General features: G+C 36.4%; 14 protein-coding genes, 1 long non-coding RNA gene and 2 other non-coding genes across 35 annotated transcripts; 9 read left to right on the top strand and 8 right to left on the bottom strand.

Annotated features, from left to right (window-relative positions):
- The first annotated feature begins 46501 nt into the window (after positions 1-46501).
- LOC143208457 (uncharacterized) lies at positions 46502-56366 on the top strand. Of its 3 annotated transcripts, none has more exons than XM_076422933.1 (4): positions 46502-46836; positions 46945-47123; positions 48444-48723; positions 51451-56366. In XM_076422933.1, the coding sequence occupies exons 2-4, from the start codon at positions 46954-46956 to the stop codon at positions 51694-51696; spliced, it is 696 nt and encodes a 231-aa protein (XP_076279048.1). In that variant the 5' UTR covers positions 46502-46836; positions 46945-46953; the 3' UTR covers positions 51697-56366. The 3 variants fall into 3 exon arrangements, with proteins under 3 accessions (XP_076279048.1, XP_076279050.1, XP_076279049.1); XM_076422935.1 differs by having other exon boundaries at positions 46930-47123; XM_076422934.1 differs by having other exon boundaries at positions 46502-47123.
- Positions 56367-56511: 145 nt separating this feature from the next.
- On the top strand, positions 56512-72931 carry LOC143208456 (uncharacterized). The gene is made up of 4 exons (XM_076422931.1): positions 56512-60450; positions 63138-63343; positions 65144-65396; positions 67356-72931. The coding sequence occupies exons 1-4, from the start codon at positions 60433-60435 to the stop codon at positions 67575-67577; spliced, it is 699 nt and encodes a 232-aa protein (XP_076279046.1). The 5' UTR covers positions 56512-60432; the 3' UTR covers positions 67578-72931.
- Positions 72932-82676: 9745 nt separating this feature from the next.
- Positions 82677-194013, bottom strand: LOC143208455 (popeye domain-containing protein 1-like). 2 transcript variants are annotated; one of them, XM_076422929.1, is made up of 7 exons: positions 192990-194013; positions 189085-189408; positions 102999-103343; positions 99163-99560; positions 96354-96775; positions 94998-95251; positions 82677-83859 (listed from the first exon to the last, which is right to left on the bottom strand). In XM_076422929.1, exons 3-7 carry the CDS (start codon positions 103329-103331, stop codon positions 83836-83838), a joined length of 1431 nt encoding a protein of 476 aa, XP_076279044.1. In that variant the 5' UTR covers positions 103332-103343; positions 189085-189408; positions 192990-194013; the 3' UTR covers positions 82677-83835. The 2 variants fall into 2 exon arrangements, with proteins under 2 accessions (XP_076279044.1, XP_076279045.1); XM_076422930.1 differs by lacking the exon at positions 192990-194013 and adding an exon at positions 192406-192975.
- A 3785-nt stretch (positions 194014-197798) lies between these two features.
- On the bottom strand, positions 197799-207338 carry LOC143207798 (venom acid phosphatase Acph-1). Of its 7 annotated transcripts, none has more exons than XM_076421585.1 (8): positions 203859-204468; positions 202006-202224; positions 201343-201542; positions 200130-200305; positions 199791-200037; positions 198916-199039; positions 198285-198487; positions 197799-198162 (listed from the first exon to the last, which is right to left on the bottom strand). In XM_076421585.1, exons 3-8 carry the CDS (start codon positions 201532-201534, stop codon positions 197983-197985), a joined length of 1122 nt encoding a protein of 373 aa, XP_076277700.1. In that variant the 5' UTR covers positions 201535-201542; positions 202006-202224; positions 203859-204468; the 3' UTR covers positions 197799-197982. The 7 variants fall into 7 exon arrangements, with proteins under 7 accessions (XP_076277700.1, XP_076277701.1, XP_076277696.1 ...); XM_076421586.1 differs by having other exon boundaries at positions 202006-202057; XM_076421581.1 differs by lacking the exons at positions 202006-202224; positions 203859-204468 and adding an exon at positions 204843-207338.
- A 953-nt stretch (positions 207339-208291) lies between these two features.
- LOC143207799 (popeye domain-containing protein 3) lies at positions 208292-215974 on the bottom strand. Its single transcript, XM_076421589.1, has 7 exons — positions 215784-215974; positions 215568-215702; positions 214321-214502; positions 212690-212929; positions 211750-211902; positions 211442-211586; positions 208292-210606 (listed from the first exon to the last, which is right to left on the bottom strand). The coding sequence occupies exons 1-7, from the start codon at positions 215836-215838 to the stop codon at positions 210434-210436; spliced, it is 1083 nt and encodes a 360-aa protein (XP_076277704.1). The 5' UTR covers positions 215839-215974; the 3' UTR covers positions 208292-210433.
- Positions 215975-220917: 4943 nt separating this feature from the next.
- Positions 220918-232700, top strand: LOC143208489 (uncharacterized). The gene is made up of 14 exons (XM_076422960.1): positions 220918-221156; positions 222347-222485; positions 223369-223708; positions 224257-224622; positions 224796-224965; positions 225503-225822; positions 226930-227099; positions 227989-228352; positions 229208-229346; positions 229838-230174; positions 230865-231227; positions 231711-231880; positions 232122-232420; positions 232520-232700. Exons 1-14 carry the CDS (start codon positions 220978-220980, stop codon positions 232683-232685), a joined length of 3522 nt encoding a protein of 1173 aa, XP_076279075.1. The 5' UTR covers positions 220918-220977; the 3' UTR covers positions 232686-232700.
- LOC143208488 (uncharacterized) lies at positions 232680-241460 on the bottom strand. The gene is made up of 5 exons (XM_076422959.1): positions 241255-241460; positions 240329-240423; positions 238215-238322; positions 236372-236547; positions 232680-234379 (listed from the first exon to the last, which is right to left on the bottom strand). Exons 1-5 carry the CDS (start codon positions 241458-241460, stop codon positions 234080-234082), a joined length of 885 nt encoding a protein of 294 aa, XP_076279074.1. The 3' UTR covers positions 232680-234079.
- LOC143208152 (uncharacterized) lies at positions 240936-254492 on the bottom strand. Of its 3 annotated transcripts, none has more exons than XR_013008851.1 (3): positions 246846-254492; positions 242623-245163; positions 240936-241506 (listed from the first exon to the last, which is right to left on the bottom strand). XR_013008851.1 is itself a non-coding variant. In XM_076422289.1 (3 exons), exons 1-3 carry the CDS (start codon positions 247067-247069, stop codon positions 242803-242805), a joined length of 438 nt encoding a protein of 145 aa, XP_076278404.1. In that variant the 5' UTR covers positions 247070-254492; the 3' UTR covers positions 241832-242802. The 3 variants fall into 3 exon arrangements, 2 of the variants coding, with proteins under 2 accessions (XP_076278404.1, XP_076278403.1); XM_076422289.1 differs by lacking the exon at positions 240936-241506 and having other exon boundaries at positions 241832-242841; positions 244989-245163; XM_076422288.1 differs by lacking the exon at positions 240936-241506 and having other exon boundaries at positions 241832-245163.
- A 2351-nt stretch (positions 254493-256843) lies between these two features.
- On the bottom strand, positions 256844-748183 carry LOC143208146 (alkaline phosphatase). The gene is made up of 9 exons (XM_076422280.1): positions 746455-748183; positions 667330-667580; positions 378029-378203; positions 354751-354929; positions 347454-347661; positions 344855-344995; positions 327829-328023; positions 282512-282633; positions 256844-273514 (listed from the first exon to the last, which is right to left on the bottom strand). The coding sequence occupies exons 1-9, from the start codon at positions 746543-746545 to the stop codon at positions 273122-273124; spliced, it is 1755 nt and encodes a 584-aa protein (XP_076278395.1). The 5' UTR covers positions 746546-748183; the 3' UTR covers positions 256844-273121.
- LOC143208147 (caspase-1-like) lies at positions 344659-462166 on the top strand. Of its 2 annotated transcripts, XM_076422281.1 has the most exons (7): positions 344659-345021; positions 383053-383296; positions 385451-385546; positions 403924-404177; positions 429487-429662; positions 441687-441813; positions 460710-462166. In XM_076422281.1, the coding sequence occupies exons 2-7, from the start codon at positions 383157-383159 to the stop codon at positions 460949-460951; spliced, it is 1035 nt and encodes a 344-aa protein (XP_076278396.1). In that variant the 5' UTR covers positions 344659-345021; positions 383053-383156; the 3' UTR covers positions 460952-462166. The 2 variants fall into 2 exon arrangements, with proteins under 2 accessions (XP_076278396.1, XP_076278397.1); XM_076422282.1 differs by lacking the exon at positions 385451-385546.
- On the top strand, positions 392177-393982 carry LOC143208148 (uncharacterized). The gene is made up of 2 exons (XM_076422284.1): positions 392177-393387; positions 393604-393982. Exons 1-2 carry the CDS (start codon positions 392469-392471, stop codon positions 393612-393614), a joined length of 930 nt encoding a protein of 309 aa, XP_076278399.1. The 5' UTR covers positions 392177-392468; the 3' UTR covers positions 393615-393982.
- A 32923-nt stretch (positions 748184-781106) lies between the features above and the next one.
- Positions 781107-878481, top strand: Tok (tolloid-like protein 1 tolkin). Of its 2 annotated transcripts, none has more exons than XM_076421865.1 (15): positions 781107-782185; positions 840971-841123; positions 841256-841460; positions 842779-843039; positions 862909-863301; positions 864318-864496; positions 867813-868043; positions 869201-869425; positions 871300-871767; positions 872283-872405; positions 872478-872796; positions 873359-873650; positions 874252-874465; positions 875119-875369; positions 875841-878481. In XM_076421865.1, exons 1-15 carry the CDS (start codon positions 781999-782001, stop codon positions 876009-876011), a joined length of 3672 nt encoding a protein of 1223 aa, XP_076277980.1. In that variant the 5' UTR covers positions 781107-781998; the 3' UTR covers positions 876012-878481. The 2 variants fall into 2 exon arrangements, with proteins under 2 accessions (XP_076277980.1, XP_076277981.1); XM_076421866.1 differs by lacking the exon at positions 781107-782185 and adding an exon at positions 834109-839423.
- On the bottom strand, positions 833419-833539 carry LOC143208497 (U5 spliceosomal RNA). The gene has a single exon (XR_013008922.1). It is a non-coding gene; the product is annotated as a U5 spliceosomal RNA (small nuclear RNA).
- Positions 856725-863122, bottom strand: LOC143207941 (uncharacterized). The gene is made up of 4 exons (XR_013008789.1): positions 862877-863122; positions 859516-859887; positions 859296-859435; positions 856725-858477 (listed from the first exon to the last, which is right to left on the bottom strand). It is a non-coding gene; the product is annotated as an uncharacterized LOC143207941 (long non-coding RNA).
- Positions 878482-878634: 153 nt separating the features above from the next.
- Positions 878635-885143, top strand: LOC143207938 (tubulin alpha-1 chain). Of its 2 annotated transcripts, none has more exons than XM_076421880.1 (3): positions 878635-878713; positions 883272-883496; positions 883958-885143. In XM_076421880.1, the coding sequence occupies exons 1-3, from the start codon at positions 878650-878652 to the stop codon at positions 885082-885084; spliced, it is 1416 nt and encodes a 471-aa protein (XP_076277995.1). In that variant the 5' UTR covers positions 878635-878649; the 3' UTR covers positions 885085-885143. The 2 variants fall into 2 exon arrangements, with proteins under 2 accessions (XP_076277995.1, XP_076277994.1); XM_076421879.1 differs by lacking the exon at positions 878635-878713 and adding an exon at positions 882036-882190 and having other exon boundaries at positions 883274-883496.
- Positions 885144-886179: 1036 nt separating this feature from the next.
- On the top strand, positions 886180-1115618 carry LOC143207934 (klarsicht protein). Of its 5 annotated transcripts, none has more exons than XM_076421859.1 (22): positions 886180-886793; positions 887152-887175; positions 888243-888369; positions 888554-888683; positions 888767-888931; positions 889229-889430; positions 889508-889632; positions 992336-992704; positions 1016000-1016281; positions 1024767-1025089; positions 1027705-1028257; positions 1030857-1031269; positions 1032754-1032883; positions 1034501-1034965; positions 1035726-1035896; positions 1037859-1037993; positions 1040241-1040346; positions 1064164-1064345; positions 1084267-1084430; positions 1088142-1088343; positions 1101649-1102028; positions 1106360-1115618. In XM_076421859.1, exons 1-22 carry the CDS (start codon positions 886769-886771, stop codon positions 1106649-1106651), a joined length of 4965 nt encoding a protein of 1654 aa, XP_076277974.1. In that variant the 5' UTR covers positions 886180-886768; the 3' UTR covers positions 1106652-1115618. The 5 variants fall into 5 exon arrangements, with proteins under 5 accessions (XP_076277974.1, XP_076277976.1, XP_076277977.1 ...); XM_076421861.1 differs by having other exon boundaries at positions 886876-887175; XM_076421862.1 differs by lacking the exon at positions 887152-887175 and having other exon boundaries at positions 886180-886368.
- LOC143208495 (U5 spliceosomal RNA) lies at positions 1089249-1089371 on the top strand. The gene has a single exon (XR_013008920.1). It is a non-coding gene; the product is annotated as a U5 spliceosomal RNA (small nuclear RNA).
- Positions 1115619-1120789: the final 5171 nt, after the last annotated feature.

The raw sequence follows: 1120789 nt of genomic DNA, 5'->3' as shown, positions 1-1120789 counted from the left end.
GGTAACATTTCGAGCTACACGGATGTTGCGAATCCAAGTGGGTTTGCGGCGGGGCACACGGTAGCAAGCAGGTCGTAGCGGAAAGAAATGACAGACATACCTAGCCGTGTAGTCACATATCGAGAGACGGAAGTAGCGAATGGTATCGTCGCGAAATAATTGCGATAGATATCGCGTGATCAACGGGGCCGCCTAAGTTGGACGAGGCTGACAATACGCCAATAGAATAAGGCGGAGCAAGCGCTGCTGCGAGGAACGTGTCTATTCAAGCAGAGGTTGGCCTTTCCTCTTTCTCTCGCCGTGCGCCAAGGAGCCGGCAAGCGTCCGTGGAATGTCTTCATTAAAATACCCGAGCTCATCATTTATGCAGAGCAAAAACACAACGAGGTGAGCTTCGAACGAGATCGCCGTTCTCGACGCGATCCGTGCCCACTAGTTCGCTAACTCGCTCGCTCGATCGTTCCCCGCTCGTTTCCTCGGCCTAGCGTTTAGTTTTTAATTTCCGCATTGTTTTCTAGCAAGGTGTTCCGGGATTTACCAGCGTCCCAAGAACGTGGATGGGTTCCGGGCGTGAAAATTCGCGCTAAACGATCATTGATTAATCGGGGAAACGACGAGGTGCTGCCACGTTGCTGAACTCGAGGATCAAGCTGTGATATGCTGTCAAATTAATTCGTTTTTGCGCCGGGTGAGCTATTTGAAAGTTATTACAAAGGTGATATATATGTACATTTAATTCTTAAGATAATATTATTACTTGTTGATGTTAAAACATTGTTGCAAGAATTCTTGAAAGAATTGCATACTTACAGATTTTACCTAAATATAAATCGGAAGTGTTTGTAACGAATTCATTTCCATATTCTACTCACACATTTCGACAATAAATAATGAATGGAAATGTGAAATTTTAGGAATTTTCATTTTATACATATTATACATATATAGATTAATACATGTAGATTAAAATAAATTGTTTCGTCTCCTAGAAACTAAAATTATTATTATATGTATAACAATTTTATCATGACTAAACTATGTATAAATAAGTCACAGTTTTGTAGATTAATACAAATTGATATTAATAATGTAATACATTTGCTGATAATAAGAGAAGAAATTGATTAAATTTAATTAAAATATGCTTAGATTGTAGATTTGATTAATTTATGACAAAAATAGGTTGGTAAAATAAAAACATGAGAATTTAAAAATGTTATTACATTATTTTCAACCCCAGTCAAGCATATTGAGAAAATCAATTTCTATTTCACTCCAGTTGCGGTTGCAATTCAGAAAATGTTTAGTTTGCATAAAAATCCGAGGTCCGCCCATAATTTTGATCTTGTGAAAGAAGAACGTTCATTCTGTTCCCGTAAAGCAGTTATGTTTCTTCGTTCCGTTAAATCGCTTCATTCGTCGGCCACGTAAATGAAGATACATTAAATCTCATACATACGCGGCGCAACACCTCACGAATTCCAGTATCGTTTATTATTTCAAAAACTTGTGTTCCGAAATGAACAAGCATTCTTTTTATGGTGATCCAGCGGAATAAGAGTAAGTTTTATGTGATCCGAAAGCAATCATTGGTCCTCGAGACTCCTTGTCGCATTCGTAATTAAGTAGAAAGTTACAGGTATGACATCTTGTAAGCTTGTCGCGTTTGTCATCGCAGCATCAATCACGAGGACTAAATTCCGATGTCTTGTGCGTGGAACCGATATTGTAAATCTGGAGTATGAGGGTGGCATAATTTTAACGTTTACATTTTAAATCTACTTTTTGAAGACATAAGTAAGGCCTAAAATAAAATTGCTTTGAAAGTTCTTTCTCGTAATGTGCACACGTAATGAGCGTACACAAACAGTGTGATCATCCTATCCTTAATGTTTTATTATTTTTTAAGCTATCTTTCAAACTTTTTTCAATAGTTTAAGAAACTATTCTCGACTCACATGGTACGTATTAAGAGAAAGTGAAATAAACTTTTGGGACAACATAATATTATACAACAAAATTTAGTGTCATGTTGGTCCACGTTTCATACAAAAAATATTAACAAAATACAATTTTTAACTATAAATTCTAATTGACAGGAGAAGTAAAATGACAACTGCACATGACAAAAGATGTTGCATCATTTTCTCTCAACTGGTAATTTACTTAATCACCCTACGTCTAGTACCGTGCAATGAACAACCACCAAAATAATTTTTAAAACGTAATCGACGCCATCTTGGCGCACCCGTTTTCCCCTGGCCCACTGATAAACGCCTAAGCAGTTCCCCGACGTATTCCCCGTTTGTGCGTAGAATCCGATGACCTTCATCTCCGGGCAGACCCCACGCAAGTTGGCCAGCGCTCTCCCACGAGATGAATTTATGAGCAGGGAAATAGAGAGACAACCGTGTCCCAGCCTAAGGCGGAATCCCGGGGTGGATGGTGTACCTGTTGTGTCGTTACATAAGGAAACGGCGCGTATATGCGCGCGAAGCTCGTGTATGCGGCATCCGAGGGAGCCTCATAGTCGTAGATAAACGGCTAGATAATGCGCCACGCTGACAGAAAGTCTCCCCGAAGCTACCTGCTCCGCGGGATGCCTCGTGTGTCGCGGGACAGATCATTGTCCCTCGACCCGATCACTGTCCCTTCCAAAACCGGAATCATCGATGAATTAGCCAGCATGATTCGAAGGAAAAATTCTTTTACGATCCTCAGAATTTTCGTTCACTTACATATGTGTGTTTTTAACCCTCCATAACCCTCTGAGCTAGAAAATTTCTATAATCCTGATAAAATTTTAAGAATATGCTTACGGAGAACTTAAAATGACTGATTTAGTTTATATGTATATTAAATTTAAGAACATTAATGTACTGGGTTCAGCTTATTAAAATTATAAAAAGAAGATTGAAGCTTCTATTTGGCTTCTATTTCTTGCTATTGGTGTAAACCATTTTTATTTTGCATAAAAATCCGCAGTCTAGTAATCAATAATTTCAATATTCCAGTTTCAGAGAGTTCATATAAATCCTAAATAGACTAACCGATGTGAGAGATACACTAATTATCTCCGTAAAGAATGAATAAACAAATGAATTCAAGTCGCTGACAGGTGCTCCGAAAATCCCCGAGCCTCGAAGAGTTAAGACAAAAATGAATTTCGAAAGATGGACCACGCTGACAGAAATCTCCCCGAAGCTACCTGCTCCGCGGGATGCCCCGTGTGTCGCGGGACAGATCGCCCCCGATCGCTGTCCCTCTGAAGCTGGAATCATCGGTGAATTAGGGAGCATGATTCGAGCATTCCATCGTGTCGCGATCCTCGACATTGCTGCCGACTTGTGGTTATACATTTTCAACCCGAGTCTGACGATGCGGGATCCGGGGACAGAGAATTTTACGACTGTTTAGTGATTTCTCTGTTGGCCGAGACTTGCGCTGTCGTAGCATGCGACAAACCGTGATTGAGACTTGATATTCAATGGATCTCTATTAAAAAATTTAGGTATCCATTTAAAAAAATGTCAATGACTATTTACAGTGGCTGATGTAATTATTGGAGCCATTATACATATGTATACAAAACATTAGTGTTGCTAATTGGCGAATGTGTATATTTACTACAATATAAGAATAATGGCGTCTCAGAAACGTAGGTTTACCAAGCTTGATTATTTCTAAACTTCCATCATAAACATATAGCAGCAACATAACCATCTCACTCTGATGTGAAAGTGATAAAAATAATTTTCTTTTTCATTGATAACTGTTTAGTGCATCACGCGACATGAAACTATATGTAACCTTGAACTTAAATTGTAAAGCAAGAAGTTAAGATAATAACAAGAATTTAGTATAGGATAAATATACCTCTCATCTCATATCTACTAACGAACTATTATTTTAATGAGCACAACGATTAGCCTACTACTCACTTCCAGCGTGTGTATAGTCTTATGTCCCCATATTATAAAAACGTTAGGAAAATAGTATATTAATAATACCAACGCTAAATGACTGGTTACTGTGTATTTCTCCTGCGAATATGATCAACAAACAATTGACGAATAACGAACAATTGAAAAAGATTGAAACATGTGTATACGTCATGAAATGTGAATGCAAAGTTTGTCTGTAGTATTCGGTGATTGGTTGCACGATTATTTTTGTAATTTATCCAGTACCTACCGAAAAAGTAGAAAAAACAGTTGCGGGATCCAGCTGTCAGGCGAAGCTGCAACTTACGAGACTTACGAGACTTTTGAAGTGTGTATGAGTGCAATGTTGACCACTACGAAGGGTACGTTCTTTCGTCCATTGCCCAGCTGTCTAATATACATACAATGTTACGAATACCGTATGTCCATCCGCGTGCAAAGCTTCAATGTCGTACTATTTCAACGCCCTTCGCCAGTGCGACATTGATATATGCTTCGCTGAGGAAAAGGAAGTAAATGTGTCATCGTGAGCTATACCCTTATCTCGCTTTCCTCATCTATGAAATTAATATTAATGACCCATACATGATTTTCAAGGTTGGACGTCGGGCAAATGTTTATCAGAAAAATTTCTTATCACAGTATAATAACATCTGAGAACATGATTTTGCGCAATGTAAGGGGTTCTCTACGAATTAAGAAACTCTAAAAATCTTTTCATTTTTATTTAATGATTGTATTCTTCTGGTGCTATTAGTGCTTTGGTTTTTAACATAATGTATAAGTAGACAGCTGATTTTATACAAATTACTATAGTGGGAGAAGATAGAAGCTTTTATCCGACTGCAATTTCTTTGTAAACGACAGAATTGACACAGTTTAATAAAACCAAAACGAAGGTTTCACGAAGAACAACCGAAGGAACCAAACTAAAATATTTAATTTCTTCACAATTAATTTACATTGGATTTGATTTTTTTTAGAAAAACTTATTTTTGAAGATACTCTATTTGCAAATGAGTGAATTTGGAGTGCAAAACCTGTAATTGGAACAGCAAATTTTTATTTTGCATTATCAGTCTACTTATAAATATGGTATGGAAAAGCATTGAAAGTTAAAAGATAATTTCTTCGATGTCTTCATTGATCAAATTATAAACTAATTCTAAAGGTAGGTATACTGAAACCCTTGAAATTTTTGCTACTTATGTGGAAACATAGAATATAAGTACCTCTAAGTTTTTATTGGTTTTTGTAAATGTCTATGTCTACTAATGTAACAAATTATTTTTATAAGCATGAAACATTATTTTCATATCTAATAAATGTTTCTAACTGGTAAATTACAATAGTCAATCGAGTTGAACATGGCGAGAATCATAGAAACGATTTGAAGAATTCTTATATCGAAATAACTGGAGCGATTCAAGGTAGAATGGAATAGTTGAATAGTTGAAATGTTCTCTCGTAATGCCATTGTAAGGATTCAATCCGAATCGTATTGCTTCTAAAATTGAAATATGTTGTGTACAATATTATCGGTTATAACTTATAACTTATAAGAAATACGTAATCTTGCATAGAAAGTGGTAAGAACATCTTAAACATGTTATTTCAGTCATTTTCCTTAGTCTTTCCCTGAAAATCAGAAAAATGTTTACTAACATTAAAAAATCGTGGATTTTGACAAGATATAAAATATGTATAATAGTATTTCACATATTTTTATTTCTCAAACGATAAGCAAAAACGGTCAAGTATTTTATATTTGATCATATTTTAATATGTTTGGTTCGCATATTCCCATGTGTTCGTTGTTTATATTGATCCCCATATTCGTCCAGAAACGTTTGCAAAGTCGTAAATCTTTTTCTTGACTGAAGATTTGCCATTTATGCACCGTTATGTGTACAAAAAACTCTGCGATGATTACTTATGAGTAACTCATAAGTTTTTCCCTTAGATCTCAATCAGAATTACCATGGTAAAAGTTTCAAACCAAAGATTTAAACTTTGATGGGATCGTAGTCGTAATCATGCTTCTGGCGTGTATAGCACAATAATGCTATTGTGGCGATAATTACTAGCTTCCGTAATGTCTGAAACAATTATTAATACAGTATACAGGGTGTTCCAGGTTTTAACACAGGTCACATAGAGTATTATTAAAAAGTTATTGGCTCGAACAGATCAGCAGTATTTATGTATATTCAGTGTGGTTAAGTAAGCTGTATTATCAAAGATAATAAAAACATTGCGAACGTCATAACAGGAAATAGGTCATATTTAAACAAATGCAAAAATAAATAATTGTAAATATAAAATAAATGATTTATCTCATTCTTGAAACTTGAAATTTAAATTTACACAAATATGTAACTAGTACCGAGACTTAATATTTAATATCACTGTTGAGTTATTTCACTAAATACACTTTCAGTTTTCACTGATATTGAATGAAAAACTAGTTGAAACACTTACTTCGTACATGATTTTTCCACGCACTGACTATGTCACACCTTTCTCAGCATTCAAATTTCGAAATGATACATTTCTTTGTCATGTGCGCATATTTATAGCGGAGATCGAGATCGTGAAACATTTGAGCAAACAGACGTGACGTATCGAATCGAAAGCATGTTGACACGTGGCGTCGATGATGAGCAATATCTCTGAGGAAAATATCTAAAAGCGAAGAGGTGCCTTCGAACGTAGCTTATTGACGACGACATGATTCCCGCAGAACAAAGAAGAACAAAAGCGTATTAACGTAACTTCTTTGTCTACCTGTCAGTGGCATGTGTGTCGTTCAACATCAAATAACAACTCAAAATATATCAGTCCTGTATGGGTCAGATATAAATAAAAAACGTCTCAAGCCAAAACGGTTGTTTTTAAGGGTTGTTAGGCTAAACTAACAAAAATGACATTATTATTGTTTACTTCAAGATTAGACACTTTCTGATAATAGCTTTTGACGTCACTACAATACCCTTTTATGTTAGAAACAGTTTTTCGCTGTTTCTGAAAAACGAAGTTTTCTGACGTGTGCCACTTTTGTCGCAAGGGTGCGATGTAATCCTCGCCTGGGCCCTATCTCACTATAAGTCAATGTCTTGACTAAAGAAGCAGCAACAGTCCTAATCAATAGAAAAATAAATTGAAGAATAAAACCCAAATTAAAGGAATATTATGCAACATTTGTGCGTTATCATCAAGCGAAGTGCACCTCCGCGAAGTGCATAAAGGTCCGTGCAGCATCGCGAATGGAAAAGAAAGAAATGTCTGAGATTCACCTACTGGCCGGCTGTTTTTATTATATTCTATTAAACCGATACTCGGAATTTACGAGACAATTACAAGCGCGGTTTCGTCTGTGATCGTGACCGAGCGGTCTGTCGGCCCGGCTGAAAGAAGGAGCAAGCGTGTATTGAGATCGTGGGTCGGTCGCAGGGACAGCAAGGGAAGAAGTAAAGATTTTATCTTGCGCAGCTGATCACCACTCTCGCTTTGGCCGAGAGCCCAGGGAATATTTCCTTTTTTTTCTCTCCCTCCCGTCTCCTCTCCGCAACTCGTCGACCGCCTCTCGTGCAAGAAACGCCGCGGATTTGCATGCGATCAGTTACCGATTAAACGAGATAGAATCGGCTGCTACTTCGCGCCGAATCGATGGCCGATGTCTGTCTTAACAGAATTGCGAATGAGCGCGCCGGACATTCGCGGACGGAAATATGGCGGACAGACGAAATGCAACTTTCACATTTCAGTTCTTCTTGCAACATTTCCAGCTTGTATTTCTGTTTCCTTCCAAGTTGCACCGACAAAGAGATTATTACTAAAAATTCCATAGTTACAGATGTTTTCATCAACAAGACGTATCGATTCGAACAGTTAATTACTGTTTCCTTCTATCTGTAGTGTACAGCGGAGTCACTAGATCAGGGGAACTGACTCGAATTCAGGGGAAAATGTTACCCCCTCTTTAGAGAAAACACGTCACGTGACCGGGCTGTGGTGGAGGCGTGGGAGACAAGTCTTAATTTGGCGACTCTGTGCCAAAGTGTGAGATGTTTGAATTGGAATTGCAAAATTAATTCCTTGAAGATATACTTGTGGATCCAAGAAGTATTTGAAATACAGTAGAACCTCGATTAACGGGATTTAAATATAATTATGAAGGGAAATAATTTTCAAAAATAAAAAATTTATTTTGGAATATAATGTACATTTTAATTATTTTCTCAGGACTCGATTATCCATCGTGTCTTAATTTATCCGAGCTGTTTGTCTCCCGATCAAGCCGGTTAATCGAGGCCCTACTGTATTTGAAAATTGCTGTATATTTAAGTTGTGATTATTTTGTACAAAATTAGAATCTATGAAACAGCTTCTAATTCTTATATCAAATACTGAATATCATTCATGGACAAAATTAGGTGTCCCTTAGTAATACAACCCTTTAAAAAAATGATTCCAACTTAATGATCATTGTATGATAAACGCATAAACATTTCTAAAAAGAAACGAATATCAATGCACAACAATACAAAAAGTCAAAGAATCCCGCAGAGGTGTAAACAATCCCATCAACCTTCTTTGACCCAACGTTCCTCCGTTACGAACCGTACAGCATTCCCGTCAAAACCAGCAAACAGATTGCAACGAGTGTAGGAGCCCCGGGAATAGAAAAGCCGTTCATTCCCGAGGTCTCGATTAAAAGAAGGAGTTGACCGGGGCAACTGCAATTCTATCTGCATCTCGATCGGCGGTCTGCAATTCGGGATCGGTAGGATCGGTGTCGGTTGAAACGCATCGATCAGCGGTCCTCGTTAAGGTATCCGCAATCGAAAAAGGAACTGGACGACGCGTGTTACACGGGGGAGGCACAGGAAATCGGGCAGTCGTCTTCGTAGGCCGAATGGAATCCAGCGAGTGACACCACAAGTCGCCGGAATTTCAGCGTTGCATAGCCCGGGTAGCTCGCGATCCAGGGCCAAGCGTCTCTTTCTCCCTAGGCCCCCAGACGTCGGTTGTTAACGCGTCGCGATCGGGATTCATTTCTGTATACGTGCATGCGTGTTGCATCGAGGCCCGGATCAGAAGCCAGCAAGATGTTCCAGTTCCCTCGGCTGCATTCGCGGTGCGAGCAGCGTGCCGGGCGTGCTGATACTTCAGCTTCTGTTTGCACTACTTCGGCCGCGCGGTATGCGCCCGCGGGAGGGTCCCTTTCCGTCTTCCACAGCGAGCACCATCAACGCGACTCGCTCTGCATCCAAGTCCTAGGATCGTCTATGCACCATGGAATTTCCTACGGTGGTTTGCACATGGTGATCTTAGGTGATAAGACCTTCTCCAAGTGGCGCAAGAATCTTTCTAGTTAAACAAACTAGATTCTAAAAAGATATGAGTTGCGTCCACTACTGAACATGAGATCAGAATCGCCAGGGGAACTAGCAAGTGTATATTTACAACAATATCAGAACTTTTCAACTCCTTCTCAACCAGACTTTATTATTTTTATGCTTCCATCATAAACTGACATATGGAATAGCAACATTTCCATCTTACACTGATTTCGAAGTAACCTTCTGTAACTTTGAACTTAAATTGTAAAACAGGGGTTAAGATAATAACAAGAATTAGGATAAATGTGCCTTATTTCAAATTCTACCACGACCAACTGGATTCCTAAAGAGCACCCCTGTTCAACAACATAAAAAGATATGAGTAGCGCCCACCACTGGAGATCATAGTCGTCAGATGAGGGGAGGGTGCAAGAATTGAGGGGAAAAAGTTACTCTCTCTCTCTCTCTCTCTCTCTCTTTGTCTCTCTCTCTCTACCACCGGGATGCATGGGGAATAGCATCAAAGAAGGGGAAGTTGAGTGAAGAGACAATTCTTAATCTGGCGACTCTGCATAAGATCGCTACTGGTACAGTCAGCGAAATTTCCATGGTTCCACTTCCATGTGTTTTTGATTGATATCGATCAAATTTGTTGTTGTTACTAACTGGGATAGTTAGGTGTGTTTTTGCTTCTCTGATTTTACAATTGTTTTCTTAGTTTGTACTTCTAATTGTTGTGTACAGAAGAATATGAGACACCATGATTTACCCCATCGCAACCAGTCTTGATAGCATCTGTCAAAACCACCGTCACATATGTGTGACGACCATGACGACAAAATTAATAGGTGAAAATTAATCAATTATTTAATCAAAAACGTTAATATTCTGATGAAATTATCTTGCGCACAAAACGTGTTATAATAAAATCATGATTATGATGTTCTATGTGGCAGCATACATACTTTCTGATTACAACACATTCTACGCTTTTTGAAATTACATTATTTTAGCTTCTGCATTTTAATTTTAATATGTTCCAGTTTTCGCTATTGAAAAGGAGGTAGACCTAGTATTTACTAGCCTCAATTGACGTAATTGTAAAATTGTGCAGACAGTTGATTGCGTGACACATTTAAGAGACCTTTTATTTGCTGAACGTAGGTTTCATCAGAAATGTGTTGATAACGTAGAAGATAACGTATGGTAACTTGGTAACGCATTGCGTGCGTATAACGAAATATTTTTATCATCTATAATAGTTAATATTTGTTTTCTTTTGTCAAGTTGTCTCCACATGCAATATCGCTACGTCATTGTAAAAGTAAACGAATGAATTAGATTGCTTCACATTATTGCTTCACATTTTTAAAGAAGTTATCATTTAAATAATGCCACATGTAGATATACGATATTATACAGTATTGTGCATATTGATGTGAATATTTTTGAGACGTTAAAATTGAGTGTATAAATTCAGTTAATTTATTTTCGTACTGTATTGATTCATCGGAGAAGAATAAGTTTAAGAAGAATAGTTCAAACTTACAGTGGACCTCGGTATTACACGATTAAAATAGTGTTTAAAAGGAACCTTGTACATTTTGCTTACCCTGTATAGAACTTGTATGTATACAACTGCACACACTTTTGTGGTAGTAAGTACACAGTCTTTTCAAACAATTATTCATACATTGACTGGTACATAAAATATGCATATATCGCAGTCTGTTTCAAAATGGTTTAAATTCGTAAAATTAATTGTTACAGCAGATAATATGAAACAAAATATCAAATTACACATTATTATTAATATTAAAGAAATATTATACGATGTATTAGGTTGGCTCCAAGTTCAATGCATTTCTCTGTTTAATCTATCAATGGATGCAAGAATAAATGTTAAAATAAAATATGGACACTGCAAAATAGAACGCCTTCGAACAGAATAAACAACATTTAACTAATACCCATTTTAACGAAGTATAAATTTTCTGTAAACATGCAAAAGGCCTTTCTAGCCAACCCATGTACACAGTCTTTTGATTTGGTTATACGAGGGGTGTACTGTACAAATCTATTTTCCTTTGAAACAACCGGCTATGCTCCCATTCCATAGAAACAATTAACTTATCTACCGAAGTAAACAAATAATGAAAAAGGAAAGGGAACGAGGCTCTTGAAACGGCGGGACTACCTGACTAAATGAAATCCAACTTGGAGGGCAGTTCGCTTAATAACAGAAATCTCGAGGGTGCCGATTTAGCTCACCCCATCGGACGGGAACGAGCGGAAAGAATGAAAACCACTGACTCCTTTTCCGAGGCTCCACTCTCCTTTCTCGTTTGCCAGTGGCGTGGCGGCGGCTGTCTTTCTCCGTCTCTCTTCGTCATCAATTATTATCGTCTTCCAGGGCTTCGTAGGGCTGACGACGACAACGTAGAAGCGCCCCACGATTGGGCGTCGGAACGCTCGACGTCGCCATGGCGACCGACCCCCTTTCGACGAGGGTTGGTCAAGGTGGGGACGAATAACTCGCGAAAACACGTAAATTAAACGCACTATGGGGGTTGATGGGGCGGAATGGGGCCGAGTGGGTGTCTCAGACCGTGAAACATAGCCGTCATAAGCGGATATTAAACCGTGCTTCCGGGGTCAGAGCCGCTGAGCTGCGGGTCGGCTCGTAAACGCTCACAGAAAAATCCGCGTTCTCTACACTCCCTCTCCTCACTCTCTTCTCTTAGCTCTCTCTTTCTCTCTATCTGACGACTGTTGGTTTCATCAATGCGAACAATCGTGTGCAAATGAAATTGCTCCCTTCGGTCGACTCGTTGCCGTACACTTTGTTCATTAATTGGAGGGCTCCTGATGTTTCTTCTCTTTAGTTTGCTATCTGTATCTCGCGATTCTTTCACCTGTAGCTTGTTCCTTTGGTTATTCCTGTTTTAACCACATGATGAATTTTACATTACAAATAGAAAATAAACAAAAGATAATTATTTATGATGCTCTTCAAATGTAGGACTGATACGACAATCCAATATTATAAATAGATTGCGGATTTTATGCATTTATGACAGAATGGGCACGTGGAATTCAAAACAGTGGACGAATTACGAAGATTTAAGGACATCATCGTATTCATTTCAGCTTAATAAGACAATTAAGAGAAGAAAGAAATTTCTATTTGGCTCCTATGTCTTGCAATCAATGCAAACATTTTTTATTTTGCATAAAGATCCGTAGTTTAATTATAACATTTTTTAGAAGAATGATTCAATTAAGTACGAAATGGAAGGAACACCAGACCCTAACCCTTCGACAGCGGAGGTCATGGCGGATTAATTAAATGAACATTGCTATATTAGAAAGAACAGGAAGATTAACGTGTCCACAAGAAGTACCTTCAAAAATGTTTTACAAAATTGATAAATAAATCAGCAAATGGCCGTAGGCATCATGAATGATTAAAAACATGGCTACGTTATTTCCACTGTAGAAAGATGATGAAAGATAGAAACCAATGTTTATTTAACTCCTACCACGTGCAGTCGATCAAACATTTTTATATTTCATAAAATCCCCAGTCCAGTAATTACACAATTCTGTCTGACGTCGCGTATGCGTGTTTCAAAGACTAGGTATTTCTCTACGACAGATTCGAAGGGAGAATGTCTGCCACGCCATTATATTTTCGACGATAAAATGTGTAGTAAGTAAGAAGAAGAGCAAACGAAAGAAAAAAAAAGAGAAGAGGAAGGACCTGGAAGACGTGCAGAAGCGTCCCGAAGTCGCGTAACAACTTTCCCTATATGCGTTATTTCGTGCGTTGCCGGTTTTTCTGCGCGCTGCTTGCGCCGGTACGCCGAGGCATGAAACCGCGCCAATTACCTTGTCAATTACCTCGATTGATGGTCGCCGCCATATTGATTTCACAAGCAATCAAAGGTTGTGCAGCGTTTTCCTAGTAGATCCGCGACGGATATACGCGCGTCCCGCGATCCCGGCCCCGGGAGTGAGCAATAATTCTTGCTTTTGCCATCGGATGCCGAAGACGCCTGCCATCGAACCGATCGGACCAGTAATCCGAAGTATTTCTCACTCGTGCTCGCTCGGATACCAATTCCGCGTATCCCCGGAGGAGAGATTTAGTGTCTCATAAGTCACCATCGAAAGTCGCGACTCGCGGCGACGCAAAAACTCAATCGACACGTACGAGACTATCGTACGTGGGATCTACTTACTGGTGTCTTATTAACTGACCGGATTCGTCCACTGAAACGGCGCAGCTTCTCGGGTTTCTTGCGGACATCGGGCCGCGCGGATCGCGGATTTAAGGAGTTTCAGGGGAACTCCGACGAGTGTGAAGACGTTCGAGCTAAGGGACAAATATGGTGCTGATTTAATGCCCCGTGGATCGACCCCCGAGTGTTCAATATGGAGGCTCTTCTTATTGTATAATCTTTGCTCCTCAAGTAGATTTCTCCTCTGTAGTTTTACACGACTATTCTCTTTAGAAATCTGGGAGTCTTTCGCAAGGGAACATACGTAAGCTCATGTTGTTCGGGTACATTGTAATTGAATTTTATTATGCTTAATTTTTCTGTATAATTAGTGAATTTTAATGGAACAGTTAGAAATAGGAGGACATACTTAATTTGTATAGTATGTTAAATTTAGTGAGGAATATTGTATTATTTTGAATTTCATTTTTAGGATCAATTTTAAATTTGAAGGAATAATACTGAGAAATAACGATATTTAATAAACTGATGATAATAACTTGATTGACGCTTACCCTTTTCCATGGGAAATCATTTCTCTTAATAATTGGGCTTGCCTAATACGACTGGTTCGACTGCCAAACTTGATTATTTTTAACCTTCCATCATAAACTAACATATGTAATGTCAACCTAATCAATTCACATTGATTTTGAAGTAAATTTTTTAATTTTCTCTGACGATGTGTAATTAGATGTAATTAGACCGTTTGAATCTTAAAATTGGAATTAATTGGAATTAATTGGAATTAATATTCGAAATGAATAAAATTATTGAAGAACGAATGATAATTTTGTTTCATACAGATTCTAAAACACATGTTCCTCAAGAACACTTTTTCGAGAAATTCCTGAATTTTCCATAAAAAATTCCACAAGAATGAATAGCATGTCGATGAACCTCCGAATAGAATGTACAAATGAATTGTTTCTCCCTTATTCGACTGTCAAAACTCAATCCTCGACTGGCATTAACACCATCTTCGGCCGACAACCGCTCCAATTGGAACCGGTTCTGCTGTCAACGTGACTGCCCTAATATCCCCAAAACTTTCCCGAACCGCGCAAGTTCTAGTTGCGTTAGCTCCGAACGGGTCACTAAGAAATTGTTTCCTTAACGAGTGTTAACATTCAAGCGGCGACGGTATCAACTGCTCTCGCGTTTAGCAGTAACGTACAGGTGTGTTTCGGTAACAGCGAGCACGGTCTTGCATAGATTACCGTCGTCGTCGTCGTGGCGCTGTCGTTTCCCCGCGAAGGATTGACAAGTGGTGCAACGGGCCCTCCGGCAGCTGACTGCCACCGAATCAAAGTGTGCAAGGTGTCTCGACATTGTCACGCTCGTTAGAAGTACAAATGTGCCGAGACGCGACCTGTTATTTATTTCTCCGCGATTGCGATCTCAGAGGTCCTTTCGCGGCGCTGATCAGAGGAATGTCGATCTTTTGCCAGCGTCCGGTTTATTTTCTTACTTTGTCATCGCGCTTTTTAATTAAAGATATCGCTGCTGATGAGAAATTTGCTTCGAGGCGTTATGGTCGAGCACGCGATACCATCGAGTGCGTTCGATGCATTCGAAATGAGGTGTGAATAAAATAAACTGTGGATGCGTAAGATATAATTCGCTTCCGGGCGCATCAGTCATTCTAATTAAGTGACACAATTCATCGGTGATCTTTATAGATCTTACTATAATAGGATAGATTATTAACATTAAATATTTCTAGAAAATAAATTTTATCACATTCTACAACATCTACATTCTAACTATCTACATCCAAATGAACCTTTCAAGGATAACGTCTACAAGTGTACTGCCTCTGAGGACTATTTGAAAATTGTTTACAGAAGGTTGTGCTATGCCACTTTCTGGAGTTCGAAGGTGGCTAGAGAAAATATCACAAAGTCTAAATTACCAAGAGATTATTGTAACATCTGTAATCGTACAGAAACAAACTGACAATACATCGTCGATCCTAAAGGATTGATAAAGTGACTAGGATTCGTGAAACCGGTGGAGACATCAGTAAAGACGGTAGCTCACCAGTTTCGAACTGGAAGGGAGCTTCAAAGCGGCACCAGAGTGGTCGTTACCATACGTCAGCGGATTTTTCAGCCCCGTCGGGAAGGTCGCGAGGGAAAAAGAGAAAGAACGGGAACGAGGTGACAGGGCATAGAGCGAGGACGTTTGTATTTTGCCGTCGGGATGGAAAATATGAACGTGGGACACGCGCGCCGGGGTCGCCGACGCGGCGCGTCGTGAGTTACGCTGACGCAAAAACGGGCTGCGGGGACGTATTCGAAATAACCGTGGAATGTTCGTATATCCACGGGGAACGCTAAACGGCCGGGCACCGGGAGCGTTTAACGCGCATTGACCACATGGTACCGGGCTCGCGTTGTCAGCGTGTCCGCACGGGCCCCATGGGCGAACTTTACGCTGCCGGTTCGTTAAAGCTCCGCGGCCCTATGGGAAGTTAAAGGGCAGCAGTTACACGCATTCCACCTTCCGTAATGCCGAAACTTTTAAACGGACAAGAAGTACCGACGGCGGAGGGGCCGCGTTGTGCCGTTTGCGGCGAGTCGATTCCTCCGTCGCAGTCCCAAATTAGTCTTCTTGTACGTTGACGATTTAATATTTGTTACCGAGCACTGGCGGCGTACGCGGTCGCGCTTTCTTCTTTTATGCGGGCTCTGTGTCAGTGTCCGCGATTTCGGAGTGAAATTGATGCGGACCCTGAACCATCGGACGCTGTTCCCGGAGGAAACGGACCGGCGGAATTGAACTTACGGGCAATCCCGTTCCTCAGACCAGTACCGACTTTCGTGGAAATTTATGCGACCGCGCGAAAATATGTGTGCTGTAATATTGTGAACACTGCGGAACGTTTGCCCGAATCATCGTTGAATGTACCATTTATCGAACTCGTGAGTTCGATTATCCATCCTTTATGCAAACTAATTGCACGCGGTATACCGCTTATTACATTCGTTACCGCCATCTGTTTCGCTGCTTGCATTCTATGTTAAAATTGTTTACTAAATCCAACGTACCACTTTCGTGAAATTTCAAAACAATTTTGCAGAAGGAAGTCTCTCTCAGTATTATACTGTGCACTGTAGCATGAAACAACAATAGTATATAAAATTAATTTTAGTATCTTTATGTGAACTGTGCAAGATTATGAATGATCGCGATTATGAAAGTGGTGTACGTCCAAAATTCTAAACAAATACTATGTACTATATAATTATTAATATTATGTATTACGTCGACTGATTTTACTAATAATTATATTTGTTTTGTATAAATGACATCAACAATGTCTAATTCGTTCTTAAATCTTTTGTGCAGTAATGTACGCAATTGTAAAATTACATAAATAACAATTTTATCTGTAAACTGTACAATATTTTAAATATCGTAGGCTGGCTCTCAGTGTTCGATAGACGCGTGCTTATCGAATATCGATGATCGGAAAAATTGGAGCATTAATTTTTTCAGAAATCGATAACTATTAGAGCAGATAGATCGTTATAGATACTATTGTGGCATCAGAATGGCGGTCAATTCGAGAGCAATGGCGCGCACGGGAAGTCATAGAGAAGCCATATCAGGTCACATAATCACAACGATACGCTATTCAATTACCGTGTCATAAACCACGCGCATGATGGCCGGAAAAACGCTCGAAGGATCGTTAATTGCTTTCACGATGATCTGGATTAGATTGCGTGCAACATACTTGAGAGCTTTCGAAGCTGTGCTATATTTCAATGTTGTCGATCCACTCTGTATATTATGTATTATACTCATGAATGGACAGAGACGACGAGAAATTAATTTAGTTAACATTTACCTAAACCCATTTTGACTTTTAGAATACATAGTACGGTTTAGTTGTATATGTATATTTATATTATAATAATGTGGTTTTCAATGATTCTTCATGCTCACGAGCTTTATTAAAAAATGTAAAAAATTCAGATAAAACAAAAATAAATTAATACAGTGTATTTTATAAATGTGAAAGAGTATGTTTTGTTTCATTTCGAAAGATAGGTGTGTATAAATATTGTAAACCATTGCAAAAACGAATGACTCTACTAAAATATAATTCACACCTATTATAGTTCAAGCAATAATCGGTACAAAGTATGTGAATAAATAACTGTTTAACTAAGTACTAGCTTATCCAGTGCAGTTGTTTTACTTCATATCCTCAATCTTTATTTGCAATTTGTAATTTTATTTCCAACATGTTTATTTGAATTTCACCGAAGATAAAAGGATTTCGTGCCAAATTAATTCCTTCCAACTTAATTGCTACCGACCACAAAAAGTTCCTCGCCTCTTTCTTACAAGAAAATAGTTTAGTTGCGCGATGTTTATTTGTTAGCACTTTTAAATTGCTTCGAGATTAATCGGGAAGTTCGTACGACCGCGTTACTCGGGGATGTTTTCCGACTAAATTACGTGGGAATCCTGAATACTTCATTGAAGAATTCCTTTCGGTGGAGCGCGCACGACGCTCCCATAACGCAAAACGCGGACGTAATTTGTACGTTTGTTATTTCGTTCACGCGCTACTTGACCTTCTTCTGTTGGCAATCCGTGATTACTGTCTTCGTGGAATCGCGTCGCCCACGAAAAACTGTAACGTTATTGTTACATGGGAAGTCGGCAGGGTCGCGTGAACGCGATCTTACGCAAATAGACAACTGGAACTCTGTAGCAGTTATTTCATTTGCAACTCTCGGTGAAAACGAGGTCAATCTCGCTGCCTCTACTATGTTAATTGTCGGTAATCGTGCCTGTTAGGGACAAAGTAGACTACTTCGACAAAGAAGGAAGACCTACTCGGATCAGACTTTCTGCAGCAACATGACTGTGGTACATAGGTTGTTTTATTGTAGAGATTAAAAAGTTGCATTGATTGCTGCATAAGAAAATATACGGTTCCATTTAGAAAGCTAAGTTGACGTTCATAATTCCGTGAATTTTTTGAAATCATTTAATGTTCCACTCTGTACAATACTAACCACAGACATTATGTAAAACCATATTTTATGCAAAATAAAAATTATGTGGACCGAGTGCAAAAAACAGGAGCTGTAGACATCGACATTCACTTCTCTTAACAGTTCTAATAACTTACGAATAATCCTTCTTAAAATCTTCTGATATTTTCACTCTTTTGTGTTTCACCTACTCATTCTTGTTTTAAGATATCGTCATAAATTGACGATATTGAAATTCTAATACAACAGAAAAATATCGATATTGCCGTGAACATCAATGTGATATTTAAACCGTTATATCTCATATTGAAGCTTTAAGCTTCTACATTCAGAATGTTGAATTAGTCTTTCTCAAAGATGTTTCTGCATAACGTAGGAAAAAGCAAAGGTGCTTCACACAAGAAAATTTTCAAATTCAGATAACTCTGTAGACATTAAAAGCATTGATCAAGTATTAAAATCATCGCAGGTTTAAAGATGGAAGTCTTTCCTTTAGAAGGAGATCGAATAGCTTCCAATATATCTAACATACCAAAAATAATAATTAATAAAACAAGTTGAATGGTCACCCGTCCATTGCACGGTCTTCATTGCCCTCCGGTACTTATATGTCCGAGTCGATATTCCCCTGACGATCGAGAAAAACGGTAAGATTGATCACGGGCACCGAAAGGAAAGCAGATTAGTGGTTTACTGGGGAGAGTGATCCTCCAAAGCGACATCGAGCGTGGGAGGGGAGGGGCATGGACACCAGAGGATACGAAGGGGCTGATGGAGCCACCGGGAACGCGAGTTGCATTTCAATGGGCCCAGCGCGTACGTAAAAGTGTTTCGTGGATTCCAGCGGGGTAAAAACCCTCGACGATGACCGTTCGGACAGAGAGCCACAAAGGCACCGCCATTTCGTGCGATCCCGGCCATGGTGGTACCGCCTGCGCACCGCACCCCGCGGAATGCTTGTACACGCCGATTTTTGATTTTGTCGAACGCGGAGGTGTGTCAATAGTCGAAGCCCTTATTCATTCGAATAGGTCAGACTCCGAAAAGTTTGCATACGCGCCCTGCGGCAGCTGCGCTTTTCGTAAACTCGCCGTATGCTGCGTTATACAGGGCTGCGCGAAATAATAAGACACTTTACATATTTATACTGGGTGATCGGTGGCAGGTCGTACTGTTCAAGCAAGGGATGGAATTATAAACGTTAATAAACGACCATATATTTAATATAACATAACGCATGATCGTTTATTAACATTTATAATTCCACAATTATTTTTGTGGAATAAATTATGTATGAAAGTTATTGTTCTTAATATATGTATGCAATAAAAACAAAGGGGGTGTATGTGTGGATATGTGTGATGAGAATGAGAATGAAACAGAATGAGTAAGAGATAAAAATGTATGAAGTGAATTTGGTTGAATAAAGAAATGAGTGTACATGAAGGAGCATTTGTTTTAAACTTTGTCTGGCATTGATTGATCGTTTGTGTTGCATGCATTATGTTATATTAAAAATACATGGTTGGTTTATTAACATTTATAATCTCATCCACTGCTTGAACAGGTATGACCGAAAAGGAGGCTTTGTTTTCGAGAAAATTTGAAAATTCGTTGAACACTCGTGCTTATTTAATATTGTTAATAGGCTTCTCAATCATTTTTCAGCACTATAAGGATGCTATAAAATCTTCTTTCACATAATAATTCGAAATTAAATAAATAGAATACGTCACTGAGGGTGACTTGTTGGTTCACGATTGAAATTGCTATTGATGTTGAAAGATCCATTAAAAAATTTTTAGCTATGAACCATGGACTTTAAAAAATTATGTGATAATCGCCGGTAAATAAATTTCAAACGACACGCCCTGGTCCGAACCAATACAGATGAATATTGAATATATTTCATTGAATCATTTTGAAAGTACTTGTTGATGGTCCACTTAAACAACCGTGCTCGTTTCTACAAAACAAATGGGTGCATTTAGCGAGCCAGTTTTCTCATCACGTGCGTTGGTCCGTCCTCTTGTCTGGCCACCGTAGTTACTCCTCAGGGATCCCTTGAAATTGATTCCGCGGCTTCTTCAGTCGCCGAAGAGGAGGCTTTGAAATCTAGATAAGAGCCAGGAAAACGCATAAACGGTTAAACCACGGTTAACTGTGACCAGAAAAAGGCGGTGCTTTTTAAAAAGGCGAAACTGTGTGTCCCTACGTCCGAAAACGAATCTCATGCGTACTAGCTCGGTGCTGGCGCACTGCCACAGGACACAATAGCGAAAAAGGTTTATTGCTCGTAAAACGGGCCCGTCCTTGCTTGGCCGGCCCCTGGGCCTGACCACACGCGGCATCCTGGGAATTTGTTCATTTATTTCGCATTAAACCAGACCGAATTTTATAGCCGACTAAAGTCCGACGCGACAACAATGTCATTAAGATACCCCCGGATAACAGATTTATCGTGGCGCCGACCACTTTTCCTGATGCCACCTCTATACAGTCCCATTCCACTTGTTCCTCGACACACTGTTCGTTCCCATACGACCACGATCGATGCGCGAACAAGTTTAGATTGGATGTTATGGCACACGGCTTTTTGTTGGAATATAAAACGCTTCGGGGGACAATAAATGGCCAACAGAAAGTGTCGATCCTGGCCGCATAAAGATTTCGTGTCTACGAACATTAGGAATAATTGTGAATAGACTGCGAAATTAATGTGTCTTTAGGAATTTATTAGAGACTATCAACTCGAATTTAATAAGACTAACGCTTTAACTCCCACGTCAGTATTATGGCTGACACAAGTGTTTGACCAAAAGTGAAATTAAGTAGGAAGATTTTGTTAGGGTCTGCGAAGTGTAAGGAGTTTTCAAAGATAATTGTTATAATAAACTTTCGCTTTCCTGTCCTTGTATTATTAAATAGGTTAAGTACTTATTTTGCCAACTACGCAATTTTGCCAACAATATTTTTCACTGGAGGAGGGACATAGCCAACAAAAAAAATAAACGAGATCAATAAATTGTTACTCTTCTCTGGATGGACTTCACAAAGCAAATAAAACTGTAACGAGAAGAGAAGCTTCACAATGTGTCATCGTTCTGTTTTCATTGATAAATTGAATAACGGGTAACAGGAACATCCCCGAAATACTGAATAATTGTTACAATGAACAGTCTATGATGCTATTCCGAATGTGTTCATTACTGGTGGATCAATATTTAATAGGCATTGATAGAATTCACCGCGCAACGAATTCTAGATATTCCGGTAAGTTTCGAACCTGTTAATAATCCCCCTGATTTCAGGCGGCGATTTAGACAGCGTCCATTTTGTGGTATGTACATATACATATGTGTACAATAGGCGGACACATTTAGTGCGACTTTATAGTAAATTATTCAATATTAGGATTTTCTCGATATTCCAATTACATAATTTTTTAAAACTGTTTAAAGTTGATTTCTCCCAAAGTGTCGCCGTTTCTTTTATTATAAAATTTTTTTTTTAATTCTACAGTGCATAATACATTATAATTATTACCGGCGATAGCGGACAGAAACCAAGTTGGAGAGTTTTAGAGTTAGTGAAAAACTCTGTCATTTTGCAATATTTCTAGTTCAAAACATTCGAAAATACATTGTTCCATAAAGATGAAAGTTCTCCGCCTAGTCGTTATTATCAAAAAAATTCCACAATTCGACACCCCTTGAAAAGCGTACCCCTTTAACCTCTTAGGTTCGTGAATTTTTCAAATTTGTTTGATGAATAGTTCTCCACAAAGCTTTAACCCTTTGCAGTCGGAGTGATTTTAACTCGAAAATTAAACATTTCTTTCATTTTATTTCTTCATTTTATGGATACGTAATCGATTAGATACCAACATACTTAAAATAATGTAAAAATCTTGTGAATAATGGTACAGTAGTGTTTAGCGGCGATTCTGAGTCACCCCTCGATTACTAAGGGTTAATTTTGTTTTAGAATAATTTTAATTTACAAATAAAATGAACTTACTCATATCTTCGAGTATCCCTGAAAAGGTTAGCACACTCGTACACAAAACTCATGCTCGTGGTTTCGCGTTGCACTTTGCATCGTTCACGAAGAGTCACGCCTTTCTGCTTTCTATAGTCGGCGGACACAAAGAGCGTGCCACGGGCGAGCGAATAGCCACAGTTCATTATCACGGAAAAACATGGCCGGCTGTTATGTCGCTCGGAGAAAATCGAAACAACGATTACCGGCGCGAGAGGAAACGCCATGCCGGGGACGTTTACGATGGAATGCGCCAATCAATCGACACGTATGAACCTTTATAATTCTCGCGAGGCTCGATCGCGTTTTTACGGACATGCGAAATGACAGACCGGAATGAGGATCGTTATGTTCGCCGATATCGCGTCGTGCTATGAAGCAATTGGAGCTGAACGAGTTTTGTCGCATATTTTCATACTATATTTTGAACATTGTTATGCGTTCCACGCTCGTATTCCACTTCTTCGTTTCGCCATTGCTTCTGTTTAGCGCGCTACCCCGATCAATCTACCAGTTTTTACAAAATTCCACACTCACCTTTAATGAAAATCTGGAACCCATACATCCGGATATCTGATCAATGCTGATTTTATCGGCTAACGCGTTTTCTTTGTCCAGGATTTTTCTGTCTTCCGATTCACAGCAGAGAAATGATACTATCTTGAAATGTCTTGCGGTTGTGATACTGCGACGGTAATGTCTTGATTACATTGGAACAGATGAATTCAGATAAATCAATTACCGGTTAACAGTCGTAACTGACCATATAACGCGTTAATATTTGGTCGATGGAATTGAATTTCAATTGGCATAGAGGATAGGGAGAATATTGATTCGAAATGAGATTATATTCTACATTTTCAGTGTTGTATTCTTTGTAGATCTGTATGACTTTAAAACGAAAGATTCAATGAGAAAGTGTCTTCAGAAACTATGTAAATGACGTAGTTCACAAAATTGTTATATATAATAAATATAATTAAAATCTGTCAAACGAAGAAGCGAACTCGTCATTTAGGGCAGGACTGGGCAACTTGTAGCTCAAGAGTCACGGACGACTCCCCTCCCTACTTCTGGGTCCTCCCCACCAAACTCCTCTGGAGTATTGGAGGCAAAGCACGGTAGGGGCAATATGTAGTAGTTGATAGTGGGGAAACCGGTACTCCGGTAGTGGGAGTCGTGAATCGACAGCGGGAAAGAAGTTGCCCGGGCCTGATTTAGGAGAGTTTTATCCAATTCGATCGATTTCTACATTAAACCATATTTTAAAAAATGAAGACATTTGCAATGTTATTCGTGAAATGAATTAACAACGAATTATCAGATGATTGTATAAGTTCGTGCCCGACCTGAAAATAAAATTCAATGGTTAAATTTTAAAGAGAGTACAGCTTCATTAATCAATTATTTAGTGACCATTCTTTTCTACAATTAGAAAAAAAATTATATGGTCACCATTCTTTTCTACAATTAGAAAAGAACATCTATGAAAATCGGGCACGAACTTATGCAATCATCTAGTACAAATTGAATTAGAAATTAATCTAAAATAAACTACAGTTTTTTTTATATCCAATTGCAGCTTGTAGGAATTTTTCCTGTAGCTTTACAAAATTATTAAAAAAATAGATAGATGTCTATGTAGCCCCATATTTTGCAATTAACAGGAACAATCTATATTTCGCACAGAAATCCATAATCTTGTTGTTATGTATTAAAATTACTAGCAAATAATTCGAGTTAACATTTAAGAAGGGTACAAAAAAATTGTTTTATAGAGACCGTCAAGTTTATGGATACTTATCAAAGTTTGATTGTTTTAGGATTGTTCGCGTAACATGTTGTTCCTGCATTTACTAGTTAGGAGGAAGCGCAACTGAAGCGTCAGGACAGAAACAAGAGGGATAAGCGTGTACACGTGTTCCGAAGATTGTCAAGTGCTCTCGTGTGTTCGTTACGGAGATAAGGAGACTATACGTAGGTGACACGTGCTACGAAAATACACGGCTAAGGACTACTTCGAGGGAAGCGACAAGATAAAATTAGAAGGAGAGAAAACCGCGCAGCGTCGAAACGTTTGTTTTACGGTCCCACCGCGCGGTTCCACGACATTCGCCGCAATTTTTCTTTCCACGTCCACTTACGGCACTGTGAAACGCTCCAATTCAGTGAACAGAGGGGCTTGCCGACTTTGGCGTGTGTAAATTAATAATATCGTTTAGCAACGTCAAATTACTCTGCCAGAAAAAATATAAAACAATGCACGTTAAATTGATCTGTATATGTAAAATTCGTATAAGACCCTTTGATTAACATTAAACGAAATAGTTATTTCAAACAACAATAAACAATTTTTTAAATATTTGTTCTTCGAACAATTTGATATTTACAGCGGCATTTCTAAGCATTACAAGTAAACATTACATGCTGTGTAATACAGAGAAGATTTGTTACATATATATATATAAATAGTTTAAAGTATCTTTATTAATGTAGTTAATATTGCTGCTTAATGTTTGTAACTTTACAAAACTACGTGTCAATTATATCACAGAACAATTTTCTTTATAATTGTAAAGTAGGTTGTGCTTATTCATTATTTATAACAGAAAAGGCGATGTAAAATTATCTGTTCACATGGGAGTACTAATCACTTGTGTCTTTCACTAAGTATATGACTGTAGTCATGAACATTAAAATCATGCTGCATTAGAAAATATAAAGAGGGCAAATGAATAGAGAATAAATTCCAGTCGGATATGTACTAGATATAATAATTTGTTGAAACTGACGGCGGAATTATGAAAATTTAGATAGGATACAAATACGTATTTCACACGAGCAGGATGGAATAACAAAAGTACCGAGTGCGATGAATTGTCCGATAGTTTTGTTACTCGCGGAATTCATTTAGCGAACACGTAGCCTCTTGTACTCCTCGTTATCTTTGTATTTACTTTTTCCGAGGGAACGACGTCTCTGAATGAGTTATCGCGGTGAAGTCTTAAGCCCACTCAATTATCTTAATGAGCAGAAACGCCAATAGCGTACCACGTTTTTAGGGGTACGTCTTATTTTTAAACCTTTCTCGCGTTGACGAATTTGCGGATGCTAGTCGACCCGTAAACGGAACGTTCCTAAATGGAGACATTCTCCGAACCGAATTTGTCTCTACAAAAGTTTTACGTTTTTCTTGCAATTTTATTATTAAATATTAATATCTTTCATGAGTACATCTAATTATTTATACTGCCAACGTAAGGTGTCTTCATAAATTTTTTGTTCATTTAGAAATAACTACAATATGTCTCGAGTACAATACCCATCACATGTTCTATGTATACATTTATACCATATTACAGAACGATCCCCCTAAAAATTGAATTGAATTGTGTTTCAAAGAAAGTTACAATTGTGGAAGCCACGAATTAATTTGTTCATGGGGATTCATGGGGACTGAGTACAATGAAAGGGTCCTTTTAAATTCCTTAAATATTTTCATACTATTCTTCATTGGATCTACTCATTTTATCAATAATCCCGTCTTTACGAATTCATTATTCTTTATCAATGGTACTTGTTGAAAGAAGTAATTTACTTGCAAAGGACTAATAAAACGAGTTTTTATTAAAAGAATTAAAATAATTCGATCTGATATCGTTTTTGCTGAATTGCTTTCAAATAAAAGATACGTAATAAACATCTGTTGCCTACATACATACTAAAATATATTTAATGATCGATGGTAGAACGTTCACGGTGAAGAATTTTAATTTTCGTGCGATTATACGAACCGATGACAGTAGCACCATATAGTGCATATGAGAATGCACTCTATCATTAGGAGTATCATTAGCGAAAGGTGCATTTGTTCTTTATAGGGACGTTTATGCTCCTAACGGTATTTTCGTGAGCAAAAATTGCGTCTGCACAACGGTGTCACGTCTTCGGCAAATTCACGTTTGATGGTCTCCACTGCAAGCTTCCGATCGTGCTTGACTGTGAAAGACATTTTACTTCGTTCTGCTTGATCAGTCTGGTATTTTACAGTGTATTTAAAATATGCCTGTGTATTTAAAACTATCCCTGATGCGTGAATCTTTTCGTCGATTCGTTCAGAAACGTTCACGTGTAAATTGTTAATTAACTTGAGAAATGTAAATGCTTGCGTGCAACTATAAAACTAAAAATAGAAATGACAACATGAAGAAAATACAAAAATTTACCAGCTCTTTAATTGCAAGAGTATCAAGTTTCATATTATCACTAAATACAGTAATGAAAGATAGGGTACAGAAATTTTGTTGGCGTCATAAGACACCCCAGTATATACGAGTTCAGGGTTCACATTGATGAACGGAATATCTGTTCTTGTTACAGAAAAATTGATATTATTCGAGATTTACAAATATTTGTATATATATGTCCTATCCAAACTCAAACTGTTTTCCATCAATTTTCGTCGGGAATTATGATATAAGAACGTTTTTCGAAAATGTTCTACACTTTGTGTTTCAAATAGAATCTGTCGAATAATGCCAAAAATGTTTCGATCCCTCCTTACAAAGGATCGGAATCTCCGAGAAACAACGAATTAGTAGAATCCACGTCTAAAAGGAAAAAAGAGGCAAGAATAGAAATAAAAAAAGGAACACGGAAATCTCCGTGGCGTCGATCCGTTAAGATTCCAAAGGGCGAAAAACTATTTCTGGTAGTCATGTGCAAACCGCGATGTCACAAAAGTCCCCAACGTCGCGTTTCCCTTTCCCGCGTCGGTTAACTTAGATTCCTCGGCGAACAACCCATCAAAATGATAAACTCCTCTTCTTCCATGAAAGAAAGCTGGGCGAGGCGTCGGTGCATTTATTTTCGTACTCTACTTCCCCGCGTCTGCTGGATAATAGATCGAAATTCCTGTCCGGAAGCTGCTGCCCGGAAGACGAAGTATCCTTTCGCACCAACTGTGGCGCCACCGATCAAGGCACGAATTGTCGGTAAGCAGAGCTGGATAACATTGCAGACACAGACTACGATTATCCATTTTTACTGAATGTCGCGAATTAATTAATAAACCGGGAAACACCATTTCTGCGTAAGAAATTAGCGTTGCGAAAAATTTATGTTGCGATTGTCTTAGTGTCGCGAAAAATATCAACGTATTGTCTTAAGGCGGGATTAAACACGCATATTGGAAGGCGTACCTAAAAGATGAGATTAAATGATAAGAGTCGCGACCTCTTGTTAGAATAAAGGACCGACATTGCAAGATCAGTCACACGTAGGGAGCATACGATCATTAAATTCCGGAGATATTTTATGGATAAAATGAGAAAATTACATGGATGAATTAATAAATAAATATAATAATATATAATAATAAATAGCATTACATGTATGCACAGGGGCCGTTGAAAGTTAGTTTAATTAGGTAATACTTTTATCTTGTTACTACCTCTACTTTAATGATTGCAGTTAATGCTGTCGACCATTACAAGTGGTATTATCGGATAAATAAGTAACAACATTAATTTTCTGTTTCTCCTACCAAGGATCTCAATAAGACCGATTGAATTTTGTCATCACATAACATAACAGAATATTTTTTAAGAATCATTAATGTATTGTAAAAAAGTTAAAATTAATTTAAATTATTTTTTAATTCCGATACTTTTGTAGAATATTATGTAGTAATTTTACTTTCATTTTTCCTACATCCATAAACTATAGATTATAAAACAATAATTACAATAGTTAATAATAAGAAAAAGAAGAAGGCAATAAGATAATTATACAGAATGTGGCCGGACGGGTTGTATAACCGAGCAGGGGATGATACTACATGTAAAAATAAGTCGAAAAAAAGAAATAACATTTTTTCGTTTGACGCTTCGTCTTTGAGAAAATTGAGATTAAAGTTCCGCCAGGTTCGCGTGCTTTAGCATGTATAAGCACAAAGTAGAATTGGTTGATCATGGTGAGACGCGTCAGACGATTCCTATGCAATACCACGTGTATTCGCTGCATTTTCAAACTCGATTTTCTTGAAAACGAAGCGTCAAACAAAAAAATGTTATTCCTGTTTTTCGACATATTTTTACATGTAGTATCACCCCCTGCTCGGCTGTACCACCCGTCCGGCCACACCCTGTACAATAGCATATTATAAGTCAATTACAGAATGTGTAATGTCATTATTCTACTCTATTTAGGTAGAAAACGTGGAACCAACGAAGAGTATCTCGTCGGTTCGGTAACTTTTAGCGATGTGGTATTTCAGATCACTGTAACTTTCACGTTATCCCCGCGCCCGTTGCGCCCGGTTACCGGGCTCGCTGAATAGCACAGGGGCTGGCAGTCTTTAATAGTATCTCGTCGGTGATAGCAGTCTCGCAGTCTTTAATAGTATCTCCACCGACCACATACTATTAAAGACTGCCAGCCTTATGGGAGTTCGTGTCACTCGAATATTTCGGTGTTCTCTTACGCCCTCTAAGATATATTCTGACTGGAGTGAGAAACAGAAGGCCATCGACATGATCTCGTCGGTGCAGAAGGCTACTGAGGAGATTCTCGTCGGTGAGAAGGCAAATCGTCACGGAACCATATTGATCATCATGAATTGTTACATTCTGTACCGAGCAGATATTTCAGACGATGTTGGTTTCAATATTAAAAGCAAAACTCAAGGACAAAGAATTCCTAGAAATATATTATTGAAGCATAATTTTTTAGGAAAATCAACAATTCCTATTTCAAATTTTATACGAGACACCTCACTTTGTAATTTCAAAACATTTCATAAACGATAATTATTACCTTTCACTTTTTTATACATGAATGTTCCAAGAATCGATCTGGACAGAAATATTTTGAAAAGACTTTACTTTTTTGAATAAATTAATGCGTGCGAATGTTCATGGTTTAAAAGTTCTTCTATATTTCGAGTTTTATTGTCTATTTTTACGAAAAATTTAGATGGCAAGGTGGTCAAGGGAGTGCTCGTTAACATCGTTAGAAAAAGGAATTGTTATAAACATTAAACAGCCGGATATAATAAATTTATCTGTGAATTGTATCGAATAAATTAATGCGTGCGAATGTTATGGTTCAAAAGTTATTACGTATCACGAAAACTATTAGCCACTTTGACTAAAAAATTAGGTGGTCAGATAGCCAAGGGATAGCTTGTGGACATCGCTGTCAAATAGAATTGTTATAAACATTAACCAGCTGGAAATAATAAATTTTTCAATAATTGTCACGGCGATCGACATCGATCGATATTCGGCGGAGTGGGGGGCGCCGCTCGACCTCGGCAGATCAGCGAGAGCTCACCGGTGGTCAGTCAGTCGGGGCGGGGGAAGCGGGGTGAGCGGACGTGCTGCGGGACCAGGAGCGCCAGGAGAACCGGAGGGACCAGAGGTGGACCAGAGGTGGACTAGAGGTCATCTACAGTTACCCTGGCCTATCTTCAACTGTCAATTCAAGGAACAACGGTAAGTTTGATTACTAATATTTTTCAAAACTTCTTTTGTCTTTTTAAACTCGTCCTTCATACTTTTGAAATTTTTATCGAGACTTTCCATGATGACTATTGAGTCTTCTTCAAATTTATCAATTTTATTCTTTATAAAAATTACATTTTGGGCGTCCCACTCGTATGCAGGATTATAATTGCTCTTGTGAGCTGCTTCGTTGGTTGTTTTCGCACTCGTGTGCGGAGTTATAGTTATTCTCTTAAGATAAGAGTACTTGTCCACGTCGTTGGCAAAAGGAATTATTATAAACATTAATTATGTAGCTAGAATTAATAAATGTCTCATGGCATTATCTTCTATATAATAAAAATCAATTTTGAATAAATTAATGCGTGCGAATGTTCATGGTTTAAAAGTTCTTCTATATTTCGAGTTTTATTGTCTATTTTTACGAAAAATTTAGATGGCAAGGTGGTCAAGGGAGTGCTCGTTAACATCGTTAGAAAAAGGAATTGTTATAAACATTAAACAGCCGGATATAATAAATTTATCTGTGAATTGTATCGAATAAATTAATGCGTGCGAATGTTATGGTTCAAAAGTTATTACGTATCACGAAAACTATTAGCCACTTTGACTAAAAAATTAGGTGGTCAGATAGCCAAGGCATAGCTTGTGGACATCGCTGTCAAATAGAATTGTTATAAACATTAACCAGCTGGAAATAATAAATTTTTCAATAATTGTCACGGCGATCGACATCGATCGATATTCGGCGGAGTGGGGGGCGCCGCTCGACCTCGGCAGATCGGCGAGAGCTCACCGGTGGTCAGTCAGTCGGGGCGGGGGAAGCGGGGTGAGCGGACGTGCTGCGGGACCAGGAGCGCCAGGAGAACCGGAGGGACCAGAGGTGGACCAGAGGTGGACTAGAGGTCATCTACAGTTACCCTGGCCTATCTTCAACTGTCAATTCAAGGAACAACGGTAAGTTTGATTACTAATATTTTTCAAAACTTCTTTCGTCTTTTTAAACTCGTCCTTCATACTTTTGAAATTTTTATCGAGACTTTCCATGATGACTATTGAGTCTTCTTCAAATTTATCAATTTTATTCTTTATAAAAATTACATTTTGGGCGTCCCACTCGTATGCAGGATTATAATTGCTCTTGTGAGCTGCTTCGTTGGTTGTTTTCGCACTCGTGTGCGGAGTTATAGTTATTCTCTTAAGATAAGAGTACTTGTCCACGTCGTTGGCAAAAGGAATTATTATAAACATTAATTATGTAGCTAGAATTAATAAATGTCTCATGGCATTATCTTCTATATAATAAAAATCAATTTTGAATAAATTAATGCGTGCGAATGTTCATGGTTTAAAAGTTCTTCTATATTTCGAGTTTTATTGTCTATTTTTACGAAAAATTTAGATGGCAAGGTGGTCAAGGGAGTGCTCTTTAACATCGTTAGAAAAAGGAATTGTTATAAACATTAAACAGCCGGATATAATAAATTTATCTGTGAATTGTATCGAATAAATTAATGCGTGCGAATGTTATGGTTCAAAAGTTATTACGTATCACGAAAACTATTAGCCACTTTGACTAAAAAATTAGGTGGTCAGATAGCCAAGGGATAGCTTGTGGACATCGCTGTCAAATAGAATTGTTATAAACATTAACCAGCTGGAAATAATAAATTTTTCAATAATTGTCACGGCGATCGACATCGATCGATATTCGGCGGAGTGGGGGGCGCCGCTCGACCTCGGCAGATCGGCGAGAGCTCACCGGTGGTCAGTCAGTCGGGGCGGGGGAAGCGGGGTGAGCGGACGTGCTGCGGGACCAGGAGCGCCAGGAGAACCGGAGGGACCAGAGGTGGACCAGAGGTGGACTAGAGGTCATCTACAGTTACCCTGGCCTATCTTCAACTGTCAATTCAAGGAACAACGGTAAGTTTGATTACTAATATTTTTCAAAACTTCTTTTGTCTTTTTAAACTCGTCCTTCATACTTTTGAAATTTTTATCGAGACTTTCCATGATGACTATTGAGTCTTCTTCAAATTTATCAATTTTATTCTTTATAAAAATTACATTTTGGGCGTCCCACTCGTATGCAGGATTATAATTGCTCTTGTGAGCTGCTTCGTTGGTTGTTTTCGCACTCGTGTGCGGAGTTATAGTTATTCTCTTAAGATAAGAGTACTTGTCCACGTCGTTGGCAAAAGGAATTATTATAAACATTAATTATGTAGCTAGAATTAATAAATGTCTCATGGCATTATCTTCTATATAATAAAAATCAATTTTGAATAAATTAATGCGTGCGAATGTTCATGGTTTAAAAGTTCTTCTATATTTCGAGTTTTATTGTCTATTTTTACGAAAAATTTAGATGGCAAGGTGGTCAAGGGAGTGCTCGTTAACATCGTTAGAAAAAGGAATTGTTATAAACATTAAACAGCCGGATATAATAAATTTATCTGTGAATTGTATCGAATAAATTAATGCGTGCGAATGTTATGGTTCAAAAGTTATTACGTATCACGAAAACTATTAGCCACTTTGACTAAAAAATTAGGTGGTCAGATAGCCAAGGCATAGCTTGTGGACATCGCTGTCAAATAGAATTGTTATAAACATTAACCAGCTGGAAATAATAAATTTTTCAATAATTGTCACGGCGATCGACATCGATCGATATTCGGCGGAGTGGGGGGCGCCGCTCGACCTCGGCAGATCGGCGAGAGCTCACCGGTGGTCAGTCAGTCGGGGCGGGGGAAGCGGGGTGAGCGGACGTGCTGCGGGACCAGGAGCGCCAGGAGAACCGGAGGGACCAGAGGTGGACCAGAGGTGGACTAGAGGTCATCTACAGTTACCCTGGCCTATCTTCAACTGTCAATTCAAGGAACAACGGTAAGTTTGATTACTAATATTTTTCAAAACTTCTTTCGTCTTTTTAAACTCGTCCTTCATACTTTTGAAATTTTTATCGAGACTTTCCATGATGACTATTGAGTCTTCTTCAAATTTATCAATTTTATTCTTTATAAAAATTACATTTTGGGCGTCCCACTCGTATGCAGGATTATAATTGCTCTTGTGAGCTGCTTCGTTGGTTGTTTTCGCACTCGTGTGCGGAGTTATAGTTATTCTCTTAAGATAAGAGTACTTGTCCACGTCGTTGGCAAAAGGAATTATTATAAACATTAATTATGTAGCTAGAATTAATAAATGTCTCATGGCATTATCTTCTATATAATAAAAATCAATTTTGAATAAATTAATGCGTGCGAATGTTCATGGTTTAAAAGTTCTTCTATATTTCGAGTTTTATTGTCTATTTTTACGAAAAATTTAGATGGCAAGGTGGTCAAGGGAGTGCTCTTTAACATCGTTAGAAAAAGGAATTGTTATAAACATTAAACAGCCGGATATAATAAATTTATCTGTGAATTGTATCGAATAAATTAATGCGTGCGAATGTTATGGTTCAAAAGTTATTACGTATCACGAAAACTATTAGCCACTTTGACTAAAAAATTAGGTGGTCAGATAGCCAAGGGATAGCTTGTGGACATCGCTGTCAAATAGAATTGTTATAAACATTAACCAGCTGGAAATAATAAATTTTTCAATAATTGTCACGGCGATCGACATCGATCGATATTCGGCGGAGTGGGGGGCGCCGCTCGACCTCGGCAGATCGGCGAGAGCTCACCGGTGGTCAGTCAGTCGGGGCGGGGGAAGCGGGGTGAGCGGACGTGCTGCGGGACCAGGAGCGCCAGGAGAACCGGAGGGACCAGAGGTGGACCAGAGGTGGACTAGAGGTCATCTACAGTTACCCTGGCCTATCTTCAACTGTCAATTCAAGGAACAACGGTAAGTTTGATTACTAATATTTTTCAAAACTTCTTTTGTCTTTTTAAACTCGTCCTTCATACTTTTGAAATTTTTATCGAGACTTTCAATGATGACTATTGAGTCTTCTTCAAATTTATCAATTTTATTCTTTATAAAAATTACATTTTGGGCGTCCCACTCGTATGCAGGATTATAATTGCTCTTGTGAGCTGCTTCGTTGGTTGTTTTCGCACTCGTGTGCGGAGTTATAGTTATTCTCTTAAGATAAGAGTACTTGTCCACGTCGTTGGCAAAAGGAATTATTATAAACATTAATTATGTAGCTAGAATTAATAAATGTCTCATGGCATTATCTTCTATATAATAAAAATCAATTTTGAATAAATTAATGCGTGCGAATGTTCATGGTTTAAAAGTTCTTCTATATTTCGAGTTTTATTGTCTATTTTTACGAAAAATTTAGATGGCAAGGTGGTCAAGGGAGTGCTCTTTAACATCGTTAGAAAAAGGAATTGTTATAAACATTAAACAGCCGGATATAATAAATTTATCTGTGAATTGTATCGAATAAATTAATGCGTGCGAATGTTATGGTTCAAAAGTTATTACGTATCACGAAAACTATTAGCCACTTTGACTAAAAAATTAGGTGGTCAGATAGCCAAGGGATAGCTTGTGGACATCGCTGTCAAATAGAATTGTTATAAACATTAACCAGCTGGAAATAATAAATTTTTCAATAATTGTCACGGCGATCGACATCGATCGATATTCGGCGGAGTGGGGGGCGCCGCTCGACCTCGGCAGATCGGCGAGAGCTCACCGGTGGTCAGTCAGTCGGGGCGGGGGAAGCGGGGTGAGCGGACGTGCTGCGGGACCAGGAGCGCCAGGAGAACCGGAGGGACCAGAGGTGGACCAGAGGTGGACTAGAGGTCATCTACAGTTACCCTGGCCTATCTTCAACTGTCAATTCAAGGAACAACGGTAAGTTTGATTACTAATATTTTTCAAAACTTCTTTTGTCTTTTTAAACTCGTCCTTCATACTTTTGAAATTTTTATCGAGACTTTCCATGATGACTATTGAGTCTTCTTCAAATTTATCAATTTTATTCTTTATAAAAATTACATTTTGGGCGTCCCACTCGTATGCAGGATTATAATTGCTCTTGTGAGCTGCTTCGTTGGTTGTTTTCGCACTCGTGTGCGGAGTTATAGTTATTCTCTTAAGATAAGAGTACTTGTCCACGTCGTTGGCAAAAGGAATTATTATAAACATTAATTATGTAGCTAGAATTAATAAATGTCTCATGGCATTATCTTCTATATAATAAAAATCAATTTTGAATAAATTAATGCGTGCGAATGTTCATGGTTTAAAAGTTCTTCTATATTTCGAGTTTTATTGTCTATTTTTACGAAAAATTTAGATGGCAAGGTGGTCAAGGGAGTGCTCGTTAACATCGTTAGAAAAAGGAATTGTTATAAACATTAAACAGCCGGATATAATAAATTTATCTGTGAATTGTATCGAATAAATTAATGCGTGCGAATGTTATGGTTCAAAAGTTATTACGTATCACGAAAACTATTAGCCACTTTGACTAAAAAATTAGGTGGTCAGATAGCCAAGGCATAGCTTGTGGACATCGCTGTCAAATAGAATTGTTATAAACATTAACCAGCTGGAAATAATAAATTTTTCAATAATTGTCACGGCGATCGACATCGATCGATATTCGGCGGAGTGGGGGGCGCCGCTCGACCTCGGCAGATCGGCGAGAGCTCACCGGTGGTCAGTCAGTCGGGGCGGGGGAAGCGGGGTGAGCGGACGTGCTGCGGGACCAGGAGCGCCAGGAGAACCGGAGGGACCAGAGGTGGACCAGAGGTGGACTAGAGGTCATCTACAGTTACCCTGGCCTATCTTCAACTGTCAATTCAAGGAACAACGGTAAGTTTGATTACTAATATTTTTCAAAACTTCTTTCGTCTTTTTAAACTCGTCCTTCATACTTTTGAAATTTTTATCGAGACTTTCCATGATGACTATTGAGTCTTCTTCAAATTTATCAATTTTATTCTTTATAAAAATTACATTTTGGGCGTCCCACTCGTATGCAGGATTATAATTGCTCTTGTGAGCTGCTTCGTTGGTTGTTTTCGCACTCGTGTGCGGAGTTATAGTTATTCTCTTAAGATAAGAGTACTTGTCCACGTCGTTGGCAAAAGGAATTATTATAAACATTAATTATGTAGCTAGAATTAATAAATGTCTCATGGCATTATCTTCTATATAATAAAAATCAATTTTGAATAAATTAATGCGTGCGAATGTTCATGGTTTAAAAGTTCTTCTATATTTCGAGTTTTATTGTCTATTTTTACGAAAAATTTAGATGGCAAGGTGGTCAAGGGAGTGCTCTTTAACATCGTTAGAAAAAGGAATTGTTATAAACATTAAACAGCCGGATATAATAAATTTATCTGTGAATTGTATCGAATAAATTAATGCGTGCGAATGTTATGGTTCAAAAGTTATTACGTATCACGAAAACTATTAGCCACTTTGACTAAAAAATTAGGTGGTCAGATAGCCAAGGGATAGCTTGTGGACATCGCTGTCAAATAGAATTGTTATAAACATTAACCAGCTGGAAATAATAAATTTTTCAATAATTGTCACGGCGATCGACATCGATCGATATTCGGCGGAGTGGGGGGCGCCGCTCGACCTCGGCAGATCGGCGAGAGCTCACCGGTGGTCAGTCAGTCGGGGCGGGGGAAGCGGGGTGAGCGGACGTGCTGCGGGACCAGGAGCGCCAGGAGAACCGGAGGGACCAGAGGTGGACCAGAGGTGGACTAGAGGTCATCTACAGTTACCCTGGCCTATCTTCAACTGTCAATTCAAGGAACAACGGTAAGTTTGATTACTAATATTTTTCAAAACTTCTTTTGTCTTTTTAAACTCGTCCTTCATACTTTTGAAATTTTTATCGAGACTTTCCATGATGACTATTGAGTCTTCTTCAAATTTATCAATTTTATTCTTTATAAAAATTACATTTTGGGCGTCCCACTCGTATGCAGGATTATAATTGCTCTTGTGAGCTGCTTCGTTGGTTGTTTTCGCACTCGTGTGCGGAGTTATAGTTATTCTCTTAAGATAAGAGTACTTGTCCACGTCGTTGGCAAAAGGAATTATTATAAACATTAATTATGTAGCTAGAATTAATAAATGTCTCATGGCATTATCTTCTATATAATAAAAATCAATTTTGAATAAATTAATGCGTGCGAATGTTCATGGTTTAAAAGTTCTTCTATATTTCGAGTTTTATTGTCTATTTTTACGAAAAATTTAGATGGCAAGGTGGTCAAGGGAGTGCTCGTTAACATCGTTAGAAAAAGGAATTGTTATAAACATTAAACAGCCGGATATAATAAATTTATCTGTGAATTGTATCGAATAAATTAATGCGTGCGAATGTTATGGTTCAAAAGTTATTACGTATCACGAAAACTATTAGCCACTTTGACTAAAAAATTAGGTGGTCAGATAGCCAAGGCATAGCTTGTGGACATCGCTGTCAAATAGAATTGTTATAAACATTAACCAGCTGGAAATAATAAATTTTTCAATAATTGTCACGGCGATCGACATCGATCGATATTCGGCGGAGTGGGGGGCGCCGCTCGACCTCGGCAGATCGGCGAGAGCTCACCGGTGGTCAGTCAGTCGGGGCGGGGGAAGCGGGGTGAGCGGACGTGCTGCGGGACCAGGAGCGCCAGGAGAACCGGAGGGACCAGAGGTGGACCAGAGGTGGACTAGAGGTCATCTACAGTTACCCTGGCCTATCTTCAACTGTCAATTCAAGGAACAACGGTAAGTTTGATTACTAATATTTTTCAAAACTTCTTTCGTCTTTTTAAACTCGTCCTTCATACTTTTGAAATTTTTATCGAGACTTTCCATGATGACTATTGAGTCTTCTTCAAATTTATCAATTTTATTCTTTATAAAAATTACATTTTGGGCGTCCCACTCGTATGCAGGATTATAATTGCTCTTGTGAGCTGCTTCGTTGGTTGTTTTCGCACTCGTGTGCGGAGTTATAGTTATTCTCTTAAGATAAGAGTACTTGTCCACGTCGTTGGCAAAAGGAATTATTATAAACATTAATTATGTAGCTAGAATTAATAAATGTCTCATGGCATTATCTTCTATATAATAAAAATCAATTTTGAATAAATTAATGCGTGCGAATGTTCATGGTTTAAAAGTTCTTCTATATTTCGAGTTTTATTGTCTATTTTTACGAAAAATTTAGATGGCAAGGTGGTCAAGGGAGTGCTCTTTAACATCGTTAGAAAAAGGAATTGTTATAAACATTAAACAGCCGGATATAATAAATTTATCTGTGAATTGTATCGAATAAATTAATGCGTGCGAATGTTATGGTTCAAAAGTTATTACGTATCACGAAAACTATTAGCCACTTTGACTAAAAAATTAGGTGGTCAGATAGCCAAGGGATAGCTTGTGGACATCGCTGTCAAATAGAATTGTTATAAACATTAACCAGCTGGAAATAATAAATTTTTCAATAATTGTCACGGCGATCGACATCGATCGATATTCGGCGGAGTGGGGGGCGCCGCTCGACCTCGGCAGATCGGCGAGAGCTCACCGGTGGTCAGTCAGTCGGGGCGGGGGAAGCGGGGTGAGCGGACGTGCTGCGGGACCAGGAGCGCCAGGAGAACCGGAGGGACCAGAGGTGGACCAGAGGTGGACTAGAGGTCATCTACAGTTACCCTGGCCTATCTTCAACTGTCAATTCAAGGAACAACGGTAAGTTTGATTACTAATATTTTTCAAAACTTCTTTTGTCTTTTTAAACTCGTCCTTCATACTTTTGAAATTTTTATCGAGACTTTCAATGATGACTATTGAGTCTTCTTCAAATTTATCAATTTTATTCTTTATAAAAATTACATTTTGGGCGTCCCACTCGTATGCAGGATTATAATTGCTCTTGTGAGCTGCTTCGTTGGTTGTTTTCGCACTCGTGTGCGGAGTTATAGTTATTCTCTTAAGATAAGAGTACTTGTCCACGTCGTTGGCAAAAGGAATTATTATAAACATTAATTATGTAGCTAGAATTAATAAATGTCTCATGGCATTATCTTCTATATAATAAAAATCAATTTTGAATAAATTAATGCGTGCGAATGTTCATGGTTTAAAAGTTCTTCTATATTTCGAGTTTTATTGTCTATTTTTACGAAAAATTTAGATGGCAAGGTGGTCAAGGGAGTGCTCTTTAACATCGTTAGAAAAAGGAATTGTTATAAACATTAAACAGCCGGATATAATAAATTTATCTGTGAATTGTATCGAATAAATTAATGCGTGCGAATGTTATGGTTCAAAAGTTATTACGTATCACGAAAACTATTAGCCACTTTGACTAAAAAATTAGGTGGTCAGATAGCCAAGGGATAGCTTGTGGACATCGCTGTCAAATAGAATTGTTATAAACATTAACCAGCTGGAAATAATAAATTTTTCAATAATTGTCACGGCGATCGACATCGATCGATATTCGGCGGAGTGGGGGGCGCCGCTCGACCTCGGCAGATCGGCGAGAGCTCACCGGTGGTCAGTCAGTCGGGGCGGGGGAAGCGGGGTGAGCGGACGTGCTGCGGGACCAGGAGCGCCAGGAGAACCGGAGGGACCAGAGGTGGACCAGAGGTGGACTAGAGGTCATCTACAGTTACCCTGGCCTATCTTCAACTGTCAATTCAAGGAACAACGGTAAGTTTGATTACTAATATTTTTCAAAACTTCTTTTGTCTTTTTAAACTCGTCCTTCATACTTTTGAAATTTTTATCGAGACTTTCCATGATGACTATTGAGTCTTCTTCAAATTTATCAATTTTATTCTTTATAAAAATTACATTTTGGGCGTCCCACTCGTATGCAGGATTATAATTGCTCTTGTGAGCTGCTTCGTTGGTTGTTTTCGCACTCGTGTGCGGAGTTATAGTTATTCTCTTAAGATAAGAGTACTTGTCCACGTCGTTGGCAAAAGGAATTATTATAAACATTAATTATGTAGCTAGAATTAATAAATGTCTCATGGCATTATCTTCTATATAATAAAAATCAATTTTGAATAAATTAATGCGTGCGAATGTTCATGGTTTAAAAGTTCTTCTATATTTCGAGTTTTATTGTCTATTTTTACGAAAAATTTAGATGGCAAGGTGGTCAAGGGAGTGCTCGTTAACATCGTTAGAAAAAGGAATTGTTATAAACATTAAACAGCCGGATATAATAAATTTATCTGTGAATTGTATCGAATAAATTAATGCGTGCGAATGTTATGGTTCAAAAGTTATTACGTATCACGAAAACTATTAGCCACTTTGACTAAAAAATTAGGTGGTCAGATAGCCAAGGCATAGCTTGTGGACATCGCTGTCAAATAGAATTGTTATAAACATTAACCAGCTGGAAATAATAAATTTTTCAATAATTGTCACGGCGATCGACATCGATCGATATTCGGCGGAGTGGGGGGCGCCGCTCGACCTCGGCAGATCGGCGAGAGCTCACCGGTGGTCAGTCAGTCGGGGCGGGGGAAGCGGGGTGAGCGGACGTGCTGCGGGACCAGGAGCGCCAGGAGAACCGGAGGGACCAGAGGTGGACCAGAGGTGGACTAGAGGTCATCTACAGTTACCCTGGCCTATCTTCAACTGTCAATTCAAGGAACAACGGTAAGTTTGATTACTAATATTTTTCAAAACTTCTTTCGTCTTTTTAAACTCGTCCTTCATACTTTTGAAATTTTTATCGAGACTTTCCATGATGACTATTGAGTCTTCTTCAAATTTATCAATTTTATTCTTTATAAAAATTACATTTTGGGCGTCCCACTCGTATGCAGGATTATAATTGCTCTTGTGAGCTGCTTCGTTGGTTGTTTTCGCACTCGTGTGCGGAGTTATAGTTATTCTCTTAAGATAAGAGTACTTGTCCACGTCGTTGGCAAAAGGAATTATTATAAACATTAATTATGTAGCTAGAATTAATAAATGTCTCATGGCATTATCTTCTATATAATAAAAATCAATTTTGAATAAATTAATGCGTGCGAATGTTCATGGTTTAAAAGTTCTTCTATATTTCGAGTTTTATTGTCTATTTTTACGAAAAATTTAGATGGCAAGGTGGTCAAGGGAGTGCTCTTTAACATCGTTAGAAAAAGGAATTGTTATAAACATTAAACAGCCGGATATAATAAATTTATCTGTGAATTGTATCGAATAAATTAATGCGTGCGAATGTTATGGTTCAAAAGTTATTACGTATCACGAAAACTATTAGCCACTTTGACTAAAAAATTAGGTGGTCAGATAGCCAAGGGATAGCTTGTGGACATCGCTGTCAAATAGAATTGTTATAAACATTAACCAGCTGGAAATAATAAATTTTTCAATAATTGTCACGGCGATCGACATCGATCGATATTCGGCGGAGTGGGGGGCGCCGCTCGACCTCGGCAGATCGGCGAGAGCTCACCGGTGGTCAGTCAGTCGGGGCGGGGGAAGCGGGGTGAGCGGACGTGCTGCGGGACCAGGAGCGCCAGGAGAACCGGAGGGACCAGAGGTGGACCAGAGGTGGACTAGAGGTCATCTACAGTTACCCTGGCCTATCTTCAACTGTCAATTCAAGGAACAACGGTAAGTTTGATTACTAATATTTTTCAAAACTTCTTTTGTCTTTTTAAACTCGTCCTTCATACTTTTGAAATTTTTATCGAGACTTTCAATGATGACTATTGAGTCTTCTTCAAATTTATCAATTTTATTCTTTATAAAAATTACATTTTGGGCGTCCCACTCGTATGCAGGATTATAATTGCTCTTGTGAGCTGCTTCGTTGGTTGTTTTCGCACTCGTGTGCGGAGTTATAGTTATTCTCTTAAGATAAGAGTACTTGTCCACGTCGTTGGCAAAAGGAATTATTATAAACATTAATTATGTAGCTAGAATTAATAAATGTCTCATGGCATTATCTTCTATATAATAAAAATCAATTTTGAATAAATTAATGCGTGCGAATGTTCATGGTTTAAAGGTTCTTCTATATTTCGAGTTTTATTGTCTATTTTTACGAAAAATTTAGATGGCAAGGTGGTCAAGGGAGTGCTCGTTAACATCGTTAGAAAAAGGAATTGTTATAAACATTAAACAGCCGGATATAATAAATTTATCTGTGAATTGTATCGAATAAATTAATGCGTGCGAATGTTATGGTTCAAAAGTTATTACGTATCACGAAAACTATTAGCCACTTTGACTAAAAAATTAGGTGGTCAGATAGCCAAGGGATAGCTTGTGGACATCGCTGTCAAATAGAATTGTTATAAACATTAACCAGCTGGAAATAATAAATTTTTCAATAATTGTCACGGCGATCGACATCGATCGATATTCGGCGGAGTGGGGGGCGCCGCTCGACCTCGGCAGATCGGCGAGAGCTCACCGGTGGTTAGTCAGTCGGGGCGGGGGAAGCGGGGTGAGCGGACGTGCTGCTGGACCAGGAGCGCCAGAAGAACCGGAGGGACCAGAGGTGGACCAGAGGTGGACTAGAGGTCATCTACAGTTACCCGGGCCTACCTTCAACTGTCAATTCAAGGAACAACGGTAAGTTTGATTACTAATATTTTTCAAAACTTCTTTTGTCTTTTTAAACTCGTCCTTCATACTTTTGAAATTTTTATCGAGACTTTCAATGAAGACTATTGAGTCTTCTTCAAATTTATCAATTTTATTCATTATAAAAATTACATTTTGAGCGTCCCACTCGTATGCAGGATTATAATTGCTCTTGTGAGCTGCTTCGTTGGTTGTTTTCGCACTCATGTGCAGAATTATGATTGGTCTTCTGACTGTTGAATTGAATTTCCAATTGTTTGCATCGGAACTTTCACAAGTCCCGCTTCGAAACATTTTCATATCTTGTCTGAAATTGGTATTCCTCCGATCGGAGGTCCCCCAGGGGCTCACTCACGGATGGTGCCGTGAGTGAGTACGGGGTGTCGCGTCCCCGGGGTACCCGAATCGCCTATAGGCCGCACCCGTGTGCGGGGTTAGGTTGGCTCTCGTGAGCTGGTTAGATTCGCACTCGTGTGCGGGGTTTGTTTGGCTCTCGTGAGCTGGTGTTAGGTTGGCTCTCGTGAGCTGGTTAGATTCGCACTCGTGTGCGGGGTTTGTTTGGCTCTCGTGAGCTGGTGTTAGGTTGGCTCTCGTGAGCTGGTTAGATTCGCACTCGTGTGCGGGGTTTGTTTGGCTCTCGTGAGCTGGTTAGATTCGCACTCGTGTGCGGGGTTTGTTTGGCTCTCGTGAGCTGGTATTAGTTTGGCTCTCGTGAGCTGGTTAGATTCGCACTCGTGTGCGGGGTTTGTTTGGCTCTCGTGAGCTGGTGTTAGGTTGGCTCTCGTGAGCTGGTTAGATTCGCACTCGTGTGCGGGGTTTGTTTGGCTCTCGTGAGCTGGTTAGATTCGCACTCGTGTGCGGGGTTTGTTTGGCTCTCGTGAGCTGGTATTAGTTTGGCTCTCGTGAGCTGGTTAGATTCGCACTCGTGTGCGGGGTTTGTTTGGCTCTCGTGAGCGGGTATTAGGTTTGCACTCGTGTGCAGGGTTATGTATTGTTATGTCTAACTATATTATTAGTCTGTTTCAGATAGAATACCCCAAGAAGAAGTCATACCAAGAAGAAGACATACCAAGAAGAGGACACACCAAGAAGAGGACACACCAAGAAGAGGACACACCAAGAAGAGGACGTACCACGAAGTTGCAGTTTTATTCGCCGAGGGAGGTCCCCCAGGGGCTCACTCACGGCCGCATCCGTGAGTGAGTACGGGGAGTCGCGTCCCCGGGGTACCCGAATCGCCGATAGGCCGCACCCGAGTAAGTCGAGTAATTATTGTCTTAAATTCACGTTACTCGTTTTCTTGATTCCGGCACAGCCTTCTGCTGTGTCGGACCTTGCTTGTATGTACCAGACCGATTGGAGCCGGTATTCGGCGTCGATACATTGAGAGGGGTGGTTCATTGAGACCTGTTTACTCGTATTGCCATTCTCTCTGTTCGTAATCCTACCCACGTTACCTCAATGCATTGGGTTGTCTGGTGGCAGGTAGTTGGCAGAGAAATTCTCTGTTCGTCATCCTACCCACGTTACCTCAACGCATTGCGTTGCCTGGTGGCAGGTAGTTGGCAGAGAGATGGTATTACGTTTGAACACTTCTCACTGTCCATTTCTCTTGGTGAGGACACGTCGGGTATCGGCTCTGACCGGAGCTGCACTGCAAGCATTGTACGCGCCGCGTCACCTTCGAACCGGAGCCTTCTGCTCTGGTTCGCTTTAGTTTTTTTTCTTTTAAAGAATCAGAGCCTTCTGCCTGATTCGCCTTTGATCCCCCGTGGATCGGAGACTTCTTCTCCGATTCACACCTTTTGCTCCGCGATAATTGCTCGACTTGCGTGCGTAATTTAGTATAATTCCATCGACTTGCGTGCGTTAGTTATTAAGATTGTATATCGTCGTTTTAAATATGTCGAGTAATTATTGCCTTAAATTCACTTTGCTCGTTTGCTTGATTCCGACACAGCCTTCTGCTGTGTCGGACCTTGCTTGTATGTACCAGACCGGTTGGAGCCGGTATTCGGCGTCGATACATTGAGAGGGGTGGTTCATTGAGACCTGTTTACTCGTATTGCCATTCTCTCTGTTCGTAATCCTACCCACGTTACCTCAATGCATTGGGTTGTCTGGTGGCAGGTAGTTGGCAGAGAAATTCTCTGTTCGTCATCCTACCCACGTTACCTCAACGCATTGCGTTGCCTGGTGGCAGGTAGTTGGCAGAGAGATGGTATTACGTTTGAACACTTCTCACTGTCCATTTCTCTTGGTGAGGACACGTCGGGTATCGGCTCTGACCGGAGCTGCACTGCAAGCATTGTACGCGCCGCGTCACCTTCGAACCGGAGCCTTCTGCTCTGGTTCGCTTTAGTTTTTTTTCTTTTAAAGAATCAGAGCCTTCTGCCTGATTCGCCTTTGATCCCCCGTGGATCGGAGACTTCTTCTCCGATTCACACCTTTTGCTCCGCGATAATTGCTCGACTTGCGTGCGTAATTTAGTATAATTCCATCGACCTGCATGCGTTAGTTATTAAGATTGTATATCGTCGTTTTAAATATGTCGAGTAATTATTGCCTTAAATTCACTTTGCTCGTTTGCTTGATTCCGACACAGCCTTCTGCTGTGTCGGACCTTGCTTGTATGTACCAGACCGGTTGGAGCCGGTATTCGGCGTCGATACATTGAGAGGGGTGGTTCATTGAGACCTGTTTACTCGTATTGCCATTCTCTCTGTTCGTAATCCTACCCACGTCACCTCAATGCATTGCGTTGCCTGGTGGCAGGTAGTTGGCAGAGAAATTCTCTGTTCGTCATCCTACCCACGTTACCTCAATGCATTGCGTTGCCTGGTGGCAGGTAGTTGGCAGAGAGATGGTTCTACGTTTGAACACTTCTCACTGTCCATTTCTCTTGGTGAGGACACGTCGGGTATCGGCTCTGACCGGAGCTGCACTGCAAGCATTGTACGCGCCGCGTCACCTTCGAACCGGAGCCTTCTGCTCTGGTTCGCTTTAGTTTTTTTCTTTTAAAGAATCAGAGCCTTCTGCCTGATTCGCCTTTGATCCCCCGTGGATCGGAGACTTCTTCTCCGATTCACACCTTTTGCTCCACAATAATTGCTCGACTTGCGTGCGTTAGTTATTAAGATTATGTAGCGTTGTTGTAAGAAAGGGAGCCAGAAGGAATATTGCATTCGTTCTGACTTCCTTTCGGGTCTCTCGTGCAGCAACCTCCTCGTGGTGAGACCTGGGCAATCGGTATTATCCTCTATTCGTAAGAACTTTTAGTGTCTTATGAATTAAGGATAATATCGAGCTAATAGCTGCACATTTAATAAATATGTTGATTTTTCAATAAATTCTATTCCTATACCTATTGTCTTTCACAACATTTTGCAATTTTACCTTCCTTCAGATCAAAATATATGTATTATCCAAGCTGATTTGCCCCGGGCGTGTACAATGTCATATATCGTCTGGTTCTATTTAGGTAAAGAGACGGGATAGTATTTCGTCGGTGATAGTATTATAAGGCAATTACAGAATGGGTAAATACTATATCATTCTTCTTCTACTTGACGAGTATCTCGTCGTTGGTAGAACTTTTAGCGATGTGGTATTTCAGATCACTGTAAGTTCCACGTGATCCCCGCGCCCGTCGTGCCCGGTTACCGGTCCCGCTGAATAACACAGGGGCTGGCAGTCTTTAATAGTATCCCGTCGGTGGTATCTCGTCGGTGATGATACTATCTTACCCAGCTCTGCCGGTGAGGTAGGAGGATCGATCAGCATGCAACGTTGCCGTTTCTAAGGGGCTACCGTTGACGAGGGAGTGGTGGGGGGACTAGTGTGGCGATGTATTCGCAAATACTCGGTGACGGTGGTGCGCAACGAGGGTGAGAAAAAAAGCAGTGTCGCGAGAAGTTGATTTCGTACAGACCTGGTGAACACGTGGCTCATATGTGCATTACACGTTGCGAATCCACGCGTCGTTGCATAGTCAACCGGCGTTGCGGTGCGTTCGCTCGTGGTGTACCTCGCAATTACGCAATAACGACGAGTCACGATGTGGGACAGTTCGTGTGAGGGTACTTGTGTCTTCGCTCGATCTGGAGCTACCTTGGTGATTGCTCGTGAATGAACTTGTGCGTTCATTTCGTTGGTCCACATCCTTCTATGTATAGTTGAACCTCGGTTCCTCGCGGGGAGCCGCAGGACCTTTGCTTTCACGAGAGCAGTCCTTTGTGTTCAAGGTTACCAGCATGAGCGTCTGGCCGCGAAGAAGGTTTCGCATCACACCGCTACGAGCGTTTGCAGCGTTCGTTCTGATGGTAGTGTTGTTCTGGTATAGTCTTAGTCGGCAAGAGGAGCCCAAGCAACCGTGCAGCGTGCCGGAGGAATACACGGAGAGACTACACGAGCTTGCTTACAGGTCCGATATGTACTGGCTGTAGATAACTTCTTAGCGGCTTTACAGTACATGATAATTGGCCTTGCGTTAGTTCGTTGGTTCACTTTAAGTAGAATCATCTGAACCCCTTACCGAGTCCAATGCATGTAATGTCTGTCTTGAACGACTATTTCCACTTCCTTAGCGGAGGCATTCCCCGATTCGGACTTATTAATAGTTTGGAGCCTTTCTCTCTAATTATATTCCGATGCTCCTGAATGAGATACGTATATTAAACCGGTTTTACGATTCAGTACAACCAACTCATTTGGCGCTCGAATACGCTTTTACCGCAAATACAATTCCTTGCTACCAAGTCAAGGTCACGTATTGCAACGTCCTACATTTATTTTCCATATTCGTAATTTGTCAGAATTTTAGAGGAATATTGTTGGAAGAAATTTATACAACACGAACACAATATTTAAGAACTTTAACAAATTCACGTTTAATTACAGAACGATGGTTAAAAACGAACTAACTAGTTTATTCGTTCAATTTAACACTAAACCTACCACGACCAGTCAAATGACCGGTTCTAGATTTTTTATTCTGTAATTACTGAAATTATAATCATGCTTTCATAAGAAATGATTTAATAAATATCTTTATAAGAGCACATATTACAATAACAACCGCGCAAAGTCTAAATAAATGAAATCTTGTTATTTTTACGAGGCAACATGTGCCGGTTACTTTTATAGCTCGATTCGTTTAGTGTTAAAAAGAAGTGCGCACATTAGATATTTCGACGCTTCCACATATGACCAACATCCACATTCCACATTCATATTATCGCATATTATGTCATAATCTATATTCAACAGAATTCAACTTCGAACGCGGAAATCATTTTTTGAATTCTTTAGTTCGACATTTTAATGACCGAAGAAGGGTGGCAACAGTGGATATCATTTGTTGTCTGATGAAGATGGTTAAGACAATGAAAACCTTTTAGAGCGTTCACAAATTTTACACATGACCTTTCATAATGTAAACAATCTGATCGTTACATATTTCGAACAATATTCAATACGTTATGTTACCGTAACGTAAAATAAATGTTGCATACACTGTGTATACACGATACAAATGGCACGTTGGTCCGGAAGTTTTCTCATACATCAAGGCAGTACCCATAATCAACAAAAGCGTTCATCAGCGAAAGTACTTTTTTTAAACACCAATCGTGAATCGCCCGACTCCAGCCAACCCATTGAAAGTGCAACTTTCATTTTGTAAAAGATTTCTCCCAAATCGAGTTTCACCGAGGCGTTTAACTGTAACGTCTGGTTCTACTAGGGCTCACCTGGTGCTGGCAAAACTAGGGATCGTGCACTTCCTGTGCCTTGGCGGACTGTGGGGTCAAGTTCGCATTGGCCGGGCTCTGCCTTGGGTAAGGAAAGTCGAGCTATGCTTGGTGGATACATTGCGTGACGACGTTCTCATCACGAAAGCATTCCGTGAAGTTGGACTCAGCGCCACGTACATGCACGCTGCTGGCGTTTACCGTATACAGGAGAACGATGCCAGCGATGATGCTCCTAAGGTGGAGGTAGTTGTCTTCGAAGAGGACGCAGTTGTGAGTTTGTTCATAATATGCACACCGTCATCCTTGATCGAATTTGTTTCTGGCTTTTCTCATTGAGTTTTATAGATGTCTGACACAGTTGTCTGCTAGCTTTTCGTTTGCTTTTTTACAAATTTTTGTTATGAAACGATCCATAGACACGAATGTTCATCCACTGCCTTACATAATTTCTAAACTGACACTTAGCTGTGAATTAAATGGCATCTTCGTGCACTGTGCATTTCTGTAACACGGTTAGGGGATTGGGAAACCCCGATTTGACATAGTGAAGCTTAGGGCATCGCAATTACAGCAGTGGAAATTCTGTCTAGATGGTGAACAGACAGTTATTGTTTTCATATACAGTAGCGGACAAAAGTTTAAGACCACTCTAAAGAAGACGATAAATTTTTAAATATTGTACTATACGATTTGAACTTTTTGGGAAGCTAGAGCAATTAGTTTACTAAAGGATGTGAAAAGAAATTTTTTCAAAAATTGCAATTGATCGGATCTGTTGAAAAAATACTAAAAGTTGAATTTTTAACTTTTTTATGTGGGCCTATATTGAAAATTTAAAAAATACGTTTTGTAGGTCTGTGTCATTTAAACATATTCTGAAAATTTGGTCAAAATCGGTCGATGTTGCAATGAGCTACAAACGTTTAAAGACGGTAAAAATTGCAGATTTTCAAGAGTTTCATCAATAAATCGGGAGAATCTGCAATTTTTACCATCTTTAAACGTTTGTAGCTCATTGCAACATCGACCGATTTTGACGAAATTTTCTGAATATGTGTAATTGACACAGATCTACAAAACGAATTTTTTAAATTTTCAATATAGGCCCACATAAAAAAGTTAAAAAATCAACTTTTAGTATTTTTTCAACAGTTCCGATCAATTGCAATTTTTGAAAAAATTTCTTTTCACATCCTTTAGTAAACTAATTGCTCTAGCTTACCAAAAAAGTTCAAATCGTATAGTACAATATTTAAAAAGTTATCGTCTTCTTTACATTAGAATTTTACAAAATGTTCCGTTTTTCATTTGATATAAAATATAAGTGTACTTTTAACTTTGGATTTTAATTTTTAACTTCAGCATTTTCTGTTTGTTTTGCTGAAACGTACAATGTCTTCGTTGTAATATTTTATACAAAGTTTTATACAAAGTTTAATCTTATTGAACCATTGATGAAACATGATGCATTTGGAACATTATGGTACTGCTGTAAGTAAGAATATTATGCACAGGGAAAAAATAGGTAAGAAGAGGTTCCCACTGAAAAATTATTTGAGATACTATAAAATATTTTTCAATGACAGTAATAATTCTCACATCGTGGTTTTGTGTCGTATGAATGGCATGAGTACGCTATTTTCTGTACGAGATATTGCGGTTTTACTCACACAGGATGTTTGGCGAATACGTCTAGACTGTGTGTTCCTTAAATACGGGAACTCTTGAAGTCATAACATCTCGCATTTAACGATAGCTTGCTCTATGCCCTATGCAAACGACTTCTGCCCGCAAAATTTTAATGCTTTCAAGACCGATCCATTCGCAAATTTAACGTTGCAGTACTATCCGTTATGAGTTATAAATTCGGCGTCCCGTTCTGAGTATTTTGCGCGATTTATGAGGCATGCTTTACATGTGGCACATAACTAGGACAACCGAAAGTTGCTCGCTGGCATTGCTTTTGGTAGTAAATCGGTGAACTTTCCTTTATTAGCGTCTCGTGACTTTATTGCTGCGTAACATTTGCAAGCGTGTCTTGTTGACGATAAATGCTAGAAGATAGGGAACATAGATATATAGGGACACAAAACGTACGGGTACGGAAACTATTTGGAAAATCATTAAAATACTGGAACATATTCTTCCACCTATGAACAAAAGTAATAAAGAATATTATTAGGAACATTAATCAATGCACTAATTATTGAAGTGCGAAGAACATTATTCTACAAATGCTGTTATCTCATCTCTTTAGCATTGGATACTGTTTTATGTAACTCTGTTTTTTGAAAATGTATAATAGATCAATGCAATAAAAAAAGAACATTATCAGAGATTCTGAAAAAATTAAAATGTAGAAAATGAGTATTTTTTGTAGCCCAAATGGGCATACAGAATGTATCAAAAGTATTTAAATAAAAGAATTTTCGATATATTTGTTTCGCAACAAAAAGTTCAGGAAATCATGCGCTCAGAAATATTTTCTGAATTTATGAATGCCGCATGCTGATTCTACTGGCAGGAGAACGTGCCTGCAAAATAGGTCACATATTGCTAAAATTTTCTGCATATTTTATCAGATATATTTAATCTTTTGGCATAACGCAACTTCTTCGGGATCAAGAAATTATTTTATCGTGACAATGAATGTATGGTTTTTCATAACATTTTTTTTGTACATTTCTCACACGTAGAATACATATACACAGTCTTTTCAACCAGTTTCTCGATCGCACTATATGGGAATGGGGGTCTATTGTATTATTGGTTCGGACAGTCGAGGTTCCACTGAATCGTGAATTAAACAAGCAAATAAGCTCTGAATTGTGTCGTGTTTAGTCTCGTTTTAATCAGAGAAGTGCCACAAATAAGTTGATAAACATTTCATAAAGAAATAATCATAATTAAGAAAGTGTTAAAACAACAAATGTCAAATAGCTCCATATTTCCCGAGTTCCTCAACAGATTTGATTGGAAATTGTGTTCTCTTTCTAGACACAAATGGTAAGGAGAGTCGGTTGGACAAGAAGAGTGCTGCCTCCGGACTGCGAGTTCTCCCCAAGTTTGCAATGCTTCCCGCCACAACTTGTAATTCCTCCCTTACCGGCGAAACAGTTCGGCGGTCGATTAATGCCCGTACCAAGGGAGGGTATCGAGCTTCAGAAATATCATTATCCCTATGACTGGTGGCTCGAGCTGAAACCCACGGAATGCACCGAGACGCAAGAAACAAACGCGTAGTACTTGATCTCGTTGTAGCAAGGATTTGCAGTGGATGAATAATCTGATGGGTACTAAACGTTGTTTCCTTGAACGAATTGTCTCTGCTGCGAAATCGTATTCCTAAACTGCTTCCATCTCTAACGTTTAACAATTGCGTTTACATAATATACATTCAAATTATTTTAATAGATTTGAACTTGACTGACGTCTTTTTGTAAATTGATTTATAGATACCGCCTTGTCTATGAAATTCACTTGTACATTTCGATCATTTAAAGAATTCTGCTTTGACCAACCAGGCGACGCGGTCGTATGAGGATATGACTAATCATCATTAGTGAAAGTTCCAATTTCCATTTTTAGAAGCTTTCGAATATTTCTGTTCTTCCAGTGATTAACGAGTTATATGTATAGTCAGTGTTATTACGTGTCAGTCTTTCAGACGAACATATGTCGCTTTAATGAAAGTACGATAGGATATACTGTATGAGGTGTCTCTATCTTCGGATACCAGGTTGATCTTCCGGCGCCATTACTGTCAACATGTGAATCTCTTGATATATGGGTATACAAGGTTTATTATAAACTAATTGCTCATTTAGCTGAAAACTTAATTTGGAAACTACTAGAATAGAATCGTTTTCTCATTTAATTATTTATGTGGAAGAATTTTTGAAAATAATATAGGGTTAGCGAAAACGAATTTATTGACTGACCGTTTTATAGCAACGCATTTGGGCAAGAGCCTCATTTTTATGCAAGAATCTCAATCCGAAAAGAAAGTTTTCATAGTTTTTTATAAGAGCGATATTTTTTGTATATTTTATATATTCATGGAGGACTTAAACGTCACGGTTATTATAAGATAAATTACGCAGACTGGTTTTTAAGTTTACAATGAGACTACGTTTCTTTTGATTACGGGCTCGTGTTGTTTTCCAATTAAGGAAGAAAGATGTTGTGTCGGTGTGAGATTACTATCTTACACTTTCATTTTAAGGAAACTACTCGAGTGAATGACCATACATGATTATAACCTGATGGTCCACATCTTGTATTTTAGAAAATGAAAACAGCTTCGGCTAGGTTTTCTAGAATGTGTTGCAATACACTGGGTTTACTATTTCAAAAATATCATGACAATTTGTTTGAACATTAATCCTATACTTCGTCTGAATTTTGTTTAGAAATAATTCAATTATAACAACTCTGTGACATTGACTTTCATATTGAGATATCATTTTATATATGGAAGACTCTCTTGTATCCGAACTATTACACAAACAAATATTGATGAATCAAATACTTTTTTAATATCGTATGATTTTTTAAAATTTGTGTACTGATAAATGTAGAATTATAATTGATATAAAATGAATTTTATCGTTTCAGAGTTTCAATAAATTATTTTGATTTTGTGTAGTTTGTTTAAATTTGTAGCTTCTGAACCATATACATTTTTCGACTATGAAATTGCATAGTTGTTGTCACAAAAATTTATCGTAAACTATTATTATAAAGAATTTTTATATCAAAATACCTGAATTATATTCAGATATGAGAGATTGTATTACTTGAATAGATGATACTATAAATTCTTTGTATAATTATTAATAATGACAGTTTTATTCTTTGGAGCCTTCAATAGTCGACTGATATGTATCGCGATTGAATAATCTGATTCGATTTCCATCTCTTTATTTTCGAAATGAAACTAATACAAGTTTCATCGACACCATTTCGACTGACACAAATTCGTCGACGTCAAGTTTGATCGACACCACCATTAATCGACGAGAACATTGATCAACAGACAGAAAGTTTAGAGATAGTGTGATAATTTTTTAATTTTCCAGACGAACATAAATATTTGATACATACTTTTCTCGTTCTATAAATGAAACTATTACACTAACAAATAAAACAATGTTGTCAGACGTTTTCTATATTTTCTTGTATTAGTGATATAATTATTACAGAGAGTGTACCGCCGAGAGATCACATGCTGTCTCAAGAATGTCAAAATAATGTGACGCTGTAGTATTTATTATTAATTATTAACTACGATAACGACACGTTGTTATCACATTACACTAGCTTTTGACAAATTAATTTATTACTTTCCATAACGAGAAATACAGATGATATATTTGTGTTATGAAATCCATAACTAATAATATGGTCTTCGTTGTAATTATTATATTTTTTCTTAGATTATACCGCTACGACGTTTTCTTCCAAAAACAACAGCCAATTTAGTATTATAAACATAACGAAAGAAGTAAGTTACCCAAATTTTGTTTAGTATGACAACAGTTTGCGTACTAATCGTTTAACAAGTCGTATTGAGGCTGAGAATTGGTGGAAATTTGGATACGATGATGAGATATTGGTAAATTTATAATACATTGCGATGGCAAGTTGAATGCGTGATGTGAAATCGTGAGAAAGATTGAACGATGATAGAAAACGAAGGGACACAATTTTCCTATATAGCACTGAAAGTCGAATTTAGAAAAATTGTTCCTTTTAAAGAGTCTGATTAGGTACGTGTTGAATGTCTTCGAACTCTCCACGACAACTGCGTTTAGTGAGTGATGTATACTTTAGAAAAGAACGTTTTGATTCCACGATTGAGTCATTGTCCATAAGTGTTTCTGATACCTTCTCGAATTTATTAAAACTATTCTATTAACAGAAAAATGGGATAAAATTGTAATGTAAATATAAAATGAATTCCAGTTGGTCTCCTGTAGCGTCGATAAATCATTTCTAATTAAATTAGTTCTAAATTCCTCTCTGAAAGGATTTGCACACTACCTGTGTGCATTTTTAAAAAATTACAATCTATAAATAACAAGATTTGAGAACTCATTCAAAAGATAGAGACATCTTCTTTGAGGTACACTATGGAGAAACTGGGTCTTAAGAATGTAGTATAATTTAATTAGTCATCACAAAAAATTTACAAATTATCGATTTCTTATTATTATTATTCAAATTATGAGGTAATGATTTATCACTGAAGTCTTACAATTAGTACATAAACATGAAGGTTACTGAAACTAAAGATTAATGTCAAAAATGTAATATGAGTGTTGCCATTCTTACTCTAACTTCCATCGATTTTGTATATCATTATTAATAATTTACGATTCAATAGATTAGTTGACTGTTAGTATAAAATTAAAAATTAATTTCCTTCGGTGATATACAGCTTCCTTTTTAAACAAATTACGCTATAAGGTATTTCTCGATGATGTTTATACTATAAATAACATACGACAAATATCACTAGTACTGTACTTAAAACCGAGGCATCAAGGTTTATGAATAAAACAATGAGATGCTTCCTCTACAGCTTTAATAGTATAATTATTTATACGTATTTATATCGCTTTTATACACAATCTTGGAAATGGTATTTGTCCCAACAGTTTTATAAGTTTTCTACGAATCGCATTTTTCTCGTATCGGAATTGCATGCCACAGAATATTGAGTCTAAGACTCGCAATTGAAAGTAACCATGCCACGATCGATTAATCGTATTTTCGTTCATAGAAGAAATTCCGAATGTATTCGACAATAATACGATTGTGTTGCGGACGGCAGGCATTTTAGTATAATGAGTAGACTACGGATGTTTATGCAATTTTCAATTTTTTTAGGCAAATCTTAAGAAAGTGGAATCATGTAAAATGTTATTTTCAGTGGTAGTAGTCTTTGTAGATCTGAAATGAATAAAAATCGTACTAAATTCTGTGGAATTTTATTTTCTAGCATTTTTTTTGAAAATTTTTTGAAGCCATAGATGTATAAAGATCCGCAGTCTAATAATTAGGAATTAGTTTGTATTAAAACAGAGAGAAACGTTTGTTGAACGATTGAATGCCTGTATTTTAATATAATTAAGACTTCGTCTATTTCTCTTTTTTTTTAGTTTATTTAGATTTATTTATAAAAAGAGGCTTACATATTCTATATACATATTTTATTTAATATTCCAATAAAATGATCTAAATTAATTTAATAAAAACTCAAAAATTTATTTGTCTTGAAGTGGTCGACATCTTCCAACTGATAATTAAACTTAATAATAAAAAGTAGTTTAATTTAGAATTGTTAACTAATTTATCTCACCCGTTTTTCAATTGTTAAACTGTTTCAAAAGTGTTGTTTATAATTTTTTGGTATACAGATAGTTTCAGCTATAATTTCGAATTTAACCATTGTTGAGAAATGAATGCCATATTCACTGCAACGATAACGTAATGAATGGGTTATTGAAACATTTAGTATTCGAGTTACACTTCCAAATATTTACTGTTAACCAGCGTTGTAGCTTTTTACTCTGATTACGTCGTTTTGATTTACATGTACTGTTCGCGTCTCACAAAGTGGTACTCGGTAGGAATGCGAAAGGAATTTGCATAGAACCCGTCTGATTGGTCGTCAGGCGCATACAGTTAAGTCACGCGCGCTCTCGCTATTCGCTGAGGAGATTACCACTACTACTTCAGATGTGCTCATCCAGTACCACGTTATGAGACGCGGTACACAATCGTTGTTTTCGGTATGGGTGCTCAGAGGTCTGTACTCAATGTATTTCTTGAATAGTAGACTGTCTGGAGTATTGTAGTTGTCTTTGAACCTCTAATGAGACTAAATAAAATACATATGAAAAACACTCGTGGAGATTAAAAAGTTCCTTTTAAAATATAATAAATAGATGTATAAATATTTAAAGAAATATTAAAAAAAAAAATATTTAATTACTTTGATGTACGCGTACACGTATACACAACGTTAACTATTAAAATAACATTATGCACGTGCCATATTATTAATTTCTCATACTTGAACACCAATTGATAATAGATACAGGTGCTGAATAAAAATTTACTTTTTTCATTGATAATCTTAAAATGTATTGATATTCTTATATTCTACTAATCTCTCCCCAGTTTTTAGGGTGCTTTACTTATTCATTGACTGGTTCTTGTTATTTTCCTCTACGCAATTTATTTTGACGCACTTCCACACGTTCATCTGACAATGTACAATCTCGCTTGTCCCAGGGGCCTCGCAAAACCGTTTTTACGGTTGCCCTCGTTTACAATCCTTTCGGAGGAAAGTGCTCTCATCTCTCACTTACTGTCCATGTCATCCGAAGCCGGTCCGCATGTTCCGTACAGCTCTCAAATTAGGGCGTTCGGGATAAACTGTCCCATTTCCGTTTAAACATTACAAGTTCGGTGAGTGAAAGTTTAACTGCAAACGTAAAAAATACTTTATTTAATCCAATATTTTAAATGGAATGCTATGTATTTTTTACGTCATATGGCGTGTGCCAAAATTAATTGATTCATTTACCACATAATGACCTTCAAGGTCACACAAGGTCAGAAATTTATTTTTCAATGGTCCATGCGCAATGTCTTACAATTTTGTGCAACAATCTTCTTGTCTAAATAACCAACTCTATTATCGATTGCTAATTTACATGTGTAAATAAAATAAAACTGAAAAAATGCTAAAAATTTTACATGTACCGAATATTTCAACTGGTGAATATTGAATTGATAAATGTATTAACGGATTTATATTTTGTTCATTCTGAAATTTGTCCATCTAGCCTGTCAATCACACAGTCACCCGTGTATCATTGTTTCAGCAATGAATAACACAAAATTACATATCACATATCGCTGAAACCGATCCAATCATTGATCGAGGGTTAAAAGGTCGGACGCCAGTGCTTTCTGCAGCATAGGAGCATACCATTCCGATCAGAAAATTAAGTATGACGCACAGGGCACGTAGCCGAAGCGGCGCTGAATGTGCAAATGTGGCGCAGTAGCCAACAACAACCTCGCTGCTGCGTCCAAGAACCGTCTTCCTCAAACAATGTAGAATCTTCTCGTTTAATGTTAATCTTGATTTTATATCCACCGTTTACAATGTACTTTTGCTGTTTCATTGGCACAATTCGCGATCCCCGCGTGTTCGTAACTCGCCACGGGAAACCGTCGACAGGGTTTTAAATCGGGCGACTGCAACTTACGAGCAACGCTGCACTTTTGTCCGGCGTCGTCGTACGAGTTCCTGAACTTCATTAGCCGCGACTGTCTCGGCCCCTCGGATGTTTTCGGATTTACAGGCAACGGAAACGCGCATCTTTCCTTCTGGAACCCATCAAACTTTTTGGCACCGGCGTTGTCCCAGTTTCCGTTGATCCTTTTATTATCCGTATATAGTTTTCTCTGTATTGAAGTCGGTCTTCGTGAAATCGCGAGGTCGAGACCAGTCCCGGAAATCGAAACACTTTACCGCATCCTCTTTCATTTGTTATGATGGGCTCGCGACCTTGACGCAACGCCGTGCTTCGGACTATTTGGTGATCAGCGTCGATCATCAGTAGACTGCGGAACTTTATGCAAAATAAAAATTTTCTTTATAGGTTGTAAGAAACAGGAGCCAAAGACAAATATTTTCAACCCTTTAAAAATTGTATAGAGTTGAAAATCGCGTTCGTGAAATCTCTTCGCCGTTTCGAATTTTATCCATTCATTCTTCCCATACATGCATAAAATCCGCAGTCTAATTATTATCAGTAGATTGAGGAATCAGTTATGACAAAAGTGAGTAGATTCGATTTAAATAAAAGAAAGATTACAAGATTAAAGAAAGAAAACAATTGTTACTTGGTCCCCGATTCTTGTAATTGCTATAGAAAATTTTTATTATACATAACAATCCGCGGTCTAATTATTGAATTTGATTGTTTAAGGGGCAGTCGTGAATTTTTATTCCATTGTATTTTTTTCAAAGTGATAGCATAAAGTGATCGTTCCAAAATGCACATGTAAGTAGTGTTTTAAATGCCCGCTGCAACAATATGTAATTAATAAGTAGCGGTTTCTATTAAAACATTTTAACTTAATCATTATAAATCTGTGCAAGTAGTATCATATTTGCCCTTCAACGCCCTACAATATGTTGGAAAACTTTTTTCGTATATGTATACATAGTAGAAAATAAAATTAAGAAGATAGTCATAAACAATTATATATACACAATTATAAACCTTGTGTTGTACACATACATAATATAAAATAAAATAATGAACATATAGTTATGTATTATACAATAGCAATTTCTCGTCAGTCGAATAATTATTATGAACATTTGAATAATCAATTTTTCCTTGCTGGGTGGATTGACAAATGTTATACTGTAAACAATGAAAGGGTTACTCGTATTCAAGAGGTAATAATAAATTGTAATGGAAATCGACTGAAAGGAAATGTTTAGGGAAGAGACAGGAACTATGAAACAATAGAAAATTGTTGACAATGGGATCTTCGTGACAATAGTACCTATGCGGAATACTAGGATGAATAGGGAATTCGTAACGTTAGGACAGTGTAGACAATAGAGCGTTTATAACAATAGCGTGTAATGGTGTTCTTATACACACACATTACAGCATTAATTTTTCACACCTTTATCTCTTCATATTCTTTCAAATCATTTCGGTTATCTGATTAATCAAAATTACTTTCTTTCGCAACTATTGAAATTATAGATATATGGAATAAATTATAGAATGCATATTATGATTATGATATATTTAATATTATTATAATATAATAATTATGATTATACATAACATTAAGTTTATTAAATCCCCTTTTGTACAAGGTCCAAATAAATTCAATCTTATCATAATTACAAAGTAATTAGACATATTCATTGTGTTTACTGCTTGGTAGTTCTAATATTACTCCAACACATAACAGTGATGATTAATAACACACAAATTTTTCCATAACAGGGACAAAGATATTGTTCATCAATATTAATAAAATTCTCAATTCATTGTTGCTGGTATTTATTTGTAATATCTACGTAGATAATTGATAGTTTAAAGCTGCTTACCGTTTCTCTGATGAAACTTGTCATAAACTATTTCATAAGAGCTGTTTTAATAAGAAATAGCGACATAAGAATATAGCGACTTAATAAGAAAGAGCAACATTTCTTTTCATAAAAATTTCACAAGTCCACCAAAAGTGTTTCTCGCCACTTCTACCAATATTGTTTTGCCAAAATAATTATACAACCCTCCAAGTAGCCTAGTCTAGTTAACTTTTAAAAACACTCAAGACGCCCAGTTCAATTTCAAAAGTAATCCTATACTTTTTGTGACTGCTCAATGTAGCCGGATGCACAATACACCCAGAGTGGTTGTTAATAACTTAGAGGGACCGACATAGTCTTGAATAAGTGAAAAAGATGGAATAATTTAGTTGCGCCTAATATTTGATTCGGATGAAGCAGGACCACGTAATTGGAACAGTCCGAGGACCTCGCTAAAGAAAAGTCCCTCTCCTGTTTCAGCTGCTCACTACTCACCGAATATAGAGCAGAGTGGGACAAATATAAAAGAAAGGTGGTTTAGACTTTCGGTTGCGGACTTTCGAGTCATGTGATGAAAGTGGACTCACGTGGACGGGACTCGTTCAACGGTATTAATGAAGATAACTGTTGTGCGTGGAAATGAGTGAACCACGACATACCTCTTCCTTTCATAATAGATGAATTGTGTGTAGTGAGGTGCATAACGTTGGTCTATCTGTGGCATTTTAAATTGTACGTTTTATCACGTACTTTAGCATTAAACTGTATTATACATTACTCCTGGAGGAAATAACGTGGTAGACGAAACGTCGACTGCTGAGGTTGTAACAATGAACCTGTTAATAAGGGTGAGTGTTTGGCTGTTTCATTTATCATTTTTATTGACGAAGATTAATTGCCTTCCCAGAAACTTTCTTCATGATAACTAATCATTTTTCCTCAACATCTGACTTAAAGACAGTGAAAAGTTTTCATACAACTAAAACCTTAATCTAAGGTGCACTCAGGTACAGATTAAAAATTTTCTTATTTTTGATTAAATAATTCTCGTACATATGTGAAATGTTTTTTACATAAAGTGTTGCAAACTGTTTTCTTAGAATCTAATATCGACTCAATTATTTTTTGTAAATTTAATGGTTAACTTAATCATTAAGGGATGTTAACATTTTAGTATGTATTAAATTTTTTGAGGGCCCCCAATAATTTTTTAAGTACATAGGAAGTACATAGTATTGAGTTTTTTTGTGATAACTCTCTCATCAAACTCACCAGCATTTATTTGAACCATTTTTTGTATTGTGTATAGTTTTCATTCAAAGTCGTCTCAAAGTCAAAGTGTCGTATTACATTATAAAAGACACATGTCAATCTGCAAAAAAATGTCGATGATCTTGAAAGAAAATCACAGACCACACACACAATATGTCTCATTCTATAATAAATTCAACTTTTTATCCTGTCTCCATTTTGCGTATCGACAAAGGTGGTGAAGACATTACCGAATCCATGTTAAATGAAACGTCCTATATAAATAACAATTCACACGAATTAACTTCCAATACCGATGTGAGTAATTTAGTATTTCCGAAAACGGTGGTCGTCGAAACAATATTGAAACTAACAAGACTCTCGAATTTCGCTGAGCTAAAACGCGTGTTTACGACGAAAACGAAATACCAGAATCGGCCAAGAAATATCTTCTAATTGCGCATACGTATTCCCTTCCCGTTTCCCTTTCATCCCATAATGCGTCTCCAGACTGCCATCAACTCCGGTTTCACCGGTTCTGATAGTATCCCCGATGCTTATCAGATCTTGCCGTTACGGTACCGCTTGATTTTCGGAATTGGAAGGGACGTCGAAGATTGTCAGTATTTCATAGAGAGATTCTCTGCAAGCTGACGGCATTTCGATAACATGAATTGCAGACCGTACTATGCAATGTGATGTCTGAAATAGCGATAATAATACAGTATACAGAGCGAACCACATGAAAGCACAGGTTTGGTATCTCCGTGACTTGTCAAGATAAGGAAATATTCAAAATGACGAGAGAATGTTCAAAATAATAACATTTAGAAATACGAACAATGTTAATGCAAAATAAAAATAAAAACTAAACAGAAATTTTGTTACTGAAGCTTTCATCACCTCAGATTAATTAAGAACAAAAAAAATTGTTCTTCTACGATATTCCTCCTTCGATATCATTTAAATTATGCCATAAATATTTTTTTTGTGTAATTAAAAATAATGGAGATATTTATATATAAAACTGTATATGTATAAAACCTAAATGCGCTATGATTAACAGAGGGTTAAAAATTAAATTCATACGTTCACGTAATCCACAAGAGTGTTTGTACACAAGTACAAAATATAATTGTAGTGAAATACTGTTAAATTTAATGAAGGTACAGTTAACGCAGTCAACAATTTTATTTAAGATCAATAAAATTACATTAAATTATAGTGTTAGTAGACCACTATTTTGTTCACGTTATTCAAAGAAGGTGTTGAGATTCTCCTATCGAAATAAAATCGAGAATTTATTAAGGAAACAATCTTAGTAGATGATGGACCAATCTGATTCATATTCATCTGATTTTTTGTGAAGCGAAGCTTAAAATTTCAGTACCTATCTCAGTCTGGCGAACAGCTTTTTCTGTAGGGAAATTAATGGTTCAGAAAGTGTTCCAATTTATTCCATCGCATCGGTTTGAATGAAACCGTCCTGTGTATCCTATCCGGTAGCAATAATGGAACAATATACTTGTTGCATGTTCATTTGCAAGCGACTTCAATAACGATACCAGTTGAATTTACATCGAAGCGAATTTCTGTTGCCGGAAAATTCCGATATGTTGTAAACTTTGTTGTTTTGTGTGGAATTTCAATACAAATATCAGAGAATTTCTGTTGATTTTGTTTTCTAGAGTAAAAACTACTAGAAGGTATTGCGCATTTCGTACCTTTCTATTTACCTTGAAAATTGTAACAAAAAAACTGTCCACAATGAAAATCTAATGGCTTCAATGATCCATAAAATTGTATAATTAAATTATTGAGCATTTGTTTCGTTCCTTACAATTTTTTTCATGTCTATTAAGATCTTTAGAATATACTAGAGATTAGAAAGAGACATATGAGTCAAGAAGGAATATAAAATTGCACCATATAGTAGCAATAAAATATTGTTTGGTCTAAGTCTAAATGATAGGAGAAAATACAAAATGTCAATATTTTCATTTAAAATGGAGAAGAACGAGTTTCTCTCTCTCTCTCTCTCTCTCTCTCTGTCTCTCTATAAGTCGTTCCAAGAAGAGAATAAGTCGTTCGTGAAAGTCCACACAGAATTTTTTGCCTGTCACCACATTTGCCCCATTGAACCTAGAACCCCGAAACTTCTTTCCCAAGAAGAGTTGCAAAATGTTCAATGTTTAATTTACTCAATGTTCGATGTTCAATGTTTAATTTACTCAATGGTCTATGATTAAATTGAATTACATAAAAAAATTTACTGTTTTACCAGCGGTGTCTGTTGGCTGCAATTTTCGCTCTGCTGCTCGACATTATTGGAACCGGTGAGGCATACAAACTGACGAGATCGTACAAGCGTTATAAACGTAGGCCGTTGCAACGACCACGATGGTATACAGGTCGTGGATCATCGAAGTACCACCATTCGAGGAGGACACCGCCGGAAGATTATTATTCTCAAAGGCCTGAATATTATGGGTACGGAATAAACGTAAAAATTTTACAGCGGAAATGCTTCGAAACGAGATCACGAACGAAATTAAATTCTTATACCTTTTCAATTTGGTTTTCTTTGTTATATTTATAAATGGAAATTTCGATTGTACATCGCTATAGTAGTATGCATTTTAAATAAATAGACTCGGTGTATAAAAAGCTCTGAAAATATTTTAGATTATTTATCTGGGTAACTATTTGCATGGATTTTAACTTAACACTTACTACTAACACTGAAATTATCTATATGTCTGATATAAATGGTAAAATTAACTATTTATAATATAGAGTGTTCACATTATTAAAATATATATTTTAAAATAATGTAACTTCACTTTTTGACACGGTGAAATACATTTTTTTCGAAATAAGCATGAAAATAGCTTTTATCACGAAGTTCGGTGACTTATGACTTACAATTAATCGTAGTTTAAGCATTCTCCTGATGAGGAAAATTTAAAGTTGATCTTCATCTTCTGAGTTAAAGGTCATTTGAAGGTCATGTTACCTAACACATTTCAATATATTTTTTTTATAAGCTACGCGATGCTACACGAAAATATATGTAGCTATTTAAAAAAAACATCGACGACCTTGAAAACTACGGGATAGAAATAATATTTTAAAAAACAAACCTTGCGGAATACTGACCGCTTGATACCATTTATACAGATTATTCTGGTATTCTGGTATGATAAGGTATTCTGGGAGTCACATTGTAGTAAGACACCTTGTATCAGGGACAGTATCATTTGGTCATGTATTTGCAAATTAGCGTAATTGAAAGTTGTACCGACCGATTCTCCCTTCCATAGTGACTTCTGTCGTCGTATTTCCGGCAAAAGCGAGCCGCTTTTCTGCTGAGAACGAGAAACCCGTGGAAACAAAAATTAATTTGCTGGTTGGACGTCAGTAGAACTGTATCGATTCGATGAAGTGCGCGAGCGGGCTCGAAATACCGGCGTTTTACGAATTAAGTTTAATTGAAAAACCACGCGTGACTCTTCGCGATCGATTTTGGGCTTAAGCGGATCCGCTGGAAACCCGTCCTGTTTCTATAATTGGATTGCAAATTCGGTCGCATGTCATTAATAGACCATTTTGCACGTGACCGAGATTACTAAAACGCCCTACGGACGATACGATTTATCGTGCAACTAATTGTACGACAGAAGTTGCTTCGATCGTTTGAACAACAATTGCACCGTTTGTGGTGTTGTACAACTCGCAGTACGACACGGTCATATCGTGCGCGATTAAAATTCGTTTAGGCGTACGGAACTCACAATCAATAAAAATTGCAACTTTCATTAACATTAACTCTGTAATTTTTTACTTTCGAGGGCATTGATCGCTTAAAATCACATTTGAAATCAACTAGAAAAGTTTAAATTTCATGGATTGAAATATCCCCTGTATGGGTAGAATTGTAAAGACAATTTTACGACCCCTAGAATTTGATTTTACGACCCCTAAAACCGTTCTGTTTTCTAATTAATAATTAGACTGCGGATCTTTATGCAAAATAAAAATTTTCTAGCTGAATTATAACAAACTATAGTGAAATATAAATTTATTTATAGTTTAAATACATGTAACACAACAATATTTTTAGATATTCCTAATGTTTTTACTATTTTAAATTACACCTACTTATTTTTGTCATAAATACATAAAGATCTAGTCTATTAATAAAGTATAATTCACAGAGACATGAATTATCTCCAGCTTTTTGCCTTTCTCAGAATCAGCTGGTATAATGATCGGAATCAATGTTTCCAGATCTCACATCGGAAACGAGGATGACGACGGACGAGATGAAAACAAACCTTATACCATAGTCATCCAATTACCCAAAAGCGAAGACAAGTATAAGTACAATGATTACCTCGATAGCAAGCGAAATTTCGAAAGGGTTCCGATTCAGGTGTTCACGAGCGAGGGTGATTACATTGATGATGATGACGATATCAAGAGGGACTATATGGATGACGCTAAGGTCGTTAATGTTAATAATAAAAGATTACAGATAAAGGTAAGTGCTAAGAATGACTATAACTAGACCGCGGATTTTTAGGCGAAATAAAAGTTATCCGTAAAATTGAACCAGTGATTTTTTCAAAAAATCATTATTTATGTACAGGGTGTAAAGGTATTATATGTCGCTACTAGACTGCGGATCTTCATGCATTTATGACTTGTGAGAATGTTCAAAAAGGACTAGAATATGAAATTCGACAGAATTTTGTACAATTTTCATTTGTTTTGGATCTACAAAGGCTGTTTCCACTAAAAATATGATTCTATTTCATTCCACTTTCTTAAAATTTGTCGACAAAAATTCGAAAATGTATAAACATCCGCAGTCTAGTCGCGACTATCATATTCTACATCCGAGATTCTACACCCTCCGTATGATGGAAATTGATGTAAATTAACATTGACCTAGAATTTCAAAGTCAAAAGGTCAACCATTTTTTGTTATTGCATCAAATTCTATTCATCGCAAGAGTAAAAAGTGCAAAAGGTACCATCGGTCAAAACTTAATCACTCTCTTGAAAAATTATGCTAAAGGTTTTTCATTATGAAACTGATTTTATTAAGGTGCAGTCCCACAAATTTCAAGAAGCACACACTTTACATTTCGATTTGAGTTGAGTAGAATAAAATTAGTTCAATATTTATTCACTTATGTATATCGCTGATGAAGCAATTGGGAAGATGCTTACCTTAACTTTCTCAAGCTTCCATCATTTTGCATAAATCTCCACTGTCTAGTTACAGCTGCTCCAAACGAAATTGAATAGAATATTTAGATGCAAGTTAACCGGCAGATTTAACAGATGTAGAGATTCTCAATTTCCTCGAGTGAAATTCTCGGGGAAATAAATTTGGATTTTATTTTCGGGCAAAAAGTTTTGCATGCAAGAACGGTTAAAGAACATCACGAAGAGCAAGATATAGGTAAATGCATACTATTAAAATTTTTATGCATTTATAGCTTATAAACATGTTCAAAGAAAGATGCAATAGAATTTTATTCGTCTTCAATTATTAATGCAGGAAATAGAATTTTATTTAATTTCAGTTTTTCACAATATGTCTATAAAAATGCGAATTTGAAACTTTTGCAATTGAACAACGAAAATATGCGGAGGGCAGGTTTTCATATTCGTATAATAATTTAAAAAGTTTTTTGCACATTTGTTTTCCTTTTCGAGCATCACTGCAACGTCAATATTCACTTGGTAAATCGAATTTAAAGTGAACGATCGATAGTTTTTGTTTTAACAATTAAAATTGATAAAATACGCAAAAGCACACTGTACGCTCTCTAACTACAATAATAGTATAGGTACTGCAAATATTCATGTGTATAAAAATGGTCCATGTAGTGACTGCACGAAAATACGTTGTAGAATTATTTAAGAAAGATAGTAATAGTCCTAATCAATTCAGCCGATGACAAATGTAAGGTATTACATAATGCCACACAATATACAATAAATTTGGAAACATAATAATTCACCATCACTATAAAATAAATTCTATTTAATAAAAAAATAAGAAAGGTGAAACTGCTACTAATTCTGCTTTTGTTAGTATTATTATTAATTACATTTAATTTTATAAATATTACCTACCGAAAGCCTATTAATAGGATTTTCAATAATTGTGCTGTACCAAAACAATGCATAGAAATTTTCTTTTACATTACAATCTTAAATGAAAGTATTAGATGACGTTATTGAGGGTGACTTGTTAGTTCACAATGAAAGTTGCTGTCATTGATGAAGGTTCCATTATAAAGAAATTTTTGTAAAAATTATACTTTTATATACAAAATTGTGCAGAAATGTACACTTCTGTCATTAAATAAAAAGAACAGTTTTTTACATTAAGGACAGTTTTAGGGATTAAAGCTATCATCGCAACATTTAAATTATGTACACGCTTCCTGAAAATGTTTAATACATATTTTAATGCATGCAGATGATTAAAGGTGAAAGGCCACAGTTGCATATTAAAATATCACGATCGGACGTCGAGCAGGATATAGAATTTATTGACAGTGCGAACATCACAGCCATGGGTTTACTGGCCACATCGTATGCAAATTTAACATTGTCCATGCCAAAACCTGAGGAAAGCTTGACAACGATAGAACCATCTACAACATATCCAGAGATCTTCAGCAGCAGTGAATTAACATAACAAAAGAAGCAAACAGTGAGACAAGTTTTTATCGTATTGTCTTCCTAATTTAAATTATTCTTCCATAGTAGATTTATATGTAGAACAAATCAACTATTTATTATTCATTGCTCTGTAATATTTTATTCTTCATTTTGTTATTCGCTAGTGTAGTTATTTAATTAATTGTTTTGCCATTCTACTGTAGCTATTTTGTGTAGTAATTGGAGTTATTGCAGTTGTTTATTGATAATTCGATGTAGGTAAAATGTAACTTTAGCAAAAGCCATAAATGAATAGGTATAAACACAAAGAATATTGTCATATCATTTTCATTTTATTAAAATGATTAAAAATAAGAAAAAAAGTTTCACTTGACTTCTCCTTTTCGGAACTGATATAAAATATTGTCATTTTGTACAAATATCCCGGACGAATATTAAAGTTTTAAAGCCGTAAAGTTAAAAATATTTAGTTATCTCCAAATCGTGTGAAATATTACGAATGACGATAGTGAGTGCATATGAATATTTAATTACATCGGATTAGCGAACTGTGTAAATTATGAAGTTTTAAACAATTTACGCTTTGAACCATTTCTCGTATACAACTAATACTGAATATTTTTATAATACTATTATATAACAATAGACGTAACATTATTATAATCATAATCATTATATTTCCTTATTAAAACAGATGTAGATTGTTCGGAAACAATGTAATAACGTTCAGTTCTTACGGTGTTGCTTTTTTAAATTGCAGTACGTATATTCAATTCACTGGAACTGAAAGAAGAAAATATTGAAACACGTGCGAAAACGTATTATAATTTTGTTTTCCTTATCGCACACGTACAAACTTTGTTACGTTGTACACGTTAAATATAAATCATTCCGTAATGCTCCCATTGAATGCTTCAATAAAAACAATTATAAAACGAAGTATGGAGTCTGTTTTGAATTCAGACTCTGCCTTGCGTCGTTTATCAGTCAGCGGTAGTCGAGAAAATAAATGCCATGGATATAGAACGAACCTGGCGGAATCCCTTGAACAATACTATTGATTTTCCCCCGTACCAGTTTTTCCGTAGGCTATTGTTCCGAAAAAACAATGATCTTTGAAATTGTTTAATGGCAGTTGCGTATTGCGTAATTCATTGGAAGCCGTTGATTCAAAGACTTGTGGACGTTTACGATCACAGAAAATAATAACACGACCTACATTGACAGAAGAATACGCCGGCAGCAATATTATAATGATGAGACTGTAAATCTTTACGCAAAATTGAAATTTTTAATTTACTGTGTATGTGTATATTTTTTATAAAATCATTAGGAAAGAGAAGATGCACTTTGCATTTGTATACACTGCATTTTAATTTCCTATTTTCAATTTGTAAAATGTTGAATGAATTGAAATTTAAAAAATATAAAAATGTGTAATATTTAGAGGAAGCGAACCTTCGCTTCCCATAATTGACGAATACAATGTTTATTTTGCATGAGGGTGTAGCAACTATACTAAGCTGTTCGGTAATCCTGTTCTAAACATATGATCAGATTTCGTCTTCATGATCCACGTTCGGCTTAACAAGTTAGAGATCGAAGTTTCAAAGGCATTAACGAATCATTAGCATTATCAACTAGTCCGTTTAAGCCAGCGTAAACTCTCTTCGTGGAACTACGAATCTCCTCAGCAGCGAGTAAAAACCGTCTGCGAGGAGGAGAAGATAAGAATTTCGAATGCGCGCAATTGCTCGGAAGGGAGTTCCATCGTCGATCTCCATCCTCGAAAGTTTCCGTTCCCCTACGACTTTCGAACGACCATGTCGAATTATTCGCAAGAGGTAATCTCGCGTCTTCGTCGCTCCCCGCGGTCCTGAATTTAATACCGGCGATCGAGTACTCGAAACTCGGGAAACCGTTCCTGAGTGGACGGATGATGAAGAAACAGCAAATATTGTGTCTCGAAGCGGGGCCTCCAGCCACACCTCTTGTTCCGCGTTTCTTCCATTTCGAGTACCATTCCGCATCTACTTCCACTTCGCTGTTCCTTCAAGACTAAAGAACGCCGAGCACGGTGAGCTGAACAAAGACGGTGAGAGCGAACGCTGCAGAGCTTTCGCTTCGACGAGAAACAATTACCTTTTCGAATTTCGGGGATCGTGGAATCCAGGGAACTACATAGTTGGAGACTAGAAAATTGTTATTTTTTCAGTTTTGGTTAATGCAACTAAGTAATAATGTAAAGAGATGTTCATATTCGTGAATAATTTGGTAACACTTTTTTATTTACAATAATTCTTTTTATGAAATTTTTATCGACATATGTGTGACATTTTCCTGGTTACAATGAGACCAAACACGACATAGTTCAGAGCATATTTGCTTGTTTAATTGACGATTTAGTAGAACCTCGATTATCCGAACCGACAATATCTGAGTTCAGACAAACAGTTCAATTATTGATTGTACGAATCGGTAAAAATTTAGTTTAACACTACAGCTAGGTAACCGTTCTCTTCATTATTAAAGATAATCGAAGTTCTCAAGAAATACTACGGAACAACATTTTCATGCGTTGAAATAGTGTGTTAACGAATATCAAAAACTATCTTATTAGTTATGTTAATCTTAATCTCAATTTTTAGTTAAAATTTCAATCATTGCAAAACATTAGTTCAGATTCATATGTATAGATATAATAATTATAGCCTGTATAAAATCTGTGGATAAAAGAAAAGTAAATAATATAGATATTCTCTCAGAAAATAAAATAATTTACTTATTGAATAGTCTCTTTCAGAAAGTATCCTTCAAATAGTGTTTTACCTCTGCAATGATATTAATTGATTGGTGTTATTTTAATTCGTTGCAAGTTTACACGAATGTTTCATTTGAAATCGAAGTTACAATATAATATGTGTGAAATAGTTCTGTTCATACAAAATAATAAAGATTGAATTTTATTTAAGATCTTCGCCACAACTCTGTCATACTATTGTAAGGGGATGAAAATACGTAGAGAAAAGGTGGTCATGAGTAAAAGAAGGTATCTTGAAGGAGATATAATAAGATTTCAGGGGGGATTCGATCGATCAGGTCTCTCTTTCTCAACCATTTTGTTCAATGTAGTTTTTATTTCTAACACAATAGTCAACGAACATATCGTAATAATAAATAACTGTAATATACAATGCAGTTGTGGCCGTTCGCATTAGTTTCTTTCGCTTTTAGTTCATTCATTCGTGCGGTATCTCATCTCTTTGTTTCACGTTCGCCCTCTATCTCGTTTATACATGATCCTGTTGATAACACGGAACACAACGTCGAAAAAGACACTCTTGGGGGTTTCCGGCCGCTCCCGGAAAAAAACCATGGTTCGTCGGAAAATACAATTTGATTAAACAAATGTGCTTCTTTGCCGGCGGAGATAATCCTACGCGCGTTGCAAACTTTTGTGATACGGTGTCGTTAAATGCGGAATCGTTGAAAAACATTCCAGAAACAAACACCATGTTAATTAAAAAAATACAGTGAAGAAATCTCCCTCAGAAAGCTTGTACAAATAACAATGTCTATTAAACATATTTTCAAAGTTTATCTAATTCGCTTTAATTTTAATCTGAATTATAGTTGCTATGAGCTGAGCTAAATAATGCTTTTGAAATATTTGAGTCAAAATGAGGTACGTTTACATGTAACAACAAATAAAACATAATCAATAACTTCTTGCACAGATCAATTTCGAGAGATTTTGCATAAATTTACTATGCATTCGACATGCATTCTAGAAAGCAAGAACGTGTCTGTAGTTTTCACGAATTTGTAGAATATTTATTCCACACAGCTTACCTTTGCATGGGAAATTATGCAGAACGCATTATGCAGAATGATATAAGAAGATGAATATATGCAAGATGTGTGCAGATTTAATTAAATTTTCGATGTTCGCGAAGATAAAAGGAACCTACCGGGCACCTTGAGTGTGTTGAACTTTCCGCTTAAAATCCTTTAATGCTGAAAATTACATTCATCCCGACTTAAAAAGCTCACAGACATTTTAATTTCAATTACGAGGTACTTCTGCTGATACTTTTCTAGTTCGTCGATTGTAAAGTAAAATGAAATATAATAATACCCTAATTGTTATAAATTAAAACATTCTGTTACTTGTGTATACAGTGGAACCAAAAAGTGTTTGAACACTGAATTTTCGGTCGATGTTTAAACTATGGTAACTTCGTTGAAAAGAATATACTAGGGAGATCAACCTAAGCTCGTTTTAAAGCTGGAATGGTCTACATTCAGAACGCTTCATTCTTTTCCATCTGAGATGTTTTTGTATGTTATAGCAGATGAAAAACCGAAGACATGATCTTCCTAGAAAATGGTATGAATTCAAAGATCTACAGAAATGTTAATAAATTTTTTTCGCGAATGAATCTACCGTCGATTTGAAGATCGAAGCTTTACCTTTCTAATGATATCTTGAAAATTGCCCCACGATTTTTGTGGTCGGTTTATCGAACTTCGAATGGGTTAATATTTTCATTCGATTTTTATCTTGCTTAATCACACCAGGAAGCAAATGTAAAGGCGCCGAATCTTCATACTCTGAACAAATTAATAAATGGTACCATTGACAGGTATCGTAAATATCCATTTAATCATAAAAAATAATTGTGTCGCGTAAACAAAGTTCGTATCAGGTCGGAAAGAAAGTTCTTACGGTTTTTGTTATTTTGATTTTATAATAAAAACCGCAAGAACTTCCTTTCCAACCTAATATAATGAACGTCGAAAGATAACCAAAGAAGGTCACAAAGCGTGTGTGCTTCTTATACCTTTGTCCACCCTTAAGGCACTCGACGCTGTCTGAGAATGAACGATGACTTCCTTCGAAAATTTCCTTGGCAGCTTCGAACCGCAGTCCGTTTCTACACAAAACCTTTCGGCTGATTCTCAACGGTTTCTGTAATCGTTTCCATCGATTCACGTCAATCTCTTTAGGAATATTCATCGCGGGAACGTCGTCGGTGATAATCGAAAATCGATGGGGGACGTCAGTAAGCAAGGTATACAAGGGATTAACTAAGACTTGATACTGATACGCATTATTGGTGTACCTTCGTCGTTTGTAGTTGCGATTAAAACAACGCTTTGTAGAAGATGAAAACACCACTGCTCGAACGAAGTCTTTGCATCTTTTTGATTAGGGGGGTTTGAGTATCCAATAAGTTCGATCCATGGAAATCCAATATCCAATAACTGATTGTATGCATGTTTCCTCTCAGAAAACTTAATATTCTCCTTAGTATGTCAATATTAGGTGAACAATTTTTCTAATGATACAGTAAGGGGGGCCAGGATCGAAATTAGCATTACAAATAATTAAAATTGTAGTTATAGAATATGGTAAAGTGTAGATACATGATGTAAACTTATAATTGAAGTGGACGTACTTATGTCACAAGAATATAAATGTGCCATTAATATAAGATAGTGACCAAAAGCCTGCATTCTTCCTACAAACGAAATTTCAGTTTGACCTTCATCTTCGGAGTTCGAGGTCGCAAAATATATGTAGTTATTTAAACAAACACATCGATGACCTTGAAGACTACGAGAAAAAACAACATTTTATGAACGACCCCTGCGGGATATTGCTTAATACCAGTCAATAGTTGAGCTTGTTGACCGAAAAAGCGATTTGGTTCATTCAGAAAAAGTTACTCCGTTTTTATAGTGTGGCATCAATTATTAGGAGTGTGCAGACTGTTCTGTCTTATGTTTCGGACGTCCGAGTGTTCGGGTCGGTCCGTCGAAGTCGGGCGGTCTCGGTCGGGCGTCCGTAACAATCGAACGCTCGGGTAGTCCGATACTGTTGGATGGTCCGATATTGTCGGGCAGTTCGATACAATTGCGATTTCGGACCCAGACCAATAATTTCGGGCAGTAGAACACCTTGAAGCAGTCCGACCGAGTCCGATATCTCGGACGTCCGCACACCTCTATCAATTATGTGACCGTGTGTACTTTAGCGTTAGCTTTCGTTCCACCCACGGGATCCGTGAAAAAGTGGGACAAAAGGCGCATCAAAAACGTCACGAATTTCAGGTGCTAATTACGTTGCCGCCCGTATTGCCCCGGAAACAATATTATCGGTTAAACAGTTAACGGGCTGGCGGTTGTCCCATGAATCAGCTGCGCGGCGATCAGCATCCCCGTTGTGCACGACATATTCCACGATCGGTCCAGCTCGAAAATGTCGAGTGCGCTCGGAATAAAAAAAGAAAATGCTTGGCAAATGCATTCGGTACGGTCTCCATTCGTATGTAAATAACTCGGCCTAAAATCAAGCCAGATATTTGCCGGTCGACTGGTTTCCCTGCCAATATCGACGAGTCCGCGGAATCGGGACACATAGAGACACGCACATCTCATCCCTCATTACGCGAAGCATAATTGCCATCGTCCTACCGCCCTTTAAACTGTACCATTTCCCTGTGCCCGATGCTACGCGCGTTTATTATTCCAGGTATACTTATGGGGAACAACTTTTCTCTCGTACATAAATCAATTATATGAAATATATTCCGAAGCGTTTAATATGAAATTCCAAGTATAGTCTTTTATAAGTAGACAGCGGATCTTTATGTTTCTATCTGGGTTGCGCAAACTGGAGTGAAATAGAAATTCAGTTTCTTTCTGAATATGTTTAATAGGTTGAAAATAATATAACAGAATTTTTAAATTGCTCGAATGATTTTACTTTAGTGTAATGGAAAGTGTAAAAGAAGATCGCAAATCTGTTCAGCTTCTTCAAATTTTGACAGAGTTACAAAGCAAGGATGCACATGTAGTGATCATATAACAAGCGATCAGAATGTTCAACTTATTAAAAGAGCGAAATGAATGAAATGTTTAATCTCGATTAAATTTATATTATTACTGCAATTTGTATCTTCTTACAGTAAAAAGGTTTCGAATGTGTTAAGGTAGAAACACATACTTTACATTACATGAAAAATTGTTTAAGACTCTCTAAGATGCGTAGTAACAAATCTTGAAATTTTGAAAAAATTGCGCCTAACAGTTTTCTAAGAAAAAAAATTGATAAAAATTGCACCATTTTCAGCGTGTTACACGAGTTTGTTCCTTTAAAAATTCAACTGTGCTAGCGATCATTTTTTGTACACGTGAGCTGAAGAACTAATTGAAAAATAATACGCGCTCGCAATATAGAGCGTTCACAACGCTGCTTTGGAACACTTTGAATCGGATGAAAAGATAATAAATCTTTTCTTCCGTTGATTGTATTTTTGGCGTAAGTTTGATCTCGACTGGAGAAGAAAAACATCACGTTTGAGAGTAGTATTATGCAGGATGTCCGACAGTTTTCTGTGAAAGCTTTTGCGATGTCATCAATTGGCAAAGAGAAGAGATTAAAATGTCAAATGCGAAAAGTATTAATTAAGACATAATAGGATAATAATGCTCACAAATAATAGGATATGCATGATGCTTTTGTTTAATTGCTAACATAAATACGTGTTCAACAGGATAAATAAATGTCTGAATATTTCTGGAACGTAAGGATAATAGAATTTTTGAATTCTAATCGAATTTTAGTCAAGTATAATATGTGTTTTATCATAATAAAGAAAGAAAATACATATTAATTTAATCACGGTAGTCACATAGCGTATTATAGCGTTTGCATAATTATGAAAGTCACTATTAAATTGTGATATTGAGACCTCCTTGAAATAAAAGTGTTTTATCATATAGAACGCACCCATCAGTTCAGTGAGAAATAAATATGAATTAATTGAGATAAATGATTATATTTATCTAAACAGTATTCACATTATATAAACATAAGTAAATTACACGACGATACTTAAATTAAATTAGACAAACTACATTTCGCTTTATACAAACTCGAAGTTACGTTTACATCTTACGAAACACCGGTGTAAAAATTTCGATCGCAAGTTCGGTTCAACAGTGCCTCGATTGAAAATTCGAACTTAAAAGTACCATATAGATAATTGACCTTATTTGTCTTAACATAAATTTCACTAAATTCGTAACCTTTGCGTCGTTTCAGGTCACCTCGTGTCAATTCATTAGTTACGTTTACTGTGCAAACAGTGCGAAAGTCATTCGTGTCGCCGGAACGGACGAAGATTTGGCTTCGTGTCTGACTAGTACGATCCGCTACTACTGATTTCATCGGGTCTGACCGTCTTCCACGTTGTCGGTCAATATTAACTCTTTGACTGGCAGTATCCGCAATTCTGAGCGTATCAACCGGCTGACACAATCTGTTTTATCTGGCAACAGAACTACAAGTGTCAGTGATGGGAAGTTCGATCGGGATATGATGCATATCTTGCTAAGGGTTATCCATGTGAAATCTGATTTACTGTCACTAGTATGACGAGACTATAGAGCAGAGGTCGGCAAGTTTTGTTCGTTTCGGACGTTTTTCGAGGGCTACGCCCCCTTTTTCGGGCCGCGCGTCTCGCTCCCCGTGACGTTTTTAGTTCGCAAGCTACCTCAAGCCCGCACCATATGAACTATACAATGAAGCAGTAGGACCTCGATTAACCGGATCCCGATTATAAACAAATATGCGTTTAAATATGATTATATTATGAAGGGAAATAAATTATCGCAAATAAAAAATTTACTTTCGAATATAATGTACATTTTAATGATTTCTCTCGGGTCTCGATTATCCATTGGGCCTTAATTTATCCGGGCTGATTGTCTGCCGATCAAACCGATTAATCGAGGTCCTACTGTATTGTCAATGCGTTTTTCTTTTATCAATGGTATCCCCTGTAGGCTTATTCTACTATATCGTATGATAATTTTAGAAGATAAATTTAGAAAATAAATTTGAAAAATAAATTTGGAAGATTTTGGAAAATCGTTCTTCATTTCATCGCCAAAGTTTTATTCAGATATGGAAAAACATTTTCGCGTACGTTTAGACATGCTAGACTGAGGTAGCTCGAGAACTAAGGCCGTCACTGGGAGCGAAACGCGCGGCCTGACAAAGGGGACGTAACCCTCGAAAAACAGCAGAACCGAGCAAAACTTGCCGACCTCTGGCATAGAGTAATAGAACGTACAACGATTTGTGACAAATTGGTAAAGTCAATTTTTTTCAAGAAAAATAAACAAAATTTCTTTGAAATATTTAATCGAAACAATTTCCATGTATCCTGCACACTTTTTAGAATTATCAACTAATTTCTTTGTCTCATATTCATAGATATTATTAATCGCACAATTAAAAAATTCTTCCCGACAGAAATTGTATTTAAATAATCGGTACAACGCGTATTCATTTTATATTACACCGCTGTATTTGTTCTATTAAATTCATGTTAATAACTCCTTAGTTTTGAAACAGTTCACTGATTTCAAACATTTTATTTCATTGATTTTATAAATCTGAGACAATTTTGATTGAATATATGTATAAATAAAATTTGTATGCGTCAGTCAGAGAATTAATGTCATCGATATCGTCAGAAATAGTTGGTATCATGAATTTGGAACGGAATGACTAGATAAAAGTGCATCAATCTACCTAATGAGTACTTGAGTACATGAAAGTGTTCCGCTAAGGGCTTAAAAGCTTCAAAGCGTTCGAATGCAATTATCAGGATACGTAATACTGTCTCGTATGTACAACGTTATCGATATTACTATTTTACAATTTCCTTACTATACACATACAAAAATATAAGCGCGTCGGTATGTATAGTATTATATGTATGTACGCTATCGTGCGATCACGACACGTGGGGCAAATTTTGTTGACGTTTTTACTACTTACGTATTGTCATAAAAATTATACGTTACGACTATACACTTTCGACTGTGATACTAATCACTGATCGTGACCGATCGAGAAACTCGTTGGCATCCTATGAAGTTACATGTCGAAGATACGTGATATAGTGAGAGCGAGAATCTCTCTGAAAACTTTGAAGCTTGCCGAGGCCATTTCGATGTGTGAATCGCTATGATGTGCTTAGGTGTATATACAGTTAATCAGAAACAGTAGTAGCATGTCGTACGAGTCCCATTGTCAGTCGAATATCAGAAGAATTTTTCATGTTTTGTCGTGCTCGATTTCAACTGTAGTTACATTCTACGGTGTTTTCTACAGTAATGGTGTCCGACTTACCTGAACGAGTAAACACCTGTAGCAAGTCTAACAATGATATGCGTAACAAAATTCTCAACTTTTTCTAAAATTATTTCTTGAAATGTATTTGAACCAGAGTCGCTAAATTAAGACTACGTGTCATCACTCTACCACGCTATTCCCCCTCTTCCGTCACGCGTCCCGTCTCTGTCGTTGTGTCCGGAACTGGTAGAGAGAGGGTAACTTTTTACCCACAATTCGTGCTCCCTCCCCTCATCTAGCGACGCTGATTTAAACTCTAAATCATAACCAATGGTTGGAAACGTAAAGTTTAAATGAAAAGGATTTATTTGTCTATTTGTGGAAAATAATGATTACTTTTCATATTCACAGACAACTGTAATCAAAATACGGACATTTCCAACGAATTTTCTCTCAAATGATTTGCTTGATGAAATTTGTAATTATACATTGTATATCCACGATTAATCAGATGATGAGTATGAAAAGATACGTGAACAGGGTTGGACACACAGCTGGAACCAGCTAATTTTGTAAATATTGCTTTCAGAGGAAACTTGTTTCATATATTTTATTTTCCATATCGGATCTGCGCGCGCGTGTATTATTCCAATTTTGTTGTCGTTCAACCGATAATAAATTGTATACAGAAAAATTGTGGTACATACTGGTGAAACAAATTCAATTGTATAATTATTAGTTTAAAAATGAGGAATCTAGAAAAAGCATAAACCTTTTCTTATAAATTTTCATAGATTTATGTGCTTTCTATTCTTTGTTATTTGAAATCTAAAGCAACTGTATAAACGATAACGAAATTGAAATTATATATATATTTCGTGTTTTTTAAAACCTCAAAGCTCTTATTTTCTGTTTTATATACTGTGAACTTGTTTTCTGATTTGGTGTAATTTGTTATATTTATCTAAAATGTGAAATTATGAATCCGACGAAGTTAATTAAACTAAACAGTTTAAAATGAAGGAGTGAGAAATTATCTTTCGTGTCATTAATTTTTAAGTGCGTATTAGGGTTAGTATATGTCTTACCAATTGCGTGTCCCACACCTAAAAATATAAACAAATAAAGCAGGAAACCAATTAAAAAATTCAGAATCAGTCTTGCGTTGGTGTTGGTACATGACAAAATAGCTACATCGGTATATCGGTTAAAGAATTAGACTGTTTGAATTTCATTAGTCGTCGGCAATTCCTCATTTCGAAATAAATCGGGAACAACAGTTGTAATTTAATTTCGTAGGTATCGAATTGTATTTTAATCTGTGTCAATTTCGAAATGTCAAGCTATACGTAGTTTGAAACTCATTTATTAAGCTGTTTCAATAATCACGAAAATACCAGAATTAAAACGTGTTTGGTTAGCTACATTTCTAAAATTAAATTCTCATACACAAACGCTATACATATTTGATTCATTGTCAAAAGACGCGTTTCAACGTGTACTGTAAAATATAGGATAGGGTAAACACGGTTGTAGTAATCAATTATAAAAAGAAATTTGTTTTCTAAATCATATTCTATAAGCTTCAACAATATACAATGTCATTCGTATGTGTATGTTAATACTTCAAGTATAGGCGACATCAGAAGCTAATAATTCAATAGATATAATAAGGGTCATATAAACTATACAGTCGTTTCCAGAATTGAAAAATACTATGTATTAATAGTGCTTTCCTTTTTTACGGTTTACCAAGTGTGAAAGCAAAAGAAAACATTTCAACCATTTTCTGCAATCCTTGTTGCTTCTAGACGTTCCCAAGCAGTTCCTGGCTGGTTACTGGTCGCAGGAACAAGTTCATTCTATTCCCATTTTCTTAACGACAAGCAAAAATTATGTGTTTATATACAAAAATAATAAAATGACAAAACTTTACCAACCTCGTTAAAGTACATCTTATTAAATGGTAAAATTATACGTGATATAAGTATATATTGAGAAATACAATAAATATATTTATATTATGTATAAAATTACTCATAGGGCACAGGAAGTGTTACTCGTGTACTGATCGTTCTCAATTTTAAATTTCTTTTTCGGTGACGAGTTCTATGTTTATGGTACAGTTATCACCATGTGCATCCTAGAGAACAGTAACCGATGATTCGCTGCTTCGAAACTGCACCTATTGCCTGAAGTATTAACATTTATATGTGTCGTTTCTAAATATAAAAAACCTATGAACCAGACTGCCGATTTTATGCGTTCGTAGCGTTCATTACTATACTCGAAACTCAATAAAACGCATAACTTTATTGCATTTTCGAAAAGTTTTATCGCTATTTCTACAGTAAAACTTTCACCGAAGAAACAAGTCTCGTTCAATTCCTCATTTTGTAAATTAATCTGCGAACGCAGTTGTCTGCATGAACATCGGCGGTCTGACAATAATGAATGCCAGAGGTTCTTCACTCCAGGAAGTTTCTCCTCTAACCGTAAAACAACGAACAACAAACTAGGCTTTGTGGTTGCACGAGTCTGTCACCTGTAGTCGCGACTCAACGGAGAACGTCTACAAAGTCTGTTCTCTCTCTATGCTCACAATGTTTACGGCAGTGGCCATCGGCATTAAACGTTTTTACACACGTTCCCATTTGTTTCTCCTCTTGCGCGACTTGTTGTGAATGTACAAAAAAAAAAAAGAAAGAGAACACATACAAGAGGAAAATAAACCAGAAAAGAGAAACACCGATCACGTTTACAACATCCCACCAGCAGGTACGAAATATATTTTCCGACGAACGTAGTGCCTAACGTGAATGGCTGAACACGCCGCGGCTCTTGTCGGCGCGACAAGCCGCGTTTACAACCGACGTTATGCCCCGTAATCGTTGTTACATGACACACGCACCTACGTACGAAAATTCTTTTTTTTCTCGTCGATATATTGCGCGTTTGTCCGGTATGGCGTCACGATTCTCCGCATCGCGCGCGCTGCACACACATTTCTCATTCCTCTCGTTCATTCTCTCACACGCACGCTCTCTCTCTCTCTCACTTACTTACTTTCTTTCGCTCTCTCCCTCTCGTTCGCTGTTCTTTATTATTATTTTCTTGTTTGAATATCGTTTTTGTCGAACGTTTGTGCGTCTTCTAGATTCTCTACAGCCTCGCTCTCACACCCGGGGATTATATAAACATAGAAACATACAAACACACATTGTTTTGTTTTTCTTTTTCGTTTTCGTCTCTCTTCTTTGTTCTCTACGTACTCTATTTATATTTCGCGGCGCGACGTTTAATTAGTTTTTTTTTCGTTTAACCTTTAGTGTTCGCCTTAACAATAATTATTTTTTTTCGTTTTGCTCTTTAAACCCTTTCGTAATCAACTACAATTTATTTTATTTTTTTTTCGAAGCACTTTATTGCAGGTTTTTTAATTTCATTTTAACGAAGCACTTATTGCGTTACGTCTCAAGATTACGCTCTCCGGACTCTCATCGCGAACTCTCTCTCTCTCTCGCTCTCTCTCTCCCTCTCTCTCCCTCTCTCCTTATTCATGTATTTCCCATATTTTATTCAGCTGTCTGTCTGTATTTATTCGGCTACCTTCCCGCTCTCGTCCCACTCCCTCCTGTTCTCTTTGTGGTTTTCTGGGCTCGTTCATGTGACCACGCGTTCTGTGTTTGTGTGCATGTACGAGTGTGTGTTTGCGTGGCAGTTCCATTCGTTCCGGTCGCGAATGCAATCTCGAGTCGTCCTGTAATTCAAAACTCCAAGCTGCGCTCACGACCGATCGCATTGTCAGATTTTCACGCACAACAGGAATCCTTAGAAGCTCGGATCAAGAAAGTTCAAACGTCTAGATCGATCTGCTAGCAATCAAATGAACGATCGAACCGATCTCGCACGTTTCCTCGAAACGAATCGCTCACCTTCGCAAACGCGTTACCCAAGTTTCATATAGAATTACGATCAAGAGTTAACTGCAGTTACGAAGTGCGTTCAAGTATTTCGGCTACAGTGTTCCCGAGTTAGACGGAGTGCTAATTCCATCACTTTAACCTCCTCGGGGATGATAATTCGAATTAAATAATGACGCTGTGTCCGTTTGTAACTGGTGCCATCTTGTATTTGACAACATTTCGAGCCTGATCGGAAAATACGACAGAAACATTTAAAAATAACATATTTTATTATTATTAATCAATATTTTCTACAATTGTGTTTCTCGCCTGTCTACCTTCTGACTGTTTTGAATGTTTCGTGCTTATTTTTGCCAAAAATGCATAAAATCTGCAGTATAGTAAATTAGAAACGTAATGACGAAAATCTACGTCGAATATTGCTATTGAAAAATTTAGGGAAACATTTTTCACAGTTCTAGAACTACCAAATTTATTGCAAAATAATACTTTCAAAATTTTCTTGGTGTAATGTATAAAAACCGTATTTCTTCAAAAATATATTTCCCGACTGGCATATACATATTTAATATTTTCCTGTATATGAAAGAACAGTACCGAATTTAATTTAACTTCACATTTCTAGTTTATAAACAAACAATACTGACAGCTCCGAAATGATTGGAGGAATTTTCCGTAACAAAATGAATAAATAAAAATATTTAAAAAAACAATGTCGATGTAATTGAACTTGACACTTCACTACGCTCGTCACATTCATATCTCATATGAACACGTAACCAACCGGTTTATAAATAAATAATGTTTAAAACTCCAAGAAGGTTAGACTAATTCACAATTACAGAACGAGAAACTAAAAATCGTGAGAGCCAAAAGTTGGACGTCCGAACTTACCCGATCGAGCACCCGAGCATCGAACACCCGCCTTGTGGTGTGTTTAATATGTGTACGTAATCAGCATTGTTCTCTGAAAGACTTAACAATTATATCCGTTATAATCACAGTCGATGTAAGGGTGTACACAATGATGACGCTCGTTGAAAGTATACAGTACAATCTACCAAACCGCCCGTAAGAATTTTTCCCAAATCCGCTGGCCGTTCAGCGTCGCCTAAGACCACGAGAACCCGCAAAAGAACCGCAAAGTACAAATCAAAATCCATAAACGCACATTCGTGTGGGGTTCCTGACGATATGAGAACGTTTAACGCGGTCTATCAGCTCAGAATTGATGACATAGCAACGAAACAGATCTGGAAGTGAAGGGGAAGAATCGTCAACAAAACGGAAGCGCTCGTCACAGTAAAACAAGTAACAATAAAGGACCGATTCCGATCACGGAAGAGCATTTTGTCAGGTTTTCCGGCGAATACAAATAAAACCGTTCCTGTCCCTACCCCCTAGCCCGGGTCCGTCTCATCATTCGAGCCTGTAATTCGCAAGTCCCGAGGTATCGGTCTGTCGTTGATATTTCATCTCGGCCACGAAGCAACTCTTTCCCAGTTAGCCTGGCTTCGATATGCTTGTTCTTCGAATCGAAACTGCACCGATACGACATCCGTTCTTCATGGTGGGACAAAGAGAACACGATTCGCGGGACACTGGGTATCACTCGTTTCGGGAATTCACCATCATTTCGCACTCCTCTGCTCTCTTCCACCGACTCTCTTTTTTCCTCTCGATACACTACGATCGATCGCGAACACACAGCGCTGCGTTGCGTAGGTACGACGCGTGTCGGTGTAGCTGCGTGTAGTATCGGTAACAACGTGTAAGGCATAGCACTTGCGGGATATGAACGTATGTGTGTTTTGAGTTTGATCGCGCGACCCGACGCGACGGTATCCGCGAACCTGAATAAGCCGCGGTAGGCGATCCTTTTTACACGGTTATTGGCGCGGGTCGAGGCCGGGTACACGAAGAAGCACTGTGTCACTATGCCCGTATCTCTGTGTGTCCTTGTCGTCCGTGTCATTCGGGCATCACCCGGCACCACGCGGGCCACGATGCTGGTTGTGTTCGTCGGCTGATAGGCCGTGCGATTTGTAACCGGCCGACGGCGGCGACGAGCTTCACAGGGCAAGCCAGGGAAGCTGATACAGTTTGACGAGATCTCGACGGGGTTAGGCTGAACGCTGCGGCGACAGAGATAGAAGAGGCACGCTGGCAGGGCCCTCCCCGTCGAGCGACCGTCATACGGGCGTCTCGAATGTTACCTGCAACAAGTTTCACAGTACAATTGTAAAGAACATTTAGATAATCGCCTCCTTTAGAAGCTAGCATCCCACTTTCAGTATTACGTAATTGTAACAGTTGTGCTGAATTTGTGGCTTTAATCATTTAATCACTGACTGTACACACATCTACAGGGTAGCGCAAAATGATGTGTCCGGTTTGAATTGTTTATAACTTTTTTTATTGTAGAGTGAAATAAATAAATATTGGAAAAAAAATATAGCGTACAGAAGAGGAATTTTATTGAACTAGACGTGAAAGATTACATCTCGCAAATCGCGGCCATTTTCTGCTCGACACATTCGTGCTATTTCTAACACATTTTCCATGACTTTTCGCAAAACTTCAGGTGTTATTGCACGGATTTCATTGCGAATATTGGTTTTCAGTTGGGGAATGGTCGCTGGCTTATTGACGTACACTCGCTCTTTCGAATACGGCCAAAGAAAACAGTCGGGAGCGGTTAAGTCCGATGAACGCGGTGGCCAGTTGAAGTCACTATTCCGCGAAATAATGCGTCCGCCGAAGACGTCTCGTAACAAAGACATTGCTTCTCTTGCAGTATCTGGTGTGTATCTTTCCATATTAAAATTCTAGAAGCCTTGTTCACAAAATTCTGAAAAAAAGAATTCTGAAGAATTCAAACCAGACACATCATTTTGCGCCACCCTGTACATTGGTCTGCACTGTTATTGAAAGTCATAGAAATACAGTCAACTGAAAAAATGTTTATATATTTTCACTAATACTTCCTGGACTGCATACACACGGTTATATGCATACAGAGTGGTCTAAATGAAATTACCCCTGTTACCCCAGTTTTTCATCTAAATCAGTGCTGCATATATTTGCCTCAATCGAGGCAAAACCGTCCGTATCAAAGCGCCCACTGCCCCCTCCAGTAAGTACCGTTACCATGGAGAAAGGACGCGCTTCGCCTGTCACGCCAGTGTCGCCAGATCGAGGAAATCGAGGGGAATACAGTTTACCCCCTCTCTGATGACCAGATTAATACACACCTGACCAGTATATGGACTTAGTGGTGGATGTTGGATTATGCTCATGGTGCTGGAATCGGATAGTGGAAGGGGAAAAAGAAGAGAGGAAACGACACTGTGACATGCGTAGCTAGGAAGGTACTGTCCAGAGCACGAGAGAAAACTAGCGGGAGGGGAACGGGGCAAGACGAACGCAAAGGCAATCTGAATGGTCAGGCTTCTTTCCCCGTTTCCTTTCCGCTAGTTTTCTCTCGTGCTCCGCACAGTACATACGGTGGGGGCAATGGAGACTCGTGACACCAGCGAACGCGACGAAGGTGCGCGCATGCACCATGCAGGTGGTTGGTGCGGAATACAAGCGTTTGAGGGGCCCCAATTGTGCCTAGCACTGATCTAAATGGAACGCGGGAACTGAGTATTTATTTCCAGCTGTAGTAACACATGAACTGAAGCTGCATACAGTATATATAAATATTTATGACTGATAATAGCCGAGTATTAATTACTGAATCATACTAATATCAGTCTAGAATCTTAAAAGTGACCTTCTCTGTCGGAAGAGCTGCTTCATCAATTTGTGTAAATTAATATTAAATTAGGAATATTACAATTAAGAATTACATATCGTTTTTTGAAACTATGTGTGTCCTTTGTAAAAATACTAAATCTTAATTGTTCAGAGATTCACACTAGGTTACCTCCACCCAACGAACAATTCTATTTTCAATAATATGTGGAGCGTCTGAAGTTAAGATACCCTAAGTCAGCTAGATTAACATTTCATCTACAGAAAATCGATATTTCGGTGCTATGTAGCACAGTTGCATGATACTTCGATAGCTGCATCTGGTCCTCATTGCTTGGCTGTCGATATCTCCAGTTCTCTTTCAGTTTGACGCACAAACGACAGTTATCAGGCCCTTTGTGGTTTCTTGAACGATTATCTCTCGGTGCAGCCATGTCGGCTGATAATTAAGAGCCATGCGAGAAGGTCAGAACTAAAAGTCAAAGGAACTAGGTGGAGTATTATCGCGATTGTTTCGGAATAGCCTGCGGAATTTGTCATTTCTAGGTCCTGTTGCTAACAATAATTCTGGCTTGCCGCACAAATGAAACCATGATTACCATGCTGCATCAGGAACGCATCAATGAACCGGCATCATTAGTCTCTTTCGCACGTTGTTGATTAAAAGTAGAAATAGCATTTAAAGGTACTGTTGCGTTTACTTTATACTCAATATGGTTATTCAGACAGTAAATTAACGTTCAGCTTTTGAATATTAAAATCAAGATAAGAGTCAAACATGTATTTTCAAGACTATGTTCTTTAAGAAAATACAGAAAATATAAATTCTGTTTGTAGCATTTATTTCCTGCTTGGCACATTTTTATAGGCCATAAATAGATTGTGGATTTCATGTATTTACAGCAAAACAGTAAAAGCATTTAAAGAATTTAGAAACTCTAAAATTATTAAGGAAAGAAATAAACGGGTATGCAGCTCCAGTATCTTGCAATTAATGCAGATGATTCCTACCTTGCATAAAAATCCGTAATCTACTAATAAATAATTGCATTTGTACAAATCGTTCTATTTCATAGCTTGAAATTGATAAAGAAAAAAGTTTGTCTGCTTTTTCCACGTAGATTTTCCACGTTCTTTAACATCTACAGAAGAATTGCACAATTTCTACGGTCGCAAGATACCCGCAGAAAGCATTTCTTAATTGCCATGAAATCAGATCCAGGGACGTGAGAAATCACATTTCGTCCAGGTTAATGTAATCACGCGGCCACGCTTTACGTCGCGATCGGCTTAGATTAACCGGAAGATTGTAGGATAAAAAAATAAAAAGACCACCTCTTTAATATCCGGTTACCAGCGCCGCTTTTCCTCATTTTACCTCGTATCACTTCCATGTATCAGGAGTTTTTTAGCTACTTCAGAGCGTTTTAGCTACTATTCCCATCCCTGTTACAATCTCATCAGTTGAACTGATTAATAACGGGATTAATATCAGGGCCGGTAACCCAGTTCTCGAGACAGAGCCTCGAGTCTTCGTTCTTCAGAAATTTTGCAGATTCTTTGTCGGAATCAGCCGGTGCTGCTTAATATACTCCACGTGACACGCTAATGACACAAGTGCGCACGTGGCTGTGAAATATTTAAGCGCCACATGCGATCACGTCGTTCTTAATATTCCTCCTAACGCGCGTGGTCTTTTGTCGTATCAATCGTCGCCATCGTTCAAGTTTCCCGAACAAATTTGCTCTCGCATCAGCCCGACGTTCCAGGCGTTTAATTGCCAGCGAATATTTGATATTTCACTGGGATCGTGCGCTGTGGAGTTGTGAAACGTTAGCTCGAGTCCTCACTCCTCAGACCGTAATATAATGGATACAGACCGTGTGTATTTTGTATCGTATTAGTTTCTTCACAAAATTGTTGATTTTAATAATTAGACTGCGGATCCTTAATTGCGAGAAACAAGAAAAAATGGTATTCCCGGATAAGGCGGTCAAATGTGCACTCAAATCAAATTGACCTTTCCTCATATCACCCGATATGAAATAATGCATATTTCGCACAGGAGAATTAATTATACAATGTTGAACCCCCCCTTGAAAATTATAGGATTCTATGAAAATGTAAATAATCATGATGAAATAAATAATTTTTGAAGTTATCTCGAAGGAGCACTAAACGGTGCGATATATGTACATACAACACTTTGCTCTAGCCCCGGCACTATATTAGGCTGTAAGAACCATTAAGCGCGTCCTTGTTTTCGCCAGAAGATTATCGGACTTCGTTATCGTGTGTCGGTCAGGCATTTCTGTAGCTTTTCTCGGCGTGCGTGCAGCGAGCCCGACATGCAATTTTCTTGCAGGACCTTTGCATCATATTTTGTAGGATTTATAATGCGAGCAATTCCATCCGAGTAATCTATTTACGGACCGTCTTGAACCCACTGAACAATAAATGTTAGGTGAGCATTAATTTAAGTCTCGTATACAAAATTTTCTCGGCACCTGATGGTTAAGAGTCATTTCGAACCGCTTTCTGCGTCACAATAGGGCTAACCTATTGTTTATAAATATTGTATGCAATACAGGCCTTTAATTCACATGCATTTACATACACTTATGTTAATATTCATTAAATGCTAAGCGTTTAACCTCATGCCATATAATATCCAGTCAGACTCGTGATTAAACTGCAGATTGTATACAGTTGTAACAAAAACATATTATTTCTTATATATAATTTTATTATATAATTTTCGACTTTTTTTATAAGCTAATTGAAAGAGAAACTAGATTTAATGTTATTTATGATATTTAGGACTGTTATGATTATTTAGGAATTCATTTGTTTAAGTAATGTTTAAAGTCTCAAGTCTCTAGCTCATCATCGGGAAGTTAGTTTAAAATCAATTGCAAAATTTGTACCGAACAGACAGACAGACAAGAAAGCGAGTTAATAAAAACGTGGTAAAAATTTGCCTTTCTAGATTATAAATTTATAAACCGTAATTATAAATCGTAAACAAAATTGTAGGGCAAGGGATTGAACCGACCTGGTTTGTTTATTTCTTGTTTCTCGGTTTTGCATACTGCAATCCATGACGATTAATATAGTCATTTATTCTCCATTACCCGTTCTCATAAAATTACGTTAGCTTATAGCCTCAACTGTTTATTTCTTCTTATAAATGTCATAGTGTATCAGTAATTTTCTGTATTACGATGCTGTAATGTTCATGCATAAAAGGAAGGAGAGAATAGCGTGTAAATATAGACTGTATGTACTGAATAACAAGAGTGGTTATTTGCATTTCAATTGTGGATTTAGTTTCAATACTCGTGATCAATATAGTTCACTAATTAACAGAAACATTTAATAGACTTGCACTATATATTTTCTACTGTAATATAAGACAGTATCTGTTATTACTATGCATTTATGGAACAATTAGAAATTCTGTATTTTATTTTTTGATCGTAGAAAATTAAAATATTGAGTTGTATAAGTGCATATTTATATGATATTTTTTCTCAGAAAAACTTAGGACACCCAGTAGATTGCAATTATGTAAGGTTCTGTTGGTCTCATTTATTCCACACTATTGGAAATTGCTGTTTCATTGCTCTAATTTCGAATCGTTACGTCTGCTGTAAATGGATTGGAGTGCCATTTATATTCGCGCATATTACGACTTCATTTGGCGTGGATATTAAACGTATTACAATTTACGTAATTTTCACCTATATTTGAACACAAATATTTATTTCACCTCTATTTGGACACAGACGTATTAATATATTCGTGGTTTAAATAAATGCACGAAATTGGATTACTAGCTTATCGCATGATTGCTGCTGCTTTTCTTTAAGTTCAAACACTCAACTTAAAAATGGAAAGAAATGTAAATTTCACGTATCTCGCGAAAACAATTACAGGTAGTACGGCAACCAGCAAGCAGCGCGACTAAAACACAAGCCTAATAATAATTTATTGCGTGCCGAAGATAAGCGTGTGAAATATGACCAAAATTAGACTGCAATCTGATGCGTTTACCAGAGTGTGTGGAAATAAAATATGGCTTTCCACGTCTCCAGGTCGCGGATAACGATAACAAAGTTTGACGTAATTTGTCACAATAAACCGTAAATCGCTGTTTTGATATGTAAAGACCGAGGTGTTTGCATTTGACTAACAAACTAATTACACCGATATCTGTAATACCTATCTGTAAACTGTAAATGTACAAAGTTCATTTTGTATCCTTTATGCTCGCTAATTACTTGGTTAAAAGAGCATGCAAATATATTTATATTATTAAAATGAATTAACTGAAAATGCATAAATTTTTAAATTAGAAGATGTGCATTATGATAGAATTTATGTTACTCGTTTTTGTTATTTATGGATTTGTATGCTATTCAACGTCTCGAAAGAAATATGACTACAGATTATAGATGATTTGCATAATGTATAGAATGTTATTTTCTGATTCTTTCACGTGACTCTGTTAGAAGAATTATACTTATTATTTACTGGTGGTAGGTTTAGTGTTAATATCGTTCCTTAAATTACTCTACACGTTGAACCTTTCCTTGCTTTACTTCGTGTAATGTAGTTGACAGCTAATGATAGTTGTAACAATAAAATTACACTTGCTCTAACAACAATAAAACATAAAACAACAGCAGTATAAAATAAGGAAAAAATTGCAATGAATATTAATACCTAAAATTATTCATGAAAGTTATACATTAACTTCAAATATCTTTTTTCAATCTTTGTGTTCGTTGAATAATGAGAATGATAATGCGATTTACATTGTGATTAAATTAAAATTGAGTATGACTATATTTCTAAAAATTTTGATCTTATCCATAAGTCTCAAGCAATGAAATAAGAAGCTTTATACTCGTACAGTTAACTATATTATTTATAAAAGTGTACAGAGAATCATATAAATGCTACCAGCAAATATTTGGATTGTTCAAGAGCGCATATAAGCAAGTGTCAATGAAGTATGAAGTGTCTTAATAGTTTAATTAGTCTATCATCATTCGCAGCAATATTAACAATAGAAACTGTTGAAATTGTCCTACTAACAATAGGAAAGTTCTGACTACATTTGTTAAAGTTATGCATTTGGGCTGACGTTAGAATGGGCTTGACGGTGTCATTTACTGTCCTCATTGTATATTTTCGAAGTGTTCGCGGGCAACGGAGTCGTTTAGACTTCCTCGGGACACTTTCCGTCACCTCATTCTCAACGGCAATTAATGAATCGCGAGAACTCACGCAATGCAACGACTTAGATTTATGAGCTTGTTTTCCTCGAGCTAAAAGACCTTTACATAGAATCTCGACGGAATATGTATGCGGAATTATGCATCGTGCCTACGGGCGTGTAGGTTCCAGAAAAACAGCCCTATCTTTCTGTTGGTTTTTCATTCTCTCACCTAAATGTGAGAAAGCGTTTCCTTCTGCAATGTTCGGACGGAAAATCTACACTTTCGTATTGGTGATTTTCGAAGTTTATAAGGAAACGTTTGCTCGAATTGTAGTGTTTTAAATCTCGTTATTGATAAACTCACTCTCTAAATGTCCTGTGTGCTTTTATACGTTCCCTGCAAGGCACCGAGTAAACAAGCCCATGCCTAGTTGAGATTGAATGCATCGCATTCATTTCGCCGATGGAACATTGCCAACGATACAATGACTGATCACTCTTCCACAGCATGTCTGAGCCATCTATTACAAGCACAATCTTTCTAAATTCTGAGCAAATGATTGATTATTATCGCGCCGCAATTTTATTTTCATTTTCTGTGTCAATGAATATTGCTTCTGGTTCGTATTGGAAACGTTGAGATCATGTATTTAGTGAAACAGCTTCTCAGTTTCTTATAATTAGTTTCATAAAAAGAATCATTGTTTTCTTGCCAATTTCACAATGATATCTAATCTACATAATAAACATATTTATTTCAGATATTTTATTTGGATGACAATTTGTAATATTGAAGGTATTTTTTCATATATGTATTAAATTATTTATAGCAACTTATAAACATTAAAATTAAATTTGAGAATAGCATTCTTCTCTCTATAAAAAGATTTGAATAGTGTTAGTCTACATTTTGCTTACTTGTATGATTGATAAATGTACAATATTTGAAATCTATTGTTAATGAAATCAACAATGAAAGAATTAAATTTTTAGTTAACTCCAGTCTCTACACATTAGTTTCTAGAACATATTAGTATCATCACTAAAAGTCTGAGTTTATACATAGGTTAATGTACGATTATCAGACAAATGGTGTCTGACCAGTGCAGAATAATACTACTTGTAAACTAGTAAGACCGACGATAAACAAGTGGCATATCAAATTAAATTGTAAAACGACAGTATCAATGTTACATACAAAATTAATATTCATGAATCTTTTGTAAAGGATTGAATAATAATAATATTTTAGAAAATTATCTTCCGTTACTACGTGTAATGCAATATACCATATAATTATCTCTATTATAACCATATCAGAATAAAGGACGTGGCCTACTTGAGCATAACATTAACGCAATTATATCATGCTAAAATATTCATTGACGTAATTAAAAAGGAAGAGTAGAATAAAATTCATTGAACGGAAACAAGAATCACTGAAGTATTCTCTTCATCCCTATTTTCGAAACTCAAATTGTGATATTTATGAATCGGTCACAGAAGGCTTTATAGGTGGAAAATCCCTTTCATTAAGTAACCCAGTTTTCATTAAATTGGAAGCTTTATATTTGGTTCCCCAAATAATATAGCTCACGTCTGTATTTATGAATTATTTCTGTTGTTTGAAATACACGAATTTATAAATTCTATAAATTATATAACAGTATGATTAAGTACTAACAGAAATAACAATTGAAAAAGGTAATATTAATATTCTTCTATTTTCTTACACACTGTCTCATTAAATATTCCTAATTTACAAAAGGGACAAAATACATTTTCTTAAAAAGGTAAAAATAAAACGAATTATTTTAATATGTACTCTTGTGTAGTCTAGTAAGAGTGGAATCATTCTTTAGTTAATCCTCATGCCAATAATCAAAAGATAATATTTAATTTGAATTGTAGAACAATGATTCCTTAACCTGTTAACTGTTTATGTCGAGTATATTCGTCATGAAAGGATAATAAATAATGAATAAAATAAAATAGGAAATAAATAAATAATAAATAAAATTTAAGAGAGTGCACGGTGTAGTATGAAAAACGGAGCACTAAAATAATGCCAGGTTAAAAATAATTCAGCACAGAAGTGCACGTCTTAAAATGGAGCAAAACAGTGAACAGGTTAATGTCATTCAACCTGTATTGTGTAACAATACAAGAAAGTAATTTCGGTATTTTAAGGTGAAATGATGTGTGTGTGATGACCTGAAATCGCACTTGGATCAGTTTTTTGCCGATAAGGACCAGAATTTTTATGAGCGCGGAATTGCGAAGCTACCAGAAAGACGGCAAAAGATCATCGAACAAAATGGAAAATATTTTATTTATTGAAGTACATCGCTTAAATAAAAAATTTGAGTTCTAGTTCACCCATAAATACCGAAATGACTTTTTTGCCAACCCAATATTTTTTCTACAAAATTGTAGGAGCGAGGATTTTACAATGCGAGTGTCAAGGATTCGGCGAAAGTCGTCCTGCGGCGAGCGTATAAAAGGAAGCGGCTAAAAGAGATGACAGAGAAAAACGAAAGTGGTTCGCAGTGAACCGTCAGTTAGCAAAATTCCGCCGGTGGCAAAGAAAGGGGGACGCGTCTGAGCGTCTAACGTAGCGCCATTTGTCTCTGTGAAGAAGCTAGTTCGCTGCCACTTCTGACTTGAAGAGTCTCGCGCGGCTCTTTCCGCGATAGCTGCTCTATTCACGAGTGGACAACAGCCGGATCTTTGTTCACTTCGTTGCTGTCTTTTTGCGTGCCAGGGTCAAGAATGACACCATCTGGCCCGAGCCGCCACGGAGCGAGTCGACGGTAACTCAATATCGGTCCACTTTTCCTGGCTCGAGTACGCGCCGTAATTGAGTTTTTCCCGTAACGATATATTCGTCGGGCTTTTTCCTCCGGGCCGCGATTTATGTCGCGGCTCCCGCGCAACTCTCTCTCTCTCTCTCTCTCTCTCTCTCTCTCTCTCGTGCGTGTACTCTCTAACTCTCTTTCTTCTTGGCCACGGCCTGGTCTCGTTTTATCACCAGGACCGAAGACGGAGAAACGGGCGAAAGCTCTGCCTTCGATCCAGGACACTTAATCATCCCCCCTGGCGAAGAGAAGAAACGACGCGGTTGAAAGGCGTCGCCGGGTTCGGTAGCAATCTGTTCGAACCCGTAACCGGAAAATCCGAGAGATAAACAAAAGCTCGAGATACATGGAAAATGTGCTCGAGCTATTGAACAATGGTGCCATTCAGGTTTTTGCGGGATCAGTTGCCTTGTCCAAAGAGGTTGGACAGCTTTTTGCTGGATAAAGATAAATAGACGACAATACCAACGGGAAAGAGCACTCGTTGAATAAGATACTGGAAGAACGACACGGAACCGATGCATTTTATTGTATCAAAATTCAGCTCACGAAAACTTGATGAATAGTCACGTTGTTTCCTCTGTAGAGCATGACATTGCGTCACGCAGTCGTGGATATTAACTCCTTTTTTCTAAGAATCGTGAGACTACCACATTATTCTTGATCGTTCATAGAATAATTGTTTTCCATCCTGAGAAAATTCTCTGCGGTGCTTCAGTATATTCCTTGTTACGTTTATGCGTATACAAAACATTTCCATACAATTTTTTATTCAGAGTTCAATTCTCTCTTCAACCTCAAGATCAAAATTTACTCCTTGTAATGAAATAACTCGAGGTGACCTTGACTCAATACCTTGACTTTCACTGCAACCATTTTTTCATATACCAAATAATTCACAAGTAACTTACATGGCACACTTAGCTGAATCACCCGGTATAAATATACATATGTGAATGTGAAACCTGACATAGAACTACTAATGAATTTGCAATGACGTAGGACTACGATACCGGCAAAAAATGTGTTAAGCTATATAGCTTAGGTGTCCCAAAAATGTACTTCTTTGAAAGGGGTGATTTCGAAATGTCCTCCGCCGCTTCGTTGAGAAGTTATTAACGAAAAACGCAGACCAATCACAACGCGTATTCTTCGGCTCGCGTTGAGCCTGGCGTTGGCAGTGTTTTTCGTAAATAACTCTTTTTTACGAAGCCGTGAGGAACATCTTCGCAAAAGAAAACTTTCAAGTACAATATTTTTGGGACACCCTGCTGAAATGGGCACAGAAACTCATACCGAAATGTAAAATACCGGTATTACACAGATATTGAAGGTACAATACCATCTCTGCCTGGAAGTGAGGAACGGACGGGGATTAAAAAATCCATGGTAGGGTAGTACCGTTTGGTAAGTAGCTAGCAGGAATAACAGCATCGTCTACATGTGTATGGGACAGTGGGCGTGATAACGGAACGGCATTACAGATACAGTGAAGTAGAGCGGCACTCACCTCCCTCGTTCCTTTTTTCGAGCGTTTCCTCTCGAGCTTCGGTGTCTGAGGTAGCAGGGTATAATCGCCGCTACGCTGCCGTGTCAATGGCTGATGCGACAGAAGAGGTACCCGTGGCGGTGGCGAAAACTGAACACCCTGCGGCAGTAGCGAATACCCGAGGTTCTGACCCTGAGTGAACGGCGAAGTCGGCGGGAAGTGATTCGCCACCACGGGCGCCCAATACTGGTGCGAGTATCGAGAGGGTGAACTCCCTGTGGACAGTCAATTTCAACGCTCGTCAGTTCAGCGTATCTAGCATGCGACCCGCGTAATTGCTATTCGATACCGATCGATCGAGTTCGAGACCAAAGTTCGGCAAAGGTTAATCGCTCTCCCCCTCCCCCTCCCACTCTCTTTCTCTTTTCACGATCGTTGTGGAACTATTGAAAAGCGAGGCTAGCAAAACGATATTTTTTTACTGATGACTCCTGTTCGAGAATTGAAAAGGTTAACCGTCGCTTCGGCTTTTCGCTCGGGAAATTCGATGACCCACAAATTCGGATTTTATTGTTCAAACTTCGCGCTTCTGCAGAGGAACCAAGGCATGCGAGAATTAGTGACGGGTATTTGACGGTTCTCTTAGCAAATTTTTGAAGAATTTACTCATTTGATGGCATATTTTTATTTGGATGATTATTACTTGGGATTTACAAAAATTATTAATACAGAGGGATACAGTTTATTTGTCTTTGTCTATATACAACTGTCCAGAAGTATCACGTTACCTACCGTCGGTTCATATGAATAACATATTAACCTTGTAATCATACAGCTATTCTTTTCATAAAATTAATCGCCGGTGAAACAATCGTTTTAATGATTCTACAGTAATATCTTTCCAACTGGTTTTCAGCTGTTCCTATATCGAGTTAGACTTCTGATGATAATTTCGAAGTGGGTCCGTATGCAGAGTGTTTCAAAAAGAATAGAAGTCTCCCCTTGGCTAAACTTCACCTTACGGGACCAAAAATGTTGAACTTTTTAAAAAATCCAAGTTTTAACGAATTCACTGGTTGAAAAGTAATGCGTGTTTAAATTTGAACGATGTTAAGCACTTTTGGCAGGTAATAAATAGATACATACACATCTTATTTAGGAAATTATGAACTACGAAGAAATTCTAGTCGTAGTTGTAAAATAAATTGTGGTTTAATAAGTACCAGGATACTTTTGGACAGTGTCGTACACTAGGAGAAAGGCCCCCTACGAACTCGACGAAATAAAAGCAAAGTTTCGCTGCCAGCGCGAATGGTTTCCAAAGAAAGAAGTAACAGTTTATTGTTCTGGAAGAAAGGTATAGTAGCAAAGACTTACTGTCGCTCCGTGGGTTGCTGTGCCTCCTCTGTGCCTTCCACGTCGTTGAGCGTACTCTTCCCGCAGTTTCAGTGTTTACAGCGTCGACGCTAAGACTTCTCGCGACGCCCCTGTAAGGATTCGACGAGGTTGTCTCACTGGCCGCGGCGACACCAGCGAGCTGCTCGTTAAGGGCGTACAACTTGGACGTAATGTCCTTACCGATGAGGGTGTTGAGGACGACCTTAAGTAGCGGCCTGTGCCTGAGTACCCTGAGCAACTTCAGCCTGGTCCAACAGATGTACATGCTAGACTCCTCGGCTCTAATCGTCACTTGGAAGACGTCGTCGATGTTCTCGTGCATGGCCTCCCATTCAGGCGAGTCGACGAACTGATAAGCATTGATGTAGTGCAGGTGTGTCCCGTCGCAAGTGACCTTCAACCTGCGACCCAGGGCAACGATTCGTTACAGGATGCTGAAACTTTCGACGTGCGGAACGACGCGACGCGCAGAAAGTTTCGCATTGATATTTTCACGTGGCCCAACAGTCAAACTATGATAACACTTTTTACGTGTTCCCCCATAAAAGTTTTGTTTAAAACTTCCAAGAACGGTACGAAATCGAATGCTGCGAACTTCTGCTACAGTTTCGTTATGGCGTGACGGACACTCTTGGCGATGGAAGATCGATGCCGTCGTGGAAACGAGAATCGTCATTGGTATAATAAGAGAATTGTCATTTTTAGAATATTGATTCTAAAATTTTTACACGTAGCCATTGTTAACGCCTTACCTTAATATGAAAAATCTTCGAGAGCCGCCCCGAGCCAACGTGTTACATCGAAAAAAAACTGTATGCATCGATCAAAAATAAAATGTTTTAACCCTTCATTGATTTTTTTAATTGGGATGAAAAAATTGAAACAAGATCAGTTTCTGTTTTTTATTTAAGGGAATAATATTTAAAAAAATTAAAACAACATTTTATCAAATGAGATAAAATGTGTAGAATAGTAAGAAAACACATTCTTAGTTTACTATATACCAGATTTGTTAACTGTATCAGATATGATACACTATGCAGCGAAGGAGTATATTGCGTTAAAATCAGTGTTCAATTTTCAGATTGGTACTACGTTATTTTAATTGGTACTATTATGTTATGGAAGATAATACCAATTAAAATAACGGATCACCAATCTGAAAATTTAGGACTGATTTTAACACAATATAAAATATTTTATTTCTGATCGATGTATACAGTACTCTTTCAATACAAGGCGATGACTCGGGGTCGATTTCGACGTATTACTGATGAAAACTGTAATTAAACATTAGATACAATAAAATGTTACGTTTTAATCTGAAACCTTGGAATTAAATTATAAGGCAAGGAGTTAACAAGGAAATATTTATACAATGTGTGATAATCGCAGCAAAAGATTTGTATTTAATTATTGAGATAAGAGAAACTTTAAACGAAATTCATGTGGTTATTGTTTAGAATAGTTTCCGCTTATGTGGATCTTGCATTCATGAAGTAACTGTCATGGAATAAGAACATATTTTAATACTTTTTAATATGATATTACAAGAATAGTTTTATTATTATTATTTAAGGCTATAAACTTCTTTGTGATTGTACTAGAACGAACTTCGTACTACTCAATACGTATGCGTTAATGCGTTTTCATTTCTTACAGAATATCTCTTCGTTCAAACATCTTGAGAGTGTAAACTCCTACTCTATTCTTTTAGTATCTATTTAGTATTGCATTATCTATTTGCACAACTCAGTATCTACGCACAGTTGACTCCGAAAATAAATTAATGTTTCTCTCAGCATCAAAGATTTGAATAATTGTAATTTGTAGTACTGTGTAATAAGTTATGGTTATGCGTTATGTTTAATAATTTGGTAATAGCTTGTATCCGGAGGCAACTGCGTCACTACTTGACCTCTTGTATTTTTATGTATTTCGTATTCAGACTCGCATGAGCTTCTTTATTGTTAGCAGTTTCCAAAAAAGAAAACAAAAAATAATGTAATTGTTATAAGTATATACATGTATACACAACGACATGTCCAAGATAAAAATTGTTACACAGTTTTTAGAGTGTGAATGTGATGACTAGACTGCGTATCTTTATGCAAAGTAAACATGTTCTGCATTGATTGTGGAAAGCAGGAATAATATAAAAATTGACTCGATCTCCCTTAATGACTTTGTTACATTAAAAACAACATTACAGCATTCTTGAATGTTTTAAATCATTTCCCGTTTTATATTTCACCCAACCAATTTTCTTCATAAATGCATAAGGATCCACAGTCTAGTAATGACAAACGAATTTTATTTTATATGTACTGGTTTACCTTCATATCATATTGTATGAGCATTTAATTAATTATTTTAATGTTTAAGGGCCTGGATTGCACAGATTTTTTTATTCATTGAAACAATCCTGGGGATGCCAGAAAAAAGATTTTGAAAAACATTTTCTTTGAGAGTAAATAACAGCCACCCTAATTTTCACGGCAGAAGGCAGTTTCCTTTATTAACAGAAATTGAGAAATATGCGTACACAAAGTTTGCAGCTCTTTCAGCGAGTCTGACTCGACACCACAAAGCAAAGGGCCCAATCCACTAACTAAAGAGCTAAGTGTATGTATCTACGAAAGCAGACGAGTAAAGAACAGAGCTTTCGTGCAAGTCGTAACGACCAGGAAAGCTGTTCGCGGAAGACGTTCGATACCCTCCCGTCTGTTCCCCGGGATCGATTTGACGACTATGTTTCCCGGGGTGGTATCACGGGGTTAATACTTACTTGCCACGCAATAGTATCGATAGTCGTTCGTCGGCTGGCGTGACGCCTTCGGTGGCATAGGTCTGACCAGAATCCAGCTTGAGTATCCTCGCCTCCTTGGCCAGCTCCTGGAAGTGCTTCTTGCTAACCTTGTACGGCTTAAAGAGTTTCAGATAGAGCTCGGCTAGCTCCGGGCTGAGCGCAGGCGGTAGAAATCGACAGGCTAGTATGAGGGAGTGAATGCCGTTCAGAAGGCCGAGGGCCAAGCACCATAGCATCGCGTCGAGAGCGCATATGGTGATCCCAGCCCAGAGGGCGGCCAGCATGAAGCCGGCCGTCAGAAACGTGCGAAGAGCCAAAACTGAGGCCTTGAAGGAGCGCGGCACCAGGAACGCCGCCGCGAAGAATAGATTCGCCGCCTGGCAAAAGGCAAATCGAAACGGTTTCCTCGTGAGAATCCCGACACCGGGAGGTTGTTCGTTTCGTTCCATTCTGTTCCGTTTCATTTCGTTTCGTTTCGTTTTGGGAACGACCGAGGAACGACATTGCGAGAAAACAACTCGGTACACCGGCGAAAATCATTTTGTCTGAACCATGGGCAGGTGCAATGCAAATAGGGCTCACGCAAAGTTGCAATCTTTGGGACTCGACAGTCAAATTCTTGTACTACAGCAGGGATGGGCATTTCTGTCCTCACCATAGCGCCCACTATGTCCCCACCAGCATCCGTCGCGCAGAGGAGTATTTGCCTCGAAAAGTTGGCCAAAATTATTTTAGCATTATTTTAAGACTTGCACGTTCGTCTTCAGCTACAACAATATGTAATAAAAAATGAATAGTGTCATTTAAAAAATTAAGGACCATGATTTTTTATTAAAAAAAAAAATGTTTTATAATTTGTTGTATTGGGATGTATAGATAACTGAATGCTAATAGCCGAGCAATATTTCAGAAACGAACGAAGAGATAAATAAGTACTACATAAGTCTTTACTTTCTATGCAAAATTTTTTATCTTGCGCAACATTTGAAAAATCGTATTTTGACCAACTTTCCGAGACAAATACTCCTCTATGCGCCGTTACCATGGAGGCAGAATACATCGCGATGAAGGCACGCGCTGCATGAAAGAGACGTTGGTGAGGGAAGCAGGCGTTTTATTTATCCTACAGTGCCCATCACTGAACGACGGGGTACCGTCTCTTTTACCTTACCATATTCAAATTGTTTAACATGTCGTTCTTTTGCAAATGAAATCAATCTTATCTTTTCTGTACAACTCTCTTATACATTATATTTTAAAACTACTTTAATGCTTTTGTTGACAAATAGCAAGATTATTTTACTATTTTTGGGTGATATAGCAATTAATTTGCTTTTGGAGCATAGTTGAAACTATAAAGTGCAACATCATTGAATGTCCTAGAAAATTTTGGTTTTTGATATAAGGGTTAAACAGAATCAGCATTGTCTTCGTGAATGAATTAATGTTAAGTTGAATTGATTTTAACAAATAATTTTCGTAAGACACAAGCGAATCGGTTAAATCTCTGAAGATTCCGACGTTTTTAGTGGAAGAGAACACATGGTTTGAAAATAATTGTCGATCGAGAAAGACGGCCCTGGATGAAGACCCGATCCAATTATCGATAGACGCCTGAAATTCTACTGATATGTGCCACATTTACCCGTTATGTATACGTAGTACATACATACATAGAACGAATTCTATCATTTCTATTTCCGACACTTCAAGTTATACAATTCTAGAGAATACACTATTCTGTCGTAACTATTCCTACATAATGCATTTACGTCAGTTGTATATAATATCTACTACTGTCTGTTATAATACTTGTATAAAACTCGACTATGTTCTAACGGATCTGAAACACTATCTAAAATCCTAGACCTATAAATCGTGGCTCGTAAACCTAGATCCTTAAAGGACTTGTATACAGGGCGAGTCATATCTGACGTATAAGATGTCTCCGAGGAATTCACGATCGGTCGTTTATAACACAGTCTGTATTTTATAGTCATTTTTATTTCACGCTATTGGTGGGAAAATTTTATTTTTGCTGTGAACCAGAGGTTCATATCGACGAATGTAATTCGCACCTTGAAGATAGAAATTGAATTTCAAAACATGCATGTGTTGATCTATTGGCGAGAAAGTAAAATTTTCTTAAGTTCTATAATATGAATGTTACCAATGCATTCTCAATGTCTTCTGGATTAAAATGTGTACAATCACTATTTTTAGTAATTTTTTAGAGAATTAAACTTTCCTTCATCTTACAAGGAAAACACTGGATCGAACAAATGATGTAATATATTACAGCTTGCTTTTCGGGAGAAAAGATCCAGCGTACATTGATGGCTGCAATAGCTGTCCACCCTACTCCAATTACCTCGAGACTCGAGGAATCGATATATATCATGTCTTTTCTTTTAAAACATACGCTGTCACAATTGAATTAAATAATAGTTTATGCACGATAGAATGATGAATTTAATGAAAGTAAGTAAACGAAGTAGTTAAAGTAAGTAAGCTAAGTAAACGAAATTTTCGTCATGTATATGATCTATAGATTTTAATAATTGCTGTAACACAAAGTAATTTATAAAGTTTGTAACCGAAAAGAAACTTCTCATTTCACTAGGATTTTTATCATATTGTAGACAAATTATCAAACTTTCTTTAAACATTTTATTGTGTTGATTTTTAAATGATAAACAATGCTATAAATATGTTTAATTCATCGTTTACTTATTACAAAATTAGTTCTAGAGCAGTTACATTTGGTTTTATTCTCACCAGTAATTGATTATTCTATCGGTATTTCTACATCAAGATTAAATGAAAATTCTTGTGTCCATGAATTTATCAGGTTGATCCGTCATCATCCCTCTTTCAGACAGTCCCAATTTACCCGCTATTCTCTTCCACGCGCTCCCCCCTGTCTTTATGTACTTCCCTAGTGGCAGAGTATCGTTTCCTAAAGACAAATACCGAACGTCAAAGGCGGATTCTCTCAGAAATGGTTCCTTACTCCTATATTCCTTCACATGCCATGTTTCTGGATCCCTACATATAGTAGAAACAGTTGGCAATGAACAGGCGTCAGTTCCACAATTGTCGGAACCAACTTCGGTAGAAAAATCCCTAATCGCTCTTGAGCCAAAAACTTTATTCTACATTCATCATGAATCTACAGCATTATTATAATGTCTCATCATGTATATATAATTGGTGCATATATTATTCAAAAACTATTTTCATAGGTTTTCACCATGTCATTACTAGACAGTGGGTTGTGTGCATTTATAACGAAAATGAATACGTGTAATTTAAAACAGTACAAACAATAGAAGCATTTTAAAATACTGTTATGTTATTTTCAACGTATTAAACATATTCAGAATGAAAATTAATTTCTACTTCGCTCCAGTTTGTTGTAATACTGTTGGGAAATCTTGATTTCGCATGAAGATCCGCTGTCTAGTAATTACAGTCCTGATTAATTTTTGAGACAGATTAAAGTAAACCTATGAATTCCTAAGATGATGAAGATCTCTGTTAAGCCCCTTGCACTGGTCGTGGGAGCTTGGTTGATAGAGCAACTGCTTGATTTGCCTCGTGATAAATAATTAAATATAATAATTCATCAAATGGTGATTTGATGTCCGCATGATCTTAATAATTACTTCTAAACTGTTTCTAAGAAATTCCTTTGAATTCGAGGTAATTATAGTCAATGACTCGCCCTGTGTACAGCACTAACTACCACTTAAACATCTATTTCACGCTTGTGTCTCTACTGTGCGCGGAAAGAATGTTGCCCCTGTGCTCACCTGAAAGAGTTTGTGCTGCGCTGCTTCCCATTCGTCGCAGTAGCCACCACCCCCCGACGATAATACAGTGGTATTTAACCTCTCGGTCACGTTACTGGCCTCGGTGCTATTCCAGACGTCCACCCAGAGTTCCGTGTAATTCAGATCCTCCAACGAGTAGCCACCTAGACTAGGCAGGCCGCTGTAATTGAAGGTATAGCCCTCGGTGGAATAGGACGTCGACGTCGGGCTGGTGAACGGAGTCGTCGTCGTCGACGACAGAAGGCTGCTCGCAGGCGAGGGAGCATCAGTCGTGTTCGCCATTTTTCGTCGTGAGCGCGTGGTACGGGCCATCACCTTCTTCCACTGCAACAGAACAAAGATTCCTTATCACGACTCAGCAAGTTTTAGGGGTCTCGAGAACCCATTAACTCCAGTCCATTAACCCATTTGTGGCTGAAGATTTTTTAAAACTGTAGGTTAGATCATACGTGAAATGAAAAATTTGAAAAATATAATCCCCAGTATCAAGGGGTGTGCCTCTTGAAGACTCAGAAGCTCTTAAAAGTCCTTAAATAATCATTAATAGCTAAGGATTTCTTAATTACTAAAAATCCTAGTAAAATCATTACGGTAGTTAAAGTATTAAGTACGACAATTTCTACATGGAAACATATATGAAGGTTTTTGTCGTTTTGGTTACGCTTTCGTTGACGGACAATCGATTCATCGCAGCTAAACAGGGATACTTTAGAACGAAGCCAAACTATTTTCAGTTTGCTTTAAATAAAATATAACGTTGAATACTTGGTTGGTACCGAGTAGGAATTAGTGCATTCTATTAAATGTTTCGTCGAGTTTAAAACAGAAGAAACACGGATAGTTTCGTAAAATGTTGATAAATGTCATGCGTCATTTTTTAACTAGTTACAGGAAAGCATATTTAAAAATGTTGTACGACTTTAAAAGTCGTAGCCCTCGTTTCAATCTTATTATTAGACTGCGGATTTTATGCATTTATTATAAAAATGAGTAAGCATGAATTAAAGCAGTGGACATATTAAAGAGATTTAACGACATCGGAGTATTGGCTTCAGCTTAATCATATAATTAAAAGAAGTCTTGCAATCAATGCAAATATTTTTTATTTTGTATAAAGATCCGCAGTCTACTTATTATACTGAGAATTTTATTCATTGCCTTTTGAAACCCGGTATAACAAAATTTTTAATTAACTTGAATGGGAAGCCTACAACATGTTGTAACATGAACAGTTTACCGAACGAAAGTATAGAATTGCTCTGCGAATCGGTGAGATCAGCGGTGCATTTCTAAGTTAATAAACTTGAGAAATTACAAATTGTTGCACACATTTATAAAAGGTGAGAGAATACGAGTTTCAGTAGTTGTTTCTTGGAACTAATCGATCCTCTCTCACTGTTTTACTCACACTCAATGTTTCTCGCTTTCGTCTCCGATACAATTAACGAGCGAGCAGACCGACGGATAACAGCTGCTAGTTCTCACGATTCATAATTCACATTCTGAAAGTCATTTCTGCTTCATAATTCCTTTTTGTAAAAATACCATTAGTGCAACAATTACATGTAATCTATTGTCTGAAGAAATATTAAGTCCAATCTATAAATAACAGGTTAGTATCTCAAATAAACAATAATAGTATCTACATAATACTTTTATATCATCAATATTATTAAACAAAGAAATTTCTATGTGAGTCTCATTTGTTACAATTCATAAAACTTTTATTGCGTATAAAAATCCGCAGTCTATTACAAACTTGAAATAAATATTCTATAAACCTTGATAAATATGGGCAACACATTCCTAAAAGAGTATTCTATATTATTAGTGAATTTTAATAAGATATTGTTAAGTTGTATGATAATTAAATTTAACGAGAAATATTTTGTGTGTTTAATTAAAATTAAACATTAAATTTAAAAATTGAAGGAATAATATTAAATTGATGAATACGTTTTAAACCAGTGCATTTTTTAAATACATATACAAATATGTGTGTGTGTATGTGTCTGTATTCATCATTAAAAATATATGAGTTGTACATTTAAAGTTGTTCTCCGTAATTAATACTTCCTGCGGTATAAACCAAATATATTCCGCACTCCCTTCCTCGAGGGTTGTTTTTCCCTGCAAATATGGATAGCGGTTGCTAAAAAAATATGCGCCCCACATTTTCTCGAGTTCCGTATTATACACGTATAAGTTTCATCAAAACTGCACGAGACCACTTGGGTAACATTCCTTAGTCGGAAGAACACCTATCTCCTTTCATAATATTCGCAACGCGGTCCTGAATCAGCGTTTATTAAGCAAGCACTACTGGTACACGGTGAGCCAGAATTTGCACATTTTGGAACTAGTATGTCAATAAATCAGGGCGTGTGCGATAGCGAAAACAGTAAAATCTTTTATTATTTTAAAGATCTTACACTTTGTTAATTTTCTAGCTTCACTAGAACTGCGTCTGCGATGATAAAAATTTTCTTAAAACATTAAAATAAATAGAAAGAAATCAATTATTTTCGATATCGTTGTAATATGTAAATGTTCATCCTAAATAAAATTCATTTCTTTCATTATTAATTTTAATAAGATGAAAACAGTGTTTAGACGTTCTCAAATTCTTTTAATCTTTCTGCTGTTTGTCTCCCACCTATTTGCATCAGAAATGTATAAAATCCACAATCTAAGTATAAGCAATACTATGAATCTGTATACAAATTCTCATTTCATAAATTACTCTATGAAAAATTCATAAAGATCCTCAATCCAATTACCACACATTTATAGCACCTGTTATGAAGATCTTCAAAAGTCTACAAAAAGATTTTCAATCTACTTATAACGTAACATTTTATATTGAGCAAAATAATTTCTTTTGGACTTTATCAAAAATTTTTCAGTCGAGAATTTCTATGAAGCATCAATATATGAAAATTTGTGCTAGAGGCTGCATAAAACTTGCGGTCCAATGCCATCGCATATCGCATCCCCAATCGTCGCGTCCTCCTTTTATTTTACTAGCAGCGACTGCGACAAATGGAGCCGGTGAAGCTTCCCGCCGTAAATGCAATTCTAGGTACATAATTTACTCGAATCGTTGAAGTTCCGTAATAAACACCGGGTGTCTTGAAACTTTAACGTAGGGGGCTGAGAGGGGGTAACTGAATTATTTCAAGGAGCGACGCCTCTGCAACGCCGGAAGACAATGAAGGCCTCAGACGTCGGGAATTCATGCGTTTCCGAACTTTCTTCTGCATGATTTTATTTTCTGCTTGAAATGGAGACGCGATACGAACGACCGGGGCCAGGCTCTGATCGCATGAAAGATGCAGTCGATGCACGATTCATCCGCGGCCGTATCAATATTTACGTCAAACCGCCTCCTACCAGTCCCGTCGATATTTTCCGCGCGACGCGAATGGAGATTTAATGCAATTTGTCTGTCGCTCGGCCGTTTCTCCACGTTTCACTGCTTTTCCGACTGCACTTCCTACCAGTCTTCCGCGTTGTGTTCACACGTGCACGCGCCAGTTAACCATGCCCGTTGCACGACCGGCCGACCAGTGGCAACAGAAATACTCGCACACACTTCCATTTCAATTTGGACGAGCGACTGGTGGGATCATAAAACGATGGCCACTTTCGATACGAAGAATTTTTTCTATTAATACAGTAAATCCTCTATCGACGCAAAAAGGTGCTACAAGTTGGATGCAAAAAAATATCCCCTTCACTGTAGTATGTAATCTGATCTCGGCTCGAGTATATCGGTGTAAACCACTACTAATCGTCGGTACAGTTCAAAGGCCCGTGCGATTAATTGACGATGAATGTTTCGGGCGCAAGGAAGGACAGCGTGTGGGAAAGAAAGAGACGCGGAGAGTCGCAGTCGCTTCGGCCGCGCGCGGGTCTCTCTTTACACGCGCTGTCCTTCTCTACGTTCGGCTCGGCCTTTGAAGCTCAAAAAATAGTGTCCTGTTGAGAGAATAAATAATTCCTGAGAGTTGGTACGAATGAATGGGGATATTTGGTTGGTATGAGCGAATGCACATGTCAGGTTGGTACGAGCGAATGGATTAGGTTGGTATGAGAGAGCGGTTTGAATGCGCGGGATGTAGACTTGTAGCGTCGGTCGAGCAGATGCGTTGAGAATAGAGACGAGTGTGCACGTGTAAGATTGAGTTGAGAGTAACGAAGTTCCTGGTTATATACCATTGCAATAGTTTTGTTATATTGAAGTTTCATATTTAGTTTATATATACAGGCAGTTAGCTAAAGAGTTTTATTTATAAGCAAACCTTCAACACACAAAATCTAACATGTCCCTCTACAATCGATGCAAACAAACCTCCCCGAGGCTTTTGCGTCGATAGAGGACTTACTGTACTCGAATACTCTCTGGGACAAAAAGATAGCTCATCATAGTAAAAACCTGCAGTCGGTCTCTGTCACCGTCTTCAGCCAGTCTTCCCGCTATTCTGTGAATGCTCAGGGCAAGAAAATCGCTGCCCGTATGGACAGACGCTGAACAGTTCTGTTGTAAATGGCGGATTCACAATCTCGATCAAAAGAAGGTTTTATTCATTTAAAGTTAGCAATTCAACCAAAGATTTTGCAATATTTGATAGTTTATCGACTCTAACAAAAGCTTGTTTCTCGACCTATAACTTCAGAGCTGTCTGGAATGCAGCGCAGAGCGAAGAGTCTGGAAGTTGGAACTATTCCATTCAGAAGTTTCGAGACGTAAAATGTTGGTGAAATTCATGGAACATAACACGTGGACATATTTTCGTAAAAGATCCGGAAAGCAGCATTCGAGTCAAGTAAAGTGACTTCATAGTGCATCAAGTAATACAATTGTTATCAAAGAATGTAACAAAAGATTCATTGTTTCGAAACCAGAGAAACTATTATTCCTTCTGTATAGCAGATGATCAAATTGTTAGAACCATTTGAATTGTATTTAAATGTTCATGTTTTTTGTACAGTGGCTTTAATAATTTGAATATCCAATTTTACGTAGTAGAATTGTTTTGCAATTGCAAGAGTGTGCAATTTTCTCTTCGAATCCAGTTGACGGGGATTAGTGCGTAGATGTCTATATCTTCATAAATATCCGCAGTCTATTCATGGGGGCGAGTAAAGACGGTCTCGATGACATCCAGAGAAAGTCGGCGTCAGAAATATGTTTCCATCGAATTCGCCATTCAGATCATGCACATTACTCGCGTGAACCGTACGTACCCCGCGTTCAAAGACATCCTGCATGAATGGCTCGCACGTTTCTTTTAGGAGAACTGCTACCCACGGACATTCAGGTGGAGGCTTCTCCCATGTTTCTAAAGGGAAAATAGATACGGCCCTTTCATCGGGGAGATGAGGCATGCGTCCAACAAAACAGGGAAGGTCTCCATCCGATTTTCTAGACGGCACGTGCGACCATTATTTGGCAAATTCCAACAGGAAGTTCAGCTCGCGTGCACGAGAAACTAGATTCGATTACCATTTACAGTCGTTCAATGTTGTTGTTCCCATAAGTAGCAGCGAAGATTCTCGATTTCAAATGCATTAGGCGTACAAATTCATTCGTGACCATTTCGTCATAACTTTTTTTATTCAAAAATAAACAAAACACATTTCTTTGTCTTGAAGTCTTCAAAATAACCCTCATAATTTTCTATGTATTTACTCCATCCGACAGGTAAAATAAGAATGTAACAAAATTGAATTGAAAATAATGTTACAATTAATCATAAGGTTTACAAACTAATTTGTTCACACCCAACACGGTGACTATGAGCATGATTTGTTTTAATCGATTCACGATACAAAAAGTAGATCATCTCATTTAAATGACATTACTGTTTGTGTGATCTCGGAAAATTGACCTTGAGATGACCTTCACCCGCCCAAACGTTATTTTTTATTTTATTTTACGAACATAATCCGACGAAAAATGAACATATAGGTACTATTTATCACATTATCGGTGATGAATTACAAAAAATAATGTTTGAGACTACGTTTACGGTTGAATGCGTGTGTTGGGTCTGTGTACAACGAGCAGGTTCCCAGCATGATTATTTCCCGAAGATGGAGTACTAGACGAAACTTTTTCCCGTGCGAGGGAGAGAAAATTCGGCGCCAGAAAACTTTCCCCGCCAACACGATCTTTTGCACGAAATCACTTGACCTGGGTTACGTTATTTATCGCCGTGATTGATTTATTCGAGCCTAAGGATGGAAACGTCAAAGTCGCTTGTGTCTTTCTTCCTAAAGTAGGAAGGGAACCGCCCTTGCAGCAACTTGACATAAATTATTGCTCGGCTTGGACGTAACCCAGGCAGCGACACGAACAAAATTTCAATATTGCGACACGATACGGATAAAAGCATAAGTGCATATTGCGCCACGAATATTATCCTAAAGAAGGGTCCTTGTACGAAAAATTAAAAACGTGATGTGTATCAAAATTATTCATGCTGTGATTCTTTTCCAAATACAATTCTATCTATTTTAATTTTGCAAATTCTCGAGTAGATAAAAACCATATTTATTGAATATATTTATTAAGTATTTATTGCAAAAAGTACACAAATAAAATTAATTCATTCATCAAGTATTTGTGCAATATCTATACAAGAAAGTAATGAGTAAATTATAATAACAAGTTAGTTGTTTCATATATTAATAGCAATAATTATTTGTACAATATCTATACATATAAGAAAATAATGAGTAAATTATATACGAAGTTAGTTGTTTCATATATTAATAGCAATAATTACTTGTACAATATCTATACATATAAGAAAATAATGAGTAAATTATATACGAAGTTAATCGTTTCATATGGTAATAGATACATAATATGATATTTATATTCATATATTAATAGTAATAATTATATATGTAATATCTTATACAGATAAATAATGAGTAGATCATATATCAAGGTAGTTGTATCATATATTAATTAGAGTTTTTACATGTGACTTTTTTCGGTACAATTATAAACATTTCGACTTCTTAAATAGTAAATATTATTCAAAACGTACAATTGATGTCAGTTTGAACAATGTCGATCATAGTTGCAGCATTCTTTTCGTCCCAGCACAGTCTAGATATGTTTATCCGACTCTGAACATTATGCGCATCAATTTTATGAACCATTTAGTTCCTGGGCGATCAATTTGATGCGTACTTTATGTCCGCTTTTATCGTTCGTGCTTATTGGTAGCTTATCGGCGCGCGTAAAATAATTGGAGCTCACAACGTGACTCCGCGGCGTTTCTGAAATTTTGACTGCTAAATATTCACTCCTAGCATCTTTCACGGCACCCTTCGGCAATCGAGGTCGAGGTCAATCGATTTATGGCATCGTGTAACGTGTGGCTCACAAACTTTTTATACTGCACTTCGGGACGAAGTTAAGTTCACCTGTAACGGTAGGACGTGTCTTCAAACTGTCGTGCTATGTCATCCGTTTTACAACTGTTTCCGTCGATCCGCGAGGTCAGAATATCGAGCATAACTTGCTAACTCACGTAGAATGATCGAGTGGAGTTTGAGAGGTTCATTCAAAGTTTCTACACGATCTACAGATTCTTTGATAATTCCTTCCTTGACAAACTTCCAGGCTTTAAAATTTACTTCGTAGTCTGTGTCAGACCTTTTTTAATCCGTAGGTATTATAAAGAGTTCGTGAGACACTGACAAGTTTCATTTATTGATTCTTATAAAAGTATTGACTATTTCAAATGGAATAATCTCAAGAAGAATGCAAACAGTATTTATTTATGTATATCTTACATATACAGAAATTAATCAGTAGAAATCTAATTACTTTAGATAATATCGATAGAATGATTGGTAATATATTTTTCTAAATAGTAATTCACTATCAGGAAGCAAGGCTACCTGTACGGCTAGATTTATTCAGATTCAATGGATTCATTTTAAACTTATCTGGGCCAAAGGTTAAGATCAGACCGTACCCGGGTCGAAAGTTCCTAAATCACACGATTGCAGAACCGGGAGTTGGAACTACCACAAACCAAGATCAATAGGTTCGAATTAGGCTATTCAAGAACCAAACGATACGATTTGGATCTACCTAGGACTGAGAGAATGCAAGTCATGACTAACAAAGTTCCAAGTTTACTATCTTGAGGCATCATCCAAGTCCTCCGCCTAATTTCTAACTTGGAGACAGGTGACTTCAGGAATCCAGGCTTGTGGACCTCTGGGACCAGAGCTAGGGCACATTAAGATTAAGAGATCTAAACCTGGAGAACCTTCAAAATCTAAGCAGCGACCTTAAAATGCAGAAATACAAGCTTAGGGGCTCTGATACCCATGTCCAGGAAGATTCGTGGAGGACTACCGTTAACAGATTCGCATAGAGTCATTTCTGTGTGTGTGACACAGGTGCTTTTTGCAATACTTCGCCAAGTTACGTTATCTTAAAAAAATTTTTATTGAATTATACGTCTCTAAAACATCTATTATCACTAGACTGCGAATCTTTATGCAAAACAAAAATTGTTTGCGTAGATTGCAAAAAATAGAAACTAAATTGCATGTTATTTTTTCCCTTAATCATTGTAACAGAGGAGAAATCATATATATTGACATCTTCAATTTAAAAAATATTCCAACAATTTTTAATTTCATCTACTCAATTTTGCTATAAATGCATAAAGATCCGCAGTCTAATTATCACATATCTAAAGGCGAATTAAACCATTTATAACGTCTTACTTATTTATTTTAAAATAGATGTTTGAAGCCTGTGCTAAGGTCTTCTGTATCCTGGAACCTAAAATTACTGGATTTTAGTGCGAGGCTTCTTTAGCTTGCACATCTCTGGGATTACTCTCCTGTTTCAGGAAATCTTCCTATTTGAATCTCTAAACATAATTCCTTGCATGGATAAGGCCAGCTTCCTGATTTTAACTGTATCTAGATTCGATCCTCTATCTCTAAATAAACTAGTATTTTCTCTATTTTGGAATAATTTGAGCAAATTATATTAGAGCCACATCGCATTTTTTGCATATTAACATATATTTTTTATTACGCGATGTATGTAGTAGTCAGCGTCAAGATGCGTTCAACAACATATACACCATGACCTTGACGGCGAAAAAATCAGTGTCAGTTTGAATAATGCAAAAGTATTATCACTTTGTTTTATTAGATGCTCAGACGAGCAGACAACTTCAAAAGAAGAAGGGATAGAAATTTCCTATTCTCAAAACAAACATTGGTGCCCTTTCTCGAGACAGAACTGCAGCAAACCCATTACCAAAAGGAAATTATAATACCAACAATGAAATTTTCAATTAAGGGTAGTTCAATTAGCGTGCTTGCTGATCGTGTACAAAATGTTTTCGGGCGCAGAGTGAAGCACCTGAAGATATTTACCTATAGCAGCAATGTTTGTAATGCACAAAGTCTTTCAAGTGAGAATCTAATCGAAATTCCTAGGAACGTTGTACCATTAATGTTCCTGGTTGACGAATTTCTGCGAAAATCAATACTTACTTCATGACTAAGCACCAAGTACTTAGTCTCGGTACCTCACCCTACCACGAAAAATTATCGAGTTACTATACCTTCAAAAAACTTCCGTGAGGGCGGCTTGTTAACTTCGTGCCCTTTGCATTTGTGACGCCTGCATTTTATTATATTATTCGTTGTATATATTAGCATAAAGGTGATGCTTCTTGAAATAAAGATAGGAAATATTTATTCACAAAGTACCAGGCTGGCTACAGAGATTTTGCATTTTTCGTAAATGCTAGAACACAATAAAAATACTGCATGGTGGCAAAACATTTTCTACACGGAATAGACAACATTTATATTTTATTAATTTCGATTTAATGAAGTAGAATTAATTTGTAAATATTGCAAGGATATCTCTGGCCAATCTAATAACATTTACTGAATTTTTTTATTTTTATTTCATATTTACTCATTGATGGTTAATCGTTTTCAATAACGTCTTTCCATTTATCCATCAAGCTTTTCATTGCACTTTCAACAAGCTTTTCGTGCCTCGAATGAAAAAACTTCTGCCCCAATTAAAGTTTTCTCTGAATATTAAAGGTACAAAATTCCATTTCGAAGTCTGGAAACCATCAACTCTTTTACACTTAAAACATACTCACTAAATATGTAATAAATATTTCTAACTGTGTTGCTTATTAAACTCGTGCAGCGTGTGATGTCACAAATTAATTTTATTAAAACCTATTCTTTGATTCTTTTTAATTGGAGGATTTCGTTCTACATGCTTAGAGTGCACATTTCAGACAAAAGGCGAGATACTTCCTAGCAATAAAGCATATTCTGGTCTATTAAAAGAAATACTGACACTTTGAATCTCAAAGTACGCTTTTTGTGAGCCTTGAACTGATTTCATATGATAAAAGATTATGAAAAATAGAGTTTTATTAAAGTTTTTCAATTACACAATAGGTATAAGTCTGCTGAAGATGTTATTAAAATTTAAAGTATTTAAAGTTTTCACTATCGATTATGTATGAACAAATTCCAATAAAAAACTCAATTTTCAAGCTTCTACAAAAAATCCCATAAATAAAATTCAGACGTTTATACACACGAAGTGCTACAAGCAGCGACACAGCACGGTGTGATGTAAATCGTTTCTGTTCTGAATGCAAGAACAATAATTGCAATTCTTCTCCGCGTGATCCGCCTACTTGTGCATGCAGCATATGCTTCTTGCGATAGAAATAACCGAAAGAAACACGGCGCGATCCATAAATTTCTTCGGGAAGCACCGTGCTTCCACGCCAATGAAGAGCCATTGACGCGGGTAAGAAAAAGATTCTGATTCGCAGCGAATAAATCACGCCGGGTGTTCCTATTACGCTCGTTACTTCGATGCTGATTACACGACTGCATTCGTATTAGGTTGCCAGATGGACAATCGCTCATTTTTGGCACGGAGGAAAATAAATGACGATTTCATGTCCCTACGAAGCTTTCATCCTTTATCAAGTTGGCCCATATCTCGCTGTCAGACCTAGCTATTCTTCATTTATATCTGTCATGTATCGGCACGTTAATTGCTAACGATTAATCGAAATGGTAAACGCACCGTGCGACTGGAAATCCTGATATCAGTGTTAATTAGCAACGAGTGCAAACAGCGGAGAAACAAACAATGATCAAGTGTTACTAATAACGATAATAAATAAGCGTCGATTTTGCCACGGTGGAGATAACGGCCGGAGATTTAATTATATACTGTTATAGTTCGCGGAATTCGATACGAATTGGGTGACAGCTCATAATGAATATTAATTAGCTGGAAAGTGAAATCGCGAACATGCTGTTGTCTTCTGCTGATTATACATATTTATAGATGCCTGGGTAAGCTGTGAATATTTCGAAAAAGCTACAGACATTAATCTGCATTTTTTAATTTTATGAATACCAGCTTCTTCATTGACACTGTTTAATTATTGATACAAATATCGTGTATCGAAATAATTTCCATGTGATTTCATACAATTTCCTGAACGATTAATTTCCTTGAAATGAAACTACTGATTATTAAAAAATGATTTGCACCATAAACAATGATCTAGACTTCAAGAATTCGCGGAGAACGAGGTATAATTTGATATTTTAAATCGCCCAGTGTTAGCCGGATTTCCATTTATTCAGTAAAAGGGGTTAGTTTCTCTTTTACCGATTAATTGTTGGGCAAGGTGTAAAGAAATTAATGCGGTTGCACAGCTGAGATAATGAAATTCAAAGAGTGTTTAATTAATCGCGGCAGAAAAACTTCTATAGAGATGATTTCAATTAAGCACAGAATCTGTTTCGCAAACTAAAATCTGATTTGAGAAAAAGAATTTCTCATATGGGACAATATAATACGATAATATTTTGAACAAAATTCCATCGGAAATTACTGTAAAAGTTAAAGCATAAGCTGGAAAACAATGAAGGAAGTTCGCGTGTCGTAATATTGAAATCGATATTGCGGTGGAAGATCCGAATCTGGATGCACAATTATCGCTGACTAAGATTAATATGAAAGTCTGCGCATCTTAATGCAGTTTTTTTCTCCTGTACACGGTCTTCACTTTAACTCGCGTGTTGTGCTTCCAAGGTAGATTGCGCAAGGAATAATTGATAACTTTCGGTGAAAATAAACCGACGATTTTTAAATTCGTGTCAGATTTGCATTAATCTCCCGCTCGTCGCTCGTATATTTCAGCGATCCACGATTCAGAGGCACGCGCGAATTTCAACGAAACAGTTCACTCATCCAGTCGGACCGCACAGTGATAAGGGGGTTTTAAGTAGCTAGCAGATATGGGATCGTGAAAACGATACTTCGCGGCCAGATCAGCCGTTGATAATGTTCGGAAATCTGCCATTGTAATTCTGGGTGCAGCGTGAAAATTATTTACCTCGTAGCTCAACTTTCACTGTTACTCGAGCATGAATCGTTTTATCGAATGACTTGCTCCGACTGTTGGTGAATATTCATGCGGATTTCCATTCGTATAATCATTTAAGGAGAAAGGTTCATAAGAGGATTGCGATATTGCAGTTGTGACGAACGGTCTCTGATAAAACAGTATGCGCAGTTTGGAAAGGAATTAAATTGTATGATTTTCATTTCTTTCATTTTCAATTCTTGTGATTATTTTGTGAAAACAAAGCGTACAATATACAGGATGTTCGACCAGAAGTTGGACAAAATATAAGGGGTGATTCTCCATGACAATATGAGGCGAAAATGAACAATTAAAAAATTTAGATTTTGGCTTCGTTTATTAGTTATTAAGGGAGCAGCGTAATTTGCATTATTCGGAAGCATACAACGGCGCATGCAGCTATTTTCATATCTATTTTCATAGCTACATGCTGCCAAATAATGCAAATTACGCCTCGTAAATGAGAAAATAGGACTTTTGAAGGCGATAGTACCGAAGATAGAGTACTGAAAATCCCCATTATGCATTTAGCTGTACACGTTACGTACGTCATAGACAATTACATACTATTTTATAATAATGCAAGGAAAATATGTAATTAATAAATGTATGATGCGTGTCTTCGAAAAAGGGGAGGATACAAAATTTTGTAAAATTAATAGCGTGTGTACGTTCGTTAACAACATTCAGACTTTCGTCAAAAATGAACTCGGTGAAAACGATTAATCCATACAAGAATACACCGAATAGATTGAATGTAGTGTCAATATATTTGCTATTCGCCAGCCATTATTGTTAGAATTCATGCAGTTCGTGATCAATTACGAGAGTGTAACCCAGGAATTTGCAATTTACCTGTATATAGTCGAAAGATACTGTAACCACCAAACACGAAAACAAAGTCGAAACTTCTGCAATAGGATTCTGCAACTCTCGTGAAGGACTTGGCAATCAAGACCAACAGTTTGTTGAAAAACTTCATTAATTACATCTGTCGAGCAGGGTGAATTAACATTCGAGAGAGCACACGATGTCATTGTATATTGAAAGTTTTGTAAATAATTAGTTTTTAACCACTCAACACGCGGAACATTTTCCAAAATAAAATCAAGAACACGACTACTTCTCCTTCATCATTCTTTACATAGATGTAAGTACATTAAAAAAATTCATCATAGGTATTATTTTCAACCCACTATATATATATATATATATATATATATATATATATATATATTTCATAAAAGAACGAAATTTCTATAATACTCCATTAATTTTTATTTTGCATTCAGATCCGCAGTCTAATAATAAATGCTTTAAATATATTTCCACCCTTTCAAAGAGTTATATTGCTCATGTTCCATTTCAGTCAGTGCATTTTCAATTACAAATAATTAGTAATAAATATGTATTTATTTAAATTAGCTTGAACTCGAAAGTGGAGTGAAATGAAATTTAAACGACACACACACGCACACACAGAGGCATACGCATACACTGCTGTAATTGAACTCACAGCTTCGAAGGCGACAAGCGTACCGGTTTACAATGGAATTATTACAACATTTGGAAACATTACGTACACAATAGATTATGTACGTTAGAGGAGATTTGCATATACAGGTACTGTGTTAAATTCACATGTGTCGGACTATCGAGCTGTAAGCGGTATATCTATCAGAGCCAGTGTGTTCGGGAACATTTAACGAGCCACTCACCAGTAGTTTGTAAGTGGTTTGCGTTGGAGCGGAATTAAACGTTACTCGCGAATTACTTGGGTAACTGCTACGGTCACCCAACTTGCCACATTGCCTAATAATTATCGCAGTTCGTTCTAATCGCTCAATATTAATACGTTGCGTTTGAATTCAATATTCCTAACGTGGTGATTCCGTTTTGGGAATTTGCTTCCCTTCATTCCCTTGCACTGTGGTTTTGATCTATCAACCATTTACGTTCTAAAAGAGCCGATAACATAAATTAACAAGTTCACATTATAAGAATCCATTTTTAAATTAATGTATACCTGCAGTGAATTTTCATTATTTTTATAAAATATTCTGTGTAATGTTAAATTGAAAATATACATTTAACAATATTATAAGCTATATTATCCGTCAAATGGACAATAAATATATATATTTTATTGTTTAAGCACTGTAAGTGTAGATTTTCTTTAATTTGCGAAATTCATTTCGTTTCTAATAAACTGCATACAAAACATCTTATACAATGGGTGACCAAATTATTAACACCACTTGCATACATTGATTAATTTATATGCAATCATCAATTTCTATATAAAAGCTTAGTTTATTTCTCTTAATGTATACCATATACATTAAGTGCACTAAACAATTACTGTTATTAAGAAGAAACAATTTCATTTTTGATAATCGAGGCTACACAGAGGATTGAATATTAAACATATAAATAAGAAATATTCATAAGAAGTATGGAATAAGAAGTATTATATTAACAGTTTTGTTCCGATATAAGGCGATGGCGCGGGACCGTCTTTCGCCGTATTTCGGATCAGAGAAAAATGTACACATATGAAACTTGACTTACTCTTTTAGATCCTACACAGAAGAGATTGCATCTATCACGCTGAGAACTAAATGAAGCTTGGTTTTCTTCGGTGTTAGGCAATAATTAAGTGGAGACCGTGCACATGTGTGGCGAAGTGTACAAGAAGAAACATTAAAAGCTTAGTATGTGTTATGTTGTAATAATAATACTGACCATCATCATAAACCGCTGACCGCGATTACTCTACTCTCCCTTAAAGAATCGAATCAAAAAGTATTTGACAGGTTCGGCTTTAGATGAGGATTAGAAACCTCCCACGCGTTCTCCTGTTACAGCCGGAGGTTAAGTGGCAGTAATAACGTGTGAGCATATAATGGATGGCGCAACGTTCCTTGCAACGCCCCAATAAATTGTGTTCGCGTCGTGTTGAGCAACGTCTATGGATTATATCGTCCCGCCGCAAAATGACAGCTAGTTACACGCTGGTCAATCCCCGAAGAAATTGCGCGGGTTACGCACGATCCGTCGAGCCCCGTCTAGGGGGCAGACACTCACAAATGATCAGCACATGACCGTTCGCGTGACTATCAAAAGTTACGGGCTAGGTACCTGGGAGGAATACAATTCACCAGTGCTTTATGGACCGTTCGTGAGCAGCGCGACACAGTTTATGATCGTATTCTAATCTGAGATTCAGCTCCATATAGGATGTCTCAAAATCACGTTCAAGTATTTCAAACGACCCAGTCATAAAAGATTTTATTCTTCATTTACGGTAATGGTGTACACTCTTTGCAATTGCACGAGTACAGTCTATAATAAAAATGAAATGGGGACAAATAAAATAAGGAGAAACAAATGATAAGACATTTGATGTATTTGAATAATTTATATAATTAAAATAAGGAATTGTATATTTTACGCATCCTATATATTTAATGTGTCCTCCAAAGTGACATACTAACTATTAAGTTTGTATTCAAAAGGAAATAATATACCTAAACATCAGCTAATTTTGGTTAGACAAAATGATAAGGGAATGTATTTTACACATCCAATCATATTTGATATGTCCTCCAAAGTGACATACCAACTCTTAAGTTTGTATTCAAAAGGAAATAATATGAAAATTAGTTAGTTTTGGTTGGACAAAATGATAGGACATCAATAAAGACTTAGAATTGTTTTAGGAAAATGTTTTATTACTATTTTGTGATGCCGCCTGTGTAGTTTTATGAAACACAGTTGAATGGAAATAGCAGCGAATGAACTGGGAAAACGAGCTACAGTAAATAGTGATTTGACAGCAAGTGATAGGTTTTCCAGTGTGATACATATTTCTGTAAGGACAGCCACGTAGACAATATTACTTTCGAGGAGAATTTACGACTGGATCAGAGCTCGACGCGACGCTATCTAGAGCCATGTACATTTCTAGGTAAGAGTTGGTTACATAGGTTATATGAAACACGTTCAGTATTGTTCCCGTAACTCTTGTATAGGGTGATGGAACTGGGCTAGCGTTTAGCAGGTGTACGATAACGCCAATCCACGTTGATTGAGTGTTTCAACGTTTTATTTAAAGTAGCTTACGAGTGTAAACAACAGGGTATTTAAGACTATAACTTATCGTATCCCACCTCACTTAGGAACCTTGAATCACTTATATATCACTAATTGTTGATAAGAGAATTAAATATCAGAGGAAAGCATGATTGACTTTCAAGGGGATACGATTAGGGTATGCAAGGTTACATTTTCATGGCAGCCATAGATTGATGTATTCGAATTCCTATGTATCAATTTTCTGTTGCATACTTGTGGTCACATTTCTTTGAAAACAATGTCGTGTCTCTTATTGGTCTTAATGTAAATAACAAACAATTTAGACTGGCTAAAGAATAAACATTTTAATGTTTGTGTCTCAACACACATCATCCAAGGGTTAAATGGAAGGTACTGTATAATTTTGTGAGAAATAACTACAGTAGAATATCCATAAAGAAAATTAATTCTAGCAAATGCACAAAACGATGTTCATTATTTTTATCACCGTAAATGTCACTATTCCAATAATAGAACTATATGTATATGACAGGAGGTACGGCAATTAAATTACATATTAGATAGAGGCTATTAGACGCTAATTAGAACCACATGCCTTTGATCTGACGAAGGATGTGCAACTTGTTATCATCGCAGAGTAGATATACCCTAACATCTAGTCGAACATTAAAGCCAGGAAGGGAATACGGGTGACCGACGAGTAATGATAGACGATTTGAGCGTTGACCCAGTGAAAGGGTGTATCTAAGCACCAATTCTAAATAGACGGGCCATAACATCTTACGAGCGAACCCTAGTTCCGGTAGTCACAAATAGTGGAGACTGATTTATAGTGAAATAGTAAAACTAAACATGCACAAAAGGTAGTAACTTCTCAAAGCGATCTCGCAACGAAAAGCACAATCGTTAAACGTTACTTTGTTTGGATATGTTTTAGTACCCTTTCAAGATTTCTTAATTTTTCTAATTATAATATACAGGGAGTGGTACAACCGGGAAGGGGATGATACTGCTTGTAAGAATAAGTTCGAAAAGAGAAATAACGTTTTATTGTTGAACGCCTCGATTTCGAGAAAATCGAGTTCGAAACTGCAGCGAATACTCGTGCTATTAGATAGGAATCGTCTGACGCGTCTGACCATGACCAACCAATTCTACTTCCTGCATATAGGCACGCAAACCGGACGGATCTTTAAACTTGATTTTCTCTAAAACGAGGCGTTAATCGAACAAATGTTATCCCTTCTTTTTGACTTATTTTGACATGTAGAATCTTCCCCTGCCCGGTTCCACCACCTTTCCGGGCCTCACCCTTTATAGGCATAACATAAAAAATGACATAAATAATGATGAAAAATTGATATGGTTATTAATAGAACCAAGTGTGAAAAGTTATTTGCTTCTTTATATATATAATCATTGCAAATAAATTTCACTTATTTAATTTCGCCACGAATGCATAAAATCCATAGTTATTCATTTTTCCATTTAAATGTTACGTTGTAAAATACTATTATTCCGTTAGCTTAAAGTTCCATAAACAATGGTGTACACGGATTTAATAATTCTAAAATTGTATCAATGAAAAACGCGACTAAAAAATTTCCTTCCTAAATAAATATGTAATATTAGTTTCACTCACACAACTATCTTGGCAATCGTAGTTTACATGAGTGGTTTCGTAAACTGATATCCAAAGGATAATAAAGTTCATTGATATATACAGGTAGTAACATAATATTATAATCAATACTGCATAAAATTTTCATATTTTTTCCCCGGGGCAATAGTTTCTGCTTTCGCTTCAAAATATCGTAGTGCACCGAAATCCAGGGTGAGCCGAGTGCTATCGATCGAAGGGTGAAAGCATCGTAAGAGTACCCTAAATCCTTGTGGTTCCAGAACATAGATATACATACATAGCTGTATGTATTTACCACTGTTTGAGTCAGGTGTTCTACTCGCGTTGCTACATAGCTTTCGCCTTTACCAAAATCTACATGTATTTGCGATGCAGTTGCCAGAATTTACATATTTCAAGAATTTTTGAACGGAAAAATGTTTTTGACGGGAAATCAAGTGTTCCGTTCTTGTGCGGTAAAATAAAATCTTTTTTTTCACAAATGTACTGCAAACTACATGCATAACATATTTTGGTAAAACCAAATACAAAGAAAAAATTATAAAAGAACTACATAAATATTTGTTATTCGATTAAAATTCTATTTCTTTCTGCAGACACCTGAAAATGGTTGTAAAATTAGAAATTCATTAAATTAATCGAAAAAATAATTATTCTGTATATTCAAGTGTATTTGTTCATTTATGTATATATACAGGGTGGTCCACGCAACTTGCACACCGATAATAACTTCCAAAGTATGCGTTACACGAAAAAGTTTTGTATACAGAAGTTGCATGGCTTGCAGGGGTACATTATGTAGTGTATTTATTTTTTTACAGGTGGACGCGTAAAGGACATATGAAGGTCGCCTTCATTTTTTTTAATGAAATGAGGTATTTTTTAATACATCAATCGATGCAGCTGCACATTCGTTATAAAAAGGTACTAACCACGTATGTCGAAAAGCTAATAGTTCAGGAGATATTTCAATTTAAATAACTCTAAAATACCATTACTGTCGTACTAAAACGTTACACAAGTAAGTAAACACTATCGTCTTAGTACGACGATTTAGATATACACATTTCAGCAAAATAGCACAACCTACTAAAAAACTCCACTCTGACTCCACGTGATTTTTCAGATTTTATTATACGTGTTCTATGATGATCATGGCTGTAGAAATTTATTTGTAAATAGGGACCTGTTCAAACAGTATAAATGCATAAAAAACCACCTATCTCAATTTTTATTAAATGTAAATCAAGTATGTTTTACAATAGGGAAATAGAACTATCCATGGCAACTGAATAGTTGACTAAATAAATTACTTTTAGTAAAGTAACGTACTATTTGCACTAGTATATCGATAACTGACAACAAATATAATGAATGTTTATATATGTTCATATTATACAGGGTGTCTCAAAATTCCCTCGAGAGCCGAAAATGGGAGGTTCCCGAGATCATTTCAAGCAACATTTTCCTTTGAAAAAAAGGGAATTTTGTTGATATATGTATTATATATAAGTTTATACAATTTTTGTCGATCATTTAAATCTCGTAATCTCGAACCACATACCTGAAAGTGTCCCACCATATTTTAAAAGAATTTTTCTAGAGATCATTTAGCAGTCCAAGAAAACACTTTATCGTCACAACAGCTTGCAAGCCCAGATCAAAACTACAATGCTCAGCCAATAGCAATGAAACTCTAAACTCGGAAACATCCTTGCGAAGTACATAGGTACACATATAGTATGTGCACCCAATGCTTCTAGAAATCCGATTCTAAATCATTCGGAAAAAGGCATTGCATTGCCGATCGGCTTTGGATTCGCGGAGCGTCCACGGGAAAATGCTAATAATCCGAAAGGTAAAAGGACGGGAAAGCTCGGCGGGGTATCGATCCTCGAAAGAGCCTTGATTCCATCTATCCGTGATTCATCGGCACAGAACCCGATGCAATAGCAGAACTTTATTATCTTCGAGGTCGCGTAAAGGCTGCGTGACTCGGGCTCCGTTCCGAAGCGTTTTAGTGGCCGAGTTTACGGGTCGTCAGATCTTGCAGGATATTTTCTGGCGGCCGAGCCGGGCCGTTAGAAAATCTGCTCCTCGAAATAGCGGTGCCGGCCTACAATCAGCCACGTCATCGGACCACCTACCAGCCAGAAACAACCGATCTTATCAGGTTCGAAGCCGAACGTACGCCAACCGTATCTTATTGAGACGAGCTTTTCAGCCTGCAACAACCGTGGCCGATCCGCGCGATCTCTTGTTCGAAAGCACCCGATGATCCCCGATGATATCGTCCCGACCGACACGGATCTACCCTAACCCGTCGCTGTTTGATTGATTTGTTAATAATATGGAGCTGCTGCTACTTCTGATCAGGAACGACTGATAGCCGGACCGGTCATTTTCAAGGCCACCGGGTCACGGACCAATCCCTTTACGCAATCCCGTTTCCACCAATAGAACGCAATGTCGACATTTCTTATTGCTCGATCAAGGACAGCGGATTTAGAATACTCTTACTAACTTTGAATAGATAGATGCACCACTTGTAACCACTTTAACTCACTGATATTCAGGCTGCAGGCGAATAACATTTATAAGTGGGCAGAGGGTGATTCTACATGTAAATATGAATCGAAAAAAAGGAATAACATTTTTTCATTTGACGCCCCGTTTTCGAGGAAATCGAGTTTAATCATCCATCGGGGTCGCGTGCTATAGTATATGTTGGCAGTAGAAGTGGTTGGTCGTGGTCAGACGCGTCAGACGACTTCTATCGAATAGCATGTATATTCGCTGCATTTTCAAACACGATTTTCTCGAAAATGAAACTTCGGATGAAAAAACTTTGTTCTATGTTGCTTTCTTGTTTTCTCGTAGGGAATCAGCGCTAATTAACTAATGAAAAAATAGGTCCACGGAAGTGAAGAACATGTCAGTGTAGTCCCAAGTATCCAGACAATTAAAACATTATGAAACACAATACAATGTTTCAAACATAATAATTTGAAAAATGATAGCATTATTTTTCCACGCACATTTGTGACCATCTGCGAAATTGGCGATACAAATACTGAGAATTGTAACTTTTAATTTCTAAAAATGTTTAAAATTTTCGAAAATGAAAAATGTATAATAAAAATATTTGCAGTCTGCTGTACGCAAAAGATGTGCGAACTTGGAATAATACTGACTTCGTTGATATACCATTCTCGAACCAGAAATTCTTTTCAAATGAAAAATGGTTGCCAACAGAAATGGACGGCAATGTAAGCACCATACATCGTAACAAGCGCGAACGCAGATGAAATTGATGGACCGCTGGTAGAGTTCATCGCGAAACCACAAGCCCGGAAATTAATCAACGCATGAAGCACCCGAGACTTTATTTAAATGGTCGCGATAAAGTTGCTCTTTGATAGAAGTTACATGGGCAGGACAGTTACAGATGTCGTCTGGCTAGCAACCGTTTACAGAAAAGTGGGAAAGTCATTTGCCAAATTGCTTTCGGACTGGTGCGCTCAAAATTATTGATCATGGCACAGATTTTAAGCGTCTTGTTCGCGTATTTGGCGTCGATCCAGGGAAAATTCATTTAGAGAGCTAATGAGATTTTCGAAGAGTGTGTTTGCTGGCTGGAGGATCTTCGCCGTTCGTGTTGAAACGTAACTGCGGTTTTCCAAGAGTCCTGTATTTCTCGTGACTCTCAGAAACGCGTAAAATGCTCTTCTTCAATTTGGCGAATGAGAGCTTCTGACGTCTCTACATCAGTGATTGAGTCACAGCATTGATATACAGTGTGTCTCAAAAGTGTACTTCCTCGACGTGATTCCTGAGATCATTTGAAGTGGCTATTTCCTTTTCGAAAATATTCTCCGCGGCTTTGTTAAGGCTTTGTTAATCAACGGAAAACACGGACCAATCAGAGCGCGGCTACTGCTGACGGTTTCAGACCCGCCTCCGCTCACTGATTGGTCTTTGGTTTTTGTTAATAATTCTTTAACAAAGCCGCGGAGAATAATTTCGTGAAGGAAAAAGTAATTTCAAATGACCGTAGAAACCACTCCTTTCAAGGAAGTACAGTGTACTTATGTAGTACACCATTCTTGGGACACCCTGCATATTGCATTCAGGGTATGTAAAGTTATTTAAGAAATCTATTAGAAATTAGGTTTATGAATCAAGTTAATGTGACAATAAACAGGCTTCTATGTCAACCTTATAAAAGATAGAGAAAATACTAACTTATTCATTCAGATTTTATGTTTACGACAGGCGTATAAGATTATTACCCATAAAAATGAAATTCCTATCGCAGTCTATGTGTGTGATCATGGGGATTCGAAGTATCAAATAATGTGATATTTATTTTTCAATATACCGGGTGATCGGTAAGTGGTGTTCACATGTTCGTGATGGCCGTCTCTCCAAACGCACACTGTTACTCAGCTTCTGAATTTTCACATCAACAAACAAGTGCGCAGATGCATCATTTACGACGAGTTTTTCGTAGACTTCTAAAAGTCTGCCCTCCAAGCGTGCATTAAAGTGATAGCTGACGCTCTAATAGCACACTTCGTGCCGAGGGAAATTATTCATAAAATAGCGGAACGCTTTCCGACATTTACAAAAATGTTCTTAAGACGGACGTGTAATTTGGCTCTCCTTGCCGATGCAGTCATTGTTCTCGCTTGCAATCTCATGCACACGTTTACTGAACTGCGAAAATACTTTTCTGTTAAAAAATGTACGTATTTCCTTTTCATATTGTTTTCCATAATAAATAAAGTGTAGCATGCCAGTGGACTCAGAGAAGAATCAATACGTATCACTTTATTTCCGATATAGTCCGTACCGGATTAACCAATACACAAATAAGACAAGTGTCTACTAAAGGAAAAAAACAAAGAAAGAGAAATTAAATAATAAATATTAAAATGATAAAAAATATTTTTTTAGTGCGTCTATAATATAAACATTTTAAGTGGCATTATTTAATTATTTTGTATTTGATCTACTCATGTTTTTGTCATAGATGCATAAAATCTGGAGTCTGTTTATCAATTACAAAAAATTGATTTCTATAGGTACTATTATTTTAAACAAAATCGACATTAAACGCTCGTCCCACATACTTACTAGTGTTTGCAGTAAGTAGAAACGGTAAGCAATGGTCAGACATCTCCTCAATCCGATTGAAAACGTTCGCTTTTTATGTTTTTTAGATTTACTATTTTTTGACGACTCCACAACGATTTCTACGTTGAATATTAAATGTCACAGTATCAGAATACCAACGATTAAGCTGTACGAAAGTTATCCGGATCATTATTTCTAACGAGGTGCAGTTTACTTTGCGATGAATGAGAAGCTAATGAGGTTCAATTGTATGGACCATAACTTCAGGTTTCTCTGATAACCTCGTCGGAGTATCAAATGTTGCGTAAAAAGGGTCACTCAATCCTCCATGACATTTGAAGTTCCGGGTCAATGAACAGCTCGTTAAAGTGAAGTTTTTATCCGTGATCTAATATTATCGATATCACTCAATTTAGAGACTCGTTGATAATACATTTTCGTAATAGGCGATTCTGATTAAATGTGTCAAGCCAGGTTAAAGTTCGCGGTACTGGTAATTGGAACGTTAAAAATTATATTAGTTCACGTTCGAAACTTCCTCAAAACATTAATTTTAAGGTACAAACAATATCAGTAGACTGTGGATACGTTATTTAATACAAATCAGAATTAGGAAAAAACATCCTTCGTCAACTCAAAGATGCCTCATTGTAAAAGTAGAATTCACAATACATAATAAAAATTATAAACAATATAAATATACAAATATAGTAAATAATACAAATAAAAATGCTAATAGATCTTGTTCGCGTATACGTTTCTTTTTCAAAACAGGTATGTATTATACTGTATAATTTATGTATAATTTAAACAACAAGAGTGAATTCCTAATTCTTAATTCACACTGACATATCTGTGCTTTTCTTGTTTTTATCGCACCTTTTATACTCTACTTTATAACTATTACATTCTTTGTTAATATTTCATGGGAAATATTAATAACATCAGGTAACATTAATAACATCAGGTAACGTCTACCTCAGAGTGCATATAAATCGAGAGAGAAACAGAACGGACCTCTCGCTGGAAAAAAGTAATATAACGATTCAACAGCTCGACACACCTTCTTTGTAAGTTTCATCCGTAAAAATTTGTTTAAACGAGAAACTCTGAACCGCATGCCAACAGTTTAGAATGTTCTGTGATCCACGAAACTGTGGATTGCAGGCGGTGTTCCAATAGAGTCACAGAAAAAAATGTGTCACAAGTCGCAATGGTCATGGCAGGTCACGTGTTCTCACTTCTCACTATTAAACGAGTAACAGTGGCTGACTCGAAAACTAGGTTAATAAAGCAAACACGGAATGGTCTTACTAACAACCGAAAACACGAAAGCAACAAATGAATGAGAAATCTGACTCAAGAACCGATGAAATTGTTAACAATGACGTGCACGAAAAATAGTGACAACTTCTGATCATATTTTTACTGATTTTCTTCCTCATACATTCTCTTAATCTCCATTTTGCAACCTTGCTTCTTTTTTATCTTTTTTCTGCCTTTATTTATTGTTTTTACATTATTTATACATATATATTACATATTATATACATTATATATATATTATATATAATATATTTACTTCAAGATCATGTTATTAATATCTCTGAACGCGTTTTAATGTCAACTAGTTCGTCATCCGTAACAATATAATAATTATTAGTTTAATCATTCAGTTAAGATTAATATTTTTAAATAAGTATATTAAGTCTAATCCAACCACATGTATTAACTATAATCGTTTCATAAACGAAAGAAACAAAACTACTGACAAGAATAATATAATAAACTGCAATCGCTAAAAAGCTGTTGAAATGCAAAGAAAAAAGTAATTTCCGTCCGTTCTTTGTTTGACGAATTCTTTAATTGGTCAAAAACAATTGTTTATGCATGCCATCGGTGATTAACAGAAATGGATAGGCATATAGAAATGTAGAAATTCCAGGCCTCGTATAACAGTATAAAAGGTGACTCAACGAGTCCAGAAAGTAAAACGAAATTCTGCCCCTGTAAAGCTACGTTTTCGAGAAAATTAAATTTGAATATTGATCGGGTACACATTCGCTCAGCTAACGTATCGAATTCTCCAGGGATGCTACAAAAGTATGTGACACTACTACCACCATCTGGGAAATCGAACGTAATTGTGTACGTACTGCACAAATGTTTAAAAACTCGAATTAAATTTGAAAATAAAATCATTGTTCGTTTTAGTTGCAGTTCTGGCGTACAGAATACTTTATATCGCTAATTCTATGTTAAGTTGAATTGGGGTACTGAAATGGAATGAAATAGAGTACATGACATGTACATGATATGTATTTGCCAGTAAAAGGAACCGAATGTATTTTTATAAAAAAAATGTAGCTTGTTTGTTTATAAAAATTTCAGTTGCTCCACCTAAACTTAGGTTTGGATTCAGTATACACTGGTATTCAAAATTAAAGCAGTACTTTTTCGTCCTTGTACGTGTATGATATTTCAGTATTAATATGTCATTAGTTAATTTAAAAGTATTAATATGTCATTAGTATAATAAAGTTAGTTAGACATAGCAATAGCAAACAAACCATTGCACAAAGGATTTTGCAGAATTATATTGACAGTATTAAACCTCATTATTCAGAAATTCATACTTTTGTGACATTGTTATTAAAAGAGTCTATATCTCGAATTAAACCGTAAAGGAATAAATGCTGCGGCAGCGGCAGATGCAATATGGTGACGTGAATCGATGTTTACGGTAGATTGTTTCGCTTGCGAATTTCGAGAGGAAGAGTGCCCTGACGAATTTCCGACTATACGATGGAATCTCGTCAGTGCTGAATCGGATTAGCCAGAGCCCGTACGGAAATACTGAGAATTGAACGGTAATATCGAATTATCTGGAGAGGTGTCTTCCGTCGTTCTGAATTCACGGTAAGGCCATTATCGCTACTCAATTCATTGGATGTCAGTTTGATATGGATAGGTAGATCAAAATAGTCAAATCATACACGTTTACACACAATATCATTCTACACTTATACAAAAAGTAAGTATAAACAATTGAAATATATTAAGTTTCATTTTTCTCTCATTGATCTTTTAATGGCATCAGTAACAACTGATGCAACATCAACGTTGCATCAGTAACATTTAATATTTTTCTAACATTTAATCTTTCGTTACGTGGCATGTAATATTTCATTTTTGTAATTATCAGTAGTAGGGACCGTCTGGTTGCTTTAATCCTAACTAGCTATTACATGAGTTTGGGTTTGACTTGGATTTGATTCGATTTAGATTTGGTTTAAGTTTACATATGCAGTGCACATATATTGACTTGTTATAACACAAACCAATCTCAATTAAACTTAAGTTCATTTGACATGTAGTTGACTGCTGTAGGTCTTGCTCTAATTCTATATACACCAAATTTAACCTAAACTTTCAAAATTAGGATTCTGTATTGGAAGAAGTTAAACAATTTATTGATCACGAGAGAACATATGTATTTCAAGCGTAGTGATATTTATGATGTGGTCCATTTTTACTTGTAGAATACATTGACAATGTTTATAGAGAAAATTGTAAAACACGATGTAAATGGAGGGTCCATATTTACAACAATTCCGAAACATTATTAATTTGTAGAACGTAACGAAATCATCTATTTCATTATCGGATCGTTAATCATGATACAATATTTAAATACTTAATATTTTACGAATTAATGAACACAGATATTTAGCATAAAAGCTTTATCGCTCAATATTATTTATACTATACAATATAAATTCTAATTGCATACTACCAGTAATGAGAGTAACACTACTATAAATATTTCCAGTACACTCCGGTTTCCAATTTACGAGTACCAATCCCCAAAGGGGTCGCAGAATATGACATTAAATAATAGGTTAGACATTAAATTTTCTAGTTAAATACTATGGCACGCCTGGTGATTAGAGGGATTTAGATTTAGGATTTAATATCATTATTGAAATTTCGTTTATGCAAATATTGCAGGAGACAGTAGGTTACTAGGTTATTACAAAATTCTAATTTTATTAAAGATTGAAAAATACTGTGATTGAGTCGCGTAGAAGTTTGAGATGTTAATGGAACTTGACAGTTTATAGCTGTAATTGCCACTTTTAATTTAGGGTGTTCCATTCAAAATAATCTCAAAATTTCAATTACAAGTATAATTGAAAAAACCTTATTATATTAAAACTAAAATTAAGATCATTGCTCATAAAAATTTTCTATTGTAAGAAGATTATAATTTTTATGAAAAAAGAGGAAAGAAAGCAAGTTCTGCGAAAATTAACAACCAATCAAGAATTAAAAGAACCTAGCAGAATCTTTGCTTCATCCCCAGCAAGACTAGTCTACAAGAACTGTTAAACTTCAATCTTCCTCGAAATTCACACAAGAGAACATCTGTGACTTTATCTCTAGGCAGTTGTTTCAGTGAAACACAAGCCCAAACAAGTAGTTCACTCAGTACTTCTTTCGTCTTAGTATCTTCAACGTTGCTAATCTTGCCTTGAAGATATACCTACACTAGGTATTCAAGTTCTGGGAGAGTGCACGAGAAAATTAATAAGTATGTATTGTTGAATTTGTTGAAACCCATGTCACACGATAATTGAATTAGGCACTGTTGTACATCACTAGACTACGGATGTTTATGTAATTTTCAACTTTCCGTGGCATCCATTTTAGATCTGAAATCAAGTAAAATCGTACTAAATTCGGTCGAATTTGATATTCCTGGATTTTTTGAAAATTTCCAGAAGCCATAATTGCACAAAGACCCGCAGTCTATACACCCCTACTCATTTTTTATGACGAATTGCGGTAAGTGGTAGTTATAATTAATTTCTGAAGCCAATTTTCTTCATACCATTTATACAAGTAGAATTATATATAGATAGAAATAACAATTATATAAATTATTGGAATTTTGTTCGCTTGATCATTATTGTATAAGGTGGAGTGAGGTAAGTGCGTTAACGGAGCGGAGCAAGTGCGTTAATTGGTTATTTTTATTATAATATGAACGAAATTTCTCTAGCTTGTATTTATTAATGTACTATAAGTTAGTATGAACTATTCGACATAGATGTCGCCCAAGAATAAAGGTGTTTTCCTCGTTTAAATCAACCAATGCCAAACAGTCACGTGCGAGAGGTAGACGTACAACTTTGAGATTACCCCCTGAACGTGCAATAGTTTACAAGTTATTGCACAAAAAGCATTTTGTAGCACAGGCTTGATAATCATTCTTCTCTTGCCCCGTAGCACTTGAAACAAGGTTTGAAAACATTTTTAACTCTCAGAGACGCTCTTGCCCCATTTTCGGGGCAAGTGCGTAGTAGTTGACACTTTGTACAACATCCTATCAAAATGATAAGTTTCAAGCAAAATTAGAATCCTCTACATAATACTAATTCATCAGTGATAACTGTGGCAAGAGTTTGATACCAAGAGCGTTAAGTTTTTACATACCGGACTGAAAATACATCATTTTAAAGTCCAACTTTGCAAAAACTAAGGCACACTTATCCCACTCCACCTTATGCATACTGTAGCGTAGATAAAAGAGATATGGGGGTATTATACGATTAGAACTGTTGAACGTTTAGTGCACAGCAATAAATATGTCCGGAATATTAAAATTTGACTGTACGTGACATGCAATATTCAAGAGTCTCAATTTATGACTGCCTGAACCGGCATTAGCATGGTAATTGTTATTCGATTTTAATATTTTTGACACATACTGGTGTTACGTTAATTGACCAGGATTCTCCCTTGTTAGCTGACCGTCGGCGTTGCTACCCCCATTAATTTCTTGAAACTGGCATCGTAGGGTGTAGGTATGTTTTGTAGCCTTAACGATGTTAGAACCCTAATATTTCATGTCAGATAGCCGTATCTTAATCGCACTCAATAGACAAGAAAAATATCCTGGATTTCCTTGAACGCTACTCACTTGATAACCGGACTAAATTGGTCCAGTTAATACTTTTTAATACCTATACCATGAAGAACCACACTGACAATGAGAAAATTGAATTTATTCAGATCTCTTGCAATTTTCATGGCAATATTTACTTTCATCGTGTTTTTACCTGGATTTCCCATCTTGTAAATCTAGTGTTAAATCGAAATGAATAACCCATGAATGTTCACGAAGGTTAAAATCATAATTTATCAGGAGAAACACCAAAAAGTCTAGTCGGATATGTGTTAAAAAAGAAGAAAATTATATTTCATAAACACTATAATTGAATAAAAATTGTTGGAGCGAGTTACGAGCTCTGCCATTTGGAACAAAGTTGGAATGTCGGTATTCCTGTCTTATATCGTCATACATACGGCGGTGAAAGTTTTCGTCGCGGTAAGAAACGCTGGCGAAAGTCGCCTGGGAATTTCAAGGATTAAGAGCACAGCTGTGTTGTTCCCGGCACGAGAGCCGCATTTATTGTGCACCGGCAAAGCGTTTCTACGTTTAAGGGTATCGTGACAAGATATATGTGCCTTTTCGGTGTTCACGTATTGCCTACCGGTTGGCTACCGGCATTTATCGTGCACTTTGCCACAAGCACGGCGCGGCTGTAATTGTAATAAGTGGCGTGATCGCGGGACGAAATTTTAATAAAACCGAATCAAGTGATATTCGAAACGGAAATATCGGACACGCACACGGAAAGCGTATTCATCGTTAAAAGAAGCATTTCCCTAACCGAATTTAATGAAATTACACAGAATTTAGGTTAATTCAAAAGAAAATTACGCACAATTATCTGACAAAACGAAACTGAAAATTAAATTACGTTAATTCTTTTTGTTATTCTATTGTAAACATTTGTGTGAAAGGACTTCGGTCCGTTTATAATAAATATAATAATAACAATAATATTATTTTGTACTCAGAGCGTGGTCCACAAATTACTGATTATCGGCAATCTTTTTTTGAAAAATTGATAAATAGCTTGGCATTAAAAATTGGAAATTTGTGCAAATGGTCACATAGCTAAAAGCTATTGTTGAGTGTCAGTTTTATTCTGTTTGACTAACTTTTCGTACCTTGATTAATGTTTCTATATTTAGCACAAGATATTAGAAGAACTCGAAATTTCAATTAATTTTAGAACAATTTTTGAACTTTAAAAATGTTGATTAGAATTAGTAACGTTTGTGACTTACAATTTTTGATAACAAATTTCATGAAATCATGTATTTAATATATTACTTGATACATGTAAATTTTTATTGAAGTAAATAATAGAATGTCAGCTATTTTGAAAATACAAACTAATTACAACCCTTTATTAGTTTCAAGCTCAACTTCTTTCTAAATGATAGATTGATTAAGTTGATCATAGTTGTATAATTTCTAAAATTTTAAGAATGTGTTCATTTTTAAGTTGTCATGAGTAAAAAATTTATTTGAACACTGAAAGTCCTCACCATCATTTATGTCTAAAACCATCTACTTACAAAATTTCAGCCAATTCGGAGCATGTTTATCCCTCGACGGTACAAGATAATGTGATGATACTGTTCAAGTTCGAAATATCAGCTACAGGCTGTGTCGCAATTAATCGTCTAATTTTCTAGTTAGCATTTTTAGGCTGTCTCTAGTGCGTTTCGTGCGCTCCATAATGGTCTGTTTAGTCGTGTGGTTCATGTACTGCAAATCCTCGTATATCCTAATTAATGAAAAGCCAGCCCACTAATCCTAGTCTCCATTACAGCTACACGTATATCATACGACCCTTCATTTATTTTTGTATTTAGTGTGTTTTTCGCGAATTAACTGATTAACTTGTCGTGATGGTAAATTTCGTTGTAACACATGTGACTATAAATTTTCCTGTGCTTTTAATTGTGCTTTATGCACATAGATAACGCGTTAGACTGTTTGTATATCATAATTCTATTACAATATTAGTTTTGCAATTAATATTTAATAGAACAATTTAAGCAATCTTTTTTCCATTATTTACGTATAGAAAATCAAAAAATCTTTCCAGGCTAACAAGGGAATTCATTATAAGTAGAAAAATTTAAGAATGGAAGGTACATAGCTTTACGAATGAAATTATTATTTATGAACCAATAAAAAAAATAGTAAAGTTAACATGTACTTGAAATCCTCCACATTTATGTAAGTACATTGCTGATTATTTGAAGTAGGAATTAAAAAATTTTCAAAATCAGGGCTCACCCAGTTTTTCCATTATGGTCTTCAATTAATTAACTATAACTTAAATCTGCACATCTTTATTTTGTTTATTTACTATATATTTTAAATTAGTAAGTTTGCTACCTCGTCTCCGATTTCAATGACCTTGAAATATGTTGTCAAGGTCACCATTCTGAACAACATTTCCCTTTCAACTGTTTTGCGAATATCTCGTAAACTAAAGTCGAGCGCTAGAAACTTTAAAAGGAAATGTTGTTCAAAATGGTGACCTTTTGGCAGGTAGAAGGTAGAAATATATACCCAAAAATTATTATAGGAGGTAAATAATGTTAATAATGTAAACAAATAGGAGCTAAACAATGCTGAATGAACGCGTTATTTACAGATCCGTTATTGGAGGCATTGAAGTAACAAACGTGTCTTTAAAATATGCCAGGACTTAGCATATACCACCGAAATATATCAAAGCAGAAAAGCCAATGTGTTCACGTAGTTGCGCAGACAATCTACCCTGGTGCGCGAATAATTTCCATGCCGTTTGTATAAACTGTAAGCGCAATAAATATCCTATCGTGCGCGGTAGCAATCAGGAAGGCCGACAATGTGCAAATGAAGAGAAAGAACAACACTGGCGAGGTATTACCCGCCGATGTTCCGCGCGGCTTCATATTTTCTCGTTAATTACGCCCGGATCCTCAAGTCACGATAATCGATTAGGCGCGCACGTTGCTGTTTCTTACGATAATCACCAGTTGTCTCGTGTATATTTCCTTTCCACGTGCATGGGCATGCACAGAATGAAATATTTCCTCATTCTCTGCGGTAATCATATTTTATTATACATGATTACGTTAGTTAACGATTTTCCATGAAAACAATCAAGTTTTTAATGAAACTCTAGATACATTTAGGTTTTATCATTTTTGTACTCATGTTTGAAAATTTCAAATACACATTTGGCACCAGTGTGAACGACATTGTTCATCAAGTGGTTGAAGAATATATTTTTCAAATTTGGCAAGTCACTAAGGGCTGAAAAAATTAATCATTTTATACCTGTAACAAGTGACATATAATTTTTTAAAAATTAATATTTTCCTAACAATGTTTGAAAAAATGTAGGATGTTACCATCACATTAACTTTACGATAGGAAATAGAGATATGGAACTACTCGAAACGATATTCTAGACAAACAGCATTATTTACCAAACATAAACAATAATATTGGTGCCACGTCATATTGACCATGCCTGTAACCTTCCGGACGCTTTTAATAAAATCCAACACAGTTTCGCTTTGCTTTCCACTCATCGAAACCACTCGTGTAGGAAATTAAATTTTATTCAATGTCACTTGCTCCAGATTTCTCTATGGTGGTGTCAATTTGCAAAAATTTCTGCGATCCTCTGACAAAGAATTTTAACAATAGAACGTTCGGTACGTATCCATATAGTTTTTCAATTAAAGTTTTTGAAGCTTAAATCCAAAGCTTTTATTAGAGTTAGAGAATTTATGAGATTAAAACTGGTTAGATCACTATTGGTCAAAGTATTCGAAAATTGTCCATAGTGTGGTTATATTTTAAGATAACATAGTGTAATATTTATCCAATTACCTTTATTATTATTTAAATTATGTCAACATAGTGAAAAAGTATGAATCCTAGCGAATTTCTGCGTTATACGACCACCATTTTGTTTAAAAACAAAAACTGTTTGCTTTTCAGAACCGGCAGGTTAAATTTGAAGAGGATTGATCAATTCAGCCATGAAAAATGCTATGCTGTGCTGGCATCATACAATAATTTAAACGATAACAAAGATAATTGTATAAAAATTACAGTACGGTATTCCGAATTACAAACATGTATAAAGCATTTTGAACCATTTGACCAATAATAGCCCAACCATTTTTGATCTCATAAATTGTCTAAAACTGACACCTCTGAATGGGAATAAGCTGAATAAACCCTTAAGGATGAAGAAGTCCTACTTAATATGAAGAAAATAATACGGCGTAGGGGTTAACTCTTTGCAGTGGGAGCTATTTTAACTTGAAAATTAGACATTTCTTCGCAAACTAAACAATATTATGAATAAATGGTACAGCAATTTTTAGTGGTGACTCTGAGTCACCCCTCGACTGTTAAGGGTTGACGCGTTCCGGTGGATCGATCGGCACGTAACACCCTATAGATCCAAGGGTAAGAAATATTCTGGTCGAGGCGGGAAGCCTTGAAAGCAACGGAAAGTGTATTAGCATGCGTATCGTGTAATTGCGTAAAGCATTAAATTGAGACGAAACGAGGGAGATCCGTGGCGAGATAATTAGAGGCAGCCACCCCCGTTGAACGTTGGCTGTTGCCATCGTGAAATTCGCCCTTGCGAGGCACGCCAGCCCTCTCCGAAGGGGTCGCGCACGCGAGAAATATCTCGGTTCCAATTAGCACCCGAGTTATCGAGCCAAGGACAAGTTACGCGGGCGCGAAAGCTTGCATGAGAATCAACCTCGAACGTACTAGTAATTAATAGCAAGATATCAAATGACGGCACAAGTATTCAAGGTAAGTCTCGTCCACCCACGTTGCGTCGCCACGGGGCTCTTCTTTCTCAGCCGCCATCGCCGGTGGAAGCACTCTCGTTGATACACTTAGTTAGTGAAACATCGACGCTCGATAGCATCGGACATGCGAAATGCACGCGACACCTAGATCCTGCGTAATTACGTGTTGAACGGAACCTTGAATTTCAATGGCCGCGGCACGCGATACCGCGCGTTTACCTCTCTTCCTGTGTTGGTTCACAGGAATTGGTAATTTCGGCGGTGCGGTAGTGCTCGCTGGAATTTGATCAAATCTGTTACACTTAAATTTGCACGACCAATCTCTCCGCGCTTCCCCTATCACTTAGTGTCTCGAGCTCGGCGGTGCCTTGCCTCAGCATGCGAGGAAAGAGGATTAATTTGTCACAATTAATTTGTGAATACTTGCGCCGCCTACGTTAACCGTGGGCCAATTGTTGCTGAAAATTTCAAATTTTCTTGGGGTTTGCGCGTGTGAATAGACATGGAAGCAGAATTGTGGAAGAAAGTTGGAGAGATGCACCTATAAAGTGGCATTACATGGGGAAGGAAACACTGATAGGTATATGGAAGATCAAGAGTAAGATGGTCATACTAAACGAAAATAAATTTAACGTTATCATTCCTCATACTTAAAGAAAGATAGTTCAACGTAACCTCCTTACATTTTTCAGGAACAATGTCTACGAAGAAATACATAATCTTACTGTCATCTTCTTTCTTGGTTTGGATACTTCATAGATTACAGCAGTAGTTGTTCGATCTTGTACAAATAATTTCTTATAAAAAAGAAACAGTTGTACAATTGTTAGAACAATCAAATCTAACTTTAACACTGAAAGTCTTATTTTGAAGATAGTGAAATCATGAAGATATTTCTGAGGAACATTATTAAATATATTCATTTATCGGTGCTACTATAAAAATTGTTTTGAAGAGTAAATGTAAATTTTATAATTCCTATATAAGGAATTAAATATGTCAGGAACTTAAATATTGCTTTAATTGTAATCATTGTTAAGGATGAAATATACCATTAATACTAAGTAGACTGAAATGGATGGATGTAACTTCGGACAATAGAAAAATTAATAGAATTTAAAAATATAAATACAACTTACTAAAACTATCAAAGAGAGAAATCAATTTTTATTCGGTTCCTGTATTTTGAAATTAATACAAAAAAATTTTATATTACATAAAAATCCGCAGTCTAATCATAAGAAACATTCACATTATTTACGTCTAACAATGAAATAAAAATTTCGAATACAAGTATTGCATCCACAATTTCCAATTTTAGAAAAAAAGTTTTGATAAAGTAAAGTTGCGTCTGTTTGTATCCTCTTAAAATGTGAATGGAACATTACAGAGGCTCGTTGAAAATAATTAAAATTGCCTTCCTCAGCGTTCTACTTATTAACGATTAATTTACATAATGAGTTCTCGAGTTCAAGAATACCGCAAGGAGTAAAAGTGTAGAATCACTCAAATTACTGCGAAGATTATTAATTACACGCGTTGCATTTAACGGAGGCCATTCGAAGTGGGTTGAGAATTTCGCTTTCGGCGACGAAGTTTTCGGTCAGTGAACACAGATCGTGAGACAGCTTCGATCGTTGCCGACTCTGACATGTATTATTAGATTCGCAGCATCTGGAAACTGTCTCGCAAGACTCTCTAAGCAAAGAATTACATTGTACGCTACGAGTCCCTGCCTCTTCGTGCAGAATGGAACACGATAAAATTTACACGCATGGGAAACTGTGTAACTGTGAAATTATTCAATGAAACCACTTGAAACTTGCGAATAAATGCACTTGGTTTATTCAGATCAAACGAGTTATGGTCATAAGTACGATAATTGACAAACATAGCAAACAAAATTTCTATTTTTCTGGAAAATTAATTTATTTTCGTTTTTGTTCGAAGCATAAGACAAAAAATATTTAATTGAAACCATGATGATGATTGTTGAAAGAATCATTTGAAAGTTCATTGTAAGCGAAAAGTAGTACAGCACAACGTACACTGTATATTAGACAAATATAATAGTTAGACTGCAGTCTTTATAAAAATTTCCATTTTCATATATTATTGTATGAAAAAAAAACAGAATCTTCCTCCAGAAGATTCCCGGTGGCATGTAAAATTAAAAATATCAATATATATTACTATTTTCACTATTTCACCAAGTCTTTTACTCACTTGCACACAGTATAGTGAATGAATTGATGTCAAAATTTGTAGAAATTGTAAATGTCTCGTGGACGTAATTTTCGTATTGAAGTCGAGAATTCACTCCAAATTTTTCATCTTCGAAGAATACTTGGAATCGTCTCGCGGAACATACATTGGACTAGGTCACCAGTTTTCTGTAGAGATTGAATATTTTGCCAAGAAACTCGTTAAAAGGCCATACCACAAGCCACTGTAATGATTCTTTTATTTATGATCGTTTCTTCCACGCGATGAAACGACTCTCACACAGGCGAGCCGATGTTTTGTTTCCTGGAGAGACGATGTGACAACGCAGAAATCATGTACGGAGCTTTGTATGTATATTTCAACGTAATAAATATTTGCGCTCCATTAAAAATGATTTAATATAACCTCCGTTTTACTAGAGGGACGCTTGGTCTCAGGATCTTGCTTGCAAAAATGAGGCTGGCTTAAAAAATCCAAGTTGTTTTCATCGAGTCTCTTTGTTTTAAGTGTTAAGGGGAAGTTTGTATTTTCAAACTACCCCTTTCAACCCTCTCTTACTTCGTTCGAGACGACCCCAATACCAGACTCCATCTTTGAAGCAAATCTAAAGTGGGACAATTTGTCGTCACTAATCCACGACTGTTCCACAGAACGTATGCTCAATGGAACGAGAATATTACAATGACAGTGTGCATGGAAACTTATAATGACGTTGTTACGACGAAATAATCGCGACTCAACTTTCATTTCGTATCTCCATGGAGAACGTTCCGGAATAAATTTCATTTTACATTTGCATCGTTGCGAAATTTCTACAAGTGGTAAAATGGATGTACGTTTGATGTAGTATGTGCAAGAGATGTGCACGATATGTGTGCAAAAGTTATCCCCACTACTATCCCTACATCATGTGGAATTATTATCACTGACACCATTTTTTGGTTTTCAATTCTTCATGGAACTTCTATCGACATATTTGTGACATTGTGCTGATTAAAATGAACCCAAACACGACACAATTTGCATCATATTTACTTGTTTAATTCTCGATTCAGTAGAACCTCGATGATCCGTACCAATAATATTTAAATTCCCAATTATCAGAATGTATATTTCACGTTTATACATTATTATTGCTATTGTACAACTACGTAAATATTTAATAAAGCGTAACTAGGTTCTATAATTTTAATACTCGTGTTTCACTGATTGGTACTGATAATCGAGGTTCTCATATATCCTGAATTAAACAGATAACTATGATGCAAATTGTGTCATGTGTGGTGTGATTTCAGTCAGAAAAATGTCACGAATATGTTGATAAGGGTTTCACTGTAACTGTTTACTTTTAGAATAATACCAAGATGTCATGTAATTTTATAGTATGTACGATTGGTTTGTATGTATCTCTTGGAAGGTTTCAGAATCCGTTTCAGTGACGTCACTTTTACTTTCCCGTGTTCTTTATCTTCGATTAGATCAAAAACATCCGAACACGAAAGCTGTAAACGAACGCGGTGCCCGGATCGTAAAAAAAGCTTGGCACTGGTTAGTGGATTTAGATCATCGAATACCTTCTGGGATTGTGGAACACAATGAATCAAAGCTTTATTGTCCGAGAAACTTCAATACCGGCGAGTTCGGCTGTTGATTTCGTTGCGTCATTTTCCTCTTCGCCATATCTAAGACGATCGATCAACCGGCGCATTAAATTCAGATGAATACGTACAATTCTGTAATGCTTTCAATAGGTGTGTGCCAGAGCAAAAATGGAATATATTAGTGCTAGCATTTCCACAGGCGGCTGGCGATTCATTTCCGAACAATTCTTTCACGTGAAATGATGGTATCGCCGGCAAAAAAGCTTCTCCGCCCAGAAACTGGATCTTCTGGTAAAATAGGTTTCGTATCCGTAAATCTTCTTTGTATAAATGTAAATGCAGGATTCTTATCTTTCTGGAATTACAGTATTTATATTTCTCATTCACTTAAAATTGTAACATTTTATTGGTATTTTTATACTTCTCTGATTTATTTATGCGTTTACATTGACCATTTAAAAAAATATTGTGTTATTTGTATTTTCCCTTCCTCTTGTTTATTCGTATGCTTACGTTGGACAATTTCTAAGACTGAATTTTTAGTTGTATTTCTTGAAAATAATATAATGTTTCTTTAAACTATAGTTTAGAATTATGCCATTAAAGCCACACACATATACTCTTGATTCACATTTCTTCAGTTTAATGGGACTGAAGTATTTTAGGATTTTGGTTGCATCTTCTATGAAATGTTGGTCTGACCACATGCTGACTAGTTCTACTGCAAAGTGAGATTCACATATATCGCTTCGAAACGAAATATGCTTTGCCGCAATCATTTTTAATATGTTAATGTGGCGGAGCTCCACCAAATACACTGTCTTGTAACACTGTTGGAACATACGATAGCACTTTGCAGCGATACACGTTTATGCTTATCAGGTACACCAGAATGCAGCGTGGTGGCTCCTGCGCGTGCGAAATTTCCGGTTTCGTGTTTACTTGTTATCCGTATCAGATTACGTGCATAGATCGAGCTTGGTAAGCTTATTTTTAATAGAAAATTAGTACAAAATATTATTTAGAGATGGTATGTTAACGAAGCAAATAAGAACTAAGCAATGTTAACAAATTTTAAAAACTCTCTGTCTTTCACTTCTACAGCTCAGCCTGTTCGTTGATATTAAATTTACTAAATAGTGAACAATTATTAACAATGCTACAAAAATACTAACAATATTAGATGGTACATTTTTTACTATAATTCGTGAGCAGAGGAGAGTGTTTAAAAGGGCAAACAGTAGATGACGTGTAAAATATCAAAAACAACAGAAATTAAGGGAAGAATGTGTGCCTCGTTTAATATTCCATCGCATTTGAAAGGAAAACATGAAGAAGCAGTGGAGGAGTATAAAGAGTATGTAGCGAGCAAAAACGCAAAGGTATTCATAATTGAAATTCCAAAGATGTTCAACAGAGAGCACGTGTGCTGAATAAATCACTTTCTTTATTCATTCAATAATTCATCATCAAAGATGATTAATGCACAAGCAAAAAAAAAAGATAAATTACAAACATTTGATCTTCAAAAAAGACCTGTGACGTTGAAAGTTAATAACATAGTTATCGCACATATTATAGCATGTACTATATATGTAGTCTTCATTTATTCTTAATTAAATTGTTTAGATTATTGTTTCTTTAAATCTAGTAATGTTTAGTATGCACTACAGAATGCACTTATTGAATGAATAGACAGCAAATATAACTTGGTAGTTTCTCGTGGAAGGAACGTCGAAAAAGTCTAAAAGTTTATTGGTTTTTAAGAGCAACTGATTGTAAAACCTGTACGTTTCAATTTATGACATTTGACACAGAAAAGTGTCTTCAGTTTCCCAGTCGCAGGATCATACAATAATATCTTAAACAAAAATGAACGGTAGATGGAGAGAGTGGAGGTTTCAAGTTGTAAAATGAATCCAGGCACGTTGTTGTATTATTATCTTTAACGAAATTATCACAGTTCAAATATCGACAATTTCTCGATAATGGGGTAATTAGTGTCCGAACAATTTTTGGCTACTAAAAAGTGGGAATTGAGGTGGAACGTTTGTAACTCCGGGTCAAAAGTGGACCGAACTCCCGCTGCTTACTTACCGCAACGGAACGAATAAGGAAAAAGGATAAGGGCTGAGGACCGTCAAGGTATGTCCAGGCTGAGCATTACGCTAAGGTATGTATTTGGTGGAGCTCACCGAGGCGTGGAAAATGGTGGAGCTTGGACCAGCCTTTTGCCCCGTACGCGAAGACGTTTGGCATCTGACCAACCGTGCCACTGTCAACGAGCGTGCCAACGGAATGTATCTAAATTATAGTTACGTCACAACGAACGCAGACAATCCAGTCTCGCCACTGCCAAAAGATTACCGGGCCAACCAGCAGCGGGCGCGGGGCGTGAAAACATGAGCCTAAGCGTGACGCTTCAGATGGACGTGAATGAGGGACCAGGTTGCATAGAGACTCGCAAAGGTGCGAGGCTCGTTCATAGTAACCTTGAACTGTACGTGAGATTCTTGTGATGAATACACAGCAGCGTTACCGCTGGCATAACCACAAGTTCCTTCCGCATACAAAATAGATCGAGAATTTATACTATAATATTTTTCCACGAACAACTTTTTCATTACGGGAAAGCAGAGTTGGGCAGTATTTAAATAAAAAGTAACTAAATCCGGATCCAACTAAAAGATAAGTAACTAATATTCGTGATCTTAAGGTTCGGATCCAAAAGGAACTTGATCCGAAATTTAATTAGTTATTTTTGTATCCGAAGCAGAAGGATCCGAAGCTACGGATCCATTTGTAACTAGTTAATGTAACTAATTCAAAGTTCCTTTCGGATCCTTTAAGTTCCTTTTGACCAGCTCGAGGCTTGAATGAACACGTTCCGAGGCCCGAGGGTCGGGCCCCGAGACCTGAGCCCAGAACACAATAACAGTTCAATAAACACGGCCGGGGAATCGCCCGGCCGTGTTTATAGCACCACTCGGCCTATGCCGCCAAGGCACCGATGATGGGCAGAAAAATTGAATTAGTTACTTTTTCCAAGATATCTTTTCAACTAAAAGCAGCAAGCAGTGACCGAATTCTATCGAATTTAGACTTTTCTTAATCGGCAGAACGCCACGAATTGGCTCGTGTGACTTTCGTGAGGGCAGCACGGAAAATAAATAAGTTCAGGTTTCACGTGTCAGGGGTTTCATGCCGAGCTACCTGCCTGACCGGGGGATCGCCTGGCCGTGTTTATAGCACCACTCGGCCTATGCGGCCGAGGCACCGATGATGGGCAGAAAAATTGAATTAGTTACTTTTTCCAAGATATCTGTTCAACTAAAAGCAGCAAGCAGTGACCGAATTCTATCGAATTTAGACTTTTCTTAATCGGCAGAACGCCACGAATTGGCTCGTGTGACTTTCGTGAGGGCAGCACGGAAAACAAATAAGTTCAGGTTTCACGTGTCAGGGGTTTCATGCCGAGCTACCTGCCTGACCGGGGGATCGCCCGGCCGTGTTTATAGCACCACTCGGCCTATGCCGCCGAGGCACCGATGATGGGCAGAAAAATTGAATTAGTTACTTTTTCCAAGATATCTGTTCAACTAAAAGCAGCAAGCAGTGACCGAATTCTATCGAATTTAGACTTTTCTTAATCGGCAGAACGCCACGAATTGGCTCGTGTGACTTTCGTGAGGGCAGCACGGAAAATAAATAAGTTCAGGTTTCACGTGTCAGGGGTTTCATGCCGAGCTACCTGCCTGACCGGGGGATCGCCTGGCCGTGTTTATAGCAACACTCGGCCTATGCCGCCGAGGCACCGACGATGGGCAGAAAAATTGAATTAGTTACTTTTTCCAAGATATCTTTTCAACTAAAAGCAGCAAGCAGTGACCGAATTCTATCGTATTTACACTTTTCTTAATCGGAAGAACGCCACGAATTGGCTCGTGTGACTTTCGTGAGGGCAGCACGGGAAATAAATAAGTTCAGCATTCGCTCCTTTGCGGTAGTAGGCCGAGCTACCTGCCTGGCCGGGGGATCGCCCGGCCGTGTTTATAGCACCACTCGGCCTATGCGGCCGAGGCACCGATGATGGGCAGAAAAATTGAATTAGTTACTTTTTCCAAGATATCTGTTCAACTAAAAGCAGCAAGCAGTGACCGAATTCTATCGAATTTAGACTTTTCTTAATCGGCAGAACGCCACGAATTGGCTCGTGTGACTTTCGTGAGGGCAGCACGGGAAATAAATAAGTTCAGCATTCGCTCCTTTGCGGTAGTAGGCCGAGCTACCTGCCTGGCCGGGGGATCGCCCGGCCGTGTTTATAGCACCACTCGGCCTATGCGGCCGAGGCACCGATGATGGGCAGAAAAATTGAATTAGTTACTTTTTCCAAGATATCTGTTCAACTAAAAGCAGCAAGCAGTGACCGAATTCTATCGAATTTAGACTTTTCTTAATCGGCAGAACGCCACGAATTGGCTCGTGTGACTTTCGTGAGGGCAGCACGGAAAACAAATAAGTTCAGGTTTCACGTGTCAGGGGTTTCATGCCGAGCTACCTGCCTGACCGGGGGATCGCCCGGCCGTGTTTATAGCACCACTCGGCCTATGCGGCCGAGGCACCGATGATGGGCAGAAAAATTGAATTAGTTACTTTTTCCAAGATATCTGTTCAACTAAAAGCAGCAAGCAGTGACCGAATTCTATCGAATTTAGACTTTTCTTAATCGGCAGAACGCCACGAATTGGCTCGTGTGACTTTCGTGAGGGCAGCCATCATCGGTCCCTCGGCCGCATAGGCCGAGTGGTGCTATAAACACGGCCGGGCGATCCCCCGGCCAGGCAGGTAGCTCGGCCTACTACCGCAAAGGAGCGAATGCTGAACTTATTTATTTCCCGTGCTGCCCTCACGAAAGTCACGCGAGCCAATTCGTGGCGTTCTTCCGATTAAGAAAAGTGTAAATTCGATAGAATTCGGTCACTGCTTGCTGCTTTTAGTTGAAAAGATATCTTGGAAAAAGTAACTAATTCAATTTTTCTGCCCATCGTCGGTGCCTCGGCGGCATAGGCCGAGTGGTGCTATAAACACGGCCAGGCGATCCCCCGGTCAGGCAGGTAGCTCGGCCTGAAACCCCTGACACGTGAAACCTGAACTTATTTATTTTCCGTGCTGCCCTCACGAAAGTCACACGAGCCAATTCGTGGCGTTCTGCCGATTAAGAAAAGTCTAAATTCGATAGAATTCGGTCACTGCTTGCTGCTTTTAGTTGAACAGATATCTTGGAAAAAGTAACTAATTCAATTTTTCTGCCCATCATCGGTGCCTCGGCCGCATAGGCCGAGTGGTGCTATAAACACGGCCAGGCGATCCCCCGGTCAGGCAGGTAGCTCGGCATGAAACCCCTGACACGTGAAACCTGAACTTATTTATTTTCCGTGCTGCCCTCACGAAAGTCACACGAGCCAATTCGTGGCGTTCTGCCGATTAAGAAAAGTCTAAATTCGATAGAATTCGGTCACTGCTTGCTGCTTTTAGTTGAAAAGATATCTTGGAAAAAGTAACTAATTCAATTTTTCTGCCCATCATCGGTGCCTTGGCGGCATAGGCCGAGTGGTGCTATAAACACGGCCGGGCGATTCCCCGGCCGTGTTTATTGAACTGTTATTGTGTTCTGGGCTCAGGTCTCGGGGCCCGACCCGCGGGCCTCGGAACGTGTTCATTCAAGCCTCGAGCTGGTCAAAAGGAACTTAAAGGATCCGAAAGGAACTTTGAATTAGTTACATTAACTAGTTACAAATGGATCCGTAGCTTCGGATCCTTCTGCTTCGGATACAAAAATAACTAATTAAATTTCGGATCAAGTTCCTTTTGGATCCGAACCTTAATATTAATTAATTAAAATTTTGTATCTTTTATTCGTGATCCGAAATTTGTAACTAATTACATATTTTGCCCAACTCTGCGGGAAAGCCAACTTGAATATTCGTGGAGGATGCTTCACATTCTATGACCTGCATTATGGCGTATTTGATTTTTATTATCTACCATCGTTGCGGATACTTTGATTGTTTCAATAGAATTAAAATTTGTATAGTTAGTACTACGCTTATAAATGCTTGTAACGTAACGATGCATGTCCAGTTATTTTCCATTTTTGCGATATAAAAAAGTAAAATCTTGATCTCCTCAAAATTATCCAGCATTTCCAATGACTACTGTTACAGTAAATCAAGAGAAATCTATATGTTGCTAATTAAAGAAAAATACTGGCTATGAATTGTATTCCACAAACAATTGCAAGGCTTTGCTGAAGAATTAAAAGGCTCTAAAAATATTTTTCTTGAGCTAAAGAAAATTGGTCTAAACTATTGTTTGCCACTATAGTTGTATTCGTTTGTCACTAATAATCAAATGTAAATCGAAGTATTGAAACAGAGTTGGTCTCTTATAAACTGGTAGTAATTGCAAATGGGAAAAGTGTTTAATTTCTAGGAGTTTCTTTGAAGTTTCGCTCATCAGGAATCTTGAAAGGTACGCAAAGCCGCTACATTAAAGAAGATAATGCTCTAATTAATTTTTGCAGAGCGTTCGAAGCGAGGACGAAAGAAAACAGAGGAAATATAGTTTCAAACGACTTCACTGAAATTCAGATAAGCGAATAACCATGGTCCGAGCACTTTGTCCTTCGGGTCCATTATAATTAATCCCCCAACGACGAACGGCTCGTGGTAAAAAATGAATTTTCGCAAGAATGTTTGGAGCTGATTCTTACCAGCAGCGCGGAAGAATAAATGAAACCCTCGAGATCCGCCATCGCGGGAATTGCAATTTCTCATCTGGAACTCTACGTTACAATTCAGAACTTTTTCCTTTTCTCTTGTATTCTTTTGCGATTCTTTGCTTCTCGGCTCATAATTTAACGAAAATGAAACCGAAAAATGCGAACTATACGTTTAAACGAATCGGGTCAAACTGTTGACATAAATCATTTCTATTGCGGGTTCAGAACACGGTGCTCGTATTGTACGCGCGTCTAAGATTGGTTTGTTAACGCTCTCACTGCAATGAACGAGGTATCTCGCTTCCACGATGTCGAAGAAACGATGCTATGGACGAGATATCTCGTCACCATGATTTCGTCGTACAATGTTATTACTATTGTTATTAAAACTGCATTTTAAAAAAATATTTTTGCACTGTTTGGTAGACACAATACTACCCTGCTGTGTTCGTTTCAACTTTTTTTTAATGCCATTCTTAGTCTTAAGAAAATATCGAAATATTTTCAAGGACTGATTTCACCCCTTTAGTAGCACGAAACAATAGGGTTGTAGTAGGTACACTCTACTTGTGTGCAAAGTTTGATAATTTTTTGAATTTACGGTTTCGATAACTTCCCTTGGGAAATTTATTGTTGTACTATTTGTTTTAACAAAATTATCATAGTTCCAGTATTGACAATTTCTCGAGAATCGAAAGTTTAGCGTTGAAATACTTTTTGGATCCATTGTATATACAACAAATCTCTTGCAAGAGGTACCGGCTTGAATACGTTAACAGTTTAACAGTCGGAATACTACCGGCTAGTTACCATTCAGCGATCCGTCGTCTGCAGACATTCGGTTGTTCTATTAATGGAGCTTCTTTCAAGTTCATTGGCTATCCGTTCCTAGAGTGTTGAAAGGAAGGATTATCGGAACTTTGAGCAGTGTTCCAGCAATTCGATTCTCGCCTTATAAGCCTGTGCCGACTTTCATGGACACGGGATCCGTACCGTGATCGAAAGGAAATTAAATAAAATAGAGTAAAGCGCTCGGAACAGTCGGCAGCTTTGAAAAAGTAACAAAAAGGAACCGTGGCGAGAAAACGAAGAAATGGAACGCGGAAGTTCTTCTCTTCTACGGTAGGAATAAGAGGCGTCGAGGGATCTCATTTTGCTACCCTTTCATGTCGTCTTCCCGAAAGAATTCCTCCTTTTGTGCGTTATCGAGGTTATTGGAAATTTCTCAAATTCTCGATGGACATTTCATCAGACCGAAAGTCATTAAAACTACGATAATCGATTGCAACAGCGAGCGAAGAGAAAGTTATTGCCTTTGAAATTTTATATTAATTTGGGCATGAAAAACATAGAATGTTTGGTGGTCTGATAAAGAAGCTTACGTTTTTCAATTAAAGTTTGAACCTATACAATTTTTATTTCATAAATGTTTTGAAGAACAGAATTCGCGTTCAAGAATTATTAGTTAAAATATACGTGCACCAATATAACATTTTATAGAAATATTTCAAGTATTATTAAGGACTATAAAATTCAAATTGCACTTTCCAAGTTGTTGCATGTAAAAAATGTTCAAGTATTCAAGACTATAAAATATTCCTTTAACTATAGTCTTAAAAGAAATAATTTCCGGAAAGAAATTATAGGGTTTTACGGACGTACGCTATCTGCACCAGCATATCAGCTACCTTTTACTGCGCGCGTTTGTCCTTGCTATAACTCCTTCGAAATTGAAAACGTTCCTAAGGCACATAATAAAAATACTGCAAGAACTACAATGATTATCTTGCTACGTTTCTATTTACGTGTTTAAACATTAATTGTGAAATTTAATTGGGTCATTTTTACAATTTCGAGTCCTTTTAGGGATTAAATATAGCTTTTCATCAAGGTCGAGTATTCCTTCTATGAAGATCTAATAGTTCAATGTAGGTCGTTCGATTCGTTTTGACATCAGCTACAATATTATGAAGTAAATATATATATATATTGATTATTAAAAATTAAAGGTGACCTTGATTTTTTATAAAATAAATATTTTTTAAAATTTTTTTTATTGAAATTTGTAGACCGCTAAATGTTGATTTTTTCGATGGAAAATCATGTTCACAAAATGTTTATTCTTAAATACTTGTTCTAATTATAGTTTCCATTAGATTTTATTAATATCCACATTTTCGACACTGCTAAACATTTAGCAAGTAATGTAGATGCATTAACCCTTAGCACTCGAGTGGCGACCCTGAGGCACTGAGTATAATGTAAAATAATTGTTACGTTATTAAATTATTTTATATCAAATAAATTGCTAAACATTTGAGCATCGCACGAGTAAATTGCATCGGTTCAATATTACATAAAATGAAAACAATGATATAGAATGGAAATATTCTAGGTCAGAAGAAATTTTTGTGTTACAATAGTGCAAAGAGTTAAATGCCGATACGAGACAAGTCATTTTTTACCAAATGAACTGCTAGATCGGCCGCCTGGAGCACTGTGCGACATATTGAAGTGCGGCATCAAATGTTTTGTTTAGAGCTTTCCCCGATTACGGGAAAAGGAAGATCCATGATCGCAATAAATTCCGCTCTGAACATGGGCGTGTAGCCGAAACACAGCAACGGCGAAGCTCCCTTGTTATCGGCAAATAAAAGTTCGCGTTGCAATTAACCTGGGGGTCGAGCCCGTTCGTTAGTGGCGATGGCGACAAACACGCGTTCCTCTATTTCAGGCGTATCGTGTCTGATCCGGGAGCGCAGTACCGCGTCTTCTATTAATCTTGTCAATCCATGGAACGCGGACCTGTTTGAAATAAAACCCCCAAAAAAGGAACTGTCTATCCAATTAAAACTGGCCGTGTGTAGACGAGTGGCGGGCTTAGGCCGTTTCCTGGTGTGAGAGCGCGCGGTTGTTTTTTCCCCCGGTCGTGCCAAAAATCTGCATTTCCGGTGATCGTTAGCGGGAGCCGGTCGGCCTAAATGCATACGATAAGACACACTGGCGGCGTACGAATGCAACGCGCATAACCTCGGGGAGACAATTAGGTCTGCGGTCGGTACGTGCATGTCGGACCTGGCCACACAGCCTTGTTTGCGCCCCTCTCGATGCTCGTCTTCTACCCACGAGCACCACTTTAGCACTAACGCCCTTAGAGTCGGTTACGATGGAACGATGACAACAGAACCAGCCCAGAATTCACCAACGGCCACAATGGAACCAACGGAACACCAAAGAACTGTCCCACCAACCTCCCAAAAATTCACTAGCCACCTACCGTGTGGAGATGACAAGGTCCCTGATAGGAATGCGGTGACGTAGGCAAGAATGCGCGGCCGATTGGTTAGTTTGGGAGGAGCGCGCCTTCTATTGGCCGAAGCGGTCACACACACACACACACTACTACTACCAGCGACCATAACTGTTATAACGAAAAAGAAAAAAAGTCATAGAATAACAAGTATTTAATCGACTAAAATCGCATTGGTTACAAATAAGGATTATAAGTAACCAAAAATTTTTTCTCTTGGTAAATGTTATCGTTGAGAGAAATTCATTTCGGTCACTCATAACAGTTGCCGATGAGAGAAATTTATTTCGATCGTTCATAACAGTTATTGATAAGAGAAACTTATTTCGATCATTCATAACAGTTATTCAATGAGATAAATTTATTTCAATCGCTCATAACACTTATTAATGCAAGATATTTCGATAGACCCCTCTTGCCTCTGTACCGTCCCGGGGCTCATCTTGTCAAATCACCACAGTACCTACAAACTCTTTTTCTTTGAAATGCAATTTTAAGAAGATGCTTCAATTTATTCTGTAATTTTTGGTCGTTCTGTGTCAAGAATATGTTATACATAATTTTTTTCTACTACATATATTGCTACACTGCAAGTTATATAATTTAATGAATACATTACTGCTCATTTTTATATTACTAGTGAATTTTAATAAAACATAGTTAGTTTACGTAATAATTAGATTCAGTGAGGAATAGTTTATTGTGTTTAAATTTTAAGACAGGTAATATTAAATTGGCTAGGCGGTTTGGGATATTTTAATGAAATTAAATTTTAGGGGGTTTAATTATAGATTGAAATATGATTTTATAGAAAATTTTAATATTGGAGGGGGAATATTACTAAAATTTCATTAATATTATTAGCGAATTTTAGTAAAATATAGTTAATTTACATAGTAATTAGTGAAGAATATATATTGAATTAGTATCCCACAGATGGAAGATAATTTTGATGAGTTTGATTTATGGTGTGGGTTATGATTAAACTATTTAATTTTATCATTTTATTATTAGTATTACTTTGATTATTTGTGTTTAATTTCCTCAGTTATATATCTTTATGTAACAACTGCTAGAATTGATATTCAGGTTTACACATTATATTTATATTAAAAATATAAATGTTTCTAGAGCACAAAATTGCATATTTTATATAATTTACTATTTTTGTCCTCAATCCCCATTTAAATAGCTACAATGGAATCACCGAGACACCAAAGAATTATCCAACCTACCTCGCAAAAATTCACCAGCCACCTTTCTGCTCTGCCCTATCCTCGACTCATACCCTCATTCTTACTGATAGCTGACTGCCTGTGGAATCGCTGATAAGTTCCAGGCGTACATCGCGCCGGAGAATTTACTGCGGTTACTATTGTGCGACCCATGGCAGCGGCGAGAACGTTGGAAAGAAATGTCACGGGGGGAAGTTATCGGAATTAGAAGAGAGGCTCGCTTTTTACTTGCCTATGCGCCGTTGGTTCCGTCGCACTATAGTCGAAACCATCAGAATGTGAACTGTACCTTCAGCTTTGTTAAAAATTCATGACGGAAAACTTAGAATGTTTTGAAAGAACTTGGAAGTCAGAGGAATATGCCTGTCTTGGAAAGATCACACTTTCTCCTGAAGTAATCACACTGGGTGAAACAATAACTCTGCCCACTTTGAATATCTTCGTTGTTTTTAACATGTTCGCTGCCCTGCGAATTTTCTGCGGTACACACAAGTATTATCTACAGGGTCTACTATTATGAAGTGATATCTTCAATGATAAAAAAACTTTTTTTTACAACTTTACTAACCACGCGACAAAGAATGACACCTCTTAATGGAATTGTTGGTGACTTGATAAAGAAGTTTTCACCTTGCACTATACTTCAGTTAATTTTATTATAAAAAAATTGTAATAATGTTCGTAAATAAATATTCGCTCTTGCATTGTCTCATTTAAAAAAGAAATTAGAAAAAGTAAGGTTATGCAGTATGTATGTCAAGATTTGTTGTCAAGCAACTTTTTGAAACTTCATGTGACACACTCCACATTCTGTACAAGTAATGGACACTTGATTTTTAATTTTAATTTCTTCCAACGCCAGTCATACTTCGCTTCGCACCCGCTGCTTTACTTTTTTTAGAGAGGTGAAGGGCAATGTGTAAGTTTCACTTCTCACGTCGTTAAAAAATTCTTCTCCTCCTTTGATTCACTTTCGTCATATTTAAGCCCGCGGTTAACACGAAAAAGTGGAAACGAGCATTCAGTGTTAAATTACCGTGACACTAGAAACACAAGCGCCACTCTATTTCGAAGAACTTTTTCGAATATCTTCACGCAGTAAATCACAAAACAATTTCTACAATTTAGTAATGCGCGCGCCAAATTCAGGAATATTTTGCAAGAACTTCACTTGCGAATGTCATTTTAACTTTTCTAATTTTTTTCTTATTGAATTCTTTTTAGATCAACAAAAATTTCAGTATTTCTATTATTTTGTATTCTAATTTGAAACACGTGACTAAAAATTAGGTGGAAATACGTAAAAGTACAATTTTACATTGAATTTAACTAATTAAACATTTCGGTGCATAAAGAAGAGTATTGATTTGTAATTAATATTTAATGGAGTTCTAATTTTAAAATAATTTCTATTAAATATGTAATGAATTTTAAATTTAATACTAATTTAATGTGGTAATTAGATTTCATTGAAACTTCAAATAAATTCGAGTTGCAATCAAATATTGTTGCTGGTAGATAAGTTTGATTGAATTTTGCAAGCTAAGTGTAATTAAACTTTACAGAATACATGTATCATCTTGTGGATTAATGCTACATTGTCCGTGTTTATTAAAGTAAATAAATTACGAAGGTGTCCTGTCAAAGAATCTATCGCATACACTCCCTTGGCACTTCCTCAAAGAAGCACTGAAAAAAGGGTGGCTTATTGCTTCAATTTACACCGCCATGGACGTGAAGATATAATAAGAAAGAAGTGTGCCAAGAGATAGGAGAACGGGAACACGCGAACGACACTTTAATAGTTCAGCCAATCAAAAATTTATTAAACTTTTTGTTTGCGTGCATGCTAGGTGCTACTCTACGCTATCAGTCAAAACTTTGAAATCAGATTCTGTATATCTAATGAAAGCTTTATAACTTTTTAAAGATTTAAGTGGTCTATTAAAAAACGTTTCTTGCACTGTTGATTTAAAAATGACAGTCAGTTTCCTAGAAGGAAAGTTTATATTTAAGAAGAATCTTTACAATTCTCTCTCTCTCTCTCTCTCTCTCTCTCTCTCTCTCTCTCTCTCTCTCTCTCTCTCTCTCTCTCTCTTAGTCGTAAATATTTTGACTTTAACTTAATAAAAATATTGTGCCTGTATTACATTTTTAGTTTTCGGATAAAAATTGTGGTCATTTTTAAGTAATTGCAAAACATTCATAACAATCGATTATGTCAAATATAGTGAATCATTTTCAATAATAAAAAGATTATCGTTATAAAATGAAATGATTGCAAGAAATCATAATTAATTTAGAAGTAAAACATTTAGCAGCAAGCAGTTTATCCTTGATTTAATGGTAAAATTTATGTGATAAAAAGATACTAGAATGTAGGTGGTCACACACTTTTAGTTGGCAATGTAAATTTTATCTCAAGTTGAATCTGGCCACTTATTCTTGAGACTCTTTCAGCTCGCAAATGTTGAGCTAAAGTGAAAGTCTATTTACAATCCCATCAGTGCCCTTCAGGTATTCGAAGTCGTTTCACTGCCTCGACGCCCGAGAGCTTGCAAGATCCAAGTTTTGTGTAGGGACTAGTCGAGGAAATTCGAAGTCTTATATCTTCGTCTACATAAACATTTATATCGCGTTTCGACCACGCAGTTCCAATGCAAGCGAAATAAATCGATTTTTCGAAGGTGCAACGTCCGAATAAATATTAATACGTTAATGCCAGAAATCATAACTTCTCAATTGCATTTTTACTAAATAACTGCTCTGATTTCACTCAATTTTTACGGTCGCTGAGCAGATGACCAAGGGGTTAAAAATACATCCAGAATTTATGGCAAAATATTGTTGAGGAATATGCTATTCACATACGAGTTGCATGTGGAAGCCAAGCAGCCGAATAAGCGAAGAGTAAAAAGCTCCGTCGAAATAATTTCATTGGTCGAGCAGGGCCGGCCAAAAATTCGGCGTACAAATTGACCAGCACTTTTCCGCTGGCCCAATTGCGGGACGTCACACGGACGCGGTGCACTCATGCAAGGGTGGCCGTAATGTCGAAGTCTCACGTAAATCACCACACCCTGTTATGACGTCACATGATTTACCCTGACCCGAGAGGCGAGCCAGTAAAGCGAGCTCGAAAAGGTAACGAACAAATGGCGTCGGCTCTGCCGGGGCATCGAGTCACGAAAGAACAGCTGCTCTTAATTAGCATACGAATATCGTGTTACAGCTGATACCTTCGGCTGCCTTGAGAACTTCGGGTACCAATCAATCCTACCGAGGAGCTATTCCTCAAATACAGTATAGGGCTAAATTTTCAAAATCTGTTACACAATAAAATTTATCATCGCCACTCTTCCTCTACCACTTAGTGCCTCGAGCGGTGCCTTATCTCGGTAAATAAAGAAAGAGAATAAGAGGAGAAGACACAGGCGTACTCCTAAGAGGTGTCGCGAGCATAAAAAATAAACATGCAATGAAGAAAATTTCAAATCAAGTAATTTTTATCTTACCTTTCCATACGTAGTACCGGTTGTGTGATTGTTGAGATTTCTCTCATTAAAATGAGTCCAAATACGCCGTAAATCGAAACAGTTTTATAGACTCGATGTAAGCAAGAAATTAAGGACATTGAAGTCGACCGATTTACGCCGTGTTTGGACTCATCTCAATCGGAAGAATCTTAGGATCCCATTGGTATCACCTTTGAAAAGGGAAGACCAAAATTACTGAATTTCAAATTTCTTTATTGCAGGGGTTGAGTTCTTACTCCGACCTAACCCAGACCGATTTACGTCATGTTTGGACTCATTTTAATCGGAAGAATATCAGGACACCATTGGTATCACCTTTGAAAAGGTAAGACAAAAATTACTGAATTTCAAATTTTCTCTATTACAGGAGTCTGTGCTCAAGTCAATTCGTGGAAGAATATCAGTTCCTGTAACACAGGGAATTTGACTTCTGGATCCCAAGATTTTCAAATTTGAAAACCGTCCCTGTTACGAAAATTGAGTAATTTTTTCGAATTTTGTAGTCATGGCAACACCTGCAATTTGATCTTGTTAGTTTTAGAAACAGTGTACGTCGCGAACATTTGAAACAATGGTAAAGATCGTTACGCTACTTTCTCCGTCAATTAATCCTGTTCCTCCTTATTTTGCCGTGAAACCGTCTCGTCAAATCAATTCGGCTTAGATTCGAAGCAATTGCGACGGCACTGCGCATGATTGGAAATTCATGTCGCCATGCTAAACGACCAAATTGCAACAAGCACAAACAGTCTGGATAGCATGGAACAGCAATTACCAAATTACCCTCGCGCACTAGGAGCAACGCCTGGTAAACATTTCATCCCGTTCCAGCGCAAATAGAAAATATGTTAACGGTTTGACAGCCGGTGTCACGATGCGTAATTTCGTTGATCCCATAGTTAGTGGCCGGCGTCACGCAAACGCGACTTTACTTAGGCTCGTTCTTGCGATTCGCGTGACTGATTAAGCGATCACGAAAATTCCAAAGTAGTATCGGAGAATGTTTATGAAATATTTTACGAAAAGATACGAAACGGGAACTCTTGTCTAAATAAATTTGAAAACAATTTAAGATAATGATCATTATTTACAAACAAACAACAAAAAATCGCTTTAAATGACCTTAGGAACCACCCCTTTCAAGGAACTCGAATATAAGCCATACTTACAGTTATAGCGTAACTATAATTATAAATAGTTCAACTAACAAAGTAACACTACCTAATTTTTGAACGAAAAACGTACTGATTAAACATCGAAAAATATTAAATATGTGTTTTTTTGTTTCGGCTAAATACGCTTTTTAGGGGTAGAAAGCATCCCTCAACCTCTGGAGGTGGAAACGTTTGTGGCTAATTATTTCTTAAAGGATTCATATTTTTTCTATAAATTTAAGCCTATTTTCCAATAACGTCCGAGTTTTTTCTTTTTTGGGAAAATAACGCAACAAATCAATTCTGAAGACAGATTTAGAGTCATCGCATAAAATTACTGATTATAGATACAAGATGCGCTCAAGGTCCGGCAACTGCTAAATCCGGCAAGACCGGCTTATTATTTCCAAATTTAATTGACCTTGAAAATCGACCTCAAGGTCGATTTCAAGGACGCCATCAAGTGCATCACTCGGAACTGTACAACTCTGGATCTAGCACTTTTTTCAGAAAATGTATCCTTTAAGAAATAATTAGCCACAAACGTTTCCATCTCCAGGAGTTGAGGGGTGCTTTCTACCCCTAAGAAGCGTATTTAGCCGAAACAAAGAACGGTGTTTAATATTTTTCGGTGTTTAATAAGTACGTTAAATTTCATTCAAATCAGTGAGTATCAGTTGGGTAGTGTTACTTGTAAGACGAGAAATAGGTGCTCACTCCTGTGATATGTAATTTGTATTATTATACTGCAGATTTTATGCATTTATGACTAAACTTGATAATTGCAATTTTCAACGGTAAAAAGATTATGGAAGAGTACCTGCAGCTATATAATATTTTCGACCTAGTAAAATTATGAAAGAATGAATAAACTTTTAAGTGGTTCCTGCATCTTGCAGTTGTAGAACATTTTTATTTTGCATAAAGATCAAAGAAGGTTAATGAGTTTAAAGAAGCTTAACAGCGAACAGGTCGTCCGGGCTTCATGAGTGAGTGCTACGAATTCTTAATCATTTTGTTCGTCACTTTATCCGTTATAAAAATACGAGAAGGTTTTGCATACAACTTTTTTATCTGCTTCGTTACTTTATAAAAGACATCATCAATTGGGGAGTTCCATCCCCTTCTTTGAGATCTATTTTCGTCCTGAAACAGGGAGCTCTAAAAATATTTATTATGTATTATTCAACACTATATTTGCGTACAAAGTTTCATTACTAAAATGAATCTCATAATCAGAACTGTTGTATATTTTTAAAATTATTTTGCGAAGAAAGTATTTAAATCTAATTTAAAGGACACGAATAGCATCTGTGTTTATTAAATTGTGTTTAAAATTTTCTACAAGAGTTTAAATCAATTTCACAATGAGACGGTGCATTTTTACGCAAAACAGAAATTTTCTGTGTCAAGAGTACAAGCAGTAAAAAAGGAAAAAATCTTCTTCCCTCTCTTAATAATTTTAATAACTTTACAAGAATATATTATTGCGTAATAATAATAATAACCCTTATATGAGGGTTCTCAAACTTGTTTGATGGCTTTTGGATTTTCATTATTTTGTATTTTGGCTGCCCATTTTTTCAATAAAAAAACCCGCAGTCGGATTATAATTCTGGGGATTAATGATACGTAGTATGATACTTTTTCTCGCAACTTTTCGACAACTCATGCCACATATGCATTCTTCGAATCGCGGTCACCCAAAATTCTTTCGCCCTGGACCAAAACGCATATCGTTTACACTCGGTGTTCGGAGATCTCTTCCATGCACAGGAACAATCATTCCTATCTCTCGAAGTTATCACGCTCTCTCACATACCACACTCGTTTTTGGCACCCTCTCTTGGCACAGTTTTACTCCTCTGCACATATTTGCAGATAATTTCCTGCTCTCATTATAAACGTTCATACAACAACCTTGCAGATAACGAAGATTTGCTTTATTTTTAAACTTGTGCCGCGTGTGCTTCAGAGTATAGCATAAAAATTTCAAATAAAATGAATAATTACATTACACATGGAAACATTTAAAAAATTTTAATTTCTCATTTTAAACATGGAGAAATTTTCAAAATGTACGTAATTCAATACTATTCGTCGTAGTCCAAAACGCGCATATTCTTGTGATGAACTGGTTCGTAATCGCTTTCGTCACTTGAAGATATTCGAGTTGATTTATTTTTTGTTGCCATGTAGTCGGTATTAAATGATATTAATGGTAAAATGTGTTTGATAATGACTCTGGCACATGAATCGACGTTTCACTATAAACAATCGAAAATCAAAGAGGTAGAAACGTAATTCTCTGACAGACGCGGGAAAGAGTGGTTCCGATGTACTTTTGCTCGCATAAATTAAGCGGTCAAACACAACCGGATTGTCTCCTGCGGCTTGTCAGTGACCATTCTGGTCAAGGGATTCGAGAGATCGAAGGGTGGAATGTTGTTGGGTTCCTCACGTACTCCGCCGGCTAATCTAATTCGAAAGCTGTCCAACAATGGCCCTGTATCTATTGTAAACGTAAACGAATAGAGAACGGTAGTTTGCGCCGAGGGAAATGGCGGCCTTAAGGGGATTCGATCAGGTAAATCTTCGTAAATACTTAAGTCCCGATTCATCTCCTTGCTGAACCTGCATAATTTTTTAATTAAATTGCAGCTCACGGCGTCGCGTCGTCTGCTCTTCTTACCGTATTACGTTCCACCAGTTTGTCAGTCTGCATTGTTATTCGAATCCTATTTGCCTTAACATGTTCAAGGTACGAGTATTAAAGCTCGAATACTGAGAAAGGTAATGGCTTTTTTGGATGCTGTAATAACAATTCTCTTCAGCAGATTACATTGTATTATTCAGCAAATTTGAAAGAAGCTTCAAGTTAATTTTATTTGCAGAGCTTATTGGTTTTAAAGATGATGTATTAAGCTTTTATTCTAAATTGTCGTGACTCATATACGGAATATGGGTCTATGAATATGTAAATCATTAATAGCAAAATTTTTGAAATTTCCAATTTTGCTTCAAAGGGATAAAATATTTTTTAAAGTACAACATCTCAGAAATGTATGTCCCAAATTTTATGCTTAGGTTCCAACGAATGTTACAACGAATTTAACAATGTGGTGCACTCTTCAAGTATTTTGGAAATTTTCTTTCATGACTTTTCAACGCCGGCTTACTTTTCGTACAAGAACTATGCAAGTATTTTCAACAAATTTCTGTTCATTTTGTTATTAGCTTATTGATTTTTATAACTCTTTTATATATCTCCAATCAAACACAGCAAAAGTATAGGGTCTTTCATTTGGAAGTGTTATTTTAAATTATAAACAAACGCTGTTTTTACCACGCTTATTTGTTTTACAATTAAGTAAGTGACAACTCTAATCTTCACAAATAAAAGTTACTGCGAAATTTAAAATGACACCACTTACTGGAAGACCCTTTATTATAAATAATTTCGTAAACTAACTGGGTAAATGAGTTAGCTAATGAATGAGGCGGTGAATAAACCAATGAATGAATTTATCAATAAACTGCTAGGCGAGTCGTGGTGCAGTTTTTTTCAAGGTGCTGATTAGTATCGTGTGCAATGGATAGGCGATCGATAATTACCGCAATGGAATGTTCTAGAACGAATGAAAGTTACTGCTGTTGCCGAGGGAATACAAGCCGTGGATTGGGGACGGTACTGACGAGACAGAACAATAGGTGGAGAATAATGGCTTTGATCTAACAATAAGAATGTTTTTTTCGCTTCACTTTAGTATAGGAGATAATTGTATTCGTACAGGATGAATTATCTTCGATTTCATTTCTTCAGATGAGTCAATAGTAACGAACAAAAATTAAATAAATGTTTGAATAACTTTAATACGCTGAAAAAAGCGTTTGAATTCTACTGTTTTTACAATTTCTTATTTTACATTCATTATATTTTACAATTTTTTATAAAACGAAAAGATTTATAATGTAATATAATATAATATTATAGATTTATAAGACAAAAAGATTTATAAATCGATGAATTTTAGAGTAAAAAAATTTAGTTTTTTCAATATAATATCATGCAACTTACTTTTTGACTCTCCGTCGTATTAAAGGAATATTTTCGTTGAAGAACGCGGAATTTCAGTAATATACCGCGTTCCCAACTTCTCGTTTACGGTGGCGCTTGCTTGGCAATATTTCAACGGTGAACTCTAATCAATGTTTTCCGATATATCGGAAAGATTGGTCAAAAGTTTCTAATTTTCCACGTGAAATGTGCCGAACCGTCTCCCTCCATCGGAGTTGTTCAAGTTTCGCCCGATTATCGGCGATACCTCCGACATAAACTCCTGCGAAACTATTTACCTGGCTCAGAAATCATCGGACGAGCTTGTAATCACGTTATATTGTAATAGACAGGGCTATAGAACTATAGATTGCAATGTGGCATTGCAAGAGAAACAGTGCAGTGAACGAAAAATATTAACAGCACCGTCGAGATAAATCCAGATTTTTTTCAGACAGTCTCATAAATAAGATGTAGGCAAATATAAACAATACAATTGGTCTCAAGGTAACCAATGAGAAAATGTAGCATAAATGTGCAAAGGCAAAATGCCAATCATTCCTTTGCTGCGATACGTTTCATTTATCGTCGCAGTTGATACTAGAATAACAATTACGTAGCGATTTCGTATCAATACTAGAAATGCGGAACACTGTCTTCTTCGTACTAAGGTCATCGCTGTCGAGTTAACGGATTGGAATGGAAGTTGCATTAATCAGCGGCGCGGCGTTGTTTATTCAGGGCACCGTTTTCATTTCCATTCGCGCGTCGGAAAGAACCCACTTTACGAATTCATTGCGGTCTAACTTTTAATTGACAGGCAGTAAATTACTAGAATGCTTTCCGACCTACGTCTGTCACTTTGCACGACTCACGTTAGACGTCTTGATATGTCGATAAATAGTGTAGCTCAGACGGTGTCTCATTCATTCTCGTTATCTTCACTTGTTGAACTTCTTTGCATTAACACATTCTTTTCAAATTCCATGTGAAAAGTGAAGTTGTCATTGCAGATTAATGACAAAGATAAAAAAAACATAATTTTTTTACTGGATAAATACGTGTGACGAAAGATGGAATCGTTTTATAAATATTTACTGACAATTTCATAATAATTATACTGCGGATGTTTTTAAAAAGTTGATAATAATGTATTAATATTCTCAAATTCTTTTAATTTTTCTTGTGTTATATTTCACCTACTCGTTGTCGTCAAAACTGTATATAATCCGCTGTCGAATTATAATTACAAAGAATTTAATTAGGAATGACTTCAGCTTTGGTAGTATACACATTGATTTGAATCAACTAATTTCAAGGTAACTCTTATGACAAGTAGAAATAGCACAACTACTGTACGTATTTGGAAGCGCGTATACATATGTACAGCTTGTCCAATCTAGCTGTGCGGCTGAATGTCCCCCGCAAGGGGAAATCTTTGTATTAGTTTGCCCATTCCTATGTTTTGGTCAGCCGCACAGCTAGATGTGACAAGCTGTATCGTACATACACGTCAATATTTCGAATTTCGTATCTCGTTTTTTTCTGAATGAAAAACACGTGCAAAAAATGTTTTCCTGCATTTGCCATTTATTTTTCCGGTCATTTAGTTTTATGTTTCACCATCGTTTGTGGTGACACTGTTCCTATCAGGGAACGTCACACAATTTGTACATGCGAATTTAAATAAAACTTTCCATATTGATCGAAGGTCGAGAAACGTTTGGTATGCATTGTTTTAGCTAGCCAAGATCATGTTTGGGATAGGAATTTATTTGTTCACCACATACGAAATGTATTTTAAATAACGGCATCTACTTTCTGAAAATTGCAAAAATGTATAATTCCACTCCCTGATACAGATTCCAAATGCGCATGCAAAGAATAATATCCGGGGGGAGGGTGAAGGGGGTAAAGTTCCAATTTTTAGTTATTATATATTTAACTTTCTATTTCACTTTTCAAAATTCCAATATAAGACGCGCTGTACCTAGAAATTTTGATCACAGAGACGGTTTGCATAAAGGTGGCATTGAGCAAGTGAAAATGGGAAACTACGGTACAGTGTTTTATCAGTTACTTTTCTGAGCGTGCATGTGGATTGAATTCAACGGGAAGAAACGAGAAAGAAGTAAGTACACTTAACGGTGTATCGAGTTACGAGTTCTAAAGCGTTACATAGGTACCTGATCCCAACAAGCGCGCCGAACAAAGCCGGGAATAATTGAAACCAGTCACACTTAACGTCACATGCAATTTGAATTACATTTCCTTTCGGAGATCGTGCGCATTCGTCGAGCGCGTTCGGAGTCGAAATACAGTCGCGAATAGAAGTAAAGTCGCCAGGAACCTTGTCGACACGCGAACGACACTGCACAGCAACAGCTGTGCAGAAATGGATTCGTGTATATCATATAATCTGCATATAAATGCCTTATGGTTATAACGAAGTTATTGCAGTTACAGTGTGTGTGGTCATTTCAAATAAAAGAAACTTATTCATCTTTGCCTAACAACATTCTCCTTAATTTAAAAATTGCATTTCCCAAGTATTTTTCTATCACAATTCTTTAATTCTTTCTACTTCCATGTCAACTATAGTGGGTAAACAAATTATTATTAGAGCCACAGCGCGCCACGAAAGATTCATTTTTGAACTATGCGATGAATAAATTGTAGATTTTTGTATGTACATTTTCTACAACAAATAAGAGTCCAACAAAAATTTCTTTGTTTCTTTCACAACTCTATAGGATTGAAAATAATATATTGATGAGTACAAATTCTTTTAATTTTGTCAGAATTAAAAATACGTAGTATTAAAAGGGTGAATTGTGCAGGATCCATAATTTTGGAAATATAAATTAATTTTCTGATACCATAAACGATAAATACTATTTTAGAGTCTCCGAAATTCAGATGAAATATACGATAATTTAATTGCATAAAAATCTTTGAGATTTCCTCGCAAAGGCGATTTAGTTGCCACGGTTTGACACTATTGCGATCTGAAATGTAAAAGTTGCCAAGAAACTTACGATTCACTTAGCAGAGGGAAACGAATTCAAGCTAAGCACCGGATCAGGAATCTTTAAGTAACGAAATGTACTTTTTCACGTTTTGTCTTCGACGCGAACGAGATCTCGAAATCGCTTTAAAACTTTTCCCGAGCTTCTTTTCAAATTCTCCATTTGAATTTCCTCTGTATTTTAAACTCTTATATTCTCAATCATTTACCCAATATAATGTTGTATATTTGAAAACTTCTCTCCTTCGGTTAAGCTCTACTTGTTTAACATTTCAATGCGACAACAGTCTTGCGGATCTCTGCATATAATCCACGGTTCTGTAAAAGCTTTACTTATTCAATATAAAAAATTCTGATGTGTAACTTCTGATGAGATTCATTTTTAAATTACTACTAGTAGCAAGAATCTTCTAAGAAAATGAAGTTAGTTAAAAATAATTAACGAAGTTACCAATATTTACATTCCTAGGTCATTACCGACTACACTGTAGCACACAATACTACTGTTACTAAACTGTTTAAATTATATACGAATGTTTTGTGGATTTTTTAATAAAATTATGCATTTAGAGGCAGCTTTGAAGTAATAAGAGTTACACATAGTTGTTTAAAATTATTTTAAGTAATTATATAGAAGTTAAAATACTATTAGGATGACTACATGTAGCAAACTCCGTCTTTTAAAAAATGACCGAAACCGTCCTTTATGGCGAAGGAGGGGCTCCACAAAAAATAATTCTTAGAAATGTTAATTACATTATTGACGTTAGAAGGTCTTCTCGACACGAAACAAAGAAATTCCTTTTTGCAATACAGATTTTTACGGTTTTGAATAGCGTTTTATTATCGCGGAGTGTGCATAGGTGCACTTGGGCTATCGGAACACGAATTTGCGGCACACGCGAGATCGATTCGCGTAGAAATTCCAGACACGGGGTTGAAAAGTCGTGCAGAACTATTTACGTGCTGTTGTCTCACGCACGAGACACTCGCTCGGCAGACTCGACAAGCTCGGCCGGGCAACAAGTGTTTTCCCGAGCTTTGTGAAAGCGTATCCCGGATGAACGAAAATCTTAGTACTTTAACGGCGCGCGCGGCTTTGTGAGCCAATCGATCCTCTACACTCCGAGACCAATTGAACCTCGACGTTGGGTTACGCGCGCCTATAAAAAATATTTCACCGATGCGTATACGCGGCCCTATTGTCCCCTTCCTTCCGTTCATCTTCGCGACAGCACGTAACTCGCGCAATATTGAAACGACGCGCAACAAGTCAGCGCAACGGTGATAAATGTCACCGGAACATCGTTCTGCTCTTTGATGTCGAGGCGGATTTAATTTCAGTTCTTTATGTACTATGTACTACCTTTAATGGAGAATGTTCGATCTAAATTGTGAATGTGACTGTCGAATTATTTGCGTGACAAACTGTTACAGTCCCTGGTCATCGAATTAGGACCACTCCAAATCTTCAGCATTTTTCATGTTTCCCATAAAAATTTCCATAAAAGTTTCCATAAAAGTTTTCCGAAAATATATGTAGTTGTTTATAAAACAACATCGACGACCATGAAAACTATGAGAGAAAACAACATTTAATAAAAACGACCCCTGCGGGATACTGACCACTTGATACCATCCAAATTACAGATAAAATATTTTTCGCTCTGTCAAAATTAAAAAAGATATTCATGGGTTCACACTTAATTCAAACACCCTTTATACGTCTTTCCAGTATTGCAAAGGTAGACATTTCACTCGAACAATTACCTATACGAGTTTCTGATCTGGTTACTATGTATGATATTCGGGTCTAGTGAACAGAATGCAAAGGGACGACAAACAAGACGGGAAACAGGTATGCAGCTGAACGGAGAATCGTCCGGTTGCATTAATTCACTATTCAACGGATCTTCGATATTCTTTCTGTGTAACATAAGAGAAGTGGGTCGCTGTCACCCGGATGGAAAAAGGAAGTATTGCGCGCGACGTTCTTCTGGCGACAAAAATTTGTTGCACACACAGAGAGACCTCTTACGCAACATTTTCCTATGGAATAACGAGACGTTTCTCAAGGGTGTGAACGGAAACGGACGGGAGAAGTTTTCCAAAGAGAATATAAATTGTCGCCGGTATGTAACCGAACCCGACACCTCCTAGACATTTCTCGAAATTGTACGCTATAAAGAATGTCGGTGGCCCTTGGCAAAGTAAACACGATACATTTCGCGATCACGAAATTGTTATTACTCGACTGCATATCTTTGCGCAAAATAAAAGTCTCTCGCGTAAGAGCACTTTCATAGCTGCTTTTTCAAAAATTAGAATTGTTTCTTCAGATTTAAAAGTGAAATTTTGTTCTATTTACTTTATTCAATGTACTCAGCGTCATACACACTTTACAATTTTTATATTAATAAATAAATTACAGTAAATGTTCTATAGATGCCAAAATTTTTGTACGGTAGATGCGAAAACAATATCCCCCCCAACTTAGTAATGTGATCTCGGCTCGTTATATCGGTGTGAACCACTACTAACGCGACGCGGAGAGTCGCAGTCGTCGGCACATGTAACACCAATATTTAATCTTCTTTATTTTTCATTATTTTTTTATGAAACTTTCAGCAACATATTCCTGGCATTTTTCTAATGCAAAATCATACCAAACACGATATAATTTCAACTGTATTTAGTGGTTTAATCAATGATGAGAGTTTCGAACGCAAAGAAGGACAGCGCATCAAAAAGAAAGAGACGCGGACAGTTGGCGTTGCATCGACAGTTGCCGTGGTCTCTCTTTACACGCGCTGTCCTGTCCTTCTCTACGTTTGGCTCGGCCTTTGGATCCTCCTCTACGTTCGGCTCGGCCTTTGAAGCTCAAAAAATAGGTACCCATATGTGATAGATGCGAAGAAATCCCCTCGAGGCCTTCGCGTCTATCGAAAATTTACTGTACTTGGATTTTCTGCATATTTTGAGATTGCTAGTAGACACACACACAAAGTGTTAAATTAGAAATTATTCCTGACCTCAATGTTAATTATTTATAATAATATATTTCATTACAACATAATTCTACTGTTTAGAATTTCACGTAATCATTTTTATCAAGTTTGTCAGATAGACATTTTGTAATTCAGTAATCGTACGTGAAACAGGTGTTTGTGTTTCAATTATTAGATTCTCTTTCTCCGACGAAACAACACGAGAATACGGTAATTACGTTGACGTGCGGTAAAATCACCTAACGTGCATAACCAAATTATCGCAGCGTGCTTCACACATGCGACATAATTCATTTATTCCCAACTGGAGCTTCTAAACTAAACGGAGACGAGTAGCTACTCAATTATAAGTGTAAATTGCAGGTGTTTACGCATGTGCGGCGCATTCGAATTTGCAAACTGTGTATAATAAAATTATTAGTCCAACTAGTGTGAACTAACAAATATGAACCAACAATTTCATTAATGAGTTACAAGTCGATGCGACATAAGACCTAAATTAAAAAAAAAAGAAAGAAAATTTTTTATTTAAATTTTATTTTTTAAAAACATAGGAAATTGTTTACAGAAAGTAGGATTGAATGTCTACTATCATTCACTGTCACAATGGCAATGTAAATTATAAACTGGCTATGTAAATGTTATTTTAAAAATATATACTGTTATTAGTAGACGGCGGATCTTTATGCAAAATAAACATTTTCTACCCGAATTGCAACAAACTGGAATGCAATATAAGTTTATTTTGTCTTTTAATATGTTTATATATAACACGTTGAAAATAATATAATCATACTTTTAAATTCTTCTAATATTTCTATTCTTTTGAATTATGTCTACTCGTTTTTGTTATAAATACATGATATCCGTTGTTTAGTTATTAGTTATGCTGGTTATAAAAAAGTGCAGATGCACGTATTTTTCACTTCCGCACTCGCGTGTGTTTTACGGGCAACAATATACGTTTGATTTTTCTTCTATAAAAAACGCCAGCTCACCCCTTTTATTACAGTGCCGTGGATGCTAATATTCAATTTCATTTTTTTTCCATAAAACTAATCATCACACTCTCTTTATCAGAGCAGGGAAGCTATGATTGAAATCAAGAAGGCACAGCTCGCAGTAGCAGCTTCACAGAATGCGGGAATAACAGAATTCCTGGAAATTGCAATCACACGTATCTTATACATTTGCTCACGCCTCACAAGCTTGATGCGATTTACTGAACGTAGTATTTACGAATTGGTCCAGCATGTCGCCTTTCGTATTTTGACAACATACGTAACGTCTAGTCAATGTTCCACGAAAGGATTTTCTTCGGACTTGATGCAGGACCCCTGTTCTGCTTAGCGGATTGGGAACGTGGCATTTTCTTTTTATAATAGTTCTTCGGTATCAGTCGAGTCAAATTTTCAAGAAGTACAGGATGTCCCATGAGTGTTGTACCTCCTTGACAGGGGGTATTCCTCAGGTTATTTCACGAAATTTTTTAAGCAGTTATTAACGATAAACACGGGCCAACGCAACACTCACTCAGCTGCTGCTACGTTCTGATTGATCCATGTTTTTCGTTGATAACTCCTTTAACAAAGCCGTGGAGAACATTTTCGCAAAGGAAAAAGTTACTTCAGATGACCTCGTTAGTCACCCCTTTTAAGGAAGTTCAACATTTTTGGGACACGTTGTACAGGATGTATAAAAAGTAATGGTTATCCGTCGTAGGGATGAATCTACACCTCTGGATCGGTGGACATTTGTAAAAGAAGCTTGCCGCAAAATTGATTATAACAAAGAAAATTGTTGTTCAAGTTGCTTCTTATGTCAACACCCTCTACTCATCGAGAAACAGTAGCGTAATTTCTGTGGTTGCCAGGAAAAACGCCGCATGTCACAATTTCCAAAAATTTCAGATTATGCATTAATTGAGATTTGTAGTATAGGATTTACGTCTTTATCAGAAAAAAGTCATGAAAATAAATTCGGAAGGCTTAAAAACATAATGCAATTGAACCGATATCCTATGGCAAAGCATTAGTGACCAAAACTTTAAACGGCAATATCTCGAAAGTGAAATTACGTGAAATGCGGCGTTCTTCCTGACAACCACAGATTTATAATTGTATCTCCGCTCGTTGCGTTATTCCGGCGGGTCTGTCGCAAGTGTTGTCCATCAGTCGGTGCGCGGTGGTTGTAAAATATAATCGGCCAGTTCGAAGTTGATCCGTATGCGGTTTTTCTCTGCTATAACATCCTTTTCAGGTATATCACCAGTAATCGGGCCTCTGTGCCCGCACCAATAATATGGAGAAGTGGTACGCGACGGAACACAAATGATTCTCAAAAAATCAATATCTCATTGGAAACGATTAGTTTTGTTTCGTTTATTTTGTTTGGAGGGCAGAGTTTTCGCGCGGAAGTCACATTTAGATCACAGGACTATTTTAGAAACATTACATTAGGCGATTTTAGAAACACTAGACTTTAGATGGTGATTGATCAGATTATTAGATCCAACAAGAAAAATTCATTTTTTAACCAATGTCATCTACAGTGCTGCTAAATATAAATTTGCAAACGTCAATAGTTCATACAAAAACGATGAAAATCCAGTATATGTAAAATGTAAAACCTGTATAACAATAAATAAGGATTAAACTGATCTTTTACAAAAATGACGTAGCCCGATCGCACGTATATCCTTGCTCCTCATGTGTGTGCGTGCGAACCCTTGCTATAGCAGGCGGATGGCGCGAGCGCTGTACGAGCAGGGCTATCGACCCTTTCTACTCGCAGCTTGAAGCCACGCGGTCTACTTCGTTCCGGCTTCCTCCGTTACGGAGAATTTAACCATGAATATATATCCGCCTGGTTCAGGATCACTGTATTATATCACAGAGCTATCCTAATGATGGATTTTATCTTTTAGCTGGCACATTCATTGGAAAATTCAAAGATTCATCTCTCGAATTCATTCGGCAGTTTCGCTTCCACATTCACTTTAATGACAAGTCCTGAACCGTACAGTCGAGTCCTGCTAACTTCTTCCATTTTCGCGACCTTATACCAGCGTTGCTCGTTATCGGACAAAGATGATTCTCGAGAAATTGACGATATTTAATCTGTCGTGATTTCGTAAAAAATAATCTTACTGCAATAAACTTGGATTCATTTTAAAGCTTCGAGATTCTACATACGCACGCCGTTATTTGTTTTCTTCTATCATATTTTCACATGATTTAGCAGGTGAGAAACTGAGCATTCATTTTTTCCTTAAACATGCTATAGATTGAAACCCCTGTCAAAAACATTAAAATATTTTTTTTCCTGAATGAAGCTCCATAGATTTACGACATCTTAAAAATTCATTTACGATTGTTTATCATTATTTCATAGATCAAAAATGAGGAATTAGAAACAACGTACACAGATTTAGACAACTCAAAAGACCCAAAATGAACACAAAAAGATTCTATGATTCCTTTTACTGCTACGAGGATTAGGACTTGCTTTTTTTATGTGAGTAATAACTTTTTAGAAAAAACGGAAAATTTATATTTATTATATGATTAGATTTCATGGCTATATATTAATAACTAAACAAAGATGAAACTTGATTTCGATTTAAAGGAAATAGATAATATATAAATATTTATAAATTCATAAATTAAAATAATTTCATAATACATTTGTAAAAACTAATTAAATTAGGAGAGAATTTTTAAAATATCCCTTACTAAATGTAATTATTTATATTTAATAATTTAGTAGATCCTGTTCGAAATTTGCATCACGTGTCTGACTAAAAATTATGAAAATTGAAGATCCTAGAAAACCAAAAATTATCACTGAATTGGTCAAATTAGTCAAGAAAACTTATCACATTTTTTATTGTGTAATTACTAAAGTAAAGACGTGTTCATGGTAAATTAAGTAAATTTCTTTACTTTACATTACGATAAAAATCACATCAAATGTCGATAAATGCACCTACTAACATAATATTAAATTAACGAGTTAATTTAACTGCTGTGTACTTTGCATGTCAATGAACCAGATTAAAACAATAACGTACAATTAACTGCACGTTCAAAGATAAGAAAATTTCTATGTTACGTATCGAGTACCGAATGGAAAACTTCGACCATCGTTTCTTTTCGAAGTATTCCATTTCATATTTCATAACAATAGATCTCGAAGATGTACGAGATGCATACACCGCAGAGAATGATATGAAAGGTGTGAAATAAACGGACAGCAATTCAATTTCACGATAACAATGTCGCATGCAATGCGCGAATAGTTATATCCTTACATGCCTACTTGTGGATTCAATGTAAATCGCGTGAATGATTCAGGTAGCATGTCGTATCAGAACATATCGCAACGGTTTAGATTGTGAGTCGATTTCGCTCGGAAACGATGCAGACTGTCATGTTAAATAAATATTGACACTCGTATGTCAGCAAATTCAGAATTATGGTTGATTTTAATCCTCGTACGATCTATACAGAATTATCTTATCAACATTCATTTATTTGTGTACTTATACCTTACTTATAGTAATATAATTCCGTACTAATAATACATATAGTAATTACAGCGATAATTAAAAGCACTCGCAGAATTGTGTGTATACATTTAATGTCCAAGGCTTGGTAATTCATCTGTCAGTTAATTTAAATCAATTCCGTCGTGTCAACTGAATTTAATGGAACTCAAAATATATAATTTGAGGAAATTAGTCAAAATGAGTGATGAATTAGTGTAACAGCTAACCCAGCTGTTTGTACTTAATAAAATCATAATTGATGGAATGAAGAAGATATTCATCTTTTATGTTTTGATGACATTGAGCGAGAAATATTTGAATGATGAAACTCATCACCCCTTTGCAATACTTTTCTTAATCAACCGCTATCTGAATCCCCTCAGGATTGCGTTAATTAAAAAGTCGTAGAAGAAGCATTCCTGTCGACGAAGTTTTAATCGCTAATTATCTTTTAATGAGTGCCCGATGTAAAAGGGGGGACGTAAATCACGTCTACACGTAATTCAGAACATGCTTGCATTGGAAATTTAAACCGGGGCTGGAAAGGAACGATTATCATTTACATTAATTGTAAAATTATTTTAAGAAACTGTAAAATATTCGAAGTAACAATCATTGAAAATTTTTAAAGTAGTTATTTAGAGTATAATACACAGGGTGCTTAAAAAATGTCGGAAACATTGAGAAAGGTGGATTCTGGAATCATTTGATGTAACTTTTTCCTATGCGAAAATGTTCTCCGAGGCTTTGTTACAAAATTATTAATGAAAAACACGGACCATGGCGTTGCCATTGGCCGAGTCAGACGCCGGGTCCGTAGTTTTTCGTTAATAACTCCGTAACAAAGCTGCAAAGAACATTTTCGCATACGAAAAAGTTATTTCAAATGATCTCAAGAATCCCTCGTTTAAGATTTCTCGACATTTAACTTTCTGGAAAATTTATGTGAAAAAGATAAAATAAAATAGGATGCTGCGAAAGATAACGCTATAGTATAACATTTCTTAATCTAAAATCGTTTAAAGCATTTCCATGCTGGAGGAACAATTTGTATTCTAGAGATCGTTTAGTTAGTGCAGGAGTATTAAAAAAAGAAATATTGCAGTCACATTTTACTGTAAAATTGTATCCAATATATCTGGCCCGATAAAATTAATCTCCATTCCGCGAAGAAAGTAATCCGATTGGAAAAGCAATGGCGGCAAACGCAAGTTTCTTAAGCGATAGTGACAACCAAATTAAAAGTTGCAGAAAGTTCAGCTACCAGTGCTATCGTTGGGCAATGGCAACGTCCAGTGACATTAGCAAAAGTTATCGTTAAAAAACGTGACGGTGAACCCACGTCTGACCAATATTCGTGTTGACCGAACAACATACTCATATATCATCCATTTTAATCTCTGTTACGATCTCGTTCGCAAAAAACATCCGACGGAAACTATGCCGTGCGCAAATATTTGTAAACCGGAATTTCGGACAACGGAGAAAATTGTAAAATACAGAATTGGGACAATCGTCATTAATATACTCCTGTTCGCTAATATAAATTCATCGATGAACATGTACAGAATTTGAGAACCGGTTATTTATCCATATGTAAATTGTTTTGTTATAAAAAATGGCTACAATCTGCTGCTTTTTTTAATGCGTTTGAAAAAATAAAATAATTACTAAAAATTTATTTATATGGGCGACCGGTGAGATAGTATAAATTGCATGTGTGCGTAAATATTATTTCTGCGACTAATAATTTTGGAAATTAATTCGAATGCTAGGTATAGTGTATGTTTATTAATTAGCAAGTACAATTGCACAAAATATTTGAATTATTTCTTACATTTCGGACGTTGCATGGTGTCGAATATATGTACTATTCAATATTCAAATATTCGATCAAAATCGTGAACATAATTGTTGAAAGAATTACTTGTGCATTAATTAAAAACGAAAGAGGAGACTGCACGCACATTAATCAAATAGAAGTGGCAGTAAATGAGTCCTGCTTCGTCTTGCAAGACAACGTGAGAAAGATGGCTGACAATGAACGATTGAGAAGGGACAAGGGAGAATCCAGATGGTCCTCTGTCATCTCATCAAGTAGTTTGTCAATGACATTCGCAGAGGTCGTTTGCTTGATCATTTGAACGGCCATCGCAGTCGCGACAGACTTCACCCGACATTAGGAACAGGTAGACCGTCACGCTTTGACATATTTCTAGGACTGTTCAGGTTCGTCGGCGTGACGCGACAAATCACTCTCCTACGTACTGTTTCATCAACATAATTGGACCTAAATTTCGTCGTCCGGACACGTGGTTACACGCGTGCAAACATACGTCACGAGCTCAAAATTTTTCGGTCGACGCACAGTGGAGTATTTGCCACGAAACGTTGGCCAAAATACGATTTTTCTAATCTTGCGTATCTAAGAATGAAAAACTTTGGTTGTCTGAGCTATTGGAATATATGAACAACAGTGTACCAGATTTTTTTATCTCTTTTTATGCACTCATGTTGCGTTGCTATACATTGTCAGTAAAGACTTTTGTAATGCTCATTTTTCTCTTCGCCCGTTTCTGAAATATCGCTCGGCTATTAGGATCGTTTATATGTGACGATGTTGGGTTAATTTTTTCTTTACAGACACTTTTTAGACAGGTATGCATTATAGTTTAGAGTAATTTTCACTTCCTTATTGTTTGTCTGTATAAAGTTATTTAAGTTTGAAGATGACCTATTAGTTACTGCGATATTCCGCATTTGTAGAATTTTAAAGAATAAAATTTTTAGGCTTCCAAGTGAGTCTCGATGTTCTTTTTTGCACCATTGGATACTGTAAAGGTTTCTGTTGACAATGCAAAAAGGATTAGCTGCCAAGATGTGCCAGTACGGCTTTTACATTACTTTTTGTACTGGGATGTATGGCAAAACAATTTCTCGGACAAAAGTTAATTGGTATTCAGTCATCAATACATCCCAATACAAACAATTATAAAACATTTTTTTAAATAAAAAGTTATGGTCAACAACTTAAATTTTTAAATGCCACTATGTACTTTTTGTTCCATATCGTCGTAGCTGACGTCAAGACGAATCCAATGACTCTGCGCTATCTTAAGTCTTAAAGTAATGCTGAAATAGTTTAAGCCAACTTTTCCGGGCAAATACTCCACTATGCGACGATACGAGTTGTGTGAAGACACTGTGGATTTTTATGCAAAAGTTTCAAAGTTGACTATGAGAAAGAGGAATTCAATAAAAAAGTGTTTCTTAGTTTAGCCCTTAGTACACGTAACAGTACTTTTTATATTCGCCTGTAAACTAGTAATATTATTTTAAATTTCGTACATTATTATTTGAACCAGTACTCTGTAACACTGCAGAATTCGGACGGTCTTTTATAATCGCGGCATTCCGTGCCGCACTAGCGCTGAATGCGAACCTCCATTATTTCGAGTTCATTGTTTCAGGATTACAAAAATTTAGGCGAAGAAGGGCTTATTCCAAATGCTTTACTTTGTTTCCAACCGTCGAAAAATTGTCACACGAAAACTGCGTCAAGTTCTTTTTTACTACAGAAAAATTTCATAATGTTCTGGATGATAACGATAGAATGATTTACATCAGCAAGGATTTCAAACAAAAATTTAATAGTAGGTAATAATGGACTATGAATTTTATAAAATTTTGGGCGTTACATCATAAAAAGCTATAATAAGTTGCTCAGAATTTTATTCCATAATATTCACTGTAATACAGAAATACGTAGTTCAATTATAGCCACCGTTTGTAATTAACACGTTCCTTATTTTTTCTGTATTTTTTAAATAATATTTTATTCTCTTGCAGTGTTGTCTCCGTGGTGTGATAAGGTTTTATGTAGATAAATCTTATAAGAATTTTAATTTTGCAATTTAAATTCTGCTTGTTCCTTAATTTTCCCATTCACTTATTTTTTAAATGGTACTTTATTCTGTCATACGGATGAGAAAGAAAGGATCACGCAAACATCCTCTCATTTCATTCACAAACCTCCAGCTTTATTGAAGAATATCGTTCATGAATGAAATCTTAAAGATCACGTGGTTAATTATTAGAAACGATAATGTGTGGCTCTCATTAAGGACTGTAACAAAAATCATCTAACAATAAGTAAAATGAAAAATAATGCAGATGAACACGTACTCTTACTAAGAGGTGACGAAATAAATTTTAATAAAGCGTGGGTGAAAGTGACTTCTCGTAAAAAGTCAAGTTGTAAAAAATAGAGTTGTAAAGAAGTCATCGTAGCTTGTAAAATTTTTTCTTTTCTAGTACCTATTAACTAATTAGAAGGACGCTGTGTTATTACTTCAGTAATTTTCACACGTCTGCTACCACCATCACTTTCCATGTCTTTATGATTGTTAATAAAATATTAATAAATTTAACAAAGCATGAACGTTGATTATCCGAACATCACGCTATTCAATTATGACTTGAAATAATAGCACGCATAAAATTACTTTGACTTTACTTGTTCAAAATACAAAATCATGGTCGTGACACATTTCTGACGCTGGCAGCGAAATTGTATACTGTAATATTATAACATAGCTATGTTCTATAACATGTGAACTATGTATGTATACTATATGTACGTATGTCGCAGCACCGTAATGATTAACGGACATGTTATAGGAATGAAGACAGTTAGATGGATGGCAAACAAATTATACCACTGCCAATATTTACAAGCATGAGCACACATAGAATGGATACAGGAATAGAATATTAGCTACTACAGGAACGCATGCAGTTCTTGACAGCTGTCACAGTGTGAGTGTTTAACATAGATTTCTTCTTGAACAATTATTTATATCATACATCATTCCACTTCATGATATACGTGTACAGTTTATTTAAAATATCTCGAAACATTTAGTATGGAAGAATCAAAAGTTTTGATATTGAGATAAATGGAAAATTCGATTTTTAACCTTCAGTTACTCGCACTCCATTTTCTACATAACTGGTTACATGGAACTTTATATGACACCAACATAAATACAGTTTTATTCAATAAAATAACTACTTTAATGCAAAATAGATATTTGCTAGTGTAGTCGACATCTTTTTTTGTTTATGCATAAAATTAAAGTTTAGAAATTAATGTCAGATAAATGCAAAACGAAAATGTTTCGATATAATTAAAGATAGTTGTTAGAAATTGACTGAGAAATATGAGACCGCCTATGAATAATTTGGTCATTAGTAAATTATTCAGTTTCTCCTGCTTTAATAATATAGTCGTCGGAGTAACTAGAGTAGCAAATAAAATCCTATTTTCATTGGTAATTGTAGATCCAAAATGAATAAAAATCGTACTGAATTCCGTCGAATTTGAGACTGCAGAATTTATTGAAAATTTCCACAAGCCATAAATGCATAACAGTCTACATATAACATTCCTTCCGCACAAGTAAATTTCGTTAAACTTTCATCCGCGCAGAATGCAAAACAGTCGAGCATATTCAATTGTATTCCGCGGAATCGATAAAAATCCGTTAAGCGGTCGATTTTCTCTGGAGCGTTTGAACAAATTAGCCAGAATGCTGTGCCGCCGTTTACCATATACCGCGTTTGGAATCGAGAAAAACCGTCTCGATTAAGTCTACAGACTGTGTGTTCCACGCGACGCGAGGCGAGGTGGAATTCGGATCGAGACTATTCGATTTCGTTCCGTTCTGTTCTGTTCCATTTTATTCGCATTTCATCGACGTGCAATGACAATATCGAGCCGCACACACGCGTCACGTTGCAATTATTCAAGCTCCATTGGACAGCGTGTATACACGGCCGCTTCCAGAACGTCGGTATCCACTGGCGTTTCACCACTCGACGGCTGTCTGCGCGAGTCAGCCTCGTTTGTCGCAAAGCCTTAATTGCTCATTAATACGTCGCGGGTCCAATTATATTTTGATCGAGACTAATGTCTCCGCGGATATAAAACTGAGCTACTATGAAACTCTACAGGCTGTGCGTCCCGTAATTGGGTCGAAATTATCCGTGGAATCATCGACTGGAAAAACCGTCGACTGGAAATCCCGTCATCTTGGGGATTTCGAGAATTTATCGGAGAATATTCACCACTCATAAACGCGATAACCTGAAAGACAATCAATCGATTAAAAATTTATTATGTTGGCTAAAGCTCACCGAATTTTATTAACAATTATAAACCTTTAAAGTTGCTAATAACTAGACCTTCTCTTGTTCACTATTTCATCGCGGCACGACCCAACGTTACGACTCTCTCCGCCGCGCCATCACGTGTCGTGGCCGCGCTCTGATTGGTCCGTGTCTTTTTCGTTTATAACTCCGTTAATAACAAAGCCGCGGAGAACATTTTCGCAAAGGAAAAAGTTACTTCAAATGACGTCAAGAATCGTCCCTTTCAAAGTTGAACGACATTTTTGGGACACCCTGCATAACTAACACAATTTTTTATCTTACACATATGTATATATAATATATCACTAGTCTGCAGATCTTTATGCGAAATCAAAATTTTTTACCTGACATGCAACAAACTACAATGAAATGGAAAGTATTTTCTTTTTTAATAGATTTAACTGGCTGAAAATAATATAACAGCATTTTTCAAATTCTTTTTATGACTTCACTGTTTTAAATTACACATTTTTGCCATAAATGTATACAATCCGCAGTCTGATTATTACAAGTCAAATGTGCTTTAATTGTCTTTGACTTGATAATTAATTTTTACGGTCTATACAAAGCTTAACTCGGACAAATCACATTAGAGCCACATCACAACCATAAAACGGTGGTTGCGCCTGTGCGGTTATGAATTAATATGGAAAATGTTAAATTTTATTATCAATTAATTTGATGTCAAGCTTGCGGTATGGCTTTTTGTTGTCGATATGTGCTTCGTGCGATCACTACAAAGTGAGTGGTTAGTCCAACCACGCGATAGTTGCTAAATAATCGCAAATATGTGGCCAGTCTGAGTTAAAGCTTGAACATTTAAATAAATTATTTTGATTGTAAACATTTTTGTCACTGCTCCGGCAGCCATCGTTTTTAATAATACGTACAGTTTAGTTACTATAAACTTTGTATGTTTATAATTCAGTCAGGAAAAAGTTTTTTTATGCCTTCGCAGACGCTTTAATTAGTATCATTTTTCCACCAAAAACGTGTCCTGAGTTTTTCACCTGCTATAATATGCACAAATATTCTAGCAATAAATGATTGTTTTAAGCTTCAAAATGAGCACAAATTTATTATTGTACATGTTTTTTAACGACATGGTTGCAGTTCAAATATTGAGATTTTCTCGAGAATAAAAATGTAGTGTTGAAATAATTTTCTAGAACACCATCAATTTTGAAACACCATAAATTGTATCTCAAGACAAGTTCTCCAACGAAAAACCGAACAATTGCACTAACAATGAGAAATATTATATCACGAAATGCAAATATCCTTCGTGACACCGAATATTTACATTAATAGGGATAAAATAAGACAAAATGTAAATTTCGATATGATACGACATTCGTGGTCAAGTTGTGTCGATACTTTGACACGAGTATTGGAATAAACGGCAACAGTAGCATGGTATCGTTGATTCCAAACAAAGGAAAGTGACTAAACATGGAAAGTTATCGTGTCAATGCGGTTGCAATAAAAAACAAATGATATATTGACAAGTTCGTATCTGTGGTTCACAGGTCCAAAAGTTGAAGTAAACAGAAGTTGATAAAACAATCGTTTTTGATATATCCAGTCTTCAAATTGTTGAATTTACACATTTATTCTTAGTGTATATGGTCTTTCCGGGCTGACAGTCGTCTACACTGTGGACGGGGCTTAAGACAGTATAAATATTAAAATTGTTTATGAACACCCATACTTTTTAAAATTATTGATAAAAAAATGAAATACCTATTTGGCTCCTATCTGTTGCAATTGACGTAGAAAATGTTGATTTTGCATAAATATTCGTAATCTATTCATAATACATGACCGCAATTACAGAGGGTTTCCACAGAAAAACAAGGACGATATCAATGTAAAATTGTTATCGTTACGACCTTGCTTCCAAACTTCATTTGTTTAATATTTAAAAAGCAGACGTTTTATGTTATATGCCTGTAATTATACACAGTTGAATGAATAATTCAGTTTACAAAGAGAAATAACGCAAGATAAAAAATGTTTGCAATTTTCGAGTCGTACGTGTTAAATTCACTACTACAGATTTGCTCAAATGTTCCTCTCAAGCTTTATGAAGCTTGTTATGATTTCTGTCATAGAAAACATAAAATCGATATGACTATAATTATCTTTGAAAGTCAACCACCTGCCATGCAAGAAAAGGGGTGACTGTAATACCATTATATGCATTTATGACAAAAATGAGTAGGTGTATTTTAAAGCAGTAAAAACATTAGAATAATTTTGAAATGTTTTTAAGAAAGATAATAAATTCCTGTTTCATCCCAGTTTAGAATTCAGGTAGAAAATTTTTATTATGCATGAAGATCCGCTGTCTACGTGTAGTAATCAATAACTTGTGGATCTTTTTGTGAAAAATAGAAAATGAAACAAGAGCCAAATAATATTGGCATTCTTTCTTCAATAATTTCGACAAGATTAAAAGGATTCAAAGAATTAAAAGATAATAATATATTATTCTCCTATTTGACACTTCATCTACTGATTTTGTGCATAAAATCCGCAGTCTAGCAATAAGCATTAAGCACAGTACATACAATGCATAGGGTCTGTGCAAAAAAGACCTACAAGGTTTCCATCCGAATCAACACTATAAAAATGATTGACACCGAAGTTGTGAGCGCAGTTGCAGAGGTGAGGGAGGAGGAAGGGTAAAGTAAAAATTGGAGTTTTTGAGTGCAACTTGCTGTTCCGAACAGAGTTGTCGTCAAAAAAGGTTCCGAGGACAGCTGACGCGTTTGTCAGAACAGAGAAGGGTGTAGGTTCGGAATGGTGGAGCCGTGAAAGTACCTAGGGTCTACGTATGGTGTACGTCATCCTTGAAGTAAAATAAATTGTAATTAAAGGGACTGACGCTAAAAAGAGTAATAATTATAGTGGACAAAATATATTTAGAAACAATAATATTCTAAGGGTACAATGAAATATAAGATAGTTCTTCCTGGTGCTGCTGTTTCATTGCACATTTATGATAAAAGAGAATGGGTTCAACTATTTGACTCAAATAAAAAACTGAAGAAATATTAGAAGAATTTAAGAATATTATATTGAATTATTTTCGACTTTTTAGGACGATTAAAAGAGAAACTATATCTTTATTTAACTACAGTTTCTTACAATTGACACGGACAAGTTATATTTTTTTGTAAAAATCTGCAATTTGGAAATCATATACTTATTACTTTACAATTCTTTAAACAGAGACTGGTCAGGAAAAATAAATGGAATGGGCAACGTTTAAAAAATTCGTTTTTTCTCAGTTTGAAATTCCATCGCTATTGGTCGTGTTCCGGCAAACTATCCAGACAATTTTATATGTAAAGGGGACACGAAAATCGTTTCCGGTTAAAAGACTTTCAACTTTATAAAACTTCTACTTTTTCGCTGCACACTGATGCTCATAAGAGGCAAGTAAAGTCTGAGGATGATAGACATTAGTATTCCATTCAACGTTTCCTTCGGATACTTTCTTTTACCTACAAAGAAGTTGTAAAAAAGATTTTCTATATAAATTCACTATTACCACAGATATAATACCGCGAGCAATCCACAGCTTAATAAAGTTTAAAGAGACTCAAATTAGCAAAACTATTCATATTATTAATGAACTTGTTAACATTATAAAATTAAACAAAATTGAGACACTTTCCTACTATTCTAAAAAGTAAAGTATTGTTTATTATTGTGTTACACAAATTTTATAAATATTTATAAGGAATCATTTGAGTTTCATAATTATTTTCTTTAATTACAATGACGAAAGTATTTCGGTGAAAATCGGATTGCATCAAAAAGTACATATTTTTGTTCCAGGATTATTTGTTTCATCATCTCGAATCTCATTAACAATACGTTTGTTCGCGTGCACGTGTATTTCTTTAACCTTTAAAATATTAATTAAACATGAGATTTATTTTCGGATACAATGATAGATATTTGACATGAATGTCATGGTATTCGAAATTAATAATGTAAATTATAAATTAATTTTCATGGGGCAAACTCGAATTCTGGCTGCTGTGTTATGTACATTGTGCAGACTGTTAGTCACGTTCCGTCAAGTGCAATATGGCTGCCATGGGCGTGTTATTCCACTTAATCCTGGTCAGATGGAACATTACACTCTGTAGACAATAATGAAAGTAACCATACAACGTGTACGCAAATGTCACGCGCAGTAATTATGCGTCCCTAAATTCTATCGCGCAATATTTGCGCACATCTATGGAACCATTACTGACCTTAAATTACGAGTTACGTTTATCTTTACATAAATGAAACGTTTATTGCAAACTGTTTTCAATTCTCAATGCAATTAATATATAAAACTGTGAATTTTCATACAGAATGGGACAATGCGGAGAAGAATGTAAACAATCATTTTTTTAAAACAACAATAAATATGTGTGTTTGAATAACACAAATATATGCAAGCCCGAAGTTTACGTGAACATTTGCAAGCGTTTACATTAATAGATGTTTCCGCGGTAAATTAGTGACGGTAAATTTGTTTTGCGGGCTCGTAAAATTTACCACTTGAAACATCCATTATCGTATACAGGTACAAAATGTTATAAAACAAATAGCAGCGATTGTATGTCTCCTTTAGTAATCAATTATATTTTATTAAAAAAACCTTGAATGAAAAATAAAACGTTCTTCCGTTTTCAAATGAAAAAGATATATTATTGCTACGTCATATATACATATATAATATTATATAATATATAAATATTATGCATATTGTATATACTTTATAAAATATGTAAATATTATGCATGAAGAATATAAAATTCCACAGAATTTTTAATACGATGTTTATTTATTTCAGATCCATAAATGCTACTAACTGAAAGTAAGATTTTACTCGTTCCCACATTCTTAAAATTTGCCTACAAAAATTAAAAATTGCATCAGCATCCGCAGCCTAGTCATAAATGTTCACTTTACATTATTCATAATTAATTCTTGGTGATCATTGCACAATTATACAATATAACATATATACATAATGTATGTTATATATAAACAGAAAATGAAATATGCTCATAATAAAATTTAAATGATCAGAATTTATTTTTATGTTACGACGCAATTGTCGCTATATTGCAGCGTTCAACGCAGAATTTTCATTAATATTTATTCGTTAAATGTTATAGCTTCTTGATAGAAGAAACGTGGCGTGTGCAAAGTCAGTTGTAATAGCTGTCCACCCCACTACTATCCGTCTAGACTGATGACACTCTGGCTTGCGGTGTGGGGAATACGGCTATATAGTGAACGTCCGTGTGTCTCGGATCTCCTCTTTGGGAAAACGAACCACACAGTCAATGACGATTCTACGAGGTGAGGACGAAAATGGAAAGATTTGTCACTCGAGTCGAGCACTTTCGTTACTTTTGCGATACAGACACCTTTCAGAAGGCGTGGGCGTTTTTCGCTATAAACTGCGGACCTCCCAGGCCATATTGTGACATTTCCCAGGCTTGGTAATAGTCCTGAGAAAGTCAATTCACTCCCAATGTACCGTTACACTGGTCTAGTTCCGAGGCGTGTTTCAGATACAATAGAAGCGGGGACGACTATACATTTTCTCGAATTCGTTAAATGAATCCAAAAATCTCGAAAGATTCTTGATACTTAAACTGTGATAACCTCGTTAAAAATCTGGACTCATTTCACAGCTTGAAGCTTGTACTATCGTTAATTTTTGTTCAACAGATATTTTTATGTTACAAATGGAAGAAATGTAATTACTAATTTATTCTTCACAAGAAGTTTTTCTATGGAGATCTATCTGCATTTGTTTAGACCAATTTTTCTTTAAATATAGAAATATTTCTATAAAGTATTATGCACATTTGCTTAGACCTAGTCTCTCTTTAATTAAAACAATATTCTTATGAAGTACTTTTTCGTTAAATGTACAAATAGAACTGTGAAATATTATGTCGGGTGTCAATAATTGAAAATATACATGTAGCTGCTTAATTCCCTATTGAACTATATCAATGTTATCGAATCATATATGCATCTATCACTATATACAAAGCGTTCTAACGAGTCAATACATGTTTGAAAATTACCTCGTACCAACAACGCACCAGCATATTCGCTAGGATCGTTCGCGACTGAATTTTATTCCACACCACAGAAATGCGAGAGACAAACTGACATTTCCTTGTTGACATGATCAAGAACGTCAGCAAATATCAGAGCTCAATGCGGTCAACAAATGCGATATGCACAAATATTTGCAAGATTGAAATCCGGTAAATTAAAATCTATATTGCCTAAACACCGGTACAATTTTTGTAATGAATGTTGGAAAATGTTAGCAGTTTTATTCTGCAGATACAAGGAATCAATAAATTGTTTGAACACTGAATTTTCAATCCTCAAGAAATCTTCGACGTTTAAGTTATAGTAGTTTCGTTAAAGAAAATAGTACAATAATAAATCTGGTCTTCATCATTCATTTTCAACAATTGTGCATGATGTGAGTCAACGCAGAAGAATGTAACCCATAATTATTTTTGAAACAACAATAAATAAGTGTTGGAATACAACAAACATATGCAAGCTCGAAGTTTATGCGAACATTCACGTGCGTTTAGATTAATAGATGCTCTCCGCGGTAAATTAGTGACCATTTGTTTCGCGTGCTCGTAAAATTTATCACTTGAAAGATTTTCCTATAAAACAATAGAAACGTGTTTCCCATAAAAGAGCCTGCGTTCGCATTAATTCGAACAGTGTTGTGCACCACTTGTCACAGAAATGCATTCGCGCGGAAGCACCAGCAAGACCATTTTAGTGTGCGCACACAGAAGGGTTGCGACACCCGGAAAGCTCTCATTACCCGGATTACGATCTGATGCAAGGGGATAAAAATAAAGCCTTGCCCTTGCAGCCTATAATCACGTTTAAAGCCGGGTCCGCCGGCGAAAGCTAATATTACTTCCGCGCAAACGATGTTAACCAAGCAAACCGCCGTTGTTTGTCATGTAATGGCCTCGCAACGATTAACAAATATCGTCCGATTGTCCGTGCCCCGTCGTGTATCAACCGTGTCCACACGAACAATGTCTCGGAAGGCTGCTGTCGTTGATCGATGTCGATCGTCCGATGAAAGGAGAACCGAGGAGAGAAGGAACGTGACTGGTTCGCGGAACTCGGCCGCCACGGCACGTCTTTTTACACGTCGTCACGAACGTGCAACAGGTAAATGGTAATACACTAAGATCGCATGCCGCAATTAATTTTTTAATAGCTGCACACGACCGCGACTTCGCTGGAATTCCGGGGAAATGCTTATCACTATGTGTGCAGCGGAAAGGGCGACTAAGAGGACGCGGAGAAAAAATTGTGGTAATTATTCAGAAGCAGAGGTACAAGATAACAGTTATTTTTTAAATGTTTCCGAAAAAAGCAATTCAGTGAAAATTAATATTTATTTAATTGAATGCCAGGTGTCAATAAATTCGTTAATGCTTTTGGATAAAGTCATTGAGTAAATAATGTCGTAAATAATGTAGTACATGTACTACATATACATTATGTACATAATGTAGTACATGAACATTAATATTTATTTATGTGAACGCCAGTTGTTGATAAATGAAATTTTCCAACAAAATAACGATATTTAATGTTCTGGTTACGAATAACTATATTAAATGATGAATATTTGTTTGGTTACTAGTAACCAATATAATAAATGTTGTATGACCGATATAATAAAGCAACATTTTATCGGTTATCGGTAGCCGTTATCGATCACCAGAATTTTCTTTTTTATTCAGGAGAACCAATTTTTTTTTAGCTACCGCATGATGAATATCGTCGTTAAAAATTTGTCTGGAGTATTTTTCTGCGTAGTGGCCATTTGAACGTCAACTTCGTTGTTTAAATTAGAATGTAATATTTTTCTATGTACTAAGTAATAAGGCATGTTCGGCATGTATCGATTTAGTAGAGTTTGAGTTGAGAGTTAATATTTCATATAATATAAAAATAAATTCGTAACAAAATGAAGATGTGCTTCAACTGTCCCGTGCAATGTCAGTGTATTGGCAGTAAACACCATGGCAAGAAAAGGTTAAATACAGAAAGTATAGAAAACTTATTTTGTATGGAAAGATGATGCTCCGTTCTTATATGTACAGATAGGGCGAGAACGGGTGCAACTATTTACACATGTCACACACACATAAGTGACGTTTGTGTCCTCATCAACATTTCCGACACGTGTTGTGTACGCGAGCTCAATGACGTTTTAAAAAGCTTACTCACACTTGCTTGAACTTGAAGAATAAATAGCAACTGAAAATATACGGTTACCCTCGCCATCATCCTTTTTCTTAAAAATCCTTTTCTAATGGAGAATCGTTTTTAATCTATCTCTTGTGTTTGTTGGTCCCGAACAAATTAAAATTATGCTCATAGATCATTTTATAAATGACAGAGACTGAGGGAAATATTTATCTCGTCAACTAAAACTTCTGATGTTGATAACAAACTAAAAACATGAATAGTATTAGATTGTAAAGAAAGAAATGCAGAGGATTTTTGTTTCTTTGTTTTAATTGCAATTTTATACCAATAAATATGTTCCAATTTAATGAGTCATGTATATGTCATTTTAAAGCTTGTTTTACGCTCTATTTAATTATGCTTTTGATATTTCATTTTATTCAAATTTTTATTAAATTATTCGGCTTTTATTTCAGGATGTCAAAACGCGATTTTCGCATTATTTTTTTGTATGAGTTCAAACTAGGCCGAAGTGCCGCTCACACAAGCGGCTCGGAATATCAACGAAGTATGGAGCGAAGGTAATACCTTGAACTCGGAAAAAAATAATGCTAAAATCGCGTTTTGACTATATATAAAATATATACATAAAATTAAACTTTATTATATTATAAAAATATTATATATAAATTAAAATGATATATATAAAATTAAATATCAAAAGCATAATTAAATAGAGCGTAAAACAAGCTTTAAAATGACATATAACTCATTAAATTAAGGTAAATATTTCAATTTCATCAGAGTCCGTGAGGAAGTGACGTTTCGACAAGTTCACAGACTTGGTTGGAGATGGTTAAGAAAAGAAATAAATGTATATGTAGTTTCAGTATTTTGGAATTAACGCAGACAATTTTTATTTTGTATAAAAATCCGCAGTCTATCCATTATGCAGATCAAATCATTAATTACAGACATTAAGTCCAACAGGAGGATTCTAGATCCAAGTATAGCAGCCATTGCGGAAATGAAGAAGAAAAGAAAGCGAAAGTTGAAACAAATAGAAGAAACAAATAAAAGAGAAAATACGATTTATAGGGGGACAGATTTAGAACATTTGGACATTTAAGAGATCTATGGAGCCAGATAGAAGAGCTAGGATTGAGTAAACACAGTGGGGAAGAAATCAGATAAAAACAGCTAACAAACTTAAAAAGAGAAGGAAAAAGAAGATAGGGGAACCTGCAATTGCATCGTAAGCGAGAATAGGAATGCAGGTAACGTAAAATAAACAGAACACGGATGTAAATAACGAGAGGGAGGGTGGAGTGAATGTGAAACAAATGGACGGATTAAGACAGCTTTTTCAAGTTAGGATAAGTGTAGACCAAGCCTAGTCCTTTAAGTCCTGACGGTGCTTTGTAGCACCAGTCACTTTAAACGTTGCTGTGGACTGAAAATGCTTACTTGCTATTTCTTTGAAGTCTTCAGATATGCTGCGAAATGACACATATGAATACACTATGATCAGTGTACCTATTTTTACAGTACAGATGCACGTTTTTAAATACAATTGGACACATAATGTTTGATTTTATCCTAGCAATTTTGCCGCTTTGGTCGCAAACAAACAGTATCTTTTATTTAGATTCTAGTTCTATATGTATACACAATTAAGATTTTAATTTACAAATGCAACTACCATTTATGTAGTGACAAAAAGAAAGTTGTCTAATTTTTTCTTGGACGTGTGATGAACTAAAATTCACCGATGTATCGATGAAATTATTTAATCATCAAGATTTAAATGTCACAGATATCGACTTTCTATGGCCAAAATTATATCAATGTATATCATTGGAATTAGAATTAATGGCATTAGGTATTTTAAAATACTGGATCATAATATAAGTTATTGCGCTTTTGCTGGTCTGCTTTGTGTTAAAAATAGCATATTAAACATTTTGAATTCGATTACATAATTCCTATCGTTTTTAATTACGTTTATCTATTTTTCAAAAGAACCCCGCACTAATCGGAAAATATAATATTATAGCTTATGATCTACTGAACAAAAGATGTAATGGGCACAAAGCTCAATAATGGACAGTTGTCGAGTTATAATGAGTCAAACATGACAAATTCGAGTTGCCGAATACTCAAATCAGAGACCACCACACAGAATCCAAATGAGTAATGCATAATAAGATCATTTTTTTATTAATCCACACACACACACACGCACGCACACGCACACGCACACAAACACAGCAGAGAGGGTTTGGAGTCAAAAAATAGTACCGGAGTGACGAACCGTGGGGTCCTTATCTCTGCTGTGACACGCAAAGATTTTTGTGAAATCACAGACCTTTTCAAGGTCATTCAAAATTCAAAAATAATGACACCACCTAACAGATTTTGTGAAACCCTACTATTTTTGTTTCAAACATTTTTCCAAAAAATAAAAAGTTCCCGAGATTTGAGTATTCGGCAGCTCGAATTTGTCATGTTTAACTGATTATAACTCGATAACTGTCCATTATTGAGCTTTGTGCCGATTACATCTTTTGTTCAGTAGATCATGAGCCACAACATATGAAAAATCCAACTGATTTTGCCGGGACAGATTCTCCATATGATTAGTGCGGGGTTCTTTATTACCTTCATAAGTAGTTCAATATTTCCAATGGTATCAGATCAGAGTGTTGAATAAAAAATGTTTTACAATGATAAACAGACACAAATTTTATTTCATCGTATAGTCCACTGCAGAGCATAATAAAAAGTAATCATCGAAGAACATCGAGTTCCACAAACTTCAGGGATGGATTGTTTGCTGACATCAATGCAAACTGAATTATTGCCTATTCGATGATTCGAATTATTAGCCTATGGTTACTAGGTTAATGGATCTTAGATGGACACTTACCTTATGGTGGATAAGCGATATGTTGTTTCGAGTGCGGAATAATACACCTCAGTCTTCTGTGTGTATGCGTCAAGAGAGGGTGGCACAAAGATGAGGAGGTTCTTCTCGATTCGGCAACGTAGAAGGTCTTCACTTCGTGCAACACCATTGCAATTGACTTAATTCACAAGCGAACTCTTCACTGAACAACTGTACAGAGTCACGACGACGTTCGATCGAGCCTCGTGACCGATCTCCACCGCGAATTTTGTTGCATCGCCCGTCACCGCGCGGCTCACTGAATTTCGCGTCCTATTTCGTAATTCGAAGAGGCCACAGATACGTCTGGAACAGAAAACGAAACCGCACTTACAAACACCGAGACATCATTGGCTCGTCGACTATGCACTTATGATTAAGACTGCGGATGTTCATGCAAAATAAGAGCTTTATGCATTAACCGTAAAAACGGAGCTGAATAAAAATGTTTTCTTCCTTTAAAAATTTGAATAAGTTGCTAATATTACAACAATATTCTTAGCCATGAGCTAATGTGTGCCAAATAGGTAATGACAAGCTACAGTCATTAGGAATGATTGAGAAATGAAGTGTTTGATGGTAATACATTTTCTTTAGGAATAGAACTGTCGGTTTCTATATTAGCTACTGTTTCATAAAATTAAGAAAAATTAAATTTTATGTATGGGCATCATACTGCCTGTAAATAAAATTCGTTACTTAAAAATATTTCCTTAGAGGGTTCTCCAATTGTTTCTATCTATTTTTATTTTACACTTGTTTTGTTGTAATTGATACACTTGTTTAGAATCTGAAATTATAACTGAAACATATTGTATATTATTCGTCGAATTAAATACAATCATTAAAACATTAAAGATATAGTATCTAAAAAAGGAAGATGGGTGATTTTTTAGTAGAGGAATGTGTGAGGGTTAAACGAAATAAATGATTGTTAGTGAGTGTTAATGAGAATATCTGTTAATATAATCTCTAATATCTTCAAAATGCAGAATTTGATTCTAACGAGAAAACCTTCTCGTTTGCAATTAACACATTATAATAGCATTGACTTTGTTCTCTCTTGTTCTCTTCATTAATCATTTCAGTTCCCTAGTGCAACATTGTTCACTGGATGGTACGTTGTAATTGAACATGCATTTACTTTGCAGATTGAGTTTGCGTGTATATGGAATGAAAATCACCTGATTGCATATTACATCAGCTAAATATTAAAGATGGCTATCATCACCTAAATACAAACTATGAAGGCACCATTTTTTCCATAGAATTGCGTATGTTGTATGCAATTTATTTAATTGAAATGGTAGGATAAATATTTTTATTTAATTAAATTCTCCCGCACTTTTAATTGTATTTGTTAAGAAACTAAACATCCAAAATTTGTTCTGGTAAATAATAAGGTTTCATCAATTTCTCTTATCGTTTCCTTTCTGTAGACTAGAATTTTTTCCTTAAATGAATACAGAAAAAACTTAGTTTGCAATATAATATTAACAAAATATGTATTTTTGACATTTTGGAAAAATATAACACTTAACACTAAACCTACCACAAGGGGTCGAATGACCCATTTTAGATTTTTTATTTGGCAATTATTGAGATTGTAAAGGTGTTTTCATGGCAATTGATTTAATACATTTTTTGACTCGAAAATATATATTGTAGTATTTATAAATATCGCACAAAATATAAATAAATGTAATCTTGTTATTTTTATAATACCATACACACACATTAGTCACTTTTGATGGTCGGTAGGTTTAGTGTTAATGAAAGACACCGAATTACATGATGGAACACATATCAATCTTCACATTTTATTTTTAAATGAAAGGTTATTATAGTTAGGAAAGGATATTTTTACATCCGTAATATCAGAATAATATTAAAAATTTTCAAAAATTAAAGTTGTACTTCATTTAGATGGCTTGTCTGACCACTGCTCGCCTATTCTACTTGACGCTAATGTTATAAGACACTAATCGTTGTCTGATACGTTCACAAGGGATATTTTTGAATTGTTTCATCAATTTTTCTATTAACTGATAACATATGTAGCACACTAAACAGTTTATCGAATGAGAAATAAGGTAAATTCGTTGCTAATCTTACTAAACAAATTTTTATTACTTCATAGATAATCGTGTAAATACGTAAATATCACAGCCTACTTACATAGAATCTAATTATTTACTACATTTTCAACTTTTCATTTCTATTCTGGTTTATGTTAGTAACAAAAAGATTGAAAAAAAAAACAGCTTAACGTTCCTTTACACGATTCACTTGCGTTAATGCAATGAAATATTTTTTTCATATGACCTAAATAAGCTAAAAAATGCAAAAAATCATACAATCTATAAAATTTGGCTGTCAATAATAAAATAACGAAGCAAAATGAATACGTCTTTGTAAAGACAGTGTGAGCTAATTAAGAATTATTTTAATAACTTCGTACCAGGGAAGGAAATAAATTTTCATTAAGAAAGTTTGTCGATACTATCGAAGGTAATATATCCGAAAGCTATTTGAATGTCCATTCAATAGCATTAACTCAATCTGTTTGATAAATCGATGCCATTAGATAATTTTCACGTCTGTGAACATGATTAAATTCAAATTATATCGAATCGAGCCTAAATAAGCTGGAGAATATTTACCTCTAATATCACAACGAACGTTCAAATTTGCAAGTCATTACATGAATTTGGTCTTTATTTTCAACGAAGCCTTGGAAAGCCTTTTTGTAGTCTCAATCATTAATTGGAATTAAAATGAAAAAAAGCTGAGTTCCTCGGGTGACTCACAAATTCTAACACTTCCAGTGCCTATCATAAAAATAGTTTGATCACATGGTACTGACGCTTTACAGTTTGTTTACAGTCGCCAGGACGTACAATTCGAGCCTCGTCACGTTCAGAGAACACGGAATCACATCGCAGCCTCCCTTTGTCAGTTAGAAAGAAGAGCGAAGATCATAGAACAGAGAAAACAACTGATGAATCCCCGAGTGAAAGGACAAAGGACACTCGAAGGAAATGTCTTTGAAAGATTTGCGCAGAGTCACCTGTCCATCCGACTCGATTGTCAAGTCTCGTAACAACGCATACCTCATGTACTCGTGGGTACATTGCGAGTACACATGTACTCGTGGGTACATTCCGAGAAGGTTAGTCGTTTCGAAAATGCAACGAACTTTGCCACTCGATACACCTGCCAATCTAGGTGGTCATGTAAAAAGTCGGACAAAACAAATCTAAACAACGAGTAAAGACTCGAAGATACAATTGCGGAAATTACTTTGAGATGTATCCCCCATTCGGTTCCTTTGAGCACACTTATGGAACCCTAAACGCGTCTACGAAGGTCTGTAAGAAATTTTATGAATTGAAAGTTATGAGATCACTGAACAACAATAATCCCACTATCATCGTTTTGACCAATCACTGCAGCGTCGTTCTGATTTCTCCGAAAGCTATCAACTCGATTTTTCAGTTGTTCAAAGAAAAGTTCGTTCACAGAATTCCCACAATAGTGATCATCGACTAGCATCAACGAATTGATCCACGGACGAAAACATCACTGGTGACCAACGCAACGTACGATTCTCTACAGAATAACACGTCCGCGAGGCGAGGTTCCAGCTAACGAAAACTGCACAAACGTATTCCACTGTGTCAGCGAGCGTCGGTGACAATTGAAGGCAACGTTGCACACAGACTGTCATCCGTCATATCGAGTTATCAGAGAGCCTAACGAGTAAGACGAAGTCTCAGGACGATGATCGAGCGACATGTGCTCTACCATCGAAAAGATAAACAAGAGAAAAGAAGGTTGATGAAGGAACGAGAGAAGATCAGTATCATTACGAAACGTGGACGTACTTCTCACGCTGGTTACCACTTGTTAGGTGCAGTCGGATGCGACACGCATCAATCACGTTCGAGCTTGGCTTCGATAGAATGTCTTGTTGAACGGTCGTGGAGGTTCGACGAGGGGCCGAGGACGGGCAAGAAACAACACGACGACGGTTTCGCGCGACGACGACGGCGGCGACGGCAACGACGACGGCGAGGACGACGAGGACGAGGACAACGGCAGCGCAGCAGGACGAGAATCATGACTCGTCTGTTCCGTCCATACCGTCTTGCCGCGGGACGATCCTCTCAGCGTGGCGACGATCTCGGCGGCTGTGCATCGGGCTCGGGGACGGAACCGACGATGTGAACGAGGGAAACGGCATCGGCAGTTGCGATTGCGATTGCGATTGCGGTAGCGACGACCGTAGCGGCACCAGGAACGCTGCTCTCGAGGCGTGCGTCGAGCGTGAAGCACTGTTTACACGCGAGGAGGGGCGCCATGGTCACTGCCGCCTCTGATCCTCGCTTGCGATCATCGTCGTGGTGCCTGGACCCGTTGTCGATCGTCCTCCTGGCGGCGCCAACGCGTGCCGCGTCCTCACTTCGGTGTCCAGCCTCGGTGTCATCGCAGCAACGAACCGCGTACGATCGCCCGTTCATTCATCTCCGAGACTTCACTCTGCCCGACGATCCGCTTCCCTGCTACGCGCACATTCACCCACCATCCTCTCTATCCCGGGCCCGTGGTTTTCACCCTGTCTCTCTCTCTATCTCTCTCTCTCTCTCTTTCTCAGTCTCCGCTGATGTCTCTGCCCGTCTCTCTCTCCCTTCCCCTTTCCTCGACCGAGAGTTTTCTTCACCCTCGAACCCGCGCAGCCTATCGTAACCTGCCCACCCACCCCAACTGGTTCACTTCTCTGCCCTCTCTCTCTCTAACTGAACCCTCTCTCTCTCTCTCTCTCGCTCTCACGCGGTGCCAGAAGCGACACGAGTGTGCTGCTCTGGAGCTGTGCGACGCGTGCCAAAGCTCTCGTTAGACTACCATCCGATAGAACTAGCGCCACGCCCTCCACGCAGGTGGCAGCACCCACCGTCATCTCTACGTCGACTTACCACCAACTCCAGTCTCGACCCCCTCTATGCCAGCGAAACCACCCCCCGAGGTTCAGCAGACGTTCGGTCTTTACCCGGTGGCTCTTCCCTTTAGTGGTTTACCTTTGCCCTCCTCCCGTGCCCTGGCCCTCTTTGTCCCCCTACTTGTTTCTTTCGTTCATATTTACTTACATCCCTTGCTTGCGCGCTACGCTCTCCTCTCGTCGTCTCCTCCTCTACCCGTGTTCTTACCCATTTCTCAATTTTTCTGCGCTACTTCACCCCTGGACTTTTCAACGTTACCCTCACTCGCAATTTTATGCCTCATTTTTTCCCCTCCTCACAGAGATTTCGGATCTTGCCCGCCTCTATCCACCCCGCGGATCTCTTATTCGATCTTGGATGTCGCTGCCGGGCCTGCTTCGGGCAACTAAAGTTTTTGGCTTGTCGTCTTTCTCTTTTCCCTTTCCCGATGAGATAAGGGAATATAGTTCCCGCATACGAAAATCTGGAGTCGCGTCTTCCGATGTGAAGGTAAGAAAACGCGGGACTGAATTAATCCTTCCGCAGTATGTTTCTTTTCATGGTTCTTTGATCGTGTTCACTTGGACATGTTTACCCTACCTTCCCACCCTTCGATACAGTGCAACACCCTTCTACGTACGTGACATACCTGGCACGAATGTTTTTTAATCGAATCGGACACGTGTAGTTTGTTTATAAAGGGGGATTAAACATCGAGATCATTCCTGACCATGTTGATCCTAGAATTTATTAACTTTACTAGTTAATTGACTAAGTTCTGTTTTCAAATTAACATTTAACTTATTTCAAAGGGAAGTCTTTGTTCGGTTATCCTAGCACTTAAAAATATGAAAAAATTTTTCCAGTTTGATACACCCACTTTAAGGGTGAAATTTATCCCCTTCACATCCATGTAGACAAAGTCGGCATAAACATTCAAAAAGTAGAAACTTCAACATCAAAATTACGTTTGTTTCATGAATTTTTAATGATTTCAGTTCTCTCTGACTTTTCGGGTCAAATACACCGCTGTGCACCGTTGGAATCTACTAAAAAAATTGTATTAGTCGCATGTGACTGACGTGGCAGTGAACGTGTCAACAGGTTTTCTGTACATTGTACTTAGATGAGTGTTAACGTGAATGTCAAATAAGTGCTCGAAAAATAGCGGGACTAATATTTAAATCACCCTGTATATACCAAGAAAGATCACTTATGAAAAATTGAATCCATAATGTAGATTAACAGTTTTTCATTCCAATATTCGTTTTAAATTTGTCGAATGCATGTAGCGTATACTAGAAGTGGTTCATCGACAGACGTAACTAGCCAATGTGCGTTCAATGGCGCGTGTATTCGACGAATTTTCAATGTCCGTTTTCCAGGAATCAATTTCGTGCTCGATTTTATTACTAATCTTATCCCAATTTATACAGGATGAAAGGAGCGGTTCCCGAGGCCATTTGAAATGACATTTTCATTTGCAAGAATGCCCACCTCAGTTTTGTTAAGGAGTTAGGAAAAAAGTCTGTCCTTTTAATCCGCAAGAGGTAGAAATGTCAGGCACGCGTGGAATTTACGAGTCTCTATTGTCCTATATCTCCTTTAATAAACTTTCTTAAAGGACAGACTTTTTTTAACAGCTACCCATCGACTCTGTGTACTAATCTGCAGAAAAAAAACCAAAACATTTGGTGGCCACAAATTCTAATCTTACAGCGGTCCCTCTCGTGTCCTTTTTTGTCTTCTGAGCCCTCTCTAAACTCTTCAGAAAAATCTAGCGTAAAATCAGTACTGTTCGAACCGCGGTAGAGAGAACATCTCTAAAGAATTGTCAATTCGAAGCTCGCGGGTATGAATTGTGACTGTGGATTGTTATTAGTGCACGGCTATGGATTAATCCAGTAGATTCAGATCTAGAAGATCAATGGTTCAAAAGTTATGAGTGTTCAAAGTTGAGGGATTTTCAGTACTTCTGACAGGTAAGGGTGCCGCTGAAATGAAAATTAATTTTGTTCTTTCATGATGAACGTAAAATTTTGGAAAATATTTATTAAATGAGAGATTAGACAGAACAAAATATTAAGTAAGTTCAATTGAGAAAACTTAGAATGAACAATACGGAATCTGCGTGCGAAATAAATTAAATAAAAGTAATTCCGAATTCAAATCAATAATTATAAATTTTATTGCATCTGTAAACGACGCGTCATTCAATTAGCAATGGAACCGTAAATAAAACGAGAAACGTTTAGTGTCGCGTTATTATGCTCTGGAAATATTTTCTTATTTAAATTTTAATTGTCCAGATAACAAAAAGTGTTGGTCTATTGATATTGTTCAAGTAGCGTAACTATTTAGCATGAAACAATTTCCTGTTTCTATGTTGTTTCTTATCGGTACACGATTTGTATATTACTATCATTTCAAATGTGACAATGTCTTTTTGTCGGTATCGTTTACTACAATTATAATGTTTCGATACTTCGATGCTATTTGTCCTGCGGTCTAACATTCATTGGAGATTGTCACGCGAAGTTTCGACTACCAGACAATCGTGAAATGAGGGGGAGGAATATGTTACTTTTACTATCACTCCTTATCATTTGATTCTATGAACCCACAGCTGGGAATTGCTGATACTTTTACACGCTTCGTTTCTGTTCGAATGCTTTATTCAAGTATATTTATCATTCAAATTTTTATCTGATTCACGAATATTTCGTTCAAACATATTGCTTTAAATCATGTATGTATAAGGAAAAAGGTGTATACATATACAGGGTGGTTTAAAATTTAGTCTTCGAAATTTTTAAACATTTCCGAACAGTCTGATTAAAAAATGTTTCCAAAATTAATCAGTTTTCAGTAGCTGAAAAATGTCAATATTTAGAATTGCAAGAAAATTTCTTTTTAACGAATAATCGAGGTCGCACTGCATACCATTGTTGAAATTCTGAATATTGCAATTTCTACACGATTGAAAAATAATAAATATTATTTTTAGAGTTTTAATTAAAAAATCGTAGGTGTAAATTTTACACAATGGGGGGGGGGCTCCTCGAGCTCATACTCTTCTTTACTCATTTCTACTGAGAAAAAATTATTTAAAACAAAAGGTTGGTAATATTTAAGCGTGTGATACTTAATGAACATTCTATATTGTATTTAGATGTATATGTATACAATAGAATAATATAAGCTAATATATACATCAATACTACTCTGAACTCGATTCTTCAGATGACAAACATGAATATCTATTCAGATGACAGGATACAACATTTATAAAATGCTTTTTGCGTACATGATCTTTACATTTATAGCATTTTTGTTTGGGATTCGATATATTATTATATTTGATCCCTAGTTCTGGGATTATTTGTTATTTTTTGGAGATAAGAGGAGCGTTCGGGTCCGCTCGCGTCAGTGTTTTTCTTTTCTATGCACTGTAATTTTTTTTTATATTGCAGCAGAACCTTCTAAATATTAAAGTATAATGTATAAACGAGAATAAATAATTTTTTCAGAATTTTTCACGCAAGAAAAATAGTCCTGATTTAAATTTTTCCAACCTGTGTGCTCGAAGAGGCCCCCCCCCCCCACCCCGCATGAGAGTGCTAGGGTTAAGGAATGAAACGCTTAAAATATGTCTTATTGTTTGTATTTATGAATGACTATAATTATTTTGGTAATTCGAAAGTAACTATTATTATGTGCTATTCAGTAATTTTTATTTCATGTCACATCATGTTTGTTAGTCCTTTAAAACACATCGATAAATTGGTACGTACATATTTAGTGTGCATATTTAGTACTCGTACAGTTTGTGTTCCAAACACGCAACAGAATTTAAATAGACCACTGCATTATTCGGAAAATTAAACAAATAGGTTTTGTTTTAATAATTAGATTGTGTCTTAACAGATGATTGGCTCTCATCCGAATTTCCGCATAACTCTTCCACGTTCTTTGGTAAAACTGGTGCCACAAACTTCTCGAATGTTTCCAGTGGACACAAGTCGGTGCCACATCCAGGAATTTTTAGAGTTTTAGTCTTACCTTCATTTCGGTATAGTATCTGTTAGTCATAGAGATAAAAATTAAATTCTTGAAAATTGTCATTAACAAATATAATAGAATCTTCGCAAAAGTGAGATATTAAAATTATTATGAATACAGATTATTTAACTACACAATTACCTGTATAAAATGTTGATTATTCTTCTCGTGCAACTCGAACATTATAGTGGCACTATACGAGGGAACTTTATAGTCGAAATTATCCAAAGCGACTAGGATGGCGGCAAGATTTAATTCGTGGCTAGCATACATGAATCCCTTCCGATTATCGTTATGATTCACATAATCATTGACATGATTTAACCATTCCTGAATCCATACTCCTGTCGACAAAATGCTTGCAATTTCATATACATGTAATTTAAGAAGCAATTTTTCATAAAACAATAAAATAAAAGAATTTCTAATTCATGTAAAGATGCCATTTTAAACTTTGCAGTATTTTCTAGTTGTAATAATTAGAGTTCTCACTCTTCGACATGTGGTCAGTACAATTGTAAAAAGTTGCAAAAATATATAAAAAAGTTGTAAATTGTATAAAATAACATCGGCTTTTTTATAAATTAGTATAACACTTCTTAATGGAAGACCCGTTACATATAAATTAAGGAGTAATTCTTCTTACGATCATACAATCACACAAGTACTATTACTTAAAATTATGAATATTATACTCCTATGGAGAAAACAATTCCTATTTTATATACGGACAATTTAGACAAGTACTATTATTAGAAACTGAGTATTGTACCTCCTAATAATTGTTTCATTTTCGGAGTTCGATTTCGAATAAGAATATCATATACAGCAAGGTCATCCAGTTTTCCAGGAAAGAACTCTTTTGTCCACTCAGGCAATTCCAAGCCAATATCTCTCTGAAAATAGGTATAAAGCGCTCACACACTATCTTTATACCACGTAACAATAGAACATGAAACCCAAACAATAAGACAATACTCAAGCTAACACAAGATTTTATCTTTCTTACAACATACCATTGCTATTAATATTCATAGTGATCATTACACTGCGGATATGTATGCATTTATAAAACAATTTGTTGGGTGAAATATAAAACAGTAAAAGATTAGAAAAATTTAACAAACATTATAATACTGTTCTTAATGTAGCAAAGTTATTAAGGGGTAAAATCAATTTATGTTTTACTTCTGCTTCCCACAATCAATGCAGAACATTTTCCTTTTGAATATACATATATCCGCAGTCTAGTGACCATGATCATTAATTTTCATTAATGTTATTTTAATTCATACATGGTCAATTTAAAGAAACACTTGTTTCTTATTTAAAGAGTCGCTTGTTTACTACAGGAATGATTTATCAGTCGTAAAGTATGAAGAAACTGCAACATTTGTATACGAAAAAATTGAAGTCGTTCGGAACATTTGTAGCCAAATTATTCTGATTTAATGTGATGCATTACGCATCCCGTAATGCATTACGGGAGTCACTGTGCAGAACAACACACACACATTTAAAGTTTAAATTGCTCGTGAACTGTAACGCGTTTATTGTTTACGTTTATTGAGAATATCGTGGTGGCATTGTTTTTCTCTGGCATGGATAATTAATGCATTCCGAAAGCGTATTAATAATATTGCTCACCTGTGCGTACAACAATTGACGCAAACTGAATACTCTGGACTGGGTGATATTGCCGCCCGTGTATTTCGACAAGCTTTCGTAAATTTCCGTGTTCTCTGCTTCGAATTTGACAACGTCGCAGTCAGTTTTTTCCACGTCAGCTCGCCACTTCCAGAAATTTGCACAATTCAAACCGTTGTAGAGATAATCGGTCACCATTGGCGGCGCCCATACCGGTATAGGCTGCCAATTTAACAGAGGATTCCACCTGGTAACACGTAATCGCTTTGTTTTCATTGATCAGGCTTACGCGCGGCATCGTCGGATAATACATCATTAACGAATGTAATTTAACTACACATTTGTTCCTTAGACGGCGGGTACATGCCGGCTGCCACCAGTTCACCAGTCATCACAATTCTCTCTATTTCGTCAGCGCGGAACCAAATTGTTTCCCTCGTGTAAATTGGTCCGAGGAGCTCGTCGTACCTCTCGCGAAGATATTGGCCGAGTTCGAATGACGACATTTTGCCAGCCTAGATAAATTAAAAATTTCTCTAAACTTTTACTTTTCTTAACGCTAGATATTTATATAACGAATTTTTGTTAATGTGAAAATCTACAATAATATTTTACTTATAGGAATGAAATGTCTAATAAAACCTGTTACAATATATTCTTAAATGCTATGTGAATATTTACTTAAACGGTAAGTAACTATACCTCCGTTAAAAATACACGCTACACTACCGCGAAATCCAAAAAATGGACGACATAGTATCTTTACTCACTTCTATAACAAAAAAACTGAAAACGAATCGTGTGTTCTTTTCCTGTTTTAAAATTAATGAACGGAACAATTTACCTCGGGAACTTTTAGCCCCGGTCACCACTACTGCGATTATTGAGATTGCAACGATGCATTTATGGGAAAATTATTCAATATATTATAATTATTTCTTTAGACATACAGTGGATCCACAAAGAATTAGAACACTAAATTCGCGGTTCTCGAAAAATTGCCTATGTTTAAACTGTGGTAGTTTAGTAAAAAAAACAATCGTACGACAATAAATTTGGACTCATTTTAAAGCTAGAAGCCTGGAATTTCAAAATCTATCGTTCATTTTGTTCTAAGATTTTTCATGATGAAGTGCGCGAGAAACTGAAGACGTGTTCTTTTTCTCGAAAATGCAGTACATTCAAACGTTCGCGGAAACTCTGATAAAATTTTTTCGTGACTGAAATTACAATGGTTTTAAAGTCTTTCACTTTACAACGACACCTTAAAAATTGATGTACAATTCTTCTTCAATTATTCTATCGAGCTTTGAATGACACTATAAGTTACATCACGACCGAATTACATCCGTTCATTTTTATACCATAAAACAGTGAAAAGATCGTGCATCAATTTTTATGGTTTCGTTTATAGTGGAGGCTTCAATCTTCAAATCTATAGCAATTTCATATACGAGAAAAGTTTTAGAAATTTTTTGGAGACGATTGAGTTACCGGTTATTATTAGGCTACTATTTTTTAGAAAAATGGCTCTTTAATTAGGATAACATACATTTGTTAAACCACCAAATCCTTCCGGTTCATACGTCTTGTGAACATACGGATCGTTGGGGTATGTTCTCGCCCCATTTGTAGGCATCCTGTTTGCATGCCTAAAGACTGCTTGCAGCAGTTTCAGTTCGGCATAGCATAGTTGAAAGTAAACCAAGCAACCGATGATTGATAAAATCCAAGCAGTGTTCATGGCTCTGGCTGAAAATTATCTTATATTTGATAACTAGACTGCGGATCTTTATGCAAAATAAAAATGTTCTGCATTAATTGTGGGAAGCAGGAGTAAAATATAAATTGATTTCATCCTTTCGTGACTTTATTGCATTGAATACAACATTAGACAACAATTATAAAATTTTTAATAACCGATTTCAATTAGTGGGAACCATTAATGTCGTGAAAGGAACGACTTCCTGCACAATTATACTCGAATTTGAATCTTAGATTTAAGATACCGAGAAATTCAAACATAGAATTGCGGTGTATAGGACACAACAATGAACGTTCAAACAATAGGTTCTTGGTATACCAAGAATGCCTGTCGGTTTCTATGTAATTCACGATAATTTTCTAACTGTGACAGGCACAATGTGTATCGCAAAACGTCATAACGTAATATTTGAAAACGGAAAAATGGATGTAATAGAGTACTTATACTCACTTCATGAAACAATTGTATGCATGAAACGTTCGCGTTGCAACTAGTTCATCTTCTAAATAAAAAACAAATTTGAATTTGGCTAAGACCAAATTGTTTAATTGTTAAATAAAGTCGAAAAATCTTCTCGGAAAAATTATGTATTGGATTTGTCGTCTGTCTTACACATTGTTTGGACATGTTTAATTGTTTATGAGCATTTGTACAATTGTACACTTGAACCTAAAAAATGTTTAAAAATGAGGAAAACGGTTTCCAGATTCGTAATTATACAATATCGTGGAATTTGTATTTCGTCACGTGCTGGTTTATTTTTTAATTAAATTAACAAAATGTTTTATTTAACGGGTTCGTTGCTGCTTTATTGTTTCCTCCAAAGAGAATATGCAAGATTTTTAACCTTGCATTTGAACACGCAATCGCGTTATTAATCGTTGTTTAGGCATGCTGGTTGTCAAACACCAGCGAGTAGCAGCGCGAAATGTGTGTATTTAACGAAAATTAGAATGCAACTGTTGCATCAGCTGCATTCGTGAAACTATTGACGAAACGCAACGTCTCTATGCGTCAGTTGCGGCGAAAGCGTTAAGAGATAACATTCCGATAAACACGAAAGGTATACACAATACTATGAGAACGGGTAAATTATCATTTTCACAAATCCATCGCACTTCTCGATCACTTGTTTCAACTAACAATCTTTTTCACAACAAATCATGAGAACAATTCTTTTGCTTGCAAATTACTGCTAACGATCTAACCTCTTTAATCACGACCGAAACTATCATTTTGGAAACAATCAATTTGACACCTCCCAATGAAATGACAGTTATACAGGGTGTTTCGCTTAAAACATGCCATCTAAACATCTCCTCTATCTCAGAAAATACAAGTGGTTTCAAAAGATAAATCAGATGGAACAATTGTTTTTCATAAAGTGTGATTTTTTAATGATTTTTTTTATCAATTTCACTCGACATTTTTTGTTGTTGTACGTCATAGCAAACATTATTGTCTAAAAGTTGTTAACTACAAACAAAAATTCGATCATGAACTTGATCTCGTAAATAAACATATTTATTAATGCAATAAATGTTCGAAACGTTAAGACAAATCAACTTGCCAGCTTCGGTTAAAGGGTTAATAATTTAAAAATCCTGAAAATAATTAATTCTTAAAATTTTTTATCCTTCCTACTACTTCAAATTTCATTTACACATTTTTGTCATAAATTCGTAAGAACCGCAGTCTATTCATCACCGACGAAAAATTAAGAAATTGAACAGGTAGAATTGTATTATAACATAATCCAATGAATTATTTTACACTTTTGTTGAATTCACATAGTTATAGTCACTGGAGTTATAGATCAAAACTGCCATGAACACGCGGTTAGAATCGAAGGAAATGATTTCTTCTGATAATTCCAGGTCGGTTATAATAGACAGATAAGATAAGATAAGAATTTTGTTTAGACCAACTAATGCTAGTAGCATATTTCAAGCAGCACATATTGTTCGTCCTTGACCTTTTCCATACCTTTGTTCGTGATAATTAAATTATTATTTAAATTATACGAATGCTGTGAATATTCATAACACGTAAATGTTTATGTTACTCTAGTAAATGTTTCTGTGACAATTATAAAATCTTTATTGTTGTACTTAAGATTAGTACAATTTTAAAAAATTAGTAATTCGTGAATTGGCATTCCTACTCGCAAATTCAGTATAATCAGAGAGTATTAATTAATAATATGCACTTGTTTTGCTGTTTTGACACGTTGCCAGCACACGTTGGAAAATGAAATTGATTAAAACAAATTTATTTAATGAAGTATAAACTGAAACACTAACATGTTTATAGTGTATCTCCTTGAACTTCCGTGCACATCAGAAACCGTAACGAAGAGCTCATTTCATACACTCGTGTCACTAGAAATATTAAGCTATGAATCTGAACAATGAATCATGTCACTCGTGTGCTGACTGACGCTGCAGTCAACGTATTCAATAATTCGACACATAATGCAAAATTAATGCACCGCCACGTTCATGCAGCCAATTTACATTAATCAGCTATTCACTTGAACCAATATACATTGCCCTGTGAGTATCACGTGTTGTCGGCTAACGCAATTTGCCATGCACATTAAAAAGAAGGTGTAATCTGGTCGTGCAGTATTATCTTTATCAATGTTTTTTACGATGTTAAAGCTGCAATCTTCGGTCATTTTAAAAAGAAATATATATCTTGCACATATTTTCAATATACGTGGGAATGTAGTTACTCACACAATGAAAATTTATTTAGTAGATTTTCTCGTTTGACGTATTATTTTCTTTTTTTCTTGTGAACGTTCCATTCTTTTCAGATTATTTTGCAAAGTTTACAAACTGGAGTTTCATTATAGTTTTTAGCAACATATAATTTCCAAAATTATATTATAAGTAAATCATCAATTATTTGATAAATTAATTAAAATTTAATTTAATTTTATGTGCAATTGAAAGTTTAGAAACTAATAAATGAGGCAAAATAGAATGATTTATATTATTGGTTAACAAAGTTTTCAAAGACAAAATTTCAAGTGAATTTACATGAAAAATATCATTTTTCTGTATCCATTGTGTAACAGATTGAAAATAACACATTGTCATTCGTAAATTTATTTAATCTTCTTCTCTTACATCAGAATATGCATAAACAAATTTTTTAATCCGACCATATTTCTTTATTTATATATTTCATTGTTTATGATTACTTAAAATTGTGCGGCAAAAGGTACAATGAACCAGATTATGATAATTGTTGAAATAAGATGGTATTCGAAGACTTACCTTGCGAGAGAACTATAGAAAACGTCCGACGCTTGACACCGACGAGCTTATACTTGCTCGCGGGACAAATAGCGACAGTATTCTTCTTCCGATCATTTTACGTCCGAATTTATAGCGGTGCTCGTCTCACCATTTAGGTTTGTCTAAAAGAACCTGCTCCATGTATATTTTGTCTAGACATGATTTATCGTAGTCGAATATCGAACTAATTATTCACACCTGACTGTTAACAATGCTACTTCAGCGGGACCACTTACAATTCCGACACGTGCCATTATCTAAATAATTGTGTTAACAATTGCTCATTGATTTTGAAATCTCTCCTTCGAAAAATTAATTCGTTCTCCAGTATAACAACGAAATGAACAATGCCTAATATTAGATGATTGCATAAGTTCGTGCCCAATTTGAAAATAAAATTCAATGGTTAAATTTCAAATAATACAACTTTACTAATCAATTATACATATAGTCACCATTCTTTTCTAATTGTAATCTAACCAATCTTTAACCAAATTTTTAACCAAACTTTAAAATTTAACCATTGAATTTTATTTTTAAATCGACCACGAACTTATGCAATCATCTAATATAATATTGTATGTTGCCTAAAGGGAAAAAAAGAATTAATGACTGTGATTATTAGACACAGGATATTTATGCATTTGTGGCGTATGAAAATTGTCAAAAAATATTAAAATATGAAATGCAATAGAATTTTGTACGATTTTTATTAATTTTGTATCTACAAAGGCCACTGTCACTGACAATAAGATTCTATTCGATTCCACTGTCTTAAAATTTATCTACAAAAATTGAAAATTACATAAACATCCGCAGTCTAGTGATTAGATGCAGATCTTTATGCAAAACAAAATTGCCTAAATCAATTATATGAAAGAGACGTTAAATGAAAATATATTTCGACTTTTAATCATTTTAGTAAATGTAAAATAACATAACAAGCCTCTCTCTTCACAGTGTCCGTATTTGCATATAATACATCATTCATATTTGCCATAAGTGCATAAAATCTGCAGTCTAGTGATTATAAATGAAATGACGTGCTGCAATTTGAGTGAAATTCAATAAGCAAAAAGGACAGACATCACATTATTTTAATGAATACATTTTGAAAAAATGTTTAAGTACTTCACCGTTTGAACAAAAAGTGTGTGAAAAGATACCTGTGCCAGATATTTAAAAAATTAAGACATCGGAAGACTTGAAACAGAGAGATATTTCTTAATCGCGTGGGATGCGGGCTTTATCATTTGCTAGAATTCTAAGCTTAGCAAGCCGGCATTGCACCTGTTAAATTGCACTGACACAAAGATATATTAGAGAGGGTCGCAGTTGTTTCGGATGAGGTCATAGAGAAGTTCTATAGTATTCAAATGCTCCGGCTATAAATTATTCATATGTATGGTTTTGCGGTTAGTATGTGTTACTGGAACTGTGCTTCCGTAAATAATCATTATTACTCCATTACCACCATGACGTAATTACTTAAATCAATTGTAGCTACCAAATTACTATTCTGCGTTTCGTAAAAATTTGATGTGACAAAAATCGTTCAATAAAACTATCATTGTTATCATTTAATACGTTAGTCCATATGCATATCAAATTTTTGTGTTCATTTTGGTGATGACTAGATTGGTATCTTCAAATGAATGCAGAAAAGTTCTGTTGTGAAGCTGTAGTCATTTTTCATATCGTTAACTTAGTCAGCGTTGCATTGAAAAATAATATTTGCAAAACTGTCGACACAGTCTAAAATTCCCAGAGTGCAATTACAGATACTTCCTAACAGTAATTAGGGAATTTACGTGAATGGAAATCACAGTCAGGTCACACATGACTCACTTCAAACAGTGACGTGTTCGTGAATTATGTAAATGATGTATGTATACCTTAACATGACGATTTGAAGAAATGAAAATCGTGAGTAATCTTTGTTCCTATTGATTCAAAAACCTTTATATCTAGTTAAAGTAAATTCAGATTTATTTCTTCACTACTGGTGGGTTAGTGTTGTAATTTATACTTACAGTTACTCGAATTAATATTCGGACGCTCTAAAAAAGACGATAACTATTTAAATATTGTATACTACACCATTCGAACTGTTTTGGGAAGCTAGAGCAATTAGTTTACTACAGGATGTGAACAATTTTTTACGGAGATAGCAATTGATCGGTATTGTAGAAAAGATACTAAAAGTTGCATTTTACAACTTTTTTATGTGGGCCTATATTGATCATTCAAAACATACGTCTTGTAGATCTGTGTCAATTATATGCAGTGTGAAAGTTTCATCGAAATCGATTGATGCGGGAAAAAACGACAGGCACTGAAAGATGTAAGAATTCTTCGATATGGGCCGAAAATCGTAAAAATCTGCCATTTTTACCATCTTTAAACGTTTGTAGCTAATTGCAACGCCGACCAATTTTGACGAAATTTTCGGAATATGTTCAAAATTACAAAACGTATTCATTAAATTTTCAATATAGGCCCACATAAAAAAGTTTTAAAATGCAACTTTTAGTATTTTTTCTATAATTCCGATCAATTGTAATCTCGGAGAAAAATTTTTTTCACATCCTGTAGTGAACTAATTGCTCTAACTTCCCAAGAAGGTTCAAATCGTATAGTACCATATTAAAAAAGTCTTTTTTAGAGTGTCCGAATATTAATTCGAGTAACTGTATTTGCGGAAAATTTTCCAGAGTATTTTCGAGGTGTGGAAAATGTATGTATACCGCTAATGAAAGAGTACTAATGAACTTTAATGATTGTTTCGGCTTAATTAATGTCATTTTTCAGAACTAATGGAAATAATGATTGGCTAAGATATTATCGTATCTTGGAACTTCAGTTTTAGTAGACACCAAACGACTTTATAATGCGAAGAGGAAAAATGGTAATTAACTATCGCTATCTTATTATCGCATGTTTGCGTTAAAAATGTGTTAAAAACACTCAAATTTGAGATTGATATGTTTGATCAAATATTTTGAAAACTTGTAAAATCAGAACGATAATGTGTATGGCAAAATTGTTTGTTTTTATAAAATTTCAGTTACGCAATTCCCAGAAAAAACTCTATTTACGTAATACATTAAACAACGCAGCACCTTCTGTTATATTTTTTATTCAAATGTTAATGCATTTGTACTTGCAAATTGTCTACCCAAGTGTAAAGTACAGTTAAAATGCATGACATTTATTTTATGAGAAGAATTATTATAGTCAACATAGTAAATTTGAAAGCACAGAATATGAAAGTAACTTCATTACTACTCAGCAACATTAGAAAATTAGAATTTTGTTGATGTTATAGGTGTAATAGAAAATTTGGTTTTTTCAATTGTATTTTTTATTAACAAGTAATCAGTTTTTAAAATTTGTACAAAACACACACGCATTTAAACGCTATGAACCGTCCCGAATCTATTTGATCGAATTTTCATATTGCCATTGATGCCACTACTGTGTAAACATAACAAAGTTATTGCAACAAACTCTGCTATTCTCTGAAAACTTGTAAAATACATAAAATCACAAATATCACAAAACTCTAGTCTGTGCAAATAAAGACAGTAACAATTCAAATATGCTAAACACGCTTCTCCAAAAATACAATAGCAATGAAAAATGTGGAAGATCATTCTACAATTCATAAATTGTTATAAAATGTAATAGTATTTCTAAAAATAATAGCGTTAGATTAACAGTTCCACTTTCATTTACCTCTAAGAATAAGTAAGTAATATATCTTAGTATGCGCGCGCGCGCGCGCCGCGCACTTGGAAATTGTTATTGAAAAGAGCGAGGTCAAACTGATATTTTAGCAAACGACAAACTACTACAGTGCCTTGCTAAATAAACTTATCTTGCATTTCACCAAGGCAAAGCGATTTTGTGCCAGCACAATAATTGTGTGCTACAATTATTGTATGCTAGTGTATACTAAGCTTGAAGATAAAACACGTACTTCTAGTCTATATAGTATATTGTTTAAATGGCGTAAAACATTTCAGTTTAATTATAAATTATTATATCATGGATATCTTTTATGATAAAAATTCCCAATCGTAATCTGTTCATTCAGCGTTAAATAAAATATGTGTGTAATCAGTAACTTATATTAAACTTATTAAAATTGGTAAACGCAATTAGAATATCAATTTTGCAACCTCAAATGCATCATGAACAATTGTCAAAGAAATACCGTAATAATGTACGCGCACCTATATTTATTTTATATTTTGTCCGTAATAATTATTCATTTATTTAAATGTAAAAGCGATCTTTACCATGTACAGTAAAAAATAGAAAGCTTTATATAAAAAAATGAAGTCGACCTGAGAAAAACCGTCGTTTTTGCTATACTACAGTATCATCCATTCTTTGCACGTTCTCGCACTTGAATATCCACATGGATCATCTTATTCAATGACATTTCTACGCTAGAAGCCTACCCTGCTGTTCAATTGTTTAAAAATATCAAGTATAGTTAAAAATCGTTTCTCTGAGAACAGCCTTAACTTTAAACGGATATAGTATAGTTATCGTCAATTTCATAGAAAGCTATTCGTGTTTTGCCGGGTACTTCAAAATGCAGAAGCATAAAAACCGCATAGTATATAATTCGTGAACACACATGATAGTTTGAACGTCAATTTTAAAAATAGTCATTCATATTTACACTTCTAATAACGATGTTTGGTAACATAACAATTAACGTGACTCAAAATTTTTTATAGTTTATAAATTCAGAGCAGTTTATAGAAATATCGCGCTAATAAAAAGAAAACAATCAATAATTAATCAACTTTTTCTTGTGTTTTGTTGTTTTCATTGCTAGGCACAAAAAAAGAAAGAGAAAAAAGTTTCTCCAGATTACTACTTGATAAATCTTAAAATCTCCAGGGGGGTGTAAAATATTATTTAAAAAATTATTTAACTACTTATTTTTTAGATAGATTAATACAGAAGAGTCGTGCTCGCGATTTAGGAAAATATATCAAGGAAAATAAAATAGATCAAGGAAAAGAATAGTCTACGAAAGATTACGTATGGAAATAATAACGACAAACAATTGAAAAAATTTCAAGCAAGGATACTCTAATGTTTCTATATACATATTTTTCTACAATCTACTTATTTTGAAGCACCCTGTTTATTCGTGTAATAAAGCGTGCAACACAACAGCAACCTCTCCCAACTCGTCCATGTGTAAACACTATAGCTAGTGTCCATGTTTCTGAGGTGTCGATTTAAACACTTCCAAAATCCTACGATCGACGCAATCGTCAATATTATTATAAACAACAGGAGATGTTCCTTGCGCCAGGGAAAACCGCTGTGTCTCCGCTATTTGCAACTGAGGTAATGTCAATGTCTCTCGACACATTACTTATGGAACACATTACGATCTTCGATCGCCGTTTTAATAATTTGATTTAACTGTTCTCGTGTAAAAAATACAGTTTTCTTCGGTATGCAAAAACACATTCTTAACGTCGACACTAGTCACTGTCCCCTTCATAGAAAGTGTCCGGCGTTAAGGGGGCCTCCTGCTAGTCCCCGTCCACAATTTCACAACTGTGGTATTTGCTCGATGAGTCGAGCCAGCTTTCTACGCCACTGGAAGCCAAATCGTCACAGGAAGGCATTTCGGGTAGAGGCTCCATGTTCGGTGCTCCTTTCTTCGAAAGATTGTTTGCTGGTCGGTCTTTCATAGTCGTGGATCCTGAAACAAGTTAGGTGTCTGCATATATCATTTTCTTTAAAATTGATCTTAACTAATAGAAGTAGCTTATTGGACATACACTATCAGCCGTAAACATTAATACACTCACGATAGATACATGTGTGAATAATTTGTAGGATCAGTAACACAATCTTATAGACCTTGTGTATAATGAAATCAAATGTTATTTTAATATAAAGTGTGATACGGAATTAGATTGGTGAAACAATGCTAATACCAGAGGCCGGCAAGTTTTGCTCGTTTCTGCTATTTTTCGAGGGCTGTGCCCCCTTTTTCCGGCCGCGCGTCTCGCTCCCAGTGACGGCTTTAGTAAAAAATGAAGCTGACCCCTTCAAATCTCTAAAAAAAATTACATAAAAGCAAAAATTTTTTCGGTATCGTACGAGCCCCATTTTACCATTCAACTTTGTCCTTCAGACATTTGACGTATCTTTAAAAACAACAAAGATATTTGATGTGGCAACGTTTGGCGACTCACCCTGTATACTGCATGTGGCACCATATGAACTTAACTAATAGAAGTATTATAAAAAATTAATTAAAAACAAATCTTTTATCATCGAATTAATGTTGTCTCACCGATAGGTCAGTTTATTTACTCGGTAAATAAATGTAAAAATTAAAAAATAATATTAATTGGATATCTGTCAGACACGAAGTTCTCACTAATACAATATTTAAAGAATATTAAGTGTGCATAATATTGATCTAGTCTTTGTTTTCAAAAGCGATAGATCTTAATATTTATGACCGGCAGTGTAAGTACGTGTATTGGTAAAACTGCAATTGTATTATTATAATGTGCGAATACTACCATTCTCGGAAGACAATGAGGCCTCTTTCCTACGAATCAAGGCTTGTCTGGATGCTCTTGGACTCCTGTATTCGCCACTTATGCTTAATCCCGCGCTAATAGTGGGAAGTCTGATATCTAAATGCGATCCCTTGTCTGTAACAATCTAATTATATGTTAAGGTAAAAATGGAGGAGTGAAAAATCCAATAGAGTTGTGGGAAATGTTCGGTTATGTACGGTTTCTTCATTTGTTACAAATTAATGCAGTGTATTCGATAACGCGAACAAAGAAAGTTTATCAGAAGAGTAAAATTGTACAGCAGTTACCTTGTTATTCATGGCATATAGTTTCGTAGCTATGTCCCTAGCAACCAGTGTCGTTAAAACGGTTGCGAGATACGTTTCTTTAACTAGCAAGTATTCCAACGCAGACCTTTGCCAATATAAGTATCTACACGAGCTGGCAGCAACAATGGATACCTGAAAAATATGTAAATAATAATCACTTTAAACACGTTCTATTTTAAATTTGTATGGTGACCGCGTACAGTACCGCTCATAATTCATTATTCAGGCGACCATGAATGTTCGGAATGTAGAAGGTTGCTCTTAAAAACAAAACCTTATCAAATGGCAATCTTATTAAATAATTGTCATTGAAATAACACTTATCACACACACAAAATATGCGCACAGTTCTAATTACTACTTTAAACAATTTATGATATTTGTTGAATCAGTTTCATCATCATTTATATTGGGTTGGCAAATAAGTTCGTTCGGTTTTTTACATTGGAATAAATTACAAAAACCGAACGAATTTATTTGCCAACCCAATATGTACTACTATTTCGTACACTCAAATTGTTGTTAAAGAAAATATTTTTCTATTTGACGTTATATATATTGACATTGATATTTGTGTTGATATAATTTTTTAAACATTTATTTCTCATTGCCTGCAATGTAACAAAATTATGATTTTTATGCTTGCCGTACACTCAAATTGTTAAAGAATATAATTGTCTCTTTTACTTGTGGGAATTAACAATTATATAAACTTTTTAAATTTTCTAATCTGTCAAAAAAGTGACCGCATTCTAATACAGAGTGTGATATGTATGTTTGTCTTTCAGAAGTGGGGAAAAGTGTAACATTGCCGTCGTTTGAATCATTATGAGCAATTATATAGTTACGTCATAGTGCGTCCAACTAGGTAAACGCTACGTTTAGATAACCGTGGAATAATAAATTAAGACGTTCTTACTTTAAATTTGTCGTCAACAGACGCTCTGGAGCTCTCAAACTCTGGAGAATCTAGAAATTCGCACGGCAGTATAGGATGCAAGAAATTCGAATCACTGAGAACGTTCACTTTGCCACTCAATAACAATCCCAGTCTGTCAGTCCGAGTTAAGTTTTGCATAGCGTACGCCTCGCCAGCATGCAATGACATTATAGATGCAAATTCCGGAGATACTAGTCTTTTGAATTGTAGTCGGGAGACCTGTTATTCAAATAAAGAGAAAACAACAATGTCGGCATTACATGTGAAAACAGTATTTAGATATATTTATTTTTAGTCTATCTTTTAAAATAAACATGTTGAGTCGCGTGTACCGTCCCTGAAAAAAGAAATGATCATGAAGCTATACATATGTATAAGAAAATCGACGATGAAAATGTTTCTTATACTTATACTGGTTGCCCCAAAAGTTTGGGACGATCAAAAACACGTACATTCCTCATTAAATTCAAAATTTTCTTCTGTAATTTTATTTGTTGATAACTATTACTTTTCAAAACAAGTTCTCTAGTTTTAACAACTAATATGTCGAAAACTATATGACACCCTGTATTCGATGTCATTTATAGTTACAAATACTTTTAATCATTGATATATTGACTATCATTTCCAACGTCATTGTCATGATTATTAATTTTTTATTCTATTGTATTTCAAAGAATTTTTGGGAATTTCGAATCAAAAACATTTCTAACTTATTTAAAGTTTTTAATTCTTCGATATCGAAGAGGTCGATGATTGACCTAATCTTGATTTATCGGGAAGATTAACAACTCTCGATATTTGCAAATCATTTTCTATATACGTCACAATTATTTTTAACTGAAAATGATCTTTGTAAATTAAATTAACCTATTCTTCAAATGCTTTGAATACACACTTATATTCTGAAGTTTCTATAAAAATAGTGCGTAAACAAAATGCAAACGTTCATATGTATGAAGAATTTTTACGTTCATATGTACGATAAGAAACGACACGACTTATGGCATGACCTAGTATTTCTACCTACAGTTACGAAAGCGGAAGCAATAAGTAATGTATAATACAGACACGTTAGATAAGTTCTATTTAATAGAACTTATTTAATACATTCACAGTGGGTGATCAAATTATTTCTTATCCACGTAAAGAACAATATTACACGCAGTGTTGCCAAACATACATTCGCAATTCTCAAGCTCTATAAAAGTATAATAAAAGTAGCAAGGTTTTCATTAAAAAAAAATTTCAACATAAAATCATCAATCTATGCAAGTGTCTGTAACAATTCGATCGTCTACTGTAGATACAAGGGAATCTTATCAGTAGACTGCGGATCTTTATGCATTTATGAAGAAATTAGTTGGATGAAATATAAAACAGGAATAGATTAGCAAAATTCAAGAATATTGTAATGTTGTTTTCAACGTAACAAAGTCGTGAAAGGATGTAATCAATTTTTATTTTATTCCTGCTTCCCACAATCAATGCAGAATATTTTTATTTCGCATAAACCTCCGCAGTCTACTTATCACGTAATATGAATTAAATTATATCAATCGTGGTGCATTTTTTACGTGTTGAATTGCATAGGAGAGTTTCGAACTTACTTTAAACGGATAGAAAAGTGTATGATATACTTCCTCCAATTCTGGATCGAATCTAACCGGCCTCATTTGATAAACAATATAAACCAGCTGTCCCATATTCAACACCAAGAAGCTGAAGTTCCATGAGAATATATCCGGCGCACATATCACGTGCCATGCCCAACCAGAGAGCAACATGAACCCTTGAAAAGATCCATCATTCTATTAACGTCATACCATGAATAACCAGAATTACAATTTTCTTTTTCAAGGAATTTCACGGGTATCATTACACGTTCTGCGCGATAGGGATTGCGATTGCATACTTCAGTGGGTCAAATACAGAGAAACGAAAGATAATCGCAGTTGCGTGACTCGGGGTTAGCATTAGATGCCAGCTATACTTAGTGTATAGACAACTTGTGAGACACCTTCATACAAAAACAGTCTGATTTTCAAAAAATAAACTTCATGTATATTATCACGTTGACTGTCACGTCGCCACATATTTTAACCAGAACACCATTTAGAAATGAATTTTTATCGTGAAATATCCGAGTAAATTTTATTATTAACTGAATCACAAGCAAAATTCGCGAAATAATCACTGTATCAATTTGAACTTTTCAATTTCGAAATTATTTGAATGTTGTGAAATTTTTATGATAATGATGTGTATAATCATAATGATTGTCCACCGCATTGGTTACGCGAGCACGATGAACAAGTATTGTGAGTATTGATGATCTCTTTCTATGATCTCTTTTTTTAAAAACTAAGTTAATACATGCAGTTTGATCGAAAACTAGTCGAACATGTAACAACATATTAATATGTTACAAAGAAACTGCTCTAATACCTCATATAATACTTAAATGTTTATTAATTGATTAGATACCAACATATTGAATAATATAAACAATATTTTGAATAATTGTACAGCAATTTTTACTGCCTCAGATTCACCACTCTAGTGCTAAGGGTTAATAATCAACTTTAGCTCCGTAGTCTCCCATCAGCTAAATTACTTTGATTTCCGCGGAACTCGATCGGAGCAGTTGTTCGACAGCTACCGTCTTCATTTTTCCAATGTGATTTAATCTCATTTGTTAGTTCAAGTAAATCTTCCACACGTTTCGTCATTCGACTTAACTTGGGGTGAGATTTCGTCAAAATTAAACGAGTAGCACTTTTGTTAAGAATTCTTGTGAACTGCGAAGGATATCTATATCCTGTCAGTGGAGAAAGGATGAATGAAAAACGCTTACCAATTATTAGGACGGAGTGCATAAACAGTATTCCCTTTCTCGAGGATGGTGCCGCGTACGACAACGCGAAACAAAAGTTCGCCAACTGGAACAATATGTGTTGCGGTTGTTGCCACAGGCACAAGGCCGTGTTACCTGTAACGAGAGGATTCATCGGAGTTAGACGTGCACGGTCTACGGTTATACTAAAGAGTAGAAATATCACCTTGAATTTACCTAGTGCTGTGATATTGTACGAAGGGAGGGGGTCATGTCCGAGACCTGGGCTCATCTTGCCTATCGGTGATTTGGAGTTAAAGGGAGAGGAAGAACGATGCCTTGAACATTACTTAGTATCCATTCTCACTGGTTTGTTTTGGTCAGATTTTCCAGTATCCTCCTGCCCTTGCAGGGGCGCGGCGTATGCTCCGCTTAGGGGCGCTTGCGCCGGTCTTCAAGATCGATTGTTCTTCAGGTTGGTCATGTAGGATTACTCTGGCGTTTTCAGGGACATAGTACCTACTGAAGGCAAGCATCCAGTGTATCGACGATGGGAATGAAAAATACCAAATGTCTTTATGTTATCGGTGCAAGGTACTGGGACTGTTCGGAGTCATTGTGGAGCGGTTAGCAACGAGGAACAAACAAGCTACTTTTTCTTTAGTAGGGTAAACTGCACTATTGCTGGCACTGCAGTAGTTATTAAATATTAAGAATTCCCTGGTATAGAAAATCATTTTATATTGCTTTTTATTCATGTTTCAAAGCAACGTTGTAAGTTTTCGTAACAGAGTTCCACATATGACTGTTAGCAACGCTGGTACATCCAATAAGACTGACGGATGATCACAGTGCAGTGTAAATAGCGTTTTATTAAAATTTTCGTTACGGGTATGTATACTTTATCGCTTTGTGACATAATTTCGGACTGTACTACAGATGTAATAAGTCCGTATATGTTTAATTATATAAAACAAATAGCCTGTTTGACGTTTACTTCTCACTGTGCCAATGACTGTACTATTTGTCGTACGACTCTTATTTACTGAATATATTTTATAATAAGAGATTTATGGCTCGTAAAACTGTTCGATTTTGCTGAAAAATCTCTATTAGCTTATAATAATAGCAAGTTAAGCTCCATTAAACATTTCAAAAAAAGATAAACAGATTTTTACTACGATTTTGGCTTAGAGTGCCAATCATTGTACAGTTTACCCTATGTATTGAAATGACGTCACGAAGACTTTTGAAGTCAAAGCTCATGTTGCCCGAAAATATACCGATTATCACCGCTCAACCATAACCAGTCCCGTTTAATTACATTGGTTTGATTTTGCACGATGTTCACCTCGCCGCTGTCCTGGATCTTCACCGCTCCACTATAACCGTACCCTAATAGCTAGACAGCCGTCATTCAAGCAGAATAAAAATTTTCTATTTGAATTGCTACAAACTGGAATGGAAATTTATTTTCTTTCTTAACACTAAACCTACCACCACCAGTCAAAATGACCGGTTACAGATATTTACTTTACAATTATTGAAATAATAAAAATAATTTCAGAAGAAATGATTGTATACCTTTAGTAGAACACGCATTGCAATAGGAGCCGCACAAAGTCTAAATAAAATCAGTCGTGTTATTTTTATAAGGGAATATGTACCAGTTACTTTTAAGGCTCGGTAGGTTCAGTATTAATTTGTTTAATAGGTTCAAAATAATGCGACAGTATCTAGAAATTCTCCTAGTTTTTTTAGTTACTCATTTTTATTACGAATGCATGGAGTCCACTGTCTATTGATGACTGTGGACCATCAAGCACAGACTTGCAATTTGTCTACGTATAATAGAGTAGGTACAGAGGAGAGGATAGTGATATGAGATAGGGCAGAAATACATATGATTCTTCAAGATTTAATAATCTGTAGTAAATACAGCTTAATATTAAATAGTATTTATTGCATAAGAGTCAAGAATAGTTGCACAAGAGTCAATAAAATAACAAAATATCAAAATCGTGACTCTCACATTTAATAAATTGTGACTTTATTTTTAACGGTAATCTCTCAACCACCATATTGGAGATTTATTCACTAATTGTGGAGAAAGTACATAGAAACTGATTGAGATCATTTTCGAGAGTAGATTGCATTCTAATTGTTCGTGAATAATCAATTTAGAATGAATTTTTTCACCTAATACTTGAAAAATCATGTGAATCAAATAAAACCTGTTAGGAATAATAACAGTTTCATTAAAGTATGTACACAGCAAATTATTTTTATTGATAATTGTGTTATGTTAATTAGTAGACTGCGGATATTTATGCATTTATATAATAGCAAAAATGTGTAGATGAAATTCAAAATTGTTGGAAAATTTAAAAAGATTGAAGATGTCAATACAATTTCTCCTTTATTGAAATCATTAAGGAAAGAAACAGCATTCAATTTAGTTTTTATTTCTCGCAATCGATGTAGACAATTTTTATTTTGCATAAAGATCTGCAGTCTATTAATTAGGTTATTGGTCTTTCTTAAGGATTTGATATCACGGAAACATGCGCCCGCGGAGATCGTTGAGAGGATATCCTCATAGTGGTTTGGGAATAGCGGATGCAATTAAATAGAGTTCGATCTAGGGAGTTATAAGCTTTAAGTTACTGCGAACTGGTCAGTATGCGCAGAGTTTGTAAAGTATGCACAGCGTGCTGTCCCTCCTAATCCCTTTCAAAACAACCACCGACTTGTGCGTATTATAACCATCGCTAAAACAACGAAATTTCTAAACTAACTCGTGTTATTTTCCACTAACAGGAGCAGCTTATACATGCCAGCTAATATCAACTATTTACCAACAACTCAAGGTTCTACATATAATCTAACAGAAATTATACTTTTGTGAACGATGCATCGATGTCTCTTTTTATAATGTATTTAAATCTTCTGATCAATTAAGGCATTAAGCATTCTTGGGAAAATCCTCGAACAAGATTACAATGACTTCATAATTTAGTATTAATGAAGGAAAACTGAAGGAAATTCGTCATCATTATATTAGTCTTCGGATTTTGATGCAAAATAAACATTTACTAAGCTCGTTGTGAAACACAAAAACTAGAGAAAAGTTAATAAGTTTACGAATGTAATAATATTCTTAGATTCTTCTAATGTCTTCCCACTATTGTATTTCACTTATTCATTTTTGTTAGAAAGGCATAAAATCCGCAGTCTAATCATCATGAATAAATTCTATGAGTAATAGCAATTTTTTTTATATTTCTACAAGATTAAATATAAACATTTGCAGAGCCAGGTATATGTAAGTTGTGATTAATTCTTTTAATTGCATCTATCGAAAATATGAAATATAACTGACATTATCCAATAATTTAATATTTCATATGAACAGTAGACTATCGCAATTTACTAATTGGAGTATTGCCATTTCAATTGTTAATGTTGGCCTCCAAGATTAGGTCGTATCACCCAGTTATGGATAATTTAGATAAACACCGGAAGACACAATTGAGATAACAAACTTGTTATCATATCGGTATTTTAACCGATACACTTATTAACACTATCCGTACGGAGCATAAAATATGACTACTAAAATAATTACAAAATCGAATTTCTTCAAACTTCTATCAATTTTTATAACAACATATGCTTGAATGAAGAAAATTTGATAATTTCGAATGGAAGCAGTTTTGTAATTTCGATACTTACAAAATAAAAAATGCGAAATCGATCCTGGTACTGTTACTGTTAAATATTATCTATACTAATTGTACATGAAAGAGTTATAGTTAAAAAGGAAATTTTCTAACTGCTAATAAAAAAAAAACGGATGACGAGTGAACTCGTCAAATCAAAGGTTAATACTAAATAACTTCGCCATGCGAAGCACGTCATGACAAGATTGATTAACACACTAAATGTAAGAGAAAGAGTTACAATTAAGAAGGAAATTTTTTACTGCTAATAAAGAAACGGATGACGAGTTGACTCACCAAGTCAAAGGTTAATACTGAATAGGTTCGCTATGCGAAGCTAGTCTCAAGGTAAAATTTGTTAAAATATTACTACATCCTAATACATGTATTACGCCTCGAAGAACGTGCTTTGCTGAAGTACGGAAGATTTCGAGAAGCTTTTCGGAACACAGCGTCAGCTTCGAATTTCGCATGAGGTGCAATTTTTTGCACCTGTGCAGGATTCGACAGTTTCCTCGGTATTGTCAATCTAGGGTCAGCATCAGCACGTCCTGAGAAACGTTCCCTCCTTCTCCTCTCAACACGTTGCTTGTAATGCCTCGCGGTGCGTCTCAGGTTCGGATCGGCTTTACAGACATTCAACCATTTCCGTGACACTTGAGCAGCGCAGAAGAGAGACTTAGGGTCTAACTCACGTAGAATCAACTGTGATACCTCAGGAGAGAGTTCGTAAATGAAATCCACCTTTGCAGGCTCAAGCAGTCCAATCTCGCGGAGAAGATACCTGAAGTACTCCATGTTGCAGCAGTAGAAACAAGGACTCGAATGATCCACCCTTTCAAAATTAGGGTTTATATACCCCTCGTTGCGCTTGAGTGCACGTTCCGGACCATTGATCCGACCAATCACGATCGAGCTCGGATAAGTAGATCTTGACATTGTAATTCAGATAACAGTTACGCTTGAAATGTCTGTGAAACAAGAGGACAAACTAGTATATTTAATCATTAAAATTTAATCTTAATGGGTGTGTTATTTTCTTTGGTGCTCTAATTGTAAACTATATATTTACCCGCTCTCCGGGCGGGTAAATAAAATAATTACATTTGTTTTACAGATCGCGAAACAACACAAAAGCAAAAAACAAATGTAATTTTATTTTAATTTAGACTGCCATGTGATTCTCTAATAAAAATTCGATTCATGATTAATATAGATGACTGGACCGGTTCCTCTTAATTTTTTGTTCTTTTCGTCAAGCTGTAAGTGATTTTCACTTTTATCGCTTTCGAGGTTTGATGAAGAAGCAAGCTTGTCAAGCTTTATCAGTTCATCTTGTATTTGTCAAATGCATCATGATTTAGAGACTCATTACTATTGCTGCTTACGTAAATGGTTACTATCGGTGTCATTTAAATAAATATTGTGCTAGATAATAGTCACTGTTTCCTTTTTCGCCTATATTTCGTGAAGTTATCGCCACGTGTTTCTCTTCACTGTATTTACGAATTGTCCTTTGTCAGTCAGTATCTAAGCTCTTTTAAATGCCAAAATATGCAGCGAGCAATCGATAATTTAAACAGTTTTATTTTATGTAAAATATTTCGTCGCAAGGTTATTTATTGGTATAAATAAATCGGACCACAACCGGCTTCAGATACTTCCAGACCGAACTCGTTATAGTGAGTTACAGGTTGAAAAACTTTATAATGAAGCAGTTTACGTTTTTATTTATTGTTGGCTTGTGTGTAGCGAATATTCTCGCGAAATGTGTTGTACAAACACCATTGGGGCCTATAAAAGGGACTCGGTTGAAGTCAAGATCTGGAAAAACTATTTATGCGTGTAGAGGTGTACCGTACGGAGAGTCAACCGCTGGAAGAAATAGGTTCGTACTACTGATTTTAATTAATTAATTGGGCTATAAGCAAGTAACCCTGTTTAAGTATATGCATATTTCGCACACTAATTTTTTACTTTTTAAAATATTTATTCCCAATATACGGAATAAACCTGCTTCATAAAAAGAAGATGAAACACTGCATACGTTTAAAACAAATGTAAAATAAGTGGCGAAAAAGATAATTTTTATTAGATGCAATGAAATATCATTTTCATCGGTTCGTTAGCTCAGCCGTTATAGTTTAATGAAAGAAGATTGACACTTTAAGTCTGAAAACCCAACAATTTTCAAGATACCGAAAAATCCTTTCAGATTCGTTTATGTATATCACTAAAGACTATATCATATTTGGATTTGAACAAAATCTGAGAGACTACTCCGAAAAGCGTCCGATTTTAGTAGAATAAGTTTCATTGACAGCAAGTTGCAAACACAGACTGAAATATTCGAATGCATACACGCGTGCATCGTTCGAACTGTGTTGCATGGTCCATCAATGACAGACGTAGCATTAATAACAAGTCACATAAACCGAGCGCGACACGAACGTGTTGAAAATAGGGTTACGCTCAACAGCATTGTAGCTTTTTTCATTGAGCATTGTCTATTACTAGAATGCATACACTTCTACTGTGTTTCCACACTGAATTTACCACCACTGGTAAAATGATCGGTTTTATATATTTTATGTTACAATTATTGGAATTATAAAGAATTTTCTACCGGAAATGATTGAACAAATTTTTTATTTCTGCTGAAACTGCACGGAATCTAAAGAAATTTAATCTTGCAATTTTTAGAAGGCAACACGTGTCAGTCACATTAAGTGCTCGATAAATTTAGTATTAGTGTACAAGTAAATTAATTAGTAATACTTATTTGTTCACACATTGAATTACTTAAAATAAAAATTATAAGATAAGAATTATGAAATAATGTTTATCAAATCTAAAGAAGGCAATCAAATTTTATCCTAATATTTTTCATATTCGGGAAGGATTGAATTTTCAATATATATTTATTTTTTGGATTTCGCCAACAATACGGAGACTATTTGTACCTTACTAATATGAGATATTAGTAAAAATTGACGTCTGAATATTTTTCGAAATTCTCATCTTCATGAATCATCTTCCGTAATCGGTGTTCTAATAATGAAAACAATGCATTTAAAGATTCTGCAATCCGGTGCCGAAAAAGAAATGGGATCACATCCTGGTGGCAGATCATGACCGCTGTGAATGCCCGCAGCTAACTGCTGGTGTCGTACATGGCTGTGAGGATTGCTTGCACCTGAATATTTACACTCCCGAGGTATTTAATAAACTTTACCTTAAAAAACTGTTGAGTTTCATGAATCGTATATAACCACAAAAATCCAAATGCCTAACAAGAACGTTGGAGGTAGCAAGACGCCATTTTGTCGCCTTCTAGGACGCTATTCCCGCGCGCTTCCCCCAAGGCCCAGTCACGTGACGCGTTTCGTCTTGTCAGTTGTACATGCTTTACATTATCACATGACTCTCCGATACTCGCGGAGAAAGGGTAATTGTATTCCTCCAATTCGAGTCGATACCCCTGATCTTACAACACTGGCTCGGACCTTTACAAGGGTCGGAACGGTAGTACACGTATTCAGGATGATTCTCGTGTAGCAACTACAAAAATTAAGTGACTTATTTTCCCGAGAACTATTGACAGTATACGAATGAACTTTCTCGAGCTGCATAAGGTGGTGGACTCCTTTTTTCCAGGATTGGAAGCGTGCGGGATTTGCGTTCTGATTTCTCGATAATACAAAAATGGGGTTTCTCAGTAGTCAAAAACGCTAGATAAAAGTTAGATCTAGGCCGCTATCGCCTTCAAAAGTCAATAATTCGCATTATTTGGAATCATACAACTGCTATCTGCATAGCTACATGCTGACGAATAATGCATATTACGCCTCGTAAACGAAAAAACAGGACTTTTGAGGGCGGTAGCGCCCTAGATCGATGTTTTATCTAGTGTTTTTGACTACTGAAAACCCCCATTTTTGTATTATCGAGAAATGAGAATGCAAATCCGGCAACCTTGCAATCCTGGAAAAAGGAGTCTACTCCCTTAGATACTTTAGATTTATGTAAACAATTGTTTATCGTACTTGTTATAAAAGAGTTCTTCTACAATTTTTTTCATACGTTTTTCTCTGTTCTAGCCTAATCCGAAAGTTTTATTGCCCTGTATGGTGTACATCCCGAGTGGCGACAATATACAGAAAAATAATAGTCTCTCCTCCGATGGACCTGAGTATTTGCTCGACCACGCTAATGTTGTGCTCGTAGTTATAAATTACCGGTTAGACATATTGGGATTTTTGAGCACCGGGGATAGTGCAGCACCTGGAAACTATGGCCTCAAGGATCAAGCATTGGCACTCAAATGGGTAAAAGAATATATTAAGTTTTTCGGCGGAAACCCGGAAGAAATAACTGTATTTGGAGAAGGTGCTGGTAGTGAATATGTTAACCACCATCTTCTCTCAAACGTATCACAACGTAAGTACCTAAAATTTATTAGTACAACTGTTTTCGCTATTCAGATTCCCCTGATATTTAACTTATTAATTAAGCAATTCGAAAGATTTTATTTTCAATAGATATCATAATGATTGTCACAAAGATTCATTCACTTTTGACTATGCAGTTACACACTTATATTTTTTTATTTTTATTCACAGTTTTTTATAGAACAGTTTTCATGCTAACACGAAAACGATATCAATACATTCTGCCATTAAGAACAATCATCTCAAATATGAAAAGAGTCTACAGCATAATCGATTCTCAAGAAATGTAACTTATTTAAATAGCAAAATGATTAACAAGAATTGATTCGTTCCATGTTTGAACATTTAACAATTACTTTTCTATCGTTATTATCAATATAAACAACATCATCAATAAAAAGCAGGAATCAGTGATATATGGATATACATAGTTCCCTGGCATTTAATAAAACATTTTCAACATCCGACTTTGCGAAACCTGTTGCATGGAAAAATATCCCTTTTAATGGTAAAACCAATTTATATATTTCGTTACAGGATTATTTCAACAAGCCATTTGTCAAAGTGGAGTTAGCCTTAGCCCTGGCGCAGTCGCAGTGGGTCCATCTTACTATGAAAAAGTCAAGAAGGTTGCAGAACTTCTCAAATGTCCCACAAAAGATTCTCACAAGATGATTGAGTGTCTTCGAAAGTTACATGTTACGGAAATAATGAAGGTATCATTGCAAGTGTTTGATGATATAGAGATAGCGGCACAAAGAACATGGAGGCCTACCGTGGAACCAAAAGGACCCGGCGCGTTCTTAACCGCTACACCGGACATTTTGATACAAGAGAACAAGTTGAAGCGTTGTCGATTGATCTTTGGGAATGTAAAGGACGAAGGAACCTACTTTGCCGAAAGTAAGACCAACAGAGCTATTTCTTAACTTTCCGCGGCAAATTAGCAAATTTTTAAATATAAATTTTATAAATAATTACAATGACACACACGTGATTCGCTTGATCGAGTAATTTTTTTAATTTTTTCACATTGGTATAATACAGTATCAGTGACAAGACGTTTGATTTTTCAGAAATGATGAAATCTCCGAAACTATACGATCGTTGCCTAAAGGACCCGGTGGCTGTGATAATACGATTATTAAAATACTATTCGCCATTAGACGGAATGAACGTCACGGATATAGCTGTAAAAGCGAAGAACTTCTATATTGGTACCGGAGTACCGAAATCCAAGGAAGATGTAAGTACATGTCTGAGCAATGTAATAAGATTATGCGACATCCCCGTGCTCGAGACCTTCGAGCGGAAGTCTCTAGTATCTATAAATACAAACCCACTGCTCTATAGTTAGGAAAGAATGACAGCTAAAATAGACTTTATCGCACATATTTACGAACATTTACTAACTATAAGTATTTCACTATAATTATTAATATAGGTTACAATGAATGAAAACCTGTGGCAAAGCGTTAATGAAAAACAGAGACGAAGTTTATCAAAAAATTTGAAAATATTTACAATCCCAGACAGGATCATTTACAAGCAATATTCTAGTTTGCCTATACTCATTAGCACACTTGGATTTAATATTATTTTCAGTCTGCTGGACTTAATAAGAAAGCAAACATTTTTCTATTTTACCCTAAATCATCACAATCAAGACAGAAAATTTTTATTTTACATAAGCAATTTCTCAAGAACAAATTCATGTAAAAAATTACCAAATGCTGTCCCTTATTAATGGCAATTGTTTTGAATACTGTTTCTGTGATTTCAGCTCTTAGAAGGATTCACGAATTGCGTGACAGACTTCTTCTACGTATTCCAGACGCTCCAATTCACGAAATACTTACAACGAATTGAACCGGATACATCGTACGCTTATCTTTTCGACTATCTCGGAACCATCACTAGCGCGATGAATTTCCCAGGAAAACTGAGCAAGACTCTGGTTGGTCATGGCTCTGAGATATTTTCCGAATTCCCGACATCAGGGGCGTACATAGACCCTAAGTATAGCTCCCTGAAGCCGTCAGGAAAGGATTATAAAATGATTGAAATTTTCACTGACCTGTGGACCAGTTTTGCTAACAACCGGTATGAAAAAATATTCGTGTAATGATCGTCCATCAGAACATGGCAGTGATTTCGACAGTGGGGCGCAGAGGGATCTGCGGGACCCTCTCTTGACGCCAGGCTGTGGACCCCATTTTTATGCTCGTTCCGGTCATACTAATAGACCAGCAGGGGAAGACGTGTAGCACGGATACAGTCTTCCTTCGCATAGCGTGACTTTCGTCTCTACGGATAGTGTTACTTTTTATCCCCCCCCCCCTCCCCTATTTGAGGGTTCCTGCAATGTAGCACGATCCGAGGTCGGATATCGGTGAGGCAATACTAGTGCAATGATGAATCTTTATTATTTTTTGTTACTTCGTTACAAAACTTTTAACAACGGATTCGTGAAATTTTTCCGATTAGAACGAGACCAAACACGATAGAATTATGTAGATAGAATTGAAATAAGCGATGAAATTTTCGAATGCAAATAAGGACAGCATGCGGAAAGAAAGAGACGCGCAGATTCGTAGCAGCCGGCATAGATCAAAGGCCAACGTATCGATTGCAATGGTAAAGCAAATAAAAAACATTTTTATATTTTATTCTGTATTTCCAGAACTTTCATTAACATATTTGTAAGATTTCCCTGGTTAAAAAAGACCAAACTCGACAAAGTTTCAATCATATTTACCTATATCATAGTGAGTTATGATCACACTTTAAATCAGTAAATATAGTCCAAATTATGCCGTATTTAGACTCATTTTAATCAGAAAAATCTCACAAACACGTTGGTAAAAGTTCTGCAAAAAAAGAATGAGAAATGAAAAACTTTCCTATTTGCAATGACATTGTGTAATCGATATGCATGTTTTCGACCTACAGTCCGTCTTTGTAGTTTATGCGCTGTCCTTCTCTATGTTCGGCAAACTTCGGATAAAATAGTACCTCTATGCTTTCTGAGACTCTATACTACCGAGGTTGTCACACTATCCGAGGGACGACTGTATCATGTGTCCCTACAAGTTTCTCACTGCCATCTGCTGATGGACGATCAGTATTGTACTTGTAGTTAGAGAGATTCGTATAAAAATCGAATAACAAGCTATTTCTGCATGAATGATTAATACATTTTTATTGCAGCTTTCCCAGTTCCGATAAATTGAAGAATAGTCATTTGTGGCAGCCAATAAGAAATACTACCAAACATCTTAAGATAGGCAATGGCGATAGCATCGAGGTGACTTTGGAAGTCAAGTATTCGAGTAGAGTCAATTTTTGGTTCGAAAATGTACCCCAGTACTGCATGGATTGATGAAATAATATACTCCCGGTCTCTACGTTCCGATGATACGACGAACAGGATATTTCTTTAGTTAAACCATTGTTTATTAATCTTGTTTTGCTCGCTGTGCTTTTTTTTAATTTGGATTTGGATTTTGACGATCTTTGGACATATTGGAGAACTTGACATTTGAACAACTTTCTCCTATATTTTATTTGTCTGTTCGTTACAGTTGTAATTTCTAAAATGTTGGTCAATAAAATGACCGATATTTCAACCTACAGCACAGAAAATGACTGTATGGATCCACTAATATCCGTGGTGTTTAGGAACTCGCAAAGTATTAGGACATCAATCTAACTCCTGAACCTAAAGATCATAGCCTGGCTAAATCTCGATTAGTTTTTCAGGAGAGGAAGTGCAGTTTAAAATAGCAATTATACGTCATATATTCACGTCGTGATGAATGCTTAGGGAAAAGTTGTTCATGTCCCTAACAACATATGTATGTCAAGACAATTATTCTATTATAAGCATAATAATTAGTATAACATAAGTATAATATTGTACAACTTATCTTGTGGTGAATGTTACAAATTGGTACAAATAAATGAAATATAACAAATGTATGGATTTTACGTATTTTACAGATTTTAAAGATTTTACAACTTATTCATCCACATGTGCATACACAAATGTGCTTGCAACATGCAATATAACAATAGTAGAATATTGTTCTTATATAATCCTACAAAATAAGCAGAACGTCTCATTGAATAGCAGTCATATAGTAAGACTATTCTTCCTTAAATAATGGAATGCAGAGTTAACAATGTGTCAAACTGTTTGCTAGATAACTGCAAATATAAATTATGATAATGCTCAAGGTCGTGTGTCAAATACAACGCATTGAATAGCTGGCACGTCACGTTCTCCAGTAACGCGGCTCTCGGAAAATGTGAAACATTCAAACACGTGGAATACTTTGAATTGTAAAAGTGTGATAAACGTTATGTGCTTCCGTCTACAATCGTACAGGAATAATACGTACAAAAATGAATCTTTCATTGATAAAAAAACGTTACTTTTCAACGTAGTAATGTTGACACTCATTGGCATAACTATATTCACAGTGATGAATTTTTGGTTCTTTCTGGACGAGCCAAAAATTATGATTGGGGAGGGTTACGTTTTGGGTACGACAATGCGGACGAGAAATGGGCGAAAAATTTTTGCTTTCCTCGGAATTCCTTATGCGGAAGCACCCCTTAAAAATTTGAGGTTGTTATCTAAATGTGACCGAAGGTCAGAAATTAGTAGAATAAGCAAGGCGAAAGTGATTTTGTTGGAAAACGTTTAAATATTAAATGGTTGTGGATAGTGATGTATTGTGAGAAATAATCTTACAAACACATGTAGAATCTTGACAAGATTGATACATTTCCCTTGTGTAATACTTATTTTCTGTTGATTAATCGTTAGACTGTGTGCACAAATATTCATCTTGATTATTAGACTACGGATACAAAATAAAAATATTCTGCGTCGATTGTAATAAGTGAGAAATAAATAGAATATTATTTCTTTTCTTAACAATTTGAATATGTGAGAAATAATTTTCTTTGAAAGTGACATGACAATATTCAATTCTTTTGATATCTTGATTGTTCTTTTGATGAATCGATGGATATTATTTGTTGCTACTTTGACTCAGACTGTGCAAAATTCATGTAAAGAAGTGTATCGTTATAATTTTAATCATAAAATTATAGTTTTTGAATAATCACAAAACCGTGTTCACTACAAGGTTTCATGTTCACAAGGAAACAATTCGTAGCAATTTTAATTTTAACAACAATTCGATTAATCCAAGCTTGTGCAACTTGCGACTTCTCTCCCCACTCCTGGGTTCACCCCACCGAACTCCCGTGAGGTGTAGGAGGAAACTGAGGAGATTAGGTGTGTGGGAAACTAAACCGGTATACATACTGGTAGTGGGAATGGTGAAGCGTCAGCGGGGAAGGAGTTGCCCAGGCATGGTTTAAGCTTAGGAACCTCGTAACAATTTCTCGAGGCATCTAATGTAACTGGTTAAAGTATTAAAAATCGATTTACTTTCTGTTTTCTTGTTGAAAGATTTCGTAATCCTGTTCCAAAGAGAGCATGGAGAGGAACTCTAAAAGCGCAGAAAGAGGGCCATGAATGTCTGCAGTTTCACGAAGGCACCGTTGTAGGAAATGAAAATTGTTTAACGTTAAATATTTATACTCCAAAGGTACATGAATACTTCTACATTTTCTTAGATCCACGACGATCTTAAATATGATTCATAATGACCGTGAATACAAATATTGTATTCAGTCGTAGCATAAGTTCCATTTAATATTTCTCCTCACCTATTAACAAATTGCAGACTGACATAAATTATATGATTTCCATTATTGTTCATGACTAGACAGCGGATCTTTATGCAAAATAAAAATTGTCCGCATCAATTGCAAGAGATAGAAACCGAATAGAATGTTATTTCTTCCTTTAATGATCGTAATTCAGGCGAAATCATATATTAACATCTTCAATTTTTAATATTGTTCAACTATTTTCAAATTCATCTACTCAATTTTACTATAAATGCATAAAGATTCGCTGTCTATTCATGACAGTTCTCCAATGAGTTCATTGTTTTTGCACAGTGACACATAACTAAATTCTTCTAATCATTTACTTATATAATTTGCATCTAATTAAATGTTTACTTATTGAAAGGTAAAGAGGACCGACCTGCTACCGGTGATGGTGTTCATTCATGGCGGTGGATACCTAACCGGAAACTCGAGTCGCCATCTTTACGGACCAAACTACTTGCTGGACAAGGATATTTTATTTGTAACCCTCAACTACCGATTAGGTCTCTTCGGATTTCTCAGCACTGGGGATGCAGCTGCTCCCGGCAATTTCGGGTTAAAGGATCAAGTGCTGGCTTTAAAATGGGTCCGGAGAAATATTCGTGCTTTCGGTGGCAATCGGAACGAAGTATTGTTGGTTGGTCACAACGCAGGTGCCACGTGCGTTCATCTACACTCCATTTCGAACAGCTCAAAACGTACGTTTCTATATTCATTCTTCAGTAGATTGCGAATTTTACGACAAAAAAGAATAGATGACATTGAAAACAAAGTTTCGAAAGAATTTAAGAATATTTTGTATTACTATATTTATCTTGTTGCATTATTAAAGGAAGAATGACAATCGTGTTCCTTATAATTTATATAGAAAATTTAAGTGTAATACTCAATATTGCGTATAATATCCACGTGGTTTAATAAAATCCAGTAAATAATTGTTACGGAAAGCATATGGCAAACGTATTTATATATGTCAGAGTAGTGCAGAATTACAATTGAATTACTCCAGGAATTATAATATTACAAATTAATTGAATTACATTGTAGTTCGGTCATATTGTACTTTATAATTCAGATCTTCATTCAATTAAATTACTATGTAATTAAAAAATAGCGTTACGCATTATGACACAGACAGCAAACAAGTATACATATGAAAGAAAAACATAACATAAAAATATATCGCAGTTCGTGAAAGTTCTGGGCAATAATTTGGAGAGCTGTATTCAATTGTGTAATTGACTTACAATGTAATTGAATTAGCACAACTCTGGTATATGTAATAAGAAATATATTTTTCTACTTTGCCAAAAATAATGTAAAAAATGATTTAATTAGGAAATGCATTCAAAGATAGACAAATATGTTTTATTTACTTATTTTTACAGACTTGTTCAACAGCTACATTATGCAAAGTAACATTGCTATACCATCGACGGGATTTCGTTTCGATCGTTCATATTTTCATTCGGCAAAAAGGCTCGGTAGTAATAATAATTGTTCTACCAACGACTCGTATTCACTAGTGAATTGTCTAAGACGTTCTTCTGCTATCAAACTAATGAAAACTTCATTGATCTTTACACATTTACAAGAACTATTACAGATAGAATGGGGACCAGTAGTGGAGCCGCAATCTATGGGTGCATTTCTAACGGAATCTCCTATTACTTTGGTAGAGAGATGCGAGCTGAAGAAAAGTCCGTTTGTGATGGGCTTCGTTCCGGATGAAGCAACATCAATTCTGCAAAGTTACTATCCTGTAAATTAAAGTAATCGATACGAATATTAACCCTTTGCCCTCCTTTGTCGAGTGTGACTCGACATCGGAGAAAGGAAAATGTAAATGAAACGTGTTTTTATACGTACATGGTTCTTCCTTTATTTATTTAAGTCGTATTTTTTAGTTAAAAACAAATATAAGTACCACAAATATAAATTACAACAAAGGTTAAGAGCTGTATATTTAATATAATTAGTAAACAAAAGTGTTTCAAGTAAGTAGCAGTCAAGGAGCTGTCCTTTGAAGTAAATTTCAAATGAAACACTTGAAATAGTAGAGAAACGTTGGCAACAAAATTGAAAAATAATTCCGAGTGCAAAGGGTTAAGTTGAAGCTGTTAAAACATGAAAGACATGTTTCGTTTTCATTCGTGCACTGGTAGTTTATTCTGCATACTCAGAAGCACGAACACAAATACTGGTACGATTAAAAATTTCGAATGTTGTTCTAGGTTTGTATCTCAATGACACTGCATACAATTTTTTCGTACGAGATCCATCATCTATGATGGAAAAGATACTGCAAAACATTTATTTCATGAGGAGTAAGAATACCACTTACATAGCAATCGAAGCGAAGAAATTTTATTTGGGGACTGACATACCGAAAGAAAAAGAGGAGGTATCATTTTTAATTCACTAATCGTTTGGTTTATAAAATGATGACCAACAATACAGTATTATGAGTCTTAAACTGAGTCATTTGTATTCTGAGAGGTCACTTTAAAAAGTAATTTTCACCATAATATCAATCATGTATGCTGAATATTATTAATGATTTCACATTATTCAAAACGTTTGTAACCAGTTGGTATTAGACAGAGATGATACAATAAAAAACCTTTTCTGTCTGAATTTCATAGGTTCTACACGGAATTTCACAATTTTTGACAGACATAATCGTGCTGTATCCCTCAATGTACTACAGAAAATATGTAACAGAACATTGTGGACGGGAAATTTATGTGTATCTGTTCAACTATCGCGGCACTACGAATACATTATTAGATTTGAAGGACTTTGATTATTTTGACGATACTAATCATTTATTTCCACGGAACTCGACGTCTACGAGTTTAAATTACGATATCAAACAGACTTCATCTAATCGCAATATCAGCGTTCTTATGGTGGATTTGTGGACGTCTTTTGCAACCACAAGGTACACGATCTTCCATAATAATATATACGTTTCTTGAAATTCACAAGACTAAACAATGTAAATTGTTTAAATATTCAAACAATATTTTATAATGTTCAGTATACCGACGTCAATTCTCTTGGAAGAATCATCAATGTGGAAGCCTTACTCAAACAACAGCTCCTTTCTTCAAATAGGAAATATTTCTGATGCTACAACAACATTACAAACTTCGTTATTCGCAGAACGAATGAGATTTCTGCACAATATGTATTATTATACTTAATGTTCATAAATGTAGTACTAATACTGGAAATAAAATTTGAAAATATTTCTAAATGTTTCTCGATTGCGAATAACATAAAAAGAATGGACTGTATCATGTAGGATGTAAGTAACACCATATAAAATTGTATATTCATTATTATGTACCATATAGTTATGCATATAAGTACTATAAATTGTTGTATTTAATAGAATCTCGTCGGTGCTCAGACACACACTTTTTGTGACCGACGAGATACTGTTGAAGACTGCCAGCCATATAGGAGATGGCGTCATTCGAATAATTCGGTGTTTTCTTACGCCCTCGAGGATGTATTCTGGCTGGAGTAAGAAACAGAAGACCATCGACATCGAGTAAATTATTGCCGTAACTTCACATTGCTCAGCTCGATTTTTTGACTCCGACACAGCAGAAGGCTGTATCGGACCATGCTTGTGTGTACCAGACCGGTAGCAGAGTTGTGCTAACTCAATTACATTGTAATTCAATTACACAATTGAATTACATTGTATTTCAATTATATAGTAATTCAACTACGTCGTAACTGTAAGAATGTTTATATACCACCGTGTGGATGACTGACTGTTTCACTCACATGTTTATCTGTTATATATAATTTTATTGATTTATGCGTTGCGTTAACGTTTTCTTTACAAATGTATGTTACATTCAGATTTTTATAAATAAACCGTTTCCCGTGAGCGAGCAACGGGTCGCAACCTGCCCTGTTTAGCCTCCTTACATAACTGAGTTACATAATTCAAACCTTAGAAATTGAAATACAATATAATTAAAATACAGCTCTCCAAATTATAGCTCAGAACTTTGAATAAGTGCGATATATTTTTATGTTCTTCTTGCATATATGTTTGCTGTCAATGCGGCGTAGTTTCTATTTATCGACCTCGTTCATACTGCGGAACGCTATTTTATAATAGTACTCCAATTACAATTACAAATTGCATTGTAATTTAATTGAATAAAGATCTGAATTATAAATTACATTATGACTGAATTACAATGTAACCGATACAGTGTTACCGATAGTTTGCGGATTTAGGCGTATTAGCAAGAACTGAATATTTTATATTGTCTAAGATTCCATTTTGTTATATGCATACATATTGTATATGTTTCGTGGTGAGATAAAAAGATTTGCCCCGCAACGGCGGAGCACAGGCGATAATGGTAAATGTAACAAAGGTAACAATAGTATATGTGGTTCATTAACTCGAGCTGTCAGCAGAGGACATTAATACAATAGTCAAACGCGTTACAACGTCTGATCGAATAAAACGAATACATAAGACTTGTGTAATGTGTATCCCTCGTTAAACTTTCCAACGTTTGGAACAAAATAAAGTTGAAATCCATAAATCATGGGACTACGTTAATTACTTCTTCTGTCCACTCGAAACTGTTTGCCCCGACAGGCGATAGTCTTTCAGTCGTTGCAATGTCTTCGACAACCTTTCATTTTGTCGTGTAAGTACTTCGATTTTCTCACGGTTCGTATCTAGTTGTCGTGTCATGTCTGCAATTGGATCTACCCCCTCCTTTCGAAATCCTTTAAGAGAGTTGTTCTCATCCATATTCTTCAATATCATGTCGTCTTGTTGATTAGCTATTCCAACACGTAACAACTCCATTTCATGCTGTAGCTTTTCGACCTCTCTTCTATGCTCATCTTTTATCTGTAAAGTATAAATTAAAATTAATGTATAAATTAAAGTGGTACATGTTCGATACTGTTGCGTTTTATTTATGAAACATCATATTTGTAGATAAGTGTATGTTAAAAGATGTGTTTTCTTTATGAAACGTTATACTTATACATATATAAGCGTTTGTAAAAATTATATCCAATTAGTACAGGTTATTTATAGTAAACAGTATTTTATCCATCTCAGTTACTTATGTACTAAGATAGAGTAAATACGCAGAAACTGATGGAGATCATTTTGAGCTGTATATTTTGACAATAAATGATAACCAAATTGAAGAATGAAGGCCAAAAAATGAATCTGTACATGTCTCTTTGCTGGTTCTCTTTACTGGACATGTGCTCACAAAATGGCGGTGAACAATCTGAAGCCAATGCTCTGTCGATGAAGGATTGAAAGAGGCTGAAGCCTAAGGGGAGCTTTTGTCAACTGCAAGATAAACTTCGCAGCTTCTAGGGGCACATAGCAAATAAGGAAGTTTCCGGAGGCAAGCAACCTTGCATGTAAGGATTACAACGAACGTCGAGATAAGTCGATTTGCGGTATCCTCGTGTGCGATGCTAGTCAAAGTTTTTACGAGCGAACTAAAGTGAACAATTAAGTAAAGAATCGGCTCGTGACAACGGCGGAAGATGATTAAGCTGGAAGTTTTTGTTGGTCTTAACGCTCGAAAGCTACTGCTATTTATCGCTATCACGCTCCGGGATACAACGTTTGCGATAATTGCCTGCGGCGTGCGGTCGTAAATACTCCTGAATTCGCATAAGTTAATTCAAACACATAGGGAGTTAATTCACGGGCCTACGGTCGACCGTGCATAGCGGCGATAGCGTAAACACCAAGTAATTTCTATCGTCCGTGCATCGTTAACACGCTGTTCAGTGCAGCCATTTAATACCTTCAATTAATCATCGACCAGGTGGTGCAAACAGGTAAAACGAATGCGTGGACGGGTTTCGGAATGAAGTTAGTTAGCCACATGGAACGAGTCGTTCACACCTTCGATACGGTTTCTCTCGTTTTTCCTTGTTCCGATTAACTGTGCACTACTCCCATGTGGTATCCAATCCCCAGTAAAAATTGAAGATAATTCTTTTTTATTAATCTAATTACTATTACTGCTTAACAATTAATTACTTAGTTAATGATTTAGAACAGCCAACAAATTCTTTGGACAACCATTCTTTGGAGACAAAAATAAAAAAACATTTTTTTTTAGGAAAACTGCAAGATTATCAATGATAATAAAAAAAAAACAGTAACAATGAAGAAAACGATGCTAGTTATTAATAAAATATCAAGTTGGTTTAGTACCCCTTTCCCCATTGTCACTTATTAGTACACAAGACACAAGTTTGAATATGAATATGAAACAGGTTTGAATATGAAGTAGATAAATTTTCCGGCCAGATTTGGGATCAGCGTGACGAAATCTACAGGAAATGATGTATAGCATGTCAAGAAAAAAATCATTCTAGACATGGCGTTGGATAGACCACAATTTTCTTGAAATTCTGCAAGTTTCACACAGATTTTCAAGGCTAAAAAATGTTAGTATCACAATCTCTCTATTTTTCCCATATTCAGCTATATTTCAGCATTAATTTAAGGAAAAAATCATCGCTCTATCTTATTTCTATCAAAAGTTCTTTGAGTTTGACACAGATTTTTATGTGTTGACCCACCCCTTAAATTTTCTATACAAAAATTGATCACCTGGAATATCTTACAAATATTTCATGAATTTTAAGAACCAGCAGAACCCTACTACAAAAATAAATAAATCTATACGTAAAGGTCTGTACACACAATGAATTAAAAAGTGATTCATGGAAATATTGGATTGGTTCTACCTTGCTCATCTAAAATGTGAAATTTAAAACATAAAAAAAATGATTTGCCTTGAAAGATGAAAAATTGTAGTCGAATGTTCCGAGTCTAGCGAGTGCTAGATTGACTCACTGAATTATTTTCCTGCCTCGTTTCGTCTAGGAGCGTTCGGACATGTCTTTCTGTCTCGAGGTACGCATCACGGGTCTCGATGGCTTCCTTTCGAAGTCTGATCACGGTCCTCTCCAGTTCCAATTTGCTCTCGGCCAACGTACCGGTCTGACTTTGCAAAATGTTATTTCCGGTCGCTGTAACGAACGTTCACAGATAAGGTGATTCTGGTAGTGTGATCTTTCACTCTGTTTGCTTTCGTCTTAAGCGACGTGGCTTATTAAATTTCACGAAAAATATGCTGGAAAGTAAACACGTTTTCCTTCTGTTACAGATTTTATGCATTTATGACAAAAATGAGTACTACAACAAATTTTAAATATGTACGAATATTTATGTATATGTACTAACAGTATTTACAATATTGTTAGGAGAAGCATCATCGGTGCGTCACGAAATTATTCATTTATAAAAACGAGTCTGAACACAGTGCGAATCAGGTAACAATGTGGATTAGGTCAGTAGTGAGGAATTTCACGCGAGACATCTACAACGGTGAACCTTGTTTCCGCGACTCGACGAGTCTGGAAAACTCGGAATTCCATGAACAAGGTAATCTTGTTACGTGCCGCGCTGTTGCTGCTGGCATTTATTGCATGCAAAAAGTATAATAACAAAAGATTTACAACTTGAACAAAATTAAAAGTGGGACGAAAGAGAAATTCAACAGAAGTAGTAAATTATGTGCACGCGTTAACATGTTTGCTTTTTCTTATGCAGCAACAGCTATTGCACACAGTTGTGGAGTCAAACACTATTTCATGAAGAAATGGTGATATTGAATTGATATTAATCTGCGTTATTTTTTAAATATTTGTTTGCACAAGAATCCGTACTTAGATACATGTAAATACTATTTATATAATTATTTTAGCATTAGTCATTTATGTTTTATATTTTTAGTGTTTGCCGCTTTGACAAGGCAATTCATACAGGGTGTCACAAAAATGTTGTACTTCACTGAAGAGGGTGATTCCTGAGGCCATTTGGAATAACTTTTTCCTTTGCGAAAATGTTCTCCGAGGCTTCCTTAAGGAGTTATTAACGAAAAACACGGACCAATCAAAGCGCGGCAGATGGATTCCGACTGGCGACAGGTTCCACTGAGCGTGGCGTTGGCATTGGCCGAGCCAAAATCAGTCTGCTATAGCCGCGTTCTGATTGGTCCGTGGTTTTCCGTTAATAACTCCTTAACGAAGCCGCGGAGAGCAATATCGTAAAGGAAAAAATTATTTCAAACGACCTTAGCAATCACCCTTTTCAAGGAAATACATTTTTGGGACACCATACATAATATTGGGCTGGAACGAAAATTCATAGCTTTCTCAAATTAAAATTGAAAGGTGTAGGCCTTACACTGTAAGAGTTATTCAACAACATGATAAGTTATCTCAAAATGACAAAATGTAAATACAACGGAAAATATGTTATTCAATAAATCTATAAATAAATGTCTTAATTTGGTCTATGCCAAATTAAGCCAAAATTAATTAAATCTGTAAGTCTCTAACTCGACAAACGTAAGATTTAATCTTTTTTATGGTATAAAATATGATTCTAAACAATACTACGTCATGACGTATCAATTATTCCTAACGAGTGTGGTAATATTTTCGAACCAAAAATAAAATTACAATTATTTAATTGCTTTTGTTATTTAACAAAAACTGCATTAAAAAATACAAGAAGAGGTACATAACCTAATGCAGTGTCCGGCGACCGAAGAATAACAGATTAAGATAACCACACGTTCAATTAAATGAATTAAAAACTGAAAACATTCGTGCGGTTCTTTTTTGCTTACTTAGAACCGCTACAATTCTGCGTGTACTTTCCAGGGTATTTTTCAACTGCTCGTATTCTCGTTCCTTGATAACTTTCGCCTGGTTCGTCTTCTCGAGTTCCTCCTTCACTGTAAGTCAACATTTGAAGTAATTTAATACACGACTCTACTTTTAATTCCTTCTACGGATATTATAGTAGTCATTTTAAAGGGACGAAAAATACGTTTAGCGACGTTACGTTTCGAGACTGTTGACCAGTGTAGAATATTCCCCGTTGAAGTATTACGAAACTCTTAATTTCCGTCAGGAAATTACCAAATGACTGAACAAGGAGCTTATTAATTTAAGAAACACTTTTAGTTTAAATTCGATATATTAATGTTCGAATTTATTAAATAATTTATCAAATGCGAGATGCACTTTGTCGTGGGAGGTCCGGCATTTCCATCAAGATAATTATTTCAATAATGTGAAATATTAATTATATTATACCGTATACATAGCAGCGGACCGTTCATTATAACTCCAATAAACTCAAACACCAAAAATTTTTGTATGATTTATTTTTTCTCAAGTTTTCAATTTGACCCTTTGCACTCGAAGCTATTTTAACTCGAAAATTCAACATTTCTTCTGTATTGTATGTTTAGTAATTTTTTTTATGTTTAGTAAATGTTTAGTAATTGATTAGATACCAACATATTTAATGATATAAATTATATTTTAAAGAATAGAGTACAGCCAGTTTTAGTGGCGACTCTGAGTTACCTCTCGAGTGCTAAGGGTTAAATTGAAAACTTGAGAAAAAATAAATCGTACAAAAATTTTCACAAATATGATGGTAAAAGTTTCATAAAAAAAGTTATTAAAAACAACAAAGTTTTGCCACTGAATCTGTATTGTCCATCTTGTTGTAATCGCACTTCTAGGCCCCATAAATTAAAATGATCCATGTTCGATGCTGTTGTGTTTTCTTTATGAAACGTCATATTTAAATATAAATGTATGTTAAGAGATAAATTATAAGAAATTATAAATATAAAAAATGATTAAAAACAGAAAAATTTTACCATTGAACCTGTATTGTGCATCACGTTGTGATCGAACTTCTAGGCCCAATAAGGTGAACACAAATTTTTCTCAAATATTTTCGAAAATCGTTTATTCACTTTACTTTGCGTGATCGCGTGAAGTCGCTTTGATTTTACGAACACTTCACGATGTATCTCCGTTTCCACCGCAAAGGGAATAAAATCACGACAGACCGATCGAAACATAGTGTCCCCTTCATTTACTATCTGTTACACGAACGGACGTTCATAAATCGTTTTCCATCGATTACAAGTCGCATCTGCCAAACGGGAGGCGGACAGCGGTAGTGGCGCGCGGGGAAAAATTTCTCAGCCGTGTTCCCCACACGTTGTTTAACCGCTATCATTCCCATATGTATGTTCCGCTCGAGGTGACGTTATGTATCAGTTTGCTTAACCCAAAATTTCATACCCACCGTTCCTGACCGAGTCCCAGGGCTATTTGGAATTTGATCGACATAGAAAGATTCGCCGTCGAACCGGCGGTAGTATGGGATAGAAACTGGAGCAATGGCTTGAAAAGATCGAACCGTTTTTCGCATTTCCGTGCACCTTTACATCTTAATAATTAAATTACTATATTTCATTCGAATTCATCACTATAATATACCAAACAGTAATTTAAATTTTATTTCTATCATCGAAAGTTACTGGGACGAACACTCGAGTGATATTCGTAGGTCTAAAAAATTATGGTGACTAATGTGAATTGATATAGTTTATGTTCCCCGAAATAAAATTGATCCTATGTTAATCCCGTCTAAGCCACAGTATATCACAACTGTAAGGACAAAGAAATTGTCGTTGTCAATAGGTGCAGAAGACAGTAGAGCCGATCCTGTTTCCAATGCATTTTGTCCCATTTCGATATCTCGATCGGTTCTCGAGATATAAGCGATCAAAGTTTGCGTGTAAAAGAATGCAGTGGAGGTAGTAAAAACTGACCTGCCCTAACTGGCGCCGCGTGGGGGTAGGTCAGTATTGCCTCGCGAGAAAGAGAGAGAAGGGTGTACTGTGCGGAAGAGAAAATGTTAATAAATTACCACTGCCTTTATACGACGATATCTCTGGAACTAAGCGTCGTATCGTAATAAAACAAAAACCGTTGAAAAGCGCAGGCTTCGCGCTCTCTAACAGCCTAAGTCATAAATTCATCAAAATAGTGTCAATGTCACAACAATTTAGATATTAACTAATTTCAATGCGATTTCTCTGTGGGTTTCCTGAATTTCAATGGATTCAGTTGAATAAATATCCTTATAACTAGACTGCGGATGTTTATTGGGGATGAATCTGAAGAGAGAGAGAGAGAGAGAGAGAGAAACTCTAATCAAATAAAATCTTATTTTCCGTGGTAATAGCCTTTTTAGATCTGAAATTAATTACTAGCATTATTTGAACATTTTCAAAAGCCAAATTGCATAAAGATCCGCAGTCTACTTGTAACTCTCTGAAAATCCTGCTATTGATTAATTATTATTATTTAATAATAATTATTTAATAATTATATTATTATTATTATTTATTATTCGATATAATATTATTTATAATTTTAATTAATAATATTATTAATATTATTATAATATTATTATTATTCGCGATAAGTCGAAAAATGTTATTAAAAGTGTAGTGAAATAAATTTGTCTTTTTATTCGGTGGGTTAAAGATAATCTGACCTGTTTATATAATTGATAATTCTGATAAATAAATGTGTTTTTAACTTTTATTTTAAATGTATTAAAATCTGTGTATTTTTATGAAGTGCACGTATGTATAAAAACATTCCTACAGTATTTATAGCTTTCTGTGCAACTATTCTACCCCACTCCAAAATCGAAGAACATAAAACGAAAGATAAAAATTTTAAAGAGAGAGACTGTAAAGATGAAGATAAAGGGGGAACAGCGACTTTAGGATAGGGATGTAGAAGAGATGGGAAGCTTTTGAGAGGAATTTCTAGCTAGGGAACCTGCCATTTTCTAGCGCGTTGTCCAGCTCCGAGTTTATAGCCTGAAAAACGTCAGATCGTTCCTCTTGTCGCGTCAAGCTTGCCCGCAGATTTCGGATCGTCTCCTCGTGAACTTTCCTAGCGGCTTCTGTTTTCAGATTGCTCTCCCGCATTCGCGCCAAAGCTGTTCCAACATCTGTCTCTATGCCTCTCGTCAATCTACTCATCACAGCCCATTGGGTGCTCTCGTAAATATCGTTCCGGATTTTGTCCCTGCGCGGAGAATGCTGCTGACTTTTATCAGGTCATTAAGCATGAAAGTGGACAAATAAAACACACATTTGTCAAGTTTCATACTTAACGATCTGATATCACTAGTAAGAAGGTGTTCTACCATTGATTGATTAATGTGTACGATTAAAAAAAGAAATCGTCGAAAAATCGACGATTGATTCAATCGATTGATGAATTTAATCGTCAATCGTTGATTAAAAGAAGAAATCATCGAAAAATCGATGATTGATTCAATCGATTGATGAATTTAATCGTCAATCGTTGATTAAAAAAAAATCATCGAAAAAAAAACATAAAAGCACGTAAACAGAGTTTATATTATAGACCAAATGACAATACACCTAAACTCAGTTAACATTTTTGTATTTTCGTATTTCATTTCGAAATTTCAGCAGTTAATTATTAATCAATTATCCGATTGACGATTACAATTGAAAGGAATATAATCGTTAATCGTAATTAACGACTTTAATCGTTAACCGCAATTAACGATTGATAAGTATTTAATTATTAACCGCAATTAACGACTAAACTAGGAGATTAATTGTTAATTGCGTTTAAGGATTGAAGTAGAAATTTAGTCGTCAATCGTTGATTAAATTTTTGCCCAACTCTACTCTACATGGAAGTAGACGGCGGATGTCCATGCAAAATAAACATTGATTGTGGAATAAAATTTTCTTTGTTAATATATGTTTAATTGGTTGGAAATAATATAACAGTATTTCTAAATTCTTTTAATATTTTTCCACTGTGTTGAATTAGACCTACTCCGCTGCCATAATTTACAAGTTTATTATGCAGGGTGTCTCATTTCAATGTCACCCCCAGGATATTTCATTAATATTGACAAAATAAAAAACATTTTATTGAATGGTGTCAAGTGGTCAATATCTCACAGGGATTATTTTCCTAAATGTAGTTTTTTCTCGTAGTTTTCAAGGTAATAGATGTTGGTTTTTCAAATAACTACATTCGAAATTGGGAAATATAATCAGGATAATGATTCGCAAGAAAAAGGACCTTTTTGTTTTGAACAATCAGCAATGCTTTCGTTACGATTTTAGGATCTATACATATATACAAGATAGATACCTTTCAGTAACAGCAACGGAAATTAATTCACTGTCAAGGAACACTCGCTCGATCGCAGTTATCGCTTGGAGGACTGCTTCGCCAGCAATGGTACAGCTCTCGCAGTAGTTCACGGTGCTCTCTGCCTGAGAACTTCGGGACACTTTGCGTGTAACGTACTCCCGCGTCTCGTCGTCCTCCCTATTCTTCACCTGTTGACGTGCCGCAATTTTTCGGGAGCTTCCTCCAACCAGGAAAGAAATTTTTACGTCCTCGCTGTCGTACGCATGATTTCAGAATCGCATGCACATCCTTCTTCTACGCTTGCACTCTCTTTTTCCAACCCTCCCTCCCCTTCCTTCAACCATGACATTAAAGTCTGTTATTCTTCACTTTGCTGTTATATTCCTTTCCAATTCAGATACCACTCGTATTTGCTATGCTATTTAATTTTTCTGTCTCTCTGCTGTTTTTGACATGCAGAATAAAAGAGATACACGTAAAAGAATACGTTTATTAAATTTGCTCAAGGACTATTATGTACTACGTCATCTTTCTGTAAATACACATAGCCATTTATTTTTGACTATCATTATAAGAAACTAAGAATTACTAATTTAAGTTTATAATTATTATTTAAGAATGATAAGAAATTCGACTGAATATAAATTTTTGAATCAATCCTGTAGATTTTAGACAGGAGGTATTTGCATTAAAATATATTGATATGTTTTTATAAATATTATATTTTCTAATTTTGTGTATTATGTAAGTATTTATATTACCTTTATCCTAATTCTCTTTTCCTCTTCTAATTATTTTTTATTTTATGTACGGTTACTTGAATTCAGACGCTCTAAAAAAGACGACAACTAAAAGATGCTAGAGCAATTAGCACTTACTACAGGATGTGAATAGAAATTTTTTAAAAACTATCAATTGATCGGGATTGTAGGAAAAATACTAAAAAGTTGCATTTTACAGCTTTTTTATGTGGGTTATATTGACAATTTAGAAAGTATGTTTGTTAGGTCAGCGTCAATTATATGCACTGTGAAAGTTTTATCGAAATCGATTGACGCGGGAAAAAACGACAGGCATTGATAAAACTATCTTAAACGTTTGTAGCTCATTGCAACGTCGACCGATTTTGACGAAATTTTCAGAATATGCTTATAGACCCACAAAAAAAGTTGTAAAATGCAACTTTTAGTATTTTTCCTACAGTTCCGATAAATTGCAATTTTTGAAAAAATTTCTTTTCACATCCTGTAGTAAACTAATTGCTCTAGCTCCCCAAAAAAGTTCAAATCGTCTAGTACAATATTTAAAAAGTTATCGTCTTTTTTAGAGCGTCCGAATATTAATTGTGTAACTGTATATGTTCACAGAAGCGTTATAAATAATTATGTGAACCATAATCCACGAGCTAATGATTATAACGTTAATTTCTTTCGATATTGAATTATAGGTAATTGTATTAGAGGTCATTTGTTAGACAGAATTCGTATTAGCGGGTTCATTTAATACACTGCCGGCGAAATTGCGTAAATTGAAACAGAAGTTGTGTAGCGCTTATGGAACTCTTTGCCAATAGTTATGAATTCCGTTCACGTGTTGCACGTCAGAAAGAAAATTTCTTAGGTGAAATAATTCGAGACTTAATTTTCCCCGGCGCCATCGAAGCACTTAGTAATTAGCGTAACTTCGTTCTTCAGTCATGTCAACTTCACCGTACAAAACCAAGTTTGACGAAGTCAGTTTAAACTTCTTTCACGAGATTAATCTTTTCATGAATAGTTTTCCTCATGTTTTGAACCGTTTCGAGCCTTCACTTTGGGAAAGGACACGATCTTCTCTGATAACGTGGCATGTTAAATTTCTCTTCAAAGAGTGACTTTATACTACACTTGAATGCAAAATGTATAGATTTACTTAGCATTTAACGCCTCTGAAGAAGTTTCTCGTGAACGTCAAAACTGTTTTAACAGCATAGAGACTTTTAATATAATTATTTTTATAACTGGTTTAATAATTTGTATCTTTTCTGGCCTCTCTGATATCCCTACTTTAACATGATGTATTATGAAACATTTCTTACTTGTTATAATGAACAGCTATTATTTTTTTTAAAAAATGTTGCCTATTTCTGTAAAATTAATTCAGACAATCTAGCTGTGTCTATATAAAAATTAAATTAACTAACCTGAATTTATTATTTGTTACTTAACTATGATTCTGAATAATATCACAAATAAGAAAAGTTCACACATTTGGTTTAAAGCAATAAATAAATAATAATAATATCGAACTATAATATCAAAATACTAATGTAATATACTAGTATTTATAATATTATGAATGATGGCAATCGCTTGCATTCTTACCATGTGACGGGAAATCGATTCAGGATTAGTTTTCAACCGATTCCAAACCAGTCGCAGTAAACTAGCCAATGAAATCTGATTCGATCGTTTAATACACGCCACTTCCTTGAAAAAGCCGTCTACGGAAGGATACTTGTCCATAAATTCTACCATCAAGCGTAACGCAAATTGTACTCTGCAACGATATGACTTGTTAAAAATTATTTCGAGACTAGCGTGTTATAGATATCATCGCGAATATTGTTCACTTTTAATATGCATTATAGAATATACATAGAATATTAACATAATATATAGAATATACATATACATGTGTAAATGTGAATGTGTAATATATGAATTATATTCCTATAAATGTAGAATATATGACTATATGTATATCTCTAAATGTAGCATGTAGAATTATATTTCTACAAATATAGAACATAGAATTATATGTATATCTCTAAATGCAGAGTATAGAATTATGTGTATATCTCTAAATGTAGAGTATAAAATTATATTTCTATAAATGTAGAATATAGAATTATATTATCTCTAAATGTATGGTATAGAATGATATTACTATAAAGGTAGAACATAAAATTATATTTCAGTGCAATTAAAAATCCGCCTAAAATTCGGCAACCCGACCAACAGAGGTGTATGCTGTCGCGCGCCTCTATGACGTACGCAACATATACCTCGTTTGACCGGGTTGCCGCATTTTAGGCGGATTTTTAATTGTTAATAACTAACAGATGAAACCGAAATCGTAATTTCTTTATTCTTTATTTTCATCTTATATTATCATGGAGAACCACCCCTTCAATCTTCTCCAACCTATAGTCGAACACCCTGTATTGTACAGTAAAGTCGCTTTCTAACAATAAGCCGATTCTCGAAGCTCCAGCTTCTTGGTCACTCGTGGAGTATGTTCACCGTGGAAGGAGTAGGCGAACTGACTTAGATCGACCATCTCCGTGACGCTTAGATTGCGACTTTACTGTGTACAGTAAAGTCGCGTTATTTTGCAAACAGTTGTGTTCTGCACGGAGAAATATCGTGTAGAGTGTAGGGGCACTATTCTTTTATGACTGAGTCTACCGCGCCGAAAGTACAAAGGAAGCCGAACGTATAAATGGACAGCATGTAAACACGGATCGCGCTGTCCTTCTTTGCGCCCGAAACTTTCATCCTCAATTAAACCACTAAATACAGTTGAAATTATATCGTGTTTAGTGTCATATTAATCAAAAAAATGCCACAAATAAGTTTGCGAAAGTCCCATAAAAAAATAATGAAAATTAAAGAAGTTTTGTAATTGGATTCGTAGTGATTCACACCAATATACCCGAGCCGAGATCACATTACGCGGCATGTTTACACTGCTCGGAGACCGAGGCAGCTCGAGCTTTCTTGCCCCCTGCGGCGTTGCCTCTCAGTGGAGGGGGTAGGCACTTGACAAATTCTGGGTAGGCGGTCACTGAGAAATAACGCGACTTTACTGTATCTAGAAGAAGGAAAATACTGTACTGAGATATCGTAACGTGATTGTGGGTCCACAAGTATCATTCTCATCTCATAAACCTAATGTTCTGTACAATCGAAGTGCAAACATGAAACAATTATAATAAAAGGTATGAGATTCCGAGGAACCACAATGGATCGAGCTCACGCACGATTGCATTACCCGAAAATGGTCAATGTTCCCATTTGCTTTGACGAATGTTCCTTCGGCTACGTACCGTTCACACGCCTAATTGAATCTGAACTACGTACATTCACAGTAATGGCATGCTATCTCGGTAAAACGTTTTCGGCGGAGGCAAATTTATGCAAACATGCCGAGGCGTGATCGAAAAAGGGCTAAACAACCTGTCGTAAGCCAGCTCCAGGAGAAGAATATAGAATTCCCCTGCGGTGCCGTTGTGTTCCTTCACTACCTCCATGGCATTTATGTCCTTTGCGGTTTTCGCTGGAAATTTCCATGACAGATGTTCGATATCGCCGACCCAAGAATATATTTCGTTCGCAACCAACACACACTCCTTTATATCCGTGATGATTGACGTTGCCAGGAATTTGTTTAGTTTTGGCATAATTCTCCTGCAAACTGTCACTCGTCAGGGTTCCTAGGTTAACACTGTTGATGACCATAATTGGTAACCGTTGTCACGACGGCTTGTAAATCGATCGATATCTCGTTAGTAGACGTTTTTATTTTACGTTCACTGTTTGTTATTGGTGGACAGCAGATATTCACACCAATTACATAAAACTGCAATTAGTCAGAAATTACTTCATTTTATTTTAATAATGTACTCAATTTATTTTCTATGAAAGTCTGTTACCAATCTGCGCCTTCATGCACGCATTTACGTCATGTAACGTTATTTACACTTTAAATTTACGCCATAATCTTTTCATTTGAGAGCTATCTGGGAGCATTTTTCTACAACAAATATAATATCTGCAAGTGCGTGCTCAATTTTTATGTAACTCTTTTCGTATGAATAAAGACTAAATTCATAAACTGCTTACACAATAATAAGATACTTGATTTTATAAAAATGATTGGAGATCAGTAAATATGGCGTTTATGAACTGCGAAAAATTTCAGTTCTTATTGAATTCAACGTTATTTCGATTTATAAAAACATTCATTTTATATAAAATATTGAACATTTATTACTGCTTTACTTAAAAAATTTCTAATGTCGACTTGCTTTCTCTTGTGTGATGTAGAGTGTCTAGTTTTTTGGTCCCGATACACAACACTGAAATATACCATCACTGCGGCATGCACAGTATTCCACAGCTCAATTGTCATGTTGAAAAATGAACTTTCGCATTGCTATTTCATGTGTATATTTCGATAATTGTTTTCGGGTAACACCTGCGTGTGTCCTGCTGCTTATTGTATCCGGAATAAAAATGATATCTGGTTTTCCATGGTTCTCTATTGTTATTGTCATACTACTGTCCATGATATGGTTTCATGTTTTTGCGAATCGGGAAAACAATTTTTTGATGAAAAATGTTGCAGTTGGACAGGCTCGATAGCCCAGAATATTATTTTCACACGCGCGCGCGATTCACATTTTCTTTTATATTTTTGTTCTCGAAAAATATTACTAGATTTGTGTTAGTTACTATGTGAAAAGGTTACGTTTAGATTGGCTTCTACCGTGCTAACAGTGCGAAAGTTTATGTATTATGACAAAATCTTTTGCTGCGAAGACGTCGGTCTTGGATTAATAATGTAATATTACACATATGTTAACCTCTGTTTCGTATGACTTTTCACTACAAAATTCATATTATTTTTAATAGTTTGCTTATCACATTAATCATCTAATAAAAAATCTTCTAATTAGTCAACAGAAAGTGCTCTAAAATTTAGCCTTGGTATTTTGAGAGCCCATGTAATTATAAATCACAGTTATAAATCGACACCGTATTAAAGATCATTTCGGATTACAAAAAATTTAGGTAAAAATTATTATTTTTCAAGAATTTTGCGGCGCTAATATTTTATTATTTCTGTATATACTTGAAAAATAAGGCTGTCCTTCAATCTTTTATACTGATAGGCTGTACAAATTACGAAAACCTTCAATAAATCAGGTGCCCCATGTTTTTGTCGCGGAGTGGTGAATAAGTGTAACTATTAGACGGCGGATCTTTATGCAAAATAAAAATTGTCTGCATCGATTGCAAGGAATAGAAACTAAATAGCTATTTCCTCCCTTAATAATTTTGATATTATAGATAAGAAATCATATATTGGCATGTTCAATTTTCAAAATTTTCCTACAATTTTGAATTACATTTGCTGAATTTTCTTATAAATGCATAAAGATCTACAGTCTAGTAATTATATTTCTACTGTTTTAATTCTCTTTCAATTCGAAAGCTGGTTCACCTAGTGTTAGGAAATACTGGAACTAGAAAGCCAACTTTGGTTTTTGTACTAATTCTACTACAAACTGTTCGTGTGCTTTCACGAGCTTGCGTTACCGATCGATCTATCCTTGTAATGTACTTGCCGAAAGGACGCCGAATTCAATACGTTCCTTTCCACCGTTATCGGCATCGTAAATCAGTTCGCATCTGTAATTTCCTCCGGGAGCGTGTAAGTATAATTATTCCTTCGAGGCGGCGTCGTGCCAGGACATTTAACCGGGCGAACTTTCCAGGTGGATAATCTACAGAGTTCTTGGAGCCGTATCCGGTTCTTTGATGAAGTCGCGGGTACGTTAATCTGACCACATTCTCCAGATATAATCTTTATCAGGTTCGGCGATCCAAGGGAATTGCTAGCGGTGTCGTGTTTCTAGTAGTCCAACCATCGTACATCACAAGTTCCACGGAGAGTATCATGTGAATTAGATCCTCTCAATTTTAAAACTTTAATTCAGTTCACGAGAGCGCAACTGCGAACCGAATCGGACTTGAAACCCTGGTTCTGTTACAAGGGAGAATAACACGCAGGGCTTCAAATAAACAGTTATCATCCGTTTCTAAAAACAATTCTGTTCGAACTTACCTGTTTCATTTAACAACAAAATTCCTGTGGAATTCTTATGAAAAGAATTGCTATCCTTAGGAAATTCTAATTTTATATTTTATATTCCATTGAAACGGAAACTTTTATTTTCTAAAATATTTCTCTATTTCTTCTCATCGAAACCTGTAAAATAAGAACTTTGTTAAGGTAGTTCTCATTAGCAAGCTCCAGAACTCTCTCGAGTTAATAATTAAATTGCGAATGCCCATGCAGAAACATATTTTTTTGTCCAATTTACAATAAAGTGGTAGTCGGATAGTTTATTCCGTTTTCAAATTATGTATTATACTATTTATTTTGTATATATTTTTCTTCATATCTAAAAAGTTTGATATATTTTTTAAATACAGTTTAGTTCACGAATCGATCGTCACGATATCCGAGCTATTCCTGATGGTGCAAAAAATATTTTGAAACAGACCGTGTTGGTATAAAATGATGGATTTTAGAATGTAAACAGCATCCTGAAAAATATTTTTTCGTGAAAAACAGGAAACATTTCGTATTTTTACACTGTAGAGAAAGACGAATTTAGTGGTCAGTTACGTGTTTGACTAAAATTATTTCATGGTACAATGATGTGAATTGCTTTTGAAGTGCTTTATCCAACTTTCGAAAGAAATGAATTTCTATGTAAATCTTTTATCAAACAATCAATCTTGACAATTTTTATATTGCGTCAAAATCCAACAGCTTTTGTAACACTAACATTTGACATAGTAATCACCCAAGGATCAAGTGGATAATATGCTGTGTATTAACACTAAACCTACCGAGTCTTAAAAGTACATAACTGGTACATGTTTCCTTATAAAAGTGACAAGAATAATTTTATTTAAACTTTGTGTGGCTCCTATTATAATACGTGCTCTACTAAAGATATTTATACAATCAATTCTTATAAAATCATTTTTATTATTTCAATAATTGTAAAATAATAAATCTGGAACCAGTGATGGTAGGCTTAGTGTTAAAAAATGTTACAATATACAGGGTGTCCCGAAAATGTAATTCCTTGAAAGAGGTAATTCCTGGGGACATTTGAAGAAACTTCTTTACGAAAATGTGAATTATTAACGGACGGATTCCGATGCGGCGACAGGTCACGTTGAGCGTGGCGTTGGCATTGGCTGAGCCCGCGTCCGTCCACAATGGGTGCGCTCTGATTAGTCCGTGTTTTTCGTTAGTAACTCCTTAATGAAGCCTCGAACAGAGTTGTGCAGAATTACAATTGAATTACTCCAGGAGTTATAATTACAAAGTAATTGAATTACATTTTAATTCAGTTATATTGTAATTTCAAATTCAGATCTTCATTCAATTACATTACAATGTAATTCGTAATTGCAATTGGAGTACAATTATAAAACACTTTGTAATTAAATTACATTAATTACGAATTACGATGTAATTAAATTAAAATTAAAAATTATAGAATGATAAAGTAATAGGTAAGAAGAGGTTGAAAAATCCATGTGTAGGTTTCGACAAAATTATTTACAAATTTATAATATCTGAACGGAAATAATTTCTGCGTTACACATTTTTTAAATTTCAACCATAAACATGAAATAGCGTTACGTATTATGAACGAGGACGAGGAATAGAAACTACGCCGCACAGACATCAAGCAAGTATATGAAAGAAAAACAAAAATATCGCACTTCTTCAAAGTTCTGGGTTATAATTTGGAGAGCTGTATTTTAATTATATATTGTATTTCAATTACACATCTGATTAAAATACATAGTAATTGAATTAATTGAATGGTTTGAATTATGTAATTAAGGTATGACGTAATTGAATTACAATGTAATTGAATTAGCACAACTCTGGCCTCGGAGAACATTTTTGCAAAGAAAAAAGTTACCTCAAATGACCTAAGGAATCATCCCTTTCAAGGAAGTGCAACATTTTCGGGATACACCGGAGATATTTAATCCCTGAAACGGCCGACATAATTTGGAAAACACTTCACGATTTTTTCAAGTGATCGTAGTGGAACGACGTAAACTTTAAGAAGCCCATAATCCTCTGAATACTGTATCGTCCTCTATCTACACGATCTGCCATTTTACGAATATCTGGCTACGGCTGTCACGAGTTTATCACTTCCAGCCATCCCGTCGTTCAGGGAAACTTTGAAATGAGTAGTTTACAGAGTTTCTGAAACCATTTGCAGCTCCCCGTAGGAGCGGCGCGCCATATACATATATCCTTGTACCGTCGCCAATCTACACCAAATTCAGCGGAGTATTATTGCAATTGTTCAATGGCGTCGCGTTACGTGCAGGAAACTGTTCTTCGTCGCGCACCGGCCAGGCTATGATACGCACTTTCTAAGAGATATTATATTCGATACGGTTTAGTTCGGGTCCGTCTTGCGGTTCTAACACTTACCTACTCTCTCGCTTTCCGCGGAAGTGGCAGAACGTGTTCCGCTAACAAAATCACGAGACTGGATGTGATCCTACTTGACTCGCAACTCGTGCTCATTTATCAGCATTGAAACTTCTGGGAGATCATTGCGAAACGTTCAGGCGTGAATCTTTTCGAAGTAGAGACACATGGTTTGACAATAATTCGCACAAAATCGAAACAACGTATCCGAGGGGTACAGCCACTATAGAACACGAAAAACAAATTTTGCGAATTTTTTACGGGAATCTAATGAAGGGAATGGAAAATCTATTTACAGGACTTTATTATACACACTTTGAAGCGTGAGAAAAAATTTTTTTATACTCCCTCTGTCCCATAATAATAGTAGCAAGTGAATATTTAAACGGGAATTATTGGCGAATGCAGCTGTAAGTTATGTTGCAGCTCGAAATTGCGAAGCCCTCAATCAAAATCAATGTTTCATGACATCTGTCATTTGTTTCGACACATCATTCAATTTTTAGGTTAACCTAATTATTACGAATAATAAATATTTTTCTAATTTCATCCGCTGATCGAAATCAATTGTTTTATTTCAGTTGAATATCAACACATTGTAAAAGTGAGATGAAAAAAAAATAAGTTATGCTGGGAGCAACGAAGAACGATGGCTCCAATAATTTTAAGTAAAGCTTCGCAGCCAAGGGGATCCTACCTACAAGTTTAAAATGCAGTAACGAAATTATTGAAAAATCCAGAAACTATCTGAATACTCAAAATAAAAATTTAAAGAAATATTTTCAATTTATTGTCTAATGTAATCTAATTTTTTGATAATAAATGTTGCGTTCTACATTTGTTTTCTTTTGCTACTATTATTATGGGACAAATTAAATTCATCAGCTGCTACTATTATTATGGGACACAGGGAGTATTAATTTTTTCTTATCAAATATAACGACTCCACAGCGCTACAACAATAACCGCTTTAATAAATGAAACAGGAACGTGTCAAATGATGGAAAATAAAAAAGATATTCGGAACAACGTCTTTCAAATATTTTTCTCGAAGCATCATCTTGCATCGCACATAGGGAATCATGTAATACATGCATGTTCTGTTACTTTACTGCAACTGTTCCTGTAGAATCGCAGGAAACAGTACTGGTGGATATGTGCCACCAATTTCAATAATGCAATCCACGAAGTTGATATTATATTCTGTGTGACCAAGATAATGCAGTGAGTCCATAAATATCTATGATTATGAATGGTTCTACCGGTAGATATTACGCATTGCATTCTGGTCTGATGAGAATGGATGGCTTATGGAACTTCTATTTTGGCTAACCACAGTGTCTCTCATCGCAGGAAAATGAGAATGGTCTTCCGCAACGAGGTAACTCGTATATTGTGGAATTCGTGGAAATGGGAAGTACAACATTTTTGGGACACTCTGTATAGCCTTATGCAATTAGGTATGTTAGGTATGCTATCTCACCTTTGCAGGTATTTTCCATTAAAATACAGTTGATGGCAAAGCAGCAATATGTATAACAAGACAAAAAAACGAAATGAGCGAAATAACACATAATCAATAAAATGTAAATAAAATGGAAGTATGTAACGATAATTCCTCTGACATTTTCACTGTTACGTGCTTCATATATTATTCATTTTTATAATGAATGTACCATTTTTCACATGTAACATTTCTCCATTTCGACTATTATTGACCATGCAAAGCAATAGACTGCACAGCGACAAACTGCATTAAGGGGGTAAACTCGTTTCCAGGATTGCAAGGGTACGGGATGCGCCTTCTCATTTCTTGATAATGTAAAGATGGGGTTTTTCAGTATTCAAAAGCGCTAGATAAAAGATCTAGCCCTCAAAACTCCTATTTTTACGTTTACAACGCGCAATTTGCATTATTCGGCAGCATGTGCCATGTGTATGTTCCGAATAATGCAGATTATATGCTGCCAATAATGCAAATCGATATAATAAAATATAATAGATATAATACACTCAACGAAATTTCTATAAAGTCACTGAGTTTTGTGCCTGTGCGAAATCAAACCGGACCTGTTTATGTACTTCTGTAAGGCCTGGTTTACGTTGCAGTTTTCTCCAGAAGAATTTCAAAGTTGTTGCACACATCTTGTTACTGGGAGCTCCAATTCAGCTCGAAATTGTGCTGCATTTTTGCTTTGCTTAACCGCAGACCTCATTAATAATGAATGTTGTCTCTTTGACAATTTTTTATTACCACCTTTAAAATGATTTTTTTCGTAATTTTCATGTAAATTGATATAATTATTAATCACAGTATATGACCGATTAATTTTCCTAGCAATATCCATGTCTTTATAAGCATCGATTGATGCTTTTTCTTCACTTGTTAGTACTTTTCCTCTCGGCATTCTAATACACGCGAATCAAATTATAACAAACAGGATTTCTACGAGTTCTAAAACTAATTCTTTTAGAATATTTCCAATTTTCCGTAGTTCTCTCTGCTCGGAATACAGAGAAACACTAACAAGAGAATGACCCCAAGTGTCCGACTTCGATTTTGATAATTTTTTGTGAGACGATGGTATATGGATCCCTAATGATGTCTGCAAAATATTAGGTGTAGTTACTCAATACTTTTAAAGATATAAACAATTGAACTTTCACGCAACCTGTGGTAAATAAATCATGGTACATATATCAAAAAGGTATGAAAGTTTAATTGTTCATATTTTTAAAACTATTGAGTAACTACACCTAATATTTTGCATACATAATTAGGGATCCATATACTATCATCTCACAAAAAATTATCAAAATCGAAGTCGGACACTTGGGGTCCTTCCCCTGTAAGTGACTTCATAGAAACTTCGCACTTGTGTTCTACACCACGCGGAAAAAATCAAAACAAACGTAATTAGTAAACATAGCGGTCTAGTGTCAACAGGGCACGAGACCAGATACGATAAATCAACAAAAGTGATGATATTTTTAAAATGTCTATGAAAATGAAGATGACTATCTAGAAATTTCGGCCACTGTATAATAAGAATAGCATTTTTTAGGGCTATCGCGGCCTTGATTAATCTTTTATCTAATGCTTTTGACAACTGAAAACCCCCATCTTTGCATTATCGAGAAATGGAAAGGCACATCCCGCACTATTGCAATCCTGGAAACGAGAGTCTACCCCTTTAAATCACTGTAAGATAATACTCTGTTTCACACCATCAATTCTGAAGCTTGATTACATCATTTCTATTGGCACTCTGTCCAAAGGTGTAATAATTCGAGAAAACTATCTTCCCGTTTCAATTCGCCGAGTAAAATCGCATGGGAACACTTTGTCGCAAGTGTACGCGTTACTGCGGTGTCCGTATACAGACTGAAACTTTGCAGATCGTTATCTACACACGATGCCCAGCACTACCTAAAGTACATTAGTGGAAAACCACGGGAGATGTACGAGTGCGCACAGAATATTGGGAGCCGAATGAATTATGCACCGTTCGGGAACAGGGTCTGCGAGTAACGTCGGTTCATAATGGAACCGCGCCCAATATAATTTATTGGTATTTAGGTTCTCCTATAACGTTTGCTCGTTAAGTTAATATCATCTTCTGCTATTATACCTCGCTGTGTTACGTGAATTACGAAGGTTCAAACAAAGGTTCCAATCTTCTGTATTTCTTATTAACACTTTTACTTGTACGATTGGACACAATGTCCCATTTTTTCTGTGAAAGGTTTGAACAAATATTGTTACATGGTTCTATTGTTTCGGGCAGATATTTTTATGTGGTTTCTGTTGTATTTTTTTTTTTAATTGCATTGTTAGATTGACATATGCCTTTATCCCCTTCGTGACCTACTTCGATTCGCTTCCATTGAAATACTGCTATGAATGAAGTATGAGAATTTTGATGGTCTTTTGTAAATTTGACAATAGTTGAACGAAGTTGTATTCAGTTTTGTGAAATATTGAGGAAATTGTTACATTAGTACAGTGCTTCCCAAACCGTGCCCCGCGAAATAATTAAGTTTTTCAAAAATGAGTAGAATATAAAATAATATTCTCAATATAAATCATTAAAATAATTAGCAATTTTTTCATTTGCTGTAAAATGCGCCGCGAGTAAAACCTAATGTATTGATTTTGTTAAAATTTGTTTACAACGTAGAGGGAACTTAATACCATAACATTACTCGTTAGGAGTAATGTTACCAACATATTTCAAACAACAAGGTTGTAAAATTATTAGAAGAATTTAAGGACATTTAATTTTTTTCCATCTAATTAGGAGATCACATAATAAAATATTTTTTTCGGCTTACCTTATATTTATAAAGACAGTGATCTTCTCTATAGGCTTCGTTTTGAGCTGATCCTTTGAATAAAAAAATTACCAAAATACAACTTAGTATCTTGTGTATTATACATATACATATTTGGTTATATTTCAAGAAGATAGAACGTACTTTCGATGTAATTATTTTCAATACTACTTATATTATTATATTGTTCTGGAAATGTATAATTTTGAATAGCTTCCACTATTTACATTGTTGTATTCAATCAGAACAGAAGAATCAAAGATAATCTTCTTCACTTAAATAAATAAAATTATCTTTTGTATCAAAATGTTCCTAACTAGTAACTAAATATATTCCTAAATATATTAGAATATTTATACTGAATCAGAAGACGCATGACGCCTGATAAATGAATGTTGATATTAGCAATAAATTTCAACATCAAGTATGCATTTAATCTAGAAAGTAGACTATAGTAAAAGGAATAAACTAATTCATAATACGAAGGACATACTAATGCAGAAGCTGAAATGAAACACAACATTTATTAATAAACACTGCAATTTATTAGTATTTATTAATACTAATAATATACACTTAATGTAAAAAATAACCCTTAACAATATAGTATCTATTATTACGTACTTCACAATGAACTGTAAATTACTCCATAAGAAACAAGAACAGAAAGAGCACTATACTCACACGAAAGAAAAAATTTCGCTAGTTACTATGCTGCAGAAATCAACGAGGATAGGAGACCAGTCAACGAAGGAGTAAAATGATCGAGACGTTGCTTGATATTTCTGGAATTTGTTTTTTATGAAACAATAATATACAGATATCTATTGTAAATCCCATCTGTAATAATTCGTATTCACGTTATTTACAGAAATATATTTATATATGTATATATTTATATATTCATTTATATGCATGTACGTATTATAATTATATATATCTATAGATCGGTGAGTTCGCGTTTCTGTTTCGGAGTTTGGTCTCACGGATTATTGCGGTTGCAATCCAGTCGCGACGCTAAAATCTTAACCTTAAGTTCAGTTCTGCTTAGAACAAACCTCGCAAGATATTGCAGTCACAGACATCTCGTATTGTTCCACACGCGCACACAGTGACACACACAAATACCACACAAACATACGTACATACACACACGCAAGCACACACGCGATCATGAACGCAATGTACACAAGAGAGTATCGAGTATCGAGAGAACGCGATGAACACCTAAAGTCGTTTCTTCTTTCTGATCTACGAACCTTGCGTCGTTGTCACCGAACAGTCTCTAATGTCCACACACACCGACATCGGTTCTCTGTATTTTTCACGTGGCACGCCAACATATTTCATGGTTTCGGTGTCCCTTAAATCGTCTCCATAGACTACTTGCGACGTACGTGCTTACCAGCATTTCCGACATCCGGAAATGGCACCAGAGTCGCCAGATAGGAGAAATTGACTCGAATCGAGGGGGAGGAGTTACCCTCTCTATGCCGGCACCGGATTACTCACGTGACATTGTGACACATGTGCGACGGAGACGGTACGCCTCACGTGAACGGCGACGTGGAAGGGGAAGGGTGAAGTGGGAGACAAGTCTTAAACTGACGACTCTCACACGGAAACACCGTGACGAGAACAGTGTGGTTCACTGAAGAACGATGAGGTTCAATGAGGTTCACTGAAGAGCAGTGAGGTTCACTGAAGAACAGCGAGGTTCACTGAAGAGGATAGTCCCATTGTCTTCGAAACGTGCATATAAGTACGAGAAATGCGGCCCGCAAAACGTTTCCGTGTTGTTTTAACCCTGGAACATCACACTTATTTTTTGACGTTTCACTAAAATGCAAACAAGCCACCTATGCGCATGTCACATTATAATTAATGACGCTCTGGGTTTCTGAGATCCACAGTGTAGTTCCAGGGTTAAGTCGGGCCTGTCCAACCCTCGGCCGCGAGTTACATTTAGTTCCCCCACTTGACACTTGACTACAATAAATATTCTATGGACGCAAGAAGGTGTTACACGTTGGATGCAATAAAAATATTCCCTCCACTGTGGGGCAACGCCGCAGGGGCTACGGAGCTCGAGCTGCCTCGGTCGCCAAGCAGTGTAAACTGTAAACATGCCGCGTAATCTGATATTAGGTTCATTTATTGCATGAAGCGGTCTCATCGGTACGCTATTTCTTGCAGCGCGCAGCGCTTCGGCCGTGCGCGGTCTCTGTTTACACGTGCTGTCCTTCTCTACGTTCGGCTCGGTCTCTTTGAAGCACAAAAAAATGGTGTCTCGCTACGAACTATGCAACGAACCTCCCCGAAGTCCTTGCGTCCATCGAATATTTACTGTACTACTTAACACGATCGACGATATTTGTAGTGGCTTGTGTAGTGGGGGAACGGACTGATTGATGGTGGGGACAAGGAAAAAGTTGAACAGGCCTGTTTCAAGTAATCGCAATCGGACTAGCCGCCAACTTTCGTTTCTCGTGCTCAGGATAGCATGTTTTACTTTTTCTTCTGTGCCTATACTATCGTCATCGATTCGGCACATTATTGTCACCTCTAATCGTGCCTCTGATTTAGGTCGTTCGATAAGTGCGAAGTCATGCTTGAAAACGTTCTTGAGTCTTTAATGTGGATTAGCGACGGCTGAGCCGAAATTGCTTGTGAACATTAATATCACGCGCCGACTCGACAGTTTTGCCGGCGAGAGATGCTCTAGAATTTTAGGGGTAGGTATACTAAGTGTGCTATGTTACTCTGCTGCCAATTATTATTTTGTCATTTGGAAAGAAGATGCTTTGAAGCACGTTTTTCATTTCACAGAAAAATGAATTTTACTTTGAATTTTATTATTATCATTTCAGATGTATATCTTCTGATATATTGCAAATAGATTTATCAGAATTAGATGACGTATCATTTTTGTTCGGATAGATTACATCGAAGCGCGTTCAACTATAAATCACAACCGGATATTGAAATAACTGGGCTCGCGAAAATGTCACGAGTAAATGATTGAGGCTGAAGTTCATGGAAGATGAATTGTGGTAAAATGAACATATAATCGCGTGATTTATTATTCAAATCTATCAAGTGTTACGGCTCGTCATTGAAACTGTAGTTCACAGTGGAATGATTTTTTGCGCTTTAATATTAGAAACATGTACCTGCTGGAATATTATTTTGAGAACTGTGAATTTACCATTCCAAAATCTCAAAAAATCAAATACACTCGTATGACAACTTATGAAGCCTATCATTTTCAGAATTCAATTATACTAAGCTGTGGGTCTTAATGCAAATTTCTTATGTCACACAATGATTCCGATATCTCGGCTATAAATAATAATCATAATCAATATCGAGAGAGAACTGTATATATTATATCTTATTTCTAAACACTTAAGAATTACTTTTATTAAATTATTATAAACTTAAGCACACTGTCACATTTGGATAGGCATATTTGAATCTCTATCGAGGGTGTCTAACTGCAAAAAAAGAAGATGGATGAGTGAAAACAAAACTGTAAAGAGGTTAGAAGAATTGAAGAATATTGTTGCAGTATTTCCGATTTATTAAAATGATCGAAAATACGGTTTCATTTGTCTTCAATTTATTACGATCGACAAAATTTGTATTTTGACTCGTAGCACGAGAGATAACAAAACAATTAAGGGTGGCAGAGTTAGGTGGCACATCATATTGTGCACGTGGCAGTAGATGTCGATCATACTCTCGAGAGAAAAATTCTCTGAGGTTAGTCGCGAGTGGAGGCACTCGTGAGAGTTACTCTCTTAATCGCACTCGCACGAACACGTAACAGAGGTGGAAACACAGATCACGGATGGCCATTCACCTAAGAGAGCTACGAATAGAAAAAAGCAACGACCATAACAAGGTCATGAAATTCTAAGAAACTCGTCAACTTTTTAAATTATTGATTTAATAAGCGAATGAGCGTTCGTGATCTTGTTACACTTCCTCCGCTACTACCTCATCGTTTATATTTGATCAAATATTGGTTTATTTTGTAAATCTGTATATGTACCTCGTAAGACGAGTTGTGTGATAATTTAAAAATAAATAAGAAAACTGAAAATTAATTTGTTTACTGGCAAATAAAAGTTGAACCCTCCAGGGACGTGCACTGTACTGATTTTAATACAGTTTAAAGTTTATTAAATGAGGTCTGATTATTATTGAGTACGAGACAGCTCTATCTATTTGCTTATTGTCTAGAATTAAGAATAGTTAGGAAGAAATATAAAGAAGTCTAAATCGTCAACTGTAACAACCATAAATAGTCGATTGTAGGAGAAGGAACAGGACGTCGTCCCTGAAGGATTCAAATTTGTCAATCAACTGAAAAAAATAGTAAAGTATTAAACAAATCTAAAACTTTGGAAATATTAGGATCCCTTTACAAAAATTAAATTTAAGTATCTGGCAATGTTTAAAATTAGTAATTCACAATCTGAAATGAAAATTTAATTATGACCAATAGATCATTTTACTTTGAATAATATAAAAATCAAACAATTTAACTTTTATTTGTTATAAACATTTTACGACCCTACAACAAACGGTCGGCTATTCTTCAGCATCTTTAGGGCACCTCTGAATTTTCCCTTCTACAAATCTTAAGACAATTTAATTGTCGGTAGGATTCGGTTGTAAAAATCGATGTTTAATTATTATTGCCAGTTGCTGCTATCATTCTCGTATAATTTTAGATATACATATAAGCAGTAGGTTCGTAATGGTATAATCAAGTCAGTATTTACTGGGACGTCCATAGAAACGAGAAGAAGCATTTACATATGTATATTGTCCCCTCGAATAAAAATCTAAATCGATTAGCGACTCTACATAATTGTACGATCGATGTAATGTCGGTTGGTCACAAGACACTGTGATACAATTAACTTGTTACATTAACTCCCGCTACGTCTCCGTAGAATTACAAACGTAGCTGACCGCAACACAATACATAGTTACGCTAAACCATCATCTTTTAATATCCATACAATCGTAATACTGCGCAAAAGTAAGTTCACAAATTTTACATAAACAATAACTTCGTTTGTTTCGTTCTTATAAATTCTATTGATCTTTCGAGTTTATAACTATGTTACTTATACCCTGTATTTTTTACATACACACACACCGACTAAGAAATAAAACAATTTTACTGAATATACGCTTCTCGTGTTTATACATGCTTAACCCTTTACCATCCAATTTCTTCATTCTGAGGAAACAGCACGCAACCTCAGAAGTACCTATGTAATAGCAATTGACGAAACTGCGAAATCACAACAGGCGAATTTTCTAGGAGGCAACGGTGAACAGTTAAATATTTGCTGAAAACAAAATTTAAAACACACAAATAACGCGTGAAATGATATTCTTCATGCTCGAAAAATTTCACCGGTTTGCGAAAGTGAGACAATTGCAGAAAATGGTGATGACTAGATTTCATGCATTTATAACAAAAATTAGTACATATCTACATTTTAAAACAGTGTATTCATTGTGTTATGTTGTAATGAAATTATGAATCAGGTAAGTTTATTTGTTATTTGGACTTTAACGTAAATTTTCAAGGGAACGGTTGTTTTTTAACCCATGGTTTCTTTAAGAAGTTTGTTCCTCTCGATGAGTAGAATAGGACATAGTCATTAAAAAAATTTAACCTTGATACTTGCAAGCATTTACTTATTTTTATGTATACGACCCATTGATCTTCTTATTGCACGCTTCTGGTCCAGTCCACACTTAGGATCCCGGCACGTAATCAATTCTCGCGTTTACGCCATTCTTTAATAAAGAGAATTCTTGGCAATACTGGAATAAAGCTTACGGGTCGTAGGTGCTAAGAGGGGTTTAGTTCTATCTTGCACGCTCCAATTCAATCACGAGCCTCCCCCTCGCTTGATATCTACGGTTGCTATCTCGAGATCTTCACCGTGGAGCCTCCTCTCCCGAGTATTTCCTATTTCTATAAATTTACCGGAGCAAATTAAGCTTCGCGTTAGGCCGTGAAAATCGATTTCTTCACGATACCCGTCAACCAGAAATGGGTTCGAATTATCGAAAACCAGTGGCCGCTGTTATCGGGACGATAGATGACGACGTATCACCGGGAAAAGAAGCTTCGTAACTTAATTTTTTTCCTCATCGAGACGGTCTAGACTAGTCTATTTTCTAGCACACCCTTACGATTTGTATGCGGAAACATTGCCATTTCCTATCTCATGTTACCGTTGAGACTCGCATAATTCAAAGGGTGAAATTCCGATTTTACTCCATGTACAATACCGAGATCTTCTATCACCCATTTTCAAAAATTCTGATGACATATAGAAACCAAGTATTAACTTACAATCGGTGTAAGGGAGACCGAGGAAAGACTAGATTTTTCAGTTTTTGTTTTAATCAATTATGTAAAAAAAAGGAATGCTAAAATACTCCTCGAACATATTGTAAGCCTAATTTTGGGAAAAATACACAATATCATATCTGTTTAAATATCTGTTCATCCTATCAATAAATAAATCTTCATTACACAATAAGTAAATCAGATTGCGATTGGGTTGTTTAAAATGTACTTAATATAATCAGGTAAAACCCTTTGTGATATTCAAAGATATGTGCTGGCGAACAAGACAACCATTATGATGAGTATGCTATTGAAATATTTTATATTAAACTGCGGCTGTTACACATTTCTGACAAAAATGAATAGAAAAATGAATAATAAAGACGTTAGGAGAATTTAAAAATATTACTATATTTATTGTGACTTATTAAAATTATCATTGCATCTAACTTTTAATTCTAACAATTGACTTGGATCGTTTTCATTTTTGTCACGAATAACTGCACGCTAATTATTGTAGAGATGAATTATTTCGTAAAAAATCTTTTGAGCCAAGTTTCTCAGATGAATACTCTCCATTATTACCTACATATCTGTTCTCAAAGCTTCCAAGATCCTGAATCACGCAAATAAAGTATTTTACCAATGTTCGCAACTATCCATTCAGCCAATCAAATTGAATCGAGTACACCTTTCACGCAATTCGTAGTTAAGAGATGACAACGTAACATTATGGATCGGAAACATTGTTTATAGGGTGTTTACGTGGACGTCCACAGCGATATGGATGAGCATAGTTTTACTGCGGTTTTAGTATTGTACAAAAACGTTTTCTATCGAGCCGATAACCAGCTCGTAAGGACACGAGACTATAAAACTGCTCGTAACGTAAGAACAAAGTATTCCTTGCGTGATATCGTCGCGCGTCGTCTACGCTACACGTGTTCCCCATAACGCTCCCATGAAACGCAAGGATATTCGTTGTCATTTTGAGCAATATAACGGGAGCACATTGGACACGAAACGTCTGACAGAAAGTAACGTTCTGGTCGCGCAGGAGATGTCACGAACATAATCATCTCATTTCACTATAGTACCTAGAACCAATGACCAATTCTCGACCAAGAAAAACATCGTAAAAGGTAAAGGAAGTCACATAAATTCAAAAATTATGGAACTTTCCACACAAGTAGAGTAAGTTATGTCAAATACAATCCTATCTTTTTCCCTGCTACTTCTGGCATTGAAGGGGTGAAATCAGCCCTTGAAAAATATTTTCTTTTTCGTGAAATATCTCAAGAACAACGACATTAAAAAGAAAATTGAAACGAAAGTTGCTCGGTATTATTGTGTGTACCACACTGAGTAAAAACCATTTTTTCAATGCATTTTTTACATATTTTTTGAGAAAGAAAATATTAAAATTTTTTCAAGGGTTGATTTCACCCTTTAACACTGAACTTTACCGAGCCTTAAAAGTAACTGGTACACGTGCCCTTAGAAAAATGACAAGATTGATTTTATTTAGACTTTGTGCAGCTCCTATTGTAATATGTGCTCCACCAAAGATATCTATACAATCATTTCTTATGAAATTATTTTTATTATATCAATAATCGTAAAATAAAAAATCTTTAACCGGTCATTTATGTCCGGTGATGGTAGGTTTAGTGGAATGCGAAAAGTAGCACGAAAAAATAGGGCTGAAGGAAAACCATAATTTTTTGAATTTACGGGTTCGATAACTGCCCTTGTTAGCTGCAGAGAATTGATAATTTATCCGAATTCTACTTCGATTTCATTAAGATTGAGAACTGTTAAAAGGCGCAGCAAAGAGATTTCTTTTTCGAAGCAGATAAATCAAGGAAACTCTTTTTAATTGGTTTACCACTGCAAATAAGAAGTTGACGCTCAGGAATGTCCACTATATATCAGTGCAAGGGTCCAAACGAAGGGTAAACACGATTCGCGTTAGTGGAAGCTAAACAAAGTCACGTTCCGGAAGTTTTTCCGGGGCCGTAGTCGAAAGGTATACTTGTTCTGTTTGCTTCCTCCTTTCCGCGTGTCATTGTAAATAGACAATCACTGCGAGGATTTTTCTCCGGTTGAACGGTTTATTCTCGTTGGCGATCCTTGACCAAGCGAATGGAATCTAATACATTGATGCAACGTAAGACATTCTCTGTGAACCAGCTGGAATTTTTCTCTGGGATAAGGGACGATGGCTCCACAGGCACCAGTGGGCGGAAGAATATCTACGAATAGGTTCTCTTTTCTAATCCCCCCGATACTCCACGGAAACAGATAAGTTCAATGATGGCAGACCTTAAACCAGGCGGACAGAGAAATCGTACTTACACGGATAAAGATTGAAACATGGGAAAGAATAATGCAACGATTGTGCCTTCCTTTAAGTGGTTCAGTGTTTTCTCAGATTACCAAGTATCATACTAAAACCTTCCTAAAAGTCTGAATAAATTTTATCGAATACCTTTAAGCTTAATTTCAGACTAAATAATCCAAATGTGCGAAAGAAGTTAAAGAAATTTTATATTTGCAATTATCACACATAGCGAAAGTTGATGCACAGAAATTTTGTTCGTATTTCAAGCAAATATTAATTATAACTAGTAAATACTTTCATTAAATTGCAAAGATATAAAATAACGTATATTCGCGTGTATGTGAGAATTATATAAAATTAATGATGATAGTGATTCTGATAAATTTTGAATATGTATCATAATAATTTATAAAGCATAATATGCTTTAATAATTTTAAACTACTCATTAATATAATCATGAAAGACATAATTATATAAATTGTCGAAACATTTTATTTAAGAATAAATAGCATATTCATTTTTATATTATAATAATTTATTCACGTGACAGCCATTATTATTCGATTTGCCTCTTTACCATTAATGAAAAAGACTTTGAACGTTCAATACACAAATAATTGTTCGGACAAACGTTGCTTCATCCAAACAAATATCTTTCTCAAATAATATTTTGCTTTATCCATTTATCCTTTACTGAACGTCAAGTGTGTCGAACAAATTAGTTATGATTTGACTGACTTTAATACGTAAAATAAATCTTATAAATGTTCTCTCTACGAAAGCGGTTATTTTTTACATTTAGCACACACTTGCCCCTCAACAGATTGAAACTTTTTTCCAATCACTTGTCGATCTTTAGTGAAATTATATTGCATACCAAATATTTTTTTCTGAATGGAATTTTCAGAATATTTTTGACTGAAACTTTGACTTTTTATCTTTCATGAAATAATGATATAATTTGTAGTTATTTAGAAATGCGAATTAAAAAACATAAAAAATATTTAAAGTCAAAGAAATATCAACATCGTGAAACGTTTGCACCAGCATAAATCTTGTAAATTATAATTCAATATATAATAATTGGTTTATTTTGTTTCTTTTAATCTCGCATTCTTAAGTTATTTATATAAATTATTTTTTATCTTTCAAAATGTATCAAAACGTGGTTAGTTAAAAGATTGGAAAACTAAACTAATGCAAACTTAATAATTATACAGTTTGAGATATCGTGAAATTGAATGCTGTTCAATTGATAATGAAAAGCATCCATGCGTTACACAAGAAACAGGAGTGTTTTAAATTCAGTTGAAAAAGTTTTCAGTAAGGAACCACGTATTTTGCATACTGTCAACACAATATAAAAGGAACTTTTTAAGCTCTTCAATTCCTCAAGCATCGCCAGTCAGAAGCTTAGCATGTTTTCTAAACACAAACTTTTATAGCAAGAGGTTAGTCACGGGTCACGGGACGCTAGTTATAAAACAATGGGAAAGAAATCAATAGAAATGAATGTAGTAATCTGAGTATTTCTTGTGAAAGTTCGGGAGCAAGCTGACGGAATCGTTCTTCAAACTTTATGGTTACGTTCGTAGACTTCTTTCTTTCTGACGAATCCTCGGTTAAGTTCGTAAGGCTGTTTCAATGCTTTAGGACCAACTTTCCTTTAGCTTCAATGCAATTGTTTAATTACTAACCAATAATTACTGACATTTTATTCCCATTGCAATGTCGATTATATATTCTTTTGTGAGCATCTTTAAACAAAATAATTTATTCTTACAATTCTTCAGTTAATAAAGGAAAAGAATTACGTCAATGTTCAATATACAGGGTGTCCTAGTATTGATGGTACAACCGTGGAAGGGATGATTCTATATGAGAAAATAAGTCTTACGCGTCTGATCATGACCGACCACTTCTACTTTCTGCATATACACTCACAATCAGTAAAATAAGTCTCCGTACACCCTTTAAAACAGAATAACTTTCTTATAATTATACCAAATGTGTGACCTGATGTTATATAAGCAATTAGAAGCATTGGTTTACTGAATGATGTGCAAAAAATAGTTTCTAAAAATTACAATTTACAAGGATGCATGTTAAAATAAAAAAGGCACTTTCTAAAACTTTTTTATTCAGGCCCTTAATAAAAATTTAAAATGTATGTTTTGTAGATCTATAATCAAACGAGCTCCAACGGTTAAAAGTGGTGAAAATACGACTTTTGATCAGTTTCTGCTTAAAATCCACAGAATCGCACATCTATCGATGCGTGTCGTTTTTTCCTGCGTCAACCGATTTCGATGAAATTTTCAGCATGTGTATAACTAACATAGATCTACAAAACATATATTTTAAATTTTCATCAGGGACGCAAATAAAAAAGTTTTAAAAAATGCTTTTTTATTTTTGCATGTAACCTGATCAATTGTCATTTTTGGAAAATCTTTTTTTGCACATCATCTAGTAAACTAATGCTTCTAATTGGTTACCAATAATCAGATCGTTTGGTACAATTATAAAAAAGTTATTCTGTTTTAAAGGGTGTACGGAGACAAAGCTTCAAATGAAAAAAATGTAGTCCTCATTTTCGACTGTCTTTCTCATGTATAGAACCACGTACTCAATACTCGTGTACTTATGTACCATCAATACTGGGATACTCTGTATAGTACTACAACTCTTTCCCACGTTGCAGAGCAAAACGATGCAAATCATATGGCTTCAACTTCGAAGATGTTTTATTGGTTATGGCCGGATAAGATGGTAAAAAGCACCATTCGATAGGGCTCCCAAAGAAAACACTCTGTGACAAGTTTCGAGTTGGTACCCCTACCACATGTTTAGTGAATTATTTCTACTGTTCTGCTCAACAAAAAATTACGAAAAAGTTCACGAACATTCTACCTAATAGCACACGCGACAGCGAATTATTTCAGAATTTTTGGTTACAGAATCGATTTTTAAAAAAATCAAGTTTTCAAATTAAATGTTTTCAGAGTCTAATAATTAAACTAAATACCACCGAATGACAAAAGGTAAGGGAACTCTTAAAAATGTGTACTGTTTCATCAATTTTCTCTAAGTTTTGTGTGAACTTAATCGATGTGACACATACGAACAATCAATATTTCATTCCATTTGTTACAATCAAGTATACATGCAAGAACAACCGCAGTGTAGTAGCAACGGTTTCCCAGTATCAGTGAGGATAGATACAATATTTCGGTAACGTGAATAGGAATGTTTGTACTGGAAAATGATTCGTCTGCACGAAGTTGCAACCTTCGGTGGTATGGATCTTGTTTCCGAATCTCCGTTTAATACACACGGGAGATATTCGAAGCAAGTTTCAACAGCGATTCCCCTGTTGCTAGTCTAAAATGGATCGGTTTCATCAGCGACCCTCGACTCTATCGTCCGTGCAACATGAATAAGCGAAAACACCATTGATACGATCTTGACGGAACAACTCGTGCAGTTTAACAAGGCAAATGCACGTACAATACCTCGCATCTGAAATCGTCTATCATCCTTGCCACACTGTTTCCATTCATAACATTTTATGGGGACATGATTCAATGACAGTTAGTGTTCGATGTAATTGGTTACAAAAGGCTGCAAGAAGGTCTAAGTAGTATTCAGAAAAATATTCAACAGCCTTTTTGTAGTGAAACTTCTTTTTGTACCCGTGCAATCCTTCATTTTCATTAGGTAAACTTTCAAGTTGTAGATGAACAAGATGAACAACATATTTGGAAGATGGTAATTATACTGATTGTGTATTTGTAATCAGACAATCCATATAGGCAGATATAAATGAGAATGTTTATTTGGGAGCAAGTTAGAGAATAATGTAGGTACTTCCTGAATTTTTCTTGTAAAGTATTAAGACATTTTTATGAATTTTTTAAAAATATGTAGCAACGTTTTTCTACGATTAGTATATTGTTAATTTTTTAAAATGGAATTATTGCAAAATTATAGAAAAATGTGTTGAATATTTTTCCCGGCAATATATCATACTAAAAGAGCGTCAGTACAAGAATTATTCGAAGTGTAATTTAAATAATGAGCATATGAAAATGTTTTTAAGAATTTCAGTATTCTCCTGAAAATTGAAGAATTTTTCCTTGTGTTTCTCTGAAGTGCTTTTCTTTCTATGCAGATACTGGGTATACGTGATACATGCAAGTTTTCTATTGCAGAGAACTATAATTTAAAATAAATAAATTTTCCAATGTTGTACATAGTCTGCATGTCGTGGTATGTTGTAAAGTAATTACCAGTGATAACGAGAATATATGTAATGTAAGAATTCACTAGTACACTCTTAATATTTCGATTAAACAAGATCGAGTAAATAACGATTTCAAGTGAACGAACGAGTGTACTCAGTTATTTGAAAAGTAACAGTGCCGCCATCAATGTAGATAGTAATTGGAAAGGTTAAAGTGAAGCTGATTTCATCTAGTCGGAGTTCAGCGGTCCCCATTCGCATCACCTTCGTGCAATCTCGTCGTCTCTCCTCCTAATTCTCCCCTTTCAGAGTGTCTATCGGCAAAGCGCGGCGTAATCGCGTTACTAATCAACACGCAATTAACAAACCGACGTACTTTTCAGAAAATTCTCTCTCGAGAGAGAACGCTTATTAAAATCGAGCAAATTATCATAAATCTGAATGAAGCGCAATTTTCTTGTAATCCGAGCGGCTAAGGTGCGACTCAATTTCTCATTCGAATGGTAATGGAAGGCCGCATTATAATAGTGCCGATATTATTCGCAGATCGATCCTGTTTGGACCGCGATAATTATCGTTTTAATGTCTGGCAAATATATCTACTACATTGTTCGTCAAGTTTTTATGCTTTTACGCAATTCTAATTTCTGACAGACATTTTTTATAGATCCTTGTGCGCGGAATACAAAATTGCGAATCTTTTCTTTGTGAGAAGAAATAAAATGATGTATACAAATTATCAGAGTTAAAGTAATCAAATTATCAGAGTTACACTATATAATAACTATAAAATTGCTATGAACAAACTCTTTGATTAGGAAGAAATGCTGGAATAATAACATGTTATTTCATTCAGACTTAAAAACACAAATAGTAAATGCAACTTCAAAGCTACACGACATTATAGTGGTATAAAATTATTAAAGTGGAAAAGATACCTTAAAAATTTTTTTAATTTGAGTATGTAGAAAATAACCTAATGGTCCAAATTATATTTGTAATTTATAATATAATATCAACGGAGACCATATCCAGTTTAAATTAATTTGATATGTTTAATAGATTTAAGTTTCTGAACATTACAAAAGAAAATTTGAATGAATAAGTAACAACATATAATACTTGCATTAATTGAAGCTGCTACATGAAAGTTCGAAAATATGCTATTTATAACATTTGAAATATTAATGGTAAATTTTTGATTTGATAATGACCTAGAGACTAGTTATATTACTAGCCAGCTGAATTGAAAAGTAATATTTTTAAGAAAGATCAGAACTCCAGAGTAATTCAATATGAGAGAACAGACTTGCACAAGTATCCACATATCCATAAAAGTTCAAAATTTTGAATGGAATTAAAAATGGGACAAAAGTTTAATTATACTCTGACTGAACGAATAGGAATTTAAAAACAAAGAATAGTTTGAGAAATGTAATTTTGAGTGTACTTAAAAATGTCCGAAGCTCTCTGGAACAGTGTGTACCAAAAAATGAATGTTCTTAAATGATTATCCCTTTCTCCCCTTATTATTGCAACCACGCGCAATTATCATTGTATAAGATGTTCATAAATACCTTCCACCATTACAAATGATATATTTAACCAGCATGGCATGTCTCATTGCAGTAACATTGCGATGGCCCCGCAACAACGTAGTTGGTGCGCTGTGGAATTCGCGACGACAAACAGTGTCGCGATTATGTAGTGTGCCTCCACTAGTGGTGGCCCTCCAAGATTTGCGGAAATCTGCAAAATCTCGGGAGAATCACCAATCTTGAAACTGAAAACCTCATGAAACAACCATCAATAAATCCAAAGATTAATAATTAAAAAAAACTTTTTTCTGAACGTGGGCAATTGCTAATCATCATCATAAAATATAAATCTCAACAAATCCAAGTTTATCAATTACTGATCAATAAAAAGGTACAGCTTACAGAATGCTGAACAGATCAAATTTTGAAATGCATGGAGATCTACACTGTGATCTTCTTTATCCGAACGAATAAACTTATAAAATAAATTTGTTCTATGTGGATGGAAAATGTATACCATGTTTTATACTGAGCTTGATATTTCTAACTTCTTTGGTTATTGTTGATTACTGTTGTTTTATTCCAGTCGTTGCGAGAATTATGGGTGCATGAAAATGAAAAATTGAAATTCATTATACACAAAGATATAAACAAAGATTCTGTAAACGCAAACGCTGTTGGTTACACAAGCATCACTAAAGTGTTCAACGCCACTACGAAGCAACTTCTATCACCATTTTAAACCTCCAAGCCCAAAATTCAACAATCGTACATTCGACAAACTTCAGAATTTCAAAGACTCTCGATCGAATTCGCTTGTTCTATAAAAGTCGACCATAAAGATAAACAACATTTCATAACACATGGGAATAAAGGCGTCCTGAAAGTGCCAACGCATACAATCAACGCAATAACCTACGAACACCACCGACATAGGTCGTCGACAAAAAATACTTCATCTTTATCGTACAAATTTACATCGCAGCGGATCGGCCGCTGAAACAACCGGTCTCTTCTCGCATGTTCATTACATAGAATGTTCGTTTATACACTAATCTTTACAGGATCAATTCGATATTAACTCAGCAATCTTCGAGACACTCGATTATAAAAGTTCCGGCGACGCTGTCGGATAAGTACACGAGGGAGACGGGCGACGACGGACAGCAATCACTTCCGCCGTGCTGTACTTCGCGAAGTCCATTGCGAGAGCTCCCGCGACGCTTTGTTTCGCGGCCACCTACTATCTGTTTCGTCGCAATCAACACCCCTTTAATTGAACCATCGAGTTCATCGGAACTCTTCGAGCAGGCCTCGGCCTGAGAGTATCCTCGTCACGTACCACTTGTAAACCTCATTTAGATCCTAGGAAGGACTTCGAAAGTTGGAAAAGTTCACCGAGCAGTCTTGAGATAGTCATTATCTTCGCAAATTGTCCCCAAGCTGCTCCAATCCCGCCTCCCTTGTCATAGAATTCGAAATTCGTTGCGAAATTAGACGAGAGCGTCCATTAAACTCTTGTTCGAATCCAAGGTTGGAAGGAGGAGGGCGAGAAGATCGAGAGCAGTTCGCTGAGTGAATATCGCCTGATTGACTTCGCGGACCCCACGATAAATTGCTACCACGCGTTCCGACGTGATCCCCCCCATGAAACATTCGAGACTCGCGCGGCACTCGCATTTATTGTTGCGTGTTTTCGAACGTTTTCAGGGCCGTCTGGAATCCAGGGATCATCCATTGACCCGTGACGCTGATTAACCGACGTCTCTGCCGTGTACGTTCGACGTCGAGCGATCACATTTCCCTGGAAGAAGCAGCTGGGATTAACTCTTCCCCTCGACGCAACGCAACATCATTGGCTGGATAGGAGACACCCCCTATCGGTGTGTTCGTCGTGTTCAATGATACCCTGGATTTTCCGAACGGCTTCCAGACAGAACGGACGTCCTTGATCGAGACGCCCCAGTCGTTGATCAATTTCTTCTCTGCCCTAAGAAAATTCGCCACTCGTCCCGAGCTCATGATCTATTCCCTGGTTCAGTCTGATCTTTTCACTCGTTCCACTGCGATGAATTAATAGACCCGGCGCCATTCGAGCTGCGTCAGATGGCGTACGGACATGAAAGTTTCCCAGGGCAAATCCTTTTCGAGTCTGACTCTCGAGTAGAGTCGTTCGGGATTCTTAATCCTCGGGTCCTGTCCGGTGGCCCTTGGATCATTAGGATCACCTGTTGTCCTGACACGAAGGATTATCCTGGGAGCTTCTTCGGGACGTTCACGTCGCAGGTAACAGGAAGCTATTCACTGGAAGAGAGTCTAACGGGCATTAACTCCTTCCCTCGAACGAGCACAGCAGGATGGCGAGGATAAGGGGCAGCAGAACACTGGTCAGCGAACGGCATGCAGTCGCTTTGGGAGACGCGGCGGATTTCGTGGGTGGATTTCTAGCCTGGTCATTCATCACGTCGCTGGATATCGCGGCGCTGTTTGGCTCTGCCGAGGGACAGCTTATCGGGACGCTCATTGTGTCGTTGCTCGACGTGGAATCTCGGGAGCAACGGCTCGCGTGGTGACCGAGGCAGCCGGCGTACGAGATGGCATGAGGTATATAGCTCTGGTCGATGCTGCCCGAGAACAAGACATTCGCCAGCGGGCCTATAGCGAATACCGGCACATCCTCCCCACCGTGCGTCGCCCAGGCTCGTGGCACTCCCGCCGTCTGAAAAACAGAATGGAGTTCGGATCAGTCGCACGGATTTTGAATCAATCGAGCGCTCTATCTGCCTTAATCTTTCAGGAGCCACGTCTGTGCACCATAGTGACTTAAACCCTTCTAATACTCACCACTATTTCATACGAAAATATTTTAAATCCTAGCAATTTATAGTTTCAATGCACAATTTTTTATGCCAAAATGTATATTAATTCTCTGATCATCGAAGAATATCAAAGTCTATAATATTTGTCAATAAAATCTGGTTATTGACATGGGGGTTAATTAATGCTTCAATCCTAACTGCTTGAAACCAGTAAAAGGATAAGCGTTTATTCATCAGGTCTGTAAAAATGTTCCCCTTCGCTAGCATACCACGAAATAAGTCTTTCAAATGACACTCAAAGTCACACTTTGGTCGGTAATAAAGATTAGTGGAGTGGATAGTCTCTATTTTCCATTTGGCCCACTCCTTAGAATCGAAATTAACCTCTTCGAAATGTGCATCGAAATGATAATCACAGAGGCGGAGTGCCAATAAATCATGTCATAAATTTCCAGCCGGACCACGATTCCCCGGCATGAACGAAATTCCAGTCCGCGGCCTCGTTATCGAAACCAAGGGACACGGTCGTGCAATTTCAACCTTCTAATTATGATACATGACCAACTGATATACCGCGAATCTGTACCATTGATCGCCTGTCAGTTCAAATACAAACTTTTCGATTCTTCTAAAAAAAAATACATTTTAATATCGATAATTAAACGTTACAGAAAAGTTACATCTGATATTGGATTTCAATTTTTTAAGGGAAATTTAAAGCTCTGTTGGAACAGTGAATTTGGAGGAATAATTAGACTTGAGGGAATTTGCACGACTAATTGGTTTTATGTTACACACTCATAAATTCCGGGCCTTTGTGAGGTGCGTAATAGTTCCTAACTAATTAACGAATACTTTCGTATCTAACCGTTTCATATCCAAATCGAAGGATAGGTTGCTGTAAATCAGAGGATTTTCTCTTAAAATCTCCAATGGATTCACTCAGGAAAAATTTTTTTATGCTTTCAGAGATCAAAACAAGTCCAGGTTTATTATTGTACTACTTTTTCAACGTATATACTACTTTTTTTATTTATGCAAAATACAATTTTTCTTCATCAATTGCAACGAATAGAAACTGAAGGAAAACTGCCTTTGTTTAATAATTTGAATAGATCCTTTTAATCTTCTCACTATTTTGCCAACTCATAAATCCGTATAATCGGCAATCTATTAATGAGCTTTCCCGAACCAAAAGCTTTTCCTCGCAATTTTGTCCACGTTTTCGGGCAGATTGACCACCGCGCGACGCAATAAATAGACGCAAGGTTTCCCAAGGCTCGCAGATTCTTTGATTTTCGGTTTTCCCCGGGTTCCCTAGTCTGCATGAAGAAAAAGGAAGTTCGCAAGGGTGCTTTCGACGTGCGGTTGAAACTCGCGGCCGATCCCTTTGACACGTACAGTTCTGCGATCAGATGAAAGAGTAGAACTCATGCCTGAGACCAAGAGCAAAGGACGGAAATCTTTTCCCCGGAGGGCTACGACGCGACCGAGTGCACAAGCATTTTTATCGGGGCATACTGCTCGGAAATGCGCGTAAAACTTTCATCGAATTCAAAACCCTAGCAGCGTAGCGGCTCGTCCGAGTGAAATCGGCGCACAGGATAAACTCGAAGCGACGATCTTCCACGGTATTTGCCGCGATCGCCCACGGTTTCATGGGGCTGGGAACGATACTTTAACCCCTTATAGAACGGAAGATGCGCAATGGTATTGTCTAACCGCAGGGGATACTGTGGATGGAGACTGGATTAGTATTTCCAGTTCTTTCTTCCGAGAGCAACCAGTCGTCGGAGAATATAACACTGAAATTTTCATACTTGACTGTCCTGTCGTTCGCATGTGCAGTCTGTCCATAGAGACAGAGCGTTCAAACTTTGCCGATGTGTTCTGTAAGTAGGGCAACTGCATCTAATATGGAACATCGGATTTTAAAAGCTTGCGAAAGATAGGATGCTTTTCTTTTTTCACCCATTGCACTGGAACATCGAGTCAGGCTTGTAATGGAAATTTCGAATATGTTATTAAGTATGTTATTAATTTTATTTAAACCGAAATAAAGTTCTGTTTCTTCTCCTAATAATCATGACAAAAGTTAACAAATGTTTTTTCAAACATACTTGGTCAGAAGATATATAATTCATGTAACTTTTATTGCTTTTACTTTAAAAAAATGATTTATGTACTTGTATTTATCCTAATACAGAAAGTTTAATGGTTGTTCTGAATAAAATTCCTAAGAATAACCTCTTAAATCATTTACGATTCAGGCAGATGTAATTCTAAAAGTTAACAAGTTTTACTCGACTTCGAAATTAAATTTTGCAATAATTCAGGATGATGAAAAAAGCAACTTTTTCAATGTTCAATACAACAGTTGAAAAAGTTGTACAGCAATTTTTGAATTCTCATTCTAGAGTACAAGATGTATAAAATGTTTGCATATTTTCCTTCGTCAAACCTTAACAGAACAATAGAAAAAAAAGATTAATAAAGAACTCGGAAAGTAGAGACATCAGGCTCTAGAATGAGCTCGAGTTGAACGATTGTTTTTCACGGAGTTATAATAGTTTAAGTAAAGTGAACCTTCAGCAAAGCTTCAAATGTCCAATGACACACACGTGTATCCATTCCAATAGTTTTTCTCTCGTAAGTTCGCATAATTTCCGTCACGTCCCTGCGGAGGGCCGACGTTACACGTGCCGCTTGCGAGAGACGGTCGTTCCGTAAGATTTGCCGAAGCTTCCACTTCGTCTTATGTTCTGGGAGTGATCGTGCCGGCGAAACTCGAGTTCCTCGTACTATTCCGTTCCCGTTCCACGCAAGATTTCCTGTGCAACGGGTTTGCTTTATTGCCCGTGTCATTGGTGTTCCTACTACCTTTCCCAGCAATCAGCCAAGAATTATAACGTAGCCGCCGTCGGTGGAAAGAAGTCGACCGGATCGACGCGCTATTCATTTTCATTGAATTACGCAGCGGCATATTGCGCGAGCACCGTAGCAGTGAAAGAAGAACATGTCGAAAAGCTGCCATAAAACTCGCTGTCGCGTCAAAGAGAAAGAGAGAGAGAGAGAGCAACCTAAAGCTGCGTCCTCAGTGAAATAATAACGATCTATCTTGTCCTTTTTGATTGTACTATACGGTGGTCCTTATTTTTCAATTTTCGATCTTTTCTGGTCGCTACTAAATTGTGAGACTTGGTCAATAATTTTTTGATTTTCACATTTTTCTCCATTTTCTTCGGAAACCGCTTGTTTTACCAAGGTCATAAAAGACGCAGGCTATCCAGATCTACAGGTTTTGTCGAACATATTGTAAGGGAAAGCCGTAAGGAATAGCGGGTTTATTAACGCATTTTGGCACACGGATAACTTTTTACAATTCGTTGGCGATTGTAATTCTGCAATTCTTCTGTTCTTTACGATTCTCTATTCTTATAAATTTACCTATATAAAGTAAATCCTCTATAAACGCATAAAACCTGCAGCAGATAAACGCAGAAAAATGACCCCCTGTGTGTGCACTTTAGTAATCTGATCTCGGCTCGGAATGCGACGCGGAGAGTCGCAGTCGTCGGCACAGTTCAAAGGCCCGTGCGTCCTCACAATGTAACACTATATTTAATCTATTTTATTATTACTTATTTTTTTATGAAACTTTCATCAATATACTCGTAGCATTTTTCTGATTAAAAAAAGACCAAACACGATATAATTTAAACTGTATTTAGTGGTTTAATTGATAATGAACGTTTCGGGCGCAAGGGAGGACAGCGTATCGGAAAGAAACAGACGCGGAGAGTGCAGTCGCCGGCACAGTTCAAAATTTAAATGACGATGAACGTTTCGGGCGCAAGGAAGGACAGCGTATCGGAAAAAAAGAGACGCGGAGGTCTTTACACGCGCTGTCCTTCTCTACATTCGACTCGGCCATTGACGCTAAAAAAATAGCTACCCGTCTCAGATAAACACATACAGATCTCCCCGAGGCTTATGCGTTTATGGTGACAATACTGTATAGGGTTGTCTGTTAATACAAATACCTACATAATGTGACCATACGTGCCGTTTTTGGAATCTGCGGTTGTTATCTACTCATATTATTAGATATAAACATAGTCTCGTTAAGATCATGACCAGAGCGGGCTGCATTTAACCTTCCTCTTTAGAATGAGCCCTCACCCAGCCCAAAATTTGCTCAAATAAGGACAACAAACGTCAGCCCGCAAACCCATGTTTCGACCCAAAATCTAGTAAAATCTAGTTAGATTCTAGTTATTTGCTAGTTCTGTTACGTGACTATCCTTCCACCTTAAGTGGGGACATAGCTTTAGAAGAGAAAGATAGAAAAAGAGGAGCAACGCTCTTACGATCGTTCTGCGATTGTCCCTGAAATCTATGGCGCGACGGGACGATATCTCGAGGAATTATTGTTCGCCTGGGAGAGACTTAAATATCTTGGACCGGCGTACTTGTTATCCATCATACACCTATCGCAAGGTTATGATGCTCCGCTACCATTCGGGATTGCTCGCGTTACGTCGTTGCCTCGTGAACGGAAATGACGTTTTGTCATTCGGTGGAGTAAACAGGGTTACTACTTCGGCAAACAGTTACTGCTCCGGCCGTTCAATCCGATTGTAATAGTTAAATGTAATTCGCGTGAAACTCGGATATGGAGACGAAGGCCCATTCGGGAGGACTATACGCTTTGTGATTCTGTTTCGAACCCGATTGGATCTGGCCAAATAAAATTGAACGGATCGGTTTGGTTAAGGAAATCGTAAAGGAAGCGCGCGGGCACAGAGCAAGCGTCAGCATAGTGTCGCACAGTAATATTTCATGTACGCGTTGCGTTGGATTTGTAGTCGTCAACAAACGGGCGTGTTTGTGTAAGACAAGTTGCGAAATGTACTGGGCGGAGCAATGATTCCGGTCATCCCAAATATTTATGATTGGTAATATCGTGAGAAAATGTTACGTAAATAAATAATCTTTGACTTCTGAATTATTTGCATAAATATTACACACAAATAACATATTCGGAACATTAATTTTTGAATGTAATCTATTCTTGATATAGACAAATATATATTTTTAATCATTTATTAGGTCCTGTCCGAACTAATACTTTTACTTTTACTTTCACTTTCATTTTCAGGACTAAAGATATTAATGATATTTAATATTAAAACCGTTTTATAATACGATCAAAGTTCCACGGTTCATGTTTTAAATAGAATTCATTAAAAAGTTTTAGGTCGCTTGCGATCCCTGGATGTTATTTACTTTTTCTTTTTACGTGGTACTGTTCTTGTAGCTCGACAATATCATGAAGGCATATTATTACTATTATTATTATTATTATTATGGTACTCGTAGTTATCCGAAGTTCTGTTCCTCTAATTTTCCCTAACAGAGCCGTTGTCTATGGCGAAATCCAGGAGAGCAATCCTCGTAAAAATTTATCGTTTGTCTCGAAGTAAGTTAAAAACTACAACACGACGACGTACAAATTCTGGAGCACCGTCACGCCACGGTCTCCAACGGCGAACTGGCTACGATTATTGCTTATCACCGCCTTTATTGTCCCACGATTTTGCCGCGCGAACACGCTAAGTTAAACTTGACTGTAATCGTTGAGAAGAAAAAAAATCCCCGAATAGACACCGTCGAGTGGAAACCCGTGAAAAGCTGGAACGGGCCACTTGCAGCGAGGACTTCAATTCTACGAAACTGTGTGGCGTGTCAACGACGTGTACCTGGCAATTCGAAACTGACAAAAGGCTTCTATATTTCAGGACATAATTAACTGTTATTTTTTGTTTAGAGTAATTTTTACCAACTGTGATAACTAGACTTTGGATCTTTATGCAAAATAAAAATTGTCCTCATCGATTATGAAACGCAAGAATTTAATAAAAATGTATTTCTTTTCGTAATAATTTTAAGTTGAAATTATCATAACAGTATTCGTTAACTGTTCTGATAATTTCACTGTTTCATATTTCACATGCACCCATCTTTACCATAAATATATAAAATCCATAATCCAATAATGTCAATTATTCTTGATACTATTTTTATTCACAGTGCGAATATTATAATTCAACTGTATACCTCTATGTGAAAATTTACATTTTTATGAACAGATGTTGGACAGAGAGAATTTTCCATGCACTTGTTTTTACTTTTACTATTGTGACTACATATTTTAAATCTTCTTGTGGATACTTGTTACTTATGCTTTAACATTCGAAATTTATTATAAATATGAGATAAAGATGATTCTTCCCTTCAAATCTAAGTGTTCCGAAATTTCAAGATATTTATTCTAAGAATATTTATATGTATCTTTCTAATTTTTTAATATTATTACTTCTCGTTTTAATATTAAAGAAGTATTCTTCCTTAGGAGAATTTATCTTACATTTAACAACGTAGTCTACAAGGCTTACAAATTTGTTATAAGAGAATATTGTAATAATAATAAGACAATCATTTTGAAAAAAAATTGGGACATGAAATTGTTTCAATTCTTGTTCCACTTTTCTTGAATTTTTCAAAACACAAGTCTGAATATTCGTGAAGCTTTCATAGTGCTCAATAAGTACCGCCTGCCGTGTCTGACCATAAATTACCATTTCTACTTGATGCATACTGTTTTATTCGACTGTTTTAACACTAAACCTACCACTTTGCCTGTCAAATGACCAGTTTTTCTATTTTGCATCTTGCAATTATTGAAATTATGAAGTTGCTTACATGGAAATTGATTCGACAAATTCCTTTATCCAAGCACAGGTTGTAATAAAACTTGCACAAAATCTAAATAAATAGAACCTTGTCAGTTTTTTAAGCTATATCATTTTAATCGCTTTTAGTGCTCGGTAGGTTTAGTGTTAATCTCAATTTAGTATACAGCTCGAGGTATTAGAATGGAAGAGGATCCAGTATTCGAAAACGAACAAATGTCAACCTTCTATCATTTCGTGCGTTCACTTTATCATCCTTGTTTCAATTTTTTTTCTTGTACTGTTACATTAGTCATGCCGAAAGCGGGATATTATTTATTTTTCTCTTCTTCCAAACGGTGCTGCCATTTATTTTACCGAATCGTATGTCGCTTAGCGGAAGCCCGTTTATGAGCGGCAAAACGGCAGCGCGAGTTTCGCGTAAAAGAGCGACTGTTTCCATATTAATTAATGCAAATAATGGCGCAGCTCGACGGGACGTTTCTTTGCTCGACGCGCGATCTATTGACGAGTCACAGGAGCGCAGACCGGCTCGAGGCAAACGTTAATGAGCACCACGGAAAGCGGATCAATGATAATTGTTCGCACATTCATCGTGATTTTAATGCATCTCCTCTCTGGAAGCTTTTGTGCAACCAACTGTAGCGAGGCGACAGCTCTCGAGCTGCGTCTTCGAGAAATCCAGTATCATTCTCACCATTGATGCTATTTTAACCTGTTTACGAATTACAATGTTCAACGAACATTTTTCTTCTGCGCTCCCCAAAAATAATTCTATAAAATATCCTAGGAGATAGTAGCTCACCAATTTTTGCCTTACACTTTCAATAAACAAATGATGGTTCATTTGAAGAAATAAGAGAAGCAGAATTTCAAGAAATAAATTTCACAATACAAACAGAAAGCAATCGTATGTTTTACGATAGCTAGAAATTGAAAATGAGTGAATCTTCACCCGAGCAATGCATACGGGTTAAAATATGTACATTTTATTGTACAGCCTGTCCCAAAAATGTCGTACTTCCTTGAAAAGGTTCCTAAGGTCAATTGAAGTAACTTTTTCTTTTGTAAAAATGTTCTCCGAGGCTTTGTTTTGGAGCTATTAACGAAAAACACAGACCAATAAGAGCGCGACTATCACGGACGGATTCCGGCTCAGCCAATTCCAACGTCACGCTGAACGAGACCTGTCGCCGAGTCGGCCTCCGTTCACGATGGCTACTCTCTGATTGGTCCGTGTTTTTCGCTGATAACTCCTTAACAAAGCTGCGGAGAACATTTTGCAAAAGAAAAAATTATTATATTTCAAATGACCTCAAAAATCTTTCCATGAAAAGTACAATATTTTTGGGACACGCTGTATAATATTTAAGTAGTATTCTTTGAAGAATTGAACTAATCATCCTTGAAGGACGTCAAAGCTATTTCTGCAAAAGTTCATTTCCGGCATCATTTTTTAAATTTTGTAACAATGCTTGCTGAAGTTGATTGTGAAAAGTTTCTATATGTATAATTGTTTTTATTAATTATATAACTTCAAAAATGATTTGGGAAACGATATTGTAATATTATTTTATTCATCTCCCTACGAAAGAAACTTGTTGAATTGTGGAGAACATTTACTCCATGATTACACAATATTAATTACAACATACCCACCATGCATAATAAACTGAACATGCTTGTAAATTCCTTTCCGCAAAGGCACACGGTTTCTATCTTAATCCGCTATTTCTGGCTGAATCCCACCTCTGAATAACTACCAGCGAATAATTTTATTGGAATAACCTTCGGCCCTATTTCTGCGCTACAACATTCCATAATTATTCCCTCTGTGCTCAAAATACATCCGACCGTGTTTCGCTGTTAGATTAAAACTCATCAAGTCGGAGGAACGGCGGAGTGTCGTAGTCGTAGGAGTAAAATATGCAATGGCGCGAGGGCGTGGATGGAAACGGTAAAAAGGAGACCGAGTGAATATATGAAGTTCGAAGAGCTTCATCGAATATTTCGCAATGGACCCTCGACAAAACGTGATGGATTTTTAAACGTGCCCTGGATATTTCCGCTCGATCATTTTCCGATCCAATAAACAGTGACGTCATATACGTGGCGGCAAGAAAATGAGCTGGCCTTTTTTACCTGAATGGAATCCTTCCCGGCCTCTCGTAAAATATTCCTCGGCTGCGTGTACCCAGGCCCATTGCTATACAATAACGTTGTATACGGCTGTCCATCAACGTCTGACACCTTGCTGTCGGAACCTGGAAAAAAGATGAGCACGCGATCAGATACTCGATCAGAAGAATATCGATCTGCAGGTAATAGGTCAACGATTAAGGAGTTTCATTCGTCTACTATACACGAAAAACTCTGCTGAACTTTGATCATCTTCTTGCACGGAAAACAATCGTTTGTTCAAACATTAAGTGATCTGTCCGATGAATGAACACTTAGATTGCATGTCTGGTGAAATCAGTATTCACAAATCGTTATTTCATTTCCTGAGTGCTATTTTTACTGGGTCAGGCACCTGAGACAAGCCATCGGAATAATTTCTACGTTTTTTGAGATATTGACATTTTCTAGATTTTTTGGCACAGGGCGGCGATGCTTAGGAGATTTGAAGGTCGACTTAATTTTTTAAAATGGAACCACATATTTTTTTTCTAACTCCTATGATTGTAGCCATTCTCGAGACAATTTCAACGATATAGTCAGTCAAGGTTATTCAAGGTCACAAATATAAAAACGATGGAAAATATAAATTCACTGTGAATGCTTAAGTAATGGGAGATTTTCTGTGAGGAATGTTAATAGAAGATGTTTGTTGTGAAGTACCCACTACAAAAGAAGACTGCCATTTGTTATGAGAGGTGCTTTCTAAATTTCAACTTTTAACCCTTGAGTGATAGGGTCCATTTGGAACCAAATGTGTCACCTAAATTCTAATTTTCTAGCACCCACTTCAAATCATTAACTATTTGTTCTGAGACAAATAAGAAAACCAACATTGATCGGAAAACGTAGGTTAAAGAATATGTTTAAAAAGAGGATGCGTCAAAATTTAAACAAATGTAGTTGCCATTAAATATCAAATGCAGCTGTCTGACGAGGCTTAGATTAAATCTATCGCGTGCAACTGCAGGAATTCGATACCAGGTACTGACGTGGCCGCTATAGTAAAATTCGTCTTCAGAGAGTTAAACCACTCGATACTATTTCATACTAAAACAATACAACCCGTGGACAATACTATTCACCTAGAAGAATTCCGATAAGAATGTACAGGAGCGTTGATAGCCTCGTATCCGAATATAAAAGTATGTCGAGTATCCGTTTCTGTCGGGGAGCTTCTCGCTTGCTTATTAAATGCGTGTTCCATCTTGTATATGAATCTTGTATACACTGTTCCGCCTTAAACTTGACGAAATTATGCGTAATCCGCGAAACACTTATAAAATTAACGGCATACAGTGGAGTCAAAAAGTTTCTCGAAAAGTAGAGAATATTTAATTCTGTACTCATTTCAAAGCTTGAAGTCTCTACTTTCGCAGTGTAGTGTTCATTTTCCTCTAATAAAATGTTTTTACGTGATGTAGCGGATGGGAAAAATTATGATTTCTCCTGAAAAATGCAGCAATTTCAATCGTCTGTAAAAAATTTGTAAAATTTTTCTCGTACGTGAAATTACCATGGATTTGAAGATTAAAACCTGCTCTTTACAACGGCTGCTTAAAAATTCATGTACTATTTATTTTCGCTGGTTTATGGCCCGATAATTAAAAAAAAGTTCGGTCGTGTAAAGCCCTCTCGTTCAAAGCTCGATAAAACGAATAACAAACATTATACATAATTTTTAACATATCGTTATAAAGAGGAAGCTCCAATTTTCAAATCTATGGCAGTCTCATTTACGAAAAGACTTTCCCAAACATTTCACAGACGATTGAATGTATAGCATTTTCAAGAAAAAACACATCTTCTATTTTTTATTAAAAAAGCTAGTTTCGTTTACTGAAATTAGTAACACTAATCTAATTTTTCTGTTACTCATGGCAATGTCAATGTATATGTGTTGCAATTATTATAATTCAATTATATTACATCATATAAATTATATAATGCGACCACATTAAAATACAGTATGATTAAAAAAAAATTAGATACAGCGTTAATTATTGTACAAATGAAGTTCAACGTAGTGTTTAGATAAACGATCCACCGTGCGAGCAGGTGCGTGGAGAGTCTAGTACCGAGGGTCGACCGGTCGAGTAACAAAACTTTCCTTAATGAGTTGGTGCTCTTGTCGCGAAAGAAACTGAAACAACCCGAAGAAACTCGGCCAGGCGATGGCGGGGGCAAAGGTTTGCTCTGTGCAAAGGCTGACAGCTCTCGCGTCGCGGCCATCGTTCCCGATGCTTGAGAATTCGGAGCGTCGAAGCCTGTTTAGCCGGCCTCGATTTCCTGTCGCATCAAATGCAGCTTTATCATTCTCCCGTGATACCATCCGCCCGGCGACGAGAAAGAATCCCCGCCGAGATTCCGCGGACGCGATTACACGGTGAATTAAATGCTGTTTAAACTGCAATCGCTGCAAAGCCTCGACGGTGGACGCTACGAAACATTAATTGTTAGCGAGAGAAAGAGACTCCGGACCCCCGGACCCGCCGTTCCATGAATAAGTGGCTGTTCGTTGCAGACAAAAGCAGGGGAAAGGGAAGTAAAAGGCTGAGTCGAGCCGTGCAAACCAGAAGAAGACGTAAGAGAGCAGGGAAACCGGAAGAATGGACTCTAGGATATGCCCGCCGGTGGATATGTTTTATTCAAAAGCGTCCTCCTTCTTTCAGGAACCTTCAAAAATAGACCGACGCCATTTCACGCTCTCTGTTGTTTAACAATGTATAATTTAACCGTTTATTTGCCGTGCAAATGTACCGTTCCCATTAAGGAGCCACCGACGATCCTACTTAAAAATCTCGAGGATCTTCGTATCCTACGTCGCGCGCCGCGCCGGCTCCATGCATATGTATATGCAGAGCAATACTAATTGCTTGTTGCACTTATTTTGTCAGCTAAACGGGCTTGCTTAGCTGCATAGGCTAGCTAAAACTCGTTGAGCGATTAACGATATTTTATTATTGCAAAATGTAATCTTTTGGATGATCGTGCTGTAACCCACCAATTATTTCTTTTTTATCAAATCGAGTATTTTCTCAAACAGTAATTCCACTTTGGTTAATAATAGTTCGAATGAAGCACGATTAAAGACAGCGCGACAGATCTAATTGAAACGCGATAAGAAAATATTTCAACTTTTATTGTGCAACATTAAGGCTGAGTCAATTCTATTTTCATAGAAGTCTATTTTTTCTATGTATCGGAAATTAATAAATCAATTTTTTAGCTCGTACATCGATCCAGTCTGTATGTTAAAGGCTACAGGAAAAATGTTTCTTCCGTGTGATCGAAAATCACGCCTGTCATGAATAAGATACAGCACAATCGATTCTAGTTCGAGAATGGGCGCTTCAACTTTCTATAGAGCGAGAAAGGGTATTGTATACGTACCGGCAGGAACGATTTATTCCACTACTTTCACAAAAAACTTAAAAGCGTACGTAATAAATCTGATCCTAGAAAATAATTTATTACAGGAATAAGCTCGAAAAATATTTAATTGAGATAACTATTTGAAGTTTAACTCTGAAAAATACATAATCGAAATGCCAAGTTGAATAAATATTTTAAATAAATATATCCAGTAATACAAAAGCATGCTCTACCAATGTAGAGCAATTCGAGAAATATTTTCATCTTTTATTTAGGCACTGCAGCCAACATACGAGTAATTATTTTTATTCGGCCCACCCTGTATGCTTGAAAATTTCTCGAACGAGGAAGAAACGTTGATAGTTCGTAAACTACTGCCAGTAGCTTTCTAGACGGTATCTCTCTTATCGGTTAAATTAAACGGCGGGATTTCGTCGAGGGAGTTCAAGTTCCCTACATCGTTCTCAATGGCACCTCGACGCGAGAGTGCATCGCAGTATATTCCATAATGTCGCCGTCTTGTAAATTGAGGAGCCTGTTCTGGATGATTGAGCCCGTCTCCTGATTATGCGATTCTCTAATGAAGGTACTATTTCTTCGCAAATAACCTCAACGATGATGAATGTATTCATTTAAACCTTCTCAGTTCCGTCTATTCAGAGATCCGAAATAAAAGAAACAAATTATTATATGTCTGGGGTGCTCTACTAGAATACCTTCTTCTCTCTCTGTCTTGTATTTTCCTTCAATCAATTCTACAATTCATTCATTATAAATAAATGCCCTAAACAAAATCACAAGAGATATACAGGGTGTTTCGTAAGTGGTGGGCGAAACTTTAGGAATAGATTCCTAATGCTTAGAGAAGAAAAAAAAGTTATATCAACAAAGGTCCGGAAAAGATTAGTTTTGTGAGTTATTAAAGTTTTTGTGCCACAATTCTCTTCTCTTACAAATTTGTAAAGTGTAGATTCACCTCTAGAACGGGTGACCATTACTTTTTCTACACCCTGTACACCAATTTCAACAGAAACAATGAGGGGGCAACCCATTTAACCCTGCCGAACGGTTAAATACCTGTGTATTGTTACTGAAGGTCGTTATTCTGAACATTTAATTTAATTTTACCGATCGAACAAATTCTTGCGACAAGTATTAGTTTCATTTAAAATAGTCCCACAGGATGTCTACAAAATTAAAAGCCATTAGGACAGTTTCGGCAAACGAAACTTTGACAAAGGACACAGAAAGCACACCTATGTCCTTAAAGTTTCTCGTTCAAGTTCGGAAGCGACCATAAATACTGTTCTATCTTCCACCATCGCGTCTCGCGAATAAAATGCAAACTTTTTAATTTGGGATCACGTCACACACCTACTTTGTTCCTACACCGAAGACGTAATTTCCTTTTTCGCGCGGGCTTCGACTTATTTAATGGAGCGCGACACCGGCTTCCGGGAATTAGTAGCTAATGCACTTCGGTGAACGTCGATTCTCGGCGTACTCTTGCCGAACGTGCTTTTTACGCATTAAAGAAACGTCCGGCGTCGTTTTCGTTATACGGTTAAACGCCGGTGAATAGCGAGAGGTTCCAACGCTTTGTGTAATGCAGTTCAGCCGATTACCGGCCTCTGCCATTAAATATTAATTATGGTGTTGCAACAATGTGCATTAGAAGAGGGCCGAAGAGGAGGGACGATTTGAGAAGCCTGGCTCGGCAAGCACACTGCTGTTGCCCCGAAACTGAATTCCACTGGTCGATAATAGGGTAGGAGCACAGCTGCCGCGACACAACAAAGGAACTTGCTCCGGTTCTTCCATTCCCAAGGAATATCAAGGCTCGAGAAAAAAAAATTGTAAAATTGTCGCTGGATCATCGCGATTCGAGATTACCATTCCTCCAACTATTTCTCGTGGAAATATAATTGTTTAAAGAAAATCCGCTGAGGAAGTATTACAAAGCATTATTTTGTGGCTATCCGATTCACTGCATTAGTTTTAGTTTCTTCCTTTTTAAAGTACGTTGAAGACGTTTACCTTCGCTATTCATTTAAATCACTTATTTACTGATATAATTCATTTATTATATGTACATATTTTTAGTTTAATAAGCTTTGGTCTTTATGCTTTTAAACCTACTTACTTTTAACTTACAGTAACCAATGCCGTGAGTTGTGAAAAAACATTAGAAGAATTCAAAAATATTGCCATATTATTTTCAGCCTATTCATCATATTAAGAAAGAAATTAAATTTTCTATTTCGCTAGAGTTTGTTGTAATTCAAGTAGAAAATTTTTACTTTATATAAAGATCCGCCGTCTGGTCATGATCGATATTAATACACGGTATACAGAGTCTCAGCTTAAGGAGGCCACCTAAATATCTCCTTTATTTTTAATCTCCTTTAATTTAAATACAAAGATACTATAATTTTAACGATTTAGTGATTGCTGATCTTTGTGCAGAATAAAAAATTGTTACCTAAATTAGAACAACTTCGAGTAAAACATAAATTGATTTTCTTTCTTATGTTCAGTAGGTTGAAAATAATATAATAGAATGTGTAAATTCTGCTAATGTTATTAAATTACACCTACTCATTCGTGTCATAATTTATGACTGAATCAAAATGTATCTAACTGGGATTGAAAAGAAGGTATGTAATGCGGTTAGGAATTATTTGATCGATTGAATAAAATTCTGTGTTATAAATGAAAAGAGTATAACAATAATTATAACAACAAATTTTACACGTGTCTGTGAGAGTGTCCGTGACCCGCATTAGGTTAACCCGGAGGATTCGTGTTGATTGTTGACCCGAAAAAAAGTTCTTGAATTCTTTGAGGAACGAAATCAAAGCAGCGAACTGGCGTAGCTCAGAATCCGGCGTTAGAGCATCGGAAGAAGTTTTCTTCTCGAAAATGAGGACAAGTCGCTGGAAAGTTCAAGGTAAAGAGGGGAACGCGACAAAAAGACGTCGAAATCAATACACGGTCGAATGCTGGAGAGCAAGGAATGCAGATTTATAGCGACCGTGGTCGCATTCAGTAATCTTCGCGAAGAGAACAGGAGAGCAAAGAGCCATAAAGCGGCCTTCAGCTCGGGGAGGTTCGGGAGTTACGCGGCTTTAGGAGCTCTCTCTCTCTCTCTCTCTCATCAAAGAGTGAAAGCTCGGTATAAATTAGGCCCTTTTGAAATTCCCTTTCGTTGATTTTACCGTGAATACGCGACATCGACCTAAAAAGTCGCTCGATACTCGAGCCGAAGAAAATACTGCGGTATTGCGACTTGATCTTGAACGTTCCCGCTCTCGTTCTCGGTCATAATTGATTAGATTATGCATCGGAGACTAATTTAATGAACCTACATTTATCGCTGCTATTCCCGCGCTTTAAGGAACAGCTATTCTTATAATCGTTAGCCACAGTATCGAAAAGCATTGATTACCAGAATGTTCGATGCAATAATCAAATTTTTTGTGATTACAAAGCATCTATGGTTTTAGGACAATAAAGATATATTTTCTCGTTTTCGTTGCACATTTCATTTCCATTATGCTGTCCGAAATGTTTATTTCATTTTCGAATTTGGAATGGTGTAGATAATGTAGCTACATAAGCGAAATCTTAAGAAATAATAGTATGTTAGTGCATACTTTAGGGAAAACTGCACAAGATACACTGCTTCAATATTCTTGTTTCTGTACAAGTCGTTCTGCAAATGAATGGAATCTACAAAATCCAAAGCATGACTTATAGACGTTTATCTTAATGGACATTGTGTTGAGGGTGTATGTTAGTATTAGCCAAATCGATATCGTACGCTCTGACATAACAGAGGAGGTATAGATTGGTTCCAGATCACGGAAACCAATTACTCATGGACTTAATGAAACGAATAGCGAATACATTACATGGTCTATTATATAGAAGACACAATCATAACGTGGAGAGATTTCTCATGGCTTATGGCTCATGGCTCATTGTCTTTGATCCTTCTATGTGGAATGTGTGTATTTAACACGTGTACTATTATATATAATATCGACTTGGCCTTTACATTAAAATTTTATTGTAATCAATACTTAGCCATTGGACATTGCGTGGGTATAAAATAAATATCAATTTTCTTTTTCCCCTAGTACGTTATAAACACACAGCTAATAAACATGTTCCACTGGTATGGTAACAAACTGGAGTGACATACAAATTTATTTTAAAATAATACAACAGCCATTTTTAATTCTACTAATGTTGTTGTTGGTTTATATTACATCTTCCCATTTTCTGTCATAAACGCATAAAATCGGCCGCCTAGTTACAAACGCCAGAGAAGTTCCAATCATTGTAATTGTAAAATGAATCGTAGAAGAGTGTTCAAAACAATACTGAAACTTTATTCTTCAGATCTTTAACTACGTCGGACAGCAAACATTTTACGGACTTACGCAAAATTTTGAAATAGACTTTTTTCTGACTTTTCGGGGCAAATAGCCCACTGTGCGAATGTAAGTGATCGGTGGTTGGATGATATATCGGCGTGAACCCGCGGCATAATTGCTGTCGGACGCGGTGGATGAACGTGCAATAACCTTCTCGCGTTGCGGCGGCGCAGGGCGTTCATATCCGAGGGCATCCGGAATGCGGCAGGGGCAGAAGTTCATTGGACAGGCCAGAACTTCTCGGAATGCCGTGAAGTAGTCGGGTATCGAAGCTGGTAACGTCGTTCGGTCGAGGATCGTTTATAAATCAGTTCGGCTAGGTACCATCGCGGTGGCTCTATCGTGGCCTGCTGCAAGACGTTTGCCCTCGGCCTGGTTGCATGCTCGTCCGAGTCAGGGCCATTAACTACCGGCTATATAAGATCACGAAAGCGCATCACCGACGCGAAAGTTATGCGATGGCAGCGACTCACGAAAGTGGATCTGTTACGATCCCGTCCTCTCTTTCACCGTTGTCGTCGTTCCCCTAGCCCCGCGTCTCCTTGGAAGTTAAATTAGAGAATGTAGGCTGCGCTGCTGGCCAACGGTAACGGGGAGAACGGGGAAGGCCGATTTTATGCCGGGACACGGATTCCTTGATATCATCCCCGTTCCAGTTTTCTTCACTATTTTCGTAGCCGGTTGACGAGCTGTAAGCGTTCGGGTAATTGAATCGTTGAGATCCCTGCAGCTCTATCTGTCGCCGCCGCGACGCTCCAACCGAGCTTCCGCCTTCTTTGTGAGCGGGACCGTTCGTCGGAAAACATTAGGATCTATCTACTTTTAGGGCTGTTGTTATTTTATACGTAATTGTACCAGCTTTAAGAGGATTCGCCGCCGGGCATTTTGTAGGGCAGGAATAAGGCTTTGGCGAAAAATGGCTCGTCTCTCGCTTTTGCCACTTGAGAATGTGGAAGATGAACGTTGTGATTGGTATTATAGGTACATGGGAATAATATTAGGTTGTCCCGTATACAATGTCCGATTTTTGACCACTTGCCTTACAATTCATTTATTTTACAGTTTGTTTTTATTGTCAACGAATACTACACGTTGATTAATCTCACATTTTCAACAAATATTACATAATGCCATCTTCAATATGTTATTTTCCACACGTATATAAAAAGAATTCACAAAATAGATGAAATAAATGAAAATAGAAGATCTTAAGGATCTTAAGGATCAGCTTTGTACTGATAGTGACATGTAACAATCCTGTAGACTGTAATATAGTATTAATTAATAAAAATGTACAAGAAATTAAAAGATATTTACTGTCACAAAATAAGTGCATATATGGATACAGTCTTTTTAAACTATTTTTTGATACTGTATAATGAATTGATGTTAATTACCAACCCGCTGATTTTATGCATTGGTTACAAAAAAAATGTTATACGCATAAATTTAACCGACTTCGAAAAAACGCACTAAAAAGTATGAAATAATTTCCATTTAATTTATGTGAATATACATGAACTTAAATACAATACAATCTTTTCGGAGGCGGCGCAAAATTGAAAATTGTCCAAATGACAGATGTTGCTTATGTGATTTCATTGGAATATGGTGAACTTGGAAATCAGTAGGTGGGAAGAGAAGATACATTAATATGTAAAAGCTTGTGGGGGGAAGAATTTAAGGATTTTCATAATTTCCAGTGTCGAAAATTTTCAATTTTGCGCCGCCTCAGAATAGATTGTATATTAATTGGAAATTATTTCATACTTTTAGTGCATTTTTTCAGTGCGCTTTTTCGAAGTCAGTTTAATTTTTTTTATACAATTTTTTTATTTCACATTTTTTAGAGGAACGAGCAGAATTTGTAGAACACCGTAGGATGGTTTTTCGGTCTTATTGATTATTTGCAATAAAAACCGCAAAGAATGAAAAATGCAACATTTGTTTTCACGGGACCACGCTGGGACATACTCTACAAAATGCAAAAGGTTTCGTTCCGATTGGTCCATCCATCTCGGCGTAATCGGTGAACATATGTACATAGAAAAAAAAAGCGGAAAAAAGGCACATACAGATCGAATTGAGTAATCTTTTTCGATGTCGGTTAAAAATTATGTAATACGCACATATAAAGACATTACAAGAACACTGTTATTAAAATTATTATTAATAGAGAAAATGCTCCTGTTATTCTGCACAACTGTAAAGTCACGACATTGGATCTGCTTATTAATGAATCAGGACTTGAGAATTTCTTTAAACCGTAAAATGGCGAATCACTAAAGAACCCATAAATCATGTATCCGAGCATCAAATTAATCTCCGTATGGTTGAATGGGCCACAACATGGACGGGTTCACTCTCATTTCGCACGAAGCCCCTAGATAAATCAATCTCCCTTGTAGTCGCCTCCAAATCGAGCGTGTTCTCGAGAATCGCTGCGTCAACGACGCGCGACATTCGCTCATTCGTTCCAACTTCAGCGCTGCTTCAAAACCGTAAACCCCGATACATCATGCAGAGCTTCGCTTCACGAGTATAGACAGACATGAGCTGACGAAACGATTCGGACTTCGGACGAATGCAACCGGATACCGAAAATTAAATCCTTTCTCGTTCATTCACGTGTAACGCTTCATGGATGGTGTAACTCGATTGTAACTGTTTGAGCTAGGAAGGTCGCAATAGTTCTTCGGCGAACGGACGACGTGCATCAATATTAACGATTCGACACAATAAACAATTTCACGTGAAATTGTTTTTCCGAGAAGCTAAAATACTATTTATGATACGGAAGAATCAAATTAGTTTGGGGAGTAATTCCATCAAACTATATTTATTTCTATGAACAAATGAAATTTTTAATAAATTTTTACCGGACTCAAGATTAGTACCTTTCTCCTACGAATTATGATGTATTTGGTATGTAATCCAGTAGATTTGTACCCGGCACGGATGCAGATCGAAGTTTCGATCCTCTAGGATCAATACATAGTTGAGGAGCTATCGTCGCTTAAAGTTGAGCATTTTTGACAGGTGCGGGCGCCGCCATATTGGTTCGTAGTGACGACCGCGAGCCGCTTACCTTGCCCCCCCCCCCCCGACCTAATCCTAACCAACTCGGTAAGCGGCGTGCGACCGTCACTACAAACCAATATGGCGGCGCCTTTACCTGTCAAGAAACTGGAAATATGCTCAACTTTAAGCGACCATACCTCCTCAACCATTGATCCTAGAGGTTCAAAACTTCGATCTGCATCCGCGCCGGGTCCAAATCTACTGGATTACATACCAAATACATCATAATTCGTAGGAGAAAAACACAAATTTTGAGTCCGGTAAACTAAAGAGCAGCCATTATTTACTTCAATTGTGGTGATATAAGAAATATTTTTTATGCAGTATCACAAAACGAATATATTTCTGTATACGTATGTATACTGAAGCACTAAAAAGTACAGTTTATATTGCTGTACGTTTATATAAGCTTCCACTATAAAGTTGTTGCAAAAAGCTGAGACAACATATTTTTTAACCGCTTTATATCCTTTGAAAGAACGGTTCGTCATCCGTTGGTTTCACGTGGAGGATAACGTATGTCACATTCTCATCCGTGTCATCGTTATACTAGTCGTTCGGCTATACTGCGAGTCGTCCATAGCGCGTTGTCGTGAAAACATTAAACTTTATTTCTGAAAGCGGGGAAGAACGCGAGTGGTTTTTGCTTCTCGTGAAACACATCTTTTAATGCATCGCGGAATTCGGACAGTAGTTTACTACTGAAGTTTTTCGTTTAAATTATTTTAATCTTCTTGACCGTGACCTTCGACTGAACGGTGCCCTGGGTTGCAGCTAGTGATGGGATCTGGATCACTTCGAATCGCTTCGATTTAATATTTACGACAAAAAATTCGAATCACTTGCAACATAATTCGAAGCTTAGTACTCTTGAAACTCTTGGACGTCTCGAAAGTCTTCATTGTCTTGAAAATCTTGAAAGCCTTAAAACTTTGGAATGTTTGTAAGAATTGAAACTCAATGAAATGTTACATCCATCACGAAACAATGATTACGTCATGTCAGCACTGGGATGAATAACAATATGAACGTACCAATATTATAAAAAGTATAACATTTATTAAGATTATCAAGACTTTTAACATATTTTCAAGACTTCAAGACTTTCAACAGTTTCAAGAATTTCTGATTTCGAAGAAACATCGAATTGATTCGAAACTCTGTGGTGATTGATTTGTTCGAAAACTTGCAAGACAGAGTATTGTGTGCCCATCACTAGTTGCAGCCTAAGTGTGGATTTGTAGTGGAGCAGCGAGGTGAGTTGTGCGGTAAAAAAAAAGAAAAACAATGAAAATACATATGTACTTTTTCATTAGTATGTGTCGAAATGTTGTCACGCATGTTGGTTTGTTTTCACGGCGCTGCTATCATCGATGCTGGCAGCTCTACTATAAATCCACCCTAAGAAACCCACGCCTAGATCCGCCGGTGGTCGCAGGAAATTAGCCGAGGGTTTCGCGCCACAACAAATATTTTCATTGTAATACGCTGTAAGCGTGAAACCAATGACGCTGCGGATTCGGCTGAAAGTTTAATCGATGTATCGCAATGTCGACGCGACCGTGCCGTGCCGACGTAGTCCTGTGTGAGTCGTGCAGACAGCCTATACGATGGAAGAGCGATGTTTCCTGCCGTCATAAAGCTGCCGCGTCGCGGTGGCATGTTTATTACCGCGGTGGATAGCAGCCAGGCGAACGGGTGCATTCAGGAACTTTCCGAAGCAATAGAACATGAAGGAGGACACATTTCACGGAGCTGAGTAGACGCCGGCAGATAGAGGAGAAAGAGAGGAGAGAGAGAGAGAACCTGACTTTTCCCCGAGCTTCTACGACAGACGAGCTTCGGTCATTACCTCCAGGAAGATAAGGATAAGTTTCGGAATCCCCTGGCGAATCCCCTGCAAATGTTTTTCATTTTCTTCTGGTTTGCCAGGAGGGTCTTCTTGTTTCAGCCGACAGGGGATTGATAACACGTTACCCGTGAACATGGGTGGGACTTTTCGAAGCAACACGTCATGTCGAGGAAATAAGGAGTTCACCACTGAATAGAGAATCATGAATTTTTTCGTTCCTCTTTCAATCCTGGGAAAGGGTTCTTGTAGAATATGCCAAATGGAAAATTTGTGGCTCACAGTCGTTTAATACAAAATTTTGGTAGTCAAGGACGACTACAGTCCAAATAAATGTAATAATTCTCCAGCAGGTGTCGGAACCGGAGTCGGAAGCGCCAAAGAATTCTCCCTCGACTGTCGCAGCCATTCCAATGTTTGCAATGCACGATTACAAAAATTGCGGCATTACAAACAATAAAAATACAAACGAATTTCTACTCATTTTTGCTGCGCTGCATTATACGCGAAGAAAACTTGTGTTTTCGCTTTACCTTCCCCCTCTACGACGCTATTCCCCCACGCTTCCACCACGTGACGCGTTTCGTTTCTGTCGTGCATGTGTCCCAACGGCACGTGACTAAATCCGGTACTGGCGGAGACAGGGGATAACTTTTCCCCTCGATTCGAGCCAATACCCCTAATCTGGCGACGATGACTGAGCTGAATTACAGCATCTAAATCCTACTCGCGCGTAATACAATAATCCATAACGATTTAGCATCGACTATTTAGTCACATGAAATGCCCGATTTTAGAATGTAAATCTAATAAAATCCATACTTCAAAATTCGAAACAACTCTCAATTGTTTTTTGTTCGCGAGATTTCATTCCAATTCATCAATTTTAATCCATCATAATGAAATGCGCATGACATGTGTGCGACATAATGCATTATTGCGTTAAAAATCAATTTTAAAAATGCAACGGTGGAATGTTTTACGATGTCAATGATGCTTATCCATATTGTTCTACATTGTAATATCAAATTTACGATCTCAACAGAAACATTAAATGCAATATTTCATATACGCGTTTTATATAATACGAATGTACACCTCCATTTCCATAAATTACCATTATTGCATTATTATACAATGAATTCGCAGCCTTAATGCAACGGGCTGCAGTATAAAACTGTATTTAAAAACAAGATAAAATGAAATACTAAATATTTTCGATCAAATATCAGACAAATAATTTGAAGTGGAATTAAACTGACTGAAAATCTGCTATTTTATTTTAGTGAGTTTTTTTCAAATATTTATAAACCACATTGTTATTAAACTATATAGATATTTTGAAAACTATTTCCTAGAGAAGACTTCCTAGAGATATTTGATTGTTATTAGACCTGTTTCATCTTCTCGTATTTGTTCGCGAATTCGGCCTTTGTGTGCTTAAGAATGTTATTGAGACAATATTTCCGATACGTCAGTTATTATAGAACACAGAGGTACGAAACACTATTCTCGAATACATGTACAGCTTCCTCAATCGTGAGTAGCTTCTTTATTCCCTCTGAAATATTTTTCTTAGTTGAATCTCTTTCCAATGGCCGTTGCTTCCAACAAAGGATCGTAATATCTTTTATTCCTTTGTGTTAACATTACGTGTTCAGCTTTATAAATTAAAAGCATTTTTAGCAGTCAAATCCAAGGCTCGAAAGATTTGTACCACTTTTTAATGAGGACCTTTCTCAGAGTAGTTTTCATCTTATAAATTTTGATAAGAACGAATAAAGAAATATTCTTGAAATTAAACATTTTTGTTTGAATAGAACTAAAAAAGATTTTCCTTTAACAGGGTCACATATTTTGTTTATGGGAACTTCTTTAAATAAAGAGTTATTTATTGTACAGACTCTACGATATCTGTTCAATGAGAACACTTTTTGAAGAAGTTCCTAATAGTAATAATAATAATTCCTAATAATTATAGTTCCTAATAGTAATAAATAGTAATAAATTCCTAATAGTTATATAATAGTAAATCTTTTTAGAAACGGAAGATAACCGTTCATTTCGTACATATTATAGTCCTGGTAAAAAGAGATGTGACTCGGATAATATTAATCTGATACAATTATGTGATTAAGAACTGACGTTGTATTTTTACGGTCATTAGCAGTAGGAGATTTCTCAGTTTCCTTATTCCTCGATCGTAACTTTCGAAAATACTTTGCTCCTACTTCTCGTACAATTTCCCTTCTGTTCCATGCAGCCGCTTAGTGCCGTGTCACTAATCGCTTTGCTCGTTTAACAGATTAAAGTTTCGCGCTTGCAATCAAAGTTGTCAGGCTTTCCTAAAGCCCGTAAAAGAAGCGTCCCAGGCTGGTATGTGTACAAACATTATTGTTCAGAATTAGGAACAGTAAATTGATAACGTTATTCATTAAGGAAGTTAACGCTACGTTTACAGAGTACAAGAAGTGGCTAGTACTACTATAAAAATAACGAGAACGTGTCTATCTCCAAATTTTTAGCTTTTTTTATAACATGTATACTCAGAGAAATAAATTTGTTCAATAATTCCTCATGGAGTTGCATCTTTACAAATAACTATAATTTAACATTTATAAATAGATATCGAGTATTCAAATAAATATAAATATAAACGTAAGTACATATAAAATTTAAGATTGAATTGAAAGTAAAGTTGGGTTTGAAGATATGAATATTTAAGAATTGGAAAATTTGGTGAACTAGTTCTGTGTGTAGGCTACAATAATTTTCTATGTATGTAATTCATTCCTATGAAAATAAACTGAGATGGGCATGTACAATCTAACGCGCTATTACAGATACTATGTATAAAAATGATCGGAAATACTACCGAGAAATTTTCAACTTATTCGAAACGTGAGGGGAGTCGACCTACTTTTCTCCGAAATAGTTGGTCGAAAACTTCTTCCTGGCAGATTTATTATCAAACTTTTCGGACTAAATTTATATTTGACACTTATTGACCTGTATATTTTCCTACCAATGAGCCTGCCTATGCATAACAGTCTTGACATATCTCTTACAAATATCCACCGATCCAGAGATGTCGATTCACCCCTAGAACGGATGACCATTACCTTTTTATACACCCTGTACATTTAACCTAGTTTCGCGGACAGTGTTTAGAAGATATGTTCAGCTGAAACACTCTGCATGTTGAGATCGTTAATAGTAAGAGTAATATTCGAGATAGATGGTTTAGGCGAGACACCCCGCGTAGAGAAGTAACGGGTGTATGCTACGAAAGTAATCCACGTTCTCGAAACGGTCGAACTCGGAATCGCCACGCGTAGGGCCATACATCACCTGTAATCTTCGTATCTCATCGGAATCTCGTTTCTGTCCCTCGATTCGATTTTCTATCCAAGTGGTTCGGACGTAAAGGGCATTTTTCTTTCCGGGATTAAGCTGGCCGGGCACTGGTCTCATGACGGACCAGGTAATTCCACTCGAAAGAAATTGGCGAACATGGAAATGAATCAGGTATATACAGTACACCGAATTGGATCGGATCAACTCGGATCCAATGGGATCCAGAGGAGGCGTAGCGGAGTGGATTCCATAGAAAAGTCGTAGATACTTTGGAAACAGACGAAAAATCGATTCGATCCGGTCCTGGTCGGCGAACAAAAAGCTTCGCATCTGACAAAATTGTAGCCGACTTTTTCTGCCCGGAGCAGGGGTATTAAAAACGTGATTTATCCAAAAATTTTAAGTCGTTCTAGAACGCGATCGATACTCTCCTCAGAACTTTTACTGCAGGAGATTTAGAAGATTTATGCACACTACATTTGGAAAATAATTTCAGTAAAAACTGTTACTTATTGCTTTTTTACTAAAACATTTGTATGTACCAATTGTTTCATTGGCTACATCAATTAATATATCAACTCGTGTCATCACGATTTTCTTTACATCTAGAACGATTAGAACTTGGAAATAGAACTATATTCCACTTTAACAGAAATTAATAATCGGCATATTTGTGGATTTTGTCAGAAATATTCAACACGAGCCTGGCTTGATATTATAAGGCAAGGGATTAAGATCAATGCAAATTATATTGTTATCGTGACTGGTACTAGCGTAAATGTATCTATTACTGTGGAATTCTTTCCTAAACTAGAATTTAAAGTAGCAAATAATTTAGTTAAATAAGCGAAGGATTAGAAACTAATAAAACAAATACAAGAGGATTTTGTTTTTCAAATTTAGACAATTTATTCTTTTCTAAAGGTTTATCTTAACCGTAAAAATACCCTTTGATTGAAATATTTAACGCATAATTAATTTGACCACCTATGCTGAATGGACTAAACTTTCTATCACCGTAACACATTTTATGTAACAGAAACGTGCAAATATTTGTCCGGTAAAATTATAAAGCTTTCTAGGAAGTTACATGATTACACTCGTGCATTGTAACTACAAAGCAGAGTTTCATGTTCACAATTAGAATAAACTTACGTCTGGAATGTGTAGCACTCTGCGAGGTACAACGGGTAATATTAAAATTTGCATTAGCTCGCGCTATACTCCAATTAGCTGATGTATAGATTTGGACTAGCTTTGCTGTCCGTGTTTGAAAAGCAGTTCAAAGCTTGGAGGGATACACAAACTATACATTATACAGGTTAATTGCAGTTATGCCTGATTTTCTATTATGCAATTGAATTGCATGTACGGTCAGTTGTATCATTGTATGTAATTAATATGTTGCAAGGGCGTATATGATCTGGGGAATGGGAACAACAATTACCCGTAAGTAATAAATATCGATGTTTACCAATGAATTATATTGCAATAAGACTCTGTGTTTATATAAACACATTACCGACCGGTGATTATTGCATAATTTTGAAAAATCTATGGTACATGGCTAAACACTTTTTAATGGAACCTTCAATAGCAACAGCAGTTTTCATTGTGAACTAACAAGTCACCCTCAATAACGTCATCTAATAGTTTCATTTAAGATTGCACTGTAAAAGAAAATTTCTATATGCTTTCTTTTGGTACAGCAGAATTATTGAAAATCCTATTAATAGGCTTCCGGTAAGTAAAGTGTTAAAATATAAATCGTGTCTTTAAATATTTTGTGCATAAATGTTTATAATTTATGACGGAATGTATTATCGTTCTTCTCGATCAAAGTTCGTTCAATTTTAATGATACTGCAATATTTACGTCATAACGAGCTATACAATTAGCCCAATGGTAAATATAATCATTAATGGCTGTACATAATGCTTCTGTCCTCGGTGCACACGCAAGCACTCCATACTGTAGAATTATTAATTGTGATGTGAATAAGGCAGAAGTCGACGAAAATCAATGACACGTTCAAGTATTGTTCATTGGTACAATTAGGTTTTGATATTAATATTTTTAGGTTTTTATAATACTTGAACATCTTAATTCATTTATCGTGTATTTCAAGCATAATTTTAAAAAAGAAAAGTGTCTACAAGTACACCTTTTATTCAAAACTCAAAAAGTCGACTAGAAAAAAATCGTAGATTAAGCTTTAAGGATTCGTTGTAAATGGGCAGCTTCAATCTTTAAATCTACGATGGTTTCGGTCACGAGAAAAATTGTTCAGTGTATTTACATACGTTTCAATCCGTAACATTTTGGACCAAAACTGCGTCGCTAGTTACCCAGTTGCTGCATCATGCGAAAATATGATAGGGAATAATAAACAATACCCTGCAAAAGTAGAGGCTTCAAGCTTTAAAACGAGTCCAAGTATATCGTTGCACTATGTGTTTCAACGAAATTACCGAAGTTTAAACATCGACAATTTCTCGAGAACGGGAGATTTAGTGTTCAAACACTTTTTATATTTTTCATTCTTTTGCAATCAAATTATGCATCACACCGACTCGCAGGCGTCGAGTTTTTCATTTTCTACGTCCCGACGGCGAAAGAAGGTTCGTAACCCAATTCGGAATTCCAGCAGCCGAGGTATCCGGCGCTCCATCCATTAGTTGAAGGTTGGAAACAGTAAACACAGATCGTTCTCCCGAAAATTCACAGACTCCGGCCACTTTCTCGCGGCATCCTATCCCCGGGTCTTTTTCATGAAAACGATGAATAGTTAGTCAGAGGATTTTAGCTGGGCTAACGATTCGGAGCTTAGCCTTAATCCGATGGTTCCGCAGACCTGGAGCGAGCTTAGAGTCGAGTTAGGGTTAAGAAGGCTATATAAACCCACCATAAATCCACTGTTCAAGCATTTAGAACGCTTGTATGGGCAGAAGAGCGACCCCTCGATCTTTTGATAGCGTCGTGCTCCTTGAAGAGTCGACGCCAAGCTACTACGGTATACACGTTTACTAACTGGAGCGAGACTCCGCTACAAATATAGACTCGTACTACTTAATAGTTTCTTACAGGTCTCACCGCGTTAAGGCGTTAGAGTGTGGGCCATTGTCCTGGAGGAATTACTTTCCCAACATTTCGCGATCATTGCAGGTCATTGCATATGAAATGTCCGATTCGTAACAGTAACTCTTTAAACGAACATAATTTTATTATAAATAATATAAATATAAATACATAATAAAGTAAGCATCATTGTAATCGTCACAGTATGTCAAAAAATAACGAGTTTTGATGATTATACTACGGTAAACATTGAATTTATTGTCGTCCACCTTCATCATTTATTAGATTGTCATCTATAATATATTTTTGAGTCAGTGTTCTTTTAGTATCTTGTACATAATTCATAAATATCTCGCGTAAAACACGAAATAATCTATTACACGTTTGTACATTATTTTCTAGGTTCTAGAACGCGTTTATTTTATTTAATTCCGGATGTCCTATTTCTATAATGTTGTGTTTGTATAAAATGACCTGCTCTAATTATAAATTATTGCTTCGTCCATTTGATTTGAATTTGGGCACAGTTTCAGCATATGTGTGGGACACTACATTTGAAATGATAGAAATTGGATAAATAAATTCGATGGAACTAGTAATGACTTCTGTTAAGCATACTGAGCAATTACTAGAATATATTTATTTGTGTGGTTATAATTGTAATAATATGTTTGTTGAATAATAATCAGTAATATCCACAATTAGAAAAAGAATTCGAGATTATTTGCAACTCATAATCGGTTTCATTTAATTCCATAATGGTTATAATATTTTTCAGACTTGTAATTAATTTTACGATAGTAGAGACTTGTGGTGGCGATGTAGTTTAATTAGCTTTATTATAATGAATCAGTTTTATGATTCTGATTATAAATGACATCGCAATTACTGCGTTTGTACGGTCGACTACTTACATAAATTAAGCGACAACATTTATGTAATTATAAACAGTTATATACAATAGAGAACAATTTTAATGTAATTAATCGAAATGAACGTTCGTAAATTATCTAAAGTATTGAAAAGGTATTATTTATTTAAATAGAAAAGAAGGTCAAAGCTTAATGAGAACACTTATTATGAATCCTGAAAGTAAGAAGTTTCTCCTACCAAGAGGAACACCAAACTAGTTCCAAAGTTTACTTTGCGAATTTTCTTGTGGAAATGTTGAACCTTAGAGATGTATTTTTATGTTTTTCACATTATAAATAGCGCGGACTGCAGTTGGTGTACGTAAATTGGGTAATATCTTGAAATATCAAATTTCATAATAATTCTTAGCTTATCCTTTTTTATTATTGTGCATTTAGCATTCCATTAGAAGGTAAATATTCAAATCATTAGATACATATATTAAAAAATTTCCCATACATATAAATGCCATGTTTAGAAACATATGTGTACGAGTGTTTTGTCAAGTATTGTACTTCTAAATAAAATATTCAATAGCAAACTTTTTAAGCCATCTTTCAGACTTAAGCATACAAAAAAAAAACAATAGAACAAATAAAAAATAAAATATTTTCCCAGATACACTACCTTCAGATTATTAAATTTGAATAAGATATTGTAGTGTTAGATTATTGAATATATACAATAACGGTTTATTAATAATGAACGATACAGAAGTAATACATATTGCGACACGCGACAACACACAAGGACTGCACGATGGCTTGTGTAGGGGAGACCTAACTCACGAGATTTACATTGAACGACTGCTTTTCATACTTAATATCCCACATAACTATTGTCTGCCATACAGTCAGTGTAGAAAGTATTCGCACAACCTTTAAAAAGGACGAACTTTTTTAAAATTGGACCGAACAACTTGAGTTTTCTTGAGGTGTTAGATTTGAGATGTAGTTCTCACTATCTATGTCACAGCACAGGACCGAGAATCGCGACTTTACTGTAATTGTTTTCTGAACCGTTCAGAAATGCAACACGCTAACGTATTATGCAACTGCAGACTAACGATATATGTTCGTAATTTTTAAACTAAAATTCGACGTTTCCACGAGGTTGGGCTCGCGATATTTCACAGCCAAATAGAGACCGTTTCTCGATTCTTAAAAAACGCGTTGGACCGTGTGTAAATTAAACCCGTTGCATAATACGTATTTGCTTACGCGACCGGCTAAATGGTTACGTGTGCGTTCAATCGGCAGTTAAATAAGTTCAATCTAGGTCGTATCGGTGCCAGGAAATTAGTGTGCTGCGAACTGCAATTAAATTCTTAAATGAAGCACTGTATAGACCTCTCGTTCGGGTACGGACATCTTCTCTTCATTCTTTTCGCGTTGCGCGATCGAAAGTGCATCGACTACCGTAATTTGACGTAATTTGCAGCAAATAAATTATATCGGCGATGCAACCGGTTTAATTACATCGACCGAGCATATTCGACCATGCGGAGTAATCGAGTTTAATGAACGGCCAACAGTAAAAACATTATGTGTCTATTCCCCGTCTTCACAGCCTTGCATCTATTCCACAATTAGTCTCTCAATTTTACTATTCGTGCTCCGCGAACGGTATACCACATTCGTTTCTCTATAGTAATTGAAATAGAAGCTTTCTCGCTATCATAATCGAGTGCAGCAAATAAAAGGGCTCATAATTTAAAGTTTCTAACTATACAGGGTATTCCAAAAATGCTGTACTTCCTTGAAACTAGTGGTTCCTGAGGTTATTTAAAGTAACTTTTTCCTTCGCGGAAAAAGGAGTTATTAACAGAAAGCACGGACCAATCACAGCACGGCAACCGTAGATGGATTCCTTATCCAATGCCAACTCATGTTCAGCGGCACCCGTCGCCTAATTGGCCCGTGTTTATCGTTAATAACTCCATAACGAAGCCTTGGAAAACATTTTCGCAAAGGAAGAAGTTGCTTGAAATAATTTCAGGAATCGTCCTTTTTAAGAAAGTTCACTTTTAGGACACCCTGCACATGCATAAAGTACCAATTTTTTGAGACAAATTAATTTCTAAAGATTAAAATAAAATTATAATTTAGAGATAAAATATCTGTTATATTCAAACTATAACTTTTACATTCACGAATTTTTGTTTATCCGTTCTCATTGTAACTTGTACTATGAAAACATTATTTTTTATTTTATGGTCCATGTTTTAAATAAAAAGAGTTCTACAACTCTTTCAATTACTCATACAAACAACAGCGTTGGGTTCATGTTGGTCGAATACACAACTAACAATAAGTTATTTATATGGAATGATTGACTCTGAATATGTAGTTGATGCCTGTAATGGTACACGTAGAATTCATATAAGGAATTATGTAGTAATTTCCTTATTGCTATTGATTGCTGATCGGATTATTTTTTTTTTGTGTCCACCTAAATCGAAGGTTTAGATCACACTCTACCCACTGCCCAGGGAAGACGCGTACGCAAACTTCTCGAGTATATCGCGTTCAGGAGTTTATTAAGGTTACCAAGCGGCTGTATGAAGTTGTTGCTTTCTCTGACACCTGTTTCCCCGCGATAAAACAATATATATGTATCCACGGGCGGTGCTGTTGTGTGCCACGCGATTTCGTCTTGCAACTTTGAATCTTATTAAGAAGCGTATTTAAAAGTTGCCTTCTACATAAGGCGACTGACCTCTTTACTCTTTACTCTAAATAAAATTATTGCTTTTCCGAATTTATAATTAATGATTTATAATAAATGAATGACAAAAGTCAAATCATGGGGACTCCACACATTATTAAGAACATCTAACAATATTTTTGTATTTATAATTTGTATGAATTGCTATTAACCATATAAATATTATATACTCTAATACCATGCTAAACAATAATGTCATTCAAACAGTATTCTGTAAAATCTAACGTAGAGGGCTGGGCAAGCTTCAATTAAAAAAAAATTGTTACCATAAATAATTAAAACCATATTTCTTGAGTGTGCTACAATTCTATCTGTTTCCATATTTGTATTTAGATTTATATTAATCCCTTGCCTTATAATATCGTGTCAGACTCGTGATGAAGATTCTGAACAGAGTCTAATAAATATGTATGCTATTAATTTCTTTTAAACTGAAATAAAATTCTATTTTCGTTTTGTTAATGTACAGTTATTGGGGAACATATAGGCGTATACAATAGACATAAAGTTTCTCCGTTTTTGGCAAATCGAGAAATACAAGAAAAGTTTTAATCACTGAAATCGTAAACGAAATCGTAAGGCGAGGGGTTAAGAGTATTCTTAGGTAAGTGAGTAATGAATGAGTAGACAGCGGATCTTTATGAAATACTAGCTTTTGCCCGCGGCTTCGCTCGCACAGAAAACCGTTTAATGCCCTCGGAAATTGATATTGTTTCTCCATATAAAACCTTTTAACCCCCCATTCACCCCTATAGAGTTTTAATTTTATGTCATGCCGCAATCTTAGATTTCAAAACCCCTTTTCACCCCCTTGGGGGTTCAATTTTTTAAAATGCCGAAACAGGTGTTTGATTAATTATATCAAAGAGCATTAAGACCAAGTATGAAGTAAATCCGACCACGAACAAAATATTCCTCATACAAACACGTTGCAACCCCTTTTCACCCCCTTAGGGGTTGAATTTTTTAAAATGCCGAAATAGGTGTTTGGTTAATTATATCAAAGAGCATTAAGACCAAGTACGAAGTAAATCCGACCACGAACAAAATATTCCTCATACAAACGTTGCAACCCCTTTTCACCCCCTTGGGGATTGAATTTCGAAATATCCTTTCTTATCCCTTGTATAGATCATAAGGGAAACCTCTGTGCAAAATTTCAGCTTTCTAAGTCCGAGGGTTTAGCCTGGGCGTTGATAGGTGAGTCAGGACTTCGCTTTTATATATATAGATAAAAATTTTCTATCTGAATGGCAACAAAACGGAGTGACATAAAAATTTATTTTCTCTCATAATATGTTCAATAGGCTGAAAATAATATAAAATTATTTTTAAATTGATTTAATGTTTTTAATGTTTTAAATTACACCCACTCATTTTTGTCATAAATGCATAAAATTCGCTGTCTGTTAATGAAAAATTAAAGATAGCACATACGCGTTATCTTTGGGAATGTATTTTTGCATGATTAATATCCGTATTTAGTATCACAGTTCTGTACTCGTCTGATTGCCTATCATTTCACGTTTATTTGGCTGATTACAAACCGATGTATTCTACTTATCTGGCAGTATATCCTGTTCTATTTACGTAATCGCGGATTACCATGTTACATTTGAGGGATTTCTATTACTGTATTCTATTCTACATGCTCGAGCAAACGTGACCCCATTCTACTTGTCTGATCATATACCGAGATATTTCACTTGCTTATAACAGAGACATATAGCCGTTAAAGTATTCCGATTTCCCTACCATTACATACAACCAACGGATAAAATTCTAGTGTAGAATCTTGCACCTGTCGAGAATAACAATCTGTTAGTTTAAATTCACTTTAAGTAACAACTGAATCAATAACTGAATATTTCACAGAAATCATTACCTCCTATCCAAATTTGTTTTACTAATATACTAGACTTTGAATAACTAAAATGAAAATTAAATATTTCGAATCCACCCCTACAACAAATATTTACAATCGTATTTTCTTATATCGTTACAGATAATTAAAAAATTCAAAGTGAATATTGTCCAAACTTGCTATTGCATAACACGGTTCGATCAAACTGAACGAAAATATCAGATAATTGTATTATTCTTGAATAGATTTCATAAATTATTGTAATGAATACAGATTTCTTATTCACTGAATTTTTAATATTATAAATTCAGGATTATAAAATTGAACAAATACTTGTACATTGTTTGTCTATCACTATTTTTATGACAATGCAAAAAGTCAGACGAAACCAATGTTATTAGCTCTTTCATGTATCTATCAGGTTGTTAAGTATGAAACTTGTCAAATGTGTTTGAAATTTATCTTCTATTTGTCAAGTTTTATACATAACGACCTGATATAATCAATTTCCCATTGTAATATTATTTGGTTTTATTATTTTTATAGTAATTCTGCGATAAACGTTTGCATGAACCGTATTACACGTTGCTCCTGAAATTGCACGTCCACATTGTTTCGCGAAGCATAAGAGAATTTATCTTGACTTGGTTGGCTATGATCTGGTACCAGCGTTATTTATTCATAAATTAACACGCTCCTGTTTCTGTAATCTTGTAGTACACAGAGTTTTTTTAACTGCTTGTTTTATCATGTGCAATAATATGTTGCAATCAGTGGAGAAGATTATATTTGAGACCTTTATCATGTAACAATATTGTACTTGCGAAATAAATCACTCGGTATAAAGGAATAATAAATAAATGAAGTAAAAATTGCAGGGAAATACTACATTTGTTCGAGATCGAAATTATAATGTTGTTTGTGCTTTTACAACAATAATTATTTCTTTATAACAAGTGTTTTTGTACATATTTCATGTATTTACTTAAGTATTGATGATCAATTAATGATTAGTTTGCATCTTTGGTACACATTTCCAATTTTGTCGAGTTTAAAAAGGTATCTGAAAATTATACCCCACTGATTAGACACTTTCAACACATATGGTTCATTATAATAAACGATCCCGTTTTTACCTACAATTTCGTTGTTTATTGCTATTCCTCTGAAAGAGCCATGATGTCAATTTCTCGGACACGGTCGATTTATGGCGCTGTCAGGAGAGATCAATTACATAGAATCCCTGCTGACGATCTGCACACCCTTGGGACCGAAGGGTAGCGGCACACATCTGATCCTTTTACCGAGTTTCATGGGGATTCTGGTGAAACTTTTACATCTTATAAATAATAAAGATATTATTTATTCCACGTCAACATGTTTCACATACTACAATTCGTCAACCATATCGTCCGAATATTAGTGGGAGTCACTGTATGTATTATGTATTAAAAAAATCTTTTTTTAAATAAAAAATTGCTCCATAGTTAACGCAACCGCAATTTTTAATTGTCTACATTTCTTCCAGCTGCCTGCTAAGAGCAAAATGAAATTTCATTCATATTTAGTTAACAAAAACATATTCTTAATTCTCCCGCACCAATTATTTCGTCAGTTCTCGCAGTGTACGATTCCGATTCATTGTTAACAAACTGTTTCACCTTGCTTCTGGCTAGGAAACAATTATTACAGCGCAATTTCATGAAGTTCAATATAATAATGCTCCTATCGATCGACCGCGAAGAATTTGCGGGAAAATTCCGCTTGTAAGCGTATCTCGATCGCGAGTAGTTCCTGCTAAACAAGCGAAACTTCGGTCGTTATTGTGCTGGATGATTGGCAGAAAGAACTGGTTTCTCAACGTAAAGGAATTCCAAATGTGTCGGGTTCCGTGTATTGTACACATCATAACGATTACTTTCGGGCAACTGGAAGCAATAAGAACCTATTTCTAGAAAACCTGTGTGAGTGCGATTAAATTCCCTTTCTTCGATAAAACTCATTTAACCTCTAAGAGAACAGACAGGCAACCATATCGTTTATGTACGTTCTTTGATTCGAAATTGAAAATAGTAGGAAGGCTAGAAGAATATTAGAACTTTACTGTTTTGTTTTCAATTGATTAGAGTTATTAAAGAAAGAAAGAACTACTTCAGTAGATGTGTGCATTAATCAATTCTATACATATTCATTGAATGCACTTTATGCGATATTAGATGTTAGTATTTTATAATTTAAAAAAGTTCGTATTATTTAGTATATTACAGGGTTATTTCTCATAAAATATAACTGATAGTGTTGTGATTTAATCTTATTTGGCGCTCCTTAATGATTCTACCAGTTCATTGAAGTTATGTAGTACTAAATATGCACTTCGCTATGGCCTAGTTTCGACTCCTCTCTACAACGATAGGTTAGAATATACGAAATATAGGTTTCACTAATTGCTATGTTCGGTTATAGTTTCATGATCAACAATTATTAATATTAATCACAATTTTCATATCAAGTGATGTTAGGTATTCTCCATCTTTCATATGGAACTATTTGCTTCGAAAATATTTGAAAAATTATGTAACGTATATGAACAAATTAACTGTGCCATTCTTTAGTGTTACTAATAATTTCTAGTGTGGTATGCATATGCTCGTATACTTTGTTAATAAAATGTTTCAACAACGAAGTTGTTGATTAATATATTAAAACCGGAGAAGTGTCAAACAAAATAAATTACAATATTCATCTCAAAGTAGTTTAAAAAAAGAACAAGAATGTGATATATTGTAAAAAATTATTCATGATTAAAAATCAGTTTTTATCCATTTTTTCAAACTTCTCTGACCACGTTTGCAAATTATGTCAACATCGCTCTACATGGGAACTCGAAGCCATTATTGGTTTCAATTTCAGAATGTTGGAGTTGATAACTAACCAGGAACCCTTACATTCTGGATGTCGTCTTTCTACTATTGAATTTCCGTGGGTCGAGGTATGCTTGGCGTACCGCCCGGAGCTGTAGGGTTAAATTCCAATAATCCTGTCCGTCGCGTTGTTAACACGCTGATACTAACGAGGAGAGGCCACCCCCGACGACCTTTCTTTTTTCTTCGTTCCCGTATCGAGTGATTGTGACGTTCCTGGTACAAAGAGCTTCTACTCTTTCGTCGACTCTGCGACGCTTTTAATAAACATGCGGGAAAGCCGTGTAAATCCTGTGCTTCGAGCCTGGACGTTGTCCTTTACTCGGACGGATGTGAAAAACAAAAGTCGAATAATAGTACTGGGTGTTTCAATGGTCGAGAGCCGACGCGAAATGTCGCGAAATCTCATCCAAGAATACGTCGAACTTGTACCACAAAAAAATATATATTGTATGTATCTAAATAGAAAATGTGGATGCAAAACTTTAATACAAAATGGAGGGCTGATTTATATATAAAAATGTCCAAACAAGGCCTACAACAGGCCTGGGCAACTTGCGGCTCGCGAGCTGCAGACGACTTCTTTCCCTACTCCTGGGTCCTCTCCACCAAACTTCTGTTGGGTGTAGAAGGAGGTTGGGGAGGTATCCTCGTAATCACAAGAGGCAAATCACAGTGGGGGCAATATGAAAGTAGGGTTAGTTGATAGTGGAGGGACTGGTTGTAGTTGATAGTAGGGGGACTGGTATACTGGTAGTAGTTGATAGCAGGGGGACTGGTATACTGGTAATAATTGATAGTGGGAGGACTGGTATGCTGGTATGCTGGTAGTAGTTGATAGTGGGGGACTGCTATACTGGTAGTAGTTGATAGCAGGCGGACTGGTATACTGGTAATAATTGATAGTGGAAGGACTGGTATGCTGGTAGTAGATGATAGTGGAGGAACTGGTATACTGGTAGTAATTGATGGTGGGAGAACTGGTATATGTACTGGTAGTAATTGATAGTGGGAGAACTAGTATACTGGTAGTAATTGATAGTGGGGGGACTGGTATACTGGTAGTAGTTGATACTGGGGGACTGGTATACTGGTAGCAGTTGATAGTGGGGGGACTGTGGTATACTGGTAGTAGTTGATACTAGGGGAGGGGGACTGGTATACTGGTAGTGGGAGTTGTGAAACAACAGCGGGGAAGAAGTTGCCTGGCCTATAAAATGACACACAAAATCAGAAGACCTTGCACTAACAAATTATTATGTATAGACGGTTTTTTATTTTAATCGTATTTTTGGATGTGATTATTATCACTAGACTGCGGATCTTTATGTAAAATAAAACTATTCTGCATTGATTGTAGGAAGCAGGAAGAAAATAAAAATTGATTTCAACCCTTGATAACTTTGTTACATTAAAAGCAATATTACAGTGTTCTTAAATTTTTCTCATCTATTATTGTTTTACATTCCACCCAAACAATTTCTTCATAAATGCATATAGATCTAGAATGCAGTTACAATATTTTTCTGTCACTGTATTTAAAAATTGCAATTACATCGAGTGGTTGCATGCGGCCACTTTTACACTTTACTTGATTGAATAGTCCAGGATACAATTACGGTCATAACTTGTTCAACCCTTTCATTGTTTGTTTTATCTTACAATAGTATCACTTGTGTAACTTACAGCTCTTGCATGTTCAATGACAATATGCTTCGAAAGTATGATTTAATATTACCATGATGAACATACACGAGCTATTACTTAAATGATATTTAATTATCAAATTAATGCCAATAAATATCAATTCGTTAATACTGAAATCAACTAAATTATAATGCAAGGTAAAAACTTCATTGTCAAGTGACTAGCAATTGTTATTAATAACGCCGATCGCGTGTATGAACTTGTGTGAAGAGTTCTGCATTCAACGTATTAATTGGGAATTACAATTACGTTGTGTTGGTGGGTATTTGCGGTATTGAATTCGTCAGACTCGAATGATTTATTGTTACAGTTAACTGCTTCATCCCTATAAACAATAGTACCATATAGCTTCGTAGCATGTTTCAAGATTCAATGTGTGTACCAGTTTCCAATTAATTTTATTCGTAAATAAACGTGATTTTGTTTTGTTGTTTAAAAGTTTCTTTTATATGTCAATCATGTAGCATTGAAATATCAACGAATATATAACTCGAGTAATAAGTTTATTGTTTTTCTAAACAATTTAAAGCACCTACGGCAGGATGCTGTCATTTGTGTAAATAACAAAATAGTTAAAAATTAGTGAAGACAAAAAGTAAAATAGAACATAAACTATAAAAAGATATCTAATTCGAAAGTTGTAAAAACTTGTAGGATAAATTATTTTGAATATTCAATGTTTCGACTCTTGCCTGGAAAGGCTTTCGGCAAATGTTTACAAAGTTTTTTTATATTTTTGGATGAGTTTTCTTCCTTTTTCAGAAGTTTATCCACGTTTTCTGCTAGCTGTACCTAATTTGTAGTTATATTAAAATTGGGAGGTCTCGCACATATGCGTAATTGCTCAGTTATTGAATTAATAACAAATCAGTTTATTAATTGTTTCAATAACCTGTCGAATAGAGTGACACATTTACGTCAAATATATAGTGCACTCTGTCACACGTACTCTATTACACCTGGGGTTACCTCAATTCTCTAATCGCGTCACAGTGAAATCAGGTTATAGGAATACCGTGTTATACGAGGGGTTCGCGTAATTGTCTTTTCCGAAACCATCCCAGTCAAATATAGAAAGAAAGAAACTGGTAACACCGTTCAAAATACATTTAAATTTCAAACTTTATAGACTTTCATGCACTGAACAAAAATTTACGATTTTTCAATGTGTAATTAAAAACTAATGATTTAAAAAAGACCACAATTCAAAAAATTTTGAAAAGTTTTGTGTTTTAATAATAATAACCATGGAGCGACACTCTATTCACAAAATTAATATATAGGGTGTTTAAAAAATTTATTTCCTTGAAAAAAGTGATTCTTGATATGCTATGCGAATCTTTTTTAATTATTTTAATGCGTCGAAGAAAAAGATACACAAGAAGCTTGATTGTCCACGAATTATCCTATTTTTCATTAAACTTATTGTATGTTATATCTGAACAGAGGTGAATACCTCTGCATTGTTTTCCGGAACAGTTTAATCCTTCTAGCTGAGATGAATATTATTTGACAACCGATCCGTTCAATAAAAAGAAACATTGTAATATTATTGATAATTCACCTTTCAAGCTCCCATACAGCAGACTATTCGAGCTTGTAAAAACATATAAATGAACGAGCAGAAATTTAATCAGCTTCAAAGGAAAGCAGTTTGCAATGCAGGAAATCAAGTTTCTTCTGCTCCGTATTTGCTGCTCTCTATAATACGATTTCGCGCGAGTTTTATTCCCAACACAAGAAACACCGGTCAATTTTCCGAATGAAAAGAACCAATCCACAAAACAACTAATCCTATCTCGCTTAATCGGCAGTCCAGTCTGTTTGACTTTCCTGGAAAACAGCTGCGCTCATCGGTTCCGCTGCTCGTACTTTCCTTCGTTGCTTCCATATAAATCATGTTCGCCGAGTGAAAACATTTATTACTGTATTTATAATTAAATGAAAATATTCACTATTGTGCTGGAAACTGCATATTAACTATGTATTTATATTTTTACAAACATATTTTTAATATTGAGGTACATATGTAGAATGTAGAATCTTCTTTGACCTACTAAATTGAATCGCTGATTACTTTGTAAATGAGTTTGTAATTTTTATATTATCTTGTGATAAATGCATTGAACATATGGGTAAACATCTATTCTAAGAGATCATGTTTAAGACATTTTTTTTCTTATTAAAAGACAGTTCTAGAAAATACAATTTCGACTTATAGTTAACTTCGTCCAAAAACTTAACGAAAAAATATAAATGTTTATTTAATATATTGTACCATATGAACATATTTCCATGTTTTAGTAATTACTTCGGACGTTTTCAATTGGACTCTAATGTACCTAAATTTTTAGTAGTACACCCATAAATTGTCAAATAAAAAGTTATTAATTTCTCGTACGAATTTTAACTGATATTCTAGTAATAGATGGATAAGATCATTCTGACATTTTGAGATTTATTCTTCGAAATTGATACATTACAAATAAAAATGTTTACGCAACCAAAAAGTGTGAATAAAAGGTAGAATTCTAAGATTTTGAAAAGTAGTGACAATTTGCATTAATTTTATAATTGCTCATTAGTAAACTTTTCTGTACTTCAATGAAAGGATACCGTAAAAAAAGATAGTGGAAATATACCGTATTTGACTTGGATCTTAAATAAATATCTTCCACAAATAAATGCAATAAAATCGAATATTTCCTGAAAAAATATATGCAACACAATACGATCAGACTGTAGCTAGAAATGTTCACGATGCTCTAACACAAAATATTCTCTTCGTACAAGGTAGATGCAACAAAAACGGAGCATTTCAAAAAGATCCATTAATCAATATATCATATTTGCTCGGCCTAACAATCCATTAATGCCTCGGCGGCGCACAGTTTTGTAACCACGGCGCATTCTTTATGATAGTGTTCACCAAAATTCTATTATCCACTGACAAAATGACAAAACATTGCCGACCGAACGAGCCAAATTTGTTTTCCCTCTGTTTTATGCTCTTGAAGCCGCACGTCGAACGTTAACGAGATTCCATACTTGTTCCTTTTAACGTCATTTCCCGTCGTAATGCCGTGCAAATGGCGGGCCTCCATATTCATACAATCTGGCTCCCGCCGGCAAATAGACGGCAAACGAACGAAAAAAGGGGCACGGAAAAAAATATGCGAACGCGATTTATCCGATCCTTCGTGTCCCGGTGAAAAACCGACCAATGTAATTTAACGGCGTCGCCTATACCCATTACCGTTATTATGGATGAGGATCGCGTGACTTTTTCCTTTCATCGGCGTTGCAGGAACTTCGCGAAAACAAAGTAGGTAATACACATTGGACCCACGGCGACTTCAACCAACGACGATATCGAGCGAAACGTGGCGAAATCCGGGCAGGGATCAATGATTCAGTGACAGTGGCTCGTATACAGGATCTAGTAACTGGGTCGGACCATAATTTTGTTTCTTGTGCAGATAGAAAAAAATGTTGCATTGTTTAACAATGTAATTCTGAACAAAAAAGGTATTAGAATACCTTTGATAAGCGATACCACTGATAAGCGAAAAAATTTCAAACAAATATTATTCAAAACTCACTGACGTTGGAATAGTTCACGAAGTACTAATTTTTGACATAGTATCGTAATACTTTTTTTGTTCAGAATGCCTTCTATTTTCTTTGCTCATGTCTTCAAAATACTTCGCAATGATCTCTTATTTCTTATTTATAAGTACTAAATCGTGCGAGTTAGGAAGGAATAGTAGTAATTCTCCTAGCAAATACGCCAAAATTGCTAACCAACTTTCATAAAGCGAAAATAATTGCTTTTCGTGACCGATAACTAATCGATGTCCTCAATCATGCTGTTGAAATGGCAGAACGAAATTCTCAGAGCATTGGAAACCCGCCTTCTAATAGAACACAGAGACAATTTCGTCATACATATCACAAGTTGATAATTAAAAAGTATTATATTATATTAACAGCGTGGAAATTGTTTTTTTCGAGCTTCATAATACATTTTCAAAGAATCATGTAAACTTTTCACACTCCAGAAGCGAGGAACTCATTTTCATTTATTAGTAGAATAAAAGATACATTTTCCGAGTAACTTTTGTTTGAAACATTTTCAAAATTTTGCTGTATTAAAAGTTACAGTGGAGTTATATTGTCGATACTAGGAATGCTTGTGCGACAATAATTAAAACCGTTACAACTTTTGATGCGTGCACAATTTTGGAAAACGTTTCAAACAGAAATAACTATAAGTTTGGTAAGTACTACATGAACGTATAAAATTCTGTATTTTCTACTTAGAATATTTAAGATAACCTTGCTCAGTTTGAATGACGCTGTTCTTACTTAAAATGTAATATAAAATGTACTTCCAAGCTAAAAAATTTAGAAAAGAAATATGTCATAAACAAATACTCTCTCTGTCTCATAATAATAGTAGCAAATGAATATTTAAACGGGAATTATTGGCGAATGCAGCTGTAAGTTATGTGTTGTAGTGCAAAATTGCGAAGCCTTCAATCAAAATCAATGTTTCATGACATCTGTCATTTGTTTTGACACATCTTTCAATTTTTAGGTTAACCTAATTATTACGCGAATTATAACTATTTTTCTAATTTCATCCGCTGATCGAAATCAATTGTTTTATTTCAGTTGTATATCAACCTATTGTAAAAGTAAAATGAAAGAAATAAGTTATGCTGGAAGCAATGAAGAACTCTCCAATAATTTTAAACTCAAGCATATAGGGAAAGCAAAGCTTCGCAGCCAAGGGATCCTACCTACAAGTTTAAAATGCAGTAACGAAATTATTGAAAAATACAGAAACTATCTGAACACTCAAAATAAAAATTAGGAGTAATATTTTTAATTTATTGTTTAATGCAATCTAGATTTTTGATAATAAATGTTGCGTTCTGCATATATTTATTTTCTTTTACTACTATTATTATGGGACAAATTAAATTCATCAACTGCTATTATCATTATGGGACAAATACTTATTAAGATATAAGCTGTTGCAGTTTTTGTAAAATTTGATTGAGTGGAGTTATATGTATAGACAAAGGCCTACTACTACAGTCCACCCAACCGTGCCGATGAGACAAAACATTATGAACAGCAAATAGAAGTTCCAAACACTGTAACAATTATTTCAAGTAAAACTATGCAGAAATGTTGAATATTTATATATATAAATGATATAATTAGAAAATTATACACCAATCGCACCTGTATAATCCTCTCGCACACGTACACACGGCCATATTTGCATACACTAATACCCCACTCATCCATTTATCTAGCATTGCTCCACGAAATACGGGCACGTTAGTTTGAAGCCACATGTGGATATAACTCGTGCGATACATACACGGCATGCGTACGTCAATTCTAATCTGAGTCACCCCTATACGCTTTACAACTCCGTCTGATATGGCTTTGTAACTTTGTAATACTCTCAACCTGTACCAATGTACACATCGGAGCTCTTTGACTGTCTGCCTCCTCTACATACGCGTCTCTAAACACACCTCCAGCATCCTGACATGTCTTCGAGGCATCTCCGACACTTTCGTGTGTATGCTAAGTTTTCGCTCAACTAAAGTGATACTTTTGCTTAGGTTCCCGAAACTAGTTTATGCAGTTCCTCAGATACTACTGTGTTCAAAAAGTTTGTGAAATCGAAAATTTCGGTGTTCAAATTTTCTTCCAAGTCGACAGCATCTTCAATGTAATTTCACCTTCTAAATGTATACATTACCTCCAGCAGTGTTCCCATTGCCAAAATCAGTGCTGGAAATCTTCTCGTCGTACTCTATTCAGGCTTGTCGTTTCTCGCTTTATTGTTTCAACGTCATCCATATGTCTTCTATGTATGACACTTTTTATCTTTGGAAATAAAAAAAGGTGCATGGGGCTAGGTCAGGCGAATGTGGAGCGTGATCAAGCGACCACGTTAAAACGTGTGAGAAATTCACGCAAAGGGATTACTCTGTGCGTTATCCTGATGCAGAATTGATTTCCTTTCTTTCTCGAAACCTTTCCACCAGTTTATAAATGAATTCTGCCTTCATAACACTCTCTCCATATACTTGTTGTTATAGCATATCAACAATTTCAGTTCCAAACATGGGTATTTCGAAGTAAGAAAATCTCTAACCCTCTTTGTGTCAGAACGAGAGAGTATGTCATATTCAAATATTTAAGTAGAAGCATATATTCGTGCCTATTAAATAATAAGTACTAGACTTTTAAAAATTCAGACTTTTGTTAAACTCTCTTCGTACTTTTCTTTTGTTTCTTCAACTACATATTAAATATTGTATCAGTACAATTACTCTTTGTGTTCTGAACAAAAACGCATTCGCCGTCTCTATAAAAGATACAATATTTAATATAAATGAAGTTGGCCATTTATTCATCGCTATTGCAGCATTCATACATTGTAGGTTAATTAAAAAAGATTGTGAGGAAACTGCGAATATTTATGAAAATATGAGTGTTCTTTACTGCATTGCCGCTAATTAATTGGAGCTTAATTTAGTTAATTAAACGTTTGATTAAATCCAGAGCGAAATAGAGCCATGTTAAAATTGATTAAAATGTTTTATGATGCTGAATTTCGTCATTCGTGCTATAACTGCATGAAATCCGGAGTCTAATTATAGTAAATATATTAAATACACGAAAGCACAATAACTGTCCTGTCGTACTACCATGTAGAAATAAATTGATTATGTTCCTAAAAATTGCTTCTCCAGCCTACATTGTTTAAAATTACTGACGAAACTGATTAATAGAATTTATGTCAGCACATGCAATGAGGTACACAACCAGCTTTATGTAGAATAATTTTGTTAAGATTACCTGTGTTTGTGCATTTATGGGCTCTAAACAAGGATCAAATGAAGGTATTAAAATTTTCAATTAGTTTTGAAGTAATAATAATTTTATGAACATCGTATTCTCTGTTTCGCAGAAAATTCATGTGGATTTTATACATTTATGGCAAAAATGAGTAGATTAAATGCAATACAGTGAAAATATTCAGAGTTTAAAAATACTTTTGCATCATTTTAACTCACTAAAATTATAAACAAGAGACATAAATGTCTATGTAACATCTGTACTTTGCAATTAACTAAAAAGACATGGTTACAGTAAATGAGAAATCTTCTGACACTTTCTCTTCCTTTTTCATAAATTAATTACTACCGTCGCGTCGGCATGGCACGTCTCACAATAATGTTTCGTTTGAAATTCGAGAACTGAATGCGATTTCTAACTTCTACCAACGCCATCCACAGATCCGAGGATCGCTCCATCTCATGGAATAATTACTTAAATTTATATTTATTATAGAATAAATTTAGTTCTCACTTCTTTAGCTTTAAATAAATTGAAAAATGTCCACAGAAATAGGCATATTCTAGTTATCTTTTCTACTTTAACCATTGTTTAAACATGTTTTTACTACAACACCTGATGAAAGAATTTCCATAAAATATGATTATGTACTGCGCAGCTATCACACTCGAAGCGCAAGGCTCGAAAACTACGTAATTGAGAAGACTGCAAAATTCTTATTGAACTCATAAAGGCCTATTAGAAGCGTTTACATAGACTTAAAGATTCAAATACGCGTTGAAGAGTGTTATTGGTCCGATTCTTTTATATAATACTTGATACGGTGCCAGACGATTCCGATGGGATCGTGCAGATCAGCGTGGATAGCTTGTGCAAATAGGTGCAATAAAAATCCGTGAGGTTAATTCGAGAACCGTGCTACTTTCATGATTTCCTCAGATCGACTCATCAGGAAATAAAATTCTGTTCGGACGAATTGGTTTTCAATTTGTATCATAGTTTTTAATCGACCAGTGTGATGCGGATCGATTAATATTTCAATTTTGATCAAATGAACACGGACGGATTGTGTCTGTTCGTAAATAGAACACTCGACTGTTCACGTGCAGTTATTAAAAGCAATTTAGTAGAGACAATGGGGAGAACGGTTTCGATTCCATTTCTGATCGCTTTATTCCTCGTTGACGCGCGCGTCCAGACAGCTGTTCAATTAGCGAATAACAATGGCGTGCGTGTATTAGATGCACTCCGGGCGATGAAGAGTGTACTAATTAATTTCCGCGTTTGACATGCGCAATTTAAAACGTTTAAACTTTAAACCCGATCCTGGGTCAGACATTTATTATAAATCTCGATGAATAATCAATAAAGAGCGACTTGCTAGCAATTCCAGAAAGTTTCTTACCGGTAGCACAGCGATTAATAATTTCGTACAATTTCGAAAGTAACTACATCGAAGTTCCTTTGTTTTACGCTTCCTGCTGCGTTCTAGCGAGTTGCATAACAACTCAGAACAATGAAAGTTCAAAATTACGTTAAGTTGCTTCGAATTTAAAATTCTGCACTGTGTTTAGTTCGCGTGAATTGTATGTAGCTTGCTAGAATTAATTAATAATGATCATTTTCTCGATTAAAGTATTGCCTATTTTCATTGCTCCGTAAGGTAAATATAATACGGGAACAAATGATGAGCTTCGTATTTGATTTTACGCGATGCGGCTATACAAACAAAATTATTTATGTTGCGAAGGAGTTCACGAATGTGTATACATATAATTATTCTACTAAACTGTAACGTTCTGCTTATTTTCCCATAAATGAGGAACACTCTATTTGTGGATTCATGATAAACATAAATTATTTAAAGAATTTCATGCTAGCTAGGTATTATTTTTAACTCATTAAAATTATGAGTATGGAAAAAGGAATTTTTTTTGCACCCGTTGGTTGCAACTAATGAAGAAAATTGTAACTATGTATGTATGTACTTACCTGTGCATACAGTTTTGTGGATACTTATATAGTTATTGTAGAAATAATACTTTAATTAATAATTACATCAGAAATGAAATTTTTGCTTACTTTTGCTTCGATTGAATGATGTAGAAAAAAAACAAACAATTTCATTCACGTTCAGGGACGCGAAGCAGCAATTTTATATGCACACACATACTCCAGCTAGCATTACATTAGAGTAAAATTTACCGAATAAATATTTCATCGTTATTTTCGCCTTTACAATGAAAAATATGTCACTAGGAAATGCTTAAACGTCACTCCCAGTTCATGTCATTTCAACGTAAACGAACAATGCCATTTTCGTTGCTTCGCTCGTGTTCGACAACGCAGTTCTAGCTAAAGCCTGCGGCGCGGCGGTCCATACGTATTTCCGAGGTACAGTCATACGAAGTCAGTATTCCAATACTAATCCTTCTAAAAAAACGTCTATACGTATTTACTCATTTATAAAAATGGATGTGACTTATTAAACATAACGTAAATAAATCTGGAGAGTTCAGTCATGTTGGAGGAAGAAGATCGTACATATTGCATTCTCCTTGCAAGCGAAATTTAAGTTTGACCTTCATTTTCGGAGTTCAAGGTCGTCTGAAGGTCATGTCCCAATACATATTTGAATGCATTTTTTCACTTGTTACACGATGCAACACGAAAATATATGTAGTTATTTAAAAAAAAAACATCGATGGCTTTGAAAACTACGAGAAAAAATATTTTAAAAAACAACCCCTGCGGGATACTGACACCACTTGATACTATTAAAATTAAACATGAAATAATGGTTTACTTCGTCAAAATTTAAGACGATACTCTAGGGGTCACGCTTCATCCGTTGCACTCGAATGGTGACTCTGAGGCGCCAGTAAGAATTACCGCACCATTATTCGAAACAGTTTCAATATTATTAAATTCGTCTGTATTCTATAAATTGTAAAAAGCTCAACTGTTAGGTAAAGCAAGTTCAATTTGATGTGCACAATGTAAAAATGATCTGGGTTGAAAGAAATGTCTTGATTTTGGTATTAAAATTGCTTCGAGTGCAAAAGGTTAAGTGGCACACAAAATTTATTCGTTTCTAAAGTGTACGAATACTTTTTCCACTGACTGTAGATAAGAACACCTACGCTGTGCAACGCAAAATCCGGTTAACATTTGACCCTCGTATTTTCTCGAGCACAGTAGAGTAATTGGCAACTTTCCGGAAGTGATTAGGAAGATAGCGTGGAAACGTGTTTTTGGGTCAGGTCCGCGGCACCCTCTTAAAGTACGAGACGCAATGTGAATCGTGTTTACACGCATTTATCCTTGATCGTGCAGGGAATCCTTCTTTTATTTAACCGTGTACCGGTGTGGCGCTATCGTGACTACTAAATGCAAAATCCGGGGAGTGCACGGTCGGCGAAACGTTTATCGGGCATTCCTCGCACGTTCCATGCGCCTAGACTGCCTGAATTTCCATTGATTCTTACGGCAACGTAAGTCCTGTATACGTTCCCCTCGCGTTTTGATTTATCCACGTCCCAGAGAGCGCGGCGTTCGAACCGAAGCGGCGCGTGACATTAATAATTAATAACCAGCTCGTTAAGAAGGTAACGTATGTGCAATTAGCGTGATTAGTTTCGTGAGAAAGGACAATATTCAGCCGGCCAGGGCTATGAATAAAAGAGGTCGGAAATGGAAATAACGCTCCTATACCGATTCATACACATTTTACCGGCATCGTCTGTTTTCGGAATCGTGAACGTAATATATGTATACGAAATACGAGGCGCTATCGTCCTAATATGTTGCCCTTATGGGTTTGGAAATGCTCCAGAATCTCTGGACTGTTTCCAGTGGCGTCGAAATCATTTGTCAATTACACACAACATCTAACGATAGTAAATTAAACCTTTTAACGTGTCTTTACTAGTTCCGGTCTGAAGTATTTACGGCCACTACGACACGTAATTTTTCCGGAACATCTGGGTGTACAGTTTCCGGATGCGGCACTTTAATTAAATTACGGATTTACGATGCCAAATAATGCTTTATCGCGGCGATATATCTGCGTGTCTGTCAACCGGATTGCAGTTCCTATAATCTCGCTGCTCTGGATTGGCAGCGCAATTATAGAGTGCAGTCGTCGGGGCGATTTTGGCGGTCGTTTAGCCATTTTCGTTCCAGTTCCTCGTCATTAATCCTTGCTTCCGAGTCGAGGAATCCTTTGTTTCTCATTTTGAAATTGTTTGAGTGCTGAACGCGACCCTCAAGGTATCAAACCCTCGAGGGATTTACAGTGTACCGAATGCACGGATAATGCCGTTGAAAACTCCATTACATACTTGATATTTCAGTTAGTTGATTCCAAAATCGGCTATGTCCACTCTGAACTAATCTGAGATATTTAAAGATTTCATTTGTTGTAACGTTGCAAATGAAATTTCGGACATATCTTTAGCGAAGCATAATATTAAAGTCATTGAAATTATTACGCAAAAGTGAAAAGAAAGCTTCAGCATTCTAAGAGTGGGTGTAGATTCTGTTCCAATCTAGATGATCTGTCTCTGTCTACACTGACAAAAGTGGAGGCAGAAACACCTCGGGCGTGAGTACTCTCATATCCTCTCTGATAATACATAACTCCAACACTCTACATATACACACTTCTCTCTTCCAAAGCCGTTTCATAGACAAGCGGCGAACATAACCTCCAACCTTGGCACTGCCAACACCTCGTATTCTCTCTACGCTGCGTTCAAACTCATTAATACCAACGCCTTACGATATAAACAAACCAGATTCTCTATTAACCACTTCGTTCTTTTGTACGTGTTATGTCGCGACGCTGATACTGTTTGCATAAGGGCACAGACGAGTTATCTCGCAAGTTGCAATACCGTTCGCACGACGGATAACACGTCCGTGGCATCCATCGTCCAAGAGAACGAAGTGGTTAAGAGAGATCTCATGACGACCCTAAACGAAGACAACATCAGGAACGTCCTCCTTTTCTATAAATCGATTGATTTATATTACTCGTTAAAGTTTTATAGTTAGTGACGCCAATGTCAATGTCAATTCTATTATACAAATTACTTGAGCAATTGACTTCGCAGTTAATGCAACCACGTTAAAATAAACTATAAAAAAGATGGAAACCTTCAGTTGTTCAGGGAAACAAGTCTGCGCATCGAATTATCACCACGGCAATGCCCGGAGGTGGCAAGGGAACGGCGGAAATGAGATCGAAGGGTCCCAATGACCCAGACGATTCACGCACGAGCCACAAAAACTGTCCTTTGCATTCCGCCGCGATTGGATTTACCCCAGTACAAACGTTCTCGGTTCTAGCACACGGTCTTGTCCAAGGAGATTGGATCCCATTGAATCCAAGACCTTGGAATGGAAGAGCACCAGTGCCCTTACTGTCGCCGGATGAAGAAGTGACTAGGGAAGTTGTATATAAAATAGTATGCCGAATCACTTACCTCGTATTGGATTGCCACTCGGCCCTTTCCCGGTCGCTCGATGAACACGTATATGAACCAAACACGACGCAGACGGATAAATTATTGACTCGTCCTGTCGGTTTTCTTTTACGTGACTCGAATGGCGAGTAGAATCGGTCTCGATCGAGTTAGAAGTTAAATGTTTCTTCTTTTTCCTCTTCCTTCTACTTTCCTCCTAGTGCGACTCGCGCTTCTCTTATAAGTTTGCAATGAATTTTAAATGCGTGGGATACAGTGATGAATGGTCCTAGCCGTGGTACTCTTTATTCTGATATTACCATGCAATAAAAGTTTGATTTCGAAGGAAAAAAGGGTTTCCATAAAAAATCGCAAGATATTCTTCGAAGAGGTACGAACAGTCCTCATATTTTATCGAGGTAATTTACGTGTTTTTTAGAGGTAGCCAGAGGAATTTGTAGTGGCAATGTATCGTTTTACGTTGTAGCTGTTTCGGACTGTGTTCAAATCTGAATATGTCGTAGCTTTTAATGACCTATGAACGAATCTCAAAGGATTTTTCGATATCTTAAAAATTGTTGATTTTACAGATGTGTAAAGGAAGTGTTACATTTTTTTCATTAAATCATAAGACTAGAACTAACAAACCGATGAAAATGAGTTTTTAGGAGCTTATAGTGAAAACCCGACTGTAGTGAAAATTCGAAACAGTATTCCAAAAAGTGTCCGATTTCGCGTGGAATGACCCAGCTTGCCTAAGGCAAATTATTAGATGTGTGAACACGTTTTGGAATTTTTCAATCGTTCATGCATAATGGCTAGACTGCGGATCTGTCGGCGAAATGATAATTGTCCCAGTCAATTTTAAGAAGTAGAAGTGAAAAATACATTTTCTCTGTTAATAATTTCAATAATATATTCAACGTCAGAATGTCGAGTCAGACTCGTGACGAGCAGATCAAACAGAATCTATTTCGATCCTCGATCTGGGATTCGATTTCGAAACTGGTGGGCTTTTCGTGGGATTTATTAAGTCGAATTTAATCACGGGGAAAGTCGGGCCTACGAAATCACCGGAGGGATTGAATGTTATCGAATCAAGAGCACCGGAGGAGCTCCCCGTAGCCTCGTCGACGACAGAAGGGAGGAAAAGCCATGGAACGGCGTGTGTAATCATTTTCCCTATAATGAACCACCACGTGCGGTATTGGTTACTTTCGCGAAACGCCAGAGAGCAATTACAACGAAATCGTTTTAACGAAGGAGACGTCAACGATACGATAAAAAATTCCCAGGACACAATGCAATGAGGAGCAAAAAGAAAACAAAAAGAGACAAATAAAATCGTTAACGGAATCCGGTATAAGCTTTCACGCCACTTCGTCCGAGAATCATAACTCGTTTCGTGAATGGAGAAGCTTTGCTGCTGGGGGATTCAGTCCGGAAAATGCGCTTCGCATTGTCCAGCGATTTAATTTAATCAAGGGTAAACAGTCTGTCCCGATCCTTCAAATTGTCGAAGAAGATTGAATCGCGTCCAGTTTTGTTGCTGTCGTTAATGACCCGTGATTAATCGGGCTACGGATATTTCCTAGTTGCTTGATGAAATAAACAAGTGCCTTACGTACCTACGTATGAAGTCTACAAATAAGGAGCTTCGAAAATTAGTGAGTGATTAATGAGTAGACTGCGAATTTTTTATGATTAATGCAAAATAATAATGTTCTGTGTCTGTTATATGGATCAGGAACTACTTAGAAATTTTATACGTGCATGGGTAATTATAGTCACAGAATTCCTAAAGGGACTATCATCTTAGGTGTTTAAAAAGGAGAGTACCGTTTTAAAAAATAAAGGTATATTTCCTTTACAACTCCTTAATAAAGCCGCGGAGAACATGTTCGCCATGGAAAGAAGTACTCGAAACGATCTCGGGGATCACCCCCCTTTAGTAGTGTACAAACAACATTTTTGGGACAGCCTGTGCAATAGTTCGATACGCAACTACAGTACTCCAGCTTTGATGAACCTTGCAAGTTTATAATCCCACGTCGTTATCTCCAGCGAATGATAGATTCAATCGACAATAGATGGGGCTTTCAATCGCAGAATCGTGACCCCTCTGTCTCTTTATAATTGCCTTGTCGGTCCCGATCAACCGTGTCTAACGAATCAAGTCTCTGTCTCGCCGTGTTACAGATTATCGAGGATTTTTCTCTTCCCAGTTGTACTACCGCTTTCCACGAATTTAATATACCGAGAATAGAAAATTTTTTGCTGAACAAACGAGGAAGAGAAATATGGGAAAAATGTCAATTATATCGACGGGCTTCCGTTCAACATACACGAACGACGAAGAGCGTGTTCCCGTCTTCGACCTCCTTTTACATTTTCCTGGGGGAAAAAGGAAATCAAAGGAGTAACGAGGTTAATAAAGAGGCACGATATTGGAAGGTATACCTCGGGTTATTCCGTGCCAGGTACGATCCTTACGTTTACTACGACTGTATTTCAAAGGATGATCTCTGGACTATGGAATCGTTCACGGAACTTCTACCCGGTGCATTCAATCTGGTGATCACATCGGGCGAAAATTACATCTTCGACCCAAACGTTGCGTTAGCGTAACATTTCGCTCACATTTTATTTGGCCAGTTCATATTATTCGATTAATTATTTTTCATTTTGTGGATGTAATAAGGGATTTCAAAGATTTATTGTTTTCATTACTGTTTCTTGGTGCACCTGGATCCTCTATATTTTGAAACTTGCAGAAATTCAACTATTCATGCGATACAAATATTTCGTCTTCAATAAAAGAATTCATTTGTATTGTATATTTTTGTGTAACGTTTCGACAGAATAGTATGTAAATTACTTTATCTATGTTTTTCACGTGTACTTATATGTGAAGATGGAACATTTAATTTACGAAAAATTTACTAAATACACTATATAAGATATTGCATTTTGTAAAGTGATAAACACCGAATACCGTTACTTCCAAGTAAGAAATGATTTATTATAAATAACATGTGGTTTAATTTTAGAATTTAATTTTACTTTATGAAATCGTGGGAAAATAGAGGTCTGCCAATTTTTTGCTGCAGAATCCATCTCAATTTTCAACCAAACTCGAGATACGAAGTTAATTGCGTGACTCGCCAACGTTCATCGTTCTAGACGTAATAACGATATTAAATGGAAGTAATAGATTATGGCATAACGTATTCTGTACATACACAGATTAATAAAATGCATGATTATTCAAATAAAATTAGATTCATTTTGATAATCAAATCCAATCTATTTAAATTGAAACAGTATGTGAATAATTGAAAATATTTCAATACAGAATGGTATTTTCGGTTAGTTTACAGAGAGAAAAATCGGGATCCTATAAAGGTTCTCCTGCGAATTGATTCTGCAAAATCTCAGTACAAAGCAGTCCTTTGTTTCTTTACAAAACCAGAAGACCAGAAGACCCTTGATTGACTGACTTTCAATGAAACCCGAAACCATTAAACACGTTGTATCTCTTAATATCACGCGATCCTTGATGGAAGATAAGTGCTACATCAGACAGTGGTTTATCGTGTCACTTACCGAATATGGGATTCCCACGGTGCGTTGCGAGACCACCGAGTGTAAGCACGTGCGAGTGATCTGCCGTCACGACGAGTAGCGTTTCCGACAGGTCGACTTCCTTCATTACTGCCCTCACCGCTTCCTCTAACGCCAGTGTTTCGTCCAGTGCTCGATAAGCGTTGTTATAGTGATGCGCGTGGTCAATTCTACCACCTGCAGAATACGTCATTCGCAAATTATGCTTAGTAACGACACGCAACCGGTGCCATCACACACAAAATAATTAGAGGATGCCTTTGACAAATGTTCTCCCGGCGACCTCTAATGGGGGACACCCGGTAATTCGCAAAGGTACTACCACGTAAAGACGTCAACAATTTAGTTTACAACCTATTAGGCGTATGCAAAAGTTTGTCTTTTTTCAATTTTCTTTCATTTGTACACGACTTATCAGGTGTGGTGCCATTTGATAATGATGTTAGTTGCTTAGACACATTGATAACAAACAATTGCAAAAAAAGACTGAAAGTTATAACCATTATCATTGTAAGTCATTGTTGGAAACAATGAATTACAGATTAATTGAAGAAATGAATCAATTACAAATGAATAGGTGCGATTTAAAATAGTAAAAATATTACAAGAATTCAAGATATACTATTTTCAACATATTAAAATTATTAATGAGGAAAGTCAATTTTTACTTGGCTCCTGTAATTCGCATTTGATGCATAAAAATTTTATTTTGCATAAAGATCTGCAGTATAGTCAGTATGTATAACAATTGAAGAAGATTAAAATTTTTGCATATACCTAATATCTGTGGTTGTCAGGAACAACACCGGATGTCACAATTTCAAAAAATTGTAGTTTATATTTAATATAGGATGCACATCTTTACCAGAAAAAAATAAATTCGAAAGGGTCAAAAAATAACGTAATTTAACCGATACCTTATGTTAAAGCATTAGTGATCACAACTTTAAACGACAATATCTCGAAAGTGAAAGTAAAGATTACTTTATGACATAAAAGAAAATCTGGAAACAAGTTGTCATATATTATACAAATCTTTTAATATCTTGGTTCGAGTTAGCTGTAAAAGGTTGGAAACGCTGGAAAGTTCATACCGAAGTAAAAAAATGACCACTTTTATATTTCTGTGACAAAGACGTATTGTCATAGTTACTTTTTTCAAACGCTTTCATAATCTGTTGCATAGTTATTAGTTATACTTCAAAGAAACGAAAATCTATTTCCTCGCTGTAGGTCAATCGAAGAAGTGATTTATTCGGTGAAATTTATTTAAAACTTTAGACATTTGTAAAAATCCTCGATAAAAGTACAAAGGATATTGTTACATCTTTTTATGTGCTAGTTAAAACATGAAATTCAGAACATGTACATATGTATATCATTCATCGAATTTTATTTAAATGTAGGTTCCTCCTACAAAGTTCTTAATGCATTATCTATTGATGATTATTTCATTATTTTCAGAAGTCCATGATCCATGGCTAACAACTTTTTAATAGATCCTTGAATGGCAATAGCAATTTGAATCGTAAACTAACAAATCAGCCCCAGTGACGTAGGTTAATTTTTTCGTTTGATTTTAATATGTGTTCCTGTTGAAACAAGACCACTTTTAAAAATTGTATGAACAGTATACAATGTATATAATTTCACGCGAGTGACAATAACCATTTGTTTCTTCTTACTTAATAAATGCCGCCATAACACAGTATAATATTTCTCAGCGTTCCTCACTTTTATGCACACGCTAACGTAAGTAAAGCACGTTCTGTTTGTAGAACACGTTATACCTATAAACACGGTTTGTCAATATGCCTCGGAGCGCGTTTCCTCTATTTCTGGAAAAAGAATGGAAGTGAATGTCTTTTTCGTGGCCGACAGTTGAGTTTGCGGTCAAAAGTGATTTCCGTTTTCTATGAAGCACTGAAGGGACGAAATATAGAAGCACGAAATATAAAAAACAACGCAACGTAATTCAAATGTCTTTAAATAAAACGACAAAACATTCTCTCACGCATTTTTAATATTTCCTGCTAGCTTGGATAACTCAAACTACACTGTGAATTCATGAAAGAACACCATCCCTAAACATTTTTTGCAAAAATGAGTAGGTGTGATCTAAAACAGCATTAGAATTATATTCAATACCGCAGAGAATATTCAATAAAATGACTAGAATTTATTTCTAGATAACTTCAAACACAAAATCCAAAATCGAAAAGACAATTCAATTCTTCTTCCTTAAGCATGGTTACATATCCAGAAAATCCAGAAAAATCCAAAAAATAATCAAAACGCCAAACTAAATTGATTAGGTAACTTATTTCACAAACAAATTATCAGCATCTCACTTTCGGAGATTCTCCGTACTTCGCGAAACCGTTTCCGTGTGAACAATCGAAGCGACGTAACGAGTTGGCGAAAACAACGAATAAAATGTCCCGTGTAATTGTATTTATTTTCCCGAGCAAATTGTTAACAAAGTACGAAGACTCTCGTTACGTTGTTTGGTACTCGGCTCCGATGGCAAAAGAAGAAACAACAGCGAAGTAGCGGAGCTACGGGACGGGATTACGAGCCGAAGAACAAAACGAGCGTCATCAGCATTAGCGGGAGCACGAAGGTCCAAGAAAGGGACCGCAGTCGTAACAGTTAACGCTAATTATTCAGAACGACCCGCAAGAATCCTGGATTCAATTATTGAACCACCCAACGGCCGTGGTCCGAATGGGTCGGTGAAACTCCTTGGAAGCCGTTCGAACTTAAAGTTTGATGCAGGGGGCTGGTTAAAGACGATCCTGATAGTTGGATCAATGCGAAACGCGAATGCGTGGACGCGTGTAGAGAGAGAGAGGGAGGGGGGGGGGAGAAAGAGGATAGTTTTGGGTTGAATCTATTCCCAAGCCGACTCCCTTTAGCCCGCGGTCGTTCCGGGTAATCAGGCTACTTGCTTGCGGCGAAATGGAGCATCCAAGTGGCCCACCTTAAGGTGGAATCTCTTAAGCGCGTCTGGTCGCAGCGTTTTGTGATCCTAAGGCCTCTTAAACTCCATTAGTCATACTTCGTCAGAAGGGGTCGCGTCACATGCGTCTGGACGCGTGCGACTGCGTCTACACTTATTGTTAGACGCATGCGTACAAACGCGTTTTTGTGGTTTACGTAGGTCCTTTCGATCGTATACCACTAGAGATTACAACATATCCAAATTTAAACAAAATCCGAAACAATAGTCCGAAAAGTATTCTGTAGCAGTTGGTCGAAAAACCCATGCCTCTGCGTCTGGGCTGTTTCCGAAGCAGTGGATACAAAAATGCGCGCGTCTGCGTCTGGTGCAACATTTGGAGGTCTCGAAACGAAGGTACAGAGTGTATAAAAAGTAATGGTTACATCTGTCGTAGGGGTGAATCTACACTTCTGAGTCGGTGGACATTTGTAGAAGAAACTTGCCGCAAAATTGTTTATAACAAAGAAAATTGTTGAAGGAAAATAAGAGAAGACATATCAAATTGCATCGTAGAAACACAAACTTGTGCGTTCAGACGAACGCGAACGGAGTATGGATCACAAAACGCTGCGTCCAGACGAGCTTAAGGATGTTCTGGAAGTATATAAAAACGCAACAAAATTTTTGAAAATTTCACAAGGTATAATTCTTACTAAATTAATGCAATTACCAAAGTTTGGGTTCGATTCACTGCACCGTTTAAGAATTATAGCAACTTAAAGTTTGCACATTTTAACACGTCTTCTTATGGAGAATTCATAAAATTCCACTTCAAACCCTATTTAAACCTTGAAAAAACGCAACTAGAAACTCCAGTTTTTTTGTATATGTAGTAAAAATTATGTAATTAATTATGTTCAAAATTTATTAGGATTCACTAAACAGTTACAGAGTAAAAAAAGTTATAAACTGCTAAAACGTCAAATTTATCGTGTCGTCTCTCACTAGCATGGAAACGCGACAAGCGTAGACCACTGAATATAGCTACAGAGGATACAGTATTCGCAAAAGTTTAATGCAAAATATACTCATGAATGGCTTTCATTGCCATGTATTGATGGATTTCGAATTTCTTGTACTTTTGTCTCCCATTGTACCTCCAGAATATCCTTAAGAGATCACACCTTTAGGCATCACGCTAAAAGGTCCAGCCGTGTTCTGGATTGTCAGAACCGACCAGACGGCGCCTCCTCGCTATAGCTGCACGCTTAGGCTGGTCGAGTTTGTTGGCGAACATTATGTTCTGTTTGCGACACGTTACGCAGCGTTCCCACGTATACACTGCACGCGGCGCTGAACACATACTCGACCACTTGGAAAGGCTCGCTTTTCAAAGGCGGCCTGCACCGAAGAGGCGTTCAGCGTCCTGCGTTCACGGTATACGGGAACGTGATTTTACGCGCAGAGTGGCAATTTAAAGGGAATAGAACTTCGATAGCTTCGACGAAATCCGGTTTTCTGTTTGCCTCCTCTTTTTGTTCTGTTCTTGGCGGCTTTATTTACGCTAAGGCGGTGGGGTAGCTCTGTCGGAAGAAGCCACCTGCACAGCACTTCATGCCGGAAGCTATATTTTATTAAATAATTGAAATGTAAAGAAGTTAAACCTGGCACGAGGAAAAGAAATGGGACCAAAGAGTCCAGTAAAACTTATGTGTCTCAAAATAAAGTTTGATTGTAGTTACTGAAGTGGCGCAGCAACCGCAAGAAAAGTTTGCCTGTGCAGGAAAATGGATGCAATCGCGCCAGTCATGAATCAATAAATTTAATTTCACAGTAATTAAGGAGTTTTCTCGTTCATCCATTTTCAATATTTGCTTGTCCGGTTAATAACCCAAGCTGTTACAGTATCGTAATCGATATCCCCTGACAGTTCGCACTGACGGAAAGGAAAGTTTTGCGGTTATCTGGTTTCACGTTTCGACAGTGTAATTAATATAGACGTGTCAATTACTAGTCGATAACGTCATAACTCATTATCAGATTATCCGTTCTCTAATACTCTATAGAAGATGTCACCAAAGAGATAGCAGAAAAAACGTACAAGGTGAATAAAATATTATGAAATAATGGCAATTATCCTGTCTACATATGTAACATTAAATATGTATGTTAATGAAATAAATAAATGTAAACAAAGAAACACGAAATTTAACAGGCATGTCAGAGTGTCATTTAATTTGTTCTCTTTCCGAGTTACTTGACTTCTTTAACGTACGTCCAATCATACATTACCTAATAAATAATTAACTATTACTTAAATACATATATTTCAGTTAGATAAAGTATCATTCTCTGTACCTTTATAAGTTGATAATTAAATAAATTAGAAGTAAATATAATTAATTATATTTCATAAGATTCTACGGACTGTAGGTATTATATTTGTCGCTATATCCTACGCATAGTAAATAATAACGAATTAATTCAAGTGCGATTTATATGATCGGTACGCATATGGAAATTACTCAAATTTTCAAAACAAGTTTAGAAAAACTGAAGGAGTGCTCGAATGGGTCTAATCATCGGCGACACGCAATTGTCAAAAATATCGATCAACCGAAGGTTAAGTACCTTCGTTGGTCGTGTTTCATTCTGTTGCTACGTCGACACGCGCAGCTTGCAATCGCCGCTGTTGAAATCTATATCCGGTGGGCAAAGTTTCCCGGGGCGCGACAACTGTTGCTCTCGGATGGCAAACTGGAAAATGCATCTCTCGCTGACATATTTTGGCACGATACGCCGACCGCCGGATCCAGGATCGGCCGAACGCATCAAACACACCGCCCACGCCACGCCACCCCCTGATCGTAAGTCCGCCAAGATTCGGGCCACCGACTTGGTCCTTCGGTTATTGAGTTTCGAACTTCAACCATGTTTCACGAACATAGTTGCGTTTCCGGTTAGCAATTTCTGATGCCGAATTAGCGGAGCAATGTTCAACGGATTTATGGTACTCCTCCACTGCTTATTAGTTGGACTAAACGGACTATTAGGGCAATCCATTCGAATTCGCTAAACTTTTCGCGCGGAGCTTCGAGTCTTTCTTAAAAATTGTATCACGTACGTGAAATTTCTTTAGTGATCTACTAGATATATGTATATGTATGTATACTAGAATATACTACAATACACTACTATAATTTATAAATTATAGTATCTTACAAGTAGTGAATAATGTCGAGCTAATAGCTGCACGTTTCGAACTTGCGTTAGTATTTTATACTAGAAAGTAAGACATACTAGATGTAAGAACATAGAACATATATGTATTGAAAGATTCCATTCCATAACATTTTGCAATGTAAACTTCCCTCCCCAGCTGGTACATTTTATTTTTGTATTAACGCAAATAAGAATACTTAATCTTTATATATAAAGTAGAAAAGTATGTCTGTATGATCCGATCGATACGATTCGGTCTGACGATCGCGCGCCGATTACCGAGCAAAACCGCTAGATGGCAGCTTGGACACAAGGTTATTACTTAAAAAAAAAAAACAAAAATCGCTAACATAGAGAAAATAACTCAAAAAGTTCCGTGTAAGCGAGATTTTATCGAAATTGGCCACTGTGCTCCGCCCAGTAATAAAATTAAGCCCCCGAACGTTTGAAAATTCTATACTGTACTATTTACAATATACTACATTCGTAGTATATGCATAATGTACTACAATATATTACAATATATTATGATCACGATGTATTACATAATTTTAACGAATCGATATATTTAATTTGAAACACTTTAGGAACAAATAAGTGACATTTTAATTGACAAAAAAGAAATTTCGTATTCAACAATAATGTGTACGTGAGCGGAGATGTAACAACTGGAAAGGTTCGGCTAAATATAAGTAATGTATTACGGTTTTATTTTGGTTCCATTATAACAGTTTACGAAATTTAAAAAGTATTATACCCGTATTTTTGTTTCATCGAAACAGTTTTCGAAATATGAAATGTAGAACGAGTTTTCAGCATTTATTCTACGAGCTGAACCAACAGAGAGAAAATGACTGGTAGGAATATTGCTGCGTTAAAATTTTTCACCTGCTTCCATTATATCTCTTCATCCCAAATTACAGAGTCAAATTACAATTACGGTGGTCTGCTCGAAATTCCGTAAAATTGATAGGAACGAGGCGAACCGTGCCGGAAATTTTCCCGAATTTAACACCGGATAAAAGTAAGCATCCCTGAGGAAATTATGTCATTCGGCGCAAACCATGTTCAAGAGCTCACGACGTAAACCCCTTGAACAAAAAATCTGGCTGAGAATGCTGGATCTTTCTCTGTTCATTCCGCGATATCTTATAGTCGCTCGTGCCATGTCGAGAGGCCACTTCCGTCAACATGTTTAGGAGTGCCGTGAGGAAAATGTCCGCAGATAAAAACCAAGAGCATGCGAATAGAAAAAACAGTGAAAAAGAACGAGTTCGCGCATCTGCTTCCGATTTTTCCACGGACGTGGCTTTTAATCCTGATCGTTCCTAATTTGCGTCTATGTGATTCTCTTTGATAAAAACAGCTTCAACATCCGGTTATATTTGTCAAAGATGTGACAGAAAACTACGTTGGTATAACTAGCTACGAAACCTAATTAACGGTCCGTGTTCGATAGTGTTAATAATTCAAGTGATAGGTGGAACTCTTTATGATTATGTCATCTATGTACAATTACTCTAATATATTAAGTTATACAGTCGGGATATTTATTGTGAAAAGATAATAAACTATCCTTCTTATAATACTGTTTGTAACAATAATAAAAATAAAATGAACATTATTGATCATTTGTAAAATTAGCATCAGTTTTGTGTTCACCACCATTCGTTTCTTTTCTTCTTTATTTTTCACTTATCCACTGAATAATTGATCAAACTAAGAAACAACATTATTTCATTTCACGTTATTATGAATGAAAGCTGCCATTTTACATATATTAATCGTAATTTTTTATTAGACACCATTATTATGCATATCATTACACACTTGTTTAACTATTATAACTTTACATTCTGCAACTATTGTAATTATGCATATTATTACACACTTGTTTAACTATTATAACATTACATTTTATTGTAATTAGATTATTCCACCCATCGTCGCATCGAGAGTACAATCGAATGTATTTATTAAATATAAACTACTATTTCATTTTCCAAAGTCCAATTTCTGATAAGTTATATTGGGATGCTATAAAACCAATAAATGTCTACGTAATAAATTCCATGTTCAACAAATTAATGAATTTCCACATTTCAAACGTAGCTGATACGATATAGGTTTTATCTAATGTACGAGACACGATTGTCAAAATCATAGAAGGCATGAAAACAATATTTTACATATGTAACTGAAGTACGAACATAAAGTTAAAAAGCCAATATTTGTCTTCTGCAAATATGTCACCCTGTTTGCAATATTGTATACAATAAATATTGTGCAATAAGGTACAGATTAAAAAGTAAATATTATTATAATCTGTATTATGATATTATATAATATGAGTAAAGTGCAAACTTACAGCTTTTAATTTTTATTATCTTCAAAACATATTTCCTACAAAATTTGTCAAAAACTTATTGAATACGTAAAGATTCAAGTTTAAACTCTAAATTAATAAGCAAAACAATTTTTAATATTCACTTTGGTTGTACCTGTAAGTGTAATTCATCATGAGAGAGAATTAAAGGTTCAATTAAATTATTATTATTAATTTTTCTATACATTAGATTTGTACTCGATGTTTAAGTGCAAAATATTTTGCCACGTTCACCTATACTGAACTATCACCTTCAAGTCCGATATCTGTACTCCAACCTGAAACTTTAAAGCTTTTTACTGCGATTTACATTTGCTAGGATTCACGAAGAATTGTAAATTGTAAACTTTTTTACCACGATTACAATACCATTGCGCCAGCGAAACGTAACCACTTTAGGTCACAGTAAAACTTTTTAAATGGCCGAGCATTTACTACCAGGAAAGAAATAAAAAGGGCTATCACCCGATATTCTACACTCTCCAACTTAAGTACTTTTTGCTACGGGAATGAAATAATACGAAGAAAAATTGGAAACTGTTAAAATACTGCGATAAAAATGTTGCGGCTAGTTTCAAGACTTCTGTTGGAAATTTTTCATTCTATTGACATATATCTTACTGGCATGTAAATTACGTTAAATTCAGTAGCTACGTATACACTGAAAATTTTCTTCAATTATATAAAAATAAGACAAAATATGTTAGGGAAGTGCTTTGAATGAGTTGGATTATCTTAGTATTATAAATTAATGGTAGCACAAAAGTTAACACGGTTCAAATCATCCCAGCAATGTAAGTACTGTGGTAACATGACAAGAAGGTTTCTGGGACAGTGTCGCCAGATCCAGACTTGTGTCCCCACTCTATCTTCCCCTTCTATGATGCTATTCCCCAAGTTTCCGCCGCGGTTCTGGCAGAGAGGGGGCAACTACTTCCCCTCAAATCTTCCCTTCACTTCGGTTCCCTCCCTTCATCTGGCGACATTGCTGCCAGGGACTTTCTTGTCATCTCACAACAATACGTCTATAAATATAGTAAATGTTTCGAGAACTCGAATTTTTTGACGTATACATTGATGGATGTAAATACTTATAGACATATTTAACGAAAATAAATAATGATGTATTATTATTTATTTAATGCTTTAAACTAAGTATGCTTTATGTTAATAAAAAGTAGAACTTCAAAGGAGAGGCTTCAAGCTTCAAAATGAGTATAAATTTATTTCTATACTTGGAATAATGTTATCGGCGCCAGGTTCGATCAAATTCTACACTAAATAGCTATTTTGTAGGAAACCTCAAACGTATCAGATTCACATCCGAATCGAAACGTTTGAGGTTTCCTACAAAATAGCTATTTAGTGTAGAATTTGATCGAACCTGGCGCCGATAACCTTGTTTATAGAATTGCTTTCTATAACAAACGTGGTCTTATGACGTATCAGATTCACATCCGAATCGAAACGTTTGAGGTTTCCTACAAAATAGCTATTTAGTGTAGAATTTGATCGAAACTGGCGCCGTTAACATTATTCCAAGTTTAAAACAATTTCGATCGACAAGAATTTCTCATTTATTTCTATACAATCGTATTTTACCAAACTACCAGAAGTTAAATATCGAGCAATTTTTGAAATTTACTGTTCAAATATTTCTTGTACCCACTGTATCAACGATGACGAAGTAAAATTTGATTTCAGTTTGAAGGAAATTGAGAACATGCCTATTCAATCTGTGTCACAAGCCTGATGCTGTAGTGCGAGAAGTTAAATGACACTTCGTCGCACGCATTAACAAAAGGTATTGGCACGGTCAAAACGACACCGTGAAGTTCCATGGGGAATGGTAGTATAGAGGCAGTGTTTCATAACAAATTGCCCCATATTCGGTTTTAGCGTCGTGACGCAGCGGCCGGGGCGTTATAAGTTCGATATTTCGTGCCCTAATCTCTTCCGTCGTCAAGTTCTTTATTAATCCGGTGCCATTACTCTCTGGCTATAAACCGCTCAAAACAACCGGAAGCAACAGCGTTGGCGCTCGAGTGAACGACGAAAACTCTGGGCTCGGAGTCCGCGTGTTAGACGAGGGGCTGAAGGGTTGCGGCTTTGTCGAGCGGAAACCTTATTTCTCTGTTACTCCGGGAGGGTTATGTGCGAGAGCATTTTTTTCTATTTATATCGGCCAGCTTCACGCATCGTTCCCCGTAGTTTCCCTCCCAAAAAGTGTTCTGATGTGCCCGAGAAGCGTCCCGGCGGGCAACGGATCGCCGGAATTTCTCGCCTCGAAGCCACGGTAGCTTGCAACGGGCGAAACGCGTGTAAAAGGTTTACGAGGACTTTAACAGGCGTTCGCGATTGCCAGCGTAAAGTACGTCGGACGCATTAACGCCGCCGAGAACGTAACTCGTCAGACCCCCCCTTGTCCACTCCCCGGACCCTGCTACGTCCCTGGTTATTCGGATTAAAATCCGAATTTCGGTCTGAATAACCAGCGCCTGCGCCACAGGCTCAACGGATTCCCCAGATAAGAATTCGTCACCAGTGTTACCTGCAAATCTCTCTTGTAGAAGCTAATACCTCGTGTAGCCTGCGACGGTCTCGGGAATTATCTGGTAACTGAATTAACAGGATATTCTACAGTGACGCTTTTCAGAAATGGTTTGGAAAAATGTAGTGAAAATTATGTAGCCAGTATGAGCTGTCCTCATCCGCCCCGCTTGCCAATTTGACATATTTTTCATGTAAAGCAGTAGTCGGCAACTCTTGCACTTTTCAGCCGTTTTTCGAGGGGTACACCCCTTTTTTCCGACCGCGCGTCTCGCTCCCCGTTACGGCATTAGTTCTCGAACCAGCTGAGGCGCGTACCGTATGAACTGCTTGTGGCGCATTAGGGCGACACCCGTATCAATAGGTTTCGACATTACCGAGGAGGTATATACATATATGTATAATATGTATTTTTAGTAAAGTGTAATAATACTTGTTAGTTGTATTATTCTAAATTTCCTGACAATCTGAAACGATTTTACAAAAATGGAAGGTGTACGTATGTATATAGTTTAAGATTTAAAATTGTTGAAGTATATCTGATTATTTATAAATGTGTCGCGTGTCTTTATGCACTACGCTTCAAAATTTGAACGCATTTCTTGAGGAACAGATCCATCGTAACTGGTTGGTAGAAAAAGTATTCGATTGACTAATTAGAAATTTGTTTTCTAACCTTGGTCTCATTTACGTGATCCTAGTTAAGTTTAGAATTAGACGTTATAAATAAACCTGTACACTGTGTGTTCGAAATAGTTTCCACGTATGTATAAACAGTTATATGTAGATTAATCATATACTACAATACTCACAGATAAACGAGAACACTAACTTAAAACTCATATTCTCAGGCTGCTTGATCGGAATCCAATTAAACACTAAGCTGAAGAATTTAATTGCAAGATCCTCAAAAAGTACGAGTAAGAAAAACCCTGGAGTCAAATAAAGAGAGATTATTGAAGTAGAAAAGGAAACCAAGGATGCGTGAGAAAACTCCAGGAACCGTTAAGACGGTAACCAATGAGGAGAAGAAAATCGTGAAGAAACTTAAGCCAGTTTTAACTCAGAACTACCCTAGATCAGACTTAAACCTAGCTCGATTGTAGGAGACGAATATACCGATTAAGATCCTTCGGGTAAAAAAGTCCAGACAGGACATTAAAAGAAAAATTGGGGACAGTGAGAATCAATTATATCACAGACTAAATACTTGTCCAGCATTGTTGTTTTATCATTTCTTCAATCAAGTAGGTTAACACTTTATACTCTGAGATTTTGTCATCACTGTAAAAGAATTTATGTAACTTGAAAAGCAATGCATTTGTCCCGTTCTAACTGAAAATAAAATTAGACTCAAAAATATTGGTTTATCAGTATCTGAATTCAAAGTTACACAGAGCTATGGAGGGTTAACATCAAATGTATCAAATGAGAAGCATGTATTCCAACTTTCTTTAAACAGAGGCAAGTTCTTACTCCACCAAATAAATTATATCAAAAAAATTTCATAACATACACAAATTTTGTATTATAAATATAGAAAAATTAAGTATATTATATACATATATTGTTATAAGTTTACGTAGTATTATCCTGAATTTTAAACTATAATGTTGCACATCCCACACAATTTTTCTTTGCAGAGCAATGGAAGCAATTGTAGGAAACCGAAAATTTAGTGCGAACATAAAATTTCTAGTCTCTCACTAGTCAAACACATTACTACTCAAGTGGCATTAACTAATGGGGAGTTCCATTTAAACTTTCAATAAAAAAGACTAAAATAAAAGACCTGCAGACAATAAGATAAAAATTTTATTCGAATAGCCGTTTAAACAGAGGCTTGTTCCAATAGTCTCCGCTTCTCGTTTTTCGATTTACTCGTCCGAATTCAAATGCCCAAATCTCCAATTCGAGTTCGAATGTTTGGCGCGTTTACAAACCAGATTATTACAGCAACGTTGTCGTCATTCTTGAAATTTTACGACAACGATGAAATTTTGTACAAGTGGAATTGGTTGGTACCGTGTGGTAGATTTAATCACAGTTTCGCGAGCCGAAAAGGCGATTGGTTTACAGGGGATAAAAGTTACACGCGGTGGCTACAGTTCGGAATTCAACAGACTGGTCGAAGGGAGGATCGACGAAAGGTAGGGGCTGACAAACACCACGACACTTTACTATCTGAACTACAATTTTTGTAAACGGTTTCATCCTCACCGAGGCATGAACATATTCGAGGCAGGGCCGAGCGCATTCCCCACTAATTGGAAAGTGTGTTTTTTCGTAGCAGCCCGTAAAAATCGCAGCCAGATCGAATTCTGCGAATTCTTTCTGTCCACCTGTTTTTCTCCTGATCAGGTTAGCGCACTTATTCTTCGAAAAAAGCCTGTGTGTTTGAAAGTGTCCTGGTCCAGAACGTTGAATAAAACGATCATTCTAATTGCATTTTAAACCCCAGTTTTGCGCCTTTGCAAGCATCATATAATTCCTACCAGTTTCGCCAGATCAAGACTTGTTTCCCACTCTACCTCACCCCTTCTACGACGCCATTCCCCCATTCTCTGGCGGCGAACACCCCCACGATTTCATCACAGCCCGTGTTAGAGGGGGTAACTGTACTCGCCTCAATTTCCTTGGTCTGGCGACATTGGTTGTGACTAGGGATGGGATCAAGTCCAATATATACTCACGAATCTGAGTCAATTTCAATAACCAAGTTTCATTTCATGGGTTTCGATTACTACTTAAAAGCAATAATGTTTCAATGATTATATTTGAAAAGTATTCATTTTATACAAACTGATATCGAACCTTGGAATGAGTACTTACAAGTTTCGAAAGGATACTTATAAGTACTTCGATGTTGAAAGGAATCGAATCTTTTACAATGTAGCACCCGAATCTTGGAAATCAGGACTGCATAGTAGGTTTTAAGCATTTGATTTATTAAATTCGTAACTATTTAAGAATAGTATTTCATTTACAATACTTGGTGGTAGCCTGTTTCTTTTTTTATCCATGAGATTTCCTGCTTTTGCATTAAAGGATAGCATAATTGATTTTAAAAGTACAAAAAATAATGATTAGAAAAATCAGAGAATTTCTGGTACGATATTCATAAAAGTTTCGAATCTGTTCGACCAAGATTCGAGTATACTTGCAAGTATTACTTCCATTTACCAAAGTACATTGTAAAAGGTTCGAAACTATCTGGCATAGGTTCGAGTATACTTAGGAGTAATATTTATATTTTTCGAAGTAATTATAGAGAGTTCGAATTCAATCAATCAAAGTTCGAACCTGTTTCCGAGGTACTTGATCACATCCCTAGTTATGACCCACTGATTGGCGGTCCGCTGGTTCACCAAAAAGGCACAGTGGCTCCCATTAATATTCGGACACTCTTAAAAAGACAATAATTTTTTTAATATCGGACCATACCACTTGGATTCTTTTAACAGTTACAATTGGTTTATTACGTGATGTGTAAAAATTTGGAGAAAATTGCAATCGACCGGAATTGCAGAGTAAGTACTAAAAGTAGTATTTACAACCTTTACATTTTTATTACAACTTTACAACTTTTTTACGTGGGGCTATATTGAAAATTTAAAACGTACGTTTTGTAAATCTGTTAATATCGTGTGAGACACTATATTTCAGCTATGTTGTCTTACAATTTTGTCCAAAGCGAATTCTATTGTTTTACACGTGTCATTTCTGAAGATATTGGATACAGTTAATTGATCCGGTGTCTTCTATTATACTGATTCATATAAAAGTAATATTATGTTCTTATTCTAGTAATTCTTGCGACGACCCATAATATATCGGCCACTTTCGTACCAAATAAAGTTGTACAGAGGTTACGAAAGAGGTTGGATCAGCAGTTTTTCGTAACATGGAACAAGGACGCGAGAAAGGAGAAAAAAGGGTATATTTTGCGAGAGAAAATGCCTTTCCTGTCAACGAAAGAACACAAGATGTACATGCTGGTTACTAGGGAGAGGAAAAGCTATAAACTCCGTACTCTACGGAATGCTGACTCAATCTTGGAATAAGAAACTCGTGTTTCTCTACGTGCAACACCCCTAGAAGCATTACATTGCATCATATTCTCGCTAAAGATTTGTGAATTATAAAATAAATAAAACTTTTCCACATTAGCTGCAGAAGATAGAAGCCAAACACAAATTTCATTCCTCATTTAATCATGTGAGCAAGATATATATTGAAAATAATATATTGATATTTATAAATTGCTTTTGATTCCATTGAAAGTAGTTGTACGAAGTTTTGGATGTCCAACTGTGGCACATTTTTCTCAAATTTTTATGCACCTTGTTTGTTTCTCAAGGTAATTTTTGTTTGTTTTATACTGATTTTATTCATTCATGACAAAAATTAATAGTTTAAAACAGTAGAAAAATTAGAGGAATTTAAAGACACTGTTATATTATTTTCAACTTACTAAACATATGTATTAGAGAAGAAATTAAATTTCTATTACATTCTAGTTTGCCAATAGAAAGATTTTATTTTGCATAAAGATTCACATACTTCTCACAGTGATTACTTTTTGAATGAATTTTGTAACGCACAAATCCTAATCAAATTCTGTTTGAGCGAGGAGTAAAATTAAGTTTTAAAGATAGACAAAGAGCTACGCGCGCGTCTATAATATTTTTATTACACATATCACGTAAAGCAAAAACGGAAGATACGAACATTGTATGTACAGAGTTGAGATTCGTCGATGGTATCGTATGGGCAATTAAACGAACATACTAAGCACAGCTATGAAAGAGTTGGAAGCTAGTAATCGTGAGCACCAGTGAACAATGAAACTAGACCGAGGAGGAAAACGTTGTCACGAAACTGCAAAACTTCTATAAGCAGAAGCAGGTCACTAGATAATTAAGGAGATGAAAAGAGAAGAGAGCATTATGAGTAATACTCGTACAGATCGTCCGGAGAAATTAATTCCTGAAGAAGTGAGGCTTATTGTGCGAGAAATAAGCTACTTTCTGCTGCAACACTTGCTGCGTTAATTGCTAATGCTCTTGGAAAGGACATGGATTCTGAATTGTATCGCAGAGTTTTGTGGGACAAAGATTTCTATAGAACTAAACTGAACCATTTTTATTCGATGTAGTCCTTCCATACCTTCAGGTATTTCATTCTATGTACCATGTTAAATATGGGTATTATAAAAATGTAAAATCAAGCCTACTTTCCTCGCTAGTTTTAATGCTATCCCTTTTCGTACTTTTTTTCATTCATCGCATATATTGGAAGATTGTAATCTACCAGCCTGTAGACTGAGAGAGAGAGAGAGAACTGTCAAAATAGCAACGAATACATACATGATTAATCAAAGTATTATTCTATAATGTACCCTCTAGTATTTCATTTTCAAATCGGGTACATTTGACTTTCGCAATCATCTTATCCTTAAACTTTCTTTTGTCGGCCACTATCAACTGTTTATTTTTGAAGCTCTGGTTAAATTTCATTTCACGAACTCAGATAAGACTATTCGAAATAAATATAAAATCGTAGATACAATTACCTCGGCGACGATAAATAAGAGACAAACCACCGTACCCACCAAAAACCGCGATAAGAACACGGAAGTGGTTTTATCCGGGAAGAAAATACATCGCGTACCTTCGTGAAGACGTTCTATTTTAGTCGGCCGCGATAATTCATCGGTTTCGGAACGTCCAGAGCTGTGACAGTCCGAAAACGCTTTAATATTTTTCAGTAAAAATCGCGTATCTGTTTTTCTTTCAAGAGCAGCGGAGTGAGACGATAAATCATTGCGGGCAGTGAATCACAGTTTTCAGTTCCAAGAGATGCAGTTCCGCGCGGATACGAGTTCATTCTTTTCTACTACGTACCTTCGACGAAGAGGAAATATCCTTCGGGATTCTTCGCCAGTACATGAAGCGCCTTTATAGTCATTTCAGCCAGCGAAGGGTCACCGGTCCCGTTCGTGTTTCGGTCGACGTCGAAGTCCATATGGGAATAGGAAAACAGTCCTGAAATCATCGAACGCCGTGAAACGGTGAGCCACGAAACTTTCAGCTGGATAACTTTTATCGATCCCCATGCTATCCCTGATCGAGTTTCGCCCGCGTCCCATCGCGTTCTAACTGAATTAAGGAGAATAGGTCGACACGAAATCATATTCCGAATACTTTTAGAATAGTGTCGCCAGATAATATGAATAATACTTGAAATGACGAATCAAAATATTTTCAAACATTGTTTCTTATAAACTGAAAGAAGTTCCAATGGTAAAGATAACATATTCTCAATTATTTTGCTCATAGCGTACGCAAATAAGAAAGAATTATTATTTATTAGTAGACTGCGAATTTTTATGCAAAATTGTTTGCAGCAATTGCAAGAAACTGCAATCAAATCAAAATTTCTTTCCTTCTTTAATCATTTTAGAGAGTTGGAAGCGATATATCGACAGACTTTATTTATTTTAATCTCTTTACTAAGTAGTAATAAAATGGGGGTAAATTTGTCGATGTGCTACCTCCTCTCCGATTTCATTGACCTTTAAATATGTTGTCAAGATCATTGAAACCCAAAAGGCACATCGACAAGTTTACCAAAAGGAATAATAGAAAAACATTGTGAATACATTACTTGAATGTAAGCACCTTATTACATTATTTTCGACTTATTAAAATTATCGAAAGAAGAAATACATTTTAATTTTTGTTTTTCACAATGAAAAGTTTTTATTTTGCATGAAAATCCGCAGTCTAGTGATAACTATTATGAGGTAATTATTTAATTATATTTGCACTAGAAAACCAAATCATATTTTACTCTGGTATATCTCTGTATCTTAAATAGAAATAAAAGAGGTATTCAAGCTGTGCAAATTAAGTGGCGTATTCTGTATAATCGGTAGAGCTTGTGTAATCTCTAATACGAATGTCATGCCGATCATAATTAGGGCAACCTAACTAAGAGCTAATCGTATTCAAGGATTAATGCAATAGTACATGGTGGATAATTGTCGAACGTTGTGATGCACAATCCGAATTATTTCAGCCCTATTATAACGAAATGAGATTTGTGTGTGCGTGTGAGTGTAAATGAATTTTATTATCTACATTTCCATGTAGACGTTCATTAGCATCGAATTAGTATAAGAGTGCACATACAATTTTTAAAATCTCAGTAAATATACTCATACAGTTTTTATAGGAAATAAAATACATGTCACTGCAACTGTTTGGTATTTCAAGTGCAAAGTTATAATAAACGTTGCTGTTTCACGTGATAATCAGACGTGTACATTTAATTTTCAAAAGAGATATTTTAATTCAATTTTGTTGTAAAATAAAAAGTCTGTAAAATGGACATAATACAGTAGAGTGTGCCAAGATGTCAATATAAATATATTTTACCACTCATGTTCCTAAAGTTCATTTATTTGAAGAATGTACGAATCAAAAATCTGCTTCATGAAAGACTGGAAATGTTAGTAAAAGATTTTAACGAAATTAGTCTAGGAATCTTTCACATATTTCTGTACCAATCTTGAAAACTTCATTTCAAGAAAACACGTTTGAAGTTTCAATTATCTGTTACCGCCATCCAATACGACTGCACTTTCGTAGCTATAAATCCTGCAGTTTTATGAAGTTTCAAATAAAACTTTCGTAGCGTATTTCAAACAAAATGTACTGTACGTGAAAAATCGATTTTCGTTATCCCACCAAAGGTAGCAGAAAAAGTGTTTGAGCGCTGAACTTTCGATTCTCGAGAGATTGATATTTCAACTGTAATGATTTCGTTAAAAAATTTTACTGCAATATTCCTGGATTTATATTCTATTTGTGCCATCGATCGTTCAAAGTTATTAAGGAAAGAAAAAAATATCTATGAAGCCACGTATTTTGCAAGTAAACAATTTTTATTTTGCATAACAATCCGGCTATGATTGAATTTTCTAAAACATATTTTTGAAGGCACTTCTTGCAAATACGTCAATCTTTCTACTATTCCTAATGCAGTAGCTGTTCAATTAATTCATTTGTTAGGAATTGAGTGACTCTCGATAAAAATAGACCCGGGCTCCGCCGTCGGAGGGGTAAAAGGGAAAATCTATTTTCTTGTGACTTCAGTTTCTTACAAACGACTTGGAGAATTTTTATTTTGCAACAAGTTAGACTGCGCATCTTCTTGCATTTATGAGAAAAATGAGTGCAATTTAAAGTAGTAGATGGATTAAATTAATTTAAGACTATCAGTGTACTACTAAAATTATCAACGGAAGATGGAAACAATTTTTCTTTTGCATTAAAATCCGTAGTCTAGTGATTGCGCAACAAGCCAATTTCGAGTTCCGAATGAAGTGGCGAGCATTCCGGGAAAGTTGGGACACTCGACAATCAATCCGCCTTACGGATTATATCCGAGTTCGCCGATAATGAATGTGACAGTAAAAAGAACTGTGCTGTTCGTTACCGAGAAGATGGTTCACTTTTCGTGGGTCGACGTTCACGAACTGCTCCTTGTTAGCGACGTATTTCGCGGCTACGTTCCGCAACCGGTGGTTCCTGGACCATTCTTCGATCAGATTCCTTCCGTCCAATCGTCTGCCGTCTTTCTCGGGGTCCTCAGGATCTTGGACCACTTTCGGTACGAAATGACGCCTGCCTCCGCCGAGCACCACCTAGATCGATTCGTAACTTTATTGCCGCGTATTTTATCGAGACGGATAAAACTGGATTTCGAGTAATAAAGTTGGACAATTGGCGAGCATTTGAGGACGAGCCCCGAACTCCGGGACGGATCGGATTCGTGGAATTAACCTTCGACTCTAGCCCCAAGCACGAGAAATCAATTCTACTTTCCAATCCTCCGCTTAGTTGATCTATTAAAGTTGTCGACGATTTTTCAAAGTTGATTTTATTCAGTTACTCGACCTTTGACAAGGTATTAGATGATTGTAGAAGTTAGTTAAGCAAGTCAACCGAACTGAGCAATTAAAATAACATTCGAAAATTCAATTACAGTGGAAACATGGCTGTTCGATTAATAAAACTTCATTAAGGGGCTAGTCTACCCTCGATTTGTAACTAGAAAGGGACTAGAATCTTACTAGAAAAATGGCTCGAAACGTGGGTTTGCGCGAATCGGTTGTTTGCCCTTATTTGAGCTAATTGTGGGCTGGGTGAGGGCTCATTCGAAAGAGGAAGGTTCATCACACACGGGTCTGGTCATGATTTTAACGAGATTATGTTTATATCTAATAATATGAGTGTCCAAAGTAGAGTAAAAATCTAGGAAAAAAACCAGCAGATTTCAATGCATTTTTCTGTCTCCAAAAGACTTTTTGACTTATATTATGACCAGACCCGTGTGTGATGAACCATTCTCTTTAGAATGAGCCCTCAGCCAGCCCAAAATCTGCTCAAATAAGGACAAACAACCGATTCGCGCAGACCCACTTTTTCGATCGAAAATCTAGTAAGATTCTAGTTATTTGCTAGATATTTGCTATTTACTAGGATCTTACTAGATTTTGGGTCGAAAACATGGGTTTCCTGGTTTTCAGTTAGTGTCCTCATTTGAGCAAATTTTGGGCTGGGTGAGGGCTCATTCGAAAGAGGAAGGTTCACCGCAGGGGGCTCTGGTCATCCCATCAGCCAAAAAGACTTTTGGAGACAGAAAAATGCATTGAAATCTGCTGGTTTTTTTTCCTAGATGTTTACTCTACTTTGGACACTAATATTATTAGATATAAACATATTCTCGTCAACCTCATGACCAGAGCCCCCTGCGGTGAACCTTCCTCTTTCGAATGAGCCCTCACCCAGCCCAAAATTTGCTCAAATAAGGACACTAACTGAAAACCAGCAAACCCATATTTTCGACCCAAAATCTAGTAAGATTCTAGTTATTTTCTAGTTACAAATCGAGGGTAGACTACCCCCTTAAAGCGCTAGTTCAATCTGCATTGATTTGTACAGGGTGTTTCAAAATTTTTGGCAAATGTCTTTTCATTATCTTTTTTCATTAAGAGAGTATTCTAGACTAGACCAATCAACAAACAGATTTTTTATTTTTTGCATTTTCTGAAAGTAGACAGGACTTTTTTGAACACGAGGAAGGACCATTTTATGAACCTGGCTTAGCAGACTAATCATAACTATGTATGCAAAATGCCGATATTAAGAAGCTTATATTTTTTTGTAAAAAATTCCCAAAAAAGACCAGAAAAATGAAAATCTAGACTAAAATACCCCCTTAAAAATTGCTAATATTTAAACAGTAACTTCGTGGCACAGAGTCTTACGACAATCATTTTTAGCTCGCTTCAAAGCGTAAAGCATTTGCTTTTAAAGTCTTTGGATAGATCGCTCAAAGAAGATTTTTTAAAGATTTTTTGAAGATGAACACACTTTTTGAAGATTTTTTTTAAAGACAAAAGACCCTGGTGATATTGAAAATTAATTCGAGTACTAAAATCACCATGAATTTGAAAATTGGAGTCTCTCCTACATACAATATGATTTTACATGTTTGTTCATGTTTTTAGATAAACGTATATAGGAAATACAACAAATCCATGAAAGTCGCAAAAACGACATTTTGGTTGAAGTATTAGACAATTATTAAATATACTTCATTTGTAATAATTAAATGTAGATTTGTATCTTTGAACGTATTCGTAATTGAGATTTATACTGTAAAATATATTGTACATTATATCATCATTATATTTATCATTGTAGATGTTATTTCTGTAACGTCTAATCTACAGCGTTTCACGATATTTCACAATTTTATTGTATATACACGCAACGAATATGTTAAAGAATCTCTACTAGTTTTTATAAACAGTAATTAACTTACGCTTGCAATTATACCATAACAAAGAAATATTATTTACTGCTTCTTTTATATAATTTTTTTTTTTGTATCTCGGTTACATATACTGAATGTGTCACATTAAAAATATAGAAAAATGTTAATTCAAAGCATAACGAATTTTTAATTCTCACTCAGTATTGGTTCACAATTGCTCGGGTTGCGGTAATTCTGAAATTTCCATTATCCCGGTTTCAGCCGAGCGGTATTAATTAATTGCTGACGGGACAGTACCTAAAAATCAAATTTATCCGGATTACAGTTTGCTCTAGTTTCACACCTTTCATTTTCGGAGCGACTGTTTTCGAGAGTTCTTCTCATATGTGTGTTCGCGTCCCGTCAGCCATCGTGATCCCCGAAGCAATTTCGTAGAATTTCAAAGTCAACCGAAGGGAAACGTTCTTTTCGTTGCCTCCGAGATTTTCCATTTCAGTGATTGTAGGATTTGTTTCTTTCGTTGCTCTTTTTTTAAGGCACTATAAATAGAAACCGTGTGTAAGGAAGAGTCTGAACACGCGACCTACATCGTATACTTTTATATTTTAACGTCACCTGGAAAAAAACGTGCGCGTTGATCCTACAATATTTCACAATACAGTCGCGTCAAATAAATCCGAATAATCGTGCTAATTGTCAACGCGACGGCGAATGTTTGAATGCATAATTAAAATGTAAGAATACTGGCATACATTTCACAAGTTTTCAACTATATGCGGACTTGATTCATATTTTTGCTCGATAATTAACTGGATAAGAGTTATGTGCCCCGTTTTCATTGTGATACTTTTTTGATTTCAATGGGATTGATATTTCTGTGGGAACTATTCATATTCGATCAAAATTCCATCAAGCTACGTACCTTCACAGGTAAAGCCTCGTGATAGGAAAACGTACTCTCCTCCTGTTCTCGTCGGGTAATAACGCGAGAGGCACAATTTGCAATTTTGTAACAAAAAAATCAATGTTACTGCAAAAGAAATTAAACAAAAAGTTACCAATTACAAAAACTGTAGTGCTAACGAGCACTCACGAGAAAGTTAAAAGTAGATAAAATCAAGTTTCTAGCGAGGAATACATAATCTTAACACTTTGCGTACCGACAACTTTCACAACAAAAATTGTTTAAAAGCAATAATTTAAAAGAAAATTATTGAGCTTCTTTTACATACAACTCGGTCATTGGAAAGCCGAATAATTTTCATAAATGAGGAAAACTGCTAAATTGTACAATCACAGTTATTGTTTATAGAAAAAATAGTTTGACAGTAAAATTGGCTTTTTTGTGCCAACAAAATTGTTCTTTTGTGCGATTGTCCGACCAAAAACAAGAGAAAAGTATATTTTTCGATCGCAAGGCTCTCCCTGTGAAGGTAGACAGCTTGATAGAACGTCGATGGAGCGTGTGTGGTTCCCACAAAACTATCAAAGCCAGTGAAAACAAAAAAAAGTATTAATAGAATGTTGTGACAGATATTTCGTTTCTTGACGAAATTTAGTCCCTGTGCCGTGATTCGAGTTATTACCTCTTCAATAATTCCTGATGGGTATATTCGCGAACTGTGCATAATCAATTTCTGTAAAATGAATTTCATCCCGTTGGCCCGATACGGCCACTGAATCGGAAAGCTTCGATTCAACGACGGTCATCCCCCTGCACCTTTAATTCCTTCTATCTGCGGGAAAACTCTCTCGAGAACTGCGACCTGGCAGACTTTCACGAGCAGGAACTTTAGCATGGAACTTTTCTGCAAAACCGAGACCGCTCCAATGCGTTTTTTTCCCAACTGTGTTCACTCAATTTTCATGTCAACGGTGGGCTTCGTAAACAAATTAACTTGTTCGAACAATTTAATCTCGAGATTAAATATGGTCAAAAAGCTCTGTTCTTGATTATTATTAAATGATTGTAAGCAGATTGTAAAATCTGCATTTTATGCATTTGTGACGAAACTGGATAGGTTAATTTCAGAACCACTAAAAGGGTCAAAATGTTTCTGATCATTTCTCTTACAATTAGTAGAATTATAAAAATCGTTTATCCTTGTCTTTAAAGTGTTTAAACTTGTTTATCCAAATTTAATAAAAATCATAGGAAATCTGAATCGATCCAATCGTGCCATTATTATACAATATGTACACATCATATTTGTGGTTCTAGTTTTAAACAAAAAATAGTAAAAACATTTAAAGAATCTAAAGAAATATTGTTGTGTTACTTTCAGCTTGTTAAAACGATTGAAAAATTGAATAAATGTCTACGTAGTTCCTGTATTTTGGAGTTAATGCAGACAACTTTTATTTTTATTTGACAATGCCCGATTTAATGGGCGCATCAAAGTTGGATCGAAAAGGTCAGGAAAACTTCAACCTCAATTACTAGAAGCATAAGAAAAGAAATGACTAAAGACCATTATCCGCTTAGAGTGAAATCCCAATTGATAGTATAAAGTAGGAAATTGACTCTCTTGATACTTACAGAATCAATTTCTGCGCTTACTCGTATTATAATACGATAGTACTGTTGCAGTATCTCATGAATTGTACCGTTTAACATTTCAATCTAAAATGCTTTATTGTTCTCATGCACCGTAGTATATGTTATTCGAATAAACAAATATTGTCAGAATTTCTAACTTTTGTTCATTTCAGTTTTCTTACACACTTTCTGACTGAAGACCCATTGTCTGTTTTAGATATTATCAAATTATTTTTTGTTTAGGATTGCAATGTATAATAATTTGGTGCACGTGTCTAAAAATATGTGATTGTAATTGATCAAATTGAAGATTGTGTGAATCAGCGTATTAATCTAGTATTTTTGGAACAATTATCTGTGACTTCTAATAACCAATTAATTAATGGAATATAAAACAAATTACATGCACAGTATAATGAAAACCCACTTAACAGGAAAAGCAATAAATTGTTCTAACTCGAAAGGTTCACTACATTAAAAGAATTCAAGAACATCTATAAAATAAGAAAATATTTGGAAAAAAATTTATTATGCACAAAGATCCGCAGCCTAGTTATTGTACATGAACGATTGAAAAAGTTTTGCATACTCCTAATCGATACGAGGTCTCTAGGGGCTCTATTATTACTGCAGCCTTGTACATTGCTCTATAGCAAACCTGGTACATACTTTTTTCTAGATTATTAAAGCAAAGACTCTGGCTAATTCTTATATTACTCGTTTATTAAAGATATTCCTCTGCATTTGGAACTCCAGCTGAAGTAGATCTCGTTGTAAGAAGTGTACGGATAAAAATTTTGAATTGCTCACAGAAACGTTTCTTCGAGGAGTCGCATTCAGAGGAAATCACTTGCATAGATCAGATATGTGAACGCCGTCGGCGAAATTTTCGCGAATGAATGGCGCGATTTGTACATTACGGAGCCAATGCTTACGAGTATTTCATCCCCCTCGAAATCCTTTGTCCGGCAGAAACCAATTTCTCAGCTTCAAGCAGCGCTTTTCAATGCAATAAGTTTTCTTTATTTTTTTGCCCGTTTGTTACGATATTACGCGCGCGCGCCGATATATCGGCGATAAATTGCACAGTCAAACGGTGACGCTGATTTTCCAGTTTGGTCTGGTATTTCATCAACGATGCAAACGACACGTTTTAGTTTTGAATTTTTAACGTTTCACATCCACTGAATACTTTTGCAACAACGACAAATGCAATCCGTGCACCGCAAAATGGATACGCGGAATTGTTTGCTGATGCCTTTTTCCGAAAAATTTATAAATCGATAACATACGATATTACGAATATCTCTGTTCTGCACATTTGATACCACGTTTTATATTCGATGGAAGCAGAGGTAAAATATTGAATATTAAAATTAGTTTGTGATGTTAATACTGCAGTTTCATAAATTGTCTGCTTCGTTAATGGAAGTAATTTTTGTGTATACAGGGTGTTCACGCAAACAGGCCGCAGTCTAATAGATATTAAAACAAATGTTATTAGAATTAATGGCTACGTTTGAACAGTTTAACAACGATCCTGTGTAATTGCTTCAGCTTTAAGGGACTAGAATAAGCTGTGATTTAAGTAATCAACTGTACCGAAGCCTGGGATTGTATTTCGAACAATTTGAATTGCACTGGACACCACCAATTATGAGAACAAATCCCAACACAATATTCTGTGGCTACTTCGATTAAATTGCACAGCCATGTCATATTCTATTTAAGAACATCTATTGCTGCACATTTAGTACATTGAATAGTTTATGATATTCTCGTACAGTTGCATATACTCAATTATATTATAGTATTATTATGCATAGTTTTAGAAAATACGATATCGAATTTGACGTATCTGATCAGTATTTATGAGCATATCCAGTGAATTATTGTTGAAACCTCGAGGCAGAGGTACGTAATAAATACATAAGTGAACAGATAGGGGACAGGCTATCAGTGAAATTTAATGAAACTAGAATAATAATCGCTGCAACTTTAGAATAATTGAATATTAAGTTCGTCTAATAAAATAATTTTCTGTATTACCATATGACGAAAAATGTTCATAAATCTTGCTGAACACATTCAAATGTACACATTCAACATATAAAAATGTACTGTTGTATTTGATCTGATTATCAAGAATCAAATTAAGTTGGAAAAACGAGGACCAGACGAGAGTCAGTAACTCAGAAGCAAAGCAGACACCGCAGTATCATCACTCTTGACTTTTATCTCTGGATTAGTTTAAAATATTTGACACATGTGGTCGCCGTCTCTGCGGATCATTTAGGAACCTCTGCACGTATGGAGCCACGTGAGCCACAAAGACGGATATAAAGACTGCGCGGAGAATCTACGACTGGGAAGACAAAGCCGGTTAGGCTAATATAATATATAATCCCGTACGTTTATGTTACGGCCAGGTTCGTCCTCGAGCAGCTGACGTGCGATGTCCTTGCAAGAGGTTCGAGCACTAGGTGGCACCTTGCCGTCATCCTCCCAGTAACGGCTGGCTGCATGCGCGTAAAGAGCCGCTGGTGTCGCGTGCGTCACCCTTGTGGTCGTCACCAATCCCGTCGATTTACCTGTAAACAGAGAAAACTTCGATTAGCCATATCGCAGAGATTTGGCGGTCCTACTTTATAAATACGATTATAATAACGATACACATGTCGTGTCTCGTATCGTTACACATTTATTCTTCATTAAACTAAGTATACAGGGCGTCTTAAAATTGCTTCAACATCCAGAAATGGGAGGTTCCTGAGATCATCTGAAGTTTGTTAAGGAGTTATTAACGAAAAACACGGATCAATTAGAGCGCGACCTAGACGCGTGTTAGCACAGTCGGCCCGGCGCACAGTGTCACGAAATGCCTGTTTTTTGGACAAAATTCCAAAACTTTTGTTCTGTTCATCGAGCGTGTTTTCCACTTGATTGGTTCCAAGGAGATTCCCCCAGTGGTGGGGATACAATTTTGACAGTTACGGAGAGGATACTGTATACGAGGTGTAATATTATAGAAAGAGAAACTGGATTCTCTATTTCCTTGCGAAGGTATAAGATAATGTGCTTCGTTCATCACCTCTCTGTACCCTTACGATAAAAATATGTAAGCAGATCGTTTGTGAGCATAATAACTCAGCCAAATTTGAACAGATACATGGTTTAATTAAGGAACATCCGATCTGCAAATACATCTTCCTCTGGTGAGTAGAGGAAGGAATCTACGACATTTGTAAGACGGAACCAATTAACACAAGAGAACCATTCTAGGATCTTGCTCTGGGTAAGCCAACCGGAAATAGCGTTTCCACTTAAATATTTTCAATTATTTACACAGAGCTTTGCAATTGAAATAGATTGTTACTCTTTGATTGATTAAATATGTGATAACATATACAGGGTGGGGCATTTAAAACGCCTGAATGATTCGCTTGCTTTTGAAGAAAATGCATGAGACCAAACTTATTTGGTATCAAGAGGCTCATAATCTGATGATACTAATTCTTTTATATGTGGGGCCGTCGAAAAGTTAATGAAGGTCACCTCTATTTTTTTTTAATAGAACAGTTCACTGTATATGTATATGAAAGAGATGTGCACGATATCTGTTAAAAATTTATCCTCATTAGAGAATGTCCAGAAGCCCAATCGCCAGGAAGTGCAGCATGATAAGAGATTAGATATACCGGTGAGATAATACTAATTCAATGACAAAACCTTTTTGTTATTAGTTATTTCTTTTATGAAACTTTTACCAACTTGTGATATGAACTTAATGGCGTGACTCACCAACGTTCATCATTGTAGACGTAACAACGATGTTAAATTACTTATAGCATTACGTATTCTGCACATACACTGTAGTAACACTATTTGTTGTGGAAATTCTATTTTACCTCAGTCATAAAAACTGAATTTTAATTAATTATTACGTTCCTCGTGCTGTTTTTACTGTGTAGAGGAAATTTTGGAAAGATAGTTACGAAAGTTTTTAAAACCGAAATAAAACAGATGAGAAAACGATGGAAAAATAATAGATGGATAGTTTTGATTAAATATTGCAGATGTTTACACAGAATACACCAGCAATGTTATTATCTCGGTACAGATGTCTACTAAATAAAAATACCTGGCTTAATAAGTCTTTTAAATTTTAAGACAACGACTACCATTATATTTTACTTAACGTCTTCCTCCACGATTAAAAAGTCCAGTAAAATGTAAATGATGCAACAAGTTACGAGGTGCACCCCTTATCTTTGTACCTATTTCCTCTTGTTTTCCCAAGTGTCTTTTCCATTCTTTTTCAAGCAAACAACCCTTGTATACATAGTGTATAGTTCTCTTGAGCTCGAAGTGAAACTTCCATTCACTTGACTTTTTAGTAGATTTTCCACCCATTCTGCAGCGCCATTTTTTCGTGTTAGTCCTTGCAAGAGAAAGGCTGTCTTTTTCATCAAAACTTGCTGCCGCATGCAGTTCCTGTTTCATTTAAATTTAATCCAATTCTATCTTTATTAAAAATTATTATAGTGAATGTGGAATAATTTAGAAAAATGCCTAGCACTGAAAGCAGCTATATATTAAACTACCACCATTTTTAAAATTTTGTGAACAAAATTTGTTGAATTCATAAACATATTACTAAAAAGTGATGAAAAGCATACGCAGAAACATTGAATTGGTTTTTTGTTCAATACTAACTTCGTTAAAATAATCGATAGACGAATATTAGTACCTCATTAATAGTATGTTTATTAATTTATATGGTATTAATGAATAGTAGTCATTAATAAAAAGAAACTTGTAAAGCAACCAATTCAATTTTGCCCATACGTGAATTGAAAAGAAAATACACAAAAATAAATTCAACTCTTCGATATGGTGCAGTTTATATATTCACATTTCAAAATGTAATATTTTGTTTGCTTTACTCTTATCTGCGCAACGGGCTGATATCGTTTAACGATAAAATTTGCAATACTGTATAATATCATATCGGACGTTACAACGCAACGAGAAAAAAAGGTTATCGTTCTCACGTACACGTGACTTAGGATGCCTGGTGATGTTATCATCAGAACTTCGATCGTTTAAATCTCATTGTGAAGACGGCAAGGCGTGATGACCGATAAACCTTTAATACATCTCGAGCGTGAGTCTCGCGACCAAGAATTCCAAACGCCCGAATTCCTGCCTCGAACTTCACTAAATGCTTGCCAACACTTTGAGAAGCATTGCTTACTCTTGCAGAAGACATTACAAGTTGTAACATAAGATGTTTACTTACGACGACAACAATGTTGCGGTTCGATTAATCCGTAACAGCGATTAATTACCCTCGGACGGCGGATCATTTTCATAACTACATAATTGGTATTCCTTCGACTATTTACAGCGTTACTTAAACATTTTTTTAACACTAAACCTACCGAGCCTTAAAAGTAACTGGAACATGTTCCCTTATAAAAATGACGAGATTGATGTTACTTAGACTTTGTGCGGCTCCTATTGTAATGCATGCTCTACTGAAGATATATATACAATGTTTCTTATGAAATCATTTTTATTATTTCAATAATTGTAAAATAAAAAATCTGGAACAAGTCATTTTGACCGGTGATGGTAGGTTTAATGTTAAACACGTTCGTCTGTCTATTACTGTTAATGGAACAGCTGGCAATTCCAGTGATTTGTCAGAAACTGAACAGTAAAATGATTTTGATGAGCTCCGTTGTCCAAGGGTTAACGGGGTCATCTGGTCTAGAACCTCGACGAAATCGATTTCTCATTTTAGCATTTTCTTAAAGCGAGCAGATCCGGTTAACAGTTATTTTACAATAACTATTGCATCATCTGCCAAGTTTATGCGAACCAGATAACTCGCAGTGTCATCTTGAAACCTATAAACCGAGAGATTCTTCAATTCTAAACAGTCACGAGGACAAAAGGTACGACGATGGCGAAAGGGTTAAAAGGTAATCAGTTAATTTATTACAAAGCTCTTGACTTTTATAGTTGATAGATACGATTCTTGATGCTGGACACTTTCTCAGCTTTATAGACCATGAAGAAACCCATAACCCCTTAACGTAACGTATTATTTAAGTTACCATTTGTGTGAGCTTAAGAACGAGTTTTTAAATAAACTGGAAATGGATATGTTCCTGGAATGATAATAGATACCTTGTTGGTAAGGACCAAACCTGAAAATCAATTTTTACTATAATCTATTAAGTACATCATTAGGATCTACGTTGTATGTATGTAAACCCTTTTAATATTTCTATTATTTGAAATGGCACCTGCTCATCTTTATCATTAGACTGCAGATTTTATGCATTCATTATTACATGCAATTGAAAGCATGTATTCAATTCAATATATTACTCCAGCCTATTAAAACTATTAATAGAAGAAATTTCTGTTCGGCTCCTGTTCGTTGCAATTGATGCAAATAATTTTTATTTTGTACAAAAATATGATATTTACCTTAAATGCATGAAGATCCACAGTCTAATGATTAAATAAACAGTATGATTTTGTGTGACTTTTATGAGCCTTAATGTATCACTCAATGTGTTAAACAATACTTTAATTCGATGTGCACAATACTTGCAGATGTTGAAATACTCGGTGCTAATAATAGCAAGTTCGGATCAGATGGACTTTAGCAAATTTGAATTACGCGAATATTCGTCAAATCTTCTTAGTGGTGGCTAAGCGAAAGTCTCTGCCTTCGTGGATAGGTGAACGGATTAGGCTGGCACGCGGAGATCTATGTTCCTGGAGGATTAGCAATTACGTTAAGTGGGCCGACGTTAGAACGTCCGGATGCTAATCGGTTCGAGTGCGTCGATACACGATCCTTCATCAAAGCACCGCTCTCGATCCTTTGATCTTGGCATCTGGACCTTCAATTATGATTTAGCATAACCAACGGACGTGTCCTATGGGTGCTGGCTCGATTAGGGACATTTCAAGGCTCGTGATTACTCTTGCAACCGTGACAGGCGTAACGACGTGCTTCACAATTAATCTGTCATTTTAAATCATTTAGAAAATGTTTATTCTATTATTTTTTCTCTATTATGTCATTGTACAAAAAACGTTTTTTTTTGTAAATACATTCTTGCGTTCAGATATTTTTTGGATAATTTCTCAAATGAATTTTAGATGTGTTGTAATTTAATGTTAAAATAGTCATCGCATCTTAATTAGTTCATACAATGTACTTTTTGTCTAAACCTTTTAGGCGTCGTATTTTTGCATACGTGTCATTTGAAATAACATTTTCCTTTACGAAAATCTTCTCTGCAGCTTCGTTAAGGAGTAAATAACGAAAAATAAGGACCAATTAGAGCGCGGCTACTGTGGACGGATTGCGGCACGACGAAGGGTCTCGCTGAACGTGGCGTTGGCATTGGCCGAGCCGGAATTCGTCCGCTGTAGCTGCGCTCTGATTGGTCCGCGTTTTTTGTTAATTCCTTAACTTTTCGTTATTCTTTCCTTAAACTTCTTAACGAAGCCCCGGAGAACATTTTTGTAAAGGAAAAAGTTGTTTCAAACGACCTTGGGAATCGCCGTTTTCAACGAAATACATTTCTGGGACCCCCTGTATAATAATTGAAGCTATCCTTGAAGTCTTACTTACGTTGATTGTCGCATTACAACCTCGAAGAATCCAACAAAGTCAAATACGTTGGCCAATGAAACCAAAATGAGAAACACGAAATTAATCATAGTGACCATTTCTTTAACCCTGCTGCATCCTTCTTGGAAATTAATTAAAATTGCAAAATTAATTTCTAGACCTGAGGAAAAATAATATGTGACAATTTTGTGACGTGAAACAAATTCTGATCGGTCTACTAATGACAAAAATAATCGTGACTGAAAGTGCTTGCGTTCGATGGTCCATCCTGCGCAAAGTCTGCAGCTTACAATTAGCGGCCATCATCCATCGAAAGCAGTGTATTTCGAGTTTCTTGCAAACTGTCAACCCTGTTATGAACTTCCCGAGAATTCACTCCGTTCCTTCCATACAGCACGACCACGATAAAGTTCTGTCATGAACAAGTATCCGCATCACTGCGGCTTGCAATTAAACCAAGAAACCGATAGTTCCTATCAAGACCCAGGCCCAGATAGTTGCACACAACTGGAATCGAATCTTACAGTTCAGAAAAGATAGTGCCACTGAGACAGCTCAGGAAGCATTCAGTCGATTTGCATAGAGTAGCTGCATACGAGCATGTGAAGCGTTACCGTTAATTTTACGTACACAATTATGTGGGAACAAATGAAGAACAGAACGATTAATTATTATACCAATTTGTTGTAAAATTGAATGAAAGATTAACGATGTTAATACGTAATATCTGATGGAAATATTTCTATATTTGAATGGATATCGACAATTGTGGAATAATCATATTCTTGTGCAATTTTGAATCGATTTTTAAGTAGCAATTGATTTACGCATTGACTTATTAGGAAATAAATGATGCAGTATGTACTCAGAATTGAGAATCGTTCAATTGTTCTAGAACAAAATCAGAGAGTAATTAATTATTCATAGACAGCGGATCTTTATGCAAAATAAAAATTTTCTACCCGAATTGCAACAAACTGGAATGCAATATAAATTTATTCCGTCTTTTAATAGGTTTAGAACGTTGAAAATAATATAATCGCACTTTTACATTCATCTAATGTTTTGCCGTCTAATTATTCATCACAGCAAGTTAACGTATTCGTATAATTTATTTGGATAGCAATGCGAACAACTGTTGACCACTTTTTATCCACTTTACACGAAAACCACACACTTTAACTGAAAAATCAATATGGTTGTACAAGCTGACGCGTTATTGTGCTAGAGGTGCTAACAAGGGAAGGCTTGGAATGTCACATTCTGTTTTTTATGGATTTGTGTAATACCTACATATTTTTTTGGCCACAGAAATTCAGGTGTAAAAGCTAAAACCGTTCAGGAAAGTTTGACTTCCGAAGCGCGAGCTCGGAAAGCGGTAGAAACAGGAATCAAATATTCCACTAAAAATTGAATGGCTTTTCATATATATCAGAGTGAACTACGTGTATAGCATACCTACTTTCTTTCGCGGTAAATAAAAGATTTTATTTATCATGCTGACTGTTCACGACAAAGCCGGCAGGGTTCATTAATTTTGATGAGGTTTTGAGAATATGTGGCGGAGTTTTCGATGAAATGAATGTATATACATATATTGTATATAACGATGCGAACGATATGCACAGTATAAAATCAATACACAAAACCGTAGACGTCTTTATATTTCAGAATCATGTCCATAACCACAACTAACAAAACGCGCACTTCAATTTACAGAACATAACCATAGTATACACGTCGATTGTTGTATGTCATTTTGATTAAATGCCAATAGCAAATAAAATCACACATAGCATATGACAAGATTTCTTTAAATTGAATCATTCGAAAAATAATTCCCAAGAATTATTTATGCTACATGATTAGATAACCTCTCTGAAGTTGAACAGTATGTACAGTAAATCCTCTTCACGGTTCATGGGTTAACATCATATTATTTAGTTTACACATTACAACAATATAAAAATATGATTATGTGTAATACTGTCACCAGACGCATCCTTGCGTCATATGCAATATGATTATCGATCGATAATCGATTCCTTCACCGTGCACACTGTTTTTATTTCACCTGTTTATTGATAAGCATAAAATACAATTTCATTCGAATGAAACTTCATTTGTTGTTTTTAATTCTTATCTGTTAGCAGAATAAAATTTTGCTGAATAGTAGCATTACTGCACCGTGGAACGTTTACACATGTTCAAATTAACGTTGTCTGCAGTAAACCGTAGGTTACCCACTCTCCCCTTATTTTTACATGAGAATGAGCAGGGCACAGAGAAACGAAATTACATTTGCCACGATTATCTCAAACGGCCACAGTCGGTTCTAATTAAGAGTTAAAATATCAGAAGCTTTATTATAAACAAAGAAAATTATCTCTCTGTGTGTATAATCTGTCGGACAAAAGTTCGGAGTTAAACTGAACATCGTACTTTCATAAATGAATTATGAACACGTTCATTACCAGCGACACACAATACGCAAAGAATGTTACATTAATTTTATGAATATGGTTATAAAATATTCATAATATACAGCCCCATGTTTAAAAATGTTTCATACTTTAATAAACTATTGTAGCTTCGCACGATAAAGATTGGTAATGAAACAAATGGTAGTAATGTACGTGTTAAGTGTGCCACGGGATAGCGAGTACGCCAGTAAACAAACATTGATGCTAGTATATCGGTGAGACAACACCATTCTATTATTTAAACTTGTCTATTATTTTTTTTTATGAAACTTTTACCATCACATTTATGACGTTTTTCTGATTGAAATGACACCAAACACGACACAATTTGGATCATATTCACTCGTTTAATTCATGCAAAAGTAGAACCTCGATTATTCAGATGTCGGTTCGGATAGTCGAGGTTATATTGTATCGTGGATTAAACAAGCAAATATACTTCGAATTACGTCATGTTTGGTCTCATTTTAATCAGAAAAGCACCAATAATATGAGGGCAATTGTTTCATAAAAAACTAATTACTGGATTAGTCAATATATCTAATGCTGTACATATCATGTTACACATTTCACGGGGCAACCTTCTAAGCCTCTCAACTCTCACTCCGTACTTCCCCTTCTACGGTATTCCCCCATGCTTTCGCTACGTTCTGGTTACGTGACACGTGTCGTCTCTGTCGTGCATGTGTGAAATGTCACGTGACTAGTCCGATACTAGCAGAGAGAGGATAACTTTCCCCCCAATTACCCATATCTTTACTTTGAGGATAAATTTTCACAAATATCGTGCACATCTCTGTCACAGGTATCGAAGCATTACTGTGCATCCAATTATGAATTCACCAAAGGCCTGATCAAATATTTTCAAGCTCCCGTGTGCATGAAATAGGCTTCTTTGAGGCTATACATACTCTTGAATATTCATTAGCGGCGCCATTTCCTCCATTTTATTCTGTTCGCGCGATCTTAAAGTACCCTCTCCCGAATCGTGGAAGAAGCACGATTTAAGGGTGGGTAAAAAAAAAATATGTCCAAGCGAAGATAAAGGCGTTTCTTCGCGCGGAAGCATATTTCCGTCCCGGAAAAAGGAACATCGGCGCGGGCGGTAGTCTAAAAATGCCACTCCGTGACGCGATGGCGATAAGATAAAAGGCAATTTCCATATAAACACTAGGCGGCGGGACGTTTGCATGCAAATTAAAATAAAACAAAGAGGAAGTTTCTTTCGGTGGAAATTCACGGGGAACTAACAGCGCATCTATCTCTCTCTCTCTCTCTCTCTCAGCGTCGAATCGGAGGGTGCGGCCTCGAAACAGAAAAAGACTTCGGAGCTCGGTACAGTTTTCCGCGAGGCGTCGTGGATGGATGGAAACAATTTCACAGTACCGGGCGCACTTTTAGATCCGAGATAATACATATTTCGGAGATTTACAAGGCCGCCGCCGGTGAGGAAAGAAAGGGGAACGCGAAGGGGAGGAAGAGCTTTGCAGAACACACCTCGACTTCCGGAAATGAGCTTCCTTCCGGCGTCCCCCTTCGCATATGTCACGCTATGCTGGCTTTTCCTTTGGCAGTCCTTCTATAGAACTTTTTCAGGAAAGACGTTACGCGGTGGGTACGAATGAGTGTCTTTGATACATATTTCCCTGTGAAAACTTCAACCAAGCCTTTCGAATCCGAATCAGGGTGACAATAGCGCTCGGATAAAAATGTTCGTGGATAATGGAGCCGTTTCGCACAGATGTCCATCAGAAGATATTAAATTTGTTTCACTGTTTCACTAATTTTTATTATACAATAAAACATATACAGGGTGTTCAAGCTAACACTAACCAGCATTTTTCAAAAAATTAAAGAGGTAAGTTATACTGTTTTTTTGCAAAAGATATAATGGCGTCTGTAATGCTTTTGTATCTGCAGTATTTTTTTAGAGGTGAAGGTGACCTACAATTTTTTTTAATGGAATGCTTTGTATTTTTTAAAATTATATAAAAGCGTGTGCCAAAATGAATTCATTCACATACGACATAATGACTTTCAACGTCACACAAGGTCAGAAGTGGAATTCAAAGATTCGCTTAAAATACGAAAATTTTACAGTTAAAAAAATTGACATTGATGCACATCAAAATCACTTTAATCAATTGTCTCGTTACATATAAGATTTATGTATGTGCATTATCGTCAAATGCTATTATTTCTAGTCAAGTGAAGTGACTATCGTCATGGTCAGAATTCGCTCTGTTCGAACAGGAACAACCAGACACTGAACATTTGCAAGTAGCGAGGGCGTCTGTTGTTAGAAGACACGCTGTTTGGATAAGGGACGACCGGATTGTAAGACGTTCGGATATTAGGGTATTTGTATAGGGTATTTGGATAAGGTTGGCTCTACTGTATTTCATTTACCCTGACCATTTAGAATATTACTGTAGTATTTGCACAGGGGAACTTTTACCTTTGAATTAAAGCGTTGACAGCTCCGTGAATTCAGATGGCACTCGAATTCAGCCACTTACTCTGTTTAATTCAAAGATACTTGTTACATTATATTACTATAATAAAAAAAATTAAATTAAAAAATAGAAATGTATTATGTTTTACATCCATCAAACCGACCGTTTGTATTTCAACATGCTTCAAACAATATTTTAGCATATTTCTTTTACGTAATTAATTTAAATAAAAGTTGCAGAAATGTATTAACTTGCCCCGGTGTCCTTTAAAGGCGACTACGTAAACATATACATACCAGGTAAATTAAGGTAAACATTTACAATTCCTGTGAATACCGTAACAAACGTCTACTTGTAACTTTCACAAACAATTATGCAGCAGACACTTCGGTTCCCAGTGCCAATTACGTGGAAAATCTTCGAGAATCCAGAGAGAATAAACGACTAGGTACAAATATGCCAGGAATATCTTTAATACACAATGAGAAAAGTGGATGTTAGAGCCAGGGTTCTTGAGGCTCTCGAGAAGTGATACAAATGGAAAGTGGATTCTTTGAACTTTGTTACAGGAGCGCGGCCAGTCGGATACTTTCCAATCCAGTTTAAAGGGCTGAATTTTACAGAGGAACCGCGCTATTGTCATGAAAACTAGCGTCGCGGGGAATGTTTTCCCGCGAAGATAAAAAACGACAGGCGAGAAGGATGCGTCGGCGAGTTCACTCTCATTCCTCTATGGGGCGGAAGACGGTTCTCAGCGAGCCGTGAACGATAAGCCGCGACAGAAATTTTGAAACTTTGTGACAAGTGCAAGTTGCCGGCTCGTGATTGAATATCCCGGGCTCGCGAAATTTCCCGTTGCTCGGGAAATTCACCAAATTCAAATGCGTCCGTCGACTCGTGGAATCGTTCGTTCGACATCTGACGCGGCCGCGATGATGCGAATGAATTATTGATCAGAGGCCCCGGCGAAAAGTTAGTCGTCATCGGATAAAGTTCATTCGACGACTGTCTTCGTTAACGGAAACTCGACAGATGAATTTGCAAATTTTCGATCGGCATGGTTATGTAGGAAGGCTATAATGCCGTCCCTAAATGCCGTGGAAACTTCACCAGCGAAATTCGTTCCGCGTCCCTTCGCGGTGACCAGGACGGAAGTTCGATCAAAATCGATATTCTACTTGACGAATGCATAATTGATTCAATTAATTTCGCGTTAACTATTTGCCAAAACATCCGCCGTTCAATGTCGACGCTGTTGACAATGAAGCTACATAATATTCAAATATGGGATAATTATCGGTGAGTTTAGGAAACGCCCCGGCAATTATTTTATGAAATCTGGGATGTTGTTTAGCTTGGAAATTAGTGTTCGTCCGTTGATATTTTTGCTGCATGCTTGTGGGAGAAGATTAAATCAGTTTAGAGTTTTTGCAACGATGTAAAATGAGTTCTATGTGTTCAGCGGAATATTCTCGTTTCAAAAAGTGATTGACGTGTGTATGTGCACACAGTGATCCGTGTCCATACGTATTCATTTGGTTCAAACATCACGAGTCAATAGGATATTGAATTCCAATGTAGATCTCCAAGGCCTGGTAAACTTCGCCGGTGCCCGGATATCGCATGATGATGCATAGACTGTCATTGTGTATCTATTACGTTCGGTTACCAAAATGCGGGTTGCTTTGAATTTGCTACGCTTTTGTTGGCAATTTTTCTATGCACGTTACCTAGCCAACAATGTCATCCAACTTTCTCATGAAGTGGGCAATTCTCCAAGGCTCGTAATAAACAGTAATTCTTTATTTTTCACATTAGAAGCACCGAACAACAAATCGACTAGATTTCACTATATTGTATAAATGAATAAAAATAGATTTGTTGAGTTTTGAAGTGATTGTTACTGCAGGTTTTGTGCATAAATGAATCAATTTTCTGAGTAAAGTATAGAAGTTCTTCTGGGTGTCTCTTGCAATCAATGCAGTTTAGTTATGAATATATGTACATATGATTCATATTACAATTGATATCATTTATTGTAATGGTCGGCGAATGAGAAAATTTGCAATACGTTCGAAGGGCAGCTAACTTAGTTTCTGTGGAGTAAATTGCATTTGCTAAGCCTCATCCTTTATTATATTCAATGATTGTCATCTACACATAAGTGCTTACAGTTCCAAATCTGAACAATCTGGTTGAAGGCACTCGTGTCTGTCGAAAATGATCGACGCGGCGTGAGTGGAAAGTTCAGCGCCGATCACGAATGATTGACATTGCAGATAACGTGTTAACAGTTCTATAGTGTTCTAACCTTCTTCGGCTTTTTAATATATTTCCACATCTAAACATACTATACGAATATTGTTAGTAACATTCACGTCTCGTCGTATCATTCTTGTCATTACTTCACTGTTAAGTGAAGTGTGGAGTGGGGTAAGTGCGTAAACGGGGCAAGTGCATTAACTGATTATTTTTATTATAATATGAACGAAATTTCTCTAGCTTGTATTTATTAATGTAGTATAAGTTAGTATGAACTATTCGACATAGATGTCGCCCAAGAATAAAGGTGTTTTCCTCGCTTAAATCAACCAGTGCCAAATAGTCACGTGCGAGGTACACGTATAACTTTGTGGTTACCCTGCACGTGCAATAGTTTACAAGTTATTAATATATTCTGTGTTGTTATTTTAGGTAATTACAACAAATATTGATGTAGGTTTGCATTAAATAAACCGTTTTTATTGTGTTTTTTTTAAATTTATTGAGGAAAACACTATGGTGCTCTTGCCCCGTAAATATTACTACACGGGGCAAGTGCGTACTATCACGGTGGGGTAAGTGCGTACTGTGTAGGTTAACCTGGGTTCGTCGACGACTCATTTCACCGACACTGTTTTCATCGACACGATTTAATTAATTAACTTTCGTCGACACTATGTTTTCATCGACATGATCAAATCATCTACAAATGTCTTCATCGACATGATTTGACCGACACTATGTTTTCATCGACACATGTCTCCCTTTTCATATTTCAGCATAAAAGCAGTTGTTTGTTTAAAACTGGATAACTATAAAACTAAACAATTATAGCAGGCTTGTTTATCATTCCTTTTTTGCCCCGTAGTACTTGAAACAAGGTTTGAAAGCATCTTTAACTCTCAGAGACGCTCTTGCCCTATTTTCGGGGCAAGTGCATAGTAGTTGACACTTTGTACAATATCCTATCAAAATGATAATTTTCAAGCAAAATTAGAATCCTACATAATACTAATTCATTAGTAATAACTGTGGCAAGAGTTTGACACCAAGAGCGTTAAGTATATACGTACCAGACTGAAAATACATCAATTTAAAGTCCAACTTTACAAAAACTAGTGCGCACTTACCCCACTTTACCTTACGTCAATTTTAATTATGCGTCTCCTCATTCTCTGTAAACTAATCCTTCTGGCATCTAAAAAGAACTAAAGTCATTAGGTTCACTTTTGAACCAGAGTACGTAACATGTACATACACATAGGGAGAGGTCGGCCACATTGATGATGACCGTGACAACATATGTCCAGGTTATTGACATACTTAATCGATGAGGATTTCCCTTTTCTATTTGTTTACCATACTATTTGTTTGCGAATCATAGTGTCCTCGTAACTATTTCGTCCACCGTACGCAAATGGTATGCCAGCCATTGGAAAAGTATAGTGGACCTGCATAAACTGTAAATTTACGAGGTTAGCCCATCTGAATCCCTGGTCCGAGGCGTCACAATATCGTCAACGCATCGGACGCTGCCCGACCACACGGACAATAATTGTAAATTGACAAATTGCGACGGAAAGGGGGGCCTATGCTCGGTCGCGAAGTGAACCGCGTCAACAGCAAACGGCAAGCGATTAATCAACCAGGCAATTCATCTTAATGATCGAGCCAAGGCAGCTTGCGCTTTCATGCTCGCTACGTAAACGCAGCCAGACGTAGTACGGATGCCTCTATGTGCGCCCGTGTTTATTACTGCTCTCGATGCACATGCCCTATACGGTGTTGTTACATGGTACATGGCTCCTATTGTTTTCGCGATCTCTGATTCAGCCGCGGCGAAGTGGCTGCGAGCGAGTTATTTTCGAGTTGACTTGGTTAAATGCAGTTTTATCGCTCGCCGTCTATTCAGATTCGTTCGTGGAACCTCACTTTTTGTGTCCTCGAAACGAAGTCCTCTAACGGTCACGTTTTTTTCCCCATAGAGCCCATATGGGAAACATTCAATTGGATCGAACCTCTATCGGCGACGAATTTTTTGCGTTACTCGAATGACCCAGCTATAAGGTTGACAATCTTTTTGCGTTTGCGCTAAGCGACGTATAACAATATTTATTATGTTTATGAATCAGATTTTTAGAAATTATTATATAGTGGGCATGTTTTTTCTAGAGGTTTTATAACTAAAAACGTGAAAAATACAGTTTTTTTATTTATACTAATAATATATTTTAACCATGTGCACTGCATGATATATCGAAGTCATTTTTGATATTTTACTGAACATTGCTACTTATCAGAGAATCTTTTTTATTTATTTAGTTTTTAAAGATCGATTCATGCTTATTTTGTTAATACGAATACAGAAAATAGTTAATTTGCATTAATACATAAAAAAATAAGATGTTTCAAATTTTTCAATCCTTTCGATAAAATAAAAGTTAATTTGTAAAGTATAAGTTATACATATGTATGCAATGACTAGAAGATTATGTTCTCACGATCCAAGGAAAGAGTATACTACATAAATACTAACTTTTCAGTATTTCTTTCATTATTATTTTCATTATTAACTAAATGACTTTAATTTTTAATCGTGAAACTAAATTCCGAATTACACTGTATCGATGAAATCGTTTACGCATTTTGAATGCACACCAATTGTGAATTTCATGTCAGTTCAGAAAATACAAAATTCCACGATACACTGTGAAAACCTTGGCTTATCTTAAATATCATCAAACGCTAATTTTAATTAAGCGAATTTAGATTTGATCGCAGTTCCACAAATGTAGTTATTAAATTATTACATTGATATAATTGGCACAATTAACGTTGGCGCCCGAGGCTACGTAGGGGGCAGTTGCACGTATACATAACATTAATCTATGTATTGCAAATCATTTGAATATTATTATGTAACAGTTAATTAGATAATCTTTCATTTCGCGGATAGATCAGATAGATAGATAGATCAGAAAGCATTATTTCAGCACAAATTTTAATTAGATGCAACAACATATTACCGAAATTATACAGAGGTATCGTATAATAGTAGAGATATAATTGTATAGAGTTATCGTTCGTAATAGTGTACAAATTCATTTTACCAATTAGAAGTTCGGAATATCCTTCGTCATTTAAACTTTTCTTAATTTCGATTACAATTAAGTGATGTCTTATAATTACAACATGATAATTTTAATAAAGATTCTACCTCTTATTTTAATAATTAAAATCGTTTTATTTTGAATACATAGAATACTCCAATCTTTTGAGTAATAGCAGCTATTTATTAATTGTAAGTTTTACTTGTTCTGTTTTCATGTAATATACTTTGTGTAGAATATATCATTGTTATCCATCATATATCAATTAATCTACTTTAAGATTAAATGTCCATATTTAAAGCTATAAAATAAATGGATAGAAAGTGTGAATTTTTAGATATATAAAAATATATAAAATGTACAAAAGTATAAAACATTTTTCTGCTAGTTCTAATATGCACATAATTAAAATATCTCGCGAAAAACAATAAAGTTTTTGCGTGAATTACTTAATATTTCGTCATCAAAGATAACGAACTGTACTGGTTAATGTCGACAAAAATATGATTCAATTTATAAAAATATTGAGAAGAAATGTTGTAGAAGTATGTTCAGAATGAAAAGAGATTGAACTACGCCATACCTCGGCGGTAGTTAAGGATTAAGAAGCATATTCTGTTGCCGAGCAATCGCACGAATGTGGATTTTAGTATCTACGTATGCAACGTTCGAACAAAGCTCTCGATCTCGAGGATTAACACTCGCGAAAGTCTTAACAATTTTCGAAAAACTCGATAGATCGCAGCGAAATGAATATCATCGGCGGGTGCTAGGAAAATCCTTTGTTATGAAGCAACGAAACGGTATAATAAAGCAGGAGATGGGAGGTCCTTATTTACGAGCGTTACTATAGCTTGAATAAACATCTCTGTTGCACGTGTTCGTGTCCGTGTCCGAGCAAGCGCCACCCCTCTGTCTCGTTTTCGAATTGAATTTAGTAGCGTTTATACAGTCATGTACAGGATGCTCCACTTAAATCAGACTCCTCTCACAACTGGGAAATCGTAGACACCGAAAATGTTACAAATAAATGTACGAGAACCAGTCAAACGTCAACCGCACGTTTTCTCTAATTTATTTAATGGAATTTCTTTAAAAATACCAACAAGTTATTTTTCTATTTATTAGGTTGCTCAGTTAGACAAATATAACTTGTTGGCAACTAACTAGTCGACATAAGCTATTAACATAAGCTATTATACGTTTTTCGTAATTATTAATTACTCTCATGCATGGGTTTAAAGAAAAATTTAAAGAAAAATCAGGGCTGTGTGAGTAAATATTTGTAAAATTTTATTCATATTCATAACAGTAGACATGAAAAATTTAATCTAATATCTGTATAAAAATTCTGTATCAATGAGAGGAATATATTAATTGAAATCTAAATTGTTTTGAAATTACGGGTAGATCATATCACAGATAACATTCCACCGAGAACTGAAATTTTTCATCCGTCAACTCTCCGTTTTCCTATGTACACTGTTTCTATGTTCTATGTATGCTTTCTATAGGAAGAGAAAAACAATTGTTTGAATGTTGGAGGAAATATATACATAGTACCACATGGAAATCGTTTCGGTGAAACCTCTGATGTTTGAAGGAAACTACACGCAATTAAAAGTTTAGTTTGATTCAGCAGTGGACCATATACACGAGTCCAACATCTCCAAATTTTAAATATTACGTCGTAACCTAAGTTCTTGCGTTTATGACTCTAAATTCTTTCTCGTAAAAGCAAAACGTAGAAGAACGCGAGAAGTTTTTACAATCTGTGTAATAAAAGTTCCATGGAAGCAAGCTATGTTAGACTGTTTATTAAAAAAAAAAAAACAGAAAAATCCAGGCATAGCTTTAAACTATGAATTCTACATACATATTACAAACAATTGCAAATGATTACAAATGGTTGCCATATGTACTGAGAATATCAACTTAACTGTAATAACTATTCAATATTGTTGCAGTACTATTCATTGAATAAAGATAATTGAAAGCAGCTTGAACTTTGAGTATTTCTTCCTGTTAGAGGAAAATTTTTGTTGCCATGTTTTAGTTCTGTATGAACGAAAATGTTTACGATCGAACTCTTCTTTATCTGTCGATATCGAAATTTATAAGTTGGCGATGTTCTTTAAAAACAAACAAAGGAACACAAAACAATATAATGATTGCAAAAGATCGTGCCTAATTTTCAGAGACTTTAAGACCTTGTTTAATAGCAGTTTCTACGAAAAAGAATGTATTTTATTAATAAAGAAGAAGAGATACTCAATGTAACTGAACGTACTTATGTTACGAAACAAGAATTGATTAATAAAATTGTAACTGTAAAATGTAATAGTGTAAGAAAGTCAGTGTTATCTGTGTTGCACTATTGTACTCCATAAATGTATACAGTAATAGTTTAAATATTACGTGTTCAACGAAAATGTCACAAAGGCAAATATTAACATCACAAGAAAAAGCTAAGACGAGACAAAGGGCAGACACATGATTCCTTGTTTAACCAAAAAATGCTTCCAAACTTTTGTAACGTATATTCAAGAGGATCGGTATAAATATAACACCGTGTATAGCGAACAATTTCGCAAAATGGAAAATCGCAACTCGTTAAAAACCATATTGTCTGCAACTCAATGACAACAATCTGCGATTATACGCAATAGAATCCCTCGCGTCATTCAACCCGGCACATCCCCTCGCAGGATCGTGCAATATCTGTGCATGCGCGCCAGAGAAATTCTGTTAATTGCTCGATACCATTCTAATGAGACTCAGTTATAACCGGGTTCCCCGATGGGAGCCATATGTTATGCCCATACTTGATGATTTCGGTAGATACCGAAATTGGAGGTAACCGCGTATCTGGAGCACCTAGAAGAATTCCGATGATAGCGTTCAAATGAAACTCGGCCCGCGCACCATCCGCCAGAGCTCAATTTTGCCGGTGGTTCGTAATTAGCACACTTTTCCTCACATAAGGGGGTCTCCTGGTATAGAACCTTCAAAAACCGATTCTTTTTGCATTAAAAAGAAGTCTGCAAATGGATTTGTTTAAATTCGGAGGAATAACGAAGCTGCGGATGTCTGAAGAATGCAGTTCTCACTGTATACAGGGTGATAAATAAATAATAAAGAATAATAATAAAGAAATATAAGTCGAAAATATACAATAAAATTTTTTCATGAGGCTTCCTTTTCGAGAAAATCGACTTTGAAAATCCGTCGGCGTCGAGATTTAAATTTTGAGAGAATCTAAAAGAAAAATTATAACAAAAACACCTCTATTTTTTATTGTGCCAAATGTGAATAAAAAGCCTACAAAAATCAAAATATCATCATCTTGTTAAACAATGAGATATTCATTTCTTTTGGTTCATGCTATAACTTAAGCTACTATTAAAATGAGTGGAATCGTGTCAACCATTAAGGCACTTACATCTTTCGGGAACTATAACTCCTGCAATTTTGAGTATTTTAACTTGACAAAATATATTGTACAGTGCAAAATAATAGAAAATACGTGTGCAAGATCTTAATGCAAAACAGAGCCATCTGACGTTTTCACAAAAATTTCCAAGGTATATGAAATGACACTGCAGACCAGAAGATTCCCTTAATTTGAAATAATCGCGCAACTAGAAAAGGACGATATTTGCCTCGCCTTAACTTTAGGAAAATACGAGGCGGGACTGTTTAGATTTTCGCTTTGCCTTTGTTCTACGTCGCTTGTCTCTGTTATTTCACCGAATGTGCAAGTATATTTTTGTTTCATCCTCGCGGACGCAGTCAAGTACGCCGGACGTTCTCAATGGTTAAACAGCTCCGTGAATTTGTTGTTGCTTCATTATTCAACGTCTCAGATGCCGCGCGTTACAAAATAGTCAGAGGTAAAATTTACGTTTGGTATTTCAGTTTCTGCTTTACGGGCTTGCGTGGCGTACAGCATGTTTCCAGTGAAATGTTTGAATTTTACCGTCGTTTAATGTTGCATTGTACTCGTGATAATATTACGAAGATGTACGCCAACAACGTAATCCTGGTTATATTTCAGACACTAGGAAAAACAGCAGTTCTCCAGAATTACGTATCCGTTGGTCTTCCCGAGCGAAATTTTAGACTCATAATGACAACAGTATTAAGAGTAAAGGATGTTGCGCAGTCGTGTCTATGATAATTCTGTCTACAGAGTGTCTCACTTAAGTGTGAACCCCAGAATATCTTCTTTAATTTTGGCACAGTAAAAAATTTTTTATATGTAGTTTGAGTAGTATCAAATTGTCAGTATTCCGCAGGGGTTGTTTTTTGGCTCGTAGTTTTCAGGGTCATCGATGTTTTTATAAACAACTACTAACTCATAAGAAAATACATTCACATATGTACTGTGACATGACCTTCAAATGACCTTGCACTCCGAAGTTGGAGGTCAAACTTAAGTTTCGTTTGTAAGAAGAATGCCAGCTTTGCGAGCAATACTAACACCTGTAAATCTGTAGAAACTGTAGAAAATTTTAAAAAACAACCCATGTGGAATACTGACCACTTGATACCATTCAAATCGCACATAAAAATTTCTTCGCTTTGTTAAAATTAAAACACAAATCATTCATCGACATCCGCAGTCTAATAATTATACAAGACTACAACTTTCGCAATAAAAATTTCATTACAGTCACCAGTAGCCGTACATAAGTTTAACATCTCGAAATTTTAATTATTGCGTTGTAACTCAAGTTCTTGCATATTTGACTGTAAATTCTTTCCCGTAAGTTTGAAATAGTAGAACAGCGCGAGAACTTAATTTACGATCTAATAGAATCGTGTAATACGTCCTATGGAAATCGTTCTGTAGAATTATGTTCGTGTTCCGAGAAAATACGAGCACGGAATGCGCACGCAGAAGATGTGAGAGAACTATTGACTACTCGAATGAGCATCAGAATTTGCTTAGAGGACGACAAAACAGCTCGCGATTCCCGCATTGAATTACCAATCATTGCGTTTGATGCCTCTATTACCCTTTCACGTTGCCGTCCTAATCCAAATCGTAACTCGCTACGCAGACATCTAGTAAACTGAGGCTAGGTTGCACGTTGACAGTGTCGATTCGACTTTATGACGACGTTTTACTAGCGACTTAATTGAAGAATGGTATGGCACGTTGCCATTAATTCTGCCGCACTTTCGAACTCGAACAACGTCGTTCGCATTTTCTATTTGTTGTAACATATTCCCCCGTTTCGCTACACTAGAAATCGTGTTCTTCGAAAACAGATGCTGGCCACGAGGAAAAATGTCACAGTGATAACAACCAACTGTTATGGAGCTTCTGCAAATAGTGATTCTCGTAACTAAACTGTGGATTGTTGTGGAAAATAAACATTTACTACCGCAACTGCAGCAAACAGGAGCTAAATAAAAATTAATTTACTTTCTTAATAGGATTACAGTGATTCCTATAACTGGATTGCAGATTTTTATGCAAAATATAAATTTTCAATTACAGCAGCAGGAGTTGAATAAAAATGAATATCCTTCGGTAACAGGATTAATAAATTGAAAATGGTATGAGAATATTTTTAAATTCTACTAATGCATTCATTTTTTCGTGGTTCGAGTAAGGGTATAAAGATAGTATTTTTAATATTTTTAGTAGGCTTATTAGGAATCGTTGATATTGTATCTTTTGTTTTTGTCGTAACTGCTTGTTTCAACAAGTAGTAATGTTTAATTATTTTCCTGTTTAGCTCCTTTATTCTGAGCGTTGTTGTGTATAATGAGGTTTTCTCGTTTGTAATAATTTTATTACACCGTTAGAGCCGTAATATCTCGTCCCCCCATTAGATAATTAACTTCCTATAGCAAACTTCTCATTAAAAAGAAGGAAAGTTACTTTGGTGAAAGATACATAAAAGGGAATAAGGGTATTTTTTTAAAAGTAACCTTATCATTTTTATACAGCTCTGTATGTATTAAAATATAAAATTTTAACATTCACTCGTATTTTCTTAATTAAAGAATCCACATTTTCTTACATACATTTATGAAGACAGTGATTTTATAAAATTATCTTCACATTAATGTACGTCCTTCAAGAAATGGATTTTCTACAATTTATGTCAATAATACTGAGTCACCATACGAATTATAGACATAAACGTCACTTAACAGTGAAAGGAATTGTTGAAAGAAAAGATTGACGAAAACTGCAGAAATATTGCAGAGGCCTGTGTAAGAAATATGTAAATTATATACCGAGGAAATCACTTTTTACTTTCAAAAACGGGTAATATCTGTCAAGTTCTGCAATGGGAATTATATTATTCATTATGTTTCAAGCCCCCTGTATTTAACAAATAGTGGAACAATGGCAAATAAATAGACCATTCATCGAATATTTTTGACGTTATGAAAGCGGAGTGATTTTCTAAATGAAACCATAGTTCGATTAATTAAAAATTTTAAATGAATAGTCGAAGCATAATAGAATATCTGAAGGATAACATGTCAAATATTATTCTCCACCAAATGTAAAAAACAAGAATGAACCATTGTTTAGGATTAAGCTTAGTATTAAGTTAGTTTAAGATGTCGCGTGCGAGTCATACGGACCTCAGTAGCACCCCGCGTTACACGGACCCAGGATTTACGCTCCTGACGATCAGCTGTACTCGCGATGGGTGATCATGTGATTACCGAGTCCCTGAATGATCAGATTCGTTTTATCGTTCACACGCTTCACACGTCAATCGCGGCCATTGCTCAAGTCGTTTTGTTCTGCCATTCGGGATCGACAATTTCGCTCGTCTCGATCGCGCCAATCCGTCTGGACTCGGTCCTTTTTGTTTGTCGTTTACGCGATTGCGTGCAATAAACCATGTTTCATATCCAACGTGCAACGAATTCTCAACTTATTTCTTTCTTTGACCTCTTTTCGCTCACGCTTCCAACACGATTTCCCATTCCGGACTCCCGTCTGTGTTCGCACCCGATCCTTTAACAAATTTCCATACAGTGCACTCCCAAACCCAAAATAGTCCCGGGTTCCCGAACAACCATAAAAGTTGACAGGATTACCTGAACAGTTAATCTAATTTATTTAATATTCACAGCATTCATGTTCAATTACCATTTGTTGAAATCGTTACATTATAACAAACACGCGTTTCAAACCAGTTGACAATGGTATTAGGTTGTCCCAAAAGTTGCTTTCATTTTTTATGGATATACACAGTGAAACAACCTAGAGTAATTGTTTAAGAAATTAGATGGCGTCCCCTGTACAAACGGTGCCTTTGAGTTAGCATAAAGTCATTAATAAACAGCGGACCTTTATGAGAAGCAGGAATATCATCCCTTAATGATTTTGATACATTGAAAGCAACGTACCAATATTGTTAGATCGTTCTAATCTTTTACTATTTCATTTAACACTCAGCCAACTTCTTCATAAAAGACTGAATATTTTTAGTAAATATTTCTAAGTTTTTGTATATTATCCCAAAATCGAAAAGAATTAATTTTCGCATCTAATGGTATGACAGTACTCGTATACAATGCTGTGGTTTACACGGCATGCTTTGTTCTGAACGGTCTCGTCACCGGTGCAACGTCCGTAATGAAGTTCGAATCCAAAGGGACTTAACGAAAATCGATAGCCCATAATCGTTTGTATTAGTTGTTGATGTCCTTAGACGCGTATTTACTTACCCTGCTCCTGCGCCCAATTGATAAGAGACGGTACACGGGCATCAAAACTGGAATAACAGTTCTCAAAGCGTGCGGACGAGTCCAAGCCAACAGTCTCGTAATTGGCTTTAACTCCACAGAGCAGCGCCGTGGCACATGCCGAAGACTCTCCAACTTGGGCGTCCATGTTGTAAGTCTGCAAATGAACGAAAAAGGAAGAGGAACTTTAATTAGTTTGCGACATCGGCTATCCCCCGCAAAAACGTTACACGGACACGCGAGCCGCGCTCGCGACAGTGAACACGCCTCATTCCGCTTCAATTGAATTCTTTCTTTCGCCAACCCTTTACACTTTCGTAATCGTTGTCACACCGGATTTGAACTCTTTGTACAGTGGCTGCTCAAATTATTAGGGTGTTCGTCAAGACATATCATCCATTTCACTCTAATTATCTCATTTAAATAGTTATTCGACTAAATTATGATATACAGGGTTGGGGCAATTACTTTGTCCACCTTAAATATTTCCGTTACTTGTAATAATATGAAATGATATATACAAAAGTTGTCACCTTCATTTCTTTAAATGGAAAGACTATTTTGGGTTAAGTTTCCGATTACGTCCATGCTCAGAATTGAATGAAATTTTGGAAATACGTTCTTTTTGACTAAAATAATGATTGTCAGAAGCATTTTTTGCGACTCGAAAAAAAATTTTTTACCATTTTAATATCACTCTCTTACCGACACCTGCCTGGATTTTCGTATGCGTGGATGCCTCTCCCCCCACCTAATCCACACTCATTCTGATCTATATAATCTTCCCATTGTAGATATTCAATTAATTGGTTTAACAATTGAAATTTTGGAAACATTTCATATTAATCTCCAGAATATACATATTTAATATCTTCAACTAATTGCAAAAATGGATCATTACCAGCTTTATTGACCTCATAGCGCACTATATCTCATCACAGATTACAATCGCGCCTACGACTTTGTCCATAAGGTAGAGAGTGACATTAAAATAGTAAAAAATTTTGTCGATAAGGTAGGGGCTGACATTGAAGTGGTAAAAAATTTTTTTTGAGTTGCCAAAAAATCCTTCTGACAATCATCATTTTACTCAAAAAGGAACCTATTTCCAGAATTTCATCCAATTCTGAGCATGGACGTAATCGGAAATACAGCCCTGTTTTGTACCATTGTATTGGTCTTCATATGTCCTCAACTATCTCGTTAGCTATTACATTTTTAATTAGGTCTAAAATTCGGTAGGCTGAAATGTTTAAAACATGTACGCTCTTACATTCTTTCAAATAGGGAAGAGAATTTTATTTCCTACTCAAATTTTTATAAATGTAGCCATCAATATTTAGATTCGCATGAATGCTGCAATTAATTCTAATATCGAATTTCTATATTAACAATTTCATTCTGATATCGAATTTTATATGAGTATCGGTTCGCAATGCAATAAAGTAAGTTATAATATAATCGCAGTCTGGAAAAAGCATTTTACTAGTGGAACCGATAGCGTCAGAAATTCGTCAAATATCGTGTTACCAAGAATGAAACCTTCTGGAATACTGACATATGTAAATTTGATATTTTCGAGTCAGATGGAGGAACTTGAGTTTGTGAAAGCCAAATACACAAATGGAATATCAAAGTTTGTGTTCAACATTTAAGCTTGGAGATGGCGGCATAGGATTCGATGGTAGGTAAAGTGCAATGAGAATTGGATGTTTGTATGGTAACTGTGGATCAAGATCTCTACGTCAATAGTTGGAAATATTCTTAAAAAATTCTTTATCTTTAAACTAGATAAGGAGACAAAACACGTGGCAAACTGAAAAAGAAAATAATCTTATATAATATTATTTTTTAATGTAACCAAACTATCACAAGTGTCATTAACAGCAATAAAAACGAAATTTTATAGAATACTTTAATTACTTTTTAATAACGTAAAAATGATAGTAAAATTATTCTCAGAGATATTAAACAAGTCAGTTTTACAGTTAATAACTCTTTCGACGCTATGTCAATAATAAGTATAACCAGCTGTAAGAATATAATTAATTATAATAACACATTCAGTTTTAATTTAATTGACTGCTAGAATATTTCTGCTGATCCAGGGCAGTTATCAGCAGAATCGGTCGTGCTGCGAAACATACCACAGTTCCGTAATTTATTCAGGATCACTGTTTGGTTATCCTCCGTTAAATCTTATACTGTTTGTTCTTCATAACAAAATACTGAAAATACATTCGTTATTGTTAGCAAACAGAGTGTCAGCTCACTTGCCAAATATTAAATTCTACGCATCAGTAGGGAACTTACTGTATTTACAAATACGAAATGCTCATTTTAATGAATTTCTGTTTTATACGGCTGCTATGTTAAAAAATTCTTTCTCTGCATCATTCTGGCTGTTCTTTTTAAAACACTTGACCTATAATCTAACCATTTTTATCGCACAAAATGTTTAAAATTGACGACTCTCCATGTATATGGGAAAACCTACTTAAATCCAATAAGAGGGTTAACATTGATCTTGAAGAAATGGGTTCAAATATACATAAACCGAAATTGATACGCGAGGATTTGAATGGATCCACATAACTATGACTGCCATAAAAAGCATTAAGGATTATACTCGTTGTCAAACATCTATGTTTTTCATTTTTTCTAAATCAAAATACAATTTTATCTTCTGTTATCCATATTGGGCCATTAGACTAACCGTCGGTATGCAATAAACATGAATTTTCTCTTTCATATAGTATATTTTTTCTCTCAATAATTTTAATATGTTGTAACTAATGCATCAGTATTGTTACATTTATTTGATATTCCTTCTACTTCGTGTTTCACTTACTTATTTTTGCCATAAATGTATGAAATTCGCAGTCTAGATTACTATGGTAAATGAACCTGTTATAGCTGGATCATAATGGCGGTAGGCTCTTTTCACTGTATCTAAGATGTTCACTGGATAGGACCCGGTCGAGAATGTGTTATCATAGTAATCATCATACGTCGTCGGGGGAATTTATACCGTTGTTATGATAATCGATCTTTCTTTGACTGCCTCGTGGCAAGGGCAGAGATTATGAGAGTGGAATAGATAGACCGGATGCGCGATGTACATAAATCTTGTCGGCATTATCCGCAGGCAGGTCGCCTGCGTAAAATATCGCTGACTTCCGGCGGTTTTCTTATTATTCGAAAACCGTGCAGCCACTCGAGCGCGGAGTGATCCGAATAATAACACACCACCATTTCGATCCAGTTGTTCAAGAAGGTCCGCGATCCCACCGGCTGAAAATGCAACAAGAAACCGCATAAAGTGCACAGCTGCGTCCGCATAACCCAGTCGATTAAGGAGGATTTTCCGTTTCAGATGGCGTACTTCAGAGCATTCTTTTCGTTTTCCTCCTGGGCCGCGAAAAAAGCCTCGAGAAATACCGTCTTCGAGATCCTTAGTTTAATTTAAGGTAGCAGTTGCATGTAAACGATGCAAAATTCAACAATTTTGTGACCGATTCAGCTACTCTTTCGCAGAGTCGCCAGATGATGCGAGGCAGCATTCTCTAATGAAGGGGAAAAGATACTCCCTCTCTCTGCCAGTCCTCTGCGTCGTAGAAGGGGAAGCTAGAGTAGGGACACAAGTCTTAATCTGACGACTCTGCTCTTTCGTCATATGTAGAACAATTCTTTATACAGTTTTTAAATTACAATTCAAAGATAAAATTGAGATATTTATTCATAGGTTTATTCAACAACATGATAAGTCAATAGAACATAATGGAAACAATTAATTTATGTCTGAATTTCAATTTAAAAACGCTACGAACTTTTGTTCATGTAAGACGGTAATGATATGACGTAATTTTCAATGTTTTGCTTAAGTTGCATTTCGCGCACGACCGAGTTCGAGACTCTATCGAAATTACGAGCAAACATTTTACACTGTTGTCGGTGAACGTTGATGCTATTGTTAGCAGTTGTCGACGTGACAATATTGAAGCGACTATATCAGGAAAATTTCATAAAGAGAATCGATGCTATCTGCGTATCAATAGCGCATCTTCAGCGATCCGACTTGATCACAATACCGTCCTGCCGTCACAATAACCTACTCGAATGCCACGAAACTGAAACGACATTCCAATATCGTCCTGAGAATTTCTCTTCAACGTCAAGTGCTCTTATACAACAAAAAAGAAATTCCTTCGCTAAAAATTCCTGTATCCTCGCGGATGAAAACTCTGAACCATTAACGAGTCACTTTTCAGAATAATAACTAATATATTTAAAGGGAGCTCCGCAACAAAAAATCATAGATCAACTTCTTACGACATTTTGAGTCGGATAAGTAAAAAAAGCAGTGACGTGATTTCGTGTCATCCGTACTCAAGGAAAAACCTTCAATAACCCACTTGGACGTCATCCGACGCCAATGTGTTAAGATAACACTGTGCCTATACGATATTAAAATTAAAAATCCCCTCGAATTTATCGTTATAACTACAGAACATTCTGTTCATTATAATTAACTTTACACGTGTATCTGCAATCTAAAGTTATGTCGGTACACTTTTGTGCTGTCACATTCTCTTTATAACACAAGAATGAATTAAAAGTCTTCCCAACCCCGATACGAAGAAATCATTAACTAAAAACTAAAGGTATGTCCACACTGAATCAACAACGAACGATTTTTTGTCGCCTTCTGTTGTCTTCTTTTATTCGGTAAAATTCGGCGCCTTTTGCAACATCAACTAGAATTTGCTCGTTCTTGCTTCAGTGTGGACATATCTTAGAGCACCATTAATATTCATCAGCAACCACTTTATCTGTAGCCACGTCACATTAGAAACTATTTACACTATTCTACTGTTGCGTTCACAACATGTCCGAGTGACCACAAGTGTGAACCTGCAGAAGAGACGGATGTATCATCGATACTGATTTTCGACATCTTATCAACGCTTTGATAAGATAGTACAGAAACGTATGCTTTTCCGTAGGTGGTCAGTGCGAGCTAGGTATCCAAAGACTGGACACGCCGCCGAAAAAAGTGCGAAACACAGTGAGTGAAAATCAATCAAAGAAACGTGGAGAGCAGAGCAAGATGGATAAGAGACAACCGAAAGTGGCCGAACAGAAGCAGCAGCGAACAGATGAGATCGAAAGGCAGCCGGAGCAATGTGATTCTTCGTCGATTCAGCCCGGGCCGAGCAACGTGGACGGATGGATGCTCAAAAAACCAAAGTGAGTGACATTTTATCGTTCCGTTTTAAGATCGATCGACTGTGGAACGTTTTCCAGCTCGACGCGATAACGTTGAACCGACTTCGAACCACGACAACCGATTTTCAGTAGGTTTTCTTCCCGTGCGTCGAGCAGTGGCTCGGAATTTACACTCGAAAACTGTTTGGGAAACTAAGTCTACAAGACGATTGACAGCTCACCGAACACTTTCTATCAGCGTATTCTCAAATAAAAACGGAAAGGAACGTCTCTGACGAATGTACAGGGTGACTTAAAGTTTAGTCTCCACGAGAAAATGTTTCGAACAAAAGTTAAGGGTACATTTGCTGTAAGTGGATTTGCCTTTGAACTAGTGGAACATCCAGAAGAGCTCAAATATTTCTCTAGTACATTATGCTTCTGTGGAAAATCAATATGCACATCTTATTATACGCTATTTAAATAGTATTTGCTGAAACATTGAGATAGGTATCTGAAAATAGAAGCACGTGGCAGTCATTTTCCCGGAATCATTCCTGCAATATTTGTTGTATCAGATATATCTCCGTGGGGTTTTATCAGATACACATGATTAGACAAGAGAACTAGACAAGAGAAGCTAGTCTTTGTCGAAGTCTTCTTATCATGTTGTCAAACATTGTTTTAACAAGAGTAAAAAATAGATAGTGCAAAGTGTGGCTGTACGTAATGCTATGAAATTGAATTGATTAAACCAAAAATGATATGGTTTAAAAATTTTCAATATTTACAAACGCTTCAGACAAAGAACTCGATTGAGACATTTGATATGGAATTCATTACGGGGCCAGAGAAAAATGATTATAAGTGAGAAAATGTGGATAAATGTCAAAAAAAAAAGAATTGGATAAAAATCGACAACAATTATTGCTGTTCAAGGAGAGGTTGATTCGTCAATATTGATTCTTTCGTGCTCTGGTTCATCAAATAGATAAAACAGGCGTAACCTACTTCTCCTGCGTAGTGCCTTAAAAATCTAGGTTAAATAGAACGTACCTAGAGATCTATTATTTAACTTATCATTTGTGTAAGCTTAACAATAAATTTTCGTGTGCATTCCAAACAGATATGTTCCTGGAACGAAAATAGACATGTTCTTAGTATTAAACAATATCTTACTTGTATAGTAAAAGATTTTTTTAAGGAAAATTAAAGAATAAAAAAATTGAAAATTCTGAGAAGACAAATGTTCGACGTGCGTGGCACGTCATTCCGAACTCCGGGAAATAACCTATCGACGTGTGTGGTTATGCCATTCCAGCGCAAGGTGTTAAGAAAAAGTATAAAATGGTTTTGCAAAATTCGTTAAAAACGTTGGTTTATATTATTCGAGAAAGCGAACGGTTCTAAAGCTATGATATCTCAATAGAAAGAATTACCATGGCTTCTAGCAAGATAACGACAGATAACAATTGACTAGAATGACTCATATTGTATTGCACACGTTGAATCATAGAACACAAGTAGCATCCTCTGCGACAACGAGGATTTACTTCGATTTGCACAAACCATTTCGTAAGTGTGCCTCGCGCGTGCAATGTTAAACTCTGATCAAATAGAAAAAGATTGCGATTCTACTCGTATAATAATCAGCTAGAAAAAAGTCTCTTAAGGAATCTTACTAGAATAGAACATTCCTGATCAGTAGACTGCGCATCTTCATGCACAAGAATTTCTACATCATTTCTACATTATTTCTTCTCTTAATAATTTTAATAGAATAACATCATTGAATATTTTTAAATTTTTCCACAATTTTAATATGAATTTATTATGAAATCCGCTGTCTACTAGTAGATTGAGGATCTTTATACAAAACAAAAATTGTCTGTATGAAGCAGACGACCTACCTTTGATTTAAAAGAAATCTTACTATTTCATTACGTTTTTATTTACCATTTCGATAGAGATTAGTAAGTATAATTTAATTGGATCATTGCATTTTTGGAGCACATTTTGGAGGTCCACTTAGGAATTGAATTGCACCGAAGCGTGTTTGTCATTCGCGCGTTTAACATTCAACAATTAAAACTGCAAGGGCAGATACAGCGTTTATTATAGATGTACTGCATATATGTTTCTGCAAATGGTCTGGGCTCGCGTGTGTCTGACATTCTTGTCTAATTTTTTCCGTAGAACGCGCTGGAGACGTTTGATCCAGATGATTAGGAGGTCCTTCCGTAGGCAGAAGCGGCTCTGTGATTCATCAGACGCGCGAAAGGTGTCGAAAAAGTACGTACACGCGTAGTGTTATCAGGTTCTGAGAAATGAGTGTTCGCCGTTGCAAGTCGACGGTGCAATAAGCGGGGAACTAAAATTCTCCGCGATCTAATGTGGTCATACTGCGGACCGTATGAAAATGTACGAAGTGCTGCATCCCGAAGGCATGAAATATGCAAATACACATTCATGGCAGGGTACGAATGAAAGGTGAGGGGAATTAACATTTCTACGGTGGAATTAATTTCACACCGGTGTTCGCAAGATGTGTATTGCTCACTGTGGCTGATACACTGGGTGAACTTCCTATAAGAACACTACTGTTTTCAATAAAGCATGTTAATCTCTTAGCGTACGATTTTGTACATGGTTACAATGATTGCAAGTTTTTTATTATTAATAATTTTACGCAAGAACATTCATTGTGGTTTACGAAAAAATTTATGAAAATTAGTTTATGAAAAAGATTTTGCGCGAACTCGGCGATGAATAACGAAATTTTTCAAATATACCAACCACATTTTGCAGTTTATATTGTAGTTAAATAATACGAAAAGCCTCACGGCAATCCCGTGTTCAGCGTTTTTGTAGTTTCATACTCTTTTGACCCGTCACAGGTGCTCTAACCCATTAACCCTCCATGGTTCAGTGAAATTCCCGTGAATGCACGGGTAAGGTCCAAGGGATTTAATATTTTATTTATATTTTTATTAAAAAAGCGTGTAATAAAGTTCGCCTAGTACAAATAAAAAACACAATTCATTTAGATCTTCCTTCAAATGCAAAAGTACATTTATAATAATAATAACTTTAATAATAATGAATTTACTTTCTTGCAGTTTAATGCAAAGAAAAGATTTAAGAGACATGTAAAATCTTATATATTTTTTTATAAATGTTATTTTTCCTACGATCCAACGCAGGTACCGCTAATTTGCCAAATCGATTAACTTCACAAGATGAAAAGTAGTATATTAATTTTTAAAAGTTCTTTAGCCTTTGTCATTCGATGGTGCTAAGGTAATATTTTAAAAATGTTAAATATCAATTAAGTGCTTTGGCAGTAAAATGTGAAAAAAACTGGAATGGTGGTTAATCGATTTGACTGAACGAAACAAGTTTTCCATCGACACCTCGATAGGTAAAAAGCTCTCGATCAGATTCCAACAAGTGTCCCAATACTTATGCACGATCGTATCGTATGTATCGTTTAACGGGAGGCAAGTATTGCAAACAGAATAATCATATCAAAAGGTAATGAACAGATAGTGATCGATGGAACCTCGTGTAGCCGACAACCATTAACTCCAAACGGTTGATCGAATTCCGGACGTAGCCTTTACCCGCGGCGGAAATGTAATTTTCAACGGAGATATTAAAGCTTCCTCCTACCATTCTCGCTTTGTAGGCACCTTTTAAAACCACTTGCGTGCGGGCGCGGACGCAATATTGCAGGCGACAACTTTTCTCTTTTTTCCCTCGGCAGCCGAACAGTATTAAGCACGCAGGAGCACAAAGTCGTTGTTCCGCGAGAAGAATGCGCCGTGCAATTATCAGAAATGAGAAAGACGAAGCTAATGCACCGTGGAACGTCGGTATTCCAAGCAAACCCTAAACATGTATAAATATGTTTATATGGAATCACCGTCCACCTGCTAGTTTCATGATTTCGGAAACACCCGGTATTCTGTCTTATACAATAATATCTTCGTAACTGTCGCAAATGTGTTGGAACCCGTCGAGCGATAAACACGTTCTACGACCGAGTCAGCAAGGGGTAGAGTATCGGTGAGTCTCACGCTAATGCAAACGAAGCAAAAGATTGTAACTTTTCTAAGTTTTGATTCTTCTTTTATGAAACTTTTACCATCGTATTCGTTTCGGTTGTCAGATTAGAATGATACCAAACACGATATAATTACGATTATGTAGCACCTCTTCTAGAATTGTCACCGATGCGACAGTTAAAGAATATGTCGTGGAGTGTATCGACCCTGAATTTTATATGCCGGAGGAACAGTTTCCTTGGAGCTCGAGCCTCTGCTGTCGTTATTCGAGAAGCAATTATAAATCGTAGTATGCGACAACGGTGCAGACGTAACGGGAGATCGAAATCAAGGGATCCCGGTGGAATTGAGTGACACGAACGCGTGTGCTCGCGTTTAGCTCTATCAGCTGCGGAAAATGACGTCTGACAGCGTCGTCCGCAGAGATCGGTCGCCGCTTAAAACTCTCGTCACGATCGATCGTTATCATTTTCATCTCGAATTTCTGAATGAATGAGCAACCTGCGGATACGAACATCGGCCTCGTTCACGTGCGTTTTAAATTGTTTCTATCCCTGTATAAAAAAATATATCAACCATATCGCGTTTAATAGATACATCGGCGGCTGGCAGTTTCGAATTACACTACGAATTGAAAGATACGATTGTTTACGGAAAAAATTTAACATGTTCGCCGTCGGTATCGCACGCTCTGTGACAACCGCGGTCGTACATTTTTGTAAAGAAAATTAAACTCGCTTTATGGACGCTGTTAGTCAAAGCCATAACGCGGACCGTGATATCCGTGGAATCTGTGATATTTCTTCATTCTGTTTTTTTTCCACATTTTATGAAGGGAATGTGAAATTGTTGAATTTAGTAAAATGTAGATTAAATTGTTGAATTTAATTAAAAATGTTATTACATAAAAATGATGGTATAAAGCAACTAGAAATAAATTGATCATTTCATAAAATGAAAGAACCATGCCGACAGGTATTTAAAATATTGAGGGTCGGTAGTATATCTCCTGTTCGTTGTAATTTTGGTGACGATAAATGGGATGTTACGTTTTGATATGTAAATCATACAAAATAGACTTTAAAAGAGTAATATGTAATAACTTCTTATTTAATGATTGAAAATGGGCAGTATGTACACTGTGTACGATTTTAATATTAATTTAAATGAATTAATTAGTTAATTGGCAAACGACAATGTGGATACAAAAAATTGAGAGGAGATCGGGGTAATGGATCAAAAGCATTTTCGCTTATTGAAACAAACAAAAGAGCCTGTATAATAATTGGTTTCACTGATCGTTCATTTCTCAGGTGTAATTAATTTGCAGTTACCAATTTGGAATAAATGACTTTAACTATAATAAATTTACACTTTCACATACTTTTCAAAATTGTATTTACAAGAACAGTTCTCCCCTTATTAATGTTGTTAATAAACTAAAACTTACATAAAACATATCAAATTCTATTAAATTTTGTTTTTTTACTTCTGCAGTTATTAGTTCGTACAAAGTCTCATACCTCTACAATCAGTGGCATTTCTAAGAATGTTTATTAAGCTCATTGTTGACTTTGCCGGGCACTGTGTTTCATGCTCTCGAAGTTTATTCACAACATTTTTAAGACCTCGTGTATTCTGAAGTAACATATTCACGTCGAAAGCAAACAATGTTCTCAATTTCTGACATTGCACAAAACAAAATAAACTTTTTAGGTAGATTACTTTTTTCAAAGTTCTCACGGTCCAGTCATTTCCGCGTACAGAAGTTCGTTTGTTATTACGAGTCATCGTCATAATTACGAATTAAGGTAATTAAATAATGTCGTTGAAACTTTGTTAAATAGTAGGTATTATATCCGAGACAAATTTGAATAGCTTTCAGCACAATGAAAATGAATTTCAATGAGAGGATCTCGCTGATTAAAGTCTTTGTGAGTGTATAAAAGTAATAAGTGGGTGTATAATTGTAACCATTTAATATTATGCAATTACAGATGTATGTCGTTTTAGCATAAAATGCACCGCGTGCACCTGATTTAACCAATTGAATCGATTTATCCTTCCACGTAGAAAATGAAGAATAATTTTGTTAATGAAATTTATTCGTGAGTCACAGCTTGTTCTATAGTTTCAGCGAGACATTATTTCCTTTAATACTTAGTGTAATCAGACAAATTAAATGTAGGAATTTGAATATTATACGCAACTAATTGTATGGTCTCCCTACTGAATTATTTGAAGTTTTAGTTTATTTTCGAATTTGAATTAGAGAATTTGAGATTTAAGTGCTTGTAAACTTCCTAATGGATTATAATATACGTAAAAGAATATTCACATGTGAAAAACATGTTGTTCAGCTACTTTATTTATATCCAGCGATTTCCCAAGAAAGGATGAACCAGCCACAGTGCATTTTGTAGATAATGCTTCCCCGGTCGTCCAATTTAAAAATTTTCGGATTTGTTTATTGTTGGCTACTGTTATTCCAACAAAAACGTTAAATGACTACCACCTATTTGTCCTGCGTTTTGGCTACCATAAATGGACCAGTCGTAACGCAACCTTTTGCATTTTGTAGAGACTGCGTCCCTGGTAGTCCTGTTATATATTTTTCGGATTTGTTTATAGTCAACCATTGTTGTTGCAAAAACTTTTTCCGATCACCGAGACACAAAATGGTCAGTGTAATCAATCGTTTCAACTGTTATAAATGTGCCCAGTGTATTGTGGAAATAATGGCCACCGCGGTACATACTCGCGTCTCGACGCGGGCGCCGCGACTAATAAAACTCGTTAGGAATCCAATAGAATATAAAGTGTCACTAAAAAAATTCGTCATTTCATATGCATGGAGCTAATAATTTGTGGGAACGCGGGTCGGACGTGGAGCAAAACGAAGACGCGCGATGGCTTGTTCTTCCGGCTTCCGGCTGCGTTAAAAGTTTCCCGGGCACCGGGTGGCTGAGATTATCCCCCGTAGCAACGTTATCACCGCGGAAAATGATGTATTCGAATTACGAAGGCGAGCTGCGTACACGACGGAATACAAAACTCACTGCTGGTGGTCTCCTCTCGGTGCATTACACGGCTGGCTGATACATTTTTCGGGCCACCGGAGGAATGTTTCCGTCGGAACGGTTGCCCGCGAGCACACGTCGCCATTAAAAGGACAGTGGACGAAATTTCTATAAGAACTTTCTTCAACAACATGTTTTTTGTTTCATCAAACAAACGTTTAGTTTCGCAACCATTTGTTTGAGCAACAGTATGCTTTCTTACATTGAACGTATTCAGTTTTCATTTTTTAAATAATGTGCGGTTGACAATTGGAGGACGTTTCTTCCATTTCTGACCTTGTAGGACCTTGAAGGCCATTGTGCCGTATACGAATGAATTTGTCATTAGAAATTCCTATACAAATATTACTATACAAATATCTGTTGTTGTAAGGAAAAACGTCGCGTGTCACAATTTCAAAAAATTCGAGGTTATGCATTAATTGAGCTTTAGAGTATAGGATTTACGTATTTACCAGAAAAAAGTCATGAAAACACATTCGAAAGGCTCAGCAAACAATGCAATTTAACCAACGTCCTATGTCAAAGCAATAGTGATCAAAACTTTAAACAGCAATGTCTCGAAAGTGAAAGTATGTGACATGCAGCGTTCTTTCTGACAACCACAGATATATATATAGCATTCCATTTAAAAAATTGAAGATCACTTTCATTTCGACAAACATAGTGCAAAAATTACATACGCTATAGAAAAATATATTAATACAGATATGAAATTTTTATCAATATATATATTTGGCATTTCTCTGATTTAAATGAGATCAAACATTACACAATTCGATGGATATTTGTGTACTAATTGTATGTTATCGTTGTTGTATTAAATTTATTTGCATTATATTCCAAAACATTATCAGTTCTTAGAGTCCTGTGTTTTTACTTTAATATTTATAGTGCATAGTTTTTTTATGTACACAGGGTGTGGCTGGACTTCGACTTATTTATACCACCCGTCCGACCACACCTTGTATAATGTGGGGTAAGTGCAATAACGTTTGTGCCGAGAATCGGCCATCCAACGTACCAATAGTGGGGATATCTAGTGGCATCACGATCCGTACAGTGGGATCGTGATAGGATCCCTACGTGACACCACTCAGATTCTGACTACGTACAGTATTTCCCCCACTATTATCCCAGATATTCCCTGATCCGATAATGGTGGTTACTAGTATAACAATACTACCCACCTTTTATTCATGTGTAACTACAACTTTATTCAGTTGCCAATTTCTGCCAACGTTTTTTTTGTTTTAATATTAGGTCGTCTCAAAAGTTTCTTTCGCAATGAACATTTTTAATAATGTTAGACAATGCGGTTGACTCAAAAATGTATTTCCTTGAAAAGGGTGATTCCTAAGGTAATGTGAAAATAACTCTTTCCTTTGCGAAAATGTTCTTCACGGTTAAAAAGTTATTAACGAAAAACACCAATAAGAGCGCGCTACTTCCAGCTGGCCGATCCTGCTGAACGTGGCGCTGATTGGTCCATATTGTTTATTAATAACTCCTTAACGAAGCCGCGGAGACAATTTTCTTAAAGGAAATAGTTGTTGCAAGTAACCTTAGTGATCAATCTTTCATGGAAGTACAACATTTAATCCAAAATTACGGGTGGATCATGCTGGACGAAGTAATATAAAACATTAGGAGAACCCGCAAGAAAGGGCAAGCGGTGCGCAGCGAGACTCGCAATATGGCCAGGCGTGTAATAAAAAGGTGCAATGAAGAGGCACGCGTCCAACGTATTCAGTACTCGGTGCAACAGTCGACACTTCGAGCCAGTGATTATACTGGTTTGTCCACGAGAACAATCCACAGAATTAGGAAGGCGAGCAAAGCATTTAGCGATGAGCAAGGCTCATTCACGGCTGGAGAAACGCGACCTTGCAGGAAAGAATCGTCAAGAAAATTTCACTGCACGGAAGAAGATAAAGAAGTCATTCGCCAAATCATTTGCGAATTCTACACGGAGGAAAAGATAGCGCCGACTGCCAAGAAATTATTAGTGGCGATCAGGCAGAAGATACCTTTCCGAGCGACAGTTTACATCGAGTATTAAAAAGCATGAGTTTCAAGTGGAAGAAATCGCAGAGTGTGCGTAAGATATTAATGGAGAAACCCGCCATTGTTGCATGGCGATCGAAATATTTGAAAGCTTTGGACTACTATAGACAAGAAAAAAGAAATATCGTATATGTTGATGAAACCTGGGTCGAGAACACTATAGTTTTCCCGAAGTGCTGGCAGAGCATGGATATTAAAGGCATACAGAAAAGCACAAGTTCCTCCCATAGATACATCATTGTTCATGCTGGAGGGCAATCGGGATTTATAGCAGGAGCAGAGCTAATATTCAAAGCCAAATCTACGACGGGCGATTATCATGGACAAATGAATGCTATTAACTTCGAAAAATGGCTTTCGGAAAAGTTATTACCCAATATTCCCCCACAGTCGGTAATTGTTATGGATAATGCACCATTCCATTCGGCGCAAGAAAATAAACCACCGTCGAAAGAATCGAAGAAAGAAGTTATGATTAGGTGGCTGGCGGAAAATGAAATTCCTCACACGGAGAATATGAAAAAATCTAGACTCAATGAAATTATTCAAGAAAATAAAAGCGCAGTTAGAACATTTAAGACGGACGAACTAATAAAATTAAGAGGGCACAACGTATTAAGATTGCCGCCATATATGAGCAACCTGAATCCTATGGAATTAGCGTGGGCGAAAATAAAAAGAATAATCCGCGAAAATAATACCGGAACACTATCGTCTGCGGTCTTGAAGACACTGACGATGAGTGCCATTAAAAGCGTTACGATCGAAGATTGGGCGAAATTCTGTAAACACACAGAAAAAATAGAAAATCAATATCGGGAAAACGATTTTAGATTAGATGAAGCGATGCAGTCGAGGAAAGGAACTGCAATTAGTACCGATTCTGATAGCAGCAGAAGAATTGCAGAAAATTCAGAAGGTAACAGACTATGAAAATTGTTTAATCATATTTATATAGTATATTTTTGTATTTATATAGTAGGTTTGTTAATTATGTAGTTTTTCCTGATGTAAAGAAATTTAAGTACACTAATATCAATAATATGAAAGTTGTTATTGTATTATCTAATACATAAAATTTTATATTAACAGTTAAAGAGTCACAATGTATCGCATTAATATGTTATGTTAATAGATGAATGCTGAGTGTCTACGCCAATTCAATGCCTGCTGTCGCGTCACCACATTCTGTTCATGACCCGGATTAAAAATAGTTTTAACCCACTGAACCAATAGCGAAAATGCATGTGCCCTGATTATATGCCTATGTCCGCGTAGATTGGCTTAGAGTAAACAAAGTTTCTATAAGAATGATTTATGAAAAAATGTCAATGAATTTTATGAAACTTCACGTACAGAGCACAATATTTGAATCCGGAACGATATCTGTCATCAAACATATTTAAACTATTATATAATAGAATCACAACGTAATTAATAAATGGTGGAATAAAAAATTAGCGAGACACGATCGTTCACGAATAATTAAGGAAATATAATTAAGCGTAACGGTGTAATAGCACTAGTTATTAATATTATACTTTACTACGCTTCGGTACGTTAAATTATTGTGTATAATTTATATAGATTGGTCTTTTTACTTCCTACGATCAGTACCTACATCGGTATTCTTTCCCAATAGTCTAACTAACTATTACTTAATAATTTTTATTGAAAACAGTAGCGTTCTTATCGTCTCTATAGCAACGAGCAGTATGTGGTAGAAAAGAATTTGTTGTGTGCCACACAAGGTGTTACATGAATGGTGGAATATCTCATGAGGGATTGACGCTATTAAAAAGGTGTTTCTACAAACGTTGTTTTGGGTATAGCATATGTACATACAAATAATGACGATTATTCATGAATATAAAGTAAGAATGCGGACATTAAATGTGTACTGTGTACTTGATTATTCATTTCTCGAATTACATATGGATGAATGGTGCCCCACCAAAATTACGTAGTCTAAGATCCACTGTTCTCGAAGAAGTTAAACTCCCATCGCCTAATAGAAAAGACGAAGTTACTCTAACTCGTATTAGAACAATTAGGACTGGCTACTCGAGTCTTAGCCACAAAACTCTCGGATTACGAAGACCATTTGCATTCCCCTCGAATGTAAGTGATATACTGCGATCCTGACCATCGACATCGACTATACATACAGGGTGTTTCGTTTATCTGATAACGGAAATATCTTGTGACGTACTGAAGTTACGAAAAAATTTGTTTACAAAAATTGTTCCGTATGAAGGGTACAATCGTATAGTCTAATTTTTTTAAGGACTAGAAAGGTGAGGAGGGGGGATTTCGAAGTCGAATTAAGTTTTTTAAATAGAACGTCGTATTTTTTATATCATAGATCGATAGAGTATCAAATTCTGAGTATAATAGTGTTGACCTCCATATGTCCTAAACCTAATAGTTAACGAGATATTATCGAAACAATTTTCTTTCTTCTTTGGATAACATATGAAGGCCAACACTTTTATACTGAGAATTTCATACTCTGTCGATCTATGGTATAAAGAAGGACATTCCGTTTAAAAAAATCAAGGTGACCTTGAAATGTGGTCTATGCCTCCACCCACACAGAATATGCTTGTGTCTCCATATGGCCCCCTCTGTACCGTGCAAATTTTGTTCATAACATTTTTCTATGTTATGACAAATAACGGTGGACATAGTTATTGTCCCACCCTGTATACAAAACTTATACAGTATAAAGGGGGGCATATTGTGACATAAACATTTTCTGCGTGGGTGGAGGTATAGAGATTTCAAGGCCACCTTGTTAGCTGCGAAAACTGAAGAAGTTCATCTGGAAAATCCTTCAGCAGCCACTGCTTCAGATCTCTGCTATCGAGACTTTCTTTGAAGAAAAACCACGCTGTTTTTTCTAAAGGAATCCACTAACTAGTAATGGCTACACACTTGATGAAACTGTTTACTTGAATTTGTAACCGCTCGTGTTTTATCTTTAAATCGGGCACGAACTTGCGCACTCACCCAATAAACGAGTGAAGAACACGGACGACCTGCGTTTAACAGGGTGCGCGGTGATACGGTCCGAGAAAATTTGCTAACACGGTGTTTTACCTGGCTCGCAGACGCGGGTTTACATCGGTTAAAACATCCGACGAGTGGAAATGGAAACAGAGGGCTGGCGGAGAGACAGAGTGAGAGTGCGAGAGTGGCGGGGGGAAGGAACGAACGACAAACGGAAGAGATGCACAAAAGGCTACGGAGGCGGCGGATCAACCTTTTAAACAGCTCTAGATACTGCGTTCCCGGTTGAAAGAACTCTCCCTGTGAATGTAAGCACGGTGACGAATCCGTAAGCCGCAGAATCCGCGCGCAAGAACACGTACCACCCTGTCGGTTAACAAAGGCTACCCGCAGAGTGCTTACAAACTAGTCATAAAGGCGTGGACCCGGCGCCCATTAACAGACAAATGTTCATTGGGAGGGAAACGAGTTGCCAGTATTATATTCGGCCGAGATCCTTTGAACTCGAAAACATTTCGCGACGGCTGGGTCCATCGTGGATCCTCTCTCTCCCTTTCTCTCGAGTGTAAATCCTCGCGAAACGGTTAGAATGATTGCGGCCGATTCCAGCTGGAGGAACAGAGCTCGAATCCTCGCGCGGAATCCCATTTGAATGGGATTTGTCACGCTTGAATACAAACGTTTGCTGCTGATTTTCCGGAGGGTTGTTTAGACAGTGACTCGAGGTAATTAGACGACAGCCAGCAAGAATGACTTCTTCTTCTTCTCCCAGACACTCGTTACTTTGAACGCTGTGTAACGTTATACAACTGTTCGCGAGCGAATAGGCCTGAAATCTGATAAGACCGCAACAAATATTTATTTGTAGCTAATTATTTGATATTTCACAAAAACGATTACCATTACTTTTCAAAATAACCCTCATTTCAAAGTTGGAGTCGGCTAATATATAACATATGCTCTTTGTTTGTTCTTTTTAGACATTTCCATTGAGTAGGTATCTAATTACTTTTTTTAGTGCCATTTTAGCGTTAAGTAATTGCAACTACCAATTACAATTACTTGTAATTGCACTAAAATTACTTGAAATTGCAGAAATAAAATTACAATTACTTGAAATTGCAGAAATAAAATTACAATTACTTGAAATTGCAGAAATAAAATTACAATTACTTGAAATTGCAGAAAGAAAATTACAATTACTTGAAATTGCAGAAATAAAATTACAATTACTTGAAATTGCAGAAATAAAATTACAATTACTTGAAATTGCAGAAAGAAAATTACAATTACTTGAAATTGCAGAAATAAAATTACAATTACTTGAAATTGCAGAAATAAAATTACAATTACATATAACTGTAATTGGTAATTGCAATTACTTTGGCTCAACCAGTAATTGTAATTGCGGACCACAATTACTTGAATGAATTACTTGAACTGAAATTGATTGAAATTTATTGAATGACGATATTGATGTTATATTATTAATGAGAAAATATGAGGATTAAAGTGGAGTAATGTTTTAATGTTTGATCGAAAATTCCGGTGTCGATCTCTATACACCAGGAATATTTTCTCCTCGCTTTTTCAAACATCAATTTACTCCGAAATGTTAAAATAGGCAGTCTGTGCAACCGAATTAATTTTTGCACAAAAAATATTCTGTAATACAAACAATGTTGCTTGTCCAGATCAAGTGAAAAAATACGATCTATCGATGCAGTGTGTAACGTTTATTACGTGTTCGTTGGACACGACTTTTTCGTGTTTGCGATATTGTATGTTTGGTAATTATTATGCGTCAACATGTATGCCACGCCTGTCGTAAAACATTGAAATAAAAATATATTCCTGGTGAGCAGGAACCGAACACAATTTTCTGTTTTAATAGCCACTTTACTCCGATTTAGTGACGCAATTTCGATAATTTCGATTCATGTAACTTTTAGTATCTCGCAGATACAAAGTTTATTTGTACTCCAGTTGTTTCGACAAGGTGTTACACAGTTACGAATATGGAAACTACGAAGCTCAAACAAACTCATGTAGTGAGGAGAATTAATGAGTTATTAATCTATAGACGTGTGAACATAATCCGTATTAATCGAAAAAATAACATTTATAATGCACTCTTGGTGTTGAAATTTATGCAGTAATTCTATTGAATGCTCGCAGATGCCTAGCTAAGAAGATCTTTCTTTTTGACAACCTATTCTACATTAATTCGTTTAACAATTGTTAAAACAACATCCTACGTACTCAAAGTGAGTATTGTTATCATAAGCAATTTGTATTTCGAATAGTTATCAGCAATTTGCGAATAGTAATTCAACAGGTATGCAGCTTAAGTGTCCATTCATTGAACAAGCCACCTCGCTGTAACTTAAAATAGAACAGCAATTTTAAGGAATTTCTTAAACATCGATTTTGCAGTCAAAAATTCGGAAAAAATTTACGGTCGTGTGTGCCGTTGGGTAGAATGTTCATGAATTTTTTGATGATCTATTGACAAGTAGAACAGTAGAAATAGAGCATAATTCATTAAACTGTGTTGGCCCTGCAATTGACTTTGTGGTAGGTGTAGAAACTTCGAACTTGACACAGAGGGTTTTTTTTAGGAGCCCTATCGAATGGTGTGAAGTAAGATCAATTTGGTTTAGTTTTGACCTCCTCATATCCAGCTGCATCCTCCTGATAACAAAATTGAATACCTTTGACTTGGAAGAACATTAGAAGACCGATTTTTATTGATCTGATTCAACAAACTTCTTGAACAGAATTTTATAATGAGAAAGAAATCTAAGAACATTTCAGCACTCAGACGAATTCGTTCAACGAATGCCAATGTCTTCCTCCGCGGATTCTTGTTAACTAACGCGATGCTATATAAACTGGCGCGAAGGAGACCCCTCGGTCAAAACTGCATTAGGCTGTTTCGTACTTTCCACTCACGTCTACGCGTTGGGGGTTTTGAAACCGTGGCGTGGACTTGGTCGGCTCTTACTCGGCAGACGTGAACACCGTCCACCGAATCATCGGACGGTCAATTTAATTTTAAGTTAGATCGCAATCCCGGGCTAAAGAACTTCTCGTAACGGTCCGACCGTTTTATCGCGGAGTCCACGTTGCTCTCGTACTTCTCTGTAAACGTGTACGTGCGCCGATCGAACTACCCCGAGAAATCGGGGCCGTGCGCGCGCGATTACCACTACTTTCGCACCCGAAGAGGAAGTAAAATGGTTAGACACTCCACGCTCGAGCCTGGATAGTGATTCCGTGATTGGCTTCTCGTGGCAAGTGCTAGTCTCGAGCTGAAGTGTATCTCCGACTTATTGACTAATTAAAGAGGGGATAGAAGATCGAAAGAGGGAACTAGCGGTTCCTTAACCGTGTGCCACGATGTTTCCGTTAATGGCCGTGATAATTGCTAGCGTTCCGTTTACGTATTCCCCGATCGTATGTGGCGAACTGAGTGAGTGCTGCGCCTAATTGGCACCACTTCCATAACTTCGTAAATGCCGATTTGCGGGTTGCCTCGGGGTTTATGATGCCTACCATTGAAACTCACTTTCTCAAGGGGCATTCTGGTTGCATTTTATTTAACCCCTTGCCTTACAATATCGTGTCGGACTCGTGATGAAGATGTTCAACAGTATCTAATAAATATGTATGTTATTAATTTCCTTTAAACCGAGATGAAATTCTATTTTGGTTTTGTTAATGTATAGTTATTGAAGAACATGTAGGCATACAATATAGATATAAATTTTCTCCTTTTTTTAAAGAAATTACGAACTACAAAGAAAGTTCTAATCACTGAAACCTTAAAACAAATCGTAGGGCAAGGGATTCAGTACAAGTGTTTTTTAACGTGCAGAATATACAAGGAGGTCTTGTGAAAATTAGCATTATAGTAAAAATCGCTTTTTGCAACTTGCTCAGTTTTCCTACGAATATTGAGGCGACTCACTGTGCATGTGTAAATGCATTTCGCTGCGGGATAGATCAAGACATCTTCGAATACTTCAGATCCAATAGAGCACAAGCAAAAGTCGCTACGATCTCGAGAAGAGAAAGCTCAGACACTTTGAACGTGAGACTGGCTGATGTTATACACCTGGGACGAAATACAGCGGCATTACACTCGTGGAAATCGGAACAGACGACAGCAGACTCGTGGGACTGAACGCAGACGATCATGGACCTTGAGACCTCGATACAGACACGATTTCGGATTCGTGACATTTGATATCGACACCATAGTCGCCCGAACCGACACTGACTATTATTCTCTATTTGTGGAAGCAAGCACTCGTGATCTTCAGAAACCATTAACCCTATGCGGAACAGGATTTTTTAAAGATATAATGAATATTTTAGAACTAAATTATGTATCAAGGTCTCAAATAACGGGGGCAAAAGAACAATATGTACTGATCTATAAAATTGCAAAAAGCATCAATGTATGTTTAATATCTGAGGCAATTGTTTAATATCTACAAGTAATATTGTATAAGTATTAACATATCAGAAACCAAATGTGTGTTAACACATTTCAGTAATAAAAGTAGCTGAACAAATTTTTAATAGTTTGGTAGTTAACGCAGTCAAATTCAGTCAGATTGCATAAATTAATGCAAGGATAAACAATATGTTACATTACAAAACAAATGATAAAAAACATAGTTTCTCATAAACTGTTTAATATCTGTAAGAATGTTTAAATATCCCACTGAAGTTCGGCATTCGCAGTATTCGTAAATTAAGAGCATACCTTCTTCTCTCAGACATGTGGAAGCTATGGCAAGGCTCGTGCACTGGTCTTCATAAACGAACTCAAGAGGTATTTCAACTTGAAATTTTCAAGGGGTTAAAATAGTGACATGTTTGAGAGTCATTCGCGTAACCTGTTGAGCGACAGTCATATTGAATAGGAACAGCCTAAAATATCTATTCAGAGCCAAGGATCAGGATTTAGACAAGCCAAACCATAGAGACTCAAATTGAATTAAACTACGACCTAGAGATCCGAATTAACCTCGGCGCATCGCAATGACCTCAGAAGAATCCTGGTTTCGAAGCACGAAGGGCTTTTGAATATGTTGGAGACCTCATCGCGGATCATTTAACTAAAAATACATAGGCGACCATTGTAATTTTAAAATAATCACTAAAATCATCAGCTAATTTTCATTTTCCATTTTCTAGTATGTAGATATTAGATATTATAGGTATGTATGTGTGTTCTTTGTTAATCTCTTAACTGCGGAATTTAGTTTTAAACATCCCCCACAGAGTGCAGAATTAAAATCAAGCAATGACGAGTATATATTATATTAGGTTGGCAACTAAATTCGCGACCTCCACATTTTCTCAAACAAAGTCATTAATATATATTTTTTATGCCCGAGTATTTTATATCAAATTAATCACAAAATTCAGGGCTTCCCAATGGTATACAGTTCAAAAGGAATGGTCACTGAATGAGGTTATAATGATATAATAAAAGAATTACGAAACAAAAGGTCGCGAATTTAGTTGCCAACCTAATATTTGTTCAGTTGCAAATATAAATATGCTTTAATTTTAATGATCGTGATTGTACAGAAACTATTTATTGCAATCGACGATTGTAAAATAGATTGATTGTATATCTCTAATTTGTTGATAACTGAAAAGAAGATAACGAAGATAAGCGAACAAAATATTACGAATCAATGTTCCAATTTAGACGTATTAAGTTAAAGATATTATAATATATTCTTTCAAATGGATTATTTATTATTAACGTTAATATCAGCAGGATATCACAATTAACGTATATGTAACATACCTGTATGTGTTAATTAAGATAATGCGATTTCCAACATGTGCCACGTAATATCGCGAGTTACCTTAATTGCTTGACCATGTTATACGAAATTCGACTGCAGACATTTTGTAACACACATATTACTTGTAGGTTAACTGCACGTAATGGTAACTGCACGTAATTTTACACGTAATTAAAAAAATTTTCGAAAAATATAGACACGCTTTTCCGATATAATCAGTGACGAAATAGGCAAAGACATTTTCGTATGAGTGGAGAGTGACGTGCGCGATGTTTGCCAATGTTTGCCCAGTCAATGAAGACCATATAAATACAATACTTTATGTAGACCCGGCATCATGGTGATTTTGCACAGTGATTTGCAATATTCGTGGTCGCTTCTGATTGGCAGAGGACGTATTGTTAGAACATAATACATACTAGGACCACTACACAAGACCTACTCTAAGGCTGTGTTAGAACGTATTGTCACATATGATCTTTTCCTGTATCATTTTTACCTATTTTTATCACCCCCTCTATAGCATTACTATGATCATATTTGCATAGAAGCGGCCGCGTTCATTGCAGATTTCGGTTTCCAAGAAGCCCGGGCGCCGCTAAGTGGTAGGATTCGATCGAAATAATTACATTGCGTGCGGTCACTCGTATATTCCGTTTATTATATTCGCGACAGCGTAAACGTCGAAAAGTTTTCCTCCGCCAGCACGGTTCCTGTCCTCGCTTCTAACTTTCGTCGCAGGACATTATTTCTTGCATGTTGAGAGGTGGCATAGTTCCAAGTGAGTATCCTTTTCGAGATTCAACATTTTACGAGTGACATAAAAACCGCCGGTACACGGGCACACCAACACCTCTGAAGCTCGAGCCTCGCATTTTCACTCTAGTATTTTAGCTTCGTTTTTTTGGTCGCGCATCGACTACCGAAATTCCCTATCACGTCGCGCCAAAAAATATGCGAGCGCAAGTTATTGTGTGCTGGCCGCGCGTGCATCCAGCTGCGTAAAATATGCGGATAGAAGCTCACCTGTCCCCGCTTTTAATTCGCCCGGCAACAACGGCAATATTAGGCGAACATCGCCGTCACCATGTCGACAGAAGAACGATTTCATTGCGCCGCGATATTTACGTGCTAATAATATCTCGATTTAAATGCCGTTCGCGGCTTGATAGCGTCGGAGCAATAACAGTACAAACCGAATTGTATTAGCATGCAGCCGGAATGTTTAAATGCCGTTTGTCTCTCCGACATTACGGAGAAGGAGGTTATACAGGGTGTTTCTCAAATTGCCGTACAAGTGGGTCGTACAAGGTTTCGAGTATATCGAGTTTGAACATTCAGCAAATACGCGCTGTTAGATAGGAATAGGCTGATACGTCTGTTTATGGTCTCCCGTTTCTATTTCCTGCATGCACTCATCGTCAAACAAAATTTTTTAGAAATTGCTGTTAATCGGAATTGCAATTTTGTAAAAGTCAGTTTTTTCAACTTTTTTATCTGAGCCTGTAAAGGAACTTTAATTAAAGCGTTTCGTAGATCTATGTTAATGTACAAGGTGCCCCAAAAATGTACTTCCTTGGAAGGGATGATTCCTGAGATCATCTTCCAAGGAAATATAACATTTATGGGACACCCTGTATAAACGGTAAAAATTTCATCGAAATCTGTTGACGTTGCTATGAGCAAAAGAATTGAACACTATCAATACGTTAACTCGGTATTTCTGTAGTTGACACAGAAAATTTTTATTTTATGTAGAACTCGACGATATAAGACTTGACGATTCTATATATAGGATGACTAGATAACTAAGATCTAATTAGTAGACTGCGGATGTATATGCAAAATAAAAAATTTCTTTATTCTTTCAATTCTCTTATTAAGCTGAAATGAATACATTCATGTCCTTAAATCTTCTTAATTCGTCCACTGCTTTAAATTGTACGTGTCCATTTTCGTCAAAAATGCATAAAATCCGCGGTCTAGTAATTAATGATTTAAAAACAGTGTTGAAATGGGCGCTCTGTTTATGGCTCACGCATTTTTCGTACGATGAATGGCCGCTAGAGGCGCTGCGCGGAAAAAACAGTAACGTATCTATGATGACGAGGTAGTGGTGCCCTGTGCCCTGCGCCTTGAGACAGTTATATTGGCGCGGAAGTACCAAAACAATCTGTTCCGGACAAAAAAACTTCAGGACGTGTCCTACAAGTTACAAAATATACACAAATGCACATGTTATACATTCATTTTTCAGAATCAAATCATACAAATCTTTTCAAATTCTGCGGGGTGCTCAAGGTACCCCATTTTATCGAGAAGCTTACGTTACTGAGGCTGCAAGCGCCTCTAGCGGTCATCCATTGTACGAAAAATGCAGCACGATATCGGAACTATTCGGAACACTGATTGTCATCTAGCTGTGATCCTGCTAAATTATTTATGTAGTAAATATTATACACTATACATTGTGTTATTAGTTTCTACTACGAGAAATACATTAATGTGTCACTCCTCGCTTTGCAGTTACGTGTTAATAAAATTAGAATATGTACAGTACACTTAATAAGAATCACTGAGATCCAATATGACGTTCGTCTTTGCAGAGAATACAATGAACCTCGAGGCTCAGAAGGTGTTCAAACTCAAGTGCCGCCAGACTCGGAAGTATATTACATGAACCATAAACGGAGAGGTGTTGCTCTAATTTTCAATCACATCCATTTCAAGAAGATGTCGACGAGGAACGGTTCAATCAAGGATTGCAAGGATCTTACACGGTCATTAAACAAACTCGGTTTCGAAATTCGAGAATATGTCGACTGTACTGTGCAAGCGGCCGTGTCGATTTTGAAGACCAGTAAGTAGACATTGTCAGTAACTATGATTTATACCTATTCCTCAACTCTCCAGTGATATAAATATTAAATGAAAAAAATAAAATTGAATGAATTGAATTCTTGCTTTATTGTATATTGACGAAGAGATCGAGGAATCATTGAATAATACCAAATGTAAAACTTATGCTTTATGATGATTAATAGACTGCGGATCTTTATTCATTTATGGCTTCCAAAATTGTCAAAAAATGCTAGAAAATAAAATTCCACAGAATTTAGTACGATTTCTATTTATCTCGGATCTACAGAGACTACTACTATAAAAATTAAAAATTGCATAAACATCCGCAGTCTAATGATTAATTATCATAAAAATTAGAATGGTGATGGTTGGAAAACTGGGAAACTGTACAATGATTGGCACCCTAAGCCAAAATCGTAGTAAAAATCTTTTATATCTTTTTTTGAAATGTTTAAGCAAGCTTAACTTGCTATTATTATAAATTAATATAAATAGATTTTTCAGCAAAATTAAACAGTTTTACGAGCCATAAATCTTTTATTATAAAATATATTCAGTGAATAACAATCGTAAGACAAATAGTACAATCATTGGCACAGTGAGAAGTAAACGTTAAACAGGCTATTTGTTTTATAAGTAAACATATATGCACTTATTACATCTGTAATACAGTCTGAAATTAAGTTACAAAGCAATAAAGTATACATATTCGTAACAAGATTTTAATAAAACGCTATTTACACTGCATTGTGGTCATCCATTGGTCTTACTGGATGTACCAGTGCTGCTAACAGTCATATGTGGAACTCTGTTATAAAACTTACAACTTTGCTTTGAAATATAAATAATAAGCAATATAAAATGATTTTTAATGCCAGGAATTCTTAATATATGCCGCTTAAATCAAAAGTGCCAATAACTACTGGAGTGCCAGCAATAGTACAGTTTAGCAATAACTAGGTTATTATATATAATAACTGAGAACACATACACATGCTAATTTTGCTAGTTGGATATTAGGCTCTAATTAAAAGGTACACAACAAGAGAAAGTCATAGGTTGTGTATTTAGAAAGGGATATACTTATACATGTGAATTAAGGACAGCTTCACAGACAGTCTGAAGTGCTGAAGGGTTAAGCTTCTTAATGAACGAAATACTCAAGGCATGCTGTAATATTGCAGCACAATAGCCAAGTACATAGAGGTACATAGAAGTACATAGATACCAAGTACATGTAGTAACAAAGACTGGATATGTGTGAATGAAATAAACAGGGAAACAAAATATGGGAAAAATAATATATTCGCAAAGCTTCCATCACTTTACAGATGCGATTAAAGGCGACGAAACCTTATAAATTACAACAACCACGAAAAAAAGCGATGCCACAGGAAAGCTTTTATTTTTCAACGGTAGGCGCGCGATTCGTACAACACGATTTTCGAGGCAAAACACGTTTTATATGCGCGCGGTGACAGCTTTTAATCATTTTTCTGCGCCGCTCGTTAAACAAACGCGTAATTCGCGGGAACGGACAGAGGCGGATAATACGCGCAATAATTCATTTCAGCCGTCTCTGCGTAACGAATCCCGTTTCCATTATTTGAATAACGCCGCTTTGATACAGTTTGGGTCCCGTTTTGACAAGGACGCGATTACACGCGTTCCTTGATGAATAAAATTACTAATTGCGAGAGGTGGTTCGCAGAGAGGAACGATCACGTTGAATTACTTAATGAAAGCCACGTACACAGAATTAAATAAGAGAGAAACAAACGAATGACTTTGAATACCATGGTGTAACTCGAAATCTTTGTAACGGATAGTTAAAGCTGCAGGCGGTAATGTAATAATCTAAAAAACGATCGAGAGAATTATAACGGGAAAATGGACGGATTTGAAACCTCTGTAACTTTGTGTTAAAAAATCTTACAATTGTCTGTCTGTGCTCATTTTAAAGGGTGAAGTACTACTACTAATAATCCAGTAACAAAATTTCTTTGTTTCTCATTATTTTTCTATGGGACTTTCACAAACATATTCGTGGCATTTTTTTATGAAAATGATACCAAATATGATAGAATTTCGATGATATTTACTTGTGTAATGAACGATGAAAATTTCGGACGCAAGGAAGAACAGCGTATGGGAAAGCCTTTGAACTGTGCCGGCGCGCTGCGACTCTCGGCGACTCTCTTTTTATCTATTCGCTGTCCTTCTTTGCGTCCAAATCATCGTGCATTACACAAGTAAATATCATCGGAATTATATCATATTTGCTTTCATTCTCATTAGAAAAATGCCACGAGTATGTTGGTGAAAATCCCATAGAAAAATAAAGAAGTTTCATTATTGGATTAGTTATGTTTACACTTCTCGGCGACCGAGGTCCTCGAGCTTCGCTGTCCTTTTCTACGTTCGACAAAAATCAAAGAATAGTATCTCTGGCCGGTAATTTTCTGTGGTATATTTACTGTTGTTCATTTGCATAAAATTCGGCGAACGCTTATCTAATTTTGTCAATCTGAACAAACAAATTGAGCCATAAATGTCCCGAGTGGAATACGTTTTCATCGGTTAGGAGTATGTACTAGTTGGTAGTGATGCAGTTAGCAAACTCAACGAGAACATAACCAGAAGAGCCTTTTACAGGTTCCCCTAGGATCCTTTATGCAAGGACGACATTTACCATTGCAAAAGTTGTCACAGCTCTAGATGGTTATTCGATTCATAGGTGTGTTAATATTGTATAACAGTAAATGTTATAATAGTCTTCGTTAACCGCCGGAGCCAACCTCACCTGATAGCCCTGCTGGGTTTACTACTTCGCCACATCGTTATCACCAAATTTGAACAATAACTGCTCGAAAGATTCGACAATTCCGGCATCGACAAATTGCGATTTTTCATCCCCGTCATGTCCAGCTATTTCTCGACCAGCGGTCCTTCAAATGATTGCGCTCTGCGCTCGCAACGCCAAACCGACACCGCAAAATACATCCGGATAACGACCAGTAATGCATTGTAAAAAATTTTTTTCTATTCTATTTTTCCTCATATTTGGTCGCCAAACGTGAAGTTTTGGTAACAATGGGACAAACAGTATTTAAATAAGGAAAGATCTTGAAGTACTAGACACGTTTGTTTAAAATATGCATGTCCTCTTTGCTTTAAATTCTATTAAAAACATATTAATTTAACATAAATCTTTTTCGAACTTTGATTCATGATTTTAAAGAAAGAAAATATTGTGATGTATACATTTTGGAAATATGTTAAATTTTTTATACGTACAATATCTAATTATGTAGACATGTATGGATAATTATATCCAAGCTATACACAAGCTCACGATCTCATTATGGAGGGGATTCACAAAAATTCATTCTTTTTTCAATGATTTTAATGATTTGCAAATAATTTAAATCTTAATTAAATGAAATGGGATAGATTTCAACATTTAATACGATTACCTACATACTCTTCAATGCAAATGCATAAAATGCTCAGTCTAATTATTGTGTAATGTGTTGATTGAAATCAAGAGAAATATCAAAATGAAACAAGTGGCAGAGTCATACAGTTAAACATTTAATATGATTATCGGAGGTTGTCGTTTGACGAACAGAAATTAATTCCTATTGATTTTGCTCGATCTACATTCGACTGGAAGCCAGTAGAACGTTTTCAAATTCTTTCACCGCGACGAGCTGCAACATTTCCATAAAATTCGCATGCCGGAGGGAGTCCTACAACCTTTACCCGACAAATCGTCGGCAAACCGTGGATAACGGGGACAGAAGCGGAATCGTGGTCGTCGAAGAAACGTCATGTTGAACAGTTTGTTTGAATTTTCTCCTCGAATATTCGTCCATTCAAATATTGACACAATAGACGGCGGTGCGACGCTGTCCGAAATGCATTTATCAAATGCTTTTGTTACCGTTTTACAAAGATGTTCTTACGGTGTCAGGGAACCGTGGAGCTCGTAAATCGTGCGTCTCTCAACCTCGTATCCCGTAACAGTTTCGCCGCAAACATCCTATTTTAAATGACCTATTCAGACGCAGTCGTAGAAAAGCATTTTAATGATCGCGATTCACACTCGTTTCCATTCAGTTCGTTTATGCGAAACAGGAGTATAACAATTATTTACTCTTTTCGACAGATTTTTCATATTTTTTCATACATGTTCGTCTATTTGATAGATTTTGATATATTTATTATATATATTTTTGATTGTTGAATATGTTGTAAAACTTCAAATTCTGACTTGTTTCTGTACACGCATGGACTTGTGTTAGTTTCAAAATAAAAAGTTTCATGGTTAATTACAAGAAACAGATGTTGAATGCAAATATGTATAGTGCTCCATTAAATGGTAATTGGAAATGCAAGAACGTTCTCGAATTCATGTAATGATTTCACAGTTTTATATTTCTTCCATTTTATCTATTGTTATAGTATTTTCTGTTATCTGATACCATTTGCTAGTAATTGTTACGCAGTAATTGTACCCCAACCTCGATACCTGAAGCAAGAGAAGTTGATGAAATTTCGCAATTTGATCATGGATCTGATTTACATTATAATGAGAAAACGATACTGTTAATAATGCAGACACGGAGACTAATTGAATATTGGATGGTTGATATGGCAGACAGCTTACCGAGGCTGATTGTAGACCTACCGAGCATCAATACTTAGGAAAATATAATTTTCTGTTCAAATTATTAACTTAACGTGAATATAATATTGTGCTTACATTGGCAGGATATACCTTGGTATTAAACATCGCAATATTTTAATGATTATTAAGTTATTATTGAATCGGTGTAACCATTGCCACAACGTTACCAGCTCACGAACTGAATTTTTTTATATTTCCGACGAATGCGACTGCATAAAATCCAGTAAAACCAAAATTTTAAATAATTCCAATATAACTTTCCTACTTATATATATTCCCACTCGGCAAAAACTTTCATCGAAGTAGTCAATCTTTATTTAATTCCTGCCTCCATTAAATGGCCTTTAAAAACGGGAATTTGCATTCATGAATCCGCAGTCTTTTAATGAAAAATGATTGGCTACGCGAATATATTAAGCATGCTCTCTGTACCTGTCCAGTACAGTTGTGAAATATGCAAAATTACTGCAACTATTTTCATGGATTTATCAAGACTAAATTCTGGCGCATATGACGTATGCACAGTGCAAAAAAAATATTGCGGCACAAAAAATTGCAAGATTCATGCACAAGTAACTGAAAAATGTACATATATTTTTCATAAAAAGCACACCGTACTTCAGGGAATCGAATTTGGAAATTCGTTGGTCACATGTATTATTGAACAGGATTTGATTATGCTGTCTGTTCATAACTTACCGTTTCTATTTATCGCAACCACGGTGTGTCGTGCTTGCGAAGTAAATCTCAAAATCAATTTTCTTGGAAATGGAGTCGTATATAAAACATGTTTAGTCTACATTCTCGGTTTATCTTTGCACGGAGAATCTCTTCTTGCATCATAATGTCGGATACGCATTGCATATATCAGAATTTCCTCCATGCCTTTTCATAACGATAAAATTGCATACAATGGAAATGAGTCATGCTATTAAATTTCTGTTTACGTACAGAATTTTGTTACGGTTATGTATGCAGTGTTAACCTATTATTACTACATACAAAACACACTTCGATGATCCTTTATGTCCCCTGACATATGTTTCTCTCACAATTGATACATTCGCTATATTTATTTCTGATACTTCAGTGAATAAAATTAATAGAGCAAGAATAAATATTTTTCATGATTTCTAAACTACAAATGCAATCATACATATAACATTAAATTAAATAATCTACAGAAAAACATATTTTATGTGTTGCAAATTAATATTTAAAACCCATGTCCAAAGGATTCTTAAAATATTGAGACTCCATGGATATTATATTTTTTTGTTTTATTAATAAATGCATTCAATATGTAATATGAATTTAACATTTTAGATTACTCAATATTTGAGTTGTAAGGTGAATATTTCAAATTTTTGTCAGCCCTTTTTTCCCAAAGTAATCAAGGTCACCTTCAGTGTTTTACAGATAAACCTACAATTTTTTTACACCTTGCCGAATTAATCTCCTAGAAGGTGGGTGTAGAAAAATTGTAGGTTTACCTACAAAAAACTGAAAGTGATCTTGATAAATCTGGAGAAAAGGGTGACATCAAATTTGGTATAATCACTTTAAAGCTCTCCTTGAACCATGTTATTTTAGCTAAAAAAATTTCTGATCGAGCCGCGCTAGCAGCAGAATTATCTAAGCTGATCACGTTTCGTGGACCACCCTGTATAAATTCTTGTTAGCTTCATAAAACTTCACTTTAAATTTCTGTGAAGATGAGGGGTAGGTTCGAAATTATTTTCAGTTATACGAATAACCGTCACCTAAGCCCCTTACCATCCGAGGCAGTATCATAATAGCGAGTTCAGGTTCTGGGTGGCTCTCTCCTGCTAATAAACTCCGAGGAGTCTTTTCTGTAAGATTTCGTGAGAGCGAAGGTGTCGGACGATACTGTTTCTCCAATCCGGTCGACTCGATGCGGATAATGATGTCGTCGATGAATGAGACTACAAGAAGTTGGACAAACAGTTTTACAATGAAACGAGCTCATTAAATGTCTACCTCCTGAGGAGGAAGCCGGTTTCCTCTGAGGTATAACCAGTGGAGACAATTGCGCGAAATATAGACGTGAGCAACGTAGCCGAGCGGATAGTCGGATGATCACGGAACTTTATAATAAGCGAGGAAACTTTTCATATTCTGCTCTGGTCGGAATGCGTCGAGATATATCCCGTTCAGTTTATAACTGTTCCCCCAGACTCCTCTCTCTTTCGTTTTTATCCTTTTTCTCACTCTCTTTCCCGGCTCTTTTCCTGTTTTTGCACCTGTCTCACCTTGCTGCGAGCTGCGAGGCGGTCGGTCCCTGGACTCGACCCATTCAATTTCGTTCGCCCCCAGGATGAGCAGAGACAATTAAATTTGACCGGCACTTTGTAACGGCTTAAATCGAAATGTTATGCAGTCGAGTCTCGGCAATCCGGGATAATTAAAACCGAGAGCGAGCTGCCAACGCAGACGCGCGGCTCACGTTGGCGAACGGGGGTCTCATATTTGAAACAATGAATTCACGCTTTTCGTTCGATCAGTCGGGGGCAAGAGCTGAATTGCCTCGATTGTCTTCTGGCCCTTTCTTTTCAGCACTTCGACCTCGATTTTGATCTCGCGTTAGTGGGTCAGCCAGTGTGCACACTGCTCCATATTATTTTCATCGCTAATTTGCGAAGGGCGAGAAGAATCCACGCTGTTTTAACACTATTTATTTAAGAAAATAAGATTTATGAGATGTTAAAAGTAGAACTACTGAACCAGTTAATACGACTGGTTCCTAAGTATCCATAATTACAGAAATTATGAAAATATTTTCGTCAGAAATATTCGAATGAATTTCTTTATTGACACGCATGTTACCATAAAAATTGTACGAAGTCTGAAATTGAATTTCAACTGAATATATCTTCACGCATAAAAGGTTGCGATTAAACGTATTATTTAATACGAATATGTTGATCAACTTCGAGTTCAGTACTATCATTAATCGACCCTTCGTAATTAAATATCAACTTAATACACCTTCAAGTTATCCATGTGTAATCCATTTAGATATAAGGAAGATTAAAACTAAACTCATTATTCGGTACAGTCATACTTAACAACGTAGATGAGTCCCTATAACACGGTCGTTCAAATAATAATTAGAAAGTTCTGATAGCAAGAAATTTGAATAATTGGATGGAATATTGTTAACTAGGACGATAGGATGTAACAGGAAAGGAGGTCAATGAAAATACCTATATCATACAGCATTTGTAATTCGTTCTGCAAATTACTAGCAATCTCGTCGTACCACATGTAGAAGTAGATATTCTGCACAATGTAATGCACAAGGGTATTGTACGAGTGGGGCGCGCGAATATCGAACCCGTTAACTGCTACGTCGAGCCTTGAGGTTTATGACACGTTAATTGCTATTGAGTTTGATACCCAGGAAGCCCGAAGCGCTCGTACGTTGCAAAATTTGTGGTCTTTCGGGCCCGAAATTTCCGTGCTAATTTCACGATACCCAAAAACACTGCTCCTCTGTAATATCTCACAAAATAGTTACAGTTATCTAAAAAGGCAAAGGTCTTCCTTTAAGGGGTGCTATTTTAACCCGTTGCAGTCGGAGCTATTTTAACTCGAAAATTAAACGTTTCTTCCGGCCTAGAATAATACCATTGTATCTGATCTTTTCATTTTATGGATATGAAATTATTATAATATCTCATGCAATACTTAAATGTGTAGTAATTGATTAGATACCAACATATTTACTAATGTAAAAAATATTGTGAATACAGCAACTTTTAGCGGTGACTCTTAGTCATCACTCGAGTGCTAAGGGTTAAATTTCGAGCTGTAATTATTCGTAATTTTTATTCGTAACGATTAGAGTTGTCACTCTTCGACACGTGATTAGTAAAACTGTAAAAAAAACTTTTAAATTGTGGTATATATGTACTTACATTTATCTGATATATATTATATATAATGACTAGACTGCGGATCTTTATGCATTTATGAAGAAATTGGTTGCGCGACATATAAAACAGTAAAAGATTCTAAAAATTCAAGAATGTTGTAATGTTACTTTTAATGTAACAAAGTCGTTAAGAACTGAAATCAATTTTTCTGCTATTCCTGCTTCCCACAATCAATGCAACACATTTTTATTTTGCATAAAGATCCACGATCTAATAATGACATATTATTGACATAACTATGTTATATATATAAATAACGCGGTATATATAAATACTGTACGGTCTATAAATTGCAGTGGTCTACAATCCGTGCATAACACGGCCTGCAATTTCTACGGTGCGGTGCACAATCATGTATTCATAACTCTCAAAAATATGAAGTAGTGGAAATGGTAATTTCATATTTGACTGTATAAAGCTCACAGAATAAAACCGCATTGTTCTCTTATATATCAAAATATACTGAATATTTTATAATTCATATAATTCTACTATTTTCGTATGTGCCATTGCTGTATGACTGCGATTACAGTGCATCGAAAAAGAGTGTTTAAACACTACATTTCTAATTCTCGAAAAATCGTAGTTATTTAAATTGTGATCATTTGGTAAAAATAAATAATGCAACCATAAGCCTCGACTCATTTCAAAGCTGCGAGCCTCCATTTTCGCAAAACACTGTTCATTTTGCTCTTACATATTTTTACATGATGTAATAGGTGAGACACTAAAAAAACCCATTTTCCTAAAAAATGTTGCAAGTTTAAACGTCTCAAATGAACCTCCAAACATTTTCCTTGTAAATGAAACTGATATACATAGAATTGGAGATTGAAACCTCCTCTTTAAAATGACTCCTTTAAAATTGATTTACGATTTTTTTTACTGTTTTATGGAACAAAATTAACGAACAAATTCGATCGTGTAAAGCCCTCATGGTGTACCAGTCACACTTTAAAGTATACTACTGTAAAGTTGGTGGCATATCTCTCATTCAAGGCTCGACAAATAAACAGTGAAAAAACTTTTTAAAAACCACGCTTATATTAAAATGCACTAAAAAGAAGAAAATAATTAGTTCAAAATTTCTTCTGTTATAAAATTAGTGTCGGAATAGATAGAAAAATTTAATATAAATTTAAATAAAATCATGTCATGATTAAATTTAAATATTAAATTTTTCTATCTATTCCGACAATAATTTTATAACAGAAGAAATTTTGAACTAATTGCTTAAAATTTTGGGGAAAAATATTATTAATCATTTAACTGGATTCGATATTTTATGGAGAACCAGGAAAAAATTATTTTCTCCTGTTTAGTGCATTTTAATATAAGCGTGGTTTTTTTTATATATTTTATTTTCTACTTTTATTGTAATCGGAAGCAAGTGTGTATACAAAATTTCAGCAAGATTGGACTATGGGAAGAGGTTTAAAATTCGATTACAAATTTGACGTATATAATAACAACACGGCAAGTTAATATAAGCGTGGTAAAAATGATCGTACACTTTTTAGGAGTCGTCGTAAAAAGGAATCTTCAATTTTCAAATTCTTAAAATAAAATGGATCATGGATTAAGAAACTAGAGGCTTCTAGCTTTAAAATGAGTTGAAACTTATTGTCGTACGATAATGTTTTATGAAATTACTACAATTTACACATACAAGCAATTTTTTGAAAATTTATTATTTTATTGTTGAATGTAACGTTCTGCCTTTTAAATGTTTAAAATTGCTCGAACTGTTATTAGCAGGTCAGTAGGTTGTGGAAATTGCAGCTTTACAACAAACAGTGCATTTAATTTTTTTACCATGTGTACACAAACGCTTCAGTAAACCTTTTTACTTGTTTTTTAAATTCTCGAATAATACAGTGCTGCGTTGATATTTCACTGAAATTCATATCGGAATTTAATAAAAACATGACAAATCCCGTAATGAGAGTGTCGCGCATAATACTTATCTAACGATAAGAGGATAAAAAATTGTGTTTTCACCCTATTTACGTTTTCATGGTAAAGCAATAAGTACATACATACAAAACGAACGCATAAAACGCGATGTAGATTTTTCGAATTTACGATATCCGACAAATTATTGATAAGTCAATCGATAGAGTGCTCGAAAATTTGTGACCGTCGAAAAACTTGCTTTCAGTGTCGTGTTCCTATCTGTATCGATGTTTACTAGCAACATCATATTTTTTTTTACACGGAGTGCAGCTTCGATCGCGGAACAGCCTAGCGGGAATTACTTCTACACGCTGAAATAAATGGAAAATGTCGAATAAAAGTTCTCGGCGTTGACGAATTGCGTGTAACAAATGAAGGGAGAAGGCAGAGAGCTACAAATATCAATTTTTATTGACAAAACAAAAAACGAATTCTACAACGAAAACGTGATTCTCGTTATTTCTAATGTTTCAATTTCATCCAACAATGGCCCGAGTCATTTCAGAACACGTTTCCGTTTCCTCAGTTTCACGAGTTGAATTGGACCTCCAATTGTGCACCAAGTTTTTCTACCGAACGGTTCAACGATGCTGAAATCGTTACTCCACCATCAACCATTTCTCGCTTACGCGTGACAGACGTGAAATAAGATTTCTCTAACAATTTTAATCTATACGGTCTATCGTGGGTTAGATTGGTTAGAAGTTTAGCTCACTTAATATTTCCGAGTAACTGCTTTTAAACAAGTATTCTTTCAATGCCATTATTTTACCAATTTTTAGGAATTTTTCTTCAGGAACTTTTTACATTCAAATTTCACACACAAATTTATGGATATTTAAAGTACAAAAGTTATTTTTTGTTTAGTAAAAGAGTAATAAAGTTGACACAAGTTATATATTTTTTCATAAAAAAGAATTAAGAAGTATTTTAATCAGTATCAAACATCTTGATTATTTACAAAAGGGGGCATTTTCAATTGAAGTTGAAAATTGTTTGCCAAGAGCTGTGGGTGTAAAAAGTATTCGTACGCCCTTTAAAATAGAATAACTTTTTTATAATTGTACCAGTCGACCTGATTTTTTAATAATCAATTAGAAGCATTGGTTTGCGAAATGATATGCAAAAAAGATTTTCCAAAAATTATAATTTACAAGGTTACATGCAAAAATAAAAAAGGCATTTTTTAAAACTTTTATTTGGGCCCTTAAGGAAATTCAAAATATATGTTTTGTAGATCTATAGTAGTTACACACATGCTGAACATTTCATCGAAATCGATTAACATACACACGAGCTACAAGCGGTTAAAAATGGTAAAAATCGTAGTTTTACACGACTTTTGATCAGTGTCTGCTTAAAATCCACCGAATCATACATCTTTCGATGCGTGTCGTTTTTTTCTGCGTCAACTGATTTCGATGAAATTTTCAGTATGTGTATAACTAACATAGATCTATAAAACATATATTTAAAATTTTCATTAGTGATTTTTAATATCTCAATTTTTTTCGGGAATCTGTGTTACAATACGACGAGACGGAACGAAGACGGATATTTTGTTTGCCGGCTGTCAATCGCAGAAATCTTTTATTTGCATGGGATCGCACGGACACGGATTCATTACGGCTGCAATATTTTTAAGCGGCGCCCCGTGAAATCGATAATTCTCATTTCTCCCAAGCCGGGACGACAACCCCGAATTTGTCGTTCTTTTTTTGTTTTTATCGGCTACCACTGACGGTGTAAACTCGTCCATATAAACACCGCTATTTTTTTCATCCTTCTTCTATCTCTCCTCCTTCATCCACGTCGCTGCAACAACGGCAGCGGTGGCAAACGAGTACACGTATACCGTTTCCGAGATCGGACGCAAAAAAACAAGCACATACACGCGACTCTTATTTGCACAGCAAACAACGTTCCGCCGCCGGTTCCGTCAGACTAACGACGAAAACAGGGAACCGTGTGGCAAATTGTTAAATATTCCCCGGCGCGCCCGAATTCGTTCGTGACGTCTTTAATTCCCGCAAAAAATACAAGCCGGCTTGATTAACGTAGTCACTAAATTGCCGTCGGATCATTCGAGTTCAAACGACGATACAGCGTGTTATCAACGCTACGTTATCGTTGAAATTACCAAAGAGCACCAAAAGCGTTTGTGCTGTCTCGTAAAGCGAACGAAAGTACGATTAGGTAGATTAAGTGCAACTTTTATGGCTATGTATAGGGTGTCTTAATTGAAGAAGACAGTTGAACATTTTTTCTTTTTGTTTTTATTTGTTTTCAGACAAAAGCTATTTAGCAGGGATTGAAACAAACAACTATCTACTGCTTTTTGGTTTTCTGGAACTTCGATATAAAGAAACATTAGGAACTTTATGAAAAAGTGTTCTTGCAGAATCTTGTATAAATTATTATCTTTAAACAATCACTGCAATAGGTTCCATAAGAGAAACAATAACTATAAATAAGTAACATATTCAGAAGGTCGATTTATCAGTAATAATGACTTCATATTGTTATAGAACTATTAATTAAATATCAACATTTCTTGCAATTATCGACAACCTTTTTAATATCGATTAACAAAGACTACATATTAAATCGTCCAGTGTACATTTAATGTTACAGGACTATGCTCAAACATGATGAAAGTGATCATGCCAAATAAGTTAATCATTATTAGACTCCGAATCTTCATGCATTTAAAGCAAAATTGAGTATATAAAATTCAAAATTGTTGAAAAATTTTAAAAATTGAAGATGTCAATATATTATTTCTGTTCTATGAAAATCATTAAGGGAAGAAGTAACATTCAATTTAGATTCTATTTCTCCCAATCGATGCAGACAATTTTTATTTTGTATAAAGATCCGCAGTCTAATCACTATGCTTAAAATTCATAACAATATTATATTCGAACAATTTGATCAGTTTGAATCGTATAATAATAATTCCAGTAGTGACATAACGAATGGTTATGAAAAAATATGAGATATGTAATAAGAAATAATGTTGAATATAACTCGACAAAATAATACACTAATGATAGTATGCATAGGATCAAATAACTTTGTGCAATTAGAACGATTGTAGGTAGAGTTAAATATAACTCTCTTCCGTTCCTCGTTTTCCAATTGGATTCATCTATTGGTTTTAGATTGACACAAAATCAATATGACGGAAATGTAGATTCTATATTTGAAAATGACTCGTTATGACCTTTCTGTCCTAAATAGCAAATGAGAAGCTGCACTTCTCACATCAAATCACAGTGATCAAATAAGAGGCAATTCTTCCTCATGTTACTACCATTTTCAACAAAAATTACAAATTTAGTTATGTATCCTTCCATCATTTCGATTCCATCTTTCGAAGCTTTTCATTTGGCGTATGTAAGTAAACAAGTTTCTGTTTTCAAAATTTATCCTCATTACTCATCATTTTTCAGTTTTAATTGTACGCCATATCGATCTTATTTATAACATCTATAACACCGCTATAACATCATATTAGCACCTTTATTATCACGATTTTAATTCGTCCGCCATTGTTAAAAAAAGTGAAGCAATTCTTAACCACTTCGTTCTCTTGGACACGTTATGTCGCGACACCGATGGTGTTTGTATAAGGTCACAGACGAATTATCCCGCGTCGCAATATCGTTCGCACGAAGGATTACACGTTTGTGGCATTGCGCAAGCGGCACTGCATCGCGAGATAATTCGTCTGGCATTATACAAACAGTATCGGCGTCGCGACATAACACGTCCAAAAGAACGAAGTGGTTAAAAAGTAACACAAATGAGTCGAAACCTTAAGGGGCCTATTCACGATCAAGCATTTTGCGCAACAATGTCTATTGCGCAACATGATTGATCGCGAATGATGGTGATTGACTGCGCAACCTGTTGTGTAAAATCAGAATTTCCTGATATTTTGTGCACAACAAATGTGTTGCGTTTGTACTGTGTTGTACTGTGAATGGCAGTGTTGCACAAATATGACCAGACGAGTCTCGTCACTACGGAGTGAAAAACTGAACGATTGCTCGAATTATGTGTCAACGTGAATACAATTTGCGTAATATCATGCTGCACAATAATTGTTGCGCAACATGCTTGATCGTGAATAGGCCCCTTTACTCGCATGGAGATCGTTCAGTACATATCGCTACCTCTTCTACGGCCCTGCCTTTTGAGGATGTTCAATGCCGAAGTTGAATCGGTTGATGCGACGAGATGTTCCCTTCTGTTGACATCAATGGTCCAGAAGTAGCTGCGTCAACCAACATGTAGCTCTCTAGGCTGGCTAATCTGGATGCTCAGGTTGTTCAAGCTAATCCAGTCAATCGTACATACTTCCTCTACTGACGCCCTTTGGAACACTCAGCTTCCTCGTTGGTTCGGTAGTAACTCGCGATAACACTCGCGATCCGGCTCGAAGGACCAAAAAATGTGGTGTCGTTCCCGAAATTAGGAACTTGGACCACAGCTGGATTAACGGTGATCGATTGTAGAGTTGCTAGGGGATCGCTAGTCGAAACAGTTTTGTCGTTGTGTAGTCGCATGACTTTTAGGAAGGATCGGAGGTAGGTGTGGACTTGGAAATTTGTTTATAATTGGTTGGAGGGTGTAGTTGAAAGGTGGTGGACTAGTCGAATATTTTAGGAAGAGTAGAAGTACATTTGGTGACAGGAAGTTGTGGCTATAAAACCATAAATCTTAGTACGCCAACGGTTTACAAAGTTCAACAAGTGTCAATCAGCTGTGTTTCCTTCGAGTGTCTTGTATGTACACTATTTTTGTAAGGTGCATTTCGTCGATGATGGTGTTTACGGCCGTGATGCCACTCGTAGGTAGTTTAACTGACCTTGGTCGCGCGCTTGTTCTTTCGCACGGAGGATTTTACGACGGACCAACCACTCTATTGTACGTGTCATTGACGACTGTCTCGTTCGGTAACACTGTCTCGCTGCGTATACTTCACTAAATAAATAATCCAACAACACATAGTCGATAAACCGCATCACTCGTAGCATAGCACCATAGAAGTCACCGATAAAGTTGAAGGGTGCAGCAGTGGATTTTTATAAAATGCCGGATAAACGCAGAGTTCCGCAGCAGAAGTGGTGTTCGTGACTGGGTCGTTTGTGGTAGAAATACCTGGTATGTGAGCACGCGTTGAACGAGGTGCAAAGGTCCGACACAATTACTCGTGGCTTGCGCAACGATACATGACGCGATTTAATAATTCACTTCACGACCGACTGCTTGTGTCATGGTGCGGCACGCGTTAAGGGTTGTTCATACTGGCACCATGCCAGGAAACGTGATAACAGGCAGTTTGTCAAGGATATTTGTTACGCGATGTGATGATTGCATTATTGCATTATTGTGAAATGCAACCATTCAAATTGTTCAGCTCGGTAATGTTTGTAACAGACTTCAATCCTTAAATGGATTCTGACAATGTAGTTCAAAAATGATTCAATCAATTATTTTTAATGTTCATCCTTTATCGAAATGGTAAACAGAAGTGAGATAGTAAAATTTTATCTAAATCCTTGATTGGTTATATTATTAATAGGTACGCATTAAATAATTATTAGCATTTTTAGTGGGGCTGCATCAAATCTAATAGCTCACTTATGGGCATTGAAACTTGAGATTTTTTATATTTATTTTGTCATGGCTCGTTTCAAATAAGTTCGTGAAATTGGAAATTTATTTTTGTGCAGACTGACTTTTCGTTATAGCTGGGAGACACTAAATTGCCATTATTATATGCAAAAGGATATTAATTTATAACATGAGTTTATAATGGTCGACTAACAAAACTTGAGTAACTATTTAAATGCGATTATACACGAAGACTCGTTTATTCGATTTCATTACTGTCGTTGAAATTTCCAGTGACATTCAATCCCGCGTCAACATATCGTTAAACAATACGTTTTATTTCGCGCTTCCGATGTTAGACTGGAAAATGCAACAGAATATGATACACCGGTATCACGATGTTGCCCCGAGTATTTGCACGAAGCAGGAACATATTCTGTTTTCTCTACAATTTTTAAGCATTAAATCGGGTGCGAGGGAAAATTCGAGCGTGCGTTTACTTTCAAAGCAGTATCGAACTACGAGCATACAGGGAAAAGCACAGCGATTGCACCTGCGCTTCTGTGTCGTGGATTTAGCGAAATTGTCTCGTTCACAATTTCTGCTGTGTTACGCATAATTTTCAATGTCCAGGATCTGGGAAACTTTGCTGCGCGGATATGGTTGGAAAAACTGTCTGAAAAGGAATTCCCAGAACATTCCCGCGAACTCTGTCTCTCCCAACAAAGTGGCCATCATATTATATCTAAGAAACTTTTACAGGCATCTGTACCGCTTTCCTGAAAGGCCTTAATTAGCATAATAGTGAAGGCAATAATTATAACAGAATACAGAACTATGGTCAACAATTAATTCGTTCATAAATTAGATAGTAAAACAGCTAACATAAAATCTGAATTACGTAATAAATTACGATTTGATTAAGTACAATCTACATTAACATGTTGGTTGCAAAATTACAACCTTTGGAAAATTTAACAAAATCGAAGTGGAGTAGTACATGAAACCAAAACTGAGAAGATATAATTTATGATATGTGATTCCTTTAATTCTGCTCCATTCATAAGTTCTAATAAAAATTCTATATTTATTACTTGTTCCCTTACGGGTTACAAGGAGATCCCGTTCCAGTTCTAATAAAAATTAATTTTCTGCAGTATATCAAAGTAAAAACTATTTTCTAAATCTAGTGAAAAAATAGTGTCATCCGTATGTAGTGGATTCAGTGTCAAGAATTCGTTGATAACGAGGAAAGTGTTCAAATACTTTTTAGATTCACTGTGTAACCGATGTGGCAGTCAAAATTTGTGATCTCGTGGGTAAAAAATATAAAAATCATGATTCCATAAAATGTCGAACGTTTTACATATTCCACAAAATCAGAGCAATGATACTTAATAACACAGAAATTCGAAAATCAAGATTTATGGTAGAGATTATTATTCCAATCTTTTTGCAACTTTTGAATTCGTAAATTCAGTCCTAATTCTGGAGAGAGAATTGTATATCAAAGATCCATGCAGTGCTTTTTATCTCCTTATTCCTGTTGTACAATTGATCCCGTAGCGACGTATCATTTTGTAAAAAAAAAATATTTGAAAACTTTTGTTTTCTCCATGGATATTTCCCGGGTTCTTTAACTGCAACGCGTTTGTTATATGCCGACTCTTTGCGTTGCACGAATCGGATCAGTCACAACCCATGCGTAGGAGCTGATTCCCAAACAACTGAAAACAAAACGTCGAATACAACCGGCCAATGATGCGCACGATTTGCGCAATGGTTTCCGGCCCGGGTTTTGAAAAGCCCGCCGGGACCGCACAGTTAGGAAGTTGTTTATTTTCGAGCATGCAAATGTAGAACGATTATTACCCCCCAATCCGCACGGCTATTATAAATTGTGTAACTCGAAGGTATTTCATTGAGTTTTACACAATGCTGTTATCCATATTGTGTTTTAATGGCCGTGAAAGGGAACGCCTATACGACCTGTGCTATTATATTTATTATATTGTGAGAATTATTCTTTGACGAGTTTGAATCTTTGCGATGACATGCAATTTTTTATCAATTCTTTCTGTGTCGTAAAATTAAACTTAAACATGAAATTACCCAAGTATAATCTTCACCTTAACCATTTAGTTATTGTAATAATCATTTTTGTTTCACGAATTTGAATATTCACGTTGTTATGTAATATTGGAAAATTAAATTTAACCAGAAGATGTTATGTAACAATTGAAGCAGAAATTCAGTAAAATTTGTTCCTTCAAAGCTTTGTTCTATCTTTTGCCCTCGCGGTTATGTTCAGAACATGAAAGAGAAAGATTAGCTACTGACTTTATCCTTTGAAAGGGATTTTTGTCGACCAAATTATGTTGTAAATTTGTAGATTCACGTAAAATTGTACGGAAATTAATACATTTGAGTAATATAATTTTTAAAATTCGCTCGACCATATGTTTTAGTATGGTTTTTAGTATGCTAAAATGGGGGTCATTTTGACCTGTCATGGTAGATTCAGTGTTAAATGCGACTGTTCATAGTGGAGCTACACTTTTTAATGGAAAAATCATGTGTAGAGATTTTACGAATTTTCTGATATACAAAAATCTGAAATGTCCCAATGTCACATGTGGAATTCATCTGTTGTGGCTAGCGTTCATCGTAAAAGACAGATAGATAATGATGAAAGCTTTTTGTTTTTAATGATTGCAGTCTTAATTTGTAACGATATTGACGTATTGTGTCTTGAATATTATGAACTCTATGAACATAGCGAGATATTTCAAGGACACGTAAAAGTAATTTAAAATCTGTGCAGCAATACAAATAGTTTGTAGAGAGGACTATCCACGCGTGTGAAAAATGTTTGACTGTATAAAAGTGTGGTAAACTTACAATCACATTTCTAAAGATAGCATATTTCTAAAATGGTAATACACGTGTCTGTCAAATTAGTAGCGATTTGAGTTAGAGATCCCATTAGCAGTCATCAAACGTGCTTTTTCAATGGAAACGGATGAACGCATAAGGAAAATAGAGCACAGCCAGACTGTTTTGAAAGTAATAAATTTCAGAGGTTGTGGCGCGCACTATAGGCACTGCACAACGTTTCTACGGTCATTAACGAAATTGTTTATGGAAAATATCTCTAGAATATAGAGTTCAGTTGATTTGTTACGTGTGTCAATTAACACATTGAGCGCCGCAAAGGTATAACCGGTGTTCGTATCAGTTTCGCCGTGGGAGTCACTGACGACTTCCAATTAGATAAATGAATTGAACATAGTGATAATAATGAAGCCATGATATCAGGATGCAAAAGTACTCCCCCAGGAGTATAAACAACAGCTAAAACTGTACACACACTAGAAAACAGTTCAGAAGCATTGGTTCGCCACTGACAGCACACTTGGTTATAGGTATACCCACACAAGCATGCTGGAATCTACATATGTATAATGATAGAGGTTACTGGGATTATATCATATGCATAGATAAAATCTTAATACATAGTAGACGACATACAATATCACAAGTTTAATTTATAGTTTTATTCTATTGTCACTTATAAAAAGCATTTGGTAAGTAAGGTAAACAGATTTTTTCATAACTGTATGTAATTGTTCATTGTGTTAATTAATTTTGAACTTTTCGGGACAAACTACGTTTCTTATTTAACGACAAATAAAATAATTTTGATTCAATTAATTAAAACTAGCATAAATTTGTTGCTGTGTTTTTGGAGCTTTTTATATTATTTGGAAAATGTATTTGACAGATATTCCGTATTAAAATTCAATTCTCTCTACCCCTCATCTTTATAAATTTGTATTTTTCCAGATTAATAATATTTATTCCATATCCAACGATGTACATTAATAAAGTTATTACTGTTATAAAATTTTCCCTCCAAGTTTGTATGTTACGGTATTAACTGTTATCGTAAACGATAGTCCCAGCTTCGGGAAGTTATTCTTTACAAAATTTTTTGGTACACATATGTAGGCTATCGGTATAAAATTTATGTAGATATGTTTTCGATACTTTCTGTAGTTTACGAGTTACGAGCGCATGAAGAAATGAGATAGCTGGGATAAAAAGCGCGGTTCTTCCTTCAAAGTTCTGTGCATGCGGACATGCACAATTTGTTGCTGCATCTGATAAAATTATGCAAATTTGTTATCTATTATGCAATCTTGCCAAGTTAAATAAAGATTAGTATGTCACTTTTCGAGCTTTCTTCTTAGAGTTTAAGTTAGTTTAAACTAAATAAAGTTTCGGAATATTTTCAGAGGAAATTACTATACAGAGGGTGTGTGAGTCACCTAACGTTTGCACCTCAAATATCTTTGTTGTTTCTAAAGATACGTAAAATATGGCAAGGACAATGTTGAATGGTACAATGGGGCTGACACGATGCCAAAACAAAATTTTGTTTTCATGTCATTTTCTAGAGATATCAAGGTCACCTTCATTTTTTTAAATGGAATGAGGTATTTTTTAATACATCAATCGATACATCAATCGAAAAGTTAGTAGTTCAGGAGATATTTCAATTTAAATAACTCTAAAATACAATTACAGTCGTACTAATTGTAAGACGTTAGTCTTTACTTACTTGTGTAACATCTTATCATATGACTGTAATGGTATTTTAGAGTTATTTAAATTGAAATATCTCCTGAATTATTATACTAACTTTTCGACATACATAGGTTATTATTATTATTAAAATTTTGTTTTGGCATCGTGTCAGCCCCATTGTATCATTCAACTTTGTCCTTACCATATTTTATGTATCTTTAGAAACAACAAAGATATTTAAGGTGCAAACGTTAGGTGACTCACCCTGTATAGTAAGGGCAACCAAACAGTATGATTAAACATGATTAAACACATATTTTATGTGTATGGCCAGTTTACATACCTCATGGACAACGAGCGAAAATGTTTGAATTCATTGTATGATCTGATATTTAAAAAGTTATTGTCCTTTTAAAAGTGTCTGAATACTATTGTGGTTCGCTGTCATAAGGCATGAGATCAACTCTTCTGCATTCCAGAAGATCGTGTTCCGAATTCGGCCTGGTGTTCGGCGTGTTAACACACTGCCAAGGCAAGTGTGTGTTTTCCCGTCCTACGTCGAACACCCTGTACACCGAGTACTATACCGTTTGCTCAATCTCTGGTCTGGAATTCTAGGCGCAACTCGGGTCACCGAGTAGCGAGCGGAGAGAGTCTCGTTTGCTCATGCCATGGGGTGCGTTTTAGCGGCCGCTTTTAACGTCAAGCCTACGGAACGAATGTGCAGAGTACCTGTATATGACTGTGCGCACGTGTACACCCGCCCCATCGGTGTCGTAGTTGATACCTTCAGCAGTATAGTGGATTTACATTCGCGAGGAAACCGCCAGCCGACAGCCGTAATAAACTTCTAAATTCTCGTGGCGCGGTATAATATATCGATCAGCTGAAGGACATTACGACTTTCCTGTTCCTACGGTGGAACAGGATGTTCCTTCCGGATATTGTTAGTAAGAATGCTCGGAATCGGGTTATTAGAGGGAACAGCCTTACGATTTCCCTCCCTGCGAACGCATTTATCGCGCGCCATCGTATTCCTCATCTCCGCGAGTCCTTTCGGTTACTTTACGACTGCGTTCGAACTCGCCCTCGAATTTTCTTCGCTGAATTTCGATTCCGTGTTTGCCCTCCTCAAGGATCAATTTTCTAAAGTGCAAAGAAGAGATATAGAATAAATTCTTGTTTACTTAAAATAATTTCATTTTAAAAAGAAAAAAAATTAACGTTCACACGTGTGCCAATGTACCTGAAGTGGTTAACACTTACTTCAGATTATTCACAGCTTTATTCGCCAATTTTTTGAAACTTGCTTTCGAACGCTTTTCTTGCAAAACCATTAATTTTTCTGTCGATCCTAAAATTTTATTGATTGAACTTAATGGTTAGAAATTGATTGGTTAAACAATGGTTTTAACACTTTTGGGCAAAACAGACCCGGACTTTGCCCCCAAAGGGTTGCCCCAGTAGTGATCACATGAATTTTGGTATTTTAGAAAGTTAACAAATGAGTTATAATATTCAAAATTAATATAAAAGTGCTACTATACTGTTTTTACACATACACTTCTCGTATTTACGAAAGTAACGAAGATATTAAGGTGAACAAGATTAATCTAGGATCATAAAACGTTAAAACAATTTGAAAACGTAAATGTCCACAGCGCAATGAAACTTTCATGATTGCATGTAATAAAGTTTACGACGTGAATAGGGCTACGAAATGATATTTTCGTCTGTCCTTCGATCGACATTGGAATTAGGAATTTAATAGTTGATTTATTAAGTCTTTCCAAAAGTTTCTTCCACAGTGTGCACGTATAACGATGCAACTATTTGTTTGCTGACATTTTATTACTTTTCGGATAACCTATTATTACTTTATATCTCGAGTAGGCTACTATTTTAACGACCTGGCTCTAAACTGAATGGCGATTGACTTATAAAGCAGTCGACACGTCACAACAGACAATAAATCCTCTAAACGTGACACCCTCTCGGATTTAGTGCGTTTATACGCTATTTTATGGGTCATTCTCACCCTCATACAAGCGCAATAGATGGTGGTTATAGTGTTGTGTCTGACTACCGACGAATAAAAATTCATTTTATTGGCCTATTGATATATTTATGCTGAGTGCTCGGCAACAGGTGGCAGATTGTGAAGAAGTGCTTCCCTCACAATTTGTCAGTAATTTGTTAGGACGTTGCGTCGTTGTGAACGCGTTTAAGGAATTCTCTTGACTCGCGAACTCTTGACCGGAATGTTTTTAAATAATGCATGATGCGCACTCTTGGAACCAGACTAAGTTGATGTTCCTTCTCCAAATGAGGATGGAGAACATTTCTAGGAAGACATGTTGCACAGATCAGTGAAGTAAATCTTTCTGCGATCGTTACTTTCCGGACGATGCAGCTGCAACGTCTAGCCAAAGTACATTTTAGATTTTATTAATCAATTTATACGATTTAGGTTTACATTTTTATTTTCGAGATAAAGAAAACGATACATAAATCGTAAGATGATGTTAGACATTGCACAGTGTATAAATAGAAGTAGGGTAGGATATATTAACTTCTGTGTTACATTTTCAATTAAATATTAATGAAAACCATCTTTATTTTTGAAAGCAGGATACAAACTGTTTCTATAATAACTTGTACTCTATATTTCTGTATTATGAAAACAGTATGTGAAATTATTAGAATAAAATATTCATTGATATTTTTACCAATTTACGATGCCGTTTCCCATAATAACCTTTTTCGCGTGATTATTTATTTATTATGAATAGTTACAATCGAAACGAAAGGTTCCTCTCGAAAGTTGCCATTTGGACAGTTAAATAACATAGTAAATAATTGTAGAATTAAAAAAAGCCATTTAAACATACAAACACTTGTAATAATGTGTACTTTATAAAATGATTGCAATAGCGATTAAAAGAGATTAAAATAAGTGTGACTCTTAATTCAAACACTATGTTTAGTATATTCGTACACGATATTACGTCTGTTATTTATTATTACCACGAAAACGACCGAATGAAAAGGCAATAAGAAGACTATTGTTTCTCATTTATATCCGTAGTTCCCTGTTCATACACAGGAACACAATATCTAAAGCTTCCAGAAATTCCTTCTGCGGCAATTCGATAAAATCGTTTACATTGTTTACACAAGTGATTTTCATGTTCGTCCATGTTTGTCGTGGAAACACAACAGCGAAATCGGAAAGGGTGAGCGGTTAAACGAACAATACGTGCCGTAGTTAACCTCTTGATTTGCTTGCGTATGACCCATCATGGTAAACAGTTCGGTCACCATTATTGCGGACTGCACAGAATTAATTAAACCTTTCATTAAATTTAGCACCGAAGCTGGTTCGGCTTTTGATCCTATAACGCGACACATTTGTCAAAAGCAAGTATATACTTCTAGAAAATCTGCCTTTTCCAGAAAGTTAGTCTACAAAACTTGCAAAATATATCTGTGGTTGCCAGGAAGAACGCCGCATTTCACACACTTTCACTTTCGAGATATTGCCATTTAAAGTTTTGATGACTAATACTTCGACATAGGACATCGGTTAAATTCTATGTACTATTTTTTCGAGGCTTTCGAATTTGTTTCCATGACTTTTTTTGTAGTAAATACGTAAATCATATACTCTAAAGCTCAATTAATGCATAAACTCAAATTTTTTGAAATGCGGCGTTTTTCCTTGCAACCACAGATATATGCGTTGTGTGTTTATTTTTCTGTAAAGATTTAGACGATTTTTAGAATAATGAAATATATTTTTGACTTTTTCATTTTTAAGGCGGTAGACTCGTTTCCAGGATAGCAAGGGTGCGGGATTCGCCTTCCCATTTCTCGATAATACAAGCACGGGGTTTTTCTGTAGTCAAAAACGCTAGACAAAAGATCGAACTAGGGCGCTATCTCCCTCAAAGGTCCTATTTTTTCGTTTACGAGGCGTAATTTGCATTATTCGGAAGCTTACAACTGCGCATGTAGCTATTTGATAGCTACATGCTGCCGGATAATGCAAATTACGCCTCGCAAACGTAAAAATAGGACTTTTGAGAACGATTGCGGCCTAGCTTGATCTCTTCTCTAGCGCTTTTGACTACTGAAAAACCCCATCGCATGCATTATCGAGAAATGAGCAGGCGAATCCCGCGCCCTTGCAATACTGGAAAAAGGGGTCTACTCACTTAAATGATTCCGTGACTTTTCGACCACTGTGCACTATTAGAACTTACCGAACATTATTATATTTCAATCGGAGGGGACGGAGTAAATGCGAGGCCGAGTGTGAAACAATGAGCTTCGGCAAAGAAAGCTTGATTTCCGTCGGTGGAAACGGAAATGCCGAGGTGAACTTAGCTTGCCCAATATTGTTCCTAGTATTACCTACTACGGCAAACAGTTCGTGGTCGTTATCACGGGCCGCACCGAATTAATTAATCCTTTCATTAAAGCTGCTGCGGAAGACCACACGGATGCTGACTGTCTGATCGTAGTGACTATGTCGCACGGGGAATCGGGTTTAGTGTACGCGGCTGATACCTTGTACCCCGTCGATATGCTGTGGGCCCCGTTCACCGGCGACCGATGCTCCACTCTCGTTGGAAAGCCGAAGTTATTTTTCATTCAGGTGAGTGAAATTCAATATTTTAATCGATTACTATAACTAGACTGTAGATCTCTAGGCAGAATGGAAATTCTTTTGCGAGGAACAGGTGTTACATGAAACTATTAAATATTAAATTTAATATTAAAGCAATTGAATTTATCACCAAAATAAGGAGAAACCCAAATTAATGAAAACATTTGAGGAATTAAAAAGTATTATCATAATAATTTCAATATGTACATGCATTTATGACAAAAATGAGTAGGTGCAATTTAAAACAGGGAAAAATTTAAAAAACTTTAGGAGTATTGATATACCATTTTCACTAAATTAAAATGATTAGTGAAAAATATAAATTTATATTTAACTCCTGTGTTCTGTAATCGATGCACAAATTATTTATTTCGCATAAATATCCGGATTATAGTCATAAGCAACACAATTAATTCTAATAGCGTGGTCCTGTACGACAATGATTCAATTAAATTGTATTATATACAATTAGATTTATATTTAATGTTCATCTCTATCGAAATGGTAAATAGAAACGTTATATTAGTAATAGTTACGCATTAAATAATTATTAGCATTTGAAGGAGACCGCAATGGCCCCAATGGTTCACTTAAGGGTTCGGGAAGGAAATAAATTAGTATTTTACTCCAGTTTGTTTCAATTCAGATAGAAAATATCTATTTTGCATAAAGATCCTTGATGAATATTTCATTATTGCGAATACATAAACGTTTCAAGCGCGAGGCTTGCGATAACAGCCAGTTAGTTGAATATCAAACGCGTAACGAAAACTAAAAAAATATTATACGCCGTAATAATGGAAATCTTGGTTGCCAGTACGATGTAATCCGGCCAGGAGCTTTTTCCATTTATCTGCTTCAGTAAGATCTCTCACGGATTTTCAGCGGATTACTGTGAGGACGCTTGTGTTTTTTAGCTCAGCAGCCCGTGAAACGTGCATATCCCGCAGGATAATGGAACTGTTTGCGAAGAGAGCACACAACTCAACGACCGTAATTAAGATTACCCATGATTTTAAAAAAATGAGGCAATAATAATAGAGAACGCGCCTTAAATATTCCACAGAAATTTCGGTTTCTCGGCGAATTGTTTCACGGGCCTTTTCCTAACTGCGTCATCGCGTTCCACGGGATTAAAAAGGCGTTTATTTTTCAGATTATGTTCCTCCGGTTTTACGATAGCTACTCGGGGATAGGTACATTCTAACGCCTTTGTGGCGTGGGCTTAACAAATGGTGGAATTATATTTACGAATTATTCTCCCATGTTCTGGCGCATGGAAAATAATTTTTTCCAGATTTTTTGTACATTACCACAGCAGTATCTGCATTTATTTCAGCAGCAGCTTGTATAATTACAGTATCTTGATTAAACATGTGCAGTGTTTCCTTTTGTAAAATATGAGAAAAGATGTTTTCACCAATAAGTCACACATTTTTAGAAGACAGATAAACTAATACTTAAATGGACTGCGGATCTTTATGCGAAAAATAAAAATGTTCTGCTCCGATTGTAGGCACCAGGAGTTAAATAAAAATTCATTTAATCTCTTAATAGATTTTTTACATTAAAAACATCTTAATAATATTCTTGGATTTTCTAATCCTTTACTGTTTTACATTTCACCCAGCCAATTTCTTCATAAATGCATACAAATCCACGATCTACTAATAGAATAACTAGTGTTAGGAAAGTGAATTGATAGACATAGATAGAATAGTAGATGAATTAAAAGAAGAAAATATTGAATGCACGGACGCCAATCAAAGAGCGTCCGTTCCCGTAAAATTGTTTCGAGAGCTTCGCTCCAATTCAGTCATTGCTTTCCAGAGAATCATATTACACTGCGGTTTCAACGAGCAAAAAGGACACATGATACAAGCACTACATCGCCACTTGAACGTTCAAGTACACGTGCTTGTGACGACGATACTTTTAACTACTCTCGATCGACGTGTGTACGCAACATTCATTTATAAATTTCGTAATAGTTTGCATTTTCAAATTACATATTTAGAAAACGTAGAACTTAGAAATAAAACAAAAATACACACACAAAATTATTTTTAAGCTAAATTTTTGTAAAATTTGCAATCTGGTAGACAAATCATGATTTTCAAAAGTATTTGATCATTCGAGTAACTTCAAAATTAATTAATCAGAACAAGGAGTTTGAAACTGGATATAGTTAATCTATCTCCAATATATATTTTATAATACATTTACTGTATGACATTTGACAGGAATATATTTATTTCTCTTGAAATGGTCGAATAGATTTGACTCCAATATGCTCGGCGAATATGTGTTCATTAGATTTAATAGAGACCCTGATCGACCAGAGCCGATAGAACGCTGATAAATTTCCTATTTCATTGTATTGAACTATAAAACGCAGAATTGAAATTATAATTCAGTAGTTGAAAAACCGTGACATTTACCTAGTTTGCGAGGCATTATGCATCCGTCCTTTATATCCCCTCGTATATTTTTATCTTCTTTTTATCTTTATTAATTCAGTATTTCATATACTGAAGGGATTACAGCAAGTAACAATTCTAAAAGTATAAAATTATTATTTTTCGTACGAGAACAATAGAATTACAGATTTTATTTTACTTTTAGAGAGAAATTGCATAAGCTCTGGATGGAGATCCAATAAATTCGAACAAGTGTAGATTAATATTTTATTATACCTATCGATTTTAATCGAAAGTCGATTAATATTTTCATGTTTAATAGTCTCCATGAATATACCATAAAGGAATTTCCCTAATTTTATGCTGTGATTGTAAGGCAACTTTTGAGAATTATTTAAAACAAATACGTGTGTTGGATGTTATAATTCAAAACTTATTGCCCTTACTAAATAGCATTCAAAGAATTCGCTCAAATTTTTTGAATCAGTAACAACCACTAGATAACATTTAAAAAAAGACTTATTGCTGGCAGTCTGACTGTTGTAGTTATCTGACACACATGTTGTTACGGCACTAAATATTCAACATATCTGACGTAAGTTAAACATGAAAACTGATACTATAGTTGTGCACCAATTCTAAAATGTTCCTCGCGTTTCCCTCAACACAATTTTCTCAGATCATGCATTTTCTTAAACTAGTCTTCGAAAGATCAAAAATCTTAAAAATACATGTGGTGCTATGCACCGCAGTGTACATCTCGGGATGTGAGCACGAAATCGTGCAAGTTATCCGGCTTCTCGGTGGAGGAAAGTTTCTTTGTTAAGAAATTATTGTCGGCCACAAAGGGTTGCGAAAATCGGCAAGACGAGACACATGGAAATGGAGGGAACAAGCTCTCACGAACTTACTCTCGAGCGGGAAGAAGAACCGACGCGCTGGTTTTCCGGTTCTCCGTGAGAACCGTAGAGGCGGTACGCTGACGGAAGTGGAAAAGACAACACAGTTAATTATCCGTACGACGTTTCAAAGGGACATGAAAGAGTTTTATAGTTGACGAGGTTACTTCTCAACTCGTTTAACAAGCTCTTCAGAATGTGCCACGACGGAGACGTACCGAGAGGCGGCGTTAAGCCACGGAAAGTTAAGCGCCAACGTGATAACGTAAGGGAGAAGCATACAAGGGGAAGTCAGCTTATTAAAAATACGGCAGATCAGTATAACATACGTAGGATTTCGTTCTATGTAGTTCCTTCCAGCGATATCTATCAAAGAACATTATTTAAACGATATATTTTCTGTACATATACATACGTGAAATAGGAAATGCATTAGATACCTAATTAACCCTTCTGAAGAGCATACATTAGCAATCGCAAGCTTTTGAACACTTATTTCTAGATATTTCAAGCTCATGTTAATTGAATAGAAGTGTCAGTGTGGTCACTGATCGAAATATCTTGAGCTTTTGTATACCTACATATACTTTTTGTATAAATTAATATACGTGTTAATAATATATTGCAATTAAAAAATTAATATGTTCCCTTCCGTATGTTAGGTTGGAAGAAAATTTGTTTGTTCATAATAGGACATAATGCGAACGAGGTAACGAAAATTAAAAAATCTGTGAGAGAACCACAAATTGATAATTAAAAAATCTTACTATCTGGTATAATTCAGAGTCGGAGCTGTTCCATTAGTTCGATCTGCTCGAAACAGTAAGTTCAAGTTGGAACTAGTTCAAACTGTTCCAAAGTTCGAACTTTACTTACTAATATATGTATACACCCTCAAAAATGGACACTCGTGTACCAAAAGCGTATATGTACAGTAGCTCCAAGAAGTATTTGAGTTCTAACTTTCAGATTGTCGAACAATTTTGAATATATAAACAGTTATAATACCAATTATAATACCTTTTTGATAGTACATCTTTCATTAACTTGCCGTATTATAATGAGGCTCGTAACGAGAATCCCGAACTTTATTATTTTATTCTTTTGTTGACAATTTTCTTTTTATATACCAGGAAATTATTAGAAATAAAAAAGTTCTAATCATTGCAGCTATGAAGAAAATAATACAAGGTGTTAAACGATCGATAGAACCAGTAACAAATCGTATATCAAGTTTTAACGAGTTTATACAGGGTGTCCCCGTATTTATGGTATAGCCACGGAGGGAGTGATTCTACATGAGAAAATAAGTCGAAAATAGAAAAATAGAATAAAATTTTTTCATCCGACGCTTCGTTTTCGAGAAAATCGAATTTGAAAATGCAGCTGACACGTCTGGCCATGACCAACCAATTCTACTTCCTGCATATACTATAGCACGCGAACCCGAAGGATCTTTAAACTAGATTTTCTCGGAAACAAAAAGAATTTATTGCGTATTTTCGACTTACTTCCTCACGTAAAATTACCCCCTCTATTATTGTACTATGAATACTGGAACACTCTGTATAACGTGAAACTTTAATCTTCGAATATACGGTAGATTCAGTCATAGAAACGATCTTATATTTTTAGACATTTAATTTGTAGCGTACAATAAACAGATTGTTGAGTCGCAGAGTCAGAGGTGCATCAAGATACTCAATGGCCATGGGCACTTTTCTAACGACTTCAACATCAACCCCCCTCATGTTCTCTCCGATGTATTTGTCGACTGTTTTGAGGACCCTTTTCTCCTGCAGTGACAATTCTGTTCGCACCAGAAGCTTGTACGAAAAATGTCGAGTTCGTACTCCAATCTCCTTCCACCCCTATCCTCTGCACTAACCCGCACCCCTTTACACAGAGCTAATTGTAACTTGCTTTTACAACCTTTTTTTCTCTTTCAATTTGAATTCTGATTTTAAAAATTTGCAAGTATTATTCCTGAAATCTAATAGCAGCTTGCAATATGTTTTAATACGTCATTCTTTTTATTAGACTGTGGATCTTTATGCAAAATGAAAGTTTCCTACATTATTTGTAAGGCGCAAGAACTAAATAGACATTTTTCTTTAACACATTTGCAACTGCTACAGATATGTAGATATGGAAAATATGTTATTGAACAAATCTATGAATAAATATCATAATTTTATCTTTGGATTTTAACTTTCGTTCGATCCTAATATTTTTCAAATTGCACCTGTTCACTTTTGTGATAAATGTATAAACTCTACAGCCTCTCTCTGGATCGATTTCCGTTAGAGGTAGGAAGTTTCTCTCGTGATCAATAATTTCAGTGATTTATAGTGTGCTTTGACATAGACTAGCAAAAGAATTGGATATCTTTGGAAGTTTATAAAATATGAATAATTCAAGTTATTCGTTTGAAACTTTATGCAGTTATGCATACTTAAGCGGATGAAGAATATTCACATGCCGTCCGCTAGGTACAAAGTGATATTATACGAGGGCCACTATAATATTTTCCTCTAGGAATGAAAGGAAGTAGAGTTGCTGTGAGTTCTGAACGATTCATCTCAAACATTTTAGAAGTACTTTCAAGGGTTATAATCATCTACAAATACTAATCGAATAGGTTCAAAACTTTTGTGAGCACCTCCTGCGTGTTTTAATTTGGACCGCCACGCACGAAAATCACATAAATCTCGACAGACAATGGTCGCAGTTTATCGAACAACAACCGCGGGAATTTGAAATTCTGTGGCCATTGTTCGGTCGTCCCGACCTGTGCAACGGCAGGATCGTTCTTTATCGTGCCAAACTGGTTTTTAGAGTTCGGTCTAGCTGGGAAATTTTTGCGTCTTCGTCGCGAAGTTCCTAGACAATAGTCGCACGATAATGTCACACCTTCCGCGTGATACATGCAGGGTCGCTGAGGTAAATCCGGAAAAGTCATTGTGTAAAGAAAAAAGGTTAAATTCCAGAAAAATGTCAATACATTCTTTCGCCTGAATATGATAAGGAAAAGCTGGTTCTTTGGCACCTTTTATCCTTGTGAAGAGTGGAACACGATCGAATAAAAAAAATTATTGACCTATTGACCTTAAGATTCAAAGACAATGTTATTCATAGCTGACATTTTCCCACTTGTCCACTGATCGATCGCTTAGATAGTGAATTACCATATCAACAATTGCTTTTTTATATTTGCCTTATCTACATCTTATTTATGGAACTGCCCGAAAAAAATCCGATTTTATCTGGACGGCACTGTAAAGAAGAGGGACTCGTCCTTTCGAGGCCATAACGCGCGACGTTTTATTCCCCAAGAGGACGGTGCGGTGGTTGGAAGATTGAAAAATGAGGAAAGTAGAAAATCGATTGAGGCAACCTGAAAATTGTGCGAAATTGCAACGCAAGTTCGTTCCGTGCGTTAACAGGCCGCATCGAGTTTCGTCTCACTATTTTTTATATATTTTCCTATGAATAACAAAACATATCTGGACGTGCCACGATATTCATTACTGTAGCGGATCGCTAATGGATAAAGGAATTTACAGTTCTTTGTGGTATAAGTTGTAGATCCTTTTTATAGTCAGACATTATTGCTCATTAGGCAATTGAATAAAGAAAAATACAAAGTCTAGAGGAAATATACAATGAAAAGAATTAAGAAAAATGGCTAGAATAATTAAGTTTAGGGATCATCGCAATGAAAGTAGTAATCCACCTTTATGATCAGACATAGGTGTTTACTTAATAAGGCAATTATTTTTTCGGTAGACCCGACTTCGAAACTTTTCTCTGATCTCGTCTCTAAATTACAGAAATTGTTAACTGCAATAATTTATTGCTGTTTCCTCGCAACTCAATTTCTTATGAAATCTTATTAAATTATGAGTATAAATATAATCATATCTACTTTACAAAGAAGTATAATTTTCTCAGGATCGCAGCAATAGCTGTTTTAACATTAAAAGACGTTGACCAACTTTAATTTTCCACTTCTCAAGAAACCTCGAACCTTTCAAAATTTTCGATCAAAATCCATTTGTAAAGATTCCAGAGTGTCTTCGCAATCGAATTGAAGGTTCGCCATTCTTGGCTAAAACGTACGGCGGATAGAGTAGCCCAGAATAAGCTCGTTCACAGTATCTCATTTTAGGGGGACTGATTTTTAAAGAGAAACTAATGGAAACCGAATTCGAGTTGATCGGCGCTGTGCCAACTCTGAAACCTTTCCATTTGAAATGTCTGTGAAGAGGATCGCTCCAGGGCGTGGAGAAGGTCCTTGCGGTCGCCGAAAGAAAATTTCACGAGTTCGCTATATCTTGTCTACCAATCGCAAGTTCTGGAACTATTCCCTCCCTCGCGAGGGACCGCCTCGAAGTTTCAATTGTCGATTCTGATGAAACTTCGCGCGGATGTAGAGCACTGAAAAATCTTCGAAATGTATTTTTTATCGGTCTATATTCTGTTGAACGAGTGAAAACACTTCGAAAAGATAAAACGCGGAACGTATTTTATCGAGTACTTCGGAGACTGTTAACACGTTGCGGTATAACTTTCTTCGCAAGTGAATGATTATAACTTGAAATTAGTTCAACCGCTTATCTCACAATTCAATTTCAAGGTTTCACATTAAAACGTATATACATGTAAGAGGACGTCTCTCGAGAAAATTTATTCACTTAAAAATTAGTATGTGAAGTATTGATACACTTTGAACTGCAGGGGTGAATAATCTTCCACTAGCCTCAGCTAACACTAGAACTACCGAGCACTAAACGTGACTAGCTTGTATTATCTTTTAAAAAAAAGATTTGAGATATTTATAACGTACTATTCTTTTCATGAAATTCGTCTGACTAAAAACATTCTTACAATCTCAACGATTTGAAAGTATAGAATCTGAAATTCGTCATGCTGCCGCCAGTTTTAGACTATTCGTTTTCGATGTTCTTACTTCTTCGGTTACTAATTTTTCATTTCCTCCCTTTCATACTTGCCCCAGCCAATCTCGATTGATTCCGTCACCATAAACCCACCACACCCACGCGTCTACTTCCTTATACGTCCGCCTATACCTTTTATCGTCTCTGGCACCCTTTCGGTCCTTTCGCTCTACTTTCGCAAGTTCTCCCACATTGCCTATCACGGGACCCCTACTCTATCTCAATTAGTTCTCCCACTTCAAATCTACAGATCTATCCTCTTTGACTTCAGTCCGTCGATTCTAACTTCTTCGGGCCCTTCTGTGTCTACCTTTGTTGCTTCTCTCTATCTCTCTCTCTCTCTCTGCTTTCCTCAATTTCTCCACTCTAACTCCACTTCTCCACACGCTTTGACTGTCTCACGTTCTCCTCTTTGACTTCTTCAGTTCAACTACCCTATCTTCTTTAGTTCCCCCACGCGAATTGACGTAATTAGCTCGCTCTGTCTCAATCATTCTTCCCTCTTAGGCTCCGTTACATAAGAATGATAATACGTCTTTATTACAGTTAGTGATCAATCTACTAGAGCCACAAGCTGGAACTTTCTGAAAATCGACTTCAATAAAGATTAGCTTTTTTATCCAGTATAATGTGAAATTAAAAATATGTCTGATGTCCTTGTTTAAGATATTCAGCTAATTTTTTCATTTTTCATATTGATTTTCATTCATATATTGATATTTCAAAGAAATAATAAATAAGATTTGCACATGGCAAGAAGGAACATCAAACATCTCAACTTCTCGATTTTTATTTTATCGAATAGATTACTTTGACTTTATGGAATTTTTTAGGTTGATAAATTGGCAGTCAAAGTGTTACTGCAAGAATGTTTGTATTTGTATATTGGTTAGTGGGCATTGGTGGCCGTGATAAAAGACGAGTGGCGATAACAGTTGGAGGGGAAACGCTCCGGTGGGAAATTCCTGCGTATTGTTCCGGGATTCCGGGACATCGACTGCCTAATAATAACTGAAAAATATGTTTGCATGTAATTTGCATGTGCTCGAGAACTTCGGTTCATGGCCGCTTGGGTCGGCACCTGAGATGGATTATAATAATCTTCTTTTAAACATGTCGCCGAAGCTATCCAGCTCTTTATATTTGTAATATATGCAATTCTTTAAGGGATTACGACACTTTGGTTAAGTAAAATTCATAGCATTCTTCTCCATGACAAAATAAAATTTATATTTAAAATAACATCAATTCATGTTCACAGAGTCCAACATATAAAGATACAATGTTTTCGATTAAATTCAAAATACACAGTCTGAAAAAATGTATGACAACTGAATAATTCTGTCTCTCTTTCTTTTTACAAAGTGGCTGAACTATTTTCATCATAATGCACCACTAATTTGAAAAACAGACCAACTTGAAAACCACCAATTTACTAGCGAAACACGTAGAAGTTTAACAAAATGTTGACTTAATTATTCTTTTGAATAGACATAGGAACGTAATTTGTCATCCAGACAGATTTATTTGAGCCTGAAAGTCTCCCCGACCGTTCAATAATATTCTACTACAAACACATTACGTGATGTTGTTGGCGTTTCCTTTAAGCAATTTACGAAACGGCCCCGAAACGATTAATAATGGTGTGCAGTCAATATCGAATGTACAATAATCCTATTTGGACGCTGATATCCACAGGCGTCCAAGCATTTCAGATATTGCACAAGTTTTTATTGACACAATATATTGCGCAATCGTTCGATGGCTCCTCTAGAGTCTGTACCAATAATATTGTGCAATATTTGTGCAATATCATTGACCGTTTAGTGACTGCTGATGGATGGAACCATTAAAGTTGCAGTGTGACCTTCGTGCGGTAGAAAGAAGGATCACTCTCGCAACGACTTAATATAAATTATTACATGATGTAACTCCGGCAGAGACTTTTACAGAATTTACATGTTACAACGCAACAGATGGTGTGTAATGGGTCAGATTCATCGCGTTTAAAATGTCATTGTAATTCATAAAATAGTCAATTTATAATGTGCATACGTGCAAAAGTACAACGGAATTATTCCATAAATTATAATCACAAATTACAGTAATTTGGATTATACTGCAATTCGTAAGTCAGATTCTTATTCAATTAAATTACGATGTCAATTAAATGTCTATGATGTCAATTAATATCTATAACTGTATTTGTTATTAACGTTCACGAAGTATGTTATACAATGAATACAATACAATGATTAGAATTTATCCTCAATACTTACAATAGAGAAAAAAAAGGTTATATACATCATGTATATAGTATGCCAACTTTGATGCTTAAATATTGGTTACAAAAGAATAGACTTTAGTTACATCTTCAAAGACAGGAATAATATATAAATTTAGTAGATTAAATTTAGTAGATTTAGTAAATGATCATCACGATTCAAACTCGTTATAGTGCGACAATGGGTTGAAGAAGCTAGAGTTATTTATTTACTGCAACACACAAATGACATATTAATGTGTGCTAACGTAGCTTACGAGAGAAAATAAATTCAATAGATGTTTGCGGATGAATGTTCCACTGAAGGTTGCAAGGCTTGAGCCCTTTTAATCGCGGACGTGTTGGCTCGCGAATGCCCTTGGATTTACTGCCCACCAAATTAATATAGGGCAGCCGTTTCACGTTAAAGAATTGTTTCGTCCCGGACCTGCTAGGAGACTCGTCAGTAAGACTAATGTAGCAGGTCCTGCCTTAGACGCTAGCGTACGCGAGAGATTTCGAATGATGCGATTTGTTTTCGTCGGTTGTCCTGATCGCTGGACAATGAAATACCGTTTGTGTAGTCTTGCTCGCGGTACTAATTATGTTATTGACAAGACAACGACTCGTGCGTTGTACTTGTCTACCCGAGGACTGGATAGTGTCACGACGTTCGAGCGTAAAACTCAACTGTGTGAACTTGACTTCCAGTCCTAACGCGATGAGGAAGAAAATGCACTGATTGGTTCCTCCCGAAAGTTGCATTTGTCAATCAGCACACTTTTGACTGTTTAGGCCTCCTTCCCGTAGCTCTGAATGAGGCATTGGAAAGGAGGAGTGGGGTGATACCTAACTCGGTCGACGACGGGTGTCGGTAATTAGAAACCGTACTTAATTTATGGCACGTTGTCCTTAAAGATGTACAAAAAAACTAAACATCTGGCAGATGCCTCGAATGGTCGCCGAATGACCATAGTTTACTTAATCCTCGGAGAAGATTTTTAGTCACGAATGCACCATAAATACTGTCCGAAGGAAAGCCACGTGTACGGTTCAATACGGAACAATAGCCGTTAAAAGTGCGATAAACAACTTCTATTGATAAAAGTTGATAGTTTCATTCAACCCCTGGTTAGGTCAGCACATCGTGCATAGGGGGGCATATGTTCGCGAAAACCGCGAAATTCGCGAAGAAAACAGAGATCCGCGAAGTATCCGAGAAATATCCGTTCCTTAGAAATCCGTAGCCGTTACAATGGCATAGCAATTCAGGCGTGAACGTCACCGGAAAGCGTTAAAACCTCGGAGCGGAGACGACAATCGTCATCGACAGAACGTCGCTGTTTTCGCCAAGCAAACAATACTTTCCCCGGAAGAAACGTTCGTTGCGTTCAACCGAATGCACAAAGGGAATGCGAACGCGGTTGCAACTTGAGTGCCTGCTCACGTATGCGTTTTCTTTTTCGCAGGCTTGCCGTGGGGCGCGTTTGGACAGCGGGGTGCAGATGAGGGTTACGCATGATACAGATGGCACGGATGTACAATATCGAATTCCTGCCCAAGCGGATATTATGATCGCGTACTCCACTTACGACGGTAAGTACCAATGCCAAAAAGTGTTTCAATCTTTCCCGGAAACGCAGCAGCTGTCGTAAGTAGACTGCAGATTTTATGCATTTATAACAAGAATGAGTCGGTGAAACACAATGTAGTAGAGAAGTAAAACGGATTTAAAAATATGAGTGTATTATGATTAACTTATTCGAATTATTAGAGGAAAAAATAAATTCTTTATCATTCCAGTACCTTGTAATTGATACAGAAAATTTTGCATTAAATTCCGCGGACAACCTAAACCTGACATAGGAATCGTGTGACTTGTCTGATTATGGCCCACCAATTCTACTCACTGCTATACTAAAGCACGCAAACGTTCCTCAAAGTAATATATTAGGTTGTCCCAAAAGTTTCTTTCGGAATGTGTTCCTTAAATGTTGCCAAATAAATACAAACAATGCGATGATCTTGATGTTAATGTTTTAGTATTTCCTAACAAACCAACTTTTGGGACAACCTAATATTTATTTAGCAATATTAAAGGAACACATTGCCATGAAACTTGTGGGACAACTTAATATTTTCCATTGCAGTGGACCTTCAACGATCTGGAGTGCTACTATTAGATAGTACATGCAAAAGTATATCATTCTAATTTAAATAACGGAGTGGACCTCCATATGTCCTCTACGTGTCCACCTACAAAAAACAATTAACATTATGCCACCCTCGAAACCATGCATGTTTCGTCTGATTATTTAAGTGGCATGTGTTCGGTGTTTCGCTCTGTATAATACAGAATTCAAAATTTATTCAAGTTGCATCGTGCTCCCTCTAGAGAAATTGTTAAAAATCATCCCCGTGATGAGTTCAAAAATTGCAAACTGATCTAGTATTTATTATTCCATTAGATATACAGTTCGTATAATGGAAAGAACTGTAACATTTGATGATGATCGGAGGGAGCTGGTTGGTTCTTTCGAAAATATTGTTGTTCACGGCTTCGGCGTTAACGAAGATGTAGACGCATATGTATGAGCATGTTTCTCATCACCCTTCACTCCGAGTCACTAACAAGGAACGCACTGCGTAAACATTTCCACCCCATGCTTGCACAGGCTTCTTATTTTATGAGCCGGGATGTACTGCAATGCTTGAACCATGCTCTTGCCTGGGAAATACGTGGAACGAAGTGTGCATTCGTTTTTATCAAACAAGGGAAACTATACTTGGTTTTATTTGTTGTTAAGAAATATCAGGTACGGAGAAGACGTAATTGGGCTGTCGTATGCATGTGTATGGGCAACAAGGTAAATATGACATACGAAACATGTAGAACTCAATAGTATTCTGTGTTACAATACCAATGCAGCAGCAAAGAACGAAACACACCGACAGTTTGTGAGATTTAATAACGTCTAGTTTGAAAGTGTGTAATTTAGTATAAACTAATAATTTTAGTAAAATAAACGATTCATATTTTAGTATATAATTTAGTGCAATGAAAGATGCAGATATGTTTCAGTGAAATGAAACAATACAGTTCATAAATTTCAAATATTCGTTATAATTAAAGTATTTAGTAAAACGCATATTTTCCAATCATAAATTTTTATTTCACCAAAGATTTTAATCTGTTTCAATAATTTTCCTGCTTGGAGTCATATTTTAGCATTTTGAAACTCGCCTGGTGTATCAACTTGTTTCGTTTCATCTGATTGATGGATAACGCACAAAGAACCGTTTCTCATAGAAATTGTGCCAGAACAAACTTTAATGCAACGAAAGAATGTTAAAAGGAACCTTAACCGCTGATTTCATTCGTTCAACGTACAAAGAACATTTTTAAAGCAGTTATGGTATAGTTCTAACCCTTTTATCCTTAACGTTGTAACGCTTCAACAGCGAAGAATTAATGATGTTTCCTTTGCTGAAAGTAGCTGACGTAATGGACAGACTACGGATTTACAGATTTATCGTATATTAATGTATTTCTTTATTATTTCATACACATTAAATTTCAGCAAAATGTTCGTTTTATTATCCTATACTCAAGTATGCTACAAACCTCTAAATTCATAGTGTTCATTATAGTACTTTCAATGGAAGAATCAGCATTAAATCTACACTATTACAAAATATTATAGTCCTATGTATTTAATTATGGCAGAAGCATTTGAAATATTTTGAACCATACATATCGGCAATTTTTATTTACTACAGCAGTTTATTTTCAAACAACTTCTCTACTTTAAGTATACAAAATTTGCTTTTTTTGCTTAAAATTATTTATGAATATATTCTTGTTGTATATCTTTCTTATTTTCGAAATTTCTTCTACGCAATCTTTTATTGTCTTTCATCAATTTACTTTTGTTAATTAAAACTTGATTAATACTTGTTGTACTTTAAAGTAGACAATTTTTATTTTGCATAAAAATCCACAGTTTACTTATTGATTTTATTTTGTATTCATCATAAAAGATTGAATAGGCAACAAACTAAATATTTGCCTTTTAAATTTCATTAAAAGAAGTCCTAAGAAGATTTTATTCAAAAATTGACAATATAGTCATCAAATTCGAGAAACCTAAAGTGTTTTAGTCATTCAGTATGAACATTGGTCCCTGGATTTGAAGAGCACCTGACATACAGACACTATCAAACTGATCGAAGGATTAGTTACAGGTTGTAACAAAAACTCAGTTACATAGTTCAGTTAGATCGCACAGTTAGACAGTTAGATCACACAGTTAGACAGTTAGACATCTATTCTTGAGATTTACATAGCAAGTGAAGTCAATACAGGAAATCCTTATCAATAGCTGTACATGCCTACGCATATAGCGATGATAGCAAATTTATCCGATTTAGTAATCCCAGATTGGGATGATATCGTCTATCGACGTGTATGCGAACCCTTACTGCACGCGTTAGCCATTTGGAATATTAGGCTTACAGAGAAACAATCTATCGGCAGTCTAGATTGCTCAATCGGTTTCGAATTTCCATTCTATTCGCTGATTGTTCCAGCTCTTTCACCGTCGTGAATAATACATCTGACTAGTTTTGAAAGAATCTTAGAAGCATACAAGGTTCATAATAGAAGAATTTAATGTCTCGAGATGATCATTACAAAATTTTACCACAAGGTTTACCATACTCTTACTATTTTTACTTGGAGACGTCTGAGAATGGTTTAAGGCTTACGCTTATAATTTTATTTGCACTCGCCCGTTCTAATGGTAAACCGCTTATATTGCAAGCAGCTTTAAGAGTGTAGAAGGTTATAAAGTAGCTCATGTCGACATCCCTCGAAAAATTCTCGTAGCAGACGCAATCCTCTTTTCAAAGTTGGAGTAACTGTTCTTGTTATATACATTGTATAGGGAGAGGGTAATGGTGAACCAGCCAATTCACTTCGTAATTATAAATGGTACAAAGACGTGGGCTATGATGGCTCGTCAAATCTAAATTCACGTTTTCATGAACCCACTTATTCAAGTTTTAACTGAAGAACAACAGCACTCTCCGTTTCCTCTTCTAGGAAGATTACTGTTTAGGTACGTACAGGTAGTCAAAGCTTTGATTACAGCTGTACGGTGCACTCCCATAACATTGGATTATTCAGAATTGTGTTTTCCATTAAACTCTACAGACCTTCAGTTTTATATTAACACTTTACCTCCCAGAAGCGTATTAATAGGAATTTAAATAGTTGTGCTGTACCAAAAGAAAGCATAGAAATTTTCTTTTACATTGCAATCTTAAATGAAACTGTTAGATGACGTTATTGAGGATGACTTGTTAGTTCACAACGAAAATTGCTGTTGCTATTGAAGGTTTCATTAAAAAGTGTTTAGCCATGTACCATAGATTTTTCAAAATTATGCAATAATCACCGGTCAGTAATGTGTTAATTACGAAGTATTCCTGAAAAAATTCTGTTCTTATAAAGAACAACTGTATTTTTTATTCTCAAATAAAATATTTTCCATCGCAGTTGACCTTCAACAACTTTGAATAACCTGGAGTCATAGGTAACTGTACGCTTCTCAAAACGCCCTATTAGATAGTATATAGAAAAATAATTCTAATTTAGAAAATCGAGTTGTGATTTTCATATGTCCTTTACGCTATCACCAATAGCAACCGAGTTATACAGTTGGCCTGTTTTATATCCTTGTTGCTGAAAGTAATTCACGATGAAACTCACGGGGATTTCTCAAACGTTAATTTGTAACATTTAGCTTCTATGTATACAGAGAAGACGTTTTTATTCTACAATTACTGAATTGACAAATTCACTTTCATTAGAGAACTGACTAGAGTCTCTTTATTCAGGAAGACAATAAATATCCCACGAAACCTAGATGTATTCAACCTTGATATTTTTATAAAGCGACATAGTCCAGTTACTTTTAATGCTCGGTAGTGTCAAAGAAGCCATCAAATTAGATTTGCACGACACCGGAATGCTTCAGAAACGAATGCTATTATTCACAACGAAATGACTCGTGGATGCAGAATGCACCGTCTTCTCAGGTGCGCGCCTTGGAATCTCGGCAGGTGGGTTCCGTAAACAACGGCACAAAGCGCTATAATTAAATATTCTCTTTCTTGCGAGATGGGAGAAGAGTTTAGCGAGTTTCCAGCGCCAAATATAATCGCATCTCTTTACCATCCGGCCCGCGGGAAGAAAAGATCCCGAAAAAAGTGCTCGCGACGAGCCCGGCAGTCGTCGTCGTCCTCCCCCTAAAAGCTGCAGTTTCGCCCGGAGGTTTTTCCCCCGTCGTCGTCGTCGACTCGTCGGTATTCCCGGCACTTTTCGTTCGGGCTTCCTGCTTCGCAGAGAGGCACTTTGTTCCTCGTTATCGATCACAATAGACGAGGACGGAAGCTCGGCTTCTCTTAACGCGGCTACCGGAGATGTATACGCGGTCTCGATGCCGCGGAGTGCCGCGAAAACGCGAGAAAAGCGAAAACCACGCGCCCTGCGAGTCGCGAACAATTGTGCAGAAGCATTAAAAAGGTACCGGCCTTGGCGGTGCGTGTATACATTAATCCACGGGGTGGCGCTGGATAAAATGTAAGTCGGAGCTGCTTACCACCTCTATCGCTCAGTCGCACTTTCAAAATTGATCTTCTAGAACCTTGAAAACGTTAATTTTTCTTCTTTTTCTTAAAGCACACTTGTTCATAAATATGCCTGTGAAAGGATTTGTTTAAATTCGTAAGAATAACAAAATTATGGATATTTGAAGAATATAATTGAAGATTGAAGAGTATATAACTGAAAAGAGGGGATTCTGCATACAAAAATAAGGCGAAAATGTCGAATAAAATTTTTTCATATGAAGCTTTGTTTTCGAGGAAATCGACTTTAAAAACCTGTCAAATTCGCGTGTTTAGCATTTCGATTTTCTCGAAAACAAAGCCTCGTATGAAAAAATTGTATTCTATATTATCGAATTATTGTTTTATACAGGATCACCCCCTTTTCAGTTGTGCCACCAGTTATCGACCACGTCAAGACGTAGGTGTATGATCAACTTCAACAAATATTGATATATTTCTATTTTTTTTATTATGCCCCAAATATGATGAAGAAGTCTGGGAAATCAAAATTCGAAATACAAAATACCACTATTAGAATCATGCCATAACTACATCCATACTAATTAAAATGGTACTTCACTTTTTTGTTCGGACCAATAGGACGGCTAGAATCGTGTCAGCTAGTAAGGCACTTTTTTAATATGCCCCTCTTCTCAAGGAATCCCTACAATGTTAAGTATGCTGACTTCAAAAAATTGTATTATAGATATAGTCCTAGTACTAGGACATGTATATGCAAAACCTCGATACAAAACAGTAGTCTGATTACTCAATACAAATTTTCAAATTAGTCCTACAAAATGACATTCAGTTCAGAAGACCTATGTGTTTTACGTCGCATCGACCGCTTGGTCATTAGCGAAGGCTTGGTCTAGTTTCCTGTTTATGTTTCCTGTTTCCTCCTATAGTGGTTGTGTTTCTTTGTAAAGTTTAGATTCCTTTAGCAATTTCAATGTAGTTTCCGCGTGTTCTTCTGACGTCAAGAAGAAATAACACGCTGGAGTGGAAAGCATGATCCAAACAATAAAAGGAACTGTACACAATTCAACTACCCAAAGGGCTACACAGAAAACACTCCCTAAAGGACTCCTTCATGCATACAAAAATATTGTATTAAAATTCTTCTACAGATATTTTCTGTCTCTAACTCTTTCCAACTCTGCTGCAACAATTTACCAAATGTCCTTTTAATTTTCAAATTGAAGAGATTATTGTAGAGTTTAAAACAAGAAATCTAACTTTCGTTTATAAATGAAAGCAGGAACAACGAAATAGTATTGTTTAATTTCAATATCTACTTATCCATTTATTGTTACAGTAACTCGTACTTCTAATGTTAGGTACTTAGGTACTTTAATTTACTAACGAAATTTCAATTGGTTAAAACAAGCAAATATTTTAATATTTTAATGATAAGTTGCTTATGCATAAAAAGTATACATTAATCAGACTTTTCTGAAAGTAAACTTACCCTCAAAATAAATGGTCCATTTATCCTCATGTGGGCAAACGGGTAACCCGTTTTGTGAATGAACACTTAAGGCGCACGTCTGTTAAACTTAGCATTCACAAATGGTTATTTAATCCCCTAAATGCTGCCACTGGAAGCGAGCCATTTCATTAGTAAGGTCATACATCCCTGAACACAATTTTAGCAATGTTTGATAGTTCTAGCCTTCGTGAGAAGTTTAGCATAGAATTGAATGAAAAATGGGACGAGTGACCAATGAATGAACTTGAATTTCTAATGAATGAACCGAGTATTAGCAAAATTATAATTACTGATTATAGTGGTTTTCGTTCTTATTCTATATCGTGTTTGGTATCACTGTAATTAGAAAAACGAGACGAATACGATGGTAAGAGTTTAATAAAAAAAAAGCAAATAGAAAATTAGAAAACCTTCAATGTTTTGCGTCGCTTGCATTAGTGTGAGTCATTTTCCTTTTTATATAAAATTAGATGCCTCACTATTATAAAACGTTCTCCACGAAAAAACTAGACGCTTGAGAATTATACGTCACAGAAGGCTTTATACGTGTAAGTAGTACACATTTACATAACAACCCTCTAGACTCTAGGCTTTACAATTATTGTATGTATGCGCGCGTAAAAGGGTAGGCAATATGAAACAAATAAAATCTTAAGTGTAATTGGCAACACTCATGAATTATAGCAATCTTTGCATAATGTGGACCACAGTTTTCCATAATGTGGCGCATGGACATATGTATATGTATATACGTACTCGCAAAAGTACGAATTAGCGGAAGTGGCAATTTGGTGTCTGCCTGTACAACGTAACACAGAATAGAGACGTATTGTTCTCATACATCTCTGAATATATTTAATATTTCACAATTATCTCATGTTACTCTACTATTCTTCTTTTTGGTGCTATCAAATGTCCGTGTGTATGCAGTTGTATTAAAATATATTAATTTTACTAATTGTAATAATTTCGCTGTTCTCTTGCAGTTCCCTGTTAAATGGAATTTCGTAAAAGAATGTGAAATATTTTTATTCAAACAGAAACATTTTATATTTCGAAATTCTTAGCTTCATAATATCATTCGGTAGCCTATTAATAGAATTTTCAATGAATATTCCACATTAAAGAGAAGCTTACAAATATTCTTCTGAATAATAATACCAACAGAAATTATTAGAATATGTTAGTGGGATTGGCTTTTGGGTAAACGATTGAAATTCTTGTTGCTATTGAAAAATTTATTATGCAATCCTCGGACATGAATCGTATAGTTTATAAAATATTAAACATCCAGATAATGTGTTTATCATTTTAGGAACTTATGTACTGTATTCATGCTTGTCCAACTTTATGATAAAACTGAACAAAATAAAATAAGAGATATTAAGATATTATGCAATTTTAGTACTAAATTCTAAAACTTCTATACCAAAGCATAGTATCTTTGGTTTAATCTAAAATTGTGTAATATATTTATACTAACTGCTAAAAGTTCTAGAGATAAATATATCTTTGGTTTAAAGATTTGGTACTTAAGAGGACTGTTGTTTATTGTCAAAATTTATCGAAAATGACTAGGTATAAAAAGAAAGCTACAGGATAAAGTTCAGTTGGCTGAACATTTTAATCCTTTGTACTCGGAACTATTTTTTTCACTGGTAAAACCAAACATCTAACCTAGAATATTTCTACACATTGTATATAATTTTTGCATTTACTTATACAATGCTTAAATATTTATAATATAGCTATATTTATAATATAGCAATTTCTAACGATGTCTCAGAATCGCCATTCGACTGCTAATGGTTAAACTTCTTTTCTTCCATTCACCCTTAAAATCACGAATCTGTATAAACATCATAGTCACTGCAAACATCACATTGATATATGATATGAAGTCGAGGAGGTAAAGTTTGCACAGGCCTCACTTCGCCTCACTTGCCACAGCTTCTGATTCCCCGAGACAGTACCGAACAATTACCACGCTACTGTAACAGTACAGTTCCGTCAGGTTATGTGAGCTGGTGATCCTCTAATTATTTCAAACGGTGTAATAATAGAAATGGAGAGAAGCTTTGACAGCTCCGTGGTGAGCCAGTATAACTTAAACAAATCTATGGAGATCCCCTGACACGGTGAAACAGAACGTTGAATGGCCATTCATCGCGTATCAACGCCAAAGAGGACGTTTCATCGACTATTCGTAAAAAGATTACGCTTAATCAACAAATATCGAAACGTAATCCCGTCTCGTGGGTTGAGAGACGGTAAATCAAGCTGGCATCGCGTAAATAATATTCGCTCGCGCTTAACGAAGCTTTCCATTATATTCGACGTAATATATTTTCGGTAGCAATCAATTGCAGAATGATGGACGTCCTACGCGAGCGCAATATCTTAATAATATCGATGATGGATTCTCGCATAAATACGCCAGCATAATTCTGTGATCGTTCACTTCGCGTGCTCACTATAACGAAGGACAATCCCGCTGTTCTGAAATATGTATGTAATGACAATGATTCAGCTGTCAGTGAAATTGTTGCAAAAACAATGCGGCCACGTGTAACACGGAAATTCCTGCGCGAGTGCGTCGATCGTTGTTCGAAACTACAAAAGCTCCGAGCGGCTAAACGCCAACGACAACGCCGCTGCAGTACTTTGTTTTCGTCTCGTGCACTATACGCCGTCGAATAACAGTTCTTTGTCACCAGAAGCTTCGAGAATAGTATCAATTAATGTCCCTTACGCCCCGATTTCCCGCAATCCTGTTTCGAAATTGAAAATGCACGCCGCATTACGCAACGCTGTCGGCGAGTCACTATTTTGGGACCGCGTTACGGCGTTCTTTAAATAATAATTAGCGATTACCCATTATTCCGCGCGCCATTCCAGCATTATCAAAAATTTCGTACAGGTGCTTTAACGTCATAGCTCATACAGTGAATTAGTTATATTCGGATATTTATTAAGCACGATAAAATTTTTGATATTGGATCATACGACGTGGAATTACAGAGAAAATAATATACAGTGGGTGTCAAAAGTATTCGTACGCCCTTTAAAACAGACTTACATCTTTATAATTGTACCAAACAACCTGATTTTTTATAATCAATTAGAAGTATTGGTTTATGAAGTGATGTGCAAAAAAGATTTTCAAAAAATTATAATTTACAAGGTGCAAAAGTAAAGAGGGGATTTTTTTAAACTTTTTTATTTGGGCCATTAATGGAAATTTAAAATATATGTTTTGTAGATCTATGTTAGTTATACACATACTGAAAATACGACACGCATCGAAAGATGTACGATTCTGTGGATTTTAAGCAGAAACTAATCAAAAGTCGTGCAAAACTACGATTTTCACCATTTTTAACCGGTTGTAGCTCGTGTGTATAATACGATTTCAATGGAATTTACAGCATGTGTGTAACTACTATAAATCTACAAAATATATATTAAAAACTTTTTTTAAGGACCTAAATTGAACAGTTTTAAAAAATGCCTTTTTATTTCTGCATGTAACCTTGTAAATTATAATTTCTAGAAAATCTTTTTTGCATATAATTCCGTAAACCATTGCTTTTAATTGATTATAAAAAATCAGATCGTTTGTACAATTACAAACAAGTTATCCTATTTTAAAGGACGTACGAATACTTTTTACACCCACTGTATACTGGTGAAAAACTGAAATTTTTAAACTTTGTGACTCGTGCAGCGTCGATCGATTTTGATGAAATTTTGAGAATGTATGTAGATAATTAACGCAGATCTACAAACGTATTTTAAAATTTTTTATTATGGGTCCGTATTAAAAATGTTGTGTTGAGTTTTAGTTCTTTCTCTGTAATTCCGACCAACTGCAAAATTTTGTCTAACTTCTCAAGAGTATTCGAGTCGATTGTAAAGGATTATATGATGTGTAAACAAAGCCTGAAGAAAATTGTAATTGACAGTAACTCTGTTAAAAGTAACAAATATTGACTTTACACCTTTTTCACCTGTAATGAAAATTTGAAAAACAGATTTTGTAGATTTATTTCGGCTGTATGTGTGGTGAAAATCTCATCGAAATTGTGTAACGTTGCCACCAATTAGTGTGGCGATGTTGCTATAAACAAATCGCTTATCTGTGGCTAGTGAAACATAGGTTGTTTATAGATAAGACTACAAACAGTATTTATCGCTCGAACAAACCTCCACAGCGTTGCCGAGATGGCAATAAAATTTTGTTGAACTTTTTGGACAGAATAGTATGTGGATTTGGATCCTTCGGAAGCCCGCACCTGGATCGTCGCAGAGGATTCTGTGTTTGGTTGAATTTAATCTAGACGCTCCTGGTAGGGGCAACGATTTATGAGAACCGGTTGACTGACATCAACATTAACACCCCGTCGGTGCGCCAGCTGCGCGCCAGTCTGCAGAAATCCTCGAGTGTCATTAGCGTTAACAGTGTAAATGTTTGCCCGACCTAAGGATTTGCGTCGCGATATTATCCTATTATGTTGTAAGGCTGCAGCGTTGAATGTGTATCAGTAAACATCAGCAACATTCATCTCTAGTGGCATTGCACTTAATGTGCAATTACCGTACATTGGCGAAAGTAATTTTCTGCCACAATCGTAAAAAGAATTTTTTAAATAGATATTCAACCATCATACCACCTTCATGTAGAATAACGTTAATGGTTTTCAAAAACACATTCAAAACGCGAAAAATACTTCGACCCAGTCGAATATCTCCAAAACTTTTGATGAAACAAAAAAATGTTCCAGACAAAAATTAACCGGTATCAGGGGCACACTTTCCGATGTAGATTTCTCTTTTCTATGTGGATGCGTAGAGGTAATGTGAAGGTCAACTTTGTTGTTTGAAAATGGAATTGTATATTTTCTTCAATGCACTTGAAGATAGAAAATGAATGAATGCACTCTTAAAACAAAAAATTCGGACTATTTCCAAAATTCGATTTCTTAAACATTGAAACAGCTGGGGCAAATGAACTTCTATTCTTCATATTCAGCTAAGTTTATATTTATAGTGAACTGGTGAAAGGAAAGATGACTACAGGAATGAATTGATTGCACAATTATTTTGACTGTTTACAGCTCGAATATTGCGCAAATAATATTGTGCAGTACCGCTGAGCGTGCGAGGCACGATTGGAAATCACGCGACATAGATAATCGTCAACAACGGAAATAAATCGAGTTGATAATTACCTTAATTATCTACAACTCAAACATTACGTCAAACGATATCGTCCACGGGCGATTTACCCGAATCAATGAATCCTATTCATCGGTGTCTGTATCAATCCGTCAATTGTTCACCGTTTGTTTTCGTGCGACGGAAATCAACCGGCTAACGATCCGAAATGACGCGGGGCTCAATATTTTAACTCGGTCATTTCGATGACACGGCCGATGAGATCGATGCGCGGACAGTGACACGAGTCAATGATATCTGCAACTCTGTCTGGCGGACGATAAATCTCTCCTCCTGAACAATTGCCGGCCGACAAGCGGTCGTGGTATCGGTCTTGTTATGGATAGATGGTTCATGGTTTTATTGCTCAAAGAGCCCGCCGAAAATAGACAATCAGTCTCGCAGCGCAAACACGCGGGTTTCAACTGTAATGCTTTTAATCGCTCGTCTCTTCCAATTTGCCTGAGCCGTTAATTAACCAGCTTCGTTAAACAACAAATGCACAGTTAATTGTGGTACAAATAATATCTGGGCTCGATTGAATTATTAGACCGATCGATAAACAATCTATTACTTCATTCGAATGTGATCACCTGACAGCGGGTCTTTATGCAACAAACTGCAGTGAAATAGAAATTTATTTTCTTTCTCAATATGTTTAATAGGTTGAAAATAATATAATAGTATTTTTAAATTCTTCTGATATCTGAAATGCATAAAATCCGTTGTCTAGTGATCACGCTACAGCACTTCTCATTGCAATATTCAACACCTTGTCTTAATATCATGTTAAGCCCATCGCATTAATACGTTGTCTATTGCGGAATAATATACGTAAGATAATTGTGTGAAAATATTTAAATGGAAGATACCTACTGGTTTGTTTATTCCTAAACAATATATTTGTGCACTAAAACTGCTTATCGTCGAGGCACTAATCCTTATCAAGGTATCGGATACATTTCTATATAGGCGTTCCTACTTTCGCATATCTAGTAACATTACTTGAAGACGTGCCACTTAAGGTAAGCAGCTTTACTTCGAAACACGTTGCAGCAACATTTGCACAGTGCATCTGCGTCTAACATGCATAGAGACTCGCGTAACATGTGAGGACTCGCCACAACTACTATTTTCATATAAAATCCCGAGATATTTACACTCATGCTTTAATTGACAATCAGAAAAATTGTTACTTGGTAATAACTATCTTTTAAGAAGTACTCCTTCTCGAGCGTATGTTTCAAAACTACTTTCTTTGAAAATCTTAGTAATTATATATTATCACTTCTCAGCTCATTTTTATGCCCTCATAGGAAATTTTACTGAAAGTTCTACAAAATAAAAATCATAATCGCAATTTTAATCTCATTTTTTCTATCATTTATTTCTGTTTTTACTTAAAAAAGAGCAGTAACTTGTCACAGTTCCCAGAATCAACCTGTATAATTCTTATTTTTGATAATGCTGAAATTAATTCTGAATTTGAATATAACAAAATAATACTTGGGTACTATCTATTAATATAACTGCTCCTGTTTACAGGTGTTAACACGAACAGAAACAATTAGAAATTGTCCGTACGTTAATAATCAAATGCGCGTACGCTTGACGAATATTCAAATTTAATTGTTCCAGAAATGATGCATCATGTAGGAAAATGCAATTTGCATACAGAGTGAGCCGCATAAAGTGGGCGACGGAAACTTTTCGAAAATATTGATAACGTTAGACACTGTTAATAAGCGAAACTGGAATGCCTGGTTGAGCTGACATTTTCCACTGCACTTGTCTTCTTATAAATAAGTACATATTGAATGCTGAGTAAGCAATTTAAGCTGTATAAAACAGTGGAAACATTTAACAAATTTAAACTAAGAGAAATAAGAAGCAGTATACTTCTTTCGTTTTATTACAGTTTTTCGTGTGAAACTTATATATTTATTTAACCTTCTTCCACAGTTTAATATAGGTATAGGAATCATCTAACGCGTGTCTGACTATGGTCAACCAATTCTACTTCTTGCATATACACTATAGCACGCGACACCGAGTGAGCTTTAAAGTCGATTTTCTCGAAAATGAGGCGTCAAACGAGAAAATGTTATTCCTTTTATTCAATTTATTTTCATATGTAGAATCCTCCCCTATCCGTCCGGCCACGCCTTGTATATTTAACTGAGAGAGGGTTCAAAAGATGTAAAAGTTGTAGTTAAAAAACCGTAATAAAACGAAATATGTGTATGCTCCTTTACATTCTCTTTAAATTTTTTAAATTTTCTCACTTTTTTAAATTTCACTCATTCACATTGTTATAAATGAGTAACGCAGCCCCTAAGCTATTCCAAGTCTTAAAAACTGCAAATAACAAATTTCAAGGTTATGTTACAGAGAGATAAACTGTTTTCGATTTAGAGAACAAATAGTGGGCGAGTTTTTTCATAATTATCCAGTGATTCCAGGATATAAACTGCCTCGCTAAGGCTGTAACCATTAATTTTTTCACTCGTTGCACACAGGATTCTATTCGAGAGATGTATACCAGTGTTAGCTGGATATCCGAAGATACGAATGGCTAGCATCTTACGAGTTCACGGGAGTACGGTTTTTGTGGTTGTAGACTACTCAGCCGAGCCCTGGAAAGTGACAATGCTATATTCCTCCTCTCCGTGTTGCATTAGCGTTCTGAAAGTAACATCTTGGTCTCCTTTGTCTCTACCGTTTCCGCCTATTGTCAGGGCACAAGTATCTTTCTTCCGCGCGACAAAAGATATATTTCGCCTAACGGACAATCCATCATAAGCCTTGAAATGGGACATTCGCGTGCCTCTGATGTTTTCAGTCATCGCGTTCTACACAATTAAATGGTTGGATGGACTGTGTCCTACATTCTCTGCGAACAGAACGCAACTAAACAGCAGAACCGAGCATAAATTAATTTGAACACCACAGTATCAAATCTTTTTTGCAGCATCACATTATGTACTTTAAAATTAGATACAAAAATCGTTAAATTAAAAAATTATAAAATAAAAAATTCGTAATATGAAAAGATTCTACTTAAAACGTAGAACACAGGAACTTTGTGAAAAAGTTCTCAATCGTTCTCACAAATACTAAAAACTTTAAATATTTATGTACATAAACATTGTTCAAAGCTAGTCCGAGTTTCTCATGAAGCTTTCTAAAATAATTTGACCCCATAGAACTTCTATTATACAGATTCGAAAATATCTGTTCGATGGGAATATTTTTTTAAAAAAGATCCTAAGGATGGTACCGCTTCTTCCCATAAAAATTCTATTATATATATGACTACATATAAATTTAAAATAAAATGAACTAAGAATTAATTTATTACGTGTTAGTTACAATTGTGCGATTGTGTGAATCACGATTGGACAGAAGATAAATCAACTCCACAGTTTCCCTGACTTCATGAAAATATTGCATCGAAAGAGCTTTCTGCAAAATGTCTGAAGCATAAAAACGAGCCACCAACGATTAAGGAATCAGAATTGATTACTCCTGGGAAAAACTGAAATCTATTTTGCCGATGAAAAAGCAAAGTTGTCGTCCCACGGGCACGTAACAATCATTTTCAAAGTACAATTAATCTTTCACGCCGGATCAACTACTTTTTGAAAGACGTCTCTGCGCTTGCGCATTATGTACAAGACTGGGGCGACGTACTCTCCCAGCCATAAGTTAAAGGTACTGAAACCGAATTTCATTGGGACTTGCATATTTCAAAACAGTTCAAGAAGTAATTTCTGTGATAAGTCGACTGCGAATGCATTTATGGCAAAAATGAAGTAATGCAGTTAATACTGTAGAATTAATACTGTAGAAATATTAAAAGAATTTAAGAGTGAGAATATATTATCCTCAACTTGTTAAGATTGTGAAAAAAGAAGGGAAAGTTGTATGTGCCTACAGTTTTTATTTTACATAAACATTCCCGGTATGGTAATAAAGTTTAACTCTGCAGTTTGTATTACAATGACTAAATTACTTTCTTATTTCTATAGTTTATTATTTGATAATCAATATTGGCATATTTTCTAAATGATCATAGCTTTTTAATATTGGACCATGATTAATTTACTGCATGACGTGCAAATAATATGTAGAAAAAGATTTCAATTTGTCATAATCACAAAGAAAATACTATATAATGAAAATTTAAAAAATAAATCTTGTAGATCTGCAGCAATTGTACTTCCATATTCTGAAAATTTCATCAAAATTGTAATTGCAATGTATTTTGAAAATTTTTTTCGCGTCGTGTAGTAAACCAATCGTTCTAGCTTCTCAAAAAAGTCCAAGACTTATGCTACAATATTATGGTCCTTTAAAAAGAGTGCCAATATTATTTTGATTTATAGTACATTCTGGAAATAAATTATATTTAGCATACTTTTATGCAAAATTCGCAAATTCGTAAGTGTCCGGATACTTCTGGGGTCGTGTATACATGTTCGTGATCGTTTAGGGCACGGCTCTTCAAGTTATTTCTACGAACCGACCCAACCATTAAGCCCGATATTTACCCCGAGCGAAGGTTCACGAAAGCAACTAATGACCTCATCAAGGACCGTCCATCACACGAGAATGCGCCGTCTTTATAAACACAATCGAGTCGGTACAATACACGGAACCGGAACGGCGGACTTGGTGTTCGTACAAACTCGTTTAGATCTGTTTAATCTGGCAACTTTGTCGGTTGTTTTCCTGATTTCTTGTGCGTCCAACTTTCTCACCGCAATTCCATGGCAAAACGGGGTGGATGCGAATAGGGGTGAATTATCATTAAGCCTGGGACCGAATACGAGACGATTTGCAAATACGCCGTGCTCATAGATGATTGATACTCTTTTGACGATAGAATACAGGAAAGCACGCATAAATTCGCCCACTTTGTATACTGATTGCAAGTATTTGCAAGGATATTTTTTGTGCGAAGAAATTGATCATGCATTCTTTTGTTGTTCATGGTATTAGGCGCATGCAAAAGTTTTATTATTTTATTTATACACGCGCGACGTATGATGTATGTTACCACAGTCGATAATAAAGTTGGTCAATTAAACACGTTATAATTATAAGTCATTGTTACAGTGCGGAAAAATCACATTTTCTCTTCAACGATTTCGATATGATATATGAAATATTGTTGTAAATTTCACATACTTATTCTTGTCAAAAGACTAACATTTTTGCGATGAATGAATCGTTCGGAAACCTTAACGATTTCCTATCGTCACGTTAGAATGTAAAAATTGCTAACTACTTACTTTTTAATAGTGTATGAAAAACTGTAAAATTAGGCACTGTCTGAATACCAATTGCAATTGCAAAAATAGATCACAATAGCTATCTTGATATAATGAATTAAAATGTGTCTCTTAATTATAGTATTGCTTATTAATGTTTGAAAAACAAATCACACGAATTTCGATTGGTCGTACAATAGTTCACTTTTCTGGAAAAACAGAGAAACAAATGAAATGAAAATAATTGCATTGTGCCATTAAAGTTTACACTACGTTTAGAAATGACCGGAAAATACTTTACAAAATACATGAGGTAGTAATACTAACGTTACCCATTTTCAAATTCGAATGAGGAAGTGTCTTTTATTTTTAAGTACAGGAACGTGTTTAGGAAATCTTGTTTATACAATGGGACATTTACCCAAAAATCCAAATAGTTCATTATATGCACAGTGCTCGATGTAGTTGCATAGCTTAAGTAAGCTTTCCATGAATTGCGCGCTCTAGACCACCGCCAGCGGTGTTCATTACATAACGTATTGTAGAATGCAGTAATATTATAATATTATGCAAACATAGTATTATACTCGATTAACTCGCTTCCTTTGATAGTGGATCGCGAGAAGGGAGTTTCGCCTCACTGGCAAGTTTCCTCGATTAATACTTATTAGGTGAGGATTAGGCGATGCGAAATGTCGTTAGGTTGGGTTTAATTAACGCAACCATACAGAACAACCATTCTAACAACATTTTCTTACAACGAACCCAGACCTACCATTTGATGGCAGTCTATATTTGACTCAATTTTATGCAACAATAATTGATTGCAAACAAAAGTTTCATTTTTAAATTGAAATTTATTTCGAATTCAAAGATAGATAATTCTACTAAAAACCTCTATGCCATATTTAACCTGAATAGACTTGTTACAGTGTTCAAGTAATATTGGCCATAATTTTCTAGACGTCTGATGCAACAAATGCCTATTGCAAGCTGCAACTTTATCACCCGTGAGAATTTTTAAACTAAATTTTTAAGGTTATGTTAAACATTGATTTGGAAAATTGACAAATTTTTTTCGCAGATTGCTAAAGAATCACGTCATCAACAATTTACAAATGGAAACATATATAATTCAATTCGCACAGCAGACATACACACACTCCGCCAATTATGCGATTTCTATGAATCGTTTGAAACTCCATTTTCGATTCCTGCACAATAGAAACATCACAAGATAAAATATTCCGAGAAACGACATTTCGCGCAGATCGACACAATCTCATGCCACGTACGTCCCTCCAGAAAAGAGTTGTTCAAGTATCATCCCGAAGTTTCGCCGTACAGTCAAAAGGTTTCTCACAATACCGAAACTGGGGCTTCCTCGAAACCGGAAGTCAATCAATCGCTTCGAATTAAGGGCCGTTCTTATGTGATCAGAAACGAAGCAGCCCTCGGACAAAGAAAAAAATAATAGACGAAGGAAAAGAAGAAATAGTGAGAGGGAAAAAAAGATCGATCCCCCGAGAGACAGTGAAATCGAAGAACGAATTTGCCCCCGGGCAAAAACGTGCTCCCACAATTAACGCCGCCTCCCTTAATGACGTGTCTTTTGCCTTAATGGAAACGTTTCATCCGCGATAAATCTGCGGTCCCGCTTGGAAACGGAAGTTCTGTGCAGCAAGGCTGCTCTAGACACGCCTACGAAAATGCACTTCGATGCAGCGCGCAAACGAGTGCAAGAATGTGAGCGAGAGTGAGTGAGTGAGTGAGAGAGAGAGGACTAAGTTAGGGAACCCTCTGACCGGAAAACATTTTACTATGGATTTCAGGCTTTTATTCGTGGCGGAACCCAGACTCTGGCGCCTGGTTCATACAGGCCCTCTGCGAGGAATTGAATCAGAACGGACGGACCCGTGATCTACTCACCATAATGACTTTCGTCAACCGGCGAGTCGCCATTCAATATCAATCGTTCGTCCCCCACGACGAACATTTCCACCAGAAAAAGCAGATCCCTTCCATTGTCTCCATGTTGACGCGGTTGGTGTACTTCGGCGGGAAACCACTTTAATATGCGTCGACGCGCTCCGGACGCTGAAGAGAAGAGGAACCGATCGAAAACGGGGTCGAAGAAAATTTCATGAATCCCCTGGTTTCATTGGAATGAAATCTATGGGATCTCCCCTCTTGCTACCACCAGAAGGAAATATTCTCCGTAAGCTTCTCTTCTTCCTTCCTTTTTTTGATCATCGTCACGCGAACGGAATGATTAGAACACGCCAACGTTCAATCGTTGAACGCGCAACCACCGCCGGGAAAATAGGGAATTTCCGATCCGACGTTCATTAATGCTCCCCATTAATTGAAACGGTCGGTGCAAATGCGAAAGGGTGATGCACAGATTATGGATTGCGCTTTGTGCGTGCAGAGAAAACGCTATGAATGGGGTCGATTCTATTGTAAATTGGCGGAACGATCATTGGTAATGGCACGTAAACCTTTGCAAAAATATTCCTTCTGCTGAGAGTCGGTGCTACTTTTTAATCACTCGCAATTTTCTTGCATGTTGTCTAGGCATGTATAAGATGTGGACAGATCGGATAATTTATCTGTCGTCATATTTGGTTATTCTGTGTCTTAATAGAACTGCGAACCTCATCTAAATGAGTGGATCAGAAAATTTTAACCTACGGTTGTTGAGATTGCAGAGATGTTTTATGAAGAATTATTTAATTTTATTTCTTTGTGTAAACGCATATTATAAAAATTGCTGAAAATTTGGATGATGGTATTTTTTGAAGTGATTAGGATATCTTTAGTGCTTTGTGTAGATTTAGTGTTAATAATACTGTTGGAAGTAAAATTGTTTTAGAAAACAGTTCTTAAGTTATTATTAGACTGCGGATTTTTATAAACGATGAGGAAAAAGAATTCCTGCTTCAATGCTGCCTCAATACAGAACATTTTTACTGTGTATAAAAATCCGCAGTCTAGTTATAATGTAGATTATTATATGTTACTAAACATCATAACAGAGTAATTGACTAAGTCAGTAGTAATGACTGGCCTAACATTGTATTGAAAACTACTAGTCAATACAGAAAAATATATTCCAATATGTGGCCCAAAATAAAATAAAATAAGTTTTGACCTGAATGCAGCGCAATAAATATTATTCACGCAAAAATCGTTTCTTTGTTCATTCTGAACCTGAAAAATTGGCCTGCATTCCTTCATGCTGTTTTTAACGCTTCCTTGACGCAACAATTGCATATCCAGCCTGCAGCGATCCAGATTGAAGCAGTTTGCGAGATAAAAATGGAAATCCAATTTGATGTGCTAAGTAATTTACTTCCCCACTTATCTCGGTCATAAATCTTGGTTATACGGGTTAGAATAAAAATTTATTCGAGCAATATAAGATTCGCGAAGAGTAAAGAACCCACGGCGCTTCATTTAAACCTGTTTACGACGTTTAATAAACACGGTGATAAGTTTCTCGCAGGGTACACCGGGAAAAATTAATCCTTTCTAAACAAATTAGAGGCCTCTTTATGGCCGGGCTTGATAAATGTACCTATCTACTTTATGTCCCGGAAAAATGAGTCGCGATTTATTATCACATCGCGTTGCAGTCTATTTCACCTTCTCGTCAGCGGTCGTTGACGTGCGGAAACAAGTTATTTAAAAATTTACACACAGTGAATTTGTGACTGTGAGACGGTCGGAACTCGTTATTTTTTGAGTAGAGGAGAAAATTAAGGGGAGAGTCCGGTTGAGAATGTTCACAACCTAGGGTAATTTTACAATTTATTTAAAAACAAAAGTCTATGAAGTGGTACTTTCTGAAATTTTTAGATTAATTCATCTCGTATTAGTAGGAATATGTGTATACATAATTATATAAATATATATATAATTTAATATGTATAAATATAATTTATTTCTACACGTTTTCAGTAAATCACATCAGAAAGGCTTCGAATCTTCAGTAAACAAAAACCGAGATAAATTTGCAATTTTCACGTTTGATTTTTGTTTTATACAGTCATGTATAATCATCTTTGAAATTGTTCCCACCTGTTGCTGAATACGTTGTTTATTAAAACACCACGAAAAAGAAATGAGAACTCGTCAATCAATCTTTATAGTTGTATGTCTGTTTTTCATAGGTATGGTATATCGATCATTCATAAGAGAAGTGACATAAGCCAAAAAAAAGAAAATTTTACAGGAGAGCCATTTGAAAATTACCTAAAATTGAATATCACCAACTTACAAATGTAGCTAATTGAAATTAGAAATACACCACCATTTATATGTTAGAAACACGATCTATTCTGTCCCAAGGTTCTGGGGTAAGTGCCGTGCGGTTCCTCACAGTTCTCTTACTAAAAGGCATTGCCTTCCCCACTCCGTGGCCAGATCCTTCAGAACCACATGTTCTTATTAATTAGCAATACGACGTCGCGTCGTGTCGCTTGCCTTTTCTAAAGATGTCACTTTCAATGGTTCAACAACGATACCTGAGGGACGCTATGCGGTCCTTAGTTTATTGCCACGTATGGCATTGGGGCTGTTTATTAGATTCACGGCCACACACACCATAAATCCCTGCCATAAATATGTCAAGGATCCAAACATCCGTTCGGTCGTTCTTCCCGGAACTTTCTTCTAACTGCGTTGCCGCTAACACGCTAACATATATATTTATTATTATACATTTTTTAGAAATATATTTTGGGTTGTCACTTTTCTTATGAATGAACGATGTATCAATTATTATATCTGTTAATGTTATTGTCCTCTATATCTACATCCTTACAAAGCATCCTTATCGTTCAAAGTTTACACGCAATAGTGATTTATATTTCAACCTGATGAAGTTTAATGTAATGAATTGTTTATCAGAATTCAATCAAATTGTAATAAATCGTGATTCATCACGTTGCTTTCCCGATAAAAATAACATTTTTCTTACAGACACGAAGGAGCATACAGATCCTGTTTCCGTATTTCGATTCATTGTATTGAAAGTAGGAGAAATGAACGTCCTAATCAGCTTGCAGTTTCTTCAATTTATAGACCATTTATGAAATAATGTTTAATTGAAAATAATCACTGAACTGTAGATTCTCCGCATGTATAGCTGACCTGAATGGATGGCGCAGAAGGACGTAAGTAAAATTGCAATAAAATCTCATAAAGTTATATATTTATTTTCATAAAATTTTTAGAAAACAAAAACCGCTTGTTCTTTTTTATCATAATCGTAGGATTAATACGTGATGACGCGTGAAGAAAATAGGAATTTTCTTTACGGTTAAATGTGACGATATTTTTCATATTTTTTACTTTATTCGTTAGTGTAATTAACCTTTAACGCGTTGACTGTATTTTTTCAGGACGCTACTACGAACGTAATTTCTCGGAATGCGTCTGGTTCTCTAAAATACGTAATTGGAGAGCTCGGTCATAATGGGCCGAGCCCAGTTATCTTAATTTTGTGTAAATTGACTTTAGAGAGCAATTACAGTCATTTAATTGTAGACCCACATATGACGTACGGATGAATATGGCGAAATATCTGAATCTTTTTACATATGTGGTTAAAGATTGATTTTGATTGGAATGTAATGAAATCTATAATTACTTTACAGTTTACCACGATTGAAATTCTGATTGAAACGTAATTAAATCTATGTGTAATTACTTTGCAGTTTACAACGATTGAAATTCTGCATATTAAATAAAGCAACTTGCACATATTGAATAATTCAAATATATTGAGTCATGAATTCAGGGCATCATAATATGGTCTTCTTAATAAAAAATATATATAATGAAACAAATTAATAGGATGATACATACATAAATAGTACAAACATGTATTAATAACTCCAAACACTCCCAATAAAATAAAAATTAAGAAATACTAATCAAAAGTGGTAATATAGATTTCTGTAATAACAATTCCATTCATTTCTATGTAAAAGAAAAATTATTTTTCATAATATAAATAATAATAAGAGTTCAGAGGTATATGTCTTAGAACAGATTGCATTCAGAAATAAAGAATACAGTAAAAGTCACTTATTTCATTTTCTACACTATACTGAAAGTAAAACACAATGACTCTATTATCCTACGTCCGTACAAACTTCGCTCATTTCCTGTTTCCGTGCTTCGGTAGAAGGTATTTTAAATAACGTGCACGAAGCGATCGCGTAAGATTCGGTTTAATCATACGCAAATATTCGTTCGGGTCTTACGGTGCAATTTACCGGAACCGTGGATCTCCCTTCACCGAGAGCTTCATCCGCGTAGTCCTTGAACTACTTTCGTATCAAAGGGAACCGAGTCCTTCGGCTGCCAGAGATGCAGACTGTCTGTTTGACCGTGCAATGACAATTCGATTCCATTCACTTCATCCCTGTCTTCTTAGGCTAAGTGGATCCTCGAGGCAAACGGAGCATGATAGAGCTATGGCTCGTTTGAGACACGGCTAAAGGGTTCCGCTGTACGATCTACGGGATCTTGGCTTGCAGTTGGCTATTGCAAGGAAGTCACTGGATAAAGAAGACAAAGATCGTTCTGGTCTATCAACGAATTGAACTTCCGGCGTACAGGTAAAAATATGCACTTCGTAAATATCCGGACATCTTGCTCTTTTATATAAATTGTGTATTTATGCCACATGATTCTTTTTTAATCAAAATAGTAAGAGTGCTATAAATATCAGACACATAAGGATTTTTTAAATATTTACAGTTATACATGTACAAAATAATCGAAATCATCTCAGATTATCAAATACGTTTAGTAATTTATTGAATACAAATTTAGTGGCGCTTCCAAGTCGCCATTCGAGTGCAAAGGGTTAAGAAAGAAATAACACGTGTCCCAAAATTCCAACGAGAGTATATTTTAAAATTGATTTGAGCATTTTTCTTAAAATCATACGAATTTTGGAAAATATGACGATCGCGTTTTCCCAATCATACGCAGAAGCCGGTTACTATTGGTCCGCTGGTGTTCTAGGAACGCGAAGTCACGTGTTATCGCAGTATGGTACATATCATGGTATGTTATGATATCGCGTCCTGGATCGTGCGCAAGGCCCCACTGTATGTAGTCTGTAAAGTTTGTTGTTGAACATTTTCTTTTCGAACAATTAATAGTAATTAATCATTAATTTCGATTGAATTTAAAGCTCACAGTGAAAATTTTCGATTATTTCATTCATATAACAATAGTTTCTAACATATTGTTTCCGATCTTTGTTTTTAATATTTTTTCTAAATCCATTTTATGAAGCGATTTGTACACATTTCCAGTATGTTTCATTTGAATGTATTGTACTTCCCTCATTTATATTGTCTCCCACTCTACCTTGCCCCTTAAAAATTGCTGTACCGTTATTCAAAATATTGTTTACATTATTAAATATATCTAAGCAATTACGAAGCATTTAAGTTTTGTATGAGGTGTTATATCAATTTTATATCTATAAAAAGAAAAAAATTATGTACAATGGAATTATTCTAGATCGGATGAAATGTTTAATTTTCGTGTCAAAATAGCTCCGAGTGCAAAGGGTTAATAATTTCGTTCCGCGGTACAATAAACACGAGTTTTGCATAGTCACAAACGCTTGACTTTATGAAAAGTACAAAGAGACCAATCAGTATCACGATTACAACTTAAACCACTTTCATTTAGCTCACGAACCAAACGTTTCATCCTTGCACGTCGATGTAACTTCAGCTTGGGTACGCAAAGTAATAAATTTACAGCGACCAGCTTACATTATATTACGTTGATTCACTTCTGTGTATAACAATAGACAAGCACGAAAAGTTGCACCGGCAACTCATCACACCACGGATAATTCATTGCATGGAAGTTCATTATAATGGAACGTTACGCTCGAATAAGCGATAAAAGCGGCACGGTTGGTGTTACCGCGCGAAGTATATCGTGGCCCTCGGAACATTACAAAATGGTTGCTACCAGTGTACCAGTCAAAGACCTTTGAATCTTCTCTCTCTATTTCTCTCTCCGCGGGAACCGGGTGCACGGTGATCGAACGGAATTTTCAATTTAATAATTCAATTGATGAACCGATGACAAGTCGAGCCATCCAGTCACCGTGGACATAAGATCGAAGTGCGCTCTCAAAGTTGAGCCACTCGAGACTAAGCGGATGACTGGCTCGTTTCATCAAAGGATATCGAGGCACAGGTGCTCCTGCCTCTTCATTGAGCATCGTTGCACCGAAGGAGGACAAAGTAGTAGTTGTACTTCTAGAAACTCGCTACTTAAACCTCGTTGATTCACTGACGTCGAATTGTACCGAGGAGGACTTTTGAATTTGGCGATATTTTCGAGCTCTATATTTTTAATGTGCTCTAAAAATTCACCCATTTTAATTGCTACGAATTCAATTTAAATGGCGAGATTAACTCTTTGCACCCGGAGCTATTTTATCTCGAAAATTACACATTTCTTCCGATCTAGACATTAATGTAATATGAAATTAATATAATACCTCATACAATATTTGAATGTTTAGTAATTGGTTAGGTCCCAACATATTTAATAATGTAAACAATATTTTTAATATTGGTACAGCAATTTAGTGATGACAAGAGAACATACATTGTACTTTCTAAATACTTCTTAAATTGATTATACAACTATTTTATAAACCACAAAATTTGGAAAAAGATTTTTTCATACTTATCTCCATCTTAGATTTGTTTACCTTTTCGACATAGACAATGGGCAGTAAAAAACACTTCATTGTAGATTTGGCATATATATAATTTATTTAACAATTTTTCTATTTCATACTTTCAAAATAATCAAATTTATTTCTACTCTTATTTCACATATAAAAACATATTATTTACAATACAGACATTCTTAATATCGAAAGTTCATTTTTATCAAAAAGCAACAATGGCTCGCGTGGAAAATTGAACAGAATATGTTATGCGGTATTAAATGAAAATATATGTGGCCACATTTCACAAGTAAGTAATAAATAGAATTCGTTACATCGATTATTTATAGCGCAAAGATAAACATGTCATGTCCGTTTGTTTCACCTTAATATTTTTTAATTTCTCGGTATTGTAATAGTTCCTATAAATTTAGCGGTTCAAGCTTAACTTTTTCGACCGGGCAGCCCTTAATTCATTTCGTTCATACGTCACGAGAATTATTTCTGCTAAACATGTGAATATGATTTTTTACTAGAATGCAAAGAAACAGTATTCACGAGCAAGTACTATTTAATCCGTGATGGCTCCTGCAAAGCATAATTCTTCTTTTAACGCAACTTCGTAGCTTTTTAATGCACATGGAATTAAAAACCTTTCACAATTTTTCTTCTTTATACGAACTGTTTTTATAGTTCCGAAACTTCATCATCTTCATTCCATGTGTATGAAAAGAACGAACGAACAGAGTCAAGGATGTTATTTATGAATGTTATTACCAGCTCTTTTACCAACCTTTTTAAACGGAAGGTGTAGAAATATGCAACAATATTTCAATGTTTTATTTTAAAATATTTTAATGTTCTATGTACAAATATTTTTTTTTATCTAATATTCTAACAATAAAAGTGCCTTCTAAGAGGATTAATATAACGAAGTATATATAAAAAGCTATTGGCATTGAAAGATGTAAAAATTTTCAAATTCTGGGCTTGCGATTTACTTAAATCACAGTTTCTCACAATTCTTAAAATTTTTAATCATTTGCGTCATTTTTAATCATAGCAACCTTTAATCGATTTCTATGAGACTTGGCACATGTATACATACATGTAATTTACTTAGGTCTACAAAATTGTGTATTTTAATTTTTCTCTATAGGCAGATATAAAAAAGTTGAAAATCGTGACTTGTTTCTTCTTTGAAAATTCGACCAATGGTAATATTTAAATAATTTTTTTACACATTACCCAATAACTTAATTCTTCCAACATGTTAAAAAAAATTCGAGTCAATTGGTCCAATTTTCGAAGGGTGTCTACTCACTTTTGACCCGGACTGTTTAGTGTCAATATTGACATAACACTGTGAATTTCATTGAATCGCAGTGATGATGTCTAGTCGCTCTAAAATTTACTCGTGTTTCCTGATCTCTCGTTTGAACGCCGCAAAACCGATGTTTCTGCTTCCTGTCGTCTCATCAACATTAACACAATATTCCGGTCACCGAAGGTAGACACGGGGGGGGGGGGATTCGCGGTAGAATATTAAAACCTAAGTTACGAGCAACGATGCAGATATCCGGGACAACGGTTGTGGAAGTTGCTGGCGGTACTTGGGATTGAAACTATGTGGGGTCGCTATGTAGTATGAATTCGGTCGAAGAACAGCGTTCGAAACGACAAGCGCTGCAGTATCGCTCGTAATTATGCATTATATTTTGCTTCGTAATTAGCGAAACCCGGAATTAATGAATTCCGGTGCTGTAGCGGCTGATGTGAAATTCACGCCGAAATAAATTTACAATTGCTTACTTCGAAGAAAGACCCACGTCCCGCGAAACCTCGTTAATTTCTTCATTAATCAACGGAGTTATCGAGTATATTTCAAACGTGTACAAAGCCCGAGGAAGTCGAGGATTAATGAAAAATTGACGGGTTTTTTGTTGCACGCGCTGTGATATGAGTTTTATTAATTTTTGATGAACTCGCATGCACCGAGCTGCGGCCGAGGAACGATTTAACGTCGGCCAAAGCTAGTTACGCTGCAAGTATCAGAATTTTTATTGCTCACGCTCGTCATATTGTAGTTCTTCTGGTCGTCTCGTGATATCAGAGAAATAATTGGATGTCGTCTCGCTTGATTGCAGGAAAAATCGAGTTTTTCAAATCTTTACGTTGCGAGACTGTATCAAATATTCACGCCGGAGTATCGGCAGAGAGATTGCCTTTTTAATTTGTTATCGTTTAGTGTTTCAAATCTCCGGTGATAGATGAACGGAATTGATCTTTTTTAATATTACGAACAGAGGCATTCAACGGGAATATAAGCATGTCGTGCCATTTGTTCTTGATGAATGTTTAATAATCATTAATTTTACAAATACAACTATAACGATCAAATTAAAGGATAGCAATAATCTTTATCTATACAAATAACTCGTTTGCGCAAGTATCATTAGAATTTCAACAGTTTTCGAATAATTCAGATTAAATTAATATCCTCAATGACTTTATTCGTATCATAACCGTGGTTTCATTCAATAAATACGTTAATCCCATAAACACTTATAATTACCGATGTTATTACAAAATTATACACAGGAGAATCGTTCCAAAATTAGATGGGAAAATGTAGTTTTAATGAACGCGCCGTTAAGTATAAATTCAATTTAATAAATAAACGTTTACGTGTAATTATGAACTATGTGAAAACAAAAATTGTATATCTCCTCATACAATAAAATTAAGGTATGAACTTATGGGATAACATAATATTGAGACTGCAAAAGCCTGCGCGGATTTTCATGCAAAATTAATTTTTGTCGACTCAATGTTTAGAAATAGAATTTTCATTTTCATGTAAATAAAATAGCCATGTAATTTTGTCCTATAGCTTTTCTCTTAGTTAACAATCTCAATAAGATGGGAGATGGTGTAACAATGATTTTAAATTCTTCTATTTTGTATATTACCGCCATTCATTTTAGTTATTACAAGTACAGTTTTGATCGAATCTTTAATCGTGTAAATCTGTGCATAAAATTGTAAATTTGCATCATTGCATCCGCCGCGTCTACTACTACTAACTGCTTTTCAGTCACTAGCGTTCAATTAATTTTTTCTGTACCTTTGTACGGGAATAAAACCACATGATCGGAGCTAGTGACCGGTTCCGCCTATCGCGAAGCATATTCGGTTCATTGTTAATGGATTATGCAAATGTAGGGATGATATAATTATCTGCCAGTCATTATTTCATTAACGCCGTTGATCAAAGACTAATTTGATATTCAATTAGTTGACGATCTGTTGTGTGACTGGCTCGGGTTCGCGCCGGTCGAACAATCCAAAGAAGGAAATTGAAATGTCACCGAACAGCTCGTAACTTATCGGAAATATCGAAACTGGGTTGGTCGGTGCGCACGTCGAATCCGAAACTGTCGCCGCGGTTAATTATGAGTCAATCGTGCGAACGTTATTACCAGTTGTCGCGCCGAAGAGTGCTTCAAGTCTTGGCCGTTCGGTGATTTTATGCGGTGCTCAACAATGACAACGGGCTGTGCCTCAAACAAAAGGGAAATGGGATACCACGCGGTCGACGACGTGTCTAAAGGGATTTGACCTACTGAGCGCGATTGTAAACCTCAGAATCGTAAACAGATTTACACGAAGTCGAAGACCTAACAAAATTTCGGAACTTAATTTGTGCCCAGCAATTCAATTATTCTCAACGCCGCCAAGGAATAGTAATGAACCCATACACTTCATTGGCGCAGTTGATTTGCAGCGACGCACGCAATATAAACTAATTTACGAATCGGACCAATGGATTTCAATTATGGACGTATTTATATTTCTCTTCAGAAAAGAAGCGAATGTGTAGCAAGTAGCAGGTTCCTTATCGCGGTAAAAAGGTTTATAACATTTTTAAATTAAATAAATAAAAATGTGCACGTTTGACTTTCATATGTGAAAATGAATATTGAGTATGTCAATGTTCTGCTATTCGCGTTCTAATTTTTTCATTTGAGTTGAGGAAAATTTAAAACTAACGACTTTAAATGAACCATGTTCTTTCAAAATAATCAAAATCATAAAAATAGTTCGAATTGTATTTTTAAAATTTTACGCACAAATTGTAAGCAGAGATAATCTAAAATTGATTTTAGATAGTAACTATACCAAGTACTGAAACCAAGTGGAATTGGTATGTTCTAATTCTAAGAATTGAATTATGGTTTGTTGGAAATTATGATTAATAAGACACCCCTCTTAGTTATTATAATAAATGATCCACTTTTAATAAATAATTTGTTTTATCGTGCCTCGGCTATTGTAGGTACTTTATATAAATTTCATTACGATATAAAATTTGTTCAACTGAATTGCTACAAAATGGGGTGAAATAGAAAGTTATTTTCTTTTTTAATATTTGTGAGTTCTCTGAAAATAATATAGCTTTTTTGAATTCTTGTAATATCTTTACTGCTATAAATTGCACTTTTGTCATAAATGCATAAAATCCGCAATCTACACAGCGATGCCCCTTATTATAAAGTAATGTTTTTTAAATCAATAAGGAATTAGTATCACGTGTGAAATAGAAGTTCTGTTGAATATCTTCTAGCAATTTGTCTAATCGTTACTGTCTCGTTTCTCCCTTCCTTCTCGAAAGAAACTCGTGTTTGATCTTACATACGACAAATTACCACGATACACAGATGAGTAGATAAGCCACTCGACAATGTGACCACACGAAACCATTTTTTTCTCCCACGTGGATCCGTAGACAGTCCGACGAACAATGCTCGTTTGCATATGGATGTTTACAGATTGTGTGCGTTAGTCGTCATCGCAGATGTACATTACATGTTTACAAATGGACGCATGAAAAAGATATGAACCGCAAAGCTGCGGGCAGTGGCGGTTTGAAAAATATCTGCGTCGTTCTGTTTGCTCCCTTTCTTTTCGTCTACCCGGCTACCCGTGATTGTCGAGCAAACATTATTTATATTCAAGCGTCAAACGAAACACATGCTGACATCGCCTGCATTGTTACGGTGCGCCATGCCATGCCGGCAGCGAGTAATTTATGTTGACGATACAACCGAAATTGCCAGTTGTGTGTACATCTCTGTTTTACATTTCGAACGGCGATTATTCCGAAATCCAAATGTTTCACGACACGCCTCTGACGTTAGTTCTTTGGATATTTTATATCCTATAGGAATCATTTAACACTAGTTTTACGGAGCACCTAAAGTAGCTATTTTACATAGCCTAATAAAAATAACAAGAATGTATCTATCCAAATATTGATCATTTTTTTACAATATTATATCCAAAGAAATAAATTTGTTGCATAATTCCTTATATGTAGATGTAACTTTACGTCCAGTAAACCTAGTGTTTCAACATTTCATTTTGCACGAAGGTCTGCAGCTGAATCATTACTATATTCGTCGTTTTTAGCGGTGAAAATAGATTGCATCATCCGAGTGATTTTAAGGTGATAGAAACGGATATAATTATTGAGCAATGAATAATCTTTGAATGCAGGGTCCATTGAGCTTGCATTATTTTCAATTTTCTTATTCTCTCTCTCTACTTTTTTCGGAAAATATAAAATGTTAATGTAGGTGTGGATACAAATATTGTTATTATCCCTCCTTCTTACATTAATGTGGTGAAATCAGCCATCGAAAAAATTTCGATATATTCTTTTCGTGAAATGTGTCTCACGAACAACAAATGATATTAAAAAGAGTTGAAACGAAAGTTGCATGGTATTGTGTCTACCAAAATTGTATAAAAAATTGTTTTTAAATGCATTTTTTTGAGAAGTAAAAAAAGTAACATGGAAAAAATAGTTTTTTTAGGCATAATTTACTCGTGTGCAATAAATTACTGTAATATTTGAACAGTCGTGTATCCCTGTTCAGTTCGCGTAATCCTTGAAAAAATTTGTTACACAGCGTTATTTACGTTTTGTTAGTTGTCCAGATATGTGCGGATTAAATAGTGTGTCTGACGCATACCGGATACACGGTTTATCGTTTGCACGGCTGTACGAATTCGCGTGCGAACACTACACCGTTGTGCATATCAACAAACGTGCGGCACACCCGTCTCTTAAAGTCGTGAGTTCGCTTTCCGCAGTCTCGAATTTCTAGCTCTCTGATCGGAACTTCAAAGAAGGACTATATCGCATTTCCTTCGCGCGGTGGCGTCATCGGATCTATATAGCAAATTTTGATCTATGTACACCCGAAGGGAGTCGTCTTGCAGGTTCTCGCTCGCTGAATTACCGAATCGCGATAACACGCGAGCTAGGAAGTTCCTCTCAAGTATTGCGAGAGACGTAACTGTTACAACTTCGCGAAATCAAGTCGGAACGATGATACGAACTTGATTCAATATTTTCGTATAACCTGGAAACTCTACTGTTCTCGTTGCTTATGAAAATATATTGCACACAGAAACTGTACGTTATCGTTATCTGTTATCTATAACAGATCTCATCCAATTTATAAGTTCAACAAAACTATATCAAAGACTGTAAGCTATCAAAAATTGCCAGACAATAAAAAAGAATTATTTGAACAATTTTATAGCTTTGCCTTCGATGTTGAAGCAAAGTTAAAGCTTAATTTTTGATAATATCTATAACAGATCTCATCCAATTTATAAGTTCAACAAAACTATGTCAAAGAGTGTAAGCTATCAAAAATTGCCAGAAAATGAAATAGAAATATTTGAACAATTTTACAGCATTGCCTTCGATGTTGAAGCAAAGTTAAAGTTTAATTTTTGAAAAACACAACGCACGTCACGGAACTAATTGGGGGAAAAACATAATCTATTTGTCGCGTTTAGGTGAAGCTGACTTCCACTGACACCAGCTGTGGGGCGATCACCTTATTCTCACGACATGACAGTTGGGGGTGGATTGCTACCCCTTATATCCCTGTCCCGGACTCGAACATTTCTCGGCTGGCCGAAATTATTTTCTTCCGCGATGAAGGCACTTTCGGTTTGGCATCATTTGTTATAGAGACGAGCGACGATTTCTCAACGAGAGACAATTCATTTATTTCGATTCCTAAGGGATTTCGCGTACTTGCCGACGAGACTATTCCTGTACGCTGTCAAGGGATGTGTAAGGTAAATGTTACTCCTTGATATGGTGCTCATTCTACCCTTTTTCATTCTTCCATGACGTAAAGTTGGTGAAATCGATCTACTTTAACCTTCCGTCGGGCGCAACCGATCTGAGAGGCACAGCGCGATCATTTATCATCCGGAAAACACAAGCGAATCAGTCACCCCCACCCTTGGGAAGGGCCAAAAGGGCGGCCCTACAAGTGTAGACGGCACCAAGTGCACTATTTCCCTAACAGCAGTTGTATAAATGAACTTAATTAGGTGTTTATCCCGTCAAGCACATTGCGCCCGAACTCGGCGGTCCAGATATTGCGCCCGACGGAAGGTTAAAAAGGATCTGAACAAGTAATGTAGGTATTCCAGTTTGCATTGCGACAAAAAAATTACTTACAGTTAGATGGTATTAAGAGCTTGGAACCGAAGGTATCGAAGTTACACATGCTGACTTTGGTGAAACTTATGTGTGAAAGGTACTTCTTCCTTAAAATATTTTTTTACACAGTGTGGTAGACACAGTAATACAGTCTTTTTTAAAATGTTATTTTTTGTTCTTGAGATATATTTCACGAAGAAGAAAATATTGAATTTTTTTTTCAAGGATTGTGTTAGCCATAATTTACTCTACTCTTGTGTGCAAGCTTCCCTTGTTAGAAGAATCTTCTACATATTTTTATTTTCTTTATCGGTCTTCCGATTGAAGGAGTGGAAACAGCTCTTAAAAACAATTTTTTAATATCTTGAAAAGTAGAGGGAATGGAACAGTACATATTTTATTTGTGTGGTTACAAATCTTCTACGAAAATTAATTGATGAATTGATGGTATACTACGAATATGGTAGAAAAAATATAAAGGTTGTTGACCATATCATTTTTACAAATGTCCAAGATCGATATTGTCATATAGGCGGTAATCTGGTAGAAAGTACTAGAAAGCCACATTTTCAGTAGTGTAAAAAAGATATGTAGCATCCCGTTTAAACACATAAAAGTTGTTATTGTTAAAATTAATTATAAAAAGACTGTAAAACTTTCTTCAGCTTAATTCTTTCTATGTATATTATATTTTATGAAAAAGAATCTTAGCTAGTAATTGCAAGGATACCCTGTGTAAATTAATTTGAACCAACATCTTGTGATTTGGAATTACTATGCAAGTTTTCCGTTTAAGTCGCAGCGTGAGATTCAACGCGGTTTAAAAGGCCCATAATTTCCATTCAAGGAAAAATGTAATGCGAGCATGAATTTGAAATACGGAACACACGATTATACATCGTAACCCCAGTTGTAAACTAGATTTTACGACGTCCTGAAATTTCGCTCATCTGTGATACAATCGCCGGAATGAAAGCTGCGTCTTACGCTGGCATAGTTGCCCCTTCGAACGCTGAAGTCGTCTTCCATCGATAACGTGGAAATATGGAATAGATTCGCGGCGAGAGTGCTCTCGATGATGCGAATTTTAATGGAATACCAGATGGTCTAATATTGATATCGAACGCCGGGAGTATCCTTGCAATATCACCGATGCAGATCACGTGAATAATAAAATAAAGATTAGACGACGACGACGCGACGCGAGAACGATTCCGTAAATTGACAGAAACGTTACATTGTGATCGTGACTTCGCGTAAATCACTTTTATGGATCAACAAAATTCTAAATCGAGCTTGGGATCTTTGTGCAAAATAAAACCATTCTACATCAAACGCAAAAGACAGGAGATAAATATTCTTTCTGCATTTAACTATTTTAATAAGTTGAAAATAATACAAGCTGTTTCAAACGTCACTCAGGAATATTTTAAAATGGAATAACTCTTGTATTTTTTTATAAATAAATTTTAAATGGTTAAATTTTAATGGCTGCTTCATCTAATCTTTCTACTGTTTCAAATAGCACTAGCTCAATTTTTGTTAAATATTAATTCATTTCGTTTCCTAAAGAACACTTGAAATTAACTTTAAATAATAAGTAAAAAATCAATATTATAAATATTTTATCTCAGGTTTTTGTGAAAACTCTTTATTATATACCATTATTTTATGCATGAATGTTTACATATACATTTTTGGAGTCATTAGTATTGCGAATAAAATAACTGTTATGATAATACAATTCTTATATTATTTTGAATTCGCTAGAACTCTTTGTAAAGAATATGAATTTTTATTGAAATATTGATCTCTAAATATCACTTTACAAAGACAATTAAATATGTAGATGTAAAAAGAATCGTTTAATGCCCGATACATTAGAATTTCAACAATGGTCGCTCAGACATGCATCTAAAATTTAAATGCATTTTTCAAACAGAACTATCAATTACAGAACGGTTTGAGTGTATGAATAAGCAGCAGCAGACGGAAGCGTTTTATTCAGTTTTATTTTCTCCTCGCATATTCGCGTGTAGGTACTTTATCGTCGTTTTTTGACATTCATTTATCATACAATTATAAATTTCAGTACATCGAGAAATTAAATAATACAGATTAAAAGCAAGTTTCGTTATTGTGACCATTCACATATAAATGCGCACACCACTTCTGCGTGATGCATGCGCCAATTTAATTTCCAGTTTACATGTTTCTTCCTCCCGCTTTGAATTTTCCATTACAGGCAAGAAGAACGTATTATAAAGACCGTTCTAAGCAGACAGAGGACACTGTCACTTGCAGGAACATTTCCTCCAGAGGAAATAAAATACCTTTCTCTCAATTACTTATTTTCTCTCCTCAAGAACAACACAATTTCACTTATCAGCGACTTCGCAAAATGGTGTAATCACGTTATGTATCTGTCAAATGAGGATCGTAAATAGAAAAAAATTAAAGATTCTCGACGATGATCAAAGTGTATTTTATCTCAGCAGATGAAGAGATGTTAGTTTAATAGGCGAAAAGTATTTATATCCTTCCAGTGTTTAATAATGGTTCATTTTATGAAACATCTTTTTATCAACATATTTGTCCCAATTCACTGGGACATGATCGTTCGGATAATAGAGCAGTTACCTAAATACATAGGATTTGCACTCTCAATCACAAATTCATCTGACAATGAGTTACAATTCATGCCAAGAAAAATACTAAAACTATATCACTAATTACAAAATTAAATGACGACAATAATAGAAAATAACTGTACTGGTTACTAAATTACAAATTAGCATTACTAAATATTTGTAGGTTGATGATAGATTAAATAAATCTGTATTAGGAGAGTCGCCAGATCAGGGGAACTGACTCGAATTGAGGGGAAAGGGTTTGTCTCCCTCTCCCTTTCCCTCAGTCACGCGACAGTGAAGAAACGCATGATGTAACCCAGGCGTGGGCTATTTTGCCTCAATTGAGGCAAAACTGTCCCCACCGTAGCGCCCACTGTCCCCCACCAGCATCCGCCGTTACTATTGGTTACTATGTAGGAAGGACGCGTTTCGCTTGTCGCAAGCAGTGCGCAAGCCTCGTGCATCGGAGCAACAAGGAGCGCCACCGAAAGGAAGCTTGGTGGGGGAAGCAGGCGTTTGAGGGGCTCCACCCGTGCCCACGCCTGATGTAACCGGACCCCAGCGGTAACGTGGGGAATAGCGTCGTGGAAGGGGAAGTTAGAGTGGGGGGACAAGTCTAATCGGGCGACTCTGAACCAGCTATCATTTGTCCTTGGTATAAAGCAGTTTTGTTTCGTTCTACACAAAACATTGAGATATTGTAGCTTGTCTCGAACAATCCGCATATTCTAATCTCATTATTCGTCTTATTTGTTACAAACAGAAAATTGTATATTGTCACTGTGACAGTAGACACGTGCTATCTTTTTAATAGGGAGTTCAATGATTCCCTGTCCTTATAAATTTCTAACTGATGTTAACACATGCAGTTCTTCAATAAAATAATTTTCTCTCAGCAAGTTTCAGTCGACAACACAGTTTCGCGTTCCGGATCTGGCAAATGGAGACAGTCAACAAGGAAAAAACGGAATCAGATGTCTGACGATGATCAAAGTGTAGTTTACCTTCGGAGAGAGAGCGTCGGTTTAATCAGCCATGAAAGGAGGGAGAATATATCTGTATCCGCGTGTTCAATAAATGAAAGAGAAGTTCCGAGGATTGGCGCCGCTTCGACTGTGCGTTTCAGAAATAATTATACCGAAACGAGGAACCGTATCGACCATGATCACGAAGGTGTTAGCCGGGGAAAGAATACGAGGAACTGCTTCGCCGTCGGGCCGATCAATAAAACTCTGCTTCCACTCTACTTAACTTTGTATACTCGTAAAATTCTATTAAACCGTGCTCGATGAATAGCCACAAAGGGGTGGTGGGTGGAGAGTGAGAGAAAAAACGAGAGAAGAAGCGAAATGGAGAAGGGAACGGCTGCTTTGAACCGTGAATTTCGAGCAAATTAATGGACGAGCGTTCCGGAAGATTCGCGCGACGAGAGAAATATAATTATGCTTGTCGCTCCTATTCGTCGCGCCCGCGGATTGTCGCAGATAATGGGGAATTAGGAACGGTAAATTCGGATCTGCATAATCGAATTGACTCTAATGAAATGTGACTCGATCGAACCCGCGCCCGGAACGGTTTCTCGCACGTCCACCTGCAAGCGTCCTCCACTTGTTAGGCTGTCTTTCGAATTTTGCCTGCATCGCGATCGGCTCCGTCAAATTCGATCGGCCAGGCCCGTTTTCATTTCCCTAATTGCACCACCTCTCGACAAATTGCACGCCGCAACGGTTCCGGTGACATTGATCACTCTGCTTGAAAGAGGGAATTAAGACGGGTCAACTGCAGTGGACAGCGTGCAATTTCAAAGAAGTTAGCGGCTCGTTCCCGGCGAAATCGATCACTTTTTGCCGAGGGTGACGGGAACTCTGAATGAAGTACGACGTGATCCAATTACCTATTATTATTACCTATTATTATTATTAACAAATTTCTGTTAGGAATAACTTATTTTGGCTACCAGTAACCATTAAAAATTATCAGAATTTTTTTTAGGTACCAGTAACAATTATTGATGACTGTGAATTTTTGTATGCTTTGTTTTAGTTACCAGTGACCATTATCAATGAACGGAATTTTATTTGGATTACCGATAATCATTATTTACGAGGACAAAGTTGTTTGGTTACTGCTTATTCGTCGGATTTAATTTTTAAAGTGAAAGAGAGGAATTAATGAAATAAACAGAGATACTTCTTCATTTAAAATGGTTATTCGCAATCAGAATATTTAAACATTAATATTTTTTTATCGTTTTATTTTTTTTTTAGAAAATTTCTTTGAGACAATATTCAGAATGGATTATACTACTTGTGACTTATGAACTTCTTATGAGCAAAGAAGGAATGAGTACGCAAAATTTTTATTTCGCACGGATTCACAGTTTAGTTATTAGTGATTAGTATTTAGATTATTTAGCATTCAGTATGAGTTTACTTTATGATGTTAATTTCTATGTGTAGTAGTGCACAGAATGATTCGATTATAAATTCACTTTGTCTACCATCGTGCTCTACGTGTAGACAGAGTCTATTATGTAAATTGGAGGAGTCTATGTATTCCCTCTACATTTGGAAATGACTAGAACAGGTGTCCTCTGAATGGTGTACTCTTGCACACTTGTTGTTAGACACTTGGACACCTAAATTGCTAGGGCTGTAGTCTCTGGACTCTTAGACATCTGCGTATATGGATATTAATTAGGTAAATTAGGTTTTATTTCCTATAGGTTCAATTTCCCCAGTTTCGCGCTTAATTAGTTCAAAATTTCTATATCTCTGCATAGAACGAGAAAACTTTAAGTCGGAGATAATATTTACCTTTACTACTTAAGAAAATTCGCAGTCACTGAATGATGTAGTTTTACATCTATAAGTTCTTGACATTTATCTTCTTGCTATCACTAAATATTACCATTGTGAGACAGTGTTAAAATTCTTATTCAATTTTATAATTGCAAAGAAAAGAACGTATTAATTAAATTTATACAATAATTACTGAATTAAGAATATTGATAAACATTATTATATAATATTTAGAGACAATTATTTATAAATGTTTACATTATAAAACTTATGATGTTCGTTAAGGAATTTAATGGTTAGAAAATTATAGAAAAATTCGATCAATTGTTATTAAGGAAAAATGACCAACAATAATAGACTCGTATTAACTATATAAGTTAATAGTAAAAATAAAATTCGTGAATCTATAAATCTACAAATACAACTGTATCATTTATTTTCATCGTATGTGCATACGTGTAATAGTACTTTCAAGTCTACGAAAGCAGCACGTAAAGAAACAGTAATACATAGTAGCAACTGATTATATGTATAATAAATATAAGAAGTACAACTAGAGTTCGTATTGAGTAGTATGTTTTATTTCATGGCGTTCTAAGACGCCCAGAAATGGACATTGCAAAAATGTTTAGCACTGTACGGGACAATGGAAGATAAATATCCGAACAGTAGGTAAATTGAATGAAGCAATTACTATATTTCATTCACTTACTCTTTAGCTGACTGGTTCGTTCCCGAATACTGTCCAAATTGTTATCTTCTAATAATGTTTAAGCGTTTCTTACCTGAAATGAGAAGAATTATATGTTAAATAGAGTACAGTAGAGAGAATGTCAGAATTAAATTGTTAATTAAATGAGACAATGAAAATTCTCGAGCTTTTCTGAAATATAAATGGAATACCCGTATAGGATCTTATAGTTTATGAAATTTCAACAGTTTGATTACCAAGGAGACCATTTCTTATAAAGTATATGAAAGTCTCACAATCGAGGCGAACAGTACCACGTTAATATCTCAAAGCGTGGAATTCACAGCATTCTTACCGTCTCTGCCTGTTAAACAATTATTCCCTTGCAATAACAAACCATGCTACCCGTAACAAAAGCTGAGGAAAGAGCCGGGAATTGTGCTATACATAAAGCGAAATAAAAGTTATATCGTCGAATGGTCTTTAAAACGGCGTATCTTCTAATTTAAGCATGATATTGCATTCTCAAGGCGCTATTGAAATCGGCATCAAGCATTTTCTTGACAACCTACCGAAGAGTAGATTTCAAAGGATGCCTGACCCCGACAGCTTCGAGTTTCTCCTCGAAATTCAAGTCGTGAGAATCGTTGAGTCTTAACAATGCTCAATAATTTTTAATGGATTGGTGCTTTGTATATCTCCTATAATTTAAACAAATAATAACCTTTCATTTAACAGTTAAATTGAAATAGCAGACTCAGCATTCCTTTCCTTTTTTGTTTAAACATTAGGGGTGGGCGGGTACCCAAAAATTTCCACCAATTGTAATATGTGGTGACCCATCCTGTATAATAGAAAGACAAGATAATATGAAAAGTTTCTTTAAGCTTCGCCAAGGTTCTTTCTGTCAAAAAAATATACACAAATAAAGATCTTAGTGACTCGAGATTCAATCTGAAAGATAAGAAACAAAACAATAAAGATAAAGGAAAGGTGGGGAACAGAGAAAGAAGATGGAGACCCTGCTTAGAGAACAGAGGATAAATGGAAAGGAAAAGAGAGGATAAGAACAGTCAAGATAACACAATGAATAAGCTAGAAATGGCGAAGTAAAATACGTTGCGGAATAGTGGAAGATAAGGCCAATGTTACTTTAGGCAATGTACAGCCAGTCGCAAAAGTCCACAAGTGCACACCTGTTTAACGAAAATGAAAACAAGGGAAGTTAAGTAACAGAGAAAATGAGAAATAAAATGAATATATTATTCCTGTGATTTTTTAAAACGCGAACTTTTGTTTTAATAACGTAAAAACCTACTCTTATTTTACGGTAGGACTACTGTATTCTATCGAACCTTCTCGACAGACTACTAAGCCTATCGCGAGCAAAATAACCAACTAATTAAAGCCGCATACGAGATACAGGAGGAGACGTAACATTCAATGTATTTTCATGGCCCGATTTTGTGGGGTTCAAGAGCCTCATTACCATTTCCACGGCTGCCGCAACATTACCAACAGATTATTGAATAGCGTTTGTTACAGTGGGAATTGAAACCTCCATAAATTCAATTTTTTAGCTGTGTGACTTTTCAATTATGAACACTGACATACACCTAACAAAAGTAACATTTAAATAACGAAAATATCACCCTAATCAACGTACAGTAGCGGAAAAAAGTTTAAGACCGCTCTAAAGAAGACAATAACTTTTTAAATATTGTACTATAGGATTTGAACTTTTTTGGGAAGCTAGAGCAATTAGTTTACTAAAGGAATGTAAGAAGAAATTTTTTCAAAAATTGCAATTGATCGGAATTGTTGAAAAAATACTAAAAGTTGAATTTTTAACTTTTTTACGTGGGCCTATATTGAAAATTTAAAAAATACGTTTTGTAGATCTGTGTCAATTAAACATATTCTGAAAATTTCATCATAATCGGTCGACGTTGCAATGAGCTACAAATGTCGACCAATCTCGATGAAACTTTCACAGTGCACATAATTGACACAAACCTACAAAATGTACTTTTTCAATATAGACCCACGTAAAAAAGTTAAAAATTCAACTTTTAGTATCTTTTCAACAATTCCGATCAATTGCAATTTTTGAAAAAATTTCCTTTCACATCCTGCAGTAAACTAATTGCTCTAGCTTCCCAAAAAAGTTCAAATCGTATAGTACAATACTAAAAAAGTTATCGTCTTTTTTAGAGCGGTCTTAAACTTTTGTCTACCTTGAATATTTTTGTTATTTGTAATAATATGGAAAATATGGTATATAAAAATTGCATGGTATAAAAGGGGAAATATTGTTAAGTAATGCAAACACATTTTTGTGCGCGAAAATGCGAAAGAATTATTCATCGAATTAGGAGAAATGAAGAATGTTTTAACGGTAACAACGAACACGAATGACAAGTTAATTCGTCGTTCCCAGTTAAAAGGTTAAATTTTGGGCGACTTTTGCGCTGGTTGGAAGGAAGAGATAATATTACGCCTACGTAAATTCGTACTGAAAAAGTTGAAAATAAATTGCTAGACGTCCGAAAATTGTCTCGTTTTACCTTCGCTCATACCGACAAATTCTTTTACACATATATGTATTATACTTACACATATTATGAAATATGCAGGTCATGCAGCTTTTATCCCATTGAAAATAAAATTTACAGAACTGTTAAGCGCTAAGAATTATGGTTCGTTGAATACCTCTCTCTTCTGCATAAAAATTAGAATATATTTAAAGACACTAAATAACGTTCCATATTTTATATGTATACATAATGACATTTATCTTGAGTACACTTCTTGTATTTCAAAAGAATAATAATTATAATAACATTCATTGATCAAAAGCTGGTGTTCATCTCAAATTTTAATAACTACTTCTTCTATTTCAAAATTAGATACCAAAATAGCCATTACAGTGTTCAATAATGTTGTTATTAAAAGCTTATAAATATTAAACAGTTAGAAATTATAAATTCATCAATGAAATTAGTTTCATGTAAAAACCCTCTTAAATATTCATATAATTAAAGTTTTGCCATGTAACTAGAGTATTATTAGCATTTTCCATAAAATACTTAGGTAATAAAGTAGCCCAGGGAGTGCTTAAAAATGTTGCTGGTAAAAAAATTACTACAAACATCAAACCTTTTTATTTCATACAAGTTTATTATTAAAATTCTTTTTACTTCCTCTGGTTAATTATGTTTTCCACTGTAGGTTAAATTCATTTCATTTTCTTGTAATTTAAAATTTCTACGTATTTTAATTACGATTTAAATTCGGTACCTTTCCCGTACAGACGTACTGTTTGGGTTATGTATGGAATCTTCGCCATTTCTTTCTATTTCTTTTAGTTTCTTCTTGCATTTTTCTATTTCCAGCTTTTTCTTACCTTGTCGCTTTTTCTTGGATCGTTCACTATTTTAATATATCTTGTTTAATCCTTGTATTATCTCTGTTTCTATTGCTCAGAAGCAACACTCTCGTGTGCAGGGATTTCGGTTTAAAATTGGTACTCCCCTTTCAAAGGTCCCACCGGTGCTCGCACGAAGTGGTGTCGTGAGTGAGTACGGGTGTACTATCCCCAAGATATCTGAAGCACTATTAGGGTTTAGGCTTAAGTCGGTTGGATTTTGTCTCTTGTTCTATGCCGGTCCATTGCATCTCTTTTAATTTTCTTTCACTTTGAAATCTTATATTTAGTAGTTTAATTTCAGAAGAATTCAGTCCAAGCTATCACAATCCTTTGTGGGATTCTAGATTCGAAATTAGGTTCAATCTCCTCTTATCCTATGTTTTGTTCTCGTCGTTTCATTGCCCACAATATAGCGTAAATAAAATGGAACGTCTACTCGTGATATTAGCAGGTTTCAGCTTGATAAATATCTTTTTTAACAAATGACAAAATGTTATTGCACATTTTATTAATTGTTTCATGTTCGATATACTTGTTATTCAGTAGCTTATGCACAACACACTGAATAGATTTTGTGCTCACATCAGAGTCGCCAGATCAGGGGAATTGACTAGAATCGAGGAGGAAAAGTTACTACTTCTCTGTCAGTACAGAAGCGTGGAGGAACAGCATAGTAGAAGAGGAAGGTAGAGTGGAGACACTGCTTGCGGTATCATTTTGTCCTGTACCACAAAATTTACATTTGCATTCGTGGAATGTTGTCGAAGTAAATATTGTGGACAATATTGAGCACGTTATACTTAAATCTGCAACGACATAACATTTTATTGCAAAACCTTAAGAAATGTATTATCTTTTTGTCGCTTCGTGTAGTACGAAGTTTCAACTTGCTAGCAAACATTTCTACCAACGTGATATTTGCGGCACAATATAAGAACTTCCCGGCGCGGCTCGTCAGAATATTTGCTCGAACAATTTGTTGGGAAAGTTAAATTGAACGGTTCAGAAAATTCCCGAAGTTCGTTAATATTATTTTCACTCGCACGTTATGTTCGGGGAAAGTTTCGCGGCGTTAACGGGGAACTAATTACCTGGCTCGGGGAGAACCGATCGCCAATACCCCGACGGGACGGTCTATATTCGAGAATGATTGTTTTCATTGGAAGCGTTTCCCGTGCGAGCGGTGTGCGACAGGACGGAAATCGGCCGCGCGCGACACGTACCGGCCGGAATTCATTCCGGCATCAAGAAACTTCAGAAGTCCCGGGCCGGGCCCCCGCAGTCCACGAATTCAGATTTCATTGCACGTTTACCGTACTGTCGCCCCAGACAAATCGTATTTTTACCGTTCTGAAAGTTGGAGACGCGTGCAACCGCATACACCGCGATGGCGACGACCCCGAACGGACAAATACGAGGATAAATGGAGGATATCGGGGACATGGGAAAGAGAAACCCCGCTCGGCGGAGACGTCACTGGCATTTGCATCGGTTTGCCTGAAAGCAGCCGTCTTCCGTGTCACGGCATCGTATCAGAGTCTTTGATGACTTCCACGATACTTTGCCAGTCTATCCTCCCGCTGGTTCTTTCCATCCCCACGATTTTTCTTCTCTGTTTCAAAGTTGTTGCGACGAACTCGACTCCGACAGTCGATTACTTGACGATTAATAACGTTGGTCGTGTGCCGACGTGATTTATAATCTCGAATGATCCGACACCGGTAATAGTTGCACTTAATCGACCTTTGATGCGACTTATATTCATGTGACACAAACTTTTTAAATTTCATATTCTGTTTTGCATTTACAGTTGGACACGCACATTAAATTCTAAGCCATACCTGCAGAGTTTCTATTTCTTTGAACAATTTTTTAAAGAACGAGCTGGCTAGCGGTGTAAAGAATTTAACCTTTGTTGTGGTAATGTTTACTCAGACTATGAAGTAAAGTGGTACCTCGGTATACGTCTGCTTTGGAGTACGTTCAATTCGGAATACGTTCTGTTTGGACGTGACAAATTTTGCTCGGTATACGACTTCTGTTCGGTATATGACATACATTTTTTGTGTAAATTTTGCGTCATTTTAAAATAATCATCTCAGAGGAAAAATTGAATTCATATATAATCAATAATATTCGGAGTTGATGTATTATTAACTGACTGATCATACAAGTGAGGACAGTCAAACCAGCTGAGTTTTTTCTTTTTGTATTTTAGCATTGAGCAGTGTTTAAATTTAAAAATCTGTAATGAAATCTCTTTTTTTATTTATGTGTTTAAACAGCGTTTAAATTATTTTACAACTCCATTAATGTAGGTATAATATTAACAGGAGTTTTTTTTTACACGAGAACGGTTTAATCATTTTTACATTACTTCTTATGGGGACGGTTGATTTGGTATACGTGCTATTCGGTATAAGTCCAAACATCAGGAGCGGAATAAGGTCGTATACCGAGGTACCACTGTATTACACTGGATTCTTCTTGTAATTCTGTAAAAATTTACTGTGAGACAGTTTTAAGTACATATGTTATTTAGGATAGAAAACACCAAATGTTTCAAGGAAGTTTAAGAAATTCCACGATATGGCCAATCTATATTTCGCTGCAGGTTCTTTCCTGTCTCTTGATTTTTCTTCTATGTTTCAAAGTTGTTGTTACGAACTCGACACGAACAGTCGATTATTTAACAAATAATAATGTTAGTCACGTGTCGAGACGCGATTTATCATCCTGAATGATCCTCCACCGGCAATAGCTATAGCTAATCGTCCTTTAATGCGATTTAAATTGATGCGACAAGGATTTTTCTTGTAACAATGCACTAACGAGTTTCTATTTTGTTTGAATAATAACACAGATTGCAAATCTAGTGAACATAAAGTTCATTACAGTAGTATAATAATTATACAATAATATCAATTTAATATTAAATTATCTCCTTATTTAAAAGTGTGTGCACCAGGACAAGGAATTATCTTCGTTAAAGGAAACAATACAAGTGAACTAAATAAACAAACAATAATAATAATAGCAGATGAAAAGAAACAAAATTGGTAGGAATATTATTATTACGAGTTATTAGAACAATATAGTCATTCAAGGTCTATTAAACAGATATATGAGGTATGATGTTGAATCTTGAATAAACATTGGCACCTATCACAGATTAAATGTATTAGTTGTACCTATGAATATTTAGTTGGAAATGAAATAAAGTCAATTGGATGTTTATACGTGAAATATTCGCCGACGAAAATGATCGATAATAGCCAACAAATAGAATGAGTTTATGGAAAGCATTAATCGCGTTTATACGACGGACACAACGTTTCGCGAGGCCCGACCGTTTCCGAGCGCGATTAAACGGCGGGGAAATATTTGCAGGGCTGCAAAGAAAATAAATTGCCAGGCATATGCGTCCGCGAACAGCACGTTAACGAAAATGTTTCCGCACACAGATAGCATTTTCCGCAACCGTATGCGCGGCGCGAGTCTCTATTTTCCGAGACTAGGCAAGGACCCTGTTTTCCAAAATTATAACGATAAAATAGGAACCTTTAAATTGAGAGACAACATTACTGTAGATCTTTATGCTAAATAAAAATTTTCTCAATTGTAACAAGCTGGGATGAAAAAGATATGTAACTTCTTGCTGAATATGCTTAATAGGTTGAAAGTAATATAGTAGTATTATGCCTTTATGTCAATAACTGTTTAGTGTAACTTTTTAGAACTTCTTTAATATTTTTATTGATACATAGCAAAATTATTTCAGATTTTTATGCTCTTTGATGGTCACAGATGAAATTATAGAGTACATCATTGAACATCGTCTAAAAATTTTGTTATCGACATAACAGTTAAATTTTTCAAATGTTTTTACTGTCTTAAATTGGACCTACCCCCATTTATATCACAAATGCATAAAATCCGTAGCCTACAATTTCTCAAAATTGTTAAAATTAAGACGCGTGAATTTACTGGATTTGGAGATAAGGAAAACAGTAAAATGTTACATCCACAGTTTTAGGCTAACAATAAGCAGGACTTTCTGGAAAAGAGCAAGCACGCTTCGAAATTGCCAACGGATACAATGATACATACTAGATCGACGTTCTGACAAGGAGATTATGTCACTCGAACGAAAAAATGCTGACTGTGTGCCCGGCTACCGAAAACTGGTACTAGTGGCTTCGAGCCAGTCAAAACTTTTTATATGTTCCCTGTCGTTCCATTGATCCACGTCATCGCAATAGACCGAAGGATATTCGGGGATCAGAACGAATTAGATCCGAGAACGGTTTGGTGAAGGCATATTTTGGTCGTTCGATGAAATTTGCACCGTAGAAGTACATGTTCATGCTCATGTCTATGCTATGACGGCTGAAATCTGACTGAAAAATTTTTTTTAAGGTCGCTTAACTGCTACATTCGCTGACACAATGTTAACTAACGTAGCCCATCGGAATTTTTAATTCAACCATCACATCCTTTCACACGATTTAAGAGCTAATAATTAATACAGAACACTTTATTAAACGATTGATACATAACGGAAAGACTCGAGTCGTGAAAAACACGACAAAAATTTATTCAAAGAATTCATTAAAACTAACGGATATACCAAAATAAAGGAAATTAACTACCTTCAATTTGGTTCCGTTTAAGCCAGACCTTGCTCCCTTTCCTGCTGAACATTTTCGTTAAAAAGTTTTTATTCATTGCTCACGCGGTTACGCGGATATTAAGGCGGATTGAAAAAAAATTCAATTACTTAATGAGAAAGAAGATTGAATCGCGGAAATTAGGGAAACAGGTTGCCAGCTGTCCCATATTTTACGTCGCATCATTTTCTTTCTCTTTTTTTTTTTAAAGAGCTCAAAATGAAGCAGAATATGAGGTCGATCGGCGATGCGAGAGTTACGACCTCCTTATGCACACGAATGGAATATCTTTTCCTCTCCATGGACTGCTCGATGTACCGCGATTCATTTTGTCGCACTGCTCAGACAGGTTTACATTAAAAAATGAAGGAAATGCCTGGGATGCAAAAATTATGTGCTGTTCCTTTTACGAAGTTAGTATTTCAGTGATTTTGGTTTACGCTTTTAACACTGGATTCACGGAACACTACAAGTAATTATTTATTTTACATTACTTTGTGAATATAACAAGAACGTGTCTGTCCAAATTATTAGCTATTTTTTAAAAATTTGTACCCAAGGAGATATATTTTTTGAGTAGTTCCTCATGGATGTGTTTATTTATTACATATGTATATTTGTTCTTTATACATATATTTACCTATTTATTACGTAATGTATGAATTTTTTGATAAGTATATGTTTCTAAATATACGTTTTTTATTAGGGATGGCATTCCGGGTACCCGGCCACCCCTATTTTCTATTAAGAAAATAAAAATTTGTGAAGTATCACTGATATATTCTTAATCTCATAATATTAACTTGAATCAGCCAAAATATAATCGATTAATCTTATTTTGAAATAGCTCAATTAGCAATGCGATAACGTATCATACATTACAAACGATTGTACATATTAGTGATTTATGCGTTGCAGAAAATAAATGAGCCCAGTCTCTTTAAATGTCAAAATGAATGAAAATAATTCGTGTACATTATATATATATATCGAAAGATGAAATCATAAAGAACAGAAAGATGAACAGATTAAAGTTATCGGTCGGATAAATGTTACGGAACGTTGGAAATATATTAATTTTTAATGTGGATCACTGTTGGTTTTATTATCTGTAAAATGTACCTCGCGAAATCCATTTAGCAATGTGGTACTAATACCACGGTTGTCCTGCACATTATGCGCAACAAGCACGTCAGGTATTACAAAGGTAATTCCCTAATCGATGGACTGCACGTGGCGGACAAATTTCATGACCGGCTCGTTCCCCAGACTTGGCACCGCTTGATTATGGTCTTTGGGGCTATCTAAAAAGAATGATGTTTACAAGGATTCGCCGACAACATTTCAAACGTAGATTAATATACAGGGTATCCCATGTTAAGATTCGAGCACAATTATTTTCCACCCTGTAGCTCGCGTCGTAGAGAAATATTTCAAATAAACTTACTTTCGGGAGAGACATCTTATGGTGGTCACAAATCTTCATATTTTTATTTATGTTAGTGTGTAGCCAGTGTAGCCTATTCCGAGACGAATTTATTGTCCTGTAACATATTCATCTTCCAAGGTCAATTAAGGTCATTTATGGTTATTTAGTGTCGTTCGATATTTAAATCAACCCCTTGCCGTATTTTGACGAGCCGGACTCGTGATGAAACTTTTTAACAAAGTCCAGTGGAGGCTTAAGTCAAGTGGTAAAAATTTTGGGGCCCTCAAACTCAAGTTAGAAACAGAAGTTACAAGAAAACTCTCATAAACTTATTAACAAAAAAGAAAAGTAATGAAAAATTTCATACCGTTACACATTAAATAAATTTATTTAGAATTCGGGGCCCTATGGTATCCCGGGGCCCCACGCGGCCGCTTAGACCGCGTTGGACAAGTCTAACAAATATGAATGTTACGAGTTTTTTTTTAGATGCAATAAAATTTGATTCGTTCGTAATCAATATTTAAGCATTAAAATAAATGTAGCCATACAAAAAACATAAATTTTCTCTTCTCTTCTACGACATTTTTCGGGATAAAGACGTTCTAATCGCTGTAACTGTAGAAGAAAAGGTACGGCATGGAGTTAACTAAACGGAGGCACGTTCACCTAGATAAGATTTGTGATCACCGTGAGATGTCCACCGAAACAGAATAGATTTTATTTGACACATCTTTTCACAACGATTTATAGTGTGGGTAACAATGGTGCGTGAAACTTGAAATAGGACACTCAGTACATTAGAAGTTATTTCCACTGTTCCACTCCGCAGAAGAGTTCAGGTAATTATTTTTATTTGTTAAGAAAGGTAGCCATTGTGTACATCCCATAAAAAAATGCTTAGAACACGAACGTCTTCTGGAAACTGTGATTCCTAGCAGACGATTTCCGGAATGAAATTTTTCGAGGGGAGATTCGGCTGCGCCTCCACCTCTCAGCGAGGCAAGATTTAATTCAATTGTTCCGAACCGTCGTCATAAAATATACAATTGAATCTGTCTGCTGCTCCATGCGAAGAATAACGAGAAAAACGAATCAAGCGGGATGCGAGCTTGGTAAAATTGACCCGACAAATCACAATTTCACCGTGGCATACGTATGTATGTATCGCCTTCGGTAATACCGGTTAATTGAACTTCGACAACAACGCTTGAAATACGTCTCCCAATATTGATACATTTTCATAGCCCTCTGCAATTATTTAAATATTTAAAATGTTTGTAGTAATTGGCCCTCCTACAACGCAATGTTACCTTAAAACAATGCATCAAACAGGAATCGACGATTTAAAATTGAAAAACGATTTTTAATTGCTACAGTTCAATTGCTATATTAGTAACGCATCGGTTAAAACAAATGCATTCAATAACTTTATGTAGCAGAGAAATATTCCAAAAATGATCATTTGATATACCTTACTGTACCAAAAAAGTTGCAACATTTCTATCGAATGTAGGGAACGTGAAGTATTATTTCATATGATGTAATAGTGAATTACGATTTTAGTAGGTGGTAAGACAATATTGCACGACGTGACACGTGTAAAACTGAAGACAAGTTTTCTCTTGAGTTTTCACTACAACACAAAAAAACATGGTGTATGATTTGTTTTCGTCATTGTATCAAAGTTTAAATGGTGTCCAGCCAACTTTACAATGTCATAAGGTTCCATAAAACAGTGAAAAAAAATCGTGCATCAATTTTTGAGCTGTTGTTGTAAAGCGAAGACTCCAATCTTCGAATCTGTGGAAACTTCGTTGTCGAACAAAATTTTTTAAATATTTTACAGACGTAACATACGGTACAATTTTTTTTTTGGAAAATCGGTCTTCAGTTTCTCATCTGCTACATAATATAAAAATGGGTTAGAGGAAAGTGAATAATGGTGTACGAAAGTAGAATTCTCAAGCTTTAAAATGAGTCCAAATTTATTACTAGACAGTGGATTTTATGCATACAAGGAATTTAAAACAATGGAAATATTAAAGAGATTAGGGGAAATCGATATATGTAATTTTCAATTTTTTAAGATTATTAAAACAAAAAAATTTCTAAGTGGCTCATGTGTCTTTCAACTGATGCAGACAATTTTCATTTTGCATAAAGATAGATCCGCACTCTATTAACTACTATACGATTGTTGTGTTTTGAAGTTACGACAGGTTAAATATCCTCAGTTTCTCGAGGATCAGAAATTTCATGTTCAAATACTTTTTGGATCCACTGTGTATATTGAATATACGATACATAATTTGTCCTTGTGCTCGTTGGCAGCGGGCGACGCAGAGATCGCGGCAAAGATGGCGATTTCATCGGCATTAGCGGTACCGAGAAACGGTCCATTGGTGAGCAATTTAAGGGCGCGTGAGCTGATGAGAAACTTCCACCGATAGCGTATGACGTTCACTCCCCGAGGGATATTTAATCTGTCGTTTAATTTCGATAAAAGCTGGGCCGCCGGTGAACCCATCAACCGAGCAGACCGATGATATCGAGGCATGCGATGTTTGTGCTAATGTACATCGAGCATTGATGAACCTGAACGGAAATAGGCGACCTGGGGAGCGTCGGATCGAACCGAATAGATGTTTTTTTTCTGCCTCCCTTTCCCTTTCTCCCACTTTTTCCCGGGATTAGAAAACTCTCCGCCTTGTAACCCATATTCCCCGCGAACATATAGACCGCAACGTCGGCCTGTTTTCCACCTCGACCAACCGGCAATCGTACACGGAAACTGTCTCAATGCCGTTCCCCCGGTGGGTCGTTGTTCAACCATTTACACTCGGAAGACGTTTTAAAGTGCCATTTTCATTAAAATTCTGCGGCGAAATAAACGTGCTCACATTTTTGTTTTTAACCGCGGCTAAAACGGTTCCGAGAGTAACTGTCTAAAACAGTTCGAATTAACACAGTTATGAATAGACTGCGGATTTTAATGAAATTGTAAAGTATTAGAAACATGTAAGAAAACATTTCGTTTTCATTTTATCCAAATCGTTGAAGGATGAAATCAATTTTAATTTAACTCCTACACGATTAATGCAGCACATTTTTATTTTGCATAAAGATTCATAGTCTAGTTGTGGAGAACCTTTATTCCGAATAATTGTTATGAAGAATTAAAATTTCTAACTATTATTTACTTTCTGCATTAAAGTCTATTCTAAACTGTTACCAGCCGTCGATGAAGCAAGGCAACAGTAAATAATATTCTACTGATTCGTGTTTAAGCATATCAAAAGCACTGGAAAATAAGAACATAACAAAAAATTATAAATAAGTATTTATTTTTGTAAAAGTTTGTCAGTATATTCCACGAGTTATTTCCTAAATATGAGATAAATGTTTAATGTTATAATGTCATTAAACGAGGGAACATATTTTCATTTTACTTCTGTATTTCTCAATTGATTAAGAAATTGTTTATCTTGCATAAAGATTCTCAGTCGTCGCACTCGGGCATCGTCAACTCTTTAGTTGAAAATATAAATGTTTGCGAGATATAGTGTTTCCAAAACCCCTTTCGAGTTTCAATTATTTAATAACTATCAATTTCACTTTTCACAGTTGAAGAGAATTAGATTACATGATCCGGTGAATTGAAATTCAAACTGGGATCTTCCATTTGCCAGATGTCTGTCCTGACCAAATCATCTATCTAGGCCAGCGACATATTTCTTTTCCCTAGGCTTAATATCTGAAATGGACATGGCTTGAGCAACTTGATAAATGTGGTAATCCTGGATCACGTGAAAAACTGGGAATTAGGAACAAGCAAAAACATTCAAATCTTATCTCGTTTCTTGCAATTTTTGTGACACACATCTTTTCAAATTTATAATTGAACCACGAGCCATTATAGAAATGTTGGGTTTTTAATGGTGTTTTGTAAAGACGAGAATTAAACACATTATTTTTCTGTTAAAAATTTCGAGAATTTATACAAGCATTAAGTGCTTTATTTAATGGTTATTAGAAGCATTCATTTTTCTACATTTTACACACTTGTAACGTACACGTGGTCAGCTCATTATCATTAAACCGATTATGAGAAATTCATGAACTCCATTATAATTTAAATGTTACCACATCTATAGCCACTATACAAATAATAGGAGAGAAACTACAAATAAAATGTTAGACACAATGCAATCCACAAACGGAAAATATTAGGTTTTAAAAAATTGGAAATACACCTCGCAGCAAGCTTTGAGAATAAGAAAGGTATGCTGTTAGGAATAAATAATCACCAACGTTTATTGCATTTGGAAAACTTCCAAATACCGTGTTGCATAATACCGAGGTAATACATATTTATGTCAAGTGGTTTAAAAATTCTACCTTACTGTAACCATGCCAAATGTGGAATCTACATATGGCATTCACGCGAAATAAGATTGTGTTTGACTGAGCAGAAATGCAAATAGAGAATATAGAATACGTATTATATATTGTTTAATGTTTAATTTAATATTTAACATACAGACAAATCACAAATAGTTGGTTTTATATTACAAGTGCGTAGTACCACATTTTTAATAATTAGTTATACACAGATAAAAGGCTATAAATTACTAAAAATCTGTCGATTTTATTTAACATTATTATAATGAAAAAATATCGTTCATCAAGTGGGTATTAATTAATTGACCTGTTGAATTACGTACGTTATTTAGAATGTGAATATTAAATTACGAAATGTTTGAGAGCATTTCATCTCCGATTCATCGACGAGAATGATGTGAAGATTTTTACGAGGAATTTGCAAATGACGGAAGTTTCATGATCGAAAGACAGAAAATAAAATTTAATTTCCTTCCTTAGTCGGTCCTTTCAATGCTGATGAAAGTGGATCGTTTGAAAGGACTGCTTTCATTGCTAATATATTTCAGGTTAATCGATATTGGGTTTACATTAAAAATGCAAAAATCATGTCTCTTGAGAAATTACCTACTTATGACGAAAAGGGTAGAACAATGGCATATTGAAACGCGACGATTAATTTCGCGGCAACGTTGGTAAGACTTCGTATTCACTATGAGAACTTCACTATTGATCAACAATATTTGTTAATTATTTCCTGAAAGTGATTTAAGATTTTTTACACTTTAGGGATCATATGCTGTAGCGTATGTAATATGTGAAAACAACACTCTCAAAGTTTGCGGAATATGTTCCCTTTTTATTCTCAATATTCACACAAACTCTACGAACGCATAAAATCAGATTATATTGACTTGCACCGAACTTATTTATAGGCGATAAAAATTCCTGAACAGTAACCTTGATTTACCGCATGGGTTGACAATAATATTGATCAAAAACAATTTTTAGAGATGCTGCATTAGTTTGAATATTTGTTTGTCCTATATTACTCGTTGGCATTTGATTAAATGATAATTTATCTTAATGTGATACGTGATAATTATATGAACAATGTTTTGCCAATGCTAAATGTTTGTGTTATACATTATCAGAAATAGAAACAAACTAAAAATTTTTATTAATGGAAATTATACACTACGAAATATAGAAATTTAGAATCTCTAGAATATTTCATAGACAGCATACTCGTACTAATTCAACAGACTTATGATCTTAAATTTTAATAAACACTAATCTTTCGTTAAAAAAAAAAGTTTGAATATGTGCCTTCTTCAAGATTTGTGCCTATGGATTTTTTATGGAATCTTAGGAACTTTTTTGAAAGTAATTCTCATGTGAAACAGATATTTTGAAATCAGACAGAGATTTATTTTAAATATATATATGGAAAATATAATAGAAATGTAAAAAAATCTTGAAAGGTGTCGTTTTGGTCTGTTAACGACTGATATGTTGAATCAAACAATGATCTGGACTTCAATCTAAACCTTCATTTCACCAACTAGATAATAAGAGCGCATCATTTAGTTCAAAGACGAAGAAATCTTTCACCTCTGGAATAATACATTTCTTTCGATTTCTATTCCGCGGAAGTAAAGCTGACTGAATGGTGTCGGCGAAAGATCCATAGACACACCTCTCTGGCGGCCCCTTCTGTTTTGTTAATAGTATAGCACTATTAGCGTGACTATAAGATAGAGAGGCGCGATGCTGGAGGAGCTCAGGAGGGTTTGAATGACGGGCAACGACTCTCCCTTTCATCGGTGCGTCGCCCGGCCATCATCTTTGTTTACCTAGTATCACAATGCGTGGAGGAGGAACGCCCTCGAGATTCTAATTTGAGTGCAAACACGCGAGGGTGTCTGCCCCGGGCTCGTCCAGACTTGTCTGGAACAAGGACAGATGGGAGACTCGAAACGCTCCACGAAAACCGTCGAGTTGAAGAGGACCATCAGACGAAAGCTGGCAAGAGTGGAGGGTGAGAGAAGCCACCTCCGGCGAATCTTATTGGGCTGCTGCACGGATACTAGCTCGTTTGCGGGGAATCCTTGGCGGTTCGAAAGAACCGTCGACAAATTTCAAAATAATCTTCGGCTGGTGATTACGGCATCCATAAGGTTTCATGAAACCGTCTGTGACGCAAGCTGAACATCCTCATTTACTTGTTTATATGACTGAACAATCAAAAAATATGTAGTCGCTCATTAATAGATCCCGGATTTTATACATTTGTAAAGAAAAATGAGCAGGCGCAATTTATAACAGTGGAAAGATTGAAAATCTTTAGAGATATCTTTATTAATATATTATTTTCACTATACGTTGAAATTATTAGTGAAACATATACATTTATACTAGACATCTCCATTTCACGTGTACCTGAAATACACGTGCACACGTGTAGTTCGGATGTTCGTGTTCAAGTTCGTGTATTGTTTCCTACTCGGGTACACATTTCTGATTTCGAACGTTTATTGAAAATGCATGTTTTAATCCGCGTACCAGGTGCACGGGTATTGAAATACACGAATCGTAATATCTGTACAGGGTGTTTCAAAATTATATGCCGTGACTACTCTAGCGTGATTCTCCATCTCTGGATCAGTAAAGACTTAGATCTATTGTAGTAATATTTCGCGGCTTCTAATAGAAATATTGTAAAAGAGGGCGCGCGCACCCCTCGAGCAAGAGTGTGGTGGCACACTCACACATTGTTAGATCCGTGTTCTTATCTTAGAACACAAAATTAATAAATTGAACTTTTTTAACCAAAACCATAATGTTTCTTACATTCACCTACGACTCAGTAGATTAAGTCTCATAAACAATTTACATATCTAAATATTCTGATATTTAATGGCGGAATAAAATATGGGGTATGGGTTAATACACGTGAAACTCTGTACATGTATTATATACATTATGATTCATGTACTCGTGTATTGAGAAGTACACGGATATATTAACCACACGTGTACACGTGAAATCGAGATCGCTAGAATATACGTGTATTCGTGTATCCAAATATTCTAAATACACGAACTCAAACACGTGTATATTCGTTACACGTGTACACGTGGATTTTAATACATGTTCAAACTCGTGATCTCTAATTTATACGTAATTCCTGTGTCTTGCAATTGATGCACAAACTCTTTATATGTATTGCGTAAAGATCCAGTCTACTAATTAATGATAAGTATACTCCGGATTTTTATGCAAAATGAGAAGTATGTGCACCTGTCGCAAAACTTAGGAGCTAAATATAAATTTATATTCTTCACTAATAATTTGAATACAGTAAAAATAATACATAAATTCTGTTAAAATTGGTTTATCTTTTCACTGTTTGAAATTGCACCTACTCATTTTTGTCAAAAATGCATAAAATCCGCAGTCTAATGATAAGAATAAGGAGAAACAATTGAGGATAATGAGACTATATCTACAGAAATCGATAGACCTATAGTAATATGTATATTCAGAGAAATTGATATAATTACTAGTTCATGTGACTGAACAATCGAAAGATTAATTCATTCATTAATGATAAGAATGGAGAGGTATAGTTGAGAGAATAATGAGACCAAATGTACAGAAATCGGTAGACCTATGGGAATATGTGTTGAGAGAAATTAGGTATATTTTTATATACTATAAAAATATGTTATATTATAATAGATATCATTCGATTCAATTCTAACACCTAGAAACGGATTTCATGTAGTGTTCTACAACGTAACCCGCTTAAATGTTACTATTCATCGGAAAAGGAGAACTGGTACATATCTATTCAGACAAGTAGAATTGGTACGTATCTATTCAGACAAGTAATCAGGTAAGAAAAATAGAACTACATTTGTCACAGGTAATAGGAATTGTATCGTACAAAATAGAATATTATTTGCATAAAACTACAAAATTTATTGATTTATTTAGTGCTTAAAGACTACAATACACTTGTTTCAAATTTCTTTTGTTTTTTAATAAATGATACGATGATTATGGTTCGAACAAAATAATTCTGCATTCTCTCTCAGACGACGATTAACACAGATTAAGATGAGTTAGGCTTATCCCCTATTTAAGGCCTCTTAGCGTTGCCAGATTTGGCTTACTAATTCAGACCATACTATACAACTTGTACGTAAGTAACTTATATTATTAATACTCTTATGAAGCTTACAATGTAATGTCTTAGTAATTTCGAAAACTTTTAAGCTATTAAGCCCGCCTTTGTTTCTGTCTCGCCTACTGCCACCTTAATGAAAATACACGTCTTTAATATTTTAAACATATGTTTAAATAAGATTAAAGAAGTACACTTCCAATAATAAAAATGCTCGTTGTTCTAGTATCAATATATATATCACTGGAAAGTAAACTCTTTAGTTAACTTAAGTCACAAAAAATGTTATTATATTAACGGGAATTAGCCAATAATACTGCAGTTTTAAATTTCATTTATAATTATTGGTCTCTAACGATGATGCACATTTTTCTACCTACTACAGCTAGTACTGTCCAAAATACCATTTTATTTAAGTCCGGTTTTTCATAGTTTATCTAGAAAATCGCAATATGGTGGTTGGAATTAATTTTTTACCGATACATGTATTATACGAATTCGTTCGAGGGCAGCATGGAAAGCGGAAAGTGCAACGGATAGTCCGAAATTAGGACAAGGAAAAAAGTAATACATAGGAACGGAAGACGGAAGGATCCTTAATAAGACTGATTTACTAAATTGGAACGCGTATACCCTGCCACGCGAGACCACTGAAGAAATTTGGGACAAGAACTGATAGCGACTGCAGTCCTCGGAGCAGAAATTCCTCTTCGGTTTTTCTGACTTAGGAGATTGAAGTTCGTGAAGAAATAAATGTCGAGCTCTGACTAGAAGGTATTTTGAGGATCGCGATTAAATGAAAAAGCAGATAACGTTTCTGAATGAAATAAATGAATTAGATATATCCGTGGTTTCGAAAAGAACCGGTTTGAATATAATGCAGCTGTCAGCAGGTAAAATATTCTTATAAGCGCGTTAGACAAAAGGTGTAAGAAGTGCGTAAACAGCAGAAATTAGAATTATTTAATCGACCTAATAAAAATATACACAATCGTATAAAACATAAAATCTCGTATATAGACGTCCTGTAGAAAAATATACAATCACATTATTCTATAAAATGAGACACATTTTCCTTCATGTTCAAAACGAATTTATGTTGTAAATACTACCGTCTTATATATATATGTCATATAGTGGTTTCACATTTCATATATGGAAAAATACATTTTCCATATAAAATAAGAAGCAGGAATGAAAATAAACATGTTCTTTTACATTTTACGCTTGATTAAAATGTTCTTGTAGATTTTAATTATGCATGTTGTCAAAGCTTTGATAACTATATTACTCGCCCTCTATGTGGAAGGCATTGTTGGACTTCTTTCTCGAGCATAATCAAATAAGAAAAAAGCTGAACAATGGCACACCTCGTCATACGTCTGCAAAATTAATCACCGGAACGAATGCGAATGCGACGGGAATCAAAAGAGATTTGAACTGATGAAAGAGCAAAAGTTGCGCTCTTTACGCGTTTTGTCGGGAAATCGCTGCGAATAATACAGGGGATGGATAAAGCAAATATGGTGAATCGCGGAGTAATTCGACGCGACGCGGTCTCGCGACGGGGAAAGTAATTTGATTGACTAATGTAGGAATCAAACACGAGAAAGTAATAAAGTCGGGGAGTTTCGAGGGAAGCATGACGGATGTGGGAAAGTGAAGTGGAGGCGCGAGAAGTCACGGAAGAGAAATCTTGGTACGGTAAAAATCTAGCAAATGGCTGGAGGGTAACGAGAAGGGGGAGAGGGTAGCGCCGTTTGTTAACACCGGTACGAAGCTTTCGCGAGCACGAAAAGCAAATCTTTCGTGGGAGCGAGTACGTGACAGGCAAGTGTATTTATTACTCCCCTCTAAAGTCTAATTTGTTGGGCGGCGCTAACTTAAATGGGGGAGATAGGTGAGCGGGCAGGAAAAGTCGGGAATATATCAAGCGACATGCATGCCTGACAATGAGCACCGCCTCCCCTTTAAGCATCGCGAAATGTTTCCCCTGCGAAGATTACGAACCTCCGAATGCAAACCTATCCTTAGCAACTTGTCTCCGTTTCTGGTGATATTTTGTCACTATTCATTGCCACTAGTATTACCGAGTCCGTCAAAATGACGCACTTCAGATGTTTTCTTTTACAATTGAGTTGTATAATACTGCAAGTCAAGACACTTATGGATAGACTGTGGATCTTTGTGCATTTATGAAGAAATTGATTGGGTGAAATGTAAAACAGTAAGAGATTAGAAAATTTAGGAACACTGTAACGTTATTTTTAATGTCACAAAGTCGTCAAGGGATAAAATCAATTTTTATTTTCTTCCTGCTTCCCACAATTAATGTAGAATATTTTTATTTTTCATGTAGATCCGCAGTCTACTTATGGATAATGAGAAATTAAGTAAACGTTCTACAGGGTGTCCTGAAAATATCGTAATTTGAAGTAACTTTCTCCTTTGCGAAAATGTTCTCCGTAGCTTCGTCAAGGAGTAATTCACGAAAAACACGGACCAATCAGAACGCGGCTACAGCGGGCGAATTCCAGTTGGGCGAAGGTGACGTTGAGCGTGGCGTTAGCATTGGGTGAGCCGGAATTCGTGTGCTGCAGTCGCGCTCTGATTAGTCAGTGTTTTTCATGAATAACACCTTAACAAAGCCATGGAGAAAATTTTCGCAAAGGAGAAGGTTACTTCAAATGTCCCCAGGATTCACCTCAAACATTATACTTTCTTCGACTTAAATTTTTACGTAGATTCACTTGCTTGTAGTTTGTACCACCAGATCGGTCACACCCTGTATATGATTCTATGTGTATAAATTCTTTTAACTGTAAAGTATGTATGCTTTTACTACTACAGCGTAAATCTCCTAGAGTGTGTATAATGAAACGAGATTTCAAATCAATACAGTGAAATCAGTACAGTACTGTTTTAATTAATTTTGGCATATTAAACGAGGTAAACTTTACTGTTACAAGTATTTGTGTTTAACGAAAGTACAATGTTTATAGAAAATATCGCATTACTTGTATTTAATCGAAACACGCGTATGCAGAGTACATATATAAACAGAATAATTATATACACATAGCACCTATCTGTACCTACATGAGTACACATTTTCGCGATTATATAATAATAAAGACCTTCACAGAATGTACATTATCGATTTAATATCAGCTCTTGTTACGTCACAGAACTAATAAATGACCTAATATTTACGGCCGAGAGCGTAAATATCTCGTCGATCTTTCAAATGAGTCGATTATTATCATTAATTGGTACAGAGCAGACCATTACTATTTAAATCTATTGTTTGCTCGCTTAGAAATTATTAATGAACCATAATTCCAATAATAGAACTAATAATTATTAACACTGTGTATCTTCTCTTTGATAAATGTTATTAAACAAGAAGCATTTATATTAGTTCAAACCTATTTGCTATATTCTTTTCCAAGCTGAATATTTATATTTGAATATCCAATTATATTAATAACATAACGAGAAGCATTTATATTCATTCAAACCTGTTTGCTATATTCTTTGTCATGCTGAATTTTTATATTTTAATATCCACTTTAAATAAACATATAGCAAATATGTTAACCTGACCCACTGTACGTAGAATATCAACTCGAGAATCGCGAAAATGTATATCACACTGAATAATAATTGCGTTCTCTATAATGCTTTGTAAAACATTCTGAAAAATCCTTTTTCCTGTATCCATAAAGGTTAACCGAGAACAATGTTTCACCGGTGTAAAGAGTTTTGTAATTCTCGTTCGTATTTATAAATTACTGCACACGACTACACTACACACCGGGAACGGTGTTTCAAAAGCTAAAATTTTATTCGAAATTCATTAAACAAGCACGCTGTTTACAATGTCAATTTTGCACTCGTGCGGAACATTTGCTGAAAGATTTATTATCCATCTTTCAACTCCTAGCTAGTTGAAAGGTTTGGTTTAGCAAAAGTGAAACTAACCATTCAGCAATTAATCTTTAAAAACGTGACTTTACACCTTCGGCATGTTTGTCCGAGACGCTCGGATCTAAAGTAGATCCATGTTACAATATCTGACGTATAATCGATTTTCAATATTCTTCTTCTTCCATGTTTTGCGTCTTTCGTTTTTAATCAATTTTATCCTGAGAACCAAAACGTCCTATTAAATCTGATTGGATGGCACGATGGAATTGATCGAAAATTTTCGTTCGATATGAACACCGACAGGTCAAAGATTTCTAGAAAATTGAAAAGCCGCATAAAGGATTCGGAGAAGAATTCAAAGGACACTATTAAAGCAGCAAACGGGTCAAAGAATTTTCAATCTTTCTCCACGGTAATAGGAATGCCACAAGTGGTAATAACGCCGGTAGACATCGCAAGAGAAAAACGATCCTAGATAAAAAGCAATGGGGAAAACGCTACAGATAAATGCGATAAATATCTCTCTGACCTAGTTTTTAAATAATTAAACTCTGAAATTTGATTTTCCAGATAACTATATCTTGGACGAAGAAATTGGATTCCATCCTTATTTATTTTTTAGAATGTATGATATACAGGATAATCCCCAGGCTCCAGACTATCTTCTTCAATATTGACAAAGTAAAAAGTTTTTTATATGTAATTTGAATGGTATCAAGTGGTCAGTATCCCGCAGGGGTTACTTCAGGAATTGTTTTTTTAAATAACTACTTTTCGGGTTTCACCGCAAAGCTCATTAAAAAAGTACATTCAAATATGTACTGAGACATGACTTTCAAATGACCTTGAACTCCGAAGATAGAGGTCAAACTTAAATTTCGCTAACTTCACTAAAAGTCGCTAAAAATATTATTAAATGTCCCGAGTTTATTGGTTCATTGGTTCATTGTTGTTTGAGAAATAAAATATTTGCTGGTAAAGTAAAATATTTGCTTGTAAAATAAAATATGTCTCGTTGGTTGTTGAATGAAAACTGTTTGCCATTTCGGAACTGATTTACAAATCGAAACGAATCAAATGAATGTCGGAATAAAATATAGAGGAATGAATTTCGTACACACACTGAGATACAATACTCGTGTTCATGAATTTGAAATTATATGTTACGAGGGTGTGTGAATATTCATTGCAACTGATACGTTGCAGCTGGGGAAACAAAATATTCAATTTCGATGGTAAGCGTGACTGTTGGTTCAAGATCAGCGCGATTCTGATTGCAGCGAAGAGCAGGAACTCGAATCTGCGGTTTGGCAAGAAGCAAAAGTCGATAACGGAGGTTGCTTACGTTTTCGACATAGAAAACCGTTCGACCCCGAATGCATCCGGAACGGAGGAATCTAATTTTCTCATATTTCCTCCGGGCAGCCTATGCCAAGGAATTACTTGCCAATAGCGCTGGCAACATAGGTACCTAACCGTGCTTCCCGTGAACCGATAGTTACAACTACATATTCTCAAATATTTGTCGACGCCATTATCGTGTACATTGGAGGTAATAATTATTGTATTTTGTTTCACACTTCTGTCTAAACGTTCGTCAAGTTAACACACGCGTTTGATCATACTGCGTATTGTTGATTTGTGTTATTGAGTATTATTATAGTTTGCCGTCTTCCAATCTCACCTTGTTCTAGCAGAAATGAATAATTCATGTTGACACATTAAGAATTCAATTTTATATAACTCAACTCTCTCTCTCTCTCTCTCTCTCTCTCTCGAGTCAACTCCTTGAAGCGAGTTATTCTTTAAAGTACGTGACGAAGAGTGGAATTGTACGCTTTAAAATTGTACGACTGTTAATCTTCATTCAGTAGAATAATATTCATTCATATTTAAAACCGGATGTGCGTTTCCAAGGACATGGCTTCGTTCCATTAATGTTAGTTCTCCTTTATTTTACGGCGTACATTTCATATTGCCTTCGCTTTTGTTCTACCTGGAAAAATCCCACTTTGTAGCACTCGTTCTTTGTCAAATACTTCGAAATCCGTTCCCCCCGTGCACTATAATCTCTTTACCGAGGCGACCTCAAACGGTTCCTCGTCGATTGATCCGCGTCTCGGCAAAGGTTGAATTATCTCATTAAATTCACCTCGCGAACCAAAAAATAGAAGAAAATCTAGAAAATTCAGATCCAATGAAATGAATTGACATCGTTTGATAACTATCCTCGTGATTCTTATTTATTAGAACGGTGTTGAGCTGAACATTTGATTACCGAAGTATTATTTACGTGGGAATTATAAATTATCTGAAACTAAATATAGAATTAGCGTCGAGCAACAGCAGTATACATTGCCCGATGATTGTCAATCCAGTTAAACATCATAAACGCATAAGTTAAAGCTGTTTATTGTATATGTAAACACGAGAAATTAGCAATTACAACATTCGCGATTCACTATAATAATGCTACATGTGTCGACAGAATGCAGAGGCTCGCGCGAGCCATTTCAAACAAATCCAAATTAACATTAAACAAGAAACTTATTTTATGAATTTGTGACAAAAATGAGTTTAAAAAACTTTAAGAGCATTGACATATTATTTTCACTACGTTAAAATTATTGCTGAAAAACATAATCTACATCTAGTTCATAACAGTGAAAATATTCCAAGAATTAAAAAACGCCGTTACATTGTTCTTGACTTATTAAAAAATTAAAAAACGGAATAATTGTAGCTCCTATATCTTGTAATTAATGCAGACCAATTTTATTTTCATCTAAATTCATAATATAATACTTTTTACTGGATTATTTTATTAGTTAAATGTATAATTGAAATACAGAATTGAGAACACAATAATTTTAAGAATATTGTTACATTATTTCTACCTTACAGAAATTATTGGAAGAAAGAATATATTTTTATACAACTCCATTTATTATATGTAAAAAGTATAAACAATATTCGACAATATTGTTAATGATCAAGTTGCTAGTAATTCGCAACTACGTTAAAGGAAGCGACTGAAATTAGAGCGGAAGAAATTGAAATTTTGCGAATATGGTGCACGTTACACACGAAGACCGGCTGCAAAAGCTATTGGCGAGCGGAGCAGCAACGCGGTAATGATAATAACGCGCGTTATCGGATATATCGAACTAACGTAATGAAATATTAACCGGTCGTAACACGAGTGTAGAGAACCGTGCACCGTTTCGCAAATTAAGCTAATCGCGAACGGGTCGAGTACACGCGTAATCACCGAGCCAGTCTCGCGTAAGAAGTTTAATTAATAACAACGCTACTACTTGTTTTACCAAGACATCTCTCCATTGTATTGTTGTGTTGCAGTACATCATTGCAAATGTACATAATAAGTATACTTTCAAAAAAGTATTTTTCTAAAATATCTTGTAAATTTGCTAGTTGTGTAATTGAAGACAATAGATTGGAGAGAGAAGTTAAAAAATTCAAAGGGAGCAGCACTTTGAGACTATATTTTATTTATATGTGTGATGGTATTACACTTTGCATTTTGATTTAAAAAATTTCGTAAGTGACTCGTGTCACTGAATACTTTTCACGAAATATAATAAAGAAATTAATTCATTGCAAACACACACACACACACAAAATTCGAAATTATGTACCCATTAAATGCACTTGCATCGTTGTACCTGTAAATATTTAAAAATAGGAAATAAGATAAACCTCGAAGTGATAAATTGTGTGATTTTAATTACATTTCATTTTAAAAAATGATATACTTTATCTTACATTTCTTTCCAAATTGTGAATTATCAACTTATAAGCGCTTCTAGTTTCTCCTTATCGATTTTTCAAAATCTTAACGAAAGTCCATAATGCATAAACTAATTTGTTACTTGCTTTTCTTTCATTCAAACATTGACACGCACGAATTTATACAGTAGGATCGATACTCCGATAATTGAGATTATACTATTGAATTGATGGAAAAGGAATGTTAATTTTAATTAGGTTGAAGACCTACCAAAACCAAATCCAATTTCTTCTCAATTAAGTAAATGAATTAATTCATAATGAACTTCCGTACTAAATCGTCTTGCAATTAATCAATCTATGTTGGTATAGATTTTTTAGAATAATTTGATAACCTCACGGACCTGTGTTGAGTGCTGTAATTATCGGATAAGTAAATTGGATTAAAAATGGAGCATTCTAACTTATATTATTGTATACCACCAGTAACATCTTATATATGTTACATCTGTGGTTGTCAAGAAGAACGTAACATGTGTAACATACTTTTCTTTTTAGAGACATTGCCGCTTAAAGTTTTGATCACTAATACTTTGAGCCTTCCGAATTTATTTTCATGACTTTTTTCCTAATAAATCCGTAAATCCTATACTATACAGCTTAATTAATGCATAAACTCATAAAATGTATATTTATATACGTATATGTATGTATAATATTGTTATTATATAATATATAATGTAATATAATATACAATAATATTGTTAATGCAAATACGTCACTATTTTCGTGTATTTTAAAATTACGTGTATATGACACTACATTGCAAATATGTTATCACTAGATTGCAGATTTTATGCAATCATGACAAAAATTGGTAGGTGCAATTCAAAATAAAAACCAATTAGTAGTAGACAAATTAATTTTCAACTCGCAAAAGTGATTAAAGAACAAAAGAGACTATTGTCAGACTTCTACTTGTTGCAGTTGAAGAAGCAAATTTTTATGTTGCATAAATATCCGCAGTCTGGTTATTACACTATTTTAACTTTTAAGTAGCCACTAGAATAGTATTTCATTAGATCTACACATTATTTTCAATCTTAATTAGCAAAATTCTGATACTTTCTCTACATTCTCTTCCCAGTTTCCACTTCGAAATTTCTCTTACTTTTTTCTGTAACACTTCCCGTTTCTAATGTTATTTCTAGGGAACTCGCTATCTTTGGTGCACGTCTACCGACCCGACCCACACGACCACTGCATTCTCTCGCTTTATTGTTTTACCACCTTTTCTGAGTTTCCCCGCGTGATCTTGTGTTTGTTTTCCTTATCAGCTATCTCGTTGTGCTACATTTTCTTTCTTTCTTACTTTGGCTACACAAGCACGATAAAAATTTTACAAACTTCGAGTAAAGTATCTACACAATTTCATTATTATTACATATATGATAAATGTAGCAAGGAAATGAAAACCATGATATCATCTCAAGAATCTCTACTAAACACGAGATAAACCTCTCATCATTCTGTACCACTAATTTATGCGGAGCAACAACATTTCAGTTTCGTCAATTGAATGAAATAAATAAAAACAGTGTTTCGCGAGCGCGGTATACACAAGAAATTTCATATCTAGTAAATGAAATGTAACAGATTAATAGGGTGGCCCATCTTTTTGTCCCGGAGTGTACCAAACACCGGGGGTTCGACGGGCCGTTTATGGCCCCTTTTCCCATCCTAAACACCATGAAAACGGCGAGTGACAAGCAAACGTAATTTTCCATGACGAACGAGAGGACCCGTCACCGGCTGGCCAGTCAGCCCCGAGCGAAAAAGGTTTGTCCCGCGAAGCTTCCTGCAACTAAAAGCCGGGCCATTCGACGAGAACGGTAACAGGTTGCCGTTGCGAGGCAATCAAAGTGCCGTCCCGTTGAAACGGCCCTGGTCATGATAAAATACGCGAAGATAAACGCGCAATTAACGGCACAATTTCGGAACGAATGGATCCGCTCAGCCATGGAACACGCGGCACGAGATAACATACGAATCCGTATGAATGTTTGAATATGCAAATGGGATGCTTAGCAGGTTGGCTGGTTATTAAATTGTACGAATATGAGAATATCTAGCCCTGTGCGATGATGTTCCCAGGAAAAATGAAAACTGTTTAAATGGACCATAAATGAGAAGACTTTGATGCGCCTGTGTTACGTCTGGGAACGCGGTGGTTGGCTGTGGTAGTGCAGTAATGTCGCGACATGGAATGACCTGTCCAGTGAATGAACATGATTCGTATAAAAGGGAAGAATAGCGATCGTGGTGCCCTGTTGTAATAGAAATAAAGTCTAAGCGAGTCCAGTTATTTACGAGCACATTCAATAATTAATAGTAAAGATAATGTTATTAAAAACGCTTATTTAATTTCCCTACGCACTGTAGTGTAGTATAGCATTGATACAAATTCGGCTGGCCTAAATTTTGTAGTCTCTTCAAGGAAGTTATGCAAATCGACCTGAACTATTTGCATCAGCTGGCTGTAATAGCCGGATTAAACACACTTCTTTTTCTGGTATGTTTGGACAGGAAAATTGCATTACACGAGAAATTAAACATAGCATAGTCCTTTTTTCACCGAAGTATGTAACTTTTATTAGTCGCAGTGCCTTTTGTACATACATTCTTCCTAATAAAACTTGAACCAATGTAAATGTGCCTGCTCGAGCAAAATTTTTCGAAAAATGTAATAAACTTTAATCTAGAAGCAGATGTATTTTAGCTTAAAAATATTACCGTCCGAAATGCATATATTTGAATAACAGTAGTATAATTTGTCATAATAAAATGGCGTTGCCACAAGCAAGTAAAATTCTTTCGTAATACAGTATCAAACTGCACAGATGAAACAGAAAATGCATTTGATGAAACTGAACATTCATCTTATTTCGCGTACGTTCAAAATAAATTTAAAATAAATCTGTTGCTGGAACAGAATTTTCTAATTGGTTTCAAGTTTTCGAGAGTATTTCTAGATACACACACACTCCACCAACATGGGACTTTCGGTCCAGCCTGTAGACTTTCGAAATCGCTTATACCAAAATAATATTCTTGAGCTCGGTTGAAACACCCGGAACCGCTAAACGATTTCAATTTTCATGGACCGCATAATTTTCCGGCGAACTCCATTTATCCGGGGTCGGAAAAGTTATTTCGCTGGGCGCGCGTACTCTGCCGCATCCCAAAACCTACTCAAACCGGCTGTCACGAGGCAAGAAAAATTTATCGGTCGTTGGGAGCGTTAACACGATGTTTCGTGCAAGTTGCTTGCCATACGTCACTGATAACGCCGCGTGGACTGCGGGTTAAAACTGAAGGGGGCGGAAGGGGTTTACACGGCTGACGTGTAATCACGACGTATGGGCCTGCAGCTTTGCAACAAAGGCGCCCCGGTAAACGCTGCGATTTTGAGACGGACGTGTAATTAATAAGACGGATTATTTTGAGGTGTAGGAAACTCTTGATCGATGGCCTGTCGCCTGGATGCGTTCTCTTGCGCGCACTTCTTAAGCGTTTAGCGACACGTTAATGGAAGACGAAGAGAGCGCAGAGTGGAAGGAAAGTGGAGCATGTGATTATTAGCTTCTTAATGCAGGCTCCCCTATATCATTATAGGGGCTGTTTTAATGCTATGCGCTAGGCGAAATAGTAAGCTATGCACTTCGTAAAGAGGACGCTAAAGGACAAAGTACTGTACCCATTATAACAGCCGCTGGGATGAAGTGGGTAGAACAATGCAGTGCTGGACAAAATAATAGCATTACATATTTGTAAAGGGTTTTCCATTAAGAAGTGTCATTTTAAATTTCGTACGTGCTTAGTATATAATTGTATAATTTTTTATAAATTGTAATAAATTGTTAATTCTGAAAAAGAACAGCGATGTTTTATAATTTAAAGTAACATTCCTCAATGGAAGACCCCATACGCATATTTCGTACATTTCATGGTAGGATATGTACAATTTATACCCCGTCCGTTCTGCTTACTGTGTTTAATTATATCGTTTGGTGGGCGAATCCAGTATAGGTATAAATTCGTTAGAAAATCATAACAGCTACAGTCGGTGTACAAAGTATTCGTACACATTAAAGAAACGAATTACTTTTTCAAAATTGGACCCAACAGCTTGAGTATCTTTTCAGACGTTAGAAGGATTAGTTTACTAGCTAATGTGTAAATAATTTGTTTTTTTAATTGTTATTGGTCGCAATTGCGAAGGGAATAGTAAAGGTCACGATTTTTAAATTTTTTATCTGTACCTGTAATGAAAATTTAGAAGGCGCCTTTGATAAGTCTAAGTAAGTTATGTACTTGTACATTTTTTTCATCGAAATCGATCAAGGATGTTACGAAATATAATTGATTGAAAATAGCAACAATCGTAAGAATCTGCGATTTAAATGAATCGCAAACCGTAAATTCAAAGATTTTTACATCTTACAATGCCCATAGCTTTTTTATCCGTCAACCAATTTCAATGAAACTTTGTACATACATATAACTTACTCAGATTTACAAAATACATGTTTTAAATTTATACTACGGGCACAGATAAAAAACTTAAAAATCGTGGTATTTACTGTTCCCTTCGTAATTGCGACCACTAACAATTACAAAAAAAATTATTTACACATTAGCTAGTAAACTAATCCTTCTAACGTCTCCAAAAAACTCAAGCTGCTGAGTCCAATTTTGAAAAATTTATTCGTTTTTAAAAGGTGTACGAATACTTTGTACACCGACTGTATTAATTATAAGTGAAAAGGTTTGCAAAAATTTGCAAGCAATCAATCTCTCCATTAAACGATTTCCATCGCAGTACTAGGCTAATCGTAATCAACCGTCGCGTCGCGTCGACCCGCAAATAATTAATTCGAATCGTCGAGAACGGTACGTGATCTAATTTCAAAGTTAATTTGCATCGATGTTTGTCGATCATCTTGCCTGTCCTGATGAACAATAGCGACGCAATTTTCACAATCGTGCGCTGGGACGTGCGCGTATGTATATAGCCAGCCCACAGCTGTCCGCCGGAAATAAAAATACCCACCGGTGGATAAATGTCGGCGGAACGGCCGCGAAGTCGCAAATTGCCGCGCACTTTTCGATGTGTACACTAGCAGGCCATTCGAAGCCGCCCATCGGCGGTGGTTCGCCCGGAGCCGATTTAACGACTATAATTTCATTTCATCGAGCGAACCCGTGTGTGCTTGAAAAACCTTGTCCGTACAGGGTGTTCAGGAAATAAGTGTCATCCGTAGTAGATTCGCTACAAATGAACGTTTTGCTGACAGGACAGTTTAACATAATTACAGTTTTATGAGCTGAATGTCTAATGACTGTTGTAAAATCAACTTATAGTTCTTTTGTTTCAAGATCTTTTCCGAAGATCTGCTTCGATAATGGTGCAGTAAACAATTCTTGCGAAAGTAAAAGAATTTATAATTTTATTTTCAATATATGATATATGAATAATCATTTTAACACAGAAATGATAACGGAAAATCAACTTATGTTTGTAAGTTTTAAAACATTATGGTGACTAATGTGAATGGTTAGTAACATAGTTGTACTGCCTGAGCTACACTACACTGCAAGGAGCGTAATTGTAAGGACAAAAAAGTTATCGTCGTTAATACGTGCAGAAGGTAGAATTATTTACAGTGCATTTTGTCCCATCTCGATATCTCAATCCGTTCCCGAGATATAAGCGTCCAAAGTTTGCGCTGCAAATGAATAGGCAGTGGGGGGCTCCATTCATAAATACTAATACATATTATATACTAAAAACTGACCTGTCCAAACTTGCAGCGCGCAGGGATAGGTCAGTACCAAGTTATAGAGTCAAATATTACAAAACATCTTTGTCTTTACACGGCGATATCTCGGAAACCAAGTGTCGCATCGTAATGCAACAAACCTCGTTTTAAAGCACAGGCTTCACGCTCTCTAACGCCCTAAGGTTTGTCAGAATAGTGTTAATAGTTTCGAAGTTACAATAATTTAAATACTGACTAATTTCAACTGGATAAGTATCCTTCATTTAACGCTAGTTAACGTAATTTTCAATAGAAATATTGTTTACAACTATTTTATAACATAATTGACACATGTTTATCAAATGTAATTTTCAAATTTTCAATACAAACCCAGACAAGGAGCTTGTAAAAAGTAAGCTTTAAAATTTCCTTCACGATTCCGACCAATTGCAATTAAATGAAAAACAATTTTTTCACGTAAGCTAGGTAGTTAAAAAGTCATTTGGTCCAATAATTTTTAATAATATCCCAATATTACTGTGTACACACATACAACTCGTTGGTATTTTCAAATTTCGAAAACTCCGCTATAATAGAAAATTAGAGAACAAATCCGGTTTATATTTGACCATTGCCGGTCGTATTTTCAGATCTTGAATCTAACGTTCCAGTACAGTGGTTTATTACTTTGTTGACACCGTGTGTACAATCGTAGAGGACCGTGCCCGGGTGGACGCGCTATACGCAATTGTGCTTTTATGGGCGAGCAAGCGATTAACAAGCACGGGGCACGGCACACGAAAATGTTTAACATATCGGTCAGTGGGTGAGCGTACAATTATCACAGCCCCATACGGCCGGAGGTAGCGAGGGGACGCGATTTATGACCCTCGTCTTGGTTTTACGGTGAGATCGAACGACAGATAATTTTGGTTAATGACCGCAATCAATTTCCCGCGGTATCGGCACTGAAGTGTTAATCGATGTCTCCGTATTGGAGCAAATTGATTTTCAAACGGTCTCGGGCTGTGCCAGATAATTTTCCGGAAAGTAAGTACCGAGCCGTAATCCACCACGTACAAGAAATTGTTGCGTGTTTGTATCATACTTGCAAATCGCTCGTAAATGGAAATGTTCGTGTACAATCGACTGATGTAATCGCCGGGTTGGACGGGAAGTTTATTTAATCGCTTCGTGGTGCTGGTAACGCCCGTAACAGTGATCTTTAAAGTTTGCGTTCGCTGAACTTTGTGAAACACAGGGATCGAGTAACGTTCGTTGTGGTTCTGTGCATGCAATTGAAGCACATGATAATAATTATAACAATAGCAATGTTTGTATTATGTAGTTTGTACTTCAGAAGGAACGATAATGTAGAACAACAGTTAATTAAAATACAAAAGCAGAAATGAGAGTGAATAATACCCAGATCTGAAAGATTGGAATATAATATTGACACAAAGAAAATATTATTTGTTCTCACTGAAAATATCTTTCCTTCATTTTCAAATATATATATATATATATATAGATAATTATTTCAACATTATTTTCGCTAAAGATACTCTTCGAGTCAAACTTAACTTTGATATCGAATATTTAAGACAAGAAAACTTTCTCATGTAAATAAAGTGTATCCTAACACATTAGTAGACTGCATTTAAGACGAATTTTAAGTAAGTGGAATCAAATTAAATTTTATTTTCAGTGGTATAGTCTGTGTAGAGGTCTGAAATAAATTAAAATCGCACTCTATTCTAAATTCTGTCGAATTTTATATTGTAGCGTTTTTTTTTTAAGCCATAATTAGAAAAAGATCCACAGTCTATACATTAGCAATAGTTGTTAGGCCACTTTTGATCTGAATAAATCGTTTATAAAAAATTGCCACGATCAAAACAATTTATGCGCCGTTGCTTATCTTTCCTTACCTTAAGGAACACTACCTTGCTTCATCAATTATTAAATAATCTGCTTGAAAGACCAATTTCAAAATCACGCAACACGTCAATAAGAATCCGTGATCATGGGTAATTAGAATACGGAAGGTGCATTGGAAGAACAGTAAAAATTCCCGCGGAATTAAAGCCCTCCCAGTTATTAAACTCGAGTTCGTTTTTCACGGAACTCCCGATCTTTCTCCATTCACCATCAATCACCGTTACTCCTGCTTCCTTAATCAACTCAATCACGGTAAAATTCTCGTGCAATGTCCAATAATCTTTGACGCGCACTTTCAGACTAGTCAGTCTTCACGTTAAGCGTTTTTCATCATTGTAGTCGCGTGTTTTCTTTGCGTTTACCGTGACCCTCCTGCGCGAGATCCTTTTCTCTCTTTCAGTTTTCTTAAACAGAAAACCCCGTGCACCTTTAGAGTTTTCTTGCATGAGCACCTAAAACCACTCGAAACTCTCAACGTTGCTCGAGTGTGAACATAAAGCACACTTAAAAAGTATTTCATAATTGTACGTCCCGTCTGAATGTACAATGTACACACCTGTTCGTTTTCTGAGGAATATTCCATGCAGTGCAATGTTCGGACTCTGTTTCAAAGTCATTTTCAAAATCGACTTTCCAGCGAGCTACAGCAACTCGCATAATTGTTCAAACACTCTCAAAAATCAGAATACATTTTTTAAATGTTAATGTTCAAATGTTAATATAAAAATTTTGAAAAAAATATGCTTTGTAGATTTGTGTCAGTTACATGCGTACTGAAACATTGATTCATAAATTGGTTAATGTTGCTGCGAGTTACAAACGATTAAAAATGATAAAAGAGCAACAAGGACGCCATTAGAATTTAAAAGGTTGAAAGTATTTATAGAGTAATTGACAGACTGCGGATTTTATGCGTTTAAGACAAAAATGATTAGAAATTCATAACACGAAAAAGATTAGATGAGTTTACCAGTGTCGATATACTATTTTTAACATATACATAAAAATAATTATAATTAATGAGGAAAATAAATTGTTACTTAGCTTCAACGAATCATAATTGATGTATTCAAGCTTTATTTTGCATGAAGATCCGCAGTCTAGTAATTGATATCATATATTTTTCGAACATCTGTGCTGTTTATATTCCAATTAGTCAAAAGTTTTTTTATCTTTTTAATTTGTGTTTCTATTTCAAAACGGATGTTAAAAAATTCAGTTTGCATACATAGTCAAGGTAATCACATTCCAGCACAGCACCGTTTGCAGCGTCAGATCTTAAATATTTCTCTCGCGTGTTGAATGAATAAAGTTCAATTCCATCTCAATCTGCCCGCGTTGCAACTTTGTTTCATCAACTTTGTATCCTTGCCAGCCGAAGAAATAATTGAGCAGTATATCTGTGGTTGCAAAGAAAAACTCATTCTCACTTTCAGAAAATTATTGTGCAAAGTTATTAACAACCCTTGAAAACTCTGGAAACAATTTTCCATGAATGACTCTATGATACTTAATGATTTTGGTAGGATTGTAACATTGTAAGCACATCGGGAAAAATATTTTTCAATTTTTAGATGCATTTTATTACTGAACATCGAAGCTTCAGAACCAGTACAGGTTTATTATTGTGGTGTGACCCTTTTACAAGATTCTAACAAATGTAGGCAATTATTCGAAACCCGGAAATTTAGTGTTGCAGTATTTTTCGAAGCCACTGTAGTTAGTAGAAAGGCACAGCATATTCTCCCACCCTCCTAGTATGAGCTCCACTTTTCCCGCTAGCTAAACACATGTTCCCCGAATTTCGCATGGTTTTCGGTCCCGGCACCGGCGACGCTCCTGGCACAGAATCCCTCTGTTATCGTTTACAATGCACCCTATATCGAAAGTTCCCAGGTACTCGTCGGCATGTGTGCCCTGATCCGGCGACACAGTTTCCCTCGGAACCATTTTGCTCTGCATATCTCATGTCCGAAGTTCACCAACTTCGGATTTACTTCTGCAGCGACGGGCGCGAGGGCGTGGGCACGGGACAGGAAGGAAGAAGTCATCTGCGCGAAACAGATCGTACGATCGTTCGATCGTTCGGTATCCAGAGCCACGATGCTCTGATCCTTCGGGGTTCATTCTCGCCATTGAATGTCGGCTGACCGATTTTAACGCGGGTAACAGACCGAATCCGGTGATTTATCTCCGCCAGGTCCAAATCCGATCGTGCGAGAATGTTTTCACACGAGTATATTATTACCCTTAAGGGGCTACATAACAAATAAACAAGTCGGTTTTTCAAAAATGGTATATTCTCTTTGTATGATCGTTGAAATACTTTGCCAAAATTTTGGGATGTTGTAAAAGCACTGAATTTATATTTCTGATAGTCGTATCCCGTAGTGGTGTGAAATAGTTGAAACTTTAGGGGAGGACATTTCTTCGGTATATAGAAAATAAACCTATTTCATGATCGTTTCTTTTAAACTGTACTTATCAACTTATAATTTACTTGTAAATTTTACCATCCTAGATGTGTCTTTTACTTGAAGAGAATTTTGCAATATCGAATAGAAACAATTTGACAACCATATCAAATGCGACGACTTCTCTGCACTCGTGCCTGTAACGTTAGTTAGATCAGGCTCAGACAACTTCTGCTTTTGGTTCTGGTCCGAATTGCCAAAAAGTCTTTGGCAAACAATACGTGTTACCATTAATAGAAAGAACACACAAAATTGCGACCTGATCGGTTGTATAATTATTAAGAAGATAAAGATGAAGTAGCTGTACTTCGTAACAATTGAAACAAAACTGTGGTCCTACAAAGTATTAACACTAGACCTACCAACACCGGTCAAATGACCGGTTTCAGGTTTTTTATTTTACAATTATAATACAAAAATAATAAAATTGATTTCATACGGAACGATTGTATAGATATTTTTAGTAGTACATACACGTATTACAATAGGGGCCTCACGAAGTGTAAATAAAATCAATTTTGTCATTTTTAATTAATTATTTATTTATAATATAAGGGAACGTTACTTTTAATGCTCGGTACGTTTAATGTTAAAATGAATAAAATGTTCGAATACAAAAGTGTAATCACAAACATGTAGAATTGAACTTAATTTTTCCCACTTTGTTTTTCCATTTGTTCCATTGTTACAAATAAACTATTAATTTTCTACCCGTTTCTGCAGTTCTCTTGTTTTCAAACAAGTCGTTTATAATTCTAGAACTATTCTGTTTGCGTCAATGTATGCACGTTTGAAATGAACATCATATCTAAAGTTTCAGATGCTGAATAAACAAAAGAAGTAGCGTATATTTTGGTAAATCACGCCGAATAAATGTGTTGCGGGGTCGGACCTCTTCTGCGCGTATAATTGATTTAATTACCGACTGGCATCGAATTCCGCTGCAGAAATTAATGACTGTTGCGGAACCGAATGGAATGTTTTTGTGGTTACACTTGAAAACAACTCATTTGTAACGGTTTACTTTCTACGATAGCTATAGCTCCGTATCATGTTGTTCAGAAATGTAAACAATTCTCGAAAGTTTGTAATTCATCTCGGGAAATCGTATTTCCACAAAACGGCATAACTACATTCTGAAAAAAATAAACAAAAATTCATTTCTATGGAATTAAAATATTTGTGCAATTGTAGAAGACTGTATGAATTGTAGAAGTTGAGGTTTCGATTACAACATTTGCGGTACACCGCGAAGGGTGCGCTATTTCATTTGAAATTCAATTTTTTAGGTGAAACTTCGTTTTTTTTAAAATTCTATTTGCATGTCGTTGGAATAGTAAAATACCGTTGATATCGTACGCAGATTATATTAATTTTGACTTATAGGAATGCTTATCAATTTTTAGCTGTTCAGTTGGAGCAATATATAATTATTATAGTGGACATTTTAAGTATTTGGCCTCATGATACCTTTTTACATAATCCTCATTGGTCAGAATTACTTTAGCCCACGCATCAGAAGTCGTAAACAGAATTACTTATTGCTATATCTAATTTTATTACAGTTAGATTGCAAAATTTATTCGAAATAAAATTCTTCTGGTGTTATTTACAAAGACTAGATTAAAACTGAAATTTCTTTCCCTCCTGTGATTTAATTTTTCATGAAATAAATTACAATGGAATAGTTAAGATGTATACAATTATGAAAAAAATTGTAAAAATGATAACATTGATATGAAAACAATACTGAATATAATTGTATCCGCTTTACGTTTTATAGTGCTCCCCACATTCATATTTAATATAAATACGTAACGGATTACGACCGCGATGATAAGAATTCTTTGCCAGCGGATTCCGACCATAAAGGATTAAGTTAACTCCATAATCGCAATTAAAAATGCATGCTTTAATATGTACATATCTTTCATTTCTGAAAATTACCGTTTGTACAAAGGTAAGCTGCATTTCGTCATTAAAAAGTGGTCATGGTTAATGCGAACAAATTGCTAAACCGTTTCGTTAAACTTCAAAGACCCGAATGTTTTACATAAAAGATCTACGCGCATCAAAGAAAGTGGTTCTTCTTCTGTTGCCCTAAACGATAATTTATGACAGACTGCAGTCTTTATGCAAAATAAAAATGTGTTGCGTCGATTGTGAGAAGCAGGAGTTATATAAAAATTAATTGAATCGTCTCATAATTCATCAGTTAAAAATCATGCCTTAATAATTTTGGTATATTGAAAACAACATAATAATAGTCTGTGGTTTAGGGATAGAAGTTGACTGGACTCGAATTGAGGGAAAAAATTACGCTCTCTCCCAGACAAAATTTTACTTTTGTAAAAAAAAAACAGAATTTTACACAAGTTAGTCTTTCATGCATTGTAAATTAGAACTGGCATTCTCTGCGCTATTTTAAACAAAAAGAATATGTCAATGAACTGACGGAACTGTATTAGCCTTCTTTATACATACCTACTTACTTAATGTGTGTAGAATTCATGGAACACAGAATTATCGATTATTATTAGGTTGTGTTGTAAAGAAAGAAATGCAGGTTTTTTGTTCCTTTGTTTTAATTGCAATTTTATACCAATATAAATATTTACCTTAATTTAATGAGTTATATGTCATTTTAAAGCTTGTTTGACACTCTATTTAATGATGCTTTTGATATTTGATTTTATTCAAATTTTTATTAAATTATTTGGCTTTTATTTCAGGATGTCAACACGCAGATTTTCGCATTATTTTTTTTCTATGAGTATTAAATTAAGGTAAATATTTATTGGTATAAAATTGCAATTAAAACAAACGAACAAAAATCCTGCATTTCTTTCTTTACAACCTAATAGAAGCATTTAGAATTTTTCACTCCTAAATCGGTCGTTTTCCCCACTGTGCGTCGTAGAGGGGGAAGGTAGAGTGGGGAGACAAGTCTTAATCTGGCACTTTGATGCCAATCAAAATAATTCTCCTGTCACACACGATCAATTGTATTAGCCTAATTTCGACGGCACTTCAATCAGCAGAAACAATGTTCCTAAAATATCGTACACGTAGACCGTGACGTTTCTGTCGAAATTCGGAGCGAAGAGGCGCTCTTCGCCGGAGCAATTAATTATTCAGTCGGGATCGATCGGGGTTGAAATATGAAGGGGTGCGTGGAGGGCATGCGGGTTTCGTTTATGGTTGATTCAACGATTCACGGGCCGTATTTTCGTCGAGTCACGCCGCCTAATCGAGCGTGTGGGTACCGTTGGAAGTGTCAACGCCAGGAAGCGTACTCGACAAGCCCGGGAAAGACGCACGGAAAATAGTAGTAGCTCTCGGCAAATCGACCGTTCGACATAGCGGATTCCGATGCGATCGCATTGTTTGCATCTCGCCAGGACGATGATTCGACACAGTTCGAAGGACTCGGAACCATTTCGGGTGGAGGTGTACCCGCACCCACACCCACACCCGCATCCGCACGGATACGGCCACAGTCAAAGCACCAGAGGCCGGTGAAAAGTTGGTCAATATCGATGTGTATAGATTTCTCTTTTCACTTCGGTTTGTCAACATGGACGCGGTCGTCGAGTTTTCTTTTATCCCGGCCGCCTCGTCTAAAATCGAACTGTTTGCGATTCGTTCCCCCCAACTCGGTCTCTGTACCATGCCGGTCAGAGGGAAAAAAAGAGTACTCGAAGTTTGGCGCGAATACACAGATGGAGGAACAAGACGGCCGGAAGATAGAACGGAGCCGACAGAAAATTTCCGTTGTTTTGCTGGTGAACTGGATCCTTTCCTTTCCGCGAGACCGCAGGATTTCGCTTCCCGAGCAACTTTTAAATCCTCAACATTTCACCGGCACGGTGGTATGGCGGTGCGCTGCTGCTGGTGAAACGACTTTTTTCCGGCCGTTTGCTCACTTTTCAAGCACGCGGTGCTCGATCGGATCGTAGGGCGCCGCGCGATACGTCGACATTCATTTTCCAGAGGCTCGAAAAATGTGCTGTTCCTCCGTTTGCTGCTCCAAGGTAAATGACCTCTTCTGTCGTGCAAGCACGCCGCGCGGAACAAGGAGCCGCGCGCACCTTTGGTAAACTGAGAAAAATTGATTTTTCGAAAACGGCCTTTGTTATACATTCAAATAAATGTTAAGTGAAGCCTTTTGCTAGTTAACATAGCACAAACAATCGTTGATTCTGTTAACATTTATTGGATAAATTCTGACTTATGGTTGCATGGCGTCTTTCCCTACTTGGCATCTTCCCTTTTTGCGGGCGATTTTTTCATCAATCCACCTCGTAAAGTGGGCAATTATTTCACATTCGTGTTTTCAGTCGCGAAACGATTAATAAGATAATTATGACTTACAACGGCTGGCGCCTAACTGTACTACAAGACTATAAAAGACGCGTTTAAGCGTCTCCCGCAAACAATGTGTTAATATATCAGCATTCAATATTCGCTGCTGCTGTCATTTATACCAAATTCGAGGCTCGAAAAATTCGCCGTTCCTTCTTCTGCGGCTTTAAGGTAAATTACCTTTTCTGTCGTGCAAGCAGGTGACGTAGTTAATTGAGGCATTCACACCTCTCTCGTAAAATAAGAAAAATTAATTACTTCAAAATAGTGTAGGTATTTTATTAGTTCGTTCCTTTTGCAATACCATCTTGAAGTTTTATTTGGAAATATTTGAAAGTGTACCAAAAATATCTAGTGCTTGACAAAAAGGATTCTTTATTTGATTGATCAATTCTCTTTGTTTCACGAACAAAGCAAACTAAAAATTTAGACCAAGCTCCTGCAATCGTTTAAAAAACGGCGCACTGTCCTATACTACCTCTGCAAACGTATTTTTCTTGAAATTACTTTTTTCACCATTTTTTTCAATGCACTTGTATGAAGTTTTACACAAACTGCAAAACGAATGCTTGTTTATATTTTGCACAGATCCTCGGTTTACATGCCCACAGATATCTTCCTGTAAAATCGTGAAAGTCCAACAATTATTATTTTTAAAAGCTCGGAAAATGATTTTGAACAGAATTTCGAAACACAACTTCGTAGTTCTGACATGTTCATACGATCATTATTTTTGAACGAGAGTGGACGTTGTCCGTTTTTTACTATTGTATAATTGATTGAGCCCTCAAATAAATTTCGTTCTCGTTTAATTTACACACGAAAAATTACTACAAAAATAATTGAGCGAAGAAAACCAACGAAATTAATGATTTGAATGTTACCACGTTTTTATTAACTCGCGTTCTTGTCTGTCTGTTTGTTTGTTTGTTTGTTTGTTCGGTACAAATTTTGCAATTGCTCGCAACCGCTCGCGTTTGTTTTCGATATGCCAAACTGAAATAAACCTGAAATTTACTACCTGTCTCTGTTATAATCTCATCAGAATGTTTAAAATCGATTGAAAAATATCACACACACACTATACTAAAAAGCAGAAAATAATTATTTAAATAAAAAAAGTTTTTAATATACCACGTTTTTAAAACGCACTAAAAAGTGTAAAATAATTTTTCCTAGCCCCATACAGATAGTCCTGAAAATTTGTGATTGTGAATTTTTAATAGCTATGAAAATACTTGTAATTTTTAAAACAAAAAACGTGGGTGCGCATGCACTAGATAATTGATGCATGAATAGTTCACCTAAGTCACTAACAATTTTATTGAACTGCAAATGATATGTGTGTGAACTGTTGTGTGAGTTTTCGCAACGGCAGCTACTCTCAACACTCCTTACTATTATCTTGCGCCCCACGTTTCTCGTTTCAAATCTTACAAGTATTTTCATAGCTATTAAAAATTCACAATCACAAATTTTCATGACTATCTGTATGGGGTTAGGAATTTGTACGGGGCTAGGAAAAATTATTTTATACTTTTTAGTCCGTTTTAAAAACGTGGTATATTTTAAGTATCATTTAGTAATGAATTTCTATTTATCTACAGCATTCAGTAATCGATGCACACATTTTACTTTTTACCCATATTTTATTGTGCATGAAGATGAACGGTTTTTTCATCCGTTCGATAGGACGGCTGTTCGTTTGAACAAAAGAAACATCTCGCATTCTCGCCGATGGTAGTGTCCGATGGGGCCGAGTATTGCATAAACATCTATCCGTAGAGATAATTTCTCATCCTGTTTCCTGCTTCAAACTAGCGGGCGTCATCTATCCAAGCTTTCGGTTTGGTCGAGCGAGGTAAACCTTGCGGAAGGGGGTTGGAGAGCTCGAAATCCGGTGGCGTTTAGTCGCGCCTGGAAACGGCAGCTCACCGTTTCCGACGTTTGTCTCCTATTTCATCCTTCCGCGTTGCGAGCGACGCTTTAACCTGGACCCGTAGTGTTCCGCCCACGACTTTAAACCGTCTTCTCAACGATTCAACAACTCTTACTCCTCATTTTTCCCTCTTTCTCTCTTCGTCGATGTTCGCCAGGTTGCGGCGTATTACGTGTGTTATACAGGATGTCTCATCCGATTCTTAGATCTTGATTTTCTCGCTATTAATACTGGTAGCAAAGAATATTTCAGAGGAAATTTGAGTGGTATCGAGAGGGTCATATTTTGGTGTTGATTTTTTCATGTGCGGACGCATGAAGGTCATATGAAGATCAGCTTAGTTTTTTTAATGGAATGATCTACTTTATAATACGTCAATGGATGCTGCTTGACATTTGTTACAAAAACGTATTAACCTATTTGTGTCGAGAAGTTCAGGCGATATTTCGTTTGCTTTTATTGCAGAACAGGTTCAACATAACAAACATTTACAGCACGACACTTTTGAAATCAATGGAGTAATTATTACTCCATTGCAAATTTATTTGTGAAAAACGGAATTTCTCGCTACTTAATTATACTTTAAACAAAAATGTCGAGAACATATCACATTTTTAGATAGTGAAGGTGGCGTACTCGCTTAACCTCGACCCGCAGCGTTCCGTCTACAACTTTAAACCGTCTTCTCAACGCTTCGACAAGTCTGGCTCCCTATTTCTCTCTCCCCGTTCCTCCAGCTCTCTGTCTCCCTTCGTCGATGTTCGCCAGGTTTGCGGCATGTTATACGAGAAAGCGGGTTTTCACGGTGTATACACGAAGCGCGTCGTCCACTTAATTCGAGATGCGGCTCGACGTTGCGACGCGCGACGTGGTATGGGGGCTGCGAAGTTTCACGATCGGAGCCCCCTTTTCTTCGCCTACTTCACCTTCGTAGTGTTCGCCGGGGATATTAGAAACTTTCGTTCGTCCCCCCCCCGTAACAACGGAACGCCGTTCGAGGGTAACCAACAATGGTCGGAGGCAGAGAACTCGACTGGAAATTATATTCCGTCGCTTTCATCGATCGTTTGCGATTCGCGACACTGCGCCCGGGATCCCGTCGAGGTGTGTGGATCCCTCGAGTGAGCGACAGCTTGGATTTCCGAGGCTGGTCTGGTAATCACGATTATGCGGGACGGCTCGTGGTAACTGAGTTGGAATTTTTGCCGTCCCTTTGACCCAGTTCCTCGATGATTTATGGTGTAACGTTCAACCGGCGACGAGTTAGTCAGTTTGATTGCCAAGAATTGCGCAACTACGCGGAAACCGACGAACAATTAGGTATCCACTTAGAGGATTTAATAAGCTATGGGAGCGGGAAACTCTAACAGAGCCCTCTTAGGGGGCTCTCACGTTCTCCAAAAAATTCGAACTTGTATGTTCTCATTGGAAAAGTATCTATTTTCATGAAAATGAATTCTGCCTTCAGGGGGGAACTCCTTTAATTCTAGATAACTAAACTATACCTTACAAAGAAGTAGGATGTATGATATGGATATTGAACTTATGCCATTTAGAGAATTTGTAATAAGTCAGGGGAACAGGGAACTCTAACGGAGCCTTTTTACGCCCTCCAAAAAATTCAAGAACTCCTTCAGATAACTAAACTGTGGAAGAGTTTATTAACAAGAACAAATTTTTATAGAAATACTGTACAAAGAACTAGGATGTATGAAATGAACATTTCTAGGTAGATTGAAATACGAAAGGTTAAACAATAATTTTGTAAAATAGATCGTTTACAATCTGCATAATAAAAGTTCCATGAAGACGAGTTATTTCAGGACGACAAATCGCGGAGACAATGTTTCACAAGCTGATCATACAGTGGATCGAAATAGTATTCGATAATTTTGAAAAGAAATATGAGTTGATTATTTCATCCAAAAGGTGAACTCGCGAATTAACAGATTGCGGAAGACAAGTTAATGGAGAGAGCGAGAGATGAACTATCTTGCACTTGGAGACATGAGAATGTCCATCTCCGATCATCCCAGACTCAAAAGATACATGTAACGAAGACTAATCCAGGATGAAGAGAATTTAGATGTTAAGAATTCAGCTAATTCTAATGTTGACACACCCGAATATCTCGAACATCTTGAGACGTCAAAAAACCTCTAAAACTTTGAAACTTCTGATAGAAGTTACTGAATGTCTGGAGCCTTTCTAAAACCTCAAGAGTCCTCTATATAACCTGAATTGATCTAAATTCGATCTAAACTCGGTCCACAACGGCTCTCTTGCGATCTGGACAGTTTGTATCGACTTCGTTAAGTCCTGCACGATATATACGAGGTTTTTTGGGTAAGAGATCGTCTACATCATGTCCCTAGTGTCCAAGGTAGTCTGTGTCATGTCTCTTCAGCCTGGGACGATCGCTATCATGTCTCTTGAGTCCTAGATGGCCTGCGGCAAGTCTGCTGGATCCGGTATGATCAATACACGTTCTCTTGAGGGTCGGATATCCTGTATGAAGTTTTTGATTTCACGATGATCGTTTAGCCTCTCGAGTTCAGTACATGTCGTTTAAATTTAAAACGATATTGATCATTTTAGTTTAGAACGATTCCTATCACGATTATTGAGCCTGTAATCGTTATGATTATTCTATAGATAGTTTCGATTATTATATTTCTCAATTTAAAGTATCTCATCTGCAGCCTTCGTGTTCATTAAAAAGTTGGTGCAAGTTATGGTACCATTTCATCATTTTATTCTGTTTAATTGATATAATTTTATTCCTGTTATTGCGGAACATGTTCCGCGGGTTTCTCTATGTATTTCTGGGGGATCATAAAGTGTAATTACCTAAGCTACTGGACTTAAACTAGTGCGTGACGAATACTAATTCAAAACGTGCTTTCACCGGTTTCAGCATGGTTGCAACCGGGTTTGAAATAATTGCTTTAATGATAGACACTCGTTTTTATAGTGGTAGCAGTAGTTTATATAATTCGCTTCAATTAAATTTAAATAGCATTTATTAAACAAATGAAGAATACATCATTTTTTAATCATACTGTAGGTACTGTAATGTATTGAATTGTACATGTAGTGGGAGACTAAGGATAGTTCACTAATTTTTAACATGTCTAATGTTCATGAATTTCATGAATATTTGATTGAATTGTTGAATATCAAAAATAGTCGAATTTACAGACTTAATTTTGAAAATCGCTTGAATTAAGTTCGTTAAAGTTCGTATCACATTTACCTTGGCGGGATTAGTTGTCTTAATACGATTTACAATGAGTGTACACAAAGTATTCGTACATCCTTTAAAAACTAATAACTTTTGTACCAAACGACCTGATTTTTATAATCAGATAAGAACATTATTTCGCCAAGACTCATTTTGAAGGACATAAAATGACATTTCTTGAAAAAATGTTTCAGACGAAAGTTTCTTGTTTTTTTGCATAGAATCCGAATCTGTAATAAAGAATACCGTGCTCCATTTGAAAAATGTAACTTCCGGTCTCAATCACGTATTTCCAGCCGAAACCGGAAGTTAAAAATATCACCATTTGATAGAGCGCATCTGATTTATAAAAGAAACACTTTGAATTTTTGAAAATAACATATTTTCTAGATTATAAATGGGTGGTACGGGTGGTCTGAGACACCGTGTATATGTTTCGGATCACTTTCGTCACCACCGATACATCGAAAGCGCTCAATAGGCGTAAGTTTTGCATGAAAACCGCGGAGAAGTACACTCCATCCAATTATCTACAGCTGTAAACAGTTTCCGCACGCTTTATATATATTTCAGGCAACCCGTTGGCTAGGGTGCAACGCGTCGAGCTGACTACCGCCTTCGAGAATCGAATATTTGCCGATACACACGATGCTCGTCGACGGGAAACATGAAAGTGCCAACGAAATTGTTTACGCGCGACTACAGTAAAAAATACACGATCTCCTGAGAAGAGGAAAAGTTCCGGCGAGATATCGATTTATTGATAAAACGAGGACGCGGTTTATACTCTCGTAAAGATGAAATCCTTCGTCGAAACCAGCAGTGGAATCGCTGTTCGGTACGACCCGACGTGCGACGTGGCCCGCTGCGCGTGATTATACGTGAAGCGTGCGTTCTGTCATTCCTGGCCGCCGCGCCACCAACTTCCGTTTTACTAAAGAGCCCGCAATAAATATTCTGGCATCCGCACGCGGAGGTAATAAAATGTCACATTTGCGATTCTTTTCTCGCCCCCGCGATTTTATCGCGCGAAATCGTCGAAGCATCTATTCGCGCCCTAGTGAATCCATTTTCACGTTAAGGAGATGTTCTACTTTGCCGGATCCAACATATCGAGCTTTTGCTTTTCATTTATCGTGCTTGGAGCCTTAGAACTCGTGAAAGATTTTGTCGAAACCCGAATGTGTATAGAACGTTCATGGGTTTTATGTTGAATGTGTCAAGGGTTTGAATGTAAGCTGAAATTAAACATTTTAATTTTGTGGACTTTTAGTGATGATATAGGTAGGAGTTGGTAATCTATATTTTCAATCTTGCACATCGAAATTTGAAAGAAGGGGAACGTATTTCAAGACAATTTGCAAAAAGAAATTTTATCCATTCATTGTATAAATATATCTTTTCTTACTTTGTTTCATTTAAATTACATATTGGAAAAACAAAAATCGCTACATTTTGATAGTTTAGATTGTTGGATTATTACAATTTTAGTAGGTTATTTAAATAACCAGATTTTTTCTATTGTACACGAATATGGAACAGTTTGTTTAACATATTCAATGAGTGCAGCGTATAGTTCTTAAAATAAGCACTCACAAACTTCATACTTTGCGCTCGTCAATTAGGGTTTCTCTCTGTAAGGGCATGCCCTACTTTGTCAAGCACAAACAGGCGAAATTTTCTGTTTATGTTGCCTTAATATTCGAAGTCTTGGAAACATACTCTAAAAAAGAAACGTTTCAAACAAAGAACACATTCGTGTAAGTATAACTGCAAGCTTCAACTTTTGACCTCAACTAAATTTATAAAAGATAAGTATGGGACTTCCATTATGTTCCAGAATTAGAAATAAAATTTGTATAAATTCACGTTATAATAATAGAAGTGGAGGTACGATTTTATGCATTTTAAAGTTGCTACGAGAATTTTGTTAACAGTAAATTTCTTCACAGCAATAAAAACTATCCGTTCATGTGATGTTGATGTGAGAATGGTCACACATAGATAAACTTGTAAAGAATCTTTAAAACATATTTGTTCACCTTTCTGTTTATTACCTTACGAACCAATTAACAATTTGGGCAATGACTTAGACCAGAGATAGTTTAAAAATTCCAAGGTGCTTGAAATTGTGAAGACGTTAATGGAATCATAAGCAACTAAGCTCTTTCATCTCAACCGCTGAACCCTTCCAGGTCACTCTTTCAGGAATCTTTTCTAACTTATTAACCGCATTTGCATTCATTAAAATCAGTTTTCCTCCAAAAAACCACACCATGAATCTATAGAAATTTTTATATGTATAATATGTACTTGGGTGCCCAAGCATATTCTTATTCGAACAAAAGATCGACTTACGTATATTAAACTAATTTTTCTGCTGCTTTAAATTGCATCTGAAATGCCACCTGGAGTAACATCACGCAAAAATTGATACAACAATTCGCCTGGACTCGTTTTAAAATACCTAACATCTCACAGCCCCAGGGCTCCTTTCCTTCAGCAACGGGTTTAATTATTTCAAATGTATTCGCAACAAATCTGATCAACCGTGGTAATAAATCTCCCGATACAATGCACAAAACGCGCGGACAAGCGAAACATGATTTACCGTACCAAAGATATACCTACGGCTTTAAATCCCAACATATGCGCACGCACACAGCTCGATGATTCTTTCCGCACACGCGGCCGGTCTGGCTCGCACGACATCTTTCATTCCCTCGTGAATATTAATTGAAGCAGCGGACGTCAGTATTTAAACGATTCATTGAGTCGAAACGAAAGTAGAGCGGGTAGCATTTTAAGCGGTCATGATTCCAGATTTCCAGGCCGGTACGCCGGAGTAGTTTCGAGAACAGGAGTTTCTACGGTCGGCGGGCCGGTGCTTCACTTCCAGCCGAGTTAAATTTACAGCATCGGAATTGCTGTTACTTCGCCTCCAGTTTTCCTCGCAACAGGAAGATAATTACTCGCGCCGGGGCTGATAATTTAAACAGGACGTTCAAAGAAACGTAAAAATCCTAACGGACAGCTGCGAGTCCGTGGGATAATCATATTCCTCCGTTCGACGAGAAACATCGACGAACAAAACGGCAAGGTGGGGTTGCGTTATGCCAATAATTATCGTATACCCGGCTCGAGCGTGTACATCTGTACAAATTGAAACTCGCAGATGAAATTTCTCAGACGCTGGAACCGAGTGCAGCCGACTTGCCGAGTGCATTCGGCGTCTCCGGCCGTCTTCGCCAAGTTTCATTCGCGTCGGCTTCCAATTGCTTCGACGGCAACCGTGTAAAATCAGATTGTAAGTCGGCGGCATGGCTAATTTTATTCTAAACTTATTACTAGTCCTCGTAATATTCTGCATATACGACGCCGCTCGGCACGACACACGTTTTCCATTAACGTGTACGAAAGCTGTTGTAAGATCCGCTTTCTCCCAGTCAGTGGTAGACCGCTAACAGCACTTTGAACAATGATAAAGTACGCAATGCACTTTGGTATGTGTACAGGGGAAATATTTTTTCTCGTGAATGAAACCACCATAGATTTCAAGATTGGAGCCTCCTCTTCACAACGATACCTTACCCATTGATGTACGATTTTTCATAGCCGTTTTGTCGAACTCGAAAGGTGTGCCAGACAGGGGAAATCCAGGGGAATACAGTTACCCCCTTTTCTGCCATTATCAGGTTAGTCGCGACGCAGATGCAACGCGAATTGGGTGGTACATATGGCGTTGCGGAAGGGGTAAGGTGAAGTGGGAAACAAATCTCAATCTGGCGACAATGCTGCTAATATTAGCATAAATTACAGTGGGCTTTAACGACCGAACATGTTCCTTGTTTCATGAAACAGTGGAAAAAGATCGTACACTTTTTAAAGAGTTGTAGAAGGTTGCTATCTTAAAATGTACGACAGCGTAATACACGAGAAAAATTTTCAAAAACTTTCGGAGTTTTTGGTTGATTCGAAAAATCTGTTAAAACTACAGTCTTGTATTATTTCATTCGCAACATAAATTTCATATGAAAAAGTCAATTATAGAAAATTTTCTGTCAAAACTTACAAAGTCTAACAAAAACGATAAGAATTTTTCGAATAATTCTGTGCACTGAAGGATGTTCAGAGAAAGAATGGGACCACCAGAGATACCGAGATTTCTCGAGGAAATGCAAGTGGAAAAGTTCTTCGCCATTTAGCAAGTCGAGGCTGTGTTCCCGACATATTAACAGACGAGGTTTAAAGTTTCGACTTTCGGACGCGGTATTTAAATGGCAGATAGCTGGGGCACTCGACCACACGACGCGCTCACAAAGTCAAAAACACAGAGGGCGATGCCTTCGCGGACCTTTCCCTTGAGCGCACTGCTGCCATTTTTCTGCAGCTTTTAACATGCTTTTGCCTTTGAGGGACTCGCATCTGGGGCATCGGCCTCTGTTTTTTGGCTGTGCGACGTACGTACGTGTGGTTGACTTCAAACAACGCGCCACGGAAGTGGAAATTCCAATTTTCGGTTCTATACCTCGGAAATAAAAGTTTTATCTTAAAAACTAGACGCGTTGCGAGATTGAATCTCCTCAACATCGAGTGGTCAAAATAGTCCTGGTAAGGTATTTTCAGAATTAAACTGTAAATCAAAATTAACCCCTTAACACACGAATTAAATGGAACTTGATATGATCAAAAGTACCATTCATTTTTTAAATTATCATTTCAGTTAACAATGAGTTTTCATATGAGTTCAATACAGATATGTTGTTGATAACATTCGCTAATGTGAGAAATAACATTATTTAGTGAAAGGGTTTAACAAAGAATAATAATATCATTCCAGAATTTAATCAATTTAGTGGATATTTATGGAGACACACTGCAATTAACAATAATATGTTTGTGAATGATATTAGACATAAACACTTATATAAAGGCCAAGTCAAGTACGAAAATACAAATTAACAATATTTTACAACATAATGATAGTACGCCATTTTGTAGCATAGAATCTTGGCATATTTCTGTGAATGCAGGGAACAAATGGCTACAAAAAATGTACTCAGCTTCGCCATCGTCTTCCTTTCAAGAATCTTCGTTCCTTTTGTGATGAAGAATGGTTTTCTTTTGTTTCTTTTTGCTCTGCTTGAGGTCCAGTTTCCTTTTGCAAGAAATGACGTGCAATTTTGTTTGAAAATTACTGTTTCTATAAATGTCCTCGTTTTGTCACAAGCCTAGTTTCCTTCTTTCTTTATTTGTACGTTTATCTTCTTTATTTACTCGTATATTTATTTGTGTGCTTCCTATACTTGTTTATACTTTTATTGGAATTTGTGACCAAATCTCAAATTGGGGTTATTCAATTTTTTATACAGACGGATGCTATTTACCTATTAGCGTTACTCTGGTAGTTGAACTCGTTTGTTGATTCATTAGTTTTAAACCATCGCCATTAAGGCGGAAAATTTACATCTTGGATAGTTATTGCAAATTCGAAAGAATGTGATATGAAAATGAAAGCATTTTTATTCAGAGCAACTGAATAATAACAATTTAATTTGATTATGAATAACCTCCGCGAGCATAAAATTAAATACGCCAACAAACTGTTACATTGATAATACGAATTTATTGATAACTGTATGAAGTTAAACAAATGAACAAATATCTATGAAAAATAAATATTGACCCTGTACTGCACTAAACATTCATATTTTCCTCCTTTCTGCACAACGTGAGAAGTTTATTATAAATTATGAGACGGATTGTAATCATGGCATTTCTATCCGCAATGCATATATTAGAAACTCCAGAGCTCTAATAGTTTTTGTTATAAATCGAATCAGCATAATAAACTTTATTCATGGATTCGCAAGTGAAGTGTGCAACCGCTCAATTTAATGCCCGAGGAGTTAGCCTACAGGGTGTTCTATTATTTGGAATGGATGTTTGACAAATAGTTTCGACAATTTTAAATAGACAATATACATAGTTAGAAATTAATAAATTAACCACCGTCGTACATAATATCGTATTATTTATTCATAAAAAGATAATGTTACCAAGTTATCGCTGATTGTTGATAGCTGGAAAACGAAGCCCTGCGATTTTGTCGCTCCACATTTTTTTTCTATCTTGATTTGTAAAAACTCCCCATAGAATATCTGTCACACGTGCTCGGTATACGTGACACCCTGTATATTTGTAAAAGGTAGGATGCGATCAACTAACTGCCAAGGGCGGTGCTGGCAAGAACCAACCATTGCAAAAACAGGACGTTAAAGGATCGAAGATTTGACTTTTCTGGCCGCAAGAAATTCTTCTCTTGGCCATTTTCATCGCTCATATGGATTATCTGAACTCCATCCAACGGGATTGGGCCATCATAAATATCCACATTGATTGTATTTACGGTCGGACACTAACCTTAGGAATACCTCAGGCTTTCATCCCTAGTTCCAATTAGGAAAGATCGAAGACGAAACTACTGGTGAGGTTCGGCAAGTTCGATAAATTACACTCTACCTGTCAGTTGGTTCAATCAGCTGAGATACTTGAAAACTTCTGGATTACTTAAACTGATTTTTGATGAAAGGAAACGTTGCGTTTATAGAGGATTTACTGTAATAATAATCAATCCTTTAAATATTCACAGCTTTAGCACACCGCCGCAGAAATGAATTTTTCATTCTGAAGAAATAATTCCATCTCCCAACAATGGATGACATGCCCGTCAACGTGTTAAACGGAATTCATAAAAAAATACCATAACCCCGAAATGTGTGTAGCGTGGCAGTGAAATTTATAAAAAAAAATTCCATAACACTTTCAATCCATGGTGTCGACATGCAAGCGAATGAGGAATCTTTATTCATGTCACAAACAATGCATTCCAGGCTGCACTGCGTGGACACTGAAGCGAGCATGTAGCATTCACGGAGTGAAATGACTAGGAAGTATAACGAATTTAATTTACGATCATAAATCATGCAACCTTCTCCCGCCATCTTCTCTTCGCGCGTAGGATCGCCTCAGTTATTCGGTGGCAAGGTGTGCGGAAGAGTAGGGACAGAGCGCGAGAGAGAGCGAGAGAAAAACTGTGCATCGTGCAAACAGTTTCCACGTTCTGCACCGTGCGCGAAAGGGTTTTGCGACTCTGTCCTTTTTTTCATTGCGGCGTCTTTATCGGGCGTGCGGGGGAGTAAGCGGCACGAAAGGATATTACAAAGGTGGGATTCGGCGGAGTGGTCTTGGGTCTGTGCGACTGGAAACGGCAAGGCGTTTTTTCGCTTTTTACTTCTGCCGTTTCGCTTCTATTTCGCCCCTCTGCTTCATGCCGTGCCATACTGCCTTCTTCTCCTCGGCTCGAAAACGTGCGACTGCTTTGAGAGGATCCGCTGCTTTGCCCGCTTTCCTGATATCATGATTCTTCCTCTTAACTTACCAGATCTACATTCAAACCCGAGATCCGGTGAACGAATTACTGGGTGTGTTCGGAGTGCTCGGAGACGTCGCGTGTGAAACGCGATAGATGCCAGCCTGGGATTTACAAAAAGAATTATTTAATGTAGGGTACTTCAGTAATTTTCACCATCTTGAATATTCCTGTTACATATTTCGAATAATTTGACTGCGGATATTTGTGCAAAGTAAAAGTTGTTTGCATTGATTTCAGGGGATGCAGGAACCAAATAGGAATTTATTTTTACCTTTAGTGGTTCCATTAAGTCCTCAGAAATGTTTTGATATTGTTAAAATGTTTTAGTCCTTCCATTATGTTATTGTTACCAGTTATAATATGAATAAATAACGTAATTTGCATGGTATAGAGGCAGAAATGGTGTGATTCTAACATTTTGTATAGTGGTGAAAGAATTTCAAGATGATTTCAAGGTCGCCTTAATGTTTTTAACTGCATCGACCTATCATTTGTATCATAATTAATCCATAGAGTCCGTATGTTCTGAACCTAATAGTGAACGAGATATTATCGAAATAATTTTCGATACATACACAGTACTGCTACAAAGTTTTAGGCCCACACGTAACATTTGTTGTACGGTGACCATGCTGTAAGCTGTAACTAATACTTCGATCGACTATACCTGGTGTACAAGAAAACACGTGTATTCCCGTATTTATGACCTCCAAGTTTTGATTTAAATATTATTAATCATGTTTGGGATTTTTTGGACAGAGCACAAAGAAAAAATACATCCAGAAGATGCCTATGTTCGAGGTGCTACGAGCAGAATGGTAAAAAATTCCAAACCAGCTTTTTCATAAATTATATGAAACATCGAAGAGCTCCCAAATTTTTAGTAGCCTCTCTGCACTGGAGGCATTGTTAATGATTGATATCGATTGATTACCGTTCAATTCATAAGAATTCAACTCTACGAAGTTAACAAAAGCACATCAATAATTTAATTAATATCCATATATTTCATTGAACAATGCTTATCACAACACAATCGCGTTCTGTAAAACATTGATGAAGGGATTATTTACCTTATTCTCTTATAGAACAATACCACACATATGATATCGTGTATTCTCATTTACGTATTCCCAGCTCCGATGAAATATGCGGAAAAGCTTGCCCGTTTCCTGTGACGTTACAGAATTCAAAGAGCCGATGAGAAGTTCCGAGACTGCGAGATCGGCAGAAAATATTCAGATTAAACGGAGGGAGCTTGAGACGTAAATTGTCCCTAGCAGACATTTGAATATACGCGTGACGCTGAAATACGGTTAAAACAACAGCCTACGAGAGAACCTGGTATCTGCCAAAGACACGCTTCCATAGCTCGCATACGATTTCAAAGTATTATGACGTCGGAGAAAAAGATCCTCGCGAAGGAAATCACGGCGGGAGCAAGCAACGTTTCATAACTCTCCCCCCCCTTCACTCTCTCTCTCTTTCTTCTGCGCATCAGAGAAGTATTTAGCGATCACGCGCTGCCTCGCAGAGACGATCAATCCGTTTAAATGTAGCGCCGATTAATCGTGCTCGTTCCCGAAGAGGAGATCCGCATTCAGAACGAACTTCGATGAAGCATTGCTGAAACGAACGAAACGAAGTCGATGAAACCGGAGATGTAAAGCGTTCGCGGATAATTGTCACCGAAAGGAGGCGCGCTCGCGTCGTCGTAACGATTGAATCGCAATATTGGGACGCGGATTGGTTCTTTGCCCCGGCAAATCGCGACGGAATTATACAGCTGAATTGCGAGCAAATGACAGGTGAGTCGAGGGGTTCCATTAACACGCGATTTTTCGCACTACAGCCTGTTAACCTTGTCAGACCTTGTGCCCCGTTCGTGTCTTCAATGGCCTACCCTACAGACGACACGATTTATCGCACAACTCTATCTTGACCTTGTTTTCAAAGCCAATAGGTCAACAACTTCTTCTTTATTGCATCGTGTTCTACTCGTCACAAGGATAAAAAGTGCAAAAGGAACCATATGGTAAATTATTTCCATTATCAAACCGATTTTATTTATATTTTCGATATGTTTCACGTGCCGAAAGAAATAATTTCTAATAGCTTAATCAATACCAATATAAACTCCATCTAACTGAGGAATGAAAATATAATATAAATATATATTTCAGTATAATAATTAACAAACTTTACCATAACTTTTAAGAGATTGAGTTTTTACCAATGATTCCTTTTGCACTTTTTATTCTTGTGGTGAGTAGAAAACGATGCAATAATTAAAGAGGCCTGTGAAATGAAAGCTATTAAAAATGGATAAAAACAAAATAACCAGAAACCTGAAAAAGGAAGAAAAGTGGGGAAAGGTAGCAAAAAGGAAACTAACAAGAAAATAATGAAAAGTTTTAAAGTAACATGAAAATAATGAAAACGAATTGCAAGTGGCGAAGACAGTGGCCAAGGAAATATATAATATCTAATTATTAGCTACATTTTCGATGATCTCGTCAATTAAAAATTTCGATTATTGATTTTTCACTTTTCTTTATGAAGAACGAACGGAAATGTATCTCGACCTACTTTCGAAACGCATCGGAATTCCAGAAGGTGTTATGAATGTTAGTTGAAAATAATCGAAAATATTCCGTGCATTCCATGGCGAACGGCATGCTGTCCAGAAGGAATGCATATGCAATTTGTACAGACGATAGTCAAATTCCAAGTAGTAAGTCTATTGGATTAGCATGCATACCTCTGAAATTAATATGCGCATACGTAGAAAGAAATATTAACCTTCATACCTCAATTTCGTAGCTGTATGTCTTTATTAGAATTAAATTATATGAATATTGTACTCAGAAATACTAATCTTCATCGTCTTATTTTATCTCGTTAAATGTCTTAAAAAACTTTCAACGGCATAAACATAAATATACAAATGCATATTACATAATAAATATAAAATTGCATATTACACATAAAAGAGAATTGTAATATACATTTTGAGTGACTTCATGGAACAATTTATTCAAATTCTGTCATGTTAAAGGTTAGAAAAATTAAAATTTCTATGATAGTACCATGAACTTGCAACTTTTTAAATACAAATTAATAGCAGAAATATAATTAAACAATTAAGGTATTAAATAATTAAATCTGGGTATAAGTTGATTACCATCAATCAATGTAGACAGACCATAATCAACAATTTAATTGTATTTGTTTACATTTAAGTTTTTGATGTTTCAAAATGTAAATGTAACAGTGCAATTTAATTAACAATCATATTGCGTGGCAGTAACATTATTCATATTATATAAAATTATTATAATTAGCCAAAAGCAAACATTCAATTATCATTCAGCGTGGAAATACGTATAATTACCGCCCGCATATAAAACGTTTCTCCTTATTCAAATATGTGCTTACAGTTCCCTAAAAAAATACTTAAAAATTAAATATATATTCAATATAATTAATTAGTATAGTTGAAATGAATTGTCTTCAAAATTTCAGATGCTTAAAGAAAAAAAAGAACTTTCATATATGTATGTATATAGAGACCATTTTTATTTTGCGATTAACAATTTAGGTATTCGTGTGCATAGAAAATACACGTGGAATCCGTATAAAATTAATAATTAATACTGCTTCGTTAATGAGCAAGGTCGTCAAGTCTTGTAATCAAGATGGCCCAGGAATTCAAAATGTCGCCTAATTTCAGCGGGACGTCCCGTTTTCCCGAAATTCGTGAACTCGAGTTAGGAACACCGGAGACACGGTGTTCCGGTGTTCAGTGTCGTTACTATTGTTAGCGTTAATAAGTTTCCCGCACGCGCGTTATTAGTGCCCGCTCCGCAGACTACTTAATTGAAAATATCGGCAAGCGCTTGGGACGAAGCCGAGGAAAATTATGCTGGTAACTCCGCAGTCACAGATAATATTGACATAATATTTGAATACTTGCACAGTAAATGGAAAAACCAACGCTTCGTTACCGTGGAAAACGTTTCAAGCATACTGGAACAAAAGCTTCGAGCATTTTCGAATGAGAAGTAACTCATAACCTCGTTGACACATTCGATATCCACGTGATCGAAACTATAATTACTGATCATTAGATTGTGGATTTTATGCATTTACAACGTAAAGGAGTAGATCAAATGCAAAATGGTAGAAACATTGAGAGAATTCAGAAATGTACTATTTTCAACCGGCTGATATCATTAAAAGAAGAAAAAAATGTAGCTCATGCAGATAGTCTTCATTTTGCAGAAAAATTCGCAGTCAACTAGATCGTCGATTGCCAGATCAGTTCGACATAATAAATTTAAGGAAAGGTTGAATTAAAAATGGGTTCTCGGAAGGAGGAAATTAATTCTTAAAAAATGATGCATGATAAATATGTTGCTCGGATGATTTTGTTTCTCAAAATATCGCAGATTGTTGAGAAAGAGTAGGAATGTTGGACGAGACGTATAAGAAATGGATCACTGGCACTTTAGTTGTAGTTGCAAAGACAACAGTCAGAATATCCTTTATTAAAACACTTATCGAACTAACCCAACACCACTTAAACTAATTGAACTAAAGAAAGTTAATGAACCGAAGCAAGGTTTTTAAGTAAGCCAGAACATAGGCAAAGACCAGAGAAGCGCAATGATCTTTTTTGTAAAGAGCAACGTTCGTGTCGAGCAAGCAACTCTCACGTTTTGAAGTTAACTGACTTCTCGGGAGATCAGCGGTTTCCTCGAAATCAGATCGGTGAGGGGAGAGAGGTGAAGAGGAACCGATATTGTCGCGAGTTGTTATTTGGATTGGGTTAACCCCGTCACCTCTCTCGTCTCTGGCCTAGGAGAGCTCACGTGCCGCCGTTTCGCTCGCGTGATCCACAACATTCCGCCCGCCTTTGTTGATTGAAGTTACGAATCAACAAACTTTCAAAAAGTAAAATTTGCTTAAAGATCGGCGGTCTCAGTAATGGCTGGAAGGAGGCAAATTTTCGCAATAGGCCGAGTAAGTACAGACGTGGCAGTGCGCACGGTTACGACTCGGACGAGTCCATCGGCACCGGCATGAACTTGCTCGACTCTCCCCAACGGCCATCGTGTAGGTGGAGTAGCTTCATTTAGAATGAGGCACAAGTCCCCAGGCTTTAAGTTAGGCTGCTCCTTCGTCCATTTCGTCCTTTGCTGCAAGGTCTGCAAATACTCGAAGGACCAGCGCTCCCAAAAGTGATCTCGTTGTTGCTGAATCATTTGCCAACGTTTTAACCTCGAGGATCGAACATCCGTCAGCGATGGTTCCGGAATAGCCGTTAGGGGAGAGCCTATTAGAAAGTGGGCTGGGGTCAAGGCGGTGAGATCGCTAGGCTCATCAGTTAAAGGAGTGATTGGTCGAGAGTTTAAGCAAGCTTCTATTTGAGTTAATAGAGTCGACATCTCCTCAAAAGTGAGGAGAGTCTCACCTATTACGCGACGAAGATGGTACTTCACCGACTTGACCGCTGCCTCCCAGATTCCTCCGAAATGCGGAGCAGCAGGAGGGTTGAATATCCAGTTAGTCCCGGATTCAGCTAACGCTTGTCGAGTTTTTTTCATCTCGTCATTGGCTGCGTTGAGCATTTGACGCAACTCTTTATCAGCACCGACAAAGGTTGTGCCGCAATCGCTACGAATAGAGGCGCAGACTCCCCGACGCGACACAAAGCGACGATAAGCAGCGATGAAAGCGTCGGAAGAATAATCGGAGACTAACTCGAGATGTACCGAACGGGTTGCGAGGCATACAAAAACTGCAACGTAGGACTTACATGTCCGGGCGCCACGTCCAGGAGAGAATTTAGTAGTAAAAGGTCCAGCATAATCTACGCCCGTATGGTAGAAAGGGCGAGTAGGTGTCACGCGCGAGGCGGGTAGATCGCTCATTTTTTGATCGGCAGTTTTCGCGCGCCATCTCCAGCATTTTAAACATCCGTGTATTTGTTGTCGAACCGCTCGACGACCGCGCGGGATCCAATACGACCGACGTAAATTGTACAGGGTGATTTGAGTACCGCCATGTAACAATCTCTCGTGGAAATAATTGATTATAAGCGAGGTAACATGGCTTTTTTCCGGAATTATGATCGGATGTTTTTCATCATAATCCAGTAGAGAATGTTTCAGTCGACCGCCGACACGCAAAATACCCCGCTCATCCAGAAATGGACTGAGTCGAGCGAGAGGTCCCCGGAGAGAGGACTGCGAAGTTTCTAAACAAGCAATCTCAGTACAAAAAAAACGGCGCTGCTCGCACCGAACGATAGTAAGTCTCGCGTTGTCAAGTTCTTCGGTACGAAGACAAATATCCTTTAAGGCGGAGGTCCTTCGCGCGCATTTGATGAAACGCAGACACCAAGCAACGGAACGCAAGAGGCGCGTGAAGGACGAGTATCGATTGAGCAAATCCGTCGGTTCGGTGGGAGTCGCGACAGCTAAAGTGGTATTAAGTACCGTTTTTTCTGGGCGTCTTTCCTCCTCCGTGTCCAAAACTGTCGGATAGTATTCCTTGAACTCAAGGGTAGTGGTGGAGAGGAGGGAAGGTCCATGCCACCAGAGAGTGTTATTGACCAGGGAGTCACCGTTTAAACCCCGAGAAGCGGGGTCAGCGGGGTTTTCTTTAGAGCGAATGTGATGCCAAACATCGGGAGGAAAGAGGTTTTGGATTTCCGAAACTCTATTAGCTACAAACGTTTTCCATCTGGAAGGTCGACCTTGAAGCCAGCTAAGTACAATGGTAGAGTCCGACCAAAGGTATATTTTAGCGTCGTGCAACTGTAAAACATTTAAGACGCGTTTAACTAGTCGCGAGAGAAGTACTGCGGCACACAATTCCAGCCGCGGAAGAGATACCTGTTGGAGGGGGGCTACCTTCGTTTTTGCCGTGACTAATCTCACGAGCGGCCTAGCTTCGGTTGCCATTGTGCGAAAGTAAACAACACCGGCATAAGCTTTCTCCGAGGCATCCGCAAATCCGTGTATCTCGAGCACGTGTTTATGACTGATACCCATCCAGCGAGGCATCCTGACAATCGAAATCTCGGCGAGACTATGTGAATAGGAAGCCCAGTATTTGGTCTGCGCGAGGGGGAGGGGATCATCCCAATCGAGTTTTAGAAGCCAAAGAGTTTGCAGGAATACTTTTGCCGTAACAATAACTGGAGCCAGGAAACCTAGCGGATCGTAGACCGAGGCCATCTCCTTCAACACCTGTCGTTTAGTGATAGTGACCTGGGGGTCGCGAGGTTTTAAGTTGAAGAGGAAGAAGTCCCCAGCTGACTGCCACCGTAATCCCAGCAATGTGAAGACCTTTTCAAAGGCGTGTTCGCTTGAGGAAGCAACGTGCTCAGGTGACAGATGGTCTAGCAACCTTGGGTCATTGGCAGTCCACTTCCTCAAAGTGAAACCGCCCGCCTTGAGGGCGCCAATTAATTGTTTTTGAGTTTCTAGAGTTTCCTCAATAGTAGATGCTCCGAAGAGCACATCGTCCATATAAACATTCGAACGTAGACAAGTGGCGGCCAGCGGAAAACGACTTTCTTCGTCGAGACTTAGCTGTCGTATAGTGCGCATGGCGAGATAGGGAGCGCAAGCTAAACCATAAGTGACCGTACGAAGCCGATACTCGTTTATTTCCTCGTTCGGATCGCGTCGCCACAAGATGCGTTGAGCGTCCCGATCGTCGTCAGCAAGCCAGATTTGTCGATACATTTTTTCCATATCGGCGGCAAATACTATTGGATGGCAACGCCAGCGTAGCAAAAGGTCCGGAATTTCCGGCAACAGATTCGGTCCAGAATGTAGAATGTCGTTTAGGGAGATTCCCGTTGTAGTTTTACTAGAACCATTAAATACGACGCGGAGTTTCGTAGTAGAACTTGACTCTCGAAATACTCCGTGATGCGGCAGATAGTATTTGATAGAATTTTCTCGAATTCCAGTAGCAAGTTCCATGTGATTGAGTTCGAGATACTCGTCTAAGAAAGCGCGGTACCTTTCAGCAAAGTCAGTAGAGGTAGTAAAACGTCTCTCAAGTTTCGTCAGTAAATTAGTAGCTGTTCGTCGAGAATCGCCTAGAAACGACAGATCTCTCTTGAGCGGAAGTCGTACAATGTATCGGCCTGTTTGGTCTCGAGTGTGAGTACGAACGAAAGTTTGCTCGCACTCGTCTTCATCCGCGGTCAGCTCAGTAGAGCAGGGAGGAGGATCTACTTCATCCATTGACCAAAATCGTTGTAGAAGAGGGCTGATATCATCGTCGACCGAGCAATGTAGGACGAGACGACGGGTGTTAGAAGGAGAATTTTCGGGAAGTGACGGCGGACCAGTAACAATCCAACCTAAAGTAGTAGCTTGAGCGACGGGACAACCCGCAGCACCCTGACGTAGACCTTCGCGAATGATCAGAGCGTAAATATCGGCTCCAAGTAAGAGCTCGATGGGTTGTCGAGAAGTGAATTCTGGGTCAGCCAAATCTAGATTGCCTAGATGAGGCCACGTGCTCGGACCGGCAATTGTAGGAGGCTCGTGAGAAGATATTCGAGCAAGGATGACAGCGTCTACTGAATATGAAACCGTGGGATCTAGGCGAGATGACACGGTCAAATTCACCCTTCCTCGAGGACGACTTCGCATGGTATCTACCCCCGTCAGTGGTATATTGAACTGTTTGCGAGGAATTTTAAAGCGTTGCACGATGCTTTCCTTAATCAAGGACACTTCGGCACAAGGATCGATTAAAGCGCGGACAAAAACTCTTTCGCCCGGACGAACCTCTATTCCAACAATAGCAGTAGCCAAAATTAGAGTTTGTTTAAGTCGAGTACAATTAACCACCTTTGAGCCAGGATTGGACGCGGAGGACGTTTTGGACGAAGAATCGCGATTTCCTCCTGAAGGAGGATTTTCGATGGGAACATGTAATACAGTATGGTGCTTTCCGACGCAAGTTTGACAACGTTTGTTGGAATGACAATCGCGTACCTGGTGATTTGACAGACAATTAAAACATAGTTTTTTTTCTGTTACCACTTTTCTCCTCTCCGGGGGGGTCAGGCTCTTAAACCTAGGACAGAAGAGAATAAAATGATCCTTTTCGCAAAGACGGCACTTCGAAGTTCCGGATGTTCCAGTGACGGCGTGCACCTTAGGTCGAAGCGATGTCCCGCGAGTAGCAGCAGTTGTCGTAGGTGTCCGTCTCTCAGCAAGTGAAGTGGGGAGCCTGGTATCAGCAGATGCAGACGGAGCAGCCAAGTGCGATGAAGCAGCGGTAGTAAGAAGGTTGCAAGCAGGCAAGGAGCTTTTTGTCAAAGATCGCAACCGGCCAGCAAGAAAGTCAGAGAGTTGGGAAAAGGTCGGCAGCTCCTCTTTTCCCTCCAACGTTGTTTCCCAATGAAGTCTAGTCTCTCCATCCAGACGTTGTACCGTAATGTAGTTTAGCCAATCGCTCCAATGTTCGACTGGACGTTTGAGCGCAGCTAGAGCCTCAACGGCGTTTTGAGTCCCATGGAGTAGTTCTTTGAGCTCCGCAGCAGATTCGGTTTTCATGGTAGGAAGCGCCATGAGAACACTGAGTTGGGCGTCGACCAGTACTGGAATATTCTCATACTCTTTCTCGAGTAACTTCCAGGCACGTGGAAAATCATCGTCCGTGACAGGAATATTGTTTAAGCGATCGGCAGGATCCCCCGTAACATTCGTTTTCAAATAGTGCAGGCGTTCAACATTGGTTAGAGTAGTGTTGTTAATAACCATAGATCGGAAAAGATCTCGGAAGCTGATCCACTTCGTGTAGTCGCCATTGAAGGGTACGAGGGCAATTTTTGGCAAGGATAGCTTTTTTGCTTGTGGCGGAGCCGAAATGGTGACCTGTTGAACCGTCGTTGGTCCAAGAAGTCTCTTCAACTCAGCCTTAACAGTAACGTAGGCTTCTTCAACCTCGTCGTAGATGTTGTTCGTAACATAGAGGGATTGGAGCAGATCATCGTTTTCTTGAGCGTGAAGCTTGTCGTCGTTGGACACAAACTCCAACCAGTATGATTCCAGCAAGTCCAATCTAGTTTCTACGGTCTCCCGGGTAATATTAGCAATTCCCTTTTTTTTGAAATTATCGATGATACGAGATATTCTCGTTCCCAACATTGCCTGCTTTTTAAGTAGAGCATCCATGTTTTTCGAACAAGTGAAAACCGTTGGAGGTCGATGCTGTTGTCTCTCGAGGTCGATTAGGACGTACCGACCCAGCGACCGTTAATTCAAATATCACGAACCGTTCCACTAACCGTTTCACTAGTTCTTCGCTAATATCCGGCTCGAAGGACCATTAATTTATGTTGAGAAAGAGTAGGAATGTTGGACGAGACGTATAAGAAATGGATCACTGGCACTTTAGTTGTAGTTGCAAAGACAACAGTCAGAATATCCTTTATTAAAACACTTATCGAACTAACCCAACACCACTTAAACTAATTGAACTAAAGAAAGTTAATGAACCGAAGCAAGGTTTTTAAGTAAGCCAGAACATAGGCAAAGACCAGAGAAGCGCAATGATCTTTTTTGTAAAGAGCAACGTTCGTGTCGAGCAAGCAACTCTCACGTTTTGAAGTTAACTGACTTCTCGGGAGATCAGCGGTTTCCTCGAAATCAGATCGGTGAGGGGAGAGAGGTGAAGAGGAACCGATATTGTCGCGAGTTGTTATTTGGATTGGGTTAACCCCGTCACCTCTCTCGTCTCTGGCCTAGGAGAGCTCACGTGCCGCCGTTTCGCTCGCGTGATCCACAACACAGATACTAGTAACATTTATAAAGACACAAAAACACTATCCATAAGTTATTCACAAGTTAGTATGATCAGTGCATTCATGTACAAATGCAACAGATTTAGTTAGTTTTGTAGGAAATATTTAATATTTTTGATGTGTATTACATATAAATTACCTATAGAAAAATTTTTTACAATCTACATATAATGTTATACATTAAGTATGACATTCACGTACGTTATACATCCTATTTTTCCAAAAATAAACGACACTATAAATCGTTCAGCCAATGCGAAAACATTCTGTAAAAGCAATGCAAATGAAAATGGCAAAAGAACTCGCTGACCTGCGGGAGGAATCAACATGAATAAAACACAAGAATTCTATATCGCATCTATACATATTTGCGCGAAACGAAATTTCGTGAAAAATATTAATCAATCAAAACACGCGTCAAAACACGCAACTTGAAAATACATGGTTGTAGAATAACAAACGCACAAACAGTATCTTTGAAAGAATAACGTGTGTTTCTTTCTGTCGGGGGTCTCGGCATTCCTCGCCGCTTTTTACATAGTAAACTGCGCTGATGTTCCGTCCTGGAATATGCAAATAAAATTGCACTCGCGAATGCACGGTGTTGCTTTTCGAATAGCTCGTAACTTATTTTTTCTGCGTGGCACGGGGAATTCCAGGTCGACAGAGGCAGAGACCAATTTTTGTTTACGCTAAATTTAAGATGAAACAACGGAACTATTTTGGGGTACAATTGGTATCGATTGTGCGATAGAATATTTTTTCGCTCGATGGATAATAATATTCGCACGGTACCATCCGCGGAGCAATTCGGAGATATCAATGACTAACCAATCGCGTTAAATGTGTCACGCTCGATCTTTATAAGTTTATTTGCTGTGTTGGCAGCACGCGAAATGGAGAACCCTCGTATTATTGCCGAACTCATCGAATTATTTTCTCTTATACATAGCCACTGTGCAAAAATTAAAACTATTCGAAATTTTCGACGATTTCGGTATTTCTGGTGAAATCTTTAGACCTGAATAGAATTTAATTGCGAATATAATTGATAATTTATATATTATGACTGGACGGCGGAATTTCATGCCAAATAAAATTTGTTTGCATTAATAACAAGATACAGGAGCTAGATATTAATTTCTTTTTTCATTAATTCTGGTGGGTTAAAAATAATGCATGTCATGAATGTTCCCCGTTTTTATACAACGGGGAAAATTAGTGTACCAGAAATGTACTTCGTGGAAAAAATTTTTTCTTCTCGTAATTATCTTATTAAACTGAAACTAATACACTGATCTCCTTAAATTATTTTAGTACATATGGCCGTTGCGTTAAATTGTGCGTATCCATTTCTGTCATAATGATAATCATTACATTAATTCATGTATAATCATTAATGATAATAAAAGGAAACATTTTCTGCAAATATTCATCAGATTGTGACGAATGAACATAGTCATAACATTGCAATGTACAAGAATATCAAGCGGTTATTCGGAAACTGTAGTCGCAGGTATCGGATAGTCGTCGTCTGAGGCTAAAAATCCCTGTGCCGCAGCACAATGCAGAACGATCGCATTGCAGAACAATATATTCCATTCGATTCTGGAGTGCAGCGTATCGAAACGGCTCGTTATCAGTTGCAATTTCGGATGCATCAGGTCTCGTCATAAATAAACCGTAGCTGATTCCGTTCACTTAGGTTTCCGAAGTGCATCGGAAGTATATACAGCGGGACAGCGACACATCTACAGTGTATTGTCTGTCTTGGGGAATCTCTACGGCTCCATTGTGGATCCATTGTTGGTCATAACCATTTGTTGAGTCCAGCCGCGCTGTTCCGTCCCACACAATGCCGACCAAAAGGGAATATACTAGGTACGTCTCGGTGGGTTTGATTCTGAAGGTAGGACTCTACGAGATCGCTTCGATCGAATCGATTCCGATTGGTCGATTGGACTTATAGTGAGGCTATACATATATGACTGGCTTAACGAAACTCCCTTGAATTTCATTCTGAAAATTGACAACGCTGTCGGTAAACACCAATATACAATTGCGATATGCTATACACAATCTAATGCAGTGGTCGGCAAGTTTTGCTCGTTTAGGCCGTTTATCGAGGGCCACGCCCCCTTTTTCCGGCCGCGCGTCTCGCTCCCCGTGACGACCATGATTCTCATGCTCGCTCAAGCGCGTGCCACATGAACTGCCCGTGATGCATTAGGGCAGTAGTCGGCAAACTCATTAGTCAAAAGAGCCAAATATCAGCAGCACAACGATGATTTAGACTTCTTTTCAAAGAAATTTCTTTACAAGAACATGTGTTTTTGGAAGTCGATTAATACTAGGTACACTGAATAAAACTAGATATTGATCAAAATAGAGTAGAAATTGTTCTTTATTCGAATTTACATATAACACACTGATCGATTGAAAATTGTATTAAAATACTGTGTTACATTAAAATAAGATAAATTTATTTTAAACACGTAATTACGTGTCAGAGCCGCTCTTCGTGGAAGAGCCGCGCGGTTTGCCGACCACTGCATTAGGGAGACACCCATATCAATGGGACAATGGGTTTCGATATTACCGAGGAGGTACTTTTGTCAATGCGCTTTTATTTCATGCTGTGTCGCATGATAATGTCGAAAAATTGCCGCGAACTAAGCATATTAAGTCCAGTTGATTTCCCGTGTGCCTAACCAATTTAAAGGACAGTCAAACAACCAACATCAAAGGTACTGCCCGGAGTGTCGCCTCTTGTTGTATCGTTACTCTTTGCCAAGACCACGCGAAATACATACGAGGCTAAACGAGAATGGCCGGGAAGTGCAATCCCGCCAAAAGAGACACGCGGCCCAAAACCGCTGTACATAGAGGGCGCAGTTCGTAAATGCATTATTGTCCTTTATTTTTAGTGATTATTTTGCCTGAGGAGTTCGATAACCATTAACAAATAAATGAGGAATGTGAGAACTATTTTCAAAAAAGGTTCCTAAAGGTAACATTTCTTTCCAGAAAATTTCCACAAGAATGTTTCTCAAGTCAAAGGAATTTATTTGAGAACAAAAGAAAACGTGCTTTCTTACATTTGAGTCTAGAGGAGTCCTAAGATTCGCCATGATTTAAAATCTCGTGACACGCAGCGTCAGTGCCGATCCTAATTCCGCGATATTGATATGCAACCAATAATTTATCGACAATCGGGAGCAGCGACTCTATTCCGAACACGTTGATCCGGCGCAGATGCATCTCTCATTAAATCGAATGAACGCGATATTAAAATTTTACAGGACAGAAGAACGGGAAAATGTCCGGTAAGAAGATTACGCTCGGTATTCCGGGGCTGCAGGCTTTGCGCCGTCCAATGAAAACCGCGTGTATCATATGAAAAGAAGGTGCCGTTTTCCACCGCGGAAACCAACGCGAGACAAAACCGCGCGACAGGTGCAAATATTGTTCCGGTTTAGTCGGATGCCGAAGCAAGAAAAAGGAACGACAACATACCGTTCTTTCTTTTCGTCGGTGAAATGTCTTTGCCTCGGTGTTTATTCGCAATTACGCTGGATTGCTGACTTTTCTGTGACATTTTCGTTGCTCTTTGTTTGTACGTTCAATCGCGATATAAATGTAGCGGTACACAGGTTGTTAATTTTAACTTGAGCATCTAAATTATTTCCTTACTATAATTAAGTAAGACAAAATTACTAAATAGGACGTACATGTATTACTGTTCGGTAACACAATTCACAGTATAGTGCGAAGTTCTAAGCTGTTCGAAGTTTTGTGTGATCTGTACTGTAAGAAATTCTAATTTAATCAGACCTGATCAAAGTCTTAATTGAACCTGGTGGCTCGATGTAGCTCTTACGTTTAGGTCGCGCAATCCTCCACCAAAGAAGTAGTTAAAGGACATTTTCTTGTAGGGGTAAGAGTTGGATGAGTCTGTGATGTAGATCGTGGCTCTGACTTCTGCGAAGACTACAGTAATGACTCTATACATGGTTTCGAGGTACTCAGGTTAATCTACATCTCCATGATGTACTTAGGGTGCATTCCGATTCACGCATGATGCGCATACACTGTATAGTGTATGCATAGAGACTCCTATACTACACTATACAGTGTATGCGCATCATGCGTGAATCGGAATGGACCCTTAGTTACATGGACGTTAAGAAATGATAAAGAGTACAATACTTGTGCTTCATCTCCACTACTTCCTCTTGAGACGTGAATGACAAAACTTTTTAACTCTTTTTTCACGAATCTTTCACCAACATATTTGTGACATTTTTCTGATTAAAATGAGACCAAACACGACACAATGCGGAGTATATTTGCTCGTACAATTGACGATTCGGTGGAACCTCGATTAATCGAACTGATAGCGAAGAATTCAGATATTAGATAATCAGATAAGCTAGCGCAAAGTTGTCCAAGAAATGGCTTTTTTGCATCAAGCATACCTGGACTGCAAACTTGATCATTGGATATTTCCATAGAATAACACCGTCGTTCCGAGACGTTGTTTAAAGCAACCCAGCGCGTACTTTCTTTGTAAACAGAATCTGCTTCCGCGGGGAGTTTGTTTAAAGTTTACCGGAACTGCGCCAAGTCAACAGAAGTTGTTCGGTTGATTCACGGCCTATAGGCGTCATGGCACAAAAGTCTCGTTAGCTCGAAGTGTTATGTGTTCCGTGAAGAGGGAAATACAGCGGGCCCCGCTAACGAAAATGGAAAGAATCATGGACGTGGAAGAAAAGAACGTACACCGAGATGGCCGCGTGCAGGAAAAGAACCAGTCAAAGCTGATGGGGAACGGAGGAAAATCAAGAGGGGCAAGAAGTGCATTAACAAGCCGTGGAACGAGATACGGACCGGATGAAGAAACGGAGATGGGCTGCAATGGCAACATCATTAACATTGACGGTCAACGATGTACGCCCACAGACACCATGCTGTCGACGAGCTAACGGAGGAGCACAAATTCGTTACCTAAATAACGCGAGGTCTGAAGTACCCACCTTACCCTGTCCTTGCATAATATATTAATAGTGATTAAGCTCAATTACTACGCTATGAAAACCGTGCAGTAATGTTAATAACAAAATTAATCGAACATTAATTTATCCCCTTACCGTAGGAGGACACACACGATTGAGTTCTATCTCACTGACACTGTCAGGCGGACTCTAGTATTAGGCTTTTGTCTATACGTATAACTCCACATAATCAAGTTTTGCAATAACTTTAGCAGCTTATATCTGTATAACTATTTGTTTGCGACATATTTTTTCTTTTAAACTTTTTTTCTTCTCGACAAGTAGAACGTGTTCATGTAAAACAAACTTTAACAACAATTTGAGGTGTAGATTCATTTCTACGACGGATGACCATTATTTCTTGTACACCCTCTGTGCAGTGTACTATGAACAAATTAATAAATTATAAAAAGAGTAAAATGTCACAAAAGGTGATTTGATACAGCGATACAAGCTCAAGTAATTACCATCATAAACTACTAGAAATACGTACAAAGAAAGCCGTATGTTCAAAATGATAATGTAGAAAGAGCAAACAATTTCAGACAACAATAGACCGCATACCGGGTGCATATAAGGGCTTCTGATGATAGCACGTGTTGTCTTCTATCTGAGTCAATATGCACCGAACGACGTGATAATAGCCGAAATAATACAAAAGCTTGTAGCGTATAAATACAGCCAGAGGAAGACAGAACATATACTACAAACACGATACGTGCCGAAAACCGTATTTGAAAACAAAGAAGAAAAGCTCTAGTGAGATTTGAACGTACACACAAATAAACAAACATACACAAAAGATATCAGTTTGAAATATAGAGAATAACGTACAGTATAGTAGGATAATATGATAGGAATGTACAACGAAAAATAGCGAAATTATAGTTACAACTAATCAAAATATAGTAAACTCTTTGGGGAATACATTTCACAGGTAAACTTTACTTTACCGCACTCAAAATTAGTACCTTTCTCCTACGAATTATGATGTATTTGGTATGTAATCCAGTAGATTTGTACCCGGCGCTGATGCAGATCGAAGTTTCGATCCTCTAGGATCAATAATTGAGGAGCTATGGTTGCTTAAAGTTGAGCATTTTTGACAGGTTAGGGCGCCGCCATTTTGTAGTGACGACCGCGAGCCGTTTACCTCCCCCCCCCCCCGACCTAATCCTGACCAACTCAGTAAGCGGCGTGCGACCGTCACTACAAACCAATATGGCGGCGCCCTTACCTGTCAAGAAACTGGAAATATGCTCAACTTTAAGCGATCATATCTCCTGAACTATTGACCCTAGAGGTTCGAAACTTCGATCTGCATCTGCGCCGGGTACAAATCTACTGGATTACATGTCAAATACATCATAATTCGTAGGAGAAAGACATAAATTTTGAGTCCGGTAATGTAAAGAGCAGCCCTTTTCACAATTAGTTAAACAGTCATGTCCCAAGAAGTTTGTGTAAAATTCAGTTTGTGGCTAAAAAGTCGCCAAAAACTGATCATTCAGAGATCAGAGATTCTATATCAATGTCAAATGCAAAATTAATCAGACGCAGCCTTAACAGTGACAATGCGTGCTCATTGTTAACTGTAAGAGAATGAGGACTTCACGGTAACAAGGACTATGCGAAATGACATGTCAGCTTCCGGATACTGTTACCGTAGGAACGACAACAAACCCGCATAATTGAGGGCAAACATTAGCACAATTCACCGTTTGAGGCGAAGCCAACGTGCCAGATCAAATCAGCCCACATAGGGATATAACTTATTCTAGCAAATATTCTTGAAAACGCTATACCTTATTTAACCAATGCACCTTAAGCGCGATGGCAAGTTCCCCTCCAATATCATCAAGGTATAGAATTACTGATTCAGTGAATATGTAAATGAGCGTATACTAATATAGCGGACGGTCCTGCAACGACCCAGAACCTGGATTCAAGATAGACTATCATCAATGAGAGTCTAGTGTGTAGGTGTCTGTAGGACAAATATAGAGTAAACCAATAAAAAGAGGAGAGTATTAACGGTTCAAGCACTGATTCTATAGAACCCAAGTATCTGGAACGAGAAGAGATAAGTATTGAGGCTTCAGGACTGCCAGAATTTAGGGTTTAGGGAGCTTAGTACTGATAGGGTCAAGTCTAGCTAAAGTCTCCTCCAAAAACAAAGCCTCCAGTGAGCCGATCAGTGAAATTATTCATAGATTACTGATGTGATTTTGATGATACAGACGTTTTTTTACAAATGAGGACATTTTACTAGTTTGTTTGGAAGAATCTCAGTGATAATTATTAAGTTGTATTACAACTAGACTGTAGATTTTAAATATTGAGAAAAATATTAGACCAACTGCAAAATAGTAAGAACATTTCAAGAATTTATAAATACCGTCATTTCCAACTCATTAAAATTATTAAGGAAAGAAATAAATGTCTACGTTGCATTTGTATCTTGAAATGAATGCGGACTTTTCTTTATTTTGCCTAAAAATCCACAGTCTAATTATAACATTCCTATTATCATAGAGCAGAAGCATATCAAGTGAACATCTCTCTTCAATGTTTACTCTTCGTGCATGCATGCACCAATTTTCGCGTGACTTTTACCCGAATAAACAATTTCAAGGAATAGAAATAGAAGATGGAAGTATTGTTCGATGCAATATCATATCACGTGAACGCATCTCTCTGGACTGTCTGTCTCCCGTGCATGCATGCACCAATTTCCGTATGACTTTCACCCAAATAAACAATTTCGAGGAATGGGAAGATGGAAGTGGCTTTTTATTTTACATCAATTTGTGTATTGATTAGTATGATATTTTATCAAAATAGGGAAACTAAATCAATCGCGATAGAAGATAGAAATTGCTTTCGAATATCATATTACGTATACCTCTCGAATGTCCGTCCATTCACAGACGCTCCCATTTTCGTGTGATTTCAACCCAAATAAACAATTTGAAGCGTGCATGGAAACATGTATAATTTCCTAGAATTTGAGAGGAGGGGGAGAGAGCACGCGCGAATTGATGGGGAAAAATTTCCCCCTCTCTGCCAACTGCCCAGCGCCGTAGAGGGGGAAGGTAGAGTGGGGACACAAGTTTTCTGGCGACTCTGTTCTGTTATAATATTTTCAAAGCTCTTTACGGTAGTCTTCTGGTGACTCTGTTCTGGTGTATTTTCAAAGCTCTTTACAGTATGTAATCTGTGCAAAAGATGTCATGCAAAATGTGACCTAATCTCTCCGCAGTTCTAGAAAAGCAGATCGCTTATGCAGTCTGCGAGTTGCATTCTGCAAAGCAAATTCGAAGTCTCGATTATAGGAACGGCTGTGCGAAGCAGATTGCGCAAACGTTCTGTAACATACAAATCACAGTGATGGCGTAGGAGTGCAATTCGTTTCTTAAACGTCGCGACAAGTTTCATCGGAAATGGATAATCCGAGGTGATTGATTCGCCGATCGAATAAACAAGGCGTTTGTTGCTCACTACCAAAAGTTTATCTCTTCGATCAATAATCCATGCGATGTGTTCGCTGGATTTCTTTTTTCCTCCCTAGTTTCTACGATCGATAACAGCGCCGCTGTCGTTTTGAATATCCCATGGAGCCTTAACGGCAACAAGAAGGAACGATAATACGGCGCACGGAGATAGAGCTCGGAAGCAAGATGCAGATTTGCATCTTGCTTTCGGTGATTCGCTTAGGAGCTGGTCTACCGAGAACAGACTTTTCTGCCGGTTAACGTTGTTACCACTTTTGAATGCTTAATCCTCTCCCTCCAGTATGGCGATCAACTCTGTGCTCCTTGAAAATTTTTAAAGTGTCGTGAAGGAGTTTGAAGAGGAAAGCAAGTTGTTCTTTTTGGACGGTCGATGAGGCTGCATTTTGTAAGCGGAAAGTGAGACGCGACATTGTCGACGAAAAAGATTCAGTTTTGAAGTGCCAATAAATGGTACCTTTCAGATATATTTTCTGAAAATTTCATTAGGCGACTACGGAAATTCTTCTTATACCTATGTCAACGAATAACTTAATTTGACTATCGGGGACAGTCACAACTTTACCGTATGCTGATAATTGAAGACTGGAATTAAAAAAGGCTGTAAGTGACATTTTTTCAAAAATTGTTTCTTCCGGAAAAAATGGATGTAAGTTCCAACGCCAATGCAATGAAATAACGCTGAAAGTTTCCTGACAATTCATTACAAGATTAGCTACAAGACGATCTTGGAAGTTTTACATGGAGTTTCAGCTTTACAGCCTTTTTTAATTCCAGTGTTCAATTAGCGGATATTATGCATCTATAAGAAGACATGATTCGGTCAAGCTCAAAAGGGTACAAAGATTAATATTGGGTTGGCAACTAAGTTCGTTCGGTTTTTGTGATTTATTCCAATGTAAAAAATCGAACGAACTTATTTGCCAACCCAATACATGAAATGAACATTATTTACCCAATGTCAATTTTATTAAAAGAAGATATATACAATTTTTCTGACAATCCAGTGTTGTTAATTTTTTGATTTCAAGAACGGTAAACATTATGAATGACTCGTTGTGAAAGCAACCCGAGGCTGTCGATGTTTTTTTAGAGAAATGAAAAAGTGCATTTATGCGGAGCTGAGAATTGCAATTCAGAGGCATGTAGTCTGAATGGTAAGAATCATTCAAGTATTTATTCGTGGAAAAACTGACTGCGGCTTCTAGATGTAGGGTACGTGCACTTGTGAATCACAGCTCTGGGATGAGTCTACTTTGCCTGTTAGTTAGGTCTCTCATGTCTTATTAATGTTGCCTAATATGCATACTTTCTTTCTACTTTGGAAATAAGCAAACAATTCTCGCACGGTTATTCTCCAGAGCAATCTTCAACTGAAGTTCTTCTCACTTTGCATTGGTAGTTCTCAGAATTTCCCATGACATTATGGAGATGCGATAAAAAACTGTGCAAGAATTTGTATTTTTATCTCATGAAAGACAATCTATAGGTACTTTAACCAAAGATACATTATTTATAAAATATTCATTGATCGTTTAGTCGCGATAAAGAATTCTAAAAATAACAATCTTTTTACATTCTTTCTAGGAAAAATATTCACCACACTATTACTGTTATTGTATAGTAATAATACTTGTATGAAAATTAAATTTATATAAACTATATATGTATAACACCTACTAATTATTTAAACAAGTGCTTCTCATTAAAATTGTCTCCTAAAAGCCACACTTGAAAAGAATTATGTTACAGGAAAGTTATACAAATCATTCTAACACCTTCTCAATGAAATTGACTTCTAGAGCCTACACATGGTTTGAAAAGTACTAGTATAGAGAAAAAAAATATGTTACACTTTTACGAGAAATTCAAGAATCGCGCTTCATTTTGCAACTCACATAAATTTAATAGTATGTATTACAGTAATTCCATGCGCGCTAAATCCATTCACTTTTTCAGATTGACGATAGAGATTTGTACTGCACGTGAAATGGCGGTAGGGATTAAGCATCATTTATATGAAATTCCGAATTGGTTCATAAAATATGGACTTCCAAATTTTACATTCATTGCGTACCTTCGTGGAAACAAATTATACTTTGGACTCGGTTAATTCTCTTTTATTTTAGCCTAAAACGTTTGACCTATTGTAATAAATAGACTGCGAACTTTATGCACTTACGAACATGAATAGACGAAATACAAAACAATAAAGATACAAATAGAAATTACTAAGGACAAATTATTAAACGAAGAAATATATTTTCCTCTACTTTCTGTTTTCCAAAATTCACTTAGAAAATTTTTATTTTGCATAGAGGTTCGCTGTCTAGTAACAACATTTCAGTAAATCAAAAAATTCACTCTGGAAAATATGATTAAATTTTTATATGATTAAATTTACTCTTTCATAATGTCTCACTAAAATGTAGAATAAAATATTTTGAGTTTTCGTTATCAAGAAAGTCGAGTTTGAAAATTTGGTGCTATTGAATAGAAGTCTGACACGTCTGTTCATGACCTAACGATTCTACTTACAAATGCTATGCCCGCAAAGCGAAGTTGGCGGATTTTAAAAATCGATTTTGGGCAAACAAAGCCTTGCACAAACAAATTTTATACTACATTTTCGATTTATTTTTAATGTAGAATCACCATCTGTTCTGTTGTACCACCCAGTGACCGATCACTCAGTAGAAATGTAAATTGTTACCTTTTCGTAGCAGTCATGGAACGGAATGACTCACCAAGACTGATATTTCGCCTCTGCCTGCAAAATGATTTCGATGTTCCGCGCAGTTTTTCGCAAAAGGAGAACTGAAGCGGCATAATTTCACCAGATGGAGGCGCACTTATGTAGACAGTCGTTATATTAGAGTAGCGAGGCGTTCCGGACGACTAATGTCTTCGCCAATTCAGACGCAGCCGTAGGATGCATGATTCATTATAACACGAGCGCATTGTTTCATCAGGATGGCGTGAAATTGTGTACTCTCGTTCCTCGAAAATTATGATGGACTTCCGAGAATATTTTCGCTAGCGAAAGTAATTAAATCGTCCGTCGTGGTCTTTTTCTGAACGTCTACCATCATCGGAGTGATATAATTGATGAACTTCGACGAAGTTTCGGTCGTTTGAAGTTGCTTGATCGCGTGAAAGAACGCGAAAAAGAGATTGAGAGAGTTTCGGTGTTCAAATTCGACATAAAACGAACATGGTAGTACGATGTTCTAAGTGTTTTCATTCCACCGATAGGGCAAAGCAATGCAGGAACCCAGCCAAAAGCTATTACAATTGTTTTTTATCTGTTGCTAGCACACCAGACGAACTTATTCGCTGATGGAAAATTGTTTTTCTGTCGGTGCACACGCCAAATCGTGAGATACGCCTGATGGAACATAAATATTGTAAAAAGTTAGGCTGTCGTGTTTAATCAGGGGAATTGAATTAATTTTTACAAAGAACAAGGTAACTGTGCGCTTATAAAGCATTCTATTGAATTATTATAAATGTACATGAGTAAATATTACCAATTGTAGAATTGACGTCTGTGGAAGGAAAACAGTGAAGCAGCAATGATTACGTTACAGAGAAAAATGTTCTGTAACATGCTTTTGACCTCAGTTCCATGCAATTACTTCTGACATTGTTAAATTTATCCTGCGTTAGAGATTCTTAAGAACATATATTAAAAACAAATCCGTTGTTACGTAAACTTCAGTCAGTTTATACTGTAAAGAAAATTCTGAATTTTCCTAATGAGCATGTTTAGTGCCCTTTTATAGCAAGGATTGGGCTAAGTCCGCCCTAGTTTTTGCAAAGTTAGATTTTAAACTGATGTATTTTCAGTCTGGTATGTAAAAACTTAACGTTCTTGGTATCAAACTCTTGCCACAGTTATTACTGATGAATTAGTTCAGGGTAACCTCAAAGTTGTACGTGTACCTCGCACGTGACTGATTGGCATTGGCTGATTTAAGCGAGGAAAACACCTTTATTCTTGAGCGACATCTATGTCGAATAGTTCATACTAACTTATACTACATTAATAAATACAAGCTAGAGAAGTTTCGTTCACATTATAATAAAAATAACCGATTAACGGACTTGCCCCGTAGTCGGACTTACCCCACTCCACCTTATGATGCTTTTAAATAATCCCTGTCCCTATGAAACTTTAGAGTTGGCAGAAATGTATTAATCATGTTCTGATTTGTAAATGGACATTGATAGAGCTTACAAAATTAATTTAGTTTCACAGACGATATGCCAGAGACAAATTATCCTGTCATGTAGTTCTTCGAAGAGGTATTTCACCCATCAGTTTTTAAATACACAACATCATTGTGTTTCTGTATTTTATTCGTCTCGCTTGTATTCAGTGAAACGAAGAGTACATCAAGCGTTGATTGTTAGTTTTTAACCACGTACACCCCAGTTTTTTTTATTCAGCATTCAGTACTGGTTCACAAGATCAAATAAAAAGTTATGGTGCGAGAAACTCGAAACGAACGTTGATAAAATCATTAACAAATACATAAATTTAGGTGGCACAGTGATATGACTCACCCTGTACAATCAGTCGAGGCAGACAGACTAACAGGAATAGTGAGCCAGCGGTTCAACGTGAAAGTCGTTGCCGACGGTGCTGAAGCAACTATGATGAAAAATTAACAGGATCGTTAGTCGGTAGTGCGGCGACCCCGGCATTAACAGTATCCATACATCTCCGTTTATCTGGACAGTTCGCGAAAGACAATAACGTTGCCGGCAATTTGTGAAATGTAGGTATACGATGCGTTATGGCTATGGTACTAGATTTAATTTAGTGAGCACTAAATCGTTACGGGGGACGGTACGCTGAAAGCACAATACACTTGCCATGATTTTCCGAAGAACAGAGAAGAATACAATCGTTACGAGAAATTCCACTTTGCATTATTTCGAGAGTCACTATAAAACGGAAGCTAAAGGAGCAAAGGTAATTCTGTTTTCACCATTGAAAAATTATGCAGCTTTGAAGATTAAAATTCCATAGATATTTCACAATCTTTATGGAATATAGAACCATTGTTCCGTGAAAAAATCCAGATTTGATGTCAGGTTATAGTGGTTTAATCAGGACTTTTTACTAAAAATGTGCTTCAACTTGTGGAATAATGTCAACCACAGGGAAACAAGAAAAAGTTTTGGTCTTTATGATTGTGGCTATTGTCTGAACTAGAATAAATGAGCAACGGTGGAAACCTTTTTAAAAACAGCAGCAGAGACAAAATTTTCTTTCCTAATTACGAGCACAGTAAAAATTTTGCATTTAATAATGAATAAAATTGCATATAATTACAAATGCCATATTTGACATGAAGTTACGATAGCATTGCAGGTATAGAAAAATGTACTAATAAGATTAAATACTCACGTGTCATCTGGAACTCATTTATAGGTGGTAGGAATATAATTTATCGACGCGAAAATGTATCCGAAAAATGGGTGACAGTAAAAAAAACAAATTTGCATACACGCTGGGTTAATACTGTTGAATGCACAATTAAATGCGGAATTACAATCGCCGCGTGTGTTCAGAGGAGATTGGTGCATTTTAGATTAAAAAAATTTAATGTTTCGCGAGGAACTGTGTCCCTCGAAATACTGCGCAGTCAGCGGGATATTACCAAGCATAACTTTCGCGTTCCATGGTGTTCATTATAATAATTATAGCAGTTATAACTTTTTACGCTTTCGAAGATGTTTATTTTATCTATCGGACACCGATTGATTTTACCTGAAATACAACTTTCTTGTTGCAGAGAAAATAGTGTTTCTGAACGGAAATACTGTTTAAAATTAGACTATAGATATTTATGTAAAATAAGTGTTTTTTGTGAATCAATTTTCATTCATCATTCACAAAAACGTACTTTTACCAACGAATTAATTTATCGATACTCTTTTGAACACGCGACACTTCAATTATGATCTAAAATATTGAAGTAGAGGATTTAAAATCCATTGAATCGTCATGCACACGTTCCAAAAACATATCATTCATCAGCTCGCAGTAGAATGTAGTTCGTTGCTACTCCCTAATTAACTTATTAATATTTCTATAAACAAACTTTTAATAACATTTCCGGAATCTAAATAACAAAACCCAACGATTTCGACAGCTAAATAGTCACTCGTTACCAACAGTGTATTCAGTGATTATCAGATTTATACTGTGTATTTCAATAATTTCTTCTATGCCTTGGACTTCGGTGATATTCAAACTCAATCAATGGCTTCAAATTTAATTAGCCCGGATCCGTGTCTGAACCATTGCCATTCGATACTGAAGAGTTCCACTACGCAGCTCCTTAAAACGATGGAAATTATATATAATACTTTATTATAGAAGGTCACAATAATTCTCCGACGAGGAACACATTTTAATATTGCATTTAGCGAGCTGGATCGGGCAAGCTAATTAACCTATATAACTTAGATCAATGGTAGCTCGTTAAATGATAGCAAAGGTGAAGCGGCGTGCTTCAACATGCCGCGATAATTAACTGGATTGAAAACGATATTCGCTGGGGCCGACGAATTTCTACGGTATCCGTACATGCTAGGTATCCCGGTGAACATTGTAAACGTACGTAACATCAGATAACAAGACAGCACACGGTGTATGTACACGGCGAACATGCCGGATTAACTTCTCTGGCCATAAGACACCCCGTGACCGTATCGGCCGGCGCGGCGTATTTACTGCGCCGACCACCCCTGGAGAACAGAAACGCGGTTACGTTCTCGAAGGTCAGAGTTAATCGAAGTTTCCACACCATCTAATACCGCCTAACCATTTTCCAGTGGCTGTGCCGGATACGGGGCCGTACCTTCTCTCCGTATCAGCTGCAACCATGCCCCTGGACTACCACTCGGTTAAGCATTGAGTTACCTGCTTTTAGATGCAATCGGATTGCCGTTTATTTGACCCCCGATCGTCCGCTAACTTCTGAATGTGCATCGCGTCGTGCATAATTGACCGCATCAGTCCGAGGATAAGAACTGCACGAGAATCTCTTACCGCGGGGAAAATCGTTTTACCGACTTTGTGGAATAGCAATCTTCCTGCAGATATCACTGATCTTCAGGTGTACTACACGAGATTAACGATCCGAGTAATTTTATATCTCCGTCGAATTTCGTGCGACAATCACGGATAAATTTATTTACTCCCCTATCCGAATATACAGGGTGTCTCAGCTGAAGGAGAGGCAACATAAATATCTCCTTTATTTTTAATGGCACACAAGACATTTATGGCATAATTTAAATGGTATACAAGGAGGAATATCATAGAAGAACAATTTTTTGTCCGGTTATTTTTTCATAGTTTTTTCCAGGTCATCGTTATATTTTTATCAGGAAAACTTTTTTTTTATTCCATCTTATAGCGGCTGAAAAAAATACATTTGAATATGCTTAAGTCATTAAAACAAGATGGAATAAAAAAAAGAGCGCGACTTAGAAGGGACTTGGCACAGTCGGCCCGGCGCGCCAACTGTCTATTGACCGACTGTGCCAACTCGCGTCTAAGTCGCGCTCTGATTGGTCCGTGTTTTTCGTTAATAACTCTTAAACAAAGCCGCGGATAACATTTTTGCAAAGGAAAATGTTGCTTCAAATGATCTCAGGAACCTCCTATTGCCGGCTGTTGAAGGAATTTTGGGACACCCTGTATAAATGTAACCAAGACGTTACAAACACTGTAACTGTAAAGAAAATGGCAAGCGGTCAATATAAAAATGAATTTCTAAACTTGTTCAGAGATATTAGTGTTACACACATAGGATCAACGTAGAGTTGCCAGATCAAGACTCGTTCCCCCACTCCACCTTCACCTTCACCACCGCGGTTCGGTCACGTGACGCGTTTTGTCTCTGTCGTGCATTGGTCACAATGTCATGTGACTGTTCCCCCACTAATTCGTGCTCCCTCCCCGCATCTGGCGATTTTGATTGGAAGGTATCTGGAACTTTTTAATGAGCTACAGTGGATCCAAAAAGTATTTGAAAAATATATAGTAAAACTAATCTCCTACTAACTATTAAATGTGGCGATTTTTTTTTAGAATGCATGCTTGTTGAAAGAAGCATGTACGTGATTTCAATAATTGTCAACAATAAAATTCACAGCACCTATTGAATTAACTAGGTCACTCGTCGCTCAATGAGCACGTTTCAATTTCAACCAGATTTATTGCAGATAATGGAGGTCATCAAAATTTTTCTTATTGTTAGTTCGTCAATGCTCGATTCTCAGTTTTTAGCCAATGCCTTTATTGGACGCCCAGAGCGCACCGAGTCAATATAACGATAGTCTTGATTTTTTCGTTCTGTGAGGTTCCTCTACACGAGTGGTCGGCAAGTTTTGCCCTCACCGGCCGTGTTTCGAGGGCTACGCCACCTTTTCCGGCTGTGCGTTTCGCGAGAGTGTATGGTAAATCCGAAATATGAAAAATAAATCCGAAATATCATGAAAAGTTGGACGTCACTGTTCGCATCATAGACGATAGAAAAGAATCGTTCAACCGCGTACGCTTTTCCGATTTAATATACTGCATTGTGGAGAACGAACGTTCACATTGATAAATCGATCTGAACATTGAGAAAATTTGGAGTGCGAAATTTCTGTGTGTGATGTGATCTCAATCCTTCCAATGTTTAAAAAATTCGACTTCTTTAATTGTTCGGTATCCTATTGATACGGTTGATCCTATTGATAATTGATAGTAATGCGCCACGGGCAGTTCATACGCTACACGCCTGAGTTGGCTCAAGAGCTATGGCCGTCACGGGGAGCGACATGCGCTGTCGGAAAAAGGGGGCGTAGCCCTCCAAAAACGGCCGAAAAGGGCGAAACTTGCCGACCACTGCTCTACGCTGTTATTTTTTGGTCGCCCGTTAAATTCTTTTTAACAGTTTTATTTTTTCTTTCCCTTTCGCGTTTTTGTGCTGTCCTCCCTTTCGTATTATTTTCCACATCTCCTCTTCCTTTGTCTCCACTTTTTCAGTTGTGGAAAACACGAAGTAATAAATCAGCTAGTTGAACTCTAATTCAATAATCTTTTAAAGCCGGCTGAAAATACAGTTCCTAAAAAAGTGGGGGAATTTGTTTTTTAGTACACAATTATATTTTTATTCATATTATATTCAATTAGAGAATTCGAAAAAAGTGCTATGTATACTAGCATAGAATGCCTAATAAAAGATCGTTAAAAAGAATACAAATACTTTTGTTAAAAACTCGTCCACTCGTCTGTATCAAATTTAACTTTGCAGAACTGAGTTAAGTTAAGTGTTGGGTATATTTTATTTTAAATAATAATTTTAATTATTAATTAAGAGTTTAATTGCAAAAATAATAACTAAACTTTTTATTTAAAAATTATTATTTCTTATTTGCAAATAAAAGATTATTTATTATTTGAATTGAGATGGAAATCAAATAAATAGTTTTTGGTCTTCTCTTATTTCTTGTATTTTTTTATACAATGGACACGTATTATTTCAAATAATTCATTTAGACTTGCTCAAATAATAAATAACTTGTTATTTAAATTTTTATTTAAATAAATTTATTTATTGTCCAACACTGTGGTTAAGGATATTTATTTGCTTTATTTATTGTCGTCTCTCACAAAAGTTCGTAGAGGGTGATATCTGGGAATTAAATCGAACAATCAAACAAAAAAAAAACATTGAATAATGCTAACAAAATGAAAACGAACAATAGAACTGAATATAACAAAATACGGAATCTCTATAATATTCTTCCATTAACAAACAATTCCAGTAATAAACAAATTTTTGATGCAAAGTTCAAATGAGTCTGACGGCCAAGAATTAATTGGTATACCTTATAATATTTGAGTAAATGTAACGCATTTCTTCCAATTGAATATTTTCGGTGAACGTGACGAGTCCAGCAGCCAACGAAATCGCTAACAACGTAAAGACATCATTTTTCAGAATCTGTAAGCTTTCGCAGGACGGCTGTGGAAACTGCCTACTGACAAGAATGATAATATGATGAGAAGAGAAACGAGAGCAGAATGACTCGGTACTTTATGATCGTATTCACGCCTCATAAGAAGGAAACTCAGCTCTGACCACCGAACCAACGTATTCACCAAACATCCAGGCCAAGGGGTTGAATGCGAAATTCCGCGCGATTCAAGACGGATGTGTATGAAAATACACCCGTCACTTCAGAAACTGCATTTCCAGTTCTTGGAAGAGGTCAGGTGCAGTGGGATCTCGTGCGTGGTCTGCTTCATCAAGCTAAAATAAAGATTCTGTCTATTCCAAGGAAAAAGATATCACCGGATCCCTTGGGACACAGCAGAATGTCGGACAAATAGATGTTACAGACTTTATTCGCAAATAACGTAAAAATAGAACTACGTACGAACGGAAAAATTAGAATTACTGTTGAATTAAGTGTAGCTGGAATTTAACAGTGAAAGATATTCAGAATATGCCATTTTCCTGCTTTAGAACATCTACAAACAATATTAGAATTATGTTTTAAGGACGATGGAACTTACTGAAATACTTAACTGAGAATATCTACTTTAGGGAAGGCATCTCTGTTGACCTTGACATTGACATGTACCATATTATCAAGGACACTTCCTCAAGATAGAATGTTAGGGTGCATTTCCATTCGTCAAACTTGATCAAAATTGATCGCATGCGTCTGCGCTATAAGTTTCCACGCATGGAGTATAAATTGCAGAACGTAGCGACGTGACGCGTGTATAAAATCCCAACTTTAAACGCTATTACCTTAAGAGGGGTAACAGGGATTCGCGTAACGCGTTTTATAATTTATAATTGGGGATTTGCAACTTCCGTAGACCCGTGTCCGGTCTCAACGTTATTTTCACTTTATTGTTATACTATTATATTTATATCATAGTATCCATATTGGTACTAACTACATACATTGTTTTAACGTGCACAGAGTCTCCAGATCAGGGAAATTGACTTGAATTCAGGGCAAAAAATTTCCCTCTCTCTGCTAGTACCGGATTAGTCACGTGACGTCACGTAGAGTGGGGAGACAAGTCTTAATCTGGCGACTTTGAACGTGCATTGTGTTACGTTAATTATGATAAAATTTACTTGTCTTCTGCCTTGATTCTTCCTAAGAAGCTAGGATCCAATTACGAGGAAAATGAAAATGTTATTGGTGTTTGTAAAGACATTTATTAAATTGCTCTTTCATTTTCTTCCTATTTATGCGAAAGCGATGACTCTCTTGATTGGAATTCTTCTGTTATGAAAGCTAGCTGGTCCTTCCATCTCGGTTTATTTCTGGTCTTACAAATGAGGGCTGGATTACCGGGATGCATACAGCAAAACTGTAATATCAGTCGTCCACGTTGAAATTCGCGCAATGCGTTTAATCAAATACTTGAAGAAGGTAGCCAGTAGTTGCCAGTGCGCAATTTTGTTAGCGTAACCGGGAAACCTATGCTGCTCCGGTACTTTAACGACAATGTTTCAACTCCGTGGCTCCTACATTCCACTGTTGTCCTCTGTGCTCTTTCTACCGAGGGCTCGCGTACTTCGCTAATTTTAACGAGTCACAATCGTGTAATATGATCCGGTCATTTCACGCCAAAAGAATCACTTTGTGCTCTCGTCTCTCGGGAATTCTGATGAAATTTAAATATGCTGTCCATGTGAAATTAAGAAGGCTGCTTTAGCATAGAACTCCGGGGAGAACTGCCGCTTGAAATTATTTTTATTAATAACAGACGGTGTTCTCTTATTTTACGTGTAGATGTCACGACGTCGAGTAACTAGTCACAATATAATTAAGCCTGTGGATAAAAAGATGAAGATAGATTCAATTTAATGTCATTGCTTTAAAGGTTTTCCGAAACTGTGTTATCTGTAGACTGCGGATCTTAACGCATTTATTGCAAAATTGAGTACATGAAATTCAAAATTGTTGGAAAATTGAAAAAATTGAAGATGTTAATAGATGATTTCTCCTCTATGAAAATCATTAAGGAATGAAATAACATTCAATTTAGTTTCCATTTCTTGCAATCGATGCAGACAATTTTTATTTTGCATAAAGATCCGCAGTCTAGTTATCTGAGTTACATAAGATTAGTATCACTTAATTTATTCGATGAAACTAAATAATTTTTTATATTCAGTCTTTTTATTTTGAAAAAGATTAAATTTTCATTATTAAAAAGTGTGCCAAATTTATTTATCATTATAGTTATTGTATTAAGAGACACATTCTCTTATTCTTTTAAAAGATATCTATTGTATATCTATAATGTATTTCTTTATATGAAATATTCATTGGATACATACAGATTCTTGTGAATCGCAGTAAGTTATTTCTTATATTAAATTTTTACAATTCATACTCATATTTAATATTATTGTTATATATTAAGTGTTTCAAAATTTTACTTGTTGAATTGTTTTACAAACGCAAGGATTTTATTTAAATTTTACAATCTTGTAAACAATATAAAAAGCAGATGAACTGTAACTTACTCAAGTGATTATCCTTCTAAAGAATATAATTTCATTATATTCTCCTCCATCACACACACACACACAAACGACTCTAGTTTTAGTGTCTCACTAAATGATTTTGCGACAGATCCAGACATTCAATCGCAGGGACATCAAATTTCAGTGCTTTTCCCGGTCACGTCCTCTCATTTGACAATTCTACAGATTATGTCCTACTATCCAGATGTCCTCATTAATGTCAATTCAATTGAGTAAAAGCAGACAGTAACCCTTTAATGAAATATCGAGGCTTCAGTCCATAATCAGATGCTGCATTCAATAATGTTTTATACATGTATGAGAATAATGAATGGGCAAAATACAAAACAGTAAAAATATTATTTTGCACTGATTAAAATTGTAAAGAAAAGAAAGACGTTTCTTCTGCTTGACACAGAAAACTTTTATTTCGTATAAAAATCTGCAGTCTACTCATCGACTGTTAATTGATATTGATATTGCACGTTTTTGTTCCGCAATTGGTGAAAATCACAAGGGAGTTTTTACAAGATATTATTAGATGTACTACAATATTTTGCTCATTCGCTTCCCAAGAAACACATATTAGATTAAACGCTGTTAATAAATGCAATTATGTAATTTTTATACAAAATTAATCTCGCAGCTACGGTACGCCACTATAGTGATTTGTCATCATTTTAGATTAGTTCTGGGCACGATTGGGGCCTCTCAAGCGCTTTTTTCCCTCACCAACTTCTGTTTCGTGCAGAAGTCGGAACGATTTTGCCTCAATTAAGACAAACGTGCCCAGCCCTGTTTTCTAGACAGCACCATCCTAATATGGTTCACATTATCTCCTGTTTAAACTATTCATTGCTAAAATATTTATGAAAACTATATTATTCAAACTTTTAAATGCAAAATATATTAAAATGTTAAGTCCTATTCAACTGTAAGTCTATTTTAACTGAAGAGTGATGAAATGTACAGCGGAAACTGTCAAACACTGACTTTATTTTAGTACTGATGTCGGTTTTGCACATTTCGCGTTTAGTATTGTCGTAGCTGAGAGGTTAAAAATTAACTACTCGGTACTAGAATGCTAGTATGTATAAGGTCTTCCATTAAGAAGTGTTATTTTAAATTCTAAAAAAACGCTGTTCTTTTACAAGTAACAATTATTTACAATTTTTCTAACCACGTGTCGAAGAAAGAGTGACAACTCTAATTTTCATTAAATATTATAATCATTATTATAAACATAAATATAAATTAATATAAATAATAATGTCCTTGTACAAAGAGATGGGTTGTCTCTCCTTGTCCGTTCCCATTGGCAGTGTGAAGCTGTCAATTCGATCGAAATCATCTGGCCGAGGCACTCGGACAGCGCCAATACAGTTTCATAAAAAAAAAAGAATGGATTGGTACGAAAGGAAGAAATACCGGACGAATGACAGGATGAAGGAAGCTAGGGCTGGATCTCATCGAGAACACCGATGTCACGGAAGAGCCCGCAAATCTGTGCCATGACGCGCGGGCGAAACAATAAATTTCACCCGGTGCTCGATATTTTACCACGTGATATGCAAAAGCCGTGAATAATGTTGGCTGTCCGTGGGAGCATTTTTCAGCCTACGTGAAAGGCGAGCCGGTTCATCACGCTCGCGAGAAACCTATCAACTCATATAATTTACGTGGCCGACGCGTATCGCGAGCGTTCGAGTGTCGCTAAGACGCTGCATCTGATTTTCTCTCGAGACGAAGCACAATCTTCCTGGGATGGGGGGCTATAATTTTTAACTGTCGACGAGTCCACTCGATTTATGGATCGCCTACGCTGGGTGTACCGGGAAACGGAGTTTACATGCCATTGCTCCTCCGCTCTTAATGATCGAAGGTAATTCGATAAATTGGTTCGACCTAGACTAACGCGGAGATACAGTCGGCAGCAAAATTAAATGGACACCCTTTAGAAACTCTTTTAAAAGTGCACCAAACGACTTGAGCTTTTCTGACAGATTAGAAGCATTAGTTCACTAAATAACGAGTCAACAAAATTTTGAAAAAATTGAGTGATGCAAATCTAGCTTCACCGTTACGCTATCATCTTGAAATGTTTGTAGTTCACAGCAACATTCATCAATTTCGATGAAAAGTTGCACATGTATATAACTCAATTTAGATTTAGCCATGTTTTTAATTTTCTTTATGAGTACAGTTGAAAATGTTAAAAAAGTAATTCTAAGCAATAGCAATTTCAAAAATGTATGTATTTTACACGTTACCTAATTTTTCTAACATATAAAAAACACTCATTTTGTTTTGTCCAATTTTAAAAAAGTTATTAGCTGTTAAAAGCTAACATGTTGAATTTGCTACTCTTTTCCTCGTTAAAATCTCTTGCGGATCCTAGGAAAGGCTAGGAAACATACATATAACATACATAATACAAAACATCAACAACTATAAATAGTAATTAGACTGTAGATTGTGTGTGTTATGCTCTTGTATCAAATATGAAAGTAAGAAGTACTATAAAATATAATTATAAAATATATTTTTTTATTAACACGAGTAAAACACTTTTTATTTAACTTAGATTTTTATAAATTGTCCCTAGAAAATCTGATTTCGTATAGAATTCTATTGTCTAAAGTAGTAAATAAAACAAAAAGTTTCTTGTCAATTGTGGGAAACATTAATTAAATAAAAAAGGGTTTCAGCAATTTTTATAAGTTGGAAATAGTGTAACAATATTCCTAAATTCTTCTAACGTCGTAGTTTCGAATTTCATTTCGAATTTCCACATCGTGTTCGTTTCACTCTCCTTCTTGAAATGACATCGCGATTACGTGACGGTTGATGAGATGTACAGACACGTGCAAATGTGCGTACGTGCACAGTGCATATGCGATTTGTTAAGCCGCTAATGGCTGCTGACAGACGTAGAAAGTGCAGTTTGCTCTCAGATTGTTCTCACGCAATTTCTCAAATCATTTTTCCGCTACGCTGCAGCATTCACAAACGAGTGAAAATTAATTTTCAATGATAAAATAGTTACACGATACTCGGATTTCAAGAATATACATTCTCCAAGTGGATTTAACGAGTCTCAACTTCATGTTACAGAATTATCTCGACGAACAGGTTTACGAGTACAAGCAATCTTGCAACAGATAAAACATTATGTCCGAAATGTGCAGTTTACCATCGGACACTTTACTAGGTCACTCGTGAAAAGTAGCATTAGAAAGGCAATGAACATCTCGACAAACGAACGGATGGTCATTTACGAAACATAAGTTTTCATTCGTGGTCATAAAAAATTTTATAGAATAGTAAAGTACTTCAGCGATGGTGGAGTGCTGTCATAAAAGACCTATTATTCAAAAAGTTATTAGAAACGAGTTTAACAAAATTTTATCACCACTCTTTGTTGTAGAGTTCGTTCCATTTTTCGTGTGAAGTGGATGCACGTTTTGCACATAAACCAGCTCGCAGTATGACCACAGTATTCGAAAATGTGTGTCGTGTGCAAACTGGTAAAGTATGGGGATGGAAATTATGTAGTAGTTGACAGAGAGGGTTATGTGTTTATGTATGTATTTTTATCACTTCACTGAAAATGGAATTGTTCTTGAAACTTTTCTCCAACAAATTTCAACTTTTTTATGTTTCCTAATTACTGCTGGGTGGAGGATCTTATAGAGTTTTTTGCGCTGATTCCGAATCTGTCCTTAATTTTTCTCCTAGTCGCACAATTTTTGAGAAACATGACTTTGAAAAAAACATATTTTTCAACTTTAAACAAATATTATGATGCTATTATAAGAGATATTGAGTTGTTCTTTACAGCAAAACATTCTGTAGGCTTTCCCGAATACAGTGATATCCAATATTAATACATTATGATTGTAATGTTTAAACAACATGTTTAAACATGTTTAAACAATATAATAATGTTTATAAATAAATAAGTAAAATAGTGAATAATGATATATGTGTCAGTTTGCAAGCTGATAAGTAAAGAAATTATAAGTAATAGTTTCAGCATTATAAATAGCAAAATAAAAACAACGTTATTCTTATATTTTTCTAATCTTTTACTGTTTATATTTCACCCAATTTCTTCATAAAGATCCGCAGTCTAATTACAAATAATACATAATCGTAATTGTAGCATTGCAAGTATATTCAGCTACTTCCCCTCTTATTTTAATGACAAAACTTAAGACAACTATTAGGTTTAATGCAGCACGCAACTTTAGAAGTATGTGATATTTAAGGACATTGTAGACAAGTGAATTTTGTCGCTCGTTATAGCAGTGCACTGAGTTATATGAGAAGCTGTGAGAGAGTACATAACGAGGGTGATGTTAACATATTTCTTGGAGCAGTTACATTCCACTGAAATTACTATTATTATTTTAACACGGGTTACGTTGGGTTGGTATGTCGAGTGCAGCAAATTTGGTTAAGATGTGTGAGACGTAGGAAAGTTGAGAGTGTAATCCCTATGATAAAGTATAACTTTTTAATTTCGTTCTTGATTTTTCTTATCGTTCCTTCCATGAATATATTTCTGAGAGGTTGCGGAATTATACTGATACCATTCATCAATGTTGCGTCAAATATTTTATTTGATTTTTCAAGCTTACAAGAACTGGGAGCACGATTTTTTGAAAAATTGATATGTAAACCAATTTTATATTGACGTGGTTGTACAGTCGTTCCAGCTACATTTTTATGTGAAATAATAGTCGAAATCCATATTTATTAGGCGAACTATTTGGTGATTGGATTAAATTTCGATCCAAAATTTATAAAACTAATATTACATTATAGAATTTGTATTTTTTTTAAATTTTTATTTAATCCTTTATATTCCTGTGTCAAGTGTAACTCGACATTCTTAATTTTTCATTTCGAATATGTATTATATTTTATAATACTAATTCTTTTTTTACGTAGATACGGAATGCTCATGCATGTATTAAAAAGTTTTAAGGTGTGTTGGTTTCAACTTAAAAAGTTAATTGAAAGAAGTAAGCAATTTCTAGTTCGCCCTTGTGTCTTTCAATCAATGCAAACAGTTGTTATTTTACATACAGATCCACAGTATACAAACTCACGCATTTAGTAAAAGCAGTTGGTAAAAAATTATTTAAAATTAGTACTAATCAAGAAAGTGTATTACATTTTAAAACAGTTAAAACAATAGACAATTGTTAGGAACAAAATTGAAAAGGAAATGCCAGTGCAAAGGGTAAAATCATCGCAATTTACCCAGGAAACAATGTTTGTTTGTATCCTCTACTTGCAATTATTAACAACAAATGTTTGGGGATAGTGTATCAATTTCAAAAAATCCCGCTATCCAAGTTGACAGTGTTTCTTTGTTGGCCCACTAAAAGTACAATGAGCGCAATCGCGTTCGAGACAGACGCGGCATCATGTAGAAATTGTTATTGTGCCGGCCGTTCGAAATAAACACAATGCGAGAAGCTACCGGACCCCCAGCTGCCAAATGTTCGACAGTGATTGATTTTCTACGCATTCGTCGCGTGAATAGCGTAACTGGACCACGGTTCAGAAGATGCAGCACGTTGTTTTTCCCAGTATCTGAATATCTATGCGTGTTGCTGAATTAAATTCGCTGCGTGTTTCTTTCGAGGTGACACATTAGCTGAATAAAGTTAGACCGGGTTATTAACGCGATAGTTAGGGGCGCGGAAAACATTTTCACAAAACCGAACGCATGAATGGATGCTGTGAAAAGCCGGTTCACGGGATGCGAGCCAGATAGATGCTGGGTGGAGATAGATGCGATGTAAATAACCAAGAGGACGGCTATCCGGGTCTAACCATGGGGAGAGTGAATAGAATACAAAACGAAACGGACTGAATTTAAATGGAAAAAATTAGTTCAACCTGTAAAGGGATATTCTTCTATGGAGCTTCTTCCGATACATCAATGTCGAAAAGTTAAACAATTTTCAAATGCTGCACAAAATACCAATCTTGTATTTCAGTAAACTTTATGAGACAACTACGACGAACGTAATTATAGCTATAGATTGTCAGACATTATTAAAGGAAAAGGTACATTCTGTATCTCTACGTGCAAGTTATAGTATATATAACAAATTAGAGTGTATACAAGTCATATTTTATATACAATTATTTACACATAATTTATGTACAAAGTGTAAATTATAATTTTGGTTGCCATTATTACTGCAAACAATAGTAAGCTTGAATAAGAGTAAGTGTAACTCGCCAAAAATCAATATCAATTGTATCGACTATGAAAATCCTCGCGGAAAAACTTGTACATTACAAATTATATTTATATCATCTATGTACAGTGGCTCACGAAAGTATTCGAACGCCCTTTAAAACAGAATAACTTTCTTATAATTGTAACAAACGACCTGATTTTTTATAATCAAATAGAAGCACTGGTTTATGAAATGATATGCAAAAAAGATTTTCCAAAAAATTATAATTTACAAAGTTACATGCAAAAATAAAAAAGTCTTTTTTTTTAACTTTTTTATTAGGGCCCTCAATGAAAATTTAAAATACATGTTTTGTAGATCTATGTTAGTTATACACATGCTGTGATAACATGCTGAAAGATGTACGATTTTGTGGATTTTAAGCAGAAACTGATCAAAAATCGTGTAAAACTACGATTTTCAACATCTTTAATCGCTTGTAGCTCGTGTGTGTGTTAATCGATTTTGACGAAATTTTCAGCATGTGTATAACTAACATAGATCTACAAGACATATATTTTAAATTTTCTATAAGGGCCCTAATAAAAAAGTTTTAAAAAATGCCTTTTTTATTTTTGCATGTAACTTTGTAAATTATAATTTTTTGGAAAATCTTTTTTGCATATCATTTCATAAACCAGTGCTTCTAGTTGATTATAAAAAATCAGGTCGTTTGTTACATTTATAAAAAAGTTATTCTGAGTTATGGTGTCTGTTATGAGACTGATTGTGTCACGAAATGTCTGATGGAAAAGTTTCATTTAATATTTTCCTTTTACTACGTCTTCCTATAAATTCAATCCACTTTGCACGGTACCATCGAATTGGAGACACGGTGTATACAAAAATCTGCCGGCTGCTAGCTCCGTTCTAATCATATACCGTTACCAACGTGGTCCACGAACATCGATGTAGCTGTACGCGCAAACCAATCACATTTCGCTGCTTCATAACGTGGGCTACGTGTGTAAATACGAATGTGCTGCACTCGAGGTACCTCAGTTTCCGGTTAATCTTCTGTTAAAGCGCTGTTTCTGCGATACCTCAATGAAACTGGGTTAGCGTTTGAATTATTGTATGGCAGCGTCGACTAATATCCATTTTGATTTTTAGATTATTTATTCAAAATACGTGTGGTTTGTATGTACCACAACATAATTATTAATATTAATCTGACATATTACTGGGAGCAATAGATCTTATTTATAACAATACCCAAGTAATGGAGTATTTACTTACAATTTGGTTTCAAGATTTATTTAACAATAAAATGACTGATTTCAGATTTCTACGTTCACAATTATTGGAATTTTAGAGATACTGTCCTGAGAAATTGTTAAACAAGTTTCTTCACTCAAACGCACATTATCATAGAAATTTAGTAACATTAACTAAATAAATTCAATCTTGTAATTTTCAGAGGGCAATTGCTCATAGTGCTCGGTAGGTTTACTGTTATTGGTGATAAAATTGCAATGGACTTGTACTTTCTTGGATAATTGTAAATTGATTTAGAATTGTGTGAGGTATAAACTTCGATAGAAAGTTTTGGGCGTTGACTAAGGACTTAGCGACGTATTCGCTGTTCGTTACAACCCTAGCACTGTCAACCCTCGTCTTTAAAATGCGTCCTTTACGCTTGGTTATTCGCCATGCACACCCTCAGAGTACATTCTTAAGCCTAAACGTGGTAACCCTCGTTGTCAACTGATAAGATAAAGCGTTCCTCGAGACTACGTCGCAGTGTTTACCCTTAGAGTGTATCCAAAAAGTCTTGGCACACAGGTCAGTCAAAATATTTCTTTTCAATATTAATTAATACTCTGCTTATCTCCATAACTGTTCGACACCTAATATTATAATAGTGCGCCTATTAAAAGTAATATCAGTGATGACGATTCATCTTGGAAAGAAAATATTTTATTATTGTTACACAGAAATAATGACAACATAGTTTAATAAACAACGATGGTGTAATAGTGTATTATACTTTAGAAAATTTTATTTTTCATGCAAGAGATAAATATATACATCGATATTCTCAAATGTTTTAAACACCTACTTATTTCGATCATAAATACATGAAATTATATACTGCCTATTATTGATAAGCCATCGCATAAATTAGTGATAAGATTTTTCACATTTTTGGAAGGTAAAATACTAAAACATAATCACAACAGTATTATACGAATATTCATCGAGTTCTACACAGAAAACTAATGACTGATTGTTTTCCGTGTTTCATCTTGAAAAATTGTGCAACGTAACTCGCATTATTTATGGGATGAGCTTTGAATTACGGAAACAACTTTACAAAATGCATAGTACCTCCCGACGGATCTACCAGTACAAGATCCATCTTCGAAGCGCATTAATTCGTTCGAATAATTCTGAGCTTACTGATCTGAATGTGCAGTAATCCTCGGTTCGGTTAGCAAAGCATCCGTGTTTCATTAATTTCACGCACGTCGCGTCGGTCCGTTCAATATCATCGCTTAGCGCAATCGGTTCCACCGGGTAGATTCATTCAAAATTGTACCTCTCCTATCCATGATGCAACAATGCCACTCAAGATAACTTAGATTCCTTTGAAATGTGTCCGGAGATAAGAAACTGTGGTTGCCGTCAATCCGAATAACTTTCTATTAAATAGCGGTACAACAATTTTGTCACATTAACGTGAAATACTCTACTTACGGTGGGATGCAACCCTCCTGGATGCGGAGGCCGGCTTATTACGTGCTCGAAGATTTATGTAGTCGGATGGCAGACCCGAGCCAACGGAGATCCATTGTGGACACTCCGCACGAAAATTGTTTGGACTGCATCGACGTGCATTGTGGAAATCTGGGTCGCCTTGAGTGGACTGGTAAAGCAAGAAAGTCACCGTTTGCAAAGCACCAGGCGTTGTCGGGAATCGTTTCTCGGCGAATGAGAAAATGCGGATTCGAACACCGACGAACGCGAAGTAAGAAAAGACGAGGACTAATAACAATCTTTGGAAAAATCTAATACTTTCTTGCATTTTTCACTTCTTCGACATTTAAAAGAAGATGTGCAGTTAAATTGGAAATTTCGAAACTTTAAGCATTACCAGAGAAATAACCCCTCAAGTGTCAACTATAAACAAAACTTGAAAAAGTCGAGACAAAAATAATATTTATACTGAAAGTATCAGAAACACGATCAAAATTCGATTTTTTGGTTCTTTTTGTTTGAGATTTAGAGCCCGCGAGCTGGTCGCTCTCTGGGGGTGATTCTGCATATCAAAATATATCGGAAAAAAGGAATCAAATTTTTTCGTTCGACGCCTCGTTTTCGAGGAAATCAAGTTTAGAAATCAGTCAGGTTCGCATGCTTGAGTATACATATATGGAGGAAGTAGAATTGGTTGGCCATGATCAGACGGTTCTCATCTACATACATACATATAATAATTGCACGCGAATTCGCTGCATTTTCAAACTCGATTTTCTCGAAAACGAAGCTGCGGATGAAAAAATGTTATACTGAAATTTTTTCTTATTTTTTTTTCATGTAGCATCACTCCGTCTCTGGCGGTTTGTACTACGATTTCTGGCCCACCATGTACAATTCTGAAAGTCACAGAGTGTTATGTATGTATAATATATTTATTTGTCCCCACCGGTTGCAAAGGGATCCTGTTCCCTTTACAATTCGTATTTCTCAGTTGTTTTTTTTTCTTTTCTTTTTTCCCTCTCTCATTCACACTTCCTACCCTGTTTTTCCTTTCTCTCTCTCTCTCTATCTAACTTCGTCATCCAGCCCTCTCCCTCTCCGTCTTTGGCTAATATCTTTTTTAACTTCCTCTGTATTATTTCTTGCATTCGTTCTTCTTCCCTGCATCTTTCCAATACGTGCTCCCATGTTTCTGCTTCGTGTCCACATCCTCTGCACCGACTGTCATTTTCCTCCTCCCAATATCTCCCTTCCCTCCATTTCATTTCCTCATCTATATCTCGCTATTCTACTCCAGTTCTTTTTTTTACCCTTATTTCTTTATACCACTTGTTATATCTCCACTCTTTCCATTCTTCCACTCTCTCTTCATTGTCCCTCTCTTCTAATTTTCTTCTATTCCCTCTCTCTTCTATAAATTTCTTTCCTTCCCTTGCTTTAGCTTCTATCTCTTTTAAGCATTGCCTTTTCCCCATTCACTTCCCCTTTCTTCTTCCTCACTTTCTTCTCTTTTCTTTTTTTGTTTTGCCTCTGCCCTAGGTTTTCCATTTTCGGCAAACTTGCTTCTCTCTCTTCCCAGTATTTCCACCTTCATTATCCTCGCTATCTTTTTTCTTTCTTTCTCTTTTCCCGTTCCTTTCTTTCCTCTATATTAATTTTTGTTCCTCCTTGCCCTCTTTACTTTATTTGACTTCCCGTCCTCTTATTCTTGACCTTTCTTCCTTACACACACGATGGCGCTTTCTTCTCCGCTTCTTTTGTTTCTACTTGCCCTTCCCGCCTTTGTCTCGCTGCACTTCTAACTTCACTTTTCCTCTCACTTATATCTTTCTCTGCTCCTCTTTTCTGAATTACTCCTTGCGCCTCTTTATTTTCAGCCTCTCCTCTGTATCTCTTCCTCCTGCTTAGCTATCCGGCTTCTCTCTTACGAAACTCTCCTATTTATACTTGACTCATACACTTCAACTTCAACTTATCGCCATATTTGTTTTGATAAAGAAAAAATCCTAAAAGTGATCACATTCTGATCGCTTCCTAGATCTGAGCCACTCCTTAAGGAGGGAGGTATTCTGGTTTTGAAGAATTAAAAATACAATGTTTTTCATTTTCTTTAAGTGTGCTTGAATGTGTGTACAAAAGGATTCGTATGAACATATTTTCCTTGAAGCAATAGATTATGTAACAAAGTTATAGATAATGGAACAAATTATCACTATCGTTGTGTTCGATATTAAATTAGATGTTTGCAATTCCAAGAATTATCATTAAACGTATTAATTTACTGATGATTGCAATTTCTAAATATTTATCAAGATTATATAGCAACTAATTGCAGTGTAAACAATTCTGAATGCTATTTCGCTTCTTAATATTTAAATAATATTATCAATATAATAATCAATAAATCATCGACGAGTTGACACGTAATCGTTACTAATACCTTTAATTCGCTACACGTAACAATATTGTATTTGCTAAATAAACCATTTGGTTTAAAGCATTCATAAGTTACCTTTAATTACCATGCATATTTGTTGACGTAAAACTAAATTATAATTATCCAGAAGATTATAGAACGTCTTTATTATTTTCTCCCGTATTTTTATCATGTTCTGACTATTGAAAAAGACAAAGAGAAATGTTAAACTGTGTGGGATATAAATAAACTTGAAGCCGTTTTGCAACATAACGTCACTTTAATATAAGGTATAAAAGATATAATAGAATAGGTGAAATAGAAAGGAGATATACATTAAATCTCGTAATTAACATGTGCGTATTTCAACATCCTATAACGTGCTACCATGAGCTTCGAAAGTATAGGCGGAAGTGCGTAGCGCCCTCGTACAGCGCGGACGAATAGAGGAACTTTCATCAAACTGTACAATAAACATTAGTTTATCTGCTTTACGTAATTTCTGTTCTGAACGTAAAATTTCTTGGAAGTTTTTTAGTTACGATTAATCCGGTGACTTTTAGTTTAGAAAAGCAATACCTTGTGTATACGACACGGAATAATCTTACGTGCAATTATTCTAGATAAGAATGATGAGTTTTTTAAATTCTAAACTTGTGGTAATTATACGGGGGGACCAAGTAGGATTGTTAAGTTGTACCGAGGGAATTTTCATCAGACTTTCCATGGATTTAACGTGGAGAGATAAGGCTCGAGTTACTGTATTTTACTACGCGGTAGAAGGTAATTCATCGGGTTGGAGGATTTGCATATCAAAATAAGAGCTGCGGGGACGAGCTGGGTAAATTCATAAACCAAGCGGCACTTTTTACAACTGTCGGCTTTCCTTCTTACGACGCCCTTGTGAATTTACGGGAACGAGTTATAATTCAATTGGTTGGTCTTCGTCTCGCCTATGACTTTTCAAACACATTACTTTTCTCGCGTTACTTCCCGTTTTTACGTCAGGCAGAAGATAAATCACATTTATTAAGTATTGAATTTATGCATTTCGTTGCATTAACCCACGATAACTAACAACGCCAATTGTCATCTAGAGGAACAGAATATAAATGAAATATAAAAATTACATTTATACACAAGAGCCGAATATCAACCCCAAAGATCTCTGAAAAGTCAAAGCAATGTCATTAATGAAACGGAGAAAAGTTGGATAAAATTTGTCACAGTGGACGCTGCATCAACCCTATTGTATTCTAAAAATTCTAATCAACTTCTCAATAAACATACTTCACACGTAATATAAAAATGAATTTCTAAACTTGTTCAGAGGTTAAACGCAGAATCGCAAGATTAAGACTTGTGTCCCCACTCTAGCTTTCCCTTCTACCACGCTATTCCCCCACGCCACGGCCCGGTCACGTGACTTGTTTTCTCTGCCATGCATGTGTCGCAATGCCACGTGACACGTAACCTTTCGAGTGACGTTGCAGTTAATATCTTGATAATTCTACAATTATCAGTACAGTGGTAGTAATGTAAATTTAAATTATACTCTTTCAATGAAATACATAATTCTTGATCAATATTACAGTGAAAGTAAATTAGATTCAATATGATAAAGATAGATAAAATTGACTATTGTCTTTGACAAACATATTTATTATTATTACCTTGTTCATTATTAAATATTAACGTCGCACTTTTAAAATAAAATTGATTTACGATATTCCAAACACATTGTTTTGTATATTATCATTTATTTATTCATTATATTATAATTTATACCAATCTGTAAAGATTGCTCCAATAAAATAAAACAGAAATGAATATAAAACATTGACAGAAATATTTTGTATCGCGACAGCTCTAATCTTGTAAATACAATTGAATGCCTGCATTAATTGTGCAAATTGTTAAATATCTCCTCCACAATGCATTTTAGTAGTGAGTATCAATATGAGAATTACTTTTACGTAAACGTTCAACATAAAGTTAAATGAAATCCCCTGCTTCCTGAACAAGTTCGAATGTAAATTTGTAAATTTCGGGAAATGTTTTATATTAAATAACTCAGGCTGGTTAGTAAATTGTTTGTATTTTCGTATATTGTTTAGGCAGTATTTGTGAGTATTCAGTGGCTCTTCGTCTTGCCACACTTTTGCATAGCATGATGTATGCACGAAAAAGGATTTTAGACATGTTCATACAAGGATACAATTTCACCGTTCCAACGAGAAGGGACTGAAGACGATAGCGTACTAGATTTTATCGTCCTGCATAAAATATCCTTCCGACTAACGTAATTTACATCCGGGACGAGATCTGTGGCGACACGAGCACGTGATAGTGATGTAACTATAGCTAAGTAGAGAACTCGAAGCATCAGTTTCACTCGTTTCAGCTGAGAGAGTATTTTTATTTACATAGATCCAATATTTGGAGAACAAGGCTCCACCTCAATAAACATTTAATTAAGTAAAACGAGAAAATTGACAAGGTTTGTTTGCAAAGTAATTTTTTATGGCACGTATTTTAAACCATTTTTTATATGGGTACTCATTTTTAAAAAAGAAATCATTCTAAACAACATTGTAAACATGGCACTCTTTGTATTTCTTTTTATTTAAAACTGTTTAGATTGTTCATCATTCAATACTTAATGGTGCAGTACTTAAACTCCAGTTCTATAAACATTTATGTAAGCATTAATAGGAACAATAAATACTGAAATTATTATTGACCTATTTATTACTTCTACTAAATAGTTATTGTTTTAGTAGATTATCCTCGAAGTTTTTCTAATAAATAATGCCTACACAGTAATAAGAAACAAGCAGGCTATATTTAATAATTAACATAATAATGCACAACGTTTTTTTACATATACTAGATTCTGGAAAAAAATTAATCATTTAAATGTACTGCTCGACAAGGAAAATACTATTAGTACCATTAATTCTAATAATAATATGAGTAGCATAATCAAAATAAAAATTGTCTGCATTAATTATAGGTTACAGAAGCTATATCGATATTTATTTCTTTTTTATACAATTGTAGTGAATTGGAAATAATACAACAGTATTTTTTCAATTTCGTTGAGTGTTTTTACGGTTTTGTATTTTGATAATAAACGCATAGTACTCGAACAAGTGTGAAAGGCAAAGTGTATTATTCGAAAACGTATAAATTGCGAGAACCATTGAATAAATTATTTAAAGACAACAAGCGTTTGTGTGGTTGCATATTGAATAATCTCAGCAAAATGGATAAAGCTACTTTCTCTGGGAGTATAAAAGGTCCTCGACATTTTTCTATTCTCACAAGTATGAAAGGCATATTAGCGCTTGCCATAGCTCAAAGGGTAATAGAAATCTGTATAACTATATTTCGCAAAAAATTGTGTTACATACTTTGTTCATTAGCTTGCTCTTTGATTAAACAAAGTTATTTAATTCAGTGACAGCGTGTTTAATTTCTTACGATCTAATTTTAGAATCCACAGGCTTTATAGTTTTCACCAGTGAGGTTAAATTCCCATGTCCACGAAAGTTTACTTATTGTTAGTCCAGAAAAGTCCAACTCCTTCTTTTCGAACTTTCACCAATCTCGAAACAAAGACGTACTGTTTTAAATTTAATTGAGCATTGAATGACGAGCTTGACGTCACTAAAACAAATACAGACACCTGGAAAGTAATACTGCATTTGTAACAATATTTTATTAACTAATGTATCTTCATTATATTATGTTGACTAGACTGTGAATATTTATAGAAAATAAAAATTGTACTTAAAAATTAATTTCTTTTCTTAATAATTGTACTAGGTTCTAAATAATGTGGCAGTACTGTTAAATTCATTTGACAATGATTAAACAATGATTAAATCTATAAATGCAATTATTAGACTGCTAGTTTTATGCATTTATGACAAAAGTGAGTAGTTGAAATACAACACTACAGTGAAAGAATTTAAGAATTATAATTATAAGAAAAGAGAACACATTCTTATTTTACATGAAGTACCACAGTCTAGTAATCATATAATATAAAATAATAATTACAAAATTTTCTTCTCAACCTACAAAATGGAGTCAAACTTATGTTGTTCGTATAGTAGAAATATTAAAAAATATTTTCAAAGTGAAAACATATCGACGAAATGTGTATCAAAATTGGCATTGTCGAACAATCGAAGTAAACTAAAGGTCTATTCACGACTACTATTAATCATTTTTAACAATTTTGTTTCATCAACTTATTAAAATAGCATATGATATATACATAACAATTTGTGTTACAAATGGCTCTGTTTCATAGATAATATTATTGATATAAAGATGAAGCCTTTAATCCAAAGTTTAGGGTAGTTTTATGATTCTGTCGAATGGTATCCTTCAAATCGAGCATACAATCGATGACTGCCAGAAGAGATAACCATTCTACTTTGAAACTAATTAACAGTGTATCCCAGAAGTGACAGTGCACGTGGCCAGGAAACTTGGACGCACTGTACACATTGTTCAACAGTACTTAATGCGTCAGGTGTAATTTCGTCAGCAAACACCTCAGCCCAAGCTGCTTAAATCAGTTTGATTGCCTCCTTGATGCAGCGCATCACTGTAATGGGATTCTAAGGTGTTAATAGCGTTCTGTCCTTATGCTTCTGTAAACATAATCAGCATTGCGGCTTCTGAGATGATTCAACCTATCGCGCGTTCAAGTTTACCGGTCCATGTTTCGCAACTCGAATTGTTCCGTATCAGTTACCGTACAGAATTTCCTCACGAAATTCGCGGAAAAGTGTGCGACACGGAATCAAGATCAGAAAACGTTTCTGATCAGATAGCTTTTATTCTAATCAGATAACATTTTTTAATGACTGGCTTAGACGTTCCGCGTGTCCGCAGTCTGATAAAAGCTGAACGCGAGACAATGAGGGTGGATAAAATAAAACACCGACGAAAAAACCGGTCGCACAATAGTCGAGAAAGTGGTATTTCGCGGCATAAGTTCAAATAAAAAGTACTTCACGTCGACGTACAATTCTCCAGATTTATTTTAAGGAACAATTACTGTTGACCGAAATTTTCGTGTGACCCATTTAAAAAAATTTGATTTCCCTAATCAAATCTGATTCTCCACATTAGCTAATTTCAGAGTAATTTTGTAACCGTTTCTACACGTCTTCCGCTATTGGCCGAATCGCTAAGCGTAAGAGTGGGGGCTGTAGCTTGAACGGCCCACTGTCGAAATTACTGCCATCTTCTGATGGACGATCAGTACTTGAATGTTTAATTTTCAAATGGTTCCCGTAATCAGTGAAATCGAGAAAATAGATTGGAATGATATACAGAATTTTTGATATACCTGAAGTTCATCACGTTTTTTATAAATAAATTACACATTGTTGTTTCATGATTCCCAGCTTTTGAAGTTAATCTATTATTTCATCATAGATGAAACCGTGTGATTTTATTTTTCACCGTAGAATGTACTGAATTTATTAATTTTGGATAGTAGCGAAACTTGCGTTTTAAAGAAACGAATCGCGATCTCGAACGAAGTAGCAAATCAGTTTCCGTTAAACGAATACATTTTTGCGGCTACGAAATTAACGTTTTCACATATTGACGCGCAAAGCGTTTGAAAATTGATCCGGGACAAGCTGAGGTAAGCCCCTGCAAACAACCAGCCAGCGGCCTTATCGTTAATATATGCATTAGCGGTTTTATCTGAGCAACGGTGAAAATTACAATCCACGCAGCCCGGTTTATTCAGTCGTTAATCTTCCGTGTCACGGTCTCGCTGCGCTATGAAACGTTGTTCATCAGGAAACGAACAAGGAAAAATTCGTTTTTAACGAAGTTATGTCAGCACAAAGCACGTTCCAAGAGTGTATAATTAAACGGGTGTATAGGGCGCTCTCTCTCTCTCATCGAATAATGAGTACAAAAATAGGCTAAAGTCGATTGCACGAAACATTTTATAACTTCGTTGAAATTAGAAAAATTATACAGACGTGCACATATCCACAGATGGAATTATGTATGTTTTCTAAATATTTTATACACAGATCATACAAAACGATAAGATTGTATTGCTTAGTTCTAAATTAGATATGAAACTCATAAAAAATTCGTCTTATTATAGTATTAGTTGAAATATGATTTTCTTAAGTCTATCAGCTGTCAGACGTACGTCACAACCGTGATCTTATACTTGTGTTTCTATTTATATTTTCCATTAAAGAATACGTTCTATTTAATAAGAAGAGAATGTACAAAATGTCTTTTATATCATTGCAACTAAATAACCATCCTAATCGCTCAAATCAAATATCATTTACTTTCTCAAAAATGTATAGTTAGCAACCACCTTCAAACGAATTAAAAACTTCAATAATAGAACCACTTTAATGACCGGTTCCAGATTTTTTTTTTTAAATTAATTCCATAAGCAATGATTGTATAGATATCTTTAGTGGAGCACATATTACAATAAGAGCTGCAGAAATAAAATCAATCTTCTCGTTTTTATAAGGGAACATGTACCGGTTACTTCGGTAGGTTAGCTCGGTAGGTTGAGTGTTAATACACCTAAGACTCAGAATAGCAAATTACTCGCATCTCGTGCATGAATACTTCGTGCACCAAGCATACGCGTATTGTACGTAGGGTATAACATAGCTGAAATGATAACCGAACGTAATTTGCTAAATCGTTAATTGAGTGAGCAGTTATGCGTCACTTCCCACTCGGATTAATAATGGAACGCGTTGCAGCAATTCGATCATTTCAATCGAGGGTACGTTGCATTTAGTGCGATGTAAGTCAATTATGAACTTCGACGTGATTGAAATTACGCTAGAACGCAATTAGAAAGTAAAGTAGCTAAATCCGTGTGAATTTGTAAAATTAATGTACTCTATATAGTATGAATACATATTGAAATTAAAGCGTAGCACAGTTTCACGCGTGCTTGGCCAAGTATTCTCTCTCGTAATAGTAACTCCGTAAATTTAGTCTTCTTATAAAATGATGGTAATCTCAGAATATTTCACTTTTCAGAAATTGCAATTTTATCGCACCTGAATTTACGATATGGGCACAGCATTGGATTTACTTTACTTGTGCTGTTTAGATTAAGTAAAAGTTCTACAGGGTCTTCCATGAAGAAGCGTTGCATCTCTTTATACAGACTCTTTATAAATACAATAATATCGAAAGCTGTTACGTTGGACTTGTGCAAGTCACGCTATAATTATAGTGCAATTAATTTGTTTTTATATTAAACCCTTAAGATGTGATATTAAACAGACAAATATTAATTTACACCACTCGTGCATTAAACGTCACAATTACAGAGGAGGAGACGGGATCAGTTTTATTTCTACAATATAAAAATCACGAATTTTCTTGTGCATGTCACGCTATAGTCATATTGCAATTATTTTGTTTAACATTAAACCCTCAAGATGAGATGCTAAACCGACAAATATTATTTTACACCACTCGTGCATTAAACGTCACAATTACAGAAGAGGAGGAAAAATCAGGAATTTTAGAAACGCGGAATTTTCTCTCCTATTACATAAACTTTGCAGTATTCATGCCAGAAGAAAGGTCCCGGCGACATTTGAGATAAGCAAGATAAAAGAGACACGGTGTGCACGACAAGAGAACTTTTCCGTTCAAGTTAATGGACTAAGAAGGCAATGAAAATCGCAATATAAGAAACGTTGTCATGCAGCTGTAATCGTGCGACGTCTCGATGAATTGTAGACCCAAGATTTTAATAAAAAGGCACATCCGGTATAAATATTTCCTCGACCGAAGATGAGCTTCCTTGTGTACACGGTTTGCGGAGGGAAATAAGGACAGCGCGGAAACTCCGCAAGCATGGCAATTTTATATTACGAATGCCTGCAAACACGCTGAAACCAGATAAACAAACAAGAATAACGAAACGTTGCGCCGCGGTGCGGTGTCTCGATGTTTTGTCTTGCCAGTGGACAAGTTTACAGACACCGGTGCTGGTTGCAGTTGCAAACAAGACTTCCACGAAAAGTAGTCGCGTAACAAGTGCAAAGAGAGAATTATTGTCATGCTCTGCTTGTTAATCGCGCGTGCACGTCATAATCCACCGCGAAATAAGCACGAACTTCCTGGGAATTGTAAGAAGATAAAATATGATGAAGAAACTTGGCCACGGCAGCGTACGGAACTTTTTAATACTTCATTTTACATTGAGATTCCCCCTTTCATTCTTTTCACTTAATTCTACGTGTAAGAGACGCCGAGGACTTCGCCAGTGTAAAAACTTCTTATTACATGAACGAGAAGCTCGCAGTAATTGACGAATTAATGGAAAGTTTCGGGAGATATCGCTGAACTTTCTGTATCGTTTCATTTGTGTTTTTTAATCGCGTGCACATTATCTTTTACAACTTCGTATTATATAGAATTTCTGTGGATCCGGAATTGCATCAGCAGAACTTCATGCAATTTCCCCCCAGAGAGATAAGTCACGGAATAAAAATCTTATTTATACAGCAGACAGTAGAATTTTCTGTGGCAACTGCATTCTACTGTTTTATTATAAAAATAGATATATTCTAAATCATTTTTTAAAAAATATATTTGAATTTATCGTCGTACAAAATTCTTTTAATTGAAAATCGATGAAAACTACTGTGCTGATTTATTAAGCTCATGGTACGTTCATAAAGTGCAATCATGCAAGTATTTATATTATTTCCCTTAATGAGATGTAGAGCAGGTAATTACGTACTATTTAAATGCACCACTAGTTTGTATATGACTTGTTAATGACTCAAAATGCCTGTTTAAAATGTTAATGAATGTCCTGTTTATGGTGCAAAACGTTTGACGTTAATTAGCCGGTCCCGATAACATAGAATTCTGTTATTATTGGGTGCGCAGAAGTGGTAATCGCTAAATGCAATACATACTTTCAAAAAATGTAGAATTTAATTTGTAATTGGAGCTATATTTACATCATGCAACCTTTTCTGTAAACACAGCTAATTAATCAATGCGATAATGTATAGTGAAGATGAAAGTTGATTTTGGGTTCACCACTTATAAAATATTTAAAAACATTTGCAAATTGTTTACTCTTCGCTATGCCATAAACATTAACATCGAAAAATCATGTTTAATGCAATCAAATTAAATGTGTAGATAAGCTTCTTCGTTTAAAGGATTCAGTAATAAAATGTAAGAAAAATGTTAAATGTATTAAAACTATTATTGGTCCATGTTAACATTTTTAATCGCTTGCAGTATCGTCACTTCACAAATCCATAAAATTCGCGATCTTTTTATTCGTGACATAAATAGTGTGCTGAATGGAAGATAATGAACCCACCGATGCAGTTATTTCACTAAATGGTAAATCTTGTTCCCTGCAGTGAAGTGTCCATCAAAAATCGATTTTGCTTTTAGGCAATTATCGTCAATTCGTCGAATTGACCGGTGCCGTTTGCGAATTGCTTATCCGCAGCACTCGCATGTGAGAATAGCTGTTGGAGGCTCGGTTCCCAGTCTAAATTCCGGAACTTCAGGATCAGTGGCTAATTGAGATTAAACGTAGCAATAATACTGGTATTAATCTCCACTGTAGGTCCACGATACTCCTATCCAGTAGCAATTAACGTGACCGAGTCTGCGTCTGTTGAAAACGTAGCCGGAAATTATTACGCGGAGCCCACGCGAGAGTATTGTTCCTTTGAATTTCTGTTAAAGCAAGATGAAGTATCTCGCATTCACTGAAGCAGCATTCCCTTAGATGGCGCGGCGGAATACGTGATATAACGGTAAAAGAAGCAATTCTTCATGGAAAAATCCATTCGCTTCCGTGAGTGATCGGACACTTATCATCCGTATCTTGATTTAAAGCAATAATAAATAAGTAATATTTATTTTAGAATCACTATATCTGGTGCCATATTGTAATATCAAAATTAACCCTTTGCACTCGGTTGTCCTCTCTGAGGCACCACTAAAAATTGCTGTACCATTATTCACAATATTGTTTACGTAATTAAATGTATCGTATAAGATAGTATACTAATTTCATATCCATAAAATTTCAAAACATCATAGGATAGTCTCGAGGATAGGGAATGGAAATATTCTACTAGATCGGAAGAAATTTAAAGTAGCTCCGAGCGCAAAGAGCTAAGGTACCTCTGTTACTATTGGTTTCTTAAATAAATAAATCAGGAGGATGTTAGCTAACTAAAAAAAAAACTTTTAAAAACCACGCTTACATTAAAATCCATTAAAAAGGAGAAAATAATTTTTTTTGGCATTAGTGACTATAAATAAAAGCGTGGAGCGCTAAACTACATTGACGTAGTGGGCGCTCCACGCTTTTGTTTATAGTCACTAATGCCTAAAAAAATTATTTTCTCCTTTTCAAAAAGTTTTTTTTATATATTTTTTATTTTCCACTTTTTAGTCATTTTTAAATGGAACGCAAGATATAGTAACACTGGTATGAAATAGTAAGATATATATAGAAACGCAAGATATGTAAATCCGCGAGAAAGAATGAGGGGGAGTAGTCCGAGAGACGACGTCTCTTGATGGAATTCGAAACTGTCCGAAATGGAACCGAATGAACGGAAAACCACACTGAGCTCCTTCGGTGCGAAGTGGGTCAGTGGAGTGGGGATGCGTAGTGGAGTAGGGAGCGCTGGCGCGCGGAGTGGGGATCGCTGAACGTGATGACGTACACCGAGCGTCGCGCAGCGAAGTGTGAGGGTTAATATTAGAATTCTCTTTTTCTCCTGGACGCAGTTTTTTTAAAAATTTGTTTTTTAATATTGCATTGTCATACAGCACTGAGCTATGTTTAAAGTTTCAAGTCTCTTGCTCTCTCTCTCTCTCTCTCTCTTATCGGGAAGTAATTTAAAATTCGATTACGAGATTTGACGCATACAAGGACAACGACAACTCGGCAAGCTAATATAAGCGTGGTAAAAAGTGTATTACTTTACAGGCTAATTTTCTACATTTGTACCAGAAGTATTAAATTCATTAAAGACTTGTTAAATATAGAAAATATAAAACGAGTACAAAAAGGTGTCTAGAAACCATTGTTTCTGCAGAAAATCTGTAAAAACGTATAATATTCCGCAGTCTACTCATAACACAGGAAGGTCGCTTCCGCCGCAGATGTGCTGAATTTGATCTTGTCCGGAAATGATTTTTGCGCCTTTTTACAGGCTCGAATAAAATCGCGACGTGGCGCGTCGGTGTCGTCACGGTCGACTTCGTGTGCGAAATTTCCCGTTGCTCGATAAATAGAACGCGATTTCATCGCCACGACCGTGAATGTAAAGGTAACCGTTCGATTGTGAACAAAGGGAATCAAACCTGTTAGCGCAACAATGGCACACGTCGTTGGCCTACAATGGGAAGTTTACTTTCCCATCGAACTTCACCGAGGGATTCGCGAGAAAAACTGCGGGACACGTATCGGCGAGAGCTTACGGGGATTGAAAGCAATCCGGAGGTCCCGGTGAGAACTTGTTCGACCGAGAAGGAACGTCCCATAGTAGTACAAACACGTGCAACTGCTTGCTAACGCCTTTTCTCGCCCATTGAATCCGTCGCGTTGGGACGATGCAGAATTGCGACGAACGGGAAGCAAACGCTGACTACTTTTCTTATTTCCCTTGGATTCGGCAGCTCTGTCGAACCGAGGCGTTACAAGATTAACAAGGCTGCGAGAACAACTGACAAATATATTCCTTGCTCCCTTTTTACCGGAGGTCCGAAAGAAAAGTTTTAAAATGTTTCTCAAAAAGTCATGAACATTAATATTTATTTAAATGAATGCCAGTTATCGTTGAATCTCAAAGAAATTTCCAGGATAATTTCATGTTAATAGTTGTTTGTTGTAACTGGATGCGCAGAGGACATATGAAGGTCAACTCCGATTTTTAGATTAGAATGATTTACTCAACTGCGATGAAAAATGCTCTACGTTGAGAAACATCTGAGGCATAAAAATATGCATAGAACTACAAATTGCAACATCATCGAATTGTTGGTTATTGACACAAGGCTGGAATATTTATTACCTGAAGATGCGTGGAAGATCTTTCTTCTTCATCTAATACTTTATGGAAACAGGTTTTATAACTCACGTTTGTGTGTGTTACGTGGACAACTGAAATGATAAGGATACGTATCGACAGCGGGACGCGTTATGACAAATGTTCTATGTGTCGCTGTCGGTGGAGCTCACCCCCCGGAAAGATTTGTGCTCGAAAAATGAAATACCTTCGGAGACCGTGTCCGTAAATGTCAAGGGATCTGCATTTGAAAACCGTTCCGTCCGTTGCCGGACATTCAGAATGTAGATCGGTAAATTGGTGGAATTCGGGTAACGCGTGAGTCGAGACATATTCGTCGTGACCACGAATCACTCGATTTGGCAGGCGTTTCAAAAAGCTATTTCTCTTTCGAAAGTAATGGAGCCATTTGCTCGACAGTCTTCGGAACCCATTAACGGGGACGTTAAAAGGTGTTCTTCTGTGTGTCACATACTCGCGTCAGGAACGCTCCCGAGATATTTTTTCCCGACAATTATTTCGTCCGTCGTATCTGTTCACGGTCTCCGTTTCCGGAACAAGTGTCCACGGCTTTCGAAGGGCCGAAATGAAATTTGAGAATGGAACTGTAATCTGCGCAGCGGTAGAATCGAAGAAACAAGAGGAGTAATCCGCGAGGGGATATCGGACTTTTATTTTTAAAGCCTCGAGTACGAAACGCTTCACACAAGAGCGAACAACGACAGACCTATAGACAGGCTCAGTACCTCGTTCGCATCCTTTGTACACGCCGACGCATGTAGTCGTTCCATTGATCCGAAAACGCGATTTTACTTAATCGATTTTCCGCTACGATTACGGAGAATTTCTGTAGCCCTTGGCAGCTGTCTGAAATGGAACGAGTTAGTGGAGTAAACATGTAGACGGATAGATAACGTATCACAACATTTTTCTTCGAATTTTAATATTCCAATTCTTGCTCATTAGATTAATAGGTTATCGCTTCGTGTAGAGAGGGTTAAATAAAAAGCCTTTCCGCCTTTTAACTATATTTGACATCAGCGAAATTGTTCCAAGATGTTTCATCAAATGTACTCTAGTGCAGAGTTGGGCATTAATTCTTTAAAATTTTAATCATGATTGATTGATTAATGTGTACGATTAAAAAATCGATTGATGAAGTTAATCGTCAATCGTTGATTAAAAGAAGAAATCATCGAAAAATCGACGATTGAAATCATCGAAAAACGAAAGCACTCCACTTGTAACAAAATAAATTAGATTATATATCCAGTTCGTATCATTATTATAAATATAGTTAGACTATTTCTATGATTCTATGATTTATTATTTGTATGTTATTCACGAGGTCTTGCATGATTTTGATGTCTGTCGATATATTAAATTATGGATATATAATTTAACACTCTTTCATTCTTGATACTCAATTTAAATCGCAATCGTATGTTGCTTAAAGTATGCAATGCCCGGGTACAATTACTAAACTGTAATTCACAAAAAAAGCTCAATCGCGAAACGCCCCCAAAACGATCGCCATATTTACCGCGCTATTTCACAGGCGTGTGCCTAAACATTACAATAAACAAATGAATCATCAACCTGGCAGCTGTACTGGAAAGCCGATGGTTCGCGCGAATAAATGTGCTCGTGTATTGGTCATAGATCACTGCAGCCACTTACAACGTTATTTACTGCAGTATCTCCAGTGCATACAATGCACATCTGTGCAATAAATAACCCGGAGACCGAATAGATTCTGCATCTTCGAATAAACCCACCGACATTCAGCCCGTATATTTATGCGCGCGCGCGCGATGGCGACAAATATTATAAAACTGTACAGCATCTATAGATTCCCATCGTTCGCGACCTTCATTCCCGTAAACACTAGTTTCTACTTTGAGACTATTGTGTGTGCCTTGACGGACTTGCTTGTCGCCTCATTTTCGGCCATTCTTTCTATCCCCCGCTCATTTTCCTTTGCATGTGGCATCCAAGGGAATCACTGGCCCGGAAATATTTATTTTTGTGCCCATTTACTCATTCCTTGTCTGCTCGTCGATTCCACAATACGGTCATGATGAACCAGTGTAGCTGAAATTCGTATCGAATATTATTCTGGATCTCTGCCAGCTGTCCTACCGTGCTCGTATCTGCGAGGTTAGTCGTTTTCTACACCCCCGTGCTTATTTACGTTCCATTATGCGTCTATTAACACTTTACCTATCGGCCGTTATTTAACAATCGCTTAAAAATTAACGATCAGCAGCTGCACGTTTATTTGCACGTTCGACACCATCGTTTCGACAACATTCTCCGTAAATAATTTGTTGATCTAATCAGGGATGAGAGAATTTTGCAATGCGGTAACGAAATTATTTAATGTTTTGTTAGAGTAACTAATCTTTATACAAAATAAAAATTGTCTACCTGAATTACAACAAACTGGAGTGAAATAGAAATTTATTTTATCTCTTAATAGGATTGATAGGTTGAAAATATACTCACAGTATTTTTAAATTCTCCTAATGTTTTTACTGTGTTAAATTACACCTACTCATTTCTGTTTTAAATGCATAAAATCCGCTGTCTAGATATAATCAATACATTTTGTTTCTACTCTTGTATGATTCTGTAAAATTAAAATGAGTGATCGCACAGACTAATATTTTATAGATAGAATAATTTTAATTTCAGAAATACACCGAACGCACATAATGTACACTTGTGTGTCAGTACCTTTAATGAGACTAATGTTACAGCTACAGTTTTAAGTTACAACACGTAATTAATAGACTGCGGATTTTCATGCAAAACAAATAGATGAAAATGTCTTTCTTATTTAATAATTTTAATTAATCGAATATTCTATAACAACATCTTTCTAATATATTTTCAGTTTTGCTTTTCGGAGTTTAATAATTACAGTGAGTTAATGCCACTTGCTATTTATTATAAAAGTCATCGACATTTTTTGCATGGAATGAAGTATTTCAATTACTAAATAATACCTTGAATAAAGTGTAATAAAGAATTTCATGAAAGAGTATATTCGAATGATGGAATAAAACATGCTCTTGAACCAAATGTAATCGACCATGGGCCAACAAAAAAAAACCTACCAAGTTTCAACCTTCTATCTCGACTGGTAGCGTAGTTACAGAGTAAAATCGAATTACCCATTTTTGTCCCATTTTTTTGGTCACTCGCATGTGAAAATTCTGGAAAAAAATCTGCCACACGGCAACTATCGAGATGAGAATTTTTGCAATTTTTGATTGAAAATCTCAGTCCAAAAAATTCAAATTGATCCCCAGAAGATCAAGACTGATTCCGATTTCTGGCAGACCAAACAAAAGTAGTAATTATCGTCGTACATACTCGAAATTATAATTGTGATCCAATAATTTCGACCCAGTTGAGCAAGCAAATGTCATATAAATGTCAATTAAAAACCATTTGAATATATTCCGGGGACAAAACAATAATTATAAAGGCTACCTCATTGATTTCACACATAAAGTCAATCCAAAAAGTATTTGAGCACAATATTTCCAATTGTCGAAAAGTTGTTGATGTTTAAATTGTGATAATTTCGTAAAAACAGACAGTACAACCATAATCTTGGATTCATTTTAAAGCTTGGAACCTCTATTTTGGCAAAGCAGAGTATTCTATTTTCTTGAATATATTATTCAACATAATGTAGTAGGTGTGGAGGTGAAGATCCATTTTTCCTCAAAAATGCTGCAAATTGAAACGTTTCCAAGATTTTGATATATCTTTGTCGTAAGTAAAACTACTGGGAAATGGGAGTTCTTTTTCACCGTTTTGTGGAACAGAAATGAGAAACAAGTTCGGTCGTGTAAAGCCCTAGTAGTATAAACCGCCGTAAAGTTGGCGACACACCTCTCCTCAAAGCACGATAAAACGACCAAAAAAAAATCGTACATGAATTTTTAAGGTATATTTGAAAAAAATATTTGAAAAAGATTTTTCACATTTTTCACAGACGCTTGCATACGTAGCATTTTCGAGAATAAACGCGTCTTTAGTTTCTCGACTACTACATCGTGGAACAAAATCTGAGAATAAAACGACTGACGGACTATGAAAGTAGAAGCTTCCAGCTTTAAAATAAGTGCAAGTGCAGTGTCGTACGATAATTGTTTACAAAATTATCACAGCTTAAATATCAGCAATTTTTTGGGATTCGGAAATTTAGTGTTCAAATACTTCTTTGGTCCATGCAACTTTTGTAATTGCTAAACATGATTGACATTGCTAATTTTAATGCAAAAGAATATAATTCCTTGCATATTCTTATAGATTCGACCAACGGTGTGAAAAAGAAAATGCTCTCCCTTACCATCATCGTTCTCTTCCTTGTGAAATGGGTAAAGCATGCTCGGTATTCATCCTATTAAAGTTAAATTAAAATTCTGAAGGCAACTAGATCGGATGCTGCCTCGGAGAATCTTGGTTGGAGGAGCCATAAAAACGTAAGGAGAGAACTACGAACGTGCAGATGCAATTTTAATAACTTTTGCTGCACTGATTTTGCAGAACAGCCTCCTAAAAGATTTATATTATGCAAAGGGCGCATGTAAGAACAGAAATCTCATTTTTTGGCGAATACATTTGTCTCTCGATGAACTTGTTTCATGCTTCCTGGTGGAGTAGCACGAACTTATAATTTGGTCATCACTTTAATATTTTAAGTGGCTGACTCTCTGCAATAGAGTTTCGCAAGCTTCTGACCTAATTTCTGTGCTCACCTTCAACGCAAATCATATCAAATGCACCTTAGAAGACATGCAACAATGTGAGCATCAAAAAATCGAACATTCTTTTGAATTTGTTTTGTGTGTGTTTTACATGTGTAAAATATTGTGGCAGAAGGACTTTTTGAAATACTCGAAAATGTCAATGTTACCATACTGAAAACAGCTGCATGTCCCGTGTATCACTTCTACAAGAAAAAGATAAAATCCCTTGCTATTAACATGACAATATGAAAAATACTTTTTAACTTCTATTAACAGAGTTAAAATTGGAACATAATTGTATTTGTAATCGAACGAATTCATGTTACAACAAAAAGAAAAAGAAGAAGTATATATTCGATTAATCTCTGTTTGTTACCACTTGGTAAATATATCTTTAAATGTTTAAAATTTTGATGACTAATGCTTTGACATAGGGCATCGGTTAAATAGCATTATTTTTTTTGAGCCTTTTGAATTTATTTTCATGTTTTTTTTCTCAATTAATGCATTAACTCAATTTTTAAAAAATTGTGACACGCGGCGTTTTTCCTGACAACCACAGATATATTTTACATAAAGATTAGCAGCTTATTCGTTTTCCAAATCAATGTGTGTAGCAGCTGTAAAAAGTTATGAGGCTCGGATCCCGCGTCTGACTCCTTACGTTCTTGTACTACTGGCAGTGGGTATACGGGTCGCAATGGTGACGTGCAGTGAGAAATGGCTGATCCATACAGTCTCCTTCCACTGCAACTTAGCTGCGCCGTTACCAGTCCTGATGTACAGCCCTCTCGGCTGATTCATGCGATCCGTTACAACTACTTCTACTGTTCGTATTCCTGTATACATGAACGTTCGTTCCGGGCCGCCCTCGTTTACACGTGTACGATTTTACGTAAGCACGCGAAGATAACGGCGAGCCGTATATGAAAACTGCAGGATCTAGCGAAAGACTGAAGAGCATGAAGATCACCCGCATACAGGGTGTCCCACTCAACTCGAGCATTCGATAGTTCACGATCGAATTTCAGAGATGAACTAATTATAATCAATACAATATTCTCAAGACCACTTTTAAGAAATTTCAAGGACCACATAGTGTTTTAAAAATAGGACTATATATTTTTATCATCATGATATGATGACTGAGGTCAAGGCAAATCAAGTGACACTAGTACCATGACCTTCGACTGACCTATAATATAAAAATAATCCTAATACAGTGGCCGAAATTTCTATAAAGTCACTGTGTTTCGTGCCCGTGCGAAATCAATACAGGCCGGTTTATTTACTTCTTTAAGGCCTGGTTTACGTTGTATTTTTGTCCAGAAGAATTTAAAAGTTGTTGCACACGTCTTGTTGTTACTGGGAGCTCCAATTCAGATCGAAATTGTGCTGCATTTTGCCTTTCCTTAGCTGCAGACCTCATTAATATTGAATGTTGTCTCTTTGACTATTTTTTATTACTACCTTTAAGATGATTTTTTCCGTAATTTTCACGTAAATTGATATAATTATTAATCACAGTATATGACCGATTAGTTTTCTTAGCAATTGCGCGATTAGAGCAGCCCATATCTTTATAAGCATCGATTGATGCTTTTTCTTCACTTGTTAGTACTTTTCCTCTCGGCATTCTCATACACGTGAATGAAATTATAACAAACAGGATTTCTGTGAGTTCTAAAACTAATACTTTTAGAATATTCGCAGTTTTCCGTAGTTCTCTGCTCAGAATACAGAGGAACACTAAGTGACTTTATAGAAACTTCGCACCTGTGTTCTGCACCACACAGAAAAAAATCAAAACAAACGTAAATAGTAAACATAGCGGTCTAGAGTACGCAGTCCCTCTATCCGAGTGTCTACAAGGCACCAGACCAGATACGATAAATCAACAAAAATGATGATATTTTTAAAATATCTATGAAAAAGAAGATGACTTTATAGAAATTTCGGCCACTGTAGTTCAGAAAAGACCAGTACACCAATATTAATATATTTTTGTAAAAGTTCAAAGTTAATGATCTCATTATTTTATACATTTATGAGATAAATAAGATGACTTTGAGAAAATGTCATTGCTTCTCCGATTATAAAAAATAAGCGAGATATGTGATGCTCGAGGTAAGTGTGACACCAAGTATGTGGCATTCATACTTTCAACGCTCTGCAGTTCTTGAAATTCAAACCGCGCTGTGATAACTGAGCTGCGCACGTTCTGCACGTTTCCCGTTTTTGAAAACCGTAGATCGACATCGAGAGGAAGCTTATTTTCTTTGTACAGAATGCCTATATATGTATATATAAGAAGTGTAGGTGTAACACACAATACATTCCGCTGAATATTGTAACTCAAATATTCCGTGAGTGCATCAACGTGGCACGATACAAAAATGAATAACAGAAAAATAATCTTGAAGTAAGCAAATATGTGAACGGTGAAGGTAAGGAACGATAAAAAGCGATAAGATATTGATTTTAATACTTGTTCAAAGAAATAACATTTCTATGTAAAATAAAGTAATACCATCAAAGGGCATTCTTAAAGAGAAGACTCTACATCATTTCCACAGTGTGTATTTCAATTTTCTTATTTAAATTGCACATTATTTTAGATGGATAACAATATATTATTCGTTAGTTGGTTATTGGAAAAATAAAGACATTAAAAACTATAATTTCTTGACAGCTTTAGTTCGACTGCCTATCAAAATCTTCACGAGTAACATTTGCATAAAGTAATGCAAATTCATCTAAAATATAAGAAAGGAAAATAAGTGCAAAATACTAAATAGAATATTATTTACATAATTTTAATATCATAACATTTGTACAAAATATTCAGTCATGTACATAATATAATGTTATGTTATGACATTAGAAAGAAACATATATAACGGACATAATAAGTAGTGTACAATAAATAATTGAACAAAGATATTAGTCACGACTGCATAAGCAATTGTTAATGAAATAACTAAAAGAACTCTTGGATATCATTCATTGAACTGTCGAGATCTTTTATAAAAATTAACCCAATTTACTTGTCTGCTATCGAACGGCCGACTTTCACTTGGTTGTACTACTTGTCTGGCGAGGTACACTCGAAGTACCACTTGTCTGACCAATGATGAGTTTCTATACTTGTTCGCCCGACTAGACACACGTTTAAACCACTTCGCCCCTAAATCTTTAACACACTCCCCGTCGCGTCAATGACCGGAGACCATCGTAGACATTTCTGACGACTGACATGTAGTAAATGCAAATTTCCATTTTCATAGATAAATTTGAGGAAAATATGGTTCGGAAATAGCATTTTAAAATCATTCATCATCTGTAAACGTGTGAATTTCTGTCGTCACGTTAAGATATGTATACTTTGATTACAATTACTTTTTGTAATAGTGCATTATAATAATCGAAGTACACTGATAAAGATAAAAAAGTTGCAAATATCGTTCCAGTTAAAAGATTGTAAGTGTGCATTTCAAAAATAAGCATTTTTGTTCAAATCATACTGCTAAAGTTTGCAGAGAGTTAATAACGTACATGTTATCGTTTTTTCTTTAATAAAATATAATGGAAGTAATTTTCTGTTTTTTTTTCATAACGTACACTTTAAATAATTTTCTTTTTTGAAATAAACTCTGAAAAGAATATTTTTATACAGTATTGGTGCACGTGCACGCAATTCTGTTATGCGCCACCATGCATTAAACATATCCACAACCATTCTTAAAATCGCGCGACCGATAATGGAATCTAAACATTCGCTTAATCCTCTTTCGCACCGTTCCAAACACTTGTTTACATTAACAGTCGCCCGTGCCGTACTCCCAAAACGTTTATCCATTCCCGAAACCTCGCAATGCTACAACGTCGAACATAAATTTCTACTTTCGCGTGTAAAGTAATCTTTGTAAACGCGAAGTTCTTCATAATCTTTTCTTCACTTATTCAAACATTTTGACACGTATGTGTGCATATAACTATACAAATGAAATTTATATTGAAGTTTAACACGATGTTTTTTACCCCTGTTTTTTACCTCCATTATTACCTCTGTTTTTTGAAAGAACGCTCACTTTAACAATTTATTCATATGACTTTTCATTGTTGGAAAAACCCGTTACGCCATTTATTTGCTCTTTGTTAATACATATTGTACATTTCCATTCATTTTGGCAGGCGTATATAAAATTTTGACTAACTTCATATTAAAGTTCACAAAGGCTTTCGTGCTTCAAAGTGGTCGTGGAATATTTTTTCCAATTTCGCGGTAACATTATCAAGTTATTCGGTTTTAAGTTGTCAAATTGGAGACATTGACTCTAGAGCAACGCAACGATATCTGGCTTTCACGACCGCAAAACTCAAAGCAATAGTACAAAGTTTGGCTGCTCTTTACTTTACCGGACTCAAAATTTGTGCCTTTCTCCTACGAATTATGATGTATTTGGTATGTAATTCAGTAGATTTGTACCCGGCGCAGATGCAGATCGAAGTTTCGAATCTCTAGGATCAATAGTTGAGGAGCTATGATCGCTTAAAGTTGAGCATATTTCCATTTTCTTGATAGGTAAAGGCGCCGCCATATTGGTTTGTAGTGACGGTCGCACGCCGCTTACGCGGCTTAAGCGGCTCACGGTCGTCACTACAAACCAATATGGCGGCGCCCTTATCTGTCAAAAATCCTCAACTTTAAGCGACCATAACTTCTCAACTATTGATCCTAGAGGATCGAAACTTCGATTTGCATCCGCGCCGGGCACGAATCTACTGGATTACATACCAAATACATCATAATTCGTAGGAGAGAGGTACTAATTTTAAGTCCGGTAATGTATAAAGTTTACCTCAAAGTTTTATAAACCAACTTGAAAAAGCTACGATTAAAATTAATCTGCTGTATTGCGGGTTCCATTATTACGATAACTATACAAGCGATTCAAAATTTCCATAAAATTCACTATATCCTGCTTTATACGTTTATTTATTGTGTAAATGCACAAGATCCGCAGTTTAGCACACGCCTTTTCGTGCCGCGGTAGTAAAAGTAGTGATTTACCTTCACGACCAAATGCCCCTTTACCTTATAGCCGTACTTGAAGAAAACGTCGCCGTGAAACGTCATCGTAACGAAAATCGTTGGTAATTTCGCAAATTCGATCAGATTCCTTGATCAAACTACAATTTTGTGTTTCGTCAACCGGTAGACTGGTATATCATTCTTATTGATTCGACAGTAGATCCAAAAACTATTTCAACACTAAATTCCCGAAAAATTGCTGATATTTAGATTATGATAATTTTGTAAAAAATGACAGTACGACAGTAATCCTGAGCTCATATTAAAGCTGGAAAATTCTACTTTCATAACCCATCAGTTGTTTGATTCGAAGACTTTGTTTCGTGGCGTTGCAGGCGAAAAAACAAAAGATGCTTTTATTCTCGAAAATGATACGCATTCAAACGCCTGTGAAAACTGTAAAAAATGTTTTTCGTGATTGAAATCATTATAGATTCAAAGATTGAAACTTCCTCTTTACAAGTACAGTTTAAAAATTGATGTACGATTTTTTTTTGGTCGTTTTATCGCGCTTTTCTAACTTGTTTCTAATTTTTGTTCCACGAAACAGTGAAATATAATCGTCCTTAAATTTTTAAGTAGTCGTTGTAAAAAGGAGGCTACAATCTTCAAACCTATAGCAGCTTCATTTATAGGAAAGTCATATATGTATATCGTATGAAAGTATGTGCCAAAATGATGTCATTCGTATACGACATGATGACCTACATTGGTTCATAACAAAATTTATTCTAAATGGATTATGTTCAGTATTAATAAAGTGATTTGGCAGTAAAATGTCAAAAAACTCGAACGGTGGTTGATCGATTTAGCTTGTAAACGACCCACTGCGAGAATTTGAAGAAAAACGATTTTTGGATTCGTGTTCAAATCAACGTTTATTAAAATCTATAAAAATTGTCCGGTTATCGAAACGCTAAAAAAAGAGTTAAAATTTGTTAGACCGTTGTCTCGCAGCAATGATGCTACTGTCAGTTCGGGCATTCTCTTTGTCCTATCTCTCGATAACAAGCGACAGGCTGATAAGTGTCTCCGGACGATTAAATGGCAAGCCTCGGGCGTTGATTAAAACGATGTCGCTTACAGTTCCATATTTTACCATCAATCTATTACTGTCGACTATAAAATGCAATCGGACCGGCACTAACTGACAGGAAAAACTGACAGGATTTACGTTTGGGCAGTTCCCGTCGGCAATAAACGGTGTCAAATAAAATCTTTGGAGAATTCTTTGCCTTTATCGGCGCGTAAAAACGTCCGACTAGCTGAATAACGATTATTGCGTGTGCACGGTTACTTTGTTCGCCGTTAAAACAGTGCCACGCGAGTTGCATAGCAATTGCACACGCGCAATTACATCGCGTCTCGTCAACGCTTTAAACGCCCCTATAAAATATCCGACGGCCGAATATCATAAAATACAGCTTTCTTCGGGTATGCGTACACGCGATACCCATCTGTGGCGTATAAAATTATGCTACATGTCGCTGTTATCAGGGTACAACCAACGAAAGGGGAGATCCCCGGAAAAGATAAGTCATATTTGCGGGTTGTAATTCTTGCATATCGCATTGCTTGTGATTGATATATAAATGCAAGATTTTCGCTTGTCAAGGTGCAGACCTAATGTTTCCTCTTGTTGTAATTATAATAAAACAGCATTTTTATCATCTAAAATAGCACTTCTTAATGGATGGCCCCATATTTCATTTTAACTGAAACTTTTGGTTGTTTTCTTTACTTCTCATGGTTTCGATATGCCTTTTAAATGAAAAAGAAATTTGTAATTGAAATATCGTATTTAATTTGAGTCAATTAAATTAATCATTTGAATCATTTGATACTTTTTTAGACTGCTAAACTCTGATTTCTTTCTGTTCTCTCCAAAAATGGGCAAAGTATTATCTCGGAATTTATTGTACAACTATTTCTGACTGACGTATTAGAGTTAACTTATTTTAAATAATCGTGAACTAATTTTATTATCGATATAATAAACGTAAAATACAAATAGTATTACATACAAAAACGAAGTTTATGGTTCAAAATGTCTGCCTAAACGAGAGGAGAATAAAAAACGGTTTTCACAATTACGCTTAAATGCAATATAAAAACTGCTATCGGCAACAATTTCAAAAATTTGTATCGTTTAAATTGCTTCATTGCATTTTACATTCAATCGTGAATTCCCACAATTGGCCAAATCGTATTTATGAATGTGATACGAAGGGGAATGCGAGGCATCATTTCGAGAACAAGAACATTGAAAATTCGTCCAACGTTAACTTTTATGCTTCACATTTTTGCAGACGAGCCTGGGGAAATTATTGTTAAATAGAAACTATTGCTTTCATGACTGGGTTCCAGTCAATTAAACACCAAATGAACCTGCATTCACTCAAGCTTGTGTTTTATAACACTGGAGATTTTTACATTGTATAAATGTTTGAAATTCTACAGTCCAGTGATGTCTGTTTGGAAAAGACTGACTCGCCGCTCGGAAAATTCTCCGTCGCTAGTTTGCGTATTTGATGTTGGAGGCGGTGGGAAAGGAAGTAGAAGGGAAATGGGTAAATGATAGGAAAATACTGAAGATACCGACTTGAATTTTCGTTTTCGCTGCACACTATTCTGGATGGAAAAACTCTTGAAAACTGAATGAAGAATCCTCTCGCGTCTAAACCCGAGAGCGTTCCGCACTTTGCTTGATTTACAACCCTGCCTGAGAGTGGTTGAGTTAGCTGGATTTAGTGTCACGTTTACCGGCTATACTGCAACTATTTATTCAGATTAAAAAGTGAATTGTTCTGTTGATAGATGCAGAACGTAAATAAATGTTTGACGTACCAAATTTAGGATCTGAAAATGCAAAACAATTCAAGTCATTGTAATAACTCTTCACTGTTTGAGTTTTATATCTCATGGAAAAATCTTATATTTATTAGAACCTTTTCGAAACTCGTATAACATGACATGAGGAAAATGCATTTGATTTACGCTCGTGTTTAACAATTATTTTTATAACGAAAACGCTAAAGCTGCTGTCAAAAAACAACTCAAGGTGTAATCTTTCCAATGGTAGACTGATGTTATTAGTTTTTCTGTAGGTGGACTCGTCAAACACTTTTAACGGTTAAATTTGATCTTTTAAATGGACCCGTATATTATTTACCAATCGCAGTTAAAAAAAGGAATAAAAGTATGTTGGAAAACGATTAGTTTAGGAGCTATTTTAATTTAAATATTACAAAGAAAACCTCGGATAAAGAATAAAGTTTCTTCTTAGCAATATTTCAAATAACATAACTCTCAAACTATCATAATTTTTCGACAAACAGGTTAATGCTATTTTATACAGAATAAAAGTTGCATCGATTGGTGCATAAAAAATATACGGTATACTTATATTATCCCCAATTTATAAATACAAATAAATTGGTGGCCCTCAAAACCTAATACGACATAAGAAAATTTTGTGCGTATTACTGCTGACGAAAAAGAGCCACATACGCAAGCAAACAATTATCTTCGCATCTATCAAATATGTACCGACAAAGCACCCGTTCTGGCAATCAAAAAACGAATTTCTCAGTTCGGAATTGGTCTTCTGATTCGCTTATAAGAATCCGCGTAAGTTGAAAACATACTGTATTTTAATCTCGTCGGGAAAAAATACCACAGTAATAGGTACATTTACCTTATAGTATAAAGTTCCGTACCAATTAACCCCTTTGCAGTCCAAATTATTTTTCAGTTTTGTTGCCAACGACTCCCCACTATTTTAAGTGTTTCACATTTGAAATTTATTTCAAAGGACTGCTACTTATTATTATTATAAATGTAGCTCTCAAACTTTGTTGAAATCTATATTTGTGGAGCTTATATTTGTTTTTAACTAAAAAATAAGACTTAAATAAATAAAAGAAGAACCAAATACATATAAAAACACGTTTTATTTACATTTCCCTTTCTCCGATGTCGAGTCGCACTCGACAAAGCAGTGCAAAGAGTTGAAATGAAGGTACTGATAGACGCGTTGAACGTGTTTCCATGGCGAGGGAGACGAAAGATTTCGCGTGGATAGTCCTTAAGGTTAAGAATCGCTGGCGCAAATACTTTCTTAATGATCGGAGTGGTCCGGATACTGCTCAGGGACAAGGAGACTGATGAAAATGGCTCCCTGGAGATAGGAATGAAGGACGACAGGTTCCGGTTAGAATAGGACAGGCTGCGATAGGAGGTCGGGAAGACCGATACAGCCGAGGAGGATATCGAGAATTCCCTTTAATGACTAATCGATCTCTGACCGTGATCCCCCTTGTTTCTAACCAGCAGCCAATAACGGTCGAAGATCAACGTTTTCGTATTCAAATCACCGCGAAGTTCACGTAATCCTAATAAACATTATCTCAGCCATCTATTTCGGGCTCTCGAGTTCGTTTCGGTTCAACAGAGGGGAAGGGGCCGCGATTCCTATGACTTATCGAGTATTTATCGAGCGTTCCACTTAGGTGTACACGAGCAGATACGGCAAGAGGGGCACAGTTTCTCTTTCTCTGTTTCAGTGAAACGCGGATTTCCCATTCCGGGTCGGGTCGAAGTTTGTTCGGGGGAATTCGCATTTTGCCAACGGTCGTTAAGATTTATAAACGATCGAACGTGGACAACGTTACGGTGGAACTCCGATTATCTGAATTAATCGAGGGAAACGGACGTATGGATTAGCAAGTTTTTGGTCAACAGGCCACTGATTTTCCCCGAATACTAATTGTCACATTATCGGAACGAGTAAGTACATAAACATCCTGTGATCTACATTTGGAAAATAACGCACGCGACGGTGTGAAATATGTGGAAGTATTAATGCGACGCGAGGGAATGAATGCGGATGCATGTTGCGATCGCGGAATGAGCGAGATCGAATGTTTATACATAAATACGAAAGATAGATGTAAATAAACAATGAAAATAGCGAGCGCATGCGAATGCTGAGAACGTCGAAAGCGTGCGTGATATTTTGTGTGACAATAGTCTCGCATGTGTGCGTTACTTTACACACGCTCTTAGTTTGCTTGACTGTACTTCCGTCTCTAATTAGTAACTATGACAATAAGTAACCTAGCAACATGCAAAACCACTTTCGTTTCAGCAATATACAGCGTGCCCCACGAAGTCTGTCCGTTTGAAATACTTATCTCCAATGTTTTGAACAGTACGCGAAAATGTTTCCAGTAAAAATGATCGGATTGAAAGTAATTAATAATACAGTAATAACAGCGAACAACGATATAATTGGTATTATTTTAAAACTTGCAGGTTCTACTTTTACTGGCGCTTCCTTGGTACAAAATGTTATAAATTGGAACGTCTGTGGAAACATTGTAAAATTTTTCTCATGACTGAAACCACCTTCCTGTTTGCAACAAACGCTTGAAACTTGATCCACGATTTTTTTTGTAGTCGATTTCTTGAACTTTGAATGGAAGGTGCACTGCCATTTTTGTGGGGGCCTTACAGAACCAAACTTGGTTCTCATTTTTATTCTATAAACCAACCAAAAAAAATCGTACATCCATTTTTAAGCAGTCGTTGTTAAAAGGAAGATTCAATCTTCAAATCTGTAGTAGATTCAGCAAGTAAAAAATCTTTTGATGCTTTTACAGACGATTGATTTTGTAGCATTCTTTACCAAAAAAGTGTCCTCAGTTCTTCACTTGCTATATGTACCGTGCAAAAATATCCTAGGAAAATTGTATAACGCTCTGCGAAAGTAGAGGCTGCGAGCTTTAAAATGAGTCCTAATGTATTATTGTACCGTTTTTTCAGACGACATTATAATAAAATATTTTGAACAAAATATAACTGTACTTACGAAAGAGCTTATGAAATTACCTAATACATAGGACACACTATACAGACTCTGGTGGCAACGCTTAAACGGTGTCCACCAAGAACGATAAAAAATCCGGAGCTTATTAACCGCGGCCGCTTTGTCATATCTTGCCCGAAATAAAAGAGACCGATCCTGTCCCCTCCGAGAGCCCGCGTAACACATTGTGTTTAATAACCAAGCCGGATGTACGTATCCGATGACGTAGAACGTAATTACAGTCTGTTGGGGTCATTACCCGGCGACTTAAGGCGACCGTTTAGCCGAGCGTCGCTATGAAAGGGTGTGAAAAGTAATTTTGAACATTTCGCGATTAACCCCCGGGATCACGGCCGCTATTACCCGCCCCGTAAAATCCCATTCAGTGTTTATTAATTGCGGAATTAGTTGGGAGGGTGCTTATTTAACGGGATTGCCCGGTGCTATTTAATGCAAAGAGAGAGGTGAATCTTCATACCAGCTCGTAAAGGCTGTTGGGAGATTCTCGAGCGTCTGGAAGGAGGCATTACTTCATTTCAAGGAATTAGATAAGGTAAGAACTCCAAACTGAGGTAAAATCGACTCTTTCCTGAGCGGTGAAGGGTTGAAAAGATTTTTAATAACGCGAATAATGCCAATAAATTCGTTTTGAAAATTTTATCAAAGCCTAAAAAATTCATAGATTGTAACAAGGTTTCTACTTCACTGTACAGTTCAGGTCCGAATTATTTTTTATACTTTACACTGCGAATCTGCCACCAGATTTCAAGATTGAATCTTCCCCGTTGCAACGACCCTTTAAAAATTGATATACTATTTGCTTCCACTATTTTACGGAACGAAAATGAGGAACTAATTTGGTATTGTGAAGTCTCCATGGTGGACCGTATATCAGGAGTGAGGAATTGGCGCATCCCCACTCTTCTGTCCGGCGTAGGCAAAGGAGAGTTGTCCCCTCTACTTAGCTACTGAACGGGAGAGTCGGAGAACCATCGCATTGGTAGTAGGGGTTCCTTGCCTTATATTACCACGTTTTTATTTTTTGTAAAGTGGTCAGTACAGCTTTCATTCAAAGTTTAATAAAACGTCACCAAAAAATTATGCACGATGTTTATTGACGTCGTTGTAAAGGGGAAGCTGCAATCTTCGAATCTACCGTTGATTCGTTTACAGTTTACAGAAAGAATTTTTTAATATTTCCAGAAACACACTTGAATCTTCTTCTTCTACTCGTTGAGTCTTCTACTCGTTGTATCGTGCGAAACTGTCTTAAACGAACGTGAATGATAGTTTGTGAAAATAGAAGCTCCAAGCTTTGAAATATTAACAATTTCTCGAGAACGGAAAATTTAGTGTCTTAATTAAAAAATTTCGTTGTTTTCTGAACGTCTGTACTACGATAAAAAACGATGAGACAAATTTGTCTAAGAATTTGGCTTCACTTTTGTGCGGCGCGTCGTATAATGTTCCTCCATTACATAGCTAATTAAAACCAACTTATTCAGTTAAACACTGTCCCCTAGAACTACCAACAGAACACGATACAGGAGGTAAACCCGGTTCCCATTTAAACGGCAAAACATTCTTGACTGTGGTAGTATTTCTCTGACATTCATTTAGTACGAAATTAATTGCTACGGATTATTAATTTTAGAGAATCCCTTTTCGCGAAATACGGATATAAACGAACAAAACAAAACAGGTTTCACGTTTTCGAAAGGATTTAATTGCGCGGGTAATTACGGCAGGTCCGTTTAATTTAAAAATGCATTTTCCCGTGCGCACGCTATAGAAACTGCTGAAAGTGTATTTCCCCTTTTCAGTTAATCATTATACTGTTTAAACCTGGATAAATGTCTCGAAATACCTACAACAGTACAGATAATCACGACAGAAACATTTAAATTACGGAATGAATAGTCGTAAATGTAATAATGTAATCTTCAGACGGGGACGCAATTTAATTAATTATCAAATCAATTATATCGGATGATTGCATAAGTTCGTGCCCGATTTGAAGATCAAATTCAATGGTGAAATTTTCTACAATTAAAAAAGAATGGTGACAATATGTATAATTGATTAATAAAGTTGTATTCTTTAAAATTTAACCATTGAATTTTATTTTCCAATTGGGCACGAACTTACGCAATCATTTAATACATATAATACCAAATTTTAATTCGCCGCTTAACTTAACTAACGTGTATCTGACATTGTCTCCTACTTTGTAATTCGTTGGATGGGTAATACGTTCTATTTTAATTGTGCCGTGTCTATTACCCGTCTTCGCGATTTCACGATAAAATTGATTACGATTATGTACTTGAGCTTTTATTGCATGTATAGCTGCGAGTATTCAAATTCATTGAAAATTCAGTTATTTTGCTGAGAACAATTTTACTGCTAAAGAATAAGAACGTGTACAAAAATTAAATCTTATAATTCGAACAGCAATAATGTTTGACAGATAGACTACACCAATTAATATAATTTATTGTTAAATTGATGGCAATAAAAATTTCATATCAGGATTTTATACTTTGAAGAACATATGTATATTGTGTGCAGTCAGTAAAGAAAAACTTTGCAATTTTTTAAATGGTATTTTAACGGTCAGGTAAGGGTCAGGTGATATTTCTCGTTAGATCATGTCAATGGCATGAAAAGATTGTTATTTTTCGATGAGTAAAAGGCGTTGTTCCTAAAATTATCCACAAGTTTATGTCTGTGTATAAATAAATATTGGTTTTCCTAGCTGACACTAAAGTGGAGCTACATGCATAGGGAAAGCTGCACATTATAGCGTATATTACAGTTTTATTATGCTTCACATGTTCTTCTTGAAAGCGACTGCAAGCCTCATTAAAAAAAGCCATAAGCAACTTTGTAGTGCTCTTAAGGTCCCTCTTAACTAACTTTTTTCACAGTGATGTCATAATGCTCTCCACAGGATAGTATAACACTTCCCCAACTGTTTTAACTGAACATGTTCTCGGCGATGCATACACTCATAATTTGAAACGAGGCCACGAGACAGGAACAAGAATTGTTCGCATATAATCGGGCGTTATTACCATGCGTATTCTACGTTATTGCTAGTTAGGACGTGTTTCCAATTGTTTGGAATCGTTGAGAGAGAGAGAGATGAAAGAGAGAGAGAGAGAGAGAGAGAGAACTTCTCAGTCTATCGATGTAGACTGTAGTTATACTATACTTGTCCTAAACATGTCGAACTTCAAAAGGCCGATTTTTTTGTTGTTTAAAAATGTCCACCTCAATTACAACACAAACCGGAGCAAAATAAAAACTGATTTTCTTCCTGGATAGGTTCAATAAATGAAAAACAGTATAACACTAGTGCCAAATTCTTTTAATGTTTTTACCGTTTCGCGTTTTTCTTGCCCATTGTTGTCATAAATCCACAGAGTCCGCAGTCTAATTAATCAATGTTTAAGAAGTCATTGTAAAAAGAAGGCACTCTTCAAAACAATGGTTTTTTTAATTTTTTGGAGACGTTCGAATTCGCAGTATTTTTTAAGACAAATGGTTCTTCAGTTTCGTATCTGCTACATCTACATCGTATAAAAAAGTATCTTAGAGAAAAATGAGTAAATGAATTGTCGATTTCAATATCGACGATTTTTCGAGAATCGGAAAATGGTGTTTCAATACTTTCTGGATAAACTGTACGTAAAATTTGTTATCTCCCATCTGTTATTTGAAACTCTACATCTAGATAATGTATTGATCAATCCATATTGTGCAGAATGTGTTGTGTTCACGATAATGTTCTCCGCGTTTTTGTTTACGCAATAAAAATCGGGGCGGAAAATAATTTATTTGTTACGCGGGAGTTACGCGAACGGTATATGAAATAAAATTGGGTTGCGTGTGTATGGGTTACAAGAAAAAAGGACTGTGGGAAAATGTGGCTTCGCAAGCACTTCTTTCGACCGAATGAAACTGCTTATTCGACATATTGCGGAATGACTTCATGAAGTCGAATGATCAATTCGACTGAGAGCTCGGGATATGGCCTGTAGCAATCGTCTTCCATTTCCGCGTTTCTCATCCGCCGTCGGATGATAATTAAAACTTGATGATCATCGGAGAACGCGCAACGCGGATATTAGAAATATAACACCATCCGAATACGGGAAATCTGATTGTAATTAATTCGAAAATAATTCGATGAAGCCCCAGCATCGTTAATTAAAATCGAGTTTCGTCACCGACTGGTAAGCGACTTTGGAGGCAAAGCTACAAGTTAATTAGCGGTGAATGGACGATTTAAAAGGATTGAGTTTCTCCTTCTGTAATAACGACGTAAAATTAATATCATTTCCTCCCCTCTTTCTTTAACGTTGCAACGATTGTGCATTTTATTATCGGTATAAATTATTGTTAAAGTGATCTTTTCTGTCATTATAATTACTGCGACACAGTCACGATTTCAATTTTTCAATTTTCTTGTAAGAGTTGCGTAAAACGGCTCATGTAGGCAGAGAATTGTATGCAACTGTTTCAAAAAATAAATGCAAAATTCAACACTACTTTTTCATCTCGCTTTGTTTCGGGCAGATCGTATTTGAAAATATAAACAAAAGAAAGTCTCAAACAATTTAATATTAAATCAAGAATTGTTAAATTATCTGCAGGAAATCAATTTTCATATAAATATGAAATAACCAATAGATCCTTATGTACTTTCAATATTTTCTCTTTTCTTTCAACTTTTTCTCTTCTCGATGGGTAGAAGGTGTTGATGTAAAAACAAACTTTAATAACAATTTTCTTTGGTATAAACAATTTTGCGGCAAGTTTCTTTTACAAATGTCCACCGATCCAAAGGTGTAGATTTGCCCCTAGGACGGATGTTCATTACTTTTCATATACCCTGTACATTATGAAATTTTAATTTATGATACATTCTAAAATTAACTTGAAAATTTCTCTAAAACTCAGGCGAATTTTGTAAAATATGGTGAACGCGATTTTTCAATCATACGCAGAAGCCGTTTACAGTACGAATCGTGACGTCATTAGTCACCCCGTCTATTGTTTCGTTGGTGAGATAGTTCTAGGATCGCGACGGCGTATGTTGTCGCATATTGTCGCAGCTGGTACCGCGTTTTCGGTCATGCGTAAAGCCCCCGCCATATTTAGTTGACGAGATGACGTACCAATTGTCGAAACTCCCCACCGCGCCGCGCCGCGCCGGTCCCAATTCGGGGGGACTCGCCGATCGTCGGAGACAATCGTCGCCCCGCGTCAACTATTCGGGCCTCTTACCCCCACTGCGACCCTTCGATCCCAAGGATCCAACCGCGTCTTCATAGTAATCACGAAAGTCAAAGTAAACGGATGTGTGTTTTGTTATCTCCAAATATCACCCTCTGACTTTGTCAACCGCATCGCGTGTTGTTAAAAGACGCAGGAAATATATAATTTTTATTTAAGTTAATAATGTGTTCAAGCGAATTATTTATTTTTCCTTGATTTAAATTTATTCTCGAATAGTATTGCCTTCTGGCAATAATTTACTATTGTGTCGTGATGATCAATTGTATTTAAATTCGTGTTGTGCGATAGACATCAAGTTTATTTAATTTCCGGGGTAAACATTACTTTACCGGACTCAAAATTAGTACCTATCTCCTACGAGTTATGATGTATTTGGTATGTAATCTAGTAGATTTGTACCCGGCACGGATGCAGATCGAAGTTTCGATCCTCTAGGATCAATAGTTGAGCTATGGTCGCTTAAAGTTGAGCATTTTTGACAGATAAGGCGCCGCCATATTGGTTTGTAGTGACTACCGCGAGCTGCTCGAGGCACAAATTTTGAGTCCGGTAAAGTAAAGAGCAGCCAATTTCCGTTGAAATTTATTTTGGTTTTGTATTCAACTTGAATTATTTATGTACTTCCTATTAATTCGGATTTAGTCTTTGACGGTTGGTCGATTGCAATTAATGAATTTTTCTTTCTGTTACTGTTACAGGGCCCGAGGGAAAAGAAGCCATCGATCCAATGACGAATTTGATCCAATGACGACATCGATAGCCGAGATTCAAATGCAGCGTATCGTGCTTTCTTCGAGTAGGAGAGTATGTAAGTACCAATATATCTTCTCAATTAAAGTTAGTTATTGAACGTTTTCGTCTTAGAATATTAATGAAAAATTAATAATAATTAATTTAAAGCTCGGTGAAACGTTTTGATTAGTTAATTCACACGATAATAGTTTGTAACATATTGTTTAATCGCAATGATTAAACCCAATCCTTTCGACCTTTGTTTATAAATCCAAGCTAACTTTGATTACCACACGTAAAACTAGTAAACTGTAAAACATGGAATTTAAATGGCTTCTCGGCTTCTCGCATTAAAGGGGTGAAATGAGTCCTTGAAAAATTTCAATATTTTCATTATCGGGTCAACCAAACTATGTAAAGAAAATTTTTTAAATGCTTCCTTTTTTGAGGAATGCGTTAAAAAATGTTGAATGCATTTGTTTCACGGGATTCATTTCGAAATTCCTCTGTTTGAGAATCTGTCGCATCGTTAAAATTTAAAACAAGGAACGAGTAAAGAAACGTGCTCACGCGGAACGGCTAAAGTCCAGTCGTGGGTCAGGTTATCCGCGAGGAATACTCGAGACGGTATTAGTTTAACGAAGCAACAAGAACAATTTGTTCGTATGAATAAAAAGAACTGATTAGAGAGGAAAAGTCGAATATCTCGGCGGAACAGCAAAATTTAATTTAACCCGGAGAAAAGATCGTCGGATTTGTTAACACAAATTGAAACGAAGGAAAAAAAAGTTGGCGAAGCGGCTTATGCATAAAACATGACCGGATGAATGAAATAAGACTTCCATCTCTCACACGGATCATTTCAACTACAAAGGAATTATTCTTCGGCTATTCTTGTCGAGCATAGGCGCTGAAAATGATAGTTCATAGCTTGCTAATGCTGATGGAACTAATTTCATTCGCTTCTCTTTCAGTTTGAATGTTTTGAATGTACTCAAAGTTATTTGAATATTTAACATGCATCTTACGTGGAACTTGATATGCTATCGACGGGAAGTTCAAAACGACTGTCTGGTTTCCAACAAAATTATGTCACGTTACAAATTTTCTCCTCGAAACTAATGTTTGTAGAAACAGCAACTGCACATTAGTTCGGAGTTTTGAATAAATTAATGGAATTGCGCTTGTGGCGGGTCTAGTTTATCAATTTCCGAGAATCCATTTCCACGAATATGACCTCGGTTTAGTTAATGAATGTAATTGGCAGTCGAGTACGAATATGGAATACGGTTCATGAAAAAGAAAAATGTTCAGTGAGTTTATTTCGTGAATAACCTACAACAAATACAAGGTTATTAGTAAATGTTCGTGCAATAAGAATGTTCGAAGAACTTGAAAAAGTTTTTACATCATTTTCGACCTGTTAATAGACAACGGATCTTTGTGCAAAATAAAAAATTTTTATTCTAATTGCAACAAACTGGAGTGAAATAGGAGTTTATTTTCTTTCTCAATATGTTTGATAGGTTGATAAGAGAGAATACAATAATATTTTAAAATTCTTCTAATGCTTTTACTGTTTTAAATTACATCTACTCTCATTTTTGTCGTAAATGCATAAACTCCGCTGTCTATTTATTTATTTGCCTAATTTGTTGTAATTAAAGTAGGAAATTATTAAAAGATCTTCAGACTAGTTGTTATATTTTTATTAACAGCTTCATTTTTGTTACTCTCGGTTGTTTAAAAATGCACTGTGTTACACATGTGTACAAGCATTTACAATCATGTATCTATATAGCTGATAAGAAACGATACTTATAATTTTGTAAATAATTTTGCATATTCAATAACTCCAACAGCAACACAATAGTAGTAACAGTAATGAAACCTTTATAGCACACATTAAAATTACAATATTAATTAAGGTTCGAATTACGGTAAAACAAAACGATTTGCAAGAACAAGCTTCACGATAACAATAATATTTATACATTTTACAAAACTTATAGTCCACGTCCATCGATTAGTAATACTATAAATTGGCAGGGTATTTTATGCGTTTTCGACAAAAATCGGTACGTGTAGTTTAAAACAATAGAACCACTAGACGAATTTAAAAATACTATCGCGTATTATTTTCAAACTGTGAAACATATTAAGACAGAAAATAAATTCCCGTTCTACTCCAATTTGTTGCAATTCTGGTAAAAAACGTTATAAACGAAAGTTGAAAACACGTTCGAAAAAAAATGTAACAATCGGCCCATTATTTTCGTTTTCAATACTGCGCACAATATATTTTTCAAATACATCGTAAAAGAAAAAATGAGAACGTTAAATCGATTGGAGGATTTAAATTGCAAAGACTCTAATCAAAAACCGGGGAACCATCTAGTAGAGCGAAGAAACGATCTTGGCTGATTACCAATTCAATTTCGATGGTGGATTTATCCAGCAAAAGAAGATAACGTTATTTAACTGATTTTAATAGCGCGTACAATACGTTCTTCCGTTAATATCGAACAGGGTTTAACAAAAAAAAAAAAACAGTGGAAAAAAGAAGGTTAAACGTTCACGGTTGAAACTAGGCGAGTCGCGAATCTAAAATTCGAATGCGATCCGGGGGGACCGGGCGTTGTCTGATTTCCAATACGAGTTTAACGCAGAATTTATTCGGCGAAAGAGATAACGTTGTTTACCGGCGGTTGATAACATATGTACGAAACGATTCCCGGTTTCCCGCGGATTTTCGCAGCTCGCAAAGGATTATAATGACGCGCGCATTGTCGTTTCATTTTTTTATCTTGCCGGTTAGCCCGGGGAACAGAGCCGAGGCCGTCTAGCAAACATGCGCTAGATTTTCTGCACGTTGCCGTGCGTGCAATGTGTTATCTTAATGCGCGGTTTCGACACGGAGCTCCCACTATCGACAAGTTTATCGGTGTTTAACCGCAATGTATAGTGTGTGTAAAGTTACCATAAACAACCGGGAATTGTTCGTCCACTTGCACAAAGCTTGTTAAAAAGAGACGCGGCACGTTAATCGGGCACGTTAATGGTTAATCGATAATCACCGTGCGCGAAAGTCCCCGGCGAAATCTCTCGCAGGAAATATTTTAATCGACCACCCCCGAACAGGAAATTTACTACAGCTTGCTTTTCTCCGGTAGACATCGGAAACTTTAGACTTTATCTACCGGAAATATATTAATAGAATTTTCAATAATTGCACTGTACCAAAAGGAAACTTAAAATAATACACAATAATCCTAAACGAAATTATTACATTACAAGGTGACTTGTTGGTTCAGGATCATTACTATTGTCAATTGTTATTACTGTTGAAACTGAGCGTAATAATTTCGCCACGTTTTCAATAATTTATTTGTTACTATTCATTTTTCTTAACCTTCCAAACACTCTTCATCGAAATAAAAATTAGATAAGCGAACACCTCTACAGATAATGGTTTATTACCACATCCTGGGAAAAATAAATTCCTTTGATAAAATGCTAGAATCATTACGTATTTTTTACTCAGTATTGTATACTGATCGTAAACTGTCTTAATCTACAAGGAAAGATGAATTCAATGGTGTATTAAAATGTTTCGTTTCTGATCATTTAGTACTAGAATGGTGTGATTCTTTTTAATTGCTATGAACAGTTGCTCGGTTATAATTTATAATACTAAATTCAATTTTTATTGTCATAATTTAATATTACAGTAGGTCCTCGATTAACCGGATCCCGATTGTAAATAAATATGTGTTTAAATATGATTACACTTACACATCCGTACACTTTAATTATTTCCCTCGGGTCTTGATTATCCATCGGGCCTTAATTTATCCGGGCTGTTTGCCTCCCGATCGAGCCGGTTTAATTGAGGTCCTGCTGTACTTATATTTTATTAGTTAAGTTAATTTAATAGTAAATTGTATTGCATATGGGTCGCCTTCGATGTTAGGATAATCGAGATCCACGTATATCTATCGATCGATAGTAGAAATATTTCCGATAATAAGGGTAAGTGAAACATCCTGTACGAGGGGTGTGCAATTTACAAGATTCAATGAGTATCCGGCTTCTCCGGAAGAAGGCGAAAGGTTCCTTGGAGCAAAATTTCCTTCGACGAAAAATGTAAGAGCAGAAGTAGGTTAGCGGGACATTCGGAAAACCAATAATGAATTTAGGGCGGCTTCCTAATCACTCAACGCTCACGAGGCTCCTCCGTTTAACCTGCAAACTGGTCCGACAACCAGAGAGATTGGGATAAAGTATATTGTAAGCAGGTTCGAGTCTGATTGGACAGTTTCGAAGCACTTCATCGGTATTTCGTAAAAGAAAAGCAATTCTTTAAAGTAAACTTGAATCTAGACGGGATAGCCTCGAACTCTCCACAATTACTCCCGAGAAATGTAAGCGATACTTTCGACCGTAATCGAGCCTTGATAGATTCAAACTTTTTATGAGCACTTCAACCGGAAGAAAACAATGAACTCCATCGCGGTGCGCTACTTTTGCAATATTCAACTCTTTGAAACGTTAAAAGCATCGAATCGTTTCATAAATAATGTCGTTTTTAGGTAACAACTTCCAATGCGAATTATTCACACTCTGATTCGTGTTTAATCGTCGTAACCATTGTTTCGCACAATAATTTCGCATCTCGCATGTAATGTACATGACGGAGAGAATAAATATAAAATGAGAAAAATCATTTGATATCCAAATAATGACATTATCTAGAGCAAAATCATTTTCATGCGCGAATGAATTATACGTGCAATATTATTTCAGAATGACATCCACTTAAAGCTAACTATATTTTTCCAATGATTGACGTAACTGTGTGTGTGCATACAAAATTTTATCTTTATTTTAATACGATGACTATCAATCTCGATTATTAACGGATCAGGATTGGTCTAGCTGTGCTAGCTAGTGAAATATGTATAGACAATGTATTATATAAGATTATAAGCCATTATGTTGTTTAGACGCAACATTGAGTATAACAAAACCTGTCGACAGCACCTGTCGATTCATTGTATATAATAATTAGACAGCGGATCTTTACGCAAAATAAAAATTTTCTACCTGAATTGCAACAAACAGGAGTGTAAAATAGAGAATTATTTTCTTTCTTAACCGCTTCGTTCCCTCGGACGTGTTATCTCGTCGACATCGATACCGTTCGTATAGGTCACAGACGTGTTATGACGCAACGCCGATACGGTATCGATATAACTCGTCACTGGGAACATAAACTGGGAAAATAAACGTGTGATTTTAATTGCAAATAATAACTAAACTTTTTATTTAAATAAAAATTATTTAAATAATTCCAAAAATGATGTATTTATTATTTCTTATTTGCAGATTATTTATTATTTCGACTGAGGTGGAAATCAATTAAATAGTTTTTGGGTCTTCTCTTATTTCTTGTATTTTGTATATGTATACAATGAACACGTGGCGAAATTAATATCGTGATTCCCCGTATGTATAATATTTACGTAAATACAACTATTTTTTGTACCAATTTGCTTGGGTCTGTTGCACGTGTTGTCCATCTGTCGGAGTTGAAGTTGTCGGAGCGCGGTGGTTGTAAATAATCGGCCGATTCGGAGCTAAACCGTGCGCGTTTTTTTTCTGCTATAGCAACCTTTTCAGGTATACCGCCAGTGGTCGGGCTCGTCCGGAGGGCGAATTAATGAATGAAAATACAATTTACTTTATGATTTGCTAATACAAATAATAATTGCAAATTGTATTTGTAAATAACAATTAACTTTATTATTTTTAATAAATTCATTTAGACTTGCTCAAATAATAGATAATTATTTTTGCGTTTTATTTGAATATCCAAATAACAAATAACTTATTTAAATAATTATTTAAATAATTATTTATTTAAATAAATTTATTTATTGCCCAACACTGACTCAGAACCAAGTGGTTAATGTGTTTAATAGGCTGATAATAATATAACACAGTATATATAAATTCTTCTTTAAATTACACGCTCTTATTTTTGTCATAAATGCATAAAATCCACGGTCCAATAATAATGAAACTGCGGATTCTTATGCAAAATAAAAATTGTCTGCATTAATTGCAAGATACAGGAGCAACATAGGCATTTCATTTCTTCTTTAAATAATTTTAGAATCATTCTTGGATATATATGTATATATAATGCATCAGCATTTTCAAATTCTTCAAATATTTCTACCGTTTCTAATTCAATCTACACATTTTTGCTATGAATGCATAAAATTCTGAGTCTAATAATAATACGAATTCCTTTCTTGACACCCGCTTTCATATAAATATCAAAGATACTTATTCAGGATTATTCTACGTAATTCACGATTCTACTTTAAAAAAAGTCAGTTGAATAACATTTTTTTTCATTCGAGGCTTTGTTTTCATGAATATCGACTTGGAAAATCTGTCAAATTCCTGTGCTTTACACTTTCAAGAAGCAGAAGTAGTAGGGGGGATTTTCAATTTATTATTTTAGGTAGTACTACCCTTTTTTCGGCGCTATTGTCAATAGACAGCGGATTTTATGCATTTATGACAAAAACGAATAGGTGCAATTTAAAATACGATTATATTATTGTCAAATCTATTAAACATATTAAGAAAGAAAATATTTCTACTTCACTTCGGTTTGTTGCAATTTGGATAGAAAATTCTTATTTTGCATAAAGATCCGCTGTCTAATCATTAGTCTATCAGTCGTATTAAGAGTTCGGTAGTTCTGGTATTAAGGGTGAAATTTTTCAGAAGCATCTGAGGTCATTGTATACGTAATGTTTCAATATTTCTGGCTGAGGATTATTGAATGCCCCCTCCTTCGACGTTTCAGTTTGCCATATCCAGAAATATTGTGATCCTTACATTTCGCGAGAGCATCTGGAGATATATACGCGTTGTTTTGCCAGGGACCACGATGTGATGGATGCTCAGTGGTTGACCCTAATCCGTTGGGGGTCGCTGTTCGCTCCAAGGGGAGGAAGTTGTTCGTGCTCGGGCAGAATAGCCAAATGGCAGTTAATAAAGTTGAAGTAAACGCTTCTGTCTCGTAGCTGCGTTGACAGGGGTCCAGGTGACGTTCAGCGCATTAAACTTTTTCCTCGTCGCTCTCACGAGGTAACTATGTTTCGCAACACCGAACATATTCCTTAAATTACAATCGAGTGATTATGTTAGGCTTCTAAGTAGTTTTTAATAGATTCCATTAATCTGTGCGGTACAGTCTTCTATGAAATTTTAATCGGAACTGTCAACGGGGGACTTGGCAATTTTCCTTGGGAAGCATTCAGTTATGTTTCGATTAAAATTTGATTGGATTTTATTCGATTAGATATAACGAATTTCGTTTCGATCCTTTGGCGACGACGAAATTAACGAAGTATTTGTTCAGCTGACGATATTATATTTCATCTTTTTCCATTATAGACATTTTTCACCCAACTGAGACTTAGACATAGTAATCTGTCCAGTAAATACTTAAGTCGCGCGTCTGTTAAACTTAATACAATCATTTTACACTTCAATACGATCAAAGATTTACACTTTAATACAATTACAATTTACAATTCATTCTTTTACTGCATAATATGTTTCTTTGTTATATAGTTTTTTTTTAAAATTCATCTGAACATTCAATTAAATTGACCATTAACATATTTGTGTCCCTCATATACATCTCGGGCGAATATTTTAGGTACTTTATACTAAAGAATAAATAATTTATTGTATTCATTTTCAAATATGGAATTACGAACGAAGCACAATTAATTGAATTGAAATTTAAAACAGTAATGGATGAAATAGTATGTTTTTGAAATCTGTAGTTTATTTCAACAGTAAATATAATCAGGAAACTTCTAAAATACCATTCCATATAATATTATGGAATAAAGTAAAATCAATGAAATCATAATCAAATGTTTCAACAACAGACGTTTACATATTTCTCTCTCTCTCTCTGTCTCTCGTTCAGTGAAATTTAATAAAATTATTTTCCGTTCAAACCATTTGCGTAAAGGGATTAAAATTTCTAAAGAAAATTTACAGTATGATAAAGTTTACAATGTGGAGAGAATTGAAAGGTGGTTTCCATTCGACGGTTACACTTCTACGATTCATAGAAATCATTCGTGCTCTTCGTGAAAAGCGCCCGTAGCATAATAAATATTCCGATACTTTGTTCCTGCATCTCATCGGGTCCTCCAGAACTATCGATAAATTTATAATGAATGTTCAAGTACTTTGGCTGCCGAACAAATCGATGTAATGAAAGCTCTCACCTACTTTGAAACCCCAAGGTCCATTTTGTAATGCGATCCCGAAGTAAGAATGAATTCGAAATTTCTTTTCGAAATTGGTAGCGAATTTCACGCGTCATTTTTCTGTTCAGAATTGCTCGTTTTGATATTATGTCTCTTGATTACAATATTACGTTTATTTCAAATGATTAACCCTTGACCGACGAAGATGATTTTGATGATATCATGGCAATTATAACTAGATCATTATCTGAGCCTGCTACTATGGGATATCAAGTTTTAATTTTCTTATTGGACTTATTACAAAAATCATTCATTTTAAGTGGTTCTAAAAAATTAAAAATTTAGATTGAATATTTATACCTCTGAATCAGCATTCGCCCAACTTACGTCATTCCAAAAAATAAAATTCATAGATAAAACCGGGAAGTACAATAAAAATACAAACTATAATTTTAGTGAATTTACATTATAAATGCAAATGTATAAATATAATTTAAATTATTCTTAAGAATCATTCATCTTAAATTTCAAAATCAAATTTCAAAATTTAATAATCGTGGTCTTAGTTGTGTAATCTGGATTTTAAAATTCGTCTCTACGTTACGTTTCAACAATTTGGAAATAGTTTGTCAAATCGCACGGCGTATAATCTTCTCCAACTAAATTTGTGAAGACTTTTTTATTTCATATTTGCCTCAAAATGTTCTAAAACGCTGAAAATTTACGAAAACCTTGTCGTTTTCATACATATCCATTACTCTGTTCTCACATTTATGGATCATGTTTCTAAATAGAGAATTATTTAACCAAATTGAGAATTCATCTCAAATAACAATTTCGTCCAAATATTTCGCGTCATTATGAATATTAATGAATCCTTTATTATCCTGTCGAGCACAAATTTGCTTAAATTATTCACAATTAACAAGTAGTGAAGCCAACGATTCAAAGTCGACACGTTCAGTTTTTTGTCGACACGGATCAGTGTACATTTCACAGACAAATATCTCTCACACGATTTCCATGGAATTAATGTCGTATTTATAGGATTAACGTCCTGCAAAGTTAATGTAGACTGGCGATTCTGTATTTATTTGATATTATACGTCTTTAATGAGTGATACTGTTAAACTACACTGTGCTTATTGTTAGTTACATTTAATGAGTTTGTCATGAACTTTAAAATTAATTCACTATAGTAGACATGTAAAATCTAAGTATTTGCTGTTTATATATAATAATTTTCAAAAAGAAAAAAATAATTAACATATTTTCGTTGAAATCGTATGTACATTGTCACAGTGTTATACAGGGTCTTCCATTAAGAAGTGTTATTTTAAATGATAAAAAACGCTGTTTTTTGCAATTTTTACAATTTTGCAATTTTTCAAAATTTTACAATTTTACTAGCCACGTGTCGAAGAGTGACAACTCTAATCTCTACCACTAAAAAACAGCACAGTATTTCAAATGACACCTCTTAATGCAAGACCTTTAAAATAAAGGGATAGCAAGCTATAATAATTGTAGAAGGAAATTCTGTGTGGGTCTCACTTTCTTTAGAAGTATAGATACAACTATTTTCCTACACACAATATTTCAACAAAACTCGACAAATTCCGTCCGAACAGGAAGTATCGATAACCCATAGACCTGCCACGTCTATTGACGTCCCTCTCCAACTGTTTAAAAGTAGCGGTGTTTCATGCACAGCACTTGAGAATCCGACTGAAACTGTCACTGATACTTCCAGTATCAGCAGGATTTGTTTCGTTCCCTTTAGTCGCATAATATCTCGAATACAAGAATTAAATATACAGGGTGATTCACGCAATTGTAACAAAATATATGTTTGTTTTGGTTGAAATGAGAAAAAAATGTTAAAAGGAGTAGATAAATGGCTTGTAAAGATGAGATCTCGTCAACAAGATGTGTCAATCATTTTTCTAGCTCATTGTCATTTTTTAAAATGAATATCTACATTTTTTTAAATGGAGACCTACATTTTTTTTATAAATATCGATTTCCCTACTACATAAACAAAGTACTAGGAGCATATGGCCGAAAAATTGACAGGTAACAGGATATTTTGAAAAATAGGGAACCCTCATTCGCGGTACGTGGAAAGCCGTCCAGATCCATCGCCTTGTATCGAAAGAAATCATTTTGTCGCGCCGGAAATATAATAATATATAGATATTTATAACGACTTTTTTAATCTTGGTACTGTTTAACATTTTATAATTATACATATATCAAGTCTTTTCAATAGCAGACTTCGTTCGATCTTTTAGTCAACCCCTGAAATCAATTTCCCTTCGATTCCAATTCAATTCCAATTCAGAATGCTCTTCACAGAAGGGAACTCGTGAAAACGTCCGCAATTGGAATTCCCGGCGAATTAAATGAACGAGAATGTAAAATAAATCCCGTGTAAAACTTATTTCTGTAAAAACGTGCCCCATAAAGAAGAGATCCAGGAATACTAATCACAAGACATACTGGTCTGTAACGATCCCATTTACATCGACAGTAGCAAAAGAATGAAGCAGAGTTCGCGTAAAAATGATTTATAAATATGACACTATGAATTTGCAAGAATCCTTGCATCTTTAGAACGACAAAAACAAAAGCCCCGAAGTGCATCGAGTAACCGCAAAAATGGGTCAAGATGATAAGGGATCGACGCGTTACCCCTGCGCTTATAGGAACGCATCGGTCCCGCTGAGGTTAGGTATCGTTCCGGTAATGCGTAAGCGATTGGAAGCTGCGCAAAAGCTTTGGGAAATCCTTTGCGCAGCTCACGGAGAGAAAAACCGAAGAACACACAGGATCAGGGGAGCCTGGTAAATAAACGGAGCGTGGAGAGAGGGAAGAGCCGAAACAGCAAGTAAAAGGAAACACGGGAACGTTTTACATTTCCGATACCGGAAGCTAAGGTAGACTGCGTAACGGTCGAATAAATAAAGTTAACTGCACCTTCGACTATCCGTGGCAGTTCCAGGCCATTTCTAGTCGACGGCCGTGCGCCGGTGAATGGTAAACAACGCCTATCGAAATCCTCCTCGTAATCCAGCGGTGTCGGCGTCGGCGTCGACGTCGCCATCGTCTGCCACGGAAAGCTCACCGCAACATTAGCAACAGAGCATCATACCAGGGAGTAGAGTTGGGAACAAGTACTGGGGAACTAGGTTCGAATCTTACTTGATAGTTCCGAACGTGTCATCAGTACTTCGGAAAAGGAAAACGGTATCTTCAAGCAGATACACTTCGCGACCAAACTCTAGGACATATAAGGAAATTAATAAAAAGAGTATTCTAGCAGCGGATCTAGGCATGGGATTTTAGGGGCTGCATGAAAACAATTTAAATTCAAAACATAAGAGAAAATGAATTATAGAAAAATTCTTGGTATAATCGAGTTAATTTAGATTAATTGGATAAACCCGCAAACAGTGTGGGTCCAGGGTCCTAACATTAACGGTGTTTACAAATAGTTATTTGTAAATCATGGATTTTATTAACCGACTTCGAAAAAGGAGGAGGTTACTCAATTCGATCTGTATGTGCCTTTTTTTCGCTTTTTTTTCTATGTATGTTCACCGATTACGCTGAGATGGATGGACCAATCGGAACGAAACCGTTTGCATCTTGTAGAGTATGTCCCCGGAGTGGTCTCGTGAAAACAAATTTTGCATTTTTTCATTCTTTGCGGTTTTTATTGCAAATAACCAATAAGACCGAAAAGCCATCCTACGGTGTCCTACAAATTCTGCTCGTTCCACTAAAAAGTGTGAAATAAAAAAATTTTATAAAAAAATATTAAACCGACTTCGAAGAAACGCACTGAAAAAATGCATCAAAAAGTATGAAACAAGTTCCATTTAATTTATGTGAATACACACGAACTTAAATACAATACAATCTTTTCGGAGGCGGCGCAAAATTGAAAATTTTCGACACTGGAAATTACGAAAATCCTTAAATTCTTCTACATGCTTTCACATATTAATGTATCTTCTCTTCCCACCTACTGCTTTCCAAGTTCACCATATTCCAATGAAATCATGATCAGCAACATCTGTCATTTGGAAAATTTTCAATTTTGCGCCCCGCTGAAAAGAGTGTATTGTATTTAAGTTCGTGTGTGTGTTCACATAAATTAAATGGAAATTATTTCATACTTTTAGTGCATTTTTTAGTGCGTTTTTTCGAAGTCTGTTTAATTCTTTTTTATACAATTTTTTTATTTCACACTTTTTTTACCTTACATTTATATTGTGTAGTAGAGTGGCCCTTAGCGATAGGGGTTAAAAGTATTTTTTGAGATTTTTTGTGTCTCACTCCGCTTCCCCTACATTATGACGCTTGGTGAGGATGGATGGACTGCTTTCACCCCTTCAAATGTGTGTAATATTTTTATAACTACGTCCTCCGAAAGTTTCATTGCCGTCTGGAGATGTCATCTTATAATGCCTCTTGTCACTATGCTTCTGAGTATCATATGAATCTTGGGTCTTTTAAACACCCCGTATATTGGCAAGGACACTCCTCTGCGGTGAAAGGAATGTGTAGTCAACTCGCGGACCTGATTTACGTGACGATACTGCAAAAGGGCGGTCGCAAGTACGCACGTGACGATAAATGTTTTAAACTCGTTCGTTACGGGAGGAACGCCACGGTGGCAACGGCAGAACGAAACGGTTAACCGTAAATTCTCCTATTCCTGCATTATCCGGCTCGTTATCATTTTAATGCCCAGCGCGAGACCGTCCGGAAGTTCGGCTGCAGTCAGATATTCCGGCAAGGTGACGAATTCATGAATATAAAGCAAGTTGGTTCGTTCAATTTTGTGACCGCCGCTTGCGCGGATCACCACCAACACATTTTATTATGTAATACGCGCGAGCTTAGGCCAATACACTTGCCATATTTTGACAAACCTCGGAATTTCTTCATTTGTGCTATTGCGCGCGTAATGTTTTCTTGCATACCAACTATGTTATAGCATATACATATGAAATTAGACATACACGTTAGGCGTAAGATTTGAAAATAATATTTACTACAAAATGCAAGTATCAAGATTGCGCATATCAAATTTAGAACGGATTCGATATTTCGAAAAATTATGATACCAACAGGGTGTCCCAAAACTCTTGCAGGACCCAGAAATGAGAGGTTCATGACAACATTTTTGCAGAGGAAAATGTCGCTTCAAATGACCTCAGGAACCTTGCATTTCCGGGTTCTGCAGGAGTTTTGGGACACCGTGTATACATATGTATACTTCAACTCTATATTTTCCAAATTTTTAGACATCATGCATTATATTCCAATGACAAACTATATTATCAATGTGAGTTTAGTTAAATGCTATAGACCACTACTGTTTAGCAAGCCTTGTATTCAAAATTTCCTTAAATCGTGTGTTTTATTATGTTTGTAATAATAATAATAATTTGTAGACACAATTTATTTATGGGTCCACTTAAAAACTACATCGGATGCTATACATACTAGCCAGTAATAATAAGAGTCCTAGGTTTTCATCTAACATAATTAGAGTGCCTATTGTTATGCGAAATAAAAATTGTTGGCATTACATAGTTGGAAGACACAGAAGGTACATAGATATTTATTTCTTTTTTTAATAATCGTAATGAGTTGTAAATAATGTAACAGTATCTTTAAATTCTTCAAACTCCGCAGTCTAGTGATAACCAATAGAATTTTTTCCAAACGCAGTTTCACTGAAACAATGCGAATTAAGATTAACTAACAGATTAGATAACAAACAGAATGTATTTGTACAAAATTCTATTCGAATCACTATTCGAACGAAGCATTATTTCGATAACACAGAGCTGTATCGATAATTCTCTCAGCTGTTCAGTCGAAGACCATTGTTCTTTGGTGATACTGAATCTACATGTAGCACACGAACAAGAAGAAGCAAAAATGAACAAAGAATAAAGGCGAGCGAACATGTACCAACGGTAATGGCGAGCACAAACGGACATGAACAAACGTTGGCTACACCGAATCCATTGCTTGTCGGTACATCAAAGGGGAACATTCATTTGTGTCCGTATTATGTGGAAGAAACTTCGTGTATATTTGCGGGAACGACGGAATACCTGCTTCCCCGCAAACAGGCGAAAATAGTATAATTAGTTGTTAAGAAACAAAATATGCTAAGTCACTTCTCCTCTTTGCTAATCTCGTGATACAATATTCACTCTTTGCAAACGACTATGAACAACTAGTAAAACTATTTCAACATTCTACACACGCGCTGATCAGAAAACTTGATTTTTATGAAAAATAATAATTGTGTGCATCGATTGCAATATTTGTCAACAGTTATTAATATTTATTAATAATTGTAACAAATTACAAATAATATAAACGATATCTCAAATTTTTCTGATGTTTTCACAGTCCACAGATTAAACAGCAAATTGTGGAAATACGAACTCTGATTTTTAATCGATTTAAAAGTTTCTATATTTTGTTATTATTAAGGTTTCATTAAAATTGCGTATTTTATTGAATTTCATAAATTGTCGCAATGCAAAATTACATTTTTACATAATTATATTTACGGGTTAAATAATAACGAATTCGTATATCTTGAATGTTTTAAATCGGTTAAACAATATCCACGGAAATTGTATCTCGGGCTGTTTTGTTCATTTCATTTTAATGACATGTTTATGCATACATATGTTTTGTTCTGGAACATCTAAAGAATAATTTTATATATTCAGTGATTTTCATTGAGCTGTCAAGGGGCATCGCGTATCCATCACTGATACGCGACTACACAACTCATTGTTAGCTGCTGGCGTTATTCATTTTTTTTGTCCATCGAGTATTACGGTGCACAAGTTTGTTTTAAAAAATAATTTAAACTTGGTCAGAAATTTACTGAAACTTGAGAGTATGAGTGTATGTTGGATGATAGTGTATATTCTAACATTTGTAGGAATTCAAATGGTTTTTCGCATAATACGCAAATTATTGACCTAAAAGACTGTCCCGTTTCCATGAATTAATAATGATCATTAGACTGCGGATTTTATTACAACAATGAACATGCACAATTTAAAGCAGTGGCTATGTTAAAAATATTTAAGAATATCAATGTAGCTTAATAGGATAATTAAAAGAAGAATACAATTTTTATTTGACTCCTGTGTCCTGAAATGAATTCGAACATTTTTTATTTTGTATAAAGATCCGCAGTCTAATGATCATATATAATATAACATTAAATATTAAATTGAACGTACGCCATTAAATCGAAACCCATTAAAAGCGATGGCTGCAGTTATGCGAACGGTGCTTCGCTGTTCTCCTTGTGCTAATATAAACATTGTTCGAAAACAATTCACCTGTTAACGAACTTCGTTGGCATCCTCATAAAAGACAACGATAATCATTTCTGGTGAAATAGTTAAAGCTAACAATGTAAATTTTGTTTGTCGAAAGTACTCTCGTTGGAAACGGTAATTTCAGGAACACGAAGCCAATATTGATTATCGGCAACTTATAATATTAAATTGCATCTTGACCTATTAATTTCACGACCGCGAAGTTTCTTTCGTTTGTAATCCCGTGTGCCTTTCTCGATTGCCTCCGAAATTTCACTTAATTAGCAGAGCATCGTGTGTAACGAGTAACCGAGCAACCAGCAACGCCGGGGAAGACGTAGAAAATGGAGAGTTCGTTACCCGACGCTTCCAGGTCCATACGAGCACGCGTTCCAGAAATGGAAGCGGCTGTGCCACCATAGATCTCTATCTGTGGAATTCTATGAGCTCGCCGCATCCTCATCCACAGATAAAAATGCAGTGTGCCTCTCGCGGTCGAGCATTTTCACATCTCCGGGGAACAAGGCGCATTCAGTGGTAACAAGCTCTTCCGCGAGCACGAATCTTTTCGAAAATAATAGTCCGAAAATGCATTCCCGGATCATCCGCGTTTGGGGGTTGCATATCTTTGAGCGGTTCAAAAATAAGAGCAATTCAGCAATTGAATGGAAAGTCCCGGAAAAATATGTTTCAGGCAAAAGATTATTTATCAAATATGTTTCCAGTCAAGTGAAACATCTCTTTTGTTTTTATTATGCAGTGCTAAAGCTGTCAGCGTTTCTGTTTTTCCGATGAAAATTATCCGAGTTTACGTGCTTCGGAAGATCCAACCTTGATTCCGTCCACTCATGGTCAAACGGTCCATTCAATAGACGAGTTCAAATAACTTTGCCTGACATATCCCAACAGGGGATTGAAAAAAGTGTGAATCAATAATTTCATAAGAAGTTGGCGATAACAATGGTTCTTCAAGATTAATCGTTTACAGAATTCGTACTGTTCTCTCATAAATAGCGAGCAAGTAGAAGTTTGTGCACACTTGTTTAGGTACTCTGTTACTCCCCACATTCTCCGTTGAAAGGTGGATTAACTAGATTTGATTAAATTTGTGCCATAGAAGGAGCTTACCCGCATTATTATATTATAGTCTATAGTCTATACACATACCATGCGGCATTATGAAGTCTGTTAGGTCGAACGGAATTTTGGATGAGTGTTATAATCAAAGTTGATAAAGAAGTATGGCGTACCTATGTACATACTGTTATTATTATATCTATTCCTTGTAAGCCCTGCAGGTGAATTATTTACTTAATCTTTAGTAGTGTCCGGTACAATTATTATTTGTTTAATCGTGTTCTCATTAATACACACGAAACTGTTAACATAGTTTCGCTTCACGTTTTGGGGATAAATTTTCAACTGACGTATTTACTTTGTCTTTAATGGAATGTTTAGCAGTGTTGTCGATAAGTTTATTATTATTAGGCGTAAGGGAAAGTTTTGACGTTGTTTGTTATGTCAACTTTTAAAGCTTGTATGGTTTAGCAGGATAAGCATGGTCCAGTCAATTAGACATTTTTATTAATATCGTGTGTCAAACAATGCTGTCGGATTGAAAGATAATCCTTCAAAAGTTTAAGAAATCTCATATTTAATATTTAATAAAAAGATGAATTTTTCTACTGCTAATAATTTGTTCACAATTGTTAAAAAAATATATGAGATGCAGGCGGAGGTAAGATGGAGTATTTTCGTGTTTTTTCATCTTAATATTTCAATGGACAACCGAGAAGAAAAATGATGGGTACAACATTGGGACACCCTGAATAACAGATTGACTTGTTCGTAAAACGTTGAAGAAAATGACATTGAATTTATAAAAAAAATTACAGACCTTCATACCTAATATTACAATTATCCTAACAATTGTCGACACGGAATGCGAGCAGCCTATCAGTCTCTCGCAAAAACTAATTCATACCGAACTGGGTCGCATAGTCCAAAAATAAGTCGACCTTATCGGTCAACCACGAGCTGTGGAAACTTCGGCGAGCTCGGTGATTTGGCCGCAGTGAATCGGAACTGCCGAAAGGGTTTGGCATCAGGTGAATATATCAGTTTCGCGGAGTAACGTGTGGCGACGGTAGCGAACGCTGCCGCTTAAATATTCGATAAATTTTAATTGCATTCCTTGGGTCGATAGATCGTTTCTCCTCGTAAAGCAACCAATATTACGGCCGCTAATAGCACAATAACCGTTCAGCATCCTTCTGGCAGGATGCAACGCGAGAGAGAGAGAGAGGGGGGTGGGCGTGAGCGCGAGCGTGGGCGCGAGAGGGGTTTACGACCGACGGAATTTCGTCGTCGTTAATTACAAGGTAGTGGTCGCGTTAATGCGCGAATGCGCGTACAGGGATCCGTGGAAATTGTTAACGCGCTCCTTACCGCAATGATTCGAATCCCGGGAGCTTGGATTATCATTAGTCACGTAACAAATCAGTCGGCTAAGTGATCCAGCGACGGGATTTTAATTTGCATCCGCCTCGCCAAACGGACCGAAGAGTAAAGGAACGGAGATGGGAAACGAAAGGGGTAGGTTTGGCAACGTTACCGGAAGAAGCGCGAGAAAGAAAAGGATAAAGGAAAGCGTGCAGAGCAGCGAAGAGGAAAATTGGCGGTGTGCTATTACTATGGTACGGCGGCAACGGAAGCAACGCGCGGCGGCTATTGAATAACCGGATCCGGTGTAACGAAAGCAATTTATTTTAAAAAATCTAAGAATTTGGTTCTACCACTCTTCAAATTACTTCCCACCCATTCTGTGTCTACACACCGGCTCCGCACACGCGTTTGCCGGCTGTTCAAAGCAGACCTGGCTGTGCTGATCTTCTGTCAAAGCGCTCTGCAGGGGCCGCTAGTTATTTTTCGGTATCTTTTGTAAAAAGTGAAAACGGATTCCCTTCAAAGCGTTTTTCACTTTTTCGGGGGAAGAAAATGAGCGTCCTCGTAGCCATCGGGTTTTTTCCTGTCGACGAGCTGGATATCTTTAGAGAGGGATCAGCCGGTGCCCCGATGAATAGTAACTCTAATGAAAATTTGAGAGCACGGAAATACGTAATAAAAAGAATGTGACAGCGACATCAGACTTTACAGTGGAGACTGCGAAACAATAGACCATTTTTACCAAAAGAATATTGATTTCAATAATTAACTAGAGGATAGGTAAATTAATATTGCGAAACGTTAAGAAAGAGTACAAATTATTATTAAGTACATTGGAATTGAAGAGCATGTGAGAAAATTAATTAATAAAATTACAGGGGATGCAAACAAGCTGGAATTTATTAAAATCGTTGAAAGAAGAAATAGATTTTTATTGAACTGCTGTCTCTCATAGTTAATAGTAATAGCTACAATACGGATTTTAGTTTTTAAAAAAACTGTCAGCATTAATTACAAAATACAAGAGCTACATAGACATTTATTTCTTTACGTGATAATTCGAATGAGTTGAAAATAATACGGCAGTATTTCTAAATTCTGTGTAAATGGTTTTCTATTCCACATTTGAATCTGAGCATTTGATCTGTTCTTATTATAAATGCATGAAATCCACGGTCTGATACAGATAATGATAATAATATTAAGCCTATTAACATATATGAGAAAAAGAAACACATATAAGAAAAATATATAAATTTTTAAAAAATCGAAGGTTAATAGCATAAATAAAATTATGTAACAAAATACACGCATGCACAATGCTAGGTTCCATTAAATGGCTATAATGGTTTACTAAACTGATTTTATTGTACCATTTAGTTATTCATTGAATTGAAAATGCTGTGTAAAATTACGTTTCACTGCAGAGAATTAAAAAGAAGAGTGTAGTTCGTCTATCTCGTTGCGAGTGCAGCATGTAACGTATCATCAAAATAAGCCGAGTAATTAATGCGAAGTGGGCCCTTACTTTGGAAACTAGCCCGCAGCCTCGGAGAATGAAACGCGCGCGGCTTTCCTTGGAACGATCTGTCCACGTGGTGGATTCGGTAAGTACGAAAAAATTACGCTTTGATGGAAACGTTGCTTTCAAAGTCATATAACTTAGCTCTTCTATGCGTGCCTAATAATTACAAGTTGAACATCTTTACTCTGATAACACTTTGAAGAGATTATTTCTTGCGATTTAAAAAACTGTCGCCTGTGTTCGGTCTGGCGATATGGTTCTTTTTAGTTAGTAATATGCATGTTATCTGTTTGGCACTTTACACAATTTTAATTGTTTACTTTTCTTTATTTGGACGAAGAAAGAGGTGAAAGATATTTTTACATTATATTGTGAGCAATTAAGAATCATTGATTGATTTCTCCACGTTGCTGTGTCCAGTCCACGTTAGAAACTTCTTTCTTAAATTTTCATTAAAATGTAAAATTTCATCAATTGTGTGTGTGATTTCCTTTCTGGATCGAAAGCATTAAATTCAATGAGATTTTTCTATTTTATATATTTGAACTAATTTTAGGAAATATTGCTACGTTTTTGGAATCAAGAAAATTATTTTATTCTAACTATGCGTATAGAATAATGTGCAGTCTTAATTTTTGCGATATATTTTATAAACTTTGAAATTTTGCTTAAAACATTTAACTGCTACCGGTCACTCATTTTCCCCATTTAATTTGCCTGTTCGTATAAAATTGACAGAATAATTAATATAATTAAGAAATAATTTTGCAAACTCCTCGTTGAAAATAAAAACTGAATACACTGTACAATCATTCCTCTATATAATTAGCAGATAATAAAATTCTTCATATTTAATTCAACGTGCGGTAGGTATGAAGATGAAGATATATGTGTCAAATTGTCACAAAAGTGTTCACGAAAATATCTAAAAGAATTGATTAATACGTAAGGACTTAAGAAGATTTAGCAATTAAAATTCAGCAAAAGAATAGAAGCCATACAATTGTTAAAAGTATGCTCTCTGGAGAAGACAAAAATCTAAAATCTCAAGCTTTTCATGACAGAATCTAGTGTAAGTGTCCTCACACATTTGACAAAGTCGGGTCAGTTCTTTTACCAAGACAAAAGCTCAAAAAAGTATGTCACGTATAAAACCTTCACGAATTTTACAACGTAATCTAGACAATCAAGAAAATATGAGAGGACTTCTTTGTCACGCATTGGTTTTAAGTTAACAATTAGTTCTCAATGACGTTTGGAAACTTGCGATGAGTTGCAGGAATCGTTTTTCAATCTACCTGCACAATGCTGCCGAAGTCAACGAGGCAGGGCGAATGTTTGCCAAACCTAATTTCACCTGCAAATAAAACAGTCGCAGCAGGCCAACGCCGTCGTAAATCACCGCCCTCGAATGGCTACTGCAACTTTAACAACCCCCGATGGGACCCTTGGCATAAAATATAGTTACCGTGATAAATAATTATCGAAAAGCTATTAAGATCGATCCGTTCCTCAAAGACACACAGTTTTACAATACAAATTTTTTGCCTGACATTGACAGTTTTTCTGTGCCCGGCAAAATAGGTTTTGCAGCCAGGCTTTCAGAGCTTTTTCATTGTCCCAACGTGAATGTCAGTTGTCACCAAAATGACGCCCTACCTCCGTGCAAAGTTTCATAAAAATCGACACTTCTGCAGGATCAACTGTACATTTTTACAAACCATGAAATTCTTGGAAAAATTCGCGCTATTTCGTTCTGGAAAATTATTGTATACATTTTCTACGTTAGTTTACGAACAATTCTAGTTTACATTAATTTTTATAAATCTATCTCACTTAAAATAAGACAAAATTTATTCGTACAATTTTATTTTTATTTATTGTTGTTCATTTATCACATATATTTGGGTTTATTCGTGACCCCTGACTTTGAGAACTATTTTATCCTATCAATATGGCCGACAACCGATAAAAAAATGTCTGTCAAATATTTTTGTAAGAACCACTTCCTATCAAAATTTCGTCAGACTGGACGGACGTCACTACAACATGTTTCCCGTCAGTCAAAATTTGATTGAAGTTGCCTTAATGGTTTGGTGGAAAATAGATCGTGAAGTTTTTGTGAACTTTCCTAGAAATGCCATCGGGGATTCCCTTAAAAATTATGTAGTATGTTAGTTGCTCGCATGCAGCACACAAAGCTATATGAATTCGCTATAGCAAATACTCTGATTATTGTACTATTATTATTATACTTTAGCTTGAAAAATTAGATTCTTATATTACTTTTTAAATTAATTTCTGAAATATATTTATCAAACGCATAAGTTGCAGCAGTTCGTAATTGGACAATGCACAGCATCCAAAATGCTAAAGTAGAATATAGTAAATTTTAATTATGTTCTTCACTACACCATATTTTTCAAACTGGCTGCCATAATATTTCAAATGTGCACGACCAATTAACTTCAAACTCTTGTGCATTCGATATATGTTTACTGATAATATGAAATCAAAGCAATTATTTTTGCCAATTTCAAGGCTCGCTATAATTTAACAGAAGGATGCAAAAATGGTTTCTTTTTTATTCTGGATTATGAAACTAGAGACTTTGAAATGAATCTTTGAAATGGGTCCAAATTTATTATCGTTCGATTATTTTCACGAAATTATCACAGTTTAAAAATTATTAGCTTCCGTAATGATTTATGGACTTTTCCGTATTGAATTCTTTTGAAAGATAAACACAGCGAAAGTATAGTAGTTAATATGTTAAATTTAACAGAAGAATGCAAAAATCGATGATTGAACCATTTCACTGATTGAACACGTCGATTTTATACTATAACTGTTAACTATACTTTAGCTGTGTTCATCTTTTGCATTTTTCTGTTATATTTTACAATGTTCAATCAGTAAAGTGGTTTAATTCTTTTTTTATTCTGTAGTATTCTGAAACCAGAGACTTTTATCTTTGAAATGAGTCTTTCATTATCGTTTGATTATATTTTCAAGAAATTATCACAGTTTAAAAGTTATTAGCTTCCGTAATGACTTATGGACTCCGATATTGAATTCTTTTGGAAGATGAACCCGGCTAAAGTATAATTAATATGTTGAATATGTTAAAACACTGGCAAATGCTAAATCATGTATTACATCGCGAATGGCTTATTATATATTGCTGACTATGCTATGGTCATAGACCATGAATTGAGTCTGCTAGGCTGTAGTTTACAAGGGTCCTGAACGTAACAAGAGCATGCGCTCGTCTCGTGTACTGTTGCGTGGCACTTTGAAGTTCATGACATGTCAGTCGCTATTGTTAATGGCACGCATTGTTAATCGTACATGTTACCCGAAATGCATGGTAATAAATTCCCAATTCCATTATTAACTCGTTCAAGTCTGAGAATATATGAAGTTGATCAAATTAAAAAAAAAAAGATTGTTTGCACCATGAAATAGATCGTTTTAAACAATTTATTTTTAATCTTTGATAGATTATATACATAGATGGGGGTGATAAAATGATCCCCGCAACGCGCAAAATGACCCTTAACGATTGTTTAAACGTTCGCGGATCCATTCCGGGTCGCCGTCATTAAACTTTATTAGTATGGCCAGCGGAATCCTCTTTCATTCCGTAAACTATTTATGAGTTTCGAGGTTGATTGTAAGAAGGAATGGCACCAACGACCCAGCCACGAGTCTCGAAGCCGTATAAATCTACCTTAAGTGTCAGAAAACGACCGCGAAGATGCGCGAAACACTTCGCTATGATTCATGGGGATGATATTACAACGTTGTTCCCAGTGCGTTTTAATAGTTACGTTCACTTTGATATATTTCTGATTACCGAGCGCGCTGCAGGGTGGCATTAAATGTCCCGGATAGCAATCGTGCCATGCCGTGTTCTCAATGAACGAACTATCCGTTGTTTTTAATACTTGCAGCGAATAGTATTTTCGACAATGTTCGCGTATTACAGTTTCACCGAAACATCCCTGATCTGGTTCAACAAAAATATCAATTTTATGAAAGTATTTTATTAACTCAATATTTCATGAAAACTGCTTTCTAAAATAAAAATTACTTTTTTGAAAGTAGAAAATTTATATTGCACATATAAATTATCAAATATTGCATAACAAGTACATACTATACAACCCCATGCATACACATTTTACAATTAAAGTGTGCATGTTTATTCATTCATAAAGTGTTGAATCATTTTCAAAATATATGAAGGCGTTCACCATTAATCATATTGTTATTTTATTTTTAGCGTGAACGTGCCAAAATAAATTTATTCCTTTTCGTGATTTTTATAATGTAGTAGATACGTATAGGGTTTAAAGTAATGTTTGGTCTTGGCTACCATAGGCGTATACATCTGCGGATCGATGAAGATCTGTAAAAAAAGGTGCCGCTGAATTGTTCTTAAATATTGGCTGTTCTTTTTATTGCGAAATCGGATATTTTTGCCTTACTCCTATGTAATCCAGTAGATTTAGGGGAGAAAATGCCAAAAATCCAAGTTTCGGATCCTAGAAGAGATCAGTGGTTCAAAAGTTATGAATGTTTAGAACTTTTTCAAATATTTTTTTCATTGTATTGTATTCTGCTTTTATGCTCACGATGCGTATAGTATACGATGCAATGAAAGAAATACTGGATCTTGAAAATGAAACAATTTCAAAAAATGAAACCAAACATTTCTTTACAACGTGTACATAAAAATCAGAATTGGTATAAAATCCGACAGTTCAATCATGATAAAATAAATTACAAGTATCGCGAACCTCGTATTAATATACGCGTAATTGACAAAGTAATGTTATTACGTTGCAGCACTCAGGTTTTCTTCAACATTGTTTTTCTTTTATTTAAATCGAAACGAAATGCAAACATCACTGGCCATTGTGAAGACCAATTTACCGGAACGTCAATGTACGCTATTTGCAAATGGCAGTGATAATTTGATTCTTTTGAAACTGCAGAATGAACATATAACGTTCTGCCCGGATATAAAAGCTTTTATCAAAATTCGGCCGCGTAAACGCGACAAAGGGTTGTCGGAATATTTGGATACGCGCATATTTTGTGTATCTCGCTGATGAATAATTAATTATGCAAAGTAAATTTTCATTTACCCTGCACGTTTAATCATTATTTATAGCAATACAGTTTTTACACAGGACACCGGAGTGGCGCGGGAAACGTAATATATTAATGGATCCGCGGCGTCCTGATAAATTGCGTTTCATATCATTAATTCGATCAAGCAATGCCGAAACAGTATTCGATATTTAAACAATATCACGTTATCGAATTCCCAACATGTTCTGTCGTACCGTCCACCAATGGTTTAAATCGTGGATTGATTTACACATGGCAGGATTCCGCGTCGTCCCCCTTCATTATTCGCGAAATAATAACTAATTTCGCGAGGGAATACATAATATCTTTTTATAATCAACATTACTGCTTTTTTCCGCGTGGTCCCCCTTCATTATTCGCGAAATAATAAATAATTTCGCGAGAGAATATACAGTATCTTTTTACAATCAACATTACTGCTTTCAAGCGACGCGAGACGGTAAACTAATACAACAGAAACTTGAAAAAGTCACTCAGGGCCGTGCGTGTGTTTGTGCCATTAACCAGAGTCGTAATGTTCCGAGTAATTATTAACACACGCTGTCAATGTGCCCCCCCCCTCCTCCACACACATCAATTATTTCCGTCCTTCTTGATCACATTCATGAATTATGGAATTACTGTTTCAGAAGAGCCTGTCGAGCTTTAAACAACAACGATTTCGAACTTGTTTCACTTGCTCTTCGTTCATTATTAACATATTGAAGCGCCCCGTTTCAACGAATAACGTTCACGTAGCGGGTACGTGATCGATACCAGGTTTTATTAATTCTGACCGTCTACCCACTCCACCCACACCCGCGTACCCTTTCACGTTTCTTACGAGCTTGTTGCACGTGATCGAGGAATGTGTAATTCGACGGAACGCGATTGGTGGTCGTTTGCAGAACGAAATTTCTTCTTACGTGTGATAAATTTCGCCCTACTTATGTATTTGCGCGGACGGCTCGCAAATTTCAGCTGCTATTTACCTTGCAGCCTGAAGCCGTATACATATTGCGCCAATGATTAATGCCGGTACCAACTAGCTAGCGTATAGCTGGAACAGTAAGAATCATTCGAGCAGCGCCGACTCGTATTCACAGACAAAGCCTGGCGAACAGGTTGAAATTATTTGTCAATTCCGATCGAAATTGCTTCGCGCGATTGATTTACTTCTAGCTCGGAGCTAACATTTATAATAACAGATGCTGAAACTGCACATCGATCAGTTTGATTTTAAATTACTAGCCTCCATTAATTAATACACATATTCAGGGTGTGTTCACACTAACAGTAGTCAGCGTTTCTCTGGCAAACAGTAAACATTATGAAAGAATGAAAGAGGAGAAAGTTGTACTATTTTTGCAAGCAGTGTAATGGTGTCTGTAATTTTTTTTATCTGCATTATTTTTTTTTTATGCAGATGCACTTCAATTTTTTAAATGGAAGGCTAGGTACTTTTTTTATATCGCATGAAAGCGTGTGCTAAACCTCATTCATTCGTATACACACACCAGAAATGAAAGAAAGGAAAGATCATCTTCGTTTCTAAAGAAATGCAGGTAAAAAAAATTGTACATTAGCAGGATCATGTTTTTTACAAGTGCAGTGGTGCATGTGCATTCATCAATTGCATTATGTTTTTTAATGGAAATACATATTTTCTGTTACACGGTTGGATTTCTCTCGTAATTCTACGTAGAAAAGTCTATTACTATTAATTGTAATTTTAATTCAAAATTTTTTACTTTTTAAACGCATAAAAAATTATGAATATTATTTTCGAGGGTGAGTAATTATTAAGGAAGGACTACGAATTAATTTCTACGCTTATTAATACAAATTTTTCTCACGCTAAGGAAATTACAGGGAGATAGATTAAAGAGAGAATCTTAAAGAAATGGTTAAAAATCATTCCAGTGATAGGGATGAAAATTCCACATTATTCTATTGTTTATTATTCTACTATAAACAATTATTTCCCTAAAGAGTAAGGATGAAACGGATAAGTCACTTTTTCCAATGCTCTGAACTATAGAACAGCTGTAAACCCAATGACATTGTTTTCTCGTGTACATGATGCAGGGCATTGCACCGACAATAAGCCTACTCTAACGTCGTTGAAATCGAGAGTAGAAATCAGGTCTTCTCAAGGCACTGTACACATAGATAGCAAGATATTTGGTCCTCTAGTGTATATAGCTAGTCTTCTCTTGTATTGTATACATATAGCTGATCCTTTAGTATATGTATATAGCTAGTCCTCTGTCTCGTTCTTTGATGTCATTTGCTCTGAAGCGTCGCTCCCGGGACAAATCTAGAGCGTTTCCATGACAGAGAGAAAGCGTTTATTGCTCATGTCTGTTCTAGCTCCTCTTCTTTACGTAACAGTCTCCCACCTGCGTATGATATGGTGAGCAGTGAACTGTTAACCCTGTGTTAGACGTGCTAATTATACCAGGAATTGTATTGTAGTCTGTAATTTTGAAGAATCGGACGATAGAATAAAATTGCTTAACAGACCAAAATTAAACTCTCGAGAAAAATGCAATGGTGCAATTCTACAAAATAAGAAGCAAAGAAAACTGATTAAATAGTGTTCATTCGTTTTTTGAAGTTCTTTTAATTTGCACCATTCAAAACTGGAATGGTGATTGATGAATTACTATTATTAGACTGTGGATCTTTGTGCAAAATAAAAATTGTCTGCATCAATTGCTAAAAATAGAAAACGAATAAAAAGTTCTCTTTTTTTTAAAATGATTTTAGATAAAATAGTGGATTGAGGCTTTTCGAGAAATTTTCGTGATGCTTGTCCTATTTTAAATTGCACCAACTCATTTTTGTCGTAAATGAATAAAATCCGTAGTCTAACTATTCTGAACTTGTACTTTTATCTTTACTTTCTCACGCCATCATTATAAATTTTTGTTAGATTGAATATTCATGGATAAAAGACATGGATAAAATGGTAAATGGTTCGTATAGTAAACTTACTGTAGAGGTTTAACTATTTTAGGTTCGTATACTACTTGAATGAATAGTGTGTTTAGAGTTTATATACAATACGATCTGTCACACGAGAAATTTTTCGACAAAAATAAAAATAACCTTCACAATTTTTGTTTGAATGTTCCGAACGAGTTCTACCGCCTAGCTTTGGGTATAGAGATTACTGCCCCAAAGCATTTTGCTTTCGGGCAATTGGTTCGTCTGAAACTGTGTATGTACACGTGTAGTGCTCTGTTTACAATTGCGCGCTCCAAAGCGCTATCTATACCACTTCGTAATTCTAACAATTCTCAATAATCTTTTCCCTTGGAATTACTCGTAAATGTGGCCACAATTAATTGTAAAAAGTAGAGGGCACGAATACTAGATACGATAAACGAATGAGACAGAAAAATAATTAGACATGATAATAAATCAGAATTACAAATAATTCCTTGAAGCTGTATAAGCGAATTGTGGATTCAGTGCATATCCTGATACATATGAGCCCATGATTGTGTGGATCCTAAAAGTAAAGTAAATAAATAAAAACTGTCCATTTTTTTAATAAGTGCATAAATTCTGCAGTTTCATCATTATCAAAGTCACACCATGATTCGGTACACCATATTCGAACCTTCTGCTTTATTAATATGTCCATGAAACAGGATCGATAATCATTGATTTTAACTAGCTAATTAGACATGGACATATAATTACAATGGAATTATTCCATACACCACAATTATGTAGTAGTTCTGTGTTACATTAATTTATAATAAACTACACTCTAATAAGTAATTCAGATTCTTTTTTATTAGATGGAATTACCAAAATGATATTCAATTAATTAGATTCATTTTATGCTATTCGTAATTGAAAATGAAGTACTATTACACAAGGTACGGTATAATTGAATCACGAATGAAAAAATATTAATTAATGGCAACCGAAAAAGTGAGGTAATGAAAGATGAAGAAACACATATATAAACTTCAGTGACGAAAAATGATCATCAAAGACGAATATTATTTATAAATCACAACGTTCTGAACTGAAATATACGTCTACGTCATATTTCCTTTGTCTACAGTGTCTCATTAAGGAATGTACGCTGAACAGACATGATAGATAAATATTAACATTTATCTCGGTTCTTCAGAGCTCCGAGCTGTAATTTAATTACATTGTATTTGAATTACATTATACATAAATCGTAATGTTGATGAAGCAATTAGTACAACTCTGTATCTAGTAGTCGTGTAACTCCTCGAAGTAAAGTCATTAAACATTCTATTTCATAAAACGCAAAATTTGTATAAAGTACTTTATAATCTGAGTGAATGTTTCAATTTTGATCAAAATATTATTTCGGCAAGTTTCCTTCTTAGAAGCCGTCGATAGATGTCTATATTTAATTTTTTCTTCTTCTTTCTCTCCTCAGAATAACGTTCTTGTTATTCACTATACTCTGCAATTTATGTTGTAATAAATCTCATTAGAGATTTAGAGATTTGTAATAAATCTCTCGTTAGGTATTTAGAAATTTGTAATAAATCTCTCATTAGATATTTAGAGATTTGTAATAAATCTCATTAGAGAAATTATAGCATTACACGATACACGTTGACCCACTGATTAGCAACCAATCCTTTGAGGTCAAATGTCGACATCTCCACCCTAAGTACAAGCCACCTTAAGTAGAAAACATGGAGGAAGGTGCGGTCATTGAGGGTGACAATGACCGAAGAACCAAGAGGACAGTTAGAATCAAGTAGAGACAGTCAGTAGCGACAGAGTAAGCATGCGTTCAGTACAGTTAGAAGTAAATTGACATATTAATATTCATTCATATAGTTATTCATATAGTTAGAAATAGAAACAACCCAACATTCATTCAGAATAGTGAGACGCAACCCTCAGGTGGCACTTCTCAAATAAATCAGTATTGAACGGTTGAACTTCAACCCACAAAAGTGTTGAGTCAATTCATGTAGTCCCACATGAGTGGTCCTCCGATCCACAGTCGGAACTTGCAATATCCAAAGGTCTCGATTGACTCGGCAGTCGAATCCTTAACAAGTTTATATTAAAAAATCGAGAGAAGAGTCAATGGAGAGGAATACAAAAGAGGTGGGAAAGAGGGCAATCGCGAAGAAACTTTTGTGCAACCGATCCACGAGTACAGCGAGAGAGAGAGTCTCGGAATTGAAAGAAACTGGAATAAGCCATGAGACGTTTGCTGCTGCAACCCGTTCAGCCGGGGCTTGCGCGACAGGAGCATTGTTTGCGCTCCGTGCGACGATAATTTTCTCAATTTCCTACGATCACGGAGTTCTCACTCAATCGGGGCCGTGTGCACAGATGGTCGAGCAAACTGTTTAGAGTGAGAGAGCCCGGACTCGGTTGCTCGTTCGATTCCCGCCACGTGACCGATTCCGGTCTTTATTAATTCTCAGCGACGTGTCCTGTTCGGTGACGATTCCGGGGGTCCCCGCCCGGCGAGAAACTGTGAGCCGTTTGTTACCGGGCGTATTTTCGTTTTATGTAAAACGCCAGAGATTGCGGCCGTGCCATGAGATTGAAATATGCACACAACGTGCTACGCATGCACCAGGCGCGCGCGCGCGCGCGCTGCACGGCGGCACGAAAAACAAAATCACCGCGACAATTCGCGGCACGTTTCTCGCGCTAAAAGTGTCAACCGCGTTGAATTTATAGTGTTTTTACTTGGCCAGAAATTGAAGCGAAGTAAACAAAGACCAACCGAGACTATGCTGTAATAATGTTGCAAGGAAGGGCACACGCTGCTACAAAATCGTCAAAACGCGGAAGAAGTTTTCGACTTCGTACAACATTAAATCTAACGAATACAGTAGAACTTCGTTTGTTGCACGGTGTCGTCAGTAGTAACATACTAGCTTACTTAATGCATCTTGGTATTCTTTAGAAGGATTATACAGTGGTGGACAAAAGTTGGACGCTCTAAAAAAGACGATACATAACTATTTTAATATTGTACTATACGATTTTAACTTTTTTGGGAAGCTAGAGCAATTAGTTTACTGCAGGATGTGAAAAGAAATTTTTTCAGAAATTGCAATTGACCGGAATTGTTGAAAAAGTATTAAAAATTGCATTTTCAACCTTTTTATGTAGTGGACCTATATTGAAAATTTAATAAATACGTTTTGTAGAGATCTGTGCGAATTAAAAATATTCTGAAAATTTCGTAAAAATCGGTAGACTTTGCAATAAGCTACAAACGTTTAAAGATGGTAAAAATTGCAGATTTTTCACGATTTTCGGCCTCTAACTGCAATAAATCTAAGGATTCTTACAGATTGACACAGATCGACACAGATCGACAAAACGTATATTTTTTAAATTTTCAATATAAGCCCAGTACATAAAAAAGTTGAAAATGGAACTGTCAGTATTTTTTTCAACAATTCATATCCTGTAGTAAACTAATTGTTCCAGCTTTCCAAAAATATTCAAATCGTATAGTACAATATTGAAATAGTTATCGTCTTTTTTAGAGCGTCCTTAAACTTTTGTCAAATACTTACTCTCCACATTTTAAAATATGTAAAAATAAATGGGTGTTTTTCCACCAGAGTATGGGGTTAACGTATCGGGTTTAAGAAAGATTTAATGAAACAGTAGAAAACTTCGACTTCAAAATATCTTGCTTGATGAAGAAAATAGGTCGACGTTGACTTCATGCTATGATTCCTGTGTCCGTGATCCTCCTTCTTTTTCTATGTCCATAGCTTCGCGTACACGTCCTGGCAAAGTCGCTCCCGTTTTACATAACTCGTTTTTACGCAAACGTCTTCCTGTTTCATTCGACAAAAGTGAATTAAACGAAACCGGAAAAACAGGATGATCCTGTTAGGGGCAAGCTGCACGGAAAACTGAATTCCAGTTGGGATGAATTCAGTTTCGTGTTTAAAAAGCCTGCCTTTAAGAAGAGACGATACATGCGAGAGGAAAGCGAAGCTTGTTAGTCGAGTACGCTGCCGAGTGCGAGTTTTATCATGGTTTCGAAGAGAATCGTTTCGTTTTGTATGGAAATTCGAAATGGGACTTGTTTAGCAGGCGGAGTGCGTGAATTTGAGAATGAATCTATTTCTAATGAATTTATGTAATTACATAAATACTTATTACACAGAGTGTGCCTAAAAGTGGACATCTAATATCTACTGATTGATATTAAATATGATCACACTATTAACCCTTCGGGGACGATGTTGTGTTCAGAGGTGGGCATTATTTGGCGAAAAAAATATTTGGAATATTATTTCATATTTTAGATTTTATTTTGCTTAAAGAAAATAGTATTTCAAATAAGATAGAGAATTTTGAAAATAAAATATTTCTATTTTAACAATCTGAACCTCAAAATAGAATATTTCTATTTCAACAATGTGAAACACGAAATAAAACATTTTACTTTTTGCTTTGTTATAATACTCTGAGAAACCGCATAAACATACAGTCTATCTTATCGTTAAGAAACGATTTACACTCGTAAATGTATTGAATTCGAACCATTATTTTCAGCAATAAAATTGAAATAAAATTGAAATTGAAAATAAAGACAAAATATAAATATTTTCAATATTCTTCAAATAAAATACTATATTAAAAAAAATTACTGCCTCAAATAAATTATTTTATTTTCAAAAATGACTGCATCAAATAAAATATTTTATATTCACAAATTACAGCATCAACTAAAATATTTTATTTTCAAAGTTGTACACATGCTTTTTAAAATAAATATGACTATATTTACTATTTACTATTTAAAATACTATCTTCCCCAGCTCTGCGGTTGTGATGTCAATTTATTCCTGGCGGTCGACCTTACACAAGGTGTCCCAAAAATATACTTGGCACTTGGCACACATCGCTCCAATAATATGACCTATAATCCATTTTGAAATATTCCTCAGAGTCAGCACGACATAGAAACAAATTGTCATTAATATTTCAAAAAACTGTTTAATTATTAATGCTTTAAATCCGATATAAATATTAATATTTTGCAACTTCTATATAACAGCTTTAATTAATATAAGTATCTATCATATCGCACCCCCGCAAGAAAAGTGACACAACTAAAAAATGCAGCATTTGCGAAAAATCAACTTATAAAGAATATTATAACACTTATATTGAAATAGTTTAAGCGTTTTTTAAATTCCTCCTCAGATGGATAAATTGCGAGATTGTGACGCTTTTCGTGCATGTGTGTTGGGGTATTTCATACATATTTTTCAATGACATAACCTCAAAATTGTCACTTTTTTTAACATTCTTGCGGGGGTGCGATATGCCGTTACCAATATGTTTAAATTTTCATTTTAATACTAAAGCTACAAAAAGGGTCTGCAGTTATAGAGTAGGGCAATCTCTAGAACTCTAATCTGATATCAAGCACTTTTCATTATCGGTGAAGTACTTTAACGCGTTAATATTTACAAGTACTATTGAAAAAAGCAATGTCATTTGGTCCTATAATCAAGCATCGCCTTTAGGGCTAAGTTTCTTTGATGTTAAACAGACTGTTAGAAAAAGGGTGTTAGGGATATCAAAAATTTACATTGCTTTAGAGATCAAAGACATAACATCTACTTTCTCTTGAATTTATACTGACTTCACATTATTAAAAAAGTATTATATATATATATATATATATATATATATATATATATATATATATATATATATATATATATATATATATCATTTTATAAATTCATTTAAATAATATAGGAGTTAGATTATTTTTTATTGTATTTTAGAATAATTTATTGAATTCGAAGAAGAAATTAGTTGATAATTATACAGTAAAATTTCATACAAAATAAACTTGCTCATGTTATTCCTAACATAAAAATAATAAATTAGTTGAATTATTTATTTATTTCAAATTATTACGTTTTTATCTTGTAATATTGTCAAAACTGATACTGAGCATCCTCCACACGCAAGTAAATTGTAACCTAGGTTTGACCAACACCTCCTACGAAAGTCTGTTTTGCAACAACCTGTATACATTCAAACGACAGCCACAAATCCCAAATGGCGACTTCCCGAAATGAACACACGTGAACTGTATCCACGTTGAATATTTGTATATCACGTATCCAAGTTTTTACAAGCAATAATTTTCAAGCATCTGTAAGTTTACTTCCTAAGGCATCTTCCATTCAAGAGACTTATTTTCGTAGATCATATTTCATTCTCCGCAACATTCTCCACAAGTGAAATTTATGGACTGAGCGCACCTCAAAAGGCTTGGGCTTTAAACTATATTGCGGTCCCTTTGTTTCCTTCAGTGATCCAGGAATGACGATAGATATAGAAGCACTTGGAATTTTTTGTATAATTTTTAATGAATCTTTTAACATTTTATTTTTCTCTCCAATATGTGTGCAGTACTTCTACTTTAACCTTTTAATTATAATAATTTTCTGAAGACTTTTTCATATTTTCCACAACTATCTAATTCTAGAAAATAAACAGTAATACTTCAAAGTGTATTGCACTTGATAATTTTATCTTGTGCAGTGTATATTTTTTAATTCTTTCGGATCAATTTCATAATTTTGAAATGTTATTACTAGACTGCGGATGTTTATGCAATTTTCAATTTTCATAGACAAATTTGAAGAAGGTGTTACTAAATAGAATTCTATTTTCATTGGTAATAGCATTTGTAGATCCAAGATAAATAAAATTCGTACTAAATTCCATTGAATTTAATACTTTAGATCCGCTGTTATTTCGATTTTATAATTACACAAAGTTATAAAAGGTATATCAATAATTATCGAAACATATTCCAGATTAATGTCAAAAATACCCCCAGCCTTTGTTTAGGAGAAAGGAATATAATCCAAAAACACAGATTATTAATGCTCTTTCCGAGACCCAGGGTGAAGAAACAACAGCGAAAATGCTGAACGGCACTATTTCCTTTGAAGCAAAGTGTCTTTGCTCTGCTTTTTAACGAAATCTGTTGTTTTTTGCTCGTTTACTTTCTCCTGAGAGGTCTTTACATATTTCGTAGCACGGAGCGACAGGTTTGCGAAGTTCTCTTGAATTTGTGCTAGCTTCAATGGAAATATTACGTTGCCCGGAACTATCCAATTGTTTAATAGTAGTAGAACGTTCATGCTGCAGAAATTTTGTCGGGAGCTGCTCGTGATATTGAATTTATGCTTTGTTCTCTTTCTTTTTCCTCAAAAAACTAGATTCAACCGTGACTCTCTGATGTTGATTAAATTCTGCAAGTCTGTATTATTAAAAACCTAACCATAAGGGACAGGTATATTTTTAGGGATCAAAAGTCGAGTTTGAGAGATGAATCAACTGTCTGAAAACTATCTGTGGAAATATTAATGATATAATTTAAAAAAAAAAATGAGTTCGAATTTCTGTAGAAGAGATTTTACCAGTTTCATTATTAAATATGTCAATCTCTTAGTACTAACAGGCAAGGGGTGATTGTATATTGAAAAAATAAGTTGGAAATTTAGAATAATATTTATATAGTACTTATAACTTACTAGTAACTACATGAATTTACTTTTTATTGACTTTTTTATGGTTTTTAGGTTACGATAAAGAGAATAAAACAGAAATTAATCATGAAATTTTTGGAGGTACATGCAATGTTTTGCTGGAGGTTTGTTTCTGTCAAAAGCTTTTTAAATTTCTTTAATGAAATTTTGTAATTTAAAAGTAATTTCCAAAATTGTATGAATTGCCTCGAAAGGGGGGAAATATGGCTTGCACCTGAATTCGGAATTACTCTGTACAAGTGCAGGCATAAAGTGACTGCTGCAATTTATGCATTGCGGAGATTCCAAGAATAGCAGACATCCGGATTGCGTCACTTTAATGCCATCGGATTCGGAAGTCCATTATTCATTTGCGCCACCCTTCGATTAATTATTATCCTGATAAACGTCACCCGGTGTGCGATTCGGCGATAAATCGTTATTCCACAAACAGGTGCAACCGATGAAACGAGCAATTGATCTCGCGAACATCACGCGAACATCACGCGAGGTAATTAACCTCGCCATTTTTTAGGGAGGGTCAACGATCATAGGATGAAACATATTGCAACCTTGTTCGACATGTAAACCAAATTCGATTACAACTACAACTGTGAGCACAGTTAAAATAAATACAGTTATGTTCGTAGTAAAAAAATCATTGAAAGACACAGATAAATACAAATGATAAATAATCACGCTATATTCGTTCGCTATTAATTCATTATATACGATCTAAATTTAAGTTAATTTAATTTTTCGCAATGCAGAAGATTGTTTAAAATACCGATTGAGTAATTAGAAAAACCAGAGTTAAAAGAGTGCGGATGCGATGAGACTAACCCAGAAAATTCTTGCAGTTTTTCGAAAGTGGTTTTTGTACCATGTGATTTAGCATCAGGTTCGCAAAGCATAAAGAACCCTTTGTGTACTCTATAGTGTATTCTGTCGAGGTTTATTGTTGGAACAAATACTAACAGCCACTCTCCCTGAATTCGGTTTGCAATACAAGTTTATTCACTGAATACTAACGCTACACTAACACACGACAAAGAACAGGAACGCCGAATTCGTTTTAATACTGAAAGTACCGATCATTCAAAGTGACTACATAGTCGGCACTTTTTGCACAAATTACAGGAGTGCACGAATTAAGATTTTATCGACTTTCATTGTAGAGTGCGCTCGAATAAATCAACTTACTCGATATCGTTTCATAAAAGCACTTTTGTACATCAAATTATTCTGAAGTAGCACCTATGAGATAGGCACTGCGTGTTTCATAGCTGTGTTCTCATTTAGTCACGAGAAACAGTATAAATAATATGATTTTTCGGAATTTAAAATTCATGTTGGTCCATTCCTTTTATTTTTTCATGTTGGTCCATTCCTTTTATTTTTTCATGTTGGTCCATTCCTTTTATTTTTTCATGTTGGTCCATTCCTTTTATTTTTTCATGTTGGTCCATTCCTTTTGTTTTTTCATGTTGGCCCTTTCCTTTCCTCACATATTGCCAATGTTAATATGAATACGACGCGATGCGACGCGCAGAATGATTTCTCGGATCCATTCCCGACGTATTAATATTATATTTGTGCAGAAGCAACTGTTGCCGTTGTATTTGCTTTCAACGTTAATGAACTGCCTTCTGCGTGCAATATATGCGAATACATTATTAGTTTCAACCAATGCCTTTTACGATGAGTGGTGGGGGTAAAATATCCGTTTTAAGTGAAAATAAATTTTCGAATTCTTATACAAAAAGAAAACGATAGTTTAGCGAGACAATCATGCTTTAGAAATAAAAATATGTGTATGAAAAATAATTTTGTTATCTGTGATTTCAAATTAAAAATTGATTTCCTGGTGAATTGGCAATCTGACATTGGCTAAAATAGTAATATTTTAACGAATTCAACTATGTCAAATTATAGAATAAACCAAATCAAAAAGCAACGCTTATCGCTAGACTTCAGAACTTTACACAAAATAAAATTGTTTGCATCAACTGCAACAAATAAGGGCCAAGTAAAAATTTATTTCATTCTTTAATAATGTTCATAAGCTGCAACTAATACATATTTGTCATAAATGCATAAAATCCGCTGTCTACTTATCACACATCTAAGTTTGGTCTCTTCGAATAAAACCGATTTCGATACACTGGTAGAAAAGGGTCCTCCTCCCCGATTTTATATGTTGTCAAGGTCACCAAAATGTATGACGTGATACATAATTTTTCTCGTAATACCGTCTTCCGGCGTGAACCATGCGAAAAACATGTCTAGTCCCGTTTAATGAGACACCATCTATAATCGTTATTTCTAAGATGAAAAATGAACGATGAGAGGATGTAATTGCCGTACTCGACATTGTAAAAGTGTGTCAAGTTGTAATAATTTCCCCAGCTATCGCGTTATAAATCATTTTGTAACGGATCATGCACCGTTGCTGCGTTGACGCGGGATTTAATGAGAGGCGTTAACGCAAATTCCGGGATTTCCACGTTCGTCAAACACCGACTTTTATTTGGACACGTTTCGAGGAGCAAGAGCATCGAGCTTTCGCTGACGGTTGCAGCTTTCGGAGGAATTTCAGAACGTAAATCTGTTCTCGTAGACGACGACGACGATGACACGCGAAAGGAAGTTCCGTGTTGCCAACTTCACTGCCTCAACTTTGATGTACGAACTATGAGCAGTCGAATTTTCTTGTCAGAATGTACACTTTAAAATGCAAATCTCTGGCAATATGCATTTCCTTCCAATGAACACCCTGTGTGTGAACTTCGCGCTTTCTTCAGTTAAATGATACTGCTACTACCAAAACGTATTAGGTTCCAACTAAGTTCGCGACCTCCACATTTTCCCAAACAATATATATATTTATATATACTTTTTGAGCACTTTTATATCAAATTAATCGCAAAGTTCAAAGCTTTCCAATGATATACAGTTCAAAAGGAATGGTCACAGAATGAGGTCGTAATGATACAATAAAAGAATTACGAAACAAAAGCTCGTGAATTTAGTTGCCAACCTAATATTTAGTTGAATCAACTAACGAAGAAAGTCAGGCGCGCGAGTGCAGCAATGTCTCGATGTATGTGGAACTAAAATGTCACTTATATGACGGACACTTTTTCTTGATCTCCTATCGTCAGGGTCGAACGTAGAAAAGGATAATGAGTGAACAAATTCGAGTCAATTTCCCTGATCTGGCTTCACTGACTAATCCAGTGACAAAACTTTCTTGTTCTTAGTTATTTCTTTATGAATGTTTGTGTTCTTTATAAACTTCTTTATGAAACTTGTACGAATGAATTTGTGACATTTTTCTAATTGGAACAACACCAAACACGACACCTCGATTATTCGAACAGAAAATATTCCACTCGTTGAACGTGTTACTCTTTATATTTTGTATACAATCTGTAAAGTATTAATGAGTCATTTCAATTTGCTTAGTTTTGTAATTTTGCGACAAGAACATATCATCGGTTCGGATACTCGAGATTCTACTAAATCGACAATTGTACCATCAAATAGGATTCGAATTGTATCGTGTTTGTACTCGTTTTAATCAGAAAGATGTGACAAAAGTGTTGGTAAAAGTTTCGTACAAAAACAATTCAAAACAATAATGTTTTACTGTATACTTTTCTTAAAACAAAAGGTATATGTAGAGTGGAGTGTTTAATTTATTCAGAGACATGTAACTGATATTATAAAAGCGTAAAGATCAGAAAGAAACTGAAGCACTGCAGCGAGTAACGCGTAAATCACGAATGAAGTGGGTCTCGAAGAATCTATTCCTACATGATCGAGTTCACGTCGACTTCGCGTAGCAAGAAAGAATTACATCCATACGACAATAAGACGAGCTCTGGTCAGCTCCGGGAAGTGCTCGAAACCCCGGAGGACTTCCCCGGAAAGTTTAAGCAGAACGAATAGGTGTAGGGGAAAGACGGAAAAAGAGTGCGGAAGAGGAAGAGTAGCTCGTCTGAGGCATGAACAGATAGCTTACGTCCACTAATAAGCGTAGTTCACTTTCTGTTCGTAGGATAACTCGGAACATTCTCGAACTTTTAAAATCCATCGCGCCCCCTTTATTTTCCATTTTCTATCGCCGTGAATTAACGAGGAACGGTGAAAACCTGGAAACTAAAGTCATTATATGAATTATACGAATTTCAGTTTTAAACAATGTTCACCGAGAAGGGAGAAGGGGATTATTATTATTAGGAATTTGGGAATTATTAGTGTCAGTTTTATATTCATATAAATTGAAGAATACATAATGTATTAACTAAATGTAATTATATTAAAAATACAACATAATCGAACCATGTATCGAAGCGATCTGAACTACAACGCATACATTACAGAATAAGAAGAACGAAACATAACACGAGTAACATCCATAGCCTACGCCATCGCAACATTTATATTAAACGTAGCTCATAGCTAAACACGCATTGATTAAGGTGAATACTCAACAATCAGATTAAAACAATTTGATGTCTTGAACAGATCATATTAGATTAAGACAGTATTTTTCGTACTCTTTTTGTAAATATTGATTTTGAAAAATCAAAAAGTAATTGATCGTTTGTTGAATGAACACGTAATTTTGTCTTTTTAATTAACATAATGCATTTCGAAATATACTACAAGGTATGATTATAAATAAATAACTAGCCAGCTGATCATAGGAACTCGGAACAATTATGTGCAACATAAAACACGTTTTACAAACTAATATAGAATGTAAAAAATAGTTTCCCTAATGAAAAATATGAAAACATAAAAGCACTTAATAGAGTTTATATCTATGCAGCTTGTTATTTGCGTTTCGGAAGTAATTCTAGTTTCTAAAAATTTCTTGCAGCAGCAAATACGATCAGAGTTAAACCTGTTTTCCGTTCTATGTAGGTATATTGTTCGCAGACGATCGCCTATGTTATTTTCAACGACCTAATAAGCAAGTTCCTAGACAATATTGAAGTCCTAAAAGTCCTAAAGGACCGCGCGGAAACTTTTCCTGATTCTGTTCGTTTTCGAACTACAACGACAAGGGAAGCAAATAAAGTCCACGCGGGTAGAAAAGCTAGAAGTGTGAAATAAAGTAAAAAGAAAAGGCACCTCCCCCCCCCCCCCCAGGGAAGAATGTTGTAGAACTCACGAAGCATAATATTGATGAACTGTAAAATTTAATATCAACCCTTTGGGGCGAGAATTTTTTGTGATAAGGTGGAGTGGGGTAAGTTCGCCCTAGTTTTTGCAAAGTTAGACTTTGAACTGATATATTTTCGGTCTGGTACGTAAAAACTTAACGTTCTTGGTATCAAACTCTTGCCATAGTTATTACTGATGAATTAGTATTATGTAGGATTCTAATTTTGCATGAAAATTATCATTTTGATAGGATATTGTACAAAGTGTCAACTACTATGCACTTTCCCCGAAAATGGGGCAGAAGCGTCTCTGAGAGTTAAAAATGCTATCAAACCTTGTTTCAAGTGCTACGGGGCAAGAAAAGTATGATTAACAAGCCTGCTATAAAATGCTATTTAATGCACTAAATTATATTGTTTAGTTTTATAGTTATCCATTTTTAAACAAACTTTTATGCTGAAATATGACAGGGAACACATGTGTCCATGAAAACATAGTGTCGGTCAAATCATGTCGATGAAGACATTTATAGATGATTTGATCATGTCGATGAAAACATAGTGTCGACGAAAGTTAATTAATTAAATCGTATCGATGAAAACAGTGTCGGTGTAATGAGTCGTCGACGAACCCAGGTTAACCCACACAGTACGCACTTACCCCACCGTGATAGTACGGACGTGCCCCGTGTAGTAATATTTACGGGGCAAGAGCATCTTAGTGGTTTTCTCAATGAATTTTAAAAAATACATAACTAACTATATCCATTTTTTTGTTGTACTTACCTAAAATAAAAGGAAGGAAAACACCTTTATTCTTGGACCACATCTATGCCGAATAGTTCATACTAACTTATACTACATTAATAAATATAAGCTGGAGAAATTTCGTTCATATTATAATAAAAATAACCAATTAACGGACTTGCCCCGTAGACGGACTTATCCCACTCCACCTTACTAAGAATTTTTCCAGGTAACGATATCATGTATAAAAATTTTGAATAATGAAACAGTATGTAATAATCTTTCGTTATGTAGGTAATTAAATCATATGTTTGCTACTTCGAGAATTAGATTTATGTCGACATTCGTTCTCAAAGGGTTCAATTTTTTGTTCAATTTTTACAGCTAACTATCGATGAGATTATATTTATATCTCGTTACAAAAAATTATAAATCGATAAAAATATGGCTCCCAGTTGTTTGACGGAAGTATATGAATATGTAACTTGTTTCAATATTTCTACAAGATTTTGCAGTGTAAGTGATCCTGAAGAAAATCACTGTTTGTACTATTTAATATTTCAGCAATTCTTTTATGTTATAATTATAAAACATTTTCAGTTTATAAGATACCACTTATTGACATGTGACAATTTTTTATTAATCTGTACACGAATTATATAACAATGCTGCAGAAAACTGAAAACTGTGCAGGAACTTCGTTCAAGGTTAACTTAGACTCGCTACACAAATATTAGCTTAGAGAGTGGTCTGCGCGTTGAACGCATAGAAATTTTAAGTTTGCGAAAATTTTAACAAGGAAGGAATACATTTACCGATAAGTAAATTAAAAACAGAATTCTCTTCGGCGCCACATTTTCAGTGTAGGCCCAGATAAAAAAGTTGTTGATATTAGTTGCTTTTAACAACCTTTTTATCTAAGTGGGTTAGGTTATTCCACGATTCCGACAAACTGCAATTTTTTTAACAATTCTCTTACGCGTCATGTAGTAAACTAATTCTAACTTCTTAAAAAAAATAGTTTGATTAAATTTTTAAGAAATTATTCATTCATTGCAAAGAGCGTTCGAATATCACAATTTCAACGACTGTTGCTTATTAAAAAGTTCCGGAACCGTTATTAGGTCAACGTTATGGTCTTGCAAAACTGGAAACGTAGAGATCGTTTTATATTCATCCACAATTATTCTAACCGTCCAGCTTCACGTTGTGATGGTACACGTACGCGATCTGAGCACAGTACGTGTAACAGAGACGTAATAGCAGGTTCAATACCGCGTCAAGTACCGCTATAAAACTGCAATTTTGTCAGCGACAAGAAAAAAGATACATCGATCACCGGCTTGATCGATCCACCATCGGCATAGCGTTCGCAGTGGAAGAGCCTTTTTCAGAGCGAACGTCTCAGAACTGCTGATCTAGGAAGAATGGCCGAAGGCCCTAAGGATTAGGAAAAGAGGACGAGTAGAAGAAGAATTCCACTCGTAAAACACGAGAGTATGAGGATGAAAGGAATGATCACATATTATATGGGAACATACAGGGTATCCCAAAAATGTCGTACTTTCTTGAAACAGGCAAATCCCGAGTTCATTTGTAGTAACTTGTTCCGTTACGAAAATGTTCTCCGCGACTTCGTTAAGGGGGTAGACGCGTTTCTTGGTTGCAAGAGTGCGGGATGCGCCTTCTCATTTCTCGATAATGCAAAGATGGGATTTTTCAGTAATCAAAAGCGCTAAATAAAAGATCAATTTAGGCCGCAATCGCCCTCAAAAATTCTATTTTTACGTTTACGAGGTGTAATTTGCATTATTCGGCAGCACGTAACTGTCGCAGCTTTATGAAAATAGCTACATGCGGAGCTTTATGCTTCCGAATAATGCAAATTACGCCTATAATAGGACTTTTCGAGGCGATTGCTGCCTAGATTAATATTTTATCGACCGCTTTTAACTACTGAAAAATCCCATCTTTGCACTATCGGGAAATGAGAAGGCGCATCCCACACACTTGCAATTCTCTAAACGAGAGTCTACCCTCTAAAGAACTTATTATTGAAAAACACGAACCGATCAAAGGGTGGGTGCAGCGGATTCCGGCCCGACAGTGGTCGCGCTGAGCGTAACGTTCACCTTGGGCGACCCGGTCCACTGTAGCCGCGCTCTGATTGGTCCCTATTTTTCGTGAATATTTAACATTTTCATTAGTAAATTTTCTTTATTAAAAAGAAAAGCGTTAAAATCTTCATCAAGAGTCTGACTCGTTAAAATACGGCGAGGGGTTAACAAAGCCTCGGAGAACATTTTCTTAAAGTAGAAAGTTACTTCAAATAGCCTCAGCAATCACGTCTTCCAAGTACTACAACATTTTTGGGACACTTGGTATATCTCCGTGTCCCGTGATTTTTTCGGCGACTCCTCGATTCCCTTCAGAATAGTTTCATGTTGTCGGCGAGCGGGGCCAGCATTTCGCTAATTAAACGTGCACAGGGGTATTAGAGGTGCCCCAATTACGTCTGTATATCTTTATGTAAATTTTCTAAGCTGCCGCTGCGAAAGGCGAAACGCGTGTACCATTCCGCCGGATTTCATCCATGCGTGGGAAGCTCGATTACTGCGTCCGAATAATAAGCGTGTCTTTAACCGACGCAGAAACGATACACGAAAATCCCGATTGAGTTTGTTCGAAAGTTTCGAGCCGAGCTCTAGCGACCCCGCGGAAATTCGATGCGCGCGTTCCGAACGGAACGCGAAAAGTGGATACGCGTAAAGAGAAACAGATGCAAATTGGATTACGCGACATGAAATAAATGTCGCGCGAGCGGGAATATGAATTCGGAGCGGGGTACTTAATGCGTCTGAAATTCAGCAAGCGCCACGCTCGCACTAAATTTTTATTGTAAATTGTCTGTGATGTCGAGCAAGAATTTTCGTGGGATGATTTAATGGTTGAATGTTTGACCAGACGAAACCAGTTGTTTTAATAGATGTATGACGTGTGAGACACGTGTCTCGATAATACTGTCGAGGCCATTTTGTGAACTTATTAATTTAGTGAACGTTTCGGTGGGTTTTATTTTATTATTTTAACTGCAACAGTGAACGAAAAATTTCTGATAGAATGGATAAATGAAGAATTAACGGGAAATATTTTATCAAAAATCGCTAAAATTGTTCGAGCGTTTGTTTAGTGATCAAGTATTATAACATGACGTACGTTACACATATCAGCAATAGGGCACTGTTTGCATCAATTATCTGACTTTCAGCTGATAATCTGAACTGGTTTTAATTAAACTTTTTTTGGTGAATCTAGAGCACAAATAAACTGACCCAGTCCGTGCGATTTAGATAATACTCATTATTTATCAAGATAATGAACACTTAATTTTATACGATATTCACAGAAAATTTATTGATATACTTCATTTCTTAATCATATCGCAACAGCTATGGTAGCGAGGGTAGTAGAGGTTATGTGTTCAAAGGTGGACCTCTGCTATACCTGGTGAAATTTTTTTTTTCGAGATTTTTTTCACGCTTCCTCCCTCTTAAAGTCGTACCATTGGGTAAGAAAACAATTTGATAGAGGGGGGCGTGAAAAAAATCTCGCAAAAAAATTTCACCAGGTATAGCTAAGGTCCACCCTAGTGCACATAGTTGCGTACCAAGAATACTGAAATCAGATAAAGCCCGGAAAAATTAAGAAATAAAGGTATATCCAGATATTTTCTGGATACCATAAAATTAAATGTTTATTATCTTTATGAATTATGAGTATTATCAAAAACGCTCGGACATGGGTCTTCTTCTTTTGCTCTAGATTCGCCAGAAAAAGTTTAATTAACATCCACGATCGCACCACAATGATCTCTCCTTGTAAGTTAAGTAATGCCTGACGATGACAATGCATAGTTCCATCCTGCCATTGTGTACTTTCGGTAAGGATGCGATACCTTAGCTGAACCGAGAACTAATAGTATGACACATGTGGGGTCTCGGTGAGTCATATGGATCTCGACTTCAGAGGTTTCGAGTATCTAAGAGGTCTAGTTGGTATCAGGGATTTCAAGGATTTCACAAGTTCGGAACTTCCCAAGAGCATCGAAGACCTCGGACTCATTGTGGACCACATGAATTTTAGGTATCCATGAAATTTGAAGGTGACCCTTTGAAATTCTCGAAAAAATCGGAAAACCCTGCGATCAGCTCAAGTGCCAGGTCGACTGTGTAGATTGCGCATGGAAAGTCCCGTGTTGGCTAGAACGAACGGTATTGGCTCCTCCAGTGTCTTCGACGAACTACGCAGTGTCGAACAACAATGCCTTGGCTGAATTGTATCGCAGCTCTGTTTAAACAGTACCAGATGACATCTTGATCATCCAGATTGCGTCTAGTATATCCTGTGTAGACTAGATAGTATCAAGTAACTCTAAACTTGTTGGTTTTGAATTTGTTTACTCCTTCGTAGATGAAACCCTAGCGAGCGACTTCCCGATTATACGTATTTGTTCTGTGCAATCTACGTTGATTAAATTTACCGTAGCTGCACGTACAGTCTAGGGTAGAAGACGGAAACCATTTTAAATGTTTACAAAAACGGGATTTTGCATATTTTATGTCTAATAAAAATAACACAGGTCTTGGATAAATGTTTCTTGTTTAATTAAATAATAGAATTTATACACGGTTTGTTGTTTATTTATTAGTTGTGGGTCACAGATTTTCGAAGATAATATTTTTTAATTAGTTGTATGTATAGTTTTTGGTAAAAATTGTTACAGCTTTATGATTTTTGAGAATCAGTGTGTAGACTTTACTAATGGTGCCTCTTGTTGGTTTCTAGTGGACAGAAGATGGTTGCTGAAGTTCTTACACGGTATTTTCCCGGTTGAAAGTCGCAGTAGCACCAATACATTTCTGAAGCTGAAAGTAACTATATATTTTCTATGGCAATAGCAGCGTGCACATACAGTACAGCTGAAAAATATTTATCTTCTCGTTTGAACAAATGTGTCAATGAACTTGCACAGTTAGAAAGATATATAAGTGATGACATAAACCGACTGCACGTGAAAAAAAATCGAAAGTGTACAGAAACATTTTTTCTCGTACAAATCCGATTGTGAAAGAGTCAAATCCGAAAATTTATTGAGAACGTTATTTGTACCGTGTCTGACTGTCACCGGCTATTTCTACTTCGAACGAACATTGATCACAGTGTAATTCTTTCTGCGTACCGTTTCACTAGTTTCTAATATCTGAAAAAGGTTGCTGTTGGGAATAGAGACCATTCTACTTGCTAGAAGCAAAATTGATACGATGTAGTTTTATTTAATTAATGAAAACTCGTTTCCAAATAATTATATGTGGCAAGATTTAATAAGACTTAATAAGCAACTTGATATTTGCATCCAATGCTTGTAAAGAATTCTATTAAATTATTGTTCAAACGTAGATTTTATGTGTACAGTGTCCGACCGTTATTGGCTATTTCTACTTCGAACGAACATTCCTCATAGTACGAGACGTAACAAGTAAAGAATATAAGTGTTAAGTGAGTAGACTTCTCATTACTCGATAATACAAACACGGGGTTTTTCAGTAATCCAAAACGCTAGATAAAAGATCGATCTAGGGTGCTATCTGCCTCAAAAGTCCTAGTTTTTCGTTTACGAGGCGTAATTTGCATTATTCGGCAGCATGTAGCTATGAAAACAGGACTTTTGAGGGAGAGATTGATCTTTTATCTAGCGTTTTTGGCTACTGAAAATCCCCATTTTTGTATTATCGAGAAATGAGAACGCGAATCCCGCACCCTTACAATCCTGGAAAAAGGAGTCTACCCGTTAAATACGTAGACCGTTCTACTTACAATAAAAAGACGCAGTTACTGAAAGTATTTTGCAAATAAGTATAGTTAGTATTATTTTCTAATTATCCATTGAGTAAAAAACATAAACAGGACCTGGATGATTGTATTAAATGTTTATAAAGAAGACTTTAATTAATTTACTACTCAAACATACACTTCATATAGACAGTGTCTGACCATCGCTGGGTTTTTCTACTTGTGTATTGATCATACAATATTTTGCACGTGTCATTTGAATATTTTCAGATATAAATATTAGTGTGAAGCACGCACCTGAATCATACAATAAATAAAGAATATTCTTTGTGCAATTGCGGTTTCATATCGCGATTACGTAATGCTCGGTTTCGCTGTAATTTCCTCGAGTAATGCAAGAATCGTATTACTGTCTGAGAGAGACGTCCGTGATTACAATTTTATTGCTTCCATCACGGATGTTATTCCGCGACGGAAAGCCTCGGGTCGGCCTCACGGGGAAGCGAGCACGCGCAATTAACGAAAAACTATAAAGGGCCGATGACTTTCAGGACAATACGCACAAAGGATACTCGCAATGCTATTCTTAATTACTGTCCTGAATTGATTTGTCCCGTTTTGTCGTACCCTTCGAACTTCAACCGAGCGGAACGTCCGGCTGTAATTGCGTTCTAGCCGTTCACGACGACGACGTCGACGAGTAACGACGTCAGGGAGATGGCGGCCAGATTACGTCTACCCGCGGAATTTGTTGCTTGCTCGTGTAATCTACCGAACAATTCAAAATCGAGCGACTCCCCTGCGGCCGGCCGTTTACAAACAACCCGTCCGGGCTCATTGTTGTTCCGGACAAATATCGAAATAGTTCCGGGCTCCTTGCAGTCATTATAATTAATTCCGCATCGAACTAACCGAGGGCCAGCCGCGTGCTCGAATTAACCTCAACTAGATCCAGGTCCGGCTCTCAAAACTCGCGTCGGCGCGCGTAAACCGCACGGAATTCCCTGATGTCGAGAAAGTTCCGTACCGGTTACATCGAAAAGAGGTTACTAAGCTGTATGCGCGAGAATGATTATCTCATTTTTCAGCTATGAAATTTAGCACACCCATCCCTAAAATAATTCTATAAAAAAAATATATGAAATGCAGGAGGTAATTAATTAACTTAATCAACAACGGAGAAAGAAGATAATACAGTTGAGGGTGTTTATCCTCAAATTATCCTTAAATAAATGGTTAGTAAATTGAATGCTCATGTATTGTACATGTACATGACTCAAGGCGTGCATCTGATGGTGATAAAAAATCCTGTGAAGGTTATTTTAATGGTTTCCTCAAGGTCATCGCATTTTTTTTCCTATTAACACGTGTTTTTACAGCGCGGTGTGGTAGTCGGCGTCGAGATAAGTTCGATGACCTACAAACCGTGACCTTGAAGTGACCTTGAAGGCGAAAACTTCAGTTTAAGTTTGACGAATGCAAAAGTAATACAACGAATAGATACATATGTACGTATAATCTCCATACAGTCAAATTCTGCAACACTTGATGAACTTGTGCCGATAATTCTTTCAAAAATGGTCATCGAGATAAAGGTGTACAGTCACCTCGAGAACGAATGACTTTTCTCACACTGTGTACACCATCGGCAGCAGAAGATTTCGCGGCTGGATGTTTCGAGTAATATTCGCGACACCCTCGTTATACCATTCATTAAGAGACTCCGCCTTCACCGAGCGCACCAGTCACTCAACGACGCGCGAGGATTGAGTCCGTCGCGTGGCACCAAGAACTAATTAGAAACGACTGGCGACGGATTCCGTGAAATTTGATGGAAAACGATGCGTGAACCGGCCTCATTTAATTCGCTCGTTCCATCGCGTCACGCGTAATGCAAAGAAGTGCTCGTTTAGTCGTCTCCCCCCGTCGTCCCCCAAGGCCGATACCCTTCGTTACCCCGACTGCACTTTTCACTTTTCTTGGGGCTAGCCGCCGCCGCCGCCGCGTTCAGTTCTCCCCCCTCTCTTCGCCGCGGCTTTTTTTCGTCGGTTACCTCCATTCACGTTGGTATACGCGGGATTCCGCGGGAAATTCTCCGACAAAGTTGCTTCGGGAATCTCGAGAGGTTTCGACAGTACTTTCCCTAGCGTGCTTATTATCGTGTCGATGTAAACGGGGCATTCTCTGCTCGGAACCGAATGGTGAGCCGATATTCCGGTTTGGTGACGCTGCGGAGGGCTTATCATCCTTATGGCTTCGGATTCCCCGCCGTGGGGTGGACCTATATTATATCTATACCTAGGGAAAGCTTCTGTACCAGATTGTACAGTTACTAAATATTTCAAATTGGACCACACGATCTTCTTTTCCACAATTAGAAGTATTGATTTACTGAATGACGTGCAGGTAAAATTTTGAAAAACTTGGTAGAAATTACATGCCAAAATTTTATAATAATTACATAAATGTCAAGTAATGAAATCAAAGCGATATATTTTGTGCTAAAACCTTTAAAAGATCCATATTACTGTACATTTCTCGGCTCTGTAGTATTTTTCTAATACGTCGACGAAAACATAGTGTCGGTCAAATTATTTGTCGACCATTTCACAATGTCGAGGAAAACATAGTGTCGACGAAAGTTATTGTCGGTCAAATCGTGTCGATCAAAACAGTGTCGGTTAAATGAGTTGTCGACGAACCCATGGTAACTCTACCTTCTACAATTCTATTCTCCTCGGTCACGTGACGGATTTCGTCTCTGCCGAGTGCACGTGTCACAATGTCACGTGACTAATCAGATACTGGCAGAGAGGGGGTTATAAGGGGGTAATAAATCTATTTTACAATATAAATAAAAGGTGCACGTGAGTCGTCTCTAGAAAATAGATTAATTGATTCTTTTGTTGAATAAATTATTTAAATATTACATTTTATCTTAAGAAGAATTCTTGTAGTACCAGCTGGGAAAGTTTACAGCCGGGGTATACCTAGTTAGTAAAACTCGGTACTTTCCGTAGAGACTGATAGATTCTTTAACAATTAAGGTAGCAGGTCGGAATAAAATTTACAATATGTTAACAGGATCACAAAGTTGGTGCAACACGCGGTTACGTTGAAAACTCTCGCCTATAACTTAAAGGGATGAGTTTGGTCGTTGACGCGCTCTTCTCTCTCTCTCTCTCTCTCTCTCTCTCTCGGACTCTCTCTGCCTATCTAGAGCGCGGGCATGCACCTCTTCACTACACTAATTAACGACCAATCGAGAACAGCAAGAAGTTTGAAGATCCTTCACTCAACCCAGAGGTGAAACTACCATAGAAAAATGATTAAACTTTGGGATCAGTTTTCCTTGCTGCATACGAAACACCCCTCGTAATTATTCCAATAGTGTAGTTCGTATACCGCAAAATAATTAATAAGATTTTATAGAAGGTAAAATAATTTACCCTTTACTCCCAGTTACTGTATAACTCGAAACAATTTTTATAGTATGAATTAGACTAATTAGAATACTTTTACTGCGGACATAGGATACACTGGATACTCCAATGAAATTGTGCCATGTAATGTAAATATAAATGTTGATAAAATATTTACAACGAGTTACAAAAATAGTTTGGTAAACGTGATTACCTAGTAATGAACAGAGATCAATGGTTGAATTAGATTTGTGATTTGAATCTCATAAAAAATATAATAACGATTATCATGTGCTTGATTAAATTTGCCATTAATTGCACGAATTTTGGTAACGACATTTCCGATTTTTTTGTGACTATCGAGGTTCTACCGTATACATTTTTATATGAACCGGGTAACGTTTTTGATTGCACATTGCAGGTGTAATTTCAAATTTTTTGGCAATATATAAAATAAGTGAAACTCAACGAACTAATATGGGTACCTATCGAATAAATTTTCTGAAAATTTGCATGGAATGTTGTATGAAATAAAAACCATTTGAAGACGATTTATACACATTCCTGCAGTTTTCATATTTCTTAGTTTGTCGTGCTAAAACCACTCTATAATACGGTTTAGAAGGTGCCCCCTCTTTTCACTATTGATTTTGAATATTTCTAACACTTAGCAAAGGCTACGATACATTTCCAACAAAAAGCAATTAAAATGAAACGATTCGTATAAGCAGAGAAAGTCCTCGAGTGCTTAAATCTCGGGAACCTTGTTAGAGCAGGATTAAAACGTTTTGCTCGTACCTTTGACATTTTCGCGCGTTTTTTCTGTAGCAAATACGAAACATTCAAAATCAGGTTAAGATGTACGATCCATTATGAGGTGAAATTTAATATTTCCTTTCGTTTTTACTGAAAGCAATTTTGCTAAACCACTAAAAAGTAGCGAGCCAACGCCGAATCCGCAGTTCACCTTGCCCCGCAATGTGTAACCGAACTTTCTGGCCGAAAAAATTCTTCCTACGGTGGTTGGCGTGTTTTCAGGTAAAATATCTTGAACACAGTTTTTTGTTTATTATGATTAAAGTCACACACCAACCTCTAATTTAGGTTTTTATCGAGGAAGTCGATAAAATTTAGGAAAGAGAGATGCGAAGAAAAATTAGAAATAACTTCCCTATAAAATCGGGAAGTTAATAATTAATTAACACATTCTATATTAAAATAAATCCAAGGACTTGTGATCAGAGTCGTCAGATCAGGGGAATTGACTCAAATTGAGGGGAATATAGTTTTCTCCTCTCTGCCAGTACCGGATTAGTCACGTGACATCGTGACACGTGAACTACGTACTAATGTACTACAACGCGTCACGTGACTAAGCCCTGGCGGAAGCGTGGGGGAATGGCGTCGTAGAAGGGAAAGGTGGAGTGGGGAGACAAGTTTTAAAATGGCGTTTCTGCTTGTGATACAACTTTAAACCGATCTAGCTGATATTAAAACTTTGAGAACTACAGAAATGTTATAAACGACCATTGAAAAAATTGATTTATTATGTATTTCTTTATTTATCATTTTTCCAGTTCTCCCCAATTTAAATTTACTACTCTTAAAGTGTGAATTTCAAGATTTTTACATTTACAATCGATAGGATGTACTCGTATATAAAAATGCACAAAATGATGTCGAAGATTGTCTAACATAGATGCAACATTCGATAGTCACTTCTGCTCATTTTCACTATTCATGAAAATGTTTCGAATGTAAAACATACATAAATGAGATACTATGTAATACTTTACGATAGCAACAAGAAGGACTGTAGTTCAATATGCACCATTAGTAATACCGCGACAGGGAATGGTGCAATGCGTATTTTGATTTATTCGCAGCTCGAAAAGGCTGCTGAAGTAAATGGTGTAGAAATGAATAATTCTTAAAGAGATATATTACTCGCCTTCCTTCACTGTCTTTAGCGACACGTAAATGCTAATTGAACTGATAAGAAATTCTTCTTCGACACTCGATTTATTAAAAGCGTCAAGATAACTTGGCTAATATTATAATAATTTTTAACTTTCACCTTGTTATTAGACATATTTATTTGTCTCTTATAACGTATATTTGAAAGTTGAAATTCAAAGATACAATCAAAATCATTAACTTTTTATACATAATTTAAATAATTAATAAATAACTTAATAAAATAAAAAATGATTAATAAAATAACATAAAGAGGTGATTGTGATTACGTTTCTGTACTCTAAAATTTACTTATAAAATAATATTTTATTTTATAAATTTATTTTCCTTTTCCTTCTATCTTGTTCAATTTTTGCGGGCAGTTTAATTAAATATTTTGATCGTTTACGAAATGTAGGTAAAATTTTTATTCAATGAAGATTTCAAATATTCTTTCATGGATTATTTGAATTGTCATAGATTAAAAATATATCAGCATAATTAATAAAAATTCATCAAACATATTAATACATTACAAAAACGGAATTGTGCAAACTAAATCACAATGTGAACTGAAGCTTTGCATTTCGAAACCTCTACTCTTAACATTTACATGTAACAATAAACCCAAGCATAAAGCATCCATATTGAGTTCGAAACATAAATCGATCAAAATTGAAAAAATAAATGTCTCTAGGGAAATAATCGCATTCTACACATAAATTCCGTATATATAGATATGGCCGGATATGTATAGCTTCAAAATGACTACAAAATGTATAGTGTTCAAGCTGTTATTCGCACTGTATGTACGGGGTATTAATAAATTATGTGTACAAACCGTTTACAGCGTGATTTACGCCTTAGGATCGGCGAAGATCTGTTAAAAAAGTTGGGTCACCTTCATCGACTTTTTCAAGATCAAATTTTTTGATGATTCTACCGTATTCTACTCATCGGGAGGAACAAACTTCTCAACGGAACGATGGGTCACAAATGAACCGTTCTCTTGAATATTGACGTTACAGTTCAAATAAGTTTTACAGTCGTTGTATTTCGTGATACTTTCCTTTCGTGAAAATCATTCTTCAACCTAGTGCACTCAAAATACCCAAAAAATTTAAGAAAGTGTTAAAAATAAAATATATTCCAGAGAACCGCGAGTTTCTTAATTAAAAACAGTACATTCACAGGACAACTGATATTTTATCATCATTATTCTTGAAGATACGAAATCTTGAGGTATTCTGTCTAGCATCCTCAGAGTAAAAATATCATTCGGCAATAAATTCCGGCAAATAAATCGGCAGGAGTATAAGTATAATAAAACCGGACTACGAAATATCCAAGTTTCGCGGAACACAGCACGGCCAAAAATTTCAAAACTTTCAATCGGGCTCGGAGCGAACGTAAAGTAAGTTTCCGCCTAACGCATCGCTTTACACTTCGTTTCCCCGTACTAAAAAGCTTTTCATCTCCCAAAAGAACGAACGAACGCTCGCTCCCCAATCGCGTACATTTCCACGAACTTCTTACGCTGAAGGGGCTAAAAAATAATGATCGACTGGCACAGTTCGAAGACTTTCGGAAGCAGCGGAAGAAAAGTCCGTCGGCGGACAATACCGGGGGAAACAGAACCGCGTGGGTGCTCTGTGGAACGAACCGCTTCCGGTCATAACGCAACGAAAACAAATGAGAGCAGCTCGATGCATTCTTGATGCATCGACCTCGGACCAGTCCCTGTATTCTAACAGATCCCGGGAATCGAGTCGGTTAGGTAATAAGCAAACCCCCGATTCAATGACGCGCCGCCGAAATCTTCTGAAAACGAAGTTTTTCAAGAATAGTCGAATTCATAAATTATACATAAGAATTTTATTATTTGAAGCAGTTGAATATATGAAGAGCAATAATTTCGTGATGCCGATCGAGTAGAATTGTCTGCTTGATCCCATGTACAGGGTGTCAAGAAACTATGTGTATATATATATATATGTATATATATATATCCTGTTGATCTATTACATTACGTTATGTTGCAATGAAATTCCGAATCAAGTAAGTTTATGTGTTATTTGAACTTCGATCTTCAAGAGAACGGTTCATTTTTACCACGTTTAAATTAGCTTGCCGAGTTGTCGTTGTTTGTAGTTGTTGTATGCGCCAAATCTTGTAATCGAATTTTAAACCACTTCCCGATGAACCAGAGACTTGAAACTTTAAACAAACCTCAGAACTGGATGGCAATGCAATATTTAAAAACAAATTTCAAAAAGACTTTTGTTCAGGAGAAAAAAAATTTTAATATTAACCGTCATACCTCGCCGCGCGACACTCGGTAGTACGTCATCGCGTTCAGTGATCCCCACTCCGCGCGCCGGCGCTCCCTACTCCACTACGCGTTACCACTCCACTGACCCATTTCGCACCGAAGGAGCTCAGTCAGTGTGGTGTTCCGTTCATTCAGTTTCATTTCGGGCAATTTCGGACTTCACCAAGAGACGTCGTCTCTCGAAGTCATCCCCTCATTCTATCTCGCGTATTTTCATATCTTGCGCTTCTTTATCTTACTATTTCATACCAGCATTACTATATCTTGCGATCCATTTAAAAAAGACTAAAAAGTAGAAAATAAAAAATATATTAAAATGCATTTTAAAGAGGAGAAAATAATTTATTTAGACATTAGTGACTATAAATAAAATTACGTCAATATATTATAGTTTAGCGCTTCTTCTTTTATTTATAGTCACTAATGTCTAAAAAAATTATTTTCTCCTTTTTAGTGCATTTTAATATAAGCGTGGTTTTTAAAAAGTTTTCTTTTATATATTTCTCTTGATTGACCCATGGTTTCTTCGAGAAGTTTGTGCTTCTCGATGAATAGATTCGATTGAAAGAGCCGGTCAATTTTGCTCTGAACTTTTTTGAGGTGTAGATCGAGCTGTAACGTGATCTCCAAACGGGGGTTTTCACAGATAATTTTCTTGACACCCTGTACTGTTCATCCGCCAAATGATGGGCTAGGCAAAGATCAGGTTAGAATTTGATTGATCCTCGTAGTTTTCGAGTTTTTCGGGCCAAACACGCCAATGTGGCGGTGGCCTGCATTCTCCAAGCAACGGGGTTACGAATCGGTTAGGAGAGGGAGCCGGGGAAGATGGTGATCTGCGAGGGAGAATGAGGAAAGCAAGGAGGAGTCGGAGAAGTTCGAGGGGGTGGTAGATCGGGACGGAAGATAAAAGAAAGAGAAGACTTACCCTTGCCAGAGCCACGGCTGGAAAGCTGTCCCAGGCGAGTTGTGCTTCCTCGCCCGTGTTTCCATGACGTTGACCCGAGAGGATCCTCGCTGCCGTGAGGGTGCTCATCCCCATCCCGTCGCCGACGAAGAGAATGATGCCCCGCGCCACTCCGCCCGGTGGCGTCGTCCCGCTGACGCTCGAGCTCGCCGCGGACGCGCGAATTCGCGCTTCGATCGCGCGTGTCGCAGCCTCATACCACACCTCCCTCTCTGCAAACAGAAATATTTTCTCCACTGAGCGGCTGATCCGTATCATAATCCCCGCCCTCGACCCTCTCGTAAAAGCCATTTTAATTGAATACACAGCGCAACGAAATTAACTGAATATGTGGTCTTTGTCATGGTCGGGGACTTGGGCGATCTTTGACTATGATGTACCGTATCTTTGTACCGTTTACCTCCAAAATCATTTGGTCAGCACGTGCGCTTCTAGAGACAATAGACTGTTGTCATGCGCTCGAGAACACTTGGGCCCTCCACCCTCAGTGCAATCTGACCTCCTCCTAACCACCAACTCTCCGCACCATGATGCAGGGTGTCTGCCACCCTGTCTTGTCCCACTGTGAGCGAGATACTTACCTTGCGAAGGACGATTGACACAGGTGAATTTTTCAAAAATTTTCATTACATGTCATCTAGTAAACTAATCCATTTAGCTTGGCTGAAGTTGTTTGGTGCATTTATAAAAAATTGAAACTGAGAATGAAACTGTAGGTGCTTCACGCGTGTCACAGCCTGACACCATACCTACTTCTCTCCTCGCAGAAATTTTTCTCCACTGAACGCGTGATCGGTATCGTAATCCTCACGACCCTCTCGTAGAAGCTATCTTAATTGAATCTATAGTCTCCGGGCGTCGTCGAGACAATCGGTCGGCAATGTCTGCCTTCGACGCAAGTATCGTCCGGCTGTAGCGATCTCTTTGTTTTCCGCATGTGTGTGCAAGAAGATGCTCCGCCGGACGCACGAAATGCGCTTTCACTTTGTCGTCAGGATGCTACGGTTCTGTGGATGGATCCGTGAGAATCGCTTTGTGCGGAGACGCACGATGTTCTCTCGCACCTGCGCTTGGAACAATCGAGTCTGCCGTTTTCGAGAGACTGTGACAAGGTTAGAGACATACTTTTTATTATTTTTTTGAGAGAGACTGTTCTTCGAATCATTATAGCAGCCAGTTTCTAGTTACTAGTTTACTTCATTTAGTGCTAGGAAGAAAAATCACCCTATGTATTTTTGGATACACTTCTTTCAGATCAAATTTGACCTTCTTATTGGCTTTAACCCTTAGCACTCGTCTGGTGACTCACAAGGGAAGGACCCCAAGTGTCCGACTTCGAGTTTGATAATTTTTTGTGAGATGATGGTATATGGATCCCTAATTGGTATATGTATAATCCCTAATGCAAGTTACTCAATAGTTTTAAAAATATAAACAATTAAAGTTTCATGCCGTGTTAGCAGGTTGCGTGATTCACAGGTATAAAACTTTAATTGTTTATATCTTTAAAACTATTGAGTAACTACACCTAATATTTTGCATACATAATTATCATCTTACAAAAAATTGTTAAAATCGAAGTCGGATACTTGGGGTCTTTCCCTTGTCAGAGTTACCACTAAAAATTGCTGTACTATTATTCAAAATATTGTTTACATTATTAAATATGTTGGTATCTAATCGATTACTACACATTTAAGTATTGTATGGCGTATTATATCAATTTCATATTCATACAAAGAAAAAAATTAATAGGTATAGAATGGAGTTATTCTAGGTCGGAAGAAATGTTCAACTTAGAGTTTAAATAGCTCCGAGTGCAAAGAGTTAACAAAGCGCATAGTGCGATTTGGCTACTATTTAGGCAATTAAAAATGTTATAATTCTGCGTTGAAAATGGACCCAACACAATTCGTCATTCGAGGGTGAAAGAATTTGAGTTAGAAGTTTATTGGTATAGGGAAAAAACAAACTCTAGGCGCGTTGATAGTGGAAAGGCGATGCTAGTTTACGGGAAAAGATTCCTTAACAAAGGCTCTTTGTGCGGCGTACTGCGTGACCTATGTGAAGAAACGAAGTTATGGGGTCAGTGGGCGTTGCGCGAATTGGGGATGCACCCCAAATCAGTGACTTACTAGTGGGAGTAGGAGCAGGCTTAAGAATTTACTACAAAACTCTGTGAACTCTAACCACAAAACGCTTTATAACTTTCAGTGACATAACACTCTTCGGGTCTTTGTATTTGAACAAGTAAAACTGTAAACTAAGTACTTGGAACTTTGTAACATTGAACTGTATGCATCCAGATTTGCTATTGAACAATTTTAACTTTACTTTTTAAACTTACAAATGATTCTCCAGGCTGCATTAATATTTTGAAAACTTCAATATATTTTTACTATACACTATTTTTTATGCTAAAAGTAGCCTTCTCAGTGTTGACATGTTACTGTGCTTTATTTTAATTAACTAGCTAAATATAAAATATCTAGAAATATTTTAAAGTAATTAACGTTTCAATTCTTCTGTATATTTTACTTCTAAATATGTTCAACACTGAACTCTTACAAATTAAAGAAATAGAAAAAAAAAGTAATGTGCTATTTCAAACATAAACATTTGAATGTTGAATAAAATTTTTCTTACCATCTTTAGAAGATTACAAAAAGCTATAGTGCATGTGCATGTATCGAATGTTTAAATTATTGTACAATTTAAAATGCAGATCATATGCAAATCTATCAAATTTATAATATACGATTATCCGCAGAACGGTGATAGCTAGACAGCGAATCTTTCTGCAGAATAAAAACTTTCTTTAACAATTTCAATTAGTTAAAAATAAATTCCGCCCACTCATTTGTATAACTAATGCATCAAATCTTATAATGACACAGTGAGGTAATTAAGAGTCCACTAACAAAACTTGTCTTCCCGATGAAAGCGTAAATACCTAATAATAAATTAATATTAATCCTAGGAAACGATAGAGTTTGTTGAATGAAATATTCCACTGTGTTCGACGTGCCAGTCGATTGCATTAGAGCTGCATCTGTTTGGTCCGCACTTTTCCCTCGGTCCTAATGAATTCATCATTTAAATACTTTAGCGGATCTAATGGATATTCTCGATAACGGAAACCGAACTATAACAAGGTGTTATTAGGCGCCGAAGAGAATTCGCGAACGCTGAAAACGGGGAACGTCGATGATGCTAATCTCTAAGTACCGTGCTTCTTCCCGAGGAAGCTCGGTTACGTTGAAATTGTCATGTTGCAGCTTCAAATCGCGTTCCCCTGTCTGCGACAGAAGCGTTTCTCGTTTGAATGCTGCCGAAGGGAGCGGATATCTTAATTGAATCTGTTAGTAAAACGGACCGAGTCCAACTGTTTCCGGGAAAGTCGTTTGCTGCAGTTACCCGCGGAAAAAAGACGATTTCTCTGCAAAGCGAGAGCCACCCTGAGACTCTTAATGGTCATATGAGGACTGGAATTTAATACAGGAAAATTACGTTAACCGAGTCAAAAGGAACAGGAAGACGAAGATTAGAGTCTTTCAGAAATAAACGTGAAATTCGCGGAATATGGCTCGGGCTGATATTTCCCATGAGGATTCGCAGGTAAATGTATTCCTTTGATGAAATCGTAACTTTATGTAACAATTTTCAATATTTGTGGTGCAAAGGTTTTTCCATTTCGATATATCTCTGGTACCGATTTCAACCAATTATTTATCAGCGCGATCAAATATTTTAATTGGTTCCAATATGTCTGAACAGTTTGCCACACAGGAATTCAAGTAGACTCCATATGTGATTTTCAATGAAAATCTACCAAAATTTATTGAAAATTGTGTACAAGTAATCGGAGTTATGCTACAAAGCTGATCGAATCATACAGTTTCGTATTCAAAATTGGGTGAAATGTTTTACCGTATTCCTTAATAATTTTAATTCTACAAATGTGTTACACAGGAACGTTAAAAATGTATATTATCTTTCAATTACTGGTTACTACTTACACAGGACGATCACATTTTGAACGTGTACACGTTAAAGAATTTTAATAGCCACACTTTTTTTTACAAATTTTTCCGGAAAAACTACACACGTACAACTTATTTTTGAGTCATCAAAAGTACAGAAAACATTTGGTCAAAATTAGTAGAATATCCTGTATACCAAAATTATAGATGGACGTTTTCTCTCAATTAAATCTTTGGTCCAATCGATTTCGGTTCAAATTAGGTACAGTGATCAGTGCAGCTCAATACAGCTGACTTAACAAACCTTAATCCAATAAGCTGACTTAATAAACCTCATAGATTTAGCTCACTTATTAAGCTCAATATATTTAGGTGACTTAATGAAGCTCAATCCAATAAGCTGACTTAATAAAGCTCAATAGATTCAGCTCATTTAATAAAGCTCAATACGTTCACGTTATTAAATGTTTGCTTTATGACAGAAATCCTGTCTGAATATAATAACGTGAGCTACAGGTCATGGCTTGTAAATCTTGAGTGTCGTGTGTCAGGACAATTTGAAGTGCAACTAGGCGGTATAATTGACGAAGAAAGTTCTTGCGGACTTGTGTCGGGGGCGATTTTGTTCGATGGTAGAGTGGCAGGAAATGTGTTAAGGTGAACGACTGTTTCCTGCAAACTGTACTACTCGGGGATCGCGTCGTTACGGTTTGCTTAGAAACACATTGCCGGCTAGTAGCCACTAATGGGTAAGTTTAAACTGCGCCATACCTACCAAACTACCATATCCTGTCGCGATATTGGCCAACCCCGTATCTCTATGAAAGCAAGATCCGATACACGTCGCGGTACAGAGTTACAATCTGTGCCTCCCTTCGGAGACATGTTTCTACTGTGGAAATGCCTTAAAGTTTAAAGAAAGAACGTGAAATAAATGATGCTACAGTATCATCTAGAGATGTATCTACAGAGAGACGCAACAATAACGCAGATTCCGTAATGCAAATAACGAGATTTAACCATTAGATGAAACTGTAGTATAAGCAGCATGCGGTGGTTCTCCAAAAACAAGTCGAAAAGAAGGAATAACATTTCTTTGTGCAGAAAGTTGTTAATTACAATCATAAAGCATGTCGTAATATTCCGAGAATTTATGATTCTCCTTTATTAAATGTTTTCCATATTTCACTGAAGAGATGCATTGCGTTTAATAAAATATTGTATGCGTTAAATGTTTATAAACGATGGATCCATAATGGGAACGCCGGATCGACAAAGAATTGTGTTAAACGTTATGAATACACTGCAGATATGTATATTTCTATGTGCAACGTGAAAACGCTTGGAGAAGCATGTAAATTTGTTTTTACTGAGAACATTTGAATTGAACAAAAATGATGTATCGGAGAAATATGAAATACATAATACCAAAGTTGGTGCCTTACACACTAGATAACCGATCATAAACTCATTTTATTATACAGGGTGTTTCCTAACTGGTGGTACAAGCGAAAAAAGGGGTTGATACTACATGAAAAAATAAGTCGAAAACATAGAATCAAATTTTTTCATGCGAGGCTTTGTTTTCGAGAAAATCGACTTTAAATTTCCGCCGGGTACGCGTGCAGTTGATCATGTCTCGTTATAACGGATCGCATTATAGTGTTTAGTGGTAAAGGTAATGAATTATCAACATAAACTTTAATCGAGACGATGATCTACACACTTTACTACACACACTTGAAATCAGAATAACTTTTATATGAATGGACCAAACGACTTCAATAAAAGAAAAAAGTTGTAAAAATCAATTTTTACTATTGTTTCTCACAATTCCGTCCAAATGCATTTTTTTAAACATATTTTTTACACATCATTTACTAAACTAATTCTTCTAGCCATACAGAGAAATTGAAGTCGTTTGGTCCATTCATAAAAAATTTGTTCTGATTTAAAGTATGTGGAATCAGTTGTGCTCCTTACCATAACAATCGCCTTACTATGTTTTTTTATTACAATATATTACTTACAATATATTAACCCTTATACGATCCTCAGGGTAAAAATTCACCCATTTACTATTTTAACATACTGCAAAATCATTGACCCGTTTATGTCTATGTTGTGAGATGTATTTCTTTAAATGTGACGTTTCAAATGGAACATGATTTGTTGGTTTCACGTGTTGAGCGAACATGGGTGAATTATTATCCTAGTCTGTTTTATGCAACTATTCTTGAGGAGCGTATGAGGGTTAATACGATGAGTCTCTGAAATGTAAAATTAATCAACATTACAGCATTTACATGAAGCTACTAGTGGGTGGGGGTTCGCGCCGCTTAAGGATGTATCACACTGCACAAAATAGTGATTGATGTATCTCCTAGAACCGCTGCGACCGACGGTAGGTTAAACATCATACCTATACCACTCCCTATGTCATTGAGAGAAAACATGTTAAGATGTAAATTTATGTTATCTACATATTTCATGGCGTATTCCAAAATGAAACATTTTCATAACGTATTCCAAACAGAAACATTTCCCTAGAGTTTGATATACGGCAAACAAATTCAACGATTTATTTGCTGATGCGTGCACTCAACACCAAGTTAACATAACAATGACAAACATAAATTCATCCGAGCTCGATCCTGATTGGTCGGGTCACTGAACCGGAACAGGCGATCAACCGTGACCAAGGGTATATAAACCCAAAATTTGGAACAGTAGATCATTCGAGATCCTGACGCTGCAGCGGCAACATGGAGTTTTTCAAGTCTTTCCTTCGCGTGATTGGACTACTGGAACCTGCAAAGGTGGATTTCATTTCTGAACTTCCGCCAGAGGTGTCGCAGCTGATTCTACGCAAGTTGGATTCCAAATCTCTTCTCCGCTCTGCTCTAGTGTCACAGAAGTGGCTGAGTGTCTGCCGAACCGATCCGGGTCTGAGAAGAACCGCAAGGGATTACAAAGATCGCATGGAGAAGAAAATGAAAGAACGTTTCCTAGGTATTGAGGAGCCGAAAGTGACAGCGCGAAAGAATCTACCTAATCCCGCGCAGGTGCAAAGAATTGCACCTTATACGAGGACCAAAGGCAAGGTGGTATTCCAACAAATTCCTCGGCGTCTTTCACATCCTTTTGACAATGAGAATGGGGTGAAGCGTGTAGCAATAGGACGTAGCAAATGTATTAGAATGTAGGGTAACAAATATTTTATTTTGACATGCTTGCAGTAGTAAGCTTCTTAATTTTGATATGTATTAGAGTGTCGGATAATATTTTATTTTAACATGCTTGCATTCGCAAGCTTTTTAATTATGTTAATATGTTCTGTGTAGTAAGGGATATGCATAAATCTTGTTGTTTGGGGTTGTTTGAGTCAGAAAAATGCCAGAAATAAGTTGGTGAAAGTCTCATAAAGGAATAATGAAAAATAAAAGTTTTTGTACATTCGTTTAGTACTATTAGTAGTGGTTCACACCGATACGCTTCGGCCACGCGATCCGTATTTCATGCTGTCCTTCTTTACGTTCGGCTTTCTTTTGAACTCTCGGCGCGGTAGACGCAGTCATAAAAAAATAATGTCGGTATGCGATCACTGTCCGTGCAGAACACAGGCTGTTGTAAAAGCGACTTTACTGTATTACAGTCCACCTGGCCATGTTGATGAGACCGAACGTAATCGTGTGCGTGCCTGGAGACAAACGAAATTTAAAAGGACATTCGTCGCTGTACCAAGTGATTTCGTTTCCGTGCCCATTCGGATCATACATTTGAAGTTGTAGTTTTGATATGCGGCGTTTTTCCTTATATCATAGAATCTTTATTTTGCATAAAGATCCGCTGTCTCTAGTTATGATATACAAGTGATTAAATATCTTCATAATACAATTGAAAGAATTTCTGTATTCGTATCTGCGTAAACATTATGGAATTTGTGCAGTAACACACTCATAGTACACATGTTCCGTTCGCATGTGCTCGCGATATCGGGAGTTCTGAAGCCACAAACGTAGAAGACAACTTACGGAGAGGAGTTTCACCTCCGGTCAAGTTCCATGTGGTCAGAATATAGTGGAAACTGCTGAGCTCCGCGCAGGTGCGAAAAGTTGCGCTTCATATGAGGTTCGAAGCAGACTGTGTTTCGGACAATTTCCCGAAATCTACCAAACTGGATTTGGGGTAAGGGAAGCTCCATAACAGTGATATGTAGTAAACAAATGAGAGTACACTATGATAAGTAATTTTATTGCTACGTGCTTGCTTACCGTACTGTAGATGATAAGTATATACATATATAGACTACAGGTTTTATACTCTTATTGCAAAAATAAGTATAGGTGTAATATAAAACAGTAAAAAAGAAGTACATTTCTATACTGCTCCTGCTTCTTGCAAATGTTTATATTGTATACAGGGTGTCCCAAAATTCCTGCCCCTCCCGGAAATGGGAAGTTCCTGAGACCATTCGAAGCGACATTTTCCTTTGCAATATGGCGGCTTTGTTTAGGAGTTATTAACGAAAAACATGGACAATCGGAGCGCAACCTAGACGCGAGTCGGCTCCGTCTTCCCGGCGCGCCAACTGTCTATTGGTAATTTGTAGCCGCGTTTTTTTTGTAAACGGTACACATTAGAAGAAAACCGAAGGAGAGGAAGTTGTAGCATATTTTACTAGCAATATGATAGCGTATCTCCATTTTTTTTTGTTTTTAATATTTTTCTAGAAACTAAGGTGACCTTCATTTCTATAAATGAAATGCTACATATTTTTTTACGTCAAATGAAAGTTCAATCAGGTAATATATAATGGTCTTCAGGGTCATATAAGGGCAAATACGATATCATAATGCTAGTAAAATATACTACAACTTCCTCCTCTTCGGCTTTTTTTTCTCGTGTTTATTGTCTACGAAAAAAACGCTGGTACAAATTATCGCGAACACCCTGTAGATTCCCAGTCTAATTATGAGAATCACATATGATGTGCTCATAATTATAATAGTGCCAGTATTTTATGAATGCAGAATGGTGAACAATTACGAGCTTGCTTCATCCTCATCCGTTTAATGTTTAACTTGTACAGCGATATTACAGCTGGACGTTTATTTAGTGATAAACATAATATTTCAATGTAATAATTTATCCAGAAACAAATTATTTTATTACTTCAAATGTTACGGGAGTTTACTGTTTGTTTTATTATACATATGTAGCTAATCGAGCACGGGAATGCATTTCACTACTTTATATTTCACTACCGCTTCCCACAAGCGATGCAGAATATTTTTCGTTGAATATATAATATATCCGTAATTTTCTAAAGTCCATGACCAATGATTCCTTAATAGATCTTTTAACAGCAATATCGATTTCAATGGTGAGCCGACAATGCGTTAGTAAATTTTATTTTGACGTGTTCAATTACTTAGTTAGGATAATGTAACCTAAGTAAGCACATATAATCTTGTTATAATGTTCCCCTATATAATTTGACTGGTGTCCAAGTGAGGACAGTGTTTTTTAATTAATTTTTTAGCATCGCATTAACCACTTGTGTGAGTAATTGGCGATCTTTATACTTATTTTACTCTGATGTATAGATTATTACTACTTCTTGTAACTTGATAAATAATCATTTCTATAGTTTTAATGTAATTTTCACTTACTTTGATTTACTGTAATTTACAAAGATTTATTCAAGTTTCTTCTTTATCAAAATTTACTCTCATTCATTCTATTATATGATATTAAACATATACTTGCTAAATTCGTTGTGCATTTATATTATCTACATTGCCACGTCATATTTCAAAAAGAACAGTGTACAAGTATTCCTACGAATTTTCACACGTTTCATAAAAATGTATTTTGCAATTCACACTAAAACTGGCAGTTTGATGCATTCAACGTCGATCATGTGTCAAGGGTTGACAATTTTTCGGTGGAAAGATAACGAAAATATTTCCGGAACATTCAAATTCATGGAAATGCAACAAGACCCCGGATTAAATGTATGAAAACCCAAATAACGATGGTTGATTTCTATTACGGGGCTGCGGGGCGCGAATAGAACTTCGAACGTTGCTAGCGAAAGATATGAATTTTGCAAATCCGCAGATTTGGGTTCAGCTGTAACGGCAACTCTAGTTCTGTCCGCGTATTACGTCAACTCGTTGCAATTAATCCGTCGAAAAACAAGGCAGCACAATTTGTATCTTGCGAATATCTCGTATTTTTACATGAACGTGAAACCAGTCGCATTTCGCCGGACAGGCGATTTACGTTGTGCTTCGCGTTATACAAGATATTTAACCTTCAGAGGACGGGCCTTTTTCACTGCTATGAAACAGGGGTTGCATACATAGATCTATTTATAAATTTATAATTTATTTTTTTTACGCTGTATTTATAAATTTTTTAAAGAAATTTTCGAAGGTGTTCCTCGTAGTCTTTTTGTTATTTATAATGTACCATTTTATTCATTCAATTTCATCGTTAGAAATTAATTGACTGACGATTTCAATACTCTGGGTCTGAAAGTGTTTAAAATACTTAGGTACCCGCCATAAAAATGTAGAAGTACGCATTGTGAATACGTTTATACAGAATATTTATACAAGTTGATTGAACATACAAGTTGATTGAAAAAAAGGAATAACATTTTTCAGTTTGACGCCTTGTTTTCGAGAAAATCAAGTTTAAAGATCCGTCAGTTTCACGCGCTATGGTATATGCAGGAAGTAGAATTGGTTGGTCATGGCCAGACGCGTCAGGCGATTCCAATCTAATAGCGAGCGTATTCGCTGCATTTTCAAACACGGTTTTCTCGAAATTGTTTCGACTTATTTTTACCACTAAACCATCAACGGACAAAATGACCGATTCCAGAGTTTTTATTTTACGATTATTCATAATTTCATAAGAAATGATTGTATAGATATCTTTGGTGCAGCACATATTACAATTGGAGCTGCACAAAATCTAAATAAAATGATTCTTGTCATTTTTATGACATCTATTCTCCTAAATCCTAGTAACTAATTGTGCTAGCTGCATTTATAGACATTTATAGAAGAAGAATTTTATACATTTACAGCAGCAATGATGCTGTTGTTTAACATATAAGATACATTAACTGCTCCACGATCATAAACGAAGTATTTCACGAGTCGCATGTCTTATTAATAAATATTGAAATTGTTACAAATTTAGCAATTTTTGTTAATAATATATATTTATCAAATATAATAATTAAATATGTTTAAATATCACTTATAAATTGGAGGTATGTACATCTGGAAGGTCTTTGGCTTAATGTTTCATGACGGCCGCGGTAGGTTTGTCGCGTCTTCGGGGGATAGTTTACCTGAATTCGGACTCGCGCTTGTCCTTTCGCATGGAGGCTTTTACGACGAATCGTATTTCTATTGTGTACACTTAACTAATTTAAGTGACTGTGCTTCCTGATGGTTCTGAGCTAAGTGGCACGCAGTTCCTTTTTATTTGTATTTATTACTGTTTCGGTAGAATATCGGGTATACCGAAACCGGTATTTTAACAATTTCGGTTCTCATCCATTTCGGTATTATTTCGGTTTCGGTACAGCCTCTTGGCATAATACCGGTATGTTTATTTTACCGGTATTAACCCTTAGCACTCGAGTGGTGACTCTAAGGCGTCACTAAACATTATTAATTATTAATAATATTGTTTACATTATTAGATATGTTGCTATCTAATCAATTATTAAACATTTAAGTATTGTATGAGGTATTATATTAATTCCAAATCCACCAAATTTAAAAAAGCCATTCAGAATAAAAACATTCCAGGTCGGAATAAATGTTGAATTTTCCAGTTAAAATAGCTCCGAGTGCAAAGGGTTAAGTCCCTAATTTACAGCGGGTGACCAAAGTGTTATTAAACAGTCAATTCCATGTAGCATTATTCTGATCCGTCACTATAATTAAAAAGAAAAATTTTTCTCTGTAGTAAAAGAGAAGAATTTACTGATAAAGCATCTACCGATCCATCGAGCGAATGCGATCATTCACGAAAGCGAGCGGTCCCGTCGCGATCCAAAGAATATTTTAAACGACAGTTTGCCGTCCGAACAATTCTTTGTGTGCGTGTCGTTAACCCGAGCACCGTGAATGGTTGATACTTCGACGACGACGAGAGTTAGGAATTTATAGCAGCCCGGGAGCTAGTGACACATGTGAGCCGGAGCCGGAATTTATTTTACTACGCAGTTCTGATAAATATTTGCGTGGCCGCGTCGGATTGAAATCCGCACGGCCGGCAGTCCGAGCCTGTTCCAACTATCGATTGACTGCGTACATCGCAACAGCGCGGCGCAGCGACTGAATATTCATAAATATATGCAGCCCGATGATTCCTCTGAAAGCACAGTGTCACATGGATGTAAGCCCGCGTCGCACCCGTTCGTATGCCGGCTATGTTTGTATAATCGAAATTTAATTACCAAGGATTCGCGTGCTTCACTAGATTAGTGATCCACGTCTAGAATACACCAGATGCTGCGATTCATGCGCGAAATCGTGATCCACGCAAATAGTAAACACGATTGAATAGTACGTGCGTCCCTTTGCTGACCTTTCCCAGGCTCACAAGTCTTCACTTTTGGGTAATACATCCAGTTCTATGGCAGTAGTTCTTAGTATTAGTCGTATTCGATGGTAATTACTACAGTGTATCAGTATTAATTAGTTTAGTAATTACTGTTTTAACCAGAGTTGAAATAAACAGGTATTTTCTGTTTTGAAAATTTGTTTTGCGTTTTTGTAGAAAGATTCTGCATTTTTTTTTTCGTTAGATAACTGCAACAGTCGGAATTCTCTTATTATTAATTTTGATGAGGATCATTACTACTGCTCAACAAATTTTAGTATACTCTTTGAATATTAGTTAATGAACGTAGATACCTAGTTTCAAATTATTATACTCACTACGAAAACAATACAAAGCTTTCACTCAATAAACAATCGACGTATCAAACAATGGATACACACACGTGGAATATGTTCATAGGAATACGTATTCATTTGAATAGACTTTTTGATTTCCAATTTCCCACAGAAACGTACAGGGTATCTATAAAAAAATTTGATGCCGGAAAAATTGGGGCTTTAAGTAAACAATCGTGTGTGTTCCGTTTTTGAAACAATTCTGTTGGAAATGGAAGTTTTCAACATTGCAGTTGCAAAATACAAAGTCCGAAACGTATAAAAATGCCGGGTAATTCGTGTAACAAAAGGGTTTTTATAATATTTAAATTTCGATGAATATTATTGTACAATATATTGACGATAATATTAATCGTTTAGGGGCCGCTTTACTTATATTAACATAAATACCTTTTTTATAAATAAAATTTCATGCGCATTCTGCCAAACACTGTTTATGGTTTGAAAGTGTCTAGGTTGTTAGTTAGGTTGTTAGTAGATAGAGTGCGAATATATGTACATATCAACATTTGGTTCAACGTTCAGTATCTCTAATAAAATGCGATAATCTACTGAAAAGATAGTCGTCTTAAACTTTTGCCCGCTACGGTAACTGTGGAGAAAGAATGGCGTCAACAATGTATGACTGTAGCAGCTAACCTGCTCGTGTTAACCTGTCGGCGATGGAGGTCCGCTTTACTGCATTGCTCACGCAGGCAGAAGTTATAGTGCTTCAAAAAAGTACACTCAGCTTTTTTCGTAATAACTTTACGTAAGGAAATAGCACCTTGATACAATCTGGATTTCCGGAATTTCTCGACTGAAATTTCGAAAACTCAAATTAAACAACCATCTGATTTCCATAATAATATTCGAACATTGATGGTTGGTATATTAAAATAAAAATTATAATACATATGAAAAGGTATTGTTAAAGCGAATACCGCTTTTTAAAAGTATGTGTAAAATGTCAGGAAAACAGATATTTGGAATACGTGAATGGAAAATGCATACCGCTGCATTTCTGCAGAATTCAGTTTAATATTGTATAATATTTATAATTTCATTCTTATACAATATATGTGAAAATGCTTTACAATGCGATTGCATGATCATTATAAATATGCTACAATCGCTCTTGACATTTCCTGCGAAAACCATTACAATTCCCGATGCAGATACAACGTTTTCCACACTTTTGCCTGTCAACTGTTGTCAAATTAGAGATCTTCCAGAGATGGAAGACAGTTATGGCACCACTCTTGGCGTCCAGAACAATTGTGAGAACCAATTTGTTATAACTAGACTGTGGACTTTATGCATTTATGACAAAAATGGTGAAGTACAATACTGTGAACAAATTAGACGAATTTAAGAATATTGATATATTATTTTCTACTTAATGAAATCACCGAGGAAATAAGTACACTCTTATGTGTCTTCTACAACTGTTTAAGAAAATTTTTAGTATACACTTAACAAAATTATTAAACGAAGAAGTACATTCTTACTTTTTCTTTCTATTATCTTACGATTGACTTCGAAAATATTTATTATTAGTTCAATAAAATTATAAGAGGAATAAGTACATCCTTATCTGTTTTTTTTTTTACAACGGACTTATAAAATACGAATTTTGCATAAACATCCGCAATTTAGTTATACCAATTCATGGAAGAGGTATTAACCTATATCGTTGCTAGTCACATTGTTACATCCTACTATTAATGCTTTCCTATGTAAATTCTGCCGGTCGTAGAAACATATCAGTTCTGCAATGGTCGGTTATCATTAAACCGATAATACATCGGTTGTACCCGTGTATTAATTCTGCACTTCATCATTGTTTATCATCACCTACGATCTTATTATAAATCCAACAAGTAATTAATGTACCGCGAATCAATCAATATTTCCTTGTAACAAAACATTTCGCAGGGATGTACATGCAGCAAATAATTGCAACAAACTAATTTCTGATGCAAGTCCCCAATCGCAAGTTAACACTAAACCTTACGAGCCTTAAAAGTAACTGATACATGTTCCCTTATAAAAATGATAAGATTGATTTTATTTAGACTTTGTGCAGCTCCTATTGTAATATGTGCTCCACTAAAGATATCTATACAATCATTTCTTGTGAAAGTATTTTTATTATATGAATAATTGTAAAATAAAAAATCTGGAACCGGTCATTTATTGAGATAATAATGAGAGAAACATAAGTTGATCCGGACTCGATCCTGATTGGTCGGGTCACTGATAGGGAACAAGTAACGAAGCGTGAGCAAGACCAAGGGTATATATACCACAAATTTGGAAGAGCGAATCATTCGAGACCCTGAGTCTACAGCAGCAACATGGAGTTCTTCAGGTCTTCCCTCCGTGCGCTAGGACTACTGGAACCTGCCAAGGTGGATTTCATTTCTGAACTCCCGCCGGAGGTATCCCAGTTGATTCTACGCAAGTTGGAGCCTAAGTCTCTGCTTTGCGCTGCTCAAGTGTCACGGAAATGGTTAAATGTCTGCAGGGCAGACAAGATCCTAAGACAAACCGCTAGGCACCATAAGCAAAGTGCAATGCGGATAATGAATGAACGCTTTCTAGGGGAAGCTGTGGACGAGCCGAGAACGATTGTACAGAGGGATCTAATAATTCCTGCACAGGCGAGAAGAGTTGTTCCTTTCGTCAGAACCAAACTGGAGTGGTTCGAAAAATTCCTCGAAATCCAGTGCAGAGTGTGGCGAGGGTGGCTTCAGTAACTTCGAGGCGTAGTAGAGGTATTAGAATGTAATGTGTTAATCAATTTTATCTTGACGTGCTCCTTTGAGTGAATCGACTAGTTGTTAGGATAATGCAGTCTGAGTAAGTACATATAATCCATTGTTTGACCACAAGAAAATAAGTCTTGTTATAATTTTCCCCTATATGTATAATTGACTGATGTCCAAGTGTGTACAGTTTTTTTTTATTTAACTACTGCTTCCCAGAAGCGATGCAGGATATTTTTCGTTGAATATATTAATAATATGTTAATACATCAGATATAATATCTTCGTCATTTTTTTCTTCTAAAGTCCATGACCAATGATTCTTTACTAGATCCTTTAACAGCCTTCAATCGTTAGCCAACAATGTATTACTAAATGTAATGTATTAATAATGTGTTTGCAAAAGTTCGTACCCTATTTGGGATAAATAACAGTTTTATTAATCAATTATATAGTCTGTAACTCTGTTTTCGACAATTGTCTCCGAACATTTTACAACCTGATTTCCTTTTTTCGTAGAAGTTGCACGTTTATTTTCAGACAAGGTCACGAGGTAAATTGAGTATGAGCTTCTGCAATCATCCAATATATGAAATAGTGCATGTTAAATTGAAGTGCTTCAGTTTCACATAGTGTCTGTGATAAAACAGGGATCTTGGAAAAATCCGATCCTACAACATCAAATAATCTTTCATTACAAATGACGTAATAAATTGCTGCAATTCGTTGAAATATGTTTAAATAAATCATGAGAGCTTTTGATACTTCTTCTCGAACCTTCTTTTTTCGGCGCCCAGTGTGGTTGGTTTGATTTCTATCGTCGAAAAAATTGGCACCGGAGTTGGATTAAGAATCGACCGATCTTTCTTTTTCGCAGTTCGCGTGACCATTTCGATATGTACGTGTGTTAGAGAAAGATACGGCGAAAGCTTTGAGGATAAATTTGTGCGAAAAGTTTACTTGTTCGAAAAGGTCGGAGAAAATGTGCGAGTCGTGGACGCGAGAAGTCCCAAACTCGAAATACAGTGAATCAGCAGTCTACTCGTCTGAGCCAGGTCTTCCGGAAACTTTTGAAGTGCAGGTACATGCGATTAAGACATATTTTCGAAGTGAACTACATCGATGTAAGTTCAAGTTTAAGCGGAACACCGATTACAAATACCTACGATCACGGTAAATAGTGTCAAGAACTGGATTTCGAGATTGTTTGAAGACTAGAGGAACGTTTGCGGGAGTTTCCAGCTGCGTAGCAAAATTCTATTGGAAATGGCGCGGCCTGAACAGTGGTAACATTTTATTGATAATTTCATTCGAATATTTCAACAAGATTATTTATACAATAACAAAATTGATAATATATTTTCATCTATTTTTATTGACTTCATCAACGAATTTCAACAACGTCAAATGTCTGAAGGACCAAGTTGAATGGTAAAATGGGAAAAATAATTTTTTTACGAGATTTCAAGGTCACCTTCATTTTTTTAAATGGAATGAGGTATTTTTTAATACATCAATCGATGCAGCTGGACATTCGTTATAAAAAAGTACTAACCTATGTATGTCGAAAAGTTAGTAGTTCAGGAGATATTTCAATTTAAATAGCTCTAAAATACCATTACTCTCGTACTAAGACGTTAGTGTTTACTTACTTATGTAACGTATAGCTGGGACACCCTGTATAGCACACGTGATCCGAGTAGAAAGTTCAACATGTAATATCGGTGATACACGTGGCAAGAACATGTTAAAAACACAGTATTGTAATATTAAAGGACGTGGTAAGACATATGTATACGCTACTGTGCAAAAGAGAGATGCACCCAGTATAATTATATGATATAATAACAAGACTGCGGATTTTATGCATTTATAACAAAAATGGGCACGTACAGTTTGAAGCAGAGAACGTGTTAAAAATATTTAAGAACATCAATGTATTAGTTTCAGCTTAATAGGATAATTAAAAGAAGAATACAATTTTTATTTGGCTCCTGTGTCCTGCAATCGATACGAACAGTTTTTTATTTAGCATAAAGATCCGCAGTCTAATAATGACGAACTCCATGTAGAAATTGTGTTTTACAATGATTGATTTATTGCATTTAAAGTGTTAGATAATCCGAAATAACAAATATTCTCAGAACTATTCAATTGAACAGCGGAGTCCTTTTTCACTACTTACTGTGTTCTTAGTTGATTTTTTAACGATTTTCTACTAAATATGGCCGGGTGCTTCTTTCTGTTGCACAGCAGTGTACATTATATCAGAGAGCCTACATCCAAAAAGAAAATGTGCGTAGGCGATTGTAAAAAATTGCTCGAAGAAGAGCCATACAATTAACTGTCTGATAAACGTGCTCCATTGCCGACGGGAAGTAGGTTTAAAAATTCATTCATCGTTTCTTTGCCATTATTATCGTTCGGTTTATCCTCGTACTAGGCCTGTAATTTAACAGGGCTCCGTTGACCCCGGGGATCATTCTATTAAAACCGTTTATCTGCTTTCTCGGAAGTTCTCCCGGGACTAGTATTGTACTTTCCAAAAGTTATCTTAAGTTCCCAGTGGAGTCTTTCGACGGGCTCCTTTCTTTCACCTTAGTCACATTTTTCAACGACTCTTATCAGTATTAAGTCGCGTAACTAATATTCCACAGTTCCGGCTATTATACTTATGCAGTTACCAGTCGTATCTCCTTCACGAGTGAAATACTCCGTTTGCGTGAGTACTCGCGACACCCGCTGTTTTATGGCATTATCTTTCCCAAGAAACTTTAACACGGCTCGCTTGCTAGTTTCGTGAGAATCGTCGTCTAGAATATTTAATATCGACGTTATTTCTCCTTCCAACTTTATCCACGAATTTCTCTTAAAGTACAGGGTGAACCGGGAGTACGATCGGGCAGGGATGATTCTACATGTAAAAATAAATCGGGAAAAAGAATTAAATTTTTTCGTTTGGCGTCTCATTTTCAAGAAAATCGACTTTAAAGATCAATCAGGTTTGTGTGCTTTAGTACGGGGCAACTTCTTCCCCGCGGTTGCTTCATGACTCCCGCTACCAATGTGTCGGTACCCCTACTATCAGTGTGCCGTTGGTGGGGTGGACCCAGGAGTGGGGAGAGTAATCGTCTCCGGCTCGCGAGCAGTGCTTCGATTGTGCCCAACCTTTTTGATACGATGGATGGCCGCTAGAGGCGCTGCGCGGAAAAACAGTAACGTATCTACTATTGGGTAGATGAAATGGGGTTCCTTGAGCACCCCGCAGAATTTTAAAAAATTTATATGATTTGATTCTGAAAAATGAATGTATAACAAGTGTATTTGTGTATATTTTGTAACTCGTAGGACACGTCCTGGAGTCTTTTTGTCCGGTAAGATTATTTCGATACATTCCCGCCAATATAACTGCCTCAGGGCTCTGGCCGCTCTGCTACCCAATAGTAGATACGTTACTGTTTTTCCGCGCAGCGCCTCTAGCGGCCATCCATCGTATCAAAAAGGTTGGGCTCAATCGAAGCACTGCTCGCGAGCCTCAGGCATGCTTTAGTCCTCAATAGCCAAGAACATGAACGGAGTGATCCGGAGTGCGCAACTCGCAAGTAATGCGGAAAGCGAGTCGGCGAGTTGCAAACGCCTCCGGTCAAAAAAGGCTGAGCAGGGACCCACAAAGGTACCTGGGCGGTGGGGTTTTTAGTGGGTAGTGCGCAAGCAAGCCCCATACTTCCCCCCGACCGTCATCATTAGGGGGAAGCTAGTGTGTAAATGCATTTTTACTACCGCTCACAATTAAAGAGAAGGCCTGCTTTAGTCTTATACATAAGAACATGGGTGGTATGGGCAGGTGAGCACAAAGCGACCAGGTGCAATACGCATAGTGGGACCCTGACTGCTTTATCCCTGTCTATGAGGAGGAGGAAACGGGTGCGAGTCCTTGAGCGGAGGGATTTTTTTATTGGGTATTGCTAAAGCGATCCCCACACTTCCCTCGACCGTCATCATTAGGGGGGTGACACCGCTCTTAAACAAAAACAAGAGAGAAAAGGTATGCTTTAGTCTTAGCATACGTATACAGGTTGGGACAATTACTTAAATAACTTAAATAATTGTATGGACTTTAGTATATAACTCTGTCCAAGAACCTTAAGATCTTAAAATACCGGCTTTAGCGAAATATGATTTAGATTAAAGTAATTTTTAATCAAATGGCAATTTTTTCCATAGTAGAAATAAATAATACCGCTGTAGAAGTTGGTCGGGTCATAATAATGTTGAATTCAAAATTACCAAACGAATATAAAGACGAGTTGTGAACGACTATGAAATTTAACATAAAATATAAATAAACATATTTCCGAGGGTTGACACAATTTATTGTTTCATTTAGAGTGAAATATTATCATTTGATGTTACCTTCCAATGGAAATTTTTTAACTTTCAAGGGTGCTAATGCCAGCTGGTGAAACTCACTTTGTAACAATCACAATCCAAAGAGCTCCTTATAATGAAATCTACATTTCAGTTTTGTTTTCTATAGTATATAGGAAGTACATGAATTAAGTCTGCCTCTGTATCTGAACCTCCCCAGTCTCCCCTAAATGAAACATGAAATTAGTACGTTATTACACAGCTGGTAAGTCCGAATTTTTCGGATCAGTTTGGTCCGACGTGTAACACAAAATCGAACGGCACACTGGGGTTAATACCAAGCGGAAACAGAGCTCTCCATTTTTGTTCCGTAGACAACGCGCCCCGGTTTAACCGTAAATCCCAGTGTCACGCGCATCGACGGGATGCAAGGTGAATTCGGACAGGAAAAAAGGCCGTATTCGTAGTTGCGCTCACAATTAGACATAGCATCGCTGGAAATGCGAGCAAACAATATTTGCCCGGCGACTGGTTCCGCTTGTCGGCGCCGATCTTCCAGCGAGTTTGAAGATGAACGCCTCTGTAATCCGCTTTGTGGCTGATTGTTGAAACGCCGCGCCGCCGCGCTCCTTGACATAAGTTATGCCCTCCACCCCCCGAACTTATTATTACGTCGCGAGGTGTCGCCGTCGCAAACACAAGCAGCTTGCGACAACCAGGGGCGTTAGTTTATGATCGCGATAGGTTGTTGCGAGCTATATGACGGAGCAGCTTCCAGCTCGTTCGCGTCGATGCTCGCCGCCAGCTGCAACCTACTTCCTTTGAGGGTAGAACGGAACCGGATGCGAATATCGTTATCGGACTGCCGCGGCCAGCCTTCTTTCGCTGGCTTTTCAAGTCCAGCCTGGGTCTATGTGCCATTTTAATTACGTGACCGATCCGAGCGCGGCTACCTTTGAGCTCGCCGACGCTTTGGAACAGAAGCGGTTCAGCGAGATAGACCGCCGGCACCGTATCATCCGGACACGAAGAGATTTTACCTTCCATTCTCGAATTACGTTAACACCTGCCGGACCCGCTGATTCTTTTAACCAAACTGTACACAGTCGGCGAAATTTCTATTGGGTTCTGACTGACATAGAGGTGTGGACAATATACAGGGTGAGTCACCTAACGTTGCCACCTCAAATGTCTTTGTTCTTTTCAAAGCCTAAGTAGGAAGTGTACAAATAAGGGGCTTCGAAAATTAGTGAGTGCTTAACGAGTAGACTGCGAATTTTTAATGGTTAATGCAAAATAATAATGTTCTGTGTCTGTTATATATACCAGGAGCAACTTAGAAAGTTTATACGTGCATGGGTATTTATATAATCAAATTTTTTGTTTAGATTGCAATTGGTAGGAATCATACAAAATTTTAAAAACGATAATATAAAGAGTGCGTTTTGTAGATTTCAGTAATTTATATGCATACTGAAAATTTAATCGAAATCAAGAGCTGACAAGCTCTCTTAAGTAAACAATATATCAAAAATTTTTGAAAAACATTTCTCTTTGCTGTTTGTCCTACTTATTGTTCATTCATTTCAATATAACCTCGGTTAATGTGATAGTTGATCCGAAATAGGAGATACGTATTTTGGGTATCTTCTTTATTAGCCTGCGGTTCTTTATGAAAAATATAATTTTTCTTTATCAATTGCGACAGATAGAAACCAAGTAGAAAGTGCTCTGTTTTTCTTTAATCATTTCAATAGATTCAATATATAATGTGATAATTAGACTGCAGATCTGTATGCAACATAGAAAATGTTTGCGTCGATTCCAAGACACAGAGGTTAAATAAAAATTTCTTTCTTCTTGGAATTGTTGTATTAAACTGAAACTAATACGTTGATATTCTTCAATTTTTTAAATGCGCCCACCGCTTTAAATTGTACATACCAATCTCTGTTATAAAAGCATAAAATCCGCAGTTTAGTAATAATAGTAATTTCAATTATTCGAACAATTTTATAAAAAATGGTTAACTATTTGAAACCCCGCAATCCATCCACTTGGTTCTTGTTACCGAACTACTTCTGAGGTACACCGTACCCCGCGATATTCCACGAGGAATAAAGACCTCAAACTGCAACATAGTTTCCTCGGAACAACGCACCGCTGCGAATGCTCCAATTTCGGCAACGCCTTCGCGCCGCGTGTTACAAGAAACCTTTCGCGTGGCAACAATCTTATCAAGAATACTGTCTCCAGTTAGATAATTGATATCGACAAAGGTGATACAATTCCATTCCCGCCGAGCTCCGCCGCTGAACACTCGCTAATTAGTTAAACACTTCGCTGACCATAATTAATACGGTCCTAATGAATATTCGCCGGCGGGATCGAGTTGCGCGAAGTTAGTTCCAAGTTTGCCTGACATGAACCTGGCTCATTCCTGAGGGATTCCTATAAAACAACACGAAACCAGTTAAATAGACCGTACCTCAGACGGCAAACACAATCTTGATCCTTTGATATCAGAAATTTGAATTTGTGACTTTGATAAATAATATTATTGCATCGCTGATATCTACGTACTATCGAACTGAAACGCGTTCTCGTTCACGTGTTTACTGACATGGTTTCCAGTTTATTTGAACACAAAGGCTGTGGATTTTTATGCATTTATAAAGAAATTAACTGGGTGAAATATAAAAAGTATAAGGTAATTTATCAAATGGAACCAAAACTAAATGAAAGTTATCATAAGTACTGTTAATAAGCTATCTCATAATTTGGCCCTGTAACTCCAGGAAAGTAAACAACAATTAACGGTGATGAAATTATTAAGAAACATAAACAAAGAAAAAGAAGATAATTAATGAAATTATTCAAACTCGTTAAGTGCAGATTAATTAAATGCATTTCATATTTTCTTCTCCTTCGTGTCTCTTAATAATTTCATTTCATAATTTTGTTTGCACTAATTAAATAGAAAAAGAAAATTAATTACAGCAGATGTGTGCGATCGAAATATACAATTTCATTTATGCACAGCAGAAGAAACCAATTAGATTGCAGTCGTGGTAACAACTGAGGAAAGTTCCAGGCACCAATACTAAATTAATTTGTGCAGTAGTTTCCAGTAATTGGTGCGAACTAATGCAAGTATAACTTTCAGATTTGTACTCCTGGTCTATTAATAAGATAACTTCTCAATGAATTATTCAGTATTCAACGTTTCAGATAGAGCTGAAATAAATTGCGGCGAAAAGCATCTTTCCTTCCGGTTATACGAGAACGGTTCGGCTACAAATAATCGGAAATAATGTCCCGAATTGTCTCTAGTTTCTGTTGCGTTCCTTTTTTCTGGCAAGGATCCTGCGGAACGAACCGAGGAATTTATAGACCGCGATTATATCTGAATTCGACAAGCCCAGAAACGATCATTCCAATATTTATTTAGCGTTGTCGCGTTATCGCTGGGGAAACTGTATAAACCATAACTGAGGAATAGTTGCGCGCAACAGCTTTATTGCTACCGCCGCGCCGCACCGAGTTTATTGTGCCAGGCAACTACTTTTTGGAATTAGCTGCTCCCGCAGTCCATTCCCGATTATGAATCAACCCGTTCCCCTACTCGGAATCATACTTTATTCGAAATTTCAACTCTATTACCTCCGATACCCATCTTAAGCTTCAAACTTAAATTTAAAGGATTGCCCAATTCGATATTCAACCCTTGGCCGGGAAGGCCGATTTAGAAGTGAAGAATGATATACAGGAAAACAGCCAACCAATTTCGATCATAATTTCGATCATACTCTATGAGTGCAGAAAATATCGAGCAAAGACAAAGCTATAATTAATCACTAACATTACAAGACCACGTCGAAAACACAGTCTGCAATCATTAGATTATTTTAGCCCTTTGCAATCAATGAGCCGTTCATTTTGAAAATGGCCTAAGTCCATTTAAGTTTAAATTGAGATATTTAAGAGTTTGCGCGTTTGAATGAAATTAAAAATATACGTATAGGATACCAATGTATCACACTCCTTAAACGTATCTAAGAGAGTTAAATTTACAATTCCTATCCAAATAATAGAAATTACTAAGTGAACAATAATAATATGTGTCTTCTTATCAAGAATGGACTTAAGCCACTTTCACAATTAATAACTACATTTGTCATAAAATTTGAAACAGCCCAAGTCCATTCGATATAATTTAAAATTCTTCGAATTGAAAAAACAATATTCAATTTATTTTATATTTCATTACAAAACTAGAAAAACACCATTTATGCAATTCAGGAAATTTTATAACCATATAAATTGCATAACAATTTACTCCTCATTTACATTTTGTGTATGCGGAAGGGATTTGAAGAAGTCGTGGTGCTCCAGTGGTATACATACATCGCTTCGGTGGTATATATCGTAGTAAGTCCATAATATCCTTGTATTTCGCGCTGTTGTAATTTATCTTATATTTCTATACAGTGGAGTGAATACAATATTTTCGAATTTTCTTGGTCTACCCCGACGTGGTAATAAATTCAGTTTTTTAAAACTCTGCATTCTCATGCATTGATATCTTGTAGAAAATTTCGCAAAAAACGCATCCAGCATATTTTCAACCAATTTATTGTATCTCCGTTAGAATTCTTTACCCTTTTAAAAATTGCATCCCCCAAAAATCTTGTACAATATGAACTTTCGTTTCAACTCTGTACAAATTGAGCGTACTCCATTCGAGCTTTTCGTGGAAATGTGGTTTCTCCAAATTGCAACGACAACAGTCAACCGAACCACTTAACCGCGCCTACTTGCGCGTCCATTGCGAAATATATTCTTGCGCGATTTTTAAGAAATCGGTAAAATAGCCGAAAGGCATCCCACGGGGAATTTCAACCGCGAGACTTATGCAGCATTCAGCATACGAATGCAGGAATACATCCGCGAATAAACCTAGCGCGCCAGTATCGGTGGCCTGGATCTCACATCTTGACTTCCAATATTTCGGCAAAGATACCTGGCAAAACCAGTAAAAAGGAGCAAATATTGGTTCGAGGTGCACGGACTCATCGAATTACCTCCTTCCGCGGCAGCGTGAAAGAATTCGTTCTTCGGAATATATTACTGTACGCTGTCGTGAGACGTTTTAAATGATGGGAATGGATTTAAGGGATTATGTATCAGTGAACGGTGGGAGATTAAGAGAAATTCAGCCATTTTTCTACATATGCAATTATGTTCCTCTAAACAGTTAATATGTTCATATAAATATCATATTACATGACATTTTTAATTGGTAGTTGTCATTTTTGCAAAACACTGTTTGTGGTAGCAGATGTATCTCTATTTTAAAAATTTTACATTAAGATAGACAAAGAATGCTAGTCCTAGTCAAAACCAATTTTGAGAAATCAATTTTTAAGAAGGTTACAGCTATTAGAGTTTAAATATATAATTTTAATCTAAATTTATAGGTTGTTCTATTTATACAAAAAGAAAAGCCAGCGTCCAGCGGTTTCTCAGTACATGTCATTCGGCCAAAAATATAAATCGGATATAATTAATTAGATGCTGTGTTTAACTAAATAAATAACGAAATAACCCTCAACCAGTACTTGTAACGTAAAATATAAATTTGAAAAATCCACGAAGTGATATTTAAAAATACGTGAAACCATAAAATACAAAAATCAAGGCCAGAAAAAGTATATGCAACCGAATACAAATACAAATAGTCTCCCTACAGACCCAAAAATCGTCAACATGTTTCCAAAACTTAGCATACATTGGAGGTAGAGAAATTAAAGTGGGACATGTAAACATCAATGGAAAAATGTGAGCGTTCTCTTCGATCCTGCAACGACTATACAGATACACGAAGCACAGTTTCGCGGACACAGTACGTTAGAACGGTTCACAGGTACTCCTAGTTCGAGAAAAACAAACCCATAAATTTCAATCCTCGTATTGCTACAGGATTCACGATACTTTAATTGCTGTTGAAAATGGAGCAGCGAGAAGTGTTCTCATAAAATCTAAAAGACTCGTCAAATAAGCAACGAGCAGTACAACACTAAAATAAGTGAAGACAGAGAATGAAGAATGTATGTATGTTCTCTTTTAGTAATGACTAGTCTTTGAATTTTATGCTTTTGTGTCAAAAACGATCTGGTACAATTTAAAATAGTAGGAAAATTAAAAGACATTGAGGATATCGATACGTATATTATTTTCAACTTTTTAAGCCTCTTAAAGAATTCATTTTCTGTAGGGCTACTGTATCTTGCAATTAATGCAGACAATTATATAGACCTCAGACAATTTTTATTTTGGTTCGCTAGTTTTATTTTATTTTAGTTTTAGCAGTCTGTTATATTATTTTCAACATATTAAATGTACATGTTAAAAAAGGAAATAAATGCTTGTTTACTATAATTACTGATAACATACACAGTGGCTTCAAAAAGTATATTTCAAAATGTCTCTAAACGCATATAAAAATTATTAATGTTTCGTGAATCCACCATAGGCTCGGAGATTGTGAAGTTTCCTTTTCACAACGATCCCTCTAAAGCTTAATGTGCCATCTTCCTTGTTCTTTTATAGAACAGAAATGAGAAACAGATTTGGCCGTGTAAAGCCTTTATGGTGTACTTTATACTACTGTGACGTTGGCAATACACTTTTCATTGAAACCCCCATATAACGAGGAAACGAATCGTATACCAAGTTTCAAAGGGTCGTTGTAAAGAAAAAGCTTCAATCTACAAGTCTATGGTAGATTCAGACACAATTTTCCAATGCTTCAATCTCTTGCCACACACTATATGATCCAAAAACAATTTAGGATAACATGAACGGTGGATTTTGTAAAAGAAGAAACTTCAATCATTAAAATCAGTCTACTTCTACGATTCCTTTTTAAAAAACTACAGTAATGTAAATATCTCAGATATTTATTTAGATAATATATTAAATGTTTTAAATTCAGCTAATAAATAAAATTAGAAAAGTGCTAAAATACCTGCAGTCAGTATATAAAGTATTTGTTAATAATAGCGTTAAATCAAAGAATTCTTTAGCAAATGAATTAAAGGATGAGGATTAATTATAGGACAGAAATGAGTAAAAAAGAGCAGTTAACATATCTTCTTCATTAACAGGTTAATTTGTCAAAGACATCCCTCATTACAAAAATACGAGCAACACACAATCGACACGCGATTACTGCTGGATCGGCGAAACGTTCACGCCATAAAATTCGCTAATGTCGGCGTCGAGAAATATCGATACTGTACAACAGAGTTACGGATAAGTGAACACGTTTATATTTAAACTACAAATAATAAATTTGAATACGTCGATGCTGATCCGATGGCGTTCATATGCCCCGGTGATAAGTGGCCGACAACCTTTATCGTTCACGTCCCGTGAAATTTTTCAATACTCGCTCCATCATTTCTGCATTTCCTTTATTTTTCTTCATGGGAACGCGAGCAACAAACCGATACATTCGCTCCGGCATTGTTTGTTGTCCGTTGCATTGTGCGTGTGTACATGAGTCGCACTCGACAGAAAGCCACTATTGTAACAATTAATATGGTGAATTTTCCCTGGTAAAAACCGACGAAAATATCGTGATCGTGTATGCTTCCCAGTTGTTTTATGGCGTACAATTAAAAGACTCGATGGTCTAGCAGGAAGAGCATGGTCCAGTGGCCCTAACGACATATTTTATTGATATTGTGCGCAAAACAATGCTTTTAGGTTGAAAGATAATCGTCCAAAATTTTAAGTCGTCTACCCTAGTCGTAAACACTATGGGTGGGTGGGTACCCAGAAATTCGGATTCGGGTCGGACCATGCTTTTCTTGCTAGACCCTTTCATTGATTCCCGCAATTCGAACATGGACAATTGTTCGATTAGTTTCGCGTTTACGGTGCAAGTGCAGAACACTAAACTGTGCTTACAGTTTCTAGAATTAGATTTCTCGTATTAATTATCCATACTTTAGACGTAGCAAATGTTAGCATTAATCTCCAAACGTACTGTCGATCCAAAGGAACACTAAATCTCCGAATGTTTACGCAAATGTGGGCAATAATTTTGACAATATAATTAATAATTCCTAACTATTTTCCAGATTTATTATTTCAAAGTTATCATGCGCGACACAGTGGAATCCTACAGAGGCGTCCCTATTCCATTCCGACCCAATCAGGCGCTCATTCGTATCTACCTACGTCATCGCATCACTGCCAGGAGCCAGGACCTTCTTTTCAACTCACCATGATAAACGTTTTATATTGTAATATTTTTGGTGAAAAATAAAGAATATTTAGTTACAACAGTTAATGTGTCGTTTCTTCTCACCCTGTACATGAATACTTCATAGTAGAAATAGATATTAATATTCGAAAATGTTGGATAAAGAAAAATTTCTGAAGTTAGAAGAATATCGTAGTAAGTCGATGAATTTTACTACTGAATTTTCGAAAATTTTCGACCGTCTGGCTTGTCGTTGACTTGCACTACTGAAATTTGTGCCACCTCCTTGGATATCGTGTGCTCCTAATACAGTTCAATTTTTCTATTTTCGACCGTCTCGCCTGTCGCTATGTTATACTACTGAATTTCGTGCCACCTCCTTCGATATCATGTTCTCCTAATACAAAGTTCAATTTTCGATGTTTTCGAAAATTTCCCGAAATTTTCGATCGTCTGGATTGGCGTTGAGTTATACTACTGAATTTCGTGCCACCTCCTTCGATATCATGTTCTCCTAATACAAAGTTCAATTTTCGATGTTTTCGAAAATTTCCCGAAATTTTCGGTCGTCTGGTTTGTTATTGAGTTGCACTACTGAATTTCGAAAATTTTTCGAGCGTCTGCCTTGACGTTGAGTTGTACTACTGAATTTCGTGCCACCTCCTTCGATATCATGTTCTCCTAATACAACGTTCAATTTTCGAGTTTTTCGAAAGTTTTCCGAAATTTTCGGTCGTCTGGTTTGTTATTGAGTTGCACTACTGAATTTCGAAAATTTTTCGAGCGTCTGCCTTGACGTTCAGTTGTACTACTGAATTTCGTGCCACCTCCTTCGATATCATGTTCTCCTAATACAAAGTTCAATTTTCGAGTTTTTCGAAAGTTTTCCGAAATTTTCGGTCGTCTGGTTTGTTATTGAGTTGCACTACTGAATTTCGAAAATTTTTCGAGCGTCTGCCTTGACGTTGAGTTGTACTACTGAATTTCGTACCACCTCCTTCGATATCATATTCTCCTAATACAAAGTTCAATTTTCGATGTTTTGGAAAATTTCGGGAAATTTTTGGATTTCTACTAGGAGAACATGATAGCAAAGGAGGTATCTCGAAAATTCAGTAGTATAACTCAACGACAAGCCAGACGGTAGAAAATTTTCGAAAAATCAGTAGTACAGGTCAACTACAAGTCAGACGGTCGAAAATTTCGGAAAATCAGTAGTACAAGTCAACGACAAGTCGGACGGTCGAAAATTTCTGAAAATTTTCAGAAACGTCGAAAATTGAACTTTGGATTAGGAGAACATGATATTCAAGGAGGTGGCAGGAATTTCAGTAGTACAACTCAACGACAAGTCAGACGGTCGAAAATTTTTCGGAAACTCCGAAAATCGAACTTTGTATTACGAGAATATGATATCAAGAAGGTGGCACGAAATTCAGTAGTATAACATAACGACAAGTCAGACGGCCGAAAATTTTTCGACAGAAATGTGCCAATCTGAATAGATTCAGTAGTAAAACTTAATGATAAGTCGGACGTTTGGAAAAAATTGGAGGTACAATAAATATATACGCAGGTACACACGTTTGTGATATTCGATGAATGCTCGTTTCCAGTGTAAACTTTATTTTTTCGTCGTTCGTTACACGTGAAGGTATTGTCTTTATTCACATTCATTGTAGATTTATTCATAAAATGTTTGTGACGCCGCACCGTCCGTTGACTTTCCATAGTGCTGAAATCGTTTGATCCTCGATGACAAATTTGAATTCATAATATGCGTCAGCCAAAAACTAATTGTTTCATAGAATGTGGACACGATGTCGATGTTGAATGCAGAACATAACACTGAAAAAGCGATTTCATATAAAAATCTGTTTTCGATGATCTTGTTTCAGCGATATTTTGTTCGTATAAATCGTTATTTTTCAGAAAATCAAACATGAATGTCCAATTGGTACGCTCGGTATTGAAAGCTAGTCCACCTAACGCTCCCTGGCAACTGCTGTTTTTGCAGAAAATCCGTTTTTTTCAAAGCGTTCATTCTATATTTCCGAATTATTTGTACGTAGAAAAATTATTTTACAAATCATCTTTAAACACTGTTTATGAGATGTTGACATTGAGGTAGGGGTAGTCATAAATTTTATTCTGTGGGAAACTATTATTTCATAAAATTAATCAATAGATCACCTAAAATTTATTTAGTTATTTAGTTATGAAAAAGGGTATTTATGTTGATGAAGCCAGAATTTATTCAAGTTGATTATCTTACGTACAATGTAGGGTAATTGTTCCAGTAATCAGCCATCTTGAGCATTGTCATTGTTAATATGCTGCTGTATAAATTAATTTATATTTAATATAGTGACATGAGACTACAAATGGGCTCATTCAAATGTATAATAATTTGTCAGTAGATATGTATTTTTAAGCAGTTTGTTTCCAAGAAAGCTGACTATTGAGTAAGAGATTCATCCCTTTCAATAACAATATATAAGATTGCTAGTACAATGAACAACCGGTAATTAAACGTTTCCAAAATCTCGAACGGTGGTGGTGTTCGACTAGAATTTGTTTAGAAATTGATGCTGCTTATTTCTAACGCTGGCCACAACTAATTAGCGACACCGATGGCGTTCCGGTCGATGCTCACGGCGCGAGTGTGGAAAAGTGTTCATCGATCCCGCATTTGCGATGCAGATGCGGAGAGCTGGCGGTGAAAACGCGTGGATTTTCTTGAATCTGCGAGGAGGAGACGCCGTTTCCGGTCGCCGATGCGGGGATCTTGATTTACAATGCAGAGTAGCCAACGGGCCGCGGCTCGCGAATGCCAAAACCGCGCATCTGACCCTGTTCGACATTACCATCTTCCTCTTAAACAACGCGCAAGTTTTTTCCTCTATCTATCGATACAGAGGAGTCGCTGCCTCCTAATGCATTTGCCGCAACACGGATTCCTGGAATTCAGTGTATCACAGCCAGAGCATGGTCAATTTAACAGCGTGTCACGCGTCAATTTATCTACGACAAAATATCGCCCCCAACGCGTCGTGTTGCGTCGCATAGCGCCGCTCACCCTTCGACACAGTCTATTTGTGACATTAACGCGAATATTCAGAACGGTAATTAATTAATTTTATTAGCTGTACCGGTGGCGGCCATTTACTTACGTGCGAGTCGTATTTTGTATATCAAATGGTCTATTGTTTCCTGGGAAGCTTGCAAAAATATCTAAACTATTGGGTTGGCAAGAAAGTAATTTCGGTATTTTAAGGTGAGATAAAACCGAATTTCTTCATTCAAGCGATGAACTTTAATCAATAAAATATTTTCTTATTTATTCTTTTTGGCAAATGACCATCGAACGAAAGGGGAAATATTTTATTCATTAAAGTTCATTGCTTGAATAAAAAATTGAACTCTATTTCACCTTAAAATACCGAAATAACTTTCTTGCCAACCCAATATACGTATTTTGTAACACTGTTATGAAGTGTCGGTAATGTTTCTGCGAATTCCGTGAATTCAAGGACATTCATGTTCATTTTAGTAAATTTAAATACTTGCGTTGTAAACAATCTTTGTAAGCATTTGTTAAACATTTGGCACAATTTGAAATGTATTGTATATATTATATAATAGTGGGATTATATTGTTAAAGAATAACGCCATATCTATCATTTAGGTCAACGAAGAATTATTCAAAGAGCACTCGAAGCAACTCTGAGAATATTCTCCTTTAGAATACACCTTTTTTCAACTTTGGATAAAACTGTCTTATTTTTTGTTGTTGATTCGTTATCATGCCAAAAACTGAAAGAGATGCAGATCAGAAAATGTGAACTTCGACTCTGCGACTTTGGAACTGCATAAACATCTCGCAGGGTAGGATACGTAATAAATAAATCTCTAAGAGTTGTAAATTTACGAGGATGGAGTATCGAGTAATGTTTAAATTAATACTGATTTCATATTAATATTCATTGAAATCAATTGAATCATTGAAATTAACACGAAATGCGAAGAAGACACGCCGGAAAAGTATCATTAGATTTCATGAAGAAAAAAACTATAACTTATACGTTTGAACTGTATAGAATAAATACAATATGTATAGAACAAATAAAAGGGAGTTGTACGAAGTGTGTTGCTACAGTTCACGAAATGGAGGCGTGTAGTGACCACTCGTCGATGCTGCTTAAGCATCGTGCAGTGATTTGATTCCTCTATGCTCAGGGCATTGCTCCATTTGGCATACCTTGCGTAGCATAAACTTTGACCTCATGCGATGTCCAACTCTCCTAAAACTTATATACATAAATACTTTTGGGACCATTCGTCTAACAGCAGCGAAAACTTTAGCAGAAGAAATTGACTGGAATCTGTAAGAGGTTGCGGTTGGTGGTGTGTGTGAGTAGTTGCCGATCGGGGCACTTTGCTGATCGGTGCACGTTGCCGCGACGACTGCTCGAGCCGTTTCGCTCTTTTCGGCGTGTTAGGGTGAGCGCATACTAGAGGGTCTCGAGAAGGCCGCGGAGCTTTGCTCTCCGTCTACCTGCTAGAGATTTGTTGCCGCATGGACTCCTTGCTCCCTTCCTCCAAGGCCCCTGCCTTCTCGAAACGATCCGCGGCCTTCCCGCGACCATCTAGTATGCGCTCACCTTTATCGATACCTTCGCGTTCCTTGCGGCATGGTACCCTAGGCAACGTTGACGCAATGACCGTTTCAGATGTTTTCGGAAATAAAAGCGGGTCTTGAAGACCACATATCAGTTGTCGCACGACTACGAGCAAATAAACATCGTTTGACATTTTCCGCGTAATTTCTCTTACAAATCTTAATACATATCCCTTTGAGATCATAGACGTCAAACACACTTCTGTGTGTAATTCTTACGGAATTATGTATTATGTTCAAATATTAATATCTATACTAATTTAGATGATAACGAAATTAAATCTGTGCGTAAGTGCTCTGTATACCTACTTGAAAATCTTCTGCAATGTAAAAATGTACACAATTTCCTTAAAACACATTAAAATCCCTAATGAATGAACGCTGTTTCAGAGACTGTTTAAGAACGCAATGCGTGCTATAAAATCTATTGACTTTCGATAAAGTAGAGTACTTCCCGGGTGTACAAATAAAAAAAAAACAATACTGAAGCCGCATTCTTCAGACCTTTAACTACGTCGGACAGCAAAAATTTTATAACTTACGCAAAATTTTGAAATTGACTTTTTTCTGACTTTTTTTCCAAATACCACGCTGTGCATCGGCGTGGGTCAGAAATGACACCGGCATAGTGCTCGCAGGAGTCCGAGGATTAAACTACATTCTTCTTTTACTCGGCGCAAGACACATGCAACATCAACTAACTTGTTTCAGTATCAGTGTGGACTTTACAATACGATAGAAGGTAGTACAGTAGGACCTCGATTAACCGTATCCCGATTACAAACAAATATGATTATATTAGGTCATCCCATAAGTTCGTTCCGACTTTTGTGTATACATTTCACGCGTCGATTTATAAACATACGGCGATAAGGGACCAATGCACTTAAGCGTAGCAGTTCGGGAACAGTCTAGAGAAGGTTTTAGTGAGTACAAGATCGTGAAATAGCGAACACAGTGATTCCTAGCAGTGAAAAAATCATGAGCGAAATGCATATACATTTCCGATATTTTATGTTATATGAATTTCGGAAAGGAAGTTCAGTAACAATCGCCACGAATAACATACAGCCGCGATAATTGTCAACCAGCCTGTGTTCTGCGCGGACAACTATCGCATACCGACATTATTTCTTTATGACTGCGTCTACTGCGCCGACCGACCGAGAGTTCAATCGAAAGCCGAAAGTAGAGAAGGACAGCATGTAAGTACGGATCAAAGAGAATGTTGGCGACGGCGACTGTCCCCGTCTCTTTCTTTCCCATACGCTGTCCTTCCTTGGCCGGCACTGGAGTGGGTAGGCACCTGATAACTATCGCATACCCGGTCGTTGACAACTACATATCGCGACGTTACTGTATATGCTGCTGACGGAGATAGTGCGCTTTCATCTTGTACTTGTAGGAAGTGGTTTCAACGTTTTAAAGGTGGGAATTTTTATTTAGAAGACGAGAAACGTTCCAGACGTCCTCCTCGGACAGACGAAGATAAAATTCGAGACGTCAGATGTTCTGAAAATACGTAACATAAACTTTAAGGTCACGATCATCCATCAGGCCTTAATTTATCCGGGCTGTTTGTCTCCCGATTAAGCCCGGTAAGCGAGGTCCTACTGTATTTCTATAACGCGCAAAATAATGAAATAATAATTGATCGTTTAAAACTCTCGTCCGCTATCTCCACGTTCATGAAATTTCTATGTAGCGCACCGTGCTTAAGCAGATCAACGATATTATAGATCATCTCTCGGAGAAATCGTCGGCGGAGCCGGGAGTCAAGTTAAATGAAGAAAGTTGCGCAAACCCCGGTGTAACTTAGTTACGCTCGATGATGTAGCCGGTCACGTTTCCGAGCTTTCCGCCCCCATTCCCAGCATTCCGTGGCTTATCAGAGGATTGAACGGTTTACGCGTTCGTATTGGTACCCGCCACAAAAGGAAGTGGCGCTGCGTAAATCGTCAGCTCGGTAGAGGAAGTTAAATCTCACTTATCTCTCGTCAGCGCCCGGCTTTCTTTCTTTCGAGAGAGCCCGGTATTCGCGAACGGGCGTTGCGCATTGAAATTCGACGTCGGCCAGTTGAGAATTCGACACAACGTCCGTCCCGTCGTCCTGCTGCCCGGTATTTCCGTTTTATTACGTCCGAGAGAGCCATGTCCCCTGCGAGAGATTATGCCGGCGACACGGGTCTAGGTCACGTTCTTGGTTTATAGACCGGCCGCGTGTTTCCGTAACAATTTATCAGCTGGCGCGAACGGGAAAAATAACAGGGCCACCGGAAGCTGTACGGGATAATTATCTGGCGGACAGAATCATCTTCTCTTTCTGGTTCCCTGTTAGTTAGGGTGAATCCTAGTTATACCTGCTGAACCTTTTTTTTGCGGTATTTCTTCCACGGCGCACCCTTAACCCTTTGCACTCCGTTGTCAAGTGTGACTCGACATCAAAGAAAGAAAAGTTAAATGAAACGTGTTTTTATTTGTATTTGGTTCTCCCTATATTTATTGAAGTCGTATTTTTCAGTTAAAACCTAATACAAGTTCCACAAATATAAATTACAACAAAGTTTCAGAGCTATATTTAATATAAGCAATGTATGCAAAATTGTTTAAAATAATTGTCCTGCGAAGTAAATTTCAAACGAAACACTGAACATATTTGTTGGCAACAAAATTGACAAATAATTCGGAGTGCAAATGATTAAGGGGGTTTCACATTCAGAGCTGTCGATTTCAGACAATTTATGAGATGAAAATGGTTACATTATTGAGCAGGTGTCTTATTGTAAAACTTCGTATGTTGTTTTCTTTCGATCTAAGACGACGATGGTTTCTTCGTAACAAGAATATCTCTATCCCCTCTTCTTCCTTCGAAGTTTTCCTCTAGACTTACAAGGAAGGTCACAGTGGTGGGGTCGTTAAATTTAATTAAATTTTTTGTGGTGAATCTAGAGCAAAAATATAAGCAGACCCATGTCCAGGCGTTTTTGATAATACTAATTACTTATAAAGTCAAATTAACATTTAATCTTACGTCGAACCTATTTAATATTTCTCAAAAATGTTTTTTTAATGAAGAGCATTCTTCTAATGGAAGTTGCCGAAGTTTTATCCCTTTGACATGAAATAACTTTTGAGTTCCAAATAGTTCCGAATTTTTTCAAATTGGAGTATTTCAGCATACTTTTCCTTGTATAATGCCGCAAGAATCATTTCGACCTTCGTCCTTCTTCGGGAATTATTATTGTTTAAAGTGTCACAGATACTTCAGTAGATATTGATGTTTATCGAATATAAATTGCTTTCTAAATGTCCATTCCCTTCAAAAACAGTGAAGTTAATAAGATTTATTCAAAATTGTACAAGCATTTACAAATCAACATTTTATAAATACCATTATGGATTAATGTTTATTTTAAAACTCGACACAATTGCGATAATGAGACAAAAAAGGTTTTAAACATAAGTTTTAAACATTTTAGCGGACTACAAATTTCAATACGAAAAATTTTTAAAAATACGTTTCTATAAGAAATCAAGGTCACCTTTAACTTTTAAAGATCAATATAATTATATATTTTAGACTTCATAATATTGTAATTGATGTCAAAACGAATCCAACGACCTTCATTGTTATATCCATGAACTTCCAAATAGTGTTAAAATCTTCATGAACTGCTAGATCGGCCGCCCGGATCACAGTGCCTCGATCGGATTTGGATCTCACCTTGTTGCGAACTAGGGTTGCCAGAAATGTTTTATCGAAATATAGAAGAAGTAGTGAAAACTGCAATTATGTATATATGAGATAGCCTCAAAATATAGGAGTTCAAGTAAAAGAGGTACACAGCACACTTTTTTAATCAAACAAAGATTTTTGAAAATTCCTATAGGTAAGTAAAGATCAAGTTCAAATATTAGAAGACTCATATCAAATATAGAAGATCTGGCAACCCTATTGCGAACCGTCAGATCAAAACGAGGACAGTTCGAAAACAGTCCGAGGCGAAATCGTCGCGTTAAACGGTTTGAAGATTTTCTGTTCCGTCGAAGATGCGTCTGGGGCAATGCGATAATAACGTTACTCTCGGCAAAGAGATTCTAGCGGACAGGCGTTTCGACTCGCAGCGAACCGGTAATGCTGAAATAGGAACACATGTAACTTGTAATCCGAGCAGGCGAATTAATATCTCGACGGGACTGCTGGCGCGCGGACTCACCCTATGATGCAGCCGTTGAACACGTACATCTGTATTGCGAATATTACCGCAAGCTGCGGGGCTAGATACGTCTAACTTTAGGACCAGACATGGCTAAGTTTGATACAGTATGAAGTCCTCGCGCAATTAACGTCATTCCAGATCGGCGTGCTGTAACCGCGGATTTGCATTTGATGAAATCACGTGATACACTCCCCTTTTTTTTTATCGCGTCTACGCTGAAGAATTAATTAACTTCTTACAAAGTGAGTGTCAGGCAAAACGTGGACCGTGGAACTTTTTTGCTACACACATTCTACTCATTAATTAAGCGCAATATGTGTTGTGTTTGAAGTACAAATAGTTTAATTATCGATGTAACTCACAGGTTTTTTGTGTGAAATAGTATAATTAAGAGCTATGTAGTATTATTACATATTTTGAGCCTGAACTTCATTTTCCTCCAAGATATTTTTACATAATGTACCAGGTGGGAAACTGAGGACCCATTTTCCTTTAAAAATATTGCAAATTCAATCATCCATGAAAACATTTAAACATTTTTCTTGTAATAAATAAAACTGCCACAGATTTGAAGATTGAAGCGTTCTCTATACAACGACTCCTTAAAAATTGACGTATGATTTTTATTCAATGTTTAATGAAACAAAAAATGAGGAACAAGTTCGGCCGTGTAAAGCCCTCTCATTCAAAGCTCGATAGAACAACTAAAAAAGATCTCATATCAGTTTTTAAGGTGTTGTTGTAAAGAGGAGGCTTAAATCTTTGAATCTACGTTGGTTCCAGTCATGAAAACAATTTTTCGAAGTTTCCACAGACGTTTGAATGTACAGCATTTTCGAGAAAGAACACGTCTTCAGTTTCCCGCTTGCTACATCATGAAACAAAATCTTAGAATAAAACGAACGATTTATTATGAAACTAAAGGCTAGAAGCTTCAAAATGAATCCAAATTTATTGTCGTACGATCATTTTTTTACGAGAAATTGTCACAGTGTAAATACAGTATACAATACAGTTAGGAGCAAACCTGATCATACACACCTTAAATCAGAATAACTTTTTTATGGATGGACCAAACGACTTCAATTTCTCTGTTGAAAAAATGAATTTGGTCGGAATTGTGAAAAACAATAGTAAAAATTGATTTTAACGACTTTTTTAGCTGGGCCAATAACGAAAATTTCAAAGATGTGTTTGGTCAACTTGTATAAATTATATACGCTCCGAAAATTTAATTGAAACTGGATAATTAGTTCACGAGTTATAATTTTTGATCGTTTATAACTCGTAAACCAATTAACCAGTTTCAATGAAATTTTCGGAGCATATATAATTTATACAAGTTGACCAAACAATTGTAATTAAAAATCAATTTTTACTATTGTTTTTCACAATTCCGACCAGATGCATTTTTTCAACATATTTTTTAGACGTCATTTACTAAACTAATTCTTCTAGCTTTATAGAGAAATTGAAGTCGTTTGGTCCATTCATAAAAAAGTTATTCTGATTTAAAGTGTGTGTGATCAGTTTTGCTCCTAACTGTATTGTTAGTTGGATACTTCTTGAATCCAGCATTGATTATGCCGGGTGTTTAACTACAGGTTGAAAAAAGTTTAAGGGGCAGTATGAAGAATAAAAAATTGCGATTTCCGTTACGTCTTCTAGTTACTACTAATTAAAAAATAGGTCATGAATTCGCGCAACAGCGTACACCTCTGTTGGTCGGGTTGCCGCATTTTAGGCGGATGTTTAATTATTGCTAAATTGAGATATTATCAATGAGAGATTATCAATGATGACTAACAGACGAAGCTGAAATCGTAACCTTTGTATTCCTCATTTTCTTCTTGCATTGTCATGGTGTCAACTACCCTTTAAATTTTCTCGCACGTGTAGTTGAACACCCTATATACACTTCTTCTGTCTATTTTATTTAATTATAATTAGAATGCGGATTTTATGCGTTTATGACAAAAATGGACACGTACAATTTAAAGCAGTGGACATGTTGAAAATATTTAAGGACATCGATGTAGTTTCAGCTTAATAAGATAATTGAAAGAAGAATACAATTTTTATTCGGCTGCAGTGTCCTGCAATCAATGCGAACATTTTTCATTTTACACGAAGATCCGCAGTCTAATTATAATGATTCCCATTCGTATGGAATTGATCTCTTACCGGAAATTAACGTACTTTAATGAACCATATTCGTAATGCAATTCTCGTGTCCCGTAAATGTTTAAACCGTCGGTCTCTTGATCAATCATTCGCACTTCTAAATAAATGGGAATTCGTTGGGAACAATTGAGTCGAGCGAATGGGATCGGACCTGGCATTTTAATTCGTGCGGTTTTTGCACCGTACTTGTGACAAACAAGGTCACCGTTGTCGCGAAATAGGATCGCAATCCTTCACCGGAGCTACCACTAAAGTTTTTACGCGCTATCTCCGCGTCGCTGCAGAGCATTGTCATTCTAACAAATCATTGGAAACAACTGTTATCCTATTCAACTTTTTAAATAAAATCCCGAATCGGGGGGGGGGATACAACCGGCTCGAGCAGACCGAGTTGAACGAACATTAAAAGTCAAAAACTCATCATCGCGCGGGAAAGTGTCTGCAAAGTTCGCATAAAAGAGCTAACAAGGGACGGCGTTTTAAACACATAAAGTCTAACAGCTGCTTCAGCCGGAGCTACTCCGCAGTGATAACAAAAGAAGCTGAAGTATTAAATCCAGAATGTTCTTGAACGCCGTAAATGCGCCATCCTATGTCGCACGCACAGCACTTAAAGTCTTCCCATGGGGAAGGTTAATATCAAGGAAACCGTTCTCCTCTATTACCGCTATCGGAGGCATGCTTTTTCCACGGACAGGAAAACAAAGTAATTGCGACGCTGACTTCGTTTTTTTTTTTCATTGATTTTGTTTTTAAGCTTTTACGAGCGGCGAATCCCAGTTTGTCGCCGGGAATGTGTGGATGGCCCTTCAAGCCGAGTCTGACAACGATGGAAAATCCACTAACGCAGAATGTCCTGTCGTAAATTGAGTACGTGACTACGTTTGTTGCCGTGAAAACACCATTTTCTGGATATTTACGAGTCGACGCTATTATGTGTCACAGGAGTGGCGTAAGGCTCTAATATTTCCGTTTTAAATACAGTTATATTTATTTTTCATGCTGCGCTGGCGAGTTTACGGGCACGACCGTGCCGAGAGCGGAGCCGGAAGTTAACGTAAGCGACAAGAGTAATTGCTTTCACCTATTCCTTGTGCAGTGAACTTTTTTGGATGTTGTCAGAACTGCACAATTATCATTTATTCAGCCACTGTATTTGACTCTCTATGAGCTGAAACGTAACCCAAATTATTTACATACCAACAATACTAGTAGCATTAACTTGTGGCAATTTTATAACGTTAAAACTGAGTACAACTTGAAAGCGTGTGAAATTAATTGATCATGCCATTTGTTATGAAAAATCGGGTTTCTAATATTTGGATATATATGTTGCATGTACTGGGTGTCAAGAAATTATGTGTACCTAACCCAGACCTTAAAAAATCTGTAAGGGCAATTTTGCACAAAACTTTTTCAACAGATCTTCGCCGATCCTTGGGTGTAGAATCACGCTGTAACAGGTTTTACACATAATTTCTTGACACCCTGTATGTAAAAGAGGAAGAGATTTAAATATCACATTATTCATTTTACAAAAGGATAAATCATTTATTTAAAATCGAAAATATATAAATAATTTCTTAGTAATGTTTCAGTCATATTGATATTCAGACACTATAAAAAGTATTTCATAATGAAAAATTGTGCTTTGAATATTTTGGCAAACAATGTACGAAAATGTATAAACAATATAAACAATACCAATGCTTTCAAATTATGTCAAGACAATCTAAAGCATGGAGCGAAAGATTAGACTTGTTGAAGTAGAAACATGAGCAAAATGGCTCTAGAAAATGATTCTGTTTTTCGAGTTTACTTTATTGATCAAGCTAATATAATTTTACTAATTTTTCACGGTTTCTATTTCGAGTAAGAATTCACTTACCGTACGAAGTGAGGTAATTTTATACTATCCATTCCATATTTTTATTTCGTCGACTACGAATGTTTGATGACTGGGTTAGTGGTCTTAAAAGTCATATTTACTATTCTGCAACTCGGAGTCTCCTGACCGTAAAAGATTTACGGAGTAATGCAGTTCTCTTGAATGAACTTTATCCTATTCTTTCTTTCGGATGCTGTGCATTTCGCAGAAGAAGAAATCTAGAAAGCCATTAACACTGAACTGGGATAATGGGCAGTCTATCTTTCATCGACAAGACCTAAAACTTTTCCGACTATAGTAACCGTGAAGCTATTTTGTAATAGCATACAATCATACACAATTTTCAAAATGAGAAAGCAATCCAAAAATTACTGTTTCTAAGTTTCTCGTATGAGAAGGACGACTTCTGGAAAGAGGCACTCATTGTGTATCATCACGGAAATTTACTTAATAGCAGCACTTAAGAATTATCTATAAATATAGCACACAAAAGTTTTGTGTCTATATTTTTTAGACTGATTTTTATGCAAAATAAAAATTGTTGTATTAGCTATAAGATCCAAGAGCTACAAAGATGTTTATTTATTTTCTGAATAATTTTAACGAGTTGAAAATATTTTTTAAATGTTTTTACTGTTTTGCATTTGATGTAATCATTTTTGTCATAAATTACGCAAGTCTATTCATCAGAGATACTGAACATACTAATACAATAAAAACGAACAAAATATTGTTCAATCTCCTCTACATTAATGAAAAATCTTTCGGTTATCATTTCCAGAAAATAAAATGAAAAGTTAATTTAGCTAGAAACTTTCTGCGCCGTTGTACATGAAAAAAACTCTTTAAGAAAAGCGAGGTCAAAGAAACTTTCCTTATAACCATTTTGTTCGCCCTTTCGAACAGTTTGACGTTACCTCAAACCTTTGACTGTGGCTCGCTGTGGAACAAAGCGCTTACACTGTGCGACACAGAAGTAGCCATAATTGCTAAGCTTAGCGACGGACGTCTCGAGGCGTCAACATTACACGTTGCTGCTGTTAGCTGTCAAAGGATTGAACTTCTTCGTGTATCTACGAACAGCAAAGATACTTAAACTACCCCTGTGTGTAGACAAGGGTGCATCATAGTACTCATAGGCCCTGGCATCTCTTTTCTAATGACTTTCTGGTCTGATTCGTTCGTCCACTGACTTGAGAAGTTTCCCTCTGTTAATAAATCTTTTTCACAAGTGCACAAATCGGCTGCTCTTTACTTAACCTTTATAAAGTTGAGCAATCTGCAGTGTTTTTGATAGGTAAGGGCGCCGCCATATTGGTTTGTAAAAAAAAATAAACATAACATATGTATAAAATATCAATATTATTTGTTGCTATTAAATCGAAATAAAGTTCCTCTGATATTAATATTTAAACGTTAAAGTGAATATACACATGAAACAAATATGCATTTTTCTCTCTCTCTTCTACGTAATTATAAGACTGCGATTTATGACAAAAAAACTCAGTAGGTGTAATTTACAACAGTAATTTACATCAGAAGAATTTAAACGTACTGTTATATTACTTCCAACCTATTAAACACATTAAGAAAGAAAATAAATTTCTATTTCACTCCAGTTTGTTGCAAATCAGGTAAAAAATTTTTATTTTCCATGAAGATCCCGCTGTCTACTAATCAGTATAGATGCAAAAAAATATCTAGGGGTTACTAATGGTCTACAGTAAAAAATTTTAAATTTTAACTTTAGTACCACATACACTGGACCCTTCGAAAAAAATATTCTGTATTTCATATTTGTGAAAAAAATGTATATTCTGCTATGCTAAATGGATACCGTAATATTTTTATTGTAATCTACGTGATTTGGTTTGTAAATGTTTTTTGATACAAAATAAAACAACCAATGTTGTTCGGTTTGTAAATTGGTTTGTAAATGTTTTAAAATTTTAATTGAAAACAATCTAAACTGTGATGTTATATTTGTTTTTGCGGCTGGCAACACGAAACGTCGCATGATGTGAAATAGCCAATCACAGAAAGCGTGGGTTCATTGTAACAACCAATCAGGAAGGCCTTGACGGTCTTTACAAACAGTTTCATCATTGTTTTAGTCAGGGATTGTGTTTTCCGAAGTGAGGACCTTGGTAAAGTTTTTAAAAGTCTGACTAATGATTAAAATGGCTTCGAATACCTCGAAGCGTGTTGAAATTGAAATTTTTATTGTATATTAAAAGTATGGCTGTAAATGGTCTTTTCACTGATTTTTTTATATAAGCAACGAGACGCCCTAAAATTAGAAAACAATGATTAAATATAAAATATAAATGATTATATATTACACAATTTGAATAAATGAGAAATTTAAGTAAAAATTTAAAAGTGTCCTGAATCAATTCCATTGGTATACATGCAAAAAAGAGATTGTTGGGACAGTATGTATAATATTCTAATAAACGAGCCCATTTCAAAGGGCTCCTCTAAAATTTGATATTACCATTGAAAAATACTTCGATTCCTCTCACTAGACCCAGTTCTAAGGTTAAGTTCACCTCGGTGCCATCCCGTACAAATACCTTCGTTGTCCGCCACAGATAGAATAAAGGATTGCGAAGAAAACAGGCGACATCAAAATACTTCGACATTCAATATTCCCTAACAAAACACAGCGGCGGAGCGCAAGAATTGAATGGAGAAGAAGAAGCTCGCGAAATCACCTTATCAAAGACGAGAAAATGCAGTAATAACCATTTCCTCGTTGAAATTACAGTTTCTCGGTTGGCGTAACAGAGAAAAGGGGCACAATTTCTCTCTACAATTTTTTCCTTTAACAGAAGATGATGATGACGCTCGTTACTATCGGCAGAGCGCGAATGTCGTCGCGCAAATGACACCGAATAAATCCGGAAATTCATTCGTGCTTAGAAATTGTCACGACGCGCAGTGGTCCTAAATCGTGAAACTTTATTGGCTGTAACATTAGCATTATATGATACAGATAAGAAAGTTGAGAGGGAAGTTGTTGTGCATCATTTGCAGTTTTACCATTTTATATGTAATCTACTTATTTTTTTACTAGGTTAGAATCATCAGATCGATGACGTCCTTTATAAATTAACTACCTTGTTTTATTCTTGTTCGGCAAAAGTAATATGTGTTAAAAACAGGTCATCATTTTGAGCATTTGGATTAACAGTGTATCATTAGGTAAGTAAATCACCCAAGTGTTCGATCGGTTCCTAAAAGTAGAATATTTCCCATCGTGGTTGACCTTCAACGACCTTGAATGACCGTGAGTCGTAGGTCACTGTACGCGTCTTGAAACGCCTTGTTAGCAGACTGCGGATTTTATGCATTTATGACAAAAATGAGTAGATGTAATTTAAAACAATAAAAACATGAGACGAATTTAAAAATATTCTTATATTATTTTCAACTCATTGAACATATTAAGAGAGAAAATAAATTTCTGTCAGTCCAGTTGGTTGAAAATCGGGTAGAAAATTTTTATTTTGCATGAAGATCGGCTAATTTAAAAAACGTCCGCCTAGAAAAAAAGCTATTGAGATAGCCTGTTTATGGCAGTCTCACTCTGTAGAAAGTTTCAGAAATGTTCAATGAAATCGTGAATTTCACGAACTTTTTAGCAGCTCCTGGCCCAGTGTGTACTGCGCGACGTCAAGGGACGCGCGTTATCGACGCAGAAACGTCGGATTTGCGTCGAGTAACGTTTTCCACTTGGCCCGTATATATCGCCAGCATAATATCGCCGGCCCGAGAGGACCAAACTAATACAATCTGAAAACGCGGGCGGCAGGGAATTTCGTGCGGACAAGTATTCGCATGTTTCGGACCCAGGCTGCGTCGAACTAGCAGCGCAGCGTGGCGGCAGCTTGAGCACAAGCGACCCTCTGATACACGCTAATTAAGCTTCATGAATTTAAAATTGCGCTCGTTAACCGAGGCGCGTGTCAAACAATTTCTCGCCGCGATAATGATTATCTTCAACGCGTGTTACCGTCGCGAGACCCGTTCCTCGCGTGACACCGGGGATTTTTTAAAAAAACCAGAGGCGGCCATGGCGTGCTCGCGAGATTTCGCTCGGAAAAGTTTGCTACAACCTGCCCGCGCCCGACGGATAAATTATGCAAAAATATATCCGACTTTGATCGCACGACGACCGTTCTCCTCGATGAAAAAAAAATTAAGTTCGCCGCGCGTCGAAGCCAGATAAACGTATCACTGCTCGCGCGCCTTTGTTCCTTATTATGGAATTTTTTCCCGAGCGACGCCCGCGTCCGCGCCGTTCCTTTTTCTTTTTCGCTTTTATCACCCGCGAATTCCGTCACCGAGATACTATTTTTATGCCGGGGATTTATAACGCCCAGCTCAGCTGCGCACTCGAAATATCTAACGCCCCAGATTTTTCAAAAATTCCACTTTTTCGGACAGCTTTATCCTTAATACTATTTCCTTCTCTGCGTGTTCGTCTTCTTTTTTTTTTTCGTCGCTACACATTCCCTCCTGACGGTCACGTACAGGCTGCGTTCAGCTTTCAGCCGAACCGTCCACCGCACTCGCCCTTTACTTACAACCTGCGACTCCTTTTTTCTTCTGCCGGAGTCAAGCACGAACTATTCCCAGCTAAATTAAAGTGTTCCGACTTGCTGAAACGAATAAACGCGACCGCTTATTTGGTTTAAACTGCGACGAATGTAATTACATGCAGGTGGGGACGGTGGCTGACACAGCAAATATGAAAATGAAACCGCGGGATAAAGAGCGTTATCTACATGTTGAATCGACGTTTCGTTTTCCAGTTTCTGACCGGAGGAGGCGAGCAAAACGGAACGGACCCGTTCGAGACGACTGCCAATAAACTGACACGAATCTTGAAACAACGAGCGGAGCGCAATATCGCGAAATAATAAATAACTTTGTCGCCGTCATCCGCGGAGCTCCGCGGAACGATTATTTGATATACTGCGTGCTCTGAATAACCGGGGGTGGAGAAAAAAAAAGGAACAAGCGAGCGACGCCTGGCTCTTTGATCTATCGGCTACCTATACTTGCTTCCGTTTGAGGCGTGGATAAAAATGCAGATACCGAAACGCCAGATAAATGCTAACTACATTGATAAATGGCCTGCACAAATGGGCCATAAATCCTTGGAATGATGTGCATCGTCTCCGCGGATCACCCGAGCCAACGACCAGTTTAAAATGGAGGAAACGGAGGCGTGACGAACGTCATATATTCTTAGAGTTCATTTATACTTATGGAAATATAATATCGGATGACGCAAGCGACGCGACGCTCTCTCGAACGCGATTTTATCCCCATGCTGTTTCCTCGGAACGTCACGTATTTCATCAAATTATTTTTCACACTATTCTACACGCTTTCCTGAGCGATCAAAGATGGCCTGGTTTACTGCAAAAAGTTGACGCGATTTGTTTTAATCAACAGTCCGCGCGCATGGAGATTATATTTCTTAGGTTCCAGAAATTCGAAATACAGTATTCGTCCAAATTACTGTGCCATTAAGCAACCTGTTAATTCATTGATTAATTTATGAATTATTTCATCAACATTTATATTGATTCTTAAACTTTGTTAAACAGTGTTAATTATCAAGTCAATTTGGAAACAATGTGTACCATGAAAATTTGATACGAAATGATAACGCAGTTACACGACAGTAAAGCTTAGGACGACTTTAATATCCAATCGATCCACTTCCCCGTTTGTTTGACAAAGCGCACGTTTACATAACACGGGCATTTGCTAGGTAAAACAAGTCAGTAAATAGACACGACGTCCACGCCATTACTATGTACAACATATATATAGAGTTTCGATCGTAAATCATGACACCAACGGAGCGGGGAAGATTCTATGGCTCACAATAAATCGAAGTGATAGAATAACTTTTTCTGATACGAAGTTCCACTCCCCAGAAAAACGAATTTGGATATCAATCGAGTACCTGTGCAAATGACTGATCGTTGGTGTAACTGGCTTCGCTACAAACTGCGGCCCGTTTTTGTACACCGGTCATCAAATTTATGTGCAATGAAACTTCGCACGTGAAGTTATTCTATCATTTTGACTTATTGTGACCGATAGAATGTCCGTCGCTGGCAGATAGAATTTACAGTCCACCCTCTGTGTATTCTTATTCCTCTGGTGCACGAGCATTTACAGTACTGGACACACGAACTCGCTCACAAACATTTCCCTTTTTATCTGTTGACCTTTCGATCGTACGAGTAAACATTGATTCGAGGGATGTTTGCATTTAATCCCTCTCTAACTGTAGCAAAAGTTACAAGGAGGTATGCTGCGTATTGTGAAACATAAAGTAAGTCGTTCTGTATACAGGGTATGGCCGGGTGGGTGGTACATTCGACAGGGGATGATTCTGCATGTAAAAATAAGTCGCAAAAAAAGTAATAACATTTTTTCGTTTGACGTACCGTATTCGAGAGAATCGAGTTCAAAGATCCATCCGTTTCGCGTGCTATAGTATACGCAGGAAGTAGAATTGGTTGCCCACGATCAGACGCGCCAGACGATTCGTATATCTAATAGCATGCGTATTCACTGCACCTTCAAACTCGATTTTCAACTTCGAAAACGAAGCTTCGGATTAAAATTTTGTATTCTATATTGTTTTCTTATTTTTTCACTTATGATTGAGTAATTAGTAAGTAAGTATAAATGTATATTCTCTGTATAAATTGGATATAATTAATTATATGCTTTGTTCTTATCGTGTTTGTGAAATTCAATCAAGAAAATATGGTCCTAAACATCATCAATTATATGTAAGTATAGCTATAAAAATAGCCGTCCAAGGGTTAAAGCTTCAGCCTTCAACTCTGTAGTAGATTCAGTCATGAATAGATTCGGATCTTTATGCATTTATGAAAAAAAATTGAGTTGGGTGAAATATAAAACAACAAAAGATTTTAAAAAATCGATAATGTGGTAATATTGCTTTTAATGTAACAAAGTCGTTAAGGGATGAAATCAATTTTTATGTTATTCCTGTTATCCACAATCGATGCAAAACATTTCTATTTTGTATAAAGATCCGCAGTCTAGTCATGAACGTTTGCGTCCTCATGAAGTCGTTCAATTTGCATAAAAATGGGAAATGAATGAATTCGTTCTATCATGTTCTATCATTCTAAAATAAACGGCAGATGATGCTCCCCGAGTGCCGATTGCATCAGGATCCTTTGGCACCATATGCAAAGTACCCTAAGCTCGATATCTACGGTAGCAACATCTAGGGTCACTCTATAGATGATCCAGATCTCGTGAAAGACGATAATAGTACATCCGTAGAACACGATACAGGCACCCTCAGACATGTACGATACGAAATGCACTGCAGCCTCATGGAAAGCTGTAGATTCAGTGCCTATGGAAATCAATAGTGACAATCCAGCCCTGTGGCACACGATATCAAGGATCCTGCATTCCTAGTGATGATACTAGGACTTCAAATCTGCTAGATCGCAATTCACCCAACCCGGAACCTTTCCTACCTTAATATAAAATTCTCTTCGTATAAAATATTCATAATTTTTCAAATTCTACGTACGTAAATATTTCGTGCGTACATTTAATAAAAAAAGTCTCCGTATACGCTTTAATGCACAGTCAAAATAATATCTATATAATCATTACACTGCGGATTTGTATATATTTATTAAGAAATTGTAAGAGAATATTGTCATTAAGGGATGAAATCAATTTTTATTTAATTCGAGAAGAATCGATGAGAACATTTTTATTTTACGTAAAGATCCGCAGTCTAATAATAATATAAACAAATAGAGTAATATTGTCTAGAAAAAGAGGATAAGCCATCAACCGTTTTATGTGAATAATTAACTAAATAATTTTAAATATTGCTTCTTGTCGAGAAATATTAATTTATGATGTGTTCATTTACTAAGAATTTTATTTCTGTTGTATGTTTACTCAATAAAAAAGGGTTTTATTTCATTTATCCTATATTCTTATAAGTGTACAGACATCTATACAAAGCGTCCAGGTAGTGTTCACACTCGTTTACAGTATTGGGCGTCACAAACCCAAGGCAGTTAAAAGCTTACAACGGAAGCTTATGCCAGCTATAGCGAACATCCCACGAGCGTTGCGAACAACTGCCTACACATTCATGAAAACCAGCAACAAACCATCGTAAATCTCCTGCTTCGCACGTTGCTCTGTTTTGTTCTCGATATCCCATTAAAACCTCCCCTTTCGAAAGGCTTTGAACCCGATTCTATTGTACTGCTAACGTGAGATAATGCCGAAAAACCATCCCAATATTTTGTATCGCAAATTTGGCCGCTAATGGCCCCTGAACATTTATTATAAATAGTAGAGCTGCACACATAGATCGTTCACTATCAGGACGTTATATAAACATACAGAACATGCTGCATATACACATGCAATTACTCATAAAGCTATTTGGACTTTACACTATTCTTCTAATTCTTGCCATACAGAATATATCGGATGAATTAGACCAATAAATCAGAAAAACACCAATGAATAATTGAATTGCAAACCAGACTAGAAAAGAATGGGATTCTATTTCTAGAATATATGTCAGAGTATGTTACTGTTAGAAATAATTTGCTTCTGTATTTCTAGCGAACAAGAAATGGCACACCTTTTTGCAAAATAATTAATACGATACGTGATGTATGCCATCTTGTACAAAGCAACAAATCCAGAAATAATATTGTGCATGAATTAATTCGTAGATTATTCTTTATGAACGTGTTGAGTATTTACGAACAATGAAAATACATTTTACTCTCCAAAATAATCCCCATCACTTTCTATGCATGTACCGATCATCCATCAGAAGAGAAAAACTTGTAGGGACCTCTTGATATTCCTACTCCACACTACTGGTCGTCCGCTATTGGCCGAATTGCTTTACGAAGATAGCAAATGCCTTCCTGCGTCCCACTCCTGATGGACAATTAGTACTTCCTCTTAAAAGTAATTAATCCGTCTCCAGCATAACGAGTAGAAAATTTATAAGTAAAATAAATTAATTCTGAAAGTTATGAATTTAGTCGTACACTCAACGAGCAAAGAACAATGTGTATGGAGAAAAAATACTTTCAAAGCTATTTACACGCCACTGATGTGTTAATTTGAAACACTAATACTAAACACTGAGAAGAAAAGTAAATTCCTTGGGATAATTTCCGCTCGGTAATCTATTTTGCTTGCTGAAAATTACGGACGCCATTAAGTCCTATCGCATAGACAATAAATCGCAGATACATCGACGAAACTCAAGGGGATTTGGGTCACGAGAGCCATGACGAGTGAGTACGCCTTGTTCGAAGCACCTCGCTAGGAGAACTTTAATTAAAAATCTGCGAACTAGTGAGAGCTTCATCGCGCACAGAAAGCTCGCACGGAGTCTTGATATTTCCGTAGACGTGTGTGCTTGCACCTGAAGTAAACATGTTAATAATTAACACACGCATTAACGAAGGATTACGCCTCACGATCCAAAGCCGAACATTTACTTTAATCAACCGTGAACACGAAGCCCAGAGCGATTAACACGATCCGAACCTGTGCTACATTCTTTTAGCATATATTCCGATCTCCACTGATTCCCTATGCAACATAATGCCCGTGCCCAATTAATCCTGACTGACGCGTAATCACGAAAGCACGGTATGTCCAATTACCAGAAGTAGAACTGGAAATAAGGAAATCAGAGCCGTCAGTGGGCTGATTCGCCTTTACGATAGTACAAATATTTACGGAGAGGTATTAGAACGACGAGTAATTAAGTCACGCAAAGGGAATATGAAGAAACTCGGCTGGCACGAGAGAGAAAGATAGAGAGAGGGGAAGAGAGATAGCTATTAGCCCAGGATACTTGATGCTTCATAATCCACGAGCAGATTCCGTCCGTCAGACATTTTACTCCGTTGCCAGGACTGACTCGGTGAACCGCTAACGAGAAATTGAATATTCGGACAATTGAAGCACGCCTTCGTCTTCCGCTGATCAGAGAAAGTGGATCTCAGAGTCCCTCGTTTGAGAACGGCTCGCTTATAAATCACCCGGCAGCCGATTTTCAAAGAAGCCGCCAGATTGAATTTAAAAAGGCGCACTATGCGAAGATTTGTCGTAGCTCAGATGGCTAGTTTCAAACAGCAGAGACTGCGGTAATGTCTCGCTATATGTGAGAGAGATGTGCACGATATTTGTACGAAATATATGTTGAGGAGACTAGAAACCACAGTAATATTCCACAGTAATATTGTTGTGAACAACAACTTCTAATATTTTCTCTATAATTCCGACCAATTGCAATTTGTCAACATTTCTTTCACGTCTTGTAGTAATCTAATTACTATAAACTATAACTTCCCAAAAAATATCCAAGTCGTCTGATATTACTGTGGTTCACTGTACATATATTGGTAAAACAATCCAATAAAAAAACCTTATTTGACATCAATTATTTGTATGATACAACTTTTACCCACATACACTTTTCTGATTAACAAACGGACAGACAAACAGACAGACAAGAAAGCGAGCTAATAAAAACGTGGTAAAATGAGCCCAAACACGACACAGTCTGGATGATATTTACCTTCTCGATGTTATCTCAATTTTCCATTAACCGAAAAGATGTAAACCAGCACCGTAGCGACGTAGCTTCTTTAATATTCGAACACTCATGTTCCACTGATTACTGCGGATAATAGAGGTTCTACGAAATCGCGAATTGAAAACGTAAACATGATCCACCATGGCGACCATCAGCAAAACTAAAAAAGTATTCCTTATAAAATCTCAACACGGTACAGTACAGTATCCATAAAAGCTAAGCATAACTGAAAAGCTATTCTCAAGAAGTAGAATTAGAGCTAATTGCGCGGAACGGGTGTAAGTTGAACATTTCAAGAAAAAGGGAATTTGCTAAAGTACGGGTTAGGGAAAAGAAAAGCATTCCTCCAAGAGGAAATTGCCGAGTGAAGTTGAAGGAAGGAAAGACGAAAAAGAATAGTGGTGAGTCTTTAAGGCTCTTACTGCATTCTTGCTGTACACTTTTTTGCGATGCTGATAGGAAAATTCGAAATAAGAGCGTTTTGCATAATATGGCGATGGAATGGGGGATGGTTAATGATTAATGTATGCATGCATCTATATCGATCGGATGCGGGCGGAGTTTCAGTGCGAGAGCTGAGCCAGGAATGCAAAGAATCTATTTACGCAAGAACATCAAACACGAAACGGAATTGCACCTCAACACAAACAGCTAATAAAAATGTTACCGCAAACGCATCCTTATGCGGGAATGCTATGCTATAAGGGTACAGAATGGATCGGAAATGTGAATCCATAAGTTAATGCAAAGAAACGATATACACATCGGTTTAATACATTTCCATTACGGTTGCGTTCTGCAATAATGAATAATTAAGAAATGACGCAAGCAACTAGTGTATTGTGCATTTTATCGATTAAAAATGTTATATAATAAAATGGTATTGAAATATTTTTTTTGTAAGAAACAGAACAAAATTATTGGGAGGAAGAACATGCGATTTTTTAAATATGAAAATGACGCCAGCTTAACCCTGTGTTTAATCTACTGCGCTTATAATGTTGTATTTTATTCAGAGGTATAACGACATTTTTACTCTCATTCTACAGATAAAAATTAATTTCGATAATTACTTACAAATATAAATTACTTGTGAAAAGAAATTTTTTCAAAACTAAAAATATTTACGCCATCGCTGACATAATGTTCGTATTTCATAATTAGTGATCTCCTTCGTAATTATCTGCGCTCGAGATGTAAAAATTCTCCAAATCTCTGCGAATGATTGTAACCGAAAAAATTGTTTTCAAATTCACGTCGTAAGAGAAAAACAACGTTCAACATCAAAGTGCAGAATGTTGTGCACACAGGTTCTGCTCAACCATTTGGAACGAGGTTCCCTTTTGACGCGAGTAAAGCCGTCGTATGCTATATCTTGATATATTTTACATTTTTGTTCTCGCAGCGTGTTTCCTTTCCCAGACAACACCGGTCGTGCGAGGATAATGCGAAATACGTTACGATAAATAAAAAAGAGTGCACGCAATTTTTTTGCTCGCTCTGTTACTGCGATGTCATAGAATATCAAAAGGGAAATGCGTTTCCCCTTTAATCAACCAACGGCGAGGCTGGGTCTACCCCGGCGCATATATTGTTCTCTTTTTGGGAAATAAGAGCATGTTGCAATTTTTCCACAACTTTCCCCATTCTTGGTCAACGTGAGCAAACAGTAAACTGTGGATCTTAATGCAGAATACACATTTTCTATATATTGTTTATAACGAACAAGAACCAAATAAAAATTTCTTTAGTAATTGTAATTAGACAAAAATATATCACAAATATCGGAAAATATGTCACATGAGCAGACAGCGGATTGTATGTATTTATGACAAAAATTAGTAGGTCCAATTTAAGACAGTAAAAATATTAGAATTTAAAAATACTGTCATATTATTGTATTTTCAACCTATTAAACACATTAAGAAAGAAAATAAATTTCCATTTCACTCCAGTTTGTTGCAATTCAGGTAGAAAATTTTGATTTTGCATGCAGATCTGCTATCTACATATGTGAATCATACTAGGCATTTGTGGACTGCGGACTTTTATGCAAAATAACAATTTTCTAAGTTGATTGTAAATAATAAAGCATGAACCGATTTTTGCAATGACCCAATATGTAAGTGGAACCTTGTAAATCCCAAGGAAATAGCAAAAGCTTAGAGACGTCGAATTGCTCTTATCTTGCTCTTATCAGTTGGAGGGTTAAACCATCGGAAAGTGCAATATCGCAGGAAGAAATGACTTTCTGATGAGAAAATAAACTTTCCCATAGGTTCGAAATGATCCAGCTTACGTAAAAGTGTGTCGTACGTCACGTGCCATTCCGTTGCGCCGTTCTTGGACACTCGAAACAAAAGAGGAAATTGGTGACTGCGGTTCTTCGCAGGATGTTAGAAGCTTCTCGGAAGAGCAGAACAAGCATCACATCTGATGGTCAACTCCTTACCGAGGTAACCGAGTTTCCGCGAAAGATTAGTAAAGAAGAAGCACGGATGATATTACGGGAAAGCGAACAAAACGTGAAAGTTCGGAAGTGGGTGAAGAGAGAGAGAGAGAGAGAGAGAGAGAGAGAGAGAGAGAGAGAGAGAAAGAGAGCGCGAAGGAAGCGACGTATCGCGAGGAAACTCGAGGTCCTCAATGGTATTGTCACATCGGAACTTCTCGAGAACTTAGAATGCATAAAAGATGGAGATTCCATGCCCGTTCAAAGTCGCGAGTAAATTCCAAAGTGGAGGACGAGTTTATTACGACGCGACACAGGTAATTGAACAATTGTGTCATGTTTAAATGTCTCGGCTGTAACTCCCTGTTACTTGTCCTCATAATAGCCTTCCACTGGAATAGACTGGAGTAATTAATGGCAGAGTGGTTTATGTAAAAGGACTTTTTATTTAGCACCTGGCCCTTATAGTTCAGCCTGTTTCGGCAAGAGCTAGTAAATTGTCTCGGAAGAATTTTATTTTATCAACAAAATGTTGTTATTATGTGTGTGAATGTGAGGACAGAATTTATAATTAGCAATGTCCTAATTGTCGGATTTTTTAAACTATTGTGAACAATAGGAGTGAACAACAGAACATCAACTAAATTATTTTAGCAAATCTCATTCCTGTTTTCTTAGCTTGAAATGTTATTTCCAAAGCAATCATTGTTTAACAAGAATATACATCGATGGCATTCAACGACTCCATCTTAATTCATACATTGTATTAAAATTTCTTTGAACACAAAATCCTGTTATTTTTATAATGCAAAATGTCATACTGATGCACCGTAGATTTGATGTAAAATCCATTTAAACATGAAACCTTGTTTTGTCCGTCACACTGAACAGATATCTTATCAATGGACGATCATCTGTTTTGCCATTTTGAATTATTTATAAAGCATAATATGTCCAGCATTCGATAAGTGATAACTGCAGAATTTAACAAATATATCGGATTAAAACGCATCGATTTTGATAAAAATGGAATGTATCAGTAGTAGCCGACGAGGAAAACCAATAATACTAACGACGCGTAATTCAATCAACTGAAACTTATTGCTTCGAAAAATACATTTTATTTCGACGTGCGAAAACAGGAATCCCTGACTAAATGATCTTCCTATCAACCATTAAAAAATGTAAATGTTTTGTAACAAACATCTGTTAAGCCAGATTCGATATAATCTGTATTTTCGTGACAAATTCACAATAAACGTTGCATTCGAACCAGTATCCCCTTTATTGACAGTTTTATCTCTTATGACTAGACAGCGGATCTTTATGCAAAATAAAAATTTGCTACCTGAATTACAATAACGTGGAGTGAAATAGGAATTTATTTGTTCTCTTAATATGTTTAATAGGTCGAAAATAATATGAAAGTACTTTTAAATTCTTTTAATGTTTTCAATGTTTTACATTACACCTCTTTCTCATGAATGCATAAAATCCGCTGTCTACTTATGACAATATTTGGGTACCTATTTTCAATTTATCTTTAAAAATTTGTTTGTGTTGACAAATATGAATTTTCGTATACGATTTTTATATATGTACATATATGCATATAGTAGTTTAAATTAATTCAGAATAAACATTGTTAGTCGAGTCTATTTCGAAGTATATAAAAATACTTGTTGTCACTGAAACTTTTCAGAATTTGACATGAGTTATTAAGGGTTGAAAAATATATTTTTTCAGGGATGGTTTCCGCAAACAACCCTTTAAGTGACCAGCTTTAAAAGATCAGGAATAATATTCTGTCACGTAACTATAATGTATACAAATTTTAAGATGGTCAAATGGATGGAATATTGTTAAATAAAAAAAGATATGGTCAAACTGCAAAACTGCTGCTTACCCTTCGATTTCGATGATTTTTTGTTACTTCCTTCAAGGTCCCAAAATTTCCCAAGTGGTACGATAACGACAAGTTGCACTTGCTTAATGCTAGAGTCGACAGATTAGGACTTGTGGCCTCACATTACCTTCCCCTTCTCCGTCGGTATTCCCCACGCTTCCGTCTCTGTCGTACATGTTAGGGTGGCTCATATTTTCGACTTTTCAATTTCTTTTACGGCACCCCCAGGATTGTTCCGAATAATTAAAGAAAAATCTGTACAAAGTTTGAGCTCGATCGGATAAAACGGGAGAACTGTCCCAAGAGAGAGGATTAAATATAAAAATAATTAATTTAATGCTCATAAAATCGTTTTTGTCGAAAAATCTTCTAAACTAAACTATTTACCGCGTCGAAAAATATGTTAGATATAACCTATAAATCTGGACAGGCTGCGTCTTTTATGTCCTATTCCTTTTTTTCGTAAAACAAACGGTTCTTTCTAGTGAATTTTTCTGAACTCACTTCTTTTTATAAGACCTTGACCCTTGAGACAGTGAAACCCAAAAATTTGTATCATCTGGCGACTCTGCTTAATACATGTGATCTTCATTAAGATGAAAGAAAACTCATCGTTAAGAGAAGCATGGTTACGAGTACCGACGTTTATCTCACGCGAATTTTCCAGCGCGATTCCCGCGAATAATACGAACAGGCGTCTCGCGGTTTCGTTCGATGTCCCGCATTTTCCGAGGACAAAACCGAAGTCCTTGGATCAGCAAGCAGAGACATATAATGTCTACGTAATTATCTGAAAGAGACGTCACGAGTGGAGGCATTCTGGAGAATCCCAATGACTACTTTCAGACTTAGGCTGAATCGGGTTATATCAGGGGTAGAGAAGGTAAAGGAGATAAAGGTTCAGTCCTAGTCCATTACCCGTAACGATCTTTTTGCCTCGGTTACGACCGCCTACATCCTCAAAACGAAGGCAACGACTATGAGCAGAAAGTCGTAAGAGGGAGACGGCACACGGCGAAGAAAGAGTACGAAATGAAAACTATGTAGCACCTTGCATCTGGTTCGTTCGAATCGAAATACTTCGCCGGTTAGAAATTAGACCGAGAAGCGAAAGAAACGAACTTCCATGTTCGAAGTGTGTTAACCCTTTGCGGAGGAAATATTCTTGCGAAGGAACCTCGCCAGATGTTGCATTAGTTAGCTATGAAGGAAACTTTCTCGACACTGAGGGGCTACATCGTATCCCAAACGCATTCCTCGCGTCAACTTTTTTCAAATTTAAAATTCATTTCATCTACATTTTTATAATGTAAGTGGTTCTTTTGCAGCCCTTCTCTATAATATTAGATTTTTACCAGGTGTACACAACCCTCTATTGAATAATTACTATACTGCGGATCTTCATGCGAAATAAAAATTGTTTGCGACGATTGCAAGGAATAGAAAAAACGAAATTGAATGTTATTTCTTCCCTTAATGATTTCAATAGAGGAGGAATCATATATCGGCATTCTCAATTTTTTAAATTCTCCAACAATCTTGAATTTCATCTACTTAATTTTGCTATAAATGCATAAAGATCCGCAGTCTAATAATTACTCACACTTCAAAATGTAATTTTTGGTCTAGAGATAACACCCATTGGTTCAAAGAACATAATTTTCGAGAAAAATTTACAATAAACAACATCTGTTGATCAAGCCTAAATTTCTGAAGTCAAAATCATCTGATGGTCATAGTATACTAGGTGGTTGAATTCGTTTTTGAATCAGCGATAACCCTACGAAGTCAAACGTACAGGTTGCCATTGAAAAAAGTCATGGTGACCTTGATTTTTTATCGAGAAAATAATTTCTGTAATTTTATATACAAGGTGTCTCAGCTGAAGGAGGCCACCTAAATATCTCCTTTATTTTTAACGACACAAAAAATTTTTAATTTAGATGGTATCGAAGAAGGATTAAATGGTATCATAGAAGAACAATTTCTTTTATCCGGTTATTTTTTCATAGTTTTATCACGGTCATCGTTATAAACTTATTCTTTTTATTCCATCTTGTAGCGGCTGAAAAAATACATTTGGATATGCTTGTCATTAACAAGATGGAATAAAAAAAAGTTTTCCCGATACAAAATAACGATGACCTTGAAAAAACTGAAAAAATAACTGGACAAAAAAATTGTTCTTCTATGATATTCCTCCTTCGATACTATTTAAATTATGCCATAAATATTTTTTTTGTGCCATTAAAAATAAAGGAGATATTTAGGTTGCCTCCTGCAGCTGAGACACCCTGTATTTCAATGTGTAGCCGAGTAAATATTGATTAACTTTCGTTGTAAACATTTTGTTGTCAGACTCTCGGAAGAGTACCTAAAAAATCGTGGCGACAGTTACGCGTCACACGCTGTATAATAAGGATTATTTAACAAAAATAATTTGCTTGAATATATTCATAATTGAAGCTTGAAGCATTTTAATGAAAACATTATGACGCATCCTATATTGAGCTTCATACAGTACGGGATGAATGTAATTATTTATGGATTATTCGACAAACCGAAGCTCCTACCGTTTCATCCGATTACTTGGACAATCCTACAATTAGTTTGGATTATATAATGGTTAATTGGATTATCGTTAATAATTACTCAAATAATCCAACAACGGGGCGATACCCAAGACAACACATCCTCGCAGCCGAGTGAAGCTCTAGCTTCTGCATCTGAGCCGCTCGATCCTGATTTTGGTGACGGTGTAATTTGTCCAGCTTGTCCAAGCTTGTCCACCCCTGATAGCGGTTTGCACCCTGCTTATTTCACGACCACAGGTATATAGGTGAGAGTCTGAGATACTTCACAGGTTGCCACATAGACCAAGATGACTTGACGGTAAAGGTCGTGGTGCAAGACTGCCAGGTACCGCTGATGGGTTCTTGTAATCCATTTACCTAAGAAACTCCCAGGAGAAAAATTTCTTGCAGCCAAGAAGAATAAAGCCCTCTGTCCTTAAAACCCTGATCGTGCAAAAACCGAGTGGCTACGAGTATAGAACACCGGTAACGAATTGACCCAGAAGAGGATTGCTTAGGACTGAATAGTATAAGAAACGCAAGAATTGAAACGCTTCGTTTCCAAGCTGTGTAAATCTGACCCAGTTAATAAGATGTTCGTCCAATATTTCTCACGCCTACTGTACTGGACAAATGAACTCGGACGCAAACATTTTTCTCGATGTTCGTCGTCCTTCCGATCGGACGAATGTTTTGATTCGCGGAGTGTTTGCCTTTAGTCCTATTCTAACAGTGAATTACAAAGGATTACACATTACTTAAATTAATTTATCCTCTTTTAAAAAAAGAGCAGAGAAAAAATATTGAATAGGTTAGCCAGGGCATCCAGATGAAGATACTTACAAAAGCATGAAACAAATTCTTGAAGAGATCAACACTCTATTTGCATACGAATATACTTACATATAGAATGTAGATTCTAATTTTTAATAAATTAAAAACGATTTAAAGGCCGAAAAATAATATTATTATTGATTTAAATCTATTAATAATGTCATAGATGATGAGATCAAAAACACTTTCATATCTTCTGCAAAAAAATTGAGATTAAAATACAATCATTATATGTATATTCCTGAAAGTATTTAATAATTTTGATTGCAATGTATTTTTATGCACCCCCTCAGTTTCTGTCACAATTGGCAGAAATTCATAGTTGACTTAGCGTGTCGATTTTTAGCGCGGTGTTGTCGTCAGGTGGATTTTGTTTGAAACGATTTTTGAAGTGAATGCAGCGTTAGAAAAACGAACAGGATAAAAAGTGGAAATGGAAAAGGACGAAGACGGAGCGAATTCACGTAACGTATTCAAGTGAGTGATGCTGCACACGGATTGCATCGTTTACCGGCGAAGGAGTTTGCCTCTCCATCCCGTCGGTCGAAAATAAAGGTAAAAATACACAGCGTTTCTCGCAATCTACGATAATCGCGGTTCTCGAGTTTTTCTAAATTTTTGAAACACGTGCGGTTCACTGCTGCACTTCCTCCGCCAAACCGAAATTTCAGTTTCTCACCTACCTTCGATTTCTCTCGCAAATTCGTTTCCCTGGAGTAAATATGAAAATCCACAAATCTCTCTCCCTTCAGATTTCAAATCCTTCTCTTCTTTAATAAAGAATGCAAATAATCGTAACGCACGCTTTAAAAATAGATATAGAAAATTGATGTATCTTAAAAGTTTCTCTGTACTCCATTAACCATTCTTTAATAATGCATATACTATAGAAAGTTCATTAAAAATTCTTTGTTGATGCATACGAAATAAAAAGTTCATTTACAATTCTACAATAATGAATTACGCATGATAGTGTGTGCCACACGTGTACATGGTTTAATAATTTGATAATGTGATGGAATTTCGAGAATTAAAGGTACAAAAAGCTACTATTGTTTTTATATGATTTAATGAATAAATCTCAACATTGCCAACTTCTCGTTAAATTCTGCAACAAGATTGTGTACTTTTTTATCTTATCTTCTTTTAATTGTTGTTCTTCTAAAGTAAGTACACTTTTCTGAACACTCACGACGATGGTTCCTTTCATTCGGAATTCAGTGATTATAATTACTCGAGGTCATTCAGGGTAAAATGTTAGTTGTTCATTACCGAAGTAGATGCAGCAGTGATTTAAAAATGTGTTTACGGCTGTTATACCTGAATATAAATATAAATATTTCTAGCGAAACTAAATACACACCATCATTTATCGATGTGTGTGTGTGTTATCATATTATTTAAATTCCTGTATTTCTCAAGCATCATCCTAACGCCGAAAGAGTGATTTAAATTATAGGATAGCGCATTACCCGTGTTAATCAGGGGCGTGCTGCAAGAATCGATTGCAGACACTTGAAATTAATTAAAGCGGCCACTCCTCCTTCAAAGCAGAACAAAATATCCAACAGCTAGGAATTACTGCACCTTGCCGTGTATTTACCTTCGTCCGGCGCAACAGTGAGATTGTTATCAGACCCGGGGATGAATCACACCGAAACTAGCAATTTTAGTATACTGCAACCTGTTAAACGCCTGCTACTGGATGTTCATAATTATACCCCGATTTCCATCTGTTGGCGCAATTAACGATTCTTACGTCGTGGCCGTGCATTAAGTACGGCCGATAGCTGGGGCTCTCCTCAAGATCGGCCGTAGATTACGAACAGATTACGACAAACGACTCGCAATCTCGATTTCGGTACCGCTGTAGAGTCGCCTAATCATCTCAGGATCTAGGAAGATGGAGCGAGACTCGGTTCCACCCCTTATCGCAGACGCCGCACGGCGATAGCGCGCGTGATTGTGTACAATTACCAGCCACGGAGAAAGATAGTAACGTCATGAGAATGGCCGGGCTCTCCGTTAAGCTGGCCAGTCATCTTTCTCCATTAACCTCACGGATCGCGTTCGAGCGATCGGAGCTGGGTACCGGTAAAAATTTCCATATTGCCCTAAGCCGGCATTATTGGCGGAAATTTAATTAACTGGGTAACTATAGACCGAGCACAAATAAATCCTCGTTACCTCGATCCTCTGCTCGCGTTATGGGCACCGTTCATTGGCTCCGAAAAACATTTGAACGCTAAACTTCCGAGTTTCGGAAAGTTGTTAATTATACTTTCTTCGTTTGGTACAAAAGTACAAGAGCGTGGAGCTGTTTTAACCTTTAGAGGGCCGACATTTTTTAATAGAAATTGGTAAAAAGGGTGTCCCAAAAATGTACTTCCTTGAAAGAGGCGATACCTGAGGTCATATTTAGTAACTTTTTCCTTTGCGAAAATGTTGTCCGCGGATTTGTTAAGGAGTTATTAACGAAAAACAACGACCAATTAGAGTGCTGCTACCAGCGGACGAGGTCTGAGTCAGCGACAGGTCCCGCTGAGTGTAGCGTTAGCATTGGCCGAGCCGGAATTCGTCCGCTGTAGCTGCGCTCTGATTGTTCCTTGTTTTTCGTTAATAACTCCTTAACAAAGTCCCGGAGAACATTTTCGTAAAGGAAAAAGTTACTTCAAATGTTCTCAGGAACATTTGTAGGCCGTACCTAAACGGACAGTTTGTATCTCAGGTACAACATTTTCGGATATCCTGTATGCATTGGGTGCAAGAAATATTCGTACACCCTTTAAAAACAAATAACTTCTTTGAAATTGAACCATACCGATTGGGTTTTTGAGATGTTAGAAAGATTAGTTTATAATACTAAGATCGATAAAACGACTAAAAATAATCGTATATCAAGTTGTAAAGGGTCGTTGTAAAGGGAAAGCTTCCATCTTCAAATCTGTGGTCGATTCAGTGAGGAAAAATTTTCCGTTTTTAAAGACGTTTCGATTTGTTGCATTTTCGAGGAAAACTGAGTCGTCAGTTTTTACAACCACTATGGGTTTGAAGATTGGAGCTTTCTCTTTAAAACAATCCCCTGAAACTTGTACGATATTTTTACTGCTGTATGAAACAAAAAAGTATGGAACAAGTTCGGCATGTATACCTGATGTTATTGTAAAGTTGACAGTACACCTGCTATTTCAAGTTCAATAGAAAGACTAAAAATAATCGTATATAAAATTTTAGGAAGTTGTTTTAAAGAGGAAGTCAATCTCCAAGTCTATGGAAAATTCAGAGATGGGAAAAATGCAATATCGCTAGAGATATTTCAATTTGTTGTATTTTCGAATAATCGCGTTTTCAGTTTCATGAGAATCCACCATAGGGTTGAAGATTGAAGCTTCCCCTTTACGACAACCCCTAGGAGACCAAGGCTAGTTAGCTAATGAGGTTAATGGACTAATTCCCTCAACTATTGTATTGCATAGCAGATAGTATTATTTGCGATCACACACATATGTGACAGTATATCATATTATGTCAGTGAGAATAAAAATCCACAAACATCGACAGTAAGCTAGTGTTTTTGTTCTAACAATTTATAAATTTTTGTCCATTAAGTACTGCTAGTGATTTTTCACGAATTCAATAAATATCGTTCAGAAATCCATGTGAATACAAACGTATTTAATACAGAAAAAACAAAGGCATTTGTAAAAGCAACTCCATAGCAGAATGTTAGAAAGACTAGAAGAATCGGACAATGCGCTATTTCTTAAATGTCCATGTGAATGATGTAACTTTTATTTGAAAGTAAAATTCAATATCTAAATAGAAACTGAACATGGAACCTTAAAGATCAGCTTTGTTCCTAAAAATAAAATATGAGGAACCTGTGGACAATGTTACATATTTCTTGATCAAAGCCCTTAAAATAAATGAATAAAATTTGCATTCTGAAATCGCACGTTTCATATTCAACAACCGAATATATCGCTCCCATCGTTGTTATATTAAATTCTTTAAAGAAGGCTCTGCTCTATACATATTCCCAAAATCTTATCAAAACTAAATAGGGACTGTAATAGCTAGTAAAATAATTATAAATTGCAGCTATACGACTTTCCCAACCAGCAATGATTAAAGATTCGCCGATATTTTTTCATTTTAAAATCCAAGTTGGCCGTTCGGTGAACAAACGATCAGACGTTCCGTGCCTGCAGTGTATACTGCTCCGGCGTGTAGCGAGATCGACCAGCCAGGAAAAATGAAAATGGAAAAGAAATGGCGGTTTTTACGGGACAAGTTGCTAAGTGTTCTCGATATACGGAAACTTGTCGGCCAACGCGAAACTAAGAGATCCCCGAAAGAAAATAGTTATCGGGCATCAAAGTTGGATTATCCCGGGTGATTCGTACCGTGCCGCGTGTTCTACAAACACTGGGCCAAGCTTACGTTCATCTACGTCAGGCAAGAACTATGTATGTATGTATTTTCCCGCTTCCCCCTATCAGTTTACCGTTTCCCCCACTATCAACTATTTCATATTCCCCTACCGTCAGTGTCGCCAGATCAAGACTTGTGTCCTCACACTACCTTCGTCTTCCACGCCGTTTCCGCCGCGACCCGGTCAAGTGACGCGTTTCGTCTCTATCGTACATATGCCATACTGTCACGTGACTAATCCGGTAATGACACAGAGAGAACGAAATAAAGTAACGACTTACACTTTTCGAAAATGCTATACATCCAAACGTCTGTGCAAATTTTAAAAAATTATTTTCGCGACTGAAACCAACATGTACATTCAAAGATTCCTTTTTCGAACTTTGAATGGGAGTTCCACCATAAGGGCTTTACACGACTGAACTTGTTCCACATTTTTGTTGCATAAAACAGTGAAAAAAAATCATACATCAATTTGTAAAGAGTCATTGTATAGAGAAGACTTTAAGCTTCGCGTCTATGATAGTTTCTTTGACGAGAGAAAGTTTTGAAAGTTTCTGGAGACGTTTGAATTTGCTGTATTTTTAAGGGAAAATGGGTTTTCAGTTTCCCACTTGCTACATTATAAAAGAGGAAAATGGACACTGTTTTACAAAAGTTGAGGCTTCGAGCTTTAAAATCAGTACGAACCATAATGTCACGTGACTAATCTGGTAATGACAGAGAGAGGGTACCGGTATTCCTCTCCAGTCCGGTACTGGCAGAGAGAAAGGGTAACTTTTTTCCCTAAATCCGTGCTTCCTCTCCTCATCTAGCGACACTGCTTACCGTGTCTCGCGTGACTAAGTATACAAAATTTAGACGCACCCTATTTTTTAAACAAAAACACACCCTCTGACGAATTTTTGATCGATTTCTTTTATCGTATGTTTAGAATACCTTGAAAAATTATGATGCCTTAAAAAGATTATGTGCCATGTATGAATGGTTTTAGTGGTAATCATAATGTTACAAGGTATCTAAACACACGATAAATGAAATCGATCAAGAATTCATCAGAGGGTGTGTTTTTATTTAAAAACGCAGTGTATAATTTCTAATCTCCCCAACCTTCTCCAAGGAGTTTGGTTGGGAGAAACCAGGAGTAGAGAGAGAGGAATCGTCTCCGCCGTAAACCGTAGATTGGTGACTATACTTCATATCGTGTTTCCTCGTTTATGTAGCACCGAAACTTTGCCCTCATTTACATTTTTGCAAAGTTCGATAGTATTATACACATGCTGCAGCGAAGTTATCGGATATATACCGAATGCATATTTAACTGCACTGGGCACGATTAACGAACGTTTAACGAGAAACGAGTTAGAAGCAAAAATGAAGTTAAACGGCGTTCGCGTGTTACCTAAACTATGCGCCCGTGAAATCTGCATTTCGTGGCTAGATTATTCCCTTCGCGAATATGTGTACACTTCACTATATTTTAACTTTAAAATTTAATAGTCCCTTATGCAAACGTTGTTTTTCATAATGAGTTTATAACTATTTTTACGCTACTTTATTTTCTTTAATTTCTATGTAATGGTAAAGTCAGACAATTCTTGTGCCGGTGATTAGTAAAGCAGTCTAAATTAAAATTCCGACCAAACTGATCTTTTTACTACTTATAATATAGAAAAAAATGGTATATTTTGTATTATGCACAGAGTATTTAATAAGTATTGTAAATTATATAAATAAAATTTTACTGTTATGTACTAAATACGGTACCTCAATATTATACCTGACTATGTACATATTTTTCGTCATGAACAAAATTGTAATGTGCTAAATTAGTAATTTCCTGGTCCCCGGGTATTGAAGTTACTCACTGTATTTATTAGATCGTGAAACTCGTCAATAATTTCCATTTTCCTATATAAATTGTATTTATTAATGAAATAAATCATAATTACATCTTAAATAATTATATATCCATCATTATTTACAATTTGTTCCCATTAATCAGGTAATTCGATTACGATGCGCGTCATTAGAATGATAAATGCATCATCCCAAATCGTTCGTGGAAACAAATTATTTATCATTCAACATTTAAACTACATAAATTATAACCAACGAGAAGAACCATCTTTGTCCGCTCTTGAAAAAGTTTCGTAAACATCTACACAGTTAATTTGTAAATGGAACTTGTATGAAAAATATGTAAGTATTAAATGAAAAACGTTAAGAAGAATGAGACCGGATTGTTTCGCCTCGGGTTCACTTAATAAATTAGAAAATGTGTTTCTCGTAGGAAATGCGTCTTAAATGAAAGATGTTAATGAATGTCAAACGAGTGGAGCAGATTGCATTATCTCTGAAAAAACATAGAAAAAGACTTCTTAGAGTATCGGGTAAACAAGTTAACCTCCGTGAAAAATTCTTCGGTCTTCTTCGATTCTGCATCGATAGCAATACTGGAATTTCGAAATGCAGTAGTGGATTAGATAAATAGAAACGGACACTTGACGGGTAATGTCCAGTAATAAAAGTCGTACTTTCATTTCACAGAGTGTGCAGACTTCGGACAAACGTGATCCGGGTCCAAATACCATAAGATATTTAGTGCTCAAATATTTTATGTAAGTACTCTTCGGGGAAAGTTACAACGGATTAAAGAACGGGAATGAATAGAAAATAAAAGAATGATGAAAGTAGTCAGAGTTGAAATTGATACTATAAATAATAAAAGTTAAGGTTCCAAAATGTGCTGAATTTGAACTACAGCAGCTTCAAATGTTATTTCCAGAGATAATAATAGTAAAGAGTCTTCCATTATAAAGAATATTATAAAGAAGTAAAATGTAAGTTGAGAAATGGAAAATTGTTTACTTCCTGCGGTGTGCAACTTTAAACGATTTGCGCTAAATCCAATTACCCCTGTTGTTCCGATTGCAATAAAGTGCATGGAAACACGTTCTACGCTGTGGTTAAGTGAGCACCGTCTAATTTTCGGTTTCTGTACACAAAAGCTCGTCATTTACTTTGGCAATTGGATACAAGGAGTTTATTTGAAGACTTTGGAAACACACATTATTCAATCAACTATTTAATAGAAATCGCTAAACTTGAAATTTTTTCATTAGAACAAAAATTCGAAGCGATTAATTTTGTACGAAAATATATATGTATGCTATAAATTCTGTGTACTGATCATTTTTTAATTAATGAAATGCGTCCATTTTTACCACGTTTTTATTTGTCATTGTAAGTTAGTTGTCGAATCTAGTTGTTTAAAAATTGAGTTAGTAGAATTGGCTACAACAAAGATCACCTTTTCTTTGTCTAATTTAATGTATAATTAAAACAATTATTATTAGATAAAACTTCAAGGAGCGTATTTAATACCGCAAACAATATGTTGCAGAAATAGTTTTTTGGAAAATGCTGCTGGTTTAAGTTTAGAATTAGATATTAATTCAATTTTTCAGTAAATACTACTTAAATATATCTATAAAAAGATGATCTTTTAATGAATCCTAATTTTATTAGACAACCGTTCAAGGGTATGTAACCCCTTAAAGGAGAAACTAAATGTCCGGAACCATTTGAATTATAAAAATACCTACAGAAATGGAACATTTTCCATGAAATTTCTTTCTTTCACGAGAATCTGAACTCCAGGAATGCAACCATAAATTCTAAGGGCTTGCGATGTCCACTTGACCTTTGGTTATGTTTTCCTAGCTTTATGTTTCACTAGCTTTACCAAAATTACTAAACTAATCCCACTCTAATGTAACGAAGAAGAGACCTCTATATGGTGAAATGTGAACACGAGTTTCAACAGATGCAATTTCACTATTCATGAGCATAGAACTGAAAAGTGTAACATAAAATGTCATAAGTTCAATATTCTTCTACAATACATTTCACAGATACGTGCTCAAATAATATTGGGAAATCTAACATAAAGTAATAAGTTACTCTGTTGCGAGAAATATTTAATAACCAGTAATATTCTTAGAGAAAATATTAATTCGAAAAACTTGTTGGATTAATGTTAATTAGATTATAAAATACGTTTGTATTATTATACATTTTCCGAAATGCTTTCATGGCGTGAACATCTTATTATTGTTACCGTGAAATGAATATTTCTAGACATACAGTGAATGCAAGGAGTATATAAACATTAACTATTTGAACGTGTCCTGTTGGGGGTCAATGGGTTACAAGCATTTTTGTCATAATGAAAGGAAACTTACTATTTTAATTGCCACTGCTTCTCCGTAACTAATATGACCTGGTTCTTTGAAACTAAGGATGTGTGGGAACTGCCTGTAGAGAAATCTGGAATACGCCCAAAATATGTTTTCCGGCTTTCTCATCCTGCCAGGTTCATTCACAACTCCGCACGCACACTTCTAAAGAGTAATATTAGAACTTTAATATCGTACTATATTCACTTTAAAATGTGAGAAAATTAAACATCGTCATATTCTCGCAAAATTATAATGTTTGCGAACGTTCAAACTCCTTTTGACTGCAGGTTTTATGCATTTATAATAAAAATGAATAGGTCAAAAGAAACTCTGAAGACATTGAAAGAATTTAAGATTACAGTTAGACTATTTTCGATTTGTACGAATTATTCAAGGAAAATGGACATTATTATTTACCCTCTTTTTACAGTTGACTTAGAAACATTTTCTTTTACATACACTCCTGGCAAAAACTATTCGAACGCACTTAAAAATCGCATAATTTTCGGAATTTTCTGATTATCTTAAAATGTTTATTGCTCATAGCCACGTTAACCGGCTGCGGATATATATGCAGTAGGACCTCGATTAACCGGGTCCCGATTATAAACAAATATGCGTTTAAATATGATTAATGATTACATTATGAAGGGAAATAAATTTGCAAAAATAAAAAATTTATTTTGGAATATAATGTACATTTTAATTATTTCCTCGGGTCTCGATTATCCATCGGGCTTTAATTTATCAGGGCTATTTGTCTTCCGATCAAGCCGTTTAATAGAGGTCCTATTGCACAAAATAAAAAATTTTTACCTGAATTGCAGCAAACTTGAGTGAAATAGGAAGGTTTTTTCTTTTTTAATATGTTCAATAGATTGAAAATCATATGATAACATTGTTAAATTCTTATAATGTTTCAAACGATTTAAAATTACAGCTACTCATTCGTGTCACATATACATAAAAAATCCGCAATCTAATCTAATCCGTATTCAAAATTAAAATAATTCGAAACTTCTGTATACACTTTAAAAATTTATTTTTTCAGTGTTTATGAGAAATGTTCATACGTGTACGAGAAAAAGACGACATCATGCGCTTCCAATCTGACATAAACAACAAACATTTCGAAGAATAAGTGACGTATATCGTGGAAATGCTTGTTGGAACGAAACCAACGATGTTTTCCCGCCCTTTTCGCCGAACAAAACAAAGACCTCAGTAGTCTCAGCGCAGATGCTCGCAATCTTATTATCCTAAGACGCGACGGCTCATTCCCCGAAGGTTCGGCACAAAAAGTTCTGAACGAAAAACTCTTAGGCGAAATATCTGCGTGCTCGGAAGGAAAAAAAAGGATACCGTGACAGATAATCAAATGTGTTCCCGAAAAAGTTTCGCGCACAGGTCTTCCCGAGTAAAACTTTTTTCATTTGACGTAATGCAGCCCCGGTGGCGCTTGTACTCGGGCTTGCCTTAATTTTCAAAGATAAGGCCTCGCCCGGGCCAAAGTTTCGTCGAAAATCGAGTTTGGGTTGCTATGTTGTTATCGTGTCTGTTTTTTACCTTCATACATATGGGGTCCTTAGAGGATCAATTGCAACCAGAGAACATGCGTTCGAGCCAATCAAAGAGCTAAAAGCAGGAGAGAGCATACACGTTCGTTGGTTCCTCGGGCAAGAACAATCGCTGCTACGTTTCTTTCCCGACGAAACATCTGTTATCTCTTCATCTGGTACAAACGCGAACTTTCGAGCGTTTATGCTCGCTCGTAAATAAACTACAGGGCAAACTCCGCTGGCACGCCGTGTTACCAGCGTGACGAAGTAAATTTTATTAATCTTGCTGGACGCGTGTAATAAAGCGAAATTAATTGACCAAGAGCCGTGGGGATTCAAGAAATTTCAGCAACGCTGGTCATTCTCTTTTTTTGTACTGACCTCTGACCTCTGAAGATAATTGGTGCATTGTCCGACTTACAATCGTTGCGGGAAGCACACTCTCAGATGAAAAGATAGCGCTCGTGTAGGTACTTTCTTTCATTTCTTATATTATAGGTTATCAAATCGGAGCTATGCGTGTTTAATTGAACATTTAATTCTGTTTTATTTATTGGTATGCGCCACCCTAGACTCTGGTGCTTGAAGATTTAAATGAAAAATAAATTTACGATTCACTGTGTGATATGAATTAATTAATACTTTTGTAATTAGTACCTTCCTGAATATTTTATGAAGCGTGTCACACTTTATTTTCAACCGTCCGCATTATTCCGTAACTCTCCCGACTACGTTAATTATTTAAAACAGTGAGAAATTGAAAGGAAACGAATACTTTTTTCAATGAACGATCGCCACCGTTATCAAGGACCGTCCGGAAATGAAAATAAAAGCGTTTGATATGGATCGGCCAGCTTATAATTTCTCGCACGTGTCAAGTTCCACGCGTTGCTCTACAATATGATTCGATTGCATTGATAAGCGGACAAAACGATGCAGGAGGGATCATAGATTTGATCGGTCCGTGAAATTTGCAAGCATGAAAACGAACCCAACCGTTTTGCTTTATTGTACATGCGAGGGACTGGTATAAATCACGTTAGTTACGGCACATTCAGTTAAAAAAAAATCCGGGGGAAAGATCTTGTTTGTTATTGTTAAAAGGAATTGCATCGAACTAAATATGCTCTCGTGCATGCCAATGTTAAATGATAACGGCACTTTACCGATCTTGTTGTAATACAAATCAAACGAGAACAATTATATAATTAAAATATCTTTCGATTATTTCTGGTCGACCTATTTCAAATTTGATGTGGATATTAAGTGGAGTAAAGACAGAAACGCGTAAATAATGTATTCTCTAAACCAGGGGTTCTTAAACTTATGTAGTCCGTGGCCCCCATCTTGAATAACATTTTTTTGCGAGCCCCATCCCAACCCTAAATGAGCCATTTAAATAAAAGTGAAAAGTTGGGGGATGTAAAGTTGTCAAAATTGTTTCGCGGACCCCCAGGGTTCCGCGGACGTCAGTTTAAGAACCTCTGCTCTAAACCAATACGTTCTCGGATCAACAATAAAATAATGTTAAAGATCATGCCAAGTTCATAGTATACTGGCCGTTGAACACGTCTTGACATAAGCAATAATATTATGTACTAAAAAATATGTAGTACCATTTAAAAAAATGAAGATGACCTTAGTTCTTCATGAACAAATTTCTTTTCTCAAATTTAATTTTATTCCAAACATTATCTGGATACCGGAAGTGCCCCAAAAATCATGGCGACGGGTACGTAGGACGTCCAGTATATTTCTGTTATTGACTTTATTATGACTCTAAACATCGGATCTTTATGCAAAATAAAAATGGTTTACATCAATTACACAGAGCAAGAGCCAAATAGAAGCATTATTCTTTTTTTACAATTTTATAAGTTGAGCCTAATACATTGATGTTCTCGAATTCTTTCAATTAGTCAACTGTGTCAAATTGCACCTACTTCTTTTTTTCATAAATGCATAAAATCCTGAAAAAAGTACAGCTGCCATTTTAATTCTTGAATTTATAGTTTCATTATAAAGTTATTATTCAACATTCACAGGAAATTGTTTTTAGAGCTTTCGTGCAAATTAATAATTGATCACCCTTTAGGGTACACAATTTTGCTGAATAGTTAAATAAGAGAATTCATTTAAATATTTCATAAAGATGAATTGTATAATGAATAAATTTAAATGAATGAAAGATTTAGAGGGTATAGTGATGGTAAACATTGATCGCAGACGTCCAACGCACATTAGGACTTATAATTCACACGGTCCAGAGATTGTGTGCGTGACTACGTTATGAAAGTGTCGAGCCATTACAATTTGCATCGTCCCATTAGAACGAAAACGTTAACTCCTCGTTTACGCGTTGTGGCTGATTAAAACCAGCCCTACCCACTACGAAGTTGTAGATTTGGACCATAAAGCGATTTACAGCCACAGAAATCGTGACATCCGCCGTGTCAAATTGAAACAACAGCGTTCCTGCGAGTAATAAAAGTTGTGTAACAAAAACGTTTGTGTAACATATACATAAGTGTTCAGTTCTCTAATTCGATAAAAGTGAAAAGTTGTAACGGATATCGATCAAATATGAAATTTCACGATTCAAATATCCATTCGAAATTCGTGAAAGCCGACTTTTTAAACTATTGTTGTAAAATACGCCATTTTATGGGTTCTTTAAAATTCAAGATTGTAGTTTTTCACGTATCTTGACGAGTTTCAAAAAAATCTTTGAATGTCCCAGACACTTTTATTTTATTCACACGAGACACTTTCTTGAATATTTTATGTCACAATTTTTATAGTATTTAAATCGCTTTGCACATTTTGATACACAAATGCTATGAGCATCAAAAGGACATTCGTTCGCGAGTAACGCGATATTTTACAAAATAATACTGTCACTCATATGCGAGTGACACGGTAGGTGTGAACCATGTTGACGTCATACATATACGAGTGACATGAAATATCACTTGATTTTATGTTGCGTTGAAAGTTTAAATATGACGGACAGATTACAAATTATTAACTCCAAATGCGCGCATTTTACAAACAAAGTGATGCACAAATCAGAAATGAAAAGATAGAATAAATTTTAAAAAACATAAAACTGATTTTGAATAGTATAAAATCATATAGTAATGCGTTCTGCACTACACTGTAATTTATGGAATAAATTTTATTTATATAATTTATAAAATTTATATTACTTAACTTCAAACAGAAGACAAAAATAAATAGTGTGAAATAAATTTTGCAATCAAAGAATCATATTTGCCAAACTTAATTTAGTAATGAGTGCTAGTAATGACGCGAACACCCTGTATATGTGTATGTTAATTGTATATCTATGTATATTACTAAGATAAGAAAATTTGTGATAATGACTGTAAAAGATTCTGAATTATTTATTTTACAATGTTACTTTCGCCTCCTGTTACTTTTTATTTCGTTCTACCATATGCTTTTAACACGAATTCTCTCAAAATGAAAGGAAGATAGTCAAAAACAAATTGTATACAATACGTGGTTTTTTAATTGGTTATAGGTTATTGATCTGTTCTGGTATTTGCTGGGTACAAGTTTTTCTCAATTTCTTTGATCGTTACGGCGGAAGATCAACCAGGAATTTAATCTTACAACGAAAACAAGATCACTACTTTGACAAGTATTTCATCTAAGCGATGCCAAAGTAATGAATGAACGCCACAGTACCAACATTTTGTCATTGGAACGAAAGAACCGTTTATGTACGACAAAAGGGTTTCCGATAAAATGGCATTCCTGACGAAAGAAAATTGTATTATGTCGGTGATGTTTTGCGCGACGGAAACTGTTGTCCGGGACCATTCGAAAATACTTGTAGAAAGACTCAAATAGCGGAATTAATGATTAATTGAAAACGTCTGAAATATATCGACACAGGTCTTCGAGCAGTAATTTTTATCGGATCAATCATCACAAATTATCGAAAGATATACAATGTAAATTATGATAATCGTAATACCTGAATTAAACAGCCTATTTTTCCAAAAGCATAGTCTAATTGTAAGCTTGGCCTGTCCAGCTTCTTCTTCGTGACGAACTACGCGGTCCCCACTATCAACTAGTCCGTTCCCTCATTACTTAAGCACTAAACTGACAATGAATCACTATAACTGCCATACACTTTTGGCGATACGATGTGCGATCGTCGACCGTGTCAAATAGTGGGGGAACGTCACCTCCCGCCTTAGCGGAACGAAGAAGTGGGAGAACGGGCCAAACGCGTGGCTCGCGGGCCACGAGTTCGGCAAGCCTAGTCTAGAAGATAAAAGAAAAAATGTTTCAATGTTCAAGACAATAAATAATTCCTATTTCTCAGCTCTGTATATTTACACAATCACTCAAAAATATTTAGTCACTTGTGTATTATATTATAAATACTGAACTTGACATTAGAAATGTTTGTCACATTTATCGAAAAACAATGAAGGTTAATACATATCATTCAGGAAAAGTAGCATATATTAATCTTTACAAAGATGTTTTCAAGTTCGTCTTTTTTTTAAGTATCTAACTATACTACAATTAAATAAAGTATATAGTTGATAGAATTAAAGAAGAGACAACCTTTGAATAAGTTGTTAGGTAACTTCAAAAGATAATTTGTTTTTCTGTTCATTCTGTATGAACGTGGTTGAAATGCTAGAATTACATTTTAACAATGCCATTTCAGCAATTCCACACTACACCTGGCTTGCTCCCTTAACAAGTTTTCCACTACTTGAGAAATCAACGGTTTCCTCGCCGACGCTTGCAGTCATAAAAGAATACGTTAATTTTTACATACATGCGTATTGTTCTGATTACGGTAGTTCTTCAAATCTAGAAAGTACGTTTTAATCAAAGTTTAACGACAACATAATATAAAACTTTTCCTCCTTCAATCAAAGTTGTAAATATTACAACAATAATTTCCGAATCGACGGACTTCTACTTTCATAAACAACGATTTATTTCAAAGATACTAAAATGTTTAAATGCAAAGCGTGCTGTTATTAACGATTAAACGTTTGGTTACCTTTGATGTAACACAACGTGTCACGTGTAATTAGCAAAAATGTGTAACATTTGCATAATTACATCATACACGTTTTGCTTAATCTGAAAAGATTTGTCTGCACGAATGAAATATGAACTTGTTACGAATTACGCATGTATTTAATATTTGATTATACGAAATTTTCAACAATCACATAGCCAATTAATTTGACTGCCAATTAATTTGAGTGAACTGTCTAGCTACGAACACTTCGTTACTATTCTGTTAATTGGTAGGATCGCGTTAAAATAAATTAAACGATCGTTTTAAAACACCCCGAGAATTGCTTTTATTCTCAGCCCGACTCTGATCCATTTCCCGTGATTCCACCGTGATCCTGATCGTTTTCCTATGGAGTTTATTTAAAACCCATTAACTTGGACCTCGATCCTTCTTCCCTTTGTAATTTCGCGGTATCGTGACACGTTTTTGCAATCTCGAATTCGACCACCGATAGTCGAATTTCCGACTGTTCTTCTTTTCAGGTGCTGGTCGAAAAGCGTTCCAACAAACAAACACCGCAGCAAGATCAAATTTACTGTGTATACCACTGCGATGAAACAAAATTACAAAAACCATTGTAGTCCCCCTTGGAACAACTGATTCATCCTATCGAATTCAATGAGGGCTGGAAAACTCTTATCCTGTGCTTCAGATTAAAAGCGTGCAATTCAAATGGCAGAGAAAGATTCCTGTTTAACATCTGTAAACATAAATGTACGCAATGTTTTGTACTCGATACTAATATACGGGGTAGGTCACCACATATTATCACTTCAATTTACTTGTGTTTTAATGGTTTGGGTTAGACGGAAGGACATTAACCTTTTTTTTTTAAATGGAAACAAACTTATTGCACCACTTAATGCATCTTGATATTTTTTACAAGAAAGTGTTAACCTACTTCATGTGAAAAATCATTTTGTAAAGAGATATTAGGGGTTCAACTAATAATAACAGTCATGTGTAAATCGAAATAGTAATATGTGATCCATCCAGTAGATTAGAATCCAGTCAAAGCTTAAAATGAGTCCAAACACGACACAATTTGGATCATATTTACTAGGTTTAAATGACGTTTTACTGGAACCTCGATTATCCGAACCGACGATATTTGTATTATCCAAATACAGCGACCCGTACACAACACGATTTATCATTTCAACACTGTAGCTAGATAGCTGTTCTATTATCCGATCATTAATGTTGCACTGGTTAGTTCGGATAATCGAGGTTCTACAATATCGCAAATTGAACAGGTCAATATGATCCAAATCGTGTCGTGTTGGGACTCTTTTTAATCGGAGAAACGTGACAAATATGTTGCTCAAAGTTTCACCAAAGAGTAATTAAAAACAATCAAGTGACATTTCGAAATTTTCACATAAATCGGACATTCCCTCCTCGCATATGAAAATATTGTTACTCTAAATACGCATCGTTATAAACGTAATGCGCAAAGGTCTTGATTGATTATTTCTAAACTTTCCTTTGACCAGCGACACCACGCGTTACTTTGTTCATAATTTCTATCGCTGACTGCCGGGATGAAAATACCGCGCGCGCTCGTCGCAAAACGGCCAACGAAGCGAAAATATTCCCAACAGTATGATTTGATGAGGCGTAATTGAAAGCGCATACGTACGCATGAGCGCGGCTCATTTAGCCAAAAAAACGATCATACGACCCTCGCGACCGTTCAATTATTGACCAATGAAGTAAAATAAGTATTTATGGGACCGGCCGGTTTCGCTCGACTAAATCTCCTCTGTCCGTGCCCAATTGTTTCCGTCCTCGAAGTTTACTTTCCCGGTTTTATTCGGATCACAATGAAAAACATTCCGCGCACCGACGAACGCGAAACAATTCCAGTTTATATCGTCCGTATTAATTCTCGTATTTCTGTGCCGTGATATCGTAATTTTCAAATTTCAGTAACGTGTTTAAATGGAGTCGCTTTCTCGAAATAATTCAAACAATGATAGATGACGTTCTCTGTACCGCCATTGACATCGTGCGATGTATAGGTCACAAAGGAACGATTCATTAATTTAAAAAATTTTGTAATTCCTGAATGAAACAAGAAAATTTCTTCAAACGCGCGCGTCCACGAAATTTTTATATTTATTTTAACGTGCACAGTCGATCGGTTCCTGAATGATTCCGATAATTCCGATAATGAATGGTTTATAATTAACACAATTAATCTTGATTTAATTTATATTTATATATATATATATATATATATTAATAATATATTCTAATATTAAATTAAAAATAAATTATAAATATATATAATATTAAATATATTATATATAAATAAATATATATATATATATATATATGTAGTAGGTATATGTTTAGTTTGAAGCAACTCAAGTTCAATTGAGTTAAATGAAGTTCGTTCCAAATGCATTGTGGAAATCATAAACTACTAATCAAACAATGCAATAATATATTACTAAATCACTTTGTTAAACATTTTTCTACGAGTTTTTTTAACGAGTTAGAACATTTCAAATTCATTGCATCGAATGTAATGTGTCCCTTGATATAAAATACACATAGTGGTAAAAAGTCATATAACGTAAAGGAAAGCAATTACGAATTTTTTATGATCTTCAACAGTGACAAAACTGTGGTAAAATGAGACAAGACTGAAATATTGATTCACAACTGAATCGTACTAGTTCTTCAGAAATAGAGGAAAATGTGTGAAATTGATTGAAGAGTTGTTGCCGAGATACAAATATATCGAATTTTTTACAGCCGATATGTTTGAAGAATCAGTCCACATTTTACGTCCATGTTCACCGTTTAATTAATCTCTCCCCGATGTATGTACATGTGTAATTAATTGTTTCTGGAATCAAATCAATATACTCCTGTGCATACGTTCATTATACAAAGACTGGTGCTCCGATCGATCGACTCGATTTTATTGATGAAAGCTTAGCCATACGGAGTATAAATAAATAAAATTCTACTTACTTCAATACAATTACGATTGTAACTTATACTTCTAATTACTTATAGTAGAAATAAATCCTTTAAAGATTAATTTCACACACTAAACACAGCTACCCGAAGAATAATATGGCGCCGCAATTTTATAATTGCATAGCGTCACAATAACAATTTAAAAAACACTTAAAACTCTACTACCAAATTGCCAATTGTTTATCTAACACGATTTAACAACCAAACATTTTAAATCGGTTGGCAATGTCCAAAAATTTCTCAACGAATTCATTAATTCAAAAGCATTGATTAACAATCGCAAGAAATTAATGTCTATGCCTAACATAATAATGGAATGCTATTTCACAGCTATATTTATTTAACCTTCGTCCATCCCTCGGGTCAGTTTGACACATTCTCGCATATTCTGCATAATAGCGTGTTCTACATATTGTTTTATTACATTTATCATACCTAACCTGTGTTTCTCATTTTCAAAGAAGCAATTCTCAAAATTAAGTATTTGTCATTCCATCACCGTCTTCTTGTACGTAATTTTTTGTATGTATGTAATTAAGTTGGAAAGATGAAGATCGAATAAGGGTTAACACGTTTGAGCACACTTTTTATGTCTTCCTCAAAAATATATTTTCCATTTCGAATGTTTCCTTCCTGATACATACAAATAAATGAAGAGGTAATGTTCGCAAGGATCAATTATGTCTATTAGTTCCCTAAGAAAGATTTATAAAAGTTCATCACTTGTTCATCAGTACAAAAATCAATTGCCGTCATTTGCCACCACATCAATGACAACCACAGTCATCATTCACGGAAACATATTAGGTTACACTTCATATATTTTTGAACGCCACTACGACTGTAGTAGGTGGTTCGTCCCACCGTAAAGGGTCGACCAAATAATGTCCCGGCAGAAAAATAAATTTCGCAGGGCAGAAAATTAACGATTGCTTCTCGCAAGCTAAGCTAAGATGAATGAACGACTATTACCTTGTTCGCCAGCTCGCACGAAGACAATCCCATGAATCGTCAGCAGGAGGACGGTGAGCCCGAGGACACTATGCCGTATATAGCGCCACATCTCCGAAAACGAGAAGGGCTAGTCCCTACGTGCTGTCTGGATGGCCCCTCATACCCCTTTCCAGCGAATGTCCCCGTGCCAATCGACCGTCACACGTAGAAAAAGTAGCTACGAGTCGATACCGTTGGCTGCCTACGATCAGTCGGCGTATACTCTGTCGCAAACACCGCTCGGACCGATAACCGTGGCTACTCCGATCCCTCCGGCGCGGCGACATTAACCGATTTCACGCTGGAATGCCACAAGATCCGCCTCAATTTGCAGCCGCGAAAAGGGATCGTGGATCCTCGCTTGGTTTCACGCTGTTATGATCGTCGATTCGAATCAGAGTATACGTCGGGCCCAGTGAGCCGAACATCTTGCGCGAATCGATCATCTTTCCCCGTGGAATTCGTTGTATCGGTTTCAACGCACACACAACACACTGGCTCGATGTCAAAGTTCGCGACGCTTAGAATCGGGAGGATGAACTATTTAACTATGTTCCGAACGGCGGTAGACTCCCATGGAACGGAAATGAAACGGTGCGAACTTGCGCTTCACCCTAAATGAAATATTGGCTCGTGTCTCTCTTCTATCAATCTCCCAAAGAAACAAATCGTGTGATTCACTCGCGATAGTTCACTACACCATCCGCGATATCGGGTCCTGTCATCGCTGGGCGGCCCGACAAAGCCGCGAGATAGATTCCGCGCGTAAACCGGTCATCGACGCGTGCACGCTAAAATTTTTGGGATCCGGAGGATATATCAAAGGTCTCCTCTCTCTGACCTAATCCAGGTGGGAAGCAATCGGAGCGCACTTCTTCTTTGCCGAAAATCTGCCGGCGGTAAACAGGGAATCGTTTTTCGTCAAGCGGGCCGAGCTTCAAAGACGATTCTCGGCTTCGAAGACCACTGATGATGTCACACTCGCGACCCACGGGCGTGGGACATACAGGGAGAGCTCTCGTCGTTCGTGTCACGAAAGCCGCGGGAAAACGGACAGGATCACTGACAAATTGCACCAAACGACTCGGATAACTTGTTGACTGTTGCGTCGCACCACGTATTCCTAGGTTCTCACAGCACAACTGTTTCTGCGTAACGAGACCAGTTGGAACGTGTACTTTTTTCACCGAGAGACAGAAAGAGAGAGAGAGAGAGTGGAAGAGATATTGAGAGGGAACAACCCTACTGGAAGCTCCTCGATCGAGGATCGACACGTGACAGAGGACCGTTGCACTTGATCGGAAAGTAACAACGAACACTTTGAACACTTTTTTCAAACACTTCGTGTCTTGATCGTTGAGAGAAGCTATCAATTTTTGATAGATCGGCGCTGAATGATCATCGAGAGAGGGAGAGAGCTTATCATCCCTTGTCACCGGGGAACGTCATCGCGAGAGACGCGCGGCGAAGAAGAACCACCGGAAATGTAGTGAACCAAAGGGAAGAGGGAAAGAGAGGATTGTAAAAGGGTGAGAGAGATAGCAGGAGAGAGCGACTGCACGCGCGAAAACGACGAAAGCTCGCGCGGACGAGTGCAAGCGCAATGCCACGATGCGTTTCGGTAAACTCACCGGGTGCTTCCTCGAAACGCGGAGCCGAGCAGAGACGGCGGTAGCCGCGCGAACCCGAATGAACGGATCATGAGACTCAGCTGCCGTTAGGCGCCTCTATCCAGCCACCACCATCGGCGGAACGCCTGTCCGGTTGCGCCGTGGCACACTGATACCACCGTCAACCCCGTTTCCCGTCACTATTCGTTCGGAGGACACGCGATCCTTTTTCCACCCTTCGACTTTATTTGTTTCCGCGTTCAACCCTTATGCCAATAATGACGAGCGCCCGTGTTCCAAGAAAACAGATAGCACACGCGTATAATATTTAAGTTCTTACATCTGTGGTTGCAAGGAAGAACGCCGCATGTCACAATTTCAAAAAATTTGAGTTTATGCATTCATTGAGCTTCGTAGTATAGGATTGACATATTTACCAGGAAAAAAGTCATGAAAACAAATTCGAAAGGCTCGAAAAAATAATACAATTTAACCGACGTCCTATGTCGAAGCATTAGTGATCAAAACTTTAAACGGCTATATCTCGAAAGTGAAAGTGTGTGACATGTGGCGTTCTTCCCGACAACCACAGACATAATAACCTCATAAGTAACCTGTGATACACAGTCAAGGACGAAATGATAAGGCACGCTATTAATCCTTTGTACTCGAAGTTGTTTTAATCCTGCGTTGGTAAGGTGGGAAAATGTATCGTAAGTGGGGTCTCACAGACCCACCGAAATAATATATTGTATTATAGAAATAAATACTTTTTTCATAAATACAAGATTAGGTATTGCTTAAGAGGCTTGTAATTTATCAGAGTAAAAACGCAGATCCACGAAATTAAATTTTTATTATTCAAAAATACTTAACAACTGTCACGCCTTGTTACAATGTTACAATCAATCTAAAATCTCTGGGGTCTGTGAGACCCACCTAACTAACGCCGGGTTAACTCGAAAATTAAACATTTCTTCCAAGCTAGAATAATTTAATTCTATTTTAATCTATTTTTTTCTTTGTACGAATATCAAATTAATGTAATACCTCATACAATACGTAAATGTTTAGTAATCGATTCGATACAAACACATTCAATAATGTAAACAATATTTTGAAGAAAGAATTATTTTTTTTATCATAAATAAGATATAAGTATGTACTTAATACATACATACAAAGCAAAATTGAAATTAGATATTCCGAAAAGAATATATAAACGAATCCCAGTTAATGGACAAATCAATGAACAAAAATTCAAATCGAATCACAAATTTTCATCAACTTTTTCAATAAGCTAAACAAGCGTAAGTTTTGTTTTCACGTTGAAACCACGGCGACAATCAAATCCGCACCGTCACGGTCATAAATCAAAATGAAGCCGAACGAGCGTTAGCATTGGCGCGAGTGTAACAGAACGCGGCCGTCTAGCGTTACAAGCCTGATCCGCACTTGTATTAAACTGAACCGAACAAACCGTACGCGTGATCGTCACGCTCCATCAGCTGCTATTGCCAGAGGCAATGAGCCGAGCACGTGATCGTGGATGCAGCCCGAAAACCGTAAAATAACGTCACCACTGACGGTCCTCTGATTTAATTCAATACCCCTACCTAATTCGCTTTATAATCTAGGTAATTGGCCTTGTTCGGCTTAATAATATACAACGCTGGACAAGCTAATAAGAGACTTTACGAATTTATATATTTCGCACATGTAAAAATAGGAAATGTGGGATCATTATTCCAGTGGTTATTTAATAGTTAAATTGATAGCAAACATTTAATGATTTTCTCGTTGAAGGTCACGTTAAAGTTAACATATTTTCCCATTTTAAAAAAACTTCGATAATCTTGAAATCTCGAAAAAAAGTGACCTTGTGAAAATCTTTTTGCCTATCACGACATTTGCACCTTCCAACCGAATACTCTGTTCCTTTCATAAAAAATAAGTGAGATATTTAAGATGGTCAACTTAGGTGAAAGCCCCTATATACATATGTATGTGTAAAATTTAAAGAATACTCAATTAATAAAGAATATATCGACTAGTTATTGAGATATCGTTGTAGCCAGCCTAATAAAAATTACACTTACAAATGTTTATACTTTATTATACCAAATTATAAACCACATCACCTATAACAACTTAAACATTTTATATTTCATGAACTGTCTAAAATTCATGGCTCTGAATGGGAATACCACCTTAACACACTAATACCAATATCTCGCGTTTTTTTATTACTGTTGCTTTCTTTAACATCTTACGTTAAAGAAAAATCTTATGTTTTCTTTAACACATCTTAAGTATTATAAAAATAATACCCGATAAATCTGTCCGTATACATTCGAACTATCAAAGGTGGATACCGTGAATAAATAATTGTACAAAGCGTCGCCGATAAAGAGGACTGCTCGAACGCCAGGAGATTCGGTGCTCCTCACTGTGAGCAGTGTGTCGTAAATTTGGTATAAAATTTATGCGACAAAATTGTAGGTTGATATAGGGTGCGCGATACGCGGAGATACCAGGGCGTTATGATGCATGGACACGGCGGAGAATTAATGCAATAAAATATCAACGACGCGCATCCACGGAAACTACACGCTAGTGTCTAGTGACAACGTCACAATTTCTGCTGGCGTAAACGCGTCGGCCCCGTGCGCGAACCGTGTTTCCTTCGTTTTTGTGTTCTCTTTCTCATCGGTTTGATCAAACCGATGAATTCCCGATAAACGTCGGCACGCGTTTGTCGAGCCCAGACAAAGCTCAAGGGATAAACAAAAGCTTAAAGCTTTCTACGTTTATTCGCACGGGAACAGATCACTTTTACAAATGTTTCTCCAGAAACTTCGACCTGTTATGAAATTTAGTATTTACCTGAATACATGTTTAGATCAGCTGATGAATGAAATGCTATAAACTGTAAATCAATCGACAATTTGTTAATCTGGATTTAGAATTGACTTCTAATCGTGAAGTTGAAATTCCTGTATCTTCTATGAAAATCAATACCTTTGTTAACCCCTTGTTAAATCATTTTATTCGTGCTTACATACTTTCTTCGAATAAAGAGAAAAATTATATTTAGGATAAATGTACCTATTACTGCGGGTGTATGTTTTACTGCGATATTTTTTTCAATGACTTTAAAATACGTAAAAATAAATGTTTTTCCCTGAATTGAATTTGTGCAAATCAATGAGATTGTATTCTTGTTGGCGAGACAAACAAAATCATTCTCATATTTTAAAAATAAGACCATTTTTCTTCTATCTCGACCACCAAATGACTGTTGTTCACATGGCTGTACATTCTTTACATTTAATTTGCACCAAAATATATTAAGCTTCTATAAATAATTACCCTATTCGTCAACATGTTCTGAAAAAAACTGATTGTGAGTTTGCATCGTTATATGCTATTGTTACTCACTTTCTATTAGGAAAAGAAGACTATTCCTGGTAAGGTTGTGTTTAACTGTGAAAGCATAAAATCATATTAAGAAATCAAGACAGCAGTCTTGAAAAATGAAATTTGTAATAAAAGAGTATCAATATTTTTACCATTTTAAAATAAAAGAGTTGCTCTTAGTCGATTTTGTTTACTGCTTCCAACAATTTTCGTTAATTTAATACGTGTTTCGCCACGCTATTTGAGCCTCTTTCTAATAGCAGCATATTTTCAAGCAAATGTCGCGGATTTTCGGAAGCGTCCACACGTTTTCGTTGATATTTATGCGGCCATAATCCAAAGGAGCTAAAAATTTCACAGATCCCAATATTACAGTGGCGAGGGTTTTGCATAATGGGGTTACGCGTTTTCGCAATTTATGAATGAACCCGATTACGATTCGTGTTTAGCACAGCGAATACCAGTGTCGCGTTATTTATAAGCAGAAAAAGAATGAGCGGTGCACGCACACCGGATGCAATTTGGTCGCGTTAAATTCAGCACCGGGCACTTCCTGCAGTTTGCCGCGCTGATATTCAACCTAAAGCATTTCATGTTTACACAGTGTGTCCGTAAACGCGACCAGGGAATCGCAAAATCGTCGGAACCATCCAATATATACGGCGCACCACGATTGTCCGGCAAAATATCATCAATATGTTCTCGTAGTAGAAGTAGAGAAAAAAATATTATACAATAAACACCGGTTATTTGAAACTTTATTAAAAAGTTGAAACGAAAGCATCAGAATGCATCAAAGCAAAACTAATGGAACGATATGAAGAATGAAAAATATTTTCGCGCAAGCTGAATCGGAGCCGGTAGCAATTAATAATAACAAAAGCTAGTAAAAATAGCTAATAATTTTCAATGGAATGTTAAAGATAGAGGACTGTATCGATTGCCAATTTTTGCCTAGATTATGTTAATATGTAGTAGAAATACTCGGAGACTACAGTCTGCAAAATATTATAACAATTTGTTATTAATATTTTTCCCTGTCTTTTCATCGTTTTTTTTTTTCTTTAAGCTATAGTATAATGATTATATAAATATGTCTTCAAGTTTGTTTGTAATAAAAAACTCAATATATTTTTCAGTGTTGCTTTGAATAAACAATTTTTAAGAAAAACATGTTGGAATTATGAATGCACTGTTGTACATACATGAAATTAATAAAGGAAATATTACTGAACTAAATGAAAATATTTCCCATCTACATTTTAAAATTGCGAATATACCGAATGTAATATGAATAATTCGTTTTTTATATGTTATTTTATAATTGCAGCAAAAAACAATTCTGTTATTATTTCACATTGCCTTGTTATTCACTTGTATGTGTATATCTTTCTTTTTCACTACCAAATATCCAATAATAATGTGAACACAGTATTTCAATGATCTACATTACAACTCAAAAATATTAAAAATTTGAATCAATTATAATTATATACTTCTTCTTGCAACAGATGAGTATATGCGATGGATTTATTTATTTTTTAAAACTTGATTACTTCAAAGTGTATTTGTATTTCAAAGAAGTATTGTCCCACCATTTCTCTTCAAGGATAAACTTTTGTTAATACGTTGGAACATATACTTCCTATTCTTTTATTAACAATTTGAAATTTGATTCCTTAAAAAATGCTGTATAATATCTTTATTTTATTCATATTCAGAGTCGCCAGATTAAGAGTTGTGTCCCCACTCTACCTTCTACGACGGTATTCCCCATGCTTCCGTCGCGGCCCGGTCACGTGATTAATCCGCTACTGGCAGAGAAGGGTAACGTTTCCCCTCAGTTCCTGCTCTCTCCCCTCATCAATCGACTCTGCTCGTATCCATAAAATATTATAATGTTATTACCCTATTTACGTTTTACTAAAATTATTATAGAAATGCTCATTCCAGTTAATTTCTATATCTCACACCTGAAAATTTTTATTTCACATAAAAATAATAATGAAAACGCAATTTCTTAGACCACCTTGTATACATTACATGTCAGCAACATGTGTTTATCCCTATCGGAACGCCGTGAGAATAATCTAAAAACAGAAATCACCATTGAGCACGTCCTTTAATTAAATATTAGTGAACATTGGCCGGAATTCAATTGGATATTGAAATTAACACGCGTCGATTTATTATGAACACATTTCGGTAACAATACAAAGCTCTCCGCAGGTCATAAATTCCAATTTGAAATGCACAATATTTAACCCACGCTACGTTATTTACTTCGTCTACTTAACCGGCATTATGGTATTATCTGCTATCCAATTATAGGGTGCATTCGTAGAATTTATTGCCTCGTTTGTTTCTCAACAAAAACCCGCGTCTAAGGAATAAATCTACCTCTAGGGTTTAACCCCACATCCCACAGCTATCCAGGATATTACTGAGGAAACTTGTTTCTATCCACATGCATATTTAATAACCTATTTCTTTCCGTGTACTGTCTTCTTTTCGGTTACTTCGCTTTATACCAGATAATTGTTGAATATAGTATTTGTATAGTTCTTTGTGTTACAATTGCACTCTGTGGTTAAACTCCTTCAATTTATGTATAGAATGGCGTTAATAAAATAGTAGCGAATAAGTACAATACAAGCTAAAAAATATCGAGTGCATTTTTTTGTATCAATTTTGTAATTTGATTCTCTGTATTGATTCTTCGTCGATATTCTAGATGAATTCCCATTTTTCCATAACTTTCGTTGCCGTTCAATTAGAGACTATAATAAGTACCTCAGGATTTTTTTCAGATTGTTTAAAATATAACAATAAAAAATCAAACCCGAGAATGAATAGTATAATTAACCTTCGCAAGGTAATGTGATGTCTCAGAGACCCCAGCTTCAGATTTTTGTAAAAAATGTTTATATGAACAAAATTAGATCTGTTTGTTTACTTTTTATCCTGTGTTATTCTTTACCCCAAATTTATTAAAAACGAGGCTATTTATGAAATTCATTTGTCGGGGCCTAAGAGACCCCACCTTACTATTTATGTGTTATTAGACCTTACCTTGCAAGGGTTAAAAAGACGTGAAATAATATATTTTTTTAAATCATGTACCATTGAACCATCTCTTCGCTATTTCCGCCACTATTGATGAAGTACCCGGTATATGCTCGTTCGTGTACCTCAAGCATTAATACTGTTGCAGATTAGGATCCGAAATTAGCTCGTAAACGCATGTTAGTGTTCCAAACGCGGCAAGGACTCGCGCCACTGTCACAGCGGAACTCGGCCTCGGCGTTTTAGTCTCTTGGTACGTTCCAGATAATTCAGTCAATTCGTCCCACATCCCATGCATTACTTTCCAGAGTATTTCGTACGAATTGAACTGTAAAGTACACACGTGCCTTCCTTCAACCCCAATAGTTAGCCTACCTGCTAACAGATCGTTTAAAAATAAATAACTACTAACAAACTTCATTTCAATGAACAAAATGGTCGGGCCGTTTCTCACTTCGAATATGTAGCCTTGTATGCCCACATTATAAAACATTTAGAAAATACAGTAGGACCTCGATTAACCGGCTTGGTCGGGAGACAAACAGCCCGGATCAATTAAGGCCCGATGGATAATCGAGACCAGAGGAAATAATTCAAATATACATTATATTCCAAAATAAATTTTTTATTTTTTAAAATTTATTTCCCTTCTTAATATAATCATATTTAAACGCAGATTTGTTTATAATCAGGGGATCCGGTTAATCGAGGTCCTACTGTACTAACCTTCCGTAGGCAAGCATGTTCTTTGCTCTTTCCGTGGACAACTTATGTTACATCAGGCCCGAACTACTTCTTCTCTACCACTACCTATTTCATATCGCCCCTACCGTGCTTTGCCTTGCGTGACTGAGAGGTTACCCCTCCTACCCTCCACAGGAGTTTGGTGGAGAAGACCCAGCAAATTGTCCAGCACCGCATATACAATTGCTCGACAGTGAACGAGTCTGATCCGTCACGCTCTGAAGTGAAACGCTATTCGGGTAAACTCGGGGAAGCCAAGTTCAGTCGAGCGAGCGAGGAACAGACAGTGCAATCGCCATAGAAGTTTTCACTTCGGTTGTGCGGTCTTATGCGCACAGTATTAGCACTTTACTTTTCTAGGCTTCCGAAAAATCTAAAAAAATTCGTCGTAACGGGGTAGGGATAAGAGCGACCGTTAATATTAGTAAAATATAGCCTACAACACGCAAGAGTCCGGGGATTAAATGACGACTACTGGACCAATTACTCTTCTTGAAATTTTAAAAGATTTCCCCGCCCCTTTTTCCGTTTGTTCTTTTTTTCCACCCACGGGAATTGTTGTACATCTCGACACACCTGTGCTATCGGCCGGATGGAACGATATAAAGCCATCAAACGGTCAGTAACATGTTTTTCCCTTTTTTTCCCGCAAGGGTCCATACAGAAATCCAAACCTTGACAAGTGATAACTTTTAACTACGGGATCACGTATGCATAACGTAACCGGTTCCTCCGCATCCGTCTATTCGGCTGTTCGAAACCGATATCTCGAGGGAACGGTCGCGGAAATTAACATGCGGATTGGCAGTTGTTGTTACGAATCTCGATCGTATTCGTATGGTCGTTCCATGCGTTCCAAGGACGCACGCGGTCCCGTGTTTGTGTACACAAAACCAGTGCCGTCGGTTTTTTCCCGTTCCCGCTGATGAAAATATTTACCATAACAGTTGTGGTCATACAACATTCGACAGGTCAGCTTTATCGGGGAAAAACAAAGTGCCAGGTAGACGCGATACCCTTGATCCGCCGATAACTTTTTACGCTTGTTTCGTTCAAAGGATCCCGTCAACCCCTTGTGCGTGAATCACGAGACCGACACGTTCCGCAGTGCTTTGAAATCCGCGATTCTGTTGTTGATTACCGGACTGCGGATTTTATGCATTTATGACGAACATGAGTGAGTGCAATTTAAGTGGGCAGATCAAAAGATTTTAATAATATCGATGTGTTTTTTCCAGCTTCAATGTGTTGGTTTTTGCCGATTCAAATCATTGAAGATCGAATGATACCTTTATTTGGCTCCTACAATTTACGCAAACGATTTCTGTTTTGCATAAGGATCCGCAGTCTATCGATTACTATAACAATAGTTTCTGTTATTTATCGCTTAATTATATTTTGGACATTTTGTTTTATTGAGGAAAAAGTGTTGAGGTCTAAGAAGAAGAAAGTTGAAATGACCAATCAGAAATGAGCAGTCAATGATTTTTCGTCAGAGGTCATTCGAGACTTATAAAACACACGTATGATCCAAGTTTCTAAGAGCTAAAATCTTAATGTCTGATTTAAAAAACTGCATCATATGTGCATATATTTATGAAAGTGGTCTAATTGTAAGTCAAAATTGGAAAAAAGAACGGGTTTACAATATTGTCCAAAATAAACCGTTAAATAGTGCTTGTTATTTTAACATATTATCTGGAATTCATTTAGTGTTAATATCCTTCTCCTTTAAATATAGCGAAACAAGAAATATATGACTTATTGTTAGGCCACTTTCAAAATAATGGGCACATACAGGCACTCGAATTAATGGGAAGCTAGAGCAATTAGATTTTGACGAAATTTTCAGAATATGTTTAATTCACACAGATCGACAATACGTATTTTTATAATTTTCAATATAGGCCCACATAAAAAAGTTGTAAAATGCAACTTTTAGTATTTTTTCTACAATTCCGATCAATTGCCATTTTTGAAAAAATTTCTTTCCACATTCTGTAAGTAAACTAATTACTCTAGCTTCCCAAAAAAGTTAAAATCGTATAGTACAATATTAAATAAGTTATCGTCTTTTTTAGAGCATCTGAATATTAATTCGAGTAACTGTATGTGGTGAAATTTTTGGTGTTCATTTTAGTAGTGCACAAATTTAAAAATTTCGAGAAAAAATTGATTTTCATAAGGATCTGATTTTTAAAGAAAGTTTATCCATGTGTACAGTCATTGTCCTTCAGAAAAGTTCCTTGGAAATTCTTGTATTTACGTTCCGCTCGCAAATTATGTAGAATAAAACTCTGCTTCGAATTGCGAACATCAAGGAAAATTCCCAAGGTAATAGATAAAGGAGGTAAGAAGAGAATGAAATGAGATAGTTTCTTGGTTGCACTCGCAAAATACTTTGTATTCAAGGAACAGTCGGATCTTCGGAATTCGACGAAGTTAAAGATTAACTGAAGACAAACGGAAATAGCTATGGAACTAATTCTCGGTAGAACGAACAAATAGTGCAAATTACTTTACGAATTAAATCTTATCTTGAATAAAAACAAGTGTAGGAAAGAATAATAAAGAAGACGTTTTGAATACAATCTAATTTGCTTGACTAGAACATTAAAAGAAAAAATTGTGTAAAAAATATTCAGAATCTTTTGTTTGATCGTATCCTACATATTTATTTATGATAGCAAAATGTAAAACATCTGGCCCTCACTAAATCACAAATGATAAAAACTTCTTTGATGAAAGTAGGAAAAATATAAAATTAGTCAATTTTCTCATTTTACGTTCAGCAATCTCAAACATAACAACAAAGTGATACAACTGTTCCCGTTCTGGATAAACCAATAAATATTGAGACAATGGTTTTCAACAAATTGTTTCAACGAAACTAGCGAAGCTACGGCAGAATATTTTTGTCAACCCCCCTGTAGGCACAACAAAACACCAAAATATAACAGCCACATATCTTTCTTCGAATCGATTGTTATTAGGGTTCTGAACGAAACTCTATCGAATTGGAATTCGCGGTAGTTTGCCAAAATATTCAAGCATTCTAATTTAATAGGGAACAGATTGCGTCCGAGGTTTGATATAACATAGTTTTTACTAGAGTCGGGAACTCGACTTTCTGCATTAATAAGCAACTATCGCTGGAAAACGGGGGCGAAAGCGGGACGTGCGCGTACCAGCCGCATAGATATATCAATACGCGGGGGAGTCGGACTTCGAAATTAGCTTGCGGATCGGTGGCTACAGTTTTAAATGTACCAAGAGCCGGCCAGAGTCGGCTGTCACGATACGCTTTCGACAGGCACAGCTGCACACCCCGAACAAAACATGCATTCTCCATTCTGCTGTCGAATATGCAGAGAGGCTTTTAACAATTCATCAATGCCGACAGTGGCGGGCACTACTTGTAACCCTTACCGCGACGTTTTACGATCTTCCTGTCAGCCCGGGCCGTCGTCCATGACGCATACGTCGATCATCGTGCGATTCGTGTTGCCCTCATCACCATCATTTCGTGTGAACTTTCCGACATTTCGTGTGACACGTTCGCGAGTCAAACCGTCTAAGACCCCCCAACTCTCAACCGGTGAATCGCTAATATTTTGAACACGTACCACTCTTGTTAAAATATATTATTAAATAAAATGTATTTTCTTCATGGAATCTTAAAACAATTTAACAAAAGAAAATCATTGATTCTTCGAATATTATGCCGTGGACTACGACCTCAAACGACAAAAGTGTCCGACAAAATTAATAAGTGACACAAGTAACATAATCTGAAGAAACGTACGTAGAATCGATAATCATAAGTGAAATTACTTCATCATTAATATGTTCAAAGAAGTTAATGTTCCCGAAGCTATGCGTGTTGACATTTTGCCCCCCCCCCCCTCCCAATGACGCAGGGGACCAAATATAACGAAATAATAGTATATGATGAATGAAATAATTTATATTTTAATTGTTTTATTTTTTTCCTGTTGATCACAAAACTTTACCAAAAACAATGATATTCTAAGATTTCTGTTAGCAGACCATGTTATACCCTCACTTTTGAGAGAGGTTATTAAAATGTAAAATTCAATGAAATTATTTTTGTACTATCACATGTAACCTCATTAATTGACCTACATTTTAAACAAAAATGTCATGTACTACCCCTTCCTTTGCGTATTTTTTCTAATGATAGATCGGTAAATGGAAATAGTTTACCTAATTTTCCCGCTTGCTGCGAGAGTCGGCTATATCAATCCATCGACGTGGGAAAATCCTTCCGGCGCGGCGTGTCGCACGTATGCTGTCGTTTAACAATAAATATTTCGCCGGTGGAGGCAGCTTTATGTCCCTGTTGATGAAGTTGCACCATCCGCGGTCGCGATACCTCCAAACCGCATGGAACAATATCCTTAAGTGGCTCTGGAAATAGCACGGGTTCGCCCGGCGTATCCCGCGCGAACAAAGAAACAAAGATACACGACTACTAACTGCGACGACACAAAACGGGAGACGCGTTATTATCAAGGTACCGCGCGCCGGTATACTATAATTCAAAGCCGTCCTCGACGAAACGCGACGTTATAAGAGGCACGGTATGGTTCATGGAAAGACTTGCGGAAAAAGAACGAGTTCTAGACGGCGAATTTTGCCAAGTTTTACGAGACCGATACACCCTGTTGCTCGGAAAAATATTGTGTTTCCATTGTGCGCGGCGACTGTTACCGACTATTAGCTTTACGTCACCTGGGAAAAAAAGGAATCGACGACCGACGACTTCGACATATCGGTTCGGGGGGTGTTCGTCCGGCGAACGACAGATCCTGGATCAACTGGCGGCACAGAGGGTTTTCCGATTAATCCTTCTATCCAATAGTTTCAATTAAAAACCCGATAACACTCGACGTTCAGAATTTCAAGGATGGCACAGGGAATGTGTTAACGTGTAGGCCAGTGCTATTGAGCAAATGTTATGGCGGGTATACGCCAATGCTCGCAGGCATAGGCAGAGTCGTCACATAAGGGAAGGGTTGCTCGCTACCCCCACCCCTAAAAAAATACATTTTTTTGTGAAAATTGTGGAAGAAATATATGAAATGCAAGGGGTAAGTCAGAGGATTTTTCTTTCTTTTTCATCTTAATATCTTTATTAAGTTTTGCAACTTAGAAGCATTGTTTTGCACACAATATCAATAAAAACGGTTGTATGTGCCGCTGGACCATGCTTATCCTGCTATTTACTGGTGTTTTTAAAGAAAGTAGAGCATCGCCCACTAGACCTATAGCCTAAAAGAAAAACTTGTACGTTACGATAATGGCCCGCGGGATTCATTGCTGAAAATTACTCGGAAGGTTGGTTGACGAAAGTTTCGGATACGAAGCGTGACATCCGGGCGGATACCTACATCGGCCCTGCGATGACAAATGTAAGTCAAGAGCAGATTCTACTGACCGCGGTTTCCCGCTCATAAAAACATCAGAAACCGCGATCGGACTCTACTCGGAGGTAGTGCTGATACCGCGTGATTAATTAAGTGTACGGTGATAAGTCCGACCGTGGCGATCGTCGGAAAGTACTTCATTGTGATGACAGAATGGATCTGCCGGTTGCAGACACCTGTAATTCAAGATGGTGAACGAGAGCAAGCCGAGGCATTCAATCACCTCTCGACAGGTCGACGAGGCTGCCGCAGCCGCGCCCGACGAATTTCCAATAGACATTTAATTATCCCAAACAACGGATGGCGTTGCCTTTAAATCCCGCAAGCGTGAAGCAACCTTGCTTAATTCGAACACCGCCGGCGGCCATTTACTTTCACGCTGACACCCAAAAGTAAACTGTCTCTTATCTGCGTGTGTTGATACTAGTAGGCCTAACTCGTTATAAATACTTCATCGGACATAGGAAACCTGGTGAACGAAAAGATCTGATCGAGACAACGTGTTTCGTGTACTCATTAGTACTCATTAGCTATTACAGTTACCACGTACATGAACGAACTTTGGTAGCATGGCACCAACTGTTCCTTTGGAATCTTCCAAACTATTTTTATTCTATATATTCTTACAGAGAAAATTCAAAATTATTCAAAACAACTTTAGTGATAGATCTTTCATTCAAACAGAAAGATTACTTTTGTAGCATAGCCTTGTAAAACATAAAAAAAACCATCGAATTTTCATTGTAATCATTATTTATATCTACTGTAGCTTTAAAGGTTGTTGCTCTGAAGAATCGAAAAAATGCTAATAAAAGATATCAACCGATGCTTCTGTCGGAATACTCCATAAAAATGTTTCAAAACATGGAATTTTTTAGTAGAGTATACAGTTGACCTGCTCTCTTTGTTCTTTTTTTAAATTAAATGTCCAGAAACAAGCACGAAAACAAGTTTTGCAAAAAATGGAATTTTTTAATATAGTACACAGCTAACCTGCTCTCTTTGTTCTTTTTGTTTTACTAGATTTCCGAAAACAAGCAAGTAGTTACTCGAAAACCTTTTGAGGAGTTTTTACCATCAACCTAAAACATCGAATTCGCATACAGCCAACTCCTTGCATATCATACATCACTGTTCGATATTTATTTCATTAAATAAATGGCTTTGTGTGAAAGTGTTAATAAATCTTGGAAACAAGTACATAAAACCCAGACACAATGTTTGGACAATTCGAAACAGGATTTACTCTACTGTAGGACGTTTAGACTCCCTGGAGAAACCACCAAGGCCACAGGCAGAAAAAAGGAAGTTAGCTGCCTCTTGCACGTCCACTCGGTGATGATGTTGGACCATTGTAGTCACAGTGATGGTAGCTCCATATCATACGGTCGGTTGGCTTTCGAGGCCAACATTTCATTTGCTTGGGCACTGCCTATGCAGACACGCTAGAGCTTTAGAGAGGGCCAACCGGCGTAGACATACCTAGGACCTGTAATCTCACCGTCAAATTGGTAGTGTGTTAAAATTGTGGTCTAGCACATCAGCTATGGGGGTTGATTGAACCTGTCGACTAATCCTTCATCTAAAGAGACCACATAGAGCTGTAAACGAAAAGCTCAAGACACTTGTTAACGTTAAGGGGGTATTCAGTGCAAATACGCGTTTCCAATACAACATTTCGAAATTAATTCAAAGCAAACGGGATTTAAGACGTTTTACGACAAATTGTCAACAGACATTTTATTAAAAATTGTAGAAGTTATGAAGTGACTGTTCAATCATGAATATTTAGGAAAACGAAATATGAGACAAATGAAATTGATATAACAAAAAGTTTGTCACAATCAACATACATATCACATAGTTTATACTAATGTGGATATTATGAAACTATAAAATGAAATCTGATACGCAATTAGTTACATTATATTATATGAGAAATTGTGTTGTATCTGATAGAAAAATTGTAAAACTAATAATCAAGAGTAATTACCAAGTTCAACAATTATTGTTTACAAATTGAGATGAAACTGTAATTGTGAATGTGTATTGCGTACGTTCCTGTATTAATTTATAAGAAACAGAGACATGTAACACAACAATTGTGCTGTCTACTTGATTGTGAACATCTACAATCGAAAAATATAAAACATTTGAACTGATAAAACCGGAGGAAATGATTATTTGTATACGATATCTAATAAGCACGTCAAACTTCGCTCTTTCGTATTTAAAACTTCGAATGGAAGGTTCCTTCTACACATATAAAAAATAATTAATCAAGTTTTCTCAGCCGAGGAAGAATTATAAGTTAAGAAAAGAAGACGTAGTACCACCTTGGGATACAGGATGTAAAAAATTTGCTGTACAGAACTTTAATTATTCTTGATACACTGTAGAACTTTCGTTATTTATTCAAAAGTATAATTAATGTTTATTGATACCATATTACAGTCCATCTGAAATATGTAACAATCGAAACGTTCAGGTCTGCAAATTGTGAAATGCTTCACTTTTCCTTTCATTGAACATGTGCCTACCCCATTTACTTCCTCGAGCATGCTTTCAAACTAAAAGCACAATTAGTTGCGAAATAATAATAATTATTATTATTATTAGTTAGTAAACAATTTTAAATGGTATTTGAGGACAATAAAATTTAAACAATGAATTACAAAATTATTACAAAAAATATACAGGGTGTGGCCGGACAAACGAGCAGTGATACTACATATAAGAACAAGTCGAAAAAAAAAGGTTAACATTTTTTTGTTTGACGCTTCATTTTCGATTTCAAAATCGCGTTTGAGAATGCAGCGAATAGACGCGACGTGCTATTGCATAGAAATCATCTGACGCGTCTGACTATGACCAACCAATTCTACTTTGTGCATGTACTAAGACACGCGAACCTGGCGTCAAACGAAAAAATGTTATTCCTTTTCTTCGCCCGTCCGGCCACACCCTGTATATTCATTATGATAATATTATCAGTACATAGTAATAATTTTTTAAGTTATAGTAAAATGTCACCAAATTTCGCGATACAGCCCACTGTGCGCTATGAGCTCACGCACACTGTTACAGCTCACAATCAGTTATGTGTAGGTGTCATACAAACGACATTGTCTCGCGGGATACGAAAAGAGACAAGGAAACCGAAAAAATGCCGGTATTCATATCGGTTACCAGTATAGTTCTGTTGGCCCAATACCGGTACTAAGATTATACCGGTATATGACCGGTATTCGTAACACACCGACATAAAAATTTTACCGGTATTAAGTCCCTGTTTTAAAGTAGCGTTATGAAAGCAACCGATGTTTCGCTTGCACGAGGGGAGTCCCGCTGTAACCAGAGGGGTGCGCGAATATTTTCCTTTTCATCTTCGTTGACGAGCTGACAGGAAAAGAAGAGAGCAGAGAGAATCTCGGGCTAACGAGGAAAATCGGGGCCATGAAATTCAGGCAAATACAAATAGAGAGAAGCGGAAATGTCGGAGGAAGCTGGCACGCTTCGAATGCTTCGGTGTCTGGTTTGACCTGTCTCCCGGCGTATCCGGAGTAACCCGTAAGAATGAAGTGCTGCTGCTCTCTCCGTCCGGAAACAAATGCAGAATCCGCAAACTGCACGCTGCCCAGAATGATGAATGAAATGTTACGAGAGTAACGGCGGCGCAGCGAGAAAGACCGAACGACCACGTACGTTCACATCGCTAAAGGTGGACTGCAATTTTCTGCCGGCGTGGCGCAGCGCGGCGGCATTTCGAAACCCTGTCGAAAGATCGCATTCGCGAAATCAAAATATTCCGAAACACCGCCAGAAAAGACGAACTGTTCTCACAGCATGGACACACTACTGATTAACACGTGTCCGGCAACATGACTAAAATTTGTCATATTAGTCGTTTTAGCTTACAAAAATGACACGGCTCTATTTATGTAGATTTTATGCAATTTTTATTACAATATGTGCTTGGACAAAGAAATATATCAAATTAATTTCCATTTAACAATTTCAAAATTTCAATAATTGTAATAAGTGTGTGTCAATATTTTCTTTAAAAATTGGAGTTAATCAACTACATATGTTCCATGATGAGGAAGTGCATGTATAGAGCTCCTTGCTAGTTTCATTGTTGTGATTATTATAATAATAAAACTATATATAAGTATATGGAAGAGCCATAGAACACCGAGAAAATTTTAAAAACTTTTTCCTATAATTCAAGTTCTTAGAATATTTTCTTAATGCAGTTTTGTGAAAATGCTACTCGATACAAATATGAATAGCTAAAATTAATTTTAAGCTGTAACGTATAGATATCTCGGTAATCAGTAGCTTAAAATTAATGTTATCAGTTCAAAAATGCTACTAATTCTGCACGCCGAAACGTCACCACAAATTGTTATTAGTATAGCTAATTATGGATTTTTTTAAATGAACTCTTCACGAACACGAAACTCACTCGCCATCTGGCAGCGAGACCTTCAAACTTGAAACTGTACACACAGGTAAGTCTGTGCTGTACAGACCACCGACGAGATATAGGAATAGACCTGACACCCAATGCATTTTGGTGTCCGTCGGTATTGGGTTGCTAGCCTAGCACCCCATTTCCTATATCTCGTCTGTGCTAACACCCCGTTACCATTCAGTGTCAACACCCAATGTTACCGATAAAACACAATTTTTAAGCATTTATTAGTACGAATAAAAAATTTTATACTCCATTCGCATTACGTGTATTTAATATGATTCGGCGGGCACAAACCGGCCGAATCATTTTATGATTCTTAAATTGAAAAATTTTATTTTTTACGCCTTCCTAATGTGTTCGTTTTTAAAGTTTTCTTATTACATTTCGATATACAAAATTTTGTGAACAAAAATTTAAAGACACTCTAAAAAAGACGATAACTGTTTCAATATTATACTATACGATTATATATGCTTCGTTGGTTATATTCGCACTCATGTGCACGATTACAATTGTTCTTGTGAATTGGATCGCTGGTTGCATTCGCACTTCAATTGTGTATTGGCAGAGAAATGGTACTACGTTTGAACACTTCTCACTCACTGTCCATTTCTCTTGGTGAGGACACGTCCAGTGTCGCCATATGAGGGGAGTCACGGTGAAATGATGCACCCCCTCTCTGATGACCAGGGTAATATGTGACACGTGCGCGTGCGCGACGGGGTGATGGGGACGCAACAATGACATGACATTTCGCAGGTTTTAGGTTATTGCCGCGTAAAATTCACCCATTTACTTATTTCACATACTATGTAATTATTGTTCCCGTTATGTCTATGTTATGAGTTGTATTTCTTTAAAATGTAACGTTACAAATAAAACATAATTTGTCAATTTATCGTGTAGAAGAAAAATGAGTGCATTTATTATCCCAGTCTCTTTTATGCAACTATTTTTGAAAATATATTATGATTTATTGATTTTACTGAAATGTAACTCAGTACTACATACATACAAATTTCAAGATTTTTTTCAATTGTACATATAGTAATTAATAGTAAGCATTCATACTTCGCTTCACGACTGAAACTCCCACGTGTTACAATTAATTTTATTTATAATAAAGAATGTTTACAGTCTCTATTTAGAACGACCCACATGATTCATATGTACATAATAGATACGATACGATACGGGGCAATAACCTAAAACCTGCGAAATGTCAGTCGTTGTTGAGTCTCCATCGCGCACGTGCAACTTCTTCTCCGATTCACACCTTTTGCTCCGCGATAATTACTCGACATACTTGCATAATTTAGTATAAGTCCGTCGTTGTTAGAAAGGGAGCCAGAAGGAATATTGCATTCGTTCCGACTCCCTTTCGGGTCTCTTTTGCAGCAACCTCCTCGTGGTGAGACCTGAGCAATCGGTATTATCCTCTATTTGTAAGAACTTTTAGTGTCTTATGAATAAAGGATAATATCGAGCTAATAGCTGCACATTTGATAAATATGTTGATTTTCAATAAATTCTATTTCTATACTATTGTGTCTTCCACAACATTTTGCAATTTTACATTCCTTCAGATCAAAACACATGTATTAATCAAGCTAGTTCGCCCCGGGCGTGAACAATGTCATATATCGTCTGGTTCTATTTAGATAAAGAGACGAGATAGTATCTCGTCAGTGACAGTATTATAAGGCAATTACAGTATATATCATTCTTCTTCTACTTGACGAGTATCGTCGGTGGTAGAACTTTTAGCGATGTGGTATTTCAGATCACTGTAAGTTCCACGTTATCCCCGCGCCCGTTCGCGCCCGCTTACTGGTCCCGCTGAACAGCACAGGGGCTGGCAGTTTTTAATAGTATCTCGTCGGTGCCCTGAATAACACATTTAAGCACATGGGCTGGCAGTACCTCGCACTGATATATCAGTGGTACCTCGTCGGTGCCGACGAAGTCTGTGTCGGTGACGAGATATTCATTTGTGATGCAATGTATTTTCCGACCTACGGTTCTGAATTACCGACTCTGTAGAAAATGCTCCAGTACGATAGCGGACTCTACCAAAATGGAACGGTCAGCTAGCGAACTACATAAGGTAGCAACATAAATTGTATGTATCCGAGGAAGCCAGATTTTAAAGCGTTGTCGGCAGTAACAATACATACAATATATAACTCATAGAGGCACTTAGTTTTACAATTAGAAAGAAATATTAGATCGAGTTGAAAAATCGCAAAAGCGCAATCTGCAACTTCGACAAAATTCGCACGAATTTGGGAGGAATTTCTGGATCTTAGAATGTATTCTCGCAGGAATTTTTAATCGTTCGAGGACTCAAATTAATGGTAGAGAATGGTACTTTGTCATAGGGGCGCTTTGATTTAATAGGAACGGAGAGCAAGAAAAACAATAGAAAAACAATAGAATCCTATCATCAGCTCAAACAGTATTGACTCGATACAATCTTTTAACTATGAAATAGACCCATAAGACTTAAAAGAAAAAGTTCGAAATCATATCGATGAATTGTTCAATTTTCACAGCCATTCGCTCAATGTGACAAACCAATATGTATAAATATATATATATATATATTTGGTTTATGAGTGTTCAAACGATTAAAAATGGTGAAAATTACATTTTTGCACGATCTTCAGCCTAGTTTTGCCGTTTTCTATTATTCGGCGATTTTCGCCACTTTTAATCGTTTATAACTCAAAACTGAATGAGCAATTTCGATGAAATTTTCGACATGTGTATAACTTAAACGAATCTACAAAATACATTATTTAAATTTTCTTTACAAGCCCAGATAAACCGGTTGTAAAAAGCAACTTCTATTATTTTTCCTTCAATTCAGGCTAAAAGCAGTTTTTCCACAATTTAGTTCGGCAGGAAACTTGAAGTTGTTTGGTTCATTTATAAAAATGTTATTCTGATTTAAAGTGTATGCCATCAATTATGAAACTGACTGTACATTTTAGAGTAAACATATAGTTAATCAGAGTGAGCGAAAAGTGGCATAAAGCAAATAGGATTTGCAATTCACAATGCAGCGCGGTAATGTACACCCCGCAATAGTGAGAATAGTTCTGGGACAATCATAGGCCGGCATTTGGGACATTTACCGAGAAAACAATGTAAAATAATCGAATCAATGAACAAATTGCCTAGAAGATCTTAGGGGTTTCTAAATTAAACTGCATACGAATAATTAAATTATTTTTTTTAAATGGTTAAGTAATTGCCGTGTGTACCGAAAATGTTTATATCGTTATGTAACTGTAGCATACAATTAACGTACATTACTAATAATAACAAATACTAACAATGTATATACGATTAGTATTTGTTTATTCATTTGACATTGCTTGTACTAATAGAGTGAAAAATCGTCCGAATCGAAGTTTTATTGTAAAACTAGTATTAAAACTGTACAACTAGTTCTAACGTCTCGGAAAAATTAAAATTGTTTAGTGGATTTCTAAAAAGTTATCCTTTATTTACAATAATTAATCAAATGGGTAGAGCCATAGAATGGAAAACATATTTATTGTTCTTGTGATGCACAGTGTAGAGTATAGTATTATTAATGTGTATTTGCATTGTAAACATTTGCAATGTAATACTTTATATTAATGTGTTATATGAAAGTGATGAGAATTAGAACTAATTCATGCAAAGAGGTCTAATTATTTGATCACACGTATTACAATTCTTTATTGTCCATCTACCACAGTAAAATTATTGTTATAAAAACAAATTTGGATTTTGCGTACACAAAAGTTTCTACTAAAGCTTTTGTTAAATTTGTTTTCCTGCACACGACGAGCGTGTATCGTAGCAGATGGAGCACAAGCGTTCTTTGTGTCCACACAATTTCGTATTTACAAACGATTAAAGTTGTACAATGGTATTTATCGTTCGCTCGACGCGCGACGATCGCCGTGACGAGCAATAAGTTAGATCAATGAATAGGACTGTGTGTGCATCGTACTCGATTTCTTACCCTTTTTGCCGTTGCCAGCGGGGAATCGTAGTGGTTCTACGAAGTCGGACGAAATACGTCTGCCGTCGGAATTTCGACAGAAAAAGATTGCCATTTTTTACTTTTCTTTTCGTATCGATCACTGTTCGAGGCATAAAGGCATAAGAGGGTCCAGTATTCGCGAAAGGATGTATAAAAAGCTGGCATTTCAATGTCGAACGCTCAATACATCGAAAAATTGCCCGAGAAATATTCGCACAAAAAGTTTTCTCGCTTATGGTCGTCGGACAAGATACATATTGCGGGCTCGTAAAATTTTTTTCGGCAACTGTCAGGATCTTCTTCGTATAAAGATACGAAGAGGTTTCCCAGCTGGTCCGGGCTCTTGGGAGGTGACTCGATTTGAACTCGGTTCCATTAGCTTCAGCGTTTTTTATTCTGACATGGTTTAACGCCTGTATTGCAAAATTATAATACCGAAAATTAAATTATATTGTTGTACTGTTTCTTTATTTACGAAATTATCATTTTTTTTTTGTTCAAATATCGAAAATTTCTCGAGAACGGGAATTCAGTATTCAAATACTTTTTGGATCCACTGTATATTATGTGAAAAATGAATTTTCAAAGATAGACGACGAATTCGGTTAAAATAATATGTATTTTGTGTCAGACTACTGATAATTGCACATGTCGTTCATTCATAAGAAAAGTGACATATTTAAGTAAAAAAAAAGGAAATTTTACAGGAGAGCCATTTGAAAATTACCTAATATTACCTAAACCTGCCTCAGGTTATCATCTATTACAAGTACTGTAACTTACTGTTGAATAATTCTTTTTTACTGAATATTATTATACATTGCTTGTCTTGATCATATTAGCTTACTGTTTATTTCTTTGACGAAACATATGCTTATGCATTTACGACAATAATACATTAAACGCGAAACGGTGAGAACATTCGATGGATTAGAAAAGAAAGGAGCGTAGCTTCTGCATCTTGCAATTAATGCATATATTTTAATATTTCGCATAAACATCCGCAGTCTAATATGTATTTTTAAGTGAACAATTACAACACGTCTGCAAGTATGAAAACTGGAATGGAAAAAATGACGGTTTCCTAAAATTATTTGGATTATGACATGTACAATTTCAGCAGCGTTAATGAATTTGATGTCGTAATACGCCTAATGATATAATTAAATCTCAAACGCAGGCGATGGAAAGTCGGAAAGTTATTTCTTTATCCGGGGATTGAAAGAACCGTCATTCACGGTGTTCGTTTCAGATGAGCACATCGTTACGCAGCTTCATGTTCCATTACCAGAAAATATTCAACCGGAATGATCGATCTGAATATCCTCTCGTTACTTCGCGAAGCTACCGGTGGCAATATCGACGGTATACTTCCGCGTCGGCGGTAAGATACTCTGCCATCGATGTCTGCGCTCTTCATCCCGAGTACAAGCAAAAAAATCTTCTACAATATAGCGAAGGATCAAACATAAAATTTGCCTTTCCTTGTGATTCTCAAAATAATTGCATACGGACTGCAAAGCGTGAAAATAAAATTTTTATCGTTTTACTAAATTCATTCGGTGAAGAGTGATTTATCAGCTTCTCCGTCGGTAGATCAGGGGAATTGACGCACAAATTGAAGGAAATACGACACAGAGTAGGGCACAAAACAACTAATAATTAAAACTGACTAATAGTCTGATTGATTGTTAGTAATAGCAAAATAGTCATTAGTTAAAACTTTTTCATTAGTTAGTCATACCTACATGGCACTAGTTAGTCACATCTCTAATTAATCGTTAGCTATTGCTTATTAGTTATGATTAATCATTAGTTAGTTAAAATGATCAGTCATCAATCTTTAGTCATCAGTCACTATTGTGCGATTAATATGTATACTTAAACTAATATCGGAATTTGCAGTGACCAAACGTGTCATAATCTGTATTTTATATGTTTATAAACTAATAGGATATTTTTTTGTTATTATTATGTATTATTTTAACTTGTAACCATTTTTAGTCATTAGTCATATTGAAATTCTGATGGCGTATTTAGCCATTAGTTATGCCATTATAGTCAGTATTCAATATTCATCCTTAATAAAAATTTAGTCATTCATTAGTCACGCTCAAGTATTTACTTGGTTATTAATTATTAGTCACTTTTGTAGAGGTTATGAAGTTATTATTTAGTCAATAATCATAATTGTGACTAGAGTTTGCCCAACTCTGGCATGACAGAAACGCGTGGAAAAGCGTGGGGAAATAGCGTCGTAGAAGGAGAAGGGTAGAGTGGGAGACAAGTCTTAATCTGGCGACACTGATTTAACACGACAATATGGGTAGAAACTGTACTACGGGCTACGAGACGTTACTGTAACTCATTTAAAAACTTTACTCCGAAAATGAACCGGATATGAGGCCGTCACCTTTAAAGTAATCCCCTTGAGACTACACACACGCATACCAACGTCTGATCTCATGCTCGCAACATTCCTGGTACTCGTTTTCCAGTGTCTGTCAACACGGCGATATATTATTTTGAATTTCGAGAAAGTCATTGGAAATATGTTTTTTTTTCATCGTCTCTCCTGTACGAGGAAATAAACAACAACACCACGTAGAAACAAATTAGGTGAGCACGCTGGAAGTGTTTTAGTACAATCATTGTGATAGACAAAATAAAGATTTTCTTCACCAATGATGAGAAATCAAATAGAAATTTAATTCCCTCTTTTGTAATTTTAAGATGTTGAAAATAGTACATCGTACACAATACTCATAATTTCACTTTTAATCCTTCTATTGTTTAAATATTACCCACGCATTTTTGTAGTAAATAGATCAAATCTGCAGTTCTATCGCCAATTTTTAATTTCAGAATTCCTGCACAAGAATAACTAATTATGTTGAGGACATTTCCATATTTATTTTTATGGACATCATGATAAATAATTAGTCAAACAATTGACATACTTTGCACTTTGTAATTTTAATTTACACAAAATAGCACACAATGGTGCTCGTGTATTCCAATGGAATTTATTCAATTTAGTTTCCCTGGTTCTTTATTAACATTTTCCTGTAACAATATTAAATCTAATTAAAGTTTCAAATCAGTTAGATACGAACTGTTAATAAGAACTTTAAGAGCTTGTCGCAATTGTTCACACGGCAATAAAAACTACAGCACTCCATTCAGAAAAGTGGAGGCGACCTTGAAATGTCTTCTATTCGTACAAATAATGAATACATTCGAAATAGACAAAGTTATTGTTCCCGTACTATATACATAGATATTTATATATGTATATCCGTCCATAAGTCACATGACATGTAGTTACTTTAAAGAAAACATAAATTGCAACATAAATACATGTACAGGATTATCCACTTAACTCCGAATCTGCGAGTATGAGAATAAAAGCGAATAGCAACAGCATGACACATATACGGATACCACCACATTTATCGGATTACAGATTTGTCAGACTCGTCTAGAAATTTTTCAATACTAACCTAATCTAAGTTATAAATTAGGACGAGCTTAAAAAAACTAATTCTTATGAAAAAATATACTATACATTGGTCGTGCACTGGCGTTTACAATACGATATTATTGAGAATACAAAATAATAATTTTAATCTTTATTATTCAACTGTGTGTGTGTGTGCATAAAGTTTTGAACTCGTGTAACTGATACTAGATACTGTCTATTATTTTTAAATAAATATTTCATAATTGCTAACAGATCATTGACATACGTATGGGTCACAAATCTTCTTCACTATAAACTACATTCACTGAACAAACTGCAAAATTTACTCGAACAATGGAATCTCTGGATGCAGGAGACTCGACCGTACATGAATTATGAATCTGTCGGCATTTGAATATTTTCGTGTGCCAGTTTACATTGAATTCCTTTCGACGATATTGTTGAACTGGGTGAGTGATGTTTAATCTCTTCGCAAAGTTCTTTGATCCTTTCTTTCGCGGTATCGGTGAAACGAGATGGTTCGAGAGACCAAGTCTCGAGAGTCGAAAGCCACGACGACGCGCGTTTAATCGGCTGCATTATCAGCGCCGTAAAGAGTGCGTGTTAACGCTGATTAATTACTCATTGGCAGCTCGTTTTTAAACGAGCGCGACGTGCTCGTTTCACGATTTCCGTCGGTCCCGCTCGCCTTCGCTTCTCCCTTTCTTCCCATTTTCCTTTCGTTCTTTAATCTTTCTTCGCGTTTTTCTCCATTTCTCTTCCCTATTCCCGCGTGCACGCGTCTATGTAACCGAACGCAGCTAACGAAAATCACAATGGTGCAATTTGTTCGCAATCCCATCGCAGTTGAAGTATTTATTTGCGGAACGTTTCTCCAGTGCAGAGAATGCCAAGATGAAACGATGTAGCAATTAAAATCGTAGTATTTTTTACGTTATCACTACACTGCGGATCTTTGTGCAGATTAAAAATGTTCTATAAAATAAATTCATGCAAAATATATTCTTTAATAATAATATATCAATGTAATATAATTAAAAATTGATTTCATCCATTAATGACTTTGCTACATTAAAAACAACATTCTTAAATTTTTCTAATATCTTACTGTTTTACATTTCACCCAACCAAAGTTTGCTCATAAATGCACAAAGATGCGCAGTCTAGTTCTCACGTAGTCTTATAAGCAGACTGGGGACCTTTATGCAAAATAAAAATATTCTGTAAAATAAATATATTTATTCAAAATATATCCTGTGATAATAAAATATTAATTTAATTTGATAAATATATCCTTTGGGTAAAAATTGAAAGCTGTAAGAGCTGCATAGATATTTATTTCTTTACTCAGCAATTTTAATGGATTGGAAAGAATACAACAATATTTTCAAATTCATTGAATATCTGCACTGTTCTATATATTTGGTGTATCCATTTTTATCGGAAATGCATATTAGTCGATTCTCGTCATATAAATGGTATTTTTACGGCGAATATTGTACTTTGTTCTTCAGAGAGCCACACCAAACTCCTGTGGACTGTAGGAGGAGGTTGGGGAGGTAAGAGTGTACATATAGGAGGGTAGAGGCATGGACAAGGGCAAGCACGGTAGGGGCAATATGAAATAGTTGATAGTGGGGGAACTGGTAATGGTACACTGGTATTATCAGAGAATATATCTTTTCATACGAATCTTCATACCCATTCACTTGTCCCAACGCCCCTATTATTTTAAACGTAAACATGATAGAAAACTAATTGTGCCACTTATTGTGCCTCTACAATTTTAATCTTTATGCAGCCAATCAAAATGTATAGATTATTGAAAAACCTTTTGTATTTAACGTATTTGCACAAATTCTCATTTTAAGACTAGAAATTACTATATTAGCGAGCAAAGAATGGACATTCGGAGAAATTGTGTAGTATTTTTAAAGAAACATTAACAAGTTGTTGAAAGAAGTGCAGTAAACCATCAATTGTGCTGTTCAATGCAAAAGTTGTATGACAAAAGTTGATTACAGGACATTGAGACTTAAAAAAGGTGTAATTCCTCAATTAGGGTGAAACAGTTCACGTAACTCCAACAACTCCGGCCACACCAAAAACCAGCGCAGCGGTACAGAATATTTCACCGTCGAGGTCTGTGCTCTTGATAGAAACCTGTCTCACGTTTCTAAGGTTTCGCTGGTAGGAGCAAGAGTCAAACATCCACTTCGCAGGTGTCAGAAAAATTTCTTGTAGAGCGATTCGACGACTAGTTAGACCGCATGCCAGGGATTCTTAAATGATTCTCGCTGGCCGGACGGGATGATAGAAGGGGACACCTCTCGGAAAGTGGAGACGAGAGAATGGTCTGGGTTAGGGTGCTGGGGTGGGGGGATCGCTGAGGCAGAGGGGGTTAAACTCTGTGATTTTAATTAATGTCGCTAGCTCGTCGACGATCCACTTTACAGCGGCACCCCTCTATCGTAACGCAGGATCTTTCAATCGCGCGGAAACTTTCCACGTTAATTATTTTACCTTCGAGACTCCTGTAAGGGCAGACTGGCGTCATCGATGGTATCCGGGGGGTTGGCTCGCGAGACCCGAGTTTTCTGCGTTCGCAGCACCGCGAAACTGAACGCAGGAAAATTGGACACACCGAACGCGGAAGAAGAGGTCGCGGAAACTTTTCGCCCGGGTTTGCGGTCTCCGCGGTTCGAATTCAGAGAAAAGTTCCCGGAGAACGATTTGCCGAAAAATATCAGACGGACCAACGGTAGATTACCCAGGCCCGAAACGTTCTGCAAATACATAAATTTCAAATACTCCACTTTAATTGTGCTGGCCGTGTTCTCACCCTCCTCCCTTCTCTCTTCTCCTCTCGCCGGGATCCAGCGGAATCGTGGAAATACGCACGGACGTTTAAAATATTTCACGCTAATTGTAGCAAAGTTTGCGCTCGTACGCCGGCTCATTATGTAACGGATAGCCGTGGAATCCCGCGGGCCAAGCCCGCCATTTATTTCAACCCTTACGATCTAGTGTAACTCTTATGTGATGCTTCTCGTTCTCCGGTTGTGCTTTCGTTTCCATTTAAAAGGACAAAACGGTTTGTTCCCTTTGTGTCGCGTCGGACCTTTTTTATCGTTGCATTTACCACCGAACCTTTTGAAAACCAACCGAAAGGAATTGTTGAAATTCGGGAGAGAAGTGCTGCGGCGGTGGAGTTACATAAACTCTCAGAGAACCACGTACTATGGTCAATCTGACCGAAAACGTAGACAAAATTTTAAAAAATTTTCACTTTATGAAATTTGATCAATGTTATTTCAAATGAGGAAGTGAAATTTAAAAGAGTGAAAATATTAAAAGATTTTGAAAGTATTATAATATATATTATTTTCATCACATTAGCATTATTAATGAAAAATATAAATTTATATTTAGCTCCTGCATCTTGCAATTGATGGACAAAATTTTTATTTTGCATAAACATCCGGAGTCTAGTTATTACTAAATACTCTAAAATCCTCCTGAACACTCTGAAATACTCTTCAAGCGTTTATAAACAAAAGCAATTTACATATGTGTATTTTGCACATCTTTAAACATGACTAGTCTCTATGCGATGAATGACGTATTCCTAACAAAGATACGAATTTTGTCCACGTCCTTGGGCAAGTGATCATTGTGGACATTCGTGTGTGTAAATTGGCGTTCATTATGTTCCGGGAATTAGCTGATCTAATCAATTCCGAAAATGCATATAGTCTAAATGTGTCCGAATATTCGTTAAATCAATAATATCGCTGTTTAGTGAAATTTTATATTCTTTACGTTTTACTTTAAAATAGTAATAATTATATAAATCAAAGTTGGTTCGTCTTCAGCAATTTGACATTAACATACTGAATCGTGCTAATCTTTCAACATACATACAGAATAGTTACTAATAGTTTCAACATATAACATCCACATATAAACATCGTCTACTAAGATATTCATTTACATCTATTTAAAGATATGAATAAACATTCTTACCATTCCAAATTAAAAAAATTTCTCACAGATGAGAAATATTGTTTCGAAGATTATTTCTTTTAATATCCATTTAGATATAATCTGTGAAATGTGTAAAACATTGTGCTACTATCGCAATTAGTTGTTTCCCAGGAATGAAAAATTGGAGCTGCTAAGGTTTAAATGTGGAGCATTAAATTTTTCGAACTGTATTGGAAAAAGCTTATTGTAACTCTTGGTATGTCTTCTATATTATTTCACTCGCAGCTGTGGCCACGAGTATCTTACTCATTGCTGGTGTCCCCTTTAATGATTTTAATTAAAGAACTCTCCAGAGAAGTTAATGGTACGTTTCACCGAGTCACAATTGTATCTAATAATTTATTTTAGCGTTATTCGTTATTATAAAACATGATTATTATGTTTCCCATCACATTAAAGTTTCAAACATCTGAACACGATTGTTAGTTTGATTACTGTATTTTTTTTCCATCGAGAACAATTAACACTTTACATACCGAGCGGTCCTAAAAGGTATTCTTGACTGTGATTTATATAAAATAATTTCTTATGAATAATTTTTTGCACATCTAATAAAATTTTAGTCACAGAAATTGATTTCATTCTACTTCATTACATTAACTTGTTTAATGGCTTCTCATACAGTTATCAACAGGCTACAGATCTGCATGCAAAATAAAAATGTTCTACCTCGATTGCAACAAATTGGAGTAAAATGGAAATTTATTTTCTTTTTTAATATTTTTATTAGGTCGAAAATAATATAGGAGTATTTTTAGATTCTTCTGATGTTTTTACCATTTTAAATTACACCCACTCAATTCCGTCATAAATGCATTTTTTGATTCTTGTAAATTGTCAACGCACTGTACAACGTGTAATTGTGCTCACAGTTTTGAAACGACGACTACGCTCGGATTCGGGGCTGAAGTTCCTATCGGTTCGACTTCGTTCCAACAACTAATGACGAATGTCAGCTCATTTGTTTTCTATCGGTCCGGTCGTGTAACGCGGACTGTTCGTTCGTGCGTGATGTTAACAGAGAATTCGGTTTTTCCCTCCTACCTTCAGAGATTATTCTCGTGGAGGGTTTCTGTGCAGCGTCGACATGCACTTACCCTCGGATAGACAGACAGGGTTCCTAAAGGGTGATCCCATGACAGTAATCCGATACTTGACCGATACAGGTCGTTGCGTGGGATATGAAACACGTGTTTCCGTGGGCGACGGACCCCGGCCACTTTTGGAATATTTATCAATATGTACCGGAAAGCAACGACACCACGCCGCTTACATCCTCCTAAACATGATTTTTAGCGTTAACGTTGTCGATTAAATACCTTCCGCCAACAGCTCGAATTTGCAGTTCTGTTTAGTCGTTGATTAGGCCAATATATTAAGTATAATATACTATTAAATATTGACAATAATATTTTTATTATAAACGATTATTTCTTACATTGTGTTACCCTGGTTAATTTGAAATAATTAGACTGTGGATCTGTATGCAAAATAGAAATTTATGAATCGCGAGATGGCTGTCAAATAGAAATGCTTTTCTCTCTTTAATCGCTTTAATTAGTTCAAAATAATACGTTGATATTATAAATTCTTTAATCCCTTTTTCATTTCAAATAATACCCACCCAATTTTATCATAAATGTATCAAATCCGCAGTGTAGAAATGTTCTTTCATATTACTGGAAACGCCATTGGAAATATTTTATATATTGTATAATATGATTTTGCAAGTATATTGCATATAACATATATTTCAATTGTGTATTCTTCTGGATGGACTTCAAATGGTTATTTCAAATAAATATTTCTGTTTGTATTCATGCCCTGGCTTTTGTTCTTGAGGAAAATAATTATAAAATACTGTTACTATACATATATAATAATAAAATTACGTGAACGGAATAATATAATTAACAGAAGTAACAGACTAGTAAGCAAAGTTGTTTCGTAATATTAGTGATGAATCGTTTTATACTTTCTCTGTTCATTCAAAAATGGTTTTAATTATTTTAAGTTAGGTATAATATGATGTACAATTATGCAGTATATTTTTAATACACGAATGCAATCATTTGTCTACAATTTTATTTTTACATTAAAATAAAATTTATAAGATTTGCTACATGAAATCTTTAAGTACTCGTTCCTTTCTATATTTTGATTTACATTGCAAACATTAAAGTTTAATCTAGCAAACTTATTATTTTAAAGACATGCATAAAGCTGTATAAGCTTTGTATGAGAAATTTTTATGTATTATGTCCCCCACTGCAGTATGCGCACTAAATGCATAAAATTCATATTCCCTTTATGACACAGTTCACTCTGGAAATAAATAATAGTAACTTTATTATTAGCAACTAGCTAAAGAATTTGCTAACTCTTTTTTATTATCGGCGAAATGGTTTTATTATCGGTTTTACAATAAATCTAAATAAGTTGAAAAATTATTTTTTATTGTACACGTTTTTGTAGACACAAACACAACGAAATTGGAATTTAATTGTTTGTCTTGCTCGCATTCCGGGAAGCTTGTTTTATTGAGAATGTAATTCACGTATGAGTTAGCAGCATAATTGCATTCGCATATTTTCTTTGTATCGATTCATCGAACATAAATAATTAATAATTTGAGATTAATGAGGCGAATCTAATACGGTGGTGTTCTTTCCAGCCGAAAGTAGTATTCAATAAACGCATTTTTGACATCAGATGTCGAATATGAATGTTATTGCATAATGGATTCTATGTATCTAGTATCTACGTAAAATAAAAATTATAGATACGTTTATATATTTCAAATATTAGCTTACAAAATAGCTTTTAATGATTACTTAATGGAATCTGCAAACAACATTTATTTCAGTGCATGACACTCTAGCGGAGAAACAAACAATTTATAAACTTGCAAGCTTTTCTTTTTTAAAACAGAGTATGTATTTTAGTTCCGTAGATTTTCATACTAAATAATATACAATCTAATCAGTATTTTCAAATTGTAGTTACAGTTTTAACATATTTTTATCTAACATAACATTTATTTAACGTTAATATATTTTTTATTGAAGTTACAAACTACGAAAAGCACCAATCATAAAATCTAAATGTTTTTTTTATGTTTTCACTCACTATTCAAATAACTGGTCACAATCGATTTTCAACGTGGCTTATGAATTTGCAAAAAAAACATGAAGCCATGCTACATGGTTGCATGTGGTTCACCAGAACCGATTGACCTTTCTTTGTTACAGAGAATTTTTACTAGTTCGAGTGGTGCAGGTCAAATTGTGTGTTAAACATTCAAAATTCTATTTTCTCCTGGATTTACAATTTCAACATTTCATATAAAATCCAATTTTCTAATTTTAATATTTAAAAAATGATTATTCTCTAAAGCGGCACCTTTTCGACGCTTGGGAGTTCAAATAAATAACTGCCATTACGAAATTCTGTGAGATTAAAAGTAGCATTCTAATTGCTCGTTATAAACTTGTATCTGTTCCTGTGAAACCGAATATTAAAGTGCTAAATATAAGAATTAAATGAAAGAAGAAGTATTTAGTAAAATTTAAAATGAAATCCTATTCATTTTGCTATCAATATTTAATCTTTATAAGCGATGTACTCCTACAACAAAAATAGAATTCTCTTTCTTGTTGATAAATTATTAAAAAGTAATATTACATTTATTAATTTACTGTCAATAATTTACCTATAAATAAATTTTCCTCTTGAATTAGATACTAATTTGTAAATGATTAAATATACAAAATAACAGTGTAACAACTTTCTAAACAGTGCAAAAGGGTACAACTGTTAGAACTGGATGAAATTATGAACTGTAATGCAGAGCTGATTAACACTAAGCCTACCACGGTTAAATTATTCGATGTTTGGATTTAAATTTTGGATTTGAATTTAAATTTCCTTGTCCAAGCATCCACTTATATTGAAAATTACGATCAATTTCAATAAACTTAATGTTGCCATTTTTGTGAGGCAATATTTACCAGATACTTTTAATGTTTGGTAGGCTTAGTGTTAAACTAATTAAATCCCCAAATAAGCTGAGAACCGTGAACAAATCATTTCGTCTAGCTAGCACCAAGAGTGATTGTGTGGGTTCGAACGGGATGCCTTTAAAACTCGTAAAACAGTTGTTTATTTCGAGGGCTGATTTTGACTAGGCAATACCGGCTTGCATAGAGCGGCGTGGGTGTCTTTCGGGTGGCAAGGATTCTTTAGGGTTCGCTTGTGCCGGAGCGACGGAAGCTCGGTCAGTGTCTCGGCCACCCTCGTGCCGTGCAGGTTTGCGAGGGAGGAGACTGGTTGTTCCCGGCATCCCCTCTAGATATACATACACACCGCCCCTCCTCCTCCTCCTCTTCCTCCTCCTCCTCTCGAATCCCTCTCTCGACTTAATGCCAGTACGAGCGCGCGCTTTCGAACGACGGTGCTCGTCGTGTCGGCCGCTTGAGGGACGATCAGTCTGTTCTCCACGTTCTCCACGCAAGGACGACCGCCGCCGGCGATCCTCTAATCTGTGACACGAACTTTGACCGCGCTCTCCCGCTGCCTTCTCGAATGCGAGAGAGATCATCTTCTTATCACCGTCGATGACGCGCGCGCTGGTGAAGTTGCCCGATCGCGATGCGGACCGAGCCTCAGTAACGATTACGTTTCCAAAGCGGCCTGTCGTCGTGTCGTTCGCGGTCAATTCTTCTCGTGCTCCTTCTAACAGATCCGCTCCAGCCGGCCACGCTCTCCTCTTTTTATAAGAGAAAAATACAAGGAAAAACGAAAGGGGTGGATTTTTGCTCCTTGGTCTATCCGAGCTAGCAATCCATTTTCTTTTTGTTTTATGTCCGACCAACGTCACCGTTAGCCTAATCACTCCGAGTAAGGGTTGCTCTCGTCCCGACGAGGGGTCTCCTCGGTCCGGAGATGTGATCGGTGATTGACCCGTCGGCTTCAGAAAGTTTTTCCCGCGTTTTGTCCGCTCGGTGATCGCTCCGGAACCTTCTGCCAGAAGAGGCCGTCCGTTTCAAGGTGAACCCGACACGGTGAAAGAGATACAGTGGCAAATGCATCGATGTAGACGGTGGCACGATCGGTCTTTGATGGCCTAGGTGGTATCCGGTACCGCTCTTGTCGCCGTTGATACGATCGACGATATCGAGATGAGACTGTTGGTGATCGCGATCCTATGCTTGGCGAATCGGCACGCCGATTGCCGGGCCGTCGAATCCGATTCCACGGAGAAAGAGTTCGGAAGACACAGGCACAAGTTCACCGTCGACGAGCTTCTCAGCACCAACTTTCCACACGGCATCAGCGATGACCTGGACGTGGACGTCTGCAAGGCGGGTAAGCGGAACAATTTGTTTTCTTGAGACACGCGGGGATCGGAGCGGGACTGTGAGTCACAGAAATATTCGGACGCTATTTAAACCTTGTGTCAATAACCGCTATTTTCTACGATATTCAATTGTGTCACTTATTGTTTCAACGCGTATTTCTTTGAAATGTAGGAAAATTAATTTAGATGGGTGCAATTTATGAGACAGTAAAAATATTAGAATTGAGAAAGACTGTTGTATCGTGTTCGACCCGTTAAACATATTAAGAACAAAAATAAATTTTTATTTTGCATAAAGATCCGCTGTCCACTGATCACTAGACCGCATCCTCGTGCAAAACAAGAATTTTCTATGTCGACTGTGAGATACAGGGGCAAAATAGAAACTTATTTTATTCTTAACCCCTTGCAGTATAACCCCTTGCATATTTATTGTATGCCTATACAGTCTGGAACATATTAATGAGAAATTAGAACTTGTTCACTACATGAAAAATGAATAGATGAGAAATTTTTAAAACTTAAGAACACAAATATATCATTTTCAACTGATTAAAGCTATTAAAACTAGAAATTGATTGATCCTCACAATTGATGTAGAAAATGTTTATTTTCCATGAAAATCCGCAGTCTACTCATAAACAATAAAGATATCTGTGTTTAGCTGTTGTTATCGATGACGTACAAAGTGGATTGAAATGGCTAAAGCAAATATTGTGTTACTAAACAAAATATAAATACATCAAATAATACAACAAGGCAATATCCAAACATCTAGACAAAAGTAGCTACTAGCTGCAAAATACTAAAGTAGTTATTCGATCAAAAAACCAGAATGAGCCTTCAGCAACAATACACACGTATACAAGAATGGAAACAATAATACTAGATAAAATATAAATATGAAATGAATCAAATAATGCAAGTATCCACATATCTAGACAAAAGTGGGTACCAGCTAAAAAGTGTGGAAGCAGTTTTCCGCTCACAAAACCCAGAATAAATCTCGACTGCAATTTTCCAGCGAGTTAAAAGAAACGGGGAAAGAGGTTGGAGCAGATTAAAACAAATTCACAAGAAATCGTGACAATTTCCTGTCCTGGCGGATAATCCGAATTTTTCGTCAGAATCATTTCTGCCATGATCCCCTCGATTTCCCGGGCGGTGGCTGTTCAAAGCTATCATTGAAAGACTTCCTTAATTATTTAAACCACAAAACCGCGCGAGCTCGATAAGTCCGTTCCCTTTGTCCGTATGCAGAAAGCCACGCACGATCGGGTTGGCCAAGTAAATCAAAGACAAAGGGGTCCCGTTTATTGTTGCGCATTGATTCTATTTCCCTGGTGTGTTGTAAACCGTGCACAGAATCGAATCAAAAGCTGCTGAGACCGAACGATCCGACAGCGTCTCGCGCGAGTGTCAGAGAGGGGTTATGCTTTCGAATTAACAGGACAAAGCTATTGGAACAGAGGTGCAGGTCGAAGGTTCGCCGATCGAGTAGACCTGGGACCAAGAAAGCAACCACTGACCATTATTATAGCTTGTTTTTCGAAAGCGGAGACCCGATCATCCTTCATAATAGCTGTCCATCCCACCTGAATCGCTCCGATTTGATGACCTCTAGATCCTCGGACTGGGGTGGACAACTATTGTGATATCGTACTGGAGGTAGCGATGGCATTATCTTTTCTAGTATCAAATCCAATTCTTCTTTCTACGTATTTATTATTAGGCTGTTGCATATAAATTCACATAAATATTGTGTAGGGTTTTGTCCAAGAAATACTATCTGCCTGTGGGGTTATTGTATAGCATTGTAGGGTACTGATCTTTGTATTCAGTTGTTCAATTTTACTTTTAAGTAAAATTTATTTCAATATCTTTCAAAAACTTCGATCTCTTCATCACGAAGCTAGTAAATTTCTTAACAATATAAATTACAACTAAAACTGTTGGTTTGCATTTCTGTTTTTCGAAATATTCTTAACAAATTAATTGTTCGCAGACGCAAGTCTGTGTCGAAAAATGTGTCGAAAAATCAAGGCTTCATTCTATTAATTAAAAAATAAGCGAAACTACATGGAAACCCATTAATCTTGAACTTATTTTGCAAGTTTTTCAAGGTTTTATGCACTGTAAATGCACGAAGTTCAATAGAACATCAATGACATACTCATTAAAACCAATATGTATCAATTTGAGAGAATCACGTTATTGTTTCAAACGGGTATCGAAGTAGCATGCTATTGGTATTAATAAAATCAATTTGTTGTCATTTTGTGTAATATCACATAGAAGTATCACAAGACAGAGTTTATATCATTGACGAGCAACGATGTATAAACTGTATATATGCAAACATCGTATAAATTTTGTTTCAGTTGTGTGCCAGTTCTTGTAATTGCACTTAAGTGCATTCAGAAGCAAACGTAATAGAATTGATACACACGCATAGATGGGACAGTTATTTGCTTTCAGTACGTTTCACATTGTTGAGAAAGCTAATACATATAAAAGAAACAGTGATGTTGTTTTTTAATATGCCTCATTTTTCGTAAAGTTTTCAAATATTTTTGTCGGGCATTAATTATTGATATTATTCAAAAACAAAAATTCACTTTCTATATCATTTTGTCTGATTGCGAATTATTTAAGCTAGGCGAATGGAAAATACTGTCGTTCTGCTATTCAAATGACAATCCAATTTTTCACCATTGTGCGACTGAACAATTCCATGAAATAAACGACTTTGAGAGTAATTTATCCTTCTGTCAAGGAAATCTAATTTGAAACTTTCATATCATCTGAGCGCGTTATTAAATATAACGACCAACGAGTAAATAAATTATAAACTAAAATACCTTGTGACTCGCTTAACCGTATCACCTAAATTTACTCGTAAATTGCTTGTTGTATAAAAAAATGAGTTTCAAACGAGATGTATTTGATATTAATTTTAATTATTATCGTGACATTTTTGTATTATAATCTGAAATATTTAATTGTAAAGAATATTAGACGCCGAGTAAAATAAATTGTTAAGGTGTACGGGATAAAAAATTAATAATTACCAAGGTATTGTTCAGTGAAATGGAATTTCTATGCATGATACATCCATACAGGAGTTTTGATCATTTCGAGCATTACATCAAATACTAAAATTAAAGAATATCTCAGTACTTATTAGTTTCTGACCCCATCCGCCTCAGTAGCTTTTTACTCAGCATTCAATATTCTTCCGAATCGCAAGATTAATTATTACAAATCACAAAACAAAAACTCAAGGTCACGTTCATAAAACAACTCGAGGTTACCTCGATAAAGATACGTAATAAAAGAAAAGATACGCTCTGTATTTTAATCTTTTACGATCTTTAACACGTTTACTACTAGCGTTACATGTATACATGACGATCAAGATTTTGTATATCACCTGAAGAAAATCAAATCAACCCCTCTGCAATAATAATATTATATATATTTAATATACTCTGTTCAGCATCTCTTCGCCATGACTTGTTATTACAAGACAAGGAGTTCATAGAATATTGTGTTAAGTGTACAAATTAATTCGTGGCCCCCACAATTAATCAATTATAACTTTATTTCATATTCAAATTTTTTACTTGTAAAATGATGCAAAAATATATAGAAAATGATGGAGATTACTTTCGAGATTTGAATATAATTTTTTAAATCAACAATTTACGAGGATAAGGTGACGAATTAATTTGTCCATTACTAATCATATTGCTGAATTAAGTGCTGTCGCCAAAGTTTTCTAAGGTAATACTTGAGTATCAATTTAAATCGTACAATACATCAGTACTATCCCTAACTCTAGATCTCTTTATTCGCGAAACACACCATAAAGCCGTCCAACAGCGATCCGACGATCTTACTCATTCCGGCAGGATCTACGATCTTTATTGTGCTTGATGCGAATTCAACACTAAGGGTCCACGCCGGAGTGGTATGAGGGAGGGAAGGAGGAGGTCTGGGAAGATCCTTTTATCCTCTCGGAGTGATTATCTTGGGCGTGCCTCGAAAGAATCGTAGGAGAGCTGAAACTAGAAAACTACTGAGGCCGGGAAGAGAATGAAAAACGACGCGTTGATCCGCTGGGCGCGCGCGCGCGCGCGGTTCATGTTAGAAAGAACCTAACCGCGGAGGAACGGGTCGGAAGACGTATACGAGGAATCCATCGAGCGCTCTTTAAGCGGATATCTAATCTGTATTTGCGGGCGAAACGGCGGACCAAGATGCTATTGCCTCTTACTAGAGCATTATCTTATTGTTTGTCAAGCGTTCGGTTATCGTTTTCGTCGGCTCTGTGTAGTTTCGTGGGACGCGTGGAAGCCAATTGCCAGCGGGAATCAAACAGGCCAGTTCAGTCGTGACTGTGACAGGCCATTTCGTAAGTTCTCCGCGGACTTTGCTGTCCGCAAACTTTCGACTTTTTCTGCGTGCACGCTGACAGACCAGCGATTCCAGTCTCGTTGTACGCGACGCACAGTTCGTGGTTTCTATAAAATACGTGGAATTAACCCCTTGCACTGTCACAGCGAGTCAGACTCGTCACGAAGATTGTGAACAGAGTTTAAGAAATATGTTATTAATTTCGATTAAATCCAAATAGAATTCTATTTTGTTGTTGTTAATGTAGAGCCGTTGTAGAACGTACAAAGTGTTCACGATAACACTTTTTAAAATGATATTACAGACACCACATTACATTGCTTGCAAAAAACAGTGCAACTCTTTCCTCCTCCATTCTTTTAAATGTTTACCATTACCATCATTTACTATCATTGTCTGCATATTATCGTAAAGAGAAATGAACTTCCGGTTAAAAAAAGTCCTGTTCTTACGTTTCAATTATACTTTCGATAATTTCCTCTCGAGTCTCAATTATCCGCTGAGCCTCAATTTATTCGACCTGACTGTACCCCAATTAGGTCGGTTAGTCGAGATTCTACTATTCTTTTAAAGACACTTAAATCAATGAGTATTAAAATGTAATTTAAGTCGGCTACCGTGCCTTCGATAGGAAATACAAATGAAAACAAACCAATATACATTCGTTCGAAGTTTGTTCAGTAACCTAAACATCAGATACGTGTCGGAAACTTCGCAGTCAAATTATGTTTTGCAAAAATATTTGCGGAGTTGCTCGAAGTGGGACAAACTTTGTCGCGGTCGAACTCGATGAGCATCTTCTGGAAAACATTACTTTCCCAGCGCGTGCTGTTTCTTTCATCCTCTACAGCCTCGCCGGAAAATTCGGAAAGATTCACGATGATGTTACCACTGATCAACAACAATCCCATAGCACTCAGGATAAACAAATTTATCTTGCAACGTCAGAAACGTCCTCCTTTTCTTCAAATCTATTCAATCATAATCTGCATAATAGTCAAATATGGTGTAGGAGTAAATAATATTCTGGAAGAATATTAATAAAATGATGAATCCTTTTACCCTGTTAGCACAAATAAAATAGTATATCAAAATTATAAATATCAAGATATAGCACTGGAACACTTTAATATTTTCAACAATGAAGATGACGACAGACGTTGCCAGAAAAATGTTCTGAATGCATGGGGATGACCTAACCCTCCCCTAAATCAGTATCTAATTTGCTGCTTCTGTACATTATTGAAAAATAAACATATTCAATTTCTGCATTACCATTTTCTTTAGCATAGATATTTTCCATATTGAAAATATGAATACAATGATAGACACTGATTTGGTCGAATAATTTCTTTCCGGGGGGGTAGTATTGAATACGAAACAAAACAAAACATCGTCGCATTTCATTGCCATTTGAGTCTAATAATTTGCACACTTCTGTACGCGGCAATTAATTGAAAGGGTGCACAAGGGTTGATGGCGAGGAGGAGGACGTAGACTGACTGTAATAAAGTGCTAGACAAATCGGCATCGATTATGTCCTTCGCTATTGCTAATTGCAGCTTGTCGGGAGTACAAACGATCGGCTTACCGCTTCGTCATTTGCAAATTTACTCGACGAACCTCGGATTACGAACCGAGAAAGAGAGAGAGAGAGAGGGAGAGGATGGTGGGGGGTGAATGGAGGTGGGGGTGAAGGTCTTTGAATTATCCTCTTTCACGGGAAGTTTCAGCAATTTAGATTAAGATCAAAAGCCGCGGGATAATGTCTTGAATATCTACCGGCTATGAGTCTGTTGCGAACAACTTGTTATGCCTAGCTTACACTTGCTTTCTTAAGCGCCCGGAGGGGAACAGCCACTCGATTATGACTCCACGGATTCCACGAAAGGGAGCAATAAGCGTGGCGCGTCGCGTCATGATGATTCAAAAGTGGTTCGTCTCGTTCGTTGCTTCTCGGTTGATTGTCTCCTTCCTAGAGGCACATTTCGAGACGTATAAATTAATGCTTTATTACCTACTTCGCGAACTCGTGCAAGGTGTTCCGTCAAGAATTGCGGATTGTCTGTTCTCGAGTGTACAAATTAATTCCTAGCTCTTACAATTATTAGGCTCTATGGTTAAATCTTTTACCCGCTGTATTGGGTTCTGAGACTGCCAAGCTACTACTTGAAAATCATATCTCTCGGATTCGTGCATGGCGTTCTGTCTAAAATTGGAAAATATCATACTTCTTGTGCTCGTACGAAGCTTTCTGTCTAGAACTACAAACCGTTTCTTATTAAATGTAAAAATTAATTTTTGGCTCTTACAATTATCAATGGTAATTTGACATTACATTCACACCTTTTAAATTAGGCTTTGGGACTGCCAATCTTCAGAATAAAAAGAACATTATACTTCTCGAACTCTGCATAGCGTTCTAGAATTGCGTATTGTCGAAAAGAAAAATATACACGATGAGATTTTTTATTTTTTAAAGCCAAAATGTTACTCAATTTTCCTAGCAGTGACTGCCAAACAGTGCTAAGAAAAGAATTTTATATACAAACTAAAGTAATAGCTTTATTTTTAAGTCCAAATCTTTTGTCCACTACATTAAAGATTCAGTAACTATTTATAATACGTAAAAAATACTCAAAAAGTGATGGAGAGTTTTGACAGTAGACTGTACTTTGACTGTAAATAATTGACAAATCGAAGAAGAGAGAGGACCACGAATTAATTCGTACATCTGATACTTCGCAATCTCTTTTTATTCCCAAAGACAACTATTTTTTGAACGATTGATACGATTAAACTCGAAGGCATCGGTCCATCGTATTCCGATACAACGCGGAAAATTAACGTAATAAACGGTGGATGAAACAATCGGACGGTACCCGGCGAGTGTGAAACTTTCATTAATGGGGATCGACAATTTCACGAACGTGCTCTCGCGCAGATAATTTCTACGTGTAGAATTTTTCGCCAGTGCGGCACGGCGCGGCGCGGTAAATTTTTTTCCCCCCCTCATCAAACTCCACGGGCCATTATGGACGCAATTATCGGTACGACGGACTTTTTCCCATCTCGATTTGCTGGAACTTCCACGAAATTACCACTCTGACGAGAAATGGAAGATTTTATTTCCCCATATCGATCTTCGCCGATTTTTTTTCCTTCCGTCGCCTCTTGTTGCTCCTCTGAATATGCTTCCTCGCCATTTTCCTCAATTTTTCACGGTATTCTGCTGCAGTTGACTCTTACAATACAATCTCTTCGCAGAAAAAGAAAGGTTTTAGAGAGTTCCGATGTCTGACGTTTTATTAATAATCATGCAACGGCGTTGTCTGCGTCCCGCTCTATTAAAAGTCGTGAAACAAATTAATTTACATAGTCATCGATGCTGAATAGGTTCAAATTCACAGGAAGATTATCACGAAAAATTAGTTCCGCTTACTCCGAGGGAAATTCGCTCGAAAACCAAGGCGTTGGATCGAGTAGTACTATCCGTTCGACTTTTATTACCTCGTAATTGTAGAAATCGTGGTATTGTAATGCTAATTGGAAGTTAATTATCAATTAAAATAAGCTGTTCCGGTAGTAGATCATATGAAGACCATTTATCGCGCTATTAATTTTCTGCTACTTTCTTCGTATTGTTTTGTAATTGAATTACTGTTACGAAGTGTGAAATTTACACTAGGGTATACTAACAAGATAATTGTCCATATAAAGGTATAATTTTGTAGTGAAAAGTGTGCATTTTATATATTCAAAGATATGAATTATGTATACAATGTAAATTGAGTGTGTGCGTAGTCAATAATGTATTCTTTTCGTTTGCACTTTTACATTGTTTACCATTCAGAGATGCATTAATGAATATAACTGTTGTAATGCCTGTCAGATACTTGTTATTTTAATATATTTATATTGCACTCTGAATTTTTTATACTTCTGTTATAACACACGTTTAAATTAAATAAATGAAGTTTATGAGATGTTTCAAAAAATGTATTCCTCACCCTCAATTTTTAGGGTTGTTTTCACCCTCTAGACATGGATGACTGCAGATAAGTAGAAATACTCGTGAAATATATTTTTGAATAAATTATATCCTACATAAATTTCACCTGTTACGCTCAAATGATTAATTTTTTATTTTATTTTTTATATATTGTTATAAAAGCTGTATAAAATCGAAGTGAACTCAATTTTCTCACATTTGTAAGGCAACACAACTAAGAATAGAAACGGCAAAATCGAGCATAACAATGATTGTCATAACATTCTCATATCTGGTAAATCCTAACAAATTTTGATCCTAACGATTTGAAATTGGCGATAGGACCATTTGAATCATACTACATCAGCTAGCCCACCGAATGCTTCAATTGATAAATTGTACACCAAATATAACTTTCGAATTTCACTTGTTCTAGTTCTTTATAAAGTATTTGTATTACTCGATCAAAGGCGTTCAATGATATTCGTCTTTCTAATTGGCGTCATTATCTCCACGCATTATAGCTTATTGTTCTAGGGTTATAAGTCAAAATGGACAACTGGCCGTCCAAAGGCTAACCGGTATTCACAATTTCATATTTGTCTGAAGTGAACAGAGCCACGCGAGGAGTTCAATTAGCGGGGAGCATTGCCATTGATAGGTGTCCATGTAGATCTGGAATGATCTATCATAGATCGTTCGCCAATCCTAGCAACATCATCGCAATCGTGTGTAATCCAGAATAAACAGTTGATAGCTCGACGGACCGTAAAATCCTCTAACTAAAACATGCGAAACCCTTCAAGTACAGAACTTTCAATTCTACGTTTTTCCCGTATGGAGGAAGCCGGGTCCCCGGAACACCTGGAGATCGATATTTCTGTGTATCTCTCGCGTCGACGACTCTGTGTGACAAATAGAAGGTCGACGAAGTAGAAACAGAAAAGTCAGTGTATATAATATAATATAACACAAAATAGTTCAAATTCCAGGAAATTAACAATATATTCATTCGTCAGTTTGTACAAAGAATGGAGTACTCGATGTAGTCTTCGCGAATCATCACGATGATGGTGTACTTTTAGGGTATTTACCTTTGCCTCAATCACTCCCCACGGGTAATAATCAAAGAGATTGTAGTCAGAGTCAGACCATAAGTCGAGAGACCTAACCCAGACCAGTGATGACAGAGGTTTTCGAAAAGCCTGATTAATCTTTTCTTTCAATTCGATCACGAATTCCGCGCTTCTCTTGCGATCAGAACTCCGCCTGTGAGTTGCCTGGGATCCATTTGCCTCCTATTGTTTGTCAGATCTTCTGAATTTCTTGGTTATGTTATAAACTTGCGTCTTCTTGTAGCCAGACCACGATGATTTTCGCTGTCGTTTTTCGGCCGTATTCATGGCTGACAATTTGCCACTTGTTCACTGATTCGTGACTTACAAAGTGAGTGACCTTATCAACAATTGCTTTGTTCATATTTGGCTGGCCCACATCTCATTTGTGAGACTGCCGGAAAAAATTTCAGATCTATCTCGGCGGCCCTATAGGTTTCAGTATCGAAAGAGGCGGAAGCCAGCGCCGACGAAAGTTTTTCGCTAATAAGCAGCCCGGGCGGCACATGCTCTTATCATCGATCGACATGGTAGGCCGCGGAAAGAAAAACGACCGATTTATCTGGAAAATCCTTGTCCACGTGAGATCCAGCGCGCCGCGGCGAAGATCGTCCGGCTAACGAGCAAAAAGCACGAGGTACCGTTCTGCGTGCTTTAAACTCGGCCCGATGAAAAGACTGACCGCTCGAGTATCGTCGAGCTCTCGCGTGCATCTCGCTATAATGCATCTCGGCGCACGCCATTGATGCACGCTCGAGGAACCTGCTTTTCTTGTCCCAATTGCGGCTAGGCGGCTCGGCTCTTGATGATTTTTCGCTCGAGTCCTTCAATGTCTTCTCTCCCATTCCTCGTCGGGCCCTTCGTCCTCGTCCTCAACAACCTCGTCCTTCCCGCGCGCTCCCGGCATCGCTTCTTGTCGAAACAGGAATAACTCTCTCTCCTCTTTTTGCCGCCACTCCGAAGTTCGACGCTTCGACGAAATACAACCGCAAGAAATTGACGATGCTGTAAGTCTGAACTGTAAATTGAGAACTTTGGATTCTTCAAGGTACCGGGGCATAGGGGAAAGGCGGATACTCCTGGAAATTTGCATACAGTAGTGTAGAACATAGTCGTCTCTCCCCCACCGTCACTAAGCAACCCCCACCATTCATTTTTCGGTTCTCCCACTCTTCTCCACTTCTAACTTGACTTCTCCAGAGCCGAGAGACTTGAACGGTGGCCCGCGAACCGCACACTATTTCTTTCATAGGGTACCAGTCGAATGGTGGGAGACGCTGGCAGGCACTTAGAACAAGGAAAAGGAACAGTGCGCGGCCCGTGGTCCGCCTGTTCCTCGACTCCCATTTCCGAACTAATAGGGAGACATATTCGGAGAATGAAACAGTCACTTCTATGATATTAGATTTCATTTGTTTAAATCAAAATTAAGGGACTTTACAATTTGTACAGTGGAACTCTGTTTATATGAACTAAGTTTTAGCAGTACCTGGTCAACTGAACTCTAGCTGAGTTCACGTCCACACAAGAGCCTATTAAAGGAATGAAAAATCATAGTAGTGGACTCATTATACGAACCACATTATACAACCTACTTATCTCCCAACATGTTCTATACTGTATTTATAATGTAATAACTGAAGAAAGAATGAAGTTCTTTCTCATTGTGTATTTCAACGTAACTTTTTAAATATAAAAATGATTTTCTTTATGGTGTCGTGTCTGTAATCTGTACAGATTAGTGTATTGATGAGTAAACTTGATGGTAGATATGGGAGAATAAGATGAAACACACACACAGCTGAAAAATATTGTGGAGTAGTGAATCGATATAAAGGTGTTATGCCCTTCCGATAATCATGCTTTATCGACCTCCTTATAATCACATCTCCATCCGCAGTATATCATGAGGCTAGCCGACAGCAACCTCGTTCTTCAGTTCTGTTAACTATGATAGAGAGGGAGAGTAATGACCGAGTGAGAGGGTACGAGACACGATCTGCCTGTTAACCAATGAAAATTTTTCTGTACACTTGTGTTGATTAATGATTTATTTAAGACTAGGATTAGGGACTTTACTTCATTTATGTTGTACTAATTATAATTAATACTTTTATTTTGTGAATGTGTTATTTGAACGAACTTATTATGTTATGACTAAATTGCGAATTTTTATGTAAAATAAGTATCGTGTGCATCAATTATAAAACATAAAAATTAAATTTCTTTCTTTCTTGAATAATTCCATTAATTTTAAAATAGTGCACCAATATTGTTAATTTAAATATAATAAATGCTACTTATTAACATAATTCAGAATAGATAAGCAAAGAAATAATATAGGCATAAAAGGGTATTTGATTGCAATCAAACAAAAATTAAAAGAAAAATAATGTCATGCAATGATGAATGAAACGTAATGGCAATGCTAGACTGATAATAATATTCCACTAGAATTGGTAGTGTATACATAATCTTGTTTCGTTTTTATCTATATTTGCTGCTTCTCTTTGCTTCGGTGAAGGTTTTCTTGGAATTCGAACGAGCCGAGTTTTGAGATATCGATAAAATAAATTACTTCTGGTCGTAGTTTTAGCGGCATCCGAATCGTACTTCTTTCTCCGCATTCATCAATTTCATTTATCGGACAATACGATTTATTGCCGGGCAACCGTACGTGAAAATTTAATACTGCTCGAGGATACTGAACTATTCTCCTCGCTTTATGATTAATAGATGTTGTGCGCTCAGAACTCTTCAGCTCATCAACCGGAGGAAATTCATTCGTTTTATTCCCATAAGAGATTTTATTAAATTTCTCCCATTTCGTCATAATTAAAATCCATCAAAGACCAACGATGCATTAAAACAACACTTCATTTGCATTTCTTCCTTGAATTCACATTAATGAATCTCGCTTTTTAATATTCTGATCATGCAGATTTGTCTAATAATATTCTTAGTTGAAGCATTTCTTACTTCATGTGCTGGTGTTTAATATTACCAAAATAAGATCATATTTTATTAAATTATTAATTAAGAATTAACGTATTAATAATTATGTTGGAGTTTGAATGAATTCAATCAATCAAACCACATAAGAAAGTAATTTGTTCAGCCCCAAAGCTGAAATTACTTTTTCACAAACTCAATACATTTAATAATTAATGATGAAAAGTTATATATTGTGCTTACAGCATACATATTCAAATGCATTATAAGAAGAATTGTTTAAACAATATACATATTGTTACAAAATTAATAACCTTCTCAAATTAAAACTTTGTGACTTTGTAAGCGGATCTTTGGAAAACGTGGAAGAATTATTTTTATATGTAATGATTCTTTCCGAAGTTGCAGCGGTTTAACTAAAGTGTTCGTAGCGGAACTTTTCTCCAAAGCGGATATAAGATTAGCCGTCGTAAATCGCTGAAGTAAAAGATTTACAAAAAGATTTTTCAATTACGTAGGTGAGTACGTTTTATGAAAAAATTTTCGTCGCGTTAAATTAACTAACAAATGCAAGTGTTAGCCGTTGTTTAATAATAGTTAGGCTGTGGATTTTATGCAGGGGAGGGCGAAATTTTAAACAAGAAGAGTGGATGAATTTACAAATAGCAACACATTATTAGCAACTAAATAAAATTATTAAAGAAAGAAATGTTTTTTAAGTGAGAAAAATAATACATAAGATATAAAATATGATATTTGAATATTCGAATTTTCGAATTTTTACTGTGAAAACATCTATCTACTAGATGATCCACCTCAGTTGAAAAATGGTCTAAATCATCCACATGCAAACTTTTCGAAATAAGTCAAGGTATCATGAATAATAAGCTGCTCTCTACTAATTAACAGAACTCTATTGATGAGACATAACATTGTCACAAAAACACAAACAAGAAATTCAATTTCTGACGTTGTCAAAGCAATCTATTATGTCACTAAATAATTTATGCATCGTCGAAAAACCTCGATTCAGGTGATTACCGTAGCTCTGACTAACAGCGAAACTTGATTCCGGAACGGAGGAAGTCTCGGTGTTATTATTAATTCAATGAAATGCCCCGCAGTACATATAAGCCATCTCGCGAATGTCTCTAGCGCTTGATAGGCGCGGGTTTCACTTTGATTTTTTGCGCGTGGCACATTTATCCGGCAGCATAGAATTCTTTTCTCGGAGGAGCGGTTTCTCCGCGTAAAGTCAAGCCGTTTATGTCGGTCATTACGCGATGAATTTTAATGCATTTTAGCATTCCCGACATTTCCTACGGCCGCTCGGATGTTCTGCTTCCGTACCACCCCTAAACGGATGGACGTACTTTTGTTCGTCTCTCCTCCTGTCCCATTCAACCGACTCACTTTGTTTTTCGTTAAACTTTTATCTCTGCGAAACATGCGGTCATGTTTTTCCAAGCCTCCCCCGCATCCCACACACCCGCCACCCCCTCGCGGGGGTTTACCCTATTGTAGTTCGTTTCGTTCTTACGCCTCCGGTGTATTGTTTTTCCGTAAATTGACTGACTAGTGCATAATTCGCGAACGGCGGCACGCGCAACGAAAAAATAACACGCGGGAATGACGTTTTTCGCTTCCGCGCCATGCCAGTTTACCGCTAACTAGCCGTTAGGTAAACACCGCTTCAATCCCCCTCGAATCAGCGGGAATATTTTTGCAATTTTTGCCGATTCATACCGAAATATCATGCGCTCGGCCCCTCTCCACGATAAATATTTCCGAATAAAGTGAACGAAACGCATTTTTAACACGGCTCTCTACCATCTGCGAACTCCAAACGGGATTAGCCGTATTGAAAGCTCATACGCTCCCTCCGGTTAGGTTCAATAACAGCGCTTCACTCGTTGAACGTATTCGTCTCTTCTTCTACATGATTTATTCTATTTTCGTTAACATTTTCGCAGCCAGCCAATTTAACTTGTCTCAAAAGCTTTTCTAGCACCGGTATCGAAAACCAAACCGATCTTTTTATCTGAAAAATTGAAATAATTGTGTCGAAAATTTAGTAACAAAGAATTGTAATTGATAGGTTGGGGATCTTTAACAATCGTAAGGAACAATGCGTCAACGGAGACAGTAGTAACGATGAATTCGTTTGTTCTTCCCGGCAGCTCATTAGTGATGTTTCTGTTATAAATTCTAATTTTCATTCATAGGATGTAACGATGTAACACAACGGACAACGGAGGATGATAAGGGCACGAAATTTGGGCACCTAAACATAACCTCCCATGAGTATTTAAGTATTGAGCTCACACCAATATGTTTTATTTTATTAAGAAATATGAGATATTCTTCCTAAAATGTAGCTCTCTCGATAGTAAAAAAGATCAAATAAAGTAAAATTTATGGTTATTCGTCGAGATTTCGCAAATGTAAAACTGCAATATTTCTTCCATGGAAGGGCAACTATTGTCTACTGAAAAGTACCCTCTATTTTCCAAAGTTCATCTCTCATACACAAAAATACGACAAAAAAATAATAATTATTGTTATATTATTCTACTTTTTTTCATCAGGTATTCACGTGAATTTAATTTGTAATTAATTTATCAGTTTCATAGAAACTTGTTTCTTGATGATAGATACTGACGAAAATAAAACTCTGCATTAATAGATATTTTCTGTCAAAGGTGATTCTTGAAATTAAGAACAATTCTTCGGCATAATTAATATCATCATTGAAATAATATCATTTATACTGCACATGTACAGTAAACATAATCAAATTATGCAATCTAGAAATTAATTTAATTAATTAATATTAAAATAAATTAATTTTATATTTCTATTTCTCCAATTTTTTTTATATGTTCGCGTTATTCATTAAATTTCAAGTAAGTTTTCTAGTAATATTTTATATGCATGCTTGAAAACATTATAAATGAAACAATCGATAACAAATAGAAACTTGTCTCACTGCGATAAAATTAATAAAATTCTTTTATTTAGATAAATAATAATCTCTTTGGTGAGTGTCAAAATGGAAAAAACTTGTATTTTTCAGCGAAAGGTTTAATCAATTATTTCTTCAATTGTAAAAATTCAATTCAATTGTTTCCTTGCTTTCACGCTTGATTTATCATTCCTCCCATATCTTGTTTAAACATTTAATGTTCGGAATATTGTAACCTTGGCATTGATTGCGAAAGTCAGATGCGAATTGTTGAAATAGTTTACAACGAAACAACTGAAATTTCGTTCTCCGATGAACAGTTGGAATATTTTGCTTGCACAATGGAAAGAAGGACGACCACGGAATAAATGAAGGTGCATTCCGATCTCGTCGAAACAACGCGCGAAACAAGCGTGGGAGGGGAAAACGATGCCTGTCATTCTCGCGAGAAATGTTCCAAAGTTTCCGACGATAGCGCTGTAATATCAATAGGAATACCATAGAAGCCCAAGATAATGCTTGTTCTTTCGTACTTATGCACTTTGTTCGTAGTTTGATGGTGGACGATCGCAAAAGCTCGTAAACAATCACTGATAACTGCGGCCGGGAAGTTTCTACTTTTTTATTTATTAAACTTGTCGACGATCCAATTCCTGTTCGTACTACTGTTACGGCCCACGTAAGAGCGAAATCATGGCACCAAGTTTTTCAAGCATAAATTCCAGTCGAATCGCAGCCAGAATGAAGATTCGAGCTCCAACTTCATTTTAATTATACCTCCGCCATCTTGTAATTGCTTCGACCTGACTCCGCATTAATCTGCGAACCTTTGAATCGATGAATGAACCATTTGAAAATATATTTAACCTTCGAGCTCCTGCTAGTTCTATGCCAATGCCAGAGTCATTTCTGACTCGGAAGTTCTATTCTGATATAAGGTGATGGCTCGGGACTCGGGACCGACTTTCGTCGTATTTTGGATGAAATACTATTTTGGATAAATACTATTTTGGATGAAATAGTCACCATACGGAGGATTAATCGATCCTTTGTTTTTTTAATCATGTGTCCAGATTGGTAATTGAGAGGAATTAATTGTTGTGTGTAAGTGAAAAGAATTTTTTAGGAGTTATCGAGCATAAGCATCGATGAAAGTACCAGTTGTTACCTCCGTTAGTTTCACTTAAATCTGAGATTCACTTTCAGAATCATGCGAGTTCATTTCTTTCATCCTGAGATAAATCGCTGACGTCGTTTTTTTTTTATCTATACGCGGGTAGAGAATTGTTAAAGAAACTTTTATCTTTAGGCAAAAATTTGATTGCTGAATACTGAAACATCGAATTTGAAGAGTTCTACGAAATGCACAACAGAGAAATATCGTTTCTCAACTTACAATTAGGCAGCGGATTTTTATGCAAAATAAATATTCAGGAATATACAAAAGCTACGTAGATATCTATTTCTTTATATTCTGTCTACTCGTGTTTATAATAAATGCATAAAGTCCACAGTCTAGTTATAGTAATTTTATAGAAGATGAACAGGTGACAATAAAAACATGGGCTGTGATAAAAGAATTACATAACAGGAAATATCACACATTTACATTTCTTCTAATCTAATCTACAATATATTCTGACATAAAATAATCCAGTTGCAATGACTTATTATTTATATAGGGTGTCCCGTATATCGTGGACAATTGTTTGGTAAGTAATTCTACATGTATAAACAAGTTGAGAAGAAAGAATAAAATTGTTTTGTTTGACGCCTCGTTCTCGAGAAAAACAAGTTTAAAGATCCGTTGGATTTGCGTGTTATATGTAGTAATATGTAGTATATGCAAGAAGTAGAATCGGTAGGTCATAATCAGACGCGTCCAGTGTCTCCAGACCGGAGAAATTGAGGGGAATCCCTCTATCAGTACCCGATTAGTCACATGACATTGTGGAACATACACGACAGAGACGAAACGCGTCACGTGGTGGAGCCGTGGCTGGGGAAATGGCGTCGTAGTAGGGGTAAGGTAGAGTGAGAGACAAATCTTGAATAGTACGCGTATTCTATGTATGTATAGTCCCACATCTATATGTATGTATAGTATTTCCACTTCTCTATAGTCTACATATACAATAGTCTCACATTTTGAAAGAGTCCATAATAGGTAATCTGTCATTCTTGAATCGAATGTGTTATGCATGGTATGTACAAGTGATATAAAAAATATGGTATTTTTAAAAATGATATTGCCTCTTATATCACTAATAAAAGTTACATCAGCCCTATCTGATATTTTTAATTCAATTTGCAGTTCTCGGAACAACACGTTGCTATAAAAAAAAGTGCTCAAGCTATAAAAATAACAAACTATACAGGGTGACTCGGGAGGAACGGACCAAACTCCAGGAGTGGATTGTACACAGGAAAATAATGTAAAAAACCTCATATGTTCTTATCCGATTTTCATTTGTTTTCATTTTATAGCGTGATTACAATTAAACAAAATTTCATACATTAATTAATTACAATGGCGGTATTTTCGAACATTTATTAAAATAAGACCATTATAACCGAAATGTTAATGTATGAAATTTTGTTTAATTGTAATCACGCTATAAAATGAAAACAAATGAAAATCGGATAAGAACATATGAGGTTTTTTACATTATTTTCCTTTATCAGTATCAGAGTTTTTATCAGTGGGCGATGCATATGGTAAATAGTATACAAATTAATTCACTGGGGAAGAGTTAAACAAGTTAGCACTTTCCTCTAATATTCTGCACGACCAGTCACCCCAACTTTCAAAGGTACCTGTCCACAGAAAATTGACAATGTTTCTCGGCCGGCGTGCATGTTTGTGAGCGACCTTAATCCCCGGCGACCAGCTCCAGGAGGAGTATCTCTGAATGGTGCACGTCGATGTAATGAAGATGTAATATCACACCGCGTAGTAGTTATGTGTCGCATAGTATTCCGATACGTCCGCGCGCAATCACGCGGTTACGTGTTGGGAACAGCTTCGGCTCCGGCAGCAGATTCGCGTGCTATCCAGGTAACAGAGGGAATTCCACGTGTCACGTGAGAACACCTTTCGTTCCGCGAAAGAAGAGTGACCGGTCTCGGCAACGCGCGCGCCGCGCCGTTTGTCTCGATTTACACCGGTCACGGTACGATTACGACCTGCCCACCGTGCACAGCATTGTTACTTCGGAGTTCGTTGTAGCTCCCCCGTATAGTACAATGTCCGTCAGCGATTCTCGCTGCGGCAAATATTTTCACTTCCTTCGCCGAGGAACGCTAGATTGCTGTTCGCACGCGTCAACGATGTGGTCGCTCGACATCCCCATGTGTGTATTACTGACAGTTCAATCTTTCGACACTTCAAGTGCCACGTCGCACAATGGACCAGAATCGTAAAAACCTGCACGAAATTCGTGTCTCTGTTAATTATGCATTCTTAAGGGGAGCTTCTCGTGTAACCGTAGTGAGAACAAGTGGTTTTTAAGAATTTTTTTCAGAATATTGGACATGACGGACTAAAACTTTTGGCGAGATAAATACAAGAGGTCATTTTTAGTTTAATTCTTCTTCTTATTCGTTGCAATATACCCACGTTTCTCGAAACTATGTTTGTCACTTACTGGTACTTACTTTTAACTTAATTACTGAACATAGTAATGGAAAATTTGTTTGATGTACCTAAAAAAGGTACGAAAAAGGTGACAACATTCCTATCTTATCCTAGTATAAAGAATATCATGTTATGTGACAGTGTAATAGTGAATGGGGACTTAAGGAGGTAAAAATTCAATTTTTTTTTTGCAGAATCAGTTAAATGCTAGCCCTATAAAATTTTAATTGGCAAGAAAATATTCGCTTCGAATCGGAACGTGAAATTAACAGTTGGGACGCGAAGATGTATTTTTACTTACATTTTTACTAATTGCAAACTGTATTCACTACCTATGGAGTTCGAGCAAGGTATTAGCGACTGTTTTCTTTCTCCAACTCGTTCGGTTCTGAATGGTTTAGCACAGAGAGAGAGTGAGGAACATAAAGTGCGAATAAAAATGTAGAAAGCCTATTTAGTGAGATAAGCATCACCCTAAGCATTGCTAGAGATAGATTCCGACCATTAATTGAGCAAACAAAGTTTCTACTGAGCGAGCACCATTGTAAGTCGACAAAGAGCTTTCGATATAATTAATCCACGTTCCAACAAACTCACAAACTGTAGTGATTTTATAATACACATTTCTATAAGTTACATTAAACAACTACAATGTTAAACTATTAAACTCGATTTAACTCAAGCTACACTTGGTGAAAAACATTATCGAATATGAAGATTTTCAATTTATAATATTTATATTTACATTCACAAGGAACATTGCAATCCGCCATTCCAAATTTGTTGATTATCATTTTCTAATATAATATTTTCAATGTTTTTGGATACACACGTATGTTAAATGTTTATGCACTCGCGTATAAGAGACGTTATTCGAATCTAACAATAAGTGGTTAAAATGTATATTTCATGCGCTATTCACGTACTTACTTTCCCGAGTCATTCTACGTAACATTGAATCTGAGAGGACACTCGAGCATTTGTAACAGTTTCTTGGTAATGACAATGGCAGATTCGATTTTCTTTGGTATACGAGAAAACGTGCAAGAGCCATGAACAATAGCAATTTCCTTATTATGGCCTCCATCATAATTATCTATACGGCTACGGTAACAATGTTAGAAAGCGTGAAAAAATGCATCTCGAGTAGAAACAAGTGAATTCCTTAAAGATCTGTGATTCGAATTTCGTCAGGTTCATATTAACTTCGTTTATATCATGAAAATATGAAACATCAAATTTTAATGTACTAATAAACACTTCTCGATAACTATTACATTATTTTCGACTTACCAGAATTATTAAAAGAGTCAATTTTATTGAACTTACATTTCACAGAATTGACTTAAACAATTTTTATTTTGCATATAGATCTGCAGTCTCATTGTTACAATTGATGGATAAACAAACACAATTGCGAATAGTCGAAATTGAAAGTGGTAATCCGGGAAAATAAAAAAAATACAGCGGATCCAAAGAGTATTTAAACATTCAGTATTCCTAAAAAGTTGTCGATATTTAAATTATGTTTATAAGCCTGGACTCTGTTTAAAGCTTGAAGCCTCTACTTTCGCAAAGCAGTGTTTATTTTCCTAATTTCTTACGAAATTATCGCAGTGTAAATACAGAGTGTCCCAAAAATGTTGTACTTCCTTGAAGGGGGTGTTTCCCAAGGTCGTTTGAAGCAACTTTATCTTTTGCAGAAATATTTTCCGCGACTTTGTTAAAGAGTTATCAACGAAAAACACGCACTAATTAAAGTGCATCAGAATTCCAGCTCGGCCAATGCGAACGCTACACTCAGCGGGAGCCGCTGTAGCTGTGTTCTGATGGGTCCGTGCTTTTTGTTAATAACTCTTTAATAAAGCCGCGAAGAACATTTTCGCAAAGGAAAAAGTTACTTTAGATGACCTTGGAAATCACCTCTTTCAAGGAAGTACAAAATTTCTGAGGCTTACTGGCAATTTTTCGAGAATTGAGTACGTAGTGCTGAAATTCTTGGATCTACTGTTACGTTCACGAGCACGGAAAATACAATGGGATCGTTTAAACGAGTAACTAATTAAAATTCACAGAAAAGTATCACATCTTCCGTTTTTTTTTCTCCTGTTCACCTCCGATATGTCCCTTAATTAACTGTGTGAAATGAGTATTTCGAATGAGTGGATCGATCGAAAAAGGTAGATTAAACGTTCCTGGCGTGCGACACCGACGAAACGGGTTAACGAGATATAGAGAGAAATAACAACGAGGACGATTCTCTCGTGACACGATGTGGCGTTTACCGCTAACGAGCGCGCTAATTGGCATAAACGAAGCCGCGCCCGCGGGAGTGTAATCAAGTAATTCGATTAACGCTGTCGTCTAGTTCCTGAATATTTTTCTTCCGACTTCGCGATCTCCAGAAATAAAGATATTCTTTCTTTTTTTCCATCGGTTCCGGGTAAACAGAATTTACTCTCAAACTCTAACCTTTTTTGGATTTTGAATTTTCGAATAGGAAATGTTGTCGCAAAAATTTAAGAAAAAGTAACTTCTTCAAATAATATTAATAAAAACATGTTAACGATTTGATCATTTTACAATTTCTCTTTCTAGTTGCTAATCAATTTTTATGTAAACTCACGTGTATGCGGTGTCGCCAGATCAAGACTTTTGTCACCACTCTACTAGAAGTAAAAAAGTAAATACATTTTAGTACTATGATCCAATACAATTTTCTCAAATAGAAAAATAGGTATTGTAATAGGGCTCTAACCGTCTATTTTAAAACACTACTTTGCTTTTCTTATTCAAATAAAAATTGGCAGAGACTGCAAGCCTTTACAACATTTACCATAACCTGCCTCTTTAATTTGCAAAATTTTATGGTTTTTTATTCTAAATTTTGCAACGAGATTTTTGATTCGTGTATGGAAAATTGTATACAACGACTTTCTTTTATTACGTTTAAACGTATGTAAAATTTCATACGGCAGTTTCCAATAAATTAAAATGTTAAATGAAACGTATGAGAAAGCAGTCTTGCACATATTTGGTCTGCTGTGAAATAGAGAATCCAACTGTTCAAGAGTTATGACGGTATGATGTGTTCCTTGGTGGCATGCAAAGCGTTTCGCAAACGACGAACACGACCTATAGCGGAAATAGTTGACTCGCTTTAGTACACCGTGCTGTTATCAAGATTTAATTCAGTATACGACAAGACTTCAAAAGCCTAGAATGTTTTTGTTTCTTTTCCTTCTGAGACACGTAGAATTTGCTCTCATTAAAGAACATCAAATAATACAACCTTCGTATTTTCTTTGTCGACTCTTTTGGTCCTGAATTTGTGTTTCCAGTTCCTTAGTCAACATATTACGGAAATTTATACGAATGCATATTTTTATCGAAGTAATTTTAACTAAAGAAAAATCTAGTAACTTTATTAATATATTTTCAAGTTTGAACCTAATTTTAAAAACATGTTCGACGCGTTGCCTACTAGCATTTATTTCAACAATAGCCTTCATAATTACAGTACTATCTTAAATGTAATTCTTGTGAAATATTAAAAAAGTTATTCTTACAGAAAGACTAAGTTCTGATAAACAGTTTAACTAATGACATGCACAAAATTAATTTCTTCATATTATATGTATATGTACCAAATCGTGGTCGGCACGCATATGTGACGCTGATAGCGAACGTGTTAATATTAGGATAGTTATTCAAGGGCTCATTGATTATGTGCTTGCATGCAATTGAACTATTTCTGTTAATCGAAGGATTCAACACCCTAATTTTAATTGCTTTAACTCGAACACGGAAACTTCATATGGGCTAAATGGTGTTTCTATTATTTCCATTAGTGTAGGGTAATATGAAATTGTTTATAATTATAGGACGTTAAAACTGCCACGTTTCCACTTCATTTTGCAATGTCCAATTATTTTACTTGAATTTGGAACAGTTGTTATACAAATTCCCGAAAGCCGTCCTAATTTTTTCTGCTTCTCATTCTACCACTTACCACTTGTTACCACTTTTTTCTCTTCGTGCATCTTCTTTATTTCTTAACCCTTCAGTCGTCTTGTTATAGCGAGATACACTTGCGAGGTAGTGTTAACAATAGCAACTGTCGAGGACTGCGGCTACAGGGTAGGCTAAGGTCACTATTCTTGAGGTTGTTAAAAACATAATTAACTGACGAGACAATTAACGAACTTTGACGATGGTCTTTCTCCGGGGAGAAATGCATACAAATTACGTTCGATTCCTGAATCTGGTTAATAAATAATAATTCATGAGTGTAGAGTGAATAATTCATTATTCATTAGAGGACTCGGAGGAATTGCGAATATGTAATTATCGCTTAGTAAACATGTTTCACAATCCCAGTAAGAAATTCGTAATTTATTATGCCTATTATTTGTTGATTTAATACATTATCTTCTACCTATATTGTATGACACTACTTAATAAGAAATTCTTCATTTGTCAAATTTTTATAAATTATAGAAATTAATACAGAAAAATTTACAATTGTGAGATTTTGCAAATAGTTCTTTTTTGTAATAATAAAACCTCAATAAGTTGTTCAAAGAATTGTTTAAAGAATTTATTATTAATCTTGTTCTCAGGCTGAGTTTTTTATTACGAGGCACGAAGTAACATTTATAAAACTACTACAAAATCAATCGATAATTCTTTAAAACGTTTTAGAATGAGTGAGATAAGTGTCCAAATTAGATCCGTTTGACTCCATTTAATGGAAGCAAGTTCAAAGCGAGTAAAGGCAGGTGAGGCATAAAATGTGAGGGGTTCATCGATGCATCTGGCGATAATTTCGTTGGGACTAAAAAATTACGACCAATTTTTAAGGAAACAGTTATAGATGGTTTCTACTTATACAGGGTGATTCTGGGAACTGGGACAAGTACTACTCTTTTTTAAGTAAAAATAGAAAAAAAATGATGGAAGAAAAAATTATATGTCATAAAGCGTCCTAACTTCCTGTGACCTTATTTTTTATGCGGATGCCCCGATGAACTCGCCAGGCACAATTGCACTTTAGTCTTTAATGCAACCCATTTTTTTTTGTTCAACCAATCGATCCCTTGTATTATCCTATATATAAAAGTATTAACAATTTTGTGTCAGAGTAAACAGGGCATTAGTTCGTTAGTTTGTAGTAAAGTATGTTTCTGGGCACTCAAAGATACATGTTTAATCAAAGAAATAATTTCTACAAAACATTTCGGAAATCTTCAAAACATAAGACGGAATTTTTAGTTGATACTCTATCATGCTTATAATTTATAACCTGGTTTGGAAATGATTTCAGGCATTTATAACATAGATGCAACTAAAAAAATTGTAATATTTGTACTATGCGTAAGTGTTAATTAACAGTGAAGACTTGTCTCTCACTCTACTCTTCCCTTTCTACGACACTATTCTCCCACCCGTTCGCCACGATTCAGTCACGTGACGCGCTTCACATGACTGATACGGTAATGATCGAGAGAGAGGGTAACTGTATTCCCCTTAATTCGTGCTCTCTCCCCTCATCTGACAACTCTGCGTTCAAGCAAGACTGTGATCCGATTGCCTGGATCGTAACCCAAAAAGGTTCAGATGGGAATCTGGTAACCCAGAATGACGAGTAGTAGAATCGTGTCCCTCCCTTCTTACTATGTAGGGTAGTACGAAGTAAACAGAAATTAAGGGTAGGTCCGACCCTCATCGGCGATCTCTGCGGATGGCATTTTCCTTACTGCACTTGGCAGTTGTCCAGTCATTTCTCTTTCTTTCTCTTCTCCCCTTCACTTTCCAGCAACGTTCCACTCCCTTTTCCCCCCAGCTTGTTTCTTGGTCGTTTTTACGCTGGCGTTTTCGCAGCCACCGCGCCGCGCCGCGCCGAGCCGCGCCGAGCCGCGCCGGTGAAATAATCGGACTGCGAATACCGCTTTAATTATTCCATTCTACTTAACAGCGTTCCGCGATCGTTCAGTCCTTTTCCGGTCGCGTGATAACGCCTTTATCCTCATTTTTCCGAGTCGTTGACTTGCCCACGGCTCCCGGGATACGTGACCGGGTGTATATTGCTACTTTTTAAATCGCGGCCAGCAAAAACGTCCCGCGCGACGACGGAAGGAAAGCCTCTCTCCGGGCGACACGAAACTCTCTTTCCACGTAAGCTCCTTTTAAGTAGGTTCTCGTCGGGAGGCTTCAGAAAATTCGATGTTATCGAATGTAACCCAACCATCGAGCTCGGACGGAGCTTTCCATTCTCGCATACGGGAACGAACGAGGCTATTTGACGCGAACTTTTTATTACCCGCTGGAATGGCGCACTGAACTTTTTACTTTGGAGACTTCGCCATTCTAACGTAACACAGCCCACTTAGTCATATCGCGATTCGACCCCTTGCACTCGCAACGAACACTATTCAATTAATGATAAAATCGCACGAAATTTTTTATGCATTAGGTTCTGTCGTTTTTTGCTATATCACCTTTCGAAGTATAACACTTTCGTTTTCCATGGTCATTTAGCGCCGTTCAACATTCACCTTGAAGTCCTATTTGTTTATTATTAAAGACGTGTTTTCGATGGAGGTACATCAAAATACTTATAGATTACTGTATATGCGAAATTTCAAGAAATTACTGTTAGCTGCAATATGAGAATAACAGAAATTAAAAATCGCAAAATAAAATGATTGTATAATCATCCTTCTAAAAGCAAGGTAGCAACATTGAATTGTTTTTGACTATTCTTAAACAGAGACCAAAAGAAATTGACAAAAAGAAGAAGACCAAAAGAATTGCATGTATTTGTACTATATGTTTGTATGTACCGTATGAAGATATAGTAAATGATGCAGATGATGAAAAATGTTTAAAAATACATGAACTAACATGGTCTAATGCAAATAATAAAAGAAAAATTTACAAACGAACCAATAAAGTAACGTACTCTTGTTTATTCATTTTATTCAATAGATATGTTGTAATAATGTATGCATTATTTATTTAGATATTCAGTGGAAATACGGCACACCCTGACAAGAATACTGATCTTAAAGTCTCTAATTGTCCCGAGTATGTGTAATGGCCTAGACGATTTCACTGAAAAAGTTACCCCCGCGGCAACACGTGCTTTTAAAAGGGATCAAAGAAAATGTAATTCACTTTCACTTCATTAACCTCTTGGAAAAGTGTAGCTTCAATTTTCTCGCCCCAGTATGAAATTAGGAAAGCCTGCCCCAACATGAAAGTGTCTCCTGCGTGTCCTAATAGCTTATGATTAACATATAATTATTTAATTAAGCTCCACGGACCGGTATTGTTCATTGCAAATGTACACATTTTTCATTCAACCTTCCTGGGGAAATATGTATATCTTGGACTATGAAGAGAAATGTAACAGGTGAAATCTTTGAAAAATTTGGAAGATTAATATTACAATACAATAAAAATGACATGATAAGCCCATAAAATATTAATCTACATTTTGATATTCTGTCGTTATACTCCAGTGGCCCTTTTAAATTTAATTGTTGCTCGGGAAGTACCGCACAAGACAACTCACTATGTTCTTAAGCCAAGTATTGCTGTATGTCTAACAATAAAAAGATTTTATATATAAATTTTTTTATATATTATATTTTCTTACAACCAAACTAAACTATCCATAACATGGAAACTATTAATACTAACCGTACCGGCTACAAAATGTATCGGATATATAATATATTGTTTAATAAAAATTACAAAACTGAACTTATTTAGATTTTTCACATTTTTTATAATAATACGTGATTAAATAATGAAATTTATCAAATAATTTCTGATGGAAGCATCTTCATAATTTCCATAATTAAAAAATAAATAATGTGAAACCGGTCATTCGATTGGTCGTAAGAAGGTTAGTATTAAGATAATGTTTTTAATTGGAATTAACTATAACGCTCACTGACAGTATAAAAAATCCAAAAATATTAAAATAATTAAATTTAATATTTCTTGTGACTAATACTGGATTTCAAACTTGGGTATATAAATTGACCATATTGGGGAACACTTCAATGAAAAATAGTTATATAATATTTACAAGAAAATTAATAATTGTAACTGTAATTGGACTGAACAGAACAATATTTAATGGTAAGGCAAACTGATATAAATTGATACACGGAAATTCTTTTTTCCCCTGTAGTTCATCCGCGATGAGATGTAAGAAGATGTTTGCCCGAATTTCTAATTTGCCAGAGTGCACGTGTACGGAGCAGGTGTACCAGCAGATATAAAATAGTTTCAATTTTTCGTAATAAAATGTAAATATTTAGATTCTTCGCGTCATCTGAAGATATTATATGAAACTTGGAAAAATTAAATAAACATGTATTTCTTCGTTTAGTAATTTGAATAAGTCGAATTCTATAGGATTAAGGAAACTCGTGTAATGTACTTACATATATTGAATAATTCCGATTTAGAAATCAAGGAACATGTATGTATAAATTTCTGCGATACTCCGTATGTAGACACCATATCAGAAATATGTGTCTGGAAATATTACAAATAATTAAAGAGGAATAAGCGAAATTGATACACAATTTATACAATCACAAATAAGATAAGAACTATGTAGTTCGTATCTGCACGCATAAAATTGATGAAATATATAAAATGGATGATTAAATTATTTCATTGACAGAATACGTTGATTACAATGATTCTTACTTTTATCAATAAATACGTTTAGATAAAAGAGTTTAACGTTGCTCAAAATGTGACATTTCACATGCAACAACTTAGTATTAACGATGCAGGAGGGTTTCACCTTCTACAGCAAACATAGTCCTCTTGATTTTAAAGACAAAGAGATAAAGTAAACAAACGTTTAAAAGCGAACGAATCGAGACGAAAGGAGTCCTGATGCGTTAAGGCAAATAGGATTGAACCGATTGCAACCGACATCGCATCAGCCATTCTCTACTCGGCGCGGCGCATGCATCTCACAGAGAGGGGTATTTCACAAGAATTCCAAGTCAAATTTGAACCTGTTCGGTATACGATTGAGGATAGCACCGGGAAAGCGCACACAAAAAGAGAGAGACAGAGAGACAGAGGGAGAGAGACAACGTGGGTGTCTCTGACCCACATAGAGCATAGCGCGCGCGGGGGTTCAAGCCGGAAACGGGCCGCGGATAACAGAGAGAAAACGAGACAGAATGGGAGAAGAGGAGCGTAGAGATAGAAAAGTCGGGGGAGAACAAAACCGTACGCAAAAGGAAACGGGCCGAGGACGAGACTAAATGGAACGAGGTTGACTCTCGTCTACGCGACCCTCGTTCCTTTGCTCTTTTCCAGCGAACAAAGCGCGCGAGCACAGGGGTACCGGTCACACACAGTTACAAGGAACTGCGCCCGGATATTCTTGGGTAACGCGATTCGCGCCGGACAACCTACCCGAAAATTATTTCACTGTTCCGGCGGCCCGCTTCCGCCCTTGGAATTTGAACAAACGACACGGTTGCTTGTTAGCGCTACATAACGCGCGGGAAATCCGAGTTTACGCCGGCGCGGCGTCACGCCAAAGTTAGAACCGCGCGTCGCGAAACGTCGGAATAGTGATCTAGCTGGACATACGGCCCTTTTTGTCCTTTAATCGCGGACTTCGTGTTTTGTTTATCGCCTCCTTTTAACACTTTACTTGCCGGAAATTTTCTAGTACTCTTTCCAACCCTTCGCATTCCATTGACGCTTTTACACAGTGGTTCGAATGACACAATTAGGTGGACAAAAATTCATTTTCAATCCGACAATAACAAACACAATTTCTGAAAATATCTTGTTAGCTGTCAATTTTTCGGCCATACGATCTTAACACTTATTTATGTAGACTAGCAAGGGAAATGGTCCATTTCGTAAAATGTCAATGACCTCCATATGACCGTTACACCTCTAGGGAAAAACGATTGACACCATCTTGTAGACCATTATTCTCCTAACTTCTACTAAAACAAAGATACAGCTTATTACAATTGCGTGAATCATCCTATACATTTGAGTCGTAATATCTCTAAATTATCAATATCTTTTCCGTAGTTTTGTAAATCAGTCAAGCAGTCAATTAGTTCATTTTTAGTAAAAGTTCGTCAATGTGAAAGTAAATAACCTGAAGTCTGAACTTGCAAAACGTTGCATTTCCAATTTTTTTGCAGTGAAAGTATTTATTATTAGCAAATGCATTTATTCGAAGAATGCGTCGTTTGCGTTGTCCAATAATGCATAAATATCACGATCATTTTTCCAAAGAATTTTCATTTTCCAATTAAACTGAATCTTTGTGGAATCTGTTAGTATCTTTTGTGGCAAAGACAGCTTTCAGCTCCCCACTGTGCCGCGTCCAAAGCAATATGCGCGGCACAATGTTAGCCAAAGATGAATAGTGAAACGGAATCTCTGAATAATTTCTTTCTGGTCCTGTCAACGATATGTGCTAGTCAGATTGTTAAAACGATAATCACTGGGAACCCGCGCTATATTCTTTGTGTCCAATACAGCGAAAAATTCTGGCAATAAATTTCTCGGAAGATTGATGGGCCACTATACTATGCTATTACCTAAAGTACAATATGGGGAATACCCGTTTTCTTCCGTGAAAAATAACGGTAGCCGCAACTTTGGCTCGCGTACATATTATATGAAAGGTCCGAGTTCGATTCAATTGTGCTTAGGTACGTGTTTGCCATTATACTCCTGGCCGAACTTTGCGAAAACCAAAGTATAATAATTTCGTGCACCTGAACGGTCACATAAAGTTTCGTTGCCAATTTATATATAAGTACAATGTACATACGTACAGCAAAATGATACTTCTATGTATCTAGTAATTATGCTTATACAGTCAGTGTCAAAAATATTCGTGCACCCTTCCAGAACGAATAACTTTTTAAAAATTGCACCAGAGGGCTTGAATTTCTTTGAGATGTCAGAAGTCTTTATTTTACTCTTGGGGTAGAGATCATGATTTTTAAGTTTTTTATCTGTGGTTGATTGAGAAATTACAACCCCCTGAAAATTCAACAAAATCAAAACGAGGTAGGTATCTACATTTCCATTTAAGAATTTAGTGATTTAACTCCAAGTGTGTCGTAATAATTTTTGCATCCGCTGTATAATGAATCGCTAAACGTCAATAATAGAAAATGGTACCGAAAGAAGCGATCACACCGTTGTGCACAATGGGTTCACAACCAGTAGGTCATAGAGTATTTATAATACATTGGGAGAAGACCGCAAATAAATGGTAGGATTCAATCTCAATTAGAAGCGAAATCGTTAATCGGTCGGCTGATCTGTACAAGTTGCAGCGAGCTCGGCGTTGTATCGGATCAATCAAATGAGGGATTGCGGATCAATCAACGTCGATCGTAGCATCGACAGTCGGAATGTTCACCGAGCGACTTTTCCTCCATTCTCTGATCAACGTGGAGAGAGATAGCCTTTCAACCTCTGACACCAGCGTGACAACTCGTATGGATTTCCTTTGGCTCGGTTCGCGAGGAAATGGTGGCCCCGACGTCTCCCTATTTATTTGCGGCAACGTTTGCAAACTGTCGAAGAAGTTTTCGCGGTAAGGGAGCCTGGAATTCCGCCATCTCCGTGTGAATCTGTTTTCGTGTCTCACGGAATATGAGCCTGACGTTGAATAATGCATCCGTGGCTCAGTTTCTTCCGCCGACCGACGCGTCGCCGCTTTAGGGTTCGCTCCACGTGCCCGTGATTCAATCAACTTCTAATTGTACCGTAGGTCGCGCCCAAAGTTTCCGCGAGAACGCAAATATTGGATGTGTTATCGAGTTTCATTTTTGATAGGCCGACACTGAATTTTTAACAGCCCGATCACGCTATATCCGCGGAACAAATTCTTTATTGGCGAGACGAATAATTTCGTTACGGTAAATTTTCAAATATCACTTCGCATCCTTCATACAGGACGTCCCAAAAATGTACTTCCTCGAAAGGAGTGATTCTTGAGATAATTTTAAGTAACTTTTTCCTGTGCGGAAATTATCTCCGTAGCTTTGTCAACGAGTTATTAACGAAAACGCCTGTATGTATATCTAATAGGAATTACCACATTTTTTAAAGGTGCTTAGCTTGTTGCTAATTTTTTTGTGAAATAAATAATACGTGCAGGAGCTACGTATATGTATACGTATACATATATGTATACATATTTATTTCGTTTCATACACATTAGCATACTACGTTTTGTACTCATTTCTGTCATAAATGCATAAAATCCACAGTCATAATACAATAATTTAGTGAAAAAGAAAATATAAATAAATGTAATGCATTTATAGTTATGAAAAACAACAAAAGCATTATTGGTAATAAGTTATTATAAATATATGTATTACACCAAAAAGTGTGGATACAATTTTTATAAAATGAAATTCAGTTGAAGTGGCTACTGGGAAACCTTAATCTAGAAAGATTAATTGTGTTAACGTTGAGAGGGAGAGAGAGATGCAAAGCAATTTATTTGCTTGTATAGTCATTTATTTCAGATGCTGCTCCTGACAGATGCAATCTTTATTACAGTTAAACAATCGCTGGTTATCGCTTTATTGATTACTTTTTTGAAATATTCTATGTGAACAGTACAGGATATTTGTAATACTTATTCCATGACTGGAGGGCTCAAGTAGATACTTTCTTTATCTTTCTAGAATTAAATGATACTTTTATGAGGCAATTCTTCAAACTTGCGTCAAACTTGAAATACTTCAAACTTGCAAATAACAGACTACTAGGCTGTGAGTCTTTATGCAAAGTAACAATTTTCCACATCGATTAAAAGAGATGGTTAAGTAGAAAGTTGCTTCTTTTTTATTAATTTTAATGAGCCGATAGTAATACTGCAGTAATCTTAAAGTCTTTTGAAAATTTGACCGTGAATACATAAGATCTGTACATTGCTAAAAATGAAATAATATTTTGAATCCCTTTCCCTATAATGTAATGTTAGATTCGTAGTGAAGATCTCATGAAAAATTGTCAAAAATAAATGTTATTTGAATCTTCAAACAGTAAGTTGGACTACAATAATTAACTATTAAAAAATGTGCGTACTATGCGAAATACCTGCCAATCTGAGTAATTATTTAAAAACTCACTAAAAAGTACTGCATATACTCGGTTTCTTTAAAAATACAGATTTATACCCCAAATTGTAAGTTTCAAATTCACTGTGAGTGAGATGTCTATATTAATGCTACCTATTTTAAAATAGAACGTTAGTAGTTAGACATGAAAGCTCTTTCCTGCGTTAATAATTTTAACCCTTAAGTGGACTTTGAAAATATACTTTAAAAATGTAATCGTTCCATTAGATTATATTTAATATTCATCACCATCAAAATGGTAAATAGAAACGTAGTGAAATTGTAATAGTTTATCTAAATCCACAAATAGTTATTAATAGTGAGGCCACATCGGCCTCAATAGTTCGCTTAAGCATGTCGATAAAGTAAACAACAATTTAATTTTGTCACAAATGCATATAATTCATACTCTAATTATAACTAATTTATATCATGTAAATATGGTCGCTACTAACCTCAATATTATCGCAACCTTTATACACAATGTTAGAACAAAAAATTGGCTGAATACCATTGGCAGTTGTACCACAGAATCTACCGCGTATTGGAAGTCACAAATCCTGAACTATTTCGCAATGGGAAATATATGTAGCTCCGATCGTTGCGGTGATTGGCGTTCGAAAAATTGGAAACATAAAGTGTGTCGCGTCTCGCGAACAGCTATTCGGTGTCACACTTTTTCAATTCTATTTTCCGTCGTTGGAGTGGAAAACGGTCCGATGGTCATTTCAGGCGGACGTGGAAGACGGGCATTCAACAGAATCAAAGTCAGGAAGCGTGCTGCCACGCAGAAGCTAGCCGGACGTGATGAAAACTTATCCAGCGGGATTAGGTCGACTTCTCACCTGGGATGAGAGTCGAGTCGCGAATAAGGAAGACTGGAGTAAAAAGGGAACGTCTGATGATCTTTGACACGGGAATATTTTTTTCCCCCCCGACACGAGCCGAAGCAATTGTAGAAACCATTTGTCGCTGGCCTCGGTCGCTCTTCTTCCCCGATCGCCCCGAGAAAAATCCATTACGAAAACTCTGCTCCACGAAACACTCTTTGCACGGTCGTTTTTCAACCTGTGGACAAGATAGAATCTAGTCCGGAGGGAATTGTTACGCATTCTCTGATTGACATTGTTCACCGTCCTTGGGTATTAGAAATCTAAAAAGTAGGAGAAGTTTCAAAGATTTGTTACTTGTAATTGCTTTCACAGTGTCCTCTTGATCTCAAAAACAAGTGGAACGTAGAGATCAGCATACAAATAAGAACAGATAAGTACAGAAATTGCTCAACACAAAATGATTTAATTTCTGATCAGTTTTCATTTTTTTTTTGGCTTATCCAGTCCTCTAAGAGAGAACGTAATTTACATTCTGTTACAAAATACGGTTTGAATGACTTCACAAGTATAAAATCAACGAATTATGCATAAATCATTAAATAATATTCAAACAGAAATAAATTAATAACCCATACCTACATGCTCTTTTTTCCGACAAATCCTCCTTTGGTATTTATTACAGCTTTCGTTAATCGTGATATCCGTCGTTTCCATTATTTATGCTTTCATTCATTATAGTCATTCATGCCTCTTGTAACAGTGCCCAGAGCTGGGCTTCAAAAGTGGAAATAAAATATTAGTGACTTATTATTTGGTAATAACAGTGGTTTTATTTTGATAATTAGTGGTATAACAGCGAGTAGGCATAGTATTTACAAGTCATGAATGATTATTTATCAAAATAATTTTTTAACAAAGTCTCCATACTTCAATGAACGACGCTGTATATGTATTTGACTAATAGTCATTTCAATATTAGTCGTGTAGTCACAAATATAAAAAGTAAAGTGTCATTATATTTTATGCAAATATAAAAAGTAAATATTAATGCTATCCAATTAAAAGCGAAAACGGATATCCAAATAAAAATTGAAGGTAAGACCTTAAACATGAGCTTTGTGCCTTAAGATGTGAGCCCTTTGAAACACTTGCATTTTAAAATCGGAGATTTCATAACCGCTTAATACAAGAAATTTAATTTACACTATCTACAGAATAAAAATTGGCAATATGGAGTGTCCTATGTTTTTATCCCCGACTGAAGTGTTCTGATCTCTTATGGCGTTTATAATTAATTCTCGTTAAATTTTTGATATCAGTTAAAATTATCCGAATCCCACGTGCATACATACATGAAAGTTTTGAAACTATACGCAGCCCCTAAAAGGGAGCAGAGATTGCGGCGAGCCCAAAGGCTCGCTCGCGCGTTTCACCGGAAGTCGCGCGAGTATTTTTGCAGTTTCGCGGCAGTTTTTCCGTCTGAATATGGAAACTGACGTCGAGCGTCGAGTGGTCGGCTTGCAAGACTTCCGCTCCCCGAATGAATAAAAAAGAGAACACGTTGCGACGTGGGGGAGTAGGAGTAGGAGGAGGGGCGAATAAGACGAAAAACCGTGGGTAGGGGTTAGAGAACGAGACCCACTCGAACGTATCGACAAGTTCGGCGGTGGATTGGCTCTCGGCAGGAAAGCGAGCTGGACAGAGGAAAAAAGGGACAGAAAGTTGACGTCAGTAGCGTACGCAAGCGTTTAATCCGACGCGATAGAGGTTCGCTGCGATGCGAGAGGCTTCTCCATTCGAATCAATACGACACACGCACACCGGGCTTCTATATCTGTATCACACGCGGCTGCCCGCGGGCGATCGTAGGACACCGGCGACTATACGCCAAGCTAAAAAGTGAAACTTTTTACCTCGACGACGAGGCGATGAGTTTCTCCCAGCCCAAGCGTGAAAATAAGTCCGTTTTACGGTCAGAGCATGAATGCTGCCAGCGTCGCATGGTGGTCCACAACGTAGTTTCGTTCCTGCAGTTCGACAGGTTCATTTGAACACAGAGACGAATCTAGAGTCATTATCGACTCGGGCCGAACGGAACCGTCCAAATACGTATCCGTAGAGTTTTATCATAAACTGCCTAAAAATGCCTAAAAAATGGTGACAAAACTTTACGGGTACACCATGTAGTGTTCAGTTATAAATCAAAGTTTATTTTCCAACACCTTTCCCTAAAGCAAAGATAGTAAAGCTCATTTCGAAAGTAAAAACTAGATGTTTTAACGTGGCCGGTAAGAACCGTAGACTTAAATATTTCAAAGAATTGTTGGGAGATGCTGGCTAAAGAAGTATACTCTAGAATCCAGAGGAAAGGTGCTTTAATGTAGAAGAAAAAAAATGTGGCTCGAGGCAAAGTGGAAGTGCTTAAAGCAGAAAACAATTTAAAAACAGCATAAAACTATTGAGAAGACTGTTACAAAGTAATGAAAAATGAACGTAGTTGTACATGCTGTCAGTAAACAATAAAAATAAGGTATGTACTGGTATTCTGTTTTTACAGAAAAAAAAATAATATGTTTTAGCCTGTCGCTGTCTATTTTTGTAGGTGTTTGTATTTTTATTAATTTTATTGTTATAATTTTTATAGCTGTAAATTGTAGGTTACTGATAAATACTTTTCATGAAGTACAATAGTACAGTATATACGAGAGAGGCAAATTATTTTTCGGCGTTTTACAGTATTGTCGCAGAGTGTATACATATAACATTCAAAGCCGAATGAGCGAATGCACTTCACTCGGCTGCACTATCATTTGAAAAAATTAATTCTGAAACCATGTCAGCTCGTACGAGCCACTTACTCGATTCGTTGGCAACGAATTTTCAAAGAACTCGTTACAGTTTACAGTCCTCATACAGCGCTCGCACTATTGGAAAGTGAAAATTAAACGGGACGAAAAATTTGTTACACTAGTACGAGAATAGAATGCACCTTTGAATTTATCACATCACAAAAATATATAAAATACTACCGTTTTTTAATTTCTTTAGTTTATTGAAGAAATGTTTGCACACCTTAAGAAAATTGCCAAACGGTTGTAATATTAATTTTATCCTATTATCCTTTCCATGATAACTAATTTAATTTTACTTAACACATTATAGAAAGTGTATTTAGTCATTCCAATGTATTCAACAAATTTTTTCTATCGTAATCCAGTAAGTGGTTGTATGGAAGGAACTCTCCTTGCGGTTAGTCCAAATTGAATGAACTCCATCTGGTAAGATTTTCTTCCTCTAGTGCAATGACTATTGCAATTGCAGCTGTATGTTCGGTTAAAAGTGAAAAATATATCGATATGTTGGACGTTTGAGTTCTTACGTTATAATGATTCATATTAAAATAAACAATATTCACTATAACGACTGTGAATCCTTCTACAAATTTTCCAGGCTTATAGATTATTATATAAAACACAGAAATCTTTTTTCTTCTTATAGTTAACGAAATAGAGAATATTAACAATGTATATATTAAGTAAAGAACACTTAAAAATTACCATTCGTAATAATAATAAGGTAGTTCAATATACCCCCGAAAAACTTGATATGCCACTGGTGATCACAAAAGTGGTGAGTAAAAATTTTTGGTAACTTTTTTAACGTCTTAAGATTATCATAAGTCTATCCGAAGCTTCTCGCAAACTTTGCTTCATGTAAGATTAGTATAGTGGCAGCTTTAGAGGTTTTGTCAGCCAGTTCATTATCGATGATTCTAGCGTGGCTCGGAATCCATAGAAGTTTGATGATCTTAAATAGGATATACAAATCCGTCTTACGGGTAAAATTTGAATTTTTAAACTAAGAAAATTGTTTTATGATAAATGGATCATTTGAATGACCTCGGAATTAATTAATTCAAACAAGTAATTAAAAAGAAATCGTAATAAATAGTAAATCAAAATCACTTGTAGAAATGCTAGGTAAAGTTGGCAAATGCAAAATCAGAAAACGCTCCATTTGATTTTCAAAAAACGACTGCTACATAAAATATTTCACTGATTAAATTATCCATTTAGGATTAACAGGCTCAGATTTTGTAGTGAGTGTAATTCTAATAGTAACTATAATATTTCTGAAAGAGATTAATATTCGTCAGTTATTAAAGTATCGTTTTAAATAGGATATTTTTGGCTATCCTGAAGCGGTATGCTATTTCGTCCGTCTATACCTTGCCGCATCGAGTGCGAATGACAGAGTACGAACGAGAGAAATACGATACCGGAAATTATCTAATCCTTTACGTTTGACAGCTAGACAGTTTCCTATCAATATTGAAAAAGATCCAAATTACGTAGTACGTCAAAGGACGTATTGCGTTTACACTGCTAAATTGCAATCCAGTTTTAAAAATTAATTTTCGTACATGCATTTCATGAATCAAACTTTGTTAGCTAATGTGCAGAAACTTCAAAGACTAATCGTAAGACCAAATCTTGAATTCTCAGTTTCTGCTTCATTGATAAATATATTTTGGTGCAACTGCAAGCTTTGGTTCACAGTGTGCATGTACATAAAACCCCAAACAGTAGTTAATACTATCGAATAGCATAAAACATTTATATCTTGCCTCGATCATTATCCAAAGGAGCATATATTGCAACTGACTGATTTCCAAGTATCATCTTGTCTACTTGTTTTTCAAAATAGGATGCACTTCCTCGAAACAGGTGATTCCTGAGGTGAATTTAAGTAACATTTTCCTTTGCGAAAATGTTTTCTGTGACTTTGTTAAGGAGTTATTAACGAAACACACGGACCAATCAGATCACGGTTACAGTAGAACGTAGCGACAGGTTCCGCTGAAATTGTCCGAGCCAGAATCCGTCTGCTATAGCCGCACTCTGATTGGTCCGTGTTTTTCTTTAATGACTCCTTAACAAAGTCACGGAGAACATTTTCGCAGAGGAAAAAGTTACTTCAAATGACCTTGGAAATGCAGGGAAAGAGAAATCGATATTTTCCAGGTCTTAAATCAGAATCAATACAATATTATGTAAGTAATTTCCCTACGATCAAAACAGAAGTTCGAAGTGAAAAAAGGGGACGCTGCGGATTAGAAAAGCAGATCTCAGTGGGACAAAAATCTATCGGAGATTGAATCTAAGATGCGATTGCTCGATGGACTATCCGAAAGCTCTTGAATAGGAAAGCCCGGACGTTCTACCCAGCTAACCGGAAGTAGCTCTTGTCTGCCCGGCTCTGCAAAGTGTTCCGTCTGTCCCTCTCTTTCTCATAATGTCGATGCTCTTGCAAATGTCCTGGAAATGGAAGAGGAGGCTTCTGAGATCGATTCGGAGATTGGACCACTTCCGACCTTCCGTTTGGCTGTCAGCCACGATCCTGTGGTTGCACCGATCGCAGTTTCAATGTTATTTAACCTCCTTATACGTTTCAGCATTAATCACAATGTAATTGGGAGGGATTACGTTTTCACCGTGGAGCATACCACCCGGCTAAGTGGGGAGAACCATAATGAAAACACCGCGAAGATTATGCTCTCGACGAACCGATAAACTTGACACACAGGACTTCTACCGTGACGCAAAATATTGATATCGTGGCAATACAGACAGTTCTTTTTTGCAGGAATCTAATTTTTATAAACAAAAGTTATTCGTTGAATTTTTATCTTTCGAAGCGTTTCTTTTGTTTCATAAGTTAATTTTGTACATTGACACTTTAACTCTGTTGTGGGAGTTCAGCTTTAGCGATCATTTCATATTCGATGAATAGAAGTTCTGGACAGAGTCGACAGATTAAGACTTGTGTCCCCACTCTACCTTCCCCTTCTACAACGCTATTCCACACACTTCCGCCGCGATCCAGTCACGTGACGTGATACTGGCAGAGAGAGGGTAATTTGTTCCCCTCAATTCGAGGCAATTCCCCTGATCTGGCGACACTGCTCCCAAGTACGCTACTACAATTACAATTTCTATTTGACTGTATAAAATGTACTATCGTTAAGATCTTGATAAGATATAAGTAGGAATAAAAGGACTTGCGCTTTTCTTGAGAAATAAATAGGAATTTAATGATAGGGCGAGAATCTTTTGCCAGATAACGGACACAATCTAACCGTCTCGGGAACTTTCATCGAGAAAATGGGAACTGACGATAATCTTTCGGTATCATCAAGCGAATTGCAATTGTCCGTGATAAGAACTTTGAAAGAATAACTGGTGGCGGCCGGGCCTGGCTTTTGCTTCGGATAGGAACGTTCTACGTTTTCTGTTTTCGAACCTTGTGTGTATGTGTATAATACTATGTAAAAGGATATTTTTATAATGGATAATAACTCGTGGCTATCGTATAGCCTTCTGTCATAAAATACTCGTGTCGTTCTTATCATCTCCTCCTCTCCATTAGGGAAACACAATCTTAATGGGGTTGTCTTATGTCAGTGAATATTAACAAGCATAGGAAACTCTCGCATAACTCGTAGTTAGGTTATAACTAAACTTCTTGCAGCGTGCAACGTGTTACACAAAGATCAACCATTGAACTATTCACAGGCCGAGGTGATTAACTACAGCTTTTGTATTTGTTTCAAATTTTGGTGGCAATACAAATGATTGCTGCTTAAGCTTTTACATTCAAAATGAGCCTTAATAGCTTCGTTTAACGCCATTAAATGACGAAACTTTTTACGAAAACAAAACAAGCACACGGTTCAGATACCTAAGTAATTAATTTCAGAGTCCAATTGTGATTAACTGCACAGTCTAAATTAAAGTATTGCAATAATATGCAATTTATTACAATAATTTTTGTGTTAATATTACAAAGCTAGAATATGCTGAATTTCTAGAATTAAATAGAAGACACATGAGAAATATAATGACATTAATAACACTAACAACTGAATGTTCGCATCGGTTTTTGTTTAAATTTTTTTAATGATCAATTAATTTTCTTTCCATTTCCACATTTTCATTTTAATGATTAACATATATTTTGGAGGGTATTCTAAAAATAATATTTATTTTTGCTAGTTCGCCGATTTTTAATGAAAAGATAATGTTGAAAATACTAACAAAATTACATTATGAATCGTTAAATTTTATAAATATTTTTATAATATTATTCAATTTTATTAATAACGTTATTATTATTAGAAAGTTCGTTTTATATATCATTTATCAAGTTTTAATGCAACTGGGAAGTGTTTTATCTCTCAGACGAACAAATGAATTTCCAGAAAGCTGTAATCGAATTTCTGCACTAATTGTGGACTTAATTCTTTCTGTGTCGAGTATTGGGTGCTAGACGGCTTTGTTAACTAACGTGAGAGGAGCGCCGATGGTTGATTCGCTAGAAAGTTCTCCGGAAGGTGTCAGTTAATTTGTGGGAGACGAGCTGAAGAGGCTTTGAAAAACTATTGACCTGACACAGGTACAGTGCTTAAGTGCCATTAGTGAACAAGTTAGCGACACCGAATTGCTGACCTCGTGTTCGACTGTATTCACACTTTACACGGGAACGAGAAGAAAAAGTGAATTAAGAGTTTCCTCCTTGAGGAGAGAAACTTTCTTAGAATACAGGCTGATTCCGAGGTAACGGAAAAACTAAAAACAGACGAACTGCTTAAGAAGTTTCGAAAATTTCAGTCGTAACAGTATTTGTTGTATTGCCTTTATTTTCTCCGCGCAGACCTACCCGAAATCATCCGAAATTCTTTACATCGATTGCACGAAACGCGAGCGGTACGATACTTGGAACAATTTCGTGTTCTAAATGAACGGTTCGATAAATTGAAGTCATCCATAACATTTACTTCGGATCAATAATTTCAACCAAATCTGACTGCAATCAACTATGATAATTCAAATAAATTTCCAATTAAATATGACTATACAGACGAGAGCAAATCTAGATGTTAAAACATGAGAATCTAAGTTTAAACCATGAGATCTTAATGATATCCAGTCTAATTAATATCCAGTATAAATAATATCCAACAAAATACTACACAATACACAATAAAAGTATTATATGTAGTATTATATTTATTATATTTGTGTGATAATATAATGTATAAGGTATAATATTATAATAATGATAATGAATAAAAATATATCAATAATGAAATCGGTTATTCACTATACAGGGTGTTTCAGCTGAAAGAGGCTACCTAAATATCTCCTTTATTTTTAATGTCACACAAAGAATATTTATGGCATAATTTAAATGGTATCGAAGGAGGAATATCATAGAAGAACAATTTTTTTTGTCCGGTTATTTTTTAATAGTTTTTTCAAGGCCGTCATTATTTTTTATCGGGTAAACTTATCTTTTTTATTCCATCTTGTTAATGACTTGAGCATATTCAAAAAAACTATGAATAAGTCAATATGCATGAACGATTGAAAAAGACTAAAACTTTTGCATACACTGAATAATACTATATTAGTGTACATATATCATAATTAGACTGCGGATTTAATGCATTTACTTAATACCTAATGCATCAGATGAATTTAATATTACTGGCATATTGTTAACAACTTATTGAAATATTTAAGAGCAGAAATAAAAATTTTAATGTAACTCCCCTCTCCCGTAATTGATGCATGCAATTTCTATTTTGCATAAAGATCCGCAGTATAATTAAAAAGAAAAGTACAAAGTGTAAATAGCACTAGAATGAAAGGTACGTTAAAAGTTAAGGGTAAAAGTAAAATAAAATGGGGAAGCGTCGGTAATTGTCATTAAATCCAGCTTATTCGATGTTATATCGTCCGATCGATAGTCGAACAGACACGTTTTTCTAAATGTTAATGGGGATTAGTAGAGGGGAGAGAATTACGATCGTGTTGACTGAGAATTGCCCGCGGTAAGTGGAGTTAATCGTTTCAGTTCATTAAAGCGAGGTCTCGAATCGATGCGATTTTAGCCAGGCGTCGAATATTCCGGCGAGTCTACGGTCTGAATGGCACGAAATCACCGATTCGAAGCGAACAGGGGTTTGGCATTATGCGGTTTGTAAATGACTGCCATCGTACACGCCTGCTCCATGACAAAATTCATAGAGTTTCTGAATATCGGTTCTGTGCGTGACGCGCCGAATAACTGAATTTAATATTTGTGCTACAGAATGGGATGCTTTTTAATGTTGCATACGAAGAAATTGACAAGTGAAATTCATGTCTTTTCCGACTGCTATCCTATTCCCTTTCACTGTTTATCGACAGGCGAACTATTACATGAAATGGACAACTATTTGAAGGAAATAATGGCGAGAGCAAAAGCTGAATCAGACGGAATATGAAATCATCACGAATTCCATCAGAAAAGTTGTGAAAGCGAAATCGGAAGAAATTCTGACAATGAGAGAGCGACAAGATAAACATCGAGAAGCCCGGCTCGCGGAATTTAATACAAACTTGCCCGGGGAAAACTAGGAAGAAATTTCATTTAAATATTAAATGTTATCGCGAGCAAGAAAAGTTTCCGGCAATCTTGTCTCTGGTTTTTTGTTTCGTTTCTACGTTATCGGGGTGCTGTGGGACAAACGATTGTGATACGACGTTACGTTCACCGACGGGATAATTAAAATATCGGTGGCGCCTGGATGGTCGTCCGCGGAGTACACGGAACGGGAAATGGATGCGGGGCTTGCAGATTTACCGAATGATCGTGAAACACCATAAATTAATGAATCACAGACACCGCGCGCGGGGAAGGAAATGCGTGCACGGTCCGTTGAGTAATACTCGTTCCTAATACTCGTTGGCAGGAGGACGTATTTACGAGTGTATCGCTGTAAATCTACCGATTTCGGGGTCGTTCGACCGGAGGGTACCCTCCCGTGCGTGTGCACGCCTAATTAATTAACCGAATCGGACGTCTGAATGCAGAACCGCGTGCTCATTCGACCTCGCAGATTGTGAAGTTCGGCAAAATTTATCGGGATCTTATTGTTCCCTAGCAATTTTGTTCGCTTTATTCCGATCCCTTCATTGTACGTAATCTGCGCGGCAGAAGCCAATTGTCCCAGTGATTAGCATAAACAGACGTTAAACAGTCCTTCTGTTAAGGGGTTACATACTCCTAATAATATTCAGTCACCCTTCAGAAGACGATAAGTGTTTCAATATCGGATAATAACTGTTTAAATTCAACCAAAAGCTAGTCTAATTAATAATACAGTAGATTCTAACATCAACCTTTTTGACAGAAATCACAAAAATATATTGATAATAATTACTAAAAACGTGTTTTGAACCACGTTACGTTGTATTGATACAACATTAGCATCAATAATTTAGTGTTATTTAATATTTTACAAAAATTCAAGTATATTTTCATTAGGAATTAGGATTTATTTAGAATCACTTAATTAGAAAGTATCGATTGTATTAAGTATTTGCCAAATAGATTAATTCCACAAAAAAACGGTACTTACACATTAGTTGTTAAAAGTTTTTTAATGAAAATTTATTTTTAATGAAAGTTAAACATAAAAGCTCGAAAGGTGGTTAATCGTTTCGGCCTATGAACGGCTTAGTTAAGCAGTTTTCATCTGTCTCCCTAAAACCACGAGCCCCTAAAGTTTTAGAACCTCTCTTTAATATCCTGTATCCTAAAGGAAAACATTGGCCTACTTTGAAGATAAACTTTAATTAAATCAAATTTAATAACGTCCGTGTAACGTATCAGGCCCAGAGAAATATAGTTTGCACGACAATACGAATAATTGTAGGAGAGATGAAGCCCGGCCAAAAAGATATTAAACCTGACCTTCGCGCGTATAAAACCTAAGCCAAAGCTAAATTAAATTGCACGCTTCAGTTTCTCCTGCAAAATATAAAAGTGAAACGTAAATAGTACGTTATACATATACATTTCGATTTGGAGGTTTCCCCGAGAATGGTAAAAAAACGGTACAGAATTTTATAAACGACCATAGTTGGCACGTGGTATGTTGCATAACATAAGGTTTATACAGCTCAGTAAACACATTGATCCTACGTAATATCTAGGTCAATACAAAATCCTGTACACCCGTGCAATTGAACGTAAGCCAACATTCGGTCGACACGGCTGGAAAAAATTATTTTATCGCAGAATAAAATATACAAAAAGCATTCGGGAAGCTCTGTAACAAGCGCCGAAAGCACATACATCTACGAATTGACATTCCCTACGCCAATGAAATTTAATTGTTCTGACATTTTACGACATACGGATGTATCGTAAAATTTTTGTAAACATTTGTTTATCTCGCTGGTTCCGCAACGTTTTTATTTTTCATCTGAAAACGATAAACGCAACACGTATACTGCGTATCGTAAATAACGTATAAAAAAGCAAATCGTTAGAGTAAATTCAACTCGGCACATAAACTATAATATTTGCAAAGTTATGTAACTTTTAAATTTGTTCGTCATACATTTGAACCTGTAGGTTGTTGATTATAATAATAAATTTTCTGTTCAATTCGTTTAGGTTTTGTTTAAAACCTGTTATATAAAACATATATAACAAGATTTTTGAGTTGTGGAGACTTAATATACAAATAATAAATTATTTTCAATGATATCAGAAGATTAAATGAAATGTTACATGATTTTCGTTCATGTAAAGGAACTTTTCAATTCATAAAATATTGAAAGACGTTGTCTTTCAAAGGGAAAGTAATATGTCATTAATTCAAGAATACAAATGTGTAAAAATGTATTGCATACTGCATACGCTTACTAACTTCTAACAATTTTAGAATTTGAGATTTTTGGAACACCATGTATACACATTTATATAGAATTATTTATACAGAAATCCTGTGCGATAGAATAATAACATAAAATTGAACAGAATTGAACCGGGATAAATCGAACTAAATTGTGAAACAAAAGAAGTAGGCTTGTTTCTAGGAAAATCAAATGTATACGGAATTAGTAATTAGAAACAGAAAAGGTACAATACGCATAAATAAATAAAGATAATTACATTTATATTGTATCTCATTTTTGTGATTTTGTTATATAATTTTTTCTGATACAGAACAATTATGACGTGAAAGAATGAACGTACCATTATCCAAATTAATAAGGGAAACTGTCCTCCTGTATCATTTTTATAAATATGGCAGTCGTTTAAATTTTCTACTCTTCAAATACATTCATTACTGTGAGATTAATACGTTGTGATTGGCGTGATGTAACACACAAAATATAATTTAGTTATTGAAAAGAAAGAAAGCGTAACAAAGATCTCCACTCCAACTGCGCATCAGGAGTACCATCATACAATATCAAACATGTACATACATAGAAAGGCTAACGCATAACTCATGCACCAATCAGACGATCGACAACTGATATGAGGGAGGAACAATCTCGCTAACCTATTAGGCTGATTTCCAACAATTACTTACTTTCGTAAGTTGACCCTGGGCAAATAGAGCTGAGGCTCTCCAACGCCATCTTTATATACATGTAAAGTAAAGAATAAACCAGTAAGTTGATCCCCATATTCAAGCTGCAATGCATGCAATCTGCAATGCGCCCCTGAGACTGGGACAAGTGCATATTTGATCAGTCGTAGTTCTGCATGACATGATGTAATACAAAATCGCTAGAAGCAACGCTGTAACAAATCAATAATTATCGTCCATATAACGATTCGGATGCTGTCTAGAATATTGTATTGTCTATGTATATGTACACTAACTAATGTACTCGGCTTTTCGCGTTTAAATAGATGCAAATGAATCCATATATTCCATATTTAAAGTCAAGCTGGTACACGTAGCTTGAGATAAAACAACAATTATACAATAAAAAATTGGGTTGTTGTTCGTTCCATTTTTTTCTACGAGTGAATACATATTTCTAGACGATAACGTGCGTGACAGCCACAGAAAACATATGTAACTCTGTAAGGTAAGGTAACACAATAAAAAATACGGTGTTATGAACATTATTTTACAAATTCGTACTTGAAAATCCACGATGTAAGTTATAATTAGGCGTTATGAACATTATTTTACAAATTCATACTTGAAAATCCACGATGTAAGTTATAATTAGGCTAGCGGATTTTATGCATTTATGATAAAAATGACTTAATGTACTGATATAAAACTATGTAGATATTACAAGAATTCAAGACGATTATCACATTATTTATGACGCATTCAAATTATTAAATGAGAAATTACTCTTTCATTTAAATTCTGTTTCATATAATTAATTTTTGAACAGTTTTTATTTTCGGCTTATAGTTACTAAAATTATGAAGAGAAAAAGTAGATTTCTATTTAAAGTTTTTTAAAAATAACTTAGAAAATTGTTATTTTCCATAAAAATCCGCAGTCTAGTCATACGAGTTGAATCGTCTGATTCAAGTTCACAAACATTCAAATTAAATCAAAACAGGATCTATAAAAATACTTACATGATTATTATTCAATAAGTTGACTCTTTTGAATATAATGATATGGAAAACGTTTGAAAATATTAATTATACGTACCTTAAATAGAAATGTTCTTCTAAAAGAAGTAGGGAGCACGGTTTTATTACCAGAAATATAAAATTCCGGACACGAGAAGGGACACCAGATTTAATTACCTTTCTCTGACAGTAGTTAGATACGATAGTATGTACAGTGATACAAACAATGTACATCCGCTGTAATAGTTTGCGCTGCGATAAAATCTAGCTCTGACCGTATCGTAATCCTAGTCAAAACCCCAGTGACCAATGGAAGCTTAGTGTAACCCTAGTAACCACTAACCGACGGTTTCTAAGTAGTGTACAAAATGAGTTAACCAACTCATAACGGATTACAGGTGACATGAACGTAGTATAATTGGATTATACTTCAGCAATTCTATCAAATTGCAAAAAACAGTATTATAAAACCTAATATAATGCATATTTCAAATGGCAATTAAAAATGTCGAGTCACACTCATAGTGCACTGTGAACAGTATGTATAGTATACATTGTATACATAATTCGTTCAGGTGAATCGAAATATTCACAAGATGAAATTCTTTTGTCGACGCTAAGTGTTTCCGTTATGACTGTATCGATATCGATCACCTTTCTAGTAATTAATATAGTCGTGGATCCAAGTAGATCTGCACTACGTCCACTGTTGGCGCGCATCCCGTTAACAGTGCCGAATAATTTGTCGATGTGGAAATTACCGAACATGATTCTGCCCAGTGACCCATCCCAACGCCGATATCTCACTGTTCTATTAACGAGGTCACAATCGTTGAATTCGCGGCGATGAATTTGCGGAGGACCATAAATACGAACCACAGTATTTCAACAACTACTTCTACCTTTTGAGCACGAACTTCAATTTATTCGATTTAATTAATTCTTCATTGTTCGTGAAACTCATTTGTACATGAATTACATTTAAATCTCAACCTGAACCTGTTAATCACGCGAAGCCGTACCGCTGGAACTATTTCATTCTATCAGATAGCAAAATATCGTAGTTCATTTATTATCACTGAATTTTTTGCATGATTTATTTCTGCCGATATCAATACGAAATCAAAATTATGTATACATGTACTTCAGTTGCAACAACGACACACGTATCCATTTCAACGACGAGTCGTCGGGACTCGGGGAGAACAGCACACCGCCATACAATATCAACCATGTACATAGAAAGGCTAATGCACGCACCAATTACACGCCTGAGAACTAACAAACTCATTCCTTTTCTTAATTATTTTAATAGCTTGGAAATAATATATATTAGTGCTCCAAAAAATGCTGAAAAGAGTGATCCCTCAGGTTGTTTGAAGCAAGCTTCTCCTTTACGAAGTGTTCTTCATGGCTTTGTTAAAGAGTTATCAATTGGAAACACGAGCCAATCAGAGCGCGGCTACGCTGAACAGATTCCGACTCGACCAATACCAACGCCAGGCTGAACGAAAACTCATTGGTCTGAGTTTTTCTTTAATAACTTTTTAACAAAGCTGCAGAGAACATTTTCGCAAAAGAAAAAGTTGCTTCGAATGATCTTAGGACTCACTGTATTCTTAAATTTTGTTAATGTTTCCACTATCTCAGATTTTATCTAATTACCACCATAAATGCATAAATTCCGCAATTTAGTAATGGGATATAAGACACTATCCGTTGTAATGTCAAATGTAGAACTTATTGCAACATGTGGGCACAAGTGGATTCAGAGATTTATGAAATTAAAAGGGAATATATGCATATATATAATACCTCAAAGCAGTGAGGTCAAATTATGAAATTTTAATCATGTTGTAGTTTAACCGTGGAATCTCTAAACAAACGATACTAAATTATGTAAATGACAATTCTCTAGTTACCACGGATTACATTATTCAATGCTTAACACATTTCATGCAATACTGAGTATTATAGGTACCCATCAGAGTGGCTAGGAGAATAAATATACAAGGACTCTGAAACTAATTAGTGTAAAGTGCAAGCCCAATTTTCTCATAACAAGTTATTGGAACCATAGCAGTTCAGTTTTCTTTTTCTTTTTATGTTTATCTGTATGCTATATCTGTTAATATAAATAAAATCTAGTAAATGTATATTTATATGCACTGATAAAATTTCTTACACCTACGTTTTAAAAGACTTAACTATCTCAATTTTCCATACATAGAATAATAAATGTATAAATAACAAACCATACTACGCATACTTATAAGTAAATTAACCGCGTTGTTAACTTTTGCATGGTATGGGCGCATTATTTGCAACGACTAGAACAGCAAAGCCAACTACAATAGCTATTATATTTACTACTACAATACCATCGAAATAAATGGCAGCAGAGTAACACGAAATTGTTAAAACTTGTAACAGAGTGACGTATTACCCACATTGTTAAAACTTGTAGCAAATTGTTCTGTACTCCACAGCAGAGGTTGGCAAACCACGGCCCACGGACGAAACCGACCCACGAGGTTAATATTCTTCTTTACATGGAAAAATTAAAATAATCAAATAATCATTAAAAATAAATGAAATTACGTAAAATGAAACAATATCAGTTCCTAATCAAATAATTTTGAACCTGTCTTTTTTTGTTGATCTATGAGTAGAATTACCCATGTTAACATTTTCAAGTTTGCTACCCGGCCCGCCGAGCCCAAAAATTTGATGATCTGGCCCTTTCCGAAAAAAGTTTGTCAACCTTTGCTCTACAGAGTCGATGTAGACCGTTGGAATTTAACACAGATCTAATAAAGACTATTCGCAACTTAATGATCCAATGTAGTAGATGATATGAAACATAGTACATACAGACTCGAAGCAACCACTCAAACTCTACGAATCTGATTCAAACCATTAACACATCTAATGCAAAACCACTTTCAGCAGACCCGATACAAACCACTTCGAATGCAATAGACCCTTCTATAGGCTATTCCCAACTTAACAAATCCAATATAGATCTGGCAAAGGACCCTCCGTGCACGCCATACAATCGCTATGGGCCATTCCTAATTCAACAGACTCGATACAGATCACCTCGTACTCAAAGAACGTAGATATCATTCAAACTCAATACATGTGATACTGATCACCCCAACAGGATCACCCTATAATAGTTTGACGATTTAGCTAATAGTTAGTTAATAGTTCTGATTTTAAGAACACATTTCGAAAACTTTTGTAAATGCTTGCTTACTTGAATTCGAAAATTTAGTAACGTTAGAAGTACAGGTCGGTATAGTATAAATCAATCAGTATAAATCAAGTAATGGTAAATTCATAGTGAAGGCTGTGTATGGCATCAAAATATACCACACGGTACCCTCCTGTGGAGAGGAATAATGATTAATTGTTGTCATCAGATTATTACTTGTTCCATAGCCTGAAACAGGATCTAATATTCTAAAGTCTAAAGGCGTTTCTCTCAAAATAGCTTCCTCCAACCTGGGAAACTTGATATTTCAAAAACTAATCAGTAGACTGCGGATTTGTTAGCATTATGACTTATAAAAATGTTGAAAAAATGGTAGAATATAAAATTCCACAGAGTTTAATACGATTTTTACTTATTTCTGATTTAAAAAGGCTACTACCACTGAAAATAAGATTTCATTTGTCCCCACTTTCTCTTGAAATTTGCCTGCAAAAATTAAAAATTGCAGAAACATCCGCAGTCTACTAATCAGTATTCAATACATCAACATGGTTGATATACGGTTCTGTATCGCTATGATTTAAGGATTTACGAGTCCTCACTCTTCTAATACATTTCGCTAGGACAGTCATATTTCGTGAGAGGAGTACGTGCAATATTTTCGTTCCAATAATTTCCCGTAAACATATTCGAGGCAATACTACCGGTATAATTGGAGCTAATGTTAACCACTATATTGTTCAGGGACGGTTATATAGGAGTTTTCAATATCTTGGAGGTATTAGGTGTCAATATTGTTGAGGCACTCTATCAATAGTACCAAGTACCAAACAATTGACGATAATTGGATATGCTGCACCGAGCGCCGAGTACATACAACAGAGCACGCATGAGGATCGTTTGCACGAAAAACAAAATATGGACACCAGAGATGACAGACTCATTGATCTACCATACAGGGCAGAAATAGCTTAACAAGCTAATCAATTTTGTATTTATTTATAACTTATTTAATCCTTCGCTAACATTCTATCGCTATTAATCGCTAAGACTTTACAGACATTATTCTTGTGAAGCCTTTTAACCTTGTGTTTATATCAAATAAGTGAAATAAGAAAAACTATCATAGACAGACATAATCAAGGTCATAAGGACTCATAATCTACATAAAACTAATCCATATTACAGGCGCTCCTTTTAAACGAAAGTTCTGTTTTCAATAAAACTACAAACAACACCTTAATTTCCTCATAAAACATTCAACGACTTTCCCCATTTCGTTATTTTTTTAGGATACACCACCTCTCTTTATTGTCTTGCTGCAAGATTGCATTATGGGATTTCTATAAGTCTTATGTATATGTATTGAATCCCATATTCTTCTGGTTGGAATTAATCTTTTTGAAATCATCAAGAGTAGAAAAATTCGAACCATTCGAAAAGTGAAGCCTGGAAAAGTTTTGTTTTCATTCAATAATGACCCAACTTGCGTCGGGTACTACGAAAAATAGTCAAATAGACTCATCAATTGCTCCCCTCCACGGAAATCTTTAGTAAAAGGCGAAAGATTTATGCGTGATTTGAAGGGAAACCAGAGTGACGAGCTAGTCACCGCACTGACTAGATATAACCCTCGACTATATTTTCACCAGCGAGAAAAATCCGCCATCTACCGGTGAGAAAATTTTAAGTTTTCTCATTTCAATTAGAAAATGGTCACGAATATGTTGGTAAAAGTATCAGGAATTAACCATTAAAAACAACACGGACCTGTTATTGGATTAATAATGTTCCCACTTTCACCGATCACGGAAAAGATCATCGAATATTGTCTACGACAGTCTACGTCTACACTCTACTCCAATATTCAAACACCAGAAAATGTTTACTTTGTCGCATTATTATTTCGTTCATATCGAAAAACGACAACATGGTCAGGTATAATTTTTGAGGTACTGTGTCTACTTAACAATAATATATATTTTACACAATTCAAAATATTTTTTATACATATAATATTTTCCAATTCAAGTAATGTCTGATTTATCTTGCTTTAGTATCCACTTTTAAAAATTACTGAACTTTTTATTGTTTAACCTCCTCGACTAGTAGCTTCTAATTTATCTAAATATTCAGTGGTAATATTATTCCATTTTTATTTTAATGCATTCGCTTTTATTAATATGAAAAATCATAAATTGGTGTCTATTGAAGCTATAATATAATAGTATTACTTTTCAATGTCATTATGTATTTATTAACAAACGAAAATATAATTATTCTGTGAACACTTGACAGAAGTTTGAAAATTTCGTTGAACAATTGCTCCACACTACGAGACTAGTTGATCCGTTCAGTTGCTTAAAAATATGTATATTTCGCCGTGCACGAGAAAACATTTGCGCCGGCATCGCATCAATCAGATAACAACAGCTACTAAGCTCGCAGCACTGAACACTCCCGTTTTGTCCGACCAGCGTATTTTGCCGAAATCTCCCCTATGTATACAGGTATGTGTATAGTGAAGTCTCCGTTATAAAAGTTGCCGGGCGCGATCGTTACCCTAGCTCACCGAATTTGTGAATGGGAACGAAGGCACTTAATACAGAGTTACAACGGCGTCGTTGACACGAATCGCCGTCAAGTGTCATTGAACACTCGCGACGCAAAGCTCCGTTAATACCGGGAAGCGTTCGACGCCAAGGCAAAGGAATTCGCGAAGAACTCCACCCCGGAATTTCTAAATATGCAAGTGATTTCGCGGAACAACTCGCGAACGGTGTTGAAGTCGCAGCGACGACATTTCCAAGCAGTTAAACCACTTTGCCTGCTTCCTCGAAGGACAGCCTGCCTATCGAAGCTCCAATAATAAAAGCGTCGCAGTCTAATACATGCGAATCATATGATTTTTCATTACGCAGTTAGCAAAGTCAAAATATTCTCCGATTTTCTTCCGCGATTTTCTGAAACCCTGTTTCCACAATAATAGGAACCAATCGAGGAAACATTCTTGATGATAGGAGACTTATAGGATGACTTGCTTTAATGGGGGGCATTTCTGTTTTACCTGTTTGGAATGCTTTTGTTCAGATTTAATCATTATGTTATGTCGGAAATATAATGATCTTTCTTTCCACTTTCTTTGTGCATATTGTTTTATACATAATTGACTGTACCAAAAATGTTTACTCATAAATTAACGAACGAGGAATGAGATTGTACTTCAAAAAATGATAAATACCAATTTTCAAAGATTTTCCGACTTTTGCAGTATTCGTGTTACCTGCGCGTTTTTAATTATTAATGACCATATGTAAGCGGATTTCGTCGAATATTGAAATGAAGGATGATATCAATATTTCATATGCAAACGAATATTTAAAATAGTGAGTTATTTTTTAATGTATTGACACAACGTTAAATGAAGTTACTAATGATATTACTAATGTAATCAGAACTGGGTATATTTACAACAAAAGGTGATGTAGTAATAGAAGTACTTTTATTTAAATAAAATAGTATTTCAAGATTAATTTCATTTCTCAGATTTTAAAATATTTGTTTGCTACATACAAATTGAAATTATTAATTAAAATGGTATTTTTGTACAATGAAGAATACATGAGAAATTATTATTTTAACTTTCAATAATACGTTGCGCTCGTTAACTCGCTTTGCGATGTTTAAACAGAAAATAATGTACAGAAGATAATATTTCGAACAATACGGGTTATGTTCGAAATTAAAAGTTTGATCCAATACATTCAGTTAGTGATATTATCTTGAAGTCTGCATGTGGAATTGCATCGAAGGAAAAAAGATTAGAAATATGTACGCATAATGTGCAACGACGTCAAATGACTTTGAACTTTTACAATGATCCTTCATTCTGAAAACATTGATAAACGAACACCGATAAGGATTTCGTCAACGGTACAAAGCGAAACGATCTGAAATTAGAGTCAAAGGCCGTAGGAACGAACAAAAACAGTGTGGCGAGTGCTGTAACCGTGTGCACCAAGCAATCTGACTGAGTTACATGCGTGTAGGAAACTCTATTTTACGACAAAACGTTTTAGTCAGTTTACAACCGTTTCACTTTGCTGACATGAAATAATTAATGCTGCATGTAGCACAATATGTTATTAGCACTCGAAGAATTTTATGCGTTTATGCCATGTTCGAACGTGCAAAGGTCGATGCAATCCATCCTTTGATAAGTATCAACATGATATTGATGTTATTTTTAATATAATAAATCGTTTTACCGAATGAATCAATATAATATTCCTTTGAAAGTTATAAACAGGTATTAACTCCCTAAACATATTAATAATAATCAAAATTCCATGTACAGAGATAACATTTCATATGCGAAGATATTTCTAGATAAATGTTTATACGCAGTTATTTATAAGTATGACATTTGTTATTTTGTACATTTAAAAATTGTCTCCCTAATTATAATAATTGTTTAGTGCAGAGTTGCCAGATGAAGAGAATTGACTCGAATTGAGGGGAAAAGTTACGTGTATAGTGGTATAGAACCTAATCAAACTCATTTGTCATTCAAGATTTTTTCAGTGCAATGACATTGATTTATCTGAAACGTTGACAAAATCTCTCCTGACGTATATCTTTACTCTGTTCAATCTGCTATTTTATCAGCATTAATCTTGATTAGACCACTATCTTCTTCGTACTTTGTCGTCCAAGTTGAAATCTTCAGTATCGAACCTTTAGTCCCCACTCTTCCCAAAACAACAAAATAAGACCAATCTCCGTGTGACCGAATATCGGTCAAAATTCGTATTCCGCTCAATGAAAGAGAAAACGGGTTTCCGTTTATGCGTGTTTGCATAAAAGAATCGTGCAATATTTATCCACGAAAACTGGGGGATCAGTCGTATTTCGTGAAGCATTGCCCACGGAATCGAGAGTGTTCCGACGTGTTTGTTGGCTGTACTCGCGCGAAAGCGAAGTTATCGCGCGAAAAAAGGGGATATTGCCTTCCTCGAGACGGATTCGTTCGATTCAAATGAATCAACGCGCGAACGAAAGAGAAACATCGACGAACGCTCGCCGCCTCTTTCGACGAGCTAATTATCTCCCTGTCGGTGGCCGAGCACCTAACCCTGCCACTAAGAAATCGAACGGGTGGTCGACACAGAATTGGATAATCGGTTTTTCTCCTCGCTCTTACTTCGTCTCCGTGGTTCTCCTCTAACTAGGTCCGATCTTTGTCCCGTGTAACGAGATCTTTTCTCTTTTACGCGCTCGGAAAAACGGGTCAAAGCGGCAGCTTGCCATTGCTCGTGTCCTTAATCCGATTATCAGACTTTTGAGGAAGTCCTGTCACTGTTTTATCCTCCAACCCTCCCCGGCCCTCCTTTCTCCTTATTTCCTCTCTGTCATTCTCTGGAGTTTTCTTTTCCGTGATTCAACGGTCTTCTCTCGCTTTTCTCGTCACGTCTTGCCTCGACTCCGACAGACGATAACAACGGAGCTGTTTACATCGGCCACAACAACTGCAGCCGAACAAACTCTCTTCTCCACCGATAACGCGATCCGTGATTTATGGCCGCCGATAGGCGACGCAGCGGCCCGTAATACGTTGCACCGGCCAGCCAATGTCTCGGAAACGCGCTTATTCGGTTGTTGGTGTATCAATTAGAAGACATCCGGACACGCTCGACGAAAGTCCGAATGCACGCGAGCCGGCAAATGGGAATCCGCGAGTCACGTGTCCGTCGGCTGTTGACGCTCAATCTTCGTCAGTGACCGCGTGAGATTCGTCCGCGAGGGCACGTGACACTCGTCAGCATTTATACTATAATGGTTTCGTTGTATTCAACGCGTTTCTGAAGCTGAACCCCGTGTATTCGTCAGAGTCAATACGATTTTCATTTCTGCTGGATTGCAGGTCAATATCGTTGTCTTCTTTTGTGCCAATGTTACTCTATTCAGAGGGAACGATTAATATTTCGCCTAGGAACTTGTTTGTATCTCCTGCAGGTGTTATTTAATTTTTTCATAGCACAGGTAAACGTGTTGTCAATACACACTGGGTTTACGGAGCTCTGAAAGTGACTATTTTGCATTACATTATAAACATAACAAGATGGATTTACCCAAATTTTTAAGCTTTTCTTAAATTATATATACCCACCCCACAGAAATAGATTGGTTAAATTCCTCACATGCATCTTTACAATCTCAATAATCATAAATGAAAAATATTAGTTCACTTTGACGAGTCCCTAGTGTGACCACGCGGACATGGATGTATTAGTATACACTATACACTGACATTTTTGTTACTACACCAATTACATTATTTTATGCAACTTGAAGAGTTGATGGGTTGATGTCGTCAATATAATGACATTGGTCCTCAAACAGTTACGACGATTGTTAATTATCCAATAGGAATGACATCAGTCATTTTCAAACAAACAAGGAGGGCTGTTCATCAATTACCACTATAACAGTCAATACAGTAACACTTTCACTACCACGTCGGTCACACGTGGATGATATAATTTTTTTGCCAAACTTGAAAATCACTTTTTAGTACAATCTACTATATGTATAAGTAAACTAATATATTTGTCAGGATATAAAGCGTAAGATGCATAAAAATCGTAGTCTGGTAATATGCAATATATGTACTTTCCCTTGCCTGCTCAATATAAATAATCAATTAGTGCTTTGTAACTTCAAGATTTATAGACTTCTAATCTCATTCCATGTTTACCGATGCAGATGCTCGGCGACTTCGGCATAAATGACAGTGTCAAATTGATTTCGAAATCTTAGGCTAACCGAGGAAAGGATCATGACTCAAGCGGAGATGTTTTGGAGTTGCCACTGCTTATTATAATGACTAATGTTTAGGGATATGCGATATATCGTGAGACAAACGATCTGAGTCAGGGTGAACGTAGGGTTATCCGACGATAGGTTAAATAGATAGGTCACAAATGCTGTGCGAATTCACATATTTATAGTACGATTCATTTGAGAATATAGAAAGATAAAGAAGCTACGAGGAAAATGGATGAATAGGGAAGAAAGGGGAGAAAGCAGTTGGTCAAAGAAAAAATTATTCGGTTGATTGATGAAAACGTGTTGCAAATAAAAAAAAGTTTTGTTTATATGGCTTTGTTTTGATACATGTAAAGTAATTATAAATGCAAGTTTTTACCCAAGAGATTTATATGCACGCATACATTCATTGATTACATCCGCACGTTTTTAGTATTTGTAAACATGCTTCTTATCATTCCTACTTACTATCAGTTTGCAGTACATTGTTCTCATTTAGTTTATATTTAATTAAAATGCTTTCTCGTAGGCGAGAATAAAAAATGTCCTTCCCGAGACTTATTTCATTAATTTAGGAATTGTTGGAAACGTTGGCAATATTTTCTGCTGGCGGTTGAACTCGCACCAACCTTGATCATTAACGAATACATATGTATGTAAGTATGTATGAACCTATATTTTCAGTGGAGTGGTTTCTTGATTATAAGCAGCTTAGGATTTTTAACACGTTGAATGCCGGTTGATTTTCCTGAATACGATTTGGACGCGACACACTAACTTTTCAGTAACTGCGCGAAGCAAATATTTAAATTTATTATTTAGTGTTATTCAAACATGCTGATTCATTTCATTTTATGCGTAACTAAGTATTGCACTTTCCTTGTGCCATTAGTAATATTGAAAAATTACCAAATTTGTCGTTTAATTGTTTAATTGTTCAATAAACCGTTGTAACAGAAATAGTAATCATGCGGATTTTATGCATTTATGACAAAAATAAGTAAGTGTTTAAAATTGAGATTCAGAAGAATTCAGATTTGACAATATATTACAATTATTAATGCGAGAAATAATTTTCTGCTTAACTATTGTATTTTGCAATTGATACATAACATCTTCATTTTTATTCCTTATAACATTATTGGCAAAGTGAGTACCGATCACTGATATATGTATGTGACATATATTAATATATGCAGAATCAAACTTAAGTAAACGGGCTCATAAGTTCTTTATTAAAAAATTATTAAAAAATACGAAGTAACAATCAACTCGATACAGAGCAGAAACAAATTAGCTATACTTATTTAATCTATGTTTTGATAAGTGTGTTTATTAACTTCGTTAATTAGCAAGTTTAGCAAATGTATTGAGCAAGAATTAACATGCGCCAGAAATCAATATACGAAATTTGTATCCAATATAATTATTGAAATGAAAAAACCGATAAGAAATTAATAATATAAAATTGAATAATTTGTACACTTCAATATTGTATTTATGAAAATGAACAGTATTTAAGAATTGAGCTAAAATAATTATCATTTTTATACACATGTATACATGTCCAGAGCATAATTTTATAATAAGTTTAGGACTAAAAAATATATAGGGTGTCCCAAAAATGTTGTACTACCTTGAAAAAATATTCCTTTGCAAAAATATTCTGCGCGGCTTTATTAAGGAGTTATTAACGAAAATCACCGACCAATCAGAGCGCGGCTACAGCGGACGAATTCCAGTTCGGCCAATGCCAACGCCCAACAGGATCTGTCGTCGAGACAGATTTCGTCCACTGTGTCCGTGCTCTAATTGGTCGTGTTTTTCGTTAATAACTCCTGAACAAAGCCACGGAGAACAATTTTGTAAAGGAAAAAGTTAATCCAAATGACTTCAGGGATCACCACTTTTTCAAGGAAGTACTGTGCGCAGCACAAGAGAAAACTAGCGAGAAGGGAACAGGGAAAGAAGCCTGACTATTCAGATTGCCTTTGCGTTACTCTTGCCCCGTTCCTCTTCCGGTAGTTTTCTCTCGTACTCTGGACAGTACTTCTTCTAGACACCTAATCAATTCGTGTTAAATCAAAATCGTGTAAAGTTAAATAAGCACATGTAGGGATTTAAGAAACTTAATAAATAAAAATACAGAATTCGGTATATAATATTTCCTAGATAATCGAATGCCGGTATTGTTTGGTTCCAGGTGGTTTCTTGGGCGACATTGCACTGCCAAACATTCAATACGAGACGGAGTGGCGGCAGCAGAAGCTGAACAAGAGTTATCTGGAGGAGCTGGAGAAGTATCGGGAAGAAGTCCTAAAAGAGGGTCTCCAGGTCGAGGAAGAGGGTCTCACAGGTAAACAGAAAAAGAGAAAAATAGGAAAGGAGAAGAGAAACGAAAGTTTTCCCCGCGGTACTCTACAGGACCGCGCGTTCCTTGAGTGGGGTTAGTTTTCGACGTTTGTGTCAGCCGCAGGTGTGCTTTCAGAGATCCTTCAGTTTAAAAATGAGCACGACGCTAACGAGACGCATCAGGAGAACGAGGAGATCGCTGTCTCTCAAGAAAAATCCGAACCAATTATGGTGGACCGGAATCAATACAGCATGGACGGCGAAGTCGCCGGTGGTTTCAGTTTTAACGCGAGGAACGACGACGCCGGTCCGGGGATCAGAGATGACGGTGTTGAATTCAGGTAGTGCAAAACTCTCCAAACTTTTATATGCAGAAATTATGCACACATCCACGAGTCCAACCGGGAGAGATAGATAGACGTACACCGTGAACAGGTGTACAGTGGATCCAAAAAGTGTTTGAAATTAATAATAATTGATTAATTCTAAATTTCCGAGTCTCTCAAGAAATAGTAAATATTTGTACGAGAGTCAGGCCTGAGCAACTTGCGGCTCGCGTCCTCCCCACTAAACTGAGATTAGGAGGGGACATGGTAGGGGCAATACGAAATAGTGGATGGTGGGGGAACGAGTACACTGATAGTGGGAGTCGTAAAGCGACAGCTTCTACCCGGGCCTGCTCTTATCAGATCATAAAAATATCCTCTAAAAATAGTCCTGTGTTAGAGTTTTAATTATGCTCGAGTGTATGTTGGATATTAAACGTTGGCGACTTTCAAAATTTATTTTTCCGATAAAATGATTGATGACTGCAATGTCTAAAGTAAATACTCAAGAGTGTTTATTCTGAAAAGTACACTATATGTAATTCATTATATCATGTTTAAGAAAAAATTATCTGAAGCTAAAGTGGGACCATACATTAAATTACGAATCAGTTTAACTGTGGCTACGGCATTGTTTTATAAAAGCTATTGTAATATCGTCACGTGTATATTTAAACGAGTACTGCAAACAATGATAAATTTCTGTTAAAAACAGCTCGTCCGAGCGATACATATGAAACACTAATTAAAGCATTTAAGGTGACTTTCGTATCTCCACGCAGCATAAATTAATAATGAACGATAATTTAAACTGCATTGCATTTTGTTTATTATATTTCACCTCAGTGTGAGTAAAATCAAAGTATGTTTCACAACAGACGCTTGTAATATTTCATAAATTATTTTCACTGCACTGGACTATTGTCCAGTGTATCATCTTTTCTTTTTTAGGTGCACATTTTTAAACTTTTATAGAAGATTCTCAGTTAACTGTAATTTAATTTTCTTCTATTTAATTGCATATAAGGGTGATTCACTTAACCGTCACTGTAACAGATCATATCCTCTTTTTTGGTCAAACTTAAAAAACATGCGATACTCGTTACATTCTGTAGAACGTAGAACAGGCCTGGTAAGTGGGAGAACCGGTACACTGGTAGTGGGAGTCATGAAGTGATAGCGGCGATGAAGTTGCCCGGGCCTGCTGTAGAACGACAGTAGCGTTTCGTCCAATTGGAAGTGAAACGACAATAAGAAACTGACATTGTACTGATAAGTTTTCTGCCAGCGACAACTTTGTTATATTTATCCACACATTCGCTTGATCTTTTAGGTTGGAGTCGACGACCCCATCGACGAAAAAGAGGCACTCCGCTCGGAAGCAGGGATATCAAGCCCCGCTCGCGATACCGAATATAAACGCTACAAAGCCAATGAACACCTTTCTGAAATCGTCCCGCGAATCTATCGTTTCCCCCAGCACCACCGAAGGTACCAACCAGATGGAGAACATCGAGGAAGTGTTCACCATCGGGATAGAAACCAGCACGCAAAATACATCAAAGCGGCGTCATCGGCGTCATCATCGCAGAAGGTATTTGAACATACATCTACAAATATTCACATTTGAAGGCTTACATTCAGTGTCGATATTTTAATTGCCATACTTTCGTAAAAACAAATAATACGAGTCCAAATTTATTGTCGTACGATCATTTTTGACGAAATTGACACCATTTTTCGAGAAGAGGATATTTTGTGTTGAAACAATTCTTGAAGCAGGGTCGTCAGATTAGGATTTGTCTCCCCATTCTATCTACTTAGCCTCTGGCAGAGAGAGAGAGAGAGAGAGAGAGAGAGAAGAGTGACTTTTTCCCCTCAATTCGAATCAATTCTCCCGATCGGGCGACCCTGCTTGGAACTACTGTACATCTAGTAATAATTATACATATAGGATTATACACGGTATATCGAATTCCCTATCAACTTTTATGGTTCTCACTTATTTTTGTTTTACACTGTAACAGGTTGACTGCCATGTCACCCATATCTAGGTGACTATAAGGTGATACAGGTGACACAAACATATTCTTTTAGAAAATTGGATTGCGTTCCCGAGGGAGCTTGCTAGATTATGACAAAATTTACCATTGCTTTCGAATAACTTTGTAAGAAGTGAATCGTCAAGTTTGAAATCTATTAAATATTAATGTGTTAAATACTTGTGTCCACTATATCAAATTCTGAAGTTAACTGCAGGTTCGTGACAATCTTTGGAAAAACCTGACTTGAACATTTACGAGGTGAAAAAGGGCTACTAAAAAGAAACGATTTTTCTAATAGAGTGGTGATTAAGTGTATATGTATACCGAGAGTATAGTATACTCGCCTTTTTCTCTTTTTAACTCTCGCCATCCAACCAATCGCCAACAATTTTCCGTTGGTGGGGCTACTATGCCAATAACAATGGTCGTCATCGTAAAGCTGGAAAATGGGGACCGATACTGCCGGCCGGGCATTTTCAGCCCTTGAACTGCCAATAACCTGTCAACATCGGCCATCGTGTCTCTGACCAGGTCGAGAGTGTGTTTGTGTATAGATTATGTGCGTCTCTGCTAGAAACATTGGGGGAAAGGAAGTGAGGCGGGGTTGGACAGAGGATGAAGCTCGAAAAGAAGGGCGAACACGGGTATTGGAAAACTGTATTCGAGAAAATCCAGTTTTTATCGGTACTTCGACAAAACTACTTTTTTATACTAACGCTACTGAACCGGATACAATGAACAATTTGAAATATGGGATGATGTATGATGAAATTGTATAAGTATTTCAGATGAGTAACAAAAAAGATGCACACAACCTTAATAATAGTGGAAGAAATTAATATTGGGACACCCCTTATACAATATAATAACTTTTTAAAATAAGACTAAAATGCTTGAGTTCTTTTAAAGAGCTAGAAGGATTAATTTACTATATGATGCATTCAAGATTTCTTTAAAAAATTGCAATTTGTTCGAAGCATAAAATTATGAAATCGTTATACATTGTGAAATGTACATTATAACCTACCAAATTTGTTGTTATAATTATTACGATTATTATGATAAAACATTTGATTCGGCTGATTTAGATATGTATATTGTCTTTTATAAAATTGGAAAATTATCGTAGCTTTCTTAAAAATACTAAACTGTTGAAACTCGTTGCTTTCTGTCGCATAATATTTTCTACAAAAAAATTGCATAGTCCCAAAATGACATACCAAGCAAATCGTTTTTATATCACTTTCTGATGCACTGCTAGAAAGGAATTTAGTAGACCATTTCAATTTATTTCATAATACAGATACGAAATAGCTTTCCTTTGATGTATCATGCTTTCTTATTTGCCTATTATATGACAAATACCTGCGTATATATACGTTTCAATATTAAAAAATATATAAGAGATCGTTGAAAGTTTCACTTCTCTTTTAAGGATATTTTAGTAACATCCAAGTCGTTTCATAAAACAAATACTAATTATTTATTTTCATTCTGTAATTTCTTTTATATGTTATACGAATTTAAGATTTTATGTGTTCACTATGAAGATATAAAATGTATATTTCCTTCTTTCATAATTTTCTGCAATACTTTAGTACTTCAATAGGTTCTCCCTGTTAGGTTGTAGCACGCTTACGAAAGCGCTCGTTTCTGTCGTGTATCCGACACCATGAAACACGATCGTACTGTGATTCTCCGATGAAGCTCTGGAGAATTCTAAAGAGAATCAACCTGGTCCCGATACCTTTGACGTGGTTAAACCTTGAATCTGAAGGAATTTCTGCTCGTGTCTCGCCTCGAGCCAGGTCACCCCAAAAAGAAAAAGCAGCAACTGTATTACTCCTATACTTCGTAATTTATTTTATGCGGTCTAAGTTACATCCATATAATTCTGTAGCAAACGTGAAGTGTGCAGCGAATGCTTTTTTTTACACGTTGTATATATTTTATTTCATGGAATCACTACGTTATGTACAGGGTGATTGTATTCAAATATCTTGTAGTATATTGTAGTGTAGTCCAGTATATGTATTCCAGTATGTTCTAGTATATTCCAGTATAATCTAGTATAATCCAGTGTATTCTATTGTATTTTAGTGTATTCAAGTATATAGTCTCATATACATTTTCAGAATATGTATACTGGACACAAATCTACAAAACGTATTTTTTAAATTTTCAAGGTCCACATAAAGACATTTTTTCTGCATTTCTGAACAATTGCAATTTCTCAAAATTTCATTTTCACGTCATGTAATAAACTAATTGTTCTAACTTCTAGTCCAGTATTTAAAAAGTTATCGTTCTTTTAGAAGTGTCCGAAAAAGACAACACAGGATTAATGCAAATGAAGGCATAAGGAATTGACAATCTGGGAAAATAAATTTTCGACGTGCGTCATTCCAGCGCAAGGGGTTATTAAAACAGCTATTCGCGTGTCAAATTCTGAATGTTAACCTACCCTGTAAATGTTAGTCTCGAAGCAATGTCAGCAAAATAATGTCATCCGATTTTATTAATTAGATAGGTATGTACAACTTATTGTTGCCTTGGAGGACTTTGACTGTATCAAATTACTGCAAAATTGTTAAACGCGGATGGTCCAGTGAGGGCACAAGAAGAAGAGGAATACATTAATTACTTAGCGATAACAAGCTCTCGCAGTGAACTTTTTCCGAGTCCCTCGAAAATCTCGCAACTTGTACATTTAAGTCGGCTTTAAGCAACGGACGGAAATGTCGACCGAGTCACATTAATTCCGGCAAGACGGGGGTGGGGGGTAGAAAAAGTGAAGGGGAGTAAAGGTCCCATCTAATCGGGGCTTAAACGTTTTTCATTGAAGGATCCCTGAAAACGATCGTGCCACGGGGTAACTTCACCCTATCGATCCCCCGTCCCCGCAGCCATTCTCTGTTTTTTCCCTTTCTCGTTTCAACTTTCTTGGAAATGAAGAGGCAAAAAGGTGAACAAGCAAAGTGGACGGGGGAGGGGAGAAGGGGAGTGCCGTGGTAAAAAGCGAGAAAAGGTTGCATGGAACGGAAAAGGGGTAAGGAGGATGAGTGATTTATCGAGATCGAGCGGTGAAAATTTCGTATTCAGCGAATACGCGGTTCAATCGGTGGATCAGTTGCCGTAACTCATCATTTTTCACTGTTCTCCGTGACTTTCGTTCTTGCGTCCCCCACCCCCCGCACCTTCCCTGTCCTGTCTTCTCTGCGGACCACTGTTTTGCTCGTGAGCTATCAGGGACGCCGGGTTATCGCGGCCGTTGTCTGTCACCTGGACAACCGAATGGACGTGTGAAAGGAGAGGAATTTAAGGCGCGATTCAATGAACCTCGATTAAAACGAAACCTCACGCACGGGTGCCGCGGAAAGCTCTATTAACTGCGGACAGCTTCGCATTTAATATGCTAGCGATCAAAGAAATCTGCTGCTTGAGACATACGGTGGTGGATCCAATCAATATATCAAGACTACATTTTTCAGTTCCCGTCAGATTGTCAATATTTAAACTGTGATAATTTCGCAAAAAAAAACTGAAAACATTTCTAACTCTCGCACATGCTACCTACTGAAAAGTCTGCAAAAATATTGCATAATTTTTTCTGTGATTAACACAGAGGTGGTCAGTAATAGATTATTTTGTGTTCGCATTCGTAATATATTACAAAAAGTAATCATAATCATTAACACTAAACCTACCGAGCCTTAAAAGTCACTGGTACACATGTTCCCTTATAAAAACAACAAGATTGATTTTATTTAGACTTTGTGCAGCTCCTATTGTAATATGTGCTCCACTAAAGATATCTATGCAATCATTTCTTATGAAATCATTTTTATTATATGAATAATCGTAAAATAAAAAATCTGGAACCGGTCATTTTGACCGGTGATGTGGTAGGTTTAGTGTTAATCAATTAATCGTTACTAGAATAAATCAGTAAGCATGATTACATTTAGTAGTCTGTGATCGTGGAATGAAGAACCGGTGCTCCCTCATCTGGCGATACCGGTAACGACCGTGTTAAGCGACATTCTCATTAAACATATATTTTCAATTATATTTTTCTCCACCGGAAAGAATTATTCTTTCTTTCCACGTGTTCCTTTGTAATTGTGATAATACGGCATTCGTTAAAATTTTACCATTGGCGTAATTCTTTTAAAGAGATTCTCTCATATTATATGTAACCCTCTAAGTGTAGACGATTATAAAATGTATTTTGCAATAAGCCATTCAACTGAATTTTGCCACGGTCACATATTTTCTACTTTAAAAACGTATCTTTCGAAATATAAAAAGAATTATATCAATCAGCCTAATAGTTCGCCCTTCAATCACTCACAAATATTGATTAGCTTTTAGTGCCAAAAAACGTATACGTATGAGCCCTAAGAGGATGAAAGTACTCTATGGAAATTGGCACTCCTACAGCTATCTGGGAAACTATTAAAAATAAAACATTCAATGGCAAAATTACAAGATTAGGAAAAGATTAGAAGATTAAGAAAAATTTAGAAAGACGGCTACCCTCATAATGAAATATTAACCCGTGTATAAAATGTATAAATACCTCTCGTAAAACATACCAATTAATGAACAAACGTCCAAACACATAATAATTTAATCAATTAGTAAACACACGTTTATTCCGTGTAACACGAAGAAAAAAATAAACACGTCGAAGCAATGCCATTGTTCCCGTATAATGATTACGATTGAAACGGTTACAAACGCTTTCCGGGGTACAAACAAATAATACGTATGCGCCTCCAGCTTTTGCGCATTACATCGAGATCCAAAGGATTTTATCGGTTTACAAAAGTTTGAAGCAACTCTTCATTAATTGCATAATTAACTGGGGCCGGCGGCGCACGAACGAATAACTAATTAATTTCGAAATGATTACAACGAGAGGTCCGATTGCGGCGGATTATGTTTCACCGTCGATGCACCGACGCGACGCGACGTCTGCAACAGTGTATCCACGATGCGTTTTCCTATCGTGGAAGTTCTATCAAGGGTAGCAACAACCTTCTTCTCCATAACCGAAAAATTTTACCTTATTTGACACGACCGGTTTTATAAAAAACGAAATAAAAAGTTAAATATACCTAAACCGAACCTTTTCTTTATTTTTTTATTACTTCTTTAATTGGACCCGTAATGAAAATTTAAATTATGCGTTTCGAAGATCTATAATCTATACAGGGTGTTCATTTGAAAACTTTCCAGCTGAATATCTCGAAAAGTATGAAAGGTATTAAAAAAGTGTAAAACACGTGTCCAAGGATTTCGAGTGGGAAAGAGGAGGGCAGTATCAGTTTTTTATTTGGGTGGCGTTTTCAAGGTCATTTGAAGATCAACTTTGTTTTTGGAAATGGAAACCTATATTTTTTATTATGGGATCTTATTGTAAAGATCTTACGTAAAAAAAACCAGCAATTTTCGTAGGATACTTTGTTTTATCCGCGCACTTTTGTACCCGCAGATTTCCATCTGAGAAACTAAAGTTGACCTTCAAATGATCTTGAAAATGCCACCCAAATAAAAAACTGACACTGTCCCCCTCTTTCCCCCTCGAAATCCTTGGTTTTACACTTTTTTTAATATCTTTCATACTTCTCGAAATATTCGGCTGGAACGTTTTCAAATGGACACCCCGTGTATTAGCCACACATATGCTGCAAATTTCATTCGAAGCGGGCTCCAATGTTTTCTTTGCAATTCCGAGGAATTTCAAGAAAATTTTTCCCCACATTATTGAGTAAACTAATTATTTTAACATCCGAAGAAAGATCAAGTGGTCTGATGTAATTTTAAAAAAGTTATGTACATATAATATATAATAAATTACGTATTAGTAAAAAAAATTATATGATTATATAATTGGTAAAACGATCGGGAATGAGTTAAACATCGAGGATAAAGATATTTTAAATTTGGTTAAACATATTTTTTATCAGGATCGTAAAAAAATTTCTATCTCGAAACCCCCAAATGGGTACACAGTTATGACCGGATGGTTTAACACGGGAATTGAAATATTCGTAACACAATAAAAAGGTCTCCCTCAGGGATCCTTTTATTATCAATGATTGATGAAAAATCGTGAATCGTTGAATTTCCACGGACTCGAAGGATTATTTCGGTTTGGTGAGGACACTGATATATTATATTGTGGTTTATTGCTTGGCGGTTATAGGAGGGTGCGTACCGGCTCGGAGATGGATCGACATACGAAGGGGTGGTAACTAGCGCCCGTCAAAGCTAATAGAATGATCTATGCGTCTCGCGATCGTTTGATTGAAATCCACGTCGAGTCGACTGATGGTGCGTGGTCCCCAATGAATCCGAACGGTTCTGTGAATGCTGCGCGCGCGGAACAGAAAAGGATGACATTTTGAAAAGGGCGCAACCATGCATCGGGTCACGTGATCTCCACCATGAACTTAAGATCGCATCTAATGGGATTTACATGCTTCAAATTTGCCCGCGACCGTATTCGAACGACGCTCTATGAATTTTAAAGCGGAACACATTCTTGTTTGATCCCGGGAATTATCCTGACGTTCACATTAGCTGTTTTGTTAGTCAAACGCCAATAAATCCCCCTTCGATCAATTTAATATTTGAGGATACTGATCGAACGATACTATTCAACTTTTACATAAAGGAACAACTTTTCTCATTCTTTTAACGTTAGGGCTACTAAATACACTTTTTCAGATATTGTTACACTAATCTTCAGCTATTAGAAATATTAAAAGAAAAAGGTTTGTCTTTGTTTCACTTCTATAGTCGAAGTCACTTCTTTTAAAATAAATGTTTTAGAACACCGGTTAACAAAACAAGTTCTACAAGCAACCAAATAAAAAATAGAAAACGGTTTGCTTCTGAAATTTCACTGAATTAAATAAACTACGAAAGCGTTATTTACAGTCTCACTAAAACATGTACATGTGACGTAAATTATGAAATACATTTACAAATTGTCAAATGGATTCACAATCGTCTTACACTCGCAATTAAAATTTCTTAAACGTTAAGTGTACGGTGTGTGTCGTTGACATTCACAAATAAATTATACAACTCTGGTGACAAGTATTCATAATGAGTAAATGCGACTGAAAAAATAAATTCGCGAGAAAACACGCGGTCACCAAAGGAACAGAATAAACATTCGTCGTCGCGTTGAATAACTAGAAAATGGCCGGTTCGTAAATTCATTAAAGAACACGCACCGCGTCATTGCGCATTCATGGAGGTGGAATATAAAATTCATTTCGATCGTGGTCATGCTTCGTGACGAAATTCACGTTTGCACGTACACGCGACCGAATAAAAGGGTCTCGTGGACGCAGCATTTGTCATCAATGAAAATGCAGCGTTACCTCGAAATCTATGCATTGCAGTCCCTTCCGTCGAACGTGTGCCTGATATATTCACGGGCAATAATCATTCCGCTTGAACATTCCGGCAGCTGAAACGTCATTTAATTAATTCAATAATATAAATTGTTCGCGGCGAACGGCACTTTGCAAACAAATTGTGTTACGAAACATTTTTCATAAAATATTCTTAATCTGCTTTATACATATCATCCTCGACAGATTTGTAATTTATTTTAATACAATCATTCGATAAATTATACTTATAGCTGTAGTTTAATATATATAAATTTCAACTTTTTTATTGCCATTGAAAAAATAAAAGTAATTCAAACCTCGGCAATTTATTATTGGAATTAGAAAATGTAGGACCAAATTGCTACATTTTTAATACCTTTAATACCATTCATGTGCTCGTGTATAAATTTTCTTTTGCTTATTTTTGAATCCACTTTCAACAATAATTTTTTTTATAGATTAATCCAAAAATATTGTATGTATAAAAACATTATATTAATTAATTTTATATAATTATAAATCTGCAGTCTGTTTATGTACATCTGTTCAAGTATTCAGAATGTTCAGTGTGTTCGGTGCTCTTAAATTTCTCAAAAATATTAGAAATTCTGAATATGTGGTTTTTTAATACGTTAAAACGTTACAGCGGACCTCCGTTAATAAATGAGGAGGAATGGTGGACGATAAAGTTCTTAGTGGCCAAAGCATTAGTTTCTTTTACTGCTGGTTCCGTTTTTACGATAAAAGTATCGGCCACCAATGGCTCCACTGCCAACCGGGCCTGGTTAAACCTCTGAACCGGCAAAGGGTTGAAAGTTTCGACATGGGGATTTAATGGGATCCGAGATTAGAGGGAATTGCTCGATTATCGTTACATTTTATATCTCGGACTGCATTTCGCGGTCGTACCCTACAAGACCGCTACAGTTGAAACAATGGACCGTGTTTTGTTACTTGCAGCACTTATTGTTAAACGTGGTCTTAAGTAAGACGTATCGCTGAAGTCTCCAGATGCTTCCCGCTGTCGTAACAATTAACCCTAAACCCTAGACAAACGTAGTTCTAAGCTCGGTGAAATGCTATCTTCGAGAGTAACAATTGTACTCTGAGAAACAATAATTCTTTAAACGGAGAAATTTGTCGAAGCATACGACATCGTTGATCTCGACAGTGTTCTATTATCACTTCGTCGCAGAGCACTTTCATCCTTAACCGAAACTTTAGAATCACTTGTCGATTTGTGATTAAATTATTGCGCATCACGTAACGTATTTTATTCTAATCTGAAACTAATAGTTTTAGAAGCAGTTTCTGAAACTCGTAGCTCATACCTATGAGTTAACTGTGCGTACTTAAGTATGTTCACTTGATAAACGTGTCTACATTTCCAGCAATGCACAGTGTGATTCTAAATTCTGAGGTTCGTAATTCTCTGTGGCGTATGAAATTTTCCAAAGCAAAACATGTTTTAAACTGCACGAGGATTCTACAGGGATATCTGTATCAATTTAAATTCTTGCATACCATTTATATTTTACATATTTTTTAATCGAGTTCTCTTTGATCCATGTTGATCTTTTTGTGGAACCTAATAATATATATTGTATATTGTAGAACCTAATATACCTAATATGTAAGCTAGTTACTAAAGAAGCAAAGTTTAGATAGAACGTTTGTAACACTGGGTCGAAATGGATCCAACCCCTGCCATTTGAGAGTTGATAAAAAGTGTTAGTGGTTAGTGTCGCGAAAATGACTTCAAATAAAATTGAAGGAATATATAAACCATTTGAATTTCTGAGTCGAAAAACAAAACCATTCTTCGGAGATTAATAACTTGTTGTTCTTTGAACTCATTCAATTCTGTGCCACATGACACACAATGAAAAACAAGAACTTCTAAAATAATTTTCTTCTGAAATAAGTTGACTAAATGAATCGTACGAAAGCAAGGAATGTATCACTAATAGTAGTCCTAATAATAGGAAGTACCAACAGGTAGCAAGAAAAAAACTGATTACTAAACGACTGCGAATCGTTATGCAAAATAAAACAATGTTTGCATCGATTGCAAGACACACACAGGAGCTAAATAATATCTTTCTCCTTTTAATTATTTTATTTAGCTGGAACTGCAAGTTGATGTTCTTAAATTTTTTAAACATATCCACGGCTTTAATTGTACGTACCAATTTTTGTCATAAATGCATAAAATCTGGAGTTCGTGCCACCACCACTATCGCAAACACAGACAGGCATGATCAGTGGTTTCTCGAAACTGTTGGTAAAATAATACAGAGAACGTGCTCGAGTTTACAAACATCCACAGCCCTGTATGCATGCAAAACTTGAATACAGAACAGTCGTCAGATCTCTACAAAAATGTCGGAACAAGGCCTCCAAAACGACGCTCTAGATCAGAAGACCCCCTTAACGGCACGTGGAAAGGAGCAAACAGAGGTATCGAGGAAAAAGCTGGAGCCCTTAAAAACCGGAGACACGATTTATTATTGTGTCTCCGCGTTTAAACCCGACTGAACAAGTGACACCGAGTCCGCGGCAAGAAACGAGCCGTTGGAGCGGGGCTTGGGAAAAATGTGGGGTGCGCGCCGAGGGGAGTGACACTTTGAAAAATACTTTCGCCCTCGCCCCCTTCTCTCTGCCTCACCCCCTATTCCAGCTCCCACGCGTAAACATATCGGAGTAAGCCGCGGAACGAGCTCACGCGTGTGCCGGTTCTGCCCCTCGTTTATTAGTACTAATTACCGCGGGGGCATAATTCTCCTCGGATTCTCTATTCCCGCGCCACCCCCTCGCAAGGGGTGAACCACCCTTCCAGCGGCGACTCTCGACCAGGCAAGCAGTCAAGCTCTACGCATTTCTGAATCGGTGCCGGCATTACAATTAATTAACGGGGCCTCGCGAGCGGTAGCTGCATTAAGGGTGCGCTGCTCTGGCGCACAGTCAACCAACGAGAGACAGAGAGAGAGGCAAGAGAGAGAGAGAGAGAGAGAGGCTCGCGCCACACCGTGCAAATCGCAGAAATTCACGGGTGACGGAGAAAAACTCCGGAGACACGACGATGAAGAGAGAGAGCAGGAAAGTCTTTCTTTAACGACGCAGCTACCGTTCCCCTGTGGTTTCCCGGGTTTACGATCGCACCCGGTGCTAGACCGCCACCGGGTCAGCTTATGCTTTACGATTGACCCCCTTGCCCGCTCTCCTTATGAAATGAATATACGCCTATTCGCGGTTAGAAAACCCCCGGCGAAGTGAGAGAAAAACGACCCGGAGAATTGCCGTTTATTCCATTCTCTCTCTGTCTCTCTCTGTTGGGTTGTTATAGGTGTCGTTTGCAAATATACGATTCCGTTTCAACGACGACTTGTATGAACGTACCGCTTTCTACGCTCTTTTCAGTGTCCGCTTCTTTGGCTCGACACTTTGCTTATAGTTTCGGATTGTTCTGCCAATCAGTGCGCAGAGTCACCGCATCAGGGGAATTGACTCGAATCGACGGGAAATAGTTACCCTCTCTCTGCCAGTGCCGGACTAGTCATGTGGCATTGTGGCACATGCATTGGCGACTCTGAATACGCGTAATCGCTACATTTTATAATCGGACAGCGGAGTCCGGTCTATTTTGACCCACAGTATCAAATCATCATTCCATTACTCAGTTTCTGGCGAAGTAATTAAATGAACAACAGTGCTATATATTAGTAATGCAACATGCATTAGGAACTATAGAAAGATTAACCTTCTGACCGGATTTGTTGCATTTACGAGGAAAATGGGTGAGTGATGTATTAATACGTTATCTGCCGGTGATTATTCCATAATTTTTGTAAGTCTATGGCCTATAGTTAGGGATATTTAATGGGTCCCTCAGCATCAACAGCTACTTCAATCGTGAACCAACGTCTAACCACCAATCATGTAATCTAATAATTTTGTTTGGGATTATTATGTAAAACAAGATTTTAAAGCTTCTCCTTTTGGCAGAGCACAAGTTTGCAACTTTGTGAATATCAATGCATTATTTTCAATACATTACAATCATTAATAAGATATAAATTCCTATTTGGTTCCCCCGTATGTTGCAGTTGACGTAAATAATTTTTATTTTAAGGAACTGTGTTATTTTCAGAAACAGTCACCGATTTATTTACACACATTTTTTAAAATGTGTACTTAATTGATTCACGTTTTTCATATTCTGGGTCGAAATAGACCCAGTTGTCGGAGGGTTAACATAATTGATTTCTACAATGCTTAATCCACAATCTAATTTTAGTAGTATATTTGTATGATCTATGGATGGTTATTGTCGCAGTTGCATAATTTAATTGCACGACATATAGTGAAGTCAGAAAACTATTTTTATTAGAAAAATTTTAATGTTTCAAGCTAAAAAGAAGATTATTGCAAATATTGATATTATTTTGGTATGGACAATAAGGTACACCTACTTCATATGCACGTGAAATTTAAAAGAGATTAACACAGTTTTGAGAAATCATAGAAGCCGATTAATAAAACATAAAACATCATAATTTTACTAATTCAATTTTTCGAAAATGAAACAGGAGAATACCCCTTCAAGCCCACTTGCCATGCTCCGTCGTCTTCGGGCCTGGTTCAGCGTTTTCGTCTTTTTGTGATTTTGCTTCGCGTACAAGTATGAATATGTATCACGGAACAGCCCGTCGCGTCGCATCGTCGGCCTGCTAGATACCCGACCAGCGTAAATGTTCCTTTCGGGTTTACCGTTTTCTTATTCAGCACTAGCACGAGATTGAATTAGCGGATACGCGCCGACTGAAAGAGTCACTCGGGAAGTTTTAACGCCATGAGCACCTATGTGTAACTTGATTTTCGAACGGGCTCGCGAAGTGTCAGTTTTAAGGGGGTAGGTAGACTCCTTTTTCCAGAATTGCAAGGGTGCGGGAATCGCCTTCTCATTTCTCGATAATACAAACACGACGTTTTCCAGTAGTCAAAACCGCTAGATAGAAACGCTATTTTCATAGCTGCACTACCGCTCATAAGTGTTTAGGCACTCCACTTTCATGATAACTTTTTTAATATTGTACTATACGATTTGAACTTTTTTGGGAAATTAGAGCAATTAGTTTACTACAGAATGTAAAAAGAAAATTTTTCAAAAATTGCAATTGCTCGGAATTGTAGAAAAAATACTAAAAGTTGCATTTTACAACTTTTTTATGTGGGCCTTTATTGAAAATTTAAAAAGTACATTTTGTAGATCTGTCTCAATTATATGCACTGTGAAAGTTTCATCAAAATCGGTTGATGCGGGGAAAAACGACAGGCATTGAAAGATGTAAGAATCCTTAGATTTATTGCAGTTACAGGCCGAAAATCGTGAAAAATTGAAATTTTCCCCATCTTTAAACGTTTGTAGCTCATTGCAACGTCGACCGATTGTGACGAAATTTTCAGAATATGTTTAATTAGCACAGATAAATATTAATTAATTTAATTTACAGTATTTTATAAAAATAAGAAAAATGTATCTATTCAAATTTTTAGCCTATTGTTTAATAGTACATGCCCAAAGAAATGCATTTGTTGAATAGCTCATGGCAACCTTAACAAATTACAATGAAATTTTCAGAATTAATCAAACTCTTAAAAAAATCTCAAGTCGTTTAGTTCAATCATAAAAAATATAATTATATTATAAAAAATAATTCTAAAAAATTATTCTATTGTAAAGAGAGTATCCGAATATTAGCCACTATAGGATATTAACACATGAGTCTATTACATCACATGAGATATTAACTATGAACTAATTATCCAATCAATTTTTATGTTTTTATGGAAACCTTTTCTTAAAGTAAACAATAAGAAGCAGAAGTTAATGAACTTAATCGGAAACACACTGCACTTCTCCAAAAATTCTATATTTAATAACTAAACACTTGTACTCAATTGGGAAATAATAAACAAGATAGGTTTTGATAACTAAACACGTAAAAATAATGTGTACAGGATAATTCTGAATGGATAAAGATGTCTTTGATGCTGAATTCGGGCCACAAATACGAAAGAAAGTTCACTTAAATGTACTCTAGATATGACCTTGTTCCAATAATCCTCTTAATAAACTAGAACTCTTTGGAAGCAACGCTTGATATCTTATGCACGACCATGCTGATTATTATGTAAGTGCTATTTTGTAATACTTTCGGAGTAGTCTAGTACGTTTGTTGATTATTATACGATTCAAGTCTGCGATAAGACCGTTCAGAGATTAAAGACTTACATTCGAGTCTGATTTGAATGAAAATTAGTAGCGACTGGAAAAGAGAAAATGAAACGAAATAATATCAGTATTTGCCTAATAAAATGCACTAAAATGAATTGCCTAAGTTAAACACAAAATTTCGATAAACAATTCAAGATGCGGTGATGATGATCATGTGTGAGGAAGGATGAAGTGCAAGGCTACATGTGTCATATGCATAAGCATCGTTCTCGTTATCATATACTCCTTATGCGCGTGACCTCAACCTTGACACTCTAAATACCTAATCCGTCCTTCTGTAGATTCACAGTACAAATGGCTACAGTAAATGCATTCAGCACCGTCCATCTCTCTTTCAAGACTTTTCCTTTTCTGAAGAAGAATAGTTGTCTTTTCGTACTTTACTTGAGATTCATATTCCTTGTACATGAAGTAGTGTACCATTTTGTCTAGTCATTATGTCCCTGCCTAATCAGAATTGTAATACGAAGACTAATAGTAACAGGAGCTTTATTTATGAGTAGACTACGTCTTTTATGCATTTATGATAAAAATGAGTGCATAACTGCTATTTAAAATAATATATTAATACTCTTATAATCTTTTAATCTTTTCACTATTATTTTCACTACTTCACTTTAAAAAAAGTTATTCTGATGTAAGGGTTGTTTGGACAATCACGTGAGTCACTGTGCATACATTTATGAAAATTGTTCTTATCTTTATGAACTGGATCTACCACGATAATTATGCCAGCATAATATAAGAAAGCTTAGATAAAAAATGCATTAAACTGTACGACACGGTTACTCGATTAAAATCTATAAAATGTTTCTTTATTTTCCCGAAACATTACATTTTGATTGAAACCTTCACTAGATTCAAATAATCGATCCGAACCTCACCAGCATCCGTTAGCCAGAACACAGATAAAAATGATGGTCCGATAATAACGATCCCGGAGCAAATAATGTGATACTATTCGACGCTAATGCTAGGTTTTACCGACTTTCCTGAAGTCGCTGATACTCGTCGCTGCCGACCGCCAAACAGTTGGCACCTCTCCTCTGTAGCACCGACACCTGGTAATACTTCTCACCTTACTTTCCTTCGATCCCGAAATTATCCGTGTAGTATTTTACGATAACTCTAGGATCGTGTGACCCAATAGTACAAATAGATCCCTTGGAATGTAGGGCACATTACTGTCAACTCTGGGGATCATGGAATTCGATACGAAGGATTCTTTGGGTTGTGAAATCCGATAGGACAGATGTCCAGGTTCCTGAAACCTAAAATTATATGGTGTTAAAATCGCTCCACTGATGAGTCATTCTGGGCTTTCAAAGGCTTCAGCATGAATGCTGACTTGTATACTAATCCTTCAGTGATCAGTAAACTGCGGATCTTTATGCAAAATAAAAACTTTCTACCTGAATCGCAACAGGCTGGGATGAAACAAATATTTAATTTCTTGCTGAATATGTTTAACAGGTTGAAAATAATATATTAGTACATTTAAATTCTTCAAATTATTTTACTGTCAAAAATTAGACCTGCCAATTTTTATCATAAATGCATAAAATCTGCAGTCTACTGATCAGACAACACCGAAGACCCCGCGTACTTTTCCAAAGTTCAGACAGCACAAAAACTCAAAAATATCTTCTAGTTATACTATTATATGTATAGGAAAATTGTTTAGAATTATGACCTTGACAACATATCTCAATTTTATCAAAATCCGAGAGGAAGGAACGTTTCGACAAGTTTACCTCAAACTTTTTCAACTTTCAATAGAATGAAGCAACTTTTCAGAACTGAATTCGCAGGAAAAAATTCTGAAATATTACAGATATGTAATATACTAATCAATATTTGAGGTTAGAACTGTAAGGAAGCCTAAAAACGTAAGCGCGAGATTACAGCTTGAGCAATCTCAGAGTGTTTCGAAAAACTTTTTCGAACAACCTTCTATCTTTGTACATCAAAAAAGTTGGAACTTCCACAAATTGTGAGACATAATTTATGTCAACAGCGGCGAGCTTGGGCAGAAGAAAGCTTGCTTTTTCTTGCAACGACGTTCATGTTTATGGCTCGGGTATTATACCTTTTGCTGAACTTTTATTATTTTCTTCTCGGTGCTGTTTGAAGGAACTGTGTCACCGAAAAAGCTTTGAACTTTTCCGGGCCGGCGGTATTATGCATTCCATGAATATTCATCGTTTCATCAAACTTGACGCTTGACACCTGGCGATTGACCGTTATCTATTACTCTTTTTTCCCCAGCAAGGGTAGAGAAAAAGCAGGGAAAGAGAAGGAAATCGTACGTATAGGTTCAGTTTCGGCCATAGCGATTCCGTCCGATATCGTAAAAAAGCATGGAACTGCCTTGCATTAAATCCACGCGCAACACCTCGCTTTTTAGTGCAGTGTATCGCGTGCATTTTTACGCCGGGAACAGCTGTTTTTGAGACCGGATCGTTCGGACGAGTCTCCTGGTGCATTTATTTCTGGCTAAACGATCGTGCATTCTGCATTTACTTGGTCTCGATGGCCACCGTTAGTCATAAAAGTATCCCACCACTCCATGAAATCGGCAGACTTCATTGATCCGCTTCGAACAAATGTTGCTGATGCTCCGGGCCGGTGTTTTTAACCCCCTCGGTACTGACGGTGCACGCATATGCGTTTTATGGTACCTTGAAAAACGAATAACATGGACACTATGATTTCGAATCAAGCAAATCTGTCGCAAGTAAAATTTTATTGAGACAGCTGTATTTATTTGCGACTCAATTTCTATTACTGACCAGTTGCTCTGTTCGTCCCTGAAAACTGTAAATAAACGTGTAAGATTGAAGTATTTTATAACTCTCTTTTAATTGACTTATAATATAATACCTAGTTGGTCACTACATTCAGTAACTTATTTAATTAAGATATAACTTTTAGATAACACTTGTCAGGTTGTTCACACTTTGTAGTCGCAACGTACTAGTGAATACAATGCTTCTCTTATTTTTGACCTTGTATGACCTTGGAAGTCATTGTGTTACATATGAATGAGTTCTACTTGACCCACGTTTCCATGTGACATTCAAAAATATATAATGTTCCATTTAACAAACCGAAGGTCACCCTCGTTTCTCGAAAATAATGTAAATATACAGGGTGTCTCAGCTGAAGGAGGCCACTTAAATAACTCCTTTATTTTTAATGGCACAAAAAAAATATTTTTGGCATAATTTAAATGGTATCGAAGGAGGAATATCATAGCAGAACAATTTTTTTGCCCGGTTATTTTTTCATAGTTTTTTCAAGATCATCGTTATTTTTCATCGGGAAAACTTATTTTTGTTTATTCCATCTTGTTAATGACTTAAGCATATTGAAAGGTATCTTTTCAGCCGCTATAAGATGGAATAAAAAAAAAGTTTTCCCGATAAAAAATAACGATGACCTTGAAAAAACTTAAAAAATAACCGGACAAAAGAAATTGTTCTTCTATGATATTCCTTCTTCGATACCATTTAAATTATGCCATAAATATTTTTTGTGTCATTAAAAATAGAGGAGATATTTAGGTGGCCTCCTTCAGTTGAGACACCTTGTAATATAAAAATTAGACTATGAAATAAAGTTGATTTCAATCTGAATCTACGTGATCAAGTTTTCGTCGAAATGCCCTGAACCCTTAAACATCCGAACTCCTGTTCCGAAGAGGACATCTTCTAATATTCTAGAGCATACGTCGGCATTCTAAGTGGGCCTAGGTGAACTCAATTTAATTTTTCTAGATGGAACCCTATATTGTTTGCCCTGTAGTCTGATGGTCTCTTGTGTGACGACTTCGTTAAGCACAGCACAATGTCGTCCAAATTCATGCTAGGTCACATGGATCAAAAGCTTCAGCTACTATGTTTAAGGAAAATAACGCGTTTATTAATGCGTTGTTACATAAAATGCTGAAAATGAGTGTACCCCGCCTGTCTGCAAAGATCAATCCTGTCCGAGAAACTGTCCACAGTTCTGATAATAATTCGCGGGGAACGGCAAGCAGGGGTCTTCGCATCGATTCTCGTGTCCGCGATAAACTATTTTGTCGGAATTCGAGTTCGGAACTCGGCGGCTGGTTCGGTCAACTGTACCGATGGTTATCTGTCCGCTATTTACTTAGTCAACAACAATGACCAATGTTGATTATCCGTTGGAACGTCTGATCATTTTACGATCCGATACCAACGGGACGTACCGTTCAAATTGCTATTTACACGACAATAATGGGCAAGGGAGCACTGGCGAACCAGAAACTTCGATAGTAATATTCAATATTACGTTAATAGCATATTAATAAGAGGGTATGCTGCTCTCCCTTAACGAGGTCCGGTCAGTATATTCCGGACAACATTAAACATTTGATGGTTACCCTCGCCCTCGTAAATTTTCCGGTTTGACAAGTCTTTCCAGTCTTTTAACGAGCTCGTGTTGAACGCTTCGATGTCGTTGGCGAGTAAATTTTCCGGGGTAGGACTTTCTTTTTCAAACGGGACCCCCGTTCTCTTCTTTTTCCGCCGTGCGATAAAAAAAGGGGAGAGGAGAGGAGCGGGGCCGAAAGAAGAACAGTTCAACCCTTTTCGCGTCGCGTAAATAACGTTACAGATCGTAAAGAGAAACCGGAACGGGGTAAGGGGGAAAATAACTTGGAACTTTTTTTTCATACCTGCTCGTAACTATGTTTCGATGAGAAATATTAGAAGAGCGGACCGTAACTCGGTTATGAAATTACGATGAAACAGGGAGGGTAGAGGGTAGTAGCTTGTCCGGCGGTCAAAGTTTAATTTAATTGTAAAATCTTTTTACCAGTGGTCTCGTAACTTTTTGTTGTGTGCCGCAGATTGGAACGCTGGAGGATTTTATATAGTTAATATCTGCGGTACAAAGTGTTCCATAATGTATGCTAATTATTAAACTGTGGATTTTATGCAAAATTTGTCCAAGTCGGAACAAAATGATATTTCAGAAGTTAGATAAAATGATACTTTCTGTCTGAACGAGCTTAAACAATCGAAAATAATGTAACAATATCAATAACTTGTTTAATACGATTACGTCGTTCAATTTTGTATTTGACTTACTCATTTTAGTGTCACATATGTATACAAAATCCACAGTCTACTAATTATATAGTATCAAAAATATACAAACAGTGAAATTATTTACCATGTTATCAAATTTATAGAGAAACGTAACCTATGTACGAAAGTTTATTCTATTGGTCAATGTATCTTTAAGTAATTGATATTTTTGGTAATTTTCTAAAAATATTGTTAACCAAACATATTCTTCGACTTTCTGTTGGATAAGAATATCGTGTAATGTTTGAAAGCGAACTTTATGTAAAGTATGGAAAAGAGAATAAATTATTGTTATTACTATACTCTGTGGCAGTGTTGCCTTGCCGGTAAAAAAAAAGCATGAAGCACTACCTACACACATATAGTGCACTTTGTTCTCTTCCATATTTAATGACAAAAACCATTTTCCCAAAGATGACTGAAATATAACCTTTCAGAACGTGTTTACCAGACATTTGTTTTCAATCCTGATATATTCAGACATGGCCGTCTACCGAAAATCGACACGAACTTGCCGGACAACCTAATAAAAGGGAGATTGCAATGTGTTCACCTGTCTAACACGGATTGTTTGTTTGTTCGCAGATCCTCGAGAAGGAGGCATCGTCGCCGCAAGCTCCCAGAGGTCAGGCCCGACTTCGGCGACAATTCCGACGAAGTGGTATCGTTGCACGACCGACGGCTCCGATCAATCGAGTTCTACGAGGTGGAGCACAAGGCGAAGTACCTGGCGAACAAGCGCGGAACCATGAGACACGGTTTCTCGAGCAGGACTAGAAGAGCCGCCACAGCCCGGAAGGAGCGTGTCTGGGATCACGGCGTGATACCGTACGAGATCGATGGCAATTTTTCCGGGGCGCATAAAGCGCTATTCAAACAAGCCATGAGGCACTGGGAGAATTTCACTTGCGTGAAATTCGTCGAGAGGGTCCCCGCGGAGCATCCTAATTATATACTGTTCACGGAGAGGCCGTGCGGGTGAGTTTGCCAACGCGTGGCTGTAAATTTGGCCCCGGACGCGAGAGGGGAGGAAATGTACATGGAAGATAGAAACTAATGGGAACTGGCACTCGCTGGAGATGATCTATCAATTGAACGAAACCCTCCCTTGTTTGCCGATGTCGCGCAACTTCGGTGCGAAAACCGTAGAACTTGACGCTTTCGCAATTTTTCTTTCATTAACGCGTTCACTGCCGCGCTGTCATCTTAAAAAAGCTCGTAAAGTCAATTTAGTTGGTAAAACTGAGACTGTACGATCAAAGTTTATCGCGACGGTTACTTCGTTTATTCATCCTAGGTTTTACAAATACTAATAAAATTTGATTTATCCGGCTGTATTAAAACATCAATTTAGTTTTAAACATGGATCAAGAGTGTGTCGTCTACATATCGCCAATATGTTAACCCGTTAGATAAGCAATATACATAGATGTGTTTAACTGATTTCGCTAGAATTGGTAAAATAATTATTTCAAATTAGTACCAATCAAGGAATTGTCTTTTGAAGTACATTTTAAATAAAACACTTAAACTAATAAGGAATTGCCTAGAATAAAAGTTCGAAGTGCAAGTGTTAACACAAAAACGACGGGACTCGCCAAATTGAGAAGTTGTAATGATACACTTATGGATAATTATTCAATAAGTTAATTTTTTATCATATATACTATGATATACTATGATAAGAGCAGTCTGTAAAGGAACGTTGAAAAGTATCTTACTTTTGCATCAAAAGATGTTTACCGTTAAATTAATTGTTCGTTAGTAAAATTCTGGAGAAAGCATGGGCGTACGTAATATGGAAGCTACCCAAACATTCAGAGTCAAATTTTATTAGCTATTATAGATGAGGGTGATAAGAATGATTCTTTAACGAAGATAATCGCGAAAGTTCAATCGGAATTTTGACATAGTTCTAGTAACAAACATTAGTAATGTTTATGTATGATGCTTCGGCAGCTGGGTTGATTTGGTTCGATATGCACGTGTTCCAGGTGCTGCTCGTTCGTCGGGAAAAGAGGAAACGGGCCGCAAGCTATAAGTATCGGAAAAAATTGCGATAAGTTCGGAATAGTTGTCCACGAATTGGGACACGTCGTTGGCTTTTGGCACGAACATACCAGACCCGATCGAGACCGTCATGTGCAGATTATTCGTGACAACATCATGTCCGGTGAGTGAAATTCTCGATCACTCTTTTGCAACTTGTAGAACAAGAGCATGGGAAAAGGATAAACTGTTCATACGTTAGGCAAAACAACCTACTTCATAGCCTACTCTTGTGTCTTTCAATTGTTTTAGTTGATGTAATTATCAAATGCCATTTCTCAAACACATATGATTGCAAGTGACTTAGAACCACGCTTAGAACTAAAAGACATCCCGAAATATATTTGGAAAAAGCAGCTCCTATTTATCTAGTTTCAACGATAAAATACACCAATTAAATTTTGTATTATACGATAATAGGGTGCACTGAATCAGAAATTTATATATGTATAACAGGAAACTGTAGTTACATAAAATTACATATACGGTGGATCCAACAGTATTTGTGCACTACAGACTCAATACAGAGCATTCTAGACCCAGGAAACTGAATTCCGAACATCTAGAATTTAGGAGGCTCGATACAGAGTCTCGATTCGATACATATGTTGGGTTCAGCAGACTTAAACGAGTAAACTCTCAAAATGTTAAACTCCCAATATCAATCAAGATCTGCAAATCCTCGACGTCCCTTTGATAATCTCGGACACTATTTGTAAGGCACCTTTGATAGTCTTAGGACTTTCATGAGAATCAAGATTCTCACAAGTTTCAAAACACCTGGGATCTATAAAGTTTTGCGAACATTTGGAACGCGCACAACTTTCCGAGAAAGTGGATCCTACTAGAGTCTTAAATCGTTGTTATCGAGTATTAAGACTCGAACATATCCTTTACTGATTTTTATTCTTGATGGTAGCTCGACTCTTATACTGTATATCAATTAACGGTATCCTACTATGAATTCACCTGCTAGTGACTTACTGTCTGTATAGACTATCCGTATAGACTCTTTTTAGTCGATAGATCTTCATAGTGTATTTTCGAAAACTGTAGTATTCATGTATGTATACTACCGTCCATAGACACCTAAACTCTTCTTGAAATGATAAAGAGATTTTTGTATCATTGGTACGATGTAAAATTGAAGGATTGCTATACTGTGGTTTTACTTCATGGCAAGGTGCAGGATCATGCATGGAATAATAAAAAGAATTTACACCAACTAGGTTTCCATTAAAGAATTCATTGACTTAGTGTGAAAACATACATTCATATCAAAAACCATAATAATTTGAGCACCCACCGAGCATGCCATTCGTCCAGCTCGTGTGTAATCTGTACATGTCAGTGCGCAGCAATGCTGCACGGACGATTATTTGACCGAAACACGCATGTATTTCATATTTTATGCGAAGGATGTCCAAATAGGTACGGACGGTAGCGTGTCTATACGTGCATGATGCATCTGTCGGTGTGCATACAGGATCGTTTCAGTGGACCGGACACTCATAGCCAATAAGTCAGCCGTGCTCTTCGACAACGTTAAGTACTATCGATATTTGTTGAACGTGAGGAGGTTCCTAAACGCAGGTTTCTAACCGGAGCCGTTTGTACGTTTGCTTTCACGCCGGCTAGGTTTCCGTTTTAGATTAATGGACCAATTTGCCGAAGGTATCGCGCAAATCTCACCCATCATTAACGATGACAACTAACCGGGGCCGCTGTTCTAATATTTATACGCTGGATGACAGTGTTTCTGGATACCGTGATCACGGTTCGATTAATGGATACTAATAACGGGGAACGGTAACGAGCTATTTAATTAGCGAGCCCGGCCCGATCCAACGCCATCTGTTTGCCCCCCTGAAATTATGCCTTGAGCCGACGACCCCCCTCTCTGACGGAACGTCACGAACCCGCAATTTGCATGTGCGGCTGTCGCGGTTCCGTTTAAGGCCTCCGTTTCGGCCATTTCAATAATCCGATAGCGATTGAACATTGAACGGCACACTGCACACAGCGATCTGCCGCCAACGTTCGAATAACACTCGCGCCGCGCCGCGCCAGGGCTACACAGCCCCGAAGAACAGTCGGTGCTGCAACAATCGAGAGAGCTACGTTCCTCTGACGTATGTTCCCGTTGTGCAACGGAAACGATCGACACTGTCGAACGCTTTGCCGTTAGAAGTTGGACACTCGACGGAATCGATCGCTTTTGTTTCTTTGCTCTCGACTACGCCACGCTCAGCCAGGAGCCGGAACCTGTTAGTTGACTTGACCGAGATCTCTATGATTTAACGTCAAACGGTCGGTTGACACGGCCAGCTTGCCTCAGATAATCGAAATCCACTTGGCTCGAACGTCACACATTGGTTCGGAACACGAAATAGTTTTACGTCAGGTTTTGTGCGTAAGGGTGCGATCACGCAGTGGATCCGATGTCGGACGATTCGGCCGATATTGGAGCCACTGTGACCACGGCCTAAGTCTGACTATTTTCTATGATCAGAGGTGTGCGAGAATCGAGACGGGTTCTCGAATATACCGGGGATACCGACCCGTCATTTTCGCCATTTTCGGGTTCTCGCATACCTCTATCTATGGCTTATGCTTAAGCGCAATTTTATCTTGAGAACTGAGAACAAACCTATACTGTGGGTATAGTCAGGGCCACCCCAACCTCAGGGCTGAATGGACTATGGCTCCGGGTTGTGTCAGCATTTTGAGGCGGCAATTTTGTATGTTTGTTTTATATGTTTATTTATTTATTGGTAATATATCGACTTTTTCTTGTTCTGAATCTTTTATAAAACTTCACCGATCATCTCGCTCTCGCTGAAGAGGGGTATTATTGTTAGTAGCCCATGGCCGCCTTTAGGACGGCCCTGGATATAGTATAGTATAATTGTATACTATAATTACACTGCAGATTTTTATGCATTTATGAAGAAATTGCTTGGGTGAAATATAAAACAGTAAAAGATGAGAACAAGTTAAGAATATTGTAATGTTCTTTTTGATGCACTCCACAATCAATGCAGAAGATTTTTATTTTGCATAAACGTCCGCAGTTTGACTACAACATAGTATACTATACATATACTATTCTTCTTTCAAGCGAGTTATGAATTTTTTAATTTGTTTTTAAAGTTCCTTATGCTCCAAGTCAAACGCTATGCAGTGTCAAATTAAAAAACCTGAATGTTCTTTAACACTAAACCTACCACTGCCGGTCAAATAACCGGCCTTGATTTTTAATTTTATAATTATTGAAACGATGACGTTGCTTACAAAAATTGCACAATATCTAAATAAATAGAGCCTTGTCATTTTTATCAGATGAAACATTTTAATTGATTTAAGTGCTCGGTAAGTTTAGTATTAATATTGTACTTTCTTGCGTCTACTAGAAATTAAATGAAACAATTTCGTCATAGGTCAGGAGTACAATTTCAATAAACTCACGGAAGAGGAAGTGAATTCTCTTGGCTTACCGTACGATTACGACTCGATCATGCACTACGCGAAGAATACGTTTTCGAGAGGCACGTATTTAGACACAATTCTTCCTATGGAAAGGGACGGGAAGAAACGTCCTGAGATTGGACAGAGACTTCGGCTCAGCGAAGGGGACATCGCACAAACCAATCTTCTCTACAAATGCCACAGTAAGTGTACATCATCATTATGTTTCGTTGCTCAACGAAAGAAATAAACGAGATTTTTATTTTCGAAATTGTTTGAAAGATACAAAAATTATCTTAACAAAACAATTTATATCAGGGTGACTATTAAACATAGACACATTTTCATTTATTTAATCATCATCGCAAAAGTTCTTGTTAAGTAATTTACCATTTTATACGCAAATGTCATTTTGTAATGCAAAAATATTAAAAATATTTTTGTGTTGCAAATTTATGCTCCAATTCAAGTGTGACAAAATTTTAGAAAACATATCCGTATTCTACCATTTTTTTCTCTTTAAAATTCTGAGTTTTAATTTGCAGAAACTCAAAAATTGCGGATAGGAAAAGCCGGAAGATTCTTTTATAATGTATAAGTACATCTCCATTTCATTATTATATCATATTATTCTGACGTTTTTAAAGACACAGTTGGAAACCGTACAAAAGCTAATTAACTGGAAAATTCTTCATGCAATACACGGAGAAAATCTTTCCTTACAATCACATTGCTGTTTTCATTATATTACTAATGAGTCATGACGTAACGGTAGAGAGGTTTCCTTTAGGATGATAACATCCAGGAGAAAGATAAGGCTGTAAAAATATCCTCGCCAGTGAAAGAATTACAAAATTGGAATTAGAAAGAATTGTATAATTCATTACACGTAAACTGTAATTAACGTTATCGTACTTTCTAAAACAAAAATTTTCATTTTGCATAAAGCTGTTTATAAGATTATGGTCAAAGACTTTAATATTTCATTTATTGTTACGATGATGCGTCTAAATCGTGAAACAGTAGGCAAAAAATTAAATTCGAATAGATTGTGTGAAGATAATTGGAGAAAATTAATTTCTACACCTAACGACTTGAATGGATCTAACTATTGTCTTTTATGGGAACAAAAAGGATATTCTTAAAAAATATATGTATAGCCTTCCCCTATATAGCAAAGTAGAATTATTACTTCAATTGGAACGCGTCGTTCTCACCGATATACGCTTCTGGTATGGAGTATCGCATGTGACTATACTATAATTGCTATGAAATCATCGAAAGTGTCCACCATCCACAGATTAAATCATTAAATTTTTATGTTATAATCAGTCTGATGAATGCACACTTTTATCTCTAGAATGCGGCAGAACGTTTCAAGAAAACAGCGGTTCCTTCGGGTCCCCAACACATCCGAATAGTTCACCGGCGATTGAGGGTGAACGATGCGAATGGCGAATCACAGCGACCCACGGTGAACGGATCGTATTGAATATCACATCGTTGGACATATTTAAGAGCAATTTTTGTCGCAGCGACTATCTGGAGATTAGGGATGGGTATTGGTACAAGAGCAACGTTCTCGGTAAGCTGAATAACGCGTGATAACGGAGCCATAAACATAGGGCAGAATTTACATTCATCCCCGAGTCCCGTTATATCACGGCGGTGGCTGTATCGCGAATATTGCAATCGTTCTCGGTGAGGAAATAACATCGGCGACCTTTTTTCAGCCGCTTCTACAGGCAATGTAGGAAACGTATTTCTACTATCATGCGCATTGGTAGTTAATGGATAAAAATTGCCTGTTTGATATGTGTATCCATAAGGAAAGGTCAACAGCGATTCCAACAGTAATCTCCTTATTTCTTCGTTAAGTTGTCATGCGCGTTGTTTCTTTCGTGAATATTAATAGGTGGACGATTTCAGAAAGCGTTTAAGTCCTTCAGTACTGAATTATTCCGTTCGTATGCATATTTCACTTTCATTGCCGGTTTGAATATTATAAGACTGTATAAACTTTTAAGTATAAACTCTTAAGATATAACAAGATCTAGTTCATCTAATCATATTTTAAATGAAAGAAAATCAAGTATTTTTTTAGAATTCTTGCGGTCTGAATAGATCTACAATAATGCTTTAAATAAAAAAATATAAAATACAGTAAATTAAGTATTTTTCAGATTTATTACGGTCTGAGAAGATCTAATAATATATGGTAATAATGGAAATAAATCAAATTTTTAAAAATAGTTCATAGCTTGATTCATAACATAAAATGCTTTACGAACATAAAGTTTTAAAAAGCATGAATTGTACTTATGGAAATTTATATATTTATAAAGTAGGTACACAAAAACAAACGCAAATAAAAAAACACCGAATGGCGATGTTATTCTTTGCAATATGAAATGTTTCGATAAAACAATTATCATTTCCAAAAGAAGGTAGAAAATAATTAGTATTGCATTCGATAAATCCTTCGTCGTTCCGAGAAATTACAGATTACTTCCTGATTACTTCCTAAAAAATTAAAGCTTAATCGAATTGATTGAATTAAATTTTTATCTGTAATTAATAAATATTAAAACCGCGATCAATCAAACTATTTTGAACTGTTATCTCCACAAGAACGATTTTGTTTTTTGATTTTTAATAAACAATGCGCGCCTCCAATATTTTCGGTATTCGGTCATTAACTTCAAAATTATTTTTACCATTATTATAACCATCGATAGTAAATATATTGCTAGGATAAATATTTCCTCAAAAAATATGACACAACGTCCACATATTTCTCGATTATTAAGAATAGTTTTCGTTTATAGAAATACGAAATGTATTAAAGAAAAAGTGGTTTTCGATTTAATTAGCTAGAATAAGTAATATTGCCAGGTTATTAGATCAGAAGTGTGTAAAAATGGGAGTTGAAAATAATGTTGTATAGGAACTACAAAATTATTAGGTGCAAATTAAAAGGTCTTTAACTGCAATTGCACGAGTTTTCCATTCAATTGTACAATAAACAAAATCAAAACCTGTAGTTTGTACGGGTTCGGTTGTTCTCGTATTAACCCTGTAGTACTCGAGTGGTGCTTTAAAGTCACCATTAAAAATTGCAGTACCATTTCATTCACAATATTGTTTACTTTATTAAATATCTTGGTATCTAATCAATTACTACACATTTAAGTATTGTGTGAGGTATTATAACAATTTCATATCCATAAAATTAAAAAATCATGTGCAATGAAATTATTCTAGGTCGGAAGAAATGTTTAATATTCGAGTTAAAATAGCTCCGACTGCAAAGGGTTAAAATCAAGTGTTTCATATTGAGTGTAGCCACCCTGCACCCCCTCGCATATTTAAAAGTTATTCCATTGAAGAGAAACTGTCTTACGCGATCGAGCTCGGTAAGTCCTGCATTGACTAACATTGGCTTCGATAATGATGCAGGTCGATTCTGTGGGAGCGGGAAGATCCACGAACCCATCGTGTCCACTGGAAGTAGAATGCTGGTAACGTACGTGACATCGAGTCGTCAGAGCGGGCACCGTGGTTTCACGGCGAGCTACGAGGCCGTTTGCGGCGGCGAGGTTGAACTCGACGGCACCGGTCATTTAGAGTCACCAAATTACCCGGAGGAGTACCAATCGAGCAAGGAGTGCATCTGGAAGTTGTCTGTGCCGGAGAACTTCCAAGTGGCTCTAAAGTTTCAATCCTTCGAGATCGAGAACCACGACAATTGTGTGTACGACTACGTCGAGGTCCGCGACGGTCATAACCCCGACTCCCCATTGATCGGGGTTTATTGCGGCTACAAAATACCGCCAGACATTAAATCCACCGGGAACAAACTATTGGTGAAGTTCGTTAGCGATGTATCCGTGCAGAAGGCTGGATTTTCAGCGACATTCATGAAAGGTGCGATTTCGTTTCGCCTACGATAATTTTAACACGATTAAAGTCCTACTACTAATTTACGATATTGTAGAGCCTCAATTATCTGAACCGACGATGTCCGAATTCTCCACGATTCACGTGTAAACAGTTCAATCTAATCCGATCCACATACAACACGATGTATTATATAAATTAATAAGAATTTGTATCACCCCAATACTTTAATTCTGCCGATTAGTTCGGATAATCGAGGTTCTACTGTATCGTGAATTAAGTAAGTAAATATGATCCAAATTGTGTCATGTTTGGAATCATTTTAATCAGAAAAGTATCACGAATACGTTAGTAAAAGTTTCATAAAAATAACATTAGAAACAAAGAAATGTTTATCATTAGATCAATATTATCTAGAAACGTTACTGTAATTCCTCGATTTTTATAAAACGTGCATTTAATGTAACTTAGTAAGATCACGGTCACGAAAATGCTAAAAAATATTTAAAATTAATTTGTACTGAAAATTCTAAATATTGCAGAATTTGACGAGTGTGTTCTAATCGAGCACGGTTGCGAGCACGATTGTATCAACACTTTGGGTGGATTCGAGTGCTCTTGTAAACCAGGTTACGAACTGCATTCCGATGGAAAACACTGCGAAGGTAAGTTTTTCCAGCAATATAACATTTCCCGTTGTATTTTCATATAATGTATTTTCAATATGTTACTGTTAGATGCTTGTGGCGGAGTGTTCGAGGATAGCAACGGAACCATCACGAGTCCTTCATTTCCGGTGACCTACCCCGGAAACAAGGTCTGCATTTGGGAAATCATAGCTCCTCCCCAATATCGTATCACGTTGAATTTCACGCACTTTGACCTGGAAGGTAACAAAGCTCGACAGCAAGATTGCGAATACGACGCTGTCGAAGTCAGTAGCAAGCTCGGCGACGATATCTTGAGGAAACACGGGGTTTTCTGCGGTTCGAGACCGCCCCCATTAATTATATCCGAGGGAAACTTTATGAGAGTAGCTTTTACGTCTGATAACAGGTATTATAATTCTCTCATTTATTTAAATACAGTAAATTATTATTATATATAAAAGCATATTTGTTTACGATCGGGATCCGGTTAATCGAGGTCCTACTATATGTGTATTGGAACTGCTCAGGAAAATAGACCGCGGATTTATGACAATAATAAACAGATAAAATTTGAAGCGGTAGACAGATTAAAAGAATTCAAGAATATATAAATGCATTAGTTTCAGACTATCCAAATCATTAAATCAAGAATGGAATTTCTGTTTGACTCCTATTTCTTGCAATTTTTATTTGTAGCAATTATTATTTTATTTAATATATATATGTGTATATATATATATATAATTCTTTTGCAAAATAAAAAAAGAATTATCATAGTACATGAAGATTAATGAAACACGATAAAATAGAAACTTTGTTAATGATCATAACGCAGTTAAAATCGTAATATACTTGAATACATAATTTGAGCAAATGATAATTGATCAATATTTTTCCTACGATTTGTAACTTTCCATACGCTTTTGCGTTTTTGCCACTAAAACACAGTATCGGTTTGTTTGCCACAGTATTCAGAAAACAGGGTTTGCAGCTGTTTTCTTTACGGACATGGACGAGTGTGCAAACAACAACGGTGGCTGTCAACACGAATGCAGAAACACAATAGGCTCTTATCAATGTTCGTGTCACAACGGCTTCACGCTTCATGAAAATGGACACGACTGCAAGGAGGGTGGTTGTAAATATGAAATTGTTGCGCCAATGGGCTCTATTACGTCGCCCAATTATCCGGATCATTATCCAGGCCTGAAGGAATGCGTTTGGCATTTCCTGACCAAACCTGGTCATCGTATTAAATTAGTTAGTATTTTTAACACTACCTTACTACCTTACTATGTGTAAAGCCAAAAGTGACTAGTAGACTGAGGATTTTATACATTTGTGACCAAATTCAGTAGGTGACATTTAAAATAGTAGGAAGATTAAAAAACTTTGAGAATATCAGTTTATTATTTTTAATCTATTATAGAATGAAAGAACTTCCTATTTAATTTCTACTTCTTGCAATTAATGCGCAGCAAGTTTCTTCAGTTCAAGTTCAATACTAATATAGTTATAATAATTACAAAGTACCCTATAGTTTATATGAGATAACTAAATATTAAATATTTTTATTCTTCTTTCTATGTTTAGTGTGGCCTGAATGCACATTTTATTTTGTGTTAGTACATTAACGTAAAATATTTAATAGAATATGATTTCTATAGATTATATACATACACTGAAGCTGTTAAATTATTGATTAACGGTATTTTAATTATGTTTCGTCTCTTTTCAAAGGCTGGCTTAATGAAAAGAGAATTCGAAGTCATCCACAATTCAATTCAAAGCATAATTTATAATACATTCACTTTAATGACGAATATAATAGATGATCATAAATAAATTTTATGTTCTGCAGATCTTCAAAGTCTTCGAGATGGAATCCCATCAAGAATGTGCTTACGATCATATCGCTATTTACGACGGAGATTCTCCGGAGAGTCATATTCTCGGGAAATTCTGCGGTACAAAAGAACCTCATCCAATTTTAGCTACGGGAAATCAAATGTATATGGTTTTCAAGAGCGATGTTTCCGTCCAGAGGAAAGGTTTCCTCGCTACGCATAGCACTGGTAAGGAACAGCAATCAGAAGATGTAATACATTATTTGCACCTATCAAATCAATTAAACTATTACGGTGTTCCAGAAAATATTAGATAATTGTTGTTCCGTGTACAGCATAATGTTTTTACGTTTCACTAATCAATAGTATTGTCATGAATGCATAAAATTCGAAGTTTACTCATGACCAATGTGAAATATTTTCTGGGTCGCTGTACTAAAACCTTATATTTCACATAAAATAATATCTCAAAATTTTACAATAACAGAACGTCTCAATAATGATGAGTTGTAACTGGAACAGCGAAGTTTTAATTTGGAACAATTATTCTTAAGATCAGTATTTGCCTACGAAATTACCAAAGTACCACTCTAAATAATGTATATTTCAACTTGATTGTAGAAGCAGCTCCCATTGTGTCACAGATTATACAATATGTAATTCGCTTTCAATATCGCTCCTAAGCGCGAAGGCACGAACCTTTTCGTGCCTCGCTCTCTTATAAAATCGCGTTCAACCATCGAAATCGCATGTGACCTATCGAGTAAACCGAGCTTTGTTCCGTGGACTCTCATTTGCGGTCGTTAGTCACTTAGAAAGTCGCGAAATCGGATAATCTTTGAAGTAGACACCCATTTTGCTAACGTAATTGTGTCACACAGCCTGCGGTGGTCACCTGGTCGCAACGGATGAAGTCAAGTATTTGTACTCGCATGCGAAGTACAGCTATCATAATTATGACCACAGAACGGATTGCGATTGGGCGATAGAGGCACCGCCTGGTAAAAACGTGCATTTAACTTTCCTCAAGTTCCATCTTGAATACGAGACCGAATGCAACTACGATTTTGTAGAAGTTTATTCGGGCCTGGACACTTCGGGCCCCATGTATGGACGATACTGTGGTAATAGTGTAAGTGTACTTATAGTATTAAATATAATTACTCTTTCTGATCTACACATTTAACCCTACGCACTCGGAGCTATTTTAACTCGAAAATCAAACATTTCTTCCGCGACCTAGAATAATTCTATTCTATGTAGTTTTCTTCATTTTACGGATATGAAATTGATATAATATGTTTAGTAATTGATTAGAGACACCAACATATTTAATAATCTAGACAATATTTTGAATAATGGTATATCAATTTTATGTATATGGTATATCAAGTGTTAAGGGTTAATTAAATTATTAGGAGACCATTGAAAAGAAGTCACGGCTGACCCATCATAGATGTTCCCGTAGCCCTAATGTTTATGGTTTGACAGCACACGCTACGTAGTATCTGTGACTGCTTAGCCGCTCCTTCCAAGTGACCTCTTTTCAACTCGGAATAATACTTAATTGCTGCACAGTCTTACGATTATAATCGCGTTCCAGAACACTACGGACTTTACTTCGATGAATGAGGCGCTGTTGGTAAGGTTCCGGACGGACGACACGATATCGAACAAAGGATTCGTGGCAGTTTTTGTGGCGGTCGACTGGCAAGTCAGCGGCGAGAACTACGGAGGTTCGGACAACGAAGACACTGATGAGGAGAACCTCTGATCCGTGGCCGGCCTCGCCAATCGATTAAGTTACGGATGGTACATCGGTTCAGTCTTACGAAGCAACGATCAAAGCGAGAACGAATAAAATCGTTCCTGAAGCGAGCGTCCAACGTTCGACGGAGCCTGGATGCAAATCTTGCTCGATCGTCGAGGCCGTCAAGCTTACTCTTCCCGGAGAACGTCCATACAAAGCGAATCTCGCAACCCGACCGAATATGATCATGCACGCCTAACATCGATCCGTGTTCACCTGGAGAAGCATCGTGGATAAATCGAGTTTCACAAGGATAATTTATTCCATCGCCGAGGCGGTAACACGTCTTTCCGTTCTGGATTAGTATACATATGTACGAGTTCGAAATTCGGCCTATCGACGGGCCAATCGTGCCATTATATGTTTAGGTAGATTCGCGTTACACTGTTAACTCCTCTAAGTTCGACCCCAATAAAACAGCACGTTCTGTTCGGGAGAAGAAAACGGAAAAGGAAAAGGATATCATTGCCAAGGTGATTGCCTACGTCCATCGTTATGGGATTTCAATAAGCAACCGGTGCCAACGAGAAGGCACGCAAAGTTGATACGAAAAGACAGTTGAATCTCTTCGACATTGTTCTCGCAAACACTGCCCTGCAAACGTACCAAATGATTCGACGAATGATCATCATAGATCAATTTCTTCCTGGCCACACTCGAGTCCTTCCCTCTTCCTTTCTCTTTTGACGAAAGTGCTTCGCCATTCAAGAATCTCACCTTGAACGTACGCTGATAAATGGTTCTAAACTGTAACGGTAAAACAATAAGGCAAGACGAGGGTGTTCTCTGATTGCCGAATGATTAGCGTTCCCCGCCAAACGGCCTTCGCTCGGACACGTTCGGTGGAAACGTTCCAAATAACAACTTGTGCAAATATTTGGGTAATCTAGATATAAATTTAGTAATAGCGCTGATCGATCCTACAATCAGCGATAGAAATTTTAAGTCGAGCCTCGATCGAACTGTTCCGCGTGCTCGCGTTATGTCGAGGTTCCCGGCGACCGTTTATTGTACATAGATAAAAATTTAGATGTAGACGTCGTGCCGTTTTATATGTAGTCATAGAATCGACGACCGATCAAATATTTCGCTATTCGAGTTTTTTCCGACAGTTCTTGACTCTGTACTTTGCCATCCGTGTTTCCCGACGAAACGCTGTGCAGTAACCAGTGATGGGCAAAAATCATTTCAGAAAAATAGTCAAATCACAAATATTAAGTCGTTCAGAAAATTCTACGGATTGCTCATGGCAAGCTCTGGCCTATGCTGCGTTCATATTCCGTGATTGTTATCTTTTGTTCGATTAAAAATTAGATATTCTGGAATAAATAAGCACTGTGAATTCCTCAGAGTTCAGTAAAAATGGTTTTATAACTGTGATTCAAAATGCAATCTGAAAAGGGACATATCCGGCATTGCATTTTTCTGCCCTTCAATTTTATCAAAACAATGCCAATTTATTGAAGCAATTGATCGAAGAAGCTCATGATGACAATATTATATCTACAGATACATTGATGTAAATGGTTTACAAACGGAGATTTTGACTTATTCGATAAGAAACATGGTGAAAGACTCCCAGATTTAAAAACAGACGAATTGTTACTTTTGTAAGACGAATTATTATTTTTACGAAGAGGGACTCTGTTAAATCAACGAATGAGCTTGAAAAACAGTTAGAGGCAGGCGAAGTTACCGTCTGCACACATTTTTTTAACAAAACATCCGTAGTACTTTCTAAACGAATTAATACATTATCAACTTGTAATTTATTTCTTCCCGAAAGCGAAATGTATTTAGATATTGTATTCGACTGTTACATCATTACAAAATGCTTCTATGAAACACATAAATCAGTTGACAAATACCATGGTATTTTGTCTTTAATCATATCATGGAATGTGAAATTATTCTGTAATTAAATGCAAAATGCCAAGGTATTCTTTAACTGATTTATATAGTCGATAGAAGTATTCGGTATTTTACACGTACTTCAATTACAAAAGCATTCGACGTTGCTCATCACTGGCAGTAACGATGCATAAAGGGTTCCACTTTACTCAATCGACACGAATCGTTAGTGATATCAGTAAGAGAATATCGAGAGATCCGCGATTCGATTGGACAAAATAAAATTCTCTGAAATGTTGAGTGTAGTTTTTAGAAAACGTGTACTTATCAGTTAATTGAATTAAAAGAACAATCTATTAACTACACTATGGATCGAATACAATCTACAATGGAACTATCACCATTCTGCACGAGCGTAATTAGTAGACTGCGGATTTCATGCATTTTTGGCAAAATTGAGTAAGTATAATTTAAAACATTAAAAACATTAGAAGAATTTAAAAGTACACTATTATATTACTTTCCATCTATTAAACATATTAAGAAAGAAAACAAACCTATGTTTCGCTCTCTAATTTGATATAATTCAGGTAGAAAATGTTTATTTTGGATAAAGATCCGCAGTCTAGTAATTAGTTAACAAAATGCGATCTTTTGTTCGGGGTGTTCATAATTTTCTTACTTCCTGTTTTCTAAGTAATCTCTTAACTCTTCACTTATATCATTATGTTCTGATTGTGTTTATTGAATAATGTACTTCTCGACTTTGAAAGTTTGTTCGAAATATTCTTTTAACATATCACGCTTTTATTGTATCATAATTGTGTATAATATGTGTTAAATGAATTAAGAGAGTATTATAACAAGATAAAATAAGAAATTTAGACATAGAAGTATGAATACAACGCAAGAGGAACTTACTAGTACTTGTAATATCGATAACAATGTTAAATTTTAACCATATTCGTGTGGATCGATTAAAATGGGAGACTGTGTGAAACAAGAACAAAAGTATCCAGTCAGGAAAATAAACAGATAATAGTGATAAGTTTAATTGTTAACGATTAACGAAGAAAAACATCGGCATATTATACTCTAAAATACATAAAGACAGCCGAAGTAAACTAAAGGTCGCAGTAATTTCAGGTAAACTTGTCCATTTACTGAAAATATGATTTACGCGTTGGACGTTTTTTAACAACTCGCAACTAAATACTAAAGAAATATATTTATAAAATAAGGTTGCATTCAGCGAGAACCGATTTACGAAAACAAAATCGAATTATAGTCGTTTCAAAATTTCTAGTTCCAATGAATGATTCCAAATGTATCATTCCGAATTCGCCAAGAGACTCGTGTTTTGAACAAGAAAAGAAGAAGAAATGTTATTCTTTGTATATCGTATTTGAAAATCGCGCGTTTGCGTGTAAACACCATATCATGTAAGAAACACCAAAAATACTGTCAGTGGAAAGAAGATTATTCGAGTGAGAGTAATTTCTCAAAATTTCTAGATTTCTTTTCATATTCTTTCTACATGATGCACTGCCTTGTGAACATTTTTAATAACGCCACGCAAGAAGTTTGTCGCCAAAATGGTGTATCGTTCATTTTTGTTTCGCGTTGCGTCGCGTGCATTGTACTGCAAGACGAATACGGCCTATATTAATCAAAAGGACATGTTTATATCCGAACACGAGTGTAAACACAGTGATTAAACTACAGTGATTTCGACTTTTGTTTGCAAGTATGCATGTATGTGTCTTAAATACACGCATATAGTGTTGCTCCTTTAAAAGAACAGTTCATACGCCTAACCCACACGTATAATATCTTATCTATTAACGGATGTGATAAGAACAATATTAGGCGCCGCGTCAAGTTCCTTTTTGTAAATTATATGTGATTTATTTGTTCTCAGAAATACACGTTATAGGCACTCTACATATTATCATATAAACAACTATACTATACTTCCATTGTGCGCGATTCCTGCATCAAACGACACTTCCGCATCCACAACTTTTCCTTTATTTTAGGGAGAGGTTCCTTCAAAAATCGAGTTTTCTCTATTATCACCGATTCTATCGTCAATATGTTTATTTTTCCACTCGTAAAGAACAAATACGCGATAACCATATTGATTGACGTTAAAATAAATATTATTTCAAACTAAACCTAAATAAAAGCTGAAGACAGAACCTTAAAGATCAGCTTTGTACCCTACAATGATATACAGAATGATCGATAACTGGTGTACAACCGAAAAGGGGGCGATTCTACTTAAGAAATAAGCCGGGAATGTAGAATAAAATGTTTTCATATATTGGGCTTTCTTTTCGAGAAAACCGTTTGCCATAAAATTTTTCAATATCAATAAATAAATAACAAATTTTATTGTCAAAATCATCTTTCGAATAAATTCTCGACCAATAAAATTATTTTAAATAAATAAAAGATACTTTTTTATTCGAACCTTCGAATAACAAATAAAAATTTTTGATCTTTTATTTATTTCGTTATTTGTAGACAACTAACTACTTCCACTACTACTACTTCTACAGATGAGTACAGTGACAAGGTAGTAATGAATGAAATGACTTCGCATCCGAAGATGCGAGGCCATTGTAGTTGCCCTCTTGAACGACAATTTGTCGGGGCCACTTCGGCATATAGTCTCTTCCTTTTCTTCGGCGGTCCACCAAATATCTGAAACCCTAAACGTGCTCGCAGTGAAAACGATCGACGACTTCTGAAACGAATTACAAGTTTCGAGAGAAGCCGAAGAATCGTTCCGCTGGTGCAATCGAGCAGGTGCGCAACGTTTCGAAACCCTAATTTACGTTACTGTTTTGGCCGCGCATGCGTGAAATGTTGCACCATATCGCAGATCGCAGCACTGGGTTAGATTTTCAAACGTTCGTAAACGTTCTGTAAATCTGTAAACGTCTAGAGAACGTTACTTTCGGACGTCCGAAGAACGTTTTGAAAATTTCGACACAGGATGTCTTCAGGACGTCCCACTTTGTAAATGGGACTTCTTACGACATTTACAGAATGTAACGAAGCATATACATACATATGTAGAACGTAGTACATTGTACATGCATCGGACGTATTTAGATAAGATATCTTTGTGCTATTTGGATGGTAATAGCTATTCTAACAGATGTATTTGTTAGAAACTAAATAATAATTTAAAAAACCCACATTATTTTAAACAATTAAGTCCGGTCTATTTTATACAATCACGAGACTTTCGCTCAGGAATCTCGAACATCTTTGTTCTCACAAACACCGTGAAACTCCGACGACAGTCATTTCAAGGTGCACAGGAATAAGAAAGTCAATTTGCATATGTAAAGAATGTACTAAACCTACGTTTCCAGTTAATTCCATGGCTCTTTTATTTGATAAATTATATCGAATCAAAACTAACATATAATTCAATAACCTGAGTTCTATCAAAATTAAAACGCAATTATTCGTTACAAATTCACAGAGAATTATATCTTTAAATGTCTATTAGTGATACGTAACGTAGTTCAAAGATTCATCTCATTGATTACGGTCATAATTTGTTAACGAGGTCGTGCTCAAGCATTATGCAAATGTAGGAAGGATACGTTCCATGTGTATACTAAATATGTGTATATGATTCATATATGAATATGACCATTTACTATATCAAACATAACCTATACTTAATGAGACAATATTCCATTCTTTTGACAATAATTTTAGCAATAACTGCAAATTGTTGAATATAATTTTAAAAATATCCATTAAGGACAAAGAAATTACTAGATATGTTTATTTATTGCTATTTCGTTGCATTTTGTTTTAATCCATGGTATGCATTTTGTTTTAACCGATGTGCTTGCTTGGTTGAGGGCTTGGCTGTAAATTAATCGTTGCCGAGTCAACGAACAGGTCATTCTACACAAATTTCTCGTTGAAATTTGTAAAATCAATAAAATAAATGTCGCATGACAGTCGCGAGGTACTATATTTTGCGAGTAGGAAACATGCGTGAAGGCGTTCTGGCGTGTTGCGGTCGAGTGTCGTCCAATCAGAGGCTAGGGTGAGGTCACAGGCGGCCAATGATCGTGCGCAGAAAGAGTCGATAGTCGAGGGTATAAGATCCCGTCGCTGGCGTCCCTCGCGCATTAATCGTTTGGTCTTTGCTCGTGTATTGTGTGTGATTGATAACAGAAGCGGCATTACTTGCTCTAACTATCGGCTACCCAATTTTTACGAGGACGTAAAACACTTCTTAATACTTCAAAATGGTAAGAGAATACCATCGGGTAGTTTCACGTCTGAGAAATAACGCTTTTACAAGTACGACGTGTTAACTGAAGTACGCTGTTACATTGTAACGCTCGAACCGGCCGGCTCCGCCCTTTCCACAATGAATCTTCTCAGGAATCTCAATATTCTTCATATAAATTCAGAAGCATTTGCTTAATATCAATTTCTTTTCGTTTTACTCGGGGTATGGATTTATCGTAGAAAAATGGCAGTTTCGTGTGATTGTGAAAATGTCAGATTTTGTTTCCGCGTTGACAAGGAGAGGGGGAAGTGTACGTCGTTTTGCTGACGCGATCGATATTTTAAAGAAGCTGACATTTTCCAATAGACATTTCCAGGAAATATCACACTTTAAATTCAACAGAAATTAAATATTCAACGAAAAATTGACATTACACGTGATGATTAAAATCATTTTTAATTAATGTGTAAGCGATATTTACTATTTGTAATTCATTAAAAGAAAATGTTTTACCATTTCGTCATTTCCAATGTTACTGAAAATGTGTCGAATAAGATTACAACAGTACTAAAGCATTATTTCATTATGAAATTCCAGCATATACATATTTTATAACAGAACTAACCTAGACCAATCAATTATCGTTCACGATTACACTATTTCTTCGCCAGCGAATATAAATTTATTATTAATTTTTTAAAATAATTTATATATATTGGTAGACACCGCTCTAAATTATACAAAAAAGAATTTTAAAAAAGCACTCAAGAGCTCAGTTAATAAACTTATGAGGCTCGTGTTTTATGGGCGAAACATGAACACGAGTCAAGTTCGTGTTTTATTTCGTATGATAGTCATTTGTTTCACCGACTATGTCCTGTCGAGAATGCAGATATCGACATTACAGTGGTAAACCATTTTTCGCAAAATTTTGAGTTTCAAATTTCGAGTCGCCGGAAATCCTTCTTGCAAATGTAAAACGAAGCTACATATTTGCAAAATTTCAGCCAAATCGGACGTGATCGGTTTTCGGAAGTACAGCTGGCGATTTTGTGACTAGCAATATGCATAAAAACTTTCATGTAATTCTCTTTTTCAGCGTGAATGTATCTCAATCCACGTTGGCCAGGCTGGTGTCCAAATTGGTAATGCTTGTTGGGAGTTGTATTGTCTGGAGCATGGAATTCAGCCTGATGGCCAAATGCCATCAGATAAAACTATTGGAGGAGGTGACGACAGTTTCAATACTTTCTTCAGTGAAACTGGTGCCGGAAAACATGTTCCCAGAGCTGTTTTCATCGACTTAGAGCCTACAGTAGTCGGTATGTAACTGCATAAAATTTTAATTATTAACACGTTAAACACCAAGCCTATTTTGCTGGACTTTTGTTTACGCTGCCCCATTATGTGGTGCGACGTTTGACATATTAACTTTCTGATCTCTAATAAATAACTCATTATATACATATAGTAAATATGTGATAAAAGTGTGATTTTATTCTGCGTTAATGAATTAACAGATTGTCGATCATTGGTATTTTGAATGGTAACCAAGGCAGAGAGAAAATACATTTTCTTCAATATCATTGCACCTTTCTATGAAACTTTGTAAAACATTTATTGCTGTTTTGGTTTGTTTAGCTTCCGCACTTGTAGAAAATAATTGAAGTTTTATTTCGATTTATAGAGGTTTTCCCAAAGTGCAGCAGAAAGGAATGAATAAAATTTTCGTTGTATAGAGGTTCGAGTTATGTATTTTGTCACATTATTATTCTTTTTCCAGACGAAGTTCGCACAGGCACATATCGTCAACTCTTCCATCCAGAACAATTAATCACAGGCAAAGAGGATGCTGCAAACAATTATGCTCGCGGCCATTACACAATTGGGAAGGAAATCGTTGATCTCGTCTTGGATCGTATTCGTAAACTTGCTGATCAATGTACTGGACTCCAAGGTTTCCTCATCTTCCACTCGTTTGGAGGTGGCACTGGCTCTGGCTTCACGTCGTTGTTGATGGAACGCTTATCTGTGGATTATGGAAAGAAGTCGAAGTTGGAGTTTGCAATTTATCCTGCACCACAAGTTTCCACTGCTGTGGTCGAACCTTACAACTCTATTCTGACTACCCATACCACTTTAGAACATTCCGATTGTGCATTTATGGTCGACAATGAGGCTATATATGATATTTGTCGTCGTAACTTGGATATTGAGAGACCAACGTACACGAACCTGAACAGACTGATTGGTCAAATCGTTTCTTCGATCACAGCCTCTCTTCGTTTCGACGGTGCTCTTAACGTTGACTTGACGGAATTCCAAACTAACTTAGTACCTTACCCAAGAATTCACTTCCCTCTGGTAACTTATGCCCCAGTCATTTCCGCGGAAAAGGCTTACCATGAACAGCTCTCTGTTGCGGAAATCACGAATGCTTGCTTCGAACCAGCCAATCAGATGGTCAAATGCGATCCCCGTCACGGAAAGTATATGGCCTGCTGTATGTTGTATAGAGGAGACGTTGTACCAAAGGATGTTAATGCAGCTATCGCAACTATCAAGACAAAACGCACCATCCAATTCGTCGATTGGTGTCCGACTGGTTTCAAAGTTGGCATTAACTATCAACCACCTACTGTTGTACCGGGTGGTGATCTTGCTAAAGTACAACGAGCTGTTTGCATGTTGTCGAATACTACTGCTATTGCAGAGGCTTGGGCTCGACTTGACCATAAATTCGATCTGATGTACGCAAAGAGAGCATTCGTACACTGGTATGTTGGTGAGGGTATGGAAGAGGGTGAGTTCTCCGAGGCACGTGAAGATCTCGCTGCCTTGGAGAAGGATTATGAAGAAGTTGGTATGGATTCTGCTGAAGGTGAGGGAGAAGGAGCTGAAGAATACTAAACAAATCCTCATGATTTTTCAACAAGAAACACTATGAAATAAATGAGCGAATTTGCAAACGTTATTGTCTCATGTATGTTACCTGACCTTTATGTTTCCTAAATCATTTTATTAATTACGCAATTAGTAGATTACTTTCAGTTATATGTTATACATTTAAAACCATGTCAGTTCTATTTTCGAATAATAGAGAAGTGTTTAATTTAATTATCACGCATCTTGTTACGTTAACTTAGAATTATAATATTTAGAAAACTGAAAGTAATGAATTGTTTTATTAGTTATCGAAAGAAAACAGAATTGTATAAAATAAATAAAAATATTTGTTATTCATTTTTATCGGGTAATTGTCTACGGTGATACCGTAACATAAAACTATTATCCGACTATTGAGTATCAGAAAAGAAAGCTATCTGGTAACTTAAGAACACGGACATTATGATTTTTTATGTTATCAATACGCAACAAATATAATCTGATATACCATTTATTTCAAACGGATACAAACATTTAAAGAGTCTACAAATTTTACTTGATTACTTCCAGCTCATTAAAATTATTATCAGAAAAAGAAATAAATGTCTATATATGTAGCTCCTGTGTCTTGTGTGTGCATTTATAAATAAAATCTGATAAATCTTATTTTTAGGTATTTAAAAATTCATAAAATAGTTAATGTGTATTCGCTATTCTTATCAAATAGTTTTCACTCGTAGTTTCATGGACTTTATTTGTCATAAGATGTGCTTGCTATTAGTGATAGAGGTTTTAATTTTCACTTTGCAATACCGATCCTCTGTCTAAATAGTTTAAACGTGTCATCTCGAACGGTTCAACAGTCTCGATTGGAATACATTTGAAAAATCAGCATACGTGCGCATATGACAAGCACGCGACCCGGAATACTTCGTCTAATAATTTGTCGCGGCCATTCGCGTTTTCTTATTGCAAATGTAAGAATATCCCTTCTAATTCTGTTCTATCTCAGTTTATTGCACGTCAGTTGGTTCTACTTTACTCCAATAACAAGAATAGATATCTTACTGAGAATCCGCCATGAGCCCGTAGGCTCCTTACATTTGCCGAGAGCACGCATGCGCATCATGGCAGTGCACGTCGGTGCATGTCGGTGTGCACAGTACTCTGTGTAAGGTGGCATTTTGTTAATAAAAAAAATTTGGCGGACTCGTTATTTTAAAAATTCTGCAAATGTTACCGACACGTCATTAAATAGTGCGTCCAAACGGACCGACCATGTGTTCAGAACCACGGCGAGTAATATGAGTGAGTGAACGCAGTATTACTTCAAGTTTTTCAGTAACGTTTCCCTCCGGGAAAGAATGTAAAAAGTATTGCACGGATATCGATACAATATTCAATCGATGCATCGAGACTGAGGTGTCGATGCGTAATCAAGATCAAATGAAATATGTTCGAACTGGATTCGGACAAGTGGCTCGAGACAGGTGTATCGATGGCTCTGGCGTATCGATATATTGTTTGCATACTTACTCGCAAGGCAAGAAGCTACTGCCTTGGATGTATGCAGTGGAGTGCAGCCCCTCCAACTCCAACTTGAGTTCTCGTTGCAACGTTCTCCGGTTTCCTCAATCACGTTTTTTTTCTCGTGTGCTGAATAATGCATTTATAGTGAGACCGTTTCAAAGAATGTTACCTTTATTTCATGACTACTTGCGATAAGAATGAGAGTGAGTATTCTCCGGCCGAAGTCATGAATGTTTCCGAGGCAATTATACGTAATTTCTTATGTGCCTTATCTTCCTGCTTAAGCCGGAGTTGTACGAGGTCTCTTGTAGTTTTGATAAAAACATTCGCTATGCCACTTTACCTGGACAAAATTCATGTGTACACGATGTGTACACAACACACGCCCAAATGTTGCATCTACACGTGTGATTCATCAATGTATTCGAGGATATAATACAGTACGAAGAAATTTTACGTCGTGTTGCATCCGATGCATTAGAAAGAAGTATTTTTTTTTAAATTAGGAATTCAAGAATGGTGTGATATTCAATAATCAGTTTGTTTAATATTGACCCGTAGCTGGGATACAGTTCATTATGCTTGGTAGGTGAATTACAGAAAAATACTTCTGATAAGATCACAAGGCATTCTTTCTGCACATTAATCTTCAGGTTATACTCTTATCTCTTTTGTTGTCTACTTATCAATTCAAATAGCACTGAACTCAATTAGCTTTGTCTCCTAGTGCAAGCAAAAGCCTACATATTAGTACATATGTAACAATACAGTGTGTAGTATACATTTAGTAAATATTTCATTGCAATGGTGGTATTAAAGTATACTTAAATATTCATCAATTAAACGTTTAACTATTTATCAGTAGACTATAGATCTTTATGCAAAATAAAACATGTTCGCGTTGATTGCAGAATATAGGAGCCAAATCAAAATTGTATTCTAATATTTTTAACATGTCCACTGGTTTAAATTGTACATGCACATTTTTGTCATAAATGCATAAAATCTGCAGTGTATTTAACAGTTATTATAACTGATTAAAATATGTATACACTTCAATATTCTTTTGCATTTTTAACAAAGATGTTGTTATACATAATGTGTATCTTTTGAACTTATTGTATCTATATATGTTGACAACAACGGATCACTGTTATTTCATTAATTTGGTATCAATTTGTCTTTCATATATTGATTATTTGTGGATTATATTTTTATATGAGTAATTTTCAAACTGAAAGGTATGGACTAGTTCAAATGGAGGCGCAAAAATTTTAACTGAAACTTACAAATAAACTCTCGTAACTGGACAGTGGATCTTTATGCAACATAAAAATTTTCTACCTGAATTGTGATAAACTGTAGTGGAATAAATGTTTATTTTCTTTCATAATATGTATAATAGGTTGAAAGTAATATAACAGTGTTTCTTTCTACTCATTTTTGTCATAAGTGCATAAAATCCGCTGTCTACTTATGACGTAAAAGGGGGACGTAATAATAAAGTTTGGAAAACACTACTTTAAATGGACAATGGGACAACTATATAATTTATATCTATTACATACTCTACTCTCTACTTTTGCTTAAATATGTCTTATTCATTTTACACACAATAGTGATGTTCTAAGTACATATTTTGTGTTTTCCAGACCACTGCAAAGCCATGAAGATGAGTTTCTCGCTGTCTTCGCTTCAGCCACTTGGCCAAAGCTTAGACAAGCAGGGCCAAGCGGGGATAGCGATAGAAAGACCATATAACAGCCTTACAAAGAAACGGTTTGTTCTATATCCTACGCTATGTTATACATATAGTTCTATCTTTATTATTTTAATAAACATATTTAAAGTATTTGTTAAAACTATGTGTTATGTTGTCAATAATTGTATTATATTGTTATTTATGAGTAGTTTAGTTTGTGTAGTAAAGAAACTATGATACAATGATTTATTCATTTTACAGAAAAGATCCTAAGCAGTTTCCGAATCAGCGTTTGTGGACAAATCGTGAAGATTGCAAAGATGATTTCTGGGCAGCGATACGATCAAATTATGACTATATTATGGATACCCATTTAATAGATAGTTGTAAGGTAAGTACATAATTTTTTATACATACGTAATGCAATTTCACCTCGTGTAAATGCTATGGATTTGTTCTTAATAATAATGATAGGAAGCAAATGGCGAATTAACATGGGACGAGTCTGATGTATCAGCACAATCATGGAATTTAAAAGAAGTTAGTAGTCAGTTCTCAGAACTATACTCATGGTTAACAGTTCTTCAAGAATTGGTTTATTCGAAGGAAGAAAATTTGTTAGACAAAAGTCTGCGTGCGGTATGTATTATTCAGTTAGATTAAGGTATAATTAAACTGTGGAGTTTTCATCGATGATTTCATAAATACTATGATAAGGAAATAATAATTTCATGGATTAAAATGTCCTTTATGATAAAACTAGGGTATATAGAAATTAACTTAATTTTTGTTAATATAAATGTTTGTTATATACCTCTGAAGGGTTGTTATGAATGCATAAAAATCCACAGTCTAGTTATAATAATAAAAATTGATTGCATCAGTGACAACTAATGGAGTAGTAGTGAAATAATAGCAATAAAATGTATACCTCAGGCTCACATGGAGGAGCTGCGACGTAGGGCTTACAGAAGAAAGTTATTCAATGACCAAGCTGGAAAATTAGTGTCACGTGCCCCTGCTTTAAAAGATGAAGTAGCGTGGCGTGTTGACCATTTGAATGCGAAATGGGAATTAGTAGAACAAATTATGGCGCCTGTTGAGCGGCCAATATCCAATCAACAGGATATATCAGCAGGTAAGTTCTTAATTTCAGTACTAGATTTTGAAATTTTGAATAGAGTATCGCTCACTGTTCTTAACAATGTATTATAGATTTTGAGCATGAAGTAAAGTGTTTGAGGAAATGGCTTCGTGAGATGGAATCTCGTCTTCAACCTTTGAGTTTTCACGTAGATTGGACATTAGGGGAACTGGAGGAAAAAGCAGTGGAACATATGGTGAGTCCTATAAGAATTATTTTTATAAAAATCGGAGATCTGTACTGAAATCAAGAAATATGTTTAAGACTCGTTATTAGACTGCGGATTTTATGCATTTATTGCCAAAATGCGTGGATGTAATTTAAAACAGTAAAAACATTAAGACAATTTAAGAACATCGATATGTTATTTTCAATTCATTAACACGTTGATTGCAGCGAGTATTTTTGGAAAAGGTCTCTCAGGCCACACTATATTTTTAATAAGATTGTATTTCTTTTATATTTAAAAAAAATTTTGGCTAAGTTACTATGTATGTTACTCCATGCCACACCAATCATCGCGCCATAAAAAACCTATTCTAAACGTGCCCTAGTAGCATACACACGCCCAGAACGAAGTTATTGTTCGTGTATACAAACTGATACACGCGGCAGTCAACGTGTTAAAATTGCTAAAGATAGAAAGAAATTTTTATATGGTTTCTGTGTCTTGTAATTAACGAAGAAAATTTTTATGTTGCATGAAGATCCGCAGTCTACTCATTATAATATTATAAAATTGAGATACTGAGTTATATTTATATTGCGAGAACAATATTGTGGATTTTTGTCGTGTAATTTAATGCATTTACTTAATTCTAAAAATAAATCTAACGTGAAGTCTTCGATGAGACTGAAATGAGATAAAAATACATGGCACCGTCAGAAGAAATGTTTTAGGTACATTAGACAATGAAGTGTAAACAATGAGATGCATATATTCATGGGACGAGTCATTAACACAACAAATTGATATATTGTATATATGTGTGTGCATGCATTCCATTTATAAAGCCGGATACACGTCTTTATTGTTAACGGAAACGGTCGACAGCTGACACTCACGCAAACGTACAGGATGGACGATAGTAATAGTAAATAATTACGTTTATCGTGCTTGAAATGTATAACTAGGATAGATCTATCCAAGTGATTCAAGCTGGCGTAACTTTTAGATAATAAATGCGATACCTTCAATTTTCGCAGCGATTTCTTTTTCGCGATGCTGCAATTTCGTTGCCAACCAAAGACTTGCAGAATTATTTTATACTTTCGTTGAGGCGAACCAATGCACTGTACATTCAGTTTCAGCTCGATTGTCTTTCTACTCCCTGTTGTGTGACTGGGTGGGCGTCGAGAACTTGACTCGTTCGTGTTGGTTCCGCATCTTTCTGTAGAGTTCTCTGTCTCCTTGTTTCTCTCGTTCTCTCCTTCCTTAATTGCATCTCGACACAAAACATGATACGTGCCAGACAATCATATGCAGAACTATAGTATTATACACTATAATGTAGTCATATTTTAAGAATATTCGTATTCATTTTTTGTATGTTGAACATGCGTTTCAGAATGGAAAATTTGATGAAATTTGTTATATTGTATAAATTCTGATATTTCATTTATCAGTTTCAGAAGGTATATAAATAATAACTTATATATGAAGGAATTATCGTCTTGTAAATTATTGTTTTGTAAATTATCTGCACATGTTGCACATATATTTAGATTCGAAAGTTTAGTTTTACCTGCGTCTATGTATTCCTAATTTTCTAAAACAAGATTATTTTAAGAAGATTATATTCCATGTTTTCGACTCATTTGTGTACAGAATTTGGTAATCTTTCATTTTATCGCTATCTATACGTTGTCGTGTATATTTCTTTTATTATGACTATATCGTTTATGAATAAGTTCAAGTGTAATATATTTTTTAGAAACAGAATTATATTTGTACACGTCAAGATATGTAGCGGTCTAAATGAGATATCAGAATCGTGTTATAACAAATTATATATATATATATATATATACATATATATATATATATATATATATATATATATATATATATATATATATATATATATATATATATATATATATATATATATATATATATATATATATGAGCTACACTGCTACAGGAGTAGTGTCTGATTCTATAGAAAGTGATCAATTAATTATGTACTATGTTCTATTAGATAATACGTAATCAAGTGCATTGTATCGCATATGATTTCAGCATTTATAAGACCGATTTTTTTTGCTGCATTAATGAACATAATTATTAATAGTTTTTTTTATTGTTCAATAATGTAGCGAAACGAATCGGTCTTACAAATGCTGAAATCGCATGCAATACAATCCACTTAATTACGTGTTATCTAATAGAACATAGTACATAATTAATGGATCCCTGTCTATAGAATCAGACACTGTTCCTGTTTCACTGTTGTTACATTGGAACTAAAATGATTGATAATTATGTTCAATAATGCAGCAATACGAATTGTGTGAAACTAAAAATTCAATTCGTAAATCTGTTAATTTACTCTATTCTATAACTATATTATTATGAATATGCATTAAGAAGTACATAACGGCATCAATTGTAGTAGATTCAAGACTGATTTAGAAAAATATTTACCAACAAACTTGTTAATATGAAGGTCCTTAAGGATTAATTTTAAGCATATTTTCACAAAGTAAATATATCTGTTTTCAGAAGTTTTGAAGACATTTTGAAGTTAACTCGGCGATTGATAATAATGGGCCGGAAGTATTAGCCGAATAATTTAATTTTAGCTCTCTAAGCTGTGGCGAGGATAAATTTGTTTATGTCTAGTTCGTTGCTCTCCAACAAGACCATGTGGCACGCATGTTTGTCTTCAGCAAATTCCACGGAATCTGCTGGGAACTCTGAAACTTCTCTACATTCGCGTTTCAAACAGCGTGTATTCTATAAATTGATCTGTGCTCGCGCACGTAAAAAATAGTGAAGGTTGAAACGCCCCCTGACTGCGTTACGCAATGTTATTCTCATAGTGTTACAGTGAAAGCTGTAAAAGAACTCGATCCAGAAATCCAGTTAATGTTTTAGATATAAAGATATACAGCAGTTTCACGTTGTAGTTCCTGATATACATACAGTGAATCACAGTAATATTCGGATACTTTTAAGAGGACGATAACTTTTTTAATATTTCATGAATATTAAAAAGCTGAAGTAAAGAATGAAGTTAACTAATTATAAATAAATTTTCAAGAATTAAGAGTTAAAGTAGCAATACTAGTCTCTTCAGTATATTTTTTTGCAAACTAATTATAATTATACAAATATTATAAGATGTAAAAACTCTTTATTTATAGATAATCATGCAATTATAATTGAATATAATTATTATAAGACGTAAAAGCTCTTCATTTATAGATAATCATGCAATTATAATTGAATATAATTATTAAAAGAAGTAGGAGCCTGTGGAAGGCTTATTCGATAAAGATCGATTACCTTAATTAATTCTAATAAAATCTACAATAATTTTAAATACAATATGAGATCATTGTTAAGATTCACTGCTATTAGTTTCTTTAATTGGCATAATGTGTTTATAATATTAACTTCAACACTTGTAACCATATTTATCTAACAGCTATAGTACTGCACAGTTGATATTAACCCTTTGTACTCGAAGCTATTTTAACTAAAAAATTAAACATTTGTTCGACCTAGAATATTTCCATTCTCCATGATTTTTTAAATTTCATGAGTATGAAATTGATATAATAACTCGTAATACATATTTAATAATATAAATAATATTTTGAATAATGGTACACAGCAAGGGTTAATGTATCAAGCAAGTTATAATCTCTGAAATGAGACATTACATATTGACAAAAGGGACTAGTTGCATGATAAGGAACCTGTAACTCCATAAGCCAAAGTCAAAAGGAATTCACAACACAAATGTGTATAGACACAACATTGATTACGATTTCCATTACCTGCAGTCGTGAGAAAATATCCAAAGAATTCATTGCCGAGGTGTTGCCCAGCGAACGAGCACGGATTGTTTGAAGTCTTATCACTGTTTACGAATCAAAGCCAATAGTTACAGGCTGTCGGTTCATCGATCTACTCTATTCCATCTATGATTAAATTCCGGGTACTCTGATATTAAAGCCTCCGAGCTAGAAATGATTAATTTCCCATGTACACAGTTCTACGATTTAGAACAAAACGAAAGTCGCTGTTCAGAACGCGCGAGCGGAACCCTGATAACGGCGGACCCAAAAAGAAAGTAACGAAAGGAGTATAATAATGATCGACGCACGGGTACGCGTAATTTACTTCACGTCCTGTATCGTTCCACGTTCTGTCAGTTGTATTACCGTTGTTCGGTCTATAGAATTTCAACGCGCTAATGAAGATTGATGGCGATACTTGTGTTGCTCAATGAAAATACCTGACATCTGACCCCTCTTCATCCAAAGACGAACTTCCTCGGTGGGACATATGACTATAGTTAACTCTTTGATGGTCGTGTGTAATGAAAATTTGATTGAAAGTTGATACGTGGTTGACGTCGCTGATCAATCGATGCGTGCGAGTAGATCGGCTTGTTTTAATTTAAAATATTTGCTCGTGGTAGTCACAAATATAAAGTAAATTTACATTTTTCATCAGAAACATATATCATCTATTTTGATATGTTACGTCTCATGACTTCTGAGATTATGTGAAAATACATTAACGATGTTCCTTTACATTTTGTAGGTATATTATGCAATATTGAACACATATTCTATTCTTGAACATATTCAGAGAAACGATGCACATAATTAAAAATTCAATTGAAAATCATGAAATAATGGAACACGCGTTAAATTTCTTCACACCTTCTTCTTTGAGAGATCAATGAGAGTTAACATAAATAGCTAATGATTTGAACTGGCTAGAATAATTATTTATCACTTTATTGTTGCCTAGTATCCATATTTATGAACTACACTACATATGTAGTTACTAGCTAGAAGTAATTATAAGTGAAGGTTTACGTACAGTATATGTATATACACAACTTCAAGATTTCAGGGATGGAACGATCGAGTATAAATCACGAAACTAGTAGATAGCGAAATAATCTTCAAACGCTTAATTTATACTCTTGCTAGTGAATAAACTTGGTGAATGTATTTATTTCGAATGATTTTACAAAAACAAATATCTTGGCAGGGAAGGATTTACGATGCGCCGATACCAATCGATAATAACGACACTTTCACATTGCTCGGATGCAAACGAACCCGCGGCTCAATAAAGCAAGAATCCCCGTTGTGAGCGTTGCATAAACCTTTCAACGACGAGTGTAAATAATAATGTAATATTGGTTCTTCGGCTGACTGGAAACTATAATTCACGCCACGCATGGAAAGGTTAAAAGATCACTCTCGCGTGAAATTTCATTTCGCTCGGGGTCACCGAATGATCCCCATCGATCGCACGAAAGCAAACATTAACACCAGCTTTACGAAACACTAATATGTAGTGACTATTTTCCATTATTTTATAGAAATAACGAAAATGTTTCTACCCAAATTTTTAGCCATTTTTAAATACTACATATCCTAAGAAACTTTGTTAATTAATTCCTCATTTACTTACGCTTATATTAGGTCATCCCATAAGTTCGTGCCGTTTTTTGAACGGTTGCATACCCATTTTTTAAAATACGTATGAACTGTTGTTTTAGGTATTTTCAGAACACCTGACACATCTCCTCGACTAATAAACTTCGTGATTTCTGTACAAAGTTTCGAATTTGATCTTCGTCTGTCTGAGGAGGACGCCCGGAACGTTCCTCGTCTTCTAAACAAAAATTCCCACCTTTAAAACGTTGAAACCACTTCCTACAGGTACGAGATGAAAGTACACTTTCTTCGTAAACAGCACATATGTTGTTCGTGGCGATTGTTACTGAACTTACTTTCCGAAATTCATATAACATGAGATATCGGAAACGGATACACATTTCGCTCATGATTTTTCACTGCTGGGAATCACTGTGGTCACTATTTCACGATGTTATACCCACGAAAATCTTCTCTAGACTGTTCCCGAACAGCTACGCTTGTGCATTGGTCATTGGTCCCTTTCCTTATCGCTGTATGTTTATAAGTCGAAGCGCGAAATGTATACACAAAAGTCGGCACGAACTTATGGGATGACCTAATACTTACATACCCCTTTATTAGTTGCTACCAAGAATAACAATTGTTATCGATAACGATGTTCATGGAAGCATGCTGTTCCAGACATTTCGTCTGTTAATCTTGAACTCATTAAAAAGGCATAATAATTTTTTATCGGTTCAGTGCAGTATACGAAACTGTTAAGTAGCGGAAATACAACGTTTTCGATGCCAATCAGTAAGGAAGTGAAATTGATTTGGCCGTGTAACGATGTTCCAAACATTCTTATTCATGGGATATTTTATGCGGAGAATGTTCAGTGACGTGCGTAATGGATATATACTGCGTACATATTTATAATAATACCTAATAATGATAGTGGAATTCACTCTATTATTCAGTGATTCATTTAAGTGATTCCAATAAAGTTTTTTTCGTTTTCCTTGTAAACAGTACGTATTTCAAAAAACTGAAAGAGGAAGAACTTACAGTATGTTTTGCTGACAACACGATAACCTATGTCAATTTTTTATATTTACATTATTTTTCGAGAAACGAAGGTGAATCTTTTAATACAATGTTAGGAAATGTTCGATTCGAATGTGCGTGATGTTGGTAGTGAACGTGTTAACTTTTGCAATAAATCAATACAGAAGGCGAGCGTAACCGTGGGCAGTAATTGATCCGATTAAGTATTATTTTTCTTCACGGTTCGAATGGGGGAACGCTTATGAGAAAAGTCAGTACCGAGAGGTAGCAAGTTATTGACACGTTGCAAGTCGATAGGTTTATTTATTTCGCTATGCGAAGTAGAATGCGAGGTAGCGTTGATGCTTCGCTGGTGCCGCTACGCAATCCATGGGATTGAGTTTCCACGTGATACCCATTCCACGATATACATATAATCGTCATACTTCTGTGTGTCCTGGAGTTATTTCTATTTCCTGTACCCTGAAATTGATACGAAAGTTTCAGCGAAGAAATAGATCAATTGCAACATTCACAATATATTGGTCGTCAATTTACTTTCGAACTCCTATCTTAATCTTTTGGATTTAATAGCATACGTTTCAAGGTTTGAAAATTCAAACTGTAATTATTTTCAAAATTAGCTAAACTTTATAAATCCGGTTTTCTTAAAACCACAATTAGTGTAGAGACTGCATCAATAATAATATTTTTTTAACAATAAAAAGTCAATTTCTCTGATAGAGAAAGTTCATTTTTACCACGCTTATATTAGCTTGCCGTCATTACTCTCGGAGTCATCCCCTCATTCTATCTCGCGTATTTCCATATCTTGCGTCTCTATACTTACTATTTCATGCCAGTACATATTACTATATCTTGCGTTCCATTTAAGAAAGACTAAAAAGTAGAAAATAAAAAAATATATAATATAAAAAAGCTTTTTAAAATCTCGCTTATATTAAAATGCACTAAAAAGGAGAAAATAATTTTTTTAGACATTGGTGACTATAAATAAAAGCGTGGAGCGCTAAACTATATTGACGTAATCTTCATGGGCGCTCCACGCTTTTATTTATAGTCACCAATGTCTAAAAAAATTATTTTCTCCTTTTCAGTGCATTTTAATATAAGCGAGGTTTTTAAAAAGTTTTTATATATATATTTTCTTCATTTAAACTTCAAAATTCTCTCTAAAGAAAAAACATCTAATCATCTAATTTTGAGAGAATAATTCATTTCTGGATTCACATGACTATGATGCTGCACGCTACGCCAACCGAAGGTTAACGAGACAATCATATAAACAAACCTGTCCAATAAATAACCAAACACATCGAACAGAATTTCTCTTTGTTGCTTAAAGGTGTCTCTTCTATAGTCAATAACTTGCTCGAAAGAAATCCATAAAAATCACTTGCCTTTATACCTACCGCACGAGAATCCCGTCCTAATTGGACGTCCGATTTAATTCAGGAAATACGACCGTGGCAATTACCCTGAAAGGGTTCAAGAAGCGTTTGCTCTGTCACTGCGGAACGAATAAAGAGAATTCACAATGACTTTTCTTCGCGCGGCCTTAAAACATCTGGAGCAATCGAGATAAGAGGTAACATTCAACGGCGGGACTTTGAAAGTCGATGTAGATTAGCCGGCACCCGGAGCAGGAAGGATAAATTGTACCGCAAAAGGGTTAATTAAACGCGTACGTGCATAACGCGCCCGCGTGTTGAAAACGCGGGCCGAGTGTCTCGGTGAACGAGCACGTTTCGGTGATAGTGACCCAGTAGCTGGGAGCCACGTAACAATTCTGGTTTCAAGGTAGCGGTACACGCCGGTGATGCTTCACCCTGCGGACACTTCACCGGTTCTCGGTAAACAATTAGACGCAACTTGCTCCAGATGTAGCAACTACCGTTGCTCCGCAGCGCCGATCATCTCCCGTTCCACGCAGAAATTGGAGTAATGCGTGCCGCGATGCCGTAATGCGTAATATGTATCGACACGTATCAAACGCGATCCTTTCTTCCACCCCGCTGGTATCGCTCGCTGTCCTCTGCTTTTTGCGAGAACTGATCTAACAATAGCTATCCCGACGAAAGAAAGAACATTGAAATTTCTGTATACGAGTATTAATAACTTTTAGATGGTTTTTCAGATGTTTTCACGTAACGCGTTAACAATTTCGTTCGACACGTGCAGCGGACAAAAGTACGTGCTAACAGAGTCGCTAGATGAGGGAAGGGAGGGAAAAATTGAGGGGAAAAAGCCTCTTCTCTGCCAGTACCGCATTAGTCACGTGGCATTGTGACATATGCGCGACAGAGACGGAACGCCTCACGTGACCGGGCTGTGGCGGAAGAGTGGGGGAATAGCGTCGAAGAAGGGGAAGGACATAGTGGGGGACAAGTCTTAAAGTCTTAGCACATAAAATTGCTATACCATATTATTCAAAATATTGTTTGGATTATTAAATATGTCGGTATCTAATTAATTACTAAGCATTTAAGTATTGTACGAGGTGTTATATCAATTTCATATCTGTTCTAGGTCGAAAGAAATGTTTAATTTTCCAGTTAACTCTTATTGTTAAATTGGTCAATTTTATTGATTAATAATCTAATTAATGCATGCGTGTTGGTATTCTGGCATCTCGGAAAGGAAGAATTCCATCCACTCTTCAAGAACTAATTTTTAAAGAAGATTTCATTTTCGTTTCTAGTTAATTGCCAGGGAATTAATATAAAAGGGTATTGTTCGCTCGAGGTTCTAATGACAGAGTATACGAGTATCAACCAGTAATTTGCATGCATTACTGAATTGTTTCGATTCTGCATAGGAAGAAGCATATGTAAATATTAATGATGGTTTTAAAATGCGTTTCGAATGTTGCCTATATGAAATTTTAAATTCCAAATTAATTTGATTTCACGTTATACCATCTGAAGGTATCAATCTGAATGATCATGTCTTCTTAGCACGTTCTCTTCCATCGTCTAATTATCTCGTAGCTCATGAAGAGAAAGTTAAATTATTTTTATGCACATTGTTGTTCGAATTCACGACGTATGGCGTAATAACCATTGATTTTTAAAAAGATTTAGTAACAAGAGTTTTCTATGAAATGTATATGTGCCTTACTTATCTCTCTGTGTATTTTCTACATTATACAATTTAAATGAATAAGAATTAAAATAAAGAAGAGAGACAGTAAGTAAATAATGAAAGTCGCCAGGTCAAGACTTGTGTCCCCACTCTACGTTCCCCCTCTACGACGCTATTTCCCCACACTTCCGTCATGGCCCGGTCACGTGACTCGTTCCATCTCTGTCGCGCATGTGTCCGGTAATGGTAGAGAGAGGGTAACCTTTTATATGATATTGACAAGTATCCTTGAAAAGGTTAACGCACAGCATAATCTTGATTAGCCAGGTTAATCAGAGAACAAATTGCCGAGTAAATCGAAGCACAGAGGATAATCAAGGTCCGAAGAGAAACGATTACAAATACATACAGAAGACTCTCCAATGTGATTGGATATAGGCTGTCGTGTACACTGCAATATAGATTCATTCATATTTTCTTACACCTATTTGTATCTTGTTGGGTATGAGGTTGAATGTGCTGTGTTAGGGTAATTCTTCATCATTAATGAAACTGGTGTGTGTTGTCATGTTGCTCCAAATACTGAGAACTCGATTTGATCGAGTGAAACTTCCTCATGTAGAGAGGCTATGGATTTTATGCGATTTGTTCACTGCTCGATTTATTTTCAATCTGGATAATCGGCGGCTTGGTTAACTCTACACTGGCGAGATCATTTGTGATACAGTGTTTCTTCATTCGATAGTAGCGGTTAAGCTAAATGACTCTTTTACCAACTATGTGAGGATGCGATAGTTTCACAATAATATGTCTGCTTTCTCGGTTCAACTATGCTTCAAGTGTAGAGCGAATTCTCATTACGAATTTATTGTAAAACTTATACTCGATCCAATATTTTGTTTTTTAACCTACTTGCACAGTTTACAATGTTTTTGATTTTAAACTATTTTCTATATTTAATTGACAACTACATTCTCTGTCGTTTCTGTTGTATTAACATTGTCTGATCACTTATGTGAAGTAAATGTTTGTAATGATTATCGTAGTTTTTCTAATGAATAAGCAATTGCATCCTTTCCATGAACACCTGTGTGATTTTATGGTTCTAGACATTTCCATTACGAATTAAATGTCTTCAAAAATATTTATTCCTAATCTTAATCTTGTTAGTGCCTACGTGATCTTCTATCGAAAAGCGTAATCAAAAATTTTAATGTCAATATTTTACCTATCGGCAATTACGCAATTGTTAAAAATCGAGAGAAAATTTTTTAAAAATTGTTCAATGATAACAGCAATTTTATATTTTTATATAACAGTAATTATTTGAAAACTTCTCTTGAGGTATCATTATTTAAAAGAAAATTATTAACCTACTTGTAGATAGAGCCCAGTTATTAAAACCGAGAGACTCACACATGTGTAAGGAAAAGTTGTTCAGAATCATGCTCCTGACAACATAATTTCAAGGTTATCGAAATCGGTGGGGCGTATCTCTGTGTGAATAATTACCAAATAGCCTATTAATTGGCTTCCGGTAGCTGAAACGTTAAACATACACGTTACTATGTGTTTCTATTAACGTGAACAAAGCAATTTGTTGATACCAAAAATCGTGGTCGCAGATGCAGACATTCGTGAGTTGCTGTAGCAAAAGTTTAAAGTATTACAATAATATTCGAAAGTTAATTGTATGAGATGTAGAAAACAGAAAATAAATAATAAGAAATTAATGAAAGTCGTGAAGTGTATGTAACGAAGAAGTGGAGGTAGTTAAACATTACGTAAATTTTTGTGTTGAAATGGAAAGACAAGCAATAAATAATTACATATAAGAAGGAGAGAAAGAGAAAATTCTAAAGGAGGTGTGTAAGTATACATTTGAGTATGAAGTGAGTTATTTGATGTGAAATGGAAAGTGTATATGGAATGAAAACTAGGGTGTGTAGGCTGGGAAATGTTTTGCATTCCATGCAGCATTTCCTTTCTGTATGAATTGCGCTCATTTTTAATTTTACAGCTTGAATAAATCTCTGTCTACCTATGGACCGATTAATTTTAGTCGACCATATTACTACTTTATGGTTCTTATTACGTATACATAGGTATTATGGAAATCAAAGATACTTTATCGCTTCACAGATCGAATTTCATAATATCTACCTTTATGACACGTGACGATTAAATTTAATTCACTATTAACGTTCTAGAGTATTCAATTAACATTCCTTTTGATATTCTCACAATTATTTAAGAAAGTTTTCTGAGTTAATGATTGTATGTGCAGTTGGAATGATACACCGCTTACATTAGTATTTCTATTTTTACAGATGAATTCATTATAACAACAAAAATTTGTATTCTGTTAGATCAAAATTCCTATTTCAATCAGAGTCTCCAGATTAGGACTTGTGTCCCCACTCTACCTTCCCCTTTTACGATGCAATTCCCCACGCTTCTGCCGCGGCCCGGTCACGTGACGCGTGTCGTCCCTGTCTTACGTATGTAACAATGTCACGTGACCAATGTGGCACTGGCAGAGAGAGGGTAACTTTTTCCCCTCAATTCGTGCTCCCTCTCTTCATCTGGCGACTGTGATTTCAATATTATGACGGACATTTTATTAACATTAACTTATTTAGTATTGAAAAATAGACACATTCCGAAAGAATGACAATGTTTTCGACGGAGTAAGGAAATATAATTATACTTAAATTGAAAACTAAATATAGTACAGAAAATTATAGTACACAAAAATATCAATCATATATACTCTTTAAGATTTGTTTAAGCGTAATTAATAAATTAATAGTACCTACAGTATACGTGAAATTCTTATATTGTTTAATATGGAAAGTTTAGAAGGCAGACTTTCGTAACAGACTTCGAATAAAATCCAATGAATGAACAAGGAAAACGCAGAAAATACTTTCTTCAATGAGAGAGACTATTACCATAAAGATTTATGGTGCATTTATTTTATTTGATTCGCAGATGAAATTTTAATGGTTACATGATTATTATTGCAGGAGGTATTTAATCGCGCCGCGCGGTAAATAGAGTAAAATAAATTACGGCACGTCATGCTACCGTAGTTTTTCTTTCGCTTTTATTCGGCTACTGTTTCTCGGCGGCAGATAAGCCTGCTTGTGTTTATCGCGTTAGCGTTAGATTTTCCGCGTTGCGGGCCGCAGGCAACAATTTTTCCCGTTTTACGCGATTTCTCTGATCGTACGTGGAATGCCGGCCTTCTGATTTACGTTGTACACATATACAGGGTGATTCAGCTAACTGTGCCATTGAAATCACACGTGAACTATTTGGCAGATGAGAAAATGGTTGAAACGGAAGATTCGAGAGTAGCAGACAATGTAATAATTATTTTTATCTCCTTGGCTTTTTTATTAAACTTATCGTGTTAATTGCAATGGACAACATATTGAGCACTATTTTTATGAAAAATCATTTATAAATAACATGTAAGTAACTATGTATGTATTATTTTTTCACTGCATGTACTCTTATAGTTTTTTATTCGGGCCTCAATTCCTTCTTTAACCACAAGATTCAAATTTACTCCTGACAATTTAAAAATTCAAGGTGACAATTATGTATATCTCGATAATAAAGCAAAATAGGAAAAACCTAATTATTAGATGATATGTTATACTTGACACCATACAACTTTCATTCCAACCATTTTCTGATATACCACATAGTTTACATATGTTTAGGTGACACACACAGCTTAATCACCCTGTATAGTTTGCGAACCGATTGCCTGCCGTTGGACCGCGAAGGATTTTCGTGGCGCGCAATTTCACCGTGGGCCGTTCGACTCGATATAATTAATAGACTCGCTGCATCACGTGGCGTAATTGACAACCACCGTTCCCATACACATTATTATGCAAATCTCCCGACCTGCCACATTTTATCTCGGGTGAAATTCTCGGCTTTGATTAACGTTAGATCAGTATTTCTTGCGCCCCATAATCGAGCTTAAAAAGAGCCGCGCGATCCGATCTAGCCGCTTTCCAAAGCAGATTAACACTTTTTGTCGGGAATTTCGTCGTGCGTTGTAAAGCCACGCGAAAAACGAAGTGTTGAACGTCGATTACGTTTCCCAGGAGTGTCATTAATCTCTGGTCTCGCGAAATACGCGGTACCGTTCATCGGGAATTAGTTTACGGTCGTATATCCGATGAGAGAATTAAATGGTCTAATGGAAATTCATTAGTATGTCTTGTGCCTTTTCCAGCCGGTCGTTTGTCTTTTCCACATTCTGAGGTTTTATTAGCCCTTTAACGTTCACGCCCGTGACATACACAAGTAGGCTGAACGAACAAAGAACGGTGTTCGACATAAATTTATTTAACTTCGACGGTATATCACGTTTCCTGCATACACACATACGAGACTTTTACGAAACAAATGGTATTAATCTTTTCCTTACATGGGAACAAGTCTAATATTGATTTGTTCTTTCGAAATGGTATATACAAGGTGTCCTACATAATTTCTGGTATCCAAAATTAATTAGTTTCTAGTCGGCTACAAAATGCAATAGAAAAAAAATTCAAAAAAGAAATGTGTTGAGATGAGCTTAGTATACGATGACCTTGAACTCAGAATGCGAAATCAACGACATGTTTGCGTGATGAAGGTGACCTTTTTTCATGGACTTTCTTATCTAAATTGTTTTCTATTGCATTTTATCTGGCTACCAATCCATAAGTACTGAATTTTGACATTATTGCATGGTAATATTTTAATATTTAATATCCATAATTACTGTTATTTCCACCAACTTCCTCAGTTTCCCGAAGACTCCCGGACACAAAGTCATTGTCACGAAGGTGTCAATAATCCGCAGATAGGAACAGTTCTCCGACAACAGTTCAGTTCGAGAGGTCGTCGCTCCTCTTTCGGTTGCAAACGTAGCAGCCAGTCATTTCCTTCAACATAACGGCATTTTTTGTACCCGTAACATTGAACACATTACATCGTAACTGAGACCTCGATGATTGCCTTAAAGATAAATGATACAGCCCCATTCCATTCAATTATATAATACAGCATTAAGCCGATTTTGCGATATTTTCAGGGAAACGTAAAGAAGCGTTAATTGAAATGCAGAAAATAAGAGTGCTAAACATTTTTTTTATTATTTATGAATACAATCTACTCAATGGGTACAGAGTCATAAATAAATGTGACGATGCAACTGAAAGTGGTACTCTGAAAGATGTTTGTGCAAAGTACACTTTCAATAATTTCCCCGGGCTCAAGTTGTTAACAATTGTATTATAATTGGATCACGAACATTGCAAAAATCTGTCCTTGCATAATCAATTATATAATCAAGTATATAAAAAATGGTATTATGTATCACTGGACTGCTGATTTTGTACATTTATGATAAAAAGATAGCAGCAAATAGTGAAATAGAAATTGAATTTCTTTCTTAATACATATATTTAATAGGTTGAAAATAATATACATAACAGTATTTTAATGTTTCCAATCGTTTTACCGTGTTAAATTACGCTTACGCATTCTTGTCATAAAGGCATAAAATCCGCCGTCCAATGATAAAATTGAGGTGAAATTTAAGACAGTAAAAATGTTAAAAGAATGTAAGAATATCAATGTATTCAGGGTTCCAAAAATTATCGTAGAAAAGGAAGATATCTCTTGCAATTGATGCAGACAATTATTACATGTAGCAGAAATAACATTCCCACGCAGAAGACAATTTATTGTACATTTTCACTTTCACTATTAAATTGCTCTGCGAGTGAGTTGTTAAGGATAATAGCGACAGGTAATCCAGTTTCCAGCATCGTAACGTTCGATGTAATTAGAAATTACGCGAGGATGCTTACCTCCTAATAAGTTGTCCTGGTCCAAGGTTACAGTTATGGTCACGTTTATTATAGACATAACTCACCGATCCCACGGAGCGTTATTGAAATCGTAGATGGCCACACCTGGAGTTGCACCTTGTTAGTGGCTCGTAAATTCAATTCCGCGATCGACGTCGAGGTATGGCGCGTCAAAAAATCGATGACCCCGCAGCAGACACCCGTCACGGGGATCTTCGGCAGAACTTTCTCGCATCGGTGCGTAACGAGGGTGAAATTGAAAGCGAAATGAGCAAAGCGATCCGTGGAACCGTGATGTTTGATGAACTGTGCTCGGTTCCGTAAACACGGTTCCCAGCCGAACTGTCAGTGCTACCGGGATTTAACTAACCCAGACAGTCGGTCGGTACATCAATGGCGAAACAGTGAAGTTGTAAATTAGACGAGGCCTGTGTAGTGACAGACCGAAGCAGGTCGTAAGTGTTCGGTGTAACACGGGTCTCTGGGGCCAACCGTGGTACATAGAACGCTTCTAAATTAGTGTCATGGAATTAGCAGGCGTATTCTGCACCTGAAAGCTGAGAAACAGGATCTGCTGGATTTATTGGAAAGTTCCGCCGCTTTCTTTCGGCTGTATTTTTGTAATAACAACGAAGATTCATATCGAATCCGTGTCAATAAAATAATTATTAGACTGCTGATCCTTATACAAATAACTATTTTCCGCATCGATTACATAACACTGGAATAAAATATATATTTGTTTCTCTTGTTAAGAATCTTAATACACTTTGAGAATAAGTTTCTAATAGTCTTGTTAAAATATAAGAAAATTTGAATTGTTACTACGTTGTTTATGCGACACGTGCTAGTTCGTTTTTTGTGCTAGTATATCTATCTATAGAACAGTACTTTTTAAAATAATAATGGTGGAGATAAATTCGTGAGAGAAAGTACAAAATCGCTGTACACGTATTAGCCAGTGTTATGCTATTAAAACATTAACTCAAATATAAATAGCCGTTGTGTTTTAAGTTGTTCTGTGAAAAATCGACTTTTATCATAAATTAAAATACTGAACATAACAAAGTATGCCACTGAATTTATTTATTCATTAATTCTGTCTCCTACAACTGCAAGTATTTGGTTGTTCTGTAGTAATTTCGGTGAAATGATACTAGCAGAGGAAATTACGAATAGAGAGACGAGAGACGTATGTACTAATTGTATCAAAGACAATCGATGTCTCGACAAGCGAACGTGACTCGGTGACTTCCATGTCACCGACAACAGGCATTGTTTTAGCTATTGTATAGCGCTATATATGTATAGCTGGTACTCGTAGCCTGGCCACATATGGCTGGCACGGCTGAGAATCATTTGAATACTATGCATACCGTAGTGTGAATGCATTTTTCCCACTTACGAATAGTGGGAATGATAAATCGGTTCAGGGAAGTGTCGCTTACTCGTTTTTACGGGAAGATTGTCATTCGCATCCGGAAGATCGGGACGGTAGGTCAGAGTTTAATTGGCTTCGTCACGGTATCGCTGGCGATCGCCTACAGACACGTAAAGTCAGTGGGAATCACGGACCTGTTATATAATATATCGCATTAAAATAATCGTCGTGCACCGATAATAACGGTAGTCGAGCTACTCCTTCGATATTTCTGTCCTCGTCCATTGCAGAATGAATGGTCGCGTGCGGCGCGCATTGTTCGCCGCGATAATCCATTGTGTTGCAACGGGAAAAAGTTACAAGACCAATCGACCTTTTCGTTTTCAACACGCTCCAACGTGGTCGAACGCAAGTGAGAACCGATACGAGTTGCTATCCAAGCGACTGAGTCGTGACGTTCGTGACATTAATCAAATTCATTCGAATTTTATCAGATATTATCGTAACACAATAATCTAATAGGCCTTCAGATAAGGAAGTGGTCTTACAAATTCTTAATTTCTGTTTTGTTTAACCCCCTGCTGTTCGATTTTTTACAACCAGTTGCAGTGGTTCGAATTTTTTGCTAGAGAATTATTAGTTTGCTAGAAAAGAAAAAAATTTAATTCAGTGGATATCCACATTTACTTCAATGCCTGACCCTTCGACAGTGGAGCCCGAATCTATATTGACCAGAACCATCAGAATCGTCATTCGATTATCCAATTTCTGTCAAATTGAATTATGATATTAGGAAAATCAGAAAGACCAATCTACAAGAAATATCTCCAGAAACACGTTTAACAAAATTGACCCTAAGTGTCCTCAATTTTATAGTTGGCAGAAAGGTCCAAGAGTAAGTTTAATATTTTTGATTAATCAATCAAAATTATAACTATTTCTCATGCTCATGCTTTACATTGAGCTCACATATTACGAAAAGAATTTTGGGACGACCTAGTATATCAGTTTCTAACACTAGGTTTACGGGACCCATCAAAATAACGGGTTCCATTTTTAATTTACAATTATTGAAATTGTAAAAATTTCTGTAAAATTACACTATAAAATAGTCACTTTCAGTGCTCCGTAATCTTAGTCTTAATCAGCGCATCAAGTGCCCTGAATAAGTCCAGCAAAATTGCTCGGCACGCGTTGATAGTCGTCGCAGGAAAGTATACGTCCCACCAGCGTCGCACAAAGTCATTATATTTATTCTGCGGAGAACAATTATTACCGCCATACGCGAGCAAATTTCTGAGTCACTGCATCCTGTCCCTCAGTGCAAACGTGTTAACAAGCGAGCCGATCGTGGCTTTTACGTAAACATGAACCTGCAGACCGTGCGCAACGGCTTGCTCATCAGCTGCCGTTTATGGCGATGACCAAACAAGCGGCACGCCGCATATAATTTAGGAAACAACCCCTTTTGCCAGTCAGGCCCGGCTAAACACGTCCCGTTGCGCCGCCACGTGGGTGCCGTTTGTATCGATACAATGTATCCACACGTTGTATGCACCGAACAGAGAAAGAGAGAGAGAGAGAAGTGTGGTCATCGGTGAGCATTATACTTCATTAGATACCAGTTTCGTCACGCTTTCACTCGGACTTGTCTAACAATGAAATGCTGAATTCAAAATGCATTTCGCTTTGGTAGCGGGACACCACGAATACAGGGGGAAAGTTGAAGTCGTGACTCGTGACTTTCCACGATCTACATTGTCATTCACTGCCTCGCCGAGATAGTAACCAGTGCTCCTCGCCCCGTGACCTGCTTGATTAGCAACGTGAATGTAACGATTTTGTCGTGCTGCCTCCCTGTACTTACATCCATTCGGGACGATCGGCAACGATCCAGCTCGCTCGCTCGAGATCTGTGCGTTTATCTCTGTCCGCTGTACGAGGTGTTCCAATACCTTTGCTTAACTCGGATATCGCCGTTATATTGGGTGTTCTGGTTTGTTTTGAGACAGACACGCTTGTTTTAGAAAGACGGTAAATTGTGTTTTATTCAAAATATGCTAGCTATAACTTTCTTCCCACTTCCCTTGCAATAAATCAAGTTCACGATAAAAATAATTACGCGTTCCTAGTCTGAAATGATAGAAAAATTTAATATAAATTTAAATAAAATCATGACATTAGTGACTACAAAAATAAAAGCGTGGAGAGCGCACGAAGATTACGTCAATATAGTTTAGCGTTCCACGCTTTTATTTTTGTAGTCGCTAATGTCATGATATTATTTAAATTTATATTAAATTAATGGAGATGGGTATTTATAATGCAGAAATAACGCACAAGAATTCAAACTGTCTGTTCTTTATTTAACCGAAGAAGAACTAGTCAGAAGACGTCTGTATCGTTAGTGAGCCGAAACTGAAGTGAAGCTACAGAGAAAGTTTTAGGGGAAAGAAAAACCCCTTGTTGGGTCCACTCGGAAAAACAGATGTGGGAGGTCCCTTAATTTATTACTCAGGGCCTCTTTGTATTTGAAGGTTGCAGGTCTTCCACTTCTGACCGAAGTCAATGACAAAGACCCGAGGACCGTTAAAATATTCCGGGACACTCTTAGTATCCTTCAACACTCGACTTAGTTTTGCAGATATTCCAACATAAATTTTTCTATCTATTCCGACACTAATTTTATAACAGAAGAAATGTTGAACTAATTCCTTAAAATTTTGGGGAAAAATATTATTAATCATTTAACTGGATTCGATATTTTATGGAGAACCAGGAAAAAATGATTTTCTCCTTTTTAGTACATTTTAATATAAGCGTGGTTTTAAAAAATTTTTTGTTATATATTTTATTTTCCACTTTTATTGTCATCGAAAGCAAGATTGGACTATGGGAAGAGGTTTAAAATTCGATTACAAGATTTGACGCATACATCAACACGGCAAGTTAATATAAGCGTGGTAAAAATACTCTTTGCCACGTTTAATTCTCAATTGTGATGAAAAGTCAGGTAGCGTTTGGAAATTTAAACGGCGTAGGTCAGGCCCAAACATGAACGTTACTCATTTATTTTAACTCAAAACAAAAAGCATTAAAGAAAATTTGGGTACAATAAATATAAAGTTTGTTTTTCCTCCAGGAAATGATTCAGGACAAAAAAGTTCTAATCATATTAACTGTGAAGCAAGATTAGTATAAACCATATGTAAAAGATCTTTACCTAGTAAAGAACTCAATCACCAAGCGAACGCTCATAGCCTGAAACGTTGATGCGACTCTAAATTGACGAGAGAAAGAAAACGTTGCGACAAGAGGTTAAAGATTGAAATGAATATTTTTGGTACTTGCGTTTGTGCAACTGATGCAGAAAATTTTCATTTAGCACAAAGATAGATCGACAGTCTCCCGATAAGCTTTACAATGGTTGAAGCTTCAGCATCGAGGACTCTAACCTCCATTGCTCAATCGAGCCTGACACTGTTTCGACACACGAGTGCCCGTAAAATGAGTCTCTGGGCTCGATCAGTTTTTCACCTATCATTCCATGACGAACCGCGGATCGATCTAACCGTGGCCCGGCTAGGAAATCGGTTGTTCGGTACGAAAGGGGGCGTACGTTTGCGTGAGAGAACGCGTTTCTCTCGCATGATTCGATGGATCTCCGTTCTCAACGATCGGCTGTTTCCGTACCGCGCGTGAATCCGATCCCGATCTAAACAATATACAATCTCACCGACAAAGAGATCCCCCGATATACCGATCAGACACACGTATAGGCGCAGAGGCGTGTGTTTATCAACGTTATGAAAAGATATTATCCCCCCGTTGTCTTACGACCGAGTGAAAGTTAAGTCAGGTACTTCTCGACGGAGGCAGTTAAAAGATAAGTGTGACTCATGAGGGGAACAATGGTCGCGGAGAGGAATTTGTTGAAGAGCCAGTCCCGCATGTAAGACCAATTGAAACAATTTGAGGCTATAATAAACTGTGCTGCGAACAGTGTACCGGCTGCTGTTCGAGAGACACTGCTGGTTTCCTGTTAGAGTTACATTATTATAATGCAGACCGATCCAGACCTTTCGGTCTCTTCTCCGAAGAACCTGGCTCGTATTCGCCGCTGATCATTTCATATGTATAATGGATATTTACATAGATGTTTCCGGATAATATTGTATACAGGGTGGTCCACGTAAATGTAGCCTAAGTTTTGAATGCAATGTATCAGAAGTGGAGGGCAGAGGTCACTTCAAGGTCATGTTATTAATATCTCTGAATGCGATTTAATGTCGACTAGAATATGCAAAGAAAAATATACACATACATTTACGGGAAAAAAAGTATCGACGACCTTGAAAACTCCGGGAAAAATGACCTTGAGAAGAAAACAACACCTGCACAGATCTTTAAAAAATATTGTCAAGCTATATATATTAAAAAAATATTTTCATTGAATTTGTAGCTTGCAGGTATAAGCATGAGACTTTTTCATCCAACTAATAATATGATGACCGTTTGTTACTTTCAAATGGGCATATTAGCAACTTCTAGCATATTAATGTAATAAATGTAAAGTAATTTGAGAAATCTTGTGGTTTAAAATGTTTTTTATTCTTCATTCTAGACTTTGCATTAATATCATTTTAATCAGTCTTCATGAGACACTAAATTATTCATAACATTATGAGAGATTCTAAGATTGTACATGCACAATTCTATTCCTATAACAACCTATTTCAGATACTCATAAATAAATATATACAAAATAACATAAGTGTGTAAAATAGACTGCATGTCACGAGCACGTACAATATAAGTCACGTCACGAGTACATGTACATACAATGTAAGTCGATATGATTGTGACATTATAAATAAATATAATGTAGCCTGTAAAATGGGTTGTAATAGGAATAAAATTCAATGTCGTGTCTACCTCTGCATACGACAGGAAAGGGTTAAACACACGAGACCGGTAGTTCGATATGCACGAGCCGAATATAATTTATAGAATGGGTACAGTGAAAGGTGAGCCTGAGCATACGAGAACATTCCGATAAACGTGATTTTTTCAAAATCGTACCGCCGAACTTGGTCACGGTGCTAAACTAGCGTGGAAACAATGAACGCGGCGTGTTTCCTTTAACGCGAAGTTCATTTCAACCGTGCAATTAACGCTCTGTCGTTGATTAATTAGTGGCGAGTGGGAATCGAGACTGCGATAACGGTTTATTCTCACGCGACGGACAACAGTTCGTTTGGAGAATTATGTAAAAAGTCGTCGTCCGCGAGACTGGCTCGTTAATAAACTAAATGAGTTTTATACGAAGTTCTATCTCGAACCAATCAAATGTTGAAAATAAGTGCTCCCAGCACCGGCCGCATAATAGAGGTTTTCTTAAAATATACCCTTTCTCTCTCTGCCAGTATCGGATTAGTCACGTGACAGAGACAGAACGCGTCACGTGACCGGGCGTGGGGGAATAGCTTCGTAGAAGGGGAAGGTAGAGTTGGTACACCAGTCTTTTTTTAATGATTATACAGGGTACTTACACGCTAACTCTAGCCAGCGTTTTTCTTGTAAATAGTAAACATTAGAAAAAAATGAAAGAGGAGAAAGTTATACTGTTTGTCTATATATAATTTTTTCAAACTGCATTGTTTTTTTTAGGAATGAAGGTGATCTTCAATGTTTTAAAGATGATCTTCAATTTTATGTGTGCCAAAACGAATTCATTCGTATACGACATAATGACCTTCAAGGTCGTACAAGGTTTCTTTAGCAGCTACGTTCGATAGAATGGTTTAGTTTCGATTATTGTTATTGTTTTCTTCATTTTATGAGACTCATTATTTTTCTCGAACTCTTTATCATTCATTTTTCTATATACCTTTCATGGGTTAAATCTTTTTATGGTTTAATTATTCAATAAAACCTAAGTGTCCAACGTTAAGTGCCGTCTGGCGTTTAGGTAACTTTCCCTTATGCGTGTTAAATGTTTGGAAATTGATGGTTTCATCTCTCTCTTCTTATGTACGGTCTGAATAAAATGATAAATTTGGACAAGCACGATGTGAATGACAGCGATTGTCTCGTTTGAGCGACGATAAATTCGAGGCGGATTGACTCGCGGAAAGCACAATATCGAGTAGAAAGCGTTTCTCTCTTCTCCACACCTCGCACTTCGGTTTTTTTCTTTTTCGGGAAGCACCTATTCTTTCTGCCGCGACGTAACTCTCTACGACCTACTGTTGCAACATCTCGGCAACATTTCACATTTGTCCGAGGCACGGGTTATAATTTGAATCTTTCGCGCTTTTCAATGCCCCGTGCGCGGTTGCAGTGACGTGTCCGCGTCAGCGTTATGTTTTATTCTATCGCCTACGGTGGTTCGGCGTCGCTGTTCCGTTCCTACAAGAAACTGCTGAAAAGTCTGTTAGAAAGTGGTATTTTTATCTCCTCGCAAATTGTTTGATATTTCTGGTTCCGACGCGGACACGATAAATCTTGTAAGAAGCGGCTTCATCTGTTCAAAACATTTCTAAAACCTCTAATCCTAATTACTAATTCAATGGGTATCTTTGCCAATTTATTTACAACATGTAATGTTTATTTATATTTTGAATGGTTTTTTTAATTCATCTACAAAGTATAGCGTATATTCCACAGCCGAAACTTATTGCATAAACAGTGTGCAGAAAGAAATAATTATTCTTATTTTTGTTTTCCTTTTAACAATACACCTTTTGCTCTGTACGTTTATTTAGTGTGCACTAGGAGTATTGTTATATTCTCGTTTATTTTCGCTGCTTTTTTTGGTACTTCAATATTTTGAACTCTTTTTATTTCGATTTTTATTTTATAACTTTTATTTTTTATAAGAAGTATTATTTGAACACAAACCACTTGGTTTAAAGTAATAATAATAAAAATTACCTATATTTAAAGTGTAATAATTTCGTAAAAAATGGTCATACATACTAGAATCCTTTATTAATTTTTACGAAATGATCACAATTCTAATATCGAAATTCTTTTAAAAAAGGAACACGTACTGTTTAAATACATTTTCGATCAACCGTATTTATGTATGTATTTCTTTAGTACTTCTTTCAATCGTTAAAGCACTTTGTTTATTGTCAATAAGATACGCAATTGCGTGTTAAATAGATACGCAAGTTCTAATCAGAGCAGTTTAAACATCGTTCAATAGATTGCGCATGCAGTCAAACAAATGAAATTACATTTAATCGCGTATTAGAAATAGGCTGATGGTATACGGTAATGAATAATCAGCCAATGGTTAATTAGTTCCCCTTTCAGAAGGAAGAATCGCTGCGTTATGAATTGCAAATTGATGCCTGAATAGGAAACGTTGGCGGGAATGAAAGCGTGGAATTTAACGATATTCATCCTGGGTTACTTCCTAAACAATCCTAGATCATTTGTTCTATTTCAATAGAACGTTTAACTTGATTTATTGCACGTTCTACGAGTGATTTCGCAATTTTTTATTTTTCCTGTTGAAATAATTTTTAGAGAGAAAGATTTATCAAAGTCAAAGTTAATAAATTCAGAATTATTACAGGAGACTCTTGGGCATGTATGAATCCTTTCGATAACGTTATATAATTTTGTTTTCTGAATAGTGTCCATATAATCACTAGACTTTGGATTTTTATGCAAAATAAAAATTGGGTACATCACTTGCAAACTACAGAACTAAACAAAAATTTCTTTCATTGATAATGTTAATACATATGTTGAAAATGATATCTTCCTACCATTTTAAACTTGGCCTACTAATAATCGCCATCATTTAATATTGTAAACCAAAAAATTATGGTCTACTAAATTATTATTATTTATTTAATGTTTTAAACCAAGTATGGTTTATAGTCTTCTAAATTATATGTAATTATATAAAATTATGAATTCATACAAAAGTGCTCCGATTCATATTATAACATGAAAAATGGAGAAAGGTATTGAATACAAAAACATGAAAAGCAGTACATAATTAATATCAAGATTGACGCTAATGATCAGTAGTTTTCGCTACCAAAAGCTTGCAGATATAAAGGATTGCATTATCGTCTTTAAATATACTCATAACTATAAAATGCACGATTATGTGTATAAATTATGTATAAAATTTCTCATTGTTTTGAGTCATAATATTAAATTTTGAAAATTATATTCATACGTGGGAACCTGTAGAATATGCGTTTGTATGGGTTGTTTGAATGCAACTGTGATTATTTATTTGAAGCGTGTAGTCCCGTTAAAAATTCGAGTCCTGTCTCATATTTAACGTCGGAAACAGGACTTTTGCGGTAACCTAATATTCCTTTGGTTCATTCGAGAACCAAGCAAAGTGGCTCTCGCTCTTCTGGTCGGCCTGGGCCAAAACAAAATAAAACATCGCCGAAAGGACGCTCGAGGTTGCCTCGCCACCCGCGCTTCTACCTACACCTACGAGATACGTATACAAGGTGTGTCAAAAAGTTACTGAAAACTCGCCTCAAGAGTAGCCCATGTATTCGATATTAAAACAACAAATTTACCAGTCATTTATTGTTACATGCACGAATTAATTTATGGCCCTTTCTTTATTCAAGGATCGGTACAAACCCTTTCCGGAACTATTTTAACTCAAAAATTTCTTCCGAGCTAGAATATTTCCATTCTATTACATATATATGTGAACAAATTTAAAATGTAAACAATATTTGGAATAATGATATAGCAATTTTCATTAGGTTGTTGCATATAAAATGTCCGACTTTCACCGTAATCAACATGTTTTTCCATTGTGCAATAGGAATATAATTTTTGTTCACGTTCTTCATTTGCGAGATTGAAGTCGCCTTTTTTTAATTGTTTCTGCCATCGACAAACAATGCATCACACGAAGCTGTCGTTAATACGTTCATTTTTCCACTTACATAAATAGAACATTAGGCGGTCTCATTGATTGATATTAAAATGAACATTATTTAGTAGTCGAATTAAATATCTAAATATGTAAAACCTAACGATAGAATTTAATGGTAAGCTTTGCACCTTCGAATGATATATAAGGTGCCCAAAAAATGCCGAAGAATCTTGAAAGGGGCGGTTCCTCATGTCATTTGAAGTAACTTTTTCCTTCACAAAATCGTTCTCCGGGGCTTTGTTAAAGAGTTATTAACGAAAAACGCGGACCAATCTGAGCGGGGCTATAGTGAACAGATTCTGGCTTGGCGATAGGTCTCGCTGAGTGTCGCGCTTCCGTTGGCCAAGCCGGAATCCGTCCGCTGTAGCCGCGCTCTGATTGGTCCGTGTTTTTCGTCAAGAACTCCCTAACAAAGCCGAAGCGGTTTCGCTAAGGAAAAAGTTACATACTTCAAATTACTTACGGAATCATCCCTGTCAAAATTCTCCGGCATTTTTGGGACTCACTGCATAAAAAAACCTGTAGATTATACCAGTATGTTTTAATTGGAACGCTTCATGACATTTGTATTCTGCAATCGGACATTCCTAACAAAAAAAGATTTCAATTGCGACGTGGAAGTGAGTTAAAATCACGCGAATGTGCGCTATCTTTTTGCCCCGGAGTGTAGAAGGCACCGTAACCTTCTATTCAAGTGCGCTACACCAACTAGGATCCAGAAGGTTTCGGCCAGGTCGCATCTGTGGCTCACGTGAAAGTGACTGGCTGGCAAGGATACATTGGTTTCCAAGATAGACATCATTATGCACCGTTTACATGGAAGTCCGGTCCACGTTCGATCAATCATCCTGATTTACCATAGAGATCGGTTTCCGATCGTTTCGTTCGTTGGGAACGGCTAATGTTGTCCCTTCGGCGATCGGTTCCACGAAACACAGCACTGAATAGTTCTATATGTATAATGTCTCTTCCGCGTTTTGTTATTTCCCCGTCGTCGGTGTTCTCTTGCTAAATGTTAACCGGCCAGGCGACCACGCAAGAAAGTTTTCGACGGGAAAGTGTTGGATAACTGGCACCGGAGGTCCTTCTCTTTTTTCCTCTGTTGTGTGTCTCGAGACCCCGCGTCGGCGTCGCTTTGATGAAATTGGGAAAATTGTCCGGCAGTTTTATCGGCGAACAACCGAGCACCCCGTGACACCTGGCTCTGTAACGAGATTTTTACGGTACCCGGACGCGGAAGAGAAAGGTATTTAGCTGTCGGTGCAGGAAGGGAACGAAAGGACAAAGATTATTGTGATCGAGTTTTTCGCTTCGCGGATTTCTGCGAATTCGTGGATCAGAAAGATGGACAAAATTCATGTCTCTGTTAATACAGTGAGCCAATTATTATGAACACTTCGTAACTACTACTTCTTTGAAGTATGGTAACAAATGGAATAAATATTGTAGGTACTTATAATAACATCCCTTTTTTTAATTGATAGATATGTTAGTGCCTTCCCCTTCTACGACTCTGTTCCCCCACGCCTCTGCTATGGCCTGGTCACGTGACGCATTTCGTCTCTGTCATGCGTATGTCACAATGTCACGTGACTAATGCGATACTGGGCGAGAGGGAGAGAGGGGAACTTTTTGCCCTCCATTATAGTCAATCCCCCGGATCTGGCGATTCTGGTACTGACAATGAGTAGTGAATGGAAAGCAGGACGAAAAGATTATAGATCGGCTGAAAAGCAGAGTTGTGCAGAATTACAATTGAATTACTCCAGGAATTATAATTATAAAGTAATTGAATTACATTGCAATTCAGTCATACTGTAATTTATAATTCAGATATTCATTGAATTAAATTACAATGTAATTTGTAACCACTAAACCAATAATAGGATCACTTTAACTGGTTATAGGTTCATTTTAATTATTAGTCAGCTTTAAATTAGTTTTTATGTGGATACTCTTTTTTCAAACATCTTGTCACTAAGGTTGCTTGATTTTGGAAATCCTTCAAATTTCTGGGCTATAATTTGGACAGCTGTACTTTAATTATATTGTATTTCAATTACACATCTGATAAAATACTTAGTATGTAATTGAATTATTTGAATTAATTGAAAGGTTTGAATTATGTAATTCAGTCGATTGCGTAATTGAATTACAATGTAATTGAATTAGCACAACTCTGCTGAAAAGGTAGCAAACGAAAAGGAAAGAGATAAATGAGAAAACAATTTTTTAAATGAATTCCACCTATTTTATAGAACCAGCCCACTGTGCGCCGTATACGTTCCAGCAGATTAACATCTACTCGGTTTTCAGTTCCCTGTGCTTGGCCACGTTTATCGTTCATTTTCAGACACATCAAGCTCGAGGTCCCTTGAAATTTGAGTCACAGTGGCCTTGCCTAACCCTATTCGTGACCAAGGTGATTTTTGGTGCAATTTTATGTGTCACGCGTGGTTTTTTAAGCAATCAAACGACGTGGTTGTAGAACCTGATAAAGCTTACTTTTTAATTGAGTAATATAATAATTTTTGAATTACAAAAGAAAAAGCAAACATGATAACATATTTCAGTCTATTATTTCTCTTGTGTGTGTGTGCAATTCAAACATTAGTATATGTATTACTTAATTAAAACGTAAGTTTTATGAGCTGCTTATTATAACTACTGAATGATCCTTAAACAATGCTGACTTTGTTATTAGTGTATGTATATTAAATCGTTATAGGTAGCATAATCAAATGAATGGGATTAAAGGCTTGTATTACAGTAATGTTTGTATGATGTTTGCAATTACTACTTAACACGTTCAAGAGCGGATATACTCTGCTTCGCACACGTCTATAATTATAACTGTCCTGCTTAATTAGAACGTTTTTCACGTTTGAAAAAACGCCGACGAACGGTTTTATTTAGCATACTTGAAATTGGATTTTTTTACAAAAAAATGGTAACGGTTTCTATTCGTGTTTTTTGCTATTTTTCACCAATAAAAGAAGCACGTTTTACTGACCCTAATTCATTTCGTATTTGTTCGCGAACTATTGGAAGGTCTCCTGTCGAAAATCGTATTGCTTCGCTGAATTTGTAACTATTTGCAATAATTTTTATTTATGTTCGAATATTTCGAATGTTCTTTTACTTCGTCTATCTTGATAGAGAATATTCAAAGGTGTTTTACTTAAACGTTAACATGAAATATCAAAAATTTTAAGTAGTGCAAGTACCAAGTCATTTTTCAATGCTAACTTTGAATGTTAACTTTCAATGCAAAACGATAACTCACATTTATTGTTAATCGTCGATGCATTGATCACTGTTTCCTCCAACTCTCTTTTTATAAATTACAATTTCAGAAGATATCTGATATTTCCAATAAAAGAAAATGCAATAGTAACTATTAATCACAATTGTTTCTTTCGTCTCATTCTTTTAAAATGATCATCCATGGTGATTATAATTACACTATGTATTCTCACCGATTCTCACGCAAATTCTTATTGGGGAATCTACTTCTTCGTCTCAACGGTATCTTATATTTTGCAGTTTAAAATTTTATAAAGCTCCGCAGCGTAATAATTATTAAGGATACATAGCAAACACAATTTTCGGAAAAATTCAGACCTAACATTTTCGAGTCGACAACAGCATTAAATGCACTTTTGCTCAACCTCGTACAAAAGATTCTACATTTTCGATTTACTTTTTAGTATAGAATCACACTCTTTTCGATGGTACCACCAGTTATCGATCACTCTGTATATCAGTCGTATTTGGAGCTCGGTAGTTCTAGTGTTAAAATTTAGTTGAGCTTGACACGAACGAAAGATTAATGTGAACGAGGAATTAAATGAAACAAGACCGAGCGGTGAAAATGGTCGAGTGAGAAGAAAGATTTAAAAACCAACAAGTAAAACAAACAATTGGACACGATAAATCTTGTGGAGCCGGTTAATATTTCATTTCGAAGAAAGTAGTAGATAAACGAAGTCTGAGTTGAGACACCGACCCAGAGAACACCGAAAACGCATTGACCTTTACCAGTACCGCAGGTATACGTTGAACGATCAAGATCGTACCCGGTATCGCATATTATCGTGATGCAGCTTGATAAGCGGCCTGACAAGTTGTCATTGACCCGTTATATATTGTGGTATTGAACGCCGTAAAAGGGTACGAGGCGGGAGACACGGCCGCGTTATCGGTATAACTCTCCCATGTGTCTCCTTGGCGACCGAAGATAACAGGTACAGATCCATTTTTCGATTCGGGCGCACTAGTATTACGCAAACGGGTTTCAGATCGGTTTTTACTTCCTCATGATTGGCTTGCCAATAGCACCACACAACCAACCTGTTCCGTCCGTCAAGCAGTTCGGCTGAATTTAATCTGATCAACGATTAATAATTACCCTTACATGTAATTGTTTACTTATTGGCGGATCCATTCCTGCGATCGTTAACATCTCGATTAACATTTTAATGAGTGTCACGGTTGTCGGATTACAGCGTTTACATGGTTGTTAATTATTTATTTATTATTGCTTTAAACCGAGTGGTTTATTTAGCAAGTACAATATTGTTACATGTAGCTTACATTACATATGTATTAGGTGTTGTCATCGTGTGATCGCAATTAGTTGATCACCGATCGAAAAGTCTGGTGCAATTAATATATTCGGGAAATTAATGTTTAATGAAATCGTAAGAAATTTTCTTTCGTTCGTCAGTTCTCTTAGTAAATTAAGAATAATTATCTGAAAGATGTGGGTATAAAATGGTTTGTCCATTCTTATTACGCAATTACTGTTGAGTTGACTAATCGGATCGTTATATGCATAGATTTATATTTACTTTGACGATGTAATATTCATAACAGAAATATTATATCTAAAATCCGTATTTATTATTGTAAAGTTAGTTTGACCATGAAAGTCTCCAGATTAAGACTTGTGCCCCCACTCTACCTTCCCCTTCTACGACGCTATTCCCTACGGAACCGCCACGGTACGGTCACGTGACGCGTTTCGTCTCTATTGTGTCCAGTACTGATTAAGAGGGTATAACTTTTCCCCTCAATTCGTGCTCCCTCCCCTCATCTGGCGACTCTAAGTACGACATGGAATTAAATCTCGAACATTCCTCACGCTTCTGAAATTATGTACTCATTGTAAATTTTAAGCCTGATTATTAGACTGCGTATTTTTATACAAAACTGTTCAAGTCTGTTATAGCAAACTGAAGTCGAAAATAATATAACAATATCTTTAAATTCTAATGTCTGTCAAGTTTTCATAAAATCCGCAGTTTATCAACTCTGAAGAAAATTTATTTCCGATAAAAAGGTACAAAGTTAAGTTAATGCACAAAAGTTCCAAAGATGATTCATCGTTTTGACCCGCGAACAGTTCAAATGCCTCGGTCTAAAAATACTAGCTACATGTTTAGCAGCAGGATAAAAGCAACTTTTATCCGCAAGGTGAAAGTGGATATCCGATTATTGACAGAAGGGTTGATCAACGACTTCCTCCTGAACTCTCTGTCGTCGGCAGCGTTCCCGTCCAACTCTCATTTGCCCAGGTATATTTTCGTTTTTCGAACAATTTGCCAGTGCATTCTCCGCGAGGATTCCGTATCTCGTCATTGAACCGCGGATAGAGAAACTAAAGGACTTTCCGACAATCTTAATGACATCTCCGGTAGGAGGTCTTTAAGCACGGGACGATCGGCTCGCATTACCGTCCAGTCTTCGGCCTTCCAGCCTCTCCAAAAGGAACGAAATTATCATCGACAGCGAGTTACTACCCCTCGGCTCGTTTATCTCGAAATCTAAGTCGAGACGTAATTTGACCAGACTTCGATAATTAATTGCGCATTCTGCTGTGTCGGCTCCGTTTGCTTGCGTGCTCCGTGGAAGCTTGCTCAGCTCCACTCAGCCCGGCCCGACCTGTCCACGCTCGCTACTCCTCTTTTATTATGCTCTCGAATGTACGATTATGTTAACGCGTCACTATTTAACTGTTGAATGTCTCCAGCTTCCTATTGCGAGTTGATTTATTACTGCAGGCAAGTGGAGGGAGTAGACCACCTTGGTCTAACCCTTGGTCCAACCAATTTTTTAAAATGATAACTAATAAGTGGAAATATCCCGGTTTTACAGTGATAATGTCACAACTCTTAACTTTATTCTCCATTTTTTCAAAACGACCTCTAAAATTTTTATTTTGCACAAGAATCTGCAGTCTACTCGCAACTCTGGGTCTCATCAGTAGACCCATCTTTCGTCACATGAGGGTTAATGCGTTTCTAGTGCTTGTTTAAGGTTCCCACAACCTTGTTTCTACATATAATACGACGCCAAAGCCAACTTAAATTTTACTTCAATGAAATTTAACTTTACTTATTCAGTCAGACGCGTTCTCCGTGGAGGCAAACTCTGCTCGGCCCGGCCCGGCCCGCGCTCGTTACTCCTCTTTTATTACGCTTTCGAATGTACGATTATGTTAACACGTAACTATTTAACTGTTGAACGTCTCCGGCTTCCTATTGCGAGTTGATTTATTACCGCAGGCAGGTTAACGACAAGACGCGGGATCTTGCTAGGCGGTGTAGAACAAGGCGCAGCGCCGCGTATTCAATGCACAACCTGTTTTCATATCGTCCGCCGTTTTGCTCCTAGCTGCAGCACGTCAGAACGCGCGGAGCCGAGCCGAGCCGAGCCGAGCGGAGTCTGGTCCCGCAGGATCGCCGCTCGCAATTTTACACATGGCTCGTTAGATTGATTGAAATTGATTTCGTTCTGAGCGGTCGGGTCCTCTCGTTAGCTCGCTAGCGAGCGAACCAAGCGCAGCGCGCCGCGCATTGCTCTCGGAAGTTTCTCCAACGGATGCGCCGCGCTGATGGAGCGCAGATTGCGCATTGTTCTACGCCCCCGGGGAGCGTTTGTTTATCGGCGAGGCCGCCCGTGAGATTGTTGATCTTCGGCTGCGGTTTTTGCTTTCTTTGCGCGGATGGAAATAGTAGCTACTCCTCGACCGTTACCGGGAAGGAAAAATCGGAACGGGTTCGGATGATGCATCCGAGAATCGGTCTGCGGATCTGGAATCGAGCGAGTCGCTTCGAACGAGAGGTTTTTCCTTTTTATTCAATTCAATAAGAAACGTCTTAGGAGAATATAGCTTTATATTATTATTATTATTATTAGAGTGCGGGTATTATATGCATTTGTGACAAAAACGGCTACGTGAAATAATCAGTTATAACAGCAGAAGAATATAATCCTTATGATCTATTAAAATTATTAACTCCTGTTCACTGCAATTCGTACAAGAAATTATTATTCTGTATAAAGATACGCAGTCTATTTATTACTATTCTTGCATCTCAACTTTTTATTTCTGTGTTTTTTTATGCTTTCACACATATGATCATATACATGACACATAGGTTTGAAAAGAAAAATTTATATTTTGCATAAAGGCCCCCCCCCCCCCCGACAGTATAATTATAATTTATTAGTCGACGATCAATTTTTGGAAAGCTTACATTTCAGTACACTGAAAATTATAAGAGTTTAATTGAACCTTCTTATAGAATTTAATTTAAGTTTTATATTTTTTCAATATAATTTGTCTGTACATTTTATTACCATAGCAGCAGCACGTTTCGTCACATTTGCTACGTCACATTATTGTTCCTTAATCATTTCCGGGTACCGCTTCCCACGTTCGTTCTTCTGCGACTACTTTTACAGCAGTCACTTACATCAATATTGCGTCTGGCTGTACATATTACGGGATTTTATTTCTGACTTACGACAGTCGATTGTATTGTGTCGAACTTTCGCACGAAACAAGTTTGCTCAAGGAGAAGCACTGCCATCTAGGAAAAGTTTAGAACTTCTTGGAACAGAACTTTCCCTCGCTGCAAATAATTTCGTTTCAGAATTGAATGCATCCGTGGGCGATTTAAATCATAACCAGCACTTGTATATTTTACTGCTGCACGAAACGGAAAGTCAAGTCTCCAATTGTTCTGAAGGACTATTGTTAAATAAATTCACGCTGGAAGCTTGCCTCTGATAATTGCAATATATGGAATACATTTTGAGATTTTCATGACGTTATAAATATTGCACATTGTAAAATTGAAATGAATGCTTTTCAAATATATTTTGGTTCCAGTACATAAACTGTACGCAATTAGGAGAGTGCATGTGTGAGTTAGCTTGCAGATGTGCAAGTAAAATAAAAATGTCATTTCTTCTGTAATAGTATAGTTTTAAATAATTAGAAATAATCTACTTATTTTCTTAAAAACTTTCAACCTTCTTAATTTCATCTGCTCATTTTTATCATAAACGTTCAAAATCCACGTCACTCATTTTTCACCATTCTAATTTCATGTTAAGAATATATAAATACAAATAATCCTTGTTCATTTGAGTATGCTTAATGACTTATGCAACGTATATTTGCAGCTAATTAACATTTTCATAATTGACTATCTCAAATAGGAAAGTGAATTTTTTCGCGAATGAGTTTCAACAAACAAAGAATTTAATTATTTATTATTTATTAATCAATATTTGATCACACTATATTATCTACTTCACGTATCTAATTTTCACATATTGTTCCCACGTTAAGATAACTTGCATTATTAATAACTTTCCCACGAACAAATTCAATTACAAAAATTTTGCTTTCGTAAATCGATTAGCTCACCTGTCGTTTACACCAATAATTAGATTATTGTGTTTAAATTCTCCTGAGATTCGTACGCATTTTATAGTGCACTTAATTTGCAAGAATACAACTAATACGTAACAATGGGTCTTCTTAAGCAATTAGGCGCAGCATTAGCGCGCCGCTATCCTTTTATCGACGCGACGTGCTACATTCACCATAGCGTATCTACTTCCTTAATTAGTACGATTCACTGTGATGGTTGCATCCGCCACGACTCTCCTCGTCACGTCTATCTCTTGGTCACTATGATATTACACAGAATATAATATTTCATCTTACGTGAGAAAACGACTTCGTCTGAGAAACAATTTGATCGAATGATAAATAGTGTTGCAGTTGCAAGTCACTTTAATTCTTGTATTCTAATAATCATCGTCACATTATTTCAGTTAACTTTAATGTCGGCGTTGCTATTCATGCAGCACAAATTTTCATTACTCGTAATGATAGCTTGTATACAGGGTGAGCCAATCAAAATTATCTACTAAAATTATTTATTGGCTTTATCAAAAAATGATTGAAATCATACTATTTATATCTGAGGGGGTTCATGAGAAAAACACAATTAGATTTTTTAAGGCCTTGTATTTCCGGAAATGTCAACGTCACCTTGAGCTGTTCAAATGCCACCTTTGTTTGTTAGTGTAATGTGGTCCTTATAGACATCAATTCAACGACCTAGAAAAAAGCACCATCAATATCAAAACGGAGCGAAAATGTGTGTAGACAGTGTAGAATATGTAACTGCTTCATTAATTTTTAATGTTTCCGTTTAAAGTTCATGTTAAAAAATTTGCTGGAATAGGTGTTTATTACAGGTTATAATTTCATTAACTTTTATAATTCAAAGACAATAAAATTGAACTGAAATATTTTTTCAAAACTGAGAATAACTTAAAAATGACCTAAAGTAACTGACTATTCAGGGACATCGCAGTGCCGAGGTGATTGGTGGTAATTAAGCTGCAACAATGTCGGCCTGTTGCGGAAGAAATAATCACTGTCTAGCATTGTTTCCAGATTAGGATGATTGCTCGGGAACCTGGTTCATCAGTAACAAACCTGCATTACTAAATGTAGAATTTTAATATTCATAAAGATGAGAGGAAATACCTAGGAATCTTGAAATTGCGGATGTTTCTGTGAATTTACATTTTCATGAACTAATTTACGATTTTAATGAAGCAGGACCTTATTAGTGAGAAAGCTCAATTAATTATCCAGTGGAAAGGAACACTAATTCTGTATTAGTGTTCAGTATGGGTTTCATTGCATTGTATTTTGCATCGTCTTTTATACTATGAATGTATAAAATATCCACAGAGTATTTTATAAGACTTTTTACAAAGAAATATTAAATAATTTTCGTAACTTGTGTATACTTAATAAATATTATCATTGAAAGTAGAATAATTTTTACTTGCAGTCATGCCTTTGCAATCGTTTGGGAAGTATTAAACTAATTTAATCCGCCCCATTTAAATGGCCACTATTATATATTTTTTAATTTAAAGCAAGATATAATCTTTAATTAAAGAAAGAAACATCATTATATTCACTATCTCGTGAAATTGTACACTTTCAAAGGTATTTGACATTCCTACAGATTCTGGTTATACACGTTCTTCTGATAATTTCTAAGTTGTAGGCTTGTTTTATGGCGAACCTTGCGATCCCATATCTTTGTTGATACAAAAACGTACAAATATAAGTCATATGTAGAAGGTGTACTTTTATCTAGTGTTATCATCTAGGGATGTGTGTTATCACCTAGGGGTGGATTTTTCGTCTGGTATCTACGTTTCCAAACAAATTTTCGAAATATTGTATAATTGTACATCTAAATTTCCAATACAGTGTTTTCTCGATAAATGTCCAAAATGTCTGGCCTTTAATTGCCCCAGAACTACTGCGGGGTATACCTCGTGTGGGGTCAAGAAGCTCGAGAATCCTCGGTCGCCGAGAAACGTAACATAATACGGGTCGGGTATATTGGTGTGAATCACTACTAATCCAATAACAAAACTTCTTTATATTTCACTATTTTTTATGGAACATTGGCCAGCATATTCGTGGCATTTTTCTGATGACAATGATACCAAATATGATATAATTCTAATTATATTTACTTGTGTAATGAACGATGAAAGTTTCGGACACAAGGAAGACAGCGTTTGGTTATTAAGAAATAGAAATGCATTTTTAACGATATGATTATCGATAAACTGTATTTATGAATATATTCAATTGTTATCGATATATCAATAATATTTTAAAATTTATTATCAATAATATACCGATAGCTATTTTGTTTAGAAATCTGTCGGGCAAGCTTCGTTCTTTTTATAAATGTTAATATAGATTGCTCTTTCAGCTCTCATTTGTGTTTATGAACATGAATAGAAAATTAAATAAGATATATTCTTTGATTAATGTTTATTAATTTGAACAGAAACCAAACCTAAAATTTTTATTTTAAATATGCTATAGTATGCTGAACGTATTAACGATATTAATCGAAAGTACTATGAGAATTATTACACAACACTTTCTTGTTTGTTTGAACTTTCCTCACAACCCAATAAATTCTATACAATATTCGTAACGACCACCATTACAAAAATACTCACTGGAAATACAGCTGCTAGAAGCAACAAGGTTTCATCAGTCGGTTCAACATTGTAGACATGATTAGATGTTGACGTGGTTACTTTGGGTGCAATTACTTATGGAAACACGTATCGCCTTACAGCAGAGGCAGTGATATAACGCCATCGATATCACACTATTAAACGATAAAAAAGAGGCAACCGTAGGCTGTACCAGATGCGCTTTTTTCCAGATCGAAGCTTCTTTTGCAACCTCTCCATCAGTTACAGTATAATCAGGCTTTAGCAACAGCCGTTTTATTCCACGACAGCTCGCAATTTCCTTAACGATCGCGCGTTTACCCCATTATCGCCCCTTCTTCCGTATACAAACCTTCTCTTATCGGTCTATCAAAAACTTCTCCATCACACGTTTCTCTTCTCGACCTACGCTTCGTGCAACTCGACGAAGCTTCTAAGAAAACTTACGTAACACTTCGCAGGCGTTCCGAATACATTTAACGCCTTATCGAATAAGATTCTCAGGGGCTGCTCACTACTATCTGAAACTGTTAGTCATCTCTTGCTTTTAAGGAGGCAGTCTCGTGTGAACACTGCATAATTTTCATGAAGTTTTCTCGAAATGATAGTAAGGTAAGGTAGGGCTAAAAGTCCGGCAAGTAAGAAGTCCCGACTTGAATATCTTTGTTTATCTATGGTCGACTAAAATCAACTAAAGCCTCGATAATTGAATTGGTGGCTGGTGTAACGTTGAATGTAAGATTTCCTTAAAATCTATTATAGCTTTTAATGTTCTACCATCAAATCCTGGTCTCCTGTAAAATTTGCACGTTATATCATCCAACGTTCTTCCAGCTAACAATTGAATTTTTGAATACAGGAGAGCAGGATTTTTTTTATGTGAGAGCATCAATTATATTATTTCTAATATTCTAATTGGAACTTCCATCGGAACCTTCAGTCTTCAATGTTCTAAAAATGTATATGTCTGATTAAAAATTGGTATTCCTCCGATTGGAGGTCGCTTAGGGGTTCACTCACGGTCCCGATCCGGATGGGAACCATGAGTGAGTACGGGGTGTCTCGTTCCCCGGGCACCCGAAGCGCCTATTGGTCTTCGCGTCCACTTACGGGGATAAACCCGTTTCGCAGCTTTATGAAAATAACTATATGCGTAGCTTTATGCTTTCAAATAATGCAAATCTTGCGGCCGAATAATGCAAATTAAGTAAACGTAAAAATGTAAAAAAATGTAACAAACTTGTTCTACATTTTAAAGTATTAGTATGGGTAAATAGTCGTAGTTATTGAAAATCCTAGCAATGAATACTAAATTCCTGACAGCACCAGCTCCTATATTTATAACCCTGCATCGTAACAGAACCACCCACGTGTTTTACTGCTGAACGGGATTTCCGTTACGTTTCCATCTCAGTCAGTAATGGGCCTTTTCCACAGATAATTATTATTCACACTAAAGGTACTCTGTCTTCTCCAGATAATGTAACCGTATGTTAACACTGCTCGTATACCAGTTTGAAAAATTGTATTGGCTTTCATCTATAGCTATTTATCTCAATCATATAATACGGTTATTTCTGCAATGTATTTATATATCATCATTTTTTAACATTGTTTATTTATGAAAATTGTTAGTATATCAATTGCAAGAAACAATAGCATATAGAAGCTTCTCTTTTCTTTTAATCTTACTGACGTTTCAAATTGCACCAACTCGTATTTACCCTAAACGTATAAAATTCAGAGTCTAGTTATACGTATATTATTGTTAACATAGGCATATCATAGTAGGTTTAAAGTTACTTACATAACGGAGTTCCTTCTAGAAATTTATTAATAAAAATGAAGATTTGCATAAACATTCGCAGGCTACAATTAAGGCTTTATCGTGAATCTGATCAAAACGAATAAGGAGAAAGGGGGATCGTTCGTGCATAACAAAAAATATACAAAGAGCAATGATCTTATTATTTCGACATCCCCGGACATTCAACTTTATCCTCTCCCCGAATCTCAGCCTTTAGAAACTCTAATACAACAGATCGAGAACAAAACTCGTGCACGTGGGGAGTCCGGACCCTTGGTTCTGGAAATTCCCTTACATCTTATCCAAACCCCAAATCTCCCATAACCCCAATACATACAGCAAATTGAAAACAGAACTTGCTGGTATAGTGAGTTGAAGTCCAATCACGTGATACCTCCCCAGATATATGTATTATTAACCCTTTGCACTCGGAGCTGTTTTATAACTCGAAAATTAAACATCTCTTCCTAGCTAAAATATTTCCATTCTCTATGATTTTTTAAAATGGATATGAGACTGGTGTAATGCCCCATACAATACCTAAACGTTTAGTAATTGATTAGATACCGATATATTTAAGAACGTAAACAATATTTTGAATAATGGTACAGCAATTTTTAGTGACGCCTCAGAGTCACCATTCGAGTGTGAAGGATTAATTTATGATTCTGAAGGTGAGAAATATGGTCGAATTAATAGTTCGGCAACTGAAGATATAAGTCAACATTATTTTACAATGTATCACTGAATGGTTGAATAAGGAAATCTACAAATTCTATTGAATCTAAAATTGTATTCTTTTTGAAAATTGTATAATTACTTCATTCAATTTTTGTATCATTAACTTCAGTTTACCATAGTTTTCTGACAAATTTGTGAGCGAGTATTATTTTTGGAAATCATTTGAGTTATAAAGTTTGATAAACACTGAAAAATTACGTATTTTTCCATGTATTAGGTATTAAATTATATTTCCATTTAAATAGCAACTCATGTGTTATTGTCCAAACACCCTAAAACAGAATAACGTTTTAGTGGATCAAACAATACACAATAATACATAACATTGCATACAATATTGCATAAACTTGCCATATCGAGTCAGTCTCGTGACGAATATTCCAAACACAAGCTGACTGTTATTCTTTTCTTTTAAATCGAAATAGAATTCTCTTCTTTTACGATCGATATTGCAGGAATGAAGAAAACGTAGACATAAATTGCAAAATTGTTTTCAAATTTCAAAGTTGCACAAGGCATTGTAGTTGCGTCGAAAATCATACGTTATGGCCTTATAGGGTGTTTGAACAATCACATGAGTCACTGTATATCGATTGTATGGAATCGAGTGAAAAAACTTCTTTGTACACTCTCTACACTGTCCATAGACATCCATAGACGGTATAGGTACAGTGACTTCATTTGGTCACTTGTTTTTACATAGTAACGAACAGGAAGAGACTTAATGACGTCATTCTCCCAGAAAGTCATTATTTATGTATTAAGACAGCACTTAGTTAAACTGAAGAAGACTTAAGAATAACCCATGTTACCACTTTAAATAAATAAGTTTAAAAAAGCTTTTGCTACCAACAATAGCGAAGCTACGTGCTTTTTGCATCTACTTGTAATCAAATTCCAGAACTACATTTATACCAGTTTTGTATAAAATACTAGGCGGAACACTTCAAAGCATTACAGTGAGACCTGTCTCAAAGAAAATTGGTTTTTGAAAGTAAGATGATTTTTGATAGGCATTTTACTGCAAATTATAGGGCATAGGCTTATTTTCGTTTTTGGAGTAATTGCAAAAAGAGTTTACTAAATTGCATACTGTTTTGATAAATACAAGTCATGTTAAAGGTCTCCGTGATCAAAAATGACCATTAAATAACATTTACAAATAGAGAAAATTTTATCAATTATTGCACTATCGTACTCGCCCATTGTCTTATTGTATAAAGAAAATAGAAGAGACAAGCGTTTACGAGATTCGCGAGACACACTATGGTACATCGAGAATTATGCACAGACTGTGCAATAATGGAGTATAATTACTTTTTTTTGCGTTCTGAATGTGTTCTCTTTTTACCAATCTAAGTGGTCAAAATTGACCATGAACATCATCAATGTTATTTTAAATGAGGACCTTATAAGCAACTTATTTTCAAGTAGGACTACCTGACTACCGCCTAGGTGCTGAGATCAGGTACATATACCCTAACGATTTAGTTCAACATTGCTCCTCACTGTAGATACGTTCATGTTAGATCGTTCGAAGCGTTCGACAGCTAGAAAACTCCACTGTTCCTCACAGCCATAAACGTGTTAAACACGGTTCTCGGGGAATCGGTTGATCGTGGAGTACCGAATAAATCGGCGGTCAGCGAGCGTGACGCGTGAAAGGACAATCCAGGGTGCAAACAACGCCAGCAAGAAAGAGGCAGAGAAAAGTGTGCACACCGGCAAGAAAATCGAGAAGCGTCCTGCTGCTCCTGCGAGGACAGGAAGAAGGAGCCAGCAGGAAGAGGAGGATGAAAGGCAAAAGCGCGGATCGCGTTCTTCGGACTTGACTCTGTGCTCGGCGAGCATGTACGAGGCAGAGCGAGGCAAAGCGAGGCAGAGCAACAGGAGGCGCTGGACAGAGCCCCGGCGAGGGGACGGTCGGGCAAAGGGGCAGCGAACAAAGTTTGTAGTTTTGTTTGAAGCCGATCTTTGCCGAAGGCGGCCGTTCGGCCGCGAACGACAGGCTTCGTAGCGTGTTGGAGCGTACCAGCTGGCTGCCGGCTGCACGAACCAACAGAGTTCGCCGTTCCACGGTCGCCGTCGGTGGACGGACGCAGTGGCGCGCACCTTTTTCCAAGTAATCCCGTCCTCCTCTCTTTCGGTGCCTTCTTCATCGCTCCGGCCTTGGATCTACTCCTCTAGCCGAGCTATCGAGAAACAAGGGGCCACCTCCTCCGCTTCTTCTTCTGGATCGCCTATGGCAGCACGTCCCAAAAACCCGAGAGCTCATCCTTGATATCCCGCACCGGTTAGGAGCTCTGGGTCAGCCGGCCGAGAACATTTCTTCTCGATCTTTTCTCCCCTTGTGGCACGTTCATGCCATCATCCTCTCCGGTCCAACTGTGCTCCGGTCGTTTCTTTATTCGCTCCCCCTCTATCTCTCTTTCTCTCTCGACGAGTTCCCCTTCTCCTTGGTCTGTTCTCTCGTCTATGCAACACACCACCGTCGTCTGCCTACTACTTGAGTCCTATCCGCCTTCTCTGGCTATCTCTGGTTTCTTCCTTTCTTTCTTTCCTGCCCGCCTGCTCTCTTCGTCCATTCGACGACGCGGTTTCCCTGCCGCGAGAGCCCCCGACATCGAACCCGAGGATCGTCGTCTCCCTCCGCTGTGTTTGCCCGATGCATCGACGTGCTTCTTCGTCGAGCGTGCCAGCGAGGAGAAGAGGTGGCTGCTGATGCTGCTGGTTCTCGGTCTAACCGGCGCGACACGCGAGTAAAAGCCGAGCAACACACCGCGTACAGATATGTGCCGGCGTGGAAGGAGTTCTTCGAAGTTCTGCGGTGGTGTACGGTCGTGGTGCGGCTCACGATGCCGGTTGGTGGTTTGATTGATCCTGTTGATTCTTCCTGTTCCTACGCGGGTTAGACGCCCCGGGACCAGCAGATTCTCCACACCGTAGTCGTCGTCGTTGGACGAGCAACCAGTCCGACCCGTTCTTGTGATTAATTACCACGTGCTCCCACCTGGACCGTCAGCCGTTCGGACGCTCTTGGAGTGGATATACATTTTGGTAACGTACCTTCTTCGCCCCTTCCAACTTCCAGGACACCGTTTCACCAGGATCAGAGGTAGTGTCCTCGAGACAGCGTTGCCGTTTCGTTCACGTGACCATTCTTCTCTCCCCGGTGTACCGTTCCATTGTTATATTTGCGTACAAAGAAAGCACGCGGGCCTGATCGGAAGATTCGGGACATGCTGGGTACGCGACGAGCCGCGTGCCTAGAACGGATTCAGACTCTACGTAGTCTCGAAAATAAAAGTCGACTCGATATGCCGCTTCGGTGGCTCGCTGTTACGGCTCTCAGGTAGAACACCGTCCAACGAAACACCTTCGGTCCCTCCGTTTCCTGCTCCACCACCGTGGAAACGAACCATTTCCGTTCCCTGGGTTATCGGGCCGACCGTTCCGCGCCGGCTAATGCGTTTTCCCAGAATTCCTGATAGCTGGAACCGTTTCGCGGACTCGAGACGCTGAACGTGGATCGTGTTTCCCGCTTAGGATGTTAGACGATGCCAGCAGATGCGTTCCGCGAGATCGTCGTCGCGGATAGCTTCTCCTATTGCTCGTTACATCGAGGATGTATCGATTTCTAGGAGCGCGTATAATGGCAACCAGCAATTTCCTTCGGGCTTTACAGTCCGCGCCGTCGATCGTTTCTTTGTGGTCGGCTCGAAACGCACTCGGTAATCCGCGATTATGCAGCCAGACGGCGGGAGCTCGTCTGTCGTGATCGATCTATCCCTCCGGAGAACCGCTGTCGATGAAACGTTTTACGGGGTGTCGTTCGAAACCGTAGAATATTAACGCCGAGGGTCTCCTATTCCTACTCGCTGCCATTTCAGACCTGGCGTTGTCGGTCGTTGCTGTTTCAAGTTAGTTGATCTACAGTTATTACTCGACTGTGTTCTTTCCCTGCGTTTGTGTCGAATGCGCGGGGACGTAATCGAATGTAAGGATTCAGTTCAATGCCATTGTTACTGGGTGCACGCTTGCTACCTCTGCTCGGCTCTTGTCGATCGTTCAGGGCATTTTGTAGTCATATTGCAGTCATCAAATTGGACGTCTACTTAACACTTTAGCTACCGAAAGCCTATCAATAGGTTTTTCAATAATTGTGCTTAGAAATCTTCTTTTACACAATAATCCAAATTATTCAAGGTGTTAATCTAAAAAGATTGTAACGGTATTACAATATTTATTATAAACAGTCTGTATGTATTAACATTTTCGCTTCTGAATTAACCTGAACGGTGGACGAGGATTAAACTTGTCTTTGTCATTCTGTTAAAAAAAAAATACAAAAAACACTGTCTATGACATCAATTATAAAAATAATACAGATGGTATACGAAATTTTGTTTATGAACATGATATGCATGGTAAAATTTTGTTTATGAACATGATATACATGGTAAAATTTTGTTTATGAACATGATATTACATGGTCTAGGTTCAGATAAAATTAATAGTCGTGGGTTCAGATAGTGGATATCTGGATCCAAACATATACATTCTTTTCCTGGAACTTTGATCATTGGAACCCTGCACTCATACTGTAAACTGAGACTGTAGGAAATAATGCATATCTGGTCCATACTTGATTATCACCTACAAGTATAGCTATGACGTAAAGCATTGTTTGTATTTCATACGTGTGAAAACGTTTTAACCTTCACACGAGTGAATTAGAAATTGTTTCTTAACATTGATCATAAATGGACTGAATAAGAATTTGAAAACATACAAATTATCTCCATTAATTGTACAATACAGATACATGATTTCCATAACAATTTTAGCGAATTAAAAATAACACAACAGTATCTACGTATTCCCTAAATGCTTTTATTGTTTTGCATTTGATTCGTCTTTGTCATAAATGCATAAAAACCGTAGTCTAATTGTAAATTATGCATCAACATTTCTATGACAATATACGTAGGTGATTGTAAAGAATTGTAATCACGGATGTCATGTACATAAACTGTTTTCTAGAATACAACAATGTACAGTAACGTATGAAAACATCTATTAAATATTCTGATTGAATGTGAAAGCAGATTTGAGAACAAATGCACGCGAACGTGACAGTCATTTCAAGGTGCTAACTGCAGCAAGAATGATAAATACTGTTCTGTAGCATGGTTATGAGCGGTACACACATGGGTTGTGTAAGAACCACGTGTTTTGTTTCGTGATAATGCATATTATAAATCCGTTTAGTCATAGCGAATGTTCATGCAAATTGACCTGTTTGCAGTGTAACAACGAGATTAGAAAAATAATTTATTCTGTGTATTTTTGTATTTGCTACTACTTAATATGCAAATTTTATTGCTTACCATAAAATATGTGATTGTTCTTATCCATTAGTATTATTAATTTCTCAAAAAATGTATTGTAAATGCATTTTCTGTTTACACATATGACAGTAAATCTTATGTAAAAGTATCAAAATACTTAAGATTATTTATATATTGTGTACTACAATTTATTCTAGTTTTTAATTTATAGTTTTAGTTATTAGAACCATACAATTCAATACATTCTTAAATATCATTCTTTGTGGATAAACAAAAATGTTATATATGAATCTAACTTAATTACTTAACTTTAATTAATAATTAAGTGATATTCAATTACTTAACTTTACTTTTCTTAATAAAAATGGTGACGTTATTTAAAATCTGTATTTTCTAGTGTTCGGTAAGAGGTCCACACCGGATTTATTGAACTTTAATTAAAAAATGTTAATAACAATATTAAGTTCATTATGCAAATATTGTTTTGAGAGAAACTCGATTGAAGTAGTAATCAACCGTGTTATAGCCTCTAGCACCGCGCTATAATATAATCTAAATGACTTTATAATGCAAATTTCAGTACGGGACCACGTATATGCAGTGAAATTGCAAAGCTGTACAAAAAAATCTTCGGTTTTTTCGCTATACCTGTTTAACAGGTTAACTAATAGTAGACTGACAGCTCTTTTTGTCTATTATTCATTATTCGAAATCGATCATTAACACGCGCACGGACCAATAAGAAATCCAGTCGCCTATACGGGTCATGTTGATTTTAATTTGTAAATAACTTAATACGTTGGACTTAATTGAGGATAAGAAGTGACACACGTGTAATTAAGACAGAAGTCATTTTGAAGCCAGTGGACTTGTGTGTCGTAAAAAGAAAATTATCTATTTCGTCTCTACAAGAACCTGTTATTTATAAATGTAAATATATAACAAACATAAACTTTCTTTTTCATAAAGTAATCGTGAACACCTTACCGACTTACGCCACTTTCAAAATAAGTAATTATACAATTCAATTTATTAACAAAAGTTAATTCAATTAATTAAACAATTCGTTCAAACAAACATATTCTAATACTCAGATTATAATGTTGAGAAAGAAACTGAAGTTCACATGAAAGCATATTTAAATTTTTCAAACAATGAATCCCCATCACTTTCAAAATAAACAATTTATAGCAACTTTCTCTGTGTATGAAAAAAACTGTGTCAAATTGAAACAAAAGCTAATGCGGGTTCACACGTTCACTGTTCCGTGTATCGTGTAAGATTCATAGTTCCTAACATAATATTAATAAATGTTGATTAATTTTGTGGAAATTGTATTTCGAATAAGAAGTTTCAGTCTTCGTAGTTCTTCATAGTTCTATGAAAAAAAAGATTGTATCAAAATTTGAATCGGACGAAAATTGTAAAAATAGAGTTTTACATTTTTAGTTGGTAGTATACAAATGAGAAAATTAGTCTCAAGGTGCCCTAACCCCTCAAACAGAACCTCTCAAGAATCTGAACAACTTGTTCGAAAAAGTTGGAGATGCAGGAATCGCATGATCAAGAGACAGATGCGCGTCGATCGTGAGTGGCACGCTGGTCCGGCTGACACCTTGTGCAACCACGTGGACTCCGGTCGGACGAACGACATTCGCGGTCGTTGAAGTCGGTCGTTTGAGGTCGAGCGAGTTCACAGTGGAATTGTCCATATAAAGAGAAAGTAGATCTTAGCGAATTTTTATGGGATCGGCACCGGCGGGCAGACGATAATGGCAAGCGTGACATGACGTACCCGTCGAGCCACGTAATTAAGCCGGTCGCGTTTAGGATGACGGAAGAATGTCCCTGTTATCGCGCAAGCAATTTCCTCTTTTGCCTTGCACCGTCCTCCTCCCTCCATCGGCGGCTGGATTTTTTTTTGCAAGTATATTCTGCGCGCACGCGTCCTACCACAATTCTGGTTTGTCTCCTTTTCTTATCAGCGGGAGGACAAGCTGCATTTAGCAGATTAAATGAACTTATCCTAGTGCTTGGTGGCTTCTGTTCGGAATACTGGTTTTCCGAAGCTCTTTACTTTGTCAGTTGATATGCACAATCAAGAAACTTGTTTGCTTACATTAAAAGCGTCGAGCTATTAAAATCATTCGTTATCAGCTCTCTTTGAGAAATTTCAGGATTTTCATCCACTCGTTGCGGTCCGACGTGACTTTAATTTAATAATTTAATTAAAAAATTTACCAATAGAAATTCTTTATCGTTCTGAATCGTTTTTCTAGTTTGGATTATAAACAATTGTTTATATTGCATTTATATTTCAATAATCGATTTACTGGTTAGCTCCTTTAGCCTTGGAAATGTATAAGTTATCATTTCTAAAAATGATCTTTTCTTGTTCAATAACAATGAAATTTTCCACTGCGTGTTCTATGTTGAAACTACAACTATCAAACATTATCCAACAAAACACACTTTCTCTCTTGTAGTACGGTTTTATAATAACTTTTAAATATAAAATACATGGTGTGCTATTTTATTATTTACTTCTATAACAATTGTATGTATATTTTGATCATTGAATTAAAATCATATCTCAGATTATGAAGTTTGTGTAAGAATATTTTAATATCCTAAGGTACTTACAATAGGGTAAATTGGATACAAATATATTATTAAATTAGTACTAAAGTGCCTTTAATAAATTTCTAACGAATTTTTATAAATTAGTTTGCAAAGATTTTTCTAAATTCGTGTAGTTGAACAGGTTTTTAACTGGAACAGAAAGTCTCCACTTGCAGACGTAGTGTCGTATCGTTTAGCTTTTTTGTCCGTCATTTCAGTCGGTCATTGACCCGCAGAAAAGCTGTAACCTTTCAGCGAGTATCGTGAGTAAACCACGTGGCGTTGAACATGTTAATTGCGAAACCAGGACTTGAACGGAAAAATCAATGATTGATGACTGTCTGTAAATAATAGTCGACACCTGAACGATTAAATCGTGGCTCTATCTCTTTGATCTCAACAATATTAAAATCAAAATCACGTATGATCCTGTCGATCGAAATTTTTTCAAATTGCGGGTATAAGGTCTTGTGCATTTTTCTTAAAAATACATTATTGAACAAATTGCTGGAGTTATGATAGTGACTGACAAGAACCTGGTAAATAATGTAATTCAGAGGCTTGCAGTGTCTATACTTCACACAAATATTGATTTTTCACACGAAACACTTTGCGGTGAATGTAGTAAATGGAAAAAATAATATTTGGCTTGAACAACATATCCCACAATTCAATATTTCCCAGAAAATTTTATCAGGTTAATATAAAAATTCCCTTGTCATAGAAAACGTAAGAAATGTATAATTTTAGGTTATTACTAGATATTTATGCAATTTTCAATTTTTGTAGGCAAATTTTAAGAAAATATTATAAATATTGTAGTATAAATAAAAATCGTACTAAATTATGTGGAATTTTATATTATGGCATTGTTTGAAAATTTTCAGAAGCCACAAAGGCAAAATAAAAATTGTTTGCATTAATTGCAGGAGCACAGGAACACATGTGTTAATAACAACAAAATCTTGTAATCTTTCTACGGTTTCTTTAGTTATTCTCACTGTGCACTAAATCAGAATAACATATTGCATAGCTAAGAAAAAGTTATTTCACATACATTAAACATTCAGTGTGATTACATAACATTTTGATTTCTATTTTAAAAGTGTGTATGTGTTCTAATATAATGGAGATCATAAGCTTTACTTATTTTTGACTTTACTATCAATAATTTAAAGATGTGTTAAAAGATACTGTTTAGGAATTTTTATTTTATTGTTCAACACTGGCATGCGTGCATAAATGTTAAAATTTAACGGTTGCATATGCGCCGTTATAGTCCCTTGTGTCGCTGAAAGCTACAAACAATTGTGCTATGCGAAACCGACCAGCTTGCAAGAGGTTATTAGTCGACACGAACAATACGACGGTTTTTCTCGGAAAATTTTATGGTACCGTGTAACGTACCGGTTTTGGCGGATCAAACTCCTGTCATCGGCAGGTGCCAAAAAGTGGAGCCAACTCGGGAATCCGGGGTGTGCGGATACTTCGGCCACGAACGCATATTAAGTTACGTGACTTAACAGTTCGCTGCTCCGAATATTGCGCGGCGATCCAGAATTAACGACACCTGCTATTTTCGAATGGATGTCAGCCTCTCCCTTGACAATATTTCTTTTCTTTCCCCTTCAGGTTTCGCCGACTGCTACGGTTCACCGGCCAAAACACGCGTGTACACACGACTCTGAATGAACAAAATCGTTGTAACATTTGGTACGCATCATCACGAGTTTAACCCCTTGCACTACAGGGTGTCCCAAAAATGTCGGATAACCTCGAAAGGAGTAGTTCCTTAGATTACTTGAAGTAACCTTTTCCTTTGCGAAAATTTCCGGGTCGGTCTTGTTGAGTAGTTATTAACCCCTGCCCTATGATTTATTTTACGGTTTCAGTAATTAGAACTTTCTTTGTAGTTTGTAATTTCCTAGAAAAAGAGAAAATTTAAATCTATTGTATGCCGACATGTTCTCCAATAACTATACATTAATAAAACCAAAATAGAATTTCATCTCGGTTTAAAGGAGATTAATAACATACATATTTATTACACTCTGTTGAAAGTCTTCATCACGAGTTTGACACGTAGGGCAAGGGGTTCAGGAAAAACAGTCCGATCGATGTAGCCGCGCTCTGATTGGTCCGTGTTTTTCGTTAATAACTCCTTAACGAAGCCGAACCGGAAATTTTTGGCTAAGGAAAAAGTTACTTCAAATGACCTCAGGAACTACCCCTGTCAAAGTTCTCCGACATTTTTGGGACACCCTGTATATGTTATTAATTTTCTTTAACCCTCGTACGCTCCTCGGATTGTAGACAAATAACAAAATTATTGCAGATTTTATATTCTTGGATGATCACAGGTTAATTTATATTGGAGACATAAAGATATGCATTAGGAAACTGAAACATTATTAGGAAGGTGAAACATTAGTGAATATCGTAGATAATTTTGGTTATTGACATATGTAAGGGTGGTATTGGCACAATTTCCTTTTTCTTCCAAGAAACTATGAACGATAACAAAGTTCTAATCACTGCAATTATAAAGTAAATCGTAGGGGTAACTAAACTGCGGATTTTGTGCAATTTTTACCAAATGTGAGTGGCTGATAAGACAGTAGAAGGATTTAAAGAATTTAGGGGAGTCTACAAATAACTAAAATAAAGTTCTGTTTGGCCCCAGTTTATGCGCACTCTATTAATAACATTTCGAAAATTGAAGGTAAAATAACTACGTTCAGACACGAATACCATTGTTTTCTAATGGTGTTCATCCGCCCTTTAAAATTAACACACTATCGGCTGGACGACTAAAATTAGAGAGGTTCCAGAGACTTGTTTAGCTTTAGTAAACTGCGAAGGTAAACGACCTCTTTACCGAGCATAAAACTGTGTTGTTGTTAAGTATGATTGTTTTATAATCAGTACTATTTGCTAACTTACACTATGATTTAGTTAATTTGAGTACCACTAATTCGATAACAATCATTTTTAAATTAATCAATAATCACTGATGATCATCGCGGCAATCAATGTTTTAATTATTATGATAATATTTCTGTGGTTCCTGTTTTCCCGTTGTTTTATAAAAAGTACACAGCTAAATTTATTTAGGTTTATCGAAATTTTTATAACAATGTGTTCTTGAATAACGAAATTTATGCAATAAATAACTAGTAGTATAAATAGTAATTATAAAATAATTACCTAGAATGTGATTATGAAACTGTTAAAAAAGTTTTCCTACGAAATTAATATTCTCGAAAATATTTATTTCTCGTTCTAAACTTATCAATATACTGCGGATCTTTATTCATTTATGATGAAGTAAACTGGATGAAATATAAAACAGTGAAGAATATGAAAAATCCAAGAATATATTGTTACGTTGTTCTCACCGTAAAAAGACTATTAATTAATTTTTATTTAACTACTGGTTCCCACAATCGATACACAATATTTTTATTTTTCATGGAGATCCGCAGTCTACTTATCAGTATCTGTGTAGTCTTCAGTCAAAAAATATAATCTTGAACTTTTAAATTTGTTAAACGTGTTGTTGAATAATATACTTATACTTACCAACCAGCAACATGTAATCTACATAATAAAATACTTCGATCTTAAATGTTGATTTGTACTTTCAGTTATGCGACCGGAAGTACGCATTGCTGGAATCATTACTAGGAATGTAGTTGCAAATAGGCTCCTTATCTTTCTAGGTAGCTTCTAGTGTCTATTTGATTTCACTTTCATTAAACAACTTTTACAAAACTATTTGCACAGACATTTGTAATGGAATCATTGCGTTCTGCAATGGCTATATGTATATCGATAACAACAGAATAGAGTTTTATTTCATTTTAAAGAGAAAATGGATAACATACCTATTCAATTGAAATTTACTTTCTATAAGGTAATTGTAACCTATCAGAACTTTTATGCAAGTTACACGTTAACATATTAATATATATTTATATATTGTATTGTTTACTGCATCCAAACTGTTCCTGTATTGTATATGCTAAAACCTTATTTGGTTTAAAGCAATAGATAATAACGGACACATTTAGTAGATCATTACGAAATCTTCATCACACGAGTCTGATTCGATATTATAGTGCAAAAGATTAATAATACTAATCTAAATTTACAAAATACACGGAAACGTCGATATTCGCAAAAATTAGTAACGTTTCTATTGTATTTTGAAACAACTTTTTACCTAAGAAAGTGATTTCTCCTTTAATTGTGGACTTACGAAATAATCTGCGGAATAAATATTCGCAGTCTTCGACGATCAGTACTTGATCCGTGTCAGGAAGCACGATTTTCAACGATCCCGGGTTCCCACCGGTTCGTTGGCTGTCGATGAAAGAACAAATCGAAAAAGCCACCGTTTAATTCGTAATCCATCATTCGGAGAAGAACGTGCCGCCGTCGTTCGAGCCTAGTATTCTGTTTTTGTATCGACGGATTCCAAGAGAACGTAGAGGGGAGAAAAGGAAAACGAGAAGACCGATTCGAAAGGCAAACGACTGTAGCGGGCGTTTCGTAGTGGGAGATCATTTTGTTACGAAGTAAAGGGGTCAATAATTCTGACGTCGGAGAGGGATGGAGTTCCGTGGAGTGACGAGCAGCCGTGCGATTCCAAAAATATACTCCTCTGTGGCTGGTGGGTTGAACGTCTGGTGGCCGGCCACGCGTGTATCCCTCACGCAGCTTGCCCGTTCTTCCGTGTGGCGGAACGGTTCGTCTCACATGTTGGTTAAAATGGCGGGAAACCTTGATCATCCGCGCGTCTGCACGGCTTTTTGCTCCCGTTTCTGAAACAGCCCCATCTCCGCACTCCACCGCGCCGCAACGTTGTGCTCATCGTCGGTCGCGGACGTCGACCACGCGGCGCACCGTGAGACCTAATCGCGAAAACCTACCGGAAACTAGAAAAAAGATCATTCGCGCAATCAACTAAAAACTAGAGAGCGCGACAAAAAGATGTCCAGAATTTTGAGCACTGAAAACAATTAAAATGTTTTAGCTTACAAAAATGACAAGGCTCTGTTTATTTAGATTTCGTGCAATTTTTATTACGATATGTGCTTGGATAAAAAGATTTATGGAATCAATTGACACGTATGCAACTTCTCGTAATTTCGATCATTGTCAAATGAAACATTAAACCCGGTACTTATGACCGGCAGTGGTAGGTTTAGTGTTAATGAGGTGGGTGGTATGTAGTGGGGTCTCACGATAGCATGTTTTACCATTTTCAGTTGTTAACAAGCGTTTGTTCACCCTCGGGCTGCTGCGAGTTCTATGTCTATGCAGAAGTAATTTCTGACTCACACCGATATTCCATTATTAAAGTTCTGTCGTGGTATTTCGAATGTAGCGGCAAACTATAAAGTGTATAAGCTCACTTTTAATCAATACACTAAATGTACAGTTTAATAATAACAAGAGGCTTGAAGTTTCTTAGCTACCTGATAAGATGTCTATGCAATTTGCAATTTTTGAATTTTAAAGAAGTGGAATCTAACGCAATCTTGTTTTCAGTGATATTTGGCTTGCAGATCTGAAATAGATAAACATTGTACTAAATTCTGTCGAACTTTATATTTTAGTATTTTTTGAAGATCCACAGTTTGTTGATAAGTGTTGGAATTCTTTTCAATTTCTGATTGAAATTGAAAATTTATGTCAAAAATAATTAGAAGAGGTCCATCATTGAAATATTGACTATTATTATTGATGACCTTATATTAATTAATGTTAAAAAATCTCACTTGTCAAAATAAAACTAGTCACTACTTCTACATGATTCTGTATTTTTTAGTTGAGTGTAAAATAAAATAAAATTCCTTATAATTAATCTTACACGGATACAAGCTTTCCAATTACCTAAAATAATCGTTGCTACATTTTAAAGCAATCCTTTTTAAATTACACCTTCTAATCTATTTTATGTTTTCGGAATTTTACCGCACTATACATTCGTGCACCGTCCGTTGCGTTTCAGTATTTAGAATACGAGGAATTGAAAGTGATTCAAACGGATCGTAGCTGTAGCCCAGCTCTTTCACCTTACGCAATGCTTTTGTTAAAACCCTTTTTGCGACGATCATGGAAAACCCAGGTGTTTCTTGCGAACGTTTGGTTGTGTGCTGTTTTCGTGTCTTTGCAAATGAGTTAAATCATTGAGATCAACAACAAATTGAAAGACAAGTCGAAAGTACATCTAACTTGTTTATAACTTGGATCGTAATCGTGATCGTGGATCGTAATGTAAAATAACTTTGGTTGAGGAGAACAGAAGCCAATTAAAAATTGATTTCTTACTTCAATAATTTTAATAAGTTGAAAATGTTAACTTTCTTAAATTTCTCTAATCTTAATACTGTTTTAAATTTTACCTTATCATTTTTTTCATAAATTATAGTATTTGCAAATGTATAAAACACAATAAAATAACCAATTATTATAAAATAATAAGCAGCTGTATTATCATTGTTAGTATTAAACAGCGGATCTTTGTGAAAAATAAAAATTTTCTATCTGAATAGCAACAAACTTAGTGAAGTGGAAATTCAATAACTTTCTTAATATGTTTAATGGGCAATAGCGTTTCTAAATTCTTCTAATGTGTTTGCTGTTTGAAATTACACCTATTCATTTTTGTCATAAATACATAAAATCTAGCTGTAATGGATTAATACAGTAAATCCCGCAATGAAACATAAAATCATATAAAAATTTCTAATGATCAAAAACGATTTAGTTCCCGCCTCTTTCGAGTCATTCCATGCAGTAGCAATTACGCTCCACGGTTACATGATCCGTACTTCTTCCTACACACTTTAAACGGCTGCAATTTAACAAGTATCGATTATCGTTGCTAGAAATGTAATCTGATGATAGGAAGTGAGCAATAACACCCGGTGATTCCTAATACGTTTATCGAGGGCTGTACAGTCGACTACTCTATCGATCCTCGTCGAGTATCCAATACACGCCATTAAATAAAACATATGTTCCACACGAAAAACTTCTAAAAGTGTACACAATAATATACAAAGTTATGGAGACTTAATTAAATTATGAAAACCTCCAGTGTTTTATAATAATTGAGAACTGAAACATTACTTTGTGCGGATATTTACTAAATTATCATTTAATTGCAACGTTTAGTTTCCATAAGACATATTTGTAAGTACATGCGTTTGAAGTTAATTTCAGAACGAACGCTTTGGTGAAAGTGATAGTGTTCGACCGTCATTGTTTTTGTGGTTTCAAGTGGAGGGCGGTAACAAGTTTTTCCCGCGGATTATGATTTTCTATTTCTCCAAATGAACGCAACGTAACGCGAACTCTAATGAAGATCTGCGGTGAACGCGCTTATCAGAATTAATGATAAAATAATACATAAAATGTACTGATCGTCCATCAGGAGATGGCAGTGAAAAACTTGTAGGGACGAAAGTTTGGTTTTATCCACCACAAAATGGGTTCCATTTTTGTATGAAACTCTGCAGAAAGTTGTGGGGTAGTTCGGTACCTAAAAGTGGAAATCTGTAATTGATTCTCGTGTGTGTAGGATTGCCAACTTTTTATCAGACCATTCCGGGATATATCGCCCAAATCTGAAATATACAGTTAAGAGCAAAACTGATCATACACATTTTAAATCAGAATAACTTTTTTATCAATGGACCAAGCGACTTGAATTTCTCTGTAAGGCTAGAAGAATTAGTTTAGTAAATGACGTCTAAAAAACAGTAGTAAAAATTTATTTTTTCGACTTTTTTAGCTGGGCCAATAACAAAAATTTAAATTGTGTTTTGTCAACTCGTATAAATTATATGTGTTCTGAAAATTTCAGTAAAATTGGTTCATTGGTTTACGAGTTATAAACGATCAAAAGTGGTAAAAATGCCAAGTTTTCAAGATTTTCGGACTTTTTACCACTTTTGATCGTTCATGATTCGTAAACCAATTAACCAATTTCAATGAAATTTTCAGAGCGTATATTTATAATTATGGTACATATTCTACATATACATAATTTCACAATATTCTCCAATAAGGAACCACTTAATATAAATCTAAAATTATATTGTTATGAGTTTTTCCAGTAGCTTTCTTTGAAATTCCGGTACAATTTGACATTCAACCGGGATTCTGAATAGCAACTTCAATTCCGAGACAATTCTGGCCAACCCGGGACGGTTGGCAACCCTAGTATGTGTATGTCGTATGTCGATAACGGTATCATAACGACGATAAAAGACAGACGCATAAATTGATAAAACGTAACGTCGGCATTGATACCAGCAGAGGCGGGCAATCTAATCTTCGAAAAATCTGGGGTCTGTTATTACCAATCTGAAAATAGAACCATCTGTTCTATACTTTTGCTTCCGGTAAACCAAACACCATTATCCGACTGTTTATTGGCCGATTCTCTTAACTGGTTTCATTAATATCCTCCGTGGCCCAGAATCACACGATTCGATTACAGTATTTGCATTCACTCAATATGTACTCATGATTGGTACGTTTCATCGGTGTAATCGATTGAACTGTCGGGCTCTGGAAATAGCCGCAGGACGCCGCCGCTCCGCTTATGTTAGTTAGATGATAAAGCTTCCTGCATTTTGCCGGGTTGCTGCTACAGTTCAGCCTGTTTTCCCTCGGTCCGAACCGACGCAATTTGCTTTTTCCTGCCGGTAATACAATCCAGTTATTGCTTTTCCTCCAACTTTTTGACCGGCGTTCGTCGAAAGTGCTTCCGGAGTCGGGCGCATTAATTACCCCATTGCGAAAAAGTGTAAACAAGAAGGAACTTTCTACGAAACAAATTTTACAATGCGGCATTCATCTCGCAAACAGTTTCTTCTTCCTGCGTGCTCGAGGGCATTGACTACGGCCGAGCAGCGGAACCTCGAGGACTTCCGGTTACGCGAAATTCGATTTCTAACTTGTAGCTAGTACTGGAACACTGGCGGATGTGGACGGAATTTTATTTATTGTATTAGGAATAACACAGAGATGTTTGTTACGTCTGTATTTTTGCAGTCAAGAAGTAAGGCACTGTTTGATGCAATGGTTACAGCTATAATTTCGCCCGTATGTAGATTGAAAATATTGCCATCCGGAAATAAACAATACTATCCAGACATTATTAGAGCAACATACAATCTTAAATGGTACAAAGCAATATTCAATCGATTGTTTACGAATAAACATTTCGAAATTGGCACTTTTTACGTACCTTTTTAGTTCCACTCAATCTTAATGATCCCTTCTCATATACATAGTAACAAGTCAGGCCCACGATGAGGATCTCAAACAGAAGTTACTAACTAATTGTAAGTATAAAAATTATTTCGTTGTTTTAGGATGAAATACAAGTCTATTCTTTTAAGAAAAAGGGGTTGTTTGATCCAAGGGGACGACTATAGTTTCGTCCATATATAGATTACAAATATTGTCATTCGGAGATAAACAATATTATGCACACATTGCTAAAGCAACATAGGATGCAACTCAGACCTAACCTATTTATCTGATCCGCTGTGAAACTGTGTACCACGTCGAATAGAACAACAAAAACTTTGCCAGCCCGCACAATCTATAATAAATGGTACAAAACAATATTCTCTGTACTTAAAAATGATTTGCGAATGAAAATGTTGAAGTCAGAGTCGGATGACTCCCACCGTACGCTAAAAAACTAGCAGAAACAAGAAGAAAAGGAACCTCGCGCAGAACCCGCAGAGTTATTCCGTTTTTTGGCAGTCGGACACGGTTGGCCGTGGACACACGCGTCTGCTTTCAGGAACAAAATGACGAATTCAGTTACGCGTGCCGGAACGAATGTGGACGGTGGCGAGGCCCGTCACCGGCTCGCAGGTTTCTCGAATTAGAAATGTGTGTCTCTCGCAATGACATCACACGCGCTCGGTCATTCGAGCGAGACGATCATGCTCCCGAGCACCAGCGCAACGGTCAGAAGAGTCTCGGGGCAAATTACCCCATTCCTCTACTTACTCATCAGACCCCGTCGAACTCCCATCGATCCGGTGATCGATCAATTAGCGGGCCGCTCTCATGACACCGACTAATAATCCAATTAATTCGAGTCCCATTAAATGGATAGACACGCCGAAAAGAACGAGTCTCTAGGCTGCCGGCACGCGAAGCATTTTCTGCCGGTCGACTTATCACGGAACGTTGAAAATCGCTTTTTCCATCTATCCTTTGAAAACCGGCTTTCCCTGGTCCCGATCTCCCGACCGTCTTTCGTTTTCTCTTCGTGGTACACCTCTATTTCTTTCTTTCGCTTTACTGGTGATGTCTTTCTTCTTTTCTGTCGAATGCTACTCTTTTTGTCCGGTCCTATCGGGAGGGAAACAATAAATAACAAACGCAACGAACGAGCAGAAAGTGAGCGAGTAGAGCGGACCTGCCTAATGGTATCTCATTACAGTGGGCGTCGAACTTCCCTTTTTCCGTTCGGCGCCGGGGAACTTTCTGAAACACCTGCCTCCACGTTCCCGGGTACCGTTAATCCACGCATTAAATGCAGTTTCATTCCCAATCCCTCGTGAATATTACTCTTCTCCCGCGGTAATCAACGGTTATTAGGATCGTGTACAGAAAGCAAGAGCTACGCCTTTCGCGCCGCGCCGCGCCGGATCGCACGCTCGATGCTGCACTAGATTCTAGCGCTAGATCCTCCCTGATAATATTCCTTAATCGCAGCTCGACTGACGCGCCTCTTTGTTGGAGCCTGGGATATGGGTTTTCTATATCGATTGAGACATTCAATCCCGCAAGAGTTTGCTTTTTACCTCCGGCAGACACGCTGCTGGCTGCGATTGTTAAGATAGTTAACACTAGGTGTACGGGATCCGTCAAAGTGAGGAGTTCTGATATTTCTAATTTCGGATTATTGAGATTGTGAAGAGATACACGAGGAATTATTCTAATTTATTTCTTTGGGCATGTTTTACAAAATAATGGCTAACAATTTTGTGTAGACTTTTGTGCATCCATGAAGAATTATTTCAAAATTATTCCTTTGGATGTACAGTCAAACCTGTTTTTGTGCGGTAGATAGGGACCGCACAAAAAAAATATTCACAAACTTCATAAATAGCTCTATAACAAATAATTTTTCACAACATATTTAAGAAAATTTTTTTTTATGCGGTGGAGAGGGATCGCCTAAAAAAGTCTCACTTAGAAAATATGTCAAAGCTTTACGAAACAGCGAGAAAGTGCTTTCCAAACAAAATAAATAATTAAATTACACATGGAAACGTTTCAAAAAATTTTAATTTTTCATTTTAAACATGGAGAAATTTTCAAAATATGCATAATTCAATACATATACAGGGTGTCCTGCTGAAATGAGATCAGCAGGATATCTCGGAAGACGTTGTCGTTATTAAAAAAGTGTTCCTACAAAAGTTGTTTGGTATGACGGGCTTCATTACGTAGTATTAATTGTTTTCTTGTGGGTGGAGTGGTGGAGGACATTTCAAGGTCACCTTGATTTTTTGAAATGGAATGCCCTATTTTTTATACCATAGATCGATAGAGTATCAAACTCTGAGTATAATAGTGTTCACCTTCATATGCCCTAAACCTAATGGTTAACGAGATATTATCGACACAATTTTCTTTCTTCTTTCGATAATATCTCGTTAACTATTAGGTTTAGGACATATGAAGGTGAACACTATTATACTCAGAGTTTGATACTCTATCGATCTATGGTATAAAAAATAGGGCATTCCATTTCAAAAAATCAAGGTGACCTTGAAATGTCCTCCACCACTCCACCCACAAGAAAACAATTAATACTACGTAATGTAGCCCGTCATACCAAACAACTTTTGTAGGAACACTTTTTTGATAACGACAACTTCTTCCGAGATATCCTGCTGATCTGATTTGATATTCATATACCGCATAAAAAGAAATCGCATAAAAAAGACCGCACAAAAACAGGTTTGACTGTATGTGGAATATTAAAAAGGACATCAATCACCACTTGTGTCTTCTAAATTGTTTCTACCTAGACAATGACATTTTCCAAAAGCAGGTATCTACTGAAGACAAAAAGTTATATGCCATAGATAATTTTGCTCAATTTTCTTGAGTCTTCTTATTCAACAAATTTATTTCTTTGGGCATATAATACAAAAATAATAAACTGCATTCAAGGTACATATGATTATATCGTATTAAAAGGAAACAATAAGAACTCACCAGACCGCAAATGTCGCTTAATTATGTTTATATGTCGGTTTCGGTAGTTGCCCTTTCCCATGGAGATAGTGAACGCACCAGAATGAGAAGAAATTAATAATTTAAAATTTGTTAGCATCTCCTTTACATTATTGTACAGCAATAGCAAGCCCTTTTAAAAAAGCTAATTTCTTAATCAAATTTACTTTTCTACTATCCATCTTGCATTGAATTAATTGTATATTGTAATTTCATTCACATTTTATAAAAGCACACGTTTAAACATTTCATAGAATGTTAGCCTGTTTAAGTTTACAATATTAGGAGCTAACGTGTTAATGTATTGTTAATGTACTGATATAATGAATATAATTGGCTCGAATGCTTCGAAGAAAGTATGAAAATTTAACTGTGCAGAGATCAAAGATTAATGCATATCGGCATTCAGCCCGGTAGTTACGGGCGATCAAAATTAGATTAACCCGGTACCACTCTCTCAAACACGATTAAAACACGTTAGACGCAGGAACTTTCATGAAGTTGTCTGGAATTGTTGAACATTCAAAAATAAACTCTCATATTTTCTCCGTTGTAATACACTGCACATTAACGAGGTAAATTCTCGTGGTAGCTTCCCCTGCTGTAGGGGAGTGGATGCGATTAAACTTCTCCTTTTCAGTCTGAGCTGCATACCGTGTCTTCTGCAGTTATCGGTATTAGACAACTCGAGGACGTATAGCGTAATAGTCTCAAAACTGTATACATACTGCTACAGGGTGTTTGTTATTATATTTATCATGAAACACAATCTATCTCCTTACCGAAAATCATGATATGAGGACAATTTCAAATAACGACATGCACGAAATCAACTCGATTTTCTTTAGATATTATTAAGTATTAAAAACTGACAATTTAAATTTTATTCATGTTTTTGAACTTGTGTACTACTTCTGTATGTAGAGGTATCAAACAATTTTTCAATTATATATAGGGTTTATGTATTACTTTGTACCGACTTAGTACACACGATGTAGTTGTGTAAGGATTTTATTTTTAAGTTTACAGCACGTATATTCGACTGGGTCTTGATTGACTCTTAGTTAACAACTGACCTGGAGCCTGGAGTCACCGTCGTCCCCATCTTCTTATTCTATCTATCTCTGTCCTTGTCGGGGAAGGAAAAATCCCTTCCAACTTCCAAATAACGGTGGTTTCTTCCAGACCTTACGCACGTGGGGTTCTTCCAGTCGCGGACGACCGCTGCCCTCTCGTCGAAGGTCCTTCGGCTCTCCACGGTTTATGGTATCCGTATGCCGCTATTGAGACTGTGACTAATGAAAGCTAAAATCCTGCCAGACTCTGAAACTAAACAGTTCTCTCAAAAAAAGCTTTGTCTAGTCAAGCACACCATAAATCGTGTTCAGCTGTTTTTTTACGCTTAGTTATTTTCAAGGACTTCGAGTTTCCTCAACTGGCCCCTACATATAATTTGGTCTTTTAGGATAGGAACACTATTTGAATGTAGATTGTCGTATTTTCCTGTACATTACAGAAACTATTATAAATGCAACAAAATTTATACAAATTCTGAGTATGTTCTGCGAAGTAGAAGCTGCATATTTTTTTTTCTTCTGCAGTTACCTTCTCCCCACTCTACATGACTGATCCGATATTAGCAGAGAGAGAGAGGGGTTAATATTTTCCCCTCATCTGGTGACTCTGGCAGTTACCGGTATCAGAAAACTCGAGAATGCAGCTTCAAAACTGTATATTGCAACAGGGTGTTTGAAATAATTGAAGGAACGAAGGAATTGCATAGAATTTAATTCGCAGCTATTTGTGCCCGATCACTATATACCTAACACTATTTTTTCATAACATTCCATAACCTTAGTGATATATGGATTAGGTAAAATTCGTAACGGAACCGATGATTTACTGCACGAAGTGCGATAGAAACGGGGGATCTGATGGAATCGATGAAGTGTATCATTTGGTGGAGTTTCTAATAATACGAGGACGTGCGGCCGGTCAATAATTTCAGGCCAGTTACGTGCATTTACGAGTGCAATGCTACTCTCTTCCTCGATGGAACGTGTAGTTATAAATCATGCTTGATCTACTCTTTCTCGCTTGGCAATCGTTTTACATGCATGTTGTATTTTCTATTATAAATACAGTTCACAACGAGTTTTATTAGCTTGGGCCAGAATATATATTTTTCTTATCTGAAAGGATTTGCACATAGCCGTACTTTGAATTATGAAACACTTTCTGTATCATTTGCATTTTACAATCTGTGATTACAGAAGTCAGGCTGTCGTAATGTATTCGGGACATGTTACACACCGTATTTCTCCCTATCTAAAATTGGGAGACTTCGAATTTAAATGAAGTTAATAAGTAACATACTTTTATATATTTTTCTGATCTGAAATTATTTGCACACAGCTGTATTTCAGCTGTAGTCAGACTGTTATAACTAAACTACGGATTTTATATATTTATGACAAACATGGGTACGTACAATTTAAAACAGTGGAGGTATTAAAAAGATTTAAGGCCACCAGTGTACTAGTTTTACCTTAATCAGATAATTAAAAGAAGGATGACATTTTTATTTGGCTCCTGTGTCTTGCTATCAATGCAAACATTTTTTATTTTGCATAAAGATCCGCAGTCTAGTTATAACAATACATGTTAGTCACTATAGCGCTTCTCCTACGTAAAATTGTAAAACTTTGAACTCAAACGAAGTTGGTAACACGTACCATTCCTATAAATTTTTCTATTTGAAATTACTTACACACAGCTGTCTTTGAATGATGAAACATTTTCCGTAGCATTTGCATTTTACAATCCGTGATTACAGGAGTCGGACTATCGTGAAGTATACTGAATAGTGCGCGTTACTCACCATAGTTTTTCCTATCGGAAATTATTAGGTTGTGAACCACGTCCTTGCGTTTATGACTCTGGGAAATGCATCCAGGTGCAGTCGTCGGATACTAGAAAACGACGGGACTAAGGAACGTCTTGTAGATTCTTCTCGTGATAAAAACTGTACTGCAAAAACTCGCACACCCAGTTTACGACTTAATATTAAATACTGAGAAGAAGCCTTCTCCCATTCTGCATAGTACCATATCTTGAGCAAGTTTAATAATGAACATCTGCGTTCGCTTTCCGCATTACAAATATGAAATCAGTTTTCAAACGGTGTTTCGCAACAGGCTTCGCACAGTGGCGTCGCACAGTGGGCCAGAATTGTGTCCCCACTCTAGCTTCCCCTTCTACGACGCTATTCCCCCATACTTCCGCCACGGCCCGATCACGTGGCGCGTTTCGTCTCTGTCGTGCACGTGTCACAACGTCACGTGACTAATCCGGTAGTGGCAAAGAGGGGGTAACTTTTATCCCTCAATTCGTGCACCCTCCCCTCATCTGGCGACTCTGGCTGCAAGTTTTGAATTCATCTAAATAATAGTGTCCCCTAAATATAGTAATGAAAAAACTTGTATACACCTAACCATACCAAAAAGTTACAACATTTCTTTAACATAAGGAATATCGAATATTATTTTATGCGACAACGTAACGGTGAATTACGACTTTAGTAGGAGCTAAAAATATAAATTTTTTTTAGTAGAAACAGATGAATGCCTGTACTATCATATAAACATTCATTCTTAACGGTTTAACGTTTCTACTTTACCATTGTTGAGATTGTAAAGGTGCGTCCATGAGAGATATTCAACAAAATTGTTTCTTGGGGTATACATTATCAAAAGAATAGTTAAAAATTCGAATAGAGACATTTTTGTTATTTTTACATAGTAATGGAAAATAATCACTTTCGGTCCTCCGTAAACTTAGTGTTAATTGAAGACTGATTTGAACTGGGCAATTATTTATTTAATAAATGAGGTGAGACGTAAGTTGCGTCCCTTTTAATCTCGATCAAGTATTGGTTTACGAAAAGACCTAGTTCAAACCTACACCATGACACAAGAATTTTTGAATTACCACTGTGCGTCTTTGACGAACCCCCGAGGAGAATAAGCGCAATCGCATGAGAGAAAATTATGCTCGATTCCCGGCATGGGACAGCGAAGGCAAAGCCTCGGAAAATTGAGTTTGCGCGTATCGTGATTAGATCGAATCCGCGGAATATTTATGGAACGTGCAGTCATGGGGCTCGTGGAAGGCCACAAGGCTTTCCTGAAACGTGCATTATGCGATGCATGATCGCGAGGATACATAATGGAAACTGTCGATACATTGTGGCCATTACGTCATTCCGTTGCGGCCGCGGCGCAAGTGAAAGGGAATAGAAAATTTTTGTCGATCAACGCCGCCTTTTTTTCATTTCGGTATATTACGAATACATACCGCGGAGTGCAAGGTCTATCGGCGAAACTTCGCGAGGTTCTGCCAAGTAATTCGCGACGCTGATAGAATTCTGGAGAACCTGTAGCATTTCGCGAGCAGTTTCTTTACTCGCCGCCGCACGTCTGTGACGCAAAGATACGGTTTCCCTTGCTAATAAAATTTCGCGCGCGTGCAATCTTTTTGTACGAGATTATGGACACATTATTTTCTAATATTTTATATAACATTTTCGTTTGCGTAACGGGGAAATTGTCTACGTTAGATACGTGGTACATACGGGGTGTTCGACTACGAGCCTAAGGTTTCAGATTGAGACACATTATTTCATGGTAATTTACATTAAAAAAATAATGTACATTCCTTTAACGTCAATGTAAAAATTACAAATTTTAATTTATAGTGGAGAAACAGAAAAATGATCAAGTTTTTTGTCCGAAATCCGTTCAATCTAACGAAAACTAAGAATGACAATTTTAATGGAACGACTTTGTTTTTATGTTGATAATTTATTTGATCCTACCGCAATATATAAGGTTCATTGAATCAAAATTTATTGACGTAATTTTTATTATAGTTGGACTGCAGATCTTGATGCAAAATAAAAATTATTTGCAGCAATTGCAAGACACAGGAATCAAATAGGAATTCTTTCCTCTCTTAAATAATTCTTATAATTTGTAAATTATATATCGATACTCTTAAACTATTCTACATTTGTATAAAACAAGCAACATTTGCATAAAAGATACATAAAACAAGCAATCCAATTATTATAATACATGCCGAAAGAAATATTGAACACCCATCAATCTTTACAATGTTAATAATCGTAACTAACAAATTTTTATTTTGTTACAGGTAAGTCGCCTAATTCGTGATCCAACTATCTATCCTCTGCACGGTACGTTTGCACTTTTTTTAACTAGGCTCAATCAGTATTGCTAATTAGTTGATTTAGATAAAGGTAGGGGTTGTTTAACGTTAATATTCCATAAAGAAAATCTTAAAAATCACTTGTTGTCACTGTCGTTACACGAGAAAGATGGTTCAAAGATGGTTCCTTTGGTTCAATTTTGCTCCCCTACCTCGAGTAAACGGGTAGCGCGCCATCTTGTCTAAAGAATGCAGCGGATAATAATTTATTTGCGATCTCTCGTGCATGAACGCGAGAGGATCGTCGGAAAGTTCATCGAGAGGAACGAAGGAAGGATTCTACCATGAACATGTGCGACAAATGGAGTGGTATCAGCGTGATGCCGCGCAGAGGAAACGTCGATTCGATATTACGTTTCTGTTCGCGGACGGTTCTACCAGTTTTTGCCGGATGTCGAGAGGATGTCTCGTCTTATTGCAGCGGGATTTTAATTCGACGCAGGGATAAGGTGCATGCAATCCAGGATGCCCACGGTTACGCGTCTCCCGATTCCCACGGGTTGAAAGTGCTCGTTGGAGTTCACTGTTATAAATTCGTAAAAAGAGCCGTTCAGTGTCATATCCTTTTGAAGTTAACGGAAGCCACATCGAAAGAGGCGCTTGATGTTAAACCTTCCAGCAGGCTCGTGACGACAAGCCCCTATGGCTTTAGGGCTTCCACGATTACTTCATTATTCCATAATGCGCATTTGAACGTCTCAGAGGAGGAGCCATTGAGGCAGAATTTCATTTTATTCGTTGACGGCATAGTCGCCGGATTAAGACTTGTGTCTTAATTAAGATTCGAAATTCGCAAATTAATGCCCTGCTCAACGAACTTTTATTATAGCGAATTGCCAATTACATGATCTCAGAAACTCTTTAAATCAAATAACAAATCTTCCATACGTTTTAAGTGAACATGACCCAGATCTGTGAAGTAGCGTTATGGTAAAATGATCTATATTACTCGTCATTAACCCAGTATAAAGTAATTAAATCAGAGGAAATCAAAGCTTTGATACCTCTCATTAAATAGACCTTGGAGAAACGAATGAACGTTGTTAATAAATTTCTTTCTACAATCCTCTAGGAGCATATCTTCTCAGCGAACCTACAAACTGTTTTGCTGCGTTTTATGAACGTGCACTTGTATGCTCAATTGTTTTTAAGCTAGGCTTATTTTTGCGCACTTTTCATAGTACACTCTCTTAAATTTTATGTAATAGCAAATTTTATTTCTTACGTGACGAGTACAGTCGTCATTAGACAAAAATATGCCATTTTTTCATGATGAGTGCATAAAAAGTTAACAGGTATTTTACGTCCACAGTTGAATTTTTATTCTCCAATGTATTACACAAACTTTTTAACTTTTATTGCGCGAGATAGATTCCAAGTTACATATTGGCAGAATGTCCTCACTCTACCTTCCCTTCCTACGACTTAATAAGTAACATTTCCCCTCAGTTCGTGCTCCCTCCCCTTATCCGGCAACTCTGGTTATTAGTTATCGTTGGAACAGAAACTTCTCACATTAAATAATCTTCTAAATATTGAAGACTACATATCAAAAACAATCTGTATACATATTCGATCTCCTCAAATTAACAGTTCGTCCGAACGTAACTGTTGACATTTTTAAAATTATATATCTTGTTGGTTCTCCTATATTTCCTATGCAACCGAGGCACCACTGAGGGTTACCATACCACTTACAATACTTTTACAACACTGAATGTCTTTACATTCAATAAATTGGTAAAAGTGGTACGAGCAAATACACTCTATTTTCTATAAACAAAATGAGAAGATCATAATGTGCAACGAGAATATTCCGGATGAGATAAAATGTACAAACTCAGGAGTCAAAATAGCTCCAAGCGCAAAGGGTTCAGTGGAACTTGTATCTTCCACATTTTTGACCAATCGATATCGTTTTACATTGGAATCTTTTTTTTTCTTCGAAGGGTAATGTGCAATCGAAGAAGACCCTAAGGTTTTTATGTTGCCGTTACAAGCGTGCAAATTCACGTGCTCGAAATTCCTTTCACGGATTACGAGCACTCATGAAGAAATCATTTTATGCTCAATGGGCGTGAACTATGCATCCAGAGTCGAGATTCCAAGAACGTTATTCGCGAAACCTTAGGGGACACATTAGCACGTCTTTAATACGTCACGTAATTATGGCTTCTCAGAAGTCAAGAATTCCCATCCTCTTTATGGTTGACTAAATACTGCGTGTCTTGTCGGCGGAAACAATACCTCACCGCACGAGAAAAAAAGAGAACAAAGAAGTCACTGAACAAGTAATTCATCTGGAAAATCGATGTCGATACGACGATAAATCAAATATATGGATCTATAGTTAATAGATCGCCGATTTTTACGTAAATTAAAAATTATATGCATACAATAAATTTATATAAAAATTATATTATATTAAATGAAAATATATTTCTTCTTCTAAAAATTTTAACTAGATGAACACAAATTGGAGTATTTGTTAATTCTTCCGATGTTTTCACTGTTTTGTGTTTCGCCTACTGAGTTTTGCCACGAATACATTTTATCTGCAGTCTAATAATTAACACTTTCGCTTCCATCGTTTGTTGCAGCAACAGCCTTCATTATTATAACATTCCATCAAACGCAATGTATCTTCTTACGAAATACAGGAGAGTCTTCATTTTCACAAAGGATTTATACGTTCTTTGAATATTACGCGTGATAATTGCAAATAACGACCTGCACAAATTAATTCGATTTTCTTGAGGTAAAATATAAAATCGTGATCGTCACACATCTGGTTAAGCATTAAAGACATTGACAAAGAAACAATATTCACTAATCTGCAAAATTAACATTTTTTATTGTACTTCATATCTTTCATTTAAATACAAACTATAAAGGGTCTGCCATTAATTATTTGTAAAGTTTAGAGTGGTCACTCTTCGATACATGGTTACAGTTGTTAATTGTAATAAAAACAGAGTTTTTCCAATTTCAAATTAACACTTCTTAACGAAAGACCCTGTAAAATAATCAATAAGATTGTCGGGAAGTATTCTTCAATTCGTAAAACTTAATGCGCCTCTTTTACAAATAATTAACTACTCTGCACATCGGCTATTGTCGCATTTTATCTGTCGTAAATCGAATGGCAGCTGAGATTAATCCCTGTAACGTGAGCATTAACCTATTCGCTTACTCTAAAAGATTTGTTTTCATCGGGCCTACTGTGGAAGCGGATACATAATTACGTATTGCCTTATAGGCACCTCGAATCCTATTACTACATTATTTTGTTTTTTTTCTTTTAGTTAATCTGCAAGCTATTTCTATAGTCATGAATTATTTTCTATTGTTCTCGTATTTCGTACCTTGCTTGATGTTTTAGTTCTATTTGTTACTATGTTCACAGTATATTGCTAATATTAATTTGTTATCGGTGTAGTGTGTTCTTATTAGTGTATTTATTATATTATTAGTTATGATGTCTATACGCCTCGTTGGAAAATACACATATGAAATTATGTGATACTATAAAGTAGAATTATAAAATAATCAATTGTTTTATATTAAATTATATAGTATTATGCGAATTTAAAATTAAAGATTACAAATAAGTAAATAAGTATTAAAGTTATTATTAATGAAGAGATTACACAAATTTTTTAATTTTGAAGATCTTTCTTAGGTTTATCTTGTGCACATTTTTCATAAGGATTTAAACATTCGAATTTTCGATTGGAAATTATTGCGTACATGGTACCAATACTGAATTGTTATTAACCTAGCATAGTGTACCCGACTGTTATTTAAGTAGAAAGATTACCCGTTTGTGCACGTTGCAACATTCTCCGTACAGAAATTGTCCAGCGTTGCACTATAAAAATCCCCTTTCCTTTTGAGGCACATCTCGCAACGGATACGGTCATGATGCAAAAAGCCTGTGCCGCGATTGATATAGGTGCTATTTAGCAACGTTAGCGGAAACAATATGAAATTGACCTGCCCACGCGAGCGCAGCATCATTGAAACCCGCATCGGACGCGCCGGGATCGTGGCCTGTCCGGCAGCGATCGGAGATATGCCCGCGGAGGATCGATGATTAACGATCGGAACTCGGTTATCCGGTACTCGTTTATTATCTACGGCTAATCCTCGAGAAATCTCGTTTACCACGGCGATGCTTATCCCGCCGCGTGGCGTGGTTTAAATCGGCCCGAATCGAACCCGATGGAAAGTGATTTTAGGACTTTCAGTCTCCGTTCGCTGCCGCGGGTTCCCCTGTCAATGACAGGGACCGCCTGGCAAACGAGTCAATGAGTCATGCGACGGCATCATTCGCGTGTTTATGAGCGGTCGCGCCGCGCACACTTGCTGCTCGCCGGGACGAGTCCAATGTGTGCTCATGAATAATGATCGACGCAACATAGGAGATTTGTTTTATTGCTATTTATTGCTTAATTACATGCCACTCTGAAAACGACAGGTTTGTTTGCGTGCTCGCGGGGTATGTGTTTCCCATCTCTCCAGTAAAACGTACAAATAACACACATAACTGTAGTTCAAATATGGCGGAGGAAAAGACTGTTCCTCTTCCCGTTAAATCATCACAACTTCTTTGCTTTTATTTCCGGTTTACTTTCACCATTTGATATTAATTGGTATTTCTGTTTCTATTTCCCGTATTTATATATTTCTACTTTCGTTTGTCTTTTAAATGTCTTCTAGTAATATTATTTTCGGGCTTATGAACTTTTTTATAGTTCCGCAGTACTTCATTTTCCTTTCTCTAATCTCTCCCTTTCTTCATACTTTCTACTTTGCTTTTACTTTTCCTTTCATACGCCTCTATTATTGCATCTGTCAAGTCTTCAATAGTTCTAGGCTGCTATAAAATATAATAGTGCCTCGGTAGACGTCCTTAATTTTACGTTTTAATAAGAAATAAATGATTAATCCGTTCCCGTGAAAAACAATCCTATTGTTACTGGCATATTATACACTCTATGGACTATTAAACACACAAGTTCTAGCGCGCTAGTCGTATTCCAAACATAGATCGTATACCGAGCAAAATTTTTCACGTTCAAATAGGACGTTTACAAAGTTCGACTTATTCCAAAGCGAACGTATACCACCGTATAATTTATGAAGCCAGAATTACAATAAGTGTTGTCGGTTTCACAACCTGCAAGGTGCTGCCCGTATATATGCTGTTGTGTACCTTAGATGCCTTGGCAACAACCATAAGTTAACTATTACATAGTCAAGACAAATATATTCTCCTTCCTCTGTTCTGTTAATTCTTTCTTTATATTCTTCATCGTCCTTAATATACTTGTATATAACTCTATATGCACAATTCCCATTGTCATCAATATTGTTAGTTCATTGATACATTAGTATGATTCTCAATGACCGTTCTGTACAAAAAAAGGAACTTCAAAAATAATCTTCTTTTATATAATAATCCCGAAAGAAATAATGGTATCACGTTCCTGAGTGTTCCTTGTCAGTTCATGTTCAAAATAGCCAATACTCTCGAATAATTCTTTAACAAGTCAGGTTAATAAACTCAGTTATGAACCATAAACGTCCAAAATTTATTGAATAGTCGCCGATAAAGAATGGTTTACAAATATTTTAACAATGTTTGGTATGTACGTACAAGAATGGCATCTTTATTGGAGAAACAGAATTTGAAGTTTCACTCTTAGATACAATCGACAGCATTAGATGCACTCGCATTCAGTTCATTTTAGTATAGAAACACCTTGTTGAGGCCATAAACATTTGAAAATGCAAAACCAAAACTGGATCTTTGACATTTCCAGACCAAAATGCGCGCTTAAAAGCTCACTGTATTTTCTTTCTTTATTTATTGTTCAATATTACGGCTTTCTGGTTCTCTTAGTGGACATAAAAATTAGTTTTGCATTGATTTCCCGTTTGCTACTTCACGGTTACTTCTCCGAGACGAATTTCTCGGGAGAGCGAGTGTGTATGTAGTAAATACTTTTCGTATCCAGCATATCCCATCAGGTTTCCACATTGCTTTACGATGTGCTAGGGCCAATCACTATTACTCGCCTCCGCAGTGCACGTGGACGCACGATCATTTCGTTAAATTATTGCCTACCAGTCCTGGCTCTTAACCTCCCGCGAATCGTATACACCGCGGGGATTATATAATCTTAATTGCGGCTGAATTCACGCGATGTAACTGCCGATAACGATTTCCCATTCGGGGAGAGCTTTTACACGCCGCGTTGGACAGGCCCGCGGTGAAAATGTTGCCGGAATTCTTTTCTAACACACCTTATATCGCCTCTTTAATGGATTCCGATCACATCGCATTGCTCTTTGCGGCATTTTGCACAGGTAGGAATGCGCAGGTGTTGTCAATGAAAATTATTGTCCCGTGTAACCCGTTGATTCATTGCGTCGGGAGTCTTTGCGACTTTTATTAAACACATAGTCATAGTCTATTACGTTCGGCATTCTGGCTGACGATTTTCACCGTTTTGTGAGTGTAAAAATTGTCTGTATCAATTGCAAGAGGCAGGAACCCCAGATAAAAGAACATTTTTTTCTTTAATCATTTTAATAAGTTGATATTCTTAAACATTGTTAATGTTTTTCCTATTTTGAATTGCATTCCATCCCTTGTTATAAATACATCAGTTCCGCGTTCTAGTTATTATTCTAATAGATCGTTAGATTATTATTGTAATTATTGTAATAAATTGTTAGATTATCATTCTAATAGATGCTTGAATAAGAAAATTCATCATTTTTATAATTTCATTAATTGTCGAATGCAGAACCGGTCATTTAATCTTAAATAAAACATATAAACCTGAACAGAATTATTTGAGAAAGCAAGGACGTCCGTTTATTTCGATTTCTCGTCTTTTCCATTTCGAAATGAAGGTACTAAACCATATTCAATCATGTCCCGTGAAATTATTTCGAAAAAAGGGTTAATTTCGTGACCTATTTTATATTGTGAAATCGGCCGTGTAATGGTGCCCTTTTTTTTTAGTAATACCGCTAAGAAGGTAAATTACACGTCGAACCGTATTTCGGGCTAGATCCGAGAGTCGCGGTCACAAAGGACATCGAGAACGCCTCCTAATACGGAAGAAAACCGCTACGCGAGTTTCGTGACTTTGTCCGGCTGGGGCGCAAAAACTGTGCCGTTAATAGTACTCTCCTAGAAGAACGTGGCCAGTTTTACAGCCCATAAACGAGCCTCGTGGCCAGGAATTAGAACGTATTGTGTTTCCGATGTTATCGAAAGTAGAACGGTTAAAGTATTGGGCGATATGATCTCCAGGAAGTATTAAATTCGACTGAAATGCGTTCACAGGAAAAATTCGTCGAGGTAAACGACACTCCTTCGCGAAACGATCACACTCGACACGATTTCACGGACTACCACGAACAAGCCATTTTTCAACAATTATTAAGAGCTTTCGAGAAACATTTCTGTGCGCTCGATTTTACTTACTGCCAATAATGTTATGGACTATAGACAAAACACTTCAAAAGACAATATTCAATTTTATATGACTTTAGATTACGCTTTGTTCTTTCTTTTTATCGTAGAGTCATCACGAATATTAACGAACAATATTGTGTATAATATTACTGGCAAACGTTACCAACAAATGTCTATTATGCTAGCAACATCGTCATTCTGAAATTGTACGAAAGTTCTTTGTTAGGAAATGACGAGTTAAAAAAAAATAATGGAGTTATACTTTACAATAAAATAAACATCATATTAAGAACTTCAGAGCAAACTATTTAAATACAAAAGACCCAAAGTAAATCCAAGTGCCTAATGTCTGAAATTTGAAGGGACGATCAAAGACATAAATAAATTTGCAATAATATTAATATTCTATTCATCGAAATTTGCTAAAGTGCTCCGACATTTATGGATGGTAGTGTCAGTAACTTCTTCTAGAAGCTGTTACCTAAAACATTTTATCTCCCAAGCTTTAGGTCAAGTCACTCAAATAGTTACGAGCGATGCAACATTATTCATTAGCGCACTTTATAATATTTTTTAACGTGCACATCCGTGAAACCGCAGTTCAGCGATGAATTATCCTCGGAAGGTACTGTACTACCAGGATTGCAGGTCATTCTCGCGAAATTAACTCGCCATTAATCGCAATCCATAAATCGCTGAACATTGTACTCGATGCCGACGCTTGGATATCGTTTCCCGAGGTAGAATTTACTATGATTCGACCCCGTGGTGAGATAAAGAGGCGAAGCTCCTCGGCCTTCCTACTATATTTTACAGTAAACGGCCCCGGCTACTTCTTGACGGTTTATGATCGGTCTACCTAGATTTATGCGCCGCTGCCGCTGCAGACTCGATGAATACGGTCAATGCTGATCTATTAGGTTCCTGAAAGATCGTTCCACCGTAAGTTTTCTTTCAGCCTCCGCGCCGAGGGAAACGACGACCGAATTACACCGTGACGAAAAACTGCGAGTCCGGGTACTGTTACCTCGCGGATCCGCGGTATCGATCCTATTTAATCGGTCGAGGTCTGTTTCATCGAGTGCGGTAATTTTGCGTGGTAAATTTAATTGCTGTGGATCGTGGAAATCGTGATGAAATAGTACGGTTTGCGAAGCGTTGCTCGAAACAGTTTGTAATTACGTCGAATTCTTCCGCTGCGGAAGATAGGTCTACGGTCGAACGGGACAAGCGAACGAGAAATTTATAGTTGGTATATTAGAGATTTACTACGGTTATATTTTTATCGCCGAACTGAAGATGCTGTGCATGTACCGCGATTTTTTAAACGTTGGTTTTTGCTCGTAGTTTTCAACAGATCATTTTAATGTTCTGTTTCTTTTAAAGCTACATACATTTTTCGTGTTGCATCGCCTAGCTCATAAAAGAATTCATTCGAATATAAGTAGTGTGGCATGACCTGCAAATGACCTTGAGCTCCGAACATGAAGGTTAAATTTAAATTTCGCTTGTTCTGTTTTGAGGGGTGGATGAAGTGTTTTATGATAAATATGGTGTGCAATAATCGACAAGATTTTATTTACCACGACATAAGCATCGAAAATCGTCGGATAATTTATAGCGCGCCCAGTGAAACACCTTTATCTCGAAGCTCTAGCCGCGATCGCGAGTGCACAATTTACAGAAACGATCAGATCAGCTCAAAGAAACCGGTGCTACCGTGATTTGTCTCCAACCAATTTGAATGCACCACTTATTCTCACCTCCACTCGCTTTCATCCGGACAAAGCTGGGCGCGATAAAGAAACGCTCATGCAAAACGCCTTGTAAAACCAGTATGCAATAGTATTTCACTCGGACTAATGATCGCAGGAAGATACAAGGTCCCCGACTAAGCGTACTTGTCCACCGTCATCTATTATGGAGAACTCTATAAGGCCGGGCGACATGAAATAGAAGAGACTTTACGAGCATTGTGATCAATGATCTCGTAGCACGTAAGGCGAAGGCGAGAGCTGCGCGACGCGACGTGGCGAGAAGATAGAATAGAAATTTAGTGTACTATATCCCCGGCAAAAAGTATATTCGATCGTACGAAGCCGACTTTACGGACGCAGGAAATAGGCTCCGTTAATGTTGAAAGGAAACACGTCGATAATCACCGCTATCTAAGTTTCTTCATACTTTATGAAGTACAGAATAGGAACCACTGATTCGAGGAAGTGTTCGATCATCATCAAGCATTGTGTTAATTATGCTTTACTAATTTTGTACTGGTTGCACTTACCAGATAACTTTGGGGACCAGAAAGTACCAATTTCTCCCAATTCCATGGATTTATCAATTCTTCCTACAATATTTTAAAAGTATATTTTGGATTTTTAAAATGAAGACGTCCTTACAATGAGTTATAATTGTAATAACAAGAAATGACATGGCTTTTTATGCTATGCATAACTATACAAAAATATTATTATTAGAAAGAAAAAATATGTTTCCATATTTTATGGGGAGGATATATTGCATTCAACCCTTAAGCGGACCTTCGAAATGTATTTTAAAAATTCGATGATTCAATTAAATTACATACAATATTTGTATAAATAGAATAGAATAATAGTTATATTATTAATAGCTACACATTAAATAATTATTACACAGCCCCAATAGCTCCCTAAATCTATTCTTGTATTAATCACAGCATAACCATGATCAGTTCGAATAAATCAAAATTGTCGATTTGCCGAAGTTTTCTTGCGAGAATATCGTCTTATCAATCGTGCAGTTTGTAAGTGATTCTGCAATAAGCTAAAAATCGGATGATGGATGGTCGGACTCGGCACAGGTAGGAGCGAAGTAAATTGGCCAAACCCGCGGACGTTCGTGCCATTCGCCGAAACAATTTCAACGATCGAGCGTTCGTTCGTTCGGATTTGAATGGCTGTAAGCAAAAGCGAGAGCCACGCCTACGATTATCGGTCTACCGTTTCAGATCCGTCTCAGTTTTCCGCGGATCGGTGCGAGATATCCGTTGCCGGTCACGATTTCCTCGACGGGATCGACGAGCACTCGGTCCCCCTCGTAAAACGGTCCTATCGATAAACTTAGAAAGCGAACGAGTTCTCGGATAAATCGTAGTCACGGTCCGCCGGCCGGATACTGCAATTGCACAAATGGGTGAAACTTAATCAAAATCGTTACGACCTATTTTGACGGAATTACCGCGGAGCGTGGCACTCTTCCGTTTACCGAGGCTTTTCGCGGCCGAGACGCGTTCGCGGAAATGGAAAGCGGATCCGAGTAGAAATTAGCTCGACGATCGATTTGCGTTTAACGAACCAGCTCGTTTCTTCCTCCAGTAGGTATCGACGATTGAGTGAATGATGGTTGTGAAGTGGAATTAAAATAGTTAGGGCTAGAAGCGAACAGTTGCACTCTGTCTTTTAACATATTCGATCTTATAGTAATCCCAAAAAGCAGAGGTCCAAAATAACAATTTTTAAAATGTTTTTAGGATAGTCATTGACAGGAAATTAATATTTATTTAAATGAATGCCAGTTATATATAAATATTTGTAATATTCCGATTACGAGTAACCATTTTAAACGGTTAATATTTTTTTCGGAACTTTATTTTGGTTACCAATGAGCATTATTCACAAGAACAACATTTTTTGGAAAAATATTAAAGACACAAAAAAAGTGGTTAAGAAAAATGGAAAAAGTTGTAGAAGAAGTGATTAAGAAAAAAGTTGAACCTGCGATCATCAGGTTCGAAAAGGAAAAGAATTTTCGAATGTTTTTATAGAAGTCTCGATTTACAGCATTTTTGAAGAAACATGGATCTTCACTTTCCTATCCGCTAAATGTAGCCAAATATCCAAATTTATTTTTGTACTATTGTTTTCTTACGAAATTACCACAGGATAAAAATAGACAATATTTCAAAAGTCGAGAATTTAGTACTCAAATACTATTTGGATTCACTGTATATGCCTATCGTAGGGAAGATCTCGTTCCAGGACGTTATTTATCGATCTTCCAACGAATCACCCTATTCATAAGCGCCAGTAAACCTCATCCGTTTCACCCTCGCATGAATCGATAAATCAATAAAACGTGTATTGCAGCAAAGCACAATGTGGGTCGTTGCCCCCAGGGAAAAACTATTATTATTGTATGTCGATACCAATGGGACGAAAGACAAAGTGCTACTCATACTACGTATCCCTTTACATGTTGGTCTCTATAAATTGTCCATTTCCGGTGTTATGCTGCTCTTATCGCATTGCCTATGCACTCCGCTTCTCCTGTGACTTGTATACTACTTAAAATTAGATGTTACATGCGCTACCGGGAAAATAAAAGTTCTTACACCTCGGGATTACTGACTACATATGTGTAATAATAGTTTACATATTTCTTTACAAAGTTGTCCGTGTTCATCGTCTTCTATAATTCATTGTTCAAGGGTGCTGATGATGGTTCTTTGAACGGAATTAGTTTTCCTGCAAGTTCTAGTTTCATCACAGGGGTTCTGAAACTTTTGAAATTTTGTACCACATAGATAAGAATAAAAACATACATTTATCTTTTTATAATAAGTCTTACCATTATGAAATCATTTTAATATTGTCGGTGAAATTACATAATTCATGCCAAGATAGTTGAGTTCTTAAAGACGTGAGAGTTTGAGTTATATGAACTTAGAAACTACAATAGAGAGTTTAGAAAATAAGAGAAAATTAAACAAATTTAAAATTTGAAATATTGTAAAAATGTTAGTAATTATTTGAATGTACTGTGCATTACTAATACTAATTCGTATTAATTCCCCCATTATTACTGAATATCATAAAATGAGATTGTCTTCTTTCTTGCAAATTATCTTCACCTTTTATTTTATTTCATGGAGAACCGCACCCGAACGCAGGAAGCGCTTCTTTAATATTAGCACAGGGGTTAGTAACTTCATTAGCAGTGTCTGTGAACGTAGCACTACGTTCGTACACCCAACGCAGTTCCGAGAATCCGCGCTCTTTTTAGTTACTGGCATTACTACAATTTTTTTCTGCGAAATTGTCTCAATAATTATATTGAGTCGCCCTATAAATATTATACACAGTGCAAATTTCACTCATATTTTTGAAGGTGAAAATGAATATAAAGCAGGAATATAAATCACATCGCAAATTTTCACAACGAATCTAATACGTTTTGAATTGGTTCAACATTATTAGCAAAGGCAAAAAAGTTACTTCAAATGATCTCAGGAATCACCCCTTTGGAGGAAGTACATTTTTGAGACACCCTGTATAATTTGTACGAATTACCATCACCACCTGTGTATACATTTAGTATCAGTATTATCAAAGCCTTCAGAACTATAAAAACTTTCACGATCTTCAGTTTAAAATTCCAACGTTTATTAACGCTATTAATTCTTCCAAATAAATCTTGAAATTTCCCATGAATCGTCTCTTCCTGTTATTCGAAACTCGGATGTGATTGAAGTGCCTGGAAACTGTTACGAGAGAGTATCGAACAGCCATCACAGGTAGCAATGCCCTTTTGGGCAGCAATCATCATGTCGAAGACCCTGCGTGACCTCGGTGTATGAGTGGTGTCGACGCTGACATTCGTCGATAAGGAGGAAGAGAAAGTCTTACGATCATATCGCACGGTATTACCACACGAATACGGATTTCCAGTTTCCTGCGACTACATGCGTAAAATTCCCGCGGCTGGTTCTTCCTCTCAAGTGATTCACGAATGAATTCTGCCACCCGGACTTACAGTGAATCCACAATACGTATTTGAACATTAAATTCTCCATGATCGAGAAATTGTCGATATTTAAACAATGATAATTTCGTTAAAAAGAATGGTACAACAATATACCTGCACTCATTTTAAAGCTTGAAGCTTCTATCATTGCAAGCCATAGTTCAGTTTCATCCAAGATACCCTTGAATGGTACCGCGACTGCGAAACCGAAGATTCTTATTGGGCCAAAATGTTACAAATTGACACGTCTGTAGAAACATTGAAAAATTTTTCTTGTGACTGAAAGCACTGTAGATTTAAAGATTCAAGCTTCCCCTCTACGACGAGTTTTTAAAACTTGATCTACAATTTTTCTAGTCGATTTATTGATCCTTGAATGAAGGGTGTACCGCCATCTTTGCCAAAACATTTTACATAACACGACCAAACTTTGTCCTCGTTCATAAAGATGCTAAAAAAAAAATCGTAGATTAAGTTTGAAGCAGTCGTGGTAAAGGGGAAGATTCAATCTTCGAATCCATAGTAAATTCAGTCAGGAGAAAAATGTGTTGATGCTTTTACGGACAATTCAATTCGTAGCATTTTGGACCAAGAACGTGTCTTCAGTTTTTCACAAATATTCTAGAAAAAAATTAACAACGGTCTGCAAGAGTAAAGGCTTCCAGCTTTAAAACGCGTCGAAATTTATTATTACACTATTTTGTTTAACAACGTTATCATAGTTCAAATATTGATAATTTTTGGATCCGCTGTATGTCGTTTGGCTATAAACGACAAGAATTGTCGCACACGCGCGTCATGTCGGGTCGTTCAACCTATTCTTGGATCGTTAATGTAAATTCTCGCGACATGTTCTCGTAACGCGTAACCGGCGATTAAGGGGGTTCAATTGGCATACGTATGACTGGCGTATATGCGAGGCGCACGAGGAGACGCACGAGCTGATGATGATGATAATCGGTCCGCGAGCAAATCGGCAAAGTAGCGGTTCTCTCTGGCGCCCACATTGGAATCGTATCGCGAACGCATTTCGTGCAACGAGAGTGGGTGACGCAGATCGAAAGCGATGCTTATTTCCTAGAAAAATTCGGGCAATTCTCGAATAACACGGCTAATTCGTTCTGAGAATAAATTGTCTATACAGGGTGTCCCATTTGAAGTTTTGTGCAGAATTATTTCCCAAACTGTAGCTCGTTGTAAAAAATATTTCAAGTAAAACTTACTGTGTTTCGGGGGTGGCATCTTATGGAGGTCACAAATCTTGTTTGGGTGGACGTGCTTCCGGGATTTCAAGGTGACCTCTGTTTTTTGTACGGAACTGTATGTTTTTGTTTAGGTGAGCGTGTAGCTCAGGACGAATTCACTGGGCTGTAACACTTTCGTCTTCCAAGGTCATTCAAGGTCATTTAATGCCGTTCAAAATTTAGCTTAGACGGAAGCACGTCCACCTAGAGAAGATTTGTGACCACCGTAAAATGTCCTTGTTCATTCAAAGCCCACTGAAGAACAATACCAAGCCGAATAGGTAACCTCATCCGCAATACGTTGAAAGCCGTCCCCAGCCATAGTCTTATATCGAAGAAAACTGTAACTAATTTCAACAAACATGCAGCTTACGGATTCATTCACTGCAGAGGTCACCCTAGATAGATGCATGATATCTGGTAATTAGACTGCGGATCCTTACGAAGCAGAAGTAAAACAAAAATTGATTTTATCCCTTAATGACTTTGTTACATAAAAAAAAATAATATTACAATGTTCTTAAATTTTTCTAACTTTTTGCTGTTTTATATTTCTTTTTATATCTACCGGTAACGTTAGTATGACGAGTTGAATTAATTTTTTTCTGGCGAAGTGAATTTGTCCTCCCATTTGTATCCATAATTCTTTACGCGGTGACCGAATACGAACACAACGCGTCGGCCAGGTTTTAAAGAACCGGCCGCGAGTTTCTTGATAACATGTTGAAACACGCTTCCAAGGTAATCGGCCCCGGTTCCCCATTCAAATCGCTCGGGTCACGATTATAGCGTGGCTCGTGCGTGGATGTGTTCCTCGCCCACACAGCGAAAACCTGAGTTGCGAATATACCGTCCGAGATTAACGTCTTTCGACTCTGTGTTGCCGAATGGCAATTCCGTGCGCCTTCGTACGACCTATTGGTCATTACTGGGCTGCAAATTTTATGCACTTACGGCAGAGATCGTGATCTCGAGAGCGCATTACAAAAAGATCGTTCCATTTGTAAACATACATGCACCGTAATCGATGTATCGGCCATTGTTTTCGTCGATCATTTTCCATCTCTTTGGTAATTTGCGAATTTGTTTGTGGGTGAAAAATTACCGCAACGGTGAAAGCAAGTGTAACCCCCTTCCGGGTACGCGACACTGGTTCATCTGATGAAAAGAACATGGCTTATCCTTAGAATGCGGATTTTATGCATTTATGATAAAAGTGAGTAGGTCTAATTTTTGACGGTAAAAAAATTAGAAGAATTTAAATATACTACTATATTATTTTCAACCTATTCAGCACGAAATTAAATATTTATTTCACCCAAGCTTTTTGCAATTCAGGTAGCAAGTTTTCATTTTGCATAAAGATCCGCAGTCTACTTATCATTTACGGGATGATGTTTTTTGAACTACTGCAAGATAATAATTCATATTGGTAAATTAATTTAATAACTACTTGCTGTGAAGATATCAAATAGAATCTAATATATATTTATCTTATTCATTTCTTTTAAACCGAAATGCAATTGCATTTTGTTATTATCAGCCCTTAGATTAAATACACGTCCACAATAAACATAAATTCCATTTTCATATAGAACATTATTGGCAAAAAAATAGTTCTGATTATGGTAGCTATGCAACAAACCATAAGGCATGATGTTAATTATTAATTATCAGCGGAGCTCTATGCAAAATACAAACGAGCAGCATTAAAGACCAGCGTTTCTCAACCTACCTAAAAAAAATCGGAAAAAATTCTCGAATATATGGTTCTACATGCTACATGTTTCGGATCTTTTTTTAGAATGTTTAGATGCGATTAAATGGGGGACAATGGAGCAAAAAGTAGGTTTTTCTTTGCTCCCCGTAACTACCCTTAAAAAGGACGTATAGGACTGAAGCTTTTCGTAGAACTGAAAAGTATTTCTGGCTACCTTAATCCGGCTAGACCTTTTATTATAAATAGAAATATATTGTTAGACATCAATCCAGTATTTTTTATGGAATTCACGGAATTTTCAATTAGCACCCTTTTTCGGGGAACAATATTTTTAATATTTGCGCACACCTTCTTCTTGAACATACATAATTATTATTGATCCCGCAACTCTTTTATATATTAAAATCTGTTTCATCAGTTTTAGCAGTAAAATGCAAGAAGTTTTAAAAGGTGGTTAATCGATTTGGCTGCATTATGACATAGCGTATATGTTAACTACACCTCCTCGCACACTTCCCCACGTGTTTTTCGAAAGGGAACTGTTGAAAATGTACCAGGGCGTTGCAGACTTGGAACGGCAGTGCACCCACGCGGGCGAGGCCTCGTTTCCCGGTTGGTTTCTGGTATTAGGTCGCGACCTAAAGCGGAAACGAAAAGAACTAGCGAATAGGATGCGCCTAAACTCGGCAAAGAGCACAAGTCCACCGATCATCTACGAGAAAGTTGGTGCAATAGAAGTATGGTGTCGCGAGCATGTGCTCGAGCCGAGGACATTGGCGTTCTTATCCTAGGCCTGGCCGAAGTAAAGTAGTACATAATTCACGGTTGAATCCACTCCGAGATTACGGTTCCGCTGAAACCGCTGGCGGATCGCTACTCCGGTAGCCGGGCTACAGATATCGCTCGACAGTTATTGACTTTCATGCTGCTGTTGCCGCTGTCAGGCTCGCGGATCCCGTGTACATATTTTCAGCGAAAACAAAACGTGCTCTCCGCACGTGATACACATGGGGACGAGTACACGTCGTGAACGGTAGTCCCCGATATGAATGAAATTATTGGCCGCCACGCCATCGCCACGCCACGCTAAGCGACACGCGTCCATTCCTCCCCGATCAGATTAAACTTCGCAATCAAGCGAAATTGCTTTATAATACGTTGTTGCGCAAGAACACTTCTCTTTTTCTCCGCGTTCCTCGTTCTCTTCGAGGATTACGTTATTAAAAGATAATGCCCGATGTGTTGCGCTATTAAATAATAATAATAGCCGCCGCGCTTTTTAGTCCTGCGACCATTACTGCCGAGCCTCCGCAATTCCAAGGATACAGCTTAAATCTTCGAGTTGTGCAGGTTTTTGACGAGATTTTTTTAGTAAGAGTTCGTAGAAAAAATTGTTAAATCAATCTAATTGTACGACAAAAGTTGTCATATTTGTTTAAGAAGTTCGAATTATAGAGGCATCCTTCGATCTCGGGTTGATTAGAAAAAATAAATCAAAATGAAATAAAATGCGTATTCGTTAGTAGCATCAACAATAGGGAATAAGGACGAATATTAAGGATTATTAACTTTAGATTCCCTTAAAAATAAATACCTAACTATACAGAGTAGTTCCGAAAATGTTGTACTTCCTCGAAAGGGGTGATTCCTGAGGTTATTTGAAGTAACTTTGTCCTTTGGGTATTATAACTATATGTGCTACGGATTTTTGTGCAAAATAAAAATTAGTTAGGAGCAATATTCAAATACTTTTCTTGTTTTAATAATTTTAATAAACTGAAAATGATATACTGATGTTCTTAATATTTTAAATCTTTTTTTAACTTTTGTGACAACCTAACATTTTTCCTTGCACTGACGTATACAAATTCTAATCATCTCTGCAATAAATCAGCGATATTATAATAAATAACGAAGGATTAAATTAGTAGCGCTGACTGAGTTTCCGAGGTTTCGTGGCTCCGAATTACAGCACCCATGTGTCCCACTTAACAGCGAAACATTGTATCTCCGTATCAATAGAACCAAAGGCATGTTCCCCGACTTTCCAATGACGCTTAGGATCTCTGATAATTTTTCAAATCCTAATCTTTTTGCCATCGTTCCTCCCCGGACCGATAACTTTCTCGCGGATGGTCTTATTCATCGACGAGATCCGAAGAGCCTGCCGGCACAACTTTTAGTTTTGCCTGACCCATTTCACCGCGGCGGCATTTTATCACCGTGTATCCCGCTTGTCAATCGTCGATTTTTCTTTCGTGCTCGCATGCACCCGGCCGTGGAACTTTCTGATTACGTATCAGCTAGGACGATATCGTTTTATCGGTTGTCCCGATGAAAAATTCCAAAGACATGCGCTTACCTCGTAATCGTAAATGTGGAAAAATTGCTACATTTTTCTCTTAGATTTATGTATACACCATTTGATCAGAATTAGCATAAACAGCCATCACATTGAACGCAATCTCTGTCGTACAAAAATGATCAAAGGCCACTTGAATCTCATGCTCTTGAATCTTAGTCACCCAATATTTTTATCTGAATAAGAGCATAATGATTCAGTCTTCGGTCTCAGTGCTTCAAGAGGACTCGATTGAAAATCAATCCGGTTGCTCGTGACAGGCACACGAACAATTTACGGTTTCGCATAGCAGAAGGCGCGTCATGCCCGACAGTGGATCACGCAAACGTACTCTTTACGATTCTACGCTCCTTTTGTGAATTGCGTAATCCGTTTCCATGGTTTATCGTCCGTATAGAAATTTCGTTGTGTGTAGCTCTATGGGCTCGAGATCGTAAACGCAACATTATTCCCCATGATTGCGCCATCCAATAGAGTTTCCAGTCGTAAATAATACTCTATTGCAACGTAAAATGTTTTCAACTGTTAGAAAGTGGCCTGGTGCAATCGAGATTGCATATTTTCTCGGGGTTATGGGATTAATTTTATAGTTAATGCTTGAGATATTGACTCGGCTTCTGCGGTGCGTACAGTTGGCACGAGGATTTTACGATTATGTCGACATACACATATTTTAGGTCTGCTATTATATTGATTGAAATATTTAAAACACGGCGTGAAGGCGGTCAATCATAAGTTAGTAACAGGGAAAAACTGTAGTTAATGGTCGAACGTTAGATCGTAAATAGGTATACTGTAGCGACTCATCGATTCTATGTTACTTATTATAAATCGTTTAAGATAGTTTATAACTTGGCAATACAATAACTGTATTTAGTTATGGATGATTATAAGTCTGATACGATTGATAAGTCAATCAATCAATCAAGTAGTTACAATATTAACATGTCCATTCGCTTCGATCCAATCCTATTCAATTGTGCTCGATTGTATTCAATTTGATATGTAATCGGGAATGATAACTGTTTTCAGTTTTATGCAATTTTATTCAGTCGTCACCATTTTGATTCATTTGTATCCTAATCAATTATACTCGATTCTATTCAACTTAGTCAATTTCTATTCTAATCCTATTCAATTTTATGCATTCCCATCTTGTAATTTCATTATTCAACCCTATCCTATTGTACCAAGTCTACTGTATCTCGTGGAACGTAGAACAAAATCATTGCTGTTCTGGTTAAATTGTACCGAATAAGAAAACAATAACAATGTAATTGCAAAAATGTCCAAAATTAAAAATGAATTGTTGCGCTACTAGATTGATTGTACAAAGTTATTTATTTCTATAAATGTTAATAATTTCATTAATTTTGAGTTTGAAACAATAATAGTATCATGAACCTAATTTCTCAGTTTTCGCTTTCTTGAATTAATCAATTTTTCCGATTATTAAGGGTCAACGAAAAACGAGAACGAACCACTCAGAATCGAAATTAATACGACTGTATTTCTTGTGTTACGTCTTATGAACAATTCATTACCAGTGTACGATAATCATCTGGCAAAAGTGTGCGGCAAAGTACGCGCAATGTGAACGAACTTGTTACTCAACAACTTAATGCATACAGCATGAATCACGGATAAATTTATTCCAACCTTCGAGAGGTTAATGCGTTATTCGATTCAATGGTTTTCGATCTGCATCTTTCGGACAACACTTCGACACACTTATTCGTATATTGTAGGCGCTGCGTTACACTTTTAACGGATTGTTAATGTTGCTGGGGGGAACGGGTATATAAGTAGTAATCAGAGAAACGGTCTCTCGGGTTTCTCCCAGATACCAGACGACGTTAAATAGCGTGTTTTGCATAACGCGACACTCGATCCACTGTCACGTATCATAAGCCGAGCCCCGTGAAATGTCATGTAAATTAAACGAGCCCTGAACCCCGTTCGTCATCGGCCAGGTGTATCAATCACTTTTACTCAACGGGTACGATCGCGATATGACCGATAGTACGATTGAAATTTTATAGTGATCCTGGCCTACTTGAATACTACCGGACATTGCACCGGAGACAAGATTGTCGCTGGACGTTTTAGACAAGCCGGGGCGGACGGAAATTATTGCTGGGAAATTATCACTATGCCGCCGCCACGGATGGCTCGCTTTTGCTCCTACTCGATCGTGTTACTCCCGGGAAATAGTTATGTTATTCTTGGTGTACAGCGCGCGCAACAAAGTTTGCATCGAATCTGAAAGATCTCGAGTATTTTCGCGAGAAAGTTCAAAGTACAAAGTCCGATATATTTGTATATTTAGACTGCAATACTTTTTTTAAAAAATCTAGTTTCGTAATCCATCGTTCATTTTATTCTAACTTTTTTTTCATGATGTAATTGACATGAATCTACAGGTTCATTTTGTTCTCGAAAACGCTATGTACTTTCAACGCCTGTATTCTCCTCACAAACGAAATTTAAGTTTGATCTTGATCTTCGGAGTTCAGATTGAAGATCGTAGTACATATCTGAACGTATTCTTTCTAACTCAAAAATATATGTTATTTTAAAAAAACAACCCTTGCTGGATACTGACGACTTGATAGCATTCACACTACACATAAAAAATTGTTCACCTTGTCAAAATTAAAGAAGATGCAAACAGCGTACACCAGTCACATGTTGTACTCGGTACGGTTAGTGTTAAATTTTAAATTAAATATTGGGTTGGGGAAAAAGTTTCTTCGTATCCTCCTGTGATAGATGGTCTCTTACCATGTCATAACTCTGTGAATATTAATCGGATCTGGTATTGCTAGAGTGCATCTGAAAGGTGATATATCATAGCGTGATTACAAACAAGAAATTGTGATATACGTTTATTAGTCAAAAGTTATTACGCCTTGAAAATGAGTGAAAACAAAGGAGAAATTCGATACATTTTGAAATTTTATTACAAAAAAGGAAAGAATGCGACTGAAGCTGCTAGAAAAATTTGTGATGTTTACGGACGTGATACAGTATCAGTACGTGTGGCACAAAGTTGGTTCAAGCGTTTTGAATCTGGAAATTTTTATGTCAAAGATATACCTCGTCTGGTCGACCAGTCACTGAAAAAGTCGATGAAATCATGCAAACAATTGAGCAAGACCGGCACATTAGCAGTCGTGATATCGGTAAGGAACTATAAACGTCGACCACAAAACAGTTCTAAACCATTTAAAGAAGGCTGGATACAAAAAACAGCTCGATGTTTGGGTGCCTCGTGAGTTAACATTGAAAAATTTCATGGATCGACAATCTTTGACGACTCGTCAAAAATTAAGAGAGCTTGGCTGGAAAGTTTTGATGCATCCACCGTATAGTCCTGATATTTCATCATCAGACTACCATTTGTTTCTGTATCTACAGAACTCTCTTAATGGTGTGAAGTTGACTTCAAAAGAGACCCGTGAAGATCACGTGTCGCAGTTTTTCACCCAGTAATCACAGAAGTTCTACAGTGACGGGATTATAGTTTTACCTCAAAAATAGCAAAAGGTGGTCGAACAAAACGGCACATTCTTGATTTCATAAATTTCATTTAAAATATAGAAAAAGCTTGATTCAATTCTGCATTGAAATACGAAGAAACTTTGTCCCCAACCCCATATATGTATTCGCACGAGTATAGGTCATTGTAGCAATTTGTTGAGCAGTGTACTGAGCAGTTTCAGTTTCGGAAAAACTTTTGGTACATTCCATATTTGCAACGTTGTACAATAGTTTTGCGAGTGGCTGTACGCGCAAAATCGCCTACGGTCCCGCGGCTAGGGTAATCATTTTCGCGGAATTCATAAAGAAATGTAGTTCTCTGTACTGAGAACCAGGGGATGGGAGAACGTCGGCAACCATAGGAAACAAATTGCGTGCAACATGCGTTTCGCAATCGTACATCAATTAATATGTCAAGGATATTTTGAAGCGGCGATTTATAATCGATTGGGGAAACAATCGTGTATTCATAGTATGGCTAAACACTTTCCAACTGCAAAGTTTGAACGCGGCAAAGCGTGCATTCTCCTGTCATGCATCGAACTATTCCTCATGGAATCGAGTGCTTCGACATACATACACTTCATCAAAACTGAGTATGTTTCATCGACGAACCGTTAGTGTATATCTTTAATGACTTCGTAATGGACTGCCGATCTTTATGAATTCACAGATTGCGAATGTTTTGCAAATTCACGTTTACAAACCGCTTGATAAAAACAGGACTTGGATAAAGTCTTACGATCTCAATAAACATTTCTTGCTAAATATACGGTAGATTATTACTTTTATCTTTACGAACCGTTTTATTCACTCGGCTTCAATTAGTAAAACTTTTTCGCAACCTATTTGCGATGGCTTCCAAAAAATAATTTAATCGGTACTTTCCTAAAATGTTATTCTTTTTTATATTATCTTTAAAATCATATATTAGTACAAAAATTTAGTTGCATCGTTTTTACAGGACATTCTATTTGCTTGATTGTTGATGAGAAAGCAAATGTTGATGTAAATATATGAACTAAATATACGTATAGAAATAAATAGAACGAAATATATTTTTCATGCTAAACACGTGTACATTTGTACGTCCTACAGGAAGAATAATGAGAATACAGATTTTATTATGAAACCCGACGTACCTACTACGATTGTCCGATATTAATCTAACCTGACGTCCGACACGTTAAAATAGAAATCATTTGCCCCTGCGCGGATGATTAATAACCCAAAGAGACTTTATTGAATGTGCAATTCCTCGACAAGAGTATTCGAAACTCGGAAATTTTCTCTACATTCAACATCATCTTATTCGGACAGTACGTGCGTTGTATAATTCTTTCGACTTTCACGGACAAAGCCCCAAGAAAGTTCCAGCCCGCGAAGATACGATCCCGAGGAGAGCGAGATAATGCGAGATATATGTGAAAGGAAGACGTTAACGGTGGAAAATATTTTCGCGGTCAACCTCGTAAACCCCACAATGTAGTTAGATTATTAGGTCAAGCGCCGTTTGTACTTCCGATTGCCGCTGGAATCTGATAAAGTTTATGCGAGATTTCGCCAGGGGGAAGGCCGAAAGAAAAAGGATCCGTAAAATCGAATAATCGCGATACCGCACGGCAGGAAATAAACGTTCTCGAGTACTCGATGTGAGGAACAGCGCGCAGCATTGTTCTATGATGTATCGGTACGTGTTGGAACTTTCTACTATAAAAGCAGCGTAACGAGAGATGGAGCGATCGAAGCGTCGTACTCAGATCAAAAAATGTTTAAAAAAAGGAACGTTTCTCGATGCGTGTACCGATATAATTTGCTCGGCGAAACGTACTGCGTTGCAGCAATGATGGCTGCCGTCCATTTCTCGCGATTCTCGATTTTTACTACCGATTAATAAGCCAATTTCCTGCAAATTTTATGCTCTTATGTTTTCGGTATTTTAAAGTAGTTCGCCAGGAAACTCCGGATACTTTTCCCTTCTGGCAGATTTCCATTAAGATATCGGCGGATCGTAATGAAATTTTAAGTATGTGAAGGAGAAGCGATCTATGCACCACAGCCAACAAATTTCCCGGTGTCTTTAGCGAGTTCAATCGCACTTTGCATAACTCGCCAGTGCGGACCAGATTCCTCGGTTGTGGAACATTGATTTCGCGCAATGTGCGGATAACATTTGCTCTGTTTGAGCCCGGCCATTCAGCTACCGCGGTTTCAACGCAATAATCATGCGATTTTATTGCGCTTTGAAATCGCAGAAGGGTGAAACGATACAACGTTCGTGAGAGGTGTGCTGGGTGCGGCGAACTTCCTCGTAAAGAATGGGTTAGATTAGAGCCAACCGGCTAGAAATTGTAATTGATTTTTATCTTGGAAAGCAGTATAACACAACCTCACTTAGAAATTCTAGTAACAAAAAATATTATTCGAAACTCTTAAACATTTAAATGAGTTTAATAGACTGGCGATCTTCGTGCAAAATAAAAATTTTCTTTGTGAATTGAGGGCAAATATTTAATACAATACAATAAAAATGTATTTCTACTCGTATAAATTTTAATTGAAAATAACATGCCTGTAGTATCTTCGCTGACGTTTCTACTGTTTTATATTTCACCTTGTAAATGCACAAAATACCAGTTGTTAAAATCGATCGAATAACTGATTAAATACAGGGAGTCCTAAAAATGTTATCCGCGGCTTTGTTAAGGAGTTATTAAGAAAAAAATCACACGAACCAATCAGAGCGCGGCTCTGAATAGATTTTGGCTGTTAATTTGTCCATGTTGTTGGCTAATAATTCCGTAACAAAGCCGCGAAAATCATTTTCGCAAAGGAAAAAGTTACTTCAAATGACCTCAGGAACGTCTCCTTTCAGAAGGAAATACGACATTTTTGGGACACCCTGTATGCATGTAGTAAATGTAACCCATTTCTGAACCGGTCAACATTAGGAGCCATTATTTGTTTTTTCATTAAAATCGTAGTCCAAGTTTGGAAAAGATTTCTTATGGTTTCTTTTCTTTTGCAGGCTACTTAAGTGCAAATTAATGCAAAGAAACAATTTTAAAAAACATATATAATTTTATATATGTGAAGAAAACCTTAGAAAGAACTTTCTATACTTCAAATTGTACTATTCCGAACTTAATTCATCCGAAACCTCACATGCTCTAACTTTTATGTACCGTGTTCTCTCTAAGACACTTTTCTTCACTCACGGAACTAGAATTGGGAGAAAAATTTGAGAATACGGAAACAAAGACTGCACAGTTTACAGAGAAACGCGGATGTGAATTCCTACAATAGTAGTTCGCGAACGGAAACATCTCTGAGTAACTATTTACAGGGTCTTCAAGTACACGTCAAATATGCACATGCAGTCGCTCCGTGTGCCTGTAGTGTCATTGCTACGTATACTGCAGCTTTCCTGCATTTGTGACAAAAATAGCTACATGCAATTTAATATCAATGTACATATCAATGTATTAGTTTCAGCTTAATAGCATGATCAAAAGAAGAAAGAGACTTCTATTTAGTTCCTGTGTCTTGCGATCGATGCAAACATTTTTTTTTATTTTGCATAAAAAGCTGCATTCATTACAAAGTCATTCAATTGTCCACAGTCATGAAGGTGACTCTTTTAAGGAATCGTTATACACGGCACGTACGATTGTCGATCCTAACATTGATAACGCTTTATCGAATATTGTCATCAACGGACACTTATCGTGAGCATAAATAAGAATTATATATATACTGGATTATTTGCATTCCTTCGTACAGCCATACACGTGTAGGCTGCAATTCTAATCTTTGAGAAAAAGCAAAATATCTGTGTCCAAGGTACACGTATCATCGATGATTATTTTGTTACCTCGTGTGCGTAGAGATTTATATAAATGAACTTATCTAAATGAAATATTATTGGTTATTTTATTTTCATATTAATAAATATTAATTATTTTATTTTCATATTAATAAATAATAATTATTTTATTTTCATTATTTTATTTTCATTATTCTATATTCTATATTCTATATTCTATATTCTATATTCTATATTCTATATTCTATATTCTATATTCTATATTCTATATTCTATATTCTATATTCTATATTCTATATTCTATATGTATTCTATATTCTATTCTATATTCGATATTCTATATATTCTATATATTCTATATATTTCATATATTCTATATTCTATGTATATTCTACAAATTCTATGTTATTCTATGTTTAAAAATCTTTGTTTAAAAACATTGTTAAACACTTCATTAATTGAACTATCAAATACATCCACAAACGCATAAAAGGCATAACCCATTTCTGATATACGTATGTTAGGCCTGGGCAACTGACTCCTTTCCTCTCTACCAAACTTCTGGGGAGTGTAGGGGGAGGTTGGGAGGAACCGGTACTCAGATAGTGGGAGTCGTGAAGCGACATCGGCGAAACAGTTGCCCGGGCCTGTGGCATAAGTGGTGGGTAGACTGCGCATCTTCATGCAAAATAAACATTTTTTACCTCAATTGCAACAAACTGGAGTAAAATAGAAATTGATTTCCCTTCTTGATAGAAGTTTCTTAATAGAATTTTCAATAAGTTGAAAATAATTGATTTTTAAATTCCTAACGCTTTTCCTGTTTTGTGGGTTCACTACTCGTTTTTGTCACAAATAAATCCATAATCTAGCGTTGATTATGAATGTGGTTAGTCGTATGTATTTTTCAGTTTACAAATATTTAGAACATCACTTTTGTGATCAATTCTGTTCAGTGACAAAACTACCAACTCGAATAACCAATTCAATTTCACACTACATTGAGAAGCAGCTTCCAATTGTCATAACTTGACGCAACACAAAATACGATGAATTTTCTTTTTTAGCTGTTTTGCTAGACGATTTTTCTACTTATTGTCACATTTATTATATCGATTCCTAAAAATACAGATAGTCCTTATAATCGATGACGAATCAAAATGGACGAGGCTCACAAAATCACCGGAATCAAGTGCAATTAAAAATAATCCCCTTTTCCGTTTCTCTGCGAAGATTATATACGTTCGTTTGTGGATACTTGGCTTGACTTCGCATACCTACTTCACAGATCGTATCGGTCTCTCGGGATCTTCGTTGGGTTGGCTGACCATGAAACACCAATTACGCCTATCTCGATGTCGATCTTCGGTATCAGATAAAGCCGGGATCCCTTTTTAGCGAACCAGAGCCATTGTTCTCGCGTGCGGAACGTCTTTCCGCGGTGGACAGAAAAAACGAGCAAAGTGTCCCGAGGGAACGCGGTGGCGGTGGTCGAAAGTAACGTGGTGCCGATCGCGGGTAGCAATTGCTCGGTGCTAACAGATATGTAGAACAATCGCATGTAATCGTACGCAATCTATCGGTGAAAGTGGGCTAATGCGGGCTACGGAGGCAACGCACAACACCTTTTGTTCCTCGCGGATTTCAGCTACTCGGCTTCGCCAGCCGGAGATATGGTCGCGAATATACAGGGTGATTCAACGAGTTCAGTTCGCAGTCTTCGACATAGCCATTTTTATGGCTACTCCTCTGATGACGGTTTTTACTATACTACTTGAATTCTGTGATAAAATTTTCGATTGTTGCGTGTTATCGTTACTTGGTGTACGTTCTAGGTAGTCAAAGGCACTCATCTTTTATTTCTTATAGCGTCCATTGACCTTAGAGATCACTATTTCACGCGTATTTAAATACACGTGCATTAACGTACAAACATGCGAAAGACCTGTTCAGTTTTGTGCATTTCTAAACTGCGGAATTGTTCATATGTCGTTAAGCTGCTGGTCTAAAATTATCGAATAATTAAAATAATTCTTTAACGTTACAATCGTAAAATAAAAACTAATTACATACCCCGAAATTGCAACAAATTGGAATGAAATAGGACTCCGGATTCCTGCAAGTTCTAGGCCTATGTCAGAGTCATTTCTGACTCACACCGATATTTCACTGATACAGTTTTTATTCCGATATAAGACGATGACTCAAGACCGGTTTTCGTCGTACTTCGGATGGGCACACGTGCACGTCGTATTTCGAATAGTACACGAAAGGATAATATGTTGAATATGTTGAAAATGGTATAACAGTATCTTTAAATTCCTCTAATGTTTTCACTGTTTTAAATGACGTTTAGTAATTTTCGTCGTAAATGCATAAAATCCACTACTCATTACTGTTAGCGTCCGAGAATTAACTGGCGGAGGGTAGCGTCAGTTCTCGGCATTCTTGTTTGATTCGCATCTCGTCATCCTCTGCGCGGAATGTTCCCTGAAATCCTGTAAAAGCCTAAGAGTAACTTAGCACCGGGCTCCTCGCGTTTCGAAAAAGAACGAATCCCTAGGTTGGCGTTGCGCCGCGCCGGTATGACATTCGAGCGGAGAGCCCACGTCGCGGCGTAATGAGCACGGCTGCGTCGAAATGCTTGACTTGCTTCGCGGAAGCAATAAAGGCTTTTAACGTTTCTTTTGTACGCGTGTGCTTAACCTTTGCACCGGATCGTACACATGGGCGTCCGCTATCAGTGTTCCGCGATGCCCTGAACCGTGATTTATTTCCAGCCGAAGAAATCTCGGGGGGATAACGATCTTAATCTGCGTCGACGGAAAAGGGAAAACGCGGCTTGTAAATCATCGGACCGGCGGTGCTGGGACCGGCTGATTGCGGCCGTGTCGTGGATTTCGCGGTTGTTTCTTATTATCGGAACCCATCGATCGATCGAAATTACAAGCTTTTCCGAGCTACGCCTGTCGCTCGGAATGAATTTCTAATCGATCGGCTCGATCGCCACGAGCGCCGGCTCTCTCACGAGTACAGGGTGTCGAGAAGGTAATGGTCATCCGCGATAGGGATGATTGCCTGTAACACTTCAGATCGATATACAATTGGTGCTACAGTCAGTACCATAATTGATCGCACACACTTCAAATCAGAAACACTTTTTTCGATATCGACCAAACCACCTCAGTTTTTCTGCCAAGCTAGATCCGTAATGAAAATTTTGGAAAAAAGGGCTTTTCATTTGGGCTTTTAACGAAAATTTACAAATTAAATTACTTCATTTTCTTAACAGTTTAAATAAGTTGAAGATAATCTACGTTCTCGAGTTTTTTGTTTAATCAGTTTTTTCAGACTGAAATGCAAATGGTTATAATAAATTATAATAAAAGCCTATATGTCTAAGGAATGTTTAGTAATCACATGCTCAACTCTGCTGTTTACTATTCTTAATAAAATTTGATCTAGCTGTTGCAATTATCCAGTACTTATTTTTTGTAATCGTTTTCAAAATCAGATTCCAGAGAACATCTTAACATAAACAAATTCTTAAAATAAACAATCACATTCCATAAACAAAATTAATATGTATACAGTTCCTGTATGCTGAAGTTGATGCAAACAACATTTTGCATCAATTCCACAGGCTAGTTATCAATTCCGACAGGACTTTCTATTAGATTTACAGTGTTGAAATGCCCTAAGAGACCTGTCGACAAAGGTGCCCCATTGGCAAGGAACACTATCGTCAGTGACCTAGATAGTTAGGACAGCGTAGGGGTACGGATGTCGGAGAGACTGGGTTACGAAGTCAAGAGATAGCAACACGTGTTGGCATTAACAAATGAAAACTACCGATTGCCTTGCCTGTGTAGTTTCTTATCAGCAGGTCTCCCATGGTTCTTCAAAGTTTAAAGTTTTAAAGGACCCATCAAAATAACGGGTTCTAATATTTTTAATCAAAATAATTAAGTTCTTTTTAAAATTGGAAACATACTTTTTATTGCACCACTTAATGCATCTTGATATTCTTCGCAAGAAAGTGTTAACCTACTTATGTGAAAAATCTTTATTATGATAAAACCATCGTTACATTCAACCTCTCATATCTCTTAAAAAATGATGTTTTCATATAAGTAGGTTCACACTCTTTTGTGAAGAATATCCAGATGCATTAAGTGCTGCAATAGAAAATCTATGTTTCCATATGAAGGAAGTTAATGACCTTCATATGTCCTCTACGCGTCCACCTACAAAAACACTATGTGCCCCTCTTGATACCATTCGACTCTACGTGAACCACTACGAATAATAATAGTCATTTAAATCAAAGTGCCACGCTGTATTTTCAACATACAATACAATGTTGCGATAACCAATACCAATCAGTTACAGCTACGCGATGCTTTGCAAGCAAATGGAAAATTACTATAGTATAGCCCCATTAGCGTAATACGATATCAAAATCATACCGGTTCCAAGTTCCTGCTTTCGACCCTACCACGCCCTTGCCAAATACAACACATTGATTTCCAAGAAAATTGTAAACATTCCTTGTTCGAAACAACATTCTAGACAGGTTGATAGTAATTGTCCAATTAGCGGCGGTGGCGCGCATGACCATCACATTCTCGACACCCTGTACTTATCCGTGAAACTGCTGCGGGATCGGTTTCCCCAGAAAAATGGCACGACGTAACGGCACCGAGGCTGTGCGCGAAGTACGCGTCGTTAATTTAAGCAAAACCGACGGCTGATTATGTGCAAACGATGATTATGCACGGGAGAAGGAAAGCAGAGTGGGAGCAAAAAGAAAGACCGCCGCCTGGCGCGTTGCCTGCCGGTTCTTATCGCGCGCTTCAATCCCGCTCTAGGCAGGAAAATCATAATCCTGCTTCATACTTCCTTCTTACCGGGAATCATGTCTACCGGTCTGTGTGTTCCTCCTGCCGTTACAAGAAACCACCGCGGAGAGCCGCGTTGTTCCCGCCGAGCTCTCCTGCGTCGCCGTGTTCCTTTCGAGATAGATGCGCTTTTTTGTTTGCCGCTCATTACCCACGCTCGAGCGCGAGCGATTGATGAATTTCACTTGGTCTGTTCATCGAAAGGAGGAAGCGCGGCGGCCGCCGCCGCGCCGTGCACTCGCAGGTGAAAAATGAGTAAAAGCATGGTCGTTTCGTATTGGGTTTCACGGCTTTGGTGCCATTAATATCGCAGCTCGTAACACCTGGATCGATACGGCCGGCGAGATTGTGTGCAACTCTCAAAGAAATGCTCTCCGGGAACCGCTCATTTATCTGGGAAACAACTCTGCCGCGCCGCGGCGCGCTCATGTGTTTTTGATAATAAATCATGCTCGAATGGTTAGGCAGTTCGGCCACGCTTGCCGTTCGGTCTAAGAATAGAAGTAATCATTGTTTCGCTAATGGGAATCAGGGACTAAGAAGGGGAAAGAGAAGTCGTGTTGCGACCGAACAAGTTCATTGTGAGAGAAAAATCCGGTGCAGATCGTTCAGAACAATTGGCGATAGTCTGTTTTTGTAGTGTGTTAACAAGTATTATATTTGCGGTGCATCGTTCAACACGTTCGCTACCACTGTCACGGATATGTGTCGCCCACAACCTCGCAGTTTACGTAAAGATAGTCAAATTAATTTTATATTAATGCTAAGAGAATCAATGACTTTCTTCTGCTAAATTCAAATCGGTGGCCAGTGCTATTGGTTTGCTTGAAAATGGTTGTCACAAAATTAGTGGCAACATTAAAAGAGAGTTATTCGTTCTGAAATCAATTTAATTATAATGTAACGTGAAAACTTTGTTATCATGAACTAATTATGTATTATTAAGTCTGATCGTTTCTACCGGAGCTGTTGAGGGAGCCTTGTAGCGGGCATAGATGAGGGCAGAGTCAGATCAGCGGAATTCACTCGAATTGAGTTTTTTAGTCACGTGATATTGTGACTCGCGCACGACAAAGACGGAACGCGTCACGTGACCGGGCTGTGGCGAAAGCGTGGGGGAATAACGTCGTAGAAGGGGAAAGTAGAGTGGGGAGTCAAGTCTTGGTGATTCTGAGTGAGGGCAAAGTTACGGGCTAATGACGTCATTTGAATTAAAGCGGAGTGTGGGGGGAAAAGATTGTCATTTGCCGCATGCCAATTGGCAAAACAAATGCTGGTGGCGAACGTGTTAATCGACTATGATTGAATTGATTACAGTAGGCTCCCGTATTACGCGATAAAAAAATTGTTTAAACAGACTGTATACGTGTAACTTTCTGTGGCAGTAAGTATACGATCTTTTTAAACAATTTTTTCTAGATTTAAACCAGTTTTTTGGTCGTGTTATACGGGAGTCTACTGTGCTAACTGTATAGGGACTATACGTATAGGAATATCGAGGACGTCACACTTGTGGAACCGAAAAGCTTAGAACCGCGGAACCCGATACCAAAAATACCGCACTGATAACAAACGATTGCGCTGATTAGACTCCTGGTGTATTATATTAATATTCGGAACGTTGTTGCGTCTGATGTCATGCTACGGCAGGTACTCCGATCACGTATCGCACATGATTCAAAACATGACACTTGATTACACGGTCTATATACTAAGTGGGCACAATGCGTCGCGTGTACTACTCGCGGAGCACTATGGAATTGTTTGAATTGTGTATAAAGTGATCCGGACTACCTTCGATTCATCCGACACGATAGAAACCATATCAGAGTAACACTATGCGATAGAGATCGCCATAAGCACCTGTGATATAAGTATATTTCCAACGTATTTTTACCTCGCAGTTTAATTGAAGTCAAATTTGTTTTACACACTTGTTACTTCAAGTCATAGTGCACAACATAATATTCAGAGAGTTCATGACTTTTTCTATGAGATTGTTTTTATATTTCGCAAAAGTGGTACCTTATATTTGATAAAACATTTCAACACTAATTGTAACAAATATTGGTACAATACCATTCTCGACCATGTTCAAATGATTAATAATATAAATAAATTGTAGCTCCTGTATCAGGACACTAATGCAGATCATTTTTATTTTGCTTAAAACCCGGATATAACGTATGAGTCTACGATGACTTCTGGAGTATTGATTTGCTCGTATCCATCTACTCTACTGTATGAGTTACTGTAGCTTCCACCGTGTCGCATGAGCTTGGAGTTGTCTTATTGAGTTGTACATACGAATTTAAAGCGCTCTTCAGAGTGTCATATGAGCCAGTGTTAGTCCGCATAAATGATTCAGGCCTTATGAGGCTTGTGTCATATGGGATAAGAAGAGGTTCCTAGAGTACCATTTGAGTCTGAGGTGGCTTCCATGGCATTGAGTGCGTCTGAAGTGGTCTGCACAATGCGGGAACCCTCTGTAGAACGCTCTATCATTCTGTTAGTGCAAATATTGTCTTTCGCTGATCTCAGATCGTATTAACATGGTATACATTATTCATGGTAAAACTGATAAGTCGATCTAAAGCGCAGGGTTCTGTTACGGTTGATATTGCACTCGATGTGCAGAAAATTACGAGTTCGATATACGGGGTGGCGCAATAACTTTGGCCACATTATACAGGATGTATCAGCAGAAGGAGGAGGCCACCTAAATATCTCCTTTATTTTTAATGGCACAAAAAGAATATTTATGGCATAATTTAAATGGTATCGAAGGAGGAATATATCATAGAAGAACAATTTCTTTCGTCCGGTTATTTCTTCAGTTTTTTCAAGGTCATCGTTATTTTTTTATCGGGAAAACTTTTTTTTTCATTCCATCTTATAGCGCTTGAAAAAATACATTTGAATATGCTTAAGTCATTAACAAGATCGAATAAATAAAATAAGTTTTCCCGATAAAAAATAACGATGACCTTGGAAAAAGTATGAAAAAGTAACCGGACAAAAAAAATTGTTCTATGACATTTCTCCTTCGATACCATCTAAATTATGCCATAAATATTCTTTTTGTGCCATTAAAAATAAAGGAGATATTTAGGTGGCCTCCTTCAGCTGAGACACCCTATTGGATATGTGTGTAAATGAATGAACACTGGTACTTTTAAAGTAAAAGTTAGCCTTTATTTCACGGCGCGGAAGGAAGCTCTTTACCATGAGATGTCTTAGCTTCGACTCACTTTTAAGAAGGAAAGAATCTTTGGGACCCCCAGAAAGGAAACCAGAGTCCCTTCGTATCTCCAAACTGTTTAGGTTAGCCCCCCCACAGTTCGGCACTTGTAAGAAAGTATACTTCTGAGAACGTTCCATCGATACTTCGTAATCTCTGTTTAAGAATACGACTCTGAGATCGTTGATTCATTTTTGTAACTTGTTGATAATCCAACACACCCAGTATATACTTTGTCTAGAAATATGAAATATGTATTACATTCTTATTTGTGATCGTCTTCTTTACTTAAAGCGATGTTAATGTTTACAAGTAAATTCTATTTCATTCAATTGAAACTAATAGAACATATAAATGTTGTTTATACTATTGTCAAACATGCAATAGACTAAACAGGAAAATATAAAAACTTTGTGGCCAACTATAATATATTTTACCACTGCATTTGACGATAATTAATCGTTAATCAGATATTTATGAAAATTCCTATCTTCAGTTATAGTTTTAAAAATTCCTTGTGTCCACTAGATTTCTTCAAGTCATAATAGAACAAACTTTTAATTGCGGTTAGTATAGACGCTTCCTTCTACATATAAATTTGCATACGTCACAAATGCATAAAGTCGATGCACCGATGAGAAGATATTTCTCTTACACAATGGAGATGACTTTGAAATTTTCTCTGCACTTACACAAAGAAATTCAAATTATATTACATCCAGTCCCATGCATATTTCGTGTAGAGCATTTCTTCACGTTATTAAACGAAATCATTCAACGAGCACAAAGCTATTGCTCTACTCTGTACACTAATTCAGTAATCCTGATTTCTGGGCCATGTATGTAGCACATAACCTACCATGTCACGACCCCAACTTGGAGTGCACACGCGTCAAAAATTGCAGTTGGCATCTCGACAATGTCCAATCACTTGTTCGACATTCTATAGTCGGGTTCTGTGAAGTCACTGCGATAGACGTAAAGATGCCATAACGGGTATGCACGTGTATTGTAACTAACAACTTGGTCCGTCATTCTAGATAAATGAATTTCCTCTTAAAATGGCACAGTGCGAAAACCTACCGACGAAATAGTATTCCCAAACTAACATGTAAACGTAACAAGTATTACGCAAAATGTATTTGAACTCTAAATCTTCAATTCTTGGAAAATTGTGAAAAAAAGACAGTACGTCCATAAGAGTACACTCATTTTAAAGCTTGAAGATTCTACTTTCACAATCCATCGATCATCTCCTGTTGAGATTTGTTTGCATGTTGTAACAGATGAGAAACTGAAGACTTGATTTTACTCGAAAATGATACAAACGCAAATGCACCGTTCGAAAATTTTTTTCGTGAACGAGTCTACCGCAGATTTGAAGATTGTGATTTCCCCTTCCTGACGAGTCCTTGAAAATTGTTCTGCGATTTTTCCTGGCCATTTTATCGGACTTTGGATGAAAAGTGCACTGCCAACTTTAATGTAATACAAGACTTGTGTCCCCACTGTACCTTCCCCTTCTACGACACTATCCCCACGTTGTAAAGCAGAAGCTTTAATCTTCAGATCTATGGTAGCTTAAATCATCAACGCTATATTAGATAAAAATATTTTTTTTAAAAATGAGCTCAGGGACGTAAAGCAGAAGTTTCAAGCTTTAAAATGAGTCTAGACTTTTGGCTGTACAATTATGGTATAGGTTCATTGTTGTACTATTTTTCAGTTTAGAAAATTTAGTTTCCAAATAATTTTTAGATCCACCGTGTATCATCCTTGGCCGAATATCCTTTAGCATGCGCGGCGTTTACTAACAATGATTCCGACTCTTGCTGTACGATTTCCGGTAAAAGGCAACCGAGTTATTACGGAAGTATTCATTGCTGCTTCTTTTTATCGAAATTCCGAGGAATCATTAATTTCTCGGGCGCCGTTTCTATGGCCGCGAAGTTTAATGTACCCTTTAATCGTGCATCCTCGCGCCGCGCAGCCTTCCTTCTAAAGGCACAACTTAATCATCCGCTGGCCAACGTGAAAGAAGACTTTCGGCGATCATCCTCGATAACGGTACTCAGTCAAAACGTAATTTAAAGCCCATAAATCGAGCTTCATTTAAGCTTCCGGCTACTTTCGAATGGCCGCGCGCTTAATAACCTTGCGCTTGATTTTTCATCCTCCGCGATTTTCAATTGATAATAGAATACAAATGCGATATTTAACGTCGTCTTACTCTTAAACTCGAATGCAATAAAGGATAGTGAGATACTTTTCGGTCCTTTTGAATTCCGAGGGTCGAAAGAGTTATGGCACTTGTTAAATTTCATGTTAAAATTCTCACGTTATACGGCCCGATTAATGCAGATAAAATAACTTTTTTGAAAGTTATAACATGACAGAAAACATTTTCCAATAACAGGCACAGATACTTAATAACTTAGTAAACAAATTTTCAGTGATTGTGATAAGCACTGAATATTATTCTATCTACACCGAGTGTAAAAAGTATTCGTACGCCCTTTAAAATAGAATAATGTGTTTTTAACGACCTGATTTTTTATAATCAATTAAAAGCGTTGGTTTACGAAATTATATGCAAAAAAGATTTTCCAAAAATTATAATTTACAAGGTTACATGCAAAAATTATAAAGGCATTTTAAAACTTTTTCATTTGGGCCATTAATATATGTATAAAAAAATTTTAAATATATGTTTTGTAGGTCTGTAGTAGTTATACACATGCTGAAAATTTCATCGAAATCGATTGTATTATCATATGAATGTTCGACTCATTTTAACTTTCGACTTGCAATGTTGGGCATTATTAATATTTTTTGTTCGCGCATACATATCTCACTCAATTTTTCACGGTCCACTTTCGATAAAAGCAATTTTGAAACAGGGACCTTGATTGATGATTATGTCAGGCAGATGACGGACGTTCTTGTTTAATGTTTGTCTTTTTTTGAGCACAGCTCATTGTCAATACGACTGAATGTCGAATGACCTCGATCTTTTAATAGCACAGTATTGTGTCGGGGTTTCATCGAATCGTTTATTATTTAGGTAACAATAAAACTCTTAACAAAAAGCTCTATTCGGGCTAAATGTAATCGTATGATTACCCTTCCCCATTGTACAAGTCCTAATAAAATGCTATTTATTCAAATGCATCACAATAAAAATGAATTTCTAAACCTAGTCTAAGATTAATTCACTCATACCTAATCGACGTACTTGTCAACGTGTTAAATATCTTACTTTGTTTATTGTTCTGAAACACGTAATAACCAAACTTTGTATTATGAATGATTACAGGTACTCCAACAGGACATAGAGGCGCACGGTCGAATCGTCAGTTCGGTGGTCAAGCTGGGTGACAAGGTGTACGCACAACAATTGGAGAAACAACAAGAACTGGAGAAACAACAAGAGCTAGAGAAACAACAAGAACTGGAGAAACAACCAGAGCTGGAGAAACAACAAGAAGAGGAGAAACAACAAGAACTGGAGAAACAACAAGAAGTAGAGAAACAACAGGAGCGGGAGAACGAACGAGAGCAGTGGGAACCGCCGCAGGCTTTGCGAATCGTAAGATCTCTGGAACGTCGTTGGCATCTGCTGTTTCTACGTGCCTTGGAATGGCAATGTCACATCGAAACACTTGTATCACGAATAAGCAACAAGGTAAGTCCAAATAATTACAACTTTCTTCATGATTTCCATTTTCTCTATCGTCGATTAACCTCTCGACTGCGAAAGACATATACTAGAATTAGCTGTTTGCAAAAGCTTGTATCTGATTCGAGGTCCTATTGTACAATCTGGTTTCAATGTTAGGTCTAGCGATTAACATTTTTGTATCTAAGGGTAGTTCTTTTCGAATTAATCATAGTATATTTATCTAGGTATTTAACATCTATTAGATTATTCAGAATTTTCGCATATGACTACATAGGGAAAAAATGGTCTTATTACTAATCTTTCCCATTTTACCCGATAACTAATCTCCCGGCCGAGATACAGAGTTAAACACAACATGGTGCAGAGTCGCTAGATGAAGACTTGTGTCCCCGCTCTATCTCTCTTCTCTTTCTTTTTGCCCATAATTCCTTTTCCCTCCTCTCATCTGGAGACTCCCCATGATTGTCTTTGATGCTCTATCCCTATCGAATGGTCCTTGTTAACTTGGTCCAAGTACTTTTAGGTAGGTAGCCCTTGTGTAATATGTATTGGATTGGCAAGAAAGTAATTTCGGTATTTTAAGGTGAAATAGAGAGCCCCATTTTTTATTCAAGCAATGAACTTTAATGAATAAGATATATTCCCTTTTGTTCGATGACCTATTGCCAAAAAGAATAAATAAGAAAATATTTTATTGATTAAAGTTCAACGCTTGAATAAAAAAATTCGATTTTACTTTACCTTAAAATACCGAAATTACTTTCTTGTCAACCCAATAATACCATTTAGGTGTAGAAAACCTTTTATATTTAACATATTTGCACAAATTCTCATTTTAAGACTATAAATTAATATATTAGCGAGCAAAGAATGGACATTCAGAGAAATTTTGGAATATTTTTAGAGGAACATTAACAAGTTGTTGAAAGAAATGCAGTAAATGGGTACCCGGTTGGCTACACAAGGGTTAAGTTGCAGATTTTGCAAATTCAAGCGAGCACTACCGGTGTGTCCAAAAATCCTGGTCCACGAAGGATAAATACTGGGAAACGATCATTTCCCGGGATTTGATCTCGGTTAGGCCGATTAACGCGGAGAGATCGTGGATCGTGGCGCGTCTTTTTTGATGCCCGTTCGCCCTGGCGCATTCACGTTCGCGTGAAAGTCCACTTGCCTCGTCGAGTGTTGCCTATAAAAATTTATTAATTTAACGGTGCAGCACGCGATTCGCCGGTGTTTTATTTACAACCGCGAGTAGATATGTACGTATGTATCTACCTTCGTCGTCGCATACTCCGGTTGGTCACGATCGGCATTCAGATGACGCCGCGAGCTAGCTGCGTGCCGGTTCTCATCGTGCATAGGCGTTTCTTTATCGTAACGCATTCATATGACAGACGTCGGTGATCATCGATAGCGGGTTTCACCGATTAGATACCGGGAAACGCGCACACACCGGGGCTCTCGTCGGACGCGTGACATGCATTCGGCTTCGATATGCAACGATCTCGCGTATTCCAGCCCCGGTGCATTCTGTAATTTCGAAGCAATCAGGACTTTATTGACCTACATGCGGAAATTGATTGAACAGCAACGCCTCTATCACTATGATCGAGTATTCCGAGGAAAGTATCAGTAGAAGTGAAAGAGGAATAAATGCTGAAAAGTGAGACCGGTGAGAACAGCTTGAGTTAGAATACACTTGTTTATGCGTTTGTTCAGCTTCCTGATACGCAACGTGCAGAGAGATAAAGATTTCTTTATTGTAACATTAGAGAAATATTATTATTAACGCATTAGAGCTACTTTATTAGATATTAGATATTTCTCTTTTAACATATTGACTATTGTGCGCAGACTATTACATACAATATTACATTAAAGTATAATACAATGAAAATTTTAGGATAGTTTGAAAATATAGATGGTACATTAATTCTCGGAGTTTCAAAATAAATGCTCTATTAATTTTTCTTTGCTCTATTAATTCTTAATTTTCATTTTTAGACTTTGAAAATAAGTGCTCTATTAATTCTTATAGTTTAAAAATAATTACTTATTAACTCCTACCTAATTTTTAATAATTACTCTATTAATTTCTGCATAATTTTTAGTAATTATGTACGTGAATATTGCTGTCTTTTCTTAATAAGAAAATTCTTAAACAACAAAATAGTATACGATAACAGACAATTTCCTTACTTCGATGCCTTATTTCGTAAAATAAGAAACTAGAAAATTATGAAAGTTTCATATTGAACCTAATTCAGTGTTATCATGCAAATTTTATGGACTAATTGTTGTCAAATGCAGGAATTCATCGAGATTTCTCTCTCTCACTTCCCGTATGGAAACATTAAATGCCACAATTATAATTCGCATTATATACAATGCATGATAATCTTATACACATTGAAAGAAGTTACGGTTACTAAATTGTTAAATAATTATAATGAACTTAAATCCGACAGATAGAAGTACATCAAACACACAAAAGTATGTTCTTAATTGACTCGAATTGAGGGGAAAAAGTTCCCCCCTCCCTGCCAGTATCGAATTAGCCACGAGACATTGTGACATGACGAAACGCGTCGCGTGACCGAGCCGTGGCGGAAGGGGAAGATAGAGTGGCGGGGTACAAGTCTTAATCTGGCGAATCTGAGGGTTGAATCCAAGATTACATTTTGTACTTTATGCACTTGTAACATTAATCCTGATTGAGAAAGCATCTAAACGAAAAATACAGAGCCTAGTTGAAGTAGATAAGGTTCGAAAAAAGAATCACAAAACTTTTGTAGAAATGCTAAGCGCTCAGTCACGTGTCAAGACATGCGCAACAACATATCGACACTTCTCGCTAGCCAATAACGATATATCGTTGTTCGGCGCTCGAAGGGTTAACTTTCCTTTAACGATCGGACAAGAGAGCAGATCTAACGACTGACGTTCCACGATGCTACATATTGCCGGAGAAAATCCGGAGGTCAAAAGTGATTCATAAGAAACGTCGACAATTTATCCGGTGCGAGCGTAAATCGAAACGTTCGGAGATTTCTATCCGGCGCGGCGCACGGAAACGATCGCACGAACTGTATCGGAACCAGCCAGCATCCGATATCGACAAGACCGTATCGTATAGGCACGAGAACGTTGTCCCCGGTTTTTTAGCGTCTCCGTCGAGCGAGCAGTGTTGTCCGGTGAGATGTACTGGATTTATTATGCAAGAAAAAGTGTCAGCTTAGCGAGGGAAATCGTTAATTATTGGGACGACGAATCGCATCCGGCAACGGGGTTCGGCTGTGTATACACACGATATCGGTGTCCGCTTGCCTCGCGAGGGCTTTTTTCCCGGGATTTCCAGCGGGCCGGCCCGGTACGAACGCTTCCAGCCGCACGGCCATTCATATCGGCGGACCGTGTTTGCAAGGTAAAACGATCCCGCGCAATAAACTTCGATTAACGTGAGTAATAATCGGCCGCTCCGCTGCTTGCAAAGCTTTGAAAGCATAAACTCAATTTCCAGACACATTTTCAAATTCTTGGCGTTACTAACTGTTTCGTAGCTATAAGATCCTCCAACAACTCTCAATCATTTGACATTATTTTAGAACTTCTTGTTCAGAAAGGTTCTATCTAGAGTCGCTAGATTAAGACCTGTTCCCCGTTCTACCTTCCCCTTCTACTCGACCCGGCCACGTGACGTGTTCCGTCTCTGTCGTGCATGTCGCAATATCACGTGACTAATCCGGTGCTGGTAGAGAGAGGATAACTCTTTCCCCTCGATTCGAGTCCATTCCCAAAGTGGTCTAAGTCATATACATATGTATTTCTTGTTTCGAGATATTTGAAGGAAAAGGATATTAACGCTAAATGGTTTCCACATAATGTTGAAGTAACATAACATGCATTATTTAACTTAGTTTAGCACTTTTAAGTTAGTTTAAAATAATTATGGGCACATATTAGCATGGTCTTGTTATCAAATCAGACGAAAAAATTATTTCCATAATCACCGATACATATGTGTGTGTGATTTTATACAATTTTATAAAGACTCACCACCTTCCAGAGTGTTCTTCAATTGTTGTACTTGCTGTATGATCAACCAAAATACGGTAGGACCTCGATTAACCGGCTTGATCGGGAGACAAACAGCCCGGACGAATTAAAGCCCGTTGGATAATCGAGACCCGAGGGACATAATTAAAATGTACATTCTGAAATAAATTGTTTATTTTTGAAAATATATTTCCCTTCATAATATAATCATATTTAAACGCATATCTGTTTACAATCGGGATCCGGTTAATTGAGGTCCCACTGGTTCAGTAACCTCGTTATCCCACATCTATGAAAACACGAAAATAAATTAATGATCCGCCAAACTAATGATCTGTATCACCAAACTAATACTTCTGTACTGAAACCTTTAATCCTTTATACTCGAATCCGGAACAATATTTTCGTTACGTCTGACTATTTTTATTTTCTCTCTTTACAAAATTAAATGTAATGCTACACTTGGTCAAGTAGGAATTGTTTTGAATTATAGTACAAGTAATTTTCAGTGGTGTCTTAGAGGTGACAGTCGAGTGCAAAGAGGGTTAGTATTATAGTATTCCTTGTCGCGGTGTACTTTCCGACACACCCTGTATGCACCACGGGCCATAAAACTTTCGAAAAGGGGCCAGGAACTTTCTTTGCCCGGAAATGGCCAGGCAGCGAGAAGCTTTCGCCTCGTATCTCGTTCTGAGTGGCGGAGCTGACATGTGATTCGGTAGTAAGTTGACGCACGACGCCGACAGACTTTTCGGGAGAAGTAGCGCAGACTATAAAAACCAAGGCTGTAAAGTCTGCTGGTAAATTATATTTCTGCTTGCAAAAACAGATCTTTTCAATTCAGAAGTACACCCCGAGTTATATATTCCTATGCTACTTCAGCAACTCGATAATTGTTCACAGCCAAATTACACTTCTGCTTTCGCGTATTTAGTTAGTTCTCGTTTAAATCGTTCTGTAGTAATATTTTAGAGGGAATCGATTCAAATGAAAACAGATCGTTAAGGGTAGCAAATTAAATTATGAAACATTATGCGAGAAGAGGATACGCAGACCTCGACAAGCAACAATGATAGTTTTAAAAGAAATATAGGACAGACATTTTAAACAAATATAGAAAAATAGTCAACCGAGATTTGAAATCATAAATCCAGAGGGTGTACAAGATTAATCCTTGAACAACCACCCAGCAAGGTAGCTATACCTGCTTCAATACATTGCAAGTTTACGACACGACAATTAGTGGAGCAATCGACCTAGTCGCTTAAACTGCAGGCCTTACCGATCGTCAACTAATGTGACAAAACCTGTTCAAAGTTTTCTTCGGTTCGAACATAACGGTTCCGGAAACTCTTAGCAATCGTAAACGCGCCGAAGAAATAAAATTAGCAGCCTACAATTATGACTTTTACTGTTACTTGAAAACTTTTGCTGTCCCCATGCCTGACGGAATTAGGATTTTTGGTTTTATTAACGGTAAACATCGAGTTCCACAATTTGTTATTTCATAACTTCTATCTAAAACCTGTATTTTATTTTTCATTCTTTATAGGAATTCCGGATGTTAGAAAGTGGTTAGAAATTCTAGTTCCAATGAAAATGTATTTTAATGTTTGCATTTCAACTCTTTCTAGTTTTAGTTTGCAACGAGTGTGGGCTGCGGTCCAGGACCGTCTTTGCGGTCGGAAAAATAAAAATAAAAACTTAATAAAAAATAACTTGTACAAACATTTTTGGCACTTCAATTAATTTGGGTTAATTGAGTCGCGATACAAATAAATCGTTAGCGGTGATTTAATTGTAAACTTTACAGTACTTTCATCCTCTAAACATTCTTAGTAAGCTTTTACGTAACCCAGCATAATTTCGAAAAGAACAAAGGCGGAATTGTAGGTTTAGTGCTTCCACAGGTACATTTATATATAATTACACCGGCTCATTATTATTTATTACCGCTGAAATAACGCGATATCCGCCCGCGGAGTAAACAGGATAGTGCAATACCAAAGCAAGAAGTTACGGCATGCTGCTGACAATAATATTTAATACGTATTATCGGAGCGTACCTTTAATAGAATCAGTCGTCCGACTAATTGGTTCGGGTTTAATCGAGAGGTGATTACGTTCGAATACGTTGATGGCAGCTGCCCGGGATCTAATGAAGCGATCAGTTGATCTGTTAATTGGCTCATAATCGCCCGATCCGTATGTGTGTTACGATTAGCTGAACGCGGTTTTTCTTTTACTGTTTCCACGGGGTCGTTGTTTGTTCCACGATCGCGAGACGATTGCGAAGAAAATTACCTCATTTTGTTCAATGCTCAACGGCTCGTGTAGCTTACGGGATACATGAAAGTGGAATATTTAGTGGGAGTTTCACTGCAGAAAACGAGATGCTGCGGCGATATGTAACCACGCACGGACATAATCGAGAGTGCACACCGTGTTAGGCCTTCGAGTTTGAGTTATCCCCGCGGAAAATTTCAACGACCGAAGATTAGCTACCCTCCTCGGTACTCATTTAGAGGATTCAAGCGTAGCTGGTCGAGTCACTGGCTCCTATGTAAATTGCTTCCATTGTAGGCTCTTCATTCTAACCGAGCCTCGACCCTGAGCGGCTTACCTGCGCGCGCAACCTCCATATGTTTCCTGGGACTTTTCGAGAAATATGTCAACTGAACTGAAAATATTCTTCGACGTTAATTCTCAAGATGAACTATAATAAATAATCTGTTAAACCTCGTCCGCCTTCTGAGTTAGCACAGTAACTAAAAAACAGTGTAATGGAAAAATGATAATTCTGTGAATTTATGCGCAAAATTGTTTGCATCGTTATAGATTGTTAAGTCTTAACAATTTTCACTCTAAATAAGGAAAGATAAGGTGAACATTCACAAACAAAATACAGTTTAAAAATAGTTTAGACCAGTGATGAGCAACCCGTGGGCCGCATTTGGCTTGATAGCCTTCGTCGACGATTTTCAATTACTATTACTTCCCGGCTATTTTTTCTAGTATGTTACCCTGGGAGACCGTAGCATAAACACAGACTGAAATTGGAGCTGGCGACGCAACAAAGTATTTAATATTGCATTCGTTGCCGGTTGGGGCCCACGCGTAGTCTTATGTTTCCACTTTTGGCCCACTGCAGTCCGCGGGTTGCTCATCACTGGTTTAGACTGAAGAAGTAACATTGTTTGGTATTTAATAAAATTTGTTAATATTAAGGCACGTCTTTCTACAGTCAATACTTTCAATTATGTAGTATAGGGACAAATGGATGAAAATTACAAGCATTTAGAGTTTTGTCTTTTTTGTTAAGAGTTGATTTTAATCTCAAATTTCATTCGAACTGATTATAATACATAGCATGTATACATATGCACCAACTTGTCTTTAAATATGAACAACAAAGGAATTGTTAAGACCAAAATTTATTTTGATGTCAGTATACCCTTTATAAAGCATAATACAAAATAGATAAACCTGTTTTCGAACATAAGCAATAAAGAAATTGTTACCTCTCTAGTATTTCATTATACATATTACACTTTTGCCTTAGGTATTCGCAATTTTCCGAGTCTCACCTTATATCATAGTATGTACTGATCATTCATAGTTTACGTAGTGCTGGTGGAAGGTCACGCAGAAAGGCACGGCTGGAGAATGTATTAATAAATTGTTGACCGGTCACTCGTAATTTTCACGCATAAGTGTTCTTAATTATCCATTATCTTTTATGAATAAAAATTATAATACTAACTAAAAGTTTATCCATTAAATTATTTACAATTACATACATTGTACAAATAATGTATATAAATTGAATTCATCGATGTTGTCCCAGTTAACAGTACATTCATTTCACAATATTTTCCATATTATTTACTTTTCTTGTACCAATTCCAATAGCTTCTGCTTCAGCCACAATTTCACAAATTAGCATATCGCGATAATCAAAAATCAATCAAAACACTTGTATCTAACATCTTCTTCACATCACGCGGAAAATCAACGATATAATCGAAAGTGTGCAAGCGACATGCTGTGGAAAACATTTTCACCGTGTTTTCGCGCGCAAAGCAAGCTCGTAAATCATTAATTTTCTCTGGATGATAATTCTTGCGCGAACAGGTCGCGGACGTGCGTACTATTAAAAGATAGAAAGGATGATCAACTCAAGCGCTCGCGCGCGTACACGAGGCTGCTAATTTCCGAGCCGCGGTTCTTTTTCCTTTCTTTCCCTTGATCCCCGGCATTAATAATCCGCGAAAGTGTAACTTTGTTTCGTGAAAGTCCGGCCGGTGGTGTTTAGAGTTTAGACGAAACAGACCATGTCCCGTAACACGGCACTCGGTTTCCTTTTCGATATTTGTTTTGCGCGGCCCGAATACGCGTCGCGCGACCAGTTCTACGATATTCCCAGCGATACCGATCTCCGGCAATCATTTTCAGCTGTCGTTGATTTCTCAATGGGTTCCATCTCGCCGGACTCATTCACTGTAAATTTACATCGACGTTTAGCCATCGTACAAACGCGTTTATAATTCGTTTCAGACGCTATCCTAGTTTCCAGCTCGTTTTTTCACCGATTTTTAGGAATTCATTGTCACGGAAACTATTGAACCATCTACATTAGGATTTTGCACACATATTTAGTGGTATTTCAAGTACGTGTGCGATTTTTCCCGAACAAAAATAATCAAGATTAATTTTACAAAACATGGGTTGACTGTTTCCATAATTCCGCTCTTTCTACTGATTGCGAACGACAGAATGAAGTTGTTTATTGAACAGCATGGTTTTTTCATATTTTTCGGCCTTCAGCACCATAAAAAATAAGGAAACATTGAGGGATTTGACAAATTTTGCGATGACAAAGTATTTGCTGAAGTTTCTCTGAAAATTTCGAGCTAATTGGCCAACTGGAACTTGGGAAAATGATTTCGAGAAACCACGTTCATTTTACGAATTCTAAGAAATCCTTCTACACACACACATATTACAAAATTGATACTCGAAGAAAACGCTACTGAAACGACTTTTTAAAACTGAAATACCAGAACAACCCCTTCATTCTTGTGCTCGAATGTTCCTTACTATAATCTCCTTAGTATGGGCGGATTTCGCGTGCAATCTTTCAAGAACTGTACCGATGCAGTCCCTTAATTTCTTGTCGATTTACGAGGTAGATTATCAATTCTTTCCATCGTTAATTAGGTACCGACGATTTACGATACGACGCGACGCACCGTCCCGAGCTTTACGAGCGCGGATCATGAGCGTTAGCGTGTCATCGAGACATAATACTGTCTATATCTTTGGTCGTCTGCGACTGCGATGACAGTAGTAAAGGTACGCAAAATGGAGAGAAATTATTTTTCCATAATTCTTAAAAATTGACGTACAACTGTTATCTTTGCAGTCCGTAGACTTAGATTTTTTTTAAATGTCAGGATGTTCTATGTATTTATAAGTAAAGTGAGTAGATCAACTCTGAACATATCAAAGAAATTGAAAAGGATGCAGAAAAGTTTCATTTTGCCCAAAGAGCTGCAGTTTGCTGGTTAATTATTTAAAGATTTTTGTGAATTTCGATCTAATTTAATTTATTTGCTGAAGGACTCCCGTAACATATTATGTTTATACTATAAGAACGAAACAATTATAGAGGGTGGGATAATAATTTTATCCACCTTGAACATTTCCATTACTTGTAACAATATGAAAAAATCATGTAAACACCTTTTTGTGTGCGAAAGCGTTTAGTAGACTTCAATGTTGCTTTGATTTCTTTAAATGGAAAGACCTACCTTCTGTATCATGATTGTGTAAAGTGTAAAAGATTTGTGTAAAAATCTATTGCCCCTCATGTGTCCTAAACCTGATAGTTAAAGAGATATTATCTAGCATACAATGTAAATAAGATTAAATGGAACCGAGCAACATTATTAGCGATGAATCGAAGTTGATACGTTAATATGTATACGAAAAGAAAATCAGCCATGATTCAGGTTGTGCAAGTTTCAACAAACGGAAGTGTGAAAAACGAGATCGTAATCAGGACAATAAGCTAGGTGTATGTACCAGAATGCTAACAGGGGAGTCTAAGGAATTTGTGTCGTGCTCTTTCGAAGAAAAAATTTTCAAGAAAACTTGATAGCTCTCACACGCGCTTTATACATTTTGATAAGAGAAAATTGCCAACAATTTCATTTCTATCCAGAGCATAAATAAAAAGGTAGCAAGCTTGCTAATGAACTGCGAATGCCTGTACGCGCATCACTTTTAATGGACTACTTTATGAGAGACAGGATAAAACAATTTATTCGGCCAGTCTAGTGACTTAATAACCTCTTGCGATGCATTAACACGGCAATATACTTAACAGTAAAATGGAAGTTTCTAATATTTTTCTCCGGCGAAAATTTGCGCGGATGCCTCCGTGAACTAGTTGAAAAAATGGGAATTGAAACTACTTTCATTCTCATACCGAGAATATTAAATGGAAATTGCAATCCACACGTGAAACATTTATCGGATTTCATCACAATCGTCATGTTATTTTATTTTGCGCGTTCGTGTACGTTATTCGTGCTTAGAATATGCAATATTTTCACCATAAATTATTTTAGCAAATGGCAGCTAGAAAAGCAGCTTTCCAGTCTTCACTGTTTTTTTTTTTTAATAGAGAAGTGGGAACACTTCAAGAGAAATGAATTTTGATAGGAAACCTCAACTTCAGGGGGGGGGGCGAGTTATTTATTAAAAGACCCAGTTCAACCCTTATCCTGAGAATAGACTTTATTAAAAACACTTCGAGAATCTTTGCCACATACCCTGTTATAGCATGAACCAAAATTTTTATATCTATTATTTTTATTTTTTTATCGTGCTAACACCCAAAAATATAAAGAATAGTCGGTAATTTAAAAATTTCACCATTCAGCGTTCCGGGTTTCACTGGTTTTGTTAATAAAGTAGTAGAAACGCTTCATGATAAATAAATTTGAATAGGGAATTCCAATTTCAGAGACCGAGATAGATATTTATTAAAACGAAACAAAATTGTATGAAGAAACAATTCTAGAAACGTTAAAGGTCCAGGTAATCTATTTACTTTAAATGCGTTGTTAAGGTTATTTAACGGATATGCGTTTGTAACGAGCAGTCAACGGGTATAATACACGTTTCAAAGGAACAGCCGACTGAGAACGGATTACAGTTCGAGCACAATAAAATGCAGTACGTATACGTATGCGCAACGGTTTCACTGGAATTCCGAAATTTTTCCAGTGGTCCCTTTCGTTTTTGCCCGTACCGAAGTGAAAACTTCTGGTGTAGGGTTGTACATGTAATGACACACATCTATTCGTTACACGTCTACATACTTAACCTCCCTTTCCAGGGAAACACGGAGATATTAAATTGCAGTGCTTAAACTCTCCCGCGGTTACTTATTTGCAAGTCTAACGATAGCTACCACGGATTCTGGCTTGCCACGTCCGCGCCGTAATCTACAACAATTTTATTTACATATTGGAACATTTGCAACGATACTAACACGATTTCCTCCTTATAGAAAGTTTCTCTGGGTAGAAGTGTTGATAAGAGATTCAACGAGAATCGGACATTCACGGAATCTGAATCTTCGATTCGCGTTTTATGTGTGTTCCTTCTCTGTATACAGGGTGATTCAGCGGAGTGTGTCTCCGAAATCACTTGTAAACTATTTGGTGTACAGGGACGGGCAATAACTTCGCTCACCTAGATTATTATAGAACTTCGAAACAATCTTCATTTGCGGCGACCTTGTACCTTTCAGGTAACGCGACAAGTGCCTTGGAAAATCATTGTAAACGAACCCGGTTTCACAATTACAGTGCGACGGTCGTTGTTAGCTACACAGTTCTAAGATCATACCTGTGCCATCCGTTCCTGGAAGGTTCAAAGGTTCCTGGTGGTTTGCGGCAGGTAGCCCATTGTAACAAAACAAGGCCGACTTTCATTGTTGACCGATCAATGGTCAACTAGTAATTGCCGTACTGGAAATATAATGAACCGTTATCTTTCAACCATTTTCATTCTTTTTTCGATTGGCAGGCAAAAGGATAATCTTTGACCATAAACGCGTACCTTTCGAAAATAAAATCAACCGTGGTACCTAGACGAAGTAATTAAATAAGTGTCGAACGGATTTTTTTATATGTAAGCCGTTTGTGCAGAGTTGCAACGATGGATTTGGGTAAAATTATAGACTTTCAGCAAGACGGTATTTCTGGTTGTAAAAATGAACGGTGCTTGAAATTTGAATCTCTTCATCCCCAAAGTGGCTAATAGCCTGTCTTAATCTTCCCAGTGCGCTTTATCATGAATCAGTATGGTAAAACCTAGCTACTTCTTGTAAGAATAATTTTTTGCATCCATTGCACACGTTCAGTTCGATCGTAGGTTATAGGATCATCTTCTAAGTGCAGTGATCTACTCTAAGTAGCTGTCGAAGAAAATCAATTTAGAAATATTGGAAATTTGTACCTTTTGCAATAGGGGCTATTAAAATTAGAATATCATTTATTATTTATCTCGAATATAAATAAGCTAATATTATACATGGTATTTCTTTTGTATATAATTTATAAAATATTCAAATATTTAATTTGAAGAATTTATAGATATGTAGCTGTTTAGAAATTAATTTAATTCTAATAATTATGGATAATTTAAGGGATAAACTTCGAATTAATATTGTGATTTTTATTCAATCCAATTATTTTATTGTTATGCAAGCGTACATCAAATTTCGACGTATTTCATTCAAGACGAGATATGAAATAATAATTTAAAACAATATAAATTACTTTTACTTTAAAAACAATTTAGAAAACACTTCACTTTACCACACCACACTTTAGAAACACTTTTTCCAAAGCTTTCTTGTATGTTGCAATGAATTATAAATCATTCAAATAAAGTAACGAAAGTCTCATGTTTACAATAAATTTAATTCTATTTCTCGATGAGAAATATTCAGCAAATAAAAGTAAATATTTAATGTTAAAATAAAATAATTACTTCTCATATGTTTCCACAAACAAATGATTTGAATTAATAATCTCAATTCATATATTATTGACATAATACATATTCCAGAATAAGAAACTGAGAAATAAAATAGGTGTTGAAATTTTATTTTATAGAATAAATATAGAGTTAAAAACATTTGTCCAATCAACAGAAAATTACAACAAAAATTCATTCATGGACTGTTTCTATAGTCTGGTCTAGTGTATACCTTCTACTTGACGTCGGAGCTAAATTGATAATATCAAATTTGACCGTAAATTCTTTTTGAAGACCTGCACCGTTTATGGTGCAGCAGATCTAAATGGTATAACGGAGATACTAAAACTGATTTGTGGTGGAAGCTTTTCGATCCGCTGGTCGAAACACCTATGCACAGGAGAAAAGGTCTTTAAACCTTTAAATTGCCGGATCTATCCCAAGCAGTACTTACCTGTACCTCTAATCGATACGTAGGTTTACGACATGCAGTATTTCACGATCATAAACTCAATTGAACCCTTATCCTGACAATAGATTTCATTGAAAACACGCGATTTATATTATTTCGAATTGCTCTAAAAGTTCCTTTTGCCTTTCGAGAATCTTTACCGGATAACCCTGACCATCTCACGAACCAAAAATTTGAATAACAGTAAATTCTTTTATCGTGTCAAAGCCCGAAAAATATGAAGAAAAATCGGTTAACTTACAAATTCCGCAATTTAGTAAACAAACAAGATTTTTAATTTCTTTTGTTTCGGACCTACAATCATACTGATTCAACAACTTCATTTTGCTGTTTCCGATCAGTAGCAAGGAAATCATGGCAACAGTTGACCCATATTTTCCACAACACACAACTCGTGCATAAATTTTATTATTTTTATTTTTTAAAAATCTCACACATTCTTCTCATACCAATGAATACGTGTGTAAAATCCCAATAGAAAAGTTTCAAGCGATTTTCTAGAAAAAATTGCTAACATTTAATATTTATAATTATTGAATAAATCTATGAATACCTTCATTTTACAACCCAAGAGAATACCTCCTTAAATGGCTGACTACTGTGACAATTAATGCTCGAAATGTGATCAGACAGAGAAACGTTTGTCGGGCCAAAAATGCGTTCTCTGTTGACGGTGCCATTTCCGCAAGCGTTCAAGCGAGTCACCGTTTATTTTTTCACACACAACTTTTGACACCGATAGTCACACACGTTCCTTTCTCGAGGAAATTCCCGACACGGAAAGGCGAAAGTGGAGGTTCTAAATACCCGCGAACAAGGTGTAGTTCACGGTCGAACCGCGGCGGCTATCCGGAGGATGTTTGTTCAAGCAAGTGACGCGTTCCACGAGGCCAGCAAGATTTTTATGAGAGACGCGCAAAGCGAGTCCCGCGATGAACACGGTACACACATGTAGTTTTTGCCTCGAGAGCCCATCGAACATGGCTCTTCTCGATTCCAACTCTCATGTCGACTTCCATGTGACAGGCGTCAACAACTCTTGATTGATTATAATTAAATCTACATAATCATAATTAGATGAAGTATAAGTTTTCAAATTTTCACACATTGTTCTTTATATTATTCTGTAAAACACAAACTTTTAATACAAGAGCCATGACAATGTTCACAGATGAACAGAATTATAATTGTTACAAAATTTCATTGTTCTTTATAATACAGTAGGACCTCGATTAACCGGATCCTGATTATAAACAACTATGCATTTAAATATATTTTCAGAAATAAATAATTTATTTTGGAATATTATGTACATTTTAATTATTTCTCTCGGTTCTGGATTATCCATCGGGTCTAAATTTATCCAGGCTGTTTATCTCCCGATCAAGTCGGTTAATCGAGGTCCTACTTTATATTACAAACAATGAAACTTTAATGTAAGACCTATGGCAATATTCACAAATGAACAGAATTATAGTTTTTACAAAATTGCATATTCTTTATATTATCTTGTAGAACATTGATGTACGAGCTATGAAAATATTCACGTCATCAGTAGGAATCGCCGTAGTTCCTTCCGGTCCTGCGGTAGCCGTCGGGCTAGTAACTCGTGCAACAAGTCACAACACCCGGAGTAGAATCGCGCTCTTTTCAACAAACACTTTTATTTCCGTTAATCCAGATAGGAGGGTGAGGGTGTCTTGCGGTAGCTTAGAATTTCTCGTGCCTAAGCAAAAAAAGAGAAAAATACCGCACGTTAGCAAATCGAGTAGAAAAACTGAAGTCGTATGGTCCATTTATAGTTACTCTGATTTAAATCGTGTGCCATAAATCATGAGACTGATTGTATTAGGTTGGCAACTAAGTTCGGGACCTCCATATTTTCTCAAACAAAGTCATTTATATATATTTTTTAAGCACGAGTATTTTATATCAAATTAATCGCAAAATTCAGAGCTTTCCAAGGATATACAGTTCAAAGGGAATGATCACTGAATAAGTTATAATGATAAAATAAAGGAATTACGAAACACAGGTCGCGAATTTAGTTGCCAACCTAATATAATCGTTTGACCGTCAAGGGTGGATTTTCGTTCCAGACACAAATGACCCAGGTTGCCCAGGGGGGAGGGTTGATTTCTAACATTTTCCAACGAATTGGTTTGGAAACTCACTCCCTCTCCAAAAGCCGTTTAACCCCTACGCGGTTCCCCGGTTTTCCTTTCTTATCCCTAGGACAGCGTCGTTACAAGGGATCAGGTCCTTTGCCCAATCGCCTCGCAGCCAGGTCATTTGACTTTGACCAGGTTCAGGTAGTTTGCATCCGGCAGGTTAAATAGTCGGTTGGTTCCCCGTTCCGCATCAGTTTCGGTGTCAACGCGCAGCGAAACAGTCGGTTCAGTTTGCGAGGTGTCCTAGTGCGCCAAGTGTCCAAAGTGTCTCAGTGTGCCGACACCGCCATCGATAAATCGACTCTCCACTTGGTTCTGCTGGTTGTCTGTGTGTAATTGCCTTGATCGAGCCGAAACATGCGAGTGAGTAATTTACTTTTCCTTCGGTACAACACCTTCGAATCGGCCGTTCTACCCCGTTGATCGGCCTGAACTTTATTTACGGGCGTAGCGGACCATCGGCCTGGAAATGATTCCGAGAAACTCGAGCGGCGCGCTCGGCGACCATTGCATAAGTATATTGCGATCGAATCTGCTCCAAACAGAGCCGGCTCTCCACTTCCTACGCCCGGTTTTCCTCTCTGATAAATTTCCGATGTCGTCGTCTTGTTCCATTTCGTGTGATCTATGCTGCGAGATTCGTTATCAGGCTTGTGGACCCGATTCGCTTTTCAAACTGCTGACTGAGAGCGACTAGCTAACACGTCCTTTGTGTTCCGGCATGTATCGGATCATCTAGCAATACAACTTTACTCGTATTTTTGTAAGAGAAAGTGCGAAAAAGTAATCACAACCGTGTTCTATTAATCGATGTATAGTTTTCTTCATTTTCTGCACCCCATAGAATCTCGTATAGAAGATTATGTTTATTTCTTGGTGTTTTGTCTTTCATAAATGTGAATCAAACTTCGCGTTACATACTTACAACACTTTTCAATTGTTTCTGGTTCTCTTGTTTGTCGGAAAATTCTTCAAGCCAACGCTATTTATATGAATTTTTTCTTTTCATACGTAAAATGTCTGATCTCTGTCTATGTTGTTGCAAGATGATTTTACCTAAAATTTGGTAAGAGAAATGCAATATAGTTTATTGATCCAAAGTGTAAATGGTATATCGGTGTGTACCTCTACTAATACCTCCATTACGCAACTATTTCTAAGGCTCGCATGATTTTTATCATAATTAGACAGCGGATCTTTATGCAAAATAAAAATTTTACACTTGAATTACAAGAAACTGCAGTGAAATAAAAATTTATTGTCTCTCTTAATATGTTTATTAGGTTGGAAATAATGCAACAGTATTTTTAAATTCTTCTAATGTTTTCACTGCTTTGAATTACACTTACTCATTTTTGTCATAAATGCATAAAATCCGCTGTCTAATCATAATATATACGTAAGTAAAGATATGTGTTCAGTAATTTTTCTCATCGGCATATTTATTCATTTGGTACCTCTGTTTTTAACTGTAACTATGAAATATTTAAAAAATTGAACGAGGAGTATACAGAAAAATTGATTTCTCAATACCTATCACGTCGTACGTCGCAATTTTAAATAAAAATTGGCAGAAAATCGGTTAGCACAAAGCACGAGAATCGAAATTGTCACGATTATGTGATGTCGGTGGTGAACGCGTTAATTGTTCTCATGTGGATGTTAATAACTGAACAATCATCCGGTTCACAGGCTCTCGTGTATCGTGAACGACGATGCTTCAGCGTACTGTGGGAAAGTGTATAGCATAATTTTAATTACTAGTTGGGTCTAGCGTAAAAATTTCACAGGGCTATTAATATTATCAATTTCTTTTTAATGTTATCGATCTTGTTGATAATTCGTTGAAGCATTTTGCATGAAAATTCTGTACTATAGGTCTATGAAAATACGGCTGCAAAATTGAGAAACTAATGTAGTAACAGCTGGAATAGTTAGGTATCCGCAGGTGCAATTTACGTGTTATTTATCGATATCTCCTTATTTCCTTGCCAAGAATATCACATTATAGCTGCTTACATAATTCGTCGAAATATTATTTTGCGGGTTATAAATGATTGGAAAGTGATTTTGTTTCAACTGAAATAATTTGATCTATTATATTAATGTTGGCACATATTAATAGGGAACATAAGAATTAAAAAATTACATTCCTAATTTCTATTATTACCAAATTGCTACGTAAAATTGAGTTAATTTGTTACTTCGTATTCTCTTGCTATTCTCTTTCTTTGTTCAATGCGAGTAAAAGAAAATATTCAATCTTCATCGGAAGAAACAGTTTCAAGTTTTAACTACTTTTTACCATTGTCTTTTTTGCGAAATTACCACAGGTTAAATGTAAACAATTTTTCCAAAATCCGAAATTTAGTTTGCAAACGCTTGCACTGTACATTGTTATTGGGTTTTCCATCTAAGCCTACGAAGTCACGTTCACACGCTTCAGAAACTTTCCATCTAATTGTCATCGCGCATTAATTCTGCCCTAACTGTAAATTGTCGACCACTTCTGTTTTGTTCCTCGCAAATGTCAAGATCTGCGGCGAGATTCACGCATGTTCGCACTTTCGTCTGACATTAAGCATTTCGCTTGAAGGTTATTGTTCAATTTGTGGAATCGGGGACAAGACAATCCTGTTCTAACATTTACATCGAGTGAGTACATTTCCTCCTCGGTGATTGACTTTTCCGCAAGATGACCTAAAGTAATGATTGAGGGATACAATAGGCAGGGTTAATTCGACGTTTCTCCTTCGTGTGGTCCGGAGAAATTATCGAAAGCTGAATTTCTCAAAGAATCTCGACGCCTCACTGCAATTAAGCGGTATTGCACATATATTTTGACATAGATCATGATCAAAATATAAGGAATTAAATAGAAAGTTTTTGATTAGTCTACTTCTCTAAACATTTGTTAAATATTAACTCTAAGACGCCAGCGGCTAATTTCTTCTTTCAAAGTTTATGGGAAGGGAAACTCTTATTTACATACGCTCTGTTTTCATGAATGATTGCATAAAAAAATCTACTAACTTTCAATGTCTCTAAGAGTATTTTCAGTCTAAATGAACAAAAATGTTTCACGTCCTGATTAAATTCTCAAAATTCACTTTTCCAAGAATACAAATTTATTAACATGGACTATGGACATACAGTTACGCACATAACTGATCACACACACTTTAAATCAGAATAACTTTTTTATGAATGAATTTTAATATTTTCTTCATTTATGGCGAGATTTATCATTGCATTTGCCGTTATCGTTAATGGAAATATTTTCCACATTGAGAATGTGATTAATTACAGTGTTAGAGACTTGAATTGTTTCATCGAATTAATGTTTGCAATAGTATTTAAGAAATTAGGTTTTGAAAGAGCGGAGCGTGAAACAATTTTCACAATCACCAGAATATTCTGGTTCCGTGAATCGTAGAAAGTTTTAGAATTAAATGCAGATTGCCGTTGTTTGCAAATGATACCGGTTGGTTTAAACTGATTTAAGCAAACTTACCGATTGTTATCTCTCTGCTTCACAGCTACAGCTTTCACCCGGCTTTGACTAGCAATTAAATTAACCCTCTAAGAAGATCAACTGGTCGAAGCTTTGTATGATGCAAGGCTCTTATTGTATTCTGCGTTTCTAAACACGTTTACGTCTTGTGTTCGAATAAGAGGACAAAAGCTGTGCTGAACGAACCTAAGCCGTAAAAATCATTCTAAGTTTAAACGAGTCAAGCGATCGTATAAAATCATTTTAAATCAGCTAGAAATATGTTTGTGGGATTGGGCTTGTGAATATGTTGTGTACAGCAAAATGGCTAACTTTTGAGCGATAAAGAATGAATTTCTAGAAGGTAACTAGGGGGGGAAGATGGTAAACAACTATAAATGAATGTTTATGTAGTAAATACTAGCAACACGGGCCAGTAAACACAAATTAAAAAATACTGTGATATTATTTCATAGAATCTATCAAGAACGGAAATAAATTTCTATTTTCCTACAGTTCGTTGCAATTATTAGTCTCTGTTTATCGAACTCGTTATTCATCGGGTATCATAACGCGAATAACGATTTCAATCAGCCGGATCGCATGAACGCCTCGTGGGCATAGAGATGAAATCCGTCAGAAAAGTACGCTGTGTCTAATTAACGTGCAAGGGGGGCCATTGATGCGGCAGTAATTTCTCTATTCAAAGTGTAGAGTTAATCCTATAAATCGCCGTTTCTAAATTTAGTCGAGCCACGGTGAAATCGGCCATTAATCTTACATTTATTCGTCGCCCGATATACTCGCGCATATACATACTCATCTGCTATACTACACTACTATATCAGTCTTGTCCATCGAGCATCTTTGGTTGGTCACGTTGTGTGTCGTTTGCCCACGCCGTCGATCGTCCAATGGCGTAGCTCCGGGCTGCCTTATCTGCGCGAGTCCGGACATTTATCGCCGATTTAAACGTGGGTTTGATCATCCAGGCTTCAATTAAACCGGGCCCCATGCACTTGCGATTGTCTTCAATCCTCCAGCTCTCCCGCGGAAATTGACTCGACCTGCTTTTCCGCGATGCCCGCTTTTACTTCCGATTTAATTACCGACACACAAAAGATTGATATAACCAGACTGAGAATCCTCGGGCATTTACCTTTACAACATGCAAAATGCAATTATCAATGAACATCCGACTTTCATGGACCGAGAAGAGTAACGAACAAGCACTGAACTGATGGCAGAATATAGTATAACACGAATGTTTCATAAACAATGACGTACAATATTGAATTATACTTTAAGAAATGTAAGGAATAGACGGCAGATCTTTATGCAAAATAAAATTGGAAAATTGAAAATTATTTTCTTTCTTAATACGTCTAATAGATTGAAAATAATAAAACAATATTTGTTTAAATTCTTCTCATTTTTTTTACTGTTTTATATTACACTTACTCATTTTTGTCATAAATGCATAAAATCTGCTGTCTAATAATGAATTGAAATCGGTTGACGCATAAAAAAGCTATGGGCATTGCAAGATGTAAAAATCTTTGACTTTAGGGTTTGCGATTCATTGAAATCGTAGATTCTTACCATTTTTGCTATATTCAGTCAATTATATTTCATAACAACCTTCGATTTTGATGCAACTTTGTACGAATACATGTACATAACTTACTTAGACGTAATAAAGACACCTTCTAAATTGTCATTGCAGGCACAAATAAAGAATTTGAAAATCGTGACTTTTACAATTGCGACTAATAACAATTTTTAAAAAATAGTTACAAATTAGCTAGTAAACTAATCCTTCTAACGTCTCAAAAGAAACTCTAACTCTTGGGTCCAATTTTGAAAAGATTGTATATTCGTTTTTAAAAGATGTACGAATACTTTTTGAACACCCATTGTTTCAGCGAACTGTACTTTATATACAGGGTAGGGCACCAGATTATTATTATTATTATTATTATACGTAGCGACATTATAAAAGTCTCTTTAAAACCGATGTAGACAATTTTTAATTTGCATAAAAAATCCATAATCTGATCACAACTTAAAACACTTTGTGGATGTTTCGATAATGAATCCTTCAGTGAGAGTTGTGCTTTGTCTATCCTTCATGGTTCACTATTCGTTTATTCAGAAAGAATGCCTGTAAAGATGTTTGCAATATCATTACAAAGCGTTACTAACTTCCACATGGAAATAAGTCGGTACTAAGTTTGCTTATTCAAACGGAAAGAGCCGAAAGGTAAATCAATTTGCTGTTCCGAGAAGTAGGAATTAAAGCAGGTCGAACAATAAATTCACTTTAATGACAGCAATAGGTACGTTCAGTGCCTCGCCGTTGCTTCGCGAGTTAGAAAGACGTAGTTACAAGCCGCAGGGAGAATTAGTCAAGCAAACACGTACATCCAGATTTTTAGCCGCCTCCATTCTTATTCTTGATTCAACTAATTTTACTTTGGCATCGGTCCAGCCGGAACCTTCCTTCCTTTCTTTCTACGATATCGCGCAGAATCTCTGCTTCCTCCTTCTTTTCGAGTTTCCAGCCGCTGAAAATTTACGTTCTGTTTTCATTTCTGCCGGCGAAAATCTTGGCCTCGAATTTCGATAAATTGTAACAACGTGTTGCGCATAGCTTCATTCTAAATTTAAAACTAGAATTGTCTGGCACAGACAAAATTTGAGGGTTATATTGCTGGTATAATATTAAGATTAAATGAAATATATGAACTATAAAGACACGGGAGGTTATTAACTTGGTCGTAGAGAGTAGTAACTCTCACACCTGCCGTAATAAAATACGAACACAGCAGTAATATTGTTAGATAATTTACGTTCTAATTTACCAATATCATACCTCACGCCTGCCATAATAAAATGTAAACACAGTAGTAATATTATTTGATAATTTACGTTCGAATTTACCAATATTGCATACCTATTTGTTTTATTACGCATGGTATTTAAAAATATGTATCGAAATACTATTTTTATATCCATATGTATTCTACATGGCATATTGCTATATCGCGGAGTTCTATTATGTAAATCTAAAAAAGCAATGCTTTCATTCCTATAGCACTTTAGAACCGATTTACAAAATCAAGTTGTTCATTAAATTAAAAAAGTAACTCAATTTTAAGTGTATAACTTTTATAGCACTATCGTGATACCACTAATATCGCATGATGAGATACAGTATATAAACTTTTAAATTAGACTGATATATTTATATCAATAATTTAAGTATTCATCAATCATCATTTATGACGATCAGTTTCCTGATCGTCCACTTTTAATCTTGAATTCTCCCGTGCCTCCCCTTGTTTCGAACATCGATTCGTAACTAAATCGATTCACTTCGAAATATGTACTTAGGTCGGAAATATTATACTTCTGTTAGTACAGTTTTGCAGTTTCTGTTGTTGTATTTCATGGCAGCCATAGATATGTCCATTGAAATCCTAGTGCATTAATTTGTTTGAAAAACTGTTAATTATCAGACATTTCATATGAAACAACCTAATAAAATTATTGAGATCTATGGGACTACGATTGCACTTATTTATTTTACTTTTACGGTGATTAGAAGTTAGTGGTTGTTCATAATTTCTTAGATGAACGAGAAAATTTATATTCATTGTATGCCAATATATTCTTCAATCGCCCCATATCGACATCAACAAATTATAATACTATATTTCAGTTTAAAGGATACATACTATTAATATACATATATAGTAAAGTCTGTTCGAAATCTTCATCGGTAGTCTGACTCGATGTTATAGTTCAAGAGGTTGATAAATACACAGGTAATGATTTTTGAAGATTTGGTTGGATCTTATTTATGCTCCTCGCTGTAGCTAGACCAGCGAACCATGATCGCAGCATGTCATGGCATGGCGTGGCGTGCCTTGGCGTGGCGAACCCGATTTACCTATTTGACGTCGGCAGTCTACGCCGCTAACCGACTGGCGTGGAAAGGATTATCAGATAAAGTGATTCGGCGATTTGGTGTGTTTCAGAACGTAGTGCCTTACCGGTGCAGTAGCGACAGCGACGAGGAGCCAGTCACGAAGCAGCCTCGACTCAGCCGCAGACACTCGCGGGGTTCTGGAAGGGAATCCCCGGGTCAGTCGGCCCGCTCGACGCGCTCTGAACGCTCGAAACGCCACAGAGCCACGAGATCCACGAGATCCACGAGATCGTCGAAGCACTCGGACGATTCAGCCGCAGCCAGAGGGGATCTATCCGACACCGACGCGTCTTCCGAGAATCGATCCATCGGCGAAGGATCTTACTTCGAGGTGCGTATAATTCCGGTGACAGAAATCACTTTTCTTTGTCTCCTCTCGTGCCTCCAGTGTTGTGACGCGAAACCGGTATCGCAACGGTTCCAAAACGCTCTTCTCGTCGAACAATGGTGTACTTGTGCTCTCCGCAACGGCCAACATGATCACTGATCAGAAGAACCTCTTAGGATTTATGCTGTTCCTTTGGAATTTGTGGATGTTTGGGTTCGTGCATCCGGTGTTTGCTTCTGCCGCGATCGAATTTGTTTGAATCCTGGTGCAGATTTGTCAACACGTTGTTGATGGTACACATAAAATAAATAATGACGACAAATGAGTCGTTTAATCTCAAAATGGTGCAAGTGAAATAATCATTGGATAATGAGGAATTAAGTGAAAATCCTATAAAACACAATAATATCGAAGGATGTTACGTTGATCTAAAATTATATTGCAATTATTCTAATTTTATTGATGATTAAACCCGTAATTGTGGTGTTAAACCAAACAGATGAATATTCACTTACACCACCCTTGTACTTAACACTGAACCTACCACCATCAATTATTGAAATAATCAAAATGATTGTATAAATATCTTTTATACAGCCCGTATTACAATAGGAGCCACACAAAGTCTAAATAAATCTAATCTTTTCATTTTTATAACGAACATGTGCTAGTTACATTTAAGGCTCGGTAGGTTTAGTGTTAATGGTTCAAATGGAAGACTACAATTCGCGTCTCCTGTCAGCAATGTGTTGGTTCGAGATTTTCTGGCTTCCTTTGTGATGTTCAAATGTGGCAGGATTCGTGAGATAGGTATTTAGTACATTGTATGTGGACAGACGTAGTTTTGACGACCGAGTTCTTACGACCATCATTTTGAATTTGTTTTTCGTTTAACGCGACGCTTCTAACCACCAATGTCAACAAAACAATAAGCTACGAGGATACAATTTAAAAGTGACATTCGAAAATAAACAGAATTAGGTATGCGCGTGGAAAATCTCATCGGTTCTATCAATTTGAAGATAAATATTTAGTGATATTTAATTATATCTTATATGTTAAACATTTTTGAAGAAAAGCCGTGACGTTGTTAGTGACTGGCGCACAGCGCGAAGTCGAGTGAATTTTTTCTTCAAATATCTGAATTGTTGAGAGAGCGTTCTTGAAAATGTAGAAAACTTGTTAATTGGGATAACTGTGTGGAATTTGATTAGGACTGTGTTAAATCCAGAGTTCGTGAAAAGTTTCTGCGTCGAAATATTTGTGATGTTTAGTGCGAAACGTATAGATAAAATCTCTAATTATCTCTCTCTCTCTCTCTAATATTTAAAATATATCAATTTTATTCGTTTAAAGTTTCAAATTCAAATAAAATGGGTTTTCCATGTTTAAATAAAATCACTGTTTTTGCAGATATTTGCAAATGTCGCTTCATAATATATCGTGTATACAAAAACATTTTCTGAAATTATTAATAATTAATAAATAATGATTAGCCTGCGGATATTTATGCAAAATAAAAATTCTATACATTGATTGCCGTAGATTGGATCAACATATAAAAATTGATTTCTTTTCTTCAATGTTTACTAAATTCAGAAGAATTAGCAATTGTTATTACTTCTAATAAAATAAATGCATAAAATCCGGAATGTAATTATGATACATGCATCGGTACTGGAATTTATTCCATCATTTCCCATAAGAATGTTCTTTTAACTTCCATAATTTTAAAACAAAGAACCGTTCATTTGATCATAATACGTTAGTGTTAAATAGTCCACAAATTGTCCCAACTATTCAAAAGCTAGTGAAATTAAAGAATCAAGAAAACGTGTAATTACCGTTAAGTTAAGAAGACTATGCAATCACCTGATCACAAAGATGGACAACTGCCAGTGGAAGTTGATCCTTATTAGCTGTCCCTATTGTTTCGTTTTGAGCTCGCAGGAAGTGTCGCGCATACTTGGTGCACGCGTTGCGTCCACGTGTACGCGATCGATCGATCGATCAAAATTCGGTATACCCGATCGCATTACTGCTGGTTCGTTGCTTGATCGGTGCCTTTTTTCATCTTAATCGAGACGATGCTAGTCTTCGATACAGTAAAACACGATTCTTCAGACCGTTTTAAACTGTTCTTTCTCTTTTAAAGTTTTGATGATCGTATTCGAATCTGATCGTCCCATCGAGTTCGGGATCGTCTCACGCCGATTTTATGACTCGGGTTTTTGCGGTGTAAACCGAAAACTAGAAAACTGGTAAATGATCGTATAAACGTTGATAAGTTGATTTAATTTAATGACCGCGTCCTCCAATTTATTTAAATTTATTCGTGTTTTTATCCTTTGCACGCTCGATTTTAATATTTAGGTGTAAGAAAGTCGCTCGCGTTAAATTCTTCATAACTTCACTTTCTCCCGTGCACTTTCTGTTTCATAGCTGAAAAATGGGTTTCGCTGTCAACGCATCCCACGATTAATGTCGTTTTTCCTTCGTCGCGAGTTGAACGAGTGAAACAAGTGTATTTTAGAAAGAAAAAAAAAAGAATTAGAATTCAAGAGTTCAAGAATGTAATTCTGTTTCTTGATACCAATGTTCTCCCAGCTAATCATTTAGACAGTAATAAACGAAACTTTTATTTCAATTTTCGTTGGAATGACTCTATGCTTTCAAGATCTGAATTAAAGTAACTGTGGTTGCCTCGCGAACGTATAATTAGCGTTCTTATTATCATGGAATGATACATAAAAGTGTAAGTAAAATAGTAGATATCTTGCCAAATAATTAGCTTTCGACTATAAATGATAGAATGAGCCAATTTATCTGCGAAGAAAAGAAAACAAATATCCAGCAGTTCTATTTAGAAAGGGGTACGGACAATTCAAAACGGTAATTCATTAAATTGTAGAGAGCTCCCATTAAGCATTTCAGTCTATGTGTGATTCTTTTTTCTAGCAATCTATTATTTTATTATTGAGGTATACATTAATGTATTATGTAATAATAACATAAAATGTTTAAAAAGATTGTATATAGGGTGCCCCACCTAACACTGCCAGTTCAATTTTGGAAGTTATCGTATTTGAAGAGGCAAAGGTCATCTCAAGTTCATACTTTCCGAAATCTTACGGACAATATTGTTTTTATAAATGGAATGACCTACCTTTTGTATCGTGAATCGATAGAGTATCACATTATGCGTACGAATGTTCTAAACCTAATAGTTAATATACAATATTTTTAAACATTGATTGCACTGTAGAAGATTCTACTGTAATTAATTATGAGTATACAAAGCAAGGTTAGCTTTCATTTTGAAGGGGAAAATAAATGTTTTGAATGAAAAATAGAAAACTTTCCTATTTGCTTTGACATTGTAATCGATACGCAGCCTTTTGAACTGTGCCGGTTGCTTCGACGCTCAGTCCCTCTTTGTCGTTTACGCGCTGTCCTTTTCTATGTTTGGCACTCCTCAAAGAAAGTATGTATACAATATGTAGTATGTATGTACCTCTACGCTTTCTGAGACTCCATACCCCCGAGGAATACAGTATTCCTTCGGATGACGTGACAACCATGGTGATGTGTGTTTGGTCTCGTTTTAATCAGAAAAATTTCACGAATCCGTTGGTAAAGGAATCTTAACGAAATAACTAAAATTAAGAAAGTTTCATCATTGCATTAGTATTGCCACACCGATATCCGAGCTCGGATCGTGTTTCTTTGTAGCGCAATCGATCGCTCACGGGAGAACCCCTTAATACATGTGGAGATAAACAAGTCACATCATCCGCATATACAAAAGTCATTAGTACAATGTCTGTGTATTCCATTCGTACATATTTATCTTCGTAGCATCGTTCAAGATCCAAAAGTCATTCCTCAGGATGTAGATCATCCGCAAAATCGGCTAACCGTGCGGATTCGGGCTCGCGAACGAGTACATACCTGGATATGGGAACGGGGCTTGATCCTTATTAGTGGCCATTGTTTCTTTCCAGGAACAAAAGTGATCGTCCAGACCTGTGCGCCTCGAATATATCGTACACTTTCGTAGAACCGGTGTTTCGGTTCGCCTTACCGACTTCAGAGGAAACTTCAGGTTTCTTGCTTATGTTAGTGGCCCTTAGGTTAATACATACAGGGTGTCCGAGGAAAACCGAACTCAACCGTGGCTTGGTTAAATTCCATAAATGTGAAAGGATTCGGGGAATATAGCTTCGAAATGTCTTTATTAACCCTTTGTAATTAATCTTCGACGAGGAATTAAATCTTTTATTACTAATTAGTACATAAAATAAAGCGGAATTAATCTGCCTTTAAAGAAAGTTTACGATGGGAGGAAATAAACATGATTGAACAAATCAATCTTTTTTCTGTATATTTGAAGTAATTAAAGTTCAATTAAAGATGTAATTAATTATTCAATTAATTAAGTTAAATTTTTACACAAAATAATTTGTTCATTATTTGTTTATAAATGTTTTATTCGAGATATATTGATTTTTAATCGAGAAATGCTTTTATGGTGGTACATATATTTTGTGATTCTTGTTTATGTACAAAATTTTAGAAGTTTGAGAACCCCTGCCATAATGTATTTGAATTTTTATTTTTGTTTTCCATTTCGTTTTGTATGTATGAATTCACCAACACCAAATGTGGATACAATCTCCACAACATCACTGATTCGTTTCCAATGTTTGGGATTAGGTTTTTCCTTTCTTCTCCGCCACACTCTCACCCTTCCTTCACCGTCATAAATGCTAAAATTACTTTCATCCGCGAAAATAACAGTATCTCACCACTCACTTTCATTGAATACATAATCATTTGCAAATTGAACACTCGTATTTCTATTGACCGCGTTAATGTGTATGGCTTTTCCTAGTTATCTTGTCATGATAGTCTTCAGATCTATGCACTCTTCATACGTTCTCTGCGTATGTATATGCAATCCAGTTCTTTGTTGACTTTCATAGTCATCTTTGGAATACTCGGTTGAAGATCCCTGTTAATTTTCTTTATAAATAGACTGCGGATTTTATGCATTTACGGCAAGAATGATTAAGTGAAATATAAAACTGTGAAGACGTTAAAAGAATTTAGGAAGATTATTAAAATATTTTCGTCTTATAGAAATGATTAAATTCGTTTGTTTTTATTGCAGGGTAGTACAAAAGATCAATTGTGTTTTCTTATTTGTGAAATCTCTACACCATACTTATTTTTTGATATAAAAACATTATTTAAAGCAATCTCCCACGTATATTTGAAGTCACTATCTCGCAAGAAAATGAAATTCCGTCTACGCTACAGTTCACATGTTCATTAGACCAACGTGGCGACCATTGACTTATATCTAGTAGGCCGTTTAGTACGATTATCGCGGATTGTATAGCGTTATTCGTCACATGTTACCTGCGCGAATGATCTATCGTTCGCGAGCAATGGTAATATTATTAAAGCGCGTCGACTGGAACTTAAACGGCCTTCCTTTCGTTCCGTCTCTTTGTTACACCATGAAATTGATTTACGGGCGTGCCATTTTAATTCGTCGTTTCTGGAAATCCACGTTTCAATTACCCTTGGCAGCAACAACATTTAATAGTGATCTATGGAAATGCCCACGTACATTAGAGTCGAGATTTATGTACTTAAGTTTCTCTGCTGAGGTATCTACAGTGATCATGCGTGTGCATTAGAAGCATGTTTCTAGAATTTTTAGCAGTCAGATGTAATCTGCATTTTAAAACCTAATTTACTGTATTTTAATTAGTCTTCCTGTACCTACTGATTTGATCTTTGAAACAGCTTTACTTGCCACGCTATAGGCATATGTAGTAGATGTTTAGTAAGATACACTGCCGAAATTATTTTTCTTTTTCAATTTCGGTAACTGTGTGCCCCTTCAAAATTCAATTGACGATTGGTGTTGGAATTTATTTAAGAAACAAATTGACGAAAATAATCTACTGTTACTTAGTAGGCACATTCGATCACTTGACTTTCGAGCCCCTATACAAATGATACATTGTATCTATGCTGTCCGCGTCACGGGTCCCTCAACTCTCGCTTGTTTCGCTCGTGTCGAGTTTGTCCAACAGTAAAGACATGCCTCACAACGTGCCTTCAGAAATATATTACTTAGAATAAATTATGTATTTCATATTTTAATCGAGTATGGTTTATTGAATACACCCATATTCCAACAGTTGGCTTCGTTAATTACGGACGTCGTTGTAATTAAAGCGAAAAAAATTTCTGGTGCACTGCACGCGATCTCAGTGTAGTTTTCATTAATTATTTATGACACGTTAATCCTAGGAAGACTGAATCTCTGAGCTTATATAACCGTTTATTTCTGACATTTATTTTTAGGAATAATATATTTATGAATCATGATTATTCTCTTCCAATATCTATCTTGATTTTATTATCTTTGATTTAACATTCTTTCCGAATTATCAGGTAGTAAATCCCGGTTAATTTCGTGTAGCCAATTAGCTATCTATTGATGTGAAAATATTTTCCCACGCTTGTACATAATACAAATTTTGCCACGTTCAACATAAATACCGATATAGTTTATACTAATACGGATATTATAACACAAAGTGAAAAAATTATTTACTGAATTCAAAAGACAATGATGGTAACACACATGAATGACGAATTAACTCGTCATTCCCAATTAAAAAGTTAAAACTATGACAATTTCTTGGTATTTATTATTGACATTAGGAATATTATTTGCGTCATATGAAGCTACAACGAATTGTATGATCATTTTTTTACCCCCTTTCAAGTGCGTAAATTATTTTGCAGTAATTTGAAAACCCTGTTATGTGGGGCATAAACCGTAATTTCTTGTACAAATAAGAAAATGGAAAGTTATTGTAAGATGACATAGTATACAGACCACACTTTAGTTTCACCGGTTAGCGGGCTACGAAATTCCACGGGCGAAACGAGAAAAAAAGAGCCGGGGGATAAGAAAGTGGTAAAAGACGAAGATACGATGATCAAATTATTATCAAGGCGACGATAATAATGTTGTGTGTAAATCGAAGAACATTGTATCGACATGCAGGCCCTTCTCCCGCCATGAAATTTCACCTTTGTGCGAAGAAAATCGATTGGACGTCGTTTCAGTCGTTATCGTGCCACGAGTGTCGAGAGCAGCGACGTGAATGGCACGAAGAAACGGTACTCCCTCGTTGCTTTTTTCTGTTCTTCCTTTTTTATCGGGGGAAGCTCGAAAAATCTTTCTCGCCGATGCGCGCATTGCTCTGCTCAAGCGGAATGAGAACTCGAGCCTGGAGAAAGTATACACGCGGCGTGCGGGGCCTTTTACCTTCTGAAATATTCGCTGGGCGAAATAAAATAAAAATTGAAATTGACGCGTAATTACACGTACGTGATGTTAAGGAACGTGCCTGCGTTGCATCAACCCGTGCACATAAGTATGTATGCACGTATCTCGGCGTGCCGGCAGAAACGATATCTTTTTCGAACATTTTTATTTCCGACCCGCGGAAAACCAGTTACACGCCTGCGAGACGGAAAGTTATTGCGTTTCATTATTTTCATCCATTACCTCGACACTGTCGAGTCGTTTTATTCCGTGAAATATGTGAATCCAAAAAGTACTTGAACGTTACATTTTTGTCGATATTTAAACTGTGATCGTCTCGTTAAGAAAATGGTACAACGATAAAACCGGTCTCATTTTAAAATTTGAACCCAGAAATGCCGGATGAGAATAAGATTAGAATGATATGAAGCTTCTCAAAGATTTCGATAAACATAAACAATTGTATTTTTCCCGAACCAAAATCAAATATTCTGCAGCCATCAATGCGTAACCTTCGCTTCGCAGTAAACGCACGCTCAAAGTGAACGCAGAGTTTCTATTTCTTACAGAAAATTATTAACGCGAAGTAGGGTCTGCTAGACGCTGTTGTGAAAGCCGTGAAGCAAGGGTTCCTCGGCGCGCAAGAAAGGGTAGAAAAATGATATCGGCGTAGTTAATGGGTCTTTTTGGTCAAGGTTGAGCATGTTTGCCGGCGAGGCACATTCCGATCATCCATATTTCAATAGAATCAATCCAGTGTTTTGCGTTAGCGCTCCAGTTAGCGGGTCGACCGATAATTAACTTCTTATCGTGGAAAATTATCGCGATGATCGGTCGACCGGCCGCGGCAGTTAGTCGCGATTGAGAGATGTAGACGTACACGACGATGTTTTGCCTCGATATCAGGTGGATCCGATACGATCCGCTAAAAATAATATTCGATACAGTCGATCTTGCACGTGCCGGTAAATAGTTTTCAATTAATAATTCCGGTGAAGTGTGCCGTGGTGGACGTTTCAATTACGACCTTTCGGCGAAGACGTTGAATGGAGGCTAAGCGATTTTTGCTGCTCGCTGGGCGATGGTAAAAGAAGATGTTATCTTCACGGTGTGTTTTTGTGGTTTCAGGATGAATTATGTCAGCTGTGTGCGCTAGACACGAGGTCCGACGACGTGGAGAACTACCGAGGACCTGTTGAACGAATCGCATCCACTTTGGGTGATCAGGGGGAAGAAGGTGACATAGAGGAAGACGCGGTTAGCGAGGACGAAGAGGACGTCATGCCACCAACACCCGATACCGTACCGATGACAGATTCGACGGCAATCGCGGAAAGTTGCGATCAAATCGACGGCAATCCCAGGACCGTGGAACAATCGAATGGCTGTCTTGCCAGCAACGAACCAGTGAAACGTCGTAGAAAGACTGAGGAGGTCGCCTCTTTCAACACGTAAGCCGCCTTATCAACGTCCTTATCTCTAAAATGTGTTGACGTATTGGAGGGAAAATCATTGCTGGCCAGTTTCGTTTTTTTCTCTTCCCTAGATAGGTATATCGGATGTAGTATCTTTTATATGTGTGTGGGTGCATCGTGCAAACTCGTTTTGTGTACCTTCTTCCAGGTAATACAGTAAAGTCTTGATCTAAACTGGACGGAGCTGTATGATCCTAGTCCAGTTCACCTACTCTCTCTACTGGGGGGGGGGGGGGAGGCATAGCAAGAATCTGCCTTGATCGCCGAGCAGTGTAAACATGCCGTAATCCGATACAGGGTCGGGTATATCGGTGTGAACCACTACTAATCCAATTGCTAAACTGTTTTATTTTTCATAATTTTTTTGTGGGACTTTTATCAACTTATTTGTGCAATTTCTCTTATTAAAAAGACACTAAACACGATATCGTTTGAACTGTATTTAGTGGTTCAATTGACCTGCACGATCTATGTAGGAACACGGACCCGAAGATCCGACTTAGATCAAGACTTGGCCGTATGTTTAAAAAACTGTGCTTCATGGATTTCTTGTTTTTGAAGGTGAATTGGATCGTTTAACAAATGTCTCTGGATCATTTGTCTGCATTGTTTGCTTGAAATAAGCCCGGCATTTTTAAAAGTCTGATCATCGATATTTTTGAAATAACGATAGCTGCGAAATTATATGCTGGGCGATCAGTTTGTAATTTCATGTAAAATTACAAGTATCAATCCAAACAGCAGCCCAGTGGCACAATGTGGCAAATTTGAAACGATTCTTTTTCGCGACCTCGATATCTTTGTAGCAGGTCCGCGATGCATAATAATTAGCTTTCTTTATGTGTTCGAATGAGTACATTTTTGACGGCCCCTTTTGAACATGGTGCGATACTGTTTCTTTCAATTATTCGATCACATTTATGCTTTCTCTAGACTTACTACATTTACAAGCCACCTCGTTTATACTTTTATTGTAACACTTTCTGTGCCCGGGCCTTTTCGTGTCACTTTCTTTCCACCGCCGCAGATCGTCGTACAATAAAACCATAAAGCAGCGTTTTCCAAACTTTTTCTACGGCAGTACACTTTACAAGTCCGGCAATTTTAACGAAATACTTTCATCATATTACACAAATAATGAATAAAATTAATCGATACATCTGAACATTAAGAAGAAAGAATAAAGATCTATATTCGGTTATTAACTCTACCTAAATTTTTAAAAAGAAAACACGTAAAAATAGCAAAATAAGCTCATTTTTACATGTATTAGAACGTATTTTGTTCAGACTAGAAATTGTTACTAACCGAACAGAACATATTTCTGGGTTATATATAGTAGACGGTCCACGAGCTGCGAAACGTTTTAATTTATTGGCAGAATTAATCATTCACAGAAATTGAGAACAAACAATACAGCTGCTTAAGGCTTAAAGTAAAAGCCGAGACGGTTCCTCTGGAATTGCTCCATCATTTCTCTTCAATTAAATGATTTAATTTAAAGCATGCCACGCGCTGCATAAGCGTCCAGCTTTCTGCCCACATGTATGTCTGTCGCTGTCCACATCAGTTCCTGAAACTGGATTTATGGCACATCTGATGTCAAGATTCTTCAAGAAATCTTGATATTCAAACATGTTTTCATAACCTACTCAGACTAGTTGTTTCGCCCTCGTCTGCTTGTACTCTCAGAACATGTACCTGCTTAGATAAGTCTCCTGATCTGATATGATTCCGGTCTGTAGATGCTAAAGCGGTCAGCAGCGACTTCAAGATTGGTTGAAGTTAACCCATTTAGTTCGAGAGAAATGAAGAGAAAATTCTAAATGAGTAACCTCTCTTATCTTTTGTCAAATCTTGTCTGTAACCGCGAGTACTGTAATTGATCACTTATCTGAATTAACAAATAATGTTTCTATTTCGAAGGAGAAATTCGAAACTGGCTGACGAAATTTAAGGAGGACAAAATTAATAATGTCATACTTGAGACTTTCTCAAACTTGAAAATTGATTTTTCTTCTCAATCGACTAATCTTTTCTCTAATTATATAATTTATTAAACTTTTGTAGCTTACATCGAGGTTATACCGTTTCTACTGATTCCTTGTATACCTTTATTATAAATTCATTTGGTAGACTTAGACATTGTGAATCTTTATCTAAGTTTTCCTTTTTATTGGAAAGCATCTTGAGTTCGAGATAAAACAAAACTTCATTTTCTGTACTAATTGCCTCAGTTCAATGAACAATTGGAAAATAATTATATTCTGTTAACAGATCTATTATATTCACGTAACATACACCTTTCTACTAGACAGTAGAGGTTTGCGAGTACCCGAAAATTCGGGATCGGGACAGGTTCTCGACAATTTTCGGGATTATTTTCGGGAATTCCGATATATTTGAGAACCCGACCCGTCCTGACCATCGGGTCCCGACATTTTCGAGTCTTCGCACACCTCTGCTAGACCTCCTTCATACAGAATGTTCAAGTTAGGTATACCCTGTATAAAGATTCGCAACCGAATTATGATCGTCGTGTGTAGCCGCGCTCGAATGTGGAGCATCGCTGACCCGTAATCTTTTATCAGAACCGACAGGAAGTCGAAGAACTGCGCGACCTTCTACTTCCGTCACTTGGACACCGACTCGGAGCAGAACGAGGAGCCGGCGATCGTCGCGGAGGACTCGTCCGAGGAGGAGTGGACGTACACGACGTCGGCGACCGCGGGCAACGTCTCGGAGCACCGTGAAACGAACGTGTTAGTGCGTCTGGACTTCGGCGAGACACCGAAGAACACGGAACACAGCGAAGAAACCGCGAAAACGACCGTGAAGCCCGTCAAAGAGGTCGCGATGGAGTGCGTCGACGAGACTTCAAACGAAACCGACGCGTCGTCCCAGCGCGAGAAGGACAGCGACGACGAGACGCGAAACGACAAGACGCGCATCCAGAGGCTCATTAAGGAGGTCGAGAAATTGGTCGGGGATGAGAGACGGGCCGGCGTTACCAAGACGTTCCCCCCGCTCATTCTCGACGACAAGGGTATAACGAACAATCATCGCGCGAAGTACGCACGGATCAAGGAGTGGTTGAAGCTGAACTCTATACGCAGCCACGAAGGACGTTTGTCCACTTTGCAGGTGGGTCATAATTACTCGGGCTATTGTGCTTCGGGGATAGGTGGAATCGAAATGGGTGGTTGAACTTTGGTATATTCCAATCTTCCGATGGATCGAAGAAGGTCATCCGTCCATCCCGGTTCCGGCAACTCATCCTTTTCAACGTATATGTAAACGCTTTTTGTTTCGACTGAAATCTTGCGAGGATAACGTGTAACATACGTTCAGCTGCGAGCAACGTCATTCGGCATCGCTATTTTACTGTTAGGAATAAATAATGTTGTAGATTATCTTGTAGACGCTGTTGAAGGCGTATGTTGCAGCGGCTATCTGGCAGTTTGATAAGTTGTAAGATATGTTGGGATGATTTATTCTGATGCCGTGTAGACAGATATTTATTTCGCTTATATCCGATGAGTTAATCGCAACCGTAAAAAATTTACGGCTTTGTCGGGTCTTTTTCAAACTTAAAAAGCTAATATGTGAAATATTAAACGTCATATTGTAGCTTGGCGAAAAGAATGCTTTAAATAAGAGAACAAACTGTGAAAATTGCAATGGATTTGAATTTCTTGACAATGAAAATATAATGGTGAAAGAAATGGTGCGGTATAATTAGACAGTGGATCTTTATGCAAAATAAAAATTTTCTACCTGATTTTCAACAAGCTGAAGTGAAATAGACATTTATTTTCTTTCTTAATATGTTTAGTAGGTTGAAGACAATATTACAGTATGTAGTTCTAAATTCTTCTAATGTTTTCACTGTTTTAAGTTACACCTACTCATTTTTGTCATAAATGCATAGAATCCGCTGTCTAGTTATAATGCAAGAAATTATGTGGCAAAGAAAAATGACTTAGCCTTCTGTTCCATTAGTTTCACTATGATTTAAATACTATACATTTCTTGAAGTCTCAAGTATTCTTTTGGTACTCTATTCTAAACAAAATGGAATGAATCATTTAAAAATCCTGCAACTTTCGAAAACAACAATTATAAAAATAATCTCTTACTGAATACAAATTGCTAAAAAATGATACCGTGAAATGTTTTGCTGATCATTTATTGAAGTAGTAAATACCAACCAGAAATCTGTAACAGTAAACACAGGTGAAATGTTAATTCACTTAGAAACAGAAGTAATGTTTCGTTTGGGTAACATGCATGTTTCGCTTTCATTCATCGCGTGCAGTGTGAAAACGAGCGAGTTATCTTACTACTAGGAGACGTGAGAACTTCTACTAACGCCAGACTAATAATACGGTGAGGTATACTATGATTTTCGTTCCTCACGCAATGATGGAAGCCATAACATTTGTCACCATTGATAATCACTTCAGTTTCTAGGATAATAGTTCACCTAGTTTTACTTTACACATTGAATCAAGAAATTCTGTTTTATCTAACAGGGTCACAGCTTAAACAAATAATTCTTCCAATAAAAGTAGAAAAAAATCAAATCTTCTATAATATCTAGAAACAAAAAGTGTGAATTTTTGCGCATGTGCATATATATATTTTAACCCTTTGTGGACGAGGATTTTTTAGATTACTAGCAATATATTCTTCGAAACACTATTGTATGTTTCAAGGTCATCAATAACTTTCATTACTTTAGAAATCAGATGCATGCTCATGATGTCAATATCTGGACGTTCGTCCTAAAAGGGTTTAATGACAAAATGTAGAATACTCACATAAGAATTTTAACATGGGTCGAAGCACACACACGTTAATTATAATCCGGTGCCAATAGTCTTTTGCATCGCTCCCTCGTTCGGCTGTCAACGATTACTAAATTGCATAAATCTAGTGAGACGTTTATCTTTTCTAACTGGTCACGCGACATATTAAATGCTTCTCTTTATCGTTTTTATGAAATCCAAGGGTACATTTATGTTGGGGCTGTGATAAATAAGCGAAGCGTCTCATCCTTCAGAATCATTTATCTTTGCGGGACCTTATCCATTGCAGTTTATTAAAAAAGAATTTGTTTTGTATTCTTCTGATGGTTTTCGAACATCCTTAACCCTTTGCCGTATTATATTCTGTACAACTACAATGAGTAAAACCGTATCGTCTTAAAAGTTTCCTAGTAACAAGAAAGTCTATATTGACTTTAATGTTAACAGACACATCAAATTTAATTTCTATTTGAAAGAGATAAATAACACTTCTATTTAGTAGATACCGTTTAAAATCTTCCTTACTATCACAACCAATAATCGTATGTATTATATATTGAAACCTTCATTAAATTCTGATCGAGTTAATCCAAGCCTAAATAAGTTGAAAGACTGAAGTAGTATCACTATAAACACATTAAAGAAAGAAATTGCTCGCAGCTTTCATCGTAACTCCAATATAAAACGTATTCTAAGAGACGCGAAGGCAACGTTTAGGCACGCGTGGCGAATGCTCGATAAAATCGAAGGCAGAGAATGCAATAAACCGAGCGGCTACCAGCGTTGCAAAAGTGAAGACCGGGACGCGGTAATGGTGTAATGCGGAACGTTTAAGTTCCGAGTCGTCGGCGCACGATCACGCGCGCCATTTGTAACGAGGGCTAGGGGGAATTATAAGGTTTCGCAACAATTGTAATCAGCGTGAATTACAGCCGTTGGATAGCTGCGATGCCAGCGGCGAGTACACGACGGAGGAGTCCGACGGGGAGAGGCAGTCGGTCTCGTCGGAGGATCTGCAGAGTAGCGTGGCTACTTATCGGCGTTTCGAGCGTGCTCTCGGTTACACGACGCAGTCGGTGTCGCAAGAGAACTTCGACGACCCGGACAAGACGCCGGTGAACGAGTCTCATCCGATGCTGGACTCCAGCACGCCGAAGGTAGTGATGCGGTCCAAACAAAAGACGAACGGCCCCAGGCCGTGGAGCGTCTCTTGCATCTCGCAGATCGGCAACACCTCCAGTTTGAACCAAACCAACGAGTCCATCTCGCAGTTCTCAATCTCCGAAACCGCGCTGCATCAGCTGATTACCACACCACCGACCAAATCCGTGTCCCTAGATGCCACGTGAGTACATTAAATTGTATTTCTTCTGCAGACTTACAATTGTGAGGCTACATTACTATTTCCATAACTGTCGTATCATCGGGGTTGCCGAGCAACAGAGTTGCAACATTCTTTGTAGTGTGCCGAATGTAGAGAAGGTATAGCTATTGAAAAACACAAGCTTCTCTTTCACACCTGAAACTTGAATCGCTTATCACACAATTATCATCGTAACTGTTTCGTGTTTGGTATCATTTTGCAATCCTGTTGCAAAAAACCCATCATGTTGCAATCTTTTGTTTCGCTTGCATTAGTGTTGAGTCTCACCGACGAGTACTCAATCCCTCTCTGCCTCGGTCGTCGACTGGTTCCAAGGTGGATGCCCCTCAGTGGTGGAATTGGATTTTTTACAGTTACAGAGATAATACTGTAATAGGTTTTTTGCAGTCGTGGACTCTCAAGGAAGTTTGAAATAATTCAGTGAGATCTTCGAGTTGTTCGAGCGATTTCAAATTTGGATATTTAACATTAGATCTGCGGAATATTAAAAGTGATTAGTTTATACATTGGTTTATAAAAATGTCGAGATTGTATTTATTCAGAGTTTTAGCGGTCTTGATCGCGTAATGTATGTTCAAAAAAGAGAATTTATTGAACAAACTCCATGTACATAGATCGTTAATAGACGAGTGTTAAAAATATTACATCTCATCAATATTACTAAATTAAATCTTTGCTTTAATACATAACGATAAGAAAGAATAGATCAGAGGAGACGCGTGTTACTCTAGAACTATTAAGCAGATTAAGACGATTCAAGTTTCAAAATGATGATGAATGTGTCTGGCGTCTCGGAAGACAAGTTTCTTAGTAGGTTTCGACGTGTGCTCCACTTGCTACTCGGCAGTCTTAAGCGGTATTTGACCCTATTATACTACGTATTGCATATTAATGCTAACTATGATATTTATTTCACGAATGTATTATTTTTGTACAAATGTTCTATAAAACCGATCATATTATAGTAATTTCAACAAGATTTTAACACATAATTTGAACTACACGTGTCTTCATTGTTTCAAAATGCAAGAAAATAAATAAATTTTTTTTATAATTATCAGTAACAGTACGGCGTATTCTATATGTATACATGAAACGACTAATTAATATATTATTTGTTGAAAGACTTATAGAATACGTTTAGAAAGTGCTGCTCGTAGTTTGCGAAATTAAAAATTGAACATAATGATTACTTTGTTGAGATAATTGCACGCAATATTTAGTTTTCATTCGCTTCGGAGAAGAAAGAAAGGTTCAATTTCCTGCTAAGTAAAACTCGGTGACAACCATCGATATCCTTATATTGAATCTACCTCAAATCTACCTGTTTGATTTTATTGATGCACGCGATCGAAACCGTATTACATACCGCAAATCCCTGCTTTCTCTGAAACACTAGCTTTAGCCTTCTCTTGACCCTTTCGGTCTTGTATTTCTGATTATAGGGGATCACGCAAATCATTCAATAACTCAACATCCACACTGCTGGAGGAATCGATCATTTGCCATGACGGCCGTGTGGTTCGAAACAGCTCGTTGCGTCGGAAGAAGAGCAGGCTGCGCAAGAAGACTCTGGTAAGAACCATGTTCTCGCGTTTAACCTTTTCGCTGTCCAATGGAACAGCGAATTAGGTTAAAGCATATTCAACATTTTGCCATTTTTGTATAAACTAAAATACCTGACCTGCTTATACAAATAGAGTTTTATTCATTATCATTACTAAATCATGACAAAAATGATTTGATGAAATACAAAACTGTGAAAACATTTAAGGAATCTAAAAATCTTGCTGTATCACTTCCAGCTGAGTAAAATTATTGGAAAGAGAAATACATGTCTATGTAGCTACTGTGTCTTGCTGTTAATGCAGACCATTTTTATTTTGCCTAACAATCCTCAGTCTTTATTTATTATCACAACTAGATCACGACAAAAAAGATTTGAAGGAATACAATACTGTAAAAACATTTAAGGATTCTAAAAATCTTGCTGTATCACTTCCAGCTGAGTAAAATTATTGGAAAGTGAAATACATGTCTATGTAGCTACTGTGTCTTGCTGTTAATGCAGACAATTTTTATTTTGCATAACAATACGCAGTCTAATCCATTTAAAGCCATATCTAATCCATATAAAGTTATTGGAGGCTAAATATTGTGAATATTTGGGAATTGAGACACAAAATAATCCTGAAAATATATCTTGGGACCATCAGGATATCCAATAAAAAATAAAGATAAATTCCGAAAAATCGTCTACCCTAATCAGTCACTCTAAGAAATGTAAGCAGAGTTCATGTTAGATACGGTTCAGGTCTATCGACATATTAATTCTAGTAAATTTTATATGGAAACTGATGAGAATGAGATTTCTACCTTCTACACACAGCAACATAAATTGTCGATCAAGCTAGTTTTCAGACGTATTCTATGGCCGGTGTTCAAATAGAAGAAATCCGAGCTATGTCAATAGTCGTAATAGCTATCCACCCCATCATGCTGATGGTCTTCAAATCTGTGCCTTAAAAAGGCTGTTGTATTGATTGAACTTACATATAAGCTGGGTCGGATTTCCATCGCGGAGCATCCCTACTAATGCCTTCTGTACTGTTCTTTGGGATTCCTTACCGGAAAAAATGTCTTCATAAATTTTTATACATAGTGCTACTCAATAAAATATAACACAATTGTCATTGCAAAGCTTTTTAATAAATCTCAAACAGTCAAATTGTTAAGTATAACAGACTATCAAAGTTCGGAAAGTGTCCAGATCTAGTTGGAAAGTGGATATGACTGAAGAAAAGTTTGATTTACGCAGTATTAATCGAAAAGTCATTTTCGCTGAGTCCAGTCACTAGTCTATGTTTATAAGGTTACTCTATCATGCTTGTCGTGTAGACGTGACGGTTCTCCCACGTTTTCCTGATAGGAAACTACAGAAAGTGATTGGCCACGTATGAGATTGTATATTTTCAACAAAAATATAGAAAACTGTAGAGAACGATTAAAGAGGGACATACAATGTGGTAGTTGTTCGCTAGTTTCGCTATTTTTTACCAAACTGTAGAAGTTTCATTCAGCTGCCACACATATGTGACGCCACAATCTCATAGTTTATTAAACAAGTTGACTATCAGAAGTGTTTGGTTGCCGTTGACTTAGGTGGTTTACGTGTATTTTCTGCCAACGCAGGGTCGCAAAAGCGAGTCGAGTTCGGAGGGCGTGAACGTGAACAATTCGGCCGGAAGCGACGGTAGCTCGTCGAACCAGCAACGCTCAGCCCGGAAGATGAGCGGAAGTCGGTCGATGCGTACGATCTCGAGAGATTGCCACGGTCGTTTGACGATGCTGGTGAAATCAGGATCGTTTTCGGGGTGCACCGCTCACCAGCAACTCTCTGCCGAGAGGATGATAGTCAGTGACCCCACGCCGCCGTTCAGGTTACCCTGCTGTACTTCGGTGGCTTCCACGTCCGAAACCGAGGGCGAGGAGCAACGTAATTGCACACGCGGCTGCTTCCAGTACGACGATAACCTGCTCGACACCGTTCTCAGCAATAAGGGTCTGCCTAATCATCAACTGAACGTCGACAGCGACGTCGAGATGAACAGTCTAGGGAACAACTCGTTCTCCGAGCAAGCTTGGGATAATTATCAGGTAAAGATTCTGTACTGTCTCTCGCATCCTATGCGAGGAAACTCTTCTGAACGCCGGCTTATGAGAAAGTTTTCTCGGCTGTAATAGCTGATCCGCCGAGTACTCGTGCAGGCTGCTTGGTACTCAACGTCGTTAGAACATAGACAGCACTGTGCAACAACTTTTCATTTTTGTCAGGGATTTCATTTTTCAATAGATGTCTGTTATATCAAAATTAGTCACTTTATTTCAAAGAGAATATCAATTTTTAATATTGAAGGTGTCTTGTGCTGTAAAAGAATATTAATGTATTAGTCTGAACTTGTTAAAATCATTAAAAAGAGAAAGGGTCTATGTGACTCTTCTTTTGTGTAATTGATGCAAGCAATTTTTATTTTGTATAAATTTCTGCAGCTTAGTGTTAACTGTATTAGACTACCACTAGTGTATTGTTAGAAGAAAGCAATTTCTATGTGACTCTTTCTTGCAATTAATGCAAACAATTTTTATTTTGTATAGATTTCTGCAGTCTAGTACCAATTATATTAGACTGCGACTAGTGCATTGCTAGAAGAAAGCAATTTCTATGTGACTCTTTCTTGCAATTAATGCAAACAATTTTTATTCTGTATAAATACCTGTAGTTTAGTGTTCACTGCTATATTAGTACGTTACTAAATTGCTAAAATTGCTTTCTTTTACGGTTGATTAAGTATTCTGTTCAATTGTTACGGCTATGAATAATTTGCTAATATTATTTGTTGATCTCTGTTTTTGCTAGGAGAAGTATATGAGCGAGCCATACAGCGAAGCGCCAGATGTAGAAACAGCTCGAAGATTGTTGGATTTTGGAGACGATTACAGAAACTTCCTCGATAGTCAGTCCGATTGTGCTTCCAGTATGAGCGCAGTTCCCACTAGTTCTCCACTGCCTAGAAGTCGTATACACAATGTACGTTCCATTCTCTTCTTCTTTTTCGATCAAGTGTCCGTGTTCTTTCTGTGATAGATAGATCTGCACACGATCACACTTCCTCTCCTATTTCGTAGATAACACATTTTATAGGTACATTCACGCATAATTATTCGCTTATTTTGTAAATAATACAGATGGATACATTCGCACACAGTTTATCTTTATTTGGTACATGCTATTAATCTTACATCGTGTTGCACAATCAATTTCAGTGTATCTTTGTTCGACATCGGTATTGTTGTCACACCTGAGTAGAAGTAGTGTTGTAACGGTATTCTATTCTGTTAATAATTATGGCTGCCACTGGACAGAGTTATGTTCAGTTCCTTTTATGTTCTGGTGCATAATTGTATCTGTAAGATCAATTGCTGTCGTCTTGATACTATGCATGTCGAAGTCGTATACGAATCAACTTAGTTGTAGTCATTTTTTTTGTGTTATAGTGTTCCACTTATATAAAAATAAAAATGTTGATTAAAATGTCGTTTGTACATTGCTGCGGACAGACTGTAATTTCTCTGCAGCAAATAATGCTTTGAACCAAATGTGTGAACAAGAGAGCGGTTTAATATTGATAATAAATTCATTGTTACCTTGTAACCTGATACCGAGTTATTACCTTGTTGCATGACCTATTTAACTATATTTCATTAACACGTTTCATACAAGTAATTTGGTTTCCTCTTAGTTTTGTTCTAGTCTTGGTGAAAGTATTAATTGAATGATATTAACGTTTTTTAAATAAAATGATAACTGTAGTGATTTAGATACACAACTTCTTTGATGGGGTGTATTTGCTAGTTGAATTTCTCCGTCTCTTATGAAGAGTTCTGTGAGGCGAATGCGTCTCTACGTTGATCATCTCTTAACGAGAGTAAACGATGTAATTACGGGCATTGCCGTCACAGTAGATGTTCCTTTGTAGTCGAATACATTTGGCATGATTTGACGATGCACATAAATCACACGTAGCTGTGAATTCAACAATATTATGTTGTGCGTTTGCTATTTTCCTTTCTAAATATATTGAAAAACTATCTAAAATACTTTTCCAACCGGGATATAGGATTCAACTAACATTTCCTTTTTAAGAGTCATTTGTAACAGCATCAGTAAGCTCTGACAGTAATTAAAAGATACAAAACTATTTATATTTCTCTGAACTTTAACACAGTTGTCAAATTTGTTTTATGAGGCATAATATCCCGGTATAAACGATGATTCATGGGCGTATCATATAACGGTGAAACCACTTTGTTTGCAGAAGATAAATTCTTTATCTTGATTTTAATACATGGTAGATAAAAATGATAAACAACTCTCAAATAGCTCGTTTCTGATCACATACGCGCTGAGCACCACTGAAACTGAGTACAAGTCCACGAAAACATCGTTACTTCAACATAATGTAATGATCATCTCACAATCGAGTGTTTCACTTCATTTAAATTTAGCTACTCTTCTAAAGCCTTAGTTTATGTACAACTTGAAACATAGAAATTCCTGCCCTGACAAAGGTTGTGGAAAACTGAATGAAATGTCTTCATTAAATGTTTCATACACTTAAAAATAATTCAATGATGTATAGAGACTATTTCAAATAGAACTTATACATTTATGGAAATGTAACAAGTCACGCTTGCTATTATGAAGTCATCTTATAAAGAATATCGCTTTTGAGGTGTACAAAATAAGTTCAACAAAATTAACAGTTCAATCGTCTATATTTTATTCACTTGTTTTTATGATAGTACATATATAATATACACAGTAGAATAAAAAGGTTCACAGAATAACAATTCCCTTCTAGGTTTCATCTTTGAAGGTCTTTAATACATGAATTTGTTTTTATACGTCACTATCATTTAGCATTATGCCACGTCAAACAAATCTAAAATAGAGCGAAGTAATAAAAGATATGTATTGGATATGTTACAGGAAACCATTGATAGCTCCGAAGACAGCGAGAGCGATGTGGAGGATGTACGGAATGTGGTGGAAAAATCGCAATCCCAATTAGCGCTCGCCGAAAATCTGTACATAAGATCGAGCGGAACAATACCCGAGGATTGCGTACGTATATTGCCAACGATGTTTCCGTTTCTGTACTACTGGATAAGGAAGCTGTACGGCCTACTTCGTAGCGCCTTGACAATAATTCGACAGCCTATAAGCTGTTTTATTCACAGAAGCTACGTACGTTTGCGCGATGGCATGAAACACCTATTTTTTAGTCGAGAATCGCCAATCGTACGCAGCTTCCGAGGTCTGTGTAGCTTGCTTTGACTGCTTTTCGCTTTTATCGTAAACTACGAAATCAGCAATTTGAGTACGCCTTGATGCTGAAACGTCTATATTGCTTCGAATGGCCGTGTGTATCCGTTATAATAATCTAGTCCTGTGTTCTCCTTCCTTAACTGCTACCATGGTTCTTCAGTTTTTATTTCTTTTGCTTTTAAATGACGACCGTTGTTTGACTTGGAAACCATTTCTGTAAGTAAACTGCGTATGTAACGTGCTGATTTTATGAAACTGCTCGTATTTGTGTACAGAGTAGATAAGATTGATGTATGAATTTTTAAAGAATATTTATCCAGACTGGCTGGCATGATGGTGTACAATATAAATAAAAGTGCTGATATCAAAACACATTGTTCTAATACTATCCAAAAAAATTCAATTCCCGTGTACACTCTTATTGCAGGATTTTCTGTCGTTCATTTATGGATGAAATTTATTATAAATTAATGAATATTATCTTATCGTTTGCGACAACTTACCTGCATATATTTGAAACTGTAAGTCCATTGATGAAAATTGTAGTATTACCATTATAAAATAAGAGAGAATACATGTATTGCGTTGATGGGACTGTAATGATCACTATCCAGTTCAAATTATAACTGCGCCAACGATCGTGAAGTATTTACTTTTATCGGTATAAGTACGCTTCGGACAGACTGTCTGTAACAACCTTCGCTTGCATGTTTACCACTGCTTCTGCTTTTATTGTGTTTTCGCCACGTGTGTCACCGTGACACCGTCTCCAAATAGCAGAGATAAACACACCAGTTGGTGTTTAGACGTCTCTAGCTTGACACATGGATATTTACGTGTTGCTTTCGCTCAGGTATGTTTCATAACAAAATTCTGCTTTTGCATGTTTCTGGGTGAGGAATATGGTTGTGGTATTTATACATTTACATAGCATAATATAAAAGGTTACATATTTAAGAATTTTATAACATATGAAAAATTACATTGTTTTGGGTATATGTTATTACAAGACTGAATTTCATGCATTTATTAAATTTAAAAGATATTATATTATCTTCGACTCGTTAAAATGGTTAGGGAAATAAGTAAATGTTTATGTAAGTAGCTTCTCTGTATCTTACAATTAATGTAAACGGTATTAGTGGCGCATAAAAATCCGCAGTCTAGTTATTACATTACATATTTGAATATATATAATTCTAAGTTATATTTAAAGGCTTCATTAAAATATTTTGATCAATAATGTAAATAAGGGAATGAGTAGAATTGGAGATGGCAGGAAGTTGTCCAATAAAAAGATTAATAAGATTAACCTCAATAAACTAAACCGTTCTTCAAACAGGCTTAACCCTTTTAGTGTTGACCGCAATATATCAAACTTCAGCTCGATTAAGTTTATAATATTGAAGAGAGAAATCCATAAATAATATTAGAATTAAGTTCTAAGACTTTAATATAATAATTAGACACGAATTTTTTTTGTAAACTACAAATTTTCAACATTAATTGTAATATACAGGAGCTACATAGACATTTATTTCTTCTCGTAATTTTACCGAGTCAAAACTAATAGCACAGTATTATTCAGTTTTTACTATTTTGCTTTTCTCATGATTTGATCTGCTCATGTTTGTTATAAATGCATAAAATCTACAGTTTAATAATAATATACAAGGTAACCGGTGGTATATATATATATGTATATATGTATATATGTATATATATGTGTGTATATATATATCCGAAAAGGGGTGGACTAGAATCATCCCCTTTTCGGTTGTATGTCCAGTTACAGATCAGCTTGTACAATAGTATATTAGAATAAGATTCTAATATCATTAGAGGATTCTATTATTATTAGATAGCCTAATAATGTTAATATTATATATCATGTTAATTATATAAATAATAATGTTAAATATATATCGTTGATCGGTACTGAAAGGGTTAAGAACGGGCAAAAACTTTTCAATCCATCCAATGTAAATATCCGTATAATAATTTTGAAATAGCACGAAACTGACTTGTCCCATTGTGTTTTAGACGGAAGTTGAGTACGCGTGCAGAGAAAATCTGAGGTGTCTTCACGCGCTAATGGAGTCGGTGTGCAATTCATTCCGAAGCGAAAAATACGGGAAACAAATTCGTGGTAAGTACAAGAATCAAAATGACCGTCGATCACTATCTATATCGCTGTCGTACATGACCGCTGTTTTGGTCACTGCACTGAGCGGACTCGTTTTCCTGCTTCTTTCTTAACTTTCGAAAGCCAAACTCTTCGACTCCGTCTTTGAGCACTCCTATGAAAGGAAAGCTCGTAGTGTAAAATATGATTTGAATCCAACACGCTCGTCTGACATTCCTCAATAGTTTAAATAAAACGACTGTATCTCGGAACAGAGAGTGAAGGGATTCTGAAAATTCTCCACTAATACGCACCTTATTTCACTTTGACCAAAATCCATCTCATGAATTCTGACATTACATTCTACGTAAAATGCCGTCTTCCAAATCTGAGATTATATTTTACATTGAACAGACTTCATACAGGCTCTGTTGTTTGCATGTTAACTTGTTAACCGGGTTGACGAATACTCTCGTCATTTGTATTGACACTCTTCGATTAATCTTTACGTTTCTTACTAATTGTAACTATATGTTCATTTTATGTCGTGTAGTAATTATAAAATAATATTAATCGTATTGTATAAATTACAATTAGTTCTTAAATATTTGTAATTTTAGAACTATCGATTTTCGTAAATCCGTAGCAATACGGATTTGTTACTGGTTGTAGGTATGCAAAATCATTTAGAAATTATTTCACTTAAGTATATGTATAATGATTGACAAATTTGGTGAACGGTTGCAACTTGATTGCCCCTATTTTTTATATTCTTATAATTAATCGTAGTTACCCGGTTAACAGGTTGATTAATTTGTACATCCAAACAACATACGTTCCTTAATATGCTTAGGGATGGTAATTACTATAAAACCTTGTTCGGTTAGTATATAGGCCTACTTCAAAATCAACAATAATGAAATTGTACATATTTTTCTATATTACCTTTTAAAGACTGATACGTCGGGTATTAGCATATCACGTGCATCTATATCTGCAATTATACATGATAAATATTCTTAAGACTTCTACATGTTTGGAATGATATAATTCATATTTCTTTTCGATTTTTTTTTATGTGGTATAAGTTTTAACAAACCACAGCTATCTATTTAATATTTACATTTTTATAAGCGCAACAGTTCTGTACTGAGATTGTCAAATATGAATGCACACGTCCAGGACCCCGAGGAGTTTGAGTCCTTAATAGCTTGCGCATAATAAATATACACGCAAGTGCATGTTTAAATTTGCCTGAATCGTGAACTGATCATCTGCATGCTGTGTAATGAATTTTTTTGCATATAAATGTTCACTTGACTGGAACTTTATGTCCTTGACTAAATGTTGAACGGTTATTCGTGCAATTTGACATTATGTGACTTGTCAAATTGATTCCGAAGTGATTTAAAGTTATAAGCTATAAAGGTTTGAACAGTGTTAAGCAGATTTATGATTTTCTTCGGAGGAAATGCAACAACTCAGAAAATTCGCGTGAGTGAAGTGAAAATGTATGTATATCCTCTGTTGTATTAAGATTTATACTACATTAATATTACAATTTTTTTTATCGCCAGACGTTTATATGATTTGTATAGACGTTTATATTTTAATTAACACCCTTCTTGTTATATTTGCTTTGTTGCTACGATACGGTTACGATTGTAACGGACCTTTAGAGTATTTTCATTTTTAGTTGACATTTGTACACGTTCATTGTAATTATTATATAATAAATACTGCTTTGTTGTGGCTTCGTACTAATTATTCTCTTGTTTCTCATTTTTTTTTTACTACCTATAGTAAGTGTTATTTAGTTTCGATGTTATTATTACTTTACCGATCCTCGTAGCATTTCAGCGTATCTATTTATAATTTTGATAGTTATCTTTTTAAACGTTATTGTTTGAATCAATTAATTTTTATTGAAGGTTCCATTAAATTAAGGAAGAATTCCATAATAAATCGACTATTTTCTTTCATTAATATTTTACTTGATATTTGTAAATAGTAATAATAAAATCATTATTGAATCGATCTCGTTCATTTTGATTTTAATAGTTGCATTAACTGTTTGATAATAGTCAAAGCAGAACGCTCGAATGCTAGTACTTCGTTTCAAATCAACTTTAATGGCTTCTTTGCAACGTTTGTCTGTATGTAGCATGATAATTTTCCAAAGTTGTTAGCTATGCACACCGAATTTATTTCTCTAATTACTATAGCAAGTAGACGTTAAGCGACACATAAGCACGCTAAATAATGTTATCCTAAACGCTGTATTTTTTGTATAATTGCAATCCGCATGAAATGGATTGAGATCACATGAGGCTGAACATTATTTCAGCGTTATGTTTTACGTAATAGCTGATGAACATACTGACCATGGATAAAAGAATAATCATAATACAATAATGCAATATGATAATAATTTGAAATATAATAATGCCAAATAATGACGCAAATAAGAAGAAGATGACATCACTTCTCGCCTTTGCTGTATTTTGAAGCAAAATCAATTGACATGTACCTGAACCACGAAATGGTTTCTTGTTTTACTTTATAATTCAAGTTTATAAATATCTAACGAGGAATGATAATACTTGGCAGTATGTTGTTAATTATTATGACGTTTCAAAATTGCAAAAGAGCTGGATAATATACCATTTAAATATCTGTAATGGTTGTGTAACGTTAATGCTTCTACTGCCACGTTAATCATATACATTTCTAATTTGTTTATCAAACTTAAAAATCCATTTTTATTACATGATATTCAGTGAACTAACTTTGTCAGCATCTACTCTTGTTTTTTCTTTTCTTATAGCATTTTAATAGTAAATTTACCGTCCTTATTCCACAATTATTGAAATGATAACAATTCATTCACAGAGAACGTCAGAATAAATATCCCAAACATTTTCTACATTCGAATCATGAGGAACCTAACAAAATTTTACGTTTTAACTTTTTTAAGGCAACACCTATCAATTTTAGTGCTGGGTAAGTTCGATGCAGAGTTGCCAGATAAAGACTAGTGTCCCTACTCTACTTCCCCTTCTACGACGTTATTCCCCACGCTGCCTCCACGGCCCAATGTCACGTGAATAATCCGGTACAGGCAGAGAGAGGGAAACTTCCCCTCAATTCGTGCTCCCTCCCTTTGTCGAGACTAACGATATCATATTTCGTTTCAGCTGGTCTCACGTTGAACTCGAAACGCGCGAAAAGCTTTAATATTTTAAATTTACAATTATTTATTGGGTTGGCAAGAAAGTAATTTCCGTATTTTAAGGTGAAATAAAAGCCAATTTTGCTATTCAAGCAATTAACTTTAGTAAATAGAATATTTTCCATTATGTTCGATGATCTTTTGCCATCTTTTTGGTAGCTTCATAATTCCGCGCTCATAAAGCTTCAAAATATTTCCAAGATTGGGTTTTATTTCACCTTAAAATACCGAAATTACATTCTTGCCAACCCAATAGATTGTGAAGATGAAGTATTCAACAAATTTTGGGTATAAATTATTCTCTCTTACAATTAGAGGCAGCACTAACAATTGCTGTACCATTATTCAAAATATTAACGTTATCCAATATGTTGGCATCTAATCAACTACTGTACATTTAAGTATTGTACGAGGTATTTATTTTAAGGTAAAATGAAATCGAATTTCTTTATTCAAGCGGTGAACTCTAATCAATAAAATATTTTCTTATTTATTCTTTTTGCAAAAGATCATCGAACAAAAGGGAAAATATCTTATTCATTAAAGTTCATTGCTTCATTAAAAAATAGGGCTCTCTGTTTCATCTTAAAATACTGAAATTACTTTCTTGCCAACCCAATACGTCAATTTCGTATCCATAAACCGAAAAAATCTACAAAAAAGAAAGTCCTGACTGACTCATCAACGCCCAGGCTAAACCCTTGCACCTAGAAAGCTGAAATTTTGCACAGAGGTTTCCTTTGTAATCTATACAAGGAATAAGAAAGGATATTTGGAAATTCAACCCCTGAGGGGATGGAAAGGGGTTGCAACGTTTGTATGAGGAATATTTTATTTGTGGTCGGATTTGCTTGAAACTTGGTCTTAATGCTCTTTGATATAATTAATTAAATACCTATTTCGGCATTTTAAAAAATTGAACCCCTAAGGGGGAGAAAAGGGGTTTTTAAATCTAAGATGGCGACACGACATAAAATTAAAACTCTATAAGGGTGAATGGAGGGTTAAAAGGTTTTATGGAGAAACAATATAAATTTCCGAGGACATTAAACGGTTTTCTGTGCGAGCGAAGCCGCGGGCAAAAGCTAGTCATGTAATAATCTAGGTCGGAAGGAATGTTTAATTTTCGAGTTCAAATGTTTCCGAGTGCAAAGGGTTAAACTATGATGTTAATAAATGAAAAGAAGAGATTGAAGACAACCGAATGATTTCATGTTACGACCTATTATTTTGATCGTCTTGCTCGAAGCCAACAGATTATCGGGCCGTGGAGGATGAACACGAACAGCGTTTTCGATTCGTTGGATGCATCGATCGCGATCGGTTATCCGAACGTTGTTCGAGCTGCGTGTGGGTGGACGTGGTCCGCACCGGTACGTCGCCGAGTCTCACCTTATAAGAAGCAACAGCCGACGGAGCCGCACGAACCGGTGCTCGGCCGTTCTCGTCCCCGTCGTCGGGATCGCGGGAGGATTGTCCGAGACCGAGATGATCGCCGCGTGCTCAGTAGCTCGTTTACCTCTCGCGAGGAACGTCGGTGGTTCACCTTCCGCTCGGCTCTCGCAGCCACGCGCTCTTTGACGTTTCGAAACAGTCGGTCCGCGTTGCCAAGTGGTTTTAATTCCTTCCTTTCCTTTTCAAGAGAGAACTCTAGCGCGACAGGTGTGTTTTTAAACAAAATTTTTACAAAAAATCCGTCAAAGTTGTCAACCCTGATCTCCCCTTTTGTCAACTGATTTGTCATTTTTGCTTGCTACATTCAGTCCTCTTGTAACACGGTTTCAATATAGCACAGTGACGCCCTAAACTTGAAACCCACTGTTAAGGTGATCGGAGTATGTTACTGATTTTTGGAAACGAGTCGTTTAGATTGGTGCATACGTCATTTTATCAATTGAAAACATAATTACTAGACTATATGCATCTTTATGGAAATGTTTACTTTGATAAATCATTTTATAAGAATAAGATTAATGGAAAAATTTCTTTCAATAATCAGAATTCAGGTGCTACTAATGTATGAAAATATGCGCGCCTTAATGTATTTAAAAATTATGCACATAAATGCATAGGAAAGAGTTGCAGTTTGTTAATCATGTTGTCGGACATCTTGAAATTTAAATATAGTATATTAATGCTACGATAATTCAATCATTTTTAAATTTGATAAAATTTTATTGAAAATTTACACTATTCGAAATGCTATTAGAGATTAACTGAGCGTAATGCGTAAAATTCTTGCCGCCAAATGCTGTAATAATGTTTTTGTCGTTTATACAAGTGTATAAATATCTAACCGAATCGCGAATACACGTGTGAAATACATTGCTATTCGGCGAAAGAACTGACGGAAGATAAAGTCGACTAAAACTAGATCAGTCACATCGCTTCCGCGTACACTTAATTTTCGCTGTAGAAATGTTATCAACACTAATAAATCCCACTTGTCTTTTTCGCTGATAGCGTAATGTTTGAAAAGTAATATCAACAAAAGTGTCCGAAAGCTTTTGGATATTGGTGTAGTTAACGGATTTGTCTATAGATCCTGTGAGTAAGAACGAATTGAAATAGAGAACACATTGTTTTCGTTTGAAGTATCATGTTTGAAGAAGTTAAATATGAAAATACTTTTGCAATCCAGGCCTCAAATATAAAATTGTATCCATCTTTTCACTAATTTTTTGTATACATATAGAATAATTTTTCCATATTTATATCGTATCATTTGATTTGCAACACCTTCTACATCTCCATTGATAATTTAGTCACTGTTCCCGTCAGTAATTTTTTAAAACTGTGTGAATAGGTACGTTTATAGCGAAAAGATTGAAATAGGATTGTTCCCTGGTGCTCTCCAGAAAGTCATTGTTCTTATGCTAGTTCGAGCTTATACTCGGACAATGAACGTGTTAATTTTATTCCAAACGCCTACTATACTTACATTCATTAGGACTGAATTGATTCGTGTGAAGGACAAGTCTGCTTTTACAAAATATCTCGTGGGCGGTGTTCCGTGACAGATACTGAATAGAAAATACTTTAACAAAAACTTTAAGGAAATTTCTTTCGCATAACATTGGCTGCATTTAATACTAAACCTGCCACAGCTTGAACGATCGATTTCATATGTTTTTATCCTCAAACCAGTCAATAAAGATCTTTCAAAGGGAAATGATGCAATTAATTTTTTTTACTGAAGCACATAATAATGAATAAAAATTTCGTGAAATTTAAATGAATTTATTTCGTCATTTTTATAAAACATGCCAGTCACTTTCAGTGCTCGATGGATTTATTGTTAAAATGACATCGTATGTACCTTGCATTTGCAATTACCGGTGATTATTTCACATTATTTAAAGATATAATAAATATGTAAATAGCAGTAGCAATTTCAATTGTGAAATAATGAATCGCTCTAAGTAGTATAATGCAGTAATTTGTCTTAAGATTATTATTTTAAAAAAGATTTCGAAACTTCTTTTTGATATAGTATAGTCATTCAAAATCATAGTAATTGTTTTATAGAAAGTATAGTAGAAAGAAAGCTTAGTAATTCTTTAGTATTTAAAAATCATGAACGCAAAATTAAATATTTGTTTACTCCGATCACCGAGTGAGATTTTAGAAAGCTGTCTTTTTTGGGACACTTTCAGTGAAAGAAATTCATGTGATTATAAAGCAGAACTTTTTCGTGGCTCTTTCGTAATTGGAGTCGGATACTTTGAAATATACGTTCGGATGTCGATCGGCTCGAAACGGTTTAATTGGTCGACTTAATAAGTGGAAAATCAACGAGGCAGATTAACGCCGGAAATTAGAGAACAGTTAATCGACTCGCGAGGAGCGAGCTGATTGTAGCTCGCGATGATCGCAAAACCGGAGCGCAGCAAAGATCCACCGGATACCTGTTGCGCGTACCAGGAGATTATCAGGGAGGATCTGCCGGATGACGCCTGTACGTACGTTTCCGTATGTGTTAAACCCTCCACCCGTAAATCCTTGTTTCACTTGTTCACCCGGGGTCAATCGTTATCCTGCAAAAACGTGCATCCAAGCGATCGTTCGAATAAAACCTTAACTTGCCGATCACAGAAATGAGCAGAATTTTATTCTGGTGAAAGAATTACTCGAATAATTTTTTTTTATATATTGTTTATTTTTATAAAGGTCGCATTAACATCGAGATCATTGGCGACCACTTTTGGTATACAATTATAAGTACAATGTTTTGTTAGCGCAATAATACACGAGTGTGGATATAATTAAATTTTGTGGTATAGGTCTACTTTTTTGAGGAACGTCGTAAAACGAAGCGGCGTAAAACAATCAAACAAAAGGTCTACTTTTTTGAGAACGTAAGAACGAGTGCAATGGTCTTTTGGTCGTTGAGATATACATTCAGATTGGTTGGAATGTTGTGGGCTTGTCGTTTTTGTTGTGGTTCTATTCTAGTAAAAAAGAATTATTCAAGTAACTTTTACAATTTCATTTTAGTACAGAGGATTAGTAAGAGAAGTATTTGAAGAAAATTTTATTCTAGTACAAAAGAATTACTCAAATTTGAGTTTTAAAAGTTTCTTCTAGAAACTAAAACTATTATTTAGTTAATTTTTAGAATTTAATTCTAGTAAAAGAACTACTCAAATAAATAATTTTTAAAGGTTTGCTCTAGTGAAAGTATTAGCTTTTAGCTAATAATAAGAATAATAATATTGTTCACTGGTTCATCTTGGTCATTCGAGTAAATAAACTATATTCGTCATAAATATTTAAAAAGGACCTCGTAGTTCTTACCGATTCTACAATTACCTTTTAAATGATAAGTAATGCAGTATTTAAATTTTTGACAAATTACTGTAAAATTCAGATTCCCCAGCCTCGCGCGTGTGTGTAGTCTATTTAAAAATACTATTTAAACGTTATAGTTTTTATGATTAACAAATTATAAATTAAATGGTAACTGCCGCAGTGTTTATGCGTTCGATAAATTTAGATACTATTTAAACTTTATAATTGAAAATTTTTATGATTTGAAAATTATAATTATAAAATGGTAACTCTCGCGGTATTTCTACGTTCGACAAATTACTATACAATTTAGATTCCAACCTGGCGTAGTCTATTTAAAAATACTATCTAAACGTTCTAATTTTTTATGATGCATAAAAAATTTCATTACAATTTCATTTAAAGAAATCATAAATTAAATGGTAACTAGTTCAGCGTTTCTGCGTTCGACAAATTACTATAAAACTTATATTCCAGCCTCGCGTAGTCCATTTAAAAATACTATTTAAACGTTATAATTTTTATGATTTGAAAATTATGATGAAAATGGTAACTTCCGCGGTATTTCTACGTTCGACAAATGACTAAAGTACTAAAATTTAGATTCCAGCCTCGTGCCGTCTATTTCAAAAGAAACTTCCCGCTCAGCGCAGCGTGTTGCTTCAGGTTTCTTCGCAGCGGCGATGATCGTTCACTGTCTGACATCATCCCGGAAGATAGCCCGGTATTCTTCTCGGGCAGTGTTCCGTTACCTGTCAAATCCATGTATCTTTCGTTGATAATAGATCGCTCCGAATCCAGCTACTGTATCTCAGCCCATTGAAAATTATTCCTACTTTCATTGTCCAACATCAACAGGATACTTGGCCGAGTAAAAGCTGGTCCGGAAGGCCAGCGTGCACGCGCCTGTACGCGTATACCCAACCAATACGATGTAAAATGAAAATTGCATGATGTGAGCGCTTTGAATAACATTTGTCGATCAGCTTCTGTGTTCACTGTCGACGGAATCCGGCACACCGTAGTTCTAAATCCGGATACCGGCTACACGCAAATCGACTGTTTCTGTGATTTTATGGACTTTACACAGTTTTTTAGCCAGTTCAAAGAAATGGAAATTTATTTTTCCTTATGACATTAAATCAATAACAGCTACGAGTTGCCTTGTAGCAGTGACAACGTAGAATTTATTTAGATTGCCAGAAGCTTTTGAAGAAGGAAATTTATACCGGCATTTTCTGTGTCTGCATTTTTATGATTTCAATAACTGTGAAATATACAACCGGTCATTTGACAGTGGTAATACCGTTGCCAAACGCGAGACATTGAAAATGTACGTAAACCTGAATACACATTAATATTCGAGAAAATAAAACGTGAAGTCGCATAAGTGTTTTATCTAACTACAGACCCCTTGCAGTATAAAATGTTATTTTAAAAATGCTATGTTAAATGTTATTAAATTTGCTTATAATAATACGCGTATTAATAATTAATAATAAGTAATAATAATTGCGTTGTAATAATAAATAATAATTAGAAAAATTCGTAAAAACAATATTTTCTTAAAACTTGATGATCTAATAATGTTCAAAACATCGACATTCGTGTAAGCACGTTTGTAAACGCAAAATGTATTGCTTACCGTTAAATTAACCCTATGACTGTAAATGTACTGCAATTTTTTATTAGTACATATTTTTCTGAAGGGTGCATAAATGTATATACAGAGCAGGGAATTTTTGTTAGTGCTAGAATTTGTATCATTGTTAAATAAGACTGTTTGATTATAAGAAGGATGAATGAATTTTCAGCGACGTAACTCTTAAACGGTGAGGCCTCTGAATTGAAATTAAATGGTAGGCTAAACTTGTGTTTTCATCCAATGACTATATTAAAAAGATAAAATAATAGATTCATGCAAATGGATTTAATATATGTATAACTTATAAAATCTACAGTTTATTAAAAATGCAAATTCCCGTTTTCTTGTATTTTGAAAGGATAATTAATCTCCACCAATTAAGAGTTCTTGCTTTGGCAGAAAGCTACGCCTTCATAAATCTTTGCGAAAACTTTCATTGCAATAATCCGCTGTCGATTAATTATCAGCTGACGTTCACGCAGATTTACTTCTTTCGTAGAAAGAATTTCTCTTCCGAAGAGAAACTCATTTTCCCTCGGAAAGATTGATAAAGGTGAATATGTAATAAACGTAGAAATTAGCCTTTATTTCTCCTTTTGTTTTACTTTGTGAATTCGAGTTTACTGTAAATGCAAAGAGTTCGTATTCGATGACCTACAATGGATCGCTGATTTGCTCACGTATATGTATAACCAGAAATAAGAAAAGTTTATCTTATCGAAGATCTTCGTAATGTATCTTCTGGCGTAACAAGGAGAGGTAATAATAACGAGTGAGGATCGAGGGATAGATGATCATCGCAAACAACAAAAGTGTAGTTGAAATTGCAGTAGAATTCTCATAACTAGATTCCGGATCTTTGTGCATATTAAAGATTTTGTGCATCATTTGCAAGAGGCACGAGTTGAATATAAATCTATATTTTCCACTAACAATTTTAAAGTAGTGGAAATAATGTTTACTTAAATTTTCTCTCCTGCATTTTATACATTGTAACAGCATTGTTTTACGTGCACATATACAGTTAGGAGCAAAACTGATTACACACACTTTAAATAGAATAACTTTTTTATGAATGGACCAAACGAATTCAATGTCTCTGTAAGGCTAGAAGAATTAGTTTAGTAAGTGACGTCTAAAGAATATGTTGAAAAAATGCATTTGGTCGGAATTGTGAAAAACAATAGTAAAAATTGATTTTTACGACTTTTTTAGCTGGGCCAATAACGAAACTTTAAAAGATGTGTTTGGTCAAGTTGTATAAATTATATACTTTCCGAAAGTTTCATGGAAATTGTTAGTTGATTTACGAGTTACAAACGATCAAAAGTGGTAAAAATTGCAATTTTTCAAGATTTTCGGACTCTTTACCACTTCTGATCGGTTATAACTCGTAAACCAATTAATCAATTTAAATGAAATTTTCGGAGCGTATATAAATTTATACGAGTTGTGTGTGACCAAACACATCTTTTAAATTTTCGTTATTGTAAAAATCAATTTTTACTATTGTTTTTCACAATTCCGACCAAATGTATTTTTTGAACATATTTTTTAAACGTCATTTCCTAAACTAATTCTTCTAGCCTTACAGAGAAATTGAAGTCGTTTGGTCCATTCATAAAAAAGCTATTCTGATTTGAAGTGTGTATGATCAGTTTTGCTCCTAACTGTATATAAATACATATACGCACAAGATTGTCATTCAGATGTCTCAATCAATATAAAATAGCATCAGCTATAACTTGCTTTTTAATGTGTAAGTGATTAGGAATTTATTTGTTTATTTACTGTGCGATTTCTCAAGACATCGAACGTCTTATTTTCCGCTTATTACGTCGCTGTGTACAGTGCCAGAAGACCTAATCCAAGTTTAATTTTATAACTTGTCTCACTTTGATATTACTTTAGTCAGAAATTGACTTCGAATTTGTATACACAATTCGAAACGAGTCAACCCTTTAATTATAAATTGTATTTAATAAATATGGATACGCAAAATAAATCTAAATATACAATACATGTTATTCGAAATATTACGATATTTGGTATAGTCTTGTTGTACTGGTAAGGTTTGTAATAATGTCCTCTAAGAAGTCAGAATTTTATTCACGTTGGATGATACATTTGAAATTCTTCTTTCGACAGAAATGTTATTTATTCATTTGTTATATATTTATCTTCGATGAATATACTATTTTTCCTTACGACGTAATTATTAACGACAGTTCTTGCGAGCTTGGCCATGAAATGAGTTATAAACGGAAGGGTCAAGTTTGTCAAGGAGAGAAGGAAAAATTAGAATTATTATCACTTTTTACGAGCTAATTGCATACAATCGCACATTAAGTCAGCTGCTTCTCGTTTTAAATAGGTAGTACGTTTTTTTCAAACTGCAGAGAGCACGAATACTTTGGATGCGTTTAATGACTGCGAGAAAGAAGATGCCAGAATTTGAATTTTCTCGCTTGTGCTACCTGTGATCGACACAGAAAAGCAGCGAGACATCAATGACTAGAAACGTAATGAAAAGTAAAATGGGTCGTGTGATCTCCCAGTTCAAAGTCATCGGCGTGCCAAACTGTATTAATAGTAATACAAGTGCGGATTTGTAGTTACTCCATCTACGAACGGTAAAGGCAATTAGATAATTGAAGCAAAATAACATTTACATGGAGGTAATGATGATATATGATGCGCGAATACCTGAATACATATCGATATTCAAGAATATGATGCGAAAAATGCCATAACTGTTTTATCTGACTTCAGATGCCTTGGACATTAGAATATTATACTTAGAATATTGCTAACTGTATGTAAAATTTGTATTTCATTGTAGTGATACATAATAGTGCCATAAATATAGAAATATATTGCATAAACTTCTACTAAATCCCATGCTAAAATTACAGTACATTTAAATAATAATGCGAAACACGTAAGTGTAAAGATACTTAAGGTAATTTGAAGTAACTTTTTTCCTTTGCGAAAATGTGCTCCGCGGCTTTGTTAAGGAGTTATCAATGAAACACACGAGCTAATCACAGCGTGGCTACAGCAGACGAAAATCACTGAGCGTAACGTTGCCATTGGCCGAGCCAGAATCCATCCGTTGTAGCCGCACTGGGATTGGTCCGCGTTTTTTGTTAATAACTCGAAATCAGAGTCGCGGAGAACATTTTCGCAAAGGGAAAAGTTTCTTCAAATCACCTGAGAAATCACCCCTTTCGAGGAAGTACAACATTTTTGTTCTTCCTTGAAAGGGGTGATTCTTGTACAATTTTTTAAATGTGTATACTTTTTTTTGTTAAAAAGAGTTAAATCTAAATTAAAATCACTTTTGACTGATTGTGAGGACCACAAATTAATGCGCACACCTAACACACTTTGCAAGATAGATGACATCGACTGAATAATTCTTGTTATTAAAAGAGTTAAATTTAAAATAAAATCACTATTGACTGATTGTGAGGACCACAAATTAATGCGCACACCTAACACACTTTGCAAGATAGATGACATCGACTGAATAATTCTTGTTATTAAAAGAGTTAAATTTAAAATAAAATCACTATTGACTGATTGTGAGGGCCACAAATTAGTATGTACACTTATATGTATAATACAAAATCTGGTTATTAAGAGTTGAATTTAAAATAAAATTACTATTTACTGATAGTGAGGGCCACAAATTAATGTGTATACCTAATACATTTTGCGAGATAATATCGATTGAATAATAGTTGTTATTAAACATATGCTTTCTCCCATACAATTTACATGTGAAAAATGAAAGAGCGCAAAACTCACAATGATTGCTTTCACCTTCTCGGAAGATAAATTTCCGACACGTAAAAAAATGTCTTGGAACGGTCTGTCAATGATCTTCACACCCGTCAGGAGTCAGATGTATAATAGAAATCTCGGAAGAAAGATTGTCCAGCCTCGTGACCGTTCTTCCGTGATCCGCGATCCGCACGATAGAAACTTTAGAACGCAGTTGATTAACGAGCTTGCATTCATTCTCGCGTTAACGTTGACCTGCTTCAACGTCGCTTTCATAACACTTCTGTGTGTGGGAATTAACGGACGGCTCGTAAAACTTGCCCGCTTAATTGCATTATTAACTGTGAAACAGATAAAACTGGACAGAACATCGCATCGCCGCGAAAACGATCAACGCTTGGCGATCTGTTATCCAATTAACGCGTTGCCTCGCGGAGCGAAAATAAACGGCAATGTAAATCTTTCTCTTTATTGTATTATGTCGCGCGTAAACGAAAATTAATGCCTCGGAGAACGGATACTTTCCTGAACAGGAATTTTTCACACCTGAAACTTTGGTACCTAAAAATATTTGTTTGAAAATTTGAAAATATTATATTCATACTTATCAATTCTAATAAGTGGAAATTATATTGGGTTGTGTAATAAATTCCCGCGTTTTTTGTATTTTATTTTTTCGCGCGGGAATTTATTACACAATCCGATACTTTTGGTATGAGCAATGGTTTCATAATATGTTCATGCGTTATTTGGTTCATTTTTTACCCATGGTTCCTTTAAGGAGTTTGTTCCTCTCGATGAGTGGTAAACACGATACAATCGTTAAAAAATTTGACCTTGACTAAGGTGTAGTAGACTGCGGATTTTTGTAGACGAATTTTAAGAAACTCGGATCAAATAAAATGTTATTTTCTGTGTTAGCAGCCTTCTTAGGTCTGAAATAAATGAAAATCGTACTAAGTTCTGTCGTATTTTATATCCTAGCATTTTTTGAAAATTTTCAAAATTATCATTCAATTCAATAATTCATTCAATTGTATTCAATGTAACGGTTGTTGCACATAATTTCTTGACATCCTGTACAATTCTTGCACATTTTCTTTTACATGAAAAATATATTGCTTGAATATCACCTGAGATTAATAGAAGTAAAAACCCATCTTGGAATTAGACAAGTGTAATTGGAACAGATCGAACGTGTCCGTAAAACTGATTATTAAATTAAACGTATCGGAAATGTTAACGCGTAACGCGATATCACATAAGTCGTGTCATATGGTGTACACGAATATCGAAATATTTTTACGGTGCTCGTTGATTAATCATTGCGTACGTAGTCGCAGCACGAACCCACGATAACTTGTTCGTTCATACTTATTTTCCAACGTGATAAATGTTAGACGTAGGTACTCGGAGAAAGTAGTAATAATATATTGGCGTGGACGATCGCGATTCGCTCGATGAGAAGATGGTAATAAATTAAATTACCGTTTCTGTTAATAGGCACGTAGTATCGTGGCGCGAGCTATTGTAAAACCGGTGTGAGCGTTCGATCCGTGGATTTGTTGCTTCGGACAGCTTTCCACCGTCAATAGAATTTATGAGAATGATTCCACTGACATTTACATATCACAGTCACATAGTTTTCTGTATTATGAATGGTTTTCTACCTAAACGTAAGAAATGTCCACAGTTTTCAGCTATTTGTCTAACATTTCTTATTAAAAAATCCATTGGGAATCACTTACAATTACATAGATTGAAAACTCGCTTTGTGAATTTACAGATCGTATTGTAAATGGCTTTTGCGTTTATGGAGCATTCACAATGTACAATGTACAATGAATTATATCCCTCCCCTCAGATTTCAATGACCTTGAAATATGTTGTCAAGGTCATCAGTCTGATCAACATAACCCCAATTACCTCGTAAACTAAAGCCGACCGACAAAAACTTGAGAAACTTCTGGAAGTTATTCAGAATGATGACCTTGACGAGATAGTATATCAAGGTCATTGACATCAGAGAGGAGGTAGGTAGTACCTCGACTGTTCACCACAAATAAATTGCATCAAAATGTTTGTAATAATTTCGTTATACTGTAGTGATATCCAATTAATTTAGGATAATGAAAGAAACATTCTCTTAAATGTGAGAGCCGTTTAATGTAAAAGTATTGCGGTCAGTGTGGAATTTACGTTCTGGAGAAACCGAGATTTTCTATTTAAGAAACTTCATCAGCGGAAGAGCTGAAATTCATGAAATAAAAACATCCTGATCACTTCGAAGAAAACGTCACACAAGACCATAATCACGCCACAGTTAACCGCTATCCGCTTGCATTCACACGGGAAGTTTCTGCTGGCAATGCGTTCAGTACGTTAACATGCTTGTTTATCTATCCACATAAACTATCAATCTCGTCTCTGAAGTATCTGAGAAGAAAATTTTTTCGAAAAGCTTCTGTAAACATAAAAAGATCTAAACTTGTTAGACAAACTTGTTAGAGAAAATTAACCTCCCTGCAAGTATACAACTATTACTAACGCATTGATGCAGATTAATGTTTGGTTAGTTGATTGATAGACCGAGCACCTTTGCGACATTTGTAAAATAAAACATTTCCATCCGTCCCCAGTAACTACAATAATAGGCAGAAATGACTGAATTGTTTTCATGAACTGATTTTTATAAACATTCTAGAGAACATTCATTATTAAATACTAGGGACATAGCATTTTGTCACCGTTTTTTAATCGGTAAAATAAAAATGATTGTATTCTGATTTTTATAAAACTATTTCTGAAAATGGAAATTAGCTCATAAATCCGAGGTTCACTCATTCAATTCGGAACACTTTGAATAATTTAACTAAATAATAGGAATATTGACAATAATATATATACTGATGATTTTTAATAAATAATATCAGTCGTTATCTCATTATTATGATCTGATCAGTGTCTGCTTGTTCTACTTGCTGTACATGCTAATGCACGCGATCGTAATTAATTCTTAAAACCAATTTCCTCAAAGATAAAATCTGGCATGAAAAAATTCATAGAAATTTTTCCACATGGATAAAATAAAATTAATTTTTAATTCTAAAAAAGCTTCCTCATTTTTTTATTATTTAGTGTTTTTTAATCAAAGACTCAATTATATTCGTTCATGATATGATAATACTATTATAAAGAAAATATTAGAATAAACATGGTCATGTTTAATATTTAAACAGTTTGAAATTAAAAAATTTGACACTGATTCGATGAAGGATTCAGCTGCCTCCAAAAAGTTATATTAAGAATAATTAAAAAGTGTTCTAATGATTTATTAGACTACATGAACTGTTTCATCATTTTCATACAGCAATAACAGTATATTACTGTATATTTGGATAACGTAAAATGCAGTTTATCATTGTAGTAACATTTTTTAAATACCACAAAAATACAATAAAATATAGTTTTTTTACACATTACACATTAACTTTTTTGTCGAACTTATTTGATACACATCCACGACACTGTGATAAAATATTTTCTACCATTACTTCTGTATAATACCTAATAGAAAGCTAAATAAAGTATAATAAAGTATAATATTTTCGTCCAAATTTTTGCACGCGATTTTATGATCAAAGTATAATAAATAAAATGCGTAAAATGGTCTAAATTAAATTTTTAGTTCAAACTACCCGATCCAGGGGTAAAGTGATTATTCATCTCATGATCACTGACCAATGATCGTTAGTTTGCAGAGCTGGGGAAAATAATATTTTAAATAGTAAATAATAAAATAATCCTATTTGTTTTAAAGTATGTATACAACCTCGAAAATAAAATATTTTATTTGATGCAGTAATTTTTTTTATGAGGTTCAGATTGTTAAAATGGAAATATTTTATTTTCGAAATTGTATATCTTATTTAAAATACTATTTTCTTTAAGCAAAATAAAATCTAAAATATTAAATAGTATTTGAAATATTTGTTTCGCCAAATAATGCCCACCTCTGTTAGTTTGATTACACTCCGACACGTGGATAAAATTGCGGAAAGTATTAGAACGATGTTTTAGTTTATCATTCGAACAATATAGATTCTGGTTTGTTGGCCGCATCTTGATGCTAGTTTGCTTGCGTTACACGGTGAAAATAAAAAGTTTGCCGCAGGAAGAGCTGGTATGTCTGGCTACCAATTTCTGCTCTACTGAGCGTAGCCAGTCGAGCGTGGTAACGTAGCACGTATATTACATGTAATACGGCGATACATCTTGCCACGGTGGTCGCAATTATTCCTCACATTCTCCATCATTTCCTGTAGGTCAGTGTGAAATTCATTGCTTTTCCGTTCCTGTCATTTTTCCACTCTGTCCTCGAGCTCTTCCCTTTACCGCGCATGACAACCCCGTGTTCCTGTCCTTTTATACGTGGTTTAATAATTATGTTGGCCATTATAATTCATCGCCAGACTCCATGATTCCGATCAGGGCATCCCTGTCGCTTTTTCATCGAGACTCTCAATTTTTCAGCTGAACGCCAAAGAATTAATTTTATTAGCCGAGTAATAATTTAATCCCTTGCTCTACGATTTATTTTACGGTTTCAGTGATTAGAACTTCTTTTGCAGTTTGTAATTTCCCAAAAAAGGAGAAAATTTATACCTATTGTATGCCAACATGTTCTCCAATAACTAAAAATAGAAATTTATCTCGATTTAAAGGAAATCAATAACATACATATTAATTAGATTCTGTTCTGAACCTTCATCACGAGTCTGACACGATATTGTAGGGCAAGGGGTTAATAATTCATCAGAATTTTTTATGATTTTCAAGAATCTTGAAGCATTCGTATTGATGATGCAAATATCGACAAAATTGTTTAAATAATGTCAAGCAGAAAGGGTTTTTTAAATGTATGAACATTGAAAATTTTGAAAATATTTGTTTGCTCATGGTCATCGCAGACTACGAGAAAAAGAAAATGAAAGACAACATAACTTGTGGTTTTGTATGTTTATGAATTTGTTTATGATATCAATTTTGTCTTATTTTTTTAAATAATTAACCACGGGTTCTAATTACCGTAACTGTAAATGAAATCGCAAGGGTTTAAGAATAGATTGGAAAAAATATTCTATTCACAAATAAGAAGCTTGAATAGAGTTTTCCACTATTTCGACTATTTCTGGAATTGTTTGAACGGAACAATGCGTATTTGATTTATGCAAACAATGCATGTAACAATGCCATGCATCGCGGAAGAGTAATGCGTCTGTCGGCAAAGTTCCAAAGGCTAGTTCATGTCTAATGTTTAATTCATTCGTTACTATTGATGACCGTCGTAACGAAAATAACTCGAAGGTCTTTTGTGCTTTACAATCTAGATTTATTGTTGAACAAAATCACTATCATGACAATATGTGTCATTTTAAAACATACGTACATAGTACATATGTGTCTGTGTCACAGTTTGAAAGTTTATTGGTGGAAATTCATCTTCGTGACACAAGCTACTCGAATAATCAAATTTATTTAGGATATATAAAGTTCAAGAAGTTACAGTTATGTATAACGAATTGTAAATTATGTACAATTACAATAAATGGTCATTTGTATATGGTTATAATAAATTGTAAATTTATATACAATTATAATAAATTGTACTTTATATACACTTATAATAACTTTTAAATTATATACAATTATATAGTAGATTGCAAAACGAATTTATAGCTTTCATAATCGTCCAAATTCAATAGATCAATATTTATAACTCTGTACATTGTTCACACTATTGTTAGAAGTTTACAGATTACGTTGGTTTGAAATTACCATTCTGTAAAGAACGACTTATCTATGGAGTAAAATATTATATATATGGCTGCATATTTCACTCCATCTTAAAATCATTTTTATCCGGGTGAAAATTGATTTCACTCCATCTTAAAGTCATTTTTATCCGGGTGATAATTGATTTTACTCCATCTTAAAATCATTTTTATCCGGCTGAAAACTGATTTTACTCCATCTTAAAATCACTTTTATCCATTATACCATTTTTATGTATAACACAACTTTATACGAATTATTTTCATAATAAAATATACGTTTAAAAATAAAGGTTTATCTCTAGATCCAGATAGGTAACTCAAAACGGACACGGATGTTGATAGAACTTATGATTAGTAGTGTTTCTATGTTCTGCAGAAACTAATAAAAGCAACACTGCAAACTGGTTTCTCTTTCTCTACAGTACTTAAATTAGTCTGCGTGCGTGTAAATCATTTACAGTCTGATCATTTTTTTCTACGATTTCATTAAAAAGAAAAACGCATCTTGTAAAAGTATCGCGGAAATCGGCGCGACAGTTAATGTATCCTTCGTGCAAAATAGACGCGTGAAAACAAGCCACGGCTCTGTGAAAGAAACTGCGCGTCGACTTTTTCAAAGTTTCCCCGGAAAAACCGACTTTCACTTTGTCACGGACAGTTAATAAAAAGCGGCGCGCGCCGACGAGCAGTTATCAAGTGAAATCTTGGATTCCGTGCGAGCGCAGAAAGGGGACGTGTACCTCCATTAAGGAGAAACAAAGGAGTCCAACTTCGTCCACCGGTGTTCTTGTACAGTCACGGGAAAAGAAACATTTACAAAACACAATTTAATTCTTTCAATAACCACCTCAATGTAGTTGAAACAAAATAATTCAATGTAGTTGAAATAAAATATTATTTGATTTAAACTAAAAACTAAGGATGTTTAATGAGAATAACTGTCAAACGCCATGTTTGTTTCTTGTCACTTTCTCGTATTTCTAGCTTACAATGATATACAATTTTAACAATGGAGTTGTATACGATTGAAGAGCGTTTTAAAGTTATTCAAATTTATTTTGCAAATCTGTGTTCATTAAAAAATACCCATCGTAAATTACGTGATTTTTTCGGCATACATAATCGTCCATTAAAGCAAACAATTCGAAATTTGATTAAAAAATTTGATGGAACTGGATCTGTTCATGATAAACCAAAGCCTAGACGGAAAACAGCTCGTTCGAATGAAAACATTGCTGCTGTTCGTGAAAATGTTGCTAATGACCCATCAACATCAATTCATCAATTCCACGTCGTTCTCAAGAATTGAGTATTTCTTCGAATTGATGTCTCTAAACGTGGTCGTGGTGGTCATTTGGCAAATATCGTCTTTCACACATAATTGTCATAGAATACCTGATAATTAAATAAAAAATCCAATAAAATTAAAAATAGTATGTTTTTTATTTAAAAAAAACTTCCCATAGTCTATTTTGGATAACCCTATACAATAAAACAGGATATACTATCGCCATCGTATTAAAATTACTAAATAAAAAATGACATGTACATCTGGTTCCCATTTCTTGCAATTAATACAGAAAATTTTGATTTTGTATAAAATCCTTTAATTATCAGAGAGAGAAGCAGAAGTTAAATAAAAACTTATTTTCTGTTGTAATAATTTAAATGAACTATGGCAATATTCGAAAGTTGTTTAACACTATACCTACAATGACAAGATTAAATTTATTTATATTTTGCGCGATTTTTACTGTAATATATACTGGAGTCAAAAAATATATTCAATAAATTCCCATGAAAACTACTTTACGATTTCAATAATTGTCATGGTAGGTTTAGTGTTAATCCTTGAGGGTTAAATGTCGTTACAGTTTGATATTGCACCAGTCATATTTCTCATAAATGCATGAAATCCACAGTTCAACAAATCACGAGCTGGTATTACTTACCAGCTGGTGTTCGTGAAAAAGTTCGTTTTCATTGCAGCAATTATTAAATGATCTGTCACCGCTAATTACATCGCGAGAGCTCTTAATCGATCGTGATCTTGAATCAAAAACTCCTTTCCCCGTGTCTATTCACTTTCCTTCGATTCTTGTTGCTATCTACGGGACTGTAATTGCTCGGTTGCTTCGGTCACAGTTGCCGATGTACACCCAGCGCAAGAAAGGAGAATTCGAACTGCTTTCACCGAATAACTTATCTCCCTCGCGCGAGAACCTTTTAACCAATCTCACGCACACTTGTTTAATGGGAGGGAAGTTGAATCTTGATCAGAGTTAACGACGAGTGCGTGAACTGGTTGTACAGCTCTAATGGTAGACTATCATCGTGGCAGAGTATCATCATTTTTAGCTTTTCGTAGGGGGTTTTCATATCGCGTAGTTTCTTAACGACATCCTGGAATGAATATGCAATTTGTATTATTTTGTCTGTCAGCTTCCAATTTCCTGCTCGTTGGGAAGCTACTTTCTAATAAAGTAGTCGTGTTTCAATCATCAAAAATGGAACAATGATCGTTGAACAAATTTTTCTTTCGATACAAGTCGATGTTTTTTCCGTAACAAAAAAATCTCTGTTCCCCCTTCTTCTTTTGAAGTTGTGCGCTCGACATCGCTCGCAATTAGTGCCACAAGACTTACAATTAGAGTTGCGCTATACACTGCGCGGTCGACTATTATATGGCCTGCCGGACAACTTTATGGGACCCATAAACTCTCGGCTCACTGAAGACCAATGTCAAGCCGAATAGGTACCCACATTCGCAATACGTCGAAAGTCGCCCCGGGCCATCGGAGGGGCGGATCAAAACAAGTGGGGGCCCTAAGTGGTAAAAAATGTCAGGCTTCCCCCAAAAAAAGTTTGAAGAAAACTCTCATTAAGTCATAAACAAGAAAGAAAAATAATAAAAAATTCCATACATTGCAACTTAGAAGCCATTAACATTTTGATTTCAGATTTGTCCCATTATTTTACCACGAAGCCCTACAATGAATGACCTTTTTTTTTTAGCAAAAATATCTATTAACGGTAGCCAGTTCCGCTGTAGCGCTGTTCCGCAATTGTACAAGCTAAACATTTTCTGCTCCAAGCGCGGGGCTCCCAGAACTATCCGGGGCCCTAAGCGGCCGCTTAGGGTGGATTTATAGTGGAGCAGCGAGGTGAGCTGTGCGGTGAAAAAAAGAAAAACAAAGAAAATACATATGTACTTTTTCATTAGTATGTGTCGAAATGTTGTCACGAATGTTGGTTTCTTTTCACCGCGCCGCTATCATCGATGCTCGCAGCTCCACTATAAATCCACTCTTAGTCCGCTTACCGCTTAATTTGCCCCTGGGCCATCGTCTTATATCAAAAGATTGGACAGTATGGTATAATAGTTACTGACATTTAAGGAAAGCATTAATAAAACGATCAACTGTCTTTTTACCAAATATAAAATAATAAATTGTCTAAGATTATTCAAATATTTGAATTTGTGTTTTTGAACCAGAACATTAAAATTTGAATATTTGAATTGTTAATAATTGTGAATTGTGAATTAGTAAATGTCATATAAATTTGGATATTTAACATTGAATTAAGAATACACGATGGTGACAAATTATTTTAGTAGAATTGTTGTTCGAGTTATTTAATGAAACAGAGAGATAGTTTTTATAATTGACGCGCAATGCCACGCGTTCGCGTTTCTTTTTTATGAGCAACATAGTTTGAAAGAAGAAAGTACCCACCGAAGGAAAGTATGAACGAAGAAACAGGTCATTGAAGCCATGCCAAGTGCACTTGCATACAGACATAAGCTGCTTGACCTTAAATGTCTGACCACATATTCTCGTTGACATAATGATAGTCGTATGAATCGCCTGGAGGCCTGACATCAGAAATGACGTAAATAACAGTGTAATAACCAGGATGTGCAGCTGAACGAAAACAGCCACGCATAATTGCGGAAGACGTTCCCTTCTACATCTAAAAATAAACCGCAATACAATAACTGCTGTAATATTTTAAAAATAGTTTATAATGTTTCCACAAGACTGTCTTTCATATTTCATATCATTTTTGTTTTAGTGTAAACTACTATGTTGATAAAATCCTGTCCTCGTTGGCATTGCCCCATTTACATATTGATTTAATATTCCATTTAATAGAGATGTAAATTACCATAAACTGTTACGTATTTGTAATTTATTAGGGAAATGATAATAATTGATTTAGGATATAGTAACCCCTCTTCATCCTGCGTGTTTCAGCTAAATTGGTGAAATCATAATTCTAATCCTAATGTTTAAAAACAAATGTTTTCCATATTTGATGTTATCTTTACATTAGAAATTGGAATGCTAACAAAATCATGATAGTATTGGCATTGTCTCTGTTTATATGTACGTTTTTAGATACTTAGTATTCTATTTTTGTTCAACAAATAAATCAACATATATTTGTTATCTACATGCAATTCATTAGCGAAATAATACTGATTGATTTCGGGCACAGTAAATGTGATTTGGTGCTTAATGGAAAATCTTTGCGTGTTCCAGCGACATTGGAGAAATGGGAAACGCTAACGACTAAAGTCGAGGAAGCACAAATGGCCCGTACACTTCATCACGAATTAACAGCTCTACGTGCTGAATTCAAAGCAGCCCATGACAGACTCTTCTCATATGAGATCGTTTTGGAGCAGCCCCACGTAGTGGATGAGCAGATTAACCGAATTACGGTAAGAATATCATATTTCTATGGCTGCATATAGGGAACTTGCAAATCGATACCGTTAAGGAACTAGTTCTTGATCACACACTTAGAGTTTGCTTACATTCTATCAGATGATTGCAAAAGCCTGTGCCCAATTTGAAAATAGAATTCAATGGTTAAATTTTCAAGAATACAGCTTTATTAATCAATTATATGGTCACCATTCTTTTCTACAATTAGAAAAGGTTTTTTTAACAAGATCTATAAGTCTTCAGGTACAGAACATAGAGTTTACATGCGCGTACACATGCATAGCGTCTATATATAAACATATACACCTACCCCTAGAACTTGTCCTGTGACAATTTCGCATTTATAGTACAGTATTTCTTCTACAGTGGCCGAAATTTCTATAAAGACACTGTGTTTTGTGCCCGTGCGAAATCAATACGGGCCGGTTTATGTACTTCTTTAAGGCCTGGTTGTATTTTTGTCCAGAAGAATTTAAAAGTTGTTGCACACGTCTTGTTGTTACTGGGAGCTCCAATTCAGCTCGAAATTCTGCTGCATTTTTCCTTTCCTTAGCTGCAGACCTCATTAATATTGAATGTTGTCTCTTTGACTATTTTTTATTACTACCTTTAAGATGATTTTTTCCGTAATTTTCACGTAAATTGATATAATTATTAATCACAGTATATGGCCGTTTAGTTTTCTTAGCAATTGCGCGATTATGCTTTTTCTTCACTTGTTAGTACCTTTCCTCTCGGCATTCTCATACACGTGAATCAAATTATAACAAACAGGATTTCTGTGAGTTCTAAAACTAATACTTTTAGAATATATTCGCAGTTTTCCGTAGTTCTCTGCACAGAATACAGAGAAACACTAAGTGACTTTATAGAAACTTCGCACTTGTGTTCTGCACCACACAGAAAAAAAATCAACACGAACGTAAATAGTAAACATAGCGGTCTAGAGTACGCAGTCCCTCTATCCGAGTGTCTACAAGGCACAAGACCAGATACGATAAATCAACAAAAATGTTTTTAAAATATCTATGAAAAAGAAGATGACTTCATAGAAATTTCGGCCACTGTATAGCCGCAAAAACGTTGTACACGTTGAAGGAAAAAAATATCCCCTCCACTGTAGTAATCTGATCTCGGCTCGGGTATATCGGTGTGAACTACTACTAATCCAATTACAAAACTTTTTTATTCGTCATTATTTTTTATGGGACTTTCACCAAGTTATTTGTGACATTATTTTGATTAAAATGACACTAAACACGATATAATTTCAACTGTAATTATGGTAATTATGTGGTTTAATTGACAATGAAAGTTTCGGTTGCAAGGATGGACAGCGTATGCCGTATGGGAAAGAAAGAGACGAGGGAAAAGAGAAAGAGAGTTTTTAGGAATCTCGAAAATTGAGAAAGTATTAGGAGAACATGATAGCGGAGGAGGTGGCACGAATTTCAGTAGTACAACTCATCCACAAGGCAGACGGTGGAATATTTTTGTTTTTCAAAGTTTCGCTATCTTTGCAATTCTAAATCAGTACATTATCTCAATGACAAGTACATTTTTGCGGAAATCAGTAGTATAACTGTACGACAAGTGGGACGTTCGGGAAAAATTGGTGGTTCAATAAATATAATACGCAGATATTCTTTTTAATACGTAGTCCTTATTTATGAATTGTAAAAGCATACATAAAGTGTTTGTATATTGTACATGTACATAACTTATGTACTATACATATATTACATTCTAAACATTTATAACACGAATGTTGACTAGCCCGGAGAGACTCGGCACACCACCAGAGTTCTAGTGTAATACTGCAGTACAGGGAGGTACGGACAATTAGATGATCATCAATTAGATATTAGATATTTAGATGATCATCAGCATGATCATGATAAACCCGCTAGTACGACTGCATTGATAATCAGTAGACTGCGGATCTTTCTGCAAAATAAAAATTGTCTGAATAATATCAACAGATAGTGGTGATTGCCATTTATTTTTCTCTATTGTTCTCGATCTCCGAAAACACCTAATTATTCGAATAACACGATCTCCCATAAGGCTGGCTGTCTTTAACAGTATCTCGTCGGTGTTTAAGTCTGTAATGGTGACTTGCTGTCGGTACAAAATCTGTAGGCAACCTGCTTTACCGTTTGCAGTCAAACTTCTATGATAAATTACTAGAAGTTGGTATAGGATTTTTATAACTAGCTGTGTAGGTACTTAAGTATCATTCGACAGATGCATACATTTGAGAATATGTATTCTAAATTATAGCAAACATCAGGGATGGTTTTATTGTCATTTGATGATTTCGTTCGAGTTCAAGATAAAAGTAGTGGCAGTCGGTAATATATCAGCCTAGGGATTTTAAGTATGTGAATGCACATCAGGGTCGGTAAACGAATTCTTTGGATCGTATTCCTCCTGAGGTTGTGGTATACTAACAGATGGTAATAAACATTCTATGTAATCTTGGCGGGTATAGATCGCGTTAACGTATCCATTTTTTAGTACCATAAAGGACAGGATATGTTATAATAGTAAAATGAATTGCAAAAGTTTCTTTCACAAGTATGGTATTTATTATATACCGTTACGAATTATTCAAACAGAATTGTCGTAAACATTAATAAAGATACATACAAACCAGATGTATTATAATGGTATTATAAATCACAGTACAAATAATAAAGGTTTGCAGTAAAATCTTGTTAAATCGGTATAATATTGTACAATACAAACTTGCTAAATGCATATTACCGATCATTGATCTGAATATTAAAAAGTTTATATATTAATATAATATGTATTATATGATATAAATATATAATATATATAATGTTAAATAAAATAAAATGTTAAATAAATATAATATATTATTATAATAAAAATATTATATTAATATAAAATGTTAACCAAGTATTTAAAAAGTCAGAATATTTTAATTATAATGAAATCGAAGCAGGAAAGTTAAAATTGGTCATAGAGGGTACTATAGTAGCTCTTTTGTACTCAAATATACTACAATAAGAGTGAATTTATAGATTTGATCGAAGAGTATTGTCACCTATATGTGCCGATGAGGCATTTAATGTGTTAATTATGTCAAGTCAATAAATAAGATATCTCGTAGTTTACCCATATTGTTCTAACATTTGTGCCAACGTATTCTAAGATCTGCATCACTGATCCATTTTGTATCAAAGTGTACCAAAAGTAAGTCTGGGTTAGCCACCTAAGCGTAGGTACCGAAGTAGTACCACTGATTTTGGGTTGACAGTCAATAAATATGATATATAATTTCGTGCGAGCGTCTACCATGTTTATTTCTATCTATTTTACATTACTACAACTTTATTCAACGAACTACAGTATCAACGAATTCGAGTAGAGTATCTATTCATCAGTCTGGCGTCAACTCAACAATTAGGCTGTTAACTTTCCACGAATCATATTGTGCTTGTTTCCGTAGCGGAATCCCATCACCGCCCATCCAAATTCAAATCCCGACTCATCCGCCGAGTCAGAACAAACACCCATCGTTCTAAGCAAACCTTCCATGTCCAATGAAAGAGAGGTCCAGCGTAGAAGTTACGAAGTCGCGCGGCACGGTCGGAGAATCGAGGACTGGGCCGGGATGAAAGTAGGCGAAATAGAAGTAAGAAAAAGAGGGGCGGCTGGCGCAGGCAAAGACGAAACCGTGGAGGAAGGTGGAGGTGTTCGCGGAAGGTGGACGAGGGAGTATAAAGGGTGAAGGGTGGAGGGCGAGCAGTCAGGAGGCAAGGATAGAGGCAGAGAGTGGCGTAAAAGCGTAGTCGTGTCGCACGTACGCTCGTCTGACGGCGACGTGCTCCGCATCACAACTCGCGAGTGGAACGCCGGCGAACCTAGCCAACCCTCAGAGTTCCACCCCCTCGGAGGCATCCCCTGCCAACCCTCTCGACCCCTCTCTAGAAGCCTCTGGAACACCCTCGTCTCCTCCTCCTTCCTGTTTCTCCCTCTTCCTTTCTCTGTTTCCCTCGCACGCCCACGGCTTCCTAGTTGCCTCTTCCCCGTTCAGTCATTTTCTCCGATTCTCCTCTCCCGCGGAGAGACTCTCCTTCTCATTTTCGCCTTTAGACTCCCCCACCGAACCACTCGCATCCCCAGCCAGCTTTTTTCTCTTCCGCTCTGGGCCTTCTTTCTTCCCTTTCTTTCCCTATCTTCCGTTATCCATCACTTTTTCCTTGCTCCGTCTATCTTGCTCTTCTTTAGACTCTTCCACCCCCCACCGACCACTCGCACCCCCAACCAGCATCTTTCTCTTCCGCTCTGTGCCTCCTTTTCCTTCCTTCCGTTCTCCACCACTCTTTTCCTTGGTCTTCTTTAGACTCTTCCACTCCCATCCCTTGATTCTTTCTCTTTTGCTCCATCTCTTCTTTTCCTCCCTGCCACCCTCTTTTTCTCTCTGGCGTACTCTATCACTCTTCTCTCACTGTATCTATGTTGTATTCCTGTAGACTCTTCCACCCCTAGCGATCTTTTCCTCCCTGCCTCTCTCTCTCTTGCTCTCTTATTTTTGTTGTGTATCTTTTCCCTTATTCCGTCTATCTAGCTCTCCTTTAGACTCATCTACCCCTAGCAACTTTCTCTCTTCCTCTCATCGCATTTTTCTCTTCCTCTCTGTACCTACTTTTCCTCCCTTCTTCTCTTTTTCATTCTATCCATCTCTCTTCTTTTCCTTTCGTTCTCCATTGCTCTTTTCCCTTGCTGTGTCTATGCCTGTGCCCCTTCCTCCCCGCAATGTACCAGCGGCATCCCTCCCGACCTCATTGCGAAGACCAAACACATGCTCCCTATCTATCATCAAGATGTATTAGCGTCCAACATTTGCTGGGTGAACTCGTCGCTGTGCTGCATTATGCAGGAGGCGCGGCTCGGCGCGCGAGTCCGTCTAGCCACCGAAACCCATCCCGAACCAACACGGCGCACTACGCCACGCCACGCCATGCCATGCCACGCCGCGTCGAACCCGGGCATCCTTTTTGTTTTACATGTTTCGCGTGCCGCCTGCTAACCGGTCCTCCTCGGCAATTGTTCCGTAGGAAGTGTTCCCTCGCCGACCTGAAAGTACGTCGGTCTGGTCAACCTCTGTACACGTGACAGAATGCACTTTCCGATGCACTCGTCTCCGCAGGGTTTGCTTAATCTGTTTCGGTGGCTGAAAGCTCTGTCACTGGAAATGTACTGTTTTCGGCTTCGAGTGATTCGATGAACCAGTCGCTCAGCCCTTTGCACTCGGAGCTATTTCAACTCGAAAATTGAACATTTCTACCGATCTAGAATAATTTCATTCTATATGATTTTTTTCGTTTTGTCGATATGAAATTGATATAATTGCTCATACAATTCTTAAATATCCAGTGACTGATTAGTAGACTGCGGATTTTACGCATTTCTGACAAAAATGAGTGGATGTAATTTAAAACAGTTAAAACGTAAAGACGATCTAAGAACGTCGATATGTTATTTTCAGTTTACTAAAATTGTTAAAGACAGGAAGGAATTTTCATACGGTTCCTGTGTCTTGAAATTCTCGAAGAAAATTTGTATCTGGCAATATTTACCGGTGACTCTGACAAAGGGAAGTACCTCAAGTGTCCGACTTTGATTTTGATAATTTTTTGTGAGATGATGGTATATGGATCCCTAATTATGTATGCAAAATATTAGGTGTAATTACTCAATAGTTTTAAAGATATAAACAATTAAAGTTTCATACCTGTGAATCACGCAACCTGCTTGCACGGCTAATGGAACTTCGAAAGCTACAGCTCAAATCATGGTATATCAACAATGTATGAAACTTTAATTGTTCATATGTTTAAAATTATTGAGTAACTACACCTAATATTTTGCCTACATAACTAGGGATCCATAATCTAACATCACAAACACATCACAAACATCGTCTCACAAAAAATTATCAAAATCGAAGTCGGACACTTGGGGTCCTTTTCTTGTGAGTCACCACTCGAGTGCTAAGGGTTACAAAGCTACGTGCGACATTTAATGTTTGTTTCAATAAAAGTGCAGTAATGTATTGGTAGATGTATGCACGAACATTTTGGGAATGTCACTCGTATCAGGACACTATTTCCTAGTCTCTTACAAATTTCTTACACGTTTCTGACTGAAATGACTCCAAGCACAATTTGGATCACACTCACTTGTTTAATTCATGATTCAGTAGAAACCTGGATTATCAGTACACGAGTATTTTTGATAATAAAACAATTGCATAGTTACGGTATTAGTTTAAGGGGGAACTATATACCCTCAGATTTTGGGGTATTTATCAATGTTATCAACCTGTGCGCAGAAAAAAAAGTTTGGTAACATTGATAAACACGCAACTGCCTAATAAATACGAGATGGAGTTGCTTGCTATTTCCATATTCTATTCAGCTCGTCGCGAATGCCGTTATACAGGGCAGGTCGCACTAGTATTAGTGCCACCGATGAGAATATGTACCTCGTCTGTGTCAGTTTTGCTATGATTCCACGTTGTCAGCAGTGCAGCAGTGAAATGTTGCACAATATCGCAGCACTGATTGACAGTCCTCCTGATTAGGCGCCACCTCGTCTAAACTAACTGAACTAAAATTGGCTCTAGACTGGCTCTGCATCAGAGAGGACCTCTGTCTTCATATGGGGAAATCTCTGCTATGTGAATGAAATCACGCGCCCCGACCTTTTGTCCTTATACGAGCATATCTTGAGCTGCACAAAGGTTCATTTGACAGAGGAAGGTTCATCGCGGCGCGCTCTGGTCATCACATCAGTCAAAAAAGTCTCTTTGAGACAGAAAAATGCATTGAAATCTGCGGTTGTTTTTCTCCATTTTCTCTCTACTTTGGGCACTCATATTATTAGATATAAACATAATCTGGTTAAATCAATAGCAGAGCGCGCTATATTTAACCTTCCTCTATAGAATGAGTCCTCACCCAGCCCAAAATCTGCTCAAAATAAGGACAAAAAGTCGAGGCGCGCAAACCCGTGTTTCGACCCAAAATCTAGTAAGATTCGAGTTCCTTTCTAGTTACAATCCGAGGGTATAGATCCCCCTTAAATCTTTACAGTTTTGTATAATAATTTGTCTGGGTTAGGATTGCACGATTTACACGTGGAAGAATAACTACAAAAATACATAGTTATACAAAGATTGATTTCTGATGAATATAGATTTCATAAATCAGCTCATCAAAATTCGTGTCGTGTACATATAAATATCTATAATATATGAATCATTTTATTAGCACCACGAGTGCTTGTTATTAAATACGTTCTGTCAACTGTAGCAATAAACAACATCCGAAAATTACTATTGTAAGGTACATATGTAAATATGTAACATTAGTCCGAGCATACAATTTGAAGTTTAAAGAAGTACCAGAAGGTCGAAGGTTCAGAAAACAAGGGTAAACGTTTCAGTGCGGTAAGCTTTATAAAAGGGTGGAGAGAGCGTGCAAGGGATTAGGTTTCTATCGCGGACAGGTTGTTGCGTATGTGTTTCATGAGTCGAGCATCAGATCCACAGGATTTAAAGTATTTTTTTTGGAGGATTGCGGGATCGTTGGATTAAAAAGTTCATCCGGGTAATTGAATATCAGTATTATTTTTTTTAGTTTTTATTTAAATACGTATTATGTTATACTCGACACAGTTTGCATTTTTCAATTAACCCCGTGCACTATAAAATACAGGGTGTGGCACCTAAGACGCACCAAAAATATAACCTCTTCGAAGGTCATCTGAAGGTCAACATACATGGTTGAATTTGTCGTTACTACTATGACCTTGAAACATCGGAAAATATGATCTAGAGAAAAAAAATTCTCCATCATAATAATTGCGCCACTGAAACATTCTCTTGTATTACTAAAAACCACGGAGATATTTTCGGTGTATGTCTTAGGTGCCTTACACTGTATAATCATTAGACTGCGGATTTTATGCATTTATGATCAAAACCGGTACGCACAATTTAAAGCAGGGGTGATATGAACAAGCTTTAAGGACACGAGTGTATTAGTTTCAGTTTAACAAGATGATTATGAGAAGAACAAATTTTTTATTTAGCTCCTGTGTCTTGCAATAAACGTAAATATATTTCATTTTGCATAAAGATCCGCAGTTTAACAATCATAGACATTTATGACAAAAATGAACAAGTGCAATTTAAATGGCTTTAAAGCAGTGGTGCAGATTAGAAGAATTTCAAAATACCAATGAACTTGTGTCAGCTGATTAAATTCATTAACCCTCGGACCCCTGTGAGTTCAATGTTATGTTTCTATTTCTAAGTTATGTTTCTTTAACGTTACTGTTGAGAAAATCGGACATTTCTGCAACAATTACTAGACAGCGGTTCTTTATGCAAAATAAAAATTACCTACCCCCAAATTGTAACAAACAGGAGTGAAATAGATATTTATTATCTTTCTTAACCTTTGGATTCCTGCAAGTGCTAGGCCTACGTCAGAGTCATTTCTGTATTTCGGATGAGGATGCGTCATCTAGGAATTACGAATGACTCCGGCATACGGAGTCATTCGCATCGTGTCGTTCCATTATGGAGGAACGCTTTCTCTATTTAATCGCAAACTTAATCTTTCTGGTCGCACTGCATGGCCAGAAATGCCAACAAGAATTCTGCCGCTAATGGCCTTTCGCAGCTTCCTTCGCTGCCATTATCAAAGGTGTTAAGGAAGCAAGCGGCCTTGCCAGTTTCAGAAAAGGATGCTTGTGTAATTCTGAAGCTGCCGATCGTTTTTCCACTTCAACCTCTAAACATTGATCTAACTCCGGAGTCATTCGTATACGAAGTTCATCCAGTATACGGAGAAATACCTCTATTTGGCTCCTACGTTGCGCAATTTATGCAGACAATTTTTATTTTGCATGAACATCCGCAGTCTAGTGATCATACACATGCAAATTGGATAGTAAGCACAATAAAGTGATCGATCAATTCTCCGAATGATTATAGCATTTCTGTAGTCCGACACTGCGTACATTGTCACTGGTACGATGATGTCTTTCGACTGTCTGCATAAAAAGTGTCTGGAGTACACTGCAACAGCTCATAGAGCTAGACGAAGTAGTTTTCTCACGGGTCGGAGCCCGATGCACGCTTGTCCACAGGCGAATCACGCAGCGTTAAGTGCGAACGATCGCTAATGAGCGGAATATCAAAACGCAAGGCACCGCCGCGTGTTCGTCTGGAATTACGCAATAACGTAATCAGCGTCGGGTCGCCGTTGGAACTCGTCGAGTCGCAACATGCGCCGCTGCCGCCAATAGTCTGTACTGGGCTCGATTGAAGCCTGTTTACGAATGCATAATACACGCGGGACATTCCATTCGGATTCGCGCGCCACGCTGCACTCACTCATTCCGTCGCGCTTTTCGTCGTCCGTCGTGCATCCCAAACACTCGTCGCCGACGATCGTCGTCGTCCGACCGGTAATCGATTCGCGGACCCGGCCGAAGCGGCGCGCCGCGCCACACCGCGCCGGATCGGCACGTCTGAACCGGCGACTGCTCGTTTTCTGGTTAAAATGTACGACATGGGGAACTTTTTCACTCGCGATCCCCGGATTATCCGACTACCCGGAATCGATTCTGTTCCACCTGAAATATTCTCGTCGGTCCGAAAATTTAAGAGATACCCGATCGCTTCACCCGCTTGCCAAACTCGCCCGAAAACTTTCTAGGTTATCCGACGATCCTGCTCTTGATGGAACCTCTGGCGAATCAGGTTTCTTACTTTAAGAGATGATATGTTGCGCGAAGGTTAATAGCAAGTTTAGAATCAATGGTATTCTGCGTTTGATCTTTTAGTTTGGCTTTGAATCAGATTCGTCGGATGAGGGGAGGGACTACTAATCGAGGGGAAAAAATTACCCCCTCTCTGCCAGTACGCGTCACGTGACGTGGCGACTCTGCTCTGAGGGGTCCCATGGAAATCACCGACACAGATTTCTCCGACACGGTTTTCGCCGACAACATTTCTCCGACTCCAGATTTGTCCGACAATAGCTTTGGCCGACAACGCTTTTAACCGACAACGAATTTGATCGGCAACGATTTTGACCGACAACGAATTTGATCCACAACGACTTGAGACGCAGTATGACAATATTGTATGATAATACATATGATATAATACTGTATGATAATACATACTGTGGTCATCTTAAGTTGTTGTGGATCAAATTCGTTGTCGGTCAAAATCGTTGTCGGTTAAAGGCGTTGTCGGCCAAAGCTATTGTCGGACAAATCTGGAGTCGGAGAAATGTTGTCGGCGAAAACCGTGTCGGAGAAATCTGTGTCGGTGATTTCCATGGGACCCGCTCCGAGTGCGTAGCGACACTCTTACTACGACAAGATATTGTTACATTTTTCTGTAACCTCCGACAATAAATTGTGGAGAACTTTGCCACGGCGTATGTGTAATATACATGGGTTTCAATGCGAGAACAGCAAGTGATGCATCGTTCGAGCCACTTTAGGGTCATTAGTAGACAGTGGATTTTCATGCATTTATGAAGAAATTGGTTAGGTGAAATATAAAACAGTAAAAGATTTAGAAAATTCAAGAATGTTGCAATTTTACATTGAATGTAACAAAGTCGTTAAGAAATTAAATAAATTTTTATGTTATTCCTGCTTCCCACAATCAATGCAAAACATTTTTATTTTGCATAAAAATCCGCAATCTGGTCATTAGTAGACATCGGATCTTTATGTAAAATAAAAATATTCTACTTGAATTACAAGATACTGGAGTGAAGTAAAAATTTATTTTCTTTCTTAATATGTTTATTAGGTTGAAAAAAATGTAACAGTATTGTTCAATTATTCTAATGTTTTTACTCTTCTAAATTACACCTACTCATTTTTATCATAAATGCATAAAGATCTGTCTAGTCATTAGATTGTGAATTTTCTGTATCAATACTCAATACGATAATGTCAACATGATAATTCATAAATATTCGGTAACGGTTTCATAGAAAATTTATAAAATCCAATTTTAGAAGTGCAAGTTCTGTTCGGTACTGGCTAGTGCGAACTTCTAACGTAACGTAAACTGTTCGAAGTTCGAGGCTGTATGTTCTAAACTAATTTAACCTGGTCAAAGTCCTGGTTGTTCTGAAGTGTCTCTCGTTCAAAGTTCTAGTTTGATCTGTGTAGTTCAAAGGTCTAATCCAAAGTTTCTAGATGTAGTGCATACGTTGTGCGCAATCTCCCATCAAAGGAATTTTTAAAGATTATTTTCATTGTAATAATTCATTGATTTCGGGGGTTGGTCTAACTTGTGTAATGCCTACTGACCTGGTTACTTCTCTTTCTTGCGCAGGCCACGCTAAACGTTGTACAAAGATCCATTTTTCCGAGGATATGGGTGGGTTGGGGCTACAATGCGTCAATTGACAGTGACAAGGGTGTAACAGTCTGTTTTCGTTCCTTAGGCAGAATCGTTATTTGCCAGCTGTACCCAGATTCTTAAAAAATGTTACAATGGTAATTTCCAGTGGTAGTCGCCATTGCAGATCTGAAATAAATAAAAATTGTACTAAATTCTGTCGATCTATCAAACTGATTTTATTTATATTTTCATTTCTCAGTCAGATGGAATTTATATGTATAGCGTGCTATTGCTGAAGCCGTTGAGAAGATAATTCTACTATACAATCATCTAAATAAAATCAGTTTGATAATGAAGAAACTTTATCATAATTTTTTAAGGGAACGGTTGAGTTCAGACCCGTGATTTCTTTTGGACTTTTTATCGCTGTGATGAGCATAAGACGCAATAAAAAAAATTAGTGATCTACCCCAAGGCTGTAGAATCACTGTATACTTTCTTTACATCCTGTACACTACCCATCTAACTCAGTCGGTGACAACTAAAAATTCAATCGATATCTTGCTAATTGTAAAAAATTTTCTTGTCAAATATCGCGAAAATATCGCACTCTAGTTTGTAGAGCCGCCCTCGAGTCAATTCCCGGAAGAGAGACGCACCCCTGTAACGCAAGAATTTCACTTCCGGAACCGAAGCTTTGCAAATTTAAGCGAGCACTACTATCCTAGGAAATATTCTGCGAGATTCTTCGAACGATAGAAGGTGCGCAAGCATGAGGGGGGGGGGGGTTGTTCGACTACGAAAAGTATCGATAAAAGCTCCACCCCATCGGTAAGGAGCCCGGTTATCGGCGGCAGCGCGACGCGATTATCGAGTCCCGGGGCATTCGAATTCCTCGCGCGTCCCCGGGTAACGAACTTGCAGGCAGCTTAAGATCGTAAACGAGAGAGCCGGAGTATACAGATTCGACGACGTACGCCGGTACGCGCGGAGGCCGCGTGGCGGTTAATCGCGAAAGGCTTTCGACTCGGAAGCTCGTTAGCCGGTCGGTCGATACGTACAACAAGCTATTTCGAGTGGCCGCGTGCCTTTATTCGGCGCGATCGTTCGGGCATTACGCTGTTTTTCTTGCCCCGCCCGACTGCCTTTAAAAAGCCCGCACTCGCGATACGGCCGAGCAATTAAAATACTAGCGGGCCGGCGCGGTTGCTCTCCGTACCTCAGAATCACTGCACGCAAAAAGCTAATTCGCCTCTCTTCTCCCGCGACGTAGACAAGGTACGCCGACCAAAGCGTCCGCGGTGCTCTTGTCGGTGCTTTCATGGACCCCGGGATGGGCAGAATGTAATTTGTATACTTCCTTCGGAAGAAATGTATCGGGATGCTTAAGGCTCGCCCGACGCGAATTCGGAGGACGCGACGACTGATCGATGAACCCGGGGGACGAGTTAACTCGTCACTGGAAAGCCACGTTACTCGGACTTTCTTTCAGCAGCGACGTGTCCTGATTTATTTTTAGTCGTTCATCGAACGTGTAGCGTCTTCGATCAGATGGCTTCGGACATTCTAACACAAATGTGTTTAAAAATCACTCCCCTCCATAACCCCTGATTTTTTTATTTTGAGTGTTCAGATAGTTTCTGGATTTTTCATTAATTTCGTTACTGCATTTTAAACTTGTAGGTAGGATCCCTTGGCTGCGAAGCTTTGCTTTCCCTATATGCGTGAGCTTAAAATTATTGGATCCATCGTCCTTCATTGTTCCCAGCACAACTTATTTTTTTCATCTTACATTTACAATGGGTTGATATTCAACTGAAATAAAACAATTGATTTCGATCAGCGGATGAAATTAGAAATATAGTTATAATTCGTAATAATTAGGTTAACCTAAAAATTGTAAGATGTGTCAAAACAAATGACAGACATCATGAAACATTGATTTTGATTGAAGGCTTCGCAATTTTGCGTTACAACATAACTTGCAGCTGTATTCGCCAATAATTCCTGTTTAAATATTCACTCGCTACTATTATTATGGGGCAGAGGGAGTATATTTTTTCATGAAACACAGAGATTTTGCAAATTTTGTGGAAGACTGTGGTCTGTGGCTGAGGACTTTTTAATAGATCCTTCAACACAAACTTGAATCATAGACCAACTCACCCTCAATTACGTAGTTTAATCATTTCGTTTGGGATTATTGTGTAAAAAAAGATTTTTAAGCTTCCATTTGTTACAGCACAATTATTGAAGTGTTAAGTTTCTAGTTTGTCTAATTACTAGCCTGCGGATTTTTATGCAAAATAAAAAGCTTGCACGGCAATTGAAAGACACAGGAGCTAAACTTATATTATCCACTAATAATTTTAATGTAATTAAAATAAACTTAAATTGTACTCATTTTTGCCATAAATGCATAAAATTTCGAGTCCAATCATTACTATTAACCAACATAGAGTGGATCAGTATAATCCTTGTTGCTAAATGTGATCTTCATTACGAAAATCGAAATTTAACCATAGCTTGGGAGTGTATTTACATTATTTCTATGTATTTTAATAAAAGTGCAACACTCCTCATTTTTCGTTTTACGTCAATTTGGTAGAAGAGAATAGGTTGATGTTGATTTGCCATGTAATGAAGCACCACATTAAAATATTATTGAAAAATATAAATTTAGCTCCTGTGTCTTGCGATGGACTAGTGCTCACCTTCGAGGTTGCTCGAAATCGTCTAATCTGAAAGAAAATGAATCGGTCCATTAATACCGGTACAAACATCGAACACTAGTATTCGATGTTTCATACATATTTCAATAAAAAGCCGCTCACCGGTTTCCATCTGCGCTCATAGGCATGCAGCGACCGAACGCCGGCCGACCGCTCTGTATACCGAATTCGAATCAATTGATTGGCTGTTGATTGGAAATTGAATTAGATCGGAATGTGCGTGTCTGCGGAAGCTGGGCCGAGGGGTAGCAGAAGGGGAGGGAAAGCCTGGATTCGGCGGGGGTAGGAGAGAGATAGGGTTGTTCCACAACGGTGGAGCCCGGGTTGGGGTCCCAAAGGGAAGGAGGCGATGTGGGTGGTTACGGAAGAGGGGAACGGGCACGGAGCGGCTGCTTCTGGCTTCGCAATGTGCCTGGAATATCAATGCCAACCACTTTTCGTTGCGACCGCTGTCGGACAGTGGCGCAAACCGGCGTCGTTCTTTCTCCTCTCTGTTTCCACCCCCGTTCTCTCTTTCTCTCTCTCTCTCTACAACTCTCTTTCTCTCTTCTTTCTCCCTCATATCTCTCTCTCTCTCCAACTCTTTTTCTCTCTTCTTTCTCCCTCATATCTCTCTCTCTTTGTGAGCACACATCAACCAGTATACCGCCACCGCTTTTCACGCGTCTGACCTCTTTGATACCGTGCCCGGAATCACGCCTGTATCCGTCGTTTACTCGTACTCGGATTTGCATAAATTATTGACGTTCACGAAGAATATCGATTGGGACTTGGCTCTGCCTGAAGGCTTCGAGACTAGCTTGTGTGGATCATGGTGGGAGGTCGAGTTTGAGGGCATCTTCATTGGGTCAATCTATACTACTTTGTGCGCATGTGTCGTAATCTCTCTCCTAATGCTAGAGTTGGGTCTGTGGGACTGACGGAGGAAATTGATGTTCTTTTGTCCTTGCTACATTTTGGTGGAGTCCCTTCATAATTTAACCCTTAGCACCCGAGAGAGTCATCGGAGAGAGTATTCGGAATATTATTTACTAAACAATTAAGTAATGTATGAGGTATTATATCAATTATATCAATCAGTTTTATATATATAGAACGAAAAAAATCATATAGAATGGAATTATTCTAGGTCGGAAGAAATGTTTCACCCAGCAGTGCTCACGTGAACTTCTGAAATGAAAGTATCCACGTCTAAAGTGTATGATTTTGATACTAAGTTTAAATGCTCGTTAAAACGGATTTTTTCGAGATTAAAAGGCAACTATTATTAAACATCAGATCATGCCTTTCTTATTTATTCCCAATGGGGCGCTCATGGACCCCCAGTGCAAAGTAATATTTGTACTTAATTTTTTATGTTTATTGTAACATTCATTTGATATTTTTATATTAATGTGTAACTTATTAATTTAATGCTACTGTTACTTTATTTTCAATCTATTAAACATCTTAAAAAAGAAAGTACATTTCTATTTCAGCCCAATTTGTTGCTACTCGGGTAGAAAGTTTTTATTTTGTATAAAGATCCGCAGTCTATTTATTAATGACCACAGTGTATTTGCAACGTGGTGGTTCTAAATTAAATGATAAAGGTCAACATCCTTCAGGAATGTTTTAGCACAATAATTTTCATCTTGTCGCATTTTTCTAAAAGTTAAATATATTGTGTTCTTTTATCGTAATATTTGGGACATTGGACTCAAATATGTTCGTAACGTTCAGTATATTTTTACTATGGGCAGTTCAGTCGAATTTATAATGAATTCTTTTATTTCATTTTTATTTTAAATCCTTCAATTTAACTATGGAAAAATCAATAATTTTGAATGAAACAGACAGTTTGAAAATGGTAAGAATCAGAGAACCAAATAAGGTTTATGTAGCATATACAATACATGAACACTTTGGATACAGTAAACACTACGATATTCAAATAAATTATATAAATTTCATGTTTTGAAAATTCCAATCTACTATAAAAGCAGTGCTACAGTATATTCTCTCGTATTACATTACCTTAATGTCTATCTTGAATATTCTACTCTTCGACCTTTCACCAGCCGCTGCGTATAAGTAGTATAAGATTGGCATAGTCAGACGTAAAATTGGTCGCGACTGCGATTAAGTCAAGAATGCGTGCAATTTTTGTACAATTCTACTTTACAATTACACAATGTACTGTAATTTTCTCAAAAATGTGGTTTCATTCAGATTATATTCTTATAATAACGATGAAATATAATTTAGAACAGATCCAAGAATTACTTTTGCGTATTGGATATCCTGTCGAATTTATTGCCAAAATAAATCTTCATATTTATCGCTCATAAGACGTTAATAAAAGAGAGTTATGTAAGATTCGAAACAGATTAACGACCAACATGCCAGTATGGGTCAGGCTTAAAAGGAAGCTTAAAAATCTTCTTTTACATAATAATTCCAAACAAAATAATAAGATTGAATGTATTGACCTTCGTACGTCCTAAATCTAATAGTTAACGAGATATTATCGTAATAATTTTCCTGCATAATGTACTCGATTCACGACACGATAGGTAGGCCATTCCAAATAAAAAAATAATACTGAGCGTAAGAACTCAGAAAATATGACCTTGAGATGAGCTTTGCCTACATAGACTTGTCGCCCCCCAAATACGATAACATTCTCCCCAAACATTTTTTGTATCTATACAATAAATAACAAGTTAGGGGTGGCAAAGTTAGGATATCCTGTACACGTTCAAAAATTGTTAACATGTTCCGTGCCGAGCCGTTTTGATCGACAAATAAACAAACTTAAGTGCTCATTCTTTTGGTGGAAATATATTCTGCAGTGTTAAACCTGTTATAAAATATGTATTTAGCGTATTAATTAAATATGTCAGCGTGTAATACCAGTGGTACACGTGGCCTGAATGGATAGTTTAACGTGTACCATCAGTGGTACACGTGGCACGGAACGTGTTAAATAATCACCGGTAAATGTCAAGGGTTAAGATTCTCAGCGCAATTTAACACAAAAGAATATCTAAAAAAAAAAACATTTTTACCACGGGTCGTGTAATGCCCTCGGGAGTGATACAAACCGGTTGAAACAATTGCAACCGGTAGCATTCAATTCATCCGTGTGATTAGAAGACGTCGCGTCGTCGTCGGCGCGGAACGCGAGCGATCGGATGGCTCGGGTCGGAGAGATCGGTGTACAATATAAATGCAAGCGGGAAACAGTAGTAAATTCCGTAGTAAATTTCGTTTCGTCGGGAGAAATTACTCGGAGGAAGCAGAGAGGACTCGGCTGGGTAGAGGTAAGAGATAGACGGTCGCCGGTAGACGCGCGCGATGACCGCAAGGACGAACTTTTACGAGCTTCCTCGAGCTCTCGTTCTCGTCACGCGATGAGCGGAGAGAAATGACTCGCGGAGGGGTAAGAAGCCAAGCTCGACGGGGTGGAGAGGGGTGTTGGAAGAAAGAGGAAGAACCAACGGGGGCTCTCGTTTTCGTTCTCTTACGCCTTGCGTCGCCGTCGTAAACCCGGGTTTATTTATGCGGCCCTCGTCGGTCGCCTCCTGTAGTAGGACGACGGGGACGTGACAACGTGACGTGGTTACTCCATCGTCTACCTTGCGCTCTTACAACCCTTATAGTTCAGTTATGCTTTTCCTGATAAACGCACGTTTATTCCTGTACCGATGACGAATGCGCCGACCCGTCTGGCTTTCTCTGCTCGACGAAGACGTCGTCCTCCTGCTGGCTCACAGTGGACGCTCCGCCTCGGACATCCAGAGAGTTCAATGCTTCCTCGTAGCAGGAGATGATCAACTATGCTACTCCGTGAAATTAACCCTTTGCCCTCGGAGCTATTTTAACTCGAAAATTAAACATTTCTTCCAACTTTGGATTTTTTTGCCAATTTTTATGGATATGACATTGGCATATAATACCTCATACAATATCTAAATCTTTAGTAATTGATTAGTAGACTGCGGATCTTTATGTATTTATGGCTTCTGGAAATTAAAAAAAATACTGTAATGTTAAATTCGATAGAATTGAGTACGATTTTTATCTATTTCATATCTACACAGGCTATTACCACTGAAGATTAGATTTTATTTGATCCTACTGTCTTAAAATTTGCTTACAAAAATTGAAAATTGCATAAACATTCGCAGTCTATTGATTGATTAGGTACCGATATATTTAATCATGTAAATAATATTTTGAATAATGGTACTGCAATTTTTAGTGGTCTCTCTCTCTCTCTCTCTCTCTCTCTCTCTCTATCTCAACGTTGAATTATAACTATTTTTATTTCGATGCGGGAAATACGAGTAATATTCATGTTAACAGGGTTTCTGCATGGCAAGGGTTTGCAAATGAGAATTATTTATCTAAAGGGAATACTTGGGATAAGAAATATTACATTTAATTAAAACAGTTATCACTAGACAGCGGACTTCATGCATTTATGACAAAAATGAATAGGTGTAATTTAAAACAGTAGAAACATTAGAGGAATTTAGAAATACTGTTATATTATTTTCAATCTATTAAACATATATTAAGGAAGAAAATAAATTGCCATTTCACTCCAGTTTGTTGCAATTCTGATAAAAACCTTTTATTTTGGACAAAGATCCGCTGTCTAGTTATTACAAAATTATTAATATGTGTTTGAATACTTTTTTAATCCTTCTGGGACGTACAGTGACTCCCATTAATATTCGGATAAAAAGATAATAACTTTTCTTAATACTGGACCATGGGATCTGAATGTTTTTGAAGTTGGAACAATTGTGCGAAAAGATTTTGAAAAAATTGCAGAGAAAATACTAAAAGTTGTATTTTGCAAATATATTGGATATTTAAACAATGCGTTTTGTAGATCTGTGTGTTAAAAAAAGAGCACAGCAACACATTTAAACTCATTTTAAAACTTGAAGACTACTTTCACAATACATCGTTCATTTTCTGCTAAGATTTTTTTTGTGTGTTATAGCAGGTGAGAAACTAAAGACGTGATTTTACTTAAAAATGATACAATTTCGCAGATATGTAGAAACATTAGAAAATATATTTCTTAGTCGGATCGATCGTAGATTTGAAGATTCAAGCTTCTCCTTTCTATAACAACATCTTAATGAAAAACAAACTTTGAATCGAGAGTGTACGGTCAACTTTAATATAATATACTAATGTACTCTTCGTTTCTCTTTCATGAAACGATAAAAAAAGTTCTGCGCAGTCGTTGTAAATAGTTAGAATCTTGAAATCAGTAGATTCAGCTACAGAAATTTTTTTTGAGAATTTGTATAATTTTCCAGTCAAAACGTATTGTCACTTTTCCAACTGCAATATAAAATGCAAACATCTTTTTGAAATATTAACTAAGGGGTGTGAAACTAGAGGCTCCAAGCTTCAAAATGAGACCGTGTTTATTGTTTTACTATCTTTTTTTTACAAAATTGAAGAAATTGAATGTTCTAGTGTTAATGGGTAACAAATTACAACAATTATTATAGTGGGTGTATGTTGTAAATGTAGAAGATCCGTAGGCTATTGACTATATTACGGGATCATTTGGACGAAAGATAAATATCTTAGTTCCCGTTGCAAGACAACGCTGTTCACTTCCTTTGGTCTACTGCTGCGACCAGTTTATACATCACCCGCACCCTCCGCCGCAAGAACGGGGCAATCCGTTTGAGTTAGCCGAAGAAGGCAACCACTAAAAATGTATATTTAATGTTCTAGGCCGAACTGGCTTCGTTGAGGGATCGCAAGACTGCGATGCTGGCGCTGAACGTCTCGACGCACAGACTGATCACCGATCACGATAACTTGGCGTCGTTGAGCTTCACCACCCTGAAGGATGGTGTGGCGGATTTGTATCGTACCTGGGACGAGACTTTCCAAAAGTAAGTATCAATACTGAACTATTGATCTTTATAAACATTTTCTCCATCAATTGTAGGACTTAAAATCCAAATAAAATGATCTCTCTTATATTTTGTATACCTGATGCAAAAAGGTGCAATACATATTCTAATAATTTATTACTTTTAGTAGCTTTTAGTAGAACACTCTGTTGCGATTATAATAATATTTTAACATGTTGAATATTGTACTTATAATAATTAAATAATAATTGTTTGCATCAACTGCCACAAACAAGGGTAAAATAAAAATTTGTTTCATTCTTTAATAATGTTCATAAGCTGCAACTATTGATGTTCTCAAATTTTTGAAATCTCTCTACTGCTTTAAATTGCAACTGCTTAGTGCAGAAATAGAAAATCGATAGAAGTGGTCGCTATACATATGTATATAAATAGACAGCGGATCTTTATGCAAAGTAAAAATTATTTATGCGAATTGCAACAAATTAGAGTAAAATAGAGATTTCCTTTCCTTTCTTAATATGTTGAGGAGGTTGAAAATAATGTAACAGTGTCTTTATAATTTTTATAATGTGTTTACTGTTTTAAATTACGCCTACTGATTTTTGCCATAAATACATCAAGATCTGTCTATATGTATATAAACATAAACCAATAAAAGATTGGCTGAAAAGCATCAGCCATCAAAGTTATAAATAATTTAAACAATGAACTGCTGGTTGATCTAATATATCGTAGCAGGTTGAGAATAAAATTGATGATCGGGGGTTAATAATAATCTGGATTCTTGAACGTCTTCAGCGTTCAGTTTCTGTTCCTGGCAGGGGTATGTTTATCGAGTTTCGAGCCGCGTGGAATAGGTGGTTTAGGATCATTGACTGACCGTTCTCTGGCCCGCGTGTGACGTTCGGCAAATATTATGAGAGGCAATGAAGCCTCCAGAGCAAACACCGGGAACCCGTGGACACCGTCGGTACTGGTACCGAGGGCTCGGACCTTCGGGATTTCGACCCGTGTCACGGGATTACTAGTTTTAGCCGGGATCGTGCGTTTAATCTTGGCTATTTCTAAAACGTCTGTCGAAAGGAAACGTCCATCCGAACGATTTTCTACCAGGCTACTTCAACAGTATTATTTCTACTCATTGTATCATTCTCAAGTGAATATGGAAGGCAAACTCTTCATCAAAATCGTTTTGGAAAACCATTTGAATTTGTACTCGACTAATAGCGATTATAACAGAGCTACACATCACGTGAGAATTTTTGGCCATTTTTATTTCAAATGTTTGATATTTGATACGTGTATGTGAATTTTTAATTATACACTAGAGACATTATTTGCCTATAGTTCTAGTATTGAATCATATTAATTATCAAGTTCATAATTATTGTTCTATCGTATGAGGTGAATCGTGAGCTTCGAAATGGACAGACATTTGGAAGTAAAAACCGTGTAGCGGACGATCAGATTTTAATTGCCGTATGAGCATTTGATTCCCCTCTCTGATAGGGGTCTAAGCCATGCAAAGGGATTTACCACTGACCCACTGGGCTTTTACAAAGATCCTGCTTGTCCAAACTCCCCCGAAATTCCTAATCTGTGACATGGACACGCGATTCTTATGCGTAACTTGGTCAAAAGCGTTTTACCGTTATTATAACATTCATACACCGTCATTTAAAAGTGGATTTTCACCTTACACACGATACAAATGTTTGATGCTCAATATTTGACAATTGGTAATTTAGTGACTTCATATAATGAAACTTTTTATCTAAGAGAAAAATTTATTTTAGAAACATATCAGTCGTAGCCCACGGTAGGTCCTCAACTATAGTAGTTATACTTGTATCTTGTAGGAGAAATTTTGAAGAACAAAATAACTGCACAGTACAATTTACAGTTTTTGTAATGATGTTTAGTATTTTATCCTATTCATTTCTTCTTCTAGTATTAATAATTTACGGTAATCATGGATAATTTTTCCTTTATGACAAACGTTACTAAATAACTAAAGACACACTTATTTATTCTCCTTCTTTGCATAACGAATATGTTATAATGGTTAGAGTAAGTTTCTGTATAACATAATTTTTCACCAATGAATATTTAGAAATTTGGAATTATATATTATTTATAATATAAAAAGCTATTGTGACAATTGGACTGCGGATCTTTATGCATTTATGAAGAAATTTGTTGGGTGAAATATAAAATTGTAAAAGATTAAAAAAATTTAAGGTTATTGTGATGTTGTTTTTAGTGTAACAAAGTTATTAAGGGATAAAATCAATTTTTATTTTACTCCTGCTGCTCACAATCGCTACTGAACATTTCTATTTTGCATAAAGATCCGCAGTCTAATGATAATTTTTAATAAAACTATTATAAAACCTCCAGAATGTATTCGTGCGTTTTTCACTAATTTGTTTTCTTTACGCGTCTTCCATCACTTGGAAAGATTGCAGAATCATTTTACGACAATTGCATACGTCCACATAGGGATGCTGGGATTGTCCCATGGATAAAGTGTTTTTATTTGTCGATAATGCCATTGGGTAGACTCACTAATAATTCGACGTCTCCCTGTTTGCCGAGAGGCTTTGCCTTCGTTCCGCTTTTTATTATGTTGACCCGCGTCGCGATTTTTCCATTCAATTTCGTCAGCGACTCCGAGAATGGGGAAGAACTAATGTTTATCGAGTGCCTTGAATCTATTTGATAGAGACTCGCGTCACTGACAGATATGCAATCTCGAATTTGATCTGATATCTGATTATTCTCACCGATATCTCATCTTGTTTAAGAATACAATGCTCCGCCAAATATCAAAAGGAGTTATTTTATTATATTTAACAGTGGTATTTTACATGATGTTTAATCATGTCACACAATTAAATTTGGTTTCCAATGCTCGATATCTAAATCGAATCGTAATCTTCTAGTATATGCTATTAAGTGATTGTTAACGACCAATGAGAAGGCAAATGGAATCTGGAACAATCTTATTAAAAAAAATATATATAAAATATTTGCAGCATTTATTTTATTTATTTACTTGTATGCAACGATTGAAACTTGAACAATTTTTGACTTTGCAAATTATTATTTATGCTTGTTCCTTTTGTACCGCCTTCTAAAAAATTCTCTCCGCTGAAACTAAAATAGAATTAATATTCATTTGTTTTAATACGAACCACTTTTTGTATTTCTCAAATTTTCAAATAACATCAGTCGATAAATGTTAATAGTCACTCAGAAATTTTCAAAATCTTACGAAATCAAAATAATTCAGTTAATGAAATAAAAACTGAGATTTATGATTGCAATTACTAGACAGCGGATCTTTATGCAAAATAAAAATGTCCTACTTGAATTACAAGATACTGGAGTGAAATAGAGATTTATTTTCTTTCTTAATATGTTTATTAGGTTGAAAATAATGTAACAATATTGTTAAATTCTTCTAATGTGTTTACTGTTCTAAATTACGCCTATTGATTTTTGTCATAAATGCATGAAGATCTGCTGTCTAGTAATTACCCTTTCTACCCCAATGCATTTTGTAGATTTTGGTCAAATTACGTAGTTACCCTTGATATTGTATGAGCACAAATATTGAATTTTAAATTCTCTGTAAGGATCTCCAATGATTTGCATAGTTTGCTCATTAAATGTATTAGTATACGTTCATTAACTTAAACTGCGGTTTGTGTATCTTTGCAGGGGCAATCAACAATTGTGCGCTCTACAAGCCGTCCAGCAGTTTAGTATTCGTTTGGCAGAACTACAGGGCGCGTTACGAAGGGATAAGGATACCCTTGCAGTTTTGAACGTTGCCCTTCAGGCTGGAGCCACATCCGAGGTAGCTTCATCGGTTCGTCACGTCGCCAGGCTACTGTCCGAGAAACAGGACATCAATTGTCAGGTAAGATGAAATCTTTTTCTACATATTGTTGCGTATAATATGTCCGATTTTAGAGTGCAAGTGAAGCGTTTTGATCAAGAAATACTACAGTGGAACTCTGTTTATCTGAAATCAATCTAGCTGAACGAAATCCTCTTATGTGAACGTGAACTTCCCTTAAATGAACCAAAAATCATAGTCAGTGGTGGGAGACAAGTTGAGTCCTCTTATATGAACCACCTGATTGTGTGAACCAACTTGTCTCTCGACACGCTTTGTATAAGTGGAATTACATATTATAGTATAGTACTACAATTTACGAGTTTAGTATACATCATTTGAAGGTAGAAAGATGATCTTAAGGTCTTACTTACAATTAGTATATTATTTCCTCGATATATGTGAAAACTTCAGAACTGAAAATCACTTATATTGTGTACATCGTAGAAACAATACTAATGGAATGACTAGACTGCGAATGTTTATGCAAAAATAAACATTGTCTACATCAATTGTAACAAACAGGAACAAAATAAACTTAACATTCTTTCTTTAATGACTTCCACAGGATGAATATAACAAAAGAATATTTTTTAATTATTTTAATCTTTTGACACTGCTTTAAATTTCAACTAGTTTTGTCATAAATGCATGAAATCCTCAGTCTAGTAATAACGATATTAAAAGTTGAATTTTAAATCTTCGAGACATTTTTTCTTATCACAAATAGCTGATAAAGTATTTCAATATAAAGCAAAGTATTTGTTGTTTGTAATTATTCTTTTTTATAAATCTTTTACCAATATATTTGTGACATTTTTCTGCTGAGACCAATATTGAAAAATTCCTCCGCTAGGTGGCGAATATTTCTCGCTGGTAAAAATGTAAGCAAAGGGTTATATCTAGACAGTGCGGTGTCTAAGTTGTCACTCTGGTTTCCCTTCAGATCACGCATAAATCTTTCGCCTTTTACTAAAGATTTCCGTGGAGGGGAGCAATTGATGAGTCTAATGTGACTATTTCTTTTTAGTACCCAACGCAAGTTGGGTCATTATTGAATGAAAACAAAAATTTCAGGTTTTAACGAATTCGAATTTTTTTACTTTATTCCCTGGGGGGTGGAAAATTCATGACCAATTTTCGTATACTATTCGAGTCATTAAATGATGTGGTGTAAGTATCGTAGAAACGAGTGAGTTTTCCTTGGAAATGGTTCAACGATAAAATTTTTCAGTGCTGCCATGAAAGGCGTCGAAAGTGATTTCGCTGAGGCAGTAGAAATATGTCGTAACGGTTTTATTTCATGAACATCTGGGGCTTCTATGGCGGGAAATGCAAACACGTTGACTGTTTATTTGATTACACACTTTTCATACCATAACTTATTATTCTGTCATATTTTACTACTATACATATATATGTATCATAATATAAAGTATATTCAATATACAATAATATACAGCATATAATATACAATAATATGCAATATGTTTTGACTTTTTAATGCTTGCACATTCATATTTACAAACAGTAAAAATTGTATAGATTAATTCAACTTAATATCCAATTTCAAACTGAAATTTCTAACTATTTCAAATAAAAATATATATGAATCGAACATTTCAAATTTATATTTCATATTTAATATCATAAATTTTGAGCATATAATACAGAATATAATATAATATAGTTATGACAAGAACTGATGATCTAAACTTTAACTATTAAGCATTTTTGTAATCTCAAACTATATTTTATGCAAAATAAAAATTGTCTGCGTTCATTACAATACAGAGGAGCTACATAAATTTATGCTTTATTAAGCATTTAAAAAAGTGAAAAATAGTACAACAGTATTTTTAAATTGTTGAAATATTTTCACTGTTTTGAAATTGATCTAAGCTTTGCCATAAGTGCATGCAATTTCCAGTCTAGTCATTATATTATTGTATAATATTGTATAGAAAAACAATCATAGGAAACAATGGTCGATAAACAAATCATCTATAGAATTCAGGTTTAAAAAAATTATTACATCAGAGTGGTTGTCAATATTTTTCATTATGAATTAATCTTGGAAAACTAAGTTACTTATAGGATGGACTAAGAATCAGTGAACGTGTACATTTCCTCTCTGGTATACGTGACGATTAGAAGCATTGGGAATCAACTAAAGGGAAGAATGCAGGGGTAAGGGCCACTAAATGACGCGCCGGCGAAGCGTTTTGCATCGTGCTCCACGTCTTCGCTCAGATAATGCCTATTCTCAGCTGCACACTCGGTCCTTTCCGTCCCTTTCATACTTTGATCATGCCTTTTCTCCTTTATTTCGCTGCTACGATACCTATTACCGCGTCTACGGCTTCCTCGCTCTCTTCGTCTCTCCTCTCCTCTGTGTCGAGCCACGAATGAGATTGCTTCGGACCTTCTTCACGCATCAAAACCATTTGGATGTTAGATATGCCGATGAAACTACCTTCCTGCGTTTTTCTCTCCGATTGGTGAGAATGTTTTGTTGGCAGGGCTAGGGCATCAGAGGGTTAATGACGGGGACGAGAACGGAATTACCTCGCGATCATTTTTATCGACGATTCTATGCTGACCTTGTTGACAGTTCGTAAAAGTGATTCACAAATTTCGAAATATGTGAATGAAAAATATTCTTTTTTAATTTTCGTTTTATTCTACATTCTTATTCAAGAGTCTGCGGACATTTATAAATAAAAATGTCTCTTGAAATATAAATTTCATAAACTGTATTGCGTATTGTAACTATTATATAATATATCATAAATTATATCTCATAAATATTTATGACAAAAATAAGTGCAATTTAAAACAGTGAGAAGACTTTAAGAGTATCATTTATTTTCCTACATTAAAATTATTAGTGAAAAATATAAGAAGTCATGTTTACTGTAGTCTTTTAAAATATTTTATCATTAAGTTTCATTTAATTATAACTAGAAGAAAATTAAACATATATTATACTTTTAATTATATTTATATTCGATTCAAACTTAAGATGAAATAAATTGCTTATTCCTCCCACTTCAATTTTGAAGTAAAAATTTATACCTACACAAGTACATCTAAAATTGTAGTCGTTAAACTTCATGGTTTTAACTCTTAGTTTTATATGATAATTTATGATTATCTAAGAAAATAGAAATCTATGGCAATTATTATATTTAGCAACAGGACATGCATAAAGTTTTCTAGATAATTAGAATAGGTAGATAGCTACCCACTTAGCACCCAGATTTTAAATTAATTTTAAAAGAATAGAAAAATCTAGCCTAAAGGAATTCTGATTGAGAATTGATTCGAGGTTTGATCTGATTTTTATTTCATATTTCTGCAAGACATATCTATCTTGTCACAGTCAAATTTCATAGCTTGTGAACGCACCTGTTGACAATCATGGAACTACCAATGAAGCGATTTCCGATTCAGAAACGACGAAATTCGCGGTAAATCGTTTAACCGATATTCCCACGGCATCCTTGATTTTCAATCGGTTAGATAGCTTCTAGTAATTATTCAACGTCCTTGGATGGGATAACGGTTCCCGTGGGTATCGCTTGTGTGCATAAAACCATTTCCCCGCTTAGATTGGGTGAGTGGAAGGGCTCTAGGGATATGGCCGTTCTGAGGAAGGCGAGATTATAAGGCGAATCATGTTTATTGGTTCGACTTCTGCCACGCGGCAAGGAACTTCTTCCGAGCCCTGCTTTCTTTCATCTTTTTATTTCTTTTTCTGTTGTAAGCAGAGCATAGAAAATCATTTTTACCTATGAAATTCGAGGGATACATTTTTACTTCAATATACAAGGTAGTCCATTTCAAGGTGGACCTTCAGTTGTCATGGTATGAGAAGTATTTTGTATGCTGTTCGACTGATATCGATATTTTATGCCAAGGTAATTCTTCAGCTTTTTTTACTCACAGATATCTTTTTTAATAAACACTGAATGAACAAACTAATAGAGACATCTGCATAAATTGACAAATTTACATTAACCACTTCGTTCTTGTCCGTTCCATTGTACTTGTTACGTTGCGACGCCGATACTGTTTGTATAAACGGCCCCTAGACGATCAATATTATCGTCAATAGATGGCACAATACACTCAGTAAAATAAGTCTCCGTACACCCTTTAAAACGGAATAACTTTTTTATGAATGGCTAGAAGAAATTTGAAGACTAGAAGAATTAGTTTAGTCAATGACGTCTAAAAAATATGTTGGAATTGTGGAAAACAATAGTAAAAATTGATTTTTAGCTGGGCCAATGACGAACATTCAAAAGATGTGTTTGGTCAAGTTGTGTAAATTATATCCGCTTCGAAAATTTCATTGAAATTGGTTAATTGGTTTACGAGTTATAAACGACCAACAGTGGTACAGTCCGAAAATCTTTAAAAATTGCTATTTTTACCACTTTTGATCGTTTATAACTTGTAAATCAACTAACCAATTTCAATGCAATTTTCGGAGCGTATATAATTTATACAAGTTTACCAAACACATCTTTGAAATTTTCGTTATTGGCCCAGCTAGAAAAGTCGTAAAAATCAATTTTTACTATTGTTTTTCACAATTCCAACCAAATGCATTTTTTCAACATATTATTTAGACGTCATTTACTAAAGTAATTCCTCTAGCCTTACAGAGAAATTCAAGTCGTTTGGTCTATTCATAAAAAAGATATTCTGCTTTGAAATGTGTGTGATCAGTTTTGCTCCTACCTGTAGATAGATTAAAAATCCGCCTAAAATGCGGCAACCCGACCAGCGGAGGTGTACGTTGTGTACGTCATACAGGCGCGCGGCAGTCACGTTTGAAGTGACAGATACACGCATAAAGAGTACATAAAGAAATTACAATTTGTAGTTCATACAGCTTGAAAATAATACATACGACTTCGAAAAAGAGAAAAAAATATTAGAATATCAAAAAAATGGAAAGAATGACAGTCCACTTGTCGTTTTCTTAAAAAAGGAACAGCAAAATATCATCGGAGAACTTTCAGCATTATAGCATTGGCGTCGGAACTTGCATCCTTTTCGCGGAAAAAACAATTTTTGAAAAAAGGCAGCCTTTTTTAATTTCAGTCTTTAGTTGTTCCATCCATTCGTAGAAAGAAACAAACACAACCAGAAAATCAGCAGTGCCGGCACAACTATTGCCGTTCCATATCTCGGGCCACCCTCGTTTTATCGGTCCAATCGGAATTCCTGCTTCTGTTATCTCGCGACCAGTACCTCTCGAGAAGGGAAGAGTGATTCGAAGGCTACGTAGAGAGCGAGAGAGAGAGAGAGAAGGAGAGAGGGAGAGAACTAAAGACAGAAAAGAAAAGCCGTAATGTGGAACACTTTGTCGAAGCGGCTCGGAGCGGAGCGTTTTCTTCGTTCGCTGCCAGTTAAAGGGTCGTATCGGAAAGAGGAGAGAAAGAAAGATGTAATGTCGAGTGCATGAAATTATCCCCCCGAGTGTTGTAGATCGGCGAAACCGAGAGGCGCCGCGCGGATTGTTCCGTGTCTTGACGGGACTTTGAATACGTTAAAACGAAGTCGCGGAGCAAGCAACGGCTGGAAGAGGCTAGGGTTGCTCCCGGCAGCTTACCTTTTGTTAGGGTAAAAATATCGTGTCGCGAGCCATACGTCTTCCCGACAGGCGAAATAAGCGCGGGGACAATTGGAACTTCCGACGACGACTGTTTGTTCCAGCCGGTTTTTCTCTCCTTTCTGTCGCTGCTGAGTTAGTGCCGAGACTTTGCTAATTCACTCATTTTGCCGATACTGCCTTTATAATCGATGAAGACACTTGTCAAGTTATTTCTTGGGAAACGTACACTGCGATTCGAAAGTTTGGGATCACTTCTTGTGATCACATTCTTGTGATTCAGCGTTCTCTTCAAATAAGTTTAATTACGTCAATTTTAAAGTGTCTGCTTTTTATTTAAAAACAGGTCGGTAAAGGCGGTAAATGTTTAAAAAATTCCCTGCTATGAGAACATTGCATTTGTTTCCAACAATTACAAAATAAATGGTGAAAAGAACATTTTTCAAATTACATTTTTACATTTATAATTTAACGAAAAGTGACGCTTTTGTTTATACGTCTGTAAAATCAACAATTTTTAAGATATCGAAAGATCCTTTGAGATTCGTTCATAGATCACTAAAGGCTACACATATTCGAATTTGAATAAAATTCGAAACAGTACTCCAGAAAGTGTCCGATTCTTAAGAAAGGATCCTTAAAGAAAATCCCCCAGGTCGTCCTCGAATGCATTAAAAGCTAGGACAAACCCGGGTAACCTGGACGCAGGTTTAATAACAAACAATGTGCAAAAAGTGGAACTGCTGCAAACTCATCGATTCAGATGTTTATCAAGAATTCTAAATCGGAGAAAAGAACCGTGGAAACGAAGGGCGCCTGCAGAGCAGTTATTCTAATCGCGTAGCAGAAAAAATGAGCAACGTTGACGTGGAAATATCGTCTGGTTGGGCGGTCCACGTTTTCCCCGGCGAAGGAGCGCTAGGCCAGACCAATCGGAAGTCCTGATAACAAACCTGCCACCTGCTTCACCTCGAGCTACTTCTCTCCTTAAGTCCATAAAGCGGAGAACCCGGCGCAAGCCGGTCTTGCCAAGAGATTTACTTTATATGCAAATGAAAGACGGATATGTTGGGAATAGGGGGATGCGATGGCGTTTAACCGAAACACGATATCGACAAGTGTCATCTGTCAAACGTACCCTCTAATCTGACCCCTTCCTACCCTCTACGTTGGGTCCTTCCGGGAAACTCAGCCAATGGCGTCATTACTTCTACGACTTCATAAATACTGCCTTTATAATCGACGAAGATACTTGTAAAGTCATTTCTGGGTAAATATACAGTGCGATTTAAAAGTTTCATATCACTTCTTGTTCATTGCTCTTCATCATTGCTCGCGGTTTAGGAAAGGAAATCATTACTTACAAAACGACCTGACACATTTCCCTTCATAAACCACTGACAGTGAAGTACACTTTAATGGAGATATTTCGTATAAAAATTTAAATATATCTTCAAATATTGATTTCCTGAAACCCAAATGTCATTAAAGTTTACTTGAATTCAATGTAGTTCAGCAAATATTTATGTAATAATTTCTTCAAGACTTCAAGATAGCACCATTCCTGGTATAAATGTGGGTACGACCGTACTCTTAAAAGTTCCCTTTTATGGTTATGTGTTTCCACGGTTCCCAATGCGGACATATTGTCAGTCGGAAATATAAGTTCACAAACAAGCGGGACGAACAATCTTATAATACTAGTAAAGTACAACATGAAGTTACACTATTATTATGAATTTTATTATGCAAGAATGTTCAGATATAATAAACAATTTCATTAACGTGTCGTTAATAATCTAGAAGTCGATACAACATGTTGATTGCACTCATAAAAACATTACAAAAATGTAGAATCAATATTTTCGTTCCTTCATGTTCCCTGATAGGGGTGAAGACAAAAGTGTCGGACCTCTACTGGCCACTTCTACTCCTATTCACTTGTATGAGCAACCCCAGGAAATTCATTAAAACAGACTTCTGGACCAAACATGTGGCTAATGTGACGTAGAGTCCAAAACACATAAAATTAAAATAAAAAGAAAACGATAAAATACAATTCGCGATATAATAAAAGAGATGTTGATTACGTTAATAAGAACATTACAAAAATGTAAAATCAATTTTTTCGTTGCTTCATGTTTTTTAAGATTAGATTTACGGAGCAGTAAAAATGACGATTTCATATTACTTTATGAAAATAACAAGAAACGTGTCTATCCAAAATTTTAGCTATTCTTATTTGTAAAGTATACCCAAAGAAATAAATTTGTTGAATAATTCCTCATAGATGCATCTTTACAATCTCAAGAAATTTGAATTAAAAATATTAGAACCCCGTCAATTTGGCGGGTCCTGTAAATAAGGGTTGTTAATAGAGGTGAATGCAAAAATATCTGACTTTTCTACTAAGCACTTGCACTCGAATTTACCAGCATAAGCGCCCGCGGGAACATCGAATTCAATCCAGCGAGAAAGCCACGAAAAAATCGTGCTGCACATTTTTGCCGTGGTTTCTCCCATCTATCCTCGAATTTGCGCTAGGAGTCGGTCTCCGCGTGTTTCCCGAAAAATTCTGCGCACGTCGATCAGCGTAGGTGCACAAATAGCCGGTAAATCGGCAACTGCTCGGACGAAGAAAGAACGGCTCGGAACAACGGTCGGGCAAACATTCCGCATCGAGGTTTTTACAGTGGTCCGGGTCGACCGGAAGTGCTAATCAACCGGTTGTCTCATAGCTTCTAGCCCACGTAGAGGGCTCGGCTGGTCGACAACGGTGTATCTCGCTACGACCGGTCAGCGGACCGATCCACGGCTGATATTAAATTTGTATTTTTACGCTGATTCCACGGCCCATTCCCGTACGTGAGTCGAAAGGGAATCGTTCGGGCGATTAACGATCCGAGCTCCCTGGGGAGGCGGTTGCCAGCCAGCAGCACACATCGGCTCTCGGATGGCGACTCCTGTGTGATCCTAAAACTCGCACCTAGACCTCTATCTCTCTTCGCCTCGCTGCGCACCCTTACGTGACCCGCTAATATTTTATTTAACGGCCATCAAAATTTATGGATTTCTCGCGGCCACGATCAAGCGCCACCTCCGGACCGAATTTAATGTCCGATCCTACGGAAGCTCCTACCGATCGCGTTACAACTGCTCGAAACAATGCTGGGGGTTGATTAAACATGTAGGCGACTAGTCGTTTTGTGACCGATAGAATGGGAAGAGTGTCTCGGGGCGATTCTTGGCTGGTTTTTTTAAATTGCGGATGGCACGGCCAGTGTGAGCAACATATCTTTGTTAATTGGATGTTAGTACAAACAGAGCAATATTAGGAGTTTCCTGATCTGCGGAATATGATTTCAGTGTTACTTCTGCGCTTGAGCAGAAAACTACCCTTATAGCTACCTTGGGGTGAGTTTCAAAGAGGTGGACACTTTGCTACTTGAGTTATTACAAATAGCACGGTCAGAGTGGATTGAGATGGATGTTGCGTACTGATCAAATTGTTCAACACGTGGACAACATTCGTAGCTTTGTTAATTAGATGTTAGTACAAACACAGCAGTATTAGGAGTTTCCTGATCTGTGAAATATGATTTTGGTGTTATTTCTACGCTACGTTAGAAAACTACCCTACTTAATACCTTTGCTATTTGATTTATAAAAGTTATAAATAACAAGTTGTAAAAACAAAATAAAAAGTTTTACATCAATTGGAAGACACTAATAATTTTAATGTAGTGGAAATAATATATCAATACTGTATGTTAAAAGATTTTTAACTTGTTTTAAATTGCACCTACCAGTTTTTGTCGCAAGTCTAATTATAAATAAATATTCACATTTTTCTTTATATTAGTCCACTTATGATTTAGATTCACCTAAACATTCTCCGCCACGGGGATGCTGGGTTACCACATCACCAGCAATTTTACCATTCACTTTTGTATCTTGCCCTTTAGGCTATCACATTATTTTCATTCCTGTCGCCAAGTCCTAATTATACGTCACGATCGAATTAGACCGTTCTAATTATAAGACCGGGACGAAATGATTTGTATACCCAGTATACATAGTCTTTTGATTATTTAATTCCCAGAATGCTCGAAGTGTCAATTCATTCATACAAATTGTTATTTATTGTGCAAGAGAGAACGAAATACTTTGTTTACATGTTGGAAAGTTAATTTAAATCACCGGAATATATTCTCCCACTTTTCCAAATAAATAATTACCATCATTTCTAACAGAGAAAGAAGTAATATGATAGATTTTGCTGATTTTCTATAAAACAATTCGTAACAGAGCCTGTGCACGAAAAATCCATTCTTTAACCATGTGATGAGTTATACAAACATGTGAATAGTTGCAAACAATAATACTTCATACAAAAATGATAAGAATTCTGTGCAGCTGGGCTTACATTTAAAAATGAACTGTTAAAACCGACAACTTATGTAAGTGATTCTAGTATTTAAATTAATCACATAAATAATATTAAAAGTTTGTTGCGTCAAGGCATATCAATTTCTATTACGTATAGACAGAAATGATTTTAATCAAGTCGGCGGCAAAAGGCATTTTCACTGAAACTCACGTGAATTTCATATGCGCCAGCTTGATATTTAATTGAAATCAACCTACTCTCCGAACCTAGCAAAATCACCTATGGCTGATAGCAGCGCGGAGTGCGTGTTACAGGACGCGCGCGGACCGAAAATAAGGAATTCTCGCAGTTTTCTTCTACGTGATTGGTCCTCCGGGCAATGTGGATTCTGACTCGACTCACTTCGTACCTACTATCCGTTATACAAGAGTGTACCGACTTATATATAGGTTAGGTTGAAGGTTGCTACTTGGTATGCGGATCGCGCTTTTCATTACCGGAGGTTCTCCTTCTTCTCCGTCTCCGGCGCTGCAACAGCCTAAACCAACCCTCTCTTCCTTCTCATCCCTCTTCTCGACTCGCCTTCTCCACCTCCCGTTTCCACCCTCAGCCCTCTGCCCTAAGCTTCTTGGTCTCGTTGCTTCGTTCTCTTCTCTCAGATCCTCCCAGCACCACTTTTTTACTATTACCACTGCTGTCTGATATCAGCGTTTCGTGTCGTGGCCTTCTGTCCTTTTTTCCATCCTGTGCTTCTATTTTTTGTCCCTTTGCGTCCCTTTTTTTTCCATTCCGGAAACAAGTTCATATCAAACCCGAAACGGTTACGTGACGCTGCTATTGGTCGCGGGGAATCATTGTTTCGGATCTGTTCCGAACAATGTTGAAACAATTCGAATTGTTTCGGAATAACATTTGTTTTACCTTTCGACTGTTGCGCTCTCTAGCTTAAAGCCGCAAGTGTTTTGCTACGCGATAGTAGTATTATATGATAATCGTTGTGTGGTTAGTTAATATAATTCACAATTTAATTATTGCTGCTGCTGCAGTTTGATAAAAGGGTTGATGTAGTGTAATAATTAACATCTATGGCGGCGCAAATGCTATACACACTTTTGGAAGTCAAAGGATTAAGGCAGGAATTTCTTCCCCGCCGTCGCTGCACGACCCCCACCATTAACTTTCTGGTCTCCCACTCTTCAACACCACTAGTAGTCAGACTCACCAGATTAAGACTTGTGTCCACACTCTACCTTCCTCTTCCACGACGCTATTCCCCCACGCTTCTGTTGATTGTGGCCCGGTCACATGACGCGTTTCGTCACTGTCACGTGACTCATCTGATACTGGCAGAGAGAGGGTAATTTTTTCCCCTCAATTCGTGCTCTCCTCCCCTTATCTGGCGACTGTGCTCCTAATAATATGTGAAAAAAACTACTGCTTCATAAATACTGAAATGTCGATAATTTTAATAAATGTTATGGAACAAAATACATATAGAGATTGTTTTCCCCCGCATACACGACCATTCGTTATCGCGTGAGTCTTAAAATCAAAACGCGTTATAGAGGGCAGAATTGTGACTTGTATCCTTCATAAGATTTATCGTTTCACGCACCCCAAAAAAGAAAAGATATATTTGAACCCCGATACTAGTATGTCAAGGCCAAAGCCTCCAAAAAATTTAGATTAATGGACACATTAGAAATATGAAAAATATGGGAGAGATGGTGACACACATTTTTGTGTCGTTGAGTAGTACTTATTATTAAGTGTTTTGTAGTTATTAACATTAACCAAATTACTTTGATTCTGTTAGAATTTTTAAAGGTTTATGCATTATGCCTATTAGGCAGACAACGTGTTAAAAGTGGTTAATGTATTGACAAAAAGAGCGAATTTGGATAAAAGTGGTTTTATAATTCTAATACGAGTGTGTTTCTTTCTCGGTGGGCCTAATAATGTAAAGATTACTTTCAAAAAATTCATAAATATATTAAAGAAATGCTCTGATTCATGTCACGCGTTCGCCCCTGTACTGTCTGCTTCTTTTCTTTCACTCGCCCTCTTCGTCGCCCCCTTCCTTCCGTATAATCGTCTTATATGCCTTCCTGTTGCCCGCCGGCTATGAGCAACACTGGATTACGCAATATTCGATATCGTATTCTCTCGGGCTGTATTTATACCTATCAGCATCCCGCGATCTAATCAGCGGCGCGGCTTAAGTACACCCTTTCGGGATTTTCTCGGTAATCGATCGCCGTGAAGTCTTCAAGGCAGCCACGATTTAAGGCGAACGGAAATGCGACCATTTTGGTAATTGAATTGCGAGAATACTGCACTCCGCGGTAATATGAAATGCGTTTTATTGATACAGCGTTCTACAACGACTGATACAGCGACTTTTACAATAAATCCTGTTCCATGAACGCTATCTTATAATTATATAGGGTGTCCCAAAAATGTTGTACTTGAGCGTATATTAAATACGAAAATGGGTGCTGTAGTTATATTAAACAAATATGGTGTAAGAGTTATTGATATGTTAATGAGCTACAATAATAGACAGATGATTTATTATTCAACTAACTGTGATATTCAAATTTTGATAATCCTGTATCATTCACGCCCACGTACGTGTTAGGGAAAATATTAATAAAACGATACATTCTTTCGTCTGGTTACCAAATATAAAATAATAAACTGTCTAACATTATATAAAAATTATAAAGAAATGGAAGTAGCATGGTAAAGAATTAAACACTTTTTAATTTATCTGCTGCTGCAGATGGCGATAGGCATTGCCGAAAAAATATTCTCAATTCATGGGGATGATTAAATCAGAGTCTAATCTTCTCGTTCTATATCAATGTTTTTTTTTATATGACGAGTTTTATGATTGCATTATCCTTTCTCGTTGACAATAGGTTTGCCAACAAAAGTGGCGGGTTCTAATATTTTTAATTTACGATTATTGCACAGACGAGGAATTATTCAAGAAATTTATTTCTTAGGGAAGGATAAAAGAAATGCCCAAATATTGCGACGTATTGCGGCGAAAAAGGACAACGTGACAACACATTTTTGCTATTTTCATAAAATAATGTAAAGTATGGTCGCACGGCCATTTCCGCATGGTAGATATGAATATTTGTTCTTAATTTTGGTAACTATGATTACCCCCCAGGGATAGTATGTTTTGCAATGGATTTGCTTCCATCGCACTGCTCTCGGAAGAATCGAAAACAGACAGCGGAGACTAGTGATGCGAACGGTCGAATTGATCAAAGCGTTGATGTTCTTGTTGCAGAACGAGACAGTGCTGAAAGACACGACCACAGAGGAGGTGAGCAGTGGGACGGCATCGAAATTCGGTGACGCGTCGCCGGCCAGTCTGACACAGGAAGGCGGCTCGCTCTCGGACAGCGGGATCTCCGACAGCGGAAGCGAACAAGAGTTGAGTGAACGGGAGCGACGGCTGGCAGCCCTTCGTCGGCTGACCCGTAGCCTGGAGAGCCAATTGGCCCCGGGTAGCGAAGTGCTCACCGATCTCTGGAAAAGAGTCGAAGACGCCGAAACGGAGCTTCGAGATCTTCGGAAACAGTGTCGCGAGTTGATCGTACGCACCGCGGCGAGCGTTGAAGCGCGGGCCTCGAAGAGGACGGCCAGTCAGATTCATCATTTCGCTGAGTGAGTATCCTCTTTAATTGATTACATTGATTGAAAATTGATTACAGAATGTCAGATTAGTAGGTGCCAGAGTTCGGTCAGACCTCACGGTCATTTGAAAAACGTATACTGACCTTGTTTCTTTTTGTACTTTCGTAATATCAAAACAAAAGTACGGCATTCCATTAAAAAAATGCGAAGTGACCTTGGAGTGGCCTTGAAAAAAATGATGATAAACATTTTGTTTTGTAATAGAGACATTCTACATAGAAAATGATGATAAAAGAGCTGAATTCGGGTTTTAAAAAAGTCAGGATGACCTTTTGTATTGAATAAAAATTTTTTTGGAATTTTTATTATTGCATTTTATTCCCATCACAGTACTGAATAACTGTTATTCGAAACTTTTTTTTATCAGATTGGCCTACATGCCTCAAAAATCGGCGCGACTGTTAGGATGAACATCCTGTATATCAAAAGGAATATACAGGGTGTGGCCGGACAAGTGGTACAACCCAGCAGGGAGTGATACTACATGTAAAAATAAGTCGAGAAAAGAGAATAACATTTTTTCGTTTGACGCTTCATTTTCGAGAAAATCGAGTTTAAATTTCCGCCAGGTTCGCGTGCTTTAGTATATGCACAAAGTGGAATTGGTTGATCATGGTCAGACGCGTCAGACGATTCCTATGCAATAGCACGTGTATTCGCTGCATTTTCAAATTCGATTTTCTCGAAAACGAAGCGTCAAACAAAAAAATGTTATTCCTTTTTTTCGACTTATTTTTACATGTAGTATCACCACCTGCTCGGTTGTACCACCCGTCCGGCCACACCCTGTATAAAGAACATTATACTTGTAGAAATGAGATAAAGATTGTCTTTATTAGGACTTGGAGAAAAATTAAGGGTAGAGAAATTAGGACTTGGTTGAGATGATTGGTCCCTCACATATGTAGCACTCCCTCTTCTTTAACCAAATACGTAAGGAATTAAGCTTAGTTTACAATTTAATGTAATTTTAGAATGTGTAGTGAACGACACAAGAAATGCAAAAAATTTCAGGACCTAAGAGAACATTGTATGACCTACGAATTGATAATAGAACTTACAGGGAACGTTTAAGGTGGATGAAAAAAATTGTAGGGCATAGAGACAATTTTCTGGGGTGTATGAATAAAATTGTGGGACCCAAGAGAAGGTTGTAGAACCTACACAAAAATTTAGGACATGTAGGAACACAGTAGGAACCACAGAAAAATTGCAGAACCCAAAAAGACAATTGTGTGTGGGTGACTAATCTTAATTTTTACCTTATTTCAACTTCAACTGGTCTTTATTTGCATTGAAAATAATAACTTTGTATTATTATTTTGCATTCGGGGAGGTATTGTTATTGATGCAAGCAAATGAATTTTATAAACAGTGTGTTTGTTCTATTGATTGTACCGCTGTCAACGTTTACTGATTTACAGTTACATTTCTTCCTTAAAACCAATATCTAAACTAGTATCTGTTAGTACTGTTAACGAGACGTAGAGTAATTTCCGAGGTAAACGCACTGAAACGTAGTTTTTAATTTATTCAGACGTCTGAAGATGCCACGACGTTAGAGGGAATAAAGAACGGTCTCCTCGGCTCGCATTCCATTTGCATAACGTCGAAATGAGAAGCAAAGAATGAAGGCGCCTATTTAGACGTGGGGACAAGAGCTCGTTCGTTCATAGTTCTACTCCCATAACGCGTTCACTCATTTGAATATAAGAAGTTAGCTGTGAATGAACGTTGCATGACGGTGACGAGACTGCCTTACGAAAAGCTACTTCAAAGATACAGGATGCATTGTAATGGGTATAGAAAATTGTTTGTGACTCGATAATTATTTTCTTTTGCTCCTGTTGTGTTTTCCATTCTGAAAGGAACTGCATAGTTGAGATTATAAAATCAATTTTTTTGGGAAAGTGGAACAGCAGTAGCCCATTTCTATGAGTGTACTGATTTAAACTAATTTAATCGTGTACTGTTTCCCTAATATTTTAAATTTTAATAATAAATTAGCAGTATTTTATATTATGTTATTACTTTTCACGTAAAGTACACTTGCTTTTCACAATTCCACTACTTCGGTTGAGCACGTACAAATTAAAGTCTAATTCAGAGATAAAAGCTTCTTAAATACACATCTACATTTAAAATTATTAAGTTCTATATTTTTAAACATTTAGTTCTAATGCAGAGTCTTTAAGGTTTACAAACTTTTGCCAAAGTTCTCATTTGAAAAACTAATTTTCATATTAACATATTATATAAGTTTAATTATATCGATACTGGAAAAATTTACGAGCAATGCGCGTAGCGTGTGTATTCACAAGTCCAGAAAATTGAGATTAGAAACAGAAACGAGGTCTTAAAAGCTGTATTCCCAAACAGCTTCGTTTCGTGACCTCCTGTTTCAATCGCAATTACTCCGAATTCCCATTATCGCCGGGCCACCTTATTTAACTTTGTTTGAAGGATGTTTTTTATAGTCGCATTTAATCACTGCTCGGTGGCGAGCAGTAATAGGTTTAGTTTTCGCGGGCTTGGAATGCTCGCCATATTGCATCATAAAAGAAGTTGTAAAAACTCGTCACCCCCTTTTTTTGCATCGATTTTGTCGCGTTTCCCCCTTCTTCTTTGCCCCCCCCTCGCGTAGCTTCACTTTAATCTCTACGTAAAATGAAAATTTAAAAGAAAATTTGGATGTTTATTTTGGAAGTCAGAGGTAAGTTCAAGGTCGCATTATATTAATGTCTCTGAATGCGTTTCAATGTCAACTAGAGCATGAAAGAGAAAGAAAGTATACATTTACAAGAAAAAATATCGATGACCTTGAAAACTCCTGAAAGAATGACCTTCAGAAAAAAAATAACATTCGCAAAGAATCACTAGACTGCGGCATTTATGACAAAAATGGGCACGCATCATTTAAAGCAGTGGACATGTTAAAAATATTTAAGGACACCACGGTATTAGTTCCAACTTAATAGAATAATTAAAAAAAGAATACAATTATTATTTGGCTCCTGTATCTTGCAATCAATGCGAACATTTCTTATTTTGCATAAAGATCCGCAGTCTAGTCATCACAAATAAAGGAGACATTTAGGTGACTACATTTAGGTGGACCACCCTGTATAATTGTTTGAAAATTTAAAATTTCAAGGCACTTAAAGCAGTATGGATTTGTGTAATGAAGGTCTCAAAATTCTCACCACGATTTCTTGAAATCTCGATATACCTAAAAATATAAAGTAACTTCTTTTGTATCTGGTATTATATGAAGAAGATACGAGTATATTTTATGAGATCATCAACCATTAAAAGTTCTCAGACATGGAGAGACATTGCCAACTTGATTTTCTCTCGAGCTTGCCTTTTACTTATTTCCCATCTGCTTTTCATCCTCTGGGAGCTATAAATTAATTTGCTTGATTACCGGGACAACTTCAAGTTTTCGAGAAACCAGAAGTTTGTGGTACTCTATTCCAGTATTAATTTAATATCTCGAGCGTACGAAACCATTGTAATCATCACCTTCCTCGTAATCAGTATTTCTGGTGTATACAAGGTGTCCTACGTAACTGTTGCTCGGTTTTTTTCTGGTACAAAATTAATTAAGATTTTAGATGGCTACGAACTACAATAGAAGAAATTCAAAACAGAAACTGTATCACCTTCACAAATTCGTGATGACCTTCAGTAGGTCACCTTCATTTGTTAAATGGCACTACATACTTTCTAGTACATAATATTATTGCTTATGTCAAGACGAATTCAACCCTCTCTCTTTTATTCTACAACCTTCTCTTCAGTTCTACAAATTTTCTGTGGTTCCTATTGTGTTCCTAGGCACCCTAAATTTTCATATAGGTTCCACAATCTTCTCTTGGGTTCTGCAATTTTTCTATGGTTCCTACTGTGTTTTTAGGTACCCTAAATTTGTGTGTATATTCTACAACCTGTTCTTGGGTTCTGCAATGTTTTCTGTGGTTCCTACTGTGTTCCTACGTGTCCTATATTTTTGTATGGGTTCTATAACCGTCTTTTGGGTCCCACTATTTTCTTCATACGTCCCAAAAATTTTCCCTATGCTCTAGAATGTCACTTGACTTCCCCTCATATCGTGATCCTTCCATCTAGCGACTCTGTGACAAAACATCCTAAAAACATCCTAAAAACATACGATAGCTTTTATTGGTAAACCCTTTATCACAAATGTAATTTTAGTAGCGACAATTATAAGACGGACTACGTGGGAGTTGGCACACCTAACGATTAATAAGCACGAACTCCTTTCTCTGTCTGCACAGTAAGCGCAAGAAGGCCAGTTTCACTGAGATACTGAAGGAGGGTTCGGAGAGAATCATGAAGATCACGGCGAAGAGCGGGGCTACCGATGCTGGTGACCCCGAGAGCGAGCCAGGGCTGTCGCAGAGTTGGGTCTGGCGCATACTTAGAGCGGCGTTACCCTTCCAGCTGGCCTTGGTCGCCTTGTTCTGCGCCGCGTGTCTCCTCGAACCTCATTGCTGTGAGGCTAGCAACACGTTAAACCTGTCTTTGACACCTCAGCTGCGCTACGTTCGGGGTCCGCCTCCAGTGTGAAACCTGCACCCTGCACAATTGGGTAAACCTTGACAGCATCGCCCGAAGAACTCGAGCGAAGAAACTCGTTCAAACGAACCGATCGATTGCTCCTCAGTCACCGGAAGCGATTCGCACCGGGAGATACGTACCCGGTTCCCTCGATCGTATTCGTGGATGCACGATCACCTGCACTGAGTCAGGTGCACTACACTGTTGCCTCTTGAGCACCAAAGCGCACGATTCTTTTCTCTTGAAGTTCACCTTAAACACTGCCAACATGCTCGTAGTTGTCAGATCTCCGTCCGTTACTTAGAGAAGCGTGAATTTAGATATTTCTTTTTGCGGTTCCATTCGAGGATTTGCATTGCTGCTTTTTGGTTTCAGTTAACAAGTTATGGACCACCAGAATTTCTTCAGTCTGTGCGTGTTGATTCAGTTCTTTTTTAGCAGATTCTTGCGAAAATTTGCGATTTTGTTGTAACGAAGAAGAACATATCTTTTTCATTGAATTTATGTGAGCTGTACATGCATGAGAATCTGCTATTTTCTCGGCTTGATTGTAACGATAAGAATTATCTGTTTCCTTGGTTGATTACTTTTTGCATTCGAAGTAGAAGTGACTGATATTTAAATATGGTGACGATATTGTTTAGATAGAAAGGTTTGACTCTTCAAGATTGCTTTGCAGAACTTCTGTCTGGCAAGTGTCTAACAGAAACAGAAAAAGCTCCATGCATTTTCAGAGAGTAATAAATAACGCTAGTTATTTTCTAAAGATGATAATAAAAGTAGGCAATAGATGTAGTGGAAGTTTTAGAAAAGATTATATTTCTGTGAAACTATGTTCATGCAAGACAGCAACATTTACGCCAGTCTAATACATTATGACTCAAATCGTCCAGAAAATGTTTTATTTCAATCACGAAGAATATAAACTTGTGAACTCGTGTGTTCGATTTGTTATAAAATTGTTCAGAAAATCTTGAACAGTCGATTAGTTTTATCCAAAGTACAATTGTCGATAAATCATCTCTAAAAATAAAGAAGATGCATAACCATATTGTTCACATCACTATAAGTCTCAAGTGGTCCGTAAAGTGTTAGCTGAATCAAATTTGGAAATACGACATCGATACTTTTTACAATTTTTCTCCACACATAAAGTACAAAAATGTCCGTATAATTCCGTAGGATCTTTTACATAGATTTTGCACACACACACACACAACACAAAATAATTTCATAGTTCGGAGCATTGTTGGCTCAACTGATCTCGATCTCGTCGCATCCCCATACTCTCACCTGCGCACTGCCGACAGAATTTTCGAAGGTACGTTGTTTGTCAATTACACAAGCTCAAAAAATGCGACGAGATGGCAAAGTACCTAAAACCTTGAGACTGGCTCCTTTTGGACTGAAATTCACTGAACGAATCGCGTTCTACCGAAACATTGTGCGTTCGCTTGAGACAGCGATAGGAAACCGAAAACCAAAAAAAAAAAGAGAGAAATGAAAACGAGTGACTGAGGCGAGTGACAGAGTCACGATCAACGAGCATTACGTCAAAAAAGAGACTTTCACAGAGAACGCTTTTTTAAATACGTTTTTACCATCGACGAGCAATGAATCGTCGAAACGACAATGGTAAGTATAGTTCGCGTGTGTTCGAAGAACAACTATACCCTTATCTAGTGAACGAGGACGAGCCATAGGAAAAAGATAATTCGATCTTCGAGCGAAGAATAATATCGAAACCTCCTAGGATAACTTGCGAACTCGTTTCGCGCGAGGCGAGAATTTCGAAAGATAAGGTTGACAAAGTATTTATAAAGAGAAAACTTTATCCTCTTCGGCGAATTCGCAACGAAGCTCACTGCGGCATATTTATAACGAGTAATGAGGTTTCGATGCCGTTGCGGTGGGCGGTTTTTGTTATATAGTATAAATATTTATTTATATATATATATAGGATATATGTGGGAGTCTATGAGAAAGAGAAACCGTTCGAGAGGAACTCAATCCTGCCATTTCGAGATTCGTCAACTGGTCAACTGAACTAGAAATCATTATTTTTTCATCTTTTTGCTGTTGAATTCAATTAACTTTTGTCTTTAAAACTGTCAAATTATTCTAATACATTCTTCTATTATCTTATTTTTGTAAGTATTCTCTTTAAAAGGGGAATAAATATATGCATTAAAACTATAAAGTAGAACATTTTGGTTATTAACATAAGGGTTAAATGTAAGAATAAAATTGTTAAATATCCCTGTGATGCAATCAATAGTTTCAATTGTGCTGATAATAACTCATAATAAAAACAGTATTTACCTATTTTTTATTGTATAAGCTTAGACGTAATAAGGTCTGAAAAGGTATTAAAATGAATAATAATTTGAAAAGTAAAGGGAACAGTATTTACACGCTATCGAGTCAGATAATAAATTAATCTCCTGCAAGGAGAGTGAGAAAAGACTGAAAAAGCTCGACAGAATACTTTGATTATGATGAATAGGATACTGTTGCCCAGTCGTCGAATCTCGAGATCAAAATTGAGTACCGTTCATTCGTCTCCTCTTTGTCCTAGGCTCGTACATATATACATGTTGAAACTTATATATGTATACATGTATGTATTATTGTTTGCAATTTAACGTCAAGCGAGAGGTGGCTTTCGACATTCTCTCAGTAGAAGAGAAGCGAACCGGATGAGATGTTCATAGTCCGGCACGTGCGAGTGACGCGCAGGAGCCGCGGTCCCCACGTGTCGTGAACACTCCCGCCTCGGGAACCATAACCACGTTAAATAACAGTAATACCATCGTTTTCTTGTTTTCCCATGATTTTTTTTTATTTTTTGTTTCTTCGAGACGATTGCCGTCTGCGAGAGTAAGGTAGCGCAGAAGGCTACCGGAGCACGGTGGATCATCGTTTGATGGATTCGATGAGGAACGAGTTACAGTACTCGAGAATGGTTGATTTCTTATCGAAGACAATTCGCGCAGAATTGGATGAGATCTTCGTGCAGCTCAAGGTTTCTTGTTGGGTCCCTCCGTCTCGATTTTGACCGAGGAAAAGGCCAGAGGAATCTTGGTTCGCTTGGACACACAAGTTTCTAGCATTTTAACGAGAGTAATAGGTCCAAATACTATACAGATTAAAATGCCAGTGGAATAGTGTTCCAAATCATCCACGAGGGTTGAACCAAAGCGATCCATGAACGTTCTGTTCCGATCAGCTACGATGTTACGGCTTTTTCAAGCAGCTCAAGTTCCTCGCGAATGTCACAGCTTCATCCACACATTGTACACACACATTGTGTTGCATAATATTTATTCTTCATGGTAGACGAGCTTAACGGTGACCATGAACCAGTTCATTCGTCACGTTTACTAACCACGAATAAAAAGGTTGAAAGTTCAATAATATTGTATCAAACGATACATATACGCGATCCTTCGAAGAGGGATGTGCGATAAGCAGGATCCACTGCTGAAAGTTAAGGAGTACTGATCGTCCATCAGGAGGTGGCAGTGATTTCGACGCAGGAGGATCTGCGAGACCCCACTCTTACGCTTAGGCTCTGGCGGAAACGGTCGACATAAGAAGGCCAATAGTGGAATCACGTGGTCCCTACAAGCCTCTCACTGCCGTCTTCCGATGGACAATCAATAGATAGGGGCAAAGGACCCAGTGAAAAGTGAAACGTGTAAAAATGTATATTGCTAGGAGTGTTCCTCTGAACAAAAGATTTCTAAGTGATTTCTAACGAACGTTCGAAGCTAAATAATTAATCGAAGACACTTCGAGAATATTCTCTGTTCTTGGCAATTGAGCAAACAAACTGCGAGAGCTCGAGAATTCGAGAGCACGTCCTTATGAGGAGTGCTGAAGATACACCAGTTTTATACATATTTTCAAAGTCTCTAATTAGCGTGTGAGAAATGCTTCTCTAGAAATATCTTTTATACAGTGAAATGGTACAGCCAAGTTTTTATCAGAGTGTGAATAAACCACATCGTGTTTGGTTGATTTGGTTAGGTGACTGCAGGTATTTGAAAAGTTGTTGAATCTTGATATTATTTTTTAGAAGCCACAACCCTTCAAATGATTTTAAGTTAAAGGATGTGGAAGGTAACTACCTAAAGGTAACTATCAATGTCATCCTTGTTCTTGGACAACAAAGAAAATTGTCACTGTTTCATTGTTGAGTATAAATTATAATTTCAAAGATATATGATCAAATATCTTAATTTAAAAAATAAGCTTATTTAAGTTAGGTTTTTTGTAGTGAATTTTGGTTTACAAGACAAACTGTAATTTTACAACTATGACCCATTATGTTCATTTTTTAGAGAAACACAATATTATGTTTGATGTCCTTTTTAAAAATTCTCAAATACCAGCAGCCCCTTCCGTTTTTGTTGTAACATACGTACTTGTGTAAAGTGTATTGAAGGTTTTCATGTAACTATCAATAATGCTAAATGTCGAACACTGTCACCAGTGTTCGAGCTCTCGAAGAAAATAAATCTTCGATTAGAAAGGTTGTGCACGTATTGAATTAAACATTATTCGAAAGCTTTCGACTCGATCGGTTTTTGTAAGTTTTTTTTTTTTGTTGGCAGTGAAATGTGGTATAGAAGGAAAACGCGGAACGCGTCGAATTTTATTTTTGTATTTGTACCGGAGTCTTATTTTTTATAACGATAACGAATATTCTATTTCACTGTCTTTGAGTTTAGAAATAACAGAAAGATTTCTACTGTAGCTTTTTTAACGATCAACGACAAAAGTGTGCGATTGATGTCGATTTTTTTGCAGTAAAAGATTTAACGAAAGCAAATAAATAACAATTTATTTCAACACGCGTAGCTTTCATATTTGTTAAAGACTCCGAGGGAAATAAAGTGTAGCTAGTGTAAATAACGAGTCGATCGCACGATTAGGTCGAATAGTATATTTTCTAAATACTAAAGGAAACGATTTTCGTAGAGGAAAAAGAAAATCAGAGAAGTCTATTTTGTGAGATATTTTGTGAAAAGAAAAGCTGAAACCTAGATTCTAAGAAGTGTATCCATTCAATTGTAATTGTAGAATTTACACAATTGTTTTGTGCTTCGAAAGTCAAGAGAGATCTGCGTTCTCCAATAAGCAGAGCAACAAAAAGAAGAGCTAATTATCAAATAAAATGAATACTTATCATTACTAGCGAATTGTGAGCATTGCTTATTGAATAACGTAGCAAGAATGCTATAGTCGGATCTAGATTAACTGTGCTGTTCAAAATTAAGGTATCTTTATAACTTGGTCGTAGCATCTACAAAATTTGTCTTTTAAGTGTGGATATTTGCAAATATTTTATATCCACAGCACATTGAACAGCACTAGAGTTCGCGAGTTTTGGCTGAACAAGGAGATTGAGGGATAATCCACTACGTCGTTGACTTTAAGAAACAACGAAGAAACGACTCCAATAATATATATATTTTTTAATTTAAAGACTTTTTTCGCCCATTCAAATATTGCTGTACGTGCTAAAATAATGTATAGAAATATTTTCGTATATGCGCATTGAATGGGCACTGTAAACTATAAAACTTAACAAACCTATACTTCCTTGAATTGAGCTTGAAAAGCGGAGTTCGAGGAGGGACAAAGTGAAAGTCGATTTTCCCTGAATACTGTATAAATAATCATATTAATATTAATTACACCATAGGAAAAAAAAGGAAATAAATATACAAATATGTGAAAAAAAGTAAATAGGTAAGGAGGGTATAAAGGTAAGGCACAGGCTGGCTGTAGCAGTGTCTATAATGGTCCTGTTCAGTGAAAATTCCCGAACTTAAGCTAGATCCTACGATACAGTGTTCCAAGGAAGAGAGAAAGAGCGGAGGTGAGGTGTTAGTGGAACACCAGAGTTAGTTAGAGGGTTTAGAATTTGGCACGATGCTTACTGTGTAAGCGGTTTACACGTTTGACGAGTATGTTGTTGCGTTTAGCGTGATAGCCTCTATCGGGGATGCTTTAGCAGATTTCGCAGGGCCGGTAGCATAAACCGCCTGAAGTAACAGGACGCGACGATTCCGCAGACTTATGTTCCGTATTTCTGAGGGGAGTTCGCGCGTTCAAAGATGGCGACGCCCAGTGTCGCAAGATCAGGGGAATTTAGTCGACTCGAGGGGAACAAGTGACTCCCTCTCTGCCAGTACCGGATTAAACGCGTCACGCGACCGGGCCGTAGCTAGAACGTGACTAGCGTCGTAGAAGGGGAAGAGTAGAGTGGAAGACAAGTCTCAATCTGGCGACACTGGCGACGCCATAGGTGTATCATATTCAGACATCGAAGCTTGACGAAAGGTCACCGATAGCTTGAACACAAGCAAGTGTAGAGGTCAAGCAAGTCGACTTGATCCGAGAAAGAGAAGAAAGATATCCGTAACGATTACAATAAAAAATGTCTTCGTTGGATACGAAGGGAGGGGGAAATCGCGGCGGATAAGAGACGAGTATATTTCGCTCATGACCTTGGCGATTCGAAGAATATACAATCCACGCGCGAAGGAGATACAAAACGTTGGGTGTGATCACCCTTCGCACTGTACTTACGTGTTCTTGGTCGCAACGACAAACAGGCTCGATGCATTACACGTACACGCTCTAGAACACACACGCATCCACGGAGTGTGAAACTTGAGAATCGATTGTATTCCCTGCATAATGTTCTTTTTTCTTTTGTAACTCGTTCCGAATTGCACGGACTTCATTGAGGTCTGTGGAACAATGACTGTACAGAGTTCCGTTGAAGAGAGAACTTGAAGAGATTCGGAAATGAAACAGTTTTTGTCGTGGGGTTCTTGCTCGCTTAGTTTTGTGATTAATTTTGTTTCATTTTAATTTAGGTCTACGTTACGATGAAACAATCTTCTCGCTGTCACGTGGCTTCATCCTTCAGAGCAGGCCTGTTCAACTTCTTCACCACCAATCAATCTGTTCCCCCACTTCTGGCGGTACGACCGCCTTCACTTTAGCTGTGTAAAGAAGTGGGGGCTTCGGTTTGCGGGCCGTAAGTTGGACAGACCTGTTCTATATCAAGCTAACTCGCATGAAGTGTTGGGTAACAGAAGATAGTGATCACGACCATTGTACGACAAAAGCTGTTTCATTTCCGCCAGTTAAATGCTACATTATCATGCACCTCGTGGGATCTGTCGAACGGTGTGTTACGTCAAGTTGAGTGAAATCAAAATAACGATTTACGATATTTGAATACTAACACTGTCTGGCACATTCTGCGACATCCAAGTCCTTGTTCATCGAATTCGCATCGATCGCTGATCCCGTGGAATCGGCGAGTCGGTCCTACGAGTCGACTGAAACACGACGAACACGAGGCCCGCCTCACCTGCCTTATTTACCTATGATAATGTGTATAAAGTACCTGAGAAATCAAAATATTACTTATACGTATACAGTAACGAGGACGACTCCTCGGATCTTTCTTCTTCTTACGTTTTTCTTCTTCTTCTAACATCTCCGTTTCACCCGTTCCATTATCATTGCATTCACGCCTGTAATCGTCGACGATCGTGTCATGCTTGTACAAGCTTGATGTGTCGCGAAACGTATCAAATTGCGTTGCTGTTTAGCAGCTACTTAGATAATACGTTGCATGCGGTTTTCTTAATTTTAACGAAGATTATTGATTCGAAGCGATGCGCGAGACTGTGTGTTGCTTTGTATATCGGGGGAAAAATTTGAAAAACAAAAAAATGGAAAATACAATTTAATCGATATTTTTACAGCGGTCCACGGTTTCTCTCGCTCCCGTAGAAATCGAAAGAAGGTATTGGAAATTGTATGGCTTCGATGCTTTCGAGTATTGATGCAGATTATCTGTACATATTTGTGAAACCGATTTTTGTACGATTTTGCGAGTCGTGTGAAATGAAACTGCGGACCATTTTGCGACGAAGTTATCGAGTGTATACTGTCGAGAGTATGCTGTGTCTACTTAAACAATACAAGCAAAATTAACCCTTTATGAACCGTTTAACCCTCCACATGCTGTGCCGAAGTCACTCAGTTGGTATCCTCATCCGAAATTCGACGGAAGCCTTATATCGGCATAAAACTGTATTAGTGAAATATCTGTCAGAAATGATTCCGGCATAGAGCTCGCTGGAGAGTTAATAGTATTATGAGTCAGTATATGGACTTTTTGTTTGCGAAAATCAAGTATTTCTACGTTGTATTCAGTTGATGGTTTTTGTCTTTGCGATCCATTGGTTCATAGAGGTGTGATCTTTTGGTTGTATGAATAAGATTTTCACTCGAATTTCAGTATACTGTACGTTTTATGTCTTACTTTACACTTGGGCGCCGTAATGCCAGGCACACAAAACTTATGTGCACGATTTTTGGATATTTTCACCTGACTTTTTGTTCTTCCCAGTTTTATTTTGTTCAGTACGACTTCGTCGATTTTTAGCTGTTGATTTGCTCGACAGTTACAGAATGTAAACCATTACTGCGCCGAAGGGATGACTCTACTGTAAGGAAACACGGATCGTATAAAGTAAATTTTGTTTTAGAAAGAAATTATTGTTTATTGTGTCAGCTTTTCAAAGAGAATGAACGTTTGATTAATGGATTTCTTAGAATATAATTTGATAACGTTTGTAAAATTTTATTTTAAGCGATGGTGTTTCCTTACGGTTCTGTTCTGTTTTTCTTTTTAATGTAACTTATCCTTTATTTTACTTGCTCAGACTTGTTCGATTCTGCCATTCACTATGTGCTCCATTTTCGGATGAGCATGAACATTCGTATGAAATTTCATATCATTCAATCATCATCGTTCATGTGTCATCGCATCTGTACTACTTATATTTGAACAGTACCAATAATATTTTTTACGATTACGAAATATTCTAGTGTATTTTGGCACTATCTCGAGAAATAAATTACAGTTTTGGACAACATCCTGTCTTATACTTTCATTTACCTAGTACATCATTCTATGTCATAATAAAACATGTTCTTATGAGTTACCATAATATATGTATATGTACATACACACATACTGTTGTAAGTTTCATTTGCATAGATTTACATTTAAAAAAGATAAAATGAATTAGAATTTACTTAGCATTATATTATAACTTAGCATTATATTGCATTTCAAAAATATTTGGCATGATGCTTTAACCATAAAAATGTTACTTATTTTAGTACAGTTTCTGTACTAGAATTCCACTAATTTTCTGAATGTCATAGTATGTGTTTTTAAACGGTAGCACACATTAACTTATAAATTACAATATATACAATACATATACAAACTAATAGTGAACATGGTAATCGAAGATTATGTTTAAGAAATAATACTTGATATGGCTTAAAAGAATGAATTAACCCTCAAATACACGGTGATTTTTGACCCTGCATCAAGCAAACCAGTACAAGGTCACATTTGGCACATATCAGACTCTTTATGCTAAGATATTTTGAACCTATCTTATCGGATAAACAAAATATTAATCTCATAACACTTCAAATTTGAAATAGATAGTACATTTTTGTAAGTATATGTATAATAAACACCTATATCATTTTGCTAAACTGACGATATTTGAATTTCACTTTTATGAATCGATATTATTGTGTAAGAGCAGCTGTCCAAGAAGATTATATATCGATATTAATAAAATATCCTGAAGTAACCACAAGGGGGAACTATATCCCCGCGAAAATGAATTTACAAGCAGCTGCCATATGCTAGACAAGGTGTTCATTTTAACAGTTCGCACGACTTTTAAACTGTTTATGGTAAATATACGGCAAAAAGAGCTGCTCACAAAAATTTGTTTCTTACAAATAGAGTATAGAGTAATATTCACACCTCTTTATAAACAGTGAAGTAAGTACATATGTTCTACTTTAATACTATTAAATATAAATGAATTAAATTAAATATAAATTAGACATAATACTTGTAAAAACGCTAGGGTGCCAAAATAAATAGCATATATACCTTGAACTAGATCTATCGCAAATTGTTCAATATTTCGCTTTACGATACTTTGCAAACGGTCTTTCTGTCAAGTATGTAATTTGGGTTACGACAGGAGAAGTGATGCTTCGGGTTATGCTGATAAATAAATTCCTTTTTAAACTGACGCTCAGTTATTTATTTGTTTCGGTGGGGTATTTATGAACCAATGAGGTTTAAATATTTAAATAAAGAATATTTCAGTGAAGAATACAAATGATTTTTTTATTTTTATAGAATAAAACAATGATTCACTATTTTCTGTCGCATTATCAAAAAAGGGCAAAAGAATCGTGCAGACCGTTAGAGCGAACAGCTCCGTGTAAATTTCGCGCGAGCGCACTGCCAAAAAGTTATCGAGAGAAAGCGCAATGCTAAGTGTATCCGCAATAATAATCCACTGGCGATTGATACAGAGGTAGGATGATTGCGATGTACCTGCGGCCGATTGTGGCGGCGTTAGTGAAGTCAGCGTGAAGGTAGGGATATTAGAGGTTAAAGGGCGCACCCGCCATGTTATTACGACTCACACCTGTACCCCAGGTAGGCCAGCCGCGGCCGAAACTTTTCTCCGGAGAATCTACTTAATGGTTCCAGGATATCGTCAGTCGGAGCTGTAAATAAATTATTACAGCGACCGGTGGTCTTTAATCCGACGTTGCATAGATATTGCCCTTTAATCATGCGACGTGTAACAAGTTGCAATTTCGAAACGAGATTACGTACGTTCCGGGGTATTACCACTACGATTCTATTATAGTTTCGCGTTACGTTACGGAACAGCTGCGGGAACCGATTCCATACCCCGATTGCGTAGATTCCCGCGTAATCATTTCAGAATGATACTTCCACCGTTGATTTTTTCTTCTTAATTAGCAGTGCGAGAGAGCCGTTACGCGTAATCGCCGCTTTTACCAATTCGATTGCATCCACGGAACGTTTCTGCGAACTTCAACTCCGTTATTCGTATTGATTATGGGCATCGCGAGTCTTCGGTTTATTTAAGCATTCTAATAAGCAATCGCGGAATTAACCATTCCGATTCTGGATGCAATAATTGGTTAACATTTTAAATATTTTCGTCGAGAAAATGGGGTATATTTGGAAACTTGAAATCCTACTTATATATACTACACATTTTTTACAATTGTAAGTAATGAATAATAAAGATGGTTTCATTAAAATAATTTTTAAAAAATATATATATTTAATTGAAACTATTACTTTTTTCAGTTTCTCCAACTAATTTTACACCCTAAGAAATTACATAGTTTATCCGCGCCTGCATCATTCAACAAATTTAGAAAAAGTTACTCGAACAAGTTTTTTGAAATTTGACTACTGTTTATGATTAAAACGTTGGTCCATTTTGCCGCGAACATCCTGCATACATAGGTCGAGACTACACATCCAAATGTTCAAAAGGAAAGTAAGTAGCTATTTATAGTAATTATAATAATTATAATATTATATATATAATTAATATAGTGAAAATCAGTATACAGATCATTTTAAATTTTATTCATCTTTGTAAACTTGTGAATTACTTCTATATGTAGAGGTATGAAGCAGTTTTTAAATTATAATTTGGTTCTGTAGGATAGAAACGTTATTTGAATATATAATATATTGCCATATTTTCCTGTACATTATAAAAACTATAGTAAATGCAACAAAGTGTATGTTATACAAATTCTGTAGAAGCTATGTGTATATTGTGTGTCTCTCTCTCTCTCTTTATCAGTTACCAGAGACTTGGGTCCCACTCTACCTTCCCCTTCTACTATTCGCCCACGCTTCCGCCCGGTCACGTGACACGTCCCGTCACCGTTGTGTATGTGTCACAATGTCACGTGACAAGTTCGGTACTGGCAGAGAGAGGGTAATTTTATCTCCTCAATAGTGCTCCCTGCTCTAACTGGCGACTGTACTAGTCTCGTATTCGGCACCGTTGCTCTACACATTTCATCGAAATGTAAACGTCGACTGACTTGAACACTGCCGCGCCGGTGTCACTCGCGGCGTACTAAAAGCCGGCCCTCCTCCCGAACAGTTAAACAGCGAAGTCGACGGCTCTAATTTGTAATTTACGAGGTGATGAGGGAGAAGGTAAGAGTGCGAGTGACGCGACCACTAGCTCGAGGCCGAGCTTACTGCGGCAAATGAGCGAAGACAAGAAGTATTATTTTTTACAGGGGACGACCCCCAAGCGAGCAAATGGCCTGTGTCGCCTCTCCTCTATGACTCCTACGGGATTCTTTTCCTCTCTATCGTCCCGGAGACCCTTCGTTTAAGTAAGCAGGATCGTCTTTCTCCCCCATCTCCTCTCACCTCCTTCCCTCGCGACCCTCACCCACCCAAAGGGTTGAGACTGGGCGAGCTGTAAATTACCAAGAGGGCATTTTGATTAAATTTTTTATTGTAGCAGCCCGGCTACAACAGGAGAGCCAGGCCAGGGTGATTTAACCTCTTCTGTCGGGTCCCCGTTTTTATTTTCCATTCGCGTACCGGAATCACTGATTAGAAGTAATAATTCGGCTCCCGTGAATCCCTATCGTCAGAAAGGTTGCGAAAACGTTGATAACACGCACTTCAACAACTTCCGATGTTCATGTAAATCCAAATTGTTGTGAACAGATTTCGAAAAGCCTGATGTAAATAGATTTTTGTTTCCTTGGCTAATGAGTTCGATTAATTAGAAACGATGTCACGTTGTCTTGAATTTTATGATGAAATGATTAATGTTAGTCATATCCTTTAAAGCAAAATGGATTCGTTCATATTCATAGGTCATGTTAATAACTATGACATTATAATACAGGGTATCCAAGTTTTGAGGATATAAGTCTAAAATATGGAATAAATTCTTTGTTATTTGACGTCTTCTTTTCGAGGAAATCGAGTTTGGAAATTCTGCGAACACGCGTGTCATCGAATAGCAATCGTCTGATGTGTCTGTTCATGATCTACCGGTTCTACTTCTTACAAATATGCTATGCACGCGAACTTGGCGGATTTTCGAACTAAATTTTGACGACGACAAAACCACGAATGAAAAAAATTTTCCTGGAAATATAATAAGTGGACTCCGGATATTTATGCAAAATAAAAAGTTTGTGCATCGATTGCACATAATCAATTGCAAAATAATAATTTTACTGTAGTGAAAATAATATATTACACTCTTAATGTCTTTTAATCTTTTTACTGTTTTAAATTGTGTACCTAATCATTTCTTCAAAAACGCATTAAATCCTGAGTCTAATAATGAGAAATTTCGAAATTCGAGACTACAATACAGTCATATTTTAGAGTGTAATTAGTAAGATATATGTATACATCTTGGCGTGAAAATTAAGATTCTGTGATGTATACCATCTATTGTTTGTCATTTAAATCATATTATTAAATTTTGTCTGATAATCTTTTATCAACGGCTTGATCCCGTTAGCATCTGTTAAGAATTGAACGAATTGTCAAAACTGTCGAAGAAGCGATATATATCCGAGAATTAGGGGAAGTGGGATAGAATTATGTGAACGTGCCTCGCCTCTCATATTTTATATATTTTTCCCAGGAGTCTCAACCGTAGTATTCAGTACCTCCCCTCACTACACAGGAGGTCTTGTATGTTGAAAAATGTTAGGAATAACCGAATACTAGAAAATCTATTTCCTACTAACGAGAAAACAGAATTGCGTTATACATATGTATATCTTTTTCGGTACTAATTACATTTGCAAATCCACTGTCTATATCCGTGAGTGATTTTATTTCGAAGATAAAATTTTTTATATCGTTGTTCCAAGCAATTCAATTATTTAGTATACTCTATGCATATACTAAATAAGATAACAGAAAACCATTCACTATAGTTTTCGTAGTCTGTATTACTAAATTCGGAATTAAATACACATCACTTTCAGTTACTATCATTATAAATATAATTTGAAGTGCAGAGACAGTGGTACTTTCTATGTTTTACATTTTCCTCATTCAAACTATTATATTAAGAAATGATATGAATGTCTATGCAGCTCCTGTATTTCTCAATTAATGCAGGCAATTTTTATTTTGTATAAAAATCCGCACTCTTGTT

This window comes from Lasioglossum baleicum, chromosome 4 (assembly GCF_051020765.1).
Source record: "Lasioglossum baleicum chromosome 4, iyLasBale1, whole genome shotgun sequence".
In the NCBI taxonomy this organism is placed as follows: Eukaryota; Metazoa; Arthropoda; class Insecta; order Hymenoptera; family Halictidae; genus Lasioglossum; species Lasioglossum baleicum.
This window is presented reverse-complemented; position numbering and strand designations above follow the sequence as displayed.

Coding starts and splice junctions, on each gene's coding strand:
- LOC143208146 (XM_076422280.1), bottom strand. CDS start 746,545: ATGTGGCGCTATATACGGCATAGTGTCCTCGGGCTCACCGTCCTCCTG. Junction 344,996..347,453: donor AAAAGTGAACCATCTTCTCG/GTAACGAACAGC, acceptor CGATGATTTCAG/GACTGTTTTCCTATTCCCAT. Junction 273,515..282,511: donor CCGGGAAGGATTCCATTCAG/GTAAAAAAGGCC, acceptor TCTGTTTTTCAG/ACGGCGGGAGTGCCACGAGC.
- LOC143208488 (XM_076422959.1), bottom strand. CDS start 241,460: ATGAGTAGATTGACGAGAGGCATAGAGACAGATGTTGGAACAGCTTTG. Junction 238,323..240,328: donor ATCGTCGTATAAAGGCAGTG/GTAATTTATTAA, acceptor GTTGACTTACAG/TGAAGGAGGAACTCGAGAAG. Junction 236,548..238,214: donor CAGAATTGTAGCGGTTCTAA/GTAAGCAAAAAA, acceptor CGTTCGTTACAG/CGACCGGAAATAACATTTTG.
- LOC143207798 (XM_076421581.1), bottom strand. CDS start 201,534: ATGAACACTGCTTGGATTTTATCAATCATCGGTTGCTTGGTTTACTTT. Junction 200,038..200,129: donor CCGCCGTCTAAGGAACAAAT/GTGTAGTTAAAT, acceptor ACGTGTTACCAG/GTGGAATCCTCTGTTAAATT. Junction 198,163..198,284: donor ATAATCAACATTTTATACAG/GTAATTGTGTAG, acceptor TATGACTAACAG/ATACTATACCGAAATGAAGG.
- LOC143208455 (XM_076422929.1), bottom strand. CDS start 103,331: ATGGCCCGTACCACGCGCTCACGACGAAAAATGGCGAACACGACTGAT. Junction 99,561..102,998: donor CGCAGCACAAACTCTTTCAG/GTGAGCACAGGG, acceptor GCCTTTTGCCAG/GCGGCGAATCTATTCTTCGC. Junction 95,252..96,353: donor CAGCAACCCACGGAGCGACA/GTAAGTCTTTGC, acceptor GACTGTCCACAG/GGAGTTCACCCTCTCGATAC.
- LOC143208148 (XM_076422284.1), top strand. CDS start 392,469: ATGAGTTTCAAGTGGAAGAAATCGCAGAGTGTGCGTAAGATATTAATG.
- LOC143208456 (XM_076422931.1), top strand. Junction 63,344..65,143: donor CAAAGGCCTGAATATTATGG/GTACGGAATAAA, acceptor CAATGTTTCCAG/ATCTCACATCGGAAACGAGG. Junction 65,397..67,355: donor ATAAAAGATTACAGATAAAG/GTAAGTGCTAAG, acceptor TAATGCATGCAG/ATGATTAAAGGTGAAAGGCC.
- LOC143207934 (XM_076421859.1), top strand. CDS start 886,769: ATGACTACTTGCGATAAGAATGAGA. Junction 992,705..1,015,999: donor TATCACGAATAAGCAACAAG/GTAAGTCCAAAT, acceptor GGTGTGTTTCAG/AACGTAGTGCCTTACCGGTG. Junction 1,032,884..1,034,500: donor GGCTGCGCAAGAAGACTCTG/GTAAGAACCATG, acceptor CTGCCAACGCAG/GGTCGCAAAAGCGAGTCGAG.
- LOC143208147 (XM_076422281.1), top strand. CDS start 383,157: ATGGATAAGAGACAACCGAAAGTGGCCGAACAGAAGCAGCAGCGAACA. Junction 385,547..403,923: donor GCGCGAAAGGTGTCGAAAAA/GTACGTACACGC, acceptor TCGTCTTTGCAG/AGAATACAATGAACCTCGAG. Junction 404,178..429,486: donor CGTGTCGATTTTGAAGACCA/GTAAGTAGACAT, acceptor CTTTCATTAAAG/CTGCTGCGGAAGACCACACG.
- LOC143208457 (XM_076422933.1), top strand. CDS start 46,954: ATGAGCGTCTGGCCGCGAAGAAGGTTTCGCATCACACCGCTACGAGCG. Junction 47,124..48,443: donor CTACACGAGCTTGCTTACAG/GTCCGATATGTA, acceptor TGGTTCTACTAG/GGCTCACCTGGTGCTGGCAA. Junction 48,724..51,450: donor TCTTCGAAGAGGACGCAGTT/GTGAGTTTGTTC, acceptor TTCTCTTTCTAG/ACACAAATGGTAAGGAGAGT.
- Tok (XM_076421865.1), top strand. CDS start 781,999: ATGAGACTGTTGGTGATCGCGATCCTATGCTTGGCGAATCGGCACGCC. Junction 841,461..842,778: donor GATGACGGTGTTGAATTCAG/GTAGTGCAAAAC, acceptor TTGATCTTTTAG/GTTGGAGTCGACGACCCCAT. Junction 872,406..872,477: donor CGATGGAAAACACTGCGAAG/GTAAGTTTTTCC, acceptor TGTTACTGTTAG/ATGCTTGTGGCGGAGTGTTC.
- LOC143207938 (XM_076421880.1), top strand. CDS start 878,650: ATGTACTTCTCGACTTTGAAAGTTTGTTCGAAATATTCTTTTAACATA. Junction 878,714..883,271: donor CATATCACGCTTTTATTGTA/TCATAATTGTGT, acceptor ATTCTCTTTTTC/AGCGTGAATGTATCTCAATC. Junction 883,497..883,957: donor CTTAGAGCCTACAGTAGTCG/GTATGTAACTGC, acceptor TTCTTTTTCCAG/ACGAAGTTCGCACAGGCACA.
- LOC143207799 (XM_076421589.1), bottom strand. CDS start 215,838: ATGAGCCCAGGTCTCGGACATGACCCCCTCCCTTCGTACAATATCACA. Junction 212,930..214,320: donor CACTTTTCTATCCGTTTAAA/GTAAGTTCGAAA, acceptor TTTGAATAACAG/GTCTCCCGACTACAATTCAA. Junction 211,903..212,689: donor CTGTTGACGACAAATTTAAA/GTAAGAACGTCT, acceptor CATATTTTTCAG/GTATCCATTGTTGCTGCCAG.
- LOC143208152 (XM_076422288.1), bottom strand. CDS start 247,069: ATGCCAAAACTAAACAAATTCCTGGCAACGTCAATCATCACGGATATA. Junction 245,164..246,845: donor CTGGAGCTGGCTTACGACAG/GTTGTTTAGCCC, acceptor ATATCGTTGCAG/AGTACAATTTGCGTTACGCT.
- LOC143208489 (XM_076422960.1), top strand. CDS start 220,978: ATGAAGCAGTTTACGTTTTTATTTATTGTTGGCTTGTGTGTAGCGAAT. Junction 228,353..229,207: donor GCACCCCTTAAAAATTTGAG/GTTGTTATCTAA, acceptor TCTTGTTGAAAG/ATTTCGTAATCCTGTTCCAA. Junction 231,881..232,121: donor TACCGAAAGAAAAAGAGGAG/GTATCATTTTTA, acceptor TGAATTTCATAG/GTTCTACACGGAATTTCACA.